Source organism: Carcharhinus amblyrhynchos, chromosome 3 (assembly GCF_965287045.1).
Source record: "Carcharhinus amblyrhynchos chromosome 3, sCarAmb.v2.hapA, whole genome shotgun sequence".
NCBI classification, from domain to species: domain Eukaryota; kingdom Metazoa; phylum Chordata; class Chondrichthyes; order Carcharhiniformes; family Carcharhinidae; genus Carcharhinus; species Carcharhinus amblyrhynchos.
Window position 1 is genome coordinate 96,402,233 of NC_137326.1, and position 1,098,089 is coordinate 97,500,321.

The 1,098,089-nt window shown below is 42.0% G+C and overlaps 7 protein-coding genes and 1 long non-coding RNA gene across 15 annotated transcripts; 4 read left to right on the forward strand and 4 right to left on the reverse strand.

Annotated features, from left to right (window-relative positions):
• Positions 1 to 7,214: 7,214 nt before the first annotated feature.
• Positions 7,215 to 52,566, reverse strand: LOC145340945 (retinol-binding protein 1-like). 2 transcript variants are annotated; one of them, XM_080185551.1, is made up of 4 exons: positions 31,181 to 31,259; positions 13,017 to 13,195; positions 8,752 to 8,853; positions 7,215 to 7,293 (listed from the first exon to the last, which is right to left on the reverse strand). In XM_080185551.1, the coding sequence occupies exons 1-4, from the start codon at positions 31,251 to 31,253 to the stop codon at positions 7,240 to 7,242; spliced, it is 408 nt and encodes a 135-aa protein (XP_080041677.1). In that variant the 5' UTR covers positions 31,254 to 31,259; the 3' UTR covers positions 7,215 to 7,239. The 2 variants fall into 2 exon arrangements, with proteins under 2 accessions (XP_080041677.1, XP_080041676.1); XM_080185550.1 differs by lacking the exons at positions 7,215 to 7,293; positions 8,752 to 8,853; positions 13,017 to 13,195; positions 31,181 to 31,259 and adding exons at positions 39,085 to 40,312; positions 46,655 to 46,756; positions 51,528 to 51,706; positions 52,266 to 52,566.
• A 16,364-nt stretch (positions 52,567 to 68,930) lies between these two features.
• nmnat3 (nicotinamide nucleotide adenylyltransferase 3) lies at positions 68,931 to 149,328 on the reverse strand. Of its 4 annotated transcripts, XR_013886323.1 has the most exons (6): positions 149,058 to 149,328; positions 142,497 to 142,649; positions 111,087 to 111,270; positions 103,962 to 104,074; positions 95,294 to 95,398; positions 69,783 to 69,869 (listed from the first exon to the last, which is right to left on the reverse strand). XR_013886323.1 is itself a non-coding variant. In XM_080185547.1 (5 exons), the coding sequence occupies exons 1-5, from the start codon at positions 149,122 to 149,124 to the stop codon at positions 69,460 to 69,462; spliced, it is 927 nt and encodes a 308-aa protein (XP_080041673.1). In that variant the 5' UTR covers positions 149,125 to 149,323; the 3' UTR covers positions 68,931 to 69,459. The 4 variants fall into 4 exon arrangements, 3 of the variants coding, with proteins under 3 accessions (XP_080041673.1, XP_080041674.1, XP_080041675.1); XM_080185547.1 differs by lacking the exon at positions 95,294 to 95,398 and having other exon boundaries at positions 68,931 to 69,869; positions 149,058 to 149,323; XM_080185548.1 differs by lacking the exon at positions 95,294 to 95,398 and having other exon boundaries at positions 68,931 to 69,869; positions 148,907 to 149,323.
• Positions 149,329 to 213,917: 64,589 nt separating this feature from the next.
• clstn2a (calsyntenin 2a) lies at positions 213,918 to 731,626 on the forward strand. Its single transcript, XM_080185553.1, has 18 exons — positions 213,918 to 214,159; positions 366,536 to 366,571; positions 473,672 to 473,794; positions 618,887 to 619,082; positions 622,360 to 622,568; positions 624,486 to 624,635; positions 626,488 to 626,673; positions 641,796 to 642,053; positions 643,436 to 643,557; positions 676,740 to 676,902; positions 704,542 to 704,708; positions 705,123 to 705,271; positions 709,515 to 709,723; positions 712,322 to 712,492; positions 713,051 to 713,196; positions 713,397 to 713,529; positions 717,206 to 717,390; positions 725,047 to 731,626. Exons 1-18 carry the CDS (start codon positions 214,078 to 214,080, stop codon positions 725,230 to 725,232), a joined length of 2,871 nt encoding a protein of 956 aa, XP_080041679.1. The 5' UTR covers positions 213,918 to 214,077; the 3' UTR covers positions 725,233 to 731,626.
• An 82,264-nt stretch (positions 731,627 to 813,890) lies between these two features.
• On the forward strand, positions 813,891 to 931,168 carry vamp2 (vesicle-associated membrane protein 2). The gene is made up of 5 exons (XM_080185554.1): positions 813,891 to 814,126; positions 913,950 to 914,073; positions 918,724 to 918,882; positions 921,920 to 921,971; positions 925,688 to 931,168. Coding segments are annotated over exons 1-5 (354 nt in total). The 5' UTR covers positions 813,891 to 814,124; the 3' UTR covers positions 925,705 to 931,168.
• Positions 815,906 to 826,046, forward strand: LOC145340947 (uncharacterized). Its single transcript, XR_013886324.1, has 3 exons — positions 815,906 to 818,141; positions 820,813 to 820,977; positions 823,942 to 826,046. It is a non-coding gene; the product is annotated as an uncharacterized LOC145340947 (long non-coding RNA).
• A 14,756-nt stretch (positions 931,169 to 945,924) lies between the features above and the next one.
• On the forward strand, positions 945,925 to 1,018,014 carry LOC145340949 (period circadian protein homolog 2-like). Of its 4 annotated transcripts, none has more exons than XM_080185557.1 (24): positions 945,925 to 945,940; positions 961,358 to 961,619; positions 963,368 to 963,472; positions 966,497 to 966,595; positions 968,281 to 968,435; positions 969,076 to 969,197; positions 974,695 to 974,896; positions 976,798 to 976,849; positions 980,086 to 980,228; positions 982,641 to 982,719; positions 983,711 to 983,817; positions 986,391 to 986,544; positions 987,658 to 987,766; positions 987,866 to 987,997; positions 989,333 to 989,441; positions 990,732 to 990,900; positions 994,066 to 994,172; positions 994,688 to 994,879; positions 997,354 to 997,620; positions 998,753 to 999,561; positions 1,004,030 to 1,004,213; positions 1,006,341 to 1,006,530; positions 1,008,274 to 1,008,424; positions 1,014,452 to 1,018,014. In XM_080185557.1, exons 2-24 carry the CDS (start codon positions 961,372 to 961,374, stop codon positions 1,014,662 to 1,014,664), a joined length of 4,098 nt encoding a protein of 1,365 aa, XP_080041683.1. In that variant the 5' UTR covers positions 945,925 to 945,940; positions 961,358 to 961,371; the 3' UTR covers positions 1,014,665 to 1,018,014. The 4 variants fall into 4 exon arrangements, with proteins under 4 accessions (XP_080041683.1, XP_080041681.1, XP_080041684.1 ...); XM_080185555.1 differs by lacking the exon at positions 945,925 to 945,940 and adding an exon at positions 955,473 to 955,558; XM_080185556.1 differs by lacking the exon at positions 945,925 to 945,940 and adding an exon at positions 955,849 to 955,895.
• A 23,855-nt stretch (positions 1,018,015 to 1,041,869) lies between these two features.
• Positions 1,041,870 to 1,043,852, reverse strand: her13 (hairy-related 13). Its single transcript, XM_080186425.1, has 4 exons — positions 1,043,607 to 1,043,852; positions 1,043,396 to 1,043,482; positions 1,043,209 to 1,043,290; positions 1,041,870 to 1,043,068 (listed from the first exon to the last, which is right to left on the reverse strand). The coding sequence occupies exons 1-4, from the start codon at positions 1,043,745 to 1,043,747 to the stop codon at positions 1,042,614 to 1,042,616; spliced, it is 765 nt and encodes a 254-aa protein (XP_080042551.1). The 5' UTR covers positions 1,043,748 to 1,043,852; the 3' UTR covers positions 1,041,870 to 1,042,613.
• A 5,510-nt stretch (positions 1,043,853 to 1,049,362) lies between these two features.
• Positions 1,049,363 to 1,050,929, reverse strand: her8.2 (hairy-related 8.2). The gene is made up of 4 exons (XM_080186426.1): positions 1,050,786 to 1,050,929; positions 1,050,580 to 1,050,675; positions 1,050,385 to 1,050,463; positions 1,049,363 to 1,050,133 (listed from the first exon to the last, which is right to left on the reverse strand). The coding sequence occupies exons 1-4, from the start codon at positions 1,050,846 to 1,050,848 to the stop codon at positions 1,049,649 to 1,049,651; spliced, it is 723 nt and encodes a 240-aa protein (XP_080042552.1). The 5' UTR covers positions 1,050,849 to 1,050,929; the 3' UTR covers positions 1,049,363 to 1,049,648.
• Positions 1,050,930 to 1,098,089: the final 47,160 nt, after the last annotated feature.

The window sequence follows — 1,098,089 nt, forward strand, 5'->3', positions numbered from 1 at the left end:
CTGGTAATGCTGTCAGATGAACCAATCACAGGCATCCCAGTCAGGATGGGGATCTAATTTTTACTTTTTTGCTTCCTCCTCTCATCTTCATTCTCATCCTCCTCTATTTTCTCCTTCTCCTCTCCTTCCTCCCCTCTTCTTCTTCCTCATCTTCCTCTACTTTCTCCTTCTCTCCTTCCTTGTCATCCTCTTCCTTGTCTTCCTCTTTCTCTTCTTCCTTCTGCTCTTCTTCCTCCTCTTCTTCCTCCTCCTCTCTCCTTCCTCTTTCTTTTCTTTCTCCTCCTCTTCTTCCTCTTCTTCCTGCTTCTCTTCTGTCTCTCCCTTCTCTTCTTCTCTCTTCTTCTCCTCTTCCTGCTTCTCCTCTTCCTCCTTCTCCTCTTCTTCTTCCCTTCTTTCTTGTTGACCTCTTCTTTCTCCTCAGCTGCTGATGGCACTCCGTGTAAAAGCATGGTTCTCATTATAATCTTTTCAATAAAATCAAATAAACTCATCATAAATGAACCAACTTTAAAGTGGCACTATAACAAAGCCTCTTGAAATAAGTTAAAATAACATTGCAAGACTGATGGTGCATTCCAGCTCCTACAGTGCCTACCAGTCATGGAAAGCCATGTCTCATTATATTTATGCTGCCACTTCTGTGCATTTGCACTTCAGATTCATGAGCCAGGTGGTCAATGGATAGCCATTGCCACCCACTTACCACACTCTGATTTGTCATGTTGGCTCAAATGCTGCTGATACAGCAGACTAGCACAGTATAAAGGATTCACAACTTGCCAACATAGAGGGCATTGTTGTGCATGATGCACTGAGCACAGTGACACACCAGCTGCACACTGAAGGAAAGGAACCCTTTGCAGTTATGGTACACCTGTAAATTTAAATGTTGTGCATGCAAAGCAACATGCGCTATCAGCGGCATTCTGTCCTGGGGGAAGCTTACTATCCTAGCTCTGCCTGCATCTCTCTGGAAAGGGAGAAGGCAATGTATTCCCTCCGCTTTGCATGCAGAGCAGCAGTCATCTCCCTTATGCAACTGTGAACAGCCAGATGTTGGCGATGTTCAGTTTTCAAGCCTGGGGGAAGGCCATGTGAAGTTTCTAATAGCCAGCAGAAATCAATTAGCTTCTAACCTGAATGTGGTTGAAGATCCCTTTATATAGTGCTCACAGATGTTTTAGCTGCTTTTGAACGTGTATTCAGCTATGTGAGGTTCAGGGAGCTAGAGTGTTGAGGTCAAAAATGGAAATGCCAGCTACCAAATCAGCATTATTGACTGACTGGAAATTTGGCATTTCAGCTACGACTCTCACCAACTTTTACAGATACACCATAGAAAGCATTCTTTCTGGTTGTATCACAGCTTGGTATGGCTCCTGCTCTGCCCAAAACCACAAGGAACTACAAAAGGTCATGAATGTAGCCCAATCCATCATGCAAACCAGCCTACTGTCCATTGACTCTGTCTACACTTCTTGCTGTCTTGGCAAAGCAGTCAGCATAATTAAGGACCCCACACATACCTGACATTTTCTTTTCCATTTCTTCCGTTGGGAAAAAGATACAGAAGTCTGAGGTCACGTAACAACTGACTAAAGAAGTCTCTTCCCTGCTGCCATCAGACTATTGAATGGACCTACTTAGCATTAAGTTGGTCTTTCTCTACACCTAGCTATGACTATAACACTACATTCAGCACTCTCTTGTTTCCTTCTCTGTGAATGGTATGCTTTGTCTGCATACCACACAAGAAACAATATTTTTCACTGTATGTAAATACATGTAACAATAATAAATCAAGCCAAACTGACTGGCTGTTGGTGTGCTGCATTCTTCTGGCACATTATTCTAGCACTGCCTCTAGCAACCCACCCAAAACTGTATCCAGCATGGTCCACACTAAAGATGCACACATGCAACATGGACAATTTTGGATGCAAAACTGAACATGTAGCACCAAAAATACTAGGACAACAGAGCCAAATTTTACAGCCTATATTGTAAAATATGTTTAGGTTCAGCTTAATGATGCCTGGCTGCTGATCATCAAGTACCCTCTGTTTGTCTCCAATACTAACACTTTCAATTTCCTCCTACAATTTTCAGAATCTTTCTGGATCATTAACTGAACTGTATTAATTAGCATTTGATATCATCCTACTTTTTCAAATATAATTTATCTTTTATATCCTTAGTCAGTCAGGGTGCATTCGTTTTGGATTATCCACTATTTTATAGGGATAGGTCTACTTTGTTTTTGAACTATTTGTTCCACAAATGCCTTCCACTGCTTCATTGCTGCTTTACCACGCAAGTGCCTTTCCAATCAGTCTGTGCTTGGTTCCTTCTTAAATAACCGAAAATAGCTCATCATTACTTGAGTATTTGTGCCTTTGATATTTTCTGGTCTCTTTCTATGTGTTGTGGTCACTGCTAGCCAGATGATCCTAGACCTCTTGTCCTACTTCATTTCCCACAACCAGATTCAATGCTACTTCCTTCCATATTGGATTTCAGGCATACGCTGTGATTCTCCCAAAGAAGTTCTCAGTGTTGAATTTACAGGAAAACTGTTGTAAATCATGATTTTTTTTTTCAGTGCGAGTTCAGACAAGAATCTCCCATACCCTGTGCAATGCAGAGCTCATAATTAGAAATATCACGAAAAGCTCGGGGTGGGGGACAGGGCCTATTCATGCTGGAGGCTGACAATTCTGGGTCTCTGCGCATGCATAGTGGCCCCAAACGATCGCTGGCCAGCCCGGGAACCCCGCAGTGCTGCCCTTCACCACCCCCCCCAACAGCCCGCTTGTTACCCCTGGTCCATTTGTGGGCCATCTCCGAACCTCCACTTGTCCTGGACCACTCGATCCCCAGCTCCCTCAGCAGTGATGATCCCCCCACCCTCTCCCAGCAGAACCCCACAGGTAGACCCCATCCTCAGGAGGCAGAAGCCCCCAGCCCGCCCCAATTGCTGGCCTCCCTCCAGCCCAAATTGATCGCAAATTGACCCCTGTCCCCACTGATCGCACCCCCCCATGCTCTGCCCCCAGCAGGTTCCATCCCCAATAGACTCCGCTCCCAACAGGGCTCGTCCTTTGGCACTGCCTGATGCCCAATGGGCATTGCCAAGGTGCCCTCTGGGTATAGGTACTTTACACCTTTTGCAGTGCCAAGGGCACAAGCTGGCACTGCCAGAGTGCCCATGCACAGAGGGCACCACCTCCCCACCGCCCAACTCCTTGGATGGCCCCGATTGCCCTCCCTCACCCTAGTGGGGTCACCCCGCTAGTTCCCCGAAAATGGGGAACTAGTCTGAACCCTGCTGGAGTGAAATACTCCTGACGGGGTGGGAGATGCTAGTGGACCTGGAGATTTCAGTCCTAGGCCCGCTAATCACACTAAAATAAAATTAAAAGCAGATGCAAAGTACTTACCTGGTATTCCTGCCGGTTTGCAGCATGACTCAGACGACACTGGATATCAGATGCTGGGAGATGTGCACGCGACGGGAACACATGCGCGAATCCCTCAAATCAGCCAGAGATATAAGGATCGCTCCCATAGGGCTTGATTTGCTGGCCGTGCTCACGCAGGACTGTAAACCCTGTCTGAGGTCAGCGGACATTTGCATGATCCTGTCCCTCCCACTATGCTTCCCGTGGTGGGCGGGATGGGAAAATTCCGCCTGTAGTTTCACTATGCTGCTCCCCTTCACACATCAAAAGTTCCTCACATTCATCACGCTGAGTATTGTATTTATTAATATAATATTATATTTCCCAGCCTGTGTTCAAAGAGAAACAGACTTGCAGTTTTATATAGCATCTGTCGTGACTTCAGGACATCTCACAGCATTTTACAACTAATGCAGCACATTTGAGGTATAGTCAATGTTGCTATGTAGAAACTGCTGCTGTCAAATTACAAAGAGCAAGCTCCCACAAACAACGATGCGATAATGACAAGATCATTTTTTGTAATGTTTATTGAGGAATAATTTAATGGCCCAGACACTGTGGCGAGGTCTGCTGCTCTTCTTCAGTATATTGCCATGGGATCTTTTATATCTACTTGAGAGAGCAAATGCGTCACCCAAAAGACAGCACCTCCTGGAGTGCAGCACCTCCTCAATGCTGTGCTGGAAAGTCAGCCAAGACTTCAGTGTTCAAGCCTCCGGAATGGGATTTGAGCCCACAACCTTCTGACTCAGAGGCAAGATTGCCACCCAGTGCACCACAGTTGACTCTCTTAATGTAAATAACACCTTCCCTACACTCCTTTTGTCACACATCTTTCAAAAGGGCCAACTGATTTGCTCATCTTTGTCCTTCTCACTGTTTGGCATTTTAGAAGAAAAAAGATCCCAGCAACAAACGAGCTCTTGTTCTGTTTCTTAACTTGATAACTAGATTCAGTCTGACACTGATTTAGCTTATCCTTTCCATTTAGAACTGCAAAAAAATACTTCATCAATACTGACATGTTCTGTCCTCTTTTTCTTTTTTTATCATTTCTGAATACATTGTACCCACAGGAATACGAAAGACCCATTGCTAGCCTTGCTTAAGACATGTCTGTTAATGCACTTTTTATGTCTTTTTCCAAACATTAGCTTCTTTGCACCACTGCCCGTGGCACATTTACGTTGCAGGCATGCATTCACCCTAGCTTTTCTCATGAGATAGCTACTGTAGATTGTGATAAAGAAGTTAACCCTGGTGTCTAAGACAATCCAGTTTTCATCCCCCAAGACCTTTAATGGACCCGGTATTTAAGTTGACCCCCACGACATGCCATACTCGCATTAGTCGTCAGCTTCAATTTCTCATTCCACGTTTAAATTATCTCATAACCGAGAACAAGGGATCAAGCAGGTGATTTAGACTGTTGCAAAGATTTTTGGAAGTTCAAGGCACACGCACCCAGAACAGATCTGGCATGGCAAATGACAAAGATGGCAACCTTGTTTACTTTTATATTAGGCCTTTAAGTCGACTGTTATTTTCTGAGTGATTTTTCAAGGCTTTAAAGGTCAACTTGGAAACAACCATTCATGGTATAAACAAATAAAAGAATTTTCACCCATAAGTTTTTATGTTTCCTCTGTGATTAATTTTGCTTATGTCCCCTAGTTTCCCATTATGGGGCCATCAAGCAGCCTCTTTAGTGGAGAGACTGAGTCATTGTGGGGGGTGACATTTCAACATTGCCAAGTGGGCAAATAGATTCTGATTCACCAAAGCATTGTCATTGGAACAAAGGGAATATGTTCAAACTTTCCTCCTTTTTTTGATTTATTATGATGCTTGGGGAGCCTGTCGGAACCCATTGGTTTCTTCAGGTCAACTCCATGCCAAAGAGAGTCTCCATGCCAACCAATTATCACTCTTTTCTCCTGAGGTTTAAATTGCTGTGATCATTTGAAATTTAGTATTCTTGTGTTCCTCCTGATGGATGCAAGACACAAAGCTTTGACCACATTTTTCTTTTCAGCAATATTTTTAAAATTCCAACATGATGTCATTAACCTGAAATATTAAACCAATGGAGAAAATGCTGGAAAATCTCAGCAGGTCTGGCAGCATCTGTGAGGCGAGAACCCAGAGAAAATCTATGTAGACAAGGGGAGAGAAGACCTGACCCTCAAAGGGTCACTCAAAATGTCAGCTCTTTTCCCTCTCCTTACAGATGCTGCCAGATCTGCTGAAATTTTCCAGCATTTTCTCTCTTGGTTTCAGATTCCAGCATCCGCAGTCATTTGCTTTTAACCTGAAATGTTAACTCTCTCCACAGATGGGCGGCACAGTGGCACAGTGGTTAGCACTGCTAACACAGCACCAGGAACAGTGTTCAATTCCTGGCTTGAGTCACTATCTGTGTGGAATTTGCACATTCTCCCCATGTCTATGTGGGTTTTCTCTGCGTGTTCTGGTGTGCTCCTACAATCTAAAGATGTGCAGGTTAGGTGGATTGGCCATGCTAAATTGCCCCTTAGTGCTAGAGTAGCTAGAGTAAATACTTGGGGCAATGGAGATAGTGCCTGAGTGGGATTATGGTTGGTGCAGACTCGATGGACCGAATAGCCTCCTTCTGCAGTATAGGATTCTGTGATTTTATGACAATTTGCACAGATGCTTCCTGACCAGTTGAGTATTTCCAGTATTTTCTGATTTTATTTCAAAACTCTGCAGAAACTTTCTTTCATTTTGGCAAAAGTAGGTATGCTTCTCATGAGGTTAAACAATTCTGGTTGGAGACCAGAGGCTTTTTATGGATTGCTAGCTTTCGCATAAACAGAAAAATGAACTTAGATCTTGTTTTTACTGTGCTCCAAGATAATTTTCCAGTTACAAAATTCTATTGATTAGAAAAACCAATGTGTTGAAGTAATCATTTTACTGTTTTTATTGCAAATTACCAAAATGTCACACCTCAACACAACTGCTACCATCCAGAAGCACAAGAGCAACAGATAGCTGGGAATATCACCACCTGGAGATTCCCCCCCCAAGTCACTTGCCAACCTGACTTGGAAACAAATTACTGTTCCTTCACTACTGCTGGGTCAAAGTCTTGGACTCCCTCCCTCAGAGCACTGTGGGGGCACCTACACCTCAGGGACTATAATAGTTCCAGAAGGCAGCTCACTACCACCTTTAAGGGCAACTAAGGATGGGCAATAAATGCTGGCCTGGCCGGCGACATCCATACCCTGCAAACGAATCAAAAACAATGCCTGATATTAGCCGTTCAATAATAATGCTGCATTAAAAATAGAGCAATTATTAAAACACAATTTCAAATATCCTGAAACATATTTATTTCACTAAATTATCTTGTGTACTGTTTTATCTCCCATGCCTTGAAATACCAGCTGGTAAAAACAGAGGTTTTTTTTTAAAAGCACTGATGGAGTTTCTCACTGAGGATAAGCCAACAGGAAGTGTGCTAGCCTGAGGCAAATGAAGATGAATCTGAATCCTGCTGATGTGTTATTGGCATTGAACATTAAAGAGAATATGCAGTCAATTTGGAAGCAAGCACTGGGAAGTAGACATCAACAATCTTATTGTAATGATTTTATTCTGCGTGGTACAAATACATTGAGTGTAAGTTACATCACTGTATACAGTGTGAAAAATACAATACATGTACAATGATGCTGTGTAGAGAGCTGCTCCATATAAGGAAAGTAAATGTTTCCCTTAACAAAGATGTGCATTGAGCATATTTTTAGTTTTTTTTCTTGAAAACCTGGTGACATACTTGGTCGCAGCACGTTAACTCCTGCAAGGGGAAAAATCGATAAATTAGAATACATTATTCAGCACATCACCAACGATAAAGCATTTTCACAGGGTCAGCTTTGGTTGCGGTGCACTTAACACTCACTGGTCATTTGTGCAGTATATCAGAGGCTTTCTGTTGCTAACATGGCATATCCCCGCAGGAGAGGACAGACGATGGAAGAAAATTAACAAATAAAAACCACGGGAAGAGAAATTATATTCTTGAACACACACTGAAGGTGAAATATTGATTGACAGGTGGGAAGTTGGCTGGGAGAATGGGCAACCTCCCTGGAGCAGCAGCACAGGATTTGGCCAATTTTAAAGCTTCATTTCCATGCTTCTGATCCGCTGCCCATCTGAAATGAAACAGTGACTCTTTGACAACACCATTTTGAAAGCTATCTGATCAGAACATCTGAGCCCACTATGCTCCACTGACTATCTTAAAGGTAAATTCTATTGGATAGTGTTAACAGTAATTGTTGCCACAAGGGCACTATTGTTTCTGCTTTTCTGTACTTCTATGCCAACCGCACAACAGCACTTGTGCCAATTAGCCTGCATGCCACTTTTCCATTTCCCACACTATCCGTCCAATGGCCTTTTTGAATAATGTTCCAAACTAATGTCAAATCATGGACAGTTCTCTGTTTGTGCCGTCTTAAGACTGGACTCAATGGCTGGAATTCTACTGTCCCACTTGCCCCGGGGATTGGAGTAAGCAAGGGGTGGAACATGGAAAGGTCTGTTGACCTGGGCAGGATTGTATGGTTTTGAGATGAGCAAGGCTGTAAAATCCCATCTCATATGTCAAATTAATTTTACATGAGATCCCTACAGCGGAGAAAAACTCCCATCCAAGAACTTTTGACTAGATTGGAGGGGCAATACATCAACTTATTTTGTTGTTTGGTGGTAATTCACTTTTTTTCTTTCTTGTTTCTATACTGTGTAATTCTCTAATGTTTGCGTACCTTTAATGCACAGAATGGGATATGAGCAAGGGTAGCATTTCTGCCTGCTCCTAGTTGCCCCAAGAATATGATGGTGGGCCTTCTCTTTGAACCATTTATTTGCCACATGTGTTCCACAGATCAATGATTCACAGCAAACGTTAATGTACGTTGTTCACAGAAAAACAACTGGTGAGTTCCAGGCACTGCCTTGGAGGTGATGCAGGAAGCAGGCCAAAGGCAATGCTTTCTTTATACACTCCTCATCTAGCATCAGTCTCTTCCTGTGAGGCCCAGGTGCAGTTTGTATTTGAACTGGAACTATTGGAACATTGACTTCAAAATAATTGTTCACACATATTTTACAACAGTACAATTGAATGATCAGTTTTGTTTGGTAAAGCAGTTGATCCCAGCATTAATTTAAGTAATATTCCATCACAGTGCTGAACTAACTTTAATAACAGTATTGCATAATAATCCTGTGAAGTGTTTCCTACCAAGTGCAGTTTATCGCCCTCAATCCAGTGCTTCCAGCCTCTGTTGGCCTTTTCACCTTTCTGAACGCAGACTAATTTGTCCCCATCCCACTGTACCAGCGTCTGCAAGGAAACAAATAAATTCACTGTTAAACTTCAAGACTAATGAATTTAATTATTTTGCATAGCTGAGCAATAGAACCCAGGTAGGTACTTGATGCAACCTCCGTTTTGTCCGATCTAGCTGATCTCAGTTGTGTTGCTACAGTTGACTCCTCTTTGTCCTGGCGTAGGGAGTGAAAGTACAGCTAAGCCTCTTGTTCCTGAGTAATGTCCAATAACCTCTGCTATAAGCATGTAAGTACATGTATGCATCAGTATTGGCTCCGATGCCCCTGCAGTCAAATAGTTTGCCTACACCCACTCTCAAGGTTGAATGATGGCCATTTGGGTGAGATGTAAGAGGGTATCTGGTATTTATGCAACCATATCCCATCATCATGTGCGATTAAGTACAAGAATTTACTTTTCAGAAAAACTAATTTGAATTGATGTAAAATTAATCTTATTTACTCATTGCCACAAATACCAGCAGAACACAAGTTCACCCGGAAGGAAGGATAAAAATAATGCAACCAAAATGCAATTTGCGTTTGACTTTACCTCACCAATACAATTCCAGTCATTGACATCGAAAACATCAACAAAAAGAGGCATCAAAATATTGAGCTTGACTCTTCTTCTGACCTCAGATGTGTTCTTTTTAAATGGTGAGTGAAGTTCCTCTTTGTTTGGACTTTGAATTCCAAAGTTCCTCCACATGTTCCTCCATGGAGGTGGAACAGTCTATATTGGCGAGGTTTTGTTAATGCTAAGGCATAGATAGTCAACAAGTCAAAATGGTGGCATTCCTACCTATGGTCCCAAACTAAAATACAATCCCAACAGCAGGCTCGTCTAGACTAAGTAGCTGTGGTTATAACCATTGGCATTAACAAATTAAAGAAAATATGGGATCATAGGAAGCCTGTATTTGATTATTACAAGGTTACAGAAGATGGGATATAAAATATATTTCCCTTCTGGAGCTTGGAAGCGGGGTGCAGGATGGTGAAGACCAACATGGAGTGGTGCCCTGCTCCAAGCAGGCGTGGAAACTATGGGAACTGATAAACCTAAGTTAAAGACTCTCAGAATTGTAAAATTGTTTCATCACTAAAGGAGGCTATCTGGCCTGTTATGTCTCTGCCACCACTCAGCATGAACAACTCAGCTAATCCCACCCCCCTGCCTTCCCCAAAGTTGGGGACAATTCCTGGGATAGCCTGGGATTATCCATAAGCATATGATCAAGCTGCTATCAGGAGAAATCACGGGTCCTAGTGCTTCTCCCTGTCTCCAGGCTCATTATTGCACCCACTCCCCCAACCCTGACACCCACTCCCACTTCATCCCTGCTCCGCAATCAGGCAGGATATTCTTTCTCTTTTCAAGATCACCAAAAAAAAAATGCAGAATGATCCTAGTAAAATGATATTGCCTGTTGCCGGGAGGCAATGGCATGGTGGTGTTATCACTAGACTATACAGTAGCACATATAGGGTGGCACAGTAGCATAGTGGTTAGCACTGCTGCTTCACAGCTCCAGGGACCTGGGTTCGATTGCTGTAATGGATCACTTCTGTGTGGAGTTTGCACATTCATGCTTTGTCTGGGTGGATTTCCTCAGGGTGCTCCAGTTTCTTCCCACATCCAAAGGTGTGTGGGTTAAGTTAATTGGCCATTTTAAATTGCTCCTTAGTGTCCCGGGATGCATAGGTTAGAGGAATTAGTGGATAAATATGTAAGGATATGGGGATAGGGCCTGGGTGGAATTGTGGTCGGTGTAGACTTGATGGGCTGAATGGCCTCTTTCAGCACTCTAGGGATTTTATGGTTCTATGACTAATAATCCAGAAACTCAGAGATTTGCTCTAGGGACCCAGGTTCAACTCCCACCATAGTAGATGCTGAAATCTGAATTCATTTTAAACCACTATTGATTGACGTAAAACCCCATCTCACCAATGCTCTTTAGTGAAGGAAATCTGCCGTCCTTACCTGGCCTGGCCTACATGAGACTCCAAATCCACAGCAATGCAACTGACTCTTCAACACCCTCTGAAATGATCTAGCAAGCCACTCATTGCAAGGACAATTAGGGATGGGCAATAAATGCTGGTCCAGCCAGGAACACCCACATCTCATAAATTAATAAAACAAGTTAGGAAAGTAACTACAAAGAATTCATTACGTTTCCAAATACAATTCATCTCTTGGGCTAATCCCATTCTGACTTCCCTGGCTTCAGTCCACAATATACTATAAATGCTATCTACCTTTACGCTAATGACACTTTCCACAGGATTTGTCAATCAGATATGTACTCACAGCTCAGATAAATGTGAATTGAATTGTTGATTTAAGTTGTTCAGTGAAGAATGATACATAGCATACAAATTAAGTACGGCCTTAACTCAAGAAATGGATTGTTTCTCCCTACCCCTGAAAACGTCATACATGTTGTGTTTTTTACTGTTAATGTAAAGCTGATCTCAGGGAACCTATGGTAGAATAGAGATTTGTAATATCTTTATTTAAGCAATACCCAAATAACAAAGAGGGATTTTATTTCCAGACTTTGCAAGAGTAATAAAATGGGTGGTAGTGAGTTAACATCCTCTTTTGTATCAATCCTAGTTTTTGTTTCTTATATTTATTTTCATGAGGATTCTCAAGCTTCCGGTACACCAAAACATCACATCAACAAAACTGACTACTTTTGTGCATAATGAAAATTCAGACTACTACTTATGTGCTATTTATACAATTCAAAAGAGAATTTTGAAAAATATACAGCGTTGAATTTTGTGGTACCAAACCTTGAAAGTGACCCCCAATACTCCCCTCCATACAATCCCACCCACTCATCCTTACCCCCTCACCACCCACCCAGCCAGCCACTCAAACTCTACATCAACCTACATCCCCATCCTACCCACATCCACCATCTCCACTCCACCCCAACCCCCATCTGCCCCCAGGTCTGATGTTTGGAATGTCTGCATTCCCCCCTCCCACTGCCCCACCCACCCACCCACCCACCACCACCTCCACCACCACCATCCACGTCCTGCAGCGAGGACAAGCAAAATAAACATCTACTCTCCCCCAGGTTGGGATTTTCATCTTCACTTAAAGTGGGTGAAAGGCTGAAAAATCTGGATCCATCCCCTGTTGTTACTCCCCTGGTACAGCTATAATAATGCCCACCCAATTCTGGGTAGAACTTCTATCCATCAAAGTGTTGTAAAACTTGTCTGGTTAGAGTAATGAATGTGCATCATTATAAAATGGAACATTCTGATGTTCTCAGTTTGGCATTTCTTGTTTTAAAAAAGGTGTCCATTTGGGAGTAATATGGAGCTGAATATTAATGTGGCTTTGGTAATATAGCCTGACTTTAATATAAGGCATTTATGCTAGGCTAGGAACAGATCATGTACCCCACTTTCAGTTGCAAAGTGTAAAGCCAAGCAAATGAAGAAAAAAAGACAAGATAGTGAATTTTAGGTCCCCTAAAAGACTCCTCAAACCTGCACCCTTCCTACTGTTGTACTTGATGGTAGGGGGCTATACAAAATAAACCTGTTGCCAGCCCATTGACCAACCTCTGGCCCATTCACCTGTATTATGGGGGGCAGATAAGATGTCAGCCAGCTTACTTGCCTGACCAATTAATGGCCACTTAAGGAACTTGTTTCACCTCTGCTGCAATAATACATGCAGCTGGAGAAGGCCAAATGAAGGCAACTAGCCTGACAGGTTTCTCTGCATGAGTAAAGGCAATAAGGAATGGGGACTACCTCCTTTAGTGTGTTCCAATGTGACCACAGGTTCTTTGACCCTTCCCAACAACATTCCCAGACTTACCTTAAAGTCCAATATCCATGCTCTTCTTTCCTGGGGACTGCCTGTATACTCAGCAGCAGCCTGGCACTGTTGGGTCTGCAGAGCTGGTGGTCAATCTCATTGATTGGCAGCTCTTAGGGGCAGGTTTCCCTCTCCCTGGGGAGTAGAAGTCCCACCATGACTTAATTAAGGCCACTCTCAGATGTGAAGTTGGTGTGGTGCCGACCAACTTTTCTACCCAGGTGGAGTGGCAGGAATATACCACCAGTAAAACTTCACTCCAAGAAAATTACAAAAGGGTGGAAATATTCACAAAAATAATCTTTGCTGTTTACCTTGACTGTTCTGTCATCTAGGCCTTTTGTCTGCTCCTCGAATTCTTCCCCAATTGTGTAGTCCACGCTGTAGTTTCTGAAGGTACTCAGAGTTTTGGTCATAAACTTGTCTCCCTCCTGTTTGAATTCTTTTGTCTGCTTGAGATGAAGCGCAATCTTCCTGGTGGCCAAGTTAATGTCTGTAATGGAGAGAAGAGAGCCAGCTTAACTCGGGGAATCTAAACCTTCACTTGTTACGGTTTTATTTAAGCTTGCTGTCTGTTTAAAATGTTGTGCCTTGTTATCAGGTGGAAAAACTTATATCAAAGCATTATAGAGTGTGACATGACATTACGTACAAATAGAAATAACATTCCAGGCCAAGAGCAATAAAGCTTGAGGGAAATTATCAAGGCTATTTGGTGAGATTATTACACAGTTGAGATCTTTTCTGTATTATATGAGTAGTGATTTAATATTACAGTTGGAAAATTGCAGTTCGTATTTGTTTCTGAGAATAGGTTGACTTTTTTTACAAAAAGTATTTTTGCCCAGCCTGGCACTGCGATCAGTTTTTACTCAGATGCTGTATCCAAGGAAATATGATCATGTTTCAGCTGTAACTGATGCCATATTCTAAACTGTCACCAGCAATGTGAGATAAGTAGTTAGCACTGCTGTCTCACATGCCAGGACCTGGGTTCGATTCGCGGCTTGGGTCACTGCCTGTGTGGAGTTTGCACATTTCTCCGTGTCTGCATGGGCTTCCATTGGGTGCTCCGGTTTCCCCCCACAGTCCAAAGGTACGCGGGTGAGGTGGATTGGCTATGCTAAATTGTCCCTTAGCATCAGAGGGACTAGGCAGTCATGGAGATAGGACCTGAGTGGAATTGTGGTCAGTGCAGACTCGATGGGTTGAATGGCCTCCTTCTGCACTATATGATTCTATGACTCTATAATTGGCAATAATGAAAGCCCACTAACTTAGACCATGAGGGTTCATTATCCAATCATGCTTGGCAGCCTAGGTGAAGAATATAATCATTTGGAATCTTGCAACGCTTGGCCATAATGGAAACTTTTCTGTCACCATCTGCTTATAAGCTACTGCAGAATTGTCAGCAAGCTATGCTGAGTTACATTCGAGCTTCGATAACTAATAAATGTGATGAAGGAAGGGCCACTATTCTCCTGAATCAGTGCTTGAGATCAGTAATAATTCCCAGCATTCAGCCACTCCCATAATCTACTCTCAAATGACTTTTCTGAAATCTTGCTGCTGCTCACGTTGGCAGGATCTTACCATCCCAATGAAGGCGCACCCCTGTCATGGGTTTCCCAGTGGTGAGGGATGTATTCAACCGGAAACTCCAGTGACAACGATGGGACAATAACACTGTGTTGCCAGCCGCTGCCTCACGACACCAAGAAACATGCCACTCAGTGGAAGAAAAGTCCTGCCCCTTGTCTCCAACAGCATCCAATATTTCACAAGTATTTTTAATTACACGTAGAACAAAGAACACCCAGAAATGATCACAAAGTGGAAATCCAATGGAACCGCTAAGTTTGAAGATTGAAGCTTGAAATATAAAAATATCTATTATCTGAACCCCAATGTTAGTTCATAATCTTGAGTCACTTTTCTCCATTTTTAAAAAAATCTGAAGTTTTATCTTATGTTGAAGTTTTACTTAAACTTTTAATTGATTTTTGTGCCAGTTGGCCACACTTTGTTAATATATGATACTGCCAGGAATTAACAATTGAGCAGAAGTCAAAAATCTTAGGCTAACCTGTCATTTCCTATTAGGAAATTCGACAGCATAACTGAACAAGACCTGAGCCGTTTTGGTTCAGTTGCCAGTGGAATGAGAGATATAACAATCTGTGGCTTAAATAGAGAAAAGACTCTCAAAGCAGCCTCAGTTACTTCAATGAGATTTTCTTTTACCCATTGTTTTGTGTGCTTTAGATAAAGTTCAAAATTATGGTGCTGTTCTGTAAGCATTTTCAGCTACTTATACATGGATTTAAATTCATCAAGAAAAGACTTACTCAATGATTCGGTTCTTTTTCAATCAATATGTTGCAATGACCCCCAACTCAGTTGCTGTGATAATTTGCCCCCGATGCACAGTCACTTCATTTTGAGGCTTGAAACTGCAGCTTCCATTTGTCAGCAAGAATCACCAGTTTCATAAACCATTAAATTCACCTCTGAAGCTGTGAGGCAGTTTCTTTGATTGCTGAAGGAATGATATTGTCCAACATATTGTGTCACTGTACTGTCTGGGGTGAACCCTAAGTCAATGATTGATGTTCCACCAAACAAATGAAGGAATATATCTTGGATTGCAACATATTCTATTCTTCAAATATTTTTCCATAGTCCACTATGAATTCCTATTGCTTGCCTGGTTCCACAGATGTTGAAGCTCTTCAGTACCTTGCCTTTTCAATCATGATCATTAGCCAATTGATTATTTTAACATGAAGGGCATCATATGTGATAATATTCATATTTAAAGCCCAACTCTCTATAGTATGCAGCAGGGGCCATTCTATACAGATAAACATACACAAAAAGTAGAAGCAGGAGTAGGCCATTAGGCCCTTTGGCCCTGCTCCGCCATTCATTATGATCATGGCTGATCATAAAATTCAATACCCTGATTGCGCCTTCCCCTCCCTCCTCCCTATTCCTTGATTTCTTCAGCCCCAAGAGCTATATCTAATTCCTTCCTGAAATCACACATTTTAGCCTCAACTACTTTCTGTGGTAGTGAATTCCATAGATTTCTCCTCATCTCAGTTCTAAAAGGTTTGTCCCTTATCCTCAAACTATGGCATCTAGTTTTGGACTCTCCCACAATCGGAAACATGCTTTCTGAATCTAACCTGTTTAATCCTGTCAGAATTGAGGGGTCAAAGGGGTTCCGCAGCTGGAATAGTTGAGGTTGTTATTAGAAAGGAGAAGGACAGTTAGACAAACAGAGAAAGAATAAAAAGAAAAACATAGGAAAGGAGATTTATTGTTCGGTGTGCTGATTTAAAGAAAAAAGCCTATTCCATTATTTTTCTTTAACTTTATAGATGGAGAAAAATATGTAAATAGAAGATTTGCTCCAATTTTTATTTATAGCAAAATAGTAAATATGTTTATAAATAATTAATATATGATTTCAACAAATTGCAGACAGGGAGAATTTTCCCTGTAAAACTCTGAGGGCCTCTATGAAGGTTGAAGGTTTTAATTTTGCTATATTTATGGGGATTCTTGAGTTATATCAGAAAAATAAACACATACATATACATATATCATAAAAATGAAAAAAAAAATTACTCCTACCTTATCATATCCATAGGCTAATTGCAGTTTGCATTTTCATTGTTCACATTGGGAAGGTGATGGCCTTGTGGTCTTATCGCCAGAATATTAATCTAGAAACTCAGCTAATGTTCTGGGGGTGCAGGTTTGAACCCCGCCACAGCAGATGGTGGAATTTGAATTCAATAAAAAATATCTGGAACTAAAATCTACTGATGACAATGAGACCATTGTCGATTGTCAGATAAAAACCCAGCTGGTTCACTAAAATGTCCTTTAGGGAAGGAAATTTGCCATCCTTACCTGGTCTGGCCTACATGTGACTCCAGAGCCACAGCAATGTGGTTGACTATCAACTGTCCTCAGGCAAAAGTTTTAAAGTTCATTTATTAGTCACAAGTAAGGTTTACATTAACACTGCAATGAAGTTCCTGTGAAATTCAGTTAATCGCCATAGTTCGGCACCTATTCGGGTCAATGCACCTAACCAGCATGTCTTTCAGATTGTGGGAGGAAACCAGAGCACCCAGAGGAAACCCAAGGAGATACAGGGAGAATGTGCAAACTCCAAACAGACAGTAACCTAAGCTGGGAATTGAACCCAGGTCCCTGGTGCTATGAAGCAGCAGTGCTAATCACTGTGCTACCATGCTGCCCAACTAGGATGGGCAATAAAGGATGAAGTTACGTATCATTTCAGCTTAACCCTCACTTCAATGGTATGAACATCCTAAATATCAAACCATGGTGCGTGTGCGAATACAAATTGGATGTATGTTACACATGTCACCCAAATCATTTTGCCGATCCTCCGCCACCCATTTTGTCCATTGTTAAGCTTGTGTATGCCCCAGAGCATTTTAATGTGTTTTGCTTCAAATGGATAGTCGCTAAGCATCAATGCTCCTTCTCTTTATATTTCCCCTTGCTTCCATTTTAACTCAGCATCTTGCCCACATGTTCGTCCTTGGGTTGCTGCAATGTTCCAATGAAGCTCAACACAAGATAGACGAGCAGCATCTATCTTCTGATCATACATATTACAGTCCTGAGGACTCAACACTGGGCCCTATTTTACCATTTTGATTCTAAGTGCTGGGCAGACTTGAATCAGGGAGTGTTTCAGATCCGACTTTTCAACCCTTCTTAGGCGCTCCCATATATACTCAGCCTGCAAAATTATCAGTGAGTCCAAATCACACTGCATAAGCCTGTGGGGAGGGGCTTTATGCACCCAAAACTCTGCAGCTCTGAGTGTGCATACAAGTGTGCATGCTCAAAAAAAAAGATAAAATGCTGCTTCCCGGGCTGGATTATGCCTCCCTCGGCCCCCACAGACACTGCCCCACCCCCACAACATTACTGTCCCCCTTATCCCCCCCCCAAACCAATTGCGTCCCTGTCCCCCCTTCCTCTCACCAATCTCAGGCAGCGTATCAGCAGACCCTGCTTCCTCCCCACTGATCTCACATAGAGTGACAGCAGACAACCCACTCCCCCACCCACATGCCCCCGATCGTAGCCACTTTCATGCATGGACAGCAGGCGCGATCGCGCTATTCACCTCACGCCCGACTTTACTAAGTTTCCACGCCCAAAAGCGGGCGCAACGTGATTGTAAAATTTGGCCCATTGTGACCTTTCTCCTCCATCTTAAACCCCTTTTAAAAAAAATCCCGCATATTTATTGTTTCAATGCATGTCCTTCCTCCCCACCAGACCATCTGTCTTTTGTCCTTAAAGTTGTTACATTTTGTTTCAATCTAACATATTTCTCCCTGACGTTCTGATGAAGAGCCGAATGGAGTCGACATATATAAATTCCGTTTTCTCTCCCTACAGATGCTGCCAGACCTGCTGTGTTTTTCCAGCCTTTTTCTGTGCTTCTTGTTACTTTGGTAATAGATTTATTTTGTTGCATGGGTGTCACTTCAGCATTGATTATGAAGAAAACAAAGTTAGTTTTAAAGGATTTACATTTGTATAGATAAACATTAGAAATAAGGTATGGTCTTCAGTGGGTTTAATGTAATGTTTCTGTGCCTGGGAGTGACCTGTAGCTAGATTCATGCTGCACAAAGGTGTCTGTATGTGTGGAGGTTGGTTTCAATTCCAGCTGGGATTCTATTATGTTTAGAGAGGGCCACGGTGCGAAGAACAAAAAGTAAGGCATTGCTTAGCAACAAGAGGCCACTTCCCAGAGAGAGAAAGGTTTCCTTTGTTTTTAGACCAGAATTCTCTGACCTCGTCAGTGGCTGGGGTTCTCCAGTCCCGCTGCGGTGAATGAAGTTTTGGCTGAGCGCCAAATTCTCCATTTGTGCTGTCAGTAATAGTGGGGTGTACAAGACAGGAAAATTCTAGCCTTAATTTTTTTTTTAACTGAAAGCCATAGCAAATGGAAAGCCAGAACAGAAATATCTGTCAGTTCAGCTTGAATCAGGAAAAGCTGTGCAATGGAGTAATGTGCAAGAAAACAAGCTCCAGAGAAACTAAAGGACAGTTAATTCTAGAAACCTGGAAACAAGATATTGTTCAAGGACATCACAGGAAAAGCTAAGAAGAAATTGGCTAGTGAGAAGCTAGATTTCTAACAGTTTCTAAAGTAATCCTAAAGGTTTCTAAAGTGATGCTAAAGTTTGGACTATCTCACTACCACTTTTGAAACAAATTTTAAAGTAATTGAGAAGACAGTATTAGCTGAATTTCAGAGTTGGTGTAATAGTGGAAGTCAGTGGAGACAAAAGATTCCTAAAGGAAAAGGCATAAAATGCTGGACTGGATTCCCTATAAAAAGTGGAAAGGAAGCTTTGTTTAAAAGTGTTATTTGGAAATCCTGTACTGGATTTCAGAATGCAAACTGCTAACAGAAAGTATGATTATGAGAGAAAATTTTAAAGTGTGTTTTGGGGAGTAGAGTTTGAAAACTCTTATGTGACTATCATCTGAGGGATTCTCAAAATGCACCCGCAGACAGAGTGGAGTGTGTATTTGACCACAGGCACCTTTGCCTGAATTCTCTGGTCTTGCAAGCAACCAGTACCAGCGAGAATGGAGAATTTGGCAGTCAGTCAAATCTCTATACACTGCAGCGGGGCAAGAGAATCCCTGCTGCAGGAGAGGCCAAAGAACTTAAGCTTTTGTGTGCATCAAAGGGATTTTGTGTGTCAATAACACTACTGCAGCTTCAAAAGTACTTTGTCATCCATGTTAATCTTAAAATCTGTGTGCATCTGTTAAGCTAAGGGAGGGAGTAAAGGATTATTGCATTTTAATCCATTTTTCATGTTTAACAATGTCCTTTTCTTGTTGTTAACACTAATTAGCAGCCCTGTGATTCTGTCCCTTCATGTCTGATAAGAAAAATTGTAAACACTATGGTCTTTTGAGCTAGGGTTAGATTCCGGGATCTTTCTGTCCAGTTATAACGTCAACTGGGATCATAACACTGATGCAGCAGAAAAGATATTGAGATTGCCTGAGTATGTCGGCAGAACAATTCACTCTGTGGTTCAGTTGGTTACGGCAAGGTGCAACTGACACAAGCACGACAGTCACCCTGGTGCCAAAGAAAAACCAGGCAGTGCGTCATATTGACTATCGCCCGTGGCTCTGAAATCCATCATCATGAAGTGCTTCAAAAGGTTAGTCATGGCACGAATCAATTCCAGCCTCCTGGACTGCCTGGATCCACTATAGTTTGCCTACTGCCACAACAGGTCCACAGCAGATGCCATCTCCCTGGCCCGACACTCAACCCGGGAACACCTAGACAACAAGGACGCCTATGTCAGACTCCTATTTATTGACTACAGCTCAACCTTCAACATCATTACTTCTACAAAGCTCATCTCCAAACTCTGTGGCCTGGGACATGGCTCCTCCCTCGATGTCTGGATCCTAGAATTCCTGAACCATAGACCGTAATCAGTAAGTATAGGCAACACCTCCGCCAAGATCATCCTCAATACTGGTGCCCCACAAGACTGTGTCCTCAGCCCCTTACTATACTCTTTATACACTTATGACTGTGTGCCCAAATTCCCCTCCAATTCGATTTTCAAGTTTGTTGACGATACCAGATATCAAACAATAATGAGGCTCAGTATAGGAAAGAGGTAGAAAATCTGATGAACTGGTGCGACAACAATAATCTCTCCCTCAATGTCAACAAAATGAAGGAGATAGTCATTGAATTCAGGAAGCATGGTGGAAGGCATGCCCCTGTCTACATCAATGGAAATGAAGTGGAAATGGTCAAGAGCTTCAAATTTCTAGGAGTCCAGACCATCAACAACCTGTCCTGGTCCCTCCATGCTGATGCTACAGTTAAGAAAGGCCACCAACATTTTCAGGAGGTTAAAGGAATTTGGCATGTCTGCCAAACCTCTCACCAACTTTTATAAATGCACCATAGAAAGCATTCTTTCTGGTTGTATCATAGCTTGATATGGTTCTTGCTCTGTCCAAGAAAGCAAAAAACTACAAAGTGTCGTGAACGAAGCCCAGTCTATCATGCAGACAGCCTCCTATTCATTGACTGTCGACACTTTCCACTTGCTCAGAAAAGCAGCTAACATAATCAAGGACCCCATGCACCCCAAGCTTATGCTCTTTTGAAGTTCTATACTGCACTTCCCACAACGTTTTCAAGTTTTGTATTATTTGGAAGTTTTGAAATTATGTTCCAACGACAAACAAGGCCACTAATATATATAAGGCAGAGCAAGGGCCCTAACACTGATCCCTGGGCAACTCCACCATAAACCTCACTCCAGTCTGTAAAAGAACCATTCACTACAACCTTTTGTTCCCAGTCAATTTTGCATCCTTGTCGTTTCTGTCCCTTTTATTCCATGAGCTCTAACATTGCTCATTGTTCACAAGTCTGTATGGTACTTTATCAAATGCCTTTTGGAAGCCTATGTATACCATATTAGCTCAGTTGTCTGGACGGTTCATTTAACTGAACGGCACCAACAGCATGGGCTCAATTCCTCTCTCTACCAGCTTAAGTCATTCATGAAGTTCTGCCTTCTCAACCTTGCCCAAGGTGTGGTGATCCTCAGGTTTAGTCATCAACAGTCAGCTCTCCCCCTTAAGGGGAGAACAGCCTATGATCACCTGAAACTATAGTGGCTTTACCTTTATTGCCCTCTCTTTTACATGAGCAAAAGAATAGACCAATGATTATAATTTCTGATAACCTGAACACCTCATCAATTACCAGGATCCTGCATCTTTTCTAGACTTGTCTGCTGAGGTCAGTGGTGAGTCAGGTGAACTTTTTGTTGCATGTCGAACCACTTCAAAAGCCTGCCAATCTAAATGTCATTAATTCTCAGAGTATATCCCTAAAGTTATCAGATGGTATTAATGGGCCAGTAGTTGCAGGGATGGAGTTTCAGAATGGGACCAGGATTTATGGTCAGAAGAATCCAGGATTCCTTGAACAACATGGAAGTTTAACTCCCTGACCAAAGCCTGATTGATGGGATTGGCAGCATGACAGGCAGGGCAATCCTGCAGATCAGGAGCAGATAGGTTTAATAGCTGTTGAAGGTGGATATCACTTGGTGGGTAAAACACGGCTGCAGGGTTGGACTGACTGCCTGTGGTCTAACATCACAAGGGTGGAGAGAGAGATTGAAGAGATGTCAGAGAATGAGAGTTGAGCTATTTAAAGTTTTAATGTTTATTTATTACTGTCACAAGTAGGCTTACATTACACTGCAATGTAATTACTGTGGAAATCGCCGAGTTGTCACATTCCAGCACCTGTCTGGGTACAGTGAGAGAGAATTTTGCATGGCCAATGCACCTAACCAACATGTCTTTTGCACTATGGGAGGAAACTGGAGCACCCGGAGGAAACCCATGCAGACACAGGGAGACAGTTCATACTCCGCATAGACAATGACCCAAGCCAGGAATTGAACTTGGGTTCCTGGCGCTGTGAAGCAGCAAAGTTAACCACTGTGTCACTGTGCTGCCCAACTGAGTTTGGTATCAACACATTGGAAGGTTTCTGATAGCTTTGGGATCAGAGAGTGTGGTGGGGGCTTCATTTGGAGGGGTTTGCGACTGAAATGGCATGATGAAATGGGTAAATGGGTGTTTTTCTGGTTGGCAATCAGTGACTAATGGTGTGCCTCAGGGATCAATGTTGGGACCACAAGTGTTCACAATTTACATAAATGATTTGGAGTTGGGGACCAAGTGTAGTCTGTCAAAATTCACAGATGACACTAATATGAGTGGCAGAGCAAAGTCTGCCGAGGATACTGAAAGTCTGCAAAGGGACATAGATAGTCTAATTGAGTGGGCAAGGGTCTGGCAGATGGAGTATAATGTTGGTAAATGTGAGGTCATCCATTTTAGTAGGAATAACAGCAAAATGGACTATTATTAAAATGGTAAAAAATTGCAGCACGCTGCTGTGCAGAGGGACCTGGCTGACCTTATGCAAGAATCACAAGGAGTTGGTTTGCAGGTGCAGCAGGTAATTAAGAAGGCAAATGGAATTTTATCCTTCATTGCTCGAGGGATGGAGTTTAAAAACAGCGAGGTTATGTTGCAGTTGTATGAGATGCTGGTGAGGCCACACCTGGAGTATTGTGTACAGTTTTGGTTTCCTTACTTGAGAAAGTATATGCTGACATTGGACAGGATGCAGAGGAGATTCACTAGGTTGATTACAGAGTTGAGAGGATTGGTTTATGAGGAGGGACTAAGTAGACTGGGGCTATCTCATTGGAATTCAGAAGAATGAGGGGAGATCTTACAGAAACATATAAGGTTATGAAGGGAATAGATAAGATAGAAGCAAGGAAATTGTTTCCACTGGCAGGTGAAATTAGAACTAGGGGGCATGGCCTAAAATAAGGCGAAGCAGATTTAGGACTGAGTTGAGGAGGAATTTTTTCACACAAGGAGTTGTGAATCTGTGGAATTCCCTGCCCAATGAAGTAGTTGAGGCTACCTTATTGAATGTTTTTAAGGCAAGGATAGATAAATTTTTGAACAGTAAAGGAATTCAGGGTTGTGATGAGTGGGCAGGGGTAAGTGGAACTGAGTCCACAAAAAGATCAACCATGATCTTATTGAATAGCGGAGCAGGCTCGAGGGACTAGATGGCCTACTCCTGCTCCTAATTCCTATGTTCTTATGATTGCAGTGATTCGGATGGTGCTTTTGGTGACGGAGGATGTGTTGGTGAGAGTGTGAATGTGGGGGGTCATGTATACATAAGCTTATTTGGTGGGAGGAATCACTCTGGTTCTGCTTAGCTGTCAATCAGTGCTATAAATGCATTTACCAAACAGATCTATTCCTTCTCACCCCCAGGAAAAGCAGACTAACATGGGTTAGAATTAGAAGCCCTGTAAAAATTAAGCTCATAGACTCCATAAATGCATTACAGCAACTATCCCATCTCCTAATCGAGGGGTATCAATTGCCTGTTTTTGTCCTGCCCCTGTTAAACTGGACAGCTTCAAGGCTTCTTGATTTTGTCATTTTAACTTCCTACCCATTTGGGGGTAGACTAAATTACCAATATTTCCCAAATAGGCCGCATGCTCCATCAGTGTTATTCACAATGTTTCAACTTCAAGAATTGCCAGAGTAAGATAACAGAGTTATGTTTTCAGTTAGCCTCAGGTCTGTATTCAAATGATAAGTGCACGAACCTGCCAGGTTTCCCACTCTCATGTCCCAGTCCCTAGCAGTGTGCTGAACGGGCTGTAGTGGAGGTTACACTGAAGTATTCCAAGTACACTGATTAATTCTGTCTTTATCTGCAGCTCTACCCTACTTCATTTCACCATTAGATCCATAGCATCAACTGACTCTTGTTCTATACTGTGGGAGTACCTTCCTAAACTCTTACTCCTCTCCACTACGCTTTTTTCCCTTCAGGCTCTCCTTACAACCTATCTATTTGACAGAGAGTTTGGCCATCTTTTCTCATATCTCTTCCTTCATCTCAAAGTCTATTTTTGTCTGATTATGCTTCTGTGAGGCATTATGCAACATGTTTCCAAATTAAATGGAAGTTAGTGTTTTTTTTGGAGTCTAAGATGGGAATGAAGATTTAACATTGTATTCTGTTTAATCCTTCCCAACGTAAAAACATACACTGGCTCAGCTTTTCCAGTACCTTGCAGCCCCACTGGAGATAACTCTGCCTGTCATGGACCTATGCCCATGGCCCTAGATGAATCAGGGTCAGTTATGTTTTGGTTGCAGATGTTCTGCCATAGCTGGAGTATTTGCGAAAAGCAATTGTGGAAAATTGAGGTGCCAGGCCACAGCGGTAGGATGCAATCACCTCCATGCTAATGAACAATTTGCAAATTTATTGTTCTTTGGCCTGTGCAGAATAATGTTCTCTGAACAACTGCACTGGCTTTGGCACCTGCACCAAAATAGTTTTAGCTTCCCTGTGAAATTCAGAATGCTGGACATTTGAACTATGACAGGTGACCACTCAAGTGACCCAGATGCCAAGAAATCTGATATCATTCACATTTGTTAAGACTTACATCTGTCGAATATGTGGGTGGGGTCGTTCTGCATTGCCAAGTCTGAATTTGGAGAAAGGGGGGAGGATACACAGATGTGGTGATATGCTGGAAGACATGTTCAAGTAAACCTCCAACTGCACCTACTCCAGATTGTTGCAGTGGGAGGATCTGAATAATCCACAAACATCTTAATTTTCATTCCTACTTTGCTCCTATTATTAACATATACAGCTTGCAATGCTTGTTTGTATATATTCAAGATTTTTGTGATTTAAGATTCCTCCTCACTTCTATGATTAAATTGAAAGAGTTAGGAAAGAATATCTATCCCACTATCAAGTGGGCAGTAATTGCATAAAAGAATCTTACCCAACTCATTGTTCAAATCTGGCATTTGATCAATTTTTTGGTATAACTTACCTAACTGTCCCCCCTTGGAGGATTTTTTTACTGACGAAGCAAAATTGTCCACTTTTAATTTGCATCAAACTCCCTTGACATTCACTTCGTTTCGCATTACTGAATTCAGATTACATAATTTTGAAAATTTACATGTTAATAACAAAGCAGAATAATTACATGACGAGGGGAAAAAAATGACAATAGAAGGAGAATTAAAGAAATGCATTCTTAATATTCACTCAAGGGAAGAATAATAATACAAGAATAATTTATCATGCATTTAATTACTCGACAATGTTGGACTTGGATGCAAGCGGCTATGTATACAATCACACGACAACTCAAGTAATGTGAGGGTGGAAATGTACATTTTGTACACAGCCTGATATCTTCAATCTGGAATATTAAGTACCTTACCAACTGTCAAGGGTAAAGCGATGCCACAGCACTTTAACCTGTTTGTTGAATAATCTGAATGTTGGCATTAGGGTAGATTTTCTGAGCTCCCTGTGGTGAGGTGTTTTGGAAGCCGTGAGCATGAATTAGAAAATAACAAACTGAAGACCTGTGGTTTTCCAATGCATGTTTTTGGAATGTGAAGTACCTCACTGCAGGAGAGGATTTAGAAAATCTATCCATACAAATAAGATGACAAGAACACAGAACTCAAAATTCTGATAGCTTGTAATCATTTCTGAGATGTGGTCATTTTTTTTTGCCCAGCTCTAGTTTCCCAAAATAGTCAATTTCTGACTATTGAGGCCTGGAATTTAAGGCATTAATACAAACATCTGAGTTAGAAGCAGGAGAAGGCCACTCGGCTCCTCGAGTCTGTTCAGCCATTCAATAAGATTGCTGAAATGATTGTAACCTCAACTCGACATTCACACTTACCCAATAACCTTCAAACTCTTGTTAATCAAGAATTAATCCCGCTCGGCCTTAAAAATAAAGATTCTGCTTCCAATGCCTTTTCAGGAAAGGTTTCAGAGACCCACGGTCCTCTGAGAGAAACACATTCTGTCTTAAATGAGTGACCCTCTTATTTTATCCCTAAATCTAGACTCTCAGACAAGGGGAAACATTCTTTCCACATCCATCCTGTCAATATCCCTCAGTATCTTAAATGTTCCAATCAAGTTGTCTTTTACTCTTCTAAACTCCAGTGGATACAAGCCTAACCTGCCCAACCATTCCTCATAAAACAATCCATCCATTTCTGGTATTAACCAGAGTAACACCCATTAAAAAATACACCTTGCATTGTGATAGAATTGACTGCTGGAAGAACTTATGTTCACCCCAAAGTGGTGCCTGCATGCAAATGGAATAATGAAGACAATACGTATTGTCTCCGAAATTCTGTCACTTAAATTGGACTTCAGTTAATCTTACGAAAAGGAAAGGTAAGTTCACAGCTGGAATGACTAAAGCAGTAAGTGGTTGAGTTCAATTGTTTTGACTGCTCTACTCTGAAAAATCAGGATTAACTCAAGTGAACTGTTCTTAGCTGTGCAACTAAGAATGGATTCTGCAAGTCCTTTTCAAAAAATTGGATGGAAGGAAAGAAATAACTCCCCTGTCTCACTTGTGCCTCTGATATGCCTGGGCTGACTGCAGATACTGGTCATGATGCATTCCGAGTTCAGCCCAAAGATATGTTTGGAAATCGTGGGGCAATCTAGTACTCGGCATTCCTTAGTTCAAAACTCAGAGAAAAACAGTCCTTAGATCTCATTGGTGTTGCAGGATAAAATTGTTGCTCCATTTCTGGATACAAAATACTATTGCAAGACTTTCTGTTGATTCTAGCGTTTGCTGTAAACATAACAAGTTTTAAATTGTGAAAATTGACTTTACATCAAATGACAAAATGCCAAGGGTTATGGACCATGTGACTGGAGTCCATTGATTAATGAAGTGTGTGTTGACAGTTATGGTCCTGTGAGGAACCACGTGATGCAGCGCAGAAACTTTATTGATCAGATAAAAATAGAATTGTTATCATGTGTTGAGTATGAAGGCTCTCTGAAGAAACACATTTAAAGTTAGTTTGACAGAATGCTTAGGAAAAGGATCATTCACGTGATTTCAATCCCTAAAAGTCAAGTTCAAGCTCAGAGTTATTTTTACAAAGTAGCTGTGTATCACAGATTATTACACACACGACTTTTATAATCCCTCTCCTCCATCTTCTTCCCTTAAGGTGCTTAGTTTGGGTACTGCATTCAGTATCTCATGTGTATTAGGAGAGACTAAAAAATGCGAATGAACAGAAGGTCGCCCACATGTGTCTTTCTGTAAGCAGAAGCTTGCAAAGAATATAGAAGCAGAAATGCTGGAAATGTTCAGCAGGGCTGACAGATAGATAAGTGTATTGAAATTCCCAGCTTTCCCTATTTTTATTTCAGATTTCGAGCATCTTCAATAACTTGCTCTTGTCTTTTATAAAGAATATGTTGTTTTCTTTTTGACCGAATGTCTGCAGGAGATGAAAAGTGAAACAATGCCATTGATCATCACATGGATATTTAAGCAATTTATCAGAGAACATTTAGCTGATGGCACAATATTTTGTCAATATCTTTGGCATTATGACAGTCCTCGCAAATGGACCAGTACAAAAATTCAGCATCTTGCTTGCAATAATTTATGTGAGAGACTTGATCATTGCAAAATGGGACATTTTAAAGTTTATTTATTTGTCACAAATAGGCTTACATTATCACCGCACCAAAGTTACCATGAAATTGCCCTAGTTGCCACATTCTGGCACCTGTTCAGGCACACTGAAAGGGCATTTTGCATGGCCAATACATCTAACCAGCACACCTTTCAGACTGTGGTAGGAAACTGGAGCACCCGGAGGAAACACACGCAGGCACAGGGAGAACGTGCAAACTCCACACAGACAGTGACCCAAGCTGGGAATTGAACCTGGTTTCCTGGCGCTGTAAGGCCGCAATACTAACCACTGTGCCATCCTATCTATTTTGGACAATAGAAGAATTCTGTATGAATTTTAGAAGGATAATCTTATCAAACAAGTAGCTATTGTAATGTATGCCCAGCTGTAATAACAGAAGAACTGGCCTGACCTCCCCATCGTTTCATGACATTTCTGTGTTCTTGGCCTAACAGACCTGGGGAGGAATTCTCACAAAGATTGATTAAGGTCAGAATTACCCGGATGTTCACACACCGCTGCTACTCTATACAAGGACAGATAATTTGGCACTCATCTAAATCTCCATTCACTGCATTGGAACGAGAAAATCCTGTCAGTGTGAACAGCTGGAAAATTCCTCCCAAAGGTGTTATTTCGGGTGGGAAAAGGGTGTGATCCACACTGGAATGTCAAGCATGAATTGGATCGCAACCATCCCACATTTAGTCATTTTTTGGGTGAGTTTCGCACCATCTTTAAGAGGGGCACGCTGGTCAGCCCAACTTCACAGAGATCGAGCGCCATTTTTAAAGCACACTCTGATCGCAAATTGAATTTGAGGACTACCCTCCCTTCCCCCTTGACATCCACCTAGGGCACTGGGGACTCCCACACCGATGTATATAAGGGATGCCTCCCTGCACTCTCCTCATTGAATGGATGTTTCCCCACTACCCCCCTGACAAAGATCACTGATATTGGGCATTGGACTCCTCCAAATGGGTACCACCTTCATGACACCCACCTTCATGACCTTCCCCTTCATGAACCCCCCAATGCACCAGCTCTATCATGCCCCAGCCCTGTTAAGCTCCACCTGCCTTATGCCCCAGCCTCCTTGGCACTGCTCTGGTACCCTAGCAGTGCACACCTGGCACTGTCAGGCTGCTGGTTGGCACTGGGAGGCTGGCAATGCCCAGCCATGTCCCTGACCACCAGGAGGTTAATGGTCTCTTAGCCCACCCACCGTGTGCCTATCACACCAGTGTTTATAACTGTTACTGGGGCCTGGGGTGGAATGCCAAAAATAAATCATAAAGCCTTTTGAGCAGGAAAACCAGTACGATATTAGTGGGCTTTGCAACTGGAATCATAGGCAGTCTCTCAAGCGCCTCACCACAGCCAGTGAGAATACTCACCACACGAGCCCCAACCCAGTGGGAACCCCCGAACTGAGGGTCTCCAGGCCAACACAAGCCCCCTTGAAGCCCCTGCACCCTTGAAAGCCTCCCATCCCAGCCTTCACCATGGCACAGGCTAATTTTCCCTTTTGCACCCTGGAGGCTAATGTTGAATGATTCTCACCTCCTCATTTGTCCTCACAATCCATGGTGCCTGGACTACATTTCAAGGGACTAGTAGTGATTGACACCTGTACGACTTTGCGACTTCCTATGGGGGTGGGGGGGGTGTACATTCTGGGAGGGGGATAATCTCGCTAATGAGATTGAAATCAAGTCAATCTCCTGCTAATCAGCCTTGCACCCTTTTAAGGTGATATCCAATTTGCGTCAACATAAAGGGACCTGAAGATTGCAAACAGTTTGGCTCCAGGGACAAAACCCGTTTTCAGACCTGTCCACACGGAATTTTCCTGGACTTATGTGATTTGTGCTAGGTGCAAAGCAGCCAGAAAATTACGGTCCTGATCAATGAGTTGATGATTATCCCAAAATTGTAACAAAATCAAAATCAGTATTGTTCATTCAGCATAAAGGAACTTCTGGTATTTTTCAATTTGGAACTCTGACTGTATCAAGGGTCAACCAGTACAGTGACCAAAGACTTGCCGGAAAGTTTCCTTGAAAGTCGTCTAAGTCAAACTACAGAAAAATACATAAACCCTAAATTAGAAAATAACAAAAGCTGAATACAGACATTATCCCCAAAAAGTTGACAAATCAAGATTAAACTGACATTGTTCTTCATTACTGAAAGACTGTACAGAAACTTATCAATATCACAAGATAATTTCAGGAAAGAAAGCAAGAATTAAAGGAATTTGTATTATAGACAATGTTGGCTTGGATTTTGAGGTGGAAGTGGTAGTGAAATTGTCACCAATGCCATTGTTTTTGCCCTGAAACTGCCAGTAACTTTGGGAGTCCACACGTGTGCAGGTTAATGTGGAACTCCAGAAGCTGCTGACAGTGATTCCACACTTTGTAAGAGGGGGCGCCACTGAAGCTGCTCAGACTGCAATCAATAAAAAATCAAAAAACTGATGAGAACTTTCATTCTTACGCTGGTGTCACTATTATGAGTGTAGTAGCTGTGAGGAACAGATGGCCAACTAGGCAAATAAACAAACAGGAGTTTATTTGGGGGAAAGTAACTCAACGTAAGATGGAGATAAGAAAGTTCATAACTCCCAGTCTCTAACTGACAGAAAGCCCACATTCCCGCTCTCAATTCACGCACCACAAATGGTCCGATGGGTCATGTAAACCCTGATAACTCCCCCTTAAAGGGGGCATGCTACCACAGTGAAAACCTTTGTAAAATTGACTTTTATCGTAATTCAATCACAATAACTTATTTTACTCTCTGAACTTTAAATGAAAAATTAGAGCATTCAGTGCTCTTAACTGCCTGGTCTATTGTTTGTAAGACTGCTTCAAAGTGATTGGCTTGCCTGCAGGCATCCCTGCTGCTGTATGATTTGAGATCCCCTTGACTTGTCCCATATGTAAACTGATATTGGGAAAGAGAAAAGCCATGCCACAGGGATTGTTCGATCAATATGGACAGCTTTTTTCAAGGTCACTGGAAGCAGCATTTGCTAACTACGAAATCTGTGCAATTGACAAAATTGGTTACTTATTTGAACTTTCAGGTCTTGTGTTATGCTCTTCCCACATTTCATTAGTCTCAAGATTATAACTTGCAATGCCATTTTCCACGTATAGATCTCAAACTGAAATTTAAAAAAAAAATCGCCTCTGTGATTGTCAGACTTTCGATATATGTCAAAACTTACCCAAAGCTTTCATGTACCCTTCAAAATTCTCATTTTCTATCATCTCCCACGTTCCATTGTAATCTGCTGGCATCTTGTCAGTTTTCTGAAGCAAAGAGTCAAGAGAAAGAAAACCTTTTTTTTGTAAGATCCAGCAGGACAATGAGCCGAATGCTCTTGCTTTTATACTGTTCCTATTTATCTCAGGAAGGACCATAGTTCAACATGTCAGAGAACATTATCAGATAAGAGAACTTCTGTCCATTGCACAAGTTCTTCTTGACTTTGCTTAGGTGGCAAATTCACAAATCAATTTAACTTACAAAGACGGTGTGTTTCTGTTAATTTTTTTACATACAATTTTAGAATATAATCGTGAAATAGAAGTATGCTGTGGGTAAGTCTTCTAAAATTAAACAGTTAAGTCATCAGAAGGGAAACATAGTTATTATTGCTACGAATATCGCTGACAGGCTGATTTTATTTGATTGGAATGTTCAAACTGTGTCAAAAGCAAATGGTCTAATTAATTTAATTAGATATGCAGCTTAGAACATATAAGATTCAATTTTAATCAGTAGCAAGAATTGGGCAAGTGGGCTGAGTGCCAGCATGAGAGCAAGCTGCTCCTCTGATAGCTCTGGGAGCAGAGCAACCTGCCCATCTTTGCAGCAAAATTTTTTAGGAGGCTACCCAAGGCCTACTTAAAATGGAAATGCAACTTTTAAGTGAGGTTAAAAGCAAATTACTGCGGATGCTGGAATCTGAAACCAAAAGCGAAAATGCTGGAAAATCTCAGCAGGTCTGGCAGCATCTGTAAGGAGAGAAAAGAGCTGACATTCTGAGTCTGGACAACCCTTTATCAAAACTGACAAAGTTTTTCTCAGAGCTGACAAAGGATCATCCAGAACCGTCAGTTCTTTTCTGTCCTTACAGATGCTGTGGGTATGCCGGCGTTGGACTGGCGTAAACACAGTAAAAAGTCTGACAACACCAGGTTTTAGTCCAACCTATTTATTTGATAATATACTCACTAGCTTTCGGGGTTACCCCCTTCGTCAGGTTCACCTGACGAAGGGGGTAACCCCGAAAGCTAGTGAGTATATTATCAAATAAATAGGTTGGACTAAAACCTGGTGTTGTCAGACTTTTTACTGTGCTTACAGATGCTGCCAGACCTGCTGAGATTTTCCAGCATTTCCTCTTTTGGTTTTAAGTGAGGTTGTATTTTACTGCTATCAGATTTTTGGCCACATGGATACAAATTTTTTTGCTGTGGAGCGGTTTCCCCAGGTTTTCTGGAGAAGGCCCTTTCAACAAAATCTTCCAAACCCACAGCTTCTGCCACCAAAAAGAAATGGGCAGAAGACACATGGGAATACCATCACCTGCAAGTTCTCCTCCAAGTTACACACACCATTCTGAATTGTAACTATATCGCCATTTGTTCACTGTCATTGGCTCAAAATCCTGGAACTCCCTTCCTAATAGCACTGTGGGTATCGCTACAACACATGGACTTTCTCTAGGGCAATAAGGATGAGTAATAGGGTCCCATTCCATGAACAAATATAAAAAATCCCTAGAGGTGTCCGACGTCAGTGCAAAGAGGAAAACATCCTCCTTGGATGGTGGCATGGTGGCATAGTAATTAGAACTTACAGCGCCAGGGACCTGGGTTTTATTTCCAGCTTAGGGGATTGCTCGGACTGCAATCAATAGGAAATCAATAAACTGATGAGAACATTCACTCGTGCACTGGTGCCACTATTATGAGTGTAACAGCTGTGAGAAATATATGGCCAACAAGGCAAATAAACAAACAGGAGTTTATTTGGGGGAAAATAACTCTACGTAAGATGGAGGTAAGAATATTTCCAAAGTCTATAACTCCCAGACTCCAACTGGCAGGAAGCCCACATTCCCGCTCTCGATTCGCGCACCACAAATGTTCCGATGGATCATGTAACCCCCAATAACTCTCCCCTCTGTCTGTGTGAAGTCTGCACATTCTGTCCGTGTTTTCATGCGTTTCCGCCGGGGGCTCTGGTTTCCTCCCACAGTCCAAGAGACGTGCTGGTTTGGTGAATTGGCCATGCTAAATGTTTCCGCAGTGTACCTGGATAGGTGCCAGAGTGTGGCGACTCAAGTATTTTCACAGTAATTTCATTGAAGTTTTGATTTAAGGCCACTTGCAACACTAATGAATAAACTTTAAACTTTGATCCTAACACTTAAAAGATATCCAAGTCTAAAATCCAGCGTGTCTAAGATGATAAGAGAGGCAGTGTCAGGTAATCATCACAAAGGCTGGGGTTTTTCTGCGTTCCTGTTGAGAAAACTAGCCCATATTCCTTCTACCTCTCCCCAAAAAATGTAAGAATTCACTCTTTTCCATCACCTCACTCAGCAAACAATCAGAAAATGAACAATATCACACTTCAACCAATTTTACTGGTGCCACTAGGGGACTCATAACAAAGTCAGTCTTTTATGAAAGATATCTGGATCATTTCTTGGCTGAGGAATCATTTCAAGGCAGTTACTGCACTTAGCTTTTAATTATCATCTTGAACACACATGCACTTTGGTTTACAATGCAGTGTTATATCAGCTTTTGATTTTGCATTGTTAATCTGGCATTGATAAGGAAAATGTCTGAATGGTTTCAGTGTTGCTTAAGGTAAGATTAAAGGAGTGGTAAATGTAACCTATTGTCTTTGGCTCCATTTGTCATGTTGACCTCATTCAATGAAGGTACTGCTACTGAATCTTCTCCAAATGCATTCCTCTCTGTATGGCAAGGTTGTGTAGCGTGCTAAGGTGTTTGACGGAGCCTCAAATGTATTAGAATATGACCTTAGTGGGTTCAAAACACTGATTATATCCATGATATTCAGACATGGCACTCATCTGCCTGGGCCTGAAAGTTATCCAGGTTTTGCTTCATAAGAGCACAATCTCCATCATTGCCTGAGGGGTTGTGAATGGAACATTTGGCAACCATCAGAAAACATTTCAACTTGTGGAAAGAAAGCCAGCAATAAAGCTGCTGAAGGTAGATGGCCAAGGGCACTGTCCTGAGGAACTCCCAAAGCTAACTCTTGGAGCAGGAGATGTTTGGCCTTAGAAAAGCATCACCATCTTCCTTTGTGCTAAGTGTGGCTTCAGTCAGTGGACAGTTTTTTTTCTACCCCACCTTCCCCCCCCCACACCAATTCCCATTGACTTCAATTTTGCTATGGCTCCTTGACCAAATGCTGCCTTGATATCAAGGGCAGTGACTCTCCCCTTACCTCTGCAATTCAGATCTCTTTTCACATTTGAACCAAGGTTATAATGTGGCCTGGTGCCATGTGGTCCTGGTAGAACCCAAACTGAACATCTATGAACAAGCTACTGATAAGTAGTGTTGCTTGAAAGCATTAACATTACTGTGCTGCCGAATGAGAGTAGACTGATGGGACAATAATTGGCTCATTAAGGCTTGTCCTACATTTTGTCAATAGGACATACCTGAACAATTTTTACTTTGTTGTGTAGATAACAGGGTTATTGCAGATTGGAACAGCTTGTTTAGGAGCATGGCTAATTCCAGATCATGTCTTCGGCCTCATCCTCAGGATGTTGTTATGGTCTATAGCTTTTGCTGTATCCAGTGTGGACTGATATAATTGGTTGAAAACTGCCATCTGTAAATGGTCAGGCCATGAGTGGGAGACTTGGATCATCCATTCTCCCTTTTAGCAAAAGATTGTTACAAACTCTTCAGCTTTGTTTTTCCACTCACATGCTAGATTTTAGCATAATTGAGGAACTAGGTCATTATTGCACCTCTTCCTCCCATCAGGCATCTAATTGTCTACCACCTTTCATGACTGGATTTCGCAAGCCTGCAAAGCTTTCATTTGATCCTTTGGTTATGAGATCATTTAGCTCAGTCTACTGAGATCCTAAATGACTGACCCTTTATCTCCAGACAATGGGCCAGATTTGCACTATGTTGGTAGATAGCTCAAGTCAGGAAATTTCTTAACACCCTTGGTAAAAAGGCCCTTAAACGTTGTGATCATCACCCAAGGTGGAGTGGTGTTCAGGATGGAGTCAGACCCACCAAGCCCAGAAGCTGAGTGTAGGTAGCCAGAGGTCAGAGAAGACCTAGTTGTGTTATAGGATCTTTGGCCCTTTAACCCATTTCCCCCACACATCCTCAACTCCCCCTCTCTCCCAGCCCTCCTATGGCCCCATGCCAATCCATACACTAATCTGTCCCATGATCCCTTTTGTCTTCCATTCCAACTCATGACAAATCACATGGTAAACATCATGGGCAGATCTCAGGAGTTTCATGGAGATAAAATAAAAATAAAGCACATCCAGATTTCACCATACAGATTTGTTACTCAACATATCCAATTCATGAAAGCTTGTTCAATGCTTTTAAACCTCAAGTGTTTAATCCCTTTTAAAAAAGAAACCTACTTCTGTCCTTACCTTCCTCAAAAATAACTAATCCTTTAATAGGGTCATTAACCAGTCAATCAAACTGTGAATCCAAAACCCCTGTTGAATAGGTGTAGCTTTTTAAAGTCAGCCAAGCATTCATAAAGAACCTTGAGGGAAATATCACTAAATAACTATTGAAAATTGGCTAATTGTTATTACACCACCTAGTCAGTACAGCAGAATAGTCTAACAGGGTTTTTTTTAAAAAACCTTCACTAACAGTTGCATCCTATTTGTTTTAAACAGTGCCTTAGGGATCAGTGCTGGGCCCACTCTCATTTGTCATTTATATAAATGATTTGGATGAGAATATAGGAGGCATGGTTAGTAAGTTTGCAGATAACACCAAGATTGGTGGCATAGTGGACAGTGAAGAAGGTTATCTCGGATTGCAAAGGAATCTTGATCAATTGGGCCAGTGGGCTGACAAATCGCAGATGGAGTTTAATTTAGACAAATGCAAGGTGATGCATTTTGGTAGATTGAACCAGGGCAGGACTTACTCAGCTAATGGTAGGGCATTGGGGAAAGTTACAGAACAAAAATCTAGGGGTACATGTTCATAGCTTTTTGAAAGTGGGGTCACAGATGGACAGAGTGGTGAAGAGGGCATTGGGCATGCTTGGTTTCAATTGGTCAGGACATTGAATACAGGAGTTGGGACGTCTTGTTGAAGTTCTACAAGACATTGGTAAGGCCACACTTGGAATACTGTGTACAGTTCTGGTCATCCTATTATAGAAAGGGTATTAAATTAGAAAGAGTGCAGAAAAGATTTACTAGGATGCTACTGGAAGTTGATGGATTGAGTTATAAGGAGAGGCTGAATACACTGGGACTTTTTCCTCTGGAGTGTAGGAGGCTGAGGGGTGACCTTATAGGGGTCTATAAAATAATGAGGGGAAATAGACAAGGTAGATAGTCAATATCTTTTCCCAAGGGTTAGGGAGTCTAAAACTAGAGGGCATAGGTTTAAAGGTGAGAGGGGAGAGATACAAAAGTGTCCAAAAGAGCAATTTTTTCCACAAAGAGTGTGGTGAGTGTCTGGAACAAGCCGCCAGAGCTAGTAGTAGAGGGGGGTACAATTTTATCTTTTAAAAAGCATTTAGGTAGTTCCATGGGTACAATGGGTATAGAGGGATATGGGCCAAATGCGGGCAATTGGGATTAGTATAGGGATTTAAAAAAAAGGGCGGCATGGACAAGCTGGGCTGAAGGGCCTGTTTCCATGCTGTAAACATCTATAGGTAAGGGAATGAAAAGCTTCAGATAATGATAGTTAAATAGACCTTATCCACCATTCAAGAGGGTTTACATCTACTCCATAAAATCTGTGACACTCTCTTTCAGTTTAACTCCTTTGCAGCTGCCAAAGTTAGGTTTGCTTGAACTTAGAAAGTTCATGTAGCCTGAGTTTGTGTCTCCCATGAGTCACATGACATCACCTTTCCCCTATTGGTAAAGATGAGACTTGTTGGATATGGGGATAGGACCACTGCATCCAGGTCCGGCCCTCCATTTTTAAAGGTCCACAGTGTCCTCCCAACTCCAATGAAAATCTAATAAGAATTTTAAACATTAGAACAAAGTCACTTCTCATTCTGCTAAACGCTGAAGAATATAGGCCCATTCTATTCAATCTGTCCTCCTAGGACAACACTGCCATTCAACAAATCAATTCAATCAATTAATCAACCTAACATTGGTCTTTGAATATCTGCCATTTCTTTATATACATATCTATATTTATACCCAGGATATGGACATTACTGGCAACATTATATCCAGTTAGATTGGTTCTTTGGTCAGTTCAGACAGCATTTAAGAGCCAACAATGCTAGTGTCAATATCAAGTCATGGACGAGTTAAGGATGTCAAATTGTCTTACCAAAAGGGGACTAGTGAACCAACTGAATTTTCACAGCAATCTAACTTCTAATTATTCTGAAAAAATGTTACATCTAGTTTTTTTTAAATATTCAAAATCTCAAATACAAACTCGCATTCTCTGAAGAACTAGTGCAATCATGTAAAATAATCACTATGCTACCATAATCCCTGGCTATTTGTTTGCAAGTAAAGACACTAATTACTTTTCCTGTTCCACTAATTTAAATGTCTACCATTCCAAAGAGAGGTTGACAATGCAGTGCAAAGATAACTTAAAATCTAGGGGGATGCTGATTTCTGTAAGTGCGATCATCATTAGGCATCAGCTTGCAAGGGTTAAATATAGAAAAAAGGATGGAGCTTTTGAAACTTAGACAATAAATGTCTGCTTAAGCAAACGAAGGAAATGGTCAAAAGTATCATGCTTCCTTCAAACTTGATGTGTTCTTAGCAGGGCCTCACTATTGATGCAGGGTTGAGAAAGTGCAGGGGTGTGAAGGTGAAAATGCAATGAGGAAAGCCCAGTAAATTTTAATCAATTCAGGCAATTATTTTGAATTTTTTGAAAGATGATCGGAAACTTTCAGTCTTGCTGTGGTTATGTGCTCACTGAATAAATCCATGCCATATGCAGAATATTTTAACAATGTTGCATTTTAGAAACACAAGGCTTACTCTACACCACCTCTGTAATCGTTTGACCACTGAATGCCAAATACACTGTTCAGTTGTGCAAACATCACTGTCGTTTACAGTTCAAATGACAACTATTACTTTTCCGAGGACTTTAACCCAAGAGGATTTATTCAGCTCTGCCCTTGACTTTACCTCATTACAAATAGATTATTTGCCATGATTCTCAGACTGGATATTAGGGTCATTGGCCTCAATAAATTAAAAAAGCAGTAAGACAAATGCTAGTCATATGGGGGTTCCGTGGACCTGTCACATTTGATCAAATCTGTCAAAACATTTAATCAAGTCATTTAATATGGGGTTATTGCTTTTCAAAAGCTATTGTCAGGTGGGATATAATTGACTGCAGATAAACATACATATCTGGTTTAAGCATGGAATGTCAGTGTGCCAAACCAGCTCCTGACATTGTACAGAATTCCCAATTGAGACAGAACACTTTTAATGCATAATTTCAATCAAAAAATGTAGTGCTCCCCAGTTATTCACATTTTCAGCTTCTAATTGCTTAGCATCAGGGCCATCATTCTGCACGTCAGTCATCTGATACACTCATCACAGGGGTAGACACTCACCACGGGGGGGTTTGGTGAGTTGCTTTTCACCACTTGTGTTGACAGTAGTGCCCCTTTAGTGCTAAAAACATATCTATTCAGAAGGTACAAAGTAGATCTAGTGCAACTGGATATCAGCTTTCATTCCACTTCAGTGTTCTCTCAGCACTCTTCATATTGTCACAGTATTATTCACATTGTCAAAGGGGTTTTGGAAAGTGGCCAGACTTCAAACAGTTCTTTATACACAGGTTGAACTGACAGTACAAAGGCAATGCAGAATTTCTGCTGTGGATTTATTTTTATCACAACATAATACTTTTCCAACGTAGCACTTCCAAGTTTACTTTCAGCAGTATAGTTGCAAATAAGGCATGTGCAAAACTGAATGGTTGCTCCTAACATTTACTGTATGGTACTGATAGTATTTTCTGTGTCAGGAATCCCTTTCACAGCAGTATGTAGTGTAATACAATAACCTTGCTTTCTCTTTGGCAGACAATGTATTCTTTTGGATTGTGAGCATTGATGGCATGAACCATCTGTTAAGATATTTAATAAAAACCACAAAGAAAAGTCACGTCACAAAATAATTGGAAGAGTTATTTGGACACTGAAGAGATTTTCCAAATTAGTTGAAATCAAATGGACCAATACTCAATGCTATAAATTTTAACAAACAGGTCTATAGAAATTCAGATCAAATGTAAAGATTGAACAGAAGGAACAACAAAGATCAAGTCAACATTCAAGTTAAATTCAGTTGAAATTGCTGACGCAAGGAATATAATTTAATTAAAAATCATTTAGGTTGCCAGGTTCAAATCACAAAGGTGCAGGTCTAAGGATAAAGCGCATCACACTTGAAAAAGGAGCAAATGTCATGTTTCTCACAAAGTAGCAGCAATTTCCATTCTGCACAAATCAATATGGGTGAATAAGGTAAAACAAGGAGATTTCCTTTCCATTCAGACAACTGAGCTAGTGACTACAAAAGAGACTTGAAAATTAGATTGTGATAGAAAAACAGATAGGTATGAAAGGGAGATAGGAAAACAAGGAAATAGAAGGAGCAATACAGAGATAAAATGAGAGAGGAGATAAAATGAGAGATAAATCACACACCATAAAGAAAAGCAAATTCAAATGCAACATTAAACTGACTGCAATTTACTGAAAAATGAGACACCAACAGATCACACTCATTTAAATTTCCAACCAAAGAGCAATAACCAAAGAGGCCAAGACGCTGCTAATAAAATGTGACATTTAAATTATTTGCATGGAAAGTCTTACTTCTGGTAACATTTAAAAAGGTGAATATGTAACTGTCTCCAATGATATTATGCACAACTTTATTCTTCATATTAAAAGGTTTAGAGGTTGTAGAGCTCCTCCAGTTTTAGCTAACGTGTCTCCTTTCTGTTTTGTCTTCAGTCATGTGTTAGATTTTTCACTGCACTTTTTTAAAGACCTGTTTACATGTTACGTCTCCAACCCGCATCTCCTGGAAATGGGTAAGAAAGAAAACAAAGGTGTTAAAATTAATTGCATTTCTTTAAATATTTGTTATTTATTTATAAGATCATTCTATTGAGGATTTTACATTTTTTAACAATAATGTTTTGGGGCACTCTTTAATTGTGCTGGTCTGGTATCCTACTATTGGTAGCAAAGCTTCTGACATGGCAAAAGAACTGCAGAATTAGGGTTTGCACAGATGATGCCAGATCCTCCTTGGATCAATACAAATTTGCTATCAACCTATGTAGTTCAAGTGGATCTCAGGTTTTATCCTGGCTCTAAGCTTAGTTAGTTTATTTAATTTTAATTTCAATAAATTTAATCCATGTAGAGAAACAGTCAGTTAATGACCCCTGGAACTCTGCATCCCTGGTTGTTGAGTGAGTATAGCTTCAGTCTCAGCTCATTAGCTAAACTGCCTACCAAAAATCACTGTGCCATTCTGATAGGTAATGAACAGTGATACAAGAACTAACCAGTGGCTTTAGGAGCAGGGGAGGGAAATGTATTTTGACATGTCGAATGTAAAAGGAATGCTAATGTTTTTTGAATGTTGTCACAAAATGTCAACAGAGATTATAAAGTAGGCACCTCTGGCCCTAATTTAACCCCAGTCATGATTTGGAAGGGTTGACAGTGAGGTGAATTGGAAACATATCCACTGTTCCTGAAATTATGACAGACTATATTGATATCCTGGATATCATCAAAATCCCACTGGTTGATTTCACACATGCAAGTCAAGAAATGGTGGAAACACTTCTTGCCCAAGCAAGCCCAAAAACATGCATTGACACTAGATTGATGATGGGATTCGCTTCTCATTTATCTTATGTTCTGACCCTCCTGTCCCCATATGGAAAATATAAGAAATGTGTTTGTTTTCTCAGCAGAAATGGATTTGGGAAAGGACCCAGAATCACCCTGGGTTCTTTTCTCAATATCCTTTCCTGCTTAGGCCATCAGTTAAAACTGCAATCAGGTCTCAATGGCACCACTGGAACCTAACATACTTATGGAATAAAGAATTCAGTTGTCAGCTTTGGTGGGGTGGTATCTTTGTTACCTACTCAGTAGAGCACAAGGATGAGTTTTATGCAATTTTTGTTGAATAAGTACTAATTGCGTATAGAGTTAAAATTGCTGAAATGTATTAAAAACAAGGCTGACAAGTGCATGTGTACCATCAAATGAATTCAAGTAGTTTCCTTTAAGGTTTACTAACCGAATAAGATTTACCACTGGAATTAGAATTTTGAGTTTATTTATTGGTTCAGATTCCTGCCCATGTTTGTTCAAATTTTAGGTTTCAAAAATTAGGCTTTTTCTGAAAGCATGGACAGGCAATAAACATGCTACGTAAATCACCAACTGGGAATAATGCACAGTGATATAGGTTAATTTCTGATAGACCAAAAACTGTTAGCACAAAAGCAAATGAAACACCTGCCCGAGTGAAGGGATCCAACAACATAAATGACAAGAACCTGAGCAGGTTTGCCTTTCACCAAATATCGACCAATTTGTTTAAGATACTTAATTTGCCGCAAGTGAAATTTTCTGCAAAACTGTTTGTTTAATCTGGAAAAGCAGAAACCAGGTGATGGAATGGGGAGACAGTACTGCTATGAGATTTGACTTAGATAATGAACCTTGACCAGATTTCTTAATCACCAGTCCCTCCAAATGGGAGGAGAATACGGATTTATCGATATCTGATAACATCTGTTTAAATTGAGGTAAATCACAAACTAATATTATGTTTTGGTTGAATTGGCACTGATGAAATTGATTACAAGATGCTTTCTGTGCCAAGTGCCCTGTGTCTCTGTTTCGTAATAGCTTAACTCTTCAGTGATAAAGTCACATCCAACCGCACTTTGGAATATAATGTGTAAGGAAAGAGTTCAAATTCCTACCTACAAGTTCCAACTTTACTAACTACTTGCAAGAGGTTTTCATCGAACTTGGCATTTCTTGGTGCCATTAGCACTGCCATTTCCTCCTAGCCATTATATACAACAGCTACAAATATTTACAAGATCATTGTGTATGAACTATTAGAGTTGCAAACTTTGGGTTCCTGACTCCCAGTTTTTTGGCAACAGGGATGCTGTTTGCCTCCAAAAATGGCACCTGCACACTCATGGTGCTAACCATGCTGAACATCATTTTGATGAAGGTATAGTGAGTGTCTACTGGAGGTATGTCGAGTAGGCAGATTGTGATGCCAACCATCATGCAACATTGATTTCATGGCAGTGCTGCCATTCTGGGGATCAATGCTCCAACTTCTCAACATCTTATGTGCAAAGGTGAACATGCTTTCGGTGGCAGGAAAGAACCCTCCAAACCACTACCCACCCAACCAGTGTTATTTAAAGGGATAATCAACAACTTCCAGGTTAGATGAAGTGTTTTATGGCTTCAAGAGTTGTTTATCATTGCGAAAGTCTATTGGGAACGTGAAGCAGATGCTTTAGTCTTTCATTGATCCTACACCAACACTCCCTCTCAGCTATGGATGCAGTAATTTGCATGTCTCCAGGCCTCTCATCATAGATAATGAGCAGACGCAACACAAGCTGCCAGAAGAGGGAAGAGGAGAAGGTGGTTATGGTTCTCAGCAGAGACCATCACACTTCAGAAATTCAGGAGACAATTTTCATACAACTAGAAACCATCTGTGAGATGTCCTTGAAGCACAATGGATGACCTCATTGAAACGTACCACCTGTTGCAGCCATAATCTCTGCCTCAGAGCACAGTGAAGACTGCCAATGAAATTTCCTTCTAAGTTGAAGCAAGTGACATTTGTCATCTACTGTTGCATAAGGGAGATCACTGAGGTTCTGTATTTGGGGCAAACATACAGTCTCATAAGGACTGAAGGCATTTTCCAGGTGCAGGGTACCACTAACTGTACGGGCAACACTGGCACCAGCATGCTGACTCTGGAATGTCCAGCAAATGAAATTCAGAATGAAGTGATCTGGACAGGTCAACTAGAGTCCAATGGTACAGAAAGAGGCCAGTCAGCCCATAGAGTCTGCACTGATCACAATCCCACACAGGCCCTATCCCCATACATTTACCCTAGCTAGTCCCCCTGACACTAAGGGGCAATTTAGCATGACCAATCCACCTAACCTACACATCTTTGGACTATGGGAGTAGGCCAGAGCACCTGGAGGAAACCCACGCAGACACAGGAAGAATGTGCAAACTCCACACAGACAGTGACCGAAGCTGGGAATTGAACCTGGGTCCCCGGTGCTGTGAGGCAGCAGTGCTAACCACTGTGCCACATGCCACCCCTAGACCACCCTAGACTCTCCACAGCACAAACCATGATGGATAAAAAAGTTGGCTCAGTAACAGGAAACAAAGGATAATGGTCAATGGATACCCTTGCAAATGGAAAGTTGTTTTAAGTAGTGTTCCACTGGGCTCGGTGTTGGGACCCTTACAGTTGTGTTATAAACTAACGATTTAGGTATGAACATGGGGAACATGATTGGGAAACAAGATTAGCTGAGTAGTGAATAGTGTAGAGAATAGCTGTAATCCACAAAACAATATGGATGGGTTGGTGGAGCAGGCTGTAAAGTGGCTGATGGATCTTAACATTATAGGGAACAAACAATTGTTCAGCATCTCAGCCATTTTCTCATTTCCAGTTATTACATTCCCCTTTTCATCCTCTAAAGGACCAATGTTTATTTTTGCCACACTTTTTCATTTTATATATCTGTAGAAACTTTTGCTATCTGTTTTTATATTCTGAGCTAGTTCACTCTCATAATCCATCTTACTTTTCTTTGTAGCTTTTCTGCTGACCTTCAAAGATTTCCCAATCCTCTACGTTCCCACTAATCATTGCCACTGTGTATGCATTTTCTTTCAATTTGATACCTTCCTTTATTTCCTTAGATATCCATGTCTGATTATTTCTTTTTCTACAGTCCTTCCTTATCACTGGTATATATTTTTGCTGAGCACTGTGAAAGATCGCTTTGGATCTCCTCCACTGTTCCTCAATTTTCCCATCATAAAGTTTTTGCTCCCAGTCTATCATAGCCAACACCTCCCTCATCCCTTTGTGGTCTCCTTTGTTTAAGCACAAGACACTGGTATTGGCTTTTACCTCTGCACGCTCCACCTGTATTTTCAATTCAACCATACTGTGATCACTTCTTCTAAACTGCAAGATCATTAATTATTCCCAACTCATTACACAGGACCAGATCTAGGGTACCTTGCTCACTTGTAGATCCATTACATATGTTCAAGGAAGCTATCGCGGATACATTCTATGAACTCCTCCTCAAGGGTGCCTTGACTGACCAGGTTTGACCAATTGATATGTAGATTAAAGTCCCCCATGAGAATTGCTGTACCATTTTTATATGCAGAGGTTATTTCTTTGTTTATTTCTCATCCCAACATAATGTCATTAATTGGTGGCCTGTAGACTATGTCCATCAGTGATTTTTTTCTCCTTACTATTTCTGATTTCCACCCAAATGGATTCAACCATTTTTTTCCTTAGAACCTATATCATCTCTCACTACCACCCTGATGTTATCCTTAAATATCAGAGGTACACCCCTCCCTTACCTTCCTGTCCGTCCCTCCAAACAGTCTGGTACCCCTGGATATTTAACTCCCAGTCGTAACCATCCTGCAACCATGTCTCTGCAATGGCCACCAAATCATTCTCATTCACAATGATTTGGGCTTCAACTCATTTACCTTGTTTTGAATGCTACGAGCATTCAGATTAAGTGCCCTTATGCTAGTTTTTGTACCTTCTTTTTGAATTCTAACACTTCCATTAATAACATCTCCTGAGTTCTTCTTCCTTTTAACTTTTTTTTCCTGATTTTTGATGTAATTGGAACATTCTCCCCACATTTTGTCCTTGCTCCCTCTTTCTTGGGCTCATTACATAGGCTCCCATCCTCGGAGGAATTGGATAAAACACATGAGGCCACCACATTACAAGTGGGACATAATTGCTCTGCCCATACCAGAGGCTATTCCACCACATACTGAACCTGCTTCGAAGCAATTTTTTAAAGTTGAATGTCAGTATCTGAACCGGTGGTTGTGAGTATAGGAGAGAGTAATGGCAATTTTTCTTCATCATTTCCATGCGGCTCCTTCACCTCTATCTTCCAGAATTGCCTGGCCATAGTGTAGAAAGGAGAAAAGGTACAAGGATGATGCGGTGGGGAGGAGAAAAGGGGAAGCAAGATTTGCCTTTTAACACCATCCATAGCTTGGAAATCAGAAGAAATTGTGGGACGAGGAAGAGGTGGGATCCGAGGAAGAAGATTAGGAATAAGCTTCCATCATCTTCAATAGTTTCAATCTCACTGTAGGTCATAGCTGCTCCAATAGTTATGATTTATAGACTTAATAATGATCTCCTCCATTGAGCTGAGGATAGGCAATTGTTGTCATCCTTCTCAGTTAAGTGCTGCTGCCTCTGGTCAAGCACTGCCTTGTTCAGTTAGCGGAAGTAAGTATGGTGTTTGAGTGATTTGGTTGTCATGATTGAAAAGTTGACAAACATTTGCAAACTGAGATTGGGTAGGACATTCACAGCATTGCCAAGTGTGCAAGGGTGGTGTTAAGCTATGAATTTTGGGTAGAAGTCATGATGAATAGAGATTGTTGGTAAGCAAATGGGGCGTGGTGCATGGAGAAGACTCTTCAGAGTAGTGATGTAATATTTGAAGCTATATTCACTGACCCAAGAGGTTATGTGCAGCACTGCAGTCAGATCCTTGGAGCTGGACACCTGGCATTGCCCATAGTTACTCAGTCCCACTGCCTTCGCAAAGTTTGTCTGGAGGGATTCCTAGCCTCCTGTGATTTGGTGACATTGTTCTTCCACGCCACCTCCTGGACTAGAGCCTTCAGTGCAGCGTTGAAATTCTTGAAGACTTCTGGCAATTTGTACCATTAATGTGTCTTTCTCACATTTAGAATGAGTTCCAGCATTTACTTCACTCAAAATACATGACCTCTAAGAGATGCAATAATGCATTCAGTAGTGCAGGCTAGATTGAATTTTTGCTTGCATTTTTTGGTGTCCAGGCATACAGCCACTCAATAGTACACTCAGTGTCAGATGAGTACTCCGCTAATTTAAAAACCAAGAGGCAGCATGAAGTTTACGTGTCCACTGCATCAGAAATCTCCTGGCCTATGTGTAATAAAGTTTCAAATACCAAAAAAGATATAATCCTTTTAAGAATACAAATCCTCTGAAGAAATAGGTGCAACCATGTTATCCAGCAACAAATGAACTTACCAGATGCAATTCATCGCCTTCTATCCAATGAGTCCAACCTCGACCCTGTTTCTCTCCTTTTTGTACACAGACAAGTGTATCCCCATCCCAACTGACGGTGGTCTAAAATGGAAAAATAATTAAAACAATGTCAAATGTGTATAAAAACTATTAAAAATAGGTATTAAATTTGCATTTGGTTTATTGATTGGCCACGAGAATTCATGTTCATTTATTAATCCAAGGACTTACTTCAAGAGCACTTATCATAGGCTTCATGGTTCAACTTGAGCAGTTGTAGCCCCAGTGATAAAATTGTGAAAAGCCACTCTCTCTCTCTGCAGCAGTAATGTTTGATACTGGCCACTCTTAATTCAGCTAATAATCAGCCAACGTATTTTGATGCAGTGTTGAGACTGCTATAGTTCAGGTCAGTTAAATGATTGAAGTATGACTAATTCCATGGATTGAGTATCTTTCAAACTTCAGACAAGTCTTCCTATCTGTATTCCAAACATTCTTTTGTGGAAGAATCTTCAGAAAGTGCTCTCAGAAACTTTCAACATTTCTAATTTTACCTGCAATTTCCAATGAATAGAATCCCTACAGGGCAGAAGGATACCATTCGGCCCATTGAGTCTGCAGCGACTCTCTGATATGGTATCTTACCCAGGCCCAACTCCGTCCTATCCCTGTGCCCACACATTTACTCTGCTAATCCCCCCAACCTACACATCTTTGGACACTAAGGAGCAATTTAGCTGGCCAATTCACATAACCTGCACACCTTTGGAGCATGGGAGGAAACCGGAGCACCCGGAGGGAACCCACGCAGACAAGGGGAGAAACGTGCAAATTCCACACAGACAGTGACCGGAGAGCGGAAATGAATCTGGGTCCCTGGAGCTGTAACGCAGCAGTGCTAACTGCTGTGCCATCCATCTACATAACCAAACAACTATTTAGTTATTTCATGTAATCATTGATGTGTGATACGTGAAACTCTCGGCCTGAATTTTACCTTCAGGATGTAATTGGTGTGGGTGGAAGTGGATGTGAAATCCACTGCTGCCTCATTTTGTGTAGTCTGCATGATATTACACTGGGTGGCCAGTCAAGGCCTGCTCAGCATGTTACATGTCTGCCCACTGGGCTCGCACTAAGCGGGGGTGGAAACATGTTGGGCACCATGTCCAAAGAGGACCCGGCAGGGAGGCAGTTAAACCCAGGATAATGCAGTGCCCTGAAGGCTGCCCAGAGTTGCAAGGAAGGCTGAGAATGCTGTCTGGAACCATTATAAAAATGCTCCTATTGCCCAGTTATGGCATCAGCATCAGGTGGTCATGGAAGGTGGGTGGGTAAGTCAAGTGGGCTAGTGCCAGGCACATTCTCATGATGAGGGATGTCAAGTAAAGGTCATTCCACCTGACAAAAGAAGGTCTGGTCAGAGGTCACCAAACAGGTCAGTGGGCACAACGTTGTGAGCCTCAGCTGGCTTCACTGGCACAAAACAGAGATGGCAAGGGTTAAGTGCAGAGATGACATGGACCTGTGGAGAAGTGTAGTCAGGTGTCCATTTCCCCGGGGCACTCAGAGGATCTAAGTGTGTATGTCAACTGGCACTGAAGCCTACCCTGGATTGTCAGCACAATAGGCTTCAGTGAATTGAATGGGGAGGTGTGGGGTAGGGGAAAACTGGGGTGGATGGAACACCAAAGAGGCCATCTATTGTTCCTCAGAGGGGACAAGACAAGTCACAATTCTACAGAATGCTGCCAAATCAGTGGGGGAAATCTCAAATCTGCAGAACCTCACCAAGAGTGAAAGTGATGCTCTGAAGCTGGAGTGCCACTGGCCAGCTCACTCGTCTGGTCTGCTGAGACAGGGGTATGGGGTGAAGGTAAAAGTGCAGATCCCAGATGCATTTGGCACTGGAACAGGAGAGCTCATGGGCTCCTCTAATCAGGAAGTGAGCTGTCCCAGTCAGAGTGCCCACTGAAGTCCCAATGCAGGTGGCACTGTGCAGTATTTCTCTGTTGTCTCATCAAGCCAGCTGGAATGCATCGTGACAATGGGGATTGAATTCATTGATGTTGTGCCTTCCTTCCACACGTGACCATCCGATGGGAGCTGCAGGTGACCCTGAGGACACCCAGGAACACATTTCTCCTGCGCCCGAGTCACATTGCATTTCAGAACCAAGCACCAGTGCAGACACTCACATCGGTAGGCATTAAGTTGTCATCTCTGCGGGTAGTGCACAGTAGTAACGGCACATCACAGTCATATAAGGTGATGACAGAGGCAGGGAGATTCGAGGGTGAGAGGACTGCTGGAGACCAGGACCTTGTGGAGTTCGAGGCAGATGCCAAGCCTCTGGAAATGGTTATCAGACAGCAGATGCTTTATATCTAGCGTGTTGGCAGAGATCGATGAGGGTCTGTATGCCATGGAGGACCATGAGCACGGTGTTGACCCTGCACATAATTCAGTGACAACATTTGTGGCAAGGCAAATTTAACGGCACCCTCAATTGCACCAGGGATTGTGCTCAGACCTGAAAGCTAGCACACTGGCTGGGGCCTCTTGAGGTCACTGCCACAGAGATCAGTGAGGCGTCTAGTGTCTCTGGTAGGTGCCCATCCATTAATGGTGAGCAGGGAGGTGCAAATGCACCTCATGCTGAAGGATGTCAGGGCAAGATTCCTCAGCCCATCTGCCAGTGGTTGTTGCATCTGACAAGGCCGTGATGACTGAGTGTCCAACCATGGGGCTGAATGCTCCCTCCCAAATCAGAGCCAGCTCAGGCTCCGGTGGCCAGAGGATGAGCACTAAAGCCATCATGGCCACCAGGACAACAAAGTCAACATGTTGCCTCCAGTATTGCTGCCTGTGAGGAGGTGAGAGTGGGAAACACCAAGACACAGCACCCACAGATATATGTTTAAGGCACCTTGAGCATTACAGGGATACGTCATGGGTGACATTATTTACATTTATTACTTTGAAGTTTTGATAAGGTTTAGAAAATTTGAATGCTGTAAAGGAATATAAATATTACCTTTACATTAATAACCCAAGTTAGATGCTTTGAACAGTGGCCAGGTGCAGCACAGACTTGTATCGTAAGGCATTGCATTGTGCTGGAGTTCTGGGTTGAGATTTCATTTTTTGTTGTAAATGAGACAGTGCTATTGGTTTGATGAGGCATCAATGCCTCAGATACCTAGCTGAAGGTTCACAGAATCAAAACATCTCTCATGTCCCTGCCTCCCTGAAGGTTCTTACCATCTGCCTCGACATCTTCACCCTGTGTGTTACCAGGCTCAATCTCTGACCCTTCACTGGAGTCATCCTCCCTGGTTTGCTTTCCTCAGCCTACACTGACTTGCCCCTTACCAAAGCAAGACACCCTCTGGACGACACCACAATGCTCCCTCTGATCAGTCTGTGGGCCTCTCTACTACCACTCTTGTGGACAGATGACTACTGTTGTGTCTCTCTTCAGCTTCAGTCATCAGCCACCTCTTTAAGGAATAGCTCTGGTCACCCAGGAGCCATCCATCGAATTATGCAGGAGCCATGAACAGCCTTTGTATCAATGAGTGCCACAATATGTACAAGATTTTCTGAGCTCCGAGTAACGGTCACAAACTTGGAGAATCTGTGTCCTATGGTCACCGACAATCTACACTAATAAATAAACTTTCATCCTACCATTAGATGAGCTAAAAATCATACAGGTAGAGTGAAATCGCAGTCCATCGGATGTTAATGACACTAATTGTCAGTGGCACACACCCGATTTGCGTGCGTACGCTGGCCTCAATACCGCACATGAGCACGATATTGTCTGGAAGCGCAGCCTGATATCAATGCAAACAGCAATGAAATAAACAACCAATTAAACTGCATAGTTGCCGCTGGTTGAGGAATAACTTGTGGCCACAGCATCAGGAGAACATTGCTCTTCTTTCATAAGCGCCACACCAATTTTATACTATTTAGTTTAAGTCAATGTTTCGCAAAGCTAATAATAGAGCAGCACAACTGGGATATCAGGTTTGAATACTGGCACTTTTAACTGTTTATGTCACCATATACTGATATACAGGCTTGCTAACTGTGATGAAGGTTTCATCACATGATTTGCCCTCTTGCTCCAACATTCATCAGCCAACACATCCACCCTCATGATCATTGCCTTCCTACCCGATTGGAAAGCTAAACCCGAATTGGACGACTGGGAAACAAGCATCAAAAGCCTCCCCCCCCCAATCACCACTCATTTTCAATATTATATCTGGCGAAGAGAAAAGCAACATTTTTATAATGTCCCTATGATTCTTCTCCAGGATTGCCCACCATCTGATCTTCAATTCTTGGAGACACCAAGCCAGTCCTGAAGAATTGGCAAACACATGTGTATCATATATGCTTCATCTGAAGCTACTGAACCATTTACACAAAAAGAACATCAGCACCATTTGGCTCACCATTTTCTGGCCAGTAAAATATGACTCAAATCAATTTGGGAACAGGATTATACAGGACACTTATATCCACTGTCAATTTGACTCACTGGTAACCATTGAAAGCGCCAGAGACAACAAAATGCCAGTATTAGAATATCTACAATGCAAAAGGAGGCCATTCGGCCCATCAAGTCTGCACCAACTCTCTGCCAGAGCAGTTTATCCAGGCCATATCCCCGTAAACCCACTTCTTCACCGCAGACATCAAGGGACAAGTTTAACATGGCCAATCCATTATATTGTCCTCACACTGATTGCTTTGTGCAGTTTCTGGCGTGGATTTCCAATCTTTATTAAGAGTACTAATATTCAAATCTCTTCTGACCTAGAATTCTCAGATCTTACTGCACAATGCTCACCATACATTGGCGGTCATCTATTCCGCTTAAATCCTCGACAAACTCCTTGCCAATGTCGAATTCCATGAGATAATTACGGAGGCTGCTGATGGTTTTAATGACCATGTGATTGCCCGTCTGAACAATGTCCTTGTCTGGTTTCAGCAAAACCGCAATTTTCCGCAAAGCAATGTTCACATCTGTTTAAAAAAAGGGACAAAAAGAAAATAGCAGGTATTCGTCCAGAAACCAAGTCTTAATGGCATACTATGCAAAAAGAGAATTTCAACTCAATTATCATTTCTACTCCATATACTGTAAATACAATATTCTAAGTAACCTCCCGTATTAATACTAACATCACTCGAAACGAAGGCTCAGACGTGTGCAAAGATCGGATTCATGAAATAAGTTTTAGATTCAATCTTCTGTAGTTGAATTGGTATTAATTTGAATTGGTATTAATTCAAATAACTTGTGTTTCTACCATCGCTCCTAGCTGGTGGTTCTATAACGAATAAAACACGTTTCTCTAACACGTTAGGAATAAAATATCAGCAGCAGTTTTCTTTTTAAAAAAATAAAATCGCACTTAAATCGATTCTACCCCAAAACGCCTTACATACTCGTCATGAAAGATGGTAACCATTTCACATTTCCCACCTTCCTGTTCACTCTCAAAGCAGCCGTTTAAATATTAACGGTTGAGTGCAGGACTGTCCAGTTCAGATAATACAGACACCAGCGGCCAGCTTTTACCTAGGGCTTTCAGGTACTCTTCGAAGTTCTCGTTGGATATCATTTTCCAGTATCCGCTGAAATCAGTGGACATCTTCCTCGGTCTTCAGAAGCAGCAGAACTGGAGCTTTAGGCCACACTTCGCAGAGCTGCCCTCACTGAGTTCAAAAACACGGAGGGACAATCGTCCCAACACTCTTAACCATCCAAAAAAAAGTGAGCCTTTTGATCCGATTAATTGGTGAATGTATTTGCAGGTCAGACTCAGAAATCTCTTTAGCTGAAATCAATGACACTCATTTAGCAATCCTTCATTCAGTGTGTCGCAAACGATTGAGTGCATGTTTGGATTTGTCTGTTGAAAATACAACGTTATGTAAATGAGTAGCTTATGAAAGACTAAGGCATGTATACATGGCCATAACAAGATGAGAGCCAAGTTCACATGGATTGCGCACACTTCTCAACGTTAGCCAAACAAGTTCATTAAAAATGAATCGTTCATTTGCATGTAAAAAAAAATCAGTGAATTTTTCTTGGCAATGCTCGCTGCAAACCAAGTTGGTTTGGAGCATTTTGTTCTATTCTCCTTCAGTTTTGATTCGCAATCCTAAAAAAAATCCTGCAATTGTGCCCAAATAGGAAAATTGCAAATGACCCAAGTGTTGAACAATCTGCTTCTCTCATAACTCAAGATTGGTTCATCTTACTATTTGGTGAGTCAACATCGTGCCACTTTGACCTCATCCCTAAACTGCTGTGTAGATCATTTACATCCACTCATAACCTGCTGCGCCATTCCAGTAGATCCTGGCTGATTTGAACTTCATAGAATCATACGCCACCAGAAAGGCCCTTCAGCCCATCCAGTCCCCACCGACACACTAGAAACACCTGAACTCCCACCTAATCCCATCTGGCAGCACTTCACCCATTTCCCTGAATATTATGATGTGCCAAGTGCTCATCCACACTTCGCAGAGCTGATGTGAGAGAATGCGTCTCTACCACTTTCACAGGCAGTGCATTCCAGACCCTCACCAGGCTTTAGGTAAAAAAGATTGTCCTCACATCCCCCTCTAAATCCTCTGCTCCTTACCTTGAACCTATGTCCCCTCATGATTGACCCTTCAACTAAGGGGAGCAGCTGCTCCTTATTCCACTCTGTCCATGTCTGTTATAGTCTTGTACACCTCAATCAGGTCGTCCGTCAATCTTCTCTGCTCCAACTAAAACATGCCAAGCCTATGTAACCTCTCTTCATAATTTAAGTGTTCTATCCCAGGCAGATCCTAGTGAATCACCTCTGCACCCCCTCCGGTACAATCACATCTTTCCGACAATGTGGTGACCAGTACTCTAGCTGTGGGCTCACCAAAGTTCTATACAAACTCCAACATGACTTCCCTACTTTTGTAAGCTATATCTCAACTGATAAAGGCAAGTGTCCATAGGCCTTTTTCACCACCCTACTAAAAGGCCCTTCCACTTTCAGAGATCTATGGCTAAACATGTCAAGGTCCCTTTGTTCCACAGAACCTCCTAGTGTCCTACCACTCAGTGAATACTCCTTGTGAAATTACTCCTTCCAATGTGCATCATCTCACACTTTTCAGGGTTACATTCCATCCGCCCCTTATCTGCCTATTTGACCATTCTGTATCTATCTTCTTGTAGCCAAAGACACTCCACCTCACTGTTAACCACCCAGCCAATCTTTGTGTCATCTGCAAACTTACTAATCCTACTCCCACATAGTCATCAATGTCATTTATATAAATAATGATTAGGGGGTCCAGTTATCTTAACCCCATTTATCCATCTCGGTTGTGTAACCCTAAAGACCCTTCCATAACAAAAATCAACTAGTTTCAACAGCATTTGGAAAAAATTACCAGAAACCCACTTTGAACAAAGAACAAAGAAAATTACAGCAGGTAATGTGGTGACCAGTACTCTAGCTGTGGGCTCTTCGGCCCTCCAAGCCTGCACCGACTATGCAGCCTGACTGAACTAAAACCCCCTACCCTTCAGGGAACCATATCCTTCTGTTCCCATCCTATTCATGATTTGTCCAGATGCCCCTTAAAACTCACTATTGTATCTGTTTCCACTACCTCCCCCGGCAGCAAGTTCCCTCTGTGTAAAAAACTTGCCTCGTACATCTCCTTTAAAGCTTGCCCCTCGCACCTTAAACCTATGCCTCCTAGTAATTGACTCTTTCACCCTGGGAAAAAGCTTCTGACTATCCATTCTGTGCACATCCCTCATAATCTTGTAGACTTCTATCAAGTCACCCCTCAACCTCCATCATTCCAGTGAGAACAAATTAAGCTTCTCCAACCTCTCCGCATAGCTAATGCCCTCCATTCCAGGCAACATCTGGTAGATCTTTTCTGCACCCTCTCCAAAGCCTCTACATCTTTCTCCAAGTGCGGCCTAAGATTCTATAAAGCTGCAACATGATTTGCCAATTTTTAAACTCAATGTCCTGGCTGATGAAGGCATGCTGCCTTCTCCACCTGCATTGCCACTTTCAGTGATCTGTGTACCTGTATATCCAGGTCCCTCTTCCCAGCAACACAAGGGTTCTGCCATTTACTGTATATTTCCTATCTGTGTTAGATCTTCCAAAATGCATTACCTCACATTTGTGTGGAAATTGTTTTCTTAAATCACCCTGAACAGTCTAATAGAAGTTACGACCATGAGAGATGGTGTTAAAATTGACTGTTAATTTAGCACTCCAGGCATGGCTGTAATAGAGAGGTTGTGCTTTGCCATGATGGAAGTTTTTCAGCTTACAAAGAACTAATCATATACATTTTCTGAGTTTAAATCAAAGAACAAAATTGTTGAGGTTACTTCACAAATGTAAAAAAAAGAACATTATGACCACCATTCATTTGTCACACACATTCTGCACCCCCTCCACCCAACACACACACACAATCACAGATGCTAGAATAAGAGGATAGACTTAAAGATATTTTGCAGTTTATGAAGATGAACAATCAAATGCATTTAAAGTTAACTATCCTTTGGCAGATCTCAGTGTGGTACTTCTGTGTTGCAGTCATTTTGTTCAGTTGTCTCCCTGGCTGTAGCTATATGAAGCAGAATTCCATTTATTATTCCCAAAATATCTCAGTTTGCAATAGATCTCTCTTCTCAGGATGATTCTTGGCAAATTGGATGCAATACATCAGAGAAAAGAGATGCTTTTTTCAATCTTTTAGGATAGCATTCCCATCTATGTTGCTTTTTCTGGTTTTGTAAAAAGTATGTAAAGTCTTGCTGGCTGTATGTTCCAGAGGAATTCTATTACCATATCTGCTGCAGTACTTGTTTTGTAAAACAGGTTGCATTACATTTTGGTATTTTGTCTCCAAAATGTTGAAAAGCTTCAAGGTAGTGTGAAAGTCACCAGGAGATGGGGGTCTTTCACACTACCCTAAGGTGGTTATTGTCTGTTCCCTTTACATTCCACTTGGGTAGAATGAGTTGTGTACTGTGGCTGGCTGCTGTCCCTCATTGTCTGAATAAGATTACAGCTTATTTTTTTTAAATCCAGAAAAAAGGCATTCAAAATTGTATCTCTTTATTTTTAAAAAGTTACCTTAATAGAAGGATATTTTGAATATTGTTGCTCCAAGTGAGAGTCCAGGACTACATTCCAAGCTGCTCTATACCTTTCCAGTTTTAGGCAAGGGTTGCTTGTAACTTACTCTAACTGAGACATGTCCTATATGTGCTTCAGATACATTTATTAAGAGAAAGGTTGTGCTCCACCATTGAGCTAATGGCAAGTGTTGCACTAGCCTCCCTTTTCTTGCATTTTCCTGGAAAGAGAAAATAACAAATATGTCTGGGATCTAACTTGCAAAATATTTTAGTTAAGATGGTAATCAGTCTCAATTATCTCACAGATCTCTCTCAGAATTCAGTGTAATCTATGCAAGAATTCCAGAAAATGTTTATTTTGCATTCTCAGAATTTATATTCTCGGCCATCTTTGGCTTGTATGTCCATTTGTAAAAACACATGTCTTATTTAAAAGTTCAATACATCCATATGTGTAATCTGGGGCTATCTGATCCATTGTTATACAACTGCCAAAAACGTGCGGGTGAGGTGGATTGGCAATGCTAAATTATCCCTTAGTGTCGGGGGACTAGCTTGGGTAAATGCATGGGGGTTATAGAGATATGGTCTGGGTGGGATTGTGGTCAGTGCAGCCTCAATAGGCTGAATAGCCTCTTTCTGCACTGTAAGATTCTATGATTCTTATGCAGGCCAAACTTTATAAGGAAAGGGAGGAGTCATGGACCAGTGGAGACCCTCAGCTAGGATGAGGAGCGTGCTGCTCCCCTGGCCAGAGAAAATCAGGATCGTTCTGTGGTGACAATAAGGTCAGTGGTGGATACCTAAGTCAGGATCCTGCACCATCTCATCCTTCAAACTGTGAGTGCAGTGTAATGTTTTATAATTCAATGCCACACATTATTTATCTGTACATTCTTTCGTAGTCAGCTCTGCCTAGCACCCTTGGGATAGCAAGACTCAGCTCCTCATCTGCAGCCCCCATGACATGAGGAATTTGAGGATGTAACACATGAAGATCTGTCACAGCGCTCATCCACACTCCATCATTGCAGAAATGTACATCGTTGTGAGACCTATAGCAGGCTTGGGAGTCAAAGTCTGGTGACCACAGCATAGATTCTGGTCCACGGTAGGTGGAGACAGGAACATCCAAGGACACCAACACTTGGATTACTGCTGGAGGCCAGTATTCTGCTGAGTCTGAGTCAGATGAAAAACCTCCAGACTTGGATTTAGCACAGATGTTTGAGCTGCAGTGAAAGACAATGGAATATTAGGCACGGTTGTCAGGTGTGCTCCATAGATTGCAACGTAAGGTGGAGGAGTCTCTCTGTGTTCAGTCTGAGGTCACAATATCGTCTCAACAAAGCATAGAGGTCAACTGTGGTAGGATGGTGGCCACCTTAAAGTCCTTTGTCCAGGTCTTAGCTCCTTCACTCCGCCATCACCATAGCTGCACTCCATCCTTCAGTGGCTGTGTGCGAGGTTCAAGAATATCGTGGTTGATCTGATCACTTCAACCCCACATTCCTATCTACCCATGATAACTTTTCAACCACTTGATAATTAAGAATCTGTCCAGCTCTGCCTTAAAAGTGTTCAAAGACTCTGTTTTCATTGCCTTTTGAGGTGAATTACGAAAACTCAAAACTCTGTAAGGGAATGTTTTCTCCTCACATCAGTCTTAAATAACCAACCACTTATTTTTAAACAGTGACTGTCAGTCCTCGATTCATGAATAAGAAGAATCCTCCTCTCCAGATCCACCTGTCAATACCCCTCAGGATCTTAATGGATTTGATCAAATTGCCTCTTACTCTTCTAAATTCAAGTGGAGACAAACGATGGGCATCATCATACCTGTCATTCATGCCACATTCCTGTTGCAGTGAAGTCAGAGAATTTGGCGGCCAGCCAAATCTCCATTCACTGCGGTGGGATGGGAAAATCCCATCGGCGTGAACGGTGGTAAGATTCCAGTCCTAATCTCTTCAACCTTTCCTCTTAAAACAACCTGTCCATTCCTGGTATTAGTCTAGTACCACATGGTACTTGTCAAAGGCCTTGCTAAAATCCATGTAGACAACATCAACTGTACTGCCCTCATCTGCCTTCTTGGTTATCCCTTCAAAAAACTCAATCAAATTTGTGATACATGATCTTCCGTTGGGCTGTTGCATAAGGTTAACTCTGTCATGGGATCCAGAGTCAGGTAGCTAAATGGATACGAACTTGGCTTGATGGCAGAAGCTTGGTATGATGGTTGTAGAGGGTTGTTTTTCAAGCTGGAGACCTGTGACCAGCAGTGTGCCTCAGGGATCGGTGCTGTGTCCAATGTTATTTGTCATTTATGTGAATGATTTGGATGAGAATATAGGAGGAGTCGTTAGTAAGTTTGCAGATGACACCAAGATTGGTGGCATAGTGGACAGTGAAGAAGGTTATCTCGGAATGCAAAGGAATCTTGATCAGTTGGGCCAGTGGGCTGATGAATGGCAGATGAAGTTTACTTTAGATAAATGTAAGATGATGCATTTTGGTAGATTGAACCAGGGCAGGACTTACTTAGTTAATGGTAGGGCATTGGGAAGAATTATAGAACAAAGAAATCTAGGGGTACAGGCTCATAACTCCTTGAAAGTGGAGTCACAGGTGGACAGAGTGGTGAAGGCGGCATTCAGCATGCTTAGTTTCATTGGTCAGAACATTGAATACAGGAGTTGGGATGTCTTGCTGAAGTTGTACAAGACATTGGTAAGGCCACACTTGGAATACTGTGTACAGTTCTGGTCATCCTATTATAGAAAAGATATTATTAAACTAGAAAGAGTGCAGAAAAGATTTACTAGGATGCTACCAGGACTTGATGGTTTGAGTTATAAGGAGAGGCTGGATAGACTGACACTCCTTTCTCTGGAGCATAGGAGGCTGAGGGGTGACCTTATAGAGATCTATAAAGTAATGAGGGGCATATATCAGCTAGATAGTCAATATATTTCCCCAAAGGTAGGGGTGTCTAAAACTAGAGGGCATAAGTTTAAGGTGAGAGGAGAGAGATACAAAAGGGTCCAGAGGGACAATTTTTTCACAGAGAAGGTGGTGAGTGTCTGGAACAATCTGCCAGAGGTAGTAGTAGAGGCAGGTATAATTCTGTCTTTTAAAAAGCATTTAGACAGTTACATGGGTATGATGGGTATAGAAGGATAGGAGCCAAGTGCAGGCAATTAGGACTAGCTTAGGGGTTTAAGAAAAAAGGGCAGCATGGACAAGTTGGGCCAAAGGACCTGTTTCCATGCTGTAAACCTCTATGACTCTATGACAATAATACTCCAGGTATGGTCTCACCAATGCCTTGTACAACTGAAGCATAACCTCCCTAAATTATAATATTAGCTTTCCTAATTACTTGCTGTATCTTTATACTAGCCTTTTGTGATTCATGCACTAGGACATCCAGATCCCTCAGCACCTCATAGCTCTGCACTCTCTCACCATTTAAATAAGCTTCTTTTTTATTCTTTCTGCCAAAATTGACAATTACACATTTTTCCACATTGCACTTCATTTCTCAAAGTTTTGTCCCCTCACTTAATCTATGTTGCTTTGTAGCCTTACATCCTCTTCACAATTTACTTCCCTACCCATCCGTGTATCAGCAGCAAATTTAGCAACCATAACTTCATGAAGTCTCTTCATCCAAGTCATTTATATAAATAATAAAAAGTTGAGCCTCCAGAACTGCTCCCCATGGCACACCGCTCATCACAACCTGTCAATCAGAAGATCCATTTATGCCAACTCTCTTTTTCCTGTCAACTAGCCAGTCTTCTATCTATGCCAATATGTTACTCTCTATATCATGAGCTTTTATTTTACACAATAACCTTTGAAGTGACACCCTTTCAAATGCCTTTGAAAAATCTAAGTACAGTACATCCACCAGTTCCCCTTTATCCACAGCACGTGACTCCTTTAAAGATTTCCCTTTCACAAAATCACGTTGACTGTACCTGACTGCCTTGAATGTTTATAAGTGCCCCCACATAACATCTTTAATAATGGCTTCTAACATTTTCACTTTAACAAATAATGGGCTAACTAACCCGTAATTTACTGTTTTCTGTCTCCCTCACTTTTTGAACAAGGCATTACATTTGCTACTTTCCAGTCTCATGGAACCTGCCTTATATCTAGGGAATGTCAAAAATTAAAAGCAATGCATCAACCTTCTCATTAGCCACTTCTTTCAAAACCTTCGTGTAAAGGCTATCTGCACCCAAAGATGTCAGTCTGCTCAATGTCACTTCCCTTGTGACATTATAATTTTCTTGGTTTCGTCCCTCCTTTCCTTCTATTTGCAGATTTACAGCTATTTCTGGGATGGTACTTGTGTCCTCTGTACTATAGAATCCATGGTGAAGACAGATGCAAAATATCTGTTCCATTAATCCATCATACCAAACTTCCACACTGTCTTTGCAGTTGTACTGAGTTTACACATTGCTTATTCAGCACACTGAACGACCACATCCTTTGCAGGGTAAATGTTCCTTGAGAGCATGAAATTCTTTTTGGGGGGCCTGGGTTTCCCATCTCTGAACCTGGAAGCTATGAGATGCTGAGGTGATATTTCCAAAAGGCTTTCTTTTTCCTGCTTGGCCAGGTGTCTATTTGTTTTCAGAGTCACAATCACAGAGGGTAGTAACCATGATTGTAAAAGATTAATGCACAGGGATCGATAATTGGAACTACAATAATTGGAATTAATCTCACATCAATGCACATTTACACTGATGGTTCATAATTGCCCCTGATGGAACAGTGAGGCTCCTAACATGTCTCAGCTGTGCATTCCTCCTTTTATTGGGAATAGAGATTTCAGATGCGTGCCCCTTCAATCAATTTGCAGTGCTGTGAGAAACTCCTCCCAGAAGGCTGAACAACCCCCCCAGCAGCAGTCTTTTAAGTTCCATTTTCCACTGCTCCATTACTTAAGGTTCCAAGATGGTGCTCCTCAGGTTTTATTACCAGACCATCTTTGACTCTGTGTGATCGTGGAAACTCTCCCGTCAGCCTGGAGGAACATAATATTCAGGTTTCCCTCCCATCTTTTACTTTCAGCTCTCTCCCTGTAATTCTGGATCCCATTGCTATAGTGTGTTACTCACCAAGTCATTTGAGGTGGTTGTTCCTGTGCCTCATGTAGATCTTACCCCTCCCCATCTTGAGGCCTACTGCGAGCTGTAGACCTTACTCCTCCCCCACCGAATGAGACTCTCAAGTGCCCTCTCCTATACTACCTGTTCCCAATCTATAAACTGCAGACTCCACCCCTGACGTGACTGTGCCACCTGCATAGTGAGTACTTTATCAGAAACCTACCATGCTTGAAATGATGACCACACCCTTCTCAAAATATACTGGCCCTATTGACAGTGGACTGATATGCCCTTCCCCTCCCTGGACTGGGAAGAAGACAGTCTTTTCAAGCTTAAATCATTACTTATGTGCTTCTTTAGTCGGCTGTCTTGCCTGGGACTCCCTTGGGACTGCTGCATTCAATTTTTTCCACTATCTGGCCACTGAATTCCTTCACCCCATCCCCTATCCCCACCCCCAGTCTTCCTCCTTCCTTTTGCCTGAGATAACCCCATGAAGTCGATGTTCTGAAGCCTGGTGCTGGGTCTACGGTGGCACAGGCATAGCACAATGCAAGCTTGGTGAACTTACCTCAAAATAAGGAGCGAAGTGCAGTTCACCACGTGCTTGTTGCCCGTATCCAGATGTGATGCATGCCAGTCTAAGTAGATGCTGAAGTGGTCTTTCGATCTGGCGTCGGGACTTGATTCCAGCAAGCCGCCTTGATAATGAGCATTCATGATATTTTAATATATTCTATTGTAATTCAGCCAAATGCCAGTTTCCCGTCAATGACACCATTTATTGTGCACCAAAGGAAAAGGCCATTCTTGCGGCTTACAGTCAGGTAGACTTGGGACCTACACTAACAGTCTGTGTAAAGTTACAGGCTTAAAAACCCCCACCAGCAGCTTCCAAATGGACAAGCCTCCACTCGCTCAATAAGACAGCTCATACACCACAAACCCTGCAGGTAGATCTATTGATGACCTCCCTTGATGATTAAGGATATGGCCTTTGTGGTTGTCATAATGTATTCAAAAATCTTTCTCAACATGGCTGTGCAGGAAATGTGACCCACTATTGAAAGTTGGGGTGAAAACCTGTTTTCCTGTCAACAGGAAACTGACCTTTTGGTTCCCATGTTATTTTCCCATCTCACCTGCCAATTCACCCACTGTAGGTGAGAATGGAAAATCTCATACTTTATCATATTGTAATTTGGTATTTAGTGTAAACTGCTCTTGAAAATTTGCGTATATTCTGATTATTTTCTCAGTAATACTGCATGTGTGATTTCTGGTCTTAGAGCAGTTGTGGTGTCACTTTCCATCCTGATTATACTGCCATGAAAATAGACCCCTTACATAAATGACACAGAGCAACGTAAGTGAACTATGACCTTTGTTACAAACCCAGCTGATGTTCGAACAGAATGAGAAGATCCCAGAATGGAACTCTGGCTCACAAACGTTTCATTTTTTTAACCAAATGTGGAGGAACGGAGTCACAGCATTGCTAATTAGTTTTAACAAAATGAAAATAAAAATTAAACATGAAAAAAAGACTATAATGCAATACTCCTTTACTCACCCATTAGCTTAATGAATACGCACAGGTTTTAAGATGACAAAGTACATTTAAAGCTTCTATGGTCTCATGAACACACAAAGTCCCTTTTTTAAAACACGTAGGTTGGCTCCTCTCTGAACCCAAGTTAGTCTCTGTGGATTTCTCCACAGAATCCACCCCCCCAGCTAATTGTCATATGAGAGTTTCCAAATTCCACATCCAAAAACATGCTGTAAAAACTTCTCTCATAATAATAATACTTTCCATTGGCAGGTTACTTTCTATTAGCAGATGGCATTTCAGTCCAGGTTTTACAACTGATTCTTTTGAACAGAGCTTCCTTCCACTGCTACCAATGAATCCAGTCCAGTATTTTACACCAACCCCTTTTGGATTTCTTTCTCTTTACTACTGTCCAAACAGTCACAATTGCTTTAACTCTCGATTCCCAGATTCTTATTAAAATTACATCAAACATTTTAACCATCTCTGCTCCCCATTTTAAATCTCATTAATGCAACTGTCTCTGTAACTCAGAGTACTTTGCTCCCTGTTCCTTAAACTTATAAAGTTTATTTATTAGTGTCACAAATAGGCTTACATTAACACTGCAATGAAGTTACTGCAAAAATCCCCCAGTCACCACACTCTGGCACCTTTTTTGGCACACTGAGGGAGAATTTAGCATGGCCAGCACATCGCTTGGACTGTGGGAAGAAACCCATGCGAACACAGGGAGGAAGTGCAGACTCCACACAGACAGTGACCCAAACTGGGAATTGAACTCGGGTCCCTGGCACTGTGAGACAGCAGTGCTAACCACTGTGTTACCATGCTGTCCCAACTTCAGTCATCTGAAACCTTCCTCCTGTCCCAGTTCCCTGGTTGTCTGAGCTGTATTTTGTTTCTTAGGAAGGCTGCATCTTTGCAACTCCCTTCTCCCATCCAGCTTCTCCTGAGAGTTATTCATTCCTCAGTATCCTGTCTCCAACTGCACTGGCTCCAGTTAAAACTAGGAACAAAAATAAAAGCCTCCCTTTTGGGAAGTGCTAAGTAACACTCCTGTTACAATATTTATTGTTCAAACCGCAATCCTCTCTAAGTACAATAGAAACATAGTTGGAACTTAACCAACCCCAGTACATACAAACATACTTGTCCAGCACGAATCTAACTATAGGGTGGGATTTTACAGCCTCGCTCTTCCCCAGACTGGAAAATCCCACCTAAGGTCAATCAACCTTCCCATTATCTGCCCCTCACCCTCTCCGATTCCAGTGGAAGGCGGGGTGGTAGAATTCCAGCATGTATGTTCCTTTTGGGCATGGAAACATTAAATTAAACTCATAGAAATTTCTATGTTTCTATGTTTACCCTTAAAAATATAAATCCCTTAAAACTACTTTTCCTAACACTTCTTTACATTTCCACTTGTATGATAATGTAAATGCCTACTACTTAAATAGACATGCAACCTAAGCTGCATTCATTGTTCACAGCTAACTCTGTACCATTCCTCAAACAATATTTGCAATTCGGTAGATGTCTTGAAAATACATTCCAATTTGCTTGAATAACATCAATTTGACATGAGGCAATCGATAAATTCCATCTATATTGGTTAGAAATATCTTTTGATTCTAATGTCTCTAATCTACTGCAGCTTGTCTGCATGGGTTTTATTTTCCTTTCATGTGCATTGCCTGCGCTAACGTTAATAAAGAAAAGGCTTTTTATGAGATCCATATAATATGATATGAGAGCGTTGTCTGCTGCCATTGTTTATGTCTGATATGGCTCAACACTGGCTCTGTGAACTGCTGACATTGCTTTCAGCAGAACAAAATATCTGATTGGAACATAAACTAAAGACACTATACTTTCTTGTGGCCAACAAATCTTCTCTGCAACGAGCGATCAAAACTAGAACTTCTTCCTTTGGTACTGATACTGCAAAGAGCTTAGCACAAAAGATCTTTGCACATGAGGTCAAGGATGGCCCTTGGTGTGGTAGTAGTGATGTAGGTCACTTTTTATTATATATGCATTGATATATGAATAATTATCACGTGATTCAGCAAGTGCTTCTTCTTGCTTTCACTCATAACTACTATTTTAAAGATGTAGCAATGCATTGTGGCAGAGGTGGTGTGATTGTTCAAAGTGACTTCCACTGTCTTGGTGTCCATCCTGACAGCTGGCATGTTTTTAAAGTTATGAGAAGACTGAAGCCTATATACAATGTTGTGTATCACAACCTTGGTCTCTGGAAATCCATGACACCAATATAATGAAAAAGTTGAAAAGATTTATGTGAGCAAAAATAACTGCTCTCTGGTGATGAAGCTTGCTCAGAAGGTGGAATGCTAGCAGGTAGAAACATTTGTGACAGTCACTGGGAAATAAACACACAAAGTCTACACCTCTTCAATAGACTGGGCTGTGGAGAATGCAAGAAACGATGAATCCTAGCCCCTGTAAGATACATCTGCGAAAACTGGTCGAAGGGTGAAAGTTCAATACCAAAGCCAAGGGCAGCACAATGAGACAGTAGTCAGAACTGCTGCTTCACAACTGGGTGCAATTCCAGCCTTTGGTGACTGTGTGGAGTTTGCATGTTCTTTTTGTGTCTTTGTGGGTTTCCTCCAGGTGGCTCCAGTTTCCTCTAACAGTCCAAAGATGTGCACGTTTGGTGGACTGGCCATGCTAAATTGTCCCTTAGTGTCCAAAGATGTGTAGGTTAGGTGGATTATCCATGTTAAGTGCGCAGGGTTATGGGGACAGGGTGGGAGGGCGGGCAGAGGGGAGGGCATGGGTGAGATGCTCTTTTGGAGAGTCAGTGCAGAGTCGATGGGCTGAACAGCTTCTTTTTGCACTGTAGGGATTCTGTGGTTCTAAAACACCACAAACGATACTCTGAGATCAACTTGTATTTGAAATTAAGGATTTGAGGGTGCAAGAAAGACTCCTTCAAGAGATTAATCTAACCTTGTTGAAGATGGATGAGATTTGTTATCGGGGTGAATGCACGGTCGTGCAGCTCATTAGGGAGTTGAGGGATTGTATGAATCCTGTTACACCAGGCTGACTAATAAGTCGAAGCTGCACTGTGAGTTCATTATAAGTACAATCATACCACTTCTGCCGCAAAATGAAAAAAGCTGATTGGGAATGAACAGAATTCTCAGGCCACTAAATAAGAGATTTCAAAGAGTGTTGCTAAGACTCCAAAAAATATTGTCTGAAAGTATCTTTTAAGAAAGATAAGAAAATGGACTTACTAGGTAAACTGGGCAGAACATATTTGCCAAAAGTTAACACCTGTGACTTTACAGGTGAGGTGGAAGAAATTGATCATTGTGCATTTCATCTGCTTAAAACTCAAACTACAAGCAAATTGATCATGCTGCAATGGATGATTTGGTTCTGAAGCAACTGCACGTTATTATTCGGCAATGCTGGAGTGGGAACAAGTCAGAGGCACAAGAATGTCTCCACTTCTACTTTGACTTTCACAGTGAACTAACAGTCCAAGCGGAATTGGCACTTAAAGGATACCAGCATACAAGTCCCAGCTCCATTGTAAGAAATTAATGCCAGTAATACATCTAACATATATCAATTAAGAGGGAACTATTCATAATGTCTGAGGCAGTCTCTTTCCATTAGGGTGCAAACAGAACTTAAACAATACATTACAAAATTCTATATCTGCCTCATCATAGTTCTCCAAGTAAGGGACCAACAGTACAGTAACTAATGGTGAGCAGGATTCATCAAATGTTGGGTTTACCTTTGAGTTATGTATCAGTCAACGACTAATGAATGCAGAAAAAGTGGGAAATCTCCAGGAACACTGCTTTCTTCACCATGGGAAACTGACCATTCCCATCACAGTCGGATTCCATTCCACTGACACTTTATGCTTACTTCATACAAACGTACCTGAATATTGATGGCACATGAGAGTGACCTCACTTACCAGTCTTGGCTCTTTTAATGTCCCCACCTAGACAGCAAGTTGAAGCCAGTTGCACTTACACAGTCATTCCGAGGAACCCTCTAGCACAGACCAAATGCAGTGGAGACCTGATGTTACAGATCCCATCCCAAATTTTTCTCCCTGTTCACCCCTTCCCGATCCAGTAACACCTCAAATTCATCCTGATCCACAAAGAAATTTGAAGCCATTAACACAAGGGAAATAATTTGCATTTTGATATTGGCTCATATGTCTCTCCCGATTGAGGAATTAAGTATGCTGAAGCATTTGCTTGTGTTCAATTATATTGAAAGCTTTGGAGACCAGAACAATGAATAAAAATATTCAGGGGGATCTAAATTTGGACTGACCTGCACCAATTATGCATCCTTTCTCTAGACATGAAGTGAGCTTCATATTAAAGTGTCGCAAGGCAACTCAGCTTTAGGAATTAGGCCACCTTCTTTCAAAGGCCTTATTCTGCCCTTCAAATTTTCATTATTAATACTGTGACTAAATGAGCCAATAGATCTCAGCTGACTTTTTTCTGACAGCAAAAAAAATGGAATTCTACTTTTGCTATGAAATTACATTTGGATTTTCCATAACAAAACCAGCTAGAACAAAGAGAAGAAAAATCATTTTTTTATTGCGTACAATTTATGGACAAAAATGTAGCTCACACTAAAACTGGAATGAAAATCACTTTGGAGTAGAAATATGCTTCTCGTTAAAAGTTCCCAGTAGTATTGTGCCGTGGCGTACAAACAGGATGATTAGATTCACTTTGTCAACTCTGTAAATCAATATAAATCAGACAAAGGGTTTTGAATACTTGAAATAAAAATACATTTGGAATAAAGGTATGTTTGATCCTGACAAATTTTGCCAATACGAAATTGTACATCTAGATTCAGATTTCAATAAACTATGGATGAAGAGCCAATTTGCAAGTATTTGTACTTCAGGCTGTCATCAGTCAACAATTCTACCCCTGGGCCAGAATTGTATGCTGGCCCCAAGTGAGTTCTGAGGCAGGAAGCAGGGAGGGAGTGTAAAATTGCATGGACAGAATGCCCTCTGGAATCGCACCCACCCCGACCCAGGCATAATTTCATAGTGGGATGGGAAACATAACATGCCCCTATTAAAGTCCTTAAGTTGCCATTCCATGGCCACTGAAGGGCATTTTCCCACGCAGCTTTGATTTTTAAGCTGGCGAGTGCCAGAGAAAGCAGGATGGGAAACTGAAATTATAAATCCCCATCTCAGGCAGCAAGTTTAGGGTAGGAGAGTACAGCTCAATCTGAAGGCCCCTTCAGATCTGGGGCACCTTTGCCTCTGGGAGCTGGCTGCTCCTCAATCTGATAGACTGGTTGGAAGTCCTGCCTGCTGCCAATGAATGTATAATTGAGTGTGAAATGGCAGTAAGGTTATTAGGGTTGGCACAGATGGGTTATGTGCCAACTCTCAGGATGTCAGATGCCCAACCTTCGCCCTCCTGAAAATTCAGACCATGTAAAATCTAAAAGCATTCAGATTCTATATTATTTATATAAGTAGTTTAAACTTTAAAAATATGTTGCTGTTTCTAGCAAAATTCTCAAGAGTATAAGTTCCCTATAGCTGCCAAAGCCTGTCCACCATCTACAAGGCACAAGTCAGGTTTGTGATGGAGTACTCTCCAGTTTCCTGGATGAGTGCAGCTCCAACACTCAAAAAGCTCAACATCACTCAGGACAAAGCAGCCTGCCTCATCAGCACCCTATCCATCACCTTAAAAATTCACTCACCACCACAGCACCATGGCAGCAGCATGTGCCATATACAAGGTGCGCTGCACCAACTCATCCGGCCTCCATCGCCCACTTTCCAAACCCGTAAATCCAAACATCTTGAAGGGTAAGGGCATCAGGTGCATGGGAATGCCATTCCCCTCCCCATCCTGACTTGGAACTATATCGCCAGTCCTTCATTGTTGCTGGGGTAAAATCCCAGAACTTTGTTCCTTTAGAACTTTGAGTGTACCTGCATCATGTGGGCTGCAGCAATTTAAGGCAGATTGCCAGCATCTTCTCAAGGGGAAGTAGGAACAGGCAACAAATGCTGGCCTTGCCAGTGATGCCAACATGCAAGATTCTTTTTTCAGTAGGAAGTTTAATGAAAATTTTGGGTAACTAAATGAAAACAATAGAATTCTGAATCTATGTGTCAGAATAAATCTGAATCATAAGGTATTCCTTGTTTCCTACCTACTATTCTTTGTCTTGCGTTGTCTCAGTGAGCCAATAATCATAGAATCCCTACATTGCAGAAGGAGGCCATTCGCTCCATTGAGTCTGAACCAACAACAATCCCATCAAGGCCCTACCCCCATTACCCCACACATTTACCCTGCTAATTTTCTTAAGGGGCAACTGAGCATGGCCATTCAACCTTACCCGCAGGTCTTTGGAGTGTGAGAGGAAACCGGAGCACCGGAGGAAACCCATGCAGATACAGGAAGAACATGCAATCTCCACACAGACAGTTACCCGAGGCTGGAATTGAATCTGTGTCCCTGGTGCCGTGAGGCAGCATTGCTAACTACTGTGCCATCGTGCCGTCCAGAAGTGCCACTGTGCTGCCCATAGGCTAGATGAGCTTACCGCTTAGTTAAGCATAGCCTGGGTTTTACCAGCATTTTCTCTGTTGCTATTCTTTCTCTCCAGTGACCTGAATCCAGTATTGAAAGATGACCCATTAATTAAATCCAATGAATTTTAATACATTTTTCAGGTGATAATAGAGAAATACAATTAAAATGTAAATCCATTTCTTCGACACAATTATGACATTTTCAAAGAATTCTTTTTTTTCAAATTTGAATTATAAAACATTTGTTGACGCCAAACAAACTAAATTATCAATTATACCTTAATCATTCAGCAGATTTATCATGCTGCTCTGAGATTTTAATGGTTGCAGGTTCTCATAAATATTCTGCTGCTCACTTTCTGCAGTATATATATTGTGTTGCTGAATGTAGTCAATGACACTTTCTGGGAGCAGGTACTTCACACTGTGTCCTCTGCGCAAAGCACGGCGGATGTGAGTGGCACTTATGTCATTCACTACCCATTCCCTCACCACATGGATGTTGTGCCTATGCTTAAAGAGGATATCAGATTCATAAATAAATCTCTGCGGATCAACATCCCCACGGCTAATACAAACCAGACCGAATTTCTGAACTATTTCCTCGATATGTTCGTCTTTCCACAGGTTAGGAATGTCAAACGTTTTCAAAACATCCGCTCCACAAAGCAATTTTAGTCTTGGTACAACTGCAGGGAGATGAACACAGAATCCACACATCAATGAATGAGTCACATATTGCAATAAAAATATGATTACCTGGAAGGCAAATAATGCTTTTGACCAAAAGGCAGAATGTGCTTCCACAGATTCTATTATGACATAACGTACAACACGGTGCTGCGAAACAATCTAAAATAGTGACAAATAGATGCGTTTAATGCTGTCACTAAGCAAGCTATTTGTGCTTCAGTTTTTTTATAAAAGATATGATTATGCTTCCTAACAGCTCCATCGTTGAAGTACTAGGCTAAACTATTATGGTTATGTCATCTCCTGGTGAAAATCAAGTTTATGGGCTAGTCGTTCAATAGTTCGAATGTTCTCCTCTCTCTGCCTCTGGGATCTTCCATTGAAAGTAATGGGGGAACCAACAATCCATCTGTCCAGAGGTGGGCAAGCAGATTGCAATTAATGCCCAGTGAGAAGTCTCCACTTCAGGTGATGAAGGAGCAGCGTTCCGAAAGCTTGTGATCCTAAATAGATGTGTTGGGCTTTAATCTGGTGTTGTGAGACTTCTTACTGTGCCCACCCCGATCCAATCTAATCCCTGACTGCAACCTCCCACAGGAGGTTCCCCAGTGGTGGGTGGGCAAGCCGTACAAAACACCATAGACTTCAGCAGGACCGGAAGATCTCATGAGTGGCCACTGGCAAGCTGCCACTGCCATTGTTGTGGTGGGGGTGGAAAAATCCCAGCCTGTGTCTTTGCTCTGCATTATTTCCTCCACACAGAGTTATTGGATATAAATCTTGCATCTATTGTTGCTATGGCACAAATGATATCAAATAAGTTGGATAAATTGGCATTATTTGCTATAATGTGGAGATGCCAACATTGGATTATATTCAAGTAACTAGGCAGCACAGAGGCTACCTTCCACAATAAACTGCAAAAGATCAAAATGGGCAGCGCTGTGGCATGATGGCACAATCCCTGGCACTGTTGCCCCACAGTGCCAGGGACCTGGGCTCAATTCCAGCCTCGGGTCACAGACTGTGTGGAGTTTGCACATTTTCCCCATGTCTGCGTGGGTTTCCTCCAGGTGCTCTGGTTTCCTCCCAAACTCCAAAGATGTGCAGTTGGGTTAATTGGCTACGTGAAAATTGCCCCTTGGTGTCAGGGAGACGAGCAGGTTAATGCGTGGAGTTACAGAGAGGGGGCCTGGGTGGGATTGTTGCCAGCATGTGCTCGATGAACCAAATGGCCTCCTTCTGCACAGTAGGGATTCTATGCTTCTATGATTCTATTATCCTTCCAGCTGATTCTACCTTATGCTCTCCTCTCTTGGCCCTAATCCCCAGAAATTAGCTCAAGCATGGAAAATCTGTGATTGGAAGGTTTCTGTTAAGCAAAGGTAGTCATGGAAATGGGACAAGGCTGGGTATGTGGAATTTAAATCCGGGATTTTCCAGGCCAATCAGGATAGGACCCACTCACCAACGGGAGCCTCAGTGCTCCAGCCTTAAGTCCATTGATGTTTGGTGGAATCGGCAGCGACAGGGTACTACTGATTATTGGAATGCTTTTCATTTAGCTTTTGCTGGTCCAGTTTCACCTCCATGATGACGTGGAATCTTTAGTCCGTGCTGACTCACTACCCCCACCTCACTGAACCCACCTCTCTGTGCTGCCCTTCAAAAGAAGCCTGTGACCCAACATCAGAAGGCAGCCTGGACTGTGCTGCTATTCAAAATTGCCTTTGACCCACCCCCATTCACCCTCTCATTCCCCCCCCCCCGAAAGACACAAAGACATTCAACTGGATTTGCCCTGTTTCCCTTAAAATGTTTGCTTAACAGAAATCTATCAGTCTCAGATATTAAAATAACTATTGTGTAAGCATCAACTGCAGTTTGTAGAAGAGGGTTCCAAACTTCAAATTACCCTTTGTTTGAGAACTACTTCCCAATTTCATTCTTGGAGGCTTACAGGAATGTCCACAGAGACCTTAAGAAAGTTAAAATAAACACAGATCCTAACCAAAGAAGCACATTATTCTTGAAAAGCGTAACAAACTATTGAACTCAAGGTCATCTGCATAGGACCTCAGATCAAAATTACTGCCACTTGGCACTAAGGCGTGATTGGTGTCTGAACAATGAATGCCCTTGGCTCATTCCTCCATTAATACTGGGTAATATTATTATTCTGAACGAGTCTCTGTGTCCTTCCAGGATCATTATTTTCTCTGAATTCATTACTTCACCTCTCTGGCCAGGTTCGTTCAGTCATCTATTTGCATGTAATGTTCTTTACTTTCTCACTTAATTTTGTTTTATATTTTCAGTTTATCTGTTCCTTCTTTCCATGCCATTTTTATCATTCCAATTAGTTCCTTGTGAATTCCCCCACCCACCCCCTCCTTGCTCTGCTCACCACCCCCCACACCTTTCTGTTCTTTAGTTCATTTCATTTATTGGCTGCTTTTTTTTAAGCTTCCTTTCATTTTGTTTGCTTTGCACATTCCATTGATTTTCTTATTTGCACTTTCCCTTTTCAAGGATGTTGTTTTTTGTTCTTTCTGTTTTTCCATTAAAGTGTTAACGTGTTAAATATTACTCCTAATTTTTCGGTTAAGATGTTAACATGTGCCGGGATTTTCTTCCACGCACCATGCAGCCCCCACACCACCCTGATAATACTGATTAATACTGATAAACAAAAACAGGCTTAGTCCATTTTGTCCTGACCAATTTATCTGTCAAATCTTAAAATATCCTTAGCAAATCCCTTCATGAACAATATCAATTAAAACTGCATATTTTTGTTTTTGATTATTTGTACGAGGACATGTAAACATACCAGGAGCAGATTAGCACTGTTGGCTGGATTGTTAGCATATGGATTAGGTTAATAACAATCCCACAGTGTTAATTCCCTATTCTGGCTGAGGTAGACTCAGAGCCTGCCTCCTCACCCAATCCATAGTACAAATTACATCAGATATATATAGCTGTGTGATTCAGTGAATAATTACCAAGGTCCTACTTTAAGGCAGAGAACTCATGATGATGAACATATTAAATTGACAGACAGGAAAAGAACAGCTGATCCATCAAGCTTGTCCACACCATGATGACTAAAGTATCATGATTAAGTACCTCTCTACCTCACAACCATCCAATGCAATGATTCAAATTATCATTTATTCTCAGACTAAAACTGAAGTCTACAAACAATGCATGTAATAAAATAAAAATATACATGTCTATAGTTTTTGTAGATATAGTGAATAGTCTATATTTTCATTATACTTGCACCTTTGGGTGAGGACCTGCAATGTTGTAGATGTAAATGTGATAAGTTCTTACGTTGAAAATTTAGAAGCTTATGAAAAATCTGAGAGACTATTCTTTGTACCACTGGTTCATATTTGAATAATACTTCAGCAGCATTAAAACCTTGAAATCCTTTCTTTTCAAACCTCGTTGCTCAACAAAGGAACAGTGCTATTGACCCAAGTATTTTCTTGAAAATTATCTATGTACTTCTCCCTTTCCCTCTCACAAAAGCATAGCCAATCCTCTTAACTCATCAAGGAGTTGCATTTGCAAAAAGACTGACTGAAAATTAATATCATTCACCATGCCTCCTAAGTTCCCAGTTATAGAACAAACCCATTCCGTAAAAGGATCTGCAGATAATTATTTTAAATGCATACCCCTCAGGGTTAGTGAGGAAAAACCAGCAGACTGAACAAAAGACATCTTACTGTGTTTCAGCTGAGAGTAGATTGAAGAGGTTATATTACTGTTGAAAAGATTTCACTTTGGAGAGGTTTATGTAGAAAATTTCACTGAGAGAGCTTCCATACGGATTCCAAAGGGGAATTTTCACTGCATACTATTAAGGACTTCTTTCTTTTTAAGTTTTCCTTCTCCCTTAGATTGAAATCAAATTTGATAAATTATATAGGTCAAAGGAATTGCACTGTCATGATGATCTCCTGATATCAAAATCCAAAAGGAAAGCTATATCAATAATTGTATTCACATTGCACCTTCCCAATACAAATCATCTCAAAATCCTTTAAAAAAATGAAGTACTTCTTGAATGCAGTTGCTATTGTGTATGTGAACAATAGGCATTTTGCACAAACAACCTTTTACAGACATTCTGCATGACCTATAGACCTGTAAGATGAATAAGCAATTCTTCCACAATAAAATACTGTGAATGCTGGAATGTGAGACAAAGTAAAAAGTCTGACAACACCAGGTTTTAGTCCAACCGATTTATTTGATAGTAAAGTCACAAAATCGGTTGGACTAAAACCTGGTGTTGTCAGACTTTTTACTGTGTTTACCCCAGTCCAACGCCAGCACATCCACATCTGACACAAAAACAGAGGTCAGAAGAAGAATGTTTCTTTGATGAAGGGTCATCTTGACTTGAAACTTGGCTCTATTCTCTCTCCACAGATACTGTCAGATTGGCTGAGTTTCTCCAGCATTTGTTTTTTGTTTTTCAAGCAATCTTTCTATTCTGTTTTACATAAGAACATAAGAACATAAGAAATAGGAGCAGGAGTAGGCCATCTAGCCCTTCGAGCCTGCCCCGCCATTCAATAAGATCATGGCTGATCTGTTGTGGCTCAGTTCCAATTTCCCACCCTCTCCCCATAACCCTTAATCCCCTCTCTTATCAAGAACCCATCAACCCGCTTCTTAAAAATATTTAGCGAGGCAGCCTCCACCACTTCAACGGGCAGAGAATTCCAGAGATTCACCACCCTTTGAGTGAAGAAGTTCCTCCTCAACTCCGTTCTAAACCGCCTCCCCTTTATCTTGAGGCTGTGCCCCCTAGTCCTACTGTCTTTTTTGAGCGGGAAGAGTCTCTCCACCTCTATCCTATCCATCCCATTCATCATCTTATACGTCTCAATGAGATCTCCCCTCATTCTTCTAAACTCTAACGAGTACAAGCCTAGTTTATTCAGCCTCTCCTCATAGCTCAACCCCCTCAACTCCGGTATCAGCCTAGTAAACCTCCTCTGCACTCCCTCCAGGGCCAAAATATCCTTGCGCAGATGCGGCGCCCAAAACTGCACACAGTACTCCAGCTGCAGCCTCACCAATGCCCTATACAGCTGCAGCAAGACCTCCCTACTTTTATATTCAATCCCCCTCGCTATGAAGGCCAGCATCCCATTCGCCTTCCTGACCACCTGCTGCACCTGCAAGCTGGGTTTTTGCGACTCATGCACAAGGACCCCGAGGTCCCTCTGCACCGTCGCCTGCTGCAGTTTTTCGCCACGTAAGTAATAGTCCTTCCTACCATTCTTCCTACCAAAGTGGACCACCTCACACTTGCCAACATTAAATTCCATTTGCCATTTCCTGGCCCATTTGCCCAGCCTATCTAGATCCTTCTGCAGACTCTCCACACCCTCCGCACAATTTGCCTTTCCCCCAATCTTGGTGTCATCAGCAAATTTCGACACCCTGCACTCGGTTCCCTCCTCCAGATCATCTATATAAATGGTAAATAGCTGAGGCCCCAGCACCGACCCCTGGGGCACCCCACTAGTCACCAACCGCCAATCCGAATAGCACCCATTGACCCCCACTCTCTGCCTCCTATTTGACAACCAATCCTCTATCCACGCTAACACCCTACCCCCAACTCCATGTCCCCTGACCTTCTGCAATAACCTCTTGTGAGGTACCTTGTCAAACGCCTTCTGAAAATCCAGAAAGACCACATCCACCGGCTCTCCTCTATCCACTGCCCTAGACACATCCTCATAGAACTCCAGTAAATTTGTCAGACACGACTTCCCTTTAATGAAACCGTGTTGCGTCCGCCCTATCAAGCAATTCCCTTCAAGATGCCTCGCAATTTCCTCCTTAATGACGGATTCTAACATTTTACCTACCACAGACGTTAAACTAACCGGCCTATAATTCCCCGCCTTTTGCCTGGCACCCTTCTTAAACAACGGCGTAACATTAGCCGTTTTCCAATCTTCCGGCACTTCCCCGGAATCCAGCGACGTCTGGAAAATAACCACCAAGGCATCCACTATCACCTCCGCCATTTCATTCAGAACCCTCGGATGCATTCCATCTTTTGAGTGGTGTTGGTTTAGGACTGAGTGTTGCCAAGCTAGAAACCTGCAGCTATTCTTCAAACTGTGCTACAGGATCTTGAACATCCATTTTAACCATTGGAATAGGCATGTTGTACCAGGATTTAACATTTCATCTCAAGATCAATGCAATTCTTCTCAGCGTTACACCGGAACAGCAGCTACAATTATGAACACAGGGACATGTGTGGGACTTGAAACCACATCTTTCTGCGTCAAAGGAAAAACTGAGTCATCAGTCATGCAAGTTCAGCTTAAACAGTTCTTCAGAGGGAGGGAGATGAAACTGGAAAACACATTCTTTAGAGGCCAACTCTGCAGCAGCATTTGTAGAATCTTCATAGAATCATATAATCCCTGCGGTGCAGATGGAGGCCAGTTGGCCCATCAAGTCTGCACCAAACACAATCCCACCGAGGCCCTATCCCCATAACCCTATACATTTTACTCGAGCGAGTTCCCCTGACGCTAAGGGGCAATGTAGCATGGTCAATCCACTTGACCTGCACATCTTTGGACTTGTTGGAAACAAATTGCAAATTGCAAGTTGCAAATTGTGCGGAGGGTGTGGAGAGTCTGCAGAAGGATCTAGATAGGCTGGGCGAATGGGCCAGGAAATGGCAAATGGAATTTAATGTTGGCAAGTGTGAGGTGGCCCACTTTGGTAGGAAGAATGGTAGGAAGGACTATTACTTACGGGGCGAAAAACTGCAGCAGGCGACGGTGCAGAGGGACCTCGGGGTCCTTGTGCATGAGTCGCAAAAACCCAGCTTGCAGGTGCAGCAGGTGGTCAGGAAGGCGAATGGGATGCTGGCCTTCATAGCGAGGGGGATTGAATATAAAAGTAGGGAGGTCTTGCTGCAGCTGTATAGGGTATTGGTGAGGCCGCAGCTGGAGTACTGTGTGCAGTTTTGGGCGCCGCACCTGCGCAAAGATATTTTGGCCTTGGAGGGAGTGCAGAGGAGGTTTACTAGGCTGATACCGGAGTTGAGGGGGTTGAGCTATGAGGAGAGGCTGAATAAACTGGGCTTGTACTCGTTAGAGTTTAGAAGAATGAGGGGAGATCTCATTGAGACGTATAAGATGATGAATGGGATGGACAGGATAGAGGTGGAAAGACTCTTCCCGCTCAAAAAAGACAGTAGGACTAGGGGGCACAGCCTCAAGATAAAAGGGGGGCGGTTTAGAACGGAGTTGAGGAGGAACTTCTTCACTCAAAGGGTGGTGAATCTCTGGAATTCTCTACCCGTTGAAGTGGTGGAGGCTGCCTCGCTAAATATTTTTAAGACGCGGGTTGATGGGTTTTTGATAAGAGAGGGGATTAAGGGTTATGGGGAGAGGGCGGGAAAGTGGAACTGAGCAGCGACAGATCAGCCATGATCTTATTGAATGGCGGGGCAGGCTCGAAGGGCTAGATGGCCTACTCCTGCTCCTATTTCTTATGTTCTTATGAAACACAAGTCCATCTCTGAAAGGAACTCTATTACATATAGATGTTTAAGACTCTGAAGGCATATGTGGAATCAGGGGCATGAAGATGTTTGTGCAACCATTCAGGTAAAATCTCATAGGTAACGTAAAACCATGTTGAGTGCACGGAACTTTACAGAGTGAACAACTTGGAGACTGGTCACTGAGGGAGTTCGGTGGAGAGGAGGAGGAGGTAATTTTTTAAATGTTTGGTTCTTACTTTGGTACAGAGAAGCAACCTGATTAGTGAGAAGCTGGTAAGTTATTCAGTTTATTCTACTTACAATACGTAGTTTGTAAAAGTTAAGATATAGCAGGGCAGCTTGGTCAAGTGGAATGTGCACCCTGTGGAATGTGGAAAATCACGGATGTATTATGTGTCCGATACAAACACACCAGCAAGAAGTGTCATGGGCTGCAGAAATTTGGACTCAGAGTCCTGGAACTCGAATAATGGCTGGACTCATTATGGTGCATCCATGAGGCAGAGACCTATGTGAATAGGACACTTGGGAAAGTGGTCACACTGCAGGTTAGGAGCATACAGACAGAAAGAGAATGAGTGACTGCTCGGTAGTCTAAAAGAACCAAGCAGGTAGTGAGGGAGTCTCCGAGTCAATCTCACTTAGTAACCCGTTTTCAATTTTGAATACTAAAGAGGTCAACAGTTCCTCATGGGAGCGCAGTAAGAGCTAAGTCTGTGGTATCACAGGTGGCTCAGCTGCACAAGAAGGGAGAAAAAAAGAGTGAAAAAATATTGGCAATAGGAAATTTGTTAGTCAGGGTAACAGACAGGTGTTTCTGCAGCTGCAGAAAAGACTGCAGACTTTGCCTCCTTGGTTCCGGGGTCAAGGCTGTCAATAAGCAATTGAAGACATTCTTCTGGGGGAGAGTGAACACTTGAGGTTGTGGTCCACATTAGCATCAATGACATAGAAAGGAAGAAAGATGATATCCAGAAAGCAGATTTTAGTAAGCTAGGAGAGAATTTAAAAAGCTGGACCGCAAAACAGTTATATCAGGATCACTCCCAGTGCAATGTGCTATTGATAATAGGAATAGGACTGAGCAATTGAACACAAAACTGCAGAGTTGGTGCAGGAGGAAGGGCATCAGATATCTGAGCCATTGGTGCTAGTTACAAGATGGATGGGTTGCTCTTTAGCAGGAATAAGACAAACATCCTTGAAGGGAGATTTACTAAAACTGTTTGGAGAGGGTTTTAAATGGGATTGGAAGGAGAATGGGAACCTGGTAATAGCATGTAGAAAAATAGTCAGTGAAATTATACACAGATGAAGCAAAAATAAGCATTAAATAGAATCAGAATGTGGAATAAAATGTTAAAAATACAAATTTAAGGGTACCCTACCTGAATGCATGCGACATTCACAATAACGTAGCTGATATGAAGGCAGAAATTGACATAGACGGTTATGATTTCATTGCCAATACAGAGGTATAATAAAAGGGTGACCAAGACTGGGGGGCACAATATTCACAGATTCAGAAGATTAGGCAAAAGAGAAATAAGGGCGGGTAGCATTATTAATAAGGGAAAAGATTTGTGAAAGTGGATTGTAGATTGAAGGGTCAAGACATAGAATCAGTTTGGATGAAACTAAGAAACAGCAAGCAACAGCAGACATTGGTGGGGGGAGTTATTTAGAAACTACCAAACTGTCGTAGTAATATACATCAGAAAGCTGAAGCTGCATGTAGCAAGGGAAATGTGAAAAGACAAAGATTAGCAAGGACAATTGTGTGTCCGGTGTAGGTGGTGACAAGATAATTTATAATGAAGAATAAGGAAATGGCAGAGAAACTAAACAATCATCTTCACTGAGGAAAATATAGAAAATCTTGCACCAGAAATATTAGGGAATCAAGGGACTTGTGAAAATAAGGAACCAAGAAATTAATATAATCTGGAGCGGCAGAGACTGAGGGGAGACCTGACAGTAGTCAATTAAATTATGAGAGGCATAGATAGGGTTGACAGTGAGAATCTTTTTCCCAAGAGTTAAATGGGGGGCATGCACTTAAGGAAAAGTTCAAAGGAAATGTGAGAGGCAAGTTTTTTTTACACAGAGTGTTAGGTGTCTAGAATGTACTGCCATGGCGTGGTGGTGGAGGCATATACGATAGGGGTGTTTAAGGGGCTTTTACATAAACACATGAATGTGCAAGGAATAGAGGGATATGGACCAAGGGCAGGCAGAAGGGATTAGTTTAATTTGGCATCATGTTTGGCACAACATTGTGGGCCAAAGGGCTTGTTCCTGCGCTGTATTGTTCTATGTTCTAATGAGGTTGTACTCAAAAAACTAACTGGATTAAAGGTTGCTAAGTACTCTCAGTTGATGAGTTACATCCCAGATTGTTGAAGGAGGTGGCTTTAGAGATAGTGGATGCAATGGTGGTTATCTTTCAAAATGCTATAGATTCTGGAAAGGTTCCTGCAAATTGAAAAGCAGCAAGTATTTAAGAAGGGAGGGGGATCGAAAACAAAGAATAACAGACTGTTAGTTTGATGTTGATTGTTGGGGCATGTTAGACACGGTTTTAAAGGATGCGATAACTAGACACTTGGACAATAATGATAAGTTTGGACAGAGTTCAATGGATTTATGAAAGAAAAATCATGTTTGACAAATCTCCTGGGAGTTTTTTAGGATGTTACCCTGTAGCATAAATTGCAAAGAGCCAGTGGTGTGTTTGGATTGTCAGGAGGCTTTTGATAACGTTCCACAAAGGAGGTTAGTAAACAAAATTAGAGCACATGGGATTGGGGGTAATATACTGGTATGGTTTGAGAATTGGTTAAGAGAGAAAATAAAGAACATTCTTGAATTTTCTATGATGACAGGTTGTTACTGGTGGGGTACAGGAAGGATCAGTGCTGGGTCCACAGCTGTTCACAATCTATATGAATGATTTTGATGTGGGGATCAAAAGAAATATTTCCTAATTTGCAAATGAAACAAAACTAGGTTGAAATGTAAGCTGTGAGGAGGATGCACAGAGGCTTCATGGGAACTTGAACAGGCTAAGTGAATGCAGTTGGAATATAATAAGTGTGAGGTTTCCACTTTGGTAGAAAAAAAGGCAGAGTGTTTCTTAAATGGTGACATTAAATGGTGGGAAGTGTTGATGTCCTTTCTCATGAGTCAATAAAAGTTAGTATACTAGTGCAGTAAACAATCAGGAAGGCAACATGTTATATTGGCCTCATTGCAATGGAATTTAAGTACAGGAATAAAAAGATGTCTTGCTGCAACTGTACAGACTGAGACCTCACCTGGAGTTTGTGTACAATTTTGGTCTCCTTACCCAAGAAAGGATATACTTGCCATGCAGGGAGTGCAACAAAGGTTCACCAAAATAATCCTTGGGGTGGCCGGACTGTTTAATGAGGAGGGATTGAGAAAACTGGCCCTATATTCTCTCGAGTTTCAAACAATGAATGGTGTTCTCATTGAACCTTAAAAAAATTCTTACAGGGCATGACAGGCTAGATGTAGATAGGAGTCTAGAACCAGGGGACATGGTCTCAGAACAAGGGACAGGACGTGAGGAGATGAGCCAGAATTTCTTCATTCAGAGGGTGGTGAATCTTTGGAATTTGCCACCCTGGAGTTCTGTGGAAACTCAATCATTGAATGTAATCAAGACAGAAATCATCAGAGTTCTGGATACCAATGACATCAAGGGATATGGGGCTAGCGCAGGTATATGGTTTTCTCCATCAAGTCCTCTGTTACAATAAATCAAATGTATATATTTTGAAATTAGAATGAAAAATGTGTTACTTTCTGTATGCTCACCATCTAAATCACAGAAATTTAATCTGGAGAAGATTACCTTTTTGAACAATAGCTGTTTTTACCAAGTGCAGGTTAAAGTGCTTAATGAAGCATTATTGACTCTAACAACATGATATAATTCATTGTATTACTTATATATTTTCTGTGAACACAGATATAAATTTATCCCAGCGTTCTTTAATGAATTCACTGTTGAGCATGTGATTATCCCACAGCAGTATAAAAGCTCAACTCCATCCATGACAAAGCATGATTGTCAATCCATCCAGCACCTTAAAAATTCACCCTTTAAATCACCATGGCTAAAATCAGTATTATCTACAAGATGCAATTTATCACTTGCCAAAACTTTACAGTCCAAACCCATGACCTCTTGTGCTAGAGGGTCAAAGGAAGCAGGCCCAAGTTCCAAGTCACACACTCACCTGGAAATATATCACCATGTCTTCCACAGAACTGCAGAAAAGTTACAGTGTTGAAAGAGGCTATTCAGTCCACTATCACTGAGGCAAAGTCTTGAATTCCCTACCTAAACAGCAGGGGGTACCAGTATCAGAAGGACAGTGGTGGTTCAAGGAAGCAGCTCACCACCAACTTTCCAATGGCAATTAGGGATAGGCAATAAATTCTGGCTTTACCAGTGATGCCTACATCCCATGAATGAACTAGAAACAGAAGTTCTAATCTCTATGTTCATCCCTTTATTCAACAGTTTAGGCAAACACACGTGATTTTACGAGACAACAATACTTGTACAAAGTCCTCGGACTGTGAAGGTCAGCCTGTTATTGAGGAAATCCATACATGCCTGCTCCAGTAGTTCTAATGCCACTGAGTCTGGGAAAGAATTTTCTCATGACCATTTTAAAGTGGGATAATCACATGCTCAACAGTGAATTCATTAAAGAACGCTGGGATAAATTTATATCTGTGTTCATGGAAAATGTATAAGTAATACAATGAATCATATTGTGCTGTTAGTGTCTCTAATGCTTCATTAAGCACTTTAACCTGCACATGGTAAAAACAGCTATTGTTCAAAAAGGTAATCTTCTCCAGATTAAATTTCTGTGATTTAGATGGTGAGCATACAGAGAGTAACACATTTTTCATTCTAATTTCACAATGTACACATTTGATTTATTGTAACAGAGGACTAGATGGAGAAATTGATTTACTTGTTCACACATTGATAGCAAATCTTATTACGTTGAAACATGACCAACACGTGCAGTGAAATTCTGTTCTGACAATTTTTCATTACATTTCGCTTGTTGTAACAAATGGTTTTTTCTGGTCTGATTTAAAGATTGCAGATCAAAAGCCTGTTACCAAACCTCTTATAGATATTTCTAAAATCTCATGGTCAAGGGATCCAAATAGTTAATACCAAAGGAAATATTCTTTATTTCATCGCATTCAAAAATTTGGAAGCCTGCACTCTGAACAAAATCCCTCACACTCTGATTAGTTGGACAGAATTTATACCATCTGAATGATTTAGCGAGATTCACAACAACATACAATTAGCAACAGTTTATGTTTTTATAGATTCTAGAAAATGTGACTCCAGTAAATTACACATAACAAAATGATAAAAAAAGATGGAATTAAATGTATTAGTGTAGGTGCAATTTATATGAGACTTTTCAACCTGGAAACCAATGACCTGTGAAACTTTGATAGAAATAGACAAAAGGAAAGCATTCTTGCTTATCGCAGTTTTCAACCTACTTCACCATCAATGGCAAACATTGAGTATAGAATCATAAGGAGACCAAGGGAAGCTTATTGGGGAAGGATTGATCCCCAATAGCAGGCTGGCTTCTCCATTCTACAAAGATACTTTTCCTTTTCAAATCAGTCATCTAGCGGAGTGGTTCTCAAACTTTTATATGTCGTGGCACATCTCAATACAATAAAAAAGGTTTTGAGGCACATCTCCTATTTCCTCTGTCTTCTTACTGGGAACTTCACTTTCAACTTCTCCCTGTCCTGTTGCCTGTCTTTTTTTTCAAACTCTCCCTATCTCTCCTGCTTCGCCCAGGGTTTTTGCAACATCTTGAGGTTTCATTTTTTGTGTGGTCGCATGGGGCCTTTGTCTTAAGCTCCAAGTCCCATTGGTCATGCGTATGGCCTGACCCAGATAAAAAATCTAAACCCCGCATCTGTGACTCTTTCCCAGCCAGTGCATATGCAGAAGGCCCAAAATTCATCGGGTCTTGGAGAAGCCGATCTGAAGATGAAACTGAAGATCAAAGCTGAAGATGAAGGTTAGTTTAATTACATAATTTTAAAATCATTTGGAATGTTTCTTCAGGGCACAATGGGGATGGGGGGAGGGGGAGGTCTTTATGACTGGGAGCTACTAACCTAGGGACACAAACATACCTGAGTATCAAACTTGGCTTGCTAATGGCGTGCAGCATGTGTAACAAGTGGGCTCTGGTAGATGTTTGCCACTCAGCCGTCAGGGTTCTCTAATTTCATTTGCCCCACCACCACTGCCAGCAACAATGAAAAATGTGGCACTCAGCCAAATCTCCATTCACTGCAACAAGACCGGACAATCCCAGTGCAGGTAAGGTCAGAGAATTTCAGCCAACGTCATCATTTTCACAGATCTGAATGAAATACAGGCCATTGGTAGAGAAACCAAAACGCTTCAACACAAAAATATGCTGCCAGCAAGACAACTGCCTTGATTTCCCAACAAATTCTTCTCACTTCTCAGGCAGTCCCTCCGTATCCAGGACCACTTGCTCCCACTGATTTAATGGTTCTATGATGGCTGCTAAGTTCCAATTCGTAGTGTCATAGAAACCCTACAGTGCAAAAAGAGGCCACTTGGCCCATCGAGTCTGCACCAACCACAATCCCACCCAGGCCCCACCCCCATATCCCAACATATTTACCCACTAACCGCTCTAACCTACGCATCTCAGGACACAAGGGGCAATTTTAGCTTAGCCAATCAACCTAACCCGCACATCTTTGGACTGTGGGAGGAAACTGGAGCACCTGGAGAAAACCTATGCAGACACGAGGAGAATGTGCAAACTTCACACAGACAGTGACCCAAGCAGGGAATTGAACCCAGGTCTCTGAAGCAATGAAGCAGCAGTGCTATCCACTATGCTACCGTGCCATCCATATTCCTGATCTGCAGACAGACATGTCCCTGCATGCAGGGTAGGTGGTTGAAGAGTCAGTAGATGAGTTGCTTGGTTGTTTGTATATTCTCTCCAATGCCTCAATTTCATCTCTGCATCTTTCCAATGAAGTCTCTTGATGTGTCTGCCGCATTCCTTAATAGACTTTCCCCATTTTGGTCAGTCACAAGCCAGCATCTTCCATAGTTGAGAGGGAGGGGTGTTTTATCTTTTCAGGGATACTTTGAGGACATCCCTAAAACACTTCCACCATCCTACTGGGAGTTGCCCGATGTGAACAAATGGAAAGTCGAGCAATCTTTTGGGAGTCTGGTGTCAGGCATACGAATCTCCCATCCATCAAAGTTGATTTTGAATGATTAGCGCCTTCATGCTGCGTGTGTTGGCTTGGAAGACGGCACTGCTGTTGGACCACCTTTCTTGACACCAGGTTTGGAGGATCAGGTAAAACATCACCAATGGTATTCTCCAGTGTCTTGAGGTACCTACTGCAAGACTACTGCAGTATGGTAATCACTGCTGCCTTGTAAACCTGAACTTAGTCTTGGGTTTGAGATCTGCTCCTGACCTTCAGTCAGCTGAAGACCTAGGTGACACATTGGAGGCAATGATAATCCATATCTGATTTTGTCAAGAGAAAGTTCCTAGGTTATGGAAAATGTGCACATTTTCCAGGATCTTGTCGCACATTTTCCAGGATCTTGTCATAGAATCCTACAGCGCGGAAAGAGGCCATTCAGCCCATTGAGTCTGCATCAAATGCTATCCTACCAAGGCCCTATCACCATAACCCCATGCATTTACCCTAGGTAGTATCCCTGATACTAAGGGGCAATTTAGCATGGCCAATCTACCTAACCCGTACTTTGGACTGTGGGAGGATACCACACCACCCGGAGAAAATTCACGCAGACACGGGGAGAATGTGCAAACTCCATGCAGACAGTGACCTAAACCAGGAAGCGAACCAAGGTCCTTGGCGCTGTGAGGCAGCAGTGCTAACCACTGTGCCACCACTGACCTTAATCAACGGAGAGGTGATGTTTTGCTGTGGGAGCTGGTTGGAAGAGGGCCTCATTTTCTGGGTGCTTAGTGAAAGGTCCATTTTTTTCAAATGCTTCAAAGAAGGACTCAACATTGACTTGGAATTCCGTTTCTGTGTGAGTGCACACAGGGGTGTCACCTGCAAACCAAAATACATTGACTGAGGTTGCTATGAGTTTAGATTGAAGGGGGCGTAGGTTGAACAGTTTCCTGTTCTGTAGATTATCTCCATCCCTGTGGGTAATTTGCTGGAGGTGAGGTGCAGTTTCACAATGAGAACAATGGAGAAGATTGGTGCAATAATCAACCTTGCTTATCACCAGTTTTCACTGAGATAGGATTTGTTGTGATTCTGTTGGTGACGGTCACGGTTTGCAAGTCATTGTGTAGGAGGAGGAAGAGGATGGTGAAAGATTTCTGAGGGCAGTCAAATTTGAGAGGGATATTTCTTCAGTCTTTGCGGTTCACAGAGTCAAAGGATTTTGTGAGTTCAAAAAGAGCCAAGTACAGCAGCTGATGTTGTCCCTTGCAATGTTTCTTGAATTTGCGATGCAGCGAAGATCTTGGTTGGGACTTTTCGGCAGCCCTCACCTCAAGACCAGAAAATTCTGCCTGAAGTCAACAGACCTTTTCATGGTCCATGTCCCACCTACTGCAATTCCTGTGGTTGGCACAGTGGTTAGCACTGCTGCTTTACAGCACCAAGGATCCAGCTTTGGTCACTGTCTGTATGGAGTTTGCACATTCTCCCCATGAATACATGGGTTGCCTCCAGGTGCTCCGGTTTCCTCAACAGTCCAAAGGGTTAGGTTAATTGGCCATGCTAAAATTGAACCTACTTTCAGGGGAATTAGGATTATGGGATTAGGCCTGGGTGGGATTGTGGTCTATGAAAATACAGGACAGGAAAATGTCTGTGGTGCCAGTAGACGAGTGAAAACTGCACTGTGACTCTGAAAGGAGCTTGTTGGCTACTGGGGCAAGACAACTAAAAATGATCTTCGTAATGGTCTTCCCAGTGGCAGGCAGCAGGGAGACTCCTCTGTAGTTAGTGCAATCAGACTTATTTTCCTTCTTGACACGCACTCCTTCCCCAGACATGCACTCCTCTTCTTAGATGAGAGATCAGGTGTTGTTCAATCATGCCAGGCATGTTCTGTTCTTCTTCAGATTTTGGCAGGGACTCCATTTGCTCCAGAGACCTTGTTGTTTCTCAGTTCTCGAATGGCTTCTTTTCAAATTTGCTCTGGATCAGTGTGAAGCTGAAACGGAGTGGATGGGATATTAAGTAATGGAGCTGAGGACATTCAATTTAAATATAGAGTCTTAGTTGAAGAATTCTTCAAAATGTCCTCTCCAGCAAGCACTGATTGCCTCCCTGTCTTAGATAAGCACCCTTCCGTGCTTGGCTCTCAGCCCAATCGTTTTTTTTTATTCTCAAGCTCCATTTATGCTGTTGGCAGACACAGAGCTTGACTCTCCCCTGATTTATGCTACATACAGTTTAAATTACATCAATCAGATACACAGAGTGGAGTGAGCATATGAGAAAGTGTGGGTGGCACTGCTGTCTCACAGCACCAGGGACCCAGGTTCAATTATGCCCTCTACTGACTGTCTGTGTGGAATTTGCACGTTCTCCAAGGAGCCTAGGTTTCCTTTGGGTGCTCTGATTTCCTCCCATAGTCCAAAGATGTGCCGGTTAGACGGATTGACCATGTTAAATTGCCCCTTAGGGTCCAAAGAGGGCTAGGTTAGATGGATTAGCCACCATAAATGTGTGGGGTTACAGTGATAGGATCGGGAAGAGGTCCTGGGTAAGATATTCTGTCAGAGAGTTGGTGCAGACTCGATGGGCCAAATGGCTTCATTCTGCTCTGTAGGGATTCTGTGAACTAATTTCTTTTCCTGCTTGTCATCTCCGTCAGGTTCACCATGTACAGTGCAGCAGAGCTTCAGTACTGCACTGGAGTGTCAGTTTTAATTTGTGTGCTCAAATCCTGGAGTGGGATTTAAAAACAAAACCTTGTGACTCAGGGGAAAGAGTGTTTCCATCTGAGCCATGGCTGACACTCATTAATTCATTAGTATTTCAACGATTTTACTTTTAATATCATTGCATTATGCTTCTGAACTTAAGTAGTAGAAAAAAATGATAGCATCATTACTTGCAGCGTAATCAGTAGCTGTCAATCCACAAATGTGAACTGCAATCTGTTCAGTGAAAAAAGGTAAAGATAAAAATATTTGGGAGAAAGTACTGAACATTCAAGTCCCACTCAAAAATAGCACGAGGAATAAAGAGCCAACATACATGCAGAAAAACAGCAGAAATTAGAAGTAAAAACCCAGTCTTCCTTCCTAGTGTAACATCTGTGAAATATACAAAACCAACAATAAAAAATGGCTGTGACCTAATTATGGATATGACAGTGAGCAACAGTGAGAATTATTTTAGAGCAACTGAAACCCTTCCCTAAATCACTCTAACTCTTGCTTTTTTAAGATGCTCCTTAATAGAGTGGCATGGTGGCACAGTGGTTAGCACTGCTTCCTCACAGCACCAGGGAGCTGGGTTCAATTCCCCGCTTGGGTCACAGTCTGTGCAGAGTCTGCACATTCTCCCTGTGCCTGCATGAGGTTTCTCCAGGTGCTCCAGTTTCCTCTCAGAGTCCGAAAGACGTGCTGGTTAGGTCATGCTAAATTCTCCCTCAGTGTACCTGAACAGGCGCCAGAGTGTGGCGATCAGGGGATTTTTACATTAACAACATTGCAGTGTTAATGTAAGCTTACACGTGATACTAATAACTAAACTTTAAGCTCTCTGACCAAACTTTTGGTCATTTGCCTCAATGTCACCTTATGTGCCTCGGTATCAAATTTTATTTGATAAAGCCCCTGCAAAGCACATATTTTATGACCTTCAAGACACTTCATAAATGCAAGTTGTTCCGACTTTGATTTGTCTACGTTTCAGTTCCTTGCTTGCTTCACTCTTTGATCACTGAGTACGTTTGGTTCTTCAAATGTGATCAAAGTCCTTTGTGTTGAAAACTTACCCAGAATTTCCATGTTTGCCTTTCTTTAAGAATCTAATTACTTTGAGTACAGAAAGCATAATTGCCCATGGTGTGGCAATTAAAATTGACAATGCTTAAAACACCAGCATTGAAGGAGTTCAGGTATTTTATTCTTTCCTGGGGTGTGAACCTCATTGGTAATGCCAACATTTGTTGCTCATCCCTAATTGCCCTTGAATTGAGTGGCTTCTAGGCCACTTCAGTGGGGCATTTAAAAGTCTGGAGTCATATGTAGGCCAATCTGGGCAAGGCTAGCAGATTTCCTTCCCTAAAAGACATCAGTGGGTTTTTACAACAATCAATGAAAGTTTCATGGGGCTAAATCTTCTTGTCTCACCTGCTGTGGGAATCGTCGTGGGTGGGACGGAAAATTTACAGACCATCTGCAGGTTGGTTAACCTCAGGCAAGAATTCCCAGTTTTGGGGTGAATGCGACCAAAAAACTACACCCTTGTTCACGATTACTGAGACTAGCTTTCACTGGATTTTTAAAATTGATTTGAGCTTGAATTTAAATTCCACCCATTGCCCAGTGAGATTTGAATGCATGTCTCCAGGGAATTTTCTAGTCCATCGGATTTCTGGCCCAGTGATATCATCATTACACCACTGGTTTCCCCTTGTAGGGCCATAGGGATGGAAGAGGTTCGAGACAGGGATAGGCAGGCAAGAACATGGAGGGGTTTGAAAACAAGGATGAGAATTTTAAAACTGAGGTGTTGCTTAACCAGGCATCAATGTAGGTTATCAATCATAGGGGTGATGGGTGAATGAGGCTTGGTGCAAATAAGGACAGAGGCAGCAAAAGTTTTGGATGATCTTATGTTTGCACAAAAAGACATGTCTCTTGCTGGCTAGTCATGGAATGTCATTAATGGAGGCCAGTTTACCTTAAACGCTCATTGTTGTGCAAGATGTGAGGCTCTCTTTGGAAAAAAACTGGAACAAAATTGGGAAAATTGTAGCAATCGTGAATGGAATGCAAACTGAGATAACTCTCAGAGCCTGAAATTCAAAACATGTGAATTGTCTAGATAAACAAGAGCCAATTGAAGCACAGAGTGCCTGTCTACAAGTTACGTCTCATTTCCTCCCAGGATTCTTGACTTAAACCTAACACTTGCATATGAAATCATGATCCAAGCATGAATTGATCCAATTTTTTGGCTTCTAATGCTCAGCATACTAAACATAACCAAATGACTGCAAGATTGAGCTTAGCATCCGCACTGCGACTCACTTCTAAGTCAAATCATTTTTTTGTGTACCATTTCTCAGATTCTGCAGCAGGGGACTAACAGGAAGGCTATCAATACTCACCACTATTAATGAGGAAATCAAACAGCAACTTTGCATACACTAATAAGTGCAGAAGTCAGGATGTTATCCAGCTCCTCCACAAGCTTCATTACATTAGTGCCTCATCAAGAGATTAAGCATTCAAATGCAATCAGAGCATGAAGTTGCTACCCTCAACAGATAAATACTATACACACACCAGAGAGTTAGGGCTGATCCATTAAAGTAAAAGTCCTTTTTTAATAACATAAGTCATAATGCCTTCCAAACAGTCTCTCTGGCACTATAACATGGAGTCTCATTCCTTCCGATTTAATGATATGGTGAGAGATGTATATTTTTATATATTTTTTAAAATTTATTTATTAGTCACAATTAAGGTTTACGTTAACATTGCAATGAAGTTAATGTGAAATTCCCCTAATCATCACACTCCAATGCCTGTTCGGGTCAAAGCACCTGACCAGCATGTCTTTCCTCCAGATAGATTTCGTCTGAATGCTCCGGTTTTCTACCACAGTGGAAGGAAACTGGAGCATCCGGAGAAAATCCAGGTAGACAATGGAGAGCATGCAAACTCCACACAGACAGTGACCCAAGATGGGAATTGAACCTGGATCCCTGGTGCTATGAGGCAGCAGTGCTAACCACTGTGCCACCCATATAAACACATATTTTCTATATAAAAGAAAATTTTGTGTGTGTGTGTGTGTGTGTGTATGTATGTGTGTGTGAGAGCAGGGGAACGATACTCAAGACAGGGTGTCTGTGAGGTCAAAGGGACGAAAAGTTAAAGATAGGTTTATGCACTTGTAATGAGAGGTTATCGTCAGTTTGTGTTATAATTGAATAGGTTGAATCTGAAATTTACGTTATGAGATAAGTGAGGAAATTATTTTCTCAGCTGTTGACATTCAAAAGGGAGACCTTTGAGCCTGCTGTACCATTCAATATGATCATGGTTAATTCTCAATCTCAATATCTCTAATTTTTCCCCATATCCCTTGATGCCATTAAAATCTAAAAAAAATCTATCTCCTTTTGAAGACATTCAATGGCTTGACCTCCACAGCCTTCAATGGTAGATAATTCTACAGGTTCACTACCCTTTGAGTGACAAAATTTTTCCTCATCTTAATCCTAAATGATCTATCCCATATCCTGAGGCTCTGCTCCCTAGTTCTAGACTTCCCATTCTGGGAAAACATCCTCCTTGCAGCTAGTCTGCCTAGCCCTGTTAGAGTTTTTAACACTTCAATCAAATTTCCTCTCACCTTTCTAAATTCCAGTGAATACAGGCTTAGTTAAGTGAATCTCTCCACATGGGACAATCCCACCAACCCTGGTATCAGCCTAGTGAGTGTCTGCTGCATTCTCTCTATGGCAAATATATCCTTTCTTAGATAGGGAGACCACAAATGCATGTAATACCTCAGGCATGATCTCATCAAGGCCCTGTATAACTGCAGTAAGATATCCCTACTTCTGAACTCAAGACCTCTTGCAATGAAGACCAACCTACCACTCGCCTTCTTATTTGCTGTACCTGCCTCTCCACTTTCATTGACTGGTATACAAGGACACCCAGATCCCTTTGCACATTCACATTCCCAACATATTGCCATTTAAATAATACCCCTTTCTGTTCTGAATAACTTTACATTTAACTACACTGTACTGCATCTGCCATGTGATAACACACACTCAACTTGTCTAAATCACTCTGAAGCCTCCTTACATTTTCCTCACAACTCATAATTCTGTCCAGTTTGTCTCATCAGCAAATCTGGTAATATTACATTTGGTTCCCTTATCCAGGTCATTTATATATATCATGAACAGCTGGGGCCCAAACACCTTACTATCTGCCACTTGGAAGAAGGCCCATTTATTTCCACTTTCTGTTTCATGTCTGTCAACCAATTCTTGATTCATACCAATACTTTCCCTGCTATTCTATGTGCTTTAATTTTGCCCACTAACCTCTTATGAGGAATCTTATCAAAAGCCCATCAGAAAGTCCAAATGCACCACACCCACTGATTCTCCCTTATCATTTCTACTAGCTACATCCTCAAAAAACACAGTAGATTTGTTAAGTATGATTTTCCTTTCATAAACCAATGCTCACTTTGTTCAACCCTGTTTATGCTTTTCAAATGTTCTGTTATGACGTAATTTATAGTAGACTCTAGCATCTTCCCCACGACTGATGCCAGGCTAACTGGTCTGTAATTATCCTGTTTTCTCTCCCTCCTTTTTTAAAGAGTGGGGTAACATTTGCCACTTCCAATGTATAGGAACCGTTGCAGGGTCTATAGAACTTTGGAAGGTGACCACCAATCCATCCAATATTTTCATGGCCACTTCCTTTAGTACTCTGGGGTACAGATGTTTAGACTCAGAAAATTTGTTAGCCTTTAGCCCTATTAATTTCCCCATCACCATTTTCTTACTAATACCGATTTCCTTCAATTCTGCCCACTCAGTAGTGTCATAGTTCCCTAACATTTCCAGGATGTTATTTGTTCCCTCTTTTGTGAAGACTAGCTCCTTTGAGTACCATGTGGAGAAACTGTGAAAGTTTTGAATTGGAGGCAGCTAGCCAACGTTAAGCTGGGAGGAGTCTTTGTTTTAGGAAGCAATTTGTCTCTGAACTTCCTCTTAGAATTCCACATCAAAGTGGAAATGTCTGAGAAGTTGAGAGGTATAACTAAATCTTAATAAAGGAGACTAGGATGGTTTGAGGCGCGAGTTGGTAATGACAGATTGAGGAATGTTACTTAAAGGGATGATGGTTCATAGGCAACGGCAAACATTCAAAGAGCGCATGGGAGAACTGCAACAGTTGCTTATTCCTGTCTGGTGCAAAGATTAAATGGAAAGGTGGCCAAACAATGGCTTACAAGGGTAATTAGAGATAGTATTAAATCCAAGGAAGAGGCATACAAATTGGCCAGAAGAAAAACAGACCTGAGGACTGAGAACAATTCAGAATACAGCAAAGGAGGATCAAGGAATTGATTAAGAATGGGAAAATATAGTACAAGAGCAAGCTTGCCAGAGAAAATAATAACTGATTGTACAAGGTACGTGAAAAGAAAATGACTGGTGAAGGAAAATGTAGGTCCCTTACAATGAGAAACACGGAATTTATAATGGGAAATAAAGAAATGGCTGAGCAACTAAATACATACTTTGGTTCAGTCTTCACAAAGGAGGGCACAAATAATAGATCACAAATGTTGGGGAACACCAGATTTAGTGACAGGGAAGAAGTGAAGAAAATCAGTACCAGTAGAGAAGTGGTGTTGGGGAAATTGATGGGATTGAAGGTTGATTGAAGGTCCTGATAATCTACATCCCTCTTAGAAAACAGCAGCAGAATCAGTCAGCATGGATTTGCGAAAGGGAAATTATGCTTCGCAAGCCTACTGGAATTCTTTGAGGACATAACTAGCAGAGTTGATGAGGTGGAGCCAGTGGATATGGTTTATTTGTATTTTCAGAAGGCTTTTGACAAAGTCCTACATAAGAGATTAGTGTGTACTTTATCATTTAGACTCTGTATGCCTCAGTATGACAGGAGTGTTGCAGCACTCTCCAGAATTTGCTCTTCACTGCTGCATCCATTGTCATCATGACACTACAATCCTTGCCACCAGGGATACGAGAAGACTTGAAGAGGAGGAAGGAAGGAACACAGCTCTTTCCTGGTTGGGCAGTTTGTAATTGGCAAATGTGAGGTTATCCACTGGGATGTAAAAAGGACCCAGCAGTGTACCTTCCAAATAATGAAAGCTCGAAAGGGTGAAAGTGCAAAGAGAGGGAGAAACCATTTCCATTGGTTGGGGAGCCTAAGACTAAGAGCAGTCTTAAAATTAGGGTTACATCTTTCTGGGCTGCAGTTAGGAATCTTAAGAACATAATGAATGGTAAGAGGAGACCATTTGGCTCCTTGAACCTCTTTGCCATTCAGTATGATCATGGATTATCATCCATGGTCTCAACTGCACTTTCCTGCCCACTCCCATATCCTTTAATTCCATGTGAGACGGAAAGTCAGTCTATCACAGTGTCACATAGGCAGCTGGTGCCAGAGGTCTGGAATTCTCTCAAACACTGGTGTCAGCAGCCATGATGGAATCAGTTTGAAATGAGCTTTTACAACTTCAGTCATAGAATCACAGAATCCCTACAGTACACTCTGAGGCCATTCAGCCCATTGAGTCTGTGCCAACTCTCTGACAGCGTGTCTTACCCAGGCCCTCTCCCTGGCCATGTCCCTGTAACCCAACAAAGTTTGAGCTTGTACAACATTGAGTGGCTTCTGCTTATGCTGCAATTGAAGCTCAGATATTGGCCAACATGAGCTGACTAATATTTGATCTAGAAGTGTGCTCATTCATGGAGTTGGTCAACACTTGTATGCTGAAATAGGTGGGCTCTAAGCAAGGTTGCTGCAGGACTCCTCCAGCTTCTTGAGAGCAACCAAAGGCTTTGTGGTGGGCCAGCCAATGCAAAAAAAAATCGTGTGTGCATCCCCATCAGTCTTCTTCTGCTCGCTGAAGTCTTCATGAGTCCTCTGGCGCTAAACTCTTGTGCAACCTCATTCTGCAATGAATTGGCACTCCCTGGCTGCTGTTCTCTCTGATTACTGGCCAGCTAAAGATCCTATCCCTATCTTCTAAAGTTCATGTTGTGTCAGTATTTGAGATGGTCATCTTGAATATGAGACTCAGTGATGGTGTTATATCATCATCAGTCTCTCCTTCCTTCTCCACTTTACACCCCCGTACAATTTACTTGCAGTCCTTGGTTATCTGATTGGAGAAAGACATAAGGATAGGGTTGCACTGAAGGGATAGAGAGATTGTTGGGGGGAAAGTCAGAGACCTGTGCTTAGAAAATCTGTAGCTTGGGATGAGAAGGGATTGTGGAATGAGGGGATGCAGGGTGTGGTAAGGAGGATTTGGTGGGAGCAGAGTACATTCATCCAGGCTTTAAGCTCTGACACTGGCTCACTCTATTGATGGAGAACAGTCTCCTCCATGGGGTGAGGACACACAGCTGTATCTGTCCCATGTCAGTTAGCCGCCACTGCCTGCAGTCCTGCCTTACCCTATCCTGCAAGAAAGTGGATTGTTAGTGAGTGTGGTGCGGTGTATCCGAGTGATGTGTTAGTCACAGTCGAATAGTGAGCAGTATGGGCAGGCTGTTTGTTGTAGGGTTACAGCACTGTTGTGTGTGTGTGTGTGTGAACTAAAACAATGAAATTTGAGATGTGAACCATGGTTGATTGAGATTATAGGTAGGTGAGTAAAGCGGGGAGGTGGTGTACTGAAAATTATGTGAAGGTAGTTTTCATCTATATGGATATAGCATTTGAATATGCATTCACTGACCTTGACTACTCTTGTGAATCACTGAAATTCTTTCACACAAACTGTCAAACAGTGACTACTGCAAGCAAGCAGTCATCAGGCATACTTTTTCTTCAATGGTCGCACCTATTAGGTAATAAGCACATAACTATTCATTTAGAATTCTATCCAATATTATTTTCAATGATCTCAATAATTTTATCATATTCAATCCCTCCAAATCCTTGCCCAACTATATCTCTGTGACTTCTTCCAGTCCTTTAACTCTCTGAGAAATCTACGTTGTGAAAAATTCCCTGGCACTATTTCAAAGAGCAGGCATTTTTTATTCAATTGTGGGACTTTTGAGTCGCTGACTGGCCAGCATTTATTGCACATTGTTAGTTGCCTGAGGGCAGTTGAGAGTCAACCACATTACTACGGCTCAGGAGTCACATAAGGTCAGACTAGATAAGTATGGCAGATTTCCTTCCCAAAAAAATATTGGTGAACCAGATGGGTTTTTTCAGACAACCAACAATGATTTCATGGTCATCAGTAGATTTTTAATTGCAGATATCTTTTATTGAAATCAAATTCTACTACCAGCCATGGCAGGATTCAAACCCAGGTCCCCAGAACATTAGCTGAGTTTCTGGATTAATAGTCTAGTGATGGGCCATCATCTCCCCAGTTATCCTCAATAACCCGGTCAGTATTTATCCTTCAACCAACATCATAAGAATAGGTCACCTGGCCATTATCACATTGCTGTTTGTCGGAGCTTGCTGTGTGCAAATTGGCTGCCATATTTCCTATATTACAACAGTGACTACGCTTGAAAATTATCAAGGTGCTTTGAAACATCCTGCGACTGGGAAAAGCTGTTCTTATTTTCTCTAACCCCGGCTTCTTTAGCATCCACCACTTCCTTCGCTTTACTATTGGTCACCGTGATTCAGCTGACTTGGCCTTAGCTTTCAAATTCTCTTCTGATACTTCTCTCCTTTAAAATGCTTCTTAAAATCCACCTCCTTCACCAAGCCTTTGGGCTTGTTTCCTCATGTGTCTTTAGTTCTACATTGTCATGTCTTGTGAAGAGCCTTGGGGCATTTTACCAGTTTAAAGGTGCTTTGTATATGCAAGTTGTTGTTGTTGATAGTCTTGAAAAACTGTAGCATGGGATTTGTTTCAACATAACTAGTTCAGTTGTGTGGCAGTTCTTTCTTACTGAACAAGCTTTACTTTCTATCTGGGATTTGTCAACTTGCTTTGGACTTCATTAGCCTGATGGCTGGTATTTCACTTTGTATTTTCTTCCAGCTTGGAACCTTGAGCCAGAAGTAATTTCATACATTATGGTTAATGATGTTTAGGTAATTATTATACATACCATTCACATTTAAGGGGAGATGGCAGGTTCATGGTAATATCACTGGACTAGTAAGCCAGAAGCCCAATGCTTTGAGGACATGGGTTCAAATGCCACCACAGCAACTAGCAAAATTTAGATCCAATTAATAAAATTTGGAATTTGAAAGGTAGTCTCGGTAATGTTGACCATTAAACTGTTATTGTCGTTAAAAACCCATCTGATTCACTGATGGCCTTTTGGGAAAGAAATCTGCCATTCTTATCTGGTCAGGCTTACATGTGAATCTGGACCCACAGTCTTTTAATTGCCCTCTGAAATGCTCCAGCGAGTCAATCAGTTGAACGGCAACTCAGGATGGGCAAAAATACTGGCCTCACCAACGGCAAGGACATTGAAATGGCAAGTGAAAGGACAGCTTCTTCCTGAAATGTTAACCTTGTCCTAATAACAATCATCTGATGAATTCCTGAAAGGTTTGGATCACCTTTGCTGGGGAAGAGTTAAACATTTCCCTGAGTGAGAATCAGCATCAGTCAACAGCAAATAAACTGAGTTCCTCTAAAATTGTCAGGACTATCGGCTGAAAGCTAAGTGACACTCGGGTGACTAATTGGTGAGTGTGCAGCATGCGTGAAGATCCAAGTATGATAAATTTAGATTTAGAGGACACTAGAACAGGAGAGAGATTAGTTGGTATTGAATTATTTATTATTCATCATTATTTATTGAAAACTTTTTATTTCTCAGTCAATAGCTACTCTGTAAATGGGCTGCATGTGTCTTTGAGCTTGGTGTTGAAAACAGGATTAGAGCTGCTAGTTATTTAAGTAGACAAAATAATCCAAGGCACTTGGGAGACAAGTAATATTTTTAGCTGCTGTGCTGACTATGGAATAGGGGAAAGGGAAAGCAAATTAATTTACAGATTTTCTTCTTAACTGATTTGAGGACCATCGTAATATGTCTTCTGTTACTAACCGGATAGCATGCACATGCGTGGAGAGGTCCCGATGTACAAATGGGAATTTAAAAATGGGCTGGTAAACTGAACAGGCAATAAAACTAGCACACAGTTTAAATAATTAAAATGAGTTGATGCAGAACACAGTGTGGTGGTTTGTGAAGCCTGTAATTGTAATTAGGACTAAACAGTGGGACTGCAGCAGGAAGCCATTCAATTCATCTGAACTTGAAGGACATATGAAACCAAAGGCAGGACAAATTTAGGTGCTTCTGAACCTTAATGAACAATGTCACTCATGGATCAAAGGAATGCGTTTTGTAGAAAATAGAAGTCTCGCTACACTGTAGTGCAATACAGTCAGCTCTACTGAGACTAGTTAAGGCACTACTGTACTCTGTTGGGAAAGAGTGAAGGGAGCTATATGGTCTGTTTTTATTCTATACTTCGCCTTACTTGGGAACACGCAATGATGAGGCTGGGTGTTAATCATCGAAAAACACTCCAGTCTGACATCCTTCTTGATCAGTGTGACATTTCCCCTCCCCAAAAAAGAGAAACTTACCAATGTTTCTTTCTCAGAGCTCCCATTAGTGTTCTATTAAAAGTTACACTGACATACTTACTTCCCAGCAGTAAGGGAATGGGGCACAAAGCAGAGAGTTCAAAGTTGAAATTTTCTGAAATTATTCTTTCCTTTGCTAATTTACTGAAGAATCAGAAATAATTTGCTGGAGTTTTCACTGAGGACACTTTTGGCAATAAAGAAAGAATTAATTAATTTGCATTTATGCAGGGCCTTTCACGACTCTAGCATGTCCAAAGTGCTTCATTGTCAACTAAATACTTTTGAAGTACAGCCACTGCTGCAGCATAGGAACCATCTCTCTCATATTAAAAGGTCCCACAAATGGCAATAAAGTAAATGGCTAGGTAATCTATTCTGGTGATATTATTTGAAGAACAAATATTGACCCTGACTCTGGACCACAATCCGTAGCCCAGTCAAACCAGCCTCCCATCCATTGACTCCAGCTACACTTCCCGTTGCCTCAGAAAAGCAGCCAGCATATTCAAGGACCCCATGCATCCCTGGCATTCTCTCTTCCACCTTCTTCTGTGAGGAAAATGATATAAAAGTCTGAGATCACGTACCAACTGACTCACGGACAGCTTCTTCCCTGCTGCCATCAAACTTTTGAACGGACCTACCTTATATTAAGTTGATCTTTCTTACGCCCTAGCTATGATTGTAGTGCCACATTCTGCATTCTCTCATTTCCTTCTCCCCAATGTGCTCTATGCTTTGAATAGCACACAATAAACAATACTTCTCGCTGTATATCAATAATATGTGGAAATAATATATCAAAATAAAATCAAAATGTGTCTTGCGACCTTTTATGGCCATCCAAGAGACTGACTTGACTTAATGGCCTAGATTTTGCTGCCAAAACATCAATGACAAGTTGGATAGCCCTTGCCATTAATAATGTAAAAAATGTCCAGCTACTCGTGGCGACGAAGAGATCTTCATGAATTACAAATTGCCACAGGTTGCTAGACAATTTGCACTGCTGCACTGGTATCTCTGTGAAAACGGCAACTCACCCTCAACCTCCACATGAATTTCATGAAATTGCGGCATTTAGAACCATAGAACCATAGAACATTACAGCACAGAAGCAGGCCTTTTGGCCCTTCTTGGCTGTGCCAAACCATTTTTTGCCTAGTCCCACTGACCTGCACCTGGAACATATCCCTCCACACCCCTCTCATCCACGTACCCGTCCAAGTTTTTCTTAAATGTTAAAAGTGAGCCCGCATTCACAACTTCATCTGGCAGTTCATTCCACACTCCCACCACTCTCTGTGTGAAGAAGCCCGCCTAATATTCCCTTTAAACTCCTCTAGTTTTTTTTCTACCCTAGCCTCAATGGAAAAAGCCTGCTTACATTCACTCTATCTATACCCATCATAATTTTATACACCTTTATCAAATCTCCCCTCATTCTTCTATGGTCCAGGGAATAAAGTCCTAACCTATTCAAGCTTTCTCTGTAACTCAGTTTCTCAAGTCCCGGCAACATCCTTGTGAACCTTCTCTGCACTCTTTCAACCTTATTAATATCCTTCCTGTAATTAGGTGACGAAAACTGCACACAATACTCTAAATTCAGCCTCACCAATGTCTTATACAACCGTACCATAACTTTCCAACTCTTATACTCAATACTTTGATTTATAAAGGCCAATGTACCAAAAGCACTCTTTACGACCCTATTTACCTGTGATGCCACTTTCAGGGAATTATGTATCTGTATTTCCAGATCCCTCTGTTCTACTGAACTCTTCAGTGTTCTACCATGTACCTTGTATGTTCTCACTTGGTTTGTCCTTCCAAAGTGCAATACCTCACACTTGTCTGCATTAAACTCCATCTGCCATTTTTCGGCCCATTTTTCTAGCTGGTCCAAATCCCTCTGCAAGCTTTGAAAACCTTCCTCACTGTCCACGACATTTCCAATCTTTGTATCATCAGCAAATTTGCTGATCCAATTTACTACATTATCATCCAGATCATTAATATAGATGACAAACAACAATGCCAGCACTGATCCCTGTGGCACACCACTAGTCACAGGCCTCCACTCAGAAGCAATCCTCCACTACCACTCGCTGGCTTCTTCCATTGAGCCAATGTCTAATCCAATTTACTATCTTTCCATGTATACCTAGCGACCTGAACCTTCCTAAATAACCTCCCATGTAGGACCTTGTGAAAGGCCTTAATGAAGTCCATGTAGATAACATTCACTGCCTTCCCTTCATCCACTTTCCTGGTAACCTCCTTGAAACCTCTAATAGATTGGTTAAACATGACCTATCATGCACAAAGCCATGCTGACTCTCCCTAAAAGTCCCTATCTATCCAAATACTTGTAGATCCTCTCTCTTAGTACTCCTTCCAATAATTTACCTACTACTGACGTCAAATTTACCAGCCTATAATTTCCCAGATTACTTTTTGAACCTTTTTTAAGCAACGGAACAACATGAGCTATCCTCCAATCATCCGGTACCTCACCTGCGGATACCGACATTATAAATATATCTGCCAGGGCCCCTGCAATTTCAACACTAGTCTCCTTCAAGGTCCGAGGGAAAACCCTATCCAGTCCTCGGGATTTATCTACTCTATAGCAAGCACCTCTTCCCCTTTAAACTGTATAGGTTCCATGACCTCCCTACTTGCTTGCCTTATTTCCATAGACTCCATGCCAGTTTCCTTAGTAAATATGGCTGCAAAACACCCATTAATTTCTCCCCCATTTCTTTTGGTTCCATACATAGCCGACCGCTCTGATCTTCAAGAGGACCAATTTTATCCCTTACTATCCTTTTGCTCTTAATATACCTGTAGAAGCTCTTGGGATTATCCTTCACCTTGACTGCCAAACCAACCTCATGTCTTCTTTTAGCCCTCCTGATTTCTTTCTTAAGTAGTTTCTTGAACTTTTTATACTCCTCAAGCATCTTATTTGTTCCCTGTTGCCTATACATGTCATACATCTCTCTCTTCTTCTTTATCAGATTTCCAATATCCCTCGAGAATCAAGGTTCCTTATTCTTATTCACTTTGCCTTTAATCCTGACAGGACCATACAAACTCTGCACTCTCAAAATTTCTCCTTTGAAGGCCTCCCACTTACCAATCACATCCTTGCCAGAGAACAGCCTGTCCCAATCCACACTTTTTTGATCCTTTCTCATTTCTTCAAATTTGGCCTTTTTCCAGTTTCGAGCCTCAACCCAAGGACCAGAGCTATCTTTATCCATGATCAAGATGAAACTAATGGCATTATGATCACTGGAACCAATGTGTTCCCCATACACATTTTTGTCACTTGTCCTAACTCATTTCTTAATAGGAGATCTAATATTGCATCCTCTCTAGTTGGTACCTCTATATATTGATTTAGAAAATTTTCCTGAACACATTTTACAAACTCCATCCCGTCTAGACCTTTAACAGTATGGGAATCCCAATCTATATCTGGAAAATTAAAATCCCCTACTATCACAACTTCATGTTTCCTGCAGTTGTCTGCTATTTCTCTGCAGATTTGCTCCTCCAATTCTCGCTGACTATTAGGTGGTCTATAATACAACCCCATTAATGTGGTCACACCTTTCCTGTTTCTCAGCTCCACCCATATGGCCTCAGTAGACAAGCCCTCTAATCTGTCCTGCCTGAGCACTGCTGCAACATTTTCCCTGACTAGCAAAGCCGCCCACACCACCAACACCGCACCACCACCACCGCACCACCCCCACCCCCATCCTTCATCCCTCTGTCTCTATCACATCTGAAACATCGGAACCCTGGAACATTGAGCTGCCAGTCCTGCCTCTCCTGTAGCCAAGTTTCACTAATGGCTATCATGTCACACTTCCATGTGTCAATCCACTCCCTCAACTCGTCTGTCTTCCCAACAATATCCTGGCATTGAAACAGACACACCTCAGAAGATTATTACCACCACACACAACCCTTCTATTTGTGATGTTGCATGAACTGTTAACATCATTTATTTCCACCCCCCGCACCATTATCTGCTCTGGTTCCCATCCCCCCTGCAAATCTACTTTAAACCCTCCCCAATAACACTAGCAAACCTAGTGCAATGATTGCCAGTTAAGGGCTGCTAATTAACAATCGAGGTGATTTCTGTTCCTGCAATATCAATCAGCCTGACTGGCTGAAAAAGGGAACAACTGAAACAGTGGATAAAAGCAAATTACAGTGGATTCTGGAATCTGAAACCAAAAGAGAAAATGCTGGAAAATCTCAGCAGGTCTGGCAGCATCTGTAAGGAGAGAAAAGAGCTGACATTTCAAGTCCAGGTGACTCTTTGTCATCTGTCAATTTAAACACTGGAATCTCATTTCTACAAATATTATATCCATACATCCTTCTTCATGACTTCTAAATTACGTCTTAATTTTTCTTTCTCTTTTGCTCCCTTAATCCAGATTTCCCTTTCAATTCCTTTCTGTGACCTGATTTTGCAATAATTTACACAATCTCCTCCTCTATCATTACTCTGTTTCTTTCTCAGTCCTAAAAATCTCAAGGTTAGGCAGATAGACTGTGAGTCTCAACATTCACCAAGTTCCCAGATATTCTTGGCCTTCATCTGTTTGTGCTTCCAGCAACTTACGCCTTCAAAGATTTTGAAATGAAGAACAAGAGAAAGATTCTAATTGAAGAGACGCCCTCCAGCAAAATCTGGGCAAATGCGCTCAGAAGCTAGAATATTAATGTTCAATTATTGTATTGAGAATTTGGCAGTGGCATTATTTCAAAACATTTCCACAGAAATACTGTGGTTGTTGTGAGCGCTCAGAATTTATGAGTGTTTTCAACCATAGAATCCCTACAGTGCAGAAGGAAGCCATTCGGCCCACTGAGTCTGCACCAAACACTATCCCACTCAGGTCCAATTCCTGTAACCCCACATATTTACCCTGCTAATCCCCCTGACACTAGGGTCAATTTAGCACGGCCAATCAACCTAACCAGCATATCTTTGGAATGTGGGAGGAAACCGGAGCACTCGGAGGAAACCCACACAGACACGGGGAAAAAATGTGCAAACTCCACACAGACAGTGATCTGAGGCTGGAATTGAACCCGGACCCCTGGCGCTGTGAGGCAGCACTGTGTCACCATGCCACCCAACTTAATGTTGTAAATTTTTCAGTTGTTTAAATAAGTAAAAAGCATTGGTTCCTAACAAGAAGAGAAAAGGGGAGAATATGTTTTAAATGGTTTAAGTGCCTTAGGCTTTCCCTATCAAGTAAAGGACTCCATTTTTTTATAGCAAAAATAATGTTCCCCCAGTGACACCAATAGCTGGGCCAATCAGACTGGAAAGGTCCCCATTTTGATCCCCGACCTGTACTCAGTTAGCTGATAATAACTTGGTACTGACAAGCAACAATATATATTACTGGCATTGGATTTTCAGAGAGTAGGGAGAAAAGCTGATGGCAGGGTTCGCTCCTTGTCCTTCTCTGATGAACCCGGTTGAAAGTGTCCACGGGTACAATAAGTGAGGAGCGTCGGTCTTTGTCATGATGTCCCCACAGTGGAACAGCCCATTGACTCTTGAAGTCAAGGCTCACACATAAACACTGGCCACTCAGGTGAAGGTGAAGTATCTCGGGGGTAGTCTGCAGATCCAAACCTCAAGAAGGATCAACACTTTCAGGTAGGAGTGGATGAGAGAAAACCCATGAGAAAAAAAAAGAGTACTTGGAATCTCAAAAAAATTGTGAGGAAACTAAGCAGATCTGAATATACATACCTGACTGAGCACTGCATGGCTCTACCTTGTGCTTCCGTTGAAGTGTACTTGTGCTTTCTAGAGATGTTCCATTCATAGCTTGATATCGATGAAACAACGCATTGTAATGGTGCCTAAAAACAAAGAAAGGAAAACAGTGAGACCTGTGTTTATGATAATCCAATCAAAGATGTGTAAGGAGATTTAGTCCTGCTTTCAATTAATACCCACAGAATCTCAGCAAAAGTACAAGGGAATCACTTCAAGTTTTAATTTGTTCTTTACTGATTTCAGCACATGTTTTCCGGTTAAATGGGAGACTTTACAGAAGCGGTAACCAATTTTCTCTTGTATTTCTCAATGGCAGACTGTTTGCTTGACCTCCTTTATCACAGTAAGCTCTGCAGAAGCAGATATCCTTGTGAGAAATACTTGTTTTGGCTGAACCACAATAGGATAATGTCCACAGCTTTTAGCTTCATTTACTGTAAAACTAATACTGGTATATACATTGTACACAGTTTAATTTCATTTGAAACAGGAAACATGTACGATTTTATGGCAATATAGCAAGCTGGATATCATAATAGTATTAAAAATGCACTGATGTTGATTATAAATCTAACCACTCAGAAGGGAAGGAAAAAAACAGTTCAGACTTCCCTGCATTACACGTGTTCCATTTTAAAGTATATAAGACCAGTTCAGACCAGTATTCTTATTTCCCCATTTTACAGTTTTTTTAATACTTCTGGGCACTTGTGCAAATCTGGCCTGAAAAATCTAGGTAAACATCAGCATTCATTTCTTCGTTGTAAAACTAACTGGTGTAATTATTAACAGCACCAAGTACAACCTCAGACAGGTTTAATGGAGGTTACTGTCACTTGGGAGGGGCAGCTTTAATGCAATTTCCATTTGATACGATTGGGATAATTTAAGGGAAAAAGCAGAAAAGGAGGACGAAACTCTAAATGCCTCAGAGCTGTGGCCCTCAGCAACATTTTCACCACCTCTAAACATGGCCTCCTCCATCTCTTTTTCTCTCACCGTTAATGCATGATGCCCTCTGGTGGCAAGCATATTTCAATCTCTGCAATATAACAATTTACTCTGCGAAAACCTTGGCCAGTTGCACTATAGGCTCAATATCACCTCAAGTAATCTTTATTCGATGAGTATGCCAGTAGATTCGCAAATCTGTACTGCTATGAAACCAAATCAATTCACTGCTCAACATTTCATTAACAATAACAGAACAGATTCCAAATGGACCTAATTAGCTTTCTTGCCTGCCATCCAATAGCCAAATGTTATTTCCTTTGTTAGTCGGTCAATGTAAATTTTCCATCATATCCTTCATATGTTGCTACATGGCTAATTTAAGAAATAGCCCTTTCTCTGAGTTCATAAGTTGTTTTTAAAGTTTATTTATTGGTGTCATAAATCGGCTTACATTAACACTGCAATGAAGTTACTGTGAAAATCCTCTAGTCGCCACACTCCAGCGCCTGTTCAGGTACACTGAGGGAGAATTTAGTATGGCCAATGCACCTAACCAGCACATCTTTCAGACTATGGGAGGAAACCGGAGCATCCAGAGGAAACCCACGCAGACGCAGGAAAAATATGCAGAATCCGCACACCTGACCCAAACTGGGAATCAAGCCCGAGTCCCTGGTGCTGTGAGACATCAGTGCCACCGTATGATATTAGGGATAGACTGTTCAATGTGGAGTATTTGAAAACCCACTAAATTTATATTGTAATTGAAAAAAGCCTGTTTATAAGGAGAATTTCATCCATGGGTCAGATGTACGAATCATCAGCATCTAATGTAAGATACAACAACTTACATTTATGTCATGCTTTTAATATAACTGATGTCCCCAGGCATTTCTCAGGATCATTGTCAATCATAATTTGATCCAAGGGTACTGAGAGAAATCGAAGTGAAAATTGCAGAGGCACTCATGATAATCTTCCAGTCTTCTTTAGACACAAGGCTGGTGCCAGAGAATGGGAGAATTGTTAATATTACTCCACGTTGAAAAAGAGGTGCAAGGGTAAAATCGTCAACTACGAACCAGCTAGAGTAACTTCAGTGGTAGGGAAAATTCTAGAAATTATTGTTTGGGACAAAATCAGTAGTAACTTAGATAAGTTCAGGATAATTAAGGAAAGCCAGCATCCAGTCATTAAGGGAAAGTCATATTATCATATTTGCTGGAGTTTTTTGGGAAGGTAACAGAAATGGTTGATAAGGGCTACATTGTTGATGTGGTACATATATAGATTTTCAAAAGGCATTTGATATAGTGACACAACAGACTTGTGAGTAAAATATTAGCTCATAGAATAAAAGGAAAAATGGATAAGAAATCAACTCAGTGACAGGAAACAAACAGCAGTGGTAAATGTTTGTTTTTTAGATTGCTGGAAGGTTTATAGTGGTGATCCCCAGGAGTCAGTATTGCTTTTCCTGCTAAATATTAATGACTTAGACTATGGAGTGCAGGGCATGATTTCAAAATTTGCGGGTGTTATGAAGATTGGAAACATTGTCAATTGTAATGAGAATAGTCTTGAGTTTCATAGCATAGACACATGTTGGTGAATTGAGCAGGCAAGTAGCAGATGACATTCAATGCAAAGTGATTCATTTTGGCAGGAAGAATATGGAGAGACAGTATAAAACAAAGGGAGAAACTCTTAAGGAGGTGCAGGAACAGAGGGAGCAAGGTTTTACGTGCATAAGTCATTAAAGATAGCAGGGAATATTGAGAGAGCAGTTAATAAAACATATGGTATCTTCGGCTTCATTAACAGGGGCATTGATTGCAAGAGTAATGAAGACATGTTGAATTTGTATCAGACACTAGTTAGGCCTCATCTGAGGTTCTGCATCCAGTTCTGGGCACCATACTTGAGGAAGGCATTGGAGAGAGTACAGGGGAGATTCCAGGTATAAAGAAACATAATTATAAGATTAGGTTGGGGAGATTGGGTCTGTTTTCTATGGAGAAAAGAAGGCTGAGAGGAGACTTGCTATAGAGGTATTGAAGGTCCTGAGGGATATGAACAGGCTAAATAGTGAGAATTTTTTTTCCACATGAGGTAGCATCAAGGACAAGAGGGCACAGATTCCAAACAATGGGCAAAAGGTGTAAAAGTGATGTGAAGAAAGTATTTTTGGATTCTGGAAGAAACTATTTGAGAGGATGTTGGGGGCAGATTCAAATAAGGTATTCGAAAAGGAATTGGATTGCTAACTGAAAAGGAAGAATGTGCATGGTTACTGAGATAAAGCAGGGGAATGGGACTAGGTTGGATGTTTGTTCAGCGAGCCAGTGCGGATTTTATGGATCAAATGGTCTCCTTACGTACTATAAAAATCCTGTGATTCTATGAATTTGATGCCAAGCCACAGAGGGAGATATTAGGAGAAGTGCGTGACATTGTTAGAGGTAGGTTTTAAAGATAATCTTCAGGACGAAAAAGGGGGAGAAAGATGGAGAGGTTTGGGGAAGGGGTGGGGGCAGGGCGCTTCCAACCCTTAGGGCCAATACGGCTAAAGTGACAGCGACCAACAGTGACTTGAGTAAGCAGAATTGTCAAACAAAATTTGACAGCAGGTAGTCCAGTTTTCTGACGATAAAAAAAAATTCTGATGATTCTAACAGATGCACAGTTTCAATAATATTTTTCAATACTATTTGTATTCTCCAAAGCTTTGAAGGGCTCTGTCATAGAAACGTTCTGGTTTATAAAGAGTACGACCAGTGGAATAAAGCCACTCTTAGATCCAGGGCCTCAGCTAACCATAGAGCCAATCGCATTTCCGTTTGCTTCAAACAGATTTCCTTCAGAACAGCTTGTCCCTTTACTGCGGTGCTGAAGCAAAGCACCTGATGGATATCTCAATGCTGCACATGATTGATTATTCACACCCTCGGTCACAATGCTCCCGTCACTACTTGTTTGAATCACTCCATGTGTCACAAGGACTGCAATAAGCCTGCCCAGAAGCTTTCCTGCTTAGCACTAATTCAGCAATTCTTTGAACCCCTGAACCAAATAAAAAATTTAATTTGGATTTGGATCAAAAAAATTGGTTCTGCAGGTCCGGTATGCCCATTCGAATGACAAAAAGCATCTCCTGAAATATAATCGCTGGACACGTGCTATTGCACTTATCAGCTTGCTCAAAGGGCAGGATTCCAATCTAAAGTCTGCACCAGTATCAGCATCTGGAAAAATGAGTTTACTAAGCTTATCAGTATGTTACCTAATAGCCAGAAAGTCGACGAGCAAATCGTCAAACGTTTTGATATTGTAGGGACAGCAGTGTTGGATTTTAGCTCCGAATAGTAAACCCTTTTTATTTTTTTGCAGGCAGTTTATGATTCACGGTATCACTATTCGATCATAACTGTCAACACACAACCAATAACTGCAGCAATGCTGAAAACATTTATTTACTGTGGCGGAAATGCTCTCTACTGATAATGATCAAGGTTTTATTTAAACTAATTGCAGAGTTCTGTTCCATCATGGTATGTAGGAATTTGACAGAAAAGTGTGTACAAGCTCAACACTGCATTTTTACGAATCTGTAAATGTAGTTAATTTTCCCTTTTCCAAAAAAACTGTTTTGCAACAGTCACAGCTTGAGGTGCTCTTGAAGAACAGTGTCATTGCAATGAATCATGGAGTTCGGTAGTTCTTTTTTTGTCACTGTAATCTTCTGTCAGGTTCAGATGATAAGTTATATATGTTGGCATTACTGTGTAGAAAGACAGATCTTGCATTTATATAACACTTCTCACAACCTAAACACATCCCAAATACCAACTAACGGTCAATGAACAAGAAACTCTGATCAGAAATTTGACTTTTTCCTCACAGAAAGAAATACAAAAATGAAAACAAATAAAACAATTGTGTCTTTTCTACAACTTTGAATGTCTGGTTATAGATTGTGATCCAAGACTCTCAGTGTTAAAATGAGGAACAAAGATGGAATTGCAAAAACAAATCACATTTTTTCTTAGAAATTGCTTGTTACTCATTCTCATTACTCCAAGAGCAGCAGACATCCTTTGTCACTTTGCCCAAGCAGCTGTTTTCATGTCTGAGTCTAAACTATGAATGTTTGTAGGCTGTTCAATGGTACTGGAAATCAGCCAAACCTATCCACATCCTTGCCTCATATTTATATATACACTTTACTATAAGAGTTACTGCATTACAGTCTAGAGCAGCCACCCAATTTTAGTTATCCTTCATTTGTGAAGAAGTATCACACTAACTATTGTGCCACTAACCTCAAACAGAGAAGGGATCAAACTTGAGATTCTGGGTTTTAGATTCCCTAGCCATCCCATTGTCAACTGTCTGATGCTGGACTAGACTGTTTACACCCTTTGTAACTTCCTTAACATCTTCCAACTGCCCCAGCCCATCTGCTTCTGAAACCCTTACCCATGACTTTGTCTTATAATTGATTATTCCAATGGCCTCCAGGCTGTCCTCCTGTCTTCTGTTCTCCATAAATGCAAGCCCATCCATAACTCTGCTGCTCATGTCCGAACTTGTAACAGTTCCCAGCATTCGCCTGACACCCCTTCATTATGAAAAAGGTTTATGAAAAGATCTGTGTAGATGTTATGAAGATGAGAAATTACAGTTGTGAAGGAAGTCTCAAAACTGCCACTTTCTCGCAGGAACAATGGGAGTTGAAGAAGGACTCTAATAGCAGTTTTCAACATTATGAAACCTTAACGAAGAGATAAATAGTAAAGACTGCATCCACTTGCTTAGGAATTAGCATTAAGGGCACAAACTTAGGATCATCACTGGAAAGGAACATTACTTTCACAGAAAATGTTATTAGAACATGGAAAGTGAGATTAGGCTGGATGGCTTTCATATCGCTACCATACATATGATGGGCTGAATGGTCTCCTTCTGTCCCATAAATCTATGTTTCTATGAATGCTGCAGTGCAAGCAAATAATAAGATAATTTCAAATGCAATTGGGTAGGTATTTGAAAAGGAGTATAAAAGGGCAGAGAATTGGTTTTGGGATAGATAGCTTGACACAGAGTGATTAGGAACTATGCCATCAGGAAACAATATTTTGGAATATGTTATCCTATTGCTATTATTTTTAAATATTTCATACCGCGGTTTGAATGTGCTTTAAGATTATTACTGAGTTTAGATTTTGGGATTCCATAAAAGCACAGATAGGTCCTAAATGCCATACATTCCTAACATTAACTGCTCAGCTCTCAACCAGAACCACACAATGAAGTAGGTCTAACACACACCAGCAATGTCTGCTCAAATTAAGTTATTGGGGCATCAACAATTTATATTTGTACAGCATTTCTACTGTAATAAAATGTCCCGGTAAGACATTTCACAGGAGCGTTATGAAGCACGACACTGAGCCTGCTGAGGAGATTTCACCAAAAAACGGGTCAAACAGGTAGGTTTTAAGGAGTACCTCAAAGGGGGAAAGTGAAAGAGACAGGCAGAAGGTAGCAATTCCAGAGCTGAGGGCCGAAGCAACTGAAGACGTGATCACCAAAGGTAGAGTAATTAAAATTGGGGATGTCCCAGAGACCAACATTAGTGCAGTGATGGTGATGATATCTTGGATTGCTGTCGGGCTGGAAGAGTTTCTATGGCTTTAGAAAACAGGTATAGACAGAGGTGGGAAATAGAACAGCCATGCCAAATTACTCTTCAGGCATTGCCAGATGGCTTCTGATCCATCGCATATCTGCCACCCACAAATCAATATTTTGTTGAGACCTCCACAAATAAATTTCTGAGTCATTTGTTGTGTCTTGTTCCTCATTATGTAGCAATTAAAATAGATCCTGTCATAAAGTACACAGAACCATCCAGAAGAACCAACACAAAGACTGGAATTGTCAATTACTAACCAATTCAATTATGTTGTTTGTGTTTGGGAAACACAGCTGTCACTCTCTGAGATCTATCAATTTCCTAATCTATTTTGCTGCAGACTGATCATTAACTCAACCTCTAAACTGAAATCACACAGCAGATCCAACATGCTTCAAGGCAACAAAGCTTTTTATTTGTGTCGGAGGAGTTGTGAGCTTTACCTCAGCACCATTACAGTCTCCACCCACTGCTCCTGCTGGCTCTCCCATGGCTCCTGGGTTATCCAGTCTGAGGTCTGCAGAGCTTGCTGAACCATAGCAACACGATGTTTTGCTGCCACCAATCCTTTCTTCCCATATCTGTCGTTAACTGGAGATATGATACCCTTGATAACTTTATACTTTCCTGCAAAAAAATAAATAAACACAACTGAATTTGGGCTACAATTTCAATCGATCCCCAAAATTAAGCACCAGCTGTTGTTTCATTGATTAATTCAGTGAACGTGTTTCACGATAAGGTAGGTTTTCTGATTTTTCCTTTTCTTCTCTTTTTTGTGACAGTGACATTTCTGTCACAGCGTGAATGAGAAAAAATGTTACTTTCTAAATAAAAATTGGGATCTTGGAAGAATCTGTGGGCAATGTTCACTTTAGAATTTAATTGTTCCATGTGGCCCTTTTTATCCAGCGTGTAGCACATTTAACTATCTTTGTATGGCAGTACACACACAAATAAACTTATATGGTCACTTTTAAAGCAGTGCGGCAGCACACCCACACATCTTAGTGGGAACACTGCCTGAGGGAAAGGTTGTAGAAAAAGGATCTTCAGCTTTTTGAGAATCAATTGGCGATGCGATAAAAGGGTTAACTGTGTGGATCAGACATTGGGTGGAATCTCACCATACTTTTTCAGTGTCAGGTTCAAAATGAAAATTGGTGAGTAGCTCTCCAGGTCCACAGTCCAGTTTTCACTCCAGATCTTGAGCTTCTCTGAGTAAAAAAAAAAAGAGTGAGCAGGGCCTGATAGAGCTGGTAATTGGCTCCACAGAGATCGAGCACCATCTTTAAAGGGTGTCCAGATCAGAAGAATTGGAGATCCCCCATCCCTGAGACAATTATTGCAGCCCCCACCACTAACACTGCAGAAGTATAACCAGTGCTCCCCCTGTAATTACAAGTTCTTCACTCACTGCCTGCTCAACCCTCCACCACATGTAAGTGGTCCCACCACCACCGCACACCCCCCCACCCCCCCCACCACCCCCCAACTGAGGGCCTGCCGCTGAGACTGCACCCTTGCAGTGGTTGGCAATGCACCAACCTGCGCCATGGGGCAGTACTGGCATGTTCCTCTCCCTCCCCAGGCTATACTTAGCTGTGCGCCGCTGGAGGGATCCCCTTGACGGAATCCCATTTTTAAGACGCTGTTGTAAGCCTCGCCAAGATTCGAATATTCAGTAAGGGGAGGTTCATGTTGTAGGTGACAGGGCTGGGTAATGAGATTAAAACTTATTCAAATCCATTAAAATGAGCTTCTGTGGGTGAAACATAGGGGACGATTTTCTCAAAAGTGCTGAATTGGTGGGAAAATTGTTTTAGATCATGACTGTTTTGTCAGTTCAACTTCTCACTTGAATCTCCCCACTCTGCAATGCAGACGTCACAATCGTGAATCTCATTAATAGCCCAGGTGGGCGGGGCCTATTTACACTGCAGTCTGACAGTTCTGGAGCTCTGCGCATGTGCAATAGTCCCGATCGGTCAGTCTCCCTGTTTGCTAGTCAGCTCAATCACCGGCCAGCCCACAACCCCCCCCCAGGCCCGATCGTGGCCCCTGGGATAGCCTTGATATCCCCCCTGCCCCAGAGCGCCCCGATGTGCAGCTCACCACCCCCCCCCCCCCCAAGCAATCGTGATCCACCCATCCCCATCACCCCAGCAGACCTTTCAACCACCCCCACCCACCCACCACTGACCTCCCCCCAGTACACAGTGCCTCCCAGCAGAACACAATTCCCCAGCCTGTCCCAATCGCTGCCCTCCCTCCATCCCAGACCGATCCCCGTGCAGAGTGCCACTGGGACCTCCCACCCCCACTCCCACCCCACCCCCACCAATCACCCCTAGCCCCTGACCACAACAGACACAATTGCCCAATGCCCGATGGGCAGTGCCAAGGTGCTCATGGGCATGGGCACTTTGTCTCTTGGGCAGTGCTGGGGGCACAGGCTAGCACTGCTACCGTGCCCATGCCCAGGGGGCACCATTACCGCCGCCGCCCGACCCCCGGGGGTCCCGACTGCCACCCCCTTCATTCCGGCGGCGTCTCTCTGCTAATTCCCCGAACATGGGCAGTCACTCTAAATCCCGCCAGAATGAAGTACTCCTGGTGGGGTAGGAGATTCAATCGGGACCAGTAAGTTCCCGATAACTACATTTAAAATAAACTTAAAACATTAAAAAAAATTCAACTTACTTACCTGTCTTGCCACTGCTTTCCGGCTTGGTTTGACTGGCGACTGTGGTCTGGCTCTGGGAGTTGCTCATGCATTCCCAGCATACGTGCAAATCCCGGAACAAGGCCGGTGACGCACATCTCCCACCCCGACCTGCCAGAAAAATTGCAGGTCAGGATGGGAGATTCGTCCCCGTAATCTCTTTGGAGAGCGTCGCCTTTCCTGATTCCATTCAGATTTTCCATCTACATTGCTGCTCACTCTGACGGTGAATGCAGACTGGATATTGCCCCACAGTCCCAGAGATTGATGTCAGTAATACCTTATTCCTCTACAGAATGTACTATTAGGTCTTGACAGATACAATCAATAGAAAATCAGTGATACAATATGAGACTCAACTTTTTTCACAATATTCTCACTTTAAAATTCTTTGAAAACGCTGAGCCTTGTTGAATGAAGTGTAATTGAGCTTTTAACAGCATACAAAATGGTAATTACTTTGACTTTGAACAAAACTTCTTTTTAAGTATGGTATCTCATTTTCTCCATTCCATTATTTATTAAATATTTTTCAAATTTGTAGATATTTTAGCTTCTACCTTAAACTCATGTGCATGCCCCTTTCTTCATTTTGCTTTCTTTAAAAATGATTAAAAATAAATTTCATTTCCTGACTTACTGTCCGTGGGAATTATTCATTCTGATTGAATGCTCAGCCCACTTGATGACTTAATCAATGCCGGATAGCACAAATTACATATAGATGGCAACAGATTGAAAAATCACACCAGAATAAGGGAGATTGACAATATAAAGCCCACTAACTCTTTGTAAGCAGTTTTTTTATATAGGTCAGCAGCGTATGTCCCCCCTTCATCACTGATCACAAAGGTTAAGTCATTACCTTATGACCTCCTCATCTGTCTCCCCCTGTCTGTTCATGGTGGTCACAGCCTCCAAATTGCACTCCCACTGATAAACTGGATGAGCTTAAACCCTCTCCCACAAGAGAACAATACCACAAATGAGCAGGACAAGTTCATGCCGCAAACCCTTTAGTAATACAGGTGTTTTTAAAAATCTCCCCAGTGAGCATTGCTTATTTTCCTTCATTGTAGAATCTGAATCCCTTATCTGGCAGCCCCAAATCCAGAACGTGAAAATAAGTTTAAATTTAAAGTCTCTTATTCTTTATTTTTCATACATTACTTTCGGTTTGTCAAAGAAGAGTCATCTGGACTCAAAACGTTGGCTCTATTCTCTCCCCACAGATGCTGTCAGACCTGCTGAGATTTTCCAGCATTTTCTGTTTTTCCCTTAAGGATATCTTTGTTTTCACTGCTGAACAAACTGCTCATAATTGCTTTAGCAATTAAAATGGCATCAAACGGTTCAATTATCTCACTTTAACTCGAGTTGCTGCCCTTGTCTCTTTAACTCCGAACACTTCTTTGTTGAGTTCTTCTGAACAATACCTTTGTCTCTGTTCACTTAAATTCAGTTGTCTTAAACATTCATTCTGTCCCAGTTCATTGGTTTTTTGGATTATATGTTGTTTCTTCAGAAGTTTGCATCATTGTAACTCCCTTGTTCTGTCCAGCAACTCCTGGCAGAATTGAGAGCTGCTTACTCCTCAGTGTCCTGTCTTCAACTGCTCTGGCATCCAGTTAAAACTTAGAACAAAGGAAAGCCCTTCCCTTTGGAAAGTAGCCTCCTGTTGCTAAGCAATGACTTACTTCTATTTATTCTTCTTGCCGTAACCCTCCCTAAGTACTACAGAATCAAAGGTGGAATTGGAACCAACTTCCATACATACAGATACCTTCGCCCAGCCTGATTATAGGTTTTACCCGTCCAGGCAAAGAAACATGAAATTAAACCAATTTAAAATTTTACCTCTTTCTACAGTTTACCAATATAAATAAATATCCGTTTAAATTACCTTTGTATTCCTAACATGTTTTACAAGTACATGCTAGGTCTAGAACCCAAAAACTGTAAATTCCACAAATCCGGCATATGTCCAGTCCCCAGCTTCCTGAATACAGGTTCTGGTACCTCTATAGTAGATCCTTGCAAGAATGTGCAGCTAAATGAACAAAGAATCCCAAGATGTTCAAATTTATCCATTCTACCAAACTGAGCCTTTTTAATTCAGCAGCACAAATAAACCTCTGCAGTTTTCATGTGAAATCCCATAGATGCTGGACTGCAACACTGACAAAATGATAATACCCAATATTACAGTGATCATCAGGTTTGGGAAATTTCTTTGCCAATTACTAGCATAAAGGGCACATTCACAGGTTATGCTGCATTATTCATTCTGCATAGCTCAGCTTTGCAGTAAACTGTAAACCTTACAAAATGGCTACTTTCCTTTTGGATGGGGGCAGTGCTGCACAATATTTCACTTAACTGGAATGGAGAACAGAACAGAACAGAACAAGAACAATCCTGTCACAAAATAACAGGAAAACCTTCAACCATCATCCAACAAGGTCAAAATAACACAATCAAATTGTCGAATAAGAAAAAGGAGTGCTTTCGCATTCAAAGTTTAATTTCGTGAGATTCATTTTTCAATGTGAGCCTGCAGATTAGCAAGAACAGCACAATGGATGAGACACATCTTAATTGTTGTGTTGCAAAAAAAAGGCTCCAGGCTAACTGGCGTTGGCAAAATAAGAGAAAAAAAAATCCAAACGTGAAACAAAAGCAAAAAACAAAACGCAGCAGTCTGCACCAATAAAGAAAAAAAAAATAGGTTATTTAATCTTTTGGATGGCATGCTGTTTCTTCCTCCCTACCCCCAGCCACCTCTTTTTAGTGGAATAAAGTGCTTATCTTTCACTTTCAGTTCAGACAAAGGGTCAAACCCAAATTATCTGGCTGCTTCTCATCTTTATAGATGTTCACTGATCTGCTCAGCATTTTCTACTTCTGTGACATACGAGTGGCTGGGTCATGGTGGAGTCATCTTCATCCATCACTGCATTCACTCAGCTATTCACTCAGCTAACGTATGCTGCAGTCCAGGGCCTGCAGCTTTCACCTGATAGCACTGGTTTTTTCGGCGCAGTTTAACCAAAATTGGCGTAACCAGTACAGAATGTTGCAGAAGTTTCAGAACAAATTAAGTACAGTGCAAGTCATGCTGCTGTGATCTTTTGCACTGGTTTAAAAAGCATTGGAAAAGAAGCAGGACCCCAGCATGAGTTAATCAGCATGGGGATTGGGTTTCACTAATCTCACACATTTTCAGGCTTTTGAAAAGGCAGCCAAAGTTAAGCTGAATATTTTGGGTGCAAGAATACGAAGAGGCACATTTTAAAACCTCTTGAATATAATTCTTTTTATTCATTTGCAAAGAAACTCAAAATGGTATCTCAATGCGACAAACAAGTTATTTGCAAACTCATGTTCCAGAATTTATAATTGGGTTGCTTATAGCAGTTTAAACTGAACTGTGGGTTAAAATGATTTTTTGTCTGTGAAATAAATTACCATCTCCATTAATCAAACTTCATCACAGGTGGCACAGTGATTAGCACTGCTGCCTCAGTGCCAGGGACCCAGGTTCGATTCCCAGCTTGGGTCACTGTCTGTGCGGAGTCTGCACATTCTCCCTGTATCTGCATGGGTTTCCTCCTGGTGCTCTGGTTTCCTCCCACTGTCTGAATGATTTGCTGGTTAGGTGCATTTCCTCAGTGTACCCAAACAGGCGCTGGAGTGTGGCAATGAGAGGATTTTTCACAGTAACTTCATTGCAGTGTTAATATAAGCCTACTTGTGACCCTGACAAATACTTTAAACTTTAGATTCTGGTGTGGGTGTTTGTTCCATTTGGCAGAGTCTTAAGAGATTTACAGCATGGAAACAGGCCCTTTGACTCAACTTGTCCATGTTGCCCTTTTTTTCTAAACCCCCATGCTAATCTCAGTTGCCCATATTTGGCCCATATCCCTTTATACCCATCTTACCCATATAACTGTCTGAATCCTTTCTGAAAGACAAAATTGTACCCACCTCTACCACTACCTCTGGCAGCTTGCTCCAGACACTCACCACCTCTGTATGAAAAAATTGCCCCCTGGATCATTTTGTATCTCTCCCCTCTTACCTTAAACCTATGCCCTCCAGTTTTAGAATCCCCTACTTTGGGAAAAGATACTATCTAGCTGATCTATGCCTCTCATTATTTTACAGACCTCTATAAGATCACCCCACAGCCTTCTATACTCCGGAGGAAAAAGTCCCAATCTATACAGCCTCTCATATAACTCAATCCATCAAGTCCTGGTAGTATCCTAGTAAATCTCTTCTGCACTCTTTCTACTTTATTAATATCCTTGCTATAATAGGGTGACCAGAACTATACACAGTATTCTGAGTGTGGCCTAACCAATGTCTTGTACAACTTCAACAAGACTCCCAACTCCTGTATTCAATGTTCTGACCAATGAAACCAAGCAAGCTGAATGCATTCTTCACCATTCTGTCCACCTGTGATTCCACTTTCAAGGAGCTATGAACCTGTACCCGAGATCTTTTTGTTCTATAACTCTCTCCAATGCCCTACCATTAACTGTCCTGGTGCAATCTACCAAGATGCATCAACTCGCATTTATCAAAATGTGAGGTAGGTCTTAGTGGAGTCTTTATAATCTTACATAAATTAACTGTGTATATTTATTAAGTACATCGTGTATTTATTAAATGCATTAAGTCCATATATGCAGTAAGGGGCTCAATTAGGAGTTCTCTCTATGCTTGCTTGTGCACTCAGTTCTAATACTAGGTTAACTCCTACGTGTGGGTTCTCTTACACCACCGTATAGGTGTTACTGTACTCAATCCCACTTTAATCCAATGTGTGTCAAACCCTTATATTACACCTCCCCCAAATCTTTACCCAATACATTTCAAATTATTCTACTTTACTCTTTGTATTTACATCCTTATTACTATCACACCTCCCCTCTTCAAGTCTCTGAGCTTATAAGTTCAGGCAGACTGGAGGCTTCATTACGCCTCCAAATCTCATTTGCCCCACTGACGGAGGAGTGATCGGTTTTGTTATTGCGAATTAACTTTATTGATTTGGAGGTTGCACTGGTACCTTGGTATCTTTTTATCCTCTTTTTCCTTGATATTGAACTGCTCACTGTCGATTCGGCAGTTGTGGTGATCGATGGTTGTTGTTCCAGCCGGTTTCTTGCAGACTAGATGAGCACTGTGCTCAACTTCATGCCCTTTTTTTCCTCTTGTGCCTTTGCCGTGCATATTGTCATGATGTCCTCTGTGATGAAAGATGGCCATTCTATTATGGGAATGTGATTTTTTTTATATAATCTCACCTTTACGTTTACTTGTATGGTGTGCTGATGGCTGCTCCTTGGTTCCAGTATTGTCTGTGTACCGCCTTTCTAGCTGGGAATTACAATGTTCATTCCAGGGTCAACGTGTTGGCCTCATCAGTAGTCACTGGAGCCAGAGGTGGACATTCTTCCAGTTGTTGGTTACTTTCTTGTCTCTCCTCTACTGGAGGGATTGTATAACCATCTGAGAGGTTGATTGGTTTGACCAGTGTGATTTGATTTGATTTATTATTGTCATATGTATCAGCATACAGTGAAAAGTATTGTTTCTTGCATGCTATACACACAAAGCATACCATTCATAGAGCAGGAAATGAGAGATTACAGAATGTAGTGTTACAGTCATAACTAGGGTATAGAGAGAAATCAATTCAATGCAAGGCAAGTCCATTCAAAAGTGTGACAGCAGCAGGAAAGAAGCTGTTCTTGAGTCGGTTGGTAGTGACCTCAGACTTTTGTATCTTTTTCCCGAAGGAAGAAGGTGGATGAGTGAATGTCTGGGGTGCGTGGGGTCCTTAATTATGTTGGCTGCTTTCCCAAGGCAGCGGGAAGTGTAGACAGAGTCAATGGATGAGAGGCTGGTTTGCGTGATGGATTGGGCTACATTCACAACTTCTGTAGTTTCTTGCGGTCTTGGGCAGAGGCAGAAGCCTTACCAAGCTGTGATACACTAGAAAGAATGCTTTCTATGGTGCAACTTAAAAGTTGGTGAGAGTCATAGCTGACATTCCAAATTTCCTTAGTCTTCTGAAAAAGTAGAGGCGTTGGCAGGCTTTCTTAACTATAGTGTCGGCATGGTGGGGGGTGGGGGAGAACCAGGTTGTTGGTGACCTGGACATCTAAAAACTTGAAGCTCTCGACCCTTTCTACTTTTACAGTGTGAGCTTTCAGGCCCCTGTAACAAATGTGAACAAATCTGTTCTGCAGTTCAGAGCTGAAGTTTCAGTCAAGATACTCCTATTTGTTTGAGCCCCTTGGGAATTTGTAGTTCCGTATAATTTATGACAATGGTTATCTTGATTTCTTCTGCTGTTTTGGGGAGATTTGGGGCTACACAGACATCACAGCTCAAGAGAGAAAATGATTATTTACAGATGATGTACATCAGCTTGGATATTTGTTTGCTGCCATACTTTAGTGGTTACAGAATCAGGCCTATGACAAGAAGTTAGATTCCTCCAGGCCCAGAGAGTTTTGCGTCTGTTGTTCAAAGCCAGAGGTCTCTCAGCCACTATTCATTGTCTGATTGGACCTAACCGTGTCCCGTGTCCAATTTAAAATCGTGAGATGGTCCCTAACCAAAATGTCGTCATCCCAATATGAAAATCCAAGATCTTTAATCTCACCCTAGAAGCGTTTCTTCTTGGTATGCAATCTCGACCTTATTTTTAGATGATGTTTAGATGTTTTGGCCTTGTGCAGTTTGCCAAAGACTCCAATTCTGCTACACTGAAAGCACTGGCCTGAAATTGCAGGACATTGATCTCACCTGTGGGGGGCGCTTTGCTCCACAGTGCCGGCCTGGTTGCTTTGTTGGTCAGTTAGGGAATGCCTCCTTTGGCCTGCTGCGTCTCTGTTTCTGTGCTGGTTAGCTAACTAGACTGTGGGGTTTCCTTCATCCCAAGGCTTACTTTCTCATCTTAAGATGGACCTGTGCTGCTCATGGAGTTCAGACGGCCGAACAATCTGGATTGCTTTCTCAAGACTTAGATTTTCCTTCGTTCGCAGCATGTCTGAGCTTATGTCGCTCACTGCTCCTGATAACTATTCTAACCCTGTTAAAAGTTCAGGTCTCCATATTTGCAGCAAATATCGAGTCACCCAGGACAGATCATTAATAAATAAATCAAAAGGGTCTCCTGGATGCTGGACACACTTATTAAATTAAGCCCCTTCGAGGATTTTGTGGTTTCTTAGGTTAAAATGAACATCAAATAATTTTAGTACTTCTTCACATTTAGCAGATGACTCATTGATTCCTTATCTAACAATAATATTATCCACTATCAGACTTATTTCACCTATTTCAATACATTTGGACATCCTGAAGTCATAAACAAGTACAATATAAATCTAAGTCCTTTTAATTAATCCTGGCTGAAGTCGATGCAGTCAAATTGCTACTAAAATTCTTTCCTGACCATTAAAATTCAGGCATTCCAGTGAACTGTAGCTAACAAGCTATGGACTGAAAAGATGGCAGTGATCTTAGTTAAGAATGATATAACTTTCGGAGCTGGCTCTATTCAAAGTGCTAAAGGACATTGACATTCAGTCTAATTGGTACTCTCCTGTTTCGAAAGAGGATTGGAAGATTAAAACCAGTGCTTCCACAATTTTCACCCTTACTTTCCTCAGCATCAGAAGACCATCAGAGCAGAATGAGGCCACTCGGCCCATCGACTCTGCTCCACCAGTCAATCATAGCTAAGATTTTTCTCATCCCCATTCTCCTGCCTTTTCCCCATAACCCCGATCCCCTTATTAATCAACAACCTATTTATTTCTGTCTTAAAGACACTCAATGAGCTGGCCTCCACAGCCTTCTGCGGCAAAGAGTTCCACAGATTCACCACTCTCTGTTTGAAGAAATTCCTCCTCATCTCTATTTTAAAGGATTGTCGCTTTAGCTTGAGGTTGTGCCCTCTGGTTCTAGTTTTTCCTACTAGTGGAAAAATTCTCTCCATGTCCACTCTATCCAGACCTTGCAGTGTCCTATAAGTTTCAATGAGATCCCTCTCATCCTTCTAAACTCCAACAAATACAGATCCAGAGTCTTCAACTGTTCCCCACACGACAAGCTTTTCATTCCAGCGATCATTCTTGTGAACGACCTCTGGGCCCTTTCCAAGGCCAGCACATCCTTTCTTAGATATGGGACCCAAAACTGCAAACAATATTTCAAATGAGGTCTGACCAGAGCCTCATACAGCCTCAAAAGTACATCCCTGCTCTTGTATTCCGGCCTTTTCGACATGAATTCTAACATTGCATTTGCCTTCCTAACTGCTGACTGAACCTGTACGTTAACCTCAAGAGAATCTTGAGCATCCTTGGATCTTATGCAGTCTTGATGTCTTAGCAAGCTTTAAATATAGATAGTCTTCCTCATACTTACTCTGTATCAATGTTTTAGGTTATTCAGCATCTCAACTACTTGCTCTTTATCTCTACTACCTAAAGATGGGTGGCAGTAATATTTTCAACCGTTTGCTTGTCTGTTTGCAAACAACACATCTCAAAAATTAGAGACAATTTTCAACAAAACTTAGTCCACAAATAGGGTATATACCAGGGAAGAACAGATTAGTTTCTGGCAAAGATGTGAATCTGGATCCTGGAACTCCTTTAAAAGATTTGTGAACACTGGGGGACAAGGGGAATTGATTCTTTTTTTTAAGGAATGGTGGGGGTTTGCTTAATTTAAAATGCTGTGGATGTCTTAGCTACTGTTTGGTGGAATTCATCACAGTTGTCAAAATGTGAGCAGAGTTTTTAGAACAGGTTGCTGGGCATGGATTTGCCTGAAGCCTCCTCAGTGAAATAGAATCTCTCAGTAAGAGGATTATATTTTCAACTTTGTAGTTAGAGAGCATCAAACAGACATAGTTAAGCCTCAAGTAAGAGCTGTAGAACTATAACGTGTGATGGAGGTATGACTACTTTGATTCAGCCGCTCCACCAGTGAGGGTTAGTGAGGAGGTAAGTGCCTTGTGTCCAATGGCTCTCTGCTGCTTGTGGGGGTCCTTTCATTACGGCCATTTTCTTTCTCGGGTTGGTGGGAGCTCTGCAAGTGTTTGTGTGTGTGGCGTGGGGGGGGGGGGTGGCGGCGGCGGGGTTGGTTGGGGGGGGTGGTTGCTGTTGCTCAACAGGGTGTCCAATGTCAGATTTGTAGCATGAACTCGGGTCTCAGCACTGACCTTGGGTCTTGTGGAGTGCAATCAGCACTCTGCCATATGAAGGATGTGCACAAACCCTTGCAAATTGAACTGTTTCAGCTTCTCAACTTTTCAAGGAGCTGTGATTGTGGGGAGCATGTGGCTGGGGGAATTGGGGGGGCTGTGATTGTGGGGAGCATGTGGCTGGGGGAATTGGGGGGGCTGTGATTGTGGGGAGTATGTGGCTGGGGGAATTGGGGGGGCTGTGATTGTGGGGAGTATGTGGCTGGGGGAATTGGGGGGGCTGTGATTGTGGGGAATATGTGGCTGGGGGAATTGGGGGGGCTGTGATTGTGGGGAATATGTGGCTGGGGGAATTGGGGGGGCTGTGATTGTGGGGAGCGTGTGGCTGGGGGAATTGGGGGGGTCTGTGATTGTGGGGAGCATGTGGCTGGGGGAATTGGGGGGGCTGTGATTGTGGGGAGCGTGTGGCTGGGGGAATTGGGGGGTCCGTGATTGTGGGGAGCATGTGGCTGGGGGGAATTGGGGGTCTGTGATTGTGGAGAACATGTGGCTGGGGGAATTGGGGGGGCTGTGATTGTGGGGAGCATGTGGCTGGGGAAATGGGGGGGTCCGTGATTGTGGGGAGTATGTGGCTGGGGGAATGGGGGGGTCCGTGATTTTGGGGAGCTTGCGTCTGGGGGAATGGGCAGTACGGACAATGACTGTCGATGGGATGGGGCAGGCAGCGTTCCTTAACCTCTACAAGTGTTCCTCTCCATCCCCACCACCCAAAATGGCATTTGTGATGCAACCGATTGATCTTGCTGTTCTTTTGATTGCTGCTGGAGCTGAGGAGGAGGAGAATTGTGGGCACAGGAGGCCCAACCTTACCACTCTCAGGAGTCAAGGGAGATAACCACCAAAGGCAGGAGGTCGGGAACGCAAGAGAAGTAGGAAGCCGAGACCCCAACAGTTCTGTGTACGAGCATCATTTGAACAGATGTCAGATACCGTGTGCCGCCAACATCTCCACCTCTGAAAGGACCTATTGGAGGACCTGGCACCTCTGGGCAAGGGGAGGGGGGGGCACCCTCACTCTGAACCTTCATGCATCTGGCTCCTTCCTGACTCCTAGCGAAGACATATGTGCCATTTTCTTGCCAGCTGTGCATACCTGTGCCAAGCAGGTTACAGAAGCCCTGTATGCTCGGGCTGGGCAGCACATCAAATTTAACCTGGACCAGGCCCATCAGGAAGCCCGGGCTGCAGGGTTCACAGCCATTGCAGGGGTGCCTCCTGTACAGGGCACCATCGACTACACCCACGTCGCCCTTAAGGCCCCCCTACAGAATCCACAAAGATTTATCAATAGAAATGGTTCTACTCCCTGAATGTCCAACTGGTGTGTGATCAAATATGTACATTATGCACTTCTGCATGACTCACCCAGTCAATGTGCATGACAGCTTCAGTGTCAGGAGATCGGACGTCTCAGAGGCCTTTGAGAAGGAACCCAGGCTGCGGGGGTGGTTCGTGGGTGATATGTGTTACCCACTTCAGACATGGCTGATGACACCTGTGCAGAGGCCTGTGCCTGTGAATGAGACCCATGGAACCACCCGCGTGATAGTGAAGAGGTGCACTGGGCTCCTTAAAATGCGATTCCGGTGCCTGGACCGATCTGACAGGGCCCTCCAATACAACCCTGTGATCTCTTCCCGCATGGTAGTCGTGTGCTGTGACTTGCAAACCTGGCACAGCAGAGAGGTGACCTATTGGAGGGGGAGGAGAAGGATGTGAGGACGTAGAGGCTGACAGGCAGGCGTCGCTGGGGAGGAGACTGCCCAACAGGGGGAGGAGGATGAGGAAAGAAGGAAGATGAGGAAAAGCATGCCGAGTAACACCACCCAGACGCTGAAATACTGGCTGCTTGAATGAGGCATGTGAGGGCGGCAATGACCAGGCGGTTCAGTCACTAGGGGATTGTATCTGTGGTTCTATCCCTACAGATACCCTTTGAGACTGAGTGACGCTCTGCAGCCCCTCAGCCATGGCTCTCTGCGATTGAGCCACATTCTCAAAGGCTGCAGCCAAATGCCTGCTGTGTCTCAGCGCTGTCTCGCTGGGTCTCCTGCCAGCTCTCGAGCCTCTCAGCCATGGACCGCAGAATCTCGAAAAACCCGTTGTGACTCTCTGTGGCCTGCTGTGACTCAGCTGTGGCCCTCTGGGACTTAGAGGATGAGAGGGGGGACTTAGTGGTAGGGGATGGGGAAATGGCTGAGGCCTTGAATAACTTTTTTGTTTCAGTCTTCACGGAGGAGGACGTGAATAATTTGCCGGGTGTTAGCGATGGAAAGATGGTAGGAGTGGAGGGCCTGAATGACATTATTGTTACTAGAGAGGCAGTGCTCGAAAGACTGGAGGGACTGATTGTGGACAAGTCCCCAGGACCGGATGGAATGCATCCGAGGGTCCTGAAAGAAATGGCGGAGGTGATAGTGGATGCCTTGGTGATTATTTTCCAAACGTTGCTGGATTCCGGGGAAGTGCCAGAAGATTGGAAAACGGCTAATGTTACGCCATTGTTTAAGAAGGGTGGCAGGCAAAAGGCAGGGAATTATAGGCCGGTTAGTTTAACGTCTGTTGTAGGTAAAATGTTAGAATCCGTGATCAAGGAGAAAATAGCGAGGCAGCTTGAGGAGAATTGTTTGATAGAGCAGACGCAGCACAGTTTCGTTAAGGGGAAGTCGTGTCTGACGAATTTATTGGAGTTCTATGAGGATGTGTCTAGGGCGGTGGATAGAGGAGAGCCGGTGGATGTGGTGTTTCTTGATTTTCAGAAGGCGTTTGATAAGGTGCCTCACAAGAGGTTATTACAGAAGGTCAGGGGGCATGGAGTTGGGGGTAGGGTGTTAGCGTGGATAGAGGATTGGCTGTCAAATAGGAGGCAGAGAGTGGGGGGTCAATGGGTGCTATTCGGATTGGCGGTTGGTGACTAGTGGAGTGCCCCAGGGGTCGGTGCTGGGGCCTCTGCTATTTACCATTTATATAGATGATCTGGAGGAGGGAACCGAGTGTATGGTGTCGAAATTTGCTGATGACACCAAGATTGGTGGAACGGCAAATTGTGCGGAGGGTGTGGAGAGTCTGCAGAAGGATCTAGATAGGCTGGGCGAATGGGCCAGGAACTGGCGAATGGAATTTAATGCTGGCAAATGTGAAGTTGTCCACTTTGGTAGGAATAATGGTAGGAACGACTATTACTTACATGGCGAAAAACTGCAGCAGGCGACGGTGCAGAGGGACCTCGGGGTCCTTGTGCATGAGTCGCAAAAACCCAGCCTGCAGGTGCAGCAGGTGGTCAGGAAGGCAAATGGGATGCTGGCCTTCATAGCGAGGGGGATTGAATATAAAAGTAGGGAGGTCTTGCTGCAACTATACAGGGCCCTGGTGAGGCTTCAGCTGGAGTACTGTGTTCAGTTTTGGTCACCGTACTTACGCAAGGATATTTTGGCCTTGGAGGGAGTGCAGAGGAGGTTTACTAGGCTGATACCAGAGTTGAGGGGGTTGAACTACGAGGAGAGGCTGAATAAACTAGGCTTCTACTCGTTAGAGTTTAGAAGGATGAGGGGAGATCTCATTGAGACATATAAGATGTTGAATGGGATGGATAGGATAGAGGTGGAGAGGCTCTTCCCACTCAGAAAGGACAGTAGGACTAGAGGGCTCAGCCTCAAGATAAAGGGGGGGCGGTTTAGACCGGAGTTGAGGAGGAACTTCTTCACTCAAAGGGTGGTGAATCTCTGGAATTCTCTGCCTGTTGAAGTGGTGGAGGCTGCCTCGCTAAATATTTTTAAGATGTGGGTTGATAGGTTTTTGATAGGCAAGGGGATTAAGGGTTATGGGGAGAGGGCAGGAATGTGGAACTGAGCCACGACAGATCAGCCATGATCTTATTGAATGGCGGGGCAGGCTCGAGGGGCTAGATGGCCTACTCCTGCTCCTATTTCTTATGTTCTTATGTTCACTGTGGCCTGCTGTGACTCGGCCATTGCTTGGAGCCTGTCACTCATGGTGAGGATTCCCTACCCCAGGCTTTCCACTGCAGACACCACTCTTGCAGTGTTGACCTTGGAACCACACAAGACTGGCAATAGCTGATCCATGTAAAAGCTTTGGAGTTGGCTTGCAGTTGGTCCAGTGTTGCTGTCAGCCCCTCCTGCATTCCCTGGCTCTGTTGCTGCATCTCCAGCAGCTGAGGGTGAAGTGATCTCAGAAACTCAGCATATAGCCTGGGACCAGCTGAGTCCTCACCTCCAGCAGGCCCCCACATGCTCGAGGCCTCGGACGTTCCCTCCTCCTCCCGATGTACGTTATCAGATGTGTAAGCCTCATCACTAACTGGACTCATTGATGTGTCAGTATCTAGGACGGTGAACTGCAAGGTGGAAGTTGACACCAAAATGGTACCACCCTTGGTGGTCCCTTCACCCATATCCTCCGAGGACTCATTCGAGCTGTCTGGACCAGGATGGGTAGGAGCCATAATGGGGGCCACGATGCCAGATGGCCTCAGGGCGTCTGGATCTGTTCCTGTCAGGAGGAGATGGGGGCCTTGTGTAGGAGTGTCCGGGGTGGGGAGGAGGAGGGAGAGGGGTTCACTCCGCCTGAGATCAGTGAGGACAAGGGGGAGGGTGGATCATTCTGCCTGGGGAAAGGGGGTTTCGTTGAGGGTGGATCACTTTGCCTGAGATCAGTGATGGCAGGGAGGGGGGCTGGAGGATGGCAGTCCGCTGCCATTCTGTCTGTGATCGGTGGGGGGGCCTGCAATTGCAGGGATGGGGGGGGGCAGAGGGATAAGGAGGTCAGTAATGCTGGGGGATGGGACAATGTCTATGGAGGCCAGAGGGAAGCATTATCCAGCCCGGGAGCAATCTGATGGGGGAGCGGCATTTTATCTTTTTTTCTGCACATGCGTAGTTGGAGGAGCCAATGGGAGCCGCAGGGTTTTGGGTGCGTTAAGCCCTGCCCACAGGCTTACGCAGCACAATTTGGAATCGCTGCTATTTTTGCAGATAGAGTGCATATGGGGGCGCCTGAGAACGGCTCTAAAAGTTGGATCTGAAACATTCTCAGTTTCAAGACCGCCCAGCACTTAGAATCAAAATGGTAAAATAGGGCCCCATCAGTCTCCCAAACTCCCAGAGAAGGATTGTTGTTGTCAGGTTATAAACAGTTTCCTTCAAATTTACTTCTGAGGTGAAAGGGAGTTGAGCTCAAAGCTAACTAATTAGTTTTTCTGGCTAGCTACAAGTTTCACACTGCCATGGGGATGAGGCCAGTGGAAGGCATTTTTTCAGATCAGGTTACAGGCTTCCCTACTTATTAGTGAATGTTACAGGTACGTAGCAAGTTCCCCAGACTCTTCGCCAAGGCTTGTGAACTGTGGCCATCGCTCCCACCTAAAGCTGTTAGGATGATAACAGCTGTTAGCTGTTAGGATAAGCTGCCAGCCATATGATTGACCATGAGCTTTCTCAGGCAGGACTTCTTCCTGAGATAGGGGCAGAAGTCTCACCTCAATGAATGCTGCTCCCAGTGTTGAATTGCTCAGGGGTATCCATCAGGCTGGTGTGTCTGCCACTGACTTTTTAGTCAAGTTATTGGGGAACCACTGCTCCTGGTAAAATCCTGTCCTATGGGAGCAAATGCTGGCCGCACATAAATCATTTAAAAAAAGGAATCTTAGTTTAAGGACTCCATGAATTCAAACATTTTCCCCAATTCTTCAAGTCAGTCCCTGACATCAAAATAACGAAAGTGTACAGTGTGTAGCTCTTCAGCTGTTTATTTATTTCACTTTGTATATTTTTTTGGCTCACTTCTTGGCTTATCCAGAAGTATGCTCTGTCAGCATAAAGGTGCATGGAGTGATTTGGAAAGTCAGGTGGGAATATTAATGTGCTCATGCAATTTGAGATAAGGGTTAATCCTGCAGAATGCTAATCCACTCACTTTACCCATGAGGTACATCGCTGTCAATTTTTAGGAAGTTCAGGCTTGCCTGTGCTAACTTCTGATGTTGCTGCAAGGATGAGTGTTGAATCTGATGTTTCAGCAGTTGTGACATTTCTTCCATCTCGTTGCTGATCTTGAAATCTTTTATACCAAGCTGTCCAAACTCCTTTCTCAGTCAGGAGTAGGACTTATACTGGCAACTTCGCAAGCATCATTGTCAAACCATTGGAACAACAACTCGCCCTAATTACAAAGTCAGTAATGTTGAGGCTGATTTATGTAGTGCAAAGGGTTAACATAATTAGATAGTCTACACCATTGGTAATATAACATCAGGTGGCAACAGTAAATATTGAAACTAGAAGCAAGAGCCTGCCATTCAGCCCTATTGCTCTGCCATTCATTTTGTCATAGAATCCCTACAGTCCATCATGTCTGTACCGACCACAAACCCACCCAGGCCCTATCCACATAACCTCATGTATTTACTCTCGCTAGTCCCCCTAACACTTAGAGGCAATTTAACATGGCCAATCCGCCTAACCTGAACATCTTTGGACTGTGGGAGGAAACCCACACTGACACGGGGAGAATGTGCAAACTCCACAGACAGTGACCCAAGCTGAGAATCGAACCCGGTTTCCTGGCATTGTGAGGCAACAGTGCTAACCACTACTGCCCCATGCTACTGTACTGCCCCATGCGCCATGATCACAGATGATCATCGAATTCAATATCCTGATACCCACTTCCCCCTATATCTCTTGAATCCTAAAGCCCTGACAGCTACATCTAATTTCTTCTTGACTCAGGCAATATTTTGGCCTCAACTACATTCTGTGGTAGTGAATTCCACACATCCACCACCCTCTGGGTAAAGAAGTTTCTCCTGACCTCAGTTTTAAATTATAATCTAATTCTGGACTCCTCCTCAATTGGACACATTCTTTCTGAATCTACCCTGTTAGAATTTTATAAGTTTCTACGGGATCCCCTCTCACTCTTCTAAACTCCAGTGAATATAATCCTAACTGACTTAGTCTCTGCTCATACGACAGATCTTCCATCCCAGAAATCAGCCTGAAAAACATTCGCCATACTCCCTTTATAGCAAGGACATCCTTCCTCAGATAAAGATACCAAAACTGTACACATTACTCCAGGTTGGCCTAACCAACGCCCTATACAATTGCAGCATAACATCCCTATACCTATACTCAAATCCTCTTGCTGTGAAGGTCAACATACATTTGCCTTCTTTACTGCTTGCTGTACCTACATGCTTACTTTCAGTGACTGATATATGGGGATACCGAGGTCTCGCTGAGTATCCACCTCTCTCAATTTACACCCACTCAAGTAATAATTTGCGTTCCTATTATTGCTACCAAAGAGGATAACTTCACATTTATCCACATTACACTACATCTGCCATGCGTATGCCCACACATTCAGCCTGTCCAAATCACACTGAATCTGCATCCTCCTCACAGCTCAAGAGATAATTCTAGCTGAGCGAAGGTTCTTTGTGAAACAGCATGCTTCGCCTCACCCTGTACACAGTTAAAAAAGTTTTTAATAAAAGTTAATGGTTGGAATTTTCCCATTTTTTTCAATGTGTTGGTTCCGGTGAGAAAACCAGACAGAATCCCACCACCGCAGGAAATCTTGTCAAAAATTCATCTCTTTAGCAAATTGCGTTTTTTCCCCAAGTGAATCACTTTGTGCATGTGGAAACAGTTAAAGTTTATTAGTCACAGGTAGGCTCACATTCACACTGCAATGAAGTTACTGTGAAAATCCCCTAGTTGCCACACTCCAGCATCTGTTCGGGTACACTGAGGAAGAATTTAGCATGGCCAATTTATCTAACCAGCACGTCACTGGACTGTGGGAGGAAACCAGAGCACGCGAGGAAACCCATGCAAACACAGGAAAGACATGCAAACTCCACACGAAGAGCGACCCAAGCCAGGAATCGAACCCGGGTCCCTAGCGCTGTGAGGCAGCAGTACAAATCACAATCGTTCACCCCAGAAAAACTTAATTGCTGCAATTAGTGGGGCGCTCCTCTTAAACACCTCGCCAAGCAGATGTCCAACCCCCTAGATCATTACCCCCACTTGGGAGTCTGTGGCCATGATAGTAAACACCAGCTCCAAAAGAGGATGGGGATACAGCGCTGGAAGAAGATGGATGACATTCTTCATGCAGCAAGGGTAGGGCTGTCTCCTCATGTTTGCTACCGCACTCCTTCACACACCCTTCACAACTATACAGTGATCTCTTACTGAGCCACCTCACACATTCCCAACACCTCTCAAGCAGCCTTCCACGGCATTTTTCACATTACTCTGCCAGTGAGAGAGTTGAAAATCAGAAATTGTAATCTCGTCGACAAGATTCTCGTTTGCAGATTCTCACCAAATTTTGCATCCGCGTCAGTTATCCTTCGCACTATTAACCTAGGCTCAAAATCACTCACAAAGTTTACCAACAGCCTTTGTCTCCAACAGTCTCTATTGAGCTTCAACAAAGACAAGCTCAGCTCAGACTCACAACGATGATAACAGAGTATATAGGCTTTATATTGCCAACTCCGCGCAGGCTTTGTTTTTGGCTATGCCATTCATTCGTGTGCAGTGTTGAAAGAAAATGTTGATGCCAAGTTATCTGCACTTTTTCCTCTCTTTCTCCCCATCTGCCAGTTTCCAGAGCCTCATTTTTCATAGGTAAAGTTTCACACACCAGCTTGGCCTTTGTTATCATTTCTCACCAAGGTCATGGATCATGTGTATGTGGAACAGATGGCGCTTTGCTCAAATAAATATTTTGTCTCAGAAAAACTCCTGCAAGGCACAACTGAAGAATGTGTGTCTCCGCCACAGGGATAACAGAGACCACTGCTGCTTTGTGTTCCCTCCTGATTCTACTGTGCTAGTCCAGAACCGATAAGCTGTACTGTTTGGCACTCACTGCCTCTACATTAGTGAGGCAACACCAGGTTAAAGTCCAACAGGGCAGAGTCGCTGACAGCCAAGTTCCGCACACATGAAGACGGCCTCAACCGGGATCTTGAGTCACGTCACACTATTTGTAACCCCCATGACTTGCCTGGGCTTGTAACATCTCATTTACTGTCCTGTCTGGAGACAATACACATCTTTTTAACCTGTGCTTAATGCTATCTCCACTCACATTTTCTTCACCTTTAAGATTTGATTAGCTGTATGGACTCATATTCTAATCAGTATTCTGTAAACTGAGTGTGTGCCTTCATATGCCTTGTTTGTGATCAGAACTCCCCACTCACCTAACGAAGGGGCAAAGCCCTGAAAGCTAGTGGCATTTGCTACCAAATAAACCTGTTGGACTTTAACCTGGTGTTGTGAAACTTCTTACCACGTTTACCCCACACCAGCTTCTCCACATCATGTCTATGTTAGTGAAGCAGACACTCAAAATTGACTGGGTCTTCCTGCTGTCCACACCAGGACAGCATCCTTCACCAGTCAATCAGCCATCAAATATTTTTAAATCCACTCCACAGTGTGCAACTGAACGTGCACCTTGTCTACCATGCTCAAGGAATAATCCTTTTCCTTCCCTGGCTGTTGATATGGCTCCTTCAGTGTAATAAAATGTTCCAAGATGCTTTGTGAGAGGAACAATGGACAACAAGCAACAAATAGTGGAAGCACCTGAACCCATAATCCAGGGCACTTTCGTCGATGCTTGGGAGTTAAGAACGCAAAGTGGTTCAGAAAATGGTTCCTTCAGTTCTGCATCTATAAGCTGCCTCGAATGATATTAACCATCAGGATGTTCTTAACTTCCCTGCATGCCAAAGACACCCAGCTTTACCATTTTTCCATCACCCTCCAATCCATCACTCTTACTATGTTGTGTTACTGTTTGTCTAACAAGCTGGAACTTCCTCTTGGTCAGTATTGAAAAGATCAAAGCCATCTTGAAAATTCCTGGTCAGAAACTGCATCTGGACTACCAGCTCCACTGACTTCCTGGTTACTCACTCAGGCTGGTCTTGGCAATTTCACAAACTCAACAGGTTGTTTGATTCTGAACTGGACTTCAAATCCTACCAAAACCAAAATTACCTATTTCCAATTTTGATTAAAGGTCCCATCCTGAAGCATCAATTTGTGTCTTCTCTCCTCAAATGTTTTCAACATTTTCTATTGTTCTTGTTAATTTCCAGAACTATTTTGATTTTTAGTTTGTTTCCTTGGAATCATGGAAACCTTACAGTGCAGAAGGAGGCCCTTCGGCCCATTGAGTCTGCATCGGCCACAATCCCACCTAGACCCTACCTCCATATCCCTGCATACTTTACCCGCTAATCCCTCTAACCTACGCATCTCAGGATATCAAGGCGCAATTTCAGCATGGCCAATCAACCTAATCCACACATCTTTGGACTGTGGGAGGAAACCAGAACATCCAGAGGAAACCCATGCAGACATGAGGAGAATGTGCAAACTCCACACAGACAGCGAGCGGAGCTGGGAATCAAACCCAGTTCCCTGGAGCTGTGAAGCAGCAGTGCTAACCACTGCGCTACTGTGCTGCCCCTCAGTGGGCCCCTCTGCCCACCGTTTCTATCTCTGTGTTATAACCTCCTTGAATCCCTATCTCATCTTCATCAGCCTCTAAAATCCTCATTCATGCTTTCAATCCTTTCAAGTTTCAATTCATCGGGAAACATCCCATACATGTATTGTCTCAATGCAATCACCCCTTTCTCCCCACGCCACACACCAGGCCATCTGCCTTTTGTTCTAAAAGCTGTTCTATCCCGTTGCAATCTCTCACAGCTACAGTATAATAGCTAACATATTCTCCCTCTCTTCAGTTCTGATGAAGAGCAAAAGGACGTGAAACATTACCTCTGCTTCCCCTCCTTACAGATGCTGCCAGACCTGCTGAGTTATTTCCAGTATCTTCTGTTTTTGTTTCAATTCTCCAGGGTTGCCCTCAGACTTCATGGAACTCCCACAAAAAATACCCATCCCACCCATCCTTTGCCTGCTTGTCATTCCTGATTTGAGTTACCGGTATCAGTGTACATGATACTATAAAATCAATCTAGCTAAATCTGAACCTTTGGAGAAACTGATGTCTTTACCTCTAATTTCTGATGATGAAAAGTATGACGAAAGGAAAAAACATCGATTTGCTAGGGAAAAGCAATGGAATTGGCTCTCCATCTTCACGTGATGTGAGAATAGGTCATCACACACAACATCACCTTTCTTCAGTGTCATGATAACATTTTCATATACGTGCTGACACAACATTTCCTCACAAACCTATGGAGCCAGGCTAAACTCCTTGTGTACAGAGGTAGCAGAAAAAAAGAAAAATTAAAGTTTACCAGGTTCTGTGAGAGATGATAACCATGGGAGTCCGAGATTTATGTTTATGCTAGCTGTGTGAATTAGAGATGCTGCATTACAGACGTGGGAATGCCCCAAGGATATTCTTTTTTTAAGGAGAAAAATTACTTATCATGGATTGCAGCGACTCTAGTTCCCAGGAACCTCAAGGGTGCAGTGCTGCGAGACATCTCCATTCCTAATTCTTTTCAAAGGGATAAACTTAGCAATGCCAATAATTAAAGGAATGATATCATCTACATAGAAAGAGGATGATGCAATTGAGGATTCGATTTTCTGTTCAGATATAGTGAGTTGCATCCACAGTAAGTATTAGAAATCTGAGGAGTCAGAATGTAAATAAATAGCAACAATTATGACTTAAAACTATACACGTCTCAACATAAATGCAGAGATGACGCTGACAAATCTAATTCTACAGCTATAATTATGGTTAAATTGAAGACTTGTCATCCTTTATTTCTAGCTAGATTTTGTATTTATGTCAACTGTACAAAATGCTTTATAATAGTTACAATTAAACCTTGTTTTTCTGGTTTTGGTTTCACCTGAATTGAGTGAAATCAGCACTCCACATCAATGGCAACTTGTATTTATATAACACCTTGAGAGAAGTAAAACTTTTTGCAAAACGTCCTAAAATGCTATAGGAGAGCTCTATCCAAAAATCAGACACCAATCCATAAAGAGGAGATATTTTGACCATATTTGACATGCAGACTTATCTTCAGCGACTGGTGTATGAGGACACCCAGATCTCATTACACATTCCCTTCTCAATTTAAAACCATTCAGATAATAACCCGTCTTCCTGTTTTTGCTACCAAAGTGGATAACTTCACATTTAATCACATTATACTGCATCTGCCATGCATTTGCCCATTCACTTAGCTTGTACAAATCACACTGAAGCATCCCCACATCCTCCTCGCAGCTCACCCGCACACCCAGCTTTGTGTCATCTACAAATTTGGAGGTATTGTGTTTAGCTCCCTCATCTAAATCATTAATATATATTGTGAATAGTTGGGTCCTAGCACTGACCTCTGCAGTATCCCAGTAGTCACTGCCCGCCATTTGGAAAATGTACTATTTATTGCTTATCTTTGTTTCCAGTCTATCAATCCTATGCGCTTTAATTTCTCTGATATGGGACTTGGTCAAAAACTTTCTGAAAGTCCAAATAAACTATAGCCAGTAGCTCCTCCTCAGCAGTCACATCCTCAAAGAATTCTAGGAGATTTATCAAGCATGATTTCCCTTTTGTAAGTCCATGCTGACTCTATCCAGTTCTACCACCATTTTCCAAGCACTTTGCTGTAAAATCTTTGGTAACAGATTCCAGAATTTTCCTCACTACCGATATCAGGTTGATTGGTCAATAATTTCCGTTCATCTCTCCACTCTATTTTTTAAACAGTGGTGTTACATTAGCTACCATTAAATCTGTAGCAACTGTTTCTGAGCCTATAGAATATTGGAAAATGATCACCAACGCATCCACAATTTCTAGGGCCACTTTCTAAGTACTCTGGGATGTAGATAATCAGGCCTTGAGGATTTATTGAACTTCAATCCCATTAGTTTCCCCAACACCATTTCTCTTCTAATACTGATTTCCTTTAGTTCCTCCCTTTCATGAAACTTTGTGTTCCCCAATATTTCTGATATATTTGTGCCCTCCTTCTGTGAAAACATAACAAACTGTGAATTCAGTTGGTCAGCTATTTCTTTGGTCCCCATTATAAATTCTGACTGAAAGGGACCTACATTTGTGTTCACCAATCGTTTTCACTTCACATACCTGAAGGAACTTTTACAGTCAGTTTTTATATTCTCCGCAAGGAGAATATAAAAACTATTTTTACCCTATTTTCTTATTCTTAATCATTTTCTTGGTCCTCCTTTGCTGAATTCTAAACTGCTCCAAGTCCTCAGATCTGTCGGTTTTTCTGGCCAATTTGTAAGCCTCTTCCTTAAATCTGATTCTATTTCTAATTTCCCTTGTAAACTATGGATTGGCCACCTTTCCCATTTAATTTTACGTTAGACAGGAATAAACAATTGTTGCGGTTCACCCATGCAATCTTTGAGTGTCTGCCATTGTCCATCCACCATCATCTCTTCAAGTAATGTTTCCTCAACTATCATAGAGAACTCGTACCTCATACCATTGTAGTTTCCATCATTAAGACTTGGGATCTTCATCTAAGAATCAACTACGTCACTATCCATCTTGATGAAATATTTCATCATATTATGGTCGCTCATCTCCAAGAGATATCGTACAACTATATTGCCAATAATTCCTTTCTCATTAGACAACACCTAGACTAGGATAACATGTTCCCTAGTTGGTTTCTCAATTGGTCCAGAAAACCATTCCATATACTTTCCAGGAATTGCTCCTTTACAATATTGTGACTAATGTGATTTGCCCAATGCATATGCAGATTAAAGTCACCGATAATTACACATGTTCCTTAATTGAATGCACCTCTAACTTCTTGTCTAATACCATTCCCAACGCCAACACTAGAATTTGGGGGGGCTATATGCAACCCTCAATAATGATTTTTGCATCTTCTTTTGTCACAGTTCTATCCATACAGATTCATGTTATTTAAGGCTATGAAAGAGTAAAAATAGAGAAGATGGGGGGTGTGGGGGCGGGGGGGGGGGGGGGGGGGTGGGGTGGGGGTCGGCGGGGTGATCCTACCATCCCGACATGCAACTTTTCTGGCGGATCGGGATGCGAGATGTGTGTCGTCGGCCTTGTTCCGGAATTTGCACACATGCCAGGAATGCACATGCATCTCCCAGAGCCGGAGAACAGTCAGAGACCAGATCATGCTGGAAACCAACAGAAAGTGAGGTAAGTCATTTGAATCTTAATGTATTTTTAATATATTTTCCATTTCATTATTGTGACCTTTCAGGTCCTGATTGAATCTCCCATCCTGCCAGGAGTACTTCATTCTGACAGGATTTAGAATAGCTCCCCATGTTTGGGGAATCAGCAGGAGACCCTGCTGGAGTGAGAGGGGGCAATCGGGGCCCTCCAAGGGATCGGGTGGTGGAGGGTGCCCCTGGGCATGGGTACCCTGGCAGTGCCAGCTTGTACCCCCAGTGCTGCCCAAGTTGCAAAATGCCCATGCCCAGGGGGCACCCTGGCACTGCCCACCAGGCATCGGTCCTAGGGGTAATCAGTAGGGGGGTCCTGCTGCCACCCTGTATGGCAATCGGTTTGGGGTGGAGGGATGGCAGCAATTGGGCTGGGGGTAGTTTGCTGGGGGGGGGGGGGGGGGGGGTGGGTCTGCCTTCTGGAGGGAGGGGGGGTGTTGTTGTCTGACACCGGAAATGGGGTGGTCAGCAGAGGCGGGGGGGGTCTGCTGGGGTGAGGGGATCACCACTGCTGTGGGGGGTATTGGCTGGACATGGGAGTGCTCTGGGATGGGGGGGGTTGGTGGTGAGGGGGTCAGGGCTGGTCCGAGAATTGTTATGGGAGCCGCAAATGCGCCTGGGGAGGGTGAGGGGAGGAGGAGGGGGGTGGGGGATGCCGCAGCACTGCGGGGGTCCCAAGCTGGCCAGCAATCGGGGAGACTGACAGATCGGGGCAATTGCACTTGCACAGAGTTCCAGAACTGTCAGATTCCGGCGCGAATAGGCCCCACCAACTGGGTTTTTAATGAGACTCATGACCGGGACCTCTGCATTGCAGACTAGGAAGATTCAGGTCTGAAGTTGAACTGAGAAGACGTTGTGATCTAGAACAGTTTTCCCAACAATTCAGAACTTTTGTGAGAATCACGCCAGATGTTTCCATTTGCACGTGACATCAGAACTAGGGCCCTAAATCATAGAATCCCTAATGTGCGGAAAGAGGCCATTCAACCCATCAAACCTGTACCGACAACAATCCCACCCAGACCCTATTCCCGTAAGCCCACATATTTACCCTATTAATCCCCCGACACAAAAGGCCCAATTTTATCATGAAGTTGTGCCCATTTGCGGGTGCGAAAACTTGGTAAAGTTGGGCATGGGGCAAGTAGCATGATCCTTACCCACCTCTGCGCCAGTTCCTCCTTTACCAGAGCCCAAAAATGGCCATGATCAGGACGTGCCTGAAACGGGTGCGACGACCATTTAAATGCATTTGCATGCATTTAAATTGACTTAATGGGCTGCATGCCCAATCTTACCAGCACTTCCCTCTTTATCACTGCATTCGCCCATCCAGAATTGGCAGGAAACAGACATGCTCAACAAAAGTCCACTGGGGCAGTCTAGTTAGTAAGAAGGTAAGTGCCGAGTGTCATAGAACATAGAACATTACAGCGCAGTACAGGCCATTCAGGACTCAATGTTGTGCCAACCTGTGAAACAAATCTAAAGCCCATCTAACCTACACTATTCCAATATCATCCATATGCTTATCCAATGACCATTTAAATGCCCTTAATGTTGGCGAATCCACTACAGTGCAGGCAGGGCATTCCACTCTTTTACCATTCTCTGAATAAAGAACCTACCTCTGACATCTGTCCTTTATCTATCACCCCTCAATTTAAAGCTATGTCCCCTCGTGTTAGCCATCACCATCCAAGGAAAAAGGCTCTCACTGTCCACCCTATCTAATCCTCTGATCATCTTGTATGCATCAATTAGGTCACCTCTTAACCTTCTTCTCTCTAACAAAAACCTCAAGTCCCTCAGCCTTTCCTCATAAGACCTTCCCACCATACCAGGCAACATCCTGGTAAATCTCCTCTGAACCCTTTCCAATGCTTCCACATACTTCCTATAATGTGGCAACCAGAACTCTATGTAATACTCCAAGTGCGGCTGCACCAGAGTTTTGTACATCATGGCTCTGAAACTCGATCCCTCTACCAATAAAAGCTAACACACCAGATGCCTTCTTAACAACCCTATCAACCTGGGTGCCAACTTTCAGGGATCTATGCACGTGGAGACCGAGATCTCTCTACTCATCCACACTACCAAGTATCTTACCATTAGCCCAGTACTCTGTATTCCTGTTACTCCTTTCAAAATGAATCACTTCACACTTTTCTGCATTAAACACCATTTGCCACCTCTCAGCCCAGCTCTGCAGCTTACCCATGTTCGAAGGCTCTGTGCTTGAGATCAGTTGGGAGGAAGGGGGTTCCACTGCCATTCTGTCTTAGATCAGTGAGGGGGAAGGGAGGTCCACTGCCATTCTGCCTGAGATCAGTGACGGGGAAGGGCGGGTCTGCTGCCATTCTGCCTAAGATCAGTGACGGGGAAGGGCGGGTCTGCTGCCGTTCTGCTTAAGATCAGTGAGGGGGAAGGGCGGGTCTGCTGCCATTCTGCCTAAGATCAGTGAGGGGGTAGGGTGGGCCCGCTGCCACTCTGCCTGAGATCAGTGAAGGGGAAGGAGGAAGGTGCCGTGATTGGTCTGACTAGCAAAGTGGGTAGATGGATAAGGGGGTCAATGATGTTGTGAAGGTGGGGCGATGTCTGCTGGAGCCGGGGGAGGCATTGGCAGGCATATCGTATTCTATCATCTCCTTTTTGCACATGCACAGTTAGAGGCGCTGATCAGAGCTGCAGGATTTCAGGTGTGCATGGGGGCGGCGCAGAATGAGTCTAAAAAGTCGGATCTGAAACACTCCCAGTTTCAAGTCTGCTCAGCACTTTGAATCAAAATGGTCAAATACGGCCCAAAGGGTCAATTTAGCATGGTGAATAAATCTAACCAGCACATCGTTGGAGTGTGGGAGGAAACTGGAGCACCCAGAGGAAACCTACCCAGGCAAAGGGAGAACGTGCAAACTCCACACAGTGACCCAAGGCTGGAACTGAACTCAGGTCCTGGCGCTGTGAGGCAGCCGTGCTAACCACTGTTAGACATCTGTTAATAAATCAAATAAACCAGGAGAAACTCCTTCAACCAGAAAGTAATTCAGATGTGGAGCTCCATACCACAATAAGTAGCTTAGTTGATTAGCATAAAAGCATTTATGGGAAGTTCGGCAGCATCTGAGTGGAAAAAGAGTAATAGGATTTATTGAAGGGGTTAGATGAAGGAGAATGAGAGAAGGTATGTGTGGCGTATAAGCACTGCCAGGGATTTGTTGGGTTGATTGGGCTGTTTGAGTTTTAAGTACTTAGTAGTTTGCCAGTGCTACAATAGTCAGAGTTTTATTGGGTTTAACCCTCATTTTAGGGTTCACCTTTCAAGGAATTACTTACCAGTTGAATGCACAAGAAGAGTGCTGCCAGCTATATCATATTGGCACTTCAAACAGTGTCTAGCCAACACATAAATAATCTTTTAGTTAACATGCTATGGTTGGGAAATATCAATAAACGAGTTTAGAATTGAGTAGATAGGATCATCGACAAGAATAATGGGATGGCCATGAATCAAAGTGAATAGAAAAACAGAGAGGCTAAAATGTAGTATGTCTGAATGTTTAAAACAAAATGAACACTCCTGTTCCAAGCAAAATTGAGACTATTACCCAAACATAAAATTTAAAAGCTTTTTATGGATTTTGTCTGTACGGGTACCTAACTTTATAGAAAGAAGTTGAACAGAACCAGTGAAACAGTCAAGTTTATTGCCAGGTTTTTCTTCCAACAAAGTGATTTTGTAATCAGAAACAGTGGGAATAAAATTCCAATACACTGAGGGCACAAAATGGCAGTAGAATTGCTGCTGACTGCTGTACTCATTGCCCAATTTCCCTTTCCATTCACAGCAATCATTTGAATATTCAATAGCATTTAATTCTATCCCCTAAGATTCAGAAAACACAGCCTTTCAATTCATCCCCACTGTGGTGCATTTTAAAGATCCCAAGGATGCTCACGATAACTCAGTCACAAACATGGCACACTTGTATCCTGTGCCTATCCACATTTCACTGAGGACACACGGTCAACTCTGCCCATCAAGTTGTGCAAACTCGTTACCAGTCCTTTTACTGTGGCAGATGGAAATCAGCCTGGTTTTAATACAACGGGGGGCACTGACAATTTGCAATGCACTAAATAGAGGCCGTATGAGCTTAAAATCATTCTGCCATCTGAACCAGTGGTATTATTAATAATTTACATGTCTCTGACACCAGGTTCCATTTCCATTCTGTCCAATAGAATCTGACAATACAAGCTTCACTAAATCATAAGTAGAGAAAAAAAACATGTTGATACCTGCACAATATTAACTCTCATGACAGCTAATGATATTTTTCCATGAAAAGTAGTCTCGAAAAGTAGCACACACTGACTCAATTATGTGCTTAGCCCAATGCAAAAACTTTTATGAATTACCACCAATTATTGCTACCTGCAGGGTACACACCAGTAATGTTGGGAGAATAACTGTTTTACAGAGTGGATTGGAGGATATCCAATGTTATTAAGAATTAACCATGTAATGTGGGACTGGAGTCATGGGCAGAGGTGGTAAGCTACCTTCTCTGGAGGAAACTAGTGAATAATTAAAGGTCTATTACAAAAATCTGGCAGCCTTCTTGGTCATATTTTTTCCTACTGTCAGCCCATAAAATACCAGACTTTTTGAATTTTGTTTCACAAATTCATTGCCACTGGATTACTGAGCCAGTACCATAATCTCTCGGGACCATACCCTATATAGCTGTAGAGTGCTTTTAGGTGCCATGGGTAGAGTAGATCTTTTCTTGCATTTTTTCATGGGAATGTAAGCAAAGCCTAGCATTTATTGGCCATCTGTAGTTGCCCTTGAGAAGGTAATGGAAAGCAACCTTTTTGAACCAGTTTGTATAAGTGTTAGAAAGAGAGTTTAAGAATTTTGACCACTAATAGTGAAGAAAAACTGATAGGATGATGAGTGGCTCGAAGGGGAGCGTGCAGGTGGTGCTGTTTGCTGCAAGATCCTGGAACTAGCTCGAGGCTGATGGCTTGACTACTGCTCTTGGCAAAATCCCAAGTAAAATGAGTTTAAGCAGTCTCCAAAAAAAACTGACTGTGGAATTACAGCAAAAAACTTTCCCCAATTTTGAACTAACTAACAACCTCACTCAGAAGAACAACTGGAATTGGCATGCTGCTTTGAGGTAGGAGCAGTGATACATTTAAAGAGGAGTGTGAAGGGATCTTGTTCACCCTGCACCTAAATTGTGTTGTCCCTGAACTGAGAAAGAATGACATTTCATCTGCTGATGAACAAGGGTACGCTCTTCAATGTGATATCTGTCATTCTGATGAACGCAAAATCATAACAATAATCACAGGGAAAAAGTAACTTTCATCTACTGAGTAAATTGCATTCATATTTTGTTCTTACACACTCATATTCATTACAGAAAGTACCAGTATTGTCAGCTGAATCACTACCGAAAGATAGAAGGTAATTTCAATATCTTGTTTTACCTTGTGACCAAAAGACTGTATGTAGTGCAGTGCCAATCAAAGCTGTGACAACACTGACCTGTTTGATGAAGGTGATCTCTGGCAAGTTCAAACATTCGCATGTGCATATTTGTAATGGGGTTGAAGGAACCGCAGGCGAGCAATACAACGGGAACTCTGTTCATCATTTCAGCACAAGAAGGTGCACTGGTCTCCAATATCAAAATGAAAGCTTGAAGGAAGCAAATACAGTCAGTGAGTTCATCAGAACCTCAGTGAAATTTTACCATGCCATGTACGTTTCCTGAAATGGGTGCTCAAGATTCAAAATTGGACAAGGGATACATTCAGCGCAAGGAATGAAAATATCTATTCATGGTGTATTGAGAATGTGTAACAGGGAACTTAGATTAGTGCATAATGCTCTGGAATGATCTGAGCTGCAGAGATAAGTATTAGAGGTATGGATGTAAGGATTGTTGTTGAACTCTATGGGAATTAAAATCTCTACTTACAATTTTAAAGCTCTGGCAACTCACTGGCTAATGCATTAGTGCAAACGTCCTTTGTGGATTATTTAAATTCAATCTTCAAATAGCTTATTTCAAACACGCGTTTCCATCTTCCTTTCGACAGTGTAGGATGCAGGTGAACTTTTCCTTTTCGCCGACATGCTTCCCCTCAACCAACATCTCAGAGCACAGCACTCAATTTATGCACCTCGAAAGTGGAGTTCTGTGAGTGGCACGGTGGCACAGTGGTTAGCACTGCTGTTTCACAATGACAGGTACCTGGGTTCAATTCCAGCCTCGGAGTGACTGAGTGTGGAGATTTTGCATGTTCTCCCCTGTGTCTGCATGGGTTTACTCCAGGTGCTCCAGTTTCCTCCCACAATCGAAAAATGTGTGGATTAGGTTGATTGGCCATGTTAAATTGCTCTAAGTGTCAGGCAGATTAGCATGGTAAATTCTTGAAGTTACGGGGATAAGGCCTGGGTGGGATTGTTGCTTGTGCAAGCTCAATGGACCAAATGGCCTCCTCCTGCATTGTAGGGATTCTATGATTCCATGCCCTGAATCAAATGGAAAATCCTTTCCCTCTCATGTTTAACCAATTGAGTTATCAGTGCCAAATATAAGGGAAAAATGACTCCATAACCCTTGAGAAATAGCATTTGCTCAAGTTTCAATAAATGTTGGCCTTGAAATTGGCTGCAGAAAAATATATGAACTTTTAATGCTGTCATCTGAAAGTTCTCTCTGTTACTCGAACACAAACGTCAAATGAGTTTCAAATGAATGGGTTTGCTAAAATAGTGGAACAAAGAATTATCCTGCAAAGTTGTTCCAAGGCCTTGTTTCTCTTTTAACCATTGTTTATGTCTGATACTGAACTGAAACTAGAAGCTCGACTGAACTAGGCAGATTCTTAGTGCATTGCAGAACTGGACTCTTAATTAAGGAGTTAAGACAACACTCCAACATTAGTGTTCTGGAACTAGCCACACCCTGAGCCAAATATTTGGGTATAGCTATAATATTGGCATTGATTCGACTAAGTGCAAAATTGCCCAAATATGTCCTCTCCAAAAAAAGCAGAACAAATGCAATCAAGCCAGTTCCCACCCGAGTAGTCTATTCCCATGCATTAAAGTGATAGAAGCTGTCATTGACAATGTCAATGCTGAATAACGTGCTCTATCATGCTCAGTTTGGCTTCTGCCAGGTCCACTCAATTCCTGACCTCATTCAACACTGATGAAAACAAGAGCTGAATTCCAGTGGTAAGGTGAGAGCCACTGCCCTTGCTAGCAAGGCAGCACTTGCTTGAGTTTGGCATCAAGGAGCGCGAACAAAAAAGTCAATAGGAATTGGAAGAAATCTCTCCACTGGTTGGAGTCACGCCTAGCAGAAAGGAAGATGGTTCTAATAGTCAATCATCTCATCCCTGGACATCACTGCAGGAGTTCCTCAGGATAGTGCCCTGGCCTAACAACCTTCAGCTGCTTCACCAATGCAGCGAACAATGTTGAAGGGAATAGATAGTTATGCTGGTAGATTGATACGAGGGCAAATGGGAGGAGATTCAAGTGAAATACATTCCATGTAATCCTATTCTATGAAATATAATACTCTAACGGTAATTTCTTTTCATTATCAGGTCAATAGTGCTGATGATTGCACAGTATTCCACATCATTTGCAACTCCATGCCCATTTGGAGCTAGGCCAGGACAACATTCAGGCCTGAGTTTAAGTGGCAAGTACAAAACCAAACATTTACAGATGCTGGAAATCTGCAAATTTCCAGTAGCAACTATGCCATATAAGCGCCAGACTATGAGCGTCTCCAACAAGAGAGAATCTAACCATCTCCCCTTGACATTCAACAGCATTACCACCACTGAATCCTGGGGGTTACCAGTGACCAGAAACTGAACCACACCAACCATACAAATACTGTCTTACATACAACAGCAGGTCAGAGGCAGGGAAATGTGCAGCAGATAATTAATCTCCTGACTCCCCAAATCCTGTCTACCATCAACAAAGCACAAGCTAAGAGTGTGATGGATGAGTATGCTTTAGCAGCACAAAAAGCTCGACATCATCTAAGACAAAGCAGTTTGCTTGATTAATATCCCATCCAGCACCTTAAATACTCAATCCCTCCAACACTGACACTCAGTTGCATCAGTGTATGCCATCTATATGATGCACTGCAGCAACTGCCAAGCATCCTTCAACAGCGCCTTCCAAATCAATGGCCTCTACCACTTAAAAGGACGAGGGCAGCCCATGCATGGGAACACCATCAAATACAAATTGCCTTCCAAATCATTCTTGACTTGGGACTATATCACCATCCCTTCACTGCCACTGGATCAAAATCCCAGAACTCCCTTCCTAATAGCACTGTCAGTGATCCTATATACCACTCTGACTGTAGCAGTTCAAGAAGGCAACACACCACCCCCTTCTCAAGGGCAATTTGGGATCGCCAACAAATGCTGGCCTTGCCATGAATGCTCACATCTCTCAAACAAATAATAAAAAGTTGGAAACCTTTATGCATTTGAAGGGCTAGATGGCCTACTCCTGCTCCTATTTCTTATGTTCTTATGTTATAATTCAGGTCAGAAACTCCAAGGTGTTTTATGAAGTCTGCCTGGATCATAAGTTTTGCAATGTGAATTTGCCTCGGGTGAACATGAGATGTTTCATTTCAGATACAATTCAACTAACCCACTAGGGTGCTTTTGTCAAACAAAGTTTATTTAAGAATATAGTTAACGTGTGAGGAAAGAAAATTAGCAATAAGTTTTACCAATTAAAAACAAGAAAAAAAACTATGATTTTGTATAACCCTTGACAAATATATATGCAATGATCCAATCAAACAAACTTCCCAAAAAACAGAACCCTTGCCAGAGCTTTAACACAGCAAATTCGAATGTGTGTGTGATGCCGGAAGTCAATCCTTTGGTTGAATGCTGCAGCTCTCTTGGGACATACACACAAGCTTGAAGTCAGGACAGCTTCCTTAACCTCCAGGGAAAGAGGGAGGACTCAAGGTAACAGTTAGCCAAACCACTAACAGCAGAATTTTCACTCCAGGAAGGCAAGAAGCCTTGCTTCCAGCTAACTAGCAGAATTTCCAATACCAGGGAGAGAGAGAGAAGCACTGCTTTCCATTTGACAACAGCAGCTAGCAGCCAGACTGAAAGTGAAACCTTGAATTCACCATGAAGAAAGAAAAGCTGTCCAAAACACATGATCTGCCAGCCAGTCTTCCCCCTAACAATACAGGGTCATAAAAGCAAATCCCAGAAAGTATCTGATGCCCAGAGTAAATATAAGCAAAACCCCATTGAAGCAGCAATAAAGGGGCTTTTAACAGTAGCTGGTGCCATGATGAAACCAAAAGGTTTACAAGCTGCAGAGAACATGATTTATTAAAAATTCTTAAATGTACACTTGCAGCACTCATTAAAATTGCTCAAAAATCTTTTCTGAAAATTGATGCCCTCAGGGAGGGAGACTTGCTGAGGAGCAGCCCCCTCTCCTTCAGCTAGAATCTTGCTGGTAGAACTCATTAATTGTAAATCAAAAGATTGAGGCTTCCTGCCCTATTCCAGGACTTGGACACATAATTTAGAGCAGCTTTACTAGATGCAATATTACAGAAAGGTCTTCTTAGCACTATTTAAGTTTATATTAAAAACCACAGGAGAGTGTGTGCAGAAGAAAGGTCAATTCCCCAGGTGTCATAGTCAACACTGATCCCTCAATTAAACAATCCCACTGCTGTCGGTGAGACCTCGTTGTGTAAAATTGGCTGTTTGTATGACCAAACAGGTATTGATCTTCAAAATATTTAATTGAACATAAAGTGATTTGAAATAGCAGGTAAAGTGGCATGTCTGTCATTCTCTCTTTTTTTTCCCTATTTCTACTGTTGTACATGCAGTTTTTGTATACAATTCTAGGCTACCTTCTTCCAGTATTTTTACACTAGTACATTATTTGGCATGGTTTTTTTAAAGAATATTTTCTTGTGCTTTGCCAATTCTTCTCCTCTCCGATCTTGAAGGAATGTGTTTGAAATCTAAAAGCAACCTAAAAGGCCAATGTAATTTTAGCCCTTATCTCAAGGGGGCCGTAATACAAAGGAAAGGAAGGTATCCTTTCATTTGTACAGAGACTTGGACAGGCATGGGGCAAATGAATGCAGTTTTGGACACCAAACCTCAGGAAATTTGTATTGGCCTTGGTGAGGGCACAGCTGATGCACCAGAGCTTAAATAGTTAAATTATGAGGAAATATTGCATCAAAAATTAACTTGTATTCCCTTGAGTTTAAAAGATTAGAAGGGTGATCTAATTTGAAGTGTTTGAATAGTGTTTTGGCAGATACATACAAAGAAACTATGTTTTCCTGATGAAGGAATTCAGAGTGGGGGGGAAACAATCTTAAAATTAGAGCTCGACCATTGAGGTGAGGAAGGACTTCTTTTTTGAAACTGCAAAATCTGAAACTCCCGCCCACAAAGCTACTGATGCTGGGTAAATTGAAATTTTCAAGATTGAGATTGATAGATTTTTGTCCGGGAACAGTATCAGGGGATATGGAGCAAAGGTCAGTGAATGAGGTAAGGTCCAAATTAGCCATGATCTGATTGACTCGCACAACAATCTCAAGGGTCTGAAATAGCCTATTCCTGTTTCTTGTAGGAGAGCCAGTTAAAGGACAGTGGCTGATCTGCTGCCACTCACACCAGCAGTCATTACGTGTGACAGTCAAGACAGCAAGTGTCTATTCAACTGTAGGCAGCATCTGCCTGCCATCCCTGGATTGTACCACCGGAGTTACTTACCTGGAATGGAACAGGATAATGTCCTCTCTGTTGTTACTCTGGAACGTAGCAGTCAAATATTGCTGACCACCTCAGATCAGTAAGCTCACTCCATCCCTTTGCCGTTTACAAATCAGTGTTTTACAAACAATTAAACATGTTTTGATGTGTAATCATTGCTGTAACATTGAAAACTCGGCAGCCAATTTGCAAGCAGCAAGATCTCACAAACAGCAATAAAAAAAACATCTTTTGTGTATTACTGATTGAGGGATAAATATTGGTCAGGAGGCAGAGAATATCCCTGGTGTTTTTTTAAAATATTAAGAAGCCTCACAAAGCCAGGTTAAAGTCCAACAGTTTCATTTGGAATCATGAGCTTAATTTAAAGTTTATTTATTTATCTGTCACAAGTAAGGCTTACTGCAATGAAGTTACTGCGAAATTCCCCTAGTTGCCACAGTCCAGCGCCTGTTCGGGTCAATGCACCTAACCAGCACATCTTTCATCATGTGGGAGGAAACTGGAGCGCCCGGAGGAAATCCACACAGACACGGGGAGAATGTGCAGACTCCACACAGACAGTGACCCAAGCCGGGAATTGAACCCAGGTCCCTGGCACTGTGAGGCAGCAGTGCCAACCACTGTGCCACCATGCCACCCCCTTTCGGAGCGCTGTTCCTTCATCAGGTGAGTTTTACAAATAACGTCATGGGGATTCTACATCCCCAAGAGGGCAGGCCGAGCCTTGGTTTAACTATCATCTGAAAGATGAGACTTCTGATATTGCAACACATTGTACGCTACTGAATTATCAACCTAGATTATCTGCTCAAAGCTTGAAGAGGACCTGTAGTCACAACTCTCAACAGTCAGAAGTTTGGGTTCTACCACTGAGGCACTGCTGAAAGTGGAGCTACACACTGATCGAGGGGGGATTTTTTTTAGAACTTTAAACCAGCCAGATACCTGGCAATAAGCATTTCACATTCTCAGCAGCACAAGATGATCATCGCAACAACAAACGTGCAAGTTTTATGACCCACTTCCTGAAACATTCTCTGTGACTCCTAATAAATCACAACAGCAACTTCTGTTGACTAAAAGGTTGGTAATGCATTTCACAGGTTCTACCTTATCACTGCTGCTGTTTAGCTCCAGCTGTTTCTAGTCCCTTTCTCTCACAGTGTGCTGCTTGTCTGAAGAGGAAGCTGCTGCAATTATTCCTTCCAGGCCTAAACTGCTCTAACTCAAAAGAGAAGTTTCACCTCTGAGCAACACCCACCTATCCTAACCTGCTGACCGTCAAAGATGTAGCAACACGACTGAGTTTCCAGGAGTCCCTTTGGCATCAATTCCTCCTTCCCACTGTGGTATTCAATCTGTATGGAGGTACCGAGTTGTACAGTGAAGAATCCTGTCTTTACACAGCTCACTCTCTCAGGGAGTCTTAGGCAGCTCTGCTGTTCAATTCCCCAGAATATAAATTCTGAGTCTACAGCATTATGGAGCAGCTGGACAGAGAGAGAGAGAACAAACCACAAGCAACTTACACAAAAAAATCCTTCAACCCACCCCCTCCATTCGCCCTCTACTGGCTGAGTTGCTAATGCTGTTCTGATCAGACAACAAGCCACGGAAAATCAGGAGGGACAAAACACATAGGACTGTCAAGATCTCACAACAGTCTGCGCCTTGCACAGCCAAACCAATTTACCACAAATCCTCACACCAACGCAAATATATTTTAAATCACACCGCAAACTGAAACATTTGTATTGAAAGGCCAAGCAGAAGATTTTACCATGAAAAATCTTTTGATTTTTGAATTTAGTTTGAATCAGGACCTAGGTATCAACCTATTGAATTTAAATCTGATGATTTTGTGGGAAATATTGATATGTCATCGAGGGTATAAAAGACAGGGGCAATGGGACAAAAAAGAGAGAGCAACTGCCACCAGCCAGAGACAACAGTTCTCAGCTCTCAACTTCAGTGAGAGAGAGAATCACTGGTTTGCGTAGCTTCAACTATGTCTTAGAGAAGGCACCATTTAGGTAACAAAAGTACCAAAGAAGGAATGGGAAGAAGATCATTTATGTAGGGAGGTGGCGACTGTGGGGGAGGGAGTGAAGGAGGTTGGTGTAGACCGAGTGGTCATGTGAGAACGTGCTGACATGACTATGAAAGTATTACATGGTAGAAGCTATTTCCAGGAACGTGGGCAGTGCATAGGTGTTGTATAGCTGTTGCGTTCCTTTGTCGCAAGTCATGGAGTTGATGATTTAAGGAACCCACAACATTTTATGTGGTATTAGGAGTTGGCTGTCTGACACCAGGTCATCACTGCATCGACCCACTCATTTTTGCTGAAAATATTGCAAAAATTGGGAAAAGTACCAGAAGGATTGACTTATTTATTGTGGTGTTACACTCTCTGACAAGTCAAAAAAGTACAGGCTTATATCCTAATAACTCACGGGCCCTGAGGCCATGGAAAAATTTGAGATATTTTTCCCAGACAGAGGAGGAGAAAGAAGACCCCTTGATAATCCTGAGACAGTTCAAAAGTATCTGTTTCCTGGTAAAAAAGGATAATCTTTAAATTCACTCAATGAAGCAAAGAGCAGTTAAGTCAATAATACAATCTTATATAGCCACCCTAAAAATATTGGCAAAGAAATGTTCATTCAGAAATCTCACTGAAGACCCAATCAAGAATCAAGTAGTTTGTGGAAAACAAAGTGATTCAGTCTGCAAGCAACTACTGTGAGAAAAAAGTCTTAGCGTCACAAGCAACCATCAATATCTGTATGTTAAATAAATAATTAGAGGAACGAAGTAGAGATTTTAATCGAAAAGCTGAGGTACTTAAAGTACAGGAGTGCCTTGTTCTAAATGCAGTGGCCAGCACTAACTGAACAGAAATCCTTGTTTTGCATATGGTAAAAGGTGCAACAAATGTGGGAAATGGAATCAATTTGCCAAATGCTGCAGATTCAAACCACAGTAACCCTCATCAGTCATCAGCAACACAAGAGCTGTTCAATCCTCCAAGAGTAGGAGCACCACTAAGGTGAATAGACTGAAGTTCAACCAAAGCAAGAAGGCTACAGAGCCTCCATCAACACGCTACTACGATAGTGTTGATAATGGCACAGCAAAGAGTATCACCACTCTCAACATAATTGGCAGTAACAGCAGACTTAAAGTCAAGATTAACGCCAAACTGAAGGACAATGTACTACATAGCCAAAGGCTATGGGAAATAGACCCATGTGAAGTACCAGATCTTCACTGATACATTTAACGTCTCTTTGTTTATTTCTGGATCTCTCTTAGCCCACTTATTACCCTTTCAAATCATTTCTACATGGAATCGTGAAATGATGCAGAACAGAAGGAGGCCATTTGGTTGATCGTATCTCTGGTGTGGACCGATCTCTTTCTCCTTCTCCATTACTCCATTTTTTTTTCTTTCGAGGACCAATTAGCTTTTGAAAGTTATTATCGATCCTACTTCCACCATCCTTCATGCAGAACATTCCAGATTGTAACTCACTGTGTAACAAACTGCTTTCTCATGCCACCTTGAATCTTGTCCTTTAATTATCGACCCTTCCACCACTGAAAGTAGTTTCCCTTTATTTATGTTTATCAAATCTCTTTTTTATGTTTCATGGGGAACAATTCCAGCTTCTCCAATTTTTCCATATATCTGAGACCTTTTGTCTTTTGTACCATTCTAATAAATCCTTCTGCATCATTTTGCAAGCGCCAGTTAATTTTGACCTAGATTATTGACTTTCAAAGTTTCCCCACCACTTGACGATAGGCTGGTGGGCTTGTAATTGCTGGGTTTAACCCTATCAGCCTCACATCAAAGAAGACAACATGGTGGCAAAGTGGTTAGTACTGCTGCCTCACAGAGCCAGGGACCTGGGTTTGATCCCTGGCTTGGATCACTATCTGTGTGGGATCTGTACGTTCTCCCCTTTTCAGGGTGGTTTTCCCCTAGATGCTCTGGTTTCCTTCCGCAGTCCAAAAAATGTGCTGGTTAGGTACATTAGGTGAATTCTCCCTTAATGTATCCAAACAGGCACCAGAGTGTGATGACTAGGGGATTTTTACGGTAACTTCATTGCAGTGTTAATGTAAGCCTACTTGTGACACTAATAAATAAACTAAGCTAACCTAAGATTGGAAAATTGTGGCCACAACCTCTATACTGTCCACTTTTAGCTTGCTCAGTAACCTAGGCGTACATCCTAGCTGGACTGATTGAATTTTCTAATTTGAGGACTGCCAACTTTTTAAGTACTTCCCTTTTATCTGTTTTGCACTGCTGCCTCACAGCGCCAAGGAGCCGAGTTTGATTCCCGGCCTGGGTCACTGTCTGTGTGGAGTCTGCACATTCTCCCCTTGTCTGCGTGGGTTTCCTCCGGGTGCTTTGGTTTCCTTTTGCAGTCCAAAAGACATGCTGGTTAGGTGCATTGACCCGAATGGACACCGGAATGTGGTAACTGGAGAAATTTCACTGTAACTTCATTGCAGTGTTAATGTCAGCCTTACTTGTGATTAATAAATAAACTTCAAATATCACAATTACCCTATCGTTTACAGTTGGCCTCACCAAGAAGATTGTTTTAATGCCTAATAATCGACCAGAGTTTCTGTGGTAACGTTGCACAATTTGGCAAACTAATGCAGAAATGCAACAGGTGATGTCAGTGATTCCAAGCATCGCCAAGCTGTTAAGAGACCTCTCGAGTGCAATCAATGGGAAATCTGTTGCACTAATGAGCACTTCTATTCTTACAGTCTTGCTTTAGAAAACCTTGAAAAAGCCACATGTTTTTGCAGATTTAGCTGGGTTTCTTAACAGGGTACAATCTCCATAATTACCCACACTGACACTGGGAAGCTGTATTTGAGGAATGTCAAACTTCTCAATTATGGAAAACAAATCCACATTTTTATTTTTAGCAGTTTTAGCTCCTATCTTAAGCCAGTCATAACCATTTGTTTAGCTATCAGCAAAATTAAAAGTGCCAAAAGTGGGCAGTATGGTGGCATGGTGGTTAGCACTGCTGCCTCACAGTGCCAGATACCTGAGTTCAATTTCGGCCTCAGGTAACTGTCCATGTGGAGTCTGCATGCTCGCCACATGCCAATATGGGTTTCCTCCGGGTGCTCTGGTTCCCTCCCACATTCCAAAGATGTGTGGCTTAGGTTGATTGACCATGCTAAATTGAGGTGTCGGGGGATTAGCAGGGTAAGTACATGACGGGGATAGGGTCTGGGTGGGATTGTTGTCGGTGCAGGCTCAATGGGCCAAATGGCTTCCTTCTCCACTGTAGGGATTCTATTCTATGAAAAGTCATCCTAACTTCCTGGTTTGTGGTGTGTGATTGGCCATTGTTGCTGTGCACCAAAGCATCTCCTTAACTTGGGTGTCAGGTGTAAAATGGTGCCAGGAAAGAGGAACGCCACCCCGTAGAAATTGTTAAATCTCTGTGGGGCAGTTTCCTTTGAGGTCAGCAGTGAACACATTGCTTCATCACTGATAGCAAAATTCAGCTAGTTGGATGGGATTCTACCAAAATATTCCCAAGTGCCGAATGCATGTGAAAAGTGGAGTAAATCCTGCTTTTTTCAGCAGGATTTTCAAAATGAATCTCCCACATTCTGTGCATCACAGAGATCCTTTGCATGAAATGGCTAAAAATCATGCGGTGGGGCCTATTCCCGCTGGGGAGTTTGGCAGCACAGAACTGAGTAGGTCACTGTGCGTGTGTCAATCTGTAATAGCAGAGATCAGTGTATCCATAGTAGTCCTGCACTGCTGGCCTCCCAAATGCTGGCCAGCTCAATTGCTGGCCAGTCCTGCAACCCCACAACGCTGCCCCTCTGACCACCCCCCGCCCCCCACGACCCAATTGCTGGTCTCCTGGACATGTCCAGATCAGCCTCGACACCAACCTCCCCCCCACCACCCTGACCCATCTTCATCTTCCCCACTTCCACCCTGCAGCCCCAACAACCCACCCGCAGTCTCGATCCCCCCAGGCAGGCTCCGGTCCCCACCCACCCTGATAGCCTGCCCGATTGCTGTCCACCCTCCCTCCGTCACTGATCCAAAGTGCAGAGTGCCTGCAAGACGTCCCCCTACCCACACCGATCTGCCCCAAGGGGCCCTGCCTTCTCCACCTCTCTGGCGCCACCCCTTTGGCGCTGCCCCCTTGGCACTATTGATGTCCGGTGGACAGCGCCAAGATATCCCCTAGACATTGCCACATTTCCCTTTGGGCAGTGCTGGGGAGCTAGGGTGGCACTGCCAAGCTGGCAATGACCAAGGGGAACCTCCTTACCCCTGACCTCTTGGGGGGTCTCCATGGCCGCACTTCACTCCAGCACAGTTGGGCCGTTAGCCCGTTAGCGGGGAGCTGTTGTGAACCCCACTAGAGTGAAACACATCTGGTGTTGGGGGAGAGGCCAGGGCCTGCTAATGATATTCAAATAAACATCTGCACAATTTATTCAGCTCCACGCCAATTTCTGGCATGGAGCTGATGACACCGGAAATCCAATGGCCAGAGAGGCGTCAATGTCGTAGCACCCAGCGGGAAGCCTATTATATGGCCTCAGCTTAAGTCTCCAGGCCTGCTGCTGGGAGAATTGCCCCAGTTATCTTTGGTCATCCAGGGAGATGTAACTTCGGATCCCTTCCTTCCCATCCCCATCCATGGCCACTCCCTCTCTAATGGAACTGTTTCTATTTTAGATCCAGGCTATCTCCTCTTTGATTTCCTTGCATTCCATTGTTCTTTTAATATTTTGGTTACAAATCTCTCATTTCAATTAATCTGTGCCAAGCCTCTTTATAATTGGTCCTTTTCAAGTTAAGTATATTAAAGCTCTGTATTTTTCCATAAAATTCTTATCCGATTGATATTATGCTAATTGTTTTCCAAATGCGTCACAATAAAGCATGCTTGCTACTTGTTGCTTAGAATCATAGAATCCTTACAACGCAGAATGAAACCATTTGACCCATTGAGCCTTCACCAACAAGAATCCCACTCAGGTATCCCTTTAACCCCATATATTTAACGTGCTAATCCCCCTGACACAAAGGGACAATTTATCATGGCCATTCAAACTAACCTGCACAACTTTGCAATTTTTTCATTAGATATACTCTCGAGAAAGTTCTCTTGGACATACTACAGGAATTCCTCCCTCTTTTTGCCTTTTTACACAGTTATTATCCCAATCTATATTAGGATAATTGGAGCTCCCCATTATCATTACAATATAGTTCTCACATCATTTTGTAATTGGGCTGCAAATTTGCTTCTCTATCTCTTTTGCATTTTTTATTGGCCTATATTATGCACACAGTCATGTAATCGCTCCTCTATTGTTCCTGAGTTTGAACTGAACAGATTCTATTTTTGATTCTTCAACTAATTCATCCCTCTCCAGGGTTATAACAGTTTCCTTCACCAATCCTGTCACATACTCTGCTTCTTCTTCCTGCCCTGTCTTTGCTGAATATCTAGTAACATGGAATATTTTGATCCCAATTCTCACATTACTCGAGCCATATCTCTTGTTGTTGCTGCAATATCATAGCCCCATGTCGTAACATATAGCTGCAGCTCAGCAACTTTATTTACCACACTATGTGCATTTATGTACATGGACTCCAAATCCACCGAAGATTGCTTCGCATTTGCTTCCTGTCTGATCCTTCTTATTTCTGAAATTATTTTCATCCCAGCCCACCTTTTCTCAATTTTCCTGAGCAGAGGAGCCGCAACCTATTTGTTCAGTCTAAGCTTGTTGAACTTGGATATATATATACTTTTCTGTCTGTCTAGTATTATTTGCTTTAAGACGTCCATTTAATTTCTACTGAAATATTGACAGACATTCCCCTGTAATCTGTTTTGTTTTTCAATTCTTCCTCAATATTTTAAAGTTATAAACCTAACTTCTGGTCTTTGCTAAAATTGGGTCTCAGATTCCATTCTACTTGATGATTCTGTGGTTATTATGTCTCAAAGCAGTACTACATCTACAATTCCTGCACTGTATCAGGACAAGGTGAGCACTGCCTATCATGGCTTCACTTTATAGTCGTAAAGCCATTCTGTGGGGTTACATTCACCAACCCTGACTCTAAATCATTTGGTTTTTCTCAAGTTTATTTCAGGTTGGTTGCAGAAAAGTCTCCCTGTAAAGTAACTTACCCACTGTCACTCATGTGTTTGTGGAGCAAACTGTTCTCCACCATCTGGTGGGCTATAGTAAACTCCTCAGAGGTTGAATTAAGATACCCCCAACCCAAAAAAGGGTGCAAGATCTTGATGCACAATTAAGCTATGCCCACTGATTACACTGTAGCACGGGGCCAGCTTGGTGCTTCCTGCTCATTTCCATGATTGCAGCATGCAGCCTGCGTTCCCCATACTGTTCATTGGCTGCATGCCTGGTATTACTGAAAAATAACCTGTATCTCTTAAAGCAAAAGTGTGTTGTTGCACCTGGTGGTACTAAGTCCATTTTGACTTCTGCGCTGATGAAGAATCACTAATGGCTAACCATGTGTGAGAGTTGGCAGAAAGGAGGAGGGAAGGGAGAAATAGAAGGGAGATCGCAGGGAAGATTGTAGTCAAAGTGGGAAGGAGTGGGGGCAGAGGGTATTGGAATCCCTTTAAACACATTTTCAGAAAGCAATAGGAAAAGATAGCAGCAGATGCTAATGCTCGGACTGCACCCCCAAGGACCATGGTGCACCACAGGAAGGACCACATGTCAGGAGTGCATCCTCAAACACCAAATCCTACTATATGCACCACGAGCCTCGTCCGCTGCTCAATTCACTGTGAACAATCTCTATTAATCAAGATTCGCACCAAACATTCATATGGTTTACTTAATCCTCAGTCAGTTAACACCACTGCAAGCCTCACATCTGCATCTCAAAACTTGCACAACCATGGCAGCCAGATCACCAAATAACACCACATTCACTCCCTATTTCTTGCAGTAGCAGGTGGCATGCAACAGGTGGCAGCAGGAAGAAATGGGAAGGGGAGAAGCACTCCTGCCTCTCCATTTTTAAGCTCCATGTAGGAGACAGGACTGGCCATTATGGGAAGGGACATTGCTGAGGACCATCCTATCATCTCCCTCCTGCATCCCCTCCCCCCACCCTCCCCCCTCCCCCACCACTACCACCACCGCCATCTCCTCTTTCTTCTAGCAGTTTGTCCTGATCTATGCGGTTTCTGCTCATTCTTCCATCCTGCATAGTGCCGAGAGGAAGCCACACTAAGCCACCCATGTCTGAAAGCAACTCCCCCTTTTCCACCTTGGGAAAGAGAAGACTCAAGGTTTCAGGTCAATGACCTTTCACCAGAAGTGCCTGCACATAGAAGCATAGACATAAAAACTAGAAGCAGGAATAGGCCATTTGGCCCTTAAACCCACTCTGCCATTCACTTTGATCATGGCTGATCATCATATTCAATATCCTGATCCCACCCCTCTCCTCCCATATCCTTTGATCCCTTTAGCCCCAAGGACTATATCTAATTTTTTCTTGAAATCAGACAGCATTTTGGCCTCAACTATATTTTGTGGTAGTGAATTCCACACATTTGCTACTCTCTGGGTGAAAAAATTTCTCCTCACCTCAGTTCTAAAAGATTTACCCCTTATCGTCAAATTATGACTCCTAGTTCTACACTCTGCCGCCATTGAGAGCAATCTTTCTGAATCTACTCTGTCTAACCCTGTTAGAATTTTAAAATGTCATTGATGATCTATTTAAATAGTGCTGTGGGGTGTCTTTCATGCTGGTTAGTGTGCTATTCAGCTGAGTGAGGTTAAGAGAGGATCTAGACTGGAACATGGAGCTTGGAAATGACATTGCTGACATCAAATCAATGTTACATACTGTTGTGCTGATGGTAGTTAGGTTCATTTGTAGTAACACCTGTACACAAAATGCTATCCTGTTGGAAGTGTGTGTGTGTACGGCAGTCACAATTTCTCTAGTTTAAGAATACTTGCAGTATCCATAATATGGGCTCCAAATAGACAACTTCTCTCCTGTAATGTTAGCTTTAATTTTTTTCAGATTAGAAATTTATATGTAGAGTAGGTCTTTCTGTGGCCTACACACAGAGTAACATCACTCACATCCCAGTTTTCCCTGAAATACGTGGCTGCAGAATCTCATCTTCTACTCTTGCTATGTACAGCTGAATGTGAAATTAACTTCCTTCCATTCTCTGAATTGAGTCATGTTTCTGATACTCGCACCATACTCATAGTACCTGCTGCCACAATCACTCTAGCTCTGTCATACACTTTGCACTGTGTATATATAGGCAGCTTAATGTTGATTTGTCTCAACAATCATACTGCACAGGGGGATGAAATTAGGCCTGTTGTGCCTATGCTGGCATTTAAAGAATTAGTACCACACTCCTGCCCTTTCCTCAAGCCCTCTATATTTTCCTGTTGAATTTGCATCTCCCACCCATTCAGACAGTGAATTCCAGATCACAACAACTCACTGACTGACAAAAATGCTTCTGATCCCATTCTTGCTTGTTTTAGCAATTATCTGAAATCTGTATTCTTTGGTTACCGATGGTCTGGCCGGTGGAAACGGTTCCTTATTTATCCTATCAAACCCCTCACAAATTTGAACACGTCTATCAAGTCTGTCCTTAGCTTGCTTTGCTCCAAGGAGAATCATATATTTTTTATGCTTTTTTGGCAGCCTTCTCAACTTGGCCTTGTCAACTTCAATGATTTGTGTTCCCAGTTCCTGCAACTCCTTTTAAAATTGTACTATTTGGTTTATATTGCATTTCTTCATTCTTCCTCCCAAAATGTTTCACTTCACATTTTTCAGCATTAAATTTAATCTGCCATGTGTCCACCCTTTTGGTGTCTCCTAGTCTCAGCTTGCTGGTGGTCTTATAAATCCATATCTCTCAAGGTTGCTACATTCATAGCCATCTGTTCATGACCTTTTAACTTGCATTCCATTTTGTTTGAAATCTGCCTTCCCTAATCAGCTAGCTTAAATGATTCTCAGTTGCTGTCTCAATGTTCATTACAGAACTCTTTGTTCACATTTGATTCAAGTGCAGCCCACCTTACCAACTATGGTCCTTATTCTGATAATATTCCCAGCTATTTATGAAGGTAGAAACATAGAAAATAGGAGCAGGAGGAGATCATTCAGGCCTTCGAGCCTGCTCAACCATTCAATATGATTATGGATGATCCTCTATCGCAACAACATACTCCTGTGCTCTTCCTGTATCCCTTGACACTTTTAGAGTCCAGAAATCTATCTATTTCGTTCCTCGATAGATTCAGTGACTTGGCCTCCACAGCCTTCTGTAGTAGAAAATTCTGTAAGTTCAACACCACCTGAGTGAAGGCCCATCCTGTATCCTGAGACTGTGATCCTTTATTTTGGACACCCTCAACCAGAGGAAACAACGTAGTGTCATAGAGGTTTACAGCATGGAAACAGGCCCAACTTGTTCATGTCACTTATTTTTTACCACTAAGCTAGTCCCAATTGCCCGTATTTGGCCCATATCCCTCTATACATCCCTGCATCTAGTCTGTCCAATGCTGTCAGAATTTTACATGTTTAAATTAGATCTGCTCTCATCCTTTTAAATTCCAATGAATACAAACCCAGTTGACCCATCTCTCCTCATGCAACAGTCCTGCAATCCAGGAATCAGTCTGGTGAACCCTCACAGCACTCCCTGTATGGCAAGTGTATCCATTCTTAGATAAGGAGATCATAACTGTACACAATACTCCAGCTGTGCTTTCACCTTGCACCCTTGTTCCTGTACTCTAGTCCTCTTGCAATGAAGGCCAACATACAATTTTCCTTCCTAACAGCTTACTGCATCTGCATGTTTGCTTTCAGTGACTGGTGTAATAGGACACTCAGGTCCATTTGAACATTTTCCAATCTACCATTTAAATAATAGTGCCACCCTGTTTCAAAGTTGATAACTTCATATTTATCCACATCATAATGCGTCTGCCATGCGTTTGTCCATTCACTCAATTTGTCTAAATCACCTTGAAGCCTCTTACCATCCTTCTCACCACTCACACTCCCACCACATTTCGAGTCATCAACAAGTTGGAGCTATTACACTTGGTTTGCCATCCAAAGCATTGATGTATATTGTGAACAGCTGGGGCCTAAGCACTGATCCCCACGGGATCCCATGAGTTACCTGCCACTTTGAAGAAGACTCACTTATCCCTACTCCCTGGGAGAAATCTTACCAAAAAATTGCAGAGTGTTGGTTTTGACAAGAAAAACGATATGTTTCTCTCCAGATCTTACCACGCTGTCACAAAAAAAACAGCTGAGTGTCCTTCAAGCCTTCACGTAGAGAACCAGGGCTTCAACATGCCGGTGAAACCTGACTGCACTGAAATTTGGGCTCCCTGTTTAAAGGGTGCCCAATCAGATCAAAAAGTAAACTGCCCCCCACCCCACCGCCGAGGTCTCAGGTGTTCCCCTTCACCCCTTCCCATCCTTCTCAATTGGAGCCGGTGTCCATAACCCCCACTTCTGAAAGCCAGCATTCACCCCCCCCACTCCCCTCTGCCCAATAAAAGCTGACATTCCACCCCCAACCAACCCTATCTTGATCAGAGCTTGTAGTTACTACACGCCCCTCTCCACCACCCTACAACAGACAGTGCCAGCACACTCCCCCATTCCTTTCCTGGACCCTTTCCCCCCAACTCCCCATCCAAACAGCCATCGCTGGCACTCACAGTTCCTATGTCCACTAACCACCACTACAAATAAATGGATCACCCTCCCATCAAAAGACTCTCATTGGGTTCTGCCCTGGCACTGCACCATAGCACAGGTTAGCACAGCCAAGTTGGCATTGCCAGGTTGTCACTGCCACGGTGACATTGCATCAACCAGTGCGAAGGAATAGTGCCAGGGGTAATTTCCAGGCCGCCACCTGGCCATGTCCCTCTCCCCCAGGGGCAATACTCACCTTTACGCCCCAGGGAGAAATCCTCAACAGGTTCATGTCTGAGTGAATCTGTTATAACCACGGCAATGTTGGAAAATATGCCTCGGACTCAATATACAATTTTAAGTTTATATATTAATATCACAGGTCAGCTTACATAAACACTGCAATGAAGTTACTGTGAAAACGCCTGACTTGCCAACTCGGGTACAGCAAAGGAAAATTTAGCATTGCCAATGCAACTAACCAGCACAACTTTCCAACTGTGGGAGGAAACTAGAGCACCCAGAAGAAACCCACACAGACATGAGGGGAATATGCAGACGGGTCTTTAATAATATGCTAAAATACGGAGATGTATTGAAATCACGTTCATGCTCATTGGGTGTGATCCTAATTATGTCGCACTCGCTGCAATGTGTCCCTTCTGATTTGCCCGCCCTGCAACAATTAAACTGTGATAAGCACTGGGGAGCTCCATATAAATGGCTCGACAGCACTTGTTCCAACTGCAGGAGGAGGCAGGCAAGAAGGCAGCACCATGCTTTTCAGATGGGGCCCTCACCAGGATGTTGGATGGAGTGGAGCAGAGGTGGGAAACACTCTACCACTGCTCCAGGAGACAGCCTTCCAGTCGGGTCCGTGCCACTGCCTGGGATGGACCCAGGCAGCTCTGGTCAGTGCTCGTGCAAAAGTATGGGGCAGCAGTGTCAGAAAATGAATGATCTTCTTTGCTCAACCAGGGTAAGTGAATGACCCCCAGTCTCACTGTGGACCTCCTCAGATGCCCCTTGCGCCCCCAATATTTTCTCTCACTCAGCCTCCTTGGTCTTTGCCAACACGAGACACCAGGTACCCCCCCACATCCCATAGAATCATAGAATCATAAAATCTCTACAGTGCAGAAAGAGGCCATTTGGCCCTTCAAGCCTGCACTGACAACTAAACCTCCCATGTTCTATTCCCGTAACACCACATATTTATCCTGCTAATCTCCTGACATTAACAGGCAATTTACCATGGCCAATCCATCAATCACCATGACCAGCACACCCCACCCCACCCCACCCGCCCAGTAGCTGCTGTGCTCCTCATACTCCAGCTCCCACTTAAGTCCCATGCTTGCCACACCTTATCACCATCTTAAATGTTAACAGTCCCACGTCCATACTCCCTGTCTGTATAATTACAAGTCAAGCTCAACCATAACAGTTGTAAGTAACTGCAGTAACAATGGAGCAAGGCATCCTCATGTATTTTGAGGACTGAGCCCTTAATCTGGCCGGAGAAGAGGAAGACCATGCCTGTGCTGTTCGTGAAGTGGGAACAACAGAGAAACCTGAGAATCCTCAAGACATATGCCGTTGTTCCTGAAGTCTCAAGTGAGTAATCAATGTTCCCTCCTTATCCCCTGTAAAACACTGATGCCATCATCCGTTTCTTGCAGGCCAACCAGTGGAACAGGCTGGACCACCCGTCAACCCCCAGACCCATCAGACTCCAGCAGTTCCAAAGGGTCTTCTCCAACCCCATCACCCGACTGGAAGGCTATCTCCTGGAGCAGTGGTAGAGTGTATCCCCCCCTCTGCCCCGCTTCATCCAACATCCTGGTGAGGTCCCCATCTGAAAAGTATGGTTGTGCTCCCTTGCCTGCCCCCTCCTGCAGTCATTGTGAAACAAGTGCTGTAGTATTCCACATCCAGCACTAGTGCAGATGCTCACACCTCGGTAAGCAGGCTTCTGGGAAACTCACAAGTGAGCACCCCACAGCTGAAGATCCACAGCAGCAGAGTTGGGGTGTCTCAGGGAATTGGCACTTGGAGGGATGCCGGAGCCCAGGACTCTGCTAATCCCCTTGCTGAACATGTGCCCCTGGACTCATTCGTCCCACAGCTGCTAGAGCTACAAAGGCGGACTCATGAGTATCAGTAAGAGACGAAAGCAGCCCTCCTCAGAGTGCAAGGCTGACGGGAAGAGTCCCATCGTCTTCCAACTAAGGAGATGGTGCCGTCACTTCAGGGCAATGGGGCCAACACTGGGAGGGCAGCGTGCGCAGTGGAGACTTTGGTGCAGGATGTGCGCTTCATGGCTGGAGATGTCCATGGCATGGCTCAGTTTCTGACCTCCATATCTGAGAACATGAGCTCCATGGTGGAAGAATTCAACTGCATGATGGAGGCACGGGTGGGAATCCACCAGCGTCAGTGCCAGAGGAATGTCAGTGCTTCTGGATCTCACTCCAGCTGCCTCCCCATTCCATGGAGGAGCAGAGGGGTCCCCAGGAACCTTAGCAGAAGTACAACCCAGGGATCTCCAGCCAGGAGATCCTGGGCATCTCCAGTCTACCTTATACTCTACCTGCAGACATTGAGGAGGGCAGTAGTCAAACATCTGTGTTGCCTGAAGGCACGCATAAACCCTTTGGGTCCCAACCTGCCAGATCCTGCTAGCCTGGTCTTTCTAACACTCTCAAGCTTTCGGTTTTCCAATCAGAGAATTCTCTAAAACCAGAGTTTGCCTTGACCTATAATCTGTATTCAGGTTAGTCCCACGGGTGTTCTAGCTGCCTTTTCTTTCACAATCTTGTTTCCTCCTGTGGTATTGAACATTGCCTAGAATCAATCCATTACAGGGATTTCATTAATATCTTTTCAGGTTTTTTTGTTTTCTTTCCAAACTATAAACTATCCAATATTCCTAATGCCCTGTTTCCCCATTACAAAGAGTATGACCTGTCCCCAATTATACTGCTCTCCAGCCATACTCCTCATTCATTCTCAACGATTAATGTTCGTTGACCATTTTATTGGCTTACAATCACCCATTCCTGAGCATAATACTATCCAGTTGCCCACAAGAATCTAATCAGTTTTCTCTGCCTTAGAAGAAAGGTATGTTCCTGTATTACCCCTTGACTGCCATGTCTCTTATTTTTCAATCTACTGCAGCAAAAAATGTCCATTTATATGGTGGCAAAACATCCCAAGGCACTTTACATGAGCACTACCAAAATCTGAACTGAGCCGTATAAAGCAATAGGACAGATGGCCATGCAGAAGGAAGTGTTGGATAATCAAAGCAGAGAAGAATTAATGCTGCAGAGTTGTCAAAGATATATTGGACAAGTTGTACTATCAATGAAGAGGGACAACCAAAATCAGAGACCAAAAGAACTCTGCTGACCAGGATTGAGAGGAGAGGGTTGTAATTTCTTGGCCATAAGATAAATTATGCTTTAAAAATTCTGATGCTGATGGGAAAGATCAATGATTTAAAAGAGCTCAAGGGAGACAAAGAACAATCTTTTGAAAGAGCCTTGCAAACTGAATAAATGTACCACTATCTTCAGAGTAAGGTTAACATGGTTCTCTTAGGACATGGTTTCTGAAGAGGGAGAGAGAGATCAGATACCCACAAGTAGATTTTAAGGAGCATCTTGAAGGAGGGAATAAAGAAAGAACAAAGAACAAAGAGCAACACAGCACGGGAAACAGGCCCTTCGGCCCAACGAGCCCGCGCCGCCGTCCCACTGTCTCAGTGTCCTATTCATGATTTTAGTCTACACCTAATGTGCCAGGATCAGGGAGGTCCAATTTAGGGACAATTTAGTACCCAATCAATCAGCCTAAAAGCACATCTTTGGGGATGTGGGAGGAAACCGGAGTACCCGGAGGAAACCCACGCAACCACGGGGAGAACGTGCAAACTCCCACAGACACAGGCCCAAATCCATGTGTCCGCACAGCAACAGAGATAGTCTCTGAGCTGTCATGTTGCCCTCGAGATGGTCCAGAAAGGTGGAGATGTTTCAGGAGGGAACTCCAACATTTACAGATTAAATAATCGCAGGCACAGCCACCAATGCAGGGAGAAAGGTAATCTGGATGCACAAGAGGTGAGAATTGGATGAACATTGAGTTCTCAAAGCAGCGTAGGGCTGGAGAAGGCTAGTTACAGAGATAGGAAGGGGCAAGGCCATGGTAGGATTCAAATCCTCCAATGAAAAATTTGAATCTGAGGTGTTGCTGACTGGGCATCAATGTAGATCAGTAAGCACTGGGATAATGGGTGAACGGCAAGAAAGGATACAGGCAGCAGAACATTGCATGACTTGAGGGATATGGAAGGTGGGAGATCGGCCAGTAAAGATTTGGAATTCATCAGTGTGAAAAAAAGATAAGCAAGGATGTGTGTTTCCTCATGTTGCTAATATGCCTGCTTCCACCTTCTCCTCTGGCAGTGCATTCCAGACATCCACTACTGTGCGTGAAAACTTCCCCTGCATTTCTTCCTTAAACTTTCCCCCTCTCAACTTGAACCTGTGCCCCCTTGTAATTGACACTTCCACCCTAGGAAAAAGCCTCTGACTGTGTATGCCTTTCATAATTTTGTAGACCTCTCCCCTCAGCCTCTTCTTTCCAATGAAAACAATCCTAATTTATTCAACCTCTCCTCATAGCCAACACCCTTGAGACCAGGAAACATTCTGGTGCACTCTCTCCAAAGCTTCCACTTCCTTCTGGTAGTGTGGTGACCAGAACTGCATGCAATATCCCAAATGCGGCCTAACCAAGGTTGTATAATAGCACAACATGATTTCCTAGTACTCAGTACCTCAGCTGATGAAGGCAAGCATGCCATATGTCTTCTTAATCATCTTGGCAACTTTTGTTGCCACTTTTAGGCAACTTTGAACCTGCACGCCCAGATCCCTCTGTATGTTAATATTCCTAAGGGTTCTGACATTTGTAGTATAATTCAGATAGGATACTGAAGTTGAGAACTGTCTGAATCAGTTTCAGTGTGCAGGGAGGAGAATAGAGAATCAATTCTGTGGCACAGGTTGAAGACAATCACTGAAATCTTGCTGCTGTTTACACCGGCAGATCTTAAGATATCGCCAACAGCACACCTTGTTGCAGGTTTTCCAATGGTGAGGAGCATGTTCAGTGTAAAATCTAGTTGACACCAGCAGGACCATAAGATCCCAATGAGTGGCAAACTGTTGTGAAACACACTGTGGAGGGGGAGGAAAATCCCACCCAAAAGCTTTGGCCTTCTCAATATTTGGAGGAAATATTTATTCATCTAACAGGCAGTGTGTCAGATTGGGTACAGTGAAGAAATTGAGAGAGATAACATTATGTGGCGGCTGCATCAGCTCGTGGAACCTGACATATAGTTTTTGGATCGTGTCACCAAGGGGCTGTGTGTAAGTGCGACATAGGAGGGATCCAAGGATAGACTGTTGAGGGCTTCTGCAGTTAATGGCGCTGGGAAACAAAACTATTCTAGGAGATTTTCTGACCACGACTAATTAACAGATACACCACCTCATAACCTCCATTTTCATATTACCTTTGTCAGAAGTCGTCAGTCTTATTTCTCCCATTTAAAATATAGAAACATAAAAACTAGAAACAGGAGTAGGCCATTCAGCCCTTTGAACCTCCTTCACCATTCATTTTGATCATGGCTGATCATCAAATTCAATATCCTGATCCCCCCTTTCCCTATATCCCTTGATCCCTTTGGCCCCCAGAGCTATATATACTGAGAGGCCTAGATAAGGTGAACGTGGAGAGGATGTTTCCACTAGTGGGAGAGACTAGAACTCGAGGCAACAATCTCAGGGTGAAGGGACACTCCTTCAAAATTGAGATGAGGAGGAATGCCTTCAGCCAGAGGGTGGTGAATTTATGGAACCCTTTACTACATAGGGCTGTGAAGGCCAGGCCATTGAGTGTCTTTAAGACAGAGGTAGATTGGTTCTTGATCAGTAAGGGAATCAAGTGTTATGGAGTGAAGGCTGGAGAATGGGTATGATAATCATATCAGCCATGATTGAATGGTAGAGCAGACTTGATGGGCTGAATGGTCTAATTCTGCTCCTATGTCTTCTGGTCTTATATCTATTGTCTCTGGAATTCCCTTTTTGCTTTTACCAGCTTCAAGTGAATATTCAATGATCGAATGACATATTTCAATCTAACAGTTTACTTCCTTGTTTATAATACATGTTATCCTTGGATCAAGATTTCTATACACTGTACAAAAAATGATTAGCTTGCAAAATGTCAATATCAGCCCATTCACTTAAAAGTCTCCCTGAGGGGAACTGTTATTTTTGATTGACTGCTCTTGTCTGACATTTCACAAGTTTCATCTTTCCATCTGCAACCAAAGAATTCTGACTTCAGAAGTGATTGGATCAAATGACTGTTTGAATGGCTTCTTGTTTGAAGCAAATGTTCAAATTCTCTATAGAGAAACAAACTGTTTGAACAATGGCAAAACACCATGGAGGCTGGAAATCTGAAAAAAAGAGAGAACTGCTCAAAATGCTCAGCAGGTCAGACAGCATCTCTGGAGAGAGAAACAAAGTGAATGTTTCGGGTCAATGACCTTTCATCCAAACTGGAGAAAGTTAGGGACTTAACAGGTTTTAAGCAATCACAGAGGCAGGGAAAAGGAAAGGAAAAGAACAAGGGGGAAGATGAGTGCTAGGGTGGAAGGCAGGAAACATCAAAGAAATGTTGGAAGAAAGCAAATGGAGATGGTAATGGGACAAGCAAAGATGGGTCTGGAGCAGATGCAATTGGATGAAAACAGAATTGTTGCCACCAACTGCTGCCCAAAGAAACAGCAGCGGTTGCAATCTAAAATTGTCGAACTTAATGTTGAGTCCAGAATGCCTTAGAGTGCCCAATGGAAAGTTCATTTTATTTATTTATTAATCACAAATAGGCTTATATTCACACTGTAATGAAGTTACTGTGAAAATCCCCCAGTCGCCACACTCCGGCACCTGTTCAGATATACTAAGAGAAAATTTAGCATGGCCAATGTACCTAACCTGCACATCTTTGGACTGTGGGAGGAAACCAAAGCACCCGGAGGAAACCCATGCAGACACGAGGAGAAACTCCACACAGGCAGTGATCCAAGCCCCGAATCGAACATGGGCGTGTGGCACTGTGAGGCAGCAGTGCTAGCCACTGTGCCATTGTGCCGCCCTTAAGGTGCTACTCCTTAAACCTACACTGATAATCATTTGAATACTATAGGAGGTTGAGGACAAAGAATTCTGAATGGGAGTTGAGGTAGAGAATTAAACTGAGCAGCAACTGAAAGTTCTGCATCATGCTTCTGGACGGAGGTGTTCCGCAAAGTTGATCCACATTTGGTCCTGCCATATCGAGGAGACCACATTGTGAACAGCAAACACTGTATGGTAAATTTAAAGAAGCATGCAGGTCCAAAAACCAATAAGTTGGTGTTTCACCTGGAAGGAGTGTTTGGGACTTGAATGGTGGAAAAGGGTGAGATTAAAGGGCATCTCCTGCGCTTGCATGGGACAGGAAGAGATTAGGTGTTGGGGGTGATTGGTGAGGTGAGGAGAAGATATTTTGTGGTGACATCGCATTGAAGGTGGTGGAGAGTGATCCGTTGAGCATGGAGGCTGGTGGGCTGGAAGGCAAGAACAAGGGGAACCTTATCATGGTTCTGCGAGGAAGGGGAAGAGGTAGCAGCAAAAGTGTGTGAAATGGAATGAACACCTATCAACCAAGTTAAGGGACCTCTCAGTTGAAGAAAAAGGAAGATATAGTGGAAGCACTGGGTGTGGAATGTGGCAGGAGGCAAACAGGTGTGAGGGAAATGGAGAAACTGGGAGGATAGAATAGAAATACACAAAATGGAATGGGAAGAAGTATCATTGTACATGGGTGTCAGTGGGGTTTATTGTGGATATTGGTCAATACCTATCCCAGAAATGATGATAGAGGAATCAAAGAAAGGGAAATAAGAGCCAGAATTGGACCATGTGATGAGAAAAAAGGTCAAAGTTGAAAACTAAGTTGATTCAATTTTCCAACCAAAGATCACAGCAGAAAATGGCACTGATACAATTATCAATGTACCGAAAAAATAGGTGAGGAAGGCAACCTTATTGGGATTGGAACAGAGTCTTTCACATTTTCCACAAATAGGCAGGCATGGCAGACTCAGTGGGATGCGTGGCCCCCTTGTATACTGGAATAATGGTTCTGACTGCAGGAGGAAATGAGGTCTATGGGGCATGAATTGGCTGAAATGATGGATCTTCCACCTGTTGGTGAAGTCTGGGAAAGAGGTAGAAAAAGTTGTTCGGGGGACAATGGGAATGCAGGCAGTGGAGGGAAAGATCTTTATAAGTTTTTACATTTATAAATTTCTATGAGATCCCTTCTCACTCTTCTAAACTCCAGTGAATATAATCCTAACCGACTTAGTCTCTTCTTCGTTTAAGAGATCTGTGACTTGAGTCAACACGACCTGAACTGACAGGAACTTCACTGATTGCATTGACCTTTAAGCATGGGCAATCTAGTTCATAGAATCCCTACAGTGTAGAAAGAGACCATTTGGCCCATCGAGTCTTTACTGATGACAATCCCACCCAGACCCTATTCCCGTAACCCCACGTATTTATCTTTCCAATCCACTGGTCAATCTAGCATAGTTTATCAACCTAACCCGCACATCTTTCGAGAATACAAGGTCAGTGACAGTTCAGCAAACAATGGTTTGTTGTTCAGTGGTATTATGGTCCCTGGGGAAGTAGGAGGAAGCATCAGAGGGTTGGTATTCAGCCTCCAGAAGGTTGTGATTGGTTCACCAAACAACAACTGTAACCCTTGTCAACACATTTACTGTCAGTGTTAGGATTGGACCTGAAAAAATGGAGTGCTGCAGGTTCAGAGGGAGAGACGTTTGAATTAATAAGCAGAAAAGAAAGATTGAGTTAGCCAGTATCATGCCAGCAGGTCTCAATGAAGGCTGGAATTTTCCAGGCATGCTTGCTCCAAAACTGGAAAATTCCACTCGAAGCCAAATGAACTTTCCATCATCTGCCCCTCACCCGCTACGGTTTCTGTGGCAGGCAGAACAGAAAAATTCACCCCCTAAAGTGGGTATGAGGCTAGAAGATGGGGTCCAAGTGAAGTAAGATTTCTGGACACAGGAGATAGCCTCCCAGCCAAAGAAATGTTTGCAGATCAGGCAATGGAAGAGAGACTCAACATTGTGCCGAGCTCAAAATCCCTTGATATTTAAAGGAACGAAAATTGTGGCCTTTACTGAGGACTCATCATTCAATATCAAAGAGGAGAAGCAATAGGTCAGAGGGGATAGAGAAAGAACAGCAAAGTGTGAGATTGGAAGAAGGGATGGGATCAAAGGAAACTAAAAATGAAGAAGAATCCAGAAGGGTATTGGTATACAAAGGTTATTGAAATTTATGATGTTTGACACCCAAAAGAAAGTAATAAAGTGCTGGATGAGGTGAAGGATGCAATGGGACTGCAAAGCAGGATAGCTTTGATTTAAAGTCAAAGACAGTCCCCTTGTTCATTCACCTCCTCCCCCCCCCCCCACCTTCCCACTTGCCCTGCGTCTGTACTTGCTTAATGTGTGTTTCATCTCCACCTTTTTCCAGTCTGTACAAAAGATCACAGACCTACCATTTGTTTCTTCCTCGAAAATGCTGTCTGACCTGCCGAGTATTTCCAACATTTTCTGTTTTTATTTGAACAAAACTCCAGCTCAAGAATCATTTCAAGGTAATGCGATGAGGCTGAATGACTTTGTATGTGAAATACATGCAGATATTACAGGTATCACTGGGGATGCAGTTTTGCAGTAAGCGGATGAGTGTCTTTGAACCTGTAATCTTAGCAGCAGTTTGGTATATGGTGTGCAATGAAGCCTACGTTTCCACATTTCCCTGGATATATTCAGTTCAATTCCCAGCTCAATCAGGCTATGCAAAATCCCTGCTGAATCTCAGTTTTCCTTCTGCAAGTTCTTTGAGGCTTCTCAGTTTTTAATAGTTAACTGCACGTATCCTGGCTTTCCAACCAGGCTCCATGGATTAAGGAATTAAAGAGAAAGGGGGAAGTAAATGGAAAACCTTTGACAGAATACAAAATCACAGAATTGAAACAGCACAGAAGAAGGCCATTTGGCCCATTATGTCTACACCTGCTCTGCAAATGACCATTTCACATAGCACCATTTTCCTGCTTTCTCCCCACAACCCTGCACATTCTTCCTTTTCAGATATCGACCTAATTCCCTTTTAAATGCCTCAGCTGAAATTGTCACCCTCATACTCTCAGGCAGTGTATTTCAGACCTTAATCACTCGCTTTGCATAAAAGCTTTTTCTCATCATACTTCTGTTTCTTCTGCAAATTACTTCGAAGCTGTGCCTTCTCGTTCTCGATCCTTTCACGAGCAGGAACAGTCTTCCCCTTTTCTACTCTGTCCAGACACCTCATGATTGTAAATAACTTTATGTTCTCCTCAGCCTTCTCTTCTCCAAGAAAAACACTCCCAACTTCTCCAATCTACCTTTGTAACTGTTTCCCTCATCCCTGGAACCATTCTTGTGAATCTTTTTTGCACTGTCTTCAATGCCTTTACATCTTTCCAAAAGTGCACTGCTCAGAACTGGATGCAACACTCTAGTTATGGTCAAACCAGTGACTTGTACAAGTTTAATGTAACCTCTTTGCTCCAGTGTTCTATGCCCCTTGTAATAAAGCCCAGGATGATCGGTATTTTATTAACCACTCTCTCAACCTGTCCTGCCACCTTCAATGACTTACGCACATAAACACCCAGGTCCCTAAGTTTTTGTCTCCCACACCCCCTCCTTTAGAAGTTAACCATTTATTTCATATCATTTTTCCATGTTCTTCTCAACAAAATGAATCACATCATATTTCTCTGTATTCAATTTCATCCACCACCCATTTGCTCACTCTACCATCTTGTCTATGTCCTTTTGAAGTTCGACATGATTCTCCTTACAGTTCACAATGCTTCCAAGTTTCAAATCATCTACAAACTTTGAAAATGTATCCTGTACACCAAGGTCTAGGTCACTAATGCATATCAGGAAGAGCCGGTGTCACGACACCAAACGATGCAATAAAATAAATTAATTAAACCATACTATACTGCATATATGCATTGTACCCTGACACAATGGACTTAATTTGACAAAATATCAACCGGCACTTGTATTTTCACCAAGGCAATGGTATAATTTTTTGCAACTTAAGGCAGAACTAGCAGACCCAAAGCACATGCAAGTTCCATTGTAAAGTGAAGCATGTTCCTTCTATCAAAGGTTCAGGATAACATAGAGACTGACACACGTCAGGCAGCGTAGGAAGTGTTTCAAGAATCAAAATACGAACCTTTTTTGTCATTTGTCGATTCCAAGTGTTAACACTGCCTCTCCTTCAAGGAGAAAGAGTTTTGGGCAAAGGTAGATGATGAGAATTATAAACACAATGCTGGGGATTTTGATTGAAATCCATTAAACAATGTAACAAAGGGAACCTAGTAACATTTGAGTTCAGTGGAACAAGGGACAATAATAAATATATTGAAAAATAAACAGGGTCACTTGTTAAGTCTAAGGAGATCAAATTAAAATTATCTTAACAGAGGGTGTCAACTTTAAAGGGATCAGAATTGTATCAAATAAAAATCTTGCATATATAAAAATTTAAATAATAAATATGAATAATGGGATACTAAAATGTTATCGAGAATATTTTAAACAAAATGATGAAATAGCTGAGATGTTTTGCCTGTAATTTCTGAGCCATGTTGGGGCTCCAGGATGCTTCCTGTGTCCTGGATAACCATATGTGCAGGAAACGTCTCCAGTTGCTTGAACTCCTGCTCAGGGGTTTCTGAGCTTGAGGAGTAGCAAGATTCACTGCACACCAAAAGGTCACATGGTAGGACAATGGTTAGCACTGCTGCCTCACAGCATTAGGAACCTGGGTTCGATTCCTGGCTTGGGTTGTTGTCTGTGTGAAGTCTGCATGTTCTCCCTGTGTTTGTGTGTGTTTCCTCCAGGTGCTCCAATTTCTTCTCACAGTCCAAAAGACGTCCTGGTTAAGTGCATTGGCCAAACTAAATTCTCCCTCAGTGTACCCAAACAAGTGCTGGAGTGGGATGATTAGGGGATTTTCATTTCACTGTACTTCATTGCAGTGTTAACGTAAGCCTACTTATGTTGCCAATAAATAAACCTGAAACACCAATAAATAAATCTTAAACTTTAGTGGCAGGAGTTTCCTGGATTGCATGTCCTATAAGAGAAATTGAACAGTTTAGGCCCAAACTCTTTGGAATTTAGAAGAATGAGGGGAGATCAAATGGAGGTATTCAAGATGATAAAAGGTATGGTTACAGTAACCTGGAGCAGATGCTTCTGCTGGTAGGGCACTCTAGGATGAGAGGTCAAAGTTTGAGGATTAGGGATAGCGAAATTAAAACAGAGTTAGGAGAAACTACTTCTCCCAAAGAGTTGTGAATCTGTGGAATTCGCTCCCCCAAAGTAAGGTAAATGCTGGGACAGCGGGTAAACTTAAGGAGAAGTTAGACAGGTTTTTAATTGGTAATGGATTAAAGGGTTATGGGAAGAAGGCAGGAAAATGGGGATAAGGAGCATATCAGCCATGATCGAATGGCAGATTGGGCTCAATGGGCCAATTGGCTGAACTCTGCTCCTATATCTTATGAACTAATGAACTTATGAGATGGCCGTGTGGCAGCAACAGAGGGGCTGAGAGAATAGTAAGCTCGTGGCTATCTGGCAGGGTAGCCAAAAACAGATCATGAAAGGATCAGTGGGAAAGTGCTACCCTTAATTGATTACCAGCTGAAGACCATTAAAAAGGACAACACACTCTTGAGCACATTCACAGCACTGTGGGGCAAATGATTTCAAAGGGAGTGCAGCAAAGTGTAAGAAGGCAATGCTTACAGGGGATTCAATAGTCAGGGGATAGTTTCTGCAGCCGCCATATCGGGCCTAACATGGCCTGCTACTTTCCTGGAGATGGGCCTGGATCAAGTGACATTACTGAATGGGTGGAGAACATTTTGCCTTGGAGAAAAGGAAAAGCCAAAGGTCATAGTTCATATTGAAATCAATGGCAGATGAGAGAAGGGTTGAGGACTGATGGACTCAAATTTCAGGACTGAAGGAGGATGTCTAAAAAGAGGTACAAACATAGTAATCTCTAGATTACTCCTAGTGCCACGTGGTAGTGAGAAAAATGAGACAGATTAACATATTGCTGGAGAAATGATGCAGAAACTGGAGGACTTCAGATTTCCCAGGCATGGCAACAGGTTCTGGGGCAGGAGGGGCTACGCAATGTTCATAGGTTGCATCTCAAGATGGCTTACAGTGCTGTAGGAGTGTGTGTGTGTGTGTGTGTGTGTGTGTGTGTGTGTGTGTGTGTGTGTGTGTGTGTGTGTGTGTGTGTGTGTGTGTGTGTGTGTGTGTGTGTTGTGTTTGTGGGGTGAGGGAGAGCTGGTGTTGGGATGTTGAACTCATTTGGCAATGGGAGTGGCACCCAAATGAACATTGAAGAGAAAATACAAGAATTTCAGAAGACTGGGAGAGACAAACGTTAGAATAAAGAGTAGATCAGAAAAAGAAAGGATCAGATTGGTTTGGGAGGAAAGTTGAGGCATGCAAAGCAGGGTAAAGATTTTACATGCATGTGCTTTAAGGCCCAGAATGTGGTAGATAAGAATTGCAATCATAGTCACTGAGGGATTAAAATATAGTGGCAATAATGGAGAGTTGCCTCATCAAGAAGAGGAATGGTACATGATAATCCTGGCTGCAGTGTATTTAGTAAAGAAGAAGTGACAATGTGGGTGGGATAACAAAAACAGTATGTGACAGTTATGGTGCACTTGAAGGTTTAAAGACAGAAGGAAAACTACTAAAGCAGATTATGCAGATTCTCTGATGGCCGACAGCACAGTGGATTACTATTTACAGGGTCCACTGGGTTTCCTCTGTGATATCAGTGGTGAACATGTTGCGGTAAATCCATGCAAATAATGGTCCGTGATGTTATCTGCCTTCAGGAATTGATGCAAGCTGCTTTGAAATAGTGTTGTGTGAATTTTCCCCTCAGAATCTATTAAGGTCACATTATGGAACAATAGATCGCTGCCAAATATGACAGGCCACCAAAAAGTGAGAAGATAGATACACAAATTTTCAGAAAAATTTCATAAATGCAAGAACTTTAGAACAATAATAATGGAGGACTTGCCATAATACAGACTTGGAAAATTACAACACAAAGAGCAAAGCGAAGTATGATTTCTTTAAACATATACAGGACAACTTCCTTGATCTGTATATTTCTCGTCCAGTGAAGAATGAAGCAGTGCTGGAGGAGACTCTAGGGAATGAAACAAGACAGCTATAAATTTTCAGTGGGAGAACATTTGAGAAGGAGTGATCATAGCATCAATAGGCTTACAAGAAGCTAACTAAAATAACAAGGCAAATTTAAATGTGTAGGTAATCAACTGGAGGAGGACTAATTTCAGTAAGTTATAAAGCAATATGGTCCAAGTGGATTGGAATAAACGATTGATAGGTAAAAATATAAATGATCTTAAAAGAAATAGTTAAAGTATATTAACTAAACTTATTACATGAAGGGTAAAGGAAGAACATCTAAAGCTAGAACAGCCTGGATGACTTAAAATATAGAGATTAAAATGAAACAGAGAAGGAGGCTTGTGATAAATGTTTGCCTGAATAACTTTACTTGGAATGAATCTAATGCAAGAAGTGTAAAGGAAAACTGAAAGGGGAAATGGGAGCAGCAAATGGAATTTATTGAATAGATAAAGCAGCTAACATAAAAGGGAACTCAAAGGATTTTTACAAATACATTTAAAAGTAGTGAAAACAAAGGTGGACCAATGAGGGACCAAAGGTGTTCTTGTAGAATCCCATAGAATTCCTACAGTGCAGAAGGAGGCCATTTGGCCAATTGAGTCTGCACCAACCACAATTCCCATCCAGGCCCTATCCTTACAACCCCACCTATTTACCCTGCTAATCCCCTGACACTAAGGGGCAATTTAGCATGGGCAATCAACCTAGCCCACACATCTTTGGAGTGTGGCAGGAAATCAGAGCACCAGGGGAAACCCATGCAGACATGGGGAGAACCTATAAACCACACACAGACAGTGACCTGAGGCCAGAATTGAATCCAGGTCCCTGGCACTGTGAGGCAGCAATGCTGACTACTGTGCCACCGTGCTGTATTACAGAGGTACAAAAGGCATATTTTTTTCATCTCTTATTAAAGAAGAAGATGTTGCCAGTGTTTTGGTGAAGGAGAAGAGATAGTAGAGAAATTCGGTAGAACAGAAATATATAAAATCGATATATTTAAGTGCTTGGCAAAGATCTAAATAGAAAGCTCACTCAGTTTAGATGCAATTCTTTCTAGGATTCTGAGTGAGGTAAGAGTAAACATTGTGGAGCTTTTGACAAAAGTCTCCCAGTCCTCCTCCGATATGGAAATGGTGCCTAGTCTAGAACATTGCAAATGTTACACATCTGATCATAAAAGGAGTGCTGAATGAATTCTACAATTCTAGGATAATGAGCCTAACTTCTGTGGAGGGTCAACAGTGAGAGACATTACTTCAGGGCAAAAGTATTTCACAGTTGGAAAAATATAAATTAAGCCAGCATGAAGTTATGAATGAAAGCCAGCATGAAATTCTTAAAGGCAAGTCATGCTTGACTGACTTGATTGAGTTTTTTTAATGAAATAACAAAGCAGCTGAAAGGAAGACGGGCAGTTTATGTTGTATCTATGGATTTTCAAAAGGTGTTTGATAACGTATGACATTACAGAGTGGCTTGCAAAATGAAGGCCACAGGATTAGAAGAGCTCGGGCTGCATTGAAATAAAATTGGTGGACAGACAGAAAGCAGAGCAGAAGCAAACATTTACTTTGCGAGCTGCAAGGAAGAGTGCAGTGGAATACCCCAACATTGGGAACATCGCTCTCTTTGATAGACATTAATTCCCTCTATTCAGTATGCAGGGCATCATTTCAATGTTTGCAGATGACATGAAACTCACAGTTAGTAAACAGTGAGAGGGCTATTCAAGTTCAAGGGCTGGATATTCACTGTGGAGGTGGGAAGCTCAAGTCAGGAAATTTCCACACTTGACAGACCTGTCACCATGCAAATTAACTCCTCATGCACAATATCTTTTTCAGTAGAGCAGACATGATCATGTCAGGCCTGCTGCCTCCAGGAGCAATTCAGAGGTGGCCACAGAGGTAGATGAGTGTTGAGATGAGTTAAGTGGAAGGCCAACTTTATTTCTCTGAGGCTTCACACAAGGCTATTAGGCTGTCTAGCCTACCATCCACACACATGCAACCTCCATGTGCACTCATATCTCCTATCTCCTCCAAGTCACCTTATACCTCTATGCCACCTGCATGCTACCACATATGGTCCCATGCTCCTCCAAATCCACTGTGGATAGAATTCACAAGTCATATGGAGATCAGAAAAATAATTAAATGTCTAACAATCTCAGAAAGCTCTCACTAATTCATATTTTATACTGAAAAATTCAGTCATGAAACACATTCAAAAATTTCAAACCTTCTCAAGTTGCCAATCTATGAGAAAATCAGATTTCTACTCACTAACCACATCAAAGATGGCTAATCCTTTAATAACCAATTCAAACTATCAAACTATCAAGGAGGTTTAAATAATTGACACTTAAACAAATCCTTTCCGGTCTTCAAGAACATTTATGTTTCCTCCATAAATTCCTGACTCCCACATTATGGGTTAACATAGGAATATCAAATCTCGGTGCAAGAGTAGGCCATTTGGCCCTTTGGGCCTGTTCCAACATTTAATAAGATCACAGCTGTTTTCATTGTGGTTTTAACATCTCTTTCCCCTCTGCCCCCCATTACTCTCGACCCCCTTGTCGATCAAAAATCAACTCAGCCTTGAATAAATTAAATGACCCAACTTCCATTGCTTTCTGGGAAAGAGAATTCCACACATTAACTATCCTTTGAGAGAAAGAAAATTCTCATCTCCATCTGAAAAGGAAGGCTTCTTGTTCTTTGATTGCATTCCCTAGTTAAAGTTTTCCTGTTAAGAGAAAATATGTTCCTAGTATCCATTCTTGGAACAGCTAATTAATTTCAAGTGACCCTGCTAAACTTGGGTTCCACACCTATGTTTGTCATGCCCTTCCCCCTTCTTCCTGATAGCCCAAGATGGGATCTGCTGGAAATGGAGACAAGATTTTGGCATCCAGGTCCCACCACCAATTTTAAGACCTCCAGAGCTGACCCAACCCTACCAGAATCCAGCCCAAAAGTACACGTGGTCTGCTGAAATGGACATACACATTGCAAATGAAATTTAATGCAGTGGAGTAATTCATTTTAGTAGAATGAGCAAGGACATATAAGCCAATGTTACAACTTTAAAGGGGGAGTAGTGGTATATGTAAATAAGTTCTTAGAAGTGGTAGGACAAGCTGAGAGTTTGGTTAGAAGGCATATGGAATACTTGGCTGTATCAATATGGAATGGAGTACAGGAACAAAGAGGTTATGCCAAACCTCATTAAAAAACTGGTGACAACCCAGCTGGAATATTATGACTTGATTCTGGGCATCGCCCAATAGAAAACTTGTCAAGGTCTTAGAAAGGGTGCTTTATTAAAATAATCCCATGGATGAGAAACTTCAGTTAAATGAAGAGATTAAAGAAGCTGGACGAGCAGAAGAGGTGAAGGAGAGATTGAAAGAGTTATACAAAATCATGGGCGGGAGTTTCTGTACCTTCCTGCCAGTGTTATCATCTGGTCCTGCCAAAGGTGCCGTGGCAATGGATGTGCAGTGTCCATCTGGCATGCTGGTAACATCACCCAGCACCCTGGCAGTGCCCACATGGCAGTGCCCACCTGGCACTGCAAGATTGGTACTTTCAGGTATTGCTTTGCCCAGCCATGTCCCCGACTACCCACGGGCTTAAATGGTTTCGGAGCCCCTCACCCTCGCATGACCATCATACCTTGTCTCCATTTGTGACCAGTCATGATTCTCATGAGATTCCTATTGTGCCCCGGGGTTGGAGAATCCCAGAAGCAGGGGGAATCCAATCTAAAACAAGATGCAACATATTTAATTGCTTATTTAAATCTGGGCAGGAACCAGATTATGTTCGGATGCGGTGGCTGGGAAGATTCCAATGGTATTTTGCACTGGTGCTGAACATATTAAAGTTTAAAGTTTATTTATTTGTGTCACAAGTAAACTTACATTAACACGGCAATGAAGTTATTGTGAAAATCCCCCAGTTGCCAGACTCCAGCGCCTGTTCGGGAGCACTGAGGGAGAAATTGGCACGGCCAATTCATCAAACCTTCTTTTGGACACTGGGAGGAAACTGGAGCGCCTGGAGGAAACCCACACAGGCATGGGGAGAAGGTGTAGACTCCACACAGTGACCCAAGTTGGGAATCGAACCTGTGTCCCTGGTGCTGTGTGGCAGCTGTGCTAACCACTGTGTCACCGTGTTGCCCTCATTAGACCACTCCTCGCTTGTGATTTTCTGACCTTGTTCCATTGCAACATGATCCATGCCAGACATGATGTGGCTGGAAAATTGCAGCAGATATGCTTCATCTGAATAAATGAGGAGTCACGTATCAGCGGGTTGTTGACGTCAGTAGGTGAAACAAGGATAAAGTTTGCAATTAAATCAAATAAAAGTAGGTCTCTGGATGAGAACACCTTCCAAGTAATCAGTGATTCAAATTGATGGAGAGCAACAGAGGCTCCATCGAGACTTGTATTTAACATAATCACTATGATTAATTTAGTACCAGCATTAGTCATTCACCAGGTGAGTTTCCAAGAGAATAGAAATAGTGAAGCCATTGGTTAACTCACACCGTGGTTCTGGAAGGAAGCATTTAGTTTAAGTTCATTTCCCATTTGTGACAATATGCTGCAATTTTAACCACTCAACCTCATTAACATTCCATTAGTTCATTTCCTGCTGAGAATGGCTGGAATATGGGCAATAAATGACTGCCAATCTTCAGAACATCAGGTGGCTCTTGGCATTCAGGTAAATGTGGGGAAGGAGTTCAGATGAGCCTTGGGGTAGATAATGGGCAGTGTGACCTCAACAAGGGGACCAGACTTTCCTAATAGGGCCTGGATAAGCACTGCCAGCACAAGCTAAAGATAAAATCACTTTTGGTATCTGATTATTTCATTGCTTAGCATACATTGCCTTATTATTTGTCAGTTGGAAGTGGTGCAACCCAGGTGACTCTATTGTGAGTAACTAATTGAAGTGTCCACCAATCTGATTTCCTCTGAATGGATTAAAATCCACTCAGCCTATCCTCCCCTCAGCCTCCACAACAACAATCTTGTCAACGTGTGATGTTAATGTAGCTTTGAGAGATGTTGCTTTTAAATCATGATCCCTGCGGCCCTCACAGTCAGTGTTCCCCAAATCACAGCCTTAGCCATTATTATGTTGCTGGGCTGACTATGATGAGTTCTTCTTTTGCTACTTAAGTGGTTTAAATGGGGGTGTTTTGTGTTTAGTTTGGGATTAGTTTTATGATCCTGCATTGATAGGAAGACAGTCATGTGTTTTTGGACATTTTTTTCAATATCAGTTTGGAGTTGCAACTTTAATTTTCAGTTTTAGAAGGGACAGCAAGCTTAAAATAAGTGGATTCCCTCTCTCCCTATTATTTTGAAAATCCTGTTGGTTATCTGAAAACAAGATCTTGTTATCCTGATGGATGAAGATCTGCTGTTGTTGGGGGTTGGAACAGAGTCTCTCCGATGTTTAGGGAAGCTATCTTATCTTCAAATTGTTCAGAGTGAACCCTGAAAGCTGCAGATTTCAACTAAAGAACTCAATTTCCAATATCACGTTTGCATTAATCTGTGCTGTGTTAAATCTGTGGAAGTGGGTCAGTGGGATTGGTTTGATTAGACAATTGCAGATATCTTTGTTAAGGGTTATACATTATCATGATTGTTTGTTTCTTGTTTGGAATTGATAAGAGATCTTGCTAATTTTCTTACTATATATGTTAATTATATTCTTAAATAAATTGCATTTGATAAAAGCTCCCTAATGGGTCACTTGAACCATACCCGAAGTGAAACATCTCATGCTTACCCTAGCCAAATTCAACACGCAAAACTTATGATCCAGGCGGGCTCCATGAAAGAAGCATTTCAGTTTGATCAAATCATATGGCGTTCTCAGTCTCGGTCCAAGCATGACTGGACTCAGTGAAGAACTCAAACCCAGCCCATTTTATTCAAAATCAAAGCTGAACTTGAAAATTTTCTCTGTATGACATAAACAAAAAAACTTACAATGTTCAATACCCTGGTTGGATGATTTCCAAACATTATGGCACATTGACTGAGACCCATGTTATCAGAGCTGCCAGTTTCATGAATGCCTCTTTCCAAATTCTCCAATGTACTTGATACCAGAGGCTATCCTGGAAAGATGATGTTTTTTTTTAATGTAACATGAACCTACCATTTGTACAAGCATAAGTAGAAACACCAGCATTTCTTTCCTGTATGCTATTATCACACAAAAGCAATAAAATTTTTCGTTCGAGATCATTAACAGCAGTCTACGGGCACCAGGAAGGAATGACTTGAAAGTCTTCAAATGAGTATTTAATGAAAATTAATGTGCTTAATACATATTTTTGTATAGTCACCACATTAATGCAGAAAGATGCATTTATTTGACTGAGATGTGGTCCCTCTTGAAAGCATCACTTTGCAATTTAACGAAAGGGCTCAAAGCTAACCACTGAAGTAGGACCAAGTAACCTGATTCTGAAAAGTAACCTGAGATGTAGTAAATATTGGCAGCCCACAAGAATTCAAAAATATCATTCGTCAAACACTGAAATTAGTTGTTATCTTTCAATGGAGGAAATAATGTCAAATACGCTATGCCAGCTCGTATTTCCTGCACTTCATTTGGAGCATCTGCAGCCACAGCATGAATATCTGGTTTCGCAGGCTAATTGCCCAAGAAGATTATTTATCCTTGGAACTGAACCGTTATCATGTGGTGACTAGAAATGTGGTCAAGGACTCATTAGGTCACCAGGAATACAGTGTGTTTTCTGAGAAGCAACCTACTGTATTTTCTCAGCTCAGTTGAGACAATGAATTCACATTTTCAACACACTTTTTAAACTTGCTGAAGAATTTTAAGAGTTTGGAATTGGGAACTGTAGGTCCAGGCTCAAGAAACTAACAGCACTCTTCCACATATCATTTTTGAGGGCAACTTTGCCTTCATCTCACACACTGAAATATTAATCTTGCAGTAATGAAACAACTCATTCGTCAGGAATAGCTTTATTTTTGGATTGTTACCCTGAAACGTTTAAATTAAAGAGAGAGAACACAATTTTTCATATACTGCAACATGCATTTGATGTGTACAGCACATTATGTGCTCTAATATAAGCGAAATGAGGCTTGAGTTTATAGGAGACCTGTCTAGGAAACGCTGATTTAACTGACTCAACAGGACTATCGGAAACATAATGAGCAAAATGCCACATCCTGATATCTGCTGCATCCTGAGAAAATCTTCTATACTATTAGCAACACAGTACACAGCACTGCTCTTTTTTCCCTGTGAATATTCTTAGCCCATATGTCTTTCAACTTGCTTTTATCTCTACAGTCCTTCTATATCTGCATATATTTCCAACAATCTTAAGAATGTAGGCTATTAGCTTTTGTTTCATTAAATCAATACATTATTGTATAATGGACAAATACTGTATCTCCTAACTGGTCTCAGAATCCAAGCCTTCTTGCTCAATAAACCTACATTAATTAGCAATTTAGATTTACAAGTTTTCATGAGAGCTCCTGTATTCCAAAGAAAACATTGTTTTGCCAATGCAATAACTGCAGAATAATTTAGTGCATAATGATAATCGTTTAGCTATTACTTTTCTCTATACTTCCAGTTTTAAGTATACAATATAGAATTGATTCCATGTCTTGAAATTGAATCACTGTGTACATAAAATAAAAGGGTTGGTTCAAGTACTTGATAACAATTGCCGGACTGCATACATTCTTGCGGAAGCCCTGGATTACTTAATGATGATATGGAACGCTTTTCAAAAAAGGTTAGAAAACAAAAATAAATAGCATATTGTAACTGGCAGCTATTGCACATTCAGCAGATTTGAAAAGACTTCGCAGGCAGCATACATCAGTGAGAAAGAAACAACATATGTCTCTCCTCATGTTCATGGCATTTCTCAATGCCAAAGCATTTTGTAAAAAAGTATGATATTTAAATTGATGTTTAGAGTGATCTTGTGAATTACTTTAAACGATCATGTCTTTTTTTAATGTTGATTTTATGACATAAGACATTGCTGCAGGAGTTCCTCAGGGTAATGTCCTAGGCCCAAACTATCTTCAGCTGCTGAATCAATAGACCTTCCTCCAACATAAGATCATAAGTGGGGACGTTTGCTGCTGATTGCACAGAGTTGAATAACATTTGCAATTCCTCAGGTACGGAAGCAATGCATGCTTATCGCAATAAGACCTGGACAACATTTAAGCCCTGGCTGATAAGTGACATAACATAACATCACAGAAGTGCCAGGGCCTGATCAGCTCCAAAAAGGGATTGAACCACTTGCATTTAATTTAATTGCAATTAACAGAAAATAGAACATAAGACTCATGACCTTGCTATTCTGTATGGCTTAATGACACAGCAAGTGGTGTGTTTTCTAAAAAAAACAAAATAAATACATCTCTTGCTTTTCGCTAAGTTTATTTAAATTCGTTTATTAGTGTCACAAGTTGACTTACATTAACACTGCAATGAAGTTAATGTGAAAATCCCCTAGTTGCCACACTCTGGGGCCTGTTCGGGTACACAGAGAGAATACTTAGCATGGCCAAAGCACCTAACCTGCATGTTTTTTGGACTGTGGGGGGGAGCCAGAGCTCCGGAGGGAACCCATGCAGCCATGTGGAGAATGTGCAGACTCTGCAGAGACAGTGACCTAAGCCAGGAATCAAACCCCAGTCCCTGGCACAGTGAGATAGCAGTGCTAACCACTGTGCCACCATGCTGCCCACCTACTTGTTTTAGCTCAGGACTAAAACAGAACGCACTAATTCCACTGAGAAGATGTCATGTGCAACAGAAGGATACACCACCAAATGTCGCAGAGATCATTGTGTAACTTAACTTGAATCTAGACTAAAATAATTGATAATGGTAGGCATCAGCGCACAGCCAGAATATATCAATACTAGCTAATGAAACATTTCTCAAAGCAGAGTAATTTAAGTCACAATACTCCTGTAGCAAACAAAATGCTCATTTTCATGATATTGTAGAATTTAATAATTCAAAATCAATACATTTTGCGGCAGTGATTTCACTGTGGATGCATTTGCCCAACATAAATCCATTAGCAGGAAGAAACCTGGTCAGTCACAAAGCATCTGTAGTAATGCTTCTTTCGCATTTCTCTAGATGAAAAAGTCCTAGTGAACTGCTATAAAAACTGAATATTTAATGCATCCAAATGTATAATGCGCTGAACCTTTCAGTTGTGGCAGGATGAAGATTTAGAAAATCCAACTTCTGAAAACTAGGAGATGAATGTCTTGATTAAATAAAACATTAAGTGGAACTACAAGCCCACCAGACAGGTGTACTGAAACTGTGTAAATGCAAGAAAGATACCTTTAGATACTTTTCCTTCTATTTGCATCATTTGAACTCTGCACACATAGGGCCCGATTTTGCAATCAAACTACAACTGTTTTCTGGCACAAAAACTTGGTAAAGTCGAGTGTGAGGCGAGTTGTGCGATCTGCGACCATCTCCATGCTCGTTCCCCCTTTACTAAGGGCCAAAAATGGCCGCCATCGGCACCATGCCCAAAACAGGCGCAATGTCAATTTAAATGCATTTGCATGCATTTAAATTGACTTAATGGGCTGCAAGCCCAAATTTACTGGCACTTCTCCCTTGAGCACCAGATTCACCCGTCCCGATTCGGCGCAAAATGGACATAGTCTGCGAAGGTCCAATTCAGGCACTCCAGCTTCTGAGAAGGTAAATTCAGAGTTTTCGGTGGCTTTCTGACTCAGATCGGTGGTGGGGGAGGGGGTGGGTGTGGAATAGTGGGGGTGAAGAGGGAGATGGGTCAGATCGCTCTCTGATTGGGGGAGAGGACGGAGACGGGTCAGATGGCTGTCTCCACTGTCACTCTGCAAGCGATTGGTGGGGGTAAGGGGGGGTCCGCTGTCACTCTGTGTGTGATCGGTGTGTGTGTGTGTGGGCGGGGGGGGGTGGGGGATGGTTCCACTGCCACTCTGTGTGTGATCGGTGGGGGGAAGAGGGGGGTCCGCTGCCACTCTGTGTGTGATCTGTGGCAGGGGGGCAGAGAGGGATCTAGTGCCACTCTGCGTGCGATCGGTGGGGGAGAAGAGAGGCAGGGGGCCTCAATCCATCTGGGTGGGGGGGTGGGGGGTGGGGGGATAAGGTGATCAGTTATGTTGTGGGGGTGGGATAATGTCCGTGAGGCCCAGGGGAAGCATTATCCGGCCCAGGAGCAATGTGGCAGGGCAGCGTTTTTCAATTTTATTTTTCTGCGCGTGCGCAGTTGGAGGCATCAATCGGAGCTGCAGGATTTTGGGGTGTTAAGCCCCACCCACAGACATGTACAGCACGATTCGGAATCGCTGATTCTTTTTCAGGCAGAATTTGTATGGGAGTGCCTGACAACAGGTCTAAAAGTCGATCTGAAACATTCCCAGATTCAAGTCTGCCCAGCACTTAGAATCAAAATGGTAAAGTAGGCCCCACAGGATGTCAGTTAGACCAATTGTTCTGGAACTGTATCTTTGACTTAGTGCTAGAATTCCAGTCTCTGAATGAGAAATTAATGAACTTGACCTTCTTTGCAGAGAACCTCAGTGAGTGGAGACTGCAGCGTGGTCTCTGAATACAGACTTGTGGTCCAACAGTCTCCTCGTGCCTGAATGAAGCAGTAATTTTCCCACCTCTGCATCAGGGAATGCAGCACAGGTTCAGCTGAATGAAACTGGGGGCTAAAGTTGCTTAACCATGAGGACAAGTTGCATAAATTATGCTTGCTTTCCTTTGAGTATGGAAAGTTAAAGGGTGATTTCATTAAGGTACCTAAGATGATCATAGGAGCTGGTTGGGTAGATAGAGAGAAACATTTTTTAATGGTGGAGCTGTCCAGAACTAAGTGACTTAAAATGAACGCAAGATTGTTCAGGGTTAATGTCAGAAAGAAGTTCTTCCTATGAAGGAGAATGGAAATCTGGAACTTTTGAAGTTTTGGATAGACCCAGTGAATGGAGACTGCAATGAACATTAGGATGATATCTATCATGGTACTTGTGTTTGCTTGGTTCTAATAGAACACTGCTTATTGTTAGTCTTTGTTCCTGAGCTGCCACAAGCAGCAAAAGGTAAAAACCATAAGGGAAATAAGGGGACACGACCTCAGAAGTGCTGCTTCAACTTTAGCAGAATCTTTCTTTTTTATTGCTTCATGAGACATGGGCATCATTGGCAAAGCTGGCATTTGTTGCTCATTCCTAATTGCCTAGATAATGTGGTGGTGAGCTGCCTTCTTGGACCATTACAATTCATCTGGTGTAGGTACACCCACACTTCAGTTAAGAGGAGATTTCTAGTTTTTTGACCCTGCAGCAGTGAAGGAATGACAAATGACTTACAGTGAAATCCAGGAGTTGTACTATGCTTCAATGGCTCAAGTAGAACCCATGTTGATGATCCTACCATCCCTATATTTAAAGCAGCAGGGACCATTGGTGAGAGAAATTGGCCAGAGCTCATAATATAAGAACGTAAGAAATAGGAGCAGGAGTAGGCCATCCAGCCCTTCGAGCCTGCCCCGCCACTCAATAAGATCATGGCTGATCTGTCGTGGCTCAGTTCCAAATTCCCGCCCTCTCCCCATAACCCTTAATCCCCTCGCTTATCAAAAACCCATCAACCCGCATCTTAAAAATATTTAGCGAGGCAGCCTCCACCACTTCAACGGGCAGAGAATTCCAGAGATTCACCACCCTTTGAGTGAAGAAGTTCCTCCTCAACTCCGTTCTAAACCGCCCCCCCCTTTATCTTGAGGTTGTGCCCCCTAGTCCTACTGTCCTTTCTGAGTGGGAAGAGTCTCTCCACCTCTATCCTATCCATCCCATTCATCATCTTATACGTCTCAATGAGATCTCCCCTCATTCTTCTAAACTCTAACGAGTACAAGCCTAGTTTATTCAGCCTCTCCTCATAGCTCAACCCCCTCAACCCCGGTATCAGCCTAGTAAACTTCCTCTGCACTCCCTCCAAGGCCAAAATATCCTTGCGTAAGTACGGCGACCAAAACTGCACACAGTACTCCAGCACACACAACAGCTTAAGTCAGTGAAGTTAATACAGAGTAAATCTGACAGGCAGTATAGATGGAAATATGAGCAAAAGAAATAAGACTTCATTGGTGCAGACCCCTATCATTGGCAATAAAAAAGTTCTCCATGAAGTCCCTGCTTTTCCAGCTCTTCTGTCTTCCCTAACCTTCCCCATACTCTGGTCTCCACAAAGTTTACACTTTACTGACAGAATAATCCAGGCCATTTAGTCTGATTTTATCTTCAAAGATGCTGACAGATCCACTGGGTGGAAGTTTACGACCTTTTTGCGCCCGTTTTGCAGTGTCAAAATGTTGTAAAATTGGGCATAAAGCAGCTAGCGGGAACGGCGCCCATTGTCACACCTGTTGCGCTTTTACAACACCAGATTTCCAGCGCCGTCAGCCTCTCACCGGAAATGGGAACAGGCTGATTAATTGATTTAAATTTATTAAATAGCGTTTTGCATGTGTTTAGCAAACCCAGCGTTCGTTCATTCTGGCTCGTTTGCCTTTATGGCCCTGCCAGAAGAGGTTCTATCTCGCGAGGAAAACACCTGCTACCTGTGTACGGGTAACAGTTGTATTGGCTTTGCTGGTGGACTGGGCACCATTGAGGCCCCCAGGAAGACTGGGTACAAGACAGGACTACCCTTGGGCAGTGCCAGACTAGCAGAGCCACCCTGGCACCTTGGCATTGCCAGCCTGGACAATGCCCACTGGGCACCTTGGCAACATCCACTAGGCAGTGCCGGAGTGGGGCCAATGAGGGTTTGCCAGGGGCAGAGCAAATGGGAGTTGGGGACTGTGGGTTCAGGTCAATGGGGGGTGGCCCAATGTGGGGTGGAGATGCTCGCTGCCACTCTGCCGATGATCGATGGGGAGGGGGCCCCCACTGCCACTCTGGCTGTGGTCGGCGGGGGAGGTGATCAGTCTGGGCAGCATTGGAGCAGCAGGCCTGCATCTCGGGTTGCCGGCCTCTGCGACTGCTGGGGGGCGGGTAGCAAGTTGAAGCTGCCAGAAGTAGTGGCAAGGGCCAGACAGCTCTCTCTCTGTTTGTCAGACCCCTGCTCCTGCTAATGTGCATTTGCAGCATCAGAGACCTGCATAAGTGCAATACCTCCTCTACAGGCTGTCTGGCGAGTTAAACCCCTCTGGTTGGGTGTAAAAACTTGCCCAAAAATGGATCAGCAACTCTCTGATTTTCATGCTAGCTGAACACTTCAAAAAACACTCGCAATGTTTCACCAACTGAGTATTTAAAAGTAAAGTTTATTTATTTGTCACAAGTCAGCTGACATTAACACTGCAATGAAGATACTGTGAAATTCCTCGAGTCGCCACACTCTGGCACCTGTCTGGGTCAATGCACCTAACCAGCACATCTTTCAGATTCTGGAAGGAAACCGGAGCACCCAGAGGAAGCCCACACAGGCACAGGGAGAACATGCAAAACTCCACACAGATAATGAACCAAGCTGGGAATTGAACCTGGATCCCTGGTGCTGTGAGGCAGCAGTGCTAACCATTGTGCCCCAGTGTTTCCAGCATTTCTTGTTTTTATTTCAGATTTCCAGCATTGGTGATATTTTCTTTCTGCATCACAAAGCCCATTCTTTACACGAATAACGTCCATGAGTAGCTTTACTTTTACCAGTTCAGAACATCATCAATTATTCAATGTACGTAGTGATTAAATTTGAGTCTTTGTTGAGTTGGTTTGGGATCCATGTAATAACATTTGGTTATTTCCTTTCAAATCAAATGCATTGAAATGAAAAGTGAGTCAGGATGCCAATCAGTGTAAGTATTTTTCTAAAAAAAAGGCCATTAATGTTTTCCTTTCACATGTTACTTTGCAGATTGAAGCAGCTTTCTGGCTGGCAACTGCAAAGGTAAGAATTTGGTATCAGCTTAAAGATGCAAATCATTATCGAGGTACATGTTGTGGATGATTTACCTGTGCAATGTTGTGTACGCAACACAAGAAAGATACATTGGCCTTCTACAGTCATTATTCCAATAGACACAAATCATGCTGTAGCTTGAGGCATGGTGATGCCAACCTGTTCCAGGACGTAGAATGATTTGTCAGAATAATTGCCTGACATCTCTCCAAGAGTTATCTTTATAAGCTTGCTTTTCTTCTTTCTAACAAAACGTGTGTGCAAAGTAACTCAGCTTCTTGCAGTTAGAGCCCTGTTTTACTCAAGCTGGACATGCTTCCTTTTCCTTTGTGTCATGTCCTCTACAATATTAACAACCTGCACTCTGGCTTTGATCTCTTTGCTTGCCCTTCAGTAAACTGTTCTTCCTTTTCTCCATTGTCTTGTGCTCGAAGCTTTGAACTGCGTCTCCACACAATACAAAGCCAGTTCTCCCATCAATGCTCTTCAGCAGATGATTAACCACTTCAGAGCTTCTGCATATGTCAATAGCTTTCTTGAGAGTAAGTGTCTCTTCTCTCAGCAGATGTGCTCTCACAGCAGGATCTCTTGTTCCTAAGACAATTCTATCTTTGATTAGCTCATCCTTCAGTTGCTCAAACTCATAAGGTTCAGCTACACGTCTCAATGCAGTCACATAATAATCGATACATATCCCCTATTTCTAAACTTTGATATTGACCACATGGGATTCATGATTAGCATTCATACAGGGTTCAAAGTCAGTTTTCAAGGCTTCCAAAATTTCACCAGTCTGGCATTTCTCCTCTTCAGTGAATATAGGGGGCAATACAACTTGCAGCGCTCTTCCCCAGCACTGATGACAGAATTGATACTCTTCTTTGTTCAAGTTTTTTGTTTAACTTTGTGGCAATTTTAATGTCCTGCCTTTGGGACTGGAAGAATTTCCAATTCAGGCTCAAATCTGCCTTCACCTCCATTGGAATATCCAAAGCCATACTGATTCACCCAGCAATCTATGACCTGGACAAAATTGCAGTTCGAAATTTTAATTATTTGCTCCTCTTTCAATGGCTAGCTCTCTTATCGCTATCAAAATTCACTCATATTCGGCTGGATACTGCTGTCGCCATGTTCCATTCAGGAAATAAAATAGTTTCTGCACTTAGAATTTTTTTGGGAGAATCGCACCCCCACATAATTCAGAGTTCACATGACAATGGCCAGTCACAGTACACAGCACAAAGACATTTCTCCAAACAATTCAGATCCCAAGTAAGACAGGGATTACTATATTGAAATGGTACTGTCTAAAGTACATTTTCAGGAGCTTTCAAATTTTTTAAATGTTTCATTATTATAATGAGCATAAATTGGTTCATCTTGTTAAGGTCAATCCATTTACCAGTCTTATCCCACTCTGATTTGATTTGATTTATTATTCTCACATGTATGGGATACATTGAAAAGTATTGTTTCTTGCATGTTATACACACAAAGCATATTGTTCATAGAGTACATAGGGGAGAAGGAATGGAGAGGGTGCAGAAAGTAATGTTACAGTCATAGCTAGGGTATAGAGAAAGATCAGCCTAATATATGTAGGCTCATTCAAAAGCCTGCTGGCAGCAGGGAAGTAGCTGTTCTTGAGTCAGTTGGTATATGTCCTCAGACATTTGAATCCTTTTCCCCTACGGAAGAAGGTGGAAGAGAAAATATCCAGGGTACATGGAGTTCTTGATTATGCTGGCTGCTTTTCCGAAGCAGCAGGAAGTGTTGACAGAGTCAATGGATAGGAAGCTTGTTTGCGTGATGGACTGTGTCTCAACTGAAGACCATTAAGTATATCTCAGTACTAACTACTGTCAGTAAAATTACATTAGTATACTTGCATTGGATTTCTTAGAATCTACTGCAATGAAAAGAGTTTCCTGATGATTTTACACAGGTTCCCATTACAAACGATGTTGCTTCACTTTTAATGCCACCCTTCTTCCTGGCAATTATTGGAGGCTCAGCCACCATTCTCACAACCTTGGCATCTTAAAGCCTAATCTGGCAATGTCTCAATTTTAAAATAATTGGGCAAATTTCTTCAGCAGCTTGGTGGCACACTGCTGGCTCACTGTACGAGGGACCTGGAATCAATTCTGACCTCTGGTGACTGTCTGTGTGGAGTTTGCACATTCTCCCCTTGTCTGCATGGTGTTCCTCCAGGTGCTCCAGTTTTCTCCCACAATCCAAAGATGTGCAGATAAGGTTCACTGGCTCTGCTAAATTGTCCCTTAGTGTCCCAAGATATATAGCTGAATGGGGTTACAGGGTGAGTATTGCTGGAGACTCGATGGGCTGAATTGTCTACTTCTGCACTGCAGGGATTCTGTGATTCTACGATTCGAATCAAGTCAGAGATGCAAGAGTCAGAATATTGGTGTCAGTGAGCAGAATGCCTATTCCTGCCTCCAGCCCATTTTGGCCAAGGCAGCTTTGGGCTAGTAATGTAACTGCCTGGAAGTAAAGTTTATTTATTAGTCAGAAGTAAGGCTTACATTAACACTGCAATGAAGTTACAGTGAAATTCCCCTAGTTGCCGCAGTCTGGCACTTGTTCGGGTCAATGCACCTAATCAGCATGTCTTTCAGAATGTGCAAGGAAACTAGAGCACTGGGGTAATCCACACAGACACACAGACAGGGAGAACGTGCAAACTCCACACAGACAGTGACCCACGCCGGGAATTGAACCTGGGTCCTTGCACTGTGAAGCAGCAGTGCTAACCAGTGTGCTACTGTACCACCAAGGGTGTGCAGCTTATTAAGGCTAATGTTCTGAGATCAACTGGATTTTTCTCATTGGATGTCAGGTCTGCCACAGTAATTACAACCTGGCCAATGCACTGAAGCAGCTTCCTGACAACTGAACAGTGGGGCTGGAGCAGCGCTCCAGCAGTTTTAAGACTCCCACTCCACCCCTGTAGCTGACATTCTGAGATTGTCACAGGTGCTTTCACCCACTCTACTGAAATAGCCCTTTTATTTCTAATGCTGATATGTGTGAGTTCCCAACCCAATGATGGGATCAGGATCCAGAAATAAAAATTCAGCCCCTCACATTTGTTTTCAAATTCCTTTCATTTCCTACCTCTGTAACCTCCCCCAGCCCAAACACTCCAAGATCTCTTGTGCTCCTCCAACTTCTGGACTCTTGAGTGTCCTTGATTTTCACCACTACCCCAGTGGTGGCCATGCCCTATGCTGTGTGGGTCCTAAACTCTGAAATTCCCTCCCTAAAATATCCCTCTCATCTTTTAAAATGCTTCTTAAAACCTACCTCTTTACCAAGTTTTTCATCTTTCCTATGTGGCCTAAACAAATTTTGTTGGAAAACTCCCCTATGAAATGCTGTGGAGCATCTTATCACATCAAAGATGCAGCATGAATACAAGTTGTTATTATCAGTTGTATTTCAGAAATACAATCTTTAGTGATCATTTGTGAGATCAATCATAATATTAGCCACATAGATCTCCTATGTTTGTAACCAATATTTCTGATAATATTTACTTTGTTGCCTTGAGCTTTGACTAAAACAAATCAATTTTATACTATGCTTGAGGCTAAATCAACCTTGTGAAAACTATTCATTAATTATTGAACAAAGATGTGTCCTTCTACTCCTAAGGCTAGATCACCCTACTTTGGAGTGCAAAAGACAGCCAAAGTTACATTTTACAGGCAGCCACCTGGCTCCAAGACCTTATAGAGGAGTTACATTCATGGTTGGTTTTATATAGGAATACCTTCTATTATGGCATGCATGAAGAAGCTGAAGATTTGCCACATATCAATAAAGTTGGCAGACATTCTAGGCAGCCTAGATGGTCACAGAAAACAGAATAAAACATTGCTATATTTCTCGAGCAGAGAACCAGCATTGATATTACAGACTGAATGGCCTCCTATTCTACTATAAAGTCACCATAGTCCCAGATGACCATAGGCTGCTCTCCTCTTTGAGGGGGAGAGCTGACTGGTGGTGATTTAACCTGGGGATCACCACATCTCAGGCGAGTGCCAAGGTTGAGAATGCTAGGCCTTTATGAATAACCTCAGATGGTACAGGAATTGAACCTGTTGGCATTGCTCTGCATCACTAACCAGATGTCCAGATGTCCAGATAACTGAGCGAAACCAATAACCATTCACTGATACATACAAGTGACTTACAAATACATGACTTAATAAAATACTTGTGCTGGCAAATCAGTGATAATCAAAGATCAAAGGATTGTGAGCAATTACTCATTAGCACTTAGAAACTGTGTACACCTCAAAACAATATACACAAATGCACATATTGCAATAGGTACACACGAAGAAGCCCAACATTGAAGATTTACACCACATATTACTTAATCACAAACGCTAAGGGCAAGATTTTCCAGCCATGCTCACCCTAAGACCAGAAAATCCCACCCAAGGTCAATGGACCTTTGCATGGTCTGTGTCCCGCCCTCTATGATTCCTGTGGCAGGCGGGACAGGAAAATTCTGCCTAAAATTGTGTCCATTTTTAATAGGTTTAAAATATTATTGCTTTCGAGAAATGGAGAAGCAACTTGTTTCAGAAGTAGAGCCAACTCAAGAGGTGGAAGCAAAATTGGACAAATAACACAGCTGACCAGGTGAACGTATCATACCCTCAGCAATGAATCTGCCTTGTAACATTTTACATTACTGTAAAGGGTTAACTTGAAAAACATACATGCTGTTGTGGTAATAATAATGTCAGATCACATGAGTGCGAAGTAAGAGAGGCCTGGGAGAAGGAGAAGCTCCAACCTCGTGCAGAAGTCTACATGTGGAAATACTTGCTGTAAACAAAGAGCAATGGTCTGAGAAACTACAGGCTTAAGCAGCTTTGTTCCCATGTAAAATGTCCAATAGAAAGTTATGGTGGGCAATTTCAGGGTTTGCCAGGAACATGGGAAATAAGATTCTGCTTGGTTTTCATACTGGCTGCAATATTGTGTCCACTGTGGTAAATCTTTTGCGTTATTAGACATCTGCCCTTTTAGGCCTTGCTACTCAAAGCCATGGTGAGATTTTTGTCCATAGAATGGCAATTGTGTACCAATTGACCCTTTTTGCCAGGAAAAATTGCAAATGCATTGCTTTTGCACTCAGTTGCTTGCTCAGTAAGGTCCTGCTTTGGGTATGTGATTCAATATTCAGAATTTTTCCACCTCGCCTGCCCCAGAATCAGGGTGGGCAAGACTCGCAGAACTACATTCTCCATTGACCTCGGGCAGGGTCTTATGAGCCTCGGGCAGGCGAGGTGGTAAAATCATGGCAAATATCCCTAATCTCTGCTGGAAATAGAGTTGACACAGTAAGAAGTCTCACAACACCAGGTTAAAGTCCAACAGGTTTATTTGGTAGCAAGCGCCACTATCTTTCGGAGAGCTGCTCCTTCGTCAGGTGAGTGGGAGATCTGCTCACAAACAGGGCATATAAAGACACAAACTCAATTTACAGAATAATAATTGAAATATGAGTCTTTACAGGTAATCAAGTCTGAAAGGTACAGACAATGTGAGTGGAAAGAAGGTTAAGCACAGGTTAAAGAGATGTGTATTGTCTCCAGACAGGACAGTAAGTGAGATTTTACAAGTTCAGGCAAGTCACAGGGGTTACAGATAGTGTGACATGAACCCAAGATCCCGGTTGCGGCCTGCCTCATGTGTGTGGAACTTGGCTATCAGTCTCTGCTCAGCCACTCTGCGCTGTGTGTCGTGAAGGCCGCCTTGGAGAGCGCTTACCCAAAGATCAGAGGCCGAATGCCCATGACCGCTGATGTGTTCCCCAACGGGAAGAGAACAGTCTTGCCTGGTGATTGTTGAGCAGTGTTCATTCATCCATTGTCATAGCGCCTGCATGGTCTCCTCAATGTACCATGCGTCAGAACACTCTTTCCTGCAGCTTATCAGATAGACAACGTTGGCTGAGTTGCAAGTGTATGTACCGTGTACCTGGTGTATGGTGTTCTCACGTGAGATGATGGCATCCATGTTGATGATCTGGTACGTCTTGCAGAGGTTGCTGTGGCAGGGTTGTATGGTGTCGTGGTCACTGGAAATGGAGTTATACAGAAATTTCATGAGGCATGGCTACACTCCAGGATTCATGTTTCAGAGGAACCTGCTCTCCATCTTTACTTTATCTTTATATGTCTCTGACAAATTTGATTTTTTCTTATTCATTCATGGGATGTGGGCACCGCTGGCTAGTTCAGAATTTATTGCTCGTATCTCTGATTGCCCTTGAAAGGCTTTCTCAACATCCTTGAATGAACATACAAAAAGAAACCAAATATGCCAGAGACTTTTAAAGATAAACCTCAAAATCTAAGAATCATGCTTTCTCCCTGGGAAATGTGCATTGACATTTTCCGGTAGTGATTGTCTAGCATTTGCACGTTGGTGGGGATGTAACAGGATTTTTAACAGATGCAACAGTCTGGTTCCACACGTTTAATCAATTATGCTTTAGGGCACCAAGCAATGTGCTAAAACCTCAGCTGCCCTTGCTGCTGCTGGTTCCTGCTAAAGTGTTTGCAGTATAAAGAAATGTCAGTTACTTTCTCAAATTCATGGAGAAAGACTCCTCAGCGGGAATGGGCCCCACCCCCTGGCTTTTAATAATAATCACGCTAGTGCCCTCTACAGTGCACAGAGTGTGGGAGATTCATTGTGGGAGACACATTTAAAAAAAAACATCATTTACTTCAGTCTTCACGCAAATTTGACACTTAGATTTTTTCTGGGAAGAATTCTGGCCACTGACTTTTGCTGGATGCCATGTGGATCCCCGAGTGACCTAGAGATGATCTTCACCAGATTGGAGTGTAGACAATTAAAAATCTGCTACAAATAGTTATTAATCATACCTTAATCACAGTTTATCTGTCAAACCTAAGTTTCATCATGCTTCTGTTTCATATGACGACAGGTATTATCTGTACATATGGCACTTGCATATGTGTATATGTGGACTTGCTACTATGTGTATAATGGGTTCTAAAAAAGTTATTTATTAGTCACAAGTAAGGCTTACATTAACACTGCAATGAAATTCCCCTAGTCACCACACTCCAGCACCAGTTCGGGTTAACGCACCTTAGGAGCACATCTTTCAGGCTGTGGGAGGAAACCGGAGCATCCAGAGGAATCCCATGCAGACACAAGGAGAACGTGCAAACTCCACACAGACAGTGACCCAAGCCAGGAATCAAACTTGGGTCCCTGGCACTGTGAGGCAGCTGCGCTAACCACTGTGCCAGCATACCGCCTTCAATGCCTAAATGATGCACCTCCTATATGCTGTCTCTCCCTCCAGTTGCCCTCTCATCAAGCTCCCACTACACTTCTGCACCTATATTACCAGTATATCTTAACATCTCCAGGGATCCATTGCTGATATAGACCTCAAAATATTGAAGGGTGAACAGACACCCCAATGCCTCTCTATTTTTTTAATGTGGAATATTTTTGCTGATGTTTAGTTAACCTTCTAAAAATAGCCAATTGCTCACTTGATACCCAAGCCATCTTCTTAGCCAGCTCCCACTCCCACATTCTATCAATTGATGCCTTGAATAATCAGTTAAAGTTTGGGACTGCCAACACAGGGTTCATTTGTTAAAATGGCCTTCAATTTCATCAGGCTCAGTTCAGACCATGCTACCTTGACATTTTTCTTCAATAAATAAGTCAACAATGTAACTAGGATGATGAAATTAGAGATGGATTTTCTATATAATCTGCACAGACCCAGGAATTGCATTATCTCTGTCTTGGTCTTGGAAATGGGGAAATCCATTGGAGCTTGTCCTTTTGCTTCCTTTGGCAACATTTGACTTTGACTTACAATGTGTCCCAAATGGATCAATTTGCCCTTAGTGATCTTGCTTTTGGTTAAAATGATCACTATGTTAGCACTTCACAGATGTTTGAATAACTCTGTGAAATGGTTTCAGTGATCTTCCCACTATAGACCAGCATAGTTGCTTAAACCAACCACCATTTGATTAGTTAACCTTTGAAAAGTTGCTGGAGTGTTCTTTAAACTGAATGGCATGTCTTTGCATTGGAGTTGGTCATCTGATGTTACAAAACCTGAGGATTTCCTTAGCTCGGGTGGTCATATGGATTTGTCAGTACCCCCTTAATAACTCATTGCAAGTGGAGTTGCAACCCACTCAATAAAACTCTCAATGCAAATTGTTTCAGCTCACTGTATTAACTTTTTGATAGACAACACAGGGTTTCTTGGAACTGTTCAGTAGGAGAACTCCAGCTGCTTTAACCAGTCTTGTTTGTGCCATTATCATGTGTATTGAATCTCCTCTCAGACTCAAGCCAATTTGTCAGGGCTCAGTTAGTGTGGGTTCAGTTTAGTAGGTTGGGTCTCCCTTACATCTACATCATAAATGGTAAAGCTGTTTAGTTATGCCCTTCCTCTGCTCATCATTTAAATAATCCAGTCATCTGCCGAGTTTCCCTCAGACTTCTGCATCGGCTAGTTTCACAGGAGGGAGTTCAATCAGGGAATTTTCCAGGTCTTTTCTTCCAAGAGATCCATCTCACCATCATTTCTATCCTCATCTGCCTCACAACCTGGCATGCATTCGCTGGGTTAGCTTGATCCTGATTATAATATTTATTTAACATATTTAGATGGAAGAACAGCCATTGTTTCTTTCTCTGGTCAAGGGTGTTGATCAGGCTTGTGACCTCACTGAACATTTTTAACACCCAGGATGGGGCTACTAAATCTAACTTTTTGGAGTTTGCCCAGTTATGGCAATGACATCAAGATCTGATGCTGTGCTCTGAATGTCTGAGCCTCAGCACATCTGTCTGTTTTCCTTTTTGTGATCTGCTGGGAGACTTTAAGAGTTTAAGGCATTTCTTAGCTGCAGTACTTGCTTTAGAGAGTTGCTCACAGAAGGCAGGCACATATTTGAACAACCCTTTTATCCATAAACTTTACTTTGATCAGCTTAAGGGGACCTTGTACCCCATGCCTATAGAATAAACAAATGGACTGGAGCCTGTTGACTTATTGGATGTATTTCTAGTGACAAATGACAGAAAAGCTAACCCCTTGTTCCAATCATGTGTATTCAAGGGCTTTGATCCAATTGGGTTTCTTCAGATAGCCCATAGAGAGTGACAAACTGAAACAAGCCCACAATCAGGGTTTTGCTGTGAGTTTCCTTAGGGATATAGCTTCTGGGAATTAGGTGAACAGGTCAATGATAGTTAAGAGGTAAGGAAAATGCATACTCCTTCTAGGTGTCGGTCCCACACAATCTATTAGAACCCTGCTATAGGGTTCATCAAAAGCAAGTATAGTTATTGGTGGCGTAGGATTGCTTATACGTTGTGGTTTTCCAACATACCAGTTATATAGGTTCTACAGAATTCAGCCATATCTTTGTGGGGGAGTGATCAATAAAAGTGCTGGCTTGTCTGGTCCTGAGTCTTTCAGATACTTAGTGGCCAGCCAGTGGGATATTGTGGACAGTTCTCAATATTTCTCTTTGCTAGTTGGAAGGAATGAACATTTGTGAAACTACTATCCAGACCTGCTCTGCAGATAGATGAGGAAATATTCACTTTCTTATCACTACCCATTTTTCAAGTTATCGTATTCAGGAACCCCTTCTGTTCTGCCTCAACACAGGGAATCTATGGTATTCTCTTCTTTAGAGTTTCAATCAAGAAGGATCTGCTTCTCCTCAATTAAATCCCCAAAAACGGTTTTGGCCTGCCAGACCTCTGGGTCAACTGTTCAAAATACTGACACATCTTAATAGTGTACTGTTTGCTTACCCATGGATCTGGTCACTATGTAGTCAGGGATTATTCCAGGGAATTCCTCCAGTAATTGATCCTTGCCTTATTTAACTTGTCTAAGATCAGAGAGGTGACCAGTTTTTCCCCTGCCAAATCATTGTCACAGTAAAAAGTCTGACAACACCAGGTTTTAGTCCAACCTATTTATTTGATAATATACTCACAAGCTTTCGGGGTTAGCCCCTTCGTCAGGTGAATGGAGAGTTCTGGCCTCAGACAGAGCACATAAAGCACAGACAGTTTAGAGATTACTGATTAGAATGCGAATCCTTACACCTAACCTGCTGTTCAAGACCTGAAGTGGCTGATAATGTGAGTGGAAGGAGCACTGATCACAGTTTAAAGAGATGTGTATTGTCTCCAGACAGTACAGTAAGTGAGGTTTTGCAAACCCAGGCAAGTCACGGGGGTTACAGGTAGTGCGACATGAACCCAAGATCCCTGTTGAGACCGTCCCCATGTGTGCGGAACTTAGCTATCAGTCTCTGTTCAGCGACTCTGCGCTGTCGTGTGTCGTGAAGGCCGCCTTGGAGAATGCTTACCCGAAGGTCAGAGGCTTTTCTACTGTGTTTACGCCAGTCCAACGCCGGCATACCCACATCAAATCATTGCCAAACAGCAAATCTACCCTAGTCACTGGAAGTCTGGGTCAATCTTTACCATAACCAATCCAAACATTAGACAGCGTGATGTCAGTTGTAAAAGTTTAGGGGTTTCGAGATACAAAACCCTTCTAATTATAATTTCTAAGTTCCAAATTCTTAATTTCTAGCATGAGGATTCTCTGCTGTACCTGACCAAAAGAGGTATGAATAATTAATATTTATTAAGCAATTAGAATCTGTGAAGAAAGATCTTACATATATTTAACATAAAACAATGAAGACAATGTCAGAGTATTTTATCCCTCAAGTTCCTAAGATTCCTTGAGCATTGCCAACACGGGTGGAATTTTATGGGCATGTCTGCCCAAGTTTTGTACAATCCTTCACCAATATTCCTTGCTCCTTGTAATTTCTTAACTTGACCCATACAGATTCCACATCATCTATGTTAATATCTTTCCTCTCTATTGTATCAATATCATATTTAATCAGCAGTGCAACTCCACTATCTTTTCCTTTCCGTCTGTCCTTCATAAACACTGAATAACCCTCAATGTTGCACTTCAAAGTACGACATCGGAACTATTATAATGGGGTGTGAAATGCAAGATGTTTCAGATTATGAATTTTTCTATCAATTTACAAATGTTGATGTCATCCAGACCCTCCAGGAACACCTTGTAACCCACTCCCAATCACAGAAATGTGGAACACAGGAACAGGAGTAGATCAGTTTGTCCTTTGAGCTATTCAATATGATCACGGCTCATTCTGTGGCTGGAACTTTACCATCCACCTGCCACGGGAATTGGAACGGGTGAGGGATGGAGCGTGGGAAGGTCCGTTGACCTCAGGCAGGATTTTACGGTTTCGGGATGAGTGAGGCCATAAAGTCCCGTCCTCTATCTTACCTCCATATTCCTACACTCTCCCCATACTCCCTGACATCTTTAAAGTTTAGAAATCTATTTTCTTCTTAAATACGTTCAGTGACTTGCCCTCCACAGCCTTCTGTAGTAGAGAATTCCACAGGTTTGCTATCCTCTGAGTGAAGAAGTTTCTCCTCATCTCAGTTGTATATGGCCTATCCTGTATCCTGAGATTGTGACTCCTTGTTTTAAACCCCCGTGCCAAAGAAACCAACATCACTGCATCCTGCCTGTCCAATTCAGTCAGAATTTTACACATTTCAATGATGTCCCCTTTCATTCTTCTAAACTCCAATAAATACAGATCCAATCTCCTCATACAGCAATCCCGCCATCCAAGGAATCAATCTGGTGAACTTTAACTGCATTTCCTCTTATGGCACATATATCATCTCTTACATTTGGTTCCCACATCCATGTCATTGATATATATTGTGACTAGCTGGGGTCCAAGCATTCATCCATGCAGGTCACCACCTGTCACTCTCTGTTTCCTTTTTGCGAATCAATTCTCAATCCATGCCAATTATCCCAAATCTCAGGTGCTTTAATTTTACCTACTAACCTCTTACGTGGGACTTTTCAGAAGCATTTTGAGAATCCAAAAATGCCACAACCACTGGTTCTCCCTCATCTGTCCTGTTAGTTACATCCACAAAAAACTCCAGTGGGCTGTTTGCCTTTCATAACATAAAACAGAAAAATGCTGGAAAATCTCAGCAGGTCTGAAAGCATGACTGGTCATCCTTTCACTCGAAATGTTGGCTCTATTCTCTCTCCCCAGATGCTGTCAGACCTACTGCAATGTCTGAGCATTTTTCTCTTTTTATTTCAGATTCCAGCATTCGCAGTGTTTTGCCTTTGCCTTTCATAAATCTGTGTTGATTTTGCTTAATCCCATTGATATTTTCCAAGTGTTATCACATTCTTTATGATAGACCAAAGCATTTTTTCTACTACTGATATTAGGCTAATTGGTCATAATTTCCTGCTTTCTCCCTGTCTCCTTTTTTAAAAGTGGGATTACGTTTGCCAGCTTCCAAATTATAATTTTCCATATTACAGTCAAGCCAAAGTTACAATCTTTGTTTTCATTATTTTGAGGAGAGTTGTTCAAAATGTTTGTAATTTTAATTTTGATGACTGACAACTCTGTGAAGTAGGTGTTATAGATCTCGGACTATATTAAACCGTTCTAAATAACCTGACAGTTTTATCTTTGCATACTACTGATCAGTTTACTGATCTAGTCATTTCATCTGGGAGCCATTCCTTCCAATCCAATATAAAGAAAAAGATTGATATAATAATGTTAATATTGAATTCTTTACCACATTGTATGAAAAGCTAAGTTTTGGAATAAATTTTAGGAAATCAATTAGTACTTTATTTCAAAGTTACTTATAACTCCAAAATGTTGGCACGTAAATAAAAACAATTTGAAGGTGAGAAAGAATAGAGGAGGTTCAAGATTAAGACACTAGAACAGCATTGATTACGTATAAAAAGAATAATATTAAAGTTAGAGTAAAATGCACAAAGAGGATGAGAAGATTTTTTAAAATTTAATTTGATTTATTGGTATGCAGTGGAAGATATTGATTCCTGTGCGCTATGTAGAGAAAGCATACCATTCATAGAGAAGGAAAGGAAAGGGTGCAGAATATTATGTTGCAGTCATAGCTCAGGTGTAGAGAAAGATCAACTTAATATAGGGTAGGTCTATTCAAAGGTCTGATGGTATCAGGGAAAAAACTGTTCTTGAATAAGTTGGTACACAAAATCAGACTTTTGTATCCTTTTCCCGACTAAAGAAGGTGGAAGACAGTATGTCCAGGGTACATGAGGTCCTGCTTTTCTGAGGCAGCTACAGTGTCAATGGGTGGGAGGCTGAGTTGAGTGATGGACTGGGTTTAGTTCACAACACTTTGTAATTTCTTGCAGTCTTGGTCAGTGCAGGGCCATACCAAGCTGTGATACATCCAGAAAAGATGCTTTCCATGGTGCACCTGGAAAAGTTGATGAGAACTGTAATGGACATGTTGAATTTTCTCAGCCCCTTGAGAAAGTAGAGGCATTGGTGGGGTTTCTTAACTATAGCATCAGAGTGGAGGGACCAGGACAGCTTGGTGGTAACCTGGACACCTAGAAACTTGAAGTTCTTGAACATTTCTACTTCCAACCAAGTACAAACAAAACAAAACAAAAACGAAAATTGTGTCACTCTATATATTTTGACAATTTAGAATGAACATTGTGGTAATAAAGAACTTAACTAGCTTTATTACATTGATTTTAATGCAATCATCAACACCACAGTTCATGACTTGAAATTTTACAAAGCCGGTGTCCCAAATTTTTACAGATTTGCAAGTAGTCAAAAGGTTAAAATAGTGTCAGCACGTTGCTTCCTGACATTAAAATTTGCCTCAACAACTTGTCATTCTGCAACAAAGTGGTCCAGCTGATAAATTTCTCATAGCTCATTCTCCTGGCTGAAGTCTGAGTAATTTACCCTCAGTAACTCCCCTGCCCTTGGATGCTGAGCTGTGTTATGGGGCTGATGGGCAGTATCTGGGAGTTGCCAGAACAGTTTTGGGAGGACTGTGAACATTATCAGGGTGGAGTAGGCAGTGTCAGGGGTGTCAGACAGGTATAGGCTGTGTCTTAGGGGGTGAGAAGTGACAGAGGGGTGAGCAGTGGGAGGGGTTGGGCAGAGTGGGGGGGCAGTGTGGGCAGTGGGCAGTGTGGAAGGGGGTGAGCAGTGTGGGGGGGTGGGTAGTATGAGGGTGGGCAGTGTTGGGGGTGGGCAGTATGGGTGGGGGTGAGCAGTGTGGGAGGTGGGCAGTGTGGGGGTGTGGACAATGTGGGGGTGAGCAGTGTGTGAGGGGCTGAGCAGTGTGGGGGGGGCAGTGTGGAGGCAGGCAATGGGGAGGATTGGCAGTGTGGGGGGTGGGCAGTGTGGGAGTGGGTGTGCAGTATGGGGGCATGGGCAGCGAGGGGGCAGGCAGTGTGGGATGTGGGCAGTGTGAGGGTTGGGCAGTGTGGAAGGGGTGGGCAGTGTGGGAGGAGTGGGCAATGTGGGAGGGATTGTCAGAGTGAGGGGTGGGCAGTTTGGGGGGTGGGCAGTGTGGAGTGTGGATAGTGTGGGGGTGGGTAGTGTGGGAGGTGATGGGCAGTGTGAGGGTTTGGCAGTGTGGAAGGGGTGGGCAGTGTGGGAGGGGTGGGCAGTGTGGGAGGGATGGGTAGAGTGAGGGGTGGGCAGTTTGGGGAGTGGGCAGTGTTTGGATGGTGGGCAGTGTGGCGGGTGGGCAGTGTGGGGTGGGCAGTGTTGGGGGGTGGGCAGTTGGAGGGGAGGTGAGCAGTGTGGCAGGATGGACAGTGTGAGATGTCGGCAGTGTGGGTGTTTAAATAGATCTGAAGAGAATTATCCAGCTATCTAACAGAGGGATACTGAGTCAGAAAGTCAAAGGACCACTACAGAAGGACTCCAAAAGCTTCAAAAGTGGGGGGCTGGGCAGTGTGGGGAGTGGGCAGTGTGGGAGGGAGTGAGCAGTATGTGGATGGGGCAGTGTGGGAGGGGGTGAGCAGTGTGTGGATGGGGCAGTGTGGGAGGGGGTGGGCAGTGTGGGGAGTAGGCAGTGTGGGAGGGAGTGAGCAGTATGTGGATGGGGCAGTGTGGGAGGGGGTGAGCAGTGTGTGGATGGGGCAGTGTGGGAGGGGGTGAGCAGTGTGTGGACGGGGCAGTGTTGGGGGGGTGGGCAGTGTGGGGAGTAGGCAGTGTGGGAGGGAGTGAGCAGTATGTGGATGGGGCAGTGTGGGAGGGGGTGAGCAGTGTGTGGATGGGGCAGTGTGGGGGGGTGGGCAGTGTGGGGAGTAGGCAGTGTGGGAGGGAGTGAGCAGTATGTGGATGGGGCAGTGTGGGAGGGGGTGAGCAGTGTGTGGATGGGGCAGTGTGGGAGGGGGTGAGCAGTGTGTGGATGGGGCAGTGTGGGGGGGTGGGCAGTGTGGGGAGTAGGCAGTGTGGGAGGGAGTGAGCAGTGTGTGGATGGGGCAGTGTGGGAGGGGGTGAGCAGTGTGTGGATGGGGCAGTGTGGGAGGGGGTGAGCAGTGTGTGGATGGGGCAGTGTGGGAGGGGGTGGGCAGTGTGGGGAGTAGGCAGTGTGGGAGGGAGTGAGCAGTATGTGGATGGGGCAGCGTGGGAGGGGGTGAGCAGTGTGTGGATGGGGCAGTGTGGGAGGGGGTGAGCAGTGTGTGGACGGGGCAGTGTTGGGGGGGTGGGCAGTGTGGGGAGTAGGCAGTGTGGGAGGGAGTGAGCAGTATGTGGATGGGGCAGTGTGGGAGGGGGTGAGCAGTGTGTGGATGGGGCAGTGTGGGGGGGTGGGCAGTGTGGGGAGTAGGCAGTGTGGGAGGGAGTGAGCAGTATGTGGATGGGGCAGTGTGGGAGGGGGTGAGCAGTGTGTGGATGGGGCAGTGTGGGAGGGGGTGAGCAGTGTGTGGATGGGGCAGTGTGGGGGGGTGGGCAGTGTGGGGAGTAGGCAGTGTGGGAGGGAGTGAGCAGTGTGTGGATGGGGCAGTGTGGGAGGGGGTGAGCAGTGTGTGGATGGGGCAGTGTGGGGGGGTGGGCAGTGTGGGGAGTAGGCAGTGTGGGAGGGAGTGAGCAGTGTGTGGATGGGGCAGTGTGGGAGGGGGTGAGCAGTCTGTGGACGGGGCAGTGTGGGAGGGGGTGAGCAGTGTGTGGACGGGGCAGTGTTGGGGGGAATGGGCAGTGTGGGAGGGGATGGGTGATGTGTAGGCGGTTGGCAGTGTTGGGGTTGAGCAGTGTGTGGAGAGTGGGCAATGTGGGGGGTGGACAGTGTGGGAGGGGATGAGCAGTTTTGGGGGGGTTGGGCAGTGTGGGAGGGGGTGAGCAGTGTGTGGATGGGGCAGTGTGGGGGGAGGTGGGCAGTGTGTGGGATGGGCAGTGTGGGAGGGGGTGAGCAGTCTGTGCACGGGGCAGTGTGGGGGGGAATGGGCAGTGTGGGAGGGGATGGGCGATGTGTAGACGGTTGGCAGTGTTGGGGTTGAGCAGTGTGGGGGGAGTGGGCAATGTGGGGGGTGGACAATGTGGGAGGGGATGAGCAGTTTTGGGGGGGGCGTTGAGCAGTGTGGGGAGTGGGCAGTGTTGGGGTGGGCAGTGTGAGAGAGAGTGGGAAGTGTGAGGGGGTGGGGAGTGTGAGGATGGGCAGTGTGGGGGTGGGCAGTGTGGGAGGGGGTGAGCAGTGTGGGGGGGGGGAAATGAGGGAGGGTCGGCAGTGTGGGGGTTGGGCAGTGTGGAGGTGTCAGAGAGGTGTAGGCTGTGTCTTGGTCTTGAGGGTGAGAAGTGTTGGAGGGGGTGGGCAATAGGAGGGGCTGAGCAATTTGGCAGGGGTGGGCAGTGTGAGGGGTGGTGGGCAGTGTTGGGGATGGGCAGTGTGGAAGGGGTTGAGCAGTGTGTGGGGGGGTGGGCAATGTAGGGATGGGCAGTGTGGAGTGGTGTACAGTGTTGGGGGGCTGGGCAGTGTGAGACGTGGGCAGTGTGGGAGTGAGTGAGCGGTGTTGGGGGAGGTAGGTAGTGTGGGGGCTGGGCAGTGTGAGGCGTCGGCAGTGTGGGAGGGAGTGAGCAGTGTGGGGGGTTGGGCAATGTGGGGAGAGGGCAGTGTGAGGTGTCGGCAGTGTGGGAGGGAGTGGGCAGTGTGAGGTGTCGGCAGTGTGGGAGGGAGTGGGCAGTGTGAGGTGTGGGCAATGTGGGGAGAGGGCAGTGTGAGGTGTGGGCAGTGTGGGAGTGAGTGAGCGGTGTTGGGGGAGGTAGGTAGTGTGGGGGCTGGGCAGTGTGAGGTGTGGGCAGTGTGGGAGGGAGTGAACAGTGTGGGGGGGTTGGCAGTGTAGAGGGTGGGCAGTGTGGGGAGGTGGGCAGTGTGGGAGGTAGGCAGCATGGGGAGTGGGCAGTGCAGGGAATGGGCAGTGTGTACGGGTGGGCAATGTGGAGGGGGTGGGCAGTGTGGCAGGTGGGCAGTGTGGTGGGTGGGCAGTATGGGGGGTGGACAGTTGTGGGGGGAGTGGGCACTGTAATAGAATCCCTGCAGTACTGAAGGAGGGCATTTGGCCCATCATGTCTGTACCCAATCCCCATAAGAGCATCTTGCCCAGACCCATTACTCCAACCTATCCCCATAACTTTGCTCATTTACCATCGCCAACCCACTTATCCTACATACCTTTGGACACCAAGAGGTGATTGAACATGGCCAATCTCTTGACCTAAACATGCAGATTCCAGAGAAAACCACACAAACAGGAGAATGTACAAACTCCACATAGACAGTGACCTAAGGCTGGAATGGAACCCGAGTCCCTGGGACTGTGAGGCAGCAGTGCTAACCACTGTGCTACCATGCTGAGCCTGGGCAATGTCAAAGGGGATGAACTGTGTCGGAGGGGTTGAGCAGTTATGAAGTAGCTGAGCAGTTTGGAGGGGGTGAGTGCTTTGGATGGGGATGAATGGCAATGGAGGACCACAGCAATAGTATGAGGGAGGTGAGGTGTGTTGGAGGGGGTGAATAATGCTGGGGGTAGGTGAGCAATGTTGTAGACTTGACACAGCGCTGGTGTGCCTTAGCATTCCTGATTTAAAGAGCTGTATTCTTCATATATGCAGTGCACCTTACACAATCAAGGCAAAAATCCAGGTAAAAATCAGGGCAAATATCAGGCAAACTGCTCATGTTTGCTGACAGACCCTCGGGGGATCATCAGTAGGGACTCCTGTGGAGCCATTTGTGATGAACAGGTTGTTCAGGGTTCTAGCCATTGAATCTGAGATTTGTCTTCAGTGGTAGAATAATTTTGCAATCGTCCAATTGTTTTTACAAAGCTAAGCATTTAGCTTTGTTCCATTTGCAAAAGGCATTACTGCTGGGAGTAGCTCTTGGATTTCACTCTGACATTCTGAGGTTTAAAACTGGCAATAATTCATAGACCCAGATTTTTATGGGTCTATTATACTCTGCTGCCAGCAGAAGAGAGCCAGACTTAGTAATGCAAATTCTAGAGGCAGGCTCATTGACGCTAATCTCTTGGAATTTGTAATTAAAACAGTGCCAGTATGAAACTAGCAATTTTCAAACCAAGCTACTGAGAAATCTGGATATGAAGTTTCCAGCCTGTTATATGTACACATTCTCCCCATACTCTAGCAATCCCTTTACATAAGGGTAGGGAAGGACTGCAGTCTGGGATTCAGCAGAGAATTAGCCTGCTTATACTGAGAAGCTGCAAACTTAGCTCCACTGTGCAGAAGACAGCACCGTGCATGTGTACTTATATGTACATGCAGAATTCTCATCTCCTCATTACAATGAAATATTAAGGCAATGAGGATGGCAGTGTCTCATTGCCATTTTTCACTTTGAATTGCAGCTAGATTGAGAAAGAATGAAGGGTTTTGAAGAGACCCTACTGGGGCACTTTTTACACCTGGTCTGACAATTCACTCTGTGAAGTACTCCCTCTCAGGAGTCTACACTACACCAATGTCAGGATAGGCCCTGACTCTGGATTTACACCTGCTTCACATTGATATGATATTTAGAGTTTAAATGAATCTTCAAATACAGGCTGACAACAGTCAATGGGCTGGATTTCGTCCTCCCATTGTTGTCCCCGCTAGCAGGCTGGGGAGTGGTCAGGTTTCAAGCTGGGTGGCATAGTGGTTAGCACTGCTGCCTCACAGCTCTAAGGTCATGGTTCGATTCCCAGCTTGGGTCACTGACTATGCGGAGTTTGCACATTCTCCCTGTGTCTGCGTGGGTTTCCTCCCACAGTCCGAAAGATGTGCTGATTAAGTACATTGGCCATGCTAAATTGCCTGATGTCGTCCCAGGGTGTGTATGTTAGAGAAATTAGCGGAATAATATGTGCGATTTTCAGAGATATGACCTGAGTGGGATTGTTATCGGTGCAGCCTCCTTCTGCACTGTAGGGTTTCTATGATTCTATGACATAGGCCATAGTATTGGCAGATGTGGTTACCTATTGGAAATATGACTAGCCAAAAACTGCCAAACGCGCTCTAGAGCATTCAAACACATTTTTAAAAAATTAAGCATGTGATGAGTGGTGTATGCTACTTGTTCTGGGGATAGTTGGTGATGTGCATTCAGCCACCAAAAGAATGTGCAAGGCTGTCAAGGCTGCAAGACTAGAGGCCTCTGATTCCATGATCAGTCAACAAGGAAAATTGATGAATATAAGACCAGGGCCCGGTGTGAAGAAATGAATGGATGTAGGTGTCCCACCACATTCACGGAGATCACTATACCCAGTGGACAAGGAAAAGGTTCGTGGGAACCTAAGGATTTAATTCTGAGTCCAAAGTCTACCATGCCCCGAAGGATGCGGCTTGGTTAGATGGAGAACAATACTACTTCCAGGTTGCATGAGCAAAGTATCATATGTAACTGTAAATATTGTTGGATCTGTTGTGATGCCAATTGTAACTGTTGTAGTTTTGCAGTTAAAATATCACCGAGAATTCATGTGATGAAATTATGAGTAAACATCTCTGGACAATCGAGCAAAAACTAACCTTATTTGACTCTGTTTGCAGGGGCCTGACATTCTGCTTATCTGCAAACTCTGTGGTAGAGGCCACACCATACTTAAGGTCAACCCCCTGTTTCTGCCTACCATCCGGTGAATGTCACTCATTCCATTCTGAGGTGCGCGGCAAAACTCGAGCAAAAGACTCATGGGAGTGTCTACCTCAAAAATACAGCTACTTAAATTCAGCTATGTTGCAGCAGGCTCATGGATACGACACAGGTGGTGGCTGGATCATGTAGTGGGGGTGGCTCTGATGTTGGGAAGCCTGCATCGCCCGGTTTCTGAGCAGGAAACTTAATAAACTCTCTAATTACTATCAAAACTGGTGCCTCAAACAAAGTGCTGCCAAAACCGTTTCATGTGTTGACAATGTAAAAAGTCACCAAGATCTTGACCTCTCCTTGAACAGCAGCTGCATCAAATGCCATCCGACAGCCACCCATCTTGGTGTTATTTTGGACTGTACACTGACCTTTGCCCCACATCTTCAGAACATTTCAGCTAAATTGAAGACTCAGGACAATCTCATCGACAAACTAGCAGGAAAACTCTTGGGGAGCCAACACCAGGACTTCAAGAACCTCCTCTTTGGCTCTCTGCTACTCCATAGATGAGTATTGCACTTCCGATTGGAAGAACTCTGCACACTGCGGCTGGTAGATGTCCAGTTGAATGACACAATGAGGAACATCTCAGGAGTAATCCAATCAACAAATACAAACCTGTGCTCTGCAACATTGTGCCACCATAAATCAGTCATATTGTTAGCACAGCATGATTGCTAGAAAGAGTGCATCAAAATTCGGACCTGGCACAGGTAGAAGATATCACCTGCCCATCCAGGAAACGCCTCATCGCAAGGTGGACAACCTGGACCTCGCTGCCCGAGCCAGGTAGTTTTGCTGTGGACCTATGGAAGGGCATGTGACACAACACAAATGATCGGCGCAACTTGTGGGCCGAAGGGCCTGTTTGTGCTGTAGTTTTTCTATGTTCTATGTTCTAACATAACCCAGAATCAGTAATTTGCTTTCAGCCTAAAATCAGTACTTGTTGGATGGTCCCATGTTAAAAATCCCAACTGGGTCAAACTGAACAGGTTTTGCACTGGCATTGAACACTGCCAAAACAACCTCCTCCGCAGGGGAAGCTGTGACTCACTCTTATACAACTGTGGGAAAGTGCAAACCATGGTGCATATACTCAGCAAGTGCCCTGAACTGTTCTTCAGTGGCAAAATCATTGCCTATCAAGCTGATGAGAAGGCTGTCAAACAGTTGAAGAATTTCAAATCTGACATCTAGCTGTTCTTCGGTACTTGTGATAGTACTAGAGGTTGTACAGGAAATGGTACCACAAAAAAAATTTAAAAGACAGAGAGTCCTGTGATATAGTTGCAGGTTGGACACACTGGTGCTGTGCAAATGGTGGCCCTCTGCAGCACTGGTCCTCACCAGCACTTGAGGATGAAGAAGTATGGGACGAATGATTCTCACTGCAGCACCATCTCGCCTTTTCTTCGAAGGCAGCCTGTGTAATGTAATTACATGCCACATATCAGCCCAAATCTAAATGTCATCCAGGTCTTGCTTTATTCATTTGATATGGGTGTCGCTGACTGGGTCAGCATCTAGCACTCAACTCTAATCGCCCTTGAACTAAGTGTCCTACTCGGCCATTTCAATAGACAGTTGAGAGTCAGCCACATTGACTTGGCTCTGGAGTCACATGTAGGCCAGACCAGGTAAGGACAATAGATTTCCTTCCCTACAGGACATTAGTGAACCAGATGGGCTCTTTTCGACAATTGACAATGGTTTCATGGTTATTAGTAGATTCTTAATTGCAGATTTTTTTTATTGAATTCAAATCATACCATCTGCCGTGGTGGGATTCCAACCTGGATCCCCTGAGCTTTAGCTGAGTTTCTGGATGTTTATTGATGACTGCACAATGTTCAGCACCATTCACCACTCCTCAACTACTGAAGCAGTCCTTGCCCATGTGCAACAAGGCCTAGGGGAGGCAGCGGCCTAATGGTAGCGATAATACTACACACGGGCAAGGACCACTTCAGTATTTGAGGAATGTTGAATGGTGCTGAACATTGTGCAGTCATCAATAAATATCTCCACCCTCAGAAACTGTTACAGATTGTTGTGGGACTGATAGGATTCATCACCAGCAAACACAACTAACTTCCTTTGTATGAATTCAATCAATGGAGAGATTGTCCCCTCTTTTGCATCGACTCCAGTTTCGCTAGGCCTCCTTGATGCTATACTCAGTCAAATGCTGTCCTGATGCCACCTCAACTCTTGTGTTCAGCTCTTTTGTCCATGTTTGGACTCGGCCTGTAATGAAGTCAGGAACTGGATGGCCCTGGTGAAACCCAAACTGACTGTCAGTGAGCAGGTTATTGCTGCGTAAGTTCTGCTTGATAGCACTATCGATGATCCATTACATCACATCGAGAGTGGTGGAGCAATAGTTGGCTGAGTTGGATTTGTCCTGTTTTTTGTGGCCAGGACATGACTGGGCACAATTCCACAATGGCTGGGTAGATGCCAGTGTTGCACTGGAACAGATTGGCTAGAGGCATGCCAAGTTCTGGATTACAAATCTTCAGTAGTATTACTGGAATGTCTTTGGACTTAGAACCTTGACAGTATCCCATGCCTCAGCTGTAACTTGATATCACAAGGAGTGAATCAAATTGGCTGAAGACTGGTATCTGTGATACTGGAGACCTCCAGAGAAGGCTGAGATGAATAATCCACTCGGCCTTCTAGCTGAATATTACTGCGAATCTCCAGTCTTGCCTTTTGCACTGATGTATTGGGTTCCTTCATCTTTGAGGATAGGGATATTCATGGATAAAAGCAAATATTGTGGATACTGGAATTTGAAATGAAAACAGAAAATGCTGGAAAATTTCAGCAGTCTGACTGCATCTGTGGAGGGGAAAGAGAGCCAACGTTTCAAGTCTGGATGACCATTCATCTCGACTCGAAACGTTGGCTCTGTTCGCTCTCTCCACAGATGCTGTCAGACCTGCTAGGATATTCGTGGAGCCCTCTCCTCCAGTTAGCTATTTAACTGTCCACCACCATTCACAACTGGATGTGGCAGGACTGCAGGGCTTATATCCGACCTGTTGGTTATAGAATTGCTTAGCTCTGCCTATTATTTGCAGCTTATGTTGTCTAACAAGCAAGTAGTCCTATATTGTAGCTTCACCGGGTTTTAGATATACCTGGTGTGGCTCCTAAAAAGCCCTCTTGCACCCTTTATACAGCTCTGATGTAGAGTCATCCTGACGCGAAATGTTGGCTCTGTTTTCTCTCCACAGATGCTGTCAGAACTGCTGAGATTTTCTAGCATTTTCTTTCTTTTGTCCCTAAACTCTGGAATGCCATTAGTAAGTGTCTCTGTCTCTCTCTTTCCTCCTTGAAGCATTTAGTCCTTACCCTAATATCCTACTTTGGCTCTGTGTAATGTGATTGCGCCATGGAGGCCTCATATCTAAGGAAGAATGTGCTGGCCTCGGAAAGGGTCCAGAGGAGGTTCATAAGAATGATCTCTGGAATGAAGGGCTTGACGTGTGAGGAACAGTTGAGGACTCTGGATCTGTACTTGTTGGAGTTTAGAAGGATAACGAGGGGGGTCTTATCGAAACTTACAGGATACTGTGAGGCTTGGATAGAGTGGACTTGGAGAGAATGTTTCCGCTAGTAGAAGAAAAACTAGAAGCAGAGGGCACAACCTCAGGCTCAATCCTTTAAAACAGAGATGAGGAGAAATTTCTTCAGCCAGAGAGTGGTGAATCTGTGGAACTCTTTGCCGCTGAAGGCTGTGGAGGCCAAATCATTGACTGTCTTTAAGGCAGAGATAGATAGGTTCTGATTAATAAGGGGATCGGGGGTTATGGGGAAAAGGCAGGAGAATGGAGATGAAAAAACATCAGCCATGATTGAATGGAGGAGCAGACTCGATGGGCCGAGTGGCCAAATTCTGCTCCTATGTCTTATGGTCTTTTGATGTTTCCCTCTGTTATAATAACGCTTGTATCGGTTGGACTTAAACCTGGTGTTGTCAGACTTCTCTCTGTGTTGACCCCAGTCCAACGCCGGCATCTCCACGTCATAATAACGCTTGCCATTGTCGCCCTGTCTTTATACAAGTCAACTTTCCTGCTTGCCAGTTTTTTCCTGTTGCAAAGATTGACTGAACTGCTTCTGAGGGGCACTGTATTCATTATAAACTCTCAATCAGAACAAAAGACTATTCACTGCCAGATGTGCAGAGCGGAAGAAATACAGGTTCCAACGTGGAAGGTTTTTTTTTGTTTTGATTAAACTTCAAAGTCGCCTCTGCACAGAACGGGCAGGGCAAGGGATTCGAGCAATTAGTGACTGCAGATTATGACAATAGGATGCGATCAGGGAGAGGATTGAGGAAGTAACCCAGATCAGGATGACTGTAAATAAGGATGCACCAAGTGCCCTTCCACTGGGGAGTTGGGAACTTGATGTTGCCAATGAATATGTATGAAGCTCCATCTCCGTGACGTCGCTGTGGTCCCGGGCTACGCTAATCTCCTCTTTCTCTCTCTCTGCTTTTAATGCGGAGAGTAACTGGAACGCCTTTTTATGTACACACGTACAGTGGCCGGCACAGAGTTGCACTCGTTTTTTTTCCCCCTCCTGTCGGCACGGTCTCAAAGAAGGATCTCGGAGGAAAAGTGGAGGTGGTGGGAGGAGGAGGAAATAAAAATCAATCTAGTGGCAACGCGTGGCCGTCATGAAGCTGAGAATATCGTGCGCCCAGAAAAGCGCTTTGATTCTGCTTAGCGGCTGGCTTTGCAGCGCCCTTGCAAACAGAGGTGGGTTGCTTCAGGAGAACTCTGAGCTGGCGGGGACTGTGGGAGGAAGAGGTGACCCCCTCACTCAGCGTCCTTAGCCAAGACACTGTCATCTTGGCAAATATTGCTTTGCAGATGTTTGGAGATATGTGTATATATATATATATAAAATGTTCACACGTGTGTGTTTGTGTGGTCTGTGGCGATTGAGCCGAGACATACTTTACATTCGTTGAATTGTACAGGCTGTGTGAGTCCTACTATTTTTTTAAAAAACATGTTATTTGCTGGTGTTTTATCAGAAAACTCCAATGGAACTGGCCTTTCCTTGTGTCCTGGGTCTTTTTTTTGGAGCGGGATTAGTGTCCCATTCCTGTGGGAGGGTAACAGACAGCCAGAAAATGAATATCAGCGCATTTAAAGATTTTTGGGCACCGCTCCCTAGGACAAAATAGTGACCCCAGGCAACTTGTTTTAAAAAAAACCTTTCCTAAGATTTGTCCCCCTTAAAATTAACAGCGGGTTACTCGGCATAACGTAAATATTCAGGACGCGAGGAAAGATTTAGATCACTGCACCGACCTGGCGCACAAACTATTTCGGTTTCGCCTACTTGTGAGATTTGGCTGGCTGGAAGTCAATGGATTTTGGGTTTTAAATGTTGGAGCGACTCCCAGCCCCGGCGATCAGGATATTGAAACCCCCACTTGCACACAACTTGACCCTGGTTTGAGAGCTGTCACTCGGACTGCTTCTCACCACACGTGATATAGTCAGGTTTATTCTCCAAACTTCACCCCTTCCCCTTCCTCCGATGATCATGAAATGAGGAACAGTCTCGCTGCTGAACTACTAAATGAATTGCCAGAAATGTTCCGGAGTTTATTTAGTTTTGTATGTGTGCGCTCCAGTGATTCAACACCATAAGTGAGGATCAAAGCTTAATGCAAATTAAATGCTGGCGGTCACATTGGGGTGAGAAATCCCTTGTTCAGTTGGCTTCTGCCTAGTTGATAGCTCTTTTGGGGGCTAAATATTGCTCAGGCGGTGGCACAAAACGGTCCATTGTACCACATTCCGTCTCTCTCTGTAATCTCTATCTTTAATATGCTCAAGGTGAGAGGCTGGAACCAATGAGTGTTGATATTAAATCGAGACTTCATTGGGGCGTACGTATAACGCCAATGATCAGATGAGTGTCTGCAGCTGGGGGAAAATTGCGTGGCCGATCCGCAGCCGCCCGTTTTATGCTGTAATTCCGATTGTGCTATTGGTCCGGAACAGAAGGTTCGAGTTGAGAACTAAACCTCATTGTACCCTATCCCACCATCACTAGTCGCTAATTCATACCTTCCAGCTAATTGCTGGCCATTTGATTGATAAAGCCAGTATCAGCAATTGGCTTTGCACTCTTATCAGCTTTCAGTCCACTTCCTGAACAGAAGAGGGTGTAATTGGTCGTAATTAAGACCTGGTGACAAGTGAGCTGCAACACCCATGAACCCGGAACGGGGCAATAAGCGTGTCGGAGTTTCTGTATGGGACAAATATCTCACTTAATGGCTCCCACTTTTTATCTCTCTCCCCGCACCCACCAAATAAAAACCTTCTTATTACCTCTGCTGAACTACAATACAATGTAATGTAGTGCTGCCGGTGCTGGAAATCTGAAATAAGAATCAGTAAACGCTGGAAATGCTCAGCAAGCCTGGCAGTTTCTGTAGAGAGAGTTAACCTTTCAGCGCACCCTGATCAGAATGTGCCGGGTCTGAAATGTTAACTGTCCAACTTTTGGGAATTGATTTTTTTTTGTTGCCAAGTTAGATGAGGGCAATCTGCGGACGCCGTGTTTGAGGATGAATTTGTGGTGAGGGGAGAATCAGTCTTTACAACTTAAATTTTTTTTTGCAATCCTTAAAGGGGTGTTTTAAAGTTCAAAAGTTGGATGTGGCCTTTGGCGTCCAAAAGGCGAAGATGCCCTCTATGCAGTGATGTTTCAGCTTGCTGTACGTGTGTGTCCTGACATCCCTGCTACTGTTAGCATTGCGCGCGTTCAGTGGCAAAAACGATTGCATTCGGAACTTGAAAGTGAGATGTTTCTGCTCAATAGCTGTAACTGAATTGTATTTAGACTGGCAGCAGATCTGATGGATTGACAGCGGCGAGGTGGCAGATGTGAAGTTTTCTCAGATGAACAACTGAGAAGAGATGAGTCGAACTTGTATAGCTTGCACCAGGTTTAACAATGGACATTGTTAGGCTGTCCACAGCACCAAGTTTCACGCTTGAGATCACAGCTTTAATGTACCATGCTGCTTCAGCCAATTTAATAGTGCATGATTTATGAAGAGCCTTTCCAAACTGCTGCATTATCGAAAAAGGCGCATAAATCGTAACTCCGAGAACGCAGTTACACAATACGGTTTTAGTGGGAGAAATACGATGGGTCATTCGGTTTTATGTTTTCCAAGTTTTATTTCGCTCCGCGGCAAACGAGCTAGATTGGGGTGTGGTTTTTTTTTAATCCGCTAATCGGTTGTTTTTTTTCTTGTAATTTCCGTTTTCTTCCAGCGGAGAAAACGCAGATGTAAATCCGAATCTGTACAGAACGAATTTTCACTGAGTATTGGTATCTGGGACCGACATCATTAATTCCACATCCCATACGCCAGGATCTATTCCGGAATTAACATTCTTACCCACCTTCCACCAGCACTATTCACAGAAGTTTAAACATTGGACAGTTGAGTTTGGGTAGTTGGATTGTAAAAGCAGCTTAATAATAAAAAGCTGGATGGTGGAAATCTGTCATTAAAACAAAAACTTAGCAGGTCTGGCAGCATCTATGTAGAGAGAAACCCAGTCAACATTCATGGGGATCCCCTTGTGTTCGCTTTTCACCCACTAGGTTCTATGTTCCAAGAGTCATCAACATAATACCACCACCAAGCACATCTCTCTCTCTCTCTCTTCCCCTCCCCTCAACAGTATTCCAGGAATCATTTCCTCTGTGATACCCTGGTGCACTCCTGTATCACCCCTAACATTTCATCCTCTTCCCTCAGCACCTTCCTATGCAATGGCAAGAGATATAACACCTCCTTTGCCTCCTTACCATCCAAGGTTTCAAACACTGTCGGGTGAAGCAGCAGTTCCACTTGCACCCCCTTCAGTTTGGTCTATTGTATTCACCGCTCCTAATGCGGTCTCCTCCAAACTGGGGAAACTAAACACAGACTGGGTGAGCGCTCTCTCAGTCCAATCGATTATATCATTGAAGGATGTGGAATGTGCATTAGCTCTTTAAGGAAAAAGGTGCTAATAACTGGCAAAAAACCCAACTGTCTGTCTGGTCCACCGTGACATTCATGCTGAAAGCTATCAGTTTGATACTCCATACACCACAGGAGGAAAAGATGTAACATTGCCAGAGACTAGTTTCTAGCCCTTTTGTATTGGATGTCTGACTGACTTGGCCTATGATCTATTATTCACACTTCAACCCCACTGAATGTTGCTGCCCAGTTGGTTTATAAGTAACAGCCTTTGACTTCCAAAAGAGAAAATGCTGGGAAATCTCAGCAGGTCAAGCAGCATCTGTAAGGAGCTGACGTTTCGAGTCCAGATGATCCTTTGTCAAAGCTCCAGTCACAGCCTTTGGCTTACTCGCTGTTATCAGAATGTCCATATGGGCCTGTTTCCTCAGGAGCTAGCCTTACAAAAATAAAAATTTTGAGGGTAATCAGAACTAAAACTGCAGCCTTCCGTAAAATGGCAGCATTGTCTGCATCCTACAAATAAACAGACTAGACATTATCATCAATCGCTTCCACTAAGTATCACAATAGTCATCTGATCATATTTCAATCAGGCTTTTATTCAAACATTTATTTGATTGACTGGTTTTCAGTGAGTCTTATTAAAAAGAGTTTGTTATTTTTAGTTCCTCCATCCCCAGTTTATGAAGATCTTCAATGTACAAATTAGACTGAATTTCAATGTCCTTTAGCACTGTCAATGGAATTCAGTGTTGAGTAGAGCCAGCTCTAAAGACTTCTCTGTGGAGCTTTACGTACAGAGCTCCAGAAAACAACTACAGCTGACTTGGATCTGGAGTGAAACTGGACCGTTCCAAGATGCAGGATGGCTTCTAGTAATTGCGGAACAATCCAAATAATGTGAAGTTAGTTAGGATCTTCTTGATTCCAAGTATTCCACAGTTGTCCCATTTTTGCGAGCAATTTCTGAGTTGGAGCACATTTTTCACTGCTCTGTGTCACCCTATCTGGTTAGGAATTAGTCACTAGAATCTATTTGGAGCAGAGAAGTTAAAAGTTAAATCAGTCCATTTTATGAACCATTGAATGTTAAGCTCAGCTGTGCAGGAATCTCTTTCTAGAGCTTTTGTATAGCTGGTTTAGGGTCAGACCTGTTGCCTGCATGATCACTTGCACCAAATTCTGTTCACCCATCAGTCCATGCTCATTGATTTATGTTGACTTTCAGTCTGCCAACATCTCAAGTTTAAAATTCTCATCCTTGGTTTCCGATCTCTCTGTGGCCTTACCCCTCCTTGTCTCTAATCTTCCACATATTAGGACACTTCCAACTCTGGTCAATTGAGCATTCCCTGTTTTAGTTGCTACATTATTGGCAGCTATGCTATAAGATGCCCTAACTCTGGAATTCCCCTTCAAATCGCTCTCTCCATTTAAGAGATTCCTTAAAATGTATCAATTTGATCAAGCCTTGGTCACCTCACCTAGCACCTCATTACGAGGCTGGATGTCAAATTTATTTTTGTTAACCCTCCTTTATGTTGTGGCTTTGAATATTATACTATATTAAAGGTACTAATTAAATGCAATTAGTGGTTTTCTGCATTCTTCTTTCTAAGATAACATTTACCTAATACATATACCCAGTGACTAACATGCATCTCATGTTATATGCATTGTTGTAATGTCCTTTTTCTGTCCTAACCTCAAATTAATGCAAATAAATTCACATCATATAGCTGACACATTTAGTTTGAAAGCAGCTATAAATGTGGAATGTATGTATATTAAAATTTGACAACAGGATAAAGGAATTAATTAATTACTGGAGTCAGAAACCGGGTACATCTTATCATAGAACCTCAGGAAGTAGATAACAGAAAAAGGAGAGTTGAATTGATATCACTCGTTTACCATTAACTGCTATAGAGTTTAAAGCTATGTTTTTGTTAGTATGCATGTGTCTCAAGTTGCTGCTGGTAACAGGTCTTGAATGAATCCTAATATCACTGAACCACGTTCCTTTCAATGAGCAGGAACAGTCTTTTCCAAAGGCTAAGTAAGATAAACCAGAAACATAAGTGCAGGTAAGCTGAATTACTTCAATGATCTGCTTATCAGAGCTCAGAGGCTATGGATAATGCCAAGTCCATTAGATGAACAACCTTGCTGTAAACTATTTACAAAGTTCACACTAAAATGATGCACTGCTCCATTATTTGATTATTTCCAGATGTAATTACCAATTCTAGAAGTAATCATTGCATTTGTTCTCCCTTTTTATGAGTGAACATTTTTATTCAACAAGCCGACACGTGCTATTTTAGGATGAGTTATAAGTTTGAGCAATTTATGAATTTTTGATTTTTCATGCTGCTTTGACAAGTCTAATGGGAGCCAACATTTTCCACTATTTACACCGTGTTTGCACTTGCTGAGCAACAACCTGCTCACTGATGCTGAGTTTCCATTCTGCCAGGGCCACTCAGCTCTTGGCTGCAGTATAAGTTTCATCCAGACGTGGACAAAACAGCTGAACTTTAGTGAGGTGAGAATGACTGCCCTTGACATCAAAGCACCATTTGAGCCCAAGTGAGGCTTCAAGGAGCACTAGCAACAGAGTCAGTGGGAATTGAGGGGGAGGATCTTCTGCGGGTTGGGGTCATATAGGAAGATGGTTTTTGAAGGTCAGTCATCTCAGTTCCAGGACATCATTGCAAGTCTTTCTCAAAGTAATGTCCGAGGCCAAACCATCTTCGGCTGATTCATCAATGACCTTCCCTCTATTGTAAAATCAGAAGTGGGATGTTTGTGGACAATTGTGCAGAGTTCACCATTCATGACTCTTAAAATACTGTCTGTGTTTACACAAACTAAAATACTGTTAGTATTTTAACTGACTAAAATACTGTTGCTGCAGATATGCAGTCTGTGCATATCTGCAGCAACACTTGGATAACATTCTGGTTTGAGCTGACATGTGGCACAAATGTTACTTTAAGTGCTTGGTAATGACTATTTCCAACAGGACAGAATCAAGCTATTTCCTCTTGACATTCAGTGGCATTGCCATTGCTGAATCCCCCATTATCACCATCCGGTGTTGTCATTGGTAACATACCTAACTGGTCTAGCTATATAATTACAGGCACAGATTAGAGTCCGTGAATCCTGCAGTGAGTAATTCAACTCCTGACTGTCAAAAAATGGTTTACCATCTATGAGGTACAAGTTAGAGTGCGATGGAATACTCCACTTGCCTGAATAAATGCAACCCCAACAACACTCAAGAAGCTGAATGCAATTGAGGACCAAGCATCTCACTTGATTGGCATGCCATTCACCAACCTTCACTCCCTCAACACTTCTGCACATTGACAACTCTGTGTACGATCTACAAGATGCACCATTGCCAGATTCACAGACTCTAATCTGTGCCTAATAGTTATATAGCTAGACCAGTTAAGTTTGTTACCAATGGTAACACCAGATGGTGATAGCGGGGGATTCAGCAATGGCAATGCCATTGAATGTCAAGGGGAGATAACTTGATTATGTCCTGTTGGAGATGGTCATTACCAGGCACTTAAAGTGACATTTGTGCCACATGTGCCGGAATGTTACCTAAGAATTCATCAAGGCTCTTTTGTTTGCATCTTCCAAACCCATGACATCTGCCACATAGAGGAACAAGGGGCAGCCGATACTGGGAACACCACCTTGATGTCACTCACCATCCTGATTTGGAATTATATTGTTCCTTAACTGGTACTTCTCAAAATCCTGCAATTCTGATTGCACTGTGGGTGTTTCTACACTCGATATACTTCAGCAGTTCAAGAAGGTGGATTACTATCACATTCACGAGGGCAATTTGGGATGGTCAACAATGTTGACTTAGTTAGCTAGCTATCTGCACTTCCCATGAAAGATTAAAAAAGAAAGTTCTGAAGGTTTGTCCTAGTTACAAATTTTAGATTTCAGACAAAGGGAATTGAGATTGCATTCAGTTCATTGCATAGACATCTGGACTGGTTAAAGGCAAGACAGTTTAGTCTGCTGTGATTTATATAACTTTCTTAAGTCCTAGAAATGTGATAGTGATCATTTCTGCTGCGAGATTTTTCAGCATTGGAATTATTTGTGACATCTGCATATAGATCGAAGATTTATGATGTTTAGCAGTAAAACATGCAAAGGAGCTCATAGCTGTTTAAAAAATATAAACTGTATTACTGGAATTACATAACATGTAAGTAAGATAAGGCATGTTTTTGCTGTAGGCTTTGTTTGTCAGGATATTTGTCACCATTTATAGGTGATGTACAGTTAAAATTATGTTCAAATGAGATTTTGCATTCATGGCAGAGGATTGCAATGTATTTTTATGCTTAACCTATTGGTGCATTTTTCCTCTCCCTATTTTGAGTGTTATGTTGGAATTTATAGTGCACTTGTACAAGTATTCATTATTTTCATCCATGGTATTTCAGTGCACTCAGTAGTGGGTTGCTCAAACTATGGGGATGCTTACCAGTTTCTCTGAAGATAATTAATGTGAATGTTCAGAGGTTTGGAACTTCCTGAATGCCTCCCTATGTGGAGAAGCTGAATCAGCACTTGCCTCTGAGGTGAATGATCAGACTGTTGGAATACAATGTGTATTTTCGGATTGTGGACCAGGCTCTTTCAAGACTTAAACCTAATTCCTAAATGTTTAAAGTACATATCGATGCATCTAATTTTATTGACCTTGTACTCAAACTATGAATCAGATACAGGGGAGTAGACGTTTTGTGGACTATTGTGTGCTTTAGTATATCATACATTGTAAAAGGAGTTTTATCAAACCATTTAAGTGGAAATTCACTGTCACTGAAGAGTGAGTCATCAACAAAGTGTCCTTGCTTGGCTATCTCTAATTGGTAGTATTTAAGCTTCAAGCACAAGAATAACAAACAACCCAGGCAACAAGTGCAGATATTTCCCTCTTAAATTGTAGAACAATTTAACTGAATATAGTGTCTTACTCCATCTTAAATCATGCCAATTATATAAAATATTTACTAGTCAATTACAATTGTTGCATCTTATAATGGTTTAGATTGGAGCATAAAATATGGAGACTATTAGCGAGAGTGAGGACCATCTGTTTGGTAAATTCTGTGATCTACTTCACCTGAAACTTTACTTTGCAAATGAAGAGTAGCCAAATACTTGTGCATAAAAGTAACCTTAATATGTTCAAATGAATAAGAAACTGCATTTTTTTTTTGGTTGCAATGGATGTTTACTTGAATACATTTATTATAATTATTCTTGTTTCTTTCATTAGCTGGGCTAATTTCTTCATAAAGCTAGTACTATCTTAACAAAACCTAAGTATGAAGCTGACTGTATTTTGACAAGGGGAGATTGGTCTTCCCCTCTATTAGGAATAAGATAGTTTTTGTAGAACCATTAAGTTGTCTCCTGAAAGCTGGAATCTTTATAGTCCATTTTCTATAGTGGCTTTTGATTGCCTGAAACCTATCATCAATCTTGGCTTGCGACAGAGCATGAATAGTGACTATGAAATAGATAACTGAAATGAATTTGATAGAGTGTAGAAACGAGTCATTGGTGGCACAGTAGTTAGCACTGCTGTTTCACAATGCCAGGGAGCCGGATTCAAGTCCTGGCTTGGGTCTCTGTGCGGAGTCCACACGTTCTCCTGTGTCTGAGTGAGCTTCCTCCGGTTGCTTTGGTTTCCTCCTGCAGTCCCTAAGACATGCTGGTTTGTGCATTGGCCATGCTAAATTCTCCCTTAGTGTACCCAAACAAGTGCCAGAGTGTGGCTCCTAGGGGATTTTCACAGTAACTTTATTGCAGTGTTAATACAAACTTATTTTGTAATAAATAAACATAAACTTAAACTTAGATGAATTGACCACGCAATTTTTTTTGATGCTTAGCTCAGTAATACTTTGAAGGAACAAACCTGCATTTATACAGCATCTTTTTACATTCAAAGGCCATACCCTCATGGTTAATGCATTGCCTTTTGTGATGTGTACCCACTGTTGTTATCTTGAAAATCCACAGCAGTCAGTTTATGCACAATATGATTGCACAGAAAAGCAACTATTGAGCGTAACAAACATTTGTATGAACATACAGATTGGGAGTAGGCCATCTGGCACACTTTGGGCCTGCTCTGCCATTCAACAATATCGTAGCTGATCTGATTGTGGCCTCAACTCCACATTCCACTACTCCTGATAAATTTTCATTCCATCTTCCTCTGCCTTAAATTTTGACCCTGCTTCCACTATTCTGTGGAGAAAAGAATTCCAAAGATTGGCAGACCTCAGAGGAAAAAAAAATTCTCTCTCCATCATCAACAGGAGACCCATTATTTTCAAACTGCGTCCCCTAGTTCCAGTCTCCCTCTCTCAAGGGGAAACGGCCTTTCATCATCTACCGTGCCAAGTCCCCTCTGGACTGTGTATGTTTCAATAAGATCAAATCTTGAAATGATACAAGCCCAACGTGTCAACCTTGCTTCATAAGATCCAATCCAGCTATCAATTGAGTAAACTGTCTCCTGAACTGTTTCTAATCTGTTTACATCCTTTCTTAAATAAGGGACCAAAACTGCACACTGTACTCTCAATGTAGTCTTAACAGCAATTTAATTTCTTTGTGTTGCACACTTATTTTGTAAGCTTTTGTTAAAAGTGGTGTCATTATGGACTGTTCCAAATTAAATCGAGTGATTGGGTGGGGGAGAGGGGAAGCACCTGCTGAGTATGTGAACTATTGCATGAGATTCGGCAGTCATCTGTACATGTTAACATCTTTTGATTAATGGTGTCCTAAGAACACTGCATAGTCTGAATTAATTGATATTTTACTGTCTCACCACAAACTATTGATCTCTGAGGATGGGAACCTGAGCTCCAGTCTCTAATGTTTAATGAAAAAAGACAACAGGAGGATTATTATTAAATATGAAGAAAACTCATAAGAAAACACATTCTTGAGACCTGCAGTTACTGGAAAATGAGTAAATGATTGGAATACTTCCTTTTGAAAATTAGAAATCTCCCACTGCAGAAACCTTTTCTTTAAATTTAAATTGCTTTTGGAAACCTAAATCCAGTCCCTTTTTTTTCCTAGTTTCTACTTGTTTTATTTTGACAATGCCAAATGTGTGGATGCTTCAGTCAATGTCAGACTGACTTATTCCATCTCACTAGATCTGTCCAACAGATCAGTGGCCTTTTTGATGCTAAAAGCCAGTGATGGCATCTATTGAAACTGCACTCAGTAATGTTTCCATTTCCATATTTTTCTGTATAGTTCTTTTAATATATTGTAGTACATTTTGTACATTTGACTGTATCTTGCTTGCACCATTCGCCTACCTCCCCTGTGATTCTCAACGTAGATTTATCTGCTGGTACAGTAGTGCCTCAGTTTTAAAGTTCACATCTACTGTATTGAAATCATTTCATGACTTTGCTCAGCCTTAACTCTGAAACTTCCTCTAGTCTGATAACAGCCAGAAATTCTGTTTTAGTCTGCCTCTAGGCTGTTTTACATTTGTGATTCCCTTTGCTTTCCCATTGGCAGTCATGCTTTCAGCTATTTAGGTCCCAAGACCTGGAATTCCCTTCTTTAATGCTCTCTTCCTCCCATAAGACACTCCATGAGAGCTTTTTACCTTTGATCTGGTCACCTGCACTAAATAGTTCACAGCCAAATTTGGTTTCATAACACTCCTTAAAAGTGTTGTTGGGTTTCAAATTGTTTTCAGCATTTAGTAATTATAAGTCAGCATGTATTGAACATAAGAACATAAGAAATAGGAGCAGGAGTAGGCCATCTGGCCCTTCGAGCCTTCCCCGCCATTCAATAAGATCATGGCTGATCTGTCGTGGCTCAGTTCCACATTCCCGCCCTCTCCCCTTAATCCCCTCTCTTATCAAAAACCCATCAACCCGCGTCTTAAAAATATTTAGCGAGGTAGCCTCCACCACTTCAACGGGCAGAGAATTCCAGAGATTCACCACCCTTTGAGTGAAGAAGTTCTTCCTCAACTCTGTTCTAAACCGCCCCCCCCCTTTATCTTGAGGCTGTGCCCCCTAATCCTACTGTCCTTTTTGAGCGGGAAGAGTCTCTCCACCTCTATCCTATCCATCCCATTCATCATCTTATACGTCTCAATGAGATCTCCCCTCATTCTCCTAAACTCTAACGAGTACAAGCCTAGTTTATTCAGCCTCTCCTCATAGCTCAACCCCCTCAACTCCGGCATCAGCCTAGTAAACCTCCTCTGTACTCCCTCCAAGGCCAAAATATCCTTGCGTAAGTACGGCGCCCAAAACTGCACACAGTACTCTAGCTGCGGCCTCACCAATGCCCTATATAGCTGCAGCAAGACCTCCCTACTTTTATATTCAATCCCCCTCGCGATGAAGGCCAGCATCCCATTCGCCTTCCTGACCACCTGCTGCACCTGCAAGCTGGGTTTTTGCGACTCATGCACAAGGACCCCGAGGTCCCTCTGCACCGTCGCCTGCTGCAGTTTTTCTCCACGTAAGTAATAATCCTTCCTATCATTATTCCTACCAAAGTGGACCACCTCGCACTTGCCAACATTAAATTCCATTTGCCAGTTCCTGGCCCATTTGCCCAGCCTATCTAGATCCTTCTGCAGACTCTCCACACCCTCCGCGCAATTTGCCGTTCCACCAATCTTGGTGTCATCAGCAAATTTCGACACCATACACTCGGTTCCCTCCTCCAGATCATCTATATAAATGGTAAATAGCTGAGGCCCCAGCACCGACCCCTGAGGCACTCCACTAGTCACCAACCGCCAATCCGAATAGCACCCATTGACCTCCACTCTCTGCCTCCTATTTGACAACCAGTCCTCTATCCACGCTAACACCCTACCCCCAACTCCATGTCCCCTGACCTTCTGCAATAACCTCTTGTGAGGTACCTTGTCAAACGCCTTCTGAAAATCAAGAAAGACCACATCCACCGGCTCTCCTCTATCCACTGCCCTAGACACATCCTCATAGAACCCTAGTAAATTTGTCAGACACGACTTCCCCTTAACGAAACCGTGCTGCGTCTGCTCTATCAAGCATTTCCCCTCAAGCTGCCTCGCTATTTCCTCCTTGATGATGGATTCTAACATTTTACCTACAACAGACATTAAACTAACCGGCCTATAATTCCCCGCCTTTTGCCTGGCACCCTTCTTAAACAACGGTGTAACATTAGCCGCTTTCCAATCTTCCGGCACTTCCCTGGAATCCAGCGACGTCTGGAAAATAACCACCAAGGCATCCACTATCACCTCCGCCATTTCTTTCAGAACCCTTGGATGCATTCCATCCGGTCCTGGGGACTTGTCCGCAATCAGCCCCTCCAGTCTGTCGAGCACCGCCTCTCTAGTAACAATAATGTCATTGAGACCCTCCAGTCCTACCACTTTTCCATCTCTAACACCCGGCAAATTATTGCCCACCCTGAATTGTCCTTTTAGAAGGTTGTCAAATCACTGCTTTGAACTACAGTACTTTATGCAGCGTAGGTACACCCACAGTGCTGTTAGAGAGGGAGTTCCAGGATTTTGACCCAGTGACTGAAGAAATAGTGATATATTTTGAGACTGGGACATGCAGATAATGGTGATACCACGTGCCAGTTGCCTTTGTTCTCAAGTTACAAGTTGTTGTTGAGAGCAATTTACAAATGTACAAAGGGGTTTTGTCAGGGTGGATGTAGTGAGGATGCTCCCTCAGGTGGGAGAATCTAAAATGAGGGGTCACTGTTTAAAAATAAAGGGTTGTCCATTTAAAATGGAGATGAGCCAAAGTATTTTTTTTCTGGGGATTGAGAGTCTTTGGGACTGTATTCCTGAAAGGTGGTAGATGCAGAGTCTTTGGATAGATTCTGGGCACGTAAGGGGGTGATAGTTTATTGGGATACAAATTTGGGGTTAGATTAGCTGTGATCTTATTAAACGGTGGAACAGTCTAGAGGGGCTGAATGGCCTACTGCTCCTTGTTCATATGTTCACTGGAAACTTGAAGACAGGCAAACAATCAGTCATGACACTGCATCATGGGAGGCATTCTGAAGCAGAAGTTGTTGTGAGTTTTCTCTCAGCCAGTGATAAAGGCTTATAATTATTCCCTTTGAAATAGAAGTCTGTGCATCCCAATTCACAGAACCAGGTTAGCCTGACACAACAGCATTCATCGGGTGGAGAATTATAGCTTTCAAATCACTGAAAGACAACATACACAGAGCATTGTGAGCACCATAACATAAAATGTACCCTTATAGTGTAGAAGAACTTCAACTATGATTATGATGGGTGACACCCTTGCCCTTGTCAGTGTATAATGCTGCATATCAGACTGATGAAAAATTCAACATTCTCTTTTGTTGTATGTTTCACCTAAAACTGATTCAATTAATTGAGAACTCTACAATTAATTTGTTGCGCTTCTGTAGAGATAAATAATTAGTCTGCTGGAATCCATATCTCTTCATTTTCAACAGATGTTTGCTCTTGACAATTGATGTGACTAGTCTGTGTTATCACTAAATTACAGCTGGTATAAGTGAATTTTACATATTTAGAATCTAATTCAATCATTACATTTTGTTCTTTCTAACCATCTGGGTAACAGGCAAGAAAATTGTTCCACGTAGGTCAGTGCCTGTGGTTTGATAGAACATTTCTTCATGAGTAGTTAGTTGAAACAATTTATTGGCACAAATCAGCTTTATAATAACAGTTTGTATAACATTGAAACACTAAATTAACATGATTAATTAAAGAAATGATATGATCTAAAATATGATGGCTGCTGCTCAAAAAACAAGTTTGATTGTATAGGTTAATGACCTTGAACAGAGTATACAGGGCATAATTTCAGAGTTTGATACAAAACTTGGGAGGGAGGTAATGTCATCATGGTTTTGTCACAGTAACACTAACCCTGTGACCCAGGTTAATGCTCTGGGGACTCAAATCTGGAATTAAAGGTCTAATGACAGCCAAGTAATCATTGTCAACTGTCATAAAAACCCATCTGGTTCACTAATGTCCTTTTTAGGGAAGGAAATCTGCTACCCTTACCTGATCTGGCCTACATGTGACTCCAGAGCAACATAATTGACTCTTTAAATGCCCATTCAGTTCAAGGGCAATTAGGAATGGGCAATAAATGCCACCCTTGACTGTGACGTCCACAACCTATGAAAGAATTTTTAAAAGCTAGGACAGGTAAGCAATGAGAATGGAAGTGAAAAGATGGACTAGTAAAATAGGTAGACGCAGTGATGAGATTTGATGCTGAGGAGTGAAGTGACGCATCTTGGCAGGACAATTGAGTCGCAATACGAATTTAATTAAATTTGAGTTACAGGAACAAAATGTATGTACAAAGCATTGAAGGTGGACAAGAACATTCAGGATCTGTGGCTGGGATTCTTAGGCCCTGGCAAGGCAAAACCTTCTTTGGAGGATGTGACAGGCCAGCCAAGACTCAAAAGATTCTGTTGGTGGGTGGAGAAGGAAGATCCCAGCATGTTTTTTATTTTGAGTATAGACATGCATTTTTTGTTTTTGTACTGTAAAACAATTAAAATTGTTGTTAAGGGGTCATCTGGAATAATGCGTTTTGTTCTGGACATCTGTATATTCTCTGGGCCTTGGCACAAAATGTGAAGAGATTTACTAGAAGGGTTCGGCCTAACCTGGAGTACTGCTGGAGCCCAGTTCTGGGTGCCGTACTTGAGGAAGGACGTGGAATCATTGGAGAAAGTATGGAGGAGATTCACAAGAATGATTCCAGGAATGAAGAACTGTATCTAAAGAGCATAGATTATAGAGATTGAAGCTATTTTACTTGGGGAGAAAAGAATACTGAGAGGAGACTTGATCAAGGGATTCAAGATCCTAAGGGTATAGAAAGGCTAAATAGTGAGAAACTTTGCCCACTTGAGCATCAAGAACTAGAGGGCACAGGTTCAAAATAACTGGTGAAAGGAGTAAAAATGTTGTGAGGTGAAAAATGTCTTCAGAAGCTGGTTGGAGCCTAGAACAAACTTTGAGAGGGTCGTGGAAACAGGTTCGATCAAGGGACTCTAAAGGGAATTGGCTTGCTATCTGAACATAAATAATGTGCAAGATGATGGAGATAAAGCAGTGGAGTAGGTAGAATGGCCTTTCAGTGCTGACCTAATGAGCCGAATGGCCTCTTTTTTGCACTGTGAAGATTCTCCTTGTATGTTTAATTCTTGTATGTTTAAATAAGGTCATCCCTCACTCTTCTAAACTCCAAGGAATATAGACCCAGACTATTTAATCTCTCTCAATAGGACAACCCTCTTATCCCAGGAATCAGCCTGGTGAATCTCCTTTATACTGCCTCTAATGTGACTAAATCTTTTTTTAGGCAAGAGTACCAAAACTGTATGCACTATTCCAGGTGAGGCCTCACCAACAGCCTGTACAATAAAACCTCCCCATTTTTAATAATGTAATAACGTATGTATGTATTTTAATTTCACCTGAGTGAGTCTGTTCAGTTTGAAGATCTTTTAGCTAAGTACCATCCATCAGAATAGAGAGTAATTGTCATGGGTTTCATGTCCTTGATAGTGGTTGATAATGCTGAAGCTACTGTAAAGGTTTCTCAAGAAACAATGTGCTGCTGATTACAGGGATATTCTATGTCGGTGTGCAGAATATTACACTATATTAACGTAACCACAAGTTTCAATGGATTCAATTAAGATGGTTGTGCATTTCTTTTTGCAAATGAAGTTGAAATGAAGTGTTTTGAAGGCTGTTGCTGAATAATATACAGTATGAAAATGGGAAGTATATTGTTGCATGATTTTAATTCAACATTAGATTAATTTAGTTTTGTGTTTCAAGGAGCCGGAAGATAAATTTCAAAGGGGTAGTGGATTGTCAGGTATGGATTCACAAATTGCTGAAGGTAGCAACAGCACAGGTTACCTTTACCTTTACCTTTAAATGTAGCTGAACGAAGATTAGATACATGTTTAAGTGCTCTGGTCTGTGGCACAAGCAATACCATGTTACAAAACGTAGTAAGCTGCACTGGAGAAGGTGCATAAAGGAACTATAAGGGGATTGCCAGAAGTGAAGGTTATAACTACCTAGAAAGACAGGTGTGGGCTCTTTTCCCCCAAACAGAGAAAATTGGGTGGTGATCTGATGGAATTCTTTATAATTATGAAATGGTTTAACAAGGTAGTTGGGTATCAGAGGCACACAACAACCTGGGGCAGAATTTTACAGTGAGACTACAATCTCACCATTATAAAATTCTGTCCTTGGATCTTTTGGCATTAAATGTGGTACATCTTTATTAAACCACTAAGCAAGAGTATTCACTCAGATAATTGCTCAGTACCCCTGCCTGCTGGATTCCATTATGGTGGTCAGTCCACCGATAAATCCTTCCTGACTCTTTGGGTTTACCCTAGCATCAGTGTCTTTGTGTGCTCTTACTACTTTTTCTTACGCTCTGTCTACCTTGCTACCCTTCCCAATGCAAGTCATTCGTTTGCAGTTACTTCACCAGATGCTCTCTGTCTTGGGCCCCTAGCAGGAATCCCAAGGCCACTCTTGAAGTAACAAAGCCAGCTTAACTCCACTTTGTTACATCTAACACTGTTCAATTTCCAAAGCTGTGAAAAGGAGACATGCTTGTTGGCCTTAACAGTTTTTGATCTCTTGGCCTCAAGTTCTTCTTTCACCTCTGGGTCCCATCTTCCACTACTTGATAAATTCCCTGCACAGCGCCGTGTCACAACTGATTTACATACACATTATAGGATAAATATACTTAAAAATAGAAGTAGTTAATGAGTTCTCTGATACAATGGCTTCTGGTAGACATTAAGGTGTTTACACTGCTGGGGCTGTAAAAACTAGGGCTTATAAATACAAGGTAATCACTAATAAAACCAATAGGGAATTCAAAAGGAATGTCTTTGGAATGTGGAACTTGTAATCACATGAATAATTGAGATGAATAACATCAATACGTTTTTATTTGTCCATGTGATGTAGATGTCGCTGTCTAGGTCAGCATTTTTATTAGCTGTCCTTAATTGCCCATGAGAAGATGATGGTGAATTGCCTTCTTGGAACTGCTGCATTCCATGTGGTGTGGGTATACTCGCAGTCCTCTTAGTGAGGAGGTTCCTGGATTTTGAACCAAAAACGGTGAAGAAACAGCAATTATAGTTCCAAGTCAGGATAGTGTGTTGTTTGGAGGGAAACTTGTTGACGATGGCAATCCCATGCATAGGCTGCCTTGGTCCTTTTGGGGGCGGTAGAGGGGGGAGGGGTGAAGGGAAACTAGTTGACTACATGAGGAAGACAGGAATGTACGCTTGGTTAGCTTTACAGAGGAGATTTATGTGGAACATGAACAACAGCTAAAGCTAGTTGTCAAATAGCTAGTTTCTGTGCTGTAAACTCGATGTACTGGGGATTAATTACACAAGTGTTCAATTCAATTCTTATTAGAATTATAAGCATATAACTTTTAGTTTGGGGATTGACATATTTGTGAATTTTTGAAGTTTAGTTATTTATTAGTGTCACAGTAGGCTTACATTAATACTGCAATTAAGTTATTGTGAAACCAGAATTGACTGAGTGGCAAAAAGCAGAGGGTGTTGGTTAAGGAGTGTTGTTTGGATTGGAAAACTATCCAGTGGAGGGATCAACGTTGGGATCTTTGCTTTTTGTGGTTTATATAAGTGATTTAGACTTGAATGGGGGATTGATCAGTAAGTTTGAGGATGATACAAAAATTGGTAAGGTGGTACATAATGAGGAGGATTACAGGATGATATAGGTGGGCTAATCAGTGACAAATGGAATTAAATCTGGATAAGTGTGAGGTGATGGACTTGGGCAAGACAAACATGACAAGGGAATACATGATGAACTGCACGACCCTGGGAAGCACCATGGATCAGAGGGACCTTGGTGTGCGCGGATACCTGGTCCCTTCAGATAACAGGACCAGATGGGATAAAGTGGTTAAGAAGGCGTATGGTATACTAGTCTTTATTAGCTGAGGCGTAGAGCATTAGTGCAAGAAGGTTATACTGGAACTGTATAAAACATTGGTTAGGCCACAGCTAGAGTATTGTACGCAGTTCCAGAACCCACATAATAGCATTGGAAAGGGTGCAGAGGAGATTTACCAAGATGCTGCATGGGCTGGAGAGTTTTAGTTGTGGAGAGAGATTGGCTAGGCTGTTTTCCCTTGGTACAGAAGAGACTGAGGGGAGACATGATTGAGATGTATAAAATTATGAAGGGCATAAGTTAGAGTTGACAGGAAGAAACCTTTTCCTTTTGGTGGAGGGATCAGTGATGAGCAGGCATCAATTTAAGGTGAGAAGGAGAAGGTTGGGAGGGGATGTGAGGGAAAATGTTTTCACCCAGAGGATGGTGGAAATCTGAAACTCGCTGCCTGAAAGGGTGGTGGAGGCAGAGACCTTCATAACATTTAAGAAGTGTTTAGATGTGCACTTATGATACCAAGGCATACAAGGCTATGGGTCAAGTGTTAGAGTAGAACAGATGGGTGGCTTGTCTTTGACGTGTGCAAACCTGATGGGTTGAATAGCCTTTTTCTGTGCTGTAGACCTCTATAACTTGAACAGGCAATAGCATTTTCATGTCTCATCCCAAAAACATTTGAAAAGTCTCAGGATGGTGTGACTCAACAGGAGATGGGGTCTTCCAAGTCCCCTAAGAAGTTGAATGTCTTTTTTTCAGTTTATTAATTAATGTCACAAGTAGGCTTATATTAACAAGCCAATTAAGTTACTGTGAAAATCCCCGAGTCGCCACACAGTTTGGGTACACTGGGGGAGAATTTAGCACCGAACCAACACGTCTTTCAGACTACGGGAGGAAACCGGAGGACCTGGAGGAAACTCATTCAGTCACGGGAAGAACATGCAGACTCTGCACAGTGACCCAAGCCGGGACCCTGGCACTGTGCAGGAACGGTGCTAACCACTGTGCCACCTTCATCCCACTTAAAGGAATGTAAAACTTTGTGTTTCAGCAGGCTGGGCAGTTTTGGCTTTGTCTATACAAGGTTTTTTTTTTAAGAATCCAGCCAGGAAAGAAACAGATGTTGTACCTTCACAAAGGTCAGAGTTGGAATTGAGAAAACATTAAGTAATGAGTGGCCCTTTTTCTGAATTTCTTGGGGGACGTGAGATGTCTAATTGCAAGTTGTCTTGATAATGAGTTTAAATTATACATACGGTTTCCCAAAACAAGGACAAGGTTTAGTAATTGTTGATGAACAGTTTGAATCTCAGGGGTATTGTAAATGTCTCATGTTGCCAAGGGGATGGACCACAGGGAGATGATTTTTGGTTGCGTTTCATCAGTGTGATTTCTCACTGAAGCACTCAGTTGAAGCTGTGGGAGTAGCTTTACCCACAGAGAAAGAGAAACCTAGCAAGAACTGTAAACCAGTAATGTAAGGACAGCAGAATCCAAGGATGTGGTGTGCACGTTAAGGATCTTGAGGAGAATTGGAAGGTTACCTAGCCAAGTGCTGACGGAAGGACCCAAAGAAAACTATTAACTTTGTGAATAAATGGTAGGAACATAGAGAATCGATGAATCCCTGGGAGCTGTAGCACACCTTAGTTCAGTGCCCAAAGAAGTGAAGGAATTTTCCAGATCCTGTAAAATAACAGTAGAACTATAAATGTCCTGTTGAGACTTTTGGGCTTAAAGAATAGGCATCTAAGGAATATCATGTTAAGTTCATAGTACTTGCTTTGTTCAACCCTTGTGTAGTAAATGTTTTCTTATTCTGTTTAAAACTTGAAACCTTGCTGGTGTAATTCTTTCTACTAATAACGAGCTGGAATTTATTTGTTATACGCTACTGATCTCCTTTGATCATAACAAGAGCACAATGTACTGAGTTAAAGTACCAGTGTCAATTATGTTGAGAATTATGACTTTCGCACTATGGAGCGCAGTCATTTGATACAAGAAACCAGACTCCTCTCTCTTGGGATGTTATAAGCAGATGGCAATCTAATCCAATCAATATAGAATTGATTTGCATCCTTCCAAAGATGAAATCGATGTTCCTGCCGATCACACTTTTAAATGGTTAAGTGGTCTTTATCTTATATTTTCCCCTCCCTGTATTCTTCCAGAGGACTATTTCCAGTTAAACAAACTGCTGATTGTGTGAAGGAAAACTTGGTATGATTAGTTAGTACCTTCATACTGAATACGATGGAGCCATCCTTTCACTTTCCACATCTTTGGCACAAGTCTAAATTAATCAACTTTAAATATATTTTTATACAACCAAGTGGGTGACAACCTATTAATAGCAGAAGGAGTATGTAAACAACATTAGGAATGACTCTTTTTGATCTTAACAGCTGCTAATTATGTCCCATGAGGAAACATGTCTCAAGGCTGGCCTGTTCCGATGAGGCAGAAAGATGCTGCGCAGTGTCCATTTGGAGGATACGATTTAAAAGGTGATTTGTACTCAGGGCCAATTTATCCACTTCAAACTTCGCACAAGAGCATTGTCCTCGTATCCCTTGCATGCTTTCTGATTCCACAATGACAGATTTTTGGACATGCATAAAAATCATCAAATTATGCAGTTACTGCTATTCTGTTCCCTGTGGTATTCTACACTGGTATGGTAAATTCTAATGTCATAGAGTATTAAATACGTAGATTCTTTATCCTTGTGTTTCAGCAGGGCACTTGGGTCTCCAGTGGAACAGATTCTGACATGATAGACATATGCCTTTGTATATATAGTTGGGAGAGTTTTTCAAGGCAAACAAATCTAGAACACGTATGTCCTAAAAAAAAGTATTGACATTTGGAATTTCTGGTTTGCCTTGTCCTATTGGCAGGTCCAATATATCTTCATTGTAATTAAATTATTTTAGAAGATTTGATTAAGTTCCCAGTAGTTGTGGAAATGCTATCAGATTCAATGCTATTTTTGATATGCCTGACTGGGGTCACAGCTACATACAGTATCCTGCTTTGTTAATTACAATGCTCTTGAACGTTTGTGTGCATTCCTGTCTCTGTGATAGAATTTTTTAAAATGCTGTTCACTTGCTCTTGCAAATTGAAATCCTAACTCCTTATCTATTCAATTCCCCTTTTGTATTTGATTCAAGTGTTTATCAGTCTTTTTATCCAAACATTGTGACATCCAATTTGTCCATTTGTAGATTAACGGTTTCATTTGAAGAGGCAGTGACACTTGGCAACAACTTTCTGTAGGTCTATACTTAAAATCAAGGTAAATGCCAAGAACATATTTACTCCTCTAGTGTTCATTTATTTAATGACATGTTTGGCGGTGTCTGGCAAAATTTGAAGTTCATGGAAATAACCAGAGGAATGAAATTGCAAAATTTGACAATGTAAATTGCAATGATGCACATTTTTACTTGGGATATTATTGAATTGGAAAACTGCTAGGTAAGATGTACTGTGAAGACTAGCATTAGTTCTTCAGTAACCTAGCACTGGGAATTATAAACGATTCAATATAGCAGTCTGAAATGCATTGAATTATGTTAATATGAATATCCATAAGAAAATGTTGGTGAATTTCTTCCAAAATATTGATAGCAGCTAGATAAGATTTGTTTATGCTGCCTTTAACCCTTGATTTTGGATTGTTGTGATTGTTTAATTCATGCTTGCATGATAATTTGAAATTGGCTATTAGCTGTTGGGGTAGATGCAGGGAAAACCAGCCTCTCTCTCTCTACAACTTTCTTATTGTAGGTATGGACACAGAGTTCATGACCCTCTAATGCTGTGTTTTGTAACCGTTCTTACAATTACCCAGTGAGCTGCTCATTTAATCAATTCCCTCGGCCCAATGGTTTAAGGAAAGGAGCATCTGATTGTGTCTGGCACAAAGAAAATTGTGTCTGGCACAAAGAACTCTCCATTCACCTGACGAAGAGGCAGTCCCCTCGAAAGCTTGTGAGTATGATCAAATAAATCAGTTGGACTAAAACCTGGTGTTGTCAGACTTTTTACAAAGAAAATTGCCACTCTCCACCACCTTCCTGTAAAATGTTTCCTCACATGCGTGACAAAATGCCACCAGGTATTTTTGATGTTGCTAAAACTAAAAAGATGAAAGCTGGCATAGGTAATGGGTGGAAAAGATTTCTGTCATAACAGTGAGAAACATGGGGTGAACTGTGCAAGTCTCTCAAGTATGTTCCGCATATGAATCTTTCAATGCTCCGACATTTTGTTTGGAGAGTTGGGAGATTGGCACCAGTATGTATGTGTGTGTGTGTGTGTGTGTGTGTGTGTGTGTGTGTGTGTGTGTGTGTGTGTCTGAACACATGAGTGAAACTGGCTTCTGAGCGCTCAGCTGCCATGTTGCAAGGGTCCCCTGATCTCACGGTGCACTTGGAGATCCCCCTTCCACCCCCACGGACATCGGACCCCACCCCCTCATTCATTGGTGGCACACTCTCTATCTCCCAACGCCCCCCAGTACAGCTCAACCCCATTTTGAGCTTCAGGACCCTCCTGATGTGTTGCCCTGGCCGACCTCTGATATGCCCTTCTGCCATGCTGTCATGATTCCATTTGTGATTCAAACCCTCGTAGCCCCCCCCCCCCCCCCCCCGATACTGACCCTGGCTGCGCCTGTTGTCTGCTGTTGGCATATCTGGTGGGTACTGCAATTGGCACTGTCCGGTTTTGGCTCTGACTACACAGGGGCTTCGATACTCCCCCACCCGCATCACAGCGTGACTAGCTCACTGGGTCTAGTGAAGACCAATAGTGATTCAAACCTGTGTGACATGTCGCTGGAGAGGTGGGAAGCATCTTTGGAAGGGAGATACATGTGCGCTGGACTCCTAATCATATTGAAATCTAGTCAATGCATTCTAATAAGCTTAGCCTCCCTTGAAAGGGGCCGGGAAGAAAGCAAACTGTTTCCTGGAGCAAACCGGGCGCAAATCAGCTTTTATCTTCGACTGCTATTTTTCTAGCTTGCTGTGTTGATCTCCTAAAAATTAAGTTTATTTATTAGCCACAAGCAAGGCTTACTCACTTTAACGCTGCAATGAAGTCACTGTGAAATTCCCCTAATTGCCAAACTCCAGCCGCTGTTCAGTCAATGCACCTAACCAGCACGTCTTTCAGACTGTGGGGGGAAACCAGAGCACCCGGACGAAACCCACACAGACATGGGGGGAACATGCAAACTCCGCACAGACATTGACCCAAGCCAGGAATCGAAGCCCTGGTGCTGAGAGTGTTAACCACTGTGCCATCATGCTGCCCCCACTGGGCACAGCGAGGTGGTAAAATCGTGCCCAAGGTCAATGTTCCTGATCGGAGTAGCTAAAGTAATTGTTACCTTCCTACTGTTAAATCTGTCTTTTATGTCATTAACAGGAATTCTTGGAAGACTGCCAGTTGTTTAAGGATTTAGGGTTTCAAATTCCTTTTACTGTAAAATGGCAGATTTCTTATTTTCCATTATTAACCCATGAACATTATTGAGACAAGGTGTAGCTTTTTGAGAAGTCAAATGTTACTAATGTGTTAATTTTGGAGAAAATAGACATTGGCCTTTTCTTTGAATGAGAAATTTCATATTTATTTTCCCTCCCCATGAGCCTTGTTTCTGTTAAGCTACATAGAATGTATAAAGGAGCAGTTTTAATATTTGAAGAGCTTCGTTCAATGTAAATTGTAAACATTCAAAGCGCTGGAGTCTTTCAGATTACGTTAGACGAAAAAAAATGGTTTAATCATAAACTGAGGCTTTGGGCAGAATTAGACTAAATCTGATATTGGCAGGTTCATGTTTATCATGCAAAAAAAACCAAATTTGTTACTATACCTTGTCTGGAATTTTAAATACTTGTTTATTCGAGAAACTAAGTATGATGTGTATGCCAGCACTTCACCTGTTAACCCTCGCTGCTACACACAGCCACATCGTCCCCAAGTAGGATTGATGACTGTAACTATGTTGGTTTGCAACCCTTGTTTAATGGTCTTCATTGTGTGTTGCCTACCAAGACATCGGATAGAAATTTTATTTACTGACCTTCATTCTATAATCTATTTATTTTAGATTAGTTAACGTCTACAAATAACTTCAACATTTGCACATGGGGTCTTCTACTGGGAAACATTGACCCACAACTGTTTCCTTTATTGCAGCCTCTCCTATAGTTTCACATGTGGGACAAGATTTAAGCCAGCTCTAAGTCTTCAAACCTCTCGATTGTGGTTCAGTAAACGAGACATGAGTTCTGCTTCTTCAAAAACTATCTTTATTTCTTTGAAGCAACTCCACTTACAATTTTTCTCAATACCCAGTGCCACCTGTAACCCATTTACATATATTTGTAATTTCTATTGGATAATTGATATCAAATTAGAAGGTTTATTTGCCCATTCCTAACACAAGGTAGCTCTGTTACCCGTGAAGGGGATTTTAAAGAAATAGTATTTGCTGCACCACGTGAAAGAATTTGGCATGTTCAGTTGAATGACCTCCTTGTTTGCCATATAATTCTAGAATTACTGGGCTGGATTGGAAGGAATGTTTGCACCAGCTTCAAAAGTAGAATCACACTACAATTAAAAAATGGGAGGAAATTTAATGGAAGATCCTGCTAGGATCACTACGAATTTGTGAAGGACAGGGCTTGCTGCATTTACTTCAAAGTAGGCTTGCTTGGACATTCTTCATTAAATTAAAAAAAAACTTGTATAAAACTTGCACTTTCTGTCCACCCACTGTACTCATAGTAGGCATAGACAGGTGGATAGTCAGAGGCTTTTCCCCAGAATGGAATTGTCAATTACAAGGGGGCACAAATTTGAGGTGAAAGAGGGAAAGTTTAAGGAAAATGTGTGGTGGCACAGGGACTGGGGAGGGGATAATTTTCCATGCAGAAAGTGGAAGCAGGCACGTTAGCAGCATTTGGATGGGCATGTGAATAGAGAGGAAATAGATATGGAACAAGTAAGGGCACAAGGTTCTTTTTTATAGTTAAGGCATCATGATCAGCACAAGCTTGGAGGGCCAAAGAGCTTGTTCCTGCACTTTTCTTTGTTCCTGTTGTCATGGCTTTTCATCATACTGTGTGTAAATTCTAGCTACAATTTGCAGGGATGCTGGTGTGGCCAGCTTTAAGTGCAGCATAGTGTTTAGCACTGCTATCTCACAGTGCCAGGAACCCTGGTTCGATTCCCAGCTTAGATCACTGTCAGTAGGGAGTCTGCACATTCTACCCGTGTCTGCGTGGCTTTTTTCCAAGTGCTCAGGTTTCCTCCCATAGCCTGAAAGACGTGCTGGTTTAGATTGGTCATGCTAAATTCTCCCTCTGTGTACCTGAACAGACGCCAGGGTTTGACAACAGGGGGATTATAGTAACTTCATTGCAGTGTTTAATGTAAGCCTATATGTGGTTCTCATAAACTTAAACTTAATTTCTATGTCAACTGTCACAATATAATTACAGGTTCACACCTCTAGGGGGCTCTGTAGGGTTAATTTCTGAGGCCTATCCTACCTGTTGCCATCTTGGTTTTCTCTTTGAGGTAAGTAAGTAATTTTAAAGTTTTCAATAAATAAATTACATTTTATTGAGTTAAATCAAAGTACTGCAGGTGCTGGAAATCTGAAATAAAATCAGAAAATGCTGGAAATACTCAGCAGGTCTGGCAGCATCTGTGGAGGGAGGAAACCAGAGTAAACATTTCAAATCGAGTATAACTCTTCTTCAGGAATCAGAAGATCATGGCCCGTAGCTTCCTGGCTTCCCCACATTGGATTTGGTGGAGGAGAGGGGGGAAGGGGGAACCACAAAAATATAGTGGGGAATCTCTTTTGGAAGTTCCCATACAAGGGGTTATCTGGCAATTGTCCAGATGAGCTAACTTCTCCTGGACAATCAGCTGGGAAGCATCCAACAAAGTGCATTAAAACGTTAACTTTGGATGGTTCTGTCAGTTTTACACTCGTAGTTACTCTAAAGGAATTGGAACGATAAAAGGACTTCTAACTTGATCATAACCATTTTAAAGATTGAACACCACACAAGACAACCCCCACCCCACTCTCAAGATAATCATGTCCCCCATCCCCGATTCCCTGCTGATGGCCAAACTCCCCATTTTCCATTCACTTGAGAAACTTGCCACCTTCGTGGTCTGTTATTTCAATGGGACCTTTTAAATTCACTTGCTTTATAAAAGGGGCAGGGCCTCCTTTGATCTGTTTCTTTTGTACTTTGGCCAGGGACATGCGCTGCCTGAGTCAGGAAGGTTAGATTACACTGTCGCATCAGAATTTCAAGTGCAGGTAAATCCGAATGGAGTGACAATCCATCACTGCTTGCTGCTCCGAGAAAGGTACAACTCATTATGTAGAATGGTTATTCGAAAACCAGCTGAAGGGGACGTTACTGCCTTAATTTGAGGGGGTTTTGAAAGGGAAAGATCCAGTTTAAATGGAAAGAGGTGGGGGGAGGTGGCAGGTGCTGAAACCCTTTTGGACCATTTCCATCTCTTCTGGAAGTTGATCGTTTGCTGTTGGGATTGAGTGGACTGGTATTATAAAATAATATGTCTGACTCACTGAGTAATTCAGTTATAAATCTGAAAAAGTATTGTATGTTTCCTGTTCTGCTCTTCCTTTGGAAAATGATGTTTTGATGTGGGCCACTGTGTAGGAATGTCAACCCAAACATCATTTTGTTGATTGTTGCTCCATTACGCAACCTTGGTGAGAATCTCACTTGGAATGAAAACATAAACCTCAGGTAGAGACTACAGGAGAATTGTCCTTTTGTGTGGTGACCCTTTGTCCAAACTGGAAGGTCTTACATGTAAGAGGCACAAAATACTGGCAAAGTAGAGCAAGGACTGGATGCCAGGGAGAAGAAAAAAGCCCCAATTTTAAATAAAGCCTCTGGGGAGAACAGGATGAGTTTCAATCAGTTGGTCCTTTTGTATCTCTCCAAATTTTGAAGCTCTATTAATCTGAATCAGGATCAATCCAAATGGGATATAAAACAGGCATCTCACCCAAATCTGCACCACTCTAATTAGTTTAAAATCAGGGTTCAAGTGTGCAAAGGTGATTGCCATTTCTTTAGCTTCCTATCTACTTGTCTCACTGCTTTCAGCTAATTCCAATATTTTTCTGTCCTATAGATGTCTTTCATTTCTTGGATTTCTCTCATCAAGTCTTTATTCCCTTCCGTCTGCTTTGTTTCTTTTAAAATGCTCTTCATTTGTAATATCTTCTGAGTTTGACAAAGACGCTTTTGATCTATGAATAGATGTTGCTGACTTGCTGAAGGTTTCCAGCATTTCCATCGGATTCTAGCATTTTCAGTTTTTCACTTGTACACAGTGACTCCCTTGATCAGCTTGCCTGGGGTGGCTTACGGGTAAGATTTGGACTTTGCTGCTTATGCAGCTAGCAAGTTCGGTGTCTATGGTTTAATGAACACTTGTGTCCACAAAGAAACTAAATAGTCATCGGGGAAATACTGCTTTCTAATTTTCCCCACTTGCTGCTGGCTCATCACTGGATCAGCAGATGCAAGTCCTGCACCAGTTTAAACACCAAAAGAAAAATCAATGGTGCTAGTTTACTGTGTTGTTTCCTGATTAAGAAATGAACAAATTTGAAGGATTATCAATACAGTAATCACTAATCCATACAGCTAGATTGATTTACTAAAGCCTCGGTACTTTCTGAGGCTCTCTTTTCGAATGAATGCCCTGTTAAATGTACCAACGGGTTGCAATTGCATCTTTATTGTAACAGTTCTACTTAGCACACTATCAGTGCCACGTGAGGATGTCAAAATTTGCTGAACATGTGCTGCAACTTCCCTGATTAGTCAAATGGCTATATGCTCAGCTGTTGTATTATGCCCTGTCACATCTTTCAGCACCTGCTATGTGATACACGATGCATGTTCCTTAAGCTCTCCTAATATTTATACATGATTCTGAGATGAAACAAAGGGTTGGCAGCTGCTGAACTCCCTAGTGGGTGAATGTCTCAGCATTTCTTTGAGTCAGTGGTGCATTATGTACAATCTCCATTATATTAACAGCTACAGAAAAATGCTAGAAGTGGTCAGCATTGGGAAACCAAATTAGGTTATAAAGAAACCCATCGAGTAACAATCATACGTTTTCTTCATTGTCTTCTGGTCAGTATCTAAAATTAATTATGGTTTTGTGCAAAGGTCCATTATTTCTGGAGCTTAAAGGGAAAGTCTGTCTTTCTTTCAGTTTTATTGTTGATAACTGATGGCTTCCATTCAGTTCACCTACAGAATGAACTTCTGCGTAAGTATTGTGGGACTTGAGTGTGCTTTGCCAAGGAACACAAAACAATTAGCATGCAGGTACAGAAAGCATTTAGGAAGTTCTATGGCTTGTTGGCCTTTATTGTAAAGGAATTGGAGTAAAAGGATAAATAAGCTTTGCTCCAATTTTACAGGGCATAATTGAGACCAAACCTGGCATACAGTGTTCTGTTTTGGTTTCCATATTTATAAAAGGAAATACTTGAAGTGGAGGCAGTACTGTGAAAGTTCTCTAGGCTGGTCTGAGTAAAACTGGGTCTATATTCTCTGGAGTTCAGAAGAATGAGAGGTGATCTCATTGAAACATGTCAGACTCTGAAGGGTCTTGAGAGGGTAGACGTTGAGGTGTTGTTTCCTATGGCGGGGGAATCTAAAATACAGGCACACACTATCCGGATAAGAAGCCAATCACTTAGGACTGAGATGAGGAGACATTTTATCAGTTGAAAGGTTGTGAACCTTTGGAATTCTCAAGGGTTTTTGACGTGTGATCATTGAATATATTCAAGGCTGAGATAGACAGATTTCTGGTGTCTCAAGGAATCAAGGGCCACCAGGAATGGGCAGAAAAGTGGAGTTGAATTGGAAGGTATCCATGAATGGCAGAGCAGGCTCAATAGATTATTTTCCCTTGCTGCTGTTTCTTACATTCTTATGTTATTAAGCCATAAGGATACTGTTGGAAATTAGAAAAGCGATAATGTTCTTGTGCATGAAGTGTTGAGAAGACTTAAATTGCTTCTGGCTATGTTATACATGAATTGGACACGCTTAATGCTGCCATTGAATATAAAGAGTGTAAATGTTTTTTTTTCCTTTCCACACCATCCCTAGGTACAAAAATTCCCTCACTTTGAAGACGTTCATTTTTAAACAGTCACGTTCATATCACTTTTCAATAAGGTATAAAGAAGAATCAAATCAGCAAAATCAATCCCTCTGTCAATTAACTCGGTCATTTTATGTGTGAATAATTGACCTTTAAAAAGAAATTACATTCTGGGTTCATTTTGCACGCATCATACAGTGAGCTAGTTTGGTTCCTATGTACCAAATTTATGCTGGCAGTATATGTGAGGGACATCTGCCCCCTGTTCTCCTTCCAACTGAAATGGGTCAGCATTGGATTTGTGGCCTGGAAAAAATGGGAATGTGAACCAGTGCATTTGATATCTGCCTTTCTGCCATCATGACAATGGTTTACCTTTCCCATTTGCTGCACCGATTTAATACATTATTTTGCATAAACTTTCCTCAGACATTAAAAAAACTTAATCAGATGATTAAACCAATTAAGGTTCCACAATGAAACCATCCAACTCCCAATGTGAACATTTTTTTTTCAGAAAAATAAAAATATTTTGTTGATGGCAAATATATCCAATGTTCCTGAAGGCAGTAACTTCTGCTGGAGAAAGGTCCCTGCAAACCTTCAGTTGTCTCTTACACACTGCCCCCCATCACTCTTACAATATAAATCTCGTCCTGTTTGTCTTCAGCTCTGACAAAGAGTCATCCAGACTCGAAACATTAGCTCCATTCTCTCTCCACAGATGCTGTTAGACCTGCTGAGATTTTCTGGCACTTTATGGTTTTGTTTTACATTGCACCGTCTGCAGTATTTTGCTTTTAATCTTCAGCTGCACACAGGCTGTTTGCAATATGCTCTTGGCTAAGATTGAGTGCCTCATAGAATCGTAGAATCCCTACAGTGCAGAGGAGACCATTCAGCCCATCGAGTCTGCATCAACAACAATCCCACCCCAGGGCCTGATCCCACAACCCCATACAGTTACCCTGCTAATCTCTCTAACCTACATATCCTGGGATACTAAGAGGCAATTTAGCATGGCCAATCAACCAAACCTGCATATCTTTAGACTCAGGGACCAGAGACAACTTTCCTTCTGTTACTCAACATTGCATTTCACATTGTACCATCAATGAAGCCCTTTCTCTACTAAATTTTTTAATCAATGTTAGTCCTATTGTTGTTTAATGTAGTTGTGAACAGATCATTCTTTTCCAATTTTTGTCACCTTTGAACATTTAAATTTCAGAATAGTCTGAATTAAGGATAATCCACTTTCAAATATTGCTGTAATGTTTGGAATTCTTAATTTTTGTCTTTTCTTGCAGGGATTATTTGGAATGGAGATACACCACCCAAATGTATTTTAAATAATTGTGGATTTAGACAGCTTACTTTTATTTAGCCATGTATTGTAGCAACTTTGGAAGTGAATTAATAGACTTTGGAAGTCTATTAAAGGGCTAGCCATCAAGGTTCTGTGTCACTGCTAGACATATCAGTTTCCAGAATGTCATGGCTCTGTTCAAACTGGGTCACTGAGGGTCAACTGACACATTTGAGGTTCTTGAAGTCAAAAGGGTTAGCATTCATTGTAATTGTTTATTTGGATTGAAACCTCTAGGAGGAAGAGCCATAACTTTTATACAGGGATTTATGGGTGACTCTCAGGATAAAGTAGATGTTGAAGGAATAAACCATCAATCTGTCTGGAACATTGGGGAAAGAAGTTGCAATTGGAAAATGTGCCTAACCTAGCTATGGAGATAGCATTTTTGTGCTTTCCTGGGGTTTGGGCATCACTTAGTAGGTCAGCATTTATTATCCATCCCTAATTGTCCTTGAGAAGATGGTGAGCTGTCATTCTAACCACTGCAGTCCATGCACTGTCAGTACAACCGCAGTGTAGTGAAGGAATTCCAGGATGTTGGCCTAGTGACAGTAAAGGAATGGTGATATATTTCCAAGTTAGGATGATGTGTGGCTTGAAGGGGAACTTGCAGATGATGGTGTTCCCAGGCATCTACAGCCCTTGTCCCTCTGGGTAATAGAGGTTGTGGGTTTGAAAACTGTTGCCTGAGGAGCCCTGGTGAGTTCCTGAGGTATATCTTGTACATGGTACACACTGCTGCCACTGTTTAGTATGGACGGATTAAATGTTTGTGGAATGTCTTTTGGAGGATGAGCTGTGAAGAAGATACAGTATGATTTAGACAAGTTGAGAGAGTCGGCAAATGCATGGCTGATGCAGTAAAATGTAGAAAAATGTCAGGTTTGATAGCAAAAACAGAAAGACAGATTATTATCTGAATATTATAGATTGAGGGAGGGGAATGTGAAGACCTGGATGCTCTTTCCTCATGTAGAAAAGTCAAGTCCGGGACATAGGTTTAAGGTGCATGAGGGAAAAGTTTAGAGGAAATGTGCAAGGCAAGTTTTTTACACAGGGTGATGGAACACACTGCACTGTGTGTGGTGGCACAGGAGCACTGCACTATGTGTGGTGGTGTACCTGGTCCTGCCACAACGAGGTGGCAGGAGCAGGTACAATAGTGGCAATTAAGGGGCAAATAGACAAATACCTGAATAGGATGGGAATGGAAGGATATGTACTCTAAATGTATATGGTTTTAGTTTAGGCAGGCACAGGTGCAGGCTTGGAGGGCCAAAGGGCCTGTTTGCGTGCTGTACTTTTCTTTCCTCTCTGGTATCTTTGTACACTGTCGCTGAAAGTAAGCATGCAGCAGGTGGTTAAGAAGGCAAATGGTATGTTGACCTTCACAGCAAGGATTTGAGTGTAGGAGCAGAGACACTCAAGGATTTGAGTGTAAGGACTTGTATAACTGGAGCAGAGACACAGCAAGGATTTGAGTGCAAGATGTCTTGCTCCAGTTATATAAGTCCTTGGTGAGGCCACACCTATGCAGCTTTGGTCTCCTTATCTGAGGAAGGATGTTTTTTGCAATGGAGAGAATGCAGAGAAGGTTTACCAGACTGATTCCTGGGATGGTAGAACTGGCATATGAGGAGAGATTGAGTCAGTTAAGATTGTAGGCACTGAAGTTTAGAAAAATGAGGGGGAATCTCATAGAAACCTATAAAGTTCTAAAAGGACTGAACACGGTAGATGCAGGAAGGATCTTCCTGATGGTGGGGCAGTTCAGAACCAATGGTCACAGTCTAAGAATATGGGGTAAACTATTTAGGTCTGAGATGAGGAGAAATTTCTTCATCCAGAGAGTGGTGAGCCTGTGGAATTCACTACCATAAAGCAGTTGAGGTCAAAACATTTTGTTTTCAAGAAGACATAACTCTTGCAGCCAAAGGGATCAAAGGAAATGGGGGGGGGGGAGCGGGGAAAAGTGGAAACAGTTTACTAAGTTGGATGATCAACTATGATCATAATGAATGACAGAACAGGCTCAAAGGGGCAAATGGCCTATTCCGCCTATTTTCTATGTTTTCAATGTAAGGAATACCTATCAAACGGGCTGCTTTGTCCTGGATGATGTCAAGCTTCTTGAGCGTTGTAGGAATTGCAGTTACCAAGCAAATGGTGAGTATTCCATTACACTCCTGATTTATGCCTTGTACATGGTGAACAGGCTTTGGGGAGTCAGGAGCTGAGTTACACTCAGAATTCGTAGTTTCTGACCTGTTTTTTTTTCACTCATTCGGGGACATGGCGTTGCTGGCTGGTCAGTATTTATTGCCCTTCCTTAGGTGCTTTTTGAGAAGGTGTTGGTGAGCTGCCTTCTTGAATTGCTGCAGTCCATATTCTGTGGGTTGATCCACAATGCTGTTATGGAGAGAATTCCAAGATTTTGACCCAGTGACTGCGAAGGAATGGTGATACATTTCTAAGTCATGATGATAAGTGACTTGGAGGGGAGCTTGCAGTTGGTGGTGTTCCTGTTTACCTTGTCCTTCTAGACGGAAGTGGCCTTGGGTTTGGAAGGTGCTGTTTAAATTGCTGCAGTGTATCTTGTAGATGGTACACACTGCTGTTGCTGAGCATTGGTGGTGGAGGGATTGAGTGTTTGTAAGTATGGTGCCAATTAAGCAACCTGCTTTGCCCTGGATGGTACAAAACTTCTTGTGTTGTTGGAGCTGCACCCATCCAAGCAAGTGGAGAGTATTTCATCACAATTCTGACTTGTGCCTTGTAGATGGTGGAAAGGCTTTGGGGGAGTCAGGAAGTGAGTTACCCATCGCAGTATTCCAAACCTCTTATCTGCTCTCGTAGCCACTTTGCTTGTGAGGTGAGTCCAGTTGAGTTTCTGGTCAATGGTATCAAGGATGTTTACAGTGGGTAGTAACACCATTGAATGTCAAGGGACAGTGTTTAGAGTGATTTTTATTGGTGATGGTCATTGCTTGGCATTTGTGTGGCTTGAGATGCTGGGGACCACTGGAGGAGGCCAAGATAGATCATCCACTCAGCACTTCTGGCGGAAGATTGCTCCGAATACTTCAGCCTTATCTTTTGTATTGATGCACTGGGCTCCTCCATCATTGTGGATGGGGATATTTGTGGAGCTGCCTCCTCCTCCTGCAGTAAGTTGTTTAATTGTCTACCATCATGCATGTGTGTGGCAGGACTGCAGATCTTAGACCTGATCTGTTGGTTGTGGGATTGCTTAACTCTTATCTATCACTTGCAGTTTTTTCTGTTTGGCATGCAAGTAGTCTTGTTTCGTAGTTTCACCAGGTTGATGCCTCATTTTTAGGTGCGCCTGGTGCTGCTCCTGGTGTGCCGTCCTGCACTCCATTGAACCAGGGTTGATCCCCTAGTTTGATGGTAATGGTTGAGTGGGGGATATTCTGGGTCATGAGGTTGCCCGGAATTGTCCTGGAGTACAGTTCTGCTCACAATGCCTCATGGATGCCCTGTTCTGAGTTGCTAGATCGGTTCAAAATCTGTCCCGTTTAACACGGTGACAGCGCCACACAACACAATGGGAGTTATTCTCAATGTGAAGATGGTACTTTGTCTCCACAAGGACTGTGCGGTGGTCACTCATACTGCTATTGTCGTGGACCAGATGCATCTGCAGCCGGCAGATTGGTAAGGATGAGTTCAGGTATGTAATTTCCTCTTGTTGGTTCCTTCATCACCTACTGCAGATCCAGTTTAGCAGTTATATCTTTTAGGACCTGACCAGCTCCACAAGGAGCAACACTGATTCTTCATCCAAAGGAGGATGGTACGTGGTAACCAGTAAGAGGTTTCCTTGCCTATGTTTAACCTGAAGCCATGAGATTTTGTGGGGATCAATTGACATTAAGGATTCCCAGGGCTGACTGTATACCACTGTGCCGTCACCTCTGCTGGGTCTGTCCTGCCGGTGGGACAGGACATATCCATGGATAGTAATGGTGGTGTCTGGGATGTTGTGTAAGGTATAATTTTGTGAGAATGACTATGTCAGGCTGTTGCTTGACTAGTCTGAGACAGCTCTCCCAATTTTGGCACTAGCCTACAGATGTTAGGAAGGAGGACTTTGCAGGGTTGACAGAGCTGTTTGTTTTGCCGTTGTCTTTTCTGGTGCCTAGGTCAATGCCAGGTGGCCTGTCCGGTTTCATTTTTGTTGAGACTTTGTAGTGATTGTTACAACTGAGTGGCTCGCTAGGCCATTTCAGAGGGCAGTTGAGAGTCAACCACTTTGCTGTGGCTCTGGAGTCACATGTAGACCAGTCCAGGTAAGGGCAGCAGATTTCCTTCCCTAAAGGACATTAGTGAACCAGATGGGTTTTTCCAACAACTGACAATGGTTTCATCATCGTTAGTAACTCTTAATTTCAGATATTTTTAATTGAATTCAAATTCCACCATCTGCCGTGGCAGGATTCGAACCCAGGTCCCTAGAACATTATCTGGGTTTCTGGATTAATAGTCGAGTGATAATATTACTAGGCCATCACCTCCCCTGTTGTAGCAATAAGGCTCATCCAGTTCAGTTTGATTAATAGTAACCCCATGATATCGATTGAGTGATTTTAATTCCACTGAATGTCGAGGAGCAATGGTTATATTATCTGTCATTTCCTGGCACTGAATGTTCATTGCCATTCAGCTTAAACCTGAATATTGTCCAAGTCTTGATGAATTTGGACCTAGACTACTTCAGTGTCTGAGAGTTGCAAGTGATGCTAAACATTGTGAACATCCGCCTTCTGACCTTATGATGGAAGGAAGGTCATTTTGCCTTGTTGATGTTCACAGTAAAAAGTCTGACAACACCAGGTTTAAGTCCAACTGATTTATTTAATAGTAAACTCACAAGCCTTCGGGGTTTGTCCCTTCGTCAGGTGAATGGAGAGTTCTGGCCTCAGACAGAGCATATAAAGCACAGACAGTTTAGAGATTACTGATTAGAATGCGAATCTTTACACCTGACCTGCTGTTCAAGTCCTAAAGTGGCTGACAATGTGAGTGGAAGGAGCACTGATCACAGGTTAAAGAGATGTGTATTGTCTCCAGATAGTACAGTAAGTGAGGTTTTGCAAACCCAGGCAAGTCACGGGGGTTACAGATAGTGTGATATGAACCCAAGATCCCTGTTGAGACCGTCCTCATGTGTGCGGAACTTGGCTATCAGTCTCTGCTCAGCGACTCTGCACTGTCGTGAAGGCCACCTTGGAGAATGCTTACCCGAAGGTCAGAGGCTGAATGCCCGTGACCACTGAAGTGTTCGCCAACAGGAAGGGAACGGTCTTGCCTGGTGATTGTCAAGCGATGTTCATTCATCCGTTGTCGTAGTGTCTGCATGGTCTCCCCAATGTACCATGCTTCGGGACATCCTTTCTTGCAATGTTTCAGGCAGACGTTCAACAGGTTGATGTTCAACAGACTTTGGGGAAACAAGAGGGGAGTTGCTTGCTGGCGCGTTCCCTGCCCCTGATCTGCTGCTATGATCCAGTTCAGGTATAGATCAGTGGTTACCTCCAGGATGGAGAAATTCAGCAGTAATGCTCATACCACTGAAAGTCAAGGGGAGATGGTTAGATTCCCAATCGTTGAAAATGGTCATTGCCCAGCAATTTTTTAGCTAGGTATGTTCATCTTCCACCTGGATTGAATCAGAATCCGAAGGCTGACCAAGAAATTAGAAGGTTCTTAATTGGGATAATGTGATGTGAATTGTGATGGTGTGACAGGATACAAATTAGTTGGATTAAGGTGAGGTTTGATTTCTAGTTGGATTAAGGTGAGATTTGATTGCTACTGTTACTCGTTGTAGTTGAGAAGAAAAGTAACTTGGCGTGTTATGAAAATACTTTTCATCCATTTATTGGAAGATTGGAGGAGGATGTACAAAAGTTATGAAAATCACAGACTACAGTTTGGATTGAAGGGGGTAATTTTGCTCCCTCCCATGATTTGCATGATGAAATCTTGATGCACTCCTGAGCATAAGATGCTTAGATTTCTTGTGCAAGTGACTGGTACAGTGCAATTTAGGAGAATGTTTAACACTGACCTGAAATTTCCTTTAACCTTGACTTTGACCTCAAAAAGAGAGCTCTGTCATATGCTTGCTGAGTTTGAAATGCAGTGAATTATAGACAGTTTTTTTTATTTCATTGATGAAGTGGGTTGATGCTATTTAAACTTGATTCATTTAGGACAAGCTTTTGAAATGGGAGTTGCATCATCAGACTGAAATTAGATGAGGTTATCTGATCAAAGTGCAAATTGCTAACTTGTTGTGAATAAATATTCTATTTAAATCATCAGTACAAGTAGTCTGGAAAAGAAAACGGTCGTGCTTTTAGAGTGCATAAAAAGCCCATGGGTCGATGATTTTCTACTCTGTAATCAATCCACAATTAAAGTTCACCTGCAAAGATACAAGACAGGAAACATAATTGGATTCATTCACGATGTGTTGGAAGCCAAAGTAAATTTGAACCCCATATTTTCCAAATTAACCATAATGTAATACTTGCACTCTTCATGCATTTTAAAAATGTTCATTTACTTTACTGGACAATATTAAGCTAATCTAGATCATCCACGTTAATGTTACTGGGAAACTCGTATGCCTGGACAATGGTATTAGATATAAGACATGGTATACTTGGCCATGCGTGCTCAAGCAGAGTCTGGCTGAATGATCAAGGTCAGAATTTAATAGCTACAACTTTGCCTTTTGCAGTCTTTGAAACTGTTGACTGCATGAAGGAACATAGCTGTGAGATTTTGGTTAACAGGATAATTTATTGCTGAAAAGCAGATGTCGTATAAGAATATGATCTTGATCATAAAGTGCCTTTGCCTGCTGAGAATAAGTGTATTAACTGAAATAGTTGCTTACTCTCCATCTCTTTATTGTTTTGGCAGCTGCTTGACTTGTGATGGTGATGATACAATTGAATATTGAGCTGAGTAAGCTGTTCCTGCAATAAGCCTCAGGGAGCATGAGCCATTGGTGCTGAGCTCAATGTTGTTCTTCCCAGTAAGGTCACACACAATGTCAGACAGTATTATGTTACATCAGTGCAGGATGTCAGAATTTTGGTAAGGTTAGAGTCCAAGTACAGAATTCACCACAGCAATGTCCATTGATTCTTGGACTTTGTTCTCGGGGGTAGATCTTCCTATTCTGAATTGAACCAAAACAGAAGTGGGGTAAAGGAAAAGCAGTGAGGATCAAAGTTCCTGCTACATTTCCACCCTCTTTTTTTTCAGTAGCATGGGAAAGGGCTTGGGGTTCGGAACAGATGCATGTCTATTCTAAAGCCAGATGAATTTGTTAAAGCCTCAGTTAGCGGCTTGACTTTTGACCCAATGGGACCTTGTTGGTGGTGATCAGGATTTAGGAGCCCTGTGAGGTGAAGGTATGATTGCAAATGGAGGCGAGTCAGAAGGCAAGGGAACTTTGAGAGGAGAAAACGTTCAACTGGTTGAAAAGGTTCATTGCATGCACTGCAGAATTACAGCTCATCAAGGGAAAGAAAGGAGGCTTGGGTGAGATTGTTACCATTTCAGGGGCTGGCCATCCTCCTGGCATCGACTGTACTTTGCTATTGTTGCTATTGGACTATATTGTCTGAACCACATCTGATCAAGAAGAAGAATGCAGTTGGGACTAGGTGCTGTACCAATGCAAATAGAGGCCTTCAAAGCAACGCAGCAGCAAAGACAGCTAAATGGAACCCTGGGCATCAGGAGGCCACAGTAGAGGAACAAGGGCCACACAGGAGTAGGCGGTACTACCTGAGGTGCAGAATCTACAGAAATAGACAAATCTATCTGGATGTGACAGAAAATCAATACAGAAGGAGACTGAGACTCTCCAGGCAAATGGTCATGCACATCTGTACCCTGGTCAGCGAGAAGTTTACACCTTGCTCCGCACAGAACCACACCTTTTTGGTGGTGACCAAATAATTTCTTCATGGCTGGATCATTTCCAGATTCTGCTGTGGACCTTTCACAGCTACACATTGTTGCATCACCATGAGCCTGCACTATGCTGGTACCAATTTTCCACCAATTGCTGGATTCTCCAAAGTCCAGGGACAACTTCTTTGCAACCATGTTGACATCAGACTGCCCTGGAAGTTATGATTGCTCTTGATCCAGCAAAGGTTCAGCTGATGCATGAGGCCTCTGAATCTAATCACATGACTACAAATGTAGCCAACGTGCACTGGCACAAGAAAGACAAATCTGCACGCAGTCTATGCAAGTGAAGTGAACTACTGTCTGCAGTGTGCACTGTCACAATGAGATGGGCTATTGCCTGCAGTCTGCACTGTCATAGTGAGATGGATTACTGCTGTAGCCTGCATTGATACAGGGAGATGGACTGTTGCCTGCACTCTGCACTGTCACTGCAACATTGACTACTGCCTGTAGTCTGCAATGTCACAGTGAGATGGACTACTGCCTATGGATTACATGAAATGACTGGTGCTTTATGTAGTCTGAGCCATGAATCCTGTATATGTAGTATGCTGCTACCGTATGCATTCAAGGTTTTCTTCAGGTGAGTCTTGAGGTTCATCACCCATTTACGGGAGGAACACATACATCAAGCCCCGAATCATCATTGTGCTCATTTGCCACACGGAGTGAGAATGGAGAAGTCCATGAGCTGCACAGCTTCAAAGAATTTATGTAGATGGGAGCACTGTTCTCACTTCTCCCAAGTACCGAATCCTGATGCCTCTCTGAGGATCCTTATCACTGTGTGCAAGCCATCATGGAATGGCTTCTTGTGTGTGTCATTATTAAGTGCTAGAGTTTGCTGAACTCCACACTTCGATAAGATTGTGTGAAGACAGGAGTGTGCAAGGTATTGTTCAGTCCTTTGCCTCCCATCTTTAGGATGGTTGCATAGGGTAATTGGAAGAGGCTGTTTTATGTGGAGAGTAGAATCTTCAGTCGCTGTATGATGCAGTCTGTGTGGGCAGAGGGAATACAAAGGGAGATTTGTAAAGAGCTCCCTGAGCCAGCATAGTACTGGCTCAAAGCAATGCGCCCTTTAAAAATTTTGAACAACTGATTTTGTGCTCTTTGAGAGGTGAGTTTGCAGAGGGCCTAACAAATAAAAGGACAGCACAGAGATTCAGAACAGCATTTTTCTCCCCTTGCTGGAGGAGCCCTTTCCAGCACTAAAGTGAGTGGAGTAATTCAGACATGGCCGAGCTGGGGGTCTCATCCTTCTCCCTCGGGATTCTGTCTACCTGTATTCCCCTGCATCCTGGCAGCCTAATTGGATGGTGGACCTCTCCATACCTCATTTGAGGGGCCAGACTCAGGGGAAATCACTGCCGGTACCAGTTTCGAGACAGAGGCAGGTTTGCAACCAGGAAATGAACCTACCTCCTCTTTCCAGTCTCCCATGGGAAAATCCAGCATTGGTTTCTTGCTGCATAATTGTTTTTTAAAGATAAAAGGACCACATGGTAGTAGTGATTGGATAGGGCTTGTACCTTTTAAGGTGAACTTCTGATCTCTGCTGTGTTGTCATCTGTGATGCTGAAGTGATTCAACTAATTTATTTGGAGAGAAGCAGGGAAGTTGCTCAAGGTGTACGTCACGCAGCATTAAATGTCCTGAAAGCAGAAAAGAACACAAAATGGAAGTAAAATTCTAAAATTCTGGAAATACTCACTAGGTCTGACAACATCTCTGAAGAGAGAAACAGAGTTAAAATCCTGTTTCTCTTTTGCAGATGCTTTTTAAAGTTTATTTATTAGTCATAAGTAAGGCTTACATTAACATTGCAATGAAGTTACTGTGAAATTCCTCTGCTTGCCACAGTCGGGTGCCTGTTTGGGTCAATGCACCTGACCAGTGTGTCTTTCAGACTGTGGGAGGAAACTGGAGCGCCCAGAGGAAACTCACGCAGACATGGGGAGAACGTGCAAACTCCACACAGGCAGTGACCCAAGCCAGGAATTGAATCCAGGTCCCTGGTGCTGTGAGGCAGCAGTGCTAACCACTGTGCTCCCGTACCACTGTCAGATTCAATGAGAATTTCTAGTATTTCTTGTTTCTATTTTTGATTTCTAGTGTCTGCAGTATTTTGTAAAGCTTAATTGTATGAAGGAAATGGGTTTTATCAACTAGATACGATAATGAATGAAATGAAGTTTGGTTTTCAGCAGGAGCAAGACTGTTTGTTTAATTTGAATTGAAGTTCTGAGATTGACATTCAGCAAGGGTGATCACTGATGTGTCTAATAGTTCAATCCGATGTTTGATTATGTGTCTGTTCTCTGTGCTTTATACTGGTACAGTGGCACAGTGGTTAGCACTGCTGCCTTACAGTGTCAGGGATCTGCATTTGATTCACGGCCTCAGGACTCTGTATGTTCTCCCCGTGTCTACATGGGTTTTCTCCAGCTGCTGCAGTTTCCTGAAAGACTTGCTAGTTAGGTGCATTTGCCACGCTAAATTCTCATTTAGTTTACTCGAACAGGCGCCGGAAAGTGGCGACTCGGGGATTTTCGCAGAAACTTCATTGTAGTGTCAATGTAAGCCTATTTACGACAGTAATAAATTAACTTGCAGAAAAATTGAAAGCTTGTGGCTACAGGCAGTTCCTGTTCGTACAGAACCTAGTGTGTCATCTCTGCAGATCTTATAGTCGCACAAAACAAAACAACTGGCGAAGAAGATGGGGAATACTTCAAATTTACAGCCTCCAGCATCTTTTCTCCTTTTGCCATAAGATCCAACTATGCCATGGGATTGATGCATTTCAGGGTTCCAGACCCTCTTGGTTACAGCTGGTTTGGATGGCGCTCAGATAGCAGCAACCGTAAGAAGGTGATCTTTGACCGTTGACTCGAGTGAGTAGAAGACGTGTCAATTTCTGAGATGGGGTGTAGCCAAAGAAAAATGTGATGACAGAAATGCAAATGAAATTGTGATTCATAAAAAAATTAGGAGATCCTGTGGCACCATAGAATTTTATTGCTCAACGTAGATATTTTCAACACTGACGTCTATGATCCTGAATGATCATTCTTTAAAACAGCCTGGTGCTTTACACGGAGTCTGTGATAACAGAAACATGCTGTTTTTGGCTCAAGAATATGTTCCTTCAGTAATGATACAGTTGCATGCATTTGCAAAGTGACTCCATTTAGGAATAAGTTGCACTTTTTCTGCTCCAGCTGCACCTCTAAACTCTGGACACATTTTTGAGAGTGTAAGACTATTTTGGGGCAGAGTGTTGATGAGTGTGTTCATAACGCGGTCAAACAAGTTATGTGTCAACCTACAAATCCTTCCAAACGTGCCAATGGCTAGCAATAAGAGCAGGAGAGGCCCCTTGGTTTGGAGTGGCGCCCCTCAATCTATAAACCCTGTGGCGGCAAACTAGTGCCCTATCCAGGAGTTATTAGCTGGAGACACAGATGAAAGTATTACTTTGTGCAAGGTGTGGGAAGAGAATTGAAATAAAACAATTTGTGGCAGCAATAGACTTCAAGATGTAAATTTGGTATACAACCAAAGAATTGTATTCAAGGCTAATGGGCTGGGGTGGGCAGGGTTGGGGGACACAACAGGCCATTTTAAAGAATGATAAGTCAAGACTGCAGACATTTGTGTCGACCCTTGATCAACGTTGGTGTGGAAATATCTATATTAAGCAGCAAATTCCACCGTTTCTTTTGTAATTTGCACTCCTGTGACTGACGCTGTTCAAGCTTGAAAAGATTTGATTATTTTGGTTTTGGGAATAATCCAGTGCATTTCAAATACATCAACCTAGAAATGCATGTTCTGCTTTGCTAAACACCTAATGGGGAAAATCTATAAGCTTGGCTCCAAATTTGGAAGATCTCAGCAGAGTGCAAATTAATGTGATTGATGACAGTGACTATACAGAACAGTCTCCTCCTTTTCCCAGATTGGGATGTCATGCTCCTTGCATCAACATGCCTATTCTACCAGATTTTCAAACGTGAAGCAGTCAAACCAGAAAAGTATACACTTCCTATGATCCAAAAGCTTATTATTTCAAGACTCCAAAGGTTTCATAAAGCTCGATATGTAATAGAGCTAGCTTCAGGTACCACTGGTGGACCGAATCCGATATCGCTTTTTGAAGTAGTGCTGCCGCTGACGTTATTTTTATTTTAAATTCAGCACCTAGTGCGGCATGGCGGCATGGTGGCATAGTGGTTAGCACTGCTGCCTCACTGCGCCAGGGGTCCGAATTCAGTTCTGGCCTCAGGTCACTCTCACTATCTGTGTGGAGTTTACCCATTCTCCCCATGTCTGCGTGGGCTTCATCCAGGTGCTCTGGCTTCCTCCCACAATCCAAAGATGTGCAGGTTAGGTGGACTGGCTATGCTAAATTGCCCCTTAGTGTCAGGGGGATTAGCAGGGTAAATATGTGGGGTTACGGGGATAGGGCCTGGATGGGACTGTGGTCGGTGCAGACTCAAATGGCCTCCTTTATGTACTGTAGGGATTCAGTAATTCAAGTGCATTCCAGATGATCATTTCTTCAGTCTTGTCAGATTGGAGGGGATGCGCAAACTACTTAACAACATTTTGTCTATGGAAGGCAGAAAACAGAACTTGATCAGCTCTGCTGACTCCTCTTGCCCAACCCAATTTGATGCTGATCGTGGATAAATGGACATTTGTGGCATTTGAGATTGACTGACGGCCGAGGGCGCAGTACTAGCAGCTGGAATAAAGCCTGTGCGTGACCACATCAAAGTCAGCCATGCTCTTCTGAACTGTCTGTCATAGAAGAGCTGGCATTATTCCTTGGTGTGACCAATTTTTACCTTAAGTTCATTCCAAAGTGCACAGAAATGGCAAAGTTAGCACGTAATGATACAGTTGAGACTGGTAATCACACAGCAAATAGTGTTTGGCTCATTTTAAAGACGACCACGGCTTCTCAACTAGGTTTCATGAGCAATTCAGCCCACATGTGGGAATATATATCACAAGTGCATTAGGGAATGCAACTGGAGGTTTATTTTCTCAGTACTTTGAAGAAAACAAATATCCAGTCGCTTATGTATCACGCCCATTGTCAGATACAAAAGTAAATGTTCTATTCAAGACTGAGAGGCATAAGCCTGCATCTACAATTACCCCTGGTAGAAAGTTCACTCTCCTCACTATTTACTACATTATTAGTCACTTCACAGTGTGGTCATCAACCTTGATTTAACAACAGATGGTCAGATCACTGTAAATCTTGTTATGTAACAGTGTTGATGACAGAATCAGCAATGGTATACTGCAGAAAGTAAGCAGTACCTAAAAACAGAGTGGCCTCACAAAATGGAATAAAAAGTGTTCCTGTACTAGTGTATGCAATGAGCTGACATTGTTTGATAACAAGTATTGCAAGTGAAACTTGAGTAGTTATCCTAAAGTAATGTGCATTGCATTTTGCCCTTGAAGGACATCAGGGTGTTGAGATGAAACAGTGAACCCTCAAAGCAATTTGGTAGACTGCTGCATAGAAGGGTTCATTAGAAATTGTGTAGCACATACAGTCAGTGAAAAATCTGTTAAACTGATTCTCGCACCTCTTCAACCAAGCCCATAGCCAAAAAAACCATGGCAACTGCTCTAAGTTGTTATTTTTTTTTGGAGATGTGAAAGCAGCCCTGAGGAATCAGCATTTTTTGGTTGGTTATTGTTCATGATGTATGTAGCAAATGGTCAGAAACCTCCACAACAAATTCCCCACCACCAATTTGATGATTGTAATCAACTTGTTTGAATAATTCAAGACTGGTTCTTTGTTATTGGAAATGCTAGCCACGAGAAGTTTAAGCTTGTTCCTTACAACTTTGTAAAAGTTTTTTAAATTTTTTTAAAAATTTTTAAATTTGCACTGAAAGGACTTTACTCCCCTCATTCCCCCAGATTAGCTCAGTTGAAAGGAATAACAACATTCAAATAGCTTCTGAGTAACTCGACTATCTTCCAGATATAACTTGTTGGTCAGATGACATCAGCCAGCAGTGTGTCATGGGATGGCTTCACGCTACATGGGACTCTGAGAATTGTATATATCACTCCCACTCTACGTCACACTTTCTTTTTTTTTCTTAATCAATACATCATGGCCTTGATGTAAACTTGGGAATAGTCTGTCTGGTGGTGGACTAAAATATGCAGAACAACAAGTTCTGGACAGGTGATTAAAATAATAAGGAGAATGTCAGAAAATTCTAGGAACCTCAGAATGTCAACATGCTGATCATCTTTCACTTAGGATCAGTGCAAAAAAAAATACTGCCATGATGGTATGAGGCATGAATTGGACTGGGAAACATTACTGAAAGGAAAGAGAGTGTACAGGCAATAGCAGGTATTAAGAGAACAAACAGGTGAACTTCAGAAATTGTTTATTCCTTTATGTAGTGCAAGAGTGGCAAGGGAATTGTGGCCAAACTATGACTTACAAGGGAAATTAGAGATCTTAGCATATTCAAGGGAAAAAGTGTCCGAATTGGCAGGGTGGAGAGCAGTTTAAAATTCGGCAAAGGACGTCCAAGGATTAATTAAGAAGGAAAAAATAGAGTATTAAAGAACGCTAAAGGCGAACATAAAAACTGAATATAAAAGAGAAGAAATGTCAAAAATGAATGTAGGTCAAAAGTGGGATAATTCATAATGGGGAATAAAGGAATGGCTGAGGAATCACATTTGTACTTTGCTTCACAAAGGAAGGCATGAATAATGTACCAGAAGTGTTGAGAGAAACATGTTTTAGTGAGGAGTTGAAGTAAATCAGCATTAGTAAAGAAAATGTTTTGGGAAAACTGATGAGATTGAAGGTGGATAAATCCCCAGATCCTGATAATTTTCATCCCAGAGCACTTAAGACAGTTGCCCTGGAAATAGTAGATCCAGTGGTGGTTATTTTCCAAAATGTTTTGGGTTCTGGAATAGTTCCTACAGATTTGAGTGTTGCTAATATAAGCCTGCTATTCAAAAATGGACTTAAAGAGAAAACAGGGAATTACAGACTAGTGAGCCTAATGTCAGTACTGATGAAATTGTTAGAATCTATTTTCAAGGGCTTTATAACTCAGCATTTGAAAAGCAGTGTTATAATCAAAGTCAGCATGGATTTACAAAAGGAGAATCATGCTTGACAAATCTATTGGAATTTTTTTGAGGATGTAACTAGTCAAGTTGATTGGGGAGAGCCAGTGGATGTGGTTTATTTAGACTTTCAGAAGGCTTTGATAAGGTGTCACGTAACAGACTTATATGTAAAGTTAAAACACACAGGACTGCAGGTAATGTCTTGAGATGGATAGAAAGCTGGCTAGCAGATATGAAGCAAAGAATTGCATAAATGGGTCTTTTTTTGATTGGCAGTTGTGACTAGTAGGGTTCTGCAAGGATCTGTGCTAGAACCCCCACTGTTCACATTGTATATCAATGATTTGGATGAGGGAAACTGAATGTATTATCTCAAATTGTAGGTGATACAAAGTTGGGTGGGAGGGTGAGTTGTGAGGAGGACGCAGAGATGCCAGAATCCAAAGAATTTTGGAAAGTAACTGATTTGGACAGGCAGTGTGTGTGGGCATCTGCATGGCAGATGCAGTAAAATGTAGATAAATGTGAGTTTAACCACTTTGATAGCAATAATTTAAAGACAGATTCTTACTTGAACGGATGTAAATTTAAGAGAGGTGAATACTCAATGAAACCTTGAAGTCCTTGTGCATCAGTCGCTGTAAGTAAGTGCACAGGTACAGCAGACAATAAAGAAGGCAAGTGGTATGTTGGCTTTCATAGTAAGTGGATTTGAGTGCAGGGATAGGGATGTTTTGTTGCAATTGTATAGGACATTGGTGAGGCCACACCTGGAGTATTATGTGCAGTTGTGGTGTCCTTATCGGAGGAAGAATGTCCTTGCTTTGGACAGTGTACAGAGAAGGTTTATCAGGCTGATTCCTGGGATGACAGTTCTGTCATACGAGGAGAAACTAAATTGGTTAGGATTATATTCACTGGCGTTTAGAAGGATGAGAGGGGATCTTATAGAAACTTATAAAATTTTAACAATGTTAAACAGGGTAGATTCAGAAAGAATGTTCCCAGTGGTGGGGAGAGTCCAGATCTAGGGGTCATTGTTTGAGAATAAGGGGTAAATCTTTTAGAACTGAAGTGACGAGAAATTTCTTTACCCAGAGGGTGGTAAATGTATGGAATTCACTATCACAGAATGGATTTGAGGTGAAAATGTTGTCTAATTCCAAGAAGAAATTAGATATAGCCCTCGGGGCTAAAGAGGTCAAGGTATATGGCTGAGGGTGAGGGGGCATTAGGATATTGAATTCGTTGATCAGCCATTTTCAAAGTGAATGATGTGGAAAAGGCTCAAAGGGCCAAATGGACTACTCCTTCTAGTTTCTATGTTTTTATCTTGAATATAAAGTCAATCTTTTCCTACTTGTACAGCTAATCTGCTCCATTTTAGGACTGGCCATTTTGAGAACAACAAATATAGATTTGAACAGTTAATGCTGCCCTGAGGTCTGTCCTTTCCCCTTACCCCTCTCTTTTTAACCTCCCCTCCTCCTCCATTCAGTGCTGCTTCACAAAGCCAGGCCGAACTGATGCAAGTCTGTGACTTGGATCCAGAGTTGAACTGAACTGAATAGTTTGTAACATTGTTTTTTATATGTCGGATCTGACAGAATGTGCATTTATATCCTGCAAGAAAATGTGGTGCCTTTTACAACTACCAGAGATCCTAAAGTACTTCACTGGGTGTTTCCTGGGACACTGTTCCTTCCTCATGCCAATCTGGCTCTGCCACTTAGTCAGCATGATGTCTGCATAATCTTTTTATTACTTCTTTCATTGCAATGGAAGGTCTGACATTGGTTCATCAATGGATAATCTGGATAACATTTGCATTCGGATCTGCATGACGTACTCTCCGTTTGAAAATGGATCCAATTCTGTCATTTGTATTTTACTTTTACAAGCCTACGAAAAGATCAGCCATGATCTTATTGAATGGTGGAGCAGGCTGAGGGGTCAAATGGCCTACTCTTGCTCCTAGCCCTTATGTTCTTGTTACTTTAAAAATGCCTGCATTCCCAGATTACGATACTGAAATATGTATATTCAGCTAAAATAAACTTCATCATTAGTGTGGGAAAAGAATGCTGGACTTGTTGCTTAGAAGAAAAGGGAGACATGCTGTTGAAGCTTTTGGTCTTGCACTCATCAGGACAGATGCAAGAGGTCAAATTTCAAAGAGAAACTGCATGAGAAAAAGGCGCTGATGGTTGGTGAGGTAACACTTTTTGGTTAAATGTTGCCTGGTGCATTGACTGTGACAGTATTTTGATCAATCAGAATCAAGTTGCAAACCAATCAGCACCTCTTTAGCAGTTGAATTTATTGTTCCTTTGAAACTCTTTTCCTGTTGATTGCAAGACTAAAAGCTTCGACAGCGTGTCTCTTTTCAGCAACACCCCAGTTCTGCAATACTGGGTGAATGCAGCATTTGTGAGCATTGACTCATCTTTTCAGTGTCACTTAATAATCAAACTGTGTAAAAGCTGTAAACTGGAGAGCCTTTGTGGGGTGGGGGCAAGTTTAACTTTGACTTTTGATGACCTTAGTGATTTTTGAATCAACTCTCCTGATTTTTGTTTCCATCAAATCAATGGAAATGATATTTAGGAGAGGGATGCAACAGGCGGCTGATCTGATATTGATCATTTTACAGTTAAAATTGTCCCCTCTCATTTGTCTTTGATTTTCTCTAAAGTGTTTTGATCCTTGTTTTGCTGTTGTGTGCTTGCACAGGATTAGAAATCAAGTCTAACAAGCAGAAAGTACATAACACACCAAACACAGACACACAATAAAATTATCCAGTGTGTTTGACCTTTTGGAAGATACAGAGATCCTTTCTTTAGTTAAGGCATTGAATTTTGAATGTTCTTCAGCTCTGCTCAGTCTGAACTGGCCTGGTTAATCTCTGATTTGAAATCTAAACCCTTGCAGCATTAGAGAAATTCGATCATTTAAATTTATTAGAAATTGTTATATGTGATTGTACTGTAGCTTTAAGAAATATATTCATATCATGTTTCTTGTGTGGGGTATGTTTAAAATTCAGCTGCTTTATATGGAGCCGACTTGCCTGCAACACAGGCAGCTCACACGCTGAGTGCAGGCTGGGGATATGTTTGTTTTAGCAGGTGTGTGTCAGAGGACGGTGAATGAGCAGTGGTGACATAAGGAAATGCTTTTATTTTACACACCACGTGAGTAGGATTTGGAATGGACAACTTCAAACTATTGTGAAGGTAGATTCCATCGTGGCTTTAAAATTGAGGATTGAATAACTATCTGAAGTGAACAAAACTGCAGAGTTAACGGGAAAGGCAGGGAGTGGGACTAGGCAAGTTGCTCTTCCAGAGAACTGACACTGACATGAAAGGTGAAATAACCAACTGTGCTCTCCTAAGTGTTCAGTGGTTCTATGAATTATAGAAGCAAGGTGAAGAGAACAACCACAGAGTAACTGTACTGGGTATCTGAGGTAAGGTGAGTGTTGCTGAGAGAAATGTGACTAATATTTATCCACTACTTTCTGTAAATAATGGATTTCAGAGGCAACAAGAATACGGCTCCTTTGGGAGAATGAAGTGTGGTACAAGTGTTTCTAGACCTTCAATTGTGATATAAGTGTTAATTTCTAGTCCTTACCAAAGATTAAAAGGTTGAAATTCTCCACTTTGCAGATGATATGCTAATTGTACATCAATCGTTCAGCACTCGGTTATTGAGCAGTGACCAAAGTCAAGTCTGTGCTTCGTTAATAAATTCTGAACTCTCCAATTCCATTAGACTTTAAAGCCCACTTCTGAATGAACATTTTTTTAATGATGCCTAGTTCTAAAGTACTTGTTTTACTTGAGTACTCCAGATAAGCATCAAAAAAATAGTGAAATTAGGAATGTGTTCTTGGGTTATTGTGCAATTTGTAAAAATCCTGAAGTGTCAATGAGCTGCAGGTTTGATTGCATTATGATTTGACTTTCTACATGTGTGAAGCCTAACATGACTAATGTAAATTCTTTTGAGTGTCCGCATCCAGCTGGAAACTAACACTGCATTGTTCAAATGAATCCTGGAACGCTGTCTGCCGCTGTCAGCAGTGAAAAATTTTCTGCACGTGACTTATCAGTTTTGATTTTAGCTCCATGAGAAATGATACTGTGAAGGGTGGGGGTGGGGGAGGTAATCAACAATACTCAGAAAATGGAGGGTAGGCAAAAATTTATAAAGAATGTGATGAGATTGTATTTCTGCAGCAGTGCTTTTAGTTAGGGGGAAAAGAATCTCAATTGCGTGAATAACTTTCTGTTCACATTTATTTGTGATTGCTCTCAGTTGCTAGACTGTATAGAAAGTGAGGGTTCACAGCATAGAGGTATGGATTGGTAGGAAACAAGTCTTCTTTATAATGGCTTGCGACATTCTGAACCTTGTGAATGATCTTGGTTTTTAGATCTTCTGCTGCTGTTGTGATTGCAATTTGACTGGCCATGTCCTTTACATTGTGTCACTGTAGTCTTGTGAACTTCTGGAGATACATTTCAAAGCCAAATAGAAAATGTTGCCTGAGTGCAGGATGATAGTTAGATAAACAGCCCTGAAAGAATTTCTCCCAGTTCAGCTTTATTTGATTTCATTTATTATTGTCATGTGTATTAGCATACAGTGAAAAGTATTGTTTCTTGCATGCTGTACAGACAAAACATACCATTCATAGAGAAGGAAACAAGAGAATGCAGAATGTAGTGTTGCAGTCATAGCTAGGGTGTAGAGAAAGATCAACTCTAATGCAAGGTGGATCCATTCAAGAGTCTGATGGCAGCAGGGAAGAAGCTGTTCTTGAGTCTATTGGTGCATGATCTCAGACTTTTGTATCTTTATCCTGATGGAAGAAGGTGGAAGACAGAATATCTGGGGTGAGTGGGGTCCTTAATTATGCTGGCTACTTTACCAACACAGTGGGAAATGTAGACAGAGTCAATTGATGGGAGGCTGGTTTGTGTGATGGATTGGGCTACGTTCATGGCCTTTTATAGTTTCTCGCGGTCTTGGGCAGAATAGGAACCATACCAAGCTGTGATACAACCAGAAAGAATGCTTTCTATGGTGCAGTTATAAAAGTAACAACTAAATTCTCGGGTCACTGTCTGAGTGGAGTTTTGTATGTTCTCCCTGTACTGCGTAGGTTTTCTCCGGGTGCTCCGGTTTCCTCCTCCATTCCAAAGATGTGCGGGTTGGGTTAATTGGCCATGCTAAATTTGCTCCAGAATAAATGTGTGGGGTTGCCAGGATAGGGCCAGGAGCCATTGTTGTCAGTACAGGTTTGATGGGCTGGATGGCCTCCTTTAGCACTGTAGAGATTCTATGATTGTATTCTATGATTCTAAATTGTATTTTTCATAATGGCCATTTTCTTTGGTGTTTCCATAGTGTAAAAGGGTTAATGTTAAGAGTGTGTCTAGACGGTTCACACCATTTGATGCAAGATCACATAGCAGAGCAGGATAGTAAATGCATGAAACCTTGTGCTAAACCTTGTACTAGATAGCATTAAAAGAATCAACAGTCTTGTCTCTGGCAATCTGTATTGATCCTCACTGAGGACAACTTGAGCTGCAATCCACATTGTTTTAATCCATTATTATTGTAATATCAGTTTCGGCATAGCAAGAGTTAATGTAGGACAAGAGAAACATATCTGTATTTTGATTATAGAGACATATGAGAGGGGACAGTTTTATGGAAAGACTCAAAGTCAGCATGAAGCTAGCTTCTAGCCTGATAATACTGCATATATGTGTGCACAATTATGTGTTACTAATAAACACTACTGTTCAAGCTTTTAAGCTACTGAATCGCTGAGACCTACTGAACAAACCCTTACCATAATGACCAGGATGGGTGGATGGGAGGATCCTTACAGTAATGTATGGTCAGACTGGGATAGTGATTTATAAAGAGGAGTTTGCCTCTGTTTGAACACATGAGCATACTCAGTGGCCTGTTACTTCCATCACATTTTCTCAGTTCTGCTGAGGTTCAGTGTCCCAGTTTTGTAACCCAGAACAGGTGCATTTTCTTTATTTTAATCCATCTCCCAAGCTCATGTATTATCTGTTCCATTTGGACCGTTTGAGCTCCTGGAATAAAGTGAATGTATCCCCAAGTTATTTGTTTGGTTGTATCTGTGTGAGATGGCTGTTGGCTGTTGCCTAGTCAGACGAGCAGTTTAAATTTGGTGTTAGCAATCTGTAAGCTGAATAGGTGCATTCTATTGGGACCAGAATGTGATTTGTAGTCAAGAGGCTGGAACTCCATGGACTAGTCAGGATCGAGCTTAATGTCAGTCATGGCATTCTGTTAAAAATGAAGCAGTGAAGAGGTTCTTTGAAAAGGTCATCAAAGTGGAGAGAAGGGTGGTGAATTGATTAACTTTTTATATAACTGCTATACAAATAGGGAGAAAAAGTAATTTTTATGGCAGTTATGATGGACAACTTTAGAAAGAGACCAGAAAGAGTGGCTGCCTGTGGCCAGGAAGAAAGCAGTTCAAGCCTTTTTTCACGTGTGTTATGTTTAGGAATCTGATCGCCAAAAGTTATGAGCAGAGATAAAGTTGACTCAAATGCTTCAGACAGATAACAATCCCAGTGCTATAGGCAGTATTTTCTAAAAGACATCAGAATGAAAAGCATGATCAAATCAAGATAGCTTCAATCACTCTTTAAGGGAGGAGGATGAGTGAGATCTGAAGCACACATTACTGCGCTGGCTCAGTTAGAAGGATTAGAAGAGTGAAAGTGCAGTTGCACTATGAGAAGATTGCAAACAAGAGAGAATTTACATTTATATAACATCTTTCATGATCTCTCAACGTCTCCAAATAATTTCCAGCCAATGAAATATATTTTAGCATTTCTCTGAAATACTTCAAACTGTTCTATTTAGTTTGTGATTGATGGGTTGCAGAATATTACTGAGTGTTAGAATCATACAATGATACAGCACAGGAGGCCATTCAACTCACTCATGTCTGTGCCAGCTCTTTAACAAAACAGTCTGACTCCTTCCAATTCCTGCTTTTTCTGCATTGGTCCACAATTTTTCTTTTCCCTGCAGGTGTTTTTCTAATTCTTTTTTGGAAGTCACTGTTAAATTTGTTTGCACCTTGCAACAGCACATTCCCAATCTCAACAAATTAACTGCATTTTATTCCACAAGAAACAGTTCTTGTGTTGTCTCAGTTCCTCTGCCAAGCATCCTGCTGCATCCTGAAGGGTCTGGACCTTGTTTTGCAGTTCCACTGGGCTACTGGCATGTGGCCACGGTATTAAGGTCACGGAACTTAGGTTGGCGGGCAAAGTTGGAGACTGGTGAGAACCAAGCAGGCTTGTATTAGTCGCTGGTGGGAAGGCATTAGGCCATCTGGTCTTTGCAACAGGCCCACATGCTCTTGTTCCCCTGGGACCACCTCTCCGGTCCTCACCGAAGGGCACTCCTGACCTTTTGGACTCCCAGCACTTGGTCCTGTGGAATTCTAGTGTAGTCCCAGAAGTGGCCACTGTTTCTGAAGATGCTGTTAGCCATCCGACTGGCTGGAAGGCAGCTAGCAGGAGCAAGGATAGGTTCACCGCTAACCTTTTAGGCAGCTGTCAAATTGAAAAATTCTGTCACTGAAAACCAGTACAGTGATTTTGAAAATCCAGCAAAATTTATTTAAAACTTGTTCTGCTGTCACCCGGAACAACCCCAACTTCTGCATACTCTCCCCTAACTGCATCCCCTGTCCTGGTATCATTCCAGTAAATCTCTTCTACACCCTCCTTTAAGGGATGTGAAACCATCCTGGTTGACTCAGAGAGAAACTTCGCACTACATATATTCATGCCACCACTAAGACAATCCATTTCCTTCTCATAACACCCAACTTCACCCATGTCTCACCTCATTGCTGCTGAAACCCTCATTACTGCATTTGTTATCTCTGGATTTGACAATTCCAATGCTTTCTAGTTGGCTTCCCACATTCTACACTTAAACTTGAGGTTGCCCTAAATTCTGCTGCCCATGTCTAATTTGAAATCCAGTCAGCTCTCTGCGCCCTGACTTCGCTTGGCTCCTAATCAAGTAATGTCTTGACTTGAAAGTTTTCTTTCTTGTTTTTAATTCCCTTTGTAGTGTGACTGCAACTGCTGGTGTTGTAGGTAGGCCTAGGAGAAGGCATTCAAGGATGTACCGAGACATTCGGTGTATGTGATACCAAGGTCCCATACGAGGTACCTATCCTTTCACTGACCAGCAGTCCACAGGATCTCAAGGACCATTGGTGGATAATCCACCTGATGCCACCTTGGCTGCATATAAAATTATGTATGTGGCAGGTGGACCAGCAATTGGTGGGTATATCACTAATGGCTTGGCGCCCACCTGCCTGTTTCCCTGCCTATGGGTGACCTGCAAAATTCAGCCCAATATTTCCTCATGTGACTCAGTGCTATTTTGCGTTTAATCCTTGGGACTTTGTTTTGTGCCTATTCGTTTGTATTTACTGGTCTAGCTATGACCTCCTAAAGTCTACTATCCTCTTCACTATAAATAACCTATGAGTTTTGTCTCCTCTGCACAGTTTGACGGTATACTTTGTATACTCAACCCCAGAGTCATATCACAAAAAGCACTGGTACAAATACTGACCCTTGGGGAACACCAGTATATACTTCCATCCAGTCTGAATAACAACTGTTCAGGGTATTCTGTGATCCTGATGTGAGACAATGGTCAGAGAGGATTAATTCACTCTAAGGAAAAAGATTGGAGGTGCAGAGTATGTCTTGTCAATTAGGGGAAGTAATTATCCATTGAAGTATGCAGAATTTTGCTTTTGTGCATTAGTACTGAAAGATATTTGGAAGTATTATCCTGAATAAAGGCAAAAAAAAATTGGTCTTCCAGTTCAGTCTTTTGTGACTCACATCAGATATGTAGATTATTGATTGTACCTTTCACTTATTGAATCAATGATAATCTGACTTCTAATTTGGATACTATTGAATTTCAATGTGATCCTAGATCAGGAACTGCTTTGGGTAATAACAACCTAATCACCAAAATGAATATCTGCTGCACCAGATTACTGCACAGGCAGTGAAGTCAAAAGAATTTACCCATAAGATCTCAATTAAATATTACCTGATAGTATTTTCATAGAATCTCTACAGTGCAGAAGGAAGCCATTCAGCCCATCGAATCCACACTGACCTCAACCCCACCCAGGCCTTATTCCCGTAACCCCTTGTTTTTACCCTGTTGATCTCCTGACACTAGGGTTAATTTAGCATGGCCAGTCAACCTAACCCACACATCTTTGGACTGTGGGATGAAACCGGAGCACCTGAGGAAACCCATACAGACACAGGGAGAATGTGCTAACTCCACACAGACAGTGACCGAAGGCTGAAATTGAACCCAGGTTCCCGACCCTCTTTGTTTTTATTTCATTTATTCATAATTTCTCTCTGGTTTATTCTCCTTTTGTGTAGCAGCTTGTCTTTTCCCATTCCTTATATGTGCATCTTTAATTTTTTTTCTTGTTGCTTCTGTTTCCTCGGGCAGCACGATTGGCACAGTGGCTAGCAGTGCTCCTCACAGCGCCAGGTTCGATTCCCTGCTTGGGCCACTGTTTGTGTGGAGTTTGCACTTTCTCCCTGTGTCTGTGTGGGTTTGTTCCGGGTGCTCCAGTTTCCTCCCATGTTCCAAAGATGTGCAGGTTAAGTGGATTGACTGTGCTAAATTGCCCCTTAGTGTCAGGGGGACTAACTAGGGTAAATGCATGGGGTTGTGGGGACGGGTTCTTGCTGCGATTGTGGTCAGTGGATACTCAATGGGCCGAATGGCCTCTTTGTAACTGTGGGATTCTATGACTCTCTCTTCTCTTTGGCATCTAAATTTTCCTACTTCTCTCCCAGTCTCCAAACAACAGCAATGTCAAAAAAAAAGCCATCTGCGTTCATTGTGATCTTGGCAATTGTCTTCAAGATGATAGAAATGAACGAGAGCCTCGGGACAAGTTTTCTTGGCTGTCAGCAATATATAACCAATATTGGTTGTAGAATTACACAATAATGTTCCCTTTCTCAAGTTTAAAACTTTTTTTTAAATTTATTGGGAAATGATAAACTCTTTATACAAGTCATTTTATCATTTCCTTGCTTAGAATATTGAGAATCCTATCACCTTTTTAAATACAGAAATTGTTGTAGATATGGAATCACTTTAGCATGTTTCATAAACTGCAGCGGAAATGTCTCATATTTATGCTAGTCATAACTTTGGCTTATCTCTTGCTAAGAGAAATCCTTGTCATAAAAGCCTAAATAAACAATAATTATTGCCACTTTCACCTATTTTGCAGTTCTTTTCTGCTGTATCTCCCTATTCTTTTTTTTTAATGCGCATTGCCCATGTCTTGTTACCATTTTTCTGAACAAGAATGTTTGCAGGAACAGAAATTTATCATGCTTAAAGCATGCCAACAAGCTTCAGGCATCATTCTGTCCCTCTGAATGACCCAGCAGTGTCTCAGTTGCCATAGAAGCTACAGATAGTTATTGCAGAAGTGACTAACGTATTTACAATATCAATCTATAGTGAAGCTATGTTATTCGCACTTCCTTCTTACAGCACCCTTTTCCACAAAGTGAAGTAACGGGAATTGACAGAATGCCATTTGTTAGAAAAATGAGCATGTACATTTCTATTCTCGTTTTCCAGTTCACGGTGTGAAATATGCACAAAATAATTCATTTTCAGGAGCTGGATAGCATCATTCTTATGATTTTGAAAATAGATGCTTGAAGAAATGGAATGTGGGAATCACGAATACTCCCTGGAATTGAAATAATAATCAGAGTTGGTTGAATAGTCGTTGTGCATACAAATAACCTGTGCTTCCCACTAATAAGCATTAATGAATAGATTCATTAGTGAATAATATGAGCAGACTGCAGAATTGAGGGTCATGTCTGTTCACATTAACGAATAGGTTTCATTAGTGAATGACATGGGAGGGCTGAAGAACTATGGGTCGGTCAGTTGACATGACCAAGTTCACCATATAATTTAGTGGAAATTGCATGGCTGGGGATAAGCTCCTCTTTGTCTCAAATAGCTCCCATCCAGGGATAAGATTGAATGAATTTTCTTTAATTTGATTTTGAGATGTGGACACTGCTAATGTAGCTTCATTTATTGCCCACCTCTGGTTGTGCTCACAAGGCAGCTGTGGGCTTTTTTTCTTTCTGATGTTCACAACGCTTCCTTAAAAAATGTGGAGATGCCAGCGTTGGACTGGGGTAAACACAGTAAGATGTCTCACAACACCAGGTTAAAGTCCAACAGATTTATTTGGTAGCACAAGCCACTAGTATTCACAGTGCTGCTCCTTCATCAGGTGAGTGGGATTTCACTTCACAAGCAGGACATATAAAGAACAAACTCAATTTACAAAGTAATGGTTGGCATGTGAGTCTTTACAGGTAATCAAGTCTTAAAGGTAGAGACAATGTGAGTGGAGAGAGCATGAAGCACAGGTTGAAAGAGATGTGTATTGTCTCCAGGCAGGACAGTTAGTGCGATTTTGCAAGCCCAGGCAAGTCATGGAGGTTACAGATAGCGTGATATGAATCCAAGATCCCAGTTGAGGCCATCCTCATGTGTGCCAAGCTTGGCTATCAGTCTCTGCTCAGCGACTCTGCCTCACATCACAGTCTCTGCTGAGCAGAGACTGATAGTCAAGTTCCACACACATGAGGACGGCCTCTTTTGTGAGATACGTATAAAGAGTTTGTGTCTTTATATGCCCTGTTTGTGAAATGAAATCCCACTCACCTGATGAAGGCGCAACGCTCCAAAAGCTAATGGCTTGTGCTACCAAATAAACCTATTGGACTTTAACCTGGTGTTGTGAGACTTCTTATTGTTCTTAAAAGATGTCAGGATTTTTGGGAAGGATGCAGAAATAATGGTATGTGTCTAAGATTGCTTCCCGTTGTAGTCTATATATGCAGTGGGAAGCGATAAGTTATGATCGGTAATTTTAATCAATGAAGATTTAATTCAAATGTATCACATTCTGGTGCTTATTTTGACTGTTGACTTGCTTTAAAATAAATGGGTTGATGACCCTTTTTAAAATAGTATTCTGAGCATGTCATGTGAATTTGTTGAGTGCTTGCTGACTATTGTAGGAATTCTTTCTGTCCTTTGTAAGGAATGCAGTAACTCTTGGATTGAAGAATAGACTGATCTTCAATGCACCACATTACTTCAGACTCAGCTAATGCAAGAAGCCATCAGTCAAATTTGTAACCTTTCAGCCTGAAGCTCACTGCAAAGTGACACTGATTGAAGTCAATAACTGTATGAAACATGGAATGAACTGAATTTCTTCCAAAGGAAAGCCTGGCAAAATGTGAAAAGTCTGAAAAGAATTTATTTTATCCCTGTTACTTTAATAAATAATGCAAAGCAATAACATCGAATATACTGGAACAGTGATAAATAAGAGATAACTTAGAAGGTGCTATTCATAACCTTTTGTACCCTCAACAAAGAATGTATTCAGCCCAATGACTCCTGATGGAAATGGCACAATGAGGGCAGAAGGTGAACTTTTATTTTCTCCTGTTTCTTGTGATGCAGTGTTGCATTTGGTGTTTACTATGAAGTACTTTAATGTCTTATGTGCCCAGCATTTGAACATCTTGTACTTCAGACAGAAAATGGCTCCCCACCACTATAACAATCTTCATTTTCAAAATAGAGCTAGGAGTTCAGTGCTGGGTTACTGGTCTATATTTCACACGGATAAATTTGAAGTATTTACAGGCAGCTTCTCAGCTGTTGTGATGAGATTAGTTCACAGTTTTAGGTGGATTCGGCTATTTCCTAGCTTTCTAGATCTGCTGCAACCTCTGGTTCAAATAAGTTTTTGAGTTTCCCTGGAAAGTGACTGCTATTATGCAGTGTGTAGCTATATCATGAATTATTCTTGCGTCTTGGTGTTTCAGTTCTTTTGAACAGTAGCAGTAGACTGGTCAGAGTTGTGTGAGATAAATACCGAGAATTTGGGGATTATCCACAGAGCACAGATGCTTATTGTTTTAATGTGGATTCGTGAACTTTGTCCTTTGAGAAAATTTTGGTAAGATCTACCAATGGTGATATACTAATCTCATGAATTTGCCCCTTAGGATCAGAATGAGATTTTAAGTATTCCTTGCAATTTGCTTTGTGTTTTCATATATTCAGGGGCAGCATGGTGGCTCAGTGGTTAGTGCTGCTGCCTCACAGTGCTGGGGACCCAGGTTCAATTCCTGGCTTGGGCCATTGACTGGAGTTTTGCACATTCTCCCTGTGCCTGCATGGGTTTCCTTCGCGTGCTCCAGTTTCCTCCCACAGTCCAAAAAACGTGCTGATTAGATGCATATACCCAAACTGGCATTGGACTGTGGCGACTAGGGGATTTTCACAGCAACGTCATTGCAGTATTAATGTAAGCTTTACTTGTGACTAATAAATAAGCTTTACTTTACGTTTTTTTTTACAGTCGTGGAAACAATTGCAGTGACTTCAGATGAGGGTCATCAATATAGGAGCTCTGCAGCAACTCAAACATGTGTTGAGCTTGATACCAGTACATTAGAAATGTATGGGCTTTTGCATCAAAAGAAAGCTAGCGTCAGCAAGCAAAGTTTAACTTGTTTTAAATTATGCATAGGAGACATAACTTAAACAAATAATGAATGCAGAGAGAGTTGAAGTTATGCTATAGCTAGTAGGGATGAAGATATTTGGATTTCAATATAAATTTTAATCTGCAGTGCAAAGCTGTGACAGAGCAGCTAGTGTCACCAATTCAATTCACACCATTTATTTGGGTATTTCTTTGGCATTTTTACACAATAGTGAAATATTGGCCTCATTTTATATCTATGGCTGAGTTGAGAGGGAGCTGATCCACTCTTTTTACTTTCACTGGATCATGGAGTCACTGGCTTGCCCAGCATTTTGTTGCCCATTCCTAATTACCTTTTTTGAGAAGGTGGTGGTGAGCTGAACCACTGCAGCCAGTAGTGTAGCTGCACCCAAAGTCTGGAAGAGAGTTCCAGGATTTTCACCCAGCACCACTGAAGGCATGGAGTTAGGATGGTTTGTGGTTAAGGAGGGGAATTGCCGATGGCGTATTCTCAAACTTGTCTTTCATAGTGATTGATAAAATTTGGGAAGTGCTGTCAAGAGTTGCAATGTTGCTGCAGTACATTTTAGTAGAACAGGTCAGTGGTGGAGTGAATGAATGTTTAAGGTGGTGAGTGGGTGCCATTCAAGTGGGCTACTTTGTTTTGGATGTTGTCAAGTTTCTTAAGTGCCATTGGAATTATACGTGTCAAGACAAGTGGCAAGTATTCCATCACACTCCTGACTTGTGTCTTGATGTGGTGGACAGACTTTAGGGAGTCAAGAGGTGGATTACTCACATTGGAGTTACCAACTTCTTGCCCATTCTTGTAGCCATAGCATTTATATGGCTGGTTCATTTCCGTTTCTGATCAGTGGTAAAGCCCAGAATGTTGAAAGTGGGGCATTCAGCAATAGTAATGTCAAGGGAATAGTGTTGCATTTCATCTTGTATGAGATGGTCACTGCCTGGCACTTGTATGGCATGACTGTTACTTGCAACTAATCAGGCCACCAGATATTGTCTATTATCTTGGACAAGGACTGCTTCAGTATCAGAGGAGTCGCACATCATGCTGAACACTATGCAGTCATCTGTGAGCATCCCCACTTCTGACCTTACGATGGAAAGAAAATCACTGATAAAGGCTGAAAGTGGCTGGACGTTGGACACTATTCTGAGGAACTCTCTGTGGTGGTGTCCAGGGACTGAGATGATTGACCCCTAACAACCACAACAACAACTTTTGTGCCAGATATGACTCCAGCCATGGAGAGTTTTCCCCTGAATATCAATGCCTCAGTTTTTATGGGCTTCTTGATGCCACATTTGCCCCATGTCTGGAATTCAGCTTTTTTTTGCCTATATTTGGACCAAGGCTGTAAAGAGATCAGAGTGGCCATGGTAAAATGTAAACTGAATGTCAGTAAGCAGGTTATTGCTGAGTTGGTACTGCTGGATAGTGCTGTTGACTACACCTTGTATCAACTTGCTGATGATCAAGAATAAATTGATGCAGAAATGTGCCAGGTTGGATTTATCCTGCTTCTTGTGGACAATTTTCTGGGCAGTTTTTTAAAGTCATTTTTATGTGATGTGTGCATCACTGCCTAGACCAGTAGTTAATGCCCATCACTAGTTGCTTTTAAGAAGCTGAGGGTGAGCTGCCTTCTTGAACTGCACAGTAAGAACACTAGGTTAAAGTCCAACAAATTTATTTGGTAGCACAAGCTTTCGGAGCACTGCTCTTTCGCTTATCCTAGTTCAATGCCAGCATCTCCACTTCTTAAACTGCTGCAGTCTCTGAGGTGCGGGTACAGCCACAGTGCTTTTAGAAAGCAAATTCCAGGATTTTGATCTAGCGACAGTGAAGGAATGGTGATATACTTCCATGAGTGCCTTGGAGGGGAGACCTCAGGTGATGGTGTTCCCAGGTATCAGCTGCTCTTGATTTTCTAGATGAAAGTGGTCATGGGTGTGGAAAATGCTGCCTAAGGAAACTTGGTGTGTTCCTACAGTGCATCTTGTAGATGGACACACTGTCACCAGTGCTAATCAGTGGTGGAGGGATTGAATATTTGTGGAAGGGGCAACAATCAAGTTGGCTGCTTTGTCCTGGATGGTGTCAAGCTTCTTGAGTGTTGTTGAAGCTGCACTCATCCAGGCAAGTGGAAATTATTTCATTACACTCCTGACTAGTGACTTATAGATAGTGGACAGGCTTTGGGGAGTCAGGAGGTGAGTTGCACACTGCACGATTCCTAGCCTTTGGCTGACCTTGTAGCCATAAAGACTTATATAGTTAATCCAGTTCAGTTTCTAGTCAATGGTATCCTCCGGGGTGTTGATAATGGGGAATTTGGTGATGGTAATGCAATTGAGTGTTAAGGGTGATGGTTAGTTCCTCTCTTCATTTCAGGACACACAAGTGTCAGGCATCGAACTTGCCACTTGTTAGTCCAAGCCTGGATATTGCCCAGATCTTGCAGTGTTGGGATATTTTCTGCTTCAGTATCTGAGAAGTCGTGAATGATGTTGAACATTATGTAGTCATCAGCGAATAATCCCACTTCTGACATGATGGAAAGAAGATTATTGATGAGGCAGCTGAAGGTGGTTGGACTTCTTTAGGAACTCCTGCATTGATGTCCTGGAGCCGGGATGATTGACTTCCATTCACCACAACCATCTTCCTTTGTGCCAGGTATGAATCCAACCAGTGGAGGATTTTCCCCCTGATTCCCATTTACTCTGGTTTTGGTAGGGCTCCTTGATGTCACACTTGGTCAAATGCTGCCTTGATATCAGGGCAGTCACCCTTGTCTCATCACTGGCATTCATGAACCAAGGTGATAATGAGGTCAAGAGCTGAATGGTCCTGGTAGAATCCAAACTGAGTGTTTGTGAGCTGCTTATTGCTGAGTAAGTCTGCTTGATAATGCTGTTGATTAGCCCTTCCATCATATACTGGATTGAGTAGAATTACTGGTCAGTAATTGGCTGGGTTGGATTTGTCATACCTGAGGACATACCTGAGCAATCTTCCACAATGTGAGGTAGATGCCACTATTGTAGCTTCATTGGAACAACTTGGCCATAGAATCCCTACAGTGCAGAAGGAGGTCATTTGGTCTATCAAGTCTGCACCAACTCACTGACAAGAGTATCTTACCTAAGCCCTATCCTTGTAAGCACATCATGGATGCCCAGCCTTGTTGCTAGATATGTACAAAATTTGTCCTATTTATTATCCTCACAATATCACACAACATAGAACGTAGAACATTACAGCGCAGAACAGGCCCTTCGGCCCACGATGTTGCGCCGACCAGTTTAAAAAAACAATGACCCACTAATCTAAACCAATTCCTTCTCGTCCATAAACCTATCCACGGATCTCTTAAACGCCCCCAAACTCGGCGCATTTACGACTGCAGCAGGCAGGGCATTCCAATCCCTCACCACCCTCTGGGTAAAGAACCTACCCCTGACATCTGTCCTATAACTACCCCCCCTTAATTTAAAGCCATGCCCCCTCGTGCTAGCTTTCTCCATCCGAGGAAAAAGGCTATCACTATCCACCCTATCTAAACCTCTAATCATTTATATGTTTCAATAAGATCCCCTCTTAGCCGCCGCCTTTCTAGCAAAAACAACCCCAAATCCCTCAGTCTCTCCTCATAGGACTTCCCCTCCATACCAGGCAACATCCTGGTAAACCTCCTCTGCACCCTCTCCAAAGCCTCCACATCCTTCCTGTAATGTGGGGACCAGAACTGCACACAGTACCCCAAGTGCACCAGAGCTGTGTACAGTTGCAACATGATGCTGCGACTCCTAAATTCAATCCCCCTACCAACGTAAGGGAATATATCCTCAATGGAAAGATGGGACTGTGGAGAAGGACATGAGGACTGTGCAGTGATCATCCCTCTTGATACTGTCACAGGCAAATGCAGATAGATTGGTTAGGATGAGGTTAAATTGGTTTTTCCCTTTTGTTGCTTCCCTCGCCACGTCCTGCAGTGCTATGCCTTTTAGGACTCACCTGCTCGGGCCAATATTGCTCTTGATCTAGTTTCAAGAGTTTGCAAAATCTAATCCTTTTTTACAGAGAAGTTCCTAGCTTTGTGGGAGCATGGGAATGCATTATTTGGTTCAAACTTATTTGTCACATATTTGCTGTATTAAAGATTTGAATAAAATTTATCGAAGGGCTGAAATAGGATTGTAGCAAATTGGTGGGAAAGTAAGTTGATTTACTCAGACTCGCCAACGCTTGTGATTTGATCACAATAGATGTGATTTCTCAATCCAATCAGCATCTCTTTGAATTCACAAGAGGGCTGTGGAAACTCTGCATCTTTCTTCTGCTGCGGAAATAAAACTTTCTGCCTCAGATCCTGTTCAATAGCGAAAGGAACATGTTGGCAATGCAACTGCTTATCAGTTAGTTGCTACAAGGTTGAACAAGAATGGGGATAATCAATCGTACATCACTCGCTCCTCACTTCTGCTTCTTTGTACTGTAAAGCAGCTGTAACTGTAGCAGGACAAGCCTTTTCCTACACCACTGGGTGTGAGTGGGGGTTGGGGGGGACAGGATAGGAACTGATCTGCGTGTCACCTGAGTTATGTGGATTCAGTCCTCAGCAGATACTTCTACTTATCTGTGTGCGACCAGACTTGAGCCAAAAAAGTGAAAGCTCTCTTTATCTTTTTACGTGCTAATGCAACCTCTACATTTGGGATTTTGTAAATGCTGAAACCATAAAATTAGAGCATCTATGCAAATGTGGGCCTAGAGTTGTCAATTCTGGTCAGGCATGTTAAGTTGATGATGTATCTGACCATGTGTGGGATTAATTGATACATAGCAATGTACGAACATAGAAATCTGAGAAGGAGTAGAGCATTTGGCCACACCATTCAATAAGATCATGATTGATCTGATCTTGACTCCTCACTCCACTTTCTTTCCCTTTCCCCATAACCCGTGATACCCCTGCATTTCAGAAATCTGCCAAACTGTATCTCAACTATATTCACTGAACGTCAAATATATTCAAGACCCAGCCTCTTGAACTCTCTGGGGTAGAAAATTCAAAGGATTCACAGTCTTCTGAGAGAAGAAATTCCTCCTCATCTACGTCTAAAATGAGCAAATGGTTTTTCTGAAACCATCCCTACTTCTAGGTTCTCCCATGAGGGCAAAACCCTTTCAGTATTCACCTTGCTGAGCGCCTTCAGAATATTGCATGTTTCAATCAGATAACTTTTTATTTTTCTGAATTCCAATGAGCTATAGTTCGAATCTGTTCAAAGTTTTTGCATAAGATGGTCATTTCATTCTTAAAAATCAGACTTGTGAACCTTTTCTGAATTGTCTCCAATTCAAGTATGACATGGATGTATATCTCTCCTCAAGTGCGATTAAAATTATACACAGTACTCTAAGTGTGGTCTTACCAATGTCCTGTACAATTATGGCAAAACTGCCATAATCTTGCATGCCTCCTTCTAGCAATAAAGGCTATTTATCTAATTACTTGCTGAAAAGATTAAGATCATTGAATGCAGTAGAATGCCCCTGTTATATAAGTAGAGCACAGTTCCTTGGGAAGCTGCTGTGAAGATGTTTCAATGCATTTCTTCATTTGCAGTTGGGAAGCACAAACAAGCTGACCAAGGGACAAAACAATCTGGTAACCATAACAGGTTTGGGATGGTGTGACCATGGAGGAGTACCTTCTTAGTAATTCATCATTAGACAAGCATATAGAGGCTGTAACTGGTTAACTATATTCACTTGACATAAATGAAGTAATCAAAACTATTAGTTGAAATTGGGTATCAATGACTTCTGAACAAATGTACATTTGATTGGTGTATGCAAATCACTCGTAAGATCAGCAAAAATGTATCCACCCATGACATATATCACTTAGTCTTATGCCACCTGGTAGGATACAAACGTTCTCACTATAGCACGAATAAAGTCCAAAAGCTTTGCTAGGTCTGTCGAGAGTGCGGAGTATGGGTTTTGTTGGATGGCAGTGAAATTTCCTATCATTTATTGTACCTGTACACTGACAGCCAGATATCTCTAATACAACGTTCTCTCGTCTAATGTACATTCTGCAGTTTATCATTTAAATACTGCATGGTTACCTTTCCAGTCTGAGCATCTGGAAATGCAGTTGTCCAGAATTTCTTTGAGCAGGCCCACACGTTGAGAACTGGTCACCGTGCTGCTGCAACAAATGGCTAGATCATGAATATAATGGCTTTTATAGCTATTGTAATGGTCCTGCTTCTACTGAAGAGAAGTGTGATAGTTTTTGGCTGTCTTAGTGAGAAGAATGCAGGAAAGAGAGAGGCACGATAAATGATGGAGGAAGAAAGATTGGCTAAGTAGGTAGGAATTAAAAATTTCTTTGACATTGCCAATCTTTCTGGGAAAGGAGATTGTTCTGAGTTATTTTTAATATATTGAATGTTTAGTAAGTAACCATTACTGTCCCCAGCATGGAATTGCCTATTCCCTCAACATCAACATCTTATTTCAGTACTTTGCAAACAAGTAAGATACGGAGGGCAATTCTCCCAGCCTGCTGTGTTACTTTTGTAGCAGAGTGGGCTGGGATACTCAAGTCTCGCGGGCTTCCTACTGGGCACCATGGCCCCTGTGTGTCTCCGAGCGCTGGATTTCCAGTACTATCAGCCCTGTGCCAGAAATCGGCGCAGAGCCCCAATGGCCAGGAGTTCTTCACTTCAGCAGGGTTTAGTATAGCTCCGCACTTGCAGGGAACTAGTAGCCTGACCCTGCTGGAGTGAAGTGGGGAGGGAATGTAATTGAAAAGAGGATGGTGCCTGATTGGGTTTGCAGGGCCTCTGGGGTGGTGATGGGTAGGGAGGTCCCACTGCCATCTACAATGGGGGGTGGGGAGGTGGTGGTGGGCTCAGGGCTACCAGTAGGGGGGCGGGGAGGATCGAGAGATCAGGGCGGGGCTGCTGGGTGGGGGCAGGGAGCAGATTGAGATGGGCTGCGGGCAAAATAGGGTAGTTGAGGCTGGCCAATGTTCGCAGGGCCAACAATCGGGTTGCAGGGGTGTTGGAGGGACTAGCATTGAGTGGGGCGGGGGGTGGGGGGGTGCGGTCACGAGGCAATCACTGGCCAGCGATTAGGAGGCCAGTATTGTGGAGCTACTGCGCATATGCCAATCTCAGCGCTGATAGATTGACGCATATGCAGTGGCCCGCTCAGTGCTATGCTGCTGCCTCTCCAGTGGAAATAGGCCCCGGCCCCTGATTTTCAGCGTGATTCATGCTAAGACCCTCTGCGTTGTGGGAGATTCATTTTGAAACTCTCCTGAAAAGCAACAGTGGGATTTACTCCAGTTTTTACATAATTTCAGCACTTAGAATTTTTTTGGACGAATTCCCCCCATAATATTTGGATGAACAAAATAATTCTTTTTAAGTGTTTCATAATGTTTTGTTACTGCTTTATGTCTCAGATACATCTTTGTATCCTGTTCAAACACCGGTTAGACATTGGGATATTATTCTAACCCAGTAAATTCAAAATCCAGAAATGCCTTGGTCCTGACCATTCTGTACTGGAGAGATTACGGTGTATTTTGCAATTTTATTCTTACTGTCAAAGTAGACAATCTTACATTTTCCCACATAATTTCTGCGTATCCATCTAAAATGTCAGGTAGCCCCTGAAAGTTTAATTCCTAGCCTCACCTTGCCTTGTCATCTCTGTAATGGCCATCAGACCCTAGCTGTTTATTTCTATTAGTGCCATCAGTTCATTTGTCTTATGAACATGCATATAGATAAATCGATTAATCTTGTCATTTGCTGAGTTTCTCTACAATTACACTATTTCCTGGTGCATGTTAATCTTTGTACACACTGTCCCTTCCAGTCACACTGTGGTTATCGTTACAATTCATCTTTACTTGTTACTTTTAAAGGTTGACTTCTCTTGTGCAACTTTTGCTCATGGCCTCGTGTATTGTTCCTTCAGACACATGTACTCTTGTGAATTGATTGTAAGAGATTCCATCTCTCAGTCACATTCATTCTCGCCTGATCTCTTGAGAGTGCCTAAAATTCAGAATTTTTCCTTGTGCACGGATTGCATGATTGGTTAGGTCCACGCTCGGGTGTCAACTGAAGAGAAAACTGGAAGAAGAAGGAGCCTGTTATAGCGCATTGCTTTCTGCTGCTGGGTCCTGAAGCAATTGGCACAATGTGTTGAGGTTCTGTGTGTTATGGGGTGTTACTTAATCCCAGAGTTTGTACTCGGGCTGGAGAGATAGGCCCTGCTGCCGCAAGGTGGAGGATAGACTTGGACCCCAGGGCTTGTTCATACAAAGCTGAACAAATGCTGGTACTGGACAGCCAGGTATTGTTCACAGAGACCCAGGAGTGGAAGTGGAGAAAGGAGATCCCTCTTCTCATGGAATTTCACTGGAGGAGGCGGGGGTTTAGACAACTGACCCTTTCAGACAGACCTCCCATTGTCTCCAATTAATGGAAAAGGAAAGAAAATGAGCCTTCTAAGTGAGATCAACATTGTCAGGAGCAGGCCAGACATTTAGCTGTCTCCGTTTTTCTTAGGGGTCCGATAGCAGACAATAGAGCTCTCATTTCTTTATCTAAGAGGCAAAAGCCTGCCTAGTATGGCCATTTCAGGTGCCCAAAAAGTGGTCTGATTCAGTCTCTGGTTGGACATCCTTCTTGGGCTCTTGGGACTCAGGAAGAAGGTCTCAGAAATTTGGATTTGCCAAACTCGATGGAGATTGACAAACCAAATGCCTGACATGTTAGAGATTAAGTAAACCACGAGCAAGATTTTAAAACAAGCTGTCAATCTGTGTTTTTAAAGAAAAAGGTGACCCATGATTTTGTATCAATTTTTTTGATTTCTAAGAGTTTGTTTACTGAGATTATTATTGATAGAAGCAGAAAATACTAGCAAGACTTGGCAAGTCAATAGCTATGGACGTAGAAAAGGTTGACATTTCAGGTCTGTGATCATCAGAACTATGAAACGAACACTGATGGGTGGTGCAGTGGTTAGCACTGCCATATAATACCAGGGACCCAGGTTCAATTCTATCCTTGGGTGATTGATTGTGTGAAGTTTGCACGTTTACCTTGTGCCTGCATGGGTTTCCTCTGGGTGCTTCAGTTTCCCCTCATAGTCCAAAGATGTGCAGGTTAGGTGGATTGGCCATGTTAAATTGCCTGCCGTGTCCAAGGATATGTAGATTAGGTGGATTTGCCATGGTAAATACGCAGGGTTATGGGGATAGGGCAGGGGAGAGTGTTAAAATTAAAGTTTATTTATTAGTCACAAGTAAGGCTGAAATTAACACCACCATGAAGTTACCATGAAATTTCTCTAGTCGCCACAGTCTGTCGCCTGTTTGGGCCAATGCACCTAACCAGAACTGTGGGAGGAAACTGAAGTACTCAAAAGAAACCTATGCAGACACAGGGAGAACGTGCAAACTCCACACAGACGGTGACCCAAGCCAGGAATTGAACCTGGGTCGCTGGCACTGTGAGTCAGCAGTGTTAACCCCTGTGCCACCATGCCGCCTGTTTCTCTGCACAGCTGTTACCTAATTGGCTGAGTAATTTCAACATTTTCTGTTTGGAGTGTTGCATTTTGGCTTTTGTATTGAACATAAGACAGAAAAGGGACAAGAATAGGCTAATTGCTCTCTGCAAAATAAGATTATGGCTGATCTGATTGTGGCCTTAACTCCACTTACCTTCTTGAGCCCCAAAACACTCGAGTCCCTTGTCAATCAAAAATCTGTGTAACTTTGCCTTGAATGTATTCAGTGGCCCAGCCTCCAGTGTTTGCTGCTTAGAGAATTCCAAAGAATGAAGACGATTCCGAGTGATGAAATTTCTCCTCCTATCTGTCTTAAGTGGGAAAATCATTCATTTATCAAATATCCCCAATTCCTTGCAAGGAGAAACATCCTCTTAGACTGGAATTTTACCAGTATGCCCGCCCCAATTCTCTGGGGGCCGAGGCTTGGAGAATGGCATTCTCCATTGACCTGAGGTGGGATTGTACGCACCTCGGGCAGACGTGCTCATAAAATTCTGCCCTTAGCACCCGCCCTGTAAAACCATCTCAAATTCTTACACGTGGCAATAAGATCACTACTTGTTCTTCTAAATTCAAATGAGTAAAGACCCGACCCCTTCACCCTAGTTATCAACCTAGTGACGTTAGCAGAGTGGTTAGCACTATTGGTTAGGTGCACTGACCAGAATAGGAGCCAGAATGTGGCAACTCGGAGAATTTCACAGTAACTTCATTGCAGTGTTAATGTAAAACCTTACGTGTGACTAATAAATAAATAGAACTACCTCCCATGCAAGTATATCCCTCCTCAAGTAAGGAGACTAAAACTCTGCATAACACTCTAGACGTGTCCTCATCAATGACCAGTACATTTGTAGTTAGACTCCCACATTTTATACACCAACCTTTTTTACAATAAAGGGCAACAATCCATTTGCCTTCCCATTGTACTTGCTTTATCTGTATGCTGACCTTTTGTGATTCATTGTCTGGGCTCAATAAAATTTCATTTCTGATTTTAAACGGGATTGCATTGGAGAAAATGTCAATTCAAATGGATACACTTCCACCATATAGCATGAGGGCGGAAACATCGGGAGGCAGCTCACTTTGGATGGTATAGGAAGCTTTAATAGAATAAATAATTGGAAAAAAATAGGGAAAAAAATTACATTATTTTAAGCATGGAAGATCAATGCATGTTTTCTTATTGCAAACAGAAGCCTAGATTTGAAATCCAATAAAGATGTGGGCCATTTAATACTTTCAGGATTGGAGGAGTGACTGGCTTTGGTTTGAGATGGGTGCTGACAGGAGGTTAAATTGCTTTTTAATGAAAAGATCTTGTGCAATGAGAGTGATAAATCCATCTATTTTATGCAATATGCTGCTGGGAGACCAAAACAAAGTCACTAGGGCCTACCTGTGCTGGGTCTCATGTAAGGTTCACTATGGCATAAGTGCAAATGACTTTGCACGGTGGTACCCCCATATTGGTAAGCATGGACAAGTAAATGAAACAAAAACGTCTGAATGAATGTCAGGAAGCATTGCAACAATTCGCTATGGATACCACGGGACAAGCAGGGGAAAATGTCACTTGGTTATCAGAATAATAGGATAAGACGGTTCATTAACATTGGCTAAGCTGTTACTGCTTGTAAATTGCTTTGCAATGCTGGAGATATGATTGTATTCGGATTTGGATTTGCAAATTAATGTTGTCGCAGCATTGATGCTAAATAGGTTACTGGAAAGTAAATATGTCTTCCACTTTCGCGCTGTTGCCAAAATTTGTTTGAATAAATGCTCTCCATTTGACATGTTTGCTACGTGACTCTGGATTTTTTACTCCCAGAAGTAATGCAGTAAAGATAGAGAGTGGTAATGTAATTCATTTACCCTATTAGAAGCTAATTTTGTGTGAATCTATGTTTATTAAGGAAAACAAAACAACATTTTATCTATTTATTTTGTCTTCTTTCTTGTTCCCCTTTAATTTCTGAATTATCTGTGTCTTTTGAAATGCAAGTGCTGGTATTGAGAGAGTGAATACTCCTGCTTATTTTGATTAGAGATATTCTTTAACCTTATGCTTCCACAGAAAATTCCATTCCTTTTATTTTATGCAAACCAATCTCTTACGATCTGATATTCCAGGCAGTATCCGGTGTATTTGAAAAGAAAGAATGCTTTGCTGTAGAGCTTGGAGCTGTTTGAAATAAGAAAGCACATCAACAGTTTCCAGGGTTGAAAAAAGAGAGTACTGGGAAGACAGGTAAAAAAACAAACTGCACAGTCATTGGTGGGTCAATGAGAAGCCATGGGCCTTTTCAATGAAGAAAATGAATCATGGAGTTCCTACGCAGAGCATTTTCAGTACTTTGTGAATAAAATTGAAAACAAGTTGCTGGTATCAGCTTTTCTTAGTACAAAAGGAAGTAAAACCTTTAAAATGCTCTGGATCTCTGTTCATCCAGCAAAGCCATCCTTAGAAAGACTAGTACAACATTGAGAGTTTGGTGAGTCCTTAGATTCTCTTTGAGATTGTCTAGTTTGTGGTCTTCAAAATGAGGCTATCCAAAGAAGATTGCTTGCTGAACATGCTTTGACTTTAAAGAAACAGTAGAAATCGTGGTGTCAATGGAGCTGGCTGCTAAAGAGGCTTCACAATTTGGCGCAGAAATGAAGATCCACAAGTTGGGAACTGCCCATAAGAAGTCAAAACAGCAACAAGCATGTCACTAGTGTGCTAAAATGGGCCAGTCAGCAAGTGAATGCTGGAGCAAGGACAGTCAGTGCAAGAATTGTGGCAAAATGGGTGACGTTGCAAAAGCTTGTTGGGCTAGACTAGCTTCCCCTGAGAAGAATATTCAGAAGGAGAATCTGGGTGCGTTTCAAAAAAAAGAACAAGTTGCATTCTACAAAAAGAGGCAGGTACAATTTTTTGTCTTTTTAAAAAGCATTTAGACAGCTACATGGGTAAATTGGGTACAGAGGGATATGGGCCAAATGCGGGCAGTTGGGACTAGCTTAGGCAATTAAAAAGGGGTGGCATGGACAAGTTGGGCCGAAGGGCCTGTTTCCATGTTGTAAACCTCTATCAGACCTATGAACAATTCACGTTTATTCATTCTCTGGCATCACTGGCAAAGCTGGCATTTATTACCTGTCAAGGAGGGTCAATTTTGATTTGATTTATTATTGTCATATGTACTAACAGTGAAAAGTATTGTTTCTTCCGTGGGATACAGACAAAGCATACTGTTCACAGAGAAGGAAACAAGAGTGTAGAATGTAGTGTTACAGTCATAGCTAGGGTGTAGAGAAAGATCAACTCAATGCAAGGTAAGTCCATTCAAAAGCCTGATAACAGCAGGGAAGAAGCTGTTCTTCTGTCGGTTGGTACATTGCCTCAGACTTTTGTATCATTTTACCACAGGAAGAAGATGGAAGAGACAATATCCTGGGTGTGTGGAGTTCTTAATTATGCTGGCTGATTTGCCGAGATAGCAGGAAGTGTAGATAGAGTCAATGGATGGGAGGCTGGTTTGCATGATGGATTGGGCTACATTCACAACCTTTTATAGTTCCTTGCAGTTTTGGGCAGAGCAGGAGCCATACCAAGCTGTGATACAACCAGAAAAAATGCTTTCTATGGCGCAACTGTAAAAGTTGGTGAGACTTGTAGCTGACATGCCAAATTTCCTTAGTCTTTTGAGAAAGTAGAGGCATTGGTGGGCTTTTTTTAACTATAGTGTCGGCATGGGGGACCAGGACAGGTTATTGGTGATCTGGACACCGAAAAACTTGAAGCTCTCGACCTTTTTTACTTCATCCCCATTGATGTAAACAATGGCACGTTCTCTTTATGCTTCCTGAAATCAATGACAATCTCCTTTATTTTGTTGAAATTGAGAGAGAGAGATTATTGTCTCTGCACCAGTTCACCAGATTCCATCTCATTCCTGTATTCTGTCTCATCATTGTTTGAGATCCAAACCACTGCAGGTGGTGTCGCCAGCAAACGTGAAAATAGGTTTGAAGGGGAATTTGGCCACACAGTCATAGGTGTATAAGGGGTATAGTTGGGGGCTGAGAACACAGCCTTGTGGCGCACCGATGTTGAGGATGATCGTGGAGAAGGTGTTGTTGCCTATCCTTACTGATTATGGTCTGTGAGTTAGGAAGTTCAGGATCCAGTTGCAGAGGGAGGTGCCTAGGTCCATGCCATGGAGTTTGGAGGTGAGTTTCATGGGAATAATAGTGTTGAAGGCTGATCTGTAGTCAATAAATAGGAGGCCAACATAGATATCTTTGTTAACTAAGTGTTCCAGGGCTGAGAGCAGGGCCAGGGAAATGGTGTTAGCTGTGGACCTGTTGTGGTGGTAGGCAAACTGTAGTGGATCCAGGTTGTCCAGACATTGATTTGTGCCATGACTAACCTTTCAAAGCACTTCATAATGATGGATGTCAGAGCCACTGGCCGAAAGTCATTAACGCACACTGGTTTTTCTTAGGTACTGGGATGATGGTCATCTTCTTGAGACAGATAGAGACATCAGATTGTTGTAAGGAGAGATTGAAGATGTCTGTGAATACCTCCGCTAGCTGATCAGTGCAGGATCTGAATGCACGTCCGGGTAGCCCATCTGGGCCAGTTGCTTTCCATGGGTTGACGTTCAAGAAAGCTGTTCCGTCATCTGCAGTGGTGACCCCAGATATAGGTTCATCCAGGGCTTCCAGAGTGGAGGACATGCTCTCGCTGACCTCTTGCTCAAAACAGGCGTAGAATGCATTGAGCTCATCAGGGAGGGGTGCGTTGGAGTTGGCGATTTTGCACGCTTTCATCTTGTAGCCTGTTATGTCTTGCAGTCCTTGCCAGAATTGGTGGGGGTCAGTGTGGCTAGCCTGGGACTCTAGCTTCATCTGGATATGTCTTTTGGCATCTTTGATGGATCTCCTTAGATCGTACCTGGCTTTCTTGTATAGGTCAGGGTCGCCTTGAATGCCTCAGACCTGGACTTCAAGCAGTGGATATCCCTGTTCCTCCAAGGCTTCTGTTTGGGGAACACACGGATTTGCTTCTTTGGCATACAATCTTCTACATACTTACAAATGAAGTCATTTACTCTAGAGGTGTACTCGTTCAGGCTGGTCGCAGAGTTTTTAAATACTTATCAATCCACTGAGTCCAAGTTGCCCTGTGGGAGATCATCCGATTCCTCAGACCAATACTGCATGACTCTCTTTGATGGATTCTCCTGCTTCAGTTTTTGCTTGTAAGCTGGGAGAAGGAGCACAGCCTTGTGGTCTGATTTGCCAAAGTGTGGGTGGAGGATAGAGCAGTAAGCATGTTTGATATTTGTGTAGCAGTGGTCTAGGATGTTTGGGCCTCTGGTGGAGTAGGAGACATGTTGGTGGTAACTTGGTAGTACCCGCTTGAGCTTGGCCTGATTGAAGTCCCTGGCCACAATGAACAAGACCTTGGGATGTTTCATCTCAAGGCTATTCGTAGTGGTGTATATTTTGTCCAGCGCAATCCCCATGTCTGCAAGGGGTAGGATGTAAACTGCTATCAGGACAACAGAGGTGAACTCCTGTGGAAGGTAGCAGGGATGGCATTTTCGCATCAGGTATTCTTGGTCTGGAGAGCAGAAAGTTGCCAGTGTTGCTGCGTTGAGGTACCACGACGTGTTGATTAGGAGGCAGATCCTAGCCTTGCCTGAGGTCGCTGTATGGTCTATTTGATGGATTGAGAAGCCCTTTGGTTGTAGGGCACTGTCTGGTGAAGCAGGAGTGAGCCACATCTGTGAAACAGAGTACACAGCAATCCCTCAGTTCTCTTTGGAAAGTGAGTCTGGCTCTAAGTTTGTCTGGCTTGTTTTCCAGACATCTGGACATTTGTAAAGAGTAAGCTGAGGAGGGGGGGCCTTGGGACTGTGTTGTTTCACTCTCACCTGCAGGCCTGCATGTTTTCCAAGCTTCCTGGAGTGTCTGCTTCTTTTTGAGTCTGGGAGGTGGTGAGAGTGGCTTACGGTGTTAAGGCTATGTTTGTGTCCAAGGAGGTTCTTTGCTCTGGTCGGTGGAGGATTGGCCTTGCAGTTCCTGTGTCAGTTGATGGGTCTGCGCGGTCAGGTGTTCCTGGTCAATGCTGGGCTGCGGTTTGACTTCACTGGTCGGTGGATATCCAGACCAAGCTCCGGCATGGACATGTCAAAGGCCAGTAAGTGGATAATGTCCCTGGGGTCACTGTCGTGGATGAGTCCATGTATCGGGGTCCACAGGCTCACTGTCAGTTCAGGCTCTTCCTTCAGAGATCGGAGGACTTTTGAACCTGCAAATGAATTTAAAAGAAAAGTGTTAGTGATTGTGAGGCTGAGAGTTTATTTTTAGGAGAATGGGGTGACTGTAGAAGGGGGGAGGGGAGGGAATGGTTAGGGGGATAAGTGGTATACGTGGGGTTAAGAGGATAAGGAATGGGTGGCATGCTCTTTCGAAGGGTCAATGCAGACTCGATGGGCCAAATGGCTGCCTTCTGTACTGTAGGGATTCCACGAAATCTAAGATGCTAACCCAAGGACTTTCTACAGCAACATCGTAAGGCTGAGATGTTTGGCTTCAGGCAGCCATAACCACGTTCCTTTGTAAACTTCAATTAATGATGAGTTTTCCTCTTGTTTCTCATTCACTCCAGTTTTGGGCTCCTTGTTGCCATTCCCATTTAAATAGTACCTTAGACTACTCAAACTGCTGTATTAAGTGACAATGAAAGCAGACAAAGGAAATCGTGTCTCATCAGTTTGGCAAAGAGAGCATTTGAACCGTAAGATTTTTTTAAGACATGGCGCATGGGCCAAACCTGGCTGCTGGCTCCTGCCATAGTCACTGTTCCTTCTTGATTTCAGTTCTTTAATTTTTCTCAAGCTTGGCGTCAGTAGGTGTAATAGAATCAGAAGACTCTTGCTGCATCTGTAAATGGAGACTTACATTCATGTGTTACTGTTTGGGGCCATTCACTGATGCATCCAACATTCTCTAAATGTTTGACATTCCTTTCCACTTGCTCCTTGAGCTTTGCTAATGGCATTCTCTAACCATTAAGGATGGTGCAAGACCAACCAAAACTTTCCTCCCAATCTTAATTTGTCTCCTTTGGAGAAGTGCCCTTCTAAGATCTTCCTGTGCATAGAATAAGAATGGATTACATGGAGTGGAGGACAATCCCATCTTCTACCGCTCTGCAGCATCACATTTGAGCACACAAAATGGTTAATGACCCCGTAGTGCCTCTCTTGACCACTTGCTTAACTGAGAAGCAAGCTATTCTCCCAAGTAGGAAGTTGGAGTTTGAAGGCCAAGGTTAGCAAATCTGGATCAGTCAAGTCTCAGCATCTGGGACTAGCAACTTTCTGTGAAATAAATAAAAAGCAAAATACCTGAAGCCACAACAGGAAACGGTGAAATCCCTCAGCAGATTAGTTGGCATCTTTTGAAAAGAACAGACAAGCCAACATTTTGGATAATCATTGTCAGAGCTGTTTTTTTGAATAGATTTCTCAGCAGGAAACTAATCATAAGACCAAAGTTTATTGATCAGTTGAAGTTATCGAAATATAGTACAGTGAATATGTGCCTAGTGTCTGAAGTGGTGGTTCTATAATTAACCCTGTCATAGACGTTTGGACTCTTCTTGGAAAGACTTAGAAATTAGGAGTCTCCTAAATTGAGCTGATCCTATAGCATCCCTGAAGTTACCTTATTTTTTCCACCAGCTAATTTTTTTTCTATATTTCTTTTGGTTGCCTGTTATGTTCCTTAAGGTGAGGAATATTTTCCACTTTGTTTTTGATACCTGATGTCAAAAGATAATGTTCCCAGCTTAGGTTTGTGGAAAGGTTGTTGGATTTTGTGATTTTCAGAAGGCGTTTGACAAGGTACCTCACAAGAGGTTATTGCAGAAGGTAAGGGGGCATGGAGTTGGGGGTAGGGTGTTAGCGTGGATAGAGGACTGGTTGTCAAATAGGAGGCAGAGAGTGGGGGGTCAATGGGTGCTATTCGGATTGGCGGTTGGTGACTAGTGGAGTGCCCCAGGGGTCGGTGCTGGGGCCTCAGCTATTTACCATCTATATAGATGATCTGGAGGAGGGAACTGAGTGTATGGTGTCGAAATTTGCTGATGACACCAAAATTGGTGGAAAGGCAAATTGTGCAGAGGGTGGTGAGAGTCTACAGAAGGATCTAGATAGGCTGGGCGAATGGGCCAGGAAATGGCAGATGGAATTTAATGTTGGCAAGTGCGAGGTGGTCCACTTTGGTAGGAATAATGGTAGGAAGGATTATTACTTACGTAGAGAAAAACTGCAGCAGGCGACGGTGCAGAGGGACCTTGGGGTCCTTGTGCATGAGTCGCAAAAACCCAGCTTGCAGGTGGTCAGGAAGGCGAATGGGATGCTGGCCTTCATCGCGAGGGGGATTGAATATAAAAGTGGGGAGGTCTTGCTGCAGCTGTATAGGGCATTGGTGAGGCCGCAGCTGGAGTACTGTGTGCAGTTTTGGGCGCCGTACTTACGCAAGGATATTTTGGCCTTGGAGGGAGTGCAGAGGAGGTTTACTAGGCTGATGCCGGAGTTGAGGGGGTTGAGCTATGAGGAGAGGCTGAATAAACTAGGCTTGTACTCGTTAGAGTTTAGAAGAATGAGGGGAGATCTCATTGAGACGTATAAGATGATGAATGGGATGGATAGGATAGAGGTGGAGAGACTCTTCCCGCTCAGAAAGGATAGTAGGACTAGGGGGCACAGCCTCAAGATAAAGGGGGGGTGGTTTAGAACGGAGTTGAGGAGGAACTTCTTCACTCAAAGGGTGGTGAATCTCTGGAATTCTCCGCCTGTTGAAGTGGTGGAGGCTACCTCGCTAAATATTTTTAAGACGTGGGTTGATGGGTTTTTGGTAAGAGAGGGGATTAAGAACATAAGAACATAAGAAATAGGAGCAGGAGTAGGCCATCTAGCCCCTCGAGCCTGCCCCGCCATTCAATAAGATCATGGCTGATCTGAAGTGGATCAGTTCCACTTTCCCGCTTTCTCCCCATAACCCTTAATTCCCCTGTCTATCAGAAATCTATTTACCCGTGACTTAAATATATTTAGTGAGGTAGCCTCCACCACTTCAACAGGCAGAGAATTCCAGAGATTCACCACCCTTTGAAGAAGTTCCTCCTCAACTCCGATCTAAACTGCCCCCGCTTATCTTGAGGCTGTGCCCTCTAGTCCTGCTGTCCTTTCTAAGCGGGAAGAATCTCTCTACCTCGACCCTATCCATCCCCTTCATTATCTTATACGTCTCTATAAGATTCCCCCCTCATCCTCTAAACTCCAATGAGTGAACTGAGCCACGACAGATCAGCCATGATCTTATTGAATGGCGGGGCAGGCTCGAAGGGCTGGATGGCCTACTCCTGCTCCTATTTCTTATGTTCTTATTTGCCAATTTTCCCAAAGACTGCCCATCATTGTGGGGAATGATTTAAATTGGCACTGACCATCAAAAATAAAATGGTCTGGACTTCCTACAGGGACCCACAGGTAAAATCAGGAATGACTGTCAGAGTGAACTCTGTGGAGGTGGTGACGTTGGGGATGAGGATGGGAATTGTGGGCCATTGAACAACAGCATAATGAACCTTAAATTGAAATGCGCGACTGAGTAATTGGAGCTTTCAGCAAATGCAAGATTCTACTCTTCTCTGTGCTCTGTTGTACCCAGGAACTCTGGAAAATTAAAATAGTATTAAAGCAATTAAAATAGCATTAAAACAATTAAATCGCAACATGAAGGGAAAACTTAATTAATTTAGCAATCTAACAGCTTAAATTGCATATGCTTGTGAACTAATTGGCTTCACTTAGTCTTCCGACTAAGGAAGCTTCCCTTTGTGAGAATCACACTTTTTGTTTAAAGCAAAATTTATATATTAAAGCATTAAGCAGAAAGTGCAGAATGATGTTTGTGGCTATCCAGTGAATTTGCCATGGTTTTGCTCATTGCAGGGCAAGCTAGTGCTGTTACATGATGACAAGACCATTGTAACGTTTGTCACATAATCTGCTGCTGGGTAGAATTATATCATACTTCAAGGCCAATGGGTGAAAAAATCAAGTTTTGATTAATTTAAAACTATTTTTTAAAAAATCTTGGACTATCCCTTTAAGGCTACCAGCTCTTTGTTGGAAATGTCTGTAGCTGAATCACTGTTTAATTGCTGCAAAGGAGACAACTTAACCTTCCTTAATGAAAACCAATTAACATTCAGTACAATTGGTCTCCGCTTGAAATAACTGCATATTTTATCTCATAATATGTTTGACACTTACTGGTATGATGGACGCTAAAATTTTATGCAGAGATTTTTTTAAATGGTAGCTTCTGCGGTGAGGCTAGCCATTGGATAACACTGGATCTAGGAACATAGAAAGTATAAGCAGGCGTATTCAACCCTTCGAGCCTGTTTCACCAATCATTATGATCGTGGCTGATCATCTAGCTCAATAGACCGCCTCCCTTCCCCCCAAATCCCCCGTATCCTTTGATCCCTTTAACCCCAAGTGTTATAATTAACACCTTGAAAATATAGAATGTTTTGGCCTCAACTATTTTGTGGTAGTGAATTCCACAGGCTTGCCACTTTCTGGGTGAAGAAATTTCCCCTTATCTCAGTCCTAAACCGTTAACTCCTTATCATCAGACTATGACCTCTGTTTCTGGACTCCACAACCATTAGGAACATCCTTCCTGCATCTATCTGGTCCAATCTGTTATAATTTTATATATTTCTATGAGATTCTCTCCTCCTCCTCCGAAACTTTAGTGAATATAATCCTAACTGATTTGATATCTCTTCCTACATCAGTGTTGCCAACCCAGCAATCAGTTTGGTAAACCTTCACTGCCCTCCCTCAATAGCAAGAATATCCTCCTTAGGATGAGGAGACAAAAATTGCACCCAATATTCTGGATGTGGCCCCACCAGGGCCTTCTATACTGCAACAAGACATCCCTGTTCCTGTACTTAAATTCTCTCACTATGAAGGTCAACATGCCTTTTACTGCATGCTTGCCTTCAGTGACTGGTGTACAAAGATACCCAGATCTCATTTGCGCATGCCCCTCTCTCAATTTACACCCGTTGGCATAATAACCTGTCCTCCTGTTTTTGCTACTGAAGTGAATAACCTTGCATTTATCCATATTGTACTGCATGTGCCCACTCACTCAGCTTGCCTAAAACACACAGAAGCATCTCTGCATCACATCCTCCTCACAGCTCACCCTCTCACCCAGCTTTGTGTCATCTGCAAATATCCTCCTTACCCATGAGGTCTTGATTTTCTATTCTGTTGCTGAGAAGATAGGCTGAGATTGCAGCCAGCTTTCTTCATGGGGGGAGAGTCAGGGAATGAGTCATTAATAGGCTGCTTCACTTGGTTTTTATTTCAAACAACTGGTTCAGAGGGACATTGTTAGATCCTTAGAATGTGTTATTAAATCTCGTTTAGCATCTTTCTGTAAATTTTGTCATGGGAGCTGAAGAGCAGTTTCTAACTCAGTGTAGATGAAAGGACTTCAAATACCAATACAACCTACATGAGGAGGACAAAATTACCTTGAAAATGTCAACCTTGTTCTCCAATAACAACATGAAGTTTTTCATGGCTTTGAAGCCCTACTTGATGATTCAGGGAATCACAATATAATTGTAGAGCCATATGTTTAACTGATAAAGTCCTGGAGCACAAGTTATTAACTGAGGTTCAAAATGGAAAGTGAAATTCTTTTAGATTTGGCTGTAAAACTCAATTTCCCGGGCTTTTAAAATAACAAAGTTGAAGCTTGAGGGTAATTCCGAGAGTAGAAATGGAAACATTATTTGAGGTAAAAATAGATTTTTCTGCTTTACCTCAAGCTTACAGGATACTTCAGTGCGCCTTTGGGATGCCTCAGTACAGTGCTTTTGCTGCTATGTTGTAGTGCAGACAGTCAGAAAGCAGAATCTCCCTTTTCTTTACACCATTATAATTTAAACATTGATAAATGAATGAGATATGGTTAGATGCTGGAGGAAAGATAGCTGTAGGACTGATGCTTTGGCGATTAGGGATGCATTAATCCATATCTGCTGAAAAGTGATTGTTGTATGCTGTATAGCTTTTGTTTTGAATTTGGTATTTGTGAGGGAATCTTTTCTTTTCAATCAAGCTAGCATTATTTCTGAGCTCATTATTGTGTTATTGCAAGCACATCATGCTGGATAAAGCAAAGAAGATTAAAGTTTGGAGAGAAGGACGTGAGATGTCTGTGATAAAGATGTTCGAGCAAAATGTCAACTGATCTATATAGCAGTTTTATGTTGGCTTACTATTTCATGTCAGAAAATTGTCAAGTGCTGGGTAGCAACAGTTAATGATTTTTGAAATTATTGGTTTGGGGTAGGGTAGAACAGTCAAGCAGCTGAAAATGACGGTATGACTGAGGAAAAGAAGCAATGAATTGCACCAGAGCTACTGGTTTGTGTGACATGGGAGGAGTGGGAAAGGATCCAGTGGAAAATGTTATCTCATCTTTATCTAGATTGCATTATTCTTTGCCAGTTTTGTGCTAAAATTTGTGATGTAGTCTTCAGTCAAAATACCTGTTGTTCTGTCTGTGATTTATGAAACTTGTATGATGGTATGGTTACTGGACCAGTAATGACCCAGGTCCAAATCCCATCATGGCAAGTGGTGAAATTTGAATTCAATAAAAATCTGGAATTAAGAGTCCAATGATGACCATGAAGCCATTGCTGATTGTCATAAAAAACCATCTGGATCACAAATGTCCTTCATGGATGGCATGGTGGCCCAGTGGTTAGTTCTGCTGCCTCACAGTGCCAGGGACCAGAGCTTGATTCCTGGCTCGAGTCACTGTAGGGGGTTTGCACATTATCCCCATGTCTTCATGGGTTTCCCCGGATGCTCTGACTTCCTCCCACAGTCCAAAGATGTGCAGGTTACGTTGATTGGCTATGCTAAAAAGTGCTCTTTAGTGTCCTGGGATTTGTAGGTTAGAGGGATTAACGGGGTAAATGTGTGGGGTTACTTGGATAACGTCTGGGGTGAGATTGTTGTCGGAATAGACTTGATGGGCTGAATGGCCACGTTCTGCACTATAGGAATTCTCTGATTCATGGAAGGAAATTTGCCGTCCTTATCTGGTCTGGCCAATATGTGACTCTATACCCACAGCATTGTGATTGACCCTTAAATGCCCTCAGAGATGGGCAACAAATGCTGGCCCAGCCAATAAACATTTAAAAAAAAAATTCATCAATGAGCAGCCAACTTATGACTTGATTATATTGGTCAAGTAAATAAAAGGTAACCACACTGCTAGTAGCGCATGTTATTAGCGTCACACTTGACTTAATTGAACTCTTGAAATATTGATTTTGTGTGTGAACAAAATAGATTGCTCTCTGGTGGTCCCTTTGAAGTGAGGAGGAAGCTTGCCACAGAATATAACTGATAGCAATAAATTGCTCATGAAGTCTTTTAACTTGGTAGGCTGTTGTGCTGCAGATACCACACTGTTCTGGATAATCAGGAGACTCCTGATCTTACCGCCTGTCGTAGGTTTATTGGAAGGTTTTGTACATTTTGCCCTGCTGGGCCATATTATGGACTCATCACCCGTGGCTATCAAGCTTCGGTGTGGGCCATGAACCTGCAACCTTTGATTCAGAGGCAGGGACACTACCACTGCACCATATGACCAGCTACACAATAAATCAAGAGCTTGTACGGCAGCTGGAGCCTTTATAACCTTATTCTGTGGTTTAGCAGCTTAAGTGCTTCCCATTCCTTCTGGAGGAAACAAAACCATTCCTCCACAGCACTGAATGTAGAGCAGTGGGGCAGCACTGTGAGCAACACAGCTTCATTGCTTAGGTATGGGAACCAAACATTATGCTGCTGATCGGAGGTGGTGGCACAGCGGTATTGTCACTGAACTACTAACCTTGAGATTCTCAGTAATGTCTGGGGACAGGGATTTGAATCCCAGCACAGCAGATGGTAAAATTTGAACTCGAACAAAAAAAAAATCTGGAATTAAGATCTAATGATGATTATGGAATCACTGTCGATTGTTGTAAAAACCCATCTGGTCCTTTAGAGAAGGAAATCTGCTGTCCTTAGCTGGTCTGGCCTACAGATAACTGCAGACCCATAACAATGCAATTGCCCTCTGAAATGGCCATGCAAACTACACTGCTCAAGGGCAATTAATGATGGATAATAAATGGTGGCCTTGCCAGTAATGCCCAGATCCCATGAAAGCCTTAAAAAAAAAAGCAAACATCATATGCAGTAACATGTCTCTTTTATGCGAGTTGGAGTTGTCTGATAGGAGTAGGAATTTGTATCTGTAACAGCAATGAAGAAGATCTGACTCTGAAATGAATTCTCATTGAATTCGAATGAATAATTTAAAGGTTGGGGTTTGATCTCAGTTTCTGTGCGACTACCAGAAATAAGCAGGGAATCTATCATTTCTGATTATGCATAGAGACTGATGATGATGTTGTGGGGCGCATCACCTTTTGGACCTGTCACACACCAGCTTAGTCCAATGATAAATTCTTCTAAATTTATTTCTTCTCCGTTTCAGAGTTTGGGCAATTTCTGGCCATGAATTTAGATACAAAAGTGCCCATAATTAGGATGGCTAGTAAGCAAAATGGAAATGCCATACTGGTACAGAAGGACATCAGGTTCTGAGGTGTCAGCTGAGCAAGAGTTTGTTGGACATTGAACTCTCCAAATCAAGAATTCTGTAATGTTGGTGCTGGAAGCAAAGGGTAGAAAAATGGTGCATTCCATTTGATTGTAAAGTCTGTGCCTTCATTATTCAAAATATGCATGTTGCCCTGGAAATCATGTCAAAATTCCTATTGTAGTTCTTCTGTAATCATTAGAACAAAATTAAATGAGATTGCATATAAACATACTGTGACTTGTGGGCAGTTTAAGAATGTATGTGCAGCATTTGCTGATACATTCACCAAGGCTTTCATCTGATTTTTTTTTCCTGAATAATTTGAACTGCCAGGACCATTATTGGGACGTAATTGCTGCCCAGTTTACTGTTGGGACTCATGCTGTTATAATCTCTCTCCTTTGCAATGGTTGCAATAATTCAGTGAAGTGGTTTCTATGTTTAATTTATCCCATGTGTTCTTTTTTAACAAAGTCCTTTAGAGAGAGAGAGATAATTTGATTTAATCAAGAAAGATTGACTTTTGGGCCACTCTCTTATAAAGGCAACTCAGAAAGGTATGAGCTTGGGTTTTAGGTGTCTTGGGGACTTGTAGATTCATGACACCGTATTGTGGAGTTCTCTGCCTGCAATAGCAAGACACGGTAAAAAGGAATATACTAATGAATAATTTGTTTTGCTTTTATTTTCCAATTAACAGAGGAAGGGTGACGATCTATTCTACTTTACCTTCTTGAACGAAAACACATTTGCTGGCTGGAACAATGTGAGATTTATATCCCATTCTATAGCATTGTTTTAAATGGGTGGTAATGGTTGACCTTGTGATTTAAATCATATCATCCTTAAACCAAGACACACATGAGTTGGTTAACTGTGAGTCGCATTGGCTCATTGTAATTGTGAATTACCTTACGGTTGCTATCACAAACTGTATAAAAGCCATCATTCCACATAGACTTATTGCAGTGTTATGGTTCTAAAAGGGAGTTATGTTACAGTAAAAGATGTTGCTGTCAAAAGTTGGACATTTCTTCAAGAAGGTTTTTTTGACCTGGTGCAGTAGGCACTAGAGGAAGGAGATATGGTCAGAAAGCAAATGGATTGTTTTAACACCTGAAAGAGCCAATTGAGATCATCAAGGGGAAAGAATGAACGTACCAACTCTTCCAGTATTTTTCCTTACAATACTGAACCCACAATTTTAAATACTTCAGGTTTATTTTTAGATACAGATTAAGTTCTTTTAGCAAAATGTCATTTTGGATAAGAACATAAGAATATAAGAACATAAGAAATAGGAGCAGGAGTAGGCCAACTAGCCCTTCGAGCCTGCCCCGCCATTCAGTAAGATCATGGCTGATCTGTCGTGGCCAGTTCCACATTCCCGCCCTCTCCCCATAACCCTTAATCCCCTCTCTTATCAAAAACCCATCAACCCGATGCTACCTAGTTTATAGGATGGGCCAGGTTCAACAGCAACTGAAACAACATAAAAGTCAGCTGCACATCTCTGTGATTTTTGGACTATCTGAGCTGTTGCTGATATCAATGTATTGCAAGGTAAATGCAGTATGGCTGGTAAACTCTTTATAACCAAACCCACACTTTTATATTTGGGTGAACAATCAGTCCTCTTGCGTGTCACGCTTTCCCCATGAAGAATATGGGAAACTCACTTGAATAGTTGAATCTATCAACCTCCAAGTTGTCATCTAGAAGACTAACCATTGATTTTGACAGTGCAGAATTCTCGGTCAAATATGCACAGCTCTGGGCAGACTAGATGCAGTTTGTGGAATCAAGAACCAGGTGACATGGTCTCAGGATACAGGGTAGACTATTTAGGACTGAGATTAGAAAAGATAGGTGGGTGGCATGATGGCACAGCGGTTAATAATGTTGCCTCACAGCATCAGGGACCCTGGTTCAATTCCCAGCTTCGGTCACTCTCTGTGCGAAGTTTGCACATTCTCCCCATGTCTGCGTGGGTTTCCTCCAGGTGCTCCAGTTTCCTCCCACAGTCCAAAAAGATGTACTGGTTAGGTACGTTGGACATGCCAATTCTCCCTCAGTGTACCTGAACAGTATGGCAACTATGGGATTTTCACAGTAACTTAGTTGTAGTGTTGTTGTAAAGCACACTTGTGACAATAATAAATAAACTTTATTTCTTCACTCAAAGGTTGGTGAACCTGTGGAATTCTCTGCCACAAAAGGCTGTGGGAGACAAGTTACAATGTATTCAATAAAGAGACGGATAATCTTTTAAAAGCACCAGTGGATCTAGGAAGAAAGAAGGGATATGGCATTGAGATAGAGAATCAGCCATGATCAGATTGAATAGCAGAGCAGGCTTGCAGAGGTGAATGGCTGACTCTGATTCCTAGTTTCCATGTATGCTGAGTCTATAATTCTCTTATATTTGATTATCTTCCCCAACAGTTACATAAATAAAGTGGAAATTCAGATTTTTTTTTTTAAAATTGCAGTCTAAAAGGTGACTGTGGTGTAGATCTCGGCTTCCAATCCGTCGTCCTTGTTTGAATTGTTCTGTTTGCTATATTGTCACGGTGAAAACTCTGCTAGTCATAATTTTCCTTTGTTATAATAGCTCATTTAATGAAGATTAACAAAGATTGGCTAGAAAGCTCCTGGGGCACAGTTAAGAAACTGCTAAAATGCACCATATGATAGATTTTAGTGTAGATAATTACATTGTAGATAATTATTAAGATTAAATGGTTGTATCCCAACTAATATAATGTTCTGGAGCTGTGTTTCATCAATAGCATGACAGTGCTCATTAGCTTAATTTGGAATTGATTTCTTTTACTTGACATCTGTTCTGTTCTGTGATTTTTATCAATCACTACTGTCACATAGATTGCACTGAATTCGAAGAGAAACATAAAACTAGTATTAGAAAACTAACTTCTGAAAGGTGTCGGCCTGCATTCTCCTCCCATTGGCAGATTTGATGAGGTACGTGCTCTTAATGTGCCGTCAACCCACTAAGTTCCTAGAACTCTAGGTAATTTTGCAGGAAAATTGGATTGCCAGGAAACTGGCTTTTTGTCTCAGAGGGAAGGAAAGATCATTCTGGTGCAGCCATTTAAAAGAGGACTATGTATTTACAGCTTTAGACTCTGCTATATGTTGGTTATATACCCATATGTCAGGTATAGCAGCAACAAAGACACTAACAGTTCTGAGAAGCAACCTGTTGTTAGAAGTTATGAGGACAGGCAGCCCCACAGGATGCTGGTACAGATAATCGGGAGCGAGGTGGTGGAGTACATCTCTATCATTCTGAGAATTGTCACACGTTGAAGAAAAAAAGTCCCATGATCTCACAGGATGGCTGTGGTAAGTCAGCACTCGTGGCAATGCCAATTATCCACCATGAATAGGGACTCTGCTCACCTCCTGACCTCTACAATTTTGCTGGGTTTCAGAGGAACTCTAATACACCTGAGTAAATTCTGGGCAAGTAACAGAAGTCTGCAGGTGAGAGGTTGTGGGCCAACTGTCATGGTTGATGGAGGGTGGGCAAAGTGTTCAGAAGTCTTCTGAAGTGCTTTTACAATGTAATGCCACAAACTTCCATTTGGCAACTAGTCCTTTTTTAAAAGAGCAGCAACATTGTCTGCACCGCCAAATGAACATTTGTCAATTGGAGAAGACCAGCCAGGCATATTCAAAAAAGACTAGTTGCTTGCCTTAACAGATCTGTTATTCCTGTCACTTCATCTCCAACTCTATCATAGAATCTTAGCTGTATATGCACCAGTTTGTCCATTCATGTGGAATTACATTGTGAATCTGAATGATTGTCAGCAGGTGAAATGTTGAGCACTAGTGAGAGAGGGTCTTGGAGTGGAAGAAAGAGCAAGATGGTCCTTCATGGAGGAATGGGGGAGATGATTGTAGCAGAGGAGTCTAGGGCCTCTGATATACTGGGTCATTCTTCAAAAGAACAAACATTATTGAGCACAAATTCCTTGTGGAGATGATTTCCAAGAACTAATTAGAACTTCTTACTCCATATGCTGAAAAAGAGTCATGCTCTTAAAACTTGCTGTTTTGCACTCATCTGGACAGCTAGGCAAGATAAACCAACAGTAAAGGGAACAACAACGTAGACAGCATCAGAAGGGAGTGGCGACTGGTGGATGCTGCACTCTGGTGAAATCATTACCATGTAAAATGCAACACAGAACTGTTAATTGTCATGCTGTTTCAAATTGAAACCAGGCAGATTGACTGGTCAAGGCATTTCCATGGGGAATGGATCAGGGAATGGATCAGGGAATGGCTGCCCACAAGTTTCTTGTTTAGTTGGAAAAGGCATGGCCATGCTCCTCCTGTCTGCAAAGGACAGAGCTCTGTGTGTGAATACATGTGGCTGCTAGTATACGTAAGTGAGCTACACTACGAGCCCAATGAATGATCTTAAATTGAGCCAGATCCAAATCCACTTTCTAACCAATCAGCAATCGCTTCTCATGCAGTATGTATTGTTGTATCCCTTTATTGTTGGTTTATCTTCTGTTCTGCACTGATGAGTGCAAAACGAAAACAGTGTTTCTTTTTTCAGCAATGTTCCAAGTTTTGTACTGCCAAGCTGTATTTTGCCTGTGATGTCTCTGGCTCTGCATCGGTGGATTGCAAAGTATGGGTTCAGAAATTACCAGTCTCAAGAAACTAACAGCTACCTGTCTCTTTAAGAGCTCCTCAAATGCTTTCATGTGAATGTGTGCGCCATACATTGGTCTTTTTGCTACTGCAGATATATGTCTGACAGAACCAGACTCATTTGGGGGGAATTGCTTCCATGAGGCAAGACATCTCGGGTTTCGAAGGCTCCAGAGGGACCATAACAGACCACCAACTGCTCAGTCTAATCTTGTTCAGGGTGTACTTTTGGCATGTCCTCCCTCCTTCCGCTTTATAATGCAAAAATAAAGCTATTCCCAAGGGAAATGCATGTCTAAAATGCGAAGCAATACATTGAGCAAAGCCGAGTAAAAATAGCAACCAAGTCCTGAACTCTCTGGACAAGAAAAGAAACTTTAAACCTTGGTTTGGGTATGCGAAATGGTGTCTTCCAGCCTGTCGCCACCTTGGGCATACCTGCTGTATTCTATAATGCCACATGTTTAGTGGTGTAAATTACATGGGCTGGATTAATGGTTGGGCATGGGTCATTAGGCCTGGCCACACATGTGGCAGGCCTTAAAGAAAGGGATTGTCAATTTTCTGGAGGAGAATGCAGATGGAAATATTTTGAGGAGTATTTAAGCCTTTAAAGTACACATCATGGTCTTATTTGCTGCCACAAATCTGCCCCCAAACTGGTGGTAACATGAGACTTCATTTTGCTGCATCTAAATTTGGCATGGTATATTCTTATCTACTTGGTTGTTGATAGTCCAGAAGATTATGGTGATCTATTATGAGCTTTATATTTTTGATTGGTATTCAGTGTTAACATAGGCATTTCAAATGACACACTGGAATGTGGACCAGCTGTGAAAGCACAGTATTATTAAGACTTTAGCTAAAATAGCTGAGATACATTCAAGTTAAATTAATGTGTTGCTGAATTTATAATTACTAAATAAAGAAAGGTATAATCTTGCAGAATGAAATTTACATCATGGCCAAGTTTGGAAACCTCATCATCAAACCCAAGTCCTCCTTTTATGGGTATGCCTGGATGTGTTTGGCATCAAACTCTTGCAAACATGGGTGTATGGAATTTTGTAAATGTATCACTGTGTAAACTCACAATTGTGAATTTTGCTGATACAGGATCAGCTCTGTAAATGGATTCTGGAGTTATGCTAAGTTATACAGATTGTTCATTCTTGCCATTGTGCTGAAGGACTTGCTGCAAACTCCAGGGAGCATCCTCAAGCATAACCGATTGTACAGCTAGATTGTGATTGATTCTGTATCTTGCACTGACATAGATGTTTCCACCCACTAGACCGGAGATAATGGGGAAAGTCATCTTTTCGACTGACTGGTGATAAATTGTTGAAATGGCAAATAAAAGTACGTGAATTCTGCTGACCGTAGTTTAAGTACAACTGGATTATATTTCCACGCTGGGAGGCTACTCTGCCATTGTAATCAGTAAATGAAAATTATTGGCACATCCCCAAAATGGCAAATAATGGGTGTAGTACTGTGAATTCTTTTAGAATATAAGGTAACTGAGTAAGCTCTATCATGAAGCATATTACTGTATATTTTTTAACTTTTTATATCAGGTTCACTGTTGCAAACAATGACTCATGCAAGCTCCATCAGTCCTCACTTGCCTCTTGCAGGTAGTCATTTATCAACAGTAAGCATAGACAGTAAATGTTGGCAGAACATTCAATCAATGCAATGGGGTATGATATTGTCTGCACAGGGTGGCTTTGCAACAAGAGGTCATGCAGCTTTATTTAAATAAAAGTACAAGAACAAGAAATCCGGCTGATCATTTTCATCCCCTCTCTCAACCATGAGATGCTAAGGCCAATAGTAGTGCTCGCATTGCACAAACTAGGGATTAATCCAGTAACTATCTTGTTCTGTGTTTCTGTATTTGCACCACAGAGTGGATTTAATTATGGAACCATTGGGGTTGTATTTTGTTCTCCTGGCTGGTTCTCCCATTTTTCACCTACGATAAACTTGAACTTGTATAAAACTCTTTTGCCTATTTTCTAACTTGCACCAAGACCTGTGCTTATTCACTTGCACTGGCATCTGGATTAATAATTTATTTAAAAGAAAACATGTTTTCAAATTCCTCCTTGTCCTCACCCTTCCCCATCTCTAAATTCCTCCAGCTCGACAATTTTCTAGGCTCCTCTAATTCTGGTTGCTTATGCATCCCTGATTTTAATCGTGCCACTACTGGCAACATTGCTTTTAGCTGCTTGGACCTTAGACTTTATTAACACTTCCTGAATCACCACAGCCCCCTCCTTTTTGGCTTCACCCATCTTTCTTGGAGTCGTCACAGTGTGATTGCTCACCCTTCTCTGCTGGTTACCAATTCCTCATTCAACCACGCTGCATTAGATCTCCTGCCATTGCATCTTTCTGTCTTCTTCCCGCCAACTCTCTTTCCTTCCCCCCCCCCCCTCCACATTTCTTCTCTCTCTGCAACAGATGATTGTACCATTTCATTCTCTTCTTGGCTACGTTCTCTAATGCTCCCACAATCTTCACTGACCCTCTGACGTGCTGGTCCCTGATGTTTGTCTTTTTTCATTACTTCACCCATCTAAGTATTCAGAACTTTGATTGCCATCCAGTCATTGTTTCTCTCTTGGAACAATATAACAAGGCTGGCCTCAAGATTCTACAGCTCTAGACTTCCAGGCACTCGAACATAAACCTTCTCCAGGCTGATGAATACAATCTTAGTGTTGCATTGTCCTTCTCGATATTTCTCCATTTGAATCAAAGCAACAATGGCATCAGTGGTGCTCTTTTGAGGCATAATCTGAGCTGACTGACTTTGCACTATTTTTTTCAGTCTCTGCTCATACCTTGAAGGGATGTTGCATTCCTGCATGTCTACCTTTACTTTGAATATCGGTATCAAAATGCTATGTCCCTACGCCATGGGGATTGCCTCTTACTATAACACAATTGAGTTGTTTGTTCAGGGCCTGGACCCAATATTTACTTTGGCAGGTCCATACTTCTGATTGTGTGCCTCCTCTGGTTCTGCTGCTTTGTCATTTTTCATTCATTTCAGCGCTGCCCTCATTTTTTTCAGATTGATGCGAGTTGTCATTCCTCAATTTGTAGCTACATCTTCTGTCTTTGTCCTTGGGTTGACTTCATTCTTAAGCTGGCTGTGTTGAAGGCCCCACCCACCGCTCTTTCATCCTTTTTCACGAAAGGCACTTCACCTCCTTTTTGATGCATATTTCCCACATGTTTTGTTGACCTATCTCTATCAGTTGCTATTCTGAAGTTATACCCATGAAGGTTTTCAGACAGGAGGGGGGTTAAGTTAAACAACACTAATCTCTCCTCTTGCTACTTGTCTGTAAACAAAAAGGTGTCCTGATTTGTTTCCCTCTTAATGAGGGTGGTATATTTCCCAGCCCTTTGCTTTTAATGTGACCCAATTTAGTACTTCATTAATAGCCCCACAGCAATCTCGAGATCAAATGAACTAAAGAGGGTTTAGTTTATTGTACAAATTCAAAACACGAAAGGAGGATCACAACATCACTTCCAAACTCGAGTAGTAAAGAGAGTGATAAAGAAAGGTAGGTTTTATAGTGCAGAGGCCATAGAGAAAATATTAGTACATGATGGGTCCCAGAGTCAAAGACCCATTAAATATTCTGTTGCGGAGGTCAGAAGGCTGAAAACTAATGCAATAGAATTCATTTTCCTGGTGGTGTTGACATCAAGTGATGAGATACATACAGAGATGATTCAATTTTGTAAGTGATGGCACAGAGCTTCCAGCAAAGGTAGGGTTGCTGAGGCCAGGTGTCCAGCCAGTGCGAGTTCCTTCAGTGGGACCTGCTATCAGATGTTGGAGCAGCAAATTGAGTTATGCAGTTCAGCAAGGCGTTACTGACTTGTTCAACAATCCACAGGCTTGGGTCACGTGACATTACCTTGTCACAAAGTCTTTAGCAAATGAGAATTATCCAGTGGCTGAGATTTGGTTAAGCCTTCAGGACTGCTTAACATCCTTGCCATTGTGCAATAAAGATATTTGAGGCCTGTGTCTGAGTGGACACTCTGTCTCCACAGGCAAGCTTGGTATATCAGATACAACAGATCTTTGAGGAGCTACTGATCACCACCTGGTGATTGTCCAACCCAACTTCAGAACTAATTGCAAAATACTGCAGATGCTGGAATCTGAAACAAAAACAGAAAAATGTTGGAAAGTCTTAGCATGTCTGACAACAAAGAATTCAGAGCTAATGAATTGTGAGACTTCAAAGGGCCGCTTTTTTATTCTGGGTTCACACACTGACAGTTTGTTCAGCCAAGGCACAGCTTTAATTTCAGAAGTAGCACTGTGTCTATGTATATACACAAGCAATGTGATGTTTTAGTCCTTCACCCTTCCATGGCTAGGAATCTTTTTCTCGCACCCACTCCCTTTGCTTTTTCATACCGATCTATTTTTTATTTTCTTTGAGGTCAGACTGTTTCCAGTTCCCTTCTTATCTTTCGCTGCATCCTCTTTTGTCATTGCATCACCAAGTTTCTTTCCAGCCATTCTCCTTACTGATTGTTTGTTTCCATACCAGTACAATTTCCATACTGTTACTGCAATGGCAAGGTGATAGAAGAAAAGCTTATATCCATTACCAATCTTTCTTGCTTTGCCGCCCTTGTACTTTGTGTACTGGAGACTCATGATTTACCCACCATCAGTTCAATTACTCTCTGCTTCCCCCCCCTGTCAGGCTACCAACATTTAGACTTGCTATTTTGAGTTTGACCATCTTTTTACTTCTCCTTTAGGGCTTTTTTCTTTAGCCATTCATGTGTGTTCAATTGTATCCCTTTCCCATGCCTCACAGGGTTCAGACATGGACGCAGCACATCGTTTTCAGGTAAGCCCGAACAAAGATGCCAGTTCTGTTCATATCAGCCATCATTTGCACTTGGTGGGTGTTTTTACAGATGGATTCTATTCCTGCCTCCTTGTTTATCTGAACTTTGGACCAGCAGCAATTCATGCTGACTTACCTGTGCCTATGGCTGGGTAGAAACAAGATGCTCCTTGAAACTAACTCTTTTAGCAAGCTTTTAGTCATCTGTCCTAATATTTCCCTAGTGACTAGGTGCCAAATTTTATTTGATAATGCTTCTGTGATGTTCAATTTTAAAGGCGCTACATAAATACAAGTTTAAATTTCTAATATTTATGCATGGATGCTCCATGGATAACTTCAGGCAGTCTTATTCCTTGTGAAGACAGATTCTATTCATAACTTTAAACACAGGCTGCGTTGAATATATTTTCTGGAATTATATTTTATTAAAAATGGATATGGCTGTTAAGATGGCTGCTGAAGGTCAGTTGACTTTTGCAATTTCTGCCCCAGGACTAACCATGGATGTTCTCTTGCCATTTCCGCCCCCCCCCACCCACTTCCTTTTGAATGGATGTGCCAAGATAAACCAAACTGTGGAATTTATACCTTTTTGTGTTTTACGTAAAACTCAAAAATCTATGGACTTCTAGACCCCACCCCCCTCTCCAAGACTGACATTTAACAAAAAAAGGCTGTAGAAACCAGTTAAACACAAGTAAGTGTGAATGGCCATCATCCATCTCCCGTTGGGTAACGTTGGTTTTGGACCTCCAAATCATTCTGGGTGAATGACAACTGTTGATCATGTCACCAAAAGCATCTGCAAATCATAAATTATTTTATCGAAAGAACCAGAGAGAAACTGGTCAGCCTACACAGAACATCAGTTGCAGACTAGCAGCAAATTGATTCCTTTTTCAAGTCTACCAGCACAGGATACTGACCTGCTTAAAAATCCATTCTTTCTAAGGAACCTATCAAAATCCAACATACAACTCCAGCTTTTTTTTTAATTGACCCTTTAAGAGTGGGAAAACACCTTCTTCAACAGGCCTGCAATTGTTACCTTCCAGCCAGTGAGCCAAACATGTGAACTATTAACTCCTATTTGTTTACTTGTAGAAGTTCATTATTCTCTCTAACTATTTTCCCTTGCGCTTGCGTGTATATACTGAGTGATTGACATATAGTTCAATATTCAGGCTGAAAGTTCGAATAAATAATTATCTTTTACTTAAATCCACAAAAGTTTGCCACTGGCGAATAACAGTTGACACCGCGCACTTGAGAAACACACATGCACCTTCCTTTCCACAAATTAATTGATTTATGGATAGCAAGGGAAAGGAAATAAGGGTTCAAGTTCTCTCCCAACCCTGTCGATAACAACCTTCAAAAGAGATGCATCAGAATGGGAATCTTCTTATGACTCAGTTATGAGAGGCTTTGTTGCACACTTGCTCAGTCACACTATTGTCTGTGAAACCATCTTTTGAAGAGCTTGGAGAGTTCTGCAGAGTAAAATGCTTTTGGCCTTGCTACACTTTTCCATCACAGCTTCTTTTTAAAAGCAGAAGCCAAAGTGAGCTAGGATAATACTTTGCCACTGAAAGAAACAGTGGCTAGAATGGTTAGTTACTACCTTCTTGGGTTCTGAGTGGTTCAGAAAGCAATCTGACATCTAATGCCAGTAATTGCATGATCCCATTCTATCCACAGAAAAGTTGGATTCAGAGAATGCAGATTGCAAACAGGACACTTGTGGTCATTTATATTGTTGTCAGTTAGCAGATTTGTGTTCTTTTGATATAGGTCTCTGCTGACTGATTTTTAAAAATTAATTCTTGGGATGTGGATGTTGTGGTAAGGTAAGACCCTGTCTATTTGCCCACCATGAGTAGCTGTTAGAGTGGTAGCGGGTCTTTTTTGTATTGCAGCCCTCTTTGAGGTGGTGATGCAACCCATGATTATTTTGGATATCACTGCTTTGTTGGAAGAAAAGAACTGCTGTTGTTCAACCAGGTTTATCATTTCACTCAGCAATGTGCTGAAAGTACTGTCGCTACGTATTCTCAAAAACTAAGACAGTAACTATTTTCCAAGTCTAGTGTTCTACCTCAATAGATGAGTTCTGCACACTGTTACTTTAAGCTTTATATAACTGGCCCAAGCAAGAATGAGATATGATATGCTTTTTAAATTGCATGAAATGTAGATTGAGCTTAAGTCTTTCAGTCATAAAGATTGAGTTAATCTGACTTAACTATATTTAAAGTTTATTTATTAGTCACAAGTAAGGCTTACATTAACACTGCAATGAAGAAACTGTGAAATTCCCCTAGTTACTACAGTCCAGCGCCTGTGTGAGTCAACGCACCTAACCAGCACATCTTTCAGGTTGTGGGAGAAAGCCGGAGGAAACTCACGGTGATACGGGGAGAATGTGCAAACTCCACACAGTGACTCAAGCCAGGAATCGAACCCAGGTCCCTGGTGCTGTGAAGCAGCGGTGCTGAACCACTGTGCCACCGTGCCGCACATATTTATAATGTGGCTTTTAAAATAAAACTTCCCCTGTATTGGAACGTTTAAATTGCTTTCATTTCTAATGATACATTACTTCCCTGGTGCCAATGCAAATAAGGAAATTAAGATTTTCTCTACTGTACCAAGCTGCATGCCTCTTAGATTTTGGTTTGATGCTGCGGTCTGCTCTCACTCACACTGCAGTTTTGACTTACTTTGATTCCAAACAGCGTAAATAGCTGCAAAGTATCATTTTAAATCAGTTTGTGAAACAAGATGGGTGATAGGAACTTTTCCTCTCACGTTGTAGATTTTTATGAACCATAACAGCTAACTTGCTAACTTGCAAACTGATGAACAGTAAAGCATTGAGAATAATGAACTGAATGATGCAATTTTTCCTAGTTGTAGTCTTCACAAATTTGAATAATTGAGTGTAGCCCAATTCATTATGCAAACCAGCCTCCCATCCGTTGACTCTGTCTACACTTCCCGCTGCCGCGGCAAAACAGCCAGCACAATAAGGAACCCATGCACCCTGGACATTCTCTCTTTCACCTTTTTCCGTAGTGACAAAGACACAAAAGTCTGAGGTCGTGTACCAACCAACTCGAGAACAGCTTCTTCCCTGCTGCCATCAGACTTTTGAGTGGACCTGCCTTGCTTTAAGTTGATCTTCCTCTACACCCTGCCTATTACTGTAACACTACATTCTGTACTTTCTCATCTCCTTCTCTATGAACATTATGCTTTGTCTGTATAGTGTGCAAGAAACAATATTTGTATGCTAATACATGTGACAATAATAAACTGAATCAATTAATATACTTATACAATGAACAGTTGCATTAATAACATAGAATAAAAAATATTAAATCAGGAATCTATTAATCAACAATTATATATAACCACAACATAGCTACAAGAGTGGACTTGAGCTAAATCAGGAACAGAGGTCAATCACAGGGCAAAGTTACAGCCTCCTTAGACGTTCTGTGTTTAGCAGTGGTCACAATGCCAGGGACCCAGTTCAATTTTGGCCTTGGGTGACTGTCTGTGTGGAGTTTGCATGTACATCCCATGTCTGCTTGGGTTTCTTCCAGGTGCTCCGGTTTCCTCCAACAGTCCAAAGATCTGTAGGTCAGGTGAATTGGCCATGTGAAATTGTCCCTCGATGTCCAAAAGATGTGTAGATTCGGGGAGTAAATATGTGGGGTTTTGGGGATAGGGCCTGGGTGAGATGCTCTGTCAGAGAGTCAGTGCAGACACGATGGGCTGAATAGCCTCCTGCACTGTGGGAGTTCTATGATTCTTACCAACTATAAATGCAAATGTGGTGATGCTGTTTCTGAAGATACTTTTTGTGTCTAAATAGCAGTTGATTTATTAAAAATGCCAGGAGTAGCTGCTATTTTGTCAGACTCAGTTGTTTGTGTTATTTACAGTCATACCTGTGATTGACAGTTAGTGTTTTGACCAGCCTCTTGAGAATATGTTTGTGATGTGGTCGAATGCGTTACATTGTCGATTTCTACCTGGAAACTTTGAATAGTGATGCAGAAATTTAATTGAATTAACTTTATGATGTCATTTTGCCATTCTGGGAACTTTGTTTTCACAGGGGCTATAAATATAAAATTACACGAGATTTGGAATGAGCAAACAGCTTTGATTTAGTCCCTGGGTACAGATGACATCATATGCAGTTCAACTGGTTTATAGGTGTCATGCAAGTAACAGCCTTACATTCACAGTCTGTTCCAGTTATTTATAAACAACTTAATTTTGCAGCAAATTTGCAAAACATCTGGCATGCACCAACTTGATACATAAAGAATGCAATATGAAAGCAATGCTTTATTGATGGATATTTTGAAATGGCATTGCTCATTTTAAACAGAACAAAAACACATTACTGTGCTTAGCTGAGTAACCGCATTAGTTGCCATGTCAAAATGCATTATCTTAAATAGACTTATCACCTGGTTGGGTGAGATGGTATGATGCTTAAATGGCAGCAAGGTGTCTCAGTAATGGATAACTGAAACATAGACTTGAATTTTCAGCATGGTTCGTGCATGGAATGCATCCTTGCCAGCTCTGACATGCCCACTGCCAGTTTGTGCTCAATTCAGCATTAATTGGCAGCAGATGGGACTTTGTCCACTCTTGCACGAAATACCCACCTTGGAGAGCTGTTGGGCAATCTGGCTGACAGCTCATCAGCCCCGCCAGGCACAACACTGTAGTGACCAGAAGATGAAATGCAGCAGCATGTTTGACACTAAGTTTTGGGACCGCACTTCAACTAAATACCAGGGAAGGGATAGTAGGAGAATACCTGGGTGGCGGGGTGGGGGTTATGGTTGTTGGAGAATAGGCCTAGCATGGGGGGGAGGCTATAGCTCCCTGGTCAGTGCAGCGAGGGTACCCCCATTCTGACGAAGCCTCCTGATTTGAAGCGCATGCTCTCTTTTCCCCTACCCCCACCTTATTGAGATTGAGGGTGTAAACTCAGTCATTAGGCAAGCACCAGCCTTAGAATTGAAGCTGGGTGGGAAAAATCCCTCAAGTGACTATTTAAAGGCTGTAATAGGAGTAGACGCTCCACACGAAGATTACATCTGCTTTAGGCTGGGCAGGATCTCAGCGGAAACCCATCAGTGCAAATATACGCTCTCCCATTCCATCCCTGCTCCCCCTGCCCCGCAGAACTTACTGGGGAGGGGTGTAACTTTCTGGTCACAGAACCTTGAAATTCACAGCGTTGTCTGTATTGGCCGTTCACCCCATCGTGTCTGCACTGATTGAGCCCAGTCTCACTTTGCAGCTGTTACTTCACGGCCCTGTGAGTTACAGCACTTTGGGTACACGCCCAAGGATTTTGAAGAAAATCTAATCTATACCCCTATAACCATTCTTCTATATCCTCCCAGAAATAGTCTTCCAGTACTGGAAACACCCATTAACCACAACCCTTCCTGCCAATTTTGATGCAACTTGCCCGTGGGACTCATGGGCCCATGTTTGATCTGTCACGTACAGCCTTGTCAAAAAGTCTTGCTAAAATCCACAAGACTTCTTGAACTGCGCTTCTCTCATCAAACCTCAGCATTGTTGTTTCCTCAAAAGAACTAAATTAAAGTAGTACAAAATGAGCCCTGTATAAATCAATGGTGACAGTCGTTGATTAGTTTGTGCCTTTTACAAAATGATTTGTACTTTCCTTTCATAACTTTCCAATTTTCCAATAAATTAGTGGTGTGATTACAAAAGCGCCATTTTTGTAAATCCAATTGGGTTGAAACTCATTTATCCCCACATGCTGTGCACACTAGCGTAATAAACTTGATACAACATCTGAAAAACTATTAAAACTAACAGCAGGGATGGATACTCTGCAAGAATAAATTGGCAAGTCCCACCATCCTGCCCTTTCCCTGCAATGCTTCAAATGTTTTCTTTGTTGAATGTCTTTTGGAAGTGCAAGGACATCACGTTAACTTTGTTACTTTCATCAATCCTCTCCATTACTTCATCAAAAGGATTAGGCGGCATGGCAGCACAATGGTTAGCACTACTGCCTCACAGTACTAGGTACCTGGGTTTGATTCTCAGCTTGGGTCACTGTTTGAGTGGAGTCTGCACATTCTCCCCGTGTCTGCGTGGATTTGCTCTGGGTGCTCCGGTTTCCTCCCACAGTCCAAAGATGTGTGGGTTAGGTGAATTGGCCATGCTAAATTGCCTTGATGCTAAATTGTGGAGGGTGCAGACTCGATGGGTCAAATGGCCACTTCCTGCACTGTAGTGACTCTTATGATCAATCATTTTAGTTAAATATCATTTGCATTTAACAAATCCATGCTACGTTTCCTCAATTAATCCACAATTGTGAAATTTCATCTTAGATTATCATTCTAAAAACTTTCCCACCACTGAGATTAAAATGACCAGGTAATGGGTAAAACTCTAGTAGGATTCATGTTAAATAAAGATGTTTGCATGTGTGGGGATTTTTGGTTTCTGTTCAAACTGTGTCCGTATTGTGTTGAGAGTTTACAATGTGAAAACGCTAGCTTGGAGAAAGAATACATGTTGCTAAGTAAGCATGGATCACTTAAGAGATCTTTTCTGTGTTTAGTTTAACTAGACCAAGGCAGTTGAACTCAGCAGTAAGTGAGAAAGTAACTCTCTCAGTCCTGCTAGAAGCAGAACTGCTATAAAATGGAATAATGGGCAAGAAAGCAAGTAAGAAGTCTCAACACCAAGTTAAAGTCCAACAGGTTTATTTGGTAGCAAACGCCAAATAAACCTGTTGGACTTTAACCTGGTGTTGTGAGACTCCTTACTGTGTTTACCCCAGTCCAGCGCCGGCATCTCCACATCATGAAAGCAAGTCCAGAAACTAAAGCACAGTTAATTCTAGAAGCTAAAGAGTTAAGTGAAATTTCCAGGAGGATTGAAATAAAATGGAAAACAGGGGCTGGAATTTGAGCAGGGTACTATTCACTGAAGTTAAAGATGGAGCTGGGAAGAGCAGAGTAGATGAGGTTGGCTGGAAAAAAAAAACAGATATCTGAAGTAGTTATGAGGTTTGTTGTCCTCATTTTGCATCTTTCTGGAACAATAGCATTCTGTTGGAAACTGAGTACCTGAGTGTTTTTTGGAAGCTTGGATGCACTTTGGCAAATCGAAGCAAAAAGAACGCTGAAAGGAGAATTGGAAATTGTAGAGGCGAATCTTTGCTGAGAGAAAGTATTGTTTGAAAAATCTTCTAAGGTGTGTCATTTTGGAAACATTTGCATGATAATTATTTGTGCGGAATTTGAGAAGAAATCCACAGATGTCCAACTGGGTGACACCTACCACTTGGTATCACGGTGTTGTCTGACTGTAATTAGCCCGCTGGATTACAGGGACTGTATGTTTACTGAGAATGCCATAGCACACAATATATTTTGTAATCTGTATTATCCTTGTAAATGTGTACATTTATGATGATAAGTGGGAGTGAAGGAATGATTGTATCATAGTCAAACTTTTCCTGTTTTAATGTTTTCTTGTTGTCAAAAGCTAATTAGCAATTTTTTTTTAAAAAGAAAAAATTATGGTCTTTCAAGCCAGGGTCCACTTTTTAAGATCACCCCATTCAGTAGTAATATCAACTGTGGCTGTAACAAAATCCCCATATCTAAGGAAAAACGGATTGACCAACACATTACAACTTAGACCTTGTTTCTGACAGTATCTCATGGGCATAACATCTGGTGGCTTATCAACTTCAAAAAAAGCCAGCCTCTCTTATCAATTTTAACCCATCCCATGTATCAATTGCCTCTTCTTTCATACTGTATTGAGGAGCTGCCATAACCTCTGTTTCCATCCATAGATTTCCTTTTTGTTACAGGGTCATAAAAATTTTACAGTTTTAAAAAAATGTACTTTAGGTTTGTGGGCTTTGGGGTTTCAGTATCCGGCTGAAATGTGGGTCCTGAGCCTGTGCTTGACCACAAACAGCCTCCTCATTGTCAGTCTTTTAACTTGCTGTCCAATTAAAGGCGCAAGTCTTTTCTTCTGAATTGCTAGTCCATTTGGGAGGGGGCTGTCAGCTCTGAAACCTCAGTAGCCCCACCAGGAGAGGTGGGTGTTGCTGAGGCAAGTTGAAGACCGTGTGGTGGGCGGCTATCCCACCGTACGCAAAATACTGATGGCCCCAAAAAATGGCCCTTAAAAAGCATTAAAATAGGCTAATTGGTTAGCTGCCTCCCTTTGGAGCAGACAGCTCTTCCCCATTAAAGCCCGACATGAGGAAATTTCCCTGGCAAGCACTATATTGAGAAGCTGACAGGGCCCGGACAAATTACTGGTCAGCAGCACCCCACACTCCCACACCCATTTCCATCACTCAGAGCCCAGTAAAATTTTGTCCCTGCATCCAAGAATATTTTGTTTATTTCGTTCATCGGACATGTGTACTGTTAGTTGGCTGACATTTATAGACCATTAGCATACAGTGAAAAGTACTGTTTCTTGTGCGCTATATAGACAGAGCATATCATTCATAGAGAAGGAAATGAGAGAGTGTAGAATGTAGTAGAACAGTCACAGCCAGGGTGTAGAGAAAGATCAACTTAATGCAAGGTAAGTCCGTTAAAAAGTCTGATGGCAACAGGGAAGAAGCTGTTCTTGAGTCAGTTATAACATGACCTCAGACGTTTGTATCTTTTTCCCGACAGAAGGTGGAAGAGAGAATGCCCGAGATGTGTGGGGTCCTTAATTATGCTGGCTGCTTTGCCAAGGCAGTGGGAAGTGTAGACAGAGACAATGGATGGGAGGCTGGTTTGTGTGATGTATTGGGCTACATTCATGACCTTTTTGTAGTTTTTTTGCAGTCTTGTTGAGAAGGAGGCATACCAAGCTGTGATCCAACCAGAAAGAATGCTTTCTATGGTGCACCTGTAAAATTTAACTGACAATGTCTAGTTTCCTTAGTCTTCTGAGAAAGTAAAGGCATTGGTGGGCTTTCTTAAATGTAGTGTCAGCATGGGGGGACCAGGACAGGTTGTTGGTGATCTGGACACCTAAACACTTGAAGCTCTCGACCCTTTCTACTTCGTCCCCATTGATGTCCACTGTGCTTCCTGAAGTCAATGACATAAGAAATTGGAGCAGGAGTAGGCCATCTAGCCCCTCGAGCCTGCCCCGCCATTCAATAAGATCATAGCTGATCTGATGGTGGTTCAGTTCCACTTACGCGCCTGCTCCCCATAACCCTTAATTCCCTTATTGATCAGAAATCTATCTACCTGTGACTTAAGCGTATTTACCAAGGTAGCCTCCACTGCTTCAAAGGACATGCCACTAGTCACCAACTGCCAACTGGAAAAGCACCCATTTATTCCAACTCTCTGCTTCCTGTTAGATAGCCAACTCCCAATCTACGCTAACACTTTACCCCCAACTCCGTGTACCTTAATCTTTTGCAGCAACCTTTAGTACCTCGGGACACAGTATAAGCAAGAAAATACAGGAGGCCTGAATGAAAAATGCAGCAATAATCATGAGTGATTTTGATATGCATATAGCCTGGATTAATCAAATTGTCAAAGATAGCCTCAAAGGAGGCTAAGATAGGCGCAGGAGATTTAGAGAGGATTTGAGAAAAAAACTTTTCATTCAGAGGGTGGTGGGAATCTGGAATTTACTGCCTGAAAGGTGGTAGAGGCAGGAACCATCACAACATTTAAGAAGCATTTAGATGGGCACTTGAAATATCACAGCATACAAGGCTAAATACCATGTGCGGCATTGGGATTAGAATAGATAGGTGTTTGTTGGCTGGCATAGATGGGCTGAAGAATCTCCTTCTGTACTGCAAAACTTTATAACTCTCATTCTAATGCCTAGAGAGATGGCAGATAGATAATTACTTTGATATTTACTCGTAAACATGACATTAAACAACAAGTTGGGCATGAGATAAATGCATTTAAAATAAAAAATGTATTAATAGAATCGTAGAATCCCTACAGTACAGGAGGCAGCAATTTGGCCCATTGATTCTGCACCAACAACAATCCCCGTAACCCCACATATTTACACCACTAATCCCTCTGACCTGCATATCCTGGGACAATAATGGTCAATTTTGCATGGCCAATGCCCTAACCCGCACATCTCTGGACTGTTGGAGGAAACTGGAGCACATGGAGAAGACTCACGCAGACACTGGAAGAATATGGCAGTGACCCAAGTTGGAAATCAAACCCAGGTCCCTGAATCTGTGAGGCAGCATGCTAACCACTGCGCCATCATGCTGACCATATAGAATCACAGAATCCCTACTGTGCAGAAGGAAGCCATTTGGCCCATCAAGTCTGCATGTACAACAATCCCTAGTCCAGTATTTAGCCTGGTAGTCCCCTTGACACAAAGGGGCCATTTAGCGTGGCCAATCCATCTAACCTGCTCATGTGGGCAGTAAATGTAGACCTAGCCAGCAACACCCATTTCTCAAGAATGAATAGATTTTAGAAATGTTGAGAATGTAAGTGGTCCCAAGCACTAAATCTTGTGGAAAACCACTTCCCATTTTCTGCCATTCTGAATAACTATCTTTATTCCCACTATCTGGTTTCTGTCTTGAGGCCAGCTCACAATCCATTATGTTGCTTGTCCCTGACTCTGCATTCTTTGACTTTACTCATTAAGCTATTATGAGTCACCTTATCAAAAGCCTTTTGAACATCCAGATAAAATACTTCTACTAGACAATTTCCATTGCCTACTCTCTCTGTTACCTTCTCAAAATTTTCAACAAGGTTGGTCAAGCAAGATTTTCCCTTTCGAAATTCATACTTTCACATTTCTAGATATTCTGCTATTCTTTCCTTTAGGATTCCATTATTTTTCCACAACCAATGTTGAGTTGCTTATTTCAAAAAGTTTTAAAAACAAGTCAGGCTTTGACTTCAAACAAATTATATCATATTTATACAAATTGTTACAGAATCAATTGATACTCCCAATAATAATCTGATCTTGCAAAAATTATACACCAAAACTTCCAAGGTCTGAGCCTAAATTTTGATAGAGGAAGATTCTTAGCAACATAACATGGCCTCAAATGAATAGATACAAACAAAAGGTTTGGAGAGTTAGATTTTTTTAAGGGTTTAGTGTTATTGACAGATAATACACATTCAATATTTGCTACAATGTTATTCAGACTAATCACTTTTTCATTTTGTTGACATTGAGGGAGAGATTATTGTTGCTGCATCAGTTCACCAGATTCTCTATCTCATCCGTGTACTCGGTCTCGACGTTATTTGAGACCCGACCCACTATGATGGTGCTATCAACAAACTTGAAAATCAGGTTGGAGGGGAATTTGTTCACACAATCTTATGTGTATAAAGAGTATAGTACAGGGCTGAGAATACAGCCTTGTGGGGCACAGGCGTTGAGGATGATCATGGAGGAGGTATTGTTGCCTATCCTTACTGATTGTGGTCTGTGTTTATAGGCAGTTCAGGATCCAGTCACAGAGGGAGGTGCTGAGGCCCAGGCCATGGAATTTGAAGATGAGTTTCGTAGGAATAATGGTATTGAAGGCTGAGCAGTAGTCAATAAATAGGAGTCTGATACAGGTGCTTTTTGTTATCTGGGTGTTCCAGGGTTGAGTGCAGGGCCGTGGAGATGGTGTCTGCTGTGGACCTTTTGCAGTGGTAGGCAAACTGTAGTAGATCCAGGCAGTCCAGGAGGCTGGAATTAATTCTTGCCATGGCTAACCTTGTGAAGCACTTCATAATGATGGATGGAGTTGCCCAAGTGCAGTTGAGAGTCTGGATATTCCCTTCTTTACAATGTAATTATTTTCTTCCATTTTGTAAATTCTTTTTGTAGAATGCAATTTGTTCTTACAAGGTACCCAGATTCTTCTTCTTAATATTGTTTTCGGGGAAGCTGGCCTCATCCTAGACTTTGCAACAATTCTTTCATTGACCACCCTCGCTCCAGCATTCACTCGCAATACTCATAATGTTCTACTAGCCTTTATAAGGTGGCTGCAAACTGTGCAATGCTTTCACCTTCTAATGCAATGCTTTCGCCTTCCACTTGATTCCTTCAGTGGACCCTGAATCGTTCTGCAATGATCGGAGCCTTTGGACAGTAATGTTCCTCAAGGATCTTTCTAAAATTATTGTAAATTGCTAGATGAATCAAGCTCTGAAGCAAATTGAAGGTTTTACTTCCAATTGTACTGAGAAAAGCTGGTTCAAGCAACTAGTTTGCAATTTCATTTGCTGTACTAAGTACTGAAAATACTCTACATTGTAATTCTATAATTTTTTTTGTTATTCTTTACTGATGCTTCAATATTTAATTCCGTTGTTGATTTTTCCCAGCCTTCTAATATTCAAAGTGTGAGGATCTATGACATTTTTTTTCTTCTTGGATCTCCTCTTGATATTCTTAATGAAACAACATTCTGACTCATCACCAATTTTGCTTTGTAATTCCTAACTGTTTGGGTTGTGGGTTTTAAGCAAAAAGAAAATGATGTTGTTTGCGCATGTAAATTTAAAATAGCAACAACAGATTTTGAAGTGCTTCAAAAAGGTTAGTCCTGAAACTAAACAGGAGCCTGTGAAACACTCCAATGATATCACCATCAAATCATGGGACTGGCTTTTAAAGCAATCATGCAGCCACTTAAATATATAACAGGGTCTCTCAAGTTAGAGATGGTCATTACCTGGCACTTGTGTAGTACAGGTGTTACTTTCCATTTGTCAGCCCAAGCCTGCATATTGTTCACGTCTTGATGCACTTTGAGCATGGACTAAATTCAGTATCTGGGGAATCACAAATGCTCCTGAGCTCATTAAAGAACACCCCCACTTATGACCTTATTATGGATGCAGGGTCATTGATGAAGCAGCTGAACTTGGTTGGGGCTAGGATACTAATCTGAGGAACTCCTGCAGTGATGCCCTGGAACTGAGATGCACTGCCTCTTAAGACTGCAACCATCTTATGTGCTGGGTATGACTTCAACAAGCAGAGATTTTTTTCCCCTGATTCCCATTGATTCCAGTTTTGCTGGAGCTCCTTGCTACCACACCTGGTCAAATGCTGTGTTGATGGCAAGGGCATTCTCACCTCATTTCACCTTTTGCCCAACTGAAATTTCTGATTCTTAAATCATGCAGTTTGTGGTAAGAGGGAAGGAAATTATTGAAAGCATTTTTCTGGGCAAAATTGTTTTATTTTAACATGTAAATTTTTATATTCATATGTTTTTAGTGGTTGCAGATCAGGAACAATATTGAGAGCCGTGTTCTTGCTGTATTTCCTGATGGATTATGATTAGCATACACAGAATTAAGCACCTTGCCATTGAGGTGGAGAAAAATACATAAACTTGACATGGACAATTGATTTTACATCGACAATCAACTTGCTGATTACAGTAGGCACACACACACAATCTTATAAACATATGTTGTCAGTAAATAAAAAAAATCCTGATAAATAACTATCAAAGTTGATATAAAATGGCAAGCCTCCAAGGCTGTAACGATGCCATGCCTATGAGATAAAACTGTCACATGTTCTCCAGGGGAAGGACAGAGCTATTAACACTTGCTCATTTGGATGCAAAGTGTTGTATTTCCAATTTAGATAGGTTGTAAATCTATTAGAATAGAACTGTCATTTTTCATTGTATATCTCGGCTCCATTGTTTATCCAGTGTTGACGGCTGTATCATAAGGATATTGCTTTGTAGGTCTAAAGTAGAATTATGAAGGAATGAAAAATCTACACCATGCTATTAAACCCTTAAAGTGGCAGTTTTTAAGATTTGCTGTGGCAACCACACTGATCTCCTGTTAATGCAGTGGATTAAATAGTTCCTCACACTGCAATAAGTGGGTGAAAGCCCAGCTGTCAATCGTTTTACACAATTGAAGAAGGCTCACAGAATTTTGTAATCCTCTTCAAATCCAGACTCTGCCCTGAGGACAGATGGGATCTACGCAGGCAGTATAAATAAAAGGACCATCAAACTAAACGCTGAAGTTTTGCTTCTGTTCAATACTGTATCTGCTAAACCACAAAGCATCAAACCACATTCCTTACCCTCGCTCTGAAGCATAAATGATCCTTTTGTTTATCAAAATGCTACATGAATAAATCAAGATAATTGATGGAAATTCTTTGAGATAGCTTACAAATACAACATGCTATTTGTGCTGTTTATTTTTACCAAGTATTGCTAGTTTGTATAAGAATAGCTCTGAAACAGGTGTCCACAAGACTGAACAGGGAAAAGATGGTGCTTGTCCAAGCAAAAAAAATTTTGCGTCGGGCAACAGAACTAATGGGCTGAATTTCAACCTAAGATAAAATAGGTGGACTTGGTCTGGAGCGGGATTGAAGCCTGGAAAAATACCTTTCACAATACAAAACCACTTCCTAACCTATCCACTTCTGATTTTAACGTAAACCAGAAGGCTTGGGGGCAGCCAAATTCACATATGGTAATGAGACCATTAGTAATGGAGAAAATTCCAAGTAGATTCACCAGAATGATGCCAGGGATGAGAAACCATAATTGCAAAAGGATGCATGAAGTGTGAGAACTGTTTATGTTGCAATGAAGATTAAGCCAAGTTTTAAAAAATGAGGAGTTTCCTCAAATTAAGTAGAATAGACTAGTCCTTGCGGTTGCAATGTCTGTCAGTGGTGAGGAGTCAAATGATCACCAAGAGAGAGAGGATAGGCTAGGAGAAATTTATTTGCACAGTGCGTTGTTATACATGAAATGCTTTGTGGCAGAAAGTCACTGAGTCAGAAACACTACACGTTTTAAATGAAATTGAATATATATATTTGCAGCAGCTGGAGATACAGGACAATAAGGAGAATGGAGAGCAAATGTGTTAATTTAGGATTAGTCTAGCAAAGAATCCATCACTAACATAGAGGCCAGTACTGAAAATCTCTCTGGCTACCTCTCTGCAGAGATAGTTATTGGAATAGCCACAGATCCATTCCATTATGCTGACATCTGTAATAATCAGATTACATAGCTGTGGTATTCAAATTTATTTTAATGGCTTTAAGTGTTTGCAAAATGACAATGATTTGTAAAAGCAATCTGATACAAGTGATGTCAATTCAATTGCCCCCAGTACAAGTACAGTTAAGTTATGTATTCTTTTTGTAAGCACTCTGCATCAAATGTAGAATGGCTTCATGAATGAATATGCAAATATTTTGAATACAAAGACAAATTAAATGTTCTTGAATTTTTAAAATGTCTCTGACCCTACAAGAGGTATGGCCTTGTCCTTAAGAGGAGGGAGCAGGGAAAAACAAAGGACATTTTGGAATGGTTTAGTTTACACCAAACTTGGTGGCATTAGTTACCAAGTGATGCCAAAGGGGCTGGTTGCAACAGCAGACGCAAGAATGAGCGAGCGCTCCGAGAAAAGCTTGGGAGGGATAAAAAACATTGTAGACTTGTAGGCCAGGATGTTACGACCATGCTTGGGTGAAGCTTGTAAAATCCTACGTGAGGCTAATGGAGAATTCTGTTCTGTGAGCCTTGCCGACTCCGATTCTGGGACGCGTGTGTCGGTAAGATTCCAATAAATACTTTGATAAGGCAAAGGGACCATAATTTCTAGATATTAGACATTTCCATGTTCGTAGGAATGTACACTATCATAACATATATACAAATGTATGGTACTTTTTATAAAATACATTATTGCACTTCCTTGGAATCCAGGATTATATCGATATAGTTGATCAATACTGTTGCCAACACAAGACAATTATTTGAGACCTTTGTTATTTATAATAAAATATTGTTGCCTCTTTGTAAGTTAACAGTTATTAGAAAATCATCCTTGGGTTACAAATGCTGCTGATAACACCAGATTTGGTTCCTATCCTTAATTGCCCTCTAATGTCCACGTGGTGTAGTTACATCTGTGGTGTTGATTGGTGGGGCTGGGCTGATGCGGGAGTTTATGTTGCTACTGCTTTCTGAAGATGGAGATTTAAATAGAAGATGCACATTACTCTTGTATAATTTGCTGGAAATAGAGGAATCGTTTTTACTTACTGATGTGCTCACAGCCTGTGGTAGGGGGTTTGATACCTCCATGGAGTTTTGAGTTTCACTTCATGCTGTGAAATTTTAACCTCAGTAGTAAGTGACCTTTTGCTCGACAGGTTCCACGCCCAGAGGTCTGCCTGATTGGGAGTCTAGTTGGTGTCATATTATTGACATAATGGGGGTTCTTTATGTTTCGGTGGTGGTGCCTCGTTGAGATCTTGAGGCCTGTGTGTTTGAACATTTTGTTGGTAAGCTTTAACTATTTACCATTCCAAGTATGGTCTTGATGGTGTAGCTTTGACCATGCAGCTTCCAGAGTGTTCTTCCAGACTGTTCTCTGATCATGTAATTACACACATCATGCTGTGGGAGGTGCCTCTCGCCTGTCCCACATTAAGTCTTGCTGTGCTGAGCACCTCTTCCTAATGCATGCAGGCACACAGCATCACAGTTGGGTGCAAGAACTTGGAAGATTTCTGCAGGAACAGTAGCTTAATTACTAGAAATCAGGGTTGAGAGAGGAGGGTGTCCGATCTTGAAGTGGGGTCTGGCACTGACCTGGATGGAGCGGGTCTGTATAATGGGAGGCCCTGGTCAAGGGGGAGGTTTGGAGGGGCGTAGGAGATAACCACCCTCCCTGCTGGTCCTCCAAGGAGTATTAGAATGGCATTTAGCTTCTCCTTGAACCAGAACTCAGAAATAGATAGGCTGAGGATTCATGATGCTTTTGGAATTTTTACCCATTTGACCCCTTGCCCACATTCAATCCCATTTGCTCACCTATGTTAAAATACCCCCAGCCGTTACTGGTCTGCTTTATAAAATTGTACTCCACTAAGGTTGTGATGATTGCATTGTTCTGAAATAGGCTGTATGAAATTAAACAGTTAATGGTTTTGGAATATTGATAACTTTGTTGTCTTGCGATGGTTGCATTGGCAATTATATTGATTTAACTTTTATCCATGCAATCCTATAATAGGGCACATGTGGAAAATGTGCAGTTGGGTTAGATTTTCCCTCTGCTGAGCTTGGTATCTGCATTTTTAATGTTAGTTAATTACATCTCATTTATAAAACACCATCAATCACCACCATTGGTAACAACACCATTATTATGCATTATCTGAGTGATTTTAAATTGTTCATGTAATGATGTAATCACTGAAATGTACACAATAGAAGAACAGATTAGGAAAGAAACAAAGTACCATAAAAGTAAGTACTAAACTGTTTGAAACATAAACTTCTGCACAATCTTGCTAGCCTTTGAAACAGCCCAATCCTTTATTGTTAAAGTTCATGTCCGTGGAAAGTTCTACATATGTAAAAAAAAATTAAATATAATTTAGAAGGGAATTGACGGCCTAGTGGTATTATCACTAGACTATTAATTCAGAAACTCAGCTAATGTTCTGGGAACCTGTGTTCAAATCCTGCTGTAGCAGGTGGTGGAATTTGAATTCAATAAAAAATATCTGGAAGTAAGAATCTGCTGATGACCATAAAACTATTGTCACTTGTTGGAAAAACCCATCTGGTTCACTAATGTCCTATAGGGACGGAAATATGCTGTCCTTACCTGGTCTGGCCTACGTGTGACTCCAGAGAGACAGTGACGTGGTTGACTCTCAACTGTCCTTGGGAAACTAGGGATGGGCAATAAATGCTGGCCAGTCAGCAATGCGCATGTCCCACAAATGAATAAAATAGGAAGTGTACATTGTTTCATGTTCAACATCCACTACAGCAAAGATTACAGCGGTTGATTAGAAAAATACAGTTTGGTTTGGTGGAGGTGAATTATAACTGGGAACAAGTGTGACTATCGAAGAACATGTGGATTTTAACATTCAAAGAAAATTGCTGAAATGTTACTGATGCAGCAAAGTTAAGAAATGTAATTACGATCACACAGAACGTTTGGATTCCAATTATAAACATGCTTTTATAAAATGGTTTTGTGCAACATTACTAATATTTCCCTCTAAAATTTCTGTTCATGTAACAGTGGTATTATGCTCATTTTGCTTTGATATTTTGGGCACGTTACTGTCATTATAAACATAATAACCTGCTGTGATTCTTGAATATTATAAGTGACTGGTTTTGTTAGTGATTGTATTAACATAATTACATGGTATTAGTAATTATTCATAATGATTTGTGTTGGTAGACAAGTTCAATTGATTGATTGCATGTCTAGATCAGCCACCATCATGCTCATGAATAAAGAGTGAAAATGTTATAATGGTCATGCCTTATTAATAGATAAAAGTTTTAGACTAACCAAGGCCCTGAAGAGAGCAATGAGAGTGAGTAGCATGAATAGATGGAAGAAATAGAACCTGTAAAACACAGCCATGACTTTTTTATATTGGCTCATAAGATAGGACTTTGCTGGCAATGCCTGCATTTATTGTTCATCCCTAATTGCTTTTGGAAAGGTAATGGTGAGTTGTCTTCTTGAACTGCTCCAGTCTGTATGATCCAGAGTGCTATTAGACAAGGTGTTTTGGGATTTGGACCCAGTGAGTGAAGGAATAGTGATGTAGTTCCAAGTCAGGATGGTGTGGAAATTGGAAGGAAACTCACAGGAGATGGTATGGCCACGTGGCTGCTGTTCATGTCCTTCCACAGGGTAAAGTTCACAGATTTCGGAGATGCCGTTAAGGAAGTCTTGCAGATGGTGTACATTGCTTCCACTATGTGTCAGTGGTGGAGAGTGAATATTTAAAGTGCTAGTTGGGATACCAGTCAAGTGGACTGCTTTGCCCTGGATGGTGTCGTGTTTCTTGCTTGAGAGCTGAATTGATTCAGTCAAATGGCATAAATGGTGAAAAGGCTGTTGAGAATTAGTGAGTTATTCAAAGGAGTACCTCACCTTTTGTCCTGCTCTTGCTGCCACACTATTTACGTGGTTGGTCCAGTTCTGTGCTGGCTATTGGCAGCCCTCAGAATGTTCATGACAGAGGATTCAGCAACATTAATACCACTGAATGTCAAAGAGGTAGTTAGATTCTGTCTCTTTTTGGAGATGACCATTGCCTATCAGTTTTGTGGCTGTCATTTATCAGTCCAGGCAGTTTTGAGGTTTGGTTGCAAGCAGATATGGCCTGCTTCATGAACTGAGGAGTTGTGGATGGTGTCGATCGTTCTGAACATCCCCACTTACAAACTTGTGTTGGAGGGAAGATAAAGCAGCTGAAGATGGTTCAGCCTACAACATTCTCCTGAGGAAGACCTGCAACAATGTACTGGGGCTGAGACCGTTGATTGCCAACAACTGTAACCCTTTCCTTTATGCCAGATATGACTCCAACAAATGGAAAGATGTCTTCTGATTCACACTGACTTCGATTTTGTTTTAATGTATTTTTATTGGTGACTTCTCACTTCTTACAAATAACACAAACTCTGAAAGATAGTGCTGCAAGACCATTTTCAAATGAGTAGATGTAGGAAGGGTCATAAAAAATATTAACACGGTTGGTTTGGATTATTCATTGTATCCAGTGCCTCCCATCTTACAATGAAAAGATATATCGAACGATAGGGGGATAACAGGATACAGCCACAACTGGCTCAGCAATGCACGCCCAAGTTCATAGGATAACAGCTACAGATCTATAGAACAGGAGTCAATCAGAGCTTCTATAACCCCAATTCAACCAAAATACAAAAGGACGAGAAGACGTTTAAAATTGCATAGCCCCAGTAAATGAATTTCCCTGGGTTCACCAAGACATTGGAATAACAGGATAATGAGCAAATTATTTACTAATATGCTCACTCAGAAGATTGACCTTAATGTGATAAATCTCACAACAGGGTCAATTAAGAAACTAAATTACAGGAAATAAGAATTATAGAAACCCTACAGCCCATTGAGTCTGCACCAATGATAATCTTGCCCAGCCTTATCCCCATTATCCTAGCTAGTCCCCCTGACATTAAGAAGCAATATAGCATGGTCAATCCACCTAACCCACACACCTTTGGACTGAGAGGAAACTGGAGCACCCAGGGGAAACCCACACAGGCATGGGGAGAATGTGCAAACTCTACACAGTGACCCAAGGCCAGAATTGAACCTAGGACAATGCGCTGTGAGGCAGCAGTACTAACCACTGTACCACCGTGTTGGGCGTTGGTTAGATAAATGGATGCCCTTGGACTCAGCAGGATAACGAGCAGAAATTTGCTACCACACTCACTCACAGTATCCCCCCCATCAATGTGATTAATCCCATAACAGCATTAATTAAATGATGCAATTACAGGGGATACATTCAAAATTAATAGATTACTCTAAACAGGAGAATCAGCGAAGTTTGCCTCAGAGTGCAGTTACAAGATTGCCCCCATCAGTTTAAAGAAAGCACAGTACAGGATAAGCACGAAATATAATTACAGGGGGTACAGTGCAGGATTAACAAATCCTGATTTTTGCAATGTAGCAGGATAATAGGTGATGAATGCCTCTATGCACATACATCATGCACCCTTGTTAAGATGAAAGACAATGGCCGGAATTTTACCAGTACACCCGCCCCAATTCTGGGGGCGGGCAAGGCTCAGAGAACAGCATTCTCCATTGGCCTCAGGTGGGATCGTATGAACCTTGAACAGATGTGCCAGTAAAATTCCACCCAAAGTGACAAACTCTAGGGTATAATCACTAGGGAACAGAGTTCAGGATTAATGATGAACTGCAAGATGACATAACCATCCACTGAGCTTGAAAAGGTCAAAGCCATGACAGGATCGTCAAGCAATATCCAAGATCCATCCAGGGTTTCACGGAATCATTGTGTCTCCACTGTATCATTGTCCTAAATTCCCAGTAAAGAGAAACCTGGGCTCCAGTGGACGGAGAACACCTGTTGTGCCGGCTGCCTCCAGCCATTCTCGCTGAACACGAACACTGAGGACAAGATAATGTAAGACCAGTGGTCGGACTCTTCGACCAACCCCAGGCCTTGAAGAGTGGATACAATAAGCTCTACCAACTCAGTGCCCAGTCTCCAAATTGAGATTGCGAAAATATGCTCTCAAAATGAGCCAGGAATTCATCCCCAACTCCGTTCAGGAGACCAGGCACACGGATGTTTCATCTCTGATCCCATCTTTCAAATCAATTAGGATGTTTGACATAACTTATAGCAGATTCCAAGAACTGAAGGTGAGCCCCCACTGAGGAAATTGTCCTCTTAACTGACAAGATTCTCTTCACTCCTTCATCCATTATCTTTAGGATACCTCTCAGTTTATCCATGTGAGTACTAATGGTCTGTGCTGGCGTGCTGGGACCATCAGCCACTACTTCACACAGCATGGCAGCTATTATCTCGATCAAAGTGCAGGTCCGCTCACCAGTGAGACCGCCACTGTGAACTGAGCCCCAACCCCGCTGTCTCTGACCACTTCAGTCAAACAAGAGTTGTCTTGACTTAGCTCGGTTCCTAATCAGCAAATTTTAGCAAAGGTCTCCCAGGAACCTAGCACAAATTATACCCATCAAGATCACATCATTATGGGTTATACATCACGATTATAAATAAAAGGATTACAAGAGGAGTGGTGCCAGAGCTCATGAAAACACATCCTGTATTTACATCATGTGACTCCTGACATTAATTTTAATAAAGATCCCACTGCCACTTATTTTCTATTTTCTTCTTTGCTTAATTTCATTCATTGTCATCTCCTTTCTAATTCTTGGGTTGTTTTAACCTCTGTGAAACAGCTGTAGAGATTTGTCTCCTTTTACAGATGCTATATAAATTTACATTACTGTATGTTTTCATCACTGTATCATTTATAAATTCATGAATACCGCTGAAGATCCTCTCTCAACAATGACACTGGATTTTTTTTTCCCTATCATGTTGCCACTTTGGTAAATGCTACTTTTCATTCCAAGCTACCCTACTGTGCTATTTAATTCCCTCTGAAATAAATATCTCCCTTCAGTGGTGTCTTTGAGGAGAGTATCTTTTAAGTGCATATAAACATTCTCAGTGTGTTGCTATTTTTTTGAGTGATGTTTTCAATGTTTATCACAGTGTTGTAAGCTAGCTTTTGTTAAATAGGATACACCTTCTGTTAAAGTAGTTTAAGCCAAGGTATAATCAGTTTGTTACTGGGATGTCAGTTTTATACCACATCAACACCAATGTGTGCATATGATTGCTCTTTTTTTTTGGGCTCGGGTATCTTGAAGGACATTTTTATCCTATTTATGAAGAGCGAGAGCTAATTTATCAGAGTTTAAAGGTGTTGTCATACCGGATGCCAGACATGAATTAATTTAATGCTTTTCCATAATATTTCAGAGTCAATCTGCACTTTCCTGTCAAAATAGGCCAGTGATGCTTCCCATCATTAATTCACACACATAGCAGCAATTCCAGGTGAGGGCAGATGAGCTGCTAAAAGTGAAAAAATGCAAAGATATGCTATTCACCATTAGCTGTGTAAAAGCAGCATCTCTCCATCTGCATCACCCATTCACGTGTGTCGAATGGAGTACTTGCATGGTAGATATGTATTAAACTCAGCACAAAAACTCTCTTTCTGTGTTTCTTTTTCTCTCTCAATCCAGTCATACCTTTTTCCCCTTTCTTTTATTTCTATCTGTTAAGTATTGACCAGGAATTTCAACAAAAAGAAAAATAATAAGGTGCCACATTCCTGAGCTAAAATCAAGCACAATGTAGGTTTATTTAGCAGATGTTGCTCATTCTAGGTCCAAATGAAAATTCTGCAAAAACCCATGCACCCCTCTGTTTATGTCACTACAGGTCATGTGACATTCTGCCAGTGGAGTTATGACTACTTTAAATACTTAATATCCCATCCCATTATTACTTTAGTTCTAAACTGCAACTTTTCTTCACGTTTAAAAAACAGACCCAGTTAAACAGCAGATACATTATTTTGCATCATCATTTTTCATATAGAATTAATAAGACAATCTCTCGGGTAATCATCTCTTTCTTTTGGATTGTACTCGATGCTCTGGAAAGAGGTTACTCGAGACCTTGGAGAGTCCTCTTTTCCTTTAGTTGGAACTATTTTTATGTGAAACTATTTCAGTGTCAGTTTCAATTGATGTTCAATTGAGATCCTTTGGAAACAGAGTCTAGGTTTATCACTGTGGTTAGTCTGTGTTCAGAGGTATCACTATTTATCATTTACTTCTTGTGAAGTTTCAGTTATTTCACTTCATGGGCTAGTATCTGGTCACGTGCGACTTCGCCAAACTCTATCTATACAGTGTAAGATAGTGGACAGTCTTTGCTAGGATAATGGCAAGAACCCATTTTCCATTGGTAGTGTAGCTTCTTGCCCTGACTAATACTCCCTTTTTAGAGTTCTGTTCCCTCCTCGCAATCCATGCTTTTTGCCGTTCAACCACTCTGAAGTATCCGGTAGTATCAAAAGGTCAAACCTTGTTCTTAGCTTTATTTTTAAAAGCAGCATTGTGGGTGCATCCTTGTGTGTGGTGTTCTTGTTTGATTTCAAGGAGTTATTTACTCATCTGGACAATGTACTTTGGTCCTTTGATACCTTTAGTGAGTGAATTGTTCAGGTAGGTTAGTTTCTGGATGGATTGTATGGAGCTGACATAATGGGCTGGATTTTATGGCCATGTACACCCAAAACTGTAAAATCCCACCTGAGGTCAACAGACCTTACAAGTTCCATCCCACACCGTGGCAGGCCGTATGATAAAATTCCAACCAATGTGTTGAATACCATTCCCTTTCGAGTAATCTTTAAACTTGTTGGAAGTGAACGGTGTCCCATTGTCACTTATGATTTGCTCTGGTCTAGTAAATATTTTATCCAACTTCTCAATAATTTGTCCGGCTGTTGTGGATTTCATGGTCATTACTTCTGCCATTTTGAATGTACATGAACAATTGCTAGGAACATGTGTCCCTCTATTGGACCAGTGTAATCTATGTGTACTCAGTGCATTGGTTGCTTTAGTCATTCCCAAGGATGCAAGGGTTGTAGCAGTGGAGGGTTTCTTAATTTAGGACAGAACTGACTTTGTTTCACTATCTCTTCAATTTGTGTATCTAATACTGACCAGCACTGACTGAGTTGGCCAAATATTGTAAGATATAAGTGCCTGATTGGAGCTTTAGCAGCTGGTGAGAGAACCAACAAGAGTGAAAAACCTTCTTAACTTTGTCATAAGTTCATAAGATACAGGAGCAGAATTAGGCCATTTGGCCGATTGAGTCTGCTCCATCATTCAATCATGGCTGATGTGCTCCTCATCTCTATTTTCCTGTCTTCTCTCCATACCCCTTCAACTCATTAATCAAAAATCTGTCTAATTCCTCAAATTTACTCACTCTCCCAGCATCCACTTTGGGAGAAGTGAACTCCTCAACTGTTTCAAATTTGTGGTCCCTTATCCTAAGACTATGACCTCTTGTCTTAGAATGCCCCATAAGAGGAAGCATCTGCTTCAAGTCTATGATATCCATACTTTTTTAATCATATATTGTATGCCTCCATTTGATCTCCCCTCATTCTTCTAAATTTCAGAAGTATTGGCCCAAACTGCACAATCTCTCTTCACCCAACAAACCCTTCATAGCTTCTCATTTTTCTGAACCAGAATGCATGACCTCTCACTTATAATCTTAAACTGTATCTGCCACATTTTGGCCCACTCTCTGAACCTATCTATATCCATTTCTAAGGTTCTTATTTCCTCATTTCAACTTATTGTCCTGCCTACTCAGCAATAAGTTATTCCTCACCAGTCTACCTGTTGTAGATGAATTTATGGTACCTGTAGGAGTGACACCGCACAAACCTTGTGGAGACAAGAGTACTGCCTTCAGAGGAAGGATACCATGCACTGTGTTATGTGACACTACCACTGTGCTAAATGGGATAGATTCAGGACAGGTTAGCAACTTAACCTGGCATTCAAGAAGTATTGTGAATCATCCACAGTATCGTATTTAACCACGATCTGTAACCTTATGGCTCAGCATATTCCTCGTTATATCATTGCCATCAAACCAGCATGCCCTGTTCAATGACAGCTTGCCAGGATAAGCACCAGCCGTATCTGAAAATGACTTGTCAAACTGGTGAACAGATGACTACTTGCATGCTAAACAATTAAAACAACATGCAAAAGGAATAGTCAAGCGATCTTGCAGCCAACAGAATAGATCACAGTGCTGCAGTCCTGCCACATCCAGTCAGAAATGGTGTTGGACAATTAAAACAATCAACTGAAGGAGGACACTGCACAAATATCACCACCCTCAATGATGGGGAATTCAACACATCACCAAAGCCAAGGCTGAAGTATTTGCAATTAATTTCAGTCAGAAGTGTTGATTGGATGGTCTCTAGCATCATAGATTCCAGGTGTTAAGCATTTCAATTCACACCACATGATATCGAGAAATAGTTAAGGCACTGGATATGGTAAAGGCTACTGGCCCCAACATCATCCCCGTGGTAGTACTGAAGACTTGTGCTCCAGAGCAGCGCAACAACTACAGCACTGGCATCTTCCCAATAACGTGGGAAATTGGCCTGATTATGTTCAATGTACAAAACGAGGACAAATCCATCCTGCTCAGTGGTCACCCCATCAGGCTTCTCTCGATTATGGAAGATGTCATTGACAGTGGTATCAAGCAGAGCTTATTCAGCAGTAAGTTGTTCACAGATGCTCCATTTGGTTTCCAGCAGATGATTCAACGTTCAGCACCATTTGCAACTTACAAGGTACTAAAGCAGTCAGTGTGTCTTTGCAGCAAGTCTTGACATCATCAGATTTGTGTTGATAAATGAAAAGTAACATTGCCTGGCACTTGTATGGCGTGAATGACTGTCTCCAGTAAGAGAATTTATTTGATTCATTATTGTCACATGTATTAGTATACAGTGACAAGTATTGTTTCTGCACGCTATATAAAGCATATCGTACATTTAAGAAGGAAAGGAGAGAGTGCAGACTGTCGTGTTACAGTTATAGCAGGGTGTACAGAAAGATAACTGGAACATTGTTAAAGCGTTTGAGTAAAGTTTTCGAAGCATAGAACCAGAGTGAAAAGATAGAATGAGAGGGTATGCTGGGCACAGCTTGCAAGAAGTGGCTACGTTCCGGCGCCATCTTGGACACCTCCCCTTGACATTCCACGGCATTACTATCACTGACTACAATCAGCATTCTTGTGATTACTATTGACTAGAAACCAAACTGGATGAGTCATTGAAATACTGTGGCCACAAGATCAAGTCGAATCCTAGGGAGTTCAGCAGCAAGTAACTTGCCTCCTGTCTCCCCAAACTCTGGCCAACATCTACAAAGCTTTTAAATAGTCAGCCAACTTATTTTTTTTAAATGATACATGAATGAGGAAGTAAAGGGCAGTTACCAAGTTATTTTGGAATCTTTGTTGTGCACGGCCCACTTGGCACTTATGCTTTTATAATATCAGCCAACTTAGTACCCCCTACTGCTGAAGATGGATGAAGGTAATGTTTTAGTCCATTTATTACTCTGTAAACAATTTATTTCAAAAACTAATGTGAAGACTTCAATGAAATTTGGCGCACAAGCTATAGCTAAAGGAAGAATTGGCTGGTGAAGATGCAGTTCAAGATTCTAGATTCTGAAATCCTTGGTATTGTGAGACAGTGCAAATTGAACTTTTTTTGAATGCTGTAGGTTCCTTTATTTCAAACGTTTTAGGTTGTTTTAGAAAGTTAAGCATTGCCTCGGCTGCTGTGCTGCAATTTGTCACAGCTGTGAAAACGTGAGCAGAGTATTCAGAGCAGGTTTTTGGATGTGGGTTGACCTAAAGCCTCCTCAATGATTTGGAAACACTGAATTAGAAGATTTTGGTTTTCAACTTTTGTGGTTTCAGAGCAGGAAAAAGCCTCAAGGAAAAGCTGCATAAATGTAATAACGTTGAATTAACAAAGCACGGCAGACAGATGTGTTGTACAGCATTATCTTTTCACTCATTTGCAGCGTGACTGTTTTGTCAGTCACTCCAATTGGTTCACACTACTGGTACATGGAGGAGAGAATGTTAGACAAGAAACTACATAGGCTAGATTTGCATTTTAAATTTATTGTTAAGCTTACATAAGCTCAGAACAGACAGAGCATTTGTATGGCTTAATTCCAGGTAATCTCTTTTTTTACTCTAGTATCATAAATTGTCTATCTTCCTTCAACATTTTATTCTGTTATTGGCAAGCTCACACTGATCAAAGTAAAACAAATGAACCCAATTAATGGACATGGTTATCAATTGCAACAAATGGAATTTTATGCCCCTGCCATGGTGGGGGTGGGGCTGTAAAATGCGGCAAGCCATTCAAAAGTCAATAGGCTTCGACGGGACTGGAAAATTCCGCAGGTGGGAGAGGCTGTAAATCTCTGTCCAGTAACTCCAGAAGATTTCATACAAGTGTTACATCGGTACTGTATTGGCTTTTGTTTGGCCTGGTATAGGATTTGCAGTAGTTCTGAATTTTGAGTGTTCGCTATTTAAAACATATTGCACAAGTATTTACGTTCCACTGCACCAACTTTCCGGGATCTCAAAAAAAATATGCGAAGCAGGAAGAATAAATAAAACCGCAGAACTGTGATTTGAGTTGCCAGAAACGTGTTGTATTTAGTTTTGATAATGGTTTTACTTTAGTGTAATAGGACCCATGTCCTCCGATTGCATGGTTTAAACATTTTCTTACTGGAGTTGGTGCTCATGTCAGGAAAGTGGGATGTGGTTTGACTGAACAAAAAAAAGGTAGAAGGGAAAGTGAATGTCTGAGAAACTTCATTTAACCAATTAATGACAATGAGTTCTTTTATTAATTATCCTGTTCCTTTCGAATGATAATGCAGATTTTTATTTTAAAGGTGACTTTTGGCATCAAAGCTGGAGCTATTATTGAGACTTTTTCCAGTTCAAAATTATTTGCAAGAAAGGAAAGTTTGGGATTTTCTCATTGTCCAGACTCAATTTTGGGAAATAAATAGACAATTTTCAGATTATTGCGCTAACCTAGAAGTACTGCAATAAAGCAACTTAGAAAGATGGAGTTCAACCCAGTTAAGTGTGAAGTGGTTCATTTTGGCAGGTCAGATAGGAATGCAGAATATAATATTAATGGTAGGACTCTTGGTGTGGAAGATCAGAAGGATCTTGCGGTCTGAGTTCATAGGATGCTCAAAGCAGCTGCGCAGGTTGAAGCTGTGGTTAAGAAGGCATATGGTGTACTGGCTTTCATCAATCGAGGAATTGAGTTTAGGAGCTGAGAGATAATGTTGTAGCTATATAGGACCCTGGTCAGACCCCACTTGGAGTACTGTGCTCAGGTCTGGTCGCCTCATTACAGGAAGGATGTGGAAACCATAGAAAGGGTGCAGAGGAGATTTACAAAGATGTTGCCTGGATTGGGGAGCGTGCATTATGAGGATAGGTTGAGGCAGCTCGGCTTTTTCTCCTTGGAGAGACAAAGGATGAGGGGTGACCTGATGGAGGTGTATAAGATGTTGAGAGGTATTGATCGAGTGGATAGTCAGAGGCTTTTCCCCAGGGTTGAAATGGCTGCCACAAGAGGACACAGGTTTAAGGTGCTGGGAAGTAGGTACAGAGGAGATGTCAGGGGTAAGTTTTTCACTCAGAGGGTGGTGGGTGAGTGGAATCGGCTGCCATAGGTGGTGGTGGAGGTGGATTTGATACAGTCTTTTAAGACACTTTTAAATAAGTACATGGAATTTAGTAAGATAGAGGGTTATAGGTAAGCCTAGTCATCTCTAAGGTAGGGACATGTTTGGCCCAACTTTGTGAGCCAAAGGGCCTGTATTGTGCTGTAGTTTTTCTATGTTTCTATGTTTTCCATGAAAAGATGCTTCAACAGTTTAACAACCTGTTTCAAATCTTATTTCTCACTTCTTAAGAAGATAGTGCGTACTCATTGCTGTAACCGACAGCTATCAGTTTCTGAGCCAGATTTGCAATAAAATCAGAAAACAAATGCAATGTTTTAAGAGCGATTAAGCATGCCTGGGTAGAATGTACAGAAAAATTGAGTGGAAAGATTAGCAATATGTGTCCTGAACATGTGAAAGAGAATGAGAAACCTTCAATCCAATGCTGGCTGTGCAGTGAACAGTCACAAGAAAACCAGCCGAAGAAAGTCCAAACCTTTTTGTCTTCCCTCTTCCTATCTTCTGATCCTTCTCTTCCCCTCGGTCTTTAGCATCATTTGTCATCATTCTGCAGCCTAGCTGTTTGTTTTGAAACGTTTTGCACTTGTAGCAAATCGATCTCAAGCCTCCCAAATGCTTTTTAAACTATATCAATGTTAGAGAGAATGCTAGTCTCCAATGCCGATGTGCATAGATAAATCAAAATGTTTCTAATTAATGATTTAAAAAGTCAAACTTGCACATTGTCCCTGATGGATTTGGAAAGTTATGGTCATCTGAGGGGTTTTGAGTCTTGGCTGATGAGAAGAGTGCTAATCCTTGTCAAAAGGAAGAAAATCAATTGAACAAATTTGCATATTCCTTTGTAACAGTCCCTTAAATCCATGTTCACATGCATGATGCATTCATATTCAAAGCCTTTCAACATTACTTTCTTCTAACAATCTTAATGTTAGCCCCAGGGTGGCAAGGATGCTCTTTACAGATAACCTTATCCTTCCACTTAAAAAAGGCTCCCAATAATATATCCTGACACCATTCATACACACTCTACTATGTTAAAAACTTGATTATTTTAATGGCTAATATATCATAAAGTGGTACCTAGAAGCTTTCAACAGTTCTGTCATTTAGCTAGAATGGTTTTCTGGTCACTGCATTAATAAGTGTCATACAGAATTTTCTGTACTGCCTTTATTTTGTTGTACGTGTCAAGGGACTCTGAAAAGAATACGGATGAACAATTTTAAAGGATTGGAGGGAGTTCCTCGAGAACATTTTTAAAATGGATTTCACTGATACAGTAAATTGAAGTTCAAGAACTGATGAGTTACTTTAGTAATTGTTACCAACTGATTGATTCTATTTTGAACCGAAGACTTCAGCTTCCTCCTGTGCGCTTGGCTTTTTGGAAAGAGCAGCCATGCGTACTTCCACACTCTAGCTTGTCTTTTGTCCGTAACTCTGTAAATTCCTCATCCTCAAGTATCTGTTAAACTGCCTTTTGAAATCATTTATGGAATCAGTTTCTGTCACCTCTTTCAGCTGGACCATTTCAGATCCTGACAACTTGAGTGAAAGCATTTCTCCTCCTCTTCTGTCTTATCAATGATTTTAAATTTATGACCTTTGGTTATTGACCCACTCGCTGGAGGGGATAGCTTTTTCTCAATCTAGCCTTTAAAAGCCTTTCATCATCTTGAAAACTCTATTAGTTCACCACTTCTTCCCTGTTCCAAAGAGAAATTCTCATAAATGAAGTCCCTCATCCCTGGTAACATTCTGCTGAACCATCCTTGTATCCTTCCTAAGGCTGTTATACCTTTAGAAGCCAGGATTGTCCACAATACTTTTTTAACCAGTGATTTATATACTGAGCAAGATCTCTTTATCTTTATATTCTATACCTCTGCTTATAAACCCAGAACTCTTTGGCTTTTATGACCACCATGCCAACTTAACATACCGCTTCTCTCTGCTCATCTATACTTCAAAATTATACTATTTATATTAAACAGTCTTTCTTTACTGGTCATCTCAAAGTTCTTTGCTTTACCCTTCTCTGCATTGAACTCCATGGGCAGTATTTTCCAATCACTCCTGCCGTGGGAATTGTAATGGGTGGTACCGGACCATGCGAAGGTCCATTTACCTCAGGCGGGTTTTTCTGGTCTTGGGGCAAGTGCGGCTAGACATTTACATCCCATGGCTGGACTTTTACCGGCACTCCTGCCCAAAGCTTGTAAGATCGCACCTGAGGCCAACACAGAATGCCGTTCTGCGAGCCTCGCCCGCCTCGATTTCGGGGCAGTTAGATGATGAAATCGGGGCCTATGTGTCATGTTTCTGCTCAGTTCACCAGCCCGTCCATGACATCTTCCTACAATTGTTCTCATTATTACCTACTACTTTGGAAGTTCTGCATCATCTACAAATTTTATAATTCTGGTCATGTAAGTCAACCCTAAAATGAATAATGGACTTAGAACTGAAACTTGGAGAACATTTGTGCAAATCAATATATATATTATTTGTCACACATTGTCCTGACTAGGCATTACCTTCATGCAAAATCCTACCAGACCCCCTACTGCTTTCCTACTCCCACAAACTCGCTATATCATCATGTGGGCAGTATTCTTTCCTCAATTTCACATTAACCCTTACAGTCGTGAACACACTAATACTGCAACCCCGCCCCCCCCTTCCAAGTCTTTACTGAAATATATTTACATGCAACCCCCTTCACCAAAATCTTGGACTTTTTAGGTTCAGATGGTCTGAAGACTTTATAAAAGCTGTGGATGCTGGAACCTGAAACCAAAAGAGAAAATGCTGGAAAACCTCAGCAGGTCTGGCAGCATCTGTAAAGAGAGAAAAGAGCTGACATTTCGAGTCCAGATGACCCTTTTCTAAAGCTAAAAGACATAGAAAGTGCTCCCAATGTGGTCTATATATCAGAGAGACCAAGCGTAGACGAGGTGACCGCTTTGCTGAGCACCTTCAGTCTGTGCACAATCGGGGCCCTGACCTTCTGGTTGCTTACAATTTTAACACACGATCCATGTGCACATGTCTACCCTTGGCCTGCTGCAGTATTCCAGTGAAGCTCAACGCAAACTGGAAAAACAGCACCTCATCTTCCAGCTGGGCACTTTACAGCTTTCTGGTCTGAACACCTGAATTTCACAACTTTTCAGATGATTTGCTCTGCCACACCTTGACCCCTTTGTTTTTCTATTTTATTTAATTTTTTACTGTTCTCCATCTTTTTATTTCTTTATTGTCTTTCTTCATTTTTCTACCGCCCCCACCACCGGCCTTTCCCTCTAGTTTATCCCCCTGCCCTTTTTCTCCCCATTTCCTTTCTCTTTTCTAAATTTTACCTCTGTCCCATCCATCCCGCTACTACCACATCCCGCCTCCCGCCCCCAACCCAACACATATTCATTTGTTAAAGTTTACCCTCTCATTTTAGCTTCTCTGCCATTTGGCTATTCACGTTATTCTTTCTGTGACAGTCTTTCCCCTGGTTTCTGTGGCTATGACTCATTCTTCATTCCCTCACCCTGCAGTATAAATATCTCCCACTTTCTATGCCTTTTAGCTTTGACAAAGGGCCACCTGGACTCGATGTTAGCTCTTTTCTCTTCTTAAGGATGTTGCCAGACCCGCTGAGATTTTCCAGTGTTTTCCTTCTGGAAACTTTATGGTGTTTCCAGGCCTTGTTCTCTTCAAGTTTGGCAGAGTGGTTGTCTCAACTGTTTTAGGCTGACTTTGTTGGTCTGGGCTTGGTGTTCCAAATCTTCAGGTGTCAATATCTGATTTCTTCTTGTGCTCCTTAAGTATGGCATTTTTCTTTGTGAAAATCTGTCTCCCCTGGTTTGGATACCATGGGCTTAACCCTCCTTCCAGATTGCATGTCTACTCTGTCCATTCATTCATGGAATGGACACAATTTATTTTTTCAATGGAGTCCATCATGTCCTTCCTTGAAGTTGAAGGTTTATTTCCTTTTTATACAATCCCTACAGTGCAGAAGGAGGCCATTCAGCCATCAAGTCTGCACTAGCCACAATTCCACCCAGGTGCTATTGCTGTAACCCCACATATTTACCCTGTTAATCCCCTGACACTAGGGTCAATTTAACATGGCCAATCAATCTAACGTGCCCATCTTTGGTCTGTGGGAGGAAACCCAGCACTCGGAGGAAACCCAAGCAGAGATGGGGAAAATGTGCAAATTCCACACAGACAGTGACCTGAGGCTGGAAATTGAACCCACATCCCTAGCCCTGTGAGGCAGCCATGCCAACCACGGTGCTACCCTTTAAGTTTGTACATTTCCTTATCCTTGAGCTCAACTTACAGTTTAGCTTCTAATGTTGCACTCTGTTTCTTCATGTGCACTCATGCCTCCTTGAGTTTTCTCTTGGTGAGTTGGCAATTGCTTCTCTCCTGCTCCAGGATCAACTTCATGTTGTGCCTGTGAGTTTGAAGCTTCAGCTTTGTTGTTGCAATTTTTATTGGTTCTGTGACAGCAACTGTTTTACCCTGAGGTTCAGGCTCAGGCTTCTGTTGCTGTTCCTTCTCCTCTGAATCTTTTGTTTGTTTAATATGTTGGTGCTCATCTGGAAGTTTAGCTGGCTTGACCAAAGAGAATAATTTTCAGTTCTCTGTAAAGGAGCTAGGGACAATCTGGAGGGAGTTTAACTGTATCCAACCCTTGCTGTATCTGCCCTGAGTGTGTTTCATAGGATGGTGTAGAGGGCATTTTCCCTGTATCTAACCCCACGCCATACCTTGGCATGCCTTATCCTATCCTGAACATGTTATTCTGAACTTTCCGAGATTATCAGAAGTGATCTTCCCTTTCCATTTCCTGCATTTTTTTTTCCAAGCCTCATTCTATCTCCAAAGTTCTTTCTACCTCCAAACAGCTTGGCCTGGGACATACTGATCCAAAAGAGGAACAAGATATGATAATGCAGTAAGTTTTATCGCTGATTAGCCTATTATTTGGACAGCAGTAATACAAGGCCAGGGGTTAGGGGGCTGAAGCAGTCAAACAGAACCTGTTTCCCAGGAATGAAGGTTTAATTCAGTAAGAACTTGCAGTACCTGGGCTGCTGGCAATCCGTCACTTTTACCTTCGTTGATGTGGCATCTCATCAGTGCCTGACACATCATTAATTCCAGTAGGGTCACCCTCACAACACATTTGGTCTAGCCCTGCTGCTGGTGTCCAGAGTATCTAAATTTTTTTTTAAAATTGAAGAACGAATTCATTGCCAGGTTTGCAGATAGAGGGAGGGGGGAGTGATTGAGAAAACATGAAGTGGAGTCCGTCGATTATTACTGATGCTGGATCACACACCGAAATTAGTTTGTATTAGTGAAATACCACCCCTCCCTTTTACTCCTTAGCCTGTGCAGAGTTAGGCATTGTCCTGAAGGGCAGGTCAGGGAGATTTCCTCAGGATGGAGCTTACCATTCCCAGTATCAGAGACCAAAGAAAGATATGCCAAAGAACCTTTCTGGTCACAGGAGGATCTGAAAAGTTCCATATGAGAGGGAAGAAATACAAAAGTGTCCAGAGGTTTGAAACAAGCTGCCAGAGGTAATAGTAGAGGTGGGTACAAATTTGTCTTTTAAAAAGCATTTAGATAGTTACATGGGTACGATGGATACTGAGGGATATGAGCCAAATGCGGGCAATTGGGTTTAGCTTAAGGATTAAAAAAGAAGGCAGCATGGACAAGTTGGGCTGAAGGGCCTGTTCCCATGCTGTAAACCTCTATGATTCTATGAAAAAAAGATTGTGAGAGTTTCTGAAGATGATCCAACACTGTTTTAGTCGAAACACTGTATCCAATCTGTTCACAGCAAAATCCCACAAACAGCTGATGAGATTTGACAGGATGGGGAGTTTCTGTTCATGTTGCTAGGGACAGTGTGTTGGTCCAGGACACTGGGAGAGTTCTCAGTTCTTTACAAATATGCCGGATGTTGCCTGTCCCATGAACAGTTTGACAGAGTCTCCAAAGTACAACACCTCCAACAGTGTAGCTCCCCTACAGTGCTGGGGCATGTTTTTGATAAGAGAGGGGATTAAGGGTTATGGGGAGAGGGCGGGAATGTGGAACTGAGCAGCGACAGATCAGCCATGATCTTATTGAATGGCGGGGCAGGCTCGAAGGGCTAGATGGCCTACTCCTGCTCCTATTTCTTATGTTCTTATGTCCTGGAGTTGCTCATCAAACCGCATCTTGTTCACTCACTCTCAACTGAGGCAGAGACTGACACCCAGAAACCGAGAGTGGATCTTTTCGTCCCCTATCAATCCATTTAATTTGTCTTCTCACATCCCCATCTCTATAAAAGCAGCAGTGTTGATCCATTTAAATAAACCTATGTGAAACCATTTTGCTCACATTTCCTCCCTTCCATATTATGAATCACTGACTCTTGTCAGGGGATTGGTTGCACAGGTACCTCCACCATACCTTACAATTTCCCATTTTTCACCTGGGCCACTGGACAGTGACTGTTGATAAGGCACTTGAATTGCAATGGTAGTTGGGACCATACTTTGCTGTAGTTCCTGAGGCATCAGGATTATCATACTGTCTCCTGTGTCTAAATTGAAATTCATGGAGGTAACTATGATCCATCAGCATTCCAAAGTGTGAATCTGGGATCCTTAATTTCTCTCGAAGCATTGTTGGGCTTCATGTTCGACTCATTTCATTTCATTTCAGACCCTTATCACATCTTGAGGTTTTGAACTTAATCTTTCCAAAATATCCCAGGCTGTTGCAGTGAAAGAACTGCACAGTGATTGGACTGTGCTTGTGTCTGTGAGGTCTGCAGGTGCCACAGCGCTGATATGGTCTGTCACCAAATTGTGATTTGGTTTGGGTATTGTTTTCCTTGCTCTGTCATTTCTTTATGAGCGTGACTGTTGGGGTTGCTCTATATCGCAGTTTAACTTCACACAAAAAATGCATCGGTTTTGCTGGTGGATTTCCAATTTGGAGGGCTTTTCCAGGTCAGATATTCTTTAGATTGGGGTACAACCAAAGTATCACCAGCCACTCCCATTATTATCTGGTATCCAATAAGCTCTAACTTAAGGTCACCGTAATTGCCAATCGGTTAACTCATTAGAATCTACTGGTTCTCTAGGCTTTTGGACATTTGTATCTACTGCATATAATAGTGTCTTCACTTAAGCCTTTGTTTTTTTATTCGAGCCGAATTCAATCATGTATCTTAAATCTTCATCTGTACAAAGACCAATTCTGTGCTTGGTCTGGCCTTTCCATCTGCTTCAGTTGGCCTTGATAGTTAGTGTTGATTTACCATCCATGACTATTTTCAGTTCAGTAAGAAGTCTCACAACACCAGGTTAAAGTCCAACAGGTTCATTTGGTAGCAAAAGCCACTAGCTTTTGGAGTGCCCGCTCCTCCTTTGTCAGGTGAGCAGGATTTCAGTTCACAAACAGGGTGTATAAAGACACAAACTCAATTTACAAAATAATGGTTGGAATGTGAGTCTCTACAGGTAATCAAGTCTTAAAGGTACAAACAATGTGAGTGGAGAAAGGGCTAAGCACAGGTTAAAAGATGTGTATTGTCTCCAGCCGGGACAGTTAGTGAGATTTTGCAAGTTGTGGGGGTTACAGCTAATGTGACATGAGCTCAAAGTCCCAGTTGAGACCATCCTCGTGTGTGGAACTTGGCTATCAATCTCTGCTCAGCGATTCTGCACAGTCGTGTGTAGTGAAGACCGCCTTGGAGAACATTTACCTGAAGATCAGAGGCCGAATGTGCATGACCGCTGAAGTGTTCCCCAACAGGAAGAAAACAGTTTTGCCTGATGATTGTCAAGCGGTGTTCATTCATCCATTGTCATAGCATCTGCATGGTCTCCCCAGTGTACCACGCCCAGGACATCCTTTTCTGCAGCATATCAGGTAGACAACATTGCAAATGTATGTACCGTGTACCTGGTGGATGGTGTTCTCACGTGAGATGATGGCATCGGTGTCGATGATGCAGCACATCATGCAGAGGTTGCTGTGGCAGGGTTGTGTGGTGTCGTGGTTATTGTTCTCCTGAAGGCTGGATAGTTTGCTGTGGACAATGGTTTGTTTGAGGTTGTGCGGCCTTCAGTAGCGGAGAAGCTATGACATCATCTCCAAAGCCTTCAACATGTCATTGATGAGGCCAAACATCTTGCCAAGGCTATCCCCACACCCCCACTTCTTGCCTTCAAACAACCACACAGCCTCAAACAAACTATTGTCCACAGCAAACTACCCAGCCTTCAGGAGAACAGTGACCACGACATTACACAACCCTGCGACAGCAACCTCTGCAAGACATGGCAGATCATCGACACGGATGCCATCATCTCACATGAGAACACCATCCACCAGGTACACGGTACATACACTTGCAACTCGGCCAACATTGTCGACCTGATACGCTGCAGGAAAGGATATCCCGAGGCATAGTACATTGGGAAAATCATGCAGATGCTACAACAATGGATGAATGAACACTGCTTGACAGTCACCAGGCAAGAGTGTTCTCTTCCTGTTAGGGAACACTTCAGCGGTCATGGGTATTTGGCCTCTGGTCTTCAGGTAAGCATCCTCCAAGGTGGCCTTCACAACACAACAGCGCAGAGTCTCTGAGCAGAGACTGATAGCCAAGTTTCGCACATGTGAGGATGGCCTCAAATGGAATCTTGGGTTCATGTCACACTATCTGTAACTCCCATGACTTGTCTGGACTTGCAAAATCTTACTAACTGTCCCAGCTGGAGACAATACACATCTCTTTAACCTGTGCTTAACCCTCTCTCCACTCGCATTGTCTGTGCCTTTAAGACTTGATTACCTGCAAAGACTAGCATTCCAACCACTATTTTGTAAATTGAGTTTGTGTCTTTATATGCCCTGTTTGTGAATTGAAATCCCACTCACCTGATGAAGGATCAGCGCTCCAAATGGTAATGGCTTGTGCTATCAAATAAACCTTAACCTGGTGTTGTGAGACTTCTTGCTGTGTTTACCCCATCCCAACGCTGGCACCTCCACATCATATTCTCAGTACAGCAGAATACAACTTTTATGTTTTTTAAATGATGCAGCAATGTCTTTTTTCTCTCCTTGCACTTGTTGGGATTTGGTGTGCTCCAGATGATTTTAAACATCAACATTCCTGTTTAAAAAAAAATCTTCTGAGCAAATCATTTTGACTAGGTAATTGCTTTCCGAAGCTTGAAGAATTGCTTAAATTCTCCAAGTCAATTTTTATTTTTCCTCTGACTTCTCTTCAAAAGCTTTATTTTTGCTCTCACGTGATCGCACTGTTATGGTACTGACTCTGGATCTGGGCTGCATTGTTCTTCAAGGTAAGCTTGTTAAAGCCTGCCAGTGCTGCCTGATTATTGCCCAAATTTTAAAAGTTTATTTCAGTTTTTCTTGAGTTTGCTCATCATTTGCAATCTGGCTAGGTCCTTCTTCTGCTTTTGATCAGATCTTGCTACAGTCCACCACATGGTCTGTTGGAATTCTCTGATGTTACACAGAGGATCTTCTTCTGCCTTTAGCTTCTTGGGTGATCTCCAGCTGTGTATTTAAGGCCTACCGGTTGGACACAATACTCTTTGGACAGACTATAATTTCTTTACTTCGTTCTTGGGGATTTGGGTATCCTCCTACCTGCTGCGACCATGTTATAAAGTTGTACGTTGTTTCAAGAAGAGGTCCAGAGACTTGTATTGCTGCACAACAACCATTTATTAATTGTACATAACTGTATACATATAGACAGGATATAGTTTTGCTTAGGTGCTATCTTACGCTGACTCCCACTACTCTTTAAACTATCATGTGACATACTGCATTTTTTTTATTCACTCGTGGGATATGGACATCACTGGCTGGCCAGCATTTATCACCCATCCCTATTTTTCCTGAGGGCAGTTGAGACTCAACCACATTGCTGGAGTTGCATGCAAGCCAGACCAGGAAAGGACAGCAGGTTTCCTTCCCTAAAGGACATCAGTGAACCAGATGGGTTTTTCTGGCAATCAACAATGGTTTCATGATCATCAGTAGATTCCTAATTCCAGAACATTTTAATGGAATTCAAATTCCACTATCTACTGTGGCAGAATTTGAACTCCTGTCCCCAGCACATTAGCTGAGTTTCTGGATTAATAGTCTAATGATAATCCCACTAGGCCACTGCCTTCCCATGTGGATGATAGTGTTTCCCCAGCTCCATATTAACCATTATATTCCCTGAATAATGCCCTAATACCACCACCATCCTTCCTGCCACTAAACTAATTCTGTGTTTCCGTATCACCACTTTCACTTTAATTCTGTGTGATCCTTAATAAATTTTTTGTCTGGAACTTTGCCTTCCACAAGTCCAGATATGGAGCATGTACTTAATTATCCTGACCAACCTCCTGTGTTGGCTCATTAAAGAATTCAATGGTACTAGAATTAGTATTGATTGTACTATTGTGAAGCAATAATAATGGATGTTTCATAGCCTTGCTGATCATACTCTACAGTGAAGATGGAAATGAGTTGTCTCCATAGAAATGGTTCAGTTTTGATGTATTATTGACCTTTCGGTACTAAATTTTTCAAACTGTCAAACAGAAATGAAAAAAAAATTGGAATAGATTAAATCAAGTTGTATCTGAACATGACTTAAACTGATAGGTTATCTTGAAACAATTTTTAAAGACTGTGATATATAAAATCAGTTTTACAGTAGCATATTCAAAGTAAATAAAGTTTGACATTTAGCATCCTAGATGTGATGTTTTGAGGAGAATTTGCATGGCTTCTGTCATTTTCATTTAGCAAAGGGTTTTTATGAGTATCCTTCCATATTTAACGGTGAGTATTTCAGACAAAAACATTTCCCCTTGAAGTGATTTGTTGATGCTTTGATTTTAACATGTGCTGGTAGAATTCTCAGCCTTGAACGCTTTCTGTTGACAATTCCAGGGGCCGTAGCAGCAGCAACATTTCGGTTAGTTGTAGACTTGTGGACAGGCGAAAAACGACATGAAAAGAAATCAATAACAATGAACTCATTTTATGCTTCTCTATGTGTTCTCCCTTCCAGATTGATAATGCATACTACCATAAAATCATTTTTTTCCAAGAATTTGAACCTCAGAAGCATTTTAAAATGAAAATTCAAGACTGATATTTCACCACATTGCACCCAGGCACAGATTAAATTTTCTTGGTGACTTGTTAATCAAAATGTTCATGCTGAATTGTAATGCAAATTGATTTACACACAATATGTTTGATGTAAACTGAACTTATTCTTGCATACAAATGCAAGAGCTAAGCAGCAAATGGTTATTTTTGACTCCAGTTTTGTTTCCCCATTCCTTCATCTTCAAGTTGCTGACCAATGCCCTGAAATGAGACAGATTAATCCTTCTCCACATTTCTTTTCTTGCTGTTAATCTAGCTACTGGGAAATGTGTGAGACTAAACTCTGGTGACACCCCACTGGGTAAACATTTAACCTCTGCTCAGGTATTCTAATTAATTGATAGCACATCTGACATTTACTTGTATAAGTGTTCAGGTAGAAAATTGACGAATTTAGTAGATTTCTCAATTAAAACACATTTATCCTTAAATTACAGACCGATTCAGGAACATTATACTCTCTCGAGACCCAAAGTTATACGATAGCAAAAAAAACCTATTGTATTGAATTTACTCCAATAAGAACATAAGAATAGCAGGATAATCTTTTACATGACCCTGTACAGAACTAAAATATTTCTTTAATATCCCATTTTTAATTTAAGATGTTAAAACACAAATTTTACCCTTTTTTTCCATTCTCTGTGAATGGAGTTTATTTCAAACAAACTCTATCCCTTCCTTGTTTTTCTTTTATGATTACAAGCAATTGAATACAAATTTTGACCAAAATTTCTTGAGTTCTAATTGTCCTGTTTTTCTCTTTGCTGTGAACAGGATGTGCCTGTGCAATCTTTCACATTGTCAAGTAGGTGCCAGTGTTGTATCTGCAGTGGGACAACTTGGCTACAGGTGTGGACTTGTTCTGGAGCATCCATTTTCAGCACGATTGCTGGGATGTTGTCCGGGCTCATGGGCTTGGCTGTATCCAGTACCTTCAGTCATTCCTTTATCACATGAAGTCAATAGAATAAGTTGAAGACTGACATCTGTGCTGTTGGGGACCTTGGGGAGAGGTCTAGATGCATGTTACACTCAAACACCTCTGGCTAATGATCACTGCAGGTGATGGTTGCAAACACTTCAGCCTTATCCTTTGTATTAATGTGCTGGGTTCCCCATCACTGAGGGTGGAAATATTTCTGAAGCCACCTCCTCTGGTTAGTTGTTTAATTGTCCATCAGCTTTCACAACTGGATGTGGTAGGAGTGCAGAGATGTGATCAGATTTGTTAGTTGTGAGATTGTTTAGCTCACTCTATTGCATGTTGCTTCCACATTTGGCATGCATGTTGTCCTTTATTATAGCTTCACTAGGTTGACTTTCTCTTGGTTGTGTCTGATGCTGCTCCTGCTATGCTCTCCTCATTGTGCCAGTGTAGTCCATCTAGCTTGTGGGTAATGATTGAGTGGGAGATATGCTGGACTATAAGGTTACAAATTGTGGTTGAATACGATTCTGCTGGTGGCCCACAGTGCCTCATGGGTGCCCAGGCCCAGTTTTGAGTTGCTAGATCTGTCCTGAGTCAATCCCATTTAGCACAGTAGATGTACCACTCAACACAGTGTTTGTATCCTTAAGTATGAAGACAGGACTTTATCTCCATAAGGTTTGTGTGTTGGTCACTCCTACCAATGCTGTTCTGGACAGAGGCATCCGCGACAGCAGATTAGTGAGGGAGAAGTCAAATAAATTTCTTCCTCTTGTTGGTTCCCTCACTACTTGGTGCAGGTCTGGCATGGAAGATGAGTCCTTGAGGATGTGGCTAGCTTGGTCAGTAGTGGAGCCATCATACCACTCTTGGTGGTGGACATTTGAGATTCCCAACACAAAGTACATCCTGGACTCATGCAACCCTCCATACTTCTGTCAAGTGGTGTTAAACATGGAGGAGTATGCATGCACGTGTTTGACCTCCTGTCATCAGACATCATGGGATCCAGAGCTTTATTTGAAGACTCCCAAGACAACTCTCACCTGATTGTAACCACTGTGCTGCCACCTGTGGTGGATCTGTCTTCTGCCAGTGGGGCAGAAGACACCCAGGAGTGGTGATGGAAGAGTGGGGTGAATTATTTGTAAAGTATGATTCAGTGAGTATGACTCTTTGCTCAAGATGTCACTAATTTATCTGTGAGACAGGTCTCCCAATTTTGGCATAAGCTCCCAGATGTTAATAAGGAGGATTTTGCAGGGATGGCGATGCAGGGCTTGACATTTTCATTTCCAGTGCTTAGGTTGATGCTGGTGCTCTGTTGGGTTTTATCCTTTTTTGATGTTCCTGTTGTGGTCTAGTACAATTGAATGGCTCGCTAAGCTGTTGCAGAAAGCAGTTAAGAGTCTCCCACATTGCATTGTCTGGAATTGCGTGTAAGTCAGATCAGGTGATGACGGCCAATTTCCTTCCATAAGAGCTGACTAAATACTGTCGCCATTTGACTCCCAGCTTTCATTACCTTGAAACCAACTTTAAAGGACCATTTTTCCCCCCAAAAAGTTCAAAGCCATACATAGAGAAATCACCTGGTCAAATATCCAGCTTTGGCGCATCATTTTCCCATGGATCACGGGATGGGGTTCTTGATTGAACGAACACATTGATGGCTCATAAAGCATAATGAACACTTGGCACTGAAATTCCCTGGATGTTCAGTTATTTTTGTAAAAGGTGCTAGTGGAGTATTTGATGAAAGTAACTATTTAAAATGGTGTCTTGCAATGTAATGCAAATAGTAAACAATCACAGTATGCTCTAAAGTGGTCTTGGCTATGTTGCTGTCTACTGAAAGATAATTGATGTTTTTTTTAAATGCTATCAACATTCCTTCAAGTCTAGTTCTAATTAAGTTCTCCCACTGATACAGACTGACAGATCATCTTAAATTGTGTTTTAAATAATAGCTTCCACTTGGATGTGTTACCTTGCTCCACAAGGTCAGCCTGCCAGGTAGAGTCTCGTTTCATGCACCAGAAGCCCATTAGCAAAGGAGGATTGGGCACTCAGCAGGGGAAAAATACAAAGAAGAGAAAGATATTCTGCCGTTCCTAAAGCAACAACAGTAAGAAACAAAAATGTATCATATCAGATGTGTGGTCTCCTTCAATCGGTGGGAGACTGATCGTGGAGCAGGATGTTATAGTACAGTATAATGGTTCAACTCTGAGGGCAACGTGTATGAGCAAAAGCTCGTGTAATTAACATGCACGAGGCACTGATTACTTCAGTATTGCTGAGCTTGTGAAGAAAAGGACAGGTCAGGTGCCAGAACACTGACGTTCTTTGACTTAACACTTCCTATGACCGTATGCATAAGTGAACTGAGAAGATGAGAAAGCTTATTTGCGTAGCAATGTCTACGTTTAGAAAGTGGAATCAGAACCATCAGCCTCATTTTTCAGTGCAGTTTCTTGTGTGTCCTGGATTTCAAGGAATTGTAAGGCATTGCAAGAAGAGATGGGAGATTCAATGCAGTTGTGACTGGTTCAGTTCAATACAAATTAGGTTGGTTTTGAAAATTATAAACCTTGTAGAGTATTTAAAGATGGTTTGGGAGATGTTCAGTTGTGCAGTGTTCATGAAAAATCTGGTATAAAAGTGCTATTTGAAGTATGTTTTCAACACATGCACTTTAAAAGTTACAGAATATTTCTAGTTTTCTACTGTGGACTGCATTAATCTAAAACAACTCTTCTAATCTTTCAAATCAATATATGCTGGATAAACAATATATATTTAGTCTAATGACATTCAACTAAATTATAAAATGACACTCCATTATCTGTATGTATTTGGTTAGTCTGAATAATGTTACCATTAAAATGTTATACAGTTATGTTTTTGGACTCTGTCTTCAACTTAGTGTGCAATGAAGGGAGGCATTAACTTGTTCTGACACTTGCCATGACAACAAACTGTTGTGGCTTGATTATTAGCGATTAAAGGAAGGTTTTGATTGTCGTGCAACATGTTTATGGTTCGAAAGATGGTGAACCTCAAGTTCTAGAAAAGTGTTGACAATGTCAGATTGTAAACCTTTGTGCTTTAAACTATTCATTTAGTTCCTAGATGAAAGAGAGTTGGGGTTTCAAGGATAGCTATTCATCTCTATCTAGGTGCAAGGCCCACGTGATTCACATTGTTATGGTGATGGGCTCGGATGTGGGAAGGACCACAATGAAATTTAAAATGTCTTCCATTTTCTATTTCACTGACCAATATGGAAAATAATGAATGAAGTGATTCCCCGTTGCCTTCATTGGGAGCTTAAAGGATGTACAATTCTTCTTCCCAAAGAATCCTCAACCTTTAAGCAACGATTGTCCCTTTAAGTTCTTGCTCTTCTTCCATCATCACTAACATTTCCCATTTCTGCTGTTTTCCACAGCTTATAGCTCTGAACGTGAGACCTTGGAAATGGACCCATTTGCAAAAAGGCAGAGTGACCACCTGAGGTTGCAAATCACCTAGCTACTCTTGTTTGCATAGACAAAATCTAACCAAATTTATAATTAATCCAATTGAAGTCAACAGGATTTTCTCCCATTTTCCCAAAAAGAGTTCTGCTATCTCCCATTGAATGTTTGAAATCACACAGTGGTGAAAGGGTCAAAATGCAGGTGAGGGTCAGTTTCTGAGCTAGTGTAGCCCCAGCATCCTGGCCTTTGCTCAATATTTTTGCCTAACTCTTTCGGAAAGTTTCCTTCCTTGACACAGTGTGAAAAATGAGTTTCAAATCAGCTACAATACCTCAGCATCAATAGTAGCTGGACTTCTGAATTATTTGCAGGGTAAGGTTTTTTTCCTGAATGCTGTATAAGAATCGTTGTACAACTTCGGTACTTGGTATCAGTATCAAACATTTTGAATTCACAATTGGGTTATGATTTTGACTGTACTGGAGAAAATGTACATTGGCCTTGGAGGAATTATCCCAACTGCACCTTTTTAGCATTTCTACATTTCCAGCATAAGTCAAAATAGTGCAGCTAATTTATGCTCAAATCATCCAAATGTTGTGCTTTGGGCTTGTTATATAAGGTATTGCATTAGTGTAGTGGCACAGTGGTTAGCAGTACTACCTCACAATGCCAGGGACCCATGTTCGATTCCCAGCTCGGATTATTGTGCGGAGTCTGCACATTCTCCCCACGTCTATGCCAGTTTCCTCCTTGTGCCCCGTGTTCCTGCCACAGTCCGAAAGACGTGTTTGTTAGGTGCATTGGCCGGGCTAAATTCTCCCTCAGTGTACCTGAACAGGTGCTGGAGTGTGGCGACTGGGGGATTTTCACAGTACCTTCACTGCAGTGTTAATGTAAGCCTACTTGTGACTAATGAATTAAAATTTAATATGACCGTAACTAGTTGACTTGAGACTACTCCAGATCCCTTTCAGTTTAGTTACAGAAGTTGGCTAATATCTGTTATCCCCAATTACCCTTTTAACATTTTAAACCATTACATTTGTTTTCTATTACTGACAGGTCATGAAATAGTAACTAATTCTGGGAAAAGCAGTGTGTTCATAAGAGGGAAAGAGATTTCTGTTCAGTGAAGCTCTGAATCGGATGGCAGGTAATTGCTGGGGCATAATAAAATGGTGCTCTGGAGAATTCTTTATTACCCGTTCACTGGATAGAAGATATTTTTTCACTGGCCTTTGTTCTCCGTAGAAGTCTGTGACTTGAAGGCACTGGCAAATTACCTCGAAGCTGCTTTTCACGGATGTTAAAGAACTTCAAAGTACATGACACAACAAAGAAAGCTGCTTCCAAGTACATAACTTACTGGTCACACACTGTTCTGTCATCGCTCAGTTTTGCACTTGTTCTTTTTGCAAAGACTGGCCTTGCTGCCTTGTTTGTCATGATTTTCACAGATGACGTTCTCTGTCACGGAGTATGCAGACCTCTGGCACTGCGTGAAATAAAAATGGGCAGAAGCCATGCAAAGTCGGGGCAAGTTAGTTGCTAATGAATTAATCATTCCTGGCACCTCCTGCCGGCAGGGTGAATGAAGAATCCTCGCACACAAATGAGCAAAATCAAGCCTCTTTTTCTTTTGAGTGTTTTTGTTTCATTGCATTGCTCTCTCCCTGCTGCTTGATGTTTTGCCAGTGGAATTCAAGGCTGAACAAGCAGCGATGGAACTTCATTGATTGTAAAGAGATTTTAAGAGCTTGATTGTTATTCTTAGTGGCAGACACTTGCCATGATGCTTATTTTCAATACCAGTTTTCTCAAAACAATATCTATCTTGAGCTTTGAGAAGAGTTTAATATTTTGCACTAACGATTAACAATTCCACAACATAAGAGTACTGATCCTCCTTGCTATGATCAACACCGTTTTGGCTACATAGCACGTTTAAACCAAGTAATCCATAAAACTACCAACCAATGCAGGAGCACAGACAGGAGCAAAGCTGTTTCTTCTTCAGTTGTTTCTAAATCTCAGTATGCATGATCACGGAGAAAATGATCCAACGCACAGCAATATTGTACAACAAGTCTCATTAATTTGCATGTGTTGATTGCAAATAATGCAGTTCTTACCACTGGAAAACGCTATTCCAGCTGAACTAAGTTGTAGTGTGCATGGTTTATAATGGCAATCTTTGTCCTAGAACCATATCGGTCATATTCAAGGCATTCCCTTGAAAAACTTTAATCCCTGGTTCAAGAAATAAATAAAATTGAATACTTGCATAAATTGGAAAAATGAAGCCATGGGGCCTGGTGATAAGAATGAGGTGCAGATTGAAAATCACTTTGCAACATTGAAAGGCAAATGCATTAAACAGGCTCATCCCAGAGGGAGTTTGTTAAATGAACACCACTGACCAAGTAGTTAATGTTTTTGACGTATTGTTATGACTGTTGGAGCTTAAAAGACTGTCTTCTTTAATTAATGGTAAAATGGAGAGGAGGATGTGAATGACAAAAAGCCATGTGATCTAGTCACCATGAGAACTGGGTTAAAACTTCTGGAAAGGAAAGTGCCATGTTTAATGCCTGTATGCAGAAGGGGAAAAGTTTTTTTTATTAGTCTCAAGTAAGGCTTACATTAACATTGCAATGAAGTTACTGTGAAATTCTTCTAGTCGCCACAGTCCAGCGCCTGTTTGGGTCAATGCACCCAACCAGCACGTCTTTCAGAATGTGGGAAGAAACCAGAGCACCCGGAGAAAACCCACACAGACATGGGGAGAACATACAAACTCCTTACAGACAGTGACCCAAGCTGGGAATCAAACCTGGGTGCCTGGTGCTTTGAGGCAGCAATACTAACCACTGTGCCACCCAGAGGTAACTCTTCTTGCTATTTACAGGCATGTCAGACACAGGAATTTGGAGGAAGAAGACACTCGATGGCTATGCCAAGCATGAGAAAATGAGTGATTTTTGGTTTAACCACCAAGCAAGCTGTTGGCAAGGAGGGATTATTAGTTCAAAGGAAAAAAAATTGTGAAGGAATTAGATGACAGAATCACCAAAATGTATCTTGCTGCAGGCAGTCAGAAGAATTGAATAGAAGTTTTTTTTTTGTTTAACATTGGGAAGATTCACAAAAAAAGAGATCCTTTTTAAAGCTTGGATTAGCTGGGAATGTTAAACACAAAATTGCAGTTCTGCTGAAAGCGGAATGTATTATATAAAGTGGCAAGAGGTTTTTGGTTGAATTTAAGAAGTTGTAAGGAATACCTTTTCTGTGTTTTAGTGCATTTGACTAATCACTATTGCAGGAGTGATGATTTAGTGTATTTGTTACAGTAAAAGTCCTAGCATGAAATCTTGGGCGATCCTTGAATTATTCCTTGGGAAATTCATCTCTTTTTAAATGTTAGTGGCCTCCACCAGGTCATCAGAAGAATTATTAGAATCATAGAATCCTTACAGTATGGAAGGAGGCCATTCGGCCTAACAACCTGCACTGACAACAAATCCACCCTATCCCCGTAATCCTACATATTTACCCTGTTAATCTCCCCAAGACTAGGGTCAATTTAGTATGGCCTAACGTGCACATCTTTGGGAGGAAATCTGAGCACCCGGAGGAAACCCATGCACACACGGAGGGAACATGCAAACTCCACATGGGGAGTGACCCAAGCTGGGAATTGAACCTGGGTCCCTGGTGCTGTGAGGCAGCAGTGCTAACCACTATGTCACCCAATTATTCAACTTTAACTATGAGTAGCTGACTGACCAATCTTTTCTGATTGTTCAATGTTAAGGTCTTGCTATTAACAAATGGCAGAGAGGTGTAGGGGAGCCTAATAACAGGTGATGTAGCTAGTATGGCTGGGAATGCTAACCTGAAGGCCCAATTAAAAAATTAAATTGAGTTCGGTTGCTCAATTGCAATATTCTTACCCCTCTGTTCAGTGATAATTGGAGGCAGGGCTATTTAAAATATGCGGCCATAAGTCTGAGGGTTTTATATTCTGCATTCCACTGTAACAATTAAATTCAAATTGCTGGCTCATTTTAAACACTGCTGGATGGCTTTCTTTCCTCGACTTTACTCTGCAATTTGAGGGATGATATCCTGTGGGAAAGTTGCCAGAATGGATTTATTAGTCACTCTCTACAATTCTGAGACTGGTGTGGTTTATAAGGTTTGCAATGGATTTCCACAGGGCCCGTTACCATGGTTGCACATTGGCTCAGTTAAGATTTGTATGTTTTTAAAAAGAAAATTTACCTGCAGCCACCAGTTTATAGGACATCATTGGAAGGTTCTTTGGTTTGGGTCAGTATGAATGCGTATTTACATTACTGTCCACAATGAATGAACTCTGAAATGTGACATTATTGCTTAGTAACAAATTCAATGTGCACACGTGCACCAAATTGTATCCAGTGTTTCACAGAGATGGGAGGATGAAGCTGAATTTGATCAAACCTGAATTCTGAGTTTATGCATCTGGGAAGGGCTTCCAACTCTGGCTTGAGGCATCCCTGAATGTTTGCTAATGAGATATTCCAACAACATGACTGTGTGATGCCAGAGCTCATAGCATCTTAAAGTTAAAAGTTAAAGTTTATTTATTAGTCACAAGTAAGGCTTGCCTTAACACTGCAATGAAGTTGCTGTGAAATTCCCCTAGTCGCCACACTCTAGTGCCTGTTCGGGTCAACGCACCTAATTATCACGTCTTTCAGATTGTGGGAGGAAACCAGAGCACCCGGAGGAAATCCACGCAGACAAGGGGAGAATGTGCAAACTCCACACGGACAGTGACCCAAGCCAGGAATCAAACCTGGGTCCCTGGCACTGTGAGGCAGCCGTTCTTACCACTGTGCCACCAATGGCTTGCATAAGTGCTTTTGCATTTCCCTCAAAATGTTTAGGTCCTCTGTCTTTAAGTGAGAAGGAAAGACGGGGAAATAGGGCAACTGAGGGGAAGGAAGCAAGAAGGATGTGGGGATAGGCTATCCAAGGTGGAGGGGCTGATTTGCAAAGGTGGAAGCAATTTTAATTCTTCCAGAAACTAATTGTAACTCCCTGAAGTTACACTGATCGCTGATGGTAAAGAGATCATTCTCAGATTTCCCTCATAGCAAACAACAATGGGAGTCTAAAGTTAACTGATAAGGGAATGTAATAATCCAATTATTTCTGACTAGCAATACTCATCTAACAGTGAAAAGGTGCAGAAAAAATATGCAGTCGTGGTTCCAGGGATAAAGGACTTAAACTGTGTGGATAGATTGAAAAATATGTGGCTGTTCTCCCTACAAGAGAAGATTGAGAGGAGATTTGATGGAGGTGCTGAAGATCATAGGTGTAGACAGAGTTGATGGAGAAAAATTGTTCCTATTGTCAAAAAGGTCAAGGATCAGAGGACACGGAGTTAAGCTGATATGAAAAAAAACTAGTGAAGACGAGCAAAAATCTTCTTAACTTTTTTGAATGGAATGGTTAGGATAAGGAAGACAGCCTGACAGAAGTTGGAGACAGACTTGAACATATTTTTCATTGGGGAATTACATAATTATCCAGACTGCCTTGCAACTTGAAGGGCTAAATTCTCTGGGTAGTATTTGCACAAACCTTGCCCAGGGTGTGTTTTCTGATGGCAAAGGCAGCTTGCCATTGGCCATGTGGCAGAATCTTTGGTCCTGTCGATGTCTGTGACACTTTCTGTGACTTGCCTATCCTGCCACTGGAGAACCCACCATTGGGTGAGATGGGAGGGGTCACCTTTGGCAGGACTGAATGGTCCCACTGGTGGGTAGTGGGAAGGGTCAGAAAATAATGCTCCGTGATTTTATTTTAACTTGCTGTTATTTACCCTGAAATCTGGAGGGAAATATCCAGGAATCTACTGGAATAGGTATTTTAACAGCCAGTCACCGCTGGTGACAACACAAAGACACATTTCCTGTCTGTGTGGTTTGCACAAGTGCTATTTGCTGACTGTTGCAACTTAAAACCAAACTTGTATTTTCTAAGCTCTGCAATTCATTCTTCGTCAGCTTTGCTGCTGGTGGTGAGGATGTCACCGTCAGGGACAACCAAAATCAATGGTATTTCAGTGAGTCCTGCAAGAGTAACTGCAAAGAGAGAGTAACACAAACAGACAGAAAGAAGTGGAGTAACACAATGGGGAGAGGGACAGTTCTGTGATCCGTGCCATTATCCTTGGGCCTGAATTTTTGCAGTCGCAACAATAGCAAAACTGTCATCACTCACCATTACCCTGTAAAACTGACAACAACTACTGGTGTTCAAGCATGTGCAGTTTAAAGCAGAAATTCAGAAGTTCCGCTCATTAATTCTTTGTTTCTCCATTGGATACATGGTTCAAGTGTTTGCTGGTGGAAATAATTGAAGTCAATTGAATTAATCTGAACTTACACTTTTACAATATCTAATATCACTGTAAAAACTCTTTAAAAGCAAGCCTTGCCAGTTTTAAAGTTAAGTTCATAATTATTGCTGTACAATCTCTCCCTGGTCATGAAAATCAATTTTAAATTCCTGGAATGTCGAAAGTCTCCACTGTAATGAAATTGTGGACTTTTTTTAAGTTTATGATATTTCAACTTCTCCCATAACCCCATGTCTATGTTCCAATCTTTATTTTGTTGTTTGTAAAGTGACTTTAAAAATGAATGGGAATTAGTGCTTTTTCTTCCTGCTTCGTCGACTGGCAATCTTTCACTGCGATTGGCAGTTCAGCCTGCTTGATGACAATCTGGAAGCTGAAGATTCCTGATAGCAAATGTGCCACTTTTACTCAGTGAGCTGCAAATCGCAGTCTTATAGCACTTAATGCAATAAAAGTGCCAGGATGCAATTCTCGCCAGTAGGGGAGGAGGGAGGGCGGAGCCTTATCTCACTAGGGAAGCCAAATGCTGAGCCGTAGGGGCGCCATTGGACTGGGAGATCAGCTGCAATCCCCTCCCCCACTTGCCCCTTGGACTCATCCCGTGGATATCGCCACCACCCATCCCTGCTAATCGTCCCTCCCCAGTCATACCTACTGCCCCTGTAATGGTGGCTGGTGAGCAGTGCCAAGGTATCCTGTGGGGAGTGCCATTGTGGCATTGCCCTATGGGCACCGCCTGGTACCCAACCCCCCACCCCCACCCCCACCCCCACCCCCACCTCAGGGTTTCAGTGGCCTCTGATCCCTCCAGCGAAGTCACTTCATTTGGTCTCACGCTAGTGGAGGCCATCTGTGATCCTCGCCAGTGAGAAGCATGACTGGTGAACAGGTAAGTTGGAATGAGCCCAGACAATTGTGCCCATGACTCATCAATGACATGCTGATCACGTCACTAATATTTAAAATGGCTGAGGCGAAACAGGGCTTGTAAGATCAGGGGAGGTGAGGCGTTTTTCGTCGATCACCCTAACTTACTACCTCGCCTCACCAAATGGCGGTGAGACAAGGTCATAACGTTCATGCTTAGTGCTTCAAATTGTGGTCATTGCTGCAAAACATTTCAAGCAGTTTTTATTTACACATTCTGTAGCTATTGCTTTTGTGTTCTTTATTTATAAATTATGTTTTCACTGTCATAAAGCAAAATATTAAATGTTGTTTGGGACATGGTGATACTGAGACTCTCAACTATATTCAGTGTAATAATATTTCCAAACAGCAGGCAAATATCATCAGATCAAATTCCTGGGGCCATGTCAAGTTAGAGTTGGCAATCCTGCCCTGAAACCTGAGTCAAAAAGTCCCCTTGCACTTGCACCGTATCTTGGGCAGCACAGTGGTTAGCACTGCTGCCTCCCAGCACCAGGACCTGGGTTTGATTCCTGGCTTGGGTGACTGTCTGTCTGCGTGGAGTTTGCACATTCTCCCCATGTCTGCGTGGGTTTCCTTCAGGTACCCCTGTTTCCTCCCACAGCTTGAAAGACACGCTGGTTAGGTGCATTGACCTGAACAGGCACTGGAGTGTGGTGCCTAGGGGATTTTCACAGTAGCTTCATTGCAGTGTTAATGTAAGCCTACTTGTGACTAATAAATACTTTAAAAAAGTGCACGCAGCTTCTCCCAATCAATAGCAGATTTACCCAGCTTGATCTTTCTGCCTGCCTTGTTGGATTCTGATTATATTTGAAGGCGAAAACTTTGAAATGGAACTTTGGTCAGTACTGATCTGGGCTTGGACTTCACATGTCAAAACCGTGGGGCACAGATCAACCTGAACCAAACTGAGATGTTGCATGGCTTTGTGTTTTGGCCCTTCACACCTGGCACATTGTCTGAAAATCACTTCACCAACATTTCTAAATCATTCCTGGCCTAGACTTGAGAAAGGATAGTTTTCATTCAATGATAGAAGTGACAGTACGTGGTGGAGGAGGCCATTTGGGCTCAGTGTTTTCTCTCTCTCTCTCTCTCTCTCTCTCTCTCTCTCTCTCTCTCTCGTAACCCCACTTCCACTAGCAAGTGGACCACTTCCTTTACAAATCTATAATATAATTTCCTTTTACATGAAGTTTTTGTCTCTGCCTCAGTTGAAATATGTTGAAAATTCCGTCTACTATTTCTCAATTCATGGACTTTTCTTCTCCCTTCCCCATTGTGTCTTCCACTAACAATCCTTGTATTTTATTCTTGAGTTTCCCCATTAGCACACAACTGGGAAAAAATCTTTCACTATTTATCAACAGTCCTGTTCCAAAGTTTCAATCATCCATTCACAGGCTGCTCCCCGTCAATGCCACTCTCAGTTATCGCCTAGCTGTTGCTGCTACTATGGGATATGCTGGTCACATGACTGACCCCCCACCCCACCCTGCTTCACAGCCCAACCACTCACTTGAGTCTCAAATTCCTACTCTGTCTCTTCAGGCCCCCATTCTCCAGTATTCTTTCCTTCCACCTTATGCTTGGATGCCTATGCACACCTCTTGTTCCGAGCTCTGCCAAAATCAAAGATGTTCTGTCAGGGCTTGGAATTCCTGATCCTCTCAATTCTAAATTCTCCAGCCCTCTGGCGACTGCATTCCACGTAGGTATGGCATCCTGAATCGCTGCTGGGATGAAATCACATGGAGCCTGAAGTGTTAGCGGCAGCCAATGGCATCACAGAATGTGGGTTGATTGGGGGATGGGGAGAGGTGATTGTGGTGAGCGTTGGGAAATTCATAATGATTTCCTGGGTTACTTGACGAGTGGTGTACATGATTCTGCAGGGGTCTCTTCTTTCAGGAAGGTTGGGAAAGCAACCTCTGGGTTCCAATTTCTCAATGATCTGCTTTTACTTAGAATGATGTGGCGATGCCAGTATTGGACTGGGGTAAAAACATTAAGAAGTCTCACAACACCAGGTTATAGTCCAACAGGTTTATTTGGTAGCAAAATCCACTAGCTTTTGGAGCGCTTGCTGCTTCTTCGTCAGGTGAGTGGGAGTTCTACTCACAAACTGGGCATATAAAGACACAAACTCAATTTACAAAATAATGGTTGGAATGCGAGTCTTTACAGGTAATCAAGTCTCAAAGGTACAGACAATGTGAATAGAGAGGGTGTTAAGCCTAGGTTAAAGAGATGTGTATTGTCTCCAGCCAGTACAGTTCCTGAGATTTTGCAAGCCCAGACAAGTCGTGGGGGTTACAGAAAGTGTAACATGAACCCAAGGTCCGGTTGAGGCTGTTCTCATGTGTGCGGAACTTGGCTATCAGTCTCTGCTCAGCGACACTGCGTTGTTGTGTCATGAAGGCAGCCTTGGAGAATGCTTACCCGAAGGTCCGAGACCGAACGCTGAAGTGTTCCCCAACAGGAAGAGAACACTGTTGCCTGGTGATTGTTGAGCGATGTTCATTTATCTGTTGTCGTAGCAACTGCATGGTCTCCCCAATGTATCATGCCTCAGGACATCCTTTCCTGTAGTGTATCAGGTAGACAATGTAGGCCGAGTTGCAAGTGTACATACCATGTACCTGGTGGATGGTGTTCTCAGGTGAGATGATGGCATCCGTGTCAATGATGCGGCACGGCTTACAGAGGTTGCTGTGGCAGGATTGTGTGGTGTTGTGGTCACCGTTCTCCTGAAGGCTGGGTAGTTTGCTGCGGACGATGGTCTGTTTGAAGTTGTGCAGTTGTTTGAAGGCAAGAAGTGGAGGTGTCGGGATGGCCCTGGTGAGATGTTCGTCTTCATCAATGACATGTTGAAGGTTCTGGAGAAGGTGTCATAGCTTCTCCGCTTCAGGGAAGTACTGGGCGACGAAGGGTACTCTGTCCACTATGTCCTGTGTTTGTCTTCTGAGGATGTGGTTTTTCACTATGGCGCGTTGGAACTGTCGATCGATGAGTCGAGCACTATATTGGGGTAAACGCTAACAGCCACGGCATTCAACCTCTGATCTTCGGGTAAGCATTCTCCAAGGTGGCCTTCACGACTCATGACAGCGCAGAGTCACTGAGCAGAGACTGGTAGCGAACATGATTCCGCATACGTGAGGACAGCCTCAACTGGGATCTTGGGTTTGTGTCACACTATCTGTAACCCCCCCATGACTTGCCTGGGCTTGCAAAATCTCACTGACTGTCCTGTTTGGAGACAATACACATCTCTTTAACCTGTGCGTAACACTGTCTCCACTCACATTGTCTGTACCTTTTTAAGGCTTGATTATCTGTAAAGACTTGCATTCCAACCATTATTTTGTAAATTGAACTTGTGTCTTTATATGCCCTGTTTGTGAATAGAACTCCCATTCACTTGACGAAGGCGCAGCAAGTGCACCGAAAGCTAATGGATTTTGCTCCCAAATAAACCCTTTGGACTTTAACCTGGTATTGTGAGACTTCCTACTGTGTTTACTTAGAATGGTGAGAGGTGGCATGGAAAAGCTGATCTAAGCTGGAACCTTTTGATTTGGAAACTGCTTTGCAGCTCGTTGCCTGACCTCATTGTGCTGCAAGAGCAACAGAAAATGTAATTGCGGCCCTATTCAATTTACACCTTGCTTTTTCTGAGTTTGGCAAAAACGCATTCCATAATATTTTTTCATTCCAGTCGTAAAAAATCTGATTTTAAATTATTTGTCAAATTTCATGTTGCGATACCTCAGCTAACCTTCCATGATTACTATTATACATCGTAGACTAGTGTTACAGTAGGGTCAGCTGCATACTAGGAACAGCAGATCTTTGCTCCCTTTCCAACACTGCATTTCAGCTTGGTGTACTAATCAATGAATGATTCTTGTGTATGTTGTAGCAGAAGTCAGCCGTGGGCATATAATTATCTGGTTAGCCCTTTGCTGATTCTAGGAGGGGTGAAGGACTTTGCCGTTTTAATCTGAATGAAATATTTGCAACATAATTAGTTGCTGCTCTGTTACGTAATAACACATTTCTAATGACTTCCATTTTTCACTGACACAAGTTTAACCTTTTATGATTTACTTTATTTCTCGGACATCCTTCACTCTTCATGTTCTTGATGACAAAAGCAGCTTAACAGCTTCAACATGTATTAATAGGATCTTGGCCCCCTTTCTTTAATTGCGCAGTTTTCAAATGAATCGACTGTATCTCACTGAAGTGAAAACCATTAAGGGTTGGCAAGTGTTCCCATGCCTGCCTCAAAATCTATTGTATTGCATGAAGAATTTATAAATTAAAGGAGACATGGATGGCAAATTAAGAGACTTAAAGGGAAAAGACAAACTATGGTCTGAAGTTGGAATGTATTAATTAAGTGTCAAGCCTCATACGGCCTCAGTGTTTATGGATAATTAATGAAAATGAGATTTTTATATACAAAGCTGGACATTAGTACTTTAATGATTTATGTATAACAAATACATTTTTAATTTCTTGATCAATGTGACTGCTACATACGACACAGTCTTAAATCAATTAATTCTTTTTGTTTGTAAAATCTGAGACACTGGATTGCAATATTGAAACTGGGAGAGACATTTTAAAAGATTATGGGACCAGTAATCCAAAGGCTTGGATTGATGACCCAGAAAAAAATGTCGTCAAATCCCACCACAGCAGCTGGGGAACTTCAATTAATTAAATAAACTGGTCTCATTAAGGGGACCATGAAATTCTTGTTAAAAATTCCCTCTGATTCGGAAGTGTCCTTTGGGGAAGGAAATCTGCCATCCTTGTTGTCATTTAATCTCTCTTAAATTGTACCCTAATGTAGACTTTCCCTTTCCTTCCCTCCCCTCCACCTCTTTGCCCTTCTCTGCCTCAACAATGTTTTTTTTATCCCCTTTTTTTATCCTGTTTTCCACCTTTTTTTCCCCTTAACACTGTCTTACCCAACCTGCCCCCACAATACCATGCCTCACAAAAATGATCTCTTACCTGTTACAGGTTGTCCTTTGTCACAATGTTTACCTTTGTTCTGCCATTCTGACCTCGTGATGTGCCACTATCAGCACCCTTCCTAGTCATGATCTGCACCGTTTACATTCCCTTTGACCATTTGTCCATGATATTTTTGTCAATCTCTCCTGAGCCTCCCACCTATCACTGGCCTTCTATTCTGCCCCTACTGCTCCATCCCCGCTCCACACAGCAGAATAAATCTCATCCTATTTCCAGTTCTGTTTATCTTTGATGAAGAGTCATCCCAAACTTTAAAGGTTAGCTCTGTTCCCTCTGCACAGATGCTGTTAGACCTACTGGGATTTTCCAGCATTTCCTGTTTTTGTTTCAGATTCCAGCATCCACAGTATTTTGCTTTTGCCTTTCCCTGCCTCGCTATTTGATTTAAAACCCATTACATCTCTGACCTTTCTCTCTCTAAATGCTGCCTAACCTGCTGGGTATTTCAAGCAATTCCTATTTTATCTCATCTTGTTTGCTGTTGAAATCTGGCTCCAAAAATTGATCCTACAGCTTATTGTCACCTCTTTGATTCATGAGCTTATAGAATGTTGAGTGATGACATTGCAAATGTTCTCATCACTTCAATGTAAATTTAGAAAAACTTTGGGTTAGATCTTACAGCCTTTTGCTGACAAATTTGAAGGCAGGTGGGGTACTTGTGAAGTAAAGCAGATGGCCTCTTGTTCACCCTGACCCCCCTCCCATTTATAGTGGGCAAGGAAGCCTGTCTGTGCTTGGATCTATCAAAGTCCTTGAGTGGCTAATTAGCGCATAAAGGCCTCCTTTGTCACTATTTTAACTGTGATGGGAAGGCAGTGGCCAGACAGGGAGCGTGGGCAGTTTTCACAGTAAGGGCTGCATTAGATCAAAAAGACGATTAGAACCTTCTTTTGGACAGTCTTGTGCTCTGAAATCCAGGCCTTTACCTCCTTTCTATAGCCTGCCAACCAGGCCTGTCCAAAATCCTGGAAGTCCAGGCCTAATCACCACTTCCTCTACAGGACAATCTGTCGTCCCAACAGTGACCACTGTTTGAACCTGGGGCTGCTTGGATTACAGAACTGCCAACCAATCAGATTAGATAGTAGCTCTCAAAGGTAGGATTTCCACCCATGATTGAGGGGGAAGAGGAAGTGATTTTACCCTGAAATAATTAAGGCTGTTCCTGTGAAGCAACTGCCTTTTGGGCGAGCAGATGCACAGCCAGCTTTTCAGTCCAGGAAGCGGGTAATAAAGTCACTCCATAAAATCCAGCCCATTAGTATCCCTCCACCCAAGATAGTATTGCAACTGTCTCTCTCATTAAATGAAATGCCATTTGCTTGAGACACCAAAACCTGGGGGAATGTTAATCCTCCAATTTTCATCAGAACATGTTTTGCAAATGTGAACTTCATTATTTATCTTTACAGTCAATAATTTTTTTTTCTTAATCAGTCTCTTGAGTGACATTATTCTTTTCTTCTCTGCACAGGGCACAATCTTGGGGCCAACCACAGCTACAAAAGAGGTACTACACTTTTATTCTAATCTTCTAGGACTAATTACAATATATTGATGGATAAGATTTAAATCAGCATGATTATTCTGATATGCCATGTTGATATGCAATAAATTAATAATTGTTGACTTGTTTGGCTGTACTATTGCACAAGATGTAACATAATCATTGCTTCATATAAAATTGTATTGTGGTCTTTGGAGCTGTAGCTGCATTTTGTTTACTTAAACATAATTATCACATTCATGATAGGTACTCTCTTTGAGTACTTTGTGGACACAATTTCTGGCTTGGATTACTGTCTGTGGGGAGCCTGCATGTTCTCCACATGTCTGTGTGGTTTCCTCCAGCTGTTCCAGTTTCCTTCCACAATCTGAAAAACGTGCTGGTTAGGTACATCGACCATGATAAATTCTCCCTCAATGTACCCGAACAGGTGCAAGAATGTGGCAACTAGGGGATTTTCACAGTAACTTCATTGCAGTGTTAATGTAAGCCTACTTGTGATACTAATAAATAATAAAAGTGAACTAGATTTTCCACCAGCGGCTATAATTGGATGGAAAATCTAACTCTATTCTCTTATTCCTTAGTTTATTGGAAGGCTTGGGGTAAAACAAAGTTGAAGTGATGATATTGTGCAGCTCACTAAGAGTAGGGGTTTGCAGCAGTCATCAGGGACTTCTACAAGGCTTAGTGCCTAAATATAATTTCTCAAAGCCTGTATAACAGCAGCTATCTTTTTTTTCGAATTTTTTTTTCATACCTTCACCAAAACCAATAGCAGTAATGAACTTTCAGCATTCAACGTGATGCTGATGTTACATTTCCAAGTGAATCATTGCTGCTTCCTCTTATTTTCTCCAAGCGCAGTAAGTATCTTGTAAGACCATGGTTACCTCATTCCTTTTATTGGATGGGCATTTTAATTATCACGTACAAAAACCAAATCTGAAAAATCATACACCTCTTTTCACATGAACTACAGGATTTGAATCAGATGAGAAGCATTGTGGTGATTAAATGCATAGCCCATGAAAATTGTTATGAAATGTGTGATGAACAGCTTTAACATCACAATAGAGGTTTGTGCAAATAAGATTTTTCAATGTTTGAACATTACAATTTGCTGGCCACTGCAAGTGCAGGGAATCTCATTCATAGCAATCCGTTTTCTATTTATGATGGGAATCGGGTGGTGGGGTTTGGTAAAATCGTGCAAGTATGAATATTATAGATTGGAGCAAATTAATTGCTTTCCCATTAAATCTCTTCATTGTCGCTTTTACATAATGGCTACACTAATAATCGATTTAATACAAGTTCAAGTATGAAAACCCAAATTCAGAACATTACATAATCTGGGCTGACAATTCATTGCAGCATTGAAGAGGTGCTGCATTTTCTCTGAGATGCCATCTTTCAGCTGAGACTATAAGCCTGTTTAATATTTAAGTAATGCACGATTGCTTTAAGAACAGGTCACGTGATTTGATGGTGATGTCATTTGGGGTTTCACAGTCTCCTGTTCTTAGTTTCAGTTTGTGCTCTATGCAGGAAAAAGCTCCTAGTATAAATCTGTTGTTTGCTTGAATCTAAGGGCCCTATTTTGATTCTAGATGCTGGGTGGACTTGAAACTGGGAGTGTTTCAAATCTGACTTTTAGATCCATTCTCAGATGTCCCCTTACGCACTCCATGTACAAAAATATCAGCGATTCCGAATCGTGCTGTACAAGCTGTAGGCTGGACTTAATGCGCCCAAAACACAGCAGCTCTGATCAGGGCCTCCAACTGCACATGCGCAGAAAAAAAAATATAATGCTGCTCCCCTGGCACATCCCTCCCAGGCCAGATAATGCCTCCCCCTAGCTTCCATAGAAATTGCCCCACACCCTAAAACATTATTGACCCCTTTTATCCCCCTGCCATCCAGACCAATCGCTGGCCTCTCCCCCTCCCCACACTGATCCCAGACAGAATTGCAGTGGATCTGCCCCCCCCCCCCCTCCACTTTGCCCTCCACTGATCTCAGACAGAGTGGTAGTGGACCCACCTCTTCTCACCCCACAATGATCTTGAGCACAATGGCAACCAACACACCTTCCCACCACCACTGATTTTCAAGCAGAGAGCCATCCAATGCTAGGCACTTACTTCCTCACTAACTGGAGTGCCTGAATTGGACTTCTATCGAACATGTCCGATTCACGCCAATTCTGGATGGGCGAATGCAGTGGTAAAGGGGGAAGTGCTGGTAAGATTGGGCATGCAGTCCATTAAGTCAATTTAAACTCATGCAAATGCATTTAAATGGCCACCATGCCCATTCTGGGCGTGGTCCTGATTGCAGCCATTTTTGTGCCTTGGTAAAGGGGAACATGTGTGGAGGAGAGTGCGGATCGGACTACTTGCCTCAGCCCGACTTTACCAAGTTTTCGCATCTGAAAACGGGTGCCGCACAACAGTAGAATCAGGCCCTAGGTGTCTAAGCCACAGCTTTTTTTCTTTGTTTCAAACTCGCAACCCCTAACATAACCAGCACATTACATGAAGGAAATTGGCAATGAGTCGGAATTTTGTTTTCTCAAAAACATCAAGAAAAGATCCTATGAAGGGAAGAAGCATTATGGATCCTTATTCTTTGAATATCAGAAGGCTGGGAAAAAACAATTGGATTTAAGACTAAAGTGCCAGCAAGGTGAAGGCCAAGAAAGAAAAAAGCTTACTGTGGTTTTAAAAAAGGGGGTTATATCCATTCAGAGAAAGGTAAGATTCCAGGCAGTATGCAGCATATTTGAAAAGGGGGATGCTTTGCTGTAAGGCTGGGGTGATTTGAAAAAAAGATACATCGAGTCAAAAATCTCCAGGATGGAAAGGGGAGTACTGGGAAAACAGTCGTGAAAAGCAATGGAGCAATTTTAACTCACTAGTGCCTGCCAGGGAAATGGCAGGTCAGCTTGGATGCATGGGCCTTTTAATTATGAAAATGAATTATTGAATTCCTATGCAGAGCATTTTCAGTACTTAATACAAGTGAGTAAAATTGCAAACAAGTTACTTGTACCAGCTTTATTCAGTGCAACAGGAGGTAAAACCGTCAATTTGCTCCAGAGCTTGGTTCATCTCAAAGTGAGAATGAAAATTTTGATGACTTGACAAAGATCCTTCTAAAGGATCTTCAAAGTGGCTTTGCAAAGACACTGATCATTGCGGAATGATTTAGGTTCTACCGAAGGAATCAAGTGGAAGGCGAAGGCATTGCTCAGTTTATGTCAACCTTAAAAAGGCTGGCACGACATGAAGTTTCACATGTCATTAGAGGATTCTCTAAGATTGTCTTTGGATAACTTAATTTTGGAAAACAAAAGCTAGAAGATTGCTCACTGAACATTCTTTGACTTTAAAGACCGCAGTCGAAATTGCAGTATCGATGAAGCTAGCTGCTAAAGAGGCTTCAAAATTTGATGCAGGAATGAAGATCCACAAGTTGGGAACAGCCCATAAGAAGTCAAAACAGCAACAAGCAAGTCACAGATGTGCCAAAATGGGCCATTCAGCGAGTGAATGCTGGAGCGTTGTGGCAAAATGGGTCACATTGCAAAAGCTTGTTGGGCTAGACTCACTGCCTCAAGAAGAATATTCAGAAAAATAACTTGGGCATCTTGAAGCTGCATTCTATAAAAATAATTTACAACATGGAAGAAAGAATTATGACTGTGAAGAAGAGAATGTCCAGATAATGATGAAGAGCTCCATTTGGACATCTTGTCCAAACTGGGTGGATCACATAAATTCTGGGTGATTCTGAAGTTAAGTGAACAACTTATTAGGTTGGAGGTGGCACGGTGGTGTAGTACTTAACACTGCTACCTCTCAATGTCAGGGATCCAGGTTCATTTCCAGTCTTGGGTGACTGTGTGGAGTTTTCACATTCTCACTGCGTTTGCACGAGTTTCCTTTATGTGCTTCAGTTTCCTCTTACAATCCAAAGATGTACAGGTTGGGTGGATTGGCCATGCTAAATTGACCCTTAATGCCCCAATATAAATAAATTAGGGGGATTAGCAAGGGAAATATGGGGGAAGCCTGGAGAAGAGTCAGTGCAGATTTGATGGGTAAATGGCCTCCTTCTGGATTGCAGGGATTCTGATTGGTATGGAGGTTCATATTGGCGCTGCTGTATCTTTAATTCCTGAGACTTCATACCAACAAAAGCTAAAGCAGCTTCTTTTAAAGCCAGCAGATGTGATTTTAAGGACATATGTGGAAGAGACCATGCAGTGAAAAGTTTACATTACAGTCAGTGTAGATTGAGTGGACAAACTGTAGAGCTGCCTCTCCATGTAGTCCATCATAATTTTCCAGTTGTATTTGGGGGATCATGGTTAGAGAAGTTTGAAGTGTAACTGGATTGCTGTCAGCAGATTGGTTGATGCCAAAACAGATCTGCAGCAAGCAGCATGTTCTAAATAAATACAAGAGTGTATTACAAGAGACATTTGGCTCAATGAAGGGAGTTCAAGTGAAACGCAAGATAAAGCCTTTTAATCAACCAAAACATCTCAAAACAAGAGCGATGCCAAATGTAATTCATCCCAAGGTTGAAGAAGAGTTAGTATGACTTGTTAACACTAGTGTGTTAGAGGTGGTTACAATAAATGACTGGGCTACCCCCATTGTACCTGTTATGAAACCAAATGATGCAGTTTGTATTTCTGTGATTTTTTTTAAAACAACCATATATCCATGATCAATATCTGGTTCCTTTAATTGAAGATCTGTTTGCTGAGTTATCAGTTGGGAAGAAATTCAGCAAAATTGATATTTGACAAGCATATTTACCGATGAATGTAGTTGTTGAATCTCAGCCATTGCTTATATCATTACTCATTAAGGTTCTTCTCATTTTAAAGATTGTATTTTAGATAATCACGTGCATCAGCTCTATTTCAAAGGTTGATGCATCAGTTTTCAAGTAGTTTCCCTTGTGTACAATGTTACCTGGATGATATTCTAATTACAGAGTCCACTAAACTGGAATAATTCAGAAACAACATTGGAACATCTTCAAGCATATGGTCTGTGTATCAAGAAACCAAAGTGTGACTTTTTCCAAACATCAGTCCTGTATTTGAGTCATATTATTCTTCATAAATGCTTACATAGAGTACATAAAAACATTACTCTAGAAGTACTACATTCAACTAATGTAACACAGTTGAAGCCCTTTCTAGAATTAGCAAATTATTATGGCAAATGTGTCCCTAACTTAACTACATTACTGAAGCCATTGCATAACTTACCAGGTGTGAAACAATCATGAAACTGGACAACAGACTTGAAAGCAAACAAGGATGAAAAAGATGTGTTACAGAAATCTGCAGTATTGATTTCAAAGCATGCTTACCTTTTGGATCAAATGCCACCAACTAGTTTTGCTAATATTCTTTATTTTCCGCTGCTAGATCGTTTGCTTGTGACTGTTTCTCTAGTTCATATACCAACAATGATCCCCAGATGGGAACGGTAATGGATATGGAATTGAAAGCAACAACTGCTGGGATGTATTGGATGTATCCTGATTTGAAATGATGGGTGTCAAGAAAACTAGAATTGATTGTCCCTCAAGATGGTTGTCTCTTGTGGGAATCCGAGTTACCGTTCCTCCTCATCTGCATGGAAGAGTTCTTGAACAACTACATGAAGTACATCCTGGTATTGTCCTGATGAAGGAATTAGCACATTGTTATTTTTGGTAGCTGGGTGTGGATGATCAGATTGAAGAAAATATGGGACAGTGTCAATTCTGTGCACTCTGTCTCATTTACATCCTTGGGAGTCACCTAAAAGACCATGGCAATGATCACATGTAGATTTTTCTGATCCATTTGAGGGTTACATATTCTTACCCATAATTGATGTGCATTCAGAATGGCCAGAAGTTGTTATCATAAGACCCACTATATCTGAGCAAAACATTGAAAACTTGAAAAAAATTTTGGAAGATTTGGTAAACCACAACAGTGATACTGATGATGGTTCAGAAATTACTTGCAAGGGTTTGACAATTATTTCAACTTAAATGGTATCCAGCATGTAAATTCTGCACCTTATCATCTATCGAGCAATTGATTAGCTGAAAGATTCGTACAATCCTTGAAACGTTCTTTAAAATGTGTGAACAAGGTTCATTGTCACATCGTGAGAATAACTTTTTAGCACCTTTATAGAAACATTACTCATGCAACTACCGAAAGTTCACATGCATTACTACAGAGAAAGTTGAGAACTGTGTTTTATTTTGTTATTAGCTCCAGAAAGTAGATGATAGAGGGCCCACAACAATCTCTAGTTGCTAGCTGAGACGCAAACAACACTCAATTTAGTAAGGATATCGAACGTTAGTTGCCTGATGGTTGTACCTCTGCTACAATACCACCTGAGAATGATGCAGAATTAGTTCCAAGAGAAATAGTGTCTACTGAACTTCCATATCATTTTGCTGGGGTCAAAGACAGCTGAATTCCAGAGTGCCACATACAATCAAAGAGGAACAAATGCCTTTCTGATCGACTTTATTATTGACTCTGTAAAATAATTAATGATGCATAGTACTGTGTATAAAGCATTATTGATCTTGTGTATAACATCATAGTAATTTGTTGGCATGATGATATAAGTAATGAGGGAAGGATATTATATAGTTAAATAGTGCATGATTGCTTTAAGAACAGGACACATGATTTGAAGGTGATGTGACTGGCAGTTTCACAAGCTCCTGCTCTTAGTTTCAGTTTGTACTCTGTACAGGAAAAAACTCTGAAAATAAATCTGTTGCTGTTAGTTTGAATCTGTGTGCAAACCACAGCTTTTTCTTTTGGTTTAAAACCCCTTAACATAGTTAAGACACTACAAAAACCTTGGCAGACGTAAAAGATCCCATGGCACTCCTGGAAGAAGAGTAAAGAAGTTGTCTTTGGCAATAATTATGTTGAATTAAAATCCCTTAAAGGAAGTTTAACTTCGTCATTAATCTCATTGTACTTGTGGCACCTTGATGAGATCAAGTTGACAGCTGTTTTTGCCAACATTGGAATAGTGACACTTTAAGTGAAAGTTTATTTCTCAATCACAAGTAAGGCTTACATTAACACTGCAATGAAGTTACTGTGAAATTCCCCTAGTCGTCACATTCCAGCACCTGTTCAGGTCAATGCACCTAACTAGTACATCTTTCAGACTGTGGGAGGAAACCAAAGTACTGGAGGAAACTTAAGCAGAAATGGGGAGAATGTGCAATCTCCACACAGACAGTGACCTCAGCTGGGAATTGAACCTGGATCCCTAGTGCTGTGAAGCAGCATGCTAACCACTGTGCCACCCCAAGACTTCACTGTAAACAAAAAAAATTCTTGAACTGTGATCTGTCTCAGACACACTGAGTTTGTCTGTAAGTTCATTATCTCTTTAAAAATCATGTTTGGTTAGTTGGTATCGCCCATAAATTATTGGGGCTTTCATTGATGATCTTGTACAGAAAATAGAGCTGGATTTAAATTTGGAATTTTATTAGCTCTTATTACCTTCCCCCGAGTTACCCACCATAATCCAACTCGATGAAAAGGATGCAGCTATAGGTCAGCCAGCAACAGGATTACAATGTAGGGATAAAGAACCATTCAGTTCTTGTCCCACTGTAGTGATATTGAAGATTACTGCAATATCATTTTGATGTATTTGCCAAGAACAGCTTTTCATAACTCAGAATGGGCTTGATAATAAAAATTGAAACCCATGTGTAGAAGTGGTTGTGTGGGCACAGTTTGCTAATTAAGGGACAGAGAGCTTAGTAGTAGTAAGCAGTTCCTTTTCTCATTGCAGGGAGGTATACAGTGTGTTCCTCAGAAGTTGCTGCTCTTTTTCTGATTGATAAGTATAGAGGGCATATTTTCCAAATTTATATACATGCTGAAACTTAGAAGTGCAGTAAGTATCAAAGGATATAGGAATTGACTTCAAGACATAAGCATAGAGTATTGTATCCAACTCTGTGCAGTATCCTTCAGGTAATGTGTCAGTAGCTTGGAAAAGATGCGGAGGAGATTTATGAGAATCGTACAAGGCATGAGGGAATTCAGTTATTTGGAAAGATTAGAAAAACTGGGGTGGTTGTTCTTTTGGGAAGAGTTTTTGATAGAGTTGTCAAAAGTCCTGAATGGTTTGTTAGAGAAAATAAGAATAATTTGTTTCCAGTGGCACAGAAGTCAGTCACCAGAGGTCACAGATTTAAGGTAATTGGTAAAGGACATGAGGATGAAATAAGTTAGACAACATGTTGTTATGATGTGCAATGCACTGCCTCAAAGTGTGATGGGAACTGATTCATTAATAATAATCAAAAATTGAATTGAATAACCATGTTGAAGGAGGCCATTCAGCCCTTCATACCTGAGCACCAGCTGTCTGAATAAGTTCCTAAATGCCATTCTCCTGCTTTTTCCCCCCATAATTCTGCACATTCTCCCTTTTTGCTTAATGGTCTAAATCCCATTTGAAAGCTTTGATTGAACTTGCTATCATCACACAGTCTCAGGCAGTACATTCCAACAATTTACTGTGTAAAAAGGTTTTCGGCTTTGAAAATGGCAAGACAAGTTGCAAAGGCTTGATGGGAGAAAATTTGTTGGGCTAGTGGGTAAGAAGAATGGAGTGAGACCAATTTGGTAACATGTTCCAAGAGCTGGCAAAGGCAAGATGGGCCAAATAGCTTTCTCCATGTCATATCTGTTGAGTTTCAATGGCAAGGATTGTCAATGCCCTTGCCACACCTTGGTTCAGAATTCCAGCAGGATAGGTTCACCTCAATACCGCATAATAAATATTCATAATGAATTAGGTGCGTGCTATTCTTAAAGTTGTTTCAAGAATTCACATGTGTCATTTCCTCACTGAAAGCAAGCAAGAATGGATTCTGTCTAGTCTCCTTTCCAAAGTCACTCAGTCCAGTCAGCAGATCAATGGTAGGTGGCACTTGAGCAAACAGACAAGTGTTCATGATTGACTGACTCATCTGCATTGTTTTTCAACCTTAATTAAAATTTTAAAAGGCACACATCATTGTTGACAAATGATCTCAACTCCTAATATTATAAGGTGACGGCTGATTTTATTTATCTCTGCACCTAAGTCAAATTTAGTTCCACTGTCAGCTGGCTATGTGGCAGCAAAAGCATACGGGGAAGTTACCAGATATTGCTGAATTCTCCACAGCTCTCCAGTTTCTTGCGTTGGGCTGTGATCTATTTTTTCTGCACCAGCAGACAGCTTTTGAGGAATTAACTGCTGGCTTTGAAGGTCAAAATGTGATTAAATCATGACTTCTTTTTATTCATTCATGGAACATGGGTGTCGCTAGCTGGTCAACATTTATTGCCCATCCCTAGTCGCTTTTGAGAAGGTGGTGGTGAGCTGTCCTCTTGAATCACTGCCGTTAATGTTCTGTAGGTTGACCCACACAATGCCTTTAAGGAGGAAATCCCAGGACTTTGACCCAGCGACTGCGAAGGAACGGCGATATATTTCCAAGGCGAGTTTGGGGACTGGCTTGGGTGAAAGCTTGAAGGTGGTGGTGTTCTCATGTAGTTGCTGCCCTTGTCCTTCTAGATGGCCATGGGTTTGGCAGTTGCTGTCCAAGGAGCTTTGATGAATTGCTGCTGTGCATCTTGCAGATAGTATACACTGAGCACTGGTGGAGGAATTGTGGATGTGGTACCAGTCAAGCCGGCAGCTTTGTCCTGGAAGTTGTCAAGCTTCTTAAGTGTTGTAGAGCAACATTTCATCCAGGCAAGTGGAGAGTATTCTATCACACTCCAATCCTATGCCTCGTTGATGATGGATAAGCTGGGAGGAGTCAGGAAGTGAGTTACTCATTGCAATATTCTCCTAGTCTCTGACCTGCTCTAATAGCCATTTGAAGTATGATCCCACTTTCCCCTCTGTCCTTCTACAAGATGGTGTAAGTTGGTTGGCCCTGTGCCATATGGTATTGTATTCCAATCTCTTGAGTCAGATACACCAAATTTGAGTCCCACTCTGAGACTTGCTGACCACAGAAGTTGCATTCATAAATCTGGCAAAACTGATTAATTATCAGCCTATAAATCCTTCCTATGGCATCAAATAGATTGCTCCCTATGTCTGTCAAAACAAAACATTTTCTCTTTTTAGTATATTGTCAGTGCAGAATATTACTGTGCACAGCTTGGGATGCTCAATTGGACAACCCCAAAAAATGGGCCTGAGACTCATTGTGTGTAATTACCCCACACTCATTCAATGTAAGGCAGACATCATTCCAATTTTGTCAGTGTGCCCATTATCATGAATCTAATATTAACCGCTTAGTGGCTGCTCACCTCAGCTGATGGCCCAAAATTGTGAATGGCTAGCAGGAGCTAACATGCACCTTATGAAGAGGAACTGTATTGTGTCGGCACAAACAGTGCAAGTCCTCATAAAAGGCCCCCTGCTGTAGAAAATACTGAATTAAAGTGTAACATGAGAAAGAGCATTCTTTGGACACTGCATTGATGGTTTTGAGAGATGAGGTGAAGAGGAGAGGAGGAAGCTAGTGCTGTGTCCATAGGGAACCAGCTTACAGCCTCATAGCTAAAGCTCAGAAGGCTGTGAGCTGATAGCTGTGGTAGCCAACACCAAGGATCTGGGTGCAGTTCTGGAAACCTTTCAATGACCTCAGAATATTTTACTCTGGAGAGTTCATCCTCAAATGCCACATCCTATCGACTACACCACCAAATTTCAGACACTGTTCAATGCACTACACTTTGTTCTCCCATTCACCGACTCTTCCTATCAATACGGACTCCCCCACACATTCATTGCTTCACCTAACTCACACATACTGGGCACTGCTGAAATCCTCACACCCACATCACACAAATTCTATGCCCTGCCAGATAGTCAACCATGTCACATCACTGAGACAGATTGCATGACACTCACTGACTCACTTCCCTTCCTCTTGCAGAATAAGATGATACATAACTGGAGGCAGCCAGATGTAACAGCTTGCATATGCCTGCCTCCATGCAGGAGATGGTACTTGCCATCATTGGAGCAGCCATGGCAGGCTGTGGTCAGTATGGAACTGAAATTGCCAAAGATGATGGTGTTCTCATACCTAATCCTCTCCTGCATAATCCATCTTTCCTCTTCATCCCACTACAAGTTCTAGATGGTGCATGGATTGGTCCTGTGGCACATTAGGTAGTAGCCCTACCTCTGAGCCAAAAACTGCAAGTCTGAGGCTCAGTCCTGGACTTGACCATGGAAGTTGTATTCATAATGTAGCAAAACAAGTTAATTATCAGCCAGAAAATCCTTCCAGTAAGTCTGTGGCAGCTGGTAAGAGTGGAAGAGTCTCTTGGTCAGCCAGAACTTCCAGAAGGCGATAGCAACCAGTACCATGTTGTCGTCGGCCAGAACATGAAAGTCCATGGTCACCAGCACCCCCTCAGGCCATGGTACCTGAAGGCAGAGAGAGATGACGTAAGTATCCTCTTCCAGCAGTCCACAATCTTACCTTTCTTCTCCCCTCAGATGCCCAAGAATTGCAAGTTGGACAGACAGTGGGGAGGAGAAACTAGACACTGATGCAGTCTGCACCATCACTTGACTTACACGTGCAGCCACCGTTTCAGATACTGATACTTCTCATAATTTAGTGGGCAGACTTGAAATGTGGTTTAAAAAAAAACTAGGCACAGCTGGTGGATTGGTTATGCAGATGACCAGAGGGCAAGGTTACAAAATCTGGGTCTGCTGCAGAGAGTTCTGATCAGTAGTTTGCTTGGTTGGCCTATAAAAGAAGCCTGGTAGGCAAAATACTTGGTACATTGCCAGTAGGTTTTCTGGTAGGTCTATCAATATCAAGGCACTAACTCTGCACAGGGCTTTGTGCTGAGCCTGTAGCCTATGCTTTCCAGCAAGTGATGGCTGACTCCTTGAGGACATTTTACAGACTCAGATGTAATGTGGCATTAGATTGTTGATGCTTCTACTTCCATTTACAACATAAGTAGAAGCTACTCAATGTCTTGGTATTGTGCTGGAAGCTCAGACTTCAGTTATGCGAGCTTGCCTGCCATCATGGCTGTTGATTCATGTTTGAAGTGGCTTGCAGGAGTCGCAATAATTCAACAATCCTGTCCTCCACCACATGGATTGCTGTGATGTTGCCTCAGGGAGGAATGGCAGTGCTCCAGGAGCAAGAACTCAGTATCATCACTCAGGGTAACAATGCCCTTGCTTTTGTGCATCAGCCAGTCATGCCAGATAGCTGCCAGTCATTCTGAGATGCCGCAGTCCAAAACATCTAAAGCTTGAGCAGCTTCAGGTTATTGTATAAGATCATCTGCAGTCTTCCTCCAGCTATGCTGCAACTGCGATGGTTGCACAGATCAGGAGCACAAGGGCAGGAAACTCACTAAAGGAGTGCATGGGGGTGATTAGTTTATGTTCGGTATGCTTAATTGACTTATATTTGCATTGTGGCTCAGTGCAATGGGAGTTATGATAGTCAGTGGCAGGGAAGGTTGATGAATGAGGAATTGGGATGAAGCTGGTCAAGTGAGTTGTCCACGGGCATCCTGGCCAGAATGGGGCACCCTTACTTTCCTCCTGTTCCTCAGTTGCTCACCATTCAGTGAGTGGCAAGAACTGAATTCTCATGATGGTGAGGATGTGCAGCTTCTAGTAGACTATGGCACTTCCAAGCTGTTGATTGTTGAAAACCTTTTATTCAGCAAGCCCAACTGTTTTTCTAACCCTAATTCAGAAAATAAAATGCCTAAAACCAAAACTAATATAATTCAACTTCTGTGCAGTTATCCAAAAAATCAAATCTCTTGTATCTGATACTGATTGTTGGTGATCAGAATTAGTATATCTAGCATGGTCAGTTCGTTTGTACAAGCTTTTCATAATAATATCAACCAACAAACCTTTCCTGCAGTTAAAACATTAGTAAACACAACTCCTAAGTTCCAAGTGCGAGGACTTTTCTTACTGTGAGACGGTTTCGTTTCTGCAGCCTGACATTACACAAATTATATAGACTCGACATAATAATGAACAGAGGGGAGCACAAAGAAATAACATTCATTTTGACAGCTTCTCAACCTCAACAAATCTCACTATACAACTGAAAGAAACTTGTGAATAAAAGTACATAAATACCACTACTTAAGCAATTTTGTTAAATTATTTTGTTATACTGAAGTTCAGGATGTGTGTTATTGGATTGTATTCTACAAGCCAGTTATTTTTCTGTGAAAAATGGAACCAGGTAGTTTGTGGCAAACAGATATTTCAATAGAACTGTACTAGTGTAGTACAAGGACTTGCCACATTAACTCCAAATGTGCCAGGTTGTTTATGTAGGAGCGTCCAAAGTGTGATGTAAAAGAACACATGACTACAGGCAAGGTCTGTAATGTTGGACAGAGCCATGTGTGCTAGCAAGCATGGAGACCTTCCCGAGCTTGTACCCTTTGTAAATAGTTCTAAGAGTCAATGAAACCTTATAGTTAACCTATGTATGACCACAAAGACGACTTTAGACTTGCCAAACAATAACCAACACCATATGGTGGCAGCAGGTGAAAATCCTAAAGCCATTCAGGAAATGCAGAGGAAAAACAATTCTGGAAGACTGAAAAAAAATGTAACAAAGCATTCTTTTAGCTTCTTTATTGCAACAGAAGACTCCATTGAATCACCTTTGGAAGTCCAGTTTCAAATTCCAAAATGCAGAGTCAGCAAATGAAACAAGGATGACCTCAATCTTTTAAAACGCCAGGCTACAGCCAGTCCTGAAAATCTTTTGAAACTGCTTTTCTGACTCTCAATTATTTAAAACCCATTCCACCACTTGACGCAACATGTGGCATCTAGGCCTGCTCCGAAATGGGGGGAGAATCACAAATTCTAAACTCAGCTGAGAGAAAGCTAAAGCCAGGATTCAGCAAATTCAAAACTTGAAGAGTAGGCTCTGAATAACAGAATTCTGCAGGTGATCCAGGCAGCCATTGTTAGAGGAGTCCAACCAAAACAGCAAGTGCAAGAAATCTGTTTCCGAGTAAATGCCAATGCCATCTTAAAATTCATAAAACTCTTAAAACAAAATCAATATTTAAAGACTTAACTATGAAGCAGAATTCCACTCTGTCAAATCAATTCAGACTGGTCCAAGGCCCAGATCAGTTGCATATTTGGGGAACTTAGAGGTATAACTTCCTAAGATACCCCAATGCTTTGACTTTTTGTGCAGACCTGAAGCAGAGCAGGTGAACTCACTGCTTATTCAGTAGGTCCAATTGCAGGTTACATTGCAAGACAGGGAATCAAAGAATCATCTGCTAAATTTGAAGAAGTTCTAAAATATTTTGACATATTTGATTGCTGTGAAGATTAAAATATCTGTGAAAGGGCTAAATTTAACAAGCAAGTCCAGCAGAGGGCTGAATTTAACAAGTGAGTCCAGCAGCCCGGAGAACCTGTCGATTAATTTATGAATGATTTATATAAGATGGCAGAAGGTTATGAATAACGGAGAGATAAACTCTGACCTCACCAGAGATGGAATTGTGGTAGAAGTAGCAGACAACACACTTTCTGATCTCATGCAAGCAAAGGAAGTTCTAACCCTGGAGAAGGTAATCCAGACAGTTAAGCAGTCAGAACTCTGTGAGCAGCATAGAGCCATTTTAAAGTGAAGTATAAGGCCAACCCACTGTTCAGCTAGTTAAGCAACAAAAACACAGAGATACCCCAGAGCAGGGAAAGCAATGTCCAAATTGGCCAGCAGCGTTGCATGCCAAGGCTGTGGAGCAAAATGCCCCCACAGGTGAGATCAATGTCCTGCAGTTTCACCCTATGTTTTCAGGACAACAGGAATGGACACTGAAGCAAATTGTGGGGGGCAAAAACCCTGAAACACACAGAAGGCCCTAAGATCATAAAGAACAAAGAAAATTACAGCACAAGAACAGACCCTTTGGCCCTCCACGCCTGCACTGACCATGCTGCCCAACTGAACTAAAACCTCCTACCCTTCCTGGGACTATATCCCTCCACTCCCATCCTATTCATGTATTTGTCTAGATGCCCATTAAAGCACACTCTCCTATCTGCTTCCACTATTCCACCCCCTGCAGTGAATTCCAGGCATCCATCACCCTTTGTGTAAACACACTTGCCTTGTACATCTCCTTTAAACCTTGCCTCTCGCACATTAAACCTATATCCCCTAGTAATTGACTCTTCCACCCTGGGTAAAAGCTTCCAACTATTCACTTTGTCCACGCCCCTCATAATCTTGCAGACTTCCATTAAGTCACCCCTGTCCGTTTCCGTTTCTGTATACTGTATGCTTTGTCTGTATAGTGTGCAAGAAACAATACTTTTCACTGAATACCAATACATGTGACAATAACAAATCAAACGTGTCATTCAATGTCATTCTAGTGAGAACAAACCAAGTTTCTCCAATGTCTCCTCATAGCTAATGCCATCCATACCAGGCAACATCCTGGTAAATCTTTTCTGTACCCTCTCCAAAGCCTCCACATCTGTCTGGTAGTGTGGTGACAAGAATTGAGCACTATATTCCAAGTGCGGCCTAACTAAAGCTCTAGTTAGGTTCTAGTTTAACTTCTGTAAAGTTAAAACTGCAAGCCTGGAAGAGTGACAGCCATGCTCCTTGGGTGAGCTTTCGGTTTATCATTTTGACGTGAGGATAATTTAGTCAATGGCCATTTAACACATTTTAAAATAGACACAGCGTCAACGTAACAGTCCTGTCGGACAAAGAATTGTGGCTGATGACCGAGCAGCGAACGCCTCCCACAACACCCCCAGATGAGGCAAAAGGGCTAAAGCTCCTGCTGCAAGGCAACATGTAGATGACACTGAGATACCAGAATAAAACAATCCATGAGATCCTCTTCGTGATCCACAACCAAAACTATTCATACTAAACCGCAAAGCCTGTGTTGAATTTCACCTGTTGCAGAAGATTGACAAAGTCAACCAGCAAGGGCCTGGCTCCAACTACAAATGCAAGTTCCCAAAACTCTTCACAGGACTGTGGTGTTTGAAAGGTACATACACATTACATTGGGAGAGGATGTTAAACCTATGTGCTTGTTCACACCAAGGAAGATTCCCACCCTCTCACAAAGCAAGTATTAGCAGCGGCTGAACAAGAGGACAAGCGTGGGGGACATCTCCCCAATCAATTGTATGGTATTCTGGGATGGTCCCAGTACCAAATCTGAACAGGTCCACCTGTATCTGCCTTGACTTGACACCTGACACAGCTCAATAATGCTGTAGCCAGGGAAGTCCATCATGTGTTTGAAAGCCTGACCAGAAGTCTCAAAGAGCACAATATGTTCAAATAGTGGCTTTCAGCAACCCCTCCTTGATTCGCATCCAGGCTGGTGACAACTTTTACCATCTCCTTCAGATTCTGCTTTAATTGCCTGACGCTTGGAACCACATCAGCACCAGAAATGTTCCAGTGTACAATCTTGGTGATTTTGCCACATACTGGTTCACAGTTCAACAAGAGTTTCACAGCAGTAAGCAGAGTGGACATTGACACGTTTGATTTGTTATTGTCACATGTATTGGTATTCAGTGAAAAGTATTGTTTCTTGCGCACTATACAGACAAAGCATACAGTATATAGAAATGGAAAGGAGAGGGTACAGAATGTAGTGTTAGAGTCACAGCTATGGTGTAGAGAAAGATCAACTTAATGCAAGGTAGGTCCATTCAGAAGTCTGATGGCAGCAGGGAAGAAGCTGTTCTTGAGTGAGTTGGTAAGTGACCTCAGATGCCCTAACTAAACTAAAAAAAAACCTTTTGCCCTTGCTGCCCTTACTTTTGGGTGGCACAGTGACACAGTGGTTAGCACTGCTGCCTCACGGTGGCAGGGACCCAGGTTCGATTCCCAGCTTGGATCACTGTCTGTGTGGTATTTGCATGTTCTCCCTGTGTCTGTGTAGGTTTCCGCCCTCAGTCAGAAAGACATGCTGGTTAGGTATATTGACCTGAACAGGTGTCGGAGTGTGGCAACTAGAGAAATTTCAGAATAATTTCATTGTGTTGTTAATGTAAGCTTTACTTGTGACTAATAAACAAACTTTACTTTTCAAAAACCTTTGGCCCTGATGCTATTCACAATGACAACATAATTATGCTGCAGCTATATATAATATTCCACCAGCTTTAGCACCTAATTACATAAGCGTGCATTTTTGTAATCACAGACTTGGACATTTCTGAAGCAAGCCCTGATGCTATCCAGCGTATTTGTGGAGCATAGCAAGTGGCTGGAAGCATATTTCACTAGAAACGTCTGTCATTCCATTCATAATTAATTAGCCAAACTAAATTTATTGACGATCACCAACTCTACCATCCTCCTGTCAATTCACCAGCTACTTTTTTTGATGCCCTGATATCTTGTCCAACTTCACCAAGTCTTGCTTACCACCTCTCTTGAGTAATTATCAGCTCTGGCTCATGTCATCTCCTGCCTCAAAGACTTTGATAAAGAACCCCGCTCTACTCTGCTCTTACTATTGACATCAACTTTTATCGCAAACCCAACATTCACTCTGCACTTTAATGAGAGTTTTGGTTCTGATGGTATTCCTTCCCATTGCCTCAAGATGTGGAACTCTGGATTTGCCCCTGTTTTTGTTTCCCTCTTTGTTAAACCTATCAGAAATACTTGGATTCTTTTGTGGCAGCTTAAAATTACATTCAGAATGTAATTACTCATTTAAGCTAATCGTTGTATCAAGGATTCTGTTGTGTGGTAAGGTTCAAGCTGCAGTATTTACACTCTTCATAATCATTATCCTGTCAAATAAATTTCCTGAACTCAGCAGCCACGTTGTAAATCCTGAGATCATTATTATTGAAAGCTGAAAGTGGGTTCACGTTCTAAAGTGCAGGATACGGCACAGATTGAACAAATTGCGTTGGAGGTCTGACGGAAACTTCCATTTTAACAACTCCAGACATAACAGAACTGAAATTTAATAGTCAACAATAGGTCAGCTTTGGGGAAAAACAGTAATTCATCAATGCTGAATAAAGATGCTCCAGCCATCTGTTTCATTGGGATAGGCTTTTCGGATGCCTACACATCAAATAATAATAGGATGCTTTTCTTCGCTATCAGTCACGTTATTCAGGATCTAAGTTAGTAAATGGATTTCCATTCAATAACTACTGATGCCTGAACATTTGTGCGTTAATTTTGATTTTATGAGGAACAGTGGACAATCACCTCAAGGGCAGATACTTCTTTTGTACTGGATGCTTATCGTTATCTAAGATATCCTTTGCCAAGTTGTCATCTTGTTAACTTTTCTGTCCAGTTAATTTGGTAAACATAGTAAGAAGTCTCACAACACCAGCTTAAAGTCCAACAGGTTTATTTGGTAGCAAATGCCACTAGCTTTCAGAGTGCTGCTCCTTTGTCTGACAAAGGAGTGAGAAAGTAGAGTGGACAAAAAGATGACAAGAAGTGGATCAAACTTTGGAAAAAGGTCATGCTCAGTGAGACGACTGCAGATCTGACCCAAATTAACTGATTTGGAGCAGCACTCTGAAAGCTAGTGGCATTTGCTACCAAATAAACCTGTTGGACTTTAAGTTGGTGTTGTGAGACTTCCTATTGTGTTTACCCCAGTCCAACGCCGGCATCTCCAAATCACAGTTAATTTGGGTCAGATCTGCGGTTGTCTCACTGAACATGGCCTTTTTCCAAAGTTTGATCCACTTCTTGTCATCTTCTTGTCTACTCTACTTTCTCGCTGAACCTATGCTGTTTCCCTATTTGGCCTCATGCCAATTGCCCTGGAGGGAGTGCAGAGGAGGTTTACTAGGCTGATACCGGAGTTGAGGGGATTGAGCTATGAGGAGAGGCTGAATAAACTAGGCTTGTACTCGTTAGAGTTTAGAAGAATGAGGGGAGATCTCATTGAGACGTATAAGATGATGAATGGGATGGATAGGATAGAGGTGGAGAGACTCTTCCCGCTCAAAAAAGACAGTAGGACTAGGGGGCACAGCCTCAAGATAAAGGGGAGGCGGTTTAGAACGGAGTTGAGGAGGAACTTCTTCACTCAAAGGGTGGTGAATCTCTGGAATTCTCTGCCCGTTGAAGTGGTGGAGGCTGCCTCGCTAAATATTTTTAAGAAGCGGGTTGATGGGTTCTTGATAAGAGAGGGGATTAAGGGTTATGGGGAGAGGGCGGGAAAGTGGAACTGAGCCACAACAGATCAGCCATGATCTTATTGAATGGCGGGGCAGGCTCGAAGGGCTAGATGGCCTACTCCTGCTCCTATTTCTTATGTTCTTATGCATACCATTGCATTAATGTAGTATGTGTTTTGTTTTGGAATTCTTTTGATTGATATATTTGAAGTGTACATTTATGTAAGCAAGCACAGCAGTCTGAGAACAACAAGATGCCACAAAGTGCGGAGAGATGAAGGACCCAGTAATGATGATGATTGTGGTAGAGTAATGTTTGGCAGGGAAGACTCCACTAATCATCTTTGGTTTTGTTCCTTTTATATTTGTAATGGCTACTTCAACTAGCTGACTCATTGGAGTGTTGTAGCCAAGCAATGTTGGACTTGAAGTATCAGTGTGAATTTTATATTGAAGTCCCAGCATGGAGTTTCACCCCATCCAGAGCCTCCTGCCTCAGGAAAGACTGCTGTCGTCTGAGCCAACCTGGTCCCAAGTAAAGGGAAAAAGCCATTTGTTTTTAAAATCTAAAACTCATTCGCACCAGCCTAAACTTGGATATCTTGTAGCTTCATGAATTCTTGATTCTAAAATCTTGTAACTCGGACAACTAACCTGCATACAGGACACTTTAAATCATTGACCATTGGGATCCAAAATACTAATAAAAAAAAATTGACTGAAATCAATTAATAATTGATAAGAATCCACCAAGGTTTTGAAAAATAAATGGTTTGTCAAATTAGTCTCCTTGCTTTAAATGGGAAGCAGGTATAGTGCAGTAAATTGGCATTCATAATCTAATTATTACTTGCAAAATCATTATCTGGATCAGGCAAGAGGTTGTACTCTCTCTCCCTCTGTCTTTCATATCACGTTGAGCTATTCTTTATCTCTTTCTCTTCTCCACTTGTACTTTTTGTTAAAAGCAAGCTGGCTTATTCATGACTTCAGGCTGCCAAGTAAATATCTGTCTGAAAGTAGTTCTATTTATGTTTTGGAGCAGTAATGTGGGAAGAGCAATCCCCACACAAAAATGCCTTTTAATAGAGATAAATTGATCCAGTAAAAACCTAATAAGGAATCTGCTTCTGAATTTTGACTCCCCACCCTTTCATACATTAAATCAAAAAGCCCAATTTGTAAACTGTCAATAACTGTGAATCTTTGAGGCAACAAAAATTCTCCATTACAAGTCGTTCCCTTAGTTTGCACTTGGCTGTAAATTGGAGGACACAATGTAGAGGGTTTCATATGAAGTTGCTTTTTAAGTTTGTTTTTCATCAGAGAGCATGATGAGTGATCCTTTTGGTGGGTTGTTGTTGTCACTCATCTGTCGTTGGGATATTTATCTCTAGCCAATTTCTTCTCTTGGAATATGGTTTTGACTGCTGGCAGGCAGGGGAATATGCACCCTTGAGGCCCAAGCTGATTGCTGTTTCTTCATTTGAGGGCAAAGCCCAAAGATTTTTTTGGATTGTCATGCCATATTTATAGAATCATGGAATTCCAACAGCGCAGAAGGAGGCCATTTGGCCCATTGAGTCTGCACTGACTTTTTGACAGAATACCTTACTCACCCTAGCCACATAACCCCACAGGGCAATCCATCTAACCTGCACATTTTTGGACTATGGAGGGAAATCGGAGCACCCAGAGGAAACCCCACACGTACACGGGAGAACACAATGAGTGACCTGAGGCCAGAATTGAAGCCAGATCCTTGGCACTATAAGGCTAACCACGGTGTCACCATGCTGCCTGTGGTTCAGAGGCAGATCCATTTGATTCAGAGTCTTGTAACTGATTCAGTTGTGATGAAATATATTTTGGGTAATAAATGCAGTGTGGAATGAAACAATATTCACAACAGTAATCAATTGCTCTACTGCAAGGACTATATTTACTTAGACTATAACTTCCTTGCTTACTATAAATATTAATAGTATCATATTCCAAACTAGTTTCACTAAGGCAATTATCATAAATTTTCTGAAAGAAATATTCTCTTGTTTGCTTTTCCTGTGTTTTCCTCTATTCATTACTCTGCTGAAGCTAATTCCATGCAAATGGGAAGCCTTTTTTAACCAAAATAAAATAAGAACTTAGTAAAATCCTACATGCACTTTGCAAAGAGGTCACTTATAATTATTAGTATAACTCTTGGTGATTTTCTTTTCCCACTTTCAACTCGGGGATAATCAAAAAACAAAGCTGATGCATTTGCAACCATCTCCAACAGTACTGTGTAGGTGATCCATCTGAATCTCCTGAGATCCTGCATTAGCAAAACCTGTCTTCCATCAATTTGATTCACTTCACATGATATCAAGAACAGACTGAGCACAGTGGGCTCAGCAAAGGCAGTAGAACCTGACATTTCTGTTGTAGCTCTGAAGACTTCTGCTCCAGAATTTGCTGTGCCTGTAGCCAAGTGGTTCTGTACAACTACAGTTCCAAATAAAATCACCCAGGTGTGTCCTTTCCACAAAAAGCAGCACAAATTCAGTTTGGATATTTTTGCCCCTTTAGTCTATTCTCGATTGTTCTCAACAGTGATGTCAGCAACAATACCATCAAGTGGCTCCTACTGATGTCTGGCTCATTGGTGCCCAATTTGGGTTCCTCTGGGCCTTCTCAGATCCAGACCTCATTATAGCCCCAGTCCAAACACGGGCAAAGGAGTTACGTTCCAGAGGTGAGGTGAGAGTAACTGCCCAAGACAGCAAGCTAGTTATTAACTGAGTGTAGAATCCAGGAGCCTTAGCAATACCAGAGTCAATGGGAGTTGGGGGAAACCCTCTGGTTGGAATAATACCTGTCATGGTGTGGAGATGCCAGCGTTGGTCTGAGGTAAATACGTTAAGAAGTCTCTCAATACCAGGTTGAATTCCAACAGGTTTATTTGGTAGCAAAATCTATAGCTTTCGGAGCACTCCCTGCTCCTTTGTCATGTGAGTCTACTTGATGAAGGAGCAGTGAGCGCGCCGAAAGGTAGTGGCTTTTGCTACCAAATAAACCTGTTGGGTTTTAACCTGGTATTTTGAGACTTCTTACTGGGAGTAATACCAAGCAGTTAGGATTGTGATTGTTTGGAGGCCAATGACCTTAGTTACAGGGCATCAGCACAGAAATTGCTCACAACAATATCTGAGGTACTACAACATTCAGCCGCTTCATCAGTGACCTTCCCACCATTATAATGTTTCAAGTGGAGATGCTCATTCGATGACTGCCTTGTTCGGTACCATTCACAACTTCCCAGATACAAAAGTGGTCTTCATCCAAATACAAAAAGACCTGCTTAGTATTCAGTTTGGGTTCATAAATGGCAAGTAACATTTATGCCCTGCAAAGACCAATCATCAATGGGGAGAGGGAGGGGATGGTACATGCAAGAAGGTCATTTGCTTGAGTCTCAAATTTCAAATTTAGGCACTTGTTAATATTTTGGCATTTGGTAACTTTGGCAATTTGTTTTAATGTGCATAAGGAAATAATACAAGAAAAGAAAGGCAGCACCTGTGCAGCCTATCCTACATGCACATGAAGGATGTGCACGTGTTATGGCAGCAGAGCTAGTACATGTTTGAAGCTGTCATGTTGTTCTTTTATAGTAAGTTTGATTATTTATTAGTGTCAGAGGTAGGCTTACATTAACACTGCAATGAAGTTACTGTGAAAATCCCCTGATCGCCATACTCCAGCATCTGTTCAGGTACACTGAGTGAGAATTTAGCATGGCTAATGCACCTAACCAGCACGTCTTTCAGAGTGTGGACGGAAACCAGAGCACCCAGACGAAATGCACGCAGACACGGTGAGAACGTGCAAACTCCACATAACGATCACCCAAGCTGGGAATCGAATCCGGATCCCTGACTCTGTGAACTGGACCAGCTGTATAGACACAATGACCACAGGAGGTGGTGAGCAGCTGGATTGAATAATTCACACCTAACTTTCAAAAGCAATTCCTTTGCTTACAAGGTGCAAGTCATGGGTGTGAAGAATTTTTGCTTGCTTGGATGATGTACTCTCCAACTATGCTCAAGAAGCTCAACATCCTATTATAGAAAGGATATTATTAAACTAGAAAGTGTGTAGAAAAAATTTACTAGGATGCTTCCAGGAGTTGATGGTTTGCGTTATGAGAGGCTGGATAGACAACAACTTTTTTCTCTGGAGCATAGGAGGCTGAGGGGTGACCTTACAGAGATCTATAAAATAATGAGGGGCATAGACCAGCTAGATAGTCAATATCTTTTCCCAAAGGTAGGGGAATCTAAAACTAGAGGGCATAGGTTTAAAGTGAGAGGGGAGAGATACAAAAGGGTCCAGAGGGGCAATTTTTTCACTCCAAGGGTGTTCTCTGGAACAAGCTGCCAGAGGTAGTAGTAGAGGCGGGTACAATTTTGTCTTTTAAAAAATGTTTAGACAGCTCCAGGGGTAAGATGGAAATAGAGGGATGTGGGCCAAACATAGGCAATTGGGACTAGCTTAGTGGTTAGAAACAAAAGGGTGGCATGGACAAATTTGATCAAAGGGCCTGTTTCCATGCTGTAAACCTGAGGTTTACAGCATGCAGGACAAAGCAGCCCACTAGATAAAGATCCAATCCACCACTTTAAATCTTCATCACCACTAGCATGCAGTGGAAGCAGTGAGTTCCGTCTGCAAACTGCAATGCAACAATCACCAGTCTCCTTTATTAGGCTCTTCCAGCTCAATCTCTACCATTCAGAAGGAGAAGGGGAGCAGGTGCATGGGATTGCTGCCACCTTTGTGTTCCTCATTAAGCTACACATTACCTTGATCTGGAAATATAATTTTCCTTCTTCTGCTTACATGAACTCCCTACTTTAGAGATACCGTCACTATATGGACTGAAGGGGTTCAAGAAATATCCCTTTATCCGTGGCAATTTTGGATGGACATTAAATGCAGACATGGACAGCATGGTGGCACAATGATTAGCACTACTGCTTCATAGTGCCAGGGATCCGGGGTCAATTCCGGCCTTGAGTGACTGTCTGTGTGGAGTTTGCACATTCTTCCTGTGTCTGCATGGGTTTCCTCTGGGTGCTCTGGTTTCCTCCCACACTCCAAAGATGTGCTGATTAGGTTGACTGGCCAGGCTAAATTTCCCCTTAGTGTCAGACAATTTGCAGGGTAAATACATGGGATTTCAGGGATATGGCCTGGGTGAGATTGTTGTCAGTACAGGCTTGATGGGCCAAATGGCCTCCTTTTGCATTGTAGTGATTTTATTCAATACTATTCTAGATTTGCCAGCAATTCTTACAGGCCCGCAATTGAATAAATAAAAGTAAATTGATAGACAAGGCTCCTACTTTGTATGAGAAATGGAATTGTTTCTGCTGCCTGAGTTACCATGCCATTCTGCCTCCTTGTTCATGTGTCATCAGTGTACAGATAGCCATCAAAATGTAGCTTCCTGGCAATCTAGAGATAGCTGCATCAAGGGAACGCTCTTATCATGTATTTTTTCTCTGGGTTTGTTTGCTTTTTTCTCAAGAAGAGATCTTGCTGGAGACGATGGTCCTTTGTTGAAAAAACATTTATTTGCATACTATTCACAAAGACTAAGATTAAGATGTGGCTGGGACTACTCTCGAAAATGCTTCACATGTTTCTTCCTTCAGTGAGTTAGATTACTATGGCATATCTCCTTACTATACGCTCAGTAGCAATTATTAGCAATAAGTCTTAATTCTACCTCTTCCCTCCCACCCCTCATTCACTCCCAAACAATATTCTAAGCTGTTTTAGAGGATGTGTACATTCCCTTATTGTCTCCTTGGGAAGCAAACATATTGGTGGAGGGTGGAATGGGATAGCAGCTTCTCACAACTGCTGGCTCCTGTGTTGTGACACTTGCAGTAATCTGCATGTTGTTATAATTCAGGTCAGAAACTCCAAACTGTTTTATGAAGCCTGCCTGGATCATACGCTTTTCAGTTTGAATTTGGCTAAGATAAACATAAAATGTTTCATCTCAGGTATGATTCAAATGACCCATGGGAGAGCTTTTATTAAACAAAGTTTATTTTAAGAATACAGTTAGCATGTATGGAAAGAAAATTAAGTTTATTTATTAGCCACAAGTAGGTTTGCATTAACACTACAATGAAATTATTGTGAAAGTCCCCTAGTTGCAATACTCCAGCCCTGTTTGGGTTCACTGTGTGAGAATTTAGCTTGGCAAATGCAGCTAACCTGAACATCTTTGGACTGTAGGAGGAAACTGGAGCACCCAGAGGAAACCCATACAAACATGGGGAGAACATGCAAACTCCACATAGCCAGTGATCCAAGCCAGGAATCAAACCAAAGTCTCTGGTACTGTGAAGTAGCAATGCTAACCACTGTGCCACCATGCAGTAACTTTTATCAATTACAAACAAAAATCAGAAACAACCACAATAATGTATAAATCCTTAATATGTTCCAATCAAACAAAAACTTCCCATAGACAGAAACCCTTTCCAAAGGTTCAACACAGCAAAGACCAATGTTCACGTGATACTGGAACTGAGTCCTTTGGTTAGAGAATTGAAACTCTGATCACTCAGTCTTGTAACTTCAATCAACCCTTGAGATACATCCAGAAGAGTTTAAAGTTGGAACAGCTTTCCAGAACAGCAGAGAGAGATTCTGGTCAAGCCACTGACAGCAGATTTTCTACCCCAGGAAGGCCAGAAGCCTTGCTTTCAGTGAACCAACAGAATTTCCAAAACTAGCGAAAGAGTGAAAGACTTCTTTTCAGCTTGATGCCCCTTCTAAAACTAAAAACAGCAGCCAAAAAAATGAAACCTTAAATTCACTAGGAAGAAAAAAAGTGTCAGAACACATGACCATCCTCCTAATGATGCAGGGTCATAAAAGATCCCGGCATAAATAATCCCATTTAAATCATTGAAAGAGCAATAAAAGGCCTTCTGATCGACAACTCGGCAACAATGACATAAGCTGAGGCTGGGACAGCTGCAAAGAACGTTGATTAAAAAACAATCCTTAAAGATACACTAATGTCACAGTGTAAAGGCATTGAAGACCAATTGTGTAAAAACTGACCACAGTGGATACCCTCCAGAACTTGAATAATCATATCCACTTGCACATGAAGGCAATAAACTGAAAATCTTCTCATCTTTTTCTGATTTACATATACACTAGCTTGAAAAACTGAAATATTTTCAGCTCCTATGAAGAACACTTACAGTTGTATTGTTCACCACTGCTATGACAACAAGAAAAATATTCAATCCCTGAGCCAGGAATGAACCTGGCAGATGAAAAGAACAATGAAGAATATCCTTAAGATATTGCTAAAGATGAGGAAAAAAGCACATACCTACTTTTAGGCTGGGAATTTCTTTTATGTACATAGTGGATCACTTCCATGCTTGCTTTAGCATGAGGCTGCTTCACTGCAGCCCAATAGGATCTTGGGGTCAGCACAAGAAATTAAGATTATGCCTTTATCAACAATGGAATAAACTTTCGACCAGAATCTTTGGGAAGTTCCTGCATATTACTGAAGACTTGTCTGAAATTTAATATCAGCTTGGGAGAAGTCCTGTAGTTTGGGCCTTTGCTTCTTTACTGAAAGAAAGTTTGACTGCTTCTGTGGCTTGCTGGTGAGATTTAAACATGGACTCTTGGTGGTATCTGTAAGGATTAGGAACCTTTGAACTTCATAATTGGTTAGATGGAGTTAAACATCTGATCCTCCCTAATTAGTTTTCTGTTGGCTGCTTGTGATTGTTGTATCTTGTCAGTGGTCTCAATGGAATAAAGCAGAAAATTCATCTTTTATTACCTTCAAAAAATGGTCAATTATCCTCAAAAGAGTCAACAAAGAATTTGTGATCATTGGTCATGGAGTCAGAAAGTGCAGTAAGGTCCAGAATCTCTTCTGATAGATTAGCTGCTTTTGCAGTGGCTTCATTCTCAGTCTGGCCTGAAAAAGCAAATTAAGTTCCAGAATATCAGTTTGCTGGTGGTCATCATTATTCTTGGTGCATTCTGTTCCACTTCTTCTGGCTGATCCCCAAAGGGAAATGAGATCTCAACAATATTCTCCTGTGGTTCTTGGAGATGGAGGATGGTTGCAGTTTAATTTTATTCAACCATGAAACTCCTTCAGACAGCATGGAGACAGCAGTTCCTGCATCTAACTTGAATTTGATCATAAAACCATAAGATGTAGGGACAGAAGTAGACTATTCGTACTATTGTGTCAGCTCTGCCATTCAGACCTTGACTGATCTGATAATCACATCTTATCTCCATAATTCTTGATTAGTGAACAATCCACCTTGAATAAACTTAATGACCCAGCCTGTACAGCCTTCTTGCGGTAAAGAATTCCACAAACTTGCTAGCCTCAGAAGAAATTCCTCCTCACCTTTGTCTGAAATGAGTGACTCTTACTCTGGCCTCTGGTACTAGACTGAGCCACAAGGGAAAATGACCCTCAGCATTGACCCCACATAGAAATGGGAGTAGGCCATTGAGCTCCTTGATCCTGTGATTGAATGGCAGACCATTCAATCAGATCATGGTTGATCTGTGGTCTAACACCATATACCTGTTTATGGCCTAAAACACTTACCAAAAATTAAACTATCTCAGGTATAAAGATCACAACTGATTTAGCATTAACTGCCATTTGTGGAAGAGAGTTCCAAAGAGTTCCAAACCTTCACCATCCTTTTTGTATAGAGGTGCTTCCTAATATCCCTGTCTGGCCCCAATTTATAGTCAATGCCCACTACTTCTAGAACCTCTAACCAGTGGAAGTAGTTGTCTTTACCTACCTTGTCTTTTCCTGTTAGTATCTTGAAGACGACAATCAGATCACCCCTCAACTTTAGAAATGCTAGAAAAACCAGTTCTAATTTGTATAGTCACTCTCCCCTAATCACCTCTTCAAAAGTATAATGAGGTTTGTTCGGCATGATCTTCTTGTCACGAATCCATGCTGGCTTTCCCAGCTTAACTGAAAAAATTTGTGGTGTTCAGTTACTCTATCCTTGATTATAGACTCTAACAATTTCCTCACCGCGGATGTTAGGCTAACTGGTCTGTAATTCCCTGGTTTTCCTCTTTCACCTTTCTTAAAAAGTGGAGTAACATGAGCAATTTTCCTATCCAGAGGGATGACTCTTGAACCTAGGGAACTCTGTCACTGCCCTAACTATTATCTTTCAGTGTGCTCTCCTACTTCTTTTAACACGTTCAGATGGAAACCTCAGGTCCTTGGGATGTGTCGCTCTTTAGTTCAATTAATTTCCTCATTACCAATGTTTTATTGACATGAATTGTACTTGATCCCTGTCCCTGATCCAATATTAATTTCCTCAGGACTTCCAACGAGCTATCCCCAATTTCTGCTGTAAATACTAAGGCAAAGCAATTATTTAATATGTCTGCCATTTTCCCATAGTTATTGACAATATCCTTGCTTGCAGTCTTTAGTGGGCCAACACTGCTCCTGATCACCCTCTTTCCCTTTTATGTAACTAACAAATGTTATCTTATTGATTTTGATGCCCCTTGCAATTTCTTTTCATAATCCCTTTTAGTATCTCTTAGAAGCTGCTTTGTGGCCCTTTGCTGGTCTTTGTATCTTTCCCATTCAGCAGGCTCTGTGTTTCTTTGCAATTTTGTAAGCCCTTTCTTTTATCTTGTCTCTTATCTCTTGCCCAAGGCTGTTTTTCTGAAGTTGCGCTTTTCCTTCTCAGTGGTATAAACTGGTTCTGTATTACGTTAAATGTTTCCTTAATGTTCTTCAGTTGTTTTACCCATTAGCAGATTTTCCCAGTATACTGTGGACAGTCACTGTCTCATCTCACTAAAGTGGTCCTTAACTAAATCTGAAATATGAGCTGATTTATGCTTTTTGCTCTCAACCATGACATTGAACTTGAGCATGTTATGATCACTGTTTCATAAATGTTCCTGCACAATTAGGTTAGTAACTAAATCATAATTACTGTATTTATATAATCTAGTGTTTCAGAGCTGCTACCAGGGGATCTATACACAACACCTATTACAGTTTTAGATCCTTTAATGTTCCTCAGTTCACCTGTACGTCCTCCACTAGATGCTTTTTGCTCATTATATCCTCCCTCACCATTGAAGTGATTTTGTTTCCAATTAATAAAGCTACTCCACCCCTCTGCCATTTTCTCTATCTGTCCTGTAAACCTTATGGTCTGGTATGTTTGTTTTCCAGTCCCAACCATCCTGCAGCCATGTCTCAGAAATGGCTGCCATGTCTCAGAAATGGCTGCCATCTCCAAATTTCCAATTTGAATTTATTCCTTATATTCTATGCATTTATACATAGAAGTCTTAATTGTCAAGCCCCCTGAGAATTCTATATGTCTCAATAAGGTTCTTCTAAACTCCAATGAGCACAGGTCATATGCCCACATCAATATCAGCACTCGAATACTGGCTACTACTTTCCTTTATTTCTCCTTGGAAAATGTTTTCCTGGTTGTCAAAGTCTTAAATTTCTTGAGTGGAGTTTCTTTTAGCAGATTTCTCCAGTCTTATAAACACATTTCCTGGAACAGCAGACCACTTTAAAATGGCTTAACTTGCTACAGTGATTCAGACAGGACATTCTTCCTGCCTGTGAACCTTCTTCCCACTACAGCAAGGATATTGGAAAATGGCTGTTGATGTCTTTCCAAGGCATGTCTCCGGTTGCTGTCTTGCTATATTTTCAGTTTTACAGCCTAGGAAGTGAACAACTTCATCATCTTGGGAAATTTCCTTCACATTTCTGACAAAAGCCTTATTCTGCCTCTGGTCTTCAGTCTGTCTGGTCAGTTGTACATCTTTGCTTAAACTTAAATCCCCTTGAGATTGTAAGAAGTCAAAAAGATTCTCATCTAGTATACCAGTGACTATGCTCTCATCAATCATCTTTTAGTTTCCATACTCTCAATTTTCAGCTAGTGATACAAGTGATTGGTGAATGTGTCAATCCCATCATCCTGCTTTTGAGTGCACTGATTAAATTTCGCCCTCTCAATGAAAATATTTTTATGAAGATTTAAAGACTCCAATGACATCCTCTTAGGTGATTGACACTTCATTTAACCCATCTATCCAGCATGTCATCTGCTACGCTCCCAACAGATGTGGTAAAATCTTAACTTGATCTCTGTTCTCTTTACTTGCAAGATCTAATGCCATTATTCCGCCTGTCCAGAGCCCTCTGCACATTGAAATGATTTTGGACGAGTCAAGTTTGTAACCTTTTCTCACCCTGATCCAAGGTTGCCTTTACCTCGCTTCATCACTTGCAAGTTACTTGGATGTCCTTGGTATTTCATCATCCCCAATGTGATTGCTGGGCTGGCCATAATGTTCTTCACCCACTGAGCTGCACTGCTGGCTTTTTCCATCATTTTCTGCTGTAACTCTGTGGATGAAATCACTGCTGCCATTATCTGTTATGGTGATTTTTTTTTTATCTCTGGATTCAGAGACTTCTGAACTTGCTGGAGACAATAGTCTTCTGTTAAACTCAATTATTTACATTCCAACTATGTACAAAGTCTAAATGAGACAAATATATCACTGGAGCTACTCCCTCAAGATACTTCATACTCCTCTTCCTTGAGTGAGTGACACTACTGTGACATATCTCTAATGCATGCGCTCAGTAGCTATTATTATTGTTAACTCTAAACAGCAACTAGGAATTTGAAAGCAATTTATAATGTGAGAATGGTGGAAAATAATTAAGGTTTCTGCAACCGATTCACAGGAGTTTAACTTTAATTGGAATTCCTTGCAGTTCAGAAATAACTTTGGCAGGGGTTTTGACAGATTAAATAAGGAAAAATTGTTTTATTGGCTTGTGGATCTGTAAGCAGGGGTGGGGGGGGGTGCGAAACAAGATAATTTCCAGAATTATTATGCGGCAAATTATTATGCTCTGCATGCACGGAAATCGTAGCAGAGGCAGAATCAATGGAAACGTTCAAAAGGGAATTTGATAGATACTTGAAATGGAAAAAAAAAGCATCGCAATGAGGAAGATTGATTCAATAGCTTTTCCTAAAGAACTAGCAGCACACACATGATGTCCTAATGGCCTCCTGCTGTGCTGTAATATCCTCTATGTTCTTAGTACAAGCTGGTTCTCTGAATTGATTTGTAACCTGCTAAAACCCATTATAGAGGATATTCTTAAGTACAGATTCTGGTTTCTGCTGATCAGACAACAGAACGGTGGCAGAGACTGTGATTTAATTAGAATTCCTGCTGATCATGAAACCAATGACTCTGATGGGGAGAGTCCACAAGGGAACACCTGAGTATCTATTTTTCAGAGATGCTTTACACCAAATGTGAATGCATAATATGCCATAACTTGCTACCAAAATAATGGTGAGACTTATGGCATTGCTGTTATTTGTATGTATGTAGTGCAGCCACTTCAAGCAAGGAATATGTATATGATTATACTTGGAACAGTTTCTCTCCAATTTGCGCCATTTCACCATTGCCTTTGTGAAAATAATAGTTTTCTGTCGACCCCAATAATTAAATGCATTGAATACTTTGTAGATGCTATATTTTATTTGTAGCTGTTTACTAAACTTGGGTCCTGTCCAATATTCCCTTTAAAAGAGGGATAAATTAGAGTATGAGACCAATATTAAAACATGTAGTAAGAGCTTCTGCAAATACATAAAATTAGAAAAAGAGTAAATAAAGTGAATGTCCTTAAGGATGAGCCTGGGGAATTAACAATGGGAAACAAGAATATGCTGGAAGTGTTGAAAAGCATTTGTGTCTGTATTCAATGTAGAAAATAACAAAAACTTTCCAAAAATACTTGGAAATCAAGAGGCAGAAGGGAGAGAGGAACATGAAACAATCACGAGGGAAAAGGTACTGGGAAAGCTATGAAAACATCAGGTCCCTGCTGCTCTCTTTCCTCTACTGTGATTTTACCAGCTCACAATTTGAGGAGCTTGCCATGTAAAAAATTTTAATACCTAAATGAGTAAAGGAGAATTTTATAAGATACCCTGCAGCAAATTAGGACCTAAAATATCTGTGAAACTGGCTGAATTCATTTACCGTGAAGACTGTCAGCAGGGCCAGTTGCTATGAGTTTGATTTACTCCTGGAGCTACTGTTAGTTTCATTGTTCAGGATTATTTTATGAAAGCATCAGACCCAAGTAGATTATATAACCCTGCAGTATAGCACCAGTTTTCAGCTGAAATTTTTGAGCTAAGCTGTGACTAGAAAAGGTTATCAGTCTCTCGGGTAAACAGTAATTTTTAATATAATCTATAACAATAATCTTTTGCCAAGATTTCGATCTGTGAGGATGAATGTAATTATGTTGATGAATGTCATAAATTGGCAAAGGTTGCCAATACAAATTTTTGAGGCATGTGCATGAAGGTGACTTTCAGAATGCAAATATACAGAACTCACTGTTAAAATAACAAACATTTTCAGATGGTAGGCAGCACCTTTCCATTGAATACTGCAGCTAATGATGTGCGGGCTGATGATTATGCTTGCATCCATTAATTAATACCTAATTTTCCCGTAGGTGCAGTTTTCTGTTTTATATTTAAGGTATACTGGCTTGAATTTTCCCAGCCTTGTGGGGAGGTTTTGGTACCAGGGGACAGCTGGAGGGTACCAGGCAACCCTGTTGGGAAGGCTTCCCAGTGCAGTCCCAAGTCCAAGTGACTTTCTGAGGGATAGGCCTCCAAGGGAATTGACAGCCTGCTTCATGGAGATGGGCCACCAAAAGTTCCAAAGCAGATCCTATTTGGGAGTTATTATCCCACTTTCCTACAGTGGCTAATGCCCTGACTTAGTTAGGAACTGGACAATTGCATGGATATGGACTCCAGAATGCTGGGTTGAAGGACCAATGGAGCCAGTCCTTAAAAACCCAATGATGGAGCGAGAGGACTGAAATGGCTCATATGTGATGGCCTGGATATACCTGGGTCTTTTCTCTCTAAACATGTTCAGCAGACATTTGATTGAGATGCTCTCATTCTCCCTACCTCCATCAGCAAGAACCACGTCTGAGGTGGGGTTGCCAACTGTCCAGTACTGCAGGTCCTTTTATTGGATTTCCCTCTTCATAATCCTGTTTGCCACCCTTAGTTGGATGGCAAACGCATAGATGACCAATTAGGGGGCTGCTTCACAAGAAATTAGCCTACCAAGTGTGCTGAGACCAAGGCTCCCCACGTCTGCGTGAATAATTAGCCCTATGTGCATTCTATGTACACAGTGGATACCGCCTTTCAGTTTGCGAATATAAATGACATGTTGATTATAGCAATGAGTGATGACCTGATTTTTATCAATTATTTAAAATCATAGAAGGTTGCAGTATGGAAAGAAGCCGTTGGGCCCATGGATTCAATGCCAGCTCTCTGCAGGAGTAGCTCGGCTAATCCCACTTGCCTGTCTTTCTCCATAGCCCTGCATAGTCCTTTTAAATGCTTAGCCAATTCCCTTGGACTGAATCTGCTTCCACCAGCCTTTTAGGCTGTGCGTTCCAGATTTAACTACTCGCTGCATAAAACAATGTTTCCTCATGCCACCTTTGGTCCTTTGCCAATCACATGAAATGTCTGTTCTCTGATTCTCAGCCCTTCCACCAGTGAAAAGTTATTTCTGACAACCCAATTGGCAGGCAAGCGCTTGAAAGATTACTTTATGTCTAGGAGATTTTGGCACATAATACAGTTTTCTGATGCTTTAAAGCTCTTGAGTATGCAGCGGCATCACAACACTATAGTTACCTCAACAAGCAGTAAATAAAGTTTAGTTGCTGCTTTTTCCTGTTGGCTAAGAGTTTTTTGCACATTTTGAGAACAGCAAGTGAGTAAGGAAGGTTGCCAGTCTAAATGAGGGAAGTTGAAGCATGGATTGTTTGCCACAATTCTTCACATTAATTTAGCATGTGAGGAATGAGAACAGAAACTTGTACAATATACATAGCAGCTATGTTAGTATTGGTAGTGGGAAGACTTCTGAACAATTTTACATTCCTTGGCATCATAATTTGCCATTGTAGATGTTGCAAAGCGGGAGCTGAATATTAGTGTAGAAGTTGGAGCCAAACCTCAATATGTGGGCATATTATAATGTTATGCAATTTAGGTGAATGAATCCTTAGCAACAGTACACACATTTGACATCCAATGTTGCTAAGGAGCCAGAGGCATTTAAATTTCCAAATGCTACTGCATCAATCAATTATGGTATTAAAACTTCACCTTTTCTTTTGTTTGATTCATAATTTTCCCAGGCTTTCACCATTGTGCTGTGACCATGTCTCATGGCCAGTTTCTTGTGGTTGGTACCCAGCCACGTGATAAATGGAATGGACACTCATCCAGTCCCAGGACATATAATAGATTTTCTGGCTTGCCTTTTCCTGAATCCATTCTCAAAAGACCTACCAAGTTGGTACTATTTTATCACAAGTGTTTTTTTTTATTGGAATTAATTTTCTAGCCCTGCAGTCATGCTGATTTTCTTTTCCTGCTCCCTCACCACTTCCTTAAGAAATGATAGCTTGGTATGCACTCGCAAAAAGATCTTGACCAGACCTGTGTATCATGTAGCCAGCGTCAAGAATGGGAAGCGGATTGTGGCGCGATTACAAAGCACAAGGTTTGATATGCATGGTGAAGCCACAGGGAGAGATTGGTTAACATAATGATTTTACATAATGGAGAAGAAAATGAATAAATTGGTGTTTGCTGTTGAGTGTATCATGGTGCAATTGTTTTTGCAAAAGGACTTTCTGTTTTGCCCATAATGAACTATTGGCCATCATTCCAGATTGCAGAGAAGATTTTTCAGTAATACAGAAGATTTTTTTAATGTTCATTCGAGGAGGATATGGCATAGCGGCGTCGTTGCTTCTAATCCAGGGACCCAGGGTACTGTTCTGAGAACACAAGAATCGAATCCCACTATGGCAGATGGTGGAATTTGAATAAAATTTTAAAAATCCAAAATTAAAGTCTTAATGATGACCATGAAACGATTGTCGAGTGTTGTTAAAAAAATACCCCATCTGGTTCACTAATTCTGCCACCCCTAGTCTGGCCAATCCTGCATGTAATTCTAGGCCAACAGATATGTGGTTGGCTTTTAAATGCCTTTTGAAATGGCCTAGCAAACCACTTAAACCATTAAGAAGTCTCAAAGGAGTGAAACTGGGTGGACTACCCAGAATCAATCTCAGCACCAACCCTGCCAAAGTCCTCCTTACTAACATCTGAAAGCTAATGCCAAAATTTGGAGAGCTTTCCCACAGACGAGTGTCACAGCAGCCTGGAATAGTGATGTTCATGGTATCATACAGATAGCCGATATCCCAGACATCACTATCACCATCCTTGAGTATGTCCTGTCCCACCAATAGTGCAATGGTTAGGAGGGAGTTGCCCTGGGAGTCATCAAAATAGGCTCCAGACCCCATGAAGTCTCATGGCAACACACAGATAAAGTAACCTGTTGCTGCCCTCTCCACACCTCACTGGTCTTTAGCCAATTTGATTCACTCCACATGATATCAAGAAACAGCTGAAGCCCTGCTTCCTACAAAGGCTATGGGCCCTGACAATATTCCAGCAATAATACTGAAGCCTTGTGCTCCAGTACATGCTGCACCCTTAGCCAAGCTGTTCTAGTAAAGCTATAACACTGGCATCCACCAGCAGTGTGAAAAAGTGCCCAGGTATATCCTGCACATAAGACAAATTCAAACCAGCCAATTAGTGGGCCGCCAATTTATCCTCATTCATCAGTAAAGTGATGGAAAGGTCATTAACAGTGCTATCAAGCACCATTTGCTTCACAATAACCTGCTCACTGGTGCTCAGTTTGGGCTCTGCCAAGGACACTCAATTCCTGACCCCACAGCAGCCTTGGTTTGAAACATGAGCATGAGAACTGAACCCTGAAAGAACTGGGCAATGACCATCTCCAACAAGAGAGAATCTAACCATCTCCCCTTGACATTCAATAGCATTACCATTACTGAATCCCCGACTATCAATGTCCAGGGGTTACATAAGAACATAAGAAGTAGGAGCAGGAGTAGGCCATCTAGCCCCTCGAGCCTGCCCAGCCATTCAATAAGTTCATGGCTGATCTGAAGTGGCTCAGTTCCACTTCCCGCTTTCTCCCCATAACCCTTAATTCCCTTGCCTACCAAAAACCTATCTACCCAAGTCTTAAATATATTGAGCGAGGTAGCCTCCACCACTTCACCAGAGATTCACCACCGTTTGAGTGAAGAAGTTCCTCCTCAACTTTGTTCTAAACTGTACCCCCCTTATCTTAAGGCTGTGCCCTCTAGTCCTGCTGTCCCTTCTGAGCGGGAAGAACCTCTCCACCTCTACCCTATCCATCCCCTTCATCATCTTATATGTCTCAATAAGATCCCCCCTCATCCTTCTAAACTCCAACGAGTACAAGCCCAGTCTATTCAGCCTCTCTTCATAGCTCAACCCCCTCAACTCCGGTATCAGCCGAGTGAACCTCCTCTGCACTCCCTCCAAGGCCAAAATATCCTTGCGCAAGTACGGCGACCAAAACTGCACACAGTACTCCAGTTGCGGCCACACCAGTGCCCTGTACAGTTGCAGCAAGACCTCCCTACTTTTATATTCAATCCCCCTCGCTATGAAGGCCAGCATCCCATTTGCCTTCCTGACCACCTGCTGCACCTGTAGGCTGAGTTTTTGCGACTCATGCACAAGGACCCCCAGGTCCCTCTGCACCGTAACATGCTGCAGCTTTTCGCCCTATAAGTAGTAGTCCTTCCTACTATTATTCCTACCAAAGTGGATAACCTCACACTTGCCAACATTGTATTCCATCCGCCAGGTCCTCGCCCACTCGCTCAGCCTATCTAGATCCCTCTGCAGACTTTCTACACCCTCCGCACAGTTTGCTTTTCCACTCATCTTTGTGTCATCAGCAAATTTTGACACCTTACACTCAGTTCCTTCCTCCAGATCATCTATATAAATGGTAAATAGCTGAGGTCCCAGCACCGATCCCTGGGGCACTCCACTAGTCACCAACTACCAATCCGAATAGCACCCATTGACACCTACTCTCTGCCTCCTGTTTGACAGCCAATCCTCTTTCCACGCTAACACCTTACCCCCAACTCCATGCCCCCTAACCTTCTGTAACAACCTTTTGTACGGCACCTTATCAAACGCCTTCTGAAAATTGAGAAACACCACATCCACCGCACTAGACACATCCTCATAGAATTTCAATAAATTCGTCAGACACGACTTCCCCTTAACGAATCAATGCTGTGTCTGCTCTATCAAACAATTCTTCTCAAGATGCCTCGCTATTTCTTCTTTGATGACGGATTCAAGCATTGAATCAACCACTGCCCAAGAACGCAACTATTCTAGATGCTAGGAATCCTGTGGCGAGTAACTCACCTCCAGGCTTCCTAAGGATTGTCCACCATCTAAAAGTCACAAATCAGGAGTATGATGGAATATTGTCCACCCAGCTGGGTGAGGGCAACTGAAACACCATTCAAGAAATTTGACACAGTCCTAAACAAGCTACATACTTCATTAACACCTCATCCACAAACATTCACTCCCTACACCACCAATGCACAGGGGCAGCAATGTACAATATCTACAAGTTGCAATGCAGGAACTCACCAAGTATACTTATGCAGTGCATTTGAAGCCCGCAACCACTACCATCTAGAAGGATAAGGGCAGCAGATACCTGGGAATACTACCACATGGAAGTTCCCCTCAAGTCATTCACTATGCTGTCTTGGAAATATATTGCCATTCCTTCAGTGCCATAGAGTCAAAATTCTGCAACTCCTTGCTAATAGCAACACTGTGGATGTACCTACACCATAAGGACTGCAGCAATTCAAGAACATAGAACATAGAACATTACAGCGCAGAACAGGCCCTTCGGCCCACGATGTTGCGCCGACCAGTTTTTTTTAAAAAAAACACCGACCCACTAATCTAAACCAATCCCTTTTCGTCCATAAACCTATCCACAGAAGGCAGCTCATCCCCCACCACCTTAAGGGCAATTGAGGATGGACAATAAATACTGCCCTAGCCAGTGACACCCACTTCCCTTGAATGAATTTTTAAAAATAGAATGTGGGCATCACTGGCAAGTTCAGCATTTATTGCCTATCCCTAATTACAGTTGAGAAGATGTTGGAGATGCCTTCTTGAACTGTGGCAGTCCATGTGGTGTAAGCCAACCACAGTGCTGTTGGAAAGGGAGTTTCAGGATTTTGATCCAATAACAATGATACAGTTTTAAGCCAGGATGGTGAGGCACTTGGAGCAGAGCTTGTAGGTGTTGGTTTTTACATGTGCTTGCTGACGCTCTCTTCCATGGTGTTAGAGGCTGGGCATTTGAAAGGAACGGTCAAAGCAATCTTGTCGAGTTGCTGCAGTTTGTTATAGATGTTACACTCTGCTGTCACAATGCACAAGTAGTGTGTGTGTTAAGGGCACAAATATTTAAGATGATGCCTTTCAGGCAAGCTGTTTTGTCCTGGATGATTTTAAACTTCTTGAATGTTATTGTATTGTACTTATCCAGACAAATTTTGCCTCACATTCTTGATTTGTGCCTTGTGGATGGTGGATAGACTTTGGCGACTCAGGATAAGGCTTGCACATTGCTGAATTTCTACGAACTGACTTGCACTTACAACTGCACTATTTATGCACCATGTCCAGTTGAGTTTCTTGTCAGTGGTAAGCTCCAAGGATGTTGATGGTGGGAGATTCAGGGATCATAATGCCATTGAAGGCAGGAGGTGGCTGGAGATGGGAATTGCACGGCACTTAAGTGGTGTGGATGTTGATTACTATTTATCAACCCTGGCCTGAAACTTGTCTAGATCTTGCTGCATGCAAGCACAGGCTGATTATCTGAAGAATCATAGGAATGTAGTTGTGTGAAATTATCAGTGAACATCCTACTTCTAACCTTGGTTCAGGGAAGGTTATTGATGCAGCAGCTTCAGATGATTGAGCTGAGGACTAGGCAGTGCAACTTCTGCAGTAATGTCCTGGGGCTTGGGATTTCCAACAAGCACAGTCATGTTTTTCTGGCTGTTTGATGCCACGCTGTATCGAATGATTTCTTAATGTCAAGGTCTCTCTCTCTCTCTCTCTCTCTCTCTCTCTCTCTCTCTCTCTTTGCCTCATCTACGGGTATGAGTGAAATTCTATGTCTATGTCAGTCATGATGTGGAGTTGCTGGTCTTGGACGGGGGTAGACACAGTAAATAGCCTCACAACACCAGATTAAATTACAACAGGTTTATTTCATAGCACAAGCTTTTGGAGCATTGCCCCTTTATGAAGGGGCAATGCTCTGAAAGCTCATGCTACGAAATAAACCCTGTCTGACTTTAACCTGATGTTGTGAGACAACTTACTATGTTTAGGTCAAGGCTGTAATGAAGACTGGGGCTAAGTGACTCAGGTAGAACCCAAAATGAATGTTGCTGAGCAGGTTACTACTGTACATGTGCTGCTTGATAGGATTGTCAACAGCAGTTTCCATCATTTGTTGATGATTGAGAAGGAACTGGTGGGGCAGTAATTGACTAAATTAGATTTTATTTTTCATGGACAAACACATGCATAGACATTTTTCAGTTTGTTGGGCAGATACCCCTTGTAGCTAGTGGAACTGCTTGACTTGGGGCTAGTTCTGAAGAACAAATCTGTGCTACAGCCAAGATGTTGGCAGGTCCATAGCTATTGCTGAGTGCAGTGCGCTTATTTGTTTATTGATACTATGTGCGGCAAATAGTATTGGCTGAAGACTGATGTCTGTGATATTGAGGACTTTGGAAGGAGTCAGAGTTAGGTCATCCATTTAGCACACCTGGCCTGAAGATGGTTGCAAATGCTTCAGCCTTGACTTTTGCACTTACATGTTGGGCTCTGCTATGATGGGAATGGGGATATCCATGGAATCCTCTTCCACGTTATTTAACATAGAACACTACAGCACAAACAGGCCCTTCGGCCCACAAGTTGCACCGATCACATCTATACCTACCAAGCCATAGAGTTATCTGAAACTCCCAATCCCATTAGATCCCATATACTCATCCAGAAGTCTTTTAAAAGACCCCAGCAAGCTCACCTCTACCACCACCGACAGCAGCCGATTCCACTCACTCACCACCCTCTGAGTGAAAAATTTACCCCTCACATCTTCTCTGTACTTGCTTGCCAGCACCTTAAACCTGTGTCCTCTCTTAGCGAACATTTCAGCCCTGGGAAATAGGCTCCGAGAATCCACCCTATCTGTTCCTCTCAACATTTTATAAACCTCTATCAGGTCACCTCTCAACCTTCGTCTCTCCAGGGAGAAGAGACCTAGCTCCCTCAACCTATCTTCATAAGGCATGCCTCCCAATCCAGGCAACATCCTTGTAAATCTCCTCTGCACCCTCTCAATAGCTTCCATGTCCTCCCTGTAGCGAGGCAACCAGAACGCACACAGTACTCCAAGTGGGGTCTGACAAGGGTCTTATAAAGTCGTAGCATTACCTCCCGACTCCTAAACTCAATCCCTCGATTAATGAAGGCCAGTACACCATACACCTTCTTGACCACATCCTCCACCTGCGAGGCTGATTTAAGAGTCCTATGGACCCAGACCCCAAGATCCTTCTGCTCTTCAACACAACTAAGGCTCCTACCCTTGATATTGTACTCCTGCATCCCATTGGTCCTGCCAAAATGGACCACTACACGTTTATCCACATTGAAGTCCATCTGCCATTTGTGCAATTGTCCACCACCAATCACAACCTGATGGGCAAGACTGCAGAATTTTGATCTGATCCATTGTTTACAGAATTACTTGGTTAGCCGAACATGTTGTTTCGAATGTACAGCATGTAAGTAGTCCTGTGTTGTAACTTCACTAGGTTAGCCTCATATATATGTCTTATGCTGCTCTCGTTGAATCAGGGCAGTTCAATGTCTTGATGGTGAGTTTTAGGTGAGGCACATCTGAGCCGTGAGGTTACGTTCTGTGGTTTAATACAGTTCTGCTGCTGCTAAGCACATGATGGATGCTCAGTTTTGAGTTGCTAGATCTGTTCTGAATCTATCCCATTTAGCTCTCATCATGCAGGATGTAGTGCTCAGTATGAATATGGGACTTTGTCTCCTCAGGGACTTTGTGTTAGTCATCCCTACCAATGCTGTCATGGACAGGTGCATCTTTGACAGATAGATTGATAAGGACAAAGTCAAGTAAATTTTTTCCCTTTTGATTTACTTGTCAGTTGTCATAAGTAGTCATCAAGAGCCACTCCTGGAATTGAAATCCTGCACCCAAGTTCATTCTGTGCACTTGCTACACTCACTGCTTCTTCTAATTGATGTTCATTATGGTGGAATGATTCATTGGCTGGGCAGCTGATAGGAGGTAATTGGCAGGGGGTTTCCTTGTCCTTGCTTGACCTGATGCCATGAGATTTCTGGCAGTCCAGAGTCAATGTTGAGTACTTTCAGGGTGACTTCTTCATTTTTGTATGTCACTGTGCTGTCCCCTCTGGTCGGTCTGCCCAATTGATGGGGTCGAACATGCCCAGGGGTGGTGATGAGTAGTATGACTATATGATTCCTCGAGTATAACCATGTCAAGCAGATGCTTGACTGGTCTGTGGGACAGTTCTCCCAATTTTGGCATAAGTGTCCGGATGTTTGTGAGAAGTACTCTGCATTGTGGACTGAGCAGGTCGAAGCTGGTGGATCTGCTGCTTAGATTGATATCAGGTAATTGGTCCAGTTTTATTCTTCTTTGGCTTTTTCATTGCATTTTGATACATAGGAGTGATTTGCCAGAACATTTCAATGTGCAATTAAGAGTCAACTACATCGCTGTGGATCTGGACTCGTGGTTTGGTTGGCATGGTGGCCCAGAGGCTAGCACTGCTGCCTAACAGTGCTATGGATCTGGGTTTGATTCCTGGCTTCGGGTCACTGTCTGTGTTGGTTTCTCTGGGTATTCTGGTTTCCTCCCACAGTCCAGAGGCATGTTGGTTAGGTGCTTTAGCCATGCTAAGTTGCTCCTCAGTATACCCAAACAGATGCTGGCCTGAGTGTGGCAACTAGAGAATTTTCAGTAACTTCATTATAGAGTTAATGTGGCACTAATGAATAAATTTTAACATAGGCTAGGCTGCGCAGAGATGGCAAATGTGCTCACCATCGGCCATCAGTGAAGCAGAAGGGTTTTTCAGACAATCCAGTAGTTTTATGATTCTTCATTACTGAAAGTAGCTTTTTATTCCAGATTCATTTAATTAATTTAATTAAATTTTCCCAGGTACCACAAAAAGATTTTAACTTATAACCTTTGGAATATTATTTGAGGTCTCTGGATACATAGTCCAGTAACATAGCCACAATGCTGCTTTTAGTACATTTTCATTTTCCTTTCCTCATTAATCATTTTCAGCAACATGGTCATGAATACTGATGGGACTTGTGAGGTGACATTTGCCTTTCATCAGTTTCCAACCTGGTCTTTTTACTGACTAGCTCTATTACGTGTTATTAGACTGATGATTACATAATTACAGCTTTAAGAAAAAACAAATCTTCGAAAGGTGACGATTTCTAGGGCAATCACTGATTGGAAGTTCTAAAAAAATGTTGATAAACTTCAGTAATCTGGGACAAAGTATACATGATTAATCCAATCCAGTCCTTAAAGCAATTTGAAATGATAATGAGGTAGTTAGGCTAAAATGGAGATGTTGATTATTGTAGCGTCCCAGCAAATATTGCATGTTGTCATTGGAATATTGTCATTGCCACATTTAACAGATCTGTTCGTCAGGATGTTGAAGGGATTCAAATGATTTAGTTCACCTTGCACTGAAATGTGTATCTCCAAGTGGATGCTGGGTAATTTGCCCTTTTGAACTTTAAACTAAGAAGGGTGAGCTGAATTTCAATATTTTCCCATTTCACAAATGAAATATTTTCAAGCTTATATGGAGTGACAATTAAACTCCAACACTTTAGTCCATCTTGGGTGAGCATCAATGTTGTATACAGTACTCCAACATAAGGGGGTTCCTTCTTGTATCATGTCATCAATTGTTTTCCTCGATCGTTTGTAGAAGGTTTTTGGAAACCTGAGGGGCAGGACAATAAGTCCCCATTCCACCTGTATTCGGCCTCTGGTCCACATCCTATAAAAAAGGAAAAGAAATGTTTTGGTTTTAAGCATCCAATCTCTTCCTCCACCACCACCACCACCACCACCCCCCCACAAAGCTATCTGTACAGTCATTATGCCTCCATTGTTGCATGATGGACTTTGCACTGTTGACCCTAGCCCATCATGCAATTTTGTTGCTGCTGTTGCTATCGAGAGCAGAATCTTTTCTCTGGGCAACAATTACCAATGCCCAAAAATTGTAACCAGAACCTATTACTGGATGAATACAAAGCCAGGACTCGTACCCAGAGTATATCATTGAGCAGGGACATCCCAACTCACTTAACTTCTGCTGTTTTACCTTAGTTACCTGCTGTGGACCTGTGAGAGTCCTTACAAGAAACAGCCACACAGCATTCCTTGAGACATCAAAGGTGCTGCTGCTGAATTTCCCTAATTGTTTCAAATAACTCTTGGTTCAACTCGAAGGACGGTTGAGGTGGGCAAGGCTGTGAGGCTTGGACGATTTTAACTCCAGGTCCCACATGAATCCCACCTGTTTCCCACCTGATGCACATATGAATTGGGCAGCCTAGCAAACTTAAAAGCACTACTTGAATTGAGGGTGACTCAATGAGGCTAAAGTAACAAAAGGATTTATTGCCAGCAAACAAATATGTATTTACACTGATAGGATCAGAGAGAATAACCACGCAATGATACAACATACCTCCCTGACTCCAACTTAGGATTCCTCCCTGACCTGGAAAACACCCTCGCGTTGGATTGGCTCAGCTTCCCGTCTTGACATTCCATAGGTTCCGACCTGATTGTGTGACCCTTGGAGAACACCCCCTTAAAGGGTCGACACTAACACGGGTAATTTTTAAAATGAGAACATGGAAATGGTTTCAGCTGATGGGGGATAGTTCCTCACCCACTATGGGAGAAATCCCAGCAATGTTTTAAACTAACGTTAGACCAGGGTCCAGTGCAGGTGGATTCAGAGATGATGTAAGATGCTCTGTTGGGGCCAGGACTTTGATGATGGAGCTCCAACACAAAGCAGCACTGACCAGTGTGCGTGTAGTGGAGAACAGTTCCTCATCTCCTCCCTCTGAAGTCTGAAGCCTGTTGCAGGACTGGCATGGGCAAAGGAGCTTCTTGCTGATTAACCACCTCCTATCTATTCTTAACTGATGCACCAGTATTCCTTCATGTTGAACACCAAAGCACAGAGGATGGCAAATGCACAGAATATACTCTGGATGGGGGGAGGGAGGGGGGAACAGTGTCTATTATTAAGAGTGACACAACAACACCTCTATTAGCCATGTTCAATCTGACTCATTATCCCCTGATCATCAGCAAAGTGATTGAAGGGATCTTCGCCAATGCTTCCAAACTGCACACAAATCATGATTTGCTTACTGATCCTGTGTTTGGACAACCCCTGGGCCACATAATTCTGGGCTTATTGGTCCAAACTTGGGCAAAACTGAGTCCTGGAGATGAGGTGAGTGTGACTGCCCTTGATATCAAGGTAGCAATTGACAGGCTTCAGCCTCAAATTGAAACTCCATGAGACCTGTGCACGCATGTGTGTGTGCGCGTGTATCTGTCCATGTGTGACTGTCCGTCAGTTGCAGCCATAACAAAGAGGATGCCAATCATGCCAGTTCCAGGCATGACTCCAGGGGTTCCTCAGGATAGTGTCCTGGGACTAACCATCTTCAGCTGCTTCATCAATGACCTTATCTCTGTCAGAAGTGGAGATGTTTGATGATGAATGTACAATGTTTATCACCATTCACAATTCCTCAGGTAATGAAGCAGTTTGTATTCACATGCAGTAAGACCTGGACAAATTACTTGAGCTGGTAAGTGCAAGTAGCATTTTCACCCCCCAAACCCCAAAAGTGCCAGGTAGTGCCCACCTCCAACCAAGAATCTAACCATCTTCCCTTGACATCCTATGGCATTACTATCTCTGAATCCCCCAACATCAACATCCTGGGAGTTAGCATTGATCTGAAATCTGACTAGGTCAGCCACCTGAATAATATGGCAATAAAAAGGGTTTAGCTGCTAGGTCTTCTATGATGGCTAACATCTGACTCCACAAAATCTTTCCATCAATGCGTCAGGAATGTGATTGAATTCTCTTCACTTGAATAGTCTTCACTCTTCACTTGTACTGATGTATTAGCAAGGTTTTGAGGAGTTTGTGCAGGTCTTCTGCATGAAGTAACACTCTGCTGTACTTATTGAGAATGATTATATGTGCAAATTAGCTGTTGATGTTACAGTTAGTGCTTTATAGAGGTACGCTGTCATTGCATTAATCCCAAGATTGAAAGTTGCAAAATGCAGAAGACAGCTGATGTGTGAAGAATATCATCATCAAGTGTGTGGGAAAGAAAGTTGTTAACTTTCTGATAAGAATCCTGTGTTGGAATTGTTGTGTATTGGATAGGTGATGCGCAGACTTTGGTTAGATTGAATGGAGCTTTATGAATGATGTGAGATATCTTCCATGGCTGCTGCTTCTCTGTTGTGTGGAGATGCTGGCGTTGGACTGGGGTAAGCACAGTATGAAGTCTCACAACACCGGGTTAAAATCCAACTTTGGTAGCACAAGCCACAAGCTTTCGGAGCGCTGCCCCTTCATGTTTCCAGTTAACATTAACACAGCAGAGCTCCAGTGAGTCAATTGGAAGAAATACTAATACATAACAAATATGATTCAAGGGAAGTTGGTATTCAAGCAACAAGTCCAAAGGAGTTTGATCCATTTGCTAACAGCCACCATTCAGGCTAGGGAAATACTGTACTCAGTCAGCAATCGCAAGAGAAGCATGAGTCTGAAAGGCCATTGAGCTCTTGCTATCTGGAAAACTTGCAACATCCTTCATAGAATCCCTGCAGTGCAGGAGGAGGCTTTTTAGCCCATTGAGTCTGCACCAACTTGTTGAAAAAGCATCTTATCCAGATCCACACTCTTGCCCTACCCCCATAACCCTGTGCATTTACCATGGCTAATCTATCCAATCTGCACATCTTTGGACATTAAGGGGCAATTTAGAATAGCCAGTCCACCTAACCTGCATAGCTTTGGACTATAGGAGGAAACCAGAGCACCTGGAGGAAACCCACACAGACATGAGGAGAATGTGCAATCTCCACACAGACTGTCACCCAAGGCCGGAACTGAACCCAGATCCCATTGCTAACTATTGTGCCACCGTGCTGCCCTTTCAGGTGTTCTTTCAAATATTGATATATTGCTAAAGCCAAATTTACTGGTATTTTTGTATCAATTTCTCCTCTGCTCATTGAAAGAAAAGCTGGCATTTTTAAACAAAATTAGTGATTGCTGTTCCATATAAATTACAACTGGGTACTTAAGCATTTGCATTTTGATAGATTTAGCCTACATCTGAAGATGAAAGGTTGAACATTGCTGTAAGTGCAGTGTAAACTTTCTCTAAAAAGATGAGTTAATGGCATCCTTGTGTCTGTGGTAAACACAAGGTGAACAGTGACAGTTAGCATTTCCAGGCCTTGCTCTGAGCACAAGTACGAGTTGCCTTGACCTAGGGGGCACCTGTGCATCGATACAATATTTGGGTTATAGAGTCAGGGGCTGGGTGTATTTTTTGAACTGAGTGTGCAGCAAGTTGGACTTGGCTTTTTAAGGCTGGTAACAAATTAGGGTGAAACTGAGTTAGTAAAGTGACTATAATCAACTGTAACAGGTCTGCAAGGTCGAGATAAAATCAGGTCTTGAGTCTTGGGTGGTATTTAATCAGGAAATAAACTGGGTAGAACTAGGGTCACCTTTGAAGGACTGAAAATGCATTTTACTGAATTAGTGTATGACTATTTCTTAATGTAGGATTTGCAGGTCAGCACAAGAACATACGTGTAATATTCGGTAATTAACTGTGAAAAGGTCAATAGTCACTTGTGAAGAGTAATTGATCATAAGTGAGCTTATCATTTTTGGCTCGATTTACTGATGATGATTGTCACCACAAGACAGTCAAATTAGAGCGCTAGACAAGAGAATGGTGAATTCCAAAGCAATGAAGGAGGAACCGAGAACAATTAATTAGAGAATTACTTCATGAAAATTTATAGAGAAATTGAATACATCCCAGAACAATTTTGCTGCGGTGTCACGGGAAAACTATAATTGCTGTGGAAATGTTGTGAAGCAGCAACAGCAACGAAAAGAGTAAAGTTCAATTCAAACTTGTATTAATTGAAACACAGTACAGTCCATGATATTTGGCTAAGAGGTCTGAAATCATTCAGCTTTCTCAACAGCATCTCGTTCTGTAACTTTGTCATAAAATTTAGACTTTGAGGAGAATTTTCCCACTCTGCCCATCACAGGGATCATAGCAGGTGAGGGGCGGACCTTGGAAAGGTTCCTTGATCTCGGGCGGGATTTTCCAGTTTTGGGGCGAGCGTGGCTGGAAAATCCTGCCCTTTTTCTTTTCCCTCCCAAAAAATGCCTGCAAGGTACTCAGGTGGATGCTTGTTGCTTTTAGGAACATAGGAACAACAGTTGGCCATTCAGCCCATCAAATCTGATCGGCCATTCAATTTTATGATAATTGCTCCCTATCTTCTAATTTGTCAAACTTGATTTTAAAATTGTCAATTGATTTGGTCTCAATAGCTTTGGGGTTTGAGTTCCAGGTTACCATGATGATCTGTGCTTTCTCACAGCAACGTTGACTGGCCTCACTCTAATTTTAAGTCCTGTTGTTCTTGGCTTCCCTTGCTTGGTTTTTCCAGGCATCTACTCATAAGATATGCTTGATGACGATTGGGAAATGAAGTTCTGTGAAGCTTGACAGTCTGGGTCTGATTTTACTATCAGGTTGCACCTGTGTTCGGGCATGAAAACTCGGTAAAGTTGGGCGTGAGGTGAGTATCGCGATATGTATTTGCACGCATTTAAATTTAATTAATGGATTGCACGCCCAACTTTACTAGCACTTTACCATCACATTCGCCAATCCAGAATTGGTGTAAAACAGACATGCTCCATAAAAGTCCAATTCGGGCGTTCCATCTATGATGTTTAGTGAGGAGGTAAGTGCATAGTGTCTGAAGAATCTCTGTTGTTCACAGGTTCTTTTGTTGTGGCCATTTTCTTTCTCGGGTTGGTGGCGGCTCCGCGAGTGTGTGGGATGTGGGAGTGTTGCTCAGCAGGATCTCCGATGTCCGACTTGTAGCACTGATCCGGGTCTCAGGACTGACCCCAGGTCGTGTGGTGCTGCTGGGTCCTAGTGTGCTCAGCACTCTGCCAGCTGAAGGATGTGCACAAAGCCTTTGCAGTTTGCACTGCTGCAGCCTCTCAACTTTTCAAGGAGCTGTGATTGTGGGGAGCATGTGGCTGGGGGAATTGGGGGGACTGTAATTGTGGGGAGTGTGTAGCTTGGAAAATTGGTGGGGGGGGGGGGACACCCACTCTCAGTGGCTGGGGGGAGGTGTGGCACCCACTCTCGGTGGCTGCCAAATTGATGGCTGTTCTGAACTTTTATTTGACTGGCTCCTTGATGTGCTGGGGCAAGCAATGTTCCTTAAGCTCTACATGTGTTCCTCTCCATCTTGCTCCTTAAGAGTGACAGTATGGTTTTTGTGATGTAACCAATTGATCTTGCTGTCTTTTTGGTTGCTGTTGGAGCTGAGGAGGAGAAGCAGGGGGAAGAATTGCAGGTACAGGAGGCCTGAGCCCGAGGGAAACGATGACCAGAAGGAGGAGGTACCTGCCATTCACCCAGAGGGGGGTGGGGGCAGGGTGGGGGGGTGGGGGGGGGGGGGCGCACGAGAAGAAGGAAGCAGAGACCCCACCGGTTCTGTGCACGAGTGTCATTTGAACAGATGTAAGACACTGTGCTGCCAATGTCTCTGTCTCCAAAAGGAGCAACCTGTTGCAAGACCTGGCACCTCGAGGCAGGGGAGGGGAGGGTCACCACTCTCAGCAGCTATCAAATTGACGGCCGTTCTGGACTCTTAAGCAACTGGCTCCTTCCAGGTCCCTAATGGAGATGTCTATGGCATCTTCCAGTCAGCTCTGCACACCTGTATCAAGCAGGTCACAGAAGCCCTGTATGCCCAAGTTGGGCAGTACATCAAATTTAACCTGGATCCGGCCCATCAGGAAGCCCGGGCTGCAGGATTTGCAGCCATTGCGGGGATGCCTAACGTACAGTGGCCGTCAACTGCACCCATGTCAGAATACATGAAGATTCATCATCAGAAAAGGGTTCCACTCTCTGAATGTTCAACTTGTGTGTGATCATAACGTGAACATTATGCATGAGACATTCAGGTAGTGTACACGACAGCTTCATCATCAGGAGTTCAGACATTCCGGAGGCATTCAAGGAGGAGCCCAGGCTGCAGGGGTGGCTTTGGGTGATATGGGTTACCTACTTCGGACATGACTGAGGGTGCCTGTGCGGAGGCCTGTACTTGAAGTGATGACCCATTATAATGAGGTCCATGTAGCCATCCGCGCGATAGTGGAGAGGTGCATTTGGCTTCTCAAAATGCGATGCCAGTGCTTGGATCGATCTGGTGGGACCCTCCAATACAACCCAGTGATCTCTTCCCGCTCAGTGGCCATGTGCTGTGCCTTGCACAATCTGGCTGTACAGAGAGGTGACCTATTGAAGGAGGAGGAGGAGGATGTGGAGACTGACCAGCCGTGTGTCTCTGAGGAAGTTGACCAGCAGGATGAGCAAGAGAAAGAAGAGGAAAAGCGCGCCAAGGAACATCAACCAGGTGCTGGGGGACTGGCAGTCCAATTGAGGCATGTGAGGGGTGACAAGAGAGGCCCTGACCACCAGGTGATTCACTGGCTAGAGGTTTCTGTCTGTGCGTTACATACCCCCCGCCCCTCTCAAATTCCTTCTATATCCTGTAACGCTGTATTAGTGAGTTTTTTGGCAGGCAGGAGGGTGATGCCGACTCGCTAAGCACCATAATGATGATGCTCTCGTACAATCTAGTCTGACTCTTACTGAGCTTCTCATGCATGCTGGTACCTGGGCTCATGTCTGTTTAGTTGGTAAGGGATCTGAAACCTCCGTACAGGGCCTTGGGATGGGTGGGGTGGGAAGGGGAGGGAATTGCTCGTGGGGTCTGGGGGAACCAATAGCTTCTTTTCTCTGACTCAGCATTGAGGAGCCTCCCCAGCTGACGTCAACATGAAGCATCACTCCGGCAATCATCAATGGAAGAGGCTTCCTATTCAAGACACATCTGAGACAAATTAGTCATAGGTGGTGGTGAAAAGACTTTTAATTGCAATAAAGGTGTTTAAATAAAACGTTATAGCATGAAAACTTGTGAACAGAAAATGTTAAGTTGCTTAAATATCTTTCCAGCTCATGCAGCCCTTCATCCATGCCATCTCAGTGCAACCACAAACCTTACGTGGCCTACACTATGTCTCAATGACTGTCCAGAATATACATTGGAGGTAAAGGGGCCAGCTATCTACCATGCCCCGTGACCTGTGATGTGCGTGGCGGGCGTTTTCTGAAGGTCCTGGATTATGAGGGCCCTAGGCTCTCATAATCTAGGTGTTTGGGAGGTTTCCATGACACCCTCTTCATCCTGTTGCCCCTGAGATGCCCCAGTGTCAGGAAGGGAGGAATCAGAAGGTGTAGCCACAGCCACAGTCTCCTGGCTGGAAGACCTCAGCATGGGCTCAAGCCCTCCTTCCTCCCTTGGGGTTCCTGTAAGCCCCTGGGTCACTCCATTGAATGGCAATGCTTCTGCAGTGAGCCCCAGAAGCTCTGTCATCACCTGGCGCTGCCGGTCCTGGAGGACTGTGGTGATGGATCGGTGCCTCAATGATTGAGGACAGGGGAGAGAGAGAGAGAGGAAGATGTCACACAGCCATTGGAGTCCAGAGGAAATAAAGGACCTTGTATGGGAGGGTCTGGGGTGGGGGTGAGGGAGATCACCCTGTAGGGGGGAGGGTGGATCTCTCGGCCTGAGATCGGTGTGAGGGAAGGGCAGTCCACTGCCACTCTGTCTGAAACTGTGGGGGGGGTTTGCTGCAGTCTGCCTGAGATCGCTGGGGGGAAGGAGGGGTCCACTGCCACTGTGTCTGAGACTGGGGTGGGGGAGGGGGGCAGACCCGGGATTGATCTGTGTGGTGGGTGGATAAAGGGATTGACAATGTTGTGGAAGGTGGGCCAATGTATGTGGGGGATGGGGAAAGCATTATCCAGCTTGGGGCAAAGTGGTAAGGGAGCTGCAGTCTATCATTTCTTTTTTCCTCTGTGCATATACAGTTGGAGGCACCAATCAGAGCTGCAGGGTTTCAGGCATGTTTGTCCATGCCCACAGGCTTGTGCTGCACAGTTCAAAATCGCTGATATTTTTGCAGCCAGAGTGCACATGCAGGTACTGGAGAACGGGTCTAAAGGTCAGATCTGAAACACTCCCAGTTTCAAGTCCACCCAGCACTTAGAATCAAAATGATAAAATAGGGCCCCTTGTTTTAGAGATAACCGAAATAGCATTAAAAAGCATGTACATCATGTGATGTATAAGGAATTGGTTGGAAATGCCCTTGTTACTGAAAGATGGAAAATGTTCAGGTAGATTTTTGGGAAGTGATGGTTTGGTTGGAGTTTGTGATATGCATTGGCACAAGGAAGACTTATTTTGTCCTTTATAACCATTCCCTTCCAATTTACAGAGGAAACTGTAAGCAAAACCAACTCTAATCACCACCACCTTCTCAAGGGCAGCTAGGATTGGACAATAAATGTTGGCCTTGCCAAAAAAGCTATCATCTCATGAATGAATTGAAAATCACCTAATTTTAAAGACATTTTCCTTTTAACAAACGTCTAGATTTTTTATTAAAAAAGGAGCAACTAAATTAGTGTTCAAATAAAGAAGTTTTCTTCATGTCATCGAGATATTTCCAAGTATTTACAGTTAATTAAGAATTTTTTGAAGTACAGTATAATCCTTTGTTGGGAGATGTGGCAGCCAATTCCCAATAGTGCAAAACTGGTCAGGTCATCTCTTTCTATGATTTTGTTTCAAAGATAGATGTTGGCCAGTAAATCAGAAGATTTTCTCTGCCTTTCTTTGAAAAACGTTACACAATCTTTTACATCTACCTAAGAGGGCACCTGAACGATGCCACCTCCAATGGTGTGGGACTCACTGGGTAACTACATTGCAGTGCCAACATGGATCGTGTACTCGGGCTTTAGAGTGTGGCTGGAACATTTACTTGAAGGCAAGAGTTCTACCATTTTGTTAATATGCTCCATTTCTAGGAGGGAGTTCCTTAAATTCGCATGTACACGTGAGTGCGGAGGAGGGGAGCAGAGTTTGGAAGGAGTGAATTTTAATTCCAGGTTTATTGCTTTACGTGCTTCAGTGCACTGCTGTCATATCACTGAACGTTTTGAACAGAATAGATGAACTAAATTGCACTGACAGTAGACACATCTATGGTATGTGGTATGGACCAAAGCTGGAGGATTTTCCTGTTTCTTTGTTGGCTTGCTTTGTTTCAATTTGGTGGACTGGAAGTTTGGAAAAGGCTAATCTTATCAACTTTTCTCACTGGGCCAGTTCTAAGTCCAAAGGTGCATGTACAGTCCAGGATGTGACTGTACATGCACCTTGATGGATATGAAAATGAATGGCCACATGGATTTAAATTTCATGCATAATCCCTGAGGCTTCATGGTACGTACACCTCTGTGCCATTCATGGTACATATACCTCGGTGCCACACGAAATATAAAGACTCCTAATGCAGAAACTGGAATAGCCATCTATTTGTTCACCCCTTGAAAATTAATGCAGACACATTCCTTCATCCGTATCTGTGACACATGGATGCAGCTGAACCTGGCAGCGTTTGAGGTGCCGGTTGAGTCAGTCTCTTAAGTCTAACAAGACTTAGTGTCACGATGTTCACAGTCATACTATGTTGACAATGAAAGGATGATTAAATAAATAATTGACGTAATATGCCATTGAGATTATTTCTGACGAGGATTAAATGACTCTTCCATTGCTATTCTGTTAATCTGAGATAATCGCAAAAAAAAATTTTCTGGAAGATTTGTTCCTCATAAGGTAGACTGTTCTTCATCCTTGACTGCAATTAAGGTTGCATTCACGTGAGACATTGTTACTATTTATTAACTCGCGGTGAAAAGGGAATTTTTCCTAACCTCAGCTGCAACTCATTGTTTTCCCATTGATTGTAATTGGGTTAAACTCCAGCTGATTATTACACTGGCATTTGATATTGAGAAATGTGGACTGACTCATTTTAGTCATTCCCTTAACAGCATAAGAACTAAGAGCAGGAGTAGGCAATTCTGCCTCTTGAGCTACCATTCAAAACGATCATGGCTGATTGGTGTTTCAAATATTGTATACTGATGAATTTTAGTTGTACTTAATTAACTGTTGAAAATGAGTTTCTGGTAATTATATTAAAGGTGGATTTAACGCCAGTAGCATCAAAATGCTGCAAGTGAGTGGTGATGTGACCACAGTGATGGTTCTAATTGCTCCGCAATGCCTCATTTCTATGTCAGACTTTAATTTGGGGTCCTTTCTCATCTGTTTCACTATTCTACATTTACTGAGAGCAACAAATGTTTAAAATTGTAACTCCTCATCACTGTAGAGGATTAGTTAGATTATCCACTGAGTAGTTCAAGCTCTGCAGTGAATAATACTTGGTCATAAACATTGCAAATGTCCTATTCTCTTATTGGCATGGACAGCGTCAGATAATCTGTTGTGTTTGTAGCTGACTCACTACAATTGATGTCAGCTCCTCAGGTTTTTGCAGATGCTTAGCAAGGAAAGGATTAGTCTTGCTTGCGAAACCCGCCCCCCCACAATCAAATAGATTTCTGAAGCTTATCTGAACTCGCATCTGAAAAATGGCTTCTTGGACACAAGTGTCTGAGGGTAGCCGGCAGAGGTGAAAAGGTGAACCCTAGCAAAAAAACCTATTTTCAGGAAGGGATAGAGAAAAAAAATGAGAGTTAAGTGACAAACTCCTCTCCAGTGGCAGCCTAATCAAAGCTTGGAGTCTCAGCTTTGTGAATATACAGAGGGCACCAGTACTTCGAAAACTTTCTTAAATGTAAATGCAAGCAGAGGCAATTCCATTATCACTAGGGTCTCCCACTCTCCAAGATTATCCTGGAATATCCGGGATGTAAGTCTTTCTGGGATACTGTTATGAAGAACCCAGGAGAAAAAAAAATCACAAAAGCAATTTAAAAATACATAGTTTTGTTTATTTTCTTTGAATATTTTTGTTGAGAAGCTATTAGAGATGAGAAAATGAACAGTTTGGAAGGGCTGTGTCATAGAAAATGCAATGAATGATGAAACATTTGGGCATATGGGCATGTCCTGTCAAAGTTAAGTATCAAGCAGATGAATATGAACAAGCTTCCATCATAATTTAAGTAGCAGCAGTTGACAATTTTAGATTTGTCCTCAATATTAAGATGGCCACTTGCAGTTGCTTTGAACCCATTAAGAGCTGTTACGCATCTCAAGTGTGAACGACTATAAATATCAGAAAATATGATATCTGGTTACTGAGAATCTGTCTATCAGATAATGTTGCAATGTTTTGTACTTGAAGAGTACTGCTGTGGCACAGGGGGCGGCACAGTGGCCCATGACTAGCACTGTTGCCCCACAGCACCGGGAACACGGCTTTGATTTCCACCTTGAGTCACTGTCTGCATGGAGTTTGCATGTCTTCCCCGTGTCTGCGTGGATTTCCTTCGGGTGTACCGGTTTCCTCCCACATTCTGAAAGATGTGCTGGTTAGGTACGGTGACCCGAACAAGCACCAGAGTGTGGCAACGAGGGGAATTTCACAGTAACTTCATTGAGGTGTTGATGTAAGCTTTACTTGTGACTAATAAATAAACTTTATTGTTTTGAGGTGACCTAGATATGGATATTTTCTGTAGAATTAACTAGCATTTCAGTGATAAAACGTGAACTCCTGTTCTGGGATTTGAATATGAAGGTGTTACAAGCATTGTCAGGAAATGTATAACAAAAAAATCTGTTCCCAAATAGCTTCTATCCAATTAAAAATCAAAAATGCAGCAATGTCTCTCCCTGCCCCTTTCAATGTAGTTCTCAGTCAACTCTATGGTTAAAATAAAACATGAATAAATAGTATTCAAAGTACTATGTAGATGTGGGCTGAATTTACAGGCTCAAATAATGTGCTCCCGCAATTCAAATAAGAGTTTGTCAGACAGCAGAATCTTTTTACCTACTATAGTGAATTATAATAATCTCTCTCCCCCCAATTTAATTTTGTGGATATTGAAATTTGTAGTGTTTTAGGTTCTTGTCAGTGATGCCCTCTCCATCTAAATGAAGACAAGTTCAGAATGAATAATGTAATTCAATTGTCTTTTTTATTAATTTTGTGATGTTGGCTTTATGATGAGCAGTGATTGGTGGACAATGAGGCAACATTGTGCCTAAAGTATTGCCTGTCAAACATTCTGAATCATCAGCAGGGTGGACAATTTGTCAAACATTGCAAGCTTTGTTGTTTCCAGAACTGGAAAACAACTAAGAAGTTGGATATGTGAAAATGCCTTTTGAGTGTTATTCAGACTTAACATACAGTCAAAATAGAAATGTATATTAGCAATAGAACCATAGGACCCATACAGTGCAGACCACAATCCCACCTAGGCCCGATTCCTGTAGCCCCACATATATACCCTGCTTATCCCGCGAACACTAGGGTCAATTTAGAATGATCAATCAACCTAACCTACACGTCTTTGGACTGTGGGAGGAAACTGGAGCACCCTGAGGAAACCCACACAGACATGAGGAGAATATGCAGACTCCGCACAGCCTCGCAATCTGACGCTGCCCTGTGAGGCAGCAGTGCTAGCCACTATGCCACCCAATGTGCCACCATGCTGTGATAGTATGAAAGGAAAGAATAATTTTGTTCTTGAAGCACTGAGCGCAGTCGTCTTTTGTGAAAAGATACAAGTGAATGGAAAAGAAGCAATTCTGCAGCATTACATAATTAATTTTGAATAACTCAGAAGTTAGTAATACAAATTTGTGTTCATGGAATTAGGAAAAGAATAGTGAGTTTGAATGAAACTTAGTTAGGTGAAAGTGATAGCAGAATACTTATAAATAGATGCAACTCAAATTTGAGAATAGTACCTGGTGGAGTTGCAGTGAAGTCCCATTTTTTGTCTCCCACAAGGAAGGATTTTGATAGATGATCTTGCCAAGATTAAGAACCGCATTTGGTAGTTCTGTTGACAGTAGAAATGTTACAAACGCAGAATCCATAGTGATGAGAGTATGCATTGATATTCATTCAATAATTAATACAGCAGTTAGACTAAAAGCTAATGGCATTTAATATGATTAAATGCCTAAAAAGTGAAGGAAATCAATGCTGTAGTAAATGTTGAAGGTGGTGAAGAAGAAGAGGAATTCTGAGGAAGTCTGAGATGGACATTATTTTTATTGAGCAGGGTTATCAAGGGATATGAGCCTAGGGCAGGAACATAGGCCACAGATCAGCCATGATCTTATTGAATGGCAGACTGGACTCGAGGGGCTGAATGGCCTACTCCTGTTCCTATGTTCCTAATTCCACATTTGATCTAAATAAGTCTTCAACTGTATGTCCCAAGGAGAGATTTCAACAAAAAAAACATTGATATTGGGGCCAAGCAAAAAATGAAAATTTATTTTTCTCCCTCCTTTATGAGGGCAAAACAAATATTTGTAAAGTTCCTATCTGTAATTTGTAAAACATTAATATCAGCCATGAAGAGAGGTTGAATAGGTCGGGGTTGTTTTCCTTAAAATAGAGAAGGCTGAGAGGGGACCTCACTGACGTGTACAAGATTAAAAGGAACATACACAGGGTAGATAGGAAGAAATGTTTCCCCATATTAGAGGAGTCAATAACCAGGAGGCATAGTTTTATGGTAAGGAGCAGGAGATTTGAAGAGGACTTGAGGAAATGCTTTTTCATCCACAAGATGATGGGAATCTGGAACTCACTTGCCTGAAGGGATGATAGAGGCAGGAACCTCCACAAGCATTTAGACGAGTACATGAAATTCCATGTCATACACAGCTTTGGGTCAAGTGCTGGAAGCTGGGATTCGAGTAGATTGTCTCTGTGCTGGTCATCAAATACCAATGGACCAAAGGGCCTCTTTCTGTGCTGTAAAACTCTGACATCGATGACTCGATGAATGTTAGAATAATTTTAGTTTATAGTTGCAGCTCTATTTCTGAGCAATTTTATTTACTTAATTTCTCAGTATCAACATGATAGCACATCTTAATGCCCAGGGGAGGCATGAGAAGGCCAGAACCACTGGCCAACAGAGGTAGCCACCCAAGTCAGTGCCTACCAGGTGTTGCTGCACATCGCTTCAGTGCTGCAATGATCTTCTGCAGTCAGCAAGGGTAAGTGCAGAGATGACATGGACCTGTGTGGAGATGCGTAGTCCAGTGTCTGTTCCTTGGGGTGCTCAGGGACCTACGAGTGTGTATGCCATTGACAAATGGCACTCAAACCTGCCCTGCCAAGGCTGGGATAACAACACATTTGTCTCTGTGCATTGTGTGCCACAGTGACCACTTGATGCCCGGGTGACAGCAAGCCTCGGATGAGGCTGATGATAAGCTTTTGGAGTGATCCATCAGATGGCAGATGTTGGATGTCCAGTGGGGTGTGAAGGGACACCTAGCATAGATCCCTGAGAGTCTGCAGTGCCATGATCTCTGTCACGGAGGAGTCTATGTGAAGCATGGGTGCTGATCTTACTCACAACACCGAATGCACAGCCTTCTCTGTTGGGAGAGTGGTGCTTCTTATGGAGTAGCAACTTCAGGAACAGAGTCAGAGTTCCTGGGGTCACGCTTTTACCTCCAATCCATCAGTGTAACTGTGACCTCATTGAGTCATAGAGTTTGCAGCATGGAAACGGGCCCCTCAGCCCAACTTGTCCATGCCGTTATTTTTTTAAACCCCTAAACTCATCTCAATTGCCGTATTTGACCCATATCCCTCTATACCCATCTTATCCCTGTCACTGTCTAAATGTTTATTAAACAACAAAATTGTACCCGCCTCTACCACTACCTCTGGCAGCTTGTTCCAGACCCTCACCACCCTCTGTGTGAAAAAAAATTGCCCCTCTAGACCCTTTTGTTTCTCTCCCCTCTCATCTTAAGTCTATACCCTCTAGTTTTAAACTTCCCTTCGTTTGGGGAAAAAATATTGACTATCTGGCTGATCTCTGCCCCTCGTTATTTTATAGACCTCTATAAGGTCACCCCCTCAGCCTCCTGCACTCCAGAGAAAAAAGTTCCAGTCTGTCCAGACTCTCCTTATAACTCAAACCATCAAATCCCGGTAGCATCCTTGTAAATCATTTCCTCACTCTTTCTAGTTTAATAATACCCTTTCTATAATAGGATGACCAGAACTGTACGCAGTATTCCAAGTGTGACCTTACCAATTCTTGAACAACTTCAACAAGACCTCCCAACTCCTGTATTCAATGTTCTGACCAATGAAACCAAGCATGCTGAATGCCACCTTCACCACGCTGTCCACCTGTGACTCCACTTTTTCAAGGAGCTATGAACCTGTACCCTGAGATCTCCTTGTTCTGTAACTCTCCCCAGTGCCTTACCACTAACTGAGTAAGTCCTGCCCTGGTTCAATCTAACAAAATGCATCACCCCACATTTATCTAAATTAAACTCCATCTGCCATTGGCCCAACTGATCAAGATCCTGTTGCTATCCGAGATAACTTTCTTTACTATCCACTATGCCACCAATCTTGGTGTCATCTGCAAACTTACTAACCATGCCTCCTATATTCTCGTCCAAATCATGAATATAAATGACAAATAACAGTGGACCTCAGGAGGGCACTGCCAGTTGAGAGATGGATGGGGCAGCTAATCTCTCAGCTAGGTGCTCGTCCATCACTGGCAGGCAGAGAGGTGTAAATGCACCTAACACTGATGGATGAACTGCCTGTCATCTGTGGGTGCCTCACAGAGCATTCTGGAAAAGGACACCAGATCCGCTGCCCTCTGCAAATGGCCTTTACATCTCATGATGCTGTGACAACTGACGTGACTGGATGCATTCCCCCAGACACAGTCTGCTCAGGCTGTGCCAGCCAGAGAATGACCACCAGGTTCATTGCGGCCACCAGAACAACAAAGTCAATGGACTATCCCACTGACAGTGAGGAGGGGTTGGCACCAAGACAGCACCCACCGGCATATGTTGGAGGCACCTTGAGCAGGGACATTTAATAGGTGCTATTATTTGTGTCCATTATTGTGAAGTTCATGTAGAATAACAAAATAACATAAACGTCAATGAGAAGCTACAGAAATCATTGCAATGATAAAGAAAGTGCTGCTGCTCCGGGGGATTTTTAATCCTTGGATGAGGAACTGATAAAAACATATTTTCCATCCATCCATTTTGCCTGTGCGATGAGTTGAAAATCTCACAAAGGATGTCTTGAATAAGCTGAAAATCTCTCAATAGATGTTTTGAATAGGTATCAAGATGAAGCACAGACTTGAAAATGTATGGTGTTGTGTGGTGCTGGCCTTTTGGGTTGGGTTATCATTTAATGATTGTTAACAAAGGAGACATTGGACGGATGAAGCATCAGTGCCTTGGATGCCTTGCTGAAGTTTCACAGGATCAAAGCATCCCTCATGACCCTGACTCCCTGAAGGTTTCTGTCATCTACCTCAGCATCCTCACTTAGTGCTTCCCCCAGGCTCATCCTCTGATTCATCGCTGGAGGAACTGCCTTGCTTTCCTCAACCTCCGCTTAGGTCCCCTCCTGCCAGAGCCAGGTTGTGTCGCTTTGACAGAAGGTCAGCTCTTTTCTCTCCTTACAGATGCTGCCAGACTTGCTGAGATGTTCCAGTGTCTTCTCTTTTGGTTTTAGATTCCAGCATCCACAGTAATTTGCTTTTACCCTGCCAGAGCCAGGTTGTGCAGGGTGCAGCATGCTACAACTATGAGGGACACACCCTCTGGAGGATACTGCAAATCTCCCTCTATCAGTCTAGACATCTGAAGCATATCTTCAGCACCTGATGGTCTTCTCCACCACGGCCCTTGGAGACATGACATCGCTCCTTGGCCTCAGGTCTTGGGTGACAGCAAGGGATTGTCAACGATCTTGCAAGGGGTAGTTCTTGTCACCCAGGAGTCATCAGGAAATCACAAACAGCTATGTTAAGTTGCAGGCACCCTGTGAGCTCTCTTGGTAATGAGCACAAACTTGGAGAAACTGTGTCCTGAGTCACAGATGATCTGACCATTCATTGAGTAGGACTCCATTCTGTTAACATAAGATCACAGCTCACCTGCCTTGCTAACCATGTAAATGTAATCCATCATAGCCTGGATACAGAGGAATCCAACCATCACAGAGAAACCTTGTATTGTCTCCACCTGGCTCACTTTTGGACATGGCTGAAGGTAGCATCAGTAACCATCTTGATGCAATAGTGTGCAGTTGACTGAGACATACTGCAAGACCCTCCGCTAAGCCCTGGAAAGAACTAGAGGCATTGAAATTGAGGCCCACTGTGACATCAAAGCCACCAGAAAGGGGTGTCCACCCACACAGTTGGAGGTGATTTATGGATTTATCATGTGACATATTGCTGTCACAGCATCTCTGGAGAGGCAGAGCCTCCAACAGTACTGGCCATTATATCTGGAGGTAGCTATCTACACACTATAGACACTGGGTAATGGAGTCTTCAGCAAACTCTCCTTTCTTGGCCCTCCTGCTGGCCCTCTGCCAACTAAGTCCATTGCCTCTCCTTTTAAAGGTCTCTTCCTGGGGCACTTAACCTGCCTCCGCTCCCTACTGCCCCCCTCTTCCTCTTCAGAGGAGGTCCCACTGGCAGAATACACTCTCTCCATTACATGAGATGTAGAGGGCCAGTGCATTGCAAATAAGGGAACACTGTGTTCCAATTCTTGGGAAAATCTTCCAGGGAAGATGAAGACCTGAAAAGCTACAAAAATCATTGCAATGACAGAGAAAGTGTTGCTGCTCTGGGTACTTATATCCTTAGATGTGGAAATGATCAAAACATGTTTTCCATCCACCCATTTTGCCCATGCGATGAGCTGAAAATCTCACAAGCAGCATAACATTACTGTTGGATGGTTTGTTAATGGCCTTAGTTGCCCCTTTAATTGTCAGCTGGTATGCATCTAATTCATGCATGCATCCACCAACCTCAAAATTGTGCGCGATGACATTGAGAAACACGCCCGACATCATTTGACGATATATTACATTCTGTCGTGTTGAGTATGCGCCCAACCCCAGAATGTAAAACTCTTGTCCAAATACCAATGACTGCAGCCAATTGTACTGTTCCTAATCCTTTGGGGGTGGGAGGAAAGGGGTGCGTTAGTGAGTACTTTCTTGGATAATCCCGATCTGTTTTTCTCCGTTTATATGCAGTAGCTTTTCTTCTGAAAGCCCAATTTGCAAAACATTACGGCCCAGATGATTATTACAATGCACTGAGTTCTGTGAATTCTACTGTGGTACAACATCAAAATAGTCAAGGTATTTAAGCTCATTAGCAGAATGCTATTGGTCACTGACAACTTAGAACGTTTTGTATTTTTGAAATCCATCTATCTCAGGAGATGATGGAGTGCACCCAGAAATGTCCATCACTTCTGTATTGTCTTTTGTGGCTGTAGAGACTGATTTGTGAGTGGCAAACCCTTTCACGGGTAGCATAGGCCTGATGTTGACTAATGTTTTTTTTCCCTTCCGTTTGTATCACTATTGTTCTAATCTCTTCAAAACTATAAATTATTTTCTGTGAACCATGTATCCGAACCATACCACTGTCTTCTAGGACAAAGGGGGATACAATGATCAGTCTGTTAATTTTTTTAAAAAACACCCTTTAGTTCATCAACATGTCATGTCAAGTCTGATGGCTTCAGGTAGATGTACTGTCTGACAGAGTACAAGAGATCATCATGTTACGATCTGGCAAATGTTAATTGCCATGAAAAGCAATTCCCGATGGAAAACTTGGCCCACTTATCACAACTTGTTTTATGTATTCTAACAATGAGAAGATAGGCTTACTGAATTCAGAAGCCTCAAATTCCAGTAAAACTTTTGGAATTTTCAACATTAGAACATTTATTAACATAAGAAAAGAGGAATTAAACACACAATATTACAGTTACACCGCGAAAGTTGGTGTCACAAAACATTCCCCCAAAAAGACTCCCTACTTGTTCAGGCTCCTAAGTGAAATACCCTTTAGGCAACAATCCTTTATAGATGGTTAACTATAAAAATTCCAGTTATATTATCACAAGGCAAACCACTTCTGTAGGAAAGATATATTAAAGTTTAATTTTTTAAAATTTATTTTTGTCACAAGTAGGCTTACATTCACACTGCAATGAAGTTACTGTGAAAATCCCCAAGTTGCCACACTCCTGCGCCTGTTTGGGTACACTGAGGGCCAATCCACCTAACCTGCACAACTTCGGAATGTTGGAGGAAACCAGAGGAAATCCATGCAGACATGGGGAGAACATGCAAACTCCACGCAGACAGTGACCCAAGCCAGGAGTCCCTTGCGCTGTGAAGCAGCAATGCTAACCACTGTGCCACCGTGCCATGTTACAGAACTTCTCACTCTCTTCCACTCTGCTCTTGAAATTCAAGAAGCTTCAAAACAGCACCCTGCCTTCTGAAAGATAGGCACTTTGCTGGCTTGGCCGGCAAGCTGCTTCACTTTTCACAGTTCTTTTCCCAGTAAAGAATGGCACATTTGGAGGCCTCACATTGCCAGCCTCGAATATCTCTCTTTAAATGCTTTTTTTTTCACTTTCATTTTTGGTTCCATTGTCCTTAGCCCCTCTTTGGAACATTTTCCCAGCTTTTTTCCCAGAATGTGAAATTTTTCATGTTCTCCCTAATGCCCCCACTTTCGGATCAAACAAAATTTAATAACCTTGCCCTATTTTTTCATGACCTTCTCCAGGTTGTAAATGCTTTTACTCCCAAAGAAATTTAACAGCTAAACACTTCCTTATCTCCTCATGAAAATTTCTACCCACAGCTGTTTTAATTAGAGAAAATTCAGTGGCCATCCTACTTCAAATTTGTGCCTTTAAGACTATCTTCTTTTTAAGCCAACCTCATCAGACAATTGGTCCACAGCTTAATTAAATGATCTTCACACACAGAACTACAAGCCTGTTTCACAAATTAATACAGAGTCCCCAAAACATTAAAAATAATACCTAATAAAAAAGAGAAGGCCAGTTGGCCCCTCGTACTTGCTTTGCCTTTCATTAAGATCATGGGTGATCTTATTGTAGCCTTAATCCCACTTTCCTGCCTGCCCCTATGCCTGAGGGACAAAGACCTCACATGGAAATTTAAATAAATTATATATGTATAGATATCCTCACTGCTATTTTGTGAATTTTAAAAATGAACAAGATCCTTACAATGGCTGAACCCATGTCTCTGACCCCTGAACAAAAGAACCATGTTATGATTTCTTTATCTCTGAATAACCACTAATAACCACCAGTGGACTGCACAGGCCAGTTTCAAAGAGAGCTATACAAAGACCATCTGCATATAATAACCAAGCTGAGTCAAAAAGTGCCGCAATCATTATTTCAATTTGTAATGCTGAGACATTTAGCAATCTTTGAAGCTCAGCTACGTTCCAAACAGTGGATACGCATTGTTGGGCACTGGGTGGAGAAGTAAGAGGCATGTGACATGGGCCTTTGGCTCATTGAACAAGTTAATATTATGTTGCTGAGCCGAATAGCTCAGTCTGCTCTTTGTCATCTGGCTTATTAACTGATCAAAACCCTGAGTGTTGTAGTAGCACAAGAATTGGTCTTTATGTCCTTCGGCTAGCAAGAGAAGGAGTCAGCTGAGTGTCCATATTTTTACTCACTGTCAATAATGAAAAAGACATCAGATGAAAACCTGAAGCTGTCTATTCATGCATGTGAAGGATAAGTTCTTGGTGAGGTCTGAAGGGAGAGGAGATGAAATATTGAAGGTACTGTAAATGCGAGGTTGCTTTCAAGAGAAGAAAAATTTCAATGCAGCAAAAGAGGCAATAAAGGGAATGCAGGTACAATACAAGCGTTATGCAGTGCTGCTGATTGATTTCCAAGCACTTGAGGAGTTTAGTTTTTTTATATAACACACTAATGAAAAGCTGTCTAATTCTCCAAAGGTACATCTGCTGTGTGTGTCGATAATCAGTTGCTCCCAGCATATAGGAAAGCTAATGGGGTAAAAAACAACATTGAAGCTATTACCTGTTGGGATAAATTTTGACACAGAATTGTATCACTGCCAGAGATATGCCTTGCGGGAGTCTGAGGCTCAACCAGTGGCATATCAAATGACCTTCTCTTGCACTAAAAAGGCATTGCTTCAAGATGCTCTTCGGTCTTCATTTCCCTTTAATACCTCACACAAATCAAGAACTATTTGTGTTCTGCTTGTTCATCTGTCAGGCCGAGAAATAATTGTTCTGGCGCGGTATGCTTTTTCTGCAGGGTATTGCATGCTGTGTTTTGTCTCTTGCGCCATATTGGACCTTTTTAAACCCGCTAGTTTGGAATCCATCCTATTCACGTTGGGAAGCACTGGGGCAGTTGCAGAGTTTGTGCAAACTCGCTATTTGGGAAAAGGATTCACAAGTTTAACTGCTGCCTGCTGAGTCCACTCTGAGAGCTGACAAAAGATCGACATGTGACAGAAATGGGAAATAGCATTGCTGAGTACAACTGAGCTAACTGCTGACTTGTCACCCAAAAAAATTACCTGTCTCTTTGGGGGAGACATTAGTATTTTTCATTAGGATTGCTGCTGCCTCCAGGGGTGTGAGTAAAAGCAACCTCTTCAGTTGGACTTCTACCACTGGAGCAGTTAATGACTCATTCACTTCACAAGAGTACTGCTAGGTAGAGGCAGGAATATAGACCATTCAGCCCCTTAATCGATTCTGCCAATCAATTAGATTATGGTAAATTTATTGATCTTTGTTACTCTGATAGTAAAGCTAAAGAGGGTATTAGTTACCTTTGACGTCAATGTATTTTTGCTGTCATGCGAGGTTAGGGCATTTTGAGAATTTATGCCTCAACTTGTACAAAACAGTTGCCATTAATAAGCTATTTCCACCTTCTAATGGGGTATCATGTTCAAGAAAAGTGGGCAAATCCTTTCGTCTTTATTTATAAATAAGTGAATTTGTTTATTTAGTTCACGGGATGTGAGCATCGTTGGCTGGGTCATCCCTAATTGAACTGAATGGCTTGCTGTGGGTTTGAAGTCACACATAGGCCAGTCCAGAATTTCCCTCCCAAAAACTTATCAGTGAACCAAATCCGATAGTTTTGTGGTTATCATTAGACTTGTCATTCCAGACTCGTTTCAATTGAATCTAAACTTCTTCTGCCATGATGAGTTACAAACCTGGGTCCCCAGAGCATTACCCTAGGTCTGTACATTAGTAGTCCAGTGACCACCACCTAATAAGGTTATGGTGAAGAAATGATGTATAGGAGGATGGTGAAAGCAGGGACATTCAATAGTTTAAATAAGAAAGTATGGCACTGGAAAGAAATAACTTTTGCATCCTGTATGGGCATAGAATGGGGCAACGGAAGTGACAGGATTGCTCTATGGAGAATCCGTATACACTCGGACTGAATAGCCTCTTCAGTGCTCTAATTACTCCATAATCATGTTGTAATAAATTTATCATTAATGTTTGTTAACAGTGATAATCACTTATTTACAGACAAGTGTCTGATGGAGTTAACTATGTGACCGTTCTCCACTCCTCCCTGGCTCCAATTGAGGATCTTCCTTTAACTGCAGTCTGAACCCATGCATCTGATTGGTTTGGCTTCCCACCTCAACACTCCATGGGACCTGGCCCAATCACATGGCCTCAGATTGCCCCCTTAAAGGGGCCATGCTACCACAAATGCAAAGTTTTTATTTCTCAATAGGGATCTCCTTTTATCTTTTCACCCTTCTCCACCTTGCAGATTATGTATGGGTTAACATGGTTGTGATCAATTTAGAGTTGGTACAGGAATATGCTTTGGTTCTGGTAATAAGGCAATTTATTCCAAGCTGCTGAAAATGTTTAATGAAAGCCACATCAACAGTCACTCCAGTCAATTACTTTGAAGGTGGAAAATTTTTTTTTGTAGCGAGTCTGGGTAGGTTTCACATGAAGCAACTGATCGATATAGTTGGTTTTCTACACAATATAACTTATTTGCCCTCCAAGGTTGAAATCTGTCCGAGATAAAGAATGAAGGATTTTCAGTCCTTATTTGGCTGGGTGTATTCTTTAGACCATCATGGAGACCTTGAACAAAATATCTGTTCCTAACAACAATTCTTTAGTTGTTTGTGTGTTTGTCTTTCTGGATTTTGCTTCAATATTTTGTGCTTGAACTTTTGGGTCACAACTTCTTAAGCTGCGAGCAAAGTACTGGCACAGCAACGTTTGCACCAGTGGAAATATGTGGAAGATCATATTTATTATATTAGCTGGCAATCGTGGCCCAATTGATGACCTGTTTAAGAGACAACAGGCCAACTGGTAGACACAAGCTTACACAATTTGTCAAATCTAAAATAACCTAAATTTAATTAATTGATGAGTTTTAATTCAGTTGTGATATTTTTGATTGCTTTAGCTTTGAACTTCCATGTTTTTTTTAAATAATGGTAGGATTTTCCCCAAAGGGCATTAGGAAACTAGACGGGCTTTTACAAAAATCATTGACAGTTGGCATGGTCACCATTACCGAGTCCAACTTTATTGCATTCATAAATTTGGGATATTTAAATTCTAGCTGCCAGGTGGGGTGTGAACTTGTGACCCAGAGATGGGCCTCTGGATTATTTGTCTAGTGACATTGTCACTGCGCCACGATCTCTTGACTTGATTTGATTTATTATTGTCGCATGTATTAGCATACAGTGAAAAGTGCTATTTCTTGCACACTATACAGACAAAGCATACTGTTCATAGAGAAGGAAATGAGTGAGTGCAGAATGTAGTGTTACAGTCATAGCTAGGGTGTAGAGAAAGATTAACTTAATGCAAGGTAGGTCCATTCAAAAGTCTGATGGCAGCAGGGAAGAAGCTGTTCTTGAGTTTGTGATATGTGACCTTAGACTTTTGTATCCTTTTCCCGACAGAAGAAGGTGGAAGAGAGAATGTCCAGGCTGCATGGTGTCCTTAATTATGCTGGCTGCTTTTCAAGGCAGCGAGAAGTGTAGACAGAGTCAATGTCATTTCCTTATGATTGAGCAATGATAGAAGCCTGATTCTGGTTGGGGGGGCCAATGAGGCAGGAAAACACTGGTCACAGTTCATATTGTGTTATTCAGGTCACAGTTTTTGAAATGTCATTAATAACTAACATAACTTGCAAGTATACAGCACTTCTTGACATTCCAAACTGTCCAAAAGCATTTCACTGGAGCATTGTCAAAAATAACTTGACTCTGAGCCACTTGACCTACTAGGATAGGTAAGCAAAATCTTGGTTCAAGAGAGCAGTTTCAAGGGGAATTTTAGTGGAGGACAAAGAGGGAGGCAGTGAAATAAATTTAAGGTGGGAATTCCAGGACTTGGGGACTAGGCCAATAAAAGCAATGCTTTCAGCAGTGGAACGTGAAAATCAGGGTTGTGCAAGAGTGGCTTGTTATCACACTCTCTCACAGGTCACGTTTGGGCATCACGGCCCTTCAGCTGGGTCCTCTGGCTGACCCCCAACATATCCCCTCCCATGCTTGTCATGACCCAATTCGCAATCCAAACCTAGCTTAAATTGTGTTATTTGAGGTTTAGAAAAGCAATGCCATCATGAGACACAAGGCAGGAAAGATTGTGAATCAGCTAAACGTTCTTGCAATAACCTGTAGGGAAATATGAAAATGCCACATTGTGGTAGGGAGAAATAAACTCACATCTTTATTCAAGGCTAAAAATTTAAATGCCACAAAGAGACTTGCATTTTATCGGTATTCATAATTTCAAGCATAATTTGGCCATCTAGTAATGACTTTTAGCTCATTTGTGACCATAGAACCATAGAAAATTACAGCTCAGAAACAGGCCTTTTGGCCCTTCTTGTCTGTGCCAAACCATTTTTTGCCTAGTCCCACTGAGCTGCACTTGGACCCTATCCCTCCACACCCCTCTCATCCATGTACCTGTCCAAGTTTTTCTTAAATGTTAAAAGTGACCACACATTTACCACTTTATCTGGCACCTCATTCCACACTCCCACCACTCTCTGCATGAAGAATCTCCCCCTAATATTCCCTTTAAACTTTTCTCCTTTCACACTTAACCCATGCCCTCTGGTTTTTTTCTTCTCTAGCGTCAGTGGAAAAAGTCTGTTTGCATTCACTCTATCTATACCCATCAAAATGTTATACACCTTTATCAAATCTCCCCTCGTTTTTTCTACGCTCCAGGGAATAAAGTCCTAACCTATTCAATCTCTCTCTGTAACTCAGCTTCTCAAGTCGCGGCAACATCCTTGTGAACCTTCTCTGCACTCTTTCAACCTTATTTACGTCCTTCCTGTAACTAGGTGACCAAATATGTACACAATATTCTAAATTCAGCCTCACCAATGCCTTATACAACCTTACCATAACACTCCAACTTTGATATTTAGGCAATTTAAGTCAGTATTGGCTATTATGAAGTTATTCATTAGTGACAAGTAAGGCTTACATTAACACTGCAACGAAGTTACTGAGAAAGTCCCCTAATCACCACACTCTGGCACCTATTCGGGCCATTGCACCTAACCAGCATGTCTTTTAGACTGTGGGAGGAAACAGAGTACCCAAGGGAAACCCATGCAGACAAGGGGAGAATGTGCAAACTCCGCACAGATAGTGACCCACACCGGGAATCAAACCCGGGTCCCTGGCGCTGTGAGGCAGCCATGCCGCTCATCTAGACAAAATTCACCAGCTGTAGTGCAATAAACTTTAATCCTAAACCCACATCTTGTGCTTTGATTTAAAAGGAAAAAAACCAAGGTTGCTACATTTCTTACATGTCAATTAAATTGATCGGCACCACATAATTTGCTGATCAGGGATATCTCTCACCACCAGAGTTAGTGCACAGAAATCATACCAAAATTAGGGCAATAACCTGGCTGCCCAAAGAACTATTAAAAACTTGAAAATTTTGCAATAAGAAAATACATCTGTTAAATACTCAGAGCTAATAAATCCGTCAGAAAGTACAAGGATTCTGATAACAAAGCTTTATAAAGGCTGATGTTCATTGATGTGTTGACGGGTCTGAACTGATAGGTCCATGCTGAGTGCACTGATCTCAGAACAAAATCTATCAAATTGAAAAGGTGCTTCCACACGTGTATTCTCCAGATCATCTGAAAACAGCAAGGCTTATCCACTGTATCATCTGCTCATCGTGCCAGTGGTATAACCAGCGCCTCTGTTTTTAGCCAAGGCTAACAGAAATATGTAAAATACTTGGCTGAACCCTGATACCCCTGCATGTTGAGGGCAAAATCTGTGTCCAGAGAAGTCGAGGGGAGGTATGGTTAACAGATTGATTTTATACTCACAACCTTTAGATAGTGGACAGGCTTTGGGGACTCCGGTAATGAGTTATTAGCCGTAATATTCCTAGCCTCTGATCTGCTCTTGTAGCCACTATATTTCTGTGATGATTCCAGTTGAGTTACTGGCCAATGGTAACCCCAAGGATGTTGACAATGGGAGATTCAGTGATGCTAATACCACTGAATATCAAGGGGCGGTGGTTAGATTATCTTTTATTGGCATGGCCTTCGTTGGGATTTCTGTGGTGCAAATGTTACTTGGGCACAATTTGATGATGGTGACCTGGTGCCTGCCCATTTATTGGAACGTCTGGTGTGGGACCTTGCCATGCAAGCTAGTCAGGAACTAAATGGGTGGTGTTGCCTCTTGTTGTGGGGTACCTAAAGACTCTTGACACTGTCAGCTAAAGGTAAAGCAAGCAGCAGTCTATTCAATACAAGTAAGCAAGCATGGGAACAAATGCTTTCTCTAAATGCTCTGAGGCAATTCAAAAATACATAGGTAGTTACATATTTTGTGATACCTCATCGTTAACTCTGTGTTTTTACTTTATTTGTCTAGTTCCGTGCATCTGCAATTACAGATGAGTTTACAAAATAGTTAGGGGACAACCTGACATTTAACACAAACGATACCCACGGTTCAGTGAGTTCTGACAATTTGCCACGTTATCCAGTCATCTTGGCCTGACCCTGATCAGTCACCCATTTCCCAATCTGACCAAAAGGTTATATTCCTTACTATACCCTTTCTAGCTTTTTTTCAAACTGTATAAACTTTTAAAACTACCAGCAATTTGCTCAAGCCTGGGTAATCCCAGAATACGCCTCTTCAGTCCTCCTGTTGAATTAAACCCTTAGCAACTTGCATGGTTGATCCATGAAACCTGATGACCAATCAGAGGCTTGCAGCTCTCCTCAAATGGCAACACAACGATGAGTGGTGGCCACTGCTGATCTTCCACTCGGGCCTTTGCCAGGGATTGTTGCTGGATCCCTGGAGGGAGGTGATTCCGAGCAGGAAGAGGATAGCAGGTAGACAAGCTGCCAGCAAGGTGGGGGAAGAGCGGTCAAAAACAATGACTGGTTTGTTTTCCATGGGACCCCTCCCATTGCTAGTTCACTTGATTGGGCAAAGTGTTTGAGAATGAGGCATTTTCCCCTCCCCACAAATCGGTTGTACAGAGATGTCAGGGGTAAGTTTTTCACTGAGTGGGTGGTGAGTGAGTAGAATCGGCTGCCGTTGGTGGTGGTAGAGGCAAACTCGCTGGGGTCTTTTAAGAGACTTCTGGATGAGTACGTGGGATTTATAATTAATATAAATAGGCCTGGTAGGTATGGATATGATCGGCGCAACTTGTGGGCTGAAGGGCCTGTTTGTGCTGTTATGTTCTATGTTCATACCAGGTGGGATTGGTGGGATGGAGTCTCATCATGTGAGCCATCAGGCTTTTTGATTATCAATAGCTGTAAGAAAAATATTCTTAAGTGGCTACTTAAAGGCCTCAATTGACTTCTAGGTGGGAAGGCCACCCTCTACCATTCCCACTTGGAACTTGATTGTGGGAGTCAGGAAGGTGGCAGGGTCTATACCGCTCCCACTGGTCAGACTACCTTCACTTTTCAAACTGACCTCCGAGATGGAGGAATTAAATTCCCTCCACTATTGTTTCAATCCAAATTGTCTAATATTTAGAGAAGTGGTCAGATATGTAGCATATGTGTCTAAAGTATCATGAACCAGCTACTACTTGGTTCAGTTGTAAAGATTTGAACCAGTGAATATATTTGACCTTAATCACAAAGCAGACTTAAATGGTGAAACTCGGTCTTTTTTTAAATGTTGAAGTGTGAATGAATAATGTGATGTCTGCTTGTTTCAGTTGATAGCACAACTTGCCCCTTGAATCAGACAGTTGTGAGGTCATGCTCCAATGCAAGTCTTGAGCATACTGCCTCCGTTGACACTTCAGTGCAATACTGAGGGAATGCTATTATTGTCAGAAGCGTCACTCTTTGGACAACATACTATAAACCATGGCTCTATCTACTTATTCTGATAGGTGTTATGATCCCATGATACTTTTCAAATGAGAATTTCTCCCCACATTCCTGTTAACATTTTGCTGTCCAACCAACACCTACAAGCAAATTAACAAACTATTTGCCTTGCATAACGTTTGTGGGATCCCATTATGAAACATTAACTAATAATCATATCTGTGCTTCAATTCTTAAATGTGGAGCACTTTGAAAATGTGACATTAATATTTATTTCTTTTTTTGATAGACTATTGTATTCTGAAACTCATTCTCACAAGTGACTGAGAGGAAAGACTTGCATTTTTATAACACCCTTTCGTGAACTCAGGACATCCCGAAATGCATTACATATAAAATGTAGAACCATTCAAAGGTTATGTTGCAGAAAGGGGCCAGTCAGCCCTTCATGTCTGCACCAGTCAAAGAAAGAGATAAACTAATCTCGCTTTCCAGCACCTGGTCTATAGCCTTGTAGGTTGCTACACTTCAGATTTTAAATGAGTTGAGCATTTCAGCCTTGAGCACCAACTTAGGCAGTGAATTCCAAATGCCCACCACCCTCTTGGTGAAAAGCTTCTCTACATGCCCCACTAATACTTCTACCAATCACCTGATATCTGTGCCCCTAGTAATTGACCCCTCAGCTAGGGATAAACAAGTCTTTCTTGATTACCTTGTCTAGGCCCTTCAATTTTGTACACCTCAATTAGGTAAACCCTTAGTCTCTTCTGTTCTAAGGAAAGCAGCCTGAGCCTTTCCAATCTGTCCACGTGGCTGCAATTTTCAAGCCCTGGCAACATTCTTGTAAATGTCCCCTTTACTCCCTCAGACTATTTATGTCCTTCCTGTAATGTGGTGGCCAGAACTCTTCACAAAATTCCAGCTGTAGTCTAACCAGCATTTTATTCAGTTCCATCATTACATTGTGTTTTTGTATTCAATACCTTGTCCAATGAAGGAAAACCATTTCATATGCTTTCTTGATCACCTTGTCCACCTGTCTAGCCACCACCTTTAAGGACTTATGGACATGCATGCCACGGTCTCACGCTTTCTCACCCCCTCTCAATATCTTCCCATTTATTCCCTTGCTTTGTTTGCCCTATTGTGTTGCCTCATGCTTTTCTGGATAAAATTCCATTTGTCACTTGTGGCCTGCTATGGGGGGAGCAACAGGCCAACCAAAAGTCCATTGACTTGTGGGAATGGAGGATTCTGGCACTAGTTTCAAGATTGGGACTGGAATCCATGATCCTTTGGTGAGAGACAATAGTGCTAACATTGCACTACCACTGATATCAATACAGCCCTACTGTGAAAGAGCTAGTATTATTCAAAAACATACCATGGTTGTTGATCTTGAAAAGAGAAATATTTAGTGCTAAGATATGGATTAGCACGCTAGGTGGATATCATCTTTATTGAATCAAGTATTCTTGGTTAAGAAGTTAATTGTGGTATGGATTAGGGCTGTCCAGTCCTGATGATGTTAATTGCTAAGGATGCCAGATTTACCTCTTGGCTCTCATCCCATAATCAGATAGGTTGGCTCCTCCCGACCTGATGAAAATTAAGAAAAAGCAGCAGGAACTGCATGGGTGATAGCACCTGTGGTGCAATAACCTGGTGAGGGTCAACAATTTCAAAGATTACATGAAAATATGATGAGGAAAACATTGTATTGTCTTGCATTAAATGTATGCTGATATCCTTTGGGTGAGTGGCAGTCAGATAGGAAATGTACTGAGATTGGTTTTAATGTTATCCATTGGTTGTATTGTATGGTAGAGGCTATTAGCCAGACTTAGTCCTTTACAATAGTTGCTCTCATTTTCAAAATATAAACACGAAGGATCTGGGAAGGGATCATCAAAGCTCTTAGAATTAAAGGAATTTATTTAACACTTTTAATCAGGCAGGTTCGAAGATTGATAATAAATGTTGCAGGAGAGGGATTTTGACAAACCCTCTGAGGGAGCATCTATTTTATTTGAAAATAATAAATGAGCCTGGATTACTTATAAATTATAAATGTGCTTTTCTTAACAAAAAGGCATTTCAGTAACCTCAAGGCTGATAATTCTGAATGATGTATATCCCTGAGGGAGATGGCGTACAGATTTAGTTGTGTTGCAGTTTGGCTAATGTGGAAGAGGGAAATATCAAGGCTTTTCACAAGGACAATTGGTGACAGTCAGCTTTACGGCCCTCGTTGTAAATAAAATATTACTGTTGATGCATTCAAGTATGATCTAAGTATGATTCTGATCCCAGCATGGAAGTCCAAACAATCAATCCATTTTCTGTTCACTTCATTGCACAGAACTCTTGAATCCACGCTCAACATTTTAAAGGTCACTTCAAAGCCTAAAATGTCCCTGAGTATTTGATTTGGAACAATTAGCATGTTGAAAATAGCCTTGCTGCCTTCATTTCAAATTTTGCAAAGATTTTAGTGATTTCATCCTGAAAAGCTGCAGTTTGCTTTGAGTGTTTTCTATTGCTGTTTTGGATTAAATTGCAAAATGAGTGATCAAATAAACAGAGACTCGGACTGAGGCTCAAAGTGTTCCTTTTTGCTGTTGGTAAACGTCCCAGTATTTCACTGAATGTTTGGGAGCCGTACTCCTTGTGTTTTGAGTTGGTAAATGTAGCACCCAATGCAGAAAAGCATGATGGAATCCTAGGAAGGTGTCAGCTCATGTTCTTGGTCTGATTTTCACTGTTGGTTTGACACTGAAACACTACAGAGGAATATTAGGCCAGATAAGAAAAGTTTATTCAGATAGCTGGATGGATTAGGCAAAACGGCTTAGGGGGGGATTTCCAGAGCATTGGAGCTGAAGCTCACCAATGATTAACGTCAGGAATGCTCAACTGGTCAGATTTGGTGGGGCAGAAAAATCTTTCAGATTTTTGAAGACTGAAGGAGATCACAGCAATAGGGGGAGGTGAGACCATGGAGGGATTTTAAATGAAATATCAGGATACCTGAGATTTTTCAAACCGGGGTCAAGGTAGGCCAACCAACATTGGGGAAGTAATAGCTACAAGGTGGGACATAGCAGCAGAGATTTCAGTAAGGATATAGTTAAGGAGGCCAGACAGCAGTGTATTGGAATAGTCAAGCTTTGAGGTAACAAAGACGTGAATGATGGTTTCAGCAGCTGGTAACCTGAGACAAAGCCTGAGTCAGGTGATATGCAGATGGAAGTAGGATATGGAAGTACTTCTTATAGGAAGTAGTCTTACTGCAGATATGCTATAGGAAACTCAGCGAACATCCTGAGATTGCAAACAGTTCAATGCTGCCTCAAACAGGTACTAAGATGAGAAATGGAGTTGATGCCAATGTAACAGAATTTGTGAGGGGAATCAGAAATACTGGCTTCTGTCATCCCAATATTTAGTGAGAGGAAATTTCTACTCTAGTACCAGCTGTTGGACAGGGAATTAGATAATTCACACAGTAAGGAGTCTGAATGAGGTGGTGGTAAAGTAGAACTGGGTCCATCAACGTATATGTCGGAACAGATGTTCCGTTTTTGGATAATGAACAGAATCATCCGTTCTCCATCCACATGGGAATTGTAAAAGCTGATTCCTGATGGCAGGAACGTATGGTCCCAACTCTTAGAGTCATAGAGTTCCATCACATGAAAACAGGCCCTTCATGTTGGTGCCCTTTTTTAATGACTAAGCTAGTCCCAATTGCCAGCGTTTGGCCCATATCCCTCGATAACCATCTTGCTCACATAACTAAACGCTTTTTAAAAGACAAAATTGTACCCACTTCTCCTACTACCTCTGGCAGCTTACTCCAGACACTCACCATCCTCTGTGTTAAAAAATTGCCCCTCTGGACTCTTTTGTATCTCCCCCCTCTCACCTTAAACCTATGCCCTCTAGTTTTAGTTCTATCATGGTGAGACTATAGTCGTTCATCATTCCGCATTTTTATGACACACATGGACACCTGACTGGAATTTTCACTCAGCATCCAATTGCTCCCCTTGCTGATGTGATTCCACTGTGGTCCAGAATGCATATGTTGGGACTTAGGCCTCCAGTAACCCTGGACCTAGAAGATCACGTGCAGCAGTGGGTAGGTGGAGCATCTATCACATAGATCCTCGAGCTGTAGGTAGATGGCAATGATGATCAGTTTGGGTGGGCTTCTGGTGGGGAGGATGCATTAGAGGGGGATGAGAGCAATGGAGAGATGGGGTGGGTGTGTAGGCCTAGAGAGGGCTAGGAAGGTTATGGATGGTCGGGGAAGGAATGGGATGCTGCAGGCATCATGGAATAAGTGAGGTTTAAGGAGAGGGAGTGTGGGAAGAGCAGTACTGTTGTATGGACAGTGGTGGGGAGAGTGTGTTGGTATAAATGGATAGCAGTAGGGTGAAGAGGTGGAAAGGGCTCTTAGGGACAGGTCATCAGGGGTGGACAGAAATGCAGTTCAACTCAACTGGCCAACTAAAGGGGAACACCGGCATATAGTACTGACAATGCTAAGGTGTTGGGACAGGTGAGGGTGTGAAGGGCAAAGGGTCTTTGTGCATGGCTAACCGCTATTGTGGTAAGCACCTGTTGTGCTTGATGACTTTGGTCGTTGTCCCCTGTGTGCTTGAGGCCTGGAAGTCTCTGAATTACTTTGGGTCGAGGCTGATAGAATCAGGCAGAGGGGATTACAAACAGCTGCATGAGGGCTCTGAGAATCCTGAGTGGAAATTCCAGGAGTATCTGAATGCCATTGCTCTTCCCGTTGACTGCCTGAGGGCGACTGCCTGATGCGCTCAGGAGATGAGCACGTAAATGAAGGTTGAGGTGCCCTGTCACCCTCTCGTGTGGTCATTGTGAAACACAGCCCCTGGATACTTCAATGGAGCGAAGGTCTGTGCACACCTCTGGCAGTAACCTATCGTTCTGAAGGACAGGAGTCTCCATGGTGCCCACCAGCTCCCCACGGTGATTGTAATACATGCCCATTGCCAATGTCACTTCATTTGGGAGCAGATACACAGACTGTTCTCCCTCGTTTCATTCTATTGTGGGCCTCTGACACCACCACCGGATGTTCTCCCGCCTCTTGCAGCATCTACTGCAAGCCCTCCCAGAAGCTGGTCATCTGACTCGGACTTTGCATAGTCTCTTCTTGACCAGTCCTCTTGAGTGTCGGTGAGCTTGGCTATCCCTGCTTCTTCCTGTGAAAATGTGTCTGTGAGATGACCACCAGAATGTGAAGCCCTGCCTGAATTAATTCTTGAACCCATTGAGATGTGTGTCTCTGGGCTGGCAGTAGTACAGGAGACTGCTGCGACAGCTCTACAGGAGAAATCTCTTGTTCACATTTACCTGTGAGCTGCCGTAGATGGTAGACTGAGCTCAGGGTCTGGCCTCACCCTGTTCTTGGTGGCACGTGCAATTTTGAGAGGAGAGAATGAGGCATGGGCTGCCTCCAACAAGGCACCAATCATGAGACTTTAGTTTCTAATTAGAGACATTTCGCATCATCCTTACTGGATGGTGGCCAGATGCCAACTCAGCATCCCCACGGTCCCAGTCCTCCCTTGCCAGTTCGGCACCTTGCTGTTTGTATGGCATCAATTAAGCTGTGTGCCATGCCGTCATATCTCTCGCACTCATTGCACATCAATTTGTTCTGCAAGAAGAGTGAAAACGGTTTGAGTGTACTGGGATGGAGGTGGTGTACACATGCCACCAGAAACAACAGTAAACCACTGGCTACTGTGTGCCATGTGAAAGCTTCACTGCACTTACGCCAGGGTTCTCTGGTAGCGTCCACCATAACAATGAGCTCATGTGCACAGAAGGAATAAGCATGAGAAGACATGGAATCCGCTGCACTTGCTGGTGTTCTCAGTGCCAGACACAACACCCACCTCCACTTCCAGTAAATGAGTTCTCTGTGGCAGAATCAGTAACCTGTTGTCCTCTCTGTCAGCTGACACAACACACGGCAGTACGACTGAAGTCTCAGTGTTTCACTGTGAGAAACCCTTTTCTGCAGGGGCAGCACCAATGGTAGCCTGTCCACTGCAGACTCATCACCCAGTTCCACTCTGAGGTGAGCTTAAGCAGTACAGGATTCATTTACCCTGGTGGCGCAGATGAGGTTGTTCATTCTTTTCATGCAGTGCAGGACTGTCTGCTGGTGGGTGCTGTTGGCACTCACCATCCTGGCAACTGCCTCCCATTATGCATCCCCAATGGTTGGTGAGTCGGGTCGGTCTTCTGCTTCCATCTCTGGAGTACAGGACATCCCTGCTCTTCTCTACTGCATTCAATAGTATCTCTAGGGATGTGTCACTAAATCTGGGTGCTGGCACTGCTTGCTATCTCCTGCTCAGCTCCTAAGTCATTGCTCAGATTCAGTGAGAGCAGCAGCCATTTGGGCAACTGTTAAATCTGCCACCTGGATACGATGGCAGGATGTCCTGCCCACTCCTCCACCTGAAATCTGAGCCCAGCATCATGTGATTCTGCGTGACTTCCTGCAGGGCTCCATGGAGGGAGATTCTCCTTCCTTAGAAATGGAAAGAGAAGAAATTAGATACAAAATCAGGGTCAGAGCAGGAAGAGATGTTGGGGAAAGTTTGTCTGGGTGGGTGCAAGGAAGAGAGGCACGTAGGCGATCTTTGTAATGATAAAGTCTGAGTTATTTGCATTTTTAAGTTGGAAATTAAGGGTGTGAAGGGGTACTTGAAGAAAACAATTTGTGGTGAAGAAAAGTTGGATGTTATCTTTGCCTTTCTGCATAACCTTTGAACAGCAAACCATATCAGCAATGGAGAGTATTGTTCTCAGCACTGTTAAACAGCTCTGAGCACCCGAAGAGGCAACCAGTAACCTTCATCCCTTATCAAGATCAAAGGTATAGCTGCAAATCGAAGATTAACCGTTTGTTGACCTTCTTCATCCATGTGACTTGGGACTACTTTCCCACCAATTTGCAAAACTGTAAACACTGCATCTCTCAGCATTATGTTACATCAAACAACCATATTAATACTGAATGAAGGCAATCTCTGACGAGAGCAAAGCGCTGTGAATCAATTCAATGGTTTTGGATTGCTTTTAATAAATAAATTCTTTAGACAGCCATTGTATGAGCATTCATAACTTTCCATTTTATAGGAACCACTTCTGCCAGTTTATCTGGATCAAAACTGACATGTATTCCTTTGAGCAATATTCTGAAATTCCAGGTTGTTAACAGCTGCCATTTCAAGCCATAAAATAATACAAGTTTAAACATACATTTTTGTTCAGGATACCATGCAAGAAGATCCAGAGTGTTTTCCCAGATTTGAATGAACATTGATTGAACACGATTGGACGTTGTCTTCCACTTAATAATGTGTTGATATTTGTTGCGATAAAATTGGAAGTAACCTTTTGGGTATGATACTGCGGGGTGTGTTGTCATATTCAGGCATAAATCAGCACCTTGGAGGGAAAAATTGTTAAAATAATGGGATAATCAAATATCAGTGTAATTTGAATATGGTGTGGGTTTCTGTTAGCTTTCTGTACACCTGTATCTTTTTTGTGGTAGTCTTTGCCCTTTTGCTGGAAAACTGAATTTAAAACTTGAACAATACAACAGGTAATGCCAGACAACTTAGCATTCTTCAAACAATACAAACACAAATTCACAATTTTGGATGTGTTCTCTAAATTTCAGTTATGAATGTTTAGCAGAAAAGCATTTCCTCAGTAATTATTTGATCAAACACTGTTTGTATGGATGCATTATTATGGTTCACAAAAATTTCAGTGTATACTATTATCTTACAACTGGACTTTGTCTTTAAGGAAGTGGTTGTTTCATCTTCAGGCAGATAAAAGGCTTCTTGCAGCAGTGTATCAGTTATACATCAGAGCTTGCATAAGCAGTGCAATAAACAGCGAAGTGACATTTAACAAAAGGTTCTGGAAGGATGAGATGGCACACAAGAGGTTTGTTAGATAGATTAATATCTGTTGATTAATACAGTACGAAGTTCCTCGACTTGATTAAATGAGAGAAGCCCATGCATCTTATGTAGCATTCAAGGATGGATTACATAGATTGTAAACAGTAGGAATTGAAATGTGGGTTGCCATCTTTGTTACTTTAGTAATGGCAAAACCCAGCTGCTGAGTGATCCATATTGGGTGACTGATAGTTGACAGCAGATGAAACTGTGATGTATTGTTGCCAAAGTCTAATCCTTCTATATATTGAATAAATTCAAGCCAAATTAAAAGTGTTGCATTTGATTTGATGCATATGCCAGACATGTTGTGAATGGTCCTGTTTTTGTGCAGTGGCCAATTCTGAAGCAATGAGCATGGGCCAGTCAGCCCCTCAAGTCTGTTCTGTCATTCATTTAGCTCACAGCTGAACTGTATTTGACCCCAAACTAAGGAACACCTACACTTGATTTAGTCTTATTGCTGTTTCCCCTTAGTGAGGGGAAAGTTTCAGAACTACACAACCCTTTTGTGAAAGTGCTTCCTGACATTGCTGACCTAGCTCTAATTTTTAAGATTATATCAACTTGTTCTGGACTGTCCCACCAGAGGATTTTTTTGTTTCTCTATCGATCTTCATAAATTTTTATCTGAAGAATTATGTTCTTGCTATGGAGGGAGTACAGCAAAGGTTTACCAGACTGATTCCTGGGATGGCAGGGCTGACATACAAAGAAAGATTGAGTTAGTTAGGATCATATTCACTGGAACTGAGAAAAATGAGAGTGGAATCTCATAGAAACCTTTTAAAATTCTAACAGAACTAGACAGAGAGGATGCAGGAAGGATGTTTCTGAAGGCGGAGGAGTCCAGAACCAGGGGTCACGGTCTGAGGATACAGGGTAGACCATTTAAGACAGAGAGCAGTTTCTTCATCCAGAGATTGGTGAGCTTGTGCATGTTTTCAAGAAGGAGTTAGATGAGCCAGCTTCCTGAGAGAGTGATCGAGGTAGGTTCAATTGAAGTATTCAGAGGTAAATTAGATTGCTATCTGAAAAGTTTTGGATACAAGACAAATGAGTTTAGCTCTTGGGCTCAAGAGACCAAAGGATTTGGGTGGAAGGGAAACAGGTTACTGAGTGGGTGATTAGCCATGATCATAATGAATGGTGAGCAGGCTTGAAGGGCCAAATGGCCTATTCCTGTTCTGATTTTCTATGTTTCTATGTGCAGTACCCCAGGATGAGTTATCCTGTTGAGAGATTAGGACAAGGTTGTGAAAAGTACATCCGAGGTGGTCTCTATTTAGCCTTTCATTGTTTCAAACTTTTCATCTGTATTTTTATTTTTTTCAAGTCAAAGTACCTAATTCAGTATTCTGAAGGGTATGGACAGGATGAATAGTGAGAAACTATTCCCTCAGAACATAAAGGACTTGAGGACACAGATTTAAAATAATTGGCACAAGGAGTAAAAGTGTTGTGAGGAAAACTTGTTTTACCCAGCCTTCCTGAGAGAGTGATAGATGTTGGTTCGATTGAGGAACTGAAAAATGAATTAGATTGCTATCTGAAAAGAAAGAGAATGTGCAACATTTTGGGGACGAGAGAGAAGATGTATTAGGTAGGTTACTCTTTCAGAGAGCCACTGCAGACTTAATGGGTTGATTGGCTTCCTTCCGCACTGCAAAGCAAAGGCATTTTGTCTATGCAAATAAACTAACAAGTCGGCTGTCACTCATATTCCCTCGCCTGGTTTAAAGTCGTAGCGGTTTACAGCATGGAAACTTATCAGTGCCACCCCTTTATTTTAAACCACTAAACTAATCTCAATTGCCTGCATTTGGCCCATAATCCCCCTATACCCATCTTACCCATGTAACTGTCTAAATGCTTGTTAAAAGACAAAATTGAACCCATTTCTACTATTACCTCTGGCAGCTTGTTCCAGACACACACCACATTCTGTGGTGCCTTCTGGACTCTTTTCTATGCCTCTCCTCTCACCTTAAACCTATGCTCTCTAGTTTAAGACATCCCTACCTTTGGGAAAATATGTTGACTATCTTTTGGATGATTTTTTCCTTAGCTAGGTGGCTGAGCAGCAATGCATATGGCATTGTGAATTGCCACCTTGGCTGAAATGGGAGAAAATGTATTTTACATCCTGGTTTGCCTCACTTTAATCAAGTCCTAATTGCAGAAATGCAAGCCAACCAGTTGAGAGAGACCATTGGCATTAACGGTCCATCTGTCCAAGTTGAACTATGCTGTGTTAAAAGAATACAATCCATCATGGGGTGGTGAGAAAAACACAATAACAAAATCATTTCTTAATACTTTCATCTAGTTGCTTTATTGCATAACAATTGGCTTTAATACGTTGCAAGAATATATCACATCAAACCGACATTGAAGGCATTAGTGCCAGGTTGATGGTAATAAATGACTTCATCATGATGTGATAGGTTTTGGTTACCAAGAGATAAATAGTTATTGAATAAACAACGCCACCCCCTGCTGCACTATTCATTTTTCTATGTGCTGAAAGCTAACTGAGAATTTACTTTTATCTATGAGTGCTTATCAACCATTGTCATTAAGATTCTGGTCATGAAAGCAGGTGATGTTTAACTGGGAAATAATAAAAAATATGGATAAGCACCTGAAAAGAGAAATACATTGCAGTGCTGAAGTAAAAGGCTGGGGAAGTAGACTGTATGCAGTGTTCTTACTGAGAGGCAGCATAAGCTTGTTGGGCCCAATGACCCCAAATTCTTTGCTGCAACCATTCCATGATTTTGTGTGTTAATTCCTAGCGCTGCATCTTCCCTCACTATCTCAGGGTAGTTTCCTAGACTCAACAATCTTCAGCCCCTTCCCTCCAACATAATGTCAGGAAAGGGGAATTGGTGATGATTGCAGTGTTCAGTGCCCTTTGTGATTCCTCAGAGTCGCCAGTGCCTGCAAGAGAATTTGCGGGTCAATTACCATCCATTGAGCCTTTCAATGAAGGAAATGAATCATATTTTAATGCAGAACATTTTCAGTACTTTGTACAAGTGAATACAATTGCAAACAAGTTGCTCGTACCAGCTTTTCTCAGTATAATAGGAAGTAAAATCATCAATTTGCTTCAGAGCTTGGTACATCCAGTAAAGCCAGGAACCAAAAGATATGCCTAGTATTTAGCACATTTGGCTGGACAGCTGGTTTGTGATGCAGGTTAATGCCAACAACAAGGGTTCAATTCCCATGCTGGCTGAGTTTATTCATGAAGGCCCCATTTTGTCAACCTTGCCATTTGCCTGAGGTGTGATGGTCCTCAGGTTAAATCACCACAATCAGCTCCTCACCTCAAAGGGAAAAGCAGGCTATTTGGGGTGACACAGTGGTTAGCATTGCTGCCTCACAGTGCCAGGGACCCGAGTTAGATTCCAGGCTTGGGTCATTGTCTGTGTGCAGTTTGCACATTCTCCCCCTGTCTGCGTGGGTTTCCTCCGGGTGCTCTGGTACCTCCTACACACTAAAGGTGTGCGGGTTAGGTTGATTGTCATGCTAAATTGTCCCTGTTCTTATCTCAACGCTCCTATGATCATCAATCAGAATGCCACCCTCATTTTGAGTTTGGCAACTAGTTTTGCTAATATTCCTTATTTTTCACTGGTAGATCATTTGTCTGTGACAACTTCACTAGGTCAAAGGAATACCAGAAAGAATCCTGTTATGAGGAAGGTGATGGATATGATATTGCAATGAACAATAGTTGGAATGCATCAAACACATCCTGGTTTGAAACCATATGCGGCAAGAAAGCTTGAGTTGACCATGAAAGGTGGGTGTCTATTGAGGGAAATCTGAGTGATCATTCCTCCTAGTCTGCATGGAAGAATACTTCTTCAACTAATGAAGATCATCTTAGTATAGTCCAGGTAGAGGAGATAGCATGTAGTTACTTTTGTTGGCTGCGTCTGGATATTCAGATTGAAGAAAAAGTAAGACACTGTTAATCCTGTGCAAGAATGAGAAATGCACTAACACCTTTACACCATTGGGTGTGGCATAAATGGCAAGGCAATGATTGTCTAACGATTGTGTATCTACTACTATACTGAGTGAGAATGATACAAAATTCATTCCAGAAGAAGAAGCGTCTGCTCAACTTCCAAATCATTCTAGGGTCAAGGACAGCTGAATTCCAGAATATCATAAATGACCAAAGAGGATTGACTCTCTTATAGGCTGTGTGCAATTGTTAATGATGCTGTGCATAGTACTGTCCCCAGTTTATTGATCCAATGTATTGCATCGTTGTAATTCATTGGCCTGACCACAGAAGGAGAGGGGAAAGAATGTTATATATTTAACTAGTTGCTTTAAGAGCTGGTCACATGATTTTGACAGTGATGTCACTGGGTGTTTCATAGGCTCCTGTTTAATTTCATTTTATACTCTGTACCGTATTGCAATAAACTGCTTGTTACCATTTTGCACCCACACGTGCAACCACATCTTTTTCCTTTTGTGTAAAATCCATAACCCCTAACATGCACTGACACCAGTATCGAACCCACATGACTGTTTTTCACTTCTGCACCTAGGTGATGAATGATTTGGAGCATCATGCATGGGCACATCTAGCAGGGATCATTGCACTGCTAATGGAAGTCCAGACTTTGGCTAATTTTATTTTTGTTTCTGCTGTACTCTGTATCTTTGAGGCCACTTGTAGTATTTTCCTGCTGCTCTTGCTCTTAACAGTTGCTTCTACACGGAGCATTTATTGACTTGCATGATTGTCTGTATCATTATATACAGCTGCAAGGTTACTGCATTTTTTTGCACAAAGAATACAACCCAAGTTTTTTGGCAGCACTCTACTCCATTGTCTGATGGAAAGCTGCTATGAGCAGTAATAGTTGTGAATTTTTTAAATTAGTTATTGGATGTGGGAGTTGCTGGTAATGTCATTTATTGCCTAATTGGCTTGCATGGCCATTTCAGGTGTCATTAAAGAGTTAACCACATTGCTGTGGATCTGGAATCTTGATGTGGATGTGCCGGCGTTGGACTGGGATAAACACAGTAAAAAGTCTGACAACACCAGGTTTTAGTCCAACCGATTTTTTTGATAGTAAACTCACGAGCTTTCGAGGGGACTCCCCCTTCGTCAGGTGAATGGAGAGTTCTGGCCTCGGACAGAGCATATAAAGCACAGACAGTTTAGAGATTACTGTTTAGAATGCGAATCTTTACACCTAACCTGCTGTTCAAGTCCTAAAGTGGCCGACAATGTGTGTGGAAGGAGCACTGATCACAGGTTAAAGAGATGTGTATTGTCTCCAGACAGCACAGAGAGTGAGGTTTTGCAAACCCAGGCAAGTCACGGGGGTTACAGATAGTGCGATATGAACCCAAGACTGTCTGGAGACAATACACATCTCTTTAACCTGTGATCAGTGCTCCTTCCACACACATTGTCAGCCACTTTAGGACTTGAACAGCAGGTTAGGTGTAAAGATTTGCATTCTAATCAGTAATCTCTAAACTGTCTGTGCTTTATATGCTCTGTCCGAGGCCAGAACTCTCCATTCACCTGATGATGAGGGCGTCCCCTCGAAAGCTTGTGAGTTTACTATCAAATAAATCGGTTGGACTAATATCTGGAATCTCATACAGACCTGACTAGGTAAGGACAGCAGATTTCCTTCCTAAAGGACATTCATGAACCAGATGAGTTTTTATGACAATTGATAATGGTTTCATGGTCATGAGGTTTTTATTGGATTCCAATTTCACTATCTGCGATGGCGGGATTTGAACCTATGTCCTCAGAGCATTACCCTGAGTCTCTGGATTACTAGTCCAGTGACAGTCCCAATATGCCACTTCCTCTTGGAAACCTGCTATTGAATTCCAAGTCTATGCTGGTACAAAAGTCCTGGCAAACAGCATTTGCTATAAATATTGATGAATTTGTTTGTCCAGGGCCAGTGATTTATGGTGAACAAAATAAATCAATATCTGTTTTCAATACATGGAGCTGCAGGGTTTGTACTTGTGGTTTAGTGATCATATTCCACAGACCCATCCATTTGGAATTAAAACCACTACTTTATGGTAACTACATCATTAAAATTGGATTTTAATTAGAGGATCTAATGGTATTTTGACCAGTATTAGATTTTGTATCCCGTCTGCTTCCTTTGGTGAAAGTAGTTTGCAGGAATGTTTAGTTTCTGGCATGTTAAGTATGTAACTTACAGCAGAGACATTTGTACCGTGAAATGAGCAGACAGAAAAATTATGGAATACTGGTAGTTAGTAATTTATTACTTCCAGAGTTTGGCTGATAGCAATCGGAGGAGAGCGCATTGAAAAATGAAAGGTCACTAAACAAACTAAGGGAAGGCCAGCATACTGTGCTCGAAGGCAAAAAAAAAATCTATTTAAAATGAAGAACTTCCCTGGTTTGAGTGGAGGAATAGTGCACATAGCCCCATGAGGAAACATAGAAGATCATTGTGTGCTCTCAGTGAAGGGTGGAGGGCTTTTGAGATAATACATGGTTATCGTACATATGAATGAAAGCAATGTTACTGACAGTTTGAAAGCAAAATTGTGATGACGCTGAAGCTTGGTATCATTACATAATGTAGTTACACAATTCACAGCAAGGAATAACAGAAGTGGATTTCTCAAAGATAGGAAAGGAATTATTATGCAAATGGTCCACAGTGGAAAGTTGAATTTTTTTATTAATCCATTTCACTTTACAAATCTTACTGCTATACCCTTTGTTGTTGCCTGATCATGGCTTTGTAAAGTTGAGTAATAATGGAGTACATGTAGTCTTTTGTCTGTGAACCCAAGTGCATCTCGTGACTGAAAAGTTATTTATGAAGTCATTATAATCATGATTTTTGGAAAAACACGTCTATCGTGACAATTTGAGCCAACAGTAATGCTTCCATATAATACATTCCAACTGGTTACCATTTGGCACAGATACTGGGCTGTATGGCTCTTTCTGTACTGTATCATTCTATGATGCCTGCCTACCTTTCAGATGCTCTTACTGTTTTTGATTTTGTCCACAGTAATTGAGATTTCTCGGGAGATTACAACTCCTGTCAGTTAGCAAGCTGAGTTAATTAAATGAAGTAACCCACAGTAACATAAGAAACGGATCCAATTGAAAGTCGGGATTAACTAACTTATGTCGATCTGAAAAGACTTGCAATTACAGCAGAAATGCAGTGGAAATCTGCTGCATTCACATAAAAATGAAATGTTATGCATATACATTTTTTAAAAAAGCTATTAATGCGCTTATGAGCGGAAGTACTGATTGCTTCTGTCTCGAGGTTGGTTCTACAGAACTATTCATATGAAAAAGTGGCATGCAAAGCAAAAAGTGAATTGGAATTAGCATAATGCATACAATGGCAGGCTGTGTTTCATCTAAATTTGCTGTATTGTAATACCTTGTGTTCATGATGTTTCCAAAATACTAATTTATCACCACAGAGGAAAGAAATGGTGTCCTTTATCTGACGTGAAGCCATAATGAGAAATATATATGAAGGAAGTTGTCAAAACAAGTGTGATGAAAAGTTCAGAAATCAATTTGAGTTTGTGAATTGCTTGCCAAAATGCTACTATTCATGTTGTCCTGGATTGTGAATGACTTACAGTCTTATTGCTGCAAAACCACAAGGACACTAAAGAGAAGAAATCAAGTTTTTCTAGATTTTCCATTTGTTGTGTCGCATCTACTGAGCTGCCATGAAAACTGCAGTAGTCATAATTTTGTAATTAAGAATTTTTTATTTCAATATTTTTGATTTGACAAAAAATAATGATCTAAGGCTTACCATGCCTCCAATAAATATCCTTTAAAAAATCCCCATTTGCTATTGATCCACTTACTGTTATAAATGCCTCAAATTTGGTTGAACCTATTGTCTGTTTGGAGCTTGTCTGTATACCGTGTCTGTATAGATTTCCTCTTGGTGCTGCGGTTTCCTTCTACAGTCCAAAGATGTGCAGGTTAGACGGACTGGCCATGCTAAATTATGCTTTATTATCCCAGGGTGTGTAGGTTAGATGGATTAGCCATGGTAAGTGAGTGGGGTTACAGGGATATGGTGGGGAAGAGGGCCTGGGTAAGATACTCTGTTAGGAAATCAGGTGCAAGTTTGATGGGCCAAATGAATTTTCTGCACTGTAGGGATTTTATATTGAAAGCTAATTTATTGACAGTTTTTGTCATGTCTGGAATGGAATATTATATGCACATTTTTGAGGAAAATTAACCTAATAATCTTCTAAAAAGGATATAATGTGTTACTCATTGTGTATCTGATGTAGAAGACATTGGGGAGCTGGCTGAAGGTCTAAAGCGCCGGAAGATTGGAAAACGGCTAACGTTACGCCGTTGTTTAAGAAGGGTAGCAGGCAAAAGGCAGGGAATTATAGGCCGGTTAGTTTAACGTCTGTTGTAGGTAAAATGCTTGAATCCGTAATCAAGGAGAAAATAGCGAGGCATCTTGAGGAGAATTGTTTGATAGAGCAGATGCAGCATAGTTTCATTAAGGGGAAGTCGTGTCTGATGAATTTATTGGAATTCTATGAGGATGTGTCTAGTGTGGTGGATAGAGGAGAACCGGTGGATGTGGTGTTTCTTGATTTTCAGAAGGTGTTTGATAAGGTGCCGCACAAGAGGTTGTTACAGAAGGTTAGGGGGCATGGAGTTGGGGGTAGGGTGTTAGCGTGGATAGGGGATTGGCTGTCAAATAGGAGGCAGAGAGTGGGGGTCAATGGGTGCTATTCAGATCAGCAGTTGGTGACTAGTGGAGTGCCCCAGGGATCAGTGCTGGGGCCTCAGCTACTTACCATTTATATAGATGATCTGGAGGAGGGAACCGAGTGTATGGTGTCGAAATTTGCTGATGACACCAAGATTGGTGGAACGACAAATTGTGCGGAGGGTGTGGAAAGTCTGCAGAGGGATCTAGATAGGCTGGGCGAATGGGCCAGGAACTGGCAAATGGAATTTAATGTTGGCAAGTGTGAAGTTGTCCACTTTGGTAGGAATAATGGTAGGCAGGACTACTACTTACATGGCAAAAAACTGCAGCAGGCGTCGGTGCAGAGGGACCTCGGGGTCCTTGTGCATGAGTCGCAAAAACCCAGCCTGCAGGTGCAGCAGGTGGTCAGGAAGGCAAATGGGATGCTGGCCTTCATAGCGAGGGGGATTGAATATAAAAGTAGGGAGGTCTTGCTGCGGCTGTATAGGGCATTGGTGAGGCCGCAGCTGGAGTATGGTGTGCAGTTTTGGTCGCCGCACTTACGCAAGGATATTTTGGCCTTGGAGGGAGTGCAGAGGAGGTTTACTAAGCTGATACCGGCGTTGAGGGGGTTGTGCTATGAGGAGAGGCTGAATAAACTAGGCTTGTACTCGTTAGAGTTTAGAAGAATGAGGGGAGATCTCATTGAGACGTATAAGATGATGAATGGGATGGATAGGATAGAGGTGGAGAGGCTCTTCCTGCTCAGAAAGGACAGTAGGACTAGAGGGCACAGCCTCAAGACGGGGGGGGGGGGGGGGCAGTTTAGAACGGAGTTGAGGAGGAACTTCTTCACTCAAAGGGTGGTGAATCTCTGGAATTCTCTGCCCGTTGAAGTAGTGGAGGCTGCCTCGCTAAATATATTTAAGACGCGGGTCGATAGGTTTTTGATAGGCAAGGGGATTAAGGGTTATGGGGAGAAGGCGGGAAAGTGGAACTGAGCCACGACAGATCAGCCATGACCTTATTGAATGGCGGGGCAGGCTCGAAGGGCTAGATGGCCTACTCCTGCTCCTATTTCTTATGTTCTTAAATGAAGCAAAAGGTAAGATGTGAAGATGATTGTAAATTGGAAGAGTCAAGTATGGGCCTGAAAAATAATCATTGCTAGTTATATATAACAAAGATTGGACATTTGGAAATGTTAGCAAGAAAGTAGTAAAATTGTGGAAGTAAACTTCATAGCACAACTAAATTATAACATACATATCATAATGGAGGAAGAAAGTGTATTGTAAGAAGGAATTTCCATGGGGCAAATCATCCTGTTTCAATAATAGTTGTGTTTAGAAGGCAAAAGGAAAAGATGGGACAAGTATACAGTTCATGGAAAAGGTTGAAAAAGGAGCATTGGAGAGGTGAAAATGGAGAATTACCCATAGTCTAGACTAAACAAGGTGACCCACAAAAGGTGAGATTTATCAAATGAGATCAACTTTATACAGTGAAAATTGGATGTCATCTTAAAAGGACATTCCTTCACGATCAATATGAGTCTTAATTGAAAGGGTATTAGTAATATTTATTACAGTATCATAGATCCTGAGGAGGGTGGGAGGGGGAGGGGGGAGTGGTGGTTTATGATTTGTGGTACAACCTTTGATTAACAGTCCACGTAGTCAATTTCTGACATGGATCTCAGGAAAAGTTAGAAGCTAAGATTTAAAGTTTCCACCAATTCCCAACTCAATGGAAAACGGCCAAGTCAGTGTAAAAGACTGAGAAAGTTAGGTCAAGCGCAATAGAGTTTGTAATCGTCAACACGTATGCAGAAAGTTCGATTTGATAGACACCCTCCAATGTTGTTGCCAGCATTTATCATTCCACTGGGATTAAATAGTTATTCTATAATCATTATTTATTGATCTTTGTGTGCAAATTGGTTGCTTCATTTGGCTACACTTGCAAATATAATAAATTGGTTCAAACTGCAACAACAACTTAGTGCATCTATAGTAGTGACATGTCCCTAAGCACAGGAGCAGTATAGAATAAAGTATGACACCAAGCCAAAAAAAGGAGTTATTAGGTCAGATTACCAAAAGCTTGGTCAGAGAGGAATATTTTATACTTGAATGATATATATTGTCAAGAAGAGAAATGGGGCAGAGGGGTGGAGAGTGCAGTTGTAGGGTCTGGCATTTGGAGATTAATGAGAGATTGAGTGCTGTATCATCCAAATAGTGATATAAGAAAGTACATGACCTAAAGCCAGCATCATTCAAGAGCCAGACAGAGATGGGTAAAGGTCTAGGATAGAGTCAGCTATCCTCTACCCTGTATGAGTTGTTCATAAAAAAAATGTTGAGGTACTCAAGCCGACCTCATGGCATGTGAAGCATGGTTCTTCATGCTGACAGTGTCTGGATGAAAAATCCTTACAAGAATGCAGAAAACCTAAGGGAAAGGGCACCTTCAACAGATTCTGAACTGAATCAAACTCCTAAATGAAGCTACGGACTTCCATCAGAAAGAAACAAGCTCCAGGGAGAGAAGAGCCTGAAAACAAAGAGATAGAAACTTCAATCCAGTAAAAGACTCCATTGACTCTCCTTTGGAAATTCATTATCAGCAAGCACAACCTGCAAGGGTGAGATAACAATTCCAGGCCAGCCAGTCCTATTCAGCTGAAAGCAACATTTGAAAGAAACCCATCACTAATTCTGATCCCTGATTCTGAGTCTCAATAGGTGGCTCCCAAGGTTGGCAACAAAAAAAAAACAAATTAATTTTGTCTACTTCTCCACTTCTAGTACTTTGTGATGCCTGATTTCCAAAACTGCAAGGCTGCGATGTTTTGACTTAGAGTGCTATTCCATTTATTAAATTAAGTCAACAGCCATGGTGGACCTTTCTTCTTCAGGCAGATACAATCTCCAACCATTTTGGAAAACCTACCAAAAATGTACAAATGATCTATTGTTCAGTAGTGAATGGCAACACAATCTTGGAATCACTTCCAAAAAAATTTCCAAAGTGGATTGCAGTTCCATACTTCCAGCTCCGTTGGGATTCAGCCATGGCCCAGACCAGTCACAGAATTGAAAGGTCCGATTTTACTATCACATTGCTCCCATTTTCAGATGCGAAAATTTGGTAAGGTTGGGCGTGAGGTGAGGCAAGTAGTGCGATCCATGCCTGCCTCTGCGTCAGTTCCCCCTTTACCAAGGCCTGAAAATGGCTGCATGCATTTAAATTGACTTATTGGGCTACATGCCCAACTTTACTGGCACCTCTGCCTTTACCACCACATTCACCCATCCAGAATTAGTGCGAAACAGACATACTCCATATAAGTCCGACTGGGCACTCCATCAGAGAGGGTTAGTGAGGAGGTAAGTGCCAAGCATCTGATATCTCTTTGCTTGAGATCGGTTGGGGGGGTGGGGGGGCGGGGGTGGTGGTGACGGTGGTTGGAGGGGAGGTAGATTCACTACCACTCTGCCTATGATCAGTGAGAGGGAAGGGGGAATCCACTGTCACTCTGTTTGTGATCAGTAGGGGGGGGAGGGGTGGAAGAGGAGGAGGGGCAGGGGCCTGCGATTGGTCTGGGTGATAGGGGTGTGTGGGGGACAAGGGAGTAGGGCAATGTCTGTGCTGGCTTGGGGGAGGAATTATCCCACCTGGGAGGGATGTGGCAGGGGAGCCAGCTTTCTATCACATTTTTCTGCGCACGCGCAGTTGAAGGCTCCGATCGGAACTGCAGGGTTTCAGGTGCGTTAGGTCCTGCCCACAGGCTTATGCAGCGTGATTCGGACTCACTGATATTGTTTCAGGCAGAGTGCATACGGAGGCGTCTGAGAACGGGTCTAAATGTCAGATCTGAAACACTCCCAGTTTCGAGTCTGTCCAGCACTTAGAATCAAAGTGGTAAAACAGGGCCCAAAGTTTTTGAGGGGAAAGATCTCCAAGGTATAACATTTCTGAAGATCAGAAGCAGAACAAGTCAGTTCACTCCTTGACACAATTGGGCCATTTACACAATAAGCAATCCATGAGTCTTTTTCCAAATTTGATGATCTTTTAAAACCCTTTGACATTTATTTCAACCTGGGATAGAATAAAATATTGGAGAGAGACAATTTTAATAAGACAGTCCAACTGCCCGGAAACTTGTTGATTTCTTCATAAATAATCTCAAGAGGCTGGCAGAGGGATGTTAATATGGTAATTTAAAGTCTGAGCACATACAAGACAGAATCGTGGTGTGTATTGCAGATGATTCACTCTCTGACCTTCAAAAAGCTAAAGATGATCTTACCCTAAATAAAGCAATCCAGCTAGTTAGACTGTCTGAAAACAGCATAGGAGTATCCTCAGGGGAGACGATACATCTTGGGGCAGTCCACCAAATCAGATCCCAGAAATTAAAGGAACATCCAAGTCAATGAAAACAATTCCTGAATGACCCAGCAAAGCGACCTTGCCAGCGCTGCAGTGTGATGTGCCCTCACATGTGAGATCAGCGTCATGATCCGAATGCTTCCATTGCAACAGACCGGGATACTTTGGTAAACCGTGCAAGTCACATAGCATCGCACATACATCCCAAAGGAAATTCATGAGATCAAGAATGAAAATCCTGAAGATATATAGCCAAGCTTCTTAGTGACATTCTGATATCTTGCTAAGTGGCCATCTAACAAATTTTAAATCAGACTGACATGACAGTCTGTCAGATGAGGAATCATGGCTCCAAGGCCTTTGGATTCAAACAACACTTTATTAACAGGAAAGTCTGATTCTCATTCATTGGCATGATCCTCAATCCACTGAGGTATGGGAACAAACAGTTCTTTGAGCTGATGTAAGTAGCCTAGAATCAGCCTTTCTCTCTTCTGAGCAGTGATACTTATGTAGCCTGAGTTGATCTCCAGACATTAGAAAGTATCTAGGCCACCACTGTCATTAACCTGCCAGAACAGCATGATCCTGTGTCCTCAAATGCCAAAGAATATCCAGACTCTGATTTCACCTATGATTTCTCTTCTCTTTTTTGCGGATAAGGTTTGTCCATCATTACCTCAGGTCCTAGGAAGTCCCCAGCGGTCATACCAATCTACAGCACACAAGATTACCATGGCATCACAGGTGGAAATGGTATCAGAGAAGGATCAACTGTGTGAGGAATCTTAATCTCTCCCACCATGGCTATATTTTAGGATATCACAGCGGTTAGCGCTGCTGCCTCACAACACCAGGGACCTGGGATCAATTTCGGTCTTGGGTCACTTTCCATATGGAGTTTGTAGTTCTCCTCGTGCCAGTGTGGGTGTTTTTTCCAGGTACTCCAGTTTCCTCCCACAGTTCAAAGATGTGCAGGGTAGGTTGATTATCCAGGCTAAATTTCCCCTTAGTGTCAGGGGCTAGCAAGGTAAATATGTCGTGTTATGGGCCTGGGTAGGATAGTTGTCAGTGCAGGCTCAATGGACCGAATGGCTTCCTTCTGCACTATTGGGATTTGATTATTCTATAACAATGGCATAATTGGCAGACACACCAACCACTGTGCATGCAAGGTAACTTCCAGCTAGTGTGCCAAAACCACAAGGGATGCTGGAACCTTGAAGAAATCTCACACCATCAACAGCAAAAAAACAAAGGTGAGAATGTTACTCAATCATCTTCTCGTCACAGAAACGTCCTTCCTCTGCCTCAGAGAATTTCTTGACGTTAATATTTAAATACAATAACTGCATATTTATGTAGTGCTATCATTCCATTCCTGCAGGGATCACCAAATAACATGGGGAATCAGCAGGAGCTGAATTTTACCACTTACATAGACTGGAGATGGTGCTGATGAAAAGTACCCCGAATGCTATCAGAGTTACCTGCTGATTGAATTGCAAACTTTTGGTCTATATGGGCCAGTAACACACTGTGCAGTGCAATGCAGTTTACAATCTTTCTTATTAGAGATTCTTCATATGCCTTGGATTGCAATTGTTCACAAATTAAATTCAGATCCTGAGACTATCACTTCAATTTGATTCCCTGGGACTGATATAGTTGTCTATGGAGAGACCACGCAGGTAAAGCAGTTCATTTTAAAATTGCTCGAACAAAAGCCCATTACTCCTTAAGTAGCTTCTGCCAGAATGCAGTGAAGTTTTGATCATATCATCATTGAAGGAGAACTGCAAACCCTCACCTTTTTCTGGTGTGACAAGGAAAAGATTTTAAAATATGCTTCCGGAAACAGAATGCTAATTGTAGCAATTGAACGAGACAGTTATCAAGGCAAACATAACATGGTTTGAAATTTAATGCACATTTTAGTTTTGGAGAAAACTGGATTTTGGAGATAAATGGTAGGAAAGAACAAGAGATAGTAATAAAGATGCCAATTCTTCTAGATCACCTCAGCAGAAAATTCAGATCTACCAAAGCTTAATTTAGAAACATATATTTAAATGTTCCTCTTAAAGAATACCACAATTTAGTTGTATGGCTTTATAATGTTACTCAGTGGTTGTGACTACCTCAGATGAGCTTGTTAAATTGTCTTGGTGTCATCTGATTCAGTAGAACTTAAAGGCCGTACTTTTTAATATCAATGAATTGCTTTTAGTCCATGCAACTGTTTTTTTTAAATGAACGTAGATTGTGGCTGTAGAGTCTATTGAATAGGGAGGAGGACAGTGCTTTCCCTTCCAAAGGAATGTTGTTGGTAATAAAGAGAAGGAAACTACTCTTCTTCCTCCTCCTCGCCGAGCTAAAGGTGATGAGGTCAGTTGTGGCATTGTGACAACTGTCCCAGCACTTTTAGAATGAATGTTTTGGACTTGGTCAATATAATGGCATTTAAGAACCTTGGTTAAAAAGAGCAGGTTTCAGCCGTTAAAAACAAAGTTAGGTTGACTCTCATTTATGTTCCAGACCTTAACCGTTGTTGCTAAGTGAGTTCAAGGCAGTAATTCAATTTTAGGGTTTGGAGGATTATAGAGTGCTGAAGCTTGACTGTCATGGTTCATGATAGCATCTGAAGTAGATGGGATTACTGCCTTGTAATTCACTTTGAGGTATCCATTATCCACCATTAAATTTTTCATGCCTGTGCGACACTTAAGTAGCTTAGATTATCAAGGTGCTTCTTCAGCAATGGAGGTATTCAGGTTTACTCTGACCAGTGTTGGTTCAGTCATCCTATTTGCTCATCTTCAAAAGAATTCTGTTGCGCTTATTTTGTCAGTTATTTTAAATTTAATTAGCCTTCAAAAATTGGAAAGAGGCAAGTTCTTCAATAAGCAGCACCATTATTTATCATTACCACGTAAATGGAGTGATAACACCAATTGATGCGACGGTTTCATTTAATGTAAGCTATTTCTTAACTCAGACAAATAACTACTATTCGGAATTAATCAAATGCTTCGCCTCAGAATTGGGGTCACAGGAACGAATACTGGAGTTATGAGCAATCAATGGTAGAAGTAATGATTGTTATTGTCTCTCAGCATTGAGTCGGATCTCATCCACTGCAAAATTTCGCAAAGTCTTATTATTTTTGTGCAGCGTTGAAATTATTTGAGGTTTTGCGGGCTATTTTATTATGTATGTATTGAATCTTTATGGCAGGAGAGAGTTTTCATTTATTTTGTGGGATGCAATTTGAAAGTATATTCCCCAGCAGGCCACATCTCGTTCAATGTATCATTCTTAAACCATGCCCCAGCAGTGCTCATGGAAGTAATTTCAGGAAAAATGATTTTGAATCTCAAACAACAGGATTATTACATGCTTGACCAATCATCCATTTATCATCAGAACAGTATCTTCAATCATGGATTAGTAGGCCTATTAATATTTTATGAGGGGCTGAAAGCTCTTAAAATTCAAATGAAAAATTCCTGATTTAATTAATTGACAAAAAAAGAGTGAAATGTCAACGTTGAACCTTATTAAATGCTGTCAGTATTGCATCACAGAGTATTTGCCAGTAAGATGGCCATTGGATTATTTTCACACTGCTGCCTCACAGCACCAGGGACCCAGGTTCGATTCCTGGCTTGGGTCACTGTCTGCAGGTTCTCCCTGTGTCTGTGTGTGTTTCCCCTCCCAGGTGCTTTGGTTTCCTCCCATAGTCCGAAAGATGCATTGGTCAGGTGCGTTGGCCATGCTAAATTCTCCCTCAGTGTAGCTGAACAAGTGCTGGAGTGTGGAGCCGAGGGGATTTTCACAGTAACTTCATTGCAGTGTTAATGTGAGCTTACTTGTGACACTAGTAAATAAAGTTAAAATTTGGAACCTAACCTGTGTACAGCCTTCCGTGGGCTGACTGGATCACTTGTATTCACTTATCTTGCATTACTAAATTATCAATGAAGAAAAAATACGCAAATTTGCATGGTATTGTAAGATGGGGATTGGTGAGTAACCCATCAGTGCATAGTTGAAGGACAGTCACTTGGGCAGGGTTTAATTGGGGTGCCTTAATTTGTGGATTCTCATACAGGCATTCATGTCTTCAGAGACAGAATATAAATCTCAATTCTAATATGATATGTAAAGTGTCTATTAATTTTGCATGTTCAGGACATTAACTTATCCAGGTCAAAGCATGCAATTGATAATTGACACTGTATAGTGCCCAGGTCCAGGAATATGCCAGATGGTATTATTGTTGCAGCCGTCTGGCATTTATATTAGTTTGTTACATTGACCTCACAATGGCAATGTGTTAATTAATTCACTAATGAGGTTAATGTGTACGGAATTGAAGTCAATTATCGAACGCAAGCCAGTGATCTCAGCCAACAACATCTGAATATTTACCACAATTTGATAATTACATAATGCTCTGTAAAACCATTGCAGTCACAGGGCCCTATTTTACCGTTTTGATTCTTTGCTGGGTGGACTCAAAACTGGGAGTGTTTCAGATCCGACTTCTAGACCCGTTCTCCAGTATCCCCATACGCAGTCTGCCTAAAAAGTTATCAGCAGTTCTGAATTGTGCTGCATAAACCCGTGGGTGGGGCTTAACGCACCCAAAGTCCTGTAGCTCCGATTGGTGCTTCCAACTGTGCACGCATGAAAAAAAACGATAGCACGTGGTTCCCTTGCCACACCGCTTCCAAGCCAGATAATGCCTCCTCCTGGCCCCCACAGACATTGTCCCTCCTTCACAACATTATTGACTCCCTTATTGCTCCTCCCCCCCGCCCCCCCCCCCCCCACTGATCACAGGCAGAGTGGTAGTGGACCCCCCTTCCCCTCTCACCAATCTCAAGCATGAGAGCCATCAGACCGACCTTCCTCTTCACCCCACCGATCTCAAACAGAGAGCCAAAGGAAGCTTGGCACTTACCTCCTCACTAAATGGAGTGCCTGGATTGGACTTTTGTAGAGCATGTCTGTTTTGCACCGAACCTGAATAGGTGAACAGGGTGGTAAAAGGGGAAACGCTGGTAAGGTTGGGCGTGCAACCCGTTAAGTCAATTTAAATGATTGCGGCCATTTTCGGGCCTTGGTAAAGGGGGAACTGGTACAGAGGCACTACTCGCCTCGCATACGACTTTACGAAGTTTTTACACCCGAAAACAGGTGCAACTTGATGGTAAAATTGGGCCCATAGAGTCCCTACTGTGCAAAAGGAAGCCATTTGGACCATCAAGTCTGCTCCAATAACAGACCCAGCCAGACCCTATCCCTGTAACCCAATGTATTTACCCTGCTAATTTCACTGATGCTAATGGTCAATTTAGCCTGGCCAATCAACCTAACCTGTATATCCTTGGACTGTGGGAGGAAACCAGAGCCCAGATCAAATGAGAAATGTTCCACTAATGCTTGGCTGTCTAATCATGAATTTCATGATGCACCTTGATGTACAGATACTGACACTGGATAATTAAATGGTGGGAAGAGCTCTTAATCGTTCTGACATTTCTCGGATGCAAGTAAACTCTAAATTTTGAATATTTTTGTGTTGACATTATCCCTACGATGTGTTGATATTATTGCACTCCCGCTAGTGAGAAGAATCGTGGTGGGTGGAATTTGGAGTGATGAAAGAAGTGTTTTCTGACAGTGGGATACTAGTTTGCCATTTTGTTCATTCCGCTTCGATGGCTTAAAAATAGGTCAACTTTCCCATTGACTTATGCTGGGAACCAGATTTGCATTAATTTGCATCTCAGGACTACTTGTTCAAAGGGCAACTTTCTGGAATTAGGTTCCTCTCCTAAATTAAGTGCCCCTCCAGTGGATAATTAGGTCTATTTCCCGACCATACATTTGCGGGGAGCTTCAGTTCAGCAACGTCTTTGAGGTATACAGACATTGCTTTTGCCTACCTTTAAGAGGGTCGCTGCAAGATTTTTTTATGCCTATAGCTTTCCACCGGTTGGAACTATATTACTTGTGCGATTTGTGGCACTGTGCATTTGCACAGTGAGGAGCAACAGTATGGAATCAGACGGAGACCCAGCCCTCAATCCCTGATGGTACTTCTGTCACATGCAGTGGAGATCAGCAACCAGTGTTCATGAGTTTGAATCTGAGAAGGCACAACCCGACATGAACATAGCTGGAATTGGAAGTGTGCACATGTAATTCCTAGCTTTGGGCAGCAGGAACCAGAATCACAGCCGTTTATCCCCCTACTTCAGCCCATCTCTCCCTCATCCCCATCCCCCGCTTCCTCATTGCCAGTCCCCCATTTCTTTCTCCCTCACCTCCATTCCTGTTAGCCCCACCCGCCTCATTACCCCCACCCACCTTGTCACCTCCACACTCACTCCTCACCTCCACCCTCCTTCCTTTTCTATCACAAGTAGGAGCAAATCAAGTTAGTGGCCTCTATTATAGAAACTTAACCCTGGGCTGTGACTTTTTTAAGTTTCCCAACCTAATAAACATTTTAGAAGGTTCAAGATTTTGCTATGTAAAGCCAAATTCTCTAAGAATGTAGGGGTTTTGACATTTGTTGTATTTGAAGTGTATCCATAAGACCTAAAATTAGGTATGTATTATGAAATGATGACAATTGGTCAGAAATTAGGGTATGTTACTTTATTCACTGGATAAAATGGCTGGAGAAAGATAGTTGAGGGTGCAGGCAAGAATTTCCTCCTTGCTCAACATGTTGGGAAGTAATGGATTTAATTAGTAACTGTACTTCCTCAATGATATCTGATTTCCAAGTAGGAATTTCACAGCATAGAAGGAAGCCATTTGGGCCATCATTATCACTGCAAAGCTCTCAAAAATATCAACATCGTCCTGTGCCCTATACTGTTTTTTTTTAAACTTTCAAATATGTAACATATGATGGAGTCTATTCCTAACTGTCTTTGTGGTGGGAACATTCCATGCCACAACAACCCTTCAATTCATCTCAGCAGTTATTGTACCATCATATTTCATGTGGTTGAGAAAATTATTGCTGCTGACAACTTGCTGAACCTGCTGTAAGAATGGTTTTGATTTTCCAGTATAGAGAAACATTTCAGAAATGGAGATTGGGGAGTGTTTCTAGATGGAAATAAGAGAAGAAAAATAGAGTTATTTACATAAATAGTCAGCCTCAAAAATAAAATATTGCAAAAAGACTGCAAGATTACATGTAAAGGTATCACAAACAGCTGAAGTTAACTAAAGCCACAATTAAATGCTGAAAGTGTATACTGGGGAGATAAAAAAAAACACTGATCAAGTGGCATTCCTGTTGGCAAAGCTTTATATATTCTGTCAATGGCCAGAAAAGCACATAGGTCCCTATGAACTATTTAGCATGAGGAGTAGGATATGGCTGAAATGTTAATGTTTTGCATTCATTGTTACCACTGAAGATGACACAGTGGTGGGTACAAATGCTTCAGATATTGACTCCTTGAATGTAAATACATAAATGGCCTTAGCTTGGTTTTAGGCACTAAAAATTGATCCAAGTTACTGGATTTGATGACATATAACCCTGAATGTTGTCAAATGTTGCTATTAATTTAGCTGACTAATAGTTCTTTTAGATCTAGACTAGTTTGAATTGATTGGAAAAGGAGCTTGATGCATGAATACTTGCATGCATGTATCTGTTCATTAATATCTAGATCGGAACAAATCCAGTCCCATGAGTTTGATGTGTATCTTAACGCTACCATCTTTTGTTCCATGTCTTGTTGGTAAAGTTTTATGATTCATGTTTTAATAGGCTTGAATTACATAATCAAACTGTTGCATAATTAGGGGGCGATACTCCCAAAAGTGCTGAATTGGTGAGAAAAGTGGACTAAATCCCAACTGTTTTTATCTGTTCAACTTCACACTGGAATCTCCCCACTCTGTGTAATGCAGAGGTCCCAATTATGAATCTCACTAAAAGCTAGGGGCCGGAGCCTATTCACGCCAGAGGCTAATAATCATATTTAAAATACATTTTAAAAATATTTCAATTACTTACCTCACTTCCCACCAGTTTCCAACGCGGTCCCGACTGCGACTGTTCTCCGGCTGTGGGAGACGCGCATGCATCTGGAACACATGCTCAAAACCCGTGAAATGGCTGACATATGACTCTCTCATCTTGACGTGCCAAAAAACGTGTGTGTCGGGATGGGACCATAGCCTCCTTAATTTCTAACTATATTGAAGACTAATGATTCAGTGATTCATGGTTTGAAACACAATGCCAATTGGCATTAGTATTTTTTTGTTTAAAGCATAGTTTTACTCATATTTGGGGACTGAACTGATTAATACACAGGAAAACAACATAATAGAATATGGATAAATTATATGACCAACACATTTTCTTGGAGCTTCTGCTTCTCAAAATTCTCAAATGAGCCGTAGGTGGTGGTGGGGTTAGGTGGGAAGAGGGAGTGTGAGGGCTGGATGGGCAGCAGGGGCGGAAAGAGAGAACATGTACAAAGAATGGGCTTTTGCCTTCAGATCCTGCAATGGGGACCAAAAATGAAGCTGAGCACAAGGCCCCACAAACTCTTAATCCACTTCTGGGTGTTGTGCTACATATAGTCTAAATTGGCACCTGATTCTTAGAGGCATGTTGGAATGAATGCTGGGTCTAACAATCAATGCTATTCTGCTGCACAGAGGTAGCGCAAATTCTAAAGCTTCCATATTCCCAGTGCATTGGTCATGGCATTCGGATACCATGCTTGCAGTCAGGATATGGATACAATGGTGTATCCACTGTTATTGTCCAGGCCACTGTTGGATAATCTACACAAGAGTGACTGTGGCTTCTAGGTCTTGTGTTTTTGGACCTGCATGAAGTCCCATGTTGTGAATGCACCATCACCCATAAGGGAAATGCTCAGCCACCTGTCATTCTCCAGGATGATATCAGCCTTCAAGAGGTTGTCTTGCTATGTGATGTGCAAACCAAGGAACAGTTGAATGTTGCTTAATGCAAGGCATATTGCATAGCCGCCTTTGACGTGGAAGGAGACCATTCCATGGGAACTTGGGTTGATTGCTCAATTGTATCCATCCATAGATACAAGAGTGGAGAATGCAGGCTGTGGGCAACTCTGCCTTCTTGATAGCCCAGATTGGAATGATATGAACACAGTTTGGGAAGGTCATTGCCCTGAAGAACAAAAGCCAACTGGGCTCCATGATGTCGCAAATGTGGATGAGGAAGGGCCAAATCTGCAAACGAATTTGGCACAACCAAAAGACTACAGAAGACACAACTCATACATGGTGATGAGTGAAAGATAGTGCTGCAGGTGCCTTTGCTTGCTTTATCTGAGGCTTTAGATGCTCATTTTTGCTGTGTGAGAAACACACATCACATGGATTTCAAGGGCATCGAGTGTCGGTTGCTCTGAAGGTTACCACTGCACTGATATTTGTGGAACCTCACAATCGGCATCATACAAATGCATGGTGTCTTTTTTCAATAAAATGTCATCAATCCAATCTGGTATTGGACGATTGGTAATCTATAGGTACATGGTTAAATGGCCACTTGGGCAGGGTTTTATTTGGGTGTCATCATCTATGTCTTTTTGTACAGGTGTTGCTTTGTTTTCAGAGGGAGAAAATAAACCTCAATTCAATGATGACATAAAAAGTGCTTATTCATTTTGCATATTCAATACATTAACTTCTACAGGTCACAGCATGCCGGTGATAATTGACACTGTAGTGCCTAGGTCCAGGAATGTGCCAGATGGTATTATTGTTGCGGCCGTCTGCCATTCTGAGGTCATGTAACAAACTAACATGAATGGCAATGTGTTAATTAATTCACTAATGAGGTTAACATATATGGAACTGAAGTCAATTGTCAAACCCAGCCATTAACGAATAAACTGTGATCCTCCCCACAAAGTGGATGTATTCATTAGGGTGAGCACACACCTCTGACTTCACACACTAGTTCCCCTCTAACACACATTTCAAATGTCACTGAGTGGACCCAACTTCCATGGTTCAACATCATACGTAAAGAGAGTGGGGGGTAAAAAAAGAATAGCGTTCAGCCTTAATTGCAGAAAAGAAGTGATATTGGCTGGAGACATGAAAGGCTGTGGTGCTTGACGGTGAATACTACTATAACCAAAATCTTTCACTAATAAGATAAATGCCATTGCAATGTGTATTTGCATGACAAAACATCAATGTTGGTCATATCCACATAGTGTAGATTTCAGTGAGACAACATCAGGATAATCAGTAACCTTGATAAGTAATTCTCAGAAGGTCACATAATATCTGCCTAAGATGCAAGCATGACTGACGTGTATTGTCTTACCATCATTTTAACACAAAGTTCATGGGGGGAATTTTCCCATCACACCTGCCACGGGAATTGTAAAAGGCAGGGGGGACGGCAGACCATGCAAAAGTCTGTTGACCTCAGGCGATTTTTGGGGCAAGTGCAACTGGAAAATCCCGCCCATGTCACTGACTCGGAAGTACAGGCATTGTCATTAAACTGAGTAAGATGGGGAAGCAGCAGGAGCGTCGTGGCAGCAGGAAAAGGGCATTAATTTGGTACCCTTAAACAAACACAGGAGCTTGCATCACATCTATTAACCATTCAATGCCTGAAAATTGGAGAGGGATAAAAGTGAAATATGCTAAACAATGGTGCAGATTATTTACAGTGAACAACCCGTGCTACTATTGTGCATTCAGAACTTAATTTCACTACATCTGGCCCTGACATCCACAATGTGCAGATGCCGGCGTTGGACTGGGGTGAACACAGTAAGAAGTCGCACAACACGAGGTTAAAGTCCAACAAGTTTATTTAATAGTAAATCGACAAGCTTTCGGAACAGCATTCTGAAAGCTTGTGGGTTTACAATCAAATAAACTTGTTGGACTTTAATCTGACATCCACAGCAGAGGTGTAGGCAATTAGTTGACTTCAATGCTCTGTTGTTGAGATGAATTTGGTGGGTGTCCCCAGGTGCCCCCTCCTTGGCTTGACCTGCTGGAGTTGATGGGGTCACAGGCACAGGGAATCTAGATTAGTAGGTATCCTTGGAGCATCCTAGGTGGATGTTCCAGGGGTGCCTGGAGGGCTACTCCCTGACAACTTGAGGAGAAAGAGCACATGGAAGGGGGTCAAGATAGCCTGTCCACCTCTTGCCCTCACTGCTGCTGGAATGCACCCTTGGCCAGAGTGATGGTATGCAGGTCTAAGCACTGAGCTGATAGGAGAGCCAGCAGTTCCAATGTGGCTACCACCATTTCCATGGTGACTTTAACACACTTGTATGTCGGAGCCACAACATCAGACAAAACATGCTCAAACTCCTTCATCCTTCATTCTAGTCTGTCACATTAACCAACTGGAATCATGCTGACTTTCCCATCTAGCACTACACAGTGTCCAGAAAGGAAAATTCTGCCCAATCTGTTTTATCAGAAGCGCAGCCGAATGTTAAACTGAAATACTACATTATAGCTGTAATCCTGCAGTCTGTTTTCAGATTCAAATAAATTTGAAATTGATGTAATAAAAATATTTGCTGAAGTTTGGATTGTGTTACACATGGAGCCGAAATCTATGCTCCCACCAAAGTGGGCTCTGAGTTTGGTTGGGCGGGGGATGTATAATTGTATGGTGGGACATGGGTGGGACACCTTTCCCACCACCCCATCCCAGCCCCCGGATCCCGATCAGCTCGACTGAGATGCAGTTTCATGGCTGGGTGGGCAGAGCCTTGGGTGAGGAACCTGCCCTTGAACATAATAAGGCCCTTAAGTGCCTACCTGTATCAGGACTGAATATATGAGGAACAATTAGGAATTCGGCAACAATTGCAATACTTTTGAAATCAGCTTCATATTGCATTTAGTTGAGGAGTGTTTTTTTTTACAGCAATTATTCATTAGTAACATTTGAAATGTGCTCATAGCAACAAATGATAAAATTGCGTATTCCAACAATGTGCTGCTGGTTTGAGCTCCAAAGTAGTCGACTAATGTTTGGCAGAGAGACACTTCAGTCATATTAACAAATTAGACCAGGCAAATACAACTTTGTTGCATTTGTTAAAATGATTCTAAATTTTTAATAGTAATCTGCAATATGATATATCTAGAAATTTAGGATTGTCCACATTGCGTATGGATTTGATGTCAGTTGAATTTGAGGATCTGATTTGGGCAAGGCCACTAGTTACTGCCCATTCCTATTTACCAGTGAGTAGGTGGTTGTGAGCCAATTCTTTGAACCATGGTCCATGTGACGTAGTATTAGGATAGCAGTTTCAAGATTTTGATCCAGTGACAGTGAAAGAATTCTGATATATTTCCAAGTTAGGATAGCATATGATTTTGAGTGGAATTTGCAGGTGGTGGTGTTCACATGTTCTTTTTTATTCCAGATGATGGTGGGTTATAGAAGCTGTTGTCAAAGGAAATGTTACAATGTCTGGAGCTCCTTGACTGTGAGGCTGTTGGTCAGATAATAAAGAGCAGGCAGAGCCATTCAATGCAGTAAGGCAATATTAATTTGTTCATCAAGCCAGAGGCCTACATTACATGCCCTCCACCTTTCCACCCATTTTCCAGCAAAGGATGTATATCCATTGTTTGGAATGTGGCCGGGTTTCAAAGATTGCTAAATGTCTCAGCCAATACAGGTTGAAGCAAAAGTTGAGGGGCCTTTTGCTTTATCAAGCCAGCAGTCGTCTTCTGATCTGCTTGTGTTATTAAATGTGGTCTTGTATCACTTTCTTTGATGTCAAGCTGTGCAGCATATAGTTTGTTGTTGATAGCTCCTCAGAGATAATGAGGCATGGGTTTTCCTGAAACTGCCAAGTAGCTCTTTTCGTTTGGGGTCACAAACGGGTTATTGAAACCCACATAACCCTGATTTCAATTTTTGATGATACGTTCTCTGGAAATCCACACCATGAGTAGAATCTTCAGGCAGAGGAAATATTTAATGTAAAATGGTTGACCAACATTGCACTGGGTGAACTTGATGCAGTTTTCATTTGGAGTGGTGCCTCTTTTAATGATAATGACAGATTTAATATTCCTGGATGAAAAAGCAAGCAGCTTGGTATAAAGTTTTCCCAGTTAGAAATCAAAGCAGCAGAATATGGAACAGAGGAAGAACGATGCAGCAGGAAGCCAAGTAAATACATTTCACTGGCATGTTATAAATTAACTTGTCGATTCCAAGTTCCTAGCCAGTGTAACTGTTAAGGATTTGGAAGTAAAGACCTAAAAAGAGGTATTGAAATAATCTGATTCACACTTCCTGATTGAGTCTTTTTGTTTTGTTTTTAGTAAACAAGCACAAACCATGGATTGAGACATCCTACCATGGCGTGATAACAGAGAACAATGACACCGTTTTTCTCGATCCACCACTGGTTGCTTTGGACAAGGATGCACCTGTGCGCTATGCAGGTGAGTTGAGATATCATTAGTCATCTCAAAGAACCAAACCTTTTCCAGCTCTTGTTTCATAGTGTCTGTGAGACCGTGGCACTCATGATTGACACCAGTGTACAGGTTCTCTTTGACATCATGCAATGATAGATGATAGTTCTGAAACTTGTCCACCTTGAATTTGAAAGAAACAATTTCACTTGCAGATTTTTCTGACAGCAACTTTTATCTTTTGCTCATTTTCTTAAAGAATTTTTGTTATGTGCTGGGAATTTAAGCAGGCATATTCAGCATTCTTGATAGTGACGTGAATCTGTGTGTGCACTGTCTCTAAATGCACTTTATTTGTCGTTGTGGCTACAGGACCATTAGTGTTGTTATTACAAAAAGTGTGTAGGTTTATGAAGTGTATTTAGAAATGAATTGAATTGATCAGTTTGTCATTAAAAGCAATGGCTATCTGATTCTCATTTGGCAACTGTATGGAAATTGCTAGAATAATTACACCTTTATTGATTTCATCAATAATAATTTATACCATTACAAGACTCACTAATGTCCTTGGCAACTGAGTCATTAAAATAGATTAGCCTTACACAACTAGTTCAGTCTTCATGACTGAATGTGGCTAGTGTCTCTGAATGTAATTACTGTCGATGCCAATAGTTTCAATGTATTTCTTCATCTTTAGGCTTATGTTATGGCCTGTCAGTTACATTTAATTAATAAGGTAATATGCATTCAACTGCAGATTTGTTGTTGTAAACTGTGGATTCAAACCATGGTGGTTACAGTGCTGCATGTTAACATTTCTGTAACAGTATATTTTAGCCTTCTGTTAAAGAGATGATTAACATTTTTTATAACTTTGGTCATTTCAGTTAATTAAGCTTGAAATAACATTTCCAGGGTCATTTAGGGATTCCCTGCTTCAATTTGCTTTGGTTAAATTGAATTTGTTGTCCAGCCTGTTGGGGCTTTAAAAATCTTACCTGAAAGAATGCAATGTTGACGATGTGAAGGTATAATTTGTCAATTGCTGAGATTTGCACAAATATTTTCTGTAGGGTGGTCTGCCTTTTCCTCCAGTAAGCTGACAGTGCTGTCTGGTTAATGTTTTATTACCTAATATATTTGTTGCCTTTTTGTAGCTGACTCTTTTCACCATTTCCGGCTGAACTGTTTAGCTCAGCTCTCTGTTGTTTACCACTTCTTTCTCCAGTTCTGTCGTTGTCTGGAAGGTTTAATCTGTATATGTGACACAGTCTACATAATGCAAAGGCAACTTTATCTCTTCAGTCATGTAATCTTGCAGCACTTTTGGAAAAAGAAAATATGCAAAGGCTGAGGCTGGAGCTTTTGTATCTAATAATGAAATCATTTTTGCTGTAAGGTTGTTGTGCAGTTGCATGGTTTAATGCAATCGGCAGTACAAGGGATGTTTTCATTAAAATGATTCAAGGAGTTGGTATTTCTAACTCACAAAGAATGTGTTACACATAAAATTAAGCATATATTTGTGTTTGGTAGGGGCATCTTCAACATTACAGAAATCAATCACAAAACAAATTTAAACTAATAATGAAAAAGCAATAAAATTAGAAAATAATTTTTCTCATAAAATTAAAATCACATTATTTATACTATACAGACAGAACTCTCAATCTATATAAAACATTACATAAATGCAATTTGCACAACTGTATTTTGTTATGAGTTTCATGCATTTAGACTTTAAATTAGATGAAGATTTATCTGTTGGCTCATAGGTGGTGAAAGTCACTATTGCGGGAGGTAGTCTACTCCGCCATTTGATCATGGCTGCTAAGTTTCTCAACTCTCCTGCCTTCACTCCGTAACCTTTGATCCCCTTATCAATCGAAAACCTGTCTATCTCTGTCTTAAATGTACTCAATGACCTGGCCTCCACAGCCTTCTGTGGCAATGAGTTCCAGAGATTTACCATTCCTAGCTGAAGAAATTCCTCCTCATTTTGGTTCTAAAGGGTTGTCTCTTTACTCTGTGGCTGTGCCCACTGATCCTAGCCTCTCCTACTAATGGAAACATTATCTCCATGTTCATTCTGTGCAGGCCTTTCAGTATTCTGTAGGTTTTAATGAGATTCTTCACTCAAAGGGTGGTGAATCTCTGGAATTCTCTGCCCATTGAAGTGGTGGAAGCTACCTCGCTGAATATATTTAAGTCACGGGTAGATAGATTTCTGATAGACAGGGGAATTAAGGGTTATGGGGAGAATGCGGGAAAGTGGAACTGATCCACTTCAGATCAGCTGTGATCATATTGAATGGCAGGGCAGGCTCGAAGGGCGAGATGGCCTACTCCTGCTCCTATTTCTTATGTTCCCCCCCTCATCCTTCTAAATTTCAAACTCTAAATTTTCAACTCTAAATTTTCCTATTGGCAAACGCGTAATCTTCTAAAACGTTTAAAGTAAAGTTTATTTATTAGTCACAAATAAGGCTTACGTTAACAATACAATGAAGTTACTGTGAAATTCCCCTAGTCGCCACATTCCAGCACCTGTTCAGGTCAGTGCACCTAACCAGCAGGTCAGACTGTGAGAGGAAACTGGAGCACCCAGAGGAAACCCATGCAAACATGGGGAGAATGTGCAGACTCCGCGCAGACAGTGACCCAAGGTGGGAATTGAACCTAGCCTCTGATGCTTTGAGGCAGCAGTGCACTGTGCTGCCCCAGTGCAATCAGGCATAATTTAAAACGGATTTACTTTTCAGCTGCTGGTGAGTCTCCCACATTCTACCCCTGTTGACATAAGTTCATCCAAAACACTGCTGCCCTTGTCTTAACTCACAGCAAGACCTGTTCTCCTTCTCCCCTGTGTTCACTGACCTACATTTGCTGCCCGTCAAGCAACATCTTGGTTCCAAATTGTCATCCTTGTTTTCAAATCCCTTCTCCTATATCTGTAATCCCCTCCAGCCCCAGAACCCTTCAATGTCAATGCTTCTCTAATTCTGACCCTTGTGCATTCCTAGTTATAATTGTCCCACACTGGTTGCCATACTCCAGTTGCCTAGCCCAAGGCTCTGGAAATCTTCCCCCCTCCACCACCCCAATCACAGCTCTCCGCCTTTCTTCTTTGCTTCTTTAAGACATTCCTTAAAACCCACCTCGGTATTCTTAACAAATATCTCTTTTGTGCTTTTGTGTCATACATTGTTCAAGTAAAGCACTTTGGAATGTTTCACTATGTTAGGGTACTGTATAAATATGACTTGTTTGAAATTATTGGTTTTAAGAAGAAATTCCTTGATCGAGTTCAGTGGGATAACTTGCCAAAGTTTCATTACTATAGTTGAAAATAGGCTTTTCACAAAAAATAAGCATTTTATGCATTTAATAACCTAAACTAAAAAATTATCTTTAAAAGATATACAAAACGATTTACCAGTTAAATTCAGAACCAAATAGTGAGTTCCAAAGTGAACCAAACAGGAAGGAGCCAAAACCTTTTGAGTCATACCCCTCAATCCCCTTGCGCCCAAAGGTTCCAGCTTAACCTTGGAATCCTTTGTAGAGCTGCACCAGAGGACAATTAATGGGAGCTTCCAATGCTGATTAATTCCCCCTTGGGGCATTACTGGTTTAGGGAGTGGGACTCAATTCGAGCACCATGTTTTTAACATGAGTTCCTAAGTACCTTCCATTGTGTTGACTGCAATATGCAGTTAAATTCCGTCACCTTTGCAGTGATTGCACTGATATCTGAGGAACTGTGCTGAAAACGTCAAGGCAAAAATGCCGGGTCTTCGTGACTAAGTGTATTTTTATACTTTGTTCATTTTGTCTGCCATTGTAACAACTTGTCTCCATTCAAACTTGCACGTGAAATCTGCCAGCAGGTTTGTAGCCTTCTTTAGAACATACATTTCAAAAGCACGAAGCACTTATTTGGGGACGCAGTGCAATCATGCAGAATGAGACAGATGAAGGGTTAGATTTTCCTTAAGGATGCAATTTTTTCCACGGTGAGGCATCTCAGCGTGCAGCCCAGCTAAAGCTTGATGACACGTTAGAATTGATGTAACTGACAAGGCTTCAGGGTCAGCCATCCTTGTGCCTTAAACCTGAAACTCCTCTCGTAGAAACCAATCACATTAACCCTCTGAGCTGAGCAAAAAAATGTAGAAGTTCTTTATGCTTTGTGATACCAGAATGCAAGTTCTTTGATATGTCCATCTGAAATTTCTCATCCTGCTATTTTAGGCAGTCAGTGATGGAGCGCCCCCCCGACCCCTCTTCCCCCAACCTCCCACCTTCTTCCCTTCCCTGCTTAATTCCTGAGCAGGATGACCACCAGCTCCGTTCATGTCCCTGACCTCATTGACCTCAAGCCTGCCTTGGCAGCTCTAAATGGACATTTAAATGCCTCAATTTGCATGTAACATTTCAGACAGGTTTGGGGCAGGAGGGTATACAGCAAGAAGGCCACCTGGAGTATTTTATGTTCTCCTCTACCCACCCTGCCTGTAAACCCATGAACAAATGGAGGCCCATATAATTGTACCTGTGGAGTCTTTCACGTGCGCCTGAGAAGGGTTTATTGTCTCATGTGAAAGACAGCACCCCCATGACACTGCAGTATTCGTGCAGTGTTTATGCAATCTTAATTCAGTACTACACTGGCTACTGTTGTCCTTAATTTTGGACTGAAACCTCTATATGGAGTTTGAACTCTCAATCTTTTGACTCAGAAGCGAGGACATCACTGCTGAGCCATGGCTCCTGCCCTAAATCCGGATAAGAAATGATATAAATTATTTGAAGATAGATGACAGAACAATCACACTTAATCCTCTTTGCAAATACAAGGCCAGCACAGTGGTTAGCACTGCTGCCTCACAGTGCCAGGGACCCGGGATCGATTCCTGGCTTGGGTCACTATCTATGTGAAGTTTCCACATTCTCGCCGTGTCTGCACGGGTTTCCTCCAGATGCTTCAGTTACCTCCCACAGTCTGAAAGACATGCTGAGATGGAACAGGGGAATTTCACAGTAACTTCAGTGCAGCATTAATGTCAGCCTTACTTATGACTAATAAGTTAATTTTAACATTTCACAGCAAACAAGAGCAGAGGCTTGACTGATATTCTTTTCTTTCTCCTACCTGGTCACACTGAAGGCAATTGGAGCAATTCATCATTGGTCTCATCTTAGCAGAAAGACATGGTTAATTTAGGGCCTTGCTGACCTGAGTCACACCAAATGATATACTTATCAGTTGGACTATTTAGAGACTATCAGAAGAGGAATTTCTGTGACAAACCAATATCTTACATTAAATAATATAAAATTTATATTAATTACCCCCAAATCTCTCTGGATTTTTCAGAAATGATACCAGGTTGAATTTCAATGCTTCGTGTGTTATCTATTTAGTTCATGATAACATTGTATTAAGATTGTGAATGACAGTGAGAAGGTGGCAAATAAAATATAAAAATTACAGATTTGGTGAGTTTTTTTGATTGCTTTTGAACTTCCTTGGATGCCATCATGTTAAGTGTTTTGCAGTTGGAGATTTACGTTAAAATGCAGTAGGAGATGAATTTTTCATGTTTTTGGTGGAAAAACATCTAATGCCCGAAATGATGTGCTTGTAACTGTTATTAACTATTGAACCTAACCAGTTGTGGACATAATTGAGCATAAAGCATTGCACTGAAAACATGAAGATTCATAATGAGCAGTTTTGGGTATGACTGAGTCAATTATTCATGATTTAGAAATGCAGGTATAAATTCTGCACCTGGAATTGGTACATTTGCAGTTCTTAAGAAAGTATTACTTGCGCGTTGAATTTCACCAGTCTCTTTCTGATTGCATGCAAGCTGTTTAGTAATTGACCTTGGAACTGTGTTTTTTTTGTTGTTGTGGAACGAATGTCATCTTTTGTTTTGCAATGCTATGTGTTCAGACTTCAGATTTGGAGAGATCTACAAACACAGCAGAACTTGATTAAAATCGAATGGCAATTTGGAGTTAGCCGAGATAAGGGACCATTCCCTTAACTGTAATTAATAATTTTTTTGTCTTTTTGTTATCTGGAGCTCGGGAAGAATTGTTCCTTTCCACAGTAATATATTGGGTTGTTCATTTTAAGAGTCAAATTTTCAGGAAGTCGTGGTTTGAATTCTTAGTTTGGAAACTTGCATGACAATGTATTCAAAAGGAGCAATTGCTGCTTAAATGCATGTCTGTGAAATGTGTTGCAATTGCTTGCTCACTTGGGAATATTATGATGTGAAGTAGATAATTCTTCAATGTACCAAAATTCTCTTCTGATGCCCAAATAAAGTGATCAACATGAAGGAAATTGCTCGAGTTTGTCTGATTATTACTGGTTGTTTGAAGTCAATTCCCACAAGTTTGTTGTTACGGAACATTCAGTTTGCTTGTTGGTTGAAAGCATGTGGAATTGTCACTGAACCCAACAGATCAGGAAGATTGCTAGTTTATCTTTGTCCTTATGGCATACATGATCAATCGGACTGTGATAACTAACTCATTAAATGTCATTAGGAAGAGAATACACTATTATAATGTTACCAAGTATGTTTCCTTTTAATTTTGATATATTAGCACATTAGGCAAGAAATATTGTCTCCGACATAACAGTAATTGTTAAAGCTGCATTCATTTGGGTGCGGTAAAACATTTCAAATATAGTAGACACCAACTTTAGCACATCAAAGGTCCTCTGATGCTGTGTGATTTATCCTCAGAGTGAAACCTGCCAGATTTAATTAATAGATCTCTCTGACAAGACATCCACTTTGTGAATGAAGGTCTTGGACTGTTTCCAAACGTCATGTTTTATGTGTGTATTAAAGAATTATAACTGTACACAGAAGCTGCTGATTTAACATGGGAGGGCAGCAAAATGAGGGCCCTTTATTAAAAAACACTTATAAGAAATGGGTCGGATCACAAATTTTGAGGCCAATGTAGCCAAAAATAATTAATGAAGGAAATAATGGCATCAAAGATGCACACTCATGAATTCCATCCTAAAATTTTAAAGTAAATAAGTGAGAGCATTGCAGATCCCTAACTATAATCTTCCAAGCTTCCGTTGATCGAAGAGCCAATATTGTAGATTGGAAAATTGTCTATGTCATTCTGCTGAAAATTTTTGAGGCATTCAGTTATTATCAATCATTGATTCAAGTAATTTCCTGACAAGACATTAGGCTAATTGGTGTTTAATTCTCACCTGTTTTAAATAGCAGAGTGGCACAGACAATTTTCCAATCTAAAAGATTGACTCAGAATTTTGGAAGATTATAATTAGGGTAATCTGCAATATTCCCACCTACCCAAAACCTGAAGTTTTGGCATGGAAATAATCCAGAAGTCCAATGGAGTGCAAACTAAAAAAAAGCAGAGTGTGCAACTTGGGCCCCAGAGATGGAACTCAACCTCATGAACTACTAGCCAATCTTATTAATTAACAGTCCAAGCAGCAGAAGAACTAAGTTGTTTCTATTGTTGGGACAAGTAGGTCTTAGGATGAAGACATCCATGGCATTCTGTACCCAGGTAGTTCTAGGATTTCAAATAAGGAGTGCTTGGAGATCCTAGATGGGTAGATTTTTGGGGCCAGACAGGGAGGAACAGAATGGGGAGATAACATCTTGGAAGCATGAGTGAGGGGGTGCCCCAAGGTGTGCAGGGCAATCCTTGAAGAATTTACCCATTTCTGTACCACCCTTTGCACAAGTTGAAAAAAAGTTTCAATCATGATGTGGGCAGCATAATGTTCAGGTCATTTTGTTCAGGTAATTGGTTTGATAATCTGCACAATGATGAGACGGGAAAGAGATAAAGAATTTGGTGAACTGATGCAATGACAATAACCTCTCTCTCAATGTCAACAAAATGAAGGAAATAGTCATCGACTTCAGGAAGCGTAGTGGAGGACATCTGCCTGTCTAAATCAATGGCACGAAGTAGAAATGGTTGAGAGCTTTCAGGTTTTTAGGTGTCCAGATCACCAACAACCTGCACTGGTTCTCCCCATGCCAACATGACAGTTAAGAAAATCTACCAACACCTTTACTTTCTCAGAAGATGAAGGAAATTTAGCATGTCTGCTACAACTCTCACTAACTTTTATAGATGCACCATAAAAAGCATTCTTTCTGGTTTATCGTAGCTTGGTGTGACTCTATCCAAGAGCACAAGAAACTATAAAGAGTCATGAACGAAGCCCAATCCATCACTCAAATAACCAAAAGAGAAATACTGGAAAATCTCAGCAGGTCTGGCTGCATCTGCACGGAGGAGAAAGAGCTGACGTTTTGGACTCAAAACATCAACTCGTTTCTCTCCTTACAGATGCTGCCAAACCTGCTGAGATTTTGCAGCATTTACTCTTTTGGTTTCAGATTCCAGCATCCACTGTATTTTGCTTTTATTCATCACTCAAATAAGCCTCCCAACCATTGATACTGTCAACATTTCCTCCATCTCATAAAAGCAGCCAGCATAATTAAAGACATCTTGCACCCTGGACTTTCTCTCTTCCACCTTCTTCCATCAGGAAAAAGATACAAAAGTCTGAGGACACAGACCAACCGACTCAAGAACAGCTTCTTCCCTGCTGCCATCGGACTTTTGAATGGACCTACCTTGCACTGAGTTGATCTTTCTCTGCACCCAAACTATGACTGTCACATTACATCTGCACCCTCTCCTTTCCTTCTCTTTGTGTGGTATGCATTGTCTGTATAGTGCACAAGAAACAATACTTTTCACTGTTTACTAATACATGTGACAATAATAAATCAAATCAATTAATTATTACTTTAAAAATGGCAGTTGGGCTGCTAATTTTGTCGCCCATCTGCTGCCTGCACCTTAATAGGGACCGGGTCACAGATGGGCAAGATGATGGTGAGCTAAGAGCAAGGAGCACGTACCCACCGCCCCCCCCACCCCCCCCCCCGCCCCGCCCCACCCCGGTCAGTGTCTGCCCACCAAATACACACTCAATTGTGGGGACCGTAAAATTCAGCCCACGACTTGGAATTCTCAATCAAATCTCCTTCCACTTCAAGGAGAACGGTCCCAAATACTCCAGTCTTTCTGTGTAACTGAAGTTCCTCATCCATGGAAGCATTCTTGTAAATCTTTTCTGTTTTTTCCCTGATGCCTTGACGTTTTTCAAAGTGTAATGCTTAGCTAGAACTGGATTCAGTAGTCACGTTGAAGTCAAATCAGTGTTTCATACATGTTTAACACAACTCTCTTGTTTTCATATGCTGAAATTCCATTGATGAATTTCAGGATGATTTTTTAATCACTTGCTCACCTATCTTGCTACCTTCTGTTTGGCTGGAGGAGACTGCTTCAGATCAGAAGCCAAAGTAGTGCCACGTTTTGCTTGATGCTTGTGTTCTGTCCAATAAACACTCTAGTTGGTGTGGTACTGTATTGGCTGCTTTCATTTCCAATTCGCTGAAACATTCCATATCTAACAAGCTGTGTAAGAGAAGACCCTGTAGTGTAATTGCTACAATATGTTTACTCCCAGCAGGGGAGCCTCTAGTCTTCAAATACAAATATGCAAATATAATACATATTAGAAGACAGCATCAGTAAGGAGTCCAAGGATCTGCTTGATACTGATCCAGAAAAATCATGAGTTTTATTGCAATGTTGTACGGTACATTTCTTCCCTTCCCATGGCTTGTACTGTTCCAGTATACTTCTGCCAAAGTATACATTGGTCTCATCTGTGTTAAAGCTGCTGGCTGACAATCATCATTTGCGTTCACATGTGGATGCTGGCCATTTGTATGAAGTATGAGGATTCTTTGAACTTTGTGCCTGTACTGTCTTCCAAAGTGCAGAGTTGAAAGGTGTTGTGCTTGAAGCATATGAGAGAAGTGGATATTGTACATTTACATTGTACATTCAGCTTCCCTTGGCAATAGATTTATCAAGAAAGGAACTCCAAGTTATTTATTATAAAAAGTTGGGGCTGCTTATTGCACTGATGAATTTATCTAGCAATTGATTTTTTTTTAAGAAAATCAGTTTTATCATAATCATCAAGTCTTCATTTTACATTTAGGGAATGAGTATTTATGATGAGGACAACGTGAGTAGAAAATTAGATTTCCTGATTCATTCTGTAAAATTATCAAATTTTATTCCAGATATGATTAGTAATGGCGTTAGAATTGGAACAGGCAACTCAGCTTGCATTCGTCACTATTGCTGATTCTGCAACTATCTGTGTTGTCTAAGGTGCAACTCGTTTCATAAGTGTTGATGTAGCTGTACTGAAATTGCTTTTGCCTTGCAATCTCTTCACCTGTTATGTCAACTAGCCTTTGCTTATATATCATTATATTTGTTGGATGCTCTCTCTCTCTCGCTGCATTTTCTGACACCTCATTTGAAATTGTCACTTTTTGCTGACACATCTGTCTTGATGTTGGTGGTTCTGAGAAGCACATATGTCAAAATGGAAGCTAAAGAATTGTGATCGCTATTGAGCGGGTTGGAGGATAGAGTTTAACTTGGAGCAGCTTGTGGGTTTAGGTACAGATGGAACTTAAAACTAATCTGCTGCAGTCTGCGCTGACCACTGCTTGAAGCACATGATCGGCCATGATTGTAAAGAAGGACTGATCCAGAAAGTGAAATCGCAGAGGACTGGGAATAGTGTACTAGAGTGAACTGAGGACTGGCTAATTGACAGAAAGTAGAGGGCCAAGATAAATGGGGGGTTCTTGGCTGGCAAAATGTACCGAGTCGGGTGGTGCAGGGGCCAGTCCTCTGACCTCAACTGAATGACCTGCAAGTAGGGACAGAGTGTAACATAGTAGCATTTGCAGACTATATTAAAATAGTTGGAAAGGCAAGCAGGGATGAGGAAATAAAGATTCTACAGACAGATATGGATAGACTCAGAAAATGGGCCAAAATGTGGTATATGGAGTTTAATATGGATGAAGTTATCCATTTTGGCAGAAAAAAAGGCAAATTATTGTCTAAATGGAAAGCAGATTCAGAGTGCGTCTGAGCAGAGGGAGCTGGGTGTCTGTGTTCATGAATCACAGAAAGTCGGTATGCAGGTGCAGCATTTCATAAAAAAGGCAAATAGAACGTTGGTATTTATTGCAAAGGGACCGGGGCATAAAAGTAGAGAAGTGTTTGTTGAAGTTACCAACACCACATCTGGAATATTGTGTCCAGTTTTGGTCTCCTTATTTGAGAAAGGATGTGGTGGCATTTGAGACTGTTCAGAGAAGGTTCACCAGATTGATTCTGGGGGTGAAAGGCTTGAGGTTTGAGGAGAGATTAAATAGTTCAGGCTTGTACTCGCTGGAGTTTAGGAGGATGAAAGTGATTTGATTGAGGTATGTAACATTTTAAAAGAAATTGATAAAATAAATGTAGACCACATGTTTCCTCTTATGGGGCAATGTAGAACAAGACATCACAGGTAGAGGTTGAGAGATGGTAGATTTAAAACTGAGAGGAGGAACAATTCTTGCAGAGGGTGGTGAAATTTTGGAACTTGCTGCCACATAGCACAGTTGAATCTGAATTGTTGAATGGTTTCAAGAGGAAGATAGACATGTTTCTGATAACAAAAGAGAAGGAGGGATATGGGGAACAGATGGAGAGGTAGATTTGAGACCAGGAAGAGATCAACCATGATCTGATTAAATGGCGGAGCAGGCTCGAAGGCCTGAATTTGCCAACTTCTGCTCCTGATTCCTATGAAGCTGGAGAAGGATCAATGGATAGTATGGTTGATTCCTTGTATTCTGCTTGTAGTCCATCAGGATTATAATTTATAATTGTTATAATATGGCGATTTTGATATAATTGAGTAGTTTACTAGGCCAATACAGCACATATAGCTAAGAATAAACCGCATTGGATCTGGAGTCACAGGCCAGGCTGGATAATGATGGCAGATTTCCTTCTCCAGTGGATATTACTGAATTGGGTTACATGGCAATCCTGTAGTTTCAAGGTCATTATGCAGGGGTGAGGCGGGGGGGTGGTATTAAATTAAGTGAAAATGTATTTTCGTCTTGAAATGAATGCCAAAATACTGTCTTTTGATGGGTTCATGTCGTTAAATTGCTACCTGATGAATTACTGTTCACGAAGAAACATTCAGCAGTTTGCATCTAATATGTGAAAGGACTGATTGGGTGGATTGGCCATGATAAATTGTCCTTTAGTTTCAAGGGGATTAGCAGGTAAATATATGAGGTTACTGGGATACGGCTTGGGTGGAATCATTGTCGGTGCAGGCTCGATGAGCAAAATGGCCTCCTGCGCTGTAGGGATTCTATGCCTAAAATCCTGAAATCTATGCCTAAAATTCTACATCTAAAATTGGTGTGTGGGAGAATTGAAATTGGGTTTGGGAGGGTCAGAAATCAGGAAGGGAGTGAGAGGTCTAAAATCTGGAGGGCCATGGTCTGAAACCTGAAGGGTGTGGCAATGATCTGAAATCCAGAGGGAAGGTCCAAAATCAGGGCAGCTTGAAAGTCAGGGAAGAGAAGATGACTGAGGGGAGAAGTGTGAAATGGGAGCTTGGGAGAATGATAGGGAATTAGGGAAAGCAAGTGCATTGGCAAGGTATGGGTGGGGACACCAAATCTTGTATAAAACTGGGAGTGGCTGCAAGCTGGTGAGTAGGGGCAGTGCTGAGAGAGGAGCATTCAGTAAAGAAGTGAATGCAATCTGGATACCTCATTGGCTAAACAATGGAAGAATGTTGCAGTCTATCATGAAGAGGATCGTATTTCACTTGCTGTGGAAATCACACCAGCATGATGGTTGTGTGACATGTACCATTAATATTTTTAATGTGCACCAGGTAACTGGAAGGTCCCTATCTCCGATGCAGTGATACTAAAACAGCAATGATCTCTAGTACTTGATCCAGTTGTCAATTGTATGGGCTGTGGTAGACTACTACAGTACTCTCACATCTCCTTCTCAATTCTTTTCCTGCAACAGAGAAAGAATAGACCAGTGCTGATGAGTGATTATATTAATTATTCATTCCTGGATGTGGGGATCTTGGGAAGCCCAGCATTTATTGCCCTTGGGAAGATGCTGAGCTGGTATCTTGCACTTCTATAGTCCCTTAGGCTTAGTGTGGAGGGATGGGGTGTGAACTTGCAACTGTTCTCAGCTTGATCCAGGAGTGTGACATAGTCTTCCAATTGCAAAGCCATCTGGCCAACATCAGTCATATCACCCTTGTGACAGCAGCAGGTTTTTCACCCAGTTACTGTGGAAGAATGGGCAGGATTTTATGGCCTCACTCGGGCGAGACCAGAAATTCCTGAGGCCAATGGAAATTTCCATTGTTGGACCCTCATCTGTTCCGATTCCATGGCAGGCAAGGTGACAGAGTTCCAGCCATCTATTGCTGAATCTTCACTATCTTCAGCCATACATCATGGGAAGCATTATTCAAGCCTTTGCATATCCTGAACCTGTCATCTGTGAGTTTTGTCTCTGTTTCCAACTCCTACAGGTTCTGCTCTCGGATTGGCCCTTTAATTGCTGAAGTTAAAATTGGGTTATGAGTCTGCACCACACTATCGCTGCCCAATCGATGGTGAAAACAGGTGGAAAATGAAAATAAATTGGTTGTATTAAAATGCCACATGGAAATTACTTCTGTGTTTTACCCCGCATGTTGGATCACTTTTGAAGTTCATATCCAGATTCATGTCACTGGCCCTCAGACATGAGGTGTGGAACTAAACTAGGTCAAAGATTTGATTTGATTTGATTTATTATTGGCATATGTATTAGTATACAGTGAAAGGTATTGTTTCTTGTGTGCTACACAGACAAAGCATACCGTTCATAGAGAAGGAAATGCAAGAGTACAGAATGTCGTGTTACAGTAGTGTTACTGGGGGGCAGAGAAAGATCAACTAAGGCAAGGCTAGTCCATTCAAAAGTCTGATGGCAGCAGGGAAGAAGCTGTTCTTGTGTCGGTTGGTACGTGACCTCAGACTTTTGTATCTTTTTCCCGACACAAGAAGGTGGAAGAGAGAATGTCCAGTGTGCATGGGGCCCTTAATTATGCTGGCTGCTTTGTCGAGACAGCGGGAAGTGTAGATAGAGTCAATGAATGGGAGGCTGGCTAGCATGCTGGATTGGGCTACATTTACGACCTTTTGTAGTTCCTTGCGGTCTTGGGCAGAGCAGGAGCCATACCAAGCTGTGATACAACCAGAAAGAATGCTTTCTATAGTGCATCTGTAAAAGTTAGTGAGAGTCATAGCTGACATGCCAAATTTCCTTAGTCTTCTGAGAAAGTAAAGGTGTTGGTGGGCTTTCTTAACTGTAGTGTCGGCATGGGGAGACAAGAACAGGTTGTTGGTGATCTGGACGCCTAAAAACATGAAACTCTCGGCTATTTCTACTTCATCACGGTTGATATAGACGGGCATGTTCTCCATTACGTTCCCTGAAGTCGATGACTATCGCCTTCATTTTATTACATTGAGAGAGAAATTATTGTTACCGCACTAGTTCACTATCTAGTTCTCTTCTCATTCCTGTCTCATCTTTGTTTGAGGTCTGACCCATATGGTGGTGTCATCAGCAAACTTGAAAATCAAGTTGGAGGGGAATTTGGCCACACAGTCATAGGTGTATAAGAATATAGCAGGGGGCTGAGAACACAGCCTCGTGGGGCACCGGTGTTGAGGATGATCGTGGAGGAGGTGGTGTTGCCTATCCTAACTGATGATGGCCTATGAGTTAGGAAGTTCAGGATCCAGTCGCAGAGGGAGTAGCTGAGGCCCAGGCCGCAGAGCTTGGAGTTGAGTTCCATAGGAATGGTGGTGTTGAAGGCTGAGCTGTATTCAATAAATAGGAGTCTGGTGTCTTTGTTATCAAGGTGCTCTGGGGTTGACTGCAGGGCCAAGGAAATGGCGTTTACTGTGGACCTGTTGTGGCGATAGACAACCTATAGTATATCCAGGCAATCTGGGAGGCTGGAATTGATTCGTGCCATGACTAATTTTTACAGCACTTCATAATGATGGATATCAGAGGCATCAGACGATAGTCATTAAGGCACGCTGCTTGGCTTTTCTTTGGTACTGGGATGATGGTCATCTTCTCGAAGCAAATAAGGATCTCAGACTTTTATAAAAGGAGGTTGAAGATGTCTGTGAACATCCCCACCAGCTAATTCGCGCAGGATCTGAGTGCACGTCCAGATACCACATCCGGGCCAATTGCTTTCCATGGGTTGACCTTCAGGAAAGCTGCTCTGACATCTGCAATGGTAACCTCAGATACAGGTTCATCTAGGGCTTCCAGGTGGAGGACATGCGCTCACTGACCTCTTGCTCAAAACGGGCATAGAATGTATCGAGCTCCACATCCCTCCCTGATTTGGAGCTGACAATTTTACATGCCTTCATCTCGTAGCCTGTGTGTTTTGCAGACCTTGCCATAGTCAGTGGGGATCTGTGAGGCTAGCCTGGGACTCTAGCTTGGTCTGGTACTGTCTTTTGGTATCTTTGGATCTCCTTAGACCATATTTGGCTTTCTTGTATAGGTCATGGTCGCCTGACTTGATCGCCTCAGACCTAGACTTCAGCAAGCTGTGGGATATCCCTGATCATCCATGGTTTTCGGTTGGGGAACACACAGATTTGCTCCTTTGGCACACATTCTCCCACACACTTACTAATATAGTGGCATACTTGTTTAGGCTGGTCAGAGTTTTTAAATACTGACCAGTCCAATGACCCTAAGCAGTCCCATAAAAGATTGTCCAATTCCCCAGACCAGCATTGCGTGACTTTCTTTGATGGATTCAAGGGCATTTTGATGGATGAAAGTGCACTAGAGTGGAAATTATCAGTGTTACCTTTGTGTATCTGGGTGTTCTCGGGAGTAATGGAAGCTGGAAATCTTAAGCAAATAAAGAAAGTGCCAGAAACACTCAACAGGTTTTTCCGGCATATGCGGAGAGAGAAACAGAGTTAATGTTAGGAGTCAAATATGACTCCCCTTAAGAATTAATTTTATACTGTTGTGCTTAATAGGTAGTCAATTGATGCAACTCAATGTTAATTCATGTGATTGAGAAAACATGTTTTGGTGGTTAATAAATAAAGATTTAATTTCTATCTGGTGCAAGTTGTACTGATCCTGTTGATGTCTGATGCTTGCTGAGAAATGGAATAACGTTTTTATAAAAAAAAGAAAGAAAGAGCAGAAGTAGATCATTGTGTCCTTTGAGCCTTTAATATGACCATGGCTGACCCTCTATCTACTCCCACATTTCCCCCACACTCCTTGATGCCTTTACACTCTAGAAATCTATCTTTTTCCTCCCTATATTCCATAATTTTGCCCCAGAGCCTTCTGTGGTATAGAATTCCACCAGTTCACCATTTTCTGAGTGGAGAACATTCTCCAGATCTTAATCCTAAATGGCCGACTCATATCATGAGACAGTGATCACTTGTTCTAGACCTCACAGCCAGAGGAAACATCACGCCTGCATCCATGCCATCCAGCCCTGTCAGGTTTTGATATATTTCAATGCGATTCCCTTGCATTCTTCTATACTTTAGGACTACAGACCTAGTCTACCCACTCTCTCCTCATTCTACCCTCTCACAAATCAGTCTGGTTAGCCTCCACTGCACTCCCTCCACGGCAAAAGTGCACTTTATTAGGAAAGGATACTAAAACTGCACCCAATACTCCAGGTATGATTTCACCAAGGCCCTGAAAAGCTGCAGTAATACATCTTTGTTCCTGTCCTCCTCTTGTAATTAAGGTCAGTTTACCATTTCCTTTCCTAACTACTTGCTGTACCTGCATTCTCTCTTAGAGTGATTTGTGTAATAGGACACCTAGGTCCCTTTGTACATCAACATTTCCCAACATTTGACTATTTCCATAATACTCTACTATTCTATTTCTCTGTCCAAGGTGGATAATGTCACATTTATTCAAATACCTGCATCTGCCAAGTGTTTGCCTATTGACTCAACTTATCTAGATCTTCTTAACATCATCTTCACCACCACCTTTCTCATGCTGGTGTGATTTTGATTCACTAATTCAAATCATTGATGTATATTGTGAATACTTGGGCCCAAGCACTGATCCCTGTATGACTCAATTAGACATTGGTTGCCACTTCAAAAAAAAATGCCCATTTATTCCTACTCTTCTTTTTTTCCTTTCTGCCAACAAATTCTCAATCCCTGCTGACATATTGCCCCCAATCCCATGTACTTTAATTTTGCAGACTATCCTGTTACATGAGAGTTTGTCAAAAGCTTTCTGAGAATTCAAAAACACCGCATCCACACCACATTGGGAGGCAATGGCCCAATGGTATAATCACTAAACTATTAATTCAGAAACTCTGCTAATGTTCTGGAGACCCAGGTTCAAATCCTGCCATGACGGTTGGTGAAATTTGAATTCAGTAAAAAAAAATCTGGAATTAAAAATCTACTGATGACCATGAAACCATTGTCAATTGTTGGAAAAAGAAATCGTTTGGTCCATTAATGTCCTTTAGGGAATGAAATCTGCCATCCTTACCTGGTTTGGCCTACATGTGACTACAGAGCCACAGCAATGTGGTTGGCTCTCAACTGCTCTCTGAACAAGGGTAACTGGGGATGGGCAATAAATGCTGGCCAGCCAGCAATGCCCATGTCCCACTAATGAATAAAAAAGAAACACCCTTCTTTATTCTACTTGTTACGTCCTCAAGAAAACTCCAGTAGTTTTGTTAAGCATGATTTCGCTTTCATAAATTCATGTCAGTTTTGTCTAATCTTGCTGATATTTTCTGTGTACAAATTATCACAACTTTTCATAGTATATTGTAGCACTTTTCCTACTACTGATGTCAAGCTAACCAGTCTGTAATCACCTGTTTTGTTTCCATTCCTCCTTTATTTAAATGGCGCGGTTACATTTGCTACCTGTCAACTGTCAGGGCTGTGTCAAAACCTACAGAATTTTGGAAGATGACAACAAATGCATCCACTGTTTCCACAGTTATGGCTTTTAGTACCCTGAGATGTGATTATTAGGCCCTGAGGATTTATCAGCTTTCAGTCCCATTAATTTTTCTAGCACTATTTGTTTAATGATATTAATTTTCTTTCAATTTTTCCTTCTCTTGAGCCATGGTTCCCTAGCCTTTCTGGGAAGTTATTTGCGCCTTCCTCCATGAAGACAGAACTGAAATAATTGTTTAATTGCTTTGCCATATCCTCGTTCCCTATTACAAATTCTCCCTTTTTGGATTGTAAGGGACATGTATTTGTCTTCACTGTATCTTTATCTCTTTATATTCAGCTTTATCCCTTTGTATTTTTATAGAAGCTTTAACAGTCTTGCTTTTATTGCAGATCACTTGCATCCCTTACCTTGACAGTCACAATAAAAAATACTTCTGGAGTTAATAAAAGTGCAATTTGAACTCTGCAGTATAATTTCAGAAAAAGTGGCATTTCATCCTTAATTGTTCCCCTCTTCATTGACTTCATTAAAAATCCTTTAATGCTGTGGTATCACTGATATGTAAAGGACAACAGTGATTACTTCCTAAAAAATTATTGTGCCAGAAGAATGCATATTCTGTGTTTAATTGTGTTTGTTCATCTTTGTACTGTGCCCTTTTTCCCCCCAAGAGTTAGAAAAATGCTCTGGGGGATGGGGGGGGGAAGGAAAGAAAGGCAGAGCACAAAGATGAACTAAACACAATTAAACAGAAAAAATGCATTCTTCCGGCATAATAACCTCTTTAGGAAGTAATGTAATATATCTTGTGACATGTTAAATATCTTTACTGGTAACATGACCAACTAACTGTTATTTTGTTTAAACTTTGTGTTAAGTAAGCAATATGCAAACAGATCACGCAATAGCATTTTGGTGAAATGAGTTTTTAGTTAAGGGACATGACCAGTTGACCAGTTGGTGTGATTCATTGTATTAGGTGATGGCTCAGTAAGTTGTCCAGTGAACAGCCAAGCAGCAAGAGCATTCGCTCAATGAATAGTCACTGTAACATTAGCTGATCTCAGTCAGAGATGAGATAGGGTGTATTATGGAAAGAAAAGCAGATGTTGGAAAAACATGATAGGGCTGACAGCATCTGTGGAGAGAGAGAAACAGAGTTTACATTTCTTTGAAGAATCATTGCACTTGAATTAGTGAGCACGCTGTAGGGGCCTGCCATTGACATGCAGCTGTGGCCCACCGTTTGCCGGGACAGGATCTTCTGGGCCTGCTGCTGTCGATGGTGTTTCTGCTGTTGGCACCATCTGCCCCTGGGGGACCCACGGCGGAGGGGGTCACCGCTGGCAAAATCAGAAGTTCCAACCGTTGGGAAAATCCAACCTATTAACTCTGTTTCTCTCTCCACGCCTCCTGAATTTTTCCAGCAATTTCAACCTTTATCTCGGTTCTCCAGCATCCACAGTATTCTGCATTTATTGTATTATTGAAAGGACTCTTCATGTTGAACTGTGTGGTTGTTGGGTGAAGAGAGGATCAGGCTTAGCTGTGTTGTTATTCTGATCGGATAGTCGACGAGTGCATGCATATTTTGATTTGATTTATGACTGTCACATGTATTAACATACAGTGAAAAGTATTGTTTCTCACGCACTATACAGACAAAGCATACTATTCACAAAGAAGGAAACGAGAGAGTGCAGAATGTAGTGTTACAGTTATAGCTAGGGTGTAGAGAAAGATTAACTTAATACAAGGTAGGCCCGTTCAAAGGTCTAATGGCAGCAGGGAAGAAGCTGCTCTTGAGTCGTTGATATGTGACCTCAGACTTTTGTATCTTTTTCCCGATGGAAGAAGGCGAAAGAATGTTCAGGGTGCATGAGGTCCTTGATTATGCTGGCTGCTTTTCTGAGGCAATGAGAAGTGTAGAAAGAGTCGATGAATGGGAGGCTGATTTGCATGATGAATTGGGCTACATTCATGACCTTTTGTAGTTTTTTTGTGGTCTTGGGCAGAATGGGAGCCACACCAAGCTGTGATACAACCAGAAAGAATGCTTTCTATGATGCATCTGTAAAAGTTGGTGAGAGTCGTAGTCATATGTAAGACATGCCATATTTCCCTAGCCTTCTGAGAAATTAGAGGCTTTGGTGGGCTTCCTTAACTAAAATGTCAGGCATGGGGGACCAGACAGGTTGTTGGTGATTTGGGCATGTTAAAACTTGAAGCTCTCGACCATCTCTACTTCATCCCCGTTGATGTAGACAGGACCATGTTCTGCACCACGCTTCCTGAAGTCAATGACAATCTCCTTCGATTTGTTGACGTTAAGCAAGATTATTATCATTGCACCCGTTCACCAAATTGTCTGTCTCAATCCTGTACTCTCGACATTGTTTGAGATCCAACCTGGTATGGCGGTGTCATCAGCAAACTTGAAGGTTGAGTTGGAGGGGAATTTGGCCGCACAGCCGTTGGCATAGTTACTGTTGTTTTAACAGATACTGGCTGAAGAGGGAGGAAAGAAGAGAAGGTTGACAAAAATGTTGCGGGGGGAGGTGGGAGGAAACATTTATCAGCCTGGAATGCTATTTAACTTGATTCAAATGCCATTGAGAATCCAAATAAAAAGGTGACACACACAATTCATTTTTTCAGCACTAAACATTTGCAAAGCGTTTGACTATGGAAACCACCACAGCAGAGCCTGAACCTGCCCTCATCTGGAGATTGTACATTTACACTTTCCAGCAAGGCTTACCAGACAGCAATCAGGAATAGAAAGAGTCTACATAAGAGAGACCTGATTAGCCACAACAGAATTCCATTGATTTACATCATTAACACTGGAAAAAGAAGTTTGTTTCCTTTTGTTGTGCCCACTCAGGTTACAGCTGCGGCTCTTAGTGAAGGGGATATTTAAAGCCTTTTAGGTTTGTCAGCATCAAGCAATTCCACGTTAGATATAAATACTAAGTAAAGCTGTATCCATTTTCCTTCAATGTTATGTCTCGAAAGAACAAATAATTCCTCTGTGAGTTTCTATTTTACATAAGAGGCTTTTCTGAGCAAGACAGAAATGATGGAGACAGAAATGGGGAGAGAGCGGGAAAGTGGAACTGAGCCACGACAGATCAGCCATGATCTTATTGAATGGCGGGGCAGGCTCGAAGGGCTGGATGGCCTACCCCTGCTCCTATTTCTTATGTTCTTATGATGGGGTAATTTTGTACAAAAATAAAAGCAAAACACTGGATGCTGGAAATCTGAAATAAAAAGAACAAAGTGCTGGACATATTTGGCAGCCTGGAGAGAGAGAAGCAGAGTTCAAATATAACTCTTCTTCAGAATTAATTTTGCTCAGTAGAAAGTGGATTGACACAACTCAAAGTCAATTCATACAATTATTAAGAGAAACTAGAGACTTTGGGGGCAATTTTACCATTTATTTCTGAAGTGCTGAGCAGACTTGAAATGAGGAGAGTTTCAGATCTGTCTTTTGGGTGTGTTTTCAGGCCTTCCCCTCCTTCCCCATACGCACTTTGCCTGCAAAAATATCAGTGATTCTGAATCTTGCTGCAGAAGCTTGTGGGAGGGAGTGTTGGGGCCCCTGATACTCCACATGCGCATTAGCAGTAGCAGGGGCCTGACATAAAAGACAGAGCTGTCAGGCCCCTGCTATTGCAGGCTGCCTGAAGCAGTCCCCCCACCTTTGGCCCAAGATATAGCCCCGCTGACCCCCCTGCCTCTCCCCCACCATGCAGATCGGCCACCTATTGATTGCGAACCTGCGGCCCTCTCTCCACTGATCGCAGAATCGCCACCTTTCAGCCCGCGATTCCTGCAGTGTGGCAGCAGGCTCCCTCTCCCTTCCTCTCTTCCCCCATGGATAGCTGCAGAGTGGAAGGAGGGCCTCCCCCAAGCCCCCTGCCTCCCCCACCAATAGCTACAGGGTGGCAGCAGGTCCCCTTCTCTACATTAGCTGTTTCCCCCATATTAGCCCCCCCACTTCCACCCATTAGCGCCGCCCCAGTACTTCCCAGTGGGCATTTCCCAGGTGCCAGGGTGGCACTGCCAGTCTGGCACAGCCCAAGAGGGAGGCACCATTGGCTTCCCCGGGGGGCCTCAATGACTTCGGGTTCCATCGGCAAGGCCATGTCGACTGCTGTCCATTCGTGGGGAGCATGTCTTTTCCTCACCGCTGTGAGCCTTTTCCGGCAAGGTCAGGGTGGGGGGCGGATTGGGGAGCACAGCCAATTGAGCACCAGCCTTGCTACGCAAATGCAAAATAGCATTATATAAACTTCCATATATGAACCTGCCTCCCACCCATTTCAGCTGAAAGGTTGAAGAAACCAGCACTCATAAAATGGCGCCAGTCGTGAAAACCAGCGACAATCATGCTAAGTGCTTTACTGCGTTGCGCCCAAAGATGGGTGCAACATGTTGGTAAAATTGCCCCCAATATGTTGGATTCTGAATGGATATTATTCTAACCCAGGGTTTCCCAAACCTTGCTGGCTACGCAATCCTCTTGAACTCCCAAGAGTACTGACCATACCCCTGAGAACCATTCTTACTATGTTGAAGGTTAAATAACAAAAAAAATCGATTCCTTCTGCATGTAAAAAAAAACAAATTTTGAAAAGTCTTTTCTATTTCTTGTGTATACACTTGTTATAATTAAAAAGTTATCTTATTCAGCAAAGTACTTTCCTTACCTTTCTTGTCATTGTAAGTGGGAGGAGTGATGCTGCTTCTTTTGCTCAAAAATTTATTTAATATTAGGAGTGATGCTGGAGAGATGGATTCTCATACTGGGGACTCATACAGTTACACAGTCTCTCTCAAACTCTCTCCCTCGCTCTTGCTCACTCACATGACCTCTCATGTTCTCTTTTCTCTCCATCGCACATTCAACTCATACATACCCACACATATCCCTCTCTCTCGCACACAAATGCACACATGATGGCATTACCATTACTGAATCCTCCACTAACAACATCTGAGATTATTTTGACCAGAAACTGAACTGGACTAGCCATATGAAGTACTATGGTTATAAGGATTGGTCAGAGGCTTGGAATCCTCTGTCAAGTAATTCACCTCCTGACTCTTCAAAGCCTGTCCGCCATCTATAAGGAACAATTCAGGAGTTTGATGGAACAGTCTTCACTTGCCTAGATTAGTGCAGCTCCAACAACACATGCAAAGCTCAATACCATCCAGGACAAAGCAATGATTAGTAATCCTTCTATAAATATTCACTCCCTCCATTACAGAAGGTCAAAGGCAACAGTGCTAACATTTGATGCGATGCACTGCAGGAACTTACAAAGATTCCTTAGACAACACATTTCATACCCACAAACCCTTTAGAAGGACAAGAGTACCAGCTCTCCACCAAGTCACTCACCATCCCGACGTACAAGTACTATTGCTGTTCTTTCACTGTCACTGTGTCACAATGTGCACCTAGAACATATGGCCTGCAGCAGTCAGGAAGACAGCTCACCACCACCTTCTCACCTGATGAAGGGGCAAACCCCAAAAGCTTGTGGCATTTACTACCAAATAAACCTGTTGGACTTTAACCTGGTGTTGTGGGACTTCTTACTGAATCCAATGTATACACAGGGTTCTAATGTGACTAATAGATATTCTGACCTGGGAGTAAATTGAAATAAATTTTCCATTTAGAAAGCATTCATTATAAATCCCTCCCATTGTAAAATTGTTTGTTCCCACTTAACTGACATCCATGAAGAAACGGAAGACAAAAGGCGAGGGGAAATACTATTAATTTGTGGCAGTCTGGGGCAAGTCTGGGGCAGCCACTGCTGTATTTAAGCCATGAATTATAAATCTACCCAAAAGGGTTACTGATGTTAACATTATTCACCTAGATTGTAAATTTGCACATTGCAAAATAATGTTCTTGGAGTGTATGCCGCTCAGACTTTTGGCAGTTTCATTTGAACTCCTGTTGTTTTTTTCACTCTCACACTCTTTAATCACCCTGGTGCTAACAGGGAGCTGCAAGAAGGTTTTGCTATTGCTGGGCAATCTGAAGATCTGTCTAATTCGAAACCTGAAAATGGAAGTTGCTGAAATGTTAAGAAGTAACAAGACCAGTAATTGCATTTCTTGTGGGGAAAGTCAGACCTGAGAAGCCTGATAGATATTCACAACGTCCTACAAAGATATTTCAGGAGTCAACTTTACAATTTAGTCCATACTGTGATCTTTCAGGCACATGACATGACACCAATATTAGCAGCAATGTTTCAATGTATGGCCACTTATTGCAATTTTCCTCTTATTTCCCTTGAGAGCTTTTCCTGTCAGCATTTTTCCAAGTCCTGTGTGTTACGTATGCCGAGGAGGGGTTTGGGTCCTTAGGTTTGAAGCACACCTTTGTTCTTGCTGAGGTCTCCAAAAACATTGAACAGCACTGCTGAGAAAGGCAGAACAGGATCCCAAGCTGGTACTATCAGCTGATTGGCCCATTCTTACCTTAATTTGTGGTCTCGCCTCGAACACTGATCTCAATTCCATGTAGTCTTCAGAACGTTGTCTGTGAGGCTCTGACTGTCCGCTTGCTGTCATTGTTTTTGTAATTACAACCCAGTGTCATCTATGGTACCTGGCTTGACTGGATGATATTCATGAAGTGATGGAGCTGATGCCACTTAATTACATTGACTGATAATAAAATAAGCTGCTTAATGCCATAGAAACTGACAAATCAAATTGTATTTCTATAAATAACAGCAGCAGTGGGAAATTTTGCACAGTGTGTCTCAATGTTTGCTAATTTGTTCATGTAATTGCTAAGATATAAGCAAAATCATTTCAATTGCTTCCATGACCTTTTGTCCTATAACCCTAACAAATTATTTGCACATTCTTTGCTTGCGCCTCGGGTTTTCTGCCTTCAATGCATATTAATGTACATTGTTCCAGCCCCCATTTATCCTGGCAGCCTCTCCCTTGGTGAAGACCCAGACTTAGTAATTGCTGGAGCCTTAATTCAGGCTAAATTTACGGCTATGTTACTTCACAGGTACAATTGTGTGGCAATTGTATTTTTGGATTGGTAAGTTTTCAAGTTTATTTATTCGTGTTACAAATAGTCTTACATTTAATGCTGCAATGAAGTTGCTGTGAAAACTGCCTGGTCATCACACTCTGTCACCAGTAAGGGTACAGAATTACAGAATCACAGAATCACAGAATATTACAGTGCAGAAGAGGCCCCTCGGCCCATTGAGTCTTCAATGCATGAAATGCCCTGACGTATCCACCTAATCCCAGTTGTCAGCACTTGGTTCATAGCCTTGGATGTTCTGGTATGCCAAGTGCTCATCCAGGTACTTTTTAAAGGATGTGAGGCACCCTGCCTCTACCATCCTCCCAGGCAGCGCATTCCAGACCGTCACCACCCTCTGGGTAAAAAAGCTTTTCCTCAAATCTCCCCTAAACCTCCACCCCTCACTTTTAACTTGTGTCCCTTTGTAACTGTCCCTTCAACGAAGGGGAACAGCTTAACCCTGTCCATACCCCTCATAATCTTGAACATCTCAATCAGGCCACCCCTCAGTCTTCTTTGCTCCAGAGAAAACAATCCAAGCCTATGTAACCTCTCTAAAACTTAAATGTTTCATCCCAGGCAACGTCCTGGTGATACCTGTCTGCACCCCCTCCAATGCAGTCACATCCTTCCTATGATGTGGCGACCAGAACTGCACACATAAGAACATAAGAACGTAAGAAATAGGAGCAGGAGTAGGCCATCTAGCCCCTCGAGCCTGCCCCGCCATTCAATAAGATCATGGCTGATCTGTCGTGTCTCAGTTCCACATTCCCGCCCTCTCCCCATAACCCTTAATCCCCTCTCTTATCAAAAACCCATCAACCCGCGTCTTAAATATATTTAGCGAGGCAGCCTCCACCACTTCAACGGGCAGAGAATTCCAGAGATTCACCACCCTTTGAGTGAAGAAGTTCTTTCTCAACTCTGTTCTAAACCGCCCCCCCTTTATCTTGAGGCTGTGCCCTCTAGTCTGTTGGAGTCCACAGTACTCCAACAGTGGCCTTACCAAAATTCAGTACAACTCCATCATGACCTCTCTGCTTTTGTAATCTTCACCCTAAAAGGGTGAATTTAGCATGGCCAATGCACCTAACCAGCACATCCTATGGATTGTAGGAAGAAACCAGAGGACTCAGAAGAAACCCACGCGGACGCAAGAGTATTTGCAGACCCCAGGCAGACAGTGACCCAAGATGGGAGTCTAACCTGGGTCCCTGGCACTGTGAGGCTAACACAGTAAAAAGTCTGACAACACCAGGTTTTAGTCCAACCGATTTATTTGATAGTAAACTCACAAGCTTTCGAGGGGACTCCCTCTTCGTCAGGTGAATGGAGAGTTCACCTGACGAAGAGGGAGTCCCCTCGAAAGCTTGTGAGTTTACTATCAAATAAATCGGTTGGACTAAAACCTGGTGTTGTCAGACTTTTTACTGTGTTTACCCCAGTCCAACGCCGGCACATCCACATCATGACTGTGAGGCTAACCACTGTGTCACCATGCTGCCAAAACTTAGATGCTCAATTCAAAATCCTGATGTTACAAGTTGTGAAATTAAAATAAATAAATCTCACAATTTAGAATGTAGCACCAAAGAAAATGGCCATGACAACTGCTGAATATACCCACTGGTTCAGCCAAGTCCTTCAAGCCTAAATTGATTTGCAAAGCGAAATGGCTTGAGCAAGGTATTGCTAGGTTTTTCAAGCCTCTTGGAATGACTGTGAGTTCCTCAAAATAAGGGGTACCTGTCCCAGATGTGACACTGGCAACCGTTTTAACCTTTTAGTGTCCTTTTCCTCTCCCTGCCTATTGACGTGTAATAGGATTACTGCTGGTGTTATATGTGTAATATTCTGGTGTTACATTTGTTATTCCCAATTACAGGTAGTCAATGAGTTGTTAGCCTTGGCCGTGATGGAAATTTGAGCTTCAGCATTATTACTGTTAGCAGCGCAAATTCACTTGAGTTGCCATTAGTTAAAGTTTATTTATTTATTAGCCACAAGTAAGGCTTACATTACCACTGCAATGAAGTTACTGTAAACTTTCCTTAGTCGCCACACTCCAGCGCCTGTTGGGGTCAATGTACCTAACCATTACTGGTGAAATCTGTGTTCCTCTGATCACTAGCTTCACTTTCCTCCCCCCACCCCTTTGGTTTATAGAAATCATTTGATCAAATGTAATGTGATCAGGCAGTGCCTGGTCAGAATATCATATAAATCCGTCAGGAATGCTTCTAAGAGAACAGGTAACCTGATACCATTCAGGCATGCAAAAACTTTGACCAAAGTGAAAGGTGTGTGTATTCATTTAAAGGTTATTGAGGACAACCATTGATGGCCATTTCTGTAATCTGAGTAAAGAGGGCGGCATGGTGGCACAGTGGTTAGCACTGCTGCCTCAGAGCGCCAGGAAACCGGGTTCACTTCCCGGCTTGGGTCACTGTGTGGCGTCTGCACATTCTCCCTGTGTCTGCGTGGGGCTCCTCTGGGTGCTCTGATTTCCCCTCACACTCCAAAGATGTTGATTGGCTATGCTAAATTGTCCCTTTGTGTCGAGGGATTAGTGGGGTAAATATATCGGATTACAGGGATAAGACCTGGATAAGATTGTTGTTGGTGCAGACTTGATGGGCTGAATGGCCTCCTTCTGCACTGTAAGGTTTCTAAGATAGAAAAGTAGAGAATCTTGCTTTGGTGGATTGGCCATGCTAAATTGCCCCTTAGTGTTAGGGGACTAGCTAATGTAAATGTGTGGGGATAGGGCCTGGGTGAGATTGTGGTCAATGCAGACTCGATAGGCCGAATGACCTCCTTCTGCACTATAGGATTCTATGATTCTTGATGTGTGATCCTCCACGGAGTGTTGGGAAGCTAATGACAGCTTTGTTTCCATTAAGGAAAGCACTTGCACTAATATAGTGCCTTTCATGACCGCTGGATAGCTGGGAGCAGTTCACAATCAATGAAGAAGTTTTGGTGTAGTGACTGCACAAGCGGGAAGTAGGTTCAGATTAATATAAATATCCCATTGTAATATTCTGCAGGCGGAGTTCTCTTAATGTTCCGTCAGACATTCTTCTCTTAATCAGAATCACCACAACACAGATGAGCACGTCATTTATCTCATCTGTTGCTCTTGCACCCTTGCTGTGGGAACCGTCTGCGTGTTTATTTTTGAAATAACAGTGACAACACTTTTGAAAATAATTTGTGAGGTGTTTTAGCGATACATCCTGAGATCCTCAGGCTGAGGGCGGAAAAGGTGCTGCTGTGAATGCAAAATCTGCATTTATTTCACTGAACTGCACAAGCCTGCAAGGCTGTGGATTGGCTTGGATTCTGCCCGCATCCAAGATCTTAACGGCTGAAGAGACTGATAGCCAAGTTCCACACATGTGAGGACAGCCTCAACCGGGATCTTGGGTTCATGTCACACTATCTGTAACCCCCACGACTTGCCTGGGCTTGCAAAATCTCACTGACTGTCCTGGCTGGAGACGATACATATCTCTTTAACCTGTGCTTAACACTCTCTCCACTCGCATTGTCTGTACCTTTGAGACTTGATTACCTGTAGAGCTTCACATTCCAACGATTATTTTGTAAATTGAGTTTGTATCTTTATATGTCCTGTTTGTGAACAGAAGTCCCACTTACCTGAAGTCGAGCAGCGCTCTGAAAGCTAGTGGCTTTTGCTACCAAATAAATCTGTTGGACTTTAACCTGGTGTTGTGAGATGTCTTACTGCCTTCACGGCTCAACAGGGGTGCTTGGGAGGTGAAAGCGAGTGAGAAGCTTGGTTAAGCTTGTACTGTGCAGATGCTCTGAAAGTTAACCTGCCTCTGTGGGATCTGCCCACGATATTAGTGTGATGGTTTCTTGAGCAGTGGGAGCGATAATTCATGTTGCTTCGGGAACTTCAGCAAAATAAATTCAGTGACACAGGATACCAGTTCCAGACACTTAATGTACTGCAATATGCAAATCACGTTTAGTTCACCTGTTTGCCACTGATGGCGGCGGCTCCTCTGTCAAAGTAGATTTTGCGATTTTAAAGTCACTGAGCTTGTGAGTACTGGGACAGATGTGATTACTTTAATTGGAGTCTGGCTACTGAGTAAACTGGCCCACAGTATAGAAGGTGGATGATGTCCACAACCCAGCCGCAGTGTAAAGGTGTCGATGACTGCAGACTGGCTGCTGGGCCAGACACTGGAATAAGAACTATTCAGTACAACCATTACAAAACCACTTTGCCCCCTAGAACAGGTAAGCTAAACCCGAGTCATTCAACTGACTGGCCACTGTTTTTTGGTGGAAACGTTAACACTGCCACCAGCCTGGCACCTCCTGCTAGGTATTCGCAAAACCCATCCTACTGAGTAGGTTTCAGTGCTGCCTTCAGTTGATGGCAAGGCTACGAGGTGAAATTGACACACATGTAAGACAAGTTGAGCTGTGCCCTTGTGTCGCAACAAAGATTTTGATGTTTGGTAGTTCCTCTGAATTGTTCGCAATAATGACGGATCTAAGAAAATGATGGATCTGCAGGAGTTTTCTTCAGATGCTTCTGTTTCCTCCCTCACTCCAAGGATATGCAGGTTAGCCATAGTAAATTGCCCCTTTGTGTCCCAAAATATGGAGCTTAGAGGGATTAGTGGGGTAAATACGCAGGGATAGGTCTGGATAAGTTGCTCTATTGGAGGGTCAGCACAAACCTGATGGGCTGAATGGTTTCCTTCTGCAGTGTAAGGATTCTATTATTCTATAAATTATTAGTATGTCTTAGCATTTGGCCTAATATCTGGCAGGTAAACCATTACAGATGGTGGCAATTTATACTTCAACCAAAATACCAGGTTTTCCCATTAATTTTCAACAATTGTGTCAGAATATTTGAAGAACTGTGGTGGAACCTCATTGTAAATTTTACAAAATTCAGATGCTACGTTGGGAATAAAGTTGTATTAATCCATCCTGCTCAGATTAAGGATGAACAAACTAACAGTCACACAAATGATGATTAAAACTGCAGCTATATTATTTAGCTAAAATGCACTTAAAGGCAGTTTAAAATGTAAATTTCCCTTTGCTGCTTTATCATGTTAAAAGGCAAGCTTCCATGCAAATCAGTGGTGCGATGGATTCTCTTTGGACAAGTTAAAACTGAATAGTGAGAGAAGAGAAGCCATGAAGCAGAAATTCCCATGCTCAGTCCCTTTATTACACCGAGTTAATTAATTTCAACCCGCACAATGGTAAAGGCATTGCAATTCGATACACGTCCTTGAAATATGAAAAGAAAAATTTCATCCATACCAGTTGTGCAACCATTATATTGGAAGTGCTTATATCAATTTCTAATGGCGGCACAGTGGTTAGCATTGCTATCTCTCAGCACGAGGGATCTGGGTTCAACTCCTGGCTTTGGTCACTGTCTGAGTGGAGTTTGCACATTCTCCCCATGTCTGCATGGGTTTCCTCTGGGTGCTCCGGTTTTCTCCCACAGTTCAAAAGACATGCTGGTTAGATGCATTGGCCATGCTATAATTCTCCCTCAGGGTACCCAAACAGGTGCCAGAATGTGGGGATTTTCACAGTAACTTCATTGCACTGTGAGTATAAGCTTACTTGTGACTAATAGATAAACTTTTTTTTTGGAGCTTGTCAGAGGCCTACACTTTGTCTGCTTTAGTAAGTCTAATCGTACCTGATCAATGAGCACTTCAAACACAATCTTCCATAAAGAAAATCGAGGCAAATTTTCAGAATCTTCATATTCTCAGATGCTGGGATCAATGCAAAATAAGTAGAAGAATTTTAAGAGTTCAAAATTTAACCCATCAACTTCCCGTGTTTTACACCCCATTCAAATCATTGAAGCTCTGTTTCGGACTTGGGTCTATCATTTGCATTCCAATTTCTTACAATTTCAATTCTTAGAATCTTTCAGACTGAAGACATTGAATAAACAGCAACAGCTATATGATGCTTGGCAACTATATGGTACTTGAGTCTGATGGATCAGTCATCAGATTCATATTTAACGTGCACTTATACACAGGAATATATATACATCAGCTTCCAGGCACCATCAACTGGAAGCTCTATATTTCTATAATAACATACGGAATATTAAAGGGAAAGTTTAAATTGGAGCTTTTTTTGCAAGAACATGTCACAAGATATACATTGCATATCAGAAGCTTATGATGTGGAATCTCACTTGGCAATGGAATGGATGGAAGAATTGGGCATGAAGTTCAGGAAGCAGAATTTCCAGATTGGCACAGCTTCAAACAAGTGCGCGGCCTTGCATTCCTACCTGTAGTTTCAGTGGGTTTTATTGTGCCAGTGCAAAATGGAAATTACCTTCATCACAACATGAAGCTCTACTGCCTTTTGGCTCTCGTTTAAAGAAGATCAAGCCAGAACTGGCCCCAGCCTCAAATCTTGCCATGGCCCAGCTTGAGCTAATTACTGAAGTAACTTTTCCCTAATTTTATTTGTTTGTGTTTTTTAAAGCAATGCTTTAGCACTGCTGCCACACAGCGCCTGGGACTCGGGTTTGATTCCTGGCATGAGTTACTGTCTGCCTGTTCCTCCCATGTCTGCATGTGTTTCTTCCCACAGTCTGAAAGGCAGGCTGGTTCGGTGCATTGGCCATTCTACATTCTCCCTCAGTATACCCGGGCGGGTGCCGAAGTGTGACGACTGGAGGATTTTCACAGTAACTTCATTGCAGTGTTAATGTAAACCTACCTGTGACCCTAATTAAAAAAAAGATAGTCAAATTGCCCTCCCAATCTCAGTGTCAATGAGGGACTTAGCATCTCGCAGTGTTGCAGGGATAGGGGATGATAGAAGAGGGTGGGTTGGCTATTGGGGCTCAGAGAATCCTATTCAAACATGAATTGGTGCCTCACTCAGCTGGAGTAAAGATCAAATTTTGAAGTGTATTTCATACCTTAATGCTGCGTTCAGCAGCTTATATTTGAAATGGCTTACGTTGTGTTGTGGGCTGGAACCAAAAGTGAACCAAGCTCTTACCTAAGATATTCCATCTATCAAAATTGGATTTCTACCCAATTGAGAAAAATATAAGCAGTGAACAAAATGAATCATAGCTCATGTATTCTTTTGCATAAATCATTTTTTCTTGAGCTCCCTCAGTGGCTCAGTAAATTTATTCGCTGCAGAGCTCATCAAGCTTTCTGTATCTCTTGAATTGGTTGTATAGGGCGCAGGCCCAGAAATTTTATGTGAAAGTTGCCCATTAATTTGAGTGAATCTCGAGTTTTCTTAATCATTCTGATTTGTGATTTATCCATCAATAATGTGGCAGTGCTAAGATCACTCCTTTGCAAACCTGCATGCCAACAAAACTCAGATGAGGAATGTAAACAACCATAGGGCTGATTTGTCAGGTCTTGGATTCGCATGTAACCAGTGAGCAGTACTTTTGACACACCTAAGCTGGCGAGTAGCTCTGCACTACAGACATTAAGGTCCCAGCTTTGATCTGCAAATCTCTTGTGAATTAGCCAAGGTGTCTGGATGCTACAATTGGCTTAAATTAGCACTATTGCCAGGGACTCAGATTCAATTCCCGGCTTGGGTCATTGTCTGTGTCGAGTTTGTGTGTTCTCCCCGTGTCTGCGTGACTTTCCTTGATATGCAGGTTAGGCGAATTGGTGATGCCAAGTTCTTCCTCAGTGTACCCGAACAGGCACCAGAGTGTGGCAACTCGGGGATTTTTACAGTAACCCCATTGCAGTGTTAATGTAAGACTACGTGTGACTAATAAACTACTTATTAGCTGAACAGCTTGTCAGCACTCACTGTCCAACCTCCTTTCATCAACAATGGTTGCTGTAATAAGGTACTAGCGAATGCCTGATGCTGGTGAAACTACCCCATCAATAAATCCACATCATCAGGAAGTGAAAGGATGGGAGGAGAAACACAGTGAGAGAAAATTGATTAGGTTAAAAATAAAAACAAATTGTGACTTGGATTAGTTTTGTAATCAAAATTACAAATAAATGAGTCACATGATTGTTGTGAACTCTAGCACTACTGATCTTTTAATCCTTTTATTTATCCTGATGCACAGCCCATAATTATCTAATCCTGGAGTGCATACTCTGCATTATGTCCTTGGAGGATCTTGGTTAAGTTGAGGTGATCTGCAGTCGAGAAAAGTCAAGAAAATCGTTGTTTGATCAAGGTGGTTGGAGACCAGAGTGGGGGGAGGTTGCTGAGCATGCTTATATTCTGGCAATGTTGTAGACATTGAGATGTTGGCTGCCATTGTAGATGAAATTGCAGGTGACGTTCTTGGCTCCCTGATACAGATCACTGATGCTCAGATTGATGAACTGCGTGATACCCGAGAGGAAATGGATGAAGCGAGGGGAAATAATCCTATCAGCCAAGAGGTCATTTCCTCAGTGGACGCTCAGCTTTAGTCCTTGGAAATCCTTTTACATAGTATGTAGGACAGCCTGACTAATTTGGAGAGATGAGGTCAGTGAAGGAATGTCCGAGTGTCCAAACTCCCAGGAGGAGCTAAGGATAACTTCCCGGCCGAATTTGAGAACTAGCTGCCATGTTTTCGTAATCTTGATTTGAAAGCTGGATGTACTAAGTCCAAAGAGCATACTGTATCCGGACTTCAAGCTTTGAGATAGATTTATTAGCTCCAATCACTGGTATTGGGTTGCTTTGATCTCTGTGTTCATCGAGGGGAACCAGAGGTGGCCGAACGAGATTCAACCTCGCCACCTGCCAAGGTCCAAGTCTCTCTCAACCTGGGCTTCTGGGTGACAGTACAACAGAGGTGCAGAGGCTTCAGTGACAGAGCCTTGATGTTGCTTGATAACCTTGACAAGGCTTTGGCCTTTTCAAGCTCTGTGGATGGCTACATCTTGCAGTTCATAATAATCATGAACAATTACTCATGTGATTATAATCCTGATTCTATGATGTTGTCTTTTATCTTGACCTGGGTGTTTAATATGTGTACTGAGGAGTATGTTGTTTGTATTCCTGTTGGTCTTTGACAGCCTGGGAGATCCATCTATTCAGAATGGAATTCATCCACTGGAACGCTCTAGCAGTGGGCTGAGGGGGATCTTAAGTTTAAGATGTTACCATTTACATTCAACCCTGGTCTTTCCACATGCAGAAAGAAATTTCACAACACCAGTGGACTTTCAGCTAGTATTGTGAGATTTCTTCCTGTTTTATCCCAGTCCAACGCCGGCATCTCCACATCATGACTTTCCATGTGCACCAAGGGAGCAGGATGGGTAAGAGTGTCTGCCCATTCTGCTTCTGGACTTGTGTAAAATCCAAACTCCTGGGATCTAGTGATTGTAAAACAGAGTTGTTTTCTTTGCTCGTGGGCAGATAACTGGTCTCCCTCATTCTATTGGAGAGTGTGCTGAATTGGTTGTTTGGCATCAGGGTTGTTCAATATTTATCCTTTTTCTTGGGTATTTTAATCCTGGCATTTATGGTAGAGGTTTATATTACAGGGTAACCTTTACTTTAAATATGGATAATATGAGTAGTTCCACAGCAGTCTGGTGGCTCATGGTTTGGTGTAGAGGTAGTGGATATGGCCTTAAGTCCTCATAGCAGGTGAAGAACACCCCTTTAGAACTAATAGTATTGTGTGTTTTATTCTTTGTTGCTGTAATTAATTTGGGGTTAAAGAATCCTTGTTTGCCTCTTGTGAAGGTTCAGACAGATCATGCCTCCTGGAAAAGAGTGGTTTTTATTGCTGTTGGCGCATCTGGCATAGCTGGAGTTGAGGGAAATATTTACTGGTGCACACCTGAGAATGGTCAGGAAGTCCTTAGTTATCTATCCTTGTTTGGATTGGTTTCCTATATTTTCCTTGACTGCATGGGATGTGACAGTTGCTACCTAGTATTTAGCTCCCAGAATGTACAGTGAGCACATATTCCCTTTTGGGAGGAGGAGATTCTTGTCCTGTCCCGAGATAGTAGTAGCTGTCTGGATCTACTACAGACATCTACGACTAGGATCCTCCTCGTGTTGCTTGGGTTTCCTTGATAGAGGAAAAATGGATGGAATTATGTTGGTGGCAGGACCTGAGTGACGCTGCCAGTGTGACTGGAGATGGGGAAGTTTGTTTTGTTTGAAGCCCAGGGATAGTGTGTGAATACTCCTACCCTACTGACCCCTCTTTTAACAGTGTCAGTGTCCTAAGTTTATCCTGGCAGGGTAGGTTAATGCAGTAGCTACTTTGATTATCTATCTGTTCCTGGACCCTGTGGAAAATATACCAGATGAGGGAGTAGGCTGTCCTCCCCTAGATGTTCCCTTTTGGGAACTTCTGGCAGCTCTCCTTCCTGAGATTTGGGTTCCTCTGGGTCATGTTATCCTGGGCTGAGATGCTCCCAAAAAAATTCAAAGTTGTGTGAAAACAGGAGTAATTCCCGTTGATTTTTAAGCAGGATTTTCAGATTGAATCTCTCACACTCTGTGCATTGCAGAGTGCAATAGGGAGATTCCTATTGAAAATCAAGGGGTGGGGCCTATTCCTGTTGGAGAGGCCGGCAGCATAGGGCTGAGTGAGCCACTGCACATGCACCGATCTGCCAAAGCGGAGATCAGCGCGTGCTCAGTGGCCCCGTACTACCAGTCTCCCGATCACTGGCCAGCACAGCAGCACTCCCCCCACCCATTGCTGCCCTTTTCAACCCCCCCCACCCACAAACGCTGGCCTCCTGGCTAGCCCCAACTCCCTCCTGACAGACGGTCAGCCCTGATCGTCATCCTCCCTCCCCCTGCCATCGATTCCGAATGCAGAGCGACAGTGCCACCGATCACCTAACCAATAGGCCGCACCCCCATTGTCCTGCCTCTTTGGCATTGCTTGTGCCTGGTGAGCAGTGCCAAGGTGCCCCTTGGGCATTGCCAGTTTGCCCCTTGGGCAATGCTAGGGGACCAGGCTGGCACTGCCCAGGGCACTTACCCCTGACCCCCTAGGGGACCTTAATAGCTTCTCTTGACTTCAGTGGTATTTGTCCATTAGTGGAAGGACAGTTGTAAATCCTGCCAAAGTTGGGGGGGGTGGAAGTGGTGGGAGAACACTAGCAGTCCTAGAGACCTCAGTCCCAGTTCAACTAATGACATTGAAATGCAGGTTAGCATATCGTAATCAGTCTTGCGCCGATTTCCGGGAAGCCTGCAAAACAGCCTCCGCTGATATTTTTCGGCCCATTGCACTGCAGCGCAGCGGGCTGGGAGAATTGCCCCATTTGTGTTTGAGGGCCCAAATGTGAACCCAGAAAACTGCAGCTCCACATTACATGAGTTTCTCCCATGAGATTATATGGCTCCGTTCCTGATATCCTGTATGTGTGAGAGCATGTAATGTCAAATCACATTTTGTATCTCTGACTTTATCCTGGTATTTCTCTCACCCTGAGGTTTCTGTTCCTTATCTGGGTCAAATAGGCTCTGATTTATTATATTTAATCCATGTGGGGAAGGGGAAGAATTGTATTTTTCCCCCGATATCCTGTCTGTGGGATTCTTGGTGGATTCTTCCTCTCCTGGTTGGTGGGGTCTCCTTGGTGGGGAAATGGGTTAAATGTTCTGGCTGATGGTGGGATTTGAGCGGCATCCCTGGTGTGACTGGAGATGAGTGAGGCTTATTTTGTGGTGAGCCCAGGTGTGGTATTTGAATCCTTGGTTTATTGGCTCTTCAATCTGTGTCAATATCCCTTACTTCATTTGGCTACGTAGGCAAGGGTAGCCGCTATTTTGAAACTTCGCACTTGGAAGGTGTGGAATTGTATCATACGTTTAGGTTTCCCCAGTGGAAGATATCTGTTATTCGTGGGGTCCAAGGTCAGTTTAAACACTTGGACTCTCTTTTATCTGGACTCTTCCCGTAAAGCTGGAGTTAGGCTCCTGTAATCCAGTGTGTGAGAGTATACAGTGTAATGCTGCGTCTTAGCTTTGGTGTAGTATGCTGATGTTCCCCTCTTTTTGTGGAATCCTTTCATTGTCTGGAGGTATTGGGGTGTGTTTGGGCACCAATTGTTTGTATTTGACCCCACAGGGACTCCCTTATGCAATGCAGCTCGGTCCTTGTTCTCCTGTAGGTGAGGGTGTACACCATTGTGCCACTTATCCTGGTATCCACATTCTGTGCAATATCCTTTCATTATCTGTACAGAGGAAAGTGCTGTTTACAACAACACAATTACAATGATTATAATGAATTATAATAGATAATTGATATTCCAAACCAATTGTAATATTTCCTGTCTTTTCTGTACATATATGTGAAAAACTGATTTTGTTGCACAGTACCAATCCTTGAGAGTCGTTGCATCTGTTTGTAAAAATGGGGAAAGAAATCTTCAACAAAAATATTATATTTTAAATTACAAATTGCAGTAGAAAGCCTCCGCAATTCAAAAGGTGCTCTAAATTCTGTGAAATGGTGCTCTTAGCCAATAGCACCGTAACTCAAATTTCAGATAGTAATTTTTACATGTAAATTGCTATTTTAATGTCTTAAATGTCCAATTTTACAGTTACTAAGGCTTGAACCATCGACTGCTATCTATTTCCTTTGATTTAATTAAACCAGACATAGAACAAATATTGAATAAAATGCTGTTTTGAGAAGATTGCTGTTATTTACACAGAAATGTTATCATTTTTTGTAACTGCAAAATCCCTGACAAAGGGTTAATGATATGTAGTTAGATAAATGCAGAATAATCTTTTGGATAATTTAATCTTGCCATGTGAATTGGTGCTTCAACATTGCATTAGTTCTCAAAAGTTCAAAGCATGTTCTGCATCTCAAAACATCAAAAGCGTAGTGAGTTAAATTGCTAAATATTAAAATTGACAATCAAAGGAAGTCTGTTCCTTATTTTCATATGCTTGTTTTTCATGCTTGTCCACGATCATGTTGTGGCAAAGTTTCAGTTGAATGGACCTTTATACTGCAATACTCCATCTCTGTAATGTGAAATTTTGTAGCAAAAGCCCCCCATAGTCACCCCCAGAAATGAATATTATTGCTTTGATGGGCAAGGAACTCTGCTTTTAAGTTCACTTTCTAATTTGTATTGTTCACCTCCCGTCTGGACCCTGATGCTCGCAATGGTGCCTTATCTAATTGAAGACTGGAGCATTTTATTTTGCAACACATGTAACTTCACTTACTGATGATTGATTGGCTGTCAATCACTAACTCAACGAGATTAGAAATTGCCATGTTACCGTACTGAACTTTTAATGAAACTGTGTTGAAAGATAAATGAGACTTTTTTTTCAGCATTGCCAGTTTAACTTCCTGTTCAATTGATGTAGCCCCAAGTATCTTGCCAAAGTCACTGTTCTTCATGTGTGAATCAAGATGGTGAGTAGTGTCAGGCTATTCAACTGCAAAGGGCAGAACAGACTAGTCTAACTAGTGTTTTCCCATCCAATTTTAACGTGTGTTATTTGCGGTAAGGGCTATAATATGCCTATTTGAGGATGAAATTTCTCCTATTTATAATAGTAGTGCAAACATCAGTATGATTACAAAACAGGAAACCCCATTTTATATTCTCACAAAGCTATCAACAAGGGAGAACCCTGGCTGATTTTAATTTTTTTTCCTCCTGTCTGGGTCTCTTGAGGTTAATTACTTTCTCTGAGATAAGCCAATTTAGCAAAGGCCAGAAATCGAACCTGGATTTGGATGACTCAATAACACACCCAAAAGAAAATTACCAAATGAATCATCAGGGTGTCACAGAAATCCTCTGTCACTCCTGGTATTGAAAGGGATTGCAAAGGTGTTGCTTTAGGAACTTCTCTATTTTAAGTATCATCATTAAGCAGGATCTTTGCAAACCTGAGGAATTTGTTATTTCCCTTCAGCATTTGTAATTATAGATATTAAGCTCATTTATACAAATTGGACAAGATTACACATCCTAAATTTCAACTGAGTAGAATGAGGATTTTGTCAATTTAGTAAAGTTCAATTGGAAAAATGAAAATATAGGAACAAAAAAAAGCCATTCAGGCCATCTAGCATGATCTGTTGGTTGGGACCCTTTGAGAATAAGCACAATTTTTTTTCTTTTTATTAATATGCAAGGGACTATTAGCTAGTGGGAGCAAGGAGAGTGAAGTCCATTACCTTGGGAGATACTCTCCTTGAACAAAATGATGTCAAAATGAGGCCGCAGCTGGAGTACTGTGTGCAGTTTTGGGCGCCGCACCTGTGCAAGGATATTTTGGCCCTGGAGGGAGTGCAGAGGAGGTTTACTAGGCTGATACCGGAGTTGAGGGGGTTGAGCTATGAGGAGAGGCTGAATAAACTAGGCTTGTACTCGCTAGAGTTTAGAAGAATGAGGGGAGATCTCATTGAGACGTATAAGATGATGAATGGGATGGATAGGATAGAGGTGGAGAGACTCTTCCCGCTCAAAAAAGACAGTAGGACTAGGGGGCACAGCCTCAAGATAAAGGGGAGGCGGTTTAGAACGGAGTTGAGGAGGAACTTCTTCACTCAAAGGGTGGTGAATCTCTGGAATTCTCTGCCCATTGAAGTGGTGGAGGCTGCCTCGCTAAATATTTTTAAGAAGCGGGTTGATGGGTTTTTGATAAGAGAGGGGATTAAGGGTTATGGGGAGAGGGCGGGAAAGTGGAACTGAGCCACAACAGATCAGCCATGATCTTATTGAATGGCGGGGCAGGCTCGAAGGGCTAGATGGCCTACTCCTGCTCCTATTTCTTATGTTCTTATGTTCTTTGCAACGTAGTCTTCCAGTTCCAAAACCAAACCTGGATAGAGATTGTGGAGAGAGACAAGGCTGTGTGCAAGGTAGCTAGTTGTGCTGCAGGGTTTAATGTAGTCTAATAGCTTCGCCCCCAACCCTTGTAGGAGTTAATGAGTTAAATACAAATATGCTGGAAATGGATGTGCAAAAAAAATACAAGCTTAAGATCTTTGATGTGTGCATAATTCATTATTATGACACTTAATCGTAAATGTGCTCAGCTAATGAATTATACTGCAGCATACTGAAAACTAGGAGTGTTGTGCGTAACACACAGCTAGCCCCAATTTTGGAACATTGCAAAAAGGATGATGGGGAATAATTTTCAACAATGTTACCTTTATAAATAACCGTGCATTCTTCAAAAATCGAAATAACCAGTGCCAGAGAGACTGGCTGAACTTAAATCAAGTAGGAGCAGAAAGATTGGCATGCAATATTGAGGGAGCAACAGAATATAACAAACTAGACAGGTGGAAGGGAAGTGAACAGGAGGGAAAACAAGATCCAGAAGGAAAAGTTGCAGGGGTGAAGGCAGCCAACAGATTGTTACAAAAACACATGCCCAGAGGGAATGCATAGAAGGTAGATATGGGAGCGCGTAAAGCCAAGGAGTAAATATGCATTTTTGCCTGGAATGTTTAAAGACACAGGATATGTATAGGACATGTAATTGCTGTATCTCAGAGAAATGGTGACCACAGAAAGTTTACCGTTATCTGGGACTAAGAAGCACCTAGGACCAGAAATAATGTTTATGTGTTAAGATCTGGTTAGGGACCCCTAACATTTCAAGGCAAATCCAAACACCAAGTGATTTTAATCAACAGAACAGCACAAGATTCTGCATTTTTCAACACAAATACAAACTTTATTCTATGTAGAATAAATTAAACATAGTAAATATAATTAAGTTAATAGTCTATTTTATACCCACACATGTAATGTGCTGATGTTAATGTCCGTCTTCCCCCAAAAATTCTCTTGTGTGTTACAATATCTTGAAGTTATTTACTTCTGTAAGTACTAAGTACCAAACAAAAACATACCACGGTTTTCTGGAAACTAATTCTCCCCAGTTCCAGCTATTCTCACTAATTAGAATTTAATTACTGCCTCTTGACTATGAATAACTTAGTCCCTTGATCTGGTTACCTTCTTAATACTTCTAAGCAAATCTGTTGGTTGTTTCCTTTTCTAAGACCCATTGAGGACTACTGTAGATTTTTCCACTAGCTACAAGCCAGCCAGTCTCCAACTTCTTTTCCCTTGTGAAATGCAGACTGAGATTAAACTGTATCTGCATTGCACATGGCAAATTATGAATATGGCTTTTTTGTAGCTTACAGTGTAGGCTTAGCTTACTGTTGTTTACTTTGGCTATCCTTTCTCAATGAGCTGCACCACCTAACTAATACTCTCGTCAAACACGCAGATAAGTTGAAACCAGAGAATCTCCAGAAACTTCACCCATCTCCATGAGGACGTCATGCTCTGAGATGTTGTCAAACAGACTTCAGGTTAATTATTCTTCATTTTCGTTATCTAGAGAAATAAAAGGATTTTACAACATTTCAGCGTTTACCGAGTGCTTTTAAATTAATTCAGCTCTAATTCCCAAAACAAAAGATCTCTCTGGACTACCCTTACTGAAATGATTGCAGACAGAATAGGCACAAGATAGGCCATCCGTTGTTTAAATTTCTCCACCTGCTGCTTTATGCCTCTACCCTTTTAAGTTAACATGTCCCAGTCTTTTGATAAACATGATCCATTCTTTTAACTGTAATAATTCAGGGTTGTTTGAGTTGCATTTGCATCAGATGTTTAAATTTTAATGTGGGCTTTCCCTCAGCTCTTTATGGTTGCACTTTAATCCCTAAAACTACAAGAGATATTTTAAAATGTATAGATTATGAACAAAGTATTCCTGATATATGATGTTAAAAGAGCTAAATTCATTGAAGAGCTCCCAGAGCAAAAAGACTGAAAGGTTTTTTCAATAACATGCCCGATGAAAGTGAAAAGAAACCTTTAAAGGTATTAAACTGGGCATGCTGTATAATTATACTCTGAACTTGGAAAAATCATATCTGGATCACTGTACACAATTTTGTCCTGGTCTCAATTTTATAAAGAACGGATGAAGCGGCATTGGATAGAGTGCAAAAGATATTCACGTGGAAGATACCCAGAACTCTCATACTGAGAGAAACTACTTATCAGGAAAGGCTGAACAAGCTGGTGTATTTTTTTCTCTAGAAAGGGAAAAGCTGAGGAGTAACTTGACAGAGGCTTTAAGATTATGATGGGATTTGGTAGAATAGATATAGAGAAGATATGTCTACACATGGTTAGATCAAAAATAGGAACCGTAATATAAGATAATCACCAATGAATGCAGTAGGGAATCCAGGAAAACTGTGCATACCCAAAAAGTGTGAGAATGTGGAATAGGTGACTGCAAGAAGTAATTGAGATGAATTGTATTTGAGAGGAAGTTATAGAATCATAGACCCTAGGCAGAAAGAGGCCCTTCGGCCCATCGAGTCTGCACTGAACACAATCCCACCCAGGCCCTATCCCCATATACTATACCCCACTAATCTGCTAACCTACGCATCCCTAGACACTAAGGGGCAATTTCTTAGCATGGCCAATCAACCTAACCCGCACATCTTTAGACTGTCTAAAGAAGTCAGATAAACTAGAAAATAAAAAGAAGAATACGTTGACTGTATGAGATGAAAAGAGGTGAAGGGAAGTTTCAATGGAGCACAAATGTCAACAGAGATCAGTTATGCCAAATAGACCCCCTAATCTGAGTTCCTATGGAATAAGGCCAATTTGGGAGTGGTGGACAGGTTACTAATGCAGAGGCCCACCCCATTTCTTGCGGATCTCACCTTTTGCTGGGAGGGTGAAGGGGCTGTGGTGTGAATCCCATAAATAAGAAATCTGAGTAAAGCAGGGCTGCTTCAAATTAACCCTGAGTTTGGACCTCATTTTCACATTCAAAGGACCTTTATCTGCAGTGTAGGAGTCACACATTGATAGCGGAGCTTTAAGTGCTGTTGAAGAGCAAATATGGTTGGTTTAAGCATCATGATCTGAAGCTATTTAAATCCCCAGACTTTCAAACATGGAGGAAAAAACAGGCTGCAGCTGTCAGAGCAAAATAAATATGTGCTGCTAGAGGGCAATGATTCACAGGTCATCAGGTGTAACTTAAAAAAAATCATTACCATCTATTGTTGCAGTTTTAATACGCTTCATTGTTGACATTTCCCAAAGGCTATAATTGCAATAGAGCAAATTATAAATGCTTGACTGAAGGCTCATAAGCACTTATTTCAGAGTTCACATTTTCATTGACAGTTTTAAGAGTCTATTAAAGGATTACCTATCTTCGATATGGTTAGGAATTGTATAACAGATTGACAATTTGAGGAGTTTAAATTCTTGGGTTTCATGAATGACAGATTTTCTTCAGTTTCATTCTATTCCATTCCATGAATGCTTTGCCCAAAGTCAGGTCTTTGGCTCATTATCTGTGGATGCTTCATCTTGAGTTTTTTTCCAGGCAACTTTTGTCAATGGTGGTTTGCCATTGCCTTCCACTTTTGGGATCAGCCTGAGAAGATAGGTCCCAAGTCTATCTCTGCTAGAATGGGCACCTAATCCATACTGTTGGCCTTATTCTGGACTGCATGCTAGCCATCTACTCAAGTGGTCTAACTAGTACCCCTATATTAGCTTGTTAGAATAGTTTTTTCAAATCTCCAAAGGCTCTTAAGGTCTAGTTGAAGTGAATATTGAGTGAGTGATTATGGAGGGCATATGAGGTAGTATGAAGGTGACATGTGTAGTGTAAGCTGGCATAGAGGAGCGATGGGGATGTGAGGTGGCTTAATGATGGCTCGAGAGATGGGTGAATGGTTCAGGCAGGAGGGTCAAATGGCCTTTTATAAAACTAGAATAAAGTTCCAAAGAACTGAGGTAGGTCTTCTAACCTGCCTCATTCGAACATCTCCCGACTTGAGCCACCTGCCTTAGTTGTGAAAATATGGCCAAATGTAATTGTACAGAAGAAGCAAGTAGCTCAGATAAAACAAACATGAGTGGAGCAACAGACAATTTAAAATGAGAATGAAAAGGAAAAGTGGAGTTTACAAAACTTGCAGAAAGAAAAGGGAAGAGTCCCACATGAGTACAAGAAACTGCAGAAACTACGTTGGTGATGAGAGCAGCAAAGAAAGAACTGGAATGAAGCATTGCATTTGTAATCCCAAAGTGCTGAAAAGCTCAAAATAATAGTGAAATTCCTTCAGCACCAAAAGAACTTTTGTATAGAAGTGAAATCAATATGAAATGCAAACCTATTTCAGACCTGGGATGAACACAAAACAGCAAATATTCTGATTGATTACTTTTTTTCAATGATTCACAAAGAACAATATAAGCAACAGGACCTCCCCAAAGACATCCAAGACAAATTAAATACCTGGCTTCTAAGTGCAATGGAAGTTCTGGACAAGCTAATTGAATATATAAAAAAAATCAATCCTCAATGTAGCTGGTATTTAACACAGGCTGCTGAAGGAGGCTAGCAAAGAAATTTGTGAAGCGTTGGCAATCATTTATCAGAGAGTTATTGAACACTTGGATCTAAGTCAGCTGATATGGTGCCTATATTCAAAGAAAGTCAGTGTAAGCAATGACCAACCCAATTGTCTTTCATTTAATGTTGAATAATGGTACCAGCCATCTGAAGTAAACCTGAGGACCATCTGTGCAGCAAAAATCAAGCAAACAGCAGTTAACATTAATTCAATAGGGGAAGATTCTGCTTGACCAACTCTTTGACTTTTTTGAGGAAGTGACAACTTGACTGGGTTCTAATAAGCTTCAGACTTGGTAGCTTGACCTCCCAATTGCTTTTGCCAACTTTTCACATGTAAAGCTATTGATTTTGCTTGGGCATGGGGCTGGTGCAGGAGTAGTTAAAAACGCGGCTGAAGGTAACAAATAATGCATACTCATTGAAAGGGTCTGTGTGGAAGGGAAAATGCTACCAAGAGGACGGAAAAAAATAGTCTGGACGTGTACTCCATCAACAGTGCTGAATTACGGACGAAGTTGAAGAACAACGGCAGTCGTAGAAAACTTGACACTAAACATGCCTCACCAGCAGACCAGTGACAAACATAGTCAGTCAGAAGTTGCACCTATCAGCCAAAAGGGTAGAACATAAACAAAAGAAGAAAATTATCGTTATCTACTGTGCCATGTCAGACAACACCAACATCAGGGATCTAAGTTCTAACAAAAAACTTGAAAAACTTGGACATTTCAACCTGATGAGAAGGCATCTGAGAGCTAATCTTGTAGAGATAGTTAAGAGTATTAAAAAAAAATTAACATGGAAGATAAAGGTATTAACTCTGGTTCATCAGTTAGGTAAATAACAACTGTGATGTTTATTTACGTATAACGATTGTATAGAAGTTTTGCAGTCTTATGCAGCCAATCAGCTTCCAGGATCAAATCTGCTAGGCAGGCCAGGTTCTTGTTAGGGTGACCCCTCACCCTGGTCCCTGATTGGTTATACAGGTCATGTGACCCTCTTTGCCGTTTGATCCTTGGAGGGGACAAATGCCACATTCCTCCCTCTCTTTCACACAATTTAAAATAATTTGTTTACTCAGTCCCCAGCAATTAGAATATTTAACCATTAATCTGTCCACCATAAATTAAGTCTCTCCAGTGGTTTCCAGTTTGTAATGGAGCAACGTAACCCCTCTGTCTGGGGTGCTTCCACTGGAGTGTTTTTAGCAGAAACTACCACACCAGGTATCTCCTCAGGTATTGGTATCTCAGCTTCATTGGTTTCCATGGCGATGACAGACCCATCTCTCAAGCTGACGGGATACTTCACTGCTTGGATAGCTATAAGTAGTGAAGCTGGCAACATGGTGTCAGTACTGGCTGCTGGGATATCTCTCGTCCTCTTAAACGGTTGACATGTTTCTGGATGATTTTCCCTTGGAAGTCTCCTTCATAAAACAAAGGTTCACTTTTTGATATATCAACTCCTGGGAGCCAACTTGAGCCACTTCCAAAGTTTCTGACATTCACAGCTTCATTCACTGTAAATAAATCACTGATTTGCCTGAATCATGATTTACATTAAGCTCAGACATGTTGTTGGGGGCCAGTGCCACCTTTACTGCTCTGACCTTCTCTTCGTGGAGTTTAATCCTTGTGCATTTACATGATATCCTAGATAGGCTACCTCAGTGGCTTGAAAAGTACTTTTCTCCTTCTTGAGCTGAACTCCCGCCTCTTGAATCTCTTGTGCACTTCTTCTAAGTTAGCTATGTGCTTAGGCTCTGTCAATCCAGTTATCAAAACATCATTCAGGCATCCTACATGTGGCAGTCCTTGGAACAAACTCTCCATTATTCTGTGGAAAACAGCACCTGCTGACCACACACCAAATTTTTGTGTGTGCTTATTGAAACATAATCTCAAGAAGTATCATATAACTCAAGTTGCTGATGTGTGTAGCTCATATCCAGCTTTATATAAAATTGACCTCCAGCCAACTTTGCGTACAAGTCTTCAATATCAGGATTGTTTACTTGTCTAACTTGGCAGCCTGATTAACCATTAATTTCTAGTCTCCACTGATGTAGATAGTCTTGTCGGACTTTATCACGGGGACTAAGGGTGCTGCCACTCTGTGAATTAAACTGGCTGGATAATTCTCTGTTCTTTCAATCTCTTCAATGTGGTGTCCAGCTTTTCTTGCAAGGCGTATGGTATCAGTCTTGTGTTTTAAAAGAAAAAGTTTGTCTTTGAATCTACGTAGATCTTCACCTGGAGGTCCCATTATTTTGCTCAACTCATAGCAAAAGACACTGTCAAAGCTCTTCAATAACTCAGGCAGTCCCACTTCCCACACTGAGAAGATCTCCCTCCAGTTTAACTTGATTTCTTTGAGTCAATCATGGCCCAGAAGAATCGATTCTTAGCCTGACATAATGACTACTGGAAGCTAGCTGGACTGCTGCTAATAGCTTATAGATACTTTGGTAGCATCCCTTATCTTGATGGCTTTTCTTGTATACATTTGCTAATTCTGTTGTTGTACTCTTCAAACTCAAAGGCTGGGCTGTCTCTCATAAACAGCAAAATGTGTGTTCTGCTCTCACCTTGGCAGAGGCTCATTTGTCAACTTCCATCTTTAAGAGGTTACCATTTACCAAAAGCATCACACTGACAGAGGCTATTTTGCCCACTTCCACCTTGAATACTGAATGAACATTTGAATCAAAGTACTGGACTCTTCCATATTCTGCACTTGCGATGCATTACTAACTCTGTGACTGGATAGATTTGACTTACTTGTACATAGATGCCTTAAGTGACTTTTCCTGTGGAAGGAAAAACATTGATTTGATTTGATTTATTATTGTCACATATATTAGCATACAGTAAAAAGTATTGTATCTTGTGCACTATACAGACAAAGCATCAAAGCATACCATTCATAGAGAAGGAAATGAAAGAGTGCAAAATGTAATGTTACAGTCATAGCTAGGGTGTAGAGAAAGGTCAACTTAATGCAAGGTAGGTCCATTCAAAAGTCTGATGTCAGCAGGGAAGAAGCTGTTTTTGTGTTGGTTGGCATGTGACCTTAGACTTTTGTATCTTTTTCCAGACAGAAGATGATAGAAGAGAGAATGTCTGGAGCACATGGTTTCTTTAATTATGCTGGCTGCTTCGCTGAGGCAGCGGGAAATGTAGCCAGAGTCAGTGAATGAGAGGCTGATTTGCGTGATGCTACATTCACGACCTTTTGTAGTTTCTTGCAGTCTCGGACAGAGCAGGAGCCATACCAAGCTGTGATACAACCAGAAAGAACACTTTCTATGGTGCATCTGTAAAAATTGACAAAAGGCATAGCCGACATGCCAAATTTCCTTAGTCTCTTGAGAAAGTGGAGATATTGGTGGGCTTTCTTAACTATAGTGTCAGCATGGCCCAGCATCTTCAGCAGGCTTTAGGGGAGTCATGGCCCCTGCGCCAGTAACGCGCTAGTTCAATCCATGGTGATTTGATTTACTCTTTAAAATCTACAAATGGCTGCATTTGTGTCCTGTTTTAAAATTACATCTTCATTCTTGGCACCACTACTGACTGCAGCTTCCTGCTTCAACTGGTAAACTGTGCCATTTTGCATGCTCTGTAGCTCCTATGCAACCTTCTCTGTGCTCTCCATCACTAGGGCCATCTCCAGTGCTTTGTAAAATGAATATCTATCTCTACTAACACCTTCCTTTGGATGGCTCATTAGTTACCCACAGACTAGACGGGCTCTCAGCATATTGGGTGGCTTCGAAACTGCAGTGCTCTGAGATCGGTCTCAGCTTGGTAATATAGGTTGCAATGGTCTCCTCTGGGCTCTCCTCATTGAATTAAACTTAAGGCATTGCAGGATTACTGAGAGCTTTGGATGACAGTCTGCTTTCACCTTCGTGAATGATCGAGAATTGAGTGCGTTCGGCAATGTGAGACTGTGGATTAAATTGTTTGGCTTGATCGTCCCACATGGTCAGGGGGATTCCCTTTTTCTTCTCTTCTATTCAGTTGGCATGGAAGTAGTAGCCCAGACACTCAATTATGTCCAGTCCTCCGTGGAAGCCTCAAAGAGAACAATCCCTCCAAATATGGGCATATCTGCAAGTGCTTTCTTAACTTAGACTCAACTTCAAGAGGGTTTTATAGTCACAATCTTGGAACCACCTTTTATTCTTTTATCCTCATGACAAGTAATTATTCTGGTTCGCCAGTTAGGTAAATAAAAACTAACATTTATTTCCATACAACCATAATTCGGAGGCAGCCTTGTGCTGCCAATTATTTTCAGGATTGAATCTGTTAGACAAACCTGGGCTTGTTAGGGTGATCCCTTACCATGCTGGTTACCTGGCTCATGTGACCCTCCTTACAGGACCCTTAATGGAAACAAACACCACAATAAAATAACCATAAGTTGTCATCTAAGTGTAATAAACCCAAGCTTGTTTGAATTACATTTACATTAGAGTCATTGCCAGTTTCTCAAGCAGATGCCCCCATTTATTTAGCTACGAGAGGACACAGGTTTAAGGTGCTGGGAAGCAAGTACAGAGGTGATGTTAGGGGTAAGTTTTTCACTCAGAGGGTGGTGAGTGAATGGAATTGGCTGCCGTCGGTGGTGGTAGAGGCGAACACCCTGGGGTCTTTTAAAAGACTTCTGGATGAGTATATGGGATCTAATGGGATTGGGAGTTACAGATAGTTCTATGGCTTTGTTGGTATAGATGTGATCGGCGCAACTTGTGGGCCGAAGGACCTGTTTGTGCTGTAGTGTTCTATGTTCTGAACTTTAACTCCTGAAACTAAATGTTATATTCTAAAACATACAAATTATTATATAGCTTTTCAAAAGAGTGCCAAGAGTGACTAACATGAGGAACACATTTCTAGCTTATCCAGGACGGTACGGTGTCTCAATGGTGGGCACTGGTGCCTCAGAGCTGGAGCTTTGCGTGACTCTGTGGAGTTTGCATGTTCTCCCCGTTTCTGCATATGGTTCCTCCAGGTGCTCCAGTTTTCTCCCACAATCCAAAGATGTGCAGGTTAGGCTGATTGGCTATGCTAAATTACTCCTTAGATATGTAGGTTAGATGGATTAGCCATGGTAAATGCATGGGGTTATGGGGATAGGCTGGGGGGAAAGCACCTAGGAAAGATGCTCTGACACACAGAGTCGGTGCAGACCCAATGGACCAAATGGCCGCCTCCTGCACTCTCAAGGATTCAATGATTAATGGTGAAAGGAATTTTAGAAATGACAGGATGTTAAAATAGCCAGGGGAGAGAGACTGGGGAGTGTTCGGATCACCAGAAATGCATGAACCAAATACTCATTTTCATGGATGGCGCAAAGGAAAACTTGACCATATAATTTATGTGGCCCACTAACAATGCTTTCAAAGCAAAGCTAAAATGCTGAGGTATGATACATTTAATGTCATAAAAGACACACCTTTCCATGTTATGAATGAAACTTTCTCACTCTCTTCACAGCAGCATTTTAAAAGGCCAACTGTCATAGCAAAGTCATGGAACCAATTACAATATAATTGTGACTTTTAGTACACACCCTTTCTTAAACATTGAATACTATGCAAACTAGTTTGAGCAATCATAATGATGGATTATGGATTTAGTTCCAATCCTGTTTCATTTTACCTCTCTCACTCTATTACAAATCCTTTACAGAAAAATGGGATGCACTTTATTTCCAATAGTTATTCAAGTTTGGTGTTAGGGTGAAGCGAAAACGATTTTTCACCAATGCTTCTCTTGTGAGATGGAAATCAGGTGTTAAGGTCCAATCTAGTTGTAAAATGAAAAAGAGTGAATCAGTCTCCTCTAGGGGTGCCTTTATTCTTTACTCCTAGACATTTCACTGTTTACCAATACATGTGACAGTAATTAATCAAATCAAATCAAAACCGCAGAGCCTTAGTTGCTGCCCTGAGAAAAATGAGTGCTGCTGAGGCAGCTAGAAAACTGGGAAGGTGCCTCAAAATGGAAGAGTAAGGTAAGTAAATGCTTCAGAACAGGGCTGGTGGTAGGCACCTCATAGAGGGAAAACCCTTCCAATTGCACCGCGGGCACCGTCTTATTTGTCTCACTTTCCAATAGATAGAGCCTCTAATGGCCACCCAGACTGTTACAGGTAAGTTGTGTCAATGCAGTTGGTGGCCCCCCAACACCCATGGGCCTTTAATATTTAGATTACACTCATCTTGTGTGAATGTTAACCTGCTTATCATTAACACTACAATTATAGTCTGAATGAAACTTTAAAGCAATATTACATTCACAGCCCCTATGTGGTACTCTTTGTCATAAATTAGCATTGTTGAAAGCTCTTCCTGTACAGCAGTACTCAGAGGCAGGATTTTCCTGCTGGTTTTGGGACCTAATGGGGAACCTGAGCCTGGCTCTTGCCAGGAATAAGACTAGCAGGGCAGTTTTTCTGGGTGGCAGCCTCCTAGTTGGCTGCATCCATGCTCGTTGTGTTATTAGGTTTGATGAATGGGCTCCCAATGCTGTCAACCTAACCACCCATTGACACGAACCACCCATTCTCGCTGTCTCGGCAAAGCAGCCAGCATAATTAAGGACCCCATGCGCTCTGGACATTCTCTCTTCCACCTTCGTCCATTGGGAAAAAGATACAGAAGTCAGAGGACACATACCAACCGGCTCAAGCAGCAGCTTCCCTGCTATTGTCAGACTTTAGAATGAACCTACCTCGCATCAAGTTAATATTCTCTAGCTATGATTGTAACATTACATCCTGCACTCTCTCCTTTCCTTCTCTATGAGCAGTATACTTTGTATAGTGCACAAGAAACAGTACTTCTCACTGTATACCAATACAGGTGACAATAATAAATCAAAACAAATCAAAACCAGGCTACAGAGCCTTAGTCACTGCCCTGAGAGAAATGAGCATTGCTGAGGCAGGTAGAAAACTGGGAGGGTGCCTCAAAACGGAGCTATAATGTAAGTAAATACTTCAGAGCAGGGGTGGTGACAGGCACCTCATAGAGGGGGATTCCTCCAGCTGGATCACTTGATCCGCATTGTCTGTTTTGTCTCCCTTTCCAGTAGACGGAGCCACTAATGGCCACCCGGACTGTTACAGGCAGGCTCTGTTGATGCAGCTCATGACCTCCCAACACGCATGGGTTTTTAATATTTAAATTGCACCAGACATCTCCTCTTCCCCACAACCCTCCTCCTGCATCTCTCCCCGGCAATGGATTCAAGAGTGGGAAAAATGTATTTGCTAACGTGTTAGCCATCTCTTGTTGTCCACATGCAAACACTGCAATACAAGTGCAAATAAAAAGCATCTAGCAACAGGCAAATATGTGATTACAGATTACACATTTTTCCTGTTTCCTTCAGCTCACAGATGCTCTAACCTTTGGCCGGGGTATGTTGTAGAGGGATTCATCTGCTATAAATTAGATTTGCCCCTGCACCCTTCAGGTTAAAAAAGCCTTTAGCCCCCGATGTTGCTGGTAGTGTGAATTAATGATGTGGGTATGCCGGCGTTGGACTGGCGTAAACACAGTAAAAAGTCTGACAACACCAGGTTTTAGTCCAACCTATTTATTTGATAATAGACTCACAAGCTTTCGGGGTTAGCCCCTTCGTCAGGTGTATGGAGAGTTCTGGCCTCAGACAGAGCATATAAAGCACAGACAGTTTAGAGATTACTGATTAGAATGCGAATCCTTACACCTAACCTGCTGTTCAAGACCTGAAGTGGCTGACAATGTGAGTGGAAGGAGCACTGATCACAGTTTAGAGAGATGTGTATTGTCTCCAGACAGTACAGTAAGTGAGGTTTTGCAAACCCAGGCAAGTCACAGGGGTTACAGATAGTGCGACATGAACCCAAGATCCCTGTTGAGACCGTCCTCATGTGTGCGGAACTTGGCTATCAGTCTCTGTTCAGCGACTCTGCGCTGTCGTGTGTCGTGAAGGCCGCCTTGGAGAATGCTTACCCGAAGGTCAGAGGCTGAATGCCCGTGACCACTGAAGTGTTCGCCAACAGGAAGGGAACAGTCTTGCCTGGTGACTGTCGAGCGATGTTCATTCAGCCGTTGTCATAGCGTCTGCATGGTCTCCCCAATGTACCATGCTTCGGGGCATCCTTTCTTGCAACGTATCAGGTAGACAATGTTGGCCGAGTTGCAAGAGTATTTACCATGTACCTGGTGGATGGTATTCTCACGTGTGATGATGGTATCCATGTCGATGATCCGGCATGTCTTGCAGAGGTTGCTGTGGCAGGGTTGTGTGGTATTGTGGTCACTGTTCTCCTGAAGGCTGGGTAGTTTGCTGCAAACAGTGGTCTGTTTGAGGTTGTGTGGTTGTCTGAAGGCAAGAAGTGGGGGTGTGGGGATAGCCCTGGCGAGATGTTCGTCTTCATCAATGATATGTTGAAGACTCCGGAGAAGATGTCGTAGCTTCTCCGCTCCGGGGAAGTACTGGACGGCGAAGGGTACTCTGTCCACTGTGTCCCGTGTTTGCCTTCTGAGGAGATCGGTGCGGTTTTTCGCTGTGGCGCATCGGAACTGCCGATCTATGAGTCGAGCACCATATCCTGTTCTTATGAGGGCATCTTTCAGGGTCTGGAGGTGTCAGATGAGGAGGATCGTGACAGACACCTCCAGACCCTGAAAGATGCCCTCATAAGAACAGGATATGGTGCTCGACTCATAGATCGGCAGTTCCGATGCGCCACAGCGAAAAACCGCACCGATCTCCTCAGAAGGCAAACACGGGACACGGCGGACAGAGTACCCTTCGTCGTCCAGTACTTCCCCGGAGCGGAGAAGCTACGACATCTTCTCCGGAGTCTTCAACATATCATTGATGAAGACGAACATCTCGCCAGGGCTATCCCCACACCCCCACTTCTTGCCTTCAGACAACCACACAACCTCAAACAGACCATTGTTCGCAGCAAACTACCCAGTCTTCAGGAGAACAGTGACCACAATACCACACAACCCTGCCACAGCAACCTCTGCAAGACATGCCAGATCATCGACATGGATACCATCATCACACGTGAGAATACCATCCACCAGGTACATGGTAAATACTCTTGCAACTCGGCCAACATTGTCTACCTGATACGTTGCAAGAAAGGATGTCCCGAAGCATGGTACACTGGGGAGACCATGCAGACGCTACGACAACGGATGAATGAACATCGCTCGACTGTCACCAGGCAAGACTGTTCCCTTCCTGTTGGCGAACACTTCAATGGTCACGGGCATTCAGCCTCTGACCTTCGGGTAAGCGTTCTCCAAGGCGGCCTTCACGACACACGACAGCGCAGAGTCGCTGAACAGAGACTGATAGCCAAGTTCCGCACACATGAGGACGGTCTCAACAGGGATCTTGGGTTCATGTCGCACTATCTGTAACCCCCGTGACTTGCCTGGGTTTGCAAAACCTCACTTACTGTACTGTCTGGAGACAATACACATCTCTTTAAACTGTGATCAGTGCTCCTTCCACTCACATTGTCAGCCACTTCAGGTCTTGAATAGCAGGTTAGGTGTAAGGATTCACATTCTAATCAGTAATCTCTAAACTGTCTGTGCTTTATATGCTCTGTCTGAGGCCAGAACTCTCCATTCACCTGACGAAGGGGCTAACCCCGAAAGCTTGTAAGTCTATTATCAAATAAATAGGTTGGACTAAAACCTGGTGTTGTCAGACTTTTTACAGTGTGAATTAATAACAGGGCAGCTTGGGTTAAAGGGCATCTGAAACCTGAGTGAAGAGGACAACAAGCCAGTATCTCCTTAACAAATTAAATTTCGGAATTGAGAAATAAACACAAATAGGACAGGGAATGGACTGAACGAAAATGGGTGAATTGAATACAAAATTGGAGGAATAGATGGGGAAAGCGGGTGGTGGTAGAAAAGCAGCATTTACATTCAAACAGAAAGAGGAGAAAAGAAACGGGAGAAGTTAAATTTGACTTTCAAATTCACTGAAAAAATTCATAACCTTGAAGGAATGAGGCTGCGTGCATGTGAAGGTTTATTTTCAATGCCAGAGAACAGATCTTAACATGTAACATATTGTTAAGAGAGTACTTACACTTGTAACGACAACTTTTTCTGACAAGTTTAATGCATTTTAATAACAAAGTTTGGATCTTTTGGAAATTTCTGAATATTTCATCTGGTCTTGCTCCTGAGTACCCATAAATAACTGAGCACCAGCAGCTTATCATTTTCTTTTGGCAGATTCTGGCCCATATTGTCCATACATAATGTATGTCCATAGTTTTTTTTTTATTCATGGGATATGGGCATCACTGGCTAGTCCAACGTTTATTTCCTATCTCAAATTATCTTTGAACCGAGTGGTATGCGAGGCTATTTCAGAGGACAGTTAAGATTGCTTCATAGCTGTGGGTCTGGAGTCACATGTAGGCCAGATTTTCTTCCTTTAGGGAATGTAGCCCAATCCATTATGTAAATCAGCCTCCCATCCATTGACTCTGTCTACACTTCCCGCTGCCTCGGCAAAGCAGCCAACATAATTAAGGACCCCACGTACCCCGGACGTTCTCTCTTCCACCACTTTCCGCCGGGAAAAAGATACAAAAGTCTGCGGTCACTTACCAGCTGACTCAAGAACAGCTTCTTCCCTTGCTGCTGTCAGACTTTTGAATGGACCTACCTTGCATTAAGTTGACCTTTCTCTGCACCTTAGCTATGACTGTAACACTACATTCTGCACTCTCTCATTCATTCTCTATGAATGGTATGCTTTGTATAGTGCGCAAGAAACAATACTTTACACTGTATGTTAGTACATGTGATAATAATAAGTCAAATCAAATTAGTAAACCAGGTAGGGTTTTGCAACAATCGACAATTTTTTTCGCTAGACTGTTAATTCCATAATATTTTATTGAATTCAAATTTCACCATCCGCTGTGGTGAGATTTGAACCCAAATCCCCAGAGCATTATTCTGAATCTCTGGATTACTGGTCCACTGATTAAAAAAAAACACCTCTCTATCTAAGTTCCAAACGTGATGGTTATATATTCCCCACTATATAGTCCTAACCAGTTCATTGGTAGCACTAAGTAAAAATTTAATATTTACTTCAATTCCAAAACATTCAAATCCCAGAAGTAATATTAACTAAGTTCTTTGTTTTATTTCATGCTAGTTAGAAATAGATTTGATGTGTTTGTAGTTTTTCTTTCTCCTGTTATGTAGCATTATGATAGAACCAGTTTTAAAGAGTTATTTCAGACTTTGACCATCTTGATGGAAAGGTGGATCATGCTGACATCAGCCAAGTTCAGACAACCCAAAATCAATGACTGATAAAATTGCTGTTCCCATTTTGGCTAAGATTAAGTGTAGTACGGACATGCTGTGCTTGGTTGAAGTCATTAGGTTACATTTCAGCTTCATTTGAAGCAATTTCTAAAAGCGGCATCTTGGCCTTTTGGCTAAGATGCAAATGAGATCAAGCCTTGGAGGCGGAGCTATACCTACTCCAATCAGCTTGGATCGTATAGATCAAGCCCAAGACAGGAGATGAGAGCCCTGTCTTGTCAGGTTGGATTGGAAATGTCTCAACTTGTTGAAACTCTAAATTGGACTTGATTGGATTGAAGTGGAATAATAACATATCAAGCTTATGGTGCTTAATTGATTGCTCACCTTTCTTTTCTGCATTTCCATGCCTTCATTGAAGTCAAATGGTACCCCGAGAGCCCTATTTTACCAAGTTGATTCTGTGCTGGGAGAACTTGAAACTGCGACTGTTTCAGATCCAACTTTTAGACCTGTTCTCAGGTACCCCACATACGCACTCTGCCTGCAAAAGTATCAGCGAGTCCAAATTGTGCTGCAAAGGCAAGTGGGCAGAGCTTAACATGCCCAAAACCCTGCAGCTCCAGTTGGCGTCTCCAACTACGCATGCGCAGGGAAAGAAAAGATGAGTGCTGCTCCCCTGCTACATCCCTCCCAGGTCAGATAAAGCCTGCCCCTTGCCCTCTCAGACGTTGCCCCACCCCCATAACATTACTGATCCCCTTTTACTCCCACCCCACCATCACCCAGGCCAACAGGCCAATCATGTCCCCCGTCCCCCCTTACTGATCTCAGGCAGATTAACAGCGGACCCCCCCTGCCCCAAACTGATCACAGGTGGAGCGGCAGCGGACATTCCTCTCCCCCCATTGACAGAGTGGCAACGGATCCCCCCCCCCCCAACCCCTCCCTCCCCACCGATCTCAAGCAGAGTGATAGTGGACCCACCCTCCCCACGCCCCTCCTCCCCACTCACGATCTCAAGCAGCGAGCTATCAGATGCTAGGCACTTCCTCACTAATCCTCACTGATGGAGCGCCCACATCGGACTTTTATGGAGCATGTCTGTTTTATGCTGATTCTAGATGGGCAAACATGGTGATAAGAGGGGGAAGTGTCAGTAAGGTTGGGTGTGCAACCCATCAAGTCAATTTAAATGCATGCAAACGCTTTTAGGGTGTAGTCCCAATCACGGCTATTTTCAGGCCTTAGTAAAAGGGGAAACCGGCAAGGAGCCGGGTGCAGATCACACTATTCACCTGACGCCCAACTTTACCAAGTTTTCATGCCCGAAAATGGGTGCAATGCAATGGTAAAATCAGACCCCGAGAGTTGGAAACAAGGAAACCCTGGAATGAAGCGAGTTTTGCAAGATTCACCTGGGTATGCCGGTCATACATAATTGCTGCTAAAGTTCTGATTTATCTTTTTATGGAAAATACCTCTTTACTGCCTCACTGCCAGTTTCAAATATTTTCTTTTCTTGAGGACCTCTGTACCATACCCTCACTGAAGATCTCAACCAGGGATCGACTGCTTTAATAGCAAAAATCTTTTTTTTAGTTCAGTCAAAAATGCAAAATATTTAGTGCTGCAATTTTGTTACTCAAATACCAAAAAATTGAAAAGCAGACAGACCCATATCAACAATATCGCGAAGGTTTTTACATTAAAGCTATTAAATTGTGTTATACTTCCTCAAGTACAAGGTGACTTAATATCAGAAAATGATAAAAGCCATTTAATTGCAACCAAAATAAATTTAATCAATCAAACACAAGAGTTGCATCCCAGTGGTTAACCCTCATGTATCTGTGGAGTTGCAGAATGTAGACCCTGTTTTAAATAGTCTCAATACATTGAGCCATTAGGTCAACAGGATGTGCACATACAAATGTGTTAAGTCAAATATTAAACAGCTGTTTAATGAAATATGATGCAGATACAAATGATTCTATCTGTATATTTTGGGAATTTGAGGTATAAAACATTTTTACTTAAAATATCTAAGTTCCAAATTCTTAATTTCTAACATTGGATTCTGATGATGTGCCTGGCTTTAAAAAGTGTGCGTAGCTAATAATATGAATGAAGTAGAATTAATTAAGCAAGATTTACATACAATTAACAAAAATACTGAAGACAACATGGAAGTTCCCTTTACCACAAAACTGACCAGAAGGCTTTGATTAAACAATGTAATTAAAACAAATGCAATTACTTGAACCCAGACTTTTTGGTACCTTTAATAAAATCCATTTAGCTCCTTAATGTTTGCCTTTCTGTTCCCCATCTGCCTTAACTGTTAATTGTCTCACTAACAGGAATTCAACTGAGCTGTTAAGAAAAGGGTGAAGAGGAAATCCATAAATGCTACCGCAGAAATCCGAAAAGTTAGTAGTATTATCAAAATCTTACATATGCCATAACTCTCACACAACGTATGCATACATGTGAGTTTAACAGGCTAAAAAGGCCAGCTGGTCCATCAATGCTTACTCCACAGAACCAAAAATACAGCAACATCATGATTAAGCACACAATCCCACCAGCGTATGCCACCAGTCATGCTTGGAATGGCAAAAAAATCAAGGCCAACCGGGTTAAGAAAATCTGGGGAATGTTTCTGTAACCCCCTTAGGTGACTGTAATGAGTAAAAGAAACCATATGGACCAGGTATATATTACCTGGTATTTTACCTACTTTTCATATTATAATATCCTAATCAGAAACTGGTTCATCATCATTCCCCCAGTCAGAAATAAGAACATAAGAACATAAGAAATAGGAGCAGGAGTAGGCCAACCAGCCCTTCGAGCCTGCCCCGCCATTCAATAAGATCATGGCTGATCTGTCTTGGCTCAGTTCCGCATTCCTGCCCTCTCCCCATAACCCTTAATCCCCTCTCTTACCAAAAACCCATCAACCCACGTCTTAAAAATATTTAGCGAGGCAGCCTCCACCACTTCAACGGGCAGAGAATTCCAGAGATTCACCACCCTTTGAGTGAAGAAGTTCCTCCTCAACTCCATTCTAAACCGCCCCCCTTTTATCTTGAGGCTGTGCCCCCTAGCCCTACTATCCTTTCTGAGCGGGAAGAGTCTCTCCACCTCTATCCTATCCATCCCATTCATCATCTTATACGTCTCAATGAGATCTCCCCTCATTCTTCTAAACTCTAACGAGTACAAGCCTAGTTTATTCAGCCTCTCCTCATAGCTCAACCCCCTCAACTCCGGCATCAGCCCAGTAAACCTCCTCTGCACTCCCTCCAAGGCCAAAATATCCTTGCGTAAGTACGGCGCCCAAAACTGCACACAGTACTCCAGCTGCGGCCTCACCAGTGCCCTATACAGCCGCAGCAAGACCTCCCTACTTTTATATTCAATCCCCCTTGCATCCAGCTATTGGTTGTCAGCAGAGGATTGGCTTTAAAAACGAAGTTTAGGTGGGTTTTCTCATGTCGCAATTCTACGTAAGTTGAGAACTTGGCAGATGATCTTTACAATCGTGCTTAAGTATTTGTTGCAACAAAGGCTACCAAAATTACACCTAAAAGTGAATTATTTTGTATTTAAAGGGATTGCAAAGTAGGATTCAAATTTCAATTTATAATGCATTCTTCACAAAGTAAGAGTTGGATATATCTTTCCAAAGCTGAACCAGTGTGTGGGAAGGCAATGGCATAAGAAGATCTATCCATATTTAAGTTGCAGGAGTTTTGATGAGAATTGCTTCATTGATATATTTTATTATGATAGAACCATAGAATCCTACAGTGCTGAAGGAGGCCATTTGGCCCATCAAGTCTGCACCGAAACAATCCCACCCAGACGCTATCCCCATAACTTCACACATTTACCATAGCTCAGGGGCAATTTAGGATAGCCAGTCCAACTAACCTGCACATCTTTGGAATATGGGAGGAAACCGGAGCACCTGGAGGAATTCCATGCAGACACAGGGAGAACGTGCAAACTTCACACAGACAGTGATCCAGGGCTGGGAATTGAATCCGCGTCCCTGGTGCTGTGAGGCAGCAGTGCTAACGACTGTGCTACTGAGCACTTTCGGCCTCCTAGTATGAAGAGGACTGAATACTTCACAAAGTGAAAGTTGGAAGAAAATGGTTAAGTGGAGTAAATTCCCCATAAAATTAAAATGAACAAGCTCTGAATGCAGCATCTGATTTTGCTTGTCATATCATGTAATTAGTTGGTTGAATTATTGTTTATAAAATAAGACTAGATTGGTCCAGTGGTACTTGTACAGTAATTGCATTTCAGTATTCTGGTCAGCTACTTGTGCTGAGAGCAGTGTTCTTTTTCCAGAATGTCTTAATATCGTTTTCAAAGGCTCATTATGATTAACATGGCCCCAGGGCTAAGGCTCGTCTAATTGCAGAATAATACAATATTTGACTGATTTTGAATTTTGCTGCTGCTTTTCACACAAAGACATCTCTTGTTTTCTCATCTAGCTCCCTCTCTCCTCTGCTGTCACAGACACTGACAGTCCACCTGCCACATCACCCTTGTGGACTATGTTTCCTCTGTTACTTGTGCATGGCCTGTTACACTGTACTGGCATTTTCCAGATTGCTGCACGGTTGTGCCATTGCTTAACAGGAACATTGCTTGTGGCTATTCTTCCAGTATCAATCTCGGTAATGAGGGTTAGAGAAGAGCTCAACTACAGACACGCTTATCTAATTTTAACTCTGGAGATGTGGGTGGGTTTTGAACAGGTTAAAATCAGCTCTGTTGTTGCTCAGGTTTAATCCTACTCTTGCCATCTATTCTCTCGAGTTGAGTCTTGTGGCACCCTGCTAGCGTATTAGAAGGTCGAGGTGGGGGCTCGTAAAATAAAGCAAATGTCTAATCTACTGCCTAACTCACACCCCTAAAACATCGCCCATATTATGTGGGCGAGTTAAGATGTCAGGCTGCCTATTTGTCCTTAGAGAAGAAATGAGGCTCTTGTGATATAAAATAAATCATAAACACTGTAATTCAAACTTTATTCTTTGCTTATTTGAAAATGAACTTTGCGGAGCCAAGAAAGGGCTACCTGATGTCTGGAATTGTAAGGTGACCACAAAAACATGACAGATTGCATTGGAGACAGGTCTTGACATGTTGTTCATGGAATCTCACATGTGGGGCTGTCCTATCAGAAAGTTTTGACAGGATTCTGCACACAATATTTTTAATTTTCACGCACGTGTGATACCCCTAATTAGGCAAATGAAAGTGATCAGGGGGAGTCGCTGATATGAAATAAATTTGCATACTATTCAAACCACATCAATTGCCATTAGTTATTTGCCACTAAGCATTCAGCTGATATTATTGATGCTCAAATGACATGAGATGATGCTGAATCAGCTCTCAGCTAATCCAGCTGTGCTCACAGCAAGACCTTAAGGCTGTTCAAGTGCTCACAGACGCAAATGTATACATGCCTGAAGTATGTTTAAGTGTACGTACTAGCAATTATTATAGACAGCTTCTACACATCCACCTCCTAGTTTCTGGTGCCATGGAAATGTATCCATCAAGCCCCACTCTTATCTGCTTCCCCCTCACTGATGACCCCACCCACTGCCATCTCACCTCCTACACACTACTCCCATGTACTCTCACCCCTCTCTTACTTCACACTCTACACAATCCCCTATACCCACACTATCACCTCCTGTCCCTCCACCCACATGTCCAACTCCCATTTCCCACCCCCATCCTACTCCCCACCCCATCTTCCTGATCCCTCCTTGGCTGGGGCTGGCTGGAATTGGGAGTGATGCCAGGCCCAACTGGCATGATGCCAGAGGCTTGCTTAACATGTGTGCACTTAAGGGAAAGTTAAGTATTGGACTGTGGAGAGAGAGAGAGACAGACAGATGGTTGGGCTTGGGGCTAGAAATAAGGGTACAGGTGTGGGTTGGGACTAAGGGGTGATGGTTGGGTATAGATGCTTGGCAGGTGGAGGTTGGCAGCCCCACTTGTTTCGAGACTAGACTGTATCTGGTATATATGTCGAACAAGGGCTTTTTAAAATCCCAGTCAATTCTAAACACATGAAATATGCCATCTGTCTTAAGTTAAATTCAGAGCTGTCCCCGTATGTGTAAAATGTGAAAAACAGGTTTAGCCTTTTTCTCTCTGAAAAAATTGTAACCGTTTATTCAATTCTGAAGAGTGTCCTAATTATATATGAATTCTACCCTCTACCTCAACTATATCTCTATGTTGCTGGAGATATACTGGAAATCGGGAGGCAGATGCATTTACTACCAAGTTGGCCCATACTTAATTGCTGGTATGTACACTTAACCACACTTCAGGGACAAATGTCCAAATATGGGCTGCATGATTCAGTTAATTTCCAACAATAATTTTTATCTGTGTGCATTTAAACAGACCAGTTTACTTGCTGTGAGCACACTTGAACATAGCCAATAGCAGATACAGCATCATTCCATATCAGTTCAACACCAACGATGTCACCTGAACAGATTTTGTTCACAGTTGATGTGGTTTCAGTGGTTTTCAGGAAAATAAATGTTTGCAGTTGGTTTCGGGTCAGTTCCTTCACTTGATCACTTTAAGATGTCAAATAATAATTTAAAAATTACTTCCAAACAAAGTATCAAACCCAGAAGCAAATTAAACTGTTGAGTGCAGAATTCTGTCAAACGTTTCAAGTATGGCTTCAGCCAGGAACCCACCTGAACTGGAATTTCTCTGTGAGGAAAACCTACTGGATTTGTTCCTTCTGGACTTTGGAAATCACGTGACTGATACCTAAGTTATTCATAATTGTAAACTTCTCTTTCCTATCTTTTTACTGTATGCGCATGCATACATGTCTAACTGTATGTCTAATGATCGTCCATTGATCATATGGTAGACAAATCTTCCAGCCTTGTTTCATTCCTGCATGGTAAACCAATATAGACTTCTCTCCCAGATCCCGGCAAACTGCCTGTGCCTGATAGATTCAGGGATATCTCAATGCCTATCTCCATAGTAATATGAATCACATGGGGCTTGTATCCAATTAGAAATGCTTATTAGATATCCTTATTAGCTATCCTGACTCTCTTATAATTTGGAAGTAAATGGATTGTTCAAAGATTTTTTTTCATTTATGGGCTGTCTGGAATAGCATTTATTGCCCATCCCTCATCACCCTTTAGAAGGTAGTGGCAAGCTGCCTTCTTGAACTGCTGCAACTTCTTTGGTGCAGATACATCCACAGTGCTGGTAGGAAGGGAGTGCCAGGACTTATACCCAGCAACTGTAAATAAAAACTGTCATTCAAGAACTGAATTCTTCAGCTACTGTTATTAAGAAGAAAAGCTGAACAAATTTTGCAATCAGTGATGAGAAGCGATCAAGCTATAGCATCGTTAATAAGTCTTTCTATTCTGGAGCAAAAATGGAAGTAGAAACAGAGAATAAACACATGGAACTGTTACCTATAAAGCCAATGTGCAGGATTTTGATATGATTTATTATTGTCACATATTAGCATGTAGTGAAAAGTATTGTTTCTTGTACGTCATACAAATAAAGCATACCGTTCATAGAGAAGGAAACAAGAAAGTGCAGAATGTGGTGTTACAGTCATGGCTAGGATGTAGAGAAAGATCAACTTAATGCAAGGTAGGTCCATTCAAAAGTCTGATGGTAGCAGGTAAAAAGCTGTTTTTGAGTCGTTTTGTACGCGACCCCAGACTTTAATCTCAAAACTATACGCCACAGCTAAAGCCTCCTTATACCTTGAACTTTTGTTGCCAAGTTCCTCACCTTTTCTTCTGAGGGTACTAGGCCACACTGCAATATATTTCTATAAGTTCTATGTGCCCTCTGGTAACCTATGCAAGTGACCTATTAAGATTTATGTATTGAATATATTGACTGTATGGGGGGGGCGGTGGGGGATGGCATTACATCCAACCTAATCTTAACATCTATGCGCACACTGGATTTCAGTTTCAGCTGATTTTCCTTTTTCTTTCTGCTCATTCTGAGACAAAGCTATGTGATCAATTTCATGTCCCTGACATTTCCACAGAGGGAATTAGCAATCAGGGTAGAATTTCTGGTCTGTGTATAGCACTGGACAGTTCTCATTTTTAAGGTACAATCTTTCTGTTAACACGAAGGCCCACCAGGCAGACTTTCACAGACTAGTCTCACAGCATAATCGCATGTCTGTTCAGGTCGGTCTTTGTCCTTGCATATAAGGTAGTTGCTGCACTGAAGTGGTAAGTCTGAAATGCAATGTTTTGAATAATAAATATGATCGTTTGTTTAATTCATTTTTCATTAAAAATTATATTTGGGGTATTTATTTGAATGAAATTGGTTATTGATCTTCTCAATAAAGTGCAAATCATTGCAGTGTTGTTGCATTTTATAATACAATTTTTGTTGGGACAAAATCCCTGTAAAGGAAGTTGGGAATGCTTAAGAACTTGATGAAATGCATCTAAATACATACTGCAAGAAAATCCACAACCTTTGGACACATTCTAGTCCTACGGTTGTGGTGCTATGTTGGTTACATGGTTGGGCATGTGATAATGTACTAATAGTCCAGAGACATGTTCAACTCCCACCACAACTGTTGAAAAACTTAAATTCAATTAATTCAGGAAATATAGAATAAAATACTCATCAATATTTGTGATCATGAAGGTTTCATAGAATCCCTATAGTGCAGGAGGAGGCCATTCTGCCCATTGAGTTTGCACTTACTCTCTGATAAAGTATCTTACCAAGGTCCTCCCCCACTCCCCCTGGCCCTATCACAGTAATCCCACATATTTATCATGAACGATCTGTCTAACCTGCACATCTTTGGAGTGTGGGAGGAAATATGAGCAGCTGGAGGAAACTACACAAACACGGAGAGAACATGCAAACTTCACACAGATAGTCACCCAAGGCCAGAATTGAACCCGTGTTCTTGGATCTGTGAGGCAACAGTGTTAACCACTGTGCCATCGTGCTGTGAGATTATCATAAAAGCCTATGTGGTTCAATGATGTCTTTTCAAGAAGAAAATCTGTTCTTGCCTAGTTTGGCCGCTATGACTCCAGGCTCACAGCAATGTGGTTGATGTTTAATTGCCACCTAAAATGGCCGAGCAAGAAACTCCACTGAATTCAAGAAGGCAGTTCACCATCACCTTCCCGAGGGCAATTAAAGATGGGCAATAAATGATGGCCCGGTCAGTGACGCTATGAATGAGTAAAATAAATTATGGTTCACCTTGCAATACATGTAGCCCTCCATTGTAATCCTGAAAGCACGCTGTCAGTGAACTCATAGTAAATTGCTTAAAAATGAACAGCTCCCTTAAATTGCTCCCTTGCAGTCTCAAATAATATTATGAGATGTAGTCTTTCATAAAAGAATACAGAGTTTTGTTCACCCTCGGGGGAACTTATCCCAGCTCTGACAGTCATCTGAAAAATTATCCATTCACTTCAATATAGGCACAGGTATTGATGATATTTTTCTTTGTTGTAACATTTAGCCATATCTCTATTTATACTCTGTTTACTGAGTACTTTCTCTTAAAACAACGTAATGCAGTTTTATTATTATCAAGTCTTTTGTGCAGCATTGAGAACTCTCCAGGGCAGATGAAAGGGGATGAGGGATTAGGGCAGACAGATAAAATGAGAAGTTCGTCCTCTCTGGAATTGCCTTCCTGTGTCCCCTTATGATGCAACATGAATAATTAAAAACTGTAAACGCTTAAATGCACAGCAAATCAGCCAAAATGTGAAACATCCAACAAGCTATAACCCTTCAGCAGAATTGTTACTCCAGATCCATTAACCTATATTTTTCAGCTGCTGATAAAACTGTTGCATATTTCATGTATTTTTAATTTTTATTAACTGTTTCCAGCTTTTACAGTGTCAACGTAAGTGCTATGTAAAATTTGAAAGTAAAACTAAGTAAATTGGAAAGGCTGTGAATGTAAATGTTAGCAGCAGCAGCACATATATTTATGACTGTTTTATGAGGTGTTCTAACAGTTTTAAATATCCAATGTCCTATTCCTTTGAAGTCCAGTCATGGTGTCACCAACTGTGCACAGGTAATGAGGTATTTATAAATTGCCATCTCAAGCGCAAAGGGATGTGTTTGTTAAAAGGTGTCTGTGGGGAAATAGGCTGCTAAGTGAAGTGGTAGAATTATGAATGTTAGTGGCGGCATGGTGGCACAGTGATTAGCGCTGCTGCCTCACAGCCCCAGGGACTTTGGTTCAACCCTGGCCTCGGGACACTGTGTGGAGTTTGCACATTCTCCCTGTGTCAGCGTGAGTTTCCTCCAACAGTCCAAAGATGTGCAGATTAGGTTGAGTGGCCATGCTAAATTGATCCTAGTGTCAGAGGGATGAGTATGTGGGATTACAGGATAGGGCCTGGGTGGAACTACGATTAGTGCAGACTCAGTGGGCCGAATGACCTCCTTCTGCACTGTAGCGATTCTACGATTTGGTGAATTCCGTAAATAGCAGCATTATCCTCTTGGTTTAATTACTGTAACAAATCTGAACGGAATAAGTATTTAAAATCTGTCCTGTGACCCAGTGGTAGGGTCCCTACTCCTGGACCAGAAGGTCTTGGTTTGAGTCCAATGGTAGAACATGTTGGCCATGGAAGGAGCGTTGAACATAGTTCAAAGAGCTGATAATCGCAGATTATCAGACCCTGTCATTTCGGTGCCTTTGTAACTGGAAGCCGCCAATTGGTTCTGAATTTAGTCAATGCAGGTGGAAGCCTCAAGCTCTACATCTGTGTACTATCAGGGGCCTCTAATTCAACTGGGAATGATAGTTTTCTTCTAAAAATGCTTCCTTTAACATAATGAGAAAGCAAAAAGTCAGCTTTCCCAATCAAGATGGGGGACTCAGTGCAAGAATCATTTGACTTTGCAGTGAAATTCCAGAGGCATTCATCAAATCTACCTCTCGTGCATTAGGGGCTTTCAGTCCACAAGTGCAGTCAGCCAGCAACAACTGGAAGGTCCCATTTTTGAAAGCTGAGGAGCATTGCCATGGGTTGTAGATTTCTCAAGTCTAATTACATGGTGCATTTTCATCAGGCGCAGGAGGCATTCAGGTTTCCCCTCTGGAATAGCATAAGTCAGAATTCTCACAGGAGAGTATCTACCATATTGGTGAATGTTTTAATCTTGCAACTTCCTTTCTTTTTCTCTCTTCATAAAGATACTGATTCGAGCTGGTGATCTGTACCATAGTCACCTTCTATTAAGGAGGTCTTGTGATACAGTGATAGGACCCCTACCACTGGACCAGAAGCTCCGGGTTTGAATCTAATGGCAGGACTTTGTGCCATGGTAGGAGCATTCAGTATGGTTCAATAAGTTGATAATTAGCTTGGGAATCCTTCCACCACTTTCCCCAACTATTCCCCAAAAGGGTAAAAAAACACTGTGGGTGCAAAGATACACTTGGGGGGCGGGGGAGAGAAAAGACTCTCGTATCTCACCAAAACAAGCACTCTTCTTGTGTGAGTGAAGATGGTACATGTCAGCAGGCTGTTGCTCGAGTGGAGCAAACATTATCACTGCTGAGCTCAATCCAACCTCTTCCAGTGTGTGCACAAGTCCACTGGATGATGCTCAGGAGATGAAGCCCCAGCTGTATTAGCTTTCATTTCCCCCCTTGCTTTCTGAGTGCAGGAGTCTGGAGATTAGTTGAGCACAGACCAGGATTTTATGACTTTAATGATTTTTCATCGCTGCCACCGTATGTAGTGGGAAATCCAGCAGCTTTTTTCATCAGAAAATAATTTTCTTCTTGAAGTCACAATCACCTATCTGCAATTTTATCACAGTGTTCTCTGCTGTGGTCACAGTAATCTGTATCTGGAAGGCACACAGTGATAAAACAGATGGTGAAAGTGGGCAGTGCGTCTGCATATTATCTTTTAAAAGATTACATCCCTAGGTGGTAATTGCTGTTCATAATTCTCCCTGGATTCAGTTAGCGTGGAAAATGCAATGATAGGAATAGGTTTTATTTACAGCATTTTAGCAATATTTTCACTATAGACAAAGTCAACAGATGACTTTAAGTTTGACCAAAGTTATCTTTAGTTCTGGGTCCTAATAATAGTTCACAATGTTTCCAGTGGTATTCAGGTTGCTCTGCATCTCTGCTGTCAGATTGGGTTTCTAATTTATTTGATTTCCAAACAACCCTATAGTCCGTAACTAAGCGATATTGGAATAATCTGAATTTAATCAACAAAATATTTTTTATTTAAATTCCCCTGTCTCTAATGTTTTCAATGAATTTCTGCATTAGATAACATCTAGAGGATTGATGATGGGTAACATGTATGGCTGCATGTTAAATACTGCACTTTGTACGAAACATGGGCAGGATATATTGAATAGTGCTGAACTGGAGCAAAATAAAATTGAAATTGATTTTGTGGGTTACAGATCCACATTGAGGAGAATCTTCCGGTCCTGGGGCTGAAGTCGTATGATCTCATTGCAGGGAGTGGAATATTTGCAATGAGGGCACTCTGGTGATTTCGTATAATTCCCAGGTTTTGAGCAATTAATTATTTGCAGTCGGCTCCCAGCCGAGATGTGCCTAGCGCTGGGAGTTTGCCAGCATTTCCGGATTGAAAGTATCCTTTCTGAAGGGTTGTGAACGTAACCTAGTCCATCACTTAAGCCAGCTTTCCATCCATTCGCTCCGTACACACTTCCCATTGCCTCAGAAAAGTAGCCTGTATAATCAAGGGCCCCACGTACCCCAGACGCCATTTTCCATCAGGAAAAACATACAAAAGTTTGACAACACATACGGACCAACACAAGAACAACTTCCTCCCTGCTGCCATCAGACTTTTAAATGGACCTACCATTTATTAAACTGATCTTTCTCTACACTCTAGCTGTGAGTGAAACACTGTATTCTGCACCCTCTCTTTTCCGTCTCCCTGATGTACTGTATGAACAGTATGTTTTGAATGTGTAGTGCGCAAGAAACAATACTTTTCACTGTATCCAAATACATGTGACAATATAAATCAAAATATTGGGGGCAGGAAGTAGTGCACAGCTTTAGATTTTAAAGACCACAACAACTTACTTAAACGGGCCAATTAATTGTTGCTGGTGATATGTAGAAAAGCTGCAAAAAGGAATAGGTTACTTCCACTGTTGCACCAGATTCTTAAATGCAAAATACAACAATTGTATCATTTTGTTCCCAGGATATCCTCCTTGATGAACAAGTGTCTCTGGTGCTTGGCACAAGATGATTGGCCAAGCAAACAAAAGATTTGAAGACAGAGAAAGAAAATAGATAAGCTGATGAAGTTAAGTGAGCCAGTATTGAACCAAGTCAAATTTAGGGACAATGTTTGCAAGAAACTCACTGCCTCCCCTCACTCAGTTACGTCCTCCTCGAAACAGCATTCAACATGCTCAGATGGGCTCATTTCAAGCTTTGTATGCATATTAGTGATACAACATGATCTTTCTTATTCTTTTGTGGGACATGGGTATCGCTGGCTAGCCAGCATTTATTGTTCACCCATGGTTGCCTGAAGGCAGTTAAGAGTCAACCGCATTGCTGTGGCTCTGGAGTCACATGTAGGCCAGACCAAGTAAGGAGAGCAGATTTTCTTCCCTAAAGGACATTGACAATGGTTTTATATTGTCAGTAGATTCTTAATTCCAGATATTTCTCACTGAATTCAAATTCCACCGTCTGCTGTGGCGGGATTCAAACCCAGGTCCCCAGTACATTAGCTGAGTTTCTGGATTAATAGTTAAGTAATAATACCACTAGGCCATCACCTCCCCAAGATGAAATGAGCCTTGATATTCATGCAACGACACCAGTGGCAGGTTGGGGAGGTAGACAGAGGCTGAAGAACCCAGGAACATGGAAGGCATTGTTTGATTAAGGCTGTAACTCTGCCTTCTGTGTCAACAGAGAACAGGAATGGCAGGAGACCAGCGCTGTGGACACTTGAGGATTATCCCCAGCAATTGGGAGTGGGGCACTGACAACCAGAAGCTGGAGATCTGGGCTGGGGCAGACCAAAACCTCTTTAATGGTGCTTGGCGGAGATTCCTGCTTCTCCCAGGCTCACACTAATTACTTGCTGTAATTATGCATGCTCTCAGGTTCGATCAGAAACACAGAGTATTAATTCATAAGGAAAAACCGTACAGAGGCCGACAGCAACTCCACTGCCTCCGACCACCACACCACCACCTCCCCCCCCCCCTCCCCCCCCCAGCCAACGCACACTGCGCAGCCTACCCCGCTGTTCCAGTCCCAATATGTCTTTGTCTCCACAATGTCTTCTGCCCAAGAGAAGACTCAATCTGCTAGGCTGATAGCCCCAATAAGTGCCTCAAGCTAGGTGACCTCTTCTCCCATATTGCCCTTAAAGGGAAAATCACCACACTTACTGTTGAAAGTAGACAGATGTCAGGAATCTTACAGCTCCAGTGTCTCCCTTGCTTTCTATTAAGCTTAGGTGGTGGTATTGATGATGTCGTCAGGCTAAGAAGACATGCTAAGGGGACTGCACAGTGGTCAGCACTGCAGCCTCACAGTGCCAGGGACCCAGGTTCGATTTCTGGCTTGGGTCATTGTCTGTGTGGAGTCTGCACGATCTCTCCATATCTGCGTAGGTTTCCTCCAGTTGCTCCGATTTCCTCCCACAGTCCAAAGATATGCTGGTTAGGTGCATTAGCCGTGCTAAATTCTCTTTCAGTGTACCCGAACAGGGGCCAGAATATGGCGACTAGGGGATTTTCACAGTAACTTCATTACAGGGTGAATGTAAACCTACTTATGACTAATAAATAAACTTTAACTTTAAGTCTTTTGGTACAGTAATTCACAGGGATTTAGTTTATCATCTGAACTTTGCACTTCAACAAGTTAAAAGGGCAGGAGTACGGTCTGATTTTTTTTGAAACCTCTGTCCCATTCCTGCTCATTGAGGATGGGAGGAAGGGTGCTGTGAGTTTAAATCAAATCCATTGACCGAAAAGTGCACATTTTGTTGTTGTTACCAGTTGAGTTTAACATACAGCTGACCTGCATGATGTGATGTTCTGTAAATCTACTACAAGTTGCCTTGCAAGGTTATCACCTCTTGTATTTTCCAGATTTCCAACATCTCAATATTGCTTCTGTTGGAGTGGGCAATGCCAAACCTGAGGAGAAATTTCTCCAGTTAAATATTTTGTTCTGCGTAGGGCAAGCCAATTCTAATATTGCTGTAGTTACAAATTGGCACAGTTGAGTTGAATGTGCTCACGAATAGCATGAGCAATACATCCTCCTCTTGTTAGTGCTCATTCAGTTGCTCACTCTCTCACTTACACACAGTACACTAAACCAAGAATACACCATTAGCTATGCTGCCTACTGTCAGGAGCTGTGATTCAAGCACCACTCTAATGGAAATAAAAACAGAAAATGCTGGATAAATGCTGGGTGATTGAGAAAGTGAGGGTGCATGGGATCCAAGGGGACATTGCTTTGTGGATCCAGAACTGGCTTGCTCACAGAAGGCAAAGAATGGTTGTAGATGGGTCTTCTTCTGCATGGAGGTCGGTCATCAGTGGACTGCCCCAGGGATCTGTTCAGGGACCCTTGCTGTTTGTGATTTTTATAAATGACCTGGATGAGGAAGTGGAGGGATGGGGTTGGTAAGCTTGCCGATGACATGAAGATTGGAGGTGTTGTGGGTAGTTTGGGGGGATGTCAGAAGTTGCAACAAGACATAGGACACAAGACTGGGCAGAGAAGTGGCAGATGGACTTCAACCCAGATGTGTGTGTGGTGGTTCATTTTGGCAGGTCAAAAGGGATGAAGGAATATAATATTAAGGGTAAGACTCTCAGCAGTGTGGAAAATCAGAAGGATCTTGGGGTCCAGGTTCATAGGACTCTCAAATCAGCTTTGCAGGTAGAGGATGTGGTTAAGAAGGTGTATGGTGGAGTAGCGTTCATCATTTGAGGAACTGAGTTTAGGAGTCGGGAAATAATGCTGCAGCTGCATTAGATCCTGGTCAGATCCCACTTGGAGTACTCAGTTCTGGTCGCCTCAGTACAGGAAGGATGTGGAAGCCATTGAACGGGTGCAGAAGAGATTTACAAGGATGTTGCCTGAATTGGGTGGCATGCCTTGTGAGGATAGGTTGAGGGAGCTTGGTCTTTTCTCCTTAGATCGACGAAGGATGAGAGGTGACCTGATAGAGGTGTATATGATGTTGAGAGGTATTGATTAAGCAGATTCTCAGAGGCTTTTTCCCAGGACTGAAATGGCTGCCACAAGAGGACACAGTTTTAGGGTGCTGGGGAGTAGGTACAGAGGAGATGTCAGGGATAAGTTTTCACTCAGAGGGTGGTGGGTGCGTGGAATCGGCTGCCGGCGGTGGTGGTGGAGGCAGATTCGATAGGGTCTTTTAAGGGACTTCTGGATGAGTACATGGGACTTAGTAAGATAGATAGAGGGTTATAGGTAAGCCTAGTAGGTAGAGATATGTTCAGTGCAACTTGTGGGCCGAAGGCCTGTTTGTGCTGTAGTTTTTCTGTGTTCTGTGTTCTGTGTTCTATGTCTGGCAGCGCCTATGGAAATAGAACAGAGGTAACATTTCAAGTATATATGGCCTCATAGCGAGGGGGATTGAATATAAAAGTAGGGAGGTCTTGCTGCAGCTGTATAGGGCATTGGTGAGGCCGCAGCTGGAGTACTGTGTGCAGTTTTGGGCGCCGCACCTGCGCAAGGATATTTTGGCCCTGGAGGGAGTGCAGAGGAGGTTTACTAGGCTGATACCGGAGTTGAGGGGATTGAGCTATGAGGAGAGGCTGAATAAACTAGGCTTGTACTCGTTAGAGTTTAGAAGAATGAGGGGAGATCTCATTGAGACGTATAAGATGATGAATGGGATGGATAGGATAGAGGTGGAGAGACTCTTCCCGCTCAAAAAAGACAGTAGGACTAGGGGGCACAGCCTCAAGATAAAGGGGAGGCGGTTTAGAACGGAGTTGAGGAGGAACTTCTTCACTCAAAGGGTGGTGAATCTCTGGAATTCTCTGCCCGTTGAAGTGGTGGAGGCTGCCTCGCTAAATATTTTTAAGAAGCGGGTTGATGGGTTCTTGATAAGAGAGGGGATTAAGGGTTATGGGGAGAGGGCGGGAAAGTGGAACTGAGCCACAACAGATCAGCCATGATCTTATTGAATGGCGGGGCAGGCTCGAAGGGCTAGATGGCCTACTCCTGCTCCTATTTCTTATGTTCTTATGTTCTTATGTTCTTATGTTCTTATCTACAGAATTGAACAGGGATATAAATGTGATGAATTATACAGTTGGAAAGGGGGAAGGGGGTGGAGGAGGTGGGGCAGAATAGAAGGTCAAGGGTAGGTCAGAACTAAGGGGAGATTGACAAAGATGTCATGGACTCAAGACAAAATTGGTGTTAATGGTGGCCACTCAGGACTGAAGTAGCGCTCATTGTGGCATAAAGGTATGATATCCAAATGTGTTAATAAGAGAACTAAGATGCGGAGATGCCGGAGTTGGATTAGGATGGGCACAGTAAAAAGTCTCTCAACACTAGGTTGGTGTTATGAGACCTCTTACCTGGTGTTGTGAGACTTCTTAAAGAGAACAAAGGCCAGTGCTCGGTGGAAGCAAAACTGAAAAACAAGGGACAAGTGGCCATGTGACAGATGAGTGAGCGGGAGAGGGGAGTGTTTGGGGAGGAATGGGATTGGATGTCAGCAGTTTTATTAGGACAAACCAAGGAAACCAAAAATGAAAGGGCGAGACAGGTCAAGGCAAAGGGGGAAGTTCATATTCGAAAGTTGTTGAATTCAGTGTTGAGCCCAGAAAGCTGTAACATGCCTATTTAGAAGATGAGATATTGTTCTTTGGGCATCATTGGAGCATTGTAGCGGGCCAAGGGCAACCATGTGGCCAAGAGAGCAAGATGCTGAGTTGAAATGGCAAGTGCCAGAAGGTTGGGGTCATGTTAGTGAAGCCGTTCCACAAAGCGGTCATCTAGTCTGCGTTTAGCCTCGTTCTAACAGAGCCCATTTTGAGATGTTTCAAAGAAATCATCAGAATGAGGGGCTGCTGTGAGGTAACCAGTTTAGCACTGAGTGTTACTCACTCCACCTTAGGAAAGGTGGGTAGTTTGAGCTTAGGTGATGTGTTCAGTAAATCAAAGAATTGATAGTTGGCTGGAGTACTAGCTGGCATCTGTCCTCAGCTGGAGAGCCCTGGCATCCAGACTTCAGTAAGAAGTCTCACAACATCAGGTTAAAGTCCAACAGGTTTATGCTACAAATAAACCTGTTGGACTTTAACCTGGTGTTATGAGACTTCGTACTGTGGTTACCCCAGATTAACGCTGGCATCTCCACATCATCCAGACTTCAGGCATGTTATTTGAGTAGCAGTATTTTCTGCAATCTTCAGTATGCAAAACATGAGAGCCAGCATGGATGAAACCACTTGCTACCATGGTGCAATTGATTGTGAAAACTTATTACCATAATCTGCCATGGGATGTGAAACATCAAGGACATTTCTAGTAACACTTCCAGTAGTAGAGGCCCCTCAGACAATGAAAAAGTCTGTGCAGAATGCTTCCCCTGATGCTAAGGAGGTATTGGGCTCCAATCTTCCAGTAAATTATCTTCAGCAACTCCCAGGAAAGCTGCATTATTACTTGGAAGTTTGTTTCTAAAGAATGTCACTAGACACTGTGATAGAAGATCCAGCAGCATGAGTGGAACAGGCAGCGATATGGTTATTTAGTGATTTATGGCGGGATCAGAGGGACTAAATTGGATAGCATCTGAAAATGGGCACAGGGATCATAATGTATGATTAATGCAGACAGCTCACTACTTTCTTGCCTCTTACTTGTGAAATGATTGCCATTTGCACCAGCATCATTGATTGTTTACGTGCATCAGCAGGGAGCACAGAGCCATAACGTGCCAGCACCACTTGAAGCGTGTCTGCACTGCATAAAACTAGGCTGCACCTCTTAAAGGAAAATGAATTCTGGCTGAAGCAGACGGTCATGCAGGGAGTGAATGTGATCTGAGAAACACTGAGGAATGGCAGAACATCGGTGATAGTGGATTTCGCTGTTTTCAGTTGCTGCATTAGGGACTTTGGTGAAAGAGCTGGAAAGTAAAGAGAGATGCTGCATCCACAAGGGATCTGGGGACCCTTTAAGATGCACTCAAAATACTGAGTAAGCAGAGAGTTGCCAGTTATCATTTTAAATAAGAAATGATTGCAGTGGCAAGTCATCTGACAATAGTTAAAAGCAAATTACTGCAGATGCTGGAATCTGAAACTTTATCCTTTAGAAATCCTTTAGAAGGATGAGGGGGGATCTTATAGAGACGTATAAGATGATGAAAGGGATGGATAGGGTAGAGGTAGAGAGATTCTTCCCGCTCAGAAAGGACAGCAGGACTAGAGGGCACAGCCTCAAGATAAGGGGGGGGGGACAGTTTAGATTGGAGTTGAGGAGGAACTTCTTCACTCAAAGGGTGGCGAATCTCTGGAATTCTCTGCCCGTTGAAGTGGTGGAGGCTACCTCGCTAAATATATTTAAATCACGGGTAGATAGGTTTTTGACAGACAAGGGAATTAAGGGTTATGGGGAGAAAGCAGAAAAGTGGAACTGATCCACTTCAGATCAGCCATGATCTTATTGAATGGCGGGGCAGGCTCGAAGGGCTAGATGGCCTATTCCTGCTGCTATTTCTTATGTTCTTAAAAGAGAAAATGCTGGAAAATCTCAGCAGGTCTGGCAGCAACTGTAAGGAGAGAAAAAGCAGATGGTTCAAGTCCAGTTGACCCTTTGTCAAAGCTAAAAGGCATAAATCCTGTTGGAGAGATCGCATCACCTGACAATGGTGTAATGAAATCTCAACGAATAACTGAAGCAACTTGCTTTTCTTTATAAGATAACATTTGAACTATTGTTGCATAAGGATGCATATAGTGCCAGTTCCCTTGTGGTGATGGGACAGAATCTATCTGTTGTTGATGTTCCTCCGTTCTTGTGTGGACAGTATTTTCCTTTAGCACATATTTCATTTCTATATTGACCAAGATGTCGACAACTTAGTGACTGGAATACTATCAGTATGAATTACGCCTGGTAAGTTACAGCCAGATCCCATCATTAAGTACAATTGAAGAATGCCATTCAGCCACCTAGTCGTCCTTCCGGAGAAAGCTATCACATAGCATCTCTTTTCTGAATGATTTCCGAGTTACCTCCACAGCAAGTTTAAGTCCTGGATAATACCCCATTGCTTTCATGTATCCTCATTTCAGAAGAGCACCTAAATTGCATCTTTCAAGCTTTCCTTGTAACCTCTGAACGAGATTGCCAGTTAAGCCAAACTGACGGGCTTTGTTCTTGATTTGTTTGAAGCTGCTCAAACTCAGTCTGAATAGAACCTTTTACAGAGTGAAGAAAAAATATCTTTCATCTAATTCTGGGCCGAATTCACCTCTGCCCGTGTGCTTGACCTACTCCATTATTTTTGTTCCTTTTCCCATGCTTTTGTAGTTAATCATAAAGTGTCATTAGACATCACAGTGCTGTGTGTGAGAGATCGATTGCTATTTTCACACATATCTGTTATTTTTCACTTGGGAGAGGCATTGCAAATTACAACAGTAATACATGTATAACAGCATATAATTTGTGTTAAAATGTTTGAGCTTCCATTGCAATGGAAGCAATTAGCTGGTCTGAAATGTGGCACAAAAAAAGTCAGTCACATTTTAAAAATTAGCAATCTGTGTAATATGATTAAAGTGGCATTTTAATGAAAGCTGCTGATGGATTTAACAAGGTTGGTCTTTGGGAAATTGAATAATGCTTGGGACATTTTTTGATTGTATTTTCAGAGATTCAACTTTTTTTTTACTCATTAAGCATTTGAAAAGCTCATCTGTTTGCAAATAATATTGGCTTATTGACAATGTGACATCTTATTTCCCCAGCATGTCCACCCCCACCTAGGCTCTCAATCCCTGTTAGTGCACAGAGACTGAATGTCAGTTCTGCATCTGTCCGCACTGTAGATAAGAGTGAGCAGTGAAATGGCTGCAGGCCATATTGAATCCCACAAAAGAAGTAGATTTTTCTGCAGCTAATAATTGAAGCCATTTTTAGATGTAATAAAATAGTCAAAGACCAGAAATACGAAGTCAATAGTCTATCTCCCAAATTGTCATCCCATTATTTTATTCAGTGTCCTAAAATATGAACGTTAGTTTACATTATTTATTTTCTTCTCCTCAAATGTTAACATAGAACACTACAGCACAAACAGGCCCTTCGGCCCACAAGTTGCGCCAATCATATCCATACCTACCAGGCCTATCTATAACTCTCAATCCCATTAAATCCCATGTACTCATCCAGAAGTCTCTTAAAAGGCCCCAGCGAGTTCACCTCTGCCACCACCGACGGCAGCCGATTTCACACACACACCACTCTCTGAGTGAAAAACTTACCCCTGACATCTCCTCTGTACCTGCTCCCCAGCACCTTAAACCTGTGTCCTCTCGTAGCAACCATTTCAGCCCTGGGAAATAGCCTCTGAGAATCCATCCTATCTATACCTCTCAACATTTTATAAACCTCTATCAGGTTGCCTCTCAATCCGCGTCTCTCCAGGGAGAAGAGACCTAGCTCCCTCAACCTATCCTCATAAGGCATACATCCCAATCCGGGCAACATCCTTGTAAATCTCCTCTGCACCCTCTCATTAGCTTCCACATCCTTCTTGTAGTGAGGCGACCAGAACTGTGCACAGTACTCCAAGTGGGGTCTGACAAGGGTCTTATAAAGTTGCAGCATTACCTCCCAACTCCGAAACTCAATCCCTCGATTAATGAAGGCTAGCACACCATACGCCTTCTTGACTACATCCTCCACCTGCAAGGCCAATTTAAGAGTCCTATGCACCCAGACCCCAAGGTCCTTCTGCTCCTCAACACTGCGAAGAGTTGTTCTTCCCTAAGGAACTAACTTATGCTGGGGTGCAATTTTATGTGCTTGCCTTTGGTAACTTTGTCAAAAGGATCTTTGTGTGTAACCCTAAACGGAGAGATCTGCTTGGTTATTGATCATGGGAGCACACATTTGAATGTATGTTCTATCCTCACTGTCCATATATGTGCATGTGCCAGTTGATAGTGATCAGAATTGGGAACGATGTCAATTTTCCACATCTTATTCCACTGAGGCCCACTTAGCCAACTTGGGAAGGATATGCAAACTCCACATAGTCACTCAGGGTCAGAGCTGAACGCAGGGTCCTGGCACTGTGAGGCAGCAGTGCTAACCACTGTGCCACCCTTTTTTTCTTTAACAAAGGAACGACCTCCCACTGATCACTCCCATCCTCCCTCCCTGACCCCCTGTGCTTGAACCAATCCTGGGAGGTAGCAGGGAAAGTATCAGAGAGAGTTGACTGGGAATCAGTCCTGCTTCTAGGCTTTGGTTCAGTAGCATAATATGAAGTACTTTGTATGTCTAAACTATCTGGAAAGCTGACAATATGCAAAAGGTTTGAAATTACCACTGTCCTCAAATGGACAATAGAACAATACTGAGTAGCTGATGCAGGTGAGTTTGATTGAAATCTGGAGAAGATCATTTCAATTATCTTTGCATTTGCTAAAGATTTACAATTAGGTGCAAAATTGTTTCATTGTTGTATTATTAGAATGGATGTTTTGCAAATTTCCAAAGCTTATATTACCGCACATATTGCTGTGTATGTGTAGTGTTAGCAGTCAACATTAAAATTAAAATGATACCCTAAGCACAGAAGAGTAGCTAGATAGAGTGCTGGATACAATCTGTAAATTAACCTTTAAGATAGACTTCTGAATCGATGACTGTGTTTCTTCTGAGGTTAATTTAAGAGTTGAATTGGCTGGGAGGATGAAAATATTTCCATATACAGATTAAACTGGATTAGGTTGTGCTGGAAGATGCAACAGAATGATCCATTGGGATTGACTGCATTGCTTAAACTTGTACACTGAGCAACAAGTCATGATGTGATTTTATTTTATAGTTGTTTTGTTTTTTTATATAAAAGAACTGTTGATTCACACGTGCCAATGCAGAAAGCTGGCAACTCAACAACAGTCTGCCATATCAAAAAAAGAGAAAAGACTTGAGTTTATAAGGCAACCTTAGGATATCCAAAACTTTTTCACAATTACATAACTCTGAAGTGTGGGCATCATTATAATGTAGGGAAAGCAGCAGCCAAATTGGGTACAGCAAGAATCCACAAATTGCAGTGCATAGTGACTAGAAACTCTATTTTAATGATGACAGAGAGAGAGATAAATGCTGACCAAGAAAACTGTCCATCTGCATCAAATGGTGGTATGGGATCGTGGATGGCCCACCTGAGACGGCTTTCAGAGCCTCAGTTTAACATTCAGTTCAAAATGTAGCATATCAAAGATGACAGCCCACCTTCAGTAATGCACTGCGTCAACTTAATGTGTCAACTTACATTATGTCCTAATCTTCGGAGTGTGGCTTAATCCATGACTTTCAGGGAAGAGTGTTACTACAGAGGCACAGTTGCCAGGTGAGCCTGTAAAATATCCACTTATTCTATTTTGGATTGTATTGTTTGAGGGCAACAGGGTAGCAAGAAGTCCAGAACTCATTTCTCGTCTTCGAACACTACTACAAAATTGTTTGCATGAAATACAGCCATGAAAATGCACAGCGGGCAAACTAGCTGACAGATTAATGGCTCATGCAAAATACAGCACCTCTGACAATACAGTGTTCCATCTGTGCTACATTGAAGTAGAGCACAAGTCCATGTTTTTTGGCTGAGGCAAGTTGCAGTTTAGCCAACCATGACACCTGAATTTCACTGTGCTGCATTGGTTTGTCGATCCAAGGTAGTTGTTGAAAATCTTTGGATTCATTGTGGCTTCCTGTGATTTTATGGTTTGGCCCCTTTCCTTACTTTCATACTTGCAAAATCTCAATTAAGAGGGAGATTAAATTATGCACCTCTTCTGCCTGCTGCTTTGGACTATTAACAAAATGCCACCACTGTTGAGAATAGTAATTTACTGGTGTTATCATTTTTGCTGTTTTCACTTCACAAATATTGGACCTTCCTTTGATATGTGAACATCTGGCTTAAGGATGTTTAATTATGCGCTGATCCTGCTGATGCAACCATCTTGTTAAATGGTGTTGAAGCAGGTTATTATCTAAGAAATGGTTGTGCGCTGCAATGATGCACAGATGACCATCACTGTTTAAGCACATTCATGGACACCATCCAAGCTAATTGGTAAGTGCCCTGCTGAGTAAGCAATTACATCTTAAATGATCACTGTTTATTCTTAATTGTAAATATTCTCAATTTAACAAATAAATTATCTAACAATCAAATGTGCCCTGGAGTCAGATTTGCAGTCTTTGGGCCTGATTTTACCATTACGTTGCACCCATTTTCGGGCAAAATTGAGCATTTGAATGCATTTAAATTGAATTAATGGGCTGCACTCCCAATTTTACTGGCACTTTCCCCTTTACCAGTGTGTCCGCCAATCCGGAATCAGCGTGAAACACGTGCTCCATAAAAGTCTGATTTGGGTGCTCCATTAGTGAGGAGGTTAGTGCATAGCCTCCAAGCCTGCTGCTCACGGTTGTCATTTTGTTGCAGCCATTTTCTTTCTCGGGTCAGTGGCGACTCTGCGAGTACGTAGGGAGGTTGGGGAGCTGTTGCTCAGCAGGGTCGCCAATGTCCGACTTGCAGCACTGACCTGGGTCTCAGCGCTGACCTCGGGTCTTGCGATGCTGCTGAGTCCTAGTGCGCTCAGCTCACTTCCAGCTGAAGGATGTGCACAAAGCCCTTGCAAATTGCACTGCTGCAGCCTCTCAACTTTTCAAGGAGCCGTGATTGTGGGGGACACGTGGCTGAGGGAATTGGGGGGGGCTGTGATTTTGGGGAGAATGTGGCTGGTGGAATTGGGGTGGCTGTGACTGTTGATGTGCTAGAGGCAAGCAGTGTTTCTTAACTTCTACATGTGTTCCTCTCCATTCCCCCTCCTCCCTCTTCAGAGTGATGAGATGGCTTTTGTGATGCAACCAATCAATCTTGCTGTTATTTTGGTTGCTGCTGGACATGAGGAGGAGGAGCTGGAGGAAGAATTGCAGGCAGACAAGGCCTAAGCGTTACCACTTGCAGGAATAGAGGGAGATGACCACAGTGGCAAGGAGGTGGCTGCATTGGCCCGGGAAGTGGGTGGGGGGGGGAGGCGCAGGAGAAGGGGGGAGCTGAGACCCTGGCAGTTGTGTGCACGACTGTCATTTGAACAGATTTCGGATGCGCCTCCGAAAGGAGACTGTGCAACCTGCTGCCGGACCTGGCACCTAGAGGCAAGGAGGGAGGGATACCCACTCTCGGTGGCTATCAAACTGACAGCCATTTTGAACTTTCATACACCTGGCCCCTTCCAGATCCCTAGCAGAGATGTATGTGTTATTTCCCAGACAGCTGTGCACACCTGTATCAAGCAGGTCACAGAAGCCCTGTATGCCTGGGCTGGGTAGAACATCAAATTTAACCTGGACCCGGCCCATCAAGAGACCCGGGCTGCAGGGTTCACAGCCATCGCGGGGATGCCTAATGTACAGGGGTGGGGTGCATCAACTGCATGCACGTCGCCCTCAAGATCCACGGAGATTCATCAACAGAAGGGGATTCCATTCCCTAAATGTTCAACTCACGTGTGACCATAACATGAACATTATGCATGTTTGCGCCAGACACCTAGGCAGTGTGCACGACAGTTTCATCATCTGAAGCTTGGATATCCCGGAGGCATTGAGCAGGAGCTCAGGCTGCAGGGGTGGTTTCTGGGTGAGATGGGTTACCCGCTTCGGACAAGGCTGATGACATCTGTGCAGAGGTGGTGACCCACTATAATGAGACCCATGTAGCCACCGGCACGATAGTGGAGAGGTGCATTGGCTCCTCAAAATGCGATTCTGTAGCCTGGTCTGCTCTGGCGGGGCCATCCAATACAACCCAGTGATCTCTTCCTGCATAGTGGTCGTGTGCTGTGTCTTACACAATCTGGCTCTACAGAGAGATGACATATTGGAGGAGGAGGAGGCTGACCAGCCGGGCTTTGCTGGGGAAGATGACCAGCAGCAGGAGGAGGAAGAAGAGGAAGAGCATGTTGAGTTACACCACCCAGGCGCTGGAGGGCTGGCAACCCAAATGAGGCACATGAGAGCGGCAGGAGAGGCCCTGATCACCAGGCAATTCACTGGCTCAAAGTTTGTGTCTGTGAGTTCTGCTGCCGCTCTGCCTGAGATCATTGTGGGGGGAAGGGGGAGAGGCCCAGGATCATTCTGGGTGGTGGATGGGGGGGTAAGGGGGTCAGTAATGTTGTGGGGGTGGGGCCAGGGGGAAGCATTATCTGGCACGAGAGCATTGTGGTAGGGGAGTTGCATTGTATCACTTTTTTTCTGCGCATGCATAGTTGGAGGCACTGATTGGAGCTGTAGGGTTTCATTAAGCCCGCCCACAAGCTTGTGCAGCGCAATTTGGATTCACTGCTCTTTTTGCAGGCAGAGTGCATATGGGGGCGCTGGAGAATTGATCTATAAGTCAGATCTGGAACACTCCCAGTTTCAAGTCCGCTCAGCACTTCAAATCAAAATGGTAAACAGGGTCCATTGAACATGGAACATAGAACATTACAGCGCAGTACAGACCCTTTGGCCCTCGATGTTGCACCGACCTGTGAAATCAATCTAAAGCCCATCTAACCTATACTATTCCAATATCATCCATATGTTTATCCAATGACCATTTAAATGCCCTTAATGTTGGCAAGTCAACTCCTGTTGCAGGCAGGACATTCCACGCCCTTACTACTGAGTAAAGAACCTACTTCTGACATCTGTCCTATATCTATCACCCTTCAGTTTAAAGCTATGTCCCCTCGTACTAGCCATCTTCATCCAAGGAGAAAGGCTCTCACTGTCCACTCTATTTCCTTTCAGTAAAATTAGGGATGATTTTTCTTAATCTGTGCAATTAACATAGACAATACTGGGGGAAGAAATATTGCTCCAGAAGACACCACCATTGTGTTGGGGAATTATCAGTTTACATTCACTTAATAAAGATAATTGGGGTACATATCTCTGTGTTTCATGCCAGCATCTTCTTCACACTAGGCTCTTATCTCTTAATGCTTCTCCTTGTGTTGGGACTTTTCTCTTTCTCTAACCACAATAATGACACACTCCTCTCTCTCTTTCTGTCCCATTCACCATGATTCATGCTGTTTATCTTCCAACGCCACCGCAACCCCCCACCTCGCCCATCCCACCTCTTATTTATGCTGGTACTCTTTTTTTCCCTTTTTCCCAATGCTGTCATATCCGGGTTGCAGAACCAAGTTGAAGCAAACTTATTATGGATGGGAGTCCTTGCTTTCCTAAAATGACCATGAGAATCATAACTTCACTTAATGTCTAACTGAACATTCTATTCTCCAGGGCTTTAGCAGCATTGCCAGAATAAGGCCCGGTACAGGTTCTTCTCACTGAATTCGCTGCCAGAGGGCATTCATAAGTGGATTAACACTGCATACAACTGGTTAGACTGCTGCCTGGGAGCTGTATAGCCTGTGCCCTTTTCTGTCTCAGTCACCGAGTAAAGGTTGTGGTTAGCTGCTGAGTCATCAGGGAACAAGAATCTTATTTAGCCTGGATTTAATATGGAACAATTTTGAAGTCATAAGATGTCTGCTTAATTTCACTTGGTTAGACATCACATGCCTTCAATTATTAGAGTACAGATTGCAAACCTAATTGTCCAGCCAATTTGATGTTCTTTGATGTGCATGGTTGGTAGAAAATCTAAATGATTAGAAATGCTTAAACTGAATGATTGTTTGTGTATATTGCAAACTTAAACTGACACACAACTTTCTTTAAAGGATAAGACAGTATTTCATAAAATGAATTTTACATGTATAAAATAATCTAGACTGTGTGAGAAAAATGATTACTCTGGAGAGGATCCTGAAACCAGCAGAAGGGAAGATGTTCTTTTGAGCACACCTCTTTCACATCCTCATCAATGACCTAACCTTTCCCAGCTGAGATTTTCTTTCATTGGAATCTATCTTGTCTCACATGCCCAGAAACGTAATCAAGATCCTTATTACCCTAGCTTGATAGTTGGGAAGATGATCCCAGGGCTGAAGTGAATTTTCTACCTGAAAGGAAAAGTGTTACTAAGGAAATAATCAAAAACTGCTTTTCAAAATGTGCAAAGACCTCATTAAAACCTGTTGTGGAAAAAAGAGTAAATCCTGTAACTGAGTGTATGAAAGACAAAATCTGAATGGCACGTTCCCATTGATTGAGCACAATTAAAAAACTCATAGAATCATAGAAACTCTATAGTGCAGAAGGAAGCCACTTGGGCCCATTGAGTCTACACCTACAACAATCCCACCCCAGGTCCTATGCCCACAACCCTACATGTTTACCCTGCTAATCCCTCTAACCTACACTTCGCAGGACAATTTAACATGGCCGATTGACCTAATCTGCACATTTTTGGACTATGGATGGGAACCGGAGCACCCAGAGGAAACCCACACAGACACGGGGAGAATGTGCAAACGCCACAAAGGTAGTGAACCAAGCCGGGAAACGAACCCAGGTCCCTGGGGCTGTGAGGCAGCAGTGCTAAATACTGTGCCACTGTGCCAACCTAAAATTAAAAATCTTAATTAAACCTCTGTCTGCTGAAGGCAATTTAAGGTTTATCTTAATTTTCCATGGGTGTATTTTTCTTGTAGCACAGTTTAATCTCTCTAGATTGACTTTGAGCCAGATTTTTTTTGCAAAATTGGGTTCATTCTAGAGGTCTTTTAAAATAGTAGGCAAAAACTCTGCCCTCATTCCTGGTACTTGTAATTTCCATCAGGACTAGGTAAGGGTTCAGATAGCAAGCCTACATCCTACATTCCTGACTGGGCTGGTTCCATCGCAAGGATAGGTATCTCATACCGTGCCAGCCTGTAATTTTTGTGTAGTCGGGCTAATTTCCTTCGGACTCGTGGCTCATGACTACTCAGAGGTGTCGTGAACATTAGTCTGCATTGGAGAACCTTTTGAAAGATCCATTTAAAAGCACTTGCATAAACCCAGTGTACACTATGTATAAAACGAATGAGCCATATAATATCAATGCTCATGAAGGAAGCATCCATTCAGAAATCAGCATTGTAAAAAGTTAATGCTCCTACAATCCTTCTAACTTTACCCCACTTTGTACCTTTTTACCTTTTCTAAATTAATGGACAGACATTTGGAAAACAGATGAAAGAAAGAATAACTGATTATAATCTGAAAAACATGTCAGTCCAATCAAAATTAAAACTCCCCCTCAAGCTGTCAAAACAGCTTGAACCAATCGATTAGTGAGTTATGGAGTTCAGCCAAGCTTTATACTGAGGCCATCTGGAGAAACAGCTGTCTGGCCAACTGCTTTTGATGATATAGCTTCCTTCTACACTGCAGGGGTTCTGTGATATGGCCTCTTTCTGAATGCTTGGCTGAGCTCCAAGATTGATAGATTATCTCAGCAAGGGTCTGTTTATACAGATTGAGGGGTGTTAGTTTTGATTGAATGAAATTTTTCTTCAGGTTATAATTTATTACTTCTGTGACCCTGTTTATTCCAAAGACTATATTCTGTGACCTGTTTTTCAATATCAGTATGTTTATTTGGACAAGATTAGGAGATATGAAGCAAGGTAGAGCTTCTGTTATTGAAATTATGTCTGACTGAAAAAAACTAGTTCATAGATCTTTCAAAAAGTATCCAAGCAGATTTCTGAATGGATGTTTCTTCATGGACATTTCTAGACTTGCCATTGTTGCTATATGCCTCATTGGTTCGATACGTGGTGCATACTAAGTGAGTGGTCATGGAAGGGGCATAAATGTGGACAGGGAGCATGGGGAGTTGGTGAGGGAGGGACTAATGGCTTTGAGTACAAGTGCACTTCCATGGTTCCATCTAAACTCTGCTTTGGGGATTGTCAGGACCAACTCGATCCAATCCCTGCTTTTCTGGAGTAAAAATAGTCCATGTGGGCTTATTTATATTAATGTGGGTTGGCCAAATTGGGAAATTTCCCAACTAGAGCTTCCTACATGATGGTATGTTTGATGAAAAATAAAGAATTGAAAGCATTTGACCCTTCATGCAGGCTGTGCCTTACTGCTTTCAGTCAATTCGAATCCACCTTCTGAAATTTCTTTCTTTGGCACTTTTACTTTGCAGATGCATGTTGATTTACTAATGGGGATTTTTTTTTTAAATGAGCATTTACAGTTTCATTTCCACTGGTTGTGCAAATGTGAAAATGTGCAAGAGGCTTCTGGGGGCAGATTCTACCAGTCTGTTGCACTGCTGGACAGCGCAGTGGGCCAGGAAACATAAGCGCAGGCCGTGTAATGGCCTTCTGGCTGGCGCCATGGTCTCTGCAAGGCTCTGGTCACTGGATTTCCGGTGTCTTCAGCTCCACACCAGAAATTGGCACAGAGCTAAATAAATTATTTAAATCAGTACTTACCTGTCATTCACGGACTCCAGACTGAAGTCTTTGGGCCCGCCAGCCTTTCTGCCCTTACTAACTGGGAGCTGGTGGACCAACTCCGCTGGAGTGAAGGAGGGTCACATCTGGGAGGCCAGCGATGGGAGGCTGGGAAAGGGTCACATGACCAGCAATGGGGGGAGTGATGGAGCTGGCCAGCGATGGGGAGGCCAGCCATGCAGACGACTGCGTTTCTGTTGATCTCTGCTATGACAGATCAGCGCATGGACTGTGGCCCCACTCGGCACTATGCTGCCGGCCTCTTCCATGTGAATAGGCCCCACCTACTGATGTTTATCAAGATTCGACTAAGCCTGTCTGCGATGTACAGAGTGTGGCAGATTCAGTTTGAAAATCCCGCGGAATAAAGCAACGGGATTTACTCCATTTTTTACATGAATTTGGCACTTGGAGTTTTTTGGGTGAATTCCACCCCTTGTATTTCTCATTTTAAATTTCAGTCCAAGCTTGATATGTGCGCGATGAGAAGGACTCACCTGGGATGCCATTGGATGGGGCTACTGCAGTTAGTTTTGGCATGCCCTTAACCAGGGAGGGAAATGAATCAGACAGCTGCTGGGTTAAAATCATAGAACCCCCTCCCTTGTAGCATACTGGCTATACCATCACCATATGGACTGCAGCAGTTCAAGAAGGCAGCTCACTATCACCTTCTCATTGACAACTGGCGATGGGTAATAAATGTTGGCCGCAATTCATGCGTGAGTCTAAGTAAGCCAGGATTTGTGTTCTTGCTGCTGAGAAGTGTTCTTGTGGATGTCATGTGGAAACAGGATCGGATTCCACTGTGGACACTATGTGGACAATATATTACTTGAAGTTTGTGGCTGGAAGTTCCACTCTGGGCCAACACTTCCAAAACATTGAAGAATTACTATACCAACGAAGCTGCAACACTTCAGATGAAATGTTAAATTGAAGCCCCGTCTGCCCTCTCATTTAAATAATCACATGCCACTCTAAGATGAGCATTTTGCACAGCATCAACATTTAGCCCTCAACCAACAAATGTATAAAACGAAAAAGAGTGGCTAAAGTAAACATTGGTCCTTGAGAGGACGAGAAGGGGAATGTAATAACTGGAAATGAGAAAACGACTGAGGCTGAACAAGTATTTTGTGCCGGTCTTCACAGTGGAAGACACAAATAACATGCCAAAAAATTGATAACAGGAAGGCTATGGCAAGTGAGGACCTAAAACTAACATTATCACAAAAGAGGTAGTGTTGGGAAAGCTAATGGGGGCTAAACATGGATAAGTCTCGTGGCCCTGATGGAATGCATCCCAGGGTACGAAAAGAGATGGTGGGAGAAATAGCAAATGCACTAGTGGTAATTTACCAAAATTCCCTGGACTCTGGGGTGGTTCCTGCAGATTGGAAAACAGCAAATGAGATGCTACTGTTTAAAAAAGGTAGACAAAAGGCGGGTAACTATAGGCTGGTTAGCTTAACTTCTGTAGTAGGGAAAATGCTTGAATCTATCATTAAGGAAGAAATAGCGAGACATCTGGATATAAATTGTCCCATTGGAAAGACACAGCATGGATTCATGAAGGGCAGGTCATGTTTGACTAATTTGGTGGAATTCTTTGAGAACATTACATGCGCAGTGGACAGTGGTGAACCTGTGGATGTGGTACTTCTGGATATCCAGGAGAGATTTATGCCGCACCAAAGACTGCTTACATAAGATAAAGTTGCATGGTGTTATGGCTAATGTATTAGTATGGATAGAGGATTGGTTAACTAACAGAAAGCAAAGAGTGGGAGTAAATGAGTGTTTTTCTGATCAGCAATCACTGACTAGTGGTATGCCTCAGGGATCAGAGTTGGGACTGCAATTGTTTACAATTTACATAGATGATTTAGAGTTGAGGACCAAGGGTAGTGTGTCAAAATTTGCAGATGACACTAAGATGAGTGGCAGAGTAAAGTGTGCAGAAGACGCTGGAAGTCTGCAAAGGGATATAGATAGTCTAAGTGAGTGGTTGAGGATCTGATAGATAGAGTACAATGTTAATAAATATGACGTCATCCATTTTGGTAGGAATAACAGCAAAATGGACTATTATTTAAATGGTTAAAAAATTGCAGCATGCTGCTGTGCAGAGGGACTTGGGTGTCCTCATTCATGAATCACAAAAAGTTGGTTTGCAAGTGCAGCAGGTAATTAAGAAGGTAAATGGAGTTTTGTCGTTCATTGCTAGAGGGATGGAGTTTAAAAACAGTGAGATTATGTTGCAGCTGTATAAGGTGCTGGTACGGCCACACCTAGAGTACTGTATACAGTTTTGGTCTCCTTGAGAAAGGATACAACGACACTGGAGGGGTACAGACAAGATTCACTAGATTGATTCTGGAGTTGAAAGGATTGGCTTCTGAGAAGAGAGTGAGTAGACTGGGACTATACTCACTGGAATTCAAAAGAATGAGGGGAGATTTTATAGGAACATATAAGATTATGAAGGGAACAGGTAAGATTGAAGCAGGGAAATTGTTTCCACTGGCGGGTGAAACTAGTACTAGGGGACATCGCTCAAAATAACGGGAAGCAGATTTAGGACTGAGTTGAGGAGGAACTTCTTCGCACAAAGGATTGTGAATCTGTGGAATTCCCTGCCCAGTCAAGCAGTTGAGGCTACCTTATTGAATGTTTTTTAAGATAAGAATAGATCAATTCTTGAACAGTAAATGAATGAAGGACTATGGTGAGAAGTGGGGTAAGTGGAGCTGAGTCCACGAGGAGGTCAGCCATGATCTTATTGAATGGTAGAGCGGACTTGAGGGGCCAGATGGCCGACTCCTGCGCCTAGTTCTTAAGTTCTTATAATACCGTCAATATAGATGAGCCAGTTAGTTGGGTCATGCTGTGTATGGGACTTGGCTGTAAAAAGCGATGACTGTGTGTGAATATTTCACTAGCTGTGAAGCACTTTGGAACTTTTCACGTTGTCCCACAAATACAGTTTCCTCTCTATTTTTCCTTCTCTACATTTCTCTCCCCTCTTGTTTTCCTCTCCCTTTTAATCTCACACCTCCATTTTCCTGTGTCTAAATATTTTTCATTGATTTTCAATTTGTGGGTATTATAGCTAAGCCCAATGTCTTCATTAATGTCCATTGCTCTAAATTAGATTCAATATCTGAATATAATCAATGGTAGCAACACAATAATTACTGCCAAATTGACACCATGGTGTTGAGTGTAATCACAGAGGAAGTATTTACACTATAAAAAAATTATTAGTTTATGCAATGGACTGCAATCCATCACAATGACTTGTACTTTTAATCATATGGTGCAGCTATTACTGCATTCACAAATTTAATTGGTAAGTGGGAGTTTTCTGGTAAAACAACTGTTTTATTTCCTTAAGCTCAAAATTTATTGACCAGAGCAGCTGACCTGTGTTAATTTCAGAAGCTGTAAGCCTCTGTATAGTTTTAACCTGCAAATAAATGAGCTGTGTTTGCCTCAAACTAGTGAACAAACTCGTGAACAGTTACTCCTGAATTTTCATCATCAAAGCAATTAAAAACCAGAGGCCCTGATCCTACCCCTCCCCCTTTCTTGTTCAGTTTTAAACTTGTCGATGGATTAGACATGGGTTTGGAATTCCTGGACCCAAAGAAATATGGAACAGAACAATGTAAGATCAACAGCAAGGGGTTAACACCACTCAGGGGAAATTTAGTCAGGAACTGTTGCCATTGTGACTCTCCTGTGAATCAGTTTGTCACTCACTTGGTTCCCAAGTATGAGTTGCCTGACTTTAATCAGGCAATTGAGGTTGGCCTACTTGAGTATGAACCCAAAAAGAGGTCCCCTGATTGCGTCCTAATTGATGGCCCTATCAGGGAGCCCCATGTCTTGTATTTAAACAGGAATGTCGAACCCTCAGAGCTCCTGATGTAGATATAATATGTTGGGTGATATGGTGGAATCTTGTAAATTAAGGAACTTTGGTGATGGGATTTTTGCCTCCATGGACTTATTACACTGAGTTACACTTTAATTTTGTGTGCATTTTATATTAAACAGCTGGAATCTATTTGTGATGAGACAATTGTAGTCATTTACTTGCAATTTGTATAGGAATCAGTGACAGGTGTTTGACTTACCAAATACAGCAAAGATGATAAATTTTAAGGTGGAGAGAATATCTCCATTTTATTGTCCTACACTGAATCCTGTTAATCACTTTGAAGCTACTCTGTTTTTGATAGCTAATATTAATCTAATTGAGTACATGATTACATCAGGCTCCCAAATCAGTTGATAATTCAACACTTTCAGAGGTAATCTACATTTTGCCTTTTGTTTTGCAGTAGTGAAAATCAGAGATGAATACAATCACATCTCCAAAACTGACACCAACATAACAACAACAATTTATATTTATATAGCACCCTTAGCATCATAAAATGTCCTAAATGTTTCACAGGACTTTTTTAAAGCAAATGTGATACTAAGTAACAGAAGGAGATATTGGATCAGTTGATCAAGGGGGCAATCTTACCAAAAAATTCTAAGTGCCAAATGAGTGTGAAGATGGGAGAGTTTCTGACTCTTATTTGGTGCAAGAAAATCTTGTGACTCTTGGGGGGGGAAAAAGTGAGACAAACTGTAATTCTCAACAGTAGGGGGAGTGGACAGAGTCTGTTTGCACCAGGAAGCTGGTTGTAGACTGGATGGCACTATTGCACATGTACACTGATTTCTCAGTACACTGAAGCAAGCATACATAGTGCACTGGGAGATTGTCACTCCCACAAGCATCTCCCCCCTGCCACCCCCCCCCCCCCCCCCAAGTCGATGGCTAATGCCAAGTGTGTAGCCCCCTTTCAACTCTGCCCCTCCCCTTGGCACTGCCCAGTGCCTGGTGGAAAGTGACAGGAATGCCCAGTGGGCAGTGCCAGGGTACTAGGCTGGCAGTGCCAGAGTTCTGGCTGCCACTGCTCAAGGAACACTGTCCACCCTGCCCCAACCACCAGTTGGGGCCTCAATGTCCTCCTGTCCCACTGGTGAGGCCATCACATCTGGTCCCCAATGCCGGGGACCGTACATGATCCTCGCCGGTGAGGACCTCCACTGGCAAGGCCCTTAAGACAAATGAATCCAGACAATTGCATTGGGGGTTCACATTTAATGAGGTTATACCTATTTAAATCAGCTTCATGTCTGGGCTGATTACACTGGCAGATCAAAGCTGGTAAGATTGTGAGAGGTGAGGACCGAGCACGAACCCAAGAACTGGGTTTTATGTAGTGGTTAAAGGAGGGAAGTGAGTTAGCAAGGCAGGGGGAAGGTGTTCCAGGGGACATTTAACAACACAGACACCAGTGGTGCAATTGTTAAAATCATTGAAGCTCAAAGAGGCCTTAGGTTGATGAGTATTGATATCTTGGAGGGTTCTGGGACTGGAAGAGATTACAGAGAGAGTGAGGGCAAGGAGGGCTTTCAAAACAAGCATGAGAATTTTGAATTCAAGAAATTGGTTAGTATGAGACTGTTGCCAGGGAGAATGATGATTTCAGTACCTAGGGAATGGAGCTTGGAACAATGAGCCTGATCAATTGGAGGAAATTTCTACTCTTCCAGTACTGGATGTTAGATAAGCATTCTGATAATTTAACAACCGTGCAGAGTCAAGAGAAGTGGTGGTGAGGTAGGGTTGGGTGTCATCACCATACATGTAAAACCTGATGAAAATTGCCTTTGAATGTTCTGTTCGTGGAAAGCAGGACAAATCCAATATATCCAGTTATCACCTCATCTGATAGAAGGTTTTGTGGACAGTGCTATCAAACAACATTTAGACAGCATTAGCCTGCTCATCCGTACTCACTTTGAGTTGCACCAGGACCATTCATCTCCTGACCTCATTACTGCCTTGGGCCATCGATGGAGAAAAGAGTGAATTCTTGAGGTAAGTAAGGGTGACTTCTCTTGGCATCAAGAAGCAAAATTGAAGTTGATGGAAATCTTGGGAGAAATCCTTCCACTGGTTAGACTTGAGATTGGAGTTGTGCTACATTGCATAAAGGAAGATGGTTATGGTTGCTGGAGGCCAGTCATCTTAGCCCACATATAACTACATGCATTTCTCAGGGAAATATCCCAGGCCCAACCAAGTTCAGCTGCTTCATCAGTGATCTTCCACACAACATAATATCAGATATCATTGACGATTACATGTTGTTCAGTACCATTCACATCTCCTCAGATACCAAAGTTGTTTGTGTCTATGTGCAGCAAGAACTGGGACAACATTCCGATTTGGGCTCGTGAGTAACAGTCACACCACACAAGTGTCAAGCAGCAACCATCTCCAACAAGACAGAATCTAAACATGAGCTCTAGACAGGCAACAGCATTATTATCACTGAATCTCCCACCATTAACATCCTGGGGGTTGCTGTCGACCAGAAAGTAAACTAGCCTAGCCACATAAATGCTCTAGCTTCAAGAGTGGCAAGAGGCTGGAAATTCAGTGATGAGTAACCCACACCCCAAAGCCTGTCTACTATCTATTAGGCATAAATCAAGGCTGTGAAAGTATACTCCCCACTTGACTGGATGACTGCAGTTTCTCCAATATTCAAGATGTTCAATATCATTTAGGACAAATCCGCCCACTTGATTGACACTCTATCGACCACCTTAAACATTCACTCCTCCTTTCACCAGCAGGACACAATGACAGCAGTCAGTATCATCTACAGGATTTGGAGATGCCGGCATTGGACTCCAGTAAACACAGGAGGATTTCCAAGAAGATCGCACATATCACCACAGTCATCTACAGGATGCAGGGTAATTCCTGCCAAGGCTCCTTTGACAGCACCTTCCAAACCTGTGACATCTACCACCTAGAAGGACAAGGACAGCAGGCGCATGGGAACACCATCATCGGCATTTCCTCTCCAGCTCGCACACCATCCTGACTTGAAACTGCCTCACCGTTCCTTCACTTTTCCTTCACTGCTGCTGTGTCAAAATCCTGGAACTCTCTCCTTAACAGTACTCTGAGTGTACCAACACCAGAAAGTCTGGAGCAGTTCAAGAATGGTGGTTCACCCACCAGCTTTTCAAGGGAAATTGGGGATGGGCAATAAATGCTGGTTTTGTCTATGATGCTCACGTTTCCATGAAAGAAGAAACAGAAAAGATAAATTGTCTCTTGAAACTTAAGCTTAAACACAAGGCTTAGTGGAACTCAAACTAGATCAACTAAATGCAGAGAGTAATTTTCAGTTAGAAGATATTTCCACTTCCCTCCTGAACTCTCTTTATTTGACTTGGAGATGGCATCAAATTTGGCTTGGATTCACAGGGAGGCTGTGTTTCATCTCCACTTTACAAAATACTTATATTTAGAATGCTTTCATGTTGGCATGCTTGTCCACAGGATACTTTATGTCAGTGATTTCATTATTTTGTTCATTCAGCCTTTAACTTCACCATGTCTGTGAATGACAGTAACGAGGAAACCTCAGGATGTACAAAGTACTGAATGCAAGTACTCTAAAAGTATGAGTCAGCTGTCTTTTTTTAAAAAAAGCACTGTGTATGCTTTGTAACATTAATGCTGACCCTGACTTTCTGACAAACTTCAGCTGAGTAACGGCCTTACTCAAAAATGCTGTTGAACCTTGCTGTGCTTAGTTTAGTTATTTTATTTGTTAGTCACAAGTAGGATTACATTAACATTGCAATCAAGTTACTGTGAAAATCCCCTAGTCGCAACACTCTGCTGCCTGTTTGGGTATATTGAGGAAGAATTTAGCATGGCCAATTCGCCTAACCAGCACGTCTTTCAGATTGTGGGAGGAAATCGGAGCACCGGAGGAAACCCACGCAGACACGGGGAGAATGTGCAGACTCCACACAATCACCCAAGCTGGTAATCGAACCCAGGTCACTGGCACTATGAGGCAGCAGCGCTGACCTCAGTGCCACCGTACTGCCCAACATATCACATATGGGTGTATCACAGTTTGGTGTGGCTCCTGCTCAAACCAAGAAATTACAAAGGGATGTGAATGAAGTCCAGTCCATCACTCAAACTGGTCTCCCACCCATTGACACTGTCTACATTTCCTGCTTCTTTGGAAAAGCAGCCAGCATAATCAAGGACCCCACACACCCAGACATACTCTCTTCCTCCTCCTTCCATTGGGAAAAAAATACAAAAATCTGAGGTCATGTACCAATCAACTCAAGAAAGCTTCTTCCCTGCTGCCATCAGACTTTTGAATGGACCTATCTTATATAAAGTTGATCTTTTTCTACACTTTAGCTATGACTATAACACTACGTTCTGCACTCTGTGCTTTCCTTCTCTGTGAACAATATGCTTTGTTTATACAGTGTGCAAGAAACAATACATTTCACTGTATACCAATGCATCTAACAATAAATCAAATCAAATCCCATCCATATTAATCAATGGCACTGGCAGGAGCAAACTTGAAGATTATCTGTGCAAAGATAATTTAGTATCATGAGATTGAGAAGGAAAAGATCTTGTCCGGCTAATCTCTATGACGTTTTTGATGAATTGGCAATCCAAATGGCCTGGATAGTCTCCTGATCCAAATTTCCGATCCCCTTCAGCCTATCAATTTTTTCTTGGGTTGGCCTCACCTCAGTGACAGCATTCAGTCAAATCTGATGACCCCCATCACCCAAGAACAGAACCCACCAATTTAACTTGGCAATAACCCCTACTGAGTTGGAATGAATAGAATTATTGCAGCAGCGGTAAGTGTGAATAATCACGACAATGTTAAATTGGTTGCTGGCCAGAACATGTTACTTCAGACATCTCATCTGAATCTTAATCATGATCACCCAGCCTTGCTGTTCTGTGAATTTAACCCCTTGAGAGTTAGCTTTAGCCTAATTATGGCACTTTTGAGATATTGTGCACCAAGGTAGTCCCATGGAAGCAGTCTGAGCTTCTTTGAAACCTATCAGGAATGTTGCTCTAGATGTGATTTTTTTTTTTCTGCAGGATGAATTTTTTGCAATATAATTTTTATGAGGTAGTATGTTTTATTCATATTTCCCATATATAGTCTACAATTAACATACCATTAAGCAATGATTTGCGAAGACATGAATTTCATTATCGCAGCACAAACATTGCTGAAAAGATTTGTCAAGTAACTATGAGGGGGGAGCATGTCCCTTGGATATCTGCATTATGCATAATCATTGAATCATGCTCTGCTTGGTATTTGATAGAATATGCTTGGCCGAGAAACACAATCCATTTAACATTTGCTGTTGTTCCTCTGTGTGCTTGACTCATTTATTTGACAATGTTGAATGAGCTGATTTCGACCAGGACAGCTTTTGAACTGCGAGTGACCTTGGAGTTCCTGAGTTAAGAAGGAATAGATACACAATTAGTGTTTCTACTCTTCATCTCCATTCAGACACCCACAGGTGGCATGGTAGCACAGTGGTAACACTGCTGCCTCACAGCACCAGGGATCCGGGTTCAATTTTGGCCTTGGGTGATTGTCTGTGTGGACTTTGCATGTTTTCCCTGTGTCTGCATAGGCTTCATTCGGGTGCTCCGGTTTCCTCCCACACGCCAAAGATGTGTAGGTTAGGAGGATTGGCTGTGCTAAATTGTGCCTTAGTGTCCAAAAATGTATAGGTAGGGGGATTGACAGGGTAAATGCGTGTGGTTAATTGGCCAGGGGATGGGCCTGTAAGATGCTCTTTTGGAGAATTGGTGCAGACTCAATAGGTCAAATGGCCTCCTTCTGCAATGTAGAGATTCTATGTTAGAGAGGAGAGAATGAGGAACTGCGGTTGGTAGGAGGCAAGTCTGGAAGCTTGAGTTCTTCTTGTCTAAATTAATGACAAGAGCTTGATTGTTTTGTTTTAGCTTCAGGCCAGCAATAAAAAGCCAAAAGATTGGGAATATTAGGAGTGAATTCTGAAAAATGGCAAAGATGTTCATTTATTATGTGGGGTGACATGGCTCCCACCCCCAGCTTAACAGCCGGGAGTGGTCGGCGGTGGGGAGGGAGAGTTCGCCCATGGAGGTGGGATTCCCATCCTCAGAGAAGGGTGTAAATTGCAATTCAGCAGCTCTCAAATACTGGCAGCAAGGTGAGCAATGGCCACTGTCAGTATAGCATTCAGGGCTTGATTGAAGCATTCAGTGATGGATTGGAACTTTGGGGTTTGGGAAGGGGCTTTGAGAAACCTGGGGGACAAGGGAGAGGGGAGAGAATCTAGGGCAGGTTACACCTTGAGAGAAGCCAGATAAGGAGTGACTCTTCCTTCATTCCTCCAACCACCAGTAGCAGGCAAAAGAAAATCTGTCGGGCATTAGCTGCTCACTTAAGGGCCTCACCTGGCCCACTGGCAGGTAAGCTGCCAGACACCAGTCTTGCTGCTGATAAAGTTGCAGTATAGGCAAGGACAGGTGGGCAGTGGCAGGCAGTTTGGATTTAATGATCCACGTACCCTGCCTTCAAACCCATCAGTGGGGGAGTGTATAAATCGGCCTCATGAATTAGGAGGAGGGTGATCTGCTGGTTGCTGTGGCGAACAGAACCCGCAATAAAGAGGTTTGCTTTGAGAGGCCAAGGTGTACGTTTCTCCACCTGGTTCACAAATATTTCTACTTGACTGCACCGCAACCACCCCCCCCAACCTTTTTGTTCAGCCGGTAAATTCCCGAGCTCCAGGAAAACCTTATCAGCCAGTGTTACATTAGTGCTATGGGAGCCTGATATCATGTTGTGTCTGACCTCCCAAGAGTGAGTATAGACTCGGAACACAACCCACCGTTGTGAAGATGGTGACGGGTGCATTTGCAGCAGTCTTTAACCCACCCCATCCCCAGACCCTCTCCCAGCTGTCGTGGGATTAAAACTGAGCAATCCAACAAAGGAAGATACACTTTCCAATTTGTTTGGTTTGATCCAATTCCATGGGGTGAACACATACAAATGCCACTTCAGATTATTGTCAAATGTGACATGCGACCCTTTGACAGATATTTACAAAGGTAGTGCTGAATCACTTCAGAGTCGGGCTGGATGTTAACATGTTGCATATTTGTAATTTGTAGCCTTCTGCCAAAATGTCTTGTAATCATCAAAGCTGCTATTCTTAAGATGAGACAGAAGCAGCACCCAGAAATAATGAGTAAGTCAAATGCTGTTAGGGTCTCTGCTTTCAACAGATGCTGCTGAAATATGGAACATAAAGCACATTTGAGTGCCAACTTTTGAACCCGACTTTGATTTATGCACTGTAATATCTGCCAGGATGCTAGTAATCAAGTTTTTTTTATACAACTGATCACTCCGAACTGTCATCTCAAATTCCTGCAAAGATTTATTTTTACCTTCTTTATTAAATTATTTATTTCAGCACAGCGCTACTCCTGGAAATGATGCAAATCCCAGCGGAATACTGTCCCTTTCTCATCAAACATAGTACAGGAGCCATTAAAGATAGGCCTGAATTTTTTGATATGGGAAGCAGCAAAATGACTCCACTTCAATCACTGATGCATTTCAGGATCTTGAGAAAGTCCAAACAAGTGCACATGTGTGGTACTTACACAGGAAGTTTAAGCATCTGATTGTGGGTTTTACCCTGCCCGAGTTGCTGTATGATTCCCTGTTACGTTAAGATCAGAGGTTGCTCAGGAAGGCCTATAAACTCATCTGTGTGTGAAATCACCACCAGTCAGTTCTACCCTCTCAGAGAGGAAAGCAATTTATGGTCATCTGGGACAATGGAGACTTTACTTTAAGATCAGATGGCCTGGAACGTGCAGAGCTGTATTATTTTCCATATACTTGCCCTAGTTTTTACACAGATTCACCAAAAGCTTTTCGTTATCTAGCAACATTCAAGATTAAGAATGCTATTCTCAAGACTTCTTTTCTAACAAAGAACAATTACAAGACAGGCCTTGTTCCAAGTTTGCTGGTCTTCCATGAGACAGATATGATGCACTAAATGCCATCTAAATGGATCCAGATCTAATTTGAAAATATAGCATCCACAATTAAATAATCTGTTGTTTGGAATAGGATTAAGAAAGCCATCAAGTATGACAAGGAAACTAATCGAAAACAAAACATTGACCTAAATTTCCCCAGCGATTGTTTTCCCAACACGGTCCTGCCATTGGGGTATTTTGTTGATGATAGGATTGGAAGTGCATCCCTCCACCACCAGCCCCCTCTCTCCCACCTGTTCACTTCAAGAAGGCAGGCTGCCAATTTCCATAACCAATATTACTATATTAACAGCTGTTTTAACCATTTCAGCCACTTTGCCAATGATGGACGTTGAGTTCCGGCTGCTTGAGGAGGCCATCAGTTAAATGGAGATGACCTCCTAGGACTGCCTTGGGGTAGATCCAAAGAAGGGACTGCAGACAGAGAAGGCAGCACATGCATGCTCCAGCAACTTCCCCAGACTACCCCTTTGACAATCGACCTCATGAATTTAAAAAAAAAGTTATCTTGCCTGTTCACGATTGCAAGATCTCGGAGAGGTCTCAGCAGTGACCTCTTTGCTCAGTGGCATTGCTGACACTTTGGAACTGCAGGTCCTGTGATTGGACCAACAGAATGGAGAGCGTGCTAACCATCCCTAATTGGACAGCAGGCCCACATGTGACCAATGAAAAGGTCAACCTTTGGTAAAATTGCCATGACAATCCCGTGGCTGTGAAGTGTGGCTTGTGGCCCACTTTTCACTCCCACATCAGGTTCTCAACTCAGTTAATAAAATTCACTTACCTGAGGAAAGAACCAAACAAACCTGTTGGATTTTCACCTGGTGCTGTGAGACTTCTTAACTGTGTCTACCCAAGTCGACACTGGTGAACTGGTGCAGCAACAATAATCTCCCTCAATTTCAACAAAACGAAGGAGATTGTCATCGACTTCAGGAAGTGTAGAGGAGAACATGCCCCTGTCTACATTAGTGGGGATGAAGTAGAAAGACTTGAAAGCTTTGAGTTTTTAAGTGTCAGATCATCATCGATCTGTCCTGGTTCCCCCGTGCTGACACTATAGTTAAGAAAACCCTCCAACACCTCTACTTTCTTAGAAGACGAAGGAAATTTGGTATGTCAGCTACGACTCTCACCAACTTTTACAGATACACCATAGAAAGCATTCTTTCTGGTTGTATCACAGCTTGATATGGCTCCTGCTCTGCCCAAGACCACAAAGAACTACAAAAGATCATGAACATAGCCCAATCCATCATGCAAACCAACCTCCCATCCATTGACATCTACACTGCCCGCTGCCTCAGCAAAGCAGCCAACATAATTAAGGACCCCATGTACCCTGGACATTCTCTCTTTCATTTTCTTTTGTCGGGAAAAAGATACAAAATTCTGGGGTCACGTACCAACCGACTCAAGAACAGCTTCTTCCCTGCTGCCATCAGACTTTTGAATGGACCTATCTTGCATTAAGTTGATCTTTCTCTACATTCTATCTACTCCCACAACTGTAACACTCCTTTCTTCACTCTCTAGTTTCCTTCTTTATCAACAGTATGCTTCATCTGTATAGTGCACAAGAAACAATACTTTTCACTGAATGTTAATACATGTGACAATAATAAATCAAATTAAATCAAACCTCCACATCATTGCTAAAATTCAGCTGATAGTTGTTAATTTTCTGAGAAGCAATTTGCTTCAATAAAACTTACAAATTGGAAATAAATTTAACAAAACACGTGAAATCTTTAAGCTCTTGATTATGATAAATCAGTAACAGCTATCACATTTCTGGCGATCCAGGCTTCAAATGTTTGATTGGAACTGGTCCCTGGAAATCTGGAGATGCCCATACATAAGTCACAGGAAGACTAATAATTTGATGCATTTATTCAATAATGTTAAATGTTAGCTTTGTTCCAACAATAACAGTGGTTTCCATTTCTATAGTGCTTCAAGGCCTTTCATGGAAGAATATTCTGAAAAAAACTGGAAAGTGAGCCAAAGAGGATGACAATGTATTTGAATGTGGCAGGTATTGAGGAGAAAAGGGCGAGATGTAGCATCAAATTTCCAGAACATGTATTCCAGACAGACAGAAATGGTGAATCAATACACACATGACTAGGTTCAGAAGAGTGTAGACTTCTCAGGAATGGGTGCAGGTGTGACTGGTGGGTTGGACAGTTAGAAGAGGTTTTGAAGAAAGGATCTGGCTATAAATATGAAGGTTTTAATCATGTGAATTGATCTTTCATCCTCCTATTCCTCATCTACATTGTGCCACTTAGCAAAAAACATGACTCAAAAACGTGACAGCACCAACTCTCCCTCACCACTACCTTTCATGACCCCTGTAGTGTTGCTCAATTGTCAGACTTCTTGTTCGACTTCCAGCGCTGAAAGAGCAGAAATTTCGTCCACTCAAACATTGGGCTGAAACCATTGCCCTTGCTATTAACACTCCCCTTCACAGCTACTGACTCAATCCCTGTCAACTGCCTAAACACAAGTCCTATTTGATCACTAGATGTGCTCCTGTTCCTGTATTCATTCCATCGCCCGACCCTGACAGCTGATCTGCTTAAAGCCTCATTCATGACTTTGTTGCCTTTAGACGTGATACTTCCATTGCACACTACCAGTTTCTTACACATTCTGCCCTCATTCAAAACTCTTTAGTCCATGTCCTTACTCATACATATTGTCCCTTTGCTCACTCGCTGAAATTGGCTTCCAGTCAAGCAAGTTTTGATTTTAATTTCTCTCCTTGTTTTCAAATCCCTCCACAGCCCTCACCCTCCCTATCCCAGCATTTCCTCCAGCCTTACAAACCTCCAGGAAATCTGAGGTCACCTAATTCTGGTCGGTTAAACATTTCTGATATTAATCGTACCATTCCTATCACACAATCAATGAATCCTTACAAAGCAGAAGAAGGTCATTCAGCCTATCGAGCCTGCGCCAACAACAATCCCATCCAGATCCTATCCCTGTAACCCCATGAATATACCCCGCTAATTGCCCTGAAACTAAGGAGCAATTTAGCATGGTCAATCTACCTAACTCTCACATCTTTGGACTGTAAGAGGAAATTGCAATGCCTGGAGTAAGGAAATCCATACAGACACAGGGAGAATGTGCAAATTACCCATAGACTGTCACCTGAGGCCAAAATTGAATCCAGATCCGTGGTACAGTGAGGCAGCAGTGCTAACCAGTGTGCCACCATGCTTTAGCTTAGAAATCCTCTCCAAAACCTCTCTGTCTCTGTTTCCTTCTTAAGGATCTACTTAAAATCTTGCTGCCATCTGCCCTAGTATTGCCTTAAGCGGATTGCTTTCAAGTTTTGCTTCATAAAGTTGCTGCGTAACATTTGAAAGGCACTATGTAAATCCAAGTCACTGTTGTTGGATGAGAACTGTAGATTGAGGGTGCTGAGAGAGAATATAGGTCAGAATGGAACCAAGTGAGATTCAAAGATCAATTCACAGGAAAAGTGGGCTTTTGGAGACAACACTGATCTTGGAGCAGAATGGAAAGTCATTGATGGGTGGCACTTGGAAGGGCAATGGAGTAGAGTTTGTACTTTTTGTCATGAGGGTATTGATGGTTTTGCAAAGGAGAAAAGGAAAACATTCACTTTGTCAGATGAATTGAAAAATTAGATGGTCAGCAGCTTAGTGGTCATAGAGGTCTCAGCAGGTGGTGAGGTTAATGGAGACAATGAGCTTGAAGATGGCATTTAACTGATGCAGCAGGTCACCAGACAACTGTAGAACTTGCCTCATTGTCCATTCCACGGGATAGGAAATCGAAGAGATTCTGTAACAGGTGTAAGATTGCCTCGCCGGGTTCCCCCACAGATGGTGAAGTGAACATTGTCCTCCTAAACACACAAAACAAATTAAATCCCTCCTTTATTCTGTGTAGCTGTGTCATACAGGAGAACAGATCTGTTTGTGCCTCAGAATACTGCAATAATTCCATATGTTGCCACTTAATGGTGACAAACAGGAGCTGTCTCTGCAAAGGCATACATGATTCTTCTGATATTGACTCCATTAAGCACTTGGATGTTATGAGGTACTATCGGCTGGATAGAATTTTTTTAAAAAGGCATCCATTGAGGAAAGTGAAGTATAAGTAACAACTTCTGATTTGGAAAACATTATATGGAATAAATCTAGAATATTACTTCAGATTAAACCAAGAAAGCAGAACCATGTGAAATGCATGGGTTAATAGTCTTAAAACGTGCTTGGAATATATTTTTCCTCAAAATGACAGATGTTTTGAGCAATCTGCCCTGTGAGGTGGAAGAGACAAAAGCATTATGGATGTTTAAAGTGGAGCTAGTTGCTAAGAAAGGCAAGTCGGGGTACTAGACAAATTATTTTGGGCATGATTTATCAGGGAAGATTTTCTTGGCCCAGTGCCCAGATGCACAGGATTACCTTGGGAAGCCAAGTTTTGGAAAATTAGACATGTTGAAGTGTATACCTGTGAAAGAAACTGCTAATTTCCCAATGTTCCCTATGTCCAAATGATCAGGTGGCACAGACACTCCACTTCATCCCTCCCATTTATGTTCCTACCACTGTAGCAGTTTAGCTGCTTGGTCTGTCGTTTCATTATTTAGTGCAGGATAATTGCTGCAGCATTTTGAACATTAACATTCAACACTGCCATTGGAATTTGCAAAGTGAAAAAATGCCCAAATATTATTTTTGACCTAGCTGCATGAGAAAAGCAATATTCAAAGTGCAAATTATTTTGCTCGCACTTGGTGTATTACCTTGTTAAATTACTCCATTTTAATCAACCTGCAGGCGGTGTCACTTTAATTTGATTGCTTCCCCCCATGAAATGTTGTGAAGTTACAAAGCTGCCAGTCTCATGCGCCTTGCCATGTTTTACGTTAACTCTGGCAGTTTGCATTAGCACGTCTTGCAAAATTCACCTTGAGCAGCTAGATCAGCAAAACGTAGAAATTCTGCTTCTGTTATAAATAGACATGAACTGACCCATGGAAAATCATCAAAGACTCGGCTGTCTAACTCAGTGCAGCTTGATGAAGATGATTGAAAAAGACAGCTCGATGACCTTATGGGCTGATGACCCAACATGTTTTGCCAGTAACGACGGGTTTCCAATCTACTCATAATCACCTTAAGATACTCTGAGTGAAACAAAGTTGTGAAAATCAGAACGACATACTGATTTCAGTCAGTTGTGCATTTATTACCAGCTCTTCATACGTCACGTATGACTTTTGGAGTGTAACTTATTCTGTTTAGTTCAGCCTCACTCATTCAAAATTAGTTGAACGTGCCTCTCATTTTTGTTTAAATCCTACTCCTAAAAGCTTCCTGACCTTGATAATGTAGTTTAATAGTTGGTTGGTCAGATAGAACTTGAGTATTGTTTAAAAAAAAATTCTGTCAAAGCTTTTCATCTTGCACTCATCAGACAGATTTGCAAGAAGACCAATTGTAAAGGGAACAAGAATTTATACAACATGACAAGAGAATGCTGATTGGTTGGCTCTAGTAAAGGCATGATGAGAGAAAATATTTTTAAAAAGTTTCAAAAATGCATTCAACGAAGGTGTGTAAATTCCTGCTTTGTACTAGCTATTGTAACATTGTTTCTCTCATACAGTTCTATCCCATGTCAGGAGGACAACCTACAGTGGTTTTCAGTAGACTTAACTGTATTTCCTGGCAATAGGGATGCATTAGGAATGCACATAAGATTATAAGTTCCTGCTCTACTTGAGATAAAGTTGCTTTCAGCAATCTGAATATTCTTCAAAGTGGCTTCACCTAAATACACTGCTTTTTGTTTTCTGTTGAGGTGGCTGTGCAGCATGTTCCTTTCACTACTTGACTTCCCATGGCTGATCATTTGTGCATGTTTTAAATATTGTTCATCCCCAACTCCTTCAACTGGGTTAATCTGACAGATCCCTACCCCATTGAGAATTATCATGCTAAAGTCTGTAAAATTTAATGAATGCTATTTCATGCTACAGGTTGTACAGCTCTCCCCAAGTATATCGGGCTCACTCTTATTGTGATAGATAGTCTGTTGTCTTATACTACACTGACTAGCTCTATTTTTTCTGTATCACTATGAATTGGTTGGCCTGTGGAAAACTTCAGTGCTTTCAAGTGAGCAATGTGCAGCATTGTATTGGTGTTACTATTATGTGGAAATGCATTTCTTAATTTACAACAAAAACTCAAACCATCACTAAGAAAAAGAGTATTTGTGCATACGAATTTCATGTGGACACAATGCCACATTTCATTCTGTACTGGGTTTAATGATTCTCCATGGCAGCCTTCATGTTTGCATCACCTTCTGATTGCTATATTGCTGTGATACAGTATGTGAATTATAAATATTGAAGTAATATATGTTAACTAACACGCGTTCAATTTTATGTAGGAATAAATTATGTAAACCATTATAAAATTTATTGCAGCTCATGTCTAATGCTTGTAATTTGCTTTCCTTTGTGGACGTAGGTCATTGTGTCTGGTTGTGTTTGTGTCTGATAAAGCCCAGTATATACACAATGAAATGAAAACCTCTACACTAATCTTGCAGCACCTGTCAGGTGATTTGCCCCCGTCAAAATTCATCAGTTGAGTAATTACAGTGGGATTAGGATGGGGGGTGGGGGGATGGTGTTGATAGTCACCTAAGCATTTTTGCACACTGACCACATACTACGTGCCACAGACTGCACTTTGTCAACTCTGATTTTTCTCAAGTTTGTTTAAAACTGGCAGAGGTACCTGAAGGACTTCACTAACTCTGAGCTGTTCCATAATGATCCAGTAAAGTATGTGAAATATTGCATTTACAAACAAAATCCTGGTACCCTAGTTTTTACCATTTGCATCAAACAGCAACGATCTGATCTCCACGAAACTGATTATTAGAGAATCTTTGCAATTATTAAACATCAAATGATTAGCATTGTGCTGTTAAGATTACTGGAGTTTTTATTGCTTGCTGCATTGAGAATCAGTAAAAACAGACTCAGTAATTCTAATGAACTCCTAACCAGTTACCCACATCCGCCTCTAAACTTGAGATTATCCAAATACTCTTTGTAAGCTTTGACAAAGGGTCATCTGGACTCAATGTCCACTCTTTTTTTTCTCTCCTTACAGATGCTGCCAGACCTATTGAGATTTTCCAGCATTTCCTCTTTTGGTTTCAGATTCCAGCATCTGCAGTAATTTGCTTTTATCCAAAACTGTGCTGCCCTTGTCCTAACTTATGTCGCCTGTGCGCGCAGACCTGCATTTAAAAAATGCCTGGATCTTAAAATTCTCATCTTTGTTTTCAAATCCTTTCAAGACCTGGCTCCTCCCTATCTGTAGCCTCCCCTACCCCACAATCCTCCAACATATTGGTGCAATTTGGGCTCCCTGAGCATCCCCAAATTTAATTGCTGCGCTGTTGGTGGCCATGCCTTCAGCTGCTTAAGTCCTAAGCTTTAGAATTTCTTCCTAACATCTCCGCACTTGCTTTCTTGTTTCAGTTTACCCCTTAACCGACCCCTGACCACGCTGATTGTCATCTGAACTTATGTTGTTCAGTATCATGTTTGGTTTCATAATGCCTCTGTGAAACATGTAAGGACATTTCATAGCATTTAAAAACACACTACATGAGTACAAGTTGTTATTATTATGTTTCACTTTTGTGAATAGAACAAAAAATATTGTATACTACAGAACCCACAGTTTTTCTTTTATGTAAAAATATACATAGATTCTTCTGCCATCTTAAATTAGAAATCATCTTTGGATACTTCTGAGGGAGATGGCATGTAGTACAAGTGGTAGGGAATCACTTGTCTCTATTGTCAGCCTATCTGTCTTTGGGGCATATCTTTTTCAATGCCTTGGAGATTGGTTTCCCAAAATTCTATTCAGGTCTTTGAAGGCTCAGATCACCTTTTCTGGGAATCGGAGCATTTTGGGGCATATCCTTGCCCGATGAAAATTAGCAATCTGTCTATAAAGTTTGTGAATGTGCTGAGAAAGTGGCACAATGGCTAGCATTGCTGGCTCACAGTGCTATGGATCCCAAGTTCAATTCCGGTCTTGGGTGACTGCATGGAGTTTGTATGTTCTCCTCGTGTCTGCATGGGTTTCTTCTGAGTGCTTCGGTTTCCACCCATTGTCCAAAGATGCGCAAGTTAAGTAGATTGACCATGCTAAATTGTCCCTTGGAGTCCAAAGATGTGTAGGTTACGTGGATTAGCCATGGTAAATGTGCGGGTTTTACAGGGATAGATCGGAGGCGTGGGCTTGGGTTAGATGTTCTTTCTGAGAGTTGATGCAGACTTGGTAAGCCAGACGGCCTCCTTCTGCACTGTAGGGATTATATTTAAAGCATCTTAATCTCTACGGTTCTGAATATTTTCCAGCAGCAAGAGAGAAAAAACTCTTTTATCTGTCAAGTTAGTAGTTACGATTGAAAGGTGGGTAAACCAGTTTGAGTGTAACATGTACATATCCAGATACAAGAAGAATGTTTGTTTGGTTAGAGGCCTTGTAATTGCCCTTGTAATTAGGTGGGGAATTGCCTGAGCCTTCTGTTTCTGACTGGTTGAGCATTGTAGCCTGATAGCTGACTGAATTTTTTGATGGACTGGATGAAGTCAGGAAGTGAAGAGTTTGAATTAGTGGCATTCAGCGTGATATTTCACATGTATAGGTCAGTCTGCCAGAGTCATATTGCTGCAGTTCCGTGCTTATAGGCAAGGGATAGGGGAAAACCTGATCCGTCAGGGGAAAGTTGATGCTGGCAAGAGATAAGCTTTCGTGAATGTAAAGTGAGGGAGTGAAGATTTTAATTGTATTCAGCATGGAATAAACTGCATTTCACCTGGACAATGGTCTTTTCTCTAGCCAAAAATAGTACAAGGGCAAGTGTACTTGTACCTTGGATTACATTGTTATTGAACAGTCTTTTGCTGTTGTACTCTCAGAACTAATCTGCTGAGAAGACCGCCCTGCCAAGTCCAGCTTCAATTATCTGTTGTTGCTGGACCTGTGTGCAGCACCTCAGTCATGTTACTGCAATGCAGAGCATCTGCTGAGTAGGGATGATCGAAAGTCACTTATCAAGTATTCTTTTCTTGAAGTACAAAATAACCATGTACAAATTTTATAGTGCTTATTGTGAACTGTACTGTATAATTGATTCTGTATGGAGTAGTAGTTGCTTATGTTTATTAAGAGCGAAAGTAAATAGTAAAATTTATCTAAGCTTATTGTGGAGGTTTTGTCCTCCTTGATTGCGTTGGTGTATACCATGAAGCCTTGGGGTAAAGTGAGCTGTTTAAATACAGGTACATGTCTCCACCACCACCCCCCCATCCCTGTCCCCCCCACCCCCACCCCTCGCAATCTCCCTGTTAGGCTCCATCCCCGCTCAGGCCGTACCCCCTTGACACTGCCCCGGCGCAGTTATGGTGCCTCGTAGGCAGTGCCAGGGTGCCAGATGGGCATTGCCACATGGGCACTGGCCAGTCCTGCCCCTGACTACCCAGGGGCTTCGGGCCTCCAACCTCCTCACAGCGAGGCCGTCATGTCTTGGTCTGTGCTGCTGGAGATCAGCTGTGATTCATGCCGGTTTGAAACTTAACCGGTGAGAGGTAAGTGCAAATGAGCCTGGATGATAGCGTCTGGGGCTCACTAATGATATACAAATCATGTCTTCATATTGAAATTGGCTTTGTGCCCTGGCACAGCAGGCCTGGTATGATCAGGAGCAGCAACAAACTGGACGCAAACCTAATTTTTTGGCTCTCACCCGATCTCACTCGCTCACCTCGCCAAACAATGGATGGGCTTATTATTTACTAGCGTCACAAGTAGGCTCACATTACCACTGGAATGAAGTTACCGTGAAAATCCCCCAATTGCCGCACTCTGGCGCATGTTTGGGTACACTGAGGGAGAATTTAGCATGGTCAATGCACCTAACCTAACCAGAAGAAACCCATGTAGACACGGGGGGAATGTGCAGATACCATGCAGACAGTGACCCACGCCTGAAATCGAATCTTGGTCCTTGGCACTGTGAGGCAGCAGTGCTAATCACTTTGCCATTGTGCTGCCCTTGAGGTCACAATATTGCGCAGAGTTGGAATAAATGGGTTCTTTTCAGATGGGAAAGATACGAGTGGAGTACCGCAAGAATCAGTTCTGAGCCAATAATTGTTCATTATTCACATTAATGACCTGGAGGAAGGAACAGAATGTAAGGTTTCCGTATTTGTTGATGATGCAAAGATAGGTGGAATTGCACATTATGATGAAGATATTAAGTGATTGGGCGAAAACCTGGCAAATTGCATTACCCATTCTACGGTGCAGAGGGACCTCGGGGTCTTTGTGCATGAGTCGCAAAAACCCAGCCTGCAGGTGCAGCAGGTGGTCAGGAAGGCGAATGGGATGCTGGCCTTCATAGCGAGGGGGATTGAATATAAAAGTAGGGAGGTCTTGCTGCGGCTGTATAGGGCATTGGTGAGGCCGCAGCTGGAGTACTGTGTGCAGTTTTGGGCGCCGTACTTATGCAAGGATATTTTGGCCTTGGAGGGAGTGCAGAGGAGGTTCACTAGGCTGATACCGGAGTTGAGGGGGTTGAGCTATGAGGAGAGGCTGAATAAACTAGGCTTGTACTCGTTAGAGTTTAGAAGAATGAGGGGAGATCTCATTGAGACGTATAAGATGATGAATGGGATGGATAGGATAGAGATGGAGAGACTCTTCCCGCTCAGAAAGGACAGTAGGACTAGGGGGCACAGCCTCAAGATAAAGGGGAGGCGGTTTAGAACGGAGTTGAGGAGGAACTTCTTCACTCAAAGGGTAGTGAATCTCTGGAATTCTCTGCCCGTTGAAGTGGTGGAGGCTGCCTCGCTAAATATTTTTAAGACGCGGGTTGATGGGTTTTTGATAAGAGAGGGGATTAAGGGTTATGGGGAGAGGGCGGGAATGTGAAACTGAGCCACGACAGATCAGCCATGATCTTATTGAATGGTGGGGCAGGCTCGAAGGGCCAGATGGCCTACTCCTGCTCCTATTTCTTATGTTCTTATGTTCTTATTGACTAACATTCAAACTGGACATTTAAACTTAGCATATGGCAACTGGTGCCATAAAAGAGAACGTCAGAGAACTCCAATATTATGGAGTTCTCTAATGAACTCTACGCATTTCTGGAGAAGCTAAGCCCAGAAGACCTGTCTCCAAATGCTGTTTTGGGATGCAGAAAAGAATTATCAGAGTAGCAATCCCATGGTGTTTACCACTTTATTGAAGATCCACATCTCGTTATGTGGTTTGATGTCATGTTTTGTTTGATAGTTCCTCTAAGTGTCACGTACGGATGTGTTGTGACATGAAAAGCACTATACGAATACAAGTAGTTGTTTCCCTAATTTGAAAACAAGTAGCATTTCAATAGGTTCAGTCTTTACTCAGTATTAGACTTTGGTGTCTTAAAGGCACGTGATTCAATTTGCATATTCTCCACCTTTTCCCTTAAGTCAACATAAATGCAAACAATGAAATGCTTTCCTGCTGTTAAATATAACATTAATATTGCTTTGATTTATGCAGTTAAGCTGGAGCACTGTGAAATACTGTGCAGTTCAGAAGGCCCTAATGTAACATATGTACTTTTTCAGTCAAACCTTTTGTTCAATTGCTGAATGACTAAATAGGCTGTGTTTTAAATATTTTCCAACTCCATGCCATCTGCAATTCCTAATAATTCTGACCATAATATAACCTTGAACTAAGTGTTACATTTTCTGGTGAAGCAAAAAGATGCATTTTAATTAAATCAAAGAGTAATATGAATGTAAGAAAATAATTTTATGCAGTGTGGGATAGATGTGGCTGTTGATACATTCCAGGATGCCTCTTTGATAGAATGCTTCCTGCTTCTTTGGTTCTCAGTCTTGGTTGGCAGCTGCCACTATTAACTGGCTGGGGACAACTGTTATTCACTCAACTAGCCAAAGATTCAGCTAAACTACTGAGAGGAGCAACTCGGAGAGATTTGAATAATGTTTGTTTCATTGGAGGCATTTGGAAAAAGACATTGAAATTCAATTTAGATTAACACAGACCCTAAGCTTTCTTTAAAAAAGACTATTTCCCTTCCCACAGCTTGTTCTCTGCTGCTGTGCGCAATAATGCGTGCCAGTGCACACAAGGTGTTCACCCAGGAAATCATTCTTCGTATGTGCCAATGTTCTGCTGTATCAACTGTGGGGCAATACAGATGATGTTACCTCAGCACACATACAAATGTTTTTGTTAGAGTTTGTATGATAATGACCTTGAACAGGAATGTTTTTTTTATTCTTGATCTGCAGAACAGGATTGTTGATGCTAATTGTGGTACTTCTTTGGGCTTACTCGTGGATATAGACCATTGGTGCACATAAAGACAATTTAGTGGGAAGAAGGAGCTTCAGTAGGAGAAATTGAAGAGTTTGGAAGGAAACATGGAAAATTGTACCCTGGACACCTTGATGAGGCATCAGCCATCTAATGACTCTCATTTTAGCATTATGCTACCAGAGGCACTCAAAACATTTGCAGTTAGAATCTTTATTGCAGCAGTACTTGTTTTAAATTGCATCTCATGGCATTTCTTCATTCCCAGGCCATCCCACTCATGCCACAGCCATCCCTTTCCTTTCATCCACTCATGTTATCCCACCCCCATCCCACTTCCTCTTGCTATGACATCTCTATAGCTCAGTCCGTCCCTCCCAAATTATTCCCCCACCCCCATACCAATTCCTCCAACCAGGGTGACTTTGCCGTTGAGCTCCGCTTAACTTTGGTTCTTTTTCTCCTCTACCCGCTATCAGCACCCCCCAATCTCTCTCCGCTACTGCCACGAACTATTGACAGTCACACACATGTCACAAGCTCCAGTCTTCTCCACACCCCACATGCCTCAATGTGCATCAAGCTTATCCCACTCAATAAATCTACTGTCCAATTAGAACAATGTGGAAGGACAAGTTGTGCGTATTATTATCATGGATCTGTTTTTTACAACTCTGTTGCCAACAACCACCTCTAAATTGATTTAATTTTGAATATTAGCTTATGTCTCTCTTGCTTTGGAGGCTTCTAGCACAGTGGGTCACATCCCTACATCTGAGAGAGAAGCTCTAGCTTCATTTCATGCACCAGCACTTGAAGGCTAAGGCAGATGTATTTGTAACATGACTGATCCAATTAAGGTATCAGCCCACTAATCCTCCCAGCACCCACAGGTCTGGTAAGAGTTGGAGAGATTCCTGGTCAGTCATGCTGTAATATTGCAGCATCTACCAGCACTATTCATTACTTCAGACCACAACACGTATGTGAAAGCGCATGTTGCCACAGAAACTCCAAGTGATTGGAGACGTGCCACTGCCACCAGCTTGTCATTCTCTTTATGCACCCACATGCATGGAAGAAGGCAGATTTTGACCACCAGAGAGTTTTACAAAATGTGAGATTTCCCAGAAGGAATATTCACCTTCTTCACTTGCCCTACTCTCTCTCCAAACCAATCCATTGACAGCTTAGATTTGATGTCCATGTCTATTTAGATAACATTTGTACATATAGCCATCTGTAAGTAAATGAACAGGTACATATTTGTCCAAATGCACGTACTGGCAAATCTCTAAATTCACTCATATTTTGTATTACTTAATAGAATGTTACAGAGCTGCCAAATGAAAATCTGATGGGAGAGCAGGAATCTTTGTAGTTCAAAATCTAGTAGCAGGAAGTTGTACATTTGAAATGCATTATCAAAAAGGATTTTCAGCAGCTTACCTGCTGAGACAAGATAAGCTCAACGTTAAATAGATCAAATAGTTTTTATGATTGGCAGTACTTCTACAGAGATTGTAAGTGCTGATTTTCACATGCTCATTAAACATTTGTTACACATGAATCTGTTTTCTTTTTACAAGATAAAACATACCTTGCAACAAGAGACTGCAGATTACTTGTTTCTGATATGATATTAGAAAGACATGAAGTATCTACCCATCTGCCTGACAATAAAGGAAAATAAATCCTTGATTGCTGTGGTGTACAAAAAAATGGAAGCAGATAATTGAGCTTAATTATTTTAAGTGAAATCCATTAGTAATTATAGTCCTGTGCCAGAAAATGGGAAAGCTACTTAATACTATACAATTCCAAAGTGCGTAGTGAATTCCTAAAGCGTTGTGATGTGATAGATAAAGGTGTAAATTGTGGAATCTGGTATATTCTTTTGTCAGGTTGCAGAAGAACCAGGAAACAAAGTCCCATGTACCACTGGATAACAGGATTTCTAACTTCCATACAAAGCTTTCAGATATGGTTATCCAGAATGGAGTATTTTTAATAGTAAGCACTGTCTATTATACAGATCAAAAATTACTGTGGAACTACTGTCCATGTCTGTCAGTCTCTCTTTTTCACCCACTCCATATCCTGTTCTCCCCATTTGTTCTCTTAGACTCACTCTGCATTCCTCTAAACCCCGCACCCCCCCCCCCCCCCAACCTCCAGCTTCCACCAAGGATCTGATGGGTTTTACTTTACGTATCCAATTTCCTCAGGTATGGGAGGAGCCACAACATCATCTTCCCACAGATAGCCCTGCAATAGTGCCATAATTTGTTACTGGCAGTCTAAAATTTTAGTGTTACTGATAAAAGATACACACTGTTGAAACGTTTCATCAAAGTAAAAGTTTATTTATTAGTCACAAGTAGGCTTACATTCACACTGCAATGAAGTTACTGTGAAAATCTCCTGGAAAATCCCCAAATCTGTAGCCATCCTGCTGTGGTCACCTCAGAGTCTCGATATGATTTGAATTCAGACACATACTGCCCTGCTTCTCTAATCTTGCACTCCTCAGTACACCTGCTACAATGCAAACTTTGCAAAGGAGTAGCGAGCTGCTGATTGGTTGTCAAGTTGAATCTGGTCAAGACGTTGCCACGGTGATTAAGTCGGCCGTAGTCAAGACATTGCCATGGTGGTTGTCAAGTCGCCTCTGGCAGAGTTGTTGCCATGATGGTTGTTCAGTCGCCTCTGGCAGAGATATTGCTGTGATGGTTGTCAAGTTGCCTCTGCAGGGATGTTGCCACGATGGTTATCAAGGTGACTCTGGTCAAGACGTGCCATGGTGGTTGTCAAGTCGACTCTGGCCGAGATGTTGCCATGATGGTTGTCAAGTCGACTCTGGTTGAGGTGTAGTCATGATGGTTATCAAGTGGACTCTGGTCAAAACATTGCCCTGGAGAATGCACCAAGGAACAATTGTCCCCCAGACTTTTTAATTCAAAAAAGCACAGTGTCTGAACATGTTCCTTTCGCCTGCACAACACAGGTCCTTACATATGAATATATGTAGCTTCGAGCAAGCATGAGTCACACTGCAAACCCAAGTAATAATTTTAAATTGACTGTTGATGTCGTTCTTGGCACACTTGGGATTGTTCAGCAAGTGCTATCCAATCATGGAAGCACAGCTAACTTTAGACATTATGCTGTGGGTTTTGTATGCACAGGATGGCTAAGCATGGTCAATATTCTATCCATTGCGAACAGCTGAAGGGATGTGTTTTTTGGAATGTTCCACAAGACGTAAGGAAAATAACTGAGAAGCTATTGTTAATAATACTACTTGTCTTTTCATTTTGCATGTTTCTGGCTCCTTTACTTTTTAATAAAGGCCATGAATGAATCCCAATTCCTAATGTTTTTGAAAACATTTTCATTAACCTTACATCCAGGTAAGCATTCAATAGCAAGCACAAGGTAGGAAACTCAACATTTATTTATTATCTGGCATATTACAAGTTTCCAGTGTTTTGAATCCTAGGGTTGGATTTAATGGCCAGGGCAGTGGATCCAGCTGCTGGCTGGAGACCCTGTAGCAACCCTGCTGTGGTCACCTCTTAAAGTCCCAACATGATTTGAATTCAATCACACACATAAGTGCCTTGCTTCTCTAATCTGTCCACATAACTAAAATCAGCCTCTCTAATCTGTCCATGTAAACTAAAGTCCCTCGTCCGTAGAGCCATTTCAGAAATCCTTTCACATCCTTGCTAAATTGTGGTGACAATACCTTGTGAGGCAAAACTAGTATTTTATAATAGCTCATTATAACTTGCTTGCATTTCATTGATTCATTGAATCCCTAAAGCACAGAAGCAAGCCATTCAGCCCATTGAGTCTGTACCAACTCTTACCCAGGTTTACCCAGTAACCCCACATATTTACCTGCTAATCCCTCTAACTTGTATATCTTGGAACGTTAAGGGAAATTTACTGTGGACAATCCACTGAAACTGCACTTTGGACTGTGGAAAGAAACCAGAGCACCCAGCAGGAACCCACACAGCCACAGGGTGAATGTGCAGACTCCACACAGACAGGGACCCAAGGCCAGAATTGAACCTGGGTCCCTAGCACTGTGTGGTAGCAGTGCTAACCACTGTGCCGTCATGCCACCCATAATTTTAAAGAAGAATTATATGCACTCTAAACATGAACTGTTCCTCCTGCCACAGGTACTGACATCTTGCTGAGTTTTTCCAGCATTCTCTGTTTTCATTTCACAACAAATTTTGTCCTGACCAATTCTTTCAATCTCTCCTGTCCTTCATTCTATCACTTCTGTTCTCATCCACGCCTTGCTTAAAACCTATTACTTTTCTAGACGTTCCCAGTTGTAAGGGAAGGTCGCAGACCCTGTAATGTTAACTCTCTTCCTTTCTTCACAGATGTTGCCACAGCCTGCTGAGTTTTTCAGCATTTTCTGCTTTTATTTCAGATTTCCATCATCCACAGCATTCTGCTTTTCACACTAGTCATTGTTTACGATTAAGCAAATTTGTGAAACAGATTGGTACTGTAATGGTCGAATAATGTAGATATTTACAAAAGAAACTTTGTAATTTGCTCAAAAGGAAAAACAAAAGGTTACAATCTGTATTCTAAATTGTCTTCCCATAAATAATTCACATGCACACAGTCCCTCTCCTTGTTTGCTGTTGAGATGAGATTTTGAAGATTGCAGCTGTCCTTTTTGTCTACATTTTTCTTTATATTTCTACTTCTTACTGCACCTTTTACTCAACAATGATGCCAGTCTTGGGATTAAAAGATTTGCCAGTTTTGCGACCCAATTTTAGCAAGTAACCAATCCCAGATTATAGATACATGTAAATACCAAGCTAAGATTATTCTATTTAAAATTCAATGTCCATTACAACAGAGAAGTAAATCGTTTGAAGTTGTCTCGAGAAAAAGCATGCTTTCAACTCCTAGCCACTCCATAATGCTGATTATTGTTTATAAATTATCAACTTTTATGTAGCTATATGCTTCTAAAATAACATTTAGAGTTTAGAATAAGAAGGTGAAAAGGACATGACAGTTGATTTTTAAATGTTTATGAATGGATTACTATGCATTGTGTGTGTATCTGTGCATCAAAAGTCATTAGTTTTTCAAATTGATTTTTCACAATGATGAATAGAAATTAGATAGAGTAACTCAGTCAATTCACAGCAAAGGGCATCCAGCATCTGCTGCAGTGCAAGTTACCGTAGTAGCGGGGCAAGGGACGAGCAGGAACAAGTTGCTTCACTCGTGCTAGACAGCTGTAACATCAGGCTGTACTTTACACGCTGTTACAACTACACCTGATATTGCTGGGCAAGCCAGACCCCTGAGCAAAGTCTGTCTCATTGATCGTAACCCTCCTTAATTGTGAAAATGAGAAGAGTTACTGACCTCAAAAGCATAGAACTCCAGTAACACTTTGAGGATGTAAACTTAAGCACATACTTAAAACAGTCTTACAGAACAACCCCTCCAAAAACATATTTGGTAAAAAAGAGCACAGTTAAACAACCTTTTTGGCAACAACCCCTAAAAGATCCTTAGTGATAAAATTCCAGCAAATATTACCCAAGTTGAGGAATTGCTGTCACTTTAGTGAAACTACACCACATGATTTTTCAGGCACTTGCACTCTTATGTGGGATTCCAAAAGAAGGTTCAGAAACAAACTGCTTCCCCAGAATCTCCCAGCTTAAGTTTGGATGGCTGATTTAAAACTTTCACAGCTACTCTGCATCTTGTACACAAATAAACTGGTCATCAAGGCTTTCTACCAGAAAATTCAGTTAAACCTCCCTTTCCTTGGGCTAATGAATGGCAGATGGAGTTTAATTGAGATAAATGTGAGGTGATGCATTTTGGTAGATCGAACCAGGACAGGACTTAATCAGTTAATGGGAGGGTATTGGGAAGAGTTATAGAATAAAGAGATCTATGGGTATAGGTTCATAGCTCCTTGAAAGTGGAGTCACAGGTAGACAGTGTAATGCAGAAGGCAGCATTCGGCGACATGCTTGGTTTCATTGGTCAGAACATTGAATAAGGAGTTGGGACCTCTTGTTGAAGTTGTACAAGACATTGGTACGACCACACTTGGAATACAGTGAACAGTTCTGGTTACCCTATTATAGAAAGGATATTATTTGACTAGAAAGAGTGCAGAAGAGATTTACTGGGATGCTACCAGAACTTGATGGTTTGAGTATAAGGACAGGCTGGATAGACTGGGACTGTTTTCTCTGGAGCATAGGAGAGTTAGGGGTGATTTTATAGAGGACTGTAAATAATGCAGGGCACAGATCAGTTAGATAGAACATAGAACATTACAGCGCAGAACAGGCCCTTCGGCCCACGATGTTGCGCCGACCAGTTAAAAAACAATGACCCTCTAACCTAAACCAATCCCTTTTCATCCATAAACCTATCCACGGATCTCTTAAATGCCCCCAAACTAGGCGCATTTACAACTGCAACATCCTTTCCCAAAGGTCCAGGAGTCTAAAACTAGCGGGCATAAGTTCAAGGTGAGAGGAGAGAGATTACGTGGCGAAAAACTGCAGCAGGCGACGGTGCAGAGGGACCTCGGGGTCCTTGTGCATGAGTCGCAAAAACCCAGCTTGCAGGTGCAGCAGGTGGTCAGGAAGGCGAATGGGATGCTGGCCTTCATAGCGAGGGGGATTGAATATAAAAGTAGGGAGGTCTTGCTGCAGCTGTATAGGGCATTGGTGAGGCCGCAGCTGGAGTACTGTGTGCAGTTTTGGGCGCCGCACCTGCGCAAGGATATTTTGGCCCTGGAAGGAGTGCAGAGGAGGTTTACTAGGCTGATACCAGAGTTGAGGGGATTGAACTATGAGGAGAGGCTGAATAAACTAGGCTTGTACTCGTTAGAGTTTAGAAGAATGAGGGGAGATCTCATTGAGACGTATAAGATGATGAATGGGATGGATAGGATAGAGGTGGAGAGACTCTTCCCGCTCAAAAAAGACAGTAGGACTAGGGGGCACAGCCTCAAGATAAAGGGGAGGCGGTTTAGAACGGAGTTGAGGAGGAACTTCTTCACTCAAAGGGTGGTGAATCTCTGGAATTCTCTGCCCGTTGAAGTGGTGGAGGCTGCCTCGCTGAATATTTTTAAGAGGCGGGTTGATGGGTTCTTGATAAGAGAGGGGATTAAGGGTTATGGGGAGAGGGTGGGAAAGTGGAACTGAGCCACAACAGATCAGCCATGATCTTATTGAATGGCGGGGCAGGCTCAAAGGGCTAGATGGCCTACTCCTGCTCCTATTTCTTATGTTCTTATGTTCAGAGACGCAATTTTTTTTCAGACAGAGTGTGGTCTGAAACAAGCTGCCAGAAGTTGTAGGAGAGACCGGTATAATTTTGTCTTTTAAAAAGCAGTTACAAGGGTAAGATGGAGTTAGAGGGATATGGGCCAAATGCGGGCAATTTGGACTAGTTTAGTGGTTAAAAAAACGTTTGGGATGGACAAAGATGGAAGGGCCTGGTTCCAAGCAGTAGTCCTCTCTGACTCAAGTATATTTTTCACCTTTCATGTCGAGTTCCAGTGTCCTTAAACATCACCTTGAACTCAGGTTCTGCAAGTATAAAAATCCTTCATGTTTGCTACTTTGCTTCTACTTTTGGGTCAATAAAATTGACTATATTTAAAGCCCCGGTGAGACGAGCATGTATTCATTATACAGTCTGTTTTTTATACAAGCCAGTAACTGGGGATTTAGGGGAAAGTAACAAAAACAGTGTTGGCGTGTCACATACGCTTCAATCTTGTACTTGGCGCCACTTTGCAAGTTTCTAAAAAAAAAAATTGTGGATTTCCTATGTTCATCCATCTGTGTCTGATTGTGAATATGTGACTAAATGGATATGGGATGTCACCATTTTTCAAAAGTAAAAGCACAGATGAACTAGTCACATACTGTTAAACTTGTTTTATTCACTTTAGTTTGTAGGTTTGAATTAATAGAGCAGTCAGCCCAGCTATGAACTGATGATTCACTCATTTAAATGTTGTAAAGATACGGGAGGAATATTTTTATCTGTGTGATTTGTTAAAATCTCCATTGCTCCAGAAATTGGTAATTTTAATCAAACTGCTCTCTGGCCTTTACGTCTAACCCAACCTGCTAATGATCTGACCTATCAGTAACTTCAAAAATGAATAAACTTCAGAAATTTAACAAGTTATAAATATGATATTTTCTTTTCACCCTGTGGATTATCTTGGGGATTTTTGATTCCTTTGGCAACTTATTGCTCGTGTTTACTTGCACGTTATCGAGTGAAAATAAAGTGCTTGGCAGCACTTGAGACATTCAACTAGGCCACATCCATCTCTCAGAAATTGATCCCTTCCAGTTAAATGACTTTATTGCTTGAGATTGTAGGGGGTCGCCCCTCAACCTCCGTCATTCCAGTGAGAACAAACCAAGTTTATCCAACCTTTCCTCATAGCTAATACCTGACAACAATTCTGGTAAATCTCTTCAGTACTCTCTCCAAAGCTGCCACATCCTTCTGGCAGTGTGGTGACCAGAGTTGTACACAATATACTAAATGGGGTCTAACTAAGGTTCTGTACAGCTGCAGCGTAACCTGCCAATTTTTATACTGAGACAAAACCAGAGCACCTGAAGGAGACCCACGCAGACAAGGGGAGAACATGCAAACTCCATACGGATAGTGATCCGAGGCCGGGATTGAACCCGGGTCCCTGGCGCTGTGAGGCAGCAGTGCTAACCACTGTGCCACCCCTGATGTTGAAAAAAAATCAAGAAATGCTGTAAACTTCCTTTATTCTTTATTTTGGTCTGAACAAGCAAGCCCACATCATTGAGGAGTCTTTTAATTAATTTCAGAAAAAAATGTCATGAACAGTGAATTTTAATAATGCAAGGATATTTCAAACCTACCTGCTCTTCACTGTCTGAATGAGACTGCTTCTGTACTCTGTGACCCCTGAATGAGTATATATTAATACTGCTACCAGGGTCTTCGAAGTCTACCATCAAGACTTTTCTCTTCGTACATATAAAAATATGAAACGATCTTTAAGGTTTATATTCAAGTAGCCATTAAATAGTCATTCCATATTGCTGACATTTACAAACAGGCAGCTCTTAATTATTTATTTCATGAATTTAATCTGGAAATAATTAAGCAGAGTATCTTTCACTTGAAGTGGATGACTAGATAATTAGAGTCAGAGGGAGTCATTTCAAATGAATGGCCACTTTCTTTATTAGAAAATGGATGCCGAGCTTCTCCAGTTTTGCACAGAGATCTTCCTCACTTGAGGGCTAGCAGGCATCCATCTAAAACCATTTTTCACATTTAATCCATAGAGATACACAGCCAAGAGAAATGGGCAATTTGGGGATATATGTAGAGATTCTCCACCATCTTCAGAATCCTCCTGCCATTTTCCATTTCCTGGTAGCTGGCTATATTTGGAAATGTTGGGTCCGATTTTACCATTGCATTGCATTGTTTTCAGGGGTGAAAACTTGGTAAAGTTGGGTGTGAGGCGGGTAGCGTGATCTGCGCCCATCTCTGCGCCAGTTCCACCTTTACCAAGGCCTGAAAATGGACGTGATCAGGACCGTGCCTGAAATGGGCACAACAGCCATTTAAATGTATTTAAATGGAATTAATGGGCTGCACACCCAACTTTACCAGCACTTCCTCCTTTACCACTGTGTTCATCAATCCGGAATTGGTGCAAAACAGACATGCTTCATGTAAGTTCAAGTCGGGCACTCCATCAATGGGGGTTAGTGAGGAGATAACCTCACTAGCGTCTGACAGCTGGCTCTCTGTTGCTCACGGATGTCTTTTCAGTATAACCATTTTCTATCTCGGGTTGGTGGCGGCTGTGTGTGTGTGTGTGTGTGTGTGTGGGGTGGGGGGGAGGAGGTGGGGGCTGTTGCTCAGCAGGGTCTGATGTCCGACTTGCAGCACTGACCCGGGTCTCAGCACACTGCTGTGCTACTGGGTCCTAGTGCTGTCGCTCACTTCCAGCAGAAGGGTGTGCACAAAGACCTTGCAAATTGCACTGCTACAGCCTCTCAACCTTTCAAGGAGCTGGGATTCTGAGCAGCATGTGGCTGGGGGAATTGGGGGGGTCTGTGATTGTGGGGAGCGTGTGGCTGGGGGAATTGGGGGTCTGTGATTGTGGGGAGCGTGTGGCTGGGGGAATTGGGGGGGCTGTGATTGTGGGGAGCGTGTGGCTGGGGGAATTGGGGGTCTGTGATTGTGGGGAGCATGTGGCTGGGGGAATTGGGGGGGCTGTGATTGTGGGGAGCGTGTGGCTGGGGGAATTGGGGGTCTGTGATTGTGGGGAGCATGTGGCTGGGGGAATTGGGGGGGCTGTGATTGTGGGGAGTGTGTGGCAGGGGAATTGGGGGGGCTGTGATTGTGGGGAGCATGTGGCTGGGGGAATTGGGGGGGCTGTGATTGTGGGGAGCGTGTGGTTGGGGAATTGGGGGGGCTGTGATTGTGGGGAACATGTGGCTGGGGGAATTGGGGGGTCTGTGATTGTGGGGAACATGTGGCTGGGGGAATTGGGGGGGCTGTGATTGTGGGGAGCATGTGGCTGGGGGAATTGGGGGGGCTGTGATTGTGGGGAACATGTGGCTGGGGGAATTGGGGGGGCTGTGATTGTGGGGAGCGTGTGGCTGGGGGAATTGGGGGGGCTGGGATTGTGGGGAGCATGTGGCTGGGGGAATTGGGGGGAGCCGTAACTGTTGATGTGCTAGGGGCAAGCAGCATTCCTTAACCTCTACATGCATCCCTCTCCATCTCCACCACCCGCCCTCCCCACCCACCCACCTTCAGAGTGATGAGAGTACACTGGAGGCCCAGGCCTTATCACTTGCAGAAATAGGGAGAGATGACCACCTGAGGCAGAAGGTGGTCGCCATTCACCATTCAGGGGGAGCACAGGGGAAGGAAGGAGCAGATACCCCGCCGTTTCCGTGCAATAGTCGTTTGAACAGATGTTAGACACCATGTGCCACCAACATCTCCGTCTCCGAAAGCAGACAGTGTAACCCCTGTGCAACCTTTTGCAGAACCTGGCACATAGACATGGGGTGGGCACCATGACCCCCTACGATTAGGCTACATTCTCAAGGGCTGCTGCCATAGCTCACTGTGTCTCAGCGCCGTCCCATTGGGTTTCCTGCAAACTCTCGAGCCTGTCAGCCTTGGGCCACAGAATCTCTGTGTTCAGTCCCTCAGGTGTGGCCCGCCATGACTCAGCCACGGCCCTCTGAGACTCTGCTGTGCCCTGCTCTGACTTGGCCATCGCTTGGTACCTGCCACTCATGGTGAGGATCCCCTGCCCCAGGCTTTCTACTGCAGACGCCACCCTTGCAGTGTTGGCCTGGGAGATAGGCAATAGTTGGTCCATCCGAAAGCTTTGGGCCTCCTCCCAACAGCCTCGCAGTGTGACCGTCAGCCCCTCCTGCATCTGCTGGCTCTGTTGCTGCATCTCCAGTAGCTGAGGGAGAAGTAATCTCAGCGGCCTAGCATGAAGCCTGGGGCCAGCTTGAGTCCCCACACATTCTCTCCTCCACCCGATGTGTTGTGCTCACCAGAGAGTGATCCAGAAGCCTTACCACTAACTAAACCCGCCAACGTGCCAATATCTGGGATGGTGAGTTGAGGGCGAAACTGATGCCAAAACTGTGCCACCCTCAGAGGTCCCTTCACTAATATCATCTGAGGACTCATCCAAGCTGTCTAGACCAGGATGGGCAGGAGCTGAAGTACAGCCTTGGAGTCCAGAAAGCCCTGAGGCGTCATAGAATCCTGACACTGCACAAAGAGGCCATTTGGCCCATCGAGTCTGCACCAACTACAATCCCACCCAGGCCCTTCCCCCATATCCCTACATATTTACCCGCTAATCTCTCTAAGCTACGCATTTCAGGACTCTAAGGAGAAATATTTAGCATTGTCAATCAGCCTAACCGACACATCTTTGGACTGTGGGGAGAAACTAGAGCAGCTGGAGGAAACCCATGCAGACACGAGGAGAACACACAAACTCCACACAGATAGTGACCCAAGCTGGGAATCGAACACAGGTCCCTGAGCTATGAAGCAGCAGTGCTAACCAGTGTGCTACTGTGTTCTTGCAACACAGGACACAAGGTTAAGTGCAAGGGAGTGGGAGGAATCCAGGATACAAAACGTATGCTTCATATTTCTCCATTGAACAAAGAGCAAAGCATCAAGAAAATTAGATCATAGGGACAGGTCCTTCAGCCCTCCAAACCTGTTGCAACCAGACTGCCCATCTGACTTGTTACCCCCTACTCTTCCGGGGAGCATATACCTCTATTCCCATCCCATTCAGAGAGATGCCTCTTAAATACCACTATCATATCTGCATCCACAAACTCCCCCTGGCAGCATGTTCCAAGCGCCCACTAGCTTCCCTGTACAAATAAACATGCTTTGTACATCTCCTTTAAACCTGCCCCTCGAACCCGAAATTCGTGCCCCTGAGAAGTTGCCTGAAGGTGTGTGGAGGAATGACAGTTGCTCACGTGTTGATGGCAGCCCGATTATGCTGTCACTGACAGCCCACATCTCCCCTTCCCTGGGTAGCACCAGCACCCACTCCTCAAAGGAGATGAGGACCTGGAGGTCTGGTCCCCTGTCTTCACCCTCATGGATGTTAGTTTTGGTCTTCTCCTGTGGAGACAGAAGGAGCCATAAAAGAAATGATGGAGTGACATAGAACATAGAACATTACAGCGCAGAACAGGCCCTTCGGCCCACGATGTTGCGCCAACCAGTTAAAAAGCAATGACCCTCTAACCTAAACCAATCCCTTTCCATCCATAAACCTATCCACGGATCTCTTAAATGCCCCCAAACTAGGCGCATCTACAACTGCAGCAGGCAGGGCATTCCATCCCTCACCACCCTCTGGGTAAAGAACCTATCCCTGACATCCGTCCTATAACTACCACCCCTTAATTTAAAGCTATGCCCCTTCGTGCTAGCTTTCTCCATCCGAGGAAAAAGGCTATCACTGTCCACCCTATCTAAACCTCTAATCATCTTTTATGTTTCAATAAGGTCCCCTCTTAGCCGCCTTCTTTCTAACGAAAACAACCTCAAATCCCTCAGTCTCTCCTTGTAGGACCTCCCCTCCATACCAGGCAACATCCTGGTAAACCTCCTTTGCGCCCTCTCCAAAGCCTCCACATCCTTCCTATAATGTGGGGACCAGAACTGCACACAATACTCCAAGTGCGGCCGCACCAGAGTTTTGTACAGTTGCAACATGACGCTGCGGCTCCTAAATTCAATCCCCCTACCAATAAACGCCAAGACACTGTATGCCTTCCTAACAACCTTATCTACTTGATTCCCAACTTTCAGGGATCTATGTACACATACACCTAGATCCCTCTGTTCATCCACACTATTCAGAGTCCTACCGTTAGCCCTATACTCTACACATCTGTTATTCCTGCCAAAGTGAATTACCTCACACTTTTCCACATTAAACTCCATCCGCCACCTCTCGGCCCAGCTCTGCAACTTGTCCAAGTCTCTCTGTAAACTATGACACCCTTCTTCACTATCTACCACACCTCCGACTTTGGTGTCATCAGCAAATTTACTAATCCACCCAACTATACCCTCATCCAGATCATTTCTAAAAATTACAAACAGCAGTGGCCCCAAAACAGATCCCTGAGGCACACCACTCGTAACTGAACTCCATGTCGAATACTTACCATCAACCACCACCCTCTGTCTCCTATCTGCTAGCCAATTCCTGATCCAATTACCTAAATCACCCTCAATCCCATACATCTGCATTTTCTGCAGAAGCCTTCCATGGTGAACCTTATCAAACGCCTTACTGAAGTCCATATATACCACATCAACTGCCTTACCCCCATCCACCTCTTTGGTCACTTTCTCAAAAAACTCAATAAGGTTAGTAAGGCACGACCTATCCTCCACAAAACCATGCTGACTATCTCCAATCAATTCATTACTCTCTAAATAACTATAAATCCTATCCCTAATAATTTTTTCTAAAACCTTGCCCACAACAGAAGTAAGACTCACCGGTCTATAATTCCCGGGGAAGTCTCTGTTCCCCTTCTTAAACAATGGGACAACATTCGCTATCCTCCAATCTTCTGGCACTATACCTGTGACCAACGACGACCTGAAGATCAGAGCCAGAGGCTCTGCAATCGCCTCTCTTGCCTCCCAGAGAATCCTAGGGTAAATCCCGTCCGGCCCAGGGAACTTATCTATTTTCAAACCCTCAAGAATATCTAGCACATCCTCCTTATCAACTGCAATACTGTCCAGTTTACAACCCTGTAACCCAGTGTTCTCCACAGCTACATTTATGTCCCCCTGCGTGAATACCGAAGAGAAATTTTGGTTCAATGCCTCTCCAATTTCTTCCGGTTCCACACATAACTTCCCACTGCTGTCTCTAACTGGCCCTAATCTTGCCCTAACCAATCTTCTGTTCTTAACATATCTATAGAACGCCTTAGGATTCTCCTTAATCCTATCAGCCAAAGTCTTCTCATGTCCTCTTTTAGCCCTTCTTAACTCACTCTTTAACTCCCTCCTAGCCAATCTAAAGCTTTCTAGTGCACTACCTGAGCCCACAAGTCTCATCCGGACATAAGCCTCCTTTTTCCTTTTAACCAGCGAATCAATTTTTTTAGTGCACCACGGTTCCCTAGCTCGACTATTTCCTCCTTGCCTGACAGGGACATACATATCAAAGACTCGCAGTAGCTGCTCCTTGAAAAAACTCCACATTTCGGACGTTCCCAGACCCTGTAGTCTCCTAGTCCAACCTATGCTTCCTAATTCTCTCCTAATAGCCTCATAATTACCCTTCCCCCAGCTAAAACTACTGACCCGAGGTTTATGCCTATCCCTTTCCATCACTAAGGTGAACATAACCGAATTGTGGTCACTATCACCAAAATGCACACCAACTTCCAAGTCTAACACCTGGTCTGGCTCATTTCCCTGCACCAAATCCAATATAGCCTCACCTCTAGTTGGCCTATCTACATACTGAGTCAAAAAACCTTCCTGCACGCTTTGTGCAAAAACTGACCCCTCTAATGAGCTAGAGCTATAGCTATTCCAATCAATATTAGTAGAGTTAAAGTCCCCCATAACAATTACCCTATTACTTTCACTCCTATCCAGGATCGTCTCCGCAATCCTTTCCTCAACCTCTCTAGAACTTTTAGGAGGTCTATAAAAGACTCCCAACAGGGTGACCTCTCCTCTCCTATTTCTAATCTCAGCCCATACTACCTCAACAGACAAGTCCTCATCAAACTTCCTCTCTGACACTGTGATACAATCCTTGACTAATAATGCTACCCCTCCCCCCCCTTCTACCTCCTTCTCTACTCCAACTGAAGCATTTGAACCCCGGAACCTGCAACAACCATTCCTGTCCCTGCTCTATCCATGTCTCTGAAATGGCCACAACATGACTCCTGCAGAGTATCAAGTGGTGATCCTTAGAGGCCAAGTGCAGTGGGGCTTTTGTGGGGAATAGGAAGGAGCAGTTCAGGAGTGAGGAGCTGAAAATATGCAGAGTGCTGGGGATGGGAGGAGCTGGGGGAGATTTGGGGGAAGATGCAAGATGTGGTTCAGCACTCACCCTTGCTGCCTGGATGAGGTCATTGACTTTTTTCCGGCACTGCTTCGTGGTGTGGGGCCAGTGCCTTGCACCGACTGAGGTGGCTACTGCCTCCGAGGCTGCATTTCCATCAATCCCCACAGGGTCTGCCTCATCCTGGGGGGGAAGAGGGTGTCCCACCTCACCTCTGCTGCATCCGGTAGCCTCCCCAGGTCACCCTCAGAAAATCAGGGGACTGGTCATGCACACATTTTGTGCAGGAATGCCTGCCTGTCTGTCCATTCTTGCGTTTTTAATGGAGCTGCCCCTTGTTAGGGCAGATCAGCTGCAGGCAGTTTGGCAGAACATTCCAGCAAGTTCCATGCTTGTTAGCATTGAGGGGAAGGTAAGTGAGCACTTGCAGGTGTGCTGTTGGGAGGGTGGGTGGTGGATCAGTGCCTGAATGATTGGGGGATGAGAGAGGGAGGTGTCACACAGCCGTAGGAGTCTGGAGGAGATGGGGGCCTTGTCTGGGAGGTCTGGGGTGGGGGTGAGGGGGACCACCCTCCCTGATATCTGTAGAGTGGATCTCTCTGCCTGAGGTCTTTGGGGGTGGAGAGGCATCCGCTGCCTCTCTGCCTGAGATCATTGGAGATGAAGGTGGGGTTCGCTGCCACACTGCCTGAGATCAGTGGCAGGAAGGAGGGGAGGTGCCCGGGATTGTTTTGGATGGCAGGTGGGTGGGGGGATAAGGGGATCAGTAATGTTGTGGGCGTGGGGCAGTGTCTGTGAGGGCCAGGGGGAGACATTATCCAGCATGAGAGCCATGTGACAGGCGAGCCGCATTCTATCATTTTCTTCGCAGTTGGCAGCGCCGATTGGAGCTGCAGGGTTTTGGGCACGTTAAGCACTGCCCACAGGCTTGTGCAGCGTGATTCAGACTCACTGATATTTTTGGAGTGCATATGGGGGTGCTGGAGAATGGGTCTAAAAGTTGGATCTGAAATACTTCTGTATTCAAGTCCGCCCAGTGCTTAGAATCAGAATGGTAAACTAGGGCCCATCTCACCCTTCCCAGGTTAAGGCCAAGATGAATTCAGGAGCAAGACTGAAATTCCTGGCAAATGGGCTTCCTAAGCTGACATTTCCCAGACTACAAACTATCTCGAAGGTTTGAGGCGTCTGTGTATTGTATCTGCTAACCCTCATTTGATATAAGGTCAAACAGAAGTAAACCAATCTGAGCCTCACTGATTGCGAGGGATGTGATGTGTGTGTTGTTGAGATAACTCCCCACTTATATTGTGTATAATAACTGTTAGAACAGAAACATTCAAAATAACATGCATAATTTAGCCTAACTTCTCTGTGATTGACTACCCTGAAAAGATACGAAGCAGCAATTAGAATAAAGAGTCATTGTTGTAAAAGAACATTTGCTTAACTATTTTAATAGGCTTTTAGGCTGAAGGGGAATTGCAGCATCAAACGCCAGCCAAAGCTTCTTCATATGGAATCTTTTGAAAAACATCAGTGGATTATCATCAATGTAAATTAAAAGCTCTCCTTGATTATTTCCAACATAAGCCCATAATGTCTGAGCTCTGGGGTGGTGAATCATGGAGAATGTCCCAAGGAAAGATGTGATGGGGAATTGCTCCCCCCATCCCTCTTCTGATATTGCCACGTAATCACTAGACCTGCGAATGTTCAAACTTCTGCTGGGCATATGCCCTGAAGTTGGATGATGCAATTTAAATCACCAATTTCAGATGGTTCTGAATGTCACTCAGCAAAAGTTATCCAGAAATAGTTTGAAGAATTAAACCCACCTTCAGCTTTTGGGTAGCCAAAACAATGATTCACCCTGATGCACCACCACTTCCCCTTTCCCCACCCCCAACCACTTCACTCACAACTCCCCCCCAATGGACTCTCCACATTCCCCCACTACCCCTTCTCTTGTCTAATTGACAGCCTAATGTGATCCAACCAGATCTGGCCTGCTCCCTGACCAAAGACCCTCATCCCCTCCCCCAACCCCAAGGCACGCCTGATGCCCTCTCCTCCCCAAGACTCAACCCAATCCACCCCCCCCACCCCATCCGCCAACCTCTCCTGGGTACAACCTGCCAAACAAAAACTACTTTTCTCCCTGGACTTCTCAAAGTGGCTGGAACCTTAAACTTATCCAGCTTATGGCATCTTGTGTTGTTGACTGGGTCATGTAGCTTACTTACCTTCAGCTAAGCTGATCTTTGAATTCTAGCTCTCAGGAGCCCGCTGCAGTGGAGTAATCTGAGTCAGAAGCTCAGACAAGATAGGAGCAGCTCCATTTTAAAGCTAGAAATTAGGAGTGGAATGCCAATTCAACTTGCTTCCAATTCCATCAGAAGTCATGGACCACACACTTCCAATTGTTGAACAGACAAATCAAGTCTCAACATTTCCTTCTCAGTTCTGGAACATTTTGGCTGACATATTAAGTTTTCTTGAGAACTGATTGACTGGCTGCTCTGTATCAGTATCTTTCTTTTGAAGCAAACAGTGCCTTTATGCCTACATGACTGACATCAATAGCTATTCAGAGCAGCCTTCAATTTATTAATGCGGCCTTCAACCTCTCAAAGGCAGTCTGATAAGACTCTATCCACTTAAACTTTACATTCTTCTTCAGCGAATTTATTGATGGAGCAACTCCCACATTGAAATTCAGGACAAACTTTGGTAGAATGCACACATTCTGAGGAACCATAGGGCATGAATTTGCGCTTGCATCCACTACGAGCACGAACGGCGATGCAAATCCGCTGGTGAATTGGAAAATCTTTTGCAAAATATTTCACCTAATTGGTCCTTTGTAGTCTATCAAATAGTGCACTTAGGTGTTCCACATGTTCTTCCTGGGTTTTAATATGCACAACACAGATGTGTAATCCAGCAATTGCTCAGTTTTGAAAGGTCGCATTCTTCATTTCAAACGGCATAATTATACATTGGTACAGCCATCTGGGCTTACAAAAGCAGAGCTTTATTTGGCTTGATCTGTAATGGAACTTGCAAATAGCCTCTGCTATTGAAGTTTGAATTTCAAAGCAATCCCCAAGTTAGAAATGGGAAAAGAATCAGTTTTTGCTCCAGCATTAATTTTCCTGTATTAATGCAGAATCAATGATCCATTCACTTATGTTACCAGGGCAACTGGAGAACTCCAGTTAGTTTGACTTGTTCAATGATATCACTGTCTAGCATAATCGTTGTCCAGCATAAACTTAATTAAAGTGTGTTTATTAAACTGATTAAAGTATACTGATTAAAGTATGTTGATGCCCTATTTTGGATTTGGATAGGGGTTGCACACAGTGCATTAGAACACTATGAAATGGTTAATCAAAACCGTGTTTTAGGATCAGTGGAGATGGTTTAACTGTTGGCTGGTGTTTTCCAACCAGTTGACGTGTGACACGCCTTCCAAAATTCTCCATGTGATCCTAGCCAACAGAAGTGCTTCATTAATTCAAACTGAGTCTTTCTTTTCCTAAATAAGTTGTCATTGAAATATCATGGGAGATTCTTAAAATATCTGTGATGACCTGTGCTGGCAACAATTGGATGGGCTACTGCCCACTTCTCGCCCCCTGGCTTCTGAGGACGTCACCATTTCCTCATCAATCTGTCATCTTTCAGAGAAGAATCAAGGGTGCGTTCTGATTCTTCCAAGAATATGTCATCTGAGTCAACCCCAGAAGCCAGGGTGTATCTGCTGAGCTTCAATCAAGGGCGTATGACTAAATAATTCAACATTGTTACTTTTAAAACCTTTATCCTTTTTCAAATTCCTAAAAAGGTCTTATCCAGCTGAACAGCTGAATTCCCTCTCAGTTGATTCCATGTCATCCTGTCCAGCATTATGTGATTCTGGTAGACAAAAGTTCTGGGAACAATTTGGGGATGCTCCTCCTGCAAAATCTGTTTCTCTGCTCTCAACTGACTCGATTGAAACTCTGGGATGCTAATACTTTGAAGCCTATCACATCATTACCTAGTATAACATTTACCCCTTGAATAAGTAAACTTGGAATAATTCCCACAGTAACAACAGTTGTTTACAAAGCTACTTTGGTTTCCAATCTCAGTTTGTTGCTGTTTCATCAATAGTGGAGCAGGGTCAGCTTCCTTTCTATTTTTATCTGTTGTGTTCCTCTTTTCAGTTCAGTTTTTCTCTTAGTTCAGGCCTGCCTCACAAAATACAAATTGGATTTAAAGAGACAGATCCCTCACGGTATACTTCAACACCTATTGTGAATGGCTATCACCAGCACAGGAAACAAGGTAGTGATAAAATGAATTCAATTAGTTTCTGAAGGAGACACCATTCAAAATAAATTCTTGTCTTGTACATCACTTCACTGTGTATTGGAACCAAGAATCTGAAGTTGCTTTAATCACGACAGTTGAATAGTTCCAACTAGACAAGATTTGCTCAGACTTCTGGGACTTTGGCATAATTTGAGGAAGCGTTGTTTAAGTGAACAGGAATAGGCGCACCTATTCAAAGGAGCAAATGCATATTTCAAAGGGAATGCTAAACCTTCACTAAAAAGGTCTGGCGGTGTCAGTTTCAACTTGCCAAACCAACATCACCATTAATTTTCAATCTGCAGTCACTGTCAGGACTGAGAATCGTTAATAAAGAAGGAAGACCAATAAGCACTAGGGATGTGACCCTGTCACAGCTGAACTGCACCTGCAATGAGCAAACAACAAGCCTGCATCCCTAGTGTATTGCTGCACACCTCTGGTAGATCTGCCATTTTTGTGTCTCTGTTATGAGAGACTTAAATAAACGTTGATTATTCTACACCTGCACTGATATGGCAATTTTATTGGCACTTTAAAACCATACATGCGTGGATCTCTTTACCTGAGTATTCAACTTCTAAGTGTGTCAAAGTGCTGTATCATTTTGATACTAAATCATGCAGTGTTACAGAAGCTGGGATTGCGTCAGCATTTACTCAAATTCAGGAAGGAAGAGCAAAATCCAACTGCTGCTCACCAGAGATAGCAAGGAAGTTTCCTGTGTCCATTAGTTGGAAACTGGCCTGTAGTTTTGAGAAAGGTGGGAGAGATTGTGAGGGGAAGTGGGTGTGCACAGATTTCCACAAAGAAAATAGCCCATTTTAATGTAGCTTCACTTCAATCCAGAGATTGGTGGTCACTGGATAATAGGTAAAGTTATGGCAAACTGTGGTGGCAACAAAGCAGCTGACATTCTCCCCTTGTCTGTGAGAGTTTCCTCTGGGTGCTCCAGTTTCCTCCCACACTTCAATGATGTGCAGCTTAGGTGGCTAGGCCATGCTAAATTGCCCCTTCATGTAAGGGGGATTAGGAGGGTAAATATGTGGGGTTACAGAGAAAGAGCCTGGGTCAGGTTGTTTTCAGTACAGGCTTGATGGGCCAAATGGCATCCTTCAGCGCTGTAGGGATTCTATGAAATTTAGACAAAGAAAAATGAATTTCATGGGGTCCTGGAATATAATTAAACCCTTTTAAATGTGTTGATATCCCATTTGATTTAGCAATACTAAATGGCAGTAATATAGAGGCATCTCTTGTGTGCAAATTGAGGGTAGTCCCAGGAAGTATGAGGTATTATTATCCTACCAACCCGCAGTGAAATTAGAAGTATTTCTGAATGAAAGAGAAAATATGGAATGTGATCCACAAAAAGGCTTTGGAATCTGAGACAACTGACATTTACAAAAGCTGCAATCGATAGATTCTGTCAGCAATGGACATCAAAGGAAATGGAGCAAATGGAACTGAGGCTTATATTGGCCATAATCTTGTATAGCAGAGCGAGTTAAGGGAAATTAATGGCCTATTCGTGTTTTTCCACCCATTTGTTCAGACACATTCAAGGCTGCATCACTTCTGGGCAATACAGAAAATAATGGTGACTGCTGCAGCAATTTCTTGGCTGATCTTCTGTACAAAATCATGCAAGCATTCGACATTTTGGATTGTAAAACAACAAAGATGTCAAATAGCAACAAGCAAACCGCCAATTGATTCACTGTTAACAGTTGAAGACTACATCCCTTTGTTAACGCACCAGCAAAAAGGTCTCATTGTGTTAACTCAGATGTTTAATTCTTTGACTAGGAAATGATGGCACAGAAATTGCTTCTAAATCTGAGGACTGAATGTTCATGAAAGCTACTCTTAGAGCCAGAGATAGGTGATTATTTGTTCATTGTGTCCTGATGTTTGCTTTTAGTTTGCACTAAGCTACCTTAGAAATGTCTATTAAACATTTTGTTATCTCTTGCCATTCATATGGTAGGATTTGTCTAGAAGTGGCAAATACTGGAAATAGCAATTCTGTTGGCATCTGAAAGAGAACAGGGTACACTAGTATTTTGCGTATAGCCCTAATCTGCTATAAAATTCCACCATTTTCCATTTTATTTTTAATTTCAGATTTTCAATTCATTGGTTAGTAATTTTGAACCTTATATCTGGTTTAAATTGTGCTTCATTGGAATTTTGGAACTGGATTAGGGAAAGACCTTGGGCTGGATTTTCCCTCTGGGAATCAGGATTAGGTATGGAGCAGGAGGAGGGGGCTCAGAGTTGGGGGAGGTAAGTAACAGGAATATTTCTTCAAAGTGGAAGAACCCACGCTCAAAATTTTTTACATCTTTTTCATCAAAGGACAGAAGTGCTTGGTTGCTGAATCTGAGGAAAGAGTTTGTTCTGTGGAGACGGATTCACCCTATAGGATGGTCTGTAGCTGCTTTTCCAAACCAGGCAAGTGAGAAAGGGACTTAAACCTGCTTGGAGTATTTGTTCCTCTAGCCTGCTGCCAGTAAATTGGCCCTTGCCAATGCAGAAAAATTAAGTTACTAGGGCTCTTAATGAACCTGATCAGCTGTGTACTACATGAACATGGACAGCTCTGCCAGCAATACTTTACATCTGCAATAATGGCCTGGAGATGGAATGAAACCAGGGAACAGGCACATGGTGTGGCTAATATTTTGATTCCGCCCACCTCTGATCCGATCCTGGGGAAGCCAACTGCCCACCTAATGCCCTATCCCCCCGTCGCGTTACCCTACACCAACCGACCAGTATTTGACCCTCCCCATCTCTGCTCCTGATCCCAGGGAGGCCTAGTGCCTACTTACCAGCCCACCCACCTGCCACTCTGCTCACTTAGCTCACTCGCCTATCCACCCTACCAGCCGCACCCATTCATGAATATTTATACTGGACAGTTAAACTTACTATCAGCTCGCACCTTTAAAAAGAAGGTTTTTCCCCAGATGTGGTGATTGGACAGCATGGTGGCACTGTGGTTAACACTCACAGCACCAGGGACCTGGGTTCAATTCTGGCCTTGGATGATTATGTGGAGCTTGTCTGTGTGGGATTCCTCCGGCTGCTCTGGTTTCCTCCCACAGTCCAAAGATGAGCAGGTTAGGTGGATTGGCCCCTTAATGTCCCAAGACTTGCGCTTAGATGGGTAAGCAGGGTAAATGTCTGGAGTTAAGGGGAGAGGGTGGGAGAAAGGGTCTGGGTAAGGTCCTCTGTCAGACAGCTAATGCGGGCACCATGGGCTGAGTGGCCTCCTTCTGCACTCTATGATCTATGATCTGATTCTGTGATCTGATGCTACAGTGCTACGATGGAATTCTCTGAGGGACGCTGCATTTCTGAAGGAGCCCGGCAAGAAACGTAGAGCAGCACTGAAGCATGGAAAAGACGGGGGAGAGTGATGATTGCTGCTTTGCGGAAGTCCAGGCCATGTTTTGTGGTCCATGATCCCATGAAATGATAGGAAATCTCGTATCACTTCAGTGCATTTCAGAAATTGAGGGTGCACAATGAATAAACAGTAGATTTGATGTCAGTTTACTAATGATTACTTCTAAATTTGGCTACTGTCAGTTCTCTAGTTTTAAATGACTCTCAGTGACAGGATCACTTTAAGGATTGACGTGAAATGCTGATCTGTTTTGTTTGTGCTTTAGCATGAAATCGTTATGTTATAGCAGTCGAGCATCAGCTTTTTGAGATGGCAAAAAAGAGGCAGTTTGACATTTTATTTCATTATGCTGAGGCAGCATTAATAACTGTGAAATACTGTTTCTATGAAAAACAGAAAAAGGGACCTAGCAACTCGCTAAGGAAAGTCCATCTTCAAAAATCCCTTGTTTCAAAGCTGACTCCTGATTAGACATCTATTTTCCAGTAGCATTCATTGTCCACTGATTAAGAGGTGCCTGGAACCCTTGCTGGTTGATGCCTTTTTGCTTTCATCTGCTCTCCCATACCCCTCTTTTCCTGATGCAGGGTAACTAGAGCCAACTGATGCCTCTGCTGCACAGCTGATGAAGAACAGCTAATTGATATAGCTCTTGGGGTTAAAGGGATCAGGGATGTAGGGGAAAGGCCAAATCAGGATACTGAATTTGATTATCAGCCATTATCGTAATGAATCGCCCAGTAGTCCACTCCTACGTCTAGTTTCTATGTTTCAAACTCTGCATTCTGGGAACCCTCTTGATTTAACTCATGATGGGGACTTGATTTATGAGTCACTGGATGTTGAACATGTAGATACTGCCCTATTAACTTTTAACAGTTAAACAATCATTTTAAAAAAAGAAATAACATTGATTTTGAACTTATTACCATTTCAGTTCCAAATAAACAACAGTCCTCTTAGACTCAAATGCCACTTTAAATACAATTAGTAAAACCAAGCATGCTTGCTATATATTGGGTTAAAGTCCTTGAAGCTTTCACAGACATTTTGATTTTTAGAGCAGCTTATGTTACGGTTCAGGGGAATATTTTAAGATTCAGGTTTTTGTGCAGGTAGTCGGTATGTTTGAAAGCAATACAGCTCAGATGCTGGGAGAGCAGGCTAATTACTCATTTTAGCCATGTGGTGTTTACTTAGGAGAGAAGTAATAGACTCTTGCTTACAAAATATAGGGTCCTCTGGGTTTTTTCTTATTAAAGGAATAGAAATTGGGGATTTTGTTTAAGATTACAGGATCACATGTCGTTATGATTAATGGGATGAGCTGGGTAACAGAGCGGGAAACAGCTTTCTGTTCAATTTCTGGCTGAGGTTGTTTAAAGACAGAAGTCTGTAAGTTGCTCTGAAAATCAAAACCTATATGAAAGCTTCAAGGACTTTAACCCAATTTATAGCAAGCATGCCTGGGTTTACTAATTGTATTTAAAGTGGCATTTGAGTCTCAGAGGACTGTTGTTTATTTGGAACTGAAATGGTAATAAGTTTAAAATCAAAGTTGTTTCCTTTTTTTAAACGATTGTTCAACTGTTAAAAGTTAAGCTGCTTCATTTTGTTAGAGTTATAGTTAAACTGTCATGTATAAAGCTTGTTTTGATAAAAGAACCCTAATTTATCAGTAGAATTACCCCTGGAGTGAAGCATCCTTTCCAGAAATTTATGCCAAAGTAGTCAAATTCTTGGGGTTTAGTTTGGCTTCATGTATACCTTGGGGCCCAGATCCAGAACCCTAACAAAAGATGGTGAACTGTAAAAATACACTAGACTGCCTAAAGGGATCTTTTAAAGAAATTGTCACCCCAAAGTAAAATTCTAAATTCTGATTAGAGAATCGCATTCCCATTCTTGAGTCAGCAAATAACCAGTGAAGTTACAGAACTGAAACAAATGGCTAGGACTTAAAATCACTTAATGGGAGGATCCTCTACACATATATATTTATTTTTCATAGGATCGTAGACTCCCTACAGTCAGAAGGTGCCATTTGGCCTATCAAGTCTGCATTGACTGCAAACCCACCCAGGCTCTGTCCCTGTAACCCCATATATTTATCCTGCTAGTCCTCTGAAACTAAGGGACAATTTAACATGGCAAATCAACCTATCCCACACCTCTTTGGAATGTGGGAGGCAACTAGAGCACCTAGAGGAAGCCTACGCAGATATGGGGAGACTGTGCAAACTCCACACAGTTAGTCACCTGAGGTTGGAATTGAACCTGTGTCTCTGGCACTGTGAGGCAACAATGCTAACCACTGTGCCACCGTGCCACTTTTACATATGTATTAAAACCCAGAGGATGTTATTTAATGAATTGAAGACCTAGAGCCTCGCGTCCAAGTTCGATTCCAGCCTCAGGTGATTGCCTGTGTAGAGTTTGCACTTCCACCCCATATCTGTGTGGGTTTCCTCCGAATACTCTTGTTTCTTCCCACTGTCCAAAGATGATTGAGCTATGAGGAGAGGCTGAATAAACTAGGCTTGTACTCGTTAGAGTTTAGAAGAATGAGGGGAGATCTCATTGAGACGTATAAGATGATGAATGGGATGGATAGGATAGAGGTGGAGAGACTCTTCCCGCTCAAAAAAGACAGTAGGACTAGGGGGCACAGCCTCAAGATAAAGGGGAGGCGGTTTAGAACGGAGTTGAGGAGGAACTTCTTCACTCAAAGGGTGGTGAATCTCTGGAATTCTCTGCCCGTTGAAGTGGTGGAGGCTGCCTCGCTAAATATTTTTAAGAAGCGGGTTGATGGGTTCTTGATAAGAGAGGGGATTAAGGGTTATGGGGAGAGGGCGGGAAAGTGGAACTGAGCCACAACAGATCAGCCATGATCTTATTGAATGGCGGGGCAGGCTCGAAGGGCTAGATGGCCTACTCCTGCTCCTATTTCTTATGTTCTTATGTTCTTATGTGCAGGTTAGGCGGATTGGCCATGCTAAGTTGCCGCTTTGTGTCCAAGGATATATAGATTAGATGCATTAGCCATGGTAAATGCATGTGATTATGGGCATAGGGCATTGGGGGGGAGAGGGATGTAGTGGGCCTGGGTTAAGATGCACTTTTGGAGTTGGTGCAGAATCAATGGGCTGCAGTGTCGGAATTCTGTGGTTCTGATCTACAGTTTAACAATAGTTTTTTTCTATTAAAACTAAGTCTTCCTGTTTATTTTTGAAACATTGGGACTGAATTAAGAAATGACATTTGGTGGCGTGATTTTTCCTTAACTTGTCAGGTATGAAATCCATGGTATTAGGTGGATCTTGACATCAGTGGAGAATAGAATCAAATGGGGTATAAAACAAGTATTGCATTTACATTCCTCAGATTTCTGATGGGCAGGATAGGTTAAAACTAACCTGATCATCAATCTGGTTATGCCTACTAGAATGCTGGTACTTGGTCTGATAGGGCTCCACTGAGTTGACCGTATTGAAGTGGCTGCTTCACTATCATGCATTGAGTAACTTAATGAGTTATACTGAAGACTTATTCAGCACATCCTTTCATAAAGAATAATATGGCAAAATAACTACTATACTTGTAATATGTCTGGAGATGATTTTGTGCCATTTTTACCACTGAATGGTCTCGTTATCCGCCCTGACAAAGCATTATCCAGATTCAAAACGTTAGCTCAATTCTCTCTCCTCGGATGCTGTCAGACCTGTTGAGATTTTCAGGCATTTTCTGTTTTTGTTTCAAAATCCAGCAGCTGCAGCAATTTACTATTATGTTAATATGGTCTTGTTATCTTGTTTGTTATACTGCTTTTCTTCCTGTTCTGAAGGCAATGATTCGTGGGGGGTGGGGGGGGCTGGAGATACAATTGTGCAGATGGCAGTAACAGCCTTTTACCTTGCTCAGTTTGATCGTTCTTAATTAGTGTGTCTGGTATTGACAGGCACTTGAACAATGGGAGGTATCATAATGAACTCAGATCAAGCCATGCATAAGCTTTGCAGTAGGACCACAGGGATAATGACTGGCATCAGGAACTCTGGGGCTATTTCATCCAAATAGATTGATTGAAGCTGGTCTAAAATCTGCTGTCAATGTAATCACCAATCCATCAATTGAACTAACTCCCATTTTGTTTTAAGCATCGACTGGAATTTTAAGCTCAATTTAAAAAACATCTTAAGATTTGTTTGTGATATTTATATTCATTTTAGAATGTGCATCATTGCAGGAAGTGTCCAGTTATGTAAGTGAGAGAAACCAATAATTCTTGTGCATCATTTTCTCACGTGTTATGAAACTTGGGTCAAATCTTCTAAAGAGGGAAAAATCAACTTTGCATTGTCACTCTGCTGCTCCTTACTTACCTTGCATTGGAACTCCAAGTTTCTTGCCCAGATTTCCAAACTGGGCATTCTCAGGAACAGCCATTTAAGTGTCCTTTGTAGTGTGGGAGCATTGGAGGAAGCCACGGCATTTTCCCCTTTTTATATCGTGAGCTAACGTATTCCCAGTGAGCTTAAATGTAACAATACTGCATTGACAGGCCACGGAGAGAAGTTAAGTGGATGAGGAAGTACAGTGAATCGCAGGGGTAGGATAGGGAAGGAACTGGGATTGACGGGGCGAGTCAAGCTTTCAGGGAGTAGTAGGGTGGTGGGAATTAGGCGGGGGCCAGGAGCAGTGGGCAGGTTGAGCGGGGTGGGGGTTAGTCATGGCATTAACGGGTAGTCAAGGAGTTTGGAGTAGTTCATTGGGGGGATAGCTGGAGGAATTGGTTGGGAGGTATAGTCAGAGGGTCATGGGTTAGTTGAGTTTGGGAGGTAGTCGGGGTGGTGATGGGTGTTTGTCGAGGGGGAGCATTCGTGGTTGCAGTTGGGTGGAGGATAGTTAGGGGTCAGTGGTTAGTTGGTGAGGGTGGTCGTTGAAGGTGGGGAGAGGGGTAGATGGCAGGGATCCAGTGGGGAGTTTTGGGGGGGAGGGGGTTATATAGTTAGGCATGAACAGGTTGTAATCTTTCTCCTTGGTAACAAATCTACGAAGTAAGTCAGAACCGTCTGAAATCTTTGACTTTTAGAGGATTCCAAATGCAAGGTGAGTGCTTGTTAGAAGTCCAAACTTCCCATACAGTTCCCACATTGAGAATGTGTAGGAACATCCGAAGGGAAGGATGGAAGGATCCTCCAAGGTATGACCATCCGGAAATTGGGTGTATTTCACTCCATCTCACATTTATTTACAAAGGTGAATTAAAAACTAAATGAGTATTTGCATAATTTACTATTTTATTGCTTGATGCCAAGGCTCTGGTGTGGTATACCTTCCTTCAGATGAAAAGACCAGAATCCTTTCTACTTTTTCCAGTGGTTTATGTGGATGTGAAAGATTCTGAGCACCATACCAAGAAAACCATCTGATTTCCGAGCCAGCGGTCTTTCCTTAACCAATTTTATTACCAAACCATAAATTGGTCATTCATTTATTCAGTGACAATGAAATGCGGCTGTTTGCTCCACTTGATAAATTAATTGTGTGAAAAATTCCTTGGGATGTTTTTGTAATAATGTGATCAAGTTCTACATATATCCAAATCTCTACAGTATTACGATAAAAGGACAATGTGATTCTTGTAGCATTGAGTTTCCTGATTTATTTGCACATATATATAGATTTTTCATTTATCAGCTTCTAATAAATAGTCACAGATGTTGGCTTCTAATTGACAGCCTTGGGATTTTAGCAGGCTGCACTGACGACACGTTTCATTTAGTTTGAGAATGCTCTGATTATTATAAGTTAATGAGACTTCCAACTGTCTGATCCCTTTGCAATCAGATGGTGTAATGTGTTTCAAAGTGACTATCTTTAAAAAGAAATTAAGGGCAGATGCACGACACTGACTCCAGAAAACTAAAGTAAATAAAGCAAATAACAAAATAGTATACACTTTGGGGATTTGATACCCATTCCTGGAGTCTAATGCTCCTTGGATACAGGGCTGCTAAAGCATACAAAGTGAGAAGTGGACCGAAATGAAGTGATTTATCCCCTAAAGTTACTCAAAAGGAGGAAAGGTGTGTTTTCATCAACAATGTCATTCCTGGAGAACGTAAGGTGATGGATTCAAGGTTATCATGGCAGTAGCAATCTTTTCCACCTTTTATTGACACTTTTTATGTATCATCCAGACTTGTGTTATGAAATTGGAAAACATATATACCTCTGCTTGTAGCAAACTCTTACCAAGAGATCTGCTGTCACAGTACGTCACACTTGTCAGTCTTGTACCACCCTCTCACATCCACTGTACTTGATCTGCAACCACTTTTTAGCATCCTTCATCAATCTACACCAGGGTCCACCTCTCTATCTGCTGCTCTCCACTTTGCCTTCTAGAAAATATCACTACAGCTTTTCAGCTCTGACCAAATGATCAAATGCTAATGTTTTCTTTTCTGGATGTCAATTCTTTTTGCTCTTACAATTACAACCTCATTTGTCATATGGCCTATATGCAAAAATTTTAGCAAATGTCTCAACAAACAAATCTCAAAGGTTTCTGTTTTCTCCTACAGATATTTACTTATTTTAAGCTGATATCTCTCCTCACCCTATCAATAATTGCACCCTCTCCTTTCCTTCTCTCCTATGTACTCTTGTATGTTTTGTCTGTATTGCTTGCAAGAAACAATACTTTTCACTTGATCCCAATACATGTGTTAATGATGAATCAAATCAGTTCAACTTCTAAGACATTCAGGTTTCTAAGACATCTAGATTTCCAAGACATCTAGATTTCCAAGACATCATCTCGTGGGCAATTAGGGAGAGGCAATAAATGTTGACCTATTTACTTTTGCTTTAAATCTAATATATAGTTTGTGCATGGAAATGAGAATTATTACTTTGACCCTCAAACTTTGTTGGAAGCTTGTTAGTTTTATAGTTGAACTCCAATGCTTTTCACTGTGTGACTTAAGCAACCTGCCTGGTTTTATGTCATCTGTCGCTTTAAGCAGTTTAAAAATCTGTATCATATCTCCGCTCAGTCTTCTATTGATAAGACAAATTGTGGAATTTCTAACTACATTTTAGAAAGTTTAAGATAAAATCTCTAATCAGAATGGAAGCTGTCCTCCTCATCAATGGAGCAGTGGTGTGTTTATGAAGTGCCAAATGCCAATGCTCAGAATTCGGTGCACTTAAAATTACTTCCATTGAAATGTTCATTTTAAAGCAGGTTGCATTTTTTTTTAACCAGTAAGCAATTGGAAACTTCAGTTATAATAGGCAAAACCACTTATGGGCTGCATTGTTCAATGCATTGGCCACTGGTCTAATGCAGCTAATTGGGAGTTTTGATGTGACTAATTACATTTTCAAATTAATGAATAAAAAATAAGTAATAAATGCTGTCATTGGAATACTTTTGAGAGACTTTGGAACATTTTGAGCACTGCCCATAGCTTGGCTGCCACTTCTCCCGAAAGGCCAATGTTGACAAGAAGATCCAACAGTGGATCAACTGCACCAGCTCAGCTTTCTGCAAACTCCAGCAGTGTTTGCCAAATAAACAATCTCCATAAGTCAACAAAATTCTTAGTATAGCAGTTGTCACCATGCTCCTGTAAAGCAGTGAGAACTGGACTGTCTAGCAGAGGCACATAAGAGTGCTAGGGAAAATACATTATCAGTACTTCTGCTGCATCCTCCAGTTTCAATGGGAGGACTGTTAAACACTCGTGTCCATCTCAATTCCACAGCATTCAGCCAAATCTCTGCAAAATCAACTGTACTGGACTGGACACTGTGTCCAGATTACCAAAAAATATCTCCACCATCAGGTCCTGTTTCTTCAACTCTCAGCTGGCTAGTGTTTCATGGGAGGACCAACAAAATGTTTCAAGGGCACTCTGAAACTCAGCTTGAAGCATGGCAGCATTGACATTAATGACTGGGATAAGCTTGCTACTAAAAATATAAAATTATGACAACTTGTCTTTCATGCTACATCATGCTTTGAATCTAATCATCTTAATAATGAGGCAGTGCGATGTAGAAAGGGAAAGAAAAGGAAGCAAATCCTGCACTCTGGATCCAGCCAACTGGCAGGATATCCTGCCCCACATGCCCAAAGCTCAGTGCATAGCCCATTCAAATCCCAGCACACGGAAGTCTCCAGCCTTCGAGCACGGAGCGATAATGGCAAAAATCACTACTAGTCTCCATTAGAACAGACCTGATGTGATGGTCACTCTAAGGAATTTGGAGACCCTGGGTGGCTGAGCATTGCCCATTCCACAGTGTCTACCTGGTGGTGACCACTGGACACCCCTGCAGTACCAGTTGGGCACCGCACAGTGGGCAATGCTAAAGCGGTGGGGCCTGAGTAAGGACTGTGAGAGGAGAGGAGCTATGATGAGGGGCTATGCATAGGGTGGGGGTCAGGGGGGGGATCTGACAGGGAGGGGGAGCTATAATGAGGGGCTGTGCAGGGGGTAGTGGGGTCTGCCGGGGAGGGAGCTATGTTGCGGGGCTATGCAGGGGGTTTCTGACAGGGAAAGGTCATGCAGGGATGGATCATGAAGGCAGTCATAAAGTGGCGCATGTCAGGGGTAAGGCGGGGGACCCACTGGCTGGGCTGCAATGCTGGCAACCTATTTTTGGGAATGGGGTGGAGGAATGTGCCACTGATAGAAGAGGTTGGGGTGGGGCCCTGATGTGCATGGTAGGAGGGAGGGGCTCTCCCAGTGCTCTGTAAGATCGGGGCGTGCTTGCAAAATGGCACCCGAGTGCTTTGAAGCCTAGCTCACTGGCATGTTAAGTGACTGCACCCCCCTCTCCCCTCCCCCCCTCCCCCCTCCCCCCTCCCCCCTCCCCCCTTCCTCCCTCCCCCCTCCCCCCTTCCTCCAGACCAGCGGGAAACTCCCAACTGTCCAAGAAAGTGATTGAGTGTGGGAGGACTGCAATGGGGAGCACTCCTGAACAATCAGCGCCGATCACTCCATTATTCTCATTGTTATAATGCGATTTTCTGGAGGAAAATTCTGCCCAGAATCTTCAACAGTAACTCTGGCCAAGTCAAAGAACCATTCACAGGTGTTGGAGATGAATTTTGGAAATGCGTTAAGATTGTCATGACTGATAAATTCATGCTGGATTTTCCAACCTCAGTGAAAGAGCAAGATTGCAAAGTTCCACACCGACTAATGGTAGACAAAAGGTCATCTGGACTCGAAACATCAGCTTTTTTCTCTCCTGACAGAAGCTGCCAGACCTGCTGAGATTTTCCAGCATTTCTCTTTTGAAACTAGAGGAGTTAATACCTTGAAAATTTGTCATAATCTCAGATGACTTGTGGTGATTTAACCTGAGGATCACCACACCTCAGGTGAGCTGAACAGGTGGGTAATAGAAGGATACAGGCAGTTGTTCTTGATAGGAGTCATAATCGGTGCAGGCTTGGCAAGTCAAAGGGCCTGTTCCTATGCTGTGCTGTTCTTTGAGGGGTAAAATGGAGAATAACCTCAGCCAGTACAGGAATTGCTGTTAGCGTTGCTTTGCACCATTGATCAGCCATTCAGCCAACTGAGCTAACCCACTCCCCATAGGACCCTGTACAGAGTAGTTAGTCAAAAGACAACTCAAATATCATGTCTGGTTCTGGTTGCCACCAAAAAGACTGAAGCAACTTACAAGATTGACCCTTTTGTCAGGATCTAAGTTACGAGGCAAAGCTGAAGAATCCTGGGCATTTCAGCACCTCTGACGTCATCTAATAGAAGTATATAAGATAACAAAAACAACAAAGAAGGGAAAACCAGATAGTCACTTCAAATTAAAAAATGAGTTGAACAAGGTGATTGGTTCAAACTAGTTAAAACTAATTGTTGGCATTTTGACTTAAAAATCAACTTCCTACAAAGTGTAATATACACTTAAAATGGTCTCCCAGATATAGAAAAGAGGAAATTGCTCTGGAATGATTTACAAAGCAATTGCATGGAAATTTTGGAATCTTTTTGGTGGATGGATTATGATGGAAATTGCCTTCCTCAATTGTAAAAATGTTGTGTTAGTATGAAATGGCAATTTCCTAATATGGGTAACTCAACTGACAGTGTAAAATTGGTCAGTCACTCAATTTATTTTTGCCTCTTTTGAAATAATTGCTTCTAATATGAAAAATGGCCCTCGGCATAAATCGCAGTTCAGACTGTTAGTTCTCACTTCTGGCAAAGTGGTCCAAATTTGTGCTGTCGGGTTCACACAAGCATAACGTTTTTTTGTTACAGGTGAGATCTGCGCTTTTAAGATCCATGGGCAGGACGTGCCTTTTGAAGCTGTGGTGTTAAACAGGACATCTGGAGAAGGCCTGCTTCGTGCAAAAAGCCCAATTGACTGTGAACTTCAGAAAGAGTACACATTCATCATTCAGGCATATGACTGTGGAGCCAGACCGAGTGGAACTTACTGGAAAAAATCACACAAGTGCGTAACTTGTTCTTAATATAGTTAGAATCGATTGTTACTTGTGTGGTATGTTGGTGAGAATGCAGATTGATTGAGAAATAAATGTAGAAAATGGACTGGATGTAAGCTTGGCAGATTTAAGTGTAGCTATTCTTAGAATTTTATGATCCTGGAAAAGATGTTAACTCCAATAATTGTATATGGTGAAGCAATCAATCAAAAGCTGGTCTTTTACCTTAAGCAAGTTTATTCTCATAACTCAACACAGTAACAGCCGCCCCCACTTCCAATACCCAACCTATTTATCTTCTTCATCTAATAAACGTTACCTGTCTTTAGCAATTTGTGGCGTATAGAATATGTGAAATAATGGACACTGCTATTTAAGATTTTAAATAGGTATAGGATTATATACGTAGAGTTGGATGCACAGGTGTGTCATAGTGTATGTTTTTAAAGGTTTAGATTGGGATTTCCAAACCCTTTCCAGCCGCAGAACCCCGAGTGATCTCTCATGGGTATCAGGGAACCTCAAAGGTTCTTATCATGTCGATGACATGTTTTTGCCCCTTCTCATGAATGCCCTCCCTCACATCAGCCATTCCGAAAGCCATCCCCCGTGTATGCCATCCCAAAACACCTACCCATGCATCCCTGTCAAAGCTTCTATCTGGTAGCCCCATCCTATGAATCCCCTGCCAAAGCCCCCTCACATAGCATTTGGTTTACTTGTTCGGATTTGCTTTTGTTAACTGCAGTTTCTCTTACTTAGCCAGAGTACGTCCTGTCCTCTCTGCAGCCACTGTACTTCTTGAGCACCGCTCTCCAGTTGTTGTCTTATTTATCATTTTGTCCTCTTGTCCACTCCCTCAGTCACTTTTCTGCTCAGTGACAGAAAAAAATGGGTTCTGATTTAATTTTTTGTTTTTCTTTGATTTGCAGTCGTTGCTTTTTCCCAAATCTTTGCTTCTTCAACTGACATGCGTGTGCACTTTAGTTTTATTTGTATTCTTGAAAAAAGCCTCCCTTTTTGTTGTGTAGCTGTTGGAACTTCAGGGCACCCCTGGGATTTGGTGGAATCCAATTTGGGAACCCCTGCTTTAGACCGTATATCTCAAAATCTAAATGTATGGTTTTGAATAGGATTACATCTAAAATATAGCACAGTGACAGACCATTCAGCCCAGCCACTCCATGCTGGTGTTTATGATCCACTTGTGTCTCTTCCCATATTTTCTCATCTAAAGTAAAGTTTAAAGTTTATTCATTAGTCACAAATACGACTTACATTAGCACTGCAATAAAGTTACTGTGAAATTTCCCTAGTCACCACACTTGGGCACCTGTTTGGGTCAATGCACCCATTTTCAGACTGTGGGAGGAAACAGGAGCACCCGGAGGAAACCCACACAGACACAGGGAGAACGTGCACACTCTACACAGACAGTGACACAAGCCGGGAATCGAATCCAGGTCCCTGGCGCGGTGAGGCAGCAGTGCTAATCACTGTGCCACCATGCTGTAAAAAATCTACCATCATAACCCTCTATTTCCTTCAACCTCATATACTCTGCTTGTTTGCCCTTAATTGCATGGATACTATTCACTTCAACCATTCCCTGTAGATCAAGTTCCACATTCTTATCAATCTTTCAGTAAAGAAGTTTCTCCAGAATTTCCTATTGGATTTCTTGGTGACCATCTTCATAGAATCCTACAGTGCAGAAGGAGGCCATTCAACCCATCACGTCTGCACTGACCACAAACCCATCCAGGCTCTATCCCCATAACCATTATCCTAGCGAGTCCCTCTGACACTAAGGGGCAATTTAGCATGTCCAATCCACCTAACCCACATATTTTTGGACTGTGGGAGGAAGCCAGATCAACCGGAGGAAAGCCATGCAGCTGCCAGGAGAATATGCAAACTCCACACATTCAGTAATCTAAGCCTGGAATTGAGCCCGGGTCCCTGGCACTGTGAGGCAGCAGTGCTACCACTGTGCCACTGAGGCCCAGGTTGACTTCTGATTGCCTCCAGTTATGCTGGAATGTAATCTCTCTGTATCCATTCCAGCGAAACCTTTCAGATTTTTAAAGACATTTCTTTAAATCACCCCCTTAGGTTTCTTTATTTTCAAGAGAGAATAGACCTGGTCTGTTGATTCTTTTCTGATATGAACACCTATACATAAACCTCTGCTCCATCTCCAGCTCCTCAACATGTTTTTTCAAACATGAAGACCAAAGCTATTGCATAATACTATTATTGATAGTCCGGAAGGGTTTAAGTCAGTTAATGAAGCATCATTTCTTTGTAAGGATGGATCATAAATGCTCACTTTTAGAATGAAAAAAAATTCAACAACAAATTCCAACCCACTTCGTTACAGGTTTGTAGATATGGGGTACTGATACTCCGGAGGAACTACAGAACTCAATAGTGTACATGAGCTAATGTAAGGTGCATGGTTAAAGTATCATTAGTTTCATGACAATACCTCTACTGAAGTTCAGCAACCTTGTCTTGTTACAAATGCCAGCTTAAGCTGCTGAATGTTTACAGTATTTTCTGTTTATCCATCCTCTCACTGAATTGAGCTCAGTTTAACAACCGCCAATGCCACGGAAACATAAAAGGATTTTAAAATAAATATAAAAGGATGGTCAAATAAATAATTCACTGTAAAGATTTGATTTTTATGCAGGATGAGGGTAATGATGACATAGGTGCACATGCCATCATTGATGCATCATTACCACAAAGGTTCTCTGGTTGTTTGAAATAAATCCTCAAAATTTCAGTTAATCTTCATTGGCTAGGTTTCTCAATTTTAGTTCAAGCATCTGCTGATTGAAACGATAGCGAAGCTGCAAAATAAACATTGGAATGCTCCACATGCTTTGTCTGAGGGATCCCTGTTCTGGAGAAAAAAATGCAACCTTCTCTCCTTAGGAACTTTGTTTCAAAATGTGATCTCAAATAGCCACCCAGAGACTTTTATTTACCAATCGGGGCAAGTTCCTCATGGTTCTTGCTCATGTTTAAAAGTGTTTTATTATATTCAACTTTATTTTGTTTCCAGGCAACATCCTGTGCAATTGTGTGGAAACAAATGTTTCATAGACAATACGAATTATTTCAGAAATGTTACCAATGACATTTTGATTTATGCACATATATTCCTGTACATTGCTAGTTCTGTTAAAAAAAAATAGATTTTGAACCAGTGTAACATGTTAGCATCTCGTTCCCAGTTTGTGGAACACTAAAAATGTTGTGATCTGTTTGTAGGGCAGTGGTGCACATTCAAGTGAATGACGTCAATGAGTATGCACCAATGTTTAAAGAGACGATATACAAAGGTGTGATCACAGAAGGAAAACTCTATGACAGCATACTGCAGGTAGAAGCAGTGGATGAAGATTGCTCTCCTCAATATAGCCAGATTTGCAATTATGAAATTGTCACACCTGATGTGCCGTATGCTATTGACAGGAATGGTAAGTTCTAACCAAATGAGATGTATTGTACTTCGATTGTCCTCTTGTTTCGTAAGACTTTCAGAATATCTCTTTTTTCCTTCAACATTTTAAATGCATCTCCTTCCCTTGCCCTGATGCCACACATGAATGAATGGATGCCCATGGAAAGCTTCTGTCTAGGTTGAACAAGGTACGTGAGTCGTCCAGGATGACTCACTTAATGAGAGCATTGTTCCACTCTCTGTGGTAGAAGCACTTGGTACATGAACTGACAACTGAAGACTGGGAACTTTTTGTTTCCATTTTGTGCCATAGCCATGTGTTGGTACACTATCTCACCTTCCAGAATATAGCTTTTGTTCCCAATGATTTTATTGATACAATTTATTAATTTAATATTTTGAAATATTTCAATGTGGGTGAGGAAGCTGGTAGCATCTTGAGTAAGAAGATATCCAGAAAGTAGAGGGAGTGGAAACTTAGCAATACATGAAAAGAGATGCAAAAGCATTTATTGTACGCAAACAAAAATAAAAAGTAGAATCTCTGAGACAGGAGAATGAAATAAAGAGAACACATTCAAAGCTTGAGGAAGATAAATATTTTTAAGACGCGGTTTGATGGGTTTTTGATGAGAGAGGGGATTAAGGGTTATGGGGAGAGGGAGGGAAAGTGGAACTGAGCCACGACAGATCAGCCATGATCTTATTGAATGGCGGGGCAGGCTCGAAGGGCTAGATGGCCTACTCCTGCTCCTATTTCTTATGTTCTAAGATGCAAGGATACCTTGAAGTTGTGAAGTGTATGAGGGCCAATTAAAATCAACAAATCTGAAGAACTGTAAAGAAATTCCTCCTGAATTAATTTTTAACAATCTGGTAACAAATTTATCTGTCCAATCTTGTGATCATTTTCACAGCCCTTTGCCTGAACAAGTGAGTGCATGCGTGTGAGCATATGCAAGTGTGTGCAAGTGAGCATGTGCGAGCTAGCAAGTGAGTGTGTGTGAGGTGACTATGAGCGAGCGAGTGGCTTGTGTGTGTGGGTGAATACTGCAGTCTCAGCTGATTCATGTCCAGCAATTTGTTTCCTGAAAAATGTAAATAGGATATGTTTAGTGTTATTAAGCTTTTTGGATTGTCTTTAAAATGATCATGTTTGAAAATTTTGACTGTCGCAATAAATATATATTGTTTATTCATAGATTTGAGTATTGTTTGGAAGGCTCATTCCCAGTTGTCCTTGAGGAGGCGGTTTAATAGAACATAGAACATTACAGCACAGTACAGGCCCTTTGGCCCTCGATGTTGTGCCGAGCTATGTCCGAACCCAAGATCAAGCTATTCCACTCCCTGTCATCCTGGTGTGTTCCATGTGCCTATCCAATAACCACTTGAAAGTTCCTAAAGTGCCACTATCACATCAGGCAGTGCATTCCACACCCCAACCACTCTCTGAGTAAAGAATCTACCTCAGACATCCCTCCCATATCTCCAACTATGAACCTTATAGTTATGCCCCCTGGTAACAGCTACATCCACCCGAAGAAATAATCTCTGAACGTCCACTCTATCTATCCCCCTCATCATCTTATAAACCTCTATTAAATCACCTCTCATCCTCCTCCGCTCTAAAGAGAAAAGCCCCAGCTCCCTCAACCTTTCCTTATAAGACCCACTCTCCAAACCAGGCAGCAACCTGGTAAATCTCCTCTGCACTCTCTCCAATGCTTCCACATCCTTCTTGTTGTGAGGTGACCAGAACTGCACACAATATTCCAAATGTGGCCTTACTAAAATCTTGTATAGTTGCAGCATAACTCCATGACTCTTAAACTCAAACCCCTTGTTAATAAACTCTAACATACTATAAGCCTTCTTCATGGCAGTAGGTTTACTATTATTGTAAGAGCAATAACTCCATGTTTTTCATCAGGCAACATTAGGAACACTGAGAAGTTGAGTTATGACAAAGAGCACCAATATAAGTTCATGGTCACAGCATACGATTGTGGTCAAAAGGAAGCAACAGAAGATGTATTAGTTCACATTGAAATTAAGCCAGTTTGCAAGCCAGGTTGGCAAGGTAAGACAGTTTAAAGTGTTCCTTCATTATTCACACTGTTTCCAACTACTTTAGGAAATCACAATGGAACTAAAAATACTACATTTCTGCTGCATGTCACACAATCACGTGAAAGAGACATTACTAATGTACTAGCTTCACTTTTATTTGTTGAAAACTGACCACAAGTCAAAAGGATAAAGTATAATGTGGCAAATGTGACTTCATCTTCATTCACTTCTTTACTGCTTGTATCACATTAAATTCTCGCTTGTGGAGGCAGTTAGCAAATCAAATAGCTAAGCATGTTTGATCCTTTCATTATCCTTGTTTTAACACAGCACATGCCACTTTAGAAACAGTTATCAACCAAATTTGACATGAGCTACATAACAGAGCGATATTAGGGCAGATGTCCAAAAAGAGGTTAAAAAAGTAGGTTTTAAGGAATGTCTTAGAGGAAGAAAGGGGAAAAAGATTTCAGGTTAAATTCCAGAGCATAGGGCTTTGACAGCTGAAGGCACAGTCATCAATGGTGGGGCAATTATATTGAAGGTCAAGAAATATCTCAGGAGTGGGGTGGTGCAGGGGGAAATGGGGTGATGTCCAGGAGTTGGGGTGGGTGGTGATATTGGGGTGAGAACATTGTGGAGAGGAAAGTGGCCAAGGAAAGAATTGAAACAAGGATGCAAATTTTAAGACATTGTTTAAGCAGGAGTCAACACGGTCAGCAAACATGAGGGAGATGAGTGAGTCGAAAGTTAAGACATGAATTGCAGAGTTTCCAAAGTTGCAGAAGGCTCACTTTTATAGGGAGGTTGGCCCAGGCTCTATTGATATAGTCGAGTCATAGAGGTATGAGTAATGGAACAGGGTTTCAGCAGCAGATAAGCTGAAGCAAGGTAGTCTAAGTAATGGTGTGCATATGTGGTTAAATATAATACTGGGGTTTCAAACAATCTAATTCAACCTCAGTCATTTGACATGAACATGGATGGAGTTGGTAGCAAGGGAATAGGGTTTTTGATGGGGACCAAAAATAGTGTCTTCACCCTTCCTAATATTTAGTTTACTTGAAATTTGAAAATATGAAATTTGTTATGTATTGAATATTATTGCACTTTACATGCAAGACAAAAATTTGAGAACAATTAATTATCTGCTCGATTCCAATATCCACCAGGCTCTTGCTATAATTGCAGATAGTGGCAGCTCCATTTGACATTGCATTCCAGCTTTAAAGAGGGTGCTGTAGTAGTGTTCACCACCCATGCCCAGCTCCATTCAGAAACATCAGTCATTTCTTTAAAATCTATTTGAGTCACTTCTTGTAGACATATCTTGATGGTCTATTTTACAATTTATCAGGTTATAAATGGTTTGTGTTGGGTTGTTGGAGAAGCAGATTAGCAGGGCAATATTAAAACATCACTTGGCAATCAATGTGAAGGTAGATTTCCTTTGTGTATTTTTCATAAAAATGAGTTTGCAATTCTGATGCACATTCACAGAGAAATGTGTTACTTCAAAAGAAATATCTGTACTTTAAATGAACATCCCAATAATTTCCAGCAGAAAGTAGAATTGATCTTCAATCTTCATTGATTTATCATCAAATTTATTTTTCATTTCATATGGATCAGCCTTATTTTATTAGAATTGCATTTATGACTATTGTGTCCTTCTTAAAATCCCAACCTCTGCTTTACAGTTACAAAGAACTTAGACATTTGCTAATGTGACTGTGCCAATATTGCATTATTTAATTGCACTGAACTATTTGGATTAATCTTCTATGAGTAACATAGTTTTCAAACATTGTTTTGGTTTGTTTAAAAATGCACAAAAAACAAAGTTGTTTATGTATTTTCAGGCTGGAATAAGCGCACAGAATATGAGTCTGGCTCTGGCAGTAAAGCATTGTTTTCCAACATTCACCTGGAGACCTGCGGTGAACCAGTTTCTTCTGTGCAGACCAGAATAGACCTCCAGACCAGCCATATTGGAAAGGGTTGTGATCGTGACACATACTCTGAGAAGTCTTTACAAAAGTTGTGTGGTATGCGACAATTCAACTACCTTGTAATACAGTAATGTTTCCAATGCAGCAAAAATGTTTGAATGCTTCTGTCGTTCCAACCTTGAGACAGCAATCTCTCCCTCATTTAATTTTTTTGGATGCTGGTCTTTTTCAGCAACTAAGCTCCACACATAATATACTCTAGAAATGTGTGACATACAGTTCATTGCCTGCTTTAAAATCACCAGATTCACTTGCAACATCTTAGACCCACATTGTTGTGTTTCTGTGATGCCATTGGTTACTTAGGCGTACAGTTAAAGAAGAACGCGAGTCTAACAAAAGAAGAAGCTTGTGTGTGCTGTCAGCTGAATTCATCTAATGTAAAAAACTATGAGGACTCTTTATGCATACAGCTCCCAGTGATTGTTTAATATATTTCTATTCTATCTACTCTGGCATTTACCTTTTCAAATTGTGTGCTTTTATGCTCAGAATTTGAGGAAAATACAGATGTTTGATTTATCAATGTATGTTAAATGTTATTTTATGAATTCTTCACTACGTCACTGCTGAAAGTGGAGCACCATTTCCTCCTTCTTCATCAGTATCAGTGCCAGTTTTCCCAATTAGAGGGTTTTTTATTCATTCATGGGATGTGGGCATCGTTGGCAAGGTCAGCATTTGTTACCCACCCCTAATTGCCTTTGAACTGAATGGTTTCCTTGGGCCATTTCAGAGGGCAGTTGAGAGTCAACCACATTGCTGTGGGTTTGGAGTCACATGTAGGCCAGGCCGGTAGAGATGGCAGATTTCCTTCCCTAAAGTGAACCAGATGGCTCTTTACAACAACCATTGTTTTATGGTCATCGTTTGACTTTTCAATCCAGATTTTTATTGAATTCAAATTTCAACATCTGGTGTGGTGGGATTCAAACCAGGGTCCTTGGAGCATTACGCTGGGTCTCTGGATTACTAGTCAAAAGACAATATCACTATGCCATTGCCTCCACTTAGCTGCAACCTAAAAGTTGGTTTACTCTTTTGCAGCAAAATCTTTGAAAGCCTGCCTTATCCTGCAGCAGCCTGAATGCTTTCACGTTTCAAGGGTTTAAAGTGCAAATTGATATTGAACAGAAGGGACCCTTGTCCTCTGCACTCATGCCTGCAAAGAACTGAGTTGAGACTGGAGGGGAGAGGTGACCAGGACTGAAGTGGGGGAGGTGAGGGTGTTTACCTGAGTGGACTGGATCAGAGGGGTTTTGAAGGTAGGTGCTTTACTAGGAAGGAGGCTGTGGGAGTGTCCCAGGCCCAAGAGTGTCCTGGATTGAAGGGGGAGAGGGGTGGGGATTGGAACAGAGGGGTGGGAGGTACTTGGTTGAGGCAATGGGGGGCTGTGTACTTGTGTGGTGTGTGCATGTGGTATGCTGGGTATCCTTTGCTAGGCTGGATCTAGGTGTCTAGATAGTTGCTCTAAAGTTAGAAGTGATTTTTCCCTTCCATCAAAATAAGACTGTCAAAATAATTCAAAATTAATGATTGAATCACTTCAGTCAGATGGCTCCCAACATTGCTCAATTGTCCAAAGGAAGTTAATACTTCTGGACAGTTACTGGGTAAACCCTTACCTGGTAAACCCCAGAGAGATTCCCCAAAGCATCAATAAGCTACCCTCTAATGCAACGCTGGGGAACCAGGAAGTTATGAGTCATGATAGATCCAACCAATCAATCTAACGTCTGATATAAAAAGATTTTTCAGGTTTGTCTCCCTTTTTTAATGGAGTGTGTGTCTTCATGCATAGAAACATAGAAGATAGGAGCAGGAGGAGGCCATTTGGCCCTTCAAGCCTGCTCCGCCATTCATTACGATCATGGCTGATTATCCAACTAATAGCCAAATCCTGCTTTTTCCCCATAACCTTTGATCCCATTCATCCCAAGTGCTATACCCAATTGTCTTTTGAATACATACGATGTTTTGGCATCAACTACTTCCTACGGTAATGAGTTCCACAGGCTCACCACTCTTTGGGTGAAGAAATGTCTACCTGAATCCTCAGACAGTGACCCCTGGTTCTGGACTCCCCCAACATTGGGAATATTCCCCCTGCAACTACCCTGTCTAGTCTTGTTAGAATTTTATAAGCCTCTATGAAATCCCCCCTCATTTGTATGAACTCCAGCAAAAGCAATTCTAACCTAGTCAATCTCTCCTCATGCATCAGTCCCACCATCCCCAGAGTCAGGCTGGTAAACCTTCATTGCACTCCCTCGAGAGCAAGAACATCTTTCCTCAGAAAAGGAGACCAAAACTACACACAATACTCCCGGTGTGGCCTCACCAAGGCCCCTGTATAATTGCAGCAATACATCCCTACTCCTGTACTCGAAACCTCTCACAGTGAAGGCCAACATACCATTTGCCTTCTTTACTGTCTGCTGCACCTTCAGTGAATGGTGCACAAGGTACCCAGGTCCCACTGCACACTCATCCAATTTACAGCCATTCAGGTAGTAATGTGCCTTCTTGTTTTTGCTTCCAAAGTGAATAACCTCACATTTATCCAAATGAAACGGCATCTGCCATTGATTTGTCCACTCATCCAACCTGTCCAGATCATTCTGAAGGATCTCTGCATCCTCATCACAGTTCACCCTCCCACCCAATTTGGTATCATCTGCAAACTTTGAGATGTTGCATTTTGATCCCTCATCCAAATCATTAATATATATTGTGAATAGCTGGGGTCCCAGCAATGATCCCTGTAGCACTAGTTACTGCCGGCCAATTTGAAAACACCCATTAATTCCTACTCTTTGTTTCCTCTCTGCCAACCAGTTTTCTATCCATTTCAATGCACTTCTCCCAATCCCATGCGCTTTAATCTTGCACGATAATCTCTTGTGCAGGACTTTGTCAAACACTTCCTGAAAGTCTAAATATACCACATCTTCAAAGAATTCCAACAGATTTGTCAAGGATGATTTCCCATTCATAGATCCATGCTGATTCTGTTTGATCCTGCCACTGCTTTCTAAATGACTTGCTGTAAAGTCCTTGATAATGGATTCAAGCATTTTCCCCACTACTGGTGTTAAGCTTGCTGGTTTATAATTTCCTGTTTTCTGTCTACCTCCCTTTTTGAATATTGGAGTGGCATTAGCTACCCTCCAATCTGCGGGGACTGTTCCAGAGTCTATTGAATACTGGGAGATGACCACCAATGCATCCACTATTTCTAGAACAACGTTCTTAAAAACTCTGGAATGCAGATTATCAGGCCCTGGGGATTTATCTGCCTTCAATGCCATCAATTTTCCCAGCACAATTTTTCTACTAATATTGATCTCACTCAGTTCTTCTTCTCACTGAATCTTGCATTTTCCAACATTTCTCACATTTGATTTGTGTCCTCTTTTGTGAAGACAAAAACAAAATATATATTCAATTGTTCGGCCATTTCTTTGTCCCCTACTATAAATTCCCCCACTTCTGTTTATAGAGGACCTTTTCCAACCTCTTTCTCTTCACATATCTGTAGAAACTCTTAATGTCTGTCTTTATGTTCCTGGCAAGCTTACTTTTGTACTGCGTTTTCCCTTTCTTAATCAATCCCTTGTCCTTCTTTGCTAAACTGCTCCCAATCTTCTGACCTATTATTTTTCTTAGCCAATCTGTATGTTTCTTCCTTAGATCAGATACTGTCTCTCATTTCCCTTGTAAACCATGGATTGGCCCTTTCACCCATTTTGCTTTTGTGCCAGACAGAAAGAAACAGTTGCTTCAGTTCCCCATGTATTCCTTGAATGGTTGCCATTGCCTATTCGCTGGCACCCCTTTGTTATTCTCCACGTGTGTGTTTCCGAATCTCACCTACCTCCTCTATGTTCACTTATGTGACATAACCTTGAGTCCCATTTTGACTCCAATGTGATTTAACAGATCATGTTTGACAGCTGCACGTTGAACATTAGTTCACCTAGCAACACTTGGCAAGCACGGTTCTTAGGAAGCAAGTTCTCTTGGTGTTGCCAATTCTTTTAAACAAAATACAATGAAATGCTGTGAAAAACACTGAGTCACAGTTTCTCAGTTTGTGATTGAAAACTGGTCAGTAGCAGGACCAAGCTTTCCTGAAGGGTGAAATGGTTAATGTTCCCAAGTTGATGTAGATCCTGATTTTCACTTCGACTTTCAACCTGGTGGCAGCGTTCCCATCTGAAATGGCTGGCAGGTTTATATATTGTATATATATGCCATTTTTCTCTTGGTCTGTTTAATCATCACCAAGTTATTCTCCTGCCCACCAATCTAGATAATAGATGCAGGAGTGGGCCGTTCAGCCTTTCGAGCCTGCTCTGCCATTCATTATTATCATGATTGATCGTCAAACTCAATACCTTGATCCCACCTTCCCTTCCACATCCCTTGAACCCTTTAGCCACAAGAGCTATATTTAATTTCTTCTTAAAATCACACAATGTATTGGCCTCAACTACTTCCAGTGATAGTGAATCCCACATATTCTCCACTCTTGGGGTGAAGCATTTTCTCCTCACCTATGTCCTATAAATCCTTATTTATCCTTAAATAATGACCCCTAGTTCTGGATCCTCCTACATCGGGAACATTCTTTCTGAATCTACCATCTAATCCTGTTAGAATTTTATAAGTTTCTGACTCTTCTGAACTCCAATTAACACAATCCTAACCGACTTGGTCTCTGCTCATATGACAGACCTGCCGGCCCAAGAATCAGCCTGATAAACCTTCATTGCGCCACCCTCTATAGCAAGGACATCTTTCCTCAAATAAGGACACCAATGCTGCACGCAATATTCCATGCAAAATGCTCCCCCCACCCATCCCACCACCCTTCTACCACTCTCCCTACCTCCGTCACATTGCTATGCAATGTCAAAATCACACCCCCCCCCCCGACAAATAATCTTTTTTTTGATGCAGTTGTAGAAATTGAAATTGCAGTATAGTATGGTTAATGTATTTGAGAAGAAGCTTACCCACAAGCCTAAGTGGTGAAAAAAAAGGATTAATATTTTAGAAGAGACAAAAATGATTTAGAATCTCCGTAATGGAATGGGTTGATAATCCCAGCTGTGACAGCCAGTAACACATTCTACATCGGGTGAGTACAAACGATGATAAAGGATTCTAGCTTTTGTGCGCCAGTTAATATCTCCTCTTCCGATTTTAATAAACCAACCTCAGAACTGTCCTTTTTGATAAATGGCGTATTTCTTTTGCCTCAATATGCAGTAAATATTAAAATTTCAAAACAGATATCTTACCCTGATGTTCCAGTTAAAGAAATGTGTGCAGTAATGTGTTGTTCTTGCAGATCAAAGTCAAGATGTGAACAATACTATTGATCAAAGCGGGTTCTTTTGGACATAGGGACTGAACTGTTGAACCTACAGGCAATGCAAATGGTGCACGGTGCTGAGAACACAGAAACTGCTACAGCTGGACTAACTAGGCATTCCTGCAACTTTTCCTGCTTGTTAACCATGTTCCAAGCTCATGGCAATCTGCCAGCATCTTATCAATGCCTCCTCTGCAGCATTTATCTTTCCAACTAACAAGCATCTGTTACCAAGCTAGTAGGCGCTCAAGCAGCTTTGGGGCTATATCCCATGCTAGTGGCATCATTTATTGCGATTGATGATCTTGTCTGAGATGACCATTGATACAAATGACAATCGATTACCAGTGCTGCTGGCCTACTTCAGATCTGAATTGACATGGGAGAGGATTAATCAGTATGTTCTAACACAAGTTACAGTGGCTTTCTACATACAGAAGCGTCAGGTTTCGAAGCATCACATATGTCTCAGACCTGCTGACACAAAAAAACGTAGACAGTACAAGCATATTCTTCCAGTATTATTTACATGTATAAAGGTCTCAACAATTAGCTGTGATAAAAGTGAAATAAAGTTTTTCTTAGTCACAAGTAGGTTACATTAACACTGCAACAAAGTTATTGTGAAAACCCCCTATTCACCACACTTGGGAGAATTTAGCATAGCAAATGCACCTAACCAACACGTCTTTCAGATTGTGGGAGGAAACTGGAGTACCTGGAGAAAACCCGCGCAAACACGGGAGAACATACAGACTCCCACAGACAGTGACCCAAGCCGGAAATCGAACCCGGTCTCTGACGCTGTGAGGCAGCAGTGCTAACCACTATGCTGTCCAGAACAGATGGAGCAGCCCTAGATGGTCTGTTGCATTCATCTGTACTTTTAATCCTTTTTCAGATGGTATTTTTTACAACTTCTTTTCATTGTCCCCAAGCCATACAAACAAGGAGGAGGGCATTCTGACCCTCGAGTCTGTGCTGCCATTAAGAAGATCATGATAGTAACCTCAAATCTGCATTCCACCCACCCCCGATAATCTATCACTCCCTTAACTACTAAACATCCGTCCACCTCTGGCTTCAAAGTTTTCAAAGACTCTGCTTCCACCATCTTCTCAGGAAGAGAGTTGCAGATATTCTCAGCCCTCCGAGGGAAAGGAAATGTTTCTTCTCCATTTTAAATGGATGATATTTTGTTTTTAAACAATAACCCCTATTTCTAAATTCTCCAACAAGAGGAAATGTCCTCTCCGCATCCACCTTGTCAGGAATCCTCAGAATCTTGTGTGCTTTATCCAAGTCGCTCCTGACTCTTCTAAATTCCAGTGGATACAAACCTAACCTGTCGAACCTTTCCACCTGAAATCAAGAAGTTGCTGTCAGTGATACTTGGCAGTGAATCGTGCAGCCTATGGAGAAACAATCTGTTTGAAATTACTGAACAAGCAAGAAATTTTCTTTTTATGTCATTAGTTTTGCTGTAAAATCTCTGGAAAGGTTATATATAGCCTCTTGAATGAGATATAACTTTTTACTTGCTGTTAAACATCCTCACTGTCCCTGAAAAACTAATTTTGTATTTGTGGGAAGTCAAATTCCTCCATTTACAGAATCGCAGAGTGGTTAGAGCACAGCGAAGGCTATTTGGTTGGTCATGTCTGTGCTGGTTCTTTGAAGGAACCATTGACGGACTGCCATTCTCCAGTCCTCTCCTTGTGATCCAGCAGATTCTTCCTTTTTGGAGAATCATCTGAATTCCTCTTCAATAACTTGATTGAACCTGCTTCCACCACATCTCAGGTGGCAGATTCCTGATCTTTTTCTCGTCATGTCTCCATTGCTGCTTTCACCAATTACTTCAAATCTGACCCCTCTGGTTCTTGATCCTTCCACCAATTGGAACAGTTTTCTCTTTCTACTCTGTCTAAATCTCTCATGATTTTGAATACCGTTACCAAACCTCCTCTCATCCTTCTCCAAGGAGAACAATTCAAAATTCCCCTTTTCCAGTCTACCAAAATAACTAAAGTTCCACATCTCTAAGACTATTTTCTTGAGTTTTTTTTCTGCAGTCTCTAATGGTGTCACATCCTTCCTAAAGAGTGGTTCCCAGAACTAAAGGCAATACTTCAGTTGAGGCTGAACCACTGTTTTATACAAGTTTTTAACATAATTTCCTGTCTTTTGTATCCCATGTTCCTACTCATACAGCCAAGGATACTATCTGCTTTATTCATTTTGAAGTTCTACATTAGCCTTCTCACAATTCATAATACTTCCAGCTTTGTGTCATCTACAAATTTTAAAATTCTACTCTGTACACCAAGATTGAATCATAAATATATCACAAAGAGCAGGAGTCTTAATACGAATCCCTGTAGAAACGCACTACAAATCTTCTTCCATTGATTAATCACCACTACGCTCTGTTTCCTGTCACTTCTCATTCATCCAGTTTGATACCATGTTGTTACTGCCCCTTTTATTCCATCAGTTAATTTTGCTCACAAACCTGAATACAGCACTTTTAGTCTTCAGGAAGTCCATGTACATTGCATCAATAGGATTCATCTCCACAATGCTTTCTGTTACCTGATTGGAAAACTCTAGCAACTGAGTTAAATACAATTTTCCCTCAACAAATCCATGCTACTGTTCATTAATTAACTTGCATTTCCCCAAGCAACTGTTCATTTTGTACTGAATTATCATTTCTAGAAGCTTCTCCACCTCCATGGTTAGGTGACTGGCCAGTAGTTGCTCTACAAACTTTTTTGAACAAGGGTGTAACATTATGATCTAAAACTAATCAGATTTTTAGTAATTTTTAAATATGTTACTTCAGATTCTATTTTAATGCCACATGTATGTCCCAATCATTTATTTTTACTCTCTTTAAATTTTAAATTAAAGTGAGCAATATATTTTACTTCCTAGTTTTCTGACTGTGAGATTACTTCAATGTAATTGGCTGTTTTCTTTCCTTTCATGGGATGTGAGCATCATTCGCAAGGAAAATGTTTGTTGCTCAACCCTAATTGCCCTTGAGAAGAAGGTGATACTTTGTACCAACTGGTACATCTGCAATGCTGTTAGAAAGGAGTTTCTAAATTTTTAACCCGGCAACAGCAAACAAAGACAATAATTTTACAAGTGAGAATGTCGTGTGGTTTGGAAGGGAATGTTCAGATGATGGTATTCCTGCATCTACTGTTGCTGTCTTCTAGATCAGGGGTCTCCAAACTACAGCCCACGGGCCGCATCCGGATCGGAGTTTGGAGACTGCTGCTGTAGATGATAGAGTTTGAGAGTTTAGAAGCTGTTGGCAAAGGAAGCATCGTGAGATGATGCAGTGCATCTTATGGAGGATATACTTTGCTGTCACTGTGCACTGGTGGTGGAGGGAATGAATGCTTAAGATGGTGAATCAAACAAGTGGCTTTTGCCCTGGATGGTGTTGAAGTTTGTGTTGTTAGACCTCATCCGGACAAGTGGACAGTATTCCATCAATTCCTGATTTGTGTCTTCTAGATAGTGAACAGTCTTTGGGAAGTCAGCTGGTGAGATACTTGGTGCTGGATTACCAGCCTCTGAACCTGCTCTTACGGCACACAATATTTATATAGTTGGTCCGGTTCAGTTTTTGGTCAATGGTAACCCCAAGGATATTGATGCTTACCCTCCGTGATGACATTATTGTTTTTGGATGCCTGGACACTGTCTTGAATTAAGACCTGATTTAAACTGACATCGGGAAAGGGAAAATTCACATTCCAGAGATGAGTAAATCTTTGCAAACATCTTTATTTGAGGTCTGTGGTCATTGTCATTGCTTTGCCTCTTTTCAAGATCTGAGCTATTTTCTGAACTAACATAAGTAAGAGGGCTAACAAGAAGGCAAAGGGAAAGCCAGTGTCTTTGTATTACAGAATAGGAATGCTCTTACCAAGAATAGAGAGCTCATTAACTAAAATTTGGGTGGGGTAAATAAAATATCATCTCCTCTGAGATTAGTTGTATGTCACTGCCCACTAAGATAAACCAGTGGACACATTCAAGCCTGCAAGAGAAATTAAATGTTAACATTTAATTATTGATACTTTGTTTTTTATTATAATTTTAATAATTTGGTGTACACCAGTAACTGACTCTTTCAACTCATAAGCAATAAAGCTACTTCTACCCCCAAAAAGATCAAAATCGAAATCTCCAACTTGATTTTTGCATCATTTGGGTTTCTTTTGTAACATGAGACACTCACAAACAAATGTTGTGATGAGTGATTGATAGGCACAGCTCGAGTCTTTGTCAGCTATTTATTCCACTTGATTGATCAGCATTATCAGCATTCCCCTCCCATCGACAACAACCACATCTGCCAAAAAAAATTAGTGCTTTTTTCAACTTTTTCGTATCAGAATCCCAGATAAGAGATTGAGTTTTATGAGGCCTTGGGATCTGTCGGAGTAAAATAGAGATGGGGTTAGAGATGGGGTAGGGGGGAAGCAGAAAAGTGAGGAGAGTGTGCATTCAGTAGAAACCCTGTCTATGTGATGTGGGCTCTGCATTTGGTAAACAGTGGTAACGATAATCTGACATTGTCTCTATAATGCTTGCTTACAAGGTAGTTGAGATGAATTTTTGCATGGATCTGTATTTAAATTTGCAGAGTGAATTTTAACAAACGCTGCACAGGATCACTGGCTTTCAAATTGCCAGCTGATTAAAACTGGTGGAAATGAGGTGAGGTCTCACAGCTTCTGAAAGTCAGCTATTGTGAGATTGTTTGTTCACTCCTCAAGGAAGAAAGAGGGGTGGAGAACTTACCAGTCAGAAGTGGGAAGCCTTCTAATGCTGGGAGTTGCACTGGTTGCTGGCCAGTCTTCAAGAGATGTAGAGGGGTCATTGATGTATATTAAAAAGGGAGGAGTAAGGGGAAGGTTCCAGGGAAAGTGAACTCCAAGAGTTGGGCACGAGAGTTGGAGAGTCGCAGAACCACGCAGTCTTCTTGTGGAAGTGGAGTGGTACGGAAGGTGGGAGGATCTGACACGGGTGGTTGATTGGTAGGAACAGCAAGAGGATCGGTCTCTGGGGCTTTATGCCAGAGAAGTATACAGTGGGGAATACTAACAGGCTGCCTTGTGAAGCAGGACCTCTGCATAGAGTGTCTCTACCAAACTCCTGTCGTTGATGTCCTAATACCAGTATCAGCAAAGGGGAGTCTCTATATGGAGGCAGTTTATGTGCCCTGCTGTAGGGTGAGCTGACACCCATTGGCTTCGTGAACACCCACTGCCCAAGACTTTAAAGATTGCGATGATACTGAATTCTCAACATCTGGTTCTTTCCTCAGACCTACTGTTGACATGTATAGAGTTTCCCAACCAGCTGCCCACCACCGCATCAATGATGCTTACATACTTTGACAGCTCAGATGCCGCTACTTGTCCTGGCCCCCATGTGCCTTCCAGGTTTGATTCTCTGGAACAAGGGATACCCATAAAAGATATACCTGTGCACACCTCTGAGGAACCCTAACACAATTATTATTTATTTATTAGTCACAAGTAGGCTTACATTAACACTGCAATGAAGTCACTATGAAAATCCCCTAGTAACCACACTCTGGTGCCTGCTCAGATATACTGAGGGACATTTTAGCGTGGCCAATGCACCTAACCCAGCACATCTTTCAGACTGTGGGAGGAAACCGGAGCATCCGAAGGAAAGCCACGCAGATATAGGGAAAACATGGAGACTTCGCTGCACAGACAGTGACACAGGCCAAGAATTGAACCCGGGATCCTGGCGCTATGAGGCAGGAAGCAATGTGCCACCACGCAACAGTGGAGAAGTACAGTACCTGTCATGGGTCTATCCGAGCAACCATGAGCAGGTTATTGGGCTGCTCAGGCTGAGATTCAAGTGTCTAGACCATTACAGTGGAGCCTTTCAGTATGACACGTGTCTGTCATATTGTGGTGCTGTGCTCAGTGCAGTCTAGCACCACAGAGAGGAAGGTCTTGCATAATGAGGACACCATTGTTTGCCATGCCTACCCCATGAGAAGGGTGTGGAGCAGACTGCTGAACAGGCAGCACAGGAACACCTGGTATTGGTGGTAAGGAGAAATGAGCAATGCTTCAGGGATGCTTGTAGCTAAGGTAGAGGCCCACTGTCCCTTTGTTTTGTGGCTTGGGATGACCTTGGCAGCTTTCCTTTGGTTATCGGAGGCATGGCAGGCCCTGGAATGCTGTAGGATCCCTGCAAAGGTACAGGAGCCTCCTCTGTCATCACAACTATTGTTGCTGGACACACTGGTGGAGAGGCTGAGGAGCAGCTGTCCACACCTGGAGCGTCCTGGGAGGATCCCCCAGATGTGACAGACTGCCACTGCTCTTCTCTTGCAATAAGGGAATCACATCTTGCTGACTTGAGATGGATGAAAAATCTGGAAAAAACCACCTTGCACCTTGCTGCTATGATGAGTTCGTAGTGCAATGGAATATAGATCTGCGTGCATCTCCGCCATCCACTGACTGCCCTGCTGCGATCTGATTCTCTAAGATGATCGCCAATCTCTCGATGGAGGAAGAATGTGCACATACCCCAAGAACATGGCAGCACCAGTGGCCAGTACACAGTCTTCCATCATCTATCTATGGTTGCAAATAGCCACTGACAGCTCCAACAGATATTCCTTCACCGTTTGCAATTCTAACAGGTTCAATGTTGCTGACACCAGAGGCCCATTGTCATCCCATTGAATTTGATTTGATTCGATTTATTATTGTCACCTGTATTAGCATACAGTGAAAAGTATTGTTTCTTGCAGGTTGAACAGACAAAGCATACCATTCATAGAGAAGGAAATGTGAGAGTGCAGAATGTAGTATTACAGTCATAGCTAGGGTGTAGAGAAAGATCAACTTAATGCAAGGTAGGCCCATTCAAAGTCTGACAGCAGCTGGGAACAAGCTGTTCTTGAGTGGGTTGGTATGTATCCTCAGGCCTTCGTATCTTTTTCCCGAAGGAAGAAGGTGAAAGAGAGAATGTCCAGGGTGCATGGGGTCCTTAATTATACTGGCTGCTTTGCCGAGACAGCCAGAAGTGTCGATAGAGTCAACAGGTGGGAGGCTGGTTTCCGTGATGGGTTGGGCTACATTCACGACCTTTGTAGTTTCTTGTGGTCTTAAGCAGAACAGGAGCCATACCACGTTGTGATACAACTAGAAAGAATGCTTTCCATGGTGCATCTGTAAAAGTTGCTGAGAGTCATGGCTGGCATGCTGAATTTCCTTAGTCTTTAGAGAAAGTAGAGATGTAGACGGGCTTTTTTAATTATAGTGTCAGCGTGGAGGTCCAGGACAGGTTGCTGCTGATCTGGACACCAAAAAACTTGAAGTTCTTGACCCTTTCTACTCCATCCTATTGATGTTGACTGGGGCATGTTCTCCTTTACGCTTCCTGAAATCGATGACAGTCTCCTTCACTTTGTTGACATTGAGCATGAGATTATTGTCACGACATTAGTTCACCAGATTCTCTATCTCATTCCTGTACTCTGTCTTCTCATTGTTTGAGATCCGTCCTACTACGGTGGTGTCAGCAAACTTGAAAATTGCGTTGGAGGGGAATTTGGCAGTCATAGACGTATAAAGAGTATAGTAGGGGGCTGACAACACAGCCATGTGGGGCACCAGTGTTAAGGGTGATCGTGGAAGAGGTGTTGTTGTCTATCCTTACTGATCATAGGGTTTGTTGGCCAAGCTTTCTACAGTCCTCTGACTATCAGAGGCCTTAGCTTTCAGACAGCTGCTCTGGTATCAATGATGTATTTGCCAACTTGTGACCCTGAATCTAATCTTGAGTGTTTACCAGTGAGGTCAATCTATCTGCACTGGTGGGAAATGAGAGGAAATTATCTGATATTGCACCCTCTGAGAGTTTCTCTCCTCCTCTGCAGTGGCAGATTGCAGGCCCCCACTCTGTCCAGCTGTCCACCTTTCTGGAGTGCCGTGAGAGAATGGAAACAATTAGGGGATTAAGGACTTCACATCTCCTCCTGTCCATGCCTTACATCCTTTGGAGGATACAAAATGTCTCCTTATTCTCTTGGGTTGAAACTTTAGTTTTGCTATCTGCAATGCGGCAGCTGTCCTGAGAACCAGGACCTGCACGACATGATGGCACAGCAGTTAGCACTGCTGCCTTACAGTGCCGGGGATCTGGGTTTAATTCCAGCCTTGTATGACTGTATGGAGTTTGCATGTCCTTCCCATATCTACATGGGCTTCCTCCAGGTGCTCCAGTTTCCTCCCACAGTCCAAAGATATGCAGGTTAGGTGGATTGGACATGCTAAATTGCCCCTTAGTGTCCAAAGATGTGTAGATTAAGTGGATTTCTCATGGTAAATGTGTGGGGTTACAGGGATAGGTTGGGGAGACAGCCTGGGTAAGATACTCAGTCTTGGTTTCAGTTGGTGCAAATTCAATAGGTCAAGTGGTCTTCTTCTGCACTTTTGGGTTTCTATGATTCTATGGGTGGAATTTTACAACCTTGCTCATCCCAAAACCATGAAATCCCACCTGAGGTCAAAGAATCTTTCCGCCTCTCATCTGCTCTGATTCTCATGATGGGTGGGATGGTAAAATTCTGGCTCATGACTCTTTCTCTGCTGACATCAGAGGTTGAATATTAGGGATGCCTCCACCTGGTCTTGACACATTCTTCATTATTGTGCATCCGTTCCTCCTACAGACCGAAGGAGGGACGTTATTAGTTTTCCCATGAAGACCCACACAACACATGCTGGGGGCAACCATTTAGCCCATGAGGAAGGTTGTTCCTGAGTGCCTTCTCCATGTGTCCACTGTCCAGGGATGTGGTGGTGAGCAAAGATGGACAGCTGGCTTTTGCTGAGATGCTAACATATGTTGGAAGGGACCTGCTGCTGCCCCATCCCATATGGCACACCTGCCCACATTGCCACCTAAGCGGAGAATGGCAGGGAGGGTTTTCCTTGGAAGTGCAAAGGACATTATTGAGCTGTGTACAGCACTGCGCCCAGGGTAAGGGGAAGAAGTGACCCATCTTCATTCAGGCAGGTCTCTTTTTCCCTGTGCCTGGAGAAGAGGAACCTTTCTCTTGCAGCCTGGAGGAGACGTAGCCAAAACATGGGACAACTCGACGTCCGCCCCCCAGCATGTTTGCTTCAGCTTCCTGGTCCACTCCTTGAGTTTGTAGGGACTGTTGCCTCCAAGCACAGAGGTGGAGTTGTGGGATCTGGAAGCAATGGTTTCTTGGAGAATGTCACTGCAGTTATTCAATGCAGGGTTGGCATAGACTCGAGCATTGGATGGGTCCCATTCCTCCAGGCCATTAGCTGGCCACTTTCCACATATTCAAAGCTAGCCAGCATATTTAACTCGTGCAGTAACTGCACCCACATGTAATGCTGCTGCCAAGACTTGGATTGTGTGCACAAAATGCAGCCCAAGTTGTATGGATATAGTTCAAAGGCACAATAAATGACTTAACAATTTTCTGCACTGAAAAATTTGCCCAGTGCTCTAATGCGCTGTTGCAATTACATAATTATGTGTCATATGTTATTTTATGTTCATTAATCTACCAGCTGGGTCCTGTAGCTTTCTGGAATCTCAATCACTGAACTTAACAATGCTTGAACATCTTGCAGCTAAACTCTTCGACTTCCAATTAGCTTCTGAATTATTAAAATCCTTCTTCTTCATTTTGTTCCATCTCCAGGTGCCTCTTCACAGACTGTTAACTTGCTTCCTGCGCCCTATGGATTATCAAACTGGACCTCTGGACTCCTCATGGACAACGGACATGACAGTGACTTGATCTTCAGGTTTGATGGCAAGCATGCTGCAAAAATTCCAGATGGGGTGATGCCCAAAAACCTCTCGGACCAGTTTACCATCACAACATGGATGAGGCATGGACCCAGTCCAGGACTGAGAGCAGAGAAGGAAACCATTCTCTGCAATTCCGATAAAACAGGTGCCCTGCCTTCCTTGAGCAATTTGTGTAGCCAGCTGTTGCGTGACTTGTGAATAAACCAATATTAAACTTTACTTGTTGAGGCAACCAGGCTGATCCTGAATTTGCCTGAAGCCTCTTTCCTTGTGCTGATATAAACTCCTTGAATTTTGTGTATCTGAATCAGTGTTGCAGTTACCCAACTCCATTTTAGTGATATGTTCCATGCTAATATAAATCCAGGTGACGGAAATGGGTTTGACAGAGCAGCTGCTTTCTATGGGTTAAAAATAGAAACCATAATTCCTGGCAGCCTAAAATTAAAAATATGAGTTTGTATAAATATACAGCAGGCCAGCCAGCATCTGAGAAAGCACAATATTTCTGGTCCATCTCTGTGTGAGAATTGTTGAATACGCTATTGCTGGAAACTCAAACGCCAGTCTTTCCCATGACAGCTGGTACATTCTAAATGCTTATGTCTGCTCCATTTCTTTTCCCCTCGAGAACACCAGTACACATCCTCTAACATCTACCCATTTTCTTTCTTTTAAAGAGTGTCTTAGGTCTGTGTGGTGACTAAATATAACCTTAAGCTATTGCAAAGCTTCAGACCGTGAAAGGAATAGTTGTCAGTAGCCAGTGTGTAGTCTATCTTCTCGTAAGATGGGCAGCACAACAGCACAGTCCTGTTGAAATGTTTGCAACTCAGTAGCCGACGGTGATTAGATACAGCAAAAATTAATTTGTATGTAACAGCCGTTGTTATATTGTGTGTTTAATGCAAATAACAGCGGATATGGTGACATTAAATAATGCTGACTGCTTTATCATGTGTACAATCTTGACAGCTCAAAGCCCACAGAAAAGGTACAAAGTGAAAGGTATCTCCACACAGCATTAACGTTTTTCATCTTTTCCAATTTTCTCATCAACCCATTGACCCATAATTCCATTTAATAAGCAGGCAGCGTTTTAATTTCCTAAATTGAAATGTCTTATCTGCCTTGTCATCTATCATTGGACAAACAAACCAGGAGGTTTGCACAATTCAAGTCACAGTGATCTGGCTCATTCTGTGCTTTTCTTTTGTTCTATTAATCATTCTGTTCCAACCGATTCATTTCTCCCCAACTGTAATGTATTCTCATACTGTCGCCTGTGTCTCATATGTCCTTAAGATAAGGAGAGGTTTGGTCTCGAATCCTATCCAGCTGATGCTGTCAAAACTGTTACCTCGTTTGTTGATTCTATGCCATGCCAAAATTCCCCCAGCAGCTCTTTGTTCACAGGCTAAGGAATATTTTGTAAGGTTGCCAATCCCTCTTTCTAACCATGAATGATAGATTTTTACCTTGAACGGTGCAAGATTCCTGGCTGACCAATTTAATTCTTGCCTTTAGAAATGAATCGGCACCACTACGCACTCTACGTCCACAACTGCCGGCTAGTGTTTTTGCTCCGGAGAGATTTTGACCAAGTTGACACTTTTCATCCAGCTGAATTCCATTGGAAACTGGAGCAGGTAAGCTGTACACACTGGGCGAAGCAGGATGGAACTAATCAATCAAATTATTCAGAGGTTAAAGGAGGCTTTGAACTGGTGAAATATAAACTGATTCATTGGCATCCCAATTCATCTGTCCTGTAGAGAAGTCATCAATTAGAGAGATATGAATCATAGTAGAGAGGTGTGAATTTGTGTTTTGCCTTTGAAAGCTGTAAGATAAGCACCCATTCCCTAGAACCTTCATGGAATGTTCCAACTGATGAATTTATCTGGAGAGAATACTTTCAACTTGTATTCTGCAGTACTACAGCACAAATCAGCAATCAGTCCTGGGATGATGCATATACACACTGAACAGTCAAAGAAAGGTAACTTCTTTGTTTTTTAGGCAATGATTTCTATATATTATTTCCCTTGCTTTTGGCCTTGCATTGTCCCCAGCTGAAAAGATTGCCAGATCATCTTTTCGGAGTTGGCTGCTTGAGTTGCTCATGATTTGAATAAGCTCCTTAGCACTCCAGAGATCCTGGAGGAACTCATCATTTTCTTATCTTCTTCCTCGATAAAACTGAATAACACGTGAGACCATATTTTCTGCCCCGACAGGTGCCAAGGTAGGAAGCGGATTGGTCAAAAATTAGCCCCACCAGTCAAGGTGCCAGATCCCCTACTCTATCCCACCGATTGGTCAAAAATTAGCCCCACCAGTCAAGGTGCCAGATCCCCTACTCTATCCCACCGATTGGTCAAAAATTAGCCCCACCAGTCAAGGTGCCAGATCCCCTACTCTATCCCACCTCTGGACCATTTTACCAGAGGCATGAGAGAGGGCTGGCAGGGATACCTGTCTACATCAGCTGAGTATTCAATCAAGCTCAATAAGAATCTTATTGAGTACAATTAAAGAAATCCATCTGGAACCTTCTGTTCAGCCTCCAGGTTTCCCCCCACTCTCGGAGGCCAGTTTAGGTGCATGGAAATACCTGGAGGTAGGACAACAGACCAGCATTCTTGACAGGCCTACAGGCTCTCCCAGCCTGCCTAGGGTGCACAAGCAGCCCCAGGCTACTACTGCTGAATACAGTTTTTAAAATTAATGGTTAGAAAGTGTTGGACTGAGAGTGCCTCCATTTGAGACACCCTCTCTGTCCTTACCTTAACTTTATAGTGAGTGCACTGCTTGAGCTGTGAGGAGAGGCTGAATAAACTAGGCTTGTACTCGTTAGAGTTTAGAAGAATGAGGGGAGATCTCATTGAGACATATAAGATGATGAATGGGATGGATAGGATAGAGGTGGAGAGGCTCTTCCCGCTCAGAAAGGATAGTAGGACTAGGGGGCACAGCCTCAAGATAAAGGGGGGGCGGTTTAGAACGGAGTTGAGGAGGAACTTCTTCACTCAAAGGGTGGTGAATCTCTGGAATTCTCTGCCCATTGAAGTGGTGGAGGCTACCTCGCTAAATATTTTTAAGACGCGGGTTGATGGGTTTTTGATAAGAGAGGGGATTAAGGGTTATGGGGAGAGGGCGGGAATGTGGAACTGAGCCACGACAGATCAGCCATGATCTTATTGAATGGCGGGGCAGGCTCAAAGGGCTAGATGGCCTACTTCCTGCCCCTATTTCTTATGTTCTTATGTTGCTTCAAGCTGATAGTCTTGTGATTGGCCATGAGAGCATGTCCTAAAATGGGCAGAGAACCTGTCCATGTCAATTAAAGGGTTACCCTTCTGAAAACACTGGTTCATGACTGTTTACCCCGGGGCAGATTTGGTAGCTGGAAAGAGGCCCTTTCTCCTGCCTCTAGGGAGAAAATCTAACCTGGTCTGTCTTCTGCCAATCACCTTGTGTATGAGAATTGAGATCATAAACTCAGTGTGTGGACACTCTCGTATCTATGTGCTTTTTGTGTCACACTTTTTGACAGTGCATTGATGCTTCAGCATCTGTGCCACAATGATGTCAAGTTTTAAACTGTATAATAGAATTACACAGCACAGAAATTGCCCATTCCTACAATCGTGCTTATATCAATTCTTTCTAAGTGCTATCCAGTTAGTCTCTCACCCTGCTTTTTCTTGAAAGCCCAGCAAATATTCCAGTTCAAGTATATATCCAATTCTGATATTTGGAGCAAGGTGGCACAATCTTCTGTTATTTCATAAGGCCCTCATGAAAATATTCAATATATGTGGGTTGAAGTGTCTTAAATAAGTGCAGGAAGCAGCAAACAGAAGGCCAATAATGTAAAATGATATTTTATGGCAGTTTTTATTTGAGCACTCTGATTAAGTCCATTTTGTCAACTGCTAAAATAACAGCTTCAAATGATTCAATTTCCATTTCGGTTTGTGCTATTGCCTCAGGGTGGATTTTGCACTGTGAAATGCTGGCAATAAATTTGTTACTTTAGATTCACGAGCTCTTAGTTAAACCTAAGATTGTTATTTTATTATGACTTAGAGTATTTCAGCTAATGGTTTCCAACTTCATATTTATGTATCAGAGTTGAGATCTGTAATTGCTGCCTCTATCGGAGGGCTTAGGAAAAGCTGTGGTGTATAAACATCATAGGGGTAATTTATCATTTTGAGGATACTTCAGGCGTGTGGTGGGTGAAGCAATCCCATTGCCTGCAGGAGCACCAATCTATTTTGGCACTCAAAACACGTACATGTAAAACCGTCGATTGCTTGTGTCAAATAAATGCTGATTCAGAGAAGATGATGGGGGTGTAGAAGATCCAGCAATTCCTTCATGAATATGAGATGTCAGGGACATCTTAAGCACCAGGTCAGACAATACAAGGAAGGGTGAAGATTGACCAGTAGCAGGCAGGACATTAATTATGAAGCCTGTGCTAAAAGAACAAAGAAGAACAAAGAACAAAACCAGCCCGGGAAACAGGCCCTTCGGCCCAACGAGCCCGCGCCGCCATCTCAACACCACCAGTCCACCTCTCTACCCACAACCCCTGTCTAATGTTTTATGGCCATCCAGATTGAGGAAAACTGATTAGGGACAATTTATTCCTGCCAATCAGCCTAATAGCACATCTTTGGGGTGTGGGAGGAAACCGGAGCACCCGGAGAAAACCCACACAAGCACGGGGAGAATGCGCAAACTCCCACAGACACCGGCCCAAATCCATGTGTCTGCACAGCAATCAGCGATAGTCACTGAGCTGTCGCCTTGCCCAGCATCTTGTCCAGTTTAGGCACACACTAACGACATGAAGCACTAGGCCAATCTCGAACAACCAAGAGCAGCCCCAGTACAACCCATCGCGTGTATGCCCCTCATTGCACACGAGGTGGACCGACTCAAAACCTGTGAATGAAAAGAGAAAAAACATTATTATCATACTATACCCATTTACATTACCAGGGACATCCCAATGCTAATGACCCTTATTTAAAAGGATCTCCTATATCCACCCATCTCCAACTCAGTCATATGCCTGTCTAAGTTACTCTTAAAGGACTCTAGCGTGTTTGCCTCCACCACCTTACTTGGCAGAGCATTCCATACCCCCACTACCAGCTGTGTGAAAAACCTCCCTCTAATATCTGTGTTGTACCTCTCCCCCCTCACCTTAAGTCCATGGCCCCTTGTCCTACGTGCCTCTATTATCGGAAATAGCTTACCTCTGTTTACTCTATCTATACCCTTCATAATCTTATATACCTCTATTAGATCCCCCCTCAGTCGGCGTCTTTCAAGGGAAAAGAGCCCCAATTTCTTCAATCTCTCCTCATACCCCAGTCCTTCCATACCAGGCAACATCCTGGTAAACCTCCTCTGCACTCTCTCCAGAGTCTCCACGTCCTTCCGGTAGTAAGGCGACCAGAACTGGACGCGGTACTCCAAATGCGGCCTAACCAATGTTCTGTACAACTGCAACATTAGACTCCAGCTCTTGTATTCTATACCCCTTCCTATAAAGGCTAACATACCATAGGCTTTCTTCACCACACTCTCCACTTGCACTGCCACCTTCAAAGACTTGTGCACTTGCACCCCCAGGTCTCGCTGCTATTCTATACTCCTTACGGGCTTACCCTTTATCATATAACTTCCCCCTACATTATTCCGGCCAAAATGCATCACCTCACATTTATCCGGATTAAACTCCATTTGCCACGTATCTGCCCAATCAACCAGCCTATCAATATCCCACTGTATTGCCAGACACTGCTCCTCACTGCCCGCCAATCCAGCCATCTTGGTGTCATCAGCAAATTTGCTGATCACACCACCTACTCCCTCTTCCAAATCATTTATATACACTACAAAGAGAAGAGGTCCCAGTACCAAGCCCTGCAGCGCACCACTAGTGACAGACCTCCAGCTAGAAAAAGACCCCTCCACTACTACTCTCTGACTCCTTTTTGCAAGCCAGTTCTCTACCCATCGAGATACCTGACCACATATCCCATGAGCTTTAATCTTCTGTACCAACCTACCATGAGGGACTTTGTCAAACGCCTTACTGAAATCCATATAGACGGCATCAATGGCTCGACCTTCGTCAACCGTTTTTGTCACCTCCTCAAAGAATTCTACCAGATTCGTAAGGCAAGACTTCCCCTTGACAAAGCCATGCTGCGTATCCTTAATCAGATCGCAACACTCTAAGTGCGCGTACATCCTATCCCTAAGAAACGTCTCCATCAACTTACCTACCACTGACGTTAAGCTCACCGGCCTATAGTTACCTTGGCTACCCCTCCTACCCTTTTTAAACAACGGTACCACGTTTGCTATCCTCCAGTCCTCTGGGACCTCACCTGTGTCCAAAGAAGAGACAAAGATTTGCGTCAGAGGCCCAGCAATCTCATCCCTCGCCTCTCTAAGCAGCCTAGGATAAATGCAATCAGGCCCCGGAGATTTATCGGTTTTAATGCCCTCTAAAAGCCCTAACACCTCTTCCCTCGTAATCGATAGATCTTTCAATTGGTCTACCGCTCCCTCAATGACCGTACTAGACATCAAGCCCCTCTCCTTCGTGAATACCGACGCAAAGTATTCATTCAGGATCTCCCCCATTCCCTCCGCCCCTCAGCACAATTCCTCACGCCGGTCCCTGAGAGGACCGATTTTACCCCTAGCCACCCTTTTGTTCTTAAGATAGGAGTAAAACGCCTTTGGATTCTCCTTAACCCTACCTGCCAAAGCCATCTCATGCCCCCTCTTTGCTCTCCTAACTCCCCATTTGAGATCCCTCCTACTCTCTGTATTCCTCCAACGCTCTCTCTGTTTCCAGCTGCTTAGACCTTGGTCTTGGTCCAAGGAAAGTGATTCTTAAATGTTATCATTCTGTTTCTGAAACCGGTCAGTCCATTATCAATGACCTTGGGGGATTATCATTGAGCAGAAACTGATCTTGACCAGCCATATGAATAGCGTGGCTGCAAGAGTAGCTCAGGCTAGGAATTCGGTGGAGAGTAACCTGTCTTCTCTCTCCCCTTGGCCGGTCCACGGTCTACTAGGTCAGGAGCCTGAATGAGTGCAGCTCCAGCAATACACTCAAGAAGCTCAATGCCATCCAGGACAAAGCAGGTTACAGGATTGACACTCCATCAACCACTTAGACACTCCATCAACCACTTAAACACTCCATCACAGTGACAATCAATGTATGCCTATATAAGATAAACTGTAGCAAGTCACCATAGTTCCTTCGACAGCACCTTCCAAACCCCTGATCTTTACTACCTAGAAGGAAAGGCAGTAGACAATGGAAACACCACCAAATTCCCCTCAAAGCTACACTTTGCTACTTGCAAGTATATTTCCATTCCTTCACTCCCAAAAGGGAAAAATAGTTCAGACCAGATTTCTTATTTCCCAGTTGTTATCTGTGTTCCATTTTGAAGTATACAAGACCAGTTCGGACCAGTATGCTTATTTCACCATTTTACTGTCTTTTCCTTCTGGGCTGCCATTGAGTCCCCTTCCTAACAGCGCTCTGGGTGTACTTACAACACACGGACTGCAATGGTTCAAGAAGGCAGTCTACCATCATATTCTCAAGGGCAATAAATAACCCCAGCTAGCGACACCAAGATCCCGTGAATAAATGAGTTAAACAAGTTGCACTGGAGTCCTAAATAAGTCACAGAAGTTAGTCTTAATATATGGAGCCTGTTTCTGGCAAGGGAATTTATGGCCTAAATCAAGGTGCCCATGAATATCACAACAGCCAATGCACAGATGGAAGTTTGACAATAAACTATTTTTTCAACTTTTCATCTCACTTCCATTCCATACCTTCTTGGGGGAAAGTGGCTGCAGTGAGGTTAAAAATTGTCCCCACTTCTCATTATTTTCTTCTACGAATCTGAGTGAAGAATTCTGTATTTGACACTTGTGTCGCATTTAAGTAATTGGGAACCTGATCAAGTTCTTCACTTTTGGCTCCTGATGCTCTGCAGTTTATCCTATTAATGCTATTGGCTAGGATTCAGAGCATCGGGGTGGTATGAAAACCACTGCACACCTACAGTTATGACCTTGCCTTCATTTTCCGGCTAACAAGTGGAGCTCAGTTATCAACTGTGTAAAGCAGAATATTATTGCTGGCCCCTGCTCATTTGCTGTCACCCCTGGTTCTTCTGCTATTGAAATGGGGAGGAGCAATTGAGTTCCCAAGGACAATAGCACCAAACTTCAAGATGCAGCAGTAGCCAGGTCTGCTCCCATTGCTGATATATAAAATAGAAACAGAAAACAGAGCTCTAAAGAAGTCAGACAGCTTTGAAACACTAACTATGTTTCTCCCTTCAAATTGGTGCTGCTTGACCTGCAGAGTTTTTGCAGGATTTTCACTTTGTATTTCAGACTTCCAGCATCCGTAGCATTTTGCTGTTAGTATAATGCTAAAATATGTGTGTAGCAGGAGTGGGATCATGCTACTGAGTGCAAAGACATTGACATTCATGGTAGAGTAACCTGTTGACAGATGCTTGGCCAGGCTCTCTTCCATGAAGAATGGTAACTTGGGTAAAAGCACCAGAGAGATGTTGGCCACTGTAACCATTTGTTTTAACCCTCTTAAACATTGATAAGAAGGTAAATTGTTGGTCACAACAAGAGGTGAATCTGCTGCTGTAACTTTATAACCAGAACCAGAATGTATGTTTGTGTTCAGTCTGTGAAACAGTTTTATTATCAAAGGTGCTTTCAATTTGGTTAGAGGGGATATTGTTGTTTGCTTTGGCAATGTGAGAGTAATCTGATAGTCAATTCATTGCTGTTGTAGATTAACTTGATATGAAATGTTGTGATTACACCAATATTCCTGGTAATGAAGTGGATGTTGATTTACAGATTATGGCTAGGAGTTTCTCGTGCTTCAGGCCTAAATTTTAGCATGGGCTTTGGGACCCAGTTGTCGGGGAGACAAACGGGTTCCGAGCCCATGATTGCCAACAGTGGGATAGGCTCAATGGTTTCACTGCAGGTAGCCTCCCCTGTTCAGTTAAGGACAACAGGAAGGGTCATAACGCACAGAGTCCAATTTGAAGGTCAACAGCTCTGAAGCCTGAACCGTGCCATTGGCAGAAGATGCCACTGTGAAACTGGCAGAAGATCTTGAGGACTTGGGAGAGTAAATTTTCAAAAACAATGGAAATTTCAGAGGGAGAAGGATGGTTGGAGGAAGCCCAGGTTGGAACCACAGAGACTGCCTTTTCTGCCCACAGCCCTTTCCTTGTGCCCTGGTTGGCTCCCCCCACCTCCTCTCCTCTACCACCTGATCTGGGCTGCCACAGAGAGGTCATGTCAATTAAGTTGACAGCAATCCCTTACATCGGGGAGCCATACCACCGACTGTAAGACGCCAACAGCACAATAAAATGGCCATTAAGAGAACTTTTTAACTATGCAAACCATTTGCCTACTACCCTCAAGTAGCCAGCCAGCCTGTAGTACAGCTTCGATGATGGGACTGCGACGGGAGCCATCTCAACACAGCTTCCCTCAATTTACCATTCCAGCGCTCTCCACTCCCCTCCCTGGAGCCAATAAATTTTTCCCAATGTTTTCTGTCCAAATAGATTAATGGAAGTGGCACTAGTCATTTAATAGTGATCAGCAGATTTCTAAATTGTAAGCCCCATTTCTCCTCTTGAGAAGCATCCCACCATTCAACACATCCAATAGCTGGGAGATTGGACACGGACTGACACGAGAGCTCTCAAGCTGTCAACTTCTATAAAGCTGGGCAGTCTTCAGCCTTTTCCCTCTCCCTGCTGTAATGAGATTGAACACTTGGTTATTGTGAAGCACTCCATCTATTGGCTGGTTGAGAGAGCAGGCGTGCTCATCTCTACAGGACAACAGAGCCTTAATGGCAGTCATTAAAGCTTCAGCTAGACCCACTGATGCATCAGCAAACATTGCTATACTTTAAGAATAAAAGAAAATAGATTTAAGGAATTTAATTTGGAATTAAATTTTCAAATAATGTTTTCTTAGACTGTTGTAACTTAATGTTTGCAGTGTATCTAAGTCCAATACACAATTTAAATTATCTTTACTGTGGCCTACATAAGTGGATGTGTTACATCTCCTCTGTCCCATTTTCATTTTGCTAAATATTAGCCAGCATCATATAGTTTGCTGTCCCCGCACTAAATAAGCATTTTGTGCAATTCCACATTTACCTGTGAGCAATTTGGATTTATCCCCAAAACCATAAATCTGACAAAACTTCAACATAATTAACTACAAAAGGCATTAATCAATGCAATGTGTGAAGGCTGATGAAGCACTTGCAAATAAAACTGTTGATTCTATTTCAGCTCATTCTTCTGAGATTCCATTTTTAATCTTGCAATTGCAATATGTTTTTTTTCCAAATTGTCTTTTGAATGCTTGATGTTTTTCTATTTTTTTTTGAAAGATTTCTTTAAATGTTGCTTCATACTGTATAAATTTTGTTGGATGAAGGAGCCAGTAATGATTAATTATTCAAATCTTTGATAATTGCTGGATTAGCACAGCAGTGGTGTAAAAAGGAGAATCCCAAGAGTGATGTTGTGTGATTTTGCAGGACAGTAAATGAATCAAACTCAGGCAGTCGTAAGATGAGCCCCCACCGGAATTAGATCCAGAGCACAAAACTGCCTTGAATCCAGGATGTAATTAGTCAGGTGCGGCTCAAAGGACTCAGAGAGAGATTAAAATCACAGAGCTGATGGAGTAAGCCAGCTCTACCCAGTTAAATAGATGAACTGCTATGTCTGAACCATGTAGGCTAATGCTGAATACCTGACCTGAAAAAACACTAGGACTACAACACCAATAAAAAATGTGCATAAACAACATTCCAAAAATGAGTAATGTAAACACAGCACAAAAAAGATGAATTTGAATCTGCTGAAATGTATGAATCGCATTTAAATCAGAAATTCTGGCTTGCATCCATGTCACAAACTTAAAATGTGAAATGCAATGTAGTCAATTGCTGACAGTTAGATTATAGGGTAAAAGTTCAAGCCAGTAAAGAAATGCCTCCATTGCTCTCTCTCCCTCTATTCTATGCAACTCCCACTCCCACCAACTCTTTAAGTAGGCTTTGTCATTTAATGATCGTATAAATAAATAGGGCATCAAAGAAAATTGGCTGCAGGGAGATCTGCATAAATACTACCTTGGGTAATTAATTGATAGCTTCAATTTACAGCAGTGTTATGAGCTACCTTTGGACATGGGAACATTTACTCTGGTGTGCTGTATTTAATTTGATGTACCACGAGATGGAAATAATTAAATTTTAGGGAAAGACTTTGTGTAGGTGCATTATTTGTGGAGTATGAATGTCAATATTGTAACATCAACAAAACATATTCAGCAAAAGAATAAAATGGAAAATAGGCTTTGTGCAAAAGAACCAGCCTGTTGACACGGTGATAATGCAGCTGTTTTGTGAATTGCTTATATGTATAATGAAATGCAATTTTACACTTAAATGAGATTTCTACATTAATTCTGCATAATCCAACAAATATATAAATTTACTTAAGAATAATAATGTCATTACTCTGGTAGGAGAGTTGTAAAGAGAAGTTACATTTAGCACATATCAGCATTTTTTTTACCATAATATAAACTTTCCTACTTGGTAGAGTCAGGGCAAAGCTTAACGTGTATATTAAAATACATATTTATACATTGTATGAAATATCTTCAATCTCTAAACCATGACATAAATCAATAATTTCAGCTCTGGAGGCTGTTTATGTCGATAAATTTTCAGGTGGATCTAACTTGGTGTATGAATATTTTACAGAAAGACAATCTTTTTCCAGAAAAAGCAAACTATTTTTGACGGATCTTTTTCCATGTGAAATGATTTCACATTGTTTGTCACACTGGAATGACAGCATGCTATTAAAAATGTTAATGCAAGCAGCAACAACGCATTTTTACGTATAGGATGTAAAAAAAGTAAAACATCCCGAGGTGCTTCATGGAGTGTTATCAAACAAAATTTCTCATGTACCACATAAAGGGATTTGAGAACAGATGGTCCAAAGCCTGGTCAAATAGAAAACTTTAAATCAATGTATTAAAGGAGGAGAGAATTAAAGAGATGGAGAGGCTTAGTTTTTTTTACTTATTACTGTCACAAGTAGGCTTACATTAACACTACAATGTAATTACTGTGAAAAGCTCCTAGTCGCCTAATTCTGGTGCCTGTTCGGGTATTCTGAGGGAGAATTTAGCATGGCCAATGCACCTAACCAGCTCGCTCTTTAGACTGTGGGAGGAAACTGGAACACCTGGAAGAAAACCTTGAGCACGCAGGGAAGACATGCAGACTCCGCACAGACAATGACCCAAGCCAGGATTTGAATCTGGATTCCTGGCGCTGTGAGGCAGCAGTGCTAACCACTCTGTCACCATGCCACCCTATGGGAGGGACAGCCAAAGCTTCGGGTCTCAGTCACTGAAGCCATCTGTGGTGATAAAGAAAATTGAGGATGCTCAGAAGGCTAGAATTGGAGGCGCGCAGGGGGCTTGAAGAGATTACAGAAAAAAGGAAGGGCAAGACTGGCAGAACTTGAAATCAAGGACGGAAATTCTAAAATCAAGACGTTGCTAGACTAGGGACCACTGTTAGCTCATCAAGCGTGACAGTTACTATTGTTTAAAAGGAGCTTGTGGGGCTAGTTGATTTAATTTGATTTATTATTGTCACATGTATTAGTATATAGTGAGGAGCATTGTTCTTTGCACACCATTACGACAAAACATTCTGTATATAGAGGAGGAAAGGAGGGAGTGCAGAATGGAGTGTTACAGTCATAGTGATGGTATAGAGAAAGATCAATTTAGTGTGAGGTACGTCCATTGAAAAGTCTGGTGGCAGCAGAGAAGAAGCTGTTCTTGAATCGATTGATACATGTCCACAGACTTATGTTTCTTTTTCCCAATGAAAGGAGATGGAAGACAGTATGTCTGGGGTGCATGGGGTCCTTGATTACGCTGGCTGTTTTTCCAAGGCAACAGGAAATGTAGACAAAGTTAATGGATGGGAAACTGGTTTGTGTGATGGACTGAGCTTCGTTTACGACCCTTTGCCATTTTCTGCAGTCTTGGACAGAGCAGGAGCCAAACCAAAGCTTTCTATGGTGCATCTATAAAAGTTGGTGAGAGTTATATCAGACACACCAAATTTCCTTAGTTTCCAGAGAAATTAGAGGCATTGGTGGGCTTTCTTAACTTTAGCACAGCATGAAGGGATCAGGACAGGTTGTTAGTGATCTGCACACCTAGAAACTTGAAGGTCTTTATCACTTCCATTCCATCCCCATCGATGTGGACCAGGGCATGTCCTCCACTGTGCTTCCTGAAGTTGATGACTATCTCCTTCGTTTTGTTGACATTGAGGGAGTGATTATTGTTATCACTCTAGCTCACCAGATTCTCCATCTCTTTACTGTACTCCATCTTATTGTTTAAGATCAGACCCACTACAGTGGTGTCATCAGCAAACCTGAAAATTGAGTTGGAGGTGAATTTGACCACAGAGCCATAGCTGTATAAGGGGTATAGTAAAGGGCTAAGGACATAGCCTTGTGGAGCACTGGTGTTAAGGGTAATTGTGGAGATGTTATCGCCTATCTTTACTGATTGAAGTCTATGGGTTAGGAAGTCTAGGATCCAGTCACAGATGGAAGAGCCCAAGCCCCATGCCATGGAGTTTGGTGATGAGTTTCATAAGAATAATATAGAAGTTAGGATAAGGCAGTAGAGTTTTGGATGAACTCGATTTTAAAAAAGGGTGGAAGGCAGCCAGGAGGTCATTGGAAGATTCTAGAGCATATAAGGGACATGGATGAGGGTTTCAACATCAGGTGAGCTGAAGCAGTGGCAGAGAAAGGGGCTATTACAGAGGTCTTAGTGACGGAATGGAAATGGGATTGCGTGTTCAGCTCTGGGTCGAGGTTGGTTCAGCCTCAGACAGATAGAGAGTGCTAGAACATGGAATTAGTGATCGGGATTGAATATAACAGCCTTGATCTTTCTAGTATTTAGTTGGAAGAGAGCTCTGCTTATCAAGTGCTAGATGTTGAACAAACAATGTGAAATCAGAGGCAGTGGCGGGGGTTGAGATCAACGATAGTGAGGTAAAATCTGGGTGTCATCATGGATGCCATTCCCATATGTTGTGTCATTGTAGTTCTAATCCCTAGGTTAGGAGGTTTCTTATTTCAGATGTGCCATATTTTAACAGAATCATAGACATACTTATAAAAAGAGAGATTGGGTGTGAGCCAGGCAATGATTACAGAGGATACATGCCTCTTGAAAAGAAAAGTAAAAGTAAAGTTTTAAAGCTTATTTATTAGTCCCAAGTAAGGCTTACATTAATACTGCAATGAAGTTACTGTGAAATTCCCCTTGTTGCCACACTCCAGTGCCTGTTCAGGTCAATGCACCTAACCAGCACGACTTTCAAGCTGTGGAGGAAACTGGAGCACCTGGAGGAAACCCACACAGACAAGGGGAGAAACTGCAAACTCCACATTCACAGTGACCCAAGGCGGGAATCGAACCTGGGCCCCTGGCACTGTGAGGTAGTGGTGCTAACCACTGTGCCAGCATGCTGCACAACATTGCAAAAGCTGACAGGTTGAGCTGAAGGATACAAAAAGAAAGTGAGGAAAGGAGCAAGAAATACAGTTTTCATTATTTAACTCATTATTTTCATCATTTAACAAATTAATACAAGCAGACCTGATCTATAACATGACAAATGACACCAGTTGACCACCTAGCTTACTGTGTACAAATACAATAAGTGGTTTTTACTATGGAATAGTTGGTGTTTAATAAATACAAAATGTGTTATGTTATAGTTTTATGCAATGAATATAGTATTTGGCAGTGGAGCTAATTAACTCAGTTAAGTCGGTATGCAGTGTGTAATTCAGAATATTGTAGACAATGAGAGTTCAATTCTCATTAAGGCTGAAGTAGCTTGGGACCTGTTTCCTCGTCTGCCCCATGTTTGATGTGGTGAGGGTACCCCTCAAAATGTACAATCAATTATCTCTCTAATAGACAGAGATGCCTCTAGTCCCTCATTGACTATGGCTAATTACCTACCTAGCTATATTTCTTTGGCAGACTATCAGTTTGATATTGAATGTAAGTAATGCAAATCAACTGATGGATAGGGGCCAAAACAATTTCCCAGTGTGATAAGAAACTTATTTGTAGCTTTGCCCATTAATTTGGTGTAAACACATCAGCCAATGTAAAACCGCATTATGAGGGTTCAGCTTAAATCTCAGTACTCCTTTTTTATTAATGGGACAAAAGTGTCACTGACAAGGTAGAATTGTTTGCCCATCCCTAACTGAGTTAGCTGAACTTAATTGGGGCAGCAATAGAGAAGTTACAACAGGCATCACCATCCAACCCCTGGAAAAGAGAAAAAACAATTCAGGAATTCTCACATCTGATTGCTATTCAAATGCAGTCTGTCATGCGTCTCTGGTTAATTTCCTGGATACCAATAGTGGCACATTCTGCACTCAACGGTTACCCAATTAAGATTCCAGAAAGATGCTGGAACCTACATAATGGAACCATCGTATTTCAGGAAATTTGTTTTGAGAAAAAAACCTGTCTCTTTGTTCTTTACCAAATAGCAAGCTTATGTGCAACCCTTCAAGTGTCCATTTTCTAAATTTTTTGAGCATTCGCCAAACTTTGAAGTACAGGATTAATATTACATTGAACTGCTTATGATAACACCATAAAACATAGGAGCAGAAGTAGGCCATTTGTCCATTGACTCTGCTGCACCATACAATGAGATCATGATTGATCTGTTATGATAAATTCAATTTCACCCTCACACCTTATTCCCATAACCCTTGATTCCCCTACCGATTAAAAATTCTGTCTATCTCAGCCTTGAACATATTTAATAACCCAGCCTCCACTGCTTTTTCTGGTAAAGAATTCTGCATATTCGCTCTGAAAGAAGAAATTCCTCCCCATCTATGTCTTAAATGGGCAACCCATTACTATAAGATGATGTCCTCTGGTCTTAGACTCTCTCACATGGGTAAACAACCCCTCAGCATCTACTCTGTTAAGTCCCCTAAGAATGTGTTTCAATGATATCGGAAATGACTGAGTGAGGGCCTTAATTAATGGCACGAACATCCCAAAGAATTAACTGCTACATTGAACGCTGTGTTACTGATGGTTAAACATGTGATTACATATTAACATACACTAATACTCTTTTTGAGAGCAATAGAAATTGTAGATACTCTTTCAATTAGTTATGTCGGAAGTAGAGCTGCTTAAATGTTATTAAGCACAGGAGCTCTATAAATGTACATTTATCATTAAGTGAGAAAGAAAGCCCAGAGGATGTGCTTTCCCATGCAAAGAAAAAGTATTAGCTTTGACTTGATTGGTCACTTTTCTCTTATGCAGTTCTGCCGTTCAAGTCTGTCCTTGCACCTGGAATCCTGCTGATAACAAGGATTCCTCCCAGAGTGATTCTATTTACATAATGGGAAATTGGTGATGTGCTCATTTCTCGATGCTGATCTGGAAGCATCTGAGCTTGCGCAGGTTATTACTGGCTGGAGAGCTGCCTGTTTTTTTGTGTGGCATTTCCTAACAGGATTTGCTGTTATATTTAAATGTGGTGTATTTAAATGTTGCTTGTACTCTGTGGTCAGGAAGGGAAGAAGTGTTGATGAATCATAACAGTGTACAGGAGACTGATTTTGGATGTATTTTTTATCTTGTTAGTGTGGGACAAATTTATTGCCATGTTAAGTAGGCCAGTTGTGTTTTATAGTCATCTTATGCAGGAGCCATAATTGACTGATTGAACATCTGTGAGGCAAACATATTTACAGGACCATTTTGAGAACATATCTTTTGAGAACAGTAATTGGAGAACAATATGTCAAAGAGTTGGCATATAGGAAAGTCATACTATAGCACATATTTTGGAAGATTAGCAACATCAATGGATTCCGTGGCCACTTGCCTGCAAACTATTCAATTCACATTATTCCCATGGGGTTTGTTTCCATTAAGACAATTTCAGGACAAACGCACTTTATTTCATAAAGACCTATTATTTACTCACTAATTTGATGAATATGAACTTCCCAGGAGTCTTCAAGTGTCAGCAGCAAGATTTTCCTGACCCTGGGTGACAGGAGGTGGGAGGAGTGGGGGGTTGGCAGTAAATAGTGGGGAAATCAGTCTGGATCGCTCCCCAACACAGTTCCACCACTGGGGAATTTTGCTGATGGTGGGAGCAGATGCAGATTGGCTGCCAGCCAGTGAGAGGTAGGCAGCCAGTTCAAATAACTGTGGGCCTTATTGAAAGTAATTTTCCCAAACCACCAGCTTCATGAAGGCAGCCTCTGGATGGAGAGGTGGTGGTGTAGTGATATTGTCACTGCACTCTCAATCCAGTGACTTGGTGTAATGTTCTGGGACCCAGGTTCGAATCCCACCACGGCAGATAAATTAATTGAATTTAAAGTCCAACGATGACCAAGAAATCATCGTTGGAAAAGCTTATTTGATTCACTAACATCCTTTTTGGGAAGAAAATTTGCCATCCTTCCCTGGAGTATATGTGAATCCAGATTCACAGCAACTCGTGCAATGTTGGTCTGAAGAATTAAATAATCTCCTACTGGACTGCTCGGTGTCAGTGACTCGTCAGTATTTAAAAACTCTGTGACCAGCCTGAACGAGTATGCCACTGCAATAACTGACTTCATTAGGAAATGTATAGAAAACTGTGTGCCAAAGAAACAAATCCATGTGTTCCCCAACTGGAAACCATGGATGAACAGGGCTAGGCACTGCTTGCTGAAGTCCAGGTCTGAGACGTCCAAGTCAGGCAACCCTGACCTACACAAGAAAGCCAGATACAGTCTAAGGAGATCCATCAAAGATGCCAAAAGACAATACCGGACCAAGCTAGAGTCCCAGGCTAGCCACACTGACCCCCGCTAACTCTGGCAAGGTCTGCAAGACATAACAAGCTACAAGATGAAGGCATGTAAAATCGCTGGCTCCAACGCACCCCTCCCTGATGAGCTCAATGCATTCTACACCCGTTTTGAGGAAGAGGTCAGCGAGAGCATGCCGTCCACTTTGAAAGTCCCGGATGAACCTGTATTTGAGGTCAACATTACAGATGTCAGAGCAGCTTTCTTGAAGGTCAACCCATGAAAAGCAACTGTCTGGGATGTGGTATCCAAACAAGGACTCAGATCCTGTGTGGGTCAGCTGGTGGGGATATTCGCAGACATCTTCAACCTCTTTTTACAAAAGTCTGAGATCCCTTTCTGCTTCAAGAAGACGACTATCATCCCACTAACAAAGAACAGCCAAGCAGCATACCTTAATGACTACATCTGGTGGCTCTGACATCCATTATTATGAAGTGCTTTGAAAGGCTAGTCATGGCACAAATCAATTCCAGCCTCCTGGACGACCTGGATCCACTACAGTTTGCCTACTGCAGCAACAGGTCCACAGGAGACGCCATCTCCCTGGCCCTGCACTCAACCGTGGAACACTAGATAACAAAGACACCTACGTCAGACTCCTATTTATTGGCTACAGCTCAGCCTTCAACACCACTATCCCTATGAAACTCATCTCCAAGCTCCATGGCCTGGTCCTCGGATCCTCCCTCTGCGACTGGATCCTGAACTTCCGAACCCATAGACTACAATTGGTAAGGATAGGGAACAACACCTCCTCCACGATCATCCTCAGCACTGGTGCCCCACAAGGCTGTATTCTCAGCCCCTATTATACTCCTTATACACCTATGACTGTGTGGCCAAATTCCCCTCCAATTCGATTTTGAAGTTGGCTGACAACACCACCGTAGTGGGACATATCTCAAAAATGATAAGACAGAGTACAGGAATGAGTAGTGAATCTGATGAACTGGTGTGGCAATAATAATCATTCCCTCAATGCCAACAAAATGGAGGAGATTGTCATCAACTTCAGGAAGTGTAGAGGAGAATGTGCCCCTGACTATATCAATGGGGATGAAATAGAAAGGGTCGGGACCGTCAAGTTTTTAGGTGTCCAGATCAGCAACAACCTGTCCTGGTTCTCCCCATGCCAACACTGTAGTTAAGGAAGCCCACCAATGCCTCTACTTTCTCAGAAGTCTAAGGAAATTTAGCATGTCAGCTATGACACTCAGCAACTTTTACAGATGCACCATAGAAAGCATTCTTTCCGGTTGGAGACATAATGTTCGACCTTCTTCCGTCAGGAAAAAGTATACAAAAGTCTGAGCACATACTAACTGACTCAAGAACAGCTTCTTCTCTGCTGTCTTCAGACTTTTGAATGGACCTACTTTGCACTGAGTTGATCTTTCTCTACACCCTAGCTATGACTGCAACTCTACATTCTGCACACTCTTGTTTCCTTCTCTATGAATGGTATGCTTTGGCTATACACCGCGTAAGAAATAATACTTTTCACTGTATTCTAATACATGTGACAATAATAAATCGAATCAAATGATTGCCTCTTAAAATGCCGTCTGAAATGGCTTAGCAAGCCACTCAGTTCAAGAGCAGTTAGAGATGGGCAATAAATGCTGGCTCAGCCAGAGGCACCCACGTGCATGGACAAATCTTTAAAAAGCTGTCCAGGTTTCACTGGAGCTAGAGATTCCATGTCCCAAAGAAGGGAAGGCTACTCCTCCAGAAGGACCTGTCAGAAAGGCTCCTTTGATTTAACCTCACCAAGGTCTTCTCCACATAGCTCAATCAAATCCTGACATGCCTCAGTACCCTCCACCTTACCCGGTGGGGTTCACGAGCTGCTGCCTCTTGAATTGGACAGCAGTGTATACATCCCGCTCATCATCCTTAGTTGTACGACAAACCTGGAGATGGCTAACTAGGCTGGATGAATCTCTAGTTAGAATGCTGAGCCAGTCCTGCTGCAGAAAAGTGCGGCTCAGAATCCCTATTTCGTCATGGGGCCGTGGTCTCGAGGCACATGGTGTTGTCGAGTGTTGGATACAGTTGGTTTCAAGAGGTCTTAATAGTCATACATAGTTTAGCTGTAAGTCTCTTGACTGTTCGAACAATTTAAAAATGCAGCAAAGAATATAAGGTAGGACCTATGCCCACGCTTGCTGGTACACATTGCTCTTATGTGCCTCTTACATCCCTGATTGGGTACTGTACCTAATCCCACATTAATGCTATGTGTGCCAGAGCCTTATACCACAATGGTTAAAATCTTACCTCTTCTTTCTATTAGACTGCATGAAAGGCACTAGGCATTGTTGATTTTGTAGATTCTTTATGTTCACGCTTAATTTGTGATTTTCACGTGCATGTCTTAACGCTTGGTTCCTTCAGGCCTGCCTGTTCACCTGCTGCTCGTGTTGTTTTAAAGTTTAGTGAGATTCATGTTGCATGTCACCTGTGCCTTATCTTGAGACAGTGCTATTTGGTTCTGCTGATTCGATAGCAACTGGAAGGTTGTTGTTAGTTACTAGTTGCCTTTATCTGAGCAATGATCCTGTATGCTCCTCATCCTCAATTTGCAATTTAATGTGGTTTAGTCCTCATTAAAAATCTCTTTTGCATTGATACATCGTTGATTTGTTATAGGGATGTTTGAAACAGATTGTTCCTTTAAAAATACCCTCTGGAGTGCAGATTAATGTTAGATGCAGATGCCACATTTCACTTGTAAGCTGTCTTTTAGTTTGCACCTTGCAAGTGACAGTGAGGGAGACGTATGTCATGCATAATCACAGGCTGCACATGATACAGGAACTATTCATGAACTGCAATATCTTTCATCTCCCTTGGTCTCCTTGGTCAGGTTGATGGTTTGCAGGTTCTTTTAGTTGTGAAATGGAACACTTACACCCTGATTAAATTTGATACAAGAGATTTTGTATCATCCAGTGAGGGTCTGACTGCCTGACCAAACATTATTGATCCCTCCTTCCCCAAGAATGTCAAGCCAAACAATTAACGGTGTAATTACATTCAGGTCAGCAGTTTTATGTTGCCATTTCTCTAAAGGATTCCTTTCCCCTAGTAGCTCGCTAGCACAAGATGGTTAAGTATTTTGAAATTAATATGAATGCCACAAAGGCTTAACTCACAAAAACAGCTCATTAATTCCACACCCAGCTTGTTCTGTGGATTTACCAAATAAATAATAAGTACTTTAACTGGGGAAATACTAATATCTTTCTTTTGCAATGTAGATGAAAGATAATTATTCCAAAACAGATCAGTGTGACAAATTTTAGGTCTGCTTTTAGTATTCTCTTGGTACAGGAATGCTGGTCAAACGTGCAAGTGATTTGAGTGGTTTGTGTTCAGGAAGGTTTCCATGTTGTCTAATGTTGAATTTTACAACAGCATAATCTAAATGTATAAATATAGACCCTCTTGTATCACTCTGTGTAGTGGATGAAAAATTCAATTAGACCTGTCATTGGGCATGAAGATGGCAATGCACAATTATCCTCCTCCGGATGGAAGAAGTGATGCAGTCAGTGTGCAAACTTTCTGCTGCCTGCTCATTTCCCTAACAGTGACATGTGGTGCAGAACTCAAAGTGCTGCAGAGTGGCTGCATGCTCAGCACAGGCTGAGGTTCACAAAAGGCTAGCACCAAATTAAGATTCTTAAAGCCAGCCTGGCTGCAAGAGGTGGTGGAAGTAGCTGCAGCAAGGTTCCTGTGTTAGACAAAACTAGAGCCCTGGAGCAGCAGGCTAGTGAATGCTCCTAGATTCTCAGTTGCAGCACTGGAGGCCTTAGTGCAGGGGGTAGAAAGGAGCAGAGAGAGGTTGTATATTTGCAGAAGGTCAGAAGCCCTGAAAATGCACGTTGTGAAGGGAATGGAAACAGAGATCCACAGAATTCAGCTTCGCAACTCAACCACCACACGCCCACCATGCGTCCATCAACAGTCTCGGAAATCAGAACTCACATATAACGTTCACATACCCTAACTCATCCTCACATACTCTCTTGTTTATTGTTTTGGCTCAAAGATGGCTGGAATGGTGTCTGTTACGGGATAAAAGCATTGTACTTTTGCAGGGATAGCAGTCATTCATCAACATGATGGCGTAGATGTAGTTGCACATTATTACATCCAGGGAGAGGAATCTTTAACAGTTTTAGTACTACTACCCATTGAGGTGTGACAATCGCTGAGGCACATGTGTGCAGCCAATGGCTCCCTACACCATTAGGAAAGCCTTTATCCTGGCAAAGTCAGGAACTTGCTCCGCTTGCTTCAGTCTATGAAGAGGGAAGACAATAAAGACCTTCTAGTCTACAGGTCCTTGCTAACCTTCCGAGTGCAGTGATCTAGAGCAAGTTGGAGTTTGGGGGGGGGGGGGGGGGGGGGCGGGGAATCATATAGAGATGTATAAGATTAATGAAAGGGATGGATAGGGTAGAGGTAGAGAGATTCTACCTGCTTAGAAAGGATAGCAGGACTAGAGGGCACAGCCTCAAGATAAGGTGGGGGGGGCGGGGTGGGTGCAGTTTAGATTGGAGTTAAGGAGGAACTTCTTCACTCAAAGGGTGGTGAATTTCTGGAATTCTCTGCCCGTTGAAGTGGTGGAGGCTACCTCGCTAAATATATTTAAGTCACGGGTAGAGAGGTTTTTGACAAACAAGGGAATTAAGGGTTATGGGGAGACAGCGGGAAAGTGGAACTGATCCACTTCAGATCAGCCATGATCTTATTGAATGCGGGGCAGGCTCGAAGGGCTAGATGGCCTACTCCTGCTCCTATTTCTTATGTTCTTATGTAAGCTGAGATGTGTTGGGAATGATGTCTACTCCACTCTGACAAATCTGCCAGCATAGGAACTAAGGCCAGATCACCTTGGCAACCACTGACTGTGCCATCCATAATTCTCTGATCGTCATCTTGGTGTGCAGCCTTGCTTGCAGGTTCTGCTCCATGGCAACCATAGGATGGGTAAGACTACCTTCAGAGAATCTTCCTCTTCCTCCCGTTGTGAAGAATTTGTCCCTGATGCTGCCTTTGCTCCCTGTGCTGTTTTAGAACTGCAGCTACAACCCAGTTGACTGGAAACAAGTAGGGCAATCAGATAATCCCCGATACTCCTGAGGTCGGAATTTTCTGACCATTCACAAAAGTGGGATTGTCCCATCTCTGGCCTCACTGCAGCGGAAGCGTGGCATGAACGAGCGGAAAGATCACCCCACAAAGTTCCGACACCATTCATTTCTGACTGAAAGAACCTTTTGTCAACTCATCTAACACTGCAGTATTTTCACTCATTCTGCAACAATTAAATGTTTGCCGATGGCATCCCCACACTTGAAAATTGAACGTGTTGCTTTTAAGTAGGGCTTGTGCAGATTCCCTTGTTCATCTCTGTGTGTTTAAGACCGGGCGTTAGCAGCACTGGCAACTTAGGCACCAAATTAGCATTAGATGCTGAATGACATCTCGATCCGCCTGCTCTGCATACTTCTGACGTGCGCACAGAATACTTGTACAATTACCTTTCAAAACATGGGGACGGGCTATGGAAGTGGAGTCCCAGCTGTCTTTTTTTTCCATCATCCTGTTCCCATAGCAGGGAAACTAGGAGCAGCATGATTCTTTCAGACATGTCCTCATGGGCACCGATCCAATCTTTCCTCGTTTACTTACAATTTGCCCATCCTTCCAATGTAGAATGATTGGCTGCATTTATTGACAGTGTCACATAGGGGGAGCATTTCTTGTACCTGTGCAGTCATCCTGTCAGCAACATCTTGCCAGGCTGCATCAGGGAGTTGGCTCCTTAATTCTATAAAAGGTAAAATGGCACCGTTGGCGGAATTAAGAGAGCAGAGTGAAATCATGCATTAAAAATAAATAATGAAGCAAGAAAGCCATTTAAAAATCAATAATAAATGAATCTCGGAATTAATCCAGATCGATCATGGAGCTGGTACTTATCAGCTCCACCTCAGACTATCAATTTATAATCTCTTGATGAGTTGGTAAAAATCAATAAAAGCGCATTTTGAATAAAATATTTTTTAAAAGAAAAAATCTATCTCCCCCACAGGGAGCTCAAACCCTTGACCCTGGGATTAAGAGTTACCTTATCTATCGACTGAGCTAGTGAGGCTGTTTGTAGCAACCTCCTGTATAGTGGTAGACTTGGGCTCTGGCATCAAAACAAGGTTCTTACATTGTTTTGATAGTATCACTGCCTTTTTGGCACGTGGGCACAATGTGCGGCTACACAAAGGCTTTCAAACAGTGTCAGGAATTACAGTAACATGATTTTTTTTTTGTGGGTAAGCTTAAAGTATTGTGTATTCATGCATTAACGGTGTAATAACATTGGGCCAAGTGACACCCAAGTTGGAGTTTAGTCCTGTCGTTTATTGCACTCAGTGACCACAACATAGACCACGGGTCAACCCCCATAACAAGTTGTAAAATTTAATTTACCTTATCTGGTAATTTGGCAATGAAAGATCAACTGGCTCACTAATATGCAAGGAAGGAGATGTGCCACCCATATGTGGTCGAGCTTAGACATGGCTTGAGTCCATTACTCTGAAGTTGACTTAGAATGCCTTCTACATTGTAAACAACATCTATTGTTACTTCGAGACATCTCAGAGTTAATGACCAAAAGCAAAATACTTCAAAGGCTACAAATCGGAACTGAAAGCAGAGTGCTGGAAGTCTTCAGTCGACCTGGCAGCACCAGTGAAAAGAGGTCAGCTCTGTGGCCTTTCATTAGAACCACACCCTAAGCACAAATTGAAAAGAAATGCCACAGTAATACAAATCTCAAGATCCATAGTGAACTTGATTACCATTCTCTCTCAGTTCACTTGTTCAACTTGAACTGCGTCCTCCATGATTTGTTGCTATTTTTAGACTGGTGCTAACTTTGTGCTGTGCTGTTAGTGATATGTTCAGTGATGCAACAAATGCTTGGCCACAGTTATCTGTTGGCATCAAGAGTGATCAGCAGTCAGCCTGACCTTTTGATGTGGATTGGAGGCTGAGTTAGATGTGGACAATCTCAAAATGGCAGCCCTTTTCCTTATTGCATAATTCGTTACAGTGTATTGTTAAAATAATGGAATGATACAAAACCTGCCCATGAGGCAAATATCTGAATGGTGACAAGATTTGAGACAGATTTGTTGAAAGATTGAGAGTGAAGTTTGAACTAATCGTTCAGTTTTATCATTTTCACTGTGAAACCTGCGCAAAGAGAGGTTTATTGAGATTAACCCCAATGATTTAGTTGGCAAGTTCTTCAGGGCATGGTACTGCAACGTAGGATCCCAACTTTGGTTCCTGGGCTGTTGGGCCAGCAGTCATTTTGTTACATTTGGCCTCAGTGCCACTTGGCGAGCAAGGAGAAAAGTACTAACTACAGTTCCAGGTCCTGCTCACTGTTGAGTCACCTCTGTTGAGAACTGTATGCTTGTATATTTGGTGATATAGGGTTGGCTCAGCTGTTCGTACTCTTAAGCAGTGTCGCCCACACCTAATTCATAGCCACTCACAAGCAGGCAGTAAGTATTAAGGGGTATCAGCCAGTGAGAGTGAAATAACTTCAGTAGAGGAAAGAGGAAACAAAATACCCAAAAGAAACCATTGTTTTGATTCTTTACCCACATTCAAAGCTGGAAACATTTTCCTAATAAATTCATTCCAAGTCAAAATGGAAACATTCTATTTAAGCAATGACATTTGATTAATTTGCAATTCTAACTTGTAAAGCCCTATTTTATCATTATGATTCAAAGTGCAGGATGGACTTGAAACTGGGAGTGTTTCCAATCCGAATTTTAGAGCCGTTCTCAGACGCCCCCATGCGCACTCTGCCTGCAAAAATATCAGCAATTCTGAGTCGTGCTGCAGAAGCCTGTGGTGGGGGCTTAACACACCCGAAACCCTGCAGCTTTGATTGATGCTCCCAACTGTGCATGCGCAGAAGTAAAATGATAGAATGCGGCTCCCCTGCCTCATCGCTCCTCGGCTGAATAATGCCTCCATCTGGGCCCCACAGACATTGCACCAGCCCCACAACATTACTGACTTCCTTAAATCCCCACCCCCTCCACCACCCAGGCCGATCGTGAGACCGCTCTTCACCCCCTCACAGAGCTCAGGCAGAGTGGTGGTGGACTCCTCCCTCAACCAATCTCAAGCAGCAAGCCATCAGACCCACCTTCTATGCACCCCCCTCCCTCCACCAATCTGAAGCAGAGAGCCGTCGGACATTCGCCATTTACCTCCCCACTAACTGGAGTGCCCGAATCGGACCTTTGTGATGCATGTCTGTTTCACCCCAATTCTGGATTGGCGAATGACGTGGTAAAGGGGGAAGTGCCAATAAGGTTGGGCATACAGGCTATTAAGTCAATTTAAATGCATGCATCCATTTTTGGGCCTTGGTGGGGGGGGGTGGAGCGGAACCAGCGCAGAAGCGGGCTTGGACCACGCTATCCACCTCACAGCCGACTTTACCAAGTTTTCACGCCCAAAAATGGGTGCAACGCAATGGTAAAATCGGGCCTGTAAAGTCCTTGATCCTTCCTCTAAATATCAAATGAAAAGAGGAAAGATGAAGGCAAAATACTGTGGATGCTGGCAATCAGAAATAAAAACAGAATATACTAGAAAAGCTCAACAGACCTGACAGCATCTGTGGGCGTTGATGTGGAGAGCAAAACAGAGTTGATGTTTTGACTCAAGTGATTCTTCTTCAGAACCCAAAGTTCTGAAGAAGTAAAGACAAAGATTTTTCTTTGCTTTGAACACCCCCATTATAATATTCTGCAGCTGTGTGATCCTGTGAGCCACAACAGTGTCAAGAATCTGATTTAAATATTAAACATTGTGGCAAATCTCACCAAGGCACCTTGTTTGAATCTCGTTTCACTTTGACATTAAAGTGGCATTTTGAAAAGAAAATTGAATGTTGGATGATGGCAAATAGAAGGGTTTTGTTCCCTGAGGGGCAAACTAATGCAAGAAATAATCAGGGATCCTATCTTTCACTGCACAACTTTCTTTAGCAGTGACAGCACTCTCTGAGAGGAGTGCACTGCTACTTTTATACAGAAGATTTATGTCCAGTAATATATAAACAATTCAACTATTTTTCAAATCGACCCAGCTTCTTGAGGAGCTGTAAAATGTGCATAACACCTTCTGTAAGTATTCAGTTTGTAATCTGGGGAAGATTTTGGAATCCATTCTCTCCTATGACCTAATTTTCAAGAAGTTAATGGATAAGGATATGGCACATAAAAGCATTTCCCACTATAATGAGCTGTATTGAATATCACCTCAGCGAGGGATAATCCTATGCGCACAATGCTCAATTCTATTATTGTTTCCCAGTGCGTTATTGGCCATGGAGATGGAACAGCACACATTCCCTCATGTATTAAATCATTAATGATGTAAACTTCAAAAGAAACAAAGCATGCAAAATGTATGCGTAAATACCAACTTGGTTCTGCTTGTTGCCTTTATTTTCCAAGTAAGATTTAAAATAGTCTCCCAATAGAAAAAGAAATGCAATTCAAATCACTGCCCGAAGCAAATGTTTGCTTTTCCCTGTGTGCGCTTGTTAACAACCAAATTGGAAGAACCAGCTGGTCACCATTTCTGAACTAACTCTCTGCCTGGAGTTGATCTGCTGGGCCAGTCTGCTCTGGGTCACTGATCCTGCTCGAGCACAGCAATTACTTCTTAATCTCCATGTTTTTCAGGCTCCTTTTACCTATCTCTTTCCAAGTTTCCACTCATCCTCATGCCCACCTGCTGCACGGTGTAATTAGCAGAAGTGGCTCATTGTGACTGCAACAAGGAAGGGTTTATTAACTAATGTATATACAAGTTAAGGGTCTGATCGAAAACTCTTGCACTGCTCTACTCTCGCCTCCTCTTTGGCTCCAACTGGACATGTGCCATCGTTCCCAATTGGACCAGCTTCCTGTGCAGCCTCTCTGTTAGGGGTCAAACCTTAAAGGGGCCACATTACCATACTCCTCTTTGCCCCCACTCTCCCAACTCTTGAGTTCACCAATGAGTGAAAACAAAAGAGAAACATTATATATAGGCACATAAACATAATATCATATTAGAGTCCAAGGGAAAGTCCATTTACGAAGACAATCAGTCTGGAGGCTTCTGAATTCTTGTGCAAACCTCAACTCAATGCAGGGTCCTTCAGCAAGTAATAAATCCGGTCTGGCTAAAGAGAAGGCAAACCCATCAACTTAGTGTCGACATTTTCCCCAGTGGCTTCTTCCTGCTTGGCTACAGAAACTGGGAACGGCCCAGACTCAACACGCCACACGTACCCCTGATTCCAAAGCTGAGACTGTTGAATCTGCAGCAGGATGCACTTGTTGGTCTCCTGATTCTGGCCCAGCTGTCTTCCTCAAATGATCCACATGTTTTTTTACACGGTGATCTTGTACTTCCAACAAGTACCAAACTGGTCCCATTCGCTCAGGCAAATCCTGGGCTGGTCCACCAGCATAATATCTTGCCAAGATTAGGTCACTGATCTTGGATGGTCTGTTTCTGCCAGTCATGGTGTTCTTTCTGGGAGGCTTGCCTAACCTCCCCGACAAATCTGGAAATATCAAATCCAAGCAGGTTCACAGACGTTATCCCATTAATAATTCAGCTGGCGTAACCCCAGTGGTAGCATTTGGAGTTGTATTGTACAACAGCAAGTAACATACCATACATAAAGTTAATGGCCTATAAACTTGATTTTTTTTATTGAAGCTTTAAACATTTGTAGAGCTTTCTCTTCCTAGCCATTCAAGGCTGGGTGATATGGGGCAGAATGAAAATGGCATACCCCATTAGACTTTACAAATTAGCAGAACTCTTTAGCCATAGGGTTCAGCCCAATTACGTGACCCACAAAGTATCGCCCCTTAAAAAGGTCATGTTACCACACACTGCTAATGTTGCTTCAAGATGTTTTCCATTACCTGTTTGTATTCAATATTCTCAACCATTTTGGTTTCATCTTCGTGCCATTGAAGCTTCCTTGTTTAGGCCCTAATGTCATTGCTTTGTGTTTTATTTTCTGGCTCATGGCTATTGAACAATCAGCAACAATTGTCACTCACTTCAACTATAATGCAGAAGCAGAGGGGCTCCCTCTTCTGTTCACCCAGCCCTTGTGGAAATGAAAGAAGTCAAACTTCATTTACATTCACAATACAGTTTATTTTCAAAATGGTTTAATTAAGCTGATTTCCCCCACAGCTGGTGAATAAATTATTTGCTGTGGAAAGTGAATTCAAACAACAAATGATAGAAATCAAACTTCCTCTACATCTGTTTATCAAATAATTTGACATGACTTTTATCCTATGCCATCTTGTCATTGGGGCAAACATTGTCAAGATGCTTTCCAGTGTTCTGATGATCAGATTATTAAAAGTATTGCACTTTTACTTGGTTTTTGCAAAAGGTGGACTTTTTCTTCAGCGGTGAGGGAAAGCAGTGAGTGATATCTATGGAGATGCAGGTTGTGCACTATCAGCTGAGGGGGTATTATACATTAGTACTAACTGACTGTATACCTGTGCTGCACAGAAATAATCTTTGCAGCTTACTGTTGATACATGGACATTGCTCAACTGGCTACTAAGTGCACTGCCTCATGTTCTGAAACATTTGGACTAGATGGTTTGAGATTTGATTGTGATTTGTAGTAAATTGATTGATTGCAGCCAGGCTGGAAGTGTAGATGTTAGAATTTGTCTTAATGCCCTTGGGCAACTGTGAGACTTCTGAATCACAATAGCTATAAGATGATCCTCGATGTGACATTCTTGTGTGAGGATATTGAATAAGGATTGCACTACGAATCATTCCTGCCGCCCCTGTCCCCCAACACATTGGATCAATAAGGCACGTTGGTGTGCAGTTATGATGATGTGTTTCACAACAGTATATAAATGACATGTTCGTGAGTATTTGAATCTGTTATGGTGGCCCCATCCCCTATGGTTAGTGCTATGAAGAACGAGCGTATGGGGGAGTCATCGGAAGCCTGCTTTTTTTTTCAAATAGGTAAGTGAAGATGCAACTGTATGAAGGACCATAAGACATTAGTAATGGTGATGATACTAAGTCCACAGTAAAACCTCAGAAGCTCACTGATGGAATAGTATTTGATACGTGCCTTGCCTATAGCTGATGCTGCTGGTAACAGCTGTGTTCCTCTCATTTGTTCCACGTTTTGCTCTGTAAATTGTCCAGAGCCAAATCTTCCCCTCCTCACTTTTTTAAATGTGGAAGCTGTCTATCTATCATCCTGCAGTATCTTGCTCCAGCTAACTCCATAACTGCCAGTTCTTGTAATCTTGGACTCGAGCTGTGGACCCTTCAAAATCATCCTGATCCACTTGTTCTCCAGCCAGACTCATTTGTGGAATGAAGCATCAATACATTTAATGTTTAATTGTCTTGCTGGTTGCAAAACAAAGCAAAACTGTTTAGTTTATCATCCAGTTTTGTCAATAAGGAGGAAGCTGCAGCCAATAAACACAATCATTAACAACTTAATCATGCTCGGTCTACACTGTAATTAAAATAGCTTTTGGAGGCGTTACAGCGCCATTTGTAAAATAGGATGAAGAAGTATATGAGAACTGTGATCTGCATATCAAAGGATGCAGTGTCTTGCAAAGAGAATTATGCACAATGTTTTATTCTGCTGTTAAATTGCAGCTGTGTGAACTTGAATCAAGGGGGAAGGTGCTGAAAGCACTCAGTCTGGCAAGTCTGCCAGCATCTGGAGAGAGAGCGTGATAAAAGCCAGGATTTTCCATTCTCATCTGCTGTGGGCATCATGGTGGGTGTGAGCAGAAAATATCACGACAAGGCAAAGCTCAGCTTTATGCCGCTGTGGTGCCATCAGGTCTCCAATAGCAGGGCACTTTTCCCGCTGCGCGACATCCGGAACATACTTTATGTGAATCTTAATGTCATGCCTGCTCATTAAATGGGGTGCTAGCTGGAATCATTCCTCCCCCGCCCCCCCCGCCCCGCCGCCACACTGGATCAATAGGGCATGTCGATATGCAATGATACCGGCATGTTTCATAACATCATATAAATGATGTGTACCTGGTGACATGTACTTCACTTGGAACTTTGAGGCTCATTTGCCACCTCGCATTGCCCAGTACACCTGGCCTCTCCAATTCAGCTTAAAGTTTAAAGTTCAGTGCAAGATTTCATTGCCAACACCACATTATTTTCAGGGAGTTAACTGGTGAGGTTTTAAAACACCATTGGTTAAGTTTGAGCTAGCCTGCCACCCCCTCACACAGTCGCTGATAGGCTATAGCAGGCAATGCTGCTCTTGCAACAGTGGAAGAATAATGTCCTAGACCAAGGTCTACACAGCAGCCAGCGACCTGCCACTGTTAACTTGATACATTGAAAGGCCAGCACGATCACCTCAGACTGAATGCAGACAAACACCTCCATTGTTCATTTTAATCTGAGGAGCGCAGCTGACATCTCTTCCTGAAGTTCCCATGACGGTCACTATTTCTCACGTGACTGAGTTAGGAGGGAGTTCTGAGGCACATCATCTGACTGGGACTTAGTGGGATACTGGCTTCCAGCAGTAATCAAAGGTTGGCAACTTCTGATGTCCCTGCCGTCTCCTGCTGTGGATCAGATTGTGTGCCGTTCTCACTAGATTGTGAACCCAACTATCTCTATATCTAGGTTCCATTCAGCTGTGTCTCTCCACAATGGTGGATGGTGTGGCTGGCCACTGTCACCAGGTTCCTTATCCAGAGTGCTCTCAGAAACCTGAGATGAGGGCCTGGCTTGCAGATGTCCTTGGGTGCGTTCCAGAGTTACCTAGGAAAGAAAACAGAGAAGGTTATGCATGACAGAGGATTAAAAAGGAGACAAAGTCCTCACAGTGTCATTGACTGGAGGATGAGCTCAATTGGGTACGCTAGGTATGCATGGGGAGGTTGTAAATTGGATTAGATACTGGCTCAATGGAAGAAGCCAGAGAGTGATTGTGGAGGATTGCTTCTCTGAGTGGAGGCCCATGATGAGTGGTGTGCCGCAGGGATCGGTGTTGGGTCCATTGTTGTTTGTCATCTATATCAATGATCTGGATGATAATGTGGTAAATTGGATCAGCAAATTTGCTGATGATACAAAGATTGGAGGTGCAGTGGATAGTGAGGAAAGCTTTCAAAGCTTGCAGAGGGACTTGGACCAACTAGAAAAATGGGCTGAAAAATGGCAAATGGAATTTAACGCAGACAAGTGTGAGGTATTGCACTTTGGAAGGACAAACCAAAGTAGAACGTACAGGGTAAATGATAGGACTCTGAAGAGCACAGTTGAACAGAGGAATCTGGAAATACAGGTACAGAGTTCCCTAAAAGTGACGTCACAGGTGGATAGGGTCATTAAGAGTGCTTTTGGTACATTTTACAGTCTTTTTTACCAGAACTGGGAAACATTAGTGATGTAACATGCAGGTTTTAAGCAAATATGGAGGCAAGGCAGGGGGAAGAAAATGAATGAACAAGTTAGTGAGCCTGTGAGGCAGGAGAGATTAAGTGACATAAGAGATGGTGATGCAAGGCAAAAGGAAGTAGCAGTGGTACAAGTGATGAATCAAAGGCCACAGGATTTAATTAGTGGACAGATGAAGATCGATCCTTTTGAGCCCATTCTGAGCTCAATGAGAGAACAGTTTGTTTTTATGGAGATTGCCAGCAGTAATAAAAATTGCCTGACTTTCATTTTGTCAAACGGACGTTACTTGACTTGCACCAGCCTACGTGCACCCAGTTAACTTGTTCCACTGCCCACAAAAAAAAATGCCAAAAACTTCCTGGTCCATAGCTTTGTTTGTTTACTTTTTGGCCTTTCTTGGCCTGTTCAGCTAATTGCCAAGTTCAGACACCAGGCCACCTGGCTTTCCCAGATACTTCTCAGATTTTTGAATTAATCCAGCTCCTTAGGGGTGGCATTGTGGCACAGTGATTAGCATTGCTGCCTCACCGCTCCAGGGACCTGATTTCGATTCTCGGCTTGGGTCACTGCCTGTGTGGAGTTTGCATGTTCTCCCCGTGTCTGCGTGGGTTTCTTCCGGGTGCTCTGGTTTGCTCCCACAGTCCAAAAGATGTGCGGGTTAGGTGCATTGGCCATGCTAAATTGCCCCTAGCATCCCAGGATGTGTAGGTTACATGGATTGGTGGGGTAAATATGTTGGGTTACGGACTTAGAGCTTGCGTGGTATTGTTGTCAGTGCAGACTTGATGGGCTGAATAACCTCCTTCAGCACTGTAGGATTCTATGATTCCTGTTTATTGCTGACTGTGAGGTGTCAATTCCCTTCCCCCATTGAAGCAAAATGTCTCTGCAGTTCCAGTTTATAAGAACTCATTCTTCAGGACACACAGAAGCAGCATTCCCATGGGGAACATCAGTTGGCAGTACTTAAATTAATGAGCATTCTGAATTAAATATTCCATTCAAATGAGAAGGAAAGGCACTCAGCATCTCTGGATTTTGTAGGGGTGTACGGGATGTCACAAAACAATCAGTTTGAGTTTTCTTATGCAAGTCAGACCAATTAAAATTTGAATACTCTCTTGTGATGACTCAGAAATGGTGTCCATGATCTGAAGCAAATGAAAACTGCAATATACTTTGTTTTAACATGATAACCATCTTTAATATTTATTCTGCCACACAAATTAGCACTGCTGTTAATCATTAACAAGGCGTTGAGTTTATTCATTGCGCTGCATTCAACTACAAGTTGACATTGTCATGAATCACACTGGGCACCTGGAGGTTCTGTACCATGAAGAAACTAGACTTCCTATCTGCAGGGGAAGCCCTGGATTGAGAAATGAAGTAATTAATCTTAAATTGTATTGAGAAATGAAGTAATTAATCTTAACTTATATTCTACCTGTCCATAGCAAAGAACCACTTGCTTTGTTTTGAAATAAACTAGTGAGAAAGATAATTTACATATTTTCCACAGACAGAATGAATAAAAATGGATTTTCAGATTCTGCCCTGTTGAATAATGATAAAATTCTGCTGACTACATCCACTTTGAACAGACCCATTTGTTTTATTGTCTCATTTCTCACAAGTATGAGTTCTAGATCAAAAATTAAATCTAAATATTGTGTGCATTCAAGCTATATAGGAAGGCAAATGAATTTGCCTTTAAATAGAGCTGGGAATTCTTTCAAATGTGATTAGGATTTAAACAGCAATTGTCTTATTGGACTTTTATCATGGTGATTAAATTGGGCATTTACCAAGAGCAGGAAAGAAGGTTCAAACTATTTAATTATTCCAATTCTCTGGTAGCAATAATGCACATTGTCTGTCATAATGTCTTAATGTAATTTATTTTTGCAAGGCTGGCTGTTAAGCACTGGAAAGAAGGATAGTGTTGAATGAGCTATAACGTGCAAGCTAAGTAATAGGATGATTAGATTATTTGCTCCATGTGATGTAAAAAAAGAATGTGGTCAAAGGTTTTTATTGTGTGTTTGAAAATGAGTTATAGCTAGAGTCTTTCTCCGCTCCAGATCTGCGACAAGGAATGGCATTATTATGTTGTCAATGTTGAGTTTCCCGTGGTGACACTGTACGTGGATGGAGTGACTTATGACCCATACCTGGTGACGGATGATTGGCCGATCCACCCATCACACATTGACATGCAACTAACAGTTGGAGCCTGTTGGCAAGGTAAGATTTGAAGTGGGCAAACTGGGTAAAGATTGGATTTACATTTTGATTTCAGTCCACATTAACAAAAACTGAATGTGGTCATAGAATTTTGTTGAGTTAATTTATTTGTGTCACAAGTAGGCTTACATTAACACGGCAATGAAGTTACTGTGAAAATCCCCCAGTTGCCACACTCCAGCACCTGTTCGGGTACACCGAGGGAGAATTTAGCATGGCCAATGCACCAGCACATCTTTCGGACTGTGGAAGGAACCAGAGCACTGGAGAAAACCATTGTCACAAAAAAAATTTTCACGATTGGGGTTTTTTTGAGATTTTTATTGGGAACAGAAGTTCTTGGGAAAATTCATTGACGTTAGTCGCTCTTGGTATAATTGGCAACCAACACCTCATTGTTTGAATTCCAAGAATCGTTCATTTTGTAGTAGAGTACTTGAATCCGGTTGTCATGTCGACAATGAAGGTTAACATTCGAAGGGAGTGGGACTAGACTGAAAGATTGTTGATCAAGCTTTCATTCACAGTATTAAAATCATCTGTAGTTTAAGAAATTTGCATTTTGGACTATTACAAAAAAAGTGAGTTATTTTGATAGTCAGGTGTGTGCCCCCTGACAAATGTAGATTAAGTTGGTTTCTTCTAATGCTTTTTGACTCTACCATGGGATGGAAGTGTCGATCGCAAGGCCAGCATTTCTTGCCTGTACTTTGCTGCCCTTTATTAACCAATTTTATATAAATGGTTACCATAGTTATTAAAAGACCTTTATTCAGGATAGAGTTGTAGTGGTTTACAGCATGGAAACAGGCCTGTATCCCCATCTTACTCATGTAACTGTCTGAATGCTTTTTAAAAGACAAAATTGTACCTGCCTCTACTACCAACTCTGGCAGCTTGTGAAAAAATTGCCCCTCTGGGCACTTTTGTATCTTTCCCCTCTCATCTTAAACCTATGCCCTCTAGTTTTAGACTCCCCTACCTTTGGGAAAAAATATTGACTATCTAGCTGATCTTTGCCCTTCATTTTATAGGCCTCAGTAAGATCACCCCTAAGCCTCCAATGCACCAGAGAAAAACGTTCCAGTTTATCCAGCCTCTCCATATAACTCAAAACCATCAGGTCCCGGTAGCATCCCAGTAAATCTGTTTTTGCACTCTTTCTAGTTTAATATCCTTTCTATAATAGGGTGACCAGAACTGTACCCCAAGTGTGGCCTTACCAATGTCTTGTACAACTTCAACAAGATGTCCTAACTCCTGTATTTATTGTTCTGACCAATGAAACCAAGCATGCTGAATGCTTTCTTCACCACTCTGTCCACCTGTGACTCCACTTTCAAGGAGCTATGAACATTTACGCCTATATCCCTTTGTTGTGTAATGGGCCCCAACACCCTACCATTAACTGAGTAAGTCCTGCCCTGGTTCAATCTACCAAAATGTATCACCTCACATTTATCTAAATTAAACTCCATCTGCCATTCATCAACCCACTGGCCCAATTGATCAAAATCCTGTTGCAATCCGAGATAACTTTCTTCACTGTCTTTCTTCATTAACTGGTATTAGATTCTGGCTGTTGCATTTGATAACTGAGAAAACCTACCCATGTTTAATTTACGAAGGCCTTGCCCATAATCAAATGTCTGTTCTATCTTTGATGCATGTAAGAGCTTTGTCAATTGTTATTAGTCTGTCTGATCTATTGGGATGGTCAATTGGATGATTTGCCACACCAGCAGTACCCATGTGTTAAAGAGGATGAACAGCAGATAAGACTTGGACCTGATAAGTGGCAGAGCATACTACAACCGCGGTTAGAGTTCTGACATTCATTTGCTTATTAAAATTGGCATGTTAGTTTACTTTCAAATTAGTCAGTCTTTTTTGGATGCATATTTATTGAACATTTGTTAACCTGCAAAAGCTTTATGTTTTCTTATTTAAACCTCAACTAATTGGTTGAATGAAAAGTGTAAATGAAAGAATGTATTGCCATAGTAACAGTTAATTAGCATTAGTAATGATTTCTAATAGCTGTTCTGTTGTGAAAACACCAGTGTTGACAGAGGCATGTAGGATCTCTTAAACTTGTAAGGAATGTTATGGCAATGTACAGCACTCACTCTGGAGACTGATATTACAGGACTGACATATTTGCTCCACATTGTAAAAAAGAGATGGTGAAAGGTGGTGTCAGAGTTTTGGGACTACAAGCTAATCGACAGTTTTCTGTTCAATCCTTGAGATTATTGCAAAATTGCCCAAATGTTGGGTGGGAACACTCCGACTAATAACAAGCAACAGCTTGGCTTTTAGCCTGAAGTGCTGAATGTGAGAATAACATCTGTAGCAAAGAAAAACAAAAACATAACAATATGACAAAATAAAGAATATAACAAAATAGAATATTGCAGACCAACAAGCCATTAAAACTGTTTAACATCAAAGCAAGTTGAACGGTAGCAATTTGAAATGTTTGCAAAGGCCTAAACATGTTGACAGAGAAATGGATCCACTCAAGTCTAGTCCACTTGCTTTGGCATGTCAGCAGAAAAAAAAACCTACAGTTGGTCTCTATGTTCTTGGATTAGGGAGGGATAAAAATGAAAAACCTGCAAGGGTTCTCATTCAGATGGCTCCATGTGAGAGGTTTCTGTCTGTTTTTTTCCTTTTGGATGAGGACAGAATTGGGCTTAGCTGGGATGAATCTTCTCCACTCCATCTATTTGATGATTGCTGAGAAAAGAGACATGTTGACATATCTCTTCAGCAAGAATCCTGTACATTACATTACTATTTGATGATTGATAAGCTAATTCTCATGCAGCCACATGCAAAAAGATCACCTGTGAAAGCACAGGAGCAATTGCATCCATTGTGGAACTGTAACCCAATAGAAGAATAAGAAAGAAAAGGAAGTGACGAAAATATTTCCCTTCCACACAAAGGACAAAATAAACCTACGGACAATGGAAAAGCAATGACGGATTGAATATAATTTAGGAAGGGTATTAATCTTTTCGTGTACAAAATGCAATTAATCTCTGAAGCTCAGTCTCAGTGTCTCATTCACAATGGCATTTGGTGCAACATCATTATAATTGGACAAGATAATTACAATATAATTAAAAATAACCGCAATAAGTATCACTGTATGAATAATATAATTAAAAATAATTGAACTAACCAAGAGCTAAGTAATACATTTATGCAAGTGCATGTAAAATACATCTTACCGAAAATACAGAAGTGAATTTGTATTTAGTCTCTCTTACACACGCACACATGCACATACATACGCACACGCACGTTTGTTGCCGATCTTTCTCGGACAGTTATTGATTGGTTGCTAACTTAAAAATGTCACACACATGCAAGAATATTGAATTCACATTCACAGACAATACAATCAAGAGTCAATTATGATATGGAACTTTTTCAAGTTCTGCAATCTCTTCTGTTGCTGTATTACTTCACGAGTCACAAGTACTATTAAATGCTCTAAGTTGAGAATTTTTCTATTAGATGTTAGCGTATTTATGTGAGGAAACAGGTCACCTGTGAGTCACGAATTCCATAGCTGCTTAATTCTCATCAGTTTGCTGTCTACGGACTTCTATTTAATGGCTATTCTCTGATCGTGACCAATCGCTGCACAGCTAAAATTTCTTGCACGCAGGCATTTGTGAACTCTGGTGCTGAAAGCAGTTTTTTTTAAAGATTTGGAACTTTACCCAGCCACATATCTGGTTAAAATAAATATGTACATTTTATTAATATTATTAAAGTGTGAGCTAATATTTTAATTTGTATAACATGACATCTAACAAGACATTGACCCTGATCGTTAAAATCTTTCTCAGTGAACAGTGGTGTTTGTTTGATTAAGGATTCTGTTGTTACAAATATTTAGCAAAATCCCAGGACATAATATTTGAGTTCTGTAAATATATAAGGGACACAGAGGCGCAAATGGAGAGAGATGCAGGGGGAGAGAGAGACACGGAAGCAAGAGAGAGAAACGCACATTGATGTGATTCACTGGATTCATACGTTATGAACAGTCTGTGCCTTGGACTTAAAGTTTTATTTCTTATTGCAAAGGCAATAGTTTGCAGGGACTAGAACGACTAGAAAGTCAGTTTCTAATGGTTCAGCCAAGGTATTTGGGAGATGAACTTTAGACCTTAATCAGAGGAATGGAAGGGGCTGAACACTGATTCAAGGCTGAAAGAACTCACTTATGATGGGCTAAGTCTATACAAGGACTTGCTTAGCTTCAGGATAACTGTATTGAATGAACTTAGTGGAATCCAGTGGAGCTTGGCAGAGCATAAAAATGGGGGTGCAGAGCTTTGTGTGATCGAACGCCCCAACCACAGAATTCTAGATTAACTGGAGATTGCAGAGAATGAAATGGGGGACAGTGTTTGAGGAACCATGAAGCTGATGAAGATATGATCAATTTGGGGAGTTTATGCAGCTGAAGTCAGACACACTTAGAAATCGGTGTAGATTTAAAATTGGATGGCATTGCTCATCATCATTGAAACACTACAGTACAGTAAGTGCCCATTCGGCCCATCGAGTCTGCATAGACCACAATCCCACCCAGGCCCTACCCCCATATCCATACATATTTTACCCACTAATCCTCTAACCTATGCATCTCAGGACACTAAGGGCAATTTTTAGTATTTGGCCAATCAACTTAACTGGCACATCTTTGGACTGTGGGAGGAAACCGGAGCACCCAGAGGCAGCAGGCGACGGTGCAGAGGGACCTCGGGGTCCTTGTGCATGAGTCGCAAAAACCCAGCTTGCAGGTGCAGCAGGTGGTCAGGAAGGCGAATGGAATGCTGGCCTTCTTAGCGAGGGGGATTGAATATAAAAGTAGGGAGGTCTTGCTGCAGCTGTATAGGGCATTGGTGAGGCCGCAGCTGGAGTACTGTGTGCAGTTTTGGGCACCGCACCTGCGCAAGGATATTTTGGCCCTGGAGGGAGTGCAGAGGAGGTTTACTAGGCTGATACCGGAGTTGAGGGGGTTGAGCTATGAGGAGAGGCTGAATAAACTAGGCTTGTACTCGTTAGAGTTTAGAAGAATGAGGGGAGATCTCATTGAGACGTATAAGATGATGAATGGGATGGATAGGATAGAGGTGGAGAGACTCTTCCCGCTCAAAAAAGACAGTAGGACTAGGGGGCACAGCCTCAAGATAAAGGGGAGGCGGTTTAGAACGGAGTTGAGGAGGAACTTCTTCACTCAAAGGGTGGTGAATCTCTGGAATTCTCTGCCCGTTGAAGTGGTGGAGGCTGCCTCGCTAAATATTTTTAAGAAGCGGGTTGATGGGTTTTTGATAAGAGAGGGGATTAAGGGTTATGGGGAGAGGGCGGGAAAGTGGAACTGAGCCACAACAGATCAGCCATGATCTTATTGAATGGCGGGGCAGGCTCGAAGGGCTAGATGGCCTACTCCTGCTCCTATTTCTTATGTTCTTATGTTCTTATGTTCTTATGAAACCCACACAGACATGAGGAGAATGTGCAAACTCCACACAGACAGTGACCCAAGCCAGGAATCAAACCCAGGTCCCTGGAGCTGTGAAGCAGCAGTGCTAACCATTGTGCTACCATGCCGCTGATAGTGAATGAAGGAAATTTGGTCCAAACTTCAGGAATAGCGGACAATTGGATTCTTTGGCAATGACTTAGGAGTTTGTGACGGTGGACATATGATGTTAATTCTGCACCCCCCCCCCCCCACCACTGAAGTTGAATCACAGACCAAGGTGGTGGGACTCGCCAGCACTCCATCCTGCTGGTATAATTGCCCCTCCTGTGCACTGACAGCAGGTAATTGGAAAAGTTCATAGAATGTTATCATTTATTGCAAGAGAATTGAATATAAAATAAGCGGGTTATTTATGCTGCAGTTATACAGAGCACACTGGAGTGTAGGAGGCATGGGGTGATCTTATAGAGGTCTGTAAAATAATGAGGGGCATAGATCAGCTAGATAGTCAATATTGTTTCCCAAAGGGTAGGAGAGCCTAAAACTAGAGGGCATAGGTTTAAGGTGAGAGGGAAGAGCCACATAAGGGTTCAGAGGGGTATTTTTTTCTGGATCGTTACTGCCTGGAACAGGCTGCCAGAGGTAGTAGTAGAGGCAGGCATAATTTTGTCTTTTTAAAAAGTGCTTTGACAGTTACATGGGTAAGATGGGCATAGAGGGATATGGGCCAAACTTGGGCAATTGGGACTAGCTTTAGAGTTAAAAAAGGGGCAGCATAGACAAGTTGGGCCGAAGGGCTTGTTTCCATCTTTAAACCTCTATGACTCTAGTGAAACCACAGCTGGCGCATTGTGTACATCATTGGTCAGCATATTTAAGGAAGGATGTAGATGCATTGGAAGCAGTCCAGAGAAGATTTATTAAATTAATACCTGGATTGGTCTTATGAGGAAATGTTGGACGGGCTAACCTTGTACCTGTTGGAGTTCAGAAGAGTAAGAGGTGACTTGATTGAAACTTGCAAGATCCTGAGGAGTCTCGACAGGATGAATGTGGAGAGAACGTTTCCTCTTGTGGCAGAACCTGGCACTATTTCAAAATAAGGGGGGGAAAGTGGGGTGCGTGGCTAGAATAGTGATTAGGAGTTTTTTATTTCTCTCTGAGCCTTTGGAACTCTTCCTGAAAAGACATTGGAAGCAGAGTCTTTGAATATTTTTAAATCAGAGATGGATAAATCCTTAATAAGCAAGAGAATGAAAAGTTATTGGGAATAGACAGGGATGTAGAGTTGAGGTTCCTATTAGATTAGCCATGATTTTATCGAATGGCGGAATGTGATAGGATCCAGAGTAATGGAGGGAAGTTCAAGGTTACAGAGGGGAGAGCAATGGTGATATTGGGTGGGGGGGGTGGTGAAGTTGGTAGGTGAGAAGAAAGGTGGGGGGGGTATGTGTAATAGGTAATTCTTTAATCAAATTTATCTTAAAATTTTCTACCTGAAAGGCAGAGAAGTGATTCTGTTGATGGTAATTCCTCTACCATGACAATTAAGGTCTCTTTTATTTTCACACATTTGGCTTTAAAAATCCCAAAGTCTAAAACCGTCAGTCCCACTCCTACTTGCAGATAATACTTGCGATTTCCAAAGTCCTATAATTATACATACTACCTTGCGAAGAAGTTCAAGTTTCTTCTCTTCTTTTAAAATAAGTCTGTGAATTCCATAGTCTATTCAAGCTCAGGATAAAGCATCAGCAATCACATTACTGGCTCCTGAAACATGTATAACCCTTAGAATAAATTGTTTTCACATTAAATATTAAAGTTTGCATGCATGTAACTAAAGAGCTAACACAAGACTTAAAACTTCCTTCTTCATCATTAAGTACTTCTTTTGGTACTATTTTTTCTAGAGAAAGTTTTCTAGAGAAATAATTGATTAATCATTCTATCCCAGCATCATCACCTTGAAGCAACACTGCTCCTGCCTTACGTCACTGGCATCACCAGCTCCTTTTGAATGGCCTGTTAAAGATTGGGGCAACCAGAATGGCTAATTTACTAACATGGCCTTTAGCCTCTCAAAGGCTGGCTGACAAGACTCTGTCCAATTGATTTCCACACTGGTTTTCAGAAGGAATGACTAGTTGATGGAAGGTAGGTAGAACCCACTGATTCCAAGGATTCATACTATTTCCATTTCAGTTTTTACTATTGCCTGGATTTAAGCTACGCTAGGCAACACTTACTCCTGCTCCAAGTAGGTAACTTTGGCCTCGGAAAGCTGACTCTTTGCCAGGTTTTTCACTTAGTCAGCCTTTTTCAGTATTGTAACCATTTAATGTAATCTTCACATGTTCACTGTACTTCAATTAATCATCAATACACTGTTATTGCTCAATCCAGCAATCACTCAGCTATTTAATCCCTTAAATGTACCAATGCATTCTTCACACAAAAGGCCAGGACCTTACATTGGACCAGGCCGTCTGGGGTTCCAAAAGCAGGTATCTTCTTGGCCTGATCCATCAGAGGAACTTGCCAATAATTTGACATAAATCAATCTTATGGACAAAGTCTGAGTTTCCAACTCTATCAATACAATCCTCCTTGCATGGAATTGGCAGGAATCAGTCTGAGTTACTGCATTAACTTTTTAATAATCAGTGCAGAACCTCTTGTGACCCATCAGGCTTCCTTCCTTACCACTGGAAGTGTACTTTCTGGTTGAGTAACCTTAGGATCACACTCAATTTGTTTTTTTCTCAAAAAGAGTACGAGCATTGACAAGGGAAATTCACCAATACATACAAAATGCATCCATTATTTTGCATACCAATTGTAAGGTTCTGAATCTACTTGTGTTCTCTTTCACTTTGCTATTTCTGGAATATAGGTTTTAATGTGAGGGGTAGAGAGAGGTTGGGAGTTAGAGCTGAGAAACAAATAGAGTTGAAGATGCACCAATTTCCTTTCTGTTTGTGGACTGATGACAGATTTGACCATTTATGCGCTATTCTTTCTTTTGGAATCATAGAACCACAGTATGGAATCGAAGGGTAGAATTTACAGCCCCATTGTGATGAAAATGTTTATTCTTTGGATAATTATCTGATTTCCTTTTGAATTTAATCTTCCAGACCCTTGGGCAATGTATTCCAGATCCTGACCACTTGCTGCGTAAAACATTTTCCTTAGATCACCTCTAGTTCTTTTGTCAGTAATCTTAAATTGCTGGTGTTGTAACGCCCCACAAGGTTCATGGGGAATCACTGATTGCTCTCCCTGACTTCCTCTGGTAACAGGCAGTGCCCTGCCCAGTTGGAACTCATTACCTGAGCCTTTTATAAAGCGGGTGCAGATTAGGGTCTGCTGAACTGAGCCCCATGGTGGGACTAGTGTGTGTCCACCATAGTATTGGTTTTACTTTGCATTCTGTAATAAACTATGTTCTTTTCCAGTCGGGCTTCCTGAGTCGTTACAAGTGTCCTCTGGTTTTCAAACCTTACGCCAATGGTCGAAGTTTCTCCCTAATGGCTCTATTCTTATGATTTTGAAAATCACTATCAAGTTTCCTCTGACCTTCTTTCCTCTACAGCCCAAGCTATGTATGAAACTGAAGACTCTCATCCCCAAAACCATTCTCATAATGAATTTTTATATATCTTCTCAAATGCCTTCATATCCTTTCTCAAACATGCTATTCAGTAATAGACACAAAACTGCAGCTGGGGCTGAACCAGTATTTTACAAAGGTTCACTGTGACTTGCTTTTGCAGTGTATGGGTAGAACTTTCCCATTGGGATTCGGCCTTGTGGCGTGAACGGGGAGCGGTCCACGCTGCAGAGGCCAACAGGAAATCATGCCATATCTTCTGTGTCTGATGTAATTAATTATGCATTGGGGTTTTTGCACCATTTTCCATGGTGGAGAGGGCTTGATGGCATACATCCTGCCATCACACCCAGGTACCATAGTGAAAAGGCTCCCAATATCACTGACCTACCATTAAAGAAAGTAGATGGACCTCAGGGAACACTTTGATACTGGTAGATAGACCTCCTTGAAGACACTAAGCTGGAAGATTCAGCTGATTGACGCTTCCCTCACCCACTGCTGTGGTGTTCCCAGGTCCAGGGGTGCCATGGCCTCCATCCTTATCTTCAAAAGCAGCCCAGGCCGCCTTCGGGTAAGTGCTGACTTTTGCGTGTCACATCGATCCAGACATCTTCTCCTGCTGGCATAATAGAGAATCATGGAAGATTCCGGTCCAGTCTTCATTTACATTCCATTAGCATAATGCAAGTTGGTTTTGCCTGACCACCCTGATCCGCCATGGCAGGCACCATCAGAAAGTCCTACTGAAAGTTCACACTAGCATGAAACCGATTTTTGGGCCTCCTGCTGAATTCTTCATGCTGGCAGGGATACAGGAGAATTCCTTCCTGTGTTTCAGTTGATGAAACGCAGGGTGTTGTATGCCTTATTAACTTCTTGCTCAATGTGTCCTGCAATGATTTGTGCACATATACTCCCAGGTTCCTCTCCTTCTGCACTCCCTTCAGAATTGTATCCTTTACTTTATCTTGCTTTTTTCATTCTTCCCACCAAAATATATCACTTCACACTTTTCTACATTGGATCTGCCACCTGTCTATCCATTCCACCAACCTTGCTCATTTCCTCTTGAAGTCTGTCACTATCCTGCTCACTGTTCCAAATACTTGGAAGTTTTGTGCCGTCTGCAAATTGTGGAATTGTGCCATACACACACCCTCAACACCCAATTCTACATCATTAATATCATGAAAAGGAGTGATCCTAATGCCAGCCAGAGGGGAACCAACCCCACTAGATTACCTTCCTCTGGTCCCAAAATCAAAAATGCCATTACTTTCCACCCCTCGGGCCCAATTTTACCATCACATTTCACCCATTTTCGGGTGCGGAAACTTGGTAAAGTTGGGCGTGAGGCAAGTAGCGTGATCCACACCCACCGCTGTTGCTGTTCCCCCTTTACCAAGGCCTGAAAATGACCGTAATCGGGACCGCGCCCAAAATGGGGGTGACAGCTATTTAAATTTGCGTGCATTTAAATTGACTTAATAAGCTGCGCGCCCAACTTTACAGGCACTTCCCCTTTTACCACCGCATTCGTCCATCCAGAATCATGTGAAACAGACATGCTCCATGTAAGTCTGATTCGGACGCTCCAATTAATAAGGAGGTAAGTGCCAACTGTCCATTGGCTCTCTGCTTGAGATCGGTGAGGGGGAGAAGGTGGGTCTGCTGCCACTCTGCCTAAGATCAGTGGGGGAGAAGGGGAGGGGGGGACCATTGATCGGTCTGGGTGGCAGAGGGGGTGGGGGGGTCAGTAATGTCGTGGGGGTAGGTCTATATCTGTGGCGGTCAGGGGGAGGCACTATCTGGCCTGCAGGATGTGGCAGGGGAGCCACATTCAACCTTTTATCCTGCGCAGTTGGAGGCACCGATCGGAGCTGCAGGGTTTCGGGCATGTTAAGCCCCGCACGCAGGCTTGTGAAGTGTGATTCAGACTCGCTGATATTCTTTAAGGCAGAGTGCGTATGGGGGCGCCTGAGAACGGGTCCAAAAGTTCTCAGAACAAAAGAGTCAGAAACATTCCCAGTTTCAAGTCCACCCAGCACTTAGAATCAAAATGGTAAAATAGGGCCCCTTGTCTCTCAGTCAGCTTCATATCCCTGTTGCCCACTATTCCTTGTATTTCATGGGCTTTAACTTTGCTGAGAAATTTGTTGTGTGCAAATTCATCAAACATCTTCTGAAAGTCTATATATGCCACATCAACAGCATTAGCCACATCAACGCACTTTGATTTGTGATCAAGAAACTATATCACATTGGTTCAACGTGATTCGCCCTTAACAAATCCATCCTGATTTCTCTTAACCCTAATCTATATTTGTTCAAGCGACTTTAATTTTACCCTGCATTACCTTATCTAAAAGTGATCCACCACTATGGACCAGGCTGCCGTTTCTGGATTTATCCTTGCACCTTTTATTGAACAAGTGTAAAATTGGTAGTCCTTTGGCACTGCCCCGGGCTGGGATTTTACATTCCATGCCCTCCCACCCCCCTCCCCAAGCAGCAGATGTGGCAAGCCATTGGCCACCACTGGGATCTTCCAATTCTGCTGAAGTCTAACTGCATTTTGCATGGCTTACTTAGCCCACTGTGAGGGATCAATTTTGGCAGGACCTGAAGATCCCCCCAGCAGAGAGGGCTGGAAAATTCTATCTCTTGCTTAAGGACAATTGGAAGATTATGGTCAGTATCTCTGTAATTTTATTCGTTTATTTCCCTTAGTGTCCTCAAGTGCATCTATTCCAGTCCTGATGATTTATCAACTAAGAGTAGTCAGCATTTCTAATACTTCTAATATTTCTTTATCAATTTTTAGCCCATGCAGTATCTCAACCACCTTTTTAACTATGATTTTAGCAGCATCTTCTTTCTTGGTAAAGGCTGATGCAAAATATCCATTTAGTACATCCATACCTTTGCTTCCATATATAATTCTCTCTTTTGATCCCTAATCAGCTGTATCCTCCCTTTGCCATCTTTTCACTATTTGTATGCCGATAGAAAGCTTATAATTTCCCTTTTATACTGGCTGCCAGTCCTCTTCCCATGCTCCCTTTTTGCTTCAATCTTCCCTTCAATCTTCATGGATCACTTGGAACAGGAATCACAGTAGTATGACATGTAATAATCTGTTGGAATAAATATTGCAGATAAAATTAAATGCTTCACAAGATGTATTTAAACATATTTGAAGAGAACCAGGCAAGCAACACACATGACACACTAAGAAGAAATAATTGTTCCAATAATTACTAATAAATATATTTAAAAATCTGAATTTATCTTTTGTTTTAAGTAAGATTATTCCTCAGATCCTCCATAAATTTGAGTTGATAATGGACAGTGGAAAGCTTGTGAGTTAGTCAGTCCTAAACACTGGAAGCTGGGCATTCTGCTCTTCCTCACTATGTTCTCATTAATGAACTGAATGTTATCCTGGCCAGTTTTTAAGGTTTGCCTTGGATATTCTTTTGGGTGCTGCTCACTCTATTCTGAATGCCTTACTTCTCGGTGTGCCCGTGCTATGAAAATCCATGCATACAATAATGTAACTGACAGTCATAACAATAGGGCTTCTTTGTGAATTGGATTTTGTACGTGGCTGCCATCATGTGAAATTTTTGAAGGATGAGTGAGAAACATTAATTAAAAAGTAAACAAAATATTACGCTGCTTAATTAAACAAACAGCAAGTGAATATAAAGTAAATATCAAGCAAATTAAAATGAACTCAATGTCACAACACTCTTCAGAAAGCTGGGTGAAAAATACTAAAGCACTTCGCTTGTTTGTTTTTGTGGATTAACTTGTTTGTCCTTGGCATGTTAGTTTTTGCAGGTCATAGCAACACAAACTTGCATTTTTAGTTTCTAGCTTTGGATTAAGTGCTGTCATGCATACCCCAAATCCCCTTTCATATCCTTCCTGCCCACATGTCCCTTTGTTTGTTCTGGCCCAAGGAAGCTAAAGAGATGCAGCAACTTGACTATTTCCAAATAGGGAATCGCCAACAATCAAACTGATTTGCTGTCTCGAAAGTATTTGCTTTGTTGGCACCTAACACAATGGCCAGAATTTTACTGGCATGCCTACCCCGATTCCGGGGGCAGGTGAGGCTTAGTGAACAGCATTCTCCATTGGCCTTGTGGGGATCGTGCGAAACTCGGGTGGACGTGCCGGTAAAATTCCACCCTATGTCAACATGGACAGAATCATCCTTCACACAATGAGTATGGAAATTTAAATTATAAAAACGCACTGGAAATACACAGCGGATCAGGTAGCATCTGGAGAGAAAGAAAAAGACTTGGTATTTCAGGTTTGTGATCTAGCAAGTGAATATTTATTAGGCTAACTGAGACAAAATGATAGATTACTTAACGTCGCAGTTCATCCTGGCTAATGCACATGTGATAAAATGTTCCTTTCATATGTATTAATTTGAAATAGGCTGTGAATTGTGACATCCCCAGAGTACTCATTTGACTTCAAGACACATTTTCCAATGCTTGCAGTCTGTGGCCCATTTAATGACATAAATCTGTGAAAAATCAAACTTCATTTTTGAACATAACCCTTAAATCTAACTCAGTTCCAAAATGTGCCTGTGCTGGGGTTGAGGAGAAGTCAGATAATCTTGTATTGTGACAGTAGCAATAATATACAACTCTTCTATTTGCTTGGAAATTCTGGAGTTGTTATAACAATTGTGGATAGATTAGTGGTTTCTAGGGAGGTAAGATTAATGAGCTGATTTTGGGTATCAAATTAGCTGTGCTTTTCAATGGGTAATATTTAATAGAAGTGGAGCTGCAGAGAATCCCATCCCTGTTAGAGTTCTGCAAGAATCCACGATGGGGCTTTGGCTCTGTGCCCTCCTACATAAAGGCATTAAACGAACAATTCTCAAGCTAGTTGTTGACATAAAAATATGTGCATTGAGTTATAAATGTGGATGGAATAGGCAGTATTTGTTATATTTATGTGAGGGCACTGATATATGACAAATGCCTTTCAGCGTGGATAAACACACCATAGGGCAGCACGGCGGCACAGTGGTTAGTGATCAATAAATAAACCTTACTTTAATAATGTAGTTACATTTAGGTATTTGCAGGACTGTGGACACGACCCATCGTGACCTGTGAATCATAGAATGAAACAACACAAAAGCATGCTATTTGGCCCATCCGACCTTGTCTGATCTAACCCCACTCCACTAATCTTGCCCCATAGCACTGCACTTTTTCCCATCAAGTATTTATCTATTTCACTTCTGAATTGAATTTGCTTCCATCAGTCCCCTCAGGCAATGTATCCAGATTGTGGGTTCTTTCACCACTTAGCTCAACTCTATATCCTCTGGCATTGACCCTTGTAAACCCAGTCCAACGCCGGCACATCCACATCATTGACCCTTGTGCCAGTGGATATGGTTTCTCTTTAATAACTCTATTCAAAATCATGAATAAATGATTGATTTTGATATTCTGCCATCAAATCTCCTCTTAGCTGTGTCTGCCCTAAGAAGAATGGAAACATTCAGGCAGGGCTGGACAGACTGGATTAGGAATGATATTTCCCCAGGGTGAGCTGAGGTGTGGGGGGGCGGTGGCGGTGTCTAGAACAAGGTTCACAGTTCAGGAAGTGTGATAGGTTATTTAGGACTGAAATTAGGAAAAACTTCTTCACTCAGAGTGTGGTGAACCTGTAGGATTCCCTACCATAGAAGGCTATGAAGGCCAAGTCACTGAACATATTTAATTAAGAAGGATCTCAAAAAGCATTTATTGCTTGTCTTCATTCTTCCTACCAAAATGTATTACTTCATTCTAAAGTTGAAGTTAAAAGTTAGTTTATTTATGAGTCACAAGTAAGGCTAACATTAACACTTCAATGAAGTTACTTTGAAATTCCCCTTGTTGCCACAGTCTGGTGACTGTTCGGGTCAATGAACCTAACCAGCACATCTTTCAGAATGAGGATGGAAACTGGAGCACCCAGAAAAAAAACTTGTGTAGATACGGGGAGAACATGCAAACTCTGCACAGGGACCCAAGCCAGGAACCGAACCCAGGTCCTGGCACTGTGAGACAGCAGTGCTAATCACTGTGCTACTGTGCTGCCCCTACTTCCCTGCTTTAAATTTTATTTGTCTTTTATATGCCCACCCATTTTACCATTCCATGTCCTACTGGAAATTCTTATGATCATTCTTATTGCTTATACATTTGTGAAGGTCCTCCGCAAATTTTGAAATTACACGTTTTATACCGAAGTCCATGCCTTTAAGAGAAATATATAACAAATACAATCTTCTGGTTATGGAAAGGTAGTAGGACTGGAGGGTCTCAATGACATTATTGTTACTAGAGAGGCGGTGCTCGACAGACAGGAGGGGCTGATTGTGGACAAGTCCCCAGGACCGGATGGAATGCATCCGAGGGTTCTGAAAGAAATGGCGGAGGTGATGGTGGATGCCTTGGTGGTTATTTTCCAAACGTCGCTGGATTCTGGGGTAGTGTCGGAAGATTGGAAAGCGGCTAATGTTACGCTGTTGTTTAAGAAGGGTGCCAGGCAAAAGGCAGGGAATTATAGGCCGGTTAGTTTAACGTGTGTTGTAGGTAAAATGTTAGAATCCGTCATCAAGGAGGAAATAGCGAGGCATCTTGAGGAGAATTGCTTGATAGAGCAGACGCAGCACGGTTTCGCTAAGGGGAAGTCGTGTCTGACAAATTTACTGGAGTTCTATGAGGATGTGTCTAGGGCGGTGGATAGAGGAGAGCCGGTGGATGTGGTCTTTCTGGATTTTCAGAAGGCATTTGACAAGGTACCTCACAAGAGGTTATTGCAGAAGGTAAGGGGGCATGGAGTTGGGGGTAGGGTGTTAGCGTGGATAGAGGATTGGTTGTCAAATAGGAGGCAGAGAGTGGGGGTTAATGGGTGCTATTCGGATTGGCGGTTGGTGACTAGTGGAGTGCCCCAGGGGTCGGTGCTGGGGCCTCAGCTATTTACCATTTATATAGATGATCTGGAGGAGGGAACCGAGTGTATGGTGTCGAAATTTGCTGATGACACCAAGATTGGTGGAACGGCAAATTGCACAGAAGGTGTGGAGAGTCTGCAGAAGGATCTAGATAGGCTGGGCGAATGGGCCAGGAACTGGCAAATGGAATTTAATGTTGGCAAGTGCAAGGTGGTCCACTTTGGTAGGAATAATGGTAGGAAGGACTATTACGTACGTGGCGAAAATCTGCAGCAGGCGATGGTGCACAGGGACCTCAGGGTCCTTGTGCATGAGTTGCAAAAACCCAGCCTGCAGGTGCAGCAGGTGGTCAGGAAGGCAAATGGGATGCTGGCCTTCATAGCGAGGGGGATTGAATATAAAAGTAGGGAGGTCTTGCTGCGGCTGTATAGGGCATTGGTGAGGCCGCAGCTGGAGTACTGTGTGCAGTTTTGGGCGCTGTACTTACGCAAGGATATTTTGGCCTTGGAGGGAGTGCAGAGGAGGTTTACTAGGCTGATACCGGAGTTGAGGGGGTTGAGCTATGAGGAGAGGCTGAATAAACTAGGCTTGTACTCGTTAGAGTTTAGAAGAATGAGGGGAGATCTCATTGAGACATATAAGATGATGAATGGGATGGATAGGATAGAGGTGGAGAGACTCTTCCCGCTCAGAAAGGACAGTAGGACTAGGGGGCACAGCCTCAAGATAAAGGGGGGGGGGGGGGCGATTTAGAACGGAGTTGAGGAGGAACTTCTTCACTCAAAGGGTGGTGAATCTCTGGAATTCTCTGCCCATTGAGGTGGTGGAGGCTGCCTCGCTAAATATTTTTAAGACGCGGGTTGATGGGTTTTTGATGAGCGAGGGGATTAAGGGTTATGGGGAGAGGGCGGGAAAGTGGAACTGAGCAGTGACAGATCAGCCATGATCTTATTGAATGGCGGGGCAGGCTCGAAAGGCTAGATGGCCTACTCCTGCTCCTATTTCTTATGTTCTTATGTACACCACTACACACTTGTCTCTTGTTTTAGAAATGATTATTCACCGTTAGTCTTTATTTTTTGTTGCATAGCCAATTTTGTATCCATGTGGCCATTGTCCCTGGAATTCCATGGAGTTGAGTTTTGCTTACAAGTCCATTATGTGGTATTTTGTTAAACTCCCTTTCAGTGTCATCGCTGCATAACCCCTATCAACTCCCTTGATTACTTTGAAGAGGAGTGCAGGAGGGTATGCCTAAAAGTGCAGTGTCACCTTGATGAATTGACTAGATGCATACTAACGAGTGGAAGCAGCATGCTACAGTGTGACAACCTTTGACTCAGAACCTGAATAGTAAGGAAAATCTGTAATTTCTTTAAAATGTCTGGAATCTGCAGTTGGCAAACAGTCTGTCTGAAAATAACTTTTATGGGCGGGATGTTCCTCCACCTCTGGTATATTTCATGGTGGCAGGAGATGGTGCGCCACTTGCTGGTGGTGAGCTCTTTCATTATCAATGGGGTTTGCCATTGCACACGCCCCTCACCACCGGAGAACCCACGGCAGAGTTACACCATCAATGGGACCATAAAATCCCACTGGCTAAACACGAACAAGCAAGATTTTGATGTAAGAGTTTACACCGGTTGCAATATTCTTGCATTATAATAAATACTGGTCCATGTGACTGGCAAATCTTGACCTGGAAGCAGTACCAACAGGAAGCAAGTTGGCATAACAAAGTTGTGTGACCAGACACAAAAAGAACTGCAGAAGAGGAGAGAACAGAGAAGGGACATTTACAAGGAACTGTGTAATACAATTCAACAGGACAGAAAGGGCAGGGGTTGTGAAGTAGACAGTTTTATTGCTGCTGCTTCAGTTTAGCCCAGAGACAATCAGCCTGTTTAATTGAGTTTCTTGAAGTGATCAAATAAAAGATTTCTGGAGAAACTGCCATCAAGACCATCGTGAACCTAAATAGGATTGTGCCATTTGGGTGACGACTTTCTCCAGGGATCTTCAATGGCAAATAGTTGACTAGGAACGTGCATTGAGGGCCGGTTTAACTGAGTGAGAAAGAGAAGATCCTACAGAGCGAGTTAGAGAAGTTTGGAATTACGTGCTATCATATGACTGAGGGGAGTGGCCTTTGTTCTTGTGGTTGTGTAAGACATATCAATTATTTAAAGTGAAATTTAACTTTTTATATGAAATACTATTTGCCTGTTAATATGCGTTTCTGATTCATGTTAAAGTGAACGTTACAAAAAGTGAAATCTTGTTGGTAATTTCTTCATTTGGGAGTTGTTTGGTAAATGTGGTTATCTTCTAGATAAATAATAAATAGTAATAATATATCACTGGATAGTTCTTTTAAGACCCTAGAATGAAGTCCATCAAGACCCTGGCTCTCATCAGCTCGCAGCTCTAACAATTTACTGTGTTACACTTTTTGGGTGACTATAATTTGCCTGAGTTCTTCTCTTCCTTCCATTTTCTGATCTGTGGGGATGTTGGCATCCACTATAGTGCAGGCTGATCCAAAATACCTGTTTAATTCATCTGCCATCTCCTTGTTTTGTTATTATCAATTATCCAGACTCACTTTCTAGAGGAACTCATAGAAACCCTACAGTGCAGAAAGAGGCTAATTGGTCCACTGAGTCTGCATGAACAACAATCCCACCAGGCCTGAACCCTGTAACCTCATACTTTTACCCGCTCATCCCTCTAACCTATACGCTCCAGAACACAAAGGTGCAATTTAGCTTGACCAATCAACCTAACCCGCACATCTTTGGACTATGGGAGGAAACTGGAGCACCTGAAGGAAACCCACGCAGACACGGGGAGAACATGAAAATGCCACACAGATGGAGACCTAAGCCAGGAATCGAACCTAGGCTCCTGGAGCTGTGAAGCAGTAGTGCTAACCATTGTGCCACTATGCCACCATCCCCAGGAGCTACATGCAGTTAAATTTGGGCAAATAAAGAACAGGTTAAAATTCCAGCAATGATTCATTTTCACAGAGAATCCTCAGCCTCTCAACCAAATTATCAAAATAATTTGCTAGTATGGATTTCCTTTATAACCCTTCTGAAAGGAATGATCTCCTGAGAATAGATGGTAGCACATTATAGGAAAGATGTGGAAGATAGTTGGGATCACTGACATTAGTTACCCAAGCCTCTTCTATTTCCAACTTGCTTTCAGTGCTGAGGAGGAATATTACAACCTTTTCCTTAAATTGGATGAACGATCTTGTTTTGCTTAACTAGTAGGATAAGGGTGAAGGTGAGTCATGGTATATGTTGAATCAGAGGAGCAGTTGTTTTTTTCTCCCTGCCCTGCATCACATTTTCATTTTCTTATATGTGTAATTTCAAATTCTGGTGCTCATAGATATAATCTGTGTTTTATGATCTTTTGAATTCTGATGCCACCTAGCGTGAGTAGCAGTAAAAGCTGAGTTTAGCTTTCAGTGAACTGCAAGTGCATGATTTTCTCACTGAAATACATATGACTTTTAACAGATACGGCAATAATTTAAAAATTTCCCATCGATTGTTATGTAGTGAAAGGAATTCCTGCTGGATACAGATTCATTCATTCGTTCTCATGGTCCTTGGCTCATTGCCGCTGATGCTTCATGCTGAGCTATCTTCTTGGCAGTTCTTTTGTCAGTGTTGGTTTGCCATTGCCTTCCACTCTCGGGGACAGGGCAAGGAGGCAAGTCCGAAGTCTACTTATCAATCTATTTTAGATTTCCAGCATTCACAGTGTTTTGCTTTTACCTCAGCTGGAATGGGAATCAAAGCCATGCTATTGGCATTTTTCTGAACCACACGCTCGCCATCTGAGCTAACCAGCCCCCAGGGTACAGATACCTGTATTAATTCATCTGTTCTACCTGTGACAGTTGGATAGCAGTGCTGCCTCTGCTACCATAAGTGGTGTGTTAGCCAGGGAATCCATGCAATGCTAATTTACAAAAACCTGTGTTCCTGGCTGCGTGTTGCAACATGTTCATGAAGACTATTCTTTTCCAAGTGCCTCCCCTATCCCCCACAAGTACATGATGCGAGAATGTTGAGGTACATGTATGTAGCTTGTTTTATAACATCAAATAGTGTCCATCAGGGAAAACAATATAAACTGACAGATGAGTTCCTTTGCGTGTCAGACTCTTGGTAGAAGATTAGAGTTTCAAATTCATTCAAACCGAGTGGCCGGCTTTACACTATTGTGGACCCCATTACGCTGTGATTAACAACCCTTTATGTGTTTGGTATGTCTGTATAACATTTCATTACCATGTCTGCCTTATTTACCAGAGGAAAAAAAAGTGGGTAGCACAGTGGTTAGCACTGTTGCCTCACAGTGCCAAGGATCCCAGGTTTAATTCCTGGCATGGTCACTGTCTGTGTGGAGTCTGCACATTGTCCCCATGGCTGCATGGGTTTCCTCCGGGTGCTCTGGTTTCCTCCCACAGTCCAAAGATGTGCAGGTTAGGTGCATTGGCCATGCTAAATTGCCCCTAAGCATCAGGGAAACTAGCTAGAGTGTATGGTGTTATGGAGTAAGCCCTGGATGGAATTCTGATCAGTGCAGACTCAATGGGCCGAATGGCTCCTTCTGCACTGTAGGATTCTCTAATTCTATGGGTCCAATTCTACCATTGTGTTGCCTCTGTTTTCTTGGTAAAGTTGGGCATGAGGTGAGTAGCACCATCCACACCTGCCTCCACTCCAGTTCCCCCTATACCAAGGCCCAAAAATGTCTGCATGCATTTAAATTGGCTTAATGGGCTCCAACCTTACCGGTGCTTCCCCCTTTTACCCCCACGTTCGCCCATTCAGACTTGGCACAAAACAGACATGCTGTACAACATCTGATTCAGGTACTCCAGTTAGTGAGGAGGTAAGTGCCTCTGACGGCACTCTGCTTGTGATAGGTCAGAGGGGATGGGAGGAAGTGGGGTCTGCTACTGATCTGCCTGAATTTGGTGGGAGGGAAGTGGGGGGTAGATCTGGTGCTACTCTGCCTGTAATCAGTGGAGGGAAGGGGATCTGCTGCCACTCTGCTATCCACTAGTGGGGGGAAAAGATGGGGTCCACAGCTGTACAAGAGGGTGGGGGCCAGGGGGAGGCATTACTTAGCCCAGAAATGATGTGGCAGGGAGCTGCATTCTATCTTTTTTCTCCGCATATGCTTAGTTGAAGGCGCCAATCGGAGCTGCAGGGTTTTGAGCACATTAAGCTCCATCCACAAACTTGTGCAACGTGATTCGGAATCACTGATATTTTTTCAGGCAGAGTGCCTATGGGAACGCCTGTCAATGGGTCTAAAAGTCAGATCAGAAGCATTCCCAGTTTCAAGTCTGCCCAGCACCTAGAAAAATGCTAAAATAGGGCCCCATGATACCCACACCTGTTACAATATTGAGACTAAGGCCTTCAGTACCGGACGTCTGAAGCAAAGACCAGCACAATTGTTGCCCTGATGTGTAAGCATCATTGTCTCAGACCCACAGTACTTTGGTGATTCTCACTCTATGACTCTTACCGTCATCAGTGTTACAAGTAGCCATGAAGAAGACCCACATTAGAAATCCCGCCTTGTCAGAGTAAGTATTGATATGGAAGAAATGTGGCCATGCTGGTGTTGCCAGGAACATCCTCTTTAAAAGAAAGACTTTGGAACCTATTGAAGGAACAATGAAGAGATGTAACGTAAACTAAACAGTAAAATTTTAAACGGAGTACAGGAGCAACTGAGGGTTTACATGTACAAATATTCAAAGATGGCAGGATAAGTTGATGAGCAATGAGGCATTTAAACAAATAGAAGCTTATGGGATCCTTGACTATAGAAATGGCAGCATTGAATATAATACCAAGGAAGTTGTGCTGAATCTTCATAAATCACTGGTTAGGCTTCACCTGAAATATTGTATGGACTTTTCCTGTTCCGCCTGTCACAGGAATCGGGCGGGGCGTGGAACATGCAAATTTCCATAGACCTGAGGCAGGGTTTTCCGGTTTTGGAGAGTGCACAGTTGGAAAATCTTGCCCGCTGTGTCCAGTTCTGGGCAACCCACTTTTTAGGAAGGTTGTCAAAGCTTTGGTGAGGATGCGAGGAGCTTTATCATATGTGAGAGGCTTATTTCAAGAGACTAGAAAGGCTAGGATTGTTCTCCTTCGAGTAGAATTGAGTGATCAAATCATATTACAAAGAGGGGCCTCTAACTGATATTCAACCAAAACAGATTTGAAGTAATAGAATTCCAGTGGAAATGTGAGGTTTTTTTAAATTAATGGTTGGCTTGATTTATTTAGTATTCAAAATACTAATGTCTGCAACATTTCTAAGGCTCTGAAGTGCAGGCAATTCTGAGGGATATCAGACTGAGGTTTGAAAACAAATATCGCTCTTATGCAAAAAGGTTTTAATTGTAAGGTAGGGTTACATATAATTTCAATACGTGAAACTTCTATTTTGCATGCAATTCCATCATTCAGCCAACACTCATTGTTCCGGTATCATCATTGTGTTTTAGCTCTGAGAGCATAAAAATGAGTTATTTTAAATTGAGTACCACAGGTTTATAAAAAAGGATAAGTACTCTTATTGTGTGCCTGGAGATACCAGCCAATACTGTAATACTTTAGTCAGTGCTGAATTGAGGAACAGGTTAGCTTACGCTCTCAAATCCTGGAATGGAATTTCAAGCTCAAGAGGGAAGATTTGCAGTCTACATGGATATCAGCTTCTGCCCTGCACTCTCAAGATAGTCTCATTCTTCAGTAACAAAGAAGAACCGACCGTAAAAGTGAAAGACAGCTTTTAAAGACATACAAATGTACTTTTATTGTATCTGCTTATTTGAAGAAGAGAAAATACTCAATATGTTGAAACAAAATATTTGTGGAAAGCATATAGGCAAAAGACAAAATGCAGCTTTCGAAGTGACATTGGTAGTGTTAAACTCTCCAACATTTCCACTATTAATTCTCATGTTAGACGCTTAGACAATATATTGATGTTGATAGCTCGTTAAGGCAGAATATGTTCGCTCAGTTTCTGTGTGTACAATTTGGATAAATTGTCCACCAGACCAGCAAGCTGTAAAATCTTCTTGTGAAATTTGGAAGATATATTGGACTAAAGGATTGAATGTATTAACATATTATGTTTATTAGACCTAATTTGAAAGCAGTGGTTAAATTAATCTTGCTATCAAAAGATACATCAATGTGGATGGTTGAATGTTACGATTGCCCTCGCTTTCTGAAACCTATCATCTAGCCATTTAATACAAGTGCTCAAGCACAACATATGGCAGGGGCCAATCAGATGTGATCACATTCTGGAACAAAAAAAAGAAAGCAGTCATTACAATTCAAAGCACCTATATTTTTGAGTAAGCAAAGTTGAAATCCGATATTGCCTCAAGCCTTGTAATCCTGGATAAATCTGGCAGTCAGTTTTCATGCAAGCCATGTCAAAGATGTAAATTACTGAAAGCCCACCTTCCAGTGTGCACTGATGCAGGAAGGAATTTTTAGATCAAAGAGTAATCTTGGGTATTTATTCTTCAGAACTGTCCATTTGTTAACCAGCTCAGTTCAAACTTGGTCAGGTCACAAGGACAGAACAAAATACTTTGTGAAGAATCAGGTTCGTGCGTAACTATTTCTAGAAATATGTGTTCCAAGTTAGAAGAATTAGCAAAGTTTCATTTGATTATTTTTGAAGCTGTTTTAAATCACTTTTAATATAATTTGCTGAAATTTGCAATGGTTGCTCTTACTCCCATTTAATTTTGTAGTGTTAAGCATAAGGTAGCAGGCAGATATTTTTCTCTGTGAGCTGGGTGATGACCAGGTGGAGCACATTGCCCATTCTTCATACAACAGGTCCCATTTTTGTGCTATTGAAATCAATGGGATGCTAAGTCAAAATGGCAGAGTATGAGGCCTTTTGTACTACTTCCAGTGAGTTTATCAGCAGCACAAGAGGTTGGTTGTTAAGATATATTACCTCAAGCATTGTACATTTTCAGACACTTTGTGCTTCAATTGATTAAGGGTTGTTTATAGTAGCAGCAATTTGACATGAGAAAAATATCCGAAGAATGTTTCAGTTGTACCAGACGATTGTGTCAGACAAGACGTTAAGCTGCGGTCACTTCTGGCTGATTTGTCGTTCTGGTGGATGTGAAAGATCCCATGACACTCTTTGGAAGGAACAGCAAGGACTACTCCCAGCAAGCTTTCATACCTTGCCAACTAAAAATAAAGATGAACCAATCAATCATCTATTTAGTGTATGCATTAGCTTATGTCGCATTTCAGAGCAATTGATTGTGTGTGGTGAGGTGGGAAAGTGTAATTAAGGTACAAGTATTTTCTTCTTTAAGGCACAACTATGTCAACGTAGAAACATCTAAACATAGAAAATAGGTGGAGGAGTAAACCATTTGGCCCTTCAAGCCTGCACCGTTCAATCTGATCATGACTGATCACGCACTTTCAATACCTCACTTCCACTATCTCTCCACATCCTTTGATCCCTTTAGCCGCAAGGAGAATGTCCTAACTCTCTTTTGAACATATCTAATGAACTGGCCCCCAACAGCTTTCTGTGGTAGAAAATCACACAAGTTCACAACTCTCTAGAGTGAAGAAATTCTTCCTCATCTCAGGCCTGAGTGGCTTACCCCTTATTCGTAGACTGTGATCCCTATTCCTAGGAGCATTCTTCCCGCATCTAGCCTGTCCAGTCCTGTAAGGATTTTATGTTTCTTTGAGATCCTCTCTCATTCATCTAAATTCCAGTGAATACAAACCCCTTCGATCCAGTCTCTCTTCATATGTCAGTCCTGCCATTCCAGGAATCATCTGGTGAACCCGATCTGATATATATCTTTGATTTTGGTACAAACTGAAAGAAACAATTGTCAGTGTGGCAGGTGTATTAAACTAAATGGCCTCTTTTTTGCTAAACCTTGCTTTGAACTATTTTTTTCTAATAGCACTACGGCCAGGATTGTCCTGGCCCACTGTAAGCAGCGTAATGGGCTGGGAGCTCGCAAGTCTCCCGAATGCTTTTGTTTTAAGCACAATCAGCTCCATGCTGGAAATCAGTGCGGAGCAGATTATCATGTGGAAATCTCCATTTCCATGTAGTCAGCAGGCCCAGACAGTATCTTCTGGCCCGCGAGTATCCCTTGCTCCCCAGCCAAGAGTGGTTTCCTCTAGCCAGTGTTACAACTGCTTCCTGCTGAGGGGGAACAGGTGTCCTGGCACCACTGGAGGGGACTGAGGCCACTGAAGTCCCACCCGGGTAAGTCGGAGTCGAGGGCGGGGTGCATGCTCCATGGGGAGTTCCAGCCTGGCGCCCTGGCACTGCCCAAGAGGCAAACTGGCACTGGGCACTTGAAAAGCTTGCTCTCATGATTCCCCAGCCACTGTTGGGGAATCATGAGATGTAGGGCAGGCAATGGCCTAATGATATTATCACTAGACAATTAATTCAGAAACTCAATTAATGTTCTGGGGATCCGGATTCAATACCCACCCCGGCAAATGGAGGAAATTTGAATTCAATAAAAAATATCTGGAATTAAGAATCTACTGACGACCGTGAAACCATTGCCAATTGTTGGAAAAACCTATCTGGATCACTAATGTCCTCCAGGGGAGGAATTCTACTGTCCTTCATCAGTCTGGCCTACATGTGACACCAGAGTCACAGCATGTGATTGAGTCTCAACTGCCCTCTGAACAAGGGCAAATACTCATGTTGCAATAAATGCTGGCCATGAATGAATATAAAAAAAGTTTGCACCAGCAGGCCAAAATTCTCCAGCTTCTCCCATGGCTGGGATTCTCCAGTCCTGCTGCTGTGAATGAAGTTTTGGCCAGGTGCCAAATTCTTTGTTCCTGTGGTGGCACGTATGCTCAACATTGGAGAATTCTGGCTGCAATGTTTCACAGATACAATGAGATAAATGACTACTCAAACTGTTATTAATGTAGTGCTTGAGGAATCTTTGTTAATCAGGGCACTGAGAAAATCCCTGGCTCCTCTTTGAGTGGTGCGATGGTATCATTTATGTGCACTTGAGATAATGGATAGGGTGTTAGGTTTCTCATCTGCATGCTAGCAGCTCCAGCAGTGCAGCGCTCCCTTGATACTACTTAAGCCTAATTTATGTACTCTAGTCTCTGGAGTGTGGCTTCAACCAGGGAACAATAGACTTTTAGATCCAGGTGCAGATTGTGCAGTGCTTAGTTATACTCCATGACATATATGTATTAAGAATATGCTTCTGCACCACATGCAAAGCAGGACTGATTCAAATTGCTTTTAATAGAGCTTATTTGTTGAAATGAAGCAGAGTATATGTTTCCAACACTTTACCTATGCACATTTTGCAATTCAGACATTGCATTATTTGCTAATACAGTAAGTCCCCATTTTAAAGTGACCTCATTCCACATCATTTTGCTGAGGTGTCACAAATATAGTGAGGCCTGTATGCACACTTAGCATTGGGATATTCACGTTAACATCACTTCGCACTGCAAGTGACAGCAAACGTGATCAAATGAGCATCATTTTGGAGTGGGCCCTCCCACTCCCTGAATATCTTTCACTGACTCTCCCACTTTTGCCACTTCCTTCCCCCACACCCCCAATCGCAGTTCCTCTCACTTCCTCCATTACTTCCTCCCTCTCACTTTCTCACTCCTGACCCCTCGTTCACAGTGAGGGTTCAGGAGGTGAAGAGGCAAATGGGCAGGGGAAGAAACAAGTGTGACAGGCCAGCAACAAGAAGCAGTGAATGGAAAGAGGCAGCAAATGAGAGGTAATTTTGTTTAAAATTTATTGTATTTTAAAAGTTATTTCATTTATGAAAATAGGAATTTAGGAACACACAGTGCTTCAGTTCACAAGCTTTAATAAATCTCTGACCAGAAATGTCCCGCAGGACATAACAGCCTTTGCATATTGGTTGTGATGTGAAAAGCTGATTCACTCAAAGTTGTTTCACTTAAAGTTGTACGTTTCAGGAAAACAAATAGAACTTTAAGTGTACGCTTACTACACAGAAATAACCAGCCACTGCTGTTTCAATAATTTTAAAAAAGAATTATAATTTCACAGAAACCACTGGCAATTCAACTGGGAACTGTTCTGTGTAACAACAATTCAGGTTGTTGAAGTAAGGGCTGAAGAAAATGCATTGAAAAGAAGTGTACTTCATGTAAAACTTGACATAGTGACTAATTGGCAAGAAGCACTTTTCTGTTGTAAACACAAGTTCAGGACTGCGATTTTTAGGTATGGTATAAATTATCCCTTTCTAACACCAATAACTTGCTGCTTGTTTATGTATGGCAAGGACAGTAGGGCATCTGCTATTAAGAATGATGGAGCTCCTGCTGTACTTACATTTTATAGACATTGATTTTTCTAAAATTTATCTTTTAGGTGGTGAAATTGTAAAACCTCGATTTGCCCAGTTTTTCCATGGTAGTCTTGCTGGTTTATCTATACGTCCAGGCAAGATCGAGAGCCGGAAAGTTATCTCCTGCTTGCAGACATGCAAGGAGGGCTTAGATATTAATTCCTTGGAGAGCCTTGGCAAAGAAATCAAGGTGAGGGATTACAGTGACTGGTATCTCTCCTGATAGATGATTTTCCATTACTTACGTCACCAATCACTAAAGTTACCATGTACAATGAACTTGATACAAATGAATGCTAATGGCACTAAAAGATTCACATTGCACTAATGTAATTGACAAGTAATTTGATTTAAAATTAATTTGCATTTAAAATGCATTTTTGCCTGGCATGCCAAATTTCAAAATATGTTTGCATCTGTGGCTTAAGCACCATGATCAGTTTATTTTACCGTGTTAAATAGATTCATTCAAAATTCACATGGAACTTATGGGTGAAATCTTGTGCTATGGATAATTTTGTTACAAGTGGAAGTCTAATTTCATGGAAGTCTTTCACAGTTTTGATCAAACTGAGTATCCAACTTCATCTGCTTTTTTTTGTAGTTTCACTTCAATCCTGCCCAGTCAGTCTTGGTTATTGAAGGAGACGACATTGACACCGTAAATCGAGCCATGCAGTTGGTAGCGTACATTAACTCACGGCAGTTTCCAACTCCTGGAATTCGGCGCTACACAATTTCCACCAAAGTCCAGTAGGTTATCTCATGAAATGTCCTGTGTTTGCATTCATGATTAATTTCAGTCAGGGTAAATCCAAAATGCAGTACAGTGTAATTTTTTTCCCCCATGTATGTAAGGAACATTTTTTGTTTATACAGTTTTTGAAAATAGATTGTGAAAATAATTTATTTATTCATTTTATTTATTAGTGTCACAAGTAGGCTTACATTAACACTTCAATGAAGCCACTGTGAAAATCCCCTAGTCACCACACTCTGGCGCCTGTTTGGGTACACTGTGGGAGAGAATTTAGCATGGCCAGTGCACCTAATCAGCACGGTTTTAGGACTATGGGAGGAAACCGGAGCAACCAGAGGAAACCCACACAGACACAGGAATAATGTGCAGATAATCAGCATAGACAATGACCCAAGCCGAGAACTGAATCTGGGTCCCTGGAGTTGTGAGGCAGCAGTTCTAACCACTGTGGTTTGGTTTACTCAATGATCAATTTGAATTTTCAAATTTGTGTCAACTTTAAATACCTTATTGGGTTCAGTAGCATAAATTACTCTTCTTAATGTCTCAGTGCTTTCCTTGGATGGGAGTTGACCCGCACAGCCCTACATGTGCTTATACAAGGTGAATTGCAAGGATTTAACAACAGCATCCCCTTGTAATTTGGATACATCTTGCCTTTATTACATGTATTTCTTTAATCACTCCATCTTTCAGAATTAACATGAGGTACATGAGAATTAAGAGGCAAATGGTAGATCACTAAGTAGACAACCTAAATTGTATCAATGAAACTTTGCCTCTTAATTCACATATATCTCATGTTAATTTTGGAAGCTAGAGTATAAACAAAGAGCAGTACAGCAATGGAACAGGCCCTCTGGCCCACCAAGCCTCCATCAACACATGATGCCTTTCTCAATTAAAGACCTTTTACTCTAGGTGGTCCGTATCCCTCTATTCCCTGCCTATTCATGTATTTGTCAAGTTTTGAAGATAGATGTTGTAAATTGTTTTACTTTTCTGACTTTTGTAAAGTTTATGTTGTTAAAAACCTTGGAAACTGTTGGCTTTGTTGTCTTAGTAGTTAGTAGATAACAAATGGTAGTTGTGACCTAGATTTGGATTTCTTAGCAGCCCACCCAGAACAATGTTTTAGACAATCTCAGTACAACTATCCTCATCCTCATGAGGGATTTCCAGTTGTCGCTTTAGAAGATTGAGCTGCTGAATGCCTTCCAGAAAGTGTGCTGACTTAGAGTGCCTCAACAACTACTCACCACCTGATGGTTTATACCTTGATGGTTTAATCTCTTCTCCTGAGACTATGTTCCATTGGCTTCCTGAAGGCTGCACTCCGGCACAGATTCACCTGTGCAACTCCAGCTGCTCTGCCACGCCAAACAGAACACCACAAATCCAAAAATATGCATTTTCCCCAACGGCCCAGAGCATGGAATTACGAACCTTCTGATGTCTTTTCAGCTTTCTAGAACTTCTCCCAGGCCCTCACTACTTAGAACATAAGAACATAAGAAGTAGGAGCAGGAGTAGGCCATCTAGCCCTTCGAGCCTGCCCCGCCATTCAATAAGACCATGGCTGATCTGTCGTGGCTCAGTTCCACCTTCCTGCCCTCTCCCCATAACCCTTAATCCCCTCTCTTGTCAAAAACCCATCAACCCGCGTCTTAAAAATATTTAGCGAGGTAGCCTCCACCACTTCAATGGGCAGAGAATTCCAGAGATTCACCAACCTTTGAGTGAAGAAGTTCCTCCTCAACTCCGTTCTAAACCGCCCCCCCCTTTATCTTGAGGCTGTGCCCCCTAGTCCTGCTGTCTTTTTTGAGCGGGAAGATTCTCTCCACCTCTATCCTATCCATCCCATTCATCATCTTATACATCTCAATGAGATCTCCCCTCATTCTTCTAAACTCCAACGAGTACAGGAGCCTGCCAACAGCAACAACTTTGCTGCTTGAGCTGCTTTCTTTGCTCCTCTTGCTAGCGACATCCTCCCAGTGGTTCATACTGGTGGCTTCAATCTCTCAGTCCCCTCTCTATCCCAAGATTCCTGTAGTTTTGGTGCCAAGCTTTGGTCCCATTATTACTATTTGCATGCCACGCAGGCACATTCCCAGTGTCCCAGATGGCCAAGCCCTTTTTATTGGAAAATAAACAATCTTGAATGGAGCATCTTATCACTTCCTTAAACTCTGTGCATGTGCTGGAACACTTGGACCCTCCGGAAAATGTCCTCGGCCTTCACTTATGTTCACATTTTTTAACAATATCACACATTAAACAGCTTGATTTGCCATCATTTGAATAAACAGAACAGTAGTTATAATCAATCACCTAGCTTCATCAATACAATTTATTGATAAAATAAATATTATAAAAGAATTAACAAATAGAATAACATGATTCACTTCAGTGAATCTTCCTTGAGTTGAAGTAAAATTTCCAGCTCCGTTCTCCTGCAGTCCATTCTTCCCTTAGCCCTTTGTTTGCATGACTGCTTCTAGGTTTTGAAGATTTCTGTTCTAAAAGCCTGACTCCAGTGTCAGCTTTGAGCTAAGCTGACTGCCTCTGCTAAGAGGAGAACCTACTTGTCTTAATATGGAAGTGAACTCTGCTGAATTCAATGAATACAGTTGTTGTTGCAGCACTGAGTTTGAATGATAACAAGAATATCAATCTTTACTGTCACATATACACTGGTTCAGAGGTCCTGTTCAAAACTTATTTTCCACTTACAGTTTCAACTGCCCTGTTAATTTAACCCTATGAGGGCTAAGTGTGAAACAATAGCATTTTAATTTGTATTATGCACCATGACATTGCCACATTTTGGGACCTTGACACTGTCAAGTATAAACAAAGTGTCCAACGGGGCTTCCACTTTATTTTCTACAAAATCGCCAATGAGTTTAGTCTCCATAAATCATTTACTATTTGAATTTGTGATATGTACCCCAGCATCATTTGGTTTATATTTGTGCAATAATCATTACAATTTCTGTGGAAACATAGAAGAAATTCAAACTTCCAGAGAATGAATGAAAGGATCACATGGCAGTATCTCAAGTTTTAAGACTTTTACTGAGACAAACTAAAAACAACATTATCTAAACACTCTTTCAGTGGGCAACTTATTCTCCAAACTACAGTAAAGATCCCTTTAATTTTTACAACAGCCAAGAATCCCACTGTCATGGTTACATTTTTACTCTGTCCCTTAAGTGAACACTTCATTCTCCAGGAATCAGCAAATTTATTACCAATTCCATTTCACTTTTCCCAAATTAATTCTACTTCCCAAATTAACTTTCATGCTGAGGAATAAATTGGAGATCCTTCCCTCTAACCAAAACCAAGCCAATCTTTCATCTTCATTTAATCTCTCATGAATTAAGTCTCTTATTCAAAATGCAAGCTCTTACCTACATTCTGGTGGCGAACAGAGACTTGCTGCCTCTAGCTCCTCGCTGTCTCTTTCTCTGTCTCTGATTCTTGCAGACAGGCCTGTCCATGAGATTCAGTGGTGTTTTTAGGAAAACCTGCAATCCAAACCAATCCAAATGGCTTCCTACAGACTTTTCCTTAAAGCCCATCTCCATGGCAATGTATTTTAATTGAGCTATACATTCAAATAGAAATGTTAATTAACTGCCCACTAGACCCCAGCTCTGTCTTTTTAATTCAAAGACAGAGTTGTTTAAAGTAAAGTCATTTACAAAAACTGAAATTCTTGATACCTCTTTGGAACATGGAGACTAACAGTCCATCCATTGTCAGCATAGCTGCTCTGGCCTTTGATTTCAGGTGTGAAGATTCTGAACCTTCCAAAAATAATATCCTGGGGGTCTCCTTTTAACTGTCAGCAACTAAACTGACAACTATCAGCTTGACGTTTCCTCCATAATGTAACTATTCCTTTGAGAAGGGATGTGAGTGTCTTCAGAAGGCAAGCTCCATTAAAACAATAAAATTAAGCTATGTTTCCCATTTTCATCACCCTGGAGATAGAAGATTGCAGGAACCTGTGAATAGAAGCTCAGGTTGGCAGAATTGGAAGATCGGTTGAAATATGGAAGACCCCGGCCTAATAACTTTGAAAATTGGTAAGAATTTGATCTCAAGATGCTGATAGCAATCTCAAGCAACCGTGCATTAAAAATGACCAACTTCCTGAATGGAAACTAGCTTGAGATCTTGGTAGTGGATGTTACACTGTACTGTCTTATTTCTCTAAAGGTGTTTTGGTGAGGACACTTGTATCAGTATCTCAGACATCGATGCATATATTGTGGTGCTTCAGCCTGTTGAACCGAAGATTACAATTAGTGGGTTGGACCATTTCTCCAGACCAGCATCTGAGTTTGAAAACAACAGAGGTGTGGTACTATTTCCAGGCCTCAGAATCATCAACACAATCAGAAGAGGCCAACACGAAGATGGCAAAGGTTGGTTACTCGCATAATTTAGAATGAGAATTGTGCTTAAAAAAAAGGCACCTGACAGTGTGAGGAAATTAACTGGAAATAAAAAGCAGACAGCAAAATTATGCCAAGCGAAATATCTTGAAACACTAGGCCTGATTTTATTAGATGCAATTCTGATTACAACAGCCCAGATCTTAAGAATTCCAATCAATTTAATCACAATCGGCCTGGGGTAAATATTTCTCGTAGTATTTTGAGAGATTCATCCCTGATAATACCATGTTTTGTGATAGGATCAGCTTATTTGAAAGATTTATATATTCTATCCATGTTTGAGTCTTGATTAATTGAAGACTTAGGGCTAAATTTTTAGGATGGCAGGCACTCGCTGTCCACCATCCTAAGAGTTGACAGGGATAGCACTCCCGCTGACTCCAGCAGACCCAATGGCATTTCACACTTGGAATAACATTAAATGACAGAAGGCAGGACTGCCTTCAACCTTGGAGAGCTGCCGGCCAATTAGGTTGGCCAGAGGCTCTGCAGTCATTCCAGGAAGGACATTATAGTGGCCAGGATAGATACTGCTGGTAGCTGTCTGGAACAAAGTGCCAGAAACTATATGAAAGGTTAGGTGGCGAGGTCAAAGAGGTGTGGGGCCTAGGGTAGACTTGGGGAGGTCACCGGACTGGGGGGTGGGGGCTGTGATCGGGTGTCAGGTGATAGATTGGCGGAGGGAGCCCCCGGTTGGAAGGAGGTTTTCACTTGAGATTAGTTCATTTTCACGGTGTTACCCCCCCTTCATCTATTAGATGTCCACTAACATAAAAACTGAGGCCACTTAAGGGTCTTAACTGGGACAAGGGCAGTGTTTCAGTATGAGGTCCTGCCCACCCTAATGTAAAATCATTTCCAGGTTGGGACAGGTGACTTCCCGGAGGGAATCCCATCTGTGCAACTTCCGACTTCGTTCTCCAACCTTATCCCCCATCCTCGAAACTGCTGGAGTGGAAGAGTGTAAAGTTCTGGCCTTAATTTTAAATATGTAACACAATCAAATGTTTGCTAAGAATCATAATTGGAACTAGGTCCCCAGGTAGCCCTATGCTACAACGATTTGATTTGTAAATGTGCTACATTCTGCCTTGTGATCTTGGGATCTTGACAGGTCAGTTCCTGGTATCAGTAGGTAACGGAAGTTACATAATTTAGTTACATATCTTGCATCACCTACACTAAACGTTTGGGGATTTTACGTTCTTGCTCATGCTTTAGCCCTGATTTTAACGCTGACAGGAATTAGATAGTTGATAGACTATCTTGACCTTAATGGCAAGAGGCTCTGCAGTTTTTAACTCCTGGGCATCATCTGGATATGCCTGGTCAGTTATCTGATACTTGAGGGAAGTCAAAATTGGTTAATGGGGCAGGAGGCCACAGCTTGGCACTTGAGGAATGTTCCCCAGAAGTAGTGCAAGTTGACTGGTAGGGTAGGTTGCAGCCCTGTTAAAAGGATCTAAGGGACATGGCAAAGAACTACTGTTCCTCTCAGCTTCATGGGAAAGGTTTAAAAAAAATAAAAGGGCCTTTCAAGCCTCTTCTTTCTGCCAGGTGGTCATGGAAGGAAAGCCACAACTGCTTCTCCTGCTCAAGCCCAACGTTAAAGTAGCAGTTGGGACCTTATAACATCAAAAAAGTGTATTGAAAGAACAGATACTGCAGATTCTTCCAGGCATTGTTGATTTAACAGCTCAGAAAAACAGGTTAGAATTGAGCTTGTGGGAATGGCATAGGACATTAATGGATGACACCAATCAATGTTTTTAATCAAAACATCGAAATATAGAAGGTGCAGGAGGAGGGCATTTGACCCTTCAAGCCTGCTCCGCCATTCATTTCGATCATGGCCTTTTTAGTATCCAACTCAATAGCCTAATCCTGCTTTTTCCCTATGACCTTTGATCACGTTCACCCCTAGTGCTATATCCAGCGATCTCTTGAATGTGTTCAGTGTTTTGGCATCAGCTACTTCCTGTGGTAATGAATTCCACAAGCTCAAACTCTTTGGTTGAAGGAATGTCCCCTCACTCCTGTGCTAAATGGTCTATCCTGAATCCTCAGACTGTGACTCCTGTTTCTGGATTCCCCTAGCATCATGAGCATCCTCTCTGCATCTACCATGCCTAGTCCTGTTAGAATTTTATGAGTCTCATGTGCAATTGGAGGGAAGGATCATAACTTGAGTATGAACTGTGGCTGCCTTCGACACCTCTCTAAACTCCAATCTGGCAGGGAGATAATATGGGCTTTTCTTCTCCCCAAGAAGATATATTTCAGTCTCAAATTCCATTTAGCCGGCTTGGACAGAAGATGACAAAAATCACCCAACTGAACAAAACAAATTTGATGAGCAAGACTGGGATTTGTATTTGGGACCTTCTGGCTGGAAGCCGGATACTTGAACCAAAGCTGTATCTGCAATGAGCTCTTGCAATTTAGGGGTGGAATGATTTATAGTAATCCTTTCCTTGTCAATAAGAGTTGTATTTCAACAAAAATTTCAAATTTGATATTGAGTTCCTTCATATTCACCAGTATTTTGTAAAATCCTTTATGTAGTCCACCGTTTTGGTAGACCAGAAGAGATTGTGCACAACCTGGATTACTGTGACATTTTGATCGTTGGGGATGAGCTAAATTCAGAAGAGGAGTGCCTGGAACTGGAGCCAATTGAGCTGCACGGGAAACATCTGGAGTTCACAAATTCCACAGCTGGAATGTCCATTTATGGTAATTTCATTTTCTTTCATGCAGAGTAACTCAATTGACTATGAAGCAAATTGAATTTGTGCCCTTATCAGTCAGGTTGATTGCAATGTTTGTTGACATGAGAAAGTGATCCAATCACCCCCAGGTTGCTGCTTTGAAAATATGCCGATAGGGATAGCAAATTCCTGGCCTTTTCTTTTACAATAGACCACAATATCTGCAAAGAACAAGAAAAAATGCTTGCACTGAAATCTGCATCAAACTGTATGAAACGTAATTGGATTGTGGCAATTGACATTTTATAATAGTAGTTTTTAATTCCTGTTACAATGAAAAAAGTTGTGTTATTCTAGCAACCCAAAGAATTGCATCAGTATTGTTGTTTTAGAACTGAACTTTTTTTTTAAGAACGTTATATGAAATATAAAATATGTGGCAGTCTTCGAATTGAAGATTGTTATTTTTTAACAAGGGTCATTTTGAGAAATATTAATGAGTACTCATATGAACAGAGATTATTCACATTATGGATACTGTTTTCCATATGATGGTGGTGTCGTCTTGTTTCTTCCTCAATAGGTGTGGACACCATGGCAAACTATGAACATGTTCTTCGCAAACTCCGCTATCGTAACTGGGATACTGCATCTATTTTTGGTCGAAAGTTTAGGCTGACATGCTCAGAGCTCAATGGACGCTACACAAGCAATGAATTCAATTTAGAGGTGAGAAAAAGACAAATGGTGTATAGACATTGAGATAGCTGATGTATTAAGGTCACATAGAAAGGCTGCTCAATACATGAATGCTGCATGTAATTTACTTGGTGAGCAGCAATGCACTTAGACTGTCACCGGTACAGGACTGTGAAAATTGATTTAATTTGACAGAATGATTATTGACCACCTTGGTTTCGTTTGTCTAGGTGAATGTTCTGCACAACATTAATCTTATGGACCATGTTAATCATGCGGTGGTTCAACCCCAGTTCCTGCAGTCAATCCATCATTCGTTGCCCGATCTTCCAGGTCACAACCTTAATGCTGCTCATAACTCAGGTAATAAAAGTGTTTCCTTAAACAAAGAGCAAAAGAACAAACAACAGTGAATGTCATTAAGTTAGAAGATAGGAAAATATTAATATTTAAAAGCTTCTAGAAAAATCCTTTTTTGAATTTTGCAACAACATGAACACATGCTTAGAATAAATGTATTAATTGGCATTTTAGATTTGGATTTGGACCATTTGAAATTCTGATAATCAGATCTACCTCAATAAGAACAGTTGTTGGTGTAGAAATAGGAGGATGGCTGGATGCCTAAGAAAATTAGACATTTACATCTACAGTATCAGAGGAAATCTGGATCTATTAACCCCGAAGCCACGGCAGCCCTTGAAACACTTGCCACCCTAAATCTTTGAAAGCAACCCCTTTTCAGCTGAGGAAATTTTTATTTCTCTTTCACCAGTTTGTCCTGTTTAAATTTGATGAGTTTAAAATTGTAACGGATGTGTTTGTTTTTAGCACTGTTGTCTAATTGGTGAATTAATCCTACCCCTGATCACATCCATCTTCCTGGTTGAGTTATTTGAAATTTGGGCTGGGATTCTCTGAACTCATTTGCCCTGCCACTGCTGTCAGTGAGAACGGAAAAACTGACACTCAGCCAAGGTTCCATTCGCTGCAGCGGGACTGGAGAATCCTAGCCATGGGCGAGATTGGAGAATTCTAACCATAGTCAAATGATTGAGAATATGGGGATTTGCTTCGTACATGGAATTTGAAGCACTGTGGCGATGAGGAAAAAAAACTTTGATACTTCTACCCCAAGCAACCAGTTCTATATATAAACTTGGCTTTTAGAAAATTGTGTGTTTGAAACATGGACCAATTAATGTCAGACATTCATCAGATTTAACACCCAAATAGACTTGCAGGAAAATTGTAGCCGTAAGTGCACAGATTTGTTGTAAAAATCAGCTTCATAATGGATATGTGGAACAGTCAAACCAATTTGAGTTCTTCCATTCTCTCTGAAAGGGATAATTATATCTAATTCTGGTAGCATTCTTTCATGCACAGACACATCAAAAACAGCCAATTTCATTTGGAAAATAAACTTGAAATATTTCTCTGAGACAAGTATTTTAGCATTTTTCTTAAAAATGCTGCAATCATTTTGACTTTAATATTATTGCATTTTAATTCCCAGTCACTTAATTTATTTTCTTTCCATCACGCCCTCTCTAAGCTCACCTTGTCCATTAGATCCACCCCCTGCTCCCTCAATCCTATTCTCACTAAACTGTTGACAAGCTAATTCTACTTCCTGGCTCCCGTGTTGGATGATAAATTTCGTAGTTCCCTCTGTCCTTCATTTCAAATCAACAGTCACCACAACTTGCCTCAAAAGCGACAACCTTTGACCCCTCTTCAAAACTACGTGCACATATCAGACTTCTTTGTCCTCTCCAGCGTCCTTCAGTGTGTTTTCACTTTCCAAATCCATGCCCACCTTTCCCACATGTCCACATTTGAATCCATCCAGCGATTTTCCTCTGCTGCCACAGAATTGAATCAGTCACAAATCTCTCAATCTCAGAATAGCGGGTGCCCTCATACAAGGTGCGAGTGAGGAGGGATTTCTTCCCTGAGAGTCATTAATCTTGGGAATTTTCCAACCCAAAGAGCAGTGAAGGCTGGATCATTCAAGATATTCAAGGCTGACTAGCAGATTTTTGATCTGCAAGGAAGTCGATTATGGAGAGCGATTATGATCTTGTTAAATGGCAATGGAGGCTCGAGGGAGCAAATGACTTACTCCTGCTTCTGTTTCTTGTATTCTTATGCTTTATAACTGTAGTTGTGATAAACGATCTCTCCTTTTCATTCTTGGCCTGTCTGCAGCCTCTTTTAGAACCACAGCATTCCCATTGTGCAGACGGAGGTCATTTGGCCCATTGAGTCTGTACTGACTTTCCAAATGAGCATCTTTACCAGGTCCACACCCACACCTTATCTCTGTAACTCTATGCACTTACCATGGCCGGTCCGCCTAACCTGCATGTCTTTGGACTATGGGGGGAACCGAACCAGCCAGCAGAAACCCATGCAGACATGGGAAGAACATGCATGCTCCACACAGTTGCCCAAGGCCAAAACTGAAGCAGAGTCCTTGGCGCTGAGGCAGCAATGCTAACCACTGTGCCACCGACCATGAGAGAGCTCGCAACTGTGTTGACATCCTTGACCCATCTCACTAAGTGACGATGCCTGTACCAACCAAGTGGAGCATTTTACAGACCTCACCCAACCCTCTTCCCTCCTCCTCTTATTTAAATCTCCGATCTGAACTTGTCATGGTCTAAACCCCTGGCACATTCCGTCATCGTCTAAACCCCTGGCACATTCCGTCATCTTATCCAGTTTCTCTTTCCACCTTCTGCCTATTTTTTTACCTTCCTCATTTCTTTGCCGACTCCTTTACTCTCTTACCTCTCTTCCTCCTCTTGAAATTATGCCCTCTCCTGTGCTTCTCCCTTCTCCTTCCTTCCTGAAAGCACATTTTCCTGTGTACAATGATCCTTCTGATTACATTGTGGAAAAAAGTTAGCTTTGCTCTGAGGCAATATTCAGTCATTACCCATATAAATTTTCGGATAACTAACTTAAATAACCACCAACAAAATGGTACTGCACTGCCATCCAGTCTTAAGCAGAAAAGTGGGCTGTGTGCAAGTCTTCTCATAGAATTGTTTTCTAATTATAATTTAGTGTGGAACTAAATTTGAAGATGTGTTTCTGCATAAAGCTACTCACTTACAAAAGAGAAAGATTTGCACTATATATCTCAAAGTGCTTCACAGTTAATTAACTACATTTTTCTAAAGTATAGTTATTGTTGTAACGTTTCAATCACAAGCCAATGCTCACATAATGCTCTCATTCATTTGCTTTTGAGTGCACACAGTCCTTTTCCTTGCTTACACTCTTGTGCATGCAGTATCCTCACTCCTGCACAGCACAATTTTTTTTAAAATGGGGATTTAATATAATCACTTTTTCAAGATAACCTGAGCCAGACACCGTGAAAAAGAAGAGAATGTTTTCAAAATTTGGAGCATTAATTACAGTAGCTAGTTCTTCCAAGAATCTATCTCCCTGATGGTCCTCTTGCTGGCCAAGATCAGGCAGCCGCAGCAGAGTTGAGTTTAAATTGGGATCGTTGCGGTTCAGCTCCTATTTGGATGACTGAATTCTACTAACAGAAATAGCAAAAGTGAACAATACCCTGTCACATCGCATTGATGTAGAAGCTGCTTACTGACCAAGTAGGCAAAGCATGTACAGTAGGTTACTTTTCAGATTTGCGTCATTTGCCAAATAATAAATTTCTGGAATAAATAGGGGCTTTGGTGGGTATATAAATTGCAAGCAATGAAAATTGCAAAATTGCCAATTATATTATTTATAATTACCCAACTTATTTTAAATGTTAGCACACAATACACTTTTGTGCAATTTATCACACAGATTGCATACATTTTGATGGATTTCCAACGCAGATTCATGATTTGCTCCATAATAAATGCAGTTTCTATATAAAAGCAGCCTACCTCCTCTTTCAATCTAATAACAAAATAAATGCAAAAATTGGTTTATGATTGCAGGCAATCCTTGAAGCTCACAATCTTATATCTTTGTCTCCTTTGATTCTGACTTTCTTTTTCAGTTATTCCCAGTGCTGCTACTATCGTCATTGTAGTGTGCATTAGTTTCCTAATCTTCATAATTGTTCTGGGGGTCTTCAGGATTCGAGCAGCCCACCAGAGCACTAACCGGGAAAATGAGAGTGGGAAAGAAAATGAAATGGATTGGGATGACTCTGCACTGACCATTACCGTTAACCCAATGGAGGTGAGTATTGTGGGACATGAGGGTTAAGACTATTTCAATATTTTGGGGCTGAAGAAATAAGACAACATTACAACTTTAAAGACATAGAGACGCGCTGATCTCCGTTTATCTAAGGCATGGTGCTGGGATGATGGAAGACTTTTTAGAAGATCCGATGATGCTTGGCTGTTTATTTTAAAGATTTCCTGAGGTAGGAATACAACTGAATCTAAAATAGTGAATCCAAACAATTCAAGGAATTCCACAAGACAGCTCAATAGCTATATAATGGAAACATATTGGTATAAAGTAATATTAATATTGTTATTATAAAAAAAACTATTATGATAACTATTGTAATTGATAATATTCCATACTCTAACATTACTAGTCAAGAATGCTTGGGCCAAAGAATTTCTGGATCTTTGTAATTTTCTGGATCATAGAATAATTAAAGTTTATTTATTAGCCTAATTATTTATTAGTAAGGCTTACATTAACACAGCAATGAAGTTACTGTGAAATTCCCCAAGTCGTCATGCTCTGGCACCTGTTTGGGTCAATGCACCTAACCAGCACGTTTTTTAGGCTGTGGGAAGAAACTGGAGCACCCGGAGGAAACCGATGCAGACACAGGGAGAATGTGAAAACTCCACACAGACAGTGACCCAAGCCAGGAATCGAACCTGCGGTCTGTGTTTCATCCTATATGCTGGTTAATGAGACTGGGCTTGATGCTGGACATCGTGCGTGTGCAGGATTTTCCAACTTCATCAGACATTTGCTGCAACATTATTTATCTCGTATTTTGGTTGCTCGCTTATTAATTCCTCTTGGATCCTGTGCAACTGCTTTACATCTTGCTGGATTTTGATACTTCATTGCTGTAGAAAGCAAATGAAGCTGGCAACCAGATTTATCCCCTATTCCTCAGGAACATTATCTTCCTATACACTGTTGATACTATCCACAGACATAGGGTGTAAACCTGCTTCAGCTATCTCTGATCTTTTACTTGTACAGTTTTTAAGTTTTAAAGTTTGTTTATTAGTGTCACAAATAGGTTCACATTAACACTGCAATTAAGTTACTGTGAAAATCCCCTCGTCATTATGCTTGAGTGCCTGTTCGGGTAAACTGAGGGAGGATTTTGGCATGGCCAATGCACCTAACCAGCACATCTTTTGGATTGTGGGAGGAAACTGGAGCACCCAGAGGAAACCCACACAGACACGGGGGAGAACATGCAGATTCCACACAGACAGTGACCCAAACTGGGAATCGAACCCATGTCCCTGGCGCTGTGAGGCAGCTGTGCTAATCATGTGCCACCACAAATGAAGCATTATCCTCACCGTTTAGCCAAGTCACAATGACTCCCTTGTAGGTCACTTTCCATTATCTCGGCATAACAACAAGAAATCAGCTGTCTTTACCTTGGCTTTATTTACATTTGTTACGGACCCCACTGATGTTATATTCAAGAGTATCCTAACTTGAAACATTGGGTTGGAGTGGTGCATGTTTGTTTGGATTAATGTGAGGAGCAACATACAACCCAGTGAGAAAACAGTCCAATCTTTTATGTAAACAATTAAGAGAGTATTTGTCAAAAGAAGAAAATATTTGAGAAGAAAGACTATAACATACTATGACACATAAGTATATGAATAGTTAGACATACACCATTTCTCTAAGATTACTTCTCAGCCCATGTACTTGGAACTCACGGAGACACTCTTTTCCCAAGCAACATCCAATTTTTTAAGTTTATAAGTCAAGGATGAGATTATAGGGGGCATGGTTATTAAATTTGCAGATGACACCAAGATTAGCAGACAGTGATGAAAGTTATCTCCAATTGCAAATGGGATCTTGATCATTTGGGTCAGTGGGCTGACAAATGGCAGGTGGAGTTTAATTTAAACAAATGCAAGCTGATGCATTTGGGTAGATTGAACCAGTACAGAACTTACTCAGTTAATGGTAGGGTGTTGAGGAGAGCTACAGAACAAAAAGATCTAGGGATCAGTGAGCTGACAAATGGCAGGTGGAGTTTAATTTAAACAAATGCAAGCTGATGCATTTGGGTAGATTGAACCAGTACGGAACTTACTCAGTTAACGGTAGGGTGTTGAGGAGAGTTACAGAACAAAAAGAACTAGGGATACGTGTTCATAGCTCCTTGAAAGTGGAGTCACAGGTGGGCAGAGCGGTGAAGAAAGCATTCGACATGCTTGGTTTCATAGCTCAGAATATTGAATACAGGAATTGGGACATCTTGATGAAGTTGTACAAGACATTGGTAAGGCTTGGAATACTGTGTGCAAATCTGGTCACCCTATTAGAGAAAGGATATTATTAAACTTGAAAGAGTGCAGAAAAGATTTACTAGGCTGCTGCTGGGATTTGATGGATTGAGTTATAAGGAGAGACTGAATAGACTGGGATTTTTTTCTCTGGCGCATAGGAGGCTGAGGGGTGACTTTATAGAGGTCAATAAAATAATGAGGGGCATAGACAAGGTAGATAGTCAATATCCTTTCCCAAAGGTAGGGGAGTCTAAAACTAGAGGGCATAGGTTTAAAGTGAGAGGGGAGAGATACAAAAGTGTCCAGAGGGGCAATTTTTTCATACAAAGAGTGGTGAGTGTCTGGAACAAGCTGCCAGGGGTAGTAGAGACAGGTACAATTTTATCTTTTAAAAAGCATTTAGATAGTTACATGGGTATGATGGGTATAGAGGGATATGGGCCAAATGTGGGCAATTGGGATTAGTGTAGGGGTTTAAAAAAAAAGGCGGCATGGACAAGTTGGGCCGAAGGGCCTGTTTCCATGCTGTAAACATCTATGACTGTATGACTCTAAATGCAACTCATAGTTGCCATACACTACAGCTTAGATGATCAGATCTGGGAAACCGCCTTTTGTTTGTTTAGCAAAACTACAAAACAGTGTCATGTAGAGGAGAATCTCTTAAATCTGCTGTGGCTCTAAATGTGAGATGGGACAGGCCTCTCTATCAGTTTTGGCCTATCTGGCTGTTAGAGATAAACTAGCCTCTTTGGCTGTTGAATGTTGTAAGTCTCTTAAGCTGTGGATGTAAAATTTGCCTGCTTCCCTCTAAGGGTGCTGGCAATTATACCAAACAACCTCTTTGATATTTTATTCTTTGGCTTCCTTGGCTTTTTGCTTCATTCAATTTCCTTGACTTAAGAAATTAACTTGAGTCTACTTCCACTGATCTCGGTCATCTAAGTGAGCTGTTTCTACTAATAGAACCAGTTACACCTGATTCTATTGAGATGCCTGCTACTCTCGCAACCGGATACAATGCATCTTACCTTTAGAATGCTGGCTACTGCTGTCACTATGTAGATTTCTACCTGTTGGGTAAATCACATCTTATCATGCCTTTTTAAATTCTTGTTACTGCTGTTGCTAAGTAGACTCCTAACATGTCCCCTCTTCTTAGAAATGAAATGCCTTAATTTGAGGGACAATTTCTTTTCTCAAGCCTTTTCTTCCCTGTTCAATCTCTGCAACTATTACAAAAATTTAAGAGCATGCATTGACAATAAAATATACCCCAGAGAATTTACACCCACGTGTTCTCAAAAGTCTCTTTTGGACTTGTGATAAAACATCTGCAATTAAGTTTTCTCTCCTGGCCACATGAATGATTTTTAATTTAAATGGTTATAACAGATTCCACCTGAATAACTCAGTGTTCCATCCTAAAATTCCTCCAGAAATTTTAAGGGATTATGATCCGTGTATGTGATTGTTTCTGCACAATTACTGGCAACATAAATCTCAAAACGTTATAACGCCAGTACCAAGTTTAATGTTTCTTTTTCTATGGTAGAATACTTCTGTTGATTGGTTTTTCAATGCCAAGTTCATCTTCTTGTAACAACACGGCTCTCAAACCAATGTCACTAGCGTCAACAGCCAGTTTAACATATTTGTCATAATTTGGTTTGGCAAACATTGGTTTTGTTGTCAACACTGTTTTAAATGTTTGAATGCCATTTGACAATCCTCCATCCAGTTAAAGTACTTCTCCTTCTTTAAGAGCTCTGCTATGATAACTGCTGAAATTTGGCAAGAACTTTCAGTAGAATCTGTTCATTCCCAGAAACCTTCGAATCTCTTTCCTTGCTTTCTGAAAAACCCAAATGGTCTGTATTTTTACATCTTGTGGGACAATTTGACCATGTCCCATGAAATGTCCCAAATTTGAAATTTGGGTTGAGAAAATTTGCCTTTTACTAGATTCATGATGAGATTGACTCCTTTCAAGTGATCAAACATTTCTTTTAAGTGTTGCAGATGTTCTTCCCAGCTTTGCTGAACATCACTAAATCATTGATGTATACTGCATATATATCTTTATTCTTGAGTCTCTATATGTATACTGTATGTATAATTTTATTCTTGAGTCTCTGAAAGGTTGCAGGTGTTTTCTTCATCCTGAAAGCATCACTTTGAATTGATAAATTTGGTGTCATGGATGCGGAGATCCCCTTTGCCCTCTCAGTCAAAGGTACTTGCCTGTAGCAAGTCCACTATCGTGATGAATTTTGACTGTTCAACTTTTTCAATGCAGTTTTCCAAATGTGGAGTAGTAGATGAATCTCTCTTAGTGATGGTATTCACTCTTCTGTAGTCCATGCAAAGTCTTGGGGGCAATCTTACCTCAGAGAACTTGCGCAATAGTGCCTCCTAGCTATCAGCAGCTGGCATTCCAGCATGAATAGACTCCGTACACTCCCCCTACTGGCAGGAATCATACTTTGCCTCTTATTTTTTTCTCTAAGTGGCATAAGATATTAATTTTTCTCTCGCTGAAAAAATGGGAGCAGTTCATTCCCATTTTCGTGCTTGTTTGGTACTTAGAATGGTTTTTGGTAACATTGCTCCCCTTGTGGTCCATCTGGCTTTGGCACCATTGCAATTGGGGAGCTCCAATCACTGGAACCCCATTCAGTATTGTCGTTCTAGAGCATATAGTCAATTTTCTTCTGTACTTGAGAAAACTTCGCTGGATTTACTGATGTGGATGTTGTTTTACTGGAACTGTGAGCCCCACATCTACATCATCTATTGACACTTCTATTTCATTTATTCTCACAAATACATTCATAGAACTGCAGTAACTCTTTCAATTCACTCCATCTGGCAGATAAATTAACCAGTTGTTTAAATTTTCCAGGACTTCCTCATTACCCAGATGAAATTTGGGGAAGTCAATTCAGAAATTAACTCTTCTTCTCCCTGCTTCATTACAATCAGTCCTGTTTAATTGAACACAACAGCCTGTTTCATTTTTGTCTGTCTCCTTGGTCAGCTCAAGATCGTATCAGAAAGCCTGATCTCAGTCCTCGTGGCCTGACCTAGCAATTCTTTCCTCTTTTGACTTATCTGTAATCTCGGTACAACACAATCCAGAAAAATGGCAGGGTGGCCTGCCTGCAATTTCTGTGTCGGGATTTTCTGTCAGCTGTTCAGCCACGATCTGTGATCCTGCTATATCATTGGGCAGTGTTTCCACTATTCACACGCTACATTATCAGTAGTATGCAGTATTCTGAACTTTCTAATGCCTCTAAAGGTGTCACTTTTTGCATAGAATTTACATAGTTTTTTATGCTTCGTGTTGTAGACTGTTGAGACACCCATGACATACACAGATTTCACACTGAAGCACCCTTATCTAGTTTGTAAATGATTTCTGCCTTTCCTGTCTTTATTTGTGCAGCAATCATATGTTTTACTGCGCTTTTCTCAAATGGGTTTGCCTGAATTACTATATATGCTGCATCTGCTTGAAAACTCGAGGACTGAGGCAGGAAATAAGTGATGGGAGGTGGGGTAAACACGTATACTGAAATGTAGGAAAACACAAGGTCACAGTTGCGCAAACAATATGTTCACATGTTCAATAAAAATAAATTATAAATAATACTTAAAAAAAAAATTCCTTTCCCAGAAGCATTCTGGCAATGTGAAAGGCTTTGTTTTTTAAATTCAATTCCTATCTTGTTTCTAATTCTTCTTCCTCCATTGCCCAACTCCATTTTGATTGCAGTTCTGGACAAGTGGTGATTCTGAGAGTAGTGGGATTAAAAAATTCAGATGGTAGATGTTTATGAATTTGGGAGTTCTGGACTGGTGAGGTTACAGTGTATTATGAAATCTGAGAATGGGGCATTAATTACAAGCTACATCCACCACTTTAATAGCATCTTTTTAAGTATGTAAAGTAGTTGGTGGGTGATTCTCATATGCTTGCTATGAAACACTTTGACTTGATTAAAGATCCACATGAAGGGTGAAGTGAAAACTCAGGAGGAAATTGAATAATGCTTTGTTGGATAATAGTGATCTAACTGTAGTTATACTGATGGCTGTACTTTCAGTGGGGCAGCCATAACCAACTGAACCCTAAGTGACCTATCTTGTGGAATTTTACTGTCAGTCATGGACTCCTATAATGACTAAGAAAATTCCTTTGGCTTGGAATGCTGTCCCTCAGCTAACAGCTGTCAAATAACTCCATGTTTAAAAGAAAAGAAATGCAGCCAGACTTGCTGCAGAGGCACGTTAGGTGTCACTTGAGATTAATGTTGCACATCTCGAGGTCGCCAATCCTTCTCTCAGCCGAAAGTGTCATGTGGAGGCCAGGACCCCGTAATGGGCACAGACATGGAAAGAACAGTCCGTCCTAGATTTTTTTTAAGACACAGACTCCAAACAGCTCTGCTGGAAACTTGCAGACATTTACTCAAACTGATCTATCCTTTCCAGTTAGACACACCTGCCTGAACAGCCTAAAAATCTATCTGTCACTGTTGGAGATCTATAAATAAGCAGAGACATATCAGTCATGGTTACAGATCATAAAGAGCATGCACACACACATTTCAACATAAAATGCAGTTGGTTTACTTCCCAATGGCTGAGCTTGAATGCCTATTTTGCATTGGACTAACACTCAAAGGTTAAAAAAGAAACCGTTTCAACAATATATCCACTCTTCCTGTCTAGAATTAATGGCTTCTTGCAATCGAGCAATAGCTGAAGGAAACATACCACACTGGCCTCCTTCCCATTAAGTTAGAATTTTCCTTTCGTTATTTATGATTGGCAGTAGATGTGTGGTACCAGTAGATGTTGGTTTGTGTTCAGGTTTCTAAACCCAACTGTGTTCAGCATGAAGTGTAGAATACAGCGGCAATGCTGGGCTTGGAAGAAACCAAGGATGAGAATGAATCTCCCAGGATACACCAACATACCTGTTAGTGACCTACAGAAGTGACATAGTGACAGAGACATGGGGGAAGGTAGCTGTACTCCCTTTGCTTTATATTGGAGGATAGCATCTGATCAGTGGCAGAAGATAAGTATGAAATGGGAAAGGAGTGAAATTCCAATGTGTTTCCCTTCAACCTTATTTCAGTTTAAATCTTTCTTCAACACAAATTAGGAATGATGACCCTACCTCACATTAAATAAAAGTAGATCAACAAGGCGCAGGATAAATGTTACGTCACCTGGAAGTGTTAACTTATGATGAAGTAACATATGTTCAAGGTCATGTTGATGGGTCATCAAGTGCTGAATGTTTTCACAAATCTCACTAAAATGTCCACTGTTTATGGTTCCATTCCAGAACTATGAAGACCAAGAGCACAGTGAACAAGAGAGCGAGGAAGAGGAAGAAGGTGAGGAGGATGACATCACGAGTGCCGATTCGGAGGAAAGTGAGGAAGAGGATGAAGCTGAACATGAGGAAGATCAGCAGAATGTCACCAGGCAAGAACAGCTCGAGTGGGATGATTCAACACTTCCTTATTAAGAGGCCACTCTGATCATTCAAGTCCTCAAACAAGAGTTTTTGATGCCCAGCAATGTTTGGAAAGTGGTATGATCAGAAGTTATTTAGATTGCTGTTGCTGGTAATGTGTAAAGAACTTTCAGGGTGTTTTCTGAATTTTGAAGCGATTTGCAATGACATATCACGATCTGGGTCCAAGAGTCAACATTAAACAATAATTATAATGCCTGTCTTTCCTTTATTCTCTCTGGGTGTTCTTTTTGTGGTGACCTGAATGTTTTATCTTTGCACCAAGAACGATCAACTTTGTGAAATCATGTACCGGTATCTGTAACTTGAAATTTTCTGAAGTACTTTATTTATTTGTTTGTAATAAAAAAAATCTTTCTCCATTGGGTCATGCTGACATTTGAGCCAGTAGAGAAATCTTAAAAATGAAAAGTCAAATTTTATATTTCATGATGTAAATACCATGCTGAAAAGAAGCAAAAGAAAGCAGTAGCTCAGATGATGTCTGCTCCAGGGTTCATCTGTTGAAAGAATTCAAGTTCTATAATGATTATTTTGCATAAGTTATGAACCATAAACATCTGTCTTCATTCTACTGAATTATATATGGAATTTTAAATCCAAACAAGTAACATTTTGTTTGAGGTTTTTTTTAGTTGGTTTAGCGAGAATCCATCTTCACAGAAAAAAGTGCTGGGCAACTTTTTATTTTCAGGAGGATGGAGCTGAACTGAGCTGTGTATTTATTTTAAAGCAAATAATGGATTATCTATCTGACGTGCTTCATATAATCATATAAATGATTTGCCAAAACCTTTTCTTGAAATTGGAATGTTGTAAAATCTTAAAACAGCAATTCACATGAGCCAAAGTTAGACGAGAATGATTATTGTCTTTTCATAATTTCCCAGAATCACTGCAGCAAAACAAACTCCTGTGTAACTGACCCCTCACATTAGATGATCTGACATACCATAAATTCACTCATATAGGTTGCAATTTCATGCAATCTTCACATCTGTAGGTGCAATTTACACAACCATTTTATTGACTGTCTGTGGGTGTGACTTTTACATCAATATTCCCAAATCACTAGATTTTATGATATCTGTGAACTTTTGTGGACATTTTCTAACCCTTCACCATGACACATGACTGAAAGTCATCATTGTGACAGACCCTGGAATCTGAGACCATTGCAACACTGATAGTGGAAAAGCAGACTAAACACTGGTATATGTAGTTGAGGTTTTAGGGTAATATTAGCAGGCAGCTCAAGCTTTCTCTGTCCTCACTCATGTAAAAACATTGTTATTCTTTGCGTTATCCAAGAGTTATTTTAAATTGCACGGCAATCATCTGTAAATGTAGTTATTGCTGCAAGAGATTATCCTCTTTATTACAATTAAGTCTTAAAGAGCAATTCTTCAGTTGATGTACATGAGTACAATTGGAAATACCCAGTATAGAAGTTAAGAAAGACACTTCGCATTCAGTTAGTAATACAGTTTGTTACTTCAAGATTGCAATGATTCATCAATCTCCCTGGAAGAAAAGTTACTGTATACAAATGGGCAATGCTGGGTGGTAAACTGGTTAAGTTAAAATTATCTCCAAAACCTTTTGTTATGACTGTTAACTACAGTGGTTTGAGTAGATCTACCCTCGCAGGAAGATACGGTTGACCAATCAAAAATGACTTTTGCAATTGCCCGCTAATCTTTACTGAACTGAACTGAGTGAACTGGAATTTATTTAAACTGATCTCCAAATGGACTACCGTAATGTGCTATCTTGTTCTGTGGATGACACATTTCCAGTTCACCTTGGGATAAAGGGGAGATTTAATGATATTGATGCCCATCCTTTTATAAACATATGTATTTTCTGGCAGTTTCATTGGTCTTTTGCAGAAGTTACAGTGGGAGGCCAGTGAAATGCTGACAGAATTCCAGTACCTGGAAAACTTGTGTGTGCCAATCTGATATCTTGATATAAACAGATATGATCTCGTCTAGTCTAAGTCTTCATTTAACCAACCCAAGAGATATTATTTACTGAGCTAAGATATGGTAAAGGCTAAGCAACCAGTCCGACTATAAGCCATTTTCAGAAACACCTATGTGGCTTCATTCAGTCACTTTCCTGACCACTCCAATAGACTTGTGTCAAACTGCAAGCTCCACGTTCAAGTAAATTAAGTTCCCTTTCTATCATAGACAAGTTGGTTATAATTTACTGTAACTACTACTACCAGTAATTCGACCCTGAAATTTGATCAGTGCATTTGTAAATATGTGGATTGTAATTTTTGAGTTTAACTTATCTGTATTTGCCTTTATCTGGAGTTGTAATGTCCCCTACATAATATCAACATTTATATTGTTCTTATGATGTAGCCTCTGCTTTTATATTATTGAATATGGTACAAATTTTCAATTTAAGTGGACAAGTAATCAATTCAATTTGATTTCAGCAGAGGTTTAAAAGTAGTAAAATGGATATAAGCATATGATCAGTTCATTTGACGCAAACAAAAAGCAACTCCACAACTATAATATTTTTGTTGCAGTGAACAAGAAATGGTGTGTCTGATTATCAATGACTAATTGTTGCTATGCTGGCCATGTACAGCCACTGAGAATGTGTCAGTGTACAAATTAGAACTTGAGGCCCTCAAGAAGCAAAAGTTCAAATGACTCATTATTACAGATGGAGAATATGATGCTGTTGTTTGTGTGTAATATCTTTTATTTGGCTGTGGAATGATGATGATGATGCAAGTCGCATCAATTCATTTGTTAAGGGATTGGTTAGGAGGTAAGAATCAGAGTAATGGGCATGTGCACCAGTTGGTTGAACATGACGAGTGATGTCCCCAGGGCTGGGGGCTCAGCTTTTCATTGTATTTATTAATGACTTAAATGAAGTAGAGTGGCTGACGATACTAAGTGGTGTTATTAGTGTGGAAGCAGGATGTTGTGAGGAGACATTGCTAGTGAGCAGAACTGTCGCAGATAGAGCTGTGAATGGAGAAATGTGCTGCTATTCATGGACCTATGAATGGTAGATCAGACTATTTTTAAAATGGTGAGAAGCTAGGCAGTATGGATGAGCAGAAAGGTTTAGGAGCTTGTGTACATAATTAAAAAAACAGGTGGGCAGATAGAAAATAGAATGGGTGTCACTGCTGAAACCAATGAATTTTGCTATATGTAAATTAATTGACATTGGAATAGAATAAAATTTCAACTTTTGGAGAAGTGGCGAGTATTGAGGATGATGTAAATGAACTGCAATAGGACAGAGATGGGCTTGGAGAATGAGCAGACAAGTGACTGGTGGAATTTACTGTAGAGGAGTGTGTGTTGATGTATTTTGGCAGAAAACGTAGGAAGGAACTAGACTAAATGGCACAATTGTGAAGAATGTACAAGTACAGAGAGACCTGGGAGTGCTTTGATCTTTGAATATTGCAGGACATATTGAGAAAGTGGTTTGCAAGGTATGGGCTCTATGAAAAAAGACATTGAGCCCTATTTTACCATTTTGATTCAAAGTGCTGGGTGGACGTGAAACTGGCAGTGTTTGAGATCCGACTTTTAGACCCATTCTGAGGTGCCCCCATGGGCACTCTGCCTGCAAAAATAGCAGTGAATCCGAGTCATGCTGCATAAGCCTGTGGGTGGGGCTTAATGCACCCAAAACCCTGCAGCCAAAACCAATTGGCACCTCCAACTGCATATGCACAGAAAAAAAAATAGAAAGCCACTCCCCTGCCACATCACTCCTGTGCAGGATAATGCTTCCCCCGGCCTTCACTGACATTGCCCCAGCCCCACAACCTTACTAATCCCTTTATCCCCCACACCCTCCACTACCCAGAATGATCATGGGCCACTTTCCCCTCCTTCCCCCTTGCTGATCGCAGGCAAAGTGATGCACCCTCCCTCTCCCCCCCACTGATCTTAACAGAGTGAACCCCACCCCCAGCCCCACCCCCATCCCAGACCCTCCCACACAAGACCTCCATCTCCTCCGGACTCAATGGTTGTATGATGCCTTCCTCTCTCTCCCCTGTCCCCAATCATTGAAGCGCTGATCTACCACTGCCTACCCCCACACCCTTCCCCGAACATCAGTACACATGCAAGTGCTCACTTGCCTTCCCCTCAATGCTAACAGGCAAACTGTATGTAACTTGCTGGAATGTTCTGCCAAACTGTTTGCCGCTGATCTACCCTAACGAGGGGAATCTCCATAAAAAACCCAAAGATGGATAGGCAGGCAGGCAATACACCCCCCACCCCTGTTTACAGAGGGCGATGTGGGAAGGTTGTTGAATGAGACAGGGGCTAAGCAGGATACCCTCTTTCCCCCCTGCACTGTAATGCAGATCCAGGGGCCTGATGGCAATGTAGACTGGGAGGCAGTCACCACCTCCCATGGCACTGGCCCTCAGAACAAAGAAACAATACCGCAAGAAGGCCAATGACTTCATTCGGGCAAAGGTGAGAACTTAACCCCGTCTATCATCTTCCCCCAAATTGCCCCCAGATCCTCCCATCCCCAGCACCCTGCATGTTTCCAGCCCCTGACCCCCAAGCACCTCCTTCCCACTCCTCCCAAGAGCGCATTGCATTTGCCCTTTAAGGGCCACAATCTGATACTCTGTAGGAGTCACGCCATCATTTCTTTCATGGCTCCTTCTGTCTCCACAGGAAAAGACTGACCATAACACCAGAGAGAGGGCAAAGACAGAAGGTGGTGAGCCAGATCTCCGGTCCTCACCCTCTTTGAAGAGCAGTGCTGGAGACATCCAAGGAAGGGGAGATGCGGGCTGTCAGTGACAGTATGGTTGGGCTGGAGTCAAGAAGTGAGCACTTGTCAATCTTCCACTCAATTTGAGGCAACTTCTCAGGGGCATAAGATTGCGAGGATGCAAGGGGCAAGGTTTAAAGGAGATATATGGGGTATGTTTATTTGCAGACAGGGTGGTAGGTGCCTGGAATTTGCTGCTGGGGGAGATCACAGAGGCAGATACGAGAGTGACTTTTATGGGCTGTCTTTACAGCTACATGAATGGGATGGGTATAGAGGCTATGGGTAGGGGGTATAATTCAGATGGGCAGCCAGGTCCCTGCAGGCTTGGAGGGCCGAAAGGCCAGTTCCAGTGATAAAATCTTCATTGTGCTTTGTTCAGTGGTGAAATGTAAATCACGTTTTTTGCAATCCTGATCCCTCTCCCTCTCTTGCACTTAACATGGTATCCTGTGTTGCAGGGGCAGATCTGGATGCCCTGGGGGCCATGTGGCATTATGGCCCACACTGTGGCACCCGCCCATCCTGCTCCAGACAGCTCGGTTGCGTCCTCGGAAGATATGGGTGAAGAGACCTCTGAGGGTGGCACCATTTTGATGTCAGCTTCCACCTCACTACTCACCATCGCAGAAACTGACACGTCAGTGGGTCCAGTTAGTGGTGAGGCTTCTGGGTCACTCTCTGGTGAGCACAACACATCTGATAATGTACATCAGGTGGAGGAGGGAATGTCCGAGGCCTCTAACGCAGGGGCCTGCCGGTGGTGAGGACTCAGCTGGCCCCAGGCTACATGCTGGGCCTCTGCGATCACTTCACCCTCAGCTGCTGGAGATGCAGCAACAGAGCCAGGGAATGCAGGAGGGACTGACAGCAAGACTGGACCAACTGCAAGGCTGTTGGAAGAGCCTCAAAGCTTTCACATGGACTAGCAATTGCCTGTCTTGCGTGGTTCCCCTGCCAACACTGCAAGGGTGACATTTGCAGAGGAAAGCCTGGGGCAAGGGATCCTCACCATGAGTAGCAGGCTCCAAGCAATGGCTGAGTCACAATAGACCACAGCTGAGAAACTGAACAGGATTCTCAAGGTTCTGCAGCCCATGGCTGAGAGGTTCGAGAGCTTGCAGGGGACCCAGCAGGATAGCACTGAGACACAGCGGGCTATGGCAGCAGCCCTTGAGAATGTGGCCCAGTCAGAGGGTCGTGGCTGAGGGGCTGCAGAGCATGGCCCAGTCTCAGAGGACATTTGCTGCTGCCATTGATAAGTAGTCCCAACTCAGATGGCTATGGCAGAAGGTTCGGCCACCATGGATAGGACGCAGATGGTCCTCTAGGACTGGCAGGGCCAGCTGACTCTGGAGCTCACTGTAGAAGCACAACCATCCATGAAGTGATCCAGGGGCCCACAGGAACCCCAAAGGAGGAGGAAAGGCTCGAGGCCATGCCAGAGTCTTCCAACCAGGTGGCTGTGACTACACCTTCTGACTCCGTCCTTCCTCACACCGGGGCATCTCAGGGGCAGCGGGATAAGGAGAATGTCATGGACATGTCCCAGACACCTGGAAGTTGGCCACGGTTCTCAAGGTCCAGGGCCACATGCATCACAGGCAACTGGGCGAGGTAGGCAGCTGGCCCCCTCCACCTTGATGTACGTTCTGGGGAAACACTGAGACGTAGCGGTAGGCAACATAATGTTAGGAAGTGGTAGTTGCACTTAGATGGCATGGGTGAAGGGCTACACTAGTTAGATAGGTCTTGAAGCACCTTAACATTTTCCATTCACAAGTTTTATGTTAGAACTTATGATTTAAACACCTTTATTGTAATCATTAAATATTTTTTCACCACCCACCTGTGACTAATTTGTCTCAGATTTGTCTCCAATAGGAATGCTCTTTCAACTGATGATCGCCGGAGCAATGCTTCATGTTGTTGGGGAGGCCTCTCAATGCTGTGTCACTGAGAAAAGGTAGTCATTGGTTTCCCCAGATCTCAGAGTGATGCCCTCCCTTCCCCCACCCCACCCCCCCCAGGGCCCTGTATGGGGGTTTCAGGTCCCTTACACAGACGTGCCAGCATGCATGCGGAACTCATGTAGGAGTCAGACTAGTTTGCACCAGGGCATCATCATAATGATGCTTAGCAAGTCGTCATCACCCTCCTGCCTGCCAAAGAAATTTGCTAACACAGAGTACCCAGGCCCAACACTCTGGTGTGAAATGTTGCAGGCGATAGAAGGAGGTTGGTGGGGAGTATGGAAACTACAGAAACAATCCCCTAGTAACTGATCAGGCTCTCCTTTGCCACCCTCACATTGCCTCATTCGAGCAGCCAGTATTTCAGCCTCTGGGTGGTGTTCCTCAGTGTGCTCTTCCTCTTCTTCCTCCTTCCCTCATCCTCCTCCTCCTGCTGGGCAGCCTCCTCCCCAATGACACCTGCCTGTCAGTCTCCACGTCCTCACATCCTCCTCCAGTAGGCCACCCCTCCGCTATGCTAGGTTGTGCAGGGCACAGCGCACCTCCACTATGCAGGAAGAGATCTCAGGGCTTACTGTCGGGCCCTGCTAGATCATTCCAGGCACTGGAATCGCACTTTGAGGAGCCCAGTGCACCTCACCACGAGCACGTGGGCGGCTCCATGGACTCGATTATAGTGGGTCTCCGCCTCAGTCACAGTCTTCCGCACTGGTGTCACCAGCCATGTCCAAAGCAGGAAACCATATCATCCACAAGTTACCCCCACCACCCGGGCTCTCCTCAAATGCTTCCGGGATGTTAGAGCTCCTGACAATGAAGTTGTCATGCACGCTGCCTGGGTGTCTCGTGCAGCCATGTATAAAATTCATATTGTGGTCACACACCAATTGGATATTCAAGGATTAGAACCCCTCTGTTGATGAATCTTCATGGATTCTGCAGAGGGGCTTTGAGGACAATGAGGGTGCCGTCAATGGCCACCTGCACATTAGGTATCCCTGCGGAGGCTGCCAACACCACAGCCCAGGCTCCCTGATGGACCTGGTCCAGGTTAAATTTGGTGTACTACCCAGCCCAGGCACACTGGTCTCCTGTGACCTGCTTGACACAAGTGTGCAGAGCTGACTGAGAGATGCCACATACATCTCCGCCAGGGGCCTGGAAGGAGCCAGTCGTATAAAAGTTGAGAGTGGCCGTCAATTTGACAGCCACCAAGAGTAGGTGATCCCCTAGTCCTGAGATGCCAGGTCCTGCAATAGGATGCACAGGTGTTGCTCTGTCTCCTTTTGGAGGCAGAGACATCAGCGGCACACGGTGTCCAACATCTGTTCAAATGACACTCATGCACGGAACTGCCGGGGTCTCTGCTCTCTGCTCCTTCAGACACCTGCGCTTCCCCCACCCCCAGCCCTCCCCAGGCGAATGGTGGTCAGCTCCCTCTACTCCTGCAAGTGGTAAAGCCTGGGCCGCCTGTGCCTGCAATTCTTCCTCCAGCTCCAGCAGCAACCAAAAGAACAACAAGATCGACTGATTGCATCGCAAAAGCCACCTCGTCACTCTGAAGTAGGGGTTTGTTGGAGATGGAGAGGAACACGTGTAGAGGTTAAAGAACCCTGCTTGCCCCTAGCCCGTCATCCTAGCCTAGTCTTCATCCATACTGCCCATTCCCCTGCCCACATGTTCCCCTGAATCACAGATCCCCCCCCCATTCCCCTATTCGCATGCTTCCCAAATCACAACTCTTGATAAGTTCAGAGGCTGCAGCAGTGCAATTTGCAAGAGCTTTGTGCACATCCTTCAGCTGGCAGAGTGCTGAGTGCGCCAGGACCCAGTGCTGAGACCTGGGTCCGTGCTGCAAATCGGACATTGGACACCCTGATGAGCAAAAGCCCGCCTCCTCCCACCACCCACCCCCTCCCTATACACTCGCAAAGCTCCCACTGACCCAAGAAAGAAAATGGGCACAAGAAAGGACCCTGTAAGCAGCAGAGAGTCGTTGGACACTGGGTGCTTATCTCCTCACTAACCCTCATTGATGGAGCACTGGAATCAGAGTTAAGTGGAGCATGTCTGTTTTGATTCCAGATTGGCAAACGCAGTGGTAAAGGGGGAAGTGCCAGTCTAGGTTGGGCATGCAGCCCATTAAGTCAATTGAAATGCATGCAAATGCATTTAAATGGCTGTCCTGCCCATTTTGGGCGCAGTCCCAATTGCGGCCATTTTTGGGACTTTGTAAAGGAAGAACTGGCATGGAGGCGGGCACGGTTCACGGTTGGGCTTCATGCCCAACTTTACCAAGTTTTCACGCCGGAAAACTGGCACAACTTGATCGTAAAATTGGGCCCACTGAGTACAAAAGCAGAGAAGTTATGCTGAACCTTATAAAAAAGTTAGGCCATAACTAGAGTATTGCAATCAATTCTGGTCACCACACTTCAGGAAGGAAATGAGGATGCAAGAAAAACTTCAGGGAATGTTTACCAGAATGCGTCTGGTGTTGGGAAATTTTTGTTGAAAGGTTTGGTTGGAGAAGCTAGAGTTATTCTCCTTTGATCAAAGTAAATTGAGGGCAGGTTTGATAGAGGTGTACAACACTATGATAGATTTGGATATTTTTGATGAGGAAATGCAGTTTCCATTAGCTGGAGATACAAGAACTAGGAGATACAGATTTAAGGTTTTAGGCAAGAGGTGCACAGGGTTTGTGAAGTACTTTTTTTTAAATAGCAAGTAGTAATGTCCTAGAACTTTGTGCCTACGAAGGTGATGGAAGGGGAGACAATCAGTGATTTAGAAAGGAAATTGAGTCAGCATTTTTATGACTACGTGTGTAAAGTAGGGAAGCATACTGACAGGATTAATCTACAGAGAGCTGATATAGACACAGTGGGCCGAATGCCCTCCTTCTATGCTGTAAATTATTCCATGACTATCAAAAGCCTTTGTGTCAAGGGGGCTGGAGTACATTGAGGTGAAAATTACGTCGGGGTATATTTTCTAATCTTGCCTGCCATGGGAACTGTCACGGGTGGGCTGGAAAATTTGACAGACCAATTAAAGATCTGTTGACCTCAGGTGAGCATTTGGGGTAGGCATGACCAGAAAATCCCACCCGTTAGCTTTATGTAAAGCTCTGTTTAGATCCATCAGAAATACTGAGTTCGGTTCTGGACTCTGAACCTCATGAAGGATATATTGGTCTTAAACAAACAAATGTGTCGGAATGATACCAGGGCTAAAAGGGTTAAATTAGGAGAACTGGTGCAAGGACAAGATTTGTATTTCTTCCAGTATAGGAGATTAAGGGGTGAACCAATTATGATGTTTTAAGATGATTAAATGATTTAATCAGGCAGATAGAGGGAAAATATTTCATTTGGGGGCAGATTCCAGAACAAGGAGAAATCCTTAAATTCAAGTTTAGCCATTTAGGGATCAGAAAACAGATATTCATGAAAAGCAGTGGAAATCTGGAACTCTGCAACTGCCCCCCCAGCCCGCCCCACTCCACCTCCCTGCATCCCCCCCCCCGCACCCCCACCTCCCCCTCCCCCTCCCCCTCCCCACCCCACCCCACTCCCCCACACCCAAAAAAACCAGTTGAGTCGAGGTTAATTGAGAATTCCAAAACTGTGATGGATAGACTTGCTTAGGTAAAACATGGGTATTAAATGTTGTGGAACAAAGGCAAGTAAATGGATACAGGTCTTGTGTGACCTAATGAAATAGCAAAATAGATTCAAGGGGTTGAATAGCCTTCTGTTCATGATTCTGGTATAGGCATCGTACTTTCGAGTTTGTATCATGCAGGACTTCTGTACAATCTTCAGGAAATTTACACACTTCATGTGATAAACATCAGCTCATCATTTTCTGTTCTCCAAATAGTGCTAAATTTTATTCAACATACTCAGTTTACAACGCTGAGATTGTGAAACCAGGTCATTCATAAGTCATACCTTACGTGAAAGGATTAAAAGTGCAGGTGAATGCAACAGACCATTTAGTACAGTGCCATTTGTTCCAGGCAGCACGATGGTTAGCACTGCTGCCTCACAGCACCAGGGACCCAGGTTCAATTCCCGTCTTGGGTGACTACCTGCACGGAGTCTGCATGTTCTCCCTGTGTCTGCATGAGTTTCCTCCCACAGTCCAAAGATGTGCTACTTAAGTGCATTGGCCATGCTAAATTCTCCCACAGTGTACCTGAACCGGTACTGGAGTGTGGCAACTAGAGGATTTTCACAGTAACTACATTGCAGTGCTTACATTAACATTGCAATGAAGTTACTGTGAAAATCCCCAAGTCACCACACTCCACCTGTTCAAATACAGTAAGGGAGAAATTGGCATGGCCGATGCACCTAAACAGCACATCTTTCAGACTGAGGGAGGAAACTGGAGCACCCGGAGGAAACCTATGCAGACATGAGGCCCAGAATCAAACCCAGGTTCTTAGCGTTGTGAGGCAACAGCGCTAACCACTGTGCCATCATGTTGCCTCATCAGACCAGATGGGACTGAGCTTTCACACAGTGTGCATTCCATTTCAGTGAAAAAGGAGTGAAGCTAAGGCATGCTGCAGTGTAATAATTAATAATTTAAAATACTGTCTTTGTAGTGTTCTGCAGAGACTAATAATTTCATAATTGCTTCTGAAGTTAGATCAGCATGAAATTGTGTAAAGCATTGATTGCAAGATCTGTAGCTGTTTATAGAAATGAAATGTTGATACATCAGTACAAAATAATACAGAAGCAAATCTTTACTGCATTTCAATTTGCTACTATAAGTTTCAGATCATCAGCTCTGGTGTGTGTTTGCGTCCATCACTTTATGTGCACAAACTTCCTGAGACAACTGCTTTACAATCAGACACAAGGATAACGTAACCTTGAGTGAGCACAATCGGAGTACAGACCCTGAGCTGAAGAGTAAGAAATAAACAGATCTAAATTTCTTTTGACTTATCAACTGATCAAATGCCAGTTGAGTACATCAGTACTTCACTAAAGCTTAATCAAGTAATTGTTGCTTGTGTGTAGACTATGTGTATAAGCGGGAAAAAAAAGTTTTTATTGATACTGCTGTTATAACTTTCTAGTGTTGTGACTTGTCATTTTAACTTTATTTTTTAGCAGCTTGAGATTTACCATCTTGTGCAGCATAAAATGGATGCCTGTTATTGTACTGCTACATTTTTTTTCTATGTTAAAATAAATCTGTGTAAATTATCTGGCTCGTCATCAACATTGCCTGCAGATGTCAGTCCATAGATCTGACATAAATGTTTGAGATTGCCAGATCTTACTTCCCCCTTTTTGTAAAAATCCCCTGATGGTACACAATCTATCAGCTGTAAAGCAAAAGTGACTAACTATGCCAAAGAGGCTAACTAGTTTCTTTAACTCACCAAGGCACACACAGTAGTTTGACAAAATGTAAAGTGCTAATAAATTTGAAATAAAAGTATTTGCCCCAAAAATTGCTTTCTTATGTGTGTTATTTGTGCACAGATCGTTGTTTAAATGCTGATTTCCAGTGGTATTTCCACATTTGTTAAAAGTGTGTTCAACAATCATAGTATCAGGAACAAATAAGGAACTTAAAACTTAAAAATATCTATTTTGTGAAAAAAGGTTTCATCCTGTAATTTTCCCAGAAACTCATGTGTTCCTTTTCATTAGGTGAGATTAGACAATCTTATTCTGAGATTAATTCCAACCATTGATTCATTCCCTGTTTTTATAGTACATGCACTTCAGTATCACACTACATATGAGCTTAAAACTTGGGCTGAAATGCCATTGAGGTTTTGAGAGGTTATTGTGATGCCAGTACTAGGGGATAGCCTTATCAGATGGAGCTTAATGGTGCCTGATTTCTCTGTGGCCCTGCCTCAAAGGTTGAAGCCTGCTGAGGGGAACACCCACTGCTCTTGTTGCCATTTAATGTTCAGGTGGCTGTTAATAGATTTGAGGCAGTACTTCCATTCTTTGGAATCAGGATAACTTGCCTCAGAGAGCTGCTGGCTTCTAGCTCCCCAGGGCAGAGGCATGCCACGTGTGATCAACATTTGGATATTTGTTTGGGGTCTCGCAACCTGCAGATGCCAGTAAGGAGGGGAAAGATTTTGAGGTTTCAGAGGCTGTCGGGGAAGGGTAACACCTTGGAAGGAATGGAACAGCAGTCCACTGGGCCTTGGAATCCATTAAGGAGGGACCCACCTTCCCACCACCAGCCCATGAAGGGAAACCTGCAGGTCTGGGCACTTGGCTTGGGCCTCTCCTACTGTTGTTTATATTCCAGTAGTGGAATGAGGCCCTTAAGTGGGCTTTCAGTGCTGTCTTAAGTGTCTCATTTGGCCCACTATTAGACATGCCTCCAAGGCCACCACCTCTGTTGGTACAAGTGGACGAGTAATCAGTAGACAGATCACCCGTTGAATTTAACAAGTCCTCATCTTTAAATCTGTTGGCAGGATATAATTCTGTAAAGACAAGCAAGTTTTTTATATAATTAATTTTGACTCCTGCAAATCATAATCTGAAGTCTGAGAAGTTCATTGAGGTTTGGAGTTTTCAAAAGGAATTTGGAGGGCAAATAGCGGAACTTAGGACAAAATGAAATAACTTTATAATCAGACTAGACCATTGAGTTAGGCAACACTCGTTCACAAAATGCTGGTAGAAATGTGGAACTCCTTTACACAAAAAAACTAACGCTAGCTTGACTAATAATCCTAAACCTTTGATTGATAGATTCTTTCTAAATAAGGCTATATAAGGATATCAGGTGGATGGAGTTGAGATACTGATCAGTTATGATCTCACTGATGGTGGAACAGGTTTGAGAGACTGAATGGCCTGCCCCATTCCTTTGTTTCAATTACACTTGGCATGTGATTCTAGAGATGCAATTATTGATTACATAGGAAAAACAGCTGATTGTGTGAAGGACTTTGAGATGTTTAGATATGCGATGATAAATGTTGCTAAAGAAATGCAAGTAATAGTTTGCTCATTAAATGGTATATGTTGTTCAGTATAGTGACCTAAATTCATACAATTATTTTATTTATCATTCTGGCCCATATTCTGGATGACATTTCTTTTACTTCTACATGACAGAGGATCATTGAATTTGTATTTTAGTGTCTAATGAAATACATGAAGTGTGATGAAAAACTTAATGATGACATCAGATTGCAAGAGTAGTTATTTTGTTATGCATAATTGCTTGAAGTTCCATACCTTTTTTAGGTCTCTTTTAAATGATACAGAAAATATTCTCTCTATTTATAACATAGCTGTTGGTTATGACATGATAGGATAAGATTATAACCTAATGGCATTCAAGATATTTATCACAAGCACTGACAGCAGTTCAGCCAGTCCCGCACTGAATCAAACTGAATTCTGCATACATACATTCCAGACTGGGCCTTTGCATCTACCATATGAAACTTCAGCTGTTACTTGGTGTTCAGTTTCCAATATTTGACTGATATATGTTCAGTTTTCAATCATCCATTTTTTGCCTTTCGGTACTTTATCTTTAATCAAAAGAGCCAATTCAACTTAAGCCCAATCATTGTCTACTCATGAGGGACAAACCTCCAAGCTGGCAAGAGAAGGATATTGCATTCCATCTTGGGCTCAATCAAACAAGATTCAAGCTTGATAAGATGAGGCATTGCACCCTCTCCCGGGCTTCTGCTAACACTTCACCTTAGGCAAAAGACTGAGATGGCTTTAAAAATTTGCATCAAGGACAGCATCGTTCAATCTCATTAGCTATCTTGATCCTATATCCTAGCTTAGACGAACCATGGCTGCAGGTGTCAGCGTACCCCAAATACAATAGGATAGCCTCATTCTCTTCCTGATCATGGTTTCAACCCTGCAGGTGGGCAATAAATGTAAAGCTTTGGCAACCATATATTGAAAGGGGCATGTAGTTGAAGTAGTGTGCACAACACTTTATGGTCATCAAATTAAATTTTGTATTTTATAGTGGTACAGGTTTGCCACTTGCCACTATATGGTGTCTCAGATATCATGCAGTCGTTGAAGTGGTTCAGGTCACCCTGTTTAAAATTAGAGTTGTTATTCAGTCATTTCATGTGCTAATCGTGAACCATAAGAGTTGCCATTTTGGATTTAGTGACTTTGCCTTTCCTTTGCAGCTTTCACAATCAGTTTGTCTCACATCATGCACACGTCACTAAGCTTTCAGAAGTTGTTAGTCTCATTTTGGTTCAGGCTTCGTTTCCCAGGAGCTGCAGTGGCTGAGGCTTTTATGGTCCAGGGAGGGCTCAATCTCTGATCAGGCTTAAAGAGGAAGTCTCAGCATCAGCACTTTGAATCAAAGTGGACATGAAGAAATATGATTATTTATAATATCCTTTTTCTCTCCCGGTCTATTGTGCTGAATTGATGCTTGAAAAGCTGGCACTTAGGGTAAGAGCAGAGAAAATGGCTTGATCAATTCCTGCATCTGACAAGAAAGAACTGAAGTAACAGCATTCATTTGAAATAGCACAATCACTGACACATGCTGGATAAATAAATTTGCTGCAAATGCATCGGTTTTCATAATCCAGCTATCATCTCCGCTCTTGTACCTGAAAGGTGGTGACGGCTGAGGCATTCGCTACACCAAGCAAAAACAATTTCTTTGGAAGAACCAAACAAGAATTAGCCGAGGGAAAAGAAGAGCATGTTAAAATTAGTCACAATATTTTCAACAGCAGAACTTCAGGTGACACTGTTACCATGGATGCATAAGCAAAAAGGGGTTATGTGTATGCTGCACAATGGACCGACAGATAAGCATATGTAAAATGATAGAATTATTGTCCAGACATGCTGCACACACACATTCACAGATCCAGGCTATCTTCACCTAGCAAACAGGCTAGCTCTGTCCTGCTGACAAGTAAACGGGGAAGGATTTTTAAAGGGAGAAGCTTTGCAATTTCACAACATTTGGAATGGTTTTAATGGGTAAATTGACAAAAAGGAAATTTGTTATGAGGATTTAACTGCTACCTCTCGTGTTTAAAGCTGGTTCTTAATCACAGCTTAAAGAATCTCGTGCAAGTTATTTCCCTAGAAGCTTTGACAAGATGGCTAGATCGATTAAATATTACCTCATCTCTGTTGAAAATCTTAAATAATGCACAACCTTTTTTCTTTACACATTATCATTTGTTTATTTAAAAATGGTTAGATTTGTTTGCAAGTTTGGACAAGCCAAAGACCCTGGGCTTAGAGAGTGAGTAGCTGAATGGTTTACACAAAAGAAAGTTCCAGATTTGATTTCTTCGATATCTGCACTGAGTTAGCTAACCTCTGCTAAAGATGGCACTGCAAAGGCCTTGAGAAGAAAATGGACCAGTGTGATGATGTGAATCATATTGAAATGAATGCCTGTTGAAGGGGTATGTTTGAGTTTGGTTCTGTTGTATTTTGCTGCTGAACAGTCCACTGAAACTCACTGCCAAAATTCACACTTTAAAATCTGGATAAGTGATGGATATTGTGTAGTACAGCCCAAGATCTATGCCAGCTTCACACATGCCTCCTCCAATTCTATTTCCTCTATCAACATATCCTTTCTTCCTTATTGTTAATTAGCACCTAAGCTATTGTCTTAATCACCCCTATGTGATAGCATGTTCCAGATTCTCACTACTCTTGGTAACAAAGGGCAACATTTAATTCTGATATTAGAAATCTCCTCTGTTGCCTGGAGAGCTAGCAACAGTCCCGAGTAGCCTCCTTGGCTCAGTGTGTTAAGGGCCTCTTTAAGTAGCCAGCTATGAGCCTTCCTCGGATCGCAGAATCCCACCCACCAATAGTTGCCAGCCAGTTAAAGGCCAGCATTTCTCAATTGTGAGCAGCAAGTCCGGGAGCAATGGTAGTTGCCAACAATGCACCTATCGGCAGCCCAAGCTTGCTGTGGGACCCAGGTCAAAGGTAAGTAAGGATGAAAGGAAGTCACTGGCAAGGGGAGGGCAAGGGAATTCAGAGTTAAGAGCAAAGGGCTGGCTCTAAGTGGGCTCCCTCCATACCAATTTTGAGTCTCAGTGTCTGATAATGAGGGACACCCCTCCCCAGCAGCCCACAAGCAAATCCAGCAGTGGTGACTGCCCCCTAAGAGACTGGTTGAATACCAGCAGCCTAGTGATGGTCCCTTTAAGTAGACATTGACTGCCCACCTAAGGCCCTCAATGACATAGGAGTGGGAAAGCAGTGCATAAAATCTTCCTGCCCATGACTTAATTGGAGCAGAGGCCAAAAGATGACAGAGCCCCTCCCCACATCCTCGATCCCAATTAAGTACCTCCATGACACTAGACTCACTTTAAGGGAAAGCATTACATGTTGGCGAAAGTTTCTTCTGAATTCCTTATGAAATTAACTGTTGGCTAGCTTTTTTTAATTATCTCTAGATATGGGGGCCCTTCACTAATGGAAAAGTTTACACCCAGTCTATTGAGCCCGTTGATAATTTAAAAAACTTCTTTCTGGGCACTTGCAGAGAAAAGAGTCCAAACCTGTTCAATCTTTCCTGATGGCAATACTCCTGATGGCTGTACTCGTTTAAACAAAGCATTTATGGAATGTTTGTCACCCTGGAAACCAGGCTTTGGATATTGACATTTATCTGCACATCTGCCCTTTGATATATCATTTACACATAAATAATAGGGAGGACCATTAGTCTCTCAGTTGGTTTGACAGTGATCTGTTTTTTTTGATTGCTTTATCCAAAAGTTGTGTCGTTCTGTCATTGATTTCGCAAGGATGGCATGTCACTGTCTGCCGTTTAGGAAGCCAAATGATATGCTGACCTTTATGATGAAAGGATTTGAGTACAGGAGTAAAGATGTCTTGGTGCAATTATATAGAGCCTTGGTGAGATCCCACCTGGAGCATTGTGTACAGTGAGTCCCCTTACCTAAAGAAGGAAATACTTGCCAGAGAAGGAGTGAGATGCACCAAACTAATCCCTGGGATGGCAGGATTATTTTATGAGGTGAGATTGAGGTGACTGGGCTGTATTCCCTTGTTTTTCAAAGAATGAGAGGTGAACTCATTAAAATTTAAAAAAAAACTGACAAGGCAGATATAGACAGGATATTTCCCCTGGCTGGTGAGAGAAGAATCAGACAGTTTCAGATTAAAGGGCAAGCCATTTAAAATGGAGATTAAGAGGAATTTATTCACTTACAGGGCAGTGAATGTTTGGAATTCTCTATACCAGACGGCTGTTGAAGCTCAACCATTGAGTATGTTCAAAACATAAGTTGATAGATTTCTATATACTAATGACATTGAGAGATACTGGGACAGTAGTATAAAATGGCATCGAGGTGATTAATCCGTGTGATCTGAATGAATTGCAGAGTAGTACTGTCATAAAATCATAGAACCCTACTGTGCAGAAAGAGGCCCTTCGGCCCATTGAGTCTGCACTGAACACAATCCCACCCAGGCCCTACCCCCATATCCCTCCATATTATACCCACTAATCCCTCTAACCTCCGCTACCCTGGACACTAAGGGGCAATTTCTTAGCATAGCCAATCAACATAACCCGTACATCTTTGGACTGTGGGAGGAAACCAGAGCACCCGGAGGAAACCCACGCAGACACAAGGAGTTTGTGCAAACTCCACACAGACAGTGACCCGAGCCGAGAATCGAATCCAGGGCCCCGGAGCTGTGAAGCAGCAGTGCTAACCACTGTGCTATTGTGCCGCACCAAAAAGCCTACTCTTGCTTATATTTCCTATGTTATTATGCCTCAGCATTGGCACGCATTGAATGTCTTGAAATAATAATGATGGAAGCAAACTGGCCTTGCCCCAGATATTTAGGGTCAGTAACTAATAATGCAAATACACTTTCGATGATACAAAATTGTTAATTACTACAACCTTGATGTCACGTTTGACGCCAAAGTTGAACCTTTTTTTGTAGGGCAACCCAGGGGGCATGGGCTGCAGCAGAAGAATGGAAAGGATTAAACAGACAGCCAGATTATCCACACTCATTGCAAGCAGACACACAACAAATTACAAATTGCTACATCCCAGACAGCACTAAACAGTCACACACCAGGTGGGATCTTTCCAAGGTTGCAGCAACAATAAGAGAATTGATACCACAGTGCTTGATAACAACAGTGCTTTGATATTGCAAACATATCCTGATATGTTCAGAAAATGATTAAAGATAATGCACACAGGACAATGGATCAACATAATGTGATTAAAACAAAACTTTTAACAAATCTAAAGTATGATAACCTATATGATAACCTAATCAAAATGTAGTACCTTGTAACACAAAAAACTGTAAGGATGTGCAAGAACCTATGATTAGCAGAGTAGTTCAGAGAAAAGCTAGAGTGAGTACTGCTTTCCCTCATGCATGTTGAATAAAGCCAGTTTTGTTAAAGCTCTATACAGTCTCAGAAGACTCAGTTCATCTGTTCCCTCCAACAATCTTATATTTGTGTCATCGCTAAGATCACTTATTTCCACCTCAGCATCATTCACCAGTTTCAACTCTGTCTCTTCTCGTCTGTTGCTAAAACCCTTTGGATTTGATTATCCCAAGGCACTCCTGGCTAATCTCCCACATTCTGCTTTCTGTACACTTGAGATCATTAAAACCTCACCCATGTCTTAATACACAGCAAACCCTGTTCCCTGTGCTCACTAATCTACATTGGCTTCTTGTCAAGCAACATATTGATTTTAAAATTCTCCCCTCTGTTTTCAAATTCCTCCATGGCTATGCTGCTGCCAATCTCTGTAACCTCCTCTTGTGCACAATTCTCTTATTCTGGCTTCTTATGGATTCACGTTTGTATTTCCTCCACTGTTGGTTATCTAATCTAATATCTCTTTATGTACGTCAGTGTCCAACTTAGTTTTATGATTGTCCTGTGACAAAGCTAGACTCTTGTTCCTTCAAGTTTGAATATTTTGGAGATATTTTAAAATTATCAGTTCAAATATTCATTTTTTTTGCTTAATTTTCTTTTGTCTTTTTTTTCTCTTTTCCTTCTCAACCTCATTTGACATTGAATTTAGCCCCTTTAATTCACCTTCCTTTCCAGTCCTTCCCATGTTTATTTCCCAATCCATAAATCATATTGGTTAAGAGGGATGCCCTGTTTGTTCTGTTGTTTACCATGGTCTGGTATGCTGCTACAGAACATATTGTTTCCCAATATTTTGATGAACTGAACTGCACATTGGTGTGGACACACAGTTCGAAGCTTATTTCAGGATCAGTTCAAAAGTACAAACGAGGAAAGGAAACAATAAAACAGATATCCAAATATTGCGTGTTTGAAGATGAACTTTCAAAGCTGACATCCTCTCCAGTTCTCCTCTAGTATCTTGGCTAAAACGAGTGGTGTTGGGGGCAAATAAAAAATTAGAGAAAGTAAGATTACAGTAGAAAAATAGGTAAGTAGTAACAAATTTGGATTCAAAACTACTTTGATGAAAAATGACTAAATGTTGCTGATGAACAGTGCCATAGCTGGATACCATCCAATAACTTGTCCACTAGCTATTTTTCAGACGTGTAAACAAAGATGTCAGTGGATTTTTCAATTATGGGAGCAATCACAGCCAAGTTTTTTTCCTCATACATGCATAATTTCCAGTTATGGTCATTGTTTAGTCACCAGGAGTGAGCCCTGTGCCTGAACCTTTCTGTTTCCCAAGTCCAAAGTTGCTGAAGCCAATTGCTTTGTGCTCAACAGTTTTGCAGCAAAGATAAGAGGTAAGAATAGATCTTTTACTCCATCCAACCTGTTACATCTTGTATATTTTAGCAATGTCAAACTCTCTCTTAATCCCAATTTCATCTTTACTTTGTGTTCTATAAAACCCTCTTCTCTCGGTTAAGCACCTCACTTTTAAACATCTCAGTTCTCTACATATTTAACTTTTGAGACAAAGTATTCGACGGTTTTGCAACCCTTTGTGCAAAAATGTATTCTGTTCGTTGTTAGCTTCGTTAGATTGAATTCTAAGATTCTGGCCTGGATTTTCTGGGCCCGAGTGCGCAGTGTCAGGAAATTTTTCAACTCAGCACACTCACTTCAGAAAAAGCTGCCCCACATGCAGGATCTGCTTTCCAAAGGGGCTAGCTGTATGCTGGAGTCAGGCCCACCACCCCCAGACACATCAAAAATAGCTAATCCTTTAATAACCTCTTGGAGCTGTCAATCAAACTGTGATAATGATAGATTGTTTAAGCAGTCAAGTCATAATAATACAACGGTATAATGACTATTATAAGGTTAAGTTAATCATCATCAGTTGAAACAGCAAGCATAGATTTTATTTTTTAACTCCGAGACAGTTTTATTCAAAGTTTAAAGGGGTAGTCCTGCTGAGTTCAGATCGTCTCTCCATGTATGAGTCTACTGGCAAAATTGGATCTCTCAGAAATGGAGGTGGGATTTTCAGATCCATGTTCCTGTTGCCATTTTGAATAAACTGTGGAGTCCATGCCCCTTACTATAGTTTAAATTCTCCTGTCTTGTCAAATATCTTCATTATTTTAAAGATCTCAATTAACCTCCTTATCATGTGCAAGAAATATACACAATTGCCCATGTAACTTAATCCCTTAATCTCCAGCAGGGTGAACCATTACTAGTTTCCATGGTATTTGTATTCCGTGGCTAGGGTGTCCAAAATGGAAGAGTGTTTTCTAAATTAGGTCTGACAAGTGTTGTGTTGAATTACACGTCCTTTGTTTTACGTTTTAAAATGTTGGGACAAAGATAAACGTGCCAACAGGCAACCCAGTAATAATAAAGGACCTGAGTAATCCAAATGACTCAACAGCAGATTAGGCTGTGCAGTTATCACCATGCCATCAGGATAAGCCTGTCATGAGTATTCTAGGAATTTAAACACGGGTTTAGAAACTATTATTTGTTAGATTGTACTTGGCCAGTAGAAGGAACACACTTGTTGGATAAAATGTCTTTTTGTCATTCCATTATTTCCGACACATAGTGTTTGACTGCTGTTGCTTTACTCTGAACATTGGTGAAGGCCACTGAGTCACATTCAATAATTGGACTAGTTTGCTGCAGAGTCATGCACTTTAAGAAACTAGAAAGCATGAGAAGACTGCCAGAACATCTTGACACTTCAGGATAAGTTTTTATAACTTTTCTTTAGATCTGTTCCATATTCTGAAGTCTGAAGTATGAAATATTATTGCCTGAATTGTTAGCTTAAGATGTTCTTTCAAGCATTTTCACTTGAGTCTGAAATCTCTCCTAAAATACATTAATCTCCACCTGGGAGTTGAAAGCTGAAGTTGTAACGTGTTCAATTCCCTGAGGTAAAACCGACTGGCGTTCAATTTGATTTTATTCACTGTTCGGCTGTGTTAACTGAATACATGAATTGTGTTACAGCATCCTTGAGGAAACCATAGACCGAAGTAACCAAATTCGCTGAATGAACAAATTACCAAAGATTTCCCTTTTTTCACAATGTTTACTCTAACATGAATCTGAATCAACAGAAATTAAACACCAAATCAACAGGCAAATGATATTTCAAATAAAATGGTAAACTTAATTCGAAATGCTTAACACAGGATACATCTTATGCAACCACAAATATTCTCATCACTCCCTGCACAAATATGGCCCTATATAGCTACATTGTTCTGCAATAGACTGTACTTTATTCACTCAGTCTGGATTAGGAGTCGTATCCAACAACAGCTTTCACCTTCACGTTTCATGGGTACATTGTGCACACAATGGTGGCTGTTGATGATCTGCATTTCAAAGCAAACTTTCAGATATCATTTGACAACAAAAAGCCATCAAATGGGATTTGAAATAAAATGACACAGTGTCGAAATCACCTCAACTGTGAACATTTGTTATATATTTAAAAGGGTTGCAAGTTACTTTGAGAGCTGATCACATGATCTGCTGCTGATGTCATTGGGCATTGCTGCAGGCTGCTGTTTTACTTTCAGTTTGGTATTCTGTGCAGTGCAGAGAACATCTCTTCCAATTAAGTCTGTTTTAGTTTGAATCTGTGTGTGTGTAAACTAAGTTTTTTTTTGTGTAGGAAAAACACATCCCTAACACAGGACATTATACTTTTAAAGTGGTCAGAAGCATTCAAGTGACATCACTAGTGTTCAACTAATGCAGAAAGATGTTATTGCAGAGTGCACTAGTGTGAATCACTCCAGACATCAGTGGGCAGGGCCTATTTCCACTGGAGAGACTAGCAGTACAGTGCTGAACAAGCCATTGCGCACGTACTGATCTGTCAGTGCCCAGATCAGCCCAGGCACATTGGCCCCTGTCTGCCAGCCTCCCGATTGATGGCCACCTCGATCACTGGCCAGCCCCATAAACAGAGTGGCAGTATGACCCCCCAACCCCACAGATCACCCCCTCCAGAGGTCCTGCCTCCCATTAGTCCCCGCCCCTTTGACATTGCCCCATCCCTGATGGGCAGTTACAAGATGTCTCCTGGGCTTTGGTACTTTTCCCTTTGAGCAATATCAGGGGGCCCAGGCTGGCACTGCCAAAGTGGCAATGCCCATGGGGGCACTTCTGGTTCCTGGCCATCTGGAACTCATTTGCCCCCTTTCACTCCTGTGGGATCGGACCACCAGCTCCCTGCAATTGGGGAGCTATAGTAAACCCCGTTGGAGTGAAATACTCCTGGCGGGATGGCAAGACTAGCAGGCCCAGAGACTTCAGCGCCAGGCTCACTAATAAGAACATAAGAGCTAGGAGCAGGTGTAGGCCATTGGCCCCTCGAGCCTGCTCTGCCATTCAATAATATCATGGCTAATCTTCTTGTGGAATCAACTCCACTTACCTGCTCTCTCACCATAACTCTTAATTCCTTTACTGTTCAAAAATGTATTTATCCTTGCCTTAAAAACATTCAATGAGCTAGCCTCAACTGCTTCACTAGGCAGGGAATTCTATAGGTTCATAACCCTTTGAGTGAAGAAGTTCCTCCTCAACTCGCTCCTAAATCTGCTTCCCCTTATTTTGAGGCTATGCCCCCTAGTTTTTGTTTCACCCACCAATGGAAACAACTTCCCTGCTTCCATCTTATCTATTCTCTTCATAATCTTATATGTTTAAGATTTCCCCTCATTCTTCTGAATTCCAATGAGTATAGCCCCAGTCTACTCAGTCTGTCATCATAAGCCAGCCTTCTCAACTTCAAAATCATCTAGTGAATCTCCTCTGTAGCCCCTCCAGTGCCAATATATCCTTTCTCAATTAAGGAGACCAAAACTTTACACAGTGGCCTCACCAGCACCTTATACAGCTGCAACATAACCTTGCTGTTTTTAAACTCCATCCCTCTTGCAATGGAGGACAAAATTCCATCTGACTTCTTAATTACCTGCTACACCTGCAAACCAACCCCTTGAGATTCCTTCACAAGGACACCCAGGTCCCTCTGCACAGCAGCATGCTGCAATTTTTTACCATTTAAATAATAGTCCATTTTGCTGTTATTCCTACCAAAATGGATGACCTCACGTTTACCAACATTGTACTCCATTTGCCAGACCGTTGTCCACTCACTTAGCCTATATTTTTCCCTTTGCAGACTTTCAGCGTCCTCTGCACATTTTGTTCTGCCACTCAGTGTCATTTGCGAATTTTGAGTACCTGAGTGCCAAGGACTGGTGGGCAACATGACCCAGGACAACAAAACAATGCACATCATCCTTCACCACATGCAGCTCACCATCAGCAACAACAAGGAGCTATGAGAAGTCACCAATTCTTCCTAGGTTCCCCCTTTTCTGACCAGAAGCAAACATCACCCAAATCTCATGAGGAGTCACCATAGCCCAGGACAGGCCTAACTTTCAGGCCCTGCCATTGCACTAGAAAAGGAGACATCCCAACGAGATTTATATCTGAATAGGCAAGATCAGAAAAAGACAAAAAGGTACTGTGAATATTTTTTGAAGGAACAAAATCTACCACCAATGTATGGCTCTCTCTCTTTCCCCTCTCGTTTTTGTCCAGATCAAGTAGCCAGCTGTGCCAGAAACTACCACTGAACTGAGGTTTCATAATAACGGCAACATCTTCTGCATTTGACCGAATCAAAGAAACCAGCTAATTTAAACTAATCACAGCATTTAAAATCTATGCCTCAAAGACAGTGGTATGATACTCATAACTGTTTTACCATTTTTAAAAAAAATTGGACTGCCCTTTATTTCTGACACCAGTGTGTGGGTAGATATGTATGGCACGAAATGATTGTATGAGGGCTAAGTGCTTGACATTGTGCGAGCTTTAGTAATTAATAGATCTGCTCCTTCTTTGACTCAAGGAAACCGTGTTTGGCTGTGTATTGCTCACAGCTTAAATAGTTATATCTATTCTGACTTGGAGAAGACATACCCTCGTGTGAAAGAAACCTAAACATTTGTTGTGATGCATCAAGAATGTTGAATAAAGAAAAGCTAGTTCACCCCTTTTCACAAAAAGGGTCATGGTGTGGACATGCCGGCATTGGACTGGGTAAACACAGTAAGAAGTCTCACAACACCAGGTTAAAGTCCAACAGGTTTATTTGGTAGCAAAAGCCACTAGCTTTCGGAGTGCTGCCCCTTCATCAGGTGAATGGAAGTTCTATTCTAGAACTTTAATCTAGTGTTGTGAGACTTCTAACTGCCACAAGAAGGGTAGTTGGTGGGTAGGATGGCAGTGAGGTGAGCAGATGGGTGAGATGGGAAAGGTGGCAGGTGGGCGAGTGGGTAAGTGGGTTGGGACGTGATATCAGGTCAGGGGATTCTTGGGTTGGATCACGGGAGCCAAGCCAGGTCAGGTAGAAGTGGTGGGTGGGAAGGGGAATGGCACAGTAGGATTGGGGGCTAGTCCCATTGGATCAGGGGTGTTGGGGTTGTTAAAGTGATAGGTGATGGGGGCTAGTAAGACAGGGGAGTTGAGGGTTCTGGGAGAGTTGAAGAGATCATTGTGAGTTACTGGGGAGCTCAGTTGGATCATTACCCAGGAATGATACTGGGTTTCCTGTGTAAACTTTCCTGAGTAACCATCCAATTAAGTAAGTTAGTACTTCCTGAAGTGTCTGACTTTAACTTGGAGTTGGAGATGTTTTTGGAGGGCCTTGGGAACAGGGGAAATGCCTATTGGAATTCCCAGGAAATTCCCACAATTTTTGCATTGGACTTCTGAGGGGTGCTATTGCACATCTTTCAGCGTATGACAAACCTCCAACCATCTTAAGACTGGAAGATCTAGGCCTTTATATGATAAAACAAAATTATTGAGAATCCTTTCTTCAGTCAGCAGGGATCAAAGGATTCTGGTAGGTGAAAGGACAATCCAGGAGGTGTTGGCAACCCTAAAGCAATCTCACTCCAATTTACTAACTGGCCATCCTAGGAAAGCACCTAGCTGAGTCTCTAATTTATTCACACAGTTTTCCAAGTTTTAAGTCCTTTTAGCCAGCTCACACAGTACCTCCAGGAACCCCTGTCTCCTTCTCAAACAACAGAAAGAATTGACCTTTTCCTGAGGGTGATTTGCTTCTAATCTTCTCGCAAGAATTCTCTGTGCCCCTCTTTCTGTGTCTGTTCACTTTCTCTTTATGTCTGCATATGTGCATTAATTGCCTTCACTCTCCAGCTATGCTTTTGGCCTTCCTTTGTTTTTAACCACACAGCTCCTTTCTGTCAGTTCTGCTTCCTGTTGGTATGGAATCCATAGGCAATGGTGTAATGGCATTGTAACTGGACTAGTAATCGAGAGACCCAAGGTAATGCTATGGGGACTTGCGTTCAATCCCACCATGCAGATGGTGAAATTTGAATTCAATGAAAATCTGGAATTAAAAGTCTAATGATGACCATGAAACCATTGCTGATTGTCATAGTTCACTAATGTCTTTTAGGAAATCTGCTGTCTTCATCTGGTCTGGCCTACGTGGGACTCCAGACCCACAGAAGTGTGGTTGATTCTTAACTGCCCCCTCATGGCCAATTAGGGTTGGGTAATAAATGCTGGTCAGCTAGAGATCCCCACATCCCATAGAAAAATAAGTAAAAAATTAGTTGCCAAGTCAGGTGGCCCAGTAGTTCTTATTGTCCAAGAAAATTGCTCCTTTTACAACTGATGCAAACTCTTGAAAGTCCTTGTCAAGCATTCTTAAAAACAATTAGAGATTCCACAGACCTTTTACAAATTTTCCTTACTGTCGTGCTTCTGGGTCAAATTTCATCACAACTGTCTGTAGATTATATGGGAAATGGGATTTCAAAATGGGAAAATGCTTAGGAAATCAGGGACTTGGGAGTCATTGTTCAAGAGTCTCTTAATATTAACGTGTAGGTTCGGTCGGCAGTTAGGAAGGCAAATGCAACGTTAGCATTCATATTGAGGGGGCTAGAATACAAGAACAGGGATGTACTTCTGAGGCTGTATAAGGCTCCAGTCAGACCCCATTTGGAGTATTGTGAGTAGTTTTGGACCCCAAATCTAAGAAAGGCTGGGATGGCCTTAGAAAAGGTCCAGAGGAGGTTCACAAGAATGATTCTTGGAATGAAGAGCTTGTCGTTTGAGCAACGGTTGAGGACTTTAGTTCTATACTCGTTGGAGTTTAGAAGGATGAGGGAGAATCTTATTGAAACTTATAGGATACCGTGAGGCCTGAATAGAGTGGACGTGGAGAGGATGTTTCCACTAATAGGAAAAACTAAATCCAGCGGGCACAACCTCAGGCTGAAGGGATGATCCTTTAAACAGAGATGAGGAGGAATTTCTTTAGCCAGAGAGTGGTGAAACTGTGGAACTCTTTGCCGCAGAAGCTTGTGGAGGCCAGGTCATTGAGTGAATTTAAGACAGAGACAAATAAGTTCTTGATTGATTAGGGGATCAGGGATTATGGGGAAAATGCAGGAGAACGGGGATGAGAAAATTCAACCATGATTGAATGGCAGAGCAGACTCAATGGGCTGAGTGGCCTAATTCTGCTCCTATATCTTATGGTCTCATATGAATCTAAATGTCACAGTGAAGTCCCAGATTTCTTCTGTTTATCATTCTATTACTCGAAGGGTAGAACAAGCTGGGCAGATGTAAATTGCACAACATAACAGTTTGTTTCTCTAATTGGACATCAGTTATGAAGAGGAGAATGGAGTGGGGTACAACAAAAATTGTGATGTGTTTTCAGCAAAGTGGAAGTACCAAACTACATCCTAACAGCAAAGAATAAAGGAGATTGGGCCAAAACTTTTATTGATTTCCGCTGGGCAACTGTTCTATCTAGAAATATAGCAGGAAGGGAGAGAGAGAGAGGTGTTAAGTAGAAAATAGCAAAAGGCCAAATGTGAGAGAAAATGGATTGAGAAGCCTGAAGAAAACATCAAAAATGCCTTTCTGGACCATTCACATTCAAGGTAAGGCCAACAGATTTCACTTACTCTGGTCTTGAACCAGTCACCTTAAAATAATGTAAAAGGAAATGAGAGATTGAAAAGTCTAATTTTGAGGGAGATAACCATAAAGAAAAATTGAATCCTAAGAGTGCTTTCCGACAGGTAACGGAATAAATAGAAATGTGTTGAGCAGTGTGGAGAATGGTGAATTACACAGATAAAATATCATATGGAAAAAGGTCAACACTTTTAGATGCTTTGCTAACAGATTATTGATTGAAATGTGGTTTTGAAAACCAAGGGGAGTTTCAGGATAGACTCGGCACAAGGTTTCATTGTGAGCCACCTGAGGCCGTAAAACTTCATTTCATTCTGTGATTTCATAATGGATCCTGAGCCCATTTATTGTGTTCTGCTTGAATTTAGCCTCAGCACATGTATATTTTTTGGACATTTATGGCTGGAATTGCTTTGATTTTTTTTGATGATTTGATTGCAGAGGGACCCTGCATCAACATTACGGTCTTGTACTGAAAACTGTGAACTGCAAATGCCACATAGGTTTCAATCTCAAGCCCTCTTGCACTTCCATTTTTAATCAATGAAAGTGCTTACGTTCTGCAGCTTCTCACTGGCACTAATAATTCGGACTTCGTACGAGCATGTTAAAGGTCAGCAATTGTTAACCCGTTAGGATTTTGCAAACAAGCAGGTTGGATAAAGCAGGAAGTATATTGATGTGCCAAATACAATGTGGGAATTTTCATTGTTCAGGTTGTAAATTATCCCACAGCTAAAGTTCTAACCCAAGAAAGAGCACTTGGAAAACCGGGGAAATGGCTGAAGGGTTAATTTTGAAGAAAGTTTTTTGGCGAGAAATATAACAATGCAGAAAAGTTCAAAACAGAGTTCTGAAGTGTGTGCATATGTGTGTGTGTGTGTGTGCGTGTGTGCGCGTGTGCGCGCGTGGGGAGGAGGTGGATGGTTCATTTTCGTCTCAAATCCATCGGATGAATGCAGGGAGTCTTGATGTGAACTAAAGCCCAGCAGGTTTGAAAACTTCAACTGAATACCTTTGGGGCTGCAGGCTTTGCTGTTTTTCAAGTGTTTGATTAGTTGTTGCAGCTCTGCCATCAATGATGTTTCACTCATGGGTTCTCTCACAGGGTACAGGGAGATAACTTCGAGGGTATCAGTTGCCACTATGGATTCATGGTTGAGAATTTGTTGAAAATGTTCTTTCCAGTGTTAACAGATAGCATTGTCATCCTGAAGAAGGGAGGCACCATCCTGGGGGCAAAGGGATTTATTCCATTTGTCCTTGTCTACGTATAGCCTTGGTGGCTTCAAAACAGCTCTGCATGTCAAGACAGTCAGCATATTGTTGGATCTCTTGGGCTTTTTCTACATGGTACATGTCCTTTTCCTACTCAATTTATCCTTGGGCATCAGCCTTGAACTGTTAGAATGTTACCTTCTTGAATTGTGACCTTGGATCGTAACTGCACCTCCTCCCTTTGTTTTTCCAAGTATGGAAGGTTGTCGATTTAGGAGATGCTGTTAAAGAAGCCTTGGTGAGTTTGTGTCGTGCATCTTGTAAATGGTACATCTACTGCCGAAGTGTGCCAGTGGTAGAGAGAGTGAATGTTTAAGGTGTTAAATGGAGTGCTAAACAAGTGTGTTGCTTTGTCCTGGATGGTGTTGAGTGTCTTCATTTTTACAGCTGCTCCCACTTAGACAATGGAAAGTATTCCATCATACTTGTGACTTATACCTTATAGGTGGTGGACAGACCCTGGGCCCTAAGTGATGATTTCATTTGCTGCAAAATAACTAGCGACTTAATTGTTCTGTTAGCAACACTATTGATGTGGCTGGTCCAGCTGTAATTCTGGTGAATGGTAACACCTAGGATGTTTATCAAGAAGTCTGACACCATCCAGGATGAAGCAGCCCACTTGATTGGAAACCCATCCACAAATATTCACTCCCTCGATCACCAATACACCAATACATACAGCAGTATGTGCCATCTACAAGATGAACTGCAGGAACTCACCAAGACACATTCGGCAGCACCCTCCAAACCCATGACTGCTATCATTTAGAAAGACAAGGATAGCAGATACCTGGGAACACCACCATATGGAAATTCTCCTCCAAGTCACTCATTATCCTGACTTGGAAACATATTGCTATTCCTTTACTGGTGCTGGATGAAAATCCTGGAACTCATTTCCTAACAGCACTGTGGGTGTACCTACATCTCGGCGACTGCTATGGTTCAAGAAGGCAACTCACCACTACCTTCTCAAGGGCAACTAGGGATGAGCTATAAATGTCGGCCTAGCCAGTGACGTCCACATCCTGTAAATTAATTTTTAAAAATAATTATGGAGGATTTGGCAACAGTAATTCCATTGAATGTCAACAGTATCTGCTTGGACACTCTCCTGTTCAAGATGGTAATTGCCTGGCACTTACTTGGCATCAGTGTTACTTGCCGTTTATCCAGCCAGCCTGGATTATCTCCGGTTCTTCTTTCATGTGGGCATGGAATGTGCCATTATCTAAAGAATTACTATGCAGTTGAACGCTGAAGTGATCTCTAAACTTACTGTGGAGGGATATCATTAAAGAAGCAGCTGAAGATATTTGGACTGAGAACATTGCCCCAAGGACCTCCTGCAGATATGATGGGGTTATGCTGATTGGCCTCTAATAACCACAACCATCTTCCTTTGTGCTAAATATGACTTCAAATATTGACACTAGTTGTGTGATATTTAGGTACAGATGAAGATGGGAAGTTATGAAATTGAATGCAAAAATAGTGATAACATTTCAGTGAGGAAGTCACACAGAGGTTTCAAAGGCTTCAGCATTTGGATAGATTAGTGATAAAAGGAGAAGCACAGGAATGAGCAGAAGGAGATATAAGAGTCAGGAGAGAGGTTAAACTGGAACATGGAGATCAGAGGCACGCACTCTTTCTATCATGGTGGATTTTGCATACAACATGGTGAAAAATTTCTCCAACTGGTGTACATTGCCATCCACATTGCATCAATCATTAAAACATTTGTTTAGTTCTGCTTTTTGCTTTCAATCTCCCAGCACAGGAATTTCCAACCTCCTGCCCTCAGGCCATACATTGCCATCCAGCCCTAGTTTTCTAATCCTTGTGGTTTGAGTCACTGAGCTCTACTTGAAATTTTTTTCGTATTTGCTGGTTTGTTCTGTTCAGATTTTGTTTCAAAGTTTCAGAAAGACGGATGATGCTGCTGTCTCTTTGGTGGATAAATCTAAAAACAGAACATCTAGATCTTGGAACCGCTACAAAGCAGAAGGAAGCCATTTGGCCCATCCAGTCTGCACCGACTCTGCAACTGAGCATCTTATCCACTCCCACCGCTGCGCTATCCTCATAACCCCACATACTTACCCCACTAATCCTCTTGGTATTCAGGGAGTCCAGCAAAGGTTCACCAGACTGATTCCTGGAATGACAGGACTGACATACAAAAAGAGACTGCATCGACTGGGCTTGTACTCACTGGAATTCAGAAGAATGAGAGAGGATCTCATAGAAACTTAGAAATTCTTGATCGGACTGGACAGGCTCAATGTGGGAAGAATGATCCCAATGTTGGGAAGTCCAGAACTAGGGAATCATAGTCTAAGAATAAAAAGTAAGCCATTCAGGACTGAGATGGGGAAGAACATCTTCACTCAAAAATTTGTGAACTCGTGGAATTCTCTACCACAGAAAGCTGTGGGGCTAGTTTGCTAAATGTGTTCAAGAGGGAGCTGGACATGGCCCTTGTGGCTTGGTGGCACAGTGGTTAGCACTGTTACTACACAGTGCTGGACACACAGTTCAATTCCTAGCTTGGGTCTCAGTCTGTTGGGGATATAATGTCCAATTTTATATGTAACTGATGCTGCACCAGTGACACGGCTGGTGTGAACACCTACAGTCACATTCTGGTTTAGAACGAACAACTCAGATCTCATGCTGGGCTCCTCGTGCAAATTGTTTAAGGGAGTTAAGCTAATAGTTGCAGTCTTTTTTTTGCACTGACTGTCCTAGTTGTTCCATTCTCACCATACTTATAAGTGACCTTTTCTATTACAGTGCAGCACACGCAATAATTGCATCAAAGAACTTCTTCGGAGTGTTCTCCTCCATATCAAAAACACACTTCAGTCCTCACCTCTTCTATCGGGCGCTGTTACACAATTTTCCACATTGCCAGATAGATGCTCATGTTGCAACTATACTGAAACATCTTGGCAAAGGACACAGCAAGTTCTGGAGCACAAGTCTTTAGTACTTTTGCTGGAATCTTGACAGGGCCGAAAGCCTTTGTACTATCTAGTGTCTTCAGCCTTTTCTTGATATCGAATTGGCTAAAAACTGACAGTTGTGATGCAGGGGACCATCAAAGGAGGCCATGATGGATCATCTCTGTCAAAGATAGTTGCAAATGCTTCAGCCTTGCCTTTCTCATTGATATGCTGGGTTCCGCCATCATTGAAGGTAAGGGTAGTTATGAAGCTTCCTCGTCCACTGCGTTATCAACCATTATTCACGGCCGGACCTTGCAATACTGCAGAGCTCAGATCTGATCCATTGGTTGGGGAATTGTTTAGCTCTGTCTATTACTTGCTGCTTGTGCTGTTTGGCACGCAAGTAGTCTTGTGTTGTTGCTTCACCTGATTGATACCTCATTTTTAGGTATGCCTGGTGTAGCCCCTGGAATGCCCTCCTGTAGCCTAAATTGAATCAGGGTTGATCCTTTGGTTTGATGGTAATGGTAGAATGGGGTATATGCCAGACCATGAGGTTACAAATTGTGATTGAATACAATTCTGCTGCTGCCGATGGCCTTTAGTGCCTGATTGGTGCCCAGTCTTGAGTTGTTAGATGTGTTCAAAGTCTTTCCGTGTTGCATGTGGTTAATGCCACACAACACAATGGAAAGTTTCAACAACGTAAGGATGGGACAAAGGTATATGGTGGAGAGAGGCACAGGTGTTAGAGGGGTAAGTTTTGGAGGCCGGGTGGGTCAAACAAAGCGGGGGTAACTTCTTGGTGAGATACCCCACTCTGATAAGCTTAGGGTACCCAACTTCTGCCCACCCTTTTCAGCAATTTGCTTTAAAAAACAGCTTACCTGCTTGCAGCTATCTGCCCACCATGGGACATGGACAGTGTAATATTTGGGTCAGTTGGCTTGGGAACAGGTTCAGTTACCTGATTATTTATTTAAAAATGGCAGTGGGCTGCCGATTTTCCCAGCTTCCCACCTACTATATTATGAGGATTCAGGTCGCGGTGAGAGGAAGGCAGTAGGCTAGCCACCTGACATATTTCACATCACCCCCACCAAATATATCCAGCAATGGGAGAGGGGGGCTAATCAATCCTGTGAATTCAGTCTTTCACTAACGCATTACAGAATGTATAAAAAAGAGCCATTCTGCCAGACTAACACCTCCTGATATTGATCCTTCTACCGAATCTATATTTGAAATATTTATCACCTTCCCTACTCCAATATTTGTCTGCAGATTTATGTTAGGAATAGAAGCATTTTTTAAACTCTGTGATAGAGACTTGAAAATGTTAAGGGGATGGATGGTGATGTTCTATAACAATTCCTCACTTTTTTTTGAGAGATATACATGTTATTAAAGAGTAATCTAAATTAATGTAAGCTGTCTTTTATTGTTGACCTAAGTCAGTAAATCAGCATCAGAAAACACTGCTATCGATGTCATGAATGACTTAAACATCATTTTACATTGTATTAGATGAATATTAATAACTGTAACTTCAATAACCTTGTCCTTTTATATTTGCAAGCCAGTGACCTAGCTTGAGAAGAGTCTTTCATTGCCAATTGATATTCTGTATGTCGCTTTTTCTATAAGGTCACATGTTTATTCATGCTTTTCAGAATGAATAATCTTGCTGTAAGTGGATTTATCCTGTGAAGAGAAGTTTCCCATTTTATTCCTTTCACAATGTACATTGCTGATTATAACACATTGCTTGGGCAGTAACGTAGTGTAGGTGATTTTCATTCCATTGTGTATGCAGGAACTATCAGAGAGCTGTTGAAATATAATAGAGGACTTCTCCATTGGCTTCTCATATCCCCAATCCAGCCTTCATCGATTTAAATGTGTATATGCAGAATTGCCTCCGATCATGTCATCAGTATTAATCTGTACCCTGAGCAGGTAGTTTCCCTGTTGGCAAGGAATATTGGGAAATCAATCTGGGACCTAAAGAAACCCAGAAAGATGTTTTCTTCTTAAGTGTTTGTCTGGACCACAGAAAGAAATAATGAGCCACCCATGTATCCTGTTTCCTTCTTCCACGCTGACAATGACCCCTGTCAGAACATTTCCTGATCAATTCCCTTAGTTGGAAGGTTTGCTTACAGGTCCACAATCTCTCTCTAGCTAATTTTAATAACCAAGCAACCTCTTCTGCCAAGCCTGGGCTGTTGTAGTTAGGAAGTTGTCTGGCAGCATGTTAATGAGGTCTGACTGTTAAAGTCAGTTGGGCCTCCCTTCTGCTTCTGGAAGGCTGTTTGAATGGTCTGCTTTCCAACCTGTTACTCCAAATCAATTCCACTGTATTAGAATGATTCAATTGCAATAACTATTGGTATGAACATTGATGCAGACCAGTAAAAGATTTTTAAACATGATTTAAAAGTAAGGTAAAGTTAGTGTCAAGCTTTTTATTGATTTTTTTTATGCAGGATGCAATTGTTCATCATTTTCTGTGTTCAAACTAGTCAGGTTCTGTATATTGTAAATCTGTGATTGGTTTGGTTTGTCTTTCCCATTCTTCCCTTAAATATTTATAATTAACTTTTATTGTTAATTATGGTGCAACCAGTTGTTTATTCCATCACTTTCTGAGATGTATGAGATCCTGAAGGGACTATGTGATATATCACTTACGTGCCACTGTAATGCCCGATTTGATAAGGCGGCACAGTGGTTAGCAGTGCAGCCTCACAGCACCAGGGACCTGGGTTCAATTCCCGGCTTGGGTCACTATCTGTGCAGAGTTTGCATGGGTTCTCAGGTGCTCTGGTTTCCTCCCAAAGATGTGTGAGTTAGGTGGATTGCCTATGCTAAATTGCACTGTAGTGTCAGGGGAACCAGCTAGAAGAAATGCATGGGGTTTAAGGGGACAAGGCCTGGGTGGGGTTATGGTTGGTGCAGACTCAATGGACCGAATAGCTTCTTTCTGCACTGTAGGATTCTATGACTCTATCCAAGGTTTCTGCTCAATCTCTGGTCAGAGTATGTTATGTGGCCGATCAGCATTCGCTCTGAGTCCACTACAACTGACAGCAGCTTTGGGAGTTTGAGAGGAACAGAATGATCCAATAATCCAGTTTTTTAGTGATCCTGTGCTGACTAAAGGGATTGTTGTACTTTTTTGGATAGTTTTCCCCAAGGGCAGCAAGCACCCTTGTTTCTTTGCTAATTGCAAAATCCAGGCCAACAAATACTGTGCATCTAAAGTCACACATTGATCCAGTGACAGCAAGGAATCACTTACGGCACAAGATTTTTTGGCATTGAGTGTGGGGATCAGAAATGAGTCAAAAGCAAACCGAAACCTTTGATGTTTCAATGTTGTGAAACAGCTAATTAAGGCTGAGAGACACAAAATACCCATGTGGCAAGACTGACTTTCTGGCACCTCAATTTAAGGTTGTTAAAAGTTTCAAGCACAGTTTCTGTAAAGAAATTCTCATGCGAGACCAACATTTTTGCTGTTCCTTTTGAAAGCACTGCAGATGCTAATCCAACTACACAGGTGTCTGTCAGCAAATTGTCATTCTGAATGTCACTATCAATAGAGGGTGTGAAAAATAGGAAGATACAAGATGAGTAATGAGGATAAAAGGAACACTTTCACCATGAATGTGGCACAAGGGGCAGGCAAGACTAATGTTGGAAGTTTGAAGACAGTTTTGCACATTTACATACTTTAGATGAGTGAGTTCATGAATTCATGGGTACCTAACTCAGTGACAGAAAACATTTGAATCCCTAAAATTATTTCCTCTTAATGTAAATGCACAAAAGTAAGGGAACACACTGATGGACGAAAATTTGTCGAGGTAGAGGGAACTTGCCCACTGACTGGGAAGCTGCTGTTTCTTTTGTTGGATCACATGCCATTCAGGCAGTGACGAGGCCACCAACAGGTCTTCCCTGGAATCAAGACCCCACAGGGCAGAAGTCCTGCGTAGTGAGAACTGGCAGCTTTTGTGTTTAGCAGCCCCACTCCTTCCTCCCCCCAATCCCCTCACCAGTTCTGCAAAGCACTCCACATTTAACGGTTATTTTTCAGACTTCTCATTTTGAATTTAACCCCCTGTATTGAATTGTTGAACCTTAAGGCACAGGCCTTGTGTACCCAGGCTAACTTTTTGAAAGAGCAGTCATGATTAATTCCCAAAGCCCTATTGTTATCTATAAGTTCTCCTACTGAAGTACCTGTCAACTCTCTTTTAAAGCCACTTGTGGAATCAAGTTTCACCACCTTCAGAGTTAGGACATTCCAGATCCAGACAACTCATTCACCAGAGGGAATAGCTTTTCTCTAATGACACTATAAGAAAGCCTCATGATCTTGGAAGCCTCCTATTAAAGCATCTCTTAACCTTCTCCATTCCAAGGAGAACATTTCTAAATTTTCCAACCTCTTCACATAACTGAAGCCCTTTATCCCTGCTAACATTCTGGTTTATCACCTTTTTGTTCTTTTTAATTTTTCCTGAAAGATGGTGCCAGAATGAGCTGTACTTTGCTGAGGTTTCAACAGTGATTTATAAAGTTCAGCTGCTACAAAGATCCTTGACCTGGATACTTAATTTTGGCTGTCTGGAAATCATGGTGTTATTGTAATGTTAAATTTATTTTTATAATTTTGTCTGAATACTTAATTTTTGAAGGATTTTTGGTCTGGACTTTGCCACATGTGTATTTTGTGACTCTCACCTTAGATGTTTTGCAACATTGGAACATTAAACAATTTGGTTTCTTATGACTTATTTCTGATCCAAAATTGCACAATATAATGGAGGTGAATCCATCAGAGAGATCACCCAGCTACATTCCAACCCCACCAAAATTTCCCTTCCTCCATAATCCAACAGGGAATGACATCCCCAGTATGTGTAACTGACAGTGGTGAAGTGGACTGACTCAGAAAACTTCCTGGTTGACATTAGGAAATGGCAGGATAGTGGTAGTCCTTAGGTGCAGCGATGGAAGGCAAATTTGCCCTTAAATTAGAGGGAGTAGGCCCGATAGTGTCCAGCTCCCCCCCTCTACTGGCCCAAGATAGTTTTCTTTTCAGTGCGTTAGGTCTCTTCTGCCACCTTCAAGTTTTCCACTTTCTCTTTCAAATATGGAGCAGTTTCCAAATCTTTCCTCTGTCGTAGAGGTGGGCTCCATCTTGGTAGCATATAGACCGGAGGAGACCACCCTCCTTACGTAATGACCTTTAACCCAACATACTATCTTAGCTGTGGCAGGGCTGGGGCAATGGCTGAAAGTATCACTTTGTCCCATCTCCAGTGGAATAGACAAATCCAGGCCAGTGAAAATGTATTTATTAGTGTCACAAGTAGGTTTACATTTACACTGCAATGAAGTTACTGTGAAATTCTCCTAGCGGCCACACTCTGGTGCATTTTCAGATCAATGCACCGAACCAGCATGTCGCTCAGACGGTCTTTCATATTGGTTTCTTGTGCAATTTCATGAGTAAACGATTATAGCATTTAAGTTGCTCTTTTTTGCAAACTTGAGAGACTTGCAGTACTTCAGTGAACAAGATAAGTTGCAAAGCTTGTTTGTGAGGTGATGAAACTGATTTTGTCTCCTCACAGGTATAACAACCATGAGTGTAGCTTACTAGTGATAAATTGTAGTGCTGAGTCAAGTGCAACAACTCCTTCAGTTAACGAAATGAGGATGAAACCATTCCACGAGTAACTTGACATTCATCCAAGCATTAGATTGAGTCTTGTGAAACATGAGACTTCAGATTAAAACTATTGAAAGCTTGGGACTGGAGAAGATTTCCAATTATCGTAAATTGTTGCTTATTCGTTCCACTCCTTTTGCTAGACCCTAGGACGTTAAAGTATTGCTTACCGATGATGTATGCCAACAGAGCCAGCTCTGTATGTCAGCATGTATTTTGTTGGCTGGCATTCTGATTGTTGTGACAGAGGTTATAAAGTGTCTTTACACAGAGGATGATCAGAATGTCAGATGCCAAAAATCATTGTGGAAATTGAGCCTCAGATACTGTATCTTTTTTTAAAAAAGGGAAGTAGCTTGCTGAAGACGAATATTAAAGTTTATGAGGTGCTAGCCCTCATGTGGAAAAAAAGTACTGGTACAGACAAGATTGCCAAATGATCTATGCTGCACCATTCTATGATTCTTTATCAAATAATGACAATTGAATGTTATTATCTGATCGTTTTTCAAAGCACCAACCTATTTTCTTCTCTACATGCTGGAGAATGTGTTTCTTTTAATCCCAGCCTCAGAAAGATATGTACATTTTGTTTTACAAAGACACACATTTTGTTTTACAAAGACACACTTATCCCTGAAAACTCTTCTTCGGTGCTGCACGTCATAGATCCAAGTGTCACCACTTTGGTATTAAACTAAAGGGGAGTGTGACTTCTTGTTGTAGGTACTGGCGCTGCCACTTTATGTAACAGCTTCAGATCTCACTGTCATGTTGGCATCCTATAAACAATTTAAGTTTTCTAACTCCAAGAAGAGGTTTGACACAAAACACAGAAAATCTTGTACTTAATATTCACCGGCAAAATCAGTTTCTCTGTTGAACATGGCTAATATAATGGTCACTCTTTATTTGATCTGTTAATTTCAGACTTTATATTTTCAATTCACTTGGACCTTCTTGGTGACACAGTACAGCATTGATATGGAAAAGTTTACAAAAATATATATGTTTAAGTGAATGGTTTATGTTTCTAACTTTTCACAGGTGCTGAGAAAAATAAACAGAATATATCCCTTATAAAATACAGATGGCAATGCATTTGCACTGGAGGGGGATTGGTAAGAAATTGAGATAATAAAGTAATTTAATAAGTTACCTGTACATCAAAGGAATGCTGTGATTGAATACAGCTATGAACCAATCATTGGCACACTTTCAAACTACCACTCATTGCACAATTTTATCAATGACATTAAAAGAACCCCCAGTTTTAATCTTTTTGATTCTGACAGTTTACCTTTTGCACCATTAGACTTTTTTTGATGTGAGATTCGCAACAGCGTTATCGGCTTGGTAATTAACCATGATTGGGATCCAGCCTTTGCTCGCTCGGTGTTGGTATCTAGAAGGCTCTGTGATGGATGTTAAATACCTTGTGGTTTATGGTCATAAGATGAAAAGCTGTTGGATATTAATTCTTAAATATACTTGGATGTGCACATAAGGAAGAATCAGCTAATAATGGAGAGATGGTGTTAGAGTGGCAACGTAAGCTCTGTGGGCAATAAATAGACTCAACCAAAGAATCTTAGCTTCAGTGTCTTCTTCATAACCAAGCTTGGAAATTTTTTGACATACACTTGTGTTCTACCAAAGCCTGAAATTTAATGTAGTATGACAGTGTCATTGCTCCTCTTCTTTACGGTCATTTTAATCAGGTGAGCAAACTATTAGTAATTAGTAATTTGACAAAGGGTCATCAGGACTCAAAATGTCAGCTTTTTTCTCTCCTTATAGATGCTGCCAGACCTGCTGAGCTTTTCCAGCATTTTCTCTTTTGGTATTAGTAATTAACTTTGTTTTAAGACTTTCTTGCACAATTTTATTTATTCATTCATGGGACGTGGGTGGCACTGGCTGGGAAGAATTTATTGTTCATTCCTAATTGCCCTTGTACTGAATGGCTTGCTAGGCCATTCCAGAGGACATTTAAGAATCAACCATATTGTTGTGGGTCTGGAGTCACATGTAGCCAGACTGGGTAAAGATTTCCTTCCCTAAAGGAGATGAATGTACCAGATGGGTATTTATGACAATCAACAATGGTTTCCTGGTCATCATTAGACCTTTAATTCCAGATTTTTTTATTGAATTCAAATCTCACCATTTGCCATGATGGGATTCGAACCCAAGTCCCCAAAACATTATTCTGGGTCCCCTGATTGTTAATCCAGTAAAGTACCATTATGCTACTGCTTCCCCTGATGTCAGGTAAATACATTTTTTTAATCCTTTCATGGGACATAGGTGTCACTGGCTGGTCATTATTTAATGCGCATCCCTAGTTATAGAGTCATAGATGTTTACAGCATGGAAACAGGCCCTTCGACCCAACTTGTCCATACCACCCTTTTTTTTAAACCCCTAAGCTAATCCCAATTGCCCGCATTTGGCCCATATCTCTCTATACTCTTCGTACCCATATAACTATCTAAATGCTTTTTAAAAGACAAAATTGTACCCGCCTCTACTATTACCTCTGGCAGCTTGTTCCAGACACTCACCACCTTCAGTGTGAAAAAATTGTCACTCTGGACACTTTCGTATCTCTCCCCTCTCACCTTAAACCTATGTCCTCTAGTTTTAGAATCCCCTACCTTTGGGAAAAGATATTGACTATCTCTCTCCTCTCACCTTAAACCTATGCTCTCCAGTTTTAGAATCCCCTACCTTTGGGAAAAGATATTGACTATCCAGCTGATCTGTGCCCCTCATTATTTTATAGATCTCTATAAGATCACCCCTCAGCCTTTTACGCTCCAGAGAATAAAGTTCCAGTCTATCCAGCCTCTCCTTATAACTCAATCCATCAAATCCCAGTAGCATCCTTGTAAATCTTTTCTGCACTCTTTCTAGTTTAATAATATCCTTTCTATAATAAGTGACCAGAATTGCACACAGTATTTCAAGTCCCAACTCTAGTTGCCCTTGAGAAGGTGGTGGTGAGCTGTTTTTTTGAAACAGTTGAGCTGTTTTTTTGGGTTGACCCACGTGCGTTGGGGAGGGAATTCCAGGATTTTGACCCAATGATTGTGAAGCAACAATGATATATTTCCAAGTTAGGATGGTGACTGCCTTGGAGGGGATCTTGCAGGTGGTGATATTCCCATATATCTGCTGCCCTTGTCCTCCTAGTTGGAGATGATGTTGTCTAAGTATCTTTGGTGAATTTCTGCAGCACATCTTGTAGATAGTACACACCACTGCTACTGAGCATTGGTATGGAGGGAATGGATGTGGTGCCAATCAAGCGTGTTGCTTTGTCCTGGAAGGTGTCAAGCTTCTTGAGTGTTGTTGGAACTGCACCCATTTGGGCAAGTGGGGAGTATTCCATCACATTCCAAACTTGTGCCTTGTAGATGATGGACAGACTTTGGAGAGTTGGGAGCTGAGTTGCTCGCTACAGTATTCCTAGCCTCTGACCCGCACTTGTAGCCACCGTGCTTATGTGGTGAGTCCAGTTAAGTTTCCGATCAATGGTAATCCTTAGGATATTGACAGTGGGGTATTTAATGATGGTAACATCATTGAATGTCAAGGGGCCGTGGTTAGAGTGTCTCTATACAGCAAATCATGTAAATTGAAGCGCCGTCATGTGAGAACAGATCAAAGAGTTCTGCGCTCCTTCAAACACTGGTTTAAAAAATCCTCTGAAATGTTAATTTGGTTCCAATCATCTATTAGCTCTTTCATAATAACAAAATCAATTTTTACAAAGCAACAAGTACAGAAGTTAAATGGATGATTTTTATCTTTGTAGTTTGTACCTAAATGTCTGAAAGATGTTCACTTATAAGATCTAACATTCAGCTTGGATTTGTGTTTGAGAGGTTCTTGTTCTTTGCTAAGTAATCAACGGAAGAAATAAGATCATCCTTTCTAATTATTTTGCTTTTGATGATTGTTTGTGGTCATGTCAATGAGATATGTCAAGGTTGGAGAAAGAAATTCTCTATCATGGTTGACATCCAGTGATTGAATTAAACATTGTAGAGTGGGTTTGATTTCAGAGCTCCCCCTACTTTACATCAGAAATTAAGTTTAACCCCTACTTCAGATAAACTAATTTTCCTGCACTTAATGTGATCTTTTTCTTTCCAATCTGAGTTTGGAACAGGAATTTGAAACTCTAAAAATAGTGTTTATTTTCCAGCAGTGTTATGCCATTGATAGTAACTTTGTTGTGTTATCTAAACTGACTCCACTTAGGACTGTTACACAAAGCATACATTTTGACAAGATTCCGCACGAGAGACTGATCAAGAAGCAAAACCATATGGATCCAGAGCAATTTGGCAAATTGGATCCAAAATTGGCTTAGTGGCAGGAGGCAGAGGGTGAGGGTCCAGTGTTGTTTTTGTGATTGGAAGGCTGTGTCCCAGTGGAGTAGCTCAGGAATCGGTGCTGGGTCCCTTGCTGTTTGTCGTGCATGTTAATAATCTACGTGTGAAAGTGGAAGATATAATCCATATGTTTGCAGATGAAATGAAAATTGCTGGTATGGTAAATAGCGAGGAGGAAAGCCTTAGATTAGACGATGATAAAAACAGGCTAGTCAAATGGGCAGAACAGTGGCAAATGGAATTTAATCCTGAAGAAGTGTGAAGTGATGTATTTTGGGTGGGTTTAGTTAAACAAAAAAACACACAAGGAACGGTAGAGCACTAGGAAATACAGAGGACAAAGGGACGTTGGGGTGCATGTCCGTAGATCCCTGAAGGCAGCAAGACAAAAAGGTAAGGTGGTTAAGAAGGCAAATGGGAGCCTTGCCTCTTTTAGGTAAGGCATAGATTACAAGGGCAGGAAGATGATGATAGAACTGTATAAAAGATCATTAGGCAGCTCTGGTCACAATAGGACTAGCAGTAGCTGGGCCACGAGACCAGTGGCATTGTGTATAAGTGTATGCAGGAGAAACGCTCTCACTATAGGAAGAATGTAATTGCACTAGAGGGGGTGCGGAAGAACTTCACCTGGATGTTGCCTGGGATGGAATATTTCAGCGATGAAGACAGGCTGGTTAAGCTGGGGTTGTTTTCCTTCGAGCAGAGAAAGCTGATGGGGTACCTTATGGAGTTGTACAAAGTTATGAGGGACATAGATAGGTTAGGTAGGAAGGAGCTTTTTCCTTCAGCAGAGGGTTCAGTAACTGGGGGCATAGATTTAAGGTAGGGGCAAGGGATTTGAGGTAAAGCCCTTTTCATCAAAAGGGTGAAGGGATCTGGATCTCATTGTTTGAAAGGATGGTAGAGGCAGGAACCTCACAACATTTAAGATGCTTTTAGATGAACACTTGAAATGCCATAGTGTACAAGGCAATGGACCAAGTGCTGGAAAATGGGATTAGAATAGATAGATTTTCATGGCTGGCACAGACACAATGGGCCAAAGAGCTTGTTTTTGAGCTGTAAAATTCTATGATGCCATACTCTTGAACTTAATGACATGGCTGAATCTTTCCAGTTTGGGAGCTGGGTAATGAAATAAGATTGCACATTATTCTGTTTGCAGAATTTGCAGAAACAACAGAATAATGTGCAATCTTACTTCATTACCCAAGTCCCAAACTGGAAAGATTCAGCCATGTCCTTTTCCTTTAATATGAAATACAATTGATGCATTTGCTGGAAGACATTTTATTCCAGTGCTATGACCTTGGTCCAAGTTACTCCAGGTCTTATAAATCTTTGTTTTTACACATGCAACCAAAGTCGATATCCAATTTCCTCCTACAGATATATAATCTTAGTAGTTTCTCTGTGGGAATGCATGACATCTAATACATAGAAAACAAAAATAATGAAAACATATTTCATTGCTTATCTTGTATCAAAGTTCTTGTTTCTCCCTATACTTTTATCCAAACCATTCTTTTCTGGAGCCACACTTTTTTTATTCCCCTGAGCCAACTTTTATTTTATAAATGCCTGTATTTATAACAGAATTTACCTGTGTAAACCTGTCACATTGGAATTCCATAATTTAGTCAGAGTAGCTGTCAACCAAATTTCTAAACTTCTTCTCTTAGCTTTGCCGCCATCTTGATTCTTCTTGAAGTGATGGGTTGGCTTTTCTAAAATGAATGGAACTCCCATCACCAGGGTCACATTCATGGGCACATGGATTGGGAGAGGACATCCTCACGAGCTTTCCGATCTGTCACCAATTATTGGCCAGCTGGCAGGGGAGCAGACCACAGTAGATGGGAGAAGCAGGCTAGTAAGCCTCATGAAAAAGGTATTACCGATCTTGCTAAGGAAGTTAGCAGACATAGGGTGGCCACACGAATATGGATGCAGTTTCAGAAGTGTTTCAATTATCTAATGGGGTCTAGTAAGGTATATGGTATTCAGAATAGCAAGCTCACAGCTCTGCATGTCCACAGTGAGATACAGAGTTGACTCATCACAGAGTCCTTTGATCCATCAGAGCCAATCATTGCTTTCCCAACACTGAATGCCCCCTTGCAGTAAGTCTCCAAATGGTATGATGTTAGATATGAAAAATGGCACAGACTGGTGAACAGAGATGGGCTACGAAACCAGTGACATTGTGTCTAAGTGTATGCAGAAGAAGCACACTCACAATGCAAGTGAATGGAGAAGAATCGAGGTAGTTGCCAATCATAGCTGGATTGCCCCTTATGGAGGAGGAAGAAATGAATAAGATGGGTTGCAGCAGGGCAGCCTGTCTCTGAGGATAAGGGGATGTGGGGACCATAGTGAGTGAGCAACATGATGGACATGGATATTAGCCTTTCTGTGAAGTGCTAACTATGGTGCTTCTGTGGCCCTTAATGAACACTGGAAGCTCCAGATTAAGAACAGGCAGCAGAAGTTGATTGAAGGAACAATTCTTTAACAGCACTCTTGCGTCTCCCACAAGGACAGTAATGGATAAGGAACCAACAATGGTTCTGGGCCTACATGACACTTTGGAGAAGGATCTGGCAGCTGAAGAGACAACATTACATCAGACACATGCAGTCTTCACTAGTGCAGTTACTTGCACATCAGGGCCATTGAATATGGTTGAGAATGAATGGCACCAGTAGTGTGCTTGGCACAGAAGTACATGAACAATTAATGGATGCAGTGACACCTACAGCCACACACAATTGGAGGATTGCGGGAAGGCTGAGTGATTCTCAGTTTTACAGATGATGAACCTTGACCATCACAACCAAAGCAGTAGATGCTCGAGCAGTACTGTAAGATGTTTGGACATCATAGCCAATGGGCTGTTTGTTACCATGATAATAGAATGGGGAGACGTGGCATCCATGCACAAGAATGATGTGATCTGTCCCCTCTGGGGCTCAGGTACTGAGCAGCCACCTTGTGACTGGAGCAAAGAAGGCAGAATTCTGCTTCTCTGTCAACTGTAAACACTGGGAGAGCACAACATCGAAGCATCCAGAAAAGATTTGCTTAAGTCCACCTGATTGTGATAGATTTCTGCTGAATCTAAAAGCATTATATGCATATGTGCCAGTTTAAAGCCATATACTGCACAAAATAACATCCCTTGTGTTCAGTTCTGCAGGCACGGGTGTTTGACATGGAGTGCATGAGACTGGAACTTCACTGGCTGTATCAGCTCCACTCCATGTGTTGAACGTACCTTTATCACTCTTCCAAGTTTGGAGTAATGACATTTCTTTGATTTATAAGTTGGGGTAAGTTTTGTTCTATTTTTATTGTCTGCATTTGAAGAGTTACTTCCGATGAAACAAGAATCAACTGTGGCTCAATTATGGGTGGCACCATAGCACAGTGGTTAGAACTACTGTTTCACAGCTCCAGGGACTTGGGTTCAATTCCTGGCTTAGGCCACTGCCTGTGTGGAGTTAGCAAATTCTTCCTGTGTCTGCATGGGTTTCCTCCGGGTGCTCCGGTTTCCTCCCACAGTCCAAAGATGTGCAGGTTAGGTTGATTGGCCGGGCTAAATTGCCCCTTAGTATCCCGAGATGCGTAGCATAGCGGGTAAATATGTAGGGATACAGGGATAGGGCCTGTGTGGGATTGTGGTCAGTGCAGACTCGATGGCCAAATTGCCTCTTTCTGCACTGTAGGGTTTCTATGATTCTTCTATAGTAGCACTTGTGCCAATGACTAACAAATTTCCGGAAATAAGGCACAAATATCAAGGCTATCAATGCTTAGTGGGAAATTAAAGGTAAAGTCACCATAGACCAGATGACCTTTAAGGGAGAAAGCTGATTAGTGGTGATTTTAACCTGAGGATCACCAAAGCTCAGATGAAGGGCAATATTGAGGAGGGAGGGGCTTCATAAATAATCTCAGCTGCTGACAAGAGGCCCACTGCTGTGGACTTCACTCTGCATCACAAACTAGCTATCCAGCTAACTGAGCTGTCAGCTCCACAATTGACAGAATGCTAATCTGTTGGAGGTGAAGCCTTTCACATGAGGTATTAAACTGAAATCTCCTCTGCCATCTTGGGGGGAAATAAAAGATCCCAATTTTGAAGAGGAGGTAGAAGGATATCCATAGTATCCTGGTCAAGATGTATCTCTCAGCCAACATCACAAACAGATTATCTGATTGTGGTCACATTGCTGTTTGTGGGACGTTGTTTTGCTTTGTACAAATTGGCTGTCATGTTTGCTACATTACTACAATGGCTACACTACATTGACTGGAAAAGCTTTGGAATCCACTTAAACCACAGAATAAAATCCCGACAGTGCAGAAGGAGGCCATTTGGCCCATCGGGACTGTATCAAATCTCCAACAGAGCATCCCACCCAAGCCATAATCCCTGTAACCCCATACATTTATTCTGCTAATTCCCCTAACCTACGCATCTTTGGACACTAAGGGGTAATTTAGAACGGTCAATCCACCTAACCTACATATCTTTGGAGTGTGGGAGGAAATCAGCGCACCTGGAAAAACCCACACAGATACGGGGAGAACTTACAAACTCCACACGGACAGAAACTCAAGACCGGAATTGAACCCAGATTCCTGGCACTGTGAGGCAGCAATGCTAACCACTGTGTCACCGTGCCACTACTCATTTTTCTTTTCTAAATGTGTTTCTCTACACTTCTTTTGAGGGGATTCTATTATTTTTCTTAGCATCGAGTGGACTCATCTAAAATGGCTTGGAGAGACCCTATTAGTAAGTGCCCTCTGATACGGATTCATACTGTGCAGTCCCTCCAACTTTTCAATTCCTTATTTGTTTCAAACATCCTCAACTTGCCTGTTTTTAGACACCTTGGACTCAATGGCTACCACTTCCAGCCATCACTCAAAAGCCTTCTGCTAAGCCCCCGGTTCCTTTGAGCAGGTGAGCGACTGATACTCCACTGAACCTATGCTCCAGGGAAAATTTAAAGCGCACTTCAGAATCATTGTCATTTGGCTATATAATGTCCTCAGTTGCCTGTCTGCCACTACTGAAATGCCAAATGGTCTATTCCTTCTATTTTTGATGTATGTTTTCTATATAACCTGCAAGTTCACAATCCCATTGCCCAACCACCCTTGGCAAATCTTTCCAGTGATGGGAAGAAGTCAGTATCATGCTCTGACATAATTCCCCAAATTTTATTGGTCCATCACCGTAGCGCCAGTAAAGTTCCACCTGATGTTCAAAGTTTGAAACTTTGAAAAGTTTTTTTTTGCTTTAATTTTATTCAAGAATTTTTTATTTCTTTTTCTCCCACAACTCTTGAACTTAGAATTTGTCTTCTGTCCACAATTGTTGGCTTACCCAAATGCAGGCCTGCTGCTTTTGTTAGCTCAATCTTAGCAAACCTCAATGTATTCCTATTCAACCAGCCAGTCTAATCTTTTGTGTGTTGTCACTTGTTCATGGTGACTTCATGGCAAGTGTTCCGTGACACCATTGATCAGGCCTGGGGAGGCCTTCTCACTGCACTATGCAGATGAAGACACAAAGAGAAAGCCAGACATACAGCTAATATATCCTCGAAACATTTGAAAGTTCAAATGAAATCTTAAATATGAAGATCCCATACTGTTCTCTGAATTGCCAGCAATGACTGATTAATGTTCGAACAATGATAAAGCTAACAAGATTAACATATTATTTTGTTATTGCTCAATTTAAGATGATGTGCTGAAATAAAAGAAGAAACAATTTTTTATTCATCCCTGAGTCATGGGCATTACTGGCTGGCCACTATTTATCACCCATCCTTAGTTGCCCTTGAAGGGCAGTCAAGAGTCAGCCACATTGCAGTAGCTCATGTAGGCCAGACCAGGTAAGGAGGGCAGATTTCCTTCCCTATAGGACGTTAGTGAACCATATGGGTTTTCCCGAACATCGACAATGCTTTCATGGTCACCAATAGATTCCTAATTCCAGATACTTTTTATTGAATTCAAATTCCACCATCTGCCATGGCAAGATTCAAACCTAGATTCCCAGAACATTCGCTGAGTTTTTCTGAATAAATAGTCTAGCGATAACGCCACTAGGCTATCGCCTCCCCCTTGATGAAGGGGGAATGTTCATTATGGGGAGCGAGGTAAAGAATGATGTGGATGAAGGCAGAGGTTCGAGCAGGAACACTGCAGATGATGAAATGAAGGGATGAACAACAAGATATTCCAGTTTGTTCTGACCGATTCAACCATTCTCAGATAACTTCGATTAAGCAGCCCTGATTGCTCAAAATATAATGGAAATGTGCATTCATAAAAACTGGATGATTGAAAGAACAACTTTATAACATAAGTAATGTTTAATCTGCCGTCGCTTAAACTACCTCATGGTTATTTTGGCCCTTTTAAGTGAGGAAGTGTTTTTTTTAAATCATTTTCAGCATCATGTTCCTGACTGAGCTGAAAGATATTTTTTCATTTTGCATATATTTTTACTGAAGGTCGTCCCAGAAGCTGATTTTTATTCAGGATAAAGTCAGGATTTCTCCCTCAACCGAAAGACGGTGTATTATTAAGTCCTTATCTAAAGCGCTCTGGCGGTTGAAAAGCCATTTGCTGTGTATTGAACAGCGAGTAACGAAGGCAGTGAGGCAGTGAATAGCTGAGGCATAAAAATCAAGAAGGCCCCAGGTTCGATATTCAGGGGTCAGTTTTAACCTGGTGGAGTGAAACAGTTCTGTGGGTCAAGCAAAACGGAGATAACCTCAGGAGCAAATCACTGCTGCAGCCCGAAAAACATTGGAATAATTTAATGAATGGTTAATTTCTGAGTGAACGCTCTTTTCAAATGATTTCAATGCGTGTTTGGGTTGCACTTGAGCTCTGAACTATACACATCTAGACCATCCACACAATTTGAAATACAAGCCTCACTTGACAAATTAATTGATTAGTTTGCCTGCTTACTTTTGATTTGAGTGCCCATTCCCCTTCTCATTTCCAGTCACTGATGGTCTAATTTAAAAACGCTGGCTTTATTATATTTAACGTTTCGCAGAGTCAAGTGTTCCTCTTGGGGAAGCCACTCATGCTGCAATCACTTTTACCATAAGGACTTAAGTTTGTCACCCATATTATTTAACAGTCGAGAACATGAGCATTTTATATGTTATATAAAAAAAAGTAACAAGTTATAAAAAATGTCTTAGAATTCGGAATGAAGTGTAGCATGAAAATAAGAATGTCAAGGTTCAGGAATTTCACACAAGAAACAATATCCAGACTGAGAGTCTTATAATCAGAAATTCTTGGTGCTCGTCCCCTTTTTCTGAAGTCATAAGAAATATTTGCCAGCTTAATTTCTGAAGAGTGAAAGCCTCCACGTCCTCCTCCTCCTCCAATAAGTCATCTTTCTGCTATGCCAGGTTTTGCAGGGAAGAGATCACAGGGTTGTATTGGACAGCCCCGCCAGATCGGTCCAGGCACCGGAATTGCATTTTGAGGAGCCCAATGTACCTCTCCACTTATTGCGCGGGTGGCTACATGGGCCTCATTATAGCAGGTATCTGCCTCAGTCGCAGGCCTCCACACAGGCGTCATCAGCCATGTCCAAAGCAGGTATCCCATATCACTCACGAGCATCCCTGCAGCATGGGCACCTCCTCAAATGCCTGCGGCATGTCACATCTCCCGACAATGAAGCTGTCGTGCACACTACCTGGGTGTCTCGTGCAGATGTATATAATGCACATATTGTGGCCTCACTCGAGTTGGACATTCAGGGAGTGGAACCCCTTCCTGTTGATTAATCTTTGTGGATTCTGCAGGGGGGCCTTGAGGGTGACGGGTGCAGTCGATGGCCCCCTGTAAATTAGGCATCCCTGCAATGGCTGTGAACTCTGCAGCCCGGGCTTCCTGATGCGCCTGATCCAGGTTAAATTTGATGTTCTGCCCAGCCTGGGCACACAGGGCTTCTGTGACCTGCTTGATACAGGTGTGCACGGCTGACTGGGAAATGCCACAGACATCTCGGCTAGGGATCTGGAAGGAGCCAGGCGTATAAAAGTTCAGAGCGACTGGCTCCTTCCAGACTGGAAATGCCAGGCTTTGCAATAGGTTGCACAGGTGTTGCACTGTCTCCTTTCAGAGGCGGAGACGTTGATGGTACATGGTGTCCAACACCTGTTCAAATGACACTCATGCACAGAACTGCCCGGGTCTCTGCTCCCTCCTTCTCCTGTTGCCCCTGGGCAAATGGTGGTCACCACTTGCCTCTGGTGGTTGTCTCCCTCTACTACTGTTAAGTGGTAAGCCCTGAGCCTCCTGTGCCCACAATTCTTCATCCCGCTCCTCCTCCTAAGCTCCAGCAGCAACCAAAAGAACAGCAAGATCAATTGGTTGCATTGCAAAAGCCATCTCTTCACTCTGAAAGAGGGGGAAGGGTTGGAGATGGAGAGGAACACATGTAGAGGTTAAGGAATGCTGCTTGCCCCTAGCACAGTAACAATCACTGCCTATCTGCCTATCCCCTCACCCATATGCTCCCCAGAATCGCTGACCCCTGAAGTCCCACCCACATGCTCCCCACAGTCACAGCGCCCCCCCCAGCCACATGCTCCCCACAATCACGGCTCCTTGAAAAGTTAAGAGGTTGCAGCAGTGCAATTTGCAAGGGCTTTGTGCACATCCTTCAGCTGGAAGTGAGCTGAGCGCACTAGGACCCAGCAGCATCCACAAGACCCAAGGTCAGTACTGAGACCCATGTTGTGCTGCAAGTCGGACATTGACACCTTGCTGAGCAACAGCCCCCCACCCCCCCCACACACTCATAAAACTGCCATCGACCCGAAAAAGGAAATGGCCGCAACAAAAGGAGCCCTGTAAGCAGCAGAGAGCCATCAGACATTGGGCACTTACCTTCTCACTAACCCTCACTGATGGAGAGCCCGAATCGGGCTTCTCTGGAACATGTCTGTTTCACGCTGATTCCGGATTGGTGAACACAGTGGTAAAGGGAGTGCTGGGAAAGTTGGGCAAGGAGCCCAACAAGTCGATTGGAATGTATTTAAATGGCCATCGTAGCCGTTTTGGCGCGATCACAGCCATTTTTGGGCGTTGGTAGAGAGGGAAGCAGTGCGGAGGCAGTCACAGATCACACTACTCGTGTCACACCCAACTTTACCAAGTTTTCATGCCGAAAATGGGATCCATTATCGTCATCAACACAATGATAAAGTCGGGCCCATGATGTTTCAGTTCTAATGGAAAGGGGGGAATAGATCCAACTTCACTTTCAATTTTAAGTGGATAGAGTTAGATTAACAGTGGGTTAGTGAGGAATCTGTTGTACGCATTTTTCCTTGAGGTGGATACTGTAATTCTATTAAGTTTTAGGGTTCATAACATATTTGGAATTCATTCTTTAACCACAGTTTAAATTAAATTGTTCAGTTTGAATTTCTGCTAGCTCTGTGCAGGAGGACAATTGCTTGTGGGAAACTTGTACAAATGTATGACTTCAGTAGCACCGCTAAGTCTGAATTCAAGGAGGTTCCTGCTCTGAAGGAATAGTTAACAGCATTGAATTCAATAGTGTGAACTCAGGGTGACACTGTACGTTTAAACAAACCATACATTTCTTTAATTGATCTGAACCAGAAGGAACTCAGGTGGATGGTATCAGTGAAAAAATGAAAAGTGCAGTTTACAAGGAGTAGTTTTCTTGACAGGTGAATGCAGCAATAACTTTTTATGTAATTTAATTTTCAGGTTACAAAATCAACGGCAGAAATGGGTCCCTTGTGGTAGAAATTGGACTCTGGTGCCATCTTGTGGATAAACACAAATTGGCTTCTTCCAACTCGATGAAATAAAATTAGTAAAAAGTGTGTGTGAAAAGTGACAGTTGTGTCTGGCACCTGATCTGTGCCCAGATTGGTTTTTGGATGCAGCTCTTAATATTGGATTTTTTAAAATATGTTCACGGGATGTGGGCATCACCATTATTGTCCACCTCTAATTGCACTTGAAAAGATGATGGGGAGCTGCCTTCCTAACCACTATAGTCCACGCGGAGTATGCAGACCAACAGTGCAGTTAGGGAGGGAGTTCCAAGGTATTGATCCAGTGATGGTGAAGGAATGGTGGTATAATTCTAAGTTAGCATGATGTGTCATGGATGGGGAACTTGCAAGCAGTGATGTTCCCATGCACCTGCTGCCTTTGTCCTTCTGGGTGATCGTGGTCACGGGATGGAAGGTGCTGTCAAAGGACCCTTGGTGAATTGCTGCAGTGCATCTTGTAGTTAATACACACTGCTGATGTTTTGAGCTCTGATGAATGGGAAGTTGATCAATCAGGATCCTTTAGGATACTTTGTTCAGCATTAGGTCGAGCTTCTTGAGCATTTTTGAATCTGCACTCATCCAGGCAATTGGGGAGTATTCCATCACACTCCCATCTTGTGCCATTTAGATGAAAGTTAGGCTTTGGGTGGTCAGGATGCAAGTTCCTTTCCGCAAAATTCCCAGGTTTTCACTTGCTCTTGTAGCCACAGTATTTATATGGCTGGTAAAGGTAAATTTCCCGTCAGTGAGAAGCTTTCAGGATGTTAATTTGGTACCTCTGTTTTGGAAAGAGAGTGTGGATCTCAGCGATACAGAGGGATCTGGATGTCATGGTAGAAGATTCAGAAAAGGCTATTATGCCGGCACAGTAAGTGATGAAGAAGGCAAATAAAATGTTGGTTTTTATTGCAAAAGAAATGAAATATAAAAATAGGAAAGTTACATTGAGCTGTACTTGGATTTGGTGAGACCACGTCTGGAACTCTGTGCACATTTTTGATCTCCTTGTTTATTAAAGGATGTAATTGCATCAGAAGCAGCATAAAGAAGATTCGCTAAACTCATACATGGGATGAAGGACTTACTTTTTGAAGAAATAGTTGTAAGTTTATTTATTAGTGTCACAACTAGGCTCACATTCACAGTGCAATTAAGTTGCAATGAAATCTGTCAAGTTTACCTGGTCAGGCCACAGCAATGGTGTTGACTCTCAACTGCTCTCCAAGGGAAACTAGGTATGGGTAATAAATGTTGGCCAGCCAGCAATGCCCACATCCCACAAATGAATAAAACAAAAGTTACTGTGAAAATCCCCTAGTCACCACACTCTGACACTTATTTGGGTACATTTAGCATGGCCAATTCACCTAACCTGAAAATCTTTCCAACAGTGGGAGGAAAGCAAAGTACCCGGAAGAAACTCATGCAGACACGGGGAGAACATGTTGACTCTACAGAGCTCAGCTTGGGCCATTACCCATTGGAGTTTAGAAGCATGAGAGGTGATCTTGTTGATATATAAAATATCCTGAGGGACGTCATAGGGCAGCTACCAACAGGATCGTTCCTCTTGTGTAGGAGGTTAGAACTGGGGTCACAGCTTAAAAATAAGAGGTCTCCCTTATGAGATTTATTTTTCTGAGGGTTGTTAGTCTGTGCGATTCTCTTCCCCAGAGAGCAGTGGGATTTATTCAAGGCTGATTTTGATGGATTTTTGATAGACAAGAGAGCCAGGGATTATAGGGGTAGACAGGGAAATGGAGTTGAGACCATAACCAGATCCACCAGGAAGAACTGGTGGAGCAGGTTCAAAGGGCTAAATGGCCTACTCCTGCTCCCATTTTCCAATGTGGACACAGACTGCTTCATTATCTGAGGAGTTGTGAATGTTACTAAATATCGTGTCATCACCATTGAACATTCCCACTTCCGGCCTTATGATGAAGGAAAGGTCACTAATTAAGCAGCTGAAAATGGCTGGGCCTAGGACCCTAGCCCGAGGAACTCCTGCAGTGATGTCCCAGGATTAAGGTTTTTGACCTCCAACAACCACAACTTGTGCCAGGTCTGTTTCCAACCCATTGAGAGTTTTCCTCTACTTCAACTTTACTAAGGTATCTTAATGTCACACTAGTCAAATGCTATCTTAATGCCACTCTCACCTCATCTCTGGAATTCAGCTCCTTTCTGCAAGACAGATTGCTAAATTTGTTTTTTTTTTCAGGATTAAATCATCATTATCCATGTGGAGGCATTCCCTAATTCATCAGATTGACAGAAGCCAATTGCTACAATTCTGCCACCTTTTTTGGTTCACCATTTCCCTGGCATCATCATGTCCTTGGCATCTCTGGCACATAATGCAACCATCACATTTTTCTATGGCATCAAGTACTTTTTGAGAGGATTTAACCACAGTATCAAACAAGATGTGTCTTCAGTGAGTTGCTTGAATATTCATCAGCCTTCCGTCCCAAAACAATGAATGGATATTGTTTTCTTGCAGATTGCTGCTGCATCTGGACTGTCCATCTCTATAACAGGCAAGTACATCTTGCCTTATGGATCCTACACCAAGGATGGATTTCCCAGCAAAGGAAGGAAAGCTTCTGGGACTGATAAATTTTAATAATTCTCCATTTCATCACCAATTGCTGAGTTTTATCCCTCAGAGATATGGAAATGGTATATTAATTTCTATTTATGAATCAGAGTTTGTTTACAAGGGTTTTAAAATTTGCTCGTGCTTCCAGCTGCTTGCTTTCACTTTAGTTTTTGTTTCTCTAACTGCTCCCAAATGTGGCTAACAGTACAGACAATAAAATCAAACACCAAACAATTGAGCAATTGAGTACTATGTGTCCTAAAGTACATGTTGTTAGGTCATATATTCAAAGAAACTAATGCTCATTTTAGATGGTCACCAGACACACTTCTACAGAGCTCAAACCAATATAGCACCAGATGTGTTTTTGATGTTTGGGTACAAGAGATTGCCGCTATAATTGGGCCATTTTTCACACATTTCACAGGCACAATGAGGTTCAGTTTGAACACGTACACACAAGCAGACTCAGACATACATTCACACATACACACACACATATACAGACATATACATACATTCACACACAGAGCTACATGCACCTACAGACCTATACATTTTCACACACGCACAACCATACCCATGTGCCACTACACACACGCCTACATACACACATATACACACCTAAGCACACAGGCACGCACACATACACCTCTGATGAACAATGTATAATTTGAATGAGTTTATATATATTTGTGTACTAAGAAAGGTAAAAGTTGTTTTAGTTTTGTTTCTGAACTTTGGTGCCTGACTGGATGAACTTGTGACTAAAAGGTTTCAGGTCTTTTGGGCTTATTTGCACAGATATACATTTTAATAAGGTCTTGCAGTCTCTGAAATGGAAGAGAGGGGTTAAAACTGGTTGAAAGCTTTGTAGTTCTGGAAACAAAACACAAAGTAGAACAGCATTACTATTGCCCAGCAACAGTGATCCAGTGACACAAACACAGGAAAGACAGGGATGTTCAGAGTGTCAGAGAGAGAAGATAGGGATTGTTAAGATTCCTAAGAAAAAAAACTACAAGGTTAAGGGACAGTAGTTAACTAATCAGTTGTGGGACTCGGTAAAGTGACCAATTTAGTGAAGGTGCTACTGGAAGACTGAGTTCAGGGAACTCATTTATTTTGCTCTGGAGTTGAGGAAACTTTAGTGTCCAATTTTCTGGGTGAGTGCCTCAGGGAGAGAGATAAGGTATATAGGAAGCATCAAGTGACTGCTCAAGAATTCATCAGAAGAAAACCATTTGCAACTGTGCCAGTCCCAAGTGAGAACTCTTTGTGTCTAGTTAGTGGTAACTTGATTTATGTGTCTATAAAGATATTGCTAGGGTAAAGGAATACAGGGAATTTGAATTGCCTCCTTGTGTTTATATTGAGATCTTTCCAACCTTTGTGTCGCTTATGCTGTAGTTCACTTTTCATGTTTTAATACATATTTTACTTTTTTTCTATAAAAGGTTCATCAGCAAATTCTTGTGAATATGTTCAGTAACTTTCCTCCAGGGCTTCAAAAAAAATTAGGATCGATCAAGTCAGATTTCATTCTAGGATCTGACTGGTCCAATATTAGCGTCAGCTGGAATCATAATACTGCGCGCACACACACACACACACACACACACACACACACACACACACACACACACACACACACACACACACACACACATCATTGGAGGAGGGCATAGGGATAAGAAAGTATTTCTACCACAAAGAATGAAGAAATAATAATTCAATCATCAACTGAAACTTTCATACCTTCTAGTAACAGAATCCCTTCCTCCCCTCTCAGCATGGGTGCCAATTAATGAGTCAAACAATCTACTCAAATGATGGAAAGTTTATTTATTAGTCATAAGCAGACTTATATTAACACTGCAATGAAGTTGCTGTGAAAATTCCCTAGTCGCCTGCTCAGATACACTGAGGGAGAATTTAGTATGGCCAACGCCCCTAATGTTTGGACTGTGGGAGGAAACCCATGCAGACATGGAGAGAACATGCAGACTCCACACAGACAGTACCCAAGCAGGGAATCAAACGCGGGTCTCTGGCGCTGTGAAGCAGCAGTGCTAATCACCGCCCTTAGCGTCCTGCTAGCTTTTTACTCTTTCCCATTAAAAAGCTGTAGCCACAGTCGTTAACTTTAAAGATTAAAGATGAGATTTTGTGCAAAAGTTGATATTCTGAATTAGTTCAAACATTTTTTGACCAGAGGCCTGAAGAATTGAATATAAGAGAGAGAAAATTGCTGGACATATGTCAACATTCGGACAGGGAATGAATGTTGAAGGCAGAAAACAAACAATGATTTGCCTATGAATAATTGATGCGTACAGTCAAATACCCATGCTTAAGGTATGTATCTAGAGTAAAAATTTACCACCAAAGAATATGATAAGACAAAAATCTATCAGGGAAAGCACTTAACTGAATAGGACAAAATGTTAAAAGATCATTGCATTTCCATGCAGACTTGCTTAAACTGTTACTTAGCTTTTACACTATTTTTGTAACAAAAGTTGGTTGTTTAGATATTTTTATGGGAAAAGGTGAAGTTGGAATGTGCTGGTTGGTCACCATATTTACAAATCATCTGTCTGAAAAATGCTTTCACTCCATCTCTGCTCTCCTAACCCCAATCCCTGGGGAGTAATTATAAACAATATGCTGGGCATGATGTTGTAGAGAGTAACTGTCTTCTATTTTGTCCTAGAGCCACTCTTCAGCAATGATGCTGAATAATGATGTTCAGATGACTATTAGATAGTGCAAGTTTCCACAACCAGACTTGACTTTGCCTTTCAGAGATCATCAATTAATAAGGGAGAAGCCTTGTCAATTGTCCCTCTTTAACCCAAGAAGATAGCATAAACTAATAAATTTTCCTCAGTAAATTGTTAACATTGATGGTAATATAACCTCCTGTTTCTCTTATCTAAGACAAAAGCAGGGAAGCACAATGTGGTGTTGGTGGCATGTGAAAGCAATTGTTTCATATGAAATATTGGTGCATTGCAGCATATCCAGGGAGACTTTGCCATTAAAAACATATCTGTCAACTTAAAGGATGTCCTTGACAAAGCTATGAGAGTGGTTAATTTTATAGAAGATTGTCCTCGGAATTCACACACTTTTTCTGCTCTATGTATTGAAATGAGAAGTTGTCGTGTCAATCTATTGTTCCAGACAGACATTCGCAGGCTTTATCATGGCAGAGTGTGAATAAATTCTTTGAACTGCACTCTTCGAGGCAAAATTATTCTGCACAGGTCACCCATTCCACCTCTCTGCATGTCTCCTCGATACAGCCTGGCTCTTGAGTCTGGGCTACTTCTCAATACGTTCTCTCACCTAAAGGAGGTAAAGTAGGTAAAGACCGAGCTCGATCATTTCTAAATATCAAATATTCAGAATTGAGGTCATGATTAAAAGATTCAAATTTTGAGCTAGTTTTTGGAGGAAAACAACATTGAAATATTCCCAAGCCTAACCAAATTCTTGATGATGAACAAGCAAAATTTACTGGATAGTTTTAAAGGTGACATCATGCAACACATCACATGGTTGTGTGATTCCTTCCACCGAAGGACAACCTAAAAGGACTGAGTTTGCTACCCTGTCTCAAACTAATCTGCAATTATGTTATCAGAAGAAGAGAAAACTGTAAAAGAACAGGAGAAACTCCTTGACACAATAACTAGTGGCATACTAAAGGATATAACAGCTAGACTGGGTCTGGTTGTAGATGGTCAGTCATCTCAGTTTCAGGACATCTATGCAGAAGTCCCTCAGGATAGTGTCCTAGGCCCAGCCATCTTCAATGATGTTCTCACCATCATAAGGTTATCCCCAAGCTCCCTATGTAAAGCCATGCCCCCCTCCCATTCATCCCCATGACCCTTTATAGCCCTTATGCCATTAATACCATTCTATATCCCACCCACCCACTACACTTCTTCCCTTCTCCTCCATGCAAACTTTCTTAGTATTCTGCATGGATAAACCTCAGGAGTCATGCTGATATTAAATAATCCTGCATGGATAAAAGGAGCCATGCTGACAATAAATAAAGTTATGTGTCAATTGAATGTGTCAGTATTTAAAAAAAAACACTTATTAATGATAAAAATTCAATACATTAACATTCCTTCAACTAATTTCTTATAAAAACTAACATCTCTATTTTGTAATCAGTTAGAGCTGCCAGTCAAACTACTCACTTCACTGTGAAAATGTTAGGTTATAAAACCAGTCATGCAGCACAAATCCTGAAATGCTAACCCTCAGGTTATGTCAACAGACTGTGAAATTGCCAGCATTGCTTTTATCAAACTCCACACTTTTCATTTTAATTTAAAGCCCATCAGATCTAGGCCCCTTCAGTGTTTTGATAAGTCCAAGGACCTTTGACAATTCTTTGACAGCTTGATAGTTCTTTGACAGCTTTGACAGTTCTTAAAGTCATAATGAATTTATGCAACATCATGCTACTTTTAACAATCCCAAAATATCCTTACCTACACCAAAGGACTTTTCACATTGCTGAAGGGGACTGGACCTCTCTCAAAGGGTACCTTCTTCTCCCAAAGGGAACCAGACTTGTTCCAGAAGTGTCCTGTGACCATATCCAAAGGGCTACCTTACATTGTCAAAAGATTATCCTGGCGATCCAGATGAATGCAGTCCTGCTCCTGCCAACTCTTGCCTGCACACATTGGATATCAAACATTTAATTTACCCATGGATGGAGGCAGCTGCCGATTTATACGGGTGATTGCAATGTGACTGCCAAATATTAATGAAGTAGAACTCCAAAGTGTAGACATGATTCTGCAGGCAAGTGATGGTGAATTTGTTGCCCCTGTTTGATGATATTTGAAATGGAGCTTCTGCTGCATAAGGTAGTTGTGAGGAGGGTGTGATGTCTTATTAGTAAGGTCTCTGGGAATGGTGCATTCACCATGTTTAGTTTCATGGCCGTTCTTTTAAACCCAGTCACACTGAATAAACAATAGTTTTTAAAAACAAGTGCTGTTCGCATCTCTGCACTAAGGTCCTTTTCAAACAGTCATGTAAGCTTTAGCAGTTACATGCTGGGGTGAGGAATCATTCAAACTAAACACAATGTTATCTGGCAGTTTGGTTGTATAGTATGTACACGACTGTTCCTTTTTTAAACTTTCAAAACCCAAGAAACTGTGGTAATTTGCTTCTGAGTTGTAAAAGAAAAATTGATTTTGTCTGTATCAAGGCTGTCAGTTTAAAGATCTCAGGTAATGAATCAGTCTGTTTCCAACTCTTGAGAGAACAAAATCGAATTTCCAGCAAGCAGATAAATTAATTAGGTTCACACGGTCAAGGGAAAGAAGCCTTCACCAGCAATTTCTGCAGTGTTCTCCCGAATCTCCCAACATGTCTTTGCCAAAACTCCAAATAAACAATAAGCAATCATTTTCATCATTCTCAAGATGCTTGACAGGAGCATTAGAAAACCAAATGTGACACCTAGGCATGTAAGGAAATATTAGATTAGATAACCAAAAGCTTGGTCAAGAGAGATACAATTTTAAGGAGTGTTTTAAAGGAGGAAAGTGAGGTAACAGAGGCAGAGAATTTTAGGGAGGGTGTTCCAGAACTTGGTGCACCTGAAGGCACTACTGCCAATGGTGGAGTGATTAAATTCTGGGTTCACAAGTGTCCAGAAATCTCAGTGGCTTGGCTGGAGGAGATTATGGGAGAGGAATGGTTGAGGCCATGGAAGGATTGGAAAACGAGGATAAGAACTTCATAATTAAGGTGTTGCTTGACCAAGTGAGCATAGAGGTGATGGGGAAATAAGAATTGATGGGAGTTGAGTCAAGGGCAGCAGAGTTTTGGGTGACCTCAGGTTTATGGAGGGTAGAATTATCAATGGTATCCTTCTGTTCCTTTTTCCCATGTGTATTTATCTTAGCCTTTCCTCACATATGCTGCTCATCTCTACTGCTCCTTGTAGTAGTGAATTTCCATGCTCTAATCATTTCCTGATTCATGAGCTTCTCCTGAATTCCCTATTGCTTTTATAAATGAACACCTTGCCCGGAATTCTCCCCAAAAAAATACTGTGTCAAATTTGCATGAAAATTGGAGTAAATTTCATTGGTTTCTTCAGTGTGTTTTTGGAAATGAATTTCCCACATTGTAGAGGCCACAGTGCGATTATCATTAAAAGCCAGAGGGCAGGGTCTATTGCCGCTGAAGAGGATGAAATTGGCATAATGAGCTGGACCCTACGCACGCGCAAATCTCCTATCGCTAAAAAGACCTCCCAGCATTAAGATTGCTGGCCTCAACCCCCACAGTCGTTGCTGCCTCATCATTGGCCTCTCAGCAAACCTGCATATTGCTGGCCTCTCACCCCAGTTCCCCCCTCCACACCCCTTCTTCCCCCGCCCCCCCCCCCCCCACCTCTGCCCTCCCACCCCAACCATGGACATCATTAGCCCTCCCCCCACTGCCCCACCCCCCACTTCACAGACATCACTGGCCTTCCCTTCCCCCTGCCCCCCCCCCTCCACAGACATCATCCGCGCCCCCCCACTCTCCAGGTAAGAGTGGGACACCTGGAGAGCCACCTTCCTAGATCTCCTCTTCATTCTAATGGTTGCTGCAGCATCAAAAATCCAAGTGCCTTTGCAAGTCATGTTGTGGCCCCTTTAATTAGTAATCTCCTTTTCTTGGCGTCATCTAGACCATCCTGTCTAACTGACTGAGGAATCAGAAATGACCTCTTATCCAGAGGTTTGCTCCAGGAAAACCTGCACGATGTGGAATTGGGTTCCATACCTGCCTTTGTAACGGGGACTAAGCGATAAAGTTAATGTCAGTGTCTACACCTACTCTATCAAACTGCCTCTTCGAACTTCAAAAACACCAAACAGGTCATCCCTCTAACTTTTCTTGAAAAGCGTCTCCATTCCAGCACAAGAAGCCATCCAGTACCTTGTGCTGTCCTAGAAGCTCACTTTGCTGTCATACCAAGTTCCAACTGCCAGATAGGAGCTTACAGGACGTCACACAGATCCAGCAATCTGTCTTCCATGACAATACTACACACTCCTGTGGAAGTGTGACACCATGCAGTGCCCTTGTACTCATTAGCCAGCCCAGCATGCTGCTTTGCATGTTGAAATGTGCAGTTCAAAGCCAGGCTTTCTATATTCAGAGCTGCTAGGGGTCATCCTGCAAGGTCATCTGTAGTCCCCTCGCCCCAGTGAAAGTCAGCAGCTTTTTCCACCAGCCACTGGGGTAGCACTGTCAAGGAATAGTAGGAGAGACAATAGTGCAAAAAAGACCAATACTAACAGGGTGTGCAAAGTGACTAGTTAACTCTTTTGTGGTATAGTGGATGGTTTGACCGATGGATTTGGTTTGCAACCTTGCTTAGTCGTGGCTTTTGCTTTAACATTGCTGTAATGGTCAGCAATAGGATAAGGATATGGGACTCTTGATGAATGGGGAATTGGACTTGCATTTGTCAGGACCAGGCAGGCAATGCTACGCAAATAAGTTTCTCCCCCACAGACTTCTTTGTGGTGGCTTATGTTTTCTACTTTTCAAAACAGTTTAATTATTTTCAAAGGTCTCCCTCTGCTGGTAATATGATGTCAGTGCTATCCAACATTTTAACAAACATTGAGCAGAGATCGGAATTTGCAAAGGAAATCGTTGTGCCCTTGCGATAATAATTCCTGTGATACTCTTGTGATGTGTCCTTGACATTCCCCTGTGCTATGACTTACTCTCAAAACATATTGTTAATGGTTTGTTTAGATTCCATATTACTACCGATTTTACTACCGCATTGCGCTGTTTTTGGGTGCAAAAACTTGGTAAAGTCGGGTGTGAGGCAAGTAGTGCAATCAGCGCCCATCTCTGTGCCAGTTCCCCCTTTACCACGGCCCAAAAATGCATTTACATGCATTTAAATTGACTTAATGGGCCGCACACCCAACCTTACTGACACTCTCCCCCTTTACCATCGCGTTTGCCCATCTGGAATCGACGCAAAACAAACATGCTCCATACAGGTCAGATTCGGGCACTTCATTAGTGAGGGTTAGTGAGGACGTAGGTGCCGAGTGTCCAATGGCTCTCTGCTTGTGGGCGGGAGGGGGGGTGGAGAGATGGAAGGTGGGTCTGCTGCCGCTCTGCCTGAGCTCAGTGAGATGGAAGGGGGGTACGCTACCACCTGCCTGAGATCAGTGGAAGGGAGGGGGATCTGCTGCCTCTCTGCCTGATATCAGTGGGGAGGGGAGGAGGGGGGAGGGGGGTCTACTGCCAACCTGCCTGAGATCAGTGAGGGGGAAGGGTGAGGGGCCGACAACAATCTGGGTGGTGAAGGGGGTAAAGGGATAAGTGTGTCAGTAACATTGTGGAGTTGGGGCAATGTCTGGGGGGCCCAGGAGGGATGTGGCAGAGGAGCGACATTCTATCATTCTTTTTCTGCTCACATGTCGATCGGAGCTGCGGGGTTTCGGGCGCTTTATGCCAAAACAGGCTTCTGCAGTGCAATTTAGACGTGCTGATATTTTTGCAGACAGACTGTGTATGGAAGCGCCTGAGAACGGGTCTAAAGGTCGGATCTGAAACACTCCCAGTTTCAAATCCGCCCAGCACTTAGAATCAAAATGGTAAAATAGGGCCTAGAGTCATAGGCATTGGGATACAGTGAAAAGTATTTTTTGCATGCTATATGACAAAGCATATTATTCATAAAGAAGGAAAAGGAGAGGGTGCAGAATATAGTGTTACGCTCCTAGCTGGGGGCAGAGAAAGATCAACTTAATATACAGTAGGTCTATTCAAAAGTCTGATGGCAGCAGGGAAGAAATAGTTCTCAAGTTGGTTGGTGCAAACCCAACTAAAATAATATATCTCACATCCATACATATCAAATACATTCAAAGCTGGAACACAGCATCGAGTTGTTCTCAACAGTGAAAACCCATCCACCTTCCTGCAAACTCAAGGCAAAACTACATTTCTGAGGCTACAAATTCATTACAATCTGGTCAGAAATGACAAAAGTATGAAAACAACTATTTCAGATCTCTGACAGGATACTGTATGTGAATGAATACAAACTCCATTTACAATAAGAAACTGACCTGCCACATATACTCTCTATTATCGAACGGAAGATTGAAGTGGTGGAGAGCGCGTCCAATATATCTTCTGAACATGCCCAGACATTCAGAATTACTGCTAAAGTCAGTTACAAGGAATTAAAAAAGCAAGTAATCTAATTTAGGTTCATTGATTTAAATATTGCTTCCTGGCACACCTCTTTGTACCCTGGATCAGCTCTGACACAAATCAGCTTTTAGGGTGTGAAATTAATTGTATAGTTACAGAGCTATGGCATAAGCTTGCTGTGTCCCCCTGAGTGTGCCTGGAAACCTTAATTTGATTTTACTCTGACACCCCAGAGCCTGCACAGGCTGATATGACACGAGGATTGAAAATTTGGACAATGCAGGTCTTGGCAATGTCTGGCCCAAATGCCTGACTTCTGTTCCTATTTCTAATAGAATAGAATTATGAACTTTTCCCTTCAGGATCTTATTTAATTTCCTTGTGAAATCTGTCTCCAGCACTAGCTCAGGCAGATCTTAACTACTTGCTGCATATTTCACTATTGGTTCTTTTGTCAATTACTTTAAATCAGTATCCTCTGGGTACTTCAACCAATGGAAACAGATTCTTCCTATTTACATTGCCTAGACCCTTTATGATTTTGAATACTTCGCCAAAGTCTCAAAAGAGTTTGAGAGGACAACCATGTCTTCTCCAAACTGATGTCACTCACCCCAGGAACCAATCTCATGAATCTTTTTTACTTTAATATTGTCCGTGTCTGCAAAGAGAAGCATGAAACAAGACAGGTTCTATAGTATCATTAGTTAATGGGCCAGATACTCTGGCCACAATTCTTCCATCCTGACTCACTAATTTTTTAGCGCAGCGGGTTGGGGGAGTTGCACGTGCACCAAACCATGGGGTTTATGTATGTGTTCTCGACACGCGCACATCTCCCAGTGATGGATATCCAGTGCGGTCGGGGCCACACACTGGAAACCAGTGGGAGCAGCAGGTAAGTGATTTTAATCTTATTTGAATGCAATTTCAATGTCATTATCAGGCCCGGGACTGAAGCCTCTGGCCCAGTAGCATCTCCCACCCCACCAGTACGATTTTATTCTGGTGGGGTTTAGAGTAGTTCCCTGATTTTGGGGAACTAGAGGGAGACCATACTGGAGTGAGGGGGCAATCGAGGCCCCTCAGGGGTTGGGCGGAAGGGTTTGGAACCCTCCAGGCATGAGCACCCTGGCAGTGCCAGCCTGTGCCCCCTGGCAGTGCCTAAAAGGCAAAGTGCCCATGCCCCAGGAGCATCTTGGCACTGCCCATCAGGCCTGGGGCAGTGCCAAGAGGTCAGGGCTTAGGGGGCAGTGCCAAAAGGGTGGGCATGGTGTGGGGCTTGAGGGCAATGAATGGGGGTGGAGGGGTGGAGGGGCCCCGCTGCCACTCTGCATTGGTATCGGTCAGGACTGGAGGGAGACCAGCAATTGGGACAGGTTGAGGGGGTTTGTCAGGTATGTCTGCCTCCAGTGAAGGGGTGTTTGCCGGTGTCGGGGGGATCTGCCAGGGCGGGGTTTTGGGGAGATCATCACTGCTTGAGGAGTGCTGGAGATCGGGTTGCTCTGGGCCAGGGCTCATCCAGAAATGGTTGGGCCACTGGAGGGGAGGGGGGACATTGGTGAGGCAGCACTGCAGGGGTCCAGGCTGGCCAGCAAAGTGCAGGCTGACAATATGGGACCAGTGCACATGCGCAGGGTTCAGAACTGTCAGACGCCTCCTGGGTTTTTAATGATACTCATGATTGTGATCTCTCATTGCATACAGTGAGGGAGAGTTGAGTCTGAAGTCCTACTGAAAAAACAATTGCGATTTACACCAGTTTTCCCACAAATTCAGCACTTAGAACTTTTTTGGGAGAATCGCCCCCTCCGATTGCAAATAAGATAAATGTTTGGAATGTTTTCCATTGGAAAGCATCTGAAAAGTACTCTTGAGTATTTCTGGAGTGCTGTAGTTGTTATGCTGGCGAGTGTTGCAGCATTCTTAAAGAGGCTGAGTAGCACTGTGGTTAGCACAGTGCCAGGGACCTGAGTTCAATCCCAGCCTTGGGTGGCTGTCTCTGTGTGGAGTTTGCACATTCTCTCCATATCTGCACGGTGTTCAGTCCCAGACCAGAACTCCAAGGTGTATTATAAAAACAGACTAGACCCTAACAATTTTTCTATTTTGACATAAATGTGAAGAAAGGGTGTTTTGCTCCAAGAGTAATTCCAGTGACAAATTAGGGATGTTTTATAAAAACAAGCTTTATTCAAATCTGGTTTAAGTATAATTCTAACAAAATGAAGCAGCTCAGTTCTTAACAGTTGAACAATCTTTAAATATGAAAAGAAACAACCTTAATTTATAAATTATCACAATTTCAGTTCCAAATAAGCAATTTTCTTCTTATAGACTTACTTGCTATAATAAGTATCAACAGCCTTGGGGTTTTTAGAGAGATATAGAGCTTTCAGAAGCCTGCTGGATTCTCTTAATTTCAACTAGAACAGCCAAAGTCCAAATCCTTTCTACAAAAACCTAGTTATTTTTGCTGCAAATCCAGGATCGCATATGAAACTAAAACACCACATGGCCCTCTCCATCACTCTAATCTGAAATCCCAGAGGCACTTAAGTAATCAAAAGTTTATGATGCCAAATTAAACTCTACTTGGCACTGCCACTTGTAAATTTGAAATGAGTAAATATTCTGCTCTCCCAGCATCTGAGCTGTATTCCCCCCAAATACACTGATTACCTGCAGAGAGAAGCTGAGTTTATAGCATTCCCCTGAAACAAAAACAAAAACATAATATAGTTGCACACTTCACAGTGGGTTTCCTCTGGGTACTGGTGCTTTTCTCACACAGCCCAAAGATGTTTAAGTTAGGTATATTGGCCATGCTAAATTTCCCCTTAATGTCCAAAATATGTGTAAGTTGAGTGGATCAGCCGTGCTAAACGCACAATGTTATAGGGATGGGATGGGGGCAGGGGTGGGGCAGGGGTGGGGTGTGCTTGACCTGGGTAAAATGTTCTTTTGGACAGTTGGTGCAGATTCAATGGGTCAAATGGCCTCTTTTTGCACTGTGGAAATTTGATTCTATGGTTCTATTCCAGAAGCCTGTGACCTGTCCACACACAGGTTGTAACAAGTATGGGGTCTTCAGAAAGTCAGAGAGATGGAACAGAGGCTGTGGAGAGGCCAAGCTTCACACAGTTCCCTCTGCAAGATTCCTCCATGCTCCTGACAATGTCAACAGACTATCTGATAGGTCAGCCAATGCGCTCAGTATCTTGGTGTGCATGCTCGTTTAGCCCTGTCCTGTATGTAATCTCATCAAAGTCTGGTGGCAGTGCCAAAAGAAGTCTAAGAATCTTATACAGGTGATCAATATCAACAAATGCAACTTCATAAATTGTCTCCTACCTATTGCTCAAGCTACCTCTAACACTGCTCAATGCCCCACACACCTATCACTCAAATCAGCAGAACTGACTGGCACTCTGCACTCATACCTAACATCCAGCTACTCCGCCTCAGCCTTGTACACCAACCAATGATGCCAACCTCAATCACAGTGCTACACGACCATTGTTATGGAACAAGTTGACATACAAAGGAAGAGAGCAGAGTCTTTTGCCCCAGTACTTGTCTGCCACCTTCCCTCTTACGAGTGGGGAAACAAACCATCCTTTATCCCTGACTAGGTTGCAACCCACTTGTACCCAGTGACTTATCTTATGTTAGTTTGACTATTTACTTGTCTCCAAGCTAACTGCAGAGTCTAACATCTGAACTGATGGCTGCAAGTTCCAGATCAAGAGGTGCAACCACTTCAATGGTGCTGTGCTGTTGCTCTCTCACTTCCTTGCTTGCTCGCTCTTTCACTCTCTCTCCTTCCTTGGAGTCTGTGGATGAACAAGCAACAGTCCTTGGGCATCTGAAACAGGAACTAGGAATGGGAAAGGTAGGTATGAGAGAAAGGGACGAGGTGGGTGATAAGTAACAGCTCCATGGTCACACCATCAGCAGTTTACAAATCATGCAGATACATTTAGCAGGATGAGATTGTGCTTGGAGTTCAGAAGGGGCAAAAGGCAGGTCAATGCCTGCAGTGTCACGTATAAGTTTAATGTGGGGCTGAGAACAACACTGCCCATGCAATGATGTAAGAAGGCATATGACCTGACATTTAAGATATACTGATCTGTAAGTAACACCCCACAACAATGCCATCTTCCTCAATGTACACGGTGATGTCAGATTGTTCTGAGTACATCACAGCTTGTCCCATGATGCTGAGAGCCTCTCTTGGCAAAATGAATACTACTTAATGCCAACTAATGCTTCAAGTTAGCATCGTCCAAGTGCACTCCATAAGTATTCCTGCAATTGCACAGCAAATCCCCCTTCCAACAACTTTTGATTTATTCAAACACACCAAAATGATTTGTCTCAACAGTTCCGTTTCTGTACTCCCCCACAATTTTGGTTATCTTGGTCTGCGGTGATTGTGTTTTGTGTATATCAGATTGCATGTTGTACAGAATTAAAATATCAATGGATAATTGTAAAATAAATGAAACATTGCAAAGAACAAAATAGAAGACTAGAAACACATCAGTCTTCAGATAGAGAATTGATGGTTTTCATTCCATTGGCTCCGAAACAAAATTGACCCTATCTAAAAAAATGAATTGCCTTGTTTTAGAATAACAACAGCTTCCTGCTTTAATAAAAGCCTCTTGTTTAAAAAAAAGGGAATAACTTGAAAAGGGAATGGCTATAGGTGCCACTCGTATTTTGACAAGCAGCACACCAGAGTGAAAAATTCAATTTCAGGCTGCCTTCACCACTTAGAGCAGCTTTCAGACAAGTCCAGGAAGAGAGGGGGTGGATGGAACAGTCCGGGGGTGGGACTAATGGCAGCTTTTCATGATTGCTGTTGTTCCAGAAGGTGCACAACTGCTACAGCTGCTCCAGTAGTTTTCTTTAAGAATAACTGAACATAATTGTTTGACAGTGGCTGCAGATAAGGCCACAGACATATCCAGTAAATCTAAGTGAAGGAGGTCAACATTTCCTCCACTTGGAATAATATATTTTGACACTTGGGTGTGTGAGGAAGCCTATATTTTAACTTGAATTTGTATGTTTTTGAGGTGGGCACTACATCATAACAGAAACTGAAATGAAAATGAAACTAAAAGAGAAGGTGAACATAAATGAGCTGAACTTCCCAGTCTCTCGGGAAATCAGAAGCAAGCTGAAGTCAAGAAATCTAAATGAAACCTGGTTAAAAGATGTAAAAGGACACAGGCAAGACCCTGCTGCAGTGATTATTGTTGAGCCCATTGGAACAAAAGAAACAAGGTGAAACGGTTGAAAATATGCAAATGGAATAAGTTGCTGTGGCTGTTTCTGTCACTGGAGGATAATTGTGGATGGTCTAGTAATCCAGAGTAAGTTGAACAGTTTCTGCAGTTGTGGACCATTTGTCGTGAAGACCACGCCCACAGAACTCGCGTTGGTTGTGAGCTGCTGTTGTCTGGCTATCAGACTATCTCCGAGAAGGAGGAGCTGAAATTCCTCATGTGGAAGAGTTTGAAGGAGTTTGTGACTAAGTCCAATCATTAAAATATGAGCAGATTGCTGAGCCAATTTGTAAGTTCTGTCTTAGTTGTATCTGCCCTTAGTAAGCAATTTATAGTTTATATTTGACTAAAGGTTGCCTGTTCATTCCTATTTAAGTCATGTTAATTCTGGATGTTAGAATATAAGAGAAATAACATTTAGTGTTTGTTTTGTTGACTCTTGATTGGTAAAATATTACACCATTATTATAAACCAGGGAAGTTTATGGCTTCATTCATTATTGAATGACTGGAATTATGGCTCCTGCTCTGTCCAAGGCCATAAGGAACTACAAAGAGTCATGAATGAAGTCCAGTCCATCACGCAAACCAACCTCCCATCCATTGACTCTGTCTACACTTCCTGCTGACTCGGAAAAGCAGCCAGCACCATCAAGGACTCCATGCACCCCAAAAATTCTCTCTTTCACATTCTTCTGCCAGGAAAAAGATACAAATTCTGAGATCACGTACCAACCAACTCAAGAACAGCTTCTTTCCTGTTGCAATCAGACTTCTGAGTCAATCTACCATGTATTAAGTTGATCTTTCTCTACACCCTAACTGTGACTGTATTACTATGTTCTGCACCCTCTCCTTTCCTTCTTATGAACAGTATGCTTTGGCTGTATAGCGCACAAGAAACAATACTTTTCACTGTATACCAACACATGTGACAATAATAAATCAAGTCAAATCAAATGTCATCTAAAAGTTGCTGGCCCCCACTGAGAGCAGAACAAAACTTAAAATAACTGCCACATCTTCATTAGCATTGGATTGCCAACTGGAAAATGGCCCAAACCATCAGATGTTTTTTAGTTGTTCTTGGGTGCAAAAGGTTGGAGGTTGAAGTTAAATCTTTTCTCATAAAATAGATGCAACAAGGTCCAATATCTATCCCAATATTCTACTAATTCTTCTATTCCATTACACTTTGGGAGCACCACATTTAAATTAGACATACAAAAAGAAGAGTTATTTCCTTTAAGATAGATATTTAGCCAGCAGGGAGGCCCTGCAATTGGCTTGAAATCTTCAACTGTGGCAAGGAAAAACGAGCTAGCACAAGGTTCGCATACATAGAACTGGGTTTGACTGTGACACTCCCATAGTCAAAAATCAAGGGCCATTCAGATGAAGTATTTAAAAACAACCACCATTGAATAGGAACAGTACGAGGGAGCTGGCGGGGGGAAAATATGGATTGTCATTCATTATATATATTTTACAAATGTAAATAAGTGTTTTCTTTCTTTGAAAGACTACTGAAGAATATGCAATCTGAAAAATAAAGACAAAAAGCAAAAGACCTTTATGGATCCTTCAGGATCTGAAGTGAAATAAGGGGCAGAACTTTACAGCATCATGATGGGGATCAGAGCTGGAAAATACAACCAGCCATTCAAAGGTCCATTGACCTTGGCAGGACTGGAAAATCCCACCAGCAGGAGGAGCTGTAAAATTCCTCCCAAGGTGATTTTTCTTTGCCTACTTGAGGTCCAAGCATTAAGAGACCTCACACAAAATCTTGCCTTACAAGACCATTTGCAGCCTCCCCCAGTGAAAGTCAGCAACTTTCTATCAGCCATCCTGCAGTGATGCAAGGGGGTAGCACTGCACAGGGAGCATGAGGACAGGCAAAGGCAAATGCCAAACAGGCTCTAAGGAAATGCACAGGAATCATTAGTTCTGGGGTTTTCATTTTTCTCAGTGCTGTTGGATAAAGAGCATTTTTTTGTTGATGATCTTTTTTGAATGATGTTGGAAAGGAGACATTATAATGGGGAGTCTGAAATGAATATACTTTTTAACAGAAGTAAACCTTCATTGTACAGTCCCTTTTCCTCTGTCCTGTTGGACGGGTTGGCTGTGGCCTCGTCTCTTCCCCCTTCTCTGGCAGACATAGGATAGCTTCTCAGCAACAAGGGCTAAGTTGTGATTCAAGGTTTGAAGATGGCCTATATGGTAGACTGTCATAAGATAAAACCATTGCAGGTGCTGGCAGGATAGCAGAAATTAATTGAGGTGAATAGCATCTTGCAGTCACATTCTATACTTTCGGAAAGCATTTCCTTTCCCAGTTCTTGTATCAGTCCTTGTTATCATGGAGATCCTGTAAAACCACTGCTATGAAGTCAATGGGTTGCTGCACCATTGGGAAGTCTTGGCGAATCCATGTGCATTTTCTTCCTGCTACTTTCTCCTCAGGACGGAGAGGTTGAAGTTCTCAGTTACAATGCCTCTGACACTCCTCTGATACTTCCATGTATGGTGAACTGCAAGCTGTTTATTGGTAACGTCTGTTCTCACCTGGAAGGATCCACTGGAGTACAATGTTAGGTCAACAGTGACATTCATAGTCACTGGGAAGAACTTGCTAAATGTGATGACTTCCTTGGTGAAACTTAGCGTCCTCACTGCTCCTGGCTCATGGTCAAGTAGAAGTGGTGATCTTAGAACAACCATTGTCAATGGGGCCTTAAATAGAGTCCTCTCCTCCTCCTCCCTCCTTGCAGAGCTTCCCATTTCTGCCTCCTCTTCTGCATATCCTGATGCCACGATCATATTCATTTGGGGTCACATGGAGACGTGCACCCATGGATGTCATTTTAATACCAAAATGCCGTGCAGATAGTTGCCAGCAGCACATCATACATGTAGCATTCCACAGTGTTGTGCTTCTCAGAGTCTTTTAGAAGTCTAATGGTTTGGCTGAACTGAGTTCTGCAATGCTAGAATCTTGTGTTGGGTACATAAATGGGCAAGAGCCAATCAACATCCATTATTCACTCCACTTGATTATCCTTCACACAGAAGCAGTGAAAAGTAAATTAGGTAACATGGGTGAGTTAGTGTATGACGCATGGCCAACCAAACTTTGCTCATTTTGCATTCACATCAATGCCGAAAGTTTCAACAATGGAAATGAAGAGCTCGTTGCCCCCTCCATAGGTCAACGCTCTGAGTGATCCATCCAATCTCAATGCTCTTTCCCACACATCTTAATTCTTTCTTCAAAGATTTATCAAGTTCCTTTAAAAAATTATTCTGGATTCGATTTCCATTAGTAAATTAGATGAGATACTCCATGTCCTAATAAGCTTTTACGTAAATTACAATCGCTAAGCAACCCTATCCTTTTCGTGATGATCTCAGTTTATGCCATTTACTTACTGACACACCAATCAGTATAAATAGATTTTTCCCTATTTATTTTATCAAAGCTCTTCAGGGTTTTGAATATCTCATTCAGAGATCTATTCAATCTTCTTTGTCGTTAGTGCCAATCATGGTTGATTTGGTAGCTCACTTGTCTCTGAATCATACGGTTCCAGGTTCAAGCTTCATTCCAGGGACTGACTGCAAAAATCAAGGTTGACAATCCAGTGCAGTACTGAGGGAGGGCTGCACTGTTGAAGGTGCTGTATTTCTGATGAGGTGTTAAACTAAGGCCTCATCTGCCTACTTAGGAGTATATATCAGATCCCAGAGCACAATTTTGAAGAACAGCAAGGAATTTATCTCTGGTCTCCTTCCCAAAATTTATTCCTCAATCAACATCCTAAAAAACAGAATATCTGGTCTTTTATCTTTTATCTGGGAGCTTGCTGACTGTATGTTCATGTATATAGTGTTATGACCTGGACACGTGAAACAATGTGATGGTGTGGCCACACATCCAGCATGTCAGAATCAGTAAAGAGCTTGAAGTAAACAATTTAAGTTGTAGTCCTGTCGTTATTCCTGTCCAATTTAGCAAATTTGCATGTTGTCAGGAGCTGCTTGAGATTGCACGTGGACTTACTGCTTTTATTTTCTATGTTTCTATCAAAGGGATCAAGAAATATAGGGGGGAAGGTGGGATCAGGATATTGAATTTGATGATCAGCCATGATCAAAATGAATGGCGGAGCAGACTTGAAGGGCTGAATGGCCTACATATACTACTATTTTCTATATTTCTATGACCCACTCATCTTTGATGAAAACATTGCTGACAACTGGAAGAAGTTTGAAAACAAATGATGCATATACTGTTGTGCTGGTCTCTCTGATCAATTGAAGAATGTACAAGCATACACATTGAAACTAATGGGCCCAGAGGTGGTTGAAAAATCTGAATCTACCAAGGGGAGGAAGATGAAGAGGATCCCGAGGTACTGTTAAAAAAATTTGAATAGATATGTCTGTCAGTAAAAAATGTCATCTTGGCTTGACATGTTTTTAACATCACTAACCAGAAATTTCATGGACAGGATTTTACAGCCTTGTTCGAGTGAGACCAGAAAATCCCGCCCAAGGACAACAGACATTTACATTGCCCGCCCCTTGTCAGCTCCGAATCTGTGGCAGGTGGGGCAGTAGAATTCTGGTGCATGAGTTGGTACAATCATATATTCCACTTTTTCACCAGAGCTTTTGGTTATGTGTTTGGTAGTCTCATTGATGAATTCCTAAGAGACTGCCTAGTGTGTGGAATACACCCCAGTGCTGTGCATACACAATTGCTCTGAAAAAAAGAACCTCACATTAAAATCAGCATTCTAAATGAGCAGTGGAGAGAAGCACCAAGGAATTTAGGGTAGAACTGGAAGTTTTCTCAGTACCAAAAGTGCCCATTATATGTTACATGGGGCTGAATGACTTGGTAACACCCACTGCCTGTCCTCCAAGAAGACCGCCTCTTGCTATCAAATAAAAGATATCGATAAATGTTTAGAATGATAAGACTGGGTGTCATTGCCCCCATAGATGAAGCCACAGAGTGGGATTGTGCGTTGGTAACTGCAGTAAATAAAGATGGCACAATGAGGATCTGCATTGACCCAGTGCACTTGAATAGAGCACTTCTGACATCCATCGCCCAATGAAATAGTTGAACAGGTTACAGCTGACACCCCAATGCTAATGTTTTCAGCATCCTGGATGCACAATTTGGAACTTGGCAAATCCCATGGATGAAAAATCTTCAAAGCTCACTATATTCAAATAGGCAAATACAGGTTCCTCCATCACATGCCCTATGAAATCCCTATTGGTAGTGAGCCCTTCCCATAGTCTATGCAGGGCAATCCTGTGAAATTATCATAGATGACATTCTGGTCTGGGGTCGTACAATGCAAGAACATGATGCACATCTGCATTTGATCATCGACAAAATCAGAACCATTCAGTTGGAGCTCAATTCTGCTTAATGTAGATTCAAGGTCAGCCTGTTCCCCTACATGAGCCTCCTGCTCACAGTCAATGGTGTGACGCCAGACCCACACAAGAAAACGCCTACATGGCAAATGCCCATTCCTGAGGATATGCAGGTCCTGCAGCATTTCCTCGGCATGACAAATTATCTATCAAAGTTCATTCCCTGTTACAGAGAGGTAACTGGACACATCCATCAGCTTATCCACCAGGATGTGGAATGGTGTTGGCAGGAGGCTGCTGCATTCAACAAACTCAAGCATCTTCTTTCAGCCCCTCCAATGTTACAATACTTCAGTGTTCGAGCATCTGTAATCTTACCAGCAGATGCCTTTCAGCACAGACTCAGTGTAGTCTGTATCCAGAATGGCAGGCCAGCAGCCTTTGCATCAAGGATTCCCACTGATACAGAAAGCCGCAATGCTCGAATTGAGAAGGAACTCCTTGCCTTAGTCTTCACATGTCAGAAATTTCATGACTTCACCATCCTTGCTAACATTGAAACTGACCCCCAAAATCTCGTCACTATCCTAAAAAAAATTTCTTCATATTCTACCACCATGCCTGCAACAGAGGATGATGTGCAAGTTACAATGCTACAGCCTCAGTGTAACTTACAAGCGCGGCAAGGAGATATACCTCACAGATGCCCTCTTCAGGGCTTACCTACCAACCATCAAGTAAGCAGACAGTAAGGAGGATATTGATATGATAATTCAAGTAGTGCCACCCTGCAGAATTGAGGAACTCAAAGCACCCGACAAGTAGATCAAACATGCAGGCACTCCATGAAGTCATTGTGTCAGGGTGGCCTGTGATGTCAAAGGATCTTCCCCGTGAGCTCCGTAATTTCTATGCCACACGAATGGAGTTAACCATGAAAGATGGACAGATACTATGGAGCCAGAGGTTCATCATCCCCATTTCCCCGCAGAGCTACTGTACCCAAGGACACCCAGAAACAACAAAGTGCATGGCAAAGGAAATCATGTACTGGCCCTCAATGTATGTGGAAATAGAGAGATAAGTGTCCAGATGTGCACCATGCAAAATGTTCAAGCTTCATCAAACCAAAGAACCATTGCACTTTCATGAGGCCCCAGACCTTCTATGGTCAGTCACTGTGACAGATACATTCAAACTGAATGAAAAACAGCATCTGGTCCTTGTCGACTCATATTCAGGCTAGTGTGAAGCCTACTATTTCTCTGAGATGGAGCATGGAGAGCACCACAGTGACTGGAAAGTGGGAGTGACATCTTGCTACACGTGGCATTCCCCAGAGGATGATGACAGATAATGCCGGCAGGACTTTGCAAACACTCGCAAGGAGCCCTCTCTAACAACAATCAAATGGTTTGGCAGAGCTGTTGGGTACACTCAGCAAAGCGTCTCCTTGAAAAATGCCTACAACACAGACTTGTACACTGCACTACTCAAACTGTGAAATTTGCCTACACGCGGCTTGTGCTCATCAGCACAAAAAATGTTCTCCAGATGCACCAGAGTGATGGTCCCTGCCACCGAGACATGTTGGGCTTTGTGAAGTGCTTTGAGAAGACCAGCAGTTATGAAAAATGCCATATGAGCACAAAAGTTTTTCTTTTCACTTTGGTCCAAGGGGAAGTCAGTGTGCTATTTTTAATGCCCATCATCCTCTATTCCTGCTGCTACCTAAACCTAAATATCCTGCCCTGGTTGACACTGTATCATTGGTGTTCGCTTCACCTTCATTATGAGGTAATACCCCCTTTGGCTGCTATACAATAACATTATCAGAAAACATCAACGATACTTCCTGAGGTGGCTATTCCTGGTGAAACTGTAATTATGTTGTTCAAAAAAATCTTCACGCAAAGTGTAAAATAACCTGACATGATGAGCATATATCGATCTTATCATTAATTACTAGCTAAACATATTCTTGGCACGTTTTGTAAAGTGCTTAGGTTAAATATTTAAAGTCAGTGCAATCAAACATTATCCAGCTTGCATTGTCAATGAACAATTAGTTTAATAAGTGATTAATATCATCAGAATTTCTGTAACAGATTCATTTCTCAACTAGATTGGATGTTTATTTTTATGTTGTATAAAAGCACACGTGTATTTTCATCAAAAATGAACAATATAACCTCTAATAAGAACATAAAAACATAAGAAATAGGAGCAGGAGTAGGCCATCTAGCCCTTCGAGCCTGCCCCGCCATTCAGTAAGATCATGGCTGATCTGTCGTGGCTCAGTTCCACTTTCCCGCCCTCTCCCCATAACCCTTAATCCCCTCTCTTATCAAAAACCCATCAACCCGCTTCTTAAAAATATTCAGCGAGGCAGCCTCCACCACTTCAACGGGCAGAGAATTCCAGAGATTCACCACCCTTTGAGTGAAGAAGTTCCTCCTCAACTCCGTTCTAAACCGCCTCCCCTTTATCTTGAGGCTGTGCCCCCTAGTCCTACTGTCTTTTTTGAGCGGGAACAGTCTCTCCACCTCTATCCTATCCATCCCATTCATCATCTTATACGTCTCAATGAGATCTCCCCTCATTCTTCTAAACTCCAACGAGTACAAGCCTAGTTTATTCAGCCTCTCCTCATAGCTCAATCCCCTCAACTCCGGTATCAGCCTAGTAAACCTCCTCTGCACTCCCTCCAAGGCCAAAATATCCTTGCGCAGGTGCGGCGCCCAAAACTGCACACAGTACTCCAGCTGCGGCCTCACCAATGCCCTATACAGCTGCAGCAAGACCTCCCTACTTTTATATTCAATCCCCCTCGCTATGAAGGCCAGCATCCCATTCGCCTTCCTGACCACCTGCTGCACCTGCAAGCTGGGTTTTTGCGACTCATGCACAAGGACCCCGAGGTCCCTCTGCACCGTCGCCTGCTGCAGTTTTTCGCCACGTAAGTAATAGTCCTTCCTACCATTCTTCCTACCAAAGTGGACCACCTCACACTTGCCAACATTAAATTCCATTTGCCATTTCCTGGCCCATTCGCCCAGCCTATCTAGATCCTTCTGCAGACTCTCCACACCCTCCGCACAATTTGCCTTTCCCCCAATCTTGGTGTCATCAGCAAATTTCGACACCCTACACTCGGTTCCCTCCTCCAGATCAATAGCTGAGGCCCCAGCACCGACCCCTGGGGCACCCCACTAGTCACCAACCGCCAATCTGAATAGCACCCATTGACCCCCACTCTCTGCCTCCTATTTGACAACCAATCCTCTATCCACGCTAACACCCTACCCCCAACTCCATGTCCCCTGACCTTCTGCAATAACCTCTTGTGAGGTACCTTGTCAAACGCCTTCTGAAAATCCAGAAAGACCACATCCACCGGCTCTCCTCTATCCACTGCCCTAGACACATCCTCATAGAACTCCAGTAAATTTGTCAGACACGACTTCCCTTTAATGAAACCGTGTTGCGTCTGCCCTATCAAGCAATTCCCTTCAAGATGCCTCGCAATTTCCTCCTTAATGACGGATTCTAATATTTTACCTACCACAGACGTTAAACTAACCGGCCTATAATTCCCCGCCTTTTGCCTAAACAAGCAATAAATCAACAATAAGACAATTGTATTTCTTCAATTGCAACTTGCACATACAGAAGCAAGTAAAGCTTTGTGATCTAATAAGAATACAGCTGAGATTTTTTTAAATGAAGGTTTTTTTAAAGGAAGTATTAACCATGTTATTTCACGTTAAAGATTTCAAATGTGCGCATCTTTTGTATTGATGGTGCTAAATTGTGTAAAAGTGTTTTGTTTTGCTCATCTCTCAAATGAGAAAAATTGCTGGATGTATTAGTTAAATAGAATGTATGTTCTCAGGAGTGGAGCCAATTATTATTTCAGTTTTGAAATTAATCTGCACAATACCCCAGGGCCTGAAATGCTCTTTCATTTGACATTAGTACTGATTAAAATGCAATTTGCATTCCTGAACATAAATTATCCTCTGGTTATATCAAGATGGGTAATTGTTTTTTTACTATTGCTTGTACAAAATATTAGAAGACAAGTTACAGGCCAATTTTGGGCTTGCACTCTCTGTCTGTGGGAATGGCGGTGCCAGCTCAAGATCTAGATCTTTTTGACCTCTCGCCGGTGAAGTGATGGTAAGAGACTGCAGAAAGCTCTTTTTAATATATCAGCATGTCATTACCAAGCACACTGTCCGGGATTTTCCCCCTCGACGGATATTCAGCTAGCATCATTTACAACAGAGTCACCTAGACATAAGCCATTTGTGGTTGTCTCACCAGGGGCATAAACGTGAGTGTAGCCTCTGGGAGAGAGGTACATGGCCAGGCAAAGACCTGGCAATGCTTGCTGACACCGGCCCTTGGCACAGGTTGGCACCATACCTGTGCCAAGAGGTGGACCCCAGTGGGAGCCTCATTGGGTGGGGGAGCAGAGAAGACATTCATTTAGATGTGGTGGTGGCTGGGAACGGACAGAGGTGGAGGAGTTGGCAGCCATGGCCATTAGGGGAAGCCGGGGGGGGGGGCGTAAATCATGGCAGTGGAGGTGGGTGCCAGCTCAGACTGGGGAGAGAAGGTGGGAAGGGCTGAAGATCAGTGGTGGGTGCGAAAGGCATGAAGCATACCCCCTTAATTTCTTTGAGCAGAGTGGTAAAGTTTGGAGAGAAAACTGACCAGTTTCTCTGCAGAAAAACACATTGGTTTTCTCACTGAAAACAACACAGTGCCATTTTTTGGTAAGATTTTGCCCAAGGGAGGCATGATGGCACTGTGGTTAGCACTGCTGCCTCACAATGCCACGGACCCGGGTTTGATTCTCAACATAGGTCACTGTCTGTGTGGAGTTTGCACATTTTTCTCATGTCTGCATAGCTTTCATCCAGTGCTCCGATTTCCTCCCACAGTCTGAAAGATGTGCTGGTTAGGTGCATTGACCAGAACAGGCGCCGGAGTGTGGCAACTCGGGGAGTTTCATAGTAACTTCATTGCAGCATTAATATAAGACTTATTTGTGACTAATAAATAAATAAATAATATGTCTAGATTTTGAACTGTAACATAAATAGCACACATGGAAAGACCAACCTGTGAACATAATGCAACCATTATGAAGATCTTAGTCACACCTTTGGGATTTCCATTGTGTGCTATTTATAAAGGTGACTAAACTGGCGTACGTGTAGTAGTAAATAAATGCTTTCAGATTTTAATAAAAGGAGATGAAGTACTCTGGCGCATTATGCAGGTTGTGCTCAAAACTGAAATGGTTCTCTTCAGGAACCACATGAGGGGTTTGTTTAGAGGAACTGCTTCATGTGTATTTGCTGTTCGGCGCTGAAGCCATTGAATGGGTGACTTTTATGTCAAAGATGTTAATAAAAGGCACAAAGTAAATGCACAGAGACTATGTGGAACACAAAATATTCTAAATTTTACAACTTAAATGTGCAAGATATCCTCCATTTGATCAAAAATATATCTCGTTATTGTCGAACCATAAAAGTTAAAAATAGAAGACATGCTATGAATGTATACATGTAACAACAAAATGTGACATAAAATGCTTGATACAATTGGTGAATAGACATCATAAATGGTTCTGTACTTCTCTTCCTGATGGTTTTATAATGCGCAATCAATCTGAGTGGGACAAAGTCAGCCAAATTTTGAGTTTTGTTCAAAGAATACTGATTTATTTCACTTCAAGAGAGAGACAGAATTGCAACCCTGTTCTCAATCTCTCTTTGTTTCTGTCTGTCTGTATGCTATTACTAATTCCCATCTGTTAGCTCAGTAGTGACAACACGTTTGAGTGAATACATTCCGCTGATTATCTAAACAAGCCTGGTCATTTAAGGCTTTTGTACCTCTTTTTGCAACTAGTCACTCTTCATATTTTCTCGACATCTCCTTGGCCTTCACGTTTCATGTATCTCTGTGTTCAAGGCCATAAAAGTTGTTTGAATTCTTGAAATGTGGCCAAATTGTAAGTTACTGTTCTTGGATTTTCTATGTCATGATTACTTCTTCCAGTTGCCAAATGCTACTGTGCTTTCTGGCATCTTAAAGGCTATCCCTATTAGTACTGAATTTTCTAACCAGTTCACATATCAGTTTTAGTTTATTATTTAAGTTTATTTATTTATTAGTCATAAGTGGGCTTACATTCATACTGCAATGTAGTTACTATGAAAACACAGTCAGAGAGAATGTAGCATGGCCAATGGACCTAAACTGTACATCTTTGGACTACAGGAGGAAACCGGAGCACCCAGAGGAAACCCAGTAGAGAATATGCAAACACCACACAGACAGTGACCTAAGTTAGGAATTGAACCCAGGTCCCTGGCACTGTGAGACACTGTGCCACCATGCTGCCCCAGTGAGGGGGCACCAATGAAGGGCATCAGAAAGCTGCAGGCTTCTGGTAGTCTCCGATTGGCAAACAATAGGTTGAACCCAACCTCAATGCGGAAACACTCACTTTCTATAACTCTCTAGCTTTAAAACCTCTTTGTCTGATTATTGGTCTCTCTCCATTTCAGTGTCATGTTTCCTATAACTCCACATATCTGACTCCAAGGCTCTGAATTTGCATGTTCTACAGCAATGTTCAAGCATAATTCAAAAATACTGTCATTTTTGAGGGTATGTTCTGGGCAGGACCAGTTTCCATCCTGTACCGTCTGTGCTGGCATTTTACCACAGCCACTTTGTGTGTACCCACCAATGCTATTGGGGTACTGGTAGCTCTTTGGAATATATTAGAGGCTGATTGTGTTAAAATACCAAAACAAGTAACTGTGTTTTTATGATTTCTTCTTTCAAGAGATGCAGATGTCACTGGTGAGGTCACCATTTGGTGCCCATCCCTAATTACCCTTGAAAAAACAGCATTTCAGAGGGCAGGTAAGAGTTGTTACTGTAAGACTTAAGTCACATGTAGACAGCAGGTAACGATGGCAGATTTCCTTCCCTAAAGGAATTTAGTGAAGAAGGTGTATTTTTATGACAATTGATAATGGTTTGATAGTCACTATTACGAAGACCAGCTTTTCAATTCCAAATTACTAATTCAAGTTAAATTTCATCAGATAATGTGATGGGATTTGAATTCTTATTCCCAGAATATTAATCCAGAGATATTGCTACTACTCCACTGTCTGACCAGACTTCCATTTGAGTGTCGTAAATATTATTAACAATTGTTACAATTGGGTTAGAGACTAGTAAATTTTAGTTTAAAGTAGACAAGTTTAAAATCCCAGTTACCCACTGGAAGAATAAAGTCACAAGTTTCCACAGTTTTAAGCAAACAAAATAACCTTTACAAAGTCAGCAAAACAAAATAATTGACAATATATATCTTAATCTCTAACATTCAGAATTAACAAGAAGTAAATATTAGTTAACAGGAGAACTGTGGTTGAACACATGACACTGCACTCCATATTAAAAAGCAGACACAACCAAGACAGATAACATGGACTTCTCAGCAACCCACCCAGACATCAGTGACAACTGTGAGTCACAAAATCTATTTAAAATTCTGTCTCCCTCATGAGAGATTTCAATTCTTCAGATCTTGGCTGAAATTTTCCCATCCCACCCACTTTGGGACTCTTAGTAGGTGGGGACGGACCATGCAAAGGTCCATTGACCTCGGGTGAGAATTGCCAGTCTTGCGGCGAGTGCAGCCAGGAAGTCCTGCCCCTTGTCTTTGAATTCCCCGGAAAGCCACTGTGACTCAGATGCTTCAACAACTGCTCACCTCCTGATGGTTTAATGTCTTCTCTTGAGACTGTGTTTTATAGGATTCACAAAGCAGCACTCTTGCCACTAATTACTGATTCAAGGCTGCTGCTTCACTAAGCAGGAACTGCCCAGGATTTCTCTGAATTTCAGTCTTCCCTGCTGCATGACTTATAAATGCTGCTCAATCAGGTGGACTAGTTGGGCACTGAGGTAATTCAAGATACCAGTATTTACCAGCCTTGTGGCCAAAGTTCAACTAGGGGATCCTTCTCATCAACTTGGCAGTCCTGGATTCGTCCATCTACTGGCAAATGCCCATGGGTTAACGGGTTCCTGGCTATAATGCCTTTTTAACAAGTTAAAGCCACACAGCCAGTGATTTTCTTCTCCTAGTTTGCTAATCTTTTTGGCCAACCAATCTGGGCCATTGAGCTCGGCTCAGAAAGGATCTTTGTGTAGGGGCAACAGCACTAGGACTTGGTCTCTCAGTTGGAGAGTTGGTGCTTGCACATGCCTATCTGTGAACCTTTTCATTGTGTGTGGGAAGTTTACAGATGCTCCTTGGCCATTGCACAGACATTGAAAGATCTTTCCCAAATATTGGAGATGGACTTCTGTGGACATTAAAATGTTCAGATTGACGTTTCATAGCTTGGGAGCTAAATTGTGTGGAAGCTAAATTGTCTAAATTAAAGTTTCATGCCTTCTCTGTAACAGCTAGTTACATATGCTATGTGAATGAAGGATTAGCAGAAGGCAATTTTTCATCGAAAGAGAAAGGGTGAAAAGGTAGGATTTAATTGGTGAATATGTAAACAAATGAAGGATTAGAAAAGTTGTTTGTTTCTGATTTTCTATAATTGACTATAATTGCTAAGTTGCTTTTTTGTAGTGTCAGAAACACTTGCAGGGCAGCTGCAAGTTTTTTCTCCTTGTGCACAAGTCATCAAAGGTCTCATATTGAAATATGCATGGTGTCTAATATTGTTTGTACTCAAATCGACCAAGAGTGCTGGTACCCAGGATCTCTGACAATTCAACATGGAGATGTCCTCCCTGGGATTACAGAAAATTTCCTTTCACGGTTTAGGAGGCTCTGCATCTCATGCCTATAAATTAGTTCAAAGTGGATGAAGCCCCCTTTATCTTTTGGGGAGTGCCTGGTTGTGAACAGCAGGAAGCCTGAACTCTTATTTCAATCATAAAAATATTCCAGGCAGTGGCCGTAATCACGGCTCCTTTCAAAGTAAGGTGATATCATTCTAGCGCTCTCTGGGACTGCCAAGGCTTTCAGTTGGGTTATAGTTACATTATGCACAACCTTCTGAATTACTTGGGACTGGAGATTCAGTCCCTGGTGTGATTGAATCTCTCTCTGCAGTGATAGAGGGTGCAGAACAGGGTCAGCCTTTCAATCACAGCCTTGGCTGTGATCTTCTAGAGGGGGATAGAACATAGAACACTACAGCACAAACAGGCCCTTCGGCCCACGAGTTGCACCGATCACATCAACACCTACCAATCTACAGACCTATCTATAACCCCCAATCCCATTAAATCCCATATACTCATCCAGAAGTCTTTTAAAAGACCCCAGCGAGTTCGCCTCCACCACCACTGACGGCAGCCGATTCCATTCACTCACCACCCTCTGAGTGAAAAACTTACCCCTAACATCACTTCTGTACTTGCCTCCCCGCACCTTAAATCTGTGTCCTCTCGTAGCGACCATTTCAACCCGGGGAAATAGCCTCTGAGAATCCACTCTAACTATTCCTCTCAACATTTTATAAACTTCTATCAGGTCGCCTCTCAACCTTCGTCTCTCCAGGGAAAAGAGTCCCAGCTCCCTCAACCTTATTTCATAAAGCGTGCCTCCCAGTCCAGGCAACATCCATGTAAATCTCCTCTGTACCCTTTCAATAGTTTCTACGTCCTTCCTATAGTGAGGCGACCAGAACTGCGCACAGTACTCCAAGTGAGGCCTGACAAGGGTCTTATAAAGTTGCAGCATTACCTCCCGACTCCTAAACTCAATCCGTCAATTAATGAAGGCCAGTACACCATACGCCTTCTTGACCACATCCTCCACCTGCGAGGCCAATTTAAGAGTCCTGTGGACCCAGACCCCAAGATCCTTCTGCTCTTCAACACTACTAAGACTCCTGCCCTTGATAGTGTACTCGTTCAAAGGGATGTGGTACCTTTGGGGAATTTGATAGAAAAATTCATTGTGATGAGGATATTGGTAGCCAGACTTGGTTTTGGGTAGGCAGCCCACAAAATCTAAAGGTTCACTCAATGCTGGGATGCGCTGGAGGGGGCCAGATTAAAAGCAGGTCGGGATTTTCCTGCAACTTGGCAGATTTTGAAATATTCAGCTATATCGGGCCACAGGCAAGACCAATTAAAGTGCTTACTGATGCAGGCTAAACTTTCACTAATGCCCACGTGTCCAGCCATCTGGATGACATGGGCAAATTTTAGAATTTCTTGACCAGTAAAGTGAATGTTTATTTATTAGTCACAAGAAAGACTTACATTAATTATGCAATGAATTTCCTTTGAAATTCCCCTCATCGCCACAGTCCAGCACCTGTTCAGGTTAATGTACCTAACCAGCACGTCTTTCAGAATGTGGGAAGAAACCAGAGCACCCAGAAAGAACCCACGGAGACATGGAAGAACATACAAACTCCACACAGACAGTGACTCAAGCCGGGAATCAAATCTGAATCTCTGGCACTGTGAAGCAGCACTGTGCCACCATGCTACCCCAGGAGACAAAGGAGTCTGATGGATACTGTTTACTCTCCATCTCCAGGCTTCTTGGGTGCGTCTCCAATTTTGCATTACTACCTCATCTTGCAGTTAGTAACACTCCAGGAACTGGGTATCTTCCACTTCCTGTCAGGCAGTCTGTGCTCCTCTCCTGGCCGCAGGGTTTGCCCCTGTGTTTTAATCAGAGGCTTTATCCAAGCACCAAATCCCCTTCAATCAGGTTTCTATTAATCTGACTTCTGGTTCATCTTGCAGGGATATTGGGTCTCGGCTGACTCTGTTTGCCTGCCAAGCCTAAGACTGAGCCACTCCAGAGCTACTGAAAACCCCTGGGATGACCTGTAGCTGTTCAGTTTCTCTCTCTTTGTTTGGCTAGTCTAAAACTATTGGGGTGGTGACCACCTTGCTACACATCAAATTGTTTCTGAGTAGGAAGTTGTTTCAGTTACCAGCAGAAATTCCAGCAAAAGCAATGTAGATGGAGGCAAGGTATTTCAGCTGAGCAGAACTCCTTATCTGAGAGGCTGCTATTTAGATGGTAAGTAGCAGACTGAGCTGTATTATTGGCACAGCAGTATTACTGGTCCCACAAGCCAGAGGCCCAAGTTACATGACTCCCACATCTCCATCAGGTCTTTGACAAAGGATGTATTTCTTTTGTCTGGATTCCCAAGACTATTAAATGTCTCGAGCATTAGGAATTGAAAGGAAGGTGACGCCTTTGTCTTAGCAGACAATCCTTCTGGCCAGCCTGGGTTGTTAATTGTAGGTGACCTTCGTATTTGAAGTAGCTGACCTCTCCTTGAAGTGGGGCTGTACAGCCCACAAGAGGTTGTTATGGCTCCTTGGAAATAACAAGGTGCAAATTCTCCTGAAACTGCTAGGTAGCTCTTTTGTTCAGGCCATAGACAGACATAGGTTCAACCATTTTAAAGGTCTTTGTTCAGTTTTAAAATTTTAAAAATAGCAATGAACATATCTATAGATATTTTATAAAAAATACACAGTGTGACACTTTAATTCCTCACAATAAATGATGAGAAATGCCCATTTAGCCTCTTCAACCATTCAATATGATAATGGCTGATGTGCAACCTAATTCTATTTACCCACCTTTGTCTCCTATCCCTTGAGACATGTGGTTAACACAAATCTATCAATCAAACAACAATTGACGCAGCATCAACTGCTGTTTGCAGAAAAGAATTCCAGATTTCTACATGTTGAAGTGTTTCCTAACTTCACTTCAGAAAGATCTGGCTCTAATATTTGGTAGCATAAGCACTAGCTTTCAGAGCACTGCCCCTTCATCAGGTGAGTGGGATTTCAGTTCACAAACAGGGCATATAAAAACACAAACTCAATTTACAAAATGATGGTTGAAATTCCATTGTGTCTTTATATGCCTTGTTTGTGAATGGAAATCCCAGCCATCTGATGAAGGAGTAACACTCCAAAAGCTAATGGTTTGAGCTACCAAATAAACCTGTTGGACTTTAATCTGATGTTGTGAAACTTCTTACTGTGTTTACCTCAGTCCAACACCAGCATCTCCACATCTAATATTTAGATCCCTGGTATTCGATTCCCCAATAAACAAAAATCGTTTCACTCTCTCTAATGTTTCAGTTCCTCTTAATGTCTTGCAAAATTCAATCAGATCACCCAAACATTCTAAATTCCAAGAAATACAACCCTAATTTACATAATTTCACCGTGTAATTTAACCTGTTGAGTTCGGGTATCATCTGGTAAATTTATGCTGCACTTCCTTCAAATGGCCAACATATCCTTTCTAAGGAATAGCACCCAGAACTCCTCTCAATATTCCAGGTGAAATCTAATCAGCAATTTGCGTAGTTGAAGCATAACTTTAAACCTGTTTGCATTCTAGTGTATGAGATATAAAGGCTAATATCTCTTTAATTTTTTGTTTATTTTCTGCCCCTTCCATGATTTTTGAATAAAATGGACATGAGGAAGATGTTTCTGTTAGTAAGAGCGACTTGGATATTAGGGCACAGACTCGGAGTAAAGGAATGGCCCTTTAGAACTGAGATGAGGAGGAATTTCTTGAAGCAGAGATTCGGTCTGATTTAATTTATTTATTATTGCCACATGTATTAACATATAGTAAAGCATACCATTCATAGAGAAGGAAACAAGAGAGTGCAGAATGTAATGTTACAGTCAGAGCTAGGGTGTAGAGGAAGATCAACTTAATGTGAGGTAAGTCCATTCAAAAATCTGACAGCAGTAGGAAAGAAGCTGCTCTTGAGTGGGTTGGTATGTGACCTCAGACTTTTGTATCTTTTCCTGATGGAAGAGAGAATCGTAAAGAGAGGGTAGTGAATCTATGGAATTCATTGCTACAGAAGGCTGTGAGGGCCAGATTATTGAGTGTATTTAAGAGAAACAGAAGGTGCCTGATTGGTAAAGCGATCACAGGCTACGGCGCAAGAGCGGGAGAACGGGGTTGAGAAATTTATTAGCCATGATTGAATGGGGGACCAGCCTCGTTGGGCCGAATGGCCTAATTTTGTTTCTAAATCTTATGGTCTTTACACATATCTGGACTCCAATGTCTTTTTGGATGACCAGTGTTTCTAGTTTTTTTCCTCATTTTGAAAATGCTATAATCTAGTCTTTTTAGGCCTACGTGCCTTCATTGAAACCAAATTTGCCACAGTTTTTTTGCCAATTCAATGAATCCATTCGTGTATGCTGTAATTTGATTCTTCCATCTCTACTGCTGACAATGCCAGCTGTATTTGTGCCATCGCTAAATTTGGACCACACTCTCTCTCTCTCTCTCTCTAAGTCTTTTCATTTGACTCTCTCTGGGTGTCTTTATTTGGTTCCCCCCGCCCCCACCTTCCGAGTCTCTTTATCTGCCTCTCTCAGACCCTGTTTGTCTTTGAATGACTAGTTGACTCTGCTGCCTATTTTTGGCTCTACCCCCAGGAACCGAACTACCCGGATCATTGACGTCAGGCGGCTGCTGGAAAAAAAAAGCCATCTTTGTTGCGAGCCCAGGGACGGAGCAGTCGGGAGAATCCTGTTGAATATCCCAAAAAACTCCAGTGAGAGGCAGAGACAGCGAGAGAGAGCGAGGGAGAGAGAGAGAGGGGGGAGAGAGAGGAACAAAGAAGAATACAATGTAAGTACATTCAGCACAATACACACACATAGAGGTGCTGGCAGTCAGCTCTGTAATACTATAGCACACATATAACTCTCTCCAGGCTTTGATGTACAGATTTAGCTGATCCTGTCGCTCACAGGTGAAGAGGCTGCTGTCCTCTCGCGTTAGTGCTGAAAGACTGAGCAAAAGTGCCCGTGTCCGTTCCGACTCGGTTACCCAAATGTCTGGAAGAGAGTGGCTCAAGAGATGAATGTTGGAGACTTGTTGCGATGCTGCTGAGACCAGCCAGCCTCCCCCTCAGTGTGAGCAGCCCTCACGCTGGAAGTCGTGGAGAAAGAGCAACACGTTTCCCATCGAAATGGTTGCGAGGTGTGGCACTCTTTCAGCACCCAAGTAGCCGTGTCTGTTTGGGTTTTTTTCCCTTTGCTTTTGAATGTGCTGTACCGCACCTTCATGTTTAATATGTGCCGTGACTGACACTCTGTCCAGCAGCGAAAAACACTGTGGATATGTCTGGAAAGTTAACCCCCCTACTTCGGGCAATCAGTGGCTGGTGATATGACGAAAGTGAAGCTGGAACGATTTAATCATAAACCTAAAATCCCCAAAGGAATTGAGCCTAACTTCGGAAAATAAATAGTGTGATTCCCTAGGAGAGTGTTCTCTTTCTCTCGCCTATGGAAATTGCATGGCAGATGTTTGTAACAGGACACTATTTCCAAAACGGCGCTATTAATAGACTGTTAAGAGCTTAAAATCAGCTTTAACTGATGCGTGCGCGATTAATGCGTTTGATACAAGTGTCAGCGGATTCTTAAATCGACGCCCATGTCAGGTGTAAATCTATCCGGATACAAATACAAAATTCTGTGGATGCTGGAAATCTGACATAAAAGCAGAGAATACCGGAAATGTTCAGCACGGATCGGTGAGGTTTCCCCCACTACTGAGCATTAGGGTAACCGGCAATATTATACCCAAGAGTGACTTGTTTTGGTAGCAAATTGACTTTGGATTCCCTTTCTCTCATGTTTACCTAGTCAACCCAGTTTCCATGCAGTCTGATCAGTCCCTGTCACCCAGCTGGAAACCTATAAGAATTTTAAAGGGTCATTCTTTGAAAATAAAAATGTGCACATTGTATTTCTGAATGTAACAGAGATGTAGTAATGCGAAGTTGCAACTGGAGCCCAGTGCGTTTGGAATATCACAATACATGTATATTTTATATCCGAACAGGATATAATTTGTATGTTTGAATTTTATTTCTGTGCCCAGAATGTGATCTTTGAATCTTTTTCTTCTTCCTCCCACTCCACCATCATCAAATGCTCCCAGGGGCACTGGTATCCCTTGGATACCTCAGTCAAATGGTCAGGTTTTATGCATGTGCATGCATGAGTGGTAGCAACTATGGGCGAATCATAACTGAAGTCAATTGAGGTCTCACCCAGTAAGAATTGCTGCATAGTGACCGGCATTGTAAACTCTCTCTCTTTCTGCACCCCATTTTCCCTATACCGATATTAGTCACACAGTCCAGTGTTGGACGTATTGCTGAAACTTGTTGCCACACAGCATTTTGTACAGTCACTAACTAAGCTCTGATGAGGGTAAAGCGTGAAACATATTCTTTTTGACATGGAAAGTACAGCGGAACATTTTGAGAAGATGAATACTTGTTACATGATGTTTATTCATAAGCACTCAGTGCCGTTCGTAGATTGCTTAAATTCATACACCTACCCACCCACCCCCGTCCCGTTGATCATATTATCTGTGGATCAATCATACTCCAAAAATCAGACATTGTTCTTGTTGCCAAACATTGACGTCAATAAGACAGCTGTCATTAGCCTGGAACTTGATATTTACCAGAAATTTTCAACCTGCTGTTAAAGTCTAGTTGATTTCACCAGCAATTGCACTTTGTTGCATGAAATGGCTATGGCTTTCTCTTGGTTGTCGAATTAATGCATTATGCCTTAGATGATATGATTCTACTATATAAAACAATGTGTTGACTAATTTACCATGAGCATTGGCATGGGAGACCCAAGAGCATTGTAGTAAAAGCTCAAATAATCTCATTCATGGAAGTAATTTTCAAATTAGAAAGTGGGAAATATATCATTTAATGGGATGCATTTAAATGTGGCAAATCTTAACTTTTTCAAGATGCAAATAGAAAGTAAAAGATGACTTCTTTAAGTCTTGCGGAGAGAAAGCAGTCAAAGTATTAGACAGTTGACCATCAACCAAAAAGTGCCTGCAGCATTGGGCATGGTGGCACAGCGGTTGGCATTGATGCTTCACTGTGCCAGGGACCCAGGATCGATTCCCAGTTTGGATGACTGTCTGTGTGGAGTCTGAATGTTCTCCCCATGTCTGCGTGGGTTTCCTTTAGGTGCTCTGGTTTCATCCCACAATCTGAAAGACGTGCTGGTTAGATGCAATGGTCATGCTAAATTCTCCCTCAGTATACCCAAACAGGCGCTAGAATGTGGTGACTAGGGGATTTTCACAGTAACTTCATTGCAGTGTAAGCCTACTTGTGACACTAATAAATAAACACAAACTTAGTCAGGCATGGGAGGCAATAGCTAGAACAGTCAGCACCAGTCAGGCACCACAGTCGTAGTATTGCTGCTACGTGCATGTCAGAAGGCATTGCCCAAGGAGCCACAGGGCCGTCAGAATCCTGGTCACAAAACTCTGCTGCCAGCACCTGCTCTTCCCATAATTACTTTGGAAGGGATGATAGATTAAATAGCATACCTTGGAGAGGAAACACTCTGACACCGAAAGGCAGCATTAACTGAAAGTGCCAAAATTCATAACACACCTAAGGAAGGAAGTATACTGGCTGTGCAAGTTTGCTGGATATTAGTGCTCCGTGTTTTATATCAAAACAGCATAAGTCCAGCTTAAGATGACAATAAATGGAATTTAATGAACTTGAGTGTGCAAGTGTAAAATTGGATAGGTTGGACACAATTATTTGGCAGAAATGTTTTGCCCCTTGAAGAAATTATGTAACGTGCCATTCCTGGGTAAGCATCTCATATTGATGCCTAGCAGAGAAAACTTGCTTGCTGCATTATTGTATAACTGCAAGCAAATTCCTCCTTGACATTTATACTTGATATCAAGGGGCACAGACAGTGTCTGTCACAAGCATTTCCATTTTTTGATATTACTGGCACTCCTATGCAAAGTTCAGTGCTTGTAAATCACCAAGAGTTGTCCCAGTGGTGGCCCAAAAACTGGAATATGAAAAGAAAATTTATATTCATTGTCCTCTGAATGAAGATTCTTGTTTTTTCAGTGCACCTCCTCTCATGCACAGTTCCACATGGGCAGGATTAGTGCACTCCCTAAGTCTTTAATTGTCATTACATGCAGTATGAGCGTATTTCCACAATTTAGCATCAGAAAATGTGTGGTAAGCAATGTTTAGGCTGGATGCCCTGATATTGCTAACATAATTTATTTCTAGGCAATTGCTAATGTAAGTGGAATTGCTTAATTTTTAATATTATTGATATTACTCAGTAACATCCATGTGCTGAGACCTAATTGATGTTGTCACTGAAAATAACATGAGAGCAAAAGCAGTACCTAGCTGTTTTAAATCACCTCAAAACTTAGAATTGTTTATGCTATGGGGAGTTTTGTATGCTGTGATTTCCAGTTACATTTTAGAAACAATTCCAACAGAAGTAGTAATTGCTTCTAAGTGGGTAAGAATTATGATTGTGAGATGTGAGATAAGAAACAGCCTGCTGTGAAGATACATTTCCCAAAGCCAACCAAGGCATTTGCAACTTTATTAATCATGATTGTGAGCTTGCTACTCTCCACTTCCTGTTGCTTTTTGGAACTTCCACGTTTTGTTTCCAGTAATTTTCTCCTTTCTTTTCCCAAAGGATGTCACGCTTCTTAGGTTACAATTCCAGAGGCACCGGCAGCTTCTTGTATCCAATCTAAGTCAGAGAGTGAAGCATCAACAGCATATTTGACTGTGAAGGTATTGGTGTTGATCCTAGTCTTTATGGTGAAAGATACTTCAAACATCCCATTAATACTAAGAAATACAGAGGAGGAATTAATTACCATTACTAGAGAAGTAGTATTAGACAAACTAATGGGGCTAAACACAGAAAAGAGCCCTGGTTCTGATGGCTTGCATCCTAGGATCCTACAAGAAGTAACTGCAGAGATAGTGGCTGCATTTCTTACAATTTTCCAAAAGTCGTGGGATTCTGGAGAAATAGCAAAGGATTGGAAAATTGCCAATGTGACACCTCTATTTAAAAAAGGAGGGAGGCAAAACCCGGGTAACTTTAGGCCAATTAGCCTAACATCTATTGTTGAAAAAATGTTGGAATCAATTATTACGAAAGTGAGAGGAGCACATTTTGAGAATCATAATCTAATCAAGCAGAGTCAGCATGACTTCATAAAGGGGAATTCATGTGTGACTAATTTATTAGAGTGGTTTGAAGAATTTTTAACCAGAGCAGATAGAGGGGAACTAGTAGATGTGTTGTATTTAGATTTCCAAAAGGCATTTGACAAGGCACCTCATAAAAAGTTACATCATAACATAAAAGCCCATGGTGTTGGACATAGTGGTCACTATTCTCCCATCCTGCTGCACTAAAAAAATTATGTCTCACAGGACTGGATTTCCGACAGCTTCTGCACCGCTGGGAAATCGGCTGGGAGGTGGGGTCATCATTTAAATAGTATTTAACATTCTATTTAAATACTATTAGCAGGTTTGGGACTGAATTCTCTGGGCCTGCTAGTCTCTCCAATCCCACCAGAGTACTTCACTCTAGTGAGGATTATACTATCTCCCCACTGACAGGAAGCTAGCAGCCTGACCCCACTGGAATGAAGGGGGACAATTGAGGCCTCCCAGGGGATCGGGCAGTGGGCAATGGTTCTCCCTGGACATGGGCACCCAGGCAGTGCCAGCCTGTGCCCCTGGTACTGCCCAAAGGGCAAAATAGCAATGTCCTTGGGCTACCTATGCCCAATGGGCAGTGCCAAGGGGCATAGGCAAAGCCAAGGAAGCACCTAACCAGCACGTCTTCCCTCGCTAGTCCCCCTGACGCTAAGGGACAATTTAACATGGCCAATCAACCTAACCTGTGGGAGGAAACCAGAGCACCTGAAGTAAACCCATGCAGACATGGGGAGAATGTGCAAACTCAAATATATCTAATTCCCTGGTAACACTTATTTGGGAATTCATTTAAATGCTGGTCATAATTTTCCATTTATTAATTTTAATTTGTAACATGATCCTTTTTTATCATCTTCAATACTGCTGTATTCAACTGAAGCAGTATTATCTGCACCATGTGGCAAATACATCAGTTAACAAGCTTAAGTTTGAAGAGCTTGTTTAAGTTCTATGTTTAGTTTTTGGTTCCCTTACCACAAAACGTCATATCCCAGGTGTCATCTGATTTTACTTTAATGGAAATAATTTTAAGTCCTCAGACTTTTCAGATCTTGGACGCTTAACATTTGGATAATATTTAATTGTCTATAAAAGAAAGGAAAATGCAATATTGATGGTTATTCAGCTTTCTCTATGCAGAGGTGATTCAATATTCCTCCATGTTGTAGTTTTGTCTGTTGTATTGATACAGACTTTGATAATGTAACTCTTATGCTTTTGCTGTTATGTTTTGGTTGCATATTTAGAAGACTGCTAAAATGGAATTAATGAATTAAAAGAACAACCTAATACTTTATGAACAAATGGATTCATGATATTTGTTACACAAAACACCGACTGAATTTTCCTTCAGTGCAGACTGTTTGAAGGATGATATTATTTGCACACTGTCTGCACTAAAGGGATGAGTCATCTTTCATGAATTATATCACATAGAAGGAGGTCAGTTGCCATATAATCTATCATACAGTGCTGTTAGGCAAGGAGTTCCAGATTTTTGACCCCACAACAGTAAAGGAATATCAATATGGTTCCAAGTCATGATGATAGGGGTGATTCTCCCAGCCTGCTGCACTGCTCAAATAGTGCAGTGGGCCAGGAGACATTAGCACCCATTTTGCGGGATTTCTGCTGGGCGTCACGGTCACCACGCATCTCCGAAGGTAAGTTTTTTTGGTGTCAATAGCTCTGTGCCAGAAATCGGCCAAGGGAGTGAGATCCATTGGGGAAGAGCACATTGGGGGGGTGATCGTGATTGGGGGGGAGACACTGCCACTCTGCAAAAGGATCAGTGGGGGAGGGAGGGAGTGAGGGTGATTGGGACTAGCCAACTGGCTTAGCAGGAGGGGATGTGGGGCTGTCAGGATGTCAAGGCTGGTCTTTGGTAGGGTGTCAGGATTGTCATGGGAAGGAGACATCAGGATGGGTGAGGGGGTTGGGACTGTCCACTGGAGCCCAGAGGGGAGTTGAGGAGATTAGGGTTGGTAGGAGGGCTTGTGGGGGGGGGGACACGGGCTGGCTCGAGAAGGTCCAGGAGGCCAGCAATCGGGGTAAGGTGGTCAGAAGGCCAGCCATGGGTTGGTTGGGGGTGGTGGGGGGGGTAGGGTGGCGGAGGAAGGGTTGGAGGGGGGCACTGCGCATTCGCTGATCTCTGCGCTGATAGATCTATTTTGAAAAAGATAGTTACCTTAATTTCAGCTGTGACTTTTTTCCCCCAAAATAGAATGATCTCAGCCTTTTGGCTGAGATCAAGTATAGCTTTTGATCCTGCACCTGATGGACAGTGGTCCGCTCAGCACTGTGCTGCTGGCTTCCCGGGCGGGAATAGGCTCTGCCTCCTACTTTCCAGAGGGAATTACTCTAGGGCTCTCTGTGGTGAATCGCTCTGGTAAGTACATTAAAAAAAGCGGAGGGATTTACTCCAATTTTCCCACATGAGAACTTAGAATTTTTTGGGGAGCATCTCAGCCATTGATTAATTCGGAAGGGAAGTTGTAGGTGGAGCTGTTCCTATGTGTCTGCTGCCCTTGTCCTGAGTGGTAGAAGTTGCAAGTTTAGAAGGTGCTTTTTGTGGAGGCTTATCAAGTTCCTGCCATTCATCTTGTCCCTCTGCTTTCACTGTGCATGAGCGGTGGAAGGAGTGAATGTTTAGGGTAGTTGATGGGGTGCCTATTAAGACGCTATTTTGTCCTAGATGTTGTATTTCTTGAGTAATATAGCTATGTTTCTTGATGATACAAAGCTAAGTGTGAATGTAGGCTGTGAGGAAGACACAGAGACTACAAAGAGATAAAGACAGACATACGTGTATGAAAATAAGATGACTGTTGGAGCATAGGGTACAAGAGTAAGGAGGTTATGCTGAACTTTTGCAAGAAACTAGTTAGCTATTAGCTGAGATCTAACTACTGTCTTGTAAAAATTCAGCATAATCTTATTCTGTGCCCTATGCTCCATCTACAGTTCTGTATGCCACACTTTAATAAGGATGTGAACACGCTGGAGAGAGTGCAGAAGAGATTTCCAAGAACATTTCTAGGGATAAGAAACTTCAGTTATGAGGATAGATTGGAGAGGTTGGGATTGTTCTCCTTGGAGAGAAGAAGGCTTTTCAGAATTTTCAGAAGGCGTTTGACAAGGTGCCTCACAGGAGGTTATTGCAGAAGGTCAGGGGACAGGGAGTTGGGGGTAGGGTGTTAGCGTGGATAGAGGATTGGTTGTCAAATAGGAGGCAGAGAGTGGGGGTCAATGGGTGCTATTCGGATTGGCGGATGGTGACTAGTGGAGTGCCTCAGGGGTCGGTGCTGGGGCCTCAGCTATTTACCATTTATATAGATGATCTGGAGGAGGGAACCGAGTGTAGGGTGTCGAAATTTGCTGATGACACCAAGATTGGAGGAAAGGCAAATTGTGCGGAGGGTGTGGAGAGTCTACAGAAGGATCTAGAAAGGCTGGGCGAATGGGCCAGGAAATGGCAAATGGAATTTAATGTTGGCAAGTGCGAGGTGGTCCACTTTGGTAGGAATAATGGTAGGAAGGATTATCACTTACGTGGCGAAAAACTTCAGCAGGCGACGGTGCAGAGGGACCTTGGGGTCCTTGTGCATGAGTCGCAAAAACCCAGCTTGCAGGTGCAGCAGGTGATCAGGAAGGTGAATGGGATGCTGGCCTTCATAGCGAGGGGGATTGAATATAAAAGTAGGGAGGTCTTGCTGCAGCTGTATAGGGCATTGGTGAGGCCGCAGCTGGAGTACTGTGTGCAGTTTTGGGCGCCGTACTTACGTAAGGATATTTTGGCCTTGGAGGGAGTGCAGAGGAGGTTTACTAGGCTGATGCTGGAGTTGAGGGGGTTGAGCTATGAGGAGAGGCTGAATAGATTAGTCTTGTACTCGTTAGAATTTAGAAGAATGAGGGGAGATCTCATTGACACGTATAAGATGATGAATGGGATGGATAGGATAGAGGTGGAGAGACTCTTCCCACTCAGAAAGGATAATAGGACTAGGGGGCACAGCCTCAAGATAAAGGGGGGGCGGTTTAGAACGGAGTTGAGGAGGAACTTCTTCACTCAAAGGGTGGTGAATCTCTGGAATTCTCTGCCCGTTGAAGTGGTGGAGGCTACTTCGCTAAATATTTTTAAGAAGCGGGTTGATGGGTTTTTGATAAGAGAGGGGATTAAGGGTTATGGAGAGAGGGCGGGAATGTGGAACTGAGCCACGACAGATCAGCCATGATCTTATTGAATGGCGGGGCAGGCTCGAAGGGCTAGATGGCCTACTCCTGCTCCTATTTCTTATGTTCTTATTATGTTCTTAAGGCTAAGAGAAGAGTTGGAGGTAGTTGGGTCACATCTAGAGTACAGTTTGATCATCAGAAGAATGTGATTACAAAGATGTTGCTGGGGATGGAAAATTTTAATGATGAGGAAAGATTAGATAGACTGGGGTTGTTTTCTTTGAAATAGCGGAAAGTGCAGGGGAATTTATTTTAGCAGTAGAAAATCATGGATAGAAGGTGGTGGGAGTCTAGATCAATGCTTAATAGGATGGTAGAAGCAGAAGCCCTTATCACATGTAAATTTATCTGCACAAAATGATTGACTGAATGGTCTCTTCCTGTGCTGTAAACCTTCTATGTTGGTAAATCTGAGTCTGGGAGATATTCAGGGGGGAAGGTGAGTGAGCCATTATCAGCTCATCCACAGTCAGGTCAATAGAAACCCATCAGCTGAATCTTTGGGTGGCAGCCCCCATTGGTTTCTCCATTGGTCCGGCTGCTATGCATTTGAGGGACTTGATTGGCGCATGCACTGTGTATACTGATGTCAGCTGTCAACCTCTTAAAGGAGATTGGCAATTGACCTGGCATTAGCCCCGATTTGCATAACACCAGCTTTAGGAGAACAGCAGGGATAACTACTGGGTGCCTGACCCAATATGACCAACTGCACACTTCAGTGTGAGCCACACTGTGGCTGCACAATCACAATTTTTGGCCAATAGATATTAGATATTATTATTTAATGCTGGATAATAACAGTACTCCCTACATCAGGCAAAGCATTACTGTGTTAAAGGCAGTAATATATTCAAGGACTTTAGATAACACAACAGAGAATGAGTGGATGGATTCTGACTACACCAACTGTTTAAGTTCATACTAAATAAATGTTAGTTTATATCAATCTATCATTAAAATATTTACCATCTACACACACTTGTCTGTGAAATCTTTATTCGTGATAATGCATTTTTGCTTTATTTTTGTTATTTTTACTTTATAAACTCTTATGTTCTCATTTACAATGAAAGCTACTGATCTAAACTTATTTTTCAAACTTTTCATCCGACAGCTGCATCTTGGCCTCCCCACTTGTCCACTGCCTCTTGTCTCTGAGGCTCTTCCCAGGTCTCCTATACTTTGCCAACTGCCCATGGTCAACATCCTGCAATTTGATTTTCAGTTTGGCTGTTTCAGCCTACTATTTCCACATCAACAGATAGATCTCCTGTCTGATGGAAGCACTTGGAATGCTGGGCAGATGGGGATAAAGTAGGCTGCAAGAGAGTAGTTGAGGTTCAAAACCCAAAAAAAAAACATTCTACTAGAGGATGGTAGGAGTCAGGAATTCACTGTTTAAAAGGGTGGTGGAGGCAGAGATCTAATAATGTTTAGGGAGTATTTAGATGTGCATTTGTGATGAAAAAACTTGCAAAACTATGAACCAAGAGCTGGAAAATGGGATTAGAATGGTTGGATGGTCTGTCTTTGATGGCATAGACTCAGTGGGCCGAAGGGTCTTTTTCTGTGTTGTAGAGCTCTATGACCCTAATATAAATTCTGAGACAGAATGACATACAGGTCTAAATATAAACTGGGAAACAAGCAAATTTCCATGAAATCTCTGAAAGATTTTCCAACGAAGTGTTGTTGGATGGACATATTGCTGAAATGAATTCCCAATACAATGTAGAGATAAAATATGAATGAATGATAAACGACACACATGGCTAAAATGTCAGAAAGAGAGAAACAAAATGAGAGGAGATTTATAGATAAGGACAAACAGAGGAAGATAAAAATCAGTATTGGAGATAAAGAAAGATCAGATGCACTAATCAAGGGGAAGAAAGAAATGTTGGAAGCAATGAGATGAAGCAAGGGAGAAAAGTCAGGTGCAAGTACCAGACAAGCTTCAGGTCAAAGGATAATATAAAAATAAAGATCATGATTATATAGGAATAATAATGAGTGATTGATTATTGAGACATGTATTGGGATACACAGAAAAGTATTGTTTCTTGTAGACAAAGCGTACCGTTTATACAGTATATAGGGGAGAAAGAAAGGATAGGGTGTGAAGTTACCATACCAAGGGAGATCTATTAGCATTTAAGTTATACTGTGATCCAGTCTTTTGCTTTTTTGTGTGATTTTTGTAATCTGTAATTTTCCAGTCTGTTGCCAATTTCTTAATGTTTCTATTGACTGCTGCCATTAATCCATTTATTCATTTAAGAGTCCCCAGCCTGCACAACACAATACTGTTTTTATTTACTTATATTATTTCTACATGTGTTATAATATTAACGTACACAGAATTATTCAAATAGCTCCATTGTGAAACTGTCCAGTTTGAAGCTCAGACTGGGAGTTGATCTGCACCGAGCTTACTGATTTTGATGAAGGAATTGGTGGAATCCTACAACTGACCATTATGATTCTACCTCAGGAAGAATCATGAGTTCCCAGTATTGATAAGAATCCAATAATTTCTGCTGGAATGTGTACATTTGGGAATCTTAAAGATAAGGCCGAAAATGACTTTTCCAATTTGCTGGCTACTTGTATTCATACCTGAAGGAAGACAAATTAAGCAAAGCAGGAGAAATGTCCAAAGATTAACAAACAGTTTGACAGTGAGGGCACAAAGATTATTTTTCCACTTGCAGATGAGGCCTTACCAGGGGCCATAAAAATGAAAGAAGCAAAATACTGGGAATACAAACAGAAAGTGCTGGACATACTCAGCTCCTCAGTGCTATTTGTGGAGAGAAACAGAATGGAGAAGGCAGGGGCGATGAACAGTCCCTTTGGAGTGCCAGCATACACTAAGACAAATATTTGGTTATCAAAAAGAACCAAGGTGAATGGTCACCTTCTGTGCTGTAACTATTTTGTGAGAATTATATTATGCATGCGGAATAAGTAAGCATTCAATATAAATGTATTAATCAGCACTGATGACAAGAAGCCTCTGAAATGGTACCTAATATTAGCCAAAGCCCACAAAAAGGTGGGAGGGAGGAATCAAACAGGACATACACCACTGGTAATTATCAACAGTGTGACTTTAAATAAGTTATTGCAATGGCATTAGAAAACACTGGAGATAGGATTCATTACAGAGTGTGATTTGTAAATTAATTAATAAACCCCAATTTAAAAAAAACTTGAAAAAACCCAAAGGCCCTTCTTAATATTGGGACGTTCAAAACCTGTCCGATATATTTACTCAGTTAGATTTAGTTTTCATGCTTCTGATCTTTCTCTATCAGAAAGTCACTCATTTGGAGCATGATTTTGTTTTGTTTTTGTGTTTGAAACAGTACAAGTACAATTAGAAGTGATGGTCAGTTTTAAAAAGATCAACTTGAATACAGTTTATATGATGAGTTCTCAGGTGCGGGTTCACAGCCCCTAGGGGCTCCTGAAAAGGTTTTGAGAGGTTTGCCAAACCTACAGATTATTTCTAAGATTTCCCGTTGACTTTCTATTGCTCTACAATCGATGATCACTGGGGTATTACTGTCGATGATGCAGTTTAATTCCTAGAACCGATTATCTTTCAATGGACAGACGCTTGGTTTAAAGGATTGACGGCCCCAGTGTCAAGGACAAAGATCTCAAGTAGATGTGTTTGTAGAACAGGCAAAGGTGGCTGTTTGAACAGAGGCAGCCTGCTGCATAGGTGAGTGAAAGATGCAATATTCCAGGCCAGCCACATTTTTGCCTTTCTACATCCCATCACACTGTGAGACAGACCTCAGGGAGCAGTAAATATTGTTCTTATAACCGGCTTAGCAAATAAAATGCTTAATTCCGGAATGTATCAAGAGTAACGCAAAACATGTTCCTGAGCATCTTACTCTGTTATGTGCGATAATGATACGTCTTGTTTGTGTTTTTGCAAACATTTCATCTTAATTCCACACAGTAGCCTTAATGCCCATGAAATGATTTGGTAGTCAGTCCCTGTAATTTGGCAGCAGATTGCCTGCCTTTAAATAGGATTGCAATACCAATGGCATTGATTTTTGTGGGGACTGCTTGACAGATACTGGAATATGATCTGTTGATCTCTGTCTGGAGATAAAGGTGATATGAAAATATGTTCCATCTGAAAGCATGGTATCGCTCTTCTTGATATTGGTCAACGTTAATTCCTATTTAATTGAGTGACAGGCTGAAAACATTAAACAATAACCTTCTGTTTTAAGGCCACAGAAGTCTTCCTTGAATGGTCAAACTTACATTTGCATTGTCCTTTCTAATTCTCACATAGACTGGAGTTTGCAATTTTTGGTGGCAAAATTGACAGTGTTCGCTGTTATTCCAGCTCTAAAGTTGACAACAACTTCTGGAATTCCACATGCACAGGTAAACATGGAAATCCAGAAGCTGCTGTCAGTAATTCTTTCCTTCAACATTGAATGGACTATTCAAGGAACTACAGTATAATATCAAATAGAAATTACTGAACTAATGAGATCTTGCCTTTTACACTAAGTATCAATATTAACTGTTGAGAAAAGCATGGATGCTAGGGAACCTGGTGGAATAAACAGTGATGTCTTGAGGAGTGTATGTATAACAGAGAAGGAGGTGCTGGAAGTCTTAAAGCGCATCCAGATAGCTAAATCCCTGGGACCTGATGAAGGGTATCCCAGGACATTGTGGGAGGCTCGGGAAGAAATTGAGGGTCCCCTAGCAGAGATATTTGAATTATCGATAGTCACAGGTGAGGTGCTTGAAGATTGGAGGGTGGCAAATGTTGTGCCTTTGTTTAAAAAGGGCTGCAGGAAAAAGTAGAGAAACAACACACCAGTGAGCCTTACATTTGTAGTAGCTAAGTTGTTGGGAGGTATTTTGAAAGACAAGATCTACAGGCATTTAGAGAAGCCAGCATGGCTTTGTGAGTGGAAAATCATGTCTCACAAATTTGATTGAGTTTTTTGAAGGGATAACCAAGAAGGTTGATGAGGGCAGTGTAGTTGATGTTGTCTACACAGACTTCAGCAAGGCCTTTGACAAGGTATCGCATGGTAGGTTGTTGCATAACGTTAAATCTCACAGGATCCAGGATGAGGTAGCTAAATGAATACAAAATTGGCTTGATGATGGATGCCAAAAGATGGTTATAGAGGGTTGTTTTTCAAACTGGAGGCCTGTGACCAGTGGTGTGCCTCAGAGATTGGTACCGAATCCACCGTTATTTGTCATTTTATTAATGATTTGGATGAGAATATAGAAGTCATGGTTTGTAAATTTGCAGATGTCAACAAGATTGGTAGCATAGGGGTCAGTGAAGAAGGTTATCTAGATTGTAATGGGGCCAGCGGATTGATGAACGGCAGATGAAGTTTAATTTAGATACATGCAAGATGGTGCATTTTGGTAGATTGAACCAGGGCAGGACTTGCTCGGTTAGTGGTAGAGTGCTGGTGGGAGTTGTAGAACAAAGAAATTTAGGGGTACAGGTTTATAGCTCCTTGAAAGTGGAGTCACAGGTGGACAGAGTGGTAAAGATGGCATTTGACATGCTTGGTTTCATTGGTGAGAACATTGAATACAGGAATTGGGACGTCTTGTTGAAGTTGTAGAAGACATTACTAAGATCACACTTGGAATACTGTGTACCATTCTAGTCACCCTATTAGAGAAAGGATATTATTACATTAGAAAGAGTGCAGAAAAAATTTACTAGGATGGTACCGAGACTTGATGGTTTGAGTTATGAGGAGAGGCTGGATAGACTGGGACTTTTTTCTCTGGCGTGTAGAAGGCTTAGGGGTGATCTTATGGAGGTCTATAAAATAATGAGGGGCATAGATCAGCTAGATAGTCAATATCTTCCCAAAGGTAGGGGAGTCTAAAACTAGAGGCATAGGTTTAAGGTGAGAGGGGAGAGAAACAAAAGGGTCCATTGGGTAACTTTTTTCGCATAGAGGGTGGTGCGTGACTGAAACAAGCTGCCAGAAGTAGTAGTAGAGGTGGGCACAATTTTGTCTTTCAAAAAGCATCTAAACAGTTGCGTGGGTAAAATGGGAATAGATGATATGGGCCAAACATGGGCAAATTGGGACTAACTTAGGGTTTTAAAGAAAGTGACAGCATGGACAAGTTGGGCCAAAGGGCCTGTTTCCATGCTGTAAACCTCTTATGATTTTAAGTCTTAACTGTAAAAGCCTTTGAAAAATTGTAAGTGAGTTTTTAAATGGTGTATAAATTATTTCTGAACAGCCTCTGGGAAAATGAATTTTCAATGTAATGTCATATTCCTCTATTATGACAAATCACGCAGTTCCAACAATTTTTTTAAATGATATTTCGGTATCCACCCTAATTCCATGTGTATGCCCCAATGTTTTGTTTTTGGCTGTTTTGTAATTTTAATTACAAGTTTATGATTATCAATACATTATTTTTCCTGGCACGCTTGCCATATTTTCAGTAAATAAATATAACCAATCGGAATCTTGCCAAACATGTTGACACAACCTTTTGCTTCTAACACAGATTTGAAAATAAAACTTGTGAATTTCTGAAATTTGAAAGCATGCAGATGATAAACATGGTAAAATAGCTATGCCACAGAGCTATTAATCGTCCTCACTGTGCACATCCTGACCTGAACATGCCAGAATTCATCAAATCCTTGCGTCAGCGACGTACTATTGAAAATAAATTCAATCTAAAAATAAAGTCAGCTGTTTAGATCTTGTGTTGCTGGAGATTTTTGTTCCTCGCATAGGAAATGTTCCAGAACTATCACTAAACAATGCCAATTGGGTGGTGTTCCTGGGTCACAAGTTTTTGTTTGATTGAGCTATCTCATAGACCGGGTTGGGGTTCCTAATCATTTGTCCCAAAAAACTATAATTGTTCTTTATAAATGGATTCATGCTGTTGCGCCATGAAGCGCTGCTGGAATCTTTTTCCAGGTGAACTATCTTGAAGGGAGATACCAGGTAGCAGTGCTGAGCACCGTGCCACTGTGTTGATATTGCTGAAACAACATCAATCTCATAGGGCACTGCCATTCAGAGTTGGCATGGTAGATCACTGACACCCAAAAGGAATGCAAGACCTTTTTCCATAGAATCATACAGCACTGAAGGAAACCAGTCAGCTCATTGGCCGGAATTCTCCGGCTGTTCATGCCAGCGGGTTGCTGTGGTCACACTGGGGGTGCACCCCCTGCCGTGGGTTTCCTGGAGGTGTGGGGCGCCTTCAGTAGGAATTCCCATGAACAATGGCGGGATCAGTGAATCCCACCACCAGCGAATGGCACACCCTCTCTTACTGCCAAGAAAAATGCTGAGTGGGACGGGGGGAGCGTGGGGTCAGACAAACTCGCCCATTGTGCCAGCTCTTTGTTCAATTTTTATACAGCAAAAAAGGTTGCCTCGTGTTATGATGGGTCAATGGAATTTCTATAACGCAGGAGGAGGACCCCAAGCAAGACATCTGAGAGTCCCTTGTTTATATTCTACCCAATAGGAACAATCTGTTTACTGACACTGGTCTTGATACTTTAATGGCAAGCTGTCAATAGTTATTTGAAAGCCGCTCACGACTGATAATAGGCTGGCTTCCCTTTACAAAATTAACAGGATTTAATTAATTAAGTTTTAACAAAAAAACCTGAATTTTTGAATGAGGAGAATATATGTTTACAAAAGAAAGCATTATGTGCCTCCAGACATGGGCTGGACTTGTTTTTCTTTATCAGAAGGCTCCTGATTGTCCTGAGAAAGATGCGTCATTTATGAGTCATTCGGTTTATTATTGCTTTCAAAAAAAAACTAAAATGGAATTTTCAAATTGATTCATTTGTTGCAACTGTAAACCCAAGCAGATGCAAAAATTACAGTTCAATTTCTTCCTAAGAAAAGCAATGCAGGGTAAATGTAATAAAGAGAATAAATATACTGCTTGGATATGGGTAAAGAAAATTACTCAGCCTTAAGAAAACCCAGAATGAACTGCTTTGACACACAATGGGATAGTCTTGCACAATGTGGGCAATTGCAAACAGGCACGTTTTGTTTATCTGGTACACAAAGGCCCATTCAGATGGTATTCAAATGTTTAGTTATAGACATCTATTTGAAATAAGTCTCTTTCAGTCTTTTTGCTCACGAGATGTCTTTTCATTGGTCTGAAAACTGCAACTGCACAGAAGCAATGTTTAGCCCTTACAAAACGACAGGTGTTTATCTGATAAGAAGATAATAATGTGATGTTGGGATACTGTCAGGATTGGAATTGAGCAGCCTATAAGGAGATTACGTTTGCTTACTACTGAACCTTTCAGTACACTGAAATAATTTGCTTTTAGTAAACTGTTTTATTTTTGATGCCGGAGCAGTACAATTATGGTTAACAACTGTTCTACCTACTTCAACACCTTAGCTTCATGAGACAAAGTGAATAATAGACCTGCAGAACATAAAGCTCCATTCCAGGCCTGTGTGCAAATTAATATTAATAAGAGGGAAGCATGTAGCTTAGTTTTGGTGATGTAAGCGTTTTAATTAACAGCAGTACATTAAGAAAGCTTTTAATCTTTTGTGATAATTAAAGTACATTTCTTAAAGTAAATCATAGAGTGATCGAGCCTGCACTGACAACAATCCCATTTAGGTCTTATTCCTGTAACCCCACGTATTTACTCTGTAGGCCCTCCTGACAATAATGGGCAATTTAGCATGGCCAATCAACCTAATCTGCATATCTTTGGAGTGTGGGAGGAAACTGGAGCACTTGGAGGAAACCCAGGCAGACATGGGGAGAGTGTGCAATCCCCACACAGACAGTCCCAAGGCCGGAATTGAATCCAGCTCTCTGGCACTCTGAGGTAGCTAAGCACTGTGCCACTGTGTTGGAATTGCTGAAACAATATCAATCTCATAGGGCACTGCCATTCAGAGTTGGCATAGTAGATCACTGGCACAAAAGTAGAAACTCATGAGATAAAACTGTAACGTAAAGTCAGCATCACATATTAACAAAGAATGATGTCTTGGACTGATTTCCAGATTAGTTCAAGTTTCGGAAGATATTTAAGATGTTGAAGCTTTATTCTTGCAATTTATGGCATGGTTTGAAAGCGGTATAGATTAATTGAATTACTTTTTAGCAAGTGTGTCCAGTATTAAATTATTCCATACTCAATTGGAAAGAAGAATAAAATGTACAGGGGGCTACAGAATACATAATGGAAATTACAATAATGCATAATAATGGAATATTAGTTTCTCCTTTCATTTCACAAAATGTCATTTTAAATAGTTTAGCACCTCTGGTAAAATAGCAGACAAAAGGGATATTTTCAGTTCAAACATTCAAAGAAGCTAATTTTGTGATGTTTTCGTAAAAGCAAATTGAACAACATATTAAGTGACACATTTTGTTGCATCCCCCTTCCCCCATTCTGGGTTGTTAATATTTTAATTAAAAACAGGTTTTTGACAGCTTTAAGTGTCTACTAATATAAATATTGTTCAAATCAATAACATGTGTATACATTACACCCCCACTCTTTGCTTTTCTTTTTAGCTGCTATATCTCTAAGCTGAGAAGGCATATCAAAGCTATAAAGCTCTGATTTTTGTATCAAATCTTGTAATGTGGTTGACTAATCAGAAAGTGAGCTTTTATTACTTGAACATTTTGAAACCAGCAACTGAGTATTTACAAATGATTTTTTGTATGCTGTAAGACAAATCATTTTTCCAGTTCTGAAATAAGGAATTGTTAAAATGGCAAACTAGAAATAGCTACAAAGAGTTGGTTAGTAATTACACTATAGTCATCATTAATTTTGTGTATCTACAAGACCACAAATGTAACTACAAATCAACTTTCCCTTTAAGACTGTCTGCTATTAGCAGTGCCCTGCAGCCATATTCTGTTTATCGCAGGAACTAAGAAGCACTAATTACAGCTCTGAAATGGCCGTGCCTCAGCTAATCTGCAGCTAAACCTCTCATCCATACTTCTATGCACCCCCTGTAAACTTGAACTCATCCAAAACACTGCTACTCACATTCTAATTCTGACAAAGTCTTGTTATCTCATCACCCCTGTTCTCTCTGACTTACATTGGCTCCCTGTGTGAAAATGGTTCAACTTAGATTTCTTAGATTTTGTTGTCAAATTCCTCTATAGCTTCACCCTACCCTTACCCACTCCAACTCTTCAATACTCCAAATTCTTTGCACCCATTCAATTCTGGCCTTTTCCACATCCCCAGTTTTCATTGTTCCACGATTAGTAGCCAAACCTTTAGCTACCTAGACCCAATGCCCTGGAACTTCTTCACTAAACCTTTCTGCCACTTTACCTGTCTCTTTTTAAGGATATTCCCAAATATGTACCCCTTGAATGTAGCTTTTGGTTATGAGGTTCATTCCCAAATTTTGCATGATAACACTGCTGTAAAATTTCTTGGGATGTGTTATTTTGTTAAAGGTATCACGTACATTCAGGTTGTTGTTACCAGTTTTTATTTTATTCATTATTAGTCACCACATGAAAAATATGCACCAATGGTTTTGGAATCATGTATATCTTAATTGCAAGTGTATCTCCTTAATGAGCAAAATATGAATTAGTGATCTGGACTTGATCCTATGCTGGATTGATTTTCCAATTTTTCCTCATTTATCAAAGTTTCAAGGCTTGTAACTGGATCGAGAAGAAAGCAAAGAAGATTCATTACCCTTTGGATGATGTTGAAGTACCTATATTAAGTAGTTGGAAAGAAGACATCTAAGGAGTTTAATACAAGTGACAATATTACACAACCTTTTTCATTTGTACTTTGAACATTGATAGTTGCACATTTATTCTTTAATATCTGTAATTTCTGAAATATTGGCAAAATGGTATTCACTGCATTTGGCCCTCTTGCTAATACTTGGAGAGGTATAAGTGTTGAGGAATTATTGAACTGCTATGAATGACTTTCAATTTACAACAATCAAAATCATATGACACAATCATGACTGGAATAGAGTATGATGAGGTGTTTATTGTGGACGGCACAGTGATACAGCGATTAGTCTCACAGCGCCAGGGACTCAGGTTCATTTCCCGGCTTGGGTTACTCTCTGTGTGGAGTTTGCACATTCTCCCCGTGCCTGTGGGTGCTCTAGTTTCCTTCTGCAGTCCGAAAGATGTGCTGGTTAGGTGCGTTGACCGAAACAGGTGCTGGAGTGTGGCCACTAAGGGATTTTCACAGTTACTTCACTGCAGTATTAGTATAAGCCTCCTTGTGATGCTAATAAATAAACTTTTAAAAAATCTATGATGAATCGATAAATCTGCAGGTTCTCCTTTGTGAATCCTCTCATAGGTAGTTCCCAGGTGCAGAAATAATACTTGAAGAGATTTTGAGTGGAGAAAGTCAAAGTTAGAAGTCCAATCATCCTGAGTAACTATCTTTCAGCTCCTAGGTCACAGTCTATCTTGGTCATAAATTGGCATTTTTATTTTGTTCATTGATAGATGTGGATGTTGGTGGCAAGGTGAGTATTTATTGCCTATCCCTGATTGTCCTTGAGATTGCTCTAGTTTGTGTAGTGTAGGTGCATCACTGTGCTGTTAGAGAAGGACTTTCCAGGATCTTAGCCCAGTGACAATAAAATAATAATAATAATAATAACATTCCAAGTGAGGATGTTGTGTGAACTTGCAGTTGGAGTTGATCCCATACCCCACTCTGCTTATCCTTCTAGGTGGTAGAGGTCAACGGTTTGAAAGGTGCTGCTGGGCAAGTCTTGGCAACTTGCTATCATGAATCTTATAGACGATACACTGTGGGCCCGATTTTACCAATTACAGGCGCGAAAACTTGGTAAAGTCGGGGGTGAGGCCATTAACGCAACCGGCGCCCGCATCCGCACAGATGCCCACTTTACTGAGGCCCGGGAATGGCCGCAATCTGATTTGCGTCCGAAACAGACGCAACAGCGATTTAAATGTATTTGCATGCATTTAAATTGAATTAATAAATTACCCGCCCAACTTTATCAGCATTTCCCCCTTTACCACTGCGTTCGCCAATCCGGAATCAGGCCGGAATGGACATGCTGAATATGGGGGGGCAGTTTAAATCAGAGTTGAGGAGGAACTCCTTCACTCAAAGGGTGGTGAATCTCTGCCCGTTGAAGTGGTGGAGGCTACCTCGCTAAATATATTTAAGTCACGGGTAGATAGGTTTCTGATAGACAGGGGAATTAAGGGTTATGGGGAGAAAGCGGGAAAGTGGAACTGATCCACTTCATATCAGCCATGATCTTATTGAATGGCGGGGCAGGCTCGAAGGGCTATTTGGCCTACTCCTGCTCCTATTTCTTATGTTCTTATGTTCTTAAAAGTCTGATTCAGGTGTTCCAACTGCTGAAGAGGTGAGTTCAGAGCTTTCAACAGCTCTCTGACTCAGATTGGTGGTGGGGGACGAGTGAGGAAAGAGGGAGGCCCGATCTTTTTCTGGTTGGGGGGGTGGGAGGCAGTCTTAATCATTATCTGGTGAGGGGGTGGGGAGGGAGGAGAAGGTGGGTCACATGTACCTCTGGGGATGGGGAGGAAAGGGGAGGGAGGCCAGACCGTTCTCTGGTTTGAGGGGGGGGAGAGGATAGAGATGGGTAAGATATATTTCTGGTGGGGGGGGTGGGTGGTTGGATCTCTGGTGGGGGGATGGGTCCGCTGCCACTCTGTGGGCCATCGGTGGGGTGGGGTGAAAGGGGGCAGGGGGGTCACAATCTAGGTCTGGGTAGCTGGAGGGTGGGCGGATAAGGGGGACAGTGACAGGGGCACGATTTTTCAAATCTTTTCCTCACTGCGCACATGCAGTTCAGAGCTCTGAGCATTTTGGATGCACTAAGCCCTGCCCACAGCGCAATTCAGACCCACGATTCTTTTTTTCAAGCTAAATGCTTGAAAGCAAGGGTGCCAGAAAGGAAATTTCCAAGTTGGATCTGAATTGTGCCCAGATTCAGCACTTGGAATGAAAGTGGTAAAATCAGGCCCCGTGTATCCCTGTGCATTGGTGGTGGACAGATTAAGGTTTTAAATTGGTGGATGAGGGTGCAGATCAAGCAGGCTGCTTTGACCTGGATGGCATTGACCTTCTTGAGTATTTTTGAGCTTCACTCAGCCAGGCAAGTGGGAAATATTCCATCACACTGCTGACTTGTGTATTTAGATGGTGTAAAGGTTTCGGGGAACTGGGAGGTGAGTTACTCTCTAATCTGATCTTGTATCCAGAATATTCAAATGGTTCAGTTAAATTTCTGATTAGTAGGGATCCCAAGAACAAATGGTTTTTCATGGAGAAAGGAAGAATATATTGGATCAGATGATATTTTGTTTATTAGGAATAAAGGGGGCAATTCTCTCATCGTGACGTGCACACCTTTTGGCGAGTCAGGTCGGGAGATGCACGCGTCGGCCATTTCACGGGTTCCCCATGAACATTTATGACCCACACATCCCAACCAGAAAAAAATGGCAGCACACAATCCTGCCACAGCAACCTCTGCAAGACATGCAATATCATTGACACGGATGCCATCATCTCATGTGAGAACACCATCCACCAGGTACACAGTACATACTCTTGCAACTCGGCCAGCGTTGTCTACCTGATACACTGCAGGAAAGGAAGTCCTGAGGCATGGTACATTGGGGAGACCATGCAGACGCTACGACAACAGATGAATGAACACTGCTCAACAATCACCAGGCAAGAGTGTTCTCTTCCTGTTGGGGAACACTTCAGTGATCATGGGCATTCGGCCTCTGATCTTCGGATAAGCATTCTCCAAGGCAGCCTTCATGACAATGCAGAGTTGCTGAGCAGAGACTGATAGCTAAGTTCTGCACATGTGAGGACGGCCTCAACCGGGATCTTGGGTTCATGTCACACTATCTGTAACCCCCAAGACTTGCCTGGACTTGCAAAATCTTATTAACAGTCCTGACTGGAGACAATACACATCTCTTTAACCTGTGCTTAACCCTCTCTCCATTCACATTGTCTGTACCTTTAAGACTTGATTACCTGTAAAGATTCGCATTCCAACCATTATTTTGTAAATTGAGTTTGTGTCTTTATATGCCCAGTTTGTGAACAGAATTCCCACTTACCTGGCAAAGGAGCAGCGCTCTGAAAGCTAGTGGCTTTTGCTACCAAATAAACCTGTGGGACTTTAACCGGGTGCTGTGAGACTTCTTATTGTGTTTACCCCAGTCCAACGCCAGCATTTCCACATCCTGGCAATGGTTGGTTGAACGCTGGAGGATGATGCCAGCTTCATGGCACACTGTTCACCCTGGTCAGCTGTCGCAGGTCAGGCACACCACCTTGTGCATTGTGTCAGTCACTGTGCCACCTTGCGGTGGTTATGTATGCTTTTCTCCTGTGGGAAGATAAGATGGGCGGCAAGTATTATTTTATCAAAGTGCATGGTGTGCAATGCGTGCCTGTGACTCGGGCGTTGTGCTGGCAGTTTCAGGGCAAAGGGCCACTGCCGAACAATGCTCATTGTGGGGGGGGGTGAGGGGAAGGGGTTAGAGTCTATTCCTGGGGGAAAGGTAACTTGCCGCATGCCCTTCAACTGTTTGAGATCCATGCCAAGCATGTGTGGGATTCCAAGTTCAATGCTCACTGACCCTTGCTGATCGAAGAAGGTTTACAGTTTTTTGAGACACTGCCGTCCAGAGTGGGGTGTCAGGCCCCTGGCGTTCACCGCTTCTGCCACCTCCTCCCACAATACCGTGACAGCTGCACCACTTGGTTGAAGACCCTGGCTGGGGAAGATCCGCTCACACCTCTCCTCCACGGCATCAAACAGGAACCATGGTCAGTCTGAGCAAATTTGGGTGCTGCATTCTTCAAAGACATCTTGGTGGCATGACTGGCTGTGTGTCCATTCTTGCAGCTTATATACAGCTCTGGCTTATTCAGGGAGTGCAGATGCAGTGACTTTGGCCAGTCAAGGGACCACTGGCAACAAATCCTTGTGAGAAATTTTGAAGGCTGCTTTCAATTGAGTGTCATGCATCTCTCAGGGTGTTGATTGGCTGCCAATCAATAAGTTGCTATGTCCAATGAGATGCAATACTCAGGGCTCCTAATCAATGAGCCGCGTCTGGGGGTGGATGTGCAATACTCAAGGCTCCCATTCAAGAGAGGGAATGATCACACAACATAAGTTCCCTTCAGGGCAGCAGTGAGGTCAGTATGTTCAAGGGATGGAGAGATTGCATTTCTGTATTACCCGGATCCTTGGGGGCATGGAGTGAGCGGACAGCCATGTCTGTGTGTGTAGAGGGGAGGGGAGCCAGCAATATCTGTATGGGGGGTTGCAATGTCTGTGAGAGGCTTGTGGGGGCCAGTGATGTTTTTGGGGGGGTTGTGGGGACCAGCAATGCCTGTTGGGGTTGAAGGGCAGTGATCTGGATGCTTGGAGGTCTTCTGAGCGATCTTCCAGAGATGTGCGAATGCACGGGTTCCCACTCATTTGTCAACTTCAGACTCTTGGGCATGACTGGGTCCCATTCCCCGGGTTTTTAATGATATTCATGATTGTGACCTCTGTATTGCACAGAGTGGGGAGATTTGGAGCTGCACTGAAAAAACAGTCATGATTTACACCAGTTTTCACACCAATTCAGCACTTGTGGGAGAATCACCCCCAAACCTCCTCCTATGCCCCAATTTGGTATCAACAGCATCTTGAATGGCCACAATTAATCATCTACCACAAAAAGGTTTGACGAGACTCATTTAAGATATAAGATATAAGAATTGCAAAAGATGGCTGCTGCAAGCCAAAGTGCAATAGTTTTTGTCCCGAAAGACTTTGGGAATGAAACACCATATCACTCCTCTTCTACTAATGCTTTGGTGCCATCAGCCAAAGAACACTCAAGGTACCACAGAGGCTTTGACAGAAAAGGCAGCTTTGGGTCATTTGACTTGAAATCTACTGTTACGTATTACACTAAAGAAATGGACTCTATATGGAATCTGCATAAATAAGATCCTTCAAGAGGAGTTACCTATGATGAATCTATGGATCGTCCTGATCACTGAAGTCAATTTGGTGAACTGCCTGTTTTCGTTCTTGCTGCAAGCCGCTCTCTGGTTGCTCTTATGCTCCTTTAACATCATCTCTATCGCAGTTCAGGAGAATCATCAAAAAAAAATTTTTAAAACAAAGGAAACCAAATTTGGGTGAGTGCAAACAGTGTGTCATACAGTTGCTTCGATGGACTCTAATTGGGTATTTAATGCCCTCTGGTACTGAACATATTACAAAACAAAACCTGAACGCAACGATCAGTGAATAGTGGACTTTTATCGAAATCTGGTTCTTAAGATCCTGCTGGTGTAACTTCAGGCTCCAACGAACCACTTAAGGGGCTGTCCCACTTCACAAAGGCTGCATTTTACTGTGAGTGCACCAAGATTCCACATGAGAAAACAGGAGGATTACAAAACCTTTTTTAAAACCCCAAATAAAGTTATGCTGGAATAATGCCTTGAAATACAGTAGGTGTTTTTTCTTTTCTGCTGCAAGGTTCTTGGCTTTTGTTGGGATTAAGATGGTCAGTTAGACCTTGGGGGAAAATTGTCTAAAAAAAAGGCAAGAATTAGGGGGCATAAGATGGGAACAGAAACTGTCAGGTATGGGCACAAATGAAAAGTGGAGCCTTTTCAAAGAACAAATACTGCGTGTCCTTGATAGGTACGTCCCTGGCAGGCAGGGAGAAAAAGGCCGAGTGGGGGATCCATTGTTCACAAAGGAGGTTGAATGTCTTGTTAAGAGGAAAAAGGAAGTGTATGTAAGGATGAGAAAACAAGGTTTAGTTGGGTCGCTTGAGGGTTACAAGATAGCTAGGAATGAGTTTAAGAAAGGGCTTAGGAGAGCTCGGAGGGGGCTTGAGAAGTTCTTGGCAGGTCAGATGACAGAAAACCCCAAGGCTTTTTACTCTTACGTGAGAAATAAAAGAATGACCAGGGTGAGGTTAGGGCCAGTCAAGGATAGTAGTGGGAACTTGTGCATGGAGTCAGAAGAGATAGGTGAGGCGTTGAATGAATACTTTTCTTCAGTGTTCACTAAGGAGTGGGGTCATGTTTTTGAGGATAAGTGCGTGATACAGGATGATAGGATGAAGGAGGGAGATGTTCTGAGGGAAAATGTATTAGCAATTTTGTAAAACTTGCGGGTCGATAAGTCCGCTGGGCCAAATGGGATACATCATAGGATACTTTGGGAGGCAAGGGAAGAGATTGCAGAGCCTTTAGCTTTGATCTTTAGGTCCTCACTGTCCACAGGGATTGTGCCAGAGGACTGGAGAGTGGTGAATGTTGTTCCTCTCTTCAAGAAAGGAAATAGGAATGACCCTATAGTTATAGGCCAGTTAGTCTTACTTCTGTGGTCAGTAAGCTAAAGGAAAGGGTCCTGAGAGATAGGATTTATGACAATTTGAAAAGATGCAGTTTAATCTGGGATAGTCAGCATGGTTTCATGAGAGGTAAGTCCTGCCTCACAAATTTGATTGAATTCTTTGAGGAGGTAACTAAATGTGTAGACGAAGGTAGAGCAGTTGATGTTGTATACATGGATTTTAGTAATCCGTTTGATAAGGTTCCCCATGGTAGGCTCATGAAGAAGGTAAGGAGGTATGGGATAGAAGGAAGTTTGGCCGATTGGATAAGTAACTAGCTATCTCATAGAGCAGAGAGGGTGGTGGTGGAAGGAAAATTTTCAGACTGGAGGTGTACCAAAGGGGTCAATGCTGGGTCCTCTGCTATTTGTGATTTTTATCAATGATTTGGAAGAGGGGGCTGAAGAGTGGGTTCGTAAGTTTGCTGATGACACCAAGAATGGTGGAGTGGTGGATGAAGTAGAGGACTCTTGCAGGCTGCAAAGAGACATTGATAGGATGCAGAGCTGGGCCGAAAAGTGGCAGATGGAGTTTAACCCTGATAAGCGTGAGGTGATTCATTTTGGTAGGACAAACTTGAATGTGGATTACAGGGTCAATGGCAGGGTTCTGAGGAATGCGGAGGAACAGAGAGATTTTGGGGTTCATATCCACAGATCTCTGAAGGCTGCCGCTCAAGTGGATAGAGCTGTGAAGAAGGCTTACAGTGTGTTAGCGTTTATTAACGGGGATTTGAGTTTAAGAGCCATAGGGTTATGCTGTAACTACACTGGACGTTGGTGAGACCACATTTGGAATATTGTGTTCAGTTCTGGTCACCTCACTATAAGAAGGATGTGGAAGGATTGGAGAGAGTGCAGAGGAGATTTACCAGGATGCTGCCTGGTTTGGAAGGTAGGTCTTATGAGGAAAGGTTGAGGGAGCTGGGGCTTTTCTCTTTGGAGTGGAGGAGGATGAGAGGCTACTTAATAGAGGTTTATAAGATGATGAGGGGGATAGCTAGAGTGCATGTGCAGAGATTATTTCCTCGGGTGGATGTGGCTGTTACTAGGGGACGTAACTATAAGGTTTATGGTGTGAGATACAGGAGGAATGTACGAGGTAGATTCTACACTCAGAGTGTGGTTGGGGTGTGGAATACACTGCCTACTGCGATAGGGGAGTCGGACACTTAAGGAACTTCCAAGCAGTTATTGGATAGGCACATGGAGCACACCAGAATGATAGAAAGTGGGATAGCTTGATGGGTTTGGACGTAGCTCGGCACAACATTGAGGATCGAAGGGCCTGTACTATGCTGTTCTGTTCTGTCAGTGTGCTAGGGGTGGTGCCTTTAGCCACAGGATGTACTATGCCTGTAATGGAATCAATATAATTGGCCTTTTGGCTAAGATCAAGTGTAGTATCGACATGCTGTACTTAGTTGAAGTCATTAGGTTACATTTTAGCTTCATTTGAAGCAATTTTTTAAAGCAGCATCTTGGCCTTTTGGCTAAGATGCAAATTAGATCAAGCTTTAGAGGAGGAGCTATACCTACTCCAATCAGCTTGGATCATGTAGATCAAGCCCAAGGCAGGAGGTGAGAGCCCTGTCTTGTCAGCTTGGATCGGGAATGTCCCAACTTGTTGGGACTCTGAATTGGCTTTAATTTGACTGGATTGGAATAAAGTTAAAAAAAAATGTTTCTATGTTCAAGTCTTTCTGTCTGCTTATCTGTTACTTAATGTGCTCCAGCTCTGAAGAAACATGTGAAGATCTTCATGAAAGGACAATAAATATTCTTAATGAATAAGAATGAAGAAGCTTTTAATTAGATATCAACAGAAGACAAACTTTAAAAAACTGTAGCTAACAAATTTACTGAATCAAATGTAACCTGATTAATGATTTGCTGCACAACTGTATAAGATAAAGTAATTGAAATTCAGAGTCATGTAAAACTATCAAAATTGCAGTTTATATTTTGCTAAATGAATATACCATGTGATTTCAACAGCAATTTTTAAGAAAATACATATCATTAGATTGTTCTTATCATCATAACGGTTAGCATGTTGGTGCTTGTGATTGGAACACAAATATTCCAAAATGTATTCCAAGCATTAACAACTCCACTGTTACCCTGCGTCCACAATTTCCTTCACCCTCTATTGAATATATCTCACTCTTGTTGCTATATTTATGTGACCCAAAGCAAATGTGCTTATAAACTCAGTGTCACAGCTAGCTTACTGCTGATTGATACCCAAATTATGACCAGCAAGGAGCTCCTGCCCATTACAAGCACAGTTGAAACTAATTTCATCCTTAGAGCAGCTTCAAGGAGGAAGTGGCATAATGGTAATGTCACTGGACTGGTAAGCCATAGGGCTGGACTAATGTTCTGGGGACATGAGTTCAAATCCCACTGTGGTAACTGGTGAAATTTAAATTACTATATTATACTGTATTATTTTTCCAGCAAGTATTTGATGTGGTGCCACATCAAGCTATTCAAAATAAGAACTCATGGTGTCAGGGGATAGCATATTAGTATAGACAGAGGATGGCATGGTGGCACAGTGATTAGTACCACTGTCTCACAACGCCAGGGGCTCTGGTTCGATTCCCATCTCAAGTCACTATCTGTGTGGAGTTTGCACATTCTCCCTGCGTCCGTGTAGGTTTCCTCCAGATGCTCTGGTTTCTTCCCACAGCCCAAAGATATGTGGGTTAGTTGAATTGGCTGTGCTAAAATTGCCCATTAGTGCCAAGGGGACTAGCTAGAGTAAATGTATGGAGTTATGGGGATAGGACCTGGGTAGGGTTGTATTCAGTGCAGACTCAATGGGCCGAATGGCCTCCTTCTGCACTTTAGAATTTGATGAATGATTTGGTTACCCAACAGGAAACCAAGAGCAGGGATAAATTGACCCTTTCCAGGTTGGTAAGATCTGACGTGTGGAGTGCCATAGGGATCAGTGCGGGGGCCTTAGCTATTTACAGTTTACATCAATTATTTGGATAAAGGGTTGAATGTGAAGTTGCTAAGTTTGCTGCTAACACAAAGATAAAAAGGGGGGGAGACTGCAGAACATAGAGGTACAGAGAAGTCTGCTTGACCTGCTAGATGAATCAAGAAAAGTTAGTATGCTGGTACAACAATTGATTGGGAAGACAAATGGAATATTGTTGTTTATTGCAAGAGGAATGGAATGTAAAAGTAGTGATATTTTGCTACAGTTGAACAGAGTATTGTTGAGACCTCATCTGCAGTTTTGGTCTCCTTATTGAAGAAACAATATAAATGTGTTAGAAACAGGACAGAGATGGGTCATTTGACTGATATCTGGGATGGGTGGTTATCTTATGAGGAAAGGTTTGACAGGCAGTGCTTGTATCCATTGGAGTTTAAGATTGAGAGGTGATCTCATTGAAACATAAAAGATCCTGAGGACATATGATAGGGAGGATGCTGAAAGGATTCATACTCTTGTGGAACAGACGAGTACTGAGGCTTCCCAGTCCTGCCGCAATGGGTGTTCCTGCATTGTAGAGATACTACAAAGAGATGCAGCAATCCTTTTAAATCCCTATGGACTTCATTGGGACTGGATGATCCTGCCAGTGGGAGGAAACAGAAATTCCCACCCTAGTACTGCGGAATACAATTTAAAGATAAGCAGTCTCCCATATAAGGCAAAGATGAAGAGAAATTCTTTCTCTGAAGTTGTGAATCTTTGGAACTCTCTACCCCAGGAAGTGGCTGGAGGTAGGATCATAGAATATTTTTAGGTAAATTCTAATTCAGATTCTAATGACTAACAAGGGAGCCAAAGGCTACCAGGGGTAACAGCTGAAAGCTCTGGACACTACAAATATCATGGGTTCTGACAACATTTCAGCAATGGTATTGAAGACTTATGCTCCAAACTAGCTGCACCCCTAGCCAAGTTGTTCCAATAAAGCAGCAACATTGGCATCTACCCAACCATGTGAAAGATTGCGCAGGTATTATGCCCTGTATACAAAAAGCAGAACAAGTCTTACTCAGCCAATTATCACCCTATCAGTCGACTCTTGACCATCAATAAAGTGATGGGAGAAGTCATTAACAGGGCTATCAAGCAACACTTAATCAGAAATAACCCGTTCACTGATACTCAGTGTATCTATAAGGGCTACTCAGCTCCTGACTTTATTACAGCTAGTGCAAACATGGACTAAAGAGCAGAATTCAAAGTGAGATGAAAGTGACTGCCCTTGACATCAGGACAACAATTGATTGAATGTGGCATCAAGAAGTGCCAGTGAAACTGAAGTCAATGGGAAGCGGGGAAAGCTCTCCACTGGTTGGAGTCATACCAAGTTAACAGGAAGATGGTTATGGTTGTTCGAGGCTAATCATCTCAATCCCAGCTCTTCTCCGCAGGAATTCCTCAGGATAGTATCCCTTCCAGATAGCACTGTGGGTCTACCTATGGCACTTGGGCTACAGTGGTTAGGAGGCAGCTCTCAACACCACACCATCTAGAATAATTAGGGATGGGTGACAAATGCTGGCTGAACCAGCAATGTCCATTTCCTGTGAAAGAATAAATGATAAAATAGGAAGGGATGCATTGTAACCGCACCCTCAACTTCCCTCTGACTTGTTATTGTTGGGTGGTTAGCCCACAGCCTACAAAGGGTCGTGAACAAAACCCAGTCCATTATGCAAACCATGCATCCATTAACGCTGTCTACAATTTGGAAAAGCAGCCAACATAATCAAGGATCCCACGCAACCCAGACATTCTCTCTTCCACCTTCTTCCATTGGGAAAACGATATAAAAGTCTACTGTCATGTACCAACTGACTCAAGAACAGCTTCTTCCCTGCTGCCATCAGATTTTTGAATGGACCTACCTCGCACTAAGTTGATCTTTCTTTACACCTTGGCTATGACTTTAATATTACACCCTGCACCCTCTCCTTTCCTTCTCTATGTTTTGTCTGTATAGCGCACGAGAAACAATACTTTTCACTGTATGCTAATACATGTGACAATAATAAATCCAATCAAATGGTTCTGAGAACAATGAACCCTTGAATGATATGTGAATGAGTTATGAAATTCTGCACAATCCATAATTGAAAAAATAGCCTTGATTTTAGAATGAACTCATTGTTGCCTTCTGCAAATGTGTTATGCGATGAAAGGGGTTTTTTTTCTGAGCCAGAGGCAGAGTGCTACATTTGCTTGTAGAGTTGCCATATTATGGGTGCAAGTTGGTAGTAACATCGGAATTGCATGTGTGATATGTATTCATACATGACATTATACGACAGGAAAGATAGTAGAATGAATGGTTTGGCAGAAAATTAATAATTCACAATCAGTATATTAAGGAGGAGACTCAAAGGTTAAAGGTGCATAACAAGATGGCAGTATACTTGAGAAGTTTACTTCAGCCCTCAAAGCACTAAAACAAATTATGCCCTTAAATGATGTAAGTACAACAATCACTTTTGTGTTTAATATTACATAAGAATTGTTTACTGGTCTGTTTTTAAAGAAATCTGGCATCAGTCTTCATCTGTTCCATCATGATTGTCAGCACATCTGTACAACTACCAGTCTGCTCTAGTGAACTGGATGATGTGTCACATGATAGAAGAAAGTGTTCTTCCACAAGGTTGAAATTATAAGACAGGAGATTTTACTGAGAAATATCACAACCTTTTCATGTTGTCTGGATTTTATTTCCTGTTCTACATTTTTAAGAACATTTTGACTCAAATATTTACTACAGATTATTCCAAAGATACAAGTTTGCCTGTGAGAAAGACTAAATTACTGTTAGCAAAACATGATGTGGAGATGCTGGCACTGGACTGGGCTAGGCACAACCTGATGAAGGAGACGTGCTCCAAAAACTTGTGCCACCAAATAAACCTGTCGGGCTTTAACCTGGTGTTGTGAGACTTCTTACTGTTAGCAAAACAAGAATGGAACCGTTGCTGCAATATCTTTCTTGTATTTTACACCAATGTAAAGAAAATAATGAAAACTCTTTCTACTTCACTGATAGATTTTAGAGCACAAATATTTTCACATTTAAGTCACATGGTTTAATTAATCATTTGGAAAATAGTTAGAATGGTAAATATTGACTTTTTTTCCTGGGGCCAATAGATTTTTGTGGGGATATTCAGTTTTCTTACCTCTCATGTGAGAAAATTTCCCATATCTAATGGCTTTGATCTAATTCCTAGTTTGTACACTGATCATGTTACATCTCTGTCCCAGTACCAATTTAAACAATAGCTCATGGAACACAAATATTGCGAGGTCAACAACACAGTTGCATGTCATGATAACCTTTCACCTGCCTGAACATAATTTCTTCCATCTCCTGTATTAAAAAGTGTAAAATATTACACCTCTGTTATAACAAATTGTCTTAGAAAAATTTGATTAGATCCAATTGAGTTATTAGTGTTCAATTTGCAGCATCAAGCAAGTATTTTGTTGCAAGTAGATTTGTAACCATTTATGAAGTAAGTTTCAAGTTTAATTCTTTACTTCATTGCACAAAACTATTCAGATACTGTTAGGGCCCACAGTCTTTTCTGTATCCATTGCTTCCAGCTGCTTCTTCATATTTAGAGAAAAGAAATGCTTGAATTTATATAACACTTGACAGCCAATTAAGCATTTTTTAAGTGCAACCACTGTTGTATTGCAGAAAAAGTAGAGTGAAGCAAATGAACCGAAGATTATTATCTCTGATGCTGGGGACCTCGGGAGGAGGCTGAGATGAATCAGTCACTCAGCACAACTGAATGAAAATGATAACAAGTGGGGGGAATTCTCCGGCTTCCCAGCCCATGTGTTTCTCAGCAGCAGGAGTGGCACACTGGTTACTGGCAGCGGGATTCCCTGATCTCGCCACCGTCAATGGGATTTGCTATTGATGTCACCCCTTGCTGTCGCGAACCAAGTGGCAGGGGTGTGCTGCCAGTGGGACCAAAGAATATGGCCAGCATGAACTGCTGGAGAATTCTCCCCAAATGTTTCAGTCTTCTTGGCTGCCCCATCATGGAGGCTAGGGATGTTCGTGGATCCTCCTCTTCTAGTTGTTCACCACCATTCATAACAGGATATGAAAGGACTGTAGAGCTTTGATCTACTTTGTTGATCGTAGGGTCACTTAGCTCTGTGTAAAATCATGCTGCTTTTTCATGCAGGTACTTTAATGTTTATCTCTAATTTACCAACAAGACCATGAATGTTTTGGAAGGAACTAATTGAGTAATTAAACTGGGATTTACAAAACGTAACAGACACTTGGGAAAGGGAGTATGCTTTCAAAACAAAAAAAAAACCACACACAAGAAAGAAAATAGTATGGAAATTTGGATTGTGGGCAGGAGGTATGTCAGGTAGGGCTGCGAATATCGCTGAGGGTGTGCACTGAAAAGGAAAATTATTAAGAGCAGCAATTTGCCTGTTAGGTGAGACATGAGGGAAAAGGTATCTGATACTAAGAGCTAAGGTAGGTTAATAGATTATTTATTTTCTTGTAAAATCACTTGGCGAAGAGCACAATTTTACATGGGTTTGATTCTAGAATGCAAACACACAGTTCTTCAGAAAATTATTCATAAGATGATAACACGATAGAACAATCGATTCCCTACAGTTGAGAAAGAGGCCATTTGGCCCATCAATCTCCAAAAGAGCCATCCTACCAAAGCTCTCACCTCATAAACCCATGCATTTACCATGGCGATCCACCGAATCTATACATCTTTACTCTGTGGGAGGAACTAGAGCACCCTGAAGAAACTCACACAAACATGGGAAAACCATACAAACTCCACACAATCACCCAAGGCCGGAATTGAACTCGAGTCCCTGGCGCTGCGTGGCAACAGGGCTAACCACTGTGCCACCATGCCACCTGTATTATTAAACAAAAATATAGCTGACTACTATTAAACTTTCCAGAAATTATAAAATACAAAGTTGCTAAGCAATGGCAAACACAAGATGTACAGCATCTAATTGTTCATTACTTAATGAAGTTATGAGGAAATTCTGGAAGGAAAAGTGTTGACCATGAGATCAAACAAAGTTTTGGCTACTCTATAATCTCGTTTGCTTTTTTAAATGTATTCTTTCATGAGGTGTAGGCATAACTATCAAGGCCAGCATTTATTGCTCATTTCTATTACCCTTTACTGAAAGGTAGCAGTCCATGTGGTGCAGGTACACCCACAATAAGGGAAGGAGATCCAAGATTGACCCAGCAACAGTGAACGAGTGACAATATAGTTCCAAGTCAGGATGATACGTGGCAGTGAAGGGGACCTTATAGGTAATCGTGTTCCTATGCATCTGTTGCCATTGCCTTTTGAGGTGGTAGAAATAAAAGGCTTGGAGGATCCTTGTTGATAGGGCCTTAGTACAGTGCAACTTTCAGATGGTATGCACTGCTGCCATTGTGTGTTGGCAGTGGAGGGAGCTAATGTTTAAGGCCTTGGATGGGGTACCAATCAAGTGGGATCCTTTGTCTTGAATGGCATCAAGCTCCATGTATTCAGGCAAGTGGAGCGTATCCATCACACTCCTGATTGGTGCCTTGTAGATGGCAGACAGGCCTTGAGGAGTCAGGAGATGAATTACTCACCACAGCATACCTAGTTACTGACCTATTCTTGTAGCCACAGTATTCATATGGGCAGTCGAGGAAACTTTATGGTTAAGTCATTGAGCAACAGTGTTTCACACTGCAGGAGTGATTGCTGCAGCATCTTGTTTATAATATGTAAACTGTTTCCTATCAAGCTATATTATCAACAAATCTGAGGAGGTGTGTGGGTAGAGTTCCTCTGTCTTCCGTTCTAATGGGAAAAAAACAAGGGTGTTTGCATGTAAGGGATGGGGAAAGGAGAGATATAATGAGGCAGGGGAAGAGATGCTGTATGGCAATAGACCATGTAAGGAACAAAGCTTTTGTTCAGTTGGCAATATTACATGATTGTACTACACGGGTGATTGTGGGCTGTATTGTAGAGGTATTTGGATGCTGTTATGAAAGGGTAATTGGGGCTGTATTGTAAGGATAAGTGGATGCTGTATTGTAAGGGTGATTGGGGCTGTATTGTAAGGGTAATTAGATGCTGTATTATAAGGGTGATTGGGGCTGTATTGTAAGGGTGATTGGGGGCTGTATTGTAAGGTATTTGGATGCTGTATTATAAGAGTATTTGGATGTTATATCGTAAGGGTGATTGGGGGCTATATTGTAAGGGTATTTGGATGCTGTATTATAAGGGTGATTGTGGGCTGAACTGTTAGAATATTTAGATGCTGTATTGCAAGGGTGTTTGGGGGCTGCATATTAAGGATGTTTGGATGCTATTGTACTAAGAGTGTTTAGCATATGTGGAACTGTGGGACAGGAGAACAGTACTGTCAACAATGTGATTTAAAGGATCACATGACAAGGGACCTGGGTAAGTTTAAGCATTTGCAGAAACCTGTGTAGAAGTAAGCATGAAATTAGCTCGTAGCCTGGACTCAGTGAAGTGATAGTGACTGCCCTTGGACAGCAAGATATCCAGGTGTCCCAGCAAAACTGGAGTCATTGAGAATCAGTGGGAAATCTGTCTGATGGTTGGAGCCATATTTGGCATGTAGGAAATTGGTTGTGATTGTTGGTAGACATTCATCTCAGTTCTAAGACATCACTGCAGAAATTTTTCAGGTAGTGTCCTAGGCCCAATGGTCTTCCACTGTCTCATCAATCACCTTACCTCCATTAGAAAAGTGAGGATATTTGCTGATAATTTCACAATGTTCAGCACCATGCATGACTCCTCAGATACAGAAGCAATGTATGTTCAAATGCAACAAGATCTGGACAATGTCCAGGCTTGGGCTGACAGCTGGCAAGTAAAAGTCCTGCCACACAAGTGGCAAGCAATGACCATCTCTAACAGGAGAAAATCTAACTACAACCCCTTGACATTTAATGGTAATACCGTCAATGAATACCCCACTGTCAACATCCTAGGGGCTTACTATTGACCGGAAGCTAATCCGGACTAGCCATATAAATGGCTAGAAGGACAAATCAGAGGCTAAAAATCTTGTGGCGAGTAACTCACCTCCTTATAACAGATGCTTTTAATTTGATTTGATCAGGCAGGGTGCTTGTCAGGAAATAGGTCTTGATAGTAACCTCTACATGTTGCCTTCTCTCCATTCCTCCCTTTTCCGATGGTCTCTCTCTCTCTCTCTCTCTTTCTTCCTCCCTCTCACAATGGTCTCTCTCTCTCTCTCTCTCTCAGTCTCTCATGACACTTTCTCTGCTTTCAGCAAGGCCTCCCCTTTTAAAGGGATCTCTGACTGCAGTCTCCTGCAGCTGATTTTCCCCCTCAGCCACTATGACAACCTGACAACTTGGCTGGCTGCCAGATGGGAAAAAGAAGAAATCTATGATAATGAGGATGTGCCATTAAATGCAGCAGTAGTTCCATTCCCCAATGTCCTTGCACTACAGCCTCCTCATAAATATCAGAAGCGCAACACCTGGCTAAACCATATCTAATTGTCATCAAATCTAAAAAGAAAGATAAAAGGGCCGATAAATTATACATTCATTTATTCAATGAACAGAAGTCATCAGACAGAGATGGTTGTTCAGCCCATCATGTCTGTGCTACTCTATTAAATTTTACATCCTTCCCACCAGGAACAGTCTGTGGATGGGTGAAAGATTTATCTCATATGGAAAGAAATATTTACTAATTCATAGGCTTCCTATTATTTCTATATAATCATTATCAGGTTGAAGTTTTAATGTTAACTGGAAAACTATTAGAGGGAAAATCTAAAAGTTCTAAGTGTGATAAATTTGTGTTGGTGTACAATCTTCTGCAGAGTATTTTAAACAGGATTGCAGAACTATCCATAACAATGGAGTGAAATTGAATACCTTTATTGAACAATTGGAAATTTTAGCTTAACAGGGAGCAAGTTATCAGGAATGATCTTCACACACCAGTGACAACACATATAAATTTGGCTTGTGTTTCCAGTCAAATTAGGAAGTTGATGGAGTGATCTAGTCAAGGTATTTGAAATGACAAAGGGATTCTATAATGTAGATTCAGAGGACTGAATTTTTCAGTCCCAAGTTGGGAAAATTCCCAATTCCACAAAATTGATTTAAGAAGTGCTCTGTGCTGTCGGATTTTAATTTTAGGAGTGAGGGCAGGCTCACTGACTATGGAGAAAGTTCAGAGGAAACCACAAGATCTGCTGGGTGCTGAGACGGCCTGTTTTAAAGGTTCACCTTGATAGTCTGGGAGTTTGTTCCAGTTACAATAAAAACAATGCAACAAAAAACAGCTCATCTCCCACCAACCCCCTCCCCCCATCCATCCACATACACACACACACACACACACACACACACACACACACACACACACACCGCATGCTTCATCAATGCCAACGCATGCCACCTTATGCCCCCACCCACCCCCCTGGTTCCCCCACAGTGCCTCAAATCCCTCATGCCAACCTCTGCCCTTCTACCTATTTTCCATGCCCATAACTCATGACCCCATTCAAAATAATGATCCTTAATCTTATGCCAAACTTATTCCAACCTATGACTTCCCACACATCCCCATGGCCTTTTATAGCCATTATGGAAACTTAGTGCCAACTCATGCCAACCGATGTTGTCCCCACATATCATCCTTTGCCGTTACTACCTCCCCACCCATAACAAGTCACCCAATATTCATAATGGGTCATGGTGAGATGGAATTTCAGACTTCACTATATTTTAAAAGTGCACCCTGATTAATAACATAGTTTCAAGTACTTCATCAGTTATAAAAGCAAACATTTCTTCACTTCATGAAAATCTGCACCAAATACAACTAACCTCTTTAAAACCACTGGAACTTCAATTAAACTTTGAATTTATAGCTCTCTACTGTAATAATGATAGAATGCAGAAGCTTTTAAGAAACATTCATTCTCACTCCAAAGCTGTGCAGGTTAGGGGGATTGACCATGCTAAATTGTCCCTTAGTGTCAGAGGAACTAGCTAGAGTAAATGCATGGGGTTATGGGGATAAGGGCCTTGATGGGATTGTTGTCAGTGCAGGCTCGAAGGGCCGAATGGCTTCCTGCACTGTAGGGATTCTATTTGTGTCAGCAAACATTAAAATAGCAAGCACCTTTTTTTTAATAGTTGGCTGGATGTTTCTTAAATTTGAAGTGCCTGCAAATTTAATTGACTTAACAGTTCAACAGAGCCAATCCATCTTTGACACTACTATTAACAATCCAAAGAGGGCATTTGATTTCTCCCAAAGGGCACCTTCAAATGTGTACCTTAATTCTCCAAATAACTCAGGCAGATTTAGACCTTGTCCTTAAATGTCTAAAGCCTACAAGCTGTGTTTTAGAAAACTCATTAATGAAAATTTGATCTATTTGAAGGCACCTGCAACTGTAATTTTCTCCATATCTCTGCTCCCACCCCTCAGAGATAAATGGTAGATTCCCATGAATCCAGCATCATTTTGGCTCAAGTCCTCTTTTTTTCATTCATTTGTGGGACATGTACCTCACTGGCTGGCCAGCATTAATTGCCCATCCCTAGTTGCCTGAGGACAATCGAAAATCAATCACATTGCTGTGGCTCTGGAGTCACATATAGGCCAGACCACGTAAAGGCGCTAATTTCCTTCCCTAAAAGGCATTAGTGAACAAAGTGGGTTTTTTTTCCCCAACAATCAGCATTGCCACTATCTGCCAAGTTGGGATTCAAACCAGTGTACCCAGAACATTGGCTGAGCTTCAGAATTAATAGTCTAACAATAATTCCATTAGGCCACCATCTCCCATCTATCTCTGTGAAAGTTTAGGCCAAAGAAACTATTTCCAATATTGGGGGAGGGGGAGAAAAGCAATAAGGTACTATTTTAAAATTAGTTGTTTTGGAGTTTAGGAAGGGAAAACGTCTCTGGTGGGTGTGCTTTGTGAAAAAATATGTTTATATTTGGTTATTAGTTTGAACTTCTAACTGTACAGAGTGCTATTGTAATTGAATTTCTTGTGAGTTTTTGCAAGGTTAAGAATATACACATGTTTTGCCAGCAGGTGAAAGACAATAAATAATTGAGCTTTGGTTTCTATGAAGCTATGATTAAATACACTGATGTTAATTGAATGTAGTGTCATTTGTATCAATCTGATGACAATTCTATTATTACAGCAGTAATTCAGTGTAAAGCCTGGCATTCTGTCTATCTTTGTAAAACATTATTATTATTAGCGTGATGTTTTAAACTATTGTGACTCAACAGGGCCAATTTTACCCCTGTCTGCCAGCAGAAAATAAACAGGCAGGCAATTAAGCCATCTTTCCTCCTCCAGTCCTGCTGATTTACCTCAATTTATTATTTTAATCTGCTCTTTTGACCAGAGGAGGAGGCAGTGTGAGAAGATTTTTTTCCTTGGTCTTTCCAGGGCCAAGAGATGCAGGGCAGGATTTTTCTGCCGCGCTCAACCCAAAACTAGAAAATCCTGCCCGAATTCAATGGACCTATGCATGGTCCACCCGTGCCCCCACTCCCCTACCGCCTGTTCACTACAATTTCTGTGGCGGGCGAGACGGAAAAATTCCGATCGCATAGTTTCTCTTCTGGGCCACACCCTCTGTCCCAAGCTTTAAACCTTCCTGCCCTAATTCTGAGTTTGATGCTTCCTCACACATAAACATTCACAAACCTGCTGACAAAACGTAGCCCAGAATTTTCTGGCCTATGGATGGGATTATCTGGCTTAACGCCAAATTGTCCATTCTTACTGGCAGCCATAGTGTGATATGTGAGACTAGAGAACTCCAGCCATTATCTGAATTACACCAGAATCATATTTGGTGACAATGGATCTGATTTTACCATTGTGTTGCGCCTGTTTTCAGGCGCAAAAACTTGGTAAAGTTTGTCGAGAGGCGAGTAGCATGATCCGTGCCCGCCTCTGCGCTGGATCCCCCTCTACCAAGGCCTGAAAATATCCACGATTGGGACCATGCCCAAAATGTGCGTGACAGCCATTTAAATGCATTTGCATGCATTTAAATTGACTTAATGATCTGCATGCCCAACCTTCCCGGCACTTCCCCCTTTACCACTGTGTTTGCCCATCCAGATTTGGTGTGAAACAGACATGGTATACAAAAGTCTGATTCAGGCGCTCCAGCTAGTGAGGAAGTAAGTGCCGAGCATTGAATGGCTGTCTTCTTGAGATCAGGGGTGGTGGTGGTGGTGGTGGGGGGGTGGGGGGTGGTCCACTTTCACTCTGCCTGTGATCGGTGAAGGAGAAAGGAGGGTCTGCTGCCACTCTTCCTGTGATCAGTAAGTGGGGAGGGGCCTGCGATCAGTGTGGGTAGTGGGGGGATAAAGGAGTCAGTAAAGATATGGGGATGAGGCAATGTATGTGGGGGCCAGGGGTGGCACTTTCCGGCCTGGGAGGGATGTAGCAGGGGATCGTTATTCAATCTTTTCTTTCTGCGCATGTGCAGTTGGAGGTGCTTTTCAGAGCTGCAGGGTTTCAGATGCGTTAAGCCCCACCCACAGGCATGTGTAGCACGATTCGGACTCGCCAATGTGCACACAGAGTGCTTATGGGGGCACCTGAGAACAGGTCTAAAAGCCAGATCTGAAACACTCCCAGTTTCAAGTCCGCCCAGCATTTAGAATCAAAATGGTAAAATAGGGCCAGATATGCCCCTTATGCTGTAAGTTAGAAGTTTGCCATTCATTATTTGCAATTGATGACACTTCACTAGAGAAAAAAAATCAAATCAGACTTCAGTTATGTGCCACTATTGATCTGCAAGCGTTAGTATTTGAATAGTACAATTTTAGTAACTAACAATGGGGTGCAATGGATCAGCATTCATATTCCGACATCTATCAGTACCCAGGCTATAATAGTGGTATTCAGTTCAACGTAGGAATTATCAGCTTAAACACACTCCTGTGGCATATGGCAAAAAACATTATCATTTCAAACCTTAAAAGGGTCTTAGGTTGGTGGCTAGCTAGCGATCAATTTCATTACTTTCTGTGTGCTTTAAGATCATTGAGTGCCTTGTGCTACAATGCATGCCTCTGGAAGTAGAAAGCATGGCATCATAGAATCCTACAGTGCAGAAGGAGGCTATTCAGCCCATCGAGTCCACACCAACCACAATCCCACGCAGGCCCCATCCCCATAACTCCGTGCATTTACCCTAGCTAGTCCCTCTGACACTAAGGGGCAATTTAGTGAGGCCAATCCACCTAACCCACACAACTTTAATGTTAAACGAGTTGGTTTCCACAAGAGGTGCAGCACAGGTCTGGCACTCACCACCTACATCAAAAGTGCCTTCCAAAAGAACCTGAAGATTAGCATAGTTCTACGGGACCCCACAGCCAGCTTCAGTACAGGGGAGCACACTGGCCTGCTGCTAAAGTTGTCCACTCTGTTTCCAACCTAGTACGGGACAGTTGTTGAAGCACTCATATGCAACAAATGATCCACAGTCTGCCCTGGGTGAGGGAGAAGTTCATGGAGAAGATAACCACCATACACCACAGTGCTTAGTGTTAGTCCCAACCCTGTTCAACATATCTACCAATGACCTGCCAACAAACAGATCCTACAAGCCCATCTATGCTGATGGTATCTGTTGTGCCATCCAAGCTCCATCCTCCTGCACCCTGGGCCAGATCCTTAATAAAGACCGTACAAAACTAACAGACTACTGCAACACATGGTGTCTCATACTGAGTCCCTCTCAAACCACACCCAGTGTATTCCACCTCCACAATGTCAGTGCCTTAAATGAATTACATATCTACATGGATGACCAGAGACTAAAACATGATCCCAATCCAACCTAGTTGGGACTCCAGGAACATCTGAGGGTAATAGTAGCAAAGGTCAAAACCAGAAACAACCTACAAACCAAACTTGCTAGATTTATGTGCCACAACATTCCAGACCTCAGCATCTGCCCTATCATCATCCTCCACAGCAGAATACAGTATATTTGTCTGGCAAAGGTCATCACGCACACACATCTTGCGGGCTCTCAAATGAATGCAACAGTGCACATCATAACTGGAACTGCCCGACCTCTCAGAAGGCCAGACATTTGCATCAGATTATGGTGTTCCAGAGTTGATAGGTAGTAAACATAGTTTAGGTCAAAATAAGCTGTTTCTCCTTGAGTGCATGTCAAATGTAGTGGAGGTTGCTTGAGGCTAAATGTCAAATTGATCACTGTAGACAGCCTTCTCTTACCAGGGCAATGTCTCCAGAGTAAGGGTTGTCTGTGATTTTATTTTACTTTTTTTGCCTGTCGCCTCTGTACAATGTCCGGCTGCTCAATCTTTTTTTCACAGATCAGGGACAGGGTTCAATGCGTGACTGAAGCGATTGTACAGCTATCTGCAAATTGCACCATGTGAACTAGAAAGAATTAATCCAAGCAGTTGTGTAAATGTTAAACAGACTGGATTAGCATTATAATAAAGTCAGAGTTTAAATAATGAACAGTTGTGTTGTTGTGAACACTCTTCTGAACATTTGCAGCATGTGAGGTGGAATGGCCTTTGCCTGCACAGCATTGTTGGGATGGTGCATGCAGGCACATCCCTGAACATACATCATCATGGGCGGCACTGATGCGATGCCAGGATACCAAAATTGGTCGATGAATGTGCTAGCAACATTTTCCTTATTCACTCCTGAAATAAGCAATGTATGAACCAAAATGAGCCATGTTGTGGGATTATTTAAACAAGCTGGATGTTTTTGATTTACTTGTGCTCAAGCAGTATTGGTGGAAACATCTTGCTCAGATTCTGGAGGAATTTGGAGCTTGTTGCTAGCCATGGGAAGCAGAAAATAACATTGCCGTGCATAGGTGTGGGGCAAGGTTTAAAGATGTGCAAGGCAGGTGTTTGACACAGAAGTAGTGGGTGCAGTGTCACCTGCTCTATAATATGATCTAGATATAGAGAGGGGCAAAAAGAAAGGGAGCACTCCTTTGAAGGGCATAGCCCAAGAGGATCTTTCTGTTACAATGAGCAAGGAACACAGAATCGGGAGGCTTTACTTCACAAAAGGGGTAGTGACAGAATTGTGCCACCTCCTTTGCCTGTAGCCTTAAACCAGGGTTTGGACAGCTCTGTGGGTCCCCAATGTCAGTGGAAGCAACACCACAATCACAGGGTCTTCAACTCTCTCTGTGTGCACTTTGTGTTTGACCATGATGAGAAGGTCACTTTGGTGATTGCCTGCTAAAACAGCCTGCTTATACAATACTTTATTTTGCACCAGTTCAGAAGAGGAGCCTCCAAGGACTAGCACTGGACATGGTTGCTTGGACAAGGCAGCTGACCCCCCCCCTTATGTCATCCCAACACATAGGTCAGAGAGTCTTCAATAAAAGTCATTAAAGCATCAAAAACCAATGGAGTACAAAGAACACAGGAACAGGCCCTTCAAGTCTCCAAGCCTGCACCGACCATGCTGCTTGACTGAACTAAAACCCCCTATCCTTCTGGGAACCATATCTCTCTATTCCCATTCTATTCATGTATTTGTCAAGACGCCCTCAAAAGTCACTACTGTATCCGCTTCCACTACCTCCCCCGGCAAAGGCTTCCAGGCACCCACTGCTCTGTGTAAAACATCTGCCTCATACATTTCCTTTAAACCTTGCCCCTCGCACCTTAAACCTGTGCTCCCTAGTAATTGACTCTTCTACCCTGGGTAAAAGCTTCTGACTACCCATTCTGTCCATGCCTCTCATAATATTGTAGACTCTTATCAAGTTGCCCCTCAACCTCCGTCTCTCCAGGGAGAATAAGCCTTGTGATCAGAACTCTCCGCTCACCTGATGAAGGAACAGCGTTCCAAAAGCTAGTGGCATTTACTACCAAATAAACCAGTTGGACTTTAATCTGCTGTTGTAAGACTTCTTATTATTTTTTGACCAAGCCAGTTTTGTATCCACCTTGCCAATTTTTTCTGAAACTGTTGCCATGTTCTGGGAGTCATGCTTTGGGCATTAGCCATGTGCTCCCATTATCTGCAGAAGCTCAATCCTGATAGCTCCTGCCCCCACCCTGTGGAAACATGGCCTCCTTCCTGTTCTCCATTGCTCTGGACAATGGTCACTGAAGTGGGGAGCCCTTTCCTTTCCCTGCCACACCATCTGCCTTTCCCCTCAGTGTCAAAATACCATTGTCCAGCAGACGGCAGTGCGATGCTGCAGCTCTACTTTTAAGGGGACAGCACTTTGTTTAAAAGAAAGGGGAGTTGCCTGGAGCACACGAGGCCTGCTCATGAGGCCACTTGATTCTGTGCAGTGTGCAGAGAAGGCCGGAGGAACAGTGGAGACCGGGGTTATGCAGGAATCGCTCCTAATAGCAAAGTAATGAGATGATGGACAAATTTTACTTGTTTTCCATTGCCTTTTTTGTGGATATGGAGCATATGATTAATCATGGTCCTTGCACCTAAAATTTGGGGCAGCTGAATTTTGCACCCAGTATTTTTAAACAAAATAGAAATTGAGAAGATATGTTGCCATTAGCTGTTATATCCTTCCACACCACGAAGTATTCTGGGGAAAACAGGTTAATAGACGGATCTCCTGATGATTCAGTTATACTTGACTGTCAGCAGTGTTGTTGGGTCAAAACCCAGCAGATGCCACCAATTTCCACGCAATGAAGGAGGGGAGGAACAGCTAAACTAAGGCCTTAGTTACCTAAGGTCACAATTTAATAACTGGCTTCCCTTGAACAATAGCAAAGGCCTAGCAGTTATCCTTTTTGCCCCCTCAGCATGAGTATAGCATATGGACTTGGCATTCCAGAGAGAAGGAGAAAAAAAATTACATTTATATAGTGATCTATTTATACTGGAAAATAGTAAAAATAGAAATTGAAACTCTGGCCCAAAAATTTAATGTCAGTTTGACCTGTGTGCCATTAGCCAAATTGTTTTAGGCATCAAGAAAGGCCTTCAGGATCTGCACCTAACACTGGCTCGTGTTTCTTTCCATGTGCAATTAAGGATCCTAATGGCCCTTTTCCCAAATTGGTTTGATCTGTAAGCAGGTGGCGCTGGGCCGTCTGCATTCAGGAAGAGGGGTTTCCACACGAGGCCTAACTTCACAGCTACCATCAAAGTGCTAAGTTTTGGACAACATACTTAATCAAATGTGACATTTGGAGGAGCAGCTTCTTCTGGACTTGATTTGATATTGCATTCACCAGTTGTAATTCATACCCTTTCTAAGGCCCCTCTTAGTTTATTTCTCAATCTTTAAGTCTCATTAGTTAAGAAGATATACTTTTGTCCTGTTGTCCAAGGGCACAAGTGCACTGTTTCCCTACTGCACTATTATCAGAAACTTATTGGGTGGAAGAAAATTAAAAATCTGAACTAGTGGCAGGCACTGCAAGATGCTCAACTGGGGCGAATATATTTCCTTTACTTCTCTCAGATAATCTTTGTGGCATTTAATATGTACCTGCTTCTCCATTATACAATTTTCACGTTAAATCGACTAACTTCTTCCATTTGTCTCTTTTGCAACCTTCTCTTCTCACCCTTTTTCCATCTTCTCCGTGTGGATTTGTTTACTGCTCAGTTTTCAGTTCCGATGCTTACACCCTTAGCATTAATCTGCCTTTCCCTTTACAGATGCAGACTAACCTATATATTTCCAGTAGTTTTTGAACATTTTCATTTGTATATTTATATAGCTATAATTGTTGCAATTCTGCAATCCATCTGCACATCAAATCCCCTTTCCTACCTTGCACTTCCTGACTCCTCACTCGATACCACTGAGAAACTCTTATATTCTAGTCAACTCAACTTCCCTGCTTTCCAAAGTACTATCAGTGTTGCCATTTATTTGTACATAATGTAAAAATCAGACAAAAATAAGGACAGAATACATTACATGAAAATGTTGACTGAATTATTTCTGCAAAGACTTGCCCCATTATTTGATTCCTTTTGACTCAGTCTGCGTGGAGGACTGTACTTGGTCTCAAGTCCCTAGACACAATGCCAGGGCAGTTTGATTCGTATATAAGAACATAAGAAATAGGAGCAGGAGTAGGCCATCTAGCCCTTCGAGCCTGCCCCGCCATTCAATAAGATCATGGCTGATCTGTCGTGGCTCAGTTCCACATTCCCGCCCTCTCCCCATAACCCTTAATCCCCTCTCTTATCAAAAACCCATCAACCCGCGTCTATATGAGTCATCTTTATGTATCCAGCAATATCAAAGTTAAAAAAATGATAAATTTTAAGACAACATCTATAGAGATCTGCTTCTCTGAGTACTTGACAATATTTATTTGAGCAGTTCAATAATAAAACCCTGATATTCTTCATGTAGAAAGCACATTGTGTAATATTCCATTGTCTTGTATGTGATAATATAAGAAACAAAGAACTTGCATTTATATAGCACCTTTCACAATCTTAAGGATGTCCCAACGCAATTAACAGCCAACAAAATACTATGTCAAATATAGCCACATTTGTAACCTCCAAAACAAAGCAGCTATTATGCATGCAGGCAAGTCTTAGAAAAGGAAATTAAATAAATGAACAGTTTTAGTGACAGTGGTTGGAATAACGTTGGTCAAGTCACTGGGAGAATTGCCCTGCTCTTCCTCAAAGTAGTGCTACTGCCTATTTTAGGTCTGCATGAGGCAGAGAAAGTGTCCTAGTTTTCACACCTCATCCAAAATACGGCACTTCCAACTGTGCAGTATGCTAAATTCTGGACTGAAGTACTAGTCTGGTTTGTGTGGTGTAGTCTCTCATGTGGGCTGATACTTTTGTGGTGGGTTATTGAAATTGTCTCTGTCACTAATAGTAATGTTTTTAGAATAAAACAATCAGGGGTGGGATGATGGGACTGTTGATATGCCTCCTGACTTTTCTATTGTTAAATGTCAGCTACAACAATAGTGTCACTGCAATTTAAAAAAAATACGTTGGAAAAACTCCCTTAGCTCTTGTACATAACTGGAGTTATCCACTGGATGAGAAGGCTGCAGCTGTGTGTACAAATTATTTATTGGAAATGCTAGAAAGGTACTTTTCTCGTATGATATCCTGTCCCTGCCCCCACTTACAGTTTAATTATACTCACCAGCATTTCCTTATCATCCATCGCAATGGCCGTCGCAATCGGTTAGCTCAATCGGCTATGTGGGTGAGTGTGATGCAGCATGATACCAACAGCACTAGTTCAATCCCTGTACTGACTGTGGTTGTTTTTGCCTCCTTACCTTGTCCCATATTTGACATGGAGCCCCTCAAACTATATGAATAATTCCCTCCCTCTCTGATGAAGACATGCCTATGGTCCCTTGTGACAACGGCTAATTGTGTGCCATCAGGTGATTGTCTGCCTCCGTTTATTGAATCATAGAATGATTACAACACAGGAGAGCATTCACTCTTGGCTCTCTACAAGAGTAATTCAGTTGGACCCACTACCCCACCCTTTCCCATGGCCCTTTTCTTATCCAATTACTTGTGAAAGCCACAATTAAATCTACCAGCCCCTCAGGTAGTGAATTCCAGATTCTAACCACTGAATAAAACAGAAGTTTTCTGATGTGACCTTTGGTTCTTTTGTTAGTCACCTTCAACCTATGTCCTCTGGTTCTTGACTGTTGTGACAGAGGGAATAGTTTCTCTCTATCTTTTCTGTCCAAACTCTTTGTGATTTTAAGCATCTCAAACCTCTTTTCAACCTTCTCTATAAAACAACCCCAATGTCTTCAACCCATCCTTATAACTGAATGGTTCCCTTGGAGCATTCTTATAAATCTTGTTTGTACCCTCTTGAAAATTTTCATATCCTTCCTAATTAGTCTTTATAATTTCTAAAAGCAATTGAAATTGTTGTCGACAGTGTTATCAAAAGGCACTTACGCAGCAATAACCTGCACACTGATTCTCAGTTTGGCTTCCACCAGGACAACTCAGCACTTGACTCATTATAGCTTTGATTCAAACATGGACCAAAGAGCTGAATTCAGGCAGTGAGGTGTGAGTGAATGCCCTTGGCATCAAGGCACCATTTGACCAAATATGGCAGTAAGGAGCCCAAGCAAAACTGGAGTCAACTGGATTTAGGGGAGAAAGTTCTCCACTGGTTGGAATCATATCTAGCAGCAAGGAAAATGGTTGTAATCGTTGGAAGCGTGTCACCTCAACTCTAGAGCAGTACTGCAAGTGTTGTTCAGAGTAATGTAGACTCAAATCATCTTTGGCTGTTTCATTAATGACCTTCTCTCAGTCATGAGGCCAGAAGTGGGGATGTTTACTGATGATTGCACAATGTTCAGTACTCCTCAGATCCTGATTCAGCCTGTGTCCACATGCAGCAAGACCTGGACAACTTTCAGACTAAATGGCAAGTGGCATTTGCATCACACAGTACTAGGCAATGACCATCGCTAACAAATGGGAATCTAACCATTCGCCCAGGCCATTGTCATTCACTAGCATCGTTATCAACAGCCTAACCAGAAACTGAACTGGACCAGCCATATCGCCCTGTGCTACATAAGCAGGCTAGGTGCTGGGAATTCTGTGGTGAGTATCTCACCTCCTGACTCTGCAAAGCCTGATCACTTTCTACAAGGTACAAGTCAGAGTGCCATGGAATACTCTGATGAATGCAGCTCCAACTCCACTCAAGAAGTTTGATATCATCAAGGACAAACAAGCCAATTGACCGACACCTAATCAACCATTTTAAACATTCATTTCCCCACCACTGATGCAGCAGTGTGTACCACATACGAGATGCATTGCAGCAATTTGCCAAATCACTTTCAGCAACGCTTTTCAAACTTGCAACCTCTAGTATCCTAAGGACAAGGTCAGCAGAAGCATGACATTACCATCACTTGCAAGTTCCCCTCCAAACTACATACCATCCTGACTTGGAATGACATCATTCACTATCACTGAGTCAAAAATCCTTCCTAAGAGCATTGTGGATGGACCTGCACCACATAGACTGTAGTGATTCAAGAAGCCTCTTGCCACCACCTTCTCATGGGCATTTAGGAATTAGCAACAAATGTTGACCTTGTCAGCAATGCATACATCTCATGAAATACATTTTTAAAAAAGCCCAGGATCCAGTATGCTTTTTAATCACTTTATCAACCTGCAGTGCTAGCTTCATGATTTTGCCCACAGATCCCAGGTCTATCTATTTCTGCACCGCCTTTAGAATTCCACCCTTTAATTTATCTTGCCTCTCTTTCTTTCTAAAAAAACAAAATGCATCATTTTGCACTTCTCTGCAATAAATTTCATCTGCCATGTGTCCACCTGATCTATCAGCCTCTGTCCTCATAAAGTCTATTACTATCCTCCTCACAGTTCACAATACTTCCACTTCTGTGTCAGCAGCAAATTTTGAAATTATACACTGCAAATGAAATATAACTTGTTAATATATATCAAGAAAAGTCAGGGCTCCTAGCACTGACTGCTGCAGAAAAAGATTATAATTCGTCCAGTCTAAAAAGCAATCATTCACCACCACTTTTTGTTTCCTGTCACTCAGCCAACTTCTAACCCATTCTACTACAATCCTGTTTATTCTATTAGCTTCAACTGTGCTGAGAAACTTACTATGTGGCACTTTATCAAATGCCTTTTAGAAGTCCATACACACCACATCAACTGTGTTACCCTTGTCAACCTTTACTGTTATCTATTCAAAGAACTCTATGTAATTAGACATGGTTTTCCAACTACTGCAGTGAAGCAAAATCCATTAATAGTCAAGTAATAACCAGTTATCATCCAGTTACAGTAAATATTACTTGAGGACCATAGACAACACAAAGTATAATCATCAAATAAGCGAGGGAGGAATCTAAATTAGCCTGCTAACTCTCCTGAATTTCACACTAGATTTTTGTGAAATCTTGGACAAAATTCATGCCCCCATGAGGGGGAAGCAAATACAAAGTTGGCCAGGTGTGGAAATTAGTGCCATTGGCCATCAGTCACATGCTGGTATGCCACATCATCCTGCCCTGGAGTAATTTTCCTGGCCAAAGAGAAATCAGTGCTGAAGGTTTTATTAGCCTGTAAGCTGTAAGTAACTAATTAAGACAAGTAAAAGTGCATTCAGAGACCTGTACAATTACCCCATTGAATTGGGGGTTGGTCAGCTGTCTGACATATCCTTGGGTAGCAGGCCAGGTAGTCTTTGAAGCCCTCTCCACCCATCTCATCACACACCCTGTGGAGTGGGTCCCTCTCCCTGGCAATTGTAGCCAATCTTTAAAAATTCTAAATAATTAAGATAGAAGGCCACTCCTGCTCTCCTCCTGCAATGACAGGCTTCAGCTCTTCCCCCTTCAGCTTTGAGAATCTTAAAATAGATCTAGCAACTTAAAACCGGACATTCATGTTGCCTGGATGAGTGCGGCACCAACAACTCTCAAGAAGCTTGATACCATCCGGGACAAAGCAGCCTGCTTAGTTGCTACCCCATCCACTATCTTCAATATTATTCCCTCCATCACTAACACACAGTGGCAGTAGTGTGTGCCATTTACAAGATGCACTGCAGGGACTCACCAAGATTCCTTTGGCAGCACCTTGCAAATCCATGACCACTAACATCTAGAAGGACGAGAGCAAGAGATGCTTGGGAATACCACCACCTGTGGTTTCCCCTCCAAATCATTCACCATCCTGACTTGGAAATATATCACCATTCTTTCCTTGTCGCTGGGTCAAAAAGCTGGAATTCTCCTAACAGCACTGTGAGTGTATGTACACCTCAGAGTTCAGGAAGCTCACCGTCACCTTCTTAAGGGCAATTAGGGATCCGTATTACATGCTGGTCTAGCCAGTAATACCCATATTTGGTAAAATGAATTTTTAAAAATGTTAAGAATGGAAAGGCGATTGGTAGGCATTTCTCTCTCTTTCCCTCTTCGGAAATTAAGGGAGAATAAGAATGCTTTGGGAGCTTATCTAAGCATTCATTGTGATACTGAGAGCCCTCCAATTAAAACTAATTCAATAGCTTTCATAGAGGGATTTAAATCCAGTTATGGATATTCCTTTCTCTCAAATAGTGCCTTGCTTCCTCCTGGTTTTCAATCTCAGCTAAACAGGCTGTAATTAAAGGAAGAGGAAGATATGGAGGTTAAGAGAGAGCAGAATATATTAATGCCACTTGGTTGTCCCCTATGGCCCATACAACAAGCTCGCTGCTTTAAACCATATTGACGTTATTGGTACGACAAAGTATATGGTTCATAACTGCAAATCGCAGCTAACCTTTCTTCCGTATTAAATGCTTGGCATACAAACCAGAATTTAATATTGTGCGTGTAATTTTTATTGAAGAAAAGTAATTAGGGATTGCTTAAGTAAGCAAAATTATATATTTGCTTTACAGAAGCAATAATAACAGGTTTGGTCATTGCCAACTGTTTGTTATTTTGATTTAGTTGCACAGCAGACTGGATGACATGCAATCTGCTGATTGCCAGTAGCTATAGCAGCCACACTAAATGACAGATGACTCATCCTTGTTCCATTGTTCTTTATCAATATCAAGCAGATATCAGCATGCAAGCAAAGCCATGGTGACTGACCTCCAAGGAATAAAAGATGATGCTGTCTAGAATGTGTGCCCTTTGTAGAAAGGGCAATGAGATGTGAATTGTCATTCTGATTAGCCTTGTGTATTTTAGTAAATGGAATTTGATTCACACACATCCTAAAAGAATAATCAATTGTAGAGCACAGGCAATTTGAAGCCTTGAAATATGAAATAATAGATCATCGAGTAAAATGTGGACACTAATTGAAGTTTGAATTAAATGATGTTTCAGAGAGTGTCAGGGCCATATTGTTTCAGTCAAGTCAAAGAGTTTTATCTGGGCTCAACTACAATGAGTCCTTTCCTCTTCCAGACAATCTAAATGTATTTAGAGTTACTTTGAAGTGATAACATGGAAGCCAGCCATTTGAGCTAACCAAACTATGTTGGTGTTTGTTTCCCTTACCAACAGTAGATGCAATCCAATGTGTCCACACTGTTCCCACATCTATCGCTCTTACCTTTTTCCTCACAATGTCCTATTTGGCATGTTCATAAGGCTGACATTGGCCCATATCTTCCTGTACCTGGATTGTCTGAGATTGGATGGAAGCTGGGAGATGCACGTCAGGATCCAGCGGAGGTCCTGATGTACACTCAGGCTTTGAAATTTCCTGGGAAATTGAAACTTCATTGGTTGATTTCCGCGGCCCTGGCCCTTCCTTGAATGCCTCCCGCTCTGATTTCAGTGTTGGAGACTTGGGTCAGACACAAAGTACTTACCTGGATGTTTACCCTGGAAATATTACATTTCCACCCCCCTCCCCCCCAACCCAATCCCCATCCAAATATCCAACCACACCCCCCAACTCAATTTACCTAAGCCCCCCCATCCCACTAGTTCTACAATGTGACTCAACTATCCCCCCAAACGATTATCCACTCACCCATTTACCCAAACATCAATTTTCACTCATCCCACTTACTCTTCCACTCACTCACTTACCTAACCACCCACTTACTCAAAGATTTGAGACCTTTAAGAGCTTGTGACAGGAAGGCAGCAGCTAATATCACAGCAAGTGGGTGTGTCTTTGCTTTGTGTATCTTTTCTTGCGCTCATTGGTTTCCCCTTGAAAGGATGCACCAATTTATCGATGCTGTCAGATGCACCGGCTGAAAAATTGTAAAAGGACAGGTCACAGAAATTCTCATGGGCAAGGTCAATGCTCATAACATAGATGCAAATATCCCCTACATAGACAGGAAGACCTGAATCATCGTCTCTGTTTCAATCACCAACTCCAATAATGCATTCAGCAACCATACAATTATCTGACTAAATTGTGTTGTCTTAAATCTCTAACATTTTGTCTCGTACAGTGTGAGACAATGTGCCACCCACTTGCTCCTTTATACTTTTGCACAAGATCTAAGTTATCCCCAGAATTTTATTTTTATTAGTGCGCCAGCCTTCACCTGCACTCAAACTCAAGTAGCCCCCTTGAAGAAAGGCAGCACAAACAAAAGCAAAATGTAGCAGATGATGGAATCCAAAACAAAAACAGAAAATGCTGAAAAGTTCAGCAGGTCTGAAAGCACCTGCAGAGAGAGAATAGAGCCAACACCTTGAGTCTGGATGGCCCTTCATCAGAGCAAGCAAACAAACATTACTTGCCTAACACATGGCCATATGGACTTAGAAATTAATATCAATTTAGCAATCAGTGTTCACCAATCGGGCACAGAAAGCTTCATGTAAATTGGTCACTGAAACATAGAACATGGACAAGTTGTCACTCTTGCTCTGGTAGTCTTGTACATCTTGGAACTGTGAGGGTGGATTCCACCAAGCACCATCGCAGAGCTTGCACCCACAGCCCTCTAACCCCTCTTGTTCTGCAGCAACCAAAGCTGAACAGTGTGTGGGGATTGAATCATCCTAAATTTGAGCTCTAGGTCGTTCAATTACTATTCCTACCCACAGAGGACCAGAGGTTTCATTCCCACTAAAGAACAGACATGTGACCTGCACATTAGTGAAGGCTGCTTTGAGGCCACTATACTGTGAAACATGTTCCAACTTCCAGTAGTGCTGGAAGACTACACAGGTGTGAGAGCGTTCACTGTGGATGTTTGTCCATACTCGTTACAATGTGCCATTATAAAATGTCCACTTTAAGTTAACTGAATCGGCCTAATTTCTATCAGCAACGCTGTTTCTAGCTTCTTTGAAATACATTTTATTTGGTGGCAAACATTCCTTTTCTGTGGATTCACACCTCAGTTAGTTCATTTGCACCACTTTATTGCTATATTTGAATTCAAAACAGCTGTGAGCCCAGACTAGAGCTGACGTTAGTGTGGGTGTCAAATAATAAAGCATGTTCAGTACCTGTGACTGAATCACAAGACAATAATAAATAATGGAGGAGTAAGTAGTTTAATCTGGTTGTGACATCAAATTTGTTGCCGCAGGAAATGCTGTGTAGAAAGAAATGCTTCATTTTGACTGACAGGTTGAATGTTGCTCCAAAGATACTGGAAGAAATGGGACTGCCCGAGAGTCGGGTCATTTGTGATAATACATCTGTGAGTAAAAAATCTAATTTTTTAGGTTGAGAAATCGAAATTTCTGCAACTTACCCGTTGCAACCTTGTTTTCCACCCTTCGATTGCCTGCAGCTGTATCTGTACAGCCCAAATATTATGTGCTTATGACTTTTATTTAATTTGTATCTTATTAAATTGGATTCATTGCCAAAGGTTGTAAAAATTCAAGTTGCTATTGTTTTTTGGAACAATTTCTTAGCATACACAAAATTGTTTGGAAAAGCTTTGATGTTTCTGACAAAGGGTTTGAATCGTTCAAGTACTCAACATTATGGCAACAATCAGCAATTCTTGTGGTTAATAGGAAGTCATTGAACTGTTATTAATAGTGAGAGAAATGATTATACCATTGTAAAACAATGTGAGCTCTGAACTTCAAGCTGAGTAGTATGCTTCAGTACAAAGCTGCTTTGCATCAATATAATACGTGAAATCACAGTGCCTGGCACTGCTACCTCGCAGCGTCAGGGGCCCGGTTCCGATTCCCAGCTTGGGTCATTGTCTGTGCAGAGTCAGCACACTCTCCATGTGCCTGTGTGGGTTTCTGTAGGATGCTGTGGTTTGCTTCCACAGTCCAAAAGATGTACTGATTAGGTTCATTGGTTATGCTAAATTCTCCCTCAGTGTACCCAAAGAGGCGCCGAAGTGTGGCGACTAGGGGACTTTCACAGTAACTTCATTGCAGTGTTAATGTAAGCCTACTTGTGACACTAGTTAAAAAAAATTAAAATCATCAGGATCAACATTATCAACAATTTGGATTTATGTTGTTCTGTGGAGCAGTGTTTCTCCTTCATACTGCCATCAGTTAAGCATATTATGCTTGATTTTCTTTTACATTTATAAATTAGTATCTGAAATGCCTCAAAATTGTATCTGACATGCAATATTGTTGTTATTTAGGGGCTAAAGTGGTGGTCCATTGCTAGTCATAAGATCTCACAAGCCATGGAATGACCTGAAGCAGGTTTGGAGACATGATTCCCCATATGACCAGGCATATCATTGAAGGAACTGACTGAACAAAGCAGAAGGAAGTACAATTGGATATGGGTAGTGAAATAAGTCAGCAGAGGCTAGTATTCCTTCACCAGATTCCCTTTTATTTACAAGCACTATTTAAGTTCATTGATTGTTACAAGGCACGGAAAGAGTCCAATCAGGGAGTTCATATTCTAAGAGGCCATCCTCAATGGCCACATTGAAGTCATTACAGGCAGGGATGTTACATTGGAAAGCAACTGCACCTGTGATAATCTTTCAAATGTGGTATGGTGCAGAAAAATTTGCAGGAGAAAGAAAGTAAAGAGATAATTTTGACTGAAGAAGAAGGGTTATGTTTGTGCTGGGGGGATTAAAAGCCTGAGGAATTGGTTTCTGAATCCAATCCAGCCCCTAACCCATCTGTTTCTAACTTCAAATCAGGCTGGGAGGTGTTCTCTGTTAATGTGGACCACAGGACAACAGCAGTACCTTTCTTTAAATTGCTGCATATGCTGGCTGCACAACAAAGTCACCAGTGTAACTTCTGAAAAGGGATTATCAGTGGACAGGTGACCAACATGCTCCTGACAGACATACTGGTACATTTTAATCGGCCTTTTAACCATTACTCTTTGAAATCGACTGCCGGCAGCTTGGTTTCCTAAAAATCAGGTATCCTGGTAGCTTCATTGAAACAAGGATTTGGTCAATTGAGGTGATAAATGTCTTTACAGCTACCTCCTTGGTCCAGTTGCCTGCCTGTGGAGCCAGTGGTATCAGCCTCCAACCCCAACCTTCAAGGCTTCCTTTCCTCCAGCAATGATACCACTCCTGCCATCACCAGCCAGCTGACATGCCCCTTCCCACCGCCTCCATCACAGATACTGACTCCCTCCTCCCATGAGCCCTCCGACCTTAGATCGCGCCCATCCCCAAGCCCTCATTACCACAAGGCCTATGACCTCCCTGAACTTGGGTGACCAGGGTCAGTGGGCCCAGTTGCCCTAACCCCCACCTTACCTCGTTGTCCCCAATTGATCTCAACCTTTACTGAAACCTTACACCTAACTCCCATCTAACCAGCTCAGATTTGCCTGTTCTTGCAGCCTTTATTGACTGACCAGATCCCCATCCAAACAGAGGCCAAATCTATCAGTCAGGTTGGTATCTGGGCAGGAGACTGATAACTGAGATCTGTGACATGCTGTGGACAAATTCCAATTTGCAGGTCAGGTAAGTAAAGGTCCTCCCTGAATGTCAATAATTCAGGGGTTAAAAATTTCGATTTTGAAATACCGACCTGAATATTTTTTAAGTTTTTGGGTTACCTTAATCTAAGTTTATTGCAATCAAAATGAATTTCAGTTATACTCTAATGAATATTTGATACTGTTCTTAGCCAAGAAAACTCCTAAACACTGAGCCTCCCAAGTCTTCCCAACCAAGGCACAGTTTCAGGTGACTTCCTTAATCTGCATTGTCAAGCAGTTGGATAATTGGGGAATTTTGCAAGTGAACTTCCAATGCAGTGAGCGAACTGAAAACCATAAAATATTAGACGATCATCATTGTTGCACATCAAAATTTATAAAATGTGAGAGCTGCAGTTTCTAAACCAGAAGCTTAAATGTTATTTTTCTTAGGAAATGAGAGCCTGGTTTTCCAAACCATATCAATGAATGCATCAAAGAAAATCTTCCATTTCTCATTCATTCATTCATTCCCATGGAACTTTTTTTTGAAGCAATTATTGTACCTGGGAAATTATAATTAGATAATAACGAACTGACTGGTGTGCCATGTAATTTATGGATTAAAGATTTCAGTTCGAATTGGCTTGAACACAGCCATCACAATGGAATAAGAATTCATTATCCAAATCGCTATGTGCAATTTTTGCATTTAAATGCATCACAGATGGCACATTGTAGCCATCCAGAGGAATGTTCAGTGAATTTATGCAAGTTAAAAGGCTTTAACAGCCAGAAATGAATCCTATGACCTCCGTTAATGACTGGCTTGGCATGTTTAGTCCTGGAGATAGCTCTGAGAAACGACGTAACATCTCCACCAAAAGCAAAAGCAAAGGCAGCATCACCCTCCTGTTTCAGCCAATCTTATTCCCTCTCAGCCTTTAATAGAGGTTTTTCTCCCATTGTTGCCAGAGCAATAGTATTTCAGCTGCTGTTTCAGTGGGGGCTGTGGGGAGGAAAGCAGTGGGGGAGGTGGGGAGAGATACTGAAGCACTTTTTACGCAGAAACACATACTGATAATTATTGTAAATTATTCTATAAATAAGCTTGCCGTGCATCAATTGTTGTGTGATATTGATTGACTGCTCTGAGTTTCCTTGTAATTTGTATCCCTAATTATATAGCAGCCATTTCAATGTGAATTTTGGATTTAAAAAGAATTGCCAGAACGGGCATTTTGCTTTGCCATGCAAGAAAAGGTCAAAAGGTGATGCCTGGCTGACTGACACTTCCAGACTTAATCAGAAGGATCACAGGAAATGGAGAACTTGAAGTTTTATTGATACATCTGCCAGTTGGTTCTATTTCATTGAAAAACCTAATGCATTTATCATCAGCTCAATCTCACACCATCTTTAACTAGAAATATGAAGGAAGTTAAATACTTAGTGTTGTCTTGGAGCAGCATATTCAGCAATTATAAAATGGCAATTGGATTTTAATGTAAGAAAGTGTGACCTAAAATGAAAGGGAATAGGTTACTTCTTAAGGTTGAAGACAATGAAGGCCAAAAGAAACTTGGGGCCCAAGGATGCAACCCATTAAAACATCATGAAGAGGTGTAGAAAATAATCAGGAGGCTAATGGAATGCTGTCTTTTATAATCTAAAGAAATAGAATGCCAGGATGTAAAAGTCATACTTCAGCTATACAAAGTTCTGGCTAGGTCACACCTGGAATACTGCGAACAGTACTGAGTACCACACCTTAGCAAGGACATATTGACTTTGAGGGGAAGGCCAGAATAATGCATAAACTCTTAGGGTTAACGAATAGTGGGGGGTATTCTTCGGGCCCACTAGGTCCAATCGCAAATCACGATGGACCGGAGAATCTGGAGTCGGCAGGCAAGTAAGTTTAGCATAGGCTGCCAAACCTGCTGCAATCCTTCCAGGCTGCACTGATCGGGTTCTGATGCACGTTGAAAATGATTAATTTAAGTACAATTACAGTCTGAGTCAAATAGCTCTCGCTGTTCACCCAACCGGGATCTGCAGTGGACAGGCTTTTGCACAGGACCCCCTGGGTCGAGGAAACACTACCCATTCCTCACAATGAGAGGTATCCTCCACCCTCACCCATCCAGGCATAAGGTTTATATGACCCACACTCCCTCCCCCTCCCCTCATATCCTTGGCAGTGCCAACAGTGCACTGGCACCCTGGCACTGACACCTTAGCCTGACAGATGGTATTAATTGAAAATTGGTAGATCACCCAGCGTCCTGGGCAACATGTGTCACAGCCAATGCTACCAAAAGTAGATTATCTGCTCTTTCATTCTTGAGATCTTGAATTGTCCACTAAAATTATGGCTTTGGAATAGCTAAAGACTAGGTTGATAAGTGAGAAAATGATTTTCAATCAGTATATTGCAAGCCTCATTACTGACATAAAATAGTTATGTTTTCCGCTGCTACAATTTTCCTGCCCTGTCATTAGAATTTTGAGTTGAGTAATTTAATATATCTCTCCCACTTGGATATTTTAAAAGCATAGTGAGTCCACATCTTGCAGATGATGTAATTATATTTTATGCATTTGGATAGACCTAATTTCTAAAAGTATCTTACACAATCCCTTTGGCTAGAAAATGTTTTGGTACATCTTATTTCAAAATGTGACAAAATGTTGTAACATAGGAAACACTGAAGCTAATTTGCACACAGCATAGTGTGTACATAGCAAAGAAATAATTAACCAGATAACTTGATGCTGGTTGAGGGATAAATGTTGACTTGATGCCAGGATGACTCCTCTGCTCTTTTTTGACTGTGGAATTATTTTATTTCCACCTGAAAGGAAAGACTGGTCCTCAATTTAATGTATCCCTAAAGGCTCTGACACTGTACTGAACAATTCATCCAGGTTACGCACTCAGGTAACATAAACAGAAAATAGTGGATATATTTGGCAGGTCAAGAAACATATGTGGAAAAAGAAACAGCATTAATCGGCTGTATTTTGCAAACAGGCAAGAAGTCTGGTGCGGAGACCAAAACGAGAGCTGGCCTCACGTCATTGGACGGTGGGATACTTGAATGAGATTTTACCGGGGCTAGCCAATTAAAAGATCAATCAGAGGGTGGCAACTTGTTAGTTTCACTATGAGAGGTGGCCACTGCCAGGAAGGAGAGGATGCGTCCATGCCAAGCACACTTGAAGTCAAGGCAAGTTTTCTCTTCAATCCTGTCGGGATCAGGCAGGAAAGCCCTAGCCCTAAAGAGCATCCTTTTTTCATCAGTAGCACCATCTCCACTGTATCGCCATTGCTTCCAGAGGACTGCCGTGGAGCAGCCATGAAAAATCTTAATCAGACATTTAATTGCCACAGTTTGCTGTTCAGTGGGCAGCCACACCATTGTGGTTTGTAACTTGTGGTGGCATTTGGAAGAAAGATGAACTCCTTACCTTTGCTTTCTGCCAACATTTTATCAACCCTCCCACCTTGTAATCCATCTTTAAAGGGCAAGTAAAACTGAGGCCAACATCTTGGGTCAATCGGAACTGGGGCTGAAGTGTCTGGGATGGGATATGACATCTATCTAGTACGGTTGTTTTATATTGTTTGCAGTGAATACATATAAGACAATGGAAAACCTGCTGATATCAATTGTAATGTTGACAGTTTTGTTGGCAGCTAAAATTACATGTTTTCACTGGAAGATAAGTGAATAGCCTGGTTATCATCACTGAGCCTCATACTGGGCTACACAATGACATTGGTGAGTCAGGATATTCAGATTATATTTGTATATGGAACTGAATGCTTTATTTTATTCCTGTACAATAAGAAATGTGAAAAGAAATTATGTGATTTTGAAAACATGTCAGAAGTGCTGAAGTGGCCAAATCTGGAGGATTATCCCCAGGGATTAACAATTAATCTCCCTTGTACTGCTGTAAATTGTACCTGGAAAAACACTTTAAAACATTGTCCATTTATTGATGTTATTTGAACACCAGCATTTATTAATTATAGGAGTATTGTAGATAGGGAAAATTGGCTGTTTTTCTGTGCTGTAAAAGTCTATGACCAGATGGGGTAATTGAAGTAGAACATTGCGATGAAATCTCCAGAACAATGTCCAACCAGAGTTGATAACTCCGTGAAATTACTGTCCTGAATGTAACTATCTTAGTTATCAACCACCTGCATTAGGTTTTCTCCAATTATTTAACCTTCAATATTGAACAAGTGCTGATTTTCCTCGTCAATTAAAGTGACTGTCAAACATCCAGTGAATTAATGAGGCTTCACTTCTCTGTTCTGATTTCTCATAGTTTTTAGCAAATGATCGTAATAAATTTCATCCAGGTTATGCAGTCAAATAATACAAACAGTAAACACTGGATATATTCAGCAGATTTTTTTTATTCATTCGTGGAACATGGACATTGCTGGCCTGCCAGTATTTATTGCCCATCCCTAGTTTCCCGTACAGTTCAGAGTCAACCGCATTGCTGTGGCTCTGGAGTCACATGTAGGTCAGACTAGATAAGGACAGCAGATTTCCTCCCCTAAAGGATATTAGCGAATCAGATGATTTTTTCCAACAATTGACAATGGTTTCATGGCCATCAGTAGGCTCTTAATTCGGGATATTTTTTATTGAATTCAAATTTCACCAGAACATTAGCTGAGTTTCTGGATTTATAGACTATCATAATACCACAAGGACCATTGTTTGCCCACGTCAGGCAACATCTGTGGGAAAAGAGAGAGACAGAGAGAGAGAGACAAGGTTAACAGCTAAATTTTACAAACAGGCAAGAAGTCCGGTGCCAAAACTGAAAGCAAGATCTAGCCTTGCTGCACTGGGCAGTGAGACCCTGGGTGGGATTTTAACAGGGGTGGCCAATTAAGAGGCAAATCAGAAGGACAGGAACTTGTTAGTTTCAGTAATATCACTGAGAGGTGGCCACTGCTGAGAAGGCAGAGGACACCTCCATGCCAAGACACTCTCGAAGTCCAGGTAAATTTTCTCTTCAACCTTTTCTTGAAAATGTTAATGATATCATGCATACAAGTGGGAATTCTAAAGTTTTCTGAACTCATAAGGCTCTAACTTAATGGTAGAAGTATGTTACTGGAGGAGTGACAGAGATGGTGATATCCAAGTAAGGAGTATGTGATTTGAAATTCATTCATAGGGCCAGATTTTGCTCATGAGCTAACAGTAAGGTAATAGTGCTTGCCTTTACGAGAAGCTATGCAGTAACTATAGGCAAGGAGCAGATGCATTAAACGTGGGTATCCAAACATTGATTTTTGTGTCACATCTCTCTTTTGCTTCCTGAGAGTAACAGCAACTCCTTAGTCTGTCTTTTTTTAAAGAACTTGCTATCCTTGCCCATTAATCTTGCTACAGAAAATTAAGCCTTGCTGTTACAAGTGTAAGTATTCTTTTGTCAATGTGATAAGTATTAATGACAGCTAATGAGTCTCTCTGACACCCAAAATTAACTATGACAAATGCAGAGTCTCGTTCTTAAGGTTTTGAACTTCTGGAGGCAATTTTAAGATTTTTAACAAAATCATTCATTTTTAAGTGTCTTTCTATATTGTTTTTCCCTCCTTTAATCTAATCTTTCTCCCCCTCATTTTATTTCACCTTTCTGTGGTGCGGCACAGTGGCACGGTGCCAGGGACTTGGGTTAGATTCCCAGCTTGAGTCACTATGTGTGTGGAGTTTGCATGTTCTCCATGTCTGCGTGGGTTTCTTCCGAGTGTTCTGGTTTCTTCCCACAGTCTGAAAGATGTGCTGCTTTGGTGCATTGACCAGAACAGATTCCAGAGTATGGCGACTAGGAGAATTTCACAGTAACTTCATTGCAATGTTAATAAACTTTACTTTATTCTTGATTTGACACTGAAGTCAACTCTTTTAATTCTTTGTAGGTTTATTTCCTAATCTTTGCATCTCATGATAAGAAGATAGTTGGTCATCCTGTACACTTTTATCGCAGACATTCATTTCACTTACTGAACTCAGAAAAACTCATACTTCTGGCAACTTTAAATACAAAAATATTTTGACCTGAAAGATACAGGTATAAGTCTGATGGCAGGTTGTGTTCAATGCCCCACTACTCAACAAATCCAGCTAATTATAATTTAGCGCCAATACATGTTACTTGTCCCTAAGTTACTTCTCAGCTGTTGGAAAACTTACTGAGTGTGTTTGTTGCAAATTAATGTGCATTACTTTTCCTTCACCTCTTATCTAAAGTTTTGTTGAAAAATATTTTCACATTCTATATTTAAAGAGTTTACAAATGACTATGGTGTTTGAAGGTAGTGGTGTGTAACTTGGAGAGGCCAGATTGTTGTGGCAACGTGTACTTGCATGTTGTAGCCTGGAGCTATGGATAGTCATGGTTGAAACTCAAACTTTCTTTCCATCACATGACTGACCAGGAATCTCTCCTGCTCTTACCACCTGCTATTGGCAGATGTTAAAATGATTTGCAGGTTGATGTTTATCCTGTTTGACCATGTTATGGTTGCATCTTCCTTGGTTATCAAGTCCTGGACTGGGGCCTGAACCAGAGCTTCCAACCCAGAGGCAAGGATGCTACCCACTGTGCCATAAGACCTCCATGAAAGTGTGTTTTTTTAATCAGCTAAATTAAATAGTTGATTCAAAAACTTAAATGGTGGAAGATTTTAGTTTAGATCAGAGTTCTCTCCTCATTTTATTCTGATTGTTGAAATAACTATTACTGGTTAAAGTTCAGCCTAATTAGGGTTGGACTATAAGTCAATAAAGATTGAGCAAGAAGTTGATTCCTTTGTGACCTGAACTATGCTATGAGCATGTGTCAATATTCTATTTTAATGATCTATCTCTTTTGGAGTAAAATATTGTAGGTGTACTTTAAACAACAGGTTCTGTGTCAAAGAAGGTGATAGTATAACTAAATAATAAATATTCAGTGAAGTTTGATGGTTTGGTAGCCAGGTTTACTGGCCTCTGCTGGCAGAAAGGTAAAGACCATCTACAAGGGCAAGGACTCAGCTAGTGAAGTAGCATTTAGTTAAAGCCACTTTCTTGTTAAATAAAATATTTGAATCCACAACTGAATCCTGTTCTTTTCCAATAACATGAATAGAACAATATCTCAGGATTTTAAAACTTGAGACAAGGTCAAATTCCCCTCTAATCTGTTCTCCAAATCTATTTTCAAATTAAGCAACTGTAACAGGCAGAGAATAGTTTCATTTGGTTTTTCTCTTGAGCACCAGTTACAAAAGTGTAATTTGCTCAGCTGCACTTACTCTCCAAGTCACAACATATAGTTCATGACTCTTCCATTGGTACTCAATGACAGTGTGAGTGAAGGCAGAAAATTAATTTTGCAGTGTTGTAAGCTGAAGGGCAATTAAATAATGACAATTGTGACCAACCAGTAGCCTATCTTGAGTGCCTAAGAAGGTTGGATTTCAATGATTTCTTTGGGGAGGTGGGGTGGGTGGTGGAGATGGGAGGCACTTGGAAAATGTAATTGCTTCAAAGCATTCAGTTGTAAATCGCATCAAAGCGTTCAGCTCAGATACTGGTTATGCAGGAGATACATGGAAGAAGCTGGAAAGTGTGTGTGGACATAGCATGAGTAAACAGTAAATAAGGATGCATTGGCACACAACACTTCGGACCATATATTTTTCTGCCATCGATCTGCTCTGTGGTATTATTGGATAATCCCAAGAGAATAGATTTTTAAATGTCTTCCATTCTCTCCCTCTCTTGTTTCCAGATCAGGCAGGTATTGAACACATTGTTGAGTTTTCCCACCTGCCAGGCAAGCTGTTTTGTTGTCTTTTGGAGTGCCAAGATAAGGGAGCCATCCTTAAATCCATCTTAAATAATAGCTAATTCATTCTAAACATGAGCCGATTGCTGCCCTACACTCTTAAGCAAAGAGGTTTTATTTCCTCTGCAAAGGATTTTTCATCTATTTCTCTCCCCTCAACATATGCAATGACTGTCAAACATTTTGGACTATTTCCAGTTCTTCAGCAAGTTTTCAAACATATATTATCATGGTTGTATCACTTTCTCCATAGCTTTCCAAAGTATTCCCCACAATTTTTGCTGCCATCCTATCACAGCTTAACTGGCTATACATATTAATTACATTAACACTGGCTTCTGTGAGAGGGGAGCTGGGAAACATGTGCCCAGGACAGTCTTTGTAGATTTGGAATCAATTGTGATTGACGAAATCCGTACTGGAATCTATCATCAACAGTTCTGCCCTCTTCACTGGCAAGGACGATGCTGCCAACAACTACGCTCATGACCATTATTGCATCCGTGCACAGATCACTAACAAAGCCTTTGGTCACCTACTCTAACATCTCCTTCGGTAGCTCAGTGTTTAATGTTTTTGATGACATCGCAGTGGATTGATTTGGGACATCTTGCTACTTTAAAGATAGCACACAAATGAAAATTGTTGTGGTACTGCAATAATTCAAAATCCAATCCACTCTGCCATGTGAAGTGATCCAGCTCTGCTGAAGGCACCAGGACTGGAAAATTGACCCATGCATTTTCTATCATGTATCCAAATCTTTTTAGAAGCCTTGAGCTTTAAATATTCAGATCTTTTCACCATATTACTGTGAAATCACAACCATTATCGATAACACCTTTTATCACATGAAATGCTTGGCTGAGAAATGAGAGTGAAGAATTATAACCAGGGTTCCAGAAGGAAAATGCTTCACGTAACTGAAACCTAGTATTTATGAGGATAGTATAATTTACATTGCTGGAGGTTATAATTATCCCATTTCAATTCATCTTACCCTTGAGATAGTCTAAGCTCCTTTCAGAATTTAAGTGAGATGACAGAGGTGCAGGATCACTTGGAAATGTGGAAGCAGAGGTCTGAAAAGTTTGATGCAGTTGTAAAGAGTGTGAAATATGGTTTCTCTTCCCAAGCCTAATGGCGCACAAGGCAGACTTTCATCTGTTCCCATTGCAAGGTTTTTTCCTAGAGCAGGCTCACTAGCCTGTTACCAGATGTTATGCTTGAGGGCCACCATTCTTCATCAAGCTTGGCTGACCAGGAATCTCTCCCGCTCTTATTGCCAGCTGTGTGTTGGATGGATTTTGCAGGATGATACGCAAGTAATCAACCAATTGGCCATGTTATGAACACAGCTTCCTGTCTATCAGTTCCTGAAGTAGAACTGGAACCCAGAGCTTCTATCGCAGAAGCAGGGACATTACCCACTGCACTAAAAGGCCTCCTACCATTAAACGCACCTGTATGGAAAAAAACGTGCAATTGGGCTAAGAGTAGTGAGGACTGTTGGAACTCATTGCCCCAGTGTCACTTAGTTATACATTATTTACGGTCATACAATTCAAGGCTAATTGTTACCACTGGAGGAAAATTCCTAACTTTAATGAATGTATCATACTTTTTTGTTTGCAATTATCAGTTTTAAATTTGTAATATTTCATTAATTTCTTGATTTGCGACATGCTTGGTGTTTGACTTATGAATACAAAAGGCCTTTTTTATAAATGGTGGATTGTCTCATTTGGATCACGTTATATTAGAATTCCATAAAGAACAACCAAAAATGCTGGTTGTTACTATATTGTCACTTCTTAATCCTCACAGGTTTCTACTATTGGATATCAGACTAACCTAATAAGTCAGAGAATCATCAAATCAAAGAATCCCTACAGTGCAGAAGAAGGCCATTTGGCCCATTGGGTCTGCACCAACCACAATCCCACCCAGGCCCTATTCCCATAATCCTATGCATTTATCCTAGCTAGTCACGCTGACACTAAGGGGCAATTTAGCATGGCCAATTCACCTAACCTACACATCTTTGGACTTTGGGAGCAAACCAGAGTACTCACAGGAAGTCCATGCAGATACGGGGAGAATGTGCAAGCTCCACACAGACAGATACTTGGTGCTGTGAGGCAGCAGTGCTAACCACTGTGCCGCCGTGCCGCCCGTGCCGAGATAAAGCAAAAATGATGCTTGCCTTTTTAAAAAAATATATATCTTTATAGAGTTATACACACACTCTGGCTAAGTAAATCAGCATTAATAATCTAATGTGGAAAAGTAGAAGTAGTTGGAGGGGAGAGAAAGTAGAAATGTTTGATGACTGTATCAGTACAAAGTCCTGCTCTTACTCTAAAATGGAAAATTTCATCAACTTCTCCAAACCTCCCTCACCTTCATATGGTCCATCTTCCATTTTTGATTCTCTGTCTCCATTCCCATAGGTAAGTTACTGACCAATATCAACTATAAACCTCTGATTCCTACAGCTATCCTGACTCGATACCTTCCCACCCTGCTTCCTCTAATGGTTTTATTCCGTTCTCCCAGTTTCTCTGTCTCTGTTGCTTTTGTCCTGGCAATGTTATCTTCCACACCAATGTTTCCAATGTGTCTTCATTTCTCCCTCAACCAAAACATTCTGCTTCACTGTGGTTGACAGGGTCCTCGACTGTGTCCACTCCATTTGCCTCATGACTGCTCACTCCCTGTCCTTTCCTTCCCAGAACCATGATAGGATTCCCGTTGCTCTCACTTTCCACCCAATGACCTCCATATTAAATAGATCATCCTCCCCAAATACCAGTGGGATGCTGCCACCAAATCGTTATTCACCTTCCCGTTCAGATTCTGAAGAGATTGTTCCTTCACAATGATCCACCCCTCAATCACTGCCAACAACCATTCTCCTTCCCATGGCACCTTTCCATGCAAGTATAGGAGATGCAACACCAGCCTGTTTACCTCTTCCTTTTCCAACATCCAAAATAGCAGTGGGTCTCTTTCAATTTAGTATACTGTATTCACTATTTACCACGCTGTTACCATTACATTTGGGATGCTAAACACAGTTTGGGTGCTTGTTTTGTAGAATGCCTCCATTCAGTCTGCAAGCATGACCCTGAGCCTCCAGTTGCCTATCTCTTTAATTCTTCACCCCTTTCTCATTCTGTCCTCTCTGCTTTCCGCCTCCTTTCTTGTTTCAATGGAGCTTAATGTAAGCTTGAGGAAAAGCACTTCATCTTCTGGTTAGGCCCTTTGTAGCCTTCTGCATTCAACATTGAACTGAACAATTTCAGATCATAACCTCTGTTTATGATGATTTAGCTTTTCCCATTTACTCCTCCTCACGGTCCATCTTTTATTTCTTCACTTTATCCCATTAACATCTTATTTTTCCTTGGAACATCATTGCTTTTGTCATTTAATCTTTCCTGCTTTCACCCCTTCACAGACCTTCCCCTTTGTTCTTTTGGCCCCCTCCATTTCCTTGCCTTTACTTTGTTTGAATCCGATAGCATTTCTCAATATTTCCAGCTCTGATGAAAGTTATCGTCCTGAAATGTTGGACAGAATTTTTGATCACCTGAGGAGGTGCGGTCACAGGGGATGTGGCGCAATATCCTGTTGCCAATCGGAATGCCACAGCCCTGTCTTCAGACCATTTTTGTTCAGGGAGGACCAGGGTTGATAACTCAGTCGGCCAGTAAAGATTCTCTTAAGGCGATAGCGCAGACACCAACTGGAATCTTACAGACCGCATATGGGCCCTCACTGAGGCTGAAACATTGACAAGGGATGAAGAACTGGGAAAGGGCCTGCTCTCCATCCCACTAAGGAACCCTCCTCCTCCACACCTGCCATAGACATAGGGCTACAGATGTTGTCATGGGTGACCTGAATTTACAAATTTATAAATGCTCTTCAAAGGTCACTTCTGTCTTGAGATTATCCACATTGGCAGTACTCATCTCTGACAGGCAGCTGATCTCTCTGCTGAAGGACATCCCACTGACCTTCTAACTTCAGGACCCCACCATCACGCTGTTGAAAATCACGTCTGCCATTAGATGCTGACACAATGGGGGCTTGGGTTTTAAAAATGCACCGGATGTCGGGATTCCCACCATAGAACAAGAACTCAGCCTATTAACTTGCATTCGAAGGATGCTGCCTGACCTGCTGGGTGTTTCCAGCATTTTCTGTTTTGATTTCAGATTTCCAGCACTCACACTACTTTGCCTTTTGTTGAAATGATTCTAGTTGTCTGGGTTCTGGGAATGGAATTTATGTACTGGATTAACGTATCAAGATAGTGCACTATTTCATGCTGTCAGTGTCTGAAACCAAGGCAGGTTCCTGCCAATTTGGAATTTGAGCAGAGCTGCTGGGTTTGAAGCCTTTATTATTCCCGATAGACGATTGCATTATTTCATGATTCCAACTCCAATGTTATCACTAAAAGGGGAAGAGAACTTGGGCATTGATTGATTGTTGAATGATCCAGTTCCACTAAACAAATCAAATCAGTTTCTAGCACAGATTCAATAAGTTCAAGGATGGTAACATGCTCTCACTGTTTCTCTAGTGCAACAATTTATCTCCTTCACCGATCTCATTTGCAATTCAATCCTCTTCTCATCTTCATCTTTCACTATCTGGTGTTTAGTTTCAGCAAACTGCTACGTCTGGTGTTCAGCAACTACTGTAAAGAACCACTTACGGGTGCATCATGCCAGAGGCGCCGCATATTTATTTGCAGCCCTGATCCAGCTTCCTTGGGGAAAGGAGGGGAGAGAACATGATGCGTAATAATACTGTTTGAAACACCGAATAATCCGTCTCTCTCATTTACTGCGTTCCCTCTAAATGTTCCCTACTTTCAGCAGTGGGCAGCATGGTAGTTAGCACTGCTGCCTCACAGAGCCAGGAATCTGGGTTCGATTCCCAGCCTGGGTCACCGTCTGTGTGGTGTTTGCATATTGCCTGCGTGGGTTTCCTTTGGGTGCTCCAGTTTCCTCCCACAGTCCGAAAGAAGTGCAGGTTTGGTGATTGGCCTTGCTAAATTTTCTCCCAACATACCCGAACAGGCGCCGGAGTGTGGCAACTAGGGGATTTTCACAGTAACTTCATTGCAGTGTTAATGTAAGCCTACTGGTGACTCTAATAAATAGACTTTATAGGTAGGTTATCCAATGTATCTCCTTTCTGAATTAACATTGGCTTACTACACAACAAAAATTTCCAGTTTTTTTAAATTCAAATGTTCAATGCACATGGGCACAATTAAGCCCTTCCGTTTCTTTAAGGATGTCAATCATATCTCACTGAAGCCTATGCCTTCCTGCAGTATAAACATATAGTTCTCTAAACTTGTCAAGGTGAGGATGTTTAAATTAAAAAGCAATTGATTGACCCTCTTTTGAATCTTTTCTAGAGCCTCTATATCACCAACTGTGTGAGTGGACCAGAACTGGATACAGTATTCTAGATAAAGCAAATGTCGTAGTATTACACCATTCTGCTCTTTTCTTTATATTCATTAGCCTTAACAATACACTTTTATGATAGCATCACATTGCTAATCATGAAACTTTAAAGATCCACCATATATTGCTTAAAGCAAAGCGCTCATAGGCACAGCTCTCATTTTTTCAATTAGTCTTGAGTGAATGTCAACATTAGCATAGTGGTTAGCACTGCTGCCTCACAATGCCAGGAACCCGGGTTCGATTCCCGGCTTGGGTCTCTGTGCGGAGTCTGCATGTTCTCCCCATGTCTGTGTGGGTTTCCTCCGTGTGTTCTGCTTTATTGCCACAGCCCGAAAGACCATGAATTGGCCATGCTAAATTCTCTCTTAGCGTACCCGAACAGGCACCAGAATGTGCTGACTAGGGATTTTCACAGTAACTTCATTGCAGTGTTAATCTCAGCCTACTTGTGACACTAATAAATAAACTTTAAACAACTGTACCAACAGCCTGATCTGATTTGAGATTGAGTGTAATTCTCCCAATCTCCACGTAATCAGATCCACATCAGACATCGGCACGGAGCTGATTATAATATGGAAATCAGGACTGAAGTCTTCGGGCCTGCTAGCGTTCCTCCCCCTTCACTACTTGTTGGGAATAGTTGCACCCAGCACTGCCCAACGGGCATCTTGGCATTGCCCATCAGATATTGGGCAGTGCCAAAGGGGTTGAGCCAGAGGGAACATGGCCTATTGGAGGGATCCAATCTATAGGGAGTCTGGGGGGGCCCTGCTGCCACTCTGCACAGGGATCACAGGCAGAGGGAAGACAGTGATCGGGGCTGGCCATCAGTGTGAAATGGTTGGGTCCGCAGAAGGGTGGGCTGGAATGCTGGAGGGATGGGGGGGGTGGACTGCTGGAGGGATGGGGGGACAGGGACGGGAGACTGAATGGGGAGATCTGGGCTGGACAGGAGGGTGGGGGAGCACTAGAGCTGGCCTGGAGAGTTCGAAGTGACTTGCAATCGGGGAACTGGGGATCAGAGGAGCATCGATGGGTGGTTGCGGGCTGGCTAGTGATCAGGAGGCCGGCAATGCAGGGCCCTGTGCATATGCCAAACTTGTCGCTGACAGATCGCCGCGTGTGCAGTGGCCTACTCAGTGGCTATGCTACTGGCCTACTGGGTGGGAATAGGACCCACCCCCTGATTTTCAGAGTGAATCCCACTAGGGTACTCTGTGAGGTACAGAGTATGGGAGATTCAATCTGAAAATCGCGCTAAAAAAATCAGTGGGAGTTACTCCCATCTTCACACAAATTGGGGATGTAAAATTTTTTTGAGAGAAGCCCAGCCTATATTTGCATCTATTTTGACATTTACAACATTAGCTTAAACTCACATTTCTTGAATGGCAATTGAGCGTAATCTGTTGGAGGAAAGGTTGATGCAAAATAAATATTTAAAGTTTCTGTCATAACCTGGGTGTCACCTGAAACTGTCTTTCAGAGTTCTAATAACAGCTCCACATTTTCCTTGAAGAAATATTACAATACCTTTACAAGGGAGATGATGATGACTGGGACAGTAATTCAATGACTATAAACCTTGATAGCTGAAGACATAGTTACAAATGGTTGGGCATAGGAAGTGAGAAAATGCATAGAAGCTATAATTGTATGGTGATCACAATGTTCTTGAACGGTCTTAGGGCATCAGTGTTGGGGGTGGAGGGTGGGACCTTGGGAGACAAGCCATAGAAGAATTTGAGTGCTAATACATGAATTTTAAAATCACAACGCACCATGAGTCAATGGAAGTGAGTGAGCACAGACTTGCTGCATGAACAGGACTTGATACGAGTTTGGATATGGTCAGCAAAGAAGTAAATGAGTTTAAGTTTACGGTGGGTAGAAGGTGGAAGGCTGTCCAGGAGAACATTAGGTTTGTCAAGTCTATAGATAACAAAAGCTTGGTGAAGGTTTTAGCAGAAGGTGGGGCTGGTGCAGAGGCCAATATAATTGGGATAATGGAGGTAGAAGTCGATGGTCCTTGTAATTATAATGAAGATTGCCAAACTTAAATAATAGACATCAAAAGCTAATTTGTAGGCTTAAATAAAAGTTCAGTCTTTTGTTATGTGTCCCTTCAAGCTAAGTTAAACAATAATTTAATATAATTACGAACTCATGAAAGCAAATTCCATTCCTCCATTAGGTTGCAAACTAACATATTTCTTGGTGCTTTTATTTATTCAGTTTGTACTGTAGTGTTTGCCTGTTTTGAATTTTTAATTTCTAAATACTTCAAATAATAATGTAGTCCCTCTCAATTTCTTTTCTCCCCTTCACATAATGTTGAAGAAATATTTCTGGCTTGTTGTGGTTAACATTTGCAGTCTTTAAGACACTTGCACATTCCAGGAGTGTGACTCGCTGATTTATGAGTTGCTGAATTTAGTCACTATTTAAAAGCATTTGTGAAGCTTCATTACACTTTGTAATATAATTAATCGCATGCAATTTGCTCCAGTGCCAAAATCCATATTTTTTTCGATCTTTTGTTCCTAAAGCACTACTTGTGGATTAAAAATTGTCAAAATTTTGTAGGCAAGCCTCTTGAGTACTTATTGTTACAAGTATGATTCACTGTTCGCCAAAGCATTTTAAAATTCTCCTTTTGCTTTTTGCATACCTGTATTACCTTTGATACATAAGTTGCTATCACTGTTTGCTTTGCACAGCAGTATTCCTTTGGCAGATATCTTTGCCCCTTAGAACTGTTGCTGCCGACAACTGCTTCATTAGCAGCAACCATCTGTGTTCAATGTGGGAATTCCTGTTGCAGTGATGGATTTGGAGGAGGAACAGGAGCTGAGGCAAAGGGACCAAAGCAGGTGCACTTTCTCCTCTGGCATCTGGGCCACACTTGGCTTCATTCCAGATGTCGAGTCTTCAAACAAAGACACACCTACTTGGGAATGCTTGAAGAGACCTGCTTTCATCGTTTGTGTTTCAAGGGGGAGATGATAGTAAAGTTATGCTGTTGCATCTACTTCAACTGACAAACAAGATGTACCACAGGGACAGCCCTGCAGAGCTGTAAAGGTTATCACAGCGTTAAGTTTAATGCAACTGTGCTCTTAAAAGTAAATATGAGTGCCATTTGCTGCATCAATCAGTCTTTAGTCTATTAAGGATTTGTGCATAAAACACATGAGCAAGAGGAACATTCCTTTTTATTGTTTTCCCCATAGGAACAAAGTGAGAGTATTACCAAGCAGCAAGCTTTCCAAAGTGGCAGGCCTCATTCCTGCCATGCAAATGACTACCGACAGCTCAGTAGCATCAGTGAATAGGAGAGATTTCCAATCTAATAATGTGACAATGATTTCAGGGAGAGAAACCATGTAAATGTACAAAGCCCAAACAACATAATCCTGAATGACACTAGCATCCCCGTAACTGCATGGCTGATTTCTAGGACATCAAAGATGCCCATATCAGCATTAACAGACACTTAAATAGACATGGAGCAGACATACATTGATGATGATGACTCCTGTTGGAATGTACAATTGAAATGTTCAAACATATCAATAAAAGTAAGGTTCCATAGCCTTGGCAAGAAGTCCAAAGTTATCTGGGGTGAAAGGAGGCAGTGTACACAGATTATTTGAAGGGAAGCCTCGTAACAGTAGGATCACAGTGGTGAAGCAAGTCAACTTGAAAATGTAAGAAAGAAGGTTGATCACACATTTATTTAATTCTAAAAAGCATTCTCTAAAAATGGTCATAAATGCATACACTCAAATTCATTTAATCAATGCAATTGTAATGGCTAAGTTAATGCATAATACAAGATAGCAGAGGTACAGATGGATAAATAATAATCAACTTTGGAAGAAAGAACAATGTCACACAATTACATAAAATTGTGAATATTTCTTATCAATAATATTAAGCTGATATTTGGAACATATTCACAGCAGGGCAGTCCATGACATCTGTCAGGCTACGTGAGTCTTCAGGTGACTGAGGTACCCAATGGATCCAAAAATTCTTCTGCATTGAGGGCGTGTTGATGCACGGATGAATGGAATTCACAACCCTGGGTTGGCTCTCCTCTGTACTGTTGTTGCTCTATCCCACTGTCAAGTCACTGAGCCTTGAAGCAGTTTGCACCTTGATGGGCCAGGTGAAACCATGCTGAGTGGTCCATAGCCTTCTCCTCCCAGTCAATAGTGTTAATGCCTCCATGCTTTAGGTGTCCTTAAGCATATCATCTAACTATTTCTTTGACCATCAAGTGGAGAACTGGGAGAAGAGAACTTGCTGAGGGAGACAGTTTCTGGGCATCTAGATACAATGGCCCATCCATTGGAGTTGGTTCTGCAGGAGCAGGACTTTGCACGTATATGCAGCGTTGGTCTAGTGATTCTTCTAAATGATCCCAGGATTCGATGCAGGCACCACTAATGGAAGCTCTCCAGCATCTTAAGATGGCATTAATAGACAGTCCAGGTTTCGCTACAGTACAGGAGAGTGGTCAACTCAATGGCCTTATAAACCAGAACCCTTTTTGACTTTCAAAAGTCCTTGCTGTCAAAGACAATTTTGTGCAACTTGAAGAAGGTGGTGCTGGCACAGTACTGCACTTTCTCATTGATGATAATCCCTTGGGAGAGGTGGCTGCCAAGATTTAGGAAGTCTAAATCTTCCCAAACTCCAAAACTACTCCATCTACATGGATGAAATAGGGGATGTCCATCTGGCCTGGGGAAGGTTGATGAAGGGCTTTCATCTTGGGGACTTTGTCTTAGTGATATTTAAAGGTAGGTCAAGCATCTTATAGAAAGTGTTGAAGAGAACAAGTGTCCTTTGCATGTCCTGTACAGAGTGAGCCATTAAGCGGGAGTCATCTATAAACTGAGAGTCATAGATGTCCATGGTGGTCAATTTTGACCGAGGTTGAATCCCAGATCATCGCAGATGAAATGAACAATGACAGTTGGGTAAATGATGAACAAGGGTGGGGATGACTACACAGTCTTATTTAACCCCAGTCTGGATGTGAAAGGAATCAGTTTCAGATCCTCCACTTGGGAACTGGCAGTCGTATTTTCATGCAGAAGTCTCAAGGTGGCGACAAACTTTAATGGATAACCAAGTGTTGGAGGACAATTCAAAAAGCTTCAAAATTTAAAGAACCAGATACCTTGGTCGGGTCAATGAAAGCGAGAAACAATTCTTGCTTTTGCTCCTGGTATTAATGTCCGCAGTCCCCAGGATGGCTGGAAGCTACACTGGATTTCTGGGAGGATCCCCTCAGCAACAGGACAAAGGTGGGTCAGGAGGATGTGGGCCGATATCTTATCCAAGGTGGACAGCAGGGAAATTCCACTGTGGTCTTCTTGTGGAAACTGATACTAGTCATGTTCTCGAGATCCTAGGGGAAATTCTCTTCGTGCCAGAGGTGGAGGATGAGCTGATGGAGTCTTGAGGTGAGCTGATAGCCACCGGCATAGTAGACATCTATGGGTATACATCTGGCCCAGAATTTTGTTCGCTTTCATCTGTTGGATGGCTTACTTTGTTACAGTATTGATCGGTAGATCGTCAAGACAATCTTCCACAGGATATTGTTGGATGGTTTGGATGGTCTCCTCCTGTACAGCAAACTGTCAGTTGAAGAGCAGCTTAAAGTGCTCCATCCAAAGAATGGATGCTGTCATCATCCTTGAAGAACCAGAAGTCATTCTGTGTTTTATCTGGTTGAGTAGGGAGGTGATTGTCTTGGTAGCCTGGATGAAGTTGCATATGATCAGCATAGGCCTGAATCACATGTGTCTTTGCCACCCACCAGTTGTTCTTCATATCATGAAGGTGATGCTGGACCTCAGCCTTCAGTTGGGAATGCACTGCTATCTTCTACATGGGTGACTTTGCCAGGCAGTGAAGGCAGCTCACATCTGATCGAGGAGCTTGCAGATTGCGGTGTCTTTTGCATCAAAACAGTTCTGGTTCCATTGTGGCATCAACCCATCTGCAGGAGTCAGTCCCAGTATACCTGGAAGGAAGTGGCATCACTTGCTATGGCGCACTATGCAACTAAGCATGAAACTCTTCCCACTGTCCTGAGTCCTTCAGTGCTGCAGCATTCAGCTTTCTCCAGGAGGTTTTTTGGGTCCTTCTATTGCCTTGTTGCCAGGCAAATGTTCATCACTAAATGCACAAGTCGATATTCAGAACCCACATGGCTCTTGCGACAAGCACATCCTTCTGAACTCTGCCTCAGACAATGATGTGGTCCAGGAGGTGCCAATGCCCTGACCTAGGGTGTCTCCACATGGTCTTAAGTTGGTTCTTCTGGTGGAAGACTGTGTTCAACGTGATCAGTCCATATTGGGAGCCACTTCATTAAGAGGAAAATGCCATTGGCATTGGCCTCTCCATTCCATTTTTGCTCATTTTCCTACTTCAGATTTCATGGTCACGTCCAACCTGGGCACGAAAGTCACCTAGCAGGATGACCTTGTCATCCCTGGGGATAGAAGCAAGGATGACATTGAGATTGGAGTAGAACCTCTCCTTGACTTTACGGTTATGGCTGAGATGTAGGCATAGGGTAATCACTCTCTCACTGACATTCTAGGGGAATTTGAGAGCATGGTGGAGATCGTATTCCTTATGGTGAAACCAACCTCATGGATGCAGAAGCTACAATTTGACTTCACTTTCCAGAAGAAGGTTTGCCCTCCAATGGCCTCCCTCAGCTGCCTCTCCACTGGATGCACTTTCCCAACCAAGAGAAATGGAACAGCCTATTTTTGAGGCACCTTTTCTAGACCCTCCTGATGCGGGGTGAGCCGAGGTTATCCGGAAGAGGGCTGTTCAGTTGCTGATGCAGCTACCAAAGGACAGTTACCTAATGACCACCACACATCTGCCACCTGTGTGCAGAATCTTGGCCGGGGGTATCTAGGTTTCACTGCCCTGCCCTTGTAACCAATTTTCCATTGCCTCAGGACTTTTACTTTTGCCTGACAGAGGTCTGAGCCTGATGTTATTAAGTGTAGGGACTCCGGTGTGCTTCCAAGCTCCATACGGTCTTGGCGGTTGGTAGCCAGATTCAATGGCATGTTGGACCACGATGGCAGGGGCCACTTCCCCACTGCAGCCTTTTTCCACCTTTGCAGCTATTGGAGCCACTGGCCTCCTCCATCTGCTCTGCCATTGAGGACTACTTGGTTAGTTCTCTGACGGGAATCTTCACCTCAGACGCACTACCATAGAAACCCTACCAGGAGCATGAGCTCTGGGCAGTATCACTCCTGGGTTCATTGGAGCACACAAGCCTCTCCACCACAGCAAGGTGGCAATCATCAGAAAGCATCTTAGGATTCATCGCAGAATAGAATCATAGAATCTTGAAATCCTTTCAGTACAAAAGGAGGTCTTTTGACCCATCAAGCCTGCACTGACAATGATCCCACCCAAGCCCTATCCCCTTAAACCCATGTATTTACCCTACTAATTCCCCTCACATTAAGGGGCAATTTAGCAATCCACCTAACCTGCACATCTTTGGACTGCGGGAGAAAACCAGAGCACCTGTAAGAAATCCACACAGACAATGACCCCCAAAGCTGGAATTGAACCCTGGTGCTGTGAGGCATCAGTGCTAACCACTGTGCCACTGTGCCGCCCAAAAAAAAAGCACCCAACATGGGGTGATAAACACAATTTCAACGGTTTACTTTGAAAGTAGAACAGCCACACAAAACCATGCTTAATCTTTCATACCAGTATTTTGTATCATTAATATTTGATGGCCTGCTTTATTGTGGGTATGGAAATTTAATTTAAAACAATAGGAAATATTTGGGAGGGCAAATGAGTGCATAAGGGCTTTTGTAGATGTAAAGATCCTCTGTGCTGCCAATTCAAGGGAATTCTCTACAATCCTGATGGAGATTGTTGGAGGCCACTTAATTTCTTGGTGTATTCACAGCATTTAAAAATTTGAATCAGAAACAATATTTTGTAGGCAATGTTAACCCAGGTACAGCAAGTTACATACAGTGAATCATATTTTAATTATTTTATTAAGATACTTCCCAGCTCTACACTTTTGTAAATGGAAGAGGGGAATTGGTTTCTCTAGCAATGACATTTGGCCTCGTAGGTGTGCAAGTTGGAACCATTTTGCGTAGTAAGTGGGATGACTCAGCCCGCAAGTATATTTAGTCCTCTTCTGAAAATTGTCAGCACGTCTGACGCATGATGGCTGGAGCATGTGGCTTTATGTCCTGATGCAAATGTCAAGGCTTGCATTTAATTTAATTAAAGTTATTCCCACAGGAATATATGGACCACCCCCCCCCCACCCCAACCAAGCTGGCCCTTATAATTGGTGCTTTTCCATTGATGTTCAAAGATGAGTTCAACATATGCTGAAGTAATTTGTTCTGACAATCTTCTATTTTGTTGTAAATTGCTTTCAAATTATTTGTATTTTTAACAACAACAACACCTTATGTAGCACCTGTACCAAAATAAATTGCCCCAAGGCACTTTACAGGAATGTTATAAGTAAAATGTGACACTGAGGCACACATATTAGGACAGCTGATCCACAGCTTGGTCAAATAGATAGGCTTTAAGGAGCATCTTAAAGAAAGAAAGAAAGAAAGGTGTGGGGAGGGCCAAGTAGCAGAAGACATGACCACCAATAATGAAGCCATTAAAAACTAGGGCCAGTTGAAGAGTCATACATTTTAGAGGCTGTGAGGCTGGAAGAGATTAGAGAGATAAGAAGGGATAAAATCTTGAAGGAATTTGAAAACCAGGATCAGAATTATAAAATTGACGTTCCCCCCACCCCCAATCAAAAGTATTTCCACTCTGGAAGGAAGAATTACTCAGCGAGTAACCAGTATCTGCTCCAGTGAAATAACACCTCAAAAATGATTTCTTGTGTGCTTATCCAAGATAATATTCACAGAGCAATATGCAAAACCCTGAGATGTGCCTAATCAGAGGTTTTTTGTTTTTTAAACAAATTCTGATCACATGAATTTTCTAGTTTGTTTTCCATTCTGGAACAGAAACTCTGCTACAGCTATTATATGGTTAAGAATACAATATATAAAGGTAAAATGCTGCAGATGCTGGAAATCTGAAATAAAAGCAGAAAATGCTGGATAAGGTCAGTAGGTCTGGCAGCATCTGGGGAGAGAGTAACAGACCCAACATAAATGATTCTTCTGAAGTTATCGCTGGTTGATGTTAAGTTTTTACTTTACAGTTGGAAAATGTATATTGGGTAGTTGGTCACTAACCTGCATTATTCATTGATAAAGGATTAATGGCAAATTCCTGCAAATGTAGTAACTTCTGTTGATTAGGGCATGTCTATTTATTTGCTGCTTTTTCAGCATTGTCCCTAAATTTGATAATGAAGGGAACATCAGTTGTTTAAGTCAGAATATAAAATATTTATCTTCTCCATGATCTGTGCCAATCTAAAATTTTTTGAAAAAAATGGCTCTACTTTCCATTTAAAATGCCTCTTACAAAAATGTAAAAGTGGTGTCAACTTTGCTGAAAAAAAGGTAAAGCTTGCAACAGACCTAGAATTCTATATTTTGTTTCAATAGTTTGTTATATGTCATGTATATAGTTACTATGATAAATTTTGAACCATTTAAATTTACAGTGCTAACTAATATGGTAAATGAAGTTTCAATGCCAAGTTGTTTCCAAGACACTGGGAAATTTCTTTGATCTGTAAGTTAGCCAGAATGCAGGAGCCATGTCCTGGAGACAAAGTGAATCAAATATCCAAAGAGCAATCACATGCACAAAGCCCAGAGCAGATATAAAAGGCAAACTCATTTCTGAGCTTGCTTGATTAACTATTTATTCTCTATTGAGAGACCTAATGAAACAGGGAATATATACTGGAATTTATGGTTCATTTTTTAGTTATGGTAAAGGTGCAAGCCCCATTGGATGCTTTAAGCAGTACTATTACATCACCCCTACATGGGCCTCACATCGAGTCCTTTATAAATTATTGTGCCCACCAGAACTCTTCCTAGTTACCAGATTTTGTGAGATACAATCTGAGCATGATTTTAGTCTCTTATAAACTGATTTTATCTTTACTGTTTTACTATAACCTGTTTCTATGTGTTTCTGCGTTTTTGTAATCACTTTTCTTGTCAATAGTTTTCCATTGGCCATAGTCTGAACACAGCAATCCGATACTCTAAAACCTACTTATGATCTAACCACATAATAATTTGGATGGTAAAGGGAAATTGTGGTGCATGATTCCATTCCTGTGAAATACAGTGGCAGACTATCCTATTCCCATAAGACCATTTGGCACATTAGCCTATTCCCAAACATTGTGGCACATTATTCTATTCCCATAAAACAGGTTGGTACACTAAACTATTCCCACAAAATATGGGGGCTGACTATCTCATTCCCATAAAACATAATGGCAGAAAATCTACTGCAAACCAAAATCCTTTGTGGATAAAACATGTAAATCCACTCAGAATGGGTGCAGCAGAAACCCACCCACTGTACACAGAAAGATAACTGAATTAAGGACCACAACCTGGAATCACCACATTGAGAGCAGCCAAAGGAGGGTTAACCATATATTTCTTTGATTCTTTTTAATGTAATGTAAAATATCTTTGAGTCCACCCTCATATTCAGCACTAGTGCATGTATATGTGGGACTCAGGAATGTGTGTGACATATGAATGAGGGTCACGGTGGCGCAGTGGTTGGCACTGCTGTCTCACAGCATCTTGGACCCAGGTTCAATTTCAGCCTTGGGTGAGAGTCTGTGTAGAATTTTCACATTCTCTCCATGTCTATGTGGGTTTCCTCTGGGGACTCCAATTTCCCCCCACACTCCAAAGATGTCCAGATTAGATTGAACAGGCATGGTAAATTGCCCCTTAGAGTCAGGAGGATTAGCAGGGTAAATAAATGTGGTTATGGGGATAGAGCCTGGGTGGGATTGTTGTTGGCACAGGCTTACTAAATTCATAAAATAGGCTGAATAAACTTATTTTGCTCTTTGATTTAGACTCAGAAAATTTGATTAATTCTTTCTAATCTGAAATCTTGCAGTGGGACTCCTACAGTATTGGCAAAGCTCATCCTCTCTAAATGCACAATTGAATCCTGTTACGGTCAGACCTGGAGTGGTAAATTAGGATAGTCAATGTTTACCCCTCCGTATGTGATCTTAACAGAAATGAAAAGATAGAATTGCACGAATATTTTGTTTGTTCCAACTGACAGGGAACTCTGAAGAATTTTAAGTTCAATGAACAATGCCTAAATGAAATATTTTCACAAAGACAGGAGTATAAAATATGATCATTTCTATTCATTCTTTCAGTGCTGTTACAGTGACAGGAAGCCACTTGTCTGATTAAATCTAATCTAATGATGGCTTAGGCATTATTGGTAGATATCTAAAATTAGATTGCAGATTCTTATTAATGCAAGTCTTACATATGCCAGACATCAAATGCAAATGAAATGCAACAATCAATACACTGACACACTTAACACACAGTAAAACTGTTCTCCATCCAAGCACGGTGCAGTCACGTATAGTTATTGGGGCTCACCTTCCTACTAATCCAAACTCCAAGCAGAGGCAAAGGACCTGGGAACAATTTAAAGATAACCTTTAGACTGGAGTTCCAAACAGAAAAGATCTTAATTGTCAAACAATATCAGAAATGCTAAATACATTTCTACATACAGGGATGAACACTATGCTTTGGGAAAAGCCAGTACAGTATTTTCTTTTTGTGAAGTTTTCAATTCTGGCCTTGGGTGACTGTCTGTCTGTGTGGAGCTTGCATGTACTCCTTGTGTCTGTGTGAGTTTCCTCTGGGTGTTCCGTTTCCTCCTATAGTTCAAAGATGTGCGGATTAAGTTGATAGGCCATGCCAAATTGACCCTTACTGTCATAGGGATCAGCAGTGTAAATATGTGGGGTTACAGCGATAGGGCCTGGGTGGAATTGTTGTCAGTGCAGGCTCGATGGGCCAAATGGCCTTCTTTTGCACTGTAGAGTTTCTATGATTCCATGAAGTTCCTTTGAAATTGAAAGTGAAACTGAGATAATTCTGGCAATGAGGCCATTCAACTGCTTAAACTCTGGCTGAGGTTACTATGGAGATGGAAGCTCAAACAAAAAGCTAATAAAGCTAATTGGGATATTGAATTACAGCTTAGAGTAGGACACATGTGGAGAACAAAGACACAGACATTGATCCTGGTGAAGAAGCAGAGAGAAGTCTCTGAGAATAGGTCATGTGAAACTGCATGTAAGGCAGCTGAGGTGGGACGACATGTCTGATAGCAAAGGAAACCAAAAAGGCGAGTTCTAAGCATTAAAGCTGGGAAAGACATGCCTTTTGGGAGCATATGGAAATCCGATGTGGTGAGACTGCTCTCTGAAGGGACTTTGAGCCTACTTCCTGAATGAGTAAAGGAATCTCCAGCTGGGATATAGAGGCCTGTGAGACTTATTAGCTGAGTTTAATGCAATATATGCTGGTGGACAAGGAAGTTGGGTGCTTGTAGTTCTGTGCATCATATTGGCTATTTAAAGTGAAATCTACCTTTTCTTTTGAGGTATCATTTGTCTGTTAAATAATGTTTGATATAATTCACTTTATGTGGCACAGTAAAATTTTTTAAAAGTGAAATCTTGTCCATTGGTTTTCAATCCATTGGTCTCGTGGAGATTTATTTCTTTTAAAAGGTTGTTGATCTCTATCATCACAATCTCTGAGCTATTTTAGTTGCAGCAAACATCTCATTCTGATGGTAGGACAATGCTGGTGGTACCACTGCAACCACTCCCATTTCACATACATGCTTATGGTGAATGGCTAGCTCTTGGCTGGATTAGTCTTTGAAGCAGCAGAAAATCTGACGTTGTCTGGCAGGATTTTAAGCAGTCGTTTAGTAAGGGTCCAAGGAATATAGAGCAAAAGTGAGATGATGCTAATCAGCTCTTGAGCAAATTGAACAGCTGAGCAGGTCAGAAGAGGTGTAATGGTTCGCTCCAATTTGTAATGTTACTGTGTTTGATAATTATTAACAAAAAGCTACACAAACTAAATCTGAAGAAGAATGAGCAACGGAATTTGATGCAGACGAATATAAAATACTGCACTTGAGAAGGAAAAAGCAATATGCCTACTGCATGAGTTGAAATAGCTAAGAATGAAGTTGAAGTGATCTACAACTCTTTGTAGTTTCAGTATCAAATATGCAGACTAAAATGTCGAGCAGCAATGAACTAAGCCTGTAAAATGTTGAACAAAATTGCTAAAACTGTAAAATAACACATAATAATAGTACATAAATAATACATAAAACTGTAAAACAAATTGTACAGTGCTCTGGTCAGATATTCTTAAATGCAGTATCCAGTTCCGGTTGCTAAGAAACAAGGGAGAAATTCAAACACTGGAGGTGGTGTGGAGAAGAGCCACAAGGCTGATTATATCCAAAAGGCCTGAGTAATGAGGACAAACAAAATTTTCAGCCAGGAGAAACCTGATAAGTGATCACATAAAAAATGTGAGATAATCAAGTATATGAGAAAGTTATTTAAATTTATGAGTATGACAGGAAACATGGGATCAAACTAATAAAAGGCAAATTTGCAATTGATACCTGGAAATTATTTTTAATACGGGATAATTAACACCTGAAACTATCTCTCAAATAGAATAATGAAGGCAAAATGATTTGGGATCATTGACAAATGAAGGATGCAGCAATGGTACAATGGAGTGCTTCCGGAAGGATGAATTAAGATACTTCTTGCTTTTTGTTATGTATGATTGCTTTGTGATATATTCTGAATGTGGTCTTCATCACAAGCTATTGCTCTATTCTGGTCCTTATCCGGGCGTCATTCTCATCTACAAAGGTCAAACAGTATGACTGAGTGACTGACTGCTGTGTTGATTTGCCAAATGCCATCAGTTATACACAAAAAATGTATTTACTCCAGACGAAAATGTTGGCTTCTGTCTTCCAGTGATCTAATGGATTGATCAATACTTCATATCCGAGCTGAATATGTCATCAATCATGCATCTGTGTCTGTACCAACATGAGCAATGATTGTTTTTCAGTGGCAAACTGCATCCAGCATAGTAGATTACCAAGCGATGGCGCGTCATAAGATGCAGGTTGTTGGTTGTCAGGTTGCTAAGGGTTTACAAGAGATACTATCACATATGTCCTTATGCAAAGGCATCAAAAAAATCTTACGGGGGAAGTTGTCAATTGCAGTTGTATTTTCTGTGCAGTGATGCCTCAATGATCTTACATTTGGAAACATTTTTTGAGTGTTTTTCCTGTTTCAACGTAAGTTTAGTTGAGCCGGAACAAAGAAATGTTGAAAATAGTCCTGATATCTTTTGAAACCTGCCTTCATCGTACAATTCCACAAACCTATGTAAATTTCTGCAGCTGTTAATATAGGAAAAGATAAGTCCATAATATATTTTTCAAAAGAATTAATGAAAGAAATCAAATTCTCCCTTATAACCTGTTGTATGATTTGTGCTGTTGTTAATTTCAACTATGCCTTTTGCCCTGGCTGAGGCCTTTAGCATTAGGCTATAGGAAATATCTTTTATTTTACAAGTTATGAAGACATTTAAGGTCTACGGGATGCAAGTATCATTGGGAACGACAGCATGTGTTGCTTATTCCAAACAGAAATATCCTGAGGTAAAAGGTTAAAGCTCCGTGTCTGCAATATTGCTATTCATACTAAAATTAATCTTTGTGATGATTCCTTTCAGTTTGAACGGAATTAGTGTTCAAAATTAACAAACGCTTTGGGTGGAATTCAGAGCACAAGATTTCCCATTTCTGCTTTGTCATTCCATCTCCACCATCTGTTCTTGTGTCTTCTAAATGCCTCACTTAGCATTTTAACTAGAAGTCATGCCGTCATTGTCAAGAAGTACCTAAGGAAATTGACTTTTCCTGTAGCAAGTAATTTCAATAACTTTGTAAAAAAGAGCTCAGTGGCTTTCAAATACTGACATGTTTGCTGTTTGATATGTAGTAAGCCAAGATTTTGTTACATTGGAGTAATTCCAGTGTGAAATTTTCTTGCTCTGTTCATCTCCTGGTATGTGGCATAGTAACCAAAGAAGATCGGAGAAGAAAACTGACTTATCCATACTGGATATTCAGGGAATTTTGCCACAGCTTGACGATTAGAGGCTTTGGGACCTACTCCTCATTTCCTCCTGTTTGTGCTTCTTCTATCCAAGTTCTTTCCTCTTAGTGTGAAGATGCTTATCCATGCTGATTCCACGGATGCTGGCCACTCTCTGGAACGTCACTCAGTGTGGCCATATTTTTCCCACTTTGGAAGGCTAGACAGTGAGCCATGGGAGGTTATTCCAGCTAAGCATATTTGTGTTTTCACCCCATTTTCACATGCATACATTTCTTTTTAGCAGTAAGTTACAGGACAGTAACTGGAAAGGGCACATGAACCAATTATGAACATAAGAAACAGGAACTAATCATTTGGTTCCTCGAGCTTGCCATGCCATTCCGTAAGATTGTGGCTATTCTTCTACCTAAACTCTTTCTTTCCATCTCCATCCCAGCCCTCCTTGATTCCTTTAGTTCCCAAACATTTATCAATCTCTGACTTGAATATGCTCAGCAACTGAATATCCACAATTCTCTGTGGTAGAGAAATCCAAAATTTCATAACCCTTTCAAGTAAATTTTTTTTCCTCACACAATCTGAATTGGAAACCCTTTATTCTGAGGCTGTGACCCCTGGCTTTTAGACTCCCATCCAGGGAAAACATCTTCCCATCAACTACTATAGTTTAAAGTTTATTTATTAGTGTCACAAGTAGGCTTATATTAACACTGCAATGTAGTCACTGTTCCCCTAGTCGCCACACTCCAGTGGCTGTTCATGTACATTAAGGGAGAATTTAGAGTGGCCCATGCACCTAACCAGCATGTCTTTTGGACTATAGGAAGAAACTGGAGCACCCGAAGGAAACCCACACAGACACTGGGAGAATGTGCAGACTACACATAGACAATGACTCAAGCCAAGGATCAAACCCAGGTCCCTGGCACTGTGAGACAGCAGTGCTAACCATTGTGCCATTGTGTCACCGTGCCGCACTGTAATATATCAAGCTCGTTAAGAATTTTTATCTTTTTCAATGAGGTCACCTCTCATTCTCCCTAAACTCCCAGGCCTAGTCTAGATAACCTCTCCAGGTAAGATAATCCCCTCATCCTGAAAATCAGTATAGTGAACCTTAATCACTCTCCCTCAAAAACAAGCATATTATCCCTCAGGAAAGGAGATCAAGACTGTGAACAATACTCCAGACGTGTCCTCATCAAAGAACTGCAGTAGAATAAATGGATCAATGCATTAAGCAATCCAATCGATTTACAGTATATGGAACCATTACAATTCAGTGGTATCAGTGTAGGTAATGCCTGAAGCTTTCTATTATTTACAGGAACAATGTTAAATTTCTAATCGTTTTATCAAGCATGACAAATGCTCTACAGGAATTATTGATCATTTCTGGAAAACTGACAGTTTTAATTATTTTGCATATTTTTATTTTCATCTTTTCTAGAAATATATCCTTGCAGAGGTTATTCTGTAACAACAGACTGAAGTGAAAGTAGTTGGATACACAGAGTGCCAAATTTCACTTCTGGCACAAGTGCTGTGACAACACTGCCGCAAAATGCAATTTTCAATACCACGATACTAAACATAATATTTATTGATTAGTGTCAGTAGTTTGCAACTGCAAATTAATATTTTTAAAACTAGTGTCCCGAATGTGAATTCTGATTATCCCTCCTTCTAAAGTTGCATTGAAATTCTCACGGGTTTGTGAGCTTTTCTTGTAGGGTCGTCAGATTCCAGCTTCCCTCCCCTCAGTTTTCCCTCTGCCTTGCATTGTTCATCTTCTTCATCCACCTTCCTGCCCCTTGGCCTGGCATCATGAGTCCTCATCAAACCTGCCACCTCCTTTACACAGCCCTCCTTCCACCTTGCCCTCTTGTCTTCATCAGGCCTGCACCCCTCTTCCCCTCATCTCACACTCAACCCCGGACAAAACTTTGGACCTTTCTTGCGATAGTTGCATGCGTCACACAGCACAGTGGTGTTCAGAAATGCTGTGCTGCACCAAGGGCAAGGAGACTCTTGTACTCACCAACCCCAGGCGCTGTACTGATCAATAGGCCTAGTAGCATGAAGCTGTCCATGAACACCAGGTCGGCATGTAGATGGAAGCAAAGAACCAGTCTGCTGTGGCAGAGTGGTAAACAGCGTAATAGGCGCAAGCAGTACGATGGTAGAAAAGATTTGGTGCACTCACTTCAAAATCTCTTGCAAACTGAGGACCACGCTTTCGATCAGCATAATTTCATGCTGGTGTGACACAAGATTGGAAGGCCTCTTGGGACACCACCGGCAGATGTTTTAATGAGCATTTATGATATGCAAATGAATGCAAATGGTGTTCGTGCCATTAGCTAGCAGGAAGAACAACCCGACATTGGGTGAACTGCAATGTGACTTTACATCAGTGGGTATCCAACTTTTTGGCTCCTGCTGGATTTTCTGTTACTGCCCATCACCAAATCCACCATGTGTGGGATGGGAGAATTCCACCCAATGGGATTGGCCTTCCCAGTATTTAGTTACAGAAAATTTATGCTCAGAATTCTTGATGTCAGACAAGCAACATAGCAAATCAGAGAGAATGGAGGGTTTGAGAGAAGTGGTGGTAAGGAGCAGACCATTCAACTGCTCAAGCCAGTTCAGCCTTGCAATGTAACTATGGCTGATCTTTACCGCAGTCCCATTTGCTTGCCTTTGCTCCATTCCCCATAATAGGCTTATCCACCAAAAACCTAGTGGTCTTGCATCTAGACTCTTCGATTAATCCAACATCTATAACCTTTTAAGGAAACAAGTTCCAACTATCCATTCCACTTTGTGTGGAAGAACTTCTTCCTGATTTTGTTCAACAGCAAAGTTCTAATTTTAAGATCAAGACCTCTTGTTCTGGATTCCCCCATCAATGTGATTTTTTTTCTGTCTTTGCCTAATCAAATCCCTTTATCATCTGAAATTCTCCCCACAACCTTCTAAGTAACCTGGTCTCATAAGTTAAGGCTTTTAAGCCCTGGTATCACCTGTGTTCCAAACAGCACCAGGAGCAGAATTTTATGCCCCCCCCCCCACCCCCACCATGGACTTTAGAATGACTCACCACATTTTACTGCCCACTGCACTGGGACCATAGAATGCCACTCCAGATGTTTCAAATGCCCAATTTAAAGATTGTGAACCTTTGTATTCAAAAACATTGGAAATGACCTATTGGGATCAGTGATTTTTATTAATTTTGCTGCATAAAATTTGAAATCATTAATTAAATTGAATAATGGCAAAGCTGGAGAGTACAGGCCCAGCATTGTGCTAAAGTTCCAACCTCCAATACTTTGCCAGTAGATATTTCCTTTATGATACCAACCACCCTTGCACCTTCTCGAAGTAAAACTGCCACTAGTATTTATTCAGAAAATAGAGATTGTTTAGAACAGAACATTTAGAAACATTTAGAACAAGTAACAAAATAATGATTAAGGAAAAGGCAAACATAAAGCAAAATGCTGCAAACTGAAATATCAATACATCTGTTGTGCGATTCCTGGGGTGGGTTCCAGCCACACATGAGTCATCTAATATAGACAGATAAATACTAGATACAAATTCAGCACATCCAGTAGCTTGCTGTACTGAATTAAGATGTGGGTCAACACATGTATCTGCCAGAAACGAATGAAAATATCCACCTAGAAAATATTAGCTTTGTAATTCGTGTCTTGTTTTGAGCATCAGCATCTTGTGTGAACTATACTGTACAATGTAAGATACTAAGCAGATACTCCAATAGATGGTCGACTCCTTCGTCGCATTTGCTTGGATGGCAGGAGTGGAGTCAGGGGAGGGTGGAGGGGAATGTGGAGGATGTGACCCATAGCACAACCAGGCTGGATGTTCCAGGCCCCTGTGGAATTGGGGTTGGAGGTGGGGAGCAGTGTTGCTGATTCTCCTGATACATTCCGACCTCAGGGAGACTTTCCCATGGATGGGCTAGACACCAAGTCACCTGCCCAGAGAGGGTGCTGCCTGACATTGCTGCGGGTCCTCAGACTGGATTTCCAGCAACACAAACACGCCACCTTCCTATATAAGATGGTGAGGAACACAGCCCCCACCCTGTCTGAGATGGTGAGCGCAGAGGCAGCAACCTCCTGGAAGGTTGCACCAGAGGATTCACTGGTAACATGAACAAGCTCTAGATCTCCACCTGGGCCCAAAGTTGGGGTTAGGATGCCAGCCAGAAAATCCAACTCATTTTGTGCTTACGTAGTTTGGCAGGACAGCCTCACTCCCTACCCTCCACATAGCACTTCCTTTGAACACCTTCTGCATTATGGCATATCTCTCTGATGAGTCAATGCTGCTTCCTTCAGTGATATCCAGGCACTGTAGAACTAGATCTTAGTTGCTCTCATTGTTTCAAAACAAAAATTAATGTTCTGTAAAAAGAACAGTTGATTAACACACAATTAAAATTGATCTGCAAAGAGAGCATTCATCACAATTCACCTCATTGCTTTACATGGAGATGAGATGGTCTACTGGTATTATTGTTATACATTTAATCCAAAAACTCAGCTATTGTTCCGGAGACCCGGGTTCTAATCCTGCCACAGCAGATGGTGGAATTTGAATTCAATAAAAAAAATCTGGAGTTAAGAATCTCCGGATGACAGTGAAACCATTGTCAGAAGAACCCATCCAGTTCACTAATGTCCTTTAGGGAAAGAAATCTGCCATCCTTATCTGGTCTGGCCTACACGTGACTCCAGAGCCACAGCAATGTTAAAAAGCTAAAGTTTATTTATTAGTCACAAGTAAGGCTTACATTAACACTGCAATGAAGTTTCTGAGAAATTCCCCTATGTGGTTGACTCTCACCTGCTGTCTGAAATGATCAAGCCATTTGCTTTCTCAGGGGCAACGAGGAATAGGCAATAAATGTTGGCCAGCCAGCGATGCCCATGTCCCATGAATGAATTTAAAAAATTAAAACTGCTTATCATTTTGTAATGCCTTCCTTTGACAAGTGGCTCTAGAGTGAGTTAGTTGCTCTTATTCTTTCGTTAGCACACGTCACAGGAAGAATAAATCACAGCCCACTTGACCGTGGCTCTTATTCTCCACTGCACTGAATTCTGCAAGAGACTATAATTCTCTTAGACTTGCTGGAGAACCGTGATTAGCTGCATTTGAAGTGATTTTTACATGTGATTACTGCTGGTTAATGGCTTCACAATTTTTTTGAAGAACTGGTTTGGGAATTACAATGAATGGCATGAAAAAAACGTTGCTGGAAACTCTTGACTCTTAATGAATAGATGATTTAGTCAGGAACAAATTGACAAAAGTGTACAAACAAGTTGTGCCCGTTCAGCGTGTGGTCAAAGCTAGTTTGACTTAGCAAATCCAAACTGCTACAAATGTTTTTGAAAATGTTGTGGATAAATTAATTTGTCCTCACACACTGCTGCATGCAATTTGCTTGAAATGTTAATTAGGGCATCTTGGAGAATATGGCAGATGCTGGGAGGTGTGGTGTGTGGGTGGAGATTGCCTCATCACCTTAGCTGCATGCTTGTCAAACAGTGCGTTAGCATAAATCAGCTAATGAACAGGAAAATCTCATCTTGGTTTCTCTTCCTTTCCTGTGCTGCTTCTTTGAACTAACTGGACATCTGGAGCGACAGTTTTCAGGTGGGAATCTGTAGGTGGGGCACACTGGATCAGTCCAGTGAGACCAGCCGCCTCCGTTGTACATTGCTGGGACCTACACACAGTGGGAGGTTTACAAAGGCCTTCGTATTCATTAAAAAACCAAACCAGCTAGTATGCTGTTGGTTGTGCCTGCTGAAGCCTGTGTAGCTAGTTGTCTTTTTAAAAGTTATTCCCGAGTGTATGTGAGTGCAGCAGGGAGCAGCTGCTGGCAGTGAATCGAAGGGCTGCAGCTTCCTTTGTTCAGTGATGAATGAAGAAAGTTTTGTGGCTAAGTGCAATCTTCTGCAAAAGTATTGTATTGAGCCAAAGGCACGACTGTTTTGGGGCAGAACAAAGCTTTCTAATCTCCCATGTGCAGTCCACAGTGGAAAGGCTGTTCGAAGTTGAAGGTTCACTACAGGGGCCCAGACGGTTGAGGGTTTTCACATTTGGGGGTTAATCTGGTGTTTACTGAGGAATGAAATGAAGTGCAGAAGTTGGCATTCAACTGCTGCATTCACAATGGATATCACACATGTCCAGTGAGCTGCAGAATTAGTCCTATTGTTTTCCTCCGTCACATAAATACTGACAAACCAGAAAATGAAGATTTGCATGAACGCGCATGTGTAAAAATATTTCCGTCAATGTGTCAGAAGCTATTTTTCAGGAACTGCTTCAGAACACAAAAATGTCTTTTTGGACATTGCAGTGTTATAAGGGAATGGGCAGTGAGCACAGGCTGTTTTCATTCTCCATGAAGAAGGATGCACTGCTTTTCTGTTCATCCTTGTAGTCAGAGTACTGGAAGTTGGTGGTTTGCTTGTTCAATGACAAAGGAAAGAATTAGAACAGTCTCCCTGGTTGTAAATTATACACACAATGGGGAGGGTTAAATGGCGAGACCATTGTTGTCTGAGCACTATTTTCACAGGCCTGTAGTAAGGCTGTTATAATCAAATATCATTTCTAGGCAGAAAATAATTTTATGACGTAACTGATTTATCCCTCTTAGGAGAGGGACCTTACTCACTCAGTCGTAAGTTAGCGATCCTCCCTTAGTTCTGGAATCTATTTTGTTATGCTCTCTATCCCTGCATGCAATGTGTGCTGGTAACACAAAGTCCAGTGATTGGTTTAGGGCAGAGGGTATTAACTGGGGCACTTTGCCAACCGCGCTCAAGTGTACAGCTGCGAGTTGCTTTTGCAGATGCTGTACCAGTTACAGCAATTATTAGAATTGCTCACTTAATGTATTTCATGGGATGGAGCCCACAACGACAACTCTCAGGCAAGCAGCTGATTATGTGTGCTAAAAGTGCCCCAATTATTTCTCTGAAAGATGGTGCTGTGTGCCATTTGTTTTCAACCAATCAGAACAATTATTCCCTCTTGGCACATATATTCTGTGAGCATGGCCATCCCCAAATAAGGAAACACTTGAGCAAATTCACCAATACTGATCTGCCAGTGGAGAGTGTACTCAAAGGGAGTGTGGCTGAGAATAATCAATACTACATTGTGGTCCTGCATCTGACCTGCAAGTGTGACTTGCCACTGTTGGCGCAGGAGTGGTGAAATTACTATAACTAAATCAACACAACAATTTGTATTTCTATCATGTTTTTAATGATCCAAGATTCTTCACAGGAACATTCGAAAAGAAAATATGACACTATAATGAGATATTGATAAGATGATGAAAACCTTGCTGGCAGAGGTAGGCTTTGAGGACTGTCTTCAAGGAGGAAAGAGAGGTAAAGTGATGGAGAGTTTTTGGGAAGGAATTCTAGAGCTTGGGGTCCACGCAGCTAAAGGCAGTGGTGGAGAAATGAAATTCAGGTATGCTCAAGAGGCAGATATCTCAGGGGGTTTGAAGGTTGGAAGAGATTACAGATACAGGGAGGAGCAAGGCCGTAGAGTTACTTGAAAACATGGGTGAGAATTTTAAATTCAAGGCATTGCTATATTGAGAGCCAGTGTGGGTTAGGGGCTCAGGGGTGATGGGGAATTGGACTTGGTGTGAGTTAGGACAGACAGGATAGTTTTTGATAGCATCATGCTGCAGAGTGTACAACATGGATCACTGACAGGAGTGTATCAAATAGTCCAGTCTCAAAGTAGCAAAAACATGAATGAGAGTTTCAGCATGAAACTGAGGCAAGGGCAAAGTCGAGCAACATTACAGGGGGAGAAATGGGCACTGTTCGTGATGGCACCAACATGTGGTCCGAAGTTCACCTTGGGATCAAGCGACATCATGATTGCAAACAGTCTGTCAGCCTCAGACAGTTGTCAGGAAGAGGAATGGAGCCAGCGGCGAGGGAGCAGAGTTTCTGTCTGAGATCAAAAACATTGTCTTCAAGCTTCCCAACATTTCATTGGAGGAAATTTCTGCTCACCTCGCAGTCAGACATTCAAATTTCTGCTCATTGGACAGGCAGTCTAATAATTTGCAGACAATGATGGAGTTGAGAGAGGAGGTAGGCCAGTAGAATCTGGTGTTATCGGTGTACATGTGGAAACTGAAGTTGTGTTTTCAGGTGATGTCACCGAGATGAAGCATGTAGTTGAGAAATAAAAGGGGGTCAAGGATATATCCTTGGAATATTACCAGGAAGGGAACAGGAAGAGAAGCCATTGCAAGTGATTCTCTGGTTACAACTACATAGGTAAAAATAGAACCAAGCGATATAAAGAAGACCTAAGTTGTAAATTACCTTGATTGGTAACTTGTCATCTATTATCATTTCTATCCTCACCCATCAACCTTCCCTGTTGCTTCCTAGAGATTTCCAAATTCTTATTCTCTGTGTCTCTCACTCTCTGTGTCCTTAAATCTCACTGTAACCTAACCACCCCTCCTTCTAGCATGCCTGCCTCCTCGTTCCGTAGATTTCCTAGATGCAGGTCTGTAGGAGTTATACGAGTAATACTATAAATTCAGCTTTGAGTTCTCAAATGTAGTGTCAGATTGCTCTTGAATAATTGGCCTTTGCAGCCAGCAATTCAATTATTCATTCACAATAAAGGCACTTTGTGATATGACTGGCGTTGTAGTCAGTGCCAACAGTTTTCAGGATTAAGAAACTTATGGCAATAGAACGTGTCCTGTTCCCAACCCATAGTTAATATTGGTGATGCATTAGGTAATGCTGCCTCCCTTGTGCCCGTCAGTTTATACTCATTGCACACAACTGGGTTCTCCCAATCAAAATTCAGAGCATTGGATCACAGACATTATGACATGTTCACATCTGATTAAGTGCTGGAGCACCAACATGTTTCTGAACTCCAGTGATATACACATAACCCTGTGCGTATCCATTGCAGGTCTGAGGGGGCAGAGCCACATGATGCAAATTGCACTTGGCAGCACCCATTGCTTGGACACAATGGGTGCCATTTGAGGACCAACATAGACTGAGAAATATGCACACACTTCTGCCATGAGTCATAACAGATGCCATCTTGGTGAAGGCATTACTTCAGACATAATTAACATCTAGTGGAATTATGTAGCACAGACTGATTTGATACCAGTGGTGTTATTTTAGAGCTAAACACACCAGCTAACACTCTATCTTGCTACATACACAACTGAGTATGCATTAAGCAACACAAAGTAAACCCCCACCAGTGCCTAATAAAGGGATCACCAAGTATTTACAGATTAGCTGCTGGCTGATTTCTTCTGGCACTTGCTACAATTTAATGCTTTCTATCGTTGTTTCAAGTCTCAAGGAGGGTGATGTGGCAGGTGTTAAAGCAATTTTTACTGATCTGCACAAACAAGTTGCTTCCAGATCTGGATGTAGGAATAAGCATTCCGCTTGGAATACAGCATTAGTTGGAGTTATGGCATCCATACCAATAATAAGACCACCTATTTCCACAATCAGAAAGCAAATTGTGGCTCTGGTTTTCTAAGAGCTATGTTGCGAACAAGAGTAGGAGTAGGCTGTTCAACCCCTTGAGCCTGCCCCCTATTTATTAAGATCATGTCTGATCTGATAGTGACCTCAAATCTGCATTCCACTTGCTCCTGATAACCTATCAACTCCCCTCCCTTCCACTTACTTACCAAGAATCTATCCACTTCTGCCTCAGATTATCCAAAGACTCTGCACCCACCACCTTTTCAGGAAGAGAGTCCCAAAAACTCAAGACCATCTGAGAGAAAAACATTTACCTCATATCCATTTTAAATGGGCTTTGAAAACAAAGGGATTTTGCCTGATGGTCCCTTTGAGCAATTTTCTTTTGACTTATCTCCACACGCACACGTCTTATCTTTTGGGGAAGAGTGGGGTGCGAAGTGGTGGATTGATTTCTGAGCTAATTATCAGCCCGTTAAACTGCGTTATGAATGCTCCTTCCATGGCTAACAAGTCCTGGCTTTAGATTTGAAACTAGAGCTTCTGATCCAGAGATAGGGACATGACCCACTGCGCCACAAGACTGGTAGTGTGAACTAGCATTGCAGCAATCTGAACTTTCACTGCAGCAGTCAGATGCTGGCTTTGTGCAGCTTATACTGCAATGGAGACTGAGATATTGGCCATCAGATGCTGAATCATGGTTGGGTTTGCAGTGTGCAAGTGGAGTTGACCAACACTTCAGTGCTGAGAAGAATGGGTTCCAAATTCTGCGCAGAGTACTGTGCCAACCTGAACTCCTTCATGCTCCTTAACATTGACTGGCAGACTTTTCAATGCACCAAATATTTTGTTATAGAACCCTATAGAATCCCAGCAGTGCAGAAAAAGGCTATTTGGCCCATTGAGTTTGCACTGACTCTCCAACCCTCTTTACAAGACCCACCCCCTGTCCTATGCCCATAGCCCCACACATTTATTCTGCTAAACCCCCTAACCTATACATCTTTGGATGCTATGGGGCAATTTAGCCTGGTCAAAACACCTAACCTACAATTCTTTGGACTGTGGGAGGAAACCTGAGAGCTCCCAGAGGAAACCCACACAGGCACAGAGAAAACATGTAAACTTCACACAGTCACCCAAGGCTAGAATCAAATCTGGGTCCCTGTTGTTGTAAGGCAGCAGTGCTCACCACTGTGCCACCATGTTGCCCGCATGCCTATTTTGAGTGCATGTTCTGTGCTATGGTATGATGGTTCGAGTCAGATTCTTAAAAGAAGGAAAGAGAAGAATAGTGAGAGCTCAGGGTCTTGGCAACTGAAAGTATAACCACTGTTAGGATATGAGATCAGAAACCTCAAGGTATAATACGAAGGGACTAGACCTCAACTGTCCACTGTTTTGGCATTAATGTAAGGATGAGGTGTTTCACTCCATGTGTGATTCTAATTACACACCAGGAAATTTTTAGCAAAACAAAATTTATTTAACAATACAGTTTAACTATAACAAATGAATTAGCTTAACCTTTACTAATTGAAATATTGGCAAGATACAGTTCTTAACGGCTAACCTATCCCTATGAGTTCCAATTCAAGCAATATTCTTCGTACAGACTTAAAACCTCTCTTCAAAAACAGTTAGCAAACAAGACAGGCTTTCATGTTTTTACTGATTAACAGGCCTGGAGTCTTTTGAACATCTCTGGAGAAAGAGAGAGAGATATCTGTTATCTGACAGTCCCAAACAGGAGCCTTCGGAGAGGGAGAGAGAGACAGAGAGCCAGAAGGACACTTCTTGTTTCTTTCAGAACCAGGCAGAAACACTAACTGTTTTTCCCTGTAAGCTTAACTCCACCCATTGGCACAAGACTCTTACCTCTTGTCAATCAAGCTAATCAAACCCTACTCTGAAACCCTACTTTTCCCCCAAGGGGAAAAGCAAATAAATAAAAATGCATTAACTCAGATTAAAGCAAATGCATCCCTCGCTAAAATCAATCATTAGCCTGCATTTTCAACATGTGAGCTGTATGGTGCAGACAAATTGACATTGTGTAAAACAGAACTGAATTTTAAACATGCCCCTAACAAGAAACATAGAAGATAGGAGGGAGAAGAGGCCATTTGGCCCTTCGAGCCTGCTCTACCATTTATCACAATCATGGCTGATCCTCTGATTCAATAGCCTAATCCTGCTTTCTACCCATAAAATTTGATCCCATTCACCCTAATTGCTAAATCTAGCTGCCTCCTGAACACATTCAACATTTTGCCATCAACTACTTCCTTTGGTAATGAAATAGAAATATAGAAAATATAAATAACAGGATATAAATAAATTTATTAAAGGCATAGAATCATCACACCACCAATAGTGAAGGGATGAAAATCGAGGATGCTCAAGAGGTTGGCATTTGAGGAACACAGAAATCTCAGTATGTTGTGGGGCTGGAGGAGGTTACTGTTATAGGGAGGGATGAAGCCATGAAGAGATTTGAAAACAAGAATCAGAATGTTAAGATCAAGGTGTTGCTGGACAAGGAGGCAGTGTAGGTCAGTGACTCGGGATGATGGTTGATCCTACTGTTTAGCTGTTCAAAGGACTTCGTGGAGTTGCTGCCAATGAAGTAAAAATGAAACTTGGTTTCCTGTACTACTGTTTTCACATTCAGCTAAAGGTAAATCTGATTAAAAAGAGCAGAATGATAGCTGAAAAACTACCAGCCTGAGAACTTGGCTTTATGGCCCTCTGTTGGTAGGATGTATATTTCTATGGATTTTCCCAGTGAAGCGCAGAGATCTTTGATTCAACAACACCTTGATGTTGACATGAAGATTTGTTTATATTCTTTCAATAAAATGTCTCAAATACATCTGATAATTTCTGCTATCTAATTTGTGCTAAATGGTATTGCAAATACCAGATTAAACTATTTTCTTCCAAGCATTAATGTAATGGCTACCACCTACACAATTCAAATCGTAAACTCAAAAACCTTGTTCGGATGGTTTTGGATATTAAACCCTCATTGGATTGGAGTGCTCTCTGGTGGTGCACATTGTTATAATTTTATTTGTGATATTATCAATTAGCTTATTCAGAGAACAGCTATAGTCATCTTTCTGGATGGAAGATTTTCTTCCTGTGTTGCCCACCTATCCTTTCAAGCATTTTAATAGCAACATACCTCTAATAAAAACATAGGAAAATGATTAACCGCATATGATAGGATGTAAAATATATCCAAGCTTACTAGGGCAGTAATTGAGCAATCAAGATATGGAGGTTGCCAACTGGTATTGATTCTTTGTGTCATCATATTAGGAGCTAAATACTGAATTGAAGATATCAGTTTGGGAAGATGCAAATTTGATCCAATTTGACTTGGATTCCCTTGAGAAAAGTAAGTACAGTAAACATGTGTCACCATGCCTGAAATAGGTAAATAAGTGTCGTAGTGGTTAAACATATTGCTGATTTTAAAACCACACCAAGGAAATGAAAAAGACCCACCTCAGTGCTTTGCTACCTGGGATTGAGGTTAACCCTTTGCTGGATAGAGCTGGATAGAGAAGAGGTTTACTGGTTACTGTCAGGAATACTGAAGGTTGAAACTGGAGCCAATAATAAAAAGGGTGTTTCATTCCTCACTTCAGCATGTTGGAAAATGTCATTATATAAAAATGTTGCCAAGGTAAAGGCCGGTGCTGGTACTTTGCTTTCTGTTTAGGATTATTTCTCACTCGTGCATGAGAGTGGTTTATTTTGATTTGCACCTTTCTTCCATGATAACATCAGAGTTTTTGCATTTTTTTTTACTAGGCAGTTCTGTGCATGAAGGTCAGGGGAGGGGAACTAATTTTGTGTTTGCCTGGGTCTATTCCCACCCTTTGATTACAGTAAGTATCTGAACTGCAGATTGTCTGAGAAGTCTGACTTCTCCAAGGCTTCTCTCCCTCCTTTAAGATATTCCTCAAAACCCACCTCTTTGACCAAGATTTTGGTTACCTGCCAAAACTGACCAAATAAGGGTCCCTGCCTCTTTACAAGACAACACAAGTGGGACCATTATCAGAGACTCCTCTGGAGCCCAATGAGGTGCTAAGCTTGCAGTGCAGTTTCAATTTTCAATTGTGACAAACACCTTTGTGTTCGCTGTTTTTGGGAACCCACCTCCTGGGCCATTATCCCTTTATATGGTTCACAGTCCTGTTTATTTATCGTAATGTTTTATGTTTAAGGTGATATATAAGTTATTATTGTGTGAGAATCATTTTACCTGAAGAAGTATTTGATCGTCTGAAGTTAACCACTCTTTAAGTTCAAAATTTAAGTCCATTGATCTCTAAATGCACTTTCCTACCTGGAATATCTTTGACCACTGCTAGAATTCTAGCAATAATAGTGGCCCTCTCCCCGAAACAAAAAAAATCCTGTCCCCTATCTGTAGTCAAGTCCAGAAATATAGCATGCTGCACAGCAAAAGTGAATGCACTGAGCAAAATGCAGCTTACTGTCAATGTCTCCTTTGAAACAAAACAATAACTTTGAAGTCAACTGTTGTAGTTGAAGCCTAAGCATTGAATTTCAGTAGTCTAGGTCAGTGGGTTCATGATGTGCTATTTTAATTTGAATAAAGTAAAGCTCCCCGGGTAAATGAGAATTCCAAATGGGGCTTTTTAATAATTCTTGCCTCTCAACAAGGTCTACACTGGTCAATATTGTGACCTTTTTTTGACTGACAATACACTTCACTGTAAACTGCCCCAAACAGATCATCAGTTCACCACTGGCCAACCCCTGATTACCAGATACTATTGGGAACATATTGTACAATCGATATGCTGACTGATACACTATACAGTTAACAAGAAATCTGCTTTATTTTGGTTTGTAGGTCCGCCCCATCCCAAGCTGCTGCTCCTGGTGCAGGAGGACCTCCTGGAGATGGAGGACCAACGCAACCCGTCAACACCACGAGCAACAGACGACTGCAGCAAACACAGGCTCAAGTGGATGAGGTAGGTTCCATTGCTCTGTGGCTGAGTTCAGGAAAAGGAAACTTAAACCCAGGGTCATTTGACCAAGCCGATTCTAAGACGTAGCACATAGGAGTTGTATCAGGAAAACGGTTTTAAAACAAGCTATCTTCAGGCGACTGATTTACTCCCTTTGGAAATTTTACAATCACTTGAAATAAGACCATTCCCAAATTATGGATGGGGAAGCGGAAATATTGTGGGGTAGGATTGGTCTGATTACCACATGGGAATAGGTGTGTACATTTCCAGACATGAGCAGTTTCAGTTTAAGATAGGCCACCAGAGGCACTGTGAAATTCTAAGAAAAGCCAGAACGCACCACTGGCTATCTGAGTACATGATGTTAACAACAGCCTAGTCATGTGGTCTCAGTCTCATCTCCCAGAAGAAAAACCCTATGATTTATAAGGAAATTATAAAATAGCTCTCAGTTTCCCACTACTTAGGAATGGACACTTTATTTGTGCAGTAATGAATGAGCTCCAAACCGTATTTGGCCTGAATTCTTTCATTTGCGTCAGTCAGCCACTAGGTGGCCCTATGTTTCCATATGAGCGAGTAACTGACCTTGCAGCAAAGTCTATTGTCATCGGTGAATGACATGCCCACACCCAATTTATATAGAATGGAAATGGAGGTGGACTATACAAATGGATTACAATCACATCTTATTTCAATGTGTTCATTCTATTCATGCCAAATCTTGCCTTATTGTGTTCTTTGAAAAACTTTGGCACATTTTGGATGGGGAATTAAAAATCCAAGTTCTTTTTAATGAATTTGAAAACAAATGCTTCTGCTTCTGCTCCTTAAATGTCTCTTGGGTCCATACTTAGGACATTTGTATTTTCAATTCTTGTTGAAATTTGCTGTGTAAAACACAGATCTTTGAAGTCTATGCTGAAAAATATGACCTATTGCTTCCCTTTGTCCGAAGTGAAGGAGTCACTGTTTTTCTGTTTTATTCTTTACATTGATTTTTTTTTCTTTTGTTTACAATAGAGAAAGGAGGAAAATATAATTTTTCAGCAATTGCACTGATTGATGTCTCCTACTCCTTCGCTGCCTATTGAGCTTCAGTGACATCTACTTGGACAGATTGTAACTCACTCATTACCGTAAAAAAATCAATCATAACCCCGTGAAGTGTAATCATTTTCAAGAAGGAAATCCCCATTCTCTCTGTCAGACTTGGTATGTAAGGGCTCTTACACTTGGAATCAATTGAGAGGCACACTCTCAACCATTTCCGAGGCCTTAACATTTCCAGGTGTAAAGAGAGGATACAGTTTTGTTGGTCCATGTCCTTTCCCTTGTGTTACATGCTCTCTTTTTTAAAGCCAGTGGCACACATTGAACAGTTGATGCTGATAGAATGGCATACACAGTGATCCATGTACATCAGGGAATACCCAGGGATGTTGCAAAGAGAGGATTATGTCTTCATGCTGTTGATGTGCATGGAAGAATAGTTATACAGTTGAGATTCCTATTAAGGGAAGTAATGCTGGAAAGTGTGCCTGACCATTAGACAGGCAAGTACAGCCAATGAGGTCATTTTGAAATGTTGTAACTTAGGAAATACAGCAGCTCAGGAAGGTCTCACAAACTGCAATGAGATAAATGACTGGATAATCTGTTTTATTTGTGTTGTTTGAGGGATAAATATTGCCCGAACACCAGGGGATCTCCTCTGTTCTTTTTTGAGTCAATTCTCGGGTTTTTTTATGTATCACCAGAGGAGGGCCAATAGGTCCTTAGTTTAATGTTGCATGTGAAGGACGTCCATTAGTGCTACAATGGGAAGATTATTAAATACTGTATGAGTGTAAGGATGAAATGAAATATGTGCACACCAAAAATAGTTGTTTAACTAATAAGAACATAAGAACATAAGAAGTAGGAGCAGGAGTAGACCATCTAGCCCTTCGAGCCTGCCCCGCCATTCAATAAGATCATGGCTGATCTGAAGTGGCTCAGTTCCACTTTCCCGCTTTCTCCCCATAACCCGTAATTCCCTCTCTTATCAAAAACCTATCTACCTGTGACTTAAATATATTTAGCGAGGTAGCCTCCACCACTTCAACGGGCAGAGAATTCCAGAGATTCACCATCCTTTGAGTGAAGAAGTTCCTCCTCAACTCCATTCTAAACTGCTCCCCCCTTATCTTGAGGCTGTGCGCTCTAGTCCTGCTGTCCTTTCTGAGCAGGAAGAATCTCTCTACCTCTACCCTATCCATCCCTTTCATTATCTTATACATCTCTATAAGATCCCCCCTCATCCTTCTAAACTCCAGCGAGCACAGTCCCAGTCTATTTAGTCTCTCTTCATAGTCCAACCCCCTCATCTCCGGTATCAGCCTAGTGAACCCCCTCTGCACTCCCTCCAAGGCCAAAATATCCTTTCGCAAGTGCGGCGACCAAAACTGCACACAGTAGTCCAGCTGCAGCCTCACCAGTGCCCTGTACAGTTGCAGCAAGACCTCCCTGCTTTTATATTCTATCCCCCTCGCTAGTAAGGCCAGCATCCCATTCGCCTTCTTGATCACCTGCTGCACTTGCAGACTGGGTTTTTGCGACTCATGCACAAGGACCCCCAGGTCCCTCTGCACCGTAGCATGCTGCAGCTTTTCGCCCTTTAAATAGTAATCCCTCCTACTATTATTCCTGCCAAAGTGGATAACCTCACACTTGCTAACATTGTACTCCATCTGCCAGGTCCTCGCCCACTCGCTCAGCCTATCTAGATCCCTCTGCAGACTTTCCACACCCTCCGCACAATTTGCTTTTCCACTCATCTTTGTGTCATCAGCGAATTTCAACACCCTACACTCAGCCCCCTCCTCCAGGTCATCTATATAAATGATAAATAGCTGAGGCCCCAGTACCGATCCCTGCGGCACTCCACTAGTTACCAACCACCAATCAGAATAGCACCCATTGATACCAACTCTCTGCCTCCTATTAGACATGATGTGGGTATGCCGGCGTTGGACTGGCGTAAACACAGTAAAAAGTCTGACAACACCAGGTTGGACTAAAACCTGGTGTTGTCAGACTTTTTACTCCTATTAGACAGCCAATCCTCTATCCACGCTAACACTTTACCCCCAACTCCATGCCCCCTAACCTTCTGAAGCAACCTTTTGTGTGGCACTTTATCAAACGCCTTCTGAAAACCGAGAAACACCACATCCACCGGTTCCCCTCTGTCTACCGCACTAGTCACATCCTCATAGAATTCCAATAAATTTGTCAAACTATATCACTATGTGGGAACAATGCAATCCCCACCTTATCCTACCTTATTCCTATCAAGGCCATTGAACTTTCACCAACAGGTCATTGAAACAATATTATTTGTAGCAAAATCCTCAGCAACTTTCCTGAAGGTTTGATAGCTCATTCATGGAGATGGCTAGCAAGAGATAGCATCTCCTTTGTTGCACTGGCTGTGAAACATATTTCTAGAGCCTCCCTTTTTGACCACAGCCGTCAATTGCTGACATTACTGTAACAGAATCAGAGTGCCGAAGAAGGCTACTCAGCCCATCAAGTCTGTACCGACCGTCTGACAGAGCATCTTAACTTAGGCCCACCTTCCCTTCTCATCCCTGTAACCGCATGCACTTACCCTGCTAACCCCCCAACGTACACATTGTGGGACACTAAGGGGCAATTTAGCATGGCCAATCCACCTAACTTGCATATCTTTGGACTGTGGGAAGAAACTGGAGCACCTGGAGGAAACCCACATAGACATGAGGGTGGAGGGTGGGTCAGGGGATTGGGGGATGAATTTTACTGTCCCTCGCATCACGGGAATCAGAGTTAGTGAGGGGCAGACCATGAAAAGGTCCATTGACCTTGGACATTACTTTCTAGTTTTGGGATGAGTGAGGCTGATAGTCATAGAATGCACAGAGCAGAAGGAGGCCATTTGGCCCATCGAAACTGCACTGATGATGATCCTATCCAGGCCCTAAGCCCGTAATCCCAGATATTTACCCTGCTAATTCTCCCTGACATGAAGGGGCAATTTACCATGACCAAGCCACCTAACTCACACATTTTTCGACTGTGGGAAGAAACTGGAGCACTTGGAGGAAACCCACACAGACATGGGGAGAATGTGCAAACTCCAAACAGACAGTGGCCCAAGCCGGGAATCAAACCCGGGTCCCTGGCACTGTGAGGCAGCAGTGCTAACCACTGTGCCACTGTGCAGCCCACTTTGCCACCATGTCACCTGTGTGCTGTCATTTCCATTTTCTTTGATAGAATCCTCTTCAGACAAGCCTTCATAAAGCTCTGAACTATACCTTTGTCACCCAGGTTATGATCCCAGGACTAGAGCCAGGTTCAGGAAGGTTCAAGGAAGGTCCAAACCATGCACCTTATGATAGGATGCTGAGCTATCACATAAACTGACTCTCTATCTAATTCATATGTATATTCCAACAATAGGAATGTTTCTAAAGTGGGATGGAGAAATCTTTAAAAGAATATCTGTGGAAGACATTGAATGCATTTTGGATCTCTTACTGAAATGATGAAATCTACATATTATGTTAAATCTAATGTAAGAGCTTGGAATTGTGAAATATATCCTTGGACTGTACTTCCCAGGTGGTGGACATCATGCGAGTGAATGTGGACAAAGTCCTTGAGCGAGATCAGAAGCTATCAGAGCTCGATGATCGTGCAGATGCACTCCAAGCTGGGGCATCACAATTTGAAACGAGTGCTGCTAAGCTGAAGAGGAAGTATTGGTGGAAAAACTGCAAGGTGAGAATGTTCAAACTACATGCCACAAAGCTGAGCAATGCCTGAAGGGATCTGATAGCAGTGAATGGGGCTATAAATCTACCAGAGAGGACCTACAGCTTATAATGTGTCAGTAGGTAGTAAAAAAGAGGTATAAAATTACATGCCCGATACTATATGTGTAACTCTGAGTTTACATACCCGGTTAGCAAAATAAATCTCATAAGAAAAATACTGCAATTAATTGATGGCATTCATTAACCCAACCACAGGATCAAATGTCAGCTTTCAAGGAATGACATTTAAACTTCAAAATTTCACTAGAGCCCTGAAGTTGCATCTTACTATCTGTTAAATAAGATACACAAGACAATTTTAAATCTTATCAAAATGTTTACTTTATAGTCCAGATTTGGTATGATTCATCACTTAAATCCATCATTTAAGAGATGAATTTAAATAAAAGTAGCAGGATATAAATACCCATCCAGCAAATATTTGGTATACAATGATCCTTTAACCGTTAGCTTCTGGATGCTTCTAATCTCCCAGCAACAACTTATTGGATGCAGTTGCTTCCGTGTTGAAGTAATAAAGCTATTTAAATGTCAAGATTGGCTTTAGCTCTATAATATTATCTCTACTGCAAAACTAAACACGTTAAATGTTGAATAGACTTTGGGAAGATTTCTTTTTTGTGATACGCCTGTCAAAAAACAAAAAAAGTACAGAATGTGCTTGTGACATGCTATCCTTTATTACCATTTTCCATGTCTTCCTTTTCTGAAATTCTTTTTGTTGTGTTCTTCTTTCATTCTTTTCCACCTTTTATAATTTCCCCTTTTTTCTCAGAACACTCACAGTGAGGTTATATTAGATGCTTTATGGTCTTGAAATTAATTTGAAATATTTCACCCACTTTATTTTCGTCTTCTGGCTAAACTGCCCTCTGTGCAGTTGCTGCAACTTTAGAGAGAAATGTGACCTTTGAGTAGCTCAAAGCAACATCAAAGACTTTTTTTTCTGCTAATCGAGTATCAGCACTGTAAGAATTATCAAGGTTATATCCTAGAATCCCTACAGTGTAGTAGGAGGCCATTTGGCCCATCAAGTCTGCACCAAAACAATCCCATCCAAGCCTATCCATGTAACCCCACGCAATTGACCTGCTAATCTTCCTCCTGACACTTAAGGAGTAATTTTGTAGCATGGCCAATTCACCTAACCCATACATCTTTGGAATGTGGTAGGAATTCAGAGCACCTGGAGGAAACCTACGCCATCATGAGGAGAACATGCAAACCTTACACTGTGCAAACTCCATACAGCGATGAATGGATAAAATCTTTCTGCATTTTAACGAAGAGTGATCTACTGCTACAATAAGACAGTATCCTTTCCCTATCCACTTACAATGTGACTCAAAATATGTAGTGGCAATTAAATCTGCACAAGTAGCAGATTTGTGAAGTTTGCACACATTTTTCTTAGTACAGATTATTTGTAAAACTGACAATAAGAGAGATAACCTTCCCACAGTGTGGCAAATATTCAGCAAATATTCAGTTTTGGAAGAAGGAATGTTGCCAACAAGAATTTTGTTGACAATCGTTGTCTAAGTGACCATATTCAAAGTTAAATCAGTAGCTATGGTCGGCATTATCATAGCACAAGTACAGTCAATGTGCTCAGAAAATTTCTCAAATATCAGTCTTACTTCTTCCTCATCCAACATCCATGCATTTCCAAATTTAAGCCAAAGGAATTTGTTACGGCATGAAAAATATTGTTTACTTTTAAAAAACATGTACATATTTCCAGTTTTAATTATGCACACATCAGCCTGGATTTTCCAGCCATTCTCTTCCCGCCACCGCTGCAAGCGAAGATGAAGAATTCAGTGCTCAGCCAAATCTCCATTCACTGCAGCGGGACCAGAAAATCTTGTCGGCGTGAATGACCAGAGAATTCCCCCTCATCTTGTCTATAAAATCTTACTTCCTAATGTTACATTTTGGAAATTTCTGTCTCCATATTTTTAGTAGAAAATTATAATTCCACCCCCCTCTCAGATATGTTACCATACCACCTCAGTTTTGTGCTTTCCTATGCTTCTACTGCAGAGAAACTTCTATGCTTCAACAAATTCTACTTTTCTGCTTCCCAAGCTATTGTAAGTTTTGGTATTTGGTGATGAATTATAATGGGCCAGACTTAACAATAACCAGCACATTTAACTTCCACGAGCTTTTACAAAGCATGTTGCTGTAGCTGGGAGATCAAAATTGCTCAGTGCAACAGCAGGGGATCTGTGTATGTCCTTAATCAATCAAGTCAAAAATCTGTCAATGAAACATCAAGGGCAATACCACAGCAGGTTGGCGAACACACAAATAAAAATAGAAAATGCTGGAAATATTCCATTTAGGTGGCGTCTGTGGAGAGAGAGAAACAGAGTTAGCATTTCAGCTCAAAGTCTTTTCAAAGTGCTGTTTTATCGACAGGAATTGTGTGCATAGTTAAGATTGGAAACCTTTTGGAGGGTATTTGAAGTGGAATATTAACTGTTTCCCTTGCCTGCTACAAGAAGCAATTGAGGTGAACAGCAGAAATGCACTTAAGGGGAAGATAAGCTGCTAAATGGGGAAGGAATAGAAGATTATGCTGATAGGGTTTGATGAAGAGTGGTGGGAGAGGTTCATGTGGAGTGCAGACACTAGTCTAGACCAGTTGGACCAAATGGTCAGTTTCTGACACCTTGTGATATGTCTGGAACCAAAGTCCAAAATAAATTTGGTGGCAATGAACAGACACACCTCTGTTGTTAGCAGGGGCATCACTACATACCATAAGGATTTGGGGCTCAGGCCCTCTATCAAACATACACAAGTACAAACAGGAATTAAAGTGTAATCCATAGTGCTGTGCTGGACTAATATTAAAATAACCCCCAAAAAATAAATAATTAAATTAACTAAATCTGACTTTATATAACTTTATTTGATATGATATGCTTATGCATACCGCTTGCCTAATTTCTCTCTTGTTAACGTTATAGATGATGATTATACTTGGAGCAATATGTGCATTCATTATCATCGTTATCATAAGTAAGTATTTTTATTGGAATATATGATAACTCTGCAATGTTTCATATTAACTGCCTTACACTGTGGCTCTAACTTAGGTTTGGAAGAATAAAATCACTTGGTTCTCCTTTTTTCCTAGCACACAGTTAGGACCCTGACAGCTTTTTGTAGGTTATGTAGTGTCAGATGTTGATGCCTTCAACTCACTGTGAGCAGTGCCATGTGAGATCCATTAATACTAAGGAAAGGGCAAAACCAAACAAGCTGGTAATACTGAAATGGCATCATATGTAAAAATTGTGTCATAACCAACCTCTCTGCAGCAGAGGCTTGTAATCAACAGACGCGTAACTGTGCTAGGGCCAGTGTAGGCGTGTTAAAATTAAATGACCTACATTGGAGGTCCTTGGGTCTGGCAATAGGGAAAGAGAGTTCTGAAATGCAAGAGAATTGGGACAGTACGTTGTGAAAGTTGTTCGACTGTGACATGTCTTCAGTTATAGGAGCACTATGTTGAGATATTATGGTGTGGGGAAAGTTTTGTAGAGGAAGTGACTGCTGGTTGTGGCAGTACTGAAAGGTAGTGAGAGCTTCGGATCATGGAGCATTTGGTGAGGGGCCCCAGAGTCTTAAGCCAACGGTGGAGTCTGGGACCAGTGGACAGTCTACTGAAGTAAAGGGGAATGGGGGGAAAGAAGGTGCATTTCTGTTGGAAGGAGGGACTAAGTTCTGTGCATAATTGGACACGATAAAAGTACTGGGGAGAGAAATTTCAAAAGACTTCTAGCATTACAGAAAGCAATTTTGGAGTCTATGATTATTAGAGAGGGTGGAGGATTGGGTCCCCATGTAATTGAATTGGGTCTGAGAGTAGTTGCTCGTAAAATCGTAGAAGTCCTAGAGTTCAGAAGGAGGCCATTTGGCCCATCAAGCCTGCATTGACCCACTTTATTTTATCTACCTCAGGCCCTATTTCCATAGTCCCATGTTATTTGCCCACTGATCACCCCTCACCAACACATCTTGGAACACTAAGGGGCAATTTACCACAGCCAATCCACCTAATCTACACATCCTTGGACTGGGAGAAAGTCACAGCACCCATAGTAAACCCATGCAGACATGAAGAGAACATGCAAACACATTGACAATCACCCAAGGCCAAAATTGAACCCGGGTCTCTGGCACTGTGAGGCAGCAGTGCTAACCACTGAGCCATCACGCCATTGAAGGCAACACTGAATCTCATCCATCTGTGTAAGTCTTATCCAGCTCCTGTCCTTTCACAGATACTCGCTGCATATATAGCTGTTAGTTCATAGTGATACTAGCTGGCCTGCACCCTAAGGTCTTAAAAGAGGAGGCTGCAGACATAATGGATGCAAGGGTCGTAATCTTCCAAAATTGCTGAGATTTTGTTAATGTCCCAGAGGTTTAGATCACCTCCAATATAACAGCACAATTAAGGAACGGAATGAGACAGAAAGCAGTTAGTCTAACATTTGGAAAATGCTAGAATCCATTATCAAGGAGTTGCAGGACATTTAGAAATTCACAATACAATCAGGCAGAGTCAATGTGGTTTTGGGAAAGGAAAATTGTGTTTGACAAATTTATTAGTTCTATGAGGATGTAACTAAAGGGGACTGGCAGATGTTATGTATTTGGATTTACACAAGGCATTTGATAAGATGCTACATGAAAGATTTATGCACAAGATAAGAACTCATGGTGGCATATCAGCATAAGTAGAGGATTGGCTAACTAACAGGAAACAGAGTTGGGTTAAACTCTAAGTAGTGGAATACTGCAGGTATCAGTGCTAGGGCCTCAACTATTTATGACCTATGTTAATGACTTGGATGAAGGAACCAACTTTATTGCAACCAAATCTGGTGGTGATGCAAAGATAGTTAGGAAAAAAAGGTTGTGAGGGAAATATAAAGTGTTGCAAAGGAATAAGTTAAGCGAGTGGGCAAATATTTAACAGTTGTAGTATAATGTGAAAAAATGTGAGCTTGCCCACTTTGGCATGAACAATAGAAAAACAAGCTATTTAAATGGATAGAGATTGCAGAATGTGCCCTTGTACGTGAATCACAAAATGTTGGCATGCAGTTGTGGCAAGTAGTTGAGAAGGTAAACACAATGCTGGCCTTTATTGCAAAGGGAATAGAGTATAAAAGTAAGGAAGTCTGGCTACAACTGCACAGGGCATTTTTGAGCTCACACTTGAAGTAATGTGTACATTCTAGTCTCCTTACTTGTCTTGGATCCAGTCCAAACAAGGTTCGGTAGGCTAATTCCTGGGATGAAGTGATTCTGAGCAGAGATTGAGTAGGTTGGGTTTACATTGAGCCTATTGTAGAAGAACGTGATCTTAATGGAGCATATAAAACTCTCGGGGAGCTGGACAGAGTAATGCTGAGAGGTTGGTTCCCCCTTGTGGGAAAATTTAGAACCAGGAGACGCACTAAAAATAAGGGGCCTTCTTTTCAATGAAGAGGAATTTCTTCTCTCAGAAGATAATTAGGTTTTGGCATTCTCTTCCCCAGACAGGAGTAGAGGCTGGATCATTGAATATATTCAAGGCTATTTGGACAAATATTTGATTGAGAAGGAAGTCCTGACTTATGGGGGACAGGCAGGGAATTAGGGTTAAGGACACAGTCAGATCAGCCATGACCTTACTGAATGGTGGAGCAGGTTTGATGGTCCAAATGGCTTGTCCCTGTCCCTATTTTTTAGAATTTTATGACCTTTTCCTCTCTGCCCCTCAATTCAATTTGGCATCTTTTCCAAGCTGGTATTCCTCTTTGAGATGTGACCTACCTACATAGTGCAAGGTAGCCATATTGGAAGTTCTCACTCTGGAGATTTGATTGATTGGCACCCTTGGCTGTCAACTGCAGCAACCTGCCTTTTATGGGCATACTTTGCCATTTTGTTTTTAACGATTGAATGGAAGTTTTTACAATAGGAACATGTTACATACTGATCTAGATTTTGTCATCTTGATAAGGGACAAAGCCGCATCAGTTGGGAGGGGGTGTGGAGGGGGGGATAGAGAGTGGTATTCAGGGCCCACTTCTTATATTCCCATTGTGTAGTATTTTTAAGAGCATAGGATAAGGTTGTGAGTCTGCATGCAGCAATCCTAACACCAGTCGCTCCATTGTGGAGTGGTGACTTCAGATCGTCAACCAAAAGGTGAACCTGTTCCAGATTTGGGGAAACTTCTGACAGATAAATTTAACATGTCGTAATGTAATGCTGAATGATAAGTATGGTTTCAATACAGGAATTAATGATAGGGTTTTGTTTGAAAAAAAAATTAGTGACTTTTAAATTGATCAGCATGGTTTCCCCCTCGTTCATGACAGTTCGGAGCTGGCAGGAGTGATGTCTCCTTCAGAAGCATCTGGAAACCAGCCCAGCTCCATGAAAATTGAGGGGAGTGTGAAATCACCATCTCCACAATAGAGGCATCAGGATTGCTACATTGGGGTTTTTGACCCACACTCATGCCATGCCCTCAAAAATGCCACTTGATGATCATAAGGGTGAGATTCCCAGAATCGGATCCTGCCTGCCTTTGTCTCTCCCCAACATGGGTTTGCCTTGCATTGGGATGGTTCGTAATGTCCTTTGAAGCTAAACTTAGTTCCAAACTCTCTTTTTTTCCCAGTTTACTCGCGCTCTCTGATTTTCCACTCTTTCTTGTTGCTCCTTTCCAGTTTATTTCTGCACCTGAGGAGAAGGAAATCCAACTGAAGATGCAGCTCAGCTTCGTTCTCGTCAGCCATATCTTCTCCAGTGTCAGATATTATTTATTAATCTCTGCTTATAACCATGGTTGTTTTTATTTTGTCTTTAAGCTACCCTAGTTATTCAAATGGGTGCATTGATTGATATCTAAACCTGAATAACAATTTAACCAGCTATTTACTGCCGAATAGTTAAGTAGGTTCATGTCTTATACATTCCTAGATGAAACTAGCACAATATAGATTGGCCTTCAATAGTTGGATCATGTTTCTGAATATGTCTCTGTGACCTTTTTCTGACTTGTCAAGTCGTCTGGAGGTAACAGTCTGAAATGCCTGAAGCCTTAACAACCACCAAATCAAACCACAGACTTAAATCATACAATGTAAAATCACCAGAAAATTACACTGTCTTTGACAGATCTGAACCTAACATTCCAGATTTAAAACAAATCATCTGTTACATTGCAGATACTACATATGAAAGTACAAAATCAAAAATAAAGGTTCAGAGCTAGTACTATGAGCATAACGTCTCAGTAATCATGATAAGTGGTCTGTTCAGTATTTGGGGCTGTCTCAGATCAGGTAAAAGAAATGGCTGAAGCTTTAATTGATTTTCGAACACAACAAGGTCAAATTTGCCTGAGAGCTCATAATTACATTAGTATAACTTTCAGTATACAACAGTAGACCATTTTGTTTCATTATGGATATGTGAACATTTAGTGGGTTTAGGAATCACATCGATAGTTCACAATGCAGGAATTCTATCCTAATTTCTTTGCAATCATTAAACCTTTTTAAACAAGTCATCTACTATCCCAATAAAATGTTTGAGCAGAAAATAAAATACTGACCCAATTTTACATGCTAATGGTTTGACTTAGAAATGTTGCCTACAAAACAGAGAAGTTTCCCCAGTTAAATTTAGTTGTGGCAACAAATTCCAATCATCTTCAGTCCAAAGTTGTTTTGAAACTACCCAATTCCAAAATTCATACTCAAATTTCAAAAAGTTACAAAATTCACACAAATTTGGTGTGCAGGATAATTTGGGGCAATAATTTTCACTGGATGTTTGTCCCTTTTTCTCCCCAGTTAAAAAAAATTCTGATGGGGTCTTGTTGCTTTTTCCACCCATTTTTGTCTTTCGTTATAGCTTTACCATTTGAAACAGGCATGTGCTTTTCTTCCGCAATACCACCATTTCCACCTCATGTACAGATAGGCCATCTATTGCACGGTGCAGGCATACTTATCATTCGAAACCTACACATTGGGCCTCCAATGCCAGATCCTGTAATGCTGTAATGAAGAAGAAGGAGCGCACAGGAGTAATAATAAATGTAATTTTAGCTAGACTGACCTGATGTCCCCATCTTTATCAGAGCTGATGCCCATATAATGCTATAAATGGCATAGGCATCTGCCGTTTTTATGCTGATAACCCCATATGCAGGACTTAGAATAGATTTTGTCTGGTTACACATCCAGTGGTGCAGCAACTCAGCCTGGACTTTACAATCCCACATATTTCCAGTGACATTTTATACAATATAAGATGCAATGAAGGTCTTTATATCCATGAAGTCTCCAGAATGAAGTTATATACCTATGTTATTACCCAATCATCAGATGCTTTTCTGAGGGAAATGAACATTGGTTCTCAAAGGAACAATTATGAAAATAAAACAAGCAACAATTTGCCCATTTTGGTGTAAGTAGAATATTTTGGATACCAATGGCATATCTGTTGATTGGATCACTTGTGGGTTGTTTTTCAAATGGCGTGGATGTTACTGAAGATCTCCTCTTACTAATAGCATATGCTAGACTTGCAGAATCCCATCTACTAAACATGAGGAATTGGAGACTAGCTGAAATCAGGCATGGTTTCATAGCAAGACGGTTAACTTTTGACCATACCATTAACCTCCATGGCGTACCAATGCAAGTTCACTAAAAAGAAAAATGGGTTTATTTTTGGCATGAGATCTTCAACGCACAAATTGGATGTGCCACAGAATATAAATAATATCCAACTCATGACCTGGGACCATAAGCATCAGGCAGCGTCTTTAGCTCTCATATCTTTTTTTTGTAATGGGAGTCATTTCCGAATTAGAATTGGTATTTTTGCACCTATTCATGAAGTACTTTTTTCCCTTTTTGACTAGAAATTCTTTATTAAGGGTCTTTGTCAAATATCTTATCTTGGTGGAGCCCCTATTCACTAAACTAATCATATGTAATAGAATGGATTGCGTAAAATATTTTTAAAATATTGCTCTATTAAGTGTTTACCTCCTTCTTCCATTTAATGTATATATGGTGTAATCTGTAATGTCCTATCCTCTGAAACCTTGAAAGGGGAACCACAGAATTCATGTATCCCTACTTACTAAATGTTTTGTAAAATAGTTTGCTTGTACACAGATTCTGAATATTTCTACACTGTACATGTGTTCTAGCAGTGTCCCACAAAAATACAAATGTACAACTTTACAACTTGGTCTTTTCCCACACCCGTCTTCCTTTTCTGTCTGAACATTTCTCTTATTATTTCTAGTTCCTCTGTATTCCATGCACAGCTGAGCAAGGAGTCAATTGATCAGCCTGAGATTTACTTCTGCTGATGCCACACTGGTGTTAGTCATGAGAATCTGTACAGCTGAAGCTTTTGCAGTCTTCCCCCCTCCATTTTGTTCCCCCATACCCATCTTGTTTTCCTGCTGTGAAAGTGTTCAGCCCTGCAATCTGTCTATCCTCTCAGTGCTCCAACCCAGTGGAGATTGAATACTCACTGGATGCAAAATTGTAATTGTAAACCCCGCTGTCATTTTGTGGTGCAGTCATTTGGCACTTGGCTTAAGATGTTTGATAATGTTCTAACTTGCTAAGGTTATCTCAATCAACGACATTCACAAAACAGTCAAGTCTATAGTCCATTCTAAAATGAGGTCCACTGGAATGAAATTTTCAAAAGTCATTGGCCCGAATTTTACTGTCCCGCTTGCCACGAGAATCGGAGCGGGCAAGGGGCAGGCCGTGGAAAGGTCCATTGCCCTCAGGCGAGATTTTACAGTATCAGGATGAATGAGGCGGTAAAATCCGTTTGTATTTTTTTTAAATTCTCTGGTGATTTACAAAACAATTTGTTGCTTATGGTTTAAATAAGCTGTACAATTGCCAATAATACCAACTAACCATGAGAGAATACAGTAAGAATTTCAATACCCAAACTTCAAAATTAATTTTGCCATATGTAGAGTGTTTGTCAAATACATGATAACTTCTGTAATGTTGCAGAATTTTTTTTCCCACTTGAGAATGTGAGCTTACCTGACTACTTCATAGGTATTTGTCCACTGGGTTACAAAGTTTGTTCTTTTTGTGTTTAGATTTTGGAAAAGATTTATTCCCAGCACTGTTTAGTGTATACAGTCACCTGCACCAGTGCCCTTTTGACTTGTTTTGATTTTTTTGTGAATCACATTTAAAATCACTACACTCCAGGTGAGTTTGAGCACCAGTCAACACTTCAGATGGAACAATTTTGTTAAAAAGTGATTGAAGCAGAAAGCGTGTGAAGAGGGATCAGCAAGTGCGCATCATAACAGTTGATTTTTCAAAAATCATTGGGTGAAAATAAGTTGTGATACACAACTGCATTAACATGTTCATATGAAATTCCCCTGTCCGTTATTTTAATGAAGATACTAATCTATTTAAAGTAATCAGGTGAAAAGTAATTTTCACACCATTTCCTATGGAAAGCCCTAGTTTGCCTCTTTCCATTGAGATCCTTTCCCTTCTCCCCCTTGAACCTCAGCTTCCCTGTCTCCTGCATGCCCCCATTCACCTCTTCCCTTGAGAACTTGGTTCTCCTTCTGTCTTTCAGATCCCTGTTCATTTTTTCCACTTTGAGTTTTGAAACCTTCTCACTTTCAGACTCTGGTTTTCCTCTGCACCCTCCCCACACACTTCTTCACTATCCCTTCCTCACACAAACACACCCCATCCTATTTGGATCCTAATATTCCTAGGATAGGGGAATTTAAAATTTCAGGTGCAATCGTACAACCGGAAGTATTTTTTAAAATTCATATTTAGAAATAAACATGGAATGGCTATTGACAACACTGTAACCTGCATCATTAATGATGGCACAATGATACGAAAGCTGTACGTACATCACACTATTGATAATCTGTGATTTAGGTTTAATGGTTAGGGATTGGTTGTTCGATTAGGTTTACGTTTTGGGTTAATGTTAATGGTTAATGTTACTTGTTTAAGGGTTTGTGTTTAGTTATAGGAATTGGGATTAGGATTTGGGTCTAGGATTAAGTTTGGGGATTGGGTAAGGGTGTCAGAGTTATAATTAAGGCAAAACTGTCAAGGGTAAGGTTAGGGCTTCGTGATTAGCATTAGGGAATGTTATTCAGGCTAGAAACACAATCAGAAATGTGGTGTTGGTAGCCCAAATAATACTTGGGACTGAGCTTAGATACCAGAACATCTGAAATATTAACTAACTCGGAATTAACACAAGGTGAAATTTATGTATGCTTTCCTTGTGTTCTATTGTTGAATACAGCCTTAGAATTGTTCAGTTGGTCTTTACAGGGGATAGGAACATGAGGAATTGCTTGCTGTAAGTTAGATTGCTGCATTCATTGTTAAGAACAATACCACAAAACTGCACAAGGCATATTTTGTTGTGCCTTAATAAGTAATGGAACAGAGGTCAATGGAAATGTGTTGGGGTAGAAAATCAGAATGCTGAAAACAGGTTAGTCAACATGTAAAAGGAAAGAAACAGTTAATGATTTCACCGGCACCTGCGTCAAAATGGAGGTTACAGCTTTTATGTTAGATCTCCAGCATTTCTTTTCTCTCAATGAAAAATACCAGAATTGAACAAACATTCTAGCTGAAAATAAACAGGCACCTAGAAAACTGTTCTTAATTTTCTATAATGGTTTTGGAATATTGTTATACCATAGTATATGGTTTTTGAATATTGTTATAGTTTAGGAAAATTGTAATGTTTTATATCTTTCTGCTCTCAAGGACATTCCAATGACTCGTATTTGGTAGTATTTTTCTTTAGTGTCTTAGAGTGCTTTATAACTTTAACCTATAAGAGCCAATACTGTATTTTCTAAGTGCTTAATCCGGAGGTGAGTGCAGTTCTGCCCCTGTCCTACCTAACAGCACCACCCCCACCCCCATTAAAAAATCACTGGGAATTGCATGGAAATGTTGCATTAGATATTTACTAATTTGATGTTGCAATGATGAACTTGTTAACACTGAATTTATATTATGTGTGTGCGTGTGTGTGTGTGCGTGTTTTATTTAAATTGGTGAATGCAATTTCCATGTTGTGTATGTGCAACATTGATGTAATTGTCTTGGCAAATAAACCTTTGTTTAAAAAAGCTTTGCTGGTTCTTACTCACTTGCTATAAAAGGTTACCAGTGCAAAAAACTGGAGATATGTAATCTCACTGGAGATTACATAGATCTGATTTTGGAATATTGAAACTGATAGCATCAAATCTGTCTGCTGTATTGTTCACATTTAAATGTGAAAGCGTGAACATATTGCACTGAGCACTATAGGCATAAACTAGATTAATTTAAACTACATAAAATAGCACGCCAAGGAATGTATTGCAAATGTGTTCATATTTTGTACGTAAACTTTGCTGGTCAGAATTTTTATTTTTTGATTTCTTAATCAAGATAACATCTCATTATGAAGATATGTAAGTTGATTCATAAATTTGTTGAATGTCTATTTTAAAAGTTAGGAGAATGATTTAATATAATCAACTCTGATTGATCTAGAATTTACCTCAGAGCTTGGCTTTCTTAAGTTCTGTCAATTCTGGGTCTGTAAATAGAAGTGTAAAGGTCAGACTTAATGTTATAAGGTTGCTAAAGTTGATAGTATAGCTTAATACTGACTTTCCTTCTCTGAAGTTTTCAACATAATTGGAAGAAGATTTAGAACTATTTGCTGGCAAAAAGTTCCAAAACATTCATCTTTTTTTTACCTGCATTTCAAAAAAAAGTCAACCACAGAAACATGCAATAGTGTAAAGTTTATAAATTCAGTTGATTTACCTGCTATGATTGTTATGTTCACCTGCTATCAGACTATACCTTGAAAAGCTATTATTTTGCCTCATTTAATAATGCACAATTTTTCTCTTGACTTTCTTGCATATTATCAGTATTTTTTCATCTATCTCTTGTGATCCCCTTGCTTTTATTTAATAATTAATTATAGTATTAGCATAATACAGAGAGAGGGCTTAAGTTCAGAAATCCAGGATGTGAAAACGGTTTTGGTAGAGATGAGAAATGGTAAATGTAAGAAATCACTAGTGGGATTTGTGTACAGGCCCCCTAACAGTAACCATGTGGGAGGCTGGAGCATAAAGGAAGAAATAATTCGTGCTTGTCAGAAAGGTACGGTGATAATCATGGGAGATTTTAATTTACAGAGACTGGAAAAAGTCAGACGGGCAAAGGGAACCCAGATGAGGAATTTTCAGGGTAGTTTCTTAGAACAGCATGTCTGGAGCCAGCTAGAGAGAAGACTATGCTAGTGTAGTTCTTGTGCAACGAGATGGGAACAATTAATGATTTCATACTGAAAGTGCCCCTAGATAGCTGCGACCATAATATGATTGAATTTTATATTCAGTTGAGGGAGAGAGAAATGGGTCAGCAAACTGCAGGCTGACTGTTCGGGATCACTGCACATGCACAGAGGCCTGGAGCTGTCAGCTCTGGTGTGAATATCCCCCACCCCACAAGCTTTTAATGATGCTCATTATCATTGTGGCCTCTGCATTGCACAGTGTGTGGCAGCTTCTAGTGTGAACTCCCACTGAAAAAACAATCATGATTTACACCAGTTTTCCTGCAAATTCTACACTTAGAACATTTATGGGAGAATCACCCCAGAGAATCTGGTGAATTAGTGCAATGACAATAATCTCTCCCTCAATGTCAGTAAAATTTAGGAATTAGTCATTAACTTTAAGGAGCATAGTAGAGAACATGGCTCTATCCAACATCAAACTTCAAGAAAAAGCAGATAATTATGCAAAGACAAGTATCAGATCAGAAGATTTGGATATGAGGAATATAACGAATAGAAAAGGAGAATTAAAGGAGGGGAAAAAATAGAGTATGAGTGAAAGCTAAGCAGAAAAATAAAAACAAGTAGGAAAAGTTTTACAAGTATTTAATAAAATAAGAATTAACAAAGTCAGTTTGGTCCTACAAAAAGTGAGTCTTGGAGAATTGACAATAGAAAATAAAGAGATGACAGATTAATCGACAGGTATTTTGCATCTGTCTTCACTATAGAAGTTGCAGGTACCCCAGAATTAGCTATAAACCAGGAGATTTGATTTATTATTGTCACATGTATTGGTGTACAATGAAAAGTATTGTTTCGTGCATGCTATACAAACAAAGCATTCCGTTCATAGAAAAGGAAAGGAGAGGGTTCAGAATGTAGTGTCACTATCATAGCTAGGGTGTAGAGAAAGATCAACTTAATATTAGGTAGGTCCATTCAAAAATCTGATGGCAGTAGGGAAGAAGCTGTTTTTGACTCAGTTGGTATAAGACCTCAAGCTTTTGTGTCTTTTTCTTCACAGAAGAAGGTAGAAGAGAGTATATCTGGGGTGCGAGGGGTCCTTGATTGTTCTGGCTGTTTTTCCAAGGCAGCAGAAAGTGTAAACAGAGTCAATAGATGGAAGGCTGGTTTGTGTGATAAACTGGGCTACGTTCATGATGCTTTGTAGTTTCTTGTGGTCATAGACTGAGCAGGAGCCATATCAAGCTGTGATATAACCAGAAAGGATGTTTTCTATGGTGCATCGTAAAAGTTGGTGAGAGTTGTAGCCGACATACTGAATTTCCTTCGTCTCCTGAGAAAGTAGAGCCATTGGTGAGCTTTCTTAACTATAGCATCGTTATGGAGGGACCAGGACAGGTTGTTGGTGATCTGGACACCTAAACTTAAAACTCTCGACCATTTCTACTTCATCCCCATTGATGTGGGCAGAGCCATGTCCTCCACTATGCTCCCTGAAGTCAATGACTATTTCCTTCATTTTACTGACATTGAGGGAGAGATTATTATCATTGCACCAATTCACCAGATTCTCTGGGGTGATTCTCCCATAAACATTCTAAGTGCTGAATTTGCAGGGAAAGTGGTGTAAATCGTGATTTTTTTTCAGTGCGAGTCCACACTAGAAGCTCCCACACACTGTGCAATGCGGAGGCCACAATCGTGAGTATCATTTAAAGCTTGTAGGGTGGGGAATATTCACGCCAGAGACTGACAGCTCCGGGCCTCTATGCATGTGCAGTGGCCCCGAACCTTCAGCCTGCAGTTTGCTGGCCAGCTCGATCACTGGCCAGCCCAGGATCCCCGCAGTGCAGCTCCTGATCCCCCTCCATGGTCTGATTGCAGCTCCCACAAGCATTCCCAGGCTCGCCCCGAACCCCCACCCCCATCCCGAAGCACCCCAATCTTCAGCCACCCCAGCAGTGACAATCCCTCCCACCAACTCCATACCAGCAGACTGCACCCCCCTTCCCAATGGGAGGCTGACCCTCCCCCCCAACATAGTTTGAAGAGGAGCTGACTATTGAAATATTATCAGATCCATCACATAAAATAATCCCACTCATCTTGGAACTTCGCTTGTATTCCTACTTCAGTTAAGTTTTTTGCTTTTATTTATTCAATTGCATTGTATGGGTGTCACTGGCAAGGCCAACATTCATGACCCATCCCTAACTGAATGAAAGAGTTGGTTCATAACCTTCAGTTTGGTAAGGTGTTCCACAGTTTTGACTCAGCAAAGATGGCAGAATGGTGATATCCAAATCAGGACAGAAAGTGACTTGGGTGAAAAATTTGATGTAGGTTGTGATGTTTCTGCTGCCCTTGTTCTTCAAAGAAATAGAGGCCACAGATTTTGAAGCTGCTACTGTCAAAGCCTTGGCAAGTTGCTGCAGCAAATTTTATAAATGGCATTCACTGCTGCCACTATGCATCAATGATGGAGAGAGTAAATGGTTAAGATAATGGATAGAATGTCAATCTAACAGGTTGCACGATGCTGGATGATATTAAGCTCCTTGAGTGTTGTTGGAATTGCATTCATCCAAATAAGTGATGGGCATTCCATCACAGTCCTGGCTACTATCTTGTCCATGGGAGTCACTGGTCACTGACTTGTGCCTCGAAAAACAATATTTATGTGACAAATCCAGTTGTTTCTAATCAATGGTAACCTCCAGGATTTTGATGGTAAAGGACTTAATAATGCTGTTGATTATCATTGGAAGGTAGTTAGACTCCTTGCAGATAATCATTACCTGATGCAAAAGTTACTTCTCACTTTTCAGCTCAAGCTAGAACATGTTGTCCATAAGACCGTAAGACATAGGAGAAAAATTAGGCCACTTGGCCCATTGAGTCTGCTCCGCCATTCAATCATGGCTGATATTTTTCTCATCACTATCCTCCTGGGAAATTGGAGAGAGGATTGTGATCAGGAGGACAATCAGAGGTGTGGGGGAGGCAATGTCCAGGGAGAGGGGAAGTGACGATCGCCCAATGCACTCTGGATTATTATACATAGTACATTGGGCGATCAGGCGCATGTGCAATAGCACCCTCTAGCAGTCAGCAGTTGGCTTTCTGGCATGTATAGACGCCATCCACTCGCCCTAATGGCAAAAATCATACTTTGCTTCATTTTCTTTCTCTTAAATGTGAAAAGATTTTATCTTTCCTCTGGCCAGAAAAACAGGTCCAAAACTCTCTTGTTTGACACTTAAATTTTTTTTGGTAAGCTCACCCCTGCCCTTCTGTTTGATCAAGTGTTTGATCATCTACCCCAATGTGCATTATGTGGCTTGATGTCAAATTTTGTTTTACAATGCTCCTATGAAATGTCTGACATATTTTATTAAGTAAAATACAAATAAATATGTTTTTGTTCATTCTCTATAGTTGAGAAAACAATATTTTTTCCTTGGAATAATACTCATAGATTCAGGACAGAATGTTCCAAACCCTCTGGCCTAGCTAAAACCAATTGAGAAGCAAAATTAACACAAATGAAACTGAGAAAACTGTATTAGGATGAATTACTGGTACTCACACATCAGAGACATAGAACATAAATGTCCCTGGGTCAAAGTTATTTGGTGTATTATTATTTATTTATTTATTAGTTATTTATTGTACAACAGCACAAATTATCAACCAGCAAAATTGGTACAAAACTGAAGAACAGCTTCAAACAAATTGGAATGAAGCCAAACAATGTATCCTGAAAACTGATCCTGAACAAAAGCCCACGACAGGGTCCCTACCTCAGAAAACATTAAATTTGGCATTTACTTCATTGGATTTCAGGACTTCAATTAGTGGTTTGGGATCACATTGCATAAAGAATCTTTCAAGTTGACCAAGGATATTTTATTGTGCTCTGTATTGGTAAGGTACTTGGTTTTATCTAATTATGCTCCGGCATAATATCCCTGCACAAACTTGTGAGTTTTAAGTCTATGCGCCATTAATCTGTATCTAAACTCTCTGGATTTAGGTAAGTGGAATGTATCCTGTATCAGGCAAACAGAAATTTTAGCAGGACTTTGTTCTGAGTTTCTCAAACGGACTTAATGGGCATTTCCACACTTACGAGATATTCAACTAACCCCCAAACTTATTCCAGAATTTTGACTGAATTGTCCTGGGCTTTCCATTTCACAGGCAGAAGGGGAGTGAATTATTTATTTTCATAGATGGAATTGATACATAAATCACTCAATATGTTACTGCCTGATAGCACATCTTCATTGACACTGCCTCGTAATGCATTCCAGGCATCTCTTTTCCACAAAAAAATTTTCTTTACCACTAATGTGTTGACACACGTGTTGAGTTGCAAGCCGAGAAGATTTATTATGAAAACTCAAGTGATATAATTTATATTTTTATCACAGAAGTGGGCTGATGTTATCAGGTAAATGTTGCAGCACCTTACAGGAGTGCAGAGATGCAAGATTTTCTTGGAATTAATTTTAGTTAATTGATTTGCTTTGACTAATCTTAATCAACGGAGAATCGGGAGTATTGTGAATTGGATGCACTGACCTCCAGGTCTGGAACATAGCCTTGGAGGATAACTGTCAAATAAGTCATTTGTAATTCTGTCGTGCTTAAGAGATTAAACATAAAATCACATGGCAATCGCCTGGGTTAAGAGAACAAAATGTTAAAAATAGAATTGTGTGACATTTTCTCATTACAGATTACCTGAAAACCTGCTTATTAGTATCCGAGGAATGTTTTGAATCTTGCATAGCATTTAACATGAAGCTGTAATTTGCTTTGACTTGATGCCTTACTTACATCAACTGAGCCACCTAGTATATTGTTACCTTAGGGCACAACCTGGTTGATACTACTTTGTAATGCATTTTGGGTATTTAATCTGTCCCCCTGTCGTCACTAACATCTAAATTAAACAACGCCTCCAATTATGACTACCTATGAAGTCTCCTCAACTACACTATCTTCTGAGACATCTGTACTTCTCTAATTTCAAAATAACAGCATTTGTACGGAGACTGTTGCACCTGTCATTAAATCATAGAAGTGCAGAAGGAGGCCATTCGACCCATTGTGTCTGCACTGACCACAATCCCTTAACCCCACATACTTACTCTGCTAATCCCCTTAAACTAGTTTTAACTTAGCATTGCCAATCCACTTAACCTGCACATCTTTGGACTGTGGGAGAAAACCGAAGCACCTAGAGGAAACCCACACAGATTTGGAGAGAATGTGCAAACTCCACACAGACAGCGACCCAAAGTCAGAATTGAACCTGGTTCCCTGGCACTATGAGGCAGCAGCGCTAACCACTGTACCACCATGCCGCCTTTATCTGTGTTGGGGTAGACTTAACAAGACTCAATCATGGGGTAGCGGGGGGTGCAACAGCTGAGAAGTGAGAGCACTTTGAATGGAGTTGCATGACCGCTTTGCTATCATTCCTCTCCTAACCCAGTGCCTCATCATTCCAATCACTCTACTTCAGACTAGCTTGGTGAAGATCAGTGATGGGTGGTAAGGCCACAGATGAGGCAGCAGACAGGTTTGCAACTAAAGGCTGGAATGGCTATGGTCATGGATTCATTGGAGAACCTCCTTGAAGCTCCAGGGAGACCGACTCTCTGCGTGGCAGCCATTCTTGCAAATCCCTGCTCTATCAACACACTTGCAATCGAGCTATGTTCCTCCAGTCTCTCCCCAATGAGATAGAAATATTTTGGCAGAGAAGAAGGCCATTTGGCCCATCATATCAGTTCCTGTTGTCAAAGAGCTATCCAGCCTAATTCTACCTTCCAGTTATTGGTTCATTGTCCTGTGTGTATCCAAATGCTTTTTTAAAAATACACCAAGGGTTTCTGCTTCCATCATCCTTTCAGGCAGATAATTTTAGATCCCCATTACCTCTACATGAAAACATTACAACATTTCCTTCTAATTCTTCCAAGGGTAACTTTAACATTATACCATCAGTAATTGACCTCTCTGCTAATGGAAATAAGTTCTTCCTTTCAGTTCCATCTAGGCCTCATCATTTTATACGCCTCTGGTAAGTATCCCCTCAGCTTCCCCTAACCAAAATGAGCAGCATGGTGGCACAGTGGTTAGCACTATTGCCTCACAGCGCCAGAGACCCACGTTCGATTCCTGGCTTGGGTCACTGTCTATGTGGAGTTTGCACATTCTCCTGGTGTCTGAGTGGGTTTTCTCTGGGTGCTCCGGTTTCCTTCCACAGTCCAAAGATGTTAGGTGGAATGGCCATGCTAAATTGCCATTAGTGTCACCGAGACTAGATAGGGTAAATGCATGGGATTATGGGGCTAGGACCTGGGTGGGATTGTGGTTGGTGCAGACTAGATGGGTTGAATGCTCTTTCTGCACTGTAGGGATTCTATGATTCTATGAAACCATCCCGCCTATTGAATCTGTCCTTGCAGCTAAAATTCTCCATCCCTGGCAACATCCATAAATCTTTCTCTTGACTGATTTATTGTACCATGTGTGCCTGGTTACATTGCTGACATATCTTTAGGATTCCCCTTCTCAATGATAGTCCTGGGGTTCAGCAACTATAACTAGCTGACCAGAACTCAGAAAGATTTATGCCGTCCAATGTAAACCTTCCACAGGCGTCCCTGCCATTATCGCCTGTTCATACACACTTGTGAGGTGAGAATCACATGGTGGAAAACCTGACTAACTCTTTAAGTGGGTCGATTAAAGTGTGAGTACTTGTGATGGAGCATAGTTGTACGTACTGTGACAATGAAACCTCAGACCATAATCATAGCAACCATGATCTTACTGAATCTTACTCAACTCAGACTGAGCGGGTCACAAATATGTCAGCTACCTCCATGACTTCCTCCTCTGTGAGCTGGACTATCACTGGTGGGCTGCTTTCTGTCCACTCTCTATTCATTGGGTTTTATGCTCTCTTCTGCTGCAAGGGCTGAAGAAACTTTCCTATGAGTGAAGGAAGAAGAGTTATTTGCTTGATGCATTGCATTCAGTGAGGGTGACCATTAGATAGATGCATCACACTGCATACGGATTGAGGTGAGCGGCAACAGTGGATGGATAGTCGGGAACATGATAGACTGTAGAGAAAGTTAAGGCTAAAAGTGAAGCTGCAAAGCCACACCAAATGCAAACTAAATAGTAGATGCAGTATACTCTAGATAGTGCTAAGTGATTGCAAAACCAATAGAATACCACCTTATGAGTCTACATGGATAATCGGTAAAATGATGGAAGGTGTCATCAAAAGTGCTATCAAGCAGCACTTACTTATCAATCACCTGCTCACTGATGCTCAGTTTGGGTTCCACCAGGGTCGCTCAGCTCCTGACCTCATTAAAGTCTTGGTTCAAACACGGACAAAGGAGTTGAACTCTAGGGGTATGACTGACTCCCCTTGACGTCAAGGCAGCATTTTGATCAAGTGTGGTATCAAGGAGCAACTAACACAACTGGAGTCAATAGGCATCAGGGAAAGTTCTCCGCTGGTGGTTTCATACCTAGCACAAAGGAAAATGGTAATCATTGTCGGAGGTCAATCATTTCCGCTCCAGGACATCTTTGCATGTTAGTGTCCTCATGTTAGTGTCCTAGCTAAGCCAACATTTTATTGTCCATCCCTAATTACTCTTGAGAAGACAGTGGCCCAATCATCTTCAGCTGCTTGATCAATGGCCTTCCTTCCATCGTAAGGTCCAAAGTGAGGATGTTCGCTGATAATGCGCAGTGTTCAGCACCATTCACAACTCGTCAGATACTAAAGCAATCCATGTCCAAATGCAGTAAGACTTGGACAATATTCAGGCTTGAACTGACAAATGGCAAGTAACATTCACACCAAACAACTGCCAGGCAATACCATCAAAAACAAGAGGGGATTCAACAATCTCCCTTCAACATTCAATGATATTAATATAAGAACATAAGAAATAGGAGCAGGAGTAGGCCATCTAGCCCTTCGAGCCTGCCCCGCCATTCAATAAGATCATGGCTGATCTGTCGTGGCTCAGTTCCACATTCCCGCCCTCTCCCCATAACCCTTAATCCCCTCTCTTATCAAAAACCCATCAACCCGCGTCTTAAAAATATTTAGCGAGGCAGCCTCCACCACTTCAACGGGCAGAGAATTCCAGAGATTCACCACCCTTTGAGTGAAGAAGTTCCCCCTCAACTCCGTTCTAAACCGCCCCCCCTTTATCTTGAGGCTGTGCCCCCTAGTCCTATCATCCTTTCTGAGCGGGAAGAGTCTCTCCACCTCTATCCTATCCATCCCATTCATCATCTTATACGTCTCAATGAGATCTCCTCTCATTCTTCTAAACTCTAACGAGTACAAGCCTAGTTTATCACTAAATATCCCTCGATCAGCATCCTGGAGATGACCACGGACCAGAAACTGAACTGGACAAGCCATATAAATACTGTGGCTACAAAATCAGGCCAGAATCTAGGAATACTTGGTAAGTAAATCACTTCTTGACTCCCCAGAGCCTGTCCACCATCTACAAGGCGCAAGTCAGGAGTGTGATGGAAATAGTCACAACTTTCCCAGATGAGTGTGGTTGAAACAACACTCAAGAAGCTTTAAACCATCCAGGACAAAACCTGCTATCCCTTCCACAAACATTCATTCTCTTGTGGCCAAATGGGCAATGGCCTGAGCAACTCAGTCTTAGACAAAATTGGACAACCTAATTTAAACAGCAGTGAACAGCCTCCACAGTCAGGCCTGATGGGAGTTCAGACAGGCCAAGTTTAAAACAAAGGCACAGGTCAGTGACAAGCAAGAATAAGCCTGGACTTGCCCTGCAGGCTGAAACCGGAGATGCTCAGTACTGATTAAATAAGGACATTATTTGTGTATTTGGCCAGACTCTGTGGCATCTCGGATTCTCAGAAAGGGCTACAGTCACCCCTTATTTTGTTAATTTTTGTTGTAATTAACAAAGTCATATTTTGTTAATTACATTGGAATCTTTCTCTATATTAAAGTCTCACTAGATGTGCAAGTTAATATTGTTGACAAAGCTGATCTGCTTGAACACCCAAATGCTAACCTGTCTCTTACATTTTTTAAATTACTGGAAGTCCTGCTGTGTAGTGCCAATATTTTTGTTTTGTCATTTCACAGCACTTGCAAGAATTCTTTAAAAGCACTATATCTATTGTTATATCATGCACAGCTCCAGAATCCTCTGTGCTTTGAACAGTAGTCACAAGATACTTGACTTTCGTGTGCTTTAAAAATCTGCACATATCCCATTTTAACCGTCTTTAAAACCTCCATACAGAATGAAATGTTGAAAAGGAACCAACTTCTCCAGTGACTACTGGAGAAGGCTGCTGAGGCTATAGACTCTCCGATTGGCCCTGCTTTTCTTTGAGGTGGGCTGTCATCCTTAATAGGGTCGATAACATTGCTGGGAAGATACATCTCTGGTCTTGACCACCTGCCTTAGTAGGGTCAGCATCCACCATCTGCCTTTGCCCCTGGCAGTAGGACCTTAGATGTTGTAACAAAATTCTGGCCCTTGTGTGTGTATTCATCTGATCTTGACCTCAACTGTTGCTTCTCCATGAATCACATGATTCCATTCCCCGGTCATGATCTCTTTCTTCACATTCTCTTAGAGCTACTGGACATCTTATCCAAATTATACTGTTGACTCATGCTCACTTGCAAATTATTTAGGTAGCTACACAAATCACTATTTAAACTAGCAATCAAAATCAACTACAAACACTAAAAACATACCTGGATATACTAAAAGCCTCATTTATCTGGTTATTTACCAGAAAATTAAAGGTGATGGTGCAATGTTTTTGCACATCAGGATAAAATGAGAGTACCCGTGGGCTGAATTTGATAGGTTCGTAAGTGGAAAGTGTGGCAAACTTGCACAGGAAGACATCGGGGGAGGGAGGTGTCGGCATCTTCCCAGTGCCATGCCATTTTCCCAGCAGTGGAAAAGATGGCAAATGAGCCAAATGAGCATGTTGAGTAGCCATTTAAGTCAATTCACACCTTTATGAGCATTTTGCCTACATGGTGATGGGGGAGCGGGGTCGGGGGAGGGGCACCAACATGTCCGGACGTTCTCCAATGAATGCTGAGGGCCTCCAGACCCATAGTTCTCACCTATTTGAGAACTCTACAGTCCACAGAGCAACTCCCTGGCAGCAATGATTACCCCTTCAGTAACAGTGCCACCTGCTCCTCAGTGCTGCTGAGGCTACAGACCCTCCCATTGTTCTTTGAGGTGGGCTGTCATCCTTGATAGGGACAATAACATTGCTGGGAAGATACATCTTTTGCCTTGACCACCAGCCTTGGCAGGGTCACCATCCACCATCTGTCTTTGACCCTGGCAGTAGGACCTTAGATATTGCAACAAAATTCTGGCCCCTGTGTGTGTATTCATCTGATCTTGACTTCAATTGTTGCTTCTCCATGAATCACATAATTCCATTCCCCAGTCATGATCTCTTTCTTCACATTCTCTTAGAGCCACTGGACACCTTTATCCAAATTATACTGTTGACTCATGCTCACTTGTGTTCTATTTTAAAGGATCTAATCTTTACACTCAGTCTATAAACCTTTATATACAAATACTAGTTGTCACTTCGTCATACAGAACTAGAGTATTGCTGAAAAAAGGGACATGCTGTCAAAGATTTTTGTCTTGCACTCATCAGGACAGATGCGGTAAATGGAACATGTTCAGGTATTTTTAAATTAAACAAAAACCTGAGGTTCACTGGTTCACTCTCCATGACAATGCTTAAATCAATCAGAATCAACTTGCGAACCAATCAGTGCCCTTTTCACATGCAATCAAATTTTGCTGTCTTTGAAATTTGGCATTCTTTCATCTGTCCTGATAAATAAAAGACAATGCACATTATAACCCCAACCACTACAATTTCAGTCTACTCCCAATTATTATTTTTTAAGTACAAGTGAATCCTCAGTTAATGTTCATGCCCTGCATATAATTAAATACTCAAAGAACAAAGAAAATTACAGCACAGGAACAGACCTTTTGGCCCTCCAAGCTTGCACCGACCATGCTGCCTGACTGAACTAAAATTCCCGACTCTCCCAAGGACCATATCCCTCTATTCCATCCTATTCATGTATTTGTCCAGGCACCCCTTAAACTCACTATCATACCTGCTTCTACCACCTCCCCCGGCAATGGGTTCTCGGCACTTACCACCCTCCGAGTAAAAAACGTGCCTCGTAATCTCCTTTAAATTTTGCCCCTCGCACATTAAACCTATGCCTCCTAGTAATTGACTCTTCCACCCTGGGAAAAAGCTTCTGATTATCTAATCTGTCCATGCCCCTCATAATCTTGTAGAGTTCTATCGGGTCACCCCTCAACCTCCGTCGTTCCAGTGAGTACAAACCTAGTTTCTCCAAACTTTCCTCATAGCTAATGCATACTAGGCAACATCCTGGTAAATCTTTTCTGTACCTTCTCCAAAGTCTCCACATCCTTCTGGTAGTGTGGTGACCAGAATTGAACACTATATTCCAAGTGCAGCCTAACGAAGGTTCTATAAAGCTGCAATGTGATTTGCCAATTTTTAAACTGAATGCCCCAGCTGATAAAGGCAAGCGTGATGTATGCCTTCTTGACAACCTTCTCCACCTACATTGCCACTTTCAGTGACCTGTGTACCTGTACACCAGATCCCTCTGCCTATCAATACTATTAAGGATTCTACTCTTAAGATTCCACACACTTGACGAAGGAAAAACGTTTCCAAAAGCTTGTGGGATTACTATCAAATAAACCTGTTGGACTTTAACCTGGTGTTGTGAGACTTCTTACTGTGTTTACCCCAGTCCAATGCTGGCATCTCTACATCACCCCTAGCCTTCCACAGAAGCCTCAGGGGCTCTCCTCTCTACCCAATTTTCCCTGATCATCAGCTCCTTCTCTCTCCCCTGACCAGTGCCCCCTTTTCTCCTAATTATTGCCCTTTCCGCCCTTTGCCCTGATCATTGGCCCCTTGCCACCCCCAACCTCCATCACAGTCAGAGCTGCCACCTACCCACCCCCTCCAAAACAACTATTACTGGCATCCCCTGCACCTAGGTCCACTCCCAGCCCACAACCAAATCGGGATGAATCCCCCGCTCCTATGAGCCTACCCATGGTGCAACCTGGTATTGCCATCCTGTGCCAATGGGCATTACCAGGCCACTGCCTAGCCATATCTCTCTCCTCTGGGTGCTACGCTCATGTTTAAGTCTAGGTGAACCTGTTGTAAATGGTACCAGTGTGACCTCATGACAGTGTCGGCTGGATATCCGATGAAGGAGGAAGTCCCAGAGACAGTGCTTGCTGATGACAAGCTAATGTATTCAAGTGAGCTTTCTGTGGTCCCACGATGTGTTTCATGCCAGCCCACTGGCGATGGCATGGGCGTTCAGAACTCAGAAACTCACCGGCCCATACTGCAGTTTCTGGATTTTGAGTGCGTGTTGCCAGTCCTGCAGACAGAGACTGCAGGCTCAAAATTCCCCCCTTTGTCTTTCGTTCATTAGAAAATGATAATGTTGTAGTATAGTGTGTATTCCAATCTTCACAGTGCAAGTGAACATTTCTCTTTCTCTCAAGCCTTTCACTTGTCATCTGTGCAAGGAGCCTTCTGGTGTTCAGTCCCCAGTCTTTCCCATCCCCTTTAGGGAAGTGCCTGAGCTCCATCAGAAACTTGGTAGCATGGTGAATTGGTGTGAACTAACATCGTGCACTTTAATCAAATAGTGCAGCATTGAGTTTAGGTTGCATTTTCTTAGGAATCTGTTAAATAATTGGTAATTTATTGAGTCATTTCATGAATTAACTGTGTCTAAAATGTTATCATTTTATGATATAAATTAGATTTTTATGGACATTATTTTCCATTTTTAATATAATTTGCTTAAAAGTATATCTGTACATTAAAAGTTGTACTGCATGTTGTCTTGTGAGATTGGAGTCACAGATGAATTTCCACCTACACACATTATTGGTTTGACTAATAATCAAGTTAGAAATTGAGAATGCTGAAAAATGAATTCTGAAGCTTGAACTTTGCTTTAAATTTAGAGCTTTTTTCCTTATGCGGAGAACATTTTAATCTTTAGCACATTTCCTGGCACACATGTAGTGATGTCGACAATCACATATAATGGATGTTATTTTTAGTTGCAGTTTTTCATTAATAAACAAACCACTGAACCATGCATAATACTTAAGTAAAAAATACAGATATTGAACAATGGAAATCAATTACTCATAAACTGAAGCTTGTTTTGAAAGCTCCATAAAGACATTGCTATGATTATGATTTCGAAAAACAAATGCACGGAAGACAAGACAACCGAAACTCATTTTTGATTTTTAAAATTGATTTCACAGGATGTGAGAACACTGATGAGGCCAGCATATATTGCCCATCCCTAATTGCCTTTAAGAAGATGATGGTGAACTACCTTTTTGAACTACTGCAGTCTGTGTGATGTAGGTACATCTACGGTGTTGTTTGGAAGAGAGTTCCAGGGTTTTGACCCAGTGATACTGAAGCAACAGTGATATATTTCCAGGTCAGGTATGCGTGGAGATAAATGGTTGGCGGCAGTATTTCCACATGTCTGCTGTCCTTGGCCTTCTTGGCTGTGAGTTTGGAAGGGAAAGGAGTTTGGATCAGTTGCTGCAGTGCGTCTTGTAGTTGGTACACTCGTGCCATTATGGGTCAATGGTGAAGGTTTTGAATGTTTATAGGGGTTGGATGGTGTGTTAATTTTTTGTCCTGGATGATGTTGATCTTTTTTGAGTGTTGTTGGAGCTGTGTTAATCCAGTCCACTGCTGAGGTTTCCTTAACACTCCTGACCTCATTATATGTACATGGTAGGCAGGCTTTAGGAGTTAAGAGATTAATTACCCACAGCAGAATTCCCAAACTCTGCCTTGTTCATTTATTGACTGAGTATTTAAATAGCTGGTCCAGTTCAGTTTCTGGTCAATGGTAACTCCCCTATTGTAGGGAGATGGTTGGATTCTCTTGTGGTATAAATGGTTGTTGCTGGCACTTGTGTGGCATGAATGTTACTTGCCGTTTTCAGTGGACAGGAAAGCCAGTGGGGGCAGAGAATCCAAAAGGAGTCCAGAAACAGTTTTTACGCCAGCAAGATTTCCTGTTCCAATTGTCCCCATCTTCTGCCAAACACATAATGGAGTTCCTGCCATGAAACGTTGGGAATCAAATTACTATATATTACCATCTAATTAGTGGGCTTCATTACTGTATTATCCTCCACATTAGATAATCTCCCCACCTGTCAACATGACATCATGTCAACAGGGTTTATAGTAAGTCCTGACAAATGGAGATCTGGCAAAGAGAACTTGCCATGGGTGCGGAGGTAAGTACTGCCCTCAGGGTGGAGAGGGTTATGCTGGCCATTCCCTCCTGGTACATCCCTGGGGGGCAGTTTCCCCTTGCAGTGCCTCTTTGCACATTTTCCTGGCACTGGGATGGGGTGATGGGGTGTGGATGATGACTTCTGTTTGGGAAGTCTGTGGTGGGGTTAATGGGGGGGTTCCCATGTGGAATCCAATCCCCATGTCCTTATGGGGGACCCTTGCTTTTATCAGGATAGCCTATAAGAGGATATTCCAATCTCTTGAAGGCAGAGTGGGTACACTCAGAGGCTGCTCTGCAGGCATGATGCCATGAAACTCGCCTCCAGGAGTTTTTTTTAACTAAGTTTCAAAAATTATGACAGGATAAGCCAGCAGTGGGGCTGAAGGGCAGGCAGCACATTGATTTTCCTGCCTGAGTTGATTCTCAGTTAAAATATGAGAAAATTCCACCCTGAATGTTGTCCAGGTCTTGCTGCCCATAGGGATGGACTGTTTCAGTATTTGAGGAGTCGAAATGATGCTGAACATTGTGCAACCATCAGCAAGAATCCCCAGTTCTAATCTTATGATGGATGGTAGTACATGGACCTAGGAGGAATTTGCTGAGGAACTCCTGCAATGATGTCCTGGAAGTGAAATGACTGTCTTCCAACAATGCCGTGTTTTGTATTATTCCAACTCTGAATCCCATTGACTCCAATTTTGCTAGCGTTTCTTGGTGCCACACTTATGGTCAAATGCTACTCAGAGTTCAGCTATATGATCCATGTTTGGAACAAGGCTGCAAAGAGGCCAGAAGCTTCAGTGGTCCTGGCAGAACCCAAACTGAGTGTCATCAGCAGGTTATTGCTGAGTGAGGGCTGCTTGATAGCACCGTTGATGACACCTTCCATCATTCTGCTGATTATTTTTAAGAAGAAGCTGGTGGGGCAGTAATTGGTTGGGTAGGATTTATCTTGCATGTGCTGCCAGGATATCAATGTTCCACATGGGACCAGCCTGGTCAGACACACACACACACTCTCTCTCTCTTGCCTGGAATTTTGTTTGTTCACTTCATTGATCAAACGTGCCTGAGTTAATCATAGAATCCCTACAGTGCAGAAGAGACCATTTGGCCCATTGAGTCTGCACTCCCTGAGACAGTATTTTACACAGGCACTCCCTCCCACCCTTTCCCTATAATCTTTCACATTTATCATGGCTAATCCATCTTTGGATACTAAGGGGCAATTTAGCATGGCCTATCAACCTAACCTGCGTATTTTTGTGGGAAGAAACTGTAGCATGTGGAGGATACCCATGCAGACGTGGGGAGAATATGCAAACACTACACACACAGTCACCAAAGCTGAAGTTGAACTCAGATCTCTGGAGCTGTGAGGCAGCAATGCTAACCACTGCCACCTTGCTGCCCATGTTAAATTCCAACAGATATTATCACAGGGCCTATGTGTGTTTGAGGGGAGTGGGTGTCAGGAAGGCCATGTGACATCCTCTCAACGTTGGACTCAGAATGCATGTTTCCACGGCTGGAATCTAGGTGTTGTTTTTGGAGATACTGGTGTCATGTCAACTGCCCCTCCCTTTGTTTAATCCCTGGTGTTAGGTTTAATAATGCTTTCACCATTAACCCCATTGTGGGAATTGTTGGCCAGAGTTTGCCTGCCATTCATAGCCAACGCCGTTATTGATGAGAACAGCATATTTGGGGCTCAGTCTGGAGAATCCCATTGCAGGTGAGATCGGAGAATCTGGATCTATGTCTTGTGAAGATTTTCCTTTGTGCAATGATAGTTGTAGTAGATTCCTTGCTGCCATGGCCATTATTATCTTGAAATTGCTGAGGCCATCATGTGATTGGATGAACCATGTGTTAGTTCAACAATTCTCTATTTTTAACAGCACAGAGAAACAAATACTTTATAAAAAATTCCAGTTGATGAATAAATACATATATTTTACATCACGTCTCACTGTGACACCAGAATGTTATCAGGATCCACATAGCATTTGCAATGTCCCATGTCTTCAGCCATTTTTTGATATCACATGGAGTGAATTGAATTAGCTGATGACCAGCATCTATGATGCTGGAGATCTCTGGAGGAGCCCAAGATGGATCATTCACCCGGCACCTCTAGCTAAAGTTGGTTGGTTGCTTTAACTTTGTCTTTTGCACTGATGTGCTGGCTCGCCCATCATTGGGGATGGGGATATTTGTGCAGCCTCCTGATGCAACAGAACTGCAGAGCTTAAATTTGATCTTTGGTATTTGTAATTTCAAAGTTTGAATACCAAATGGCGATTTGTTCCCTTAATGAGATTTTACCCTTGACAAACATGAGCAGTGTGAATGAAATTAATATGTTAATGTAAAAATGCCATTGTAAGGGTTGAGTATTGTATAGCAGCAGTGATCACCTGTTTGTAATTGCCCTTCTTAAATTCAACACTGCCATTATTTCCATTGTGAGTGAAGCCTGGAAATAAAAAACATATAAATCCTAGAAAAATCTGGAAATTGAGCAATACCCTTGCCAGTTGAACATCAGTTCTTCTCCCAGGATACTCCAACTTGTGAAAATAATGTTAAATTTTGCACTTTTTGGAAAGAAAATTCATAGGTAGGTGAAAAAGGAAAACAGAAATTAGTGTACACAAAAAGGAATTGCAATTACAATCTGTTTGAGGTATTGGTTTAAAAATGAGTGAATAACAGGGAGTTTTAATGTTATCTTTAGTAGTTATGCCAAGGTTTGTCAGAAAAATACAGAGCTGAATTCAATCCATGAAGTTCAGGTTTCCTAATACTACACAGAATTTCCCAATTCTCAAGCCTCTGACAGTGGTGAATGCATCCCTGCTCATACTGGCTGCCCCACAACCATTATTTAGCTAGAGGCAAGACTTCCATATTTCATCGCAAAGAGCTGCTAGTCAATATGATTCAACCCAGGATGCCAGCAGAGCAGTGTTCAGGACTGAGACGACAAGCAGCCCCAGATTCAAAGTCCCACAGTCCAAGATCAGGTAAGTGCAGAAAGAAGGGTATGTGGCAAAGAGAGCAGCTGAGGCCAGAGGCAGATGCAGAGAATGAGGTGAAGAGGCTGTAGGGACAAGGGAGCGTGCACCCATGGGGGCAAACCTTGTTGTGGGGATGTGGGGGTGTGGTGCGCAATGTGAAAAGGAGACCATTGAAGGAAACACTCCCTCCCCCCCTTCTGGTCTGAGGCCTGAGCAGGGTGACTTTCTGGGCATCTCCCACTCCTGAACTCTTACCAGCTTGAAGATTGAGTCTGGGTTGGAATTTGCCCTTAAGTGATCATTAATTGCCCACTTAAGGGCTTCAACTGGGACAAAGACAAGCAAGTGGCCTTAGTCTCATCAATCAGATCATAAAGTTGCAGGCAGGAAGGCAATGGTAAGGCCACCAAGGAATTTTGCAAAGCATCCTTCACTCCAAAACCCACCGAACAGGGAGCATAAAGTTCAGTCCCATAGATTGTAAGTACTTTATTTGTGCACTTATCAAACAAAGGCAGTCTCTATTTATGTGCCACGTCTCACATTCTGAAACATGTGCTATGTATGGAAAAAAATGTCCATGGTTAACAATTGCCCCTTAATTATGTCACAGTAAATCAGAGATTACTTGAAAGCCTTCCACATTCTTATGCCTCTCCCAAAAGGCAGAACATAGTACACCAGGGGAACATTGTGTACATGCTAAAGCTAATTAGTCAGGTTTATTTACAGATTGCATAATGCCCTGTTGTCATACGATATGGTAAGATACTAGATCAATATAATATTTCAATACATAAGAGTTGGACTATAACTGATCAAAATACCTTTCTTAGAATACGTTCCTTACAGAAGATGATAAAATTAAAACTTTTGGATGGAAGTCAAATTTATCTTTAGTAGTTATGCCAAGGTTGGTCATAAAAATGTAGAGTGAATTTAATCCATGAAGTTCAGGTTTCCTTCCAGCTTTAATACTGCACAGAATTTTCCAGTTGTCAAGCCTCTGAACACTGTCCAGTGGTGCAACTATTGCATTGAATGCTAATGATCAGATACTCGCATGTATCGGCATCCTTCTATCTGCAAAGGTTTTTGGCAATGGCAGTCTGTAGCCAATTTTTTGGAGCCACTGCTCATCATTACCAGCCCAAGGAGGTGGGCTAGTGACTTGCGGGAGTGGTTAGGGCCTTAACGTCACATTTGCAATCCTCAAAGCAGCACTTTGGGTGACCTCCTTATAGTCTACCTCCAGCCCCTTCAGTGTATAGAAATTTCCTGAATGTATGCGCATCTTCCGTCTTCCAGATGGGCCTCAGTCAATGGAGCCCCCTCTGTTAGGTGAGTGCTGTTAGAGAGCTCTGTCTTAGAGAGGATTACAATAAGAAGTCTCACAACACCAGGTTAAATCCAACAGGTTTATTTGGTAGGAAATGCCACTAGCTTTCAGAGCACTGCTCCTTTGTCAGACGAGTGGGTCTTCTTACTGTGTTTACCCCAGTCCAATGCTGGCATCTCTACATTTAGAGAGATTACTGGATTCGTAATTTTTACTTGCCAGGATATACCCATAATGTATCACAGAAAACAAAGTTGGAAATTATTGAATTTCTTTTCCTGGTAGCTGTCAGTCATCCATGTTTCATGACCATTCAGCAAGGTGCTGAGGACACAGGTCTTATAAACCATCAACTTGGTCCTACAGGTCAGCTTGATGTTATTCCATGGACATTTTATGAGGTGGCCAAAAATTTTAGCTGTTTTCTCTATGTGTACGTGAAGTTCTGCATCAGGGGACAGATTGTTTGTTATCATGGACCCAATTAACAGGATTTACTAACCACTTCTAGCAGGCTAGTGTGACCTGGAGTAAAGATGCAATACTTCGTTCCAGGACAAAGTATCTGTATCTTGTAGCACCTAAATAGACTCAGGACTGAGAACTGTGTGGGGTATTTTGCTAATCTTATTGGGAGAAATTAAACTAAGGTGACAGGAGTGTGGGAACCAGAAGATATTATTGGAGAGGAATACCAAGGTGAACAATGTACTGGGCACTTTAAAGAGCACTAAAATAGAGAATAAGAAGTTAGGTAAAGGATCAGACTAAGGGAGAAAGTCTAAATCAGGGTTAATGTGTAGGTATGTGAGTTATGACGGTCACAGCGGGAATCATCAAGATTTCCCCGTGGGTTTTGTGAAGCACTAGCTGCCTTACTGAGCGAGCAGAGGCTCATCCAATGGGAAGCAGTCAGCAGGGGTTTTGAAGAGTCTGCCTAAAGTTACTGTAACTTTACGCAGACCATTGTTGTAGGTCCCGAGGGGAAGACCACCTGACTGTAAGCCATAGTTGCAGCATTTTCTTTTGGTGCATCATAAAGGATGTCAGCGCCAGGAATTGGGTTTCTGGTTGAATTACTACAATGTGAATGCAAGGGTTGTGACAAATAAGATTGGTGAGTTTCAGATGCAGATTGCTATGTGGTAATAAGATGTTGTGGCTATAGGAGAGACCTGGCTCAAAGAAGGGCACGGCTGGGTGTCAAATATTCCTGGATACAAGGTAAAGATAGGAAATGTAGAAAAGTGGGGAGGTTAGTGGCATTGATTAAGGAACATCACAATCCTAGAGAAAGAGGATCTCCCATGAATCAAGGACAGGATTTATTTAGCTGAAATTAAGGAAGAAAAAAGTATGCTTGCATTGCTTGATTTAGTCTCTAGGCCACATATTAGTGTTCAGGATGTCGAGAAACAAATTTGCATGGAAATTACAGAAAAGTGCAAACATTATAGAATAATTATAATGGGCAATTTTAATTACCTAAATATAGACCAGGATAGTAGTAATGTAAAGGGCAGAAATTTAAGTTTATTAATGTCACAAATACGTTTACATTAACACTGCAATGAAGTCAGTGTGAAAATCCCCAAGTTGCCACACTCTGACACCTGTTTGGGTACACTGAGGGAGAATTTAGCATGGCCAATGCACCTAATCAGCATGTCTTTCAGACGGTGGGATGAAACTGGAGCACCTGGAGGAAACCCAAACAGACACAGGAAGAATGTGCAGACTTTGTACAGACAGTGGCCCATGCCAGGAATTGAACCCAGGTCCCTGGTGCTGTGAGGAAGCAATGCTAACCACTGTGCCACCAGACAAAGTTCAGGAAAACTTTCTATAGCAGTGTGTGTCCAGTCCAATGCAAACAAAGACACTGCTGGATGTGGTTCATGCGAATGAGGTGGATCAAGCAGATCAAATTTCGGTTGCAGAACATTTAGGGGACAGTGATCAATGTACTATAACGTTTAAACTGGTTACGGAAAAGGACAAAAAACAATCCAGAGTGAAAATAATTAAGTGGGGGAAATCCAATTTAAATAGGACAAGACCAGATCTGGGGCAAATAAACAGAGTCAAAGAGTAGCTGGATAATTGGTAGCTGAACAATGGGCTATCTTCATAGAAGAGATAATAAGAACAAATGCAATCTAGGTATATTCCTTCAAAAGGGAAAGAGGGACAAACATTGAATGCTAGTGATCAGCATCTTTTTCTAAAGGTATCTTTTCCTAAAGGTAGGGGAGTCTAAAAATAGAGGGCATAGGTTCATGGTGAGAGGGCAGAGAAACAAAAGGGTCCAGCGGGGCAATTTTTTCACACAGAGGGTGCTGAGTGTCTGGAACAAGTTGCCAGAGGTAGCCATAGAGACGGGTACAATTTTGTCATTTAAAATGCATTTAGACAGTTACATAGGTAAGATGGGGAAGAGGGGTATGGGCCAAACAAAGGCAATTGGGACTAACTTAGGGGTTAAAAAAGGGGTGGGCATGGACAATTTGGGCCAAAGGGCCTGTTTCCATGCTGTAAATCTCTATGACTCTATAACACCCTGGATGACAACAGACATAGAAATTAAGATGAGGACAGCATGGTGGCAGAGTGGTTAACACTATTGCCTCGTGTCAGTGACCTGGGTTCAATGTGGAGTTTGCACATTGTCCCTGTGTCTGCGAGGGTTCCCTCTTAATGTTCCAGTTTCCTCCCACACTCCAAAGAAATGTAGGTTAGATTGATCGACCATGCAAAAGTGTCCCTTAATGTCAGTGGGACTCGGGTAAATATGTGGGGCTATGGAGTTCGGGCCTGGGTGGGATTGTTGTCGGTGCAGGCTCCATGGACCAAAAAGCCTCGTTCTGCACCATAGGGATTCTATGATAAGGAAGAAAAAATGTTTATTAATATTACCGGATATGGCCAGCATTTATTACCCATCCCTAATTGCCCTTGAGAAGGTGGCAGTGAGCTTGAACCCCGGCAGTCCATGTTGTGTATGCTTATGACAAATGTAAGATAGAAAATACAATTGAGAACCAGGCTGAATGTAGAAGATTCAGAGAAGAAGGCAGGAGAATGGCGCAAAGTGAGTCGCTCATTTAGGGAGCTGTTGCAGATGTGTTGTGCTGGATAGTATAAGGAGCACCTATGACTTGTGAACAACAGGATCAATAGCCTAAAAGCAAATTACTGTGGATACTGAAATCTGAAATAGAAACAGAAAATGCTGGAAAATCTCAGCAGGTAGTAAAACGTTAGTTCCACAGATGCAATCAGACCTGCTGAGATTTTTCAGCATGTTCTGTTTTATTAAGGATCAATAGTCTCTTCTTAAAAAATTAAATCTAAGGATAAAAAATAGCAAACAACGGCAAAGTCAACAGGCTGAATTTGAGTTAAATTAAATGTAGAAAGAAAAATTGAGTTTAAAAAAATTTAATGGAGAGAAACAAACCAGAAGGTAAAACAAAAAAAACGTATTTCTTCCTTTAAAATAAAATTTAGGAACAATTTACTGCCTGCAGGAATAAGAATCCAGTTTTCTCTGGCCTCCAGGAATGAGTATCATGTCAGGACAATGGATCTTGCTGATTGCAAGATGTCAGGGCCATACTGACGAGATTTTTAAGCAGTTATAACTTTTCATGGTGAGTTTAATTCGTTTTTGTTGCAATTCGTTTGCAGCAATTTGTTGATATTTGGGTAGGTTGCTGGCGATTTTGCGAAGACAGGGGTGCAAACTATTCTGAGTCATTATTCGTCCCATGATGTATGATTTACTGGCCACAAATTGCAGGGGTTTTTTTGCATGAATAAAACTCGCCATTATGCAGCAAATTCCGAGCCTTTGTTTACGTCTGCGACAGCACCTTTCGTGCTACTGCCAGCCACCTGACCCTCAGCCACACCTTGTGTAAGTCACGCTTGCTAAAAGCATGGGGTTGGAGAGCCAATGCCAGAGCGCCGGGGCAGAAGGCAATCAGTAGAGCTGACGGATGGGTACTGGCAGCAGCAGCAGCTTGCAGGGCGGTGGGGCTCTGGAACGTTGTGCAGCCCGAGGACAAACACATTGGAATCCACGTGAAGGTTGTGTAGCCAGGGTGGCAGATTGGCAGTCAGAGCGACCAATGGCAGCGCGCCGATCAGCAGCCTCCCTGACGCAACAATGGTCTGGTGCCCTGGGCACGGGGGCTGCGAGCCAATGGGAAGCCTGCGAGGGGCGGGATCTGTCACGTTCCCTGGTGCGTGCAGCCGCGCGAACCAAGTGCAACACTGCGAGTAGCGAGGATTGCCTTGTGTTGTGGCGGCGAAGAGCATGCAGGGGAACCACAGCTGAAAACGGGTAAGCTTTTGCATTTTACCTCAGTATGCATAAGGTTGAGGAAAAATGTTAGTTGTTCCTGATATGAGTTAAATGTGCACCTGTCATGCGAGGCTTTCGATTTCTAAGAAAAGTACGATAAGGTGTAGTCGGAATCGTTTGGGTGTCTGTGGCTTTAATAAATGGATTGTGGCTCTCTGTTTAAGAGAGCAGTTACATAATCCCATCAGTGCTGGGAAATATCTGATGTGAGCCAAGAGAAATCGTACTCTCAGGTACAATTATCTGTTCCTTGCTGCGAGGTTCCATTTATTGGTCGTGAAGCAGTGTTTGCGTGTTGTACATGCAGCCACCCCAGGTAAGGTGAAGATAGCCTGTAAGCAGTTGCAAATACAACGTTATATTTACTTTTCAGTTCGGTTCAGTAACCCACCTCCCGATTTGCAATGTTTTGAGTTATGGTCTCGTTATTTCAACGGACGAGAAAGACAATCCAAGAGCATTTGTCAACATTTTTTTAATCACTTGGTCGAAGTACAAGAGACTTTTGTTTACAGTTGTTTGAACCTAAATCATAGTTACTCTTACGCAGTCTTTTTTACTGCTTGCTACATTTTGTGTTTTTGTGTGTTCCAATTTGAAACAGTGTGGTCACGTAAATGCTAATAGTTTGGCTATTTCATAGAATCTGACAACACCAGAGGTCATTCGGCCCATTATGTCTGTATAGAAACATCCATGATGCGACTCTCCCTCTTTTCCCCAGTTGGGTGCATGAGTAAATTAAAGTACTGAAATCCCTAGTTCTAAAGGTTTGTGGTTGGATGAATTATTCCAGACTACGAGATCACACATGTGGCAAAAACAAAATGACGGAAAAAATTGAGCAGGTCTGACAGCATCTGTGAAGAGAGAGAGAGAGAGAGCCAATGTCTTGGTTTCCCTTTTGCTGAATTTTTCAAGCATTTTCTGTTTTTGTTTCAGATTCCAGCATCTGCAGTATTTTGCCTTTATAATACACGTGTGGTGTGTGTGTTAGTTACGTAATGACAGCAACTATCTAGAATTAGGGGTTCACCACCATCACTGTCTGTGTGGAGTTTGCACATTCTCCCTGTGTCTGCATGGGTTTCCATCGGCTGCTCCGGTTTCCTCCCACAGTCCAAAGATGTGTGGATTAGTTTGATTGGCTAGGTTAAATTGACACTCGTGTCAAGGGATTAGCAAGACAAATATGTGGGGTTATGGGAATAGAGCCTGGGTGGGATTGTGGTCAGTGCAGACTCAATGGGCTGAATGGCCAGCTTCTGCATTGTAGGGATTCAGTTATCTTCTGCCACTTTCTTACTGTGTGAAGTACTGTTAGCATCATTTTTCACAGCATTGCTAGTGGGAGGCTGGCTGTTGTTAAATTATGGTAATTAGAGCTGTCTGTGCCTATTTTCCTTGAAGCTGCTCAGATTCATCAGATTGCTTGTAACATTCATGACTAAAAAGAACAGACTACTCAGTAAGTTCTTACCAATTTTTAATGTTCATCAAATTTCAATTTTCTTTCAATGTTAACATCTCTATTTCTTTTCCAGCTAGGCTGTATATGAATAGGTGTGATATTGTAATTAGTGCACATCATAAAACTAGTAAGATCACCTTTTCCAGTTACCAGCAGAAAAATGTACATTTGCCTGTCTTTTATTGTAACTTTGAGAGTGGATCAACGCTCAAGTGATGATTGCTACAGGCACAATAGAGCAGAATGAGTTCATTAGGTACTAAAAGTTTTATTTTCAGAAACAGCAGTTACATTACTGGTTGATGAGTGTGGAAAATCCAAGTGCTTGCATTTTCTTAAAAGAATTGAAGGTTTAAGCATGAAAAACTTCCATGCATCTGTGGTCTCCCCTTATTCCTCTGTCCTAATTGGATCAGGTCTTGTAGAGATTTACTACATTGTGTACATATCACTTGAGGAGCTTCAAGGTGAAGTAACGTATTTCTATAAATTTGGTTAAATTCAAGATGAAATATGATTGATAGACCCAGAGTGAAGTGGCAATTAAATTAATTTACCAGAATCAGATAATCTCCTTGGATCAGCGCTTAATCCAGAATGATAACCTTGTGATTGAATGGCTGTGTGTGCTATACTTGGCTTGTTATATTTTAGCTTCAGTTATATCTATATTTGTCATAATTCACACTGTTGGTGGGTATTGCCATGGTAGTTTTCTCTAGGATTATATTAAAATTACTAGCAGTATTACAAATTACACCCAATACAATTTAGTGTTGCCAAAATAGACATTGCTAAGCCTTGTTCACAGTAGCTTGTTTTCTGGGTGTTCCAAAGATTGGAATCTCTGACAGAAGTTTCCTGATCAATGCATATGTTGCATATTGTCTAATAGGTTTTAGCATTTTGTTTGAAACTGTTATGATCAAAAGTTAAAGTTGATCTTGGCGATTGAATGTGTTTACCCATAGAATATTCTACACGCATAAGGGATTTGTTTGGATTTGCATGCTGATGTGTTTTGATTGTGGCAGCAGTTGCTGCTTTGAGAGGGGAAAAATATTTTGTTGGAATTGTGATACTAGACTCAAACTGCCTGGAATTGTATTAGAGAAATAATTCCAGTTTACAAAAATACAAAAAATGGCATACATAGTAGGACAGTCTGCATCTGTAAAGGGGAAAGACAGACCATGACATTTAACATATAACGTTTAATCGACCAATTTGTTCTGAAGCAAGGTTACACATCCAAAGTGTCAAACTGTCTTTTAACTTTATAGTTACTGTTGCCTGTTATGACTTTCCTAAAGTCCACTGCTATACTGTGATGATTTCTCTTTATATTGTTTAGATTGTTGTAATGTTGACTTCAGCCTTTGCAGGTTAAGTAGTGAAATATAGATTAACTTAACATATGACACAACATATCATTGGACCAGGAATGATTCTATAGACAATGGTTTGTTTCAAGATGAAATAAAATACTTCATAGAATTCCTGCAGTGCTGAAAGAGGCCATCTGCACCTACTCTCCAACAGAGCATCTTATCCAGATCCTATCCCTGTAATCCACATACTTAGGTCACAATCCCCCTAGCCTACACATCTTGGGACACTAAGGGACAATTTAACATGGCCAATCAACTTAACCTTCACATCTTTGGACACCTTTGGCACGTAGGTGGGTTAACTGGTGCTAGATGTGGCAACTGGGGGAATTTCACACTAACTTCATTGCAGTGTTAATGTAAGACCATAAGACATAGGAGCAGAATTAGGCCACTCAGTCCATCGAGTCTGCTCTGCCATTCAATACAATAATGGCTGATCTCATCTTGATCTGAACTCCACTTTCTTCATAACTCTTCAACCCATTACTAGTTTGAAATCTGTCTATCTTCTCCTTAAATTACAGCACCAGGGACCCAGGTTCAATTCCCAGCCTGGGTCACTACCTGTGTGAACTTTGCACATTCTCCCCTTGTCTTTGGGTGTTTCCTGCGGGTGCTCCAGTTTCCTCCCACAGTCCAAAGGTGTGCAAGTTAGGTGGATTGGCCATGCAAAATTGCCCCTTAGTGTCAGAGGGACTAGCATGGGGATTGGGCTGGGAGGAATTGTGGACTCGATGAGCGAATAGAATCCTACACTACAGAGGAGGCTATGGTTAAATTTACTCAGTGTCTCTGAGTATCCCAGTCTTTGGGATAGGGAATTCCACAGATTTGTGACCTTTTGAGATAAATAGTTTTTCCTCATCTGTTTTAAATCTGTTACCACTTATCCTAAAATTATGACCTCTTGTTCTAGATTGTCCCACAAGAGGAAGCATCCGCTCTACATCTACTTTGTCAATACCTTTCACCACCACCTCAATGATAGATGTCATTCTTCTAAACTCTAGAGTTTGGGCCCACACTGCTCAATCTGTCTTCATAAGACAAGCCTCTCATCTCTGGAATCATTCTGGTTTGAGAGCTTAGATTATTTGATCATCAGAATTGAAAAATAAATTGGTTCAGCAAAAGAAAAAAATCTGGGAATACATAAGTCCTTTGTTTTTGGCATGATTGGGCAAATGTAGCAGCAGTAGTCATCCATGCATCAAACAGCTGTGATTTGAACTAACAGATTAACCTGTTTTATTTGATTCTTTTTGGGTGCAACCAATTCTTTCCCTTTTTGTAGGATGTGAATATCACTGTCAGTATTTGTTGCCCAAGCTCAATTGCCCTTGAACTGAGGGCTTGCTAGGCCAATTTCAGAGGGTCAATGGCAGATTTCCTTCCCTAACGTACATTTATAAACCAGAAATTTTTCACAGCAATCAATGGCAGTTATCATGGTCAGCATTACTTAGACTAGGCTTTATAATTCCAGATTTATTAATTGGTTCAAATCCCATCAGAATAGCTGGTGAAATTTAAATTCAATGTGCCCAGCACATTAGCCTGAACCTCTAGATTACTGATCCAACGACATTGCCATTACCCTGCTCTCTCCCTTTAAATGGGCTGCAAATTACAATTTACAATTTAGATTACATTTTGTTCTTGGGATTAATATAATTTTAAAAATAATTGGATAAATATTTCCTCAAGAAATAAACATTTTTTTCAAAGTACATTTTAAGGTTCAAATTTAATAGTGCATTGCAGCTCAATTTTTTTTCAATAGAGTTATGTGGCACTCTGCAGTCCCTCACTACACTTACAATTACAGGTTATGTTTACAATAGGCACTTACATTTCATGTCGAACATTGCCTGATGCATACAGCCCAAGGATTTTTCCACAGATTCCAGCCCCTTGGTATATGATAGTAAGAGAGCCTTGAACTGTGCCCTATCCCCATGAGTAAATATTTATTCAAAACAGAAAAGTACAAGCCAGACAGGGAAGGGATAGAGAAATGTAGATTGATAACTTCACTAATACTTGCATTGTGGACTGAGAGGCACTTCCTGTACTGTAATATCTATCAAGCAATCTTGCCTTGAGTTAACTTCCTGAATTCCAAGCATATTTGCTGTTGTGCATTTTTAAGTTTTTACATTGTATTGAGTACATGCAGCCCTTTGTTTTGCCTATGTTTCTGTTTTGGAAAAATCTCATGCACAACTGTGATGTGCTGAAAATTTTGTGTGGTAAGAAATGAATTGGACAGTCTCAAATCTGTTCCAAATGAGAAGTTCCTCAAAACGTGGAACAAGTGTTGGCAATTAAACTGGCCACAGGGATGGCTGATGTAGGAAATTGGTAAAGTGTCGCACTGGGATCGGTTGGAGTTGAAGCATGGTGTTAAGGTATATCAGATGGAGCTTTCTCTGATATTGGCATGTTTGACATATCCAGAGTGTTCCATTCCTCACCATTGATTGATGTGGTTTCATGTGCTATTCCATTGCAGGCTGATGTCACAGAACAGGAACTGTATTTCTCCACATCCACTGATATTCCTATTTCCAGACTGAAACTTCACCAGAGTTAATAATGTTCTTTGGCTTTTTGAAGCATACAATTTTATGATAGTTTTGGGGGATTTACACTGGTGAATGAGAAGCTGCTATACAAACATTACAGTTGGAGGGGATTAAAATTGGGATAATGTGATGATTTTATGACCTTTTAGAGGTCATCATCAACATTAAAAGTAATTTTTGGTTGCTTTTTATTTTTGCTGTTCGCAAAGCAAATGTACTGAACTTTAGTCAAGTCCCCAGGAGAAGAGCACTGAACAGTATGTTTCTGATCCCTACCTTGGTTACAGTTTTAAAAAACAAGTTTCTTCCTATTCTTTCTCCTTAGACTGACATCACAAAATGGCCACTTATTCAGAATCTGGGTTCCAAGAGGCTGAGTTGGTCATGCATTCAAGTAACACCAATATTCAGGACCAAGCGCAAGATCAGGAAGTGCAGCAGTTGCATGATGACGTGGAGATGAAAAGCAATGGCTCAAGTGGGACTGATTCAAATGGGAATGAATTTTCAGAGAGCTCGAGCAGTAGCGCCAGCCAAAATGGAAAAGATTCAGCTTTACTCTTGGATTCATTAGAGAGCAGCAAAAGGTAGGATAGTGTACGATTATATTTAAAGCAATAAAGAGCACTATTGCTGCTCCAGTTTTTAAAAGGGCTATGTTACCGGAAGTGGGGGATTTAGTTGCGTGTGATGCAATAATGTATGCCTGTTGATCCACCTATAAACCTTATTAATGTTGTCACCAATTTATACTGGACTTTCATTTTGAAATTAGGCTTGTTGAGTGTTTCGTTGTGGAATTACACTGAATGCATTTCAAAAAATGTGATTTGTCAAGTGACTTGGATAAGCAGTTGCTTAGTTTTTGTTTGACACTTTTGTTGACCATTGAGCTGAACAAGTAATGTTGGAAGTAGTAAGAATAGGTTTACCATTACAGTAGTATTTTTATCAATTCAAAGTGTCTTTATTGTTATTTGTCCAGAGTGCTCTAAAACAAAGATGGGAACAATGTTGAAAAATGCAGTTGGTACTTTCCAATGTTCTCATTTTTTATTTCACTTGTCCCTTGTCTATTAGCTCATGAGAAAGTTATAATTTTGAAGTAAAAACCGGTGGCAAACTATTGACTTTTTCCTATGACATTGACTCCGGGAAGATCACAATGGGATTCTCATTGGAAGACAATTGTAAAACTAGGTCTAGCGGAGTACTAGTACAAATTGATAATTTTATTATAATGGAATAATATCTCTGTTGAAATTCATGTCTTTTGGAAATTTATCTTGTTTTGTGTATTTTTGCTGCATGCATCAAATTGTATGCCCTCAGATCACTCATTCTAATGCATGTTGCATATGTTGGATATAGTGATGTGCATTTTTGTGACACTTGCCGACTACTCCATGCATTATATGTAATGCAATGTAATTATCAAAATCAATAAATATGAAAGTTCAAGCTTTCACTGAAATCAATACAGATGCACTTTTACATATTAACAGTATGTTCTGCAATTGACAGTGTTGTCAAGTTTCATTTGCTGATGCCTGTCAATGGAATATTTGATAATGTATTACTATGGTCCTGTTGATTTTAGGTTTCCAGGGCAGTGGGATGTTGCATTGCACTACTCTAGCTTCCCCACCTCCTCTTTCTGACAAACAAGCATCCAAAAGATGAGTTTTTGGCCTTTGCTGAGTCAAAGTCAAGCACTTTCCCAAGCGGAAGGAAAACTGTAGAGGCAATCTGGTTGATTGTGTGCGTACTTCCTAAAAGCAGGTTTCAGAGCTATGTTGTTGGAGGACGAGAAGTGTAGGTGACCCACCAGCTTAACAGTGTATAATGCAAGGGAGATCATGAAAGAAACACTTTTTTTTACTTTTGTCCTACTCTTGTGCTGATTCACTATTTTACTTTGTTTCCTTCTAGTTTTTAACTTGATTTGAGTGTTGCAATATTGATCATCCTGCACTTTCCATGAGTCACCTTGACCTAAGTCTTTTTTTAATGTTTCAGTTGTGCAAATTCGAGTAGTTGAAAGCTCAATCTTTAACACATTTCCAATTTTGCCAGATATGTTAGTTTCATTGCTCAAACAATATTGAACATGTTGCATGTATCAAAGATAAATGTGAAATGAATTGTAATTTGAAAAATCCATATTCATAACTTGTACAGATTAAATGTTTATCCTCTTTAATGCTAGATAAACTGCTGCATGAATATGCTGTTGCTTTCAGATGGTGTGTATCTATATTTATATACTTTGTTTACTCTTATGTGTCACATTATAAAATATGACATTCTTATATTTGCTGTGTAATTTTCAAAGTACTAATACAAAGAAAAGAAAACGAAGATTTGATGAAGTGTATATCCGAAATAAGAGGCTTCCTTTCATGCCTCTCTCATTTGAAAAAAATAATCCTACTTCCAGGTTGGTTCCAAGTAATTTCTACTCATGTATTTAAAGTAATATGGATGTACAGTATGAGGTTTGGCATTTTCTTTTCCCTCTGTTTAATGCTATCTTTAATGCTGATAATAAATATAATACCAACAATAGAGAGTTGAAAGGGACTACTAATGTAGGAAATGTATTTTGGTTCAGGTAAAAAGTGCATCTTTTAAGGAGTGAACCTTGTTTTGGTGTTGTCAAGGCTGCAGTTTTATTCTTATTTGCTATGGTCATTGGTATAATGCGATCCACTGACTCACTAAATATCTCTTTAGGTTATTGAGACATGTCTGCAATTCTAGGTTTGTACGAGACACATACATTTAGAAATATCTTTTTCTTGCCTTGCGGAAATGGAGGAAGGGTCCCTTTCTGCAAGTACACACATCTGTGAATCTACTGTCAGCAAGTTGTCCAATAGTGGAGTAGGGATCACAATTGAAGCTCATTTAATATCTCCCTCCAACATTACTCAATGATTGAAAGCAAGGACCTGGACTGGCTTTCTGCTCTCTAAACCTGCTGATGAGCTATGTCTGCTGTGATCCTAACCACTCAGTTTCAGTTCATAACCTATGACCATCTGGGTCTGAACGGCTGCTATTCACACTTGTCTTTGTATTGAAATTTAAAATAAATATCTTGAGATAAGATTCAAACTGTTCATTTATACCTCTATAAAGAATCTCGAAGGAGAACCAAATCACTAATTAGACAATATATGCATAGTGAATCAACAGTTTGCAGTGAAGCTGGTAGGATGCATGATGTGACAATTTTCCTCTGACTTTTTTCTCTGTAGAAAATGTTGTTGAATGTTCTTTTGCTTTACGAGATACTCCAGCCCTAAGATGGCCTGTCAAATGAAATGTAGTACAGGTTTTGTGTTTATGTACTTTCTAACACCAGTTGGATTTTAGTAGTATTGGCCATGAAGCATTCAAAAGATCACGTAACTGATTATATAAGACAGGTTGCTGCTCACATGTGCTTTGTGTTTGAGGCAGGATTTCAAGGTTAGATATGTGCTGCAATAATATTACATAACTGCTGGAGGAGTCTGCAATCACAACCATTTCAAAAGCATTTTAAGAGCTTTGAGAAATTGCTATCTGTAATTTGCATACAAAACCTCTGCTACTATTTACTGAAGGTGGTAACCCATCTAACTTAATGAGCTAATGCCACTTCAAAAAAAAGGTCAGTTTGGTACAAGCACATTTAAAATGCTGATTGAATGGATGATGTTGATTATGACATTATTATACTACCCTGCATTTTTCACTTGAAGTATTCCTAGCATTGACGTACAAAATGCCTGGACAAACATACAATTAAAATGCTAGACAAAGTAACTTCCCTGGAGAATTTTCCATAGCATTAGAGCTTTGTACTCCAGTGCACATTCTCTACACAGCATTCCCTGACCCATTACCCTATCCTAATCAGTGGGATTTACTGCTTTTGGGAGGATATTCTAAATGAGTAAAAACAGGATACAAATGGTTAACTATGGAACACATCAAAAGAAAAGGCATGGTTGTTAGAAATAAACATAAGTATAACATCTCTCCTCTTTGCAGCTGAATCATGAATCTCCAGAAAACCCTCACTGATTCAAGTGCGCAGAAACCTGTCCTAAGAGAGTTTATTGTTTTACCCCTTGCTTTTATGATGAAGGTGAATAGATTTTAAGTTCCAAGAATAGCTTTGCTGAAGTACTCAACAGGTTTTTTTGACAAATGCAGCACTTTTTTTCAGGAAACTGTCACAGTCCTTTTTTTAAAAAAAACAGTGGTGAGAGATCTTTGCTTTAAATTCTGTTTCTTTTTAATAGGTAGTGTTTCAATAAAATGTTGAACTGTTTGTTGTATTTGCCTATGACTTGTACCTAGTCTTCGTTTTGTAAACCAGATTCCAACTAAGCAATAATGCCTTGATTTTGTTATTGTATTGTATTGTCTTTATGAAAATGTTTTCAATATTGACTACCCTAACGTAACTCAAGATAATGATAAATTATAATGTGTCCCTTGTTGTCCAGTGTTTTGACTGCTAAGATAGAAAATATGTTGAGAATTCCCACGTTAAATGTCGATTATGTGTGTGGATAAAAGTGGCTTAGCTTCTGGCTTCACTTCAGCACCACTAGTGGCGTGATATGGAACAGCGAAAGCAATTTTCATCTTGTTAATACTGCCAATTCTCATGAAACAAAAGGTTCAATTTTAACTCCCTCCTCCCATTATACCTGGCAATAATGGATTCAAATCGTAGCAGTAGAATTGGTGTCTTGATTCCATTCAGTTACTGTGTGGGGTCTTATTGATCATCAGGGCACTGCCTAAATCAGGGGAGAGTCACATGACTTCATTTTTATGATGCAGGCAGGACTCAAATGTCACTTTAATGGTTTGCTGGATTGTGTGTCTACTGAGGACACTGCTCAGTGAAACCTGGTCCTACAGCAAAAGAGATCTGAATAGCTAAGTGTTGAAATTATTCCTGTGGGGCCCGGAGGACGACTTTGGGCCCTACAGGAATACCATTGGGCCACTCCTGCCCCAGGTTACCACAATCCCAGTCTAACCTTTTCCCTGCTGGGTCAGCCTCTGGGCCACTTGATATTCTGCTGGCCCAGAACTGGTGAATTCCCTCCAGTATGCTTCTTGAGAGTATGCAGTTCACTGCCTTCATTTTAATAAGGCCCAGTGGCTGAAATGAATGGTGCCTCCCATCACAGCTCCACGGTAGTCGGTTCATGTGTTCTAGTTGCCTGCAATTAAAACTCTTCCTTTCTGCGCTCCCCTGAACGTATTCCCTTCTGAGCTTTGGACACTATCATAATTTTTTAACTTGGTCAACAGTAATACGTATTACATGAAGCTTGGTAAATGTGTAACTAATGAATATGTTTTAACATTGTTGTTGCTTTGGACATCTATTACAGAGATAATGACTGTCCTAGGGGATAAAAGTAATGCTTTTGTTTTATTTTTGCAGTTCCAATTCCCAGAGCCTGTCACTTCACAGCAGCTCAAATGGATTCAGTCTCATTAGTGCTAGCTCGGAACAAGACAATCCCTCAACGAGTGGTTGCAGGTAGATGCTAGTTCTTCTTGACTTCCCTTGGTAACTGTTTTGAGCTGCTTTAGTGTAAGAGATGTTAGTTATTCTGTTGGTACCAAATACTTGCACATCACATGTATGCACAGTAAACTCCTGCGAACCTGTGCACCCGTGTGATTTAACTGCAAGTTGTTTAACAGCTCAGTGCGCTGCTACATTCAATTTCAATTGCCTTTCTGAATAAGGTACCAATTCTTGTTTGGGGCTGGGGGGGGAGGTAGTTCATATCTGATTCTTGGCTATGAGGCTTTTTTAGAAGGGTCAGATTTGAGCCCAATCTGTAAGTCAGAGAACTAGTAAACCTTCATAGTTTTTTTCTTTTACTGTTCCTTCCCACTTCAGTTAGACAGTGGATTGATAGTAAACATGACACATATGCAACACACTTTTTTAAATGATATTATAAGTTGCTTTGCAAGTAATCTACCGTGAAATCAACAAGTTGATGTATTCCAATTTGTATTTGTTTCATTTATGAATATTGGTCTATTTTAATATAAGAACATTTTTTGGCCCCAGGTCAACCTGTCTTTTGCAATTGTAATCTGTAAAAAAAAATAAAAAATGCAAGATATTTTAATTTGTATTGTCTGTCCTAATAATCAGAAATTCCCTTTAACAGTGCCTGGAAGCATGATGTGTGCTGACTTAAGATGTTTGCATCATCTCAAATAGTGGGTTTATCCCTTCTGTGAGCTATTTACTAAGGCACCAGACACACTGGCAGGCTGATGAGAGCAGTTTAAGCATCATGGGTTTTTTTTCTCTGCATTCTTTTCCTGAGCTACTACTTCTCTTATTAGACATTGGTTTTGCAATTTTCAAGTGACGAGCAAGAACTCATCCAAGTGCTTCTTTTTCATTGTGAACTTTAGGAGTGAAAGTCAGACATGTGCACTGACATAGTCACCTGCTGCTACATTGCACATTTTTGGCAAGGACCACTAGATAGTGACAAGAAGTGGGAGCTTGACTTCCCTTCCAACCCCTTTTCAAACACACTGGACCTGTGATAAGTTCCAGCACTAATACTGCCTGGCTGCAGATTTGTCAGTATAGCCAGGGGATGGTGGCACAGTGGTTAGCACTGCTGCCTTACAGCGCCAGGGACCTGGGTTCGATTCCTGGCTTGGGTCAATATCTGTGTGGAGTTTGCATGTTCTCCCTGTGTTTGCATGGATTTCCTCTAGGTGTTTCAGTTTCCTCACACATTCTGAAAGATGTGCTGATTAGATGTGCTGACCCAAACAGGTGCCAGAATGTGGCGACTAGGGGAATTTCACAGTAACTTCATTACAATGTTAACGTAAGCCTTATTTGTGACTACTAAATAGATTTTTACTTTTCAAAAGTGGGCAGTTACTTGCTTTCACGGCTCAATCACTCTGAATAAATTCACTGAACTATTTTCCAATAATGCAGCAGTGTGGAATAGTCCAGCATGGACTCACAGGAACTTCTCACGTTTTGCCCTGTTTAAATTTATTGAACTAAATCAGCAGATGAAATGACCACCATGAGAAGTTTCCTTTTTATTTCTGTTGCGTACATTAATCTCTGTAACTTGCTTGGTTATAGCTTGTGATGGCCTTGAATTTTGCCTACAAATATCACATTAAATATCGGGCTAAAGCTGTGAGTTTGTATTTGTATTGCAGTAGCGATCAATCCGCTAAAGCAAAGACACAGAAAGAGTTGATTAAAGCACTGAGTGTCTTAAAAAGGCACCTGCCATCTGATAAGATGACTAAAGGAAAATCCAGGACACTTTCTACACTGAAGTATGCACTGCGATGTGTCAAACAAGTGAAAGGTATGCCTGCAATATTATATTTTTAAGAGACTTTAACATTTTTGAGGATGGGCAAGAGAGAAGTACCTCAACCTGTATCCTACCTTCATAGACTGTCAAGAATATTAGGGTAGGTAGAATTAAAACAAAAAGCTGGCTGTCACTATGTGGAGAGAGATTTTGAAAAAAAGTTGTTAAAATTGCAGTCAGGTCCTAATGAAGTGCTGAGAATCTGCCATTTGTGGCTGCATTTTGCTGCCATCTGCTTAGTTGAGCAGGTTAAAGACAGGTCATCTTCCCACAGCTTGAAGGCCGATTCGTAACCTGGATGATTTTAAGTGCAGGCTTGTCTGCTATCCACTGGGCAGATAAAGTTAAAGTCACTTTCATTACTTTACCAGCTGTCGTATCCCTAGAAGAAAACATTTTAATGACAACAATTGTACACTCCTAATTTTCATGTCATTCCCACAATTTGACTGGATTCTTTTATGATATACTCAGCAGTTTTGTTTTTAAATTTCCAAGAGGGATGTTCCATATAGGATCAGCAAGGGGAAGATACCTTTTTGGCTTTCAGCATTTAAGATGAGACTGATCATTTCATTTTTTTTTGAATGGTGTTGTGTGATTATCATTTTGCTGTTTATTTCTGCTGCAGCTAATGAAGAATACTACAAATTTCTAATGAATGATGACTCTGAACCAAGTAGTTTCAGCATGAATTCCTTCACAGTTGACGAGGTGGAGAACATCACTTCTCAATACACGTTGAAAAATGCTGTAAGTACTGAAAACTATCAAAGTGCAGTAAATAAGCCTTTGTGATAGGCCCTTTCTGCACAATGTTAATATAAATGCTATCTTTATAAACACTTCTCTGTTCCTTTTTAAAAAAAACAAGTAACCTATTGTTGGTCAAGGTTAGTATATTGAGGGAGCCTCCATAGCCTTCGGATATTGTGGTGACTAGAACTGCATGCAATACTCCAAATGCGGCCTAACCGTGGTTTTATGTACCTGTAACATGATTTCCTAACTCTTGTATTCAATCCCCGACTGATGAAGGCAAGCATGCTATATGCCTCCTTAATCACTTTGCCAGCTGTGTTGCCATTTTTAGGGAACTGTGGACCTGCATGCCCAGATCCCTCAGTATGTTAATGTTCCTAAGCATTCAGTCATTTACACCATATTCACACCGAAATTTGATCCTCCAAAATGCATCACCTTGCGTTTGTTCAGATTAAACTCCATCTGCCATTTCTGTGCCCAAGTCTCTAATCTTTCAATATCCTGACAATCCCCAGCACAACCGGCAACTCCACCATTCTTTGTGTTGTCCGCAAACTTACTAATCAGACCACCCACTTTTTCCTCCACAAACATCAGAGGTCCCAACACTGATCCCTACAGAACACCACTAGATGCAGATCTCCATTCTGAAAAACGTCCTTTCAGTGTTACTGTCTTCTATAGCCAAGCTAATTTAGCATCCATCTAGCCAGCCCAGCCCGAATCTCATGTGACTTTAGTTTTTGTACCAGTCTGCCATGTAGAACCTTATCAAATGCCTCACTAAAATCCATATAAACTACACCTACAGACCTTCCCTCATCAATTATCTTTGTCACCTCTTCAAAAATCTCAATCAAGTTGACTTAAAGAAAGGAAATGCTGAGATTAGTGTACCTAAGGATTGGAAGGATTTTGGATACCTGCAAAGGATAACCAAAAAATTGGCAGACATAGAAAATAGAATGAGACTAAACTAGCCCAAAAATATATAAGTAGAAAACAAAGCAAAAATGGAGATATACTTGGAGGCTGAGACAGGAGTAGGCCATGTGGCTCAAGCGGCCAAATGGCCTACTCCTGCTTCTAGTTCTTACAGTGGGGAGTAAAGAAATGGCTGTAACGTTAAACAAATTATTTGGTTGCTTCTTAGTAGAAGACGCCAAAACATCTGAGTGAGGAATTTAAAATAATTCTTACTTAAAATTACTGTAGCAGTGAAGAGGACTAAAATCCAACAAATCCCCGAGACCTGACTGCCTACATCCTAAGGTTCTAAAAGAGGTAGCTGCAGCAATAGTGATTGCACTGCCAATGGTCTCCTAAAATTTATTGGATTGTCGAATGTTCCACGTAGATTGGAAATTAGAAAATTTAACACCACCATTCAAGAAAGGAAGCAGAAAGAAAACAGGGAACTACTGGCCAGTTAGCCCAACAACAGTCATCAGGAAACTGCTGGAATTCTTTGTTAAGGAAGTGGTAAAAGAGCAGTAAGACAATCATCATAGTGTTAGGGAGAGTCAACGTGGTTTTGTGAAAGGTAATTGTGTTTGACAGATCCATTAAAAGCTTCTTTGAATTTGTAATTTAGCAGGCTAGATAAAGGGGAACCAGTGCATTCAAAATACATGGGGTGGAATTCACTCAAAAAATTCTAAGTGCCGAATTTGCATAAGAACTGGAGTAAATCCCACTGCTTTTTTTCAGTTAGACTTTCAAAATGATTCTCCCACACTCTGTGATGCACAGAGTGCAGTAGCATGAATCGTGATGAAAAGCTGGGGATGGGGCCTGTTCCCGTTGGAGAGGCTGGCAGCATAGCGTTGAGTGGGCCGCTGCACACGGGCTGATCTTTCAGCACTGAGATCACTGGCTGCGCTAACATGCCTCCCCATCCCCCAATCTCCCGATCACCGATCTTCCGGGTCAGCCCCAATCGGTATCCACCTTCCCAATGTCACCAATCCCAAGTGCAAAGTTGCAGTGGGACCCTCCACACTTATGGATCACTGGTGGGCAGTGCCAAGGTGCCCCTGAGCATTATCACTTTGCCAGCTTCGCAGTGCCGAGGGGCAATCATTGAATCCCTACAGTGCAGGAGGAGGTCATTTGGCCCATTGGGATTGTTTTGATGCAGGGTCACTCAGCTGCTACCCTGGCTACCCCACTTATTTACCCTGACACTAAGGGGCAATTTAGCATGGCCAATCCACCTAACCTGAATATTTTTGTTTAAAGTTTATTTATTAGTCACAAGTAAGGCTTACATTAACACTGCAATGAAGTTACTGTGAAATTCCCCTAGTCGCCACAGTCTAGCATTTGTTTGGGCCAATCCACCTAACCAGCACATACTGTGGGAGGAAACAGGAACATACGATGGAAGCCCACACAGAAATGGGGAGAACGTGCAGACTCTACACAGACAGAGACACAAGCCTGGATTCATAAGAACATAAGAAATAGGAGCAGGAGTAGGCCATCCAGCCCTTCGAGCCTGCCCCGCCATTCAATAAGATCATGGCTGATCTGTCGCTGCTCAGTTCCACTTTCCCGCCCTCTCCCCATAACCCTTAATCCCCTCTCCTATCAAAAACCCATCAACCCGCGTCTTAAAAATATTTAGCGAGGCAGCCTCCACTTCAACGGGCAGAGAATTCCAGAGATTCACCACCCTTTGAGTGAAGAAGTTCCTCCTCAACTCCGTTCTAAACCGCCCCCCTTTTATCTTGAGGCTGTGCCCCCTAGTCCTATTGTCTTTTTTGAGCGGGAAGAGTCTTTTCACCTCTATCCTATCCATCCCATTCATCATCTTATACGTCTCAATGAGATCTCCTCTCATTCTTCTAAACTCTAACGAGTACAAGCTCAGTTTATTCAGCCTCTCCTCATAGCTCAACCCCCTCAACTCCGGTATCAGCCTAGTAAACCTCCTCTGCACTCCCTCCAAGGCCAAAATATCTTTGCGCAGCTGCGGCACCCAAAAATGCACACAGTACTCCAGTTGCGGCCTCACCAATGCCCTATACAGCTGCAGCAAGACCTCCCTACTTTTATATTCAATCCCCTTCGCTATGAAGGCCAGCATCCCATTCGCCTTCCTGACCACCTGTTGCACCTGCAAGCTGGGTTTTTGCGACTCATGCACAAGGACCCCGAGGTCCCTCTGCACCGTCGCCTGCTGCAGTTTTTCCCCCCTTAAGTAATAGTCCTTCCTACCATTCTTCCTACCAAAGTGGACCACCTCACACTTGCCAACATTAAATTCCATTTGCCATTTCCTGGCCCATTCGCCCAGCCTATCTAGATCCTTCTGCAATTCTTTTGAATTCTTTTGGCATTTAGGTGTGGAAGATGCGCAGCATAAAGCTAACAAGATTCGAACCCAGGTCCCTGGAGTTGTGAGGCAAAAGTGCTAACCACGGTGCCATCATGCCCCCAAAGCACCCCCCCACCTCCCCGGACCATTCCTTATGCCCAACCTCTTGGGGGAACCTCCATGGTCTCTCTTTACTGCAGTGGGATGGGCCCCCAGCTCCCCATTGGTGGGGAGCTGTTGTAAACCCTGCTGGAGTGAAACACTCCTGGGGGCGGGGGGAAGATCGGGGAGGAAGGCTAACAGGCTTGGAGACTTCAGTCCTGGACCCACTAATAAGATATAAATTATTCAGCTCTGCGCCGATTTCTGGCATGGAGCTGACAAAGCCAGAGATCCGGTGGCCGGAGACACGTGGAGGCCATGGTGCCCGGCAGGAAGTCCGCTACATGGCCTGCGCTTACGTCTCCCAGCCCACTGCACAGCTAGACCAGTGGGCTGGGAGAATCATCTCCATGGAGTGCCACAAAGTTAAAGGCTCATGGGGTAATGTCTTAATGTAGGTAGAGGACTAATTAAAGGGCAGAGCATAAAATAGGAATAAATGTGTCATTTTTGGGTTAGTAGGCTGTTAGTGTGCTGCCACGAGAATCTGTGTTGGTTGGTGCTTCAACTAATGTGCAAAAGCTTGCTGACAATATAGAGCTTGTAGGAAAGAAGATAGAGTCTAAAGGGATATATGTATACAGGTTAACCCAAAAATCTAGCTTAACTATTGATGTTATTATGCCATTATTAAGCTGCAAAACTGATTACTATACAACTTCTCTGAAGTTTTGTATAATGAAAGAAAACTTTAAATAGTTGGAAACAATAAGATAGCATTTTAAGAATTGTAGATTAAAAACCGATCACATAATAGAAGATCAACATCTACTGTAAAATATTTTAACTGAACATGTTGATCACTGAAAATATTTAGTGGACACAGTAGCCCATAAATAATCTAGTACGTTCAGTGGCACTTTAAAACCCTTCAATTAAATCTGTTGCAGTGCACATCATAAAGTCAGCAGGAATCAAGAGATACTCAGAGGGCTGCTCATTGTAAATCTTTGTGCTGTTCTCTGTGCTCCTTCTCATGTGCTCACATCCTATCACATGGCAGGGCATGCTGTTTCTACCTCATAAGAAGTCAGTCTCCGGCCATTGCTCATTGCCTTGGAGCATTTCCTGTGATCAATCTATCTACCCTAGCCAGGTAAAACAGCTAATCTGATTTAATTTTGTTCTCAGAGTCTCTGATTCTCAGTATAAGTATTAAAAATGGTTGAACCATAACACAGTTTGAAGGCCAGATGAAAAGCTTCCAAAGGCTGCAGTTCACCCGTTGCTGGTCGAGAGCTAGGATCATAATCTTAGGATAGGGGATAGCTTCTTCAGACTGAGATAATGAGAAATGGCTTGAATCAAAGGATTGCAAATCTTCAGAATTGTCTCCCTCCAAAGAGTGCTGTGGATGCTCAGGCGTAGAGTATGTTCAAAGCTAATGATACATTTGTGGAATCTTAAGGGGATCAGAAGATATGGGGATAGGGTAAAAAACTGCTGTTCCTTCGTTAAATGGCAAAGGAGACTTGAGGGGGACCATAAGACTTACCCTTGCTCCTATAAGGTAGGATTTTCTTTAAAACTGTGAAAGCCCTTGGGCAGGATTTTCTGGCCTTGGGGTGAATGTGGCCAGGAACAGACCTTTGCATAGTCCATGTCCCACTCACTTTGATTCCCATGGTGGGGGAATGGGAAATTTCCACCCTTTTGTGAACATTGGGTGGGGCTTCTCATATTCTACCTCCATACTGTGGCAGAAATCCCAGTTATACATGTAAATAGGGTTTCCATTGAATAAAGCTAAAATTTGTGTAGAATGAGTGAAGCTCTGAGAAAGTTAACTCCTTGGACTGCTTCTAAAATTATATTAAATTCTGCACTACAATTCATCATTGAAGCACTTTCAGTTTCTTTACAATTCAAAGCTGTCCTCTACATGGTAAATTAAGAACTTACAAATTTACCTGTTTGTGTTTATTTAAAAACTGAATGTAAGAATACCCATTTGCTTTATTTGTATCCTTCTCAACTTACTGGTTTGGGCCTGTTTTGCAGGATATCTTTGCTGTAACTGTTTCCCTGATCACGGGCCACATTGTATACATCTCTGACCAAGCCTCCTCGATTCTGAATTGCCACAAGGATGTCTTCAAAGACATAAAATTCACAGAGCTCCTTGCTCCACAGGATGTTGGTGTTTTCTACAGCTTTACAAAGCCATCTCAGCTGCCTCTGTGGAGTGTGTGCGCAGCTGCTGGTGAGTGTGCATTATTGTATTAACAGATCCTCTTGCAGCTCTTGAGATATTGTTTGTAATATAATGGTTGCCAGCAGCTGGTTGGTACACAAAATTTGGAAAATACAGCTGTCCAATTATGTAATCCAGTAATAATTTTTCCAAATGACCGTATAACATGAGAGAACACAATGACAACAAGTCATCTAGTCCTGTGGATTCTGTCTTGGCCATTTATTCTGCTGAGAATTCATGTGCAAATTCTCCATTTCCAAAAGTCATTGAGCAAACTTTGAAATTAATTATCAATTTTCACATCACTATTATTTTGTCCTGGTTGTCTGTTTATAGGCCAACACACGTTTCCCGCATCCAGCAACTAATAGCAACGCAGGAAACATGTAGTCACACCTAATGTAGTGTCAAATTAGAAGATAATAAACTTGCAGAATGGGCTTGGAATTGGCAAATTAATTTCAGTATGGATTAACTGTGAGTGGTGCATTTCGTAGGAAGAGCAATGTGATGCATATACTGAGTTTCCCACAGACCGCTATTTTCCAGTAAATCAAACGAGGAAGTCAGGAGCTGCTTCTTTACCTAGAGTGTGGTTAGAATATGGAACGTCCAACTGCTTGGAGTAGTTGAACCCAGTAGCAATAGGAAATTAGATTAACACATGAAGGAGAAAAGAATAGAAGGCTGTGCTGATAGGGTTGGGTGAAGAGTGGTAGGAAGAGAATCAGTCATAGAGATTTACAGCATGGAAACAGGCTTTTTGGCCCAACTTATCTATATCACCCTTTTTTTAATCACTGAGTTAGTCCCAGTTGCCTGCATTTGGCCCATATCTCTGTGGAACAGGGACTAGTTGGGCCTAAAGGCCTGTTTCTATGCTGTACGTTCTGTCTATGATTCTACGTGTTTATTGGTCCTTATTCTTGTCATCTTTATTGTTCCCAAAGGACTGTTTATCCAGTTTTTAATGATGTGTCGCTCTTAAAGCTGCTATAGCTGAATTAGACTCCAAGTATTAATTTGTCTGCGGGGGAGGTTCCTTCTAATCCCTTGTCTTGCTTGATTATTCTAACCCTTGTCTTTTAAATGCTGCGCTGACGCACATACATAGGCTGCTTTTGTCTAATTTATCTAAGATTATGCCCTGAATTTGCTTGTCTTGGGTTCCTAAATTCTGTAATAATAGTGGTCACCTTTTTTAAATCTTAATTGTTCTTTGAAGGTAGGTGCCCAAAACGGCACACTTTTTAATTCCAAATATGATATCACAATTGATTGAAATTCAGATTGTACAAATTACAGCTTGCGTGATTAAATCGTGTGTGCGTCATTCATTAAGATCTTCTTACGCTTTATACTTTGACCCTGATTTGGTCTGTCTTGTGCAATTTGTATCTCTGATGCCTGCTGATAACTGCAGTTTGTTGACTAATCCATCAGGTGTGAGCTAAGCAGAGTGGGCCGACTGCTCCCTCTGTTTAAGCACTCCAAGGCCAAACCATTATAACAGCCAGTCCTTATTAATATTCCCCCAGTGTTTGTAAAATATTTCACCTTCACTGTGGAGCAGGTTTGTTGGAGGGATAGATCGGTCATTGGGAGTGGGTGCTCCTGACCCCCTGAAAATTATTTACCAATTTTGTTTTTCACTTTTTTAGTGATTGGCTTTTGTTCCTATGACAAAATACACAGGAAAAATATTGTCAAGTGTGACTACTTTAGATTTGACTATTGTGTGCCAAGTCATTGAAGGCTTCATAACTTGGACAAAAAATTACATTAATAGCGAATGTTCTGTGCAACTTCACTATACCAGCATTTTTTAAAGACCATCTTTCTTTTATTTTCTCCCCTTCCAACAATTTTATTGTGATTCTCTAATAGTTACTGTGACTGTCTTTTAGATACATCATCTCCAGACTGTATGCAAGAGAAGTCCTTCTTTTGCCGTATTAGGTGAGTACGCAAAAGGATTGTTTATCAAAGTGAAGAGTGTGTGCAAAGAAAAAGTAAATCGTTCAGACATTGAGTGGTTAAAAAAAAATGAATCATCTAAGCTTAATGCTTTTGAAAATGTTTCTTCAATTTGCAGTAGCTTTTCTCTGGTTGCCTTTTTTAATATTTGCATCATGTTAATTTGTGGCTTCTATGGGCTTTAGGAGTTTGGAATTTTTTTTATTCGTCCAGGAGATGTAGGTATTGATAGCTGGGCCAACTTTTATTGCACATTCCTAATTGACCTTGAACTATTGGCCTGCTGGGCCATTTCGGAGAGTATTTAAGAATCATCCACGTTGTTGTGGGTCTGGAGTCACATGTAGGTCAGACCAGTTAAGGATGGCAGATTTCCTTCCCTAAAGCAGATTAGTGAACCAGACGGTTTTTTACAGCAATTGAAAATGGTTTCAGACTCATCATTTAAACTTTTAATTCCAGATTTTTATTGAACTCAAATTTCATCATCTGCCATAGTGGGATTTGGACAGAGGTCCCCAGAGCATTATCCTGGCTCTCTGGATTACTAGCCCAATGGGAAAGCTGGACCATCATTTTAGAAATGCTCTTTCAATCGGCCACTCTGCCACTCCCTCCTGGCGTTAGTTCAGTGTTAAAACTCCTCCCACAACGTTCTAATAGGTACAAGTGCCTTTGCCAGCTGTTATACACCTGAAGCATTTGCATTTATAATACAAGGGCACCTTGAATCTGAATGATTAGTGGACCTCTGTAAGGTGGAGGTGGTGCTGAAATATTTTGCATTCACAAGAAGTAGATCATTCATTATGTAGAACACTTCAGTAACCTCAGAGTAAGTCAGCATTGTGATCTTTTGCAATCTGCTATGATGCTCTTTTTTTTGAGTTCTCTGTACTTGGGAACACTTCAACAGTCACGGGCATTTGGCCTCTGTTCTTCGGGTAAGTGTTCTCCAAGGCGGCCTTCACAACACACGACAGCACAGAGTCGCTGAGCAGAGACTGATAGCTAAGTTCCGCACATGTGAGGGTGGCCTCAACCGGGATCTTGGGTTCATGTTACACTATCTGTAACCCCCACAACTTGCCTGGACTTGCAAAATCTCACTAACTTTCCTGTCTGGAAACAATAAACATCTTTTTAATGTGTGCTTAATGCTCTGTCCACTCACATTGTTTGTACCTTTAAGACTTGATTAGCTGTAAAGACTCACATTGCAATCATTATTCGTATGAATTGAGTTTGTGTCTTTATGTGCACTGTGTGTGATCAGAACTCCCACCCACCTGACGAAGGAACAGCAAGTTCCGAAAGCTAGTGGCGTTTGCTACAAATCAACCTGTTGGACTTTTACCTGGTGTTGTGAGACTTCTGGGGGGGCGGTTTAGAACGGAGTTGAGGAGGAACTTCTTCACTCAAAGGGTGGTGAATCTCTGGAATTCTCTGCCCGTTGAAGTGGCGGAGGCTACCTCGCTAAATATTTTTAAGACGCGGGTTGATGGGTTTTTGATAAGAGAGGGGATTAAGGGTTATGGGGAGAGGGCAGGAATGTGGAACTGAGCCACGACAGATCAGCCATGATCTTATTGAATGGCGGGGCAGGCTCGAAGGGCTAGATGGCCTACTCCTGCTCCTATTTCTTATGTTCTTACTGTCTCTTCTCGAAGTTGACAGTAAACTTTATTAAGTGATTCTCTTGTTCATGCCCTTACTCTGAATGTTGAATGTACTCCAGACTCAACTAATTCATTTGTATAGATTCTAAATATATTGTGTTTCTAATGCTAAATTTGTTTAAAAAGAAAAAATATTTATCCCTCAATGCAATGTGTATTTTTCTGTTCACAAAGCCCATTTGTGTGACTAGAAATAGCACGTTATTGGTGCTAATTTATTAGAAGCTTTGCCACTTTTAAACATGAAAAGTGAAATGAACAATTAATTGATTAATCTGTGGGACATAGGCATTGCTGACTGGCCAGCATTTATTGCCCATTTCTAGTTGGCCTTGAGAAGATTAGTGGTGAGCTGCCTTCTTCATTTGCTGCAACCTGTATTCTGTGGGTTGACCCACAATGCCAACAGGGAAGGAATGCCAGGATTTTGACCCAGCGACTGCAAAGAAGTGGTGATATATTTCCAAATCAGGATAGTGAGTGGCTTTGAGGGGAACTTGCAGGTGGTGGTGTTCCCATGTACCTGCTGCCCTTGTCCTTCTAGATGGAAATGGTCTTTGGTCAGTAGTGATCATGCGTTAATAGTTCAAAATATTCTCATTTTCTTGTTGGTGATGGTCATTGCCTGACACTAGTGGCAAATGAGATTCATGCCACAGAAATCTGCCGAAGCCTAAATGTGAGGAGTTGTGAATGGTAATGAACACTATGTGCAATCATCAGTGAACATCGTCACTTCTGACCTTATGATGGAGGGAAGATATTGAACCTAGACACTACCCTGAGAAACAGCTACAGTTATGTCCTGGAGCTGAGGGGATTGGCCTCCAGTAACCAGGACTTTAATCCTTTCTATTAGGCATGACCAACCAGCTAGTGGAGAGTTCCCTCATGATTCCTTTTGACTTGTTTTGGCTAGGGATTTTGATGTCAGGTTTGGTCAAATGCCACATTGATGTCAAGGGACGAGCACTCTCTTATCACATCTAGAGTTCAGTTCTTTTGTTCATGTTTGGACCAAGTTGTGATGAGGTGTGGAATGGTGTGGCCCTGGCAGAAACCAAGCTGAGCATAGGTGAACATATTGCTGAGCACATGTTGCTATATCAGTCAACAACACCTTCTGTCACTTCATGATTGAGAGTAAACAGGTGGGATGACAACTGGCTGGAGTGGATTTGACTTGCATTTGTGGGCAGGACACACCCGGGCAGTTTTTCACAGTGCCGGGTGACTGCCAGTGTTGTAGCTGTCTTTGTCAGGAAAATTTGGCCTGTGACATTACACAAATTAAACTAGACAACCATTTAACATCAGTGCAAATTAAGTAAATCTGTTTGTGATGTTGACTGTTTTTTGGTTTTGTTAGAGTATATTTACAAGAGAATTGTTGGAATGAAAATTGAGAACATGTTTTTTCATACCCTTGTTACTCTTAGGCTTACAAGTTGTTGGGGGTAGTTTTATTTGGATCGATGGTAGATGTTCTGTTTTCCATTGTTGACCCTCTTTGTACTTACGTTGACATCTGTTTCATAGTGGAGACCGGCAGCGAGATCACAGCATCCATTACTATCCCTTTCGTATGACTAGTTACCTGACAAAGATGCGGGCATTTGAAGATGATGATGACCAACTATGCTGTCTGTTGCTTGCTGAAAGAGTGCACTCAGGCTATGAAGGTAAACATTATTTTTTGATATGACTTGCTGAATTAGAGCATGAAAAAGGTTCCTTCAACTTGCACTGAACCAAGTCCACTCCTCCTAATTAATTTTCAGAAATAAGTGAATATTTTAAAGTTTATTTATTATTAGTCACAAGTAAGGCTTACATTAACGTGGCAATGAAGTTACTGTGAAATTCCTCTAGTCTTCACATTCGGGCACCTGATCGGATCAATGCACCTGACCAGCACATGTTTTTAGACTGGGAGGAAACCAAAACACCCGGAGGAAACTCTGCAAACTCCACACAGACAGTGACCCAAGCTGGGAATCAAACCCAGGTCCCTGGCGCTGTGAGGCAGCGGTGCTAACCACTGTGCCAGTTGTGAACAATGTATATTTTGCAACTCTTTTGTTCAACTTGGACCAGATACTTTTCACATGGTATATACATAACCATAAGTGCGTAAGACACATATGTTTGGCACGATTTTCCCAGCCTGCTGCACTGTTTGCATAGTGCAATGGGCAGGAAATGTCAGCGGGATGTCTGTAACGGGATTCGCGATCAGCATCCAGCCAATTGTAAATTTCTCAGGCCTTTTTTTTTATGGCGTAATCAGCCTTGCGTTGGGAAACAGTACAAGGCCGGTTACCATATTGAAATCAGCATTTTAGTACCATTAGCTGTGCTTGCTAATATTTCCCACCTTGCTACGGGAGATTCCCATCAGCCTGGATGGCCTTATAGGTGAGGCAGAGGCCCCCAGGAGATTGGGGACAATGGGGCACTGCTTGGGCAGTGCCAAGCTGGCACCCTGGCACTGCCCATGAGTACCAGGCAGTGTCAAAGGGTGGGGCCTTCTGGGGAAGGACAATCAATGGTGGGGTAGGTGGGAGGGCTGCTGTGTACCCTGCACGGCAATCAGTGGGGAAGGTGGGGGGTGGGGTGGTGTGATCGGGGCTGGCCATGAGGGGGTGGGGTTAGCTTGGCCACAGGTTAAGGAAGTGGGGGGAGTGGATTAGGACTGGCTGTGGGGGGAGGGGGAATCGGGGGCAATTGGGACGGGGTCAGGGCAAATGATCATGGGGGCGCGGGGAGCCATCAGGAGGCCGGCGATGAGGGACTGGTCTCCCTACTGGGAGATTGGCACATGCGCAGTGGCCTGCTCAGCCCGCTGAGGCTGACCTCTTGGGCAAGATTAGGCCCTCTCAGCCCTTAGAAGCATGAATCCCCCAATGGACTCTGAAGTACAGATTGCCAGAAATACAATAGACTGGGTGCACCCAAAAGCAGGCTGGAAAATCTCACTTTCTTGTCCTTTGGGCACTAAGTTTTTTGGGGGGAAAATCACTCCCATCATCTAGTATTTGATCATCTCTGAAGACCTGAGTGTAGGTACATTTATTATCTCTCTGCAGTCTCCATACCACGTGTGCAATAACTTTGTCAACAACTCTCCTTTTCCAAAAAATGTATTCATGTTCAAGTGCACACAAACACCAATTTTGTATTCGTATATATGCTCTTGGCCTGGTCTCCTACATCCCATGCTAACCTCGTTAGAACTCCCTTATTGATGAATAAACCCATAATTCAATGACCCTTACTAAAATCTGACATTTCGAATGCTGCTGGGACCATTACTTTCCAACAACAAACCTAGTGACAGCTGAGAACAAATCTAACTGCTGTGACTTGAGAGTAAGCCAGTTGCAGACTGGAATTGGTGAGTAATAAGGGAGACAACCACATAAAGTGAGGGAGACCAGTTTTGCACGCAGTACAGATGTGTGTAGCAACCTAGAATAGTTGGGAGACTAGCTGGATGCTCCAGGAGAATTAAGCTCGCTGTGTGGCAGATTAACGCACTTGAGTAAAGCAACAGATAATATTGATATGTTGAGGTTTTTCTTTGACATAGCAAGGTAAAATTCAGTATTTCCAGCAAGATCTTCAATATCACATAATTCATCATTAACAAAAATGTATAATGCAAATAAACCTGACATCAGTCAGGATGTAGTGAACATTATTCTGATAAAATAATGGTAATGTTCTATAAATCGTAAATATGTGTGCAGTTAGACTATTCAATTCAAAGTAAATGAATAGTTATTGCAGATTTTAAAACTTAGCAGAATCTGTTTTTAAATTTTTAAGGAGTTTTTTATATACACAAGCTTAATTTGGCACGTCTGTTAACTATATATTAAGGATGTTTGAGTAAAACCATGGATGTCTGAATTGTTGGCTTGAGCACCATTTTTCACGAGTTTAGTTCATAAAGGTTGTTAAAGTTGTTTTGCAATAATGCTTCCACTCTAATTTAGCCAAGTGGACTCTAAAATAGGAGAATTATTTTAATATTGTAATGTCTATTTTTATGTCTGCCAATTTCACTGATGAAGTAATTTTTTTTTCAGCTCCAAGAATTCCCCATGATAAGAGAGTTTTTACCACGACTCATACACCCAGCTGCGTGTTCCAGGATGTTGATGAAAGGTACAAGTCCACTACTTTGGTTTTCTAACAAGTATACATATTTAAAAATCTATTTACAGCAACATAAGACTTCGGTGTTTTTTTTAAACTGAAAATTCCAAATTTTTTTAACTTCCAGAAAACCATTTGAAGTTCAGTTCCACATAAGTAGCAATCCTGGCAAAGTGACTGATGTTCTAAATGACATATATGATGTTACACTTCTAATGCAAATTGTACCTATCCATCATTTCCAAAAAAAAATTGTAAATTATTTTTTCATTTCGTTGCACACGTTGTCCTACCCCAGGGTAAAGTTGCCTTTTCCTACTTGCTTACAATGGAGGACATCGTGCTGATCAGTAAAAGGAACAATCAGGTGGTGAATAGATTTTGAAAGTTGAGAAATAAGGTGGAAGATAAGGGAAGGAGGGGTGGAAATTAGCATGAAAATAAATGGGTGTTTCCTTTGTTATAAATTTATTTTGTTATACATTTATGAACTTTTTTTATTCAATTCTGTTTGGTCAGTTTGTGTGCTTTTTCCTCATTATTTGTCAAACAAAGCAAAGGATTTGCATTTACACATTTTAAAATATCGGGGGTGCTCCTACCAGAATTGGACAGAGTGTTGGCTCAAGCAAGGAAAAACGGTGAGTTTTTCTCGAGACCATACCACACTCTGAGAGGAAAAAAAACAGCTGTGCAAGTTTCATGATGTCATGAAGGAGAGTGGGGCCTAATCATACCAGCAACACCCTGATGCCCTGAGATCAAGGCACTATGTTTAAAGGGTCCCTGATCAGAATATGAATAAAACCTCCTCCCCCACCCCCCAAACACCAAAGTTCCGGGGCTCCCCCATTCCCTGCAAGATTCGTGACTTCTGTTTTTATTGGATGTTGAGCCCCACTTCTGATCCCTTGGCCAGTGAACGCAGGCTCAAGATTCTGACCATGATTGTAGATGTTCATTGTGCAAAATATCAGAACCTTTCAATTTTCTTTTAAAGGGCTGTACCTCTGCTGGGTTATTTGCCTCAAGACCTCATAGGAATGTCTGTACTGATGCATCTGCACCCAGATGATCAACCTTTGATGCTTGGCATCCATAAAAAAAGTAAGATCAATGTTAATTTTTAAAAATAGTAACTAGTGTTATTTTTCTCCTTGCTTCAAATTGGTTTGACTATTTGCTATCAATGTCAAGTGTTTTCTAAGGAACAAACTATTGATACCTATTACAGTTTGAACTGTGCCAATGTTATTTCGTTTGGATCTGGCTGTGTATTGATTTTTTTTTGAGGGATGAAGTAGAACTGAAGTGTTTTACAACATCAGCTACAGGACTGCAATATTGCTGAAATGAAGAGGGGGCCAAAATGTTAGATCAAACTACCATGGAGTAGACAGATTAATCTTCAAGTTTTTCATGTCTCAGCTGCTGGTGCCAGATGCCTTTCTAAAATTGGATGATGAATTTGGGAGCAGTGGTGACTATTTATTATTGGGTGCTAATATAATTGCACTTAGCTTCCAGCCTCAAGCTGCAGCAATGTTACTGCTGGCAGCATCTGAAGTATGAGATGGGGACCATTCTGGTTCACCAAATCCCTTTTCTCCAGGTTCCATATAGAATGATCATGTAGTTTCCTCCCAGCCTCAATTCAGCTATTGGACTCATTTGCTACCAGCAGTAATGACTGTTTTTCTAATTGTAAGAAGTAATAGCTTAAATTGATAAAGGAAATGCATTTAACTGATGTGAATTAAAATTCCTGTTGATATTTTGCTCCAGGTCACTGACCATGATCTAATCCAGTAGCAGAATAGGCTCAGTGGCCTGAATGGCAAACTCTTGTTTCTATTACAACATCTATGAGTGATTATAAATTCAGAATTGAAAGAAAGTATTGACAAAATTTGCCACTTCCATTCAGTCTTCACATTGTATATACTGCTTGGCAAGGCACGGTTAAATCTTAATTTTCCATTAATTGCTTGTGCTGTGTTGATTTGATTCTAGTTTTTTAATGGTTGATGAAGAAAATAATACCTTAGCAGAAATTACCTTGTTAAATTCATGGGATGCGATTCTCTTGGCTTGCTGCAGGCCAGGGTATATCAGGAGGTGGGCAAAAACAGGAATCGCAACTGGTATCTGGCTGTGATCTTTCTGGACCTTTTTTTTCAGCGTAATTGGCTTTGTGCCAGGGAACAGAGTGAGGCTGGTTACACCATGCAAATACAGATTTGCAATTATCTAGTAAGCCTGGGATGCGATCATCCCGGGCTCACTAATGATTCTGCCAGTGGGTCAACACCAGCGAGGTTCACGTATGGTCCCAGCAACCGTGGGACCATTGAGGCCCCCCGAGAGGGGTGGGTGCCCCTTGGACAGTGCTAGCCTGCCACCCTGGCAGTGCCAAGGGAACAGGGCTAGAGGGGACAGGGCCAGATGGGGTGGAGCCCAACCAGGGGGTTCAAAGAGGTAGGAGAGCAGGGAATGGAGGGAATTCTGCGTGGGGGCGGAGGGGCAAACACTAATGGTGGAGCTGGTGCTCAGGCCAGTTGCTGGGGGGAGGTGGAGGAATGCCAATTGGTGGGCAGGGTGAATGGCAGGGCAGGCAGTTGTGGGGGGGTGGTGAGGTGCATGTCAACTGATGTCCCATGCGCACTGGCCCATTTCAGCAGTCTGATGTCAGCCTCTTCAGCGGATTAGGGCTAGACCCCACCCCTGTAAATCCTCTGACGGCCTCTGTATTGAATAGAGTGCCATAATTTCATTAAAACTAAGTTCATCCCAAAAAACGGGTGGAAAAGTATCCTGTTTTCCCATTCGTTGGGCACTTAGTTTTTTATTTCGGAGTATCACACCCATGGTGTTTTTAGCACTGCAACAGAATGCAATTGCTCCATGATTTGAGCATTGGGGTCTGTATTTATTTGATTGTTGGTTATTGAGTTACTGCCCCCCTCCATCCATGTGCATAGATCCCTGAAAGTTGGCACCCAGGTTGATAAGGTTGTTAAGAAGGCGTATGGTATGTTAGCTTTTATTGGTAGAGGGATTGCGTTTAGGAGCCATGAGGTCATGTTGCAACTGTACAAAACTCTGTTGCACTTGGAGTATTGCATACAGTTCCGGTCACCTCATTCTAGGAAGGACGTGGGAGCATTGGAAATGGTGCAGAGGAGATTTGCCAAGATGTTGCCTGGTATGGTGGGAAGGCCTTATAAGGAAAGGCTGAGGGACTTGAGGCTGTTTTTGTTAGAGAGAAGGTTAAGTGGTGATTTAACAGAGGCATACAAGATCTTCAGAGGATTAGATAGGGTGGACAGTGTGAACCTTTTTCTTCGGATGGCGATGGTTAACATGAGGGGACATAGCTTTAAATTGAGGGGTGATAGATATAGGACAGATGTCAGAGGTAGGTTCTTTACTCAGAAAGTAGTAAGAACATAGAATGCCCTGCCTGCAACAGTAGTGGATTTGCCAACATTAAGGGCATCTAAATGGTCATTGATAAGCATATGGATGATATTGGAATAGTGTAGGTTAGATGGGCTTTAGATTGGTTTCACAGGTAGGCGTAACATCAAGGGCCGAAGAGCCTGTACTGTGCTGTAATATTCTATTTGACATGAAGAAATCAGTTGTTCTTTTAAACATGTTTTTTTTTCCCTTTTTAGTACTGAAACATGCCGGACAACCTTTCGAACATTCACCTGTCCGATTCTGCTCTCAGAATGGTGAATACATCACCATTGACACCAGCTGGTCAAGCTTCATTAATCCATGGAGTAGAAAAGTATCCTTCATAATTGGAAGGCATAAAGTCAGAACGTAAGTTTTTTTTAAAAACAAAAATGTTGTATTTGATTGAATTTAAAATTTGAACTTTTTTAAAAATTGGAATGGAATCTAGGGATAAAAAATTGGATTTGGCCGATAAACAGCTGCAGGCATCTAAATGCATGAAAAACCCATGCCCAATTGTAGCAGTGTGGGCACCATACAAACTTTGTGTTGCCTAGTAATTTAACTAATAGTGCAATGTAGCCAATATCAAATTTACTATGCAGTTGTTGTATGCCTGAGGAGGCAGTTGAAATTCCTGTAAGGCTTGCACCTTTTGAAGCTAGCCTAAGTGTGTTAGATTGTGGGCCCAATTTTTACCATTTTGATTCTAATTGCTGGATCTAGGAGTGTTTCAGATTTGATTTTTAGACCCATTCTCAAGTATTCCCATAAACACCCTGCCCAAAAAAAAAGCAGCGATTCTGAATCACGCTGCAGAAGCCTGTGGGTAGAGCTTATCACGCCAAAATGCTGCAGCTCTGATTGGAGCCTTTAACTGCGCTCGCAGTAAAAAAAAATAGAAAAACCCTCTCCTGCCACATCGCTTCCAGGCCCAATAATGCCTCCACCCTGGCCCCCACAGACTTTGCCCCACCCCCCTAACATAATTGTCTCCCTTTATTGTCCCACCACCCCTCCCCCGCTACCCAGACCGATCACGGCCCCCCTACCCCCTTTTCACCCCCCTCCACTGATCACACACAGAATGGCAGCGACCCACTCCCCCATCTGTCCCCCCACTAGAGAGCAATCTGACCCGCCTCCCTCCTCCCCCCAGTCGGGGAGCAATCTGACCCGCCTCTTCGTGCCCCCCCCCCCCCCCCCCCCCCCAAAAAAACCACACCAGAGTTTGGATTTCAGAGTGAATGTTGCTTCTGGTTCCTGAGGCCCTGAATAGTATTGTCCTCGTGCATGTGGAACCAAATTAGAAATGAACTTTTTTTTGTGAATACTTAATCATCAAATTATCACAAAGTGACCCTTAAAATGTTAATAATTCCAAATAATGAGCATTAGAAATCTGCAGAGAAGTATTTTTTTAAATTATATAATGAAGATACTGCACAAAATCTCTGCTTAACCTTCCAATATATGTAGGGTTCCTTTGAACGAGGATGTATTTGCCAGTCCAGGATCAACTGAAATGAAGACACTCAATCCTGAAATACAGACCATCACTGAGCAGATTCGTCAGCTCTTGCTACAGGTAAAGTTAATTCACGTTATTCTAATATTAACTTAATTTATTTCTGGTTAGTACATTTCCTGTTAAAACTTTTATCATTTCCATTTCTTTCTATTTTAGCCAGTTTACAATAATGGCTCCAGTGGATACGGAAGTTTGGGAAGTAATGGATCTTATGCACAGTTCATGAGTGTGGCCTCTTCCAGTGATAGCAATGGTAACATCAATGAAGACAGCCACTGGGACAAGCCTGTAAGTTTGATCTCTCTTGTGACTTATTATGTGCAAACAAAGTAAGGTGCATTGTCAGCTTGTTGCCTAGGCATAGAACTAGTGTTGTAGAAGAGCAGCTAGCCGTAATTGAAGCTATTGATTTACATATCCATTGATTTTCATGGAAATTGAAGTTGAGCAGTTTCTATGATGAGCACCCAATTCACCTGGGTTGCACTGAAAGTGACATTAAGTGGGCTGTAAATTAGCTTTTAAGTAAGTCCTCATTTTAATTTTCCTCGTTCAGCGTCATTCAGTTTTAACATTGTAGATTTAATGAGGCTAGTATACACGCTTGGCATCAGGACTTCTGTTTTTGTGTTACTTAATGCTGGGGCCTAGAAGCACCGCATGACCTGATCAGCAAAGAGAAGTGGTTGATTGCACTAGTGATAGAAGCTTCCTGTCAGTGAGATACTAAACTGAGGCCCTGCCTTCTTTGTCTAAGATTCCCTTGCACTATACTAAGAGTATGTGATATTGGCCAGTATTTATCTCTGTTAATGTTGCTATATCAGGTTTTATATTATTGCTATTGCAGGCAAAATTGGCTGGTGCATTTCCCTACTTTTCAGCAGCAACTAGACAATAATCAATGAAGTGTATTTTTGAGAAGTGCTTCCTGAGATCATGAAAGGTGTTATATAAATGAAAGTCCTTTATAAGGCTACCATGACTCAAACAGGCATACTATAATATTTTGAGTTTCACTTAGGCCAGCTATTTCTGTTACTACTTTTGCTACATATATCTAATTAGCTTTCTCATTGACTACTTTTTAGGTCTATTTGCTTAAAGTGCCAAGGTTTCAGGTGGTGGTATTGTGGTTTTGTTGCTGGACTAGTAACCCAGAGACTCAGGGCAATGCTCTGGGAAGATGGTGGAATTTGAATTCAGCGAACGTCTGGAATTGATGTTTATTGATGACCATGAAACCATTGTCATGAAACCCATCAGAATCACTAATGTATCCTTCAGGGAAGGAAATCTACCATCCTTACCTGGTCTTATCTACATGTGACTCCAGACCCACAGCCACGTGGTTGAGTCTTTAAAAAGTGCTTTTTGAAATGGCTGAGTGAACCATTCAATTGCATCCAGTGTTAATCAGTAGAGATAATTGAATTCAAACAATGAGTTTGTATATTTTAATGATATAATGACTGCACCATCAAAGCTTTCGTTATTTTTTTCAATCATTTTCTGAAGTTTGTCAAGTAGTTCTGTCTCATTCTCTGTGTATTTTTGTTGCATCTCAAAACCAGATGCACAAAACATTGACTAATTATAGAGGAAATGCTTTGTTTCTTTCAGATGACGTTTCAGAAAATTTGTAAAGATGTGCACTTGGTGAAAAATCAAGGACAAACCATGTTTATTGAGAGCAGAGGAAAAAATGAATCAAAGCGCAGACACAAAACTGGTAATTGGCTTAATTATTTTAGTCATTATCTAGATGTGTGATCAATTGGCTTGAAAGAATTTTCACTGAAATGCATATTGCCTTTGTATATGTGTTGAGTCTAAACAAAGCTGTGAGAGTTGCAGCTTTTCATATCTGGTGGTTACGTTAGCAGTTGACGTGCAACAGCTTTATTCTGTTTACCTGGGTGGGTTACCATAGTTTGGAGGTCAGAAAAAGTAGTGACTTGAAAACACTGCAGTATATTTTTAAATGTTACAGGAATATAACTTTACCTGAGTGCAGTGTACTTTACTTGTGGTAAACATTCAGTTCCTGTCATCTTTTGATTTTGTCTCAGTAACAACAAGCAAGAATGGGGGGAAGGAAGTATACCTGGCAACACGAGGAACTAAAGTTTCATGACACAGATATTTGAAGGGCAGTCATTTTAAAGAGGAAATCACATTATCTTTATTTTTGAAAATACAATAATTTCTGATTTCTCCCTACCTCTCAACTTTGTTTTCTTCAAAACAAAATCAAACTATAGAACAGAATCTTCAGATCTGTGAAAACATGAGTGCTGTTCCAAAAGTAAATATGCTGTGTGACCTCAAGGAGTGCATTCCTTTGACAGTAGAAAGTGAATTAAGTTGCACGTAAACAAATTGTCTTTTTAGAATTGTAGCTAAACATCTTAGTCCTCCACTCACTGTGTTGGTTGAATATTCTGCCAGTATTCACTGACTAAGCTCACACATGAAAAAATGTCAATTTGATAATGTACTGATGGACAGCCGAAGTACCAGGAGCCAAAGGGCAATACAAGTTGGTGCCTATTTTTTGTAATACAGGTTCCCATAATCCAAAACCTCAATTGTTAAACTGTACAATTATTTGGCTTTTCATTATTGTCTAATGGTGTATACGCAACCGTATAGAATCATTAAAATATTCATGTGTTATTTACAGGCTGCTGTGTGAAAGTACCAGTGAACATCTTCAAACAAAATTTAGATATACTTTATATCTTGGAGAATGATAAAGCAATTTATATTACATTTATGCTAAGTCATTTGTTTGAGTATTTCTTAAATCTCCTGCAGTTTAGAAACTGTCAATCTAGGCAAAATAGATCATTTTTCCTCTTTAACTGAGGGATATTTTTCTTAAAAAAAATTGGGCTAAGATCCAATATCTAGGACAGTGGTTCTAGATCAGTTCACCTACATAAATATGCTAAAGTGTATTTTTAAATTTCGTGTGGAAATAGCTTGTCTTATTTCTGGGAGTGCATATGTTTTGCAGTAACACAACAGAAAGAGACTAGCAGCCAGATCAAAGACCTTAAAACCAACTCATCCAAGAGTACTGTACCCGGCAGTGCCATAAAAAACATACCCCTGGATGATTCAAGATGCAAGGAACAGCCAATATATTGTTACCAACAAATCAACTGCTTGGACAGTGTAATAAGGTGAGTGAGATCCTGGCTGTGTTCCTGCAGTTATGCAAGTGGTGGCTCCTTTGTAAAAAGGATATTGTAGATGATTTGCATACTTTCAAAAGTACCTTTCTTTAGATTTAACATTCAGGTCAAACAAAGCTGTGTTGTGTAAGTTGCTGAGAGATGCATTAACAGATCCTACATAAACGACAAGTTGCCAAACATAATCTCAAATACATAGCAAAGGGCTTTATTTTGTGGAATATTATTAACAAAAGAAAGTAAAATAGAACATAAAACATTACAGCACAGTACAAGCCCTTCGGCCCTCAATGTTGCGCCGACCAGTGGAACCAATCTAATGACCCTCTAACCTAAACTATTCCATTGTTATCCATATGCCTATCCACTGACCATTTGAATGCCCTGAAAGTTGGTGAGTCCACAACTGCTTCAGGCAGGGCATTCCGCACCCTTAAATCTGAGTAAAGAACCTACCTCTGACATCTGTCCTATAATTATCACTCCTCAATTTAAAGCAATGTCCCCTTGTGTTAGCCTTCACCATCTGAGGAAAAAGGCTCCCACTGTCCCCCCTATCTAATCCTGTGATCATCTTGTATGCCTCAATTAGGTCACCTCTTAACCTCCTTCTCTCTAATGAAAACAACCTCAAGTCCCTCAGCCTTTCCTCAAAAGACCTTCCCACCATACCAGGCAACATCCTGGTAAACCTCCCCTGCACCCTTTCCAGTCCTTCCACATTTTTCTTATAATGCGGCAACCAGAACTGTACGCAATACTCCAAGTGCGGCCGCACCAGAGTTTTGTACAGTTGCAACATGATCTCCCGGCTCCAAAATTCAGTCCCTCTACCAATAAAAGCTAACACACTGTACGCCGCCTTAACAACCTTATCAACCTGGGTGCCAACTTTCAGGGATCTATGCACAAGTACACCGAGATATCTCTGCTCATCGACACTACCAAGAGTCCTTCCATTAGCCCTATATTCTGTAATCCTGTTACTCTTTCCAAAGTGAATCACCTCATACTTTTCCACATTAAACTCCATTTGCCACCTCTCAGCCCAGCTCTGCAGCTTATCTACGTCCCTCTGCAAACTATAACATCCATCCTCACTGTCTACAACTCCTACAACTTTGGTGCCATTAGCGAATTTACTAACCCATTCTTCTACATCCTCATCTAGGTCATTTATAAAAATGACAAACAGCAGTGGTCCCAAAACAGATTCCTGCAGTACACTACTAGTAACTGAACTCCAGGTTGAATATTTCCCATCAACCACCACCCTCTGACTTCTATCAGCTAGCCAATTCCTGCCCCATAAGACAGTATGGCTTAGTTTAATTTTAATTTGAACTGGCTTAATTCTAAAACTTGGGTATATATTTTGCTGTGATGCTGTGTAACAAATCAAGTGTACAAAGCAAAGATTTCAGTGATTTTTTTTTCCAACATTAAACATATGGTCAACTTTAATTTTGAAATTATGAACAGAATAAAGCTAAAGGAATATTTGTGCAGTAAACTTGCTAACACTTGGCACATACTTGGTACATCAGTTTTCACGGCCAATAAAATATTTACTGTTGACATGGAAGAAGTTCAGTGGAACTCTTTCTCATTGCATGGCAGTAAGATCAATGGCCAGCTAGTTTTACTTGCTGGCATTGGCTGAGGGATAATTGTCAGCAAGGATATTTGAAGATTGCCATGCTCTTAGGGTCTTCCATTTAACATTAATACCAAAGCAAAATACTGCAGGTGTTGGAACTATGAAATAAAAACTGAGATGCTGGAAATACTTGGAGGTCAGGCAAGATCTATGGAGACAGAAACAGAATTAAGGTTTCAGGCCAGTGACCTTTCATTGGATGCTGCCTGACCTACTGAGTATTTCCAGCATTCTTTACTTTTACTTCAACATCACAGCTGAAAGATGTCAGCCAGAATTTTCCAGACCTTCGCGTCAGCAAGATCTTCCAGTCCTGTGATGTGAACAGAGATTTCAGTGGTTTGCCAGCCCCACTGCAGGGAATTCTACAGGGTGGTACTGATAAATTCTGGCCGTTAGCTCTAGGCAATACAGCATTCCTTCAAAATTAATCATCAGCATGGATTTGTTTAAGAATTGGAATAAGATTTATATCTATAACCTTCTGGATTGGGCAAGAGTGCTTCTATTGAATTATCTTGTGTTTTGTAAGGTCTGAAAACCATAAAATACAGCTGTTGCTCTGTCATCAATTAAGCAGTCATATAAAATGTCAGTTCAGTCATTCGCTCTTTTTTTGTAGTTTAGGTTGAATAGTCACAATAGGGGCGGCATGGCATGGTGACACAGTGGTTAGCATTGCTGTCTCACACACCAGGGACTTGGTTTCAATTCCAGCCTTGGATGACATAGAAACTAGAAACAGGAGTAAGCCGCTCGAACCTGTTCTGCCATTTATTTTGATCATGGCTGATCGTCAAATTCAATATCCTGATCTTCCCCCTTCCCCCCCCCATATCCCATGGTCCCTTTAGCCCCAAGAAACACATCTAATTACTTCCTGAAATCAAATGTTTTGGCCTGAACTACTTCCTATGACCCTGAGCCCTGTACTCGCCCACCATTCTTTCTAAATCTACCCTATTAGAGTTTCTATGAGATTTCCTCTCACTCTTCTAAACTCCAATTCATAGACTCCTAACCGACTTAGCCTTTCCTCATATGACAGACCTACCATTCCAGGAATCGGCCTGGTAAATCTTCACTTTACACCCTCTATAGCAAGGACACCCTTCCTCAGATAAGACAACCAAAACTGCATATAATACTGGAGGTGTAACTGTCTGTGGAGTTCGCACATTCTCCCTGTTTCTTCTGTTGCGCTGATTTCCTCCCACAGTCCAAAGATGTGCAGATTACGTGAATTGGCCATGCTGAATTGTCCCTTTGCCTTTCATGCCACAAGATGGGGGAATTAACGGGGTAAATATGTGGAATTACAGGGATAGAGCCTGGGTAAGATGCTCTGTTGGAGAGTAAGATGGGCCAAATGGCCTTCTGCACTGTGGGGATTCTATGATAGACTATTTTAAAGTTGGGGTGAGAGGAATATAAGTCTGATTGATCTGTCCACCTCCTATGGCATGGTTCATTTGTGTCTCTGATATTTGCAGATATTTGGATAGCTACAATATTCCAAGCACTGTAAAAAGGAAATGTGAGTCTTCATCAGCTTCTGACGACGATAAAGAAAAAAATCAGAACATCCAGGTGTCTAAAGGTATTTCATGGCATTTTGACATTTATCTAAACTGACTTTGAAATACTTTATCGAAAATTACCCAGCAATAGTATGTTTGGAATAGTTTGACATTTCTGATGCAAAGGAAAATGAGTAATTCAATCAACGAAGTCGTAGTGCTATGAGATTTTTGCATGCATTTTTACCGCAGATGCCCAAAATTTTCTTTTGCTGTCTGTATACGAAGTCTAAAATTTTCATGGCTCTTATCACAAAATTAAAATTTTGAATTTGTTCCATAAAGAGAATTAATTAACATGAAAAACATGAATACTTAACGTAAGCCATAGTGTCCTTGGAGTTGCTAGCTTTTGGAAGAAAAAAATGTCCATGCAAAATATGCATTTTGAGCTGAAGATTGAAAATAGAAAGTCTTATATACATCAGCTGTTAATTTATTCACATTGTTTGTACCCTGTACTATAGATGACAACCAAGTAGAAATAAATAGAAGTTGGGTGAGTGTATAATGAACTCTTCTGTTAATTTGGCAGAAGCATCATCACTGCCACCTCAGTCTGTCCGAGTTCCATTTAAAACTGCAAAAGAGGTGCCCACTGGAGCTGTTGTTGGTACATCCCTAGCACCACTCTCTTTACCAAGAAAGGCAGCAAGTGTCACCAGTCAGTGCAGTTACAGCAGCACTATTGTCCACGTGGGAGATAAGAAACTGCAAGCAGATGCAGGTACTGCACATCAGTAGAATGTACAAGATTTTTTTGGATAACGTGTATCCTAGTACCATACATCTGTAAATTCTTAGGACGGGATTTTCTGGCCACACTCACCCCAATGCCGAAAATCCCGCCCAAGGTCAGCAGACCTTCGCATGGTCTGTGTGCTGCCCACTACAATTCTCGTGCTGGGTGGGATTGGAAAATTCCACCCTTAGTAATGCCATCAGACAAAAATATCCTTTCGTATTTAAGGAGAGTGTTTATTGGGGGATGGGAGAAGGGGGGTGATTCTCCCAGCCTGCTTTTGTAGCACAGCAGGCCGGGAGATTTTGTGGACTCCCCACTGGGCGCCACGACCTGAGTCTCCGGCAGCCTGATTTTCGGCACCACGCCAGAAATCAGTATGGAGCCTGCATAATTAATTTAAAATCTAATTTTCATCCATATTAAATCTTAATAGCGGGCCACGACTGAAATGTTTATTGCTGACATGTAAGGATTGTAAACCAGCGGGGTTTAGTATAGCTTTCCACTTGTAGGGAGCTGGTGCCTGAGCCTGCTGGAATGATGGGGGGAGAAATTGAGGCCCCTTGGTGGGGGGAGCTTTTGGGCATTGCCAGTTTGGGTCCCCTTGCACTGCTCACAAGGCAAATTTAAATCCCAGGGGGCATCTTGGTACTGCCAACCAGGCATCAAGCAGTGCCAAAGGGGTGAGGCCTTGGGGAGGGGGGTGGGGTTGGGGGGGGAGGTTGCGAGGGGGGGAGGCGGTAGGTGGTTGATGATTGGTGGAGCTGGGGGGATCCGCTGCCATTCTGCATTCAGTCTGAGTGACAGATGGAGGGAGGCTAGCGATCGGGGCTGGGCATTTGTTGGCGGGGGTGGTCAGCATCCAGAGTGTCAGCGAGCAGGCCTTTTTATCACGCAAAGTTATAATTGCCCCCTTTAAATGCAGACAGCTATTTAATAACATAGCCTTCATATTTTTGTAATTTCTGAATTGTACTATGGGAAAGGATCCCTCCTTTAAACTGAAATTTTATAACTTTGCTGACAGACAGGTCACACAATGTTCAGCACAGCAGTAAGGAATTGCATTAATGTAACATTAATAGAGGCATTTAGAAAACTTGAATGTTTTGGCAATCATGGTACTTGATTGTGTTAACTCAACCCTCCCAATTCCTGTTGGGCTTGCCTCTTCCCATTTTTATAACCTACTCCAGCTCAAAAACCCTCTGCAATATTCTCTGTACTCTCTTTTTTAAATTCATTCATGGGACATGGGTATCGCTGGCTGGCCAGCTTTTATTGCCTATCCCTAGTTGCCTGCAGGCAGTTGAGAGTCAACCACATTGCTGTGGCTCTGGACTCACATATAGAATGGCAGATTTCCTTCCTTGGACATTAGTGAACCAGATGGCTTTTTCCAACAGCCGATAATGGTTTCGCGGTCATCAGTAAATTCTTTACTTCTGGTCTTTTTGCACATCCCCTACTTTAATTACTCCAAACATCGATGTTTGTACTTTCAGCTGGCTAGTTCCAACACTCTAAACTTTGCTTCCTTTCATTCGCTTGCTCTCTCTGCCCCCTCCCATCCTTTTAAGATGCTTCTTCAATCTTCTTTGATAAAGCTTTGGGTCATCTGTCAAACCTCTGTGGTTTGGTATTAAATTTTCTTTGTGAAGCACCATGGTTTGTCACTTTAATAGTGCAATAGTCCTCCTGTGTTCTGTAACAAACTTTGAAGCACGAGAAGAATACATACATTTCCTAAACTCTAGAAAGTGAGGCAGTTTAATAATTCCTTATCATAAATCTTTTGTAATAAATCATTACCTTTAAAAAGCAAAGGTCTTCAAAACTGAGCCAACTTTTATCAAGTAAAATATGTAGTGATGAACTGCTGAAGCATCATTTTTCTAGAATTCACTTCAATGGTGTTGTACACTAGCAGTCATCAGTTTCCAATTTCTTGACTTTTTTCCAATAATCATTCTTACAAAGTGTCTTGGAATATTTTGCTATGTGGAAGGTGCAAGTTATTGTTGTAGTGCCAAGCTTTTTTTTTAACTTCCCAGTTGCTTGCAGCTTCTAAAGGCAAAAACTCCTTCTCAGAAACTGTTCTGCTCACACTGATGGCTGGCCACTCGTCAGTGAAGCTTCAAAGCTATTCAATTATTATAACCTACCATAGTTTTGTACGATACATGAACATGTCCACAAGCATGCGCACTATGTTGGATGGATGTTTATTTTTCCTCGCCACCCAACCCAAAATTGGTGATACTAATTGCCACAACCCTCGCTAAGAATATTTCATAGCACACTAAAAAGATCATATCCGACCTGTATTACTTAGCAGCATCCTAGTCTTTTTTTCGTTTATACCAATGGAACTGCTAAATTAGATGTCTTGCGTAGTTATTATCTAAAATGAAAAGCTTTCATATAGCTACAATTTTAAATGTGAAATTTAATAGAAATCCTGTTGGAGGATGGCCTTGGCATTGCTGATCCTGCAGAGAACATGGCGTCTACTACTCTGGTCACCACCGTGCCTTCAGTGAACCAGGAAAAGGAACCGTACAAGAAACTTGGCCTCACCAAAGAAGTTCTGGCTGCTCATACACAAAAGGAAGAGCAGATATTCTTGAGCAAGTTCAAGGAGCTGAGTAAGCTAAAAACATTTGAACCTTCTGGCAAATCGTACTTACAGGATCAGTGCAAAGGATGTTCAGGAGATTGTGGTAAGAACCTGCAAACATGCCCTCCTTTTAAACACTTCCTTCAGTGTTATATGGTTTAAGGTCTGTGGAGTCTGACGTAGTAAGTGAGAAGAATGAGAATGGATGTACCGTTATTAGAACAAAGAACAACCCAGCACGGGAAACAGGCCCTTTGGCCCAACGAGCCCGCGCCGCCGCATCACCCTACACCTATTCTACCCTGCGTGTCTACAAATGGAACCCCTAACTTAGCCAGATTCAGGGGAGAATAGTGTCAATTTGGTAAACCAATCAGCCTAAGAGCACATCTTTGGGGTGTGGCGAGGGGATAGTCAAAACGCCATGCTACTTCCTTAATGAGTGCTGGCAGATAATTAAAATGGTAATCACTTCTTGACAATCTGAGGGTAGCCATTCCTAGCACAAGCTTTGAATCCATTAACAAGAGCACATCTTATGCTAAATGAGGGCCAAACCATTGTTTCAGCTTAAGATGCCATTTTGGCATTGTCAGGAGAACCTCCCAGTTTTTGCAATTGTATGGAAAACTTTAGTTAGTTTTTATCAAAATTTCATCCTTTGTGAATAAAGGTTTGATGACTAAATTGGACAACCCCAATACTCAAATTGAAAAACCAGACATATTCATATTAAATTGCTCATTTGACCCAAGGTGACATGGAATTCTAAATCACCTGGTTTGACAAGTTATTTTCTTTTGCACTTTTATTACAACATGCCAATATTATCATGATGATTTACCCTTAGCGCATTCTTCCAAAAGGTTGCTGTAGTAAAATACACGTATAAAATAGTCCGTGTCCTATCTCTGGCAACTGAGTGGAACAATAGATGGGGTTTTCTCATAGCACCTGCCAGAGGGTCAGAAATTCCCACCCAAAGTCACCAGAACTTTTGGTGGCCTGTCAAAACTTTCTCTCCTGCTTGTGACAATTCCCGAAGTGGTGGGACCAGAAAATCCCACCCTAAGAGTGAAAGAATTGTGTTTATAGGATGAATGCATCAGATCTGCTATCAATAATTGAGTCAATCCCTCTGTCGCACTTTTTAGTCACTTATTTTCAACAGTAAAGTATTTTTTTTTTAAAATGCGAGGGCTTGCAACATTTCTGATTGTTTCCTCATACTGCAGGCTCTCAAGGAATTAAAGCTGGATGGAATCGTGGAGAACATATGTACAAAAAAGGAGGGAAGAATAAGAAGCTTAAATCAAAACGCATCAAGCAGCAGGAATTGTCTGATAGTTCTGCATCTCGCACCAACCAACATAAGCTACCCTCCTGGCCCCCATCTGCTGTCTCACAGAGTAGATATTCAGCTGTACCGTTTACAACCGTTATGCCACCCTATCAGCTGCCTGTATTTTCTGCCCCTGGCAGCATGCCTCCTGTGACTGACCTGTCTCTGCCCAACTTTGACAATGCTCAGGGTGTTCATTGCACCACTCAGCCCCCAGCATACTCTGCACCCCTGGTAACGCCTATGGTGGCTTTTGTACTCCCTAATTATGTGCTCCCTCAGATGAACAACACTGTGCATCCACCATTTTTCCCATCACCATCAGCCTTTTTGCCGCAAACTCCATTCTCTCCACAGACTTCATTCCAGTCTCAGCCACAGTTTGCTTCACAACGTTACGATCCACCAGCTGAAGGCGAGAAGGCACCTGCCCCGGAATCTCGAGGTGCCCCATCATGTTGCTGTACTCCACCATCAGTAGGACCACAGGGCCACACCTCCCCTCCGTTGTTCCAGTCTAGGTGCAGCTCACCATTACAGCTGAATTTGCTACAGCTGGAAGAAATGCCCAAATCATCGGAGGGAATTGCGTTTGTCGGAATCGTAGGTGGAAGTGGATCAATGGCTGATGGAGGAGGGATGAGCAACAGTGCCAAAGTTACAAATCTGGACATTGTGACAAAGGATGATGAGGCAGCACTGGTAAGTGACTGACAGATTAAAAACACTTTTTTCCTAACCATTCACATTGCAGCTTTGTGTGAATTATTAAAGGCAAAATATCTTAACACTTTTTTTTATTTTAGAGACATTGAATATTTTGTAGTCTGAAATCCAGGTTATAAAGGACTATCTCAGTGACTTAAAAGTGAACAGAACCAAAAGCGTATAATCTTTTTTGTTTTCTAATTTTTATTTAAATTAGATTGGGTGATTTTTGTCTTGGGGCAAGGGTTCCAGGAAGAGGAGGAGAGAGAAGTAAAAACTCACTCTAGCCAAAGGCACACTGACCCAAAATCTAAAGATTTCTTTAGCCAAGAATGAGAAAATAAAGGTTGAAAAAGATTGAAGACTTTGAATCTTTAAATCTTGGTCAAATTTAATAAAATACTACTGATCTTGAAAACTGTAAAGGATGTGACAACGTATGATGAATGAGTATTTTTTTTAAACTCCGATACCTAGAATAGTTTATGGAATCTAACCTGAGGGAGCTGAAGTTTTCTGGTGAAATGTTTGCACTTTTGGTTATTATAGGTATATTCTTTGGATTTGCCTTTTCCTTCAATTCAGCTCTGCAACCAATTTAGCATAGTCCGACAAGCTGGAATTTCCTGCTGATGTCATTGTCACACTCCCTGTTTAAATATAAACCAGCTGAAATGATGTGGTGGGAGTAAAGTGAGCAAGTAAATAGCATGATGGTACAAAATGTCATCTGAGAGTAACATTCAGTAAGATTTACAACTCTTGTGATGGTAAATTTGATGTATTGTATTTTTGTGGGGCAGGAGGCGAAACAGAAAGTAAGGATAAGATTCTATGCCCCCGGCATGTTTCTTGGCAGCAGGAGATGGCCTGCCATTGATGACGGGATCTTCTGGTCCCATTGCTGTGTCAATGTGATTTAATGTGGAGATGCCAGCGTTGGACTGGGGTAAACACAGTAAGAAGTCTGACAACACCTGGTTTAAGTCCAACACCTGGTTTAGATTTGCACCTGGTGTTGTCAGACTCCTCGATGTGATTTCCCATTGAATCCACCCCCTGCTGCCAGGAACACTATACCATAGGCAGGACCAGAAGACCACGCTGGTGGGAAGGATGGGAAAACCCCACTCTAAATGAATCACAGAAGTTTTAAAATTTTATAGCCATGAGAAAAGGGAAAGATAAATGAACTCAAAACCGATGACCCCACACTTGCACAGGCTTGAATTTTTGCCTTGTATTGTTTGGCATAGACGGATTTAAATGAGTAGACACTTTGCAATTTCCTGTTTTCGTCTGATAATTTGTCGTCCAACTTTGTATCATCTGCAAACGTGGGTACACAGCTGTCTTCCTGCAACAGAATCACTGGTTATATGTGGTGAAAATTTGAGGTGCTAATGTAGATCTTTGATAAACATTGCTCAATACTAGTTATAGCCCGCCAATTGGTATATTTCCTTTAACAGCTAGGATGGCTAGCTACCAGAAGATCCCGCCCATTGTTTCTCACAATAAGCAGCACAACAGGCCAGGAGACACCAGCAGGAGGCCTTTAGCGCTGGTCGTGAGTCTCCCAGCTGTTTTTTTAACATAATCATCTCAGTGCCGGAAATTGGTGGGGAGCTGATTATCGTATCAAAATCCTCATTTCATTATGATTAGCAGGTTCAGGACAGTATTCCCTGGGCACATTAGCACACCAGCGTTTCCTCCCACACCACACCCACCACCCCTTTTGCAGGGAGTGGTTCCCTCCAGCAGTATTTACCACTGCTCCCCACTGAGGAAATAGGCACCCTGACCCTGCTGGAGGGAACGTAGGCCATTGAGATCCCCCCGGAAGGTCATAGGTGCAGGGGGTGCACCTTGGGCAGTGTCAACCTGGCACAGCTCAGGTGCAAACTGAGCAGTACTAAAGGGGCAGGGCCAGAAAGGGTGTGGGGGAGGGGTCAGAAGGTCAGCGATTTGGGGCAGGGTGGGTTACGGGACTGGCCAGCAATCAGGTGACCTCCTGTTTACCAGAGTGAATCACCGTGAGGCACTCTGCAATGTTCAAAGTGTCGGAGATTCGCTCAAGTAAGTGTGTCCGAACAAATGAGTGGGAAATACTCCCATTTTCCTGCACATTGGGCACTTAGTTTTTTTTCTGGGAGAATCCTGGCCTATACTCTGTCCCCAATCTCCCAGCCTACATTGCAAGGCTTGCCAAATCAAGGGACTTGAGGGAAAAAAATGACTGCTTTTGCTGCCTCAGAACAAAATAAGAGATGAATCCAATAACTTGAGAATTACGAGACTATTTGAGAGGCAAAATTATAGACAAATGGAGAGAAGTTGGCGTTGTTATGAAGAGTGTAAAGGAAGAAGTTGAAAGAAAATTTAAGTGGAAAGATTTATTAGGATATGGAATGCACTGCAGATGGCCGTTGAGCTTGCAGGTGCAGCAGGTGGTCAGGAAGGCGAATGGGATGCTGGCCTTCATAGCGAGGGGGATTGAATATAAAAGTAGGGAGGTCTTGCTGCAGCTGTATAGGGCATTGGTGAGGCCGCAGCTGGAGTACTGTGTGCAGTTTTGGGCGCCGCACCTGCGCAAGGATATTTTGGCCCTGGAGGGAGTGCAGAGGAGGTTTACTAGGCTGATACCGGAGTTGAGGGGATTGAGCTATGAGGAGAGGCTGAATAAACTAGGCTTGTACTCGTTAGAGTTTAGAAGAATGAGGGGAGATCTCATTGAGACGTATAAGATGATGAATGGGATGGATAGGATAGAGGTGGAGAGACTCTTCCCGCTCAAAAAAGACAGTAGGACTAGGGGGCACAGCCTCAAGATAAAGGGGAGGCGGTTTAGAACGGAGTTGAAGAGGAACTTCTTCACTCAAAGGGTGGTGAATCTCTGGAATTCTCTGCCCGTTGAAGTGGTGGAGGCTGCCTCGCTAAATATTTTTAAGAAGCAGGTTGATGGGTTTTTGATAAGAGAGGGGATTAAGGGTTATGGGGAGAGGGCGGGAAAGTGGAACTGAGCCACAACAGATCAGCCATGATCTTACTGAATGGCGGGGCAGGCTCGAAGGGCTAGATGGCCTACTCCTGCTCCTATTTCTTATGTTCTTATGTTATGTTCTTATGTTTTTAGTGAATATTTAAATATTGGAGAATATTACATCTCAGAAAGGAAATTGGGTCAGAGTAGCTAGCAATGCTGTAGAGTGAGCAGCAGTTCAGGCACAAAGGTATGTCATATAAAAGTGTCCCATCAGTGCTGAAATTGCAATGAAACTTAAGATATTCTCGTTTGAGGAAAAAAAACGCAGTGATCTTCAACTTTAGTAACAACTTTATTTCAATAGGTTAGCACTGCTGCTTCACAGCTCCAGGGATCTGGGTTCAATTCCCAGCTTGGGTCACTGTCTGTGAGAAGTTTGCACATTCTCCTCGTGTCTGTATGGGTTTCCTCCAGGTGCTCCGGTTTCCTCCCGCAGTCCAAAGATGTGCAGGTTAGGTTGATTGGTCTTGCTAAAATTGTCCTTCGTGTCCTGAGATGTATAGGTTAGAGGGATTAGTGGGTAGATACGTGGGGATATGGGATAGGGTCTGGGTGGGATTGTGGTCAGTGCCAAATGACCTCTTCCTGCACTGTAGGAATTCTAAGTCAATTTATGCACAAACTCGTGGAGAATCACATCATATTTTGTTGACTAATGGTTGCTTATCTTAGAGTTTTTCTTCATGACACCACTGACCATTTAATTGTTTTGGTTTTTAAATGAATATTACTGAAAAACACACTGGCTGGAATTTTCAGGCTGTTCCCACTTGTAGGAACTTCCAGTCCTGCCACTGATGAAGCCTGCCGAGCTGGAGGCGGGTGGAGAATGTGCGTACAATGGTAAGCTCTGTTGACAGCGGTGGGACCAGAATTTCCCACTGTCAGCCAGTGCTGGGCCGCTTTTGCCACCACAGAACATATCATGGGGGGAACTGGATGAGCGAGGGGAAATATATTTTGGTTCTGCAGCTACTTCTTGATGCGTGAAAACAATAGCTTTGCTCTGTATGCTAGCAGTTGTCACAAGAGCTGATGGACCTTGACCAAAAGTTTTTCTCTCCCCCCCCACCTCCCCTGCTCTCTCTCTCCCCCGCTCTTTCTCTTTCTTTCTTCCATTTTGTTCTCTTCACAAAAGCCCCAATCAATTTTTGAATGAATGGCCTCAGCCATCTACCATATTCCACTGCGTTTCAAGAGGATAACTTGCAAGGTGGTAAAATCGGACAATGTAGAGATTGCAATCGTACCCATGTCTGCCCATGACTTGATGTAGCATGTTGGTTCACAAAAACTGTACAATTGTGTCTCATTCAATGCAAAATATCTATTATAAACACTGGTCATTGCAGCAGTTGTTCCTCATAAAATGAATGGCTGCCAGTAAGCCAAATGAATTTGTTTTTTTTCAAGGCTATATCACCTGCCGAAGCCCAGAACAGTGATGCCCACTCCACTTCCACTGACCTACTAGATCTGCTACTCCATGATTCTCTGTCAGGCACTGGCTCTGCAGGCTCAGGGAGTGCCAGATCAACAGCTTCAGGCTCCTCAGGCTCTCCATCTAATGGCTGTGGCATGTCAGGAACTGACACAGGTAACTGTCCAAATAATCACTTCTATTCTCACAGAGCCTTGCCTTCCACCTTGTTTTACTAAAGATTTTTAAATTGCCACAAGTTGAAAATTCTTCTCCCCAACATGCCAATGTTAGTATGAACAAAGACATAAGCTTACAAATAAATTCATATGGTGGGTTGAAGTGCAAACGGGACTACACTTGAAAGACATTTCATTGTCTGTAAAATACTGTGGTACACCCTGTGATCATGAAAAATGCTGTACAAATACAAGTTTTTTTTAAACTTGCGGGTGAAAACAGTAGTGCTGTTTATTTTGTTGCAGGAAAACCTAATGGGTGGGATTGTCCGATCTCGTGCATGCCCGCCTGCTGCCAGAGAAAATTGAGAATTTGGTATCCTAGCCAAAACATCACTCACTTTCAATGACACTGGAGAATCCCAGCCACAAACAAGGACAGAGGTTTTTGGCCAACATTTAAGCATTTATTTTTACAAAATTGTCAACATTTTTGTGCAAACTCCAGTCTGGTTGATTTGAGTGGGTGTACTGTTGGGAGCCCAAATTAGTGTCAGTGCTGTAGGTTCACAGTTGGAAGGCTGGGTGGTAAATGTTGACATTAAGCAAAAGTGAGTTGGCCAGCTGTAATACATCTCGCCTGATATTCCATTCCACTGAAGTTAGTAGAAATAAAAGTGAGGAGAGATATGAATTGGCTGTTCATTCTTTATCATCTGTTTAGCCCTTATTGCGCCAAGTGGAGATCTGTGTGGGATGCTCTTGCAGCTTTGTCCACTTACTCATCTTTGATGCCTTGCAGCTTTATGTCCCGATCTACACCATTTAGAGTGCCTCAGCAGGCTTGGGTCATATCCAGGTCCCTGATTGTCACATTCAGGTGGCCTAAAATTTGTTTTAGCCATTCATCCAGTTTTACACTGGATAGTCAAGTCTTTGAGCTGATCTGGTCACAGGATGGCTTTTTGTCTTGCATTTTATGCCTCCGTTCACTTACCACAGCGAAGCACCAGCTCAAGCTTGCTTCTTTCCCTGGAAGATCCAACAAACTGGGACACAAAACACAGAAGTTGATTTTCATAATCCACAGTCCCACCCCTCCAAACCCCCAGACAGTATTGTTTCCCTGTGATTTGCAACTGGGGCTTTTCCACCAGAAACAGGGATGAATCTCTCTTTCCATGGTGATAGCTCCAATAGCGATGACACCAGATGGCAGCAGTGTGCGGCATTAGTGGACTCTGCCGGCAGCATCCTATTTGTAGGCGGATGCTGCAGGCTGTCTCAAATCGCAGTTGCCTGCCAGTTTGTCAAAAAACATAATTCTGGGGACAGTCAGGTGCAAGGTGTTATGCCTGGAAAATGACCAGGGCTTTTCAACCCCACTGAAGACCCACACCCCTGCAGCGGGTCTCATGGAAGTAAAAGACGCATTCAATGAGAAACTCCATTGGCAATGGCAGGATCAAAAGATCCCATGACCAGCCAATAGCAGTTTTGCAGTAAATCACTCCGATTTAACTTTCTCTCTCCACAGATGCTGCCAGATCTGCTGAGTTAATCCATCATTTTTTTGTTTATTTGCAATATGTTTTCCTTCCTGCTCATCCGCGATTTGTTTTTGGACAGCAGTTCACTATTCTGTCATCCAAACCTCTTCTGGATACATCATTTTGTTTCTTTATTTGTCTCTTCGATAATGCACAACTGATTCTTTTGACATTTAATATTACCCAACTTTTGCCCTATTGGAGACATTCCCTTTTGTTCTTTTTTGTACCCCCGTCTTCCGTGTCACCTGCTTAAGACTTATTATATTTCTAACTCTTCCCAGTTTTGAAGGTTTCCCTTCCATAGAATATGATATTTCCAGCATTTTCTGTTTCTATTTCAGATTCCCAGCTCCCGCAATATTTTGCTGTTGTATTGAAGTTTTATGGAACTTGTCTTTCTTTGATGAAATGGAATAAACTCTACTTAGTGACATATTGCACATTCCTGTAAAAGAAGCAAGCCTGATCAACGGAGTAGCCCTCATTTTTTTCCATGTTTGTGTTCTTGAACTTTAGTTTAGACTGTGACCCTTTCCCTCCACTCAATTAAATTTGTTTTTAATCATTATTAGGAAGTAGCCATCTAAGCAACACCAGCAAATATTTTGGAAGCATTGACTCCTCAGAGAATGACCACAAGCCAAAACTAAGAAACAACAGAAAGATTGACTGCTTCACTGACTGTGTACTCCAGGACCCAGTGTGGCTATCAATGGCAAATACAGATGAGAGAACCATGATGACCTACCAACTTCCATCAAGGTGAGTGCTGACAATCTAAAAGGAGATTTTGTGGAGTGGTTGTAGCTTTCTTGCATCAGCAGTGTATCTGACACAATCTGCAATTGTGTACTTAACCCTTAAATGTTCCTGTTGCCCACATGTTTTCAGTGTCACTGTATCTTGTGATTTTAATGTATTTGGACACTGCCTTGCAACTAATGTTTTCTATCGAAAATCCTTGCTGTGATTATCTGCAAGTCTGCCCAGTTGACCCCACCAGACAATAACCGTGGGTTGTGAGCTGCATTTGATGAATGATGTTACATTGCACGAGGTTCTACTTTGCTAACGAGCTGCATTTGGCTTATAGTTTATAAGCATAAATTTGTTAAGAAGTGATGATTTGTGAATAACTTTTCTTATAACCTTCTTATGTTGTTGGCTATGTGTTAACATACAATTGCTGTAATTGTAATCCTAGAATTCCTGCTTCCTTCCCATCCCCTTCAGAAGTGAGCCTTTTGTTTAATTAAGAAATTGGCTATGCGTCCGAGAAAAATACCTTGGGGGCAACCTTACCAAAAAAATTCCATGTGCCGAATGAGTGTCAAATGGGAAAGAATCATATTGATTTTTTTTAGGTAACTAAAAATCCAATTACCACGTTCTGAGCAAAAATGAAACAAGATCTGTTTCCCGCCAGCAGGAGGAGGTGCCTAAGCTCATCCTAAAGACAGCAGCAAAGAGCAGAGTGCGCAATTGCGCATGTGCCAATTTCTCTGTTCTGTGGTATCACTGCCTCCCCTAGCTATTGATGGCTTCCACTGTTGATCCTCTACCAGACTGATTTTGCCCCCCACTAGCCACTTTTTTTAAATTTCATTTGGCTTCCTGAAATTGAAAACCAGGCAGTTTTGGTGGCAGCCAGATGATCCATGAGGCCAGCTATACTCTCAGGTGGCAAGTTGAAAATATACCTCATGTTTTCAACAGGTAACGACAACAGGATCATTGTTCTGTTCCAATGACAGTACGCTCATTGGCAAGACCCATTTTCATCCTGAGTGCATGAGAAGATGAAATTGCATATGTTTGACAAGAAGTTTTGCAACGTGGTTTGTGTCACAGTAGGAACTGTCTATTTTCCAGTGGATGTTTTCTATGTGTGTATTGCTAACAACCTCACCACAATGATATCTGGCATAGCTCAAACCAGAAGTGTGCATGTATCATAGATACTATAGGAGACTAACAACACATGTAGTGCTGAAAAAATGGTGGCACTAGAAACAGGCTTTACAGCCTCTCTAGTGCCACTAGTTGCTTTGGAATTTGGGAAATAAATGGCAAAGTATTACATCAAAGTGGCTTGGCTGACTTGAGACATGCTTTACAGAATAGGATTTAATTTTACAAACCTATTAGTATTATCAGCATATGAGCAATTAGCATATTCACATGAATTTATTCCTCTTTTTATTGAATATTGCCACAATTTATTTCAAATGGGTTATACCTGCATTAGAATGACTGAGTTATAAATTGACAGGTAAAGCATCACTTGTGAGGATTGAACAAGTACATTTCAGTGCAGAAGTGTGATTGTTTATTTTTACCCAGTTGACATTTGGTGTTTTGTAGCAATCACCTTATTATGAGAGCATTATGATTTATATATTAAGTATAATTATCACTGAGAGCTTTGCTTTTAGTGTTTTGTTTTGCAATTTTATCTACAAGCGCTGTGCAATCAGAATGCTGATCATAGTTGTTACAATTTAGGGACGTTGAAACGGTTCTGAAGGAGGACAGAGAGAAGCTGAAAATGATGCAGAGAAACCAACCCAAATTCACAGAGGACCAAAAAAAAGAGCTTTCTGAAGTCTTTCCCTGGTTTAAGACAAATGTGCTACCAAAGCCCATCGATATCACAGTAAGCATTTTTATTTTCAAATTTCCTTCATTAATGGAAACAGTGATCAAATAGTACAGTGGTACAATGGTTAGCACAGCTGCCTCACAGCACCAGGAACCTAGATTCGGTTTCAGTCTCGGGTGACGCTCTTCCCATGTCTGTGTGGACTTCCTCCCACAATCCAAAGATGTGCTGGTTAGGTGGATTGGCCATCTTATATGTGTGGAGTTACAGAGATAGGGAGAGGGTCTGGACGAGATTCCTTGTCAGAGAGTAGGTGCAGACTCAATGGGTAGAATGGCCTCTTTCTGCTCTGCAGGGATTCTATGATTCTAGTTTTGTGGAGAGAGAGAGAGACGGAAACAGAATTGATGTTTTGGCTCACTGACCTTTCAGAACTGCCCTCAAACCCATTTAAGAACATAGGAATAATCAAGAGTAGACATAAGAACATAAGAAATAGGAGCAGGAGTAGGCCATCTAGCCCTTCGAGCCTGCCACACCATTCAGTAAGGTCATGGCTGATCTGAAGTGGATCAGTTCCACTCTCCCGCTTTCTCCCCATAACCCTTAATTCCCTTGTCTGTCAAAAACCTACCTACCCGTGACTTAAATATATTTAGCGAGGTAGCCTCCACCACTTCAACGGGCAGAGAATTCCAGAGATTCACCACCCTTTGAGTGAAGAAGTTCCTCCTCAACTCCGTTCTAAACTGCCCCCCACTCATCTTGAGACTGTGCCCTCTGGTCCTGCTGTCCTTTCTGAGCGGGATGAATCTCTCTCTACCTCTACCCTATCCATCCCTTTCATTATCTTACACGTCTCTATAAGATCCCCACTCATCCTTCTAAACTCCAACGAGTACAGAGCCAGTCTATTTAGTCTCTCTTCATAGTCGAACCCCCTCATCTCTGGTATCAGTCCAGTGAACCTCCTGTGCACTCCCTCCAAGGCCAAAATATCCTTGCGCAAGTGCGGCGATCAAAACTGCACACAGTACTCCAGCTGCGGCCTCACCAGTGCCCTGTACAGTTGCAGCAAGACCTCCCTGCTTTTATATTCTATCCCCCTCGCTAGTAAGGCCAGCATCCCATTCGCCTTCTTGATCACCTGCTGCACCTGCAGACTGGGTTTTTGCGACTCATGCACAAGGACCCCCAGGTCCCTCTGCACCGTAGCATGCTGCAGCTTTTTGCCCTTTAAATAGTAATCCCTCCTACTATTATTCCTGCCAAAGTGGATAACCTCACACTTGCTAACATTGTACTCCATCTGCCAGGTCCTCGCCCACTCGCTCAGCCTATCCAGATCCCTCTGCAGACTTCCCACACCCTCCGCTCAATTTGCTTTTCCACTCATCTTTGTGTCATCAGCAAATTTCGTTACCCTACACTCAGCCCCCTCCTCCAGATCATCTATATAAATGGTAAATAGCTGAGGCCCCAGCACCGATCCCTGCGGCCCTCCATTAGTCACCAACCGCCAATCAGAATAGCACCCATTGATACCAACTCTCTGCCTCCTATTAGACAGCCAATCCTCTATCCACGCTAACACCTTACCCCCAACTCCATGCCCCCTAACCTTCTGAAGCAACCTTTTGTGCAGCACATGGCTCATCAAATCTGTTCCAGCATTGAGAATGATCATGGGTGATCTTGGGTTTCAAGGGGTAGACAATGGCGTGATGGTATTGTCACTGGATTGTAATCCTTCACTCTCACTGGGTTAAAATCCTGAAACCCCCTTCTGGACAGCACACCTGGTCTACCTACACCTTGGATTGCAGCAGTTCAAGAAGGCAGCCAATTGCCACCTTTATCGAGGGCAACCAGGGATAGACAATAAATGCTGGACTATCCAATGACACCCACATCCCATCAATGATTTTTTTTTAACTTAGGAGACCAGGGTGATGCTTTGGGGGCCCAGGTCCAAATCGTGCCATTGCCGTTGTTGAAATTTGAATTCAGTAAAAACAAAACATGGAATCAAACGTCTAATGAAGACCATAAAACTATTGCCGATTACAGTAAAAACGCAAAAAATAGTGCCCTTTAGGGAAGGGAATCTGCCATCCTTACCTGGCCTGGCCTACATGTGAATCCAGATCCACAGCAATGTAGTTAACTCTTAATTGCACTCTGCAATGGCCTAGCAAGCCATGCATTTCAAGGGCAGTTAGGGATGGGCAATAAATGCTGGCCGAACCCATGATGCCCACATCCCATAAACATTTTTTTCAAAAATTCTATTTTTCCACTTGCTGCTCTTTTCCTTTAATTCCCCGAGAGACCAAAAATCTGTCTGTTTCAACCTTTAAATATAATTGAATTTCTTCCGCTTCCCCAATTTACTTGGTTTTACACTCATTAAAAGCAGATAAATCTTTTCTGACGAGAGATCATCAACCTGATTAAGTCTTTCGCTGCACAAGTGCAGCATGATCTGGAGGGTTTCTGGCATTTTCTGCTTTTTTTTTCTTAATGTACACATTTTGTCTGGTTCTAAAACATAGCAAACTATAAATAGGTGGAGTGTTTTGTTTTATATTTGGTTTGAGTGCAGAAAAGATTTACTAGATGGTACCTGGACTTGATGGTTTGAGTTATAAGGAAAGTCTGGATAGACTGGGACTTCTTTCTCTGGAGAGTAGGAGGCTGAGGGTTAATCTTATAGAGGTCTATAAAATAATGAGGGGCATAGATCAGGTCGAAAGTCAATATCTTTTCCCAAAGGTAGGGGAGTCTAAACCTAGAGGGCATAGGTTTAAGGTGAGAGCGGAGAGATACAAAAGGGTTCAGAGGGGCAATTTTTTCAGAGGATGGTAAGTGTCTAGAACAAGCTGCCAAAGGTGGTAGTAGAGGTGGGTACAAATTTTGTCTTTTAAGAAGCGTTTAGGCAGTTACATGGGTAAGAGGGATGTGGGCCAAATGTGGGCATTTGGGACTAGCTTTGTGGTTTTAGAAAAAAAGGATGGCATTGACAGTTGAGCAGAAGGGCTTGTTTCCATACTGTAAAGCACTACGACTCTTCTGTAAAGCCTTCAGTCTGATATGTTTTGACCTTCAATTTGAAAACTTCTGCTGGAAGGTCAAAATTCAAATTTGAATCCAAGTTGAAATTTGCAGTGAACAAAATTTATCATGTTTTGTACAAACAATACGTCATCTCTATTTTTCATTATCCATAAGTACTCTCTCTGGTCTCAAATCCTGCCACAGAGCTTGGATTTTAAAGTCCTTTCCAATTTACAAAGTCCCTTCATATCCCCTTATCCTTTCTTTAGAAAAATATATTTATCTCTTTCTTGAAACCATTCACTGATTCAGACTCCACTGCGCTATGGGGCAACGAGTTCTATAAATTCACCACCCTCTGCGAGAAGTAGCCTCTCTTCATCTCAGTGTTAGTTCCACAGCCTCTCAACCTGTAGCTGTGATCTCTTGTTCTAGATTGCCCCATAAGTGGAAACATTTGGTCTATATTTACTCTATATACCCCTATCTGATCCCCTCTCACACTTCTCTCCTCACCTCCCTTCATACGTCAATCCCTTCATCCCCGGAATCAATCTGTTGGAACTCCTCTGATCTGCCTCCAGTGCCACCACATCACCTCACTGGACCCTATTGCCTCCCATTCTGTTTCTTCCCTGCTAGTGCCACTGTTTTTGATCCCCATTGGCCCCCGCTTCAACAAATGCCTCTCATTCCTTCTTCAGTTTTAATACCTCCTTCTCTGGTCTCCAAATTTTAATCCCTCCTTCCGTTTGTCTTCCAATTTTAGTGCCCCTCCCCTTCTTTAGCTCCCTGCTCTCTGGCACCAATCAGGCAAGAGAGTTTCTTCCTCATTGAATGGATTGGCCCTGCCTTCCCCCGCCATCCATCATCTTATGGAAAGTACCAAGAGAGAAAGAGAGATCCAGAAACTCAAAAGGACAAATCCCTCACCGGTGACTGAAGGGGAGGGAGACAGGGTCACAAAAGAAGAAAAGGAGGAGAAATAGAGAAGAAGCCAAACTGATGAACAATGGGACATTGAGACAAAGACCCTCTTGAAGATGAGAGCTAGCTCCAAGGGTGACCATATTCTTTTAACTGACTGTGAAGATTGGATATATGTGTGTCTTGAATCTAATATATGCCAATCATACTTCAGAATGTCAACAGTTAGGGGAAGAGAAAGTGACAGTCACTTTCCTACTGCCACCCCCCCCCACCCCCCCCCCCCCCAACCATTTGTCCGGAGTTGAGAGGGTTGAGCTATGAGGAGAGGCTGAATAGACTGGGCTTGTAGTACTCGTTCGAGTTAGAAGGATGAGGGGAGATCTCATTGAGACGTATAAGATGATGAAAGGGATGGATAGGGTAGAGGTGGAGACGTTCTTCCCGCTCAGAAAGGACAGCAGGACTAGAGGGCACAGCCTCAAGATAAGTGGGGGGGGGCAGTTTAGAATGGAGTTGGGGAGGAACTTCTTCACTCAAAGGGTGGTGAATCTCTGGAATTCTCTGCCCGTTGAAATGGTTGAGGCTACCTCGCTAAATATATTTAAGACGCGGGCAGATAGGTTTTTGGTAGGCAAGGGGATTAAGGGTTATGGGGAGAAAGCGGGAAAGTGGAACTGAGCCACTTCAGATCAGCCATGATCTTGTTGAACGGCGGGGCAGGCTCGAAGGGCTAGATGGCCTACTCCTGCTCCTATTTCTTATGTTCTTATGCTGCAAGCCTGGTTCCACAATTGTGTCGAAATTGCTCTCAGCACCAAGGAGCCAGGTTTAATTCTAGCTTTGGATGACTATCTGTGTGGAGTTTGCACATTCTCTGCCTGTAGGTTAGATGATTAGCCATGGTAAATGCGCGGGGTTACAGGAAGAGGTGGTCGGGGGTTCGGCCAGAATAAGATGCCCTTTCAAGGAGCCACTGCAGACTGGATAGCCTAAATGGCCGCCTCCTGCATTGTAGGGCTTTTATTTGTTTTGTATGAGAAAGGCCTTGTAAGTGTTATTTTAAGGAAGAAATGAAGAATTTACAGGACCTACTTGTGAATCATTCTTCACCATGGCTGGGCCAAAATCCTGGAATACCGTCCTTAATAGCATTATGGGATTACTTTCATCACGTGGCTGACAGTGGCTCAAGTAGGTGGCTCGCCACCACCTTTCGAGGAAGATTAAGATTGGACAATTAATGCTGGCATTGCCACTGTCTCTTGTAATTTATGAATAAATAAAATAGATGAATCTAAAGTTATTACTGCACTTCTTTGTTGAGAGCACAATCAAAAATGCTAAAATTACAGTTTCATCTGATTTATTATATAGAGTGTTTCAAGTTGTTAGCCTGTGGAAGCACTAGCTTGAGTGCACAAAAAATCCTTGGTTTAATCATTCAGAATTGGATCTGCTTGATAGAAAACAAGGGAGAAAATCGCATTTTGATAAATGAAAATGAATATTAACGCAGTAGAATCAATTGCACTTGTTATTGACAAACACTGGAATAGAAGAAGTGATGCACAGGTTTATTGTACATATCTGTACATAAGGAAAATGGTGCTGATCAAATTGAATCACATATGGTTCAGGCAGACAGGATTTTGCTGCAACATTGGAAAAGCAGCCAGTGTACTTCTGAATCATTTTGCCATTTAATTGCGAGGTTTGTTCCACTGCCACATAGCTGATGGGGCCAAATAACCATAAGGTCTGTAGCTTTTTAAAACAGACAGTTAAATATGAACAGGGGCCCAATGATTCATTTTTGAACTGAATTTGATCTTGGTGTCAACAAATTATTTTTTCTGATTCTTGATTATGGAGTTAATTTGGGGTTTAGTCAAACTGGCAGATCTCTGGGTTATTAAATCCAGGAAGCAGGTTCTCTCTGAATAATCAAAAATGTGAAAAGACTAGAGGGGAAAAGAAGACAAAACATTTTAAAAATAATTTGTTTGTAATCTTTCATTCCAAAATCTGATTTTGGTTGGAGTGGGGTTTTGCATTAATCTGATTTGGCTTTAAATTTAACTCTTGTTATTTTAGGATTTGGTTTGCTGGAAGAAAAATGAGTCACAAAGCAACTTGACAACATTTGATGCAGAAATCTATAATCTAGAGTTGAATGGATTGATGGAGCCAAGCCACGATGTTAGCTTTCAGCCCTTGAACTTTGCATCTGAAGAGCAAAAGCTTGCAGAAATAGCAGCCACTAGTCCGAAAATAGCAACAAGCACATTTGGAAGCTCTGCAAGTTGAACATTTTTAGATTTTTCAAAAGGGCTTCTGCTGAACAGGTACGAATGCACAAAACTCCTTTTTCGGAGTTTCAAGAAATTGCATCTTATCTGAAATGAAATCTTCAAGCTGAAGAAAAGTGCAAGATTTTATGGAACTTTTTTTTAAATGAGGTATTTAATGACATAAATCGTGTTGCTTCAAGTTGATTATTTCTAAATGTAACTGCAATTTTTAGTATATATTCATAGGAGTCTGGTGTTACTGTACCTGACAATACATATGTGTCTATTGTAAATGAGACACTAGTGTTTCTGAATGTACCTAGTTTTTTGTTGTTCTAATTATAAAACTATTTTGATAGTCAATTGTTTGTGTTAATTTCACCCATATAGATAAATATCCTTGTGGAGCTTTGTAATCCCTTTTATAAAATATGCTATCCAATTGTATTCATTTTGTAGTTGGGTGGGTGGGAAGGAACTTTGTTCCCTAAAGTCAAGTATTTTCACAATGTTCCAGTAGTTGAAAATGTACGTTTTGAGGTGACACAGTACTTGGTGATGAGCTGTGAGTGTAATTGTGGTTTCAACTGGTGTACTAGCAGTTCCCTGAATGTGGACATTCAACTTTAACTCAGCCATTCTAATTTCTGGATCTTAATTGGAATATGCACCAAAGCTGATAATTTAAACATTGGATCTCAGTGGGGTAGATAAGCAAAATGTATAACATCAAGCATTTGGAGAAATGTAATTACAGTGACATACCAACTCACAACCAAAGAACTAAACATTGGACCCAAGAAATGCTAAAGTAAACCAAAATGAAATTTGTAGATAATTTGTGCAATCTTAGAAATCCACAGAACAAGGAACAGTCCAGTGTTTAATTAAAATCTCTCCTAAATATTGTGTTCTACTTGTGAAGGAGGTATGGTCATATAGCATTTGTGTATTTAAAGCCATGTGATGTAAGATTAACTCTGTACAAAGTCACACCACTAGATGTAGCCAATATTTTACTAATTTATAAACCTTTTCGCTTTTTTCAAACAAGTCCTGTTTTCATAAAACATCCTAATTGTCAGCTTTCCTTGTGGAAATTAAAACTTTATGCATAACTTGTCCATAAATGCTAGATATTTTTTAAAATTCTCTACATTTCATGTAATAATTTTTTAAAATTGTGTTCTACAATTTGCCTTATTTGACATGGGATAGCACAATTAAGATATTAGATATTAATTTATACTCCCATCTCTGGGGTTGCCAGGCAGAATGTTGATATAAGAAAGGAATTCCAGAAACTCACTGATCTTAGGATTGCTAATCTCCAATAAAACTTAATGTTTTACTGTAGTCTGATCCCTTGATCAGATACCCACAGCAGAGGCATGTGAATTATATCCTGCATTGTTTCTATTGGTCAGTTTACTGACTTTTCTCTCCTGAGAGAGTTTACCCAGTGTGCTTGAATTAGAAACGTCTCCATTGTGTTCAGTGGCCCCACAGACAAATAAGAAGACCATTAGGTATAGGAGCAGAATTATTCAGCCCCTCGAATGATGGATCCATGATGCAGAAGGTGGGAAAGAATATGATTCTGCAGAGTGGATTTTAGAGGCTTGGGCAAAACAGGGTTCGCCAGTTTGCAAAAAGCTTCATAAAATAAATGCACCTTAGCTCTCGTTCTAAACTCTTTATGGATGTGTCAAACTGCATGAAACAAAATGTGGAAACATATGTACTTTTTTTTTCCTTTCTTCACATCCATAGATATACCAGGAAGAGAGATAGGAGTACTAAACATGATGAAAGAGCATATTATTACAACACATCTAATATTTGAGAACATTTGGTAAACTTGGTCATTTCTATTTTTTTCTTACCAAAAAAATTTTAGTTTTAAAATTCAGCAACTATATTGATGGTTTATTGTCCAGACCCATAGCTCTGCCCCAGAATTTCATTGATTTTGTTGTTCAGGCTCCTTAATTGAAAAGATTGAAGACCTTTTCCATACTGAGGGTTGTTTCCTTGATTTGCAAAATGCGAGTCAATTAAAACAGCGTAATTTGATTTTCCTTTCGATATCTGCCTGAGCTCCTGGTACACACACATCCTTGTTATGTGGCAGTGCCTTATTTCTGTTTGGAGTCTCTCCTGATCTTGTATGACCAGAAACTTGGGGGAACGTAATATAGACAGAGAACTGCGCTTCATCATATTACAGTATAGCATATTGATCCTTGCATTACATTGCTGGGCTGTCCATGAGTTTCTGAAGTGCAAGGATGAATTTGATTATTGAAATTTTTGCTCCAATAGTTGAAGTATTTGGTTAGCACAAGCTCATGCAATTGATTGTGATTTTAATACTGAGCCACTTTACTGTGAGCGGTAAAAACAGTGGCCTGATTTTCAGTGACTGCTGAGAGAATGGGTACACTGAAGGGAGAACAGAGACTGAATTTTGTGGAGCAGATCCTTCTCTAGGGGTCCAGTATGATTTCAAAATGCTCAATTTTCCTGTTTCTATATGAGATGTCACATTTGTGTTCCCTATGTAAAAAATGTATTCACAGTAACAATAATGAGTGCTGATGGCTCTATTGAAATGCTGGCTTGGAAGAAGTGCGGAGCCGCTGGTACAAAACAGCATTTGCATCGAAAGAGTTGATCATTCACCCACAAGTTAGTCAAAAACAATTGTAAATAGTTCATAGCACAACTGAGCTGGATAATTCTTCAAAGCCAATTTCCACACAATATGACTAATCCACTGTTTAACAAAACTTATCATAAATATCTTGCTAACTAAAATTTTTTTTAAGTTAAAAATCCCTAATTTTGAGACTTGTTTTCAGTGCACCTTCAGCTCAATTCTGCAGAATAACATTATTTCTTTTGTGTTAATATCACCATGGCCTTGTTTTTATAAGGAGACAAAATGGGAAATGCTGGATTTGCATTGCTGTTAAATTTAATATACTGAATCGGAGAAATTAGTCATATCGTTTCCTGGTGACCATCCTTAAATTCTGGAGTTGGCTTCCAATTGAAAGTTTTCTCTTCAGCTGGGCTGTTTTATTTCTATCTTCATGTAAAATGAAGTGAGTGAGATTTGTACTTTCTAAATGATAAACTTTAATAGATTTGTGAAGCATTAACTGACAGTATTGGTCACTGCCAGCCTAGCCTGTGGCACCATTCCCCGAAGTTTATTGTGAAATTGTTAAAAATAAAAAGGGTATATATGTTGATCACTTTTGATCTATTAAATAGCCAAAGTCTATGTTGCAGCATTGTTTATTGTTTTATATTGCAAACACTTGTGTTTTTTTTAACAAATAAACTGCTTCAGTTCAATTGTGTACTGCTGTGCTTTTGATAAATGTATTGTGTCAAAATCTGTAGTTTGGAAAATCCATAGGTGTGGAACAAATGTGCACTGCGAGCCACACCTTCTGCTTCAGCAGATCTTACACAATCACAATAAATAATTCAGCAAGGCAGATCTTGCCTTAACTTTATAGATATGACTTCCTAATCTGCTCATCCTGAGTTGCTTTATTTCTGTACCAATTAGTAAAATACTTACAATATTATTTGATTAACAAATTTCATAGCTCAGTATGTCGACAGTAGTTGAAGGTTAAAGTTATTTTGTTGGACTAGGTTTTAGGAAGACTACAAAAATGTTGTTTGAACAAACACCTGTGATCAATGCTCTTTGTACTTTTTTTCTTTGCATGTCTCCAATACTACAGAGTGCAAAACTTAAGTGAAAAGCATCACTCTCCTTCTGCAGCATTCTGTTCTCTTAAAATGGGACAATTATTCACAAATATTCTGTGACCATATCCATTCCTCCTTCATTGTTGATGTTCATTTTTCTTATGTGTACGGAAACTAGGCTAGAGTCAAAGAACAAAGAACAAAAAAAACAGCCTGGGAAACAGGCCCTTTGGCCCAACGAGCCCGCGCCACCATCTCAACACCACCAGTCCCCCTCTCCACCCCCGACCCTTGTCTAATGTTTTATGGCCATCCAGATTGAGGGAAACTGATTTAGGGACAATTTATTCCTGCCAATCAGCCTAACAGCACATCTTTGGGGTGTGGGAGGAAACCGGAGCACCTGGAGAAAACCCACGCAAGCACGGGGAGAATGCGCAAACTCCCGCAGACACCGGCCCAAATCCATGTGTCTGCACAGCAATCAGCGATAGTCACTGAGCTGTCGTCTTGCCCAGTATTTGGTCCAATTTAGGCACACGCCAACGACATGAAGCACTAGGCCAATCTTGAGCAACCAAGAGCAGCCCCAGTACGACCCATTGCGTGTATGCCCCTCGTTGGACACAAGGTGGAGCGACTTAAAACCTGTGAAAGAAAAGGTGGAGAAAAACATTATTATTGTACCATATCCATTTACCTTACCAGGGACGCCCCAATGCTAATGACCCTTATTTAAAACAATCTCCTATATCCACCCATCTCCAACCCAGTCAATGTAGCCTCGCTGCCTCAAGGCATACTCCTCGAGTTCAGTGAAGAAGGAGGCCATTCAGCTCATTGAGCCTGCACCAACAACAATCCCACCCATGCATTATACCCATAATCCCACATATTTACCCTGCTAATCCCCTTGAAACTAATTGGCTATGCTGAATTGCCCATCAACTTAACCACACATTTTTGGACTGGGAGAAAACTGGACAAAAAACCCACGCAGACATGGGGAGAATGTGCAAACGTGGGTCCCTGGTGCTGTGAGGCAGCAGTGCTAACCACTGTGCCATGATGCTGCCCCTTGGCTTAATCAATTGCAGATATTATAAAGAACAAAGGGATAGTAATAAAAAATAGTGCAAGGCCACCCCAAACTGTATTTGCTGCCTTCAGGATCTTTCAAATCTCTGCATCATGCAGCTTCAGAAATGTTGCACAGATTCCACAACAGAGGGTCTCTATCATAAAGATGTTTGCTCCAACAAATAGAGAAGCACTTCCTAGCCTCCACTGGAAGCAAGTGCAAATCAACCATCATCACCTTGCCCAGGAATCAGTCGTACTTAAGTTCACGGTCACTTATACCATTTGCTAATCATTGAACCTTTGTCCATGATTGTACGCTATCAGTTACACTCCACCCCATACCCCATCACCAGAGGTTTCCTGCAAGGTAGGATTATGATTCTTTTCCAGAGAAGGAAATGTTTGGTGTTAGACCTCTTTCCCAACAAATTTGTCTTCCTGGTGGCAAAGAACCAGCCAGCAAGCAGAATTCATAGACTATTATGTGTAGGAATTTCCGATATAGTTCATAGATGTTGATAATGCCCAGATGTACATTTAGCTCTGAACTCGCAATAATCCATGGAGGCTAAATTCAACAGCAGTTGAGCACGAGGATGGGGATTGTGATGTGAGATTAACCTATGCACTTTGATTGTCACGCAGACAGCATGCCAACTTGTTTCCTGCTTAGTTCAATGATTTCCACATCCAGCCAGCGCTGATGATTGTCTGGATGCACTGCAGAGAGAATTTTCTAGGTGGGTAACATCGCTTAATCCTAGCTGGCATCTCATAAAAAGGTAAATTTTTGCTGGAAGTGAAGAGTAGCAAATTGTTTTATTTAAAGTTTATTAGTCACAAGTAAGGCTTACATTTTCACTGCAATGAAGTTACTGTGAAATTCCCCTAGTCGCCACACTCCAGCACCTGTTCGGATGCACCTAACTAGCACATCTTTCAGACTGGGAGGAAACTCGCACAGACATGGGGAGAACATGCAAACTGCAGACAGACGGTGTTTATTCTTTCATTGGATGCGGACATCACAGGCTAGGCCAGAATTTATTGCCCATCATAGAATCCCTATAGTGCAGAAGGAGGCCAATTTGGCCCACCGAGTGTACCCTGACTCTTTGAAAGAGTATCCTACCCAGGTCCTATTGCAGTAACCCCACATGTTTACCCGACTAATCCTCATAACACAGTTGTGTTGCAAAAGAGGTAGGGAGGAAAACTGAACTCCTTTGTTTTCCTCACCACTTGTCCGTAAACAGAGGTGTTTTAATTTTTGAAATAGGCTGTGACATGCATCCCCAAATCCTCTGATTTTAAAGTCAATTTTAAAGTAACTCACAACAAACTCTCTTCAGGATAAAATTGTGTATTTATACATTCAAACCCGAGGGATAGTCATCGCAACTACGTACACACACAAGCACACAAGAAGGAGATAAGGAAGAGTTTTTCAACTAGGAATAACATTTTTTAAAAGAACCAGAGGTATGGATATTTATTCACATGAATTTCAGAGTCTAGTCAGGGTTCTTTCACCTACGAGTTAATGTTCAGTTGGATTCAGCTGGCAGAATACAAGAGATGCAGAATTCCCTTAAAGTCGTTGATGATGCAGCAAGATGAGATTAGCTGGCAGAATACAAGAAATGCAGAATTCCCTTAAAGTCGTTGATGATGCAGCAAGATGAGATTAGTATGCAGATACTTGGTCCACTGTATAGGCAATGGTGGGAATTTTCTAGGGAACCAAGCTTTGAAGAGGTTTACATTTGAGGCAGACTTTGTTCTGAGCCGGTAGTTCTGTTCTTGTGTTGGCAGGCTGGATGTTAAACAGCAGATTCCCTTGAGAGTTGAGGAATGTAACATTAAAATTTTTCAAAGGCAGGAGGAGCTTGGGTCATGTGGCATTGCCCATAGATGAGTCAGTTGCAGGGGCAATTTCAATGCCTCTGGTCAAAATCCATTGTTCCCCTTTAGCGGTTAGATGGTGGCTATTAGCACCTCCACTGGTATAACAAGTTTCAATGGCTCCCTGTTATAAATTCAAGCAGGAGAACTGCTCCTTGTTTCATTGATTAAAATGGACCCAGATAATGATACATGTGAGATTCCACAAAAAAGAGGATTGAGTTTTTCCTGTACTTACTGTTGAAAGTTTCCAGGACTGTAGCTGACTTTAAAATCATGTGATCTTTGGCAGCCATATCTTGGTCCAGCAAAGTCCATTTTTGAATGAACAGAAAGTCAGGTTGATTTAAAACAGTTTATTGTCCCTTTCATAACTTATGGAGATAACCCTGGTGCATGATCCACATACAAAAGTTAACAGTCATGTTAGTAAAAGATAGCCCTTGTTTTCCAGCAGCCACTCTTTCTTTTACCATGGAGGCCCAAATTAAGTTGTCATGTGACTGCTGTAAATTGATAGCATTCTGCCTCCTGCCAGGATACCAGGCATTGACCTGTATGATTTACTGTCTACAGTCACAGATATGAGCTGAACGCTGAGGGCTTTGAATCCCTTTCACACCAACATACAAAATAAGGGCAGGAGTGGGCCATATAGCTCTCAAGCCTATTCCACCATTAAATAAGATGAATCTCAATCCCAACTCCCCTTTTTCACCCAATCCCCATATCCCTCGATTCCCCTAGAGTCCAAAAATCTATCAATTCCAGTTGGACTAAGCACACATAACTGACTGGAGTAGGGAGTTACAAAGATTCATGCAGCAGCATGTTTAAGGATGCTGGAGAGGAATCAGAGCAGGAAAGACTCTACGGAAAGGTGCGGGTTCAGGACTAAGGCAGGGAAAACCTTTGAGTCAGTTTGGTCTGGCAAACCAAGGAAAGAAGCAACGGAATAAATGGTTGCAATTGTGGTGACAAAGGAGTTCTGAACAAGTTGAAGAGCACTATGCAATAAACTGAGTGATCCTGGATAAAGAAGCATTCCATTAATTTTCAAGTGCCTGTCAACTCCATCTCAACTTTTATGAGTCTTTACTACATTTTGTTTTGTGTTTTATGGCATCTCATTTCCTTAGGCAAAACTGATCTTCCCCCAAAACAAGCTCCATTGACGACGCTAACAAGTGTTAAGTGGTGCACAAATACAGAATAGATTTTTAATTTGGTCTATACGATGTTAGGTTTAAATCTTCCACTTAATTACAAATATAATCACGGAATTTAATCAAAAATCATCATAGTAGTTAGTCTAAATACTATAAAGCTCAAAATTCTATATAGCCAATAGGCCAATAAACTAACTGGATCTGATTGTTGTACTTTTCAGTTTAATTTTGATCTTCAAGAAAACATGAACAAACGTTTAGAACTACATCTTTGGGCTGGATATAATATTAAGCCTGTCAATACATCCTGTTTGTGCTGAGTACCAAGTATGTGACTCAGTAATAGATTATCTATGTGTGCGGGCTCCCATAAATTTTTATAACAGTCTTCCTTACTCTGATTTCAGTGTGAATAGAGCCTCTTTCTCTTGGTACTTCTTTCCTGATTAATGTGACAATTAGCCATACTATCAGGTTTGCCTTGTTAGATTGATGTCAGTGTCTTTGTCGCTAACTCTTCAGGACTGTCAAGGGTCAACTGAGTCAAAAGCTTTCAAATGTTCAGGAAGTCACTGACCAAAGATGCACAGAAGTATGGTCTTGAAGGACTTGCTTTTGGATTTCTCAATGTTACTTTATTCTATGAAGGAATTTTTTAATAGTTAACATTTTATTTAAATGTATAATACCTCACTTAAGTAATGATACTAATGCATTTCGGTACATAATTTTGTATTTCAATAAACATAAAGATTTATATTAAGGAGGAACACAACTTTAAGAGACGTACCATTTATTTGTAATGAAAATATAATTATTCTGTGCATGGAGAATTTATTATGATGCAGGAATATTAAGCCAAGTTTTTATGACATTTTACATTCATTTGAAATTGGAAAAAAATGGAATTCATGCAGTCACTTCATTGCAGTGTTAGTGTAAGCCTTACTTGTGACTATTAAATAAATTTTAACTTTTTTAGCCTGCAATTCACCAAAGCATTTACTAGTCTAATCACTAAGTCAGTCAATAATGTACATGTAACTGCAGAAAGGGTAGCTCACAGGAGCGTTTTATTTATCTCCCAAGCATTCATTGTTTGTATCAAATTTATTTTAACCAAAGTTGCTTTGCTTTTAGCAGTCATCGAGTTTTTTTTATTTTTTATTTTTTCTCATCAGTCATTTCAAAAAGGAAGATTTTTGTTTAGGCAAAGAATTGCTATCTCTTTCTACTTCAAAGGCTTACAATGACTTTTATATAGTTAGAGACTCCTTTAACAGCCTCATGAATTAATGGATCCTCACATTGCCTCTTGTGAAATTTTCACCTCTACCAGTGCTTTGAAGGAAAGTGAAACTCCTGACACAGGTGGTAAAGAAACGATTGTCTGAGTCGACAGGAAAATGCTAAATCCTGGTTCTTAAAACAACAATGAGGAGGCGTTAACAGATCTGTGAAGGTAGGATCTTTTGAAATACATGTTCTAAATAGCTAAATAGGGCAGGGAAAACGTCAGGCTTTAATGTTCAAATGCATAATGTATCATTGTTTATTTGATAAAGGCTCCAGCCTTGGCAAAACTACTGAAAGTATCCCTGAAAGGTCATTCCTCAAGTCACTCTGAGATGAAGCAACTCTATGGGGGCCAAATACTGAGAATCTTATTTTGTTGTTAATAAGTAATCCTTACATTTACACGACATGTTTCCAAAACTAATTTTTATTTTTAATCTGCTCATTTTCTTATTCAGGCTAATAAAAACACCCACTAGGGATTTCCTCACCTTTCACATTATGTATGGTATTTATGTTGCTTTTTCATGGTTTCCATATGCTTTCTACCAAGGCTAAAATGGACAACAAGTAGAATCGCTGTGTAAATGTATCCTGTGGGTGAATTTCTTTAGGTATTCTCCTAACCCAAGATCTTAACATGGGCAGAAGTTCTCTGGAAGCCTGCAAAATGGTGTATATGGTATTTGTACTAATATTTTCCAGATGACCACATCTCAGCTAAAGTTACCGTGGATGACTGCAGAACGCTATGGAAATTCCCTCTTGTTAACCCCAGTGAAAGTGAGAAATTGACCACCTTCATTGTTTTCTTTCAGATTATTGTTTGACTGTCCTTCTTGAGGAAGAAGTTAACAGGGTTGCTTTTCAGGTCAGATTGATTCTGAGGCGATATACCTGGCGATGTGCAGTCAGAACTTAATCAATGCTCTGTGCCTCTCTTGGTAATCCAGTCAGGTCAGCAATATTCTAATTCATCAGTCAGTGTGGCTTACTAATAGAACAAAGAGGCATAGATCACTCACTGAGGGACTTTCCCACAAAGATGAAAATAAACCTCAAAAGCCCGAATGGGTGAGATGGGCACGGATAGATTAAAAAGTGTAAAGTTTAGCAGTGTCCTGTGCTGGTGAGTTATATGATTTTAGCTGCTTACATTTTAGGAGTATCACCTAATCAGAGTCATTAACGAATGTTCTTGAAAATGTGGATTGGAAAATCAGTAACGAGAAATGCAAATTATTCTCCAGAAAAATTAAGTGAGGCTTTAGGGGAATATATATTAATGCAAGGGGTTGTTAGGACATGAAATAGCTACCAAAAACAGTGATCAAAGCAGCATCCATTATCCTTTATAAAAAGGAAAATGGATAAATATTTGAAAAATATTTTTTAGTGGATGTGGGAAAGCAACTGGAATTTGGACTAACTGGATAGCTCTTTCAGAGTGCCGTCATGGATGCAATAGCCTGAATGGTTTCCACTGAGCTGTAAATTATAATTACATTGTTGGCTCTTGCCAATCTGTGTCCACATTCTTTGTGCTTGGGGCAGTGAAATATGTCCCAATGGACAATAACTCTCTACTCCAAAGCAGGAAAAAGCAAATACACTTATGCAGATTTCTCAGCAGATTGGGTTGGAAATTTGTAAACTTGTGGTTCGGGTTCCATATGTGTCAGAAACACAGCTGGCTAACAATTTTGTATCACTCTTCCAGACCTCTCCATTTGTTTCCTTTACTTTCAATTGATAATGCCATTTTTTAAAAATATTGCAATCTTAAAAGTGAGTTCACCCATGACTTAAAGCATTGCCGGTGTGGTTCTGAGTCACATAGGCCAGACAGGCCTTCAATTTATGCTCAGCCTCCTAGTGGATTTGTTGATTTCTTGATTCCTGTTGGAAAGTGTGTGCGTCTATATGTGCCAGTATTTCATAGAAATATAGAATTCCCACAGTATAGGAGGCCATTTGGCCCATCGAGTCTGTGCCAGCAAAAATTCCACTCAGGCCCTATCCCCATAAACCCACACATTTACCCTGCTGGTCCCCCTGGCCAATCAATCTATCCCGCAAACCTTTAGACCGTGGGAGGAAATCGGAGCACCCAGAGGAAACTGCACAGACACGAGGAGAATGTGCAAACTCCACACAGACAGTCACCTAAGGCCAGAATTAAACGCAGGTGCCTGGCGCTGTGAGGCAACAATGCTAATCACTGTGCCACCATGCCACCCTTAATCTATCTTGCACTATAACATAATGAGGATAATGTTGAACTTTCATGGTCAAAAGTCCTGATAAGCATTCAGCTTTCAGGCTCACAACTGAAAAGTGGTTGCTGGAACGAATGCCATGGAATTATATTCCAACCTGTGGCAGTAGGAATGAAAAGGACAAGTGGGAAGTAATTCAAGTGTTACTGAAAGAATCTTTTCATCTATATTGCAGGTTAGTTACAAACAATACACAGACAATAATGTTTTTACAAGGATAGTTGTACCATAATTCTAGTGGGTAGAGAGCTAAACTGAACTATATCAATCATCCCTTTTACTCTTAATTTTATTTTCCTCATTTCATAAACCAAACATAAGTTTCAGTCATATATAATCAAAATGAATATTCTCCAAATTCCATCAACATTTACTTAAAAAGTGATTAAGTGATAACATTATAAAATGCTTAAATGATGTTGATGATTATATTAAAATATCATTGAAGGTAAGTATTTTTCTCACCAGTTTATTCACTTTGCCTCCTCTCCTGAAAGTGTTAACTCCTTGTTAAGGCAGTCCCAATCTCATCCCACCCCTAACCAAATCACAGACAAGTGCAATCATGTCACTGCCCAACTTTCCCCCATGCATGCTTTCTGCAGCAGTTACAGAATAGTAATCGGTAGCTGGAACCCTCCCCTTTATTGAGGGGCACAATATGAATCTCAATTGTGGAGCCTCTACTGCTGTTTCAATTGATATCTGAGGTGACTCAGCATAACTAGAGATTTTACCTGGAACACGCCACATAAACTCACTGGGCCAATGATGGGGCCAGGTTCTAATTTGGAATTCTATTAATTATTGTACTGTGCTTACATTTTCCTGTCCAGTTATGAAAACATCAAAGACTTTGGATTAATTTACCATTTTATAACTCAAGTTAGCCAAAGTGTAAAACAAACTTAGCATTTAATTCTTGGTAATGTATTTCTTGATTATTCATCAGTGATGATTTCACAAACAAATAATCTTAGTATCAATGTAACAAAGAAATGGAGAATATCGATAGAAAGGGCTTGAATATCAGTGCCCAGTGGGGTTGAGGACTGGGGTGTTTGGGTGCTAAAAATAGCACCACTGGCGTGCGTGCCAATTTCCTCACTCTGTCCTGCCCCAAAAGATTTTCAGGATATCCAATTAATCCAGTTCATGATTTATTAAAGACTATTAATAGAAACGGACTGGGATTTGGCCTCCAAGCTCCAGCAGACAGTGTGGTCTGGTTTAGCTGCCTGGAGCTAAACCAGCATCAGGCTAAAGCCAGTGCTCCTGACCGGCTGCAAAACCTTCCCTGATTGGCTGCTCTGTAAATGGCTGTTTCCTTGCTTACCCCTCCCCTGATCACACTCCAACACCACCTTCTCCACCCCTGCCACCCGGCCCCCCAACCCCAATCCTCACCTACCCCCAGCAGCTACTATTTTTTATAGTTGGAGAGAAGCACCCTCTCTCTCACTTAATCTTCCACCACATCATGCTGCTGCATTCAAGCTGAAAAGTCTCTTACTACCCCCCTTCATGAGCCCACTCTCTGCCCTCAATTGGACGGGGAGTTTGCCCTCTTGCCCACTCCAGGATACTCACATTGAGTGACTGCTCCCCAAACACTGTGGACTTTTGCCTTATATTTGAGCCTGATGGCCAGGTTCACGAGGCCAAAGGCAAAGTGCTGCCTTGAGAGTCTAAACTGTCAATGCAGCAAGTACATTAATTGACAAAAATACTCCCATGTAAGATTGAAACAGAATATGTAGTGAATAATATTAATAGATACTACATGTGATCCACTTTTGTGGGAAATGATAAATGTGTTCCGCTTTTGCAAAAGGAATGGATACCAAGCCAAGGCTGAAGAGTTGAGAGAGATGGCAGAGAGGTTGGATTTATAAGAATGTTTGTAAAGGTGGATAAATAAGTAAAGACATAGGGCCCAATTTTGCCATCATAATGCATCCATTTTCGGGAGCGTAAACTTAGTAATGTTGGGTGCGAGGTGAGTAGCTTGAACTGCATCTGCCTCCATGCCAGTTCCCCCTTTACCAAGGCCCAAAGGTGTACCCGATCGGGACTGTGCTCAAAACGGGTGCGATGGCCATTTAAATGCACTTACATGCATGTCCAGCCTTATTGGCACTTCCCTCTTTACCACTGCGTTCGCCCATCCAGAATTGGCGCAAAAAAGATATGCTCCATGTAGAAGTCCAATTCAGGCGCTCCAGTTAGGGATGAGTTAAGTGTCTAGCTTCTGAGGTCCCTTGCTTGAGATGGGGGCGGGGGGGGGGGGGTGTGGTGCAAAGGGAGATCCACTGCCACTCTGCCTGAGATTAGTCAGGGGAAGGGGGTTCACTACCACCCTGCCTGTGATCAGTGGGGGGGGGGGAAGGCGGGTCCACCTCCACTCTGCCTGAGATCACTGAAGGGGAAGGCAGGTCCCTGCTACTCTGTCTGGGATCAGTGGGGGGTAGGGGGTTAGACGCCCCATGATCGGTCTGAGTGGTGGGGGGCGGTGGGTGGATGAGGGGATCAGTCATGTTGTAGGGGTAGGGCAATGTCTGTGGGGGGCAGGGGGAGGCATTATCTGGCCCGGGAGAGATGTGGTAGAGGAACTGCATTCGATCATCTTTTTTCTGCGCATGTGCAATTAGAGGCTCCAATTGGAGCTGCAGCGTTTTGGGCGTGCTAAGCCCTGCCCATAGGCTTCTGCTGCACAATTCGGACTTGCTGATATTTTTGCAGGCAGAGTGTGTAAGGGGGGCAGAGGGGGGCCTGAGAACAGGTCTAAAAATTGATCTGGAACACTCCCAGTTTTAAGTCTGCCCAGCACTTAGAAACAAAATGGTAAAATTTTGCCTGGCCTCAATGGGGAAAATGGTTGAAAGGATACAATGGGTCTAGTGTAAGTTAGTTAAAAGAGATTAAATCAATTTGGACATCCACCCTTGACCCCAACACCAACATACCCCAATGTGGTGTTAGATAGGACACTGGCCTTCTGGAAACACCTAAAAACAACTGCAGCCAAGGTTAAGCCCAGAAACAATTTGAATGCCAAACTAGCTGGCTCAGCATAGGTGTTGCTACCACCACCTCCCAACCTCAGCTCTCGCATTCTCATACTCAGTAGCAGAATACTGTGCCCCTATTTGATCAAGATCATCACACACACAGAGTTGACGCCAAGCAGAATGTTACCATGCATATCATTACTGGAACATTATGCTAAACATCACTGTCTTGGCTTCCTGTTCTCATAAACATCACTCCTTTACATATTCACCAACTTGCAACAATCCAGAAAATGATAGAAAATGTTCAAATTGCCCCTCTACCCTCACCCACCAGCCCCCCACCTGCCATTTCATGCTGATCTATGACTCCCATCAAGAAGGCCAATCTGGAAAAACCCCTCCTATACAGGACTTCAATACAAATTCCACCTGGATAAATGACTGGGAATCACTGGACGTGACAAGGAAATACCTGGTCTCAAACTCAACCCGAAACTGCTTGGTTTCAACCTTCCAAGGAAAGAATAGTCCACCCTCAACAGATTCAGGCCTGGCCATGGTTCCTGCTTTGCCAGCCTCCACTGATAGGACATTAGTGCAGCTCCCTATGTACCTTAGAGAGAGAGCAAACTATGCAGCACATCATAAAAGGATGTCCCATTCACAGACTCAGTGGAGGCCTATCTGCACTCAGCACAGCAGGAGTGGAAGAAACTGCTTAGCATAGGGACTTTGCATTTACTAAATAAATGAATGGGCATCATGTCAAAATGATAATCGTTGATATGAGTTTAAGATACGCTTCCTAAAAGGCATATGTCCAGCACATTAAAACATCCAAAACCATCTCTTCCACAATGTTAGAAGCCAATTTTACCTTAAAAACTAACAGCAAAGAGAAATGTGAAAACTTGGGTTTGCAGATTGTTGGATGTAGATTGACTTGAAGACTGCCCAGTGAGGTGAAAGTTCTTAATAAGAAAAATGAGCTTTGTAGTTGCAGAACCTGGGAGAGAGAAGCCTCAAGGAAGAGGTGTGTAATAGCAATGCCATCAGGTTAATGCAGCATGGCAGAGCTGTGTGCTCACTTAGTGCCCTCCTCATGTATTTTGCACATGCAGTATGCCTAACAGTTATTACATTCCTCTGTGTTTCTATACAGCCTCTGCCAGTATTTTATCATTATAATTACATTTTATCTTATCAGACCCTCCATATTTTCTGAGTTTTTGGCACACTCCACACTGAATGTACCACCATTGATATATTGGAGGAAAGTCTTTAAAAAATGAAACCAACTTTGTTACATATTGTAAACCAGTGCATCATCTCTGTGTAGTGAGTCACATGATTACATGTGTCAGCATCAGAGGACTGTAAGCAAGCAACACCTGCCTAATAAAGCTCCACTAAATAGTTAAGTAACCCACTGAGTGGCAACCTTTTCATTCCTTTGTTTTTACTGTTAAAACAAACTGACCACTTGAGTATAGAACAGTAAAATATAAAACAGGCGATGAAGATGGTTTTCCAGTACAAACGATCAGAAGAAACAATTCAGATCTGGACTTTGAATCAAAGATTGATTTTTAGATGGCCATTCCACCATTGATTGAAGTGTGGTAAATTTGGCTGTTAGAAGAGGGTCTCTAGCCGTGTATTAATTTTAAAATTGACAAAAAGCACTCTGGACCATTTCTTAATTTGACCATGACCTCAGCAATGTTAGTAGGCTTGGAAAATTCAGTTCCGGACATGCTGATGAAATGAAAATGTCTGAAAGGCCAATATCTGATATTCAAGGTTAGGAACTGCCTGAACCTATGATCATGGTTGAATCAAATGCAGATTCTACACCAGTTGAACCAGCAGCATCTGTAGAAGCTGAAGACGAACCAAATTTATCAGATGATATGCCTCAAAATAAGGTGGAGCAGATTTAGGATTGAGTTGAGGAAGAACTTCTTCACACAAAGGGTTGTGAATCTGTGGAATTCCCTGCCTGGTGAAGCAGTTGAAGCTACCTCATTGAATGTTTTTAAGGGAGGGATAGATAAATTTTTGAACAGTGAAGGAATTAAGGGTTATGGTGAGAGAGCGGGTAAGTGGAACTGAGTCCACGAAAAGATCAGCCATTATCTTATTGAATGGCGGAGCAGGCTCGAGGGGCCAGATGGCCTACTCCTGCTCCTAGCTCTTATGTTCTAAAGTGGTGAACAGGCTACCAGGGCCATGATGCAAAGACTTCCAAATGACGGGTTCTGCCTAAATGGAAACAACATCCACCTAAAAGGATCTTGCATTGATTGTGTATAATATAAAACTGCACATAATGATACTTGGTAAGATAATTATTTTTCAAAATGAGTAAGAGTTGAAGTTAATGTGAGTTGTCAGACAACTGGAGTAAAGGGGGAGGGATGTTATGTATTGTAAACCAACAGTGGTGGATTAACTACCTCCTGGATCCCTAGGCTGAGCTTTAGTAAGGCTCCCTGACTTTGCCCCCTGCCCCCGCCCCCGCCCCACCCTTCGTTGAATAGAATAAAGTAATGTTAAGTGACGTTAGCTAACTTATACCGTTGTACTATGTATAATGTACTACATGTATAATATTATAAAGTTATATGAATCAATTACAGCCCTTTTATTCATTTATATTTCATTTTCTTTACATTTGCACTTCAAAAAACTTCCATATTTTTTGGTTTCCAAAAGTGTTGCTAACAGCATGTAAATCAACAGATCGAAGCATGTCTGATTCAGTGTGCATAAGTGCCAGATGACTAAGTTTCTCATCGTTCATTGTTGAGCGCAAATAGATTTTGATCCTCTTCAGTGCCAAAAAGGGTTAAACCAATTTTTTTTGCTCTTGGGCCCCCCTCCTTCTGGGCCCCTAGGCTCAAGCCTACTCAGTCTAATGGTTAATCCACCACTGCACATCAAGGAAATTGTGACATTGTCACATTGTCAGAGGCATTTGGGAGATTTTCCATCCTGGACTGCAAACAAGAAGCAAGTAGCCAACAAAGCTCCACTATATGGTTAAGTAACCCACTGCATGGCAGCCCTTTAATTCTTTTATATTTGCTGTGAAAGTAAGATGAACATTTTAGTATGCACCAAGCTTCACGGTAGATACCATCAATATAGCTGTGATCAGATCAGCAAAACTGCCTTCATAAATTTTCTGCTGAGTTTTTTTCTTCAAATGACACATTTCACGGCTGGGCTGGTAATATTTTAACCAGAGAACCAGTTAAGTGATTCATAGAATTCCTACAGTGCAGAAGTAGGCTGTTTGGCCCATCGAGTCTGCACCGACCACAATTCCATCTAGGCCCTATCCCTGTAACCCCACATATTTACCCTATTAATTCCCACTGACACCAAGGGGCAATTTACCATAGTCAATCCACCTAACCTGCACATTTTTCGGACTGTAAGAAGGAAACCCATGCAGACACAGGAAGAATGTGGAAACTCCACACAGACAGTGACCTGAAGCTGAAATCGAATCTGGAGCCCTGGTGCTGTGAGGTAGCAGTGCTAACCACTATGCCACCAATCCTTTGCTGCTGAAGAAAGAATAATTATGGTTATTACCAGTGCTTATAATTGCTTACCATTTTTTCCACAAATGTCAACAAAATCAAACTGCATATTGCCAGATTTTAACTGGCAGGCCTAACATTTTTAGATAAGAGAGAACATTCTAGCCTTTGTGTGGTATCGTAGGAATCCTCAGAAAGGATATTTTATGAAATCAACGGAAAGCTCAGTAAATAGACAGCAGGCAGAGATTTTTTAAAAATATATGACAGAAAACTATTTTGCCCTTTTCCATTCACTCTCCCAAATCTATAGTCAACTCAACACGAAAGGACATCTGTATACTACAGCTGGATTGAGATGACTTTGAAGGAAATGGGTGGAATAAAAATAACAGAATTTTACTCTTATAGATGGCTAGAAAAATGGGGTGGGGGTGGATCTGGCTAAGGCTTCTATTATGTAACTCAGCAGCATCCCTCTGATCCCCCGTACATTGCATGTAAAATCTTCCCCTTGCTATTCCATACAATTCACCTCGGCACCTCTAACCAGCCATAGGGTGAAGAATGACTTGTCTCGCCGTTTATTGTTTCAAGAAAAGTGGATTTGAAATATTAAAGCTTTTCCATTCCTCAAAATATTTAAGTGACTCTTTCCCCCGTTGTGAACGGGGAACTGTGCTAACGGACATCACGCAGTAAGGTCCTTGCCTATTTAACGGAGTTCTGGCAGGAGATTCTGTAGATTCCCCGCTGACTCTGAGTAGTTGTTACTTCAGAATCGGTGTCAATATTGGCACGTTGTTTCAAGGACCAGACAAGGTGACAGCTTTACAAAGAGCAGGGTGAAGAGATTCTTTCATGTCCTGAAATAGAGGAGGGGCATTGATGTAAAAGCAGCAATTCATCTAAACTGAGTTGGCCTTTCACAGATCCTGCTTAACTTCTCTATATTAGCACACAGCCTAAAAAGACGAATTTCCAGAAAAATTATCGAGACTTTTTTTGCTCTGTTTAAAATCCTCACTCTAATTATTCGGTGATGCAGTCGAACAGTTTGCAATAGTGAAAGGGTGAATGATAAGTGGCTATTTGATATATTTCTGAGCGTAGTACAGAACTTGAGTATTGCTGAAAATAGACATTTTGACCAAGCTTTTGCCCTATACTCATCTCAGAAAAATCTCAAGAATACCAATGATAGGGGAAACAACTTATGTGAGAAGGTGGTGCCGATTGGTTGGCAGTGGACTCAGATTGGTAAACGTATTGTCATGGACAATGCATCAGCTGATGGTGACTGACAGTTGACTGCTAAGCATTTATTGAAAATTCAATAGCCAGCTAGCCAGCTTAACTCAGATTGGTCAAAGCATTGCCCTGTGGAATGAACCAGCAAATGACTATCACTTGTGCTGTTTAGCTAAAACAGGTGCAATTTGTAGATCTGATATTTCTGTCTGCAAATAACAGGGCCTTGTGAATTTGACATAAAAACATAGAAAATAGAAGCAGGAGTAGGCCATTCATCCATTGGAACCCGCTCCACCATTCATCATGATCAAGGCTGATCATGAAATTCAATATCCTGATCCTGCCTTCTCCACATATCGCTTCATCACTTTAATCCCAAGAGCTATATTCAGTTTCTTCTTGAAATCACACAACATTTTGGCCTGAAACTCTTTCTGTGGTAGTAAATTCCACAAATTCACCACGCTTTGGCTGAAGCAATTTTTCCTCACCTCAGTCCTAAAAGGTTTACCCCTTCTCCTTAAACTATGGCCTCTAGTTCTGGACACCACCACCATTAGGAACATTCTTTCAGAATGTACCCTGTCTAATCCTGTTTTGACTTTATAAATGTCTATGAGATTCCATCTCTAAGCTCCAATAAATACAATCCTAATTGATTTAGTCACTCCTCATATGACAGACCTGCCATCCAGGAATTAGCATGGTAAACCTGCGCTGCACTCCCTCTATAGCAAGGTCATCCTTCCTCAGATATAGACACCAAAACTGCGCACAATTCTCCAGGTATAGCTTCAACAATGACCTATACAATTGCAGTAAGACGTCTCTATTCCTCTACTCAAATCCTATCACTAGAAGACCAGCATACCATTTACCTTCTTTACAGCCAGTTGTATCTGCATGCTTACTTTCAGCAACTGATGCACAAGAACACCAAAGTGTTGCTGAATATCCACTTCTCTCAATTTACACCCATTGAAATTATAACTGCCTTCCTATTATTGCTACCAAAGTGGATTACTTCACATTTATTTACATTATACTGCATCTGCCATGCCCACTCACTCAACCTGTCCAAATCACATTAAAGCATCTCCTGCATCCTCCTCACAACTCACCCTCCCACCCACCTTTGTATCATTTGAAGATCTGGACATAATACATTTAGTTCCCTCTTTCAAATCATTCATGTATAATGTGAACAGCTGTGAACCTAACACATATCCCTTCAATATCCCACTAGTCACTGCCTGCCAATCGGAAAAAGACTCACTTATGTCAAATCTTTGCTTCTTATCTGCTAACCAGTTTTATATATGTAGCTTCCAGTACACACAAATGTGCCACACCGTGAGCCTGACAATCTTAAATTGGTTGTCAGCATTGTATTTCTGACTTTTTTTTAGTGTTCAGACTGACTTAGCTTTCAAGCAGCAAGACTAATTCTCCAAGTATTTTTGATGTAGTGTTGATGTTTGCATTTGCTCAGCGATCTTGCATTTAAATATTTTAATTTTCAATATACTTTTAGTTCGTTAATATTTAAATTGGATCTAATTTCTATTTTTGAAATGTATTTTAAGTGGAAAATAATGCTGTCAAATAATATAGTGGGGAAAAGCCTTTAATGAGTAGAACACAACGATAATTATAAAAATGCGTAACTTTAATACTGCAAGGATATAAATATGAGTTTTAATTAATTAACGTTATAACATTATAGTTCTTGTTGGGCATGAATGAGGATATTAACATGTTTCTAGGAATGAGGATTTACAACAGTAACTTCAAATTAACACAAATTTGAGATACCTTATATAATGGTCATTAGATAATGGAAGGTTAACTACGCCAACCAATAGAAATAAAGGAAGGCTGGAATGTTTCACCTCCTCACCTCATGTTGCCACTTCAACATCTCTCTAAACTCAAGTTAGTAGTCTGATGAAATATTGACCACTCATTTGAATGGTTTCAGTCACAGCAATACTGAAGACTCTTAACACCACCCCAGATGTTGTTTAATCAGCAGCCTTGCACGGGAACCACCTACTCCACCACTCTGCACTCCAGCAACAGGATGCCCTACTACAACTCCACAATCTTATTTAGTCAGTATTTCCTAGCCTGGGACTTCTATCACTGAGAACATCAGCAGTTTCAAGTCATGTACCATTGCCCCTTGAATATATTCCTTCAGTGTCACTGAGTTAAGATCCTGAAATTCCATAGCTAACATTGTTTTGAGCCCTCTGTTAGTACATAAGCTACAGTAGTTCAAGGAAAAGCCCCACTACCCCCTTCTCAGGGCAACAAGTGTTGGGCAATCAATGAAATCTAGTCAGTTTAATCCATGTTCTGAGAAGAAAAACACAAAAGTGGATTGAGTGTTTTAGAAGCTGACCTCTCTCCCAAAAACATCAGTGATCAAAATACTTTTATTGAATTATGACTACTGCAGAATGCAATGGTTATCGCAATTTTTCTCATGATATTAATGAAATAATATCACTCATTTTGTACTGTCAGCCCTGTGCTCACTGAATTACATTAGCTCCTAGTTATCGTCAAGACTAAACTCATTAGTTTTAAGTCCCTCTATGGCCTTGTGTCGTCTTTTCTCTGTATTGTTCTCCAGCCTTGCCCTCTGAGATCTCTGCTTTCCTCCAAATCTGATCTCTTGTGCATTCCTGGTTTTCATTAATCCAACACTGGTAACTGTTCCTCCTGAAAGAAAGAAAAACCTGCATTCATGTATCATTTGTGCAAATACTGGATATTTCAACACAACTTGTAGCAATTTTTCTTTTGAAGTGTAGTCACTATTGCGATGGCAGCCAACTTGCTCAGCTGCTTAGGTCCTAATCTTTACAGTTTCTTCCCTTAACTTCTCTACCACTCTCTCTTCCTTTCGAGCATCCATTAAAACCTACCTTTTGATTAAGTTTTGGCCCATCTGTCCTGATTGATATTAACTATGTAGCTCCGTGTCAGGTTTTATTTCACAACACTCCTGTCTCATAGCGCCAGGGACCCAGGTTCGAATCCAGCCTTGGGTCACTGTCTGGATGCAGTTAACACATTCTCCCTATGTCTGTGTGGGTGCACCGGTTTCCTCCCACAGCCCAACAATGTGCAGGTTAGGTTGATTGGCCATGCTAAATTCTCCCCTAATGTCCCAAGATTTGTAGATAAAGGGGGATTAGCAAGGTAAATACGTGGGGTTATGAGGATAGGGCTGAGTAAGATGTTCTGTCAAAGTACCTTCTTCTGCACTGAAGGGATTTTAAGGTTTGTAGAGTAAAATCAATATCTTCTTACCTAGTTTACGATGAAATTATGCTAAAACATAGATATTTAATTGTGTGTTTTAGGACCTTTGCTTCTATAAGACCATATAAGAAAATATTGGAAAAGTGAGATATTTTATTTGGGATAAAGGGAACAAGAACCATTGTCCAATAATACTTCATGCATTAAAAGTGTTGTTGATATGGAATTAGGTGGAGATCAATTGCAATAACTATTTTGATTCACCAAAAGGCTTTGGTCTGCATTGATTTATAGCTTCCATTTTATCTTTAATGATTAAGGCCTCATTGGTTTGTAACAAAATATAAATTTGCTCTAGTTGTTTGGAAAGAAAGTGACAAAACTGACATACTGTTAAAACTAACTGCTGTCTGGGTCAATTTGAAAGTTTCAAATCCTGGTCATAAAGAATAGAAACCCAAATGAGTCCTTCCCTCAGAGAAAACTCTTGCTGATCTTCTTTCAACATTTTAAATTATTTGTCATAATTATCTATTAAAAAGTCAATCTCCCGTGGCATTACACAGAAGGTTAACGGGCAGGGGATAATTGGATCAGGACTAGCAGGCATAATTCAATCCCCACCTTAAAGCCATACATATTATATTTCCTTTATCTATCCCTTTATTTATAATTGTCATCTTGACACACTATAATTTCACCTTTCTGTCATTGATGAGGCTGTAGCACTTGACATGGAAAAGCTAACAAAAATGTGTGCAAATGTTAAATTTTTAATGTATTATCTTATGTATATCATTTTCTGAAATGTGCAGGTAATAGGAATATTAGGAAGTATTATTTCATGCAGACTACGCACATTCTGCTGTAGGGTGGATACTATAGTAGATGTTTTGCAAAATTTCTCCTGGCCCCGGGGTAAATCCATTAAAACTCCAGAATATCCATCCAGTAGTTTTTGATTTTGTTTGCCTTGCATGCAATACAGCTAAAGGTTCCACTACAATAAAGGCCAAAAACTAAAACAGACCATAAGACTGTGTAAAGATCACTTATTATACATTTTGTGTTGGTACAAATTTGAGCTTGACATTCAGGCAAATGTGACAAGTAACATTCATGCCACACAAGTGCCAAGCAAAGACTATCTCCAACAAGAGAGTGTCCAACCACCTTCCCTTGAAATTCTATGACAATACTGTGGCTACATCACGCCTATCAACTTCTTGGGGGATTACCATTTACCAGAATTGAACTGAACCAGTCATATAACTATTGTGGCTACTAATTCAGGTCAGAAGCTAGGCATTCTGTGGAGAGTAACTCACCTCCTGACTTCCCAAAGCCTGTCCACCATCTACAAATCGTATCAATAGTGTGATGGAACGGTCACCACTTGCTCAGATGAATGCATGTTCCAACAACCCTCAAGAAGGTTGACATCATTGAGGACAAAGCAAACTGCTTGATTGGCATCCCATCCACCACTTACAACATCCACTCCCTTCACCACTGATGTAGAGTAGTAGCAGTATGTACCATCTACAAGATGCACTGAGGCAACTCACCAATGCTTCTTTGACAAAACTGTCCCAACATGTACCTACATCACATGGACTGTAGCGGTTCAAGAAAGTGATTCACTTCTCAAGGCTAACTAGGAATGAGCAATAAAAATGTTGGCCTAGCCAACAACACTTTCATCCTGTGAAATTATTTTTAAAATGTGTAGTATACTTTAATCATTAAGTCCCAGATTCAAAATTAGCAATGTCTAAGACCAACTCAGGAAAGGTGCTTTGGCTTCACATGCTGCAATATCATCCTCAAGAGATGGGGAGATTTTATACTTTATGTTTAATAATTTCAATGTCAGCAGTGAGTTCACTATCTTGTGGACTATTTATTAATGTTCAATCAATGCCAATTTGAATGCTAATGAGAAGAACTCTTGTTTTTCCTGGTTGGAGACTAATTAAGATATCACACTATAATTCAGGTCTGCATGAATTAAATCTAGCAGTTGCCAGTCTCAGATGTGTACCTGTAGTATAACTCTTATCATGAATATAGTATAACAAAATACATACAATTTTAAGATTAAAAATGGCAATATGGAACAGAAATGCATTGAATAGAAGCTTTGTATTCTAACCTACTAACCAACTCCTCTCCATGGGGGTCTAATGATATTTAATCTACCAATTTCAGTCAATTATTTAATAGAATCATAGAATCCCTTCAGTGCAAAAGGAGGCCATTTGGCCCATTGAGCCCACACTTGCAATCCCACTCCAGCCCTATCCCTGTACCCCACGTAATAACCCAACTAACCCCCCCCCCAAAAAAAAACCAAGGGGCAATTTAACATGGCCAATCAACTGACCCTGCACATCTTGGGAGTGTGGATGGAAACCAGAGCATCTGAAGGAAACCTGTGCAGACAGGAGAATATCTGAACTCCACGTCCAAGGCTGAAATTGAACCATCCCTAACAATGTGAGGCAGCAGAACTAATCTCTGTGCCAACCAATGAGAAAGTTTTCTTCATAATGTTTCCACCCGGAAGTGTGATGTGCAGGCATGTTGACCAGAGAGGTGGTGCCAATTGCAAATGAATAAAGGGCAGTTAAAAAAGAGATCTGGGAATGTATAGTCTTAGTGCTTTATTCATAAGAACATAAGAACATAAGAAATGGGAGCAGGAGTAGGCCATCTAGCCCTTCGAGCCTGCCCCGCCATTCAATAAGATCATGGCTGATCTGTCGTGGCTCAGTTCCACTTTCCCGCCCTCTCCCCATAACCCTTAATCCCCTCTCTTATCAAGAACCCATCAACCCGCTTCTTAAAAATATTTAGCGAGGCAGCCTCCACCACTTCAACGGGCAGAGAATTCCAGAGATTCACCACCCTTTGAGTGAAGAAGTTCCGCCTCAACTCCGTTCTAAACCGCCCCCCCCTTTATCTTGAGGCTATGCCCCCTAGTCCTACTGTCTTTTTTGAGCGGGAAGAGTCTCTCCACCTCTATCCTATCCATCCCATTCATCATCTTATACGTCTCAATGAGATCTCCCCTCATTCTTCTAAACTCTAACGAATACAAGCCTAGTTTATTCAGCCTCTCCTCATAGCTCAACCCCCTCAACTCCGGTATCAGCCTCCTCTGCACTCCCTCCAAGGCCAAAATATCCTTGCGCAGGTGCGGCGCCCAAAACTGCACACAGTACTCCAGCTGCGGCCTCACCAATGCCCTATACAGCTGCAGCAAGACCTCCCTACTTTTATATTCAATCCCCCTCGCTATGAAGGCCAGCATCCCATTCACCTTCCTGACCACCTGCTGCACCTGCAAGCTGGGTTTTTGCGACTCATGCACAAGGACCCCGAGGTCCCTCTGCACCATAGCAGTTGAAAGAAAACAGGCATGGCTGTTCATTTACTCTGAACATAAAAGCATTCAAAAAAGAAATTCACAAATTAATCAAGTAGTCCAGAGTTTGCTGAACCATTTTAAATGCAGTTTTGCTCAAATTGTTATTGAAAACAATGAGTAACAATCTCACCTAAAGAAATCTGTTTCTTGATATTAGGAACTCAGCAAGCTGAAATCCGATATCAGATGAGGGTCATGAGGTTGGAAGAGATTACATAAATGGGAAGGGTGAGGACATGGGAGGAATTTGAAATCAAGGATGAGAATTTTAAAACAAAGACATTGCTTAACTGGAGCTAATGTAGGTTGGTAAAGTCAGGGATGAGAGGGGCATGGAACTTGCTGCAATTTAAGACAGGGGCAGCAGGATTAGAGTGTGGCAGACAAAGCAGCAGTGTACTGGAATAATTAAAGTCTAGTGGTAATGAGGGTCAGGGCAACAGATGAGACAGTGGTCAAATCAGGTAATATTACAGAGATGGAGTGATCTTTATGATGGCATGGACATGAGGTATGTAACTCATCTTGGGAGCAAACAGGACACCAAGGTTGCAAACACAAACAGACTGGCATAATCTCAGACTTATGCCAGAGACAGGATAGAGTTGGTTGCTAGGGAATTAACAATGGTGTTAGTTTCCCAATACTTAATCGGGAGAAAATTTTTGCTAATCTAATCTAGTACTCAATGTGACTTTCAGCAGGAATGAAAGAGTTGGACGTAGCAATACTAGAATACCCAGAAATACTGTGCACGTTCCCTGTGTCACCTAAATTATAGTTAATTTAGCAAAATGTTATTACAAATTACTAACAGCAGTGCTTATAGTGATCCTATTATTTCACAATTTAGACTCCGGTGTCTTTTAAATAGACAGTGTTTGGTTTCTGGATAAGCTATTTGAGAAATGCTGGTAAATCTTTCAGAACATAGTTGTTTGATTATAGTCATAACTAGATTGTTTTATTTTGCATATTTAGCAAATACCATTAAACTTGAACCCTTGTTGGGAAAAAAAACCTATTACAGTAAACAGGTGCAGACATGTGCATTTGGCACCTTACAGTGGTTTTAATTTGGTGCTTAGCTTGAGAATCATGGCAAATGAAATCTGTTATTTAATAACAGATCTTGTACACTGTCAAGACTACATAGTTACAGTGGTATAGTTCTACATCGGTGGTAATAGAAACAAAGTGTACATTTACAGGTTAGCAATTAGTCATTCTTAAACAAGTGGTAAAAGTTTATTAAAAATGACAAAACGTAACAAAATTCCACTGTGTGACATACAAATATGCATACAAATAAAGAAACACGCAGGTTAATGTGCTAGCATAACATTTCAAATGTAACTGTGCTTGTAAACACAGGATCAGGTACACGTTTCCTAAAGGCATTCCCCTCGAATTAATAAGAACATTTACATCTAACCTTGCCCCCCGCCCCCCTTGCACAATTCTAATTCAGTCTGTCTTCCTTCACTGAAGGATGAAACTGTGGACCCTGTTACCAATATTCTAGCTCCAAATCAATCCCTTTGAGGGAATATTAAACTAGAAGTAGAATGTTTACATGTTCATTCATGTGTGCACGAGTATATTTCCACTCGAATGTAAAAAAAAGGTTACATGTCGTGCATTATCGAAGCGCTTTGCTTCACTTTGTTACTAAAGAAACCCGAATACCTCTTTACCTGGAATCGCTAAATGCCATTAGAAATGCATGCCAGTATCTAAAATAGCTAAGCTTTAATATAGGATATCGGCCCATTGTTTTGTTCCCAGTGCTATTTTCGTTCAGTTTCTTTAACCGTATCTCCCCTTTAAACATTACTGCATTTGTTATACACTCAATATTGTTCATTGAAGGTAGTGATGACTTGCTACTGGCTCTTAAAAATACGGAAGAACCAATGTCCGATTCAAACTAGGTAGCTTTGTAATTTCTCTTGGGTTCCAGTGAGTTACCACGGCCTCCAGACTGATTTTGAATACATTACAGGGGATGTACTCTCTGTCCTACAGTTATCAACTTTTTCTTGCAAGAGGGGACTCTGTCCCCCGGTCGGAGAATCCGCTTCCTCTAGGTCGGAGCACAGGTCATCGCTGGAAGCAGCAGACACAGGAGACAGTGCTGAGGGGCTGGCCTGGCTGCCACCTCCAGGGGACAACAATAAGTGGCACACATCGTCAGGCCCACGCCACATACCGGGGCCACTTTCAGCCATTAACTCGCCCAGTAAATCCTGAAAGTGGTCTTCGCTCAGGGGCATAGACTCCAAGAGGTGGTTGAGCAACTCGGCGGCCACTGCAGAGTCGATTCCCGGGCAGTTGGAGACGAAAGTGTGGACCTCATGCATGCACTGGATGTAGCCAGCTGCAAACCTCTCATTCGCTTCCTGGTTCAACCTGTCCGTTTCTGCCAAGGAGGAGAAAGGGGGAGGAAAGAGAGACAGAAGAAAAGTCACTTTCCATCGTCACTTGCAGTATAATGGTGGCCTGGATAAGGCTGTGCAGCAGCACTGGGCAGCGAGCAGGGGGATTTCACACTGTACTCACCCACATTTCTGCTGCGGAGTATATTCTGGACACGTTTCACGGTCATCTCCAGCACCTCCGCATTCTCCATTTTCGACTGCAGCTGGGAATATTTAGCACATTTTTAGATTTTTTTTCTACACCAGTGACTGAATTCTGAAGGACTTCTTTTCCCCCCACCCCATCTTGTACTAAGTTAAAAACTCACTTCCGTATCCGCCAGGATCAGCCTCAGTTCTTGCAGGCTTTCGTTGATTCGGGCTCGTCTCTTTTTCTCAATCAGTGGCTTGCGAGTCTGAAATGAAAGATCGGGGAGGGGAGTAGGCAGGGGGTTAGAAGGCTGCAAACTATGACACCAAATGCAATGACAAGAGCCGGCGATTGAATGGTGCCTCTCTCTCTCTCTCGCACCGAATTACCTTCCGATCTTCTTTGACTGTGTAATAGTCCCCTTCATCCCTGGCAGAACCGTGCTTGCTGGGTTTGCACGATGGAGCCATGTTGTTAAAGGCACCAACAAGCTTTTCTCCCCCCACCCCCTCGGGAAAAAAAACCCACATACACACAGAAAAATACCTCCCACCCGAAGCGCGTTTCGATAGCAGCTGTGGGGCGTACAATTCCTCCTTTTTATTCACTCCAGCCTGCCGTTGGCAATCTCTGTATTTATACCCTGTCGTTTGCATTTGAATGAGTGGGGAGCGGAGACGCCTCCAGGCCCATTAGCTTACCCAATAGCACGGCGCTGCTTTGTGTGGAGCTCAACAAGGCTGCGCTCTGCCTGCTGTCAGCCTCTAGCTGGCCACGTGAGCAATGGGACTTTTAAAACTTATTTGTTATGCAATTGCACCCAAACAGAACTGTACATTTTTAAAATAGTACACAAAAAACTACAAATAACGCTGCTGCGCCCTCACGTCCCCAAACCATCAACTATCAATGTCAGGCCAGTTCCACATAAGAAACAAATAGGCTGAATTATGTACTGGATTTTAAAAAGTAGCTCAACTTCAGCCAGGAATTGCTTCTTGTCTTTTTACACTTCAGCACAGAAGTGTCGGGTAGAGAAAGCACCCCCACATATTAAACAGATACAAGCACGCTTGGTACCAGAAGAAAGGACCATGACCAAATAGTAGGTGATGCCATAACTTAATCATTAATGTTGATATCTGAGGGCAAATGTTAACTTTTTTAAAATATAAGAGCTCAATATGAAATGCTAAAAGATGTTTATTTTTGTCCTGTCCTACAGGGGGATAAAATTCTGGGTATTTAGGTGAAATGTAATATGATGCTGACAGTTAGCAGCTGCAGCCTTCTCGCCAGAATGAATCAAGAACATTAGTCCATCCCTAAAGAGCAAGCGACAGGTGTTAGCCCTTGCTTCATTTGTTTTCGCCTTTTACTGCTGGTAGCGTGTATCTGTTATATTTATTATATCCAAAGTACATCCATCCAACCCTTCCCTTGCACTGGGTTTCTGCAAAAAGTGAGGTTGCTAGATACACAATCAGCATAAGTCATTTATCCTCTATTTTGAAAATTACACTCTTGTCAGAACAATTATGTAAATCGCTCCCTTTTAACTAGCAGTTATCCCGTTTTATTAGAATAGTAAACACACACAATATTGTCCAGCATTCCCACTCTAAAGAAAACGCCTGAAAAGGAGAAAAACGTGTTTTGCATGCTTTAGAAATAGCCTCAAAGGTGACTGTTTGCAGTTTGTATGGGAATGTTTTACCGGAATACAATAGGAATGTCTTTGCATTCGCTCAGAGTCTGCTGCTCGTTTATTTTGTGCTTCCACCATGCAGCCTCTTTAATATTGTAGTGAAATCCTCTGGAACCAAGGGGGGTAGCATATCAACTAGGAATGGTTTAGCCCTATTTTAATGTATACACTATATATGTATACATATAAAAAACACACACTGAGCTGAATGCTCTCAGCCATGTGACCTCTTGCCGATTTGAGTTCATGTTCACTTTACATATGTGGTGTCGCGGTGAAAGACCTTGCATTGTTGGTGACATGTGTGCGCTTCTTAAACATTTCTGGTATCCATAGAGAGGAAGGGGCAGCATAAAAAGGTGGTGCACAGACAATCATGGTATCTGTTTTGAAACGCTTAAAGATACGATAAATTAATATTAGTACACCACCCGTCCCCAGATCGGCCAATGTGACTAAAATCTTGGGGTAGTTTCTATTGAGTCCCACTTTCTGAGATCTAACAAGTTGTGTACTGTTCAAAACAAAAGCATCTCTTCGATAGGTTGTAAAACGCCTCGAGTGGTAATTAGTTTTATGGACTTTTCAGTCGATGATTCGAGAAGTTGGTGATGAGATGAAATAAATTCCGCAACGGGCATGAAGGTTACAATTCAGAGTTTTAATTTTGGGCGAAAAAAAAGCTTTGGCTGCTCGCCATGAACGTAATTGGTCTCAATCATTATGCAACCTGGTCAGCGAATCTTGCAGCTGTCGTTGGAAGTCTTTTGTTTCGGTCTAACAGGCGTCCCCGATTCTGGCTTTCAATATATTTCATCAGTATTCAAGAATGGTTGGCTCGAGAAATAATTCTGATAATAGAGGGGACTGTGTGCCTCCCACCAAATAAGTTACGGGGGCTGCCTGCGAAGCTGCATCTGCGAGGCTGCGCTCCTTTTCTGTTTTCAGATATTGGTTGGTGGAGATGGCAGTGGGATCATAACAGGGCGATTCGCTAAGATTGGCCCATTTATATGTCTCATCTATGTTAGTGTCAGTTCCTTCCGGGAATGATCTGAATGTTTAAATTATGGTGATACAGTATTTGGGGAAGAGTTGTAATGTGGCACTTACTGTGGACTGGGATTAGAATCTAATGATGGAGAAGGAAGCGGCACGCACACAAGTGCAGGAATATTTCAACAACCTATTAGTTAAAAGCGAAGTCCCCGAAACATTAGGATAGAGAAGGAACCTTTTACCCCGTTGTGTTGCTGCCTGTTGGACGGATTCTAGTGTTTTAGTAGACTAAGTCACAGTGACGAGAGAGATTATGGTATTTGGGTTGAGGGAAATTTTTCTGTCCTTGCCGACAATGCACAATGTATAAGGAAAGCCAGCCGACATAACGGGAAGGGCGAGGCAAGGCCAAGACCATTCATTCCACCCCCAACTTTTTATCATTCAATCCAGGTCTTGTATAGAATCATTATAGTGAAACAAAAGCCCTGAGAGATTTAGCCCACCTCCTTAGAATTTGTTCTCATTCTCCTCATATCAAGGGATGTTACATAACTGTTCAAGAAAATAAAATTACGCAGGACATTTGAGGGGAAATTCGGTTGAGATGGCAATGGGATTAATACGGGTTGATTCGCCTCGATTATGTGCTGGAACCACCGAAGTGTTTCTTAAAGTGCTAAATGTATTCTCAGTAAGATCAACCACGTTCAGTGAAAGGGTCTGACTTATATGTACGCTACGTGATTTCAAACTTCCATTCAGGAGAACGATATCATCACAGAACACATGTCAGCCAATATATTTTACACTTTGGTTTCATGGACTATAACCAGGTCTTTCTTTGCTGCAGTATTATTAAAAACCCGAAATGAACACCCTTATCTCGTCAGTGCCTGGTTCTCTTAATAACGTCGGTCATTTATTTTTGCGCTCTGCTTCAGGAATAAACTTGTTGCATGTCCTTTTATTTCAGAGATTGGAATCACAATCGGCTTTCTAAAACAAACTTTAACTAAAAGTTAATCTAATTTCTTGGAATTGCAAACATATAATACGTTTCAGCATTTTCATTTTAAAGGGCAGGTCTGAAATGCAATTTTAGAAGTCTTTCCAGACATCAAACGTGATTACAATTTGTAGGGGAATATTTCACTGGAGTACACTAAGAATGGGCGGCACGGTGACACGGTGGTTAGTACTGCTGCCTCACAGCACCAGGGACCCGGGTTTGATTCCCGGCTTCGGTCACTGTCTGTGTGGAGTTTGCACGTTTTCCCCGTGTCTGCGTGGGTTTCCTCTCTGGATGCTCCGGTTTCCTCCCACAGACTGAAAGGCGCGCTGATTAGGTGCATTGACCCAAATAGGCGCCGGAGTGTGGCGAGTAGGGGAATTTCACAGTAATTTCATTGCAACAAGTAAGCCTGACTTATGACTAACAAATAAACTTTAACTTTACTTTTTAAACGTGGGACATTACTTGCTTTTATAGCTCAACCACTGTAAGCTTACTTAATGTAAGCCTACTTGTGACGAATGAATCAACTTTATGTTTTGACGTTCACTTACACTTTGCTATCCGCTCACTCCATATTTCCTTTTAATATTGTACTGCAAATGTGATTATATTCCACGGTGTTACTCCTGACAGGTGGTCTGTTGGAATCTATGTGTAGTATTAACAAAAACATTTATTATTGTGTCTGACTTGGTATTTTTAATCAGCTAAATATTTCCCATAGTAATCAATTCTTCAATGTGGAGGTTTAATGCACCGATGTAGAAATCTCATAGGATCCAAACAAATGTTAGACAAATCTCCTTTTGATCCTGGCGTGTATGGAGGTTATGGGGAAGCCTCTTTTTTATTGCTAATTCACAATTTGGCTGTAGTGGTACGCAAGACTTCTATTCCAGAAATATTCAGCAGGTCCAGCAGCATGGCTGGAGACGGAAACGTCCCCTCTTGTTCAGGTCGTCCATTCCAGCGTTTCAACATCCACTCGATTTTACTTGTTCCATTCCTTGTTCTATTCTGCACGGCCAGGTGATGAATCACGTGTTAATAAGATTTCTAAATTGGTTCTCAGTATAATTTCTTTGAACTTGTTCATTTTGGTGTTTAGTGGCGCGCTGCACTCTTGGTGAAAATAAAGATAAGTAAATAATAAGTAAAACCCAGAGTTTGAAAAATACATTTAAGTCTTTAAGCTCCAATTTGTTTTCAAACAAAAGACCAAGCGCTAATGCATCTAAGAAAGTTTCATTTCTACATATTTTTCATTATTGTGCAATCTGAATGCTTAAATATCCTTACGAGTCACGTTTGTAGTTGCATTTCGACCAGAAAACACGGTACCACTTTCATCAAATTTGCCATTCCCACATTAACCCGCTGTTCCCATTGCTTTTTCCGCTTGAATGTGTTTAGACTTTGTAAGATTGTAGAAGGCTACACAGTGCCAAGCGGTTTCTGCCACTGGCCGCTATTGACGCACTTGGCACAGGGCAGGATGGGCACTCTGAAAATTAGTGGGAAAATGTTTTGTTTTAGCCAATGATGGAGGGGATGGGGGGGTGGGGCGTTGTTATACTTCCGAGCCTGATACACAAAGGAGGGTTACTGAAATGGTAGGCAAAACGGGACTTGTAATCTTCACTACATTCACAAATAAGTTGTTTTTTTGTCCTGCTTGTTTGCCGCCTTAAGGCCGTGGGAAACTTCCCTCCCAAGTTTCCATGTTAAAAGCGACAGCTTTCACCCTCCAAAGATCACAGCAAAACAAAGCATTTACACGACGATTGGAGAATCGTCTGAAGTCTCTATTAGCACTTGTGTGATGTTTGTTTATGAGCAGCACCGCCGTTGTCTTTTTCCGCATTTTACCATTCACTGAATGCCTCGCTGCTTGAACTCAGTTGTTTTGGCGCCTCTCTCGTTTTTATGAACGGAATGAGGCCAAATGTGTCAAAATACTCCTCGCTATTATGAAACTTTTTAAAAACACAGCGCCTTTGAAGTCTAGCTTGATTGGGTTTACAGTTAGATTCAAATAGCCAGTTAGATCTATTTGAAAACTGGTGTTGCAGATTCAAACAATCTTGTTCCTTTTTGACCTGAAAAATTTATAAACTCAGCTATTTTGAAACTTCTGTAAATATTTCTAAGTGCTACAAAATTAGATTACATTTTCTAACTTGTATATTGTTACTTTTAAATGGTCAGCCGCCATGAGGATATAGAGGGAGCGTTGTTGTTGTAAAACTAAAGGGTGGGTTTCCTGCAATTTATGAGATTCAGTTACTGTTCACCTCGGCATCAGCAGAGGGCAAAGTGTTTTTTTAAGGCAGGTAAAGGGTTAGTTAGCTCTGGATTTCGAACTGATGGAAAGGAGGGACCGATAAAGTTTTAACACCTGTTACAGAATGAGACACAAACTCTTTTCAAAGTTTATTAATAAGTCGTTAATTGCAATATAAACACAACATAGGGAAAAGTAAAAAGCCCACAAGCAACTCACTATCAAATAAATTAGATGTATTTCATTGAATACAACATTGTAAACGCCTTCTACAATACAGGCTACGGATAAGCACCCTTCAGCGTGAAGTACCCTGATTTTAGCACACATAAGGGGCACGATTTGCCCGCAAGTGTTTCGAGAAGCATATCTATGAGATACATAAGGACAGTCTAAATATTTAGAGAGGTCATACAGTCCCTTCACCAGGGTCTCCACACGTCTGAGGATGCAACCGATGGATGGTGCATTAAGGACAAGTCTTCTTGGAGCTGTTGGGTGGGAGAGCTGGAAGGTTGCTGAAGGTTCGCGGTAGGAATTGGAAATTGTTCCATGCTTTTCCCGCACGCTTTAAATCCAGGACTGGAGATCTGGTCTGGAGACGAGCGAGCGAATGAATCCACGGCTGCCGAGGAAGCGGCGTTGGCCGAAGGCTGGAGATTCCCCTGGGTCAGCGCCGAGAGTTGTGCCTGAGCAGGTTGGAGGTTAACTGTCGGTGTCTTCAGCCTGACCTGACGGGAATCTTCGCTGGATCGAGGCAATGACTTGAGTAAGTGATTCAACAAACGTGCCCCGACGGTTTTGTCCATCCAGTCGCAGGTTAAGAGCAGGTTGTGAACTTCATGCATACACTGGATGTAGCCGGCGCTGTATCTCTGCTGAGCCTCCAGTCCAATTTTCGTATCGGCTAAAATAAGACAAGGAACAGTGATAAGCAACAGATCAACGAACTCAACACTTTCCACTCCCCAAGTGTACGGCTGCTCCAAACTCAACAGCACGAAGTTATGAAACCCACCCCCTCCACTTTGTATTTATTGTATTTATATGTTATATTTATCTATATTTAACACTTTCTACCCATCTTCATTAAACTTTGGGTTGTGATATTTACTCCCAAATATTAGCTAAAGTAACAGATATTTAAGTAAAACTCACCAATCATCCTGCTGTTTTGAACATTCTGAAGGTGTTTTACTGTCATCTCCAGGATGTCTGCTTTTTCAAGTTTTGATTGCTGTAATGTAATGAAGAGGATGTTGTTATATACTCCCTCCTCTCAGCTTAAATACATGCCAGCTGCAATGCGTATTGTTAAGGCAGAGCGAGTAAGAGAGCAAATCCGACACTTACATCCAAGCGAAAGGCACCCACGACTGTTTCTTTCAGTTGATCGAGGCAGTTGTTGATCCGTTCTCGCCTTTTTCTCTCGATGAGAGGTTTTCTTAACTGCGGGACAGAAGGAAGTGGGATAAGCAAATGCCAAAGGCCAGATCTCAGTAAATCCCATTTTCCAGCTCCCCAGAAGCAAACTCGGTTGACAGCGCGACTTTTCTTACCTTCCGTTCCTCTTTGGCGTTGGAGAGTTTTTCCACGTTGTTGGTAAAGGTTGTGGCAGTCATTTTTTTTATATATGTTCCACCGACCTGCAAGTCTGGGAGGAAGATTTGCCGCAAGATGCTAAGCGAGTTTCAGAATGTCTGAAGCTGTGATGTCTTCTCGCTCTCTGCTGAACTCCTATTTATATCCACGAATTAGCATGTGAATGCGTGAGTTCCTGCGCTCAGCCACTTTCCCACACTTGGGGTCGCGGCCAGAGGCGAGTGTCCATCAATCAACAGTGACAGCTCACTGCTCACACTCAATGGCCAGCCTGCCCGCCCAAAGAGCGACAGATGGTTAAGGCCAGGAATCTCTTCCAGCCCAATCTTATCTCTCCTTCAGCACTCGGAGCAGTTCGCATGACTCTTCAAATCACCTCTCCCCGCATTCCCATGGATTTGGCTTGCAGTGAGAAACGAGACGGTGTTACTCCTGTTACACCTGGGAACCCCGGCCCCTTTCACTCCAATGAATGGTGTCAATTTTGTAGCTGCAAAAACATGAAATGTATCCGCCCTTTCCATTGACAGCTGTTGGTTTGAGTTCTTATTTATGCTTGTATCGCTTTCCTGGTTGCATTGTCAGAGCTTTCTCTCTGTTCATTATGGAAGGGAGTACAGTGACCTGGTATCCTCTGCACTTTCTTGAACGTTACTGTATCATGCTTTTGAAGCAGTTTATGTACTTACTTTTAACAATGCAGAAAACCAACCACCTCCATTTTATAAATATGAATGCATTTCCTATTGTCAGAGCGGCACTTCAGAGTCAGCGCTTCAGTGGAATTGAGAATTACTCATTTGGTTCTAAAGTGCGATCTATTCTAAAGATGTCATAAAAAAACACACTTCCATATTTAGAATGCGCTACAAATTGCATTAACCCGATGAAATGTTGTCAGTAGCTTATAGGAGGACCGTTTGTAATGGACTCACATACCATGCCAACTGCGTGCTTAGAAGTGGATATGAATGCTGTTTTAGAATGCAGTATTTTGCTGGTGCATACTTGTAGGTGGTCAGCGCTCCGGTTAAAGGACAGGCTGCATTGTGCGTCGGTTAGTTTGCGTGGCTGCTTCTTGTGTGCAACGGCCTGCACTGAGAGGTCGTGCTCTCCCCATTACTCCCCCGCCCTTGCAAACCTTTCATCCCTGGATCTGCGATTCTCACAACAAGTTAGTTAAACCAAGGCGGGGGGCGGGGGGTGGGGGGGAACAAGACGTAAGGCAAAACGCCATGCAAATCCCAATTGGAGAATCATTTCGCTGACAAAACACCCACGTCTAATTCTGATATGGTTTTGAATTAATTTGTAATTTTGATGAGCGCTGGAAAGTATTTTCAGGTTATGTGTCCGAGTGGAGGAATGACGCTCAAACTGCAATGTTCTGTGTTTGTGTGTTGTATTTTGACAGTCTGTCGTTACAACGACTGGCTGTAGTATTTCTGTGGAGGTGGTTTAATTTGCGTTCATTAATAACGAATCGCCCCTGTCCCTTTCCCACTCATTCACCTGTTCTATCTTATTAAGAAAATTGTGTGAAACCGAACTTTTTTGCAAAAAATATTAATATGCTGACATCCTAAATGATACAACTCTGCTATAATTGGAAAGTACGATTTTAAGGTGGTGGTGGGGGGGAGGGGGGGCGGTGGCATTACTGGATAGGTCACACTGCAAAAACTGCAGCTTAAAAACTTGACATGATTTTCACGTTGCACCTGTCAAGTGCAGCACTTGGATTTTAAACTCTAGAGTGTATTAACATATTCAAAGTGCTGTTTCTTTCCAGGTTCTCGGTTTCATTTAACAGGCGCAGTTGCACGGGACAAGAGGGTTTAATCTGACCATTATAAGGAGTGGCGAATCTCTCCCCGTCTGTAAGTATGCGCTTTAAAGAAAAAACAAAACAGAACTTTTAAAAATGTCCATCACGGTGTCTGAAGCGGCTGGAAGTGTTTTGTGGAGGAGCTCGGGCTGTGAACCAGATACTGGGGCAGATACCCATTGATTCCCTGCAATGTTTTTTTCTCTCTCTCCCTTTTTGAAATACTTCGCAGCGGTCCTGTTTGCCTTAAGACACGCGACTGCCAGGCGCATGAACGAACGTGGGAAATTCTTCAGAACAATAACCTCCTTTCACAATATTTCCTAACAACCGTCCAGATTAACTGCGGAGACAGTGCTGTTCAGCGTGTGGATGTGGTCCATAAGGTGCATCACTCCAGATGGCGTGACCCCAGTTTAAACACTATGGCAACCGGTGCACGCTTGCATCACTCTAGTGATTACATGTTCCTATTTACTCAATCCACTCTACCTTTCTTCACAAAAATGATATATTTTAACTTTTAATAGGTTTCTAGCGCCTTTTGACTCAAGCGAGATCAGTAATATTACCTTTATATCACATGCTGTAGACTATAGATACATTTTACCATTTACCTGGACGATGGCAAATTATACAAAACGACTTATTTCTTCCTGTCTTAACTGAAGTGGCCTTTCAGCCCATCGAGCACGCTCTGCCATTGAACAACCCACTGAACAACCAAAAGCAGCCAATGTTAAAGGTATCCAGCTGTTCCAGTGATCTTAGCCTTGTGCAACAAGGGTTCCAGATTTCCACTACCTGTGCTGTCTGTGTGGGGGAAAGAAAGTTCCTGCTTTCCCTTTTAAATGGCCTGGTTCCTCATTTTGAAACGCCGCCCTCCAACACACGTTAGTGTTGTTATTCATGAAATCTAATGTATGTGATACATCTGCAATAAAAATCCATCCGTGAGACCCTTCTGAATCCTAGTGCCCCCCCCCCCCCCACACACACACACCTCCTCCCACCCTCCAGTAGGTCGGTGCACCTTGGGCTCGTTTACTGGCGATGTATTCAAGAAATCCGCCCCTTTCCCATCTGTCGCATCAGATTCCCACGTCGGGCGCACAAAAGTTCTTTTAAAAGGCAGCGCGGAGAACATCCCGCACCATCCCATTTAGACGGTGGGATTGTGTGATCCGACATCTCCTGACCCGGCATTGTTCGAGCTCCTTCCCACGCCCAGAAGCTGAAGGTTACACTGCAGAGGTCTTTTCTAAACGCGTTAATGCTGGTTTTCTATGAATTGAACCTCATTTGGTTTTACTATAACGCCCCGCACAAGACTGAACACCGCGATTACAGACAAAAAGAACCCTGTCGCTTTTATGATGAATTCATCCATTCCATCTGATCAGATCAACACGTGCCCGGAGCCTTCATTCTCTCCCTTATGTGTAAAAACGTTTTCTTTTAGAAAATGACAGTGGATCATATTAACACGTGTAAATGAGCAAGACGAAAAGAAAACCAGGGGGTTTCTGTGTAATAATTACATGGGTTAAAAATGTTAATTGAATCTAACACTTTTTAAATCAACACAGTTGTTATGTTTTAATGTCTATTGGCCCAGAAATAGGAAGAGTTGTTCTGGTCTATGTGTGGTCCAATGATAATCACTCTCTTTTTGGGAATCTTTAACCACGTGCAGAATGTCCTAGTTACTGGGGAATAAAGCACAGAATTCTGCAGATACACAGCAGGCCAGTCGGCATTTTGTAGTGGTCCTGGTATGCAATCCTTTCTGGTCCTTCCAAACCAGGTCTTGCTTCCCTCTTCTGAAGGCAGTTCCACCGCCCACTTCCTCCAGTAAAAAAACAAATAAATGTTGTAATGATGGAGATCAAGAGGGTTTTTTTTTAATCATTCGTGGGACATGAGCGTCGCTGGCTGGCCGGTATTTATTACCCATCCCTAGTTGCCCCTGATAAGGTGATGGTGAGATGTCTGCTTGAATCTTTGCAGTCCATGTGCTGTGGGTTGACCCATAATGCCTTTAGGGAGGGAATTCCAGGATTTTGACCCAGCGACTGCCGAGGAATGGCGATAGATTTCCAAGTCAGGATGGTGAGTGGCTTGGAGGGGAACTTGCAGATGGCGGCATTTCCATCTATCTGCAGCCCATGTTCAACCACCCAGATATCACTTTCACACTGCAGTCCAAGCCCTGCTTAAGCGGAGCTGTTTGGAAGAAATGGCTGCATCTACTTTGTCTGCAATATGTACAATTCTTCAATAATTTTGCAGCTTGTTTTCATAAAGCAGTAAGTTGGTATGCTAGTGTTCTGCATTTTTTAAAATTCATTCGTGGGGCATGAACATTGCTGGCTGGCCAACATTTAATTACTCTTGAACTGACTGTCTTGCTCGGCTATTTCAGAGGGCAGTTGAGAGTCAACCTCATTGCTATATATCTGGAGTCCCAGTAGGTCAGACCAGGCAAGGATGGTATATTTCCTTCCCTGACATTAGTGAACTAGATGGGGTTTTCCAACAATCAATGATTTCACGGTCATCAGTAGATTCTTAATTCCAGGTGTTTTTTTACTGAATTCAAATTCCACATCTGCCATGGAGAGTTTCCAACTGGGTCCCCAGATCATTCGCCAAGTTTCTGGATTAATAGTCAGGTGATAATATCATTAGGCCATCACAAATATTTAAATTCACCTGAGATTCACATATGCCTCAGAATACAGCTGAATTATGGACCTACAAAGCTGTCTTATGGAACAATAACAGCACCTTTTACACAATGAAATGCCCCAAGCTGCTTCACAGGAACAAAACAAAGTATGATACTGAACAACATAAAGAGATAATAGGGCAGAAGCCAAAGCCTTGTTCACAGAGATAGGTTTTAAGGAGCGCCTTAACAGAGAAAAGTAAGGTAGAGAGACAGAAAAGTATAGGAAGAATATTTCAGAGTTCTAGGCCTAGGCAATTGAAGATGTGGCCATTAATGGTGGAGCACAAGAAGCCTGAGTTACAAGAGAATACATACCTCTGAAAGTTGTGGGGCTGAAGGACATTACAAAGATAGAGAGGGGATAGGCCATACAAGGAGTTGAAAACCAAATTTTCACTCATTACCAAAACTGCCCAATATCCATAGAATTGGAAACTGACAATTTTCTATAATGGGCTAGTCACTGTATTAACTTTACGGGTTGCTATTGCTCCTATCGGAAGATTTGTTGTCATAGTATATCACATTTGCCTGGCTTGCACCAGCCTCACAGATCCATTTCTATTCGTCTGCAACCATGCTGTGACATCCACCATCCACCATGCTTTCTGCTGCCCCCCCACTTTATCCTCTAGAAGAGAGCTCTGTTATTTTTCAATTCTGATCAAATGGTCAAAGTACTAATATTTTCTTTCCAGATGTCACTTTTCAGAATTCAGTTTGTTTTTGCAGTTCAAACACATCCTCATTGGCCTTATGGTGTTGATTTTTTTTTAAATTAGCAAATAACTTAGCATTCACATTTCAAAAACCTTCAGTTTATTCCACAGGTATTCATTTATGGTCCAGATTTCTGAGGTATACAGGAAGGTGGATAGAATGTGGCATATTATGACTTTTTTCTTGTTTGCACATTTGTGTTTGCTACTCCAGCGACAAGCAGGAAATTTATCTCTGCCTCAGTTACCCAATTACTAAAAGAAGAAATCCATTCTATTGTTGCCGCAAATGTATTTTATTATTGGGGAAGAAACAAGTATATTGCATGATTAAGGCAACAAATACAGATTTCTAATGATAATTGAATTTAATTTTTTTATTACCAAATTATATACATCTTTCATCATTATTACTTTGTCAGCTTTATACAGAAGCCTAGATGCAAATTAAAAAATGCACAACAGCCACTTTCACCAGCTGAAGATGAACATTACCTCATTATTAGCGGTGGCACGTGGAATAATAGTGGTTAGCACTGCTACCTCACAGCGCTAGGGACCTGGGTTCAAATCCTGGCTTGAGTCACCGTCTGTGTGGAGTTTTCACATTCTCCCCATGTCTGCGTGGGTTTCCTCCCACAATCTGAGTGACATGCTAGTTAGGTGCATTGACCTGAACTGGCACCGGAGTGGGGCGACTAGGGGAAATTTCACAGTAACTTCACTGCAGTGTTAATGTAAGCCTTACTTGTGACCAGTAAATAAACTTTAACTTTTTTACTTTAAGTATATACTGTCGAATTATCATTATAATTGATATTGACAGTGTGGGAGACCTAAAAATAAATGTTCATTGGGTCCTCAATTAAAAATACGTCTTCCAAATTTCAAAATATGAACAAAAGTACACAAAAATTATAATAATGATAGGTGACAGGGAATGATTTCAAATCTGAAATCTAACTTTGGTAAGGTGTTCACGAACTTCCTGAACGTTCATCTTTTAATGTGACTGAAACTTATCATTTGCTGCTGATTATTTTATGTGCCCTGTTATTTTTAAACAGTCAAAATGAGAGCGTACCTATTTAATTTGACTTTAACAAAGCTAATTATTCCTTTTACAAAACCAGCTGTTCAGAGTAACAATTTATATATTAGAATACAATGACGGGCTAGCTCCATGAAATCGTCATTAAGAATGGAAATTATGATCAAAAGATTACATTATTCCTTCTGAAGTTATTTCTTATGAGGGCTTTCCGGTCCCCAATTGTAACATCAGAGGAAATCCTGAAGGAAGGGCATTGGTGGCCATTTTTAGCCATTACACATCTCTCTGCAGGGGAAGAAGGGGCGAGGGGTGGGGGGGTGGGGAGAGTTGGGTTAAGTTCCGTTGTTATAACAATGGAGAACCCCTGTGGGAATTCCAAGTGAATTTGTTTAAAATATGCAGCTTTTATCAATGTGAAGCAGTTTCAGCTTGTCATTGATGCAGATTGTGTAGTATAGTTTGGGTGTGAAAATACTAGAGGTGTATTTAGCTAAATGGTGCAAAAACATCTCCAGGAGGTAATCTCATACCGCAGTGGTTCACACCCAAAGCAATTTAACTGCTGTCTGTGTGAAGCCAAGTTTAAAAGATTCCCAGGCTCTGAATTGGACAGTCTGGGAACCTTCCTACTGTTTTAAATGTTTAAAATGTTTGCAGACAAGTCTTCTTGAAGTCTCCAATGCAAACAACATTGAGATGCTGGAAAATGTAGCTTTGAGTAGTTTGGTTAGTGTGGGAAGAGGAGTAAACAATGCAAGGGCTAATATTATAACTGGAGTGTATGCTTCTATGTTGCTCCGAGCAGATTTCAATGGGACACCTGTAATTGCAATATAAGAGCGCTTTAAAATATCCAGAAATGTCCTGAATTTTTCAAATCAATAATTAAAATCATACAATCTAAAATATGTCTCATTTGCAATATTGGCATTACACCTATGGGCATTACACCCCACTCATGACATTGACTTTTGGGGTGGCATGGTGGCGCAGTGGTTAGCATTGCTGTCTCACAGTGCCAGGGATCTGGGTTTGATTCCCGGCTTGGATTACTGTCTGTGCGGAGTCTACATGTTCTCACTGTGTCTGCATGGGTTTCCTCCGGGTGCTTTGGTTTCCTCCTACAGTCTGAAAGATGTGCTTGTTAGGTGCATTGACCCAAACAGGCACTGTAGTGTGGCGACTGGGGGAATTTCACAGCTTCATTTAATGTAAGCCTTACTTTGTAACTAATAAATAAACTTGTGTTTAAACAAACATTAGTATGTGGTTAGCTTGTTAGTAGTTTTATTTTATATATGATGAGTATTAATGAACAATGTCAACCTTTTTCAATTCTGTTCACATTGTGGTATTTTTGATTTATTTGTGATAAAAGGACAATAAATTAATTACAACTCTCAGAAGATGTTATAAACTTCCACAACTGTCCTTTGAAATCCTAATATTGCATTAATACCATGAACTCACTCGATTTGTCTGACTTATAAGGTGCAACATAAACATTATTATCATCAACTTGCCGTGTCATGATTACTGTGGTGACTTTAATGAAGATTTATCTTCTTTCCCATTGGGAGCCACTAATTTCCACTTGGCAATTTCTCACAGTTACATAACTGAGATTGTGATTCAGTTTTGTGTAATCTGATTCCTCCGCTTATTAGCTATATTGCAACTCTATCGTGTTGTGCCATTTTAAAATTTTTATTTTGTGTTAGTTTAGTCTAAATAATAACTTTACGCCATGATTAATTTCCATTGCCAAATATACCATCCAATGTGCCTGTGCACTTCCTCAACCGAAAGAATCTCAGGTCTTCTGATCATTAATTTCCTACACAGCAATCTGAACATTACAATCTGATTTTTACAACAACTCTTTGTTGCAATGCTATCGGTCCAACTTGTTTTTACACTGTGACAGCTCTCTTCTGCTGCTTCACCTCTTGAAATCCTTGGTTCATCCGTTTGTCTCCACTTACGGTCCATCTCAGCCCAGCCAGCGAGTGAGCTGTACTACTCGCCCCCCTCCGCCTTACAGTAGAACAGTAGAAGAGACAGACAAACTTTCTAAGTATTCTTCTCACTGAGGATGAGTCACATCACTGCAATGCCAAGTGTAAAAGGTCAGTTTCCATAGTCACATATATATGTGCCGTTCTAAAATTCACATGGCAATTCAAAACTAGCACCGTATAGCTTTACATATAATTTCCTCCATGATTGACTAGCTTCTGACTGTCAAGAAAAATACGAAAGTATGTTAAAAATATTCAACTGTAAAACAGCAAACTTCTCGTCACCGGCATGGGATTTAAACAATCTCTTTTCTGAAGGAATTCGGATTGAAATGGCATGTTTTACATTCTTAGCACATTGCAAAATGCTTCACTTAATGGGCGTCCCCAAGGAATCAAGCCGACGCAGAGGAATGAAAGACAGGGGCTGCTGAAATGCTGGAAGCAGACCTGCAGGAGGAGATATAATCAACAATGGGTGCGGGAGGGTAGTGGTTGGGAGAGGGATATCAATTGACCTGGATCAGAAGTAGGGTGATGGGGGCTGCCAAGATTGGAGAGGGCAGAGGTTCGGATGGGTTTAGGCGGTGGGGGTGACTTTGTCTAACAATGGTCCAAGTACTTTGGACATGGGGTCAGGAAGGACACTCCCACTACTCCCATTTCCACATTCAATTAGTATTATTATATTATATATATGTATATAAATCACCCTGCATTAGTCCATTTAATGGCCACCTGTAGATCTGGTTTTACTGAGTAGACGTGACATTAACAGTTTCCTGAGAGCTTGAAACCTGCATTAGGACACTTAATTGTATACACAGGTAGGTTTAATGCCTATTTCAGACTTGGGCCCTAAACACCACTCTGCTTATTCATATGGTGGGGAATAACTTTTGGTTCACAATGAGCGAATGCTTCCTGCCTGTCGTATTGAAAGCTTTACCTGAGAAATGGGTCGAATCTCCAGCTTTATAACAGATCATTTCGTGTTCCATAAATGCCACGGAAGAACAGTTCCCAAATATTGAGAGTTGAGTACCAAGATTATTAAGCATTTTGAAAATCCTAGTCGCAGTCTAGTCTGTCGTGCAGTTTTTCTCTCTCCAGCTAACCAGTTTTACAATTTGTCAAAGAAAGCTGTTTAGCACGAACAGATACAAATGTGTTTGCACTCAGCATCATTGCCCATTAAGGAAGATGCCGCCGATGGACACAGTAACAGAAACTGGTTGAAATTCACATAATTAAATATTACACCAGGCTGCTTGGTTGGACAAACTGTGTCTGGTGTAGGTATTTGATGTTTTTTGAGTACCGTTGAACCATCTGGACACGCGACTCAATTGCATCAACTGCAGCGTGGGAAACCTCCGCAGACAATGGGCCTTTGATAAATAACCCATTCAACCCCTTTCTGCTCGCCAACCCTACTTCTAATTGAGGTGAATTTAGATTGGAATCTTAAACTCACTTTATCTCACCATCTGGGGTTTGTAAACAAAAGTTTCTACATTTTGATTATAATTCAACGTTATCCACGCCTATTTTAAACTCTGAAAGCATTTACAATCGGAGTAAAGTTTACACGGAAAAATAAATTGACGTTACATCCTTGCCATCAATTTAAACATTCCCTTGCTATTACAGGATCTCTATCATCACAATTGACAATTCAAAACGGTACCAGTGCAATAATAAAAAGGCATGTGGCACCAGACCTGTGGAAATAAAAATACTTTATTTTGGTGATCTAACGCCTTGGCAGCATCCGACCATTTCTTCGCCTTTTAAAAAGTTAGCGAGGATTGACATCAACCATGGTCCCCGCTCCTTGTTACCCAATGCAATTGCATTTACGGAGCAACGGCTGAGGGAGGGATTGAAGTTGACGATAATATCTTATGTGCGAACAGCCACTGCATGTGGAAGCGATCAGTAAGGATATGCATTTTTGACCACGGAGAGCTCCTCATGTAACCATACCCCGTCATAAGTTCCCTCGTCAGAAATGAGCAGAGGAAAACTGGGGAAGGGAGGTGAAGTGACAGTTGGAATGATTAAAAAAAAGACAGGGCAAAATATTTCCGTGTAGCTTAATGCATCAGGATCAAGGGTTTGATCGCTGTCGTTGCCATGCATGTCACTACAGCAGATTGTCTCTGTCCCCACACCACGAATAGCACTCTGGAAATAGTGCTGTTCACTGCTGGGAGTGTGAGGGGAGAGATAGAGACAGCCACATTAGTCACTAATATATTTTGCAGTCAGCCTTTTTCACAGAAATGTCATTTTTTTTCAGTAAATGACCTGTGGGCTCAAAGGAGACTTGGCAGAGCAAGCTGTTGCACATGAAAAGGTGAATTGCTGGTTTTGTATAGCTGCCTTGGTGCCTTTGAATGATTATAATCCTACACCCACGTACTGTTAATGCTCTGTTCCCATGTTGGTTGAGATAATGCATCTGGTCTTTGTTCCTAACTGGAGCAACCAGAAAACAGATTGGAGTTCCACATTCATACAGACAAATGTGTCTCTGAGATAGACAGACATAGTCACAGAATTTCTTGGGAGGCAGTAAGGATACTTGCTCTCACTTTCTCACTTTAAACGTCTAGCCTTAGGATCTTTAGGGTCAGATATGGTTCTACTCCGTCCAATGATGCTTAGGCTTCAACGTAAACAAAACACCCTCAATTGCGCAAGTGTGACATTATTCCATTTCACACAAAAGCTCTTCTATGACTTTTTTAAACTGAAGCCTGTGCGTTGACTGAAAGAATTTTTCTTCTGAAATCGCCCCAGGGTATAGAATTGGTTAGGGAGTAGGAGATGGAAAGTAAGCAAAAACAGACATGTACTTCGGTTGGCAGGACGTGTCCCCCAGGGATCTCTACACGGTCCTCAAATTTTCACTACACTTATAAATGATTTAAACGAAGGAACAGAGAGCTGTGTATCCAAGATTGATGATGACACCAGGGTGGATCACAGTACATAGTGTTGGGGGGGTTGGGGGAGGTGAGGAGAAACATTAAAGCATTATGGCATATTTTGTTCAATGTGGGGAAATATGGACCAGCCATTTGGAACAGGTGGAAATGTAGATGAGTGTATTGTAACGAGAGGCTGGGAACTGTGGATAAGCAGACATTTACAGGTTCAAATGCAGACATCATTAAAAGCCAGTGGAAAGTCCAAAATAATTTTTAATTTGTGGAATGTTGGCTTTTAACTCAAGCGAGCTGAAATACAAAGAGTGGAAGGCTGTTTGTTGCATGGAGCTCTGGTTAGACTTTGGTAACAAGCACTGCGTTCAATCCTGACACGGCCTATTAGGACAGGCGCCCGGAGCCTGGAACCCAGCACTCTTGATGAATTCTCAGTTCTGACTCTGAGCTGTGAGACCGTCAGGATGCTACTTTCAAATTCGAGCGGTCTAGTTGGTCAGGGGGCGAGCTCAGCGCCCAATTAAAAGCGCCGACGACAACATCTTCTTGGATTTGAGCTAACAACGCCCCAGGAGGTCCCCACAGAAATCTCCAGTGCTGTGTATTAACCTGCACAACAAACTCCTCAATATGCTTAAGGTGCTGTTAATCAACGGCAAGCGCGTTTCCCACGGAAGTTGAAATTGTCAGGGAGGGCTTCTGAGACCAACCCCCGGGACCCCGACTTTCACACACAGCCCTCACTGGTCCCGGAACTGTGACCCTTTCAAATTCCAGGTTACAGAATTTGGAGCAAAGTGGAGCACTGGTTTCAAAGAACGGTGCGAGAAGGATTACATCATGAAGACAAGTTGTATAGATGATCTCTCATTCCCTCAAGTGGAGCAGATTAAAATGGATCTACTTAAAGTGTCTAAGGCGATTATATTAATTGATAGGGTTAAAGAGAGAGAAATCAATTCTTCTGGTAAAGGAGCCGACAACAATGCTGACATACGCTATAAATTAGTGCCAGACCAGTCAAGGGTGATAGCAGGAAAAACTTCGCCACACATAGTGACATCTTGAAAATGTCCCCCTTAAAAAATTACAGAGGCTCAGTCAATTGAAATGAGATTGATAAATATGGTTAAAGCATTAATGTGCATTGGAACCCAGACAATGGCCAATGGAGCTGAGACAGAAATCAGCCATAATAGAGGAACATCTTGAGGGGGTGAATAATCTTTCCTGCTTCTATGGATGGAACCCTCCCATCTGGAACTTAATCCCTGGTAGGGGTGGGGTGGGGTGGGGCATATTTCCCGCTGTGGAGACCGACAGGATTCCATGCCATATCTTTATTAATAGTGCATCCAGGGGTTTAGTGTGGTATTCTATAGCGGGGCAGGCTTGTTTACACATATCCCACTGATGTTTACCCTACCCAAATTGAATGTGATGCTAACCAGCAGAAAGACCTCTTGGACAGTAGTATTTACAGGGTTCTCACAGGTCAGCTGCTGGTTTACTATCTCTGACAACTGATTGAGTTCTAGTATATTTTCCTGAGCAATAACACTGTCCAAGGATAACTTGTCCACACAGAGAGAGGGCTGGCTGCTCTTGCATTTCTGCTGATGTTTCCTTCGCAAATGGTCTGGTTCCAAATATGAATATTACTGCCTCTGGGAAGTAGAGGTCAACTGAGAGCATGAAAGAAAACAGCAGAGTAGTGCAAGCTACCGAAAGAGGGAGGAGGACACACAACAGGAGGACATCCCCACAGGATATCTTCAGGGAACACTTCACTGAGGAATAATGTAAAAGGCACCTTTGCTTTAGCAGGTAAGGTTGCTACAGAGCTATGTCAGCTGCTGGAGCCACAATTGCAACTTCAAGTCAGGACATAGAGAATCTGCGAATATGAGGTACTCTGAACTGAACATGATATCAGTTTTTAATGAAAGCAAAATATTGTAGATGCTGGAAAACTGAAATAAAAAGTTTATGAATTTGGAACAGGTACAACAAAATATCCAAGGATAGGTTAGAAGGCAGGAGAAATTAAATGACAAAGGTATCAAGGACACAAGACAAAGGGAACTACAATGATAACATTGAAGAATTTTATCCTCTATCACTCCATCATAATGCCACCACAAAACAAATCTTCCTGCCCTCCCCTCCCCTGTTAGCATTCCACAGGGACTGTTCCCTCAGTGATCCTCTTATTCCACTCTATAACCCCCAACATGACATCCCCGTCCCACAGCTCCTTCCCGTGCAAAACCAGGAGTAGTAACACCTGCCCCATTATTAATTCCCTCTTCGCCATTCAAGATCCCTTATACTCCTTCCAGTGAAGAAGCATTTGACTTACATTTCTATCAAATGCAGCCTGCTTAATGCTGGGGAGGCCAAACACAGGCTGGGTGACCCCTTTGCAGAACACATTTGTGCAGTTTGCAAAGATGACCCTGACCTTCTGGCCACTTGCCATTTCAATTTGAAATCTTGCTTTCATGCCCATGATTCAGTCCTCAGCCTTGTGCAATGTTTCAATGAAGCCCAACACTAGCCAGAGAAACAGCAACTCATTCTCCAATTGTACATTTTACAGCCTTCTGAACTCACAATTGAGTTCCACAACTTCACACCAGGAACTTTTTCCTTCATTTTGATTCCCCCAAGTTCTAGTCTGTATCTTGTTCTCATGTTTTTGATTCAGGCCCTGCTGACTCTTTCTCTGCTATTAACATATTCCGCTATTTTACTTTCAGGTAGTGCTGACCTTTAGTTTGCTATTAACACCTAGCCTGGATTAAAGCTAAAATCTTTTAATGCTATCATTACCACTACCATTGCCCTGTGTTCCATTACATCTTTCTTGTATTAGACAGAAAACATTAATTATGCTTCTCCGCGGATGCTGCCAAATCTGCCGAGTTTTCCCCAAATTTTCTGCTTTTATTGCAATGTTTTAATGTTAAGAGGGGAAGAGGTGAAAGGGAAATGCTACATTGTTTGATGCCTGCTGGTCTCTCTGTTATATGGAGCACAGTGCTGTATTGCTGGTTGTGAAGTAGATGGCACTGGGGCCATGAGAAGTGGTCTGGAAACTCCATGTGCCCTGAATGAAAGAGGGAGGGACGAACACAAACTTGGGAGAGGAAGCGAGAAGGAGGGACAGTGTGAGAGAAAAGAACAAAAATTTGAAGGAAGAAACGAGAAATGGAGGAGAACAGAACTTGGTGAAGGAAGAGTGCAAGGAGCATAAACTGGAGGACGGGGAGTGAGAGAGAAAAGAGGGCAACAGAAATTGAACTCAATTGTGAGAGACGAAAGCAAGCTAGGGAGAGAGGAATACAAACTGGGACAGGAAGGATGAGCACAACAAAAATTGAAGTGAGGGTGAGTTCATCAGCCTGGGATGTGTGTTTTTGTATAATATGTTTGATTATAAATGTCTGAGGGCTTTGGCTATCTCTGTAAGGACTGAACATTGCCAACCTGAAGCTGTTACAGGAAGTCAGTGAATTGCATTAGGTTTGGATTTATTATATTTATAACTTGCTGTGTATTGCAAGGAGCCATAAAAATGTGTAGAGACTTTAGTTAGAAGTTACTTATATTGGTCATTTTGTTGAATTGGTAGTTTTTAAAATTCATTCATAGAATGTGGGAATCATGGATGGACCAGCATTTATTACCCATCTGTAATTGTCCTTCAACTGAACAGCTTGCTGGGCCATTTCAGAGTCAACCACATTTCTGCAGATCTGGACTCACATGTAGGCCAGACGAGGTGAAGACGGCTTACTTCCCTGAAGGCCATTAATGTACCAGGTAAGTTTTTACAACTATCAATAGTGATTTCATGGTCATTGGTGGATGTTTAATTCCAGATTTTTGTTTAATTCAATTTTCACCATGTGCCATGGTGAGATTTGAAAGCAGGTCTTCAAGTATTGCTTTGGGGTCTGGATTATTAGTCACATGACAATACACTATGCTACCATTTCCCCCAGTGCAGTTGCTACTGTAGAAAGATTATGGTAGTTGCTTTTATTTAAACATTACTTAGCCTTAAATATTTCTGCTCTTTCTTTTCATTTAAAACATTATTTTATTTGTTTCATCCTGAAACAAAAAAGACAAATATTTATCAGAGCATTATTGAGAAAAGATCTTGGTTCAGAAAACCAAGAAAGAGTATCATGTAGAACAGTAGTTCCATTAGACAGAACATTAAAGAAGAAGTCGTTGGAACTTTAAATAAAGGCAATGTAACAGTTATGTGTTTTATTTTATCTTAATACAGACCGGACCAATAAAACTGGCAAACATAATCTGTAAAAGGAGGTTCCTGGAACAATGTGTTGGAAATCAGCTTGGGGTAAAACTCTTTTAGATCTAGTATTGTGCAACAAGTAGGGTTAATTAGCAATGGCATAGTAAAGGATCTGCATGGAAACAGTTATCATAATACAACTGATTCACACATTAAGTTTGAAAATATATTTTAATCACAAACAAGCATCTTAAACTTCAACAAAGCTAATTACAGAGAGGATTGGTAAGGTTGATTCAGTAAAGGAACTAAAATGTATAGTGATTTTAAAAAAGCAGTCAACAACATTTAAATAAACAATTCAAACTGTTCAACAAAGTTCATTCCATTGAAAAATGAGAACTCACCGAGGAAAATTCATTCATGACTTATGAAGTAGGTTTAGGACAGCATTAGATTAAAAGAGATGCCTTATAATTTTGCTAAGAATAATTAAAGTTTGAGGATTGGAAGTGTTTTTGAAACCAGTAAAAGGGCCATGAAACAATTGATATAAAGGGAAAATAGAGAGTAAATTAGCAAAGAATATAAAAGCAGCCTGTAAGATATTTTACTAACATATAAAAAGGAAATGAATGGCTAAAATAAACATTGATTCTTTAGAAGCAAAGACAGGAGAAATTACCATGGAGAATGAAGAAATGGCAGAGTCATTAAGCAAATAATTTAGAGGTAATCTTTCTGGCAGTCGATTGGCATGGCGAGCTGGTAAAGTTGCAAGATAGACAGCGGGTTGGTGACCTTATCGACCCTGGATTTCCAGTTTGATAAACCTCACACCCAGGAAGGTCATAAGGCCGATCTAAATATTTAAATTTGAATATGATTAGTGAGCCTGGGATGAAGTCATCTGGGCTCGGTTGCTTTAACAGCCTCACCAGTGAAGGTCCTCACCTGCGAAGATCACATTTGGTCGCCAGTAACGGAGACCTAACATGATGGCCACCCCACTGAGGCCCCCTGGATTGTCAGGGGCAAGGGGAGGCAGTGCCCCTTGGGAAGTGTCAGCTTTGCACTACTAGCCTGGCACCCTGGTACTGTCAGCCTCGCACTGCCCCTTCTGACATGAATCACATTTTGCCTCTTTTTTTACGTTATGTGGCATAAGATCATGTCTGAAAGCTTTCTGAATAAAAATGGGCCCAATTCTCTCCCGTTTTCACATTCTTTTGGCACAAAAAATCTTTTTGGTGTCTGTCTTCACAGTAGAAGACACAAGTTACATACCAAAAGTAGACAGTAACCTAGGGGCTAATAAGAGTAAAGAAAATAAGGTAATTAATATTAGCAGAGAAAAAGTACTGGAGTAATAGATGGAGTTAACATCTGATAATTCTCCACCACCTGGTAGCCTCCACCCTCAGGCTCTAAAGTGGATACTGATGATTGTATCTTACTGGCAATGATTATCAGCTCAGTACAAAGAGGAGAAGAGGCACGTCCATCTCAATTAGCAATCCACTTTATTATCATTATTTGGCAGTGCACATATAAATCGTATATGGTCTGGTTAGAACATAAGCATACAGTTTGTATCAAAACTATGCAGTCAAAATGCATTTCCATAATAACCTCTGTGTAATCATAGAATATGAGAGATATTATCTGATCAGGGGAGCCAACACTGGCCAGGCATTCATGCTCCAACTGGATGCCATCTCCATATCTTTGGTGTATGGTCTTCTTCTTCTGTATCGGTAATCGTTAGAATTCCACTGCTGCTTATTAGGAATCTCCATTCTTATCCTGTTCCTGGTCTTTTCCGAGAAAGGCTGCCTCTTCCTTGTTGCATTCCCTTATTGGCCCCGGCTCAAATCCTAGGTAGGATTACCTCATTGCTCTTTGAGTAAATAAGGGTTTATGCCTTAAAACATTTCCTTCACATTTTTTTACAGAACCAAGTAAGTTTAACCAATTCAAACCAGTTGTGAGTTTCAGGTTATTGCAGTTCAAGTAGGCTTTAGCTGCCCCTTTCAGCCCCTGGCCAACACACCTGCAGAGACAATGGATGCACAGACTATAATTTTCCAAAATTCCCTAGATTCTGGAACAGTTCAATTAGAAGTTAGCCAATATAATACTGCCTTTCAAGAAAGGAAGGAGAGACAACAAACAATGTCAGCCAACGACTACAGGCTAGCGATGTCATTGGGAAAGTTCTGTGGTCTATCATTAAGGATGTCTTAACAATGCACTTAGAGAAGCATGGTTTGATTAGAACAAATTAACATGATTTTATGAAAGGTAAGTCCTGTTTAACAAATTTATTTGAGTTTATTGTGGACGTAACTAGTAGGGTAGATAAAGGGGAACTGGTAAGTGGATTTTCAAAAGGCATACAACAAGATGCGATACAGAAGATTACTATGTAAGATAAGGGGTCATCAAGCTGGAGGTGATATATTAGCATAGAGGATAGAGGATTGGTTAATGGACAGAAAGCAAAGAACAGACATAAATGGGACATTTTCAAGTTGGCCGGAGCTGGGGGACTTGTGGCTTAGTGCTGGGGCTTCAATTATATACTATATGTACTGATCACTTAGACAAAGAAGCAGGAGTAATGCATCTATTTTGGCTAACAATACAAAGCTAGGCTGGAATGCAAGCTGTAAGGAGGACACAAAGAAACTGCAAAGAAGCATGTATAGGCCAACGAGTGGACAAAAAGGTGGCAGAGAGATTATAATGTGGAGAAGTGTGAAGTTATTCACTTTAGTTGTAAGAAGGGAAATTAAAGGCTTTTTTAAAGCATTAAACTTGTAAATCTTTGACGTCTGGAGAGATTTGTCTGTACTTGTACAAGGAACAATAAAACTTAGCATGTAGATCATCAAGCAATTTGGCAAGGAAATGGAATGTTGGTTTATAGTGCAAGGGGTTTGGAGTACAAGATTAAAGTCTTTTTATAATTATATGGAGTTTTAGTGAGGCCATATCTAAAATACAGTGTGCAATTTGGGTCTCCACATTTAAGCAATGATATACTTGTAGTGGAGGCAGTACAAGGGAGGTTCACTAGAATGGTTCCTGGAATGAGCGGGTTGTCTGATGCTGGAAAGCTGCATAAATTGAGTCTGGATTTCAGAAGAATGAGAGGTGATCTCATTGAAACATTCAAGATCATGAAGGGATTTGACAGGTTGGTTACTGAGATATTATTTTTCCTAGCTGGCATATCTAGAACAAGGAAATACAAGTTCAGGCTCAGAACCCGAACATTTCTTTGTCTTCCTCACAAGACTGAGAACAGGAGAAATTCCTTCACTCAAAGTATTGTGAATCTTTGGAATTCTCTACCCCGGAAATTTGTGCATGTGCTATCATTGAATACACATAAGGCTACGATATTTGGGCCAGAATGTTACGGTCATTCATACAGGTGGGATTTTTCCATCCAGCTACAGTGAACTGAGATTCAGCTGGGCGCCAAATTCCCCGAGTTTGCTGCAGTGGGAGCATGGCGTGGACAGTCAGTAAGGTCTCTCAGGGAATCAAGGGATCTGGGGAATGGATGGGAATGTGGAGTTGAAGCCCAAGATTTTTCTTATTCATTCATGGGACATGGGCATTGATGACTTCCAGCATTTATTGCTCATCCCGAGTTGCCCTTGAGAAGGTGGTCGTGAACAGGCTTCTTGAATCGCTGCAGTCCATTTTCTGTGGGTTAATGCACAATGCTGCTAGGGAGGGAATTTCAGGATTTTGAACCAGTGACTGCAAAGGAACTGTCATGATCCTATTGAATGGTGGAGCAGGCTCGACAGGCCTTATGCTTTACTCCTTTTCCTATTTCTTATGCTCTTATTTTATCAAGGGCTTAGTCCTACTAACAGATTTGAAAACAGTGGGTGAAGATCACCACATGAATAGTGTTTAGCAATTAAATACAATATGATCAAATCTCACATGATTAAGTCTCCAGGAATATGTCAAACTAGAGTTGGTAACATTATGTCCACAATTGTCTCCCATCAATTTTTCCATTAATATTTAAGCTGACTGAATTGCAACTTAACTGCTCACAGTGCTTACATAGTTTTCCTGGCTATCATATACTTGTAAGAGAAAAAAGGTGCATCTTAATTGTTTTCCAATTAAGCAGTCACCTTGGCTTTTTTCCGATCATGCACAATCCTTTTAACTTTAGAAAGATACGTGGCTTCAATACATTTTAATTCATCTTAAAAATTTCTATTCATTTTTGGCACCAGCTGTATCTCCAACTCTGAAGACTAACCAATTAACCTGTTTCAAATCTTTTACCATTTTACTAAAGTTGTTTCTTCTAAAATCTGGAATTAATTTTCATTACTATTGGTCTGCTAATCAACTGAATCCATTTCCCAGGTATCCTTTCATAAGGAGGTCTGATACCAAATTTTATTAACAACTGAACATATGATTCTAGTTCTTGAGTTCTCTGCTCAAAGCAGGTCTTTGGCAGTTATTCACTGAGTCATGGTAAAATGCAATGGATTTTTACTATGAGTTGGGTGAGGAGGTAGATTTCATGTCTGCCTCAGCCAGAATGGGATCAAGGCGCTTGCTTTTGGCATTAGTCTGATCCACATGCTAGCTGCCCAGCAAAGTGAGCAAATCGGCCTTCTCAAAATAGGAAATCTCAGCTTACTGTTTGAGATTTTGAGATAGGAAACCGTCTTAACTGTGGATAAGGTCTTTAGTGTTGTATGTCCTACAATGTCCTCTACAGGTTGAATAATGTCAGTGCACATTTTTAGATTTTACTTCCATCAACTTTTCCCTTTGTCTCTGTTGATTCAGATATAATTCTGCAACCGTGCCGTGCTCAAGAGCTTTCTCGTAGATTTTTCCCCATCAATTATCTCCTGTCCAGTTATCACCTGAAGATAGAAATTCATAAGCACTTTTTGCCTTTTCAAGTCTCTTTCAAGGGCCCATTCTTCAATTAAGAATCTTAACAGTGTGGTGACTTCAGTTAACCCATCCCTGGCATGATCTATAATCCCACACACTGCACTTCCAGTATCAGTCACAGGATAATGAGATAAGAGTGAGCATGCTGCCAATTTTCACCTCTCTAATCTAAGTAATTTATCCTAAGTGCAATACCTGATCTGAGGACACAATTATTTATTGAATTAACTGTTCCATCAGAGCAGCATGATTGTAAGATGCATTTAGTTTCCAAATGAACAGTTTTCATTAAATCAATATGCACTGAACCTGGATCATTCAAAGCAGTCATAGAAGAAGGCCAGTTGGCCCATCGAGTTCATGACAGCTCTCTGTAGAGCAATCCAATCAGTGTAATTCTCCTACTCTACATACGTACGTTTGTTTCCCCTCGGCTGTCCTAGTTGTAAAGTTTCCATATCAAGCTGGAAAAATAGTTGTTTCCATTCACATGGGACTGGAAAGTTCAATGTTTGTTTTAAGAACAAATCTGAGTGCAATTATATGTGTTAGTCATCTGTCCTTCAACGAAGTTACCACTAGCCAGTAGTGCACAGTAGGTGACAAAATGGTCAAGTGAAACTTAAAGGGACACAGACATCAGAAATAATGGCTTGGATCTTGTTGTCTCAATAGTAGCAAACACTGAGAATTTCTAAGCCAATATTAAGTACCACAGTGGCACTACAATCTCTGAGGAGTCGACTTGCGGTCAGATACACAAGTTGCAGTGTGCTGGAATGGACAGAGGGGGAGCTGACACTGATGGTTCCACTGGGACTTGTCAGCATGGACACTTGGGCTGGTTGCCCTGAACTTACCCAATAAGTATGATGGATACTGATGCACATAAAAATATCACAATAAAAACAGTGGAAGTTTTATCCAATCCCCTTGAGGTCTGTCTTCAGCTCAAGTCAATTGTAATGATTTTCAGTGCGATCTAATTGATCTGGAAAGTCTGGTGACTCTTGCTGCTCTTTCTTTCCTGCAGCAGGACTGTAACAATGATGTATGCTGAGCTACTTTAAGAAGGTTTAATGATGTAAGTTTTTTCTGTGGAAACTATTTCACTTGTTTGTAATACTGATTTTCAAAGTTCTCACTCAGGTGTGAGCAGCCATGTCATCGTCTTGTGATGATGTGGAGATGCCGGCGTTGGACTGGGGTAAACACAGTAAGAAGTGTCACAACACCAGGTTAACGTCCAACAGGTTTATTTGGTAGCAAATGCCACTAGCTTTCGGAGTGCTGCTCCTTTGTCAGGTGAGTGGAAGATCTGTTCACAAGCAGGGCATATAAAGACACAAACTCAATTTACAGCATAATGATTGGAATGCGAGTCTTTACAGCTAATCAAGTCTTAAAGGTGGACATCTTGTGATGTCAGAGGCATGGCTCCTCACTCACCCCTCGACCTTTTCAGTTTGCTCACTGAGCAAGTTCCCATTGCAAACAATGAAAAAGACAAGTATGTAGTTTTAACTGTAGGCAGTTGCCTGCAGATATATTTGAAAAAAGTAAAAAGTTTATTTACTTGTCACAAGTAGACTGACATTAACACTGCAATGAAGTGAATGTGAAAATCCCCAAGTTGTCATACTCCAGCATCTGTTTGGGTACACTGAGGGAGAATTTAGTCCGGCCAATGCACTTAACCAGCACGTCTTTTGGACTGTGGGAGGAATCAGGAGCACTCAGGGGAAACCCACGCAGACACAGGGAGAACATGCAGACTCTGCACAGATAATGACCCAAGCCAGGAATCGAACCCGGGTCCCTGGCGCTGTGAGACAGCAGTGCCAACCACTGTGCGGCCACTGTGCCCATTGGTTGCAGTGATGGAATTGGAAATTTATGCCGAAGGAGGGGAATGGGTCTTCTATAGCACACAATTTCTGTTTTTGGTATTTTGTGTAGTAAATTAGGCTGCATATTAATGACTTATAATAGCATTACAAAGGTATTTGATGTTTAATAATGCTGTATGAAATCTCTTCTAATTAAAATAAATATATTACTTTTGAGTCAATTATTTCAAGCAGGGAGAAGAATGAGGCAGAAGATGAACATACTTGGAAAGCATAAGATTAATAATAAAGAGAAACATTCCATATGTTATAGCATAAATGACCCCAAAATTGCATTTATCTTACATCTTCTTCTTGTGGTTAAATGTCTAAATAGGAGTGTAATAAAACAAAATTTGATACCAATTGATAAACAGAAATAAAAGCTTGATCAATTAAGTTGATTTTACAGCATCTTGAAAGCAAAGGGAGTAGGTAGAGAAGCAGAGAGATTTAAGAAGGAATTTCAGAGATTAGGGCCTAAACCAATGAAGTCACACCTGCGAAGTGCAGGTGAACGCAGAGAAGGTCAGATTTGGAGGAGCGCTGAGATCTGAGAGGGTTGAAGAGCTGGAGGAGCCTATGGAGTTAAGAAGGGACAACCTTCAAAATTTTCCTAAGGTCTGCAATTATGGCAGCTCTCTCCAGGCCCATGCTCCCCACAGCAGCACCTGTACCCAACATGATCTAAGCCCCTAGTGAAATATGGGGTTGATCACGCAGCATTACCCATTTTCAGGACTGGTTGATTTGGCATGAGTTGTTACACACACTTCTTAGCGGGTTCTGAATTTAATGTCCACCATCCTGCTGCATATATTAACCAAATTTTTTATTGAGATCTGCTAAGTGTTTGCATTGAAAGTCTTAATCCAGTTTCTGTTCACACCACTTCCCTAGTTCTGCTTATAAAAAGTGGCCCACTTGGCACTCTAATTCCGTGGCTCCGAGTTAGGCTACTTACATGTTTAAAATTTGCCAAGAAGTTGAATTTGTTTCTTCCACCAGATAAAACGGTGAGAAGGTGAGCACTAGTTTCTGAGGGAAACTTCAGAGGGAACTTGTGACTAGATTGTCCAATTAATCTTTTGCCTCTGTAATCACGTCTGAAGACAATTTGTTTGAACATCAGCCCCAGGCCCTACTCAACAGGAAATAATGGAACTAATGTCAATAATTTCACATTTTTATTTTTATCTTCACAATTGCATTATTTTTCTTCCCATTTGGTGTATGGCCTTCAGACTGCTTCTCAGGATTACCAGGAAGATGAGAAAATTAACTCTGATTATCCTACCCTCAGGGAGAGTCTCTCAACTCTGTCTAATTCAAAGGCAACCCAGAAAGAAGTGAGTGCGCAGCAGTTATCATCAGTGCCTACTCATATTGTTCTTTTTTAATGTGCATTTTGATCAAAATCCTTCCGTTAACAAAATTTTCCAGCATCAATCACAATGATTTGTTATTCAAATGACTGGAATGTAATGATCAGACTAATAAACTCTAAGAATGTAACCTGATTATTTACTATATGGAAATCATTGGTGTCAAATCAGTTTTAACTGGTAGATATGGTAACTGGTTTTTTCCTCTACTTCCGGTTCTCGGGGCTTGTTAGAGTGTAGTTTACTTCCGTACCGGAAGTTAGGCCAGGGGATCGTCGTTAAGGGGGAGCGGGGGTTATAAAAAAGGGGTAGCAGCATAGAGCGGGCAGTGTCGGGAGCGGGCAGCGGAGTGAGTGGGAACTGAGTGAGAAGGGCTTTGGCTCGCTGGGCTTAGGAGAGAGTAGGCTTAGAGAAGGTGAGTGACAGATTTCTACCTTTGGGCACTTACAGGAGGTTGGGACATGGCAGGGAATATAGGGAGGAATGTAAGTTGCGTCCGGTGCCACATGTGGGAGTTCCTGGTGGTGTCACGTGTCCCCAAGGTACACATCTGCAGTAAATGTTTAGAACTGCAGCGATTGAGGGCCCGGGTCAGGCAACTCAAGGGGCGGCTGGAAGATGCATTTCTAGTCAGGGAGAACGAGGAGATAATGGCTGGGAACCATGAGCAGGAGGAGGTCTCAAGGGCTGAAGAGAAGGGAGGATGGACGACTGTTAGGAGGGGAAAGAGGAAGAAGAAGAGTAGTCAGGGTCCCCCAGCCTCCCCGGAGGCCCCCCAAGGTTCGTCGGCAGGGGCACAGAAAAATAGGAAGGAAGGGGAGACTGACTTAGAGGGACAGAAGGGGGCTGGTAAGGTGATAGTGGTAGGGGATGGGAGGGTCCGTGGGATTGATAGGAGGTTCTGTGGGCAGGGGCGCGACACCAGGATGGTGGTCTGCCTCCCTGGAGCAGGGGTAAAGGATATAATGGAAAGGGTAGAGGGTATTTTGAAAGGGGAGGGGACCCAGGCAGAGGTCATAGTACACGTAGGGGAGGGGGACATAGGAAGGAGGAGTAGGGGAGAGGTCCGTAGGCAATTTAGGGAGTTGGGGGCCAAACTAAAGAGCAGGACCTCCAGGGTGGCACTGTCTGGGTTGCTGCCCAGTACGAGCAGGGCTAAGAATGACGAGATCATGCAGTTGAATGCATGGTTGAGGGACTGGTGTAGGGTGGAGGGGTTTACTTTTGTGGGTTACTGGGAGGTGTTTAGGAGAGAAAGGCAATTGTACAGGAGGGGTGGGGAGGATTTGAACGGGAGGGGGACTAGTGTCTTAGCGGGGAGGTTAGCTGGGGTGTTCAGGAATGATTTAAACTAATAGGGAGGTGGGGTGGGGAGGTGGCTGGGAGAGAGTCGGGTGAAAGGAAAATTATAAGGGAGAAGGTGGTCCCGAGGGACACTTGTGGGTTGAACTGTGTCTGTTTCAATGCTAGGAGTGTGGCAGGGAAAACGGATGAGCTTAGGGCCTTGATGTTTGTGAGGCAGTTAGATGTGGCGGCTGTAACGGAGATGTGGTTACGGGAAGGGCAGGACTGGCAGCTGAATGTTCCTGGGTACAGGTGTTTTAGGTGTAACAGAGGAGGGTTGGTGGAGGGGTGGCACTGTTAGTCAAGGAAAACATCACAGTAGTGCAGAGGGAGGACGATATGGAAGAGATAGGGATTGAGTCAGTGTGGGTGGAGTTGAGGAATAAAAAGGGAGAGATCACATTGCTAGGGGTGTACTATAGGCCACCCAACAGCCCAAAGTCAGTGGAGGAAGGCATTTGCAGGGGCATTTTGGACAGGTGCAGGAAGAATAGAGTGGTTGTAGTGGGTGATTTTAATTTTCCCGGAGTGAATTGGAGGGGGCCTAGAGCTGGGGGTACGGAGGGAGAGGAGTTTGTGAAATGTGTTATGGAAGGGTCGCTAGAACAGTATGTAACTAGCCCGACTAGGGGAGGGGCTATACTGGATTTAGTGTTGGGAAACGAGCCGGGGCAGGTGGGTGAGGTAGAGGTAGGCGAACATGTGGCGAACAGTGACCACAAGTCCGTCTACTTTAGGATAAAAATGGAAAGGGATGAGTGCCGTCCGAACGGGAGTGTGCTGAACTGGGGAAAGGCGAGCTATGGCAGGATTAGGAGGGAGCTGCAGGACACTGATTGGGAGGGACTGTTAGCTGGCAAGTCCACGGTTGGCAAGTGGGAGGCTTTTAGGGACAAAATGAAATGGTTGCAGGGGAGGTATGTTCCGGTTAAGCGAAAGGATGGGAAAGGTAGGATTAGAGAGCCGTGGATTACGGGGGATATTGAAGACTTGGTCAGGAAGAAGAGGGAGGCGTATGTTAGGTCAAAACAAATGGGTACGGACAGTGCGCTGGAGGAATATAGAGAGAGTAGGAGGGAGCTAAAAAGGGGAATTAGAAGGGCAAAGAGAGGGCATGAGATGGCTTTGGCTGGTAGGATTAAGGAAAATCCAAAGGCATTTTATTCCTATATTAGAGGCAAGAGAGTAGTTAGAGGGAAAATTGGTCCTCTTAGGGACAAGAGTGGAGAGTTGTGTATTGAGTCGGAGGGAATGGGGGAGCTCCTGAATGAATACTTTGCGTCGGTATTCATGAAGGAGGGGGGTTCGGAATCGTGCGGTCTCTTGGAGGGAGCGGAGGTTCAGTTGCAGGATATAGTTATTATGAGAGAGGAAGTGCTAGGGCTTTTAGGTAGCGTAAGGATGGATAAAGCTCCGGGGCCTGATGGTATTTATCCCAGGCTGCTTAGGGAGGCGAAAGATGAAATTGCTGGGCCTCTGGCGCACATCTTTGTCTCTTTTTTGGACACAGGTGAGGCCCCAGAAGACTGGAGGGTAGCAAATGCGGTCCCGTTGTTCAAAAAAGGTAGTAGGGATAACCCTGGGAATTATAGGCCGGTGAGTTTGACGTCGGTGGTAGGGAAGTTAATGGAAAAAATACTTAGGGGTAGGATGTATGAGCATTTGGAGCGTTGCGATCTGATTAGGGATACGCAACATGGCTTTGTTAGAGGGACGTCTTGCCTTACGAATCTGGTGGAATTCTTTGAGGAGGTGACAAAAACGGTTGACGATGGGAGAGCCGTTGATGTCATCTATATGGATTTCAGTAAGGCGTTTGACAAAGTCCCTCACGGTAGGCTGGTAGAAAAGGTTAAGGCGCATGGGATACGAGGCCAGGTAGCTAGGTAGATTGAGAACTGGCTGGGAAATAGGAGACAGAGGGTAGTTGTGGAGGGGACCTTGTCGGGCTGGAGGCCAGTGACCAGTGGTGTGCCGCAGGGCTCAGTACTGGGACCTCTCATTTTTGTAGTCTACATAAATGACTTGGAAGAGGGCGTAGGTGGTGTGATCAGCAAGTTTGCTGATGACACCAAGATGGCAGGGTTGGCGGGTACGGAACTGGATTGTCAGGTGATACAACAGGATATAGATAGGTTGGTGCAGTGGGCAGATAGGTGGCAGATGGCATTTAATCCTGACAAATGCGAGGTGATGCATTTTGGACGGAATAATGCAGAGAGGAGCTATGTGATAAAAGGTAGGCCGATTAGGAGTATAGACATACAGAGGGACCTGGGAGTGCAGGTTCACAAATCCATGAAGGTTGCGTCACAAGTGGAGAAGGTTGTTAGGAAGGCTTATGGGATGTTAGCCTTTATAGGAAGAGGCATAGAGTATAAAAGCTGCCGTCTAATGCTTCAGTTGTACAGAACGTTGGTTAGACAGCATTTGGAGTACTGCGTCCAGTTCTGGTCACCTTACTACCGGAAGGACGTGGAGTCTCTGGAAAGGGTGCAGAGGAGGTTTACCAGGATGTTGCCTGGCATGGGGGGACTGGGTTACGAGGAGAGATTGAAGAAACTGGGGCTATTCTCCTTGGAAAGACGGAGATTGAGAGGGGACATGATAGAAGTATATAAGATACTGAAGGGAATAGATAGAGTTAATAGTGAGAGACTGCTCCCTAGACTGGGTACGAACACGAGAGGTCATCATTTAAGGGTGAGGGGGGGGAGGTATAATTTGAAGGTGAGAAGAAGGTTCTTTACGCAGAGAGTTGTGGGGGTCTGGAACGCGCTACCGAGTAGGGTGGTGGAGGCAGGAACGTTGGACTCCTTTAAGATGCAGTTAGATAGGCACATGAGTGAAACGAGAATGGAGGGATATGGTAGGGCCTATTAAATAGGGTTAAACCTCAGGAGACACCGGAAGGGCAGGCTGTATGATTAATATTTTTTGTCTTTATTCCACAGGTGGAGGTCCACCTCGTGTCAAGCGAGGGGCATGCACACGGCGGGTCGTGGGTGGGCTGCTCTTGGAAGTCCGGGAGTGGCCTAGTACTTCATGTCGGTGTGTGTGCTTGATCCTGGACCGGTAGACGGGCGCCGCAACAGCTCAGTGACTAGCACTGCTGGCTGTGCAGACACATGGATTTGGGCCTGTGTCTGTGGGAGTTTGCGCATTCTCCCTGTGGTTGCGTGGGTTTCCTCCGGGCGCTCCGGTTTCCTCCCACACCCCAAAGATGTGCTCTTAGGCTAATTGGTTTTTACCAAATTGACACTATTTCTTCCCTGAATCTGACTGAGTAGGGTTCCATTCATAGACATGCAGGGTAGAATAGGTGTAGGGTGATGCGGCGGCACGGGCTCGTTGGGCCGAAGGGCCTGTTTCCCGTGCTGGGTTGTTCTTTGTTTCTTTGTTTCTTTGTTCTTTGTTATATTAAATGGCTCTGCTGCATTCACTGACACATTATTATTTTGGGATCTCACTTGCTGCCATCTTTCCTAATGTTTTCTGTAACCATGTGTTTGCTTGGAAATTCAGCTGGGCCAGCCATATCAATGTTGTGGCAGATAAGTTGTTGGAATTCCTGATGCACATCAGTATTGCTTTTGCCAAATGCTCCAGGTTCAGCGGGAGTAAAGTTTATTTATTAGTCATAATTAAGGCTTACTTTAACACTCCAATGAAGTTACTGTGAAATTCCCCTAGCCGCCACACACTGACGCCTGTTCAGGTCATTGCACCTAACCAGCATGTCTCTCAGGCCGTGGGAGGAAACCAGAGCACCCGGAGGAAGCCCATGCAGACACAGTGAGAACATGCAAACTCCACACAGACAGTGACCCAATCCGGGAATCAAACTGGAACACAATGATCAAACAAATACTTCCTGAAGCTGAATCCACAAGCATTCAGGTAAAATTCCTGCAAAACCAACTCCAATGGATTAGTCACTTCTGATGGGTGAAAAAGCATCTCCCTACCAGCTCCATTCAAATGGCACAATTTCTGAAATCTCATTCTGAACGTCTTCTGGCTAAAGATATTTTTTCTGAATTCTTTATTGGATTTTAGTGGCTATTTTATACTTATAGACCCCGGTGGAAACATTTCTCTGTTCGCTGTAGAGCTCTTTCATAATCATTAAGACTTCGATCAGGTCACTCCCCCTTCCCTCCTCCCTCCCCCTTCCCTCCTCCCCGGCCTACTCCTGTTCGGAGAGAAAAGAGCCCCAATCAGACTTTTCTGATAGATATTAACTCTCAGTTCTGGTCTCATTTTTGTAGATCTTTCTTTCAACTTCTCCTCCAGTAACATGACGTATTTTGATAATGTGGAGATTAGATTAACGTAACCAAATCAAGGTTCTATGTGAGTTTATCTCTGCTTTTCAGTTCTATCCCACAAAGAATGAACCTCTGCATTTTTTAATGGTCTTATTAGCTCAAAATAGTTAATTAGCAAAGGACAAACTTTGGACTACTGCCAGGAAGCTTATCATACAAAGCATGATTAACGCATGCAATGCACGTTCAGGTTCAAGGGTCATTTAAGAAACAATTTGCTGTGATTTGACTATTGTAGATTCCTTCTGGATTGAAAATGATTAGATGATACGTGACATCAAGAAGTGTTTCAGCCCATTGGCCTCCTTTAATTCTTTAGTAACACTACCCAATTAATCCCATTCCTTTTCTCTTTCCCCATAATCTCCAGAGAGATTGTTAAAAGGATTTTGTTCCTGATTCAAGGCATTTTTAAAAATGTATAAATCCTTATTTACTACTGTTCCCATTTTTACTTAGCATTTCTAAACTACATGTTAACTCTAGCTAAGAGTGCATGAGAAGGTAACCTGCCCCTAGGTCTACATTAGGCTCCTCCGAACTCAGGCTGGGTGGGAGATCAGGGCAGTGATGGGAACTGATTTGATTTCACTTGATTTATTATTGTCACATGTATTAGTATACAGTGAAAATTATAGTTTCTTGCACTATACAGACAAAACATGCCATTCATAGGGAAGAAAAGGAGAGAGCGCAGAATGTCATGTTACAGTCCTAGCTAGGGTGTAGAGAAAGATCAACTTTCTCTACACCCTTAAGGTTATAAGGTTGGCCCATTCAAAAACCTGATGGCAGCAGTTGTTCTTGAGTCGGTTGGTACGTGACGTCAGACTTTTATATCTTTTTCCCAAAGGAAAAAGGTAGAAGAGAGTATGTCCAGGGTGCATGGGGTCCTTAATTATGCTGGCTGCTTTTCTGAAGCAGCGGGAAGCATAGAAGGCATCAACAGATGGGAGGCTGGTTTGATTGATGGACTGGGCTACATTCATGATCTTTTGTTGTTTCTTATGGTCTTGGGTAGTGCAGGAGCCATACCAAGCTGTGATACAACCAGAAAGGATGGTGCATCTGTAAAGGTTGGTGAGAGTTGTAGTGGACATATTAAATTTCCTTCGCCTCCTGAGAAAGTAAAGGCATTGGTAGGTTTTCTTAACTATAGTGTCGGCATGGAGGGACCAGGATAGGTTGTGTCATAACTTAACTGTGGTATGCTGGTTTGTTAATGAGCAGAGGCTCTACCAGGGGTTATTTTTCCTTTCGCTGTGGGAAGTGGGTGACCTCTCAATTGATGCAATACTTTTTAGCAGTGGTGTTCTAAGACCCAAAAGTTCTCTGTTTCTCTTTTCTCCTCTTTGACCAAGTGTTTGTCTTCAGCCCTAATATCACCTTAACATGTCTCAGCATCAAAGTTCGATAAAGTTTATTTATTAGTCACAAGTGGGCTTTCATTCACACTGAAATGAAGTTACTATGAAAACCTCCTGGTCGCCACACTCTGGCGTCTGTTCAGATACACTGAGGGAGAATTTAGTATGGCCAATTCACCTAACCAGCACATGTTTGGACTGTGGGAGGAAACCGGAGCAGACACAGGGAGAATGTGCAGTCTCCACACAGACAGTGACTGGCCCAAGCTGGGAATCAACCTCAAGAGTCTAGTGCTGTGAGGCAACAGTGCTAACCACTGTACCACCATGCTGCCCCAATGCTTTTGTGAAATTTCTTGAAGAGTTTACTATGTTAGAAGTGCTGTAAAAAGGCAAGTAGTTGTTGTTTGTTATAATTGTATTTTTGTGTTTTGGTTGCTTATGGTTTATGACACAATATTGTGACTGATTGCAGGTGCAAGTTTTAATTCCACCACTATGTGGCAGCCTGAACCTCCACTGTTACTAATTGTATGAATAGACAAGTACTGGCATTTAAATAAATTAATCTTTGCACCATTCCTACATTCAGTAAGGAATATCAATTAGTATTTCTCCTTACACCCCCATTCACTGCCAGATCTCTTAAAATAAAGTGGGTGAGTGGAGGGAGTACACTGGGAGCAAGGCCTTTGCAGGTCGAGGAATCTTTCACAGGCTAGTTTAGGTTGGAATTCTGCTGAAAGGGGGCCCCAGCATAAATTATTTTTGGTTCTAGGCATTGAAGAAGTGCTGCAATGGCATGCATGTGCATATTTTGGAATTAGGATGGGATGATGTCACCCTGCCTGAGTTCCTGGATTTCTGCCAGGAACCTTGCTAATTTATGCCACTGTTTAAAGAATGCATTTTTCTAGAACCACTTCATCAAGACAGAGGTATTTATTTTTAAAAGAGACACATTATCATTGTAGATTTCTTTATTAAACTTTGCTCATATCTTCAGACTCACTGCAGATATCGTCAGGAATTTTGTTCATTCTTGTATTCACACGCCTTTCTCCTACGTACTGCATTACTTCTGGGGGAGCACAGTGGCACAGTGATTAGCACTGCTGCCTCACAGTACCAGGGACCAGGTTTCAATTCCAGCCTTAGGTCACTGTCTGTGTGGAGTTTGTACGTTCTCCCCGTGTCTGCATGGATTTCTTCCAGGTGCTCCGGTTTCCTCCCCCAGTCCAAAGATGTGTGTATTAGGTTGATTGGCCATGTTAAATTGCCTTGCAGTGCAAGGTAAATACATGGGGTTACAGAGATGGTGCCTAGGTGGGTTGTTGTCAGTGCAGACTTGATGGGCTGAGTGGCCTCCTTCTGCACTGTAAGGATTCTATGATTCTTTAGAAAGTATTTGATTTCAACACTATTACTGAGCTAAGGTTAGAGACCCTGCACAATGGGCTTTCCAATCTGAATCCCAAGAAGGGCAATAGCAGGTTCTAGGGGAAAGCAGAGTAACAAAACAGCACTAAAGAAAAGCTGGATGAGCCCAGCAGCAACTATCCAGCAAGAAATGTGGACCCAGAAGCCCTTGCCAAGACATGCCTGGAAGCTCTGACTCAGGGGCTGCACTTCAGTCATCAAATGTTGCAGTTCTCATATCTACTGCAGCCAGATCTGCCACCAGGATTCACAGTACGTACAACTCACTGTGGCCACAGCTCTCAACTTTTACTCTGCAGCACTGCTTCCAAGCTATTTTCCATATCCCTATTTTAGTGCTTGGAAATGAACATGGCCACAGATACCAACAAAGCAGCATTGCGGATCAATTATGGATCAACTTATAATACACCATCGAAATCAGAAAACCCTTGCTTTTTAAAGTACTTGATAAAAATATTACTATTTCATTTACTCCAGTAAGATTCAGCCAAACTGTCCATTTTGCTGGGTGACAGAAGACTGGGTGAATCCCCTACTTAACGCCACCCACTTATAAACTGGAATCAGCTCACTCAGTGTCATTCTTAACACAGGTCATACCAGCTAGAAACAACCAGTGGGGAGGCAAGGCAGCCCCAGCCAGTGCGCAGTTGACTCACCTATCCAACATTCCTGTTGTGCCTAATAGGAATTTATGGCATAGTTTTAATTAAAACTGTCTATTCATGAAAGTTCACTCTTTCACACTCTGCTGCAGGAAGCTCATGCTATGAGAAGACTAAAAGTGATATCGTCCCCTTTCAGATTCGATCATGTACTAATTAGGAAGCTTTGTTGTTGTCGACTGTCCTTCAATTCGAGGATGGTGCCTCCTCAGTGTTTTGTGTTTTTTTCCCATGGGTTTTCATGTCGCTGACAGGCTGATTCTCAACCAGCACATCTTCGGTCAGATGGGCAGTATGTCTCATAAGGGAGTGGGGTACAGAATTTTCTTTCTTTTTCTCCTGTTGCTTTGCCTCATCATTAAGACATTGCGATTCAAAGTGTGATGCACCTTTGTGGACAGGTTGTTGCCATTTTGAATGATGGGTAGCAAACTCCTCCCAGTCATTAACGTCAAAGTTGCCATGCCTTTCTAGGAGAGCTTCAGAGTATCTTTGAAGCATTTTCTTTGGCCTCACCTGGAACATTGGCCATTTTGAATGGACCTGGCAGGGAGATCGCCCATCAGAAGTGTCTAGTCTGTTGGAGCTGGTTTTCAGAATTTTGGCTGAATGCTTGTGAATTTAGCTTCAAGAAGCATTTGGTTGACAATCCTCTCATTGAAACCAGAGGATGCGGCTGAAGCGTTACTGATGAAATTTCTTAGCGCCCTTATGTGTAACTGATACACATTCAAGGTCTTACCGCAGTGTAAGAGTGTGGATTGACAACTGTTCTGTACACTAGGACTTTTGTTGACATGTGAATATCTTTATTGTCAAACACTCACTGCCATTGTTTGTACTATCAGAATGGTTAGTCCCAATTTAAATAATTTGCAGCAGAAAGCTTTTTATGAACTTAAAAATAAATATGATCTATTAACACATGGGACTATACGGTGGCGTAGTGGTTAAAGCTGCTGCGCACAGCCCCAGGGACCCGGATTCGATTCTGATCTCGGGTGTCTTCTGTGTGGAGTTTGCACATTCTCCCTGTGTCCATTGGGTTTTCGCCAAATGTTCCAGTTTCCAGGTTGGGTGGATTGTCCGAGGTCAATCGGCCCATGGCTTGTCTGTGAGTGGGAGTATGTGCCCTGTAATGGATTGGCTGTCAGGATAGGTTCCAACTCCCAGGAATTTTGAATTGAAGTGGTAAAGTGAAACATTAGCTCACATTTGACCTGGAAATTTAACAGTGACATCTCACACACACTATCATGCACACAAATGCTAGATACAGATAGAGAAAAAAAGCAATATGTTTATAATTCATAATTATTTTTGTCTCTTTTGAAGCAGACCTGTAGTTTCTTAGATGAATTAATGCTTTGATTGGAATGGAGACCTTGTAAAGTGGAGAGTTTTCAGTAATTTGCAAGGTTGCTTGTGGTTGAATTGCCAGGAGGTTGGCTACCTGGTCAACTTGAAGCTCGAACAGGTTGGGGAGAATCCTCCACCAGCTTTCAAGACATTGTTTTACCTTGGCTGCTTGGTTGTCTTGTAGCTGATTTGATGGGTTGTCTGGTGATGTTTCAGAATCTGCCATGGTGTTCTTTGAACTAACAACTTTTGCAGCTATTCTTTTAAAAGAAATGGTTTAACCACATAACCTGTGATACGTCCAAAGTTCTCCTCCCAAAAAAGGTGGTGGATTGGGCTGATACACATCCTATGTTGCAGTCTTTCATACCTGAGTGTTTGAGACGTCCACATTCTTTGTTTGGATGTGGAACCATCACAAAACAGTAAAAGGTTAATGGGATTGATTTCCTACTTGTCTACCACCTACGGAGTTTTGATGTCTCTGTTGTCCCTGAAAAAAGATGAGTTTTATTTATTTGTTCATAGGATGTAGGCATTGTTGATTAGGGTAGCATTTATTGCCCATCCCTACTTGTTCTTGAGAAGATGGTGTGCTGTCTTCTGTGAAGAGATCTCTGCAAACTCCAATATCTGTACATTTTGGTCCATTCTTAAACAATGAGATACATGAATCTCCCCAATGAGTGTGAGTCCTGCAGTCAAATCATTACTTAATCAGGTATTGGCCATGGTATGTATTGTTTAACAATTTAAATGCCAAAGAAGTTACATGGTATGCTATAGAACTTAAGAGGTTTTGGTGTCCATTTTAAAACAAAATAGTCTTAAGTGTGTAATATCTTTATGACTGTAAAGGGCATGATATGTATCCATGGTAGTCAGTTTAGTTTTGACATAAAGGTGACTAACGTTGAAGATTTTCCATCTAGGCAGTATTGAATACTGACACCAGAGGGCAGTTAATCTTTGAAAAGGTGAATAACTACTGTCAGGTAGATTGTAAATTGTTATGGGGGCTATCACACAATCTTGTTTCACCCCAGACCAGATTGTGAAGGCATCTGTTTCAGATCTCCCACTTTAGACAATAGCAGTCAAGTCATCATGACACAATTTTTAAAAATTCAGTCATGTGAATGGGGCTAGCATTTATTTCTGATCCCTAATTACCCTAGTACCGAATGGCTTGCTCAGCCATTTCAGACTGTAGTTGAGAGTCAACCACATTGCTGTGGCTCTAGAGTCAAACGTACCCCAGACTTAGCAAGGATGGCAGATTTCCTTCCCTGAAGAACATTAGTGAACCGGATGGGTTTTCATAACAATTGACAATGGTTTCATGGTCATCATTAGACTTTTGATTCCAGATGTTAATCTGGAGTATGGGAAATAGGGATATACAGAAAGGTGAGATATAGTTTTCAAACTTCACCGAAATGAACAATGAAATGAATGACACTGACCCAGTTTGCTGTTATCCAGCAGTTTCTGTATTGACATTGGTGTTCAAGATGAGGGCACCCATCAGCTGGGTATAATGATGGATGCTATGGTAGGAAGGATTGTTGCTTCTGCAGTGGTGAGCAGAACTATTTATTTATCATTTTCTGCTATAGGGCTCTGGCAGCTCAAGTGTCGCTGTCTCTTGCTCTTCCTTTTCATTGTCATCTTCCTCAATGTTGCCTTCATCTTGCTGCTTCACCTCACCCTTCCAACAATTGCCCTTAATTAGCAGGGTGAAATTTTGGACATAGACATTCAGAGTCACAATGGTTGTCACGCTGATAGGAGTGCTCTGTGTGTCTGGGCACTGGGCCATTCTTGTTAGTGCACTCCATATCTCTCAATCACTGCCTCCTGGTGAAACCAAGCTTCTGGGAATCCTTCTCACTGATACTGAGATCAGTCATTGTGTTGCAGAGAATCTGGAAGCTGCAAGCCCTCTATGACCTCTTGTGTTAGCAGCTTCGGGTCACTGCACAGAGAGGCAAAGCATTTCCCATACTGGGATTTAGGAAGGCTGCATATCTCAGCAATTTAACATCATCACTCTTGTGGGTTTATCCTTTGCTCATCTTGTTGGATGCAAACTGTACCAGTAAACAAAGATTGTGGGTACTGTTGAGCTGGGATGAATGCATGGCCCACTCATTCATAGCACAGCTCTCAGTGAGTCACTCTCTCTCTCACTCAGGCACCGAACACATTCCAAGCACCAGCTCTCTCAGTCTCAATACTGCTTAGTCACTCACAGCTTAGTCTCGCTGTCACTCACTCACTCAACTCACACAACTGCCTCCCCATCTGATAACAACTATCCATCTGTCCCACCCATAGTCCCAACTTCATTTCTCACAGTCACAGCCCTCTCTCTCATGCACATAGCTCACACACACACTTCACAGCTCTCTCACACACACAGCCCTCACACACTCATCAATATCATACTCTCACAGCCCTCCCACTCTCACACAGCCTTAGCATTCATTGCAAGGCTGGCAGAAGTCGGGAACTCTGGATGACTAGGGATATTGAGGCCCTGGTCAAGAAGAAGAAAGAGGCACATGACATGCATAGGCAGCTGGGATCAAGTGAATCTCTTTATAGGGGGTGTAGGAGTAGAGTTAAGAGAGAAACCAGGAGGGCAAAAAGAGGACACAAAATTGTTTTGGCAGATAAGGCAAAGGAGAATCCAAAGAGCTTCTACAAATAAATAAACGGCAAAAGAGTAACAAGGGAGAAAGTAGGTCCTCTTAAGGATCAACAAGGTCATCTATGTGCGGATCCACAAGAGATGGATAAGATCCTAAGTGAATATTTCTCATCAGTATTTACTGTTGAGAAAAGCATGGATGTTAGGGAATTTGGAGAAATAATGATGTCTTGAGGAGGGTACACATTACAGAGAAGGAGATGTTGGAAGTCTTAAAGTACATCAAGGTAGATAAATCCCCAGGACCTGATGATGTGTATCCCAGGACGTTGTGGGAGGCCAGGGAGGAAATTGTGGGTCCCCTAGCCGCGATATTTGAATCATCAATAGTCACGGGTGAGGTGCCTGAAGATTGGAGATGACAAATGTTGTGCCTTTGTTTTGAAAGGGCTGCAGGGAAAAGCCTGGGAACTATAGGCCAGTGAGCCTCATATCTGTGGTGGGCAAATTTTTGGGAGGTATTTTGAGAGACGGGATCTACAGACATTTAGAAATGCAAGAACTGATTAGGGACAGTCAGAATGGCTTTGCGAATGGAAAGTCATGTCTCACAAATTTAAAACATGAATTTTTTGAAGGGATAACCAAGAAGGTAGATGAGGGCAGTGCTGTTGATGTTGTTTACATGGATTTTAGCAAGGCCTTTGACAAGGTACCGCATGGTAGGTTGTTGCACAAAGTTAAACCTCACAAGATCCAGGGTGAAGTATCTAAATGGATACAAAATTGGCTTCTTGACAGAAGCCAGAGGGTGGTTGTAGAGAGTTGTTTTTCAAACTGGAGGGCTGTGACCAGCAGTTTGCCTCAGGGATCAGTGCTGGGCCCACTGTTATTTGTCATTTATATTAATGAATTGGATGAGAATATAGGGGGCATTGTTAGTAAGTTTGCAGATGACATAGTGGACAGTGAAGAAAGTTATCTCCAATTGCAATGGGATCTTGATCAATTGGGACAGTGGGCTGATGAATGGCAGATGGAGTTTAATTTAGACAAATGCAACGTGATGCATTTTGGTAGATTGAACCAGGGCAGGACCTACTCAGTTAATGGTAGGGCATTGGTAGAATTACAGAACAAAGAGATCTAGGGGCACATGTTCATAGCTTCTTGAAACTGGAGTCACAGGTGGTCAAAGTGATGAAGAAGGCATTTGGCATGCTTGGTTTCATCAGTCAGAATACTGAATACAGGAGTGAGGACTTCTTGTTAAAGTTATACAAGACATCGGTAAGGCCACACTTGGGATACTGTGTGCAATTCTGATCACCCTATTACAGAAAGGATATTATTAAACTATGAAGAGTGCAGAAAAGATTTATTAGGATGCTACCGGGACTTGATGGATTGAGTTATAAGGAGAGGCTAAATAGACTGGGACTTTTTTCTCTGGAGCATAGAAGGCTGAGGGGTGATCTTATAGAGGTCTATAACATAATGAGGGCCATAGACAAGGTAGATAGTCAATATTTTTTCCCAAAGTTAGGGGAGTCTAAAACTAGAGGGCATAGGTTTAAGGTGAGAAGGGAGAGTATAACAGTGTCCAGAGGGACAATTTTTTCACACAGAGGGTGGTGAGTGTCTGGAACAAGCTGTCAGAGGTAGTAATAGAGGCAGGTACAATTTTATCTTTAAAAAAGCATTTAGACAGTTACAAGGGTACGATGAGTATAGAAGGATATGGGCCAAATGCAGGCAATTGGGATTAGCTTAGGGGTTTTAAAAAAAAAGGGCAGCATGGACAAATTGGGCCGAAGGGCCTGTTTCATGCTGTAAATCTCTATGACTCTCTCACATATGCAGCTCTCTCACACACACAGCTCTCCCACACACTGACAGTTCTCACTGACTCATCACTCTCACTCACTGCTCTCACACACTCACAGCTCTCACATTCTCTCAAACACACTCAACAAATCTCACATTTTATCATACACACACACGCGTGCGCACACACACACACACACACACACACACACACACACACACTCATAGCTGTCTCTCTTTCACACAAATGGCAGAATTTTATGACTTCATTGCATGTGTTTTTTGGCAAGGAAATGTTGTAAAATCGGGAGTGAGCCGACTAACAGGGATGGCACCCGTTTTTGTACCTATTCCCATCATACCAAAAAATGGGCACAATTGGGAGTTTGCCCGAAACAGGTGGAACATCAATTTGCATCTTTTTGTGTTAATGTCATTAGCGAGCTTCACTGGCAATCATCTGACTGCACTTGCCTTAATTACCTTGTTTGCTACAGCTACAACCAGAGAGTAAAACACCTTCTCTATAAAGATCTGCTGCAGGAACTGGAGCAAGGAGGTAGGTCTCTGTTTTAAGCTGCTCTCTGTTCCAGGGAGAGGAGAAAAGTAAAGTTTATTTATTAGTTACAAATAGGCTTACATTAACACTGCAATGAAGTTACTGTGAAAATCCCCTAGGATTCATGGTGGCCATATTGCAGTTCAGGAGACAGACTGCGTGTCGGTGTTGGCGGGGGTGCGTTTGGAGGCTGTTGTTGCTCATGAGTCTGACTTCAGCCTTTCAGTGCTGACTCAGGTCTGAGCGCTGACCTTGGGTCTTAATGCTGACTCTGGGTCAAAGTGCTAGCAGCAACAGGAAACGTTGGAGATGGGGGAATGGGCTGGAAAGTCTCAGAATTGGCAGTGTTGCAGTCTCGGGACTTGTAAAGCAGTGCTGTTCTGTGCCCGTTGGGCACCACAGGGGCTGAGGTGCCTTATAGACCTCGATAATCACGTTTTGATTTGACTCGTCTTACGTTTCCTTTGTACTTTTTGTTTCCGTTCGGGCCGTTCCCCCTCCTTTTGGGGAGCCGCCCTGTTTTTCTTTGTCCGAACGTAATTTAAGTTTGTTTACTTGGTTCGACCTGCAAGAACTGTAAAGCAGTGCTACTGCTTCAGCATGTGCTCTGAATGGGGGTGTGTGGGGGGGGGGGGGGAGTTGCAGGGGGGCCTGTGTTGCCTTTCTGGGGGACTAGAGGGGGTGGGGAATTTGGAGCGTGTGTTGCTTGTCTGGGGGTGGTGAGGGGGAGAAATTGGGGAATGTATGTGGCTTGTCTGGGGGCTAATCAGAGACAAATTGGTCACAGCTGTGGGGTGCAGTAACATTTATTGGTGGCAATAAAAGTGCCATCAAACTAAGTGCTCATACTTAACAAGTGCAAGTGAAACTTAACAGTGCCTGATTACTCTAACTGGTGTGCTCCCTCACCCATGCTGTCCCAGTGCTGCTACAATTTCTTTGCTTTATGTGGCCTACCACTGTGTCTCGTGTCTCCCCAGGGTGCACATTGGAGGTGGAAGTAGCCACTACCTACTGTGATGCCCTTGGCGATTATACTCTGGAGGACCTGGACCTTGAAGGCCCCAGCCGACTTCCATGTGTCACAGACGTTTCCATACCACCCTATGCATCCCACTGCCCCTGAGATGCCCTGATGTCAGGAAGAGGACAGTCAGAAGGTGTAACCACTGCTGCAGTCTCCTGGGTGGAAGGCCCCAGTACGGTTTCCAGCCTTTCCTCCTTCCTCAGATTTCCTGTGGGACCCTGGGTCACTTCATGGGATGGTGGTGCTTCTGCAGTGAGCTCCAGAAGATCTGGCATCACCTGGCCCTGCCTGTCCTGGAGACCCTCTGCATCCTATCCATGATGGTTGAGCACTCTGCAATGGCCAGCTGAGTCTGGGGCCACCTGTTAATTGCAGCAGCAAGTGCCCTTTGAGACTGGGCTATGTTATAAGATCCTGAGCCACGACTCTCTGTGAGTAGGCCATGTTCTCAAGTGCTGCTGCCATAGACTGCTATGTCTCTGCACTATCCCACTTGGTCTTGTTCAAGCTCTCGATCCTCTCAGCCATGGACTGTAGAATCTCGATAAGACTGTTGAGGCCCTGAGTTGTGGCCTGCTGTGACTCAGCCATGGCCCTGTGGGAGTAAGCCATGGCTTGCTGTGACTTGGCCATTGCTTGGATCCTGATACTCATGATGAGGATTTCCTGCCCCAAGCTTTCCACTGCACACACCACTCTTGCAGTGTTGGCCTGGGAACCACACAAGACAGGCAATAGCTGGACTGTCTGAAAGCTTTGGGACTTCTCCCAACAGCCTCACAGTTGGTCCAGTGTGACCGTCAGCCCCTCCTGCATTTGCTGGTTCTGTTGCTGCATCTTCAGCAGCTGAGGGAGAAGTGATCTCAGAGGCCCAGAATGTAGCCTGGGGCCAACTGAGTCCTCGCCTTTGGCAAGCCCTCACATCGCAGAGGCCTCGGACATTCCCTCCTCCACCCGATTGTATATCAGCAGATGTGCGGTGCATCTCAGAGGGTGACCCAGATGCCTCACCACTAACTTAACCCACTGATGTGAACGTCTCTGGGATGGTGAACTGCAAGTTGGAAGATGCATGAAATTGGTGGTGGCCTTGGCGGTCTCATCGGTTTCCTCCGAGGAGTCTTCTGAGCTGTCAGGTGGGTCCATAGCATTTGGGTCCCTTTCTGCAACACAGGGCATAACGTTAAGTAAAAGGGAGAGACAAGGATCTGGGTTGCATACGAATTATTTTGGATATCTCTAATGAGTAGAGAATTGGCGCATGCTCACTTCTGTGCCCCAGCCCGACCTGGCTGTCACCGATCACACGGATCCCCTCCCCTCCTGCAAACTCCAATTTCCCCTTCCCAAAATGGGTGAGGGCATGGATATTGGGTGCACCACCTGCTGGCTGTGCCCTCTCCTGTATGTTATGGGCATTCATCTCCTGCGGGGACAGAAGGGACCATGAAAAATCTGATCTCATGAGTCCAGGAGGGATCAAGGGGTGGCCCTCAGAAGGCAAGATTTGTAAGACTTTTGGGTAGAGGGGTTGGAGGTCAGGGGCTGGAAGCATACAGTGTACTGAGGGTGGGGGGATCTGAGGATCACTTAGTGGAAAGATGCTAGGTCAGGTATAACATCCTTGCTCCTCGGATTAGGTTGTTCAGTTTCCTTGCCAGTGCTGTCGCACTGATATATGCTGCCACTGCCTCCCAGGCCACATTGTTATCCCTTCCCCACGGGCAACATCCCACTGGGAGAAAAGAGTGTCCTGCCTTGCCTCCACCGCTTCCAGCAATCAACTGAAATCTCCATCGGGAAAACAGGAGACCACCTTTCTGCATTCCCTGTCTGTCTGTCCACCCTTAGTGCTTTAATGGAGCTTTCCCCTTGTTAGACAGATTAGCTGCAGACAGCAGACAGTTTGGGTGAGTCACGTACCCTTTAGAGCATCCCTGTCAGTTTAATGCAGTTTTCCTTGTTGTCATAGAGAGGAAGCCAAATCAGTGCTTACATGTGTACTGATTTGGGGTGGGGGTGGGGGAGGAAGAAATGTGCTTCAGATGATCAGTGCAGGGGAGTGAGAGAGGTCATGTCACTCAGCAATCGGAGGGGTGGGGGGGGTGGGCGTTCAGGGAGATGATGAAAGGGGCCACGTGTGAGGGGGTCTTGGGGTGAAGGAACAGGCAAGAGGGTGGTTAGGGGAATCCCCAATGCCCGTGGGGGAGGGCAGGCTGTACCTGTCCCGGGGCGGTTCTGCCAGGACAGCTAGTGTTTTGGTGTTTTTTTTTCTGTGCATGTGGAGTTTGTGTCTCTGATCTGAGCTGTTGGCTTGCTGGTGAGTTAAGCCCCCCTACTGCTTCTAGCAGCTAGAAACTGTCTAGCCCATTTTTTTCAATCTCTAAATCCATAAAATTGGGAGTAAAACTGAATCAACAACTCCCCCTCCCAATCTTTCTCTCTTGCTATCTCTCTCTGTCACTTCCTGTATAGTGCGCACATTCACTCGCTACATGTTCTCCCAAAATATTTCTAAGTGTCATAGTCCACCGACAGTGCACTGAAAGTGCTGTCACATGAAAGACACCATTATGGAGTCTCCAGGCATGAGACTCACAGAATCATTGAATCCCTACAGTGCAGAAGGAGGCTATTCGGCCCACCAAGTCTGCACTGACCACAATCCCATCCAGGCCGTATATCCATAACCCCACATATTTACCCCGCTAATCCCCCTAACCAGGGTTAATTTAGCATGACCAATCAACGTAACCTGCATACCTTTGGACTGAGAGGAAACCGGAGCACCCGGAGGAAATCCACACAGATATGGGGAGAATATGTAAACTCCACACGAACAGTGGCGCGAGGCAGGAATTGAACCCAGGTCCCTGGCACTGAGGCAGCAGTGCTAACCACTGTGCTGCCCAACTCGCCAGAAATGGCTATCACTGTGTGCCATTAATAAGGGGAAACTGCATTAAAATACTTCCTCTACACTCGCAGCCAGGCACGTCGGTAACATGGCACAAAGGAGGGAGATCTTGGATGACTGCTAAATGCTGTGGATGAGGGGCGCATCACATTATACCCCCAGAAGAGGAGACGACCACAGAGCAGGAACACCAATGCAGCTTGGGAAGTGGTGGCCAGAGTGGTTAAAGCCTGCGGGCTGATGCTGGGACCAGTGTCCAGTGCCACAAGAGAATGAATTACCTTTCATCGGGCTACAAAGGGTGAGTGTCCATCCATTTCATTTTGGCAGCAGTCCTGTCCATCACACTGGAATGTCCACCTTGACATACTCCCTGACACCCCACAGCTGTCCAGCATCCTCATTAAATCCCTCTGATGCCCCCCCCCCCACCCCATCACAACCCCTGTCTGTCCAGGTATGACACTGAGCTATGCCACCCATGCCATCCCTCAAAATCTTCCCGGGCTCACCAGCCATCATAAGCCCTCATGTCTTTGCAGAATAAGATGGCCCATAACCTCAGAGCAGGAGAAGACGGGTGGTAGTGCTCCCAAACTGTGCATCCTAACCCCCCTTTGAAGAACATGCCAATGGGTTTGCAGGGAAGCAGCCTGAGAGGGCTGTGATGTTGGGGTGTGCCACAGATCTGAGGATCCACAAAACCTTGATCCATTTAAGTCAAAAACTGCCCAAATAATTGTCCCTATCTTGCATTTACCCATGTATCTTCTTAGGCAGGAGCAAAGCCAGATAAGGCTGGGCCCTTAGGAGTCAGCACCCTCCCCTGCAGGCCCCCTCCCCCACCCCACGACCCCTGCCAACACCTCGGAGGAGAGCTCCAAGGAAAGCACCAACCGGGCTCGGAGACATCAGCTGCACCATCCACCAGTGCAGAGAGACACATCTGGGTGGGTAGAATTAGCAGAGAGACTTTGAGATTACTTTCTGGTGAGCACCATACAGTTGCTGGTGCACAACAGGTGGAGGCAGAAATGTATGAGGGATTGGGCAGGCAGAGGACTGCCAGATCCAAGGATATAGCTGGCCCCCAGCCAGATGTTGGGCTGATGCATAAAGTGCCCATGAAGCTGCTGGAGATGAAGAAGCAGAGCCGGGGTCTGCAGGAGGTGGAGTCGGAGATCTTCTAGCAATTGCAATGCTACTTGGAAGAGCCCCACAGCTTTCAGATGAAGGACATGGTGACGACATTGTGTGGCATCCAGGCCAACACTGCAAGAGTGGCCTAGGGCAGGAAACAGTAACCATGGGTGGTAGTGTTCAAAGCATGGCCGAGTCACTGAGAGCCATAGCTGAAGGTCTGGGGACCATGCCTGCAACCCAACGGGTGATTGCAGAGGGTTTCCAGAGTTTGGCCCAGTCTCAGAGGGCCATGGCTGCATGCCTTGAGAGCATGGCCAGTCTCAGAGGGCAATTGCTGAGGGGCTCTAGAGGTTGGCTCAGTCTCAGGGCAAATAATGTTAAAGTTTATTTATTAGCGTCGCAAGTAAGGCTTACATTAACATTGCAATGCAGTTACTGTGAAATTCCCTTAGTTGCCTCAGTGCAGTGCCTGTTCGAACAATGCCCCTAACCAGCATGTCTTTCAGAATGTGGGAGGAAACTGGAGTACCGAGAGGAAACCAAGGCAGATACGGGGGGAACATGCAAACTCCACACAGACGGTGATCCAAGCTGGGAGCTGAACCCGTGTTCATAGCACTGTGAAGCAGTAGAGTGAACCACTGCGCTACCATGCCACCCCAAACTGCTAATGGCATCCATAGCTTGATCCAGAGTCTGAGGGCCATTGCTGAGGGGTCACACAATATGTGCAGATGTGTTTGGGCCTTCAGGACTGGCAGTAGCAGGTGATGCATCGTGTGGACGCTGGAGCTCACTCCAGCTGCTCCTGCATCTTATGGTGTGTCCCAGAGGCCCCCGAGCACCCTGAGAGAGAAGAAATTGCTGGAGCTCATGGCAACCGAATCCCTACTTCCTAACACTGCGCATCTCTCAGGCAGCAGGCTGAACAAAGTGCCATGGTTTTTGGGTAAATGACTTGGGTCACTTGTCGGGCTCCTCTTCTAGTTTTGTTAAAGGAATTAAACTAACTGTTGTGGGGTTTTTTGCACATTTTGTCCTGACAGCTTCACTCTGCATCACACTTGTAAATAACCCTTCCGATTGCACCTGTAACATTCATAATTTCTGCATCAGCGAGCTTCTTGAGAATGTTCTCCCCCACATTGAAAACAAGCTTCTGACCTCACTGATGTCACCCCTCTTTCAGGCTCTGCTGCACCCACATTTGGGCTATTCATCACAACAGCCATTTCCTGCCATAAATGGTTTCTCTTTGCTTGGCACTTCTTGCAACTTGCTCTGCCCGGTTCAGTGCAATGAGCCCCCTGGGCCAACTTCAGAGCTTTTTCTCAAGAGATTTTGGTATCAGCCTCTAAATTCTTTGGTGTGGTGAGGTTATTTATGCCACAGACCAAATGGTCTCTCAACGTTTTTCTTAAAGCTGAATTTGCAGTGTTTTCTTTATCTTTTCAATCTGGACACAAAACCTGAGTCCTTTTTCCTGGCTCCCAGACTGCTGAATGAAATTCGTATCTCAACATAATGGCTCGAAGGGCCAGATGGCCTACTCCTGCTCCTATTTCTTATGTTCTTATGTTCTTATGATTGAGGTTTGGGGGTTGAAATGCTTTTTTTACTGATTCATCCATCTGCTCAAAAAACAGTGGGCGGAACTTCGCCAAAGAAAAAATGGCACAGTGACAGAATCTGACTGAAAACTGGTGTGTTTCTCTCCAGGTAAACTGGCAGGTTTTCTCTCCAGATCTTCTGATAGTGTCGAGAATAAGCAGGGGCATATGTGTTTCACACAGTCATTTTGAGCAGCTGGATCTAAAAGCTTGTGCTCTGAAAAAATGCTCTGAAACCTTTTGGCTTTGCTACCTAATACAACTCCCACTCATTTGATGAAGGGGCAGTGTTTCAAAAGCTTGTGGCTTTGCTACCAAATAAACTTGTTGGACTTTAACCCGGTGTTGTGAGACTTCTTACTCTAAAAACATCAGCAAAGCCAACTGCATAGAAGTCAGGGTGATTTTTCTTAAAGGGTGCTCTGATTAGAACAAAAAATAACCTTCCCTCATCTCAGCACGGATGTACCAGGGCGCCCCCTCCCCCAATCCCTTACCATCCCCTCCCCTGCCCCCCTCCCCCCCGAATTGAACATCAAAACTACGAAGAAGCAAGTACACACGCATTATAGTGCTTTCTGTTGGAAAAATTGAACCATTTGACCCAGGGGTAGAGAACTGTGGACAGTATATTGAAATGCAGCATTACTCCTTGGGTAGCAAATCAAGGACAACTGAGGGAAAGCAAAAGGTTATTCTTCCCACAGTCTGTGGTCCACAGACTTACAGCTTAGTAAGATGTTTAATGTCGTCCGATGCTCCTGAAACACTGGGGCCAATTTTCATCCTGCATTCGCGATCAGGGAGAACAATGACATGAGGTGAAAATCAGGAAATGCAATTCTCTCTAGAGAGATCACGTTCCGCAATTTTTTCTGCCCATCGCCAGTAACGTCGCAAGGTTCACATCCACAATGGGCAATAATCTCATTTTAACGTATTTACATAAAATTTAGTTAGCAGGTCCCCTGCCATATTATCCCCTCTCGCTGTATTTTCAAACCTCACTGACATGTCACATTGGCAAGGTTTACAACAGTTTTGCGTCTTATACGATCCCTTCAGGGCGCAAAAGACAGTATCGCCCCGGGGGGAGGGGGGGGGGAATGTCAGGGCCAATCTGGTAGTGCCAATTGGGTTGGCAGTGCCAGGGACTGCCCATAGTTGCAGCCTTATTGGGGAGAGCATGCACTCAGT

Coding starts and splice junctions, on each gene's coding strand:
- LOC145340949 (XM_080185557.1), top strand. CDS start 961,372: ATGGCCACTTATTCAGAATCTGGGTTCCAAGAGGCTGAGTTGGTCATG. Junction 968,436..969,075: donor ATGTGTCAAACAAGTGAAAG/GTATGCCTGCAA, acceptor TTTCTGCTGCAG/CTAATGAAGAATACTACAAA. Junction 983,818..986,390: donor GCTTGGCATCCATAAAAAAA/GTAAGATCAATG, acceptor TTCCCTTTTTAG/TACTGAAACATGCCGGACAA.
- her8.2 (XM_080186426.1), bottom strand. CDS start 1,050,848: ATGACTGCCACAACCTTTACCAACAACGTGGAAAAACTCTCCAACGCC. Junction 1,050,676..1,050,785: donor ACGCCAAAGAGGAACGGAAG/GTAAGAAAAGTC, acceptor TCTGTCCCGCAG/TTAAGAAAACCTCTCATCGA. Junction 1,050,134..1,050,384: donor TCAAAACAGCAGGATGATTG/GTGAGTTTTACT, acceptor GTCTTATTTTAG/CCGATACGAAAATTGGACTG.
- vamp2 (XM_080185554.1), top strand. Junction 914,074..918,723: donor CACAGGCTCAAGTGGATGAG/GTAGGTTCCATT, acceptor TGTACTTCCCAG/GTGGTGGACATCATGCGAGT. Junction 918,883..921,919: donor ATTGGTGGAAAAACTGCAAG/GTGAGAATGTTC, acceptor TTAACGTTATAG/ATGATGATTATACTTGGAGC.
- clstn2a (XM_080185553.1), top strand. CDS start 214,078: ATGAAGCTGAGAATATCGTGCGCCCAGAAAAGCGCTTTGATTCTGCTT. Junction 676,903..704,541: donor AGTTGGAGCCTGTTGGCAAG/GTAAGATTTGAA, acceptor TTTATCTTTTAG/GTGGTGAAATTGTAAAACCT. Junction 709,724..712,321: donor CCAACACGAAGATGGCAAAG/GTTGGTTACTCG, acceptor TCCTTTATGTAG/TCCACCGTTTTGGTAGACCA.
- her13 (XM_080186425.1), bottom strand. CDS start 1,043,747: ATGTGGGTTTTTTTTCCCGAGGGGGTGGGGGGAGAAAAGCTTGTTGGT. Junction 1,043,483..1,043,606: donor CAGTCAAAGAAGATCGGAAG/GTAATTCGGTGC, acceptor CTTTCATTTCAG/ACTCGCAAGCCACTGATTGA. Junction 1,043,069..1,043,208: donor ACTCCGCAGCAGAAATGTGG/GTGAGTACAGTG, acceptor CCTCCTTGGCAG/AAACGGACAGGTTGAACCAG.
- LOC145340945 (XM_080185551.1), bottom strand. CDS start 31,253: ATGCCAGCAGATTACAATGGAACGTGGGAGATGATAGAAAATGAGAAT. Junction 13,196..31,180: donor AGGGTACATGAAAGCTTTGG/GTAAGTTTTGAC, acceptor TCTCCATTACAG/ACATTAACTTGGCCACCAGG. Junction 7,294..8,751: donor AGGGCGATAAACTGCACTTG/GTAGGAAACACT, acceptor TTCCCCTTGCAG/GAGTTAACGTGCTGCGACCA.
- nmnat3 (XM_080185547.1), bottom strand. CDS start 149,124: ATGCCAAAGGGACTCCTGGAAACTCAGTCGTGTTGCTACATCTTTGAC. Junction 142,650..149,057: donor CGGTCAGCAGGTTAGGATAG/GTGGGTGTTGCT, acceptor GCTTCCTTCAAG/CTTTCATTTTGATATTGGAG. Junction 69,870..103,961: donor GCCATGCAGTGCTCAGTCAG/GTATGTATATTC, acceptor ATCTCCCTGCAG/TTGTACCAAGACTAAAATTG.